Raw genomic sequence first — 1,153,433 nt, 5'->3', positions numbered from 1 at the left:
TGATTTCTCTACTCCCTGGGAGCCTGCTGTGGAAAAGCAGCTGCAGGAGAAAAGTGGCTCAGCAGAGGGCAAGCAGCAGAGACCTGCTGCTTATAGATCTCTTCACTCCATGTGTGTCTGCGGTGCAAGAGGTTTGTGTGCATGAGCAAGAGGAATCGGTGCCTGTGGAAGGAGCAAAATAAAAGTTTTAGCAGGAGGTGTGTGTGAGCATGTAAGAACAACCAGTGCCTAAGGAAATGGCGGTGTGTTCCTCAGTGGAGTAGAACGTGCAGGAAACGCTTGAGGCCTGTGTGTGTGCACCAGAGGAATGAGATAAAAAACCCCAGTGATTTTGCCCTTGGGTGCCCCAATATGGTCTTGCGGGGTGGGGACCAGTCCTTATACCGGGTGTCGCCCTTATGCAGGCCATGGCAGCTGGGGTCACCCAGGGTCACCCAGGGTCTGACTGCCATTATATAAAGAGGGGAGGGTGCCATCTTGTCCATGCCTATACTTGGACAAAGCCAACTGCATCCACACGCCCAAGTCAGCTTCTGGCAATGGAGCCCCTAAAACCTTAAATGCTTTTAACCTGATGCGCTCGGATTCCAAAGGGAGAGTATAAAATTTCAGAGGTTTTCTTAGGACTGGGGGGGGGGGAACCACCTCTCTCTTCGTTCTCTCTATTGTTCATTTGTTATCCGTGAACTCTAAAATTGGGACAGGCTTCCAACGTTGCCCTGCTGGAATGCTTTTCCTCCCCCTTGGTTGATTGTAAGTGGTGGAAGGAAAAAGAAAGACAGAAAAAGGGTTGCCTGGAGACCAGGGACCAGTCTAAAAGGACCTGAACATTCTACTCCTTTTACACATGATTTAAATAGCAACACCCACCATTTACTATAAATATTGCAGAGATGGGGGAAGGGTAGATGGGCATTTCCATACTTCTCTGTGCCATTAAGAATACCAAGGGAGAGAGGTTCAGAATCTGCAAGGGGTTCCTTAAAAGTGGTGAGGAGTAGGCTGCTGCTGCTGCTGCTGCTGCTGCTGCTGTTAATGGTTTTGTAGCCTTTTAAAATGGCAATTATGGGGGGGGGGGGGCAAGGTATTGTCAGGAGCTCGGCCTACACTCGAGTAGGACCCTGGCAGAGACACATGCCTGACTGGCATGTTCTCTCCCTCCTGTTCGATCGTTCGGGAGCTTCAAAAGCTTTGTTCAGCCCAAACATCACAGCAACCGATGCCAACCGACACCGGCACACTTAGGGATCCGCAAAGTTTGTGCATCGTGTGTGACAGACCTCAGCAACTCAGCATTTTGGCTAATCTACTTTATTTACATATAAACACACACGGAGCACTGCAACATGGCTCCCTCTCTCTCTAGCATCAGACAGCAAAGAGAAAAAGACAAAGACAATAGTCCCACTCCACGGAACACAGTAACACAAACATCCTGTCTTCGTCACTTCCCACTCTGTGGAGTCAAAACATATACCGTCCTGTGATAGACAAAAATCCCATGACTGCAATCATGGAGCAGGAATTCTAACAGGTATTGGTGAGGTCCCCTCCCAAGCTCACATTTCTATACAGCTTAGTGTTAACTTCTTTGGCAGTAAGATGAAGGCAAACATGGGATGCATCTGACACCTAGGAGCCGGAGCACTTGTGACCATCTGTTCCCCATTCAAACTCCTTTATAGGAAAATAAGAAGAGCCCCTTTTGGATCAGATTAGTATCCTCTGCGACATTTGAATTGCTCTGAGCATCAGTCAGTCCAGGGATACAACAGCTCAGGGGTGGGGAATTTCAAGTCAGGGATCAACTACGCCTGTCCAGGTCTCCCTATGTAGCCCTCTAGACTCTCAGCCAGCACAGTTTTCCACCCTTATTGGGTATTTTTGCCTGACCAGAATATTTCCTTGAACTCTTCAAGTTACAAGTTACAAGAAAAGAGATTCCAACTAAACATCAGGAAACGCTTTGACAGTAAGAGCTGCAATATTGTCCCTCGGGAGGTTTGGACACTCTCCATCATTGGAGGTTTTTAAGCAGAGATTGGATGGCCATCTGTCATGGATGCTTTAGTTGCATTGCAGTGGGTTGGACTAGATGGCCCTTGGGTCCCTTCCAACTCTACAATTCTATGATTCTTCCTTGCCTAGGTGGAGAATAGGGAGGGTTGTGTGAATGTGTGTCGAAACTAGCCTACTGCATGTAGGTACAATTTGCATTTGTGGCTCCGACCTTTGCCTCTGGCCTCACCCGCCATCAGCATGCAGCTCCTGGAAGGCTGCTCAGAAGGGAATGCCACTCTCCTGTAACCCTTAGACAGTGGCCTTGTTGCAATTCTGAGTCTAGCATGGTCCCTTGAAATGGAGTGCTCATTTCTGGGCGATCTGGGTTCAAGCATTTGCCACTGGATGACCTTGAGCAAGCCATTGTCTTCACGCCTCCATTTCCCAGCTGTAAAGTAAGAATATTAACAGCCTGTGAGGTTGAGTGATATAAGGATTATAAAGCACTTTGCAAATCGGAAAGCGCTCAGGAAATGATAAATAATTATAAATGTTAGTTGACCTCCAGAGAGGAGGAAAATGGATACTGCCAAGGAAAATACTAGACGCCGTTTGAGGAAATATAGGTGTACATAGTCCATGATAGATCACTACCTTTTATGAAATACCAATGCATTGTAATATATAAATGAAAAACAATTTCAAGATCAGTTCATATATCAGAGCCCACATTTCCTTGATAGAGGCTATTAACAGTTTTCAGTTCCTTTTTCCTTTTCCTCCTTGGGGTAATTTGCATGAATAACCATTGCATAAGTTGCCCTTCAACACCTGTGTATTTCAAGTCCAGGTTAAATTATAAAAGAGATTGTAACACCTCCTTTGTCCATCAACCTTTAATAAATCAACTGATTAATTTTCTGTGGATTTGATGTAATGGCGTTTATGAGCACTGGCAAAGTCTTGTCCACTTAACTGATGCAATTAAAGCAGTGGCTTGCTCTTATTATTATAATAATGGATTGAATGATGAGTAATTTATTTCTTTTCAGTGCAACTGACAAAAATAGATTATATTCATAGACGGTACGATGTATTTAGATCATGAAACTGCTGCTTTCTCATTTCCACCATTAGTTTAGATTTATCCTTTCCAGGGGAGTGGAATATATTTTCTGCAGAATATCAGCCATGATATCATCATGAAAGATAATGAAAAACTGTGTACTAGAAGGTAGCTGCTGATGTGCTGTATTCCACACGTGAGCCAAATGAAAAGCATGTCACTATATCTTTAAAAAAATAAAATAATTAAAACCCCATATATACTGAAACTGGAACTATAATAGCATTGTGGCTAAAAGCACCACCACAAGAAACACATTTCAGCAATGCGTATTCCAGGAGTTGCTGGACTACAACTCCCATAATCCCTGGCAATTAACAGCACTGAAAAGGTTCAGAAAAGGCCCAAGATAATTATCGTATGAGGAAAAGTTACAACATTTGAAGCTTTTTAGATTAGAGAAAAGGTGAATCAGAAGAGACTTCTTTTTTTTTTTGCTTTGAAAAGTGGGGTGTAAATACCACTGTCCCCCCCCCATAGTTTCCAAAGCTATAGCTCTATGTTTCTTCAGGTCCACAGACTTTGCAAGAAGCAAGGCTGTCCAAAGTGTTGCCTGCAGAATACAGAAGAAATGTGGGTTTGTTTGTTTTTTGAGCTCTTCATAATTCAACCAGAAGTGTTCTAGGCAGACTCTTGTTGTAGGTCTATCAGAGGACACAACCAAACACCAGAAAGGAAAGACCAATATGAAGCTGCAACGTTTCACAAAATGTACATGCAAGAATACACACACTTCTGTCACCTCTTATTTTAAAGTCAGAAAGAACAAGTGACAGCTCATCATAAGGGATTATGGAGGAAAATGAATCCCTTTTCCTCCCTGACAGCCTATAAATTTTATCTACTTTGGCCAAAAAGGTGATTTTTTTTTTTTTTTAGCCATTTTAGATTCCCTATTATAGTAAATGGGGAAAGCAGATATTTGTTTTAAACAGAGGGACTTGGAAATGAAATTATAGATTGGAGTGGAGAGAACACAGAGCAACTCAGAAACAGATAATTATTTTTTTAATGCACAGATTCAAGGTGAATATTTGAATCTGTGCATATCCTAGTGAATACAGTTCTATTCCCGTCTGATTTTTCAGCCTAAAGGAACAAGCTGGTCTCCTTTGGGAGGAAAGGAAGTGATCAAGAGACACTTAAATCCTATAGTGAAATCTCAAGTACCTCAACTACTTAGCTGCTATAACTGTATTTTGACAACACATTTTTTAAAATAGTTAATCTGGATTTTTTTCCTGCCTCGCCAACTGCATCCTATGCTATTACGTTTGCCAAAACTTGTAAAAAAGCAATTAGAAAATTGCAAAAAAGTATTACCAGAATAAGTGGTGGTCAGAGCTTTTGCCACCCACCACCCTGCCACATGCCCGCACACACACACCGCCCAGAATAATGCTACATTAGGGGTTCCCATACTGTGGTCCATGGCCCACCAGTGGTCTGCAAGCTTTACTCAGGTGGTCTACGATGTGTTTGTGAAGGACAGTGGAATCAGTAGCTGTGAACAGTGAATGCAGAGGCTGCCCTGGCGTTCTTAGAACCTAACAGTCTTGTGGGCTTCTCATTGGTTCATCTGGTTGGCCACTGTGAGAAAAGGATGCTAGACTAGAAGGGCTTTTGGTCTGATCCAACAGAGCTCCTCTTGTGTTCTTGAGGAGCTGGGAGCATGGGGGTCATCCTATTTTATTCTCACAATAACCCTGCAGGCTAGGCTAGGCTGATTGAGAGTGACAGGTCCATAGTCACAGTCACAGGCTGAATGAGAGTGACAGGTCCACAGTATGAGGTTTACACAGATGTGCTCTCCTGCATTTTCCATTCATTTCTATGGAGCCTGTACTGTCTGGTTTATCCTTCCACAAGAACATTTTGTTGAAAAATAACAAGAGCTTTCAGCACGATGAGTGTCAAGGTGGGCTAAACTACAGAGCCTAGGGCTTGCCATTCAGAAGGTCAGCGGTTCAAATCCCCGCGACCGGGTGAGCTCCCATTGCTCAGTCTCTGCTCCTGTCAACCTAGCAGTTTGAAAGCACAAAGTGCAAGTAGATAAATAGGTACCGCTCCAGCAGGAAGGTAAACGGCGTTTCCGTGCGCTGCTCTGGTTCGCCAGAAGCGGCTTAGTCATCCAGGCCACATGACCCGGAAGTTGTATGCCGGCTCCCTTGGCCAATAAAGCAAGATGAGCGCCGCAGCCCCAGAGTCAGCCACGACTGGACCTAATGGTCAGGGGTCCCTTTACCTTCACCTTCACAGAGAGCTTTAATCCTGACTGTGAGAATGAAGCTGAGTACAGCCCCCTCCCCACCACTCCCAGGAACCCAACTAGCAAGCAGATACCTTTTCCTGCCAAGATTTCCCCGTGTTTCCTTATCTAAGGAAACTTTTCTCACTTGTTTCACACTTATACCTGATGCACAGGCTTGTGAACACTGGGGTTTCCAAACGCTGAAAATATATTTAGAATATTTGCCCTCTTTCCTTCTTCTCGCTTGGCTTTGTCTCTTCTTCATAAGCTACTGACTTCTCAGCTACAGGCTATGACTTATCCCCTGACAGCGCTAGTCCCTGTGATAAATTGTTCAAAGTCAGACCTGGGGCTGTCTCAGTTGCTAGAATATCAGGGTTTTATATCTTTCGTAGACTCATTTGAATTTAAATAAGAAGGGGAGGGGGAGAAGAGGCCTGACCCCATATGGAATAGGGGAACTGGTAATAAGACTTTACACCTCTCTCTGTCTGCCTGTCTCTCATCACCTATTATATGGTGGTAATATAGCAAATATTTGCATCTATATGACTTTGTTATATTGTTCCCAGTACTCTGCTTTGAATGTAGACTTGATGTGGTTCAAGGGGGACATAAATAATAAAGCGGAGATGTATATCTGCCTGTTCATAAGAAGTGAAAACCAGCTTCCTCCAGGTGGGAAAATGAATGAGGATTCATAGAATTGTAGAGTTGGAAGGGACCCTGAGGGTCATCTAGTCCAACCCCCTGCAACATAGGAATCTCAACATGTGGTCCCCCATCCAATTTAAACCCATACTGGAACCTGCTTAGCTTTGCAAATGTGTTAGCCGTTTTATTGCTGCAGCACTACCTGCTCCTTCCACTGTCTCCCTGGACATCTGGTGTGCGGGAAAGAAAAGGAGGACAGCATCCCCAATAGCTTAGAACGTGGATTGATGTTGTTGTTGTTTAGTCGTTTAGTCGTGTCCGACTCTTCGTGACCCCATGGACCAGAGCATGCCACGCACTCCTGTCTTCCACTGCCTCCCGCAGTTTGGTCAAACTCATGCTGGTAGCTTCGAGAACACTGTCCAACCATCTCGTCCTCTGTCGTCCCCTTCTCCTTGTGCCCTCCATCTTTCCCAACATCAGGGTCTTTTCCAGGGAGTCTTCTCTTCTCATGAGGTGGCCAAAGTATTGGAGCCTCAGCTTCACGATCTGTCCTTCCAGTAAGCACTCAGGGCTGATTTCCTTAAGAATGGATAGGTTTGATCTTCTTGCAGTCCATGGGACTCTCAAGTGTCTCCTCCAGCACCATAATTCAAAAGCATCAATTCTTCGGCGATCAGCCTTCTTTATGGTCCAGCTCTCACATGGATTGATGGACCCCTTCAAATGTTGTTGAACTCCAACTCCCATCAGCCCCAGCCAGCATGGCCCATAGTTAGAGAAGATGGGAGTTGTAGTCCATCAACATCTGGAGGGCCATATGTTCCCTTGGAAGGTGAAAGCTGAGATGAGCCTCATACTGGTCACATCCTCACCACACGTTTAAAGCACTCTTATATTACTTTTAACAGTCATGACTTCCCTCAAAGAATCCTGGGAACCATACTTTGTTCAGAGTGCTGAGAGTTGAGAGACTCTTTGAGGGAATGTGCATATATCTGGAGAACTGTGCATTCCATAGGGAAAGAGTTTCACCAGTGGAGTGCCATCACAGACGAGGCCCTGTCCCCATTCCTGCATTACAAGTCACATGCATTTGCCAATCTGCATCATCCCAATGTGAGACTATGGTCCCTTTAGGAATGGCCACAGTCCTTCACAAGCCCAAAGGTAGTCTGGAAAACCCTAGTTCACAATCAGGGATGGCATAAATTAGCTTTCTGTTTTGTTCCTCAATTCAGGCAACCCAAGTTCAGAGTTGTGACTTGAAAGGTGAATGCAAAAGTTCCTCAAATAGTCTCGACAGTGACATGTCATTTTTGGAGGTGGCCCTATGACTGAGACCAGGGATGGGGGTGCAAACTGGCCGTTTGCTGCAAATCCTGGAGACGCATTCAACAGATACAGAGGGGTATGTAATGTTGTCTGTGCACAAAATTCATCTTAGGCTTGCGCTGATGTCATTCTGAAACTCAGCATCTGGCCTGTCGCACTGAGCCTGTTCCAAAATTCGTGCTCAGCAAATAAGGGAAACATTTTGTTCAGCCTTCCTGAATTTCCTAAGCCGCCGGGACATTTATTATGCTGAAACCTGCAAGCATCTTACAGCATCTGTTTGTTAATCATGAAATGCAACTAATATTGCCTAATGAGGGCAGAGCCTGCAAACATAGCTAAGCAGCTGGAAAACATCCCCTCCCCCGAAGAAATCACTAGCATAACTGGTTTTACATATTAATTCTCTGATGCTGATAAGGCTTTTTAAAAACTATTAAAGTCAGATAACCAGACTTTACACCTGATCTGATGATTTAGAGTGTATATATATATTATATGCTTCCAACAGGCTTCCAACCATCAAAGAGCCAACCTGATCACTGAGAGATGGGGTGGTTACTTTAATCAGCAGGAAGAAGCAACTCATGGGCATAGATCTATGGCAGAACATTTATCTGCCTTGCATGAGGATGGTCTGGGTTCAATCCCCAGTATGTCCAGGTAGGATTGGGAGAGAACCCTGCCTGAAATCCTGGAGGGCTGTTGCCAGTCCGTGGAGACAATACTGAGCTAGTTGGATCAATGAGCCTAACTCAATAGAAGCCAGGTTCCTATAAGAGCAACAGGCTTTTCTTCAGAACTTTGTGCCCACATGCATTTGAGGGCAATAGCCAGGTGAATAGTATGCTATGGTGAATAGTTTGCTAAAGGAAGGCCATCCCTACCATTAGGCAGAGTGAATTCACTGCCTCAGACAGCAGGTGCTGGGTCTTGGCAACATGAGTAGGGGCAGTCAGGCCCATTCACTGTCTGAGGCATAGCTGTCAACCTTGCCTTTTTTTTTTGCAAGAAATCCCCTTATTCCAGCGCCGTTTCCAGCTGCTATCCCGTAGACTGTCCCTGGGACAGGTGAGGCTGCTGCTCCCTTATTTTTGAGGCTGCTGATCCCTTATTTTCAAATCTGAAAGCTGACAGCCATGGTCTGAGGTGAAACAGGAAGGTGACCCGTTGGGTCCTGCTGCCCAAGGCAGCTGCCTCAGTCTGTCTCATGGGTGAGCCAGCTCTGTTCCTGAGCCCCCGGACATTTCCCTCTGCTGGAGAATAGAGCTGTCTGGCCAACACTGCTGGCCCTGCATCTCCTAGGGTAGCCAGCTACTTTCAGGTGCAGTGAAGGCTGTTTTCCCCACCATTAATGTTAAAGTGAGATCCAGCTGTCGGTCCAGCCACATGCTGGACATGCAACTGTGGGGGTTGGCAGGAGCAGAGGGCGCCATCTTGTCCTTTGTCTCAGGCAGCATAACTATCTTCGGCCTCAGTCCAGTATATCTGAAGGAGTGTCTCCACCCCCATTGTTCTACCCGGACACTGAGGTCCAGTGCTGAGGGCCTTCTGGTGGTTCCCTCACTGCAAGAAGCAAAATTACAAGGAACCAAGCAGAGGGCCTTCTCGGTAGTGGCACCCGCCATCTGGAACACCCTCCCACCAGATGTCAAAGAGAACAACAACTACCAGACTTTTAGAAGACATCTGAAGGCAGCCCTGTTTAGGGAAGCTTTTAATGTTTGATGCACAACTGTATTTTAATATTTTGTTGGAAGCCGCCCAGAGTGGCTGGGGAAGCCCAGCCAGATGGGAAGGGTATAAATAAATAAATAAATAAATAAATAAATAAATAAATAAATAATTTATTATTTATACCCCGTTCATATGGCTGGGTTTCCCCAGCCACTCTGGGCAGCTTCTAACAAAACACTAAAATACAATAATCTAGTAAACATTAAAAGCTTCCCTAGACAGGGCTGCCTTCAGATATCTTCTAAAAGTTTGGTAGTTATTTTTCTCTTTGACATCTGGTGGGAGGGCATTCCACAGGGTGGGTGCCACTACCGAGAAGGCCCTCTGCCTGGTTCCCTGTAACTTGGCTTCTTGCAGTGAGGGAACCACCAGAAGGCCCTCAGCACTGGACCTCAGTGTCCAGGCAGAAGAATTGCAAAAAAAATGCAAATCAATTTCCCTTAATATAATGTGTTTTTGTCTGTTATTTTCATGAATTCATGGATTTAGTGCACACTTTACCCCAGTATATGCAGTTTTGTATGCATTACTTGCCTGGAGAACTGCATTGTAAAATTTGGAGAAGAGTGAATTTTGAAGGATGGCTGTGTTTCAGTCTGTGTCTTGTTTCAGAAAGTGTGTATCAGAAAAGTCCACCTTCAAATTATTATTATCTTGGGTGACAGGATGAGTGGTGGGCTTGTTGTGATTAAGCATCATAGGGATCAAGGACAGAGGTCAAGACAAAAGAGCAGAAATCCCTGAGACATGGCAGAGGTGAGCATGCTTGAGGAATGGTAAGCTGTGGTATGTGACCCATCCATGGTCTGCCACCATTTGTGGGAAGGATCAACAGAAGGAATCTATGAGACAGACTGGGTAAAGCTTATATGACCCAGTAGGCCACAAACTTCCTGCTCTAAAACCCCTGGGACTGTGATGTGTTTTAAACTGTTTTTGATATTGATATAATCAGCGTAACTATTATTATTATTATTATTATTATTATTATTATTATTATTATCATAATCATCATCAATTTGATTTCTTCACCGTGTGTGTGTGTGTGTGTGCCTTCAGGATACGATACAATGAAACTGCCAAGCCCACTTCTATGGGGAAGGAATTTGACAGCTTTGATGTCTTGCTCAGATAAAGCCCCCTCCTGGGTTGCCACTCTCGAAATTTCCACGATATGGGATGCTCATGTGGGTATGTTTAACAAGACTGAAGAAAGATAAGAGAATTAAGAAATAGTCGTGAAAAATTGGAGTTGAATCAGTTGCTGTTTGTTTAAATTTGGATTTAAAACTTGCCTATATCCCAGTGTGACACTATCTCTTACATGATTTTAGCCACGAAATCGTGTTTTGCTAAACGTTGGAAAACATCAGCCACACCTTCTCTTACTGAAGGGGAAAATAAACTAAATAAATAGGTCAGAATATGTTGAAATTAAGAAATCTGATGAGACAGAGCAATTCTGCAGGGGAGGGGGAGAAATCTCCGAGGGAGCATCTACTATCTCCAATTACCTGCTGCCTCGCTATGGCCAGGATTGAAGCGGGTGGGGGGCACTTAATTCCCCCCCTTTAACCTTTCCTTCTTCTCATTGACTCCACTGGGAGGAAATGTACTACACAGTGGCGTAGCGTGGGGGGTACGGGGGGGGGGCTGGCCGCACCGGGCGCAACATCTGGGGGTTAGGGTTAGGGGGCGCAAATTACTTGCCTTGCCCCGGGTGCTGACAACCCACGCTACACCACTGGTACTACACCAGCGATCCAGGCCTGTTTCAGATTTATGTCAAGTGAATGTGGTAGCTTAGGATCATGTGAATCCCCAGCTTCTCTAACACATCTCCAACACATCCCCAACTCAGTGCCTTGTGGACACAACACTGGCAGAACAGCAGCAAAGCATTACACCAGGGGTTGTTAACCTGTGACTTTCCAGATCATGCTAGACTCAGCCAGCATGGCCCTATGGTCAGGAATTATGCGAGCTAAGTGGTCCAATAGTATCTGGAGGACTACAGGTTCCTTGCTCCTGCTTTACACCAGTCCACCAAAGAAACCAACCGCATACCTTTTTACTGACAGATCTTCCCCTCCACCAGTGTAGAGGGATAATCAGTGCAAGGTCTCAAGCTGATCTGCTGATGCAAACACAGGTTTTGCATCCCAGCAAGGCAGAGGAGGGAATGGTGAGCCCCAGAAAGTGAAGACCTCAGCAAGGATTTGCAATTGGCCTAGTCAACAGCCAGAACTCAACCAGATGAACTGCCTAGATAGGGGACCTGTGGCTTTCTAGATGGACTCCGTCAGCCCCTGCCAGCATGGCTCATTGGTCTGGGGTGACAAGAGTTGTAGTCCATCAACCTCCAGAGGCCACCTAGCCTAGGAAGACCTCAGCAATAGAAGTTGGAGATTGGTACCTGTAGATACTTGTGACAATGAGAGGGGATGCAAGCCAGGACTGGAGAAAAAGAGATAAAAGTGTATACAGAAAATGAATGCCTGCAATGGCATTGAATTGGCTTTCCTGTTGAGTGAAACCAGACTTCTTGAATCAGGGGTGGGACACCTGTGGACTTCCAGATGTTCTTGGACTCCATCAGTCCCAGTCTAGCAACATCTGGAGAGTCATAGGTTTCCTTCTTTACAGGTTTGACTTAGACCAGGGATGGGGAACATTTGGGCCTCCAGAATTACAACTCTCATCATCCCTGACCATTGGCCATGCTGACTGGGACTTATGGGAGTTGGAGTCCAGAACATCTGGAGAGACTAAGGTTCTCCACCGTTGACTTAGAATATTTAATAAGCTAAAGCAGACACAAGCAATTTGGATCAGATAAGAAAGGTTGCTGCTGATGTAACCCACCCATTGTTTGGCCAACGCAGTCATCCCTGAGAGCGAACACACCAAGCTGTTAGTAAGACACTGTTTGTCACTCTGAAAAATGGGAATTGCTATGTTGCTTACCCGAAAGAGGAGCTGTAGATCTCTTTGCGTAATAAAGGTCTGAAAAACATGATTATTAACAACATGGAAAATATTTAATGTCTTTGCCATATAAATAATGATGGTGTGACTGCTTTAATTCCCTTATTTTAGTAGAGCTAGGAACTCAGTGTGGAGGACCAGATCCAAGGACAACCAAGTTTAAGACTGTAGGATTCCACTTCCTTGAATATAAAACTCAAAGTAACAATAATGTTATGCGCAACTATAGGGTTTTTTACTTATTTAAAAAATGAGCCAATCCTGCCATATGTTTAGCTGTGAGATCATAATTGACTCTGCCGTCTTAGCCTTCTATGGATTTTGTAGCAGCTGTTGACAGGACTCGGTCATCGTGGACACCAGATAATTGGAGCTGCCCATCTGCTGTAGAGCCCACTGTGGCCAACTGTGTTAGTGACTTAATAAATAGAGGCCTGATCCTGCTTCCCTTGAAAAAAAACCAATGGGGTACATCCTTTTATTGGTATAAGCTGTGGCAATGATCAAGTCTAGGGTTTTCAGTGATGAAATTCTGCCTGCCTTAATGGCTACCTTGAAGACAGGGCTTGGGGAGGCTAATAATAATAATAATAATAATAATAATAATAATAATAATAATAATTTATTATTTATACCCTGTCCATCTGCCTGGGCTTCCCCAGCCACTCTGGGCGGCTTCCAAAAAAATATTAAAATACTGTAATACATCAAACATTAAAAGCTTCCCTAATCAGATCTAACATATTCACACTTTCTTAAACAATATGCAGACCAAAACACAGCCATTCTTAAAAATTATCACCTCTTCAAATTTTGCAGTCATAGAATCATAGAATTGTAGAGTTCAAAGGGACTCTGAGGATCCTCTAGTCCAACTCCCTGCAATGCAGGAATATGCAGCTGTCATGTACAGGGGTCGAAACTGCGACCCTGGCATTGTCAGCACCATGCTCGGTTGGAGGTATGCAGTTCCTCCAACCGAGTCATGCATACAAAACTGTATATACTAGGGTAAAGCGTGCATAAAATTGCATATATATGTGTGTGGGGGGGGGAAATATACCAAGAAATGCACTGAAATTGCATTGCAAAAATTGTGTGCATTAGGCAAAAGTGCATGTGAGGAAATTTTTGAACTTAAACACTGATGGATTTTTTTAAAGGGGCTTTTTTAAAAAAATGAAAACTGAGAGCCAGGTATGTTGATGGACCTCAGTAGGTTTATGTGGTAGTCGTGGTGGCAGCAGTGGGCAGCTAGACAGCACCAAATGAAGAAAGATGGGTACTAAAGGATGGATCCGTCTATTTCAATTTCTGCCCACTTCTCATTTTTCCAGTCTTTCCAGTTCACTTCCTTTTTGCATCAGGTTTGCAATTAAAAGGGAAAAAAGCCTTCATGAAATTTCATTGCCAGTGCACATTTCTCCTGATATACACACTTTTGTATACAACTTTGCCTAACACAGGCATTTTTGCATGCAATTTCCCCTAAAGTAATGCATTTGTGTGTGTGCTATTTTCACAAATATATTCCTTTCTGCATGCACTTTCCCATTACACATGCATTTTGGGGGTTGGAGAGAACAGCATTGCAAAATTCAGAGAAATGCAAATTTCAGGAAAATTAGGCTGAACCAAATTTCTGCCCAAGCCCTCTCCAGAAGGCACTATAAATAAAAATGGAGGTTTCTTGGGCTGATCAGAACACTAAATTTATTTTAAAAGTGGGGCAGTGGGGCAGGCCATAGACATGGGCCCTGCCAGGTTGCTGAGGGCTGTAGCTACCTGAGATTGCTGTGTGTTGATGCAGGTGCCAAGTGCCATTGACGTTGTGATCACGGAAACTGATGTCCCTCAGTCGTGCAGCACATCTGGAGGGCAGGCTTCATATCACAAGGCCCAGGCGGTATTTTGTTGTTGCTTTAAAACTCATAGCACCGTGAGAGGAGGCCTCATATGCCACGAATTCATAACATTTTTGGCGGGTGCGTGACATTTCAGAAACTGGCTGGCTTTATTTGTGTTGCAAGTGGGTGAGTTTTTGCTCACGCTCTCGCTATGTCTCTGTGAGAAATGCCAGCAGAACCAGCACGGGGGTGACAGACGGCATTTCTGCAGCAGACGTTGCAGTTTAGAAATGGCAGCTCCGAGAACCCAAAATAACAAAAACAGGGCATGTTAAGGTGGGGAATTGAGCTACCCTTAAAGGCATTTCCAGACCTCACCAACCACCCCCAAGCAACACTATGAAGACCGTTGTAATTAAAAAATGAAGCTCAGGTGCTCAGGAGTGGGCTGTGTGACTCAGCACTCTGGGTGTTAATTTATTTTTCCAAAGGGTGGAAGTAAATATCTATTCAATGGCCAGGTCACAGCATTCTTGGGCTTATTTAGCCAATCGGTTTCATAATTAGTTTGCATTTTTTATGTTTTATTCTCTTGTATATATTTTACACTGCCTTGATGTTTTACATGGGTTGGTGGTATATAAATGCTTTTCTAAATGTAAATAATAAATCACTTTATTATCAAATTTAATTGGGTTGTATCTCCCTGGGCAAAATATATTTCCCTGGCACTGAAAGGATATCAAATTTCTCACCATTCCACTTACAGCAGCATTCCACATACAGGGGGACACCATGAAGAAGGCCTAATTTCAGAAGGAGTGAGACTCCAAGAAAGGACTTTGCAGATGATAGTAGCATTTAGGCAAGCTCCTTGAGGCACCTGTGTCTCAAGCCATTTAGCACTTCAAACTGCACTCGGATATGGACCAGTAGAGCTTGTGAAATACATTCCCTACCACTGGCTCTTGTCAGCTGCTGTATTTTGAACTAACTATTTAAACTTCCAAGAAGTTTCGAAAGGCAGCCCCACCCATGACTCATTGCAGTAGTCTTAGGGCAGCCATTAACTTTTCTTTAGCCCATATTTTTTTAGTAGTGACCAACACTGCTGCAGATTAGTTCACCATAGCCAGAAGCTGCCAGGCTTGCTTGCCCCACTACTTGGCAGCCATGTGGTACGTTCAAAGGACCAGACCACATGAAGAACCATTCTTAGCACTTGTTCTCCTCTTGAGCAGACCCACCATAAAAGCTGCCTTATACTGCTACATTTGGCCATCTAGCCCACTATTGTCTAGTACAGCTTTGCCCAACCTGGTGCCATTCAGATGTTTTGGACTACGGTCCCCATAATCACCAGCCACCATGACCAGTGGTAAAGCATGCTGTGAGTTGTAGTCCAGCCACATCTGGAAGGCCACTGATTCCCCATCCCTGGTCCAAATGCAATGCAGGAAATGTCCTCAATTTTGCCCAGCACTTACTGCTTGGGGATAAACAAGGCCTTGTTATTTTAGTCATATCGAATGTATATTATTATATATTTCAAACACATTGTTTTTCTCTGTAGTCATCTTGTTTTTCTAAGGTTGCGACCCACAAACTGCAAGCTTTCAAAGTCACAAAAGACCCATTTCTGCAAGAAACACGAACGGTCACCATCTAGCACAATTCACAATCGTCGTGCCATTTGCTGTTTTCTGCGCTCGCTTGTTCCAAGCATGTGAGTTTTCAATGGCTGGCTTGTTGCAAAGTTGTGTCACTATAACTCCTACAGGTTATGTGAATCGCAGATACAAAGGAAGGGTATTGAAGGACGCAGTGGCATTTTTATTGCTCTTCTTGGACATTGCCAAAGTGGCAGAAGGTTGCTGAGCAATGGGGTAAAAATGATGACACATTGGTGGTAATGTTTTTTTCCCCCATTTCTAATCTGGATTTTCTTTTCATCTTTCATTGTTTAGAGTGGAAGGTAGATATATTTGTGTATTATAAATAATTTTATTCTGCTTCTCCAGTAAAAATGCCCAAGGCAACCAACAGCTAAAAATAAGAACAACAATTTCTACAGTATGTACCTAAATCTATTTTAGACTATCTATTCCAGGATCACCATTAATGGGAGAAACTTTGTTCCCTTAGATCTGTGGTTCCCAACTTTTTTTTTTTTTTTTTTTTTTTTTGGCCATGCCTCACCTAAGCATTTCTAAAATCCCGATTGCTCCCCCCCCCATGACATATAATTCTTATTATTCAAAAAGTGAACTCCTGTTCACATGGAGGAAGCCTAAAAGACCATTAACTTGATACACATTAACCTGACCGTTGTGTACATTCTGATTTTAATTTTTTTAATGTGTATGCCACAATATATATTTATATACTGTATATGAGGCCCCTAGAAACATAAGAAATGCAAAAAATTCCCTGTTAATAATTCATTCTCGATTTACCCCCTTAAAAATGGAATTGCCCCCTTGTGGGGGGGCCTTAGACAGTGAGCCACATAAACTACAAAACCAAAGAACATGTGAGTAATTTTCAGGGCACTGGCCCTGGACTAAGGGTTGACTCCTCTCTGAACCCTATGGGTGACCTTGGAGGTCAGTCCTACCTCTCAAAATTGTTGTGATGGTTTTGGAATTTGGCTGGGGGAGACCTGAGCAATTCATATCCCTGATCAGCAATGTGGCATGGCCACAATCCAACGCATAGGTTCCATTCAACTGATTACTGTTCTGGCTGCATAGGTTCTGCTTATAAACTACATTGAGCATCAGCAAAAGCACTTCAGGTTCAGCTTTCAATTAGAACTGCAAACTAACTTGCAAGTACAGTGGTACCTCGGGTTAAGTACTTAATTCGTTCCGGAGGTCCGTACTTAACCTGAAACTGTTCTTAACCTGAAGCACCACTTTAGCTAATGGGGCCTCCTGCTGCTGCCGCGCCGACGGAGCACGAATTCTGTTCTCATCCTGAAGCAAAGTTCTTAACCTGAAGCACTATTTCTGGGTTAGCGGAGTCTGTAACCTGAAACGTATGTAACCTGAAGTGTATGTAACCCAAGGTACCACTGTAACTGTTACTATTTAAACTGCTAGCATGAAGTAGGGACTCCATCAAAGGAAGGAAGGAAGTACCCAGTCTCTGCTTGACTGTTTCCCTCATTCTCTGATCTCCTCTATGTCAGGAACCAATACTAAAAATTGAAAGCCTTCTTATCACCTCATTCATTTGCTGGAGCAAGGAAAGTTTCACCAGTTACCCCAGAGCTCTGGTGGATGACACCACCACTCCTCAGAAAACGTTCTGAAGTGGCATTTTCTCTCTTGCACCCTGGGTCCTGCCCCAGTATACCACAGGACGTTCAATAAACCAGGGTGAAAGATAAAAGACAAATGATAATCAACTAGTCAACATAGTGGAATGTCTGGACAGTTTTTAAAGATTGTCTGCTCTTTGCCTGGTGCTGAGAATACATCAAAATAGGGGCCAGGAGAGCTTCTCTGAATAGAGCGTTCTTCTGATGATGGTGAGGTTGGAGGAAGGCCTACAATGAAGACTATAAAGTGCAGGCTGGCTCATGTAAGGTTCTGTGTCCTACCAGATGTTGTTTGACTCCAGCTCCCATCATCCACGATCATTTTCATTGTTGTTGTTGATTATGATGATTAAAGTTGTATACCGCGCTTCATCTGAAGATCTCAAGGCAGTTCACAGCATAAAGCTCAACATCAAAAAAACGATGATCATGGCCACTGGGCCCATCACCTCCTGGCAAATAGAAGGGGAAGAAATGGAGGCAGTGAGAGATTTTACTTTCTTGGGCTCCATGATCACTGCAGATGGTGACAGCAGTCACAAAATTAAAAGACGCCTGCTTTTTGGGAGAAAAGCAATGACAAACCTGGACAGCATCTTAAAAAGCAGAGACATCGCCTTGCCAACAAAGGTCCGTATAGTTAAAGCTATGGTTTTCCCAGTAGTGATGTATGGAAGTGAGAGCTGGACCATAAAGAAGGCTGATCACCGAAGAATTGATGCTTTTGTATTATGGTGCTGGAGGAGACTCTTGAGAGTCCCATGGACTGCAAGAAGATCAAACCTCTCCATTCTGAAGGAAATCAGCCCTGAGTGCTCACTTGAAGGACAGATCCTGAAGCTGAGGCTCCAATACTTTGGCCACCTCATGAGAAGAGAAGACTCCCTGGAAAAGACCCTGATGTTGGGAAAGATGGAGGGCACAAGGAGAAGGGGACGAGGTGGTTGGATAGTGTTCTCGAAGCTACCAGCATGAGTTTGACCAAACTGTGGGAGGCAGTGGAAGACAGGAGTGCCTGGTGTGCTCTGGTCCATGGGGTCACGAAGAGTCGGACACGACTAAATGACTAAACAACAACAACAAAACTTAATAAAAACAACAACAAAACAAACTGATGGGAGTTGGACTCCAACAACATCTGGAGGGCTACAGGTTCCAGACCTTGGCTTTATAGGTGACAGCCAGCACTTCAAATTGCACCTGGACATGGACCAGCAGCCAGTCTTCCCTATATAGCTGGTGCCACTTAGAAACATAGCAGCTGTGTTTTCCACTAACTGAAGATAGAAGTTTAGCTAGGCCACCTCTGGAAGAATGGTGCTGAATTAAAGGTTGTGTTACCCATTTAAGAACAAATGCTTCAGTAGTCATTAGTATCATTTGTTCTTAAAAGAAGATTTGTTCTATTCACAAAGGATCCCCCCCTCCATCCCGCTCTGCACATGACTAAAGGGATATGTTCTCAAAGCTTCTTTTTCTAGAGTTATTAAATTGGAGCAATTGTTTGCCAATTAAATGCTCTACTTGGGATGTATTCTTGTCATCTTTGCTGATGCATCTGGACCACTGTTTTCCCCGAGTTTCTGATTTCAACAGCCTCCAACACTATGGCATCTTGGGACTGTTTCCCATGATGCAACTGTGTTGTGTTTCAAGGAGAAAGAGAGGCTCATGGGAGGCACTTGGAAAAGGGGAGGGGAGGACTTTTGCCCAGGAGAATGACATGTTTTCAGCATGGGTCAGTCTTGAGATCTTCCGATCGCTAGAGCTGAGTGAATAATCAGAGTTTTAAATGGAACAACAGAAACCTTATCAATGGCACATTTTAGACGAATGGAGAAAAATAAAACTAAGCAGAATTAGCAACTAGCTAAACAAGCGAGAATTAATTAGCCAAAATTTTAATTGAGTTACAAGATAGTCGGCCCCGAAGCAAACGCAAGCATCTGCTTGTGTGTGTAAGAGATTTAAGAGTTTCCACAATACTGAGAATGTGTCCATTCTGTATCTTGTCCCTGGGGTATTTTGAAAGTTCGCTGTAGAACATCCAGCCCAAACCTACTTAGATGAAGACCTTTGAGACACATGAAGCAAATGAAGACTCTGTTCTTGATAGGGTGGCCACTTAGGGATCACAAAAAAGGAGGCAAAAGAGAGCGCAGATTTGCATGAAATTTGCATGTGCTGATTCATATTTATGGCTGCACATTGAGAAAGAATTAAACAGAAACACAGTATAGTTCGCTAGAGAGTAAAAGGCTTTGACCTGTGTGCCTGCTGTGTCTGCTGTACAGCGTTGATGGGCATGTTCCAGACCCCTGCAGGTCTCCCTTTTTATGGTTATTCATATTTAAGCCAGGCAGCCTGTCAAACACAGGGATCCTTCAAACAGAGGACTGTCTTCTACAAAGCAGACTGCATGGCCACACTCACCTTCAAAGCTGTTTTGTGCTCTTAGCAGCCCATGATGGGTGCTGGCTTTAGGTCAAGTCAACAGCAGTAGCAGCGTCACTTTCCGTGGGATCTTCTCCAGGTTCTCCACACCATCACTTTATGTTTTCTTTAGATTTCACCACATGAGGACTTGTAACCGTAGCCAATAAAAATCCAAGTAGTTTATGAATGAACGAATAAATAAACAAATTCTTCATTCATTTCAAACATTATGAATCCATATTGTGACAGCGGTGGCAGCAGTGTTAAGCACCTGACCATGTCATGTTCTGAGCAGGTGCACTGAAGTAACTGGGTTAAGTTAGCATGCCTAACATAAGTCTACTGATCCCAGTGGATCTACTGTGAGCACGACTGAAAGTACAATTCTAACTGAACAGTGCTGCTTTAGGGGGATTAGGTCAGGTTCCCTCTGCCAGCTATAGACTCAGTGCTGGATTTACATATAAGCTAAACAAGCTATAGTTTAGGGTCCCACTCTCTTAAAAGGTAAAGGTAAAGGGACCCCTGACCATTAGGTCCAGTCGTGGCCGATTCTGGGGTTGCGGCGCTCATCTCGCTTTATTGGCCAAGGGAGCCGGCGTACAGCTTCTGGGTCATGTGGCCAGCATGACTAAGCCACTTCTGGCAAACCAGAGCAGCGCACGGAAATGCCATTTATTTTCCCGCTGGAGCGGTACCTATTTATCTACTTGCACTTTGACGTGCTTTCGAACTGCTAGGTTGGCAGGAGTGGGGACCAAGCAATGGAAGCTCACCCCGTCACGGGGATTCGAACTGCCAACCTTCTGATCAGCAAGCGCCACCCGTGTCTTAGGGCCCCCCAAAAAATATAAAGGAAAGAATATAAGATAAAAACAAATAAAATAAAACCTACATGCAGCCACAGTGTTTTGTTTTGTGTAGACTCCTATGATGTAAATAATGGGCCCCGCCTGCTAGCCTGCTCCCTAAAATATCACTGGTTTGCTCATTTCTATACATTTTGTTATGTGCAAATGGCTTTAGATACCTATTAGGTCCATAAATTACCATGTAGCATATATTCAACACAAAAAACAGCAACAATTTGTTGTTGACAAAGGACAGCTGGATATATAAAGGGCCCCATTACCTTCAGTAGCCTAGGGCCTCATCAAACCTAAATCCGGTCCTGTACAGATGATGGTGTTCCTGCTGGCAGTAGCCAGTGCACTGCTCCCAAACAATTGCATTATGAGGCAGGATAGAGGTGGAACTGGGCTGCCTATGTAACCACTGGATGGATGGTCCATTTGCCTCTGCTGTGAAAGCCTGGAGCTGGTGCAGCAAAAATGAAATGGCCAGCAGTGCTGTGGGTGCGGCAGAGGACCTGTTGCTCCACGCTGCTATTAATATTTTGTTATCGTTAACAAAAGATGCAAGATCAAAATATCTACGTAAAATAGTTCCGAAATGCTTAAGTGTTGTTCCTGTTAAAATAAATTCAAAACGCCTAACATGGTAGTCCAGTTTCCGACCGTGCTATTAGTAGCATATTGTTATGGAGACCAATAGCAGGGGAGGGTTTTACAAGGTAGGGTGGAAATAACCATTATCACCTGCTAATTGCTGTGCTGCTGCTGCTGCTGTTGTTATTAATGAATTAGTAACAATGGATGGCACATCTATTAAAAGCACAGCAGCAGGAGCTGGCTGAAAAGTTGGCAGCCGCTTGAGCACATTAGAATTCAAAAGAGAATTGGGAATGCCTTGAGAATTGTCCAGACTCTTTCTGTATTATTATTTTTTTAAAATAAACACTTCCCCCAACCAAGCAAACCAGGAAAGGCAGTATTATGTGGCTGTCCTCCCCTTTTGGCATGCACATAAATTGCAAAGGGAAGGTCTCTAGTCAGTTACTATGCAACATCCTATCAGCGAGATTTCTGAAATTTTTGCAGGGTGTGCTCTGTATATGGTAACTGTGGGCTGGTGTTTGCCTTGTCTTTGCTGGAAGAGGCCTCTGGTTTTGTCCTGAGGGTCTACGTAAGGTCAACTTCCCACCCTATCCCCTACCCTCCAACTTCCACTCCCAGCGATCTTACAGAAAGCCAAATGGAGAGTGGAGAAAAGGACTCCCTTTTGCCAAGCAAAGGCTGACTGATAAAAGCAAGGCTCTCTGTTAGAACAGCTTGAAGTGCAAATAGCTAGGAGGTTTATCCACTCAAACAAAGCGAAGAGCAATCAAATCCCCTTGAAGATGTACCTGTGCCCTCGAAAGAAACACAGATAAAGATGATGAAGATGTACTCTGGGAAAATTCCCTCTCTTCCTTAACAACATCTCCCATGTGTATAACGGCAGAGATTCTTTCTCCTTCCGCCACAAGCTGTTCTGTAAAATAAAAGTCTCTAGGATCTTTTCACTGTGTATTACCCGAAAAACAAAGACGACTTAAAAACTACACAGAATCAACAACACGAGGTCTTTCATCTTTCCTAGTAAAAGAGCACCTGGTACTTGGGTACAGGCAGTGACTAGTGGCATTTAATGGATATCTTATTTGCAAATTCCTATACAACATGACCTGATGTCAGATTAATGTGTACATTAATGGGTGTCCACAGGATTTTGCCCTTCTCTAAATGTTGCAGCTTAACATGTTTATTATAGCATCCACTTTTGGGATGCAGTTGACCCGAGTCCACAAAAGCTTCTCCCATAATAAATGTGCTAGTCTTTAAGATGCCCCAAGTATCTCGGTTGATTTTCCAATTATATATGTATTTGAATGTGTGCTTTGAGATAGGAGTTGTTGCCATTTAATATGGAAACAGAACACAGTAATGGGTCAAAAGATGCAAAAACAGACAGATTTGCCCATCCCTTTCCTGGCCTGGGTTGCACCCATGGTTCATGATCATTTGCATATGAAACTGATGCAGACAAGGGGCTCTTTAACCCCTTCCTTCCCGGCACAAAAAGTAGCCAAGAGAATACAGACTTGGCAAGAGTTTCTATACCCCTTGCCTGCTAACTTGCTTCAGTCGGGCCCAGTGGTGGAGGAAGCCGTTTGGGTGCCTGGAACGGCATGCCCATAGAGGCGGGGCGCACCGCGGGGCCTCCAGAGTCAGCCTGCCTCTTCCCACTCAGCCGCCCTACAGCTGGGGGGGAGGCAGCAGGAGGACTATTTAGGAGGCGCGGAGCCTGCGTGTGCCCAAGCCACGGTGTCACTCCCAGGAAAGTTGTGTGGCTCGGCTGCACTGCAGACCCCATGGTGAGTGCCGCCCGGCATTTTGTCACCCCCCTCAGTGGTGACACCTGGGGCAGCCCGCACCTACCTCACACACCTTCCTCTGCCCCTGGTCGTGCCAATCACATTAATTGGGTATTGTGGTATGTACTTCTGGTCTCTTTCTCTGTGTGTAATAGTGGATCAATATACTAATGCCTGCATTTTAATACTTTCCTTGGCAGTGAAGTTTTGGAATCAGTTTTGGAAGTTTTGGGAATCAGGGCATAGCTACGTGTTGTTTTCCTTCTAGTGAGCTCCTACATTTCAGAATTTACCATGACATCAAAGTGCATGATAGAGGGGGTTGCTTTGAGTAAAGAGCGATGTTGAAGGGGGCTGTTTCTGTGGCCTGGGCTCGGCTTCTAGAATGCCTCTACTTAACTAGTAACATTCCAGGAAAGTCCTTGTGTCCCACTGTGTCTGTATCTTGAAAATGGGACAGTCAACAGTAAAAATATCTCAAGTCTGTTCGCAGGGATTTCCATTCAGCAAATACCTCAGAAATTCTCACTTGTGATATCTTTATAGGTGTGATCCAAAATTGGTGATAATGTGCGGGAAGCTAGCTTTGCTATCTATATATATAAGCAAACTTTGGAGAAAGAAGTTAAAAATCTCCAAAATTGTAAAGCTAACACTCCCATAATTTCCCCATAATTCCCTATACATTCTTCTAAAAATACACACAAAAATTCAAACTGCTTTGGTATTGGTACTTGGGTCTGACAGCTTTGTTCTCTATTACGGGATATTATTCATGATGTGAGGGATTTTCTGCTTACAAGGAAACATCTGGAATAGCATCTTCACTCCTATGTTTTACAATTATCAGAAGCATCATCTTTTTTTAAAAAAAAAAATATGCACCACCAGGAGAAAAGTTGGAGGTCACCTATTCCTAGTTAAAAGGATCAGGAAGGAGGTGAGGTGAAAGACCTCTGTTGAGATTCTGAAGAGTTGCTGCCAGTCAAAGTAGGCAACACTGGGGTAGATGGACAAAAATATCTGACCCGGGTTAAGGCAACTTCCTGTGCAAACTTATACACACTGGTGTTCCATTGGAAACAACAGAGTTTAGGCATGCCTAAAAGTGGAAGATTTGAAATATGCCTGTCTGGCTACAATTAAACAGAATACAAATATTATTACAGTCTTTTACAACAAAGAACATAATGCATAGGAGGACTGTGAGAAGGAGAGATAGGAAAGGAGGAAAGCTTGCTCCTGACTTGACTGCTGTACAAATAATCTTGGCACACCTAGCAACTTTGCTGGTGCGTTTGTTTTAACTGTTTTTACATGTGGTGTTGAAATATACTCGGAGTTGAGAGTGGATCTCATGCTCTTTATTCAGCTCATAGTGGTGAGGAGGAATGGAAGTTCCCCCAGAATATCTGCTTTATATACATTATTTACACAATGGGCCCCACGTGATTGGCTAATTTTGGGATTCTCCTGTAGGCCAATCAGGTTGCAGATTCACTTCCACCTGGAGCTGGATTGGGTGGCTCCTGTGGACCAATCAGACTGCTGCATTCTGAATCCTATTCAACTCAGTACATAACAGGTGCCCTACCCCTCTTTTTGTTTTTTAATTGAGAGAGGGAAGATGTACCTAGGAAGAGAGGAGCTGGGGAGAACAAGGGGTGCCCCAAACACAGTGGATCAGGGTAGGGGGAGGTAAGGGAGGCAGTTAATGACTGCGCCAGCCCCTCCTATAAGCTGGGGAACTGTGGTTGTCCTATCAGCCAACCCTCTGGGCTGCAGCTTCTGCTGTTGAATGCCAGGTTGGCTCTGAATAAGATCTCCTTTTTCCATGATCTTTGTGGAAGAGGAGGCCCATCTGGTCTGCATCACTGAGACCTGGGTGGGTGAGCAGGAGTTGGTTTCACCCAGCTGTGCCCACCTTGGTGACGGTGCAGCATCGAGGCAGACTTGAGGAGCAGGACAGGGAGGTTGCTATGGCCTATAGAAATCCCACCCCCCACTTCTTACAGAAAGTGGGGAGTGGGGTAGGGAGTATAGCCACCCAGAAGCATCTTCCACAGCTTTGAGGTAACACAGAAATAAGGAGGCACAAAGTTCAGTTTATTTAATGGAGGCCCACACAGAGCCTGAGTAGTCCTGATCGTCAGCACAAGCTTGCCTAGGAAGGGGGTGTTTTTAAAGCTGTCACTGTGCATGAATACGCCACAGATTTGAGGCTCCTGGCAAACAGTATTTGTTTACTACTGTATAGACATAGCACTAGGATGCTGAAAAGCAGCCTCCTTCTGCTCAAGACTGCACTCACTTGCGTGACAGATTTGTTTGTCCTCCTACTCTAGATTTGTCATATGGCAATGCGCAGCAACACTGATGGTTCTTTAGGGTTTCTTCCCCCTCTTTCCACCTACTCTGATGCCACCAACTCTGCCCCTTCCACACTCAGCTGACCTTCTTCCTGCCACTTACTGTCAGCAAATCCACAAAGGTTGAAATATGTTTGGGTGCCAGTCCTGGAAGTGTTCAGATCCACAGTGCTTTTGACAGCCTTGGAAATGTGATCCCAGTTTGTTCACTGGGCTTATCTGGTGTATAGTGAAACGTGCATTGCCAAGTTTTGTCAGTTGTTGGTTTTTAAACTGGCACCTGCACATCAGTCTAATATTTTAGATACAGGATGATATTTCATCATGTCATAAATATACAGAACATTTCTGTCTCCCCTGTGTCATCCCTTGGTTATGAAATGGACAGCTGGACTTCTCACCAGCTTCCCCGAATCAAGAAAAGTCCAGAGCTCAGTTGCAGTAATTAAAAATTTGCTATGTTACAGTGGATGCCTGAAACTCAGTACCTGTTTAAGGACTCCTCCATACTGGTTTTGTTTGTTTGTTTGTTTGTGTGTGTTTTTTGCAGGTGTGATTGACACAGTAAAGGTAAAGGTAAAGGGACCCCTGACCATTAGGTCCAGTCGTGACCGACTCTGGGGTTGCAGTGCTCATCTCGCTTTATTGGCCGAGGGAGCCCGCGTACAGCTTCTGGGTCATGTGGCCAGCAGGACTAAGCCACTTCTGGAGAACCAGAGCAGTGCACGGAAACGCTGTTTACCTTCCCGCCGGAGTGGTACCTATTTATCTACTTGCACTTTGACGTGCTTTCGAACTGCTAGGTTGGCAGGAGCAGGGACTGAACAACGGGAGCTCACCCCGTCGCGGGGATTCGAACTGCCGACCTTCTGATCAGCAAGTCCTAGGCTCTGTGGTTTAACCCACAGTGCCACCCGTGTGATTGACACAGTAATAGTGCATTATACTGAACCATCCACACAGCATTCTGCTTTATTCTGTAATGCTTCCTCAATATTATTGCATTATTGCCATCTGGAGGGGTACTCTTGCACTCTGGTGCAACAAAAGCAGGATGCACAAACACAGAGAGAACACTTTTGGTATAAAAGGTCACAGGATTTCAGCAGCAGGTTACAGGACATACACCGACTGGGGTTGCAGCAGTGTGCCCACTGAGTTTTGAAAGTGAGATCACATATAACTGCCCCGATACCATCGTGAGCAAAAAGGATTGTGAATGAACATTACAAAGGCTGCCCGAAGGGGCCCTAAGTCTCAGATATAAAAACAACTTCCATTTTAAAGGAAACTAAGAGCCAGAATAAATACTGTCCTGGGCTGGTTTTGGAAAGAAGGAAGGAAGGAAGGAAGGAAGGAAGGAAGGAAGGAAGGGCGAATCTGGACTGGTACCATTGTCCAGGGGAAGGGGGATCTGTTGTTGTTGTTGTTGTTGTTCTTGTCCCCCCCCCCCACATGCTGTGGGCCAAGGGTTGCCAGAACCATTAGAGGACATCAATAGTTGCATACCCTCCAACACTTCTCTGATGAAAATAGGGACGTCCCATTCCATAATGATAAATTTACTATTTATACCTCACACATCTTATTGCGTTGCCCCAACACTCTTGGCAGCTTCTAACATATATAAAAACATAATAAAGCATTAAACATTTTTTCAAAAAACTTCCCTATACAGGGTTGCCTTCAGATGGCTCAGGGGTCGGATAACTCCATACCTTCCAACATTTCTCCAATGAAAATAGGGACATCCTAAGGAAAAGTGGGACATTCTGGGATCAGGTCAGAAACTGGGATGGCTTCTCTAAATCAGGGACATCCCTGAGAAATAGGGACACTTGGAGGGTCTGTTGTTGCATAGAAGAGGCAATTTCAGTAGTTGGGCAAGCCATGCCTGCTGAAATGGCAAGACCGCTCCTGCTGAAATTCTCTCTCCTACACAGCTCGGAAAGGTGCGCTGAACCATGTTTTGCTTTGCATCAGGCTACCCATGGTGGACCCGATTCAGATCTCTCTCTCTCTCTCTCTCTCTCTCTCTCTCTCTCTCTCTTACACACACACACACACACACACACACACACACACACAGACACCCCTTGCAGCTGATATTTCTTTTATGGAAACTAACAGCCATCAGCATAGAGAACCTTTATAGTTGCAAACCAGACCATTCTCTGCCTCCATCAGGCAGAGAAAGCATTGCAAATCTGCACACTCTCCATGCACTCAGCATCCTGCTAAATGAGGCCTGGTGTTTCAGCTGAAAGCGCTTCCGAATATAAGTAGACTGCTGAATCTCTTCGTAGCAATATGCCGTCCAAACCAGAGGAGGATTTACCAGCCTATCTAAATCTTTCTAAGAAAAGTGACAGCCCCCTCTCCTTCTGAAAGTGTTTTCAATTCTCCATTCTGCATGGCAATGACACAGAGGCACAAAGGGGTCTTGATGCCTTGGGATTGTTTAATCATTTCTTGAAAACAATGCAAATGGAAGTCAAAGTTATTTTGATCGCCGTCATCACAGACTGAAAAGGCCTTGGCTGAGTTCTTCTGCCAGACAATAGAAGAAAAGGCTGCAAAGAGATAACAAGGAAAAACATGATTAAATCACAGAAGTGACATAAAATCAATAGAGACAGCCAAGGATCAATAATTCTTTGCTCTGAGTAACAGTCGGCAGCGCTTGCACTCATTTTCAGATTTTTCCGACATTATTACCGACTTGATTTGCAGAAAAAGAGATGACTCTCTTTATTTTTAACAGCTCTTCTTATCTTCTGTGTATGTTTAATATTCATCACCTGCAATTAAAGGTAGTTTAACCCATTCAGGGCAGGCAGTGAGTTTATTCTAATTCCTCATTAAGGGCCAAACCCCCTTTTTTCAAATAGCAGCTTCAGCAGAGCAGGGGAGGGGAAGGAGGGTATTGATCCAGATCAGGACAGTGGCAGAGGGGAGGGGGTTATCCTTTTCCCCTACTCTATTTTTCTGATGAAAATTTCACCCCTATGCTACAAATTGCTCCAGTAGGAAGAGGTTAAGGATTCCTTCCCCTCTCACGTGTCATAGTTCTAATCCAAATTGGGAGGACCCCAAAGTTGCTATTTGAAAACAATTTAAAAAGTGAGACAGAGATACATTCGCTCACTCATCCTGCTAGTCTGGCCCTGAATGTATAAACACATCAGCAATGGAAAAATAAAAGATCTAGAGTGAATCTTTAGTGTGCAATGAAACACACACACATCACTTCAAGTGGGGTATCAGGAATCACCCTAATTTGAGACATGATGCTGTTGAGCCGCATGGAGATGTACCTAATTGAATTTCCCTTGGGGCATGAACGCAAGAACAGCCTTGCTGGATCAGGCCAAAGGCCCATTGAGTCCAGCATCCTGTTCTCACAGTGGCTAATCAGATGCCCATAGAAAGCCCACAAGGGGAAAGAGTGTAACAATTCCGCTCACCTTTTGCGGTGGGCAGCGTTGCGGCCGGACATCCAGAGCTGTTCCACCAGGCCTTTGGCCAAGGCAAGGCACAGTCTGACCCCCTCTCTCCTTTTGTAATCCTCATAGAACTCTAGCCCAATGGTTGCCGTTAATTTGACGCTGAACTGATTTTAGAATGAATTGATTTTAGAATGTATTTCAATTAATTGATTGCGATTTTATGTAAACTGTGTTATTTTTACTGTTGCTAGCCACTCTGAGCCCGACTTTGGCTGGGGAGGGCAGGATATAAATAAATTATTATTATTATTATTATTATTATTATTATTATTATTATCCACGCAGTGATCCTCGGGGTCAGGGAATTGACGCCTCCCTCACTCCAGCCCCAGCCATGTCATATCCTGCCTGTCTGCCCGGCCAATCAATGCTGGTGGGGACGTGGCCACGGGTGTTTTAAACCGCAGTGCAGTCGGGGGCTTACCTCTCGCCTCCTTGCTGGATCTGCTTCTTCAGCAATCACCACTTTGACGCCGGCTTCTGCTTGCTCTGCTCGCGATTTATCAACAAGCGTCTAGTTTTTGTTGGGGTTTTGCCTGATGACTAAAAGGAGTTGCTCTCCCCTGCAGTTCATGGCATGGTTAAGATACACTAGTGGTGGAGAAACACTTGTCTGTGGACTGGAACTGCCCTGTAAAGCCTTTTGAACCAGTCCAGTAGCCTCTTATTTTTTTAAGGAGCTATTTTTTTAAAAAGTCATTGCTTAGAAGTGCTCAGCGACAATCATTTGTCTTCCAGAGTGCTTGGCAATCTGCTTCGCTTGTGTGGCGTTGATACATTTTCCTGTTAATCATTTGTTAATTTCTCACTTTTCAATGCATTTCCCTGTCACTTTCCTAACCGCAAGAAGGCAGTTCTTTTTTAGAAGTAGATTTGTTGGGCTTGTGCAACAGAGCACTATAATCCAGGTCAGAGGTACTGGAAATATCAGTGGAGGGGTGCCAAATTGATTGATTGATTGATTAATTAATTAATTAATTACACAAACCTATATTTCCCAGCAGCCCTTGAGTCCCTCCTGCAAGATACTGACAGTCTAAATGTGGTCCTTAGTTTCTGTTTCATGATCTCTCCGTTTGTGAGACTGAGGAACGGCTAAGGGAGCTGGGCATGTTTAGCCTGGAGAAGAGGAGGTTAAGGGGTGATATGATAGCCATGTTCAAATATATAAAAGGATGTCACATAGAGGAGGGAGAAAGGTTGTTTTCTGCTGCTCCAGAGAAGTGGACACGGAGCAATGGTTCCAAACTACAAGAAAAAAGATTCCACCTAAACATTAGGAAGAACTTCCTGACAGTAAGAGCTGTTCGACAGTGGAATTTGCTGCCAAGGAGTGTGGTGGAGTCTCCTTCTTTGGAGGTCTTTAAGCAGAGGCTTGACAACCATATGTCAGGAGTGCTCTGATGGTGTTTCCTGCTTGGCAGGGGGTTGGACTCGATGGCCCTTGTGGTCTCTTCCAACTCTATGATTCTATGATTCTATGAAGGTGGACCAAATAGTTTGTTGCTGTAAGTGAAACAGTATGACCCCACAGCAAGCCTAGAGCTTCCTTGTAGCCGTCCATGTCCCTCTAAGCAAAAAAAATAAAGAGGAAAACCATTTTCTTTATTTAGAACATGCCAGTTTACTGTATTACCATTTATTATTTAGCGTTTAGGTGTCAGTGCCATTGCATTAAGTGAACAAATTGCAAAGGAGACTAACAAAGCAGCAATGAAGGCTGTCAGAAAATCAAATGGACCCATTGCATTTACTCCTGGGGTAGGGGAAAAAAATACCAGGCACCTGACAAATTTCATTTTGTACATTACAGCTCTGTTGAAATTAAATGCAAGCCAAGAATCCTATTTGCTGGTATGTCACCTGTAAAACAATTGGTGCCTGTCTGAGCAACACTTATCAGAAGCAGAAATTCAGAGATTTTGATGACAAGGAGAGGGGAACAACTGAAATGCATATAAAAAAATGAAGCCAAATATTCTTCATGTATTCAGTGCATTTAAAATATGTCATTTACTCAATCGGCAGGGGACTGGGGTCCCTTCAAACTCATAGGATTCCATGAAATTAATATTTTGTAAATCGCAAGACAGCAGACAAAGCAGTACAGGAAACACCACAAATGCAAAATATTTCCCACAGCTTGGTCCCCAAATCCTTTTTTTTTTTTTTTTAAATAAAAAAAATCTTCCTCATGAGCCGAACTGGAACAAACTCCACTATTAAGTTCTGCTGGTTTTTTCAGATGTGAGCACAGTGGAAAGCCATTTGTTACAAGTCTCACACCCCTGCTCCATCCAAGCAAACAAACGTCCTCTTAATATTGCATGAAATCAACTTATATAAAAGTTTTACAGCTCTGAGTGAAGGGAGATGAAAGAGACTTTCTCAGTTGTCAGAAGATGAAAGCTAGAGTTGGAGTGTCATGGGGACTTCCTGTCCAATTGCCTATCCTTCTGTTCTTCAGACATTACTAACTGGGCATCTCTTGGGGCACCTGCTGAGGGTGATGAGTCACAGAACAAGCCAAGAGCTGAAACAAGTAATAATCAGGAAATATAATCATTACACAAGCAAAGTTCCAGGTTGAAGAGGCGGCCTTTTTGCCCTTCTTGTTGAAATGGACCAATAACTAGCCTGGGTGAGCAGATGGACAGCCCAGTACCTGGAACCCATCCCCTGCTCTAGCCCTGCCTTTCACAACCTGTGGGTCCCCAGATGTTGTTGAACTACAACTCCCATCATCCCTGAGCTCTGGCCTTGCTAGCTAGGGGTGATGGGAGTTGTAGTTCAACAACATCTGGGGACCCACAGGTTGAGAAAGGCTGCTCTAACCCAACCTTCCTCCACCTGATGTCCTCTAGGTTTTATCAACCTCAGTTCCTATCAGTTCCAGCTGGTGTGGCCAATATTCTGGGATTGTGGGTGTTGCAATCCAACAACATGTGATTGCACTGGGCTTGGGAAGGTTGCTCTTATATGGTGGCTCACAATTTGGGGCAGCTGCACAAAGAGCTTGGGGTTCTTGGAAAGCTGGTGAGATGGGAGCCAGCTTTAAGGAAATGGTAAGTATACCTCACCAGTAACTGGGCCTCACTGTCCTGATTGATAGACTGTGTACCTAACACAGAACATCACAACTGCTTTTCTAAAGATAGGGCCAGCCCTAACATTAGGCAGAGTGAAGTGGCTGCCTCGAACGGCAGATGCTGGAGACAGTGGTGAGGTGATAGAGGGCAGGGCAGTGTGTGTCATTTGGCCTGTCCTAAGCTAGCCTGCTAGGGATACGGGTGGCGCTGTGATCTAAGCCACAGAGCCTAAGACTTGCGGATCAGAAGGTCGGCGGTTCGAATCCCTGCAACAGGGTGAGTTCCCATTGTTCGGTTCCAGCTCCTGCCCACCTAGCAGTTCAAAAGCATGTCAAAGTACAAGTAGATAAATAGGTACTGCTCCAGCAGGAAGGTAAATGGTGTTTTAGTGCGCTGCTCTGGTTCGCCAGAAGCGGCTTAGTCATGCTGGCCACATGACCCAGAAGCTGTCTGTGGACAAACGGTGGCTCCCTCAGCCAGTAATGTGAGATGAGCGCTGCAACCCCAGAGCCGTTCACAACTGGACTTAGCAGTCAGGGGTCCCAGCGTGGTGTAGTGATTAAGAATGGTAGACTCGTAATCTGGTGAACCAGGTTCACATCTCCACTCCTCCACATGCAGCTGCTGGGTGACCTTGGGCCAGTCACACTTCTCTGAAGTCTCTCAGCCCCACTCACCTCAGAGAGTGTTTGTTGTGGGGGAGGAAGGGAAAGGAGAATGTTAGCCGCTTTGAGACTCCTTAGGGTAGTGACAAAGCGGGATATCAAATCCAAGTCCAAAACTCTTACCTTTACCTTTAAGCTAGACTGTTATCCTTGGGTGCAATGGAGGAAGCTGTCTTGTCACTAATTTTGAAGACTCGGCGGTCAGTCTGGTCAGCTTCTGAATGTGGAACAGCTGGAAATCTTGTCCATCTCAAAGTTGGTGTTGATAAAAGGAAGGATCAGAAGCTCTTCCTAGAGTGAAATGTAAAGCGAGATGAAATTCACTATTGCTCAAGGACAGTAATAAAATGCAGCAGGAAGGAGGGTTTCAGAAATGCTCTCATGCTTAAATCTTCACAGGGAAAGTCCACCAGAGCTGAGTAACCAAATACAGGGAAGTTTTCCACTGCTGAAACCCACACAACACTGTCTGTCCTGGGAAATACAGCATTCCAGTCTTTTGTGCTTTAACCACAGTGAACAAACAGAGGCTCTGCTTTCAAGTTGAAGGCTTCTTTTTTAACTGTTTTTAATTGCAAAGAGAAGTTTATAGTCTGGTAATATATAGCCCCGTAAATCATCATTAAAATGCTTTGAGTCATGAAACAATAATAGGAACAAAAATCAATGTGTGTATATCAAAAGCAAGAGATTTATACATGACCTAGGATGATAGGACAAGAAAGCCAATGTTTACCATCTTTAAGAATAGCTGTGTCATTTGGAGGGGGTTGTTTGGGGAAAAAAGCATGACTAATAGAATCAATACAGACGATATTTAGAAATTCCTGGGTGGGATTTGTGTTCTTAGACTTCAGGTGAATTTGCAAGATAAGAATGAGACTTTCAGTAAATATAAATCCACTGCCCAGAATTCTAACTTTTTCAGCTGTTTTAAGAATACACAGTTATGTTGATGTTTCCATGGTTGGTGCCAGAGACCAGACACATCCAGCAGATTCTGCTTCAGCCTTGGTTTCTGCAGTGTTGGAGGGGGTCTTGTAGGCATCTTGTCCAATCCCTTGCTTGATGCAATGAATTCTGAGCCACAGCTGGCTCTGCCATGAACCAAAATGAGGCAACTGCTTCAGGCAGCTTTCAACTATTTTTTCAACAATTTCTGGTTGCCATGACACAAGCAATTTCCTGGGCTACTTTGCCCATAATGCCTTGCTTTGAAGGACACCTAGGCCTTCCTCAGAGCAAGACAGAGGGGAAAGGGTGTCAGCATGGCCAGTGTTGACACCACATTAGCAATTGACAAGTAAGTGGAGGGGGTAGCAAATAGGGCAGCTGAGCAGTGGGGGCTGCCTCAGGAGGTGCAATGTATTTGTTGTTGTTTAGTCGTTTAGTTGTGTCCAACTCTTCGTGACCCCATGGACCAGAGCACGCCAGGCACTCCTGTCTTCCACTGCCTCCCGCAGTTTGGTCAAACTCATGCTAGTAGCTTTGAGAACGCTGCTCAACCATCTCGTCCTCTGTCGTCCCCTTCTCCTTGTGCCCTCCATCTTTCCCAACATCAGGGTCTTTTCCAGGGTCTTCTCTTCTCATGAAGTGGCAAAAGTACTGGAGCCCCAGCTTCAGGATCTGTCCTTCCAGTGAGCACTCAGGGCTGATTTCCTTCAGAATGGATAGGTTTGATCTTCTTGCAGTCCATGGGACTCTCAAGAGTCTTTCACTGGCCTTATAGAGCATCACCTCTGTCTGAAGAGGAAGGGCTGTGTTGAGTATATGCAAGATGTATAAAGCTGCTCCATCAGGTTTTATGTATGCCCCATGCCCTTCGACTGAGGAAGACCACAGATCTCTCTGCCTCCTGAGGCACCCCAAAACCTTGGAGCTTCCTTTTAAAAATATCTAATTTTATGGGAATGGTCTTTGTCCAATGCAGACCCTCCAAGTGTCCCTATTTTCTAGGGACAGTCCCAGATTTACAGAAGCCATCCTGGTTTTTTATTTGATCCTGGAATGTCCTGTTTTTCCTTAGGACATCCCTATTTTCATTGAAGAAATGTATGGAGTTATGAGACCCCCAAGCCAGGGAGATAACTAAATTATAACCTTTAGAAGACATCTGAAGACAGCCCTGTAGAGGGAAGTTTTTTAACGTTACATATTTTATTCTGTGTTTATATATGTTGGAAGCCACTGGGAAACCCAGTCAAAGGGGTGGGGTATAAATATTAGTATTAGTATTACGGATTAGGACGTCCCTATTTTCACTGGAGAAATGTTGGAAGGGTATGTTTCTCCAATGTACAGAATTTTCACTTCTCTGTCTCATTAGGCCTTCAAATCTTTCCTTTTCTTTTGGCAATAAATAATATATAGGCCAGTATCTGATGAGATGGATGAAGCTGTCTGTTTTATATATATATATTTATATATTTTTCTTGCGTATGTGCCTAGCATCGCAATCATTCCTGTGTCTTGAGAGAGCTGAGTGACACTTTTTAGCAGCTCACTATTTATAGGGTTGTGGAAAGGATGTCTATTCCAGAGGCTTTTACCTTAACCTAAACCAGGAAGGCACTTATAAAACTGAATTGGCTGCTTAGAGAGCTCATATTCTATTGTAAATTACAATCTATAGTTCTGTCTACTGCCGGATCATCAGGAGATCACAAAACTGTGCTGATTCTTGTTTTTTGATTAAATTTAGGCTACTATCCTTCTGTGCCAGATTTCTTAAAAAAGAAAAGAAATAGGCAGAAGCAGAGAGGTAAATATATTATCAGGAAATATATTTTTATAGGAATAATATTTCAAAACAAATTCTATACATAACGCTAGAAACAGATATCAAATTCAGCCTGCTATAATTTGGGACTAAGTGTTATGGAGATAATGCAAATTTATTTTTGGTTTAAAGAGAAGGATATTTGGTCTGGCATCCTTCCTATGAAAGTTGATCGTGCTGCTCAAATGTCATTTGTCAGGAACCTGCGGTCACCTTGTTTGTCAATACTCTTGCAATGTTCCTGATCTTAAAGACATAAACTGTTCTATTGCTGGATTTGACTGCAGATACTTGCCTCCAGAGATCATTACAATGATTTCTAAACAAGCACTGAAATGCTAAGTACCTCAAATTACCCAACATTTCCTACAGAATGTGTGATTCTTAGGAAATACATCTTACTTGTATTGGAAGTACAAGAGCTGAGATCATTCAGTTAGTAACCTAAGAATTAATTCTGTTAACAGTCAACCAGCCAAGAGGGGTGGTGGGGGTGGATGTGCTGCCTAGCAACCGGTCAGAATGGCATGATCCTTGCTGAGGTAAACTGAGTTCTGATTGGCTAGTTAGTGTTGAGGGAGTTTTCATCTGAATGTTAGTTGTATGGACTGACATACATGTATCAACTAGGCCTGAATTACTAAGAAGGACAAACACTCCTCTGTTTATTTCTCCTCATATGATGTACCATACTTTTATTCTTCCATTTACCCAGTAAAGTATTATGCATTTCTCTTCTCTCTGTATTCCATCTGTGTTATTTAAGGGACTTTGCTAACAAGTGGGGTTTATGTCTCTCTCACTGTACTTCCCTCATTTCGTAACATCCTTCCCCTCCATTTAGGACAAACGCTTGAGATCTTTGTCCCATTTCTGTAAGTCACACATGCTATATACTGGCCTCAAAGCAATGGCTGTGAGGAAGAGAACTGAGATAATCACTGAACAATATTAGCTTTGAAGTACAGTATGGTGACGCGGGTGGCGCTGTGGTAAAAACCTCAGCGCCTAGGACTTGCCAATCGCATGGTCGGCGGTTCGAATCCCCGTGGCGGGGTGCGCTCCCGTCGTTCGGTCCCAGCGCCTGCCAACCTACCAGTTCGAAAGCACCCCTAAGTGCAAGTAGATAAATAGGGACCGCTTACCAGTGGGAAGGTAAACAGCGTTCCGTGTGCTGCGCTGGCTCGCCAGATGCAGCTTGTCATACTGGCCACGTGACCCGGAAGTGTCTGCGGACAGCGCTGGCTCCCGGCCTCTAGAGTGAGATGAGCGCACAACCCTAGAGTCTGGCAAGACTGGCCCGTACAGGCAGGGGTACCTTTACCTTTACCTTTTACAGTATGGTGAGGGGTCCTTTTGTGATACATCATATCTTCCTTTTCAAGTGACTCCCGCCCTCAATTTTGTCCCTGTGTTCCTTTTTTCCTTCCCAAAAGCAGAAGAAAAGAGGCATGCCCCAAGGCACTATAATGTTTTTGCACAATAACAGCTCGTTCACATTTGCTGAGCAGAATCCATATATCTCCCCTTAAGTTTGCACTCCCTTAATGGAGAATATTGCACTCCAAGCACTCTTTGGTATAAAAGGCAGTACTTCCTCCAGACAACACATACTTCGCCGATGAGATTGTTGGCTGGAATTGCTGTGCGAGAATCACAGGCATGTATTGGACGTTATCTGTGATGTCATGGTACAGATAATGAGCGGTGCAACTTCCTCCCTCAAACATGTTCAGTTTTGCGAAACCTAGCCAGCTATTGGCTATGTACACCCCTGCTGTTCCAACCCTTAACACTATAGTGATCAAAGCTGCTTTGAAGCAGAAAACAAAACCCAACGGGGCTTTGTGAGTGCAGTCCTATGCATGTTGATATGGGGGAGGGATAAGCCCTGTTGGACACAGTGCATCTTCCTCCTGAGAAAAAATGCATGGAATTCAGTTGCAAATGGATCTATTTGTCCATCCAGCCCGGTACTGTCTACTTTGACTGGCAGTGGCTCTCCAGAGATTCAGGAAGGACTGTGTCACTCACCTTACCTCTGTCTCCCTGAGTCTTTGCAGCATACCAGGCAGGAGAGAGCGAAGAGGAGGGTTACTGTGGTGGTGAGGCTGGTGCAGTGTGAATGCGTGGGCAGAGCCAATCAAGCACTCAGTCAAACAGAGCTCTAGTGTCATGCCATCCACTGCTGACAGGAACATAAGGAGAGCTGCTGGATCAGGTTAATGGCCTCTCTAGTGCCACATCCTGTTCTAACAGTGGCCAACCAGGTGCCTCTAGGAAATCTGCAAGCAGGATTCGAGCACAAATGCACTTTCCCTTCCTGTAGTTACCAGTAACTGTTATTCGGAGGCCTAAAGCTGCCTAAAGCTGTAGAGCTAGAAAAATGCAACCTGTGCGGCTGATAGAAGTAGTACGACTCATGCAACACGTCGGCGACTAATATAAACACAATAATTATACATTCTTTATCAATCTTCTGAGAAAAATACAAAACCTTATGCAAAGCCACAGAGACTTGCAAACTACCCAACCTAAGATGAACTTATATGAATGTCTTATTTCAATGGATTTTTCAAGTGCTTAACTCTGTCTTTTGTTTTCTTTATCTTTTTAGGTAAGTTCATGAAGACTACCAGGGCAAAACAGGTGCAAAACAGGTACAACTTCATTAACATCCATCTACAACTTCACTGGCATCTCACGGTATTGTGAACAACACCGAACTTACCTTTTGTCAGTATCTTCATGAACTCACCTAAAAAGCACTTGAAAAATCCATTGAAATCAGACATTATAAGTTCATCTTAGGTTGGGTAGTTCGCAAGTCTAATCATTTCGCAAGTGTAATCATTTTGGTAATTATTGTGTGTATATTAGTCGCCTACAGCTGTAGAGGCAGAGCCTAGCCATCATGGCTAGTAACCATCAATATCCCTCTCCATGAATTTGCCAAATCCCCTTTTTAAAAGTTGTTGGCCATCACTGGCTCCTATGAGAGTAAGATCCACAGCTGAACTATGCTCTGTGTGAAAAAGAGCTTTCTTTTATCTATCCCGACACTTCCAACATTCAGCTTCCTTGACTGTCCATGAGTTCTAGCGTCATGAGATCGGGGGAAAGATTATCTCTACCCACATCCTCCATGCCATGCATAATTCTATAAACTTCTTTCATGTCCCCTCTTGCTTGTCTTTTCTCCAAACTCCAAAGTCCCCTTTCTTCATAAGGGACTCACTCCATCCCCTTGATCATTTTGGTTGCCATCTGAACCTTTTCCAACTCTACCATATCCTTTTTAAGGTGAGGCAATAGGGTTGCTTATGCCTGAGTTTCCTGAGAGCCTCTGCCAGTCAGTGCTGGATACGAACAAATAGTCGGCTTCCTGTGACCTCTACACAGACTTGACCTCCCTTGAGAACCTAGACTTTGGTTTTTACTCATGCCTGAAAGAGAAAAGAACACAGTGCTGTGCCTTTAATCATGAACTTCCTGATCTTTCACCTGTTTGTATGGTGAGGTAACACTAGAATTCACTGGGTGTAACACTTGTTTTGCTTGAACTTATCTACAGTAAAGAGTCTGGCAATGATCTACTACTTGGAAGCCTGTTTATTGTTGGAGATTATCCAACACTTTATTTTCATATTTTATACTTTTTGAAGAGGAGGAGGAGGAAGCGGAAGAAGAAATCAACCACCTCATCTAGATGGGCTGCAAATGGAGCTGAAGATTCAATTCTACTTTTTGCCTTGAATTGCAATGGTTGCTTTCCCAGCAAAGACAGAGGCCAGCTTCAGATGCTGCACATAGTCACCATTTCATGCAAGCACTGAATTGCTTTGCCCTAGTAGGTTCGATGTGAACCACCAGAGCACTGATGTGCTCCGTTCTATCCTGTTGTTACAATGGATCTCTTGTCCCTCTCACAGCTTCTCCTACCCTGATTCTCCCTTTGGTCTATCTTCTGATGGAACAAGCAGGGCCCAACAGCAGCCAGCCCTACCATTAGGCAGAATGAGGCAACTGCCTCAGGCAGCATATACTTGGATGGGAGTAGCATTCCCCTAAACATAATGCAAAGATCAGGTGACTAGATTTACTGTCTAGGTGCTGTCAATGGGTATCTCCAGGTGCCCTCTGCTTTTCATCTTTAAGCCAGACTTGGATCAGACAACCCATGAAATAGACAATATCTTCAATCATAGAGGAATGTCCTCCAACAGTCCTTCAGATAGAGGGCTGGCCTCTGTAAAGTTGGACACAATGACACCCTAAATGGTAGAGGCTGCCCATATCATCTTACCTTTAAAATGTGTGTTTGGAACAAGTGCATTAAGATGATATCAGCTATCAGAAATCCAGGTATTTGTTTTGTGGTGTTCTGTTGGTTTTTTTCCTGGACAAATGATTTAGAAAAAGAAAATCAATGCAGTGCTTTTCAGCTTGCTGGAATCTTAGGGAAAGACGGTGCTCCTGTTTATACAATAAAAACCACTGTGAACCTTTTAGACCTCGACACGGCAATGAGCTGTTTAAAAATAAAGTGCTGTGGGGCTATCCATTCTGCAAGCAGACATGCCGTTTTCAAGAACCGGTTTCATCCTGATGAGATGGCATGAGGCTCTGCTCATGTTCAGCAAACCAGGAAGACAAGAGACTAGAAACATGAAAGACACACAGGAGTGGCCCACCAGATAGAACAGACGTACTATACCAGCTTCCCAGCAACTGGGTTGCTATTGTTTACTAGGAAGCAAGAGACAGGTGCTGCGGTGGGTAGGTCAGCATGGTACAAATGCACTGGTGGAGCCAATCTAGCCCTTCTGCTGGTGTGCTTACAGCATGCTGGTCTCCCCACCACCTCATGCCTCTCCTTCCCAGTAAGCAATTGGGCAGAAAATGGAATTCACCCAAGTAACCTCCAGGTTTTTCATTTTTACAGCTTACATATGTCATGGTCTGGCTGGATGCAGACCAGTGGTGTGGGGAACCAGCTTGGGAAGCCCCAAGGGAATCTGCAGGGGAAGAAGGCTCAGAGCCAGGGGATTGGTGGTGGGACACTGAGTAGTCAGAGGGAGAAGAGGAAGCAATCACTTAGGGAGGAGGAGGTGTCGGAAGCTGAAGAGGTAACTGGGTTTCGTGAGCAGGAAGAGGCTGTGGCAGAGGGCAGTCCAGAACCAGAGGCAACAGAGGAGGGGCGAAGGGAAAGAGATGAGGCAGGCTGCTGAAGAAGCCAGGGAATCTCCCCCTGCTGCTGTGACCAGCTCCCCTCCCCGCTGATCTCCCAGAACATGAGTAGGAATGAAGAAGGTGGAGCAAAGAGAGACAAGGTGAAGGAGCCTTAGGCTGCAGTGGAAGGAACCAGGGGAGGAGCCTTAGAGAGCAGTGGGAAGGCAGGAACCTTCAGTCCTTGCAATTGCCTCATTGGGGCAAAGGCCTCCTGGGAAGAGTTGCTAGGCCTGATCTGTTTTGGTTTCTTTGAAAAAAAAGTATTAACTTCACTGACACTGGGTGTTTTCTTGTTGACTTGCCCCTGACAAGTTACAAAGGTAACCCCATCACTGTGTAGTAAGAATCTCATACATACAATTCTCAAGGGAAAGTGGGATAAGTGAAATAGACTTTAATCCCTGCTTGTATAGTTGGCATTCATTTTTACTATAGTTTCATTATGTCTGCTGTCTTGTCTTTTTATTGCTATAATATTTTATGTATGTGTATATTCTTATTTCTTGAATTTATATACCACTCTTTCTCCCAAAGGAGCCTACCAATTATCATTTTTGATTAAGCATTATGTAGTTCTAAATAACATACATACATACATACATACATACATACATATATACATGCTGGCCTTGGGCCAGATAGCCATTCAAATAGAGGATATATTTGAAATAGGGTATTGTCTTCTAGAAACCCCAAAACATGGCCAGACTACTCCCTGGTCACCATCAGCCAAATCTCCAAAGGCAAGGGAGTCCAGTTATTGATGTATCTTAAATAGCAAGCAGCTTCGTGCAGGAGAAGGTGGGCCTTCAGGTACCTAGGTTCCCAGCCATACAGGATTTTAAAGGTTAGCACCAGCCCTGTGAATTGTGCTTAGAGTCATACTGGCAGCCAGAGCACCTGCCAAGGTTAAATGGGTTCCATGTACCTGTTGTGGCCAAGAACCTTACAGCACCAGTAATTTGGATCCACTGAAATATCTCGGAAGTCTTCAAAGGTAGCCCCAAACAGAATACATCGCAACAGTGTGACATGGAAGTTCCTAGAGAATGGCGAAGAATGGGCTGGACATCTGGTCTACTGGACTGAGTTGGACATTCAAAGCTAGGGCCCAACGTAAGAGCATTCACAAGTTGCAAACTTGAACTTTCTACCTTTAGGTACTGGTTCTAACACCACTTCTCCCTCCATCAAAACACCACCTACCAACAGTACTTCCATCATGTTGAGATGGCACTTCAGTTTGCACTCATTCAACCCATTACCGATTCCAGCACTGATTCCATACATGTTCCAGTCCATAGTTTCTCATCGCAGGCATTGCCTCAAACTTCCTTGTTATGACACTGAAACACAGACATGGGCCAAGCAAACCTCTCCATATAAGCAAAGCATAGGCAACAGGAGGTTCGTTTCAAACAGCAACATTATTTAGAGAGCTGTAGAGGGCAAATTCAGTCATATCCATTCATGCCACCAAGTTTCCCTTAGGGAAGATGCAAATCATTTATACCCACACAACCCAACCAAACAAAAGAGCAGAAATAGGAAAGCATCGCAATTTGTAGCTTTAAAAACCCCACATGATGAGGGCAAAAGATTCAGCACTGAGTTTCACAATAAGGACAGCAACCATTATTATGTCCCCATAATTAAATATGCATCTGAAGTCTTTTTAGCATAATCTAACGAAGAGTTTGCCCTCTAGCTCCCTCTGGTGAATTGCCACATGTTGTTGATTACAACCACAGGACAACCGAGAATAACTAACAACAAAAAATCTGAATCCACCTGGAATGGCCATGATGATGTCATAATTCACAAGAGCTGACTTTTGAGCAAATAAGTTAGTGAGGTGTTTTTGAACTTGGAGAATCTGGGAACTAATGGTTTACAAAAACCAAGTTTCTAGTTCTCATTGTAGTACAGAAAATCATGAAATACAAAAAGTAGACTTGGATAAAGGCTCCGAAAAAGTTCTTTTCATTCTTTCTCTACTATTATCCAAAATCTGGACAAAGGAAACCAATTAGGAGTTTTCTAGTAACAGAATTTTAACTCTGCATTCCACATGCTCTGGGAATAATAAAGATTTTACATGCATATTTAGATATCAAAGCAAATGTGTTCCTATCTTGCTGATGGACTCAACTTCAGAAGGGTTTAGAGGAGTTTAGCAAAGATGGTAAAGAATTTAGGCCCCAGTGTGGTGAAGTGAATCAAACTGGGATTCAAGTGTTGGAAGACCACTGTGTTACTTAGGGCAAGTAAGCATTGCTTGGCCTCACAAGGTTGTTGCATGGATAAAATGGAATAAGCAGCACCATGTCTGGGCAACTTAGAAGAAAATGGGGCGTGAATGTGATAAACTGCCAAGGCTGAAGCAACTGGGAAAAGTAAGAACTAGGGAGGTGGAAAGGAATTAGAGATCAGAGCTGTATGGTTATCAAGCCCAGGCAGACGTATGTAGACTTCTGAAGGCCTCATCTGCTCTGCTACAGAACGTTCACAAGAGAGCATATACTTGTATTGCTGTATATTTTGAATTGTTTTCTTAAAGAGGAAGTTTTCTTTTAAGAAAATTAAAAGGTCTTAAATTTTCAATCTCTTCCATTGGTAGAGAAGTTATTTGGAACATTAATCAGGAGGAGAGCAGGGAACACCTAGAAAGTTATTGTTTAACCCAAGATAGTTGTCAGGGTTTTAGGGAGAGAGGAGACAGAGAGCGAGGGCGAGGAGGAAGAGGACGACAACGAGCCGAGGTTGTCCCAAAGTCCGTCTAGCGAATCAGAGGATTCCCAGAAGGGAGCCCCCCTGGTCAGGCCAAGGGGCAATAGAGAGGGAATCAGTCAGAGAGAGGGGAACGAAGAGGGAATCCCCAGTGGGAGTGGCAAAGCGGGACCAGCTCCCCCGTCGGAACGGAGTAGAGGGGGGGGAGTTGCCAGTGTGTCAGAAAGAGCAGGACAGGAAGGAGGAAGGGGGAGGAGTTCGGAGCAAGACGTCCTGCCTGAAAGGGAGGAGTGTAGTACCGAGAGCAGCGTAACTGTAGAAAGGAAGGTCAGAGGCAACGTACGCGCGCCAAGTTCAAATATAGAGGCGCGCGGAAATGAGGAGAGCTCTGAGGAGGAGCCTGGTGCCAAAGCACGAAGGAGGGGGGAGCAGGCGGGAGAAGACTCAGCCTCTGGGGAGTCCCGGAAAGAGGGAAGACAGGGGGGCAGGAAGACCCTGCGGAAAAGGAAAGAGAGGAAAAGGTGGAGCAGTACAAGCCTCTTAAATTGGTGCAGGGGAGGGACGGACTCAGAGGGGACTTCTAACATCTAAGGGTAACAGATGCGGAGCCACGGAGTTTGGATGTAATGACGACAATGATCTTCAATAAAACCTTTTGTATATAGCTTGGACTGGACTTTGGTCTCTTGTGAGCTGGGACCCAGGGTGGCTCTGACAATAGTCAACAGCGCTTCAGAGCAATCATGCCTGGGCATAGCAGACTCCTTAACTTATAGCCTTACAATAGCTTGTTGGCAACAGACATTGTAAATGTGAAAGGTGAGCCAAGCTCTGGATATCATTATTATTATTATTATTATTATTATTATTATCATCATCATCATCATCATCATCATCATCATCCTGCCATAGGGTAATGGGCACAACAGCATTCTCCCATCCCACAGTTTTCAGCACCTGGCTTTCAGAGGCACGCCGCTCCCACAGTGAGCGTAGAACACAGCCATCAGATTTAGTACCTACTGATAACTTTATCCTCCAAGAATTTGTATAATCCTCTTTTAAAGCTGTTCCAAGATGGTGGCCACCATTGCCTCCCATGGAAACAAGTTCCATAGTTCAACCCAGCAGCTTTGTGATTGAGCAGTTTGGATGGGTGAAGCACCACTTTAGCTAATGGGGCCTCCTGCTGCTGCTGTGCCACCGGAGCACGATTTCTGTTCTCATCCTGAAGCAAAGTTCTTAACCTGAATCACTATTTCTGGGTTAGCGGAGTCTGTAACCTGAAGCGTATGTAACCCAAGATACCACTGTACGTGGGTGGCGCTGTGGGTTAAACCACAGAGCCTAGGACTTGCTGATCAGAAGGTCGGCAGTTTGAATCCCCACAATGGGTTGAGCTCCCGTTGCTCGGTCCCTGCTCCTGCCAACCTAGCAGTTCGAAAGCATGTCAAAGTACAAGTAGATAAATAGGTACCACTCTGGCGGGAAGGTAAACGGCGTTTCCGTGCGCTGCTCTGGTTCGCCAGAAGCGGCTTAGTCATGCTGGCCACATGACCCGGAAGCTGTACGCCGGCTCCCTCGGCCAGTAAAGCGAGATGAGCGCCGCAACCCCAGAGTCGGTCATGACTGGACCTAATGGTCAGGGGTCCCTTTACCCTTTACCTTTTACTAATACTACTAAAAGTGTTCGGTGCTATGTAAAGCACAATCATAAAAGTGTACAATAAAGTCATTGGTAGCCTTATCCTCCGAACAATGGCTAATGGTCAGGAATGATTCCAGCTGTAGTTGAGCAGGTTCTGGAGGGATTCGCCATCCTTGTGCTAGAAGATATTGCAGATTGGATGTCATCTGATTCCCAGATTTGAGTCACTGACACAACATAAGCCGAAATAAGTTGGTGACTAAGGCTGCAACCCAGTGTATGCTTACCTGGGAGGAATCCCATTTGAATGCTGTGGGACTTACTTCTGAGTACATATGCACAGGATCAGACTGGAAGAGTGTGCCATGAGACAAGGAGCTCACTTGGCAGCCTTAGAGTCTTGGCAAAACCTTGGCTTTTCATCTGCAGTATAAGGCTAATGACATGAGCTTATATTGCAGAGGTGTTGTGAGGGTCAGGGTGGCCAGCTGAAAAAGAGGGCACTTTTAACAGGTGTGTTGAAGAGGTTAGTTTGAAGAGGTTAGTTTCTCCTAGGGCCTAGGAGACCAAGGTTCAAATCCCCACTCGACCATGTAGCTCACTGGGAAATTCTGGGTCAGCCTAACTTATTTCACAGGGTTGTTGTGGGGCAAAATGAGGGGGGTAAGAACCAGGTACGTCACCTTGAGCTCCTTGGAGGAAAGATGAGCTATAAATGCAATAAATAAAATAAATAGATTCAACAGGTATCACTTCTCTTGCCTCTTGCCCTTTTTTTTGGTCCATTTGTTCGTTCTGTGTAAGGCAGCCCTCCAGGTGTCTTGGACTACAAATCCCATCAGTCCCAGGCAGCATGATGGGAGCTGTAGTCCAAAGCAACTGGAGGGCACCAGGTTGATGAAGGCTAATGTAACAGCTTCCTAAGGCTAGAGAACAAGAACCATTCCTCCATCCCCGCCACCCGTCCTCTGGAGGGTTAAAGGCATCTTGAGAAAGAAATAACTAACAACATAGTCTTCCCACTTTTGCTCCTGGACATGCAGGTTTGCCAGGTTTTTTTCATGGTCCCATAAACCTGCAAAACCTGTTTCACCAGAAGCAACAGTGCGCCAAAAGAAGTGTGTGTGTGTGTGTGTGTGTGTGTGTGTGTGTGTGTACACAATGAGAAGCAAAGCGTCTCTCAAAGCTCTTTCAACTCTCTTAAAAACCATTGTTTGCCTCCCACATCAGATAATGTGTGGGGAGCACTTTCAACTCGCAGCACACTCCATAAATGCAAAGTATTATTAAACTTCATTCCACCCTCCCCTCCCCTCCCCTCCAATTTCCCTTTCCAAAGCAGACCCCCGTCCTCCCCACCCCACCCCATGCAATTCAGAGCGCACCCTGGCTTATAAACTCAAGCAGCTTAAAGATTTTAAAAGCTGAATCTATCTCTGCAAACAGCTGTAAATGAACTTTATCAAAGCTCAGGCAGAGCTCAAGCCTTCAGGTAAACAGGAGCATTTGCCAAGTGGAAATCCCAGCCCTTTGTATATTTAGTAATGAGTGAAGATAAGATTTCATTTTTGACAGCGTGACGGATACAATCATAAAAGGAATCACACCGTTACAGCAGCCCATAGACATGAAGAATGAATTTGATGGTTACAGCTTTATACCTCGACGTGTCTTACCTTTCCTTTATTTAATGCACATGAAAGCCATTTTTTCCTGGTATGTGAGCTTTTCAAGGGGTGTGTGTATGTGTGTGTTGTTGTTGTTTAAGAATGCAAACAAGAGAGATCTGACATCAGGTGCAAAACTGCTGCCCTCTTCAATAGTCACTTAAAGGATATTCATTTCATATCTTTTACAGACACTAGGATACAGTAAACAATGGTTTGCTGGTTCTTGGAAGAACATTGGGATTTTGTTGTTCTTCTTGTTTAAAAAGAATGTGACCATTACTGCAGTTTAAAACAGACCAATGAGGTGCACTGTTGAGAACAACTCATAAACCAGGAGACCGAATTAGATGTGGGCTAAACTGACTTTATACAGCAGGAACTGGGAATATTAGGTCCAGGGGCCAAGTGCAGCTTCCCTTTCTGGCCCTTGGCACTCCCCCAGGCCACTCCCCTTACCAGCCCTGCTTCACCCCCTCCTGGAATGTATTTGTCTGGCTGGAATGTGTCCTCGAACTCTGATGGTGCCTCTTGCTTGCCTGAATAGAGGATCAAAAGCAATTTGTGAGTGTGGGTTGTTAAACTAGCCTCCTTGTACAAAGGTAAAATGAACAGCAGCTCAATTGCTCACTACCAACCAGGCATCGGGGATAAATTTATTTCAATTCACATTTGGAGGTGAATTTGTCTAATTAGTACTTTCTGAAACAATATGCAGGCTGAAACACAATTTTGCAACACAATTCTCTAGCCAAGTAGTATGTACAAAAATGCATATGATAGGGTAAAGTGCGAATATAAATTAGGGTTGCCATATTTCAAAAAGTGAAAATCCGGACACAAAAGTTGTTGAGATTTTTTGGCAAAGTTGGAAAAAAAAAGTATTTAAAAGCAATTTTTAAGGAAAATCGACAAAAACAACATGGGTTGCCATACATCCAAATTTTCCCAGACATTTTCGCGATTTCCACCTGGACACTGCTTCCAACTACAGTATTCCATATATGTCCAGGAGATTCTGGATGTATGGCAAACCTAAAAATGTACATATTATTGAAAATAACATAGAAAATGCTTGCAAAAGTGTATATATTTGTCAAACCTGCATTTCAAAAATTTGGTTTTTTGAGAAGGTCCACTGTCTCCTTATCTGTGCTGTGTATACTTTTGATATTTTCAGCTTTATGGCACTCTGCAGCACATTATGAAACCATTACTCCACTGAATGTTGTTGTTGTTGTTGTTGTTATCATCATCACCATCAGTCACCATAAGGTCCCAGGGTGTATTACAACAATGTACAAATGCAATAGTTAGTCAGGCTGATGGAAGTTGTCTTCTCAAACATCTGGAGTGCAACAGGTTGGTGAAGACTAGTGGAGGCAATATTTGGCTAGATGAACCAATGCGTACATTTGTGCAACTGTTGAATGGACAACGTAGTGGCTCTCCAAGGTTCCAAGTAGAGAGCTCTTTCCCAGTTGTTCTACCCTAAGATCCTTAAGTCAAGATCAATCCAGAGATGCCAGAGACTGAACCTGAGACCTTCTGCAGGCGAAGCAGATCATCTGCCACTGAGCTTTGAGTGGGAACTTGAACCTTGGAAGAAATCCAGGCCCTAGCTGATCCACAGCTGAAGTGGGAAAGTAGGGTTCATGACTTCAGCATGATTCACTACACTGAGGAGAACTACTGCCGCTGAAAGCCACTGCAGTGTATCATCAAGAGAAGCAGTATGAGGACCTTGTCAGGCAGCGATTTCGTCTCATTAGACCCTGTCAATGCCTTTTGTCAATATATGCCTGGGCAGAACTTTGTAGTGATAGATTATATGAATGTGCCAGGTTTGGAACATCGCTCTTAATAATTATTGGTATGAGACATTAAAGATGGCTTCTTTGAGATCATTAACCATGCAAGCTGTCAATCCACAAGGCTTTTTCAGGCACCTAAGCAAAGTTCCTCCAAAGGGACACTGCAAAAAGCATAGTAAAGGAAGAGAAGCCAAGTCAGTTTTCAGATTTTGCCCCAGCTATGTTCCAAAGGCACAGGCTGGGTTACAATGAGGATGTAAAGAGAGCTCTGCTGGATTAAACTGAAGTCCACTATCCCGATTTTTACAGTGGTCAGTCAGATGCCTCTGAGAATCTCATAAACAGGGCTTGAAGGAAATAGCCCTCACCCACTGTTGTTCTACAGCAGGCTTCCAGATGTTTTGAGACTACAATTCCCATCATCCCTGACCACTGGTCCTGCTAGCTAGGGATCATGGGAGTTGTAGGCCAAAAACACCTGGAGGGCCGAGGTTGAGGAAGCCTGCTCTATGCCAGTTGGCATTCTAGCAGCAAACAGCGGCTGAATACAGATGATATGACTAATAGCCACTGGTGGAGTTGTCTAAACTGTATTTATTTGTTCAAATCAGCATGAATCTTGGAAAGCTGGCATCAGCAAAAAGGATTCGTTGTTGAAGGCAACCTAATGAGCATCCTAAGAACATAGCAAACGACCTTATGCTGAGAGAGGCCATTGGTCAATCTAGCTCACTGTTGAGCCTCTTGGGCCTGCTGGTCAGAAGGTCAGCAGTTCAAATGACGGGGTGAGCTCCTGTTGCTCTCTTCCAGCTTCTGCCAACCTAGCAGTTTGAAAGCATGCCAGTGCAAGTAGATAAACAGGTACCACTGCGGCGTGAAGGTAAATGGCGTTTCCGTGTGCTCTGGTTTCCATCATGGTATTCCGTTGTGCCAGAAGCAGTTTAGTCATGCTGGCCACATGACTCAGAAGCAACCTTTATTCTGCTTCCTGCAGTGCAGGGGGTTGGATTTGATGACATTCTGGGTCCCTTTCACACTCTATAATTGTATGATGCTATGATGCTCTGAGCCCCTCCCATGCATTCTAGACTTGTAGCTCTTGATGAGAGCGGTGGACCTCTAGAGGTATGGCTTCAATAAACATCATCTATGCAAGTATTGTCCAGATTGCATTGCAGTGGTAGTATGGTATCATGTTGCCCAAAATACTTTTGGATAGTATAATAATAATAATAATAATAATAATAATAATAATAATAATAATACTTGGAGCAAAAAAAAGATGAGGGCATTTCTGAATTGCTGCCTAAATGCAACTACCGATTAAAATTGACTAAATCTTCCAAACAAATCTGAGCAATGCATTAGTTGTCACATTACCCTCGATTTGAGCCACACTGCTGTAATTACTCAAAAGGTATCACTGCCTCAAAAAGTTAATATAATTTGTGGCAATCCCTGCTTTTCACTTGCTGTGACTGGATGCTTTTGCTGAGGTTCTCAAACAGCTCTCTGCTTGCATTAAGGTATCACATTCTATTCCCTTAGAGTAAATATAAGAAAAAAGAGAAAATTTCAAGACCAAACCTGGGACATATCTCACACCCAGCTGCTTCTGAACAAAACAAAGGGAACCCTTCTGTGGGGAGTCTGAGGATAATCTCCTCTTAATATTAAGAGATTTTAATATTTTTAGGATGCCTGCAACAAGCATTAATCAATAGTCAAATCAATGAAATCACTTTAGTTGAATAATTGCAGAAAGGCCCATTTTCATTGATGGGCCTTGAGAGAGTTAAGGACACACTTGTTTAATGTTGATGTTATTATGAATCTTTTAGGCTGGTGAGGGGCAACCTGCAGCCCTCCACAAATTGCTAGATTACAGCTCCCATCATCCCTGACCATTGGCCATTCTGGCTGGGGCTGATGGGAGTTGGAGTGCAATTTTTGGAGGGCCATAGGTTCCCTGTCCCATTTTTTGTGCTATCGCACTAGGGAATGAAAAAGGAACATAACAGAGAGCCTCTCCCACTAACAGTGAACCGTAACTTTTTAAAAAGGGGAATTACCTCTTACTTTCTTCCTACTCTCAAATGCCCCCTCAAATTGGCAGGGGTGTTTCCTAGTGCTTTTTGCTATATTTATAGTACTGAAATGTTGTTTTTCACATGCTGCCATATTTGCTGTTGTGCTGTTGTTTTATTATGTTATTACGAAGTTGTTCTCGCAATGGCTGGTTTTCAGATGATACATGCTTGTTTTCTTTTCGCCAGTTTGAACGTTATTCTTTCTTATGGAAAAGCAGCGTACAAATACAGTGGACGCTCAGGTTGCAAACATGATCTGTTCGGGAGGCACGTTCGCAACCCACAGCGTCCGCAACCCAAAGTGCTGCATCTGCGCACGCACCGGTTGCGATTTGGCGCTTCTGCGGATGTGCAAAGTGCAATTTAGCGCTTCTTAGCATGCCTGAGTGCCGAAACCCAGAAGTAACCCATTCCAGTACTTCCGGGTTTCAGCGTGTCCGTATTCCGAAAACGCGCAACCTGAAGCATCTGTAACCCAAGGTAAAGGTAAAGGTAAAGGTAAAGGTAAAGGTAAAGGTAAAGGTAAAGGTAAAGGTAAAGGTAAAGGTAAAGGTAAAGGTATCCCTGCCCATACGGGCCAGTCTTGACAGACTCTAGGGTTGTGCGCTCATCTCACTCTATAGGCCGGGAGCCAGCGCTGTCCGCAGACACTTCCGGGTCACGTGGCCAGCGTGACAAAGCTGCATCTGGCGAGCCAGCACAGCACACGGAATGCCATTTACCTTCCCGCTGGTAAGCGGTCCCTATTTATCTACTTGCACCCAGAGGTGCTTTCGAACTGCTAGGCTGGCAGGCGCTGGGACCGAACAACTGGAGCGCACCCCGCCGCAGGGATTCGAACCGCCGACCATGTGATCGGCAAGTCCTAGGCGCTGAGGTTTTACCCACAGTGCCACCCGCGTCCCAAGGTATGACTGTATAATTATGAATGAGTGAGTGAGTGCAGGGGCATAGGAAGGGGGGGGGACAAAATCCCCCCCGGGTGTGATCGCCACCGCACCGGATTTCACCCCTCCAGGCGCGATCGCCCCACCCCCTGGGCAGATCACCCCGCCTCTGGGTTCCCTGCATGTGTGCCGCTCTGGGTGCCCGAGCAGCTAGTTCCACCGCTGAGTGAGTGAGTGAGTGAATACCTCTCTGAGTACCAACGGCTGGGAATCAGAAATGGGGAGTGTGGAGTTGCAGGCAGGATTTGCTTGTGGCCTTCCCACAAGCATCCAGTTGGCCACTGTGAGAACTGATGCTGGATAATGTGGCCCTTTGACCTGATCCAACCCAACACTTCTTATGTTCTTATTAGATGTAGGTTTATTAGATACACATCCAGATGAGTAGCATTCAAAGTGATCTACTATGCTACCATGGATGAACTGTGTTCTCATCAGTCTTGCAATGTAGATAAAATATTCCTTGCAGTCAGCTGTCTTGGGCCACTGATCATCACAACCCCTCACATGCTAATCCATTCATTGCCGCAGTTAATATATACCAACAAATTAGGATCAAGGCTGGCTCACACTGTGGCTAGTCAGAATTCATGTATTCATAGCAAAGCATCGGGATGAATACGTCTACCATCAAATATGTGAGACAGTGTCAAAATTTACAGCATACTATGGTATAAGAGACAATTATATGAAAATGTTATATAGATGGTACCTAACACCTGGTAGATTAGCAGAAATGTATAAATCAAGATCAGATAAGTATTGGAAATGTAGAGAGAAAGAAGGTACCTTTTCCCTTATTTACGTATGCAACTACAGCCACAAGAATGATATTTGCATAAAAATAGAAAGAAGTAGTCCCGGCGAGAGAAGAATGGCTGCAGAAATTAATAGAATATGCAGAAATGACGAAACTTATCGGAAGAATAAGAAATCAAGATAACAACCTTTTATTAAGAAATGGAAATGGTTTATTGAATACCTACAAGCAGATCAAGACATTAGCAGGACTATTGTAAAGACCTGCAGTTTTTTAAAAAGATATAATAACAGATTTATATTTATTTAAAAAAGAATAAGGTAAAGGTAAAGGTACCCGTGCCCATACGGGCCAGTCGTGTCTGACTCTAGGGTTGTGCGCCCATCTCACTTAAGAGGCCAGGGGCCAGTGCTGTCCAAAGACACTTCTGGGTCACGTGGCTAGCGTGACGAAGCTGCTCTGGCGACCCAGTGCAGCACACGGAAACACCGTTTACCTTCCCGCTAGAAAGTGGTCCCTATTTATCTACTTGCACTTAGGAGTGCTTTCAAACTGCTAGGTGGGCAGGCGCTGGGACCGAAGATGGGAGCTCACCCCGCCGCGGGGATTCGAACCGCCGACCATACGATCGGCAAGTCCTAGGCACTGAGGTTTTACCCACAGCGCCACCCGCGTCCCTCTTTTACTTGGTTAGATGCCACGAAGCAGGTGGCAATGCCTTAACCATATGCGTGTTGTACAGGTCACAAGGACCTCTTCCATCCTTATCAAGGGGAGTGCTAACCTTCTCTCCTTTCATACAACACACACAAAAAAGAATAGGTTGAGACAATTTGGGATATGCAGGGAAAGATGAAAACAAGTTTAAGGAACCCCAGAAAGTGGGGAGGAAAGTCGAGATTCAAAATGACTGAATTGCTGTTGATAGATGTGTGAAATGTTTTCTTTTTTGTTATAATTGAAAATTATAAATAAATATAAAAAAGACACCAAACTAAGTAGAATTATCACATTATTATTTTTTTAAAAGCGAGACAGTGTGGTAGCTGAGGCATGCATACATCTGCATCTGCCTGCCCCCCACAATAATTCCCTCTAAAAGCGGGGTGGATTAGGCATATGTGCATTCAACTGAGATTAAACTGTATCTTGCATACATGGAAGAGAGGTGTGTGGAAACATGCATTTGTCAAATGCTGCCAAGACTCCAGTTGGGGTTTCTTCTCCCACCCACCAACCCACCTGCAGTGATAAAGTAAACCAACACTTCCTGCAAAATGCAGAAACTGCTCCATTATCCAATTTCTTATTCCACAAACCCACTCAGTGTGTGGTTCTAGCAACTTCCAGCCCAGCTGTTGGGCTTTCAAAAGCACAGTCACATGGGAACACCCTCCATTAAAAAGCCATTCCCATTCCCATCGCCATATAGGAAAAGGCAACTTTCACACAAACAGGTTGCTAACCTCTCCGCTGAATCCGGCAAAGTATCTTGAAATGCAAGGGTGTAAATATGTCAAGAGGTGAAAGAAATCATGGAAGCCAGTTTCAGAAATGGTCTGCAAACATACGGGAAGAAGAAAACCCCAAGACAATCCTGCACATACCTCGCCTGCTACCATGGGCCAGTGAATACAGTGGTTACCATGGCTGGGTGATGGACTTCGGAGAGCAGGCTTTGTTCCTCCTCCTTACCCAAACAGTGAGTCTTGATCCAGTCTGCAGGTTTGTGTACTTTAGGCAAGCCAACTTTGCCCTGCTAGAGCTAAGAAGATTGTTTCAGGCTGAATGTAACTCATGCCTTCAGGCTTCTCATAGCATCTCCCTTTTGAGGGATTGTGTGCTGAAGACGTGGTAACATCTCATCATTCAGAAAATCCAAAATGTGACCCGGAAAACTTTTTTTTTTTTTTTTTGCCTAATCGAATGCAACTGGAAGCCATGACCTGCATGCTAAGCCCACCCTTGCTTCCCTCACCAAAGAAGACAAAGAAGTTAAAATGTAGATCCTAATAATAAACAAACCCTTCTACCATCTATGCTGGGAGGGCTTTTGCCGTTTAGCATGCAAAGGAAGCGGTGGTTTCCTTGAATGTGCATATTGTTACCAGCCAAGGTGCCAACGCCATGGAACCTCATGCTTGAGAACGTCTTGCAGATGGAGTTGTCAGGGGAAGCAGCGTCTATGGGTGGACTCAGATCATAAACCTTCCAGGATGTTAGCTGAGCCATTGTATCTCTTTGGGAAAGTATAATAGGCTTCTTGGGCCCAAGTAGTTTTCATGTCTCTGTGCTTTGTTCCATCCTTCCTCATTATGACTGGCCTCCTGTCCTTCTCCTAGCCCTCTATAACTCCCCAAACCTCTTAGCAGACTTTTTCTCTGAAACAAAGCACTCCACTTGTAGGGCTCACAGACTCCATTCCTCACTCTGGCCCTGGTCCTGCTTAGCTGTACTCTTAGAAGAGAAGAAGAAGAAGAGTTTGGATTTGATATCCCGCTTTGTCACTACCCTAAGGAGTCTCAAAGCGGCTAACATTCTCCTTTCCCTTCCTCCCCCACAACAAACACTCTCTGAGGTGAGTGGGGCTGAGAGATTTCAGAGAAGTGTGACTGGCCCAAGGTCACCCAGCAGCTGCATGTGGAGGAGCGGAGACGCGAACCCGGTTCACCAGATTACGAGTCTACCACTCCTAACCACCACACCACACTGACTCTTACCTGTGGAGGTGCTAAATGTTGGCCTCACACAGGGTATGGTTGAAAGACCAAAGTCTGCTCCTATCTTGGCTATATGCTCCAGTCTATCCTTTTGCTTCCCTTCTTGGTTAGACACCTGCAGATATCCATAACAACCTCCTCTTCTCTTAACAACCCCTGTTGATAAGGTGGAGCACAGGAAGTCAATCAAAACATCAAAATGTTCACAATTGTAAAACTTCTCTAATCATCCCTAGATCCTCTCAAATCTTGCCCGACTCACTTCCCCAAACCCAAACCACCAGAAAGGATCCCAAGCATGGACTTGCTTCTCTAAATCCTACACAGTTACATGCCATCTCCCCTCACATCCTACGTTTCCTCCACATCGACACACACCAATATCTTTCCCAGGGTCTGAACTCTACATAAGCCACTCATCCTCAAGCTTCCTTCAAGTGGCTATTTTTGTGTGATGAACTCAACATGAGTGTTGTCATGGGAGAGGGCATGTCTTGTGAACATATTAGGGTACTTTGTGACTTGCTGAGCATACATATTTCTTGGGGGGGGGGAGAGGTGAGTGAAGATATCGAGGAACAACAGCTAACTACTGTATCATGTGCTGTACAATGGTTGGCACCTTTCAGAGGTGCACCCAGCACAGCTAAAAGCTATAGCATTCATTTTTACTAGTCTTCTGCAAAAGTTATTACCTGACATTTTGTATTAGTCACTCTAATTAAAATCCTGAAATAATGTAATATTTTGAGTCAGGAATGTTAAAGAGCAAATGTTGTACAGTGGGTAGCATATTTGAATTGGACCAATGAGAAGGCGCGTGAAGATCACTGGGAAACCTTGGTCCAGTTACTTTCTCTTTTTCTAACTTCCCAGGGTTATTGTGAGGATAAAATGGGTTGTGTCTGTGGATGTCTCTTTTATCACTGTTATGAAAGAACCATTTGGCTACCGTCAGTAAGGATAGCACATGAATACTTACTATGACTCCGCTGAATAGTCTCCCTTTTCAGTTTTCAAAAACAGAAATTTCAGTTGAATTGAAATATATCCTGAAGAAGATTTCAATTATTTGAATCTCTCTCTCTCTCTCTCTCTCTCTCTCTCTCTCCTCTTGAACAGTGTTGTTGACTTTTCCTCTTGCTGTTGTATATTCCTCGTCCCTTGAGTCATCGTAGCCAAGCAAGGATCACATAGGCCAAAAAAGGAAGACACGTTTTGAAACTCTCAAAAAATATTGTGAAAAAATTGTGAATAGTGAGTATTAAAACTAATCTTTAAGAGACGCGGGTGGCACTGTGGGTTAAACCACAGAGCCTAGCACTTGCCGATCAGAAGGTCGGCGGTTCGAATCTCCGCGACAGGGTGAGCTCCTGTTGCTCGATCCCTGCTCCTGCCAACCTAGCAGTTCGAAAGGATGTCAAAGTGCAAGTAGATAAATCCGTACCGCTCCGGCGGGAAGGTAAACGGTGTTTCCATGCGCTGCTCTGGTTTGCCAGAAGTGGCTTAGTCATGCTGGCCACATAAAGCGAGATGAGCGCCGCAACCCCAGAGTCTTCCGTGACTGGACCTTAAAAGTAATCTTGTTGGTGAAGAAAATAATAATTTGGAGATTAAGCTTCTGGCATGGTTCTTTCATGCTAAATTTTACACAGCTGGGCACAACTCATTAAGAAATGATTGCACTCATGTCCCATTGAAATAAATAAGAGCTGCTCAAGGCCATTCATGTGCCCCTTTCACAAATCCCATTCACTTCAATGGAGCATGGACTGGAGACATTCCCAAAGGGTTGTGCCCAGTGTTAATACACTGCTTTCACTTCAAATGAGAGAAGAATCTGGCCCAAGCTCTTTTCATGATAAATATCACAGTTTTTTAAAGGTTCCAAAAATCCAGCTTTAACACTCACTTAAAGTGATAATTGTTATCTATAGGAGGTGAGTGCAGAAGGAGTGTTTGTTAGGAGAGCAATTAAACTTCAGTCTTAGATCTACACAAATATAGTGTCTGGGGTTGCCCCCCTCCCTCTGCAGAGAAACCATCTTCATCCACCGTGTTGCCACTGCATTCATAAAAGCAAATTACATCAAGGCATTGAACCTTAGAGAGTTTAAAAATAAGACTTTTGCAAACTCCACTACAAGGGAAGAGGCTCCAGCGCCTCTCCCTGCCCTTAAATAATGCAAAGTAATAGGCTACCAGTTCAGTTATTTTAAACTAAAACAGATAAAAATAGATGAGATCTCTCATCTTTTTTTATTACCGAATCATGATGTGGAATAATGAAGGCAAAGTATAGCTGCTGAGGTCTTTCACAGTTGGGCTTACCCAAGGGGCGGGGTGGAGAGACTCTTGCAATGATGCAGTCAGGCTAGCGGTGGAAATTCACTGGGAAAATGAGCAATGAGATTTGATGGGGCAACCTGTTGAGTCCCACCAAAGCCACCAGGTTCAGTTCAGATGAACCTTTCTATAAGGTCTTTCCACCTTATTCCACTATGTGCCGTGGGCTGAGGCTACAGAGAGGAAAGAGATGCCAGCTTTCCAGAAGTATTGCACAGCAGTAGCCCAGAAATGTGGATTGTTCCATAGTGTATGTGTTTCGTACCCATTTCTCTTTAATTTCAGAAAACTCATTTGACTGACTATAGGTAGGCTGCAAAGGGTGAAGAACTAAGTTGAGTTCTTCAACTTTAGAAGCAGGTGGTCCATAGGAAAGGTGGTCTTGTTTCCATTGTTCTCAATCACTCTAAAGCGCTCTGGAGGCATCATAGCCCAAGATGGTTGCCAATATGGTACCCTTCAGATGGTGCTTGACGACAATTCCCCTGAGCCCCAGCCAACACGAAGGACACCACATTGGCTAACCCTGTCCTAGCCAATCAAGAAAGCAGGATGATATTACATGGTTGTGTGATATCTGCTGTGGACCCCCAGAAACAAAAGAAGTCCAGGTTGCCAAATGCCTGAGCAGAGCTTCCTTCCAGAGTCCTAATGCTCAGAGAAGTTGATTTGGAGAACAGCAGAGATCACATGGACTTAAGAGTACCACAAGGTCATGTGACTCAAGTCTCTTCCTTATCACTGGTGGAGAATGGCTGCTGCTACCATTTCCGTGACCATCTTCACCCTCGTAAAAATCTTCATGACTTCATAGCATACAGACTGCTTCATCTGAGGTGGTGCCACCTCATGTTGCCTTGTGCTAATAGGAGAGTCTGTGTGATGTAGTGCTGGACTAAGAACTAAGGAGACCCAGCTTCACTTTCTACCTAGACATCCAGCTCACTGAATGATCTTAGGCCAGCCACTGTCTCTCAGCATAATCTCCTTCACAAGGTTGTTGGGTGAGGAAAGAACAAGGCAAATCCACCTGGTTAAACGTGATAAGGCCGCCTCCAGATAATGCTCAGCATTCTGAAGACCCAACAATTATCAGGTCTTGCAGAGCATCTTTCAAAGCACCCTCTTGCACAGTGCTTTGGAGGCACTACTGATCAGCTGATCTGCAGTATCTGCAAACCCTGCCCCCTGCTTTTGGCTCAAGCAGATTTTTTACCTGTAGGGCAGATGGGCTTGGCTTGGCCAAAATACCCCACCCCCAATGGGCCCTGATAAGCCCTGCAGGCTGGAGGTCTCCCACCACTGCTCTTGATAATACACAGAAAGATGAGCAGGGCAGAAAACACTGCACTGGAGAAAGAGACAATGGAGAACTTTTCAAATACCTGAAGGATTGTGATTTAGAAGACAGCAAAGCAAGTTTGGGAGGTGGGTTGTTATCCAAGACTATTCATTTTGTCCTGGGTACCTGGGAAGGTGATTCCAGGAAATGGTATTAAGGCACATGACTATGCTTTTTCCTTTTTCCCTTTTGGGGCTTTTTTAGGTTCCTGAAACTCAGTAGTTCTGGATCTAGTCAATGCCTGGACAAGAGAAACTCATAGTAGGTTGGTTAGCTATAATGTGGCCTCCAGCTGAGTATTCTCCGTTTAATTAAGCTCCATCCCTATGTACAGAAGGCAGGCACTACACCTGTACACATTCCAGTGCTTCTTGAAAACTCTGCGTTCTCTCGCTTCTGATCCTGCTGACCATGACTGCGATCCAGCGAAGCCCTTCCCGCCAGCCCTGCCAGAGAGGAGAAGGAAGCGCATCCTTCGCAAAGGAGGACGAGGCTGGCCCCGCGCTGTGCTCGCTGGAGAGGGAATCTCCTTGCGCACCAAGAGGAGGGAAAGGCGGGCCGGACCTCGCAGGGGAGGGTGGCCAGGGTGCCACCCTCCTCGCCCCGAGCCTAGAAAGGACCCGGCTGTGCGCAACGGAGAGGGAATCTTTTGCTTTCTGTTCCTATGGCCGTCCGGCCCAGGATGTCGTGCTGCCTGAGGAAATGCTACCCAGTCAAGGTGCAACCAAGAGCCATTTGATTACAGGTGGCTTGAGTGCAGCAAAGCAAATTGAACAAGGAAGGAAAGGCACTCTGCACATTCCCCAAAGCACGCACATCTGCTTGTCCATTGGGCCATCGATCGGGCTTGGGAATGTCTACACGGACTGGCGGCGGCTCTCCAGGGTTTCGGACAGGGATCATTTCCAAGCCGCCCTGGAGATATGTTTTTTATTACTGTTGTTGTTGTTGTTGTTGTTGTTGTTGTTCCCTTCTGCTCGCAAGGCAGGAGCTGTGCCACTGAGCTAAGGCCCTTCCCGGTGGATTTTCCCATAAATTGGAAAGGGTAGCCTGGCAGCGCCGCTGTGCGCCATAAGGGCGCTTAAGAGCGCACGCTTTTGGAAGCGGAACCTCTGGGAGGGCGCTGCTGTAAATTCCCCGGCCTGAATGCCAAGGAGAGACCCTGGCATGGGAGGGACGAGAGAGCTTCGCGGGACGAGTATGCTATGCCCAGGTCCCGGGAGAAACTTCGCAGGTCACCAGACAAGCCCCCGCGCCCCGCGCCATCCTGCTACGGCTTCTCCAAATAAAAGGCGCGCCGTGGCCAGGGAGCCTCCTACCGTTTCGGGAAGGAACTGGCAGGCAGGGACCTGGGAGAAAGCGAGGGGTCGGAGTGCTGGGAGTTGGGAGACCCCCCCCCCAACTTCCTCGACTTAATAGAGGAGAGAAGAACCCGAAGCGACTCCGAGCTTGGCCGTTTCCCCACCAAGGTGGATTCAGCAGTGGAAATGAAAGCGATGCTGGGGATAGTGGAAGGGATTCTGAGAGAGGAAGAAAGGTAGAGATGCGGAGTGCGTGGCTGGCTGGGAGAAACACTGAGGACCAGTAACTTTCTTTTTTAATGAGGGCACGCCCCTACCTGCGGACAAAGGGGAGGCCAGATAAACAGCCTTTGCACCAGAGAAGAGAGACGGGAAGACCCTTTCAAGCTCAAATGGTTAAAATGCTGCGTTCCCCACCACGACATTGGGATGTCTGTGCAACTTTAAATCAGTGCAACTCACTTCTGAGAGAACTCGTTTTTACTCAGCGCAAAAGTGCCTTGCAATAAAAGAGGAATAATAAAACAGAGGTCGGGGGAACATAAATGCAAATGTCTGGGCGGAGGGGTTTTCAGAAGCCTCCAGGATGCGGATACCGGGACAGAGAGGTTCCAAATTTGCTAGCTAGGATCTGCGCCGCTATTACGGGATGCTAGAAATTTCACAGGCAGGGAGACGTTCGGTGCTACTGCCATGGGGTGGGAGGAAGGTTGCGGTAGGTCTGTCGTGGTGTAATAGAGAAGAGCTATCGCCTGCCTGTGGAAAAGAGGAAGCAGCTGTATACTGACCATTTGTCCATTTAGCTCAGTACTGCCCACACGGACAGGCAGTGGCTCTCCAGGGTTTGAGGCAGCGGTCTCTCTCAGCCCTACCTCGAAGTGTCGGGCCTTGAATCTGGGGCCTTAGCAGGCAAGCCAGATGCCACGCGAGGAAAGGCATGAGAAGAGAGTGAGCCTGGTGGACTTTTATGAGTCTCTAAGGCAAATTCAGAGGGACAGGGTTATATGCATAGTGAAGAAGCACAGGAGTCCGCCTTATACGGGTGAGACCACCCACTCCTACGCCCACCCCGTTTCTTCATCTTGACTCTCCTAAATGGAATAACTATTTGTTGTTATTCACATTTTGGAAGTGCAAGTTAGCAACTGCTACTGAGCTGCAAGCAACCATTATTATTCCATAAAAAATCTGACTGGGTAGGGAATTTAATAAGGGTTCAAGTCCAGAACTATGTGTAGCCTGAACAGACAGGTGGGTAGGGAAAGGAAGGGAGGTCATATTCTTTGCTTGGTTAGGGGGAGAACTCAGGTATGGAGGACCCCATAAAGAGAGAGGGGCAGTCCTCCTTGTGAGGGACGGGGGATTTTCCTGCCTTCAAGACGCCGGGACCAAAGAAAGTAGTGTCAAAGCATCTATCTCTTTATCTGCCTCTCTATATACATAAATATCTATCTCGCTCTCTGTCTCGCTATATACATAAACATATATGAATATACATCAATGAAAGGTTAAGTGGTGACACGTGTCCCTCATCCTGGGTCTTATGAGTGGGGAGCCGTTCATCTGAACAACTGGGTCTCTATGGTATATTTTTCATCTCTTCATTCGACAGATAGGAGGGCAGCTTTCTTGGGCTCTTTCAGAAGACAGAGCCAACCATAGCGTGAGTTTCAGATCTCAAAGGCAACTGGTTTTCCATTGATTTTCTTCTTTTTTTTTAATTCAAGAGGCTAAGTGATTAATCCTCACACAGTTCATCTAGGCCCAGGATCTATTGGTTAGAGTTCCTTGGACACAGACAGGCACACACGTTGTGTGTATGGCTGTAGGTATTACATATGCACAGACGTTTTTCCCTACCCTATGGGAAACATCAGCAATTACCTGTTTCAGGTGTCCTTTTAAGCAAATCCCACCACCACCGCCAGGCCTTCCCTGATCATTCAGCTGCACTCTGTCATTTTTGTACATTACCATATTTTGCCTCCTTTTTACAGCTTTTCTGATTGTTTTGCTGCATATTGGTAATTTTCCAGGTTTTTTTAGTCGTTGTACACCTATCAGAGGATTTTCTTGTACCATAAAGCTGTACAGAAATGGTCTTGAACAAAGACATAAATCACGCTGAACGCGGCTCGAAACATTCAAAAACTCCAAATATCCCCCCCCCCACTTGAGATGTTTAGCCTTCAGAAGCCTGCAAGGAATATTGGAGTCATTGAAGCCAACAGCATTGCAGTGTAGGCCAGAACTCAGTATTCACGCTTCTGCTATGTCCCCTCTGAAAAAGGAAAAGCGTTTTTCACGCCACCGCTCCTAGGTAGGACAACATGAAGTAGGCACATGGGACGAAGTTTTATTCAAGTAGCACGCTGTCTATAAAGTTCCCGTATAGAAGCAGTTTTTAAAAGTGACATTTACGCACAATCGCTCCTTCGTTGGTTGGCTCTCAAGAATGACTGGGCACGCACCCCTCTTTGTGTGTGTACGGAATGTCCCCTTTCAGGAGAAAGTCCTGGAATAAAGGACACCTTGGGGCTCCGTCTGCGCTTCTCTCTTCCACCTTCCTTTGCATCATTTCTAAGAGATGGGGAGGGGGGGAGATAGAAGGAGGGTGGAACAGCTGCAGCCCCAGAGCTTAGGTGAAGCTGACTAGACCCAGCCCTAGCGAAGAGCAGCTCTGTTTTCTTTCATCTCCCTTTTGATAGCGGAGCTGATCTGAACTTCCTACCTCGTTACAACTTTTCTTCCTCCTTTCCTCCCCCCGGCCCCCCCGCCCCCACCCACTTTTTATTACTCGCGCGTAGTAATTAATTCCTCCTTGGCGCGTTTCCTCTCCTGCAGTGATCTTTGGGTCACTGGTTTGTACATATGGCGAGCTGATAATGAAAAGGAGGCGAGCGCGGGGTGGGGGGGGCGAGGCCGGGATGGGGCCCCCGCTTCCTTGTTCCTGCAGGAGACGCGCTTGGCTGGGCGCGCAACCTCCGCGCCTTCCCGCGCCCCCAGACCTATGGCTCGAGCCCCGTTGTACGTTGAAGAGGAGGGCGGGGGGGGGCGATCCAAGTTTTGCAATAGCCCTGATCCTCCTCGCCAGTCAGGAGTAGCTGCTCCTTCTGACTCCTGGCCCCGTTTCATCGACGAGCTCCAAGAAAAGCCACATCAAAAGGCCATACCCGTCTTTCTTGTCTAATAAGGTTCTGTAGACAGAGATGCTTCGGATCTGTTTTCACACACAGGGAGCATATATAAGACGTGTGATTATTATTATTTTTTTAAAAAAAAAAATGTCAAGCCAGTTTCCAGCCCTCCTGTTTCTCTTTGAAAAGTTAGACGGGACGTCACAAACTTTTAAAGGTTGTCAATTCTAGCTAGGAACCACAACAAGATGTCGAGAGTTGGGGTTGGGTGGTTGTTGACAGAAAATCAATGATGACGCATTAAAATATATTAATGTAAAGGCGGGGGGGGGTTGTGTCTGACTTCTATTTTTGAATTTTCGGGTGAGCGTGATGCATCTGGTTGCAACAGGTTCGATTGGCAACCCAGCGTTCGCCCTGGAAAGCGCCGGTCCCCAAACTGGTTAAGATGATGCAGTAAAATGATAAAGGAGAGTCATTACACTCTGGGGCTCCGGACTCCAGTAAATACGTTTGGTTTACTTAGGAGTAAGTCCCTTGATTCCCGCCGAGTTTACTTTCTAAGGAAGTACGGGAAGGATCGGGGCTTCGCCCTAGAGCAACTTTACTTGCAAGTAAAAGTCGACATGACGTTTCTCACGGGTAAACATCTGGAAAGAAACGAAGTTCAAAACCAACCTGGGACTTGGGGTTCAACGTGGCATTTCCTGTAGGGATCTGTGCTTTAAAATCTTGTTACACCAATGGGACTACTCCAGAGTAGGTAGGGAAAACCTATGCTTGTTGCAGATTGTTATAATTTTGCAGAATGACCCACTTCTTTCGAAACTTGGGGTCTGTTTGAGATTTTATGATAATTCACTTTTTCCCAAGCAAGGCTTGCAAGTAAGGAGAGTCTTGTGAAAAGTCTGGAGACATTCTGTAGATCGTAGTGGGTAGCTTGATAAATAGGTGGTAACTTTTTTTATACCCCCCTCCTCAAGAAAAAAAAATGTCCTTATTTATTTCAGTGAGTTGACGTTGCTGAATTCCTGTGAGATGCTTTCTGTGGAAACCTCAAAAGCGAACAACAGGCACGACCAACCTGTTTGCTCATGGTTGGGACTCGGCAAAGGCCGCTGAAGCTGCTCTTATCTCCAGGCCCATCTCTCCACGATTTTGCTCGTCTCTCAACACCTTTGTCCGACCAGGAGCTTTCTGCAGCCCGGGATAAAGGCGACCGTTGCCAGCCAGCGGGAGACAACCATTAATTTCACATTAAACTTAGCCTCATCCGCGCCGTTCACTTGATGACGCGTGAGGAGTCCCACGGCAACTGGAGGAAGAAATAAACTTGGATAAAGCAAAAACTTATTTTCAAAACTTTCGGATTCCGCCCCCCCCCCATCCGTATTTTATATTACTTGCATATATCATAACCTCATCCGCAAAGTTATTTCAACAGAAGCAGCTTTGGTCAACCTTATTATGTAAAAATATATCCTTTAAAAAATACACCCCCCCTTCCTTGTCTTCGAGGCCAGGGTGCCGGTGATGCTAAGTCTAACTTTCTTGGGAAGTTGCCCCCCTTAAGTTCTCTTCCCCCCCGCCGCCCCCCCCAGCGATTTCAAAAGGTCCTTTCCATTGTGTTTCTAGCTAGATGGGCAGATATCAAGGTGTCTCGCTTCCACTCCGCTCCATATATTCCACAACAGCATCTGTTACTCTTCCTAACAAAATTTACCACTCTGCCAAAAAAAAAAAAAAAAAGTTTAAGAGGAGTGGAAGAAGAAAAAAGAAAGAAAAGAAAAGAAAACATGTAATTGATGTTATCCCAAGAAAGCTCAGTCTCCACCCCCTTTCATTTCCAAGCCCTTCAGGTACAAGAAGAGCGAGAGAACGAGAGATGTTCCAAGATATTTTTTTGTTGTTGATGATTTTTTTTTTTTTTTGCCTTCTTCAGGGTTAATACATCAGAAGGCGAGCTTCTCCCGCCTCGGCCAATCAGAACTCAGCCCTGGCAGCTATAATATAGAACTAAAGGCAGGCTCCACTCACAAGCGTTTGTAGCTGAGCTCCCATTAGAATCCAGACCTTTTTTTCCCCTCCCCCTTCCTTCCGCCTTCATTCTTGCTTTCCCGAACGTTTTTTGGGGGGGTCTCTGCCTCCCGGTGCCACGATCCAAACTCCGATGAGTTCCGTTATCACAAGCGACCTCCTCGAAGCTGCCATTCCAGCACCTGTCTGGCTAGGGATCGGGGGAGAGTATCCGAAGGAGCAGGCAGCGAAAAGGCGATAGGAGGCTCTGAAAGAACCGCAGATCTCCAGAGACAGAGAGAGAGGGAGAGGGAGACAGATAGACAGACCGAAAGAGGCAGAGAGGAGACACACACACACACACACACACACACACCCAGCAGCCAGGCAGGGAGCCGTGTGCGCGCGTGTGTGTGTGTGCGTGCGTGCGCGCGCGTGGAAAGTGGCCGTTTCCTCCACGGACGGAATGCTGCTCTTGCGGAGAATTGGTCTCCTGCTGGTCTTCGTGGGCGCTCTGCTGCTCTCCTGCGGGCTGGCTTGTGGACCGGGCAGGGGCTTCGGCAAGAGGCGGCACCCGAAGAAGCTGACCCCTTTAGCCTACAAGCAGTTCATTCCCAACGTGGCAGAGAAGACGCTGGGCGCCAGTGGAAGGTACGAAGGCAAGATCAGCCGCAACTCGGAGCGCTTTAAAGAGCTCACCCCCAATTACAACCCTGACATTATTTTTAAGGATGAAGAGAACACGGGAGCCGACAGGCTGATGACACAGGTCAGGAAAATAATAATACACCCTTCCGCTTCTTCTCGTTCAGACGTTCGCGCTTTGTGTGTGCGTGTATGCGGGGCGGGGTGGGGAGAGGTGGGGAGGGGGGACCCCCTGAGTTTAAGCGGCAGTCGCGGTGGGAGCGTCCTCTCCTTCAAGGCATCCCGGCATCTTCCTCCCATCCTCCCCTTTCCTCGTCCTTAGCTCTGTTTTCTCAATGGGTCTCCATAAGTTTGCAAGAGATAGGTGGGCGCGTGGGCGCCTCTACCTGTCCGCCTATCTGTGTGCATTTATTCCTTCTCCTGGGCTGTGACCAGGGAGGCTGGAGAGAGGGGGAGCGCGCGCGTGTGAATGGTGTGATAGTTGCAGGGAGAACCACGCTATGCGCTTCCCTGGGAGTTGGTTGGTTAGCTGGTTCTGAGTGCATCCTGCCCGCTCCCCACCCCCCAAGGGACCTACTTGGATCTAACTAATAGGGTGGCGCTAATGGGGCCCTTAAGTGCATATCGACTGTGCCAAACCCCTTCTTTCCCTTGGGCATATATTTTATTTTTATTTTTTAAATTTGGAGACATACAGTTTAAATTAACCACCTTTCCCTAATTGCACCTTGCAAGCTTCTGCTAGTAAGGTTGGGATCTTGCACTTCGGAAAGGCTAGCTTGAAGTTCAGTGGCAATCATAAGAATAATTAATAATAATGATGATAATAATAATAACAGCGTGATCATCGTTATTATGCGCGTTCGACTTATCGCCGTGCTGCAAAACCATCTTTTGCAACTGTGCCAAACAGAGCGTTAATCTATCGATTTTCCTTTAAGGATGCTCACCACCAGAGCTATATTCCTTCCCCGTCCCCGCCCCCACCGCAAGAGGGGGAGGGACAAGTAACTTAACCAGCATTGCATCACTTGTTTGAGAGAAAGGGAGAATATCCGATGTATGGCTGGCGCATCTATCTATATAGCTACATGCATATATAGATTTATGTACATATTCAGAAGGCACCCGATTCCATAAATATTGGATATGGGCTAAAAATTGGATCCTGGATCTATTATCCATTAACCATCAACCTTTTACTAGGTGAAGAATTCTTCTGATCATCCTGAATCATAGCTAATGATTGCTCTTTGCTCAGGGGTGGTGGTGCTATTTGCCATAAACTCCAACCCCCCCGCGCACCAGCCTGCTAGTTTCGGAGTTCTTCCAACTACCTGCAATGTCATCCAGTCCCTAGAAATGGGTTTCCTTCCAAATATAGGTCAACAGTCGTTGCCCCCCCTCCTCCCCGCACCTCAGTCGCTATTAATATATTTAAGCCCCACCTTCGTTTCTATAATAAGAGCTCAGCTGGAGTCTCCACGAGGAGGTGGGGGGGATTTCCTAAACTCTGCCCTCTCCGCTCCTCTTCCCCACCTCCTCTTCCTCCTCCCCATTCTTCTCCCGCGGCCTGATTTTCCGCACGTTTAGGAGATTTATCCGGGCCAAACGGAAGAGCGGCGGCGGCCGCCGCGATCTCCAGCCGACCACCTTAAATCTAACTGCACCTTAGGAGGGTGCTGACGCGCGCGCCGCGCCGAGGCGCGCGAGCCTCCCTTAACCAGGGACAGGCCAGCGCGCGGGGCTTGGGGAGAGTTCAGCGCCCGATCCCGCCTCCTCCTGCAAGGCGAGAGAGAACGAAGGCGAAGCGCAAATGGAGAGGGCAAGGCCAGCAGCGAGGAAGAGGGGTGCCATTGTGGGCGACCTCCTCCTCTGCTCCAGTTCCCAGTCTCCTTCCATCATCTCCCCCGCCTCCACCTCCCCATACGCGCACACTTTCCTCATCTGCCAAGACGCAAGAACTGGGGGGTAGCTGTGCGGCGGCCAGTCCAGCCCATCTCGCATTTTCAGCTCCACTTACTCCTCTTGTATCGATCGCAACGGCTAGAATTTCAGTTTGTATCCTTTTGAAAGGCGGCCGAGGCGGCTGCTGCTGCTGCTGCTGCTGCCGTCTTCTGGTGCTGCTGACTTGCTGTGTGGCGCGGAAGCTCCAGGAACAGACGCCCCCCCCCCTCTCCCTCTCTCCCTCTGTGCGCGCATCCCCACAGCACGAGCCTAACATGTTATGTCTAGATCTTCTTAGGCGAAGTCAATCAGAAAAGCAATCGCAAGCGAGTAAGTTCCTTCCTCCTCAAGAGAGCATGGAACGAGCTTGGGAACTGGGCATAGATGCATATGAGCAATTGGGGGGGGGGGGCGCAGCAAGGAGGAGATGCCGGCCTCTGCTGCTCGGCTCTAGGTTGCTTCTCTACACACGCCGCCCCCCCCCCCGCTCCAGCCCCGCAGCCTTCTTCCCAAGCGCCTTGGGGTCTCTCTCTGAGCGCAGAGCGCAGAGCAAAGCTTCCCTTCCTTCTACTCGGCTGGCCTCCTTTGCTGCATTAGCTAGCAGCGTTTGAACTTCTGACCTTCTGTCAACTTCCCTCAGACGAAGGAAACAGAAAAACAACATCACACACACACACACACACGCTTCGCAGTGCCTCTGATTCCCTTGTATACAAAGGGGGCACCTGGGAATGCGAGGTGCGGAGTGTGTGCGCAATGGGAGGAAGGGCAAGGTGAGGAGAGCTGCGCCCGCCAGGCGCCTCAGCGATGCCACTCGTCCAATGGACTTGGAAGGACGCTGGGTGGGGATTTCGAGGGTGCGGGTGAGACTTTTGGGGGGTGGGCGGGTTAAAAAGAGAGCAAGAACCAAGCAGGAGAGTGGGATCCCCTTTTGGGTGGGCCGGATAAGCAGACCTTGGTGCCCAAGTCCGTCGAGGCGGAGCGCAAAGGCCGCCTCGAGGGCATCCGCGAATCTGCTGCGACCCCAAGTGTGGATGCGGCGCTGCAGGTTGTGGGGAGGGGGGGGTAGAAAGCGTGGGGCGGTATGTGCCTTTGAGATGCAGAATGTCAGTATGAATGGATCCCAGTCTGGTGGGTCACCTCGTCAGATCTGTTCCCCCACGCCTTGCCTCCTGGTTCGTCCCGGCGCAGCCGAGATTCAGCCGAGCGTTTGCCTTCTCCTTTCAACCTTGGGGGAAAGGAAAGGGGGGAAGGCGCGGGGCGGGGAGGAGAGAGAGAGAGAGAGAGATCTGACGCCCTGGACGGAATTGTTAAACTTTCAGAGCAGTTGCTTGAATGCATTAGCCGCTGGTTAATATTAACTCCGGGAGTGGGGAGGGGGAGAAGAGCGCAAATAGAGAGAGCTCGGAGCTGGCGGGTGATTCCTAAGTTTACAGGTGACAGAAGCTCTTGGTCGAAGGGTTCTCCCCACCCCGCCTCCCACACCCAGCCCTACACACACACACGCGGCCAGCCATTGGCTGGATCTGCAGGCAAGATAAGGGTGCCAGCTCTTTTATGATAAAGTTGGAATTCGTCTGAAATAATAATAATAAACCCCAGGGGAGCCGTTAAGGAACCGCCGCCCCCTTCATAGCTCCCGGGAACTCTGAGCTCCCGGGAGTCAAAGAGAGGCACGCAGACCTAGTCTGGAAGGTCGTTCTCGCAGCCCGATCCTATGAATATTTACTTGGAAGTCAGTGCCACCGAGTTCAAGGGGACGGGGACTGCTGTTTACCGGGAGTAAATCCCACTGAGCTCAGTGGGGTTTACTTCTGAGCAGCGATATATAGGATTGCAGCTTTACTCCTAAGGCACGCGGGCATAGGGTTGCAGATTTTCGCAGCCCGGGACTTCGTCTGTTTACTCGAGAGTAAATCTCACACAGGGTGGGGCGGGGACGGTTCCCCGCAGCCTCGCTATGAAGGTATTGACTGGTGCATAGGAGCGCGATCCTATGCCTGCCTGCCTACTCAGATGCCACCGCCAGCGGGGCTTACTCCTGGGTAAAACGATCGCTGCCTGGCTTGGGGATAGGCAGGCACAGGATCGCGCTGTGGCGCGGGCCCGACAGGTGCCTGTTCGAGGTGTGGGTCGGCTGGCTGGGGGGAAAGAGGGAGGCGGCGGGCGGCTTGTTGAGCCCCCTCGGCCAGGCCCCTTTGGCGTGCGCGCGCAGACGCACACAGTGCCCACCGACGCGGTCCTGCTGCGCTTCACGGTGGCTGAGCAGAGCGGGGCTTGATCGGCGGCACACGACCCGATGAATTAATAAATAGCTGAGGCTTCACGGCTTTTGACTCTGACAATCCCGGCTCAGCCGGTCTTTCCCTCCCCCTCCTCTCTGCGCTTGGCAAAGAGGCTGCTCGGAGCTGCCAGAGAATCCCCGAGGCTGCCCTTTCCTCCCTGCCGGCCACCGTGCGCCCCGTCCCTCCAAGGCCTCCCGTGGAGAATGGAATCTGCCCTGGAAGTTCAGGTGTCTGAGCTCGGAGGGTGTAAGATTTTCCTTACGCCCCCCCCCCCGCCTAGCCTGCGATGGTCAAAGTTTCAGGTCCTCCTCTTTCTGTCTGTCTTTCTTTCTTCCGCGGTGCAAAGGGAAAGGGAATAGGCCGGCCAGCGGGGCGGAATGCGCCACCACCCGGGCCACGCTGCGCAAGGAGTTTGCGCCAAGTCTGGGCACTTTCTAGTCATTGCGTGATCAGCTTCTCGCCTCTCCTTCCACAATTATGATAACGGCGGTGATGATGTCACTGTTAATATAAAGCCCTTCCCGGCAATGCTAAGCGGTGGCGTTTTGCTCGTAGGAAGCGAAAACCTAGGCCTCGGCTGGGTGCTCTCTCTCTCTTGGAAAGGCTGGAACAGACGCGGGAGAAGCTCCTTCTGAGCTGCAGAAAGCCCCCCTCCAAAAAAACAAACAAACAACAGCAACACCCCACCTTCCTCCTTTCTGAAGGACCTGAAAAGGGCACTCGTGTCTTTTGCTACTTATTCCAAACTTTGCTACTTAGTGGAAGCTGTCTCCAATGTAGAGGGAGGTGCTTTTCCTCGAAGAAAGGCAACGTCTTTTTAAAATTCGGAATGCAAAATGCATAGAAAAGCGGGTTGCCCGGATTGTTGCTATTTAATTGGGGGCAGATTATACATTTTCCATGTCTGGGGGGAAAGAAGGAAAAATATAATCGAAAGAATGATCTGTGTTTTGGTATGTGTCTTTGGACTTTTCTCTGTTCTTCAAGCAAACTCTCCTCCCCTGGTTAATCCAGGCCTGTGGCAAAGCTTTTTGGGACTTGGATAGCTATAGTGAGGTCGGGGAAAGCGAGCGCCCGGAGGTTCCCCGGTTGCCGATTGCAGAGAGACAACGGGGGGGGGGGTTGTAGGGCTGTAGATGACGCAGAAAGACCTCGGCCAAGAGTCTGGGGACAGATGCTGGGGACAGTCAGAACATGGGAGCCTCTGCATTCAAAGCAGGTGCTCTTCTGACGACCTACGGCACTCTCTCTCTCTCTCCATCCCTAAAAGCAGCCGAAGAACACCCACAGGCATCAGCACCCAAATGGGCCCCACATTCAGCAGGAATTGCTGAGCAAGATGCAGGAAGAAAACGGCCGTCTTGGCACTTGCCAGTTGTATTAGGTTAGGAGGCCAGTTTAGACACTGAGCAGAACCAAGTGGCGCAGTGGCTCTTGGATTTTATAATCTCAGGCTACAGGTGGGGGTTTGCAAGTTTGAATTTCCTCCACACAAAAGGGAAATAATCTTCATGCAGAAAAGAAACAGCATTTCAGGAAGAAGATGGGTTTGGCCTGGTCTTATTTTTTTTTGAGTGCACAGAGAGGTTTTGGTTTGTTTGGAGAAAGAAGCCGTCAGACCTGCACAGAACTTCAGCTTGAAGTGGCACAGTCTAGCAAAGGCTTCGCGGTTTACAACTTTATTCTGAATAAGGTGGTAGGCAGAGTAGATCCAAGAGCAGAAAATGTGGGCCTGAGTCCTCAATGCTGCGTAGCAAGGGATAAGTCCCATTGGCCATTTCTGCGCTTCTGACTGAACCTTGAAATCAATGCTTTTGATATACAGTATTGGAAGGCTTAACTTTATAGAAAGTTAGCCTTCCGTCAGTTTGCTTCAAAAGCCAACCCCACTGAAATAAACGGGACTTTCCCCACTTAGCACCCTGATCTTAACCTCAGTTCTGCTTGGGAGTAAAAATATTAGGATATGGGATGGCCAGTCCCATGGACACCTGGAAGGATTCCAACAGCTGCTGTTTTAAGCGTACAAAGGGCAGGACCCTAGTAGGCATGTCTACTCAGAAGTATGTCCTATTGTGTCCAGCAAGGCTTACTCCCATGTTCGGATCACAACTTTCAAATAGGTTCCAAGAAGGCGAAGCGAACTGGTTTCGGAGTAAACGCATTTAGAGGTGTCCTCCTGGGTTATCAGATAACCGGGACTGTTGGTAAGGCTGGCCTTGTGGGTGCGTTTTCCAGTGGGGCATAGCTTAAGCCAGCCTCTGCGCCCACCTCTTTTTCCCTGGGGTGCACCTGCTTGTTTTCTGGGAACCGTGTCCAATGTTTCAGTCCTGGGACTCCTATCTAAAAGGCACATTTTTAAATTTGCGGGTCCGCGAGTGAGTTTCTTGACCCTACAGCAGCTGGATCCCGTTGGATCGAACACACGAGATCATGACATGCGGGGAGGTATAGAAGGCAATTGTGCCCCCCCCCTAAACTTTGCTCGGCTGCCAGTGTGGAGAAAGGGGTTTTGCCCTCCCGCGACACACTAAAAGCATAAGGAACGAACACCCGTGGCGCTTGGAAGGGCCGGGGACGCGAGTGGGAAGCGTTGCCGGGGCTTCCATACTCAATTCCGCGCATCTCCAGGGTGGGCTGGGAGAGACTCCTGCTGAAATTCTGGGAGAGCCCCTGCCAGTCAGTGTAGACAATATGGAGCTACAAGGACCCTCAGTGTCAGCTGCTTCCTATATCCCCACGCTCCAATTATGGGATCCAAAACGATTCTTCTCGGGAGATTCCAGCGTAGGGTGGCGCAGAAGCGTATCTTTTTGTGCCTGCGAGCGATCCTCGGGGCAGAGATTAGAGCCTATGCGTACGTTCTCCGTGATGGGTTAAGGGTTAAGTCCGCAACACACACACACACACACACACACACACACACACATGTTTCGTGCAACTCGATCCTATCCATGTTTATACAGGAGCAAGTACTTCTGAAGGACTTATTCCCAAGGAAGTTTCCACGTGATCCACAGCCACCTTTTCATGCTGTTGGTCTCTGCCCGGTAGTTCCAGCTCCCGTCTTTTCTACCCACCTGCTTCTTTGCCAGCCCCAACTGGAGCCTTGGCTCGCAAAACCGACTTGCGATGTATCCTAAACAGGCAGAAACGTTCAGGATGAAATCATGGGTGCGCACGGGTTTTCCTCCGTAGTGAGTGGGCAGAGGAGATAGCTTAAAAAGTAAATAAGCCTTGTTGGTTCTCGGAGAGATGATGGGAAGCTTTAAGGCCGCGATCCTAAGCAGATCCCCGCTTCCCGGTTTCGAAATCAACGCGGTTCTTTCTTACCTCCGAAAGAGCTTTTCTAAAAAAATGTTTGCGACGGAATGCTTCGGTCACTGGAGGATACCACCCACAAAACATCTGTGGATCGCACCTTTCTCCCCGCCCCGCCTTCTAAGATGTTCTCATATTCTATTCGCTCTGCTCTCAAACGGTCCCTAGAAATAAGCAACGTGGGTATGGGTCTAGTAAAGGTGTGTGTATGTGCGTGCGTGAGTCAGTATCCTTGGGGTGGGAGCGGGGTGGGCTTAGCCAGTTGGGCAACAGGCTGGGAGACACGGGTAGCCGCTGGGATGGTTGTCATGTATGCCTTCGCAGTCTGAGTCTTCCCCTTGGCTCTGCGTGGAAAGCCGGAGTCCACGCAGAGTGGGAGAGCGCACCAGCGCCCAACAGCAGCGAGACTGCTGTGGGGTGGGGAGGGATTGGAGCCCATTTAGGGGTGCAGGAGGAAGAGGAGCGATCCTAGCTGACATCCCTTCCGGATCCTGGCCTTGACAGAAGCGCACCAGATCCATATCAATGAAAGCACCGATCTGTTTTAGGGTGGAAGGGTAGAGAACCTCCATCATGTCGCTGCTGGGATCCAGCTCCCATCACCCCCAGCCAGAATGGCCAGTGGCGGGGAATAGGGGGCCCAGCAGCTTCTGGGGAGCCCACAGGTTCCCCATTCCTGATCTATCGCCTTGAGATGCGAGGAGTAGGGAAGCGATACGATTCGGGTACCGGAGTGCTGTTTAACCCTTTGCGGGTCTCCAGAAAGATGCGCGCGGAAGGGAGGTGTGGATGGGTCGCTGCTGCTGCTATTACTACCCTGGGATGGCGGGAGTGGGGAAGCAGGGAGCGGCTGGCCTTCCTTTCCTCCCCTCGCGATGCTCCTGTGCTCTGCTTGACCCCCCCCCCTGCACCCCACCCCCCCTGCAGCGCTGCAAGGATAAGCTGAACGCCTTGGCGATCTCGGTGATGAACCAGTGGCCTGGCGTGAAGCTGCGCGTGACCGAGGGCTGGGACGAGGACGGCCACCACTCGGAGGAGTCACTGCACTACGAGGGCCGCGCCGTGGACATCACCACCTCGGATCGGGACCGCAGCAAGTATGGCATGCTGGCGCGCCTGGCCGTCGAGGCCGGCTTCGACTGGGTGTACTACGAGTCCAAGGCGCACATCCACTGCTCGGTCAAGGCCGGTAAGAAGGGGCTGGGGGGCGGCTCATTCGACTCGGGAACCGACCCTTAACACCCCCTCCCAATAAATATAGATGTTAAACTCTTAGCAGCATTTCACAATAATCATAGCTTGGTCCCCAAGACGTTTGGATGGCGCCTTGTGCGCTTCCTTCCGGTAACTCCTGCAGCCAAGCTGGTGCCAAAAATCTTGCTCTGCTTTCCTTTGGACGCATCAGCGAGGTCCAAGGCTTGGTCGCCTGGGCAGCCCAGGACCTCCAGACACACTGCCCAGGCTTGCGCCCCACTTCAGTGCTGCTAAGGCAGTGGTTCGACTTAAATCCCCTCCACAAACGCACTCCATTGTCTCTCTATAGACAGAGGGATGCCAAACACACGCATAGCTTGGCCTGTATAGAAAGAGAAGGGGCAGTGCTAAGATCCGACTCCTAGTAGTAAGCAGGTAGTAAGTACAGTAGTAGTTCACATCTGCTTCTTTATTCCAAACAACATAGCAGGCACTGTATAGATCACGCAGAAGGGATTGGTCTTCGATCCTAACAGCTTGTTGTAACTGTTGCTACTAGTAGTAAGCAAATCCTAGTATTAGTAGTACAGTACTTGAAATTCACTTTGCGCCAGGGACATGCTAGTTGAAATATTGAAAAGGACTGGTCACTGGATCTCACAGCCAACAATTAGTCCTGCTATATGACAGTTGCGACAACTACAGTTATTTAGGATTAGTATTCCCAATGCTGCCTACTCTGTACTAGGGGGAGAAGCAAGGAATGGAGAGGTGGAACAATCCCATGGCAATTGGCCAGATAATTTAAGAAGCACCAGTGGAGCTATAGCACCTTAAAAGACAAAGAGCTTTGTTGTGGTGTTTGATTTCATGGGCCATGCAACAGGCGTATCTTAACCCAGCATACTGTTGCTAATAGTGGCAAGGCAAATGTCTCTGAGAAACTCACAAAGCGGGTGTGAAGGTGAGCTAGCCCAGAGTCAGCAATCCACAGATAGGCTGCCTTTATGTGTAGAGGTTTCTGCTTAGCTATCATGGCCGGTCTGCCAAGCCACTGGCAGGCCCATTCTCCACAAATCTGCCAAATCCTTGGTTGCTGGTGTCCATCAACTTGACTTCATTGTGCCTTGTGTAGAGAATGAATGGAATGGTGCTTAGGGCAGGACTAGGGAATCTGTGGCTCTCCAAACCTCACTGGACCCCATTTCCCTCCAGGCCTAGCCAGCATAGCCAATGGTTAGAGATGTTGTAGTCCAGCAACAGCTGGAGGTCCACAGGTTCCCCAACCAGGCTTATGGAGAAGTGGTGGCGGCTGTTGTCCTGTGGAAATGGTAGGGCAGAAGGCAGGGAGCCCAACCGTAGCTGGGAGCCAGAGCCAATGAAAGGAGAGCTGGCTAGTTTTGGTCTCCACTGTCCTCCCTGCTGAATTGTACAAGCCCAACGCTGAGGCTGAGGTCCAGGCAGTGTCACCTGCTGGGCTGGGTGTAAGAAGGCAAGCAGATGGGCTGGGAGGAATCAACACTGAGCTTGGTGGGACAGGGCTCCAATTGCCCTAATGAACAAAACTCCAATGTGAAGTCTGCATTGAATGTCCATTGAACCCATAATGTAAGGGAGAATCCACCTCTCATGGACGGATCTGTCCTTCATTGCCATGGGGAGACCTTGACCACTGAGATGTGGCTCCCACCCTCCTCTGGAAACTACCTGAGAAAAGGCTATCCCAGACTTGCCTGCCAGATCTAAAGGCTGCAGTCTTGCTGCCCACTTGAAGGCAGCTCCATTTAAGTCAGTGAGACTTACTTCCAAGGAAAACTGTCTAGGAATCTGAATACAGAGAGCTTGTTGAAAACCTCTCTCCCCAAGCCAGTTAAGCCCTTTGTTTTTCTACTTCCAACTCCCGAGTACAAAATCTGCGCAGCCTTATTTTGACTTGTTTGCAAGCAACAGCATTTTACTTTCCAGGACTGTGTTTAGACAGGGAGATGCTGGGTTCTCACTAGAAGGAAGGAGATTAGATCCCACGCACCCTACCCTATCCCGAGGAAGAGTCAAAGCGCACTGGTCATAGGCCAGGCTTGCCCCTAGCAGTCAGGATTCCTTCTCTGCTGAATCACTGGCAAATGCACTTGAGGCTGCAAGTCAAAGCTGCAAGATGGATTTAGGTGCAGCGAGTGAGAGAGGCTGGTTTCGAAGGGCGCAGGCTTCCAACTCAGCGTGGCTACAACATGGGTCGCCATTGATGCGGTTTAACTTGCTCCTCAGCACACTTTTAACTCCCTGGGACGCGGGTGGCACTGTGGGTTAAACCACAGAGCCTAGGACTTGCCAATCAGAAGGTCGGTGGTTCGAATCCCCGCAACAGGGTGAGCTCCCGTTGCTCAGTCCCTGCTCCTGCCAACCTAGCAGTTCGAAAGCACGTCAAAGTGCAAGTAGATAAATAGGTACCGCTCTGGTGGGAAGGTAAACGCATTTCTGTGTGCTGCTCTGGTTTGCCAGATGCAGCTCAGTCATGCTGGCCACATGTCCCAGAAGCTGTAAGCCGGCTCCCTCAGCCAATAAAGTGAGATGAGCGCCACAACCCCAGAGTCGGCCACGACTGGACCTAATGGTCAGGAGTCCCTTTACCTTTACTTTACAGCACACTTTTAACACCCTGGTGAGCATCAGCGAGTTGAGCTGGCCTAGTGCTCAATTTATCCAGAGTAAATGAAACTGGAGTAGTAGGGCATTGCTGCACCTGTAGTAAGATTAGAGGCTTGACAATCCAATTCCAGCTCCTTCAGACTGTCTTAGAACTGACTCAGCCCTTTCAGGCCTGACCTAGATAGTTCCTTGGGATCGTAAGCAGCTGGCACCCCCAATTCAAGCCCATCCGTCACTTCAAATGCAAACAGCTCTCAGGCAGGGACAGCTCAGTCGTTTGCTGCTCATCTTTCAGTCTTGTAGGCAAGCCAGGTTTTCCAACGACTCGGGAGCAAATGCAACTTTGGCACTGGGATTTGGGGATGGGGGGGCGGGGCGCGTCCCCTTTGTGGCTCTTCTGGGAAGAAGAAAAAGATTCTAGTAGAGAATTCTCACGTGTTTGACTCTCCAACAGGCAGTGCGACCCACAAACTAATTTACCCGGCACAATTGCTCTTACACATGGCCAGGGCTGTTTTCTGATAGACAGGGTGTGCCCAAGACCCCGTTTTCTTTCGCAAGGAGCTGGAAGAGGCCAAGTCCTGTGTCGACTGGATTTCAAATGCTTTCCCACCACGCCTCGCCCTATATTCATCCTAAAATAGGTTAATTAGTAAACTCCTTCCTCGTTATTCTTCTTGTTCCTGCTTCTCTGTCATCTGCAATAAAACCACCCTAGTTCCGATGGGGAAAAAAAGTTGTTTTCTCAAATCCGGATTGTAAATCGGCACATTGGCATGAGGCAATTGCTTTTAATCTGGATCACAAATGGCCACCGTTTAGATGAGCCCAAACCTACAGGGTGTAGGGGCCAAACACACAAACACACACACACACACCCCCCTCCACATACACACCTTCAGCTTCCTTCTTACAATCCACCTGGCGGTACTGGGAATCCCCCGTGCTTGCAGCGCCACCTGCCGGTCCGACGGAGAAATGCACACATGTGGCCGGCCCCCTCCCCCTCAAGCTATCTGCATAAATTGTCGCTTTTTAGCAAAACAGTTAACGGTGAATTATTTCGGAGGAGTCAGGCCGCTTGTTTTGCCACCTCCTCTCGTTTGTTTGTTGCCTGGAGTTTAAACAGTAGTTCAATGGCAGCTTTCAGCTGGGGCAAAAAACAAAAAAACAAAAACAAAAAAACCCCACCACCACTTTAAACGTGCCAAGAAACATGCATTCGCGAAAGAAAAATAATGAACTTGCTCTAAATATATCGATTGACATAAGCAACAAGAGCTAACGGCGCGCCCGTGTTTGGGAGGAGGGCGGGGAGAAGCCACCCATTTAAGTCAATGGAGGTGATTTCATTGAGAAGAGGATGCTTGAAGCAGCTGGGGTTTCTTCTAACTAGCTTCTAATGCAGGCATCCCCAAACTCGTCCCTCCAGCTGTTTTGGGACTACAAATCCCATCATCCCTGACCACTGGTCCTCTTAGCTATGGATGATGGGCGTTGTAGTCCCAAAACAGCTGGAGGGACGAGCTTGGGGATGCTTGCTCTAATGTCTAATGAAAAGAGTTCCTATCCCTAAATATATGCCCTCCCACTTCTCCCCTTCCACACCCTCACACATAGAGCTCCATCTCTGCCCCCCACCCTACCATGAAATGAGTAGGAAATTCACTGCCCCTGTTTAAATAACAATTAGCAGAGGGCCCCTGCTCATGTGCAAACAGCATACCTCACATTTCTTTGGCTTCAGGCTATGAGAGGTAACATTTAAAAAGCCTTGAACAGCATCAACTTGTTTAATTAAGCAGCGAAAACAAAGCACCTGAGCCTTACGAGGCTAGTTTATGGGAAGAAGATGAAAAGGTGTGCGTATTTTCATGTATGCGTAAGAATATGTGCATAAGACAGGGATGAGGAAACTGCAGCCTTCTAGACGCTGTTCAGCTCTGTCTGCTTCAGCCAGCCAGGCCAATGGTCAAGGGCGATGGGCATTGTAGTCCAATGACATTTTGAGAGTCACTGGTTGCCCTCCCTGGGCAGAGGACGCACCTAAATATTCCTTGTTTTTCTGCCATGCCAAAAAAATAAAAAAAATAAAAAGCTTAAACAAAGAGGAAGGGGCAGGAGGGAGGGTTAAGTTTCCTACACAGGGAATGCTGAGGGGTACTCATCCATAACTTTCAGAATCCAGCTGGATTTAAGAATATAAGAAGAGCCTGCTGGATCAGGCCATGGTCCCATCCAGTCCAGCATCCTATTCTCACAGTGCCCAACCAGATGCCAGTAAGAAACCTGCAAGCAGTTTCTGAGCACAGTAGCCACTCTTCTCTCCTGTGGTTTCCAGTAACTGTTATTTGGAAGTATTTATGCTTCCATCTATGGTGGCAGAGTGTAGCTTCTGAGGCTAGTAGCCACTGATAGCCTTCTCCCAGTTAATAATTATTACTATAATTAACAACTGACCCAAATTATTCATTTCCCTTCAAAAAGGCACTGGATTTCCACCCTGTAGCTCTTGCAAATTATCTTTCTTTACACATTTGTATTGTGGATACGATAGTATAGACTTTCCCATCCCCCAAAACCTGGCTTCCAAAACAGGAACTTTCTCTCTCTCACACATACACTCATACAGGATAGTTTGATCATTATTGTGGTGCATGTTGGGTGCTGTAGGAGCACTGGAAATCCCCAAAGGACTTGGTGGTTTATGTTGGACAATGTCAAGTTTATATATAGGTACCATTTACATCTAAAGGTGCTTGAGATTTAGGCTGCTGCCTGGCCCTACTTTACCTGCAAGTCAACCCAATTAGATTTGACAGGATAAACCTCTGGGAAGGCATGGTTAGGACTGCAGCCTTACTCAGTCACTGAAGAGGGCATGGAAATGGTTAAAATCTGGACCCAGAGTTAATAACAACTAGATTGGTCCATAACAGCACCCAGAAGTCTAGGACATTGCAGATAGGAAGAATAATGGGCTGTGGCAATTTCTGTTTCACATATTTTTCATGATCCTCCTAGTGAGCGTGGAACATCTTGTGGTGGCAGCCTAGAACCATCTATGTTTGCCCTTATAAGATATGTGTACAAAAATAGTACAGGAGATGATAGATAGATAGATAGATAGATAGATAGATAGATGATAGATAGATAGATAGATAGATAGATAGATAGATAGATAGATGATAGACAGACTTGTACTGTAGTTTGTAGATTATGCAATGACGTCCAGATGTTGCTGGACTACAACTCCCATCAGCTCCAGCCAGTGTTCTGACTAGGGCTGATAGGAGTTGTAGTCCAACATCATTTGGAGGACACCAGGTGGGCAAAGGCTGAATTAATGAACAAAATGGACTACTGAGTTGATTCCAACTAAGTTCTACTTAGAGTAGACCCACTGAAGTGCAGGGACTTGTCTAACTTAGGTTTATCCATTAGAATCCACTCTGAGTAGAACCTAGTCTGGTTACAAACCATGAATTTTAGTTGGTCTACTTTGAGCGGAGTGTAGCTGGAGGCAAGCCATAGAATCTAGATGGTGTGAGGGTTAAAAGGGCCTTCCCCCAAGACTCTTTTGGAAGTGAAGGACAATTGCAGTGCAATAATGTGGAATGGTATAATAGTGTTATTCTTATGATGTAATAATGCTTGCCAGTTCCCTTTATCTCACTTGTGCACATTCACTAGCTCCAATGGAACAGGGAAAACTCAGCACATATAGCTGTGCTTGTTGCTACAGCTCTGTGTTGAGAAAATTAGCACCTTTTGAAAAATTGTCCTGTCCTTCAGTTACTAGAAGCACAGGACCTCTGATAGGGAACTGGCAGGTTTTCATAGTATTTGATCTCCCCTGTAGTCTAGAACACCATGGGCACAAAATAAGTATTGAAGAAGTTGTTCGTTTCTAAGTAAAGGAACCCAAATAGTTTTAGTTTATAAATATTTATTTGTAGTCTGCTTATATACAAATGTACGGTAAATACAGCATTTCCACCCTATAATTGTTCAAAGATGGATCACAAGATAATGATAATATTAAAATTAGACAACTGGGGGAACTGCAACAAAATCTTGTCCAAGTTTGGAACAAAAAAATTCCCGTTGATCTCAGAATTTCTATGGATCTCTCGAACATTTTCAGGTTCTCACTGAAATTTGTCTTTCAGAATTACTTTTTAAATGAAACTTAGATTTGAAGTCCTGCTCATTTAATCTTAAGGCACTACCATTTAATATCAAGGTCCCAAAGTTACTACTTTTACTCTCACCCCCCCAAAAAAAACCCTTACTTCTATAATTTCATGTTGTTGCTGTTTTAAATGGAATTAGGAAACCATGGTTTTGATGCCCAAATTGTTACATGGTGAGACCTGAAATAGGAAAGGGGATGAGGGGAAGATGGGATATGGAGAACTTATTAGGTCTGAGCAACAGAGCTTGCTGCAGCTTGCTCCCAGTGTGGGCATAGCCAGGATTTATGGGGGGGGGGGGGAGAACCTCAGTCAGTTAAGTATTTTTATTGATTTACTTGATTTAGGGGGGCAGCTGCCCCCACCCCCCTTTTGGCTACGCCCATGTCTCCTAGGTCCAGTTCTAAACCCCTACTTAAGCAAGATTTCTTTTTTAAAGTTTGGTTTCTGCCGGAGGAGTCAAATCAGCTCTAATCCAAGTTTTCAATCTCACCTGCCTTCTGGAGTGAATTATCTGTTAGCCGAGCTACCACCCACAAGGTCAACACAAAAGGAACAATACTACAATAATAAATGGTTTTATAGGGCCTTCACATCAGGGAAGAATTCGCCCTTTATAGATCTTTCAACAACCATTTCAAGTGCTGTACTCAAAAGCAGCCTTTGCCAACTGGGTGCCCTCCGAAGATTGTTGGACTACAACTCCCATCAGCCCTGGTTTGTAGCATGGAGGATGCCATGTTAATAATAATAATAATAATAATAATAATAATAATAATAATAATAATAAATTATTTATACCCCTCCCATCTGGCTGGGTTTCCCCAGCCACTCTGGGCAGCTTCCAACAAAACACTAAAATACAATAACCTAGTAAACATTAAAAGCTTCCCTAGACAGGGCTGCCTTTAGATGTCTTCTAAAAGTCTCGTAGTTATTTTTCTCTTTGGCATCTTGTGGGAGGGTGTTCCACAGGGCGGGTACCACCACCGAGAAGGCCCTCTGCCTGGTTCCCTGTAACTTGGCTTCTCGCAGCGAGGGAACCGCCAGAAGGTAAAGGCTGCTCCCGGCCAGCCTAAGCTGGGTGCCCATACTCATCTTCAGCACCATCCAATTCCATCAGAAGCAAATGGCCCCACCAGGCTCAATCTGGGCATTGAAATTCAGGGCACGCTCAGGATTTGGGAAGGGAGGGGGGTAACCTGGAGGGCATGTCACACGAGGTCGTGTGACTGTACAACGTGGATTTCCCCAGCCCTGGCTTGAATCCCATCTGCTCCAGCTGGTTTCCAATGGCCAGGCTCTGGTTTCATGACTGGGAATGCAATGAGGAGATTAAAAAACCAAAGTGGTCCAGGCAGGGGAGGTTTTCTGAGCCGCCATCTCTGTTTGCAAAAAGTATGATCCCGGAGATTGGAATGCAAAAGAGGCGAGCTGCCCCCCCCCCCAAGGCCTGAATGACTGTCAAGAGGGGAAAGGCACCGTATAAGAGACAAGACGGATCATGGGGGCTGGTGCGGGCGAGGGGGGCGGGCGGGAGGAGAGGGAGACTGAGAGCAAGCTCCTCCATTTCAATTTCAAATACACATCTTGAGTGTTTTGGAAAAGTGTCTTGGTCTGTGCAAATAGCTCTTGGAAGGCCTTTGGTGGGGAGGGGGCAGCAGGGTTGTATAGGGTCTTCTTTTTGCAAAAGTATGCGTGTGTGAATTGGCATAGAGGGCTCCCCCCACACCTGAACAAATAGGGGGCCCGAGGGGGCGGCAGGGTGGAGTGTTGGAAGTGTCCTCTCTTCTGAGAGTGCCTCTCTTTTATTGCACAGATCAGAATGACAATGCTGGCCTTTTATTGGATTTTAATTAGAGATCCCAAATAAGGGCCTGCTCAAAGAAGCAGATTTTCACACCTCCGCCAGCTTGCTGGCATGTTTACTGAGTTGCTACACAACTGGACCTATTCATCTGGCCCCTCCGAGTGTGCAAATAAAGCCTAGGCTGAAGAAGCCGGGACTTTGGGGGGAACGGGTGGCTGGAGAGGGGAGGAAGGTTGTCTGAAGGTGTCAGGAACTTTTCTTTTTGCTTCCTCGCAAAGGGCGTCCTTGCCTCCTTTCCGAAGATTTCTGTTCTGTTCCTTCCCCATCCTCCACTCCCAAGCCGGGGAGATAAAACTGTTAGCCGATCAATACCAATCTGTTTTGTTTTGTTTTTCCTATTTTACCCCTTCCTGAGAAAAGGCATTAGGAAAGGTTCCAAGGGTTGATTTCGAAATGTAATTGCTCAGCCGTCTAGCCACAGAGGGAGCTGAGCCACTGGCTGCCCCGACCCAGCCTGCTTTTAGGAGGAAATTTGCTCTGGAAATAGCCCACTCAGGAAGGAAGAGGGAACTTGAAAGACAGAGAGGGAAGATGGGTTTCAACATCCTGGCTCCGTTGAAACCCAGCGTGGCACTTGACTTCAGCCAGCTCATGCAGCTTATTCTGCAAAATCTCTTGATGCTGGAGGGTGGACTGTGAGGTAATTTTAGATACTGGACCGAATGGTCATATGGGGAACCCTTGGCAAGATGTATCTGGGAATCTTTCCCTAGTGCACCTGAGCGCCTTCCTTCTTACTCAGAATGAGGCCCTGAACATCCTCCCCAGACACTACACCTGATGTTGAGGTGGGGCATGATGTTGTTGGAGTCCAGCTCCCATTACCCCTGACCATGGACCATGCTGGCTGGTGCTGATGGGAGTTGGGGTCCAACATTAGAGGGTGCCATCTTAGCTACCCCTGGGGTAGCACTACCATGATATCTCATGTCTGGAAAGTATGGCAGAAGCACTCAGTTCTACTTTTTCCTTTGAGAGAAAGCTGTGCGGGCAACTTATGCCCACATCCTGCCTTCTGGTGCTGTTTTCTGAGAGTCTGGGGTGTCCAGCAATCTTCAGATGGGTCTTCTTGGCCCACCCTTTGAAACTCATTGTTGAATTCCAAATGTATACCAGTTTAACTGCAACAGCTTTCCCAGAGGATGGTGAGAAGTGTAGTTTTGTGGAAGTACTTGATAGTTCTCTAACTGATACCCTTAGTCATTCCTCTTCCTCTTCCTGACTCACCAAGATTTCTGGGGAGATGGAGTAGTCAGTCTAAGACTGCAACACTACGCACACTTACATGGAAACAAAGCCACAATCTTTTGTTTCAAGTCCCAAATCTGCCTGCTTCCCTCCCCTTTAATATTTTTCTGCAGTCTGGATGCACTTGCAAAGTGCAATTCTGGTAAGATCCAAACTACCTGCAACCACGTGCAATTTTTGTATAGATTTGTGACAATGTCACAGATGTGACATGTATCTCAAGTCCTTCAGATACCTACTGAGAGCAGTGCCCCTTCCCTGGAAATAAGCCCCACTGAATACCGTTTTTATTTATTGGTTTATTAAATTTGTGACTCACTTCCCACAACAAAAAGTCCTGAAGCAATTTACAACACTGTGCAACATACTTGTGAGTAAACACCTACAGGATTGCACTGTTTGTCTTTGGTGTAGAAAGGTTGCTGCTTCTATGACATTCAAGGATGATGGTACAGTTCTTGGGGTGTTAAGCAACCTTTGAGTCTTTCATTCCAGTTGACTGAGAAAAGATCTGGCAGCTGCTAACTGTTCATGAGGCTCCCCTCTGGTGCCTGGCTACCACCATTCTTCACCTGTCCAAGCAAATTACCCCACAGCCAAGAGCAGCTTTAAACATAGCAGTGAAGCTGGAACCCAGATCTCCTTGGATGGAATGTTCTGACTTGTGATATGACTCCATTTAGATTGCCAGCAAATGGGCTGATCCAGGTGGTTCTGAAACTGTGGTCCATGGACCACCAGTGGTCTGTGAGCTTCATTCAAGTGGTGTGTTTCAACAAGTGGCTACTTGGTTGTGCCAAAGGTTACGCAGAAAATGTGGGTTTGGAGTTGGGTTTTTTGAAGTAGGAGAGAGAGGCACAGTTCCAGGAATAGGAAGTGTTTATGGCACCAGATGCTTTAAAATTATCATCCTGTGGTGGCCTTTCAAAGAACTACATCCTGGTGCATGTTATTTCTGAAAGTCCCAGTGCGTTAGTACTCAATAGTGGCACCATGGAAATGGTATCTCTATGTCATGGGGAAAACACTTGTTTCCAAACAAGTGTGTTTGGGATCATGGTGTGCTTTTTATGTTCTCTCTTGTCCAACTCTTGCAACAAACTGAGTGTTGACTTTGAAGTAGGGAGGCTTGCTGAGTTCAAATCCTTTTTCATCCATGAACTCTCTGTGTAACCTTGAGGAAGTTCCTCATTCATAAAACTGTAGTATCTGTCACCTTCCTTGGAGATCTGCTTTGACCATGAATAATTACTAAGGAGAACTTGTGATGGACTATTATTACTATTATTATTATTATTCCTGGTCCTATGGATACTAAGGATTTTTTTTTTTTTATGTTGTCAAATTGGCCCATGTGAACTATGCTGATCCAAAGCAATGCTATACTGAGGGCACAAGGTTAAGTATCTCCTCCAAGTTTTCTAAGGAACTGGGATTTCATCTCACAATCCCTGGGGGTGGCTGCTGTGTCCTCCGTGAGAGAGTAGCTTGACCCTGGGTGAATTTGGGGTGTCTGTAAGCAAGAGAAAGTCCTCAAAGGTTTTTGAGCTGAATACAAGTATTCAGCAAGAAACAAAAACCCACATTTGAATCTGAATTTGAAAACTGCTCCTTGTTTGAGCTTGAAAAGCATTTGTTTGAGCTCTGATGTTTAACTTCCTGGGTTGAGCCAGAGACCCACCCAATATGTTTGGTTTCTTTGGAGAAAGGTGTTAAATTGTTTCAGGCAATAAATATGTCCAAGGAAGTTGGTATATTACAGTAGACATGGTATTGGCTGACGTTTATGAGAAGGAATTGAGGCTTCAGGTTCTGGGAGAGACAGAAGACTCTTTATTTTCTTTGTTCTCCTGCCCTTCAGTATTGAAAGAGAATCAGCTCAACACAAACGTAGTCAGTCAGCTCAAGACGAACACAGTCAGCTTAGCTTGGGCCTGGCCTTATGTTACAAGAAAGTGAAAAGGCTCATGTCCAGGCAAAATGCAAGAACGTTCAGTCAAAAATCCCTGCTCCAAAGATCTTACAGTCTTGATTTGGTGATGCAGGGGACAAGGCAGGCTTGGGGTTGGGGGAAGGACAGGACACAAAATGACAGACCAGGATAAATAGGGTTTTTATTTCAGAGATGGGTAGGAAGAAATCTTGGCGTGCACACCTTTTAGTGCCTGCATTCATCTTCTCTGAGCCGAGATATGCCTGTTCAAACTGGGCCAGTAATGAGCCAAATTAAAAGTGTGCTGACATGGGACCTGTGAAGCCATTAGGAGGACCACAGATTTTGTCTGCTGTTTGAAGCAAATCCGAGGGCACAAGGTCCCTCTTCTCCCTGGCAACTGCGTTTCCATAGTAACAGAGTTTCAGTGGCTACTGCAGAGTACAGCTCCCTAGTTTTATACTGCCCCTACATTATTCCAGCAACAGTTGCACAGGTTTTATGTACATATATATGCTTATAAAATTTATCGCTCTTACACACACACACACACACACAATGTAAGGGTTGTAGTCAGCTAAGTCCTACTCACTGTAGAACCATTGGCATGACTTAGGATGTCTATTGACTTCAGTGGGTCCTTAAGTGTAGGTGGTGCTCATGGATTTGCTTGCTTTGGCTGAAACAGAAATAGGAGCCCCTACAGTCAATGCTTTTACTGCAGCTACCACACAGCTGCACTCAATGCCTGGTGCAATGATGATGATAATAATGTATATCTGGCAGATAAATCTGATAGAGATGGCAAAATGACCCTAGGGTGAGAGTTGCCTTGCTGAGGTCATTTGGCCAGCCACACCTTTTTGCTCTTTGAAGACATTGCAGAGTGTTTAGACTATATTTTTGCAAGGTGTGTGTGTGCATTGTATAGATACAGATATATAGGATGTGATTTTTACATGTAGACTTCATATATTAGTGGGAGACGCTGTCTTTTCTCCCAAGTAAGTTCTAATTTTACACAAGAACAGGAGCATTGCTTGGTACTTAACTTTTAGCAGGACTGGAGCCCTAATCTGCAAAGGTCAATCCTCTATCTTGAAGAGCGATCAGAAGATGGTCAATTTGAAGGTCTGTCTGCTGCATAGATAGAGGTCCATCAGAAGGGAGACTTGCAAAGGGCTTTAAATTGTCCCATCAACAGTTTCAGCACCTGGACGGCAGACTAATCAGGGATGGAGGTCACCTGTCCATGTGCAAATTTTACACTCATTGGTGTCTTCATTTTTTGTGCTGGCGCATCTCCTCTTCTTTGGTAATGTGTAACTGGCCACCCTAGCAAATTTATATGCATAAAGATTGGATCTGGAATTAAATACAGTGGTACCTCGGGTTACAGACGCTTCAGGTTACAGACTCCGCTAACCCAGAAATAGTACCTCGGGTTAAGAACTTTGCTTCAGGATGGAAACAGAAATTGTGCGGCGGCGGCGGGAGGCCCCATTAGCTAAAGTGGTACCTCAGGTTAAGAGGTTAAGAACAGTTTCAGGTTAAGAACGGACCTCCAGAACGAATTAAGTTCTTAACCAGAGGTACCACTGTATACAGATAATAAAAAATTATTACCAAAACCAAAGCAAAACAAATCACAGAGACAGACACAGAACCACAAATGTATAAATTATATTTTCACAGTACAGATTTAGCTGATGGAGTGGAGTAGGAGGCACCTATTTAAAGTATGAGTTGTTCTGAAGAATAAACAGCAAATTTATTTGTTTTTTATCCTCCTGCCTCATCAATCCTCCCTCCCAAACTTCCTTGATTCCAACAGTCACCCATGTATATTATCTGCCACAGGAAGTATGGCAGCAGTATAGTTTTATTTGTTGGGCAATGGAAAGGCAAACATGAGTCTTGTGCAAAACCGTGTGTGTGTGTGTGTGTGTGTGTGTGTGTGTGTGTGTGTGTGTGTAAGTATTGGACAGCAAGCAGTTGAATAGTCTTCTATTGGAGTCGACAGAATGGGTTTCTTTAAAGCCCAATTGCAAGTAGGCCGCAGCTAGCGGGGAAGTGCTTGAAAAGAGTGTTCTGTTAGCTACAAAAGAAGTCTTCTTTTGAGCATAAATTTCAGTGGGGAAAGTAGTGGGGTTGTGGGTCCTGTGGGCACCAGTTGAGGTCTATATAGGCACAGGCGCATCTGCAAGTGCAGCACTGGTGACCCCCGGTTTATAGGATGGATTTTTGCATGTGCAAAGAACTGTTTGTTTGACAGAAGGGGTGGGCGGGCAGGGCATATGTGCTCAGCCTGTTTAGGAAGATAAATCTCCTGCATGAACATATTATGGCCTCAGACCCCAGTGGCATTCGGGAAACCTGGCCCAAAGCGTTTGTTCTTGGCCATGGGCCATTCAAGCAGGGCAATAGCTGAGGTGAGGCCAGCAGATGGATGTTCCGGCTAAGGAGTGTTCAGAAACAAGCATGAAACCCAAATATGGTGTGGTGGTTAAAGTGTTGGACTAGGACCTGGGAGACCAGGGTTCAAATCCTCAGTCCTGAAGCTCACTGGGTGATCTTGGGCCAGTCACTTTCTCTTAGGCCCCCCTACCTCACAGGGTTGTTGTGAGGGAAAAATGGGGAGCGGGAAAACCATGTGTGCCACCTTTGAAGAAAGGCGGGATAGAATTCTAATGACGTTTTTAAATTTGTGACATAACAGTTTTTGTTTAAAGATTAGGGCTTCATTTTAGAATTGGAACATTTCTGGTTTAAAAAACAACAATAATAATCAGCAGCAACTGGTGCCCTTGATATTGTTCCAAACATTACCCACTTGGTAGACCAAAGCACCCACACAAATGTTTCCTTGGCTCAGGGTGGATTTTTCAAGATCACTATCTACACGCTTGAAGTGTTCATGGAAATTTTTAAAAAATCCCCTTTTGATTTTTGTGAGTGGCATTCAGCTCTGTTTTGCTCAGAGTAGACCTGATGAAATTCATAGACCTAACTTAGTCATGTCCATTCATTTCAGTGGGTTTAGTTCAGGCATAGGCAAACTCGGCCCTCCAGATGTTTTGGGACTACAATTCCCATCACCCCTGACCACTAGGTCCTGTTAGCTAGGGATCATGGGAGTTGTAGTCCCAAAACATCTGGAGGGCCGAGTTTGCCTGTGCCTGGTTTAGCTGAAAAGCTCCCTATGATTGTGAGCATGGCAGGGTGCTTATAGGGGTGGGGGGATAGTGTGGAAGGCTAACTAAGGGGGGCACTTTTCCATTAGCAAAAGATGGAATGCATGGCTCAGAAAAAGGATAGATTTGCCCATTCATATGTATAGATGCACATTTAGAAAGCATTGCTAAAGCTGAAATATAGCTACAACACATGACACCACCACAATCAGATACCCTGTGTGTCTGATAACAATTACTGAGCATTTTCCATCTTCTCTCCCTTTTTACATTTCTTGGTGGACTTGAAACTGAGAACTCTAAAAAAGAGTTGTAGGGCGCATGTTCACCTGGTGTTTCCTTTTGACTTGATTGCAGTTAAATCAGCTTGGGATCCAGGGCTAATTCAGTCCCTCCTCCTCTCAAAATGACCCGTGGTGTTTTTTTAGGTGGGGAGGTTCTTCCAGTGCCCCTCCTGCTTTCCAGCCCACCATAAGGGAGTCTGGATTGCTCTGACCCGCCTGAGTTGAGATGTATAGGGTTTCACTGTGAGGGAATATGTTCATTATATAACTAGGTTAAACCTTATGAGCATAAAAACTGGCCTATTCAATGTACATGTTTCTGATTATAATCTTTAAAAATGCACAGAGCAAGACAGACAGTGTTAAGCATTGAATTTTTGTTGTTGCTGTTAAGACATTTTAAAATATAAGTTCAGTCAACAAATTCCGGCCACCGGGGGCCTGTTTTTGATATGATTCATCATATCCATTCACATGCAACTCTTAATTCAATGATAATAAAATATTAAACTGAGGGAGGGGGAAAATAAATGGATCCCTGGACTTGAAACCCTGTCTATAAACTCTAGCTTAAGTGAGCTGATTTTAGACTCTGGACTTAATGCTCCTGTACAGACCCCAACCCCACCCTTTTGATGTGTTTTCCTTCACTTACTGAACTCGAGAATGTGGTGAGTCCTGCTCTCCTACTGAGTAGGGCTCAGGACTTCGGCTTCACGATTGTTCCTTGACAGCACCATTGCGTAGAAATGTGGCAACCCAACCTTAGAAGCAGGGCTGGATTTAGGTTTGATGAGGCCCTAGGCTACTGAAGGTAATGGGGCCCTTTATATGTCCAGCTGTCCTTTGTCAACAACAAATTGTCGCTGTTTTTTGTGTTGAATATATGCTATATGGTAATTTATGGACCTAATAGGTATCTAAAGCCATTTGCACATAACAAAATATGTATTTTATCAACGTACTTGTTGAAAAGTCCACGCAGAATGCAAAGTCCATGCAGAATGTAAAAAGGTAAAGGTAAAGGGACCCCTGACCATTAGGTCCAGTCGTGACCGACTCTGGGGTTGCGCGCTCATCTCGCTCTATAGGCCGAGGGAGCCGGCATTTGTCCGCAGACAGCTTCTGGGTCATGTGGCCAGCATGACTAAGCAGCTTCTGGTGAAACCAGAGCACCACACGGAAACGCCGTTTACCTTCCCGCCGGATTGGTCCCTTTTTATCTACTTGCACATGACGTGCTTTCGAACTGCTAGGTTGGCAGGAGCAGGGACCGAGCAACGGGAGCTCACCCCATCGCATTGATTTGAACCGCTGACCTTCTGATCGGCAAGTCCTAGGCTCTGTGGTTTAACCCATAGCGCCACCCGTGTAGGCACCCTATATATAGAAATGAGCAAACCAGTGATATTTTAGGGAGCAGGCGAGCAGGCGGGGCCCATTACTTACATCACGGGAGCCTACATAACACAAAACACTGTTGTTGTATGTAGGCTTTATTTTATTTGTTTTTTATCTTATATTTTGGAAATGTACATCCAGGTTGTTTTGCCTTTAATTTTTTTGGGGCCCCCAAGAGAGTGGGGCCTTAAGTATAGCTTATTTAGCTTATGCATAAATCCGGCATTGCTTAGAAGGACATCCTTGAGTTCAAGACTGGGATAGGAGAGACATTCAGTTCCCTTTACATTTTAAGTTGCCCACAGCACCAAAATGCAGCCATCCTTAGAAACGTTTACTTCCCTGAATTTTGCAATGCAGTTCTTCAACCCAAAAATGCGTGTATGACGGGGCGAAGGGCATATATGAAAGAGTTGCTAAAATAGGGAAAATATAAACATTTTCAAAATGGGGTGGGTAAATGTTATTAATGGGGACACCTGCATCCAAAGATACGAACACTAAAATGCTGGCTAATTTTCACGAGTTGCGAACTGCTGCAGAAATGAGCTGAGCTTAAGAGTGGGAAAACAAGAGACATCAATGAAGCCAAACTGACAGGTCCTCCCATTCCAAGTGAAAGCCAATCTGTGTCCCCATCGCACACCTTACACCGGCAACCCCGGGGCAGGTGTCTCCAATGTGCGAACTTTAAAGACAAAAGGAAAAGGGGCAAAACGCTGCCTTGGGTGGGGTTTCCCGTCCCCCGCTGCTTTTCATTGTAATCACTTTGTGTGAGTAGCATCTGGGCAGCTGAGAAAGGGAGAAGAAGGGAGAGCCCCTGAAGACTTTCTCTGCTCCTTCTTTCATTCCACTGTGATGCGTGCTAACTTCATAGGTAAGGGAGCAGGTGTATAAACATGCACGGGTGGGAAAGGAACAAGGCGGGAGGGAGATTAGATTTCAAAGCTTCCTAGCCTGTCCTGGGAAGGAGGCAGGCATGTTTTGCTAGAAACTCCTCGTCTGGCATTATAATGCACCTCCACTCAGCCCGGCATTGTTGCCAACGGTAGGGATTTTCCCAGCATTTAATCTTAAAAAAAAGGGGGGGGGAAAGAGGCGTAGTTGCAAGGCTCAGAGCTACACTCTTGAATCTGAAAGCTGGTCTCCTCACCCCAGATATGCAGAGGGAGACCATGGGCTATTCTGACCCATTTTAATTTAGCTGGTGATTTAGCATTTAGCCCAGGCATCCTCATATTCAGCCCTCCAGCTGTTTTGGGACTACAACTCCCACCATCCCTAGCTAACAGGGCCAGTGGTCAGGGATGATGGGAACTGTAGTCCCAAAACATCTGGAGGGCCGAATTTGGGGATGCCTGATTTAGCCTGTTCCAACGTACCAGTGAGGATAAAAGCAGGAAGGGCTGCGGTTGTGGCAGTAAGAGGTTTGTGGGAAATGACGGCAGCAAGCTCTGAGAATCAGTAATGTGGCTGCTGCTGGGATTTTCCCAGTCTCACCTAGGCACCGAGCGTTTAAATACAAAAAGGACAGGCAGGAAATAATCAGCCCGAGATATTTAATGCCTATGTCCAGTGGTGAAGAGACGAGGCTTTCCTTACGCACGTTCCAAGCACTCCCTTCTTAATTATTCCTCTGGCATTCAAGGCAAGTTCCTGGGCTGATCCCTACTCAAATTAAACCCTGGATTTTCCCTTGCACTTAGGAATGTATTAGAATCATAATTACAAGTAGTGATCTAGGAGCAGACGTGGACCCGAGCCAGGAGGAGAGGGAGCTTTGCAGAAGCAGCTCCACTTTGGTGCAAGATTAGCAGCAAGGTGAATAAGCAGCAGGCCAAAGTGAAGGCATCTGCTTGCAGGGCCACCTGAAGGCCCACTGGCCCGTATATACGATAGACGATATCTTTATTGTCATTGTCCCATGCAGAACAATGAAACTGAAAAACTACACAAAACATTCAAAACCCCCCTAAAAACTCTGAAGCCCCATTTTAAAATACACTATACTATAGAGACCTCTTATGCTGCGTTTAGAACCAGAATTGCATTAGCGTAGAAACTGTTTCTCAGGCAACTAGTCCTAGTCTTTATAACCCTAGACCTTCTTCCAGAAGGCAGAAGCTGAAAGAGATCATTTCCGGGGTGCGTACTATCCTGCGCTATCTCTGCCGCTTTCTTTTCTTTTCTTTTTTTCTCTAGCACTTGAAGTGGTTTTATTTAATTCCAGGAAAGGTTACTTGACAGTTTAAAAAATATTAAATACTTTTTTTTCCCTTTTTGCTTTTTGAAATGAACCTTTTAGGCTTCCCATTTTGCCCCATCCCCAAATTGCCCACCTTGATTCCAGCTTTGCAGGCCAGTTTTTGGGTCCCCAAAACCTTTGGAAATATGGTTGTGGTTTTAATTCTCCATCTCCCCCCTCCCCTCCCCCCTCCCCTGGTCTTGGCATTAAGCATAACCCTTTAGGGACATTGCATTATTAAAAACGTTAACAATATTTATTAAAATACAAAAATACACTTGTCTCAGAGTTACAGTCAGATAATTCTGGCTTTTGGGTTGTTGTTGCCCTCTCTGCTGCCCCCCCAACACCCCCCCCCAATAGGTTGCAACCTCTTTGATCAAATCTCTCTCTGCCGCTTTCTTATGGCACCTGGCAGCATAGATTTGATCTAAGCTGGGAAGAATGCACCCAGTTATTCTCTCTGCAGTCTTTACAACCCTGGAAAGCATTGTTTTTTCCCTGGCCGTGCAGCTCCCAAACCACACACACAGACCATAAGTTAATACACTCTCCACAGTGCAATGGTAAAATGCCATCAACAGGTCCCAGCACAGTGCGTTTGTCGGAGTCGCACAGAGCCTCTGCCTCAGCCACAAAAGGATGACCGTGCTCTGCTGGGGGGGACTGAATGGCAATACTCTTAGTCAGGGACCATTTTCAGGAAAGAGTAGTGAAGGAGGAGTCAGCCCAATTCTCATAGTGAGCTGCCAGAAAGCCCTTTTCGTCCCAAACGTCAGTCCTTCCCAGGGCCAGCTCCAGGTTTGACGGGAGCCCTGAGCAAAACGACAACAGTGGGGCCTCCTGCTGGGTCAGTGTGTCGTGGTGCGCTCTGGTTGTGGTGGCAGCTGCTTTGGGCAATGCTGGGCTGGATCTAGAAGACGTCCAGAAAGTGTTTCAGGAAAATGTGTTGTAAACCTCAAAGTGGGATATATTATGTTGGCCAAAGACAGAACCCCACAGCGCCATCTGGTGTCACGGTGTTATAACGCATATAAAATGCTTTTTCTTTACTAATGTAGCTGAGTCCCTGGATGGCTGTATCTAACCACCCTTTGGACTTCCCCCAGCGGTTTAGTCTAGAGCACAGTTGGGGCACCTTTCCCACCAAGTGGTGTGTGTTACCGGAGGCAAAAGTGAGCTGAGCAGCCAATGTATCTCTTTCCAGTGAACCGTAGGCTGGTTTCTACACAAACACTCTCTCACACACACACCCGTCTCTTTCCTCCATCCTCAGCACCAGGAAGCACTACTGAGTTCAAGGACACATTCCAGGCAACCACAAACACTCAAGGAGGGTGGGAGGCAGGGCTGACTAGAGGGAGAAAGTGTGGCTTGACCTCAGGATCCTCCGGCCATTAGTCAGCATTCTGTGGCCCTCATTTTTCAAAATATCTATTTTATTGATTTATCAGAAAGATAGAATTGTTGTGGGGAGGTTTTAGACTCCCCCACTTTTTAGGGTTCCTTCCCTACAGAATTTATGTACTTCTGCAAATATTGGGTACCCCTGCTGATATTGCACACTTGTGTGTGGAAAGTTCCATTTTTTATTTGTAAGAATTGGCTCTCATAGCCTGAGCATCAGAAACTCTTTTTTCTGGCTTTGAGGGACAGAAAAGCTTGCAGCCAGGCTATCTTGTAGGAAATATCTTCAGCTGTGCTTTGTCGCCATCTTGTTGAGTAATATATTTTTGTTTTAATGCTGTTGTTGTGATTTATTGGAATATTTGTACCCTGTCTTGGGAAACTTTGCGTTGAAAGGCAGTTTAACAACAGCAGCAGCAGCAGCAGGAACAACAACAACATTGCTACTATTATTCTCATCACCATCTTACTATTAGAGAAGCCACAGTAGAATTAGTTCCGATGCTTCCAATGTTTATTTTAAATTGAGCCAAATTTGAGAGGAAACTATTGACTTTGGTGCACGCTATATCAGAACAATTGGCTAGAGAGTTACAAAAGCCTGTGTCTCTCAGGCCCCTCTTCCTTGTAAATTCAACTGCGTTGCACCATGTGATGTCATAGAAATTGTGCGAAAGGAGGAGCTAGAGAGATACAGGGTGGCGGCACTTTAGTATCCCTGATAACTCCAAATTCCACTTGTGTTGTTGCTAGGAATTGCTTGTTGTTGTCAGGCTTCCGGGAACCAGCTTCCTTCCCCGTGGCACTCAGAATGGTGGTGCTCCCAATTAAGGATTCCACCCACTTCTGTCCCTATAAATCTACGTCACTCCTACATCCTGTAATCTGAGCTTGTACCCTCTGTGCTTTCTGTTCTGCCACTTTCTGAGCTCTCCGTGACTTTGGAGAAGGGGTGGGTGAGAGCTGCCCAGAGACTGTGAATCTGTTAACCCTCTCTCCCCCAGTATTTCGTCTCCTAGCTGTTCCCCATCCAGTATTTCCCAGCTTCTGCCTTCTGAACTATGTCCCTCTGCAAACCACTGTTCCAAATCTATACTGTCCTCCTGCTCCTGGTAAGATTCAGGATCTGGATTTTGATAGGTCCCTGACAATTGTCCTGATTCATTCTGTTTCTCGTTGGTGCCCTTGCTCTCTTCTAACACTCCTTCCCTTCTTCCACCTCCAGAGAACTCAGTGGCGGCCAAATCGGGTGGTTGCTTCCCTGGATCGGCTTGGGTGAACCTGGAGCAAGGAGGCACCAAGCTGGTGAAGGACCTCCACCCTGGAGACCGGGTCCTGGCGGCCGACGTGCAAGGGCAGCTGCTCTACAGCGAGTTCCTCGCCTTCCTGGACCAGGAGGAGCCTCCCGTTCGCAAGCTTTTCTACGTGATCGAGACCCGACGGCCCCGGGCGCGCCTCTTGCTCACAGCAGCTCACTTGCTTTTTGTGGCCCCGCCGCAGAACCACTCCAAGCCCCAGCCTGTCTTCGCCAGCCGTGTTCAGCCAGGGCAACGCGTCTACGTGCTGGGCAAAGGGAGCCAGACACTGTTGCAGGCCGAGGTGCGCAGCGTGTCCCTGCAGGAAGAGGCCTTGGGTGCCTACGCCCCGCTCACTGCTCAGGGCACTATCCTCATCAACCAGGTGCTGGCGTCATGCTATGCGGTCATTGAGGAGCATAGCTGGGCCCACTGGGCGTTTGCCCCTTTCCGAGTCACTCACGCTCTCCTGGCGATGCTGTACCCCAGCGGCCTCTCCTCCCTGGTCCTTTTCCCAGCCGCTGCCCTGGACGACGCCCCAGCAGGAGTCCATTGGTATTCCCGCCTCCTCTACCACATTGGCCGCTGGGTATTGGATTCTGAGATGATACACCCACTGGGCATGGCCAGCTGAGGGGGACGGCTCTCCACACCCCACCTTGACCTGTCATAAGAACAGAGAATCACCTTAAGTAAACTTCTTGGTGTTGTGAGCCACTTCGAGCATGGTTTACCATGGGAAAATGGCCTGCAAGTGAACAATGACGATGATGAAAATAGTACAAAGGGCGGGGAGGGGAGAAAACTAAGATGAAGAAGGAAAGAAAGAGAATGAAAGACTTTAAAACAATAATAATAATAGTAGGACAGTCCAAAGTAGACTTTAAGGAGCAGGAAGAGCCCAGGAATATCCCCCCCCCCCCAGTTTAGTTGAGAAATATATATATTTTTTATTTGATTTCTATTTTGTTGTCTGTTTGATTGTTTCGTTGTCCTCATCTCCTGGATATTTATTTGTTTGGTATTTTGAAATAGATGTTTTAAAGGATATGAACCCGACCTTCAAGAGCCTTAAATAGTTTCTTTGATAATTTATTATCATGTGAACTGTACACTCAACGGGGAGAAGAAAATTATTTTGCAAGGCCAAGCAAAAGTGCACAGAGTTCTATTTTTCTATGTGTGACACACGTCCAGGCTTTCCAAAAGTAAAACTTCTGTCCCTCCCATCTGTACGTTGCTTTGCTCTTCTACAACAGCGAGTCCTGGAACAAACGAAAGACATACTACTCCATAGACAGGGCGGGAGGGGGTCCGTAAATTATATTTTTATACACAGAATTGTAAATTCAATTTTTTTTAAAGAGAGAGAGAGATCAATACTTAACAGTCACATTTCATTTTTTTTGGAAATAGTGTAAAATATAAGAATATATTATTTTAATTTAAATAGTATCAAATGTAATGTCAGCTTCTGTATTGTTTCTAATTGTCTTTGGAAATATTTTGCTTTGTATAAAATATAACAGCCACCCCTTTTCAACCACACTCTTGGAACGCAAGACTGTTACACACACCTTAATTCATTTGCAAAACTGGGGAGGTGGGGGAGAAACTCTCTTATTTTTACCTTCAAAATCAAGAAGAAGAAATTTATGAGAAAATATTTTTTAAAAAGCGCACATGTTGGCTATTATGTGGCAATGGAGAATAGTTTGTACAGAGGAGGGGGGGGGAAGGATGTTTTGCATTAATAAACTGATAAATAACCGCTGTCAATTTACTAAAATGTATTTTTGAATATTTTGTAATAGTTTTAATAGTTTTATAGAAATAAAATGTGCCATGCACAGTCTGGTTAGTATATAATAACAAAGGATTCCTGGTGCATCACATTGTTTTTTTCTTTTTAAACTGTTGTTGAGGGAGGAAAATGTGAATATTTGACATCACCATTCCAAGGGCTGCTGTATGGCCAAAGCTCTCTTGTTATTACTTAGTCACCTTCTCAAATAACGTAGACACCTTTGAACACTCCCGTGGCCATTTTCAGAGCTGTGCTAAAATCTCTGATCTTTAGGTAACTGAGGATGGATGAATCACTCAATTTCAGTTTCTCTAAATTTCTGCAGCCATCTGCATTTTTTTTAAAAAAATAATAATTAAAAAGTCCTCATGAAGATTCATCAGTATTTTAGCACACATTTATTCCAATGTACACATTTTTATATGTGATTTTGACTAATACACACATTTCTGCAAGCCATTTCCTCTAGCACAATGCTCTTTTTCTATATTATGCTCACTAATGTATTCCTTTGCGCACACACTTTTTATCCAGATATACACATTTTTGCACACATTGATTGGCTGGAGAACTGATTGGGAGATGTGTGAATTTCAAATAATTGTGTTTTGGTTACTATCAAGATGCAGATATTGCCCTAGACTAGGGGTCTTCCATATTCTGCTGGACTCCAACTTCCATCATCCTTGGTCATTGGCTATGTTGGCTGGGGCTGATGGAAGTTGGAATCCAACAGCAACATCTGTAATAATAATAATAATAATAATAATAATAATAATAATAATAATTATTTATTTATACCCCATCCATCTGGCTGGGTTTCCCCAGCCACTCTGGGCGGCTTCCAACAAAATATTAAAATACAGTAGGCCATCAAACATTAAAAGCTTCCCTAAACAGGGCTGCCTTCAGATGGCCAATGATTCCCCTAAGGTCCCTAAATCTTATGGGGACCAAGAAGGAATTTGTCATGTGGTTTGGCAGAAGCCACGTGCTTAATGTACTGTGCTATTTGAACCCGAGTTCATGCTATGAAGGAGGGTTTTTGGATTATCCTCAGTTCACACTGAAGAGGACCTTTGGACCTCAGTTCAATAACAGGCCATAGCAAGACTCATATCTCTCCTTTCCTCTCTGACTAAGACTGTGTGTGCTATTACACACATGGCTTTTGAGTCTGCCAGTAATTTCAGGGTTGTAAACCCACCTTCAAGTGGGGAACTGAGAACTCTCTCCCAACTAAGTGATGGCCTTTAGGCCTGTTAAAATCATTCTCCCTTCACCTGGTGATGTGTCAATATCATCAAGGTTGTAAAGTCTTTGTTGATGGAATGTTAATACATCTGAGGTTATAAACTTAGTTTAGATTATGTACATTTTGGGGTGTGCGCTCTCTCTCTCTCTCTGTAAGTGATTGATAATTCCCTCCCTAATGTCTTTGCAAATAGGCACCTTAGAGGTTTCTCGTTATCAGCTATACTGGTATAATCTTCCTGAATCCACTTTGAAGCATTAAGCGATTTCAAGAAGCACCATATTGACCATAATAGATTGACTTGCAGACCATACCATGGACAAGCAAGAGACATAAATTTAACTTTGAAGATCACATTTCCTCCTGGGCTAGAGACAACCACTATTTAGAGCAGGAATGGGGAACATCTGACCCTCTAGATGTTGCTCCCACTAGCTTCAGCCAGCATGGCCAATGGTCGGGGATGATGGAGTTGGAGTCCAGCCACATCTGGAGAGCTGTAGTTTCTCCAACCTTGATTTAGAAGCCGTGTATATACTTTCCACTAATGGAAGTCATCTATACTCCTGCATAATCTACTGTATGTGTAAGTAGGTCATTGATCCTTTGTGATCTTCATTCTTCATTTCATATATGGTTTGCATCCCACCTGAAATATACTCGGAGTCGAGTGTGAATTTCATGCTCTTTATTCAGCTCATAGTAGCAATGAATGAAACTTTCCCCAAAATGTCTAGCTATATATACATTATTTACACAGTGGGCCCCGTGTGATTGGCTAATTCCGGGCTGCTCCTGCAGGCCAATCAGGTGGCTGATTCACTTCATCCAGGAGTCTGATTGGCTGCTCCGGCAGGCCAATCAGGTCGCTGATTCACTGCCACCTGGAGCTGGATTGGGTGGCTCCTGTGGACCAATCAGACTGCTGCATTCTGGATCCTATTGTTCTAGGATTCTGCTCTCTACATAACACCACCCGTCTTCCAAGACATTTCAAGGGTGCTCAAACCATGGCTACAAATCCTGGAATCCATGAGTGAGAAGGGGAGAAAAATCTGCATGAGTACTCATGCATTTATGCACCAGAACTACTCCAAACTGCAAAGCACAGGCATAGATAGATGCAGGAGCACTAAATGTGCACTTTGCACACTACAAGATGTGCAAACAAAACACCCCCAATATCTAGCACCCATCGTAGCAAAGTGACATTTGTGGAATTCTTTCCAGATATCTTCACAACAACTCTAGGATGTCAGTTAGTAATTACAAGCAGTGAGTAGAGGTTTGGACTAATTTAAGCGCTCATGCCAGCACACACAGGGCTTATCCCATTGTTATCCTCCCAGTAACCTTGTGGGGCAGGCAGGGCCAAAAAGAAGCAAGACGTCAGAGGTCACAGTGTGTTGGGAATTTAAACCAGGCCCCCTTGGTTTTAGGCCACCATTTTAACCACAGCACTGCACTGGCACTCAGACAAAGTGTACGGAAAGAGTACACCAAGAATAGGCTCCCAAAACAACTAGGCTACAAAAACATCTGTCCTTCCGCTACCTCCACCTGCCGAGCCGCTTTTACAAGATTGCCTGTAAATGTGCATGGAAAGCTTCCCCCTTTTATCAGATAACAATACTCACAATCTATAAAGCATGTTAATGGTCAAATCTTAATCTGAGTCCCTCTTCTGCGTAACTGCCCAGTAAGCAAGTGACGCTCGCTAGTGGCAGTAGTGGTGTGTGTTGGGGGGGGTGTAACTGTACGAGGAGACATGGTTTGCCTAAGTCTTAAGACACTCTAGTGAAGGAGTGGGGGATCTTTTGAAGCACAAAGGCCAACTTCTCTTCTGGGCAACTTTCCAGGTGTTAAAGGTAAAGGGTAAAGAGACCCCTGACCATTAGGTCCAGTCGTGGCCGACTCTGGGGTTGCAGCACTCATCTCACTTTATTGGCCGAGGGAGCTGGTGTACAGCTTCCGGGTCATGTGGCCAGCATGGCGAACCAGAGCAGCGCACGGAAACGCCGTTTACCTTCCCACTGGAGTGGTACCTATTTATCTACTTGCACGTTGATGTGCTTTCGAACTGCTAGGTTGGCAGGAGCAGGGACCGAGCAACGGGAGCTCACTCCATCACTGGGATTCGAACCGCTGACCTTCTGATCGGCAAGTCCTAGGCTCTGTGGTTTAACCCACAGCACCACCCGCGTGTTGGAGTGGGCCAAGTGCAAAAGTGGGCAGAACAATAAATGTACATCTTACCTTTGAACAGTGCACCCTCCTCTCTTAACAGGAGTGAATCATAGAATTGTAGAGCTGGAAAGGACCACAAGGGTCATCTAGTTCAACGCCTTGCAATACAGGGATCTTTCCCCCAATGTGGGGCTCGGACCCACAGCCCTGAGATCGAGAGTCTCATGCTCTACCAACTGAGCTATCTTGAGGTTAGCTACACACACTCCTCTGTGACTACAATCTGGGCATGCCTAAGTATTATTAGAGTTCAATGGGACATTCCAGCCCGGCAAAAGACAGTTATAATAGCCTAGCAAGAGCCTGCTGGAACAAGTCAATGGCCCATCTGGTCCAGCATCCTGTTCACACTGTGGCCAGCCAGATTCCTGTGGGAAACCCACAAACATGACCCAAACGCGAGAGCACTCTGTGGCTTCCAGCAACTGGTCTTCAGAAGCTTTACTGCCTCTAGCTGTGGAGGCAAAGCATAGCCATCATGCCTTTGTAGCCATTGATAGCTCCCTCCTCTGTGATCTTGTCCAACCCTCTTTGAAAGCCATCTAGCTTGGTGGCCGGGACACGGGTGGCGCTGTGGGTTAAACCACAGAGCCTAGGAGCCTAGGCGGTTCAAATCCCCGTGACGGGGTGAGCTCCCGTTGCTCGGTCCCTGCTCCTGCCAAGCTAGCAGTTCGAAAGCACATCAAAGTGCAAGTAGATAAATAGGTACCGCTCTGGCGGGAAGGTAAACGGCATTTCCGTGCGCTGCTCTGGTTCGGCAGAAGCGGCTTAGTCATGCTTGCCACATGACCCGGAAGCTGTACGCCAGCTCCCTCGGCCAATAAAGTGAGATGAGCGCCACAACCCCAGAGTCGGCCACGACTGGACCTAATGGTCAGGGGTCCTTTTACCTTTAGCTTGGTGGCCATCACTGTCTCCTGTGAGAGAGTGTTCCATAGATTAACTATGCGTTGCGTGAAGAAGTAGGTTCTTGTGCCTGTCTCTCATCATTCAATATTCAGCTTCATTCGCTAGCCACGATTGGTGGCGTTACTGAGAGGGAGAATTCCTTTTCTCTATCCCCTTTCTCCATGCCACGCATAATTTTTATAAACTTCTATCATGTCACTCAAGGAAGGTGCAAAGCAGAGCCCATGAGGGGGTGGCATGAGGAGAGGCCAGAGGCCAGAGAGCCACAGACAGTTATACCGCATGTTACATTTGCTTCATGTTACGTTCTTTCAGGTTACGTCCCGCGGCGACCCGGAAGTACCGGAAAGGGTTACTTCCGGGTTTTGCCACTCGCGCATGCGCAGAAGTGCTAAATCGCGCTTCGCACATGCGCTGAATCACACCGTGCACCTGCGCAGATACGGCACTCCAGGTTGCGCTCTTTTCATGTTGCGAACAGGCCTCCGGAATGGATCCCGTTCGCAACCAGAGGTACCACTTTAGACTGGGGCGAGGGGTGTTCAGACCTTGGGCTCAATTTTTCCACCTCTGCCCTAGTGAGTTGACTATAGAGGGAAGATTTAAACCAGTCCAGTCTCTTAGCTGAAGGCACCAGCTCTCAGTCACAAAACTCAAATGAACACCAGTATGTTCAACTACTGCTTGTAATTAGGGTGAACGTGAAAAGTTTGAAAGCTATCCTCTTCACCCAGTTGTGTTGGAATAATCCAAAGACGTTGCATTCTTAAGCACGACATGTTGTTTGGGTGGCCCGAGCGAGGCCTCCCTCTTCCAATTCTCTTTGAGACCTTTTAGGAGCAAAGGCTCAAAGCGTCCATTTATGGCTCAGGTGACGTGTACAGATGATATGAAGTAGCCTGGAAGTGCAAAGGGCCTCGTGATCTTGCTTGAAATATGCAAGGAATGTGAGGTGTGTCTGCAGGGACTTTCTCCCCACACCCAGATTAAACCTTGGGTGGACTGCATGGCATCTACACGCGAAATACTCCTTCGTCAACACAGGGGGAACCAATTTGTCAACACGCATTGGCAACAGCAGGAGGCAAGTGTGTTAGTCCTGTAGTCTATTCCTCCACACTGAGGGGCAATGATGGAGGAAAGTGTAGGCTCACTTTACCTTGACAGAGCATCTTTGTGTGCAGATGACATCATGGGGGGGGGGGGGAGGTGGATGACTGATGGCTAAGGATGGATGAATCTGTCCATTTCAGTTTCTTGGTTTTTCAATATTAAATCCAAGTTCCCACATTTCTGCATTACTTCTTCAAGAATCCAACAGTGTTTTTTTTTAATTTTTGATAAATAATTTTTATTAGCGAACCCATCAGTATTTTTAATGCGCAGTTTTCTCTGTCAGGATGCCTTTTGTATGTTATTGTCACTAATTCCACCTTGTGACTGGGAGCACAGGTGTGGACACCGTGACTTCACCCACAGTAGGCTTGCCTGATGATGATGATGATGATGATGATGATGATGATGATTTATACTCCACCCATCTGGCTTGGTTTCCCCAGGCACTCTGGGTGGCTTCCAACAGAATATTATTAATAATAATAATAAAGCGATAAAACATCAAACATTAAAAACTTCCCTAAACAGGGCTGCCTTCAGATGTCTTCTAAAAGTCAAATAATTGTTTATTTCCTTGACATCTGACGGGAGGGCATTCCACATATGATAGGGTTTTTTAAAAATTGTGCATCACCCATCATATTTTTGGAAAGGCATTTGATAAAGCGCAAGGAGGTGAAGGTACACCGCAACATTTTGTTGCAAAGAATAAAAAATGATGAGAAGTGGAGTCAGAATGGGGTTACTGAGAAACAAATTGGCACACTTGAGAAAAATCTGAAATTTGCAGAACTACATTAACAACAACAACAAAAACCCACAACACTAAGGAGGCTCCTGCCTCCTCTTTCTCACACAAGCAGCCCAGGGAAGCATCAGCTAGCTCAGTAGGCACGGAATATTGAGAGTCATTTGGGGGCCGAGGAGGAAATCTGGCTGTGGGGGAGTATGAATGGAGTGGAGTCTGATGGGCTGGCTAGGATGCTGAATGGGAGCAGTGCCTGGGAAAACTCTATTGCTCTGTCCCACTTGCTTGATTTAGTATTTCAAATTTACATGCCAGTGTGTGTGCCTCGACAGAAAGGCAGCACATGAATACACGGAACAAAGGAATATTAGGAGGCGAAGGTACACCGCAACATTTTGTTGCAAAGAATAAAAAATGCTGCAATAATTTGTGGAGAGGAGAGCGGCAGCAGCTGAATCAAATGATCAGAGAAATAATCTGAAGCAATTCACAAGTGCAGGTCCTGGGTGCAGGCAATGTTCCTAAGTTCAGTCAGTGCCCCCTCCATGTATATTATTGACTATACATTCAGCAGCAGAAACCTATAATGTAAAGGAGCTCTTAGATCTTAATAAAGTGTGTATCTTTCTTAAAATTGCATTTGTATTCCCCCGCCCACTTCCTTACGAAGGGCTAAGGAAGGTATTTGTGAGGTTTCCCTACTTTATTTCCTGTTTTTAAGATACGCTCCAACATCATTGGCTGTCTGGAACAGGGGATACATTGGATTCTCTTCTCTGCATTTGATTCCACACTTCCAAAACCAATGCTGAGACCTCGACAACAACCATCCCTCAAAACATGCACTTCTCTGAATTTTGCCAGGCCAAGTAATGTGTACAAACATGCACATACTTGGTTCACGAATGCACAGCAATGAAATGAGTGAAAATAATGCATTATATCTGGGGAAATGATTTTGCAAAAATGGGCATACTTGGCAATTATACGCACAAATGTATCTGCTAAGAGAAATTCACACTAAAACACTAATGTATTTTCTTGAGTGTGTGGAAATATGGATAATGCACATTTAAGACTCGAAAAATGGGAAATTGAAATGATCAGATATCACATTTACTAAAACAAAACAAAATTCATTATTAAACACAGCAAACTAGTGAGGGAGCGTTCAGGTTTCAACTTTTCAGCAGGATGGATAGAGAGAAGGACCTCTGTTGATGCTGCAGCCACAAAGTGCATGTTTTATGAAAACTCACTTTGGGAGTCCATTTTTTAAGTGGAGTAGATGTGCCCTCTAGTGGCAGATTGATGTCTCTACAGGAATGTCACTGAACAGCACAATTCATCCATGCAGCATTAGTGAAAGCAGCTATTTAAAAAGTCAGCCCTGATGGGACCTCCGTTAGAGCTATAGTAACTGCTTGTACTGATTTTAAATGCAAGAGGAGAGCATACCTGCATATCACAGGCTTGTATTTGAGGAACGGGAATGTGTCTTGTGTGGGGACAGTCCTTCTTCTTCTTCTTCAGCGATCACTCGTAGCTGAGTAAGATTGTCTTCCATAAACATGGTTTTAACAGTTACAGATAGGTAGCCGTGTTGGTCTGCCATAGTCAAAACAAAATAAAAAAATAAAAAAATTCCTTCCAGTAGCACCTTAAAGACCAACTAAGTTAGTTCTTGGTATGAGCTTTCGTGTGCATGCACACTTCTTCAGATACACTGAAACAGAAGTCACCAGACCCTTCTATATAGTGAGAAGGTGGGGAGGGGTATTACTCAGAAGGGTGGTGGGAATGGGTGATTGGCAGATAGCTGTGATGAGCCTGTTGACAACTCTTAACGACTGCAATAGGTCTTGCAGGAAAAAGCAAGGGGTGAGAAGGTGAAAAATGGCTTTGTCATGTATAATGAGATAAGAATCCAATGTCTTATCTTATCAACAGGCTCATCACAGCTATCTGCCAATCACCCAATCCCACCACCCTTCTGAGTAATACCCCTCCCCACCTTCTCACTATATAGAAGGGTCTGGTGACTTCTGTTTCAGTGTATCTGAAGAAGTGTGCATGCACACGAAAGCTCATACCAAGAACTAACTTAGTTGGTCTTTAAGGTGCTACTGGAAGGAATTTTTTTATTTTTTTATTTTGTTATGGTTTTAACAATGAGTCTGTAAGTGACTGTGGAGGCCAATTCTGGACCCACACGTCCTTTCACAGTGGGGACATTGGTTTCCGGGCGGGAGTTGATCATGGTGTGGATTTGCCAAGTGTGCCTTCCTCTTAGCACGTTTCTCCCTTGCGTCCTGAGTTTGAGGGTCTTGACACCTTTGGTAAAGGCTGTTCTCCAACTGGTGCAGTTGCAGGCCAGTGTTTCCCAGTTGTCGGTGTTTACACTACATTTTTAAATACTTTTTCATATGTCCTGGCAATAGCTGACAGATAATAGTTTGTGTTAGAGAGGACAGAGGCACCGTTTCCCACAATGATGTCCTGTTTCTTGCTGTCTTCTCTGATCAAGGATAGTTTGTGTGGGGTTTCGAAACACTTCCAAACCTGGCAAAATCTGAACACAGAGCAGTGACAGTATGCAGACAAATCCAAAGCAAAACCACCTCTGCCATTTCTCTGAAACCACCTTCCCCCAACCTGTGACCTTATAAATGTTGTTGGATTTAAACTCTCATGTGCCTTATCAGTGAAATCACCCAACAGGTTCCAAAATGGCAGCCAAAATAGGTTCCAACAATGGTCAGTGGGGGGCTGGAAGACTTGTGTCTTCGTTCCTGTCAGAAGATCCTGAAGCCAAGAGGCTGTCGGCATCCAGGGCTCGAAAGGCCAGCTGGCTAGCCCCCGGCTGGATCGTCTCCTTCTCAACCGTGCCGCTGCGAAGATCCATCGACCTCTGGCTCCGACATAAATCAGTGACTCAGGCCTCCCAGACTTGAACACACTATATGCAGCAATGTGAACTACACAATAGAAGAGGCTGAGGCTTGTGGATACATACTAAGAACTACAGATTTATTAATCATAAATCAAGACAAAGAAACATGTCGTCTCTCCTTGCCGTCTTCTTGGAGAGAGAGTCAAAACAAAAGCAATACAGCGGAAGTTCCGCTTACGCCAGCAAACTGTGCTGGAATATAAACACACATGTGACACGCAACAATCCCATGTCTGCAACAAAAGGTGGAATGGAATCTTCCAACAGAGGCCTCACAAACCATACTGGGTTTCATTTGCACGATAGGGATTGGCACTGGGAGTTGGACTCTCTAAGCCAAGTTTCCTCAAACTCAGATGTTTCTGGGATACAACTCCCATGATCCCTAGCTAACAGGGCCAGTGGTCAGGGATGATGGGAATTGTAGTCTCAAAACATCTGGAGGGCCAAGTCTGAGGAAGCCTGCTCTAAGCCATGGGTGGGGAACCTGTGGCCCCTCCAAGTGTTGTTGGAGTCCATTGGTTGGTTGTGTGTGTTAGAATTCCTGCTCTGTGATTGCAGTCATGGGATTGTTGTCTTTCACATGATGGTGTATGTTTTGACTCCACAGAGTGGGAAGTGACGAGACAGGATGTTTGTGTTACTGTGTTCCGTGAAGTGGGACTATTGTCCTTTGTCCTTTGTTCTCTTTGCTGTCCGATGCTAGAGAGAGAGGGAGCCATGTTGCAGTGCTCCGTGTGTTTATATGTAAATAAAATAGATTAGCCAAAATGCTGAGTTGCTGAGGTCTGTCACACAAACTGCGCAGACTCTGCAGATCCCTAAGTGTGGCAGTGTCTGTTGACATTGGTTGCTGTGATGTTTGGGCTGAAGAAAGCTTTTGAAGCTCCCGAATGATTGACCAGGAGGGAGAGAACATGTCAGTCGGGCATGTGTCTCTGCCAGGATCCTACTCGAGTGTAGGACAAGCTCCTAACAGTGGGGGGGGGGGTCCAACAATTTGGGGAGAACCACAGATCTCCCAGTTCTGTAAAGTTTAGATCAGTCAGAGTACCCCTTGCACAGTGTGCTTTTACATGAGTAGAATGTGTCCATTTATTTAAAATGCGTCTGGGTTATTTGTGGGGCCTGCCTGGTGTTTTTACATGAGTCCGTGGGCCAGATTGAGAAGGCAATTGGGCTGGATCCGGCTCCCAGGCCTTCGTTTGCCTATCCATGCCCTAATGCATCAATGACATGTTGCAGAATACACCTATACAACAAAACAAAGCAGAACCCAAGTCTGGAAGGGCGCTGGCAAGCTGCCATGGCGTGGTTGCTTGCAAATGTCACCTCCCCTTTGTCTGTCCTTTGCATGTGTCCCTTGAACCCCTTTACTGCAGCTGGGGCAAAGGGGGGCCTTTTGCTGATTAAAGCCATGGCTGCTCGAGAGCATGAAATATTTCCTGCTGCAAATTATGCAAATCCACCCTCCCTGAGATAAAAAAAAAACCCATCTAAGAGATCTCACCCCATTTCTAATCAGGAAGAAGGGGTGGATTTTGGCATCATTCCAGGCACCAACTGGAGAATCAGGGGAGGGCTGCGGGGGGAATGTTTAACTAATTGGATATCCCAGGAAGGGTGGAAAGACCAATGACTTGGCTTAGCAGCATGACACCCATCTCCTAATGTGCCAGGGAGCTCATAGGTGCCAGTTTAACTCATAGGGGAGAAGCTAGCATAATGTAGACACCCAAAACCCCTCTTGGCCTGAGTGTCCTCTCCAGGCCTCCATCCCTTTCTGAAGCCCTTTCATCAGTTGCATTCAGCACGAGAGCCCATTTTGCCCTTAAAAAAATAATAATAATTTTTTTTCAAGAGGAGGTAATTATTTCTCGACAATTAGGTCCAATCAGTTCACCTTAAGCAGCTGGCAAGTATATAATCATTCAGCCTCATTTGCAACCATAACGGCCTTTTAGCTGCTGTAATTTTCAGGTGCTTGTGACCACTTTAGTCACAAACTCGAAATAAAAATCGTAGAAACGCAGGCGAAAGTGGGGAGGAGAGGCCGGGGCCCCATGTGTGCAGGGTTGGGGGGTGGGGGAAATGAGAGGGAGGGAGGGAGCCAGCAGCAGAAAAATGATGGACACTCTAAAAACGGATCTTAAATGAAAACGAGGGTCCCCGACCACCCACTGACCCAAACAGAGTGATTGAGGGTTTGGCTGATGAGACAAGATGCAGCCACAGCCCCTCTCCCAGAGAGGAACTGATTTCTTGTCCGAGATGTCGTTGATTAAATGGGACACATGGGCAAGGCCCAGGAGAAGGGGGGGGGGGGTGCAAACAGGAAAGAGAAAGGAAATAATATTTCACAGTTTACTAGGTGTCTGTTTCTCTAACATAAAAGGTGGCTACTTTAGGAAAGGGCTTATGAAGGACTGTGAGAACAATTAAGGAGACCTATAGCTACAAAGAACTGGCTGGAGTGTGGGTTTTCTCTCACTAACACAGAAAAGTTGGCCCTGTGTCCAGCTCCGAGGGCCTTCTGGCGGTTCCCTCGCTGCGAGAAGTAAGGTTACAGGGAACCAGGCAGAGGGTCTTCTCGACAGTGGCACCTGCCCTGCCCTGTGGAACACCCTCCCAGCAGATGTCAAGGCAATAAACAACTACAGTCATACCTCGGGTTGAAGTAGCTTCAGGTTAAGCAGACGCGCAGACAGAGGTTGCGTTCGCTTCAGGATGCGAATGGAGCTCTGGAACGGATCCCGTTCACATCCAGAGGTACCACTGTATTTTACTTTTAAAAGACAACTGAAGGCGGCCCTGTTTATGGAAGTTTTTAATGTCTGATGCTGTATTGTTTTTAATATTTGGTGGAAGCCACCCAGAGTTATTATTAATAGTAATAATAATTAATAAGAAGAAGAAGAAGAAGAAGAAATGTAGCGGCAGGAGAAACGTGAGTACTCCATCCCTAGCAAAACTACCCATCATTTGCTGTGTGTAGGTAGGGATACTTATCATGGGATAAGCACTGCACTCACCTGTGGGGTTCTCGGGGGTGATCCAACATCAGGGGCGGACGGCACTTAGCTTCCTCTGAAGGTCATCCGCACAATGGAGAAACAAGTCTGTTTCTAACTGCATAGCACTGGTTCTGCTTTCTGCATAGGTACAACATGGCCTCTCTTGGGCTCACAGTAGATTCAGGCCTAGCCACTGTCTTGTTGGGTACCAACTCACACCTGTAGTTTGTTCAGGGTGCTGAGAGTTGCCAGATCCCCACTCCCTTCACTGATGCACGGTTCCCAGAGCAGTATAACGGTTTCCAGAGCTCTGCAGCTTTGTGAGGGGAATGAGGATCAACTCCACAGGTCTCAGCACCCTTAAACTACAACTCACAAGGTTCTTTGGGGGAAGCCATGCCTAGTGAAAGTGGTATCGTAGTGCTTTAAATGCCTGGTGGGGATGTGGTCGTGGTAAACGTGGAGAGAGAAGTATCTTACTTTGGCTCATCAATTAGCTAGTGGGGGGAAATGAACAATTTAAGGTGTTCACGTCACCATCATCATCACCATTAAATTCATATCCTCACAAAGGAGCCCAGGGTAGCAAACCCAAAGGGGATGAAACAAACAAAGGCATCTCAAAAACAATTGCAGTAAAAAAGCAGACTGGGAGAGGTATCTACTTCAAATATGGCTCACACATATTGTAGGAGTGAGTTGCTTTGAAGTGTGTGAGCCAGCCACAAGCGAAAAGGTTTAGGGACCTGTGAAATCTTGCAAACTTTCTTCTTACAATGGCCAAGTTCTGCTGCCACCTAGTGGAGACACACTGGTAAAACAACCAAGAATATTGCCAAACCAATTGCAGGGGTGGGCAAAAGGTAGATAGGGGGGCTGCGGGGGGCTGCAGCAGATCTGCAGGAGTTTCTGACTCCCAGTTGTCTAACGATATCTACCACTGAAAGCCGCCATATCCTAAATTAAGCTTCGGAAACAAGGAACGCTGGGGGGCGGGATCAGGAGTGGAGCATATGCTCAGAGGCACCCTGTCCTTAATTCTTAGTATGATGCCCTCTCTTCAAAGCCACTTGTGATAGGGAAGAAGTAGGCGGACTTGCAACAGGGAGTAGGCGGGGTCAGTTAAAGGGATGTTTATTGGAGGCAACCAGGGAACAAAAAATATATTCACTTGGTGGCAGAGGTGAAGCTAAAATGATGGAGGGGTTGATTTGGCTGGATGTCCATCTTGCCGCATTTCTCTCTCACAACAGCAAAGTCATATTCATCTCATTTAGTCAAGGGTTTTCCTACCTCACAGGGTTATTGTAGGGACATGTCAGTATAGGATCTATGGCAAGCAGAGCCAGTGGCGTAGCATGGGGGGTGCAGGGGGGGCCGGGCGCAACATCTGGGGGGCGCGCTCGCCGCCTCCGGAGTCGCCGAAGAGCCTCGGGCGCAGGCTGTAGCAGCAGAGCCCCATGTCTCGCGGAACCGACGAACTGTGCGCGCGTCCGGGCTGAAGGCGTCCGGCAGGCAGCGGCTCTCAGTGCTCGCCGCGGTCCCCGCACGTCAGGGCCACGGAGGGCGCGCCAGGCAGCCCCTCCTCACAGCCCCGCCGCCGCCACTGCTGCTGCAGCTGCTGGGCCATGTTGCATTTTCCTCGCCTCTCTGCCCTCCTCCTCCAGGCAAGCGGCGTCGTTTGGGCGCCAGCGCCAGCGGCAACTCGCCTCAGATCACCTGACACGGACCCGCCGCCGCCACCGCCGTGGCTACCTTACCATAAATACCCCAGCCCAGGCAGCAGCAAGAAGAAGCTGGCAGCGGCAGCAGGTTAGGGGTTAGGGGCGCAAATTACTTGCCTTGCCCCGGGTTAGGGGGCGCAAATTACTTGCCTTGCCCCGGGTGCTGACAACCCACGCTACGCCGCTGAGCAGAGCTTCTGAAATACAGTGGTACCTCAGGTTACAGATGCTTCAGGTTACAGACCCCACTAACCCAGAAATAGTACCTCGGGTTAAGAACTTTGCTTCAGGTTGAGAACAGAAATCGCGCGGTGGTGGCGCGGCAGCAGCAGCGGGAGGCCCCATTAGCTAAAGTGGTATCTCAGGTTAAGAACATTTTCAGGTTAAGAACAGACCTCCAGAACAAATTAAGTTCTTAACCCGAGGTACTACTGTACTGTGAAAAACTGCATTCATGTTAGAAAACAAGTTTTACTGCGTGTCAAATAAACCACAGTGCACAAAAACAAGGTACAATGAAAGGACTTTTATTTGCACATTTCAATTACATTTGGATGTGTTTTAACTGCAGGACAGCTGAAATCTGGAATCCAATCTTTTCTCTCTCTTTTTACACTGACCATTTCTGCATTTTTACATTCATATCACATTTACAACCTCCAGAGAAATCTTCCAAGGCAAGAAGGAATTTTGAAGCAAAAATGCACACAAGATTACATGTAACAAAATGAGCTGCAAAATAACTTGGGTTGTTGATTCTGTAGAGAACATGAGGAGGCGAGAAGCAGACCCCACACCACCCCTTGAAGTCACTATCATGTCAGAGCTGTCTCTTGCATTTATCCTAATAAACACAGTCCATATCAGAAAAATACAAGTCTGAACGGCATTGCTTCTTGTGCTCAAGCTGTATACAGTATTTCACGAAGTTACAGGATAGGATCACACCACAGCAATCGTAATAAATGGCTCAAAAGGTTAACACTATTGCTACGTGAGAAAGGTTATAGAGCTACTCCTACCACTGAATTCAGAGAGAATTAGGAGAGCCTGCAAAAAGGAAGAAGGGGAGGAAAAGGTTAATAACACTTCGTTCTCCCAGGCCTGCCAATGGTACTACTCTCCTGTATGAGTAAGGAATGCATATAAGTGGAATGGTTAAATGATATATCCCCCCCCCCATTTTCTGCAACGCACATTGTTCCTAAAAAGAAGCAAACCTGTAAAGAAAAAGATTAGTTGCACCTTGGAAGCAGCTAAAGCACCTGCAAACATTAAAATGATATTTTAATATCGGTAGTGGCGCCCGCCTTGTGGAACGCCCTCCCATCAGATGTCAAGGAAATAAACAACTATTTGAATTTTAGAAGACATCTGAAGGCAGCCCTGTTTAGGGAAGTTTTTAATGTTTGATGTTTGATGTGTTTTTAATATTCTATTGGGAGCCGCCCAAAGGGGAAACCCAGCCAAATGGGTGGGGTATAAAAATATTATTATTATTATTATTATTATTACTACTACTACTACTACTACTACTACTACTAATATTCAAAGGATGTGGAAACACCTCTGTTCCATCTCAAATATTGATACCAAGTGCCTTGTTAGTGAAATGGCCAAATGGATTCCAAAATAGTGGCTCAGCAATGGCTGGAGGAGCTTTAGAGTCTTGCTCTTGGGGTTCCTGAAGCCAAGTGAACTCTTGGGGTTCAAGGAGGTTCCCTTCCATGACAGGGGAAGGTCCAGAGATTGGGATCCTCCAGAGTGGAGAACCTGTGGGCCCTGCAGATGTTGCTGCACTACAGCTCCCATCAACCCTGACCAGTGTCCATGTTTGCTGGGACTGATGGGAGCTGGAGTCCAAGAACTGAGGCCAACGGTTCCCCAGCGGTGCCCTAAGCGGAGAGCAAACACCGCTGGCACTTCTCCCAATTTGGTGAAAGACTCAGGGGTGGAGTTCTATTTGTTCCGCATGTTGCAAGCTGGGTGTGGCATGCTTCCCCTGTTTTCCTTGCAAGGCAATGGGCAAGGCTACCATGTTGCCTTAGCCATTGCATTTGCTTCCATGCCAGATCCTCCCAGGCCTCACAGTGAAGGAGTCGGAAGCAGCAATACCATTTGGGAGAGGAGAGCAACTAACAGGCACCACAAGACTTCAGCATGAGGCGTAGGAGATCCTTTGTCTTGAGTTGAAGGATCTGGCCATACGATGGTCATAGCAACTGGCAGGGGTCTTTGTGTGTGTCAGCAGAGGTACACTGACACCTTCCCGAATCACTCCGCACCCTGCTCTCTCACAGGTGTTCCAAGAACTTAAATAGGTTTCTTAGATCTGCAATGGTCCAGGAGGAGGAAAACTAATGTGTTCAACTTATTGGGTTGTACGGGTCTCCTAAATAGGAAGAAGAGCCGTGGAATTAGATGACAGCAAAGAGGGATGCAGTTCTCTTCTTAAATAGCTATATGGGAACGTAGTAAATCTGTGTTGGACAGTGGAAAGTCATGGCCCAAAAGGATGATACCCCCCTTTTTTATTTTTCTGTAGTTTAACATATTTTTATTAAAGATTTATTGGTTTACAGAGGTATGTGCAATGTCTCTTTTTTCAAGTTACATTTTCTACAGATCAGTTTCATTTGAGATGACACCCCCTTATGAGGTTTAGCAAACTGGGTGGCCTTGGGCACATGTCTAATATTTCCAAACGTTATATTTAAGGTGCTACAAGCCTCTTTGTTATTTTCTAGAGCAGATTAACACTACTACCTCTGTGGAAATAGCCTCACAAAGGCCGCTTTATCGGTTGGGGTATTATTATTGAGGGTCAATGAGTTAAGAACTATAAAGCATTTTGTGAATTGGAATTGAAAAGTGTTACAGTATAAGAAGTAAACCCAGGCATGGACCAAAATCTAAACTATTATAGTGTTTTTTTAAAAAAAGCTTAGACAGCATAAGATGCATTAGCCCAAAGGTTTGCTGTGAATGAAAAGTGTTTAATGCATCAGTTGTATCTGTAAAAAGAAATATATTTATTTCCAGGTCAAAGCTTGGGGGGCAGGCAGGAATCAACTCCCCAGTGTCCTATACCTGTAAAGAAAGTAATCCGGTTATTGAAAATAAAAGTTGTATTTAATTGTAGTTACGCAGAAATCAGAGAAAGAAAAAATGCTACACCAGAGTTAAGATGCACAAATAATCAGATAAATCTAATACAATTTTAGAGTTAACAGATAAATATGATACAGTTTGAGAGTTAACAGTGATCCTCACCGAATGAACAGATAACATTCCTACTTTAACTCATTTAAAAAAAAAATACCCTACTAGATGCTCCATTTAATTGGGTTTTATGGATTTAGCTTCCCAGTTTGTCAGCATGTGCTAATAACCTCTAACAATGACCTTCTGAAAAATCAGCAAGTGTTCACAGGTTGCTTTCTTTTTATCGGATCTACATCCAACCCAATGAGGAATAGAGGCAATTCATTATTATTGTTATTTCTTTAGAAAGTTGACCTTCTACACAAAACTTTCATGTAATGTGAAAAGTGACACTTCTCCCAAAGGTGAGCATGGAATAAACCCGCTGAATATCCCCCACCCCAAGAGAAATTCTCCCCAGACAGAAGTATAAATACCAGAAGCTGGTATACATGAGATTCAGTGTGAATCAGTGGTATGTAAATAAGCCCTCCAGGCTTATATAGGTAGCTAAACGAGCTTGTTTTTTTAAAAAAAGATTAAATAGGTTATCAAAAAAAACCTTACGTAAAATCCTTAGGATTTAATACTACTGCAATAATCCTCTTATAGTTATTGGGATTATAAATTCATTCTGATATATAAAGAGCGATGCTAACGCAACATTCCACAGGTAAGCCCTCAACAAGTCAGGAGTCTAGAGGTACCCTATGGCTTAAAACCTAATTGTAACCCTTGGTTGTCTCTTAAGGAAATCTTCATTTTGTCCAAAATTGCTGCTGCAAAATAAAGCTAAGAAGACAGTAAGACAGGTTATATAAGCAAGTGATCAAAGAAAGACACAAGAAAGGGTTGTCCATCAGTGAGGTATGAGAGGCCAGTAACTTAAAGGCTTTGCGTAAGCGCTCGTGTAATGGAAGGCCAATGGAACAGCGCAATACGGGCGTCTCCCCACTTATGCACGTCGGACTCATGCGCGACTGGGTATATGCACAACACTGGGAAATAATAAACTAAACTGATTAAAACTGAAAAAGGCACAAAAGTGGCCCCAAAAGATTGGGAAAACTGCAAAAATGGCACACAAAGAGTGGAGAAAACAGCTAGCTATTCCAGGAGCCTTTACACTGATCTTTGAGGCCTATGGGAAGTTGGAATTTGAGAAAGGAGGGAGCGAACTGTGGTAGAGTTTGACGGATCTTTGGCAGAGTTTTCACTATGTGATGCTGGTTTTCTAAAGGGTTTTTTCCCCAACGGTTTCCAGAGGTTCAGAGGATGTTTACAGGCTTCATAGGTGATGTCCCCCCCACCCACAACCATATACACAATTTCACATATACACGCAGGACCCGGGGACGTAACCCCTGCATTAAGTGGGGAGACGCCTGTATAACATCCATGGGATTATGAGCCTATCCAGGAAAGACAAGGGTTAAGGAAGCACATCTCATTCCCTTTCCACATGCTAGCGAAAAGATTCTTGGGCAAGTTACAAGGTTCTCCAGATGAAGAATATAATGGCGGAATTTGGAAAGGAAGCGTAGCAAAAAATAATTAAGCTAAAATATTTAGTACTGAGCTAGTATCTAAAGTGTACCCCATGGATCTAAGTCAATCTGACGGCCATCTGATGCCAGCTAAAAATGTCAGGCTATATCTTTGGGAAACTGGCTGTCAAGGCTGAGATAAGATAAGTTGCAGATAAAATGTGGTGAAACTAGAAAGAGCAAGTTTTCAGTATCAATTCTTACCAGGAAAAGTATCACCACAAGGTGACATTAACTCTTCATTTCTTTAGCATTGGCCACTTTGGGTACAAGTTCCCATGGTAATGACACATGGTACCATGAAGATCAGCTTCAAACAATGATTTCCTGATTTCCCCATGTGGGGCTCATGATAGGAACAAACAACCAATAAAAAATGAAGGGGAAATGTCATCTCATGCCAATATTTCTCCATATAGATGATCATATAGACTCACCCTAATTCTATTCATTAGTGATTGAGACTTGCCATATATTTTGCGGTATTATACCACCAACAGGCAAGGACTGGGACCCTGGGGCCTGCCAGATGTTGTGTGACTCCAACTCCCATTGGCCTCAGCCAGCATGGCTAATGGTGAGGGATGATGGGAGTTGTAGTCCAGCAACTAACGGAGAAACAAAGATTCCTCATCCCTGACCAAGGGAATGGAAGTCAGAGGTCAGTTATTCCTCCTCCTCCTTTTTGGTCCGTGGGACATTAGAACTATTCAAAAAATCTATTGTGACGTGGGTTGTAGATTGCAGCAACATGTATTTTATATATTGTTCCCTAGCTAATTAAACTTTATGTTTAGCCTCTATAGTTCAAGGTCCGAGCATTGGGGGGGGAGGGGAGGACCGCTATTTATAAACTCACTTAAGTTGAGTATCTCTCCTTTATGCTCAACATTATAACAAAAACTCTTTTGATAATTTGAAGGAGTGTTAAAACACAATACGGATACAGGGAGGATAGGTGCAAATTCCTATGACTCGTCTGCATCATGAGAATGAAGTAAACTACCTCCATTTCACAGTCTTGATAGAAACACTATTATCCAGCAGGTAAATATATTTCATAAATTAAGGTTACCAAACCTAAAATGCTCCCTTGCCCAAATTAAAAACACACAAACCCCTGTAAAAACGACAGATACTGTATTTCCCATTTAGCTTATTTACCGTATTGTTCATTGCTATAAAACCATAATTTCTATTCCAGTATCACATGTAAGCTGGCTGCACCTTTTTGTTAGCAAGGACATGAACTGAGGTATACTAGGAAATGTTGCAAATTTAAGTGAAAAGAAAAAAAATGGGGGGGGGGGGAATATTCCACTGATAGTATTCACTGGCTAAATATCCATTCCAGGTTTCTGAAAGTTTATGGACAAATAATACACAGGTCAGGATATATGTATTGACTTACTAGCATCTTTATAAAAAAAAAAGTTGAAGAGTTACACCAAAAAAAGAACATTTATGGAACTTCTTCCGCTCAACTTCGATAAGACAACAACACCCCCTTCCCCACCAAATAAGCTTTGATGTGGCTGAATTTGCAAGTGCAGGAAGAGCTTCATTTACATTTTGTTTAAAAGTCCCTTATTTACATAATACATTAAATGCAATTCTTGCATTTCACATCTTATTTCAAATGCATGATACAGAAAGAACAAGATAATGGTTGCAACAGATCTTCTACAAAAATTAAACTGGGGAAACATTGTACAAAGGACAGGGCCTCCTCCTCTTAGCTGTGATTTTGCTTTTGTGGACAGCACGTCAAAAAATGGAAAAGGAAAGGGAAAAAAGAAATAAAAGCCACACTGTGATCCTGCCAACATATCCGGTTCCAAGTGAGCATTAATCAATCAAGATATATTACTACACTCAACCCAGAGGCTGGGTGCCTGCCACCCAGATCACAGGTTTTGCGCTGATAGGGGAAAGAATTGTACGCTTCTCCCTCTTTCTATAACCAAACAGGAATGTTCCTGTGTTGAAATGCTGTGTGTGTGCACGCACATGCACACTGCATAGACTATAGCCTGTAACAGATGAGGTCAGACAAACGTGTCTACACTTTACTCAGACAAAAGCACAAACCGCATTAAATGCCATACCACAGCCTATGGACAGAGAGGTTTGAAACCTGTAAACAGTTGAACAACAAAACCTCACCATTTCCTTAAGCACAAGTCCCGTTGACACCAGCAGATCTGAACTGTAAGCTTAGGCACCATGAAATCCGCACATTTACAAAGCCAAACCAACGAAGTCTTGCTCACTACGGAGCTCAGCTCATTAAAATTGCCCACATCCCAGGCAGTTCAACCACCACCTTGACCAATCTGGGTTTTATTTGTTTTCTGCCAAGTCTATTATTTGTTACTGAGAAGCTGTAGCTACACAGTGGGATGAAGATCCAAGCTTTGTGAATAATTTTTATATCGTCCCTAAAAGGCAGGCTTAGCATCTGCACAAGGACCAGGGCTGACTTGGGAGGTAAGTACAGTCCGTTCAGTTCTGAACAATGCTCGATGCCTGTAAACCTTTGAAGCACTCTTGAGCAGAGGGAAACTAAGCCAGCCATCATGAACTAAGACTAAGAAGCAAAAATGAAAGGCCTAAGACAGCAAAGGAAAACAAAACTCACCCCCACAGCATGGCTCTGTGGAGCACTTCAGAAGGAGCAGCAGGGTGCTTACTAGCTAGTCATTAAAAACACAATTAAAATGATGAAACTTTTACTACTACAGCACCCTAATAAAGCTACTCCTGCAATATTTCCAGAAGGGAAAGAAAGCAAATTTGCCATTAAACGACATGACAATATTTATAGCTTAACGGCTTCATCTTAATTCAGAATTCAGTTTTTAAAATCCTACCTGTATATAGAGTTTGGTTTTTTAAAAAACAAACCAGTTCATAATTTCACATAAAATGCAAGCCTTAAATAGTATTTTTAAATGGCAATTCTTTCTCCTGCTCTAACATTTTTATTCTAGCCAACACGCACGCACACATACACATACACACACACACACAAAATGCTTGTAGTTGCTTTCTAATTACAGATTATTATCTGTAATTCTGCCATTCTGGCAGTTGCCTAATATATTAGCACTGAAAAATATTTCTAGAGGAAGCTCTCTCTCTCTCCCCAAAAGACATTGGGGTACAAAGGAGCTTTTGGTAACAAAAAGATCCCTTCCTTTGGAAGAAACAAGCAGGAGACAATGAAAAAAGCTTTACTTCTTACATAAAACACAGTTTCCTTGAAGTCTGCAGATAATTTTTAGACCATCCTGGCATCCCATGGAATAAAAAGTCTTTTTAAGTTCAACTTGTTCAATTCAACAGCCTCTGCCATTATGCAGTCTTTGCTGAAAATTATTATACCAAGAAAATCTCAAGGAAAGATTCTAATCAAAATAATGGCACCATTCATAACAACCTGCCAGGAATGAATCTTGTTTCGTTGAATACTACTACTAGTGTTATATTGAATGTAAACATGTACAGGTTCCCACCCCCACCCTGACATCCTGCAATCGCCTTTGAAGGCAATCTAAGATATATAATAAAAGAATGCTAATAGTCCTGCCTTTCAGATACTCTGGGAAGGAGAGACTTGTTAAGCCAGGAGAATAAAAGGGGAAGGTTATTCCTACAAGGTGATGTTGGAAAGGGGAAAAGGTTGAGAGCATGCACAGTACTCCATATTGTTGGCTTCACCTCACTGGGATTAAGAGCTTTCAAGAATGAACTCTTGGAAAAATACCAACAAATTACACAGCCCATGTTTTATTCTATCTACTTAGCTAAAAAAAATATCCACCATCTCATTCCAACACCCCACATGGAAGATAAGAGCAACCATTATCAAATATTCTTTGCTATGAAAAAGCATAAAAAAATTCAAAGTTAGTGTTCTTTCAATCTGAGTCACTGTGATCATATAGTACATTTCTCAAAAAAACACCTGTGTACGCACATCTGTGCACAAGGACACGAGACCTATAGCTCCATGTGTCAACACGGTAAAAGAAAGCCAATACAAAACTCTCCGTTTCTGGATCCTTGTTAACTCTTGCTTCCACGGCAACAAAGCTGCTGCTGTCCGTAGTGTCACAGAGTAGTCTGAAGTTTCAGCGGGGCACTGCAAAGCTGGCATTGGAGATCGCGAGGAGATTCTGTCTTGCGACTTCCTTCAAAGGAAGCTACATGTAGAAGAACAGACCAGTTGCGTTCAGCAGGTCACTCCACTATCAGTGCCACGTTGATGTGGGACAAATCTATCATATGCCTAAGAAGAAGGTCAACAGACAGTGGTCAAGGAACACCTTTTCTACAAGAGCACAATAGCTTATACCATTAAGTGAAACTAAGGAACCTTACTTTCTGCACATTTCTATCACAAATCCAAGACGTGTTTCAGACATCACCATGTCAGTCTAATAATCCATGGTTTACTGAATGACATGCAAGCCAGGTCCTCCCTCCTTGCCCCCCCCCCATTTAGGCACCTGACTTCAGGGCTTGTTAATCAAGTTTCCTGTGACATCCAAACAGGGAAACTGTGGTTTAAGTGCTGCTTGCACTATAGGTTTCCAGGCCAGACATCGTGGGAAACTGGTTTAGCTGTGTGCAAGGCCCACAAAGAGGAGAAGAAACAGGAGATTAAATATTTGTTTATGATCATAAATGTAACATTAGAGCAGCCCTACTGAATCAGACTAAAGGCCTACCTAATTCAGTATCCCGCATCTCACAACAGCCTATTGGAAGTTCCCAATGGCTTAAGTGAAATAATTCTCATCTCTTTAAGAAGACAAAAGGCTCTTGTATAGTGGTTTGAGTAGGATATTTTAGATATAGCAAAATTAGAATTAATATATACCTGTGAAACTTCTGTTGAAATTTCAACGCATCAGAGGGCTCTTTAAATTTTGCTATGGCCTTCCGCTGTTGAGGAAGCATCTGTAAACTCTATGGAAGACAAGAAGAAAACCACTTTATTTTGCTTGCCTTTTAAAAGAACATCAGAGCTTTGAGTTATTTCCCTTCTCTACAAGGTGGAATCAGGCTGCTGCAGAGAATCAGAACATCATGGCTGGAATCTCACCACTTGCTGGTTGATTGAGAAATCCCATCCCTTATTACTCTGGCCTGCCCCTGGCAGTCCTAACATGCAGTAAAAATAGGCAATTGATTGAGGCCTTTGGCAGGAATGATCATATAAAGCAGGGGTAGATATGTCAAAGGCACTGGTAGTCTCTAAAAATCTGATGCTGGAACTGAAGACCAGAGTCCCAACAAAAGCATGTTTACACATACCCAGGTTTCTTGCACATACACACTCAACAGCTTCTCATGCTAAGTTTAAAGGGTGTTCTTGAAGTTGTGCTGAATTTTGGTGACCTGTTGTGTTGCACGGGGTATTTGCAAAGAGGCAACTTTGGAAGCCTTTAGATGCAGGTCTAAGGAATTGTACATTTTATGAGCTTTGCCCAGACTTGGATTCTAATCATTTGAAATACTTATGTAGTCTCTCTATAAAACCACCCTCAATCAAGCTTCTGGGATGGGGAGGGGACAGCTGTTTCAGAGAGAATCAGGGTAGATTCACACTATCCCACCCCCAACTTGCAGAGGCTGTTTAAATATATTATATAAAAAACAGTAAAATTAATGAATATAAAACAAACAAGGCCCTAGGGTATCATTTTATCTGCACTTGTTCTTGAAATGAATAAACATACAGTTCTCCCCAAAGATGGACAGTTGGTGGCTTCCTTCAATGTACCTGAACTCAGTGTGTTTATTTAGGTGTTATGAGAATAGCCCTGATTCTGTGTTACCAAATCAAAAAGTGGCTGGAAATTTTTGTGGTGGAACAGATAATCCAAGTGCATTCCAATCTGTTAATGACTGTATTTAGAGTAGGCTGGATCTAAATACTAACCCCTCTTCTTTACAATAGAGTAAACAGGCTTAAGAAACCTCACATTTCCCCAGACTGGAGAAACACAGATACACCACAGTGTAGGTTCAATTTTGGTAGAACCCCTACACCAGAGCTTTCCAAATTGTGTGTCGCAGAAACACTCCCCGTGCTCCTTCTGGGGCTGGTTTAACCTCTGGTTTGCTAGTAAAACTGAATTACCATGTGGCGAAATGATGCTGGTCTAAAAATGTGTTACCAACATGAAAAGTTTGGAAAGCTCTGCCCTATACTACTGAATAATTAGCTGTATAATTAATCCTCCACCACTCAAACCATTCTAGACACCAGTTCTCCATCTATCTTTCTTTTTTTTATAATAATTTTTATTAATTTTCCAATTTTAAAACAAAACAACAACAACATAGATACATCAACAGAAACAAACAAACACACAAAATATCATTTCTTAACCTCATTTTCATAACCCTCCTTTCTCGGACTTCCCCATACCTCACCCTTTTTGCATCCTTGTTTTACATTTTTTCAACAACCCTTTTTGCCAATTAAATTAAAACTTATTATCTTTCTCAATTTCACCTTAGATCATCAAACAGTTTCAGCTGCAATTCTGCATCTTCCTTCCCCTTGACATTTTAGCACTCCTCAATTTTATAACAGTCCTTAAGATATACTTTAAACTTCTTCCAGTCTTCCTCCACCGTCTCCTTCTCTTGGTCACGGATTCTGCCAGTCATTTCTGCCAGTCCCATAAAATCAATCACTTTCGTCTGCCATTCTTCCAGTGTGGGTAGTTCTTGTGTCTTCCAATACTTTGCTAGAAGAATCCTTGCTGCTGTAGTGGCGTACATAAAAAAAGTCTTGTCCTTCCTTGACACCAATTGACCGACCATGCCAGTTCTCCATCTTTCTGTGGAATACTTGAAAGACAGCTACTGCAGAATTCTGCTAGTTCTGAAATCTGAGCTATCCATCTTGTAAGAATAGTCCTGTTTTCAGAAAGCTACTTACAGGTTCTCCTGATTATTACTATGCAGTGGCACCTCGTGTTACAGATGGGATCCGTTCTGGAGGCCCATCCGTAATGTGAAAAGCCCGCAACTCGCAGTGCGATTTGGCGCTTTTACGCATGTGGCGAAACCCAGAAGTAACCCATTCCGGTACTTCCGGGTTGCCACGGGATGATAACACACAACCTGAAGCAGATGCGACATGAGGTATGACTGTATTGTAAGTAGCAGACACAATATTGCTTGCATTAGCAGCAAGTCCTATGTCTTTGGAGGATGCATAATGCTACTGTTTCACCTCTTCCTTTGCTAATTTCAAGTTCTCAGAGGATACTGACAACCCATCAAAGTCAGGTAACCGTTTCTTTACTATGGACATAAAACAGAGAATGTACACCCAGGCTTTAATACACAATGGCCAATGGCTGGATTACAAATAAAAAAAGGCAGAAATCTTTAACACCCATCTTGAATACCAGTCTGGAAAGCAACTATTTATTAACAGGACTACTAGCCATCAGTTGATTACAAGTTTATTACAAGAAGCAAACTATAACTCATAAAGTAACAGCAAAAAACTTAGATAAATATTTGCATTTAAAAATAACTACCCAATTTTTTTTAAAAAAATTCAAGGCTTGCAGAACTTGAAAATATTCTGTACAGAAACACATTTGTTCCTTCAAATGGTGTGATTAATCACTGAGCATAATTTCTCTTTGCTACTCAGAAATAATGAGGAATACTGGGCTAACAAAATTCCATTTTTAATTAACTTTCTTTGAAGTGGGCTTACACCCATCAAAATTAAGTAAGCAATTATTTGTTAGGCCCCAAGCCTAGTTGCAAACGTTCTACTCATACATGTAAAGGTAGATTTACTTTATGAAATAGCACACTGCAACTTGGTGTTTGAATGATCAGATGGCCACTTGAATATTTGAAAACCACCACCACATTTCTAATATAATGCGAAATAATCTTGCATGTCCATTTATTGCTAAATGATGATAGACAAACAGGGATGAAAATAATGGGTTTAGACATTCTAGTATTCAAACAACAATTCAGGAAAACAGTGCCGCATACAACCAGTTACACATATTAAGTGAAATAAAAACAATTGAATTTGCTTGCATTCTTTTGCACAGTGTCAAGAAAACTAGCTGAAGGCAATTGTTTTGGTAATGTGTGGATTCTGCACTGCTATCTTTAAACAAGTTCTGGACAATGACTGTGTTCAGGTGTAACAATAAACCATAATATAACATGACATGCATTAACTGCTTCCCTTACCCCTCTTTCATTTGCAACTAAACAAGGTTTGTGCTTGTTTCGTAAAACCATGGTTAAACAAACCACAGTTCTGTTCTGAACATAACAATAAACTGCAGGTACTGGAAAATGGAAGGCAATGCTTCCAAATCTCCTCACAGCCGCCTTGCAGAAGAAGGGATGGCATGAGAACCGTTCATGTGGCAACAAACCATAGTTTAGTGTTATGTCAAAACACAACCATTCTCTCTAAATATGCATTTCTGCTGAGTTCAGAGAGCAAGTGACAGGGTTATGGAGTGAAAAGAAACCAGTCAATTAGTTGTTCATTTTGCAACACCATTATCTGAAATGTCTGCTCCCAATGGGCAAAATTCCTACAAGATGAACCGATGTTCCAGAAGGTGAATGACATGTAAAGATATTTCAGTTCACACTGCAATTATATCAACTTCTAAAGCTCCTCCCAAGTGGTTCTAACAGCTCTTCCTGATGCTGGCTATGGAGTGCTTGTTTTAACTCTTAACACGATACAGAAATGTTTATTTTCCCCAGTGCATGTAAATTGGTCCTGAGAGACAAGGTGGTTTTTTGCTTTTTACATAACCAACACTCATTTCTACCTGAACACTTCTGGAATGAATACAAGTTTCTTTATGAACCCATCCATAAACAAATGATCACACATTTTCATGGGAATCAAAAACATGGAAATCACTATCAAGAATGAGTGTGTGAAAAGAACATGTAATCTGTGACCTAAATACATATAATAAGAAAAATTTAAAAATTAAACACAAATACCAGCAGTATCCATTGGTCTTCATAGAAAAAAGAAAAATGCCTTTCATCTTATTAGGATTTTTTTAAAGCTCTTAAGTAATAAATTTAACAAAGGCCAACTTTATATCTGAATAAGTCTTCTGAAGCTTGCCATGAAACCTCACAGGAAGTTTAATGAACACAAAAAACCCCGAAAACCTACTTTAAAAAAAAAACTCTTAGACATACACTTTAGCTTAGCAACTCTGGTAGAGGGGTTCTCTTAACATCCTTATAAAATGTATTGATGGTCCTTGTGTTCTTTTATGTAACAAAAAATAGTCTGCAGCTTGAACACTGCAACAAAACTTATTCTTATTTAAATGAACACCTCCCAATCATGGCACTTTTATAGCAAACACTGTTTAATCTTAAATTTTTACAACAGGAACCCGAATAAACAAAGTTGGGGCGTTCGGCATCATGACTTAAGCTGGGCAGGAAATCTCAGCAATAACTTGTGGAAAACAGATCGTGGGGGGCAAAAGATGTTTCCTCAAGTCTGCACTCTTTCATCCCCCTACCCTTTTTTTTCCAGGTATGTGCCTCATTTTTAACAGCAAGAACACTATTCAGTCTGCTAGGTCATTTCCCCACTGCCAACATATAACTAGGTGAATGAAATTCTTTGTAAAGTCAATGTTCGCCACTGTACACTGAGTTAAAGAACATGCTTACAAAAACAGAAGCCATTTGCATTTAGTCAAAGTATCTAGGTTGGGATTTTGTCTCCCACAGAACAGTCACTTATGGTGGAGAATTCCTTCTTCTCCCTGGAGGGAATGGCATGCTTAAAGGTCCACATAAGTCAACAGGAGGGACAAGTAACCATAGGAGGTCATTTCCCCGTCAGCGACATGCAGCAATTCCTCCTGTGTCAACTGGCGCTCTCCCCTCTCCTGAAACTTCTTCGGCCCTGCTGCTAATAACTGATTCTCACAACCAAGTTAGGTGTCTCTCTCTCAACTACCGCAGGACATCCTCCTAGTGCTTTAGCCTCCAGCCTCCTGTGACAGCCAATTGAGGGAGAAAAGAAGAAGCTGTATTTAGCTGTTGCACCATTTTTCAAGTCAACATTCTATATAAAACTCTCTGTGCAGACAGAGCTGGTGATATGGATTAAACCAGGGGTGAAGAACCTCTGATTGGGGCAGGCCAAATGCGGTGGTCAAACCTATCTGGCCACTGGGGCTCTCCTCCAATGCACTGCATTAATTCATAGTCAACCCAGGGCCACTTTGCGCAAAACCGCTTTGCACAAAACCACCCCAAAATCAGAGAGCCAAGCTGAGCGTACAGTGGCACATACTTCCATGTTTTCAGTGCCTGGGATCTCAGGAGAGGGAAAGATAAGTCCTAGCCATGGAGCTGCTGGAGGGCATGGGGAGCCAAGTATGTAAGGTGGCCATCCCACTCAACTCTGGATCTGTTTTGTTCAACGATGGCATCCAAACACTTTAAGGGGAGCTGCCAGTAAATTTTCACTTTGGGCTCCCTGCCTGTTCCAACTCATGATCCTTGCACCATACTGCCCATTGTGTTAATTATTTGGTGTTTTTAATTAGCTTTGCCAATTTTCTCAATGACATTAGCTAACAAGACTTAGAAAGGTTTCCAAGTCACAGGCTGAAGTGTTTAGTGCTAAGCACTTCTGATAGGAAATATATTATTCTTTCAGATATTTTTTTTAAAGCTCATTCATTGTTAAGTGAACATTTGATTCCTTGCACAGATTCTCTCTCATTTACCTCTTGCTGCCTGAAGGAACATTTTCTTTCCTAAAGGACTGTGTTCTCTTTATCGTTTTGAGCTTTGTTTTAAACAGTACAACTTGCACAAGCAATGTTTATTTTCTTTATTTTAACTCAAGTCTCCTTATGATTTAAAGGAAGAGTATACCATATCAATTTCTTTTTAACAATCATTTATTACTTTCTTTTCCAGGAGACTCTGCTGTGAGTTCCTGTGGTCATAAGCCTGACAAATTCAAACAGGAAATTTATTGATGTTTTGAGTAAAATGCTTCGTTTTGCATGATGAAGAAATTAAGATAAAGTTCTTATACTAAGTAACTTGATCCAACTATTAGCTAATAACTTACTGGACCAGCGTCTGCTTTGGGGCTTCCAAATACAGGTGCTAGGAAAACACATAAAATGGAGTTAAGTCTGCATAGCTTGGTTACATTATTATAGACTGCTCAAATTCCACTTGTGGAATACTGTAATAGAAGCATCATTTTAACCTTCAAGCACTAACCAAAATAGTTGTTCTTCTAACATTCCATAGAATACAGAGATGTATTTTGCATATATAGCACTGTGTTTCCAAATGACTCCACAAGAGTCACTGGAGCAGGTTTCAACTACCCATGAATTGCACACTTCCCTTCAAAGTGTTCTCTCCTAAAGTTTCTTTTCAGCTTTAAGTATCTGTGTACATCTTTTAAGCAGAAACCTCCATCTATAAAGCCAGTTTCAACCATTCATTCACACAATAGCAAGGCCAACAAACTTTGGCTTTTAGCTGCTTGGGGTCATCGTGGGCATGGAGCTGGTCAGCCCTATTCTGTTGGCAACCGTCTGCCTCAGGAGACTTTAGGCATAAAGTCAAATAGCTGGAGAGTTACGGTGCCTGCTGTGGCTGTAGAGACCAATAACAGGAGATACATGTTTTATTGCAGGTGGCACAAATGAAGGCGTCTGGTTTTGCTGGTACGGGTGCAGTGTGGAGTTTCACTGGTCAGCCTTAAGACCAATGGTATTCACCTCTTTGCTCTCCCTGTTTGTTGAATTTGCAACCTTTTCATGGAAAGCATCTGTTCTGCCACTGAGCTATAACCCCTCCTGATACAGGATTGCCTGACCCTGACTGAGAAGGATCCTGCAACGGGCCTGTGCACAGACCCAGAAATTTCTGCATTGTAAAGTCTTCCCTCCTCAGGTCCACAGAATAATGAAGAATATCCTACTGTGGTGTGACAGAATGGAAGGGCAGAGCAATGCAGATATGAGCTGGCTTGAGTCTCAAAGCAGGCAACACCCATGGTTTCTATGGTTTCCCCTGCACCAGCCACACTGGAAGGAGGTTGGTTGTTGGCAGCATGTCTAGTGGGGGGGCTGCACTCCAGCAACTATACTAGGCATCCAGAAAAGGCTGGAGTGGATATATGGGGAAAGAGATGTCCCCTGTTAAGCCAAGGAAATTGGTGGCCACATTCTCTCCTCTGCCTGTTAGTCCTGCCCACCTCTGCTGTTGCTTTCCACCTTGGTAGATCTACCATTCTTCCAAAGCCCCACTCTGTCCTTTTTTAAAAAAATAACTATTTATTAATTAAATTTTAAAAAACCACAACAATATAAAACAGTATAAAACAAAACAAATCAAATCAATCATAGCAATTCAGGTTACAAATCTTAACTCGATTGACTTCCCTCCACTCCTCCTCTTGGTTCCATTGTATTAGCTTATCCATGCACGTTCCTAGAGCCTTATATTCTTAATAATCCAATCTTAAAACCTTAAAAGCCCCACTCTGTCCTGGTCTTCTGTTGAAGGCCAAGAACAAGCGATCGCTCCCCCCCCCCCAGCTTCCGTCCAAGAATACAAAACAAAAGTTCCACACACCAAATTACCCCCAGTCATTCTTTCTATCATATTCAGGAGCTGATTTCAAAGAAGGGCAGAGGGAGAGTTCTTGTAAGGACTGGAATGGACGTCTGTGGAAGGTTGGATTTTGCTTACTGTGTCAGGAGTGTGTGCAGGAGCCAGGCCCTGTGACCAGTAGGAGTCTGCAGGACTGGGGCCTTCCTAAGTTTGTTCTGAAGAGGCAAGGCGTGGCCGCACAGGTGAGGCCGATTGGTAACTCACAGCACCTAGTGGCAAAAGCCAGGAAGGGATCTAAGGTCAGCATTTCCCTTTTGCTCTTTGCCTCAGCAACACGTTTCCTGCCTTGTTGCGTTTGGCTCCTTGCTTCTTGATCCTTGGACCCTTGGCTTCGTGACTCCTTGCTTCCTGACCCTCGGACCCTTAGCTTCTTGACTCCTGGCTCTCTGACCCTCAAACTCTTGGCTTCCTGACTCCTGGCTTCTGGACTCTCCTTCCTGCTCCCACCCCACCATCTTGTCCTCAGCCGGGACTTCTACCGCCTGTGAACCAGACCGTGGCATGCTGGTCTTTTGTTCAGGTACTGAATATTCCTGCTGGATTGAGCACAAACCTTGTGTAGGAGTGGGGCAAAAATAGAGTCCACCAACACATGGGAATTGTGTTTTTATCTTGTATTTTTATACCGTGAACCACCCAGAGATCTGCAGATGAAGGGTGGTATACAAATTTATTTAATTAACTAACAAACAAACAATGCTGGGGGGGGGGGGGAGATGAGGCAATCTGTGTTTTAAGTTGGTTCCAGGCAACCTGCAAGGGAGCTAGGAACAGTTTTTCCTTTTCTAAAAAGTAAAGTGTCAAGAGTCAGGTTTGTAGGGATGCCAGGCCACTTGTTGTGTAGCCCCTTTTTCACTTGGCTAGGAGGTGTTGGGCTACACTCTGCGTGTAGTCAGAAGCACTTTTTGTATATTCCAGTTGGACAGGACCAGCTGGGTTATTTGTGGATTGCACTCTCAACTGCAACCAGTTTACTCCTAGCTCAATGCATTCTGGAAACCAAAGGATAAAATGCAGGAGATGACAAGGCACTCAGCATCGCCAGAATTCACCACCCCAAACTTCTGGCCCATCTTAATTCCTGCAATAGACTAATTTATCTGAAGCATTTTTACTAAGCACTTGCACCAAGAAAAGGCTTTCAGGGCGGATATGATACTCCCCACCGTCGAGTTTAGAATCTATAAGCCACTACACAAAAGGGAAAAGGATTTGGAGGGAGTAGGGTAAAAGAAAAGTTAAGTACTAGTTTTTAGTTACAAAGTTCTTTAACAACCAACTGGAATGGGAATACAGGGGTACCTCGGGTTACATATGCTTCAGGTTACAGACTCTGCTAACCCAGAAATACTACCTTGGGTTAAGAACTTTGCTTCAGAATGAGAACAAAAATCATGCTCCAGCGGCGCGGTGGTGCTTCAGGTGGTGCTTCAGGTTAAAGTGGTGCTTCAGGTTAAGAACAGATTCAGGTTAAGAACAGACCTCCAGAATGAATTAAGTACTTAACCCGAGGTACCACTGCAGTTAGGAACAGAGGTTGAGAGACTAGCATAAAGCCGATGTGGAAAGCAGCTATAAAAACATGGCAACACCAACTCAGGATGAAAATCTGTCTCTTTGGCAAAACAGGAAAGGCAGAAACACAGAAGAATTTTGTGCGTGTGTGTGTAAGTAAAACTTACAAAGGGACTCTTTGCTGTTGCACAGAATACAAAGAAATGCAGACGTCTCCAAAGTAAGGTTGTTTATCACAGTTCATATGCAATCTTATTCTCGTGCCAACCTAAAGTTCCCTACAACATGTCATGATGCATCAATTTTGATTCAAACCCATTGTTAATTTACAAGCTGCTCGCTTTAAAACAAACAATCCTTACATTACCCTAAGTGAGCACTAGGTTGTGCCATCACTCTAAGAATGTCAAGTGGGACACATTGAAAAAGGCACAGTCACTTTTTCTCCCCTTCCTCAAGGAGTCACCTTTAATTACATTCTTAAAGGACACCTGTCATGTCAAAAACATCTTTCTCTTTAAACACACTTCAACACAAAGTTTGCAAAAATAACTAAGCCACTTACAAAGAATCAATGATGAATGCATCAATCTATGATGGTGTCGTGTATTCTCTGCTCTAGCATGTCATATTAAGCAATATATTATTATTATTTTAGGGAGTGAAAAGGTGGAATATTTAACATGAAACAAAGCTAGTTTTATAACTGTATTGGGGGGGAGGAGAGAGAGAGATACTGTTTCCAAAGAATGGAGAAGTGGTTTTCACAAGCATGACACTGTGATGATAACCTGATAATATTCCCTGGCGGTGCTGCTGCAAAGAGCTATCAGCCTTAAATTCCAGAGATTGATTTGAACATATAAATGGCCAACAGGTAACTAACATTTCAGAGCAGAGGACCCTTCCCCAACCTGGTCACTCCCAGGTATTTGGGCTCCAATTCCCATTAGACTCAGCTGATGCTAGTTGGGCTGATGGGAGGGAGTTTCAGTTCAAAAGGCTTGAAAGTATCCAGTTGGGGAAGGCTGGGGTGGAGTCAGCACAACACTGCAGCAACAGGCTGCTATGCCAGTACTCATCTTTCGGATTAAGGTGGAGAGGCTCAAGAAATCTTTAAATGGATGGTCCATGAGAACCTACCAATTCACACTAGTAGAAGGGGAACAATCATATTACCTCAAGATTATAAGGAGTTTAGTACACAGCAGAGGATTCTGAGTAGTAGCAGCAGATTATTTCCCTAGGGCAAAACCATGTGATTTGAAAAAAATCTATCCAGACACTTTGCATTATAAACTGCACTGCACTGATAGAGTGTTAAACGAGCAGACACTATGAACTGGCGAACTCATTCATTGGTGTGGGGAACATGTGGCCCCATAGGTGTTGCTGGACTATAACTTCCATCATTACTGACCGCTGGGGTTTGGGAAATCCATCCGGAAGACAAAATGTATATCGAGGAGTTAGTGATTCTAAGATGGTTACCCTTCCTGCCTCTGTTCCTTCCCCCTCCTTTGCAGCTGTTAAGTTTTTGAAGGTGTGAGAACCTTCTCTGATGTCCTAATAAGTTGGGAGGTGGTGAAGCCCCCGACACAGCTGCCTTAATCAGTCTGGGAGGAAATTGTTATTGGAAAGTGAGGCATGGTTTGGGCAGTTTTTTGGGGGAAGTTCATGCCGCAGGGCCGTGCAAACTGAGGCTACCTGGGGGAGTCACTTCGCCACTTTTTGAGGACTTCCAAGTGGCAGATAGAAGTGGATGCCTGGTATGTATATATTGCTTGCTGTTTAGGAATGAAATCATCTTCTCACCCGCTTGTGTTTTGCATTGCTTCTGAATCTCTTCTAAAACAACCACCTTGCATTTGGCAAGACAGCTGGTCATGTTTGCTGTGCCTGATGGGAGAGGAGTCCAAACAATACCTGGAGGGCCAGAGGTTCCCCATTCTGGTTTTTTGCCCGTACTTTCCTCCATCACAATGCAAACTTGATATTTTGCCTTAAGTCGACTCTCCTAAATACACTTACCTGGGAATAGTCCCATTTAATTCACTGAAAAATGTTTCCGAGTAGACATGCAGTGGATCACACTGTAAATTGTGCAATGTTGTGCAAAAGGCCATAGCAAAGCTTACCACAAAAAGAAATAGCTGTATGGATTGATCATGTTCCCAATGGGTTTCAAAAATATTTTTTAAAGGGGAAGCTGTTTGTTTTTTGAAATGCATTGTTGGAATCTGTAACTGTGCTGGTGTACAAATTATTTTATTATCCTTCCACCAACAGCCTTTGAGGTTTGGGATAATTTTTCATGTGGCAGCAAAGGAACCTCTATAGGATTGAGGCAGAAGGTACAAACCATGGCAACTATTGAGGGTGTGAATCAGCCCTATGTACTTCCAGGGGTGCGTACAAGGTGAATAAAGATTATTTGGGTGATGCTTTCACAATCCTGAGGCAGAATGCCATTAACAAGGTATCAGGAGTGGGTGATCACAACTGCAAATTGAAGCATTTTCCATTGCAACAAAATGTGAAGTGCAATGCCTCAGAATTACAGAGCTGGTCCTTTCTATACAACTATCTTCTGTAAGGAACACTCCTAATCTCCTGGTATCAACCAAGGCCATTACCTGGGTTTGGCGATTGAGGAAGATGAAGAAAATTTCTCACCACCCCTCCTGATTTTGGGAGTGGGGGTGGGAGAAAAAGAAGGGGGGAAAAGGCTGTGCTGCTTTTCTTCCCTCCCAAAAAATCTGATGATGTATTGCAACAAAGCAATTCCTTCTTAATTCCCTCAATTCCTTGGACGGCCAAGTGGGTAGCTAGCTAGCACATCTTTCTCAGTCCACAGACAAGGAAGGGGAGAATAAGAAGTTGCTGCTCTCTTACACTATACCATAAGGTTGGAAAAACCCTCCTCCTCTATGAAACAACCTGAACATACACCCCGCCCCCCAAATACTGGTCAAATGCTCTGCTCCCAATTCCACTTGCAATTGTGGAAGGCACAACCAAATTCTTCATTCCCCAATCTGACTTTGGGAAGAATTCCTTTCCAGGGAGACAATATGACTACCAGCAAGATGCAGAGTGGGAATAAAATGGAGGGGGAGGAGGGACATTTTCTTCAGTAAAGGGAATTCTGACTTCAGTAAAGGGAATTCTGAAAGCAGGACCCAGCCTTGTGCTCTTCTTTCCTGCTCCCCTCATGGCACGTAGGTGAACATCTGATCTTAAAGATCCCTTGCAGGATCATCTTCAGCCATGCCTGATGAAAATACTTTCTTTAGCAATTTCACTGTCCGTGCTTAAGAGGATATGCAGCAAATCAAACAACAGGACTTGCCTGGTTTCGGTGTCTACTTCGAGTGGTGGGGATGTGGTAAAACCAAGTACCACTTATGATCTAGCCACATGTGGGTGTGAGGGAAGAAGTCATATCCAAAAAGTTTCTCAATCTTGCTCATGATAAAATACTGGAGTTAGTAAAACAGCAGAGCCCACCATCAGCCAAAAGATGTGTCTGAACACCCTATTTTCCCTCTTAAAAGACTATTTGCTCTGTACTTTTTGAGGACACAGCATTTTCCTGCGAGTACGCTGAACCCTTAGCAAGAGCAGCTCTGGAACAACCATGAAAGGCATTTGTGTGACACTGCATTGAGATGAACGACACTCTGTGCTTGCTGCATCATAGTTGAAATCATTCTTTTATCTAGAAGCCTTTTCCTTTCAGACACACTGGGTGTGGGGGTGGGGAGGGGAGAGGCATCTTTAAATATATGTAATTAACTGCTAAAAACCTCCTCCTCGTCCTCCCATCAAAGACATTGAGCTTTGTAAGATGAAAGATTTCTGGCACAAGTAACACAAGCCCAGGGTGATTTACCTGAATAGGTCCTACCGACATCAGCAGGTTTTTCAGTTGGACATCCGTGGTTGATGAAGAAAGCCCTTCAACTGACACAATGCAGGGCTGTGGTTTGCACTCTACCACTCGCAGATTCTGTTTATTTGGCATCAAGCGTCCTCGGCCCATCTGGCCCGCAATGCCTCTGCCTCTCCCGTGCGTAATGACCTGCCAAGAACAAAAGTAAGCTGCATTTTTTTATTTACTTGCTTTCGCCTAACTGAATCTGACAGGTAACGCGCAAGTTAGTAATTCACTTAGAAGGAGATGATGAAAGCGGAGACCGATTAAAAGGTGTCATGTTGCTGTTGGCAAATTTTACACACACAAGCTTGTTCATTGGACTGACAGCCAAACGGTTCAGACTCCCTGCGTGCTATAAATGTGCAAATATGGAGACATGTCAATGTAACAAGGATTTCCTCTCTGGGGGGAAGCAACAGCACCAGAAAGGTTATGCCACTGTTTCCCTTAAGAGCTTTCATAACTGCCCAACCGTCCTGGAAACTGGGGTTTGCCGTAGGAGTTTTCATTCGCCTCCCTGGCCTTCTGATTTCCAGGGGTGTCATCAGCTCTCCAAATTCAGAGCTTGAAAAGCTTAGCTAGTCTGCAAGACAAGTCCAATGCTAAGAGGGCAACACCCTGATGCACAAAATGGCAACGAAGTTCTATAGGTTTGCATAGCAGAGGAACTGAGCTCTCTATTAACATGATGGATGTTCATTGTGGCGAAGATCATGTTAAGTTCTCCTTAGACACACCAGGCAGATTAAGACAGTTTCAGGTGATAAAAGTCTACTTTAACACTAAAATGACAATACAAAAAGTTGCAAATACTTGACACGCCAACTCTCTCTTCACTCCTTCTCTAGCAGCTGGCATGTTTTAACTGGTTCAGCATCTGAATAACCGTGGGAATTCATTCCTGGCTATTCTTTCAAACCAATTGCAAAGGTGATTTTAATACAAATTGTGAACCCATACCTTCTTTGTCTGATGTATCCCCGGGATGTTTTTCAGCCCCTGGGGAAGTGAGTGGATCTGTGCCAGGTGGTGCTGATGTGGTTGCTGTATTGTTCCTTTTGTCAACGTGACCTTCCGCACAGGCTGATGTCTTTGGTCCAGGGGCTGCTGTAGCCGGTGATGTGGCAGGTCGGAGTGAGAAAAGCCAACGTTCTCACCACCCTGTGGGAAAACAACACCACACCGGTTCAGGATCCACAAAATGCAGCACACATTTTCTGCAAAGCTATTACAGCGCTGAGTGTGATTAATCTCCACAGGTACCATATTCTGCTAAAAACAGAAACTGGCTTGAAATTTTGGGTTATGCCGAGTGGAAATAGAATGATGAAATGGGGAGTTGGTAAAAAGCCACCACCGTGCCCCCCCACCCCCCGACATGATGACAGGTTACTAGCTACAATGGAGAGAGTCTATGCAAATGTTCTTCTACATGTATAAATGAATCAAAGCCTAATATATGAGAACATCTAAGCCAGGGATGTCCAACAGGTCGATCACGATCTACTGGTAGATCCCCGGGAGGTTTTGGTAGATTGTGGTTGATCACTGGTTCCCTTTCCTCAGTTAAAAATATAATTGTGCCCCACCCCCTCGCCCCGCCCTCCATTGTTGCCTGATCTCCAGAATGGAAGACGGAGCTTTTGCATTGAGGCTGATTGTTTCCTTAGTGATTATTTGGTGAGCGACTTTCCCCCTTTTCCCCTAAAAATAGCTCAGCAACTTTGACCTGAACACCCCCCCCCAAAAGGGTAGATCACTGCCAGTTTTTTATTCTGTGAGTAGATCGCAGTCTCTTAGGAGTTGGCCGTCCCTGATCTAAGCTGTGACTTGCATGGTAAAACTGAATCACATCCACATGCCAGATTAGTTTGATGACAGTGGGGGCTGCCTACTGCATGCTCCTTGGGCTATATTCCTCTATCTAGGCTTATAGTTAGTTGCTTTCTCTGGGTAACACTCACCAATTTTAGGTTCCCAAATGCAGAAAGGGACATTTAAAATTTAAAAGGTAGTTATGATTAAGCAGTGTTTCCCAACCTTGGGCCTCCAGATGTTTTTGGCCTACAACTCCCATCATCCCTAGCTAGCAAGACCAGTGGTCAGGGATGATGGGAATTGTAGTTCAAAAACAGCTGGAGGCCCAAGGTTGGGAAACACTGGATTAAAGGTACAATGTTGAGAAAAGAAATCATGTTGGCATGTATTTATGGTTCACATAATTCACTTGAGAAATTTAGTAAAAATTTTGCTGCTCCGTTAGGTGAATTCTGTAAAGGAGAAATTATCATTTCATTATCTTATCATATCATATCATATCATATCATATCATATCATATCATATTATTTTTATAATGAAATGTTTTTAGAATGTTGGATTATTTTGATTGTTGTTAGCCGCCCTGAGCCCAGCTTCGGCTGGGGAGGGCAGGATATAAATAAAAATTATTATTATTATTATTATTATTATTATTATTATTATTATTATAGCAGAAAATTATATTTACCAAAAAATATCAAATGAGTATTAGAAAAAAAACCTAGAAGCCCCATTTACAATACCAGAAGGCTGAAAATTAATTAATTAAAAATGGCAAATTTCCTCGCCCAGATGGTTTATCTGCTGAGTATTATAATGCCACCATTCTGATATATATAAATATTGATCAGACTGGGGTTTTTTGAGAAACAATAAATTATCTACCATCATACAAAGGTCAATCAGTATGAGAGAGCTCAAGATAAGAACCTAAAGTCTATATTCTTATTTCTAAGTGCCAAAAGGGGATTTGATAGACTAGAGTGGTGATATCTGTTAAGAGGGTTTGAATTGTTTTAATCTGGGTAGAAATTTCAGATCCTGATTCAATTTCTATATCAAAAACTGACAGCACAAGGACAGCTTATCTCTTGGGTCAATTTTTATTGTCAACAGCAGGAATGGGGGACATTTTTTTGCTCCACAGGCCAGATCCTTATCAGAACTAGACTTGCAAACCAAATCTGCATTGTTATAGGATGGTGTTGGTTATGCTATGTATTTTATATTACAAAATGTAAATTTCTTTGTGTTATATATTTATAAGTTAAGATAAATATATGTAATAATAAAAGTTCCACCCCCACCAAAAAGAAAAAAAAATGCTTTAAAAAAGAAAGAAAGCAATTTAAGATTAAGTGGGCTGTAGTGTTTTTCATATAAGGAAAGGCTAAAAGCTTTTGCAACTTTTTAGTTTACAAAAGGTGAGACACGATCGTAGCTTATAAAGCTGCAAATTATGGAGAAAATTATGGCTAGAGAATTCCACTCCGTTCAAAACAGAAGAATTCAGATGTCCAATAAAACCGACTGGCTGTTGATTCAGGTCCGGCAAAATAAAGTCAAACAATACCTAACAGAATTCACTCCTATAGGATTAGTGATAACCGCTAGCTTTGCTGGCTTTAAAAGGAGTTTAGGCAAGTTTAAGGGAAATCAATGACTACTAGCCAGGTTCAGGGGCATATTGAGCACCAAATATTGCAGGACACACAGCTTGGGGGGGGGGTTGTGCTCTGCTTTTGAGACGTCCGGGGGCATCTGAATTGCCACTGGTGGAAGCAGGATGTTGGACTATCCAAACATCTATTATTTTCTTATCATGGTGTGTGCAAATCATTTTTGCCATGGCACTAGATGCTTCACAGAAATCCATCTGTCATCAAGTCCAAGCTAGGTGAATTCACCAAAAGAACTACTTGAGAAGGGTGTCATTCTGTTGCATGTAGATTAAAATATCATTCCAAATTTTGGGAATCAATTAAAACCAGAGTTGTCCTAGAGGGGATGCAAACCTTTCTAATGATGATTGTGATGATGATTTATTGAGTTTATATACCGCCCTATACCTGGAGATCTCAGGGCAGTTCTAAGAGTTATGTTTATGCACATTTAACTCTGCCAAGTAGACTTGAAACTTCTACTTAGCCTTTCACTTACTTGAGCCTTTACTAGTATATTAACAAGTTTTGTGTAGCCTCTGGCAACGGCAGTGCCAAGGCTGCATTTGCACAGAACCAGATAGTTCCCATCCTCAACAATTATCTGCCCACAGAGCAAGCCTTAGAACTGAGCCAATAACCAAGTAATACATTAGCACTATTTTGGTAGATTTGCTGAAAGCCAACTTTCATTTTGAATCAAGACCAGTATTTTCAGATGACCTTTAATATATTCTTATTCTTCATATGCAAAGTGATAAACGAAGAACAGGATTAGGTGTGAGACAATACAGTTAAAAGGTCAAGCACTCTAGTCACAGTCAATTCTTAAACTGTTGATCCGCAAAATACCAGATCCTACAGATTTAAAAAGCAAACAAAGAGAAGTCAAGAAATATGCTTTCATTCCATTATTATATAAAACAGTATTGTATCACAAGTAATTTGTGACAAAAACAAAAAAAAACCACGATCCTTGCCAATTTTCAGTGATGGGTATAAGACATTCCTAAACTAAAGGTATTATACACTGACATATAGCTTAATATTGCACTTATGTGGTACAGTGGTACCTTGGTTTACAACCATAATCCGTTTCGGAGGTCTGTTTGTAAACCAAAACAGGTTGTAACCCAAGGCCCACTTTTGGGGCCTCCCCAAAAATTTGTTTGTAAAAAAAAAAGGGTTGTAATCCAAAAAAAAGGTTGCAAACCGGGACAAGCACTTCTGGGTTTGACGTGTTTGTAATCCAAAATGTATGCAAACCAAGACATATGCAAACCAAGGTACCACTGTATTAACTTTCTATTGTCATTTGCAACTTGGAAGCTACCTTGAAAGTCCAGCTGGATTGTACAAGAAAGAACATAAAAGAATGAGGTCCAACCCTCTCTAGATCAATGGTTTATTTGCAGAAATCTAAACTAATTACCTCCAGAAACTTAAGAGACCACACATTATTGTAAAGAACATGCATTCTTTAATAAATAAGACCTTTGAAGGAGTGCCAGAATTTTGTATGCTGTGCACTCTATCACGGATACCCTGACAGTTTCACAATGAAGATGAAGTTTGTTTGCCACCAATATTAGCCAGACAAATTTATTTATAACAAATGCTTCGAGGATGTCCTGATAAAAAACTGCCCCATTGATACTGTCAGAGCTTCTTGCAATTTGACAGATCAAATCTTATTTTAATTCTTAAAACCCCGCGAATGAGCGATATCACCAGCAAGCATTCTGTAGTGAGCAAATTGATTAATCCCCTTCTATAGAAATCTCAACTCTTGATTACACCTATCAGGCGTTAAGCAGCATTATTCCAGAGTGACAACACTTGACAAATTCCCCAACCATCTCTCTCAGCCTTTGTGGCCCTTCTAGCTTGTATTAACCCTGATGAAAAATTAATTTTCCTTATCTTTGACTAAAACCCAAAATCCAAATCCGCCAAACTGGCAACTCTTTCTGTAAAGGTATTATGAAAACCTGCAAAAGATTAATTGCATGTCTTCAGGTGACATTAAATTAATTTCTATACTCATGACAGACATTTGATACTCCGTACTGAGAGGACAGATAACATTGTAAGGATACACAGAAGGACAGTAGTGGAGTGTCCCAGGGCAGCCTCTTATGAATTCTCCTTTCGATAAGGCCATACTTCACTGTCATTGGCACTGTTACCGATCTTACAGCCCATAGACCTCACTGCACAGGTTTCTATTAACGACGACAATGCTGTGTTTATCCATGTAATCTTTTCTAAAGCTAATTCAAAAATCACCCAACAGTGAGGGGATGTGTTTGCCGGATAAAGCATTTAAAGGAAATAAACTTGGGTCGATTTGTGAAGTGTCACATTGTAGGGACACAGGCAGCAAAAAACTGCTCTGCAGACGTATTTTGTGAAGATGAGCGGACAGGAAACCTTGCACCCCAGGACCCTCAAATGTCCGCGTTGAGAGAAAATGTCCTTTTTCAACAAGAGCCTGTTTATAAACATTTAAAAACGTCCATTTTTCAGCCTTTGTGCTCTATCTCTCTCTTACCGAGGGGTAAAATACTCTAAAATCAACTTGTTGAGCGAGTTCATTAGCAACTATATTTACCAATTGGCAGCTCTATAATGGCAACACTGGCATGAGATGGGGCAGTATGCTCAAGTGGACTTGCCTTTAGACATTCAGTTAAATGGGGTACGGAAGATGGAATTAAAAACCGAATGGAAGTTCTGGGTAGACGTGAAGTTGTACGTCCGCCCTCAATAACTTTGCATGTAGCACTGAATCTTGGTCTCCTGTTTGACTGCTTAATTTGCAAAAGGAACTACAGTGGACGCTCGGGTTGCGATCTGTGCGGGAGGCACGTTCGCAACCCGCAGTGCCGCATCTGCACACGTGCTGGTTGCGATTCAGTGCTTCTGCACATGCGCAAAGCATGATTTAGCACTTCTGTGCATGTGCTAGTACCTAAACCTGGAAGTAACCCGTTCCGGTACTTCCAGGTTTGGCGCGGTGCGCAACCCGAAAACGCACGACCTGAAGTGTCTGTAATCTGAGGTATGACTGTAATCATACAGTGAATCAAACTGTGTCCAATTGTGTCCTTCCACTAACAGGAAGTGCTTTTGTCCAGTGAAGGTTTCCATCAGAAGAACAGAGAGGTAAACCATTTCCTTTGATTCCCCCCCTCCCATGCCACTGTCCATGCTGTTTCAAAGCTCTTGCATTCCCCACAAAAGCCTCTGGATTAGATTTTTTTGGTGGGGGGCATCAGCAAGTATAATCTTCCTTCCCATTCTGTTGACAGAAGCCTCCACTGTACCATTGTCTCTTCAATCAGCGGAGGGACACCACCGCAAAGAACTCTAAAAATTAGAAACGGACAACACATACTTATTTCTACTGCCAGGGCCAGGGGAGGAATTGCAATCTTTATGTAAACCACTTTGACGGGGGGCGGGGAGGTTGCAATCAGCATATGAATTTTATAAAATAATTAATAAACCAAGTTTATATGGGGACATGGTCATGATATCCAATTCCTAAGAGGTCTAAATGTAGGAAACAGGAGCTGTGGCTCCATTCCAGCTTTATCTTCTGCCTGCAGCTCTCTGTGTCTCTCTCCTTTCTCCTGCAGCTTCTTCTTCTGTCTGCTTGCCTATGTTGCTTCCCTGTTTTGGAGCCATCTCCTCTGCTGCAACCATCGCTGGGAAAGGCCACCACCACCAGAGCCAAGCACATATGACTGAACTCACACATGTAAAATGCATGTGTGCTGTGGTCGTACTGTATACATATGGTGGGTAACAACATTCCATTATTTGAATTATATTGACTTTCTGGTTTATTTCTCATGGCAATGCCCCTAGAACACCTATGGGGAATGCGCTAGCAAGACTCATGTATTCCATACATTACCTGGGCTCACATACACGCACAATTCTTATTTTCTACAGGATGGCAGAAGCAGGAGAAGATAGAAGCAGGAAAAGATAGAGTGAGTTCTTTTTCTTTTCTATTTTCTGGTAATGTTCACAATAGCATTCAATTTAAGCATACTACTGGAAATTAATGTTTTGTTGTTGATGTGCTGTGAGCAACACCATGCACACAAAGCCCAGTACTGCTCAGGGCACTTACATGAATGCACAAAGGTGCTATACAGACTGTTCTACACGTTACTGGTATTTCCAGCACAATCATCCATATTTTTCCTTTCTGAAGAGAATTCATGTTATTTGAAAAACATGCCCTTCAGAGGTTACAGATATACACTGATGAGCTGTGAAAACCACAAAGATGGTCCTTGCTACAATATGTTATCTTGCCTCAGGAGGACTTTAAATGTTTAGCAACACAAAACACAGTACAGTGGACGCTTGGGTTGTGAACGTAATCCGTGCGGGAGGCACGTTCACAACCTGCAGCATCACATCTGCACGAGCGGGCTGCGATTCAACGCTTCTGTGCATGTGCAAAGTGAGATTTAGTGCTTCTGCATATGTGCAACTGCCAAAACCCAGAAGTAACCCGTTCTGGTACTTCTGGGTTTCAGCGCATCCGTAACCCCCAAAAACCACAACCTGAAGCGTCTGTAACCCAAGGTATTACTGTAATTTATAAAATGCAAACATGCATGTGTTAGTGACAAGTGAAATGTAAAGTTAAAATTGACCAAATTCATTAGTTTCTATCTAGCAACATAATGGGCAGAATAATGATGACCCAAACCCCTGCAATAGCTTGATCGCACAAAAAATGGGTGATAAGGTTTGCCTCATATTTTGCTTGCAATATCTGTCATGCACCCCAAAGAATCTGCATATAAAGGAATGGGGAGAGCTAATGAAGTGATGATTTCTTAATACATAACTGAGTATCTTATTTTTATAACTGAAACAATTAACTCATAATTCGATGAACACTGAGAACTATCACTGAGAAATATTCAAAACAAAACAAATTCCTTCCAGTAGCACCTTAAAGACCAACTAAGTCAGTTCTTGGTATGAGCTTTCGTGTGCATGCACACTTCTTCAGATACACTGAAACAGAAGTTTCCAGACCCTTCTATATAGTGAGAAGGTGGGGAGGGGTATTACTCAGAAGGGTGGTGGGAATGGGTGATTGGCAGATAGCTGTAATGAGCCTGTTGACGACTCTTAACGACTGCAGAGTCGTCAACAGGCTCATCACAGCTATCTGCCAATCACCCATTCCCACCACCCTTCTGAGTAATACCCCTCCCCACCTTCTCACTATATAGAAGGGTCTGGTGACTTCTGTTTCAGTGTATCTGAAGAAGTGTGCATGCACACGAAAGCTCATACCAAGAACTGACTTAGTTGGTCTTTAAGGTGCTACTGGAAGGAATTTGTTTTGTTTTGACTATGGCAGACCAACACGGCTACCTATCTGTAACTGAGAAATATTCATACCTTCAGAGTCTCAACAACAGTTTACATTTGCCTTGGGAACGGATTATGTATGGTTGTATGGTAAAAAATAATAAAACTCCAACTGGAACGGTGGTGGGGGGGGGGGATACACACACTACTAACTTCTGTAAGGGCAAAATGAAATAGCTAAGCGCCTGTAGTTCAGAAGTTATGATGACAGACACTTCCTCTTTACTAAAAAAGTTAGCAAATTATACTATGCAGGAAGCAAAAAAAAGTACAATTCTAGAATCTGTTTCTAACCAACTTTGCTGAGATGTAAATATTTAGCAAAGGCTAGGAAGTCAGCAGTTATATTTGAACACATAATTTAAAGCCGAGGATGGGTACGGGGTTGGTTTCCTCCCCCAAAAACATGACAAATCAGTTGTGACTTAAATGCTTGGCATGCAATCACAAATGCATTTCTAAAAAGGATAGCCAGCCTTTCCCATCCCTGCTCTGCCATCTTTCCCAACCTCTTCTGGTATCCTCTGTGATAGAACGGTTTCTTGTATCTTCATACCAGGCAAGTCTCCTAAGTATTCTGAGGTGTTTTCCAGCTGGGACCAGGATAGACTCTGCTTCCCTTTCCTGTGATGATGAAACAGCTGCTATGCCTTGGAGTTGCATAAAATTTCTAGGCAGGAGATCTCCTCATCTGGCTACTGAGGTAACTACTCATAGCAAGAAAGACAATTGGGCAGAGACCCTACTCCCTACTGTAGGTTATGCAGCAGGATGGTTAATCCAGCCCAGACAAAAGATGCCAGTACAGTGGTACCTCAGGTTAAGTACTTAACTCATTCTGGAGGTCTGTTCTTAACCTGAAACTATTCTTAACCTGAAGCACCACTTTAGCTAATGGGGCTTCCTGCTGCCGCTGCGCCGCCAGAGCACGATTTCTTTTCTCATCCTGAAGCAAAGTTCTTAACCCAAAGTACTATTTCTGGGTTAGCAGAGTCTGTAACCTGAAGCGTATGTAACCCGAGGTACCACTGTATTACCCTTTTCAATGGCCTATCCTAATAATGGGCCACTGTACTTTAAAGAAGCCACCTCTCTACTTGTTTCAAGTGTAGCATTACTACAGTGGTACCTAGGTTTGCATACATCTTGGTTTGCATACATTTTGCATTACAAACACATCAAACCCAGAGGTGTGCAACCTTTTTTTGGATTACGGGATTTGGGGGGGGGGGGCATTGGCGAAAGCGCGCCTTGGGTTACAACTTGTTTTGGTTTACAAAATGACCTCCGGAAAATATTATGGTTGTAAACCAAGGTACCACTGTACTGTCTCTGAGACGTTGGTCCATTTTATGGAACAAAATTAGTTCTCCTTGCAATTGCTATTGATTGATCTATACAGTAGTACTTACCAGTGTGCCATAACGCTTTACAGACTGCAAAAGGCCAGTTCCCTGCCCTGAGGAGCATACCTTTTAAAATTTGACTCAGGAAACAGAGTGGGGGCGGGGAGGGGAGGAAGGGTAATTAGGGAAGCAATGAACACTTTTAGCTACAGGCGGAGTTACAGCAAGGCATGGGAATCAAGGGGCTGTGCCAAATGATTCACAGGGCAGGAGGATTTTGAAGAGGGGTTTGGGGGCAGGAAACTGCAGGTGTTCTGGAAGGTAATACCAAGCATGCAGGGCAGCAAGGGACAAAAGGAAAGTCTTTTGAGGGAACAGACCTTTGGATGGCACAGCTGGAGGACCAAAGTTCTGGCAGGAATGCATGCATGGAGAAGTATGAGTGGGCAGGACCATGGAAGCCCTCTGAAGTAAACAGCACGGGGCTTGGGTAGGATTGTGCTATCTATACTTACAGTAGTAGGAGCTGAAGCTCTTAAGTAGCACAGTTTCAATTAATGGAAGCAAGGTAGGTCCTGAGTACAATTGCAAAATACAGAGTCTGAATGAAATCACAGCTAAGCTGTAGTCCTGCCCTCACTAACAGAAATGTGAGTTGTCTCCAATATTGTTGTGGATTTCCATATAGTAGAACCGATGTTATGATCTATGAGATCACAATAAAAGGGCTATAAAAGTACACATTATTTAAACATTTTTATTGCATGAGATGAGCAATACAGATGCAAAAAACCAAAAGTATACAATAATTAAACTTTTTTTGAACATTTCTCATTTTTAGAGAGCAATGCTTGCTTCCCAACTGAAGCAAAATTTTCTCTCCCTCCCCGCCATTCCCCCACCTCTTCCACTCTTTTCACTCCTGATATAAATGCTAATCAATAGCTTGTGTAGAGTGGAATGAACAGTTGTACTGCTTCAGCCTTTGGAGACACTATGACTACCAACAGTTGCAACAATTACATAAAACAAAGCAGAGTTTCCATATATGAAAGACCCACTAGTGCAGTTCTCCACAGAGATTAAGGTGTGTTTCTTGGTCCAGTATAAGATTCAGCATTTTCAGACGACAGAGGACTAGACATATCACTCTGAGCAAGGGAGGTCAGTCTTTGGCTAAGGAGAAATCACCCAACAACAACATAAGATGGTTGAACAGCAGTTAATGTTAAGCATTCTGTAATTCCACAGTAGTCAATGGGTATCATCCAACATGTACACATGAAATTCCATCACCAAAAAGGAATATAGGGACAATAACCACAAACCTGCTTCATAAGACCGTCATCACTACTCCGCCATACTAGTTTATACTGTCACAATTAGTACAATAACCTCAAATCTTAGTGCTTGCTATTCTACAGGCTAATGGATTTATTTATAGTGAAGGAAATACTAGAAGAACCGCCCATAAGTCAGCCATCACTAGCCCACGATGCATTTATATTTGATCTCAGGAACAAATACTAGTGTTAACATTTAATATATTTTTATGTTTCTATGTGTTACAATTGTACTGGGGAGATCAATGTAAAATATGCCCTTCAAACCCCTTAACTGCCATCACGTCTAGGCAACTGTGATGATAGAAGCTTCCTCTTCCATACATGATCCTTTAAGTTTAAGAAGCAGAGGAAGAAATAATAATTAATAGCGTCAGTCCACCTAATTCAAGGAATGGGCAAGGAACTTCATAATGGCTAGAGTAATTCCCTGGGATCAGCTCTCACCCCCAAACGTCAAAGCTTCTGCCAGTTAGTGTCTTTCTCTCTAGCAGTGACCTATTTCTACAAGATCCCCCATTTGCCCATGTGGGGTTCAATTCTGTAGCACAAGCTAGTCACAAGTGCTTCCTTTTGCATGTGTTGTGCTTTAGTATCGCTGAAAAAAAACGTTAAGCGGGCACTAGATTTACTATTTTCATGATTTATGAGGATGCATTTATGGGGATTCAGGGACGAAGCCAGACAGAGAACAAAGGTCATCTGCATGTACAAAAGGGATTTCAGTGAAAAGGTGATCAAAGAGTGTGATGTAGAGGTTGGAGTGTTGGACTAGGACCAGAGACATGCATGTTCAAATCCCTACTAAGTCATGAAACTCACCTAAGGCCAGTCACTTTCTCTCTCCCCAGGGATGCTGCAAGGATAAAATTGGGGACTGCGGGAAAAAGAAAGACCAGGCACCCAGAGTCCCTTGGAAGAAAGGTATAATAAAAATTGCTAATATATAATTGTGTTGTGCTGTCACTTGTGTGCAAATCGTGTGAACCCCTTTCCTGTCAAGTGCTGCTCCAAAGGAAGATGCCAGTAGTACACATTACAACTACTCTAAGTTTAAAGGAAAGGCCAGTATGGCTGAAAGGGAAAAATAGACTATTTTAGGCTGAAAGGGAAAAATAGTCAGAATAACAGCACAATGAAAGCAGAAGGAAGGGGGCAAGCGGATACTGAGCCTAAGGGTGTTTAGTCAAAGAGGGTCTGGAAAGTAGGGGGCTGAGAGACAGAGGCAAAGGTTTGACAAGACTAGGCTCCGTTAAATACTATTCATTTGAGCCCCATTGCATTTAACTACTTTCATGGGTTTCAGTGGGACTTGGGCCCAATCCAGAAAGACAGTAGAATGAGATGGGAAAAGTGTCTGACAAGAATTCAGACTGCAGGTGGGGGATATCTATTGCTGAATGTTCCCTCCTATTGAAACCCATATAAATATAAATAATATATAAATGCACATCAGGGAGAAAGTTTCTAGCACAGCCCACATGTTAGTTTTTTACTTGCATAGTGATTTATGTATGGATGCATTCATGTCTGGGTGCATTGTCTATTTCACCTATTTTAATACCCACCTAAACATTCAGCTCAAAAATCATTTAGTACAATGGTGGGGGGGGGAGAGAATCCAACAGCACAACCCAGCTCTGAAAAAATATCCACTGCAGACCAGGTACAGAATGTAATTAAAGCTATGATGCAGACAAAGTACTGGTAACTCCCGAGTGATGAGGCTGGGCATTTACCCTAGCCCTGAATACTTTGCACCCAAGAAGTTCAGAGGTCATGAGAGAATTCCTGGGTTGCATACTCTACAACTGCTAGATTAAAGGGGGGGGTCCCTACTGAGAAGACCTTACCAAAGAGGCCCCAAAATAATACAGCTAGCACTGAAGACCAAAAACAGTCCTTAGCAGACAATGCAACAAGCTTGAAAAGGAAGCAGAAAAGCAGCGAGTCATAGCAGCCATTCAGCCAAATAGTAGCCCAATTCTGAATGGCCATTATCTAAAATCTTCCTCCTTGGCCAAGACTTCCTGCTAAAAACCTGTTGCCAGCCCAAAAGGCAAATGACATGATATGAACACTCCTCTGAAGAATGAGTCACAGCAACTGAAGAACATAGTTTCTTATTTATCACATCAACAAGTAGTAGTATGAATGCAAATTTAACACCACAATTTCTAAAATTCTCTTAAATTTATGGTTACTTTGGAAACTTCAATGTAAGCCAGAAAAAGAGGATGAGACACACAAAGATATTTCTGAGAAAGCTTTTACTACAATATTGATATATGCACCCAAGAAGTAGAGGTAAAGCAGAAGCATTGTTCTGAGCAAACAACAGTGAGTTAGGAGGTTGACTTCCTAGCGTAAACTTAACTCAGTGTTATCCCACCATATTCTTAGCAAGTGTTGGCAAACCTAGTGTGTCAAAAGTCAATCTGAAAGTGCCCATGTTGTGTCACTGATGTCACAATGTATTTAAAAAAATTCCACTGTGAATGACAGCACGAGTTTGCTAAGATTAATTATGCTTTTAAATTTATTTGTGCTATGCTAAGTCAATATATTATGTATGTTTTATGTATACTGACAGCTATGTCCAACCCTATAAAAAAAAACCTACTCAAGGTGGTTTACAACAATTTAGAATTCTTATTATTTTATATGGTAGCTTATATGAGTATTCATTACCTAGACAAAACAAAGTAGTTCGTTAATGATCATACAAGTTTCCATCAAGTTTGTATAAATCTGAAAATGCACAGAACCAACAATTCTGAGGGAGAGAACATGATGTTGTCTGAAACAACCTATCCAGAAGTAAGGTTTACTGATTTCAGTGGAGCTCACTCCACAGCAAATCTGCAGAACTGGAGCAGATGTGCCCAGTGTCTTGGTGGTGGGGTAGAAGAATCTTTTTTCCTTGCCACACCAACGCCCTCCAGAGACAAAGGTGCTGGCACCCCAAGGATCTGCAGGTCTCCATCAACATCTCTCCATCTGATGTCCACAAGGACAGAGAATAGAGAAGAGGGGAGCAAAATGGCAGGCACCAGTTTAGGGGGGAGGGGGGGCTCTCTCTTCTAAAATGGCACCTAATTAATCAGGGGTACTTTTTTAATGGTCTGGAAAGTTAATAGATGAACCTATTTGATCAAACACTGCAGCCCTCTTTTTTAAAAAAACTTCTAATACACAGTGTAAAAATGTAAATGTAAGTATATATTTTGTGCTCAACTTCCATGGTACAGTCTTCTTTGGGCCAAAAATGCAGTAAGGAAAGAGGTTCTCCCTTTCAATATTTCTGTTTGAAATGTTCAAAGCATCCTGCAGATCAATGACTAAGTGATCAGGATTCCTGCCATGTGTGCTATTTGCATAATAGTTCTTTTCTCAAGGCAGAAAACTGACTTTTGACTTGCAGGGAACAAGTATCCCTAACCACAGCATAAAGGCAGCTTGAAATAAGAAAATTCCTACATAGAGAATATGGTTACAGAGAACAGCAAGCACAGGTGGGATTATGTACACTTGTGTTTTGCCTCATTCTCATTTGCTACAACAGGGGTAGGGAACTGGAATTACGTAGCAGGCCAGATCCTTATCTCCCCTACCCTGCACAGGCCAAATTTGACAGGTGAGTGGGAACACCACCTATTAATCACCTAATGTCACAATGGTGGAGTGCTTTGTACCACTGATCAGCTGATCATTGGCAATTCAGAGTGCTGAGCAGGACTCTTTGCAAGCCCATTCAAGGATTGGCTAGCTAGTTGCCCAGTGGGAACTCAGTAGTGCAGCCAACCCCAGCTGGCTTGCTCTAACTGCCAATCAGTAGCATCTTCACCCGTCCTTCACCTGATATCACATATGATGTCAAGTGTGCGACTGGGGCAAGTGGTTTGGAGAAAACAGCCTTATGGGCCAAACTGGGATCTGTTCCCAGCTTAATTAAACCCATAACTCGGGGATCCCCACTCCTGTGCTACATAATAGGAAGCTTTGGTGAGCTGAATGGTCATTTCCCATGAATATCTGTGCACCCCAACTGTCCCACCTGACAGTTTATATGTTGCATGCCAATCTACCACCTTATACATAGGTTTTCTGATATAAATGATATGCTTCATGCACAAATGTGAGAAGGGTAGTGCTTTCATAATACACTTCTAAAGGAGAAGATAGCTGAAGAATTATGACTTTTCTTCAAACTTCTGAAAACAATGGATTAAAGATCACAATGTCCAGCAAATGCTGCAGTTGGCTTTGCAATAACATGCAATGGCACAGCGGTGCTTAAAGCACCAACATCAATATTCTTGTCAATGAGTCTGAACAAAAGCGAAAATGGAAACGCATCTTCAACAGGCTGGTAGTTCTCAACACTTTCAGAAAGAGCTGCAATACCAGAAGATCAATATACTGTTCAGCCAGAACATGATATAGCTGACCTAGATGAGTTCAGATTTTGATGGAACACTTACATTCAAAACCTTGACCCAAAGGAAGAATACATAGATGCCTCAAAGGAGAATTACCAAAACATGCTCTAGGCAGGACTCAGAACTAGACATTCAGCAGGATTTGGGATGTCTACCTTACAGAGGGCTCTGACAGACTTAATCTTTGTGTAAGCTTAGACTAGCAAAATTGTCCAGACTGTCTCCCTTGCTGCCAATAACTCCCCTTTTCTCTGTGCAGCATGTGGAACAAAGTAACATGGTTGTAACTTTCTGACAAACTATTGAAAATTTAATCAAGCATCTTGATCTGAGTTTTCATGCTTAGTAGCAATTTTCTGTACAAAGGAATGTGGCTATACACCTGCCTGCACTGGAAAATTGGCTCACCCCTATTTAGAAGTTTAGAGGAAGATACACCAAGTCCCTTAGGAACAGGAATATGTCTGTGTATTGCAAAAAGAGGAAATATATCACCCAAATATCTGTGTAGCTAGATACCTAGCCTGATAATTTAGTCCTGGCAATATCCTACACTCACCTGCTTTTTACTCACAAGAGTAGCTAGTGGAGAATAAGCAAAGCACTCCATTCTTCCTTTCCCAGCCTCTCTTGTGACTAAAAAACAGACTAGCAAAACACTGTACTAACTAGAAATGAGCACTCTCTTCCCACTCCATCAACTCACTTGTTTCTATGCTGAGTGCTCCGTGAAGTCATGGGAAATGGTCAGATCACTCTGCCCCTTTTCCAATAGTCTATGGTGTTTCTGTGCTAATTATGCAGGAAGCAAAGTCCGTCCTGCATGTCAAGGCTCCACCATCAACCTGCTGTGTCTCTGTGCTGGACAACTAAGTGCTGATACTCCTTTCTGTGGATCCAACAGGTTGTCAGCAGAGGTATCAATCATTCTAGATCTACCCCCAGCTTCCCGTGTGCCCATGCAAGAAATGTAGGAGTTTGGCCTGCTGAGTAACTAAGCACAGCCGTTGGAAACCTCCAGCTCATGAGCCTAATTAGGCCCACCTCTGAATTTGGCTCAGAAAGCCATTTTGGGCAAACCATGCCCACCTGGGCTTTCCCAATCTCTTATTTCTGATCTTAGTGTTAGTCTCACAGTATTTAAGATGAGAGATAAGTGTGGCACTGTGGTACTTAACATTAAGATTGAAGATAAGCATCTGCTTCTAACTTTTACCCCCAAAGGACATGCAGAGGCCTATCTCCAATCTTAGAACTGTGGGACAGCGCTAAGATAAGAGATGTGTCTGTGCTGATCCACTGGCATTACAGTTGCCGTCCTATGAGGTTGGGTGATTGGTAAGTTGGTGGCCCTGACCACCCTTCAAAACTGCCTGCAGGTGGTAGGCTTTGCCATCGCTGGTCTACCATAAAAACCCAGAAGGCAGAGAGAAGGAGCACTCTACTCTGCCACCAGCTCTCTCAGTTGCAATGATGGATGCATAAGAGGGAGCTTCACTTCCTGTGCACCCAGTACAGAAACCCAGCAGGCTGCTGGAGAAGGAATGAAGCACTCCATGCCTCTGTCAGCAGCCTGCTTGCTTTCTCTGTCAAGTGGGGAACAGAGGGCTTCCTACCCTACAACCCTATAATGGGTTGTCAGCAGAAGGGCCAAACCCTGGGTTGTTACCCACGCTGGAAGGAGAGAAGGTGAATAACCCCCTGCTGTCCAGCAAATAAATGCAGGTGGTTGCTAAAGGAGGGGCTGAACACTCCGTTTCCTTTCTGCAACCTCATGCACCTATGTCAAATTTCTAGTTGCCTATGGCAACCAGGCAAGTGGTTGAAAAAAGATTGCATATATCTGCTACACTGAATAACTGCAACAATTCGTTGTGGAGACTTCTTGCACTGGTATATATGATTTCAACAATCCTTTAGTTTTTACCAGTTGGAATTAAGATTGCCTAGCTATTACTAAAGAATATAAGCCTGTCAAAATCTTGTAAACGAAAGAGATTCCTCAAAGGATGACTATAATCTGAGCTGGAAGAGATTCCCATCTGATACTTTAAGACAGGATACATTGGCCTCAATCCAAAGCGGCTCTATGCACGTGAAGGCTAGGACCATGCACACTCAGCCGGAGCTCTCTCTTTGAAGTTCTTGCCACAGCATCTCACACTGCCAAGGAGGCATGCCAATCTGCAATTTAAAAAGCAACTTGCCTCTTTAGCAGTGGGAGATGTTGCGGCAAAACTTTTTGAAGAAAGCACTGCTTTCAGGCAGATGCCTCTCCTGTGCACAAAGCTTCTTTGTATTTCAACCTCCATACATAAACCGTCCCTCAAATGCCTGTCCAGCCTTTACAGGACAATCTCCAAGGAAATTCTACAGCCTCTCTGGGCTTCTTACTCCCCTGCTGAACTGATCTTACAACTAAGCTGTAAGGAACATCTTAAAAGAACTTCTCTGCACTCTGAACTATTTCAGTCTGAATCCTAACAATTTAACCATAGTGGTTAAAATGGGTGGGAAAATAGAGCTAATTATTTTTCTGGGAGAAAAACACCACCACTGCATGAAACAAACTAAAATAATTTCAGCTCACTCCTTAAGTTATTTCCAATGCTGTCCAACTCCACGAAACTGGATGAACCTTTACTAAAGGCTCAGCACTAAATAATGCCTCAAATATATCCCAAAGAATATTTCTGCAATAGGAGCAGATAACTTGTTTTGGCCAGTAGGCTGTTTGGCATATCTTGCCTGCAAGTGGATGAGAAGTCATGTTTGCTATGAAAAGGACTGAACTACAGAGTCTCATTTTTTCTGTTCAGCCTGTGATACACACATAAACTAAAGACATCCTTAGCTCAGTTCTACTTAGTCTTTATCAAGTACTTTCTGCCCACTTCTCTCGAGTCCCATTTATATGCACCCTGTGGTGAGGTTGTTTGCTGATGCACAAAACAGGGCAGTACAACCTACATGGGGAGGGTGGAGAACTCCAAACTGAAAGCTTTCCTGGCTACTATCCTGTGTATTGCAATACCAACAAAGTCTGAGTCAGGGCAGAAGCCTGAATGTAATTTTATTGTGAACTAGTTCTCTGCCACTTGAAAAACAATGCACATAAACTTTGCTATTCTTGTCATCAGGAGACAGGGAGGGAGGGTGAGCGGAGAGAATATGGTTAAACATACACATAACTTCCCTTCAACTTAAATCCATTTCCTCATTTCTCACATTTCAAAATCCCTCAACAAAGTTTCTTATTTTCTTTCTAGAAGAGATATATACAGCTCTTACGCTTTATTCCTGAAAAATGCCGCATAAACCGCAGTTTATAACTCACTATTTCCTGGCCTAAAGGGGGACTTTACATATTTGCTACTTTCCCAAATGGAAATTATTCCTCAATTTATTGTCACTTTTCCTAAGGTCTGGGATCCTGTAATCAGGTAGTGACCTAAGCACAACTAAGTAGAGAACAACAGCCCATACACAGGCTTCTATCAAAGGAAGGAAGATCTTCTGGCCATAACCACAAATTGTTAGTGTACAGTTCCTCATCCACTGCCCTTTTTTGGCTGTAGTTAGTTACCAAATGTTTTTGATTTGGATCAAAATCAAATGAGAACATTCTATTAAGTCACCAGCATGTGGTCTGCCTCCTTTATGCTACATGTGTTTCCCTGATCACTTGATCCATTTGGCGATCAGTTCAGCAAGACCATTCAAAATTACAATATGGGGAAACGTACATGTATGATATTGGGGGAAATGATTTAAAATAGCTATACACAGCTGTGACAGTTCAATATTAACAGGAAGATTTGAAATGTGGGTTGTCGTCCCCCCCAAGCCTGTGCTCATCCATCTCCATTTTCTTTGGGCCTTTGCAAATAACAACACCAACAGGACAGACAGGGACCACAAAAAACACAAGAAAACAAAAGACAGACAAGCCTGGTAACTTACCCCTCCTGACAATTTAATCACCCTGACTTTGGTGCCGACATGGGGCCCATCTCCACTACCACTGTTTGCCCGCTGCATGACAGTTCTTTTCACCCCAGGCTTCAGTTCCTGAGGCTGGCCTTGTACTGATGCCACACGAGCAATCTGGGATGGGTTCAAGTGGGCTGCAGGAGGCTTTGTTTGCAACCCTTTGTATGGCAGCTGGAGCTCGTTTTCGGGCACTGTCCTAGTCTGTCTTAGCTGCTTCACTGTTTTTATTTGCTGTCCTTGAAATTGTGCATTATCTCCAGCCTGCGGAATATTTGGGGGCTTAGGCTGAAAAGCAGGGGGGGTTGGAGCTACTGGGTCTTGCTTTTTCACCATCAGCCTGCATTTCACATTTTGGCGAGGCTGTGCACCAGGAAGGGGAAGCAATGGGTTTCCATTGGTGGGCAACTGTGAAGTTTCTTCCTCCTGTTGTTGGGTTGAAGACTGCTGCTGCTGTGCGAGCCTTTCAAGCAACTCTCTTTTTCTAGCTCCAGCCTGAAGTTGCCGCCTGAGCTCCTTTTGTTTCAAGATCTCTTCTCTTAGGCGCTTCTGTTCTTCTATCTTTAAACGGTAAAGTCTGGTTTCTTCATCTTCATCAGGAAACTACAGAACATCAAAGGAAACAAGTTATAGGGATTGTAACTCCTATCCAGCTTTGTCAAATTTGGTTTTGCTTTTAAAAAAGAGAGTGCATTGATGGCATCCATTCCCAGGAGCATCTTAAATCAACTGAAATATGGTGCTAATGCTTTTAAATGACATAGCTACCAATGCAAGTTTATTACTAGGCAACCAATGAAGAGTCAAAAAATACATGACTCTAGTTTGGCATTTACTTAATGAAAAAAAATCAGAATGCTGAAACTGAAGCCTTCTAAATCGGAACTCATTTAGAAGTTGCTGAAACCAATTAAACTATTAATATAATTCAAGATCTCAAAATATTGTTTCAAATGGAAGCTGTAACAATGCAGAGGCAGCCCACTGTCACATGGGTTTTATCTTGCTCTTTTCTGACAAACTAACAAAAGGTAGGGTGGTAAATGACCTGAAAGGCCCTGATTAGAACTATTGATTTTTCTTACAGAATTTTCAGCCTGATCTGAAACTCATTTGTCACACAATAATTGGTTATAATGAACAGCACAAGTCAATCTCTCTGACCTTGAACTCATGCACTCTCTTCAGAATTAAAATGTTGCCAAATGCAGTGTTGGAATATTAATGGTATATCAGGAATGCCTTTAATATTCCAGCCTTAAGCTTTTCTGAAAGTATTATAACCTTTGTGCATCAAATAACCTTTCCAAGGGGCCTAAAATTCTGGCAGAAAACACATTCTTACAGGAAGCTACAGGGAAATCAAGAACATCAAAAGAAAAGCTGCTTCCAAGTGTTGCTCCTGAGTTTGCAAGTTTCAACAGGACAAACGTTAAAGGATAATATAATAGGCTAAGAACTGTTCCTTATTAAACACTACAATAGTTTAACCCCCTAAAGCACCAACCGGATATGCTTTATTTAGTATACATCTTGAAGAAACCTCATTCGGCACACAGCAGCTTAGATCACCAGCACTTGGAAGCAGTGAAAAAGTGGAAGATCCTGCACCATGGAATCAATGTAACATTGCTTGAACTAGTTTCACTCACATATTGCTTTCACAAAGATTCTCTTATGCAATGTTCATGTTTAATTGGCAGGTAAGATGTTTAAAAAGTCATCAGCTGAAAGTGTATGCAGGAGAAACTGGAACCTATCAGTTACAATTGCATACTATTTTGAATTTGCTAGGCTCATCTTAATATCTGAGTTCCCCTAACAATGTGAGTAAATAGGTCCCCATTCCCATTTACCATATTTCTAACTCAGATTAAGATGCTACATGACTCCATGGCAGAGTTGGCATTGAACCCAAGGGTACCACATCTAACTCTCTGCCCACGGGACCACACTGACTTTGACCATCTGAAACAAAAAACTGAGAACACTGAAAATAGCCATCCCTCCAAAATGCAATTAGCAAGCTTTCCATCTCGCAGGGTAAAGTACTTTAGTCTAAGTTTTACAGGCCAATTCAACCTAAAGTGATCTATTTCACTGAGTACAGTTACTCTATATTCTGTAACAACTGATCAGAAAAAACATCAGCATTCAGTAGTTAGCATTTACAGTGACAAACCATTGATATTCATCATTTGAGCCTATCTGTAAGGGATAATAACAGGAATTAGCAGCTATATAGTTCTTTAAAATATTCAAAGCATTGTCTCAGTAATTTTTACAACAATCCCGCAAGGTAGGCTCAGTATTATGCCTATACTACAGGAGAGTGACCGAGGAGAAGACACTGTGTCTCATTTAAAGCCATAAAAATTCAGTTTGCGCATTATGCTAAGTCAAACCACGGCTTAGCATGAACAGTTGAATGTGCAGGCTCTCAGAGATTGTGGTCACTCTGGTCCTCTTACTGTTACTGCATTGAGCTCAGCATGTCTAATGAACCCAGGTTCATGGTTTAGCTCTCTCCACACAGACTATGAATTGTAACCAAGATTTGTCCTGTGGGTAACAGCCAGTGCTTGGTTTGGGACAGCTAAACCATGAGCCTAGGTTCATATAACCTGCTAAGCCAAAGCATGACTTAGTCTGGTCCAGCACAGCAGAACCAGCAGATGAGCAAAGCAGTCACAATCTCCTCTCAAGGAGCCTGCACAATTGCTCTGTGCTAAGCTATGGTTTGGCTTAGAGTCACATGCAACTGAGTTTCTAGCAAGTTCATCGTGGATTCCACCTAGGGACTTTTAATAGTACTTTCACAGTAACTTGGTTCTCCAAAATCACTCAATGGTATTCAAGAGATATAGGCAATTCTTGTTTCCACAAAAACAGAATTTCATTATTTAATATTATCACTGCATCTTGCCAACGGACACGATAACATCAGGGAAGGTTGACCCATGACCTGCGGACAACATCGGGTGGCTGAGGGGAAGAGCTTCCCATATACCCCATTCCGAATGGACTTCTCTTTTAGGCTCCATCTTCTCATTCCAGTAAAGTGCACACTTGACTCTCAGGACTGGTGACAGTGAGCTCCAATTCCTGATCACGGCTTACAATAAGAAACTTTTACTGTAACAGATGTAAGTGTAAGTAACAGGTGTGCCTTATGTTTTTCAGCAGATGAGGGAATCACCAACATATAAGTTGGATTGTGTGCGCTGGTAAAGGTGTTTCTTCTGTCTCTCCAGTTTACTCATCTGTGCCTGCCTGGAAACTAGGATAGATGCAGAAAACTATGTAACACAGACAGAGGAGAGGCCTTACCTCTGGCTCAGATTTGATCTCCACTTTAGGTTGTGCCACTGGAATAACTGCTCTAGGCTTTGTCTCAGTTCTTCCCTGTTGGTTCTTCACACTAGCAACAGGTCTTGCAGTAGGCATGGTACTGGTAATGGGTTTTACTTGAGCAGCAGGTGCTGAGCTTCTTCGGTTGTTAGCAGCCTCAATTGTATGCAAAGGTGCTATCGGCAATTCCCGCAAGTTACTGTTCCTTTGAGCAGGTGACTGGAGTTGCTGATTTGGACGCTTCACCATGTTTTGTGTTGGTGTGTTCTGAAAAAAAACAACAACATTAAAACCCCCCTGATAGCATTGAGTTTTTAAGCATGCAGATTTTGCTGTAGCTTAACTGATAACATATGGAGATTCTGAATCACCTTTCTTTGTGCAGTCATTTCTATAGCAAATGCAGGTCTATAGTCCCCTTTGCCATGCTAATGGTACTAACAGCCTTAGATAAGCTTTGAGGAATGGAATCTTCCAAAGGAAGAGCAGACGAAGCAACAGAACTAACAGCTAGTCAGGTGTCCAGTGAAATTATCTTTTCCCCCAGCACAGAATTTTCTGTGGCAGAGAAGGTATCAACCCTGCAGAGGGCCTCAAGAAACACAGGTGAACACAAACAGAAGGACAAAGCAGTGCTAAGCAGTTTGAAAATTCTTTAGCACAGCAAAGGAAAAAGTCAACCATGGATTGACAAAACTGCAGGATTTGTGACTAGAAGTGAACAAATGTGGCCAACTTCACCTCCAGACACAGCCTTCCTTAAATAATGTTTCTATGCGCGCGCACACACACACACACACGCACACACACACAGCCAGTCCTACACATCCTTGCCTTCTTTTCTTTCAAAACCTTGCAGGCAAACTACATGGCAAAGCCTCTTCTGAACTGTCATCACTTCTTTGCTGCACTCTCTACTGCCAGTTAACCTGCTCAACATCATCACTGCAGTTGGGAAGCCAATCCTTGTCCCTTTCCTTTCTCACTTTGCCCCCATGTGTCTTAACTTCATTGAAGCATTGGCAGTAGGGCTATTTCTGCTTTCTAGCTATCACTGCTAGCACTAAAGAAGTATCACTTAGTAACACAGGTAGGGCTGCAATGAATCATTTGCGTGCTCACTACTGGAATGCTCAAATTGTGCTCCCTTGGAAGGGGAGAAAGAAAGAACCCTTAACATGGCATTGAGAAAGCTGCCCATGGAAATCTCTTTTCCTCTGTGCTGCTTTGCACAACCCAATAGTAGTAAGATTACTCGGCCTCTCAAGCTCAAGATAACAATCTCAAGACACTGTCCAAATAATAGTGTTCTTTTTTTGATCGTAATACTAAGCAAGGGGTGGGGTGGGGTTAATGGGTTGTTGTTTTTATTTTGATTAAATATTTTGTGGTTTTATATTCTGATTTTGTTCTGAGACCTCCGGATATAGGGCGGTATATAAACTGAATAATAATAATATTGCCAAGGCAGCCGAATTTAGCACGGAAGGAGCGTCATAGAGGCTGTGCAAGAGATAAGCAACAACACTAATAGTGTCACACCATACAACAGGGGTATCTAATCCACAGACCTGCAAGTGGCTCTTCAAGAGGTTTGCATTTGCCCTCAAAACACACACACACTCCCCAAGCCTCCTCATTTTTTAAGAAAACTACTAGGGTTTTTGTTATTTTTTATTTCAGGCAACAACTGGGGTTTGCATTCCAGGTTATCACACACATCAGTGGAATGCACATAAGCCCGCCCCGCCCCACGCCCTTCTGGGTCCGAAAACAGCCCGCACATGCAGTCAGTCATGTGTTCTTTGAACATGCACAAAATGGGAGTTTTCTGTACTGTATTTAAATGTCACTTACATGCCTGGCCTTTACCAGACCTTGTCGCTGCTGACACTGCATCCGATTGCTGCTTGACTGCTGCTGCTGTGCCTGCATGTGAGGTCTAAACTGGGATGGGGCAACAGAAATCAGAGGCTGGGGGGGCACTGCAAGGAGATGGTGCTGCTGCTGGTGTGGCTGGTGCTGCTGGTGTGGTTGATGCTGCTGCTGCTGCTGCTGGTGGTGCTGCTGGGCTGTTTGTGGATGCTGCTGGTGTGACTGCGGATGCTGCTGATGCGGCTGTTGATGCGGCTGTGGGTGGTGCTGTTGCGGCGGCTGTGGATGCTGCTGATGCTGTGGCTGCAAAGGAGGGTGCAAGGGACCCTGCACGTTTTAAAGGAAAGCACACATGAGCTGCAAACTCAAAAAAGGCCTGCTCCTAAACATTCAAGCTGTAAGTAGCTAATAGGATTTAACCAGCACTTTGTGTATCACAATTACTATAACCATCAAAGAAAATTAATAAGCACACCACCACCCAATTCGAGTCTAAAGTTAAGTTAGGCTAAATTAAAGTGCTGTACTGCACATAAGCATTATGTTTCAGCTGTTCCTTTGTAAAAATAATAATAATGAAGAAGTCTAACTGGAGTCTGAACATTTCCTACAATTACTAAAGCACAATAGTTAAACTTTAATGTAAGCTTAATTTGTGAAAGGAATGCATGACACCAGCCATTGTGTATTTATTAGTATCCTCAAATGAAAAACAATAGTACCAGCAGAGGGTGCTCTAACCTTTATGGTGAGCTAATATGGCTGTTTTCTAGATGCATGCTTAAATCTATTCACTGTACAGGAACTTGTTTTTAAACAATAGATTATTTTCATATTTCTTCTGGAATAAATCAATTTAGGAAACCATAGAATATTGAACAAAATGTTGCATTACAAACTTTTCTAATCTCATTAGCTGTGAACAGCCTTGCAAAAATCAAAGCAGTTTAATATCTTCACTTTGAAGCACTATGCCAATACAAAGTTGCCACTAAACCTTGTAATTCAATTAGCACTGGGCACAGGGGGATAAATATGTTTTCATGCTTGGCACAGCAATAAAAAGGCACATTTAAATTTCATCTATATTTTGTACCATCAATTCAAACATTAAACATTCAACTCTGTGCAAAGGAGAACTTCTCAAAGATTTCCACACTTCCCTGCATATAAGCAACAAACAGTTTGAGGCTCTTAAGGAATAGCTAAGATGAAAAAAGTAAGCACCTGCACAAACTCACTCTATTCTTAGGCCCACAGCTAAAAAGATCAAGAGAGAGGAGGGGGTCAACTAAATGTGTTTGTTACATGCTTTAAAAGTCTCTAAAAGAGGGCAAAAGGATACTGGGGGGAAACTGGACATTAATTTCCAAGCACTCATCAATACAGTTACCATACTTTTTGCAGCAATTAGGGGATGGCAGGTCTAGGTTCTGCCCTGCTGATCAAAGTGGCGTGAAAAGGGTGCTAGAGTAACAACTTTTGGGCAGCTTTGGAGGCATTGCACTTTTGGGAACTTAGGTTGAAGCTGTCACAATATGTCTAAATGCAGATTCCTAGGAACTCTTGCTTTCGTTTCATACCTGCATGTTGGGCTGTGTGAGAGTTGTCAAAAACGGCTGGCCTGGCACCTGCATGAACGACTGCCTGGGAGGGAGGAAAGGTCGTGCATTTGCTGCTCCAGGCTGGTTGAAGTGAAGGACTCCCACGGGGCCCTGCGGCTGAATGTTTGGCCTCACCATCCTCTCTCTGGGGAACATGTGCTGCTGCCCCTGCTGGTTAAAACCTGGTCCAGGCTGACTGAAAGGGTGCGGGTTTTGGTTGGGAATGGGGTGGGCGCTGTTGAGGAGTGGGGGCGGTAGAGGAGGAGGAGGGCTCCGCTGCTCAAACAAGTGGTGGCTGGGAAATCTTGGCTCTGTCAGAAACAAAACGCAGTCATAAAACCAATCTATCCATGGAGCAAACTGAACAGCCTTCCTAGTCCTCACACCCCTGCTTCAGATAACGCTCACATAGGAAGCTGCAATATTAGTTTAAACCAGTGTTCCCCAACCTAGCGCCCTCCAGATGTTTTACAGTACAACTCCTATCAGCCCCAGCCAGCACAGCATACAGCAGAATGGCAGGAACTTGAACCTATGGAAAACATATGGAAGGCACCCGGGTTGGGGAAAGCCAAGTTAGATTATTGGGTCCATCTAACCCAATATTGTCTGTACGGACTGGCAATGGCTTCTCAGGATTACATGAAGAGGTTCCTTTAGCATTATCTGCTCCTTTTTGTTGGATCTGTGCCACCTTCTGCATTCAAAGCATGTGATTTGCCACTAAACGAAGATCCTTTCCTCACAAAACATTCTAGACTGCACAGATGTTACAAAAGGGGCTTGGAGAGATACATACTTTTGCTTCTTTTATCACTCTCTAAGAGCCTTAGATATCTGGAGTAGATACCTGGGTTAGAGAGGACCACTAAGTCCCTGTAGTTCAAAACCCTTCTCCAAAACAGGAGGAACGCTCTCACCCCAATCAACCCACAGAATCCAGGTAAGTCCTGCAAGCAGAGCTATTCATGTCTTCATGGAAAATCAATAGGGGAAAGATGGTTTTGGTTGGAAATCCTGTTGTTTTACTGAAAGCAGCCACCAGCAACAACTAACACAATTAAGGGTTGTACAATGAGTTACAATGGAAGAGAAATCCAAGTTGCGCCTGTGAAAGTTTTCATTACTTTTTCAGTTGACATCTTAGAAGTTTTCTTCTTACATATATGTTACAATAATGTATAAGCCAGTAAACATGACTATGTTAAAAATTTACAGGAGAGAATCGGGTAAGTAATATTGTGGTACCTAATTGCTAAATCCCTAGCTCCAGATATAGGAGGATTTGCCAGCTTCAACAATGGCCTAGAAGTGACAGATGGGAAAGTGACTGCGTATAAGTGTGACAATGGGAAATAATTAAATAATTCAATTCAAATCCAGAAATGGCAGGAGGAACCTGGCGATTCCTCATGGTTTCCGAGGACACTCTTTCTGGAGCTGGAAGAGGGCATTAGTGAAGGCAGAGGATGCCCCAAAGAGATTGGATAAGCAGCGGGAATTTATTTATGCTGCTCAGCCTCCCCGCCTAACAGCTGATGTGGGGGGGGGGGCAGCGCAGCAGTAACAGCCGCTTTCCTGTGTGTCTTCCAGCCTCCTGCCAGCGCCAGAGCTTCAATTCTAGTTGTGGATATTTTTGGAATACAGTATTTTCTATATGGATCGAAGAGAGCAGCAGAGAGGGTGTTTAAAGGGTGCTTAGAGGGTGCTCCCCACTTTATCCAATTTCACTTTTACACACAGGGGCCCAGGACATGACCCCCATGTAAGTGGGGGGATGCCTGTAGTTAAGACAACAAGCTGCCACTTCTGATGCTAGACAGGACACTACCTCCCATGAAGAAAGGCTCTCTATCTTGTGGAGGCGGTGGTGGCAGAGGCGGTGGTGGTCCTCTCCATTGATCCTGGAGGGAGAGTCTTGGGGCTTGATTGAAGTTGGTAGGAACAGGTCCAGGGGGATTCTGCTGAAAGTCTGGAGGACCCTGAATAATACAAGGGGACACACGGAACACAAATGGAGGTTAAAATAATCCTGAAGCATTTCTTCTATGGCTCATTTATTAGATTAATTTTATTCTTTTATCATCCTTCCGCTCAACAGGGAGCCCAAAGCAATGTACAACATCTCTACAATTGAGTAAGTACAAAATATTACATGAAATCCTATGAAAACTTCTTACATAGCCTAACTATTGAGAATATTTATTTTATAGGAAAAGATTAAAATACCTTTCTGTAATCTGTATAAATTGGCAACCCTACTGAGTCATATCTTTCACTGTGGCAGTGAACATGGAACCTAAGCACAATATCTTTACAATGAATTCAAAATGTTTTAATAATCACAGCAGCACCACAGGAATGCCATCTCTTTTCAAGCTTAGTGAAATCCATGCAATTATTGACCTTCTATCCCATTAATCCAAAAGTCTGAATGTCTACTTTAGAAAATGCTCCTGACATTTATCTCTTTAAACCATGCTATTCTTTGCTATCTATTTAGTACAACCTAAGCAACCAAAATGAAGCTACTTTAATTTTCTGGATGTCATAAATTGATTCTCCCCCCCCCCATTTCTGAAGTAAAGAAATCATATTTCCAGAATAACAGGGAATCAACATTTCACAAAGCACATAACCCTAAATACTTAAGCATCTGAAGCATTCGTTACAGACAGGATACAGAAAAATTAACATAGATTTGCCACCCTTGGTTTCAAATAAATGCTTCAGACAGATATTCAGCTATTTCACAATCAGCAAAGGAAGGAGCCATTTAAAATTTAAGCTCAGTAATTGATTTTCCCCCTTTTGATTCTATGAACGAACATGCCATATCATCTACTAAAAAGACAAGGACCATTTATGACACAAACACCCATTAACTAAATTAGTGGGAAGTACGGTAATATTATGTTGTCACATCTCTTCTTACAGCACATCAAACAGTCAAGAGTATTCTCAACTCAGCAGTGTTTTCAGGTAAGCATCTAAAAATCTGTATTACCCACAATCAGTATGTTTCCTTACTATTACCGTACAGGCTTAAAAACAACAATGAAGATTCCTGGACAAATTTAAGGGCTGCAAGGAATAAAGTACAATTAAATCCCACTTCAACACACACAAAGTTAGTGGGGGAAATTGTTCTGCATATGAGTAAGAACTGGACTATTAGAATTATAGTGCTTAATTTGTGTGCCAGCTTTTACTCTGGTTCTGCTACATTTCAAAGAGCCACGTTCTAAACTGGATGCTGCTCCAGCACACAGGATGGTGACAGCTCCCATTACAGAGCTCGAAGGCGGTGGCATCCCCTGCTCTGAAATCTACACTTCTGTTCCCGTGCTTAGCTGCCCTTTATAAATGTATGCATACAATTGTCCATAAATTAGTCCTGTTAGCCAACTTCAATTTTTCATTTTATGGTTGGGGGGGGGCTACATTTTTAGTCAACTAAACACAAACTTGAGTTACAGAAAAACAGGCTTCTACACACATACACAGGTCTCTCATGCGCTAATCATTTATTTACTTGCACCATTAAATCTTCTACTATCTCTTTCTGAAAACCTGAAGCACAGTATACACCACTAGGAACTCTGCAGCAGACATTAGCTACAGATGTGTTGCATTAATAGGGGGAAAATACAAGTACAGTACAATTCTGTGGACTGTGAAACATTTAAGTGGCCTTGGGTCCATGGATATACCATGCACAATTCTACAGTCACAGTTAAGGACACCGACAAATATAATATCAAAATAGCCTACTTCTTTCAGAATCTGAACCAAGGTTCTTTGATAGATATTTAACTGCTAACGTTTTACACTCCTGTTAAATTTAGAAGTCAGAATGCTATTTTTTGTGCTCAGCAACATATGTACCACAAAGAAAACAAGCATACGGGAAACATAATAAATTCTGATATGCACAGTAGTTTCTCCTTTCCGTGCCCTCACATAGGCAGTTTCAAAGAGCCACAAGATGCTAAAAGTAACATTCATTTGTAAGCGGATAAAATTGATCTTGATTTTTTACATGGCCTAAATCGTAACACTGCAAGAATGTGCTTCGGGATAATGCATTTTGGGCATTTGCTGCCGTTTGTTTGTCTCTTTGTTTTTTTCCAAACCCACCAAGTAAACTGAAGAGGGTCGTGGCTTTGCAGAATACATATAGTTGTGATCTTAACCAGGGAGAGAGCCAGATACTCCCCAAACTTCTGCTACCCCACCCCACTCCCATCAAAAGCACAGTCCAGCTGCACAATCCCACAGGTCTGGCTTTCTGGACTAAGAGTTCAAAACATTACATTCAACAGTGTTTGCTACATGATATTCACTTAGAAAACTTTAGAGCTTGAAGGCTGCAAGCATCTTATGCTCATTTAAACAGTGGCTCATTTCAAAGCATCAGACATTTTATAGTAAAAGGATTTATAGATTTCCACACACTAGTATTTAAAAGGCCTCACTTTACTGCCTTGGGTTCCATAATGGAAAATAGCCAGGATATAAATGTAATGAAATAAATAAAAGCATAAAAAGGTAAAGGACCCTTGACAGTTAAGTCCAGTCGCGAATGACTCTGGGGTTGCGGCGCTCATCTCGCTTTACTGGCTGAGGGAGTCGACGTTTGTCCACAGACAGTTTTTCTGGGTCATGTGGCCAGCATGACTAAGCCGCTTCTGGTGAAACCAGAACAGCGCACAGAAACGCCGTTTACCTTCCTGCCGGAGCAGTACCTATTTATCTACTTGCATCTTGACATGCTTTCAATCTGCTAGCTTGGCAGGAGCTGGGACCGAACAATGGGAACTCACCCTGTCGCGGGGATTTGAACCTCTGACCTTCCGATTGGCAAGCTCTAGGCTTAGTGGTTTAGACCACAGCGCCACCCACGTCCCAAGTAAAAGCATATACAGTCTCAGTATCTGAAGAAGTGTGCATGCACACGAAAGCTCATACCTAGAACTAACTCAGTTGGTCTTTAAGGTGCTACTGGAAGGAATTTTTTTATTTTGTTTTGACCATGGCAGACCAACACGGCTACCTATCTGTAACTATACAGTCTCAGTCATCCTTAAACCGGCCCTGCAAAGTAGATTAGTTTGTCCCCATACTGTAAGTGGGTCGGCTACAACAAGATATGGTAGATTGCCTAAGGCTATGTAGTGAGTTTATGGCAGAGGGTCAGCCAGACAAATCAGACCTAGAGCTTAATCTCATAGCCACAAACTGTCTATACATAATAGCTTTCAAACCTTGAAGTTGTGAAATTAGGGCTGTCACCTTATTAGTTGATTGGTTGAGGCTTTTTAAATAGATTAAATCTGTTTATGAATGAATCAATAATTTATTGCGGACGGGAAGCACATATTTTAGTTGACACAGAGCAGGCATCATCCCAGAAGAGGCACAAAGAAGAAGTGTGGTTTTTGTATAAATGTGAATTCTTAATAATCCATGTGTATTGTCCAACTGATCAGGGACAACATTTCAGTCAATCAAAGAGTTTATTGTTGCTTAAGAACTGACTAGAATCTGAAGCCTTGCGTGACATTTAATAATGCCAGCCTTTGCCTATCACTAATTAGATGTTGCAAGTTATGGCTAACCAATGCCTATAAAAACGATTCATCAAGCATTGTTCAGCCATTCTTCTTTGCATATGTACTTCCATTATGCATCATATCACAGACTTAACCAGAATGTTATTGATTACTTTTGCAAAACCTCAGCACTAGGTAACTTCTGTCTACAGTTTGTTATAGAGATCTGAATGGCTCATTGAGCATGACTTCCACATACGCAGGCAATCCCACTTTCTGAAAGAACATGAGATAAGGTTACCCTAATCCTGTCAAAGAATTACACTATTTTGCTTTCCTTTTTATCCTCTCAAATATCCCCCCTAGTTAAGAAATTAACATTCTCTCTCATACAATTCTTACAGAAATTGTACTTTTACTTTTCGGCATCTCTTGTTAATTACATGATGTTATCTGTTATAATCTATTCATGAACCACAGATAACTTTGGCTACCAATAAAAGAGAAAACTTAGCATAAATTGCTTAGCACAAAGTTAATCTTATAAAGCAAGGCATAAAGAGGATCTAACAGCTATTATATGACTTATCAGCTTTCCTAAAAGGGTCACTCTATACTTTTTTTCAAAGAGACTAATTAAATACCTTAACAATGTCATTGAAACTTCACGAATCTTTCAATAAATTACACCCTGTCTCTACAACATGTTTTCATTTATTAATCTCACTTAACATGCAAAGAGGCTAGAAGAATGCCACTGACACCAAAGTAGGGATACTCTGTTAATTCTTATTAAAAATTGTATAAATGCAAAGAATCAGTGACTATAACCTATGACATGATTAAAACTATAGCTATCTGTCACAAAATGTTAATCCTCTTACTTTAGCATCCACTGGACTTTGGCTTTTCTTGGGTAAATGACCTTAGTTCAATTCAATCACCACAGGGTAAGATGCACGCAGAAACGTAACATGCAGATCCCTTCAATGCATGGCTCCACAGCCATCATGTTCTCAGCAAACCACCATGCCCAAATGCATGGTGGCTTTTGGCTTCATGATAAGCTCAATTTTTTTAATTTACTGAGTTCTGCACCAATTAGATGCATGCAAAAAGGAAGCAGGGTCCAGTCTCTGGTTCTTATACCCAAGGGTGACTTACTGTATGTGGAGAAAGAAGTATTTTAAAGTAGGTGAAATTCTAAATTGCTTTTTGGGATGACAAGCATTCCCATCTCTGGAGGGGAAATGACTAAAACCAATCACCTTCAGAGATGCCATCTGAAGATTTGGTGCATGGAGTCACTAATATTTAGATGAATTTGAGCTCTGTCTTTCCACACAAACTGAATCAGGGGAGGTTGTACAAGTGCTGGAATCTGGAGGCAGTGATGCGCTGGAGAAAGCCTAATAAACTGAGGCTGAATCCTAACAAGACTGTGGGTAAGATGGCTTTGGGGTCTTAGAATACCTGGGGCCCAGTATACCTGAAGGAGCGTCTCCACCCCCATCGTTCTGCCCGGATGCTGAGGTCCAGCGCCAAGGGCCTTCTGGCGGTTCCCTCATTGCGAGAAGCAAAGCTACAGGGAACCAGGCAGAGGGCCTTCTCGGTAGTGGCACCCGCCCTGTGGAACACCCTCCCATCAGATGTCAAAGCCATAAACAACTACCTGACATTCAGAAGACATCTTAAGGCAGCCCTGTTCAGGGAAGTTTTAATGTGTGAGATCTTAGTATATTTTTGGTCTCTGTGGAAGCCGCCCAGAGTGGCTGGGGAAACCATTTATTACCTGGAGCAGTAAAATGGGAACACATTACACTAATCCTGAGCGCACTGCAGTGTTGGTACTAATGCACAAAGCTTCATACCCTTCATGAGTATGGCCTGTGAGGGGAGAGACTCCATCAGGCAAGGCCTCCTTCCACCTGCCTTGCTCCACCCTCTAGTCTCTGCTTCTCAATTTGTATTATTTTATGTACTGTGGCTTGCCATTGTTTTATTGACTATAGTTTAGAAATTATTTATTGTAACTGTTGAGTGGATTTCTGTTTAACTTCTATATGTTATTATTATTTAATACTATTCTAATGTTTGTTGAATATTACTTTTTTGATGTAGGTTGCGAATTTTAAAGTTTTATTATCACATTTTTGTATTGTATTAGATTGTTATAAAATGTACATTTTTTGTTTCTTCAGCTTATAAACCGCCTTGAGCATTGTAAGATAGAAAGACGGTATACAAATTTTAAAAAAACAAAAAACTATATGGCCCAGGGGGAAACTACATGAAGCTAGGCCTCCCCCAATGGCTAGTTGTCCCCAATATTGTTTAACTTCTGTGAGAGATTAAGACCTGTTTTTGCAAGCCTTTGGAGTATAGTATGAGAGGCCCTACTGTATATTACTGTTATACGGTACTGTACATTGTATTTTATTGTAGAGTTGTGGTTTTAACCTGGAGGAGGTGAGTATAAGGAGGTTAAAAAACTGCAACTGGCTATAACTTTTAAAATTATTACAATGCAATAATAAATGAAGAATTAACACTTCAGCTATGTATTTTTAAGAAATGTTTCTGAAGTTGGGCACTTTTTTGTGTTGCGTTAAAGGAATACTGTTAGCCATTCTGGGCTCGTGTGATAGGAAGAAATAAAATATTAATGCCAGCACACATTTTTGCTGGAACTGTGCATCTGGGGAAATGGAAAGATTATATATTAGACCTCAACAGAATTTGAAACCAGGGGTTTTTTTGGATGGTGGAAAGGAACAAGAGAACAGAAAATATACTTCTATTCAGAATTCACCAAGCACAATGATGTGTCTCTTCTTTTGTTTCCAGCACTTCTTAGTCATAAGGTATACTACTTCCAAATATGGAGGCTCTCAGGGCAAATATCCACTAAAAGATATCCTACATAAATTTGTATTCTTTTTTAAAGGCATCTTATAGTAATAATAGTGGTAGGAGCAGTAGTAGTGGTGGTGGGAATGCTTCCTGTTTCACTGTACAAGAAATTTGTACATGAATCATTACCCTTAGTAGTTTAGGGTCCTGCACTGTTCCTGCTTAAATTCTATTTAAAACACACACACCAATCCACAAGCTAAACATGCCTGTTCCCAACATCCTATTCCATACTGAATTACATGTTTCCTCAGATCATTAGCAAACATTCCTGCATACTGAAAGCAAAGATCCACCCCACCCCCACAAAAAAATGCATGGTATATTACGGGATCTTGATCATCAGGGACCCCTAATATATTCCTGGGGAGGTTTATAATCCACCCCCAGCTCCTGACTATTTTAGACGCACTGTAGATTGAAGGGCAAAAGTGAGGTCACATTTATTTCAACACTTCTGTAGCATAGTGCTTTTGTGAATTCTGATGTTCTGGGATTTGTTTTTGTGTGTGTTTGTAACGGTTGCATCTGTCACGTGAAAGAGTGGACAACTGTTAATTCAGCTGCATTTTACCGTTTGTAAGATCAATAAAGGGAAAGGGTTGCTTCATTTTAGAAGTATTCTTTGCCGCTCTTGTTTAATAGCTGTTACCATCATATTTAGCTTCTGCTGCTCCTCCTGCAGATGGGAATTCACTGATATGATTAAATTTGATGGTATGATAATGTATGGTAATAGTGATTAATCAGAAGCCCACTAGCAAATGGAGGGTGTTTGTTATTATGTCACCTGCATTTTAAATTGCATTTTCCCTCTGCCAGCCTGACACTGTTTGACAGCGTATAGAGTGGCGGGGCGGGGGGGGGGGGGTTGGAAATCTTGCACTACATCTGCTTGCTACTACTTATAGATTTGATAAGAGAAAACACTCATCACTCTGTCACTATTGTAAGTGTTGCAATTATAGGGCTGCGCAGACGAGTTGTGAAAATGGCAAGTCCTCGTAAGGAAAGCTTGCCAGTAGATGCTGAGGAAGCTCAGTTGCACATCTGTAGGGGCTATAATAGGAGAGAAATGTAATTTGATTCAGCAGTCTCATTCAAACATGATTTGCATGAAATGCTGTATAAAGCTCTATCCAAGAAATGTCAATCATGACCACCTGATACCTTGTATCATGTTAAAAAGAAAACAAAATGCTTTCCAGACTATGTGGGATTCGCCACCGCTGCTGCACAGTAATAGAGTGAAAATTTCATTTACTGCTGCTCTTCTAACAGCACCGCCATAGCAAAAGCACAATCACTGCTGCAGCAGCACAGAAGGGGTGTTCCCCCCCCAGTGCCATTTGAGATCTAACATCTAAACAAATATTATTGCTACAATCGCGTAATCCGTAATCTCTCGAATGCTCAAAATAATGTCGGTCACAAGACACTCTTGAAAATGTACTTATTATAAAGGCCTATTCACAAATTATATTTCATCAGAACATCTGTATGTGTAAAACAGCATCCCCCAATCCTGTACTCTCCAGGTGTTTTGTACTACAACTCTCATCCACCCCAGTCAACACAGCTGCATACTGAGCCAAATACAGGCTTGGCTCTTGGCTTCCATAATGTGTGGGAAAGGTTCTTAGACAACTGAAAAAGCAAGCCCCTCAACTACTAGAATGAATGATTTATTAATTCTGTGGTCTTTCCCAAGAGGAATTTATCTTGATTAACCATTTCTAAAGGGGCTAGGTAGGAACATACTGCTAGTCTTTTTGAATAAGGTCAAGAACTTCTTGTTTTATTATACTAAAAAATTAAAGGTGACATAGAAGAAAAAAACCGTAATTTAAACAACTATGTAAGTATATGCTTATATGATGTAATGAAGAGACACGTATGTGGCACTGGGAATGCAAACGTGTAAAAAACAAAACAATATTGAAATATGAACAATTTATATGATTTCTTTGAGTTGCAGTAACTTGGGCTGTCTAAAATTTTCTAAATGCACTGAAAGCGGTTAGTGTCAGAACTGTGCTCATGGAGTTTGAAAAAAACTTCTACCAGTCTGAAGGCAAACACACTTCCAAGTGGCTGGTCACTATGACATGCTATCTGAAATTAACAGATCATTGTTATGGACCCAATTCAGGAGATCATCTAAGCTGCGGAAGAAATCCTCTAAGCTATGTCCTGAGGCTCCCTTTCTGTGGAATGAAGAAGAAAAGCTTCTACTCTCATTTTTGAAGAACTGCAATTCTGCATTATGTGTGAATTCAGGGAGCTGTTATTTATTCTAACGAAAGTCAGTCCACAAACCGGGTGGGACGGGACTACAATTTCATGAGAGAAACATGGAATCCTGACTTCCAAACTAGTAAGCTATTTGCTATTAGAATTCAATCCATAATTGACAGGCCACAGAAAGGCAGGACTTTTGTTCTACTTTTCTTCAGTTTAGGCTCAGTAATGATGCTGCTTTACTCCTCCCTCTCCCCTCAACTTCTGGCAGCAGTGCATGGCAGGAATAGCAAAATGGCAACCCACAGATCAAGGCTGGCCTCTCAAGCACCTTCCGGCCTCCAAAGGACCTACCAAATGTATTGAACGTGTGATTAAACAACACATTCTACTAGTTTCACAATGTCACCTGCAATCTGGAAAAACAAAAATCACCATACCACCAGCGTGACGTTTCAGGAGATCTTTCAGGAACTACATTTGTTCCGCAGCACTTGTTTCCTCTCAGTAACATCATATCAGCAAAGCTCATGTGCTCTGCATCTGAATACCCTACAAGGCAATGCCAACTAAATTATAGAACTGGATCGTCCATGGGTCACTGTTTGCACCTCTGAACAAAATACGAGCAGCAACTGAGAATATGGACTAGTAATCCTTGGTCCCCCACAATAATTTATTCTATAGGCATTGTGGAGTTCATCTAATAATGGCTACACATATATATTATATTCTTTTTTTTAAAAAAACTTTCAAGTTTTGTTGATGGCATCATCTACAACTTGGGTGTTTTTCAGAATGAAATGTGACTGATGTGTAACAGCCATCAAGTTCCTATTTCAAATGAGCAGTTGCTCATATGAAAACCTCGCCTTAATTTAGTAAAAAGTAAGGCTGTCTCATTCCTCATATGCATCCATTTTCTGTAAAATTAGATAAATGAAAATACTTAAACCACTGGATTCAAAGCATTTTTGGCATGTTGTAATACAGATTTATGCAGTAATTGCAATGACTATTAGTAATCCCTCACAGAAAAAACAGACACAGTAATTGATTATGTAAGGAAAACTAATCATCCTATTAAAAGACCATGGATGGTACAAATCCACTCTCACATTTTGAGGTGTACATTTTCTACTTGCAACTATTTTTTGTCTTAGAATCTACGGTCAAGCAGACAGGCTGTGCATATATTAACAATTATTTTATAGCTAGTTTTCCTAAAGCTTCTTTAAGTATTCAAAGGGAACTCAAAACACATGGTCCTTCCACAGTCTGGAAACAATACCTATCTGGGAATTTAAGAGCATGGCATCAACAACACACAACTGACACCCAGCAAGATCTCTCCCTACCATCATAAACAGGAAAGATTGTGTAAATGCAGTACAGGAGGCAGGAATGTACTGGGCAAGTCAATAAACTGACTTCCTGACATTATGTGAATGGCTAGTTCCATTAATTAGTAGCCAGTCAATTCAGGATGGAGTAGCAGTCCCCATGAAAGAAGAGGTGTGCAGTCTAGGGATACTCCAAGATACCAAGCCATCACTGGAGGTCCAAGTGGTCACAGTGGTGAGGAGTGCCTATGCCCAGCTTCAACTATTGCACTACCTTCAAACATTCTTGGATAAGGACAACCTTGATACTATAGCCCACATTATTCAGTAATCCAAACTGGTTGGATTATCAATGTGCTTTACATGGGGATATCCCTGAAGATGGCAAGGACTGGCAAGGTGGGATTATATGACATTGATCCTGAGGAGTAAGACTAATGTCAGAGAAGTAAATCAATCAAGGAGAAAGAGAAAGTGTATTTTAGAAGCCAAAAATAAGAAAGGGGGGTAGAATTAGCCAGTGTCAACTCAACATCTGCTATTAAATGCTTAAAATAAGTACAAAACTAGTACAGATCTTTATATTTTCCAAGCACAACACATTTTAAGTATGACCTTTTTATTAAATTAGCATTCCTCCTATTTATATTGAAAAGACTAATGAACAGGAAAGTCATTTTTTAAAAAAATCATTGCACTTTTATTTTAACACTCCCCATTTGAGAGAGTGGCTCGACAATTTTACAATTAAACAAAATTAATTCTGCTCTCAGAAATTCATTGATCTTAAGCTTCTAACAAACATTTTCTACTGCACAGATCACTGTCAATATTTACAAAACCTTAAAGTTATATTTCACTGGCACCGCTTTTATTTGCCATATTAATATTTCTTTGCAAATGTATGCTTATCCATATCAGAGAAGAAAAAACAGCTGCTACTCACAGGAAATCTCTGGGGTCCAACAGCAGGTCTTGGCTGGTTTGGGACTGGCAGCAAGGGCACTAAAAACAAGGAGCACACCTTTTAAATCAATTTGTTTTAGCCAAGACTCTAGGCCATTTTTATAAGCAGTCATATTCATAGGCAGCTGCTCCCCTGTTCTTCCAAATAGCTGCAGGCAGGAAAAATTTACTAAGAGCATTCAGCCAGGGCAACTGGGATTCAGCTAGCATAGGCAACACAAGAATTTTGTAGAATTAAACAATATATATGTGAATGAATGATCAATTATAAAGTTAACTTGTCATGTTGGTTCTGAAGTAGGTGTTACCCAACGACTGGAATCAAAAGACCACAAATAAAACAAACTGGTACCACTTCCAAGTATCAGGTACAGTCATACCTCTGGTTACGAACGTGATCCGTGCGGGAGGCACGTTTGCAACCCGCAGCGTTCGCAGCCTGAAGCACCGCGTCTGTACACGCGTGCTTCTGCGCATGATGTCATTTTGTACTTCTGCACATGCACGAGAAGTAACCTGTTCCGGTACTACTGGGTTGGGTGCGGTCTGCAACCTGAAAACGCGCAATCCGCAGCATTCATAACCCAAGGTATGACTGTACTGAAAGAATCTAGTTGATTTTGTAGTTCAAATACTGGAATGAATGGAAGGAGCGAAGCATGTTGACATTTTAAAGTCAGCATTCAATACACACACACTTGCTGGACTTGCCTGAATGAATAATGTTTTGATTTAATGTAAATGTTCTCTATATGCTGGCAGTAAACGCCAAGGCAGTACAGTTGTACCCTGGATCTTGAATGCCTTGGCTCCCAAACAAATCAGTTCCGAAATGATCAAAACCCGGAGTGTTCCAATTTTCGAATGTTCTTTTGGAAGTCGAACATCCGATGGGGCCTCTGATTGGCTGCAGGAGCTTCCTTCCTGCAGCCAATCAGAAGCCGCGCTTTGGTTTTGGAAGTCGATCGAACTTCAAGAACGGATTCCAATCAACTTTCAAGGTACGACTGTATATATATGTCTGAAGAGACACCTTTCCCCTACTTCAGCAATACCCCCAACCCTTTCATACAAGCACACCTCTGCATAAATGACGGCAGTAAAACAGCAGTACATGCAGAATAATCACAGAATTTTATTCTGTGAACCACCCTGAGACCCCCAGGTATAGGGCAGTATATAAATTATCATCATCATCACATGTGAATTGTACTTATAGAACTGGAGGGGGCTGTTCCAGGTCAAAATTATAGGCTGTTTATAGTGTTGCTTTCTGACAAAATCTCACCTTGTACAGGCGTTACAACAGTTCCTTTGAAGTGTGGGTTTATATGTATGTTTTTTGGCTGCTGAGATGTCACTGGAGGAGGATTCATCAGCATTCTTGGTGCTTCTAGCTGAGGTGGCATATGCATCCCTTGAGGTGGAGGTGGTGTATGAAGCTGAGGGGGAATGGGTAACAGCCCCTGCAACTGTTGCTGCTGCTGCTGCTGTTGTTGCTGCTGCTGCTGCTGGAAGAGATTCCTAATGGGCTGTTGATGACGAAATATCCTTTCTGAATGTGTCTAAAAAGAAAACACAGAAAATCACGTTTGCTCAAAATTGTAATCACCTTTAAAAAAAATTTAAATACAAGAGGCATCCCCTGAGACTACTGACTACACAAACTCCTGGAAGTTTGATATTCACAGGCTTATGAGCCATGATAGCTAAATGGAAACTCCATGTACACAGGAAGCCCAATGTGTGGGGAGCGAGAGGCAACAGCAGGAGACAAGCCATTGCCATCAAGTTCTACTTAGCAGCTTCTCAGAAAGTGGAGGCTTTCAGCAGCATGATTATAGTAGCTACCAGCCCCATTCCTTTACGTTCTCCCACCAGAATGTTCTCCCACTCAGAATGCTACTACTGCAAACATACCCAGCCTCGTATCTACTCTTGATATAAAAGCTACAGCAGCTTTCTGCACTACATGGGAGCCTCACTGGAAACTCAGCGAAGTTAAAAGCAGTTTCTGACATTGGTCCTTGGCTACTCCTAAAATAGCCCCCCCCCCCCCGCAAGAACTTGGGGCACAGGATCTCTCAGAAACCTCAGGATGGGGCAGTGGAGGAACCATGCTCATGTATATGCTCTGCCAACAGTGGCTTGAACTTGTGTAGGGGCAGCCACAAACGAAAGTGCTCGCATTCCCATCAATAAATGAACTATTGAATTCAACCTTGAGCAGCTTAATGCAGTCAGTGTTTTCAACAATTTTGCTTAAATAACTAAAATTCACCAACCCTGACCACCATAATCATTGTGTTTGGATACCGTAACAGATGTCTGGGTCGACAGCAACGCAGGCCTGTGATCCTTCATTCTTCCCCTTTCATTGTTGTCTCTTCTTTGTTCTCCCATCCCACGACACATTAAAGGCCCTCCTCTCCTTCCTCCTCCTCCTCCTCCTCCTCCTCCTCTTCTTGAGCCATAACGCCCCTGCTTCATTTGCCTTTCCCTCTCTTCAAATTCAAATAACGCTGCTTTGGCTTCTGCAGAAAGTTCTATCAGATGAAAGAAGGGGGGCGCTTTTAGATATTTACCAGGAGGATTAAAAGGACTAATGAAGTAATAAAAAATTTTCCCTGCAGCCACAACAAAATTGCACAGCCACCCATCACCCTGATTATAGGGCACAAACATTACCTTTACCAGATCTTTTTAATTTGCAAATAGAAATGCATCCTTGCATTTATCAAGAAAGAAATGTTTTATTCTTCCAAGAGTGGCTTACAGCTACTGAATTTCTTAAAGCAGATTTCCACCAACATCTCAAATCAGATTGCAACTAAATTTGTTTTTTTGAATATAAGCACTTGTATGTCAGTTTGTTGCTCTTTCAAGATCCATCTGTGAAACTATTTTTATTTTTCCTGTCTCTCACAATAACCTTAATGTGGCATACTATAGATAGCAGAGATTGTGCAGCTATTATTTGATCAGATTTCATTAAACATATCAATAACAGGTGTGCTTTAAGTAATATGGAAACAACAGATTTCAAGAACAGGTTGGAAAATGTCTATAAATAAAATGCATCAAGATGTATAGATGAAATGGATCTTAGAATTGATTCCACTGCAACTTCCTGGATCAACATCAGTAACCACCACCTCTATTTCTTTAGATTTAGATATCACTACAAGGTTTCCCTTCCAGTTGAAGCAAATATCAATAAATTCAATCAGAATTGGCTTAGCAGAAAGTCAAGCATTTGCTTTTCTTCATTTTCCCAGGCAAAAGGGTTGTGGGGTGACCAAATGCATACCTTTACGATGCAAATCTCTGCCAGCAGTTTTAAATAAAACACAAAATGTGTGTTACACACATAGCATAACCACAGTATGCTTCCATTTTAGTTCCCAGATGTTGAAAGCAGCCCTATACATGGTTGGCAGGACATCTCCAGCAGAAAGGAGCTCTACAACTGTGTAGAGAAACAATTTCTCTGGTTCCTTGGCAGAAGCTAGAAGAAAGGTCAAACATCTAATCCGCAACAGATGGTAGAGGACAAACCTGAGCCTCAAGCTGTGGACATGATTTGACAGAACAAACACAGCTCCCTTGCCTGCCTGCAATTTCTTATCACCTATGGCTGCCTAGCAAGTGTTTATATGGCCTGAAGGAAAGTGAGGCCACCGCCTTGCTGAAGGTCTGGGTCTGGCCAGTGTCTGATGGGGGAACTACACATAAAGCTTGATGGATTCCATCACAGACAAAAGGCAGGATATAAATGTAAGAAAATTAATTAAATGCAAGGCTTTGCTAGTGCTATTTGAGCAAGTTAAATGCCTTAGTTTTACCACCATGGAGGAAAATACTTTCCCCTTCATTCGAGGAAAAAATAATTCAACTTACTTCAAGCATGCCTTTTTCTATAATCACAATAAAGGTTCCATTACAGAGCAGACTGCAGTGGCACTCACGGCTTAATTTTTAATTTCATTTTGAATTTGTTACTTAAGGCAACAGATTCAGAAATATATTTGGGGCTGTTAAATAAAGCAAAGCCTGGGCAATACTAATGCTCAGTTTCTAAACTCTCACTGCTCATTCCAACACACACACACACACAAATGCTTAGAGGTTTTCTATTGAGTAAGCAGTATATTAATTTTGTTAAATGCATATAAATAAAAATGGAGTTTGGCTATGGAACTCACAACTCTGTACTTCTCATACCTGAAAGCTTTTCCCTTTCGTTTTCTGTAGGAGGAAGGGGGCTTGACACCACAATTAATTGCTTCGTGAAAGCTTGCTTTATGCAACCAAACTGAAGGAATCTGGTATTTACAACTGTGCTGTACAAGCACACTGACAACCTTGTTATGCAGTTCTATTACTTTTGTCTTTTGTATTTTACAGCCTTGACAAAGGAGCACAAAATGCTCGAAACGACACTCTCGACTCTGATCTGATCCTGTCCCACAAAATCAGAAAAGTAGGTTTTCCAATTTTAAGAGCAAGAAGGGTGCGCAGTTGAGTGCATAGCTCCTATGCACTTGCTACACAGCATACCTCCTCATCAAGCACTTCTCTCCCAATCAAGCTCACTTCCAACATCAGAGCACAGCTTAGAAAAGTGCCTGGGGAGACAGACTGCAGGGAGCCAGGCCACAAACAGAGACGGGGACGACACCCCCTGTAAACTAAAGCTGGAAATGTGTGTGACTGCAGTAGCTTCACAGCCCTCAGATCCATACAGCTGGATTTATGTCCTTCCCAATCCCAAGAAACGCAGGCATACTACAATACAGCCCTATTCATTTATTTCAAAATAGTATGTGGGGGTGTGGACAATAAGGATGCCCCAGCTGGTAGGGAAAAAACAGAAAACCTGCTCTGGTATGAGATCTTCATATCTCAGAAGGACTGCCCAGCTTCCCAGCTCCACCAAAATGATTCTGATTAGAGGTCTCACTCGGGAGGTTGTGGACTCTCCTTTTTTGGAGGTTTTTTTAACAGAGGTTGGATGGCCAGCTGAGATTCCTGCATTGCAGAGGGATGGACTAGATGATCCTCCTGGTTCCTCTATGATTCTATGAGGAATGTTCAGGAGCAGTCCACATGTGCTAACACATCTCTGCTAGGGCAAGGAAGCAATTGCTTCAGGGATGTAATGAAAGCCAGCTCCCCCCTGCTCCAAAAAAAGAACCAGCTGGGGAGGAGGGAGAAAATGGGCTCTTACTCCCCTCCACCCAAGAGTTTTTGTTTTGTTCTGTGTTTGTTTTTTTACACAAGATGGAGAGAGGGGAGAAATCATTTCCCCAAGAATCCTTTATCCTCTGCCTTCCACCCATAATTCCTTATTCCTATTGGTGCCATTCTCAACTGATAAATACAAGTTTGCCCATGGGTATTCATTCATTAGAAGCCTTTATACTCAGCTTCTCCTGCACTTGGGGTACCTCACACCTTTGAAAGCAGGTATCTATAAAACAGAGGAAACATCCATCAACAGCAGGCATGGGCAAACTCAGCCCTCCAGATGTTTTGGGACTACAACTCCCATCATCCCTAGCTAACAGGACCAGTGGTCAGGGATGATGGGAATTGTAGTCCCAAAACACCTGGAGGGCCGAGTTTGCCTATGCCTGATCAACAACGTATCAGACATCCCTGTCCCAAGGTTCTGCTCCATGCTTTACTTCCTGGTGGAAGATGAAGCATGAAGAAGAGTACCAGATGTAGATCTTAACTGGATTGGATCACATATGAGAAGTGGTATAAGACAAAGCTCTGTACCTAACATGAAAGAATACCCTCAAAAGGAATTGTTGAATTACTGGGGAATCTTACACCTTCACATGAGCAACGAGAAGGGATCCAGAGGACTTTATGTGATCCACTGCATGAGGACTTTTCAGCTGCCATTCCCACTTCAGAGGAGCCTGTTGGATCAAGCATCCTGTTCTCACAGTGACCAACCAGATGCCTGTGGGAAGCCTGAAAGCAGGACCTGAGTTCTCCCCACCTGTGATTTCCAGGAACCGGCATTCAGAGTCATGATGCCTCCAACACTGGAGGTGAAACACAGCCGTCATAGCTCATATTGTACACGAATTAGTCTAATCCTCTTTTAAAGGTATCCAAGTTGATGGCCACCACTACTTCTTGGGGGAGTGAATTCCAGAGCTGTGTACTGTATGAAGCACTTTCTTTTGTCTATCCTGAACCTTCCAATATATAGTTTCATTGGATGTCGACAAATTATAGCATTAAGACTTTATTAGAAATCTGAGGATCAGGGAACACGCCATAGCAGTGTTGCAAGTAGCTACTACTAGGAGGGGGCAGGATCAGTAACACCCCCCCATGCACTCTTTGGGCCATAGTTCCCAAAACACTATTTTATATGCAATACAATATGATCTACTCTCCTGAAAACTCTTTCAAGCCAAGAGATTTCCCTTTTCATTTGCAAAAGCAACACTTAGGAGATGCCTCTGCTCCATTCATGAGGGGAAATGTTTAACATATTTTTGCCAGCAGACACCCAATCTTAACTGTAGAATTCTTTCACATACACCTAATGCAGTGAATCAGCAATTATTTTTCTAGTGCCTCCAAATGTCAAGATTAATTTTGCTATCCTTGGTAATAAAATGGTTTGAAATGACATCTTTAATCAGCAAGTAAGAATGCTTCCCTCCAATAGAGACAAGCTGTCACGAAAGGTCACCAAAAAGTGACAGGATGGAAATTACGTTTGTAATTTCCACTGAAATATTAATTTCTCTTTTAAGTGTTTTTTCAACTTATGTCTAGATTTTAAAGTAAAGAAATGTAGCTATACAACCAAGTTTCATTTCTATACCCGTAATTCCTATTAAGAGCAATCAGTACTGAAAGGAAAGTAATATTTATTACGCCAGTTCTACTACATTTTTTAGTCCTATTAGGTTGATCCCTAATAGACATCAATTATTGTAGATCTTTTAACAGCTCCAGCTGACAATGACTTTTCAAAGAAAAACTTGGGTATAAGATACAAAATTAACTGAAAGACTTGTATAAAATACGTCATTTAGAACTCTTTGCAAACTGCTAATCAGTTTGTTTCATTTTTCATTCAACTTTTCATTTTTATTAGCTATAACATTTTTATGCTATAGTTTACTGGACCATGTGAATATACATCAATTAAATGACTATATATATTTCTATGTATACTAAATAATTCTTCTAAGCAGGCCCCACACAGGTAAGAAGCATTTACTAATCTCTCAACTACTTTTCAGATTAAAAGACAGAAAGTGAAAGGGCTTCTGCAATTGTGGATGTTTCTTGGCACAACTGATTTCTACTAGTAAATATCGCAAAAGCAACATGCCTCCAGCTGAATTCTGCCTAGATAACAGCGTGATAACACATACACACACATTTCTATTTCCACAATCAGAAAAATGATATTTTTGTCCACATTATCCACCTACCTGTTTCTGAGATTAACTAAAGGTGCTGGTTTTAGACAGACACCAAATAAATCAGACTTCTACTAGGAACAGGACCTTTTCAGCTGTGGTACAAACCTCAGGGAGGCCAACACGTTCAAACACTCAGGTTTCAGTCTATATTCTGGTTCTTTTAGTTCAACTCAAACTCTGCCTTTTGACGGGCTGTATGCTTTTTCATCTTTTATTATTGGGAGGAAGTGCTTATGTCATCTTGGGTTTCAGGATACAGAGGCAGGAAGAAGCTGAGTGTAGTCAGACATCCACTCTGGACTTTAAGACTAATTTCAAAAAGCTTAAGGAACTACTAGGTGAGATCCCATGGTCAGAAATACTCAAAGAGAAGGGAGTTCAATATGAATGGAAGTCTCTTAAAGGTAAAATATGGAAGGCACAAATGCAGACAACAATTCCAACAAGAAAGAAAAGTGGGAGGCATCTGAAGAAACAGCTGCACCCGGCATACCAGTAGTATATGTGAAAAGCATTTAAGGGTCTGAGTGGACCATAAACTTAAAATGAATCAACAGTGTGATGCAGCAGCAAAAAAAGCTAATACTATTCTAGGCTGCTTCAATAGAAATATAGTGTCAGTTCCACTCTATTCTCCCTTGGTCAGACCACATCTGAGGTACTGAGTCCATTTCTGGGTGCCACAATTTAAGAAAGATATTAAATCTGGGGTGTGTGCAGAGGAGGGCAACCAAGATGATCAATGGTTTGGAAACCAAGCCTGATGAGGAATGGTTGAGGAAATTGGGCATGTTTAGCCTGGGAAAGAGGAGAAATCAAATTTATCAAACTATTTGATAAATCAGGACCAGATAATCCCACATGGTTCATGACCTAGAAACCTGCAGTTATTCAGCCCAATGCAACACTGGTCTCTAAATCTGTATTGTAACACCTATGAACCTGAAATTTCAAGCCCTGGCTACCATATGTGCAATGATTCCTGCTTCACGTACCAAACTCCTCTAATTGAGACCTGGTGAGTTCACATTTCCTTTCCTCAAAAGCACACTACTTTATCCCACCTTAAATATTTTTATTTAAATGGGAGCAGAGTATTGGTTTTGGTTGTTATTATGGTATGTATTTTTGTGTTTTTATATTGTAAACCACCCTATGGTCTTTGGGTGAAAGACAGTATAAAAATAATAATAAATAAATAAATACTAAACATAGTAAGTAAAAATACAAAAATACAGGGGGCAGTACTAATGCATGCAACTGTTGACATGAATATGTGAACTATAGAGCTCCTTCCTGGAGGTGGCCATCTGCATGTCTCCCTCCAATCAATCACTGTTTAAATGCCTATGTTACTTTCGTAAGAGACCTGAGACAGTGATGCACCTTAAAAGGGTATATCTATTATTATGATTTATTAAATTTGTATACCGCCCTTCACCTGAAGATCACAGGGCAGTTCACAACACGAAAACATAAATACATAATCAAACAAAAACAAACCAATAACCCCCCTCCAACAAACACATTTAAAAGGCCATGGAACAGTTAATCAGCCAAAGGCCTGATCGCAAAGAAACATTTTTTTCCTGGCGCCTAAAAATATGTCATGATGGCGCCAGGTAAGCCTCCCCAGTGACAGCATTCCACAAATGGAAAGGAAAGGCCCGTGCTTGTGTTGCCAATCTCCAGACCTCTTGTAGAGGGGGCACACAAGGACAGCCTCAGATGATGATCACAGGGTCTGGGTTGGTTCATTTGGGGAGAAGCAGTCCTTGAGATATGCAACAGAAAGCACACTCCTGAGGTTGTCGCATCATGGGATAAACCAGCATGTTCTGTTCTCAAACTATACAAGGCCTTTGTATTGATTCTGAAGCTGAGAACATTTCAAAAGCAGACTTGTTTGCATGTACTTTTGCAAGATGGCACACTGAGACTGTAAATAATTCAGTAGCAATCCTGCCAGTTCCACCTCACTATGATGACAGCATAAATGTGAGAGTTCTTTCAGGAACCATCTTTAATCAGCCAAACCTTCTAGAAAAGTGTGTGTTGGTGGAAAGACCTGCTCCCATGCTGAGCAGACATTGCGTGTCACCCTAGAGATAACACGTTTGTTCCCAAATTGGGAAAGAGAGACACATCTAGACGTAACCAAAAGTATATTCTTTTACTTATGTAAAACTGACGTGAGACCCATCAGACAGATATTCACTGTTCCTGGACATTTAAAAAGTATTTTCCTTTTAACAACTTTGTTTCTTGGACACAGTAACAGTCTCAGTCACCATTAAGACAATCATCCAATCAATACCAAGAAATGAAGAGCATACAGTGGTGCCCCGCAAGATGAACGCCTCGCAAGACGGAAAACCCGCTAAACGAAAGGGTTTTCCGTTTTGGAGGCGCTTCGCAAAACCAATTTCCCTATGGGCTTGCTTCGCAAAACGAAAACGTCTTGCGAGTTCCTGCGGGTTTCCCCCTCTTTTTTCCCCCTTTTCCTAAGCCGCTAAGCCGCTTATCAGCTGTTCCGCTGATAAGCCGCTTAACAGCTGATCGCTAAAAGCCGCTAAACCGCTAATAGCGCTAATCTGCTAAGCTGTCAAGGGCTTGCTTCACAAGACGAAAAAACCGCTATACGAAGAGCCTAACGGAACGGATTAATTTCGTCTGGCGAGGCACCACTGTATTCCAAAAAGAATTACACTGCTTGCAGTATTGTTTCCTATTAGGAGTTTAACTTCTTATAATTTAGGCCTTCCTACCTTATGCCAATTGCAGCAACCAGATAAAAACAATTATCAACCTAATATAATATGGTAACACTTAATGTTAATAATAAGCATGACTGCCATGCAGACTTAAAATAGATTGTGTAAAAATGGCAGATAATGGGAGCCTTTGGTGCAAAGGGTCAGGGCATTTGGCTATTAATCAGAAGGTTGGTGGTTAAAGCCTACCCAGGAACTGCTATGGGCAGGATTTCTTCATTGCAGGGGGTGGTACTAGATAACGCTTGGGGTCTCTTCTAACCCTATGTTTCTTTGAACATATCACTTTTATAATATATGGTAACAGAAAGGCATTTGAAATTGGAAATATCAGTTATTTGCTCAAGAAGCATCTGGATTTTAAAAAATAGCTTCTGAATTAATACAGTATTTTCCAACCTTTATGAAATCACAACCTCCTCCTAAAAGTAAAGTAGTTTAAATTGGGGAGGGAATAGAGGAAATAAAAAGAAAGCTCCAGCTGCTCTGCTATCAAACTCTGGGGCAGAATTACATGGCCAATAAACAGAATAAATTCATCCTGAAAAATTAGTAATGGATTTACGATAGCTGACATGTGCTTTCACCTAATGTCCAAACTTGAATTTCAGAGTTACATACACAGAATTGAGCCTCGATGTGCAGCTATTGGCTACTGTTACATGAACAAGACTGCATGAACCTCACTTTTAAACTGACTATAGTTACCCATTGTGGCCTAACTTGGGGGGAACTGCAGTTCATTTAGCCATAAGTTTGGGCATAATAGGGAACCGTGACTACTCAAAAACTAGAAGCCTTATCTTCTGATATCCTTATGGCTCAAGGCTCATGCAGGCTCATTCATACAAGTCTAAATTGGCATTAGAATTAAACAGGCCCATTGTGCATTTTTTTAAAAGGCAACACAAAATTGAAATGGTAGGGGAAATATTTTTTGTTACCTGCCACTAAAACTCTATTAGAGACCAACTTACGAAACACTTTGGTTTGTGTTTCTCTTTGGTCACTTTAGAGTAATGCTTACAGATTCATACTAAACTGTACAAATAATGTGTTGGCACTTAAATTCTAGTGCCATGACCACTAACCAAAAATCTCACCCAAAGTTTCTGGAATGTTTCTTCGCTCTCTCGTTACATCCGAAAGTCTAATGATTGTTCCTTCTTTCCGTTCAGTTTTGAAACGTAATCGACCAGATTCTTCATCATCTTCCTCTTCTTCATCAGACTCTTCTTTAGTTTCTTCTTGAAGCTCTAGGTTTTCAATAACTGCCTATTAGCACAGGAGGATAAATGTAAATTATTGGTTGGGTAGATTTTCAATATGCTAGAGTGAAGTTACTTTACAGTGGCTATCTTTGCACAAAGCACTAAATCATGATTTAGTGTTAAGTGTTTGACATTAACCCGAGCAAAGTCTGAGGCTCACAAGCTTCCTTCTACCACATGTTCCAATTTCCCTTTCACATAAACTTTACTTGTTCTGTCATATGAGCCCACAGATTGCTGCTTAAAAACTCAACTCTAGTCAATTTTAAAGCAAACCAACTTATGAAGACAGTGTGTATAACTAACTAGTTTGCTTTAAGCTACCATCTCTGGTTCATACAACACATGCCAATATTTGCTTTTTCTGTTCCTGATCCTACTTCTTGATGTGCTGCAAGAAAGCTCAGTACCCTATAAACACCATGAACTGAATCCTAGCTGCCTCGTGTTTCTAAGCCCTTTGTGAACACCTACCACTATTATTTGATTAGAATATTTCTACACCAGAAAAAAACAAAAGGGGAAGATGTTTAGTATTAAGTGTAAGGGCTAGCACCCACAAATGAACAGCCACTTTCACACACTAATATAGTCTCATCAAGAAGCATGACAAAGGAGGAGGGGGAGCAAGGTGGCTGTGCTTACCACAAGGTACCTAAAGCCATCACTACAATGTAGCCACAAGGAAAGCAACTGTAGGTTATGAAAAATACAGCTTCATGTGTACAGTTAGGAAATTCAAGCCAATATCCAACGCCTTATTGGACAGTTTTTGCCACATGCTCAAAAACGATAAAGGAAAACTAGTATTACAGGCGAAAAAACTTTTAGATCTTGGGACTCGAAAATTCAGAAAGGATGGGGCTCTGGAGCTGTTTAGCCCACTGAAAGAAATGGAGGGAGGGATATAAATGCACTGTATACAAACTTGGGGTGGCTAACACAACAGAACAAGAAACATGAAGGAAGGGAGGAGGTGCTTATTACATACGCAGTACATTCATTCACCATATGGAGTTGAAATGAATCAAAAATGATAAAAAATAATGGCATATTCAAATGCTGTATTATTCTATTATTTGGACTCATCCAGATGCCTCAGCACTTTAAGTTCAGTCACTTTACTTTCTAAGCAGTTTTCAAGCCCTTGCAATTCTATTCTCTACCATTGTAACACAAGTAGAGCATGCTGCATTCTGTGATACAGGAAATGCTTTAAACACACTTAAGAAAATACAACTCACCATGGGCTTTAAATGCCAAGTGAGCCAGTGGGTTCTGAGGAAAACACTAACTTGGGTGATGAGCCTTTATTTAAGATCATGAAGAAAAAAGCTAACTGCCTGTCAAACCATCTAGCTAAAGCTCCAACTTCCTAGTTTAAAAGAAACTGAGAACTAGGATGAAGAACCTTAAATCCAAAAGGATAATATAATCCCCTGCCTCAAATACTGGCGGAGAAAGCTAAGAGTGGCAGCTAGTCTCTTGCAGAAGAGGGGGGGAAATAAAATGCGTCAAACAAAAATGAACTTATTGCTCAGGTAATAATTGGTCTTCTCATGGACGGCTGCCCTAAGTCACTCTGAATTTCTTGTCTCCATCTGCTGGCAAGATGTCTGTTCATCCAAAGTTCTTGAAGTGTCAAGTGTCAGAATTCTTGTGGCATATAGTATATGGCATTTTTATTAAAGGTTTGGCCTTGCTTAAGGCTTCATAACCCCTTGCCTCCATGGCCCCTCCAACTCTGAAGTGGATAAGATAGGTCAGGAAAAGAGAAGTTTCTAATGACAACTCTTTAGAAGACTGGCTAACTAAAATCTTGCTTTGTCAATATTTCAACTGAAATAGGAACCACCAGTTTAAATTTAAACCTCTTTACAAGCAGATGGCCAGTCATGTCTGTTCAATGCAGATAATTCCCTCCAATGTTTTGAGAGCCTGAAGAAAATTAAATTACCATTGTACATAAGTGGCTCTAGAGAGATGAGTCAGTTCCACCAAAAGAGGAAAAAGTAAACACAAATCAAGAGTTGTTATCACTATGTACAACTTATCAGTTGTGCAGCCCTACTTGTAATTAGGTTTATTTAACTACAAAGTGATGCCAAACAGGTTTATTTTTGGCCAAGAGCATACTAGTTCATGTTTCAAAGTCGCTTCAGGTGTTAGTAAGAGAATAATGAAGAGAAAAAGCATAAATTACTCAAATCTCCAGGTCTTGTCTACAGGGGAGAGGTGTATGTTTCATCCTTTCCCTCCTCTACCCTGGCCTACTGCCACAAACCCATACCACAGCTAACTGCCAACACTCCTAAAGATAATGTTAACGTACAAGCTAAGGAAACTCATATATGAGAAGAAAAAGTGGGGCTGGCCAGTGAGTGGTCACGTGCAGAACTACAAGTAGCTGTGAGATCTGCCAGAAGAGGAGAAACACGTAACAGTGGGAGTAGCGGATGAGGAGGAGCTGAGCATTCCAGGCGCCCTGTGTACATGTCCCGAGGCCCTCAATGATAATGGCAACTGCTGTCTGTAGCTTAGAAATGTTGGCCATCCTGACAAATAGAGCCGCTCATAGCTTAGACAAAAGAACATGTTTCAAAACGCAAGGCTAACAAAGAATCATTGAACAGCTTCTCCTCCTGCCAAGAACAGACACAAACCAGACAAAACCACTGACAATTCTCAAAATACTTTTCAATCCCTTGTGCTAAACAGTATTTTGCCTTTAGGATTTCACTTCTTCAAAAGTACCTCTTCCGACTCATTTGGAGGTGTCTGGGTGTCAGCAACCTCCTCCAATTCTTCTTCAGCTACATATTCTTGCTGTTCAATTGCTTGCTGCTCACTGTAGGACTGTATATAATCTTCATCCTGAAATAATTGCATGATGAAAATAATTGCATGATGAAAATGTTTTAATCTTAAAATGCTTCTGCTTGTGGGAGGAAGCTTTGGGAGGACACAAATTCCATCTGAAGCTGCCTGGGTCTCTTGGTCACAACTGACTGTTCTGTCAGAGCCAGTCTTAACTAAGAATTTAAAGCTGGTTACAAGGAAAACCAAATAATGTTAACCATGATTTTAATGTAACACTTAGATGTGATTAAGGCTGAATAAGGAAGGGAAGAGGGAATTTGAGCATGTTAGTTAAAGGGAAGGGTGAGGGAAGAGATTGGGAACCTTTATGTTTGGTAATGGCCCCTAGTAGCATGCTCTAAGTTCAATCCATGTCGTAGGTACTAACGTCTCTTGCACCAACAACTAGTTTAGGAGAGTATAAACTATGAGTGGGAAACCTATGACTCTCCAGATTGGACTACAAACTCCATCATCCCATTCTGGCTCGGCTGAAGGGCCACGGGTTCCACCAGCCCTGATTATTTCAACACAAAAGGATGGTTTCAACACAGTAAGTTAGGGTTACTATAACCACTGTAGCTATGAAACATTATGAACTAAATTAAGAGTAAATAGCACCAATTCCCTAAGATGTTTTTCTTTTCCAGTTTTAGAGAAGGCTCTACTCCATTCATAAGCAGTGCAGCACCACTATAATCCAATAGTTTTGCCAAGAAGTATACTTCTTTCCCTTTAATATCATAACATATGCCCACGGAGTAATTTCTAGTAACTCCCAACTAATAGATGCTTTACCACCTTGCACAACACTTTACTACATGCTTCACAAGAAATAAATGAAACAAATTTAAAACATCAATGAATCCGTTGCTTCTTTATAATTTATTTGTACACAATATTTTGGACAAACAGATAAGTTATATTATTTTTAACTCAAGTTGGGCAACCGCTTCAGCAACTTAAACTGAAACAATTATGCATATGACATTTGGTGAAGTAACCTCCAACCTCTTTATTCAGCTTTAGACAGTTCTCAGTTACAAAAAATAGAGGAGGGGTGGAAAGGAGCAAGCAGGACATCAATCACTTTGGAATATTAGCACCTTAAAGATGTCTTTAGCAGGTCAATAATCTTTTCACCTTCGAAGGACTTTATCAGATCGTGTCTAAAGCCCGGATAAAAGCTTTTGCATTAAGTACTTCTAACAATTGGCACTGTCTCCCCACCACACAAAGCTATTTTTTTCCTTAAGGATACAATCCTCAAGGTCATGATTCTCAACTGCCTTCCAGAATGACAAAGGAGCATTACCTACAGCCAAACAAGCTGTCAACACAAACTTTGTCACAGCCTAGATAAAGAAACTGGCAGACAGTGATAATAGGTCTAATTTTCCCCACATCCCTAGGGAGGTAAACAGATTTCAAATCAGTCTAAAAACCTAGGCATGTGGAGCAATGTTATCTCAGATAATACAATAGAAAGAAACTCACTGTAAAATCATCTAGAGGTTCATTGATTTCGAGATCTAGCACTCCATCATTATAAATCTCTTCTTCTCCCTGATCTTCCCCATATTCTATTTGGTCTTCTGTCAGCTCAGCCTCTTGGCCTTCATACTGCCCTTCTTCTGTGTATTCCCCTGAATACTCTTCAGGCACTTCTGATTTGTCATAGCCCAGTTCATCCTCCCCTTGTTCATACTCTGAATCTTGCTCAACAGACTGATCATTGGCATGCTCCGAGAGTTCAAAGGATGTAGCTACTTCAGATGTAGCATTAAGACTAACTGTGACACCTTGGGTGCTATGATAAGAGTCAAAAAAAAAAAAAAGGAAGATGAAAAATCAATATATTAACCACAGTATGACAGCAGGTTGTGTGCATGTGCATTCTGTACAGGATGCAGATAGATCATACAGTGTCTGCATTCAATAGCAAAGTGCATAGCTCACACATCGACTTGACTCTATGCCACGAACTCATAATATGCATACTTATACCACAGCTTATCATCAGCTGCAGGCTATTTGACCAGAGGGATCAAACCAACCAGATGGTCTAACAGGTTAGGCTGACAAGAAGTACAAGGTAGCCAAGCAAGCTGCAGTTCATGTTAATTCCCAGACTACCATACACTATCGCAACACTCACTACTCATCAGTCTGAGCTACATTAATGCTGCCAGACATCAATTTGGACTTTCATTCACTTTTATTTCTTACAATGAAATAATGCTTTTAAAGGGGTAGGGCTGTTTGAATAGACTTTGAATTGGAATCTGCATCGTCTGTAAAAGTTTTAAATGTGTCCTCAAAGTGTCTTTATATAGAATTTGAGGATTCAGAAGAAGTTAAACAACAAATTCTGCAATAAAAGCCAATGACTTAATTTAGCGAACTATAGGATCTCCCCCACCTTAAAATGCCCTTAATTGTCCAGAAGTAACAATCCTCTAGTTTCTGCCTATCTTTCAAAAAACTATGACACGTTAAAGACATAGAGATAAACAAATTAATGCAGAAGAGAGTATGTGACTGAATGTTGAAGTTGTGCACCAATGCAAATTATTAGGATTTCCATCCAATTAAAAGAAAACCTAGCTGACCAGTTAACTCTACAGATTAACTGTAATCCAGTCAAATTGTTAGGTTTGTGTATGAATAAAAACAAGCTTTCTTAGGCTACAATCATATAGTGTGTTAGCCAGACTCAGAAAAGACCCAATGAAATCAATGGACTTAAGTTCATTATTTTCAATGAGTCTACTCTGATTACTCAGACTTCACTGGATATCTCTCTAGGTGTTTAAAATTATGCATGCTACCACAGGTATCACCTAAGGAGAGGCCCTGCTAACTACACAAGGAAATATGGGGCTTGCCATCTAAGGTTTTCAGAAGTATTCACTGCTACAGAACATTGCAGTGATGTGGGATGGAATTTTTTTCCAGTGCTTTATTGTTTTACAGGGAAAAAATGTTTCATACATTCATTAGTAATGATGAATGGATGACAACTGCATATGTGGTATTAGATAAGCTTGGCATTTTCAACATTTTCAGCTTTGTTCACTAAACACAAGTAAAATAAACATGCTAACAGATCACCCTGGAATTCAGAAAAATTGTCAATGCAGATTGAAAAATTTCAAATGCAAATTACCCTGTTATTATAATTCATGTAAGAAAATACAAAATTTTCGGACAAATCCACACAACTACTTTTTAGCGGATAAAATGTTTTTATTTTTAAATATTTTTAGACAATTATATACTGCAGGCCTAAAATTTAACCAATTATTCAATTGGAATGTCTCGTTAAAAATAGCAGCTGTATTTTCTTCAACTTTTAAAACTTAGTCTCAAATGTGAATTTCTAGTCATACTCTTCCAACGTAAAAAGTAATTAATCTTCTCTTCCCAGTGTGAAACACATGTACACCCCTATTTCGGTAAGACTCATTCAAGGCACTGATCTAGAAACCCAATTACATTACTGGGGCAAAGTAGTAAGAGACAAACCTGAAATGCTGGTCCTCTTCGTTGTCACTCTGTAGAAGATCATCATTCAATTCTTCATCTGACATATCTGACTGCGTCTAAATTTTAAATTTAAAGAATTGCCCTTGAGATAACCCAATATGTAACATTTAAGAACACAGCAAAGAAGGCTGCTCTCTTAGCAGTGAACCTTTTACAAGGAATTATCAGTAAGCAGCATTCTTTCATAATTAACTCTGAACAGCCTATGAACCAATTGATTAGATATCTTCAATATTTTCAGACTCAGAGCCCACTTTTAACCCAAACATCCTTTACCATATATATGCATGGTGGTAGCGCTCCTGCTGAGACCCACCTTCAATCAGGCTGCTACCCACAAGTGGATTCCAACCCACCAGTTGAAGACCATTGGATTAGAAGAAAATAGTATAAAACTTTGTATTTAAATGGGCTGCATAAAAAACTGATGAAAATTTGTATTAAAAAAATCAACATTCACAAGCAATTTCAAAACTTACAGTAACAGCCTGACTTTGAAGAAGGAAAGCACATTTTCCAATATCAGGGCTAGACAATGTAATAAAAAAATCAGTGTGGTGCAGTGGCAAGAGTGTTTGATTTAAACCAGGGAATCCAAAGTTTAAACCTCAGCTTAGTCTCAATACAGTAAGCCGACAATTTACGTAGGGTTACGTTCCAGGGATTGGGCCTAAAACCAAAATTGTGCATAATCAAAACACATCAGGTGCAATGGTGGGTGGGATTGTCAGAGCAATTTTTCCTCTACGTCCACCCGATTCCACCCCTCTTTTCCATTATTATTATTTTTACCAAGCACATAAGGTAGATGCGCACAAGGTAGATGTGCATAAGTTGCAGGCTTACTGAACTCAAAAGGCATCTTTGGGCCAATCACTATCTCTAAGCTTTACAACAATTTGTTAAGGAAGGTTAGGACAGAAGGGAGAGACTTGTGTATGCCACCCTAAACTCCTTGGAGGAAGGCTGGTCTAAATAATAAAGTGGTTTGAAAGTAGTAGCCATGAGATCTTACAAGACTCCTCAGAATCAGAGCTTACATTTGAAGAATGCCTACTGCCTATGAAAAACATACCGGTGTCTGTTATAAATATAAATATGTATATAGTGGAATGGAAATGAACAAGAGGCCACACAAAGGGAAGATAAAAAGAATCTGTTTTTTGCACAATCACATATCAGGGTTTCTAACTTGATCTCTTGACCAATAGGAGTTTGTAGTACCAAAGCTTGTGGCAACACTGCTGGCTAGAAGGTTCAGTTGGCAAGACAAGAGACCAGAAACTGTGCCATGAAAACTAAACACCAAACAAAACTGGGGGAAAAGCCAACAATTACTGCTGAACTTACAGAAAAACTCCTCTCACAGCAGCATGCTACATGACAGAATATTTAAAAGATGTGACCTTGGGACAATAAAGTGGGTTTTATTGGGCAGGTGTGGCGGTGAAGCACTTAGCATTTAACAAACATATGTATATTCAGCTCTCTCTTACTCAACATCTAAAGGCTGCTATTCTAAAGGTTATTTTGTTATTTTATGTGCTTATTTATAAAATTTGTATACTGTATTTGTATACATTTGTATATATTTGTATTTATTTGTATACATTTGTATATATTCAAAGATCTCAGGGCAGTTCACAGCATATAAACACAAAATAAAACCATAAAATACATAAGAAAAACAAGAAAACACACACCTGCAACACACTTAAAAGGATATAGGATATAGGATATAAATCAGCCAAAGGCCTGGTTGAAAGGCTAACTGGGAAAGATCTAGAGACAGAAAGTGTGTGGAAATTGGAAGGAGTTCAGAGAACAGCAGCAAAATTGCTAAAGGTTGGATAAGCTGTTATGCTGCTCTGAACACCTTCCAATTTGTTAATTGTGTTGTCAACATTTGTTTCCATCCAACAGAAAGCAGGTCAAGTAACCAAAAAAGAGGCATATTAGTACAACTTGTTTTAAAGGACAACATATACAATTTTATATTAACCCCAAAAAGACAATTTTAAAAGCAGGCTAAAAAAATTATTTGAAAAAAGAAATAGCTTGATGCAACAGGGATGAAGTGAGACAACAGATCTACTACTGTTTGCTTTGTTTAAAAACGCTGCAAGGAAAATGATAGGGAAACCTCCACATGATAGGTTTAAGAAGCAGTATAAACAAACCGCATCACAAGTAACAAGAGGCTAGATCAGGCATAGGCAAACTTGGCCCTCCAGATGTTTTGGGACTACAACTCCCTTCATCCCTAGCTAACAGGACCAGTGGTCAGGGATGATGGAAATTGTAGTCCCAAAGCATCTGGAGGGCCGAGTTTGCCTATGCCTGGGCTAGATTGTACTAAACAATAGGTTAGACCAAACCCAAGTTAGCTGGACCCACTGAAGTCAATGATATTCAAGTCATGACTCAAAGTCAGTAAGAGAGTGGGTACTTGCCACAAGTGTTTATGCTTTGTGGCCCACAATTTTTGCTATTCTAGTAGCCAAACCACAATAACCCTTCCTTTGTTGACCTTGCACTGCAACTCTGTATGAGATCAAACACAATCCCCTACTCCACTCTAGGGTTTGGAGCTAGAAAGAGGTAACTTGCTGGTTTGTGTGCCTAGACAACTCCAAAGCTGGGAAGGTGGCTATAATGCATTACAGGCTAGGGTCCACTTGCCACAGCAACCACAGAACCTTGTTTATAATGGATATTCCCTCCTCATTTGATTTACTACATACACAGATCTTGTCTCAAAGAAAAGCATCCATGTTTAACATCAAACAGGACTAAACATCAAGTATAGCAATGCATACTTTGGAGAACACTAGTATTTTTCAGTGCAAAGAAAACACAAATTGCTGAATTCATGACTATGCGTAAAATAATATCAATATGCTCATTTTACTTTTGCCAGCCCACAGAAATGGGAAAACAGCTATTAAAAGGAGCCTAACAAGCTTTCCATCTCCAAACCTCTGGGAAATTTTCTCAGCCCTCCTCTGATTTCCATAATTTCACAAAGCGCTACTAACATTTTGGCATCCATCTGTCTCAGGAGACAATGGCAGGGGTAAAGACACACGCTTTATTGCAAGTGGGGCAGATGAAGGTGTTTTGCTGCTGCAGGTGCACTACAGAGTTTATTCTCTCTGTGCTCCTCCCAGCGGTCATTTCTCCTCTGGTCACTACTGTTGATACATGAACTGATTGTCTGTTTCCAGGCACTACTATAAGGGCCAGAAAAGCTGAATGCTGCAAATCTGATGGTTTTCAATCCTGTATTCAAGTATCTATTTTTTTGCACTTGCCTGGCAAGATCATTGATACTTGGTATACAAAGCTCCTGCTAAATATTGAGGTGAGAGTTTAAAAACAGCTATTTGTCATTATTAAACAAGAATATTGCATACTTCAAGTTTCCCTTCAATGCAACCGCTCTATATAACCAACCTTTGGCCTTATAACAGGTCCTTCTAGCAGTAGCTTCTGTGTACATTTATGTTCATAACTGCCCTCACACCACTTTGTGAAGCAAGCAGGAGAAACTGCCAATCATTCCATACATGAAAGAAATAGCACCGGCTGTGAAACCTGGCTTTGTTGAACTCTTTTCAGGCTGCCATATACAAGCACATGCTTGAAGATAAACACAATCAGGTTACTGTCAGAGCTGCTCCAATACGCTCTACAAAATCAGAAAACTGGCAGAACCAAAGAAGTTAATGTCTTTTTTACATATTTATGCATACAGCTTACTTATTTACCTTTTTGCCAGCCAGCAAATCTTCTCCTAGCAAGTCATCGTCTAATTCACTGGAAGAAAAAAACATTCACAGACTTACAATGAGCTTTTTGAAGCAAGGATTCTAAAAGCTATTGTAGTAATTCATACAATAGTCAAAGTTATAGAAATGAGGAAGCAATTTCAGGGTTGCCATATTTCAAAAACAGTTTTTTTTAGGAAACCACCAAAATAAAAACTCTGCTGTTATGGGAGCCTTTCGTCTGAATAGTGAGATAAAAATACTTTAAATAAACAAACAATTAAATTTATTATTATTTAGGTGACTTAAAGGCTAGAGACAAATAGTTATAGTGCTTCATGATGATTCTAAAAGAACTTATGGTTTCCATTTTACCACATTATTTAATATTGAATCCTCCAGATCATTTTTGCCCACTGTACTAACAGTACTGAAGAACAGCAAATTAAATAGAACAAATGCAAAACACATTTTGATGTATCTAATTTTAAAGAAAGATTAGCAGTCTCAAAACCATAGTTAGTGCTTGATTTAACTCCTTTCAAGAAAAGCTACTTACCACAGCGTAAACCTCTCATGGAAAGAGGCAGGGAACTTACTGAGGATAAGGAGTGTCACAAAGGAAGACTGCCAATCTTCATATAATGTAATTCCAACACATTATCAACATTGCTAGGGGTTCTTTTGGCTCAAGTTTGTGGTCACCAAGATATTATCACTCCTTCTTCCTGATAGCTCAGTCTGGTTTTGCCATATGTTGGAGCAACATTCAAGCCTGTCTTGTCTTAGTTATCTAGACTCTGTTTGGAGCTCTCCAGGGTGCTACTTGCTGTAACTGCTGTTTTAGGACTGCAACCTCTGCTTTCTTTGCCTGATCTTATTTGGTCATGCTCACTGGCATCCAACCTCAAGATTACTAAACCTTGCCCAACTGGAATCCAGTCTCTCCTTGACCTGGCTTTGTTGACTGGATCCTGAACTGGCACTAGCAGTGCATGACCTTGCAACCCTGAACTAGCACACACATCCACTCAGGCTAGAACCCTTACCACTGACAGAACACCAGTCTCCTAATGTTTTCTCCTGAAATTAAGCATGCATGGGGAGAAATGCTCATTGCTGTTCAGGAGGCCATTCATCAAAACCATCCTAAAGATACTGCATTAGAAAGAAAGTGAAAGTTCACCTATACAATTTCTGAAGAGAATACATATCTAAGAGAAATCAACTATTCGAGCTGAAAAAAGCAACAGTTTGAGTAACCTACAATTCCTATTCCTTCCTCTTATCAAAGATTACCAGCAACTTTCTTTCTCCACATCTCCTCTGTTCCCACCCCACAAAGAAGTGGAAGCATTTGCTCTGTTGAAAAGCATGTACTAACTGGGATGGGGACACCAATATCCTTTCCAAGTGGCAAGAAAGAATTCAGCTATGAAGTAGTAGTAACCAGATATAAAAGCAAACTGCCATTCTAGTGGTGTTCACAGTGCGAAACATTTGGAAGAAAAAAGGATTGTGCGGAAATATTACACCATGGGGGCCTGATCCTATGCTGTGCTGCAAAGAAATAATGCCCTGCTGCACTCATGTCCTGGCTGCTGACTAAAGCAGCAGGAATCACCATTGCTGGCACTCTGGAACTATCTCAAAGTAGTACAGAGTACCAAAAGAGTGTAGGGCACAACTATTATAGGCCACTTGAACCTAACTGTACACAATGATAGCATTTTCAGAGACTCTTCCCTAGCTACAGCCACCATCTGTAACCCTACACCTCTTCCTATACTATGAAGATCTGAAATAGTGCCAGAGTGGCAGTACTAGTTGCAGTTGCTGCTTTGGTGAACAGGGTCTTGTTTCTTAGCTGAATACTGGGGACAGGGCTCTCACTGCGACGGTACTCTGCTTGTGGAACATTCTTCCCTGGCAGATTTGCCTGGTACCGATCCTGGTGTCTTTTCAGCATCAGCAAAGACTTTTTTGTTTATTTTCCCACAAGTTTTATTTAACTCTTACTGCTTGTTTTAATGCTGCTGTTTAATGCTGTTACCTGTTTTTTAGTACTGTGTTTTACTGTTCTGTTTTTTATTTTAATTATACTTTGGTAAGTTTGTAAATGTTTATATTTAAGGGCACCACAAAAACGTTAACAAAAAATAAATATGTAACCTGTTTTGAGATCTACAGGAATGATAATGTGTTAGCCACTCAATACTGCTAGGAGCTGTTGCATTCAGTTTGCCTTAAGATCTAGGGGCACCAACAATGCAGTTCTCTACAACTTGCCTTGTATAAGATGCTGCTGTAAGCCAATGCAGCACAACCCTTTGCTTGCATCACAACAGAAGGTAGTCCTGGGTTTGAAGTCTCTAATATTTGCCACTAGCATTAATAGGAAAAATAGCAAAAGTCAATTTAGATATTTAAAAATGTTTAAGAGGATTTTTAGGAACCTGTTTGTATCCAAGATAAAACATGTTATGCTTTAAAGCAAAAAATATTTTTTCCCATGGAATTCTCTCTTCTTAACTAAACTACATTTAGTTATGAAGCCAACTGCAAGAGCAAGCCTTACCCTGCCAACATTTTATGCAATGTTCTTCATTATACTAGACTTGTTCATGTCTCCAGACTAAGCTCTTCACGACAGGTGTACATTATCCACAACTGAGCATATGACACAAACACAGCAGGCAGATAACTTCATTAGTGTATGAATTTGCACTTTAAAAAAGCAGGATACAAAATACAAACTCAAAATAAAATGGAATCCCATATAATGAAAAACATTTTTAAAAGGGCTTACCTGTCCCAGTCTTCATCTCCAGTTCTCCTCCTCCAAGATCTTTCTGCACCAGGCTTATCAAACTGATCAAAGTCATCATCTGCAAGCAGAAGACATTTAGTGATTTGCACAAGGATACAGAAAGAAAATCACAGATCATAAAACAGCAGTGCTGACATTTTCTCTCCTTAGAACTTGCCAATTGCTCTTACACTTGTTCTTCTATGAGAAGAACTGAAAAATATACTAGACTTATTAAACTGAAAGGAATCCTTCTAGTTTGCCAGTAGTACCATTAATCTTCTCAATTCCATTATGTTATTGATGCTGTTCACTGCCACTGCTTTCTGCTTTCTTTGATCTTTTGATTGCCTGTTATTATGTTGCTTTTATCAATTGGGACTTGGGTGCTCCACTGAGAATCATCTTAAATAGATGTAAGCTATTTTACGTTACAATGGTAAAAACCACAGCACCCTATGACAGCAAGTTCCGTAGGTTAACATGCACAATAGAAAACCAAATTAAGTTTGCCACTTATTAATAACAAGACTAAAGGGCATATTGTAAAGCAAGGGATCAGAATGACTATTTTCTGTGCTTGTCTGAAGTGGTACATGTCTCAGCTGATTTTTGCATTTAAGGTTTCTATTAAGCTGCCATGGACATTAATTTAACAGAAAAACCTGATATTTTTAAAACAGAGGTTTGACATTAAAACTCCACCAATTCCTAGTTTTCAGTAACTCCTTCCTGCTGTGAAAGACATTCCATGCATACGCAGGAAATTGACAGAAAGCCTATTCTTTTTTTCTGCAAAAAAGAATATGGATTTCAGAAAGCTTTCCTGCCCTGAAATGTTACCTCTGTACAAAAAGTCACGTGACATCCTCTTCAATATGCAAAAGCCATCATTACTACTCAGGTACTGACACTCAGGTACTGACACTGTGAGAGCCATTACTCCTGCTTGTGGCTGTTCCACTGAAAAAAACTTCTCAATAACCACACACCCTCTGAAAATTCAACTGGTACCAATGTCTAGTTTTAGACACCAGCTGAAAACCTGCCTCTTTCATCAGACTTATTAATGCAGAATGAAGCTGAGACTGCAAAAAAAAACCAACAACTATTAAATGTTCTGTAATATAGCTAATCTGAATGTCTGTCATTGCAGATGGTTTATTGTATTTATTGTTGTAACCCAACCCAGGGTCCTAGTATTAAGGCAAGGATCTAAGTTTATAAAACAAACAAATGTACCTTTTGACAAGCTAAATGTGCCTACTATAAGTATGGATCTTGTTATTACTCACAAATTCATTTGACATGACTCTTAGGAGAACAATTCCCCCATGTGTTTCAACATCTACATGAAACCGTTGGGAGAAGCCACATCAAGGTTAGGATTGATGAGTCATCAATATGAAGAGGACACTCAGCTATGACTCATTTTTCTGTCTGCTCATTTCAAGGAGGCTGTTGAACTCTGAACACCTGTCTGGAAACTCTACTGGGTTGGTCGGAGGTGAGCGAGCTTAAACTTAATCCAGGTAAAATGAAGGTGCTGTAGATGACTGTGAATGGATATTTCAAGTTGTTCAGGACTTTCTACTTCAGCAACAACCACTTGATTAGAGCTCAGAAGCAAACGGGTAACCAGTGCAGTTCTTTTAGGAGTGGCACAATATGCGCCTGGCCAGTTAGCACCCTGGATGCCACTTTCTGCAGAAGTGTCAACTAACAGTGTTCAAGGTCAGCCAAACACAGAGCACATTACAACAATCCAATACAGAGGTCTACAAAACCATGTACTACTGTTTCTAGGTATTCTCCATCAAGGATGAGGCATGGCTGACAAACCTAGATACTCTTCACTACCTAGGCTTCAAATGATCACACTGAATCTAACAGTATCCCCTCTCCCACTTTCAGGACAAGTGCAACCCAACCCAGAGCTGGCAGATCTTTCATTTTCTAAACCCAAGAACCAGGAACACACAACACCTCTATCTTGTCTGGATTCAATTTCAATGGGCTAGCACACATTCAGCCCAATGCCGTCTTCAGGCAACTGCTTCTCCTGATTCAGAGGCAAGAGACAGACAGGCAGAGCTGGGTGTCATCGACATACTAATGACACTTCATTCAAAATCTCCTGATGACAGCTTGCAACAGCTTCATTTAGATGTTGAACAGCATCAGAGACAAGACTAAACCTACAGGACACCGCAGGTCATATCTCATGGTGCTGAATGGTAGTTCCCCAATGCTACTTTCTGGAAATAACCTCTGGAACAGAACTATTGCAAAACAGTGCCTCTCAATCTCAATCCATGAAGCCCCACTAGAGTGATAGATACTATGATCAACGGTATCAAGAGTCACCAAACTGAAATATGTGTAAGACTGTATTCCCTGAATTCCTCTCTCAAACAAAAGTAATCAATTATTACAACCTCAGTAGCCTTAAACCAGATTAAGGTGGATCTAAATAATCCACTTCATTCAAGGCATGTTTGTAGTTGGGTCACTACCACTTTCTCAAGCACCTTGCCCCCTCCCCTTGCCAAAAGAGGATACTGGTGACCAGAAGATTTGTTAGGAACTTCAGTATCCAAGAAAGTCCTCATTGAGCACAGATGGCACTTCCCTCTCCCACAATGAGTATTTGCCACACACTGCATCCTCCAATTCAACCCCCCTGGACCCAGTCAGGTTTAATAAGCCATTGAGGCAAGAGTTGAAAAGACAAGTGGTAGGCCACCCTGCAAGTTTACATTCAGACTTTCTTATATCAGCTGAAGATCTCATTAATTTCAAGATTGAAAAAAGAAAAGAAAAAGAAAGGCTACCTGACAATTGTTCATATAACTGTGAAGAAAGCAGTCAAAGTAATACCCTCATCCAGAAATGAATCTAGGCCCCATTGTGCAAAAGGTGGCTTAGGTAACCAGTGTCTGCCAAGCAATTAGTTCTGTTAAGAGCAGTGGTTCTCAAAGGGTGTGGTGTGTCACACTGGTGTGACAGGAGATGATGGCAAGTGTGATGGGAAGATTCAAGGAAAATCAAAGGAACATTTAAACATTTCAGTGTAGTATATAATATCAAAGTATTTTTTTTATTTGCTGAGAATGGGGCATCTTTTCAAAATGAGAGCAAGAACACCAAGTGATACTGAGGACAATCCTGTGATCCAAAATCGCCAGCTGAACAAAGTTCTGAGAATAGTATTGGCTATTCTTCTATAGTTCTCCACAACATATTGTTATGAACAGAGATTTTCAGCTCTCATAAATGTGAAAGATCAGAAAAGAGAAAGGTTTATTTGTGTTGATGAGGAGATGAGAGTTTGCTTGTCTCAAATTAGACCTAACATAAATGAGATTACCTGGTTTATAATTACATTTTGGGAATGATTCATTTTCTTATGTAGCTGCATTGTTTCATACTTTCTGAGTGTCCCATGTTCATACTATAAAGTAGTTGTGTTCTATTTTATAAATCAAGCACTGCTAGGAGTTGCTTCTTTTTGTTATCAAATTTTTAAATGGTGCAGTGCAAGCAAATTTTTATTCTGAAAGTGTGGCCCAGAGGAAAAAAGGTTAAGAAACACTGGTTTAGAGAGTGAAAATTCTCTAGGCATGCTAACAATGAACAGTGGGGGTTGGAATATAAAACCATTTTCCAATCCAAGGAAGATTATGTAATGCAAGAATGTTAGAAGTTTCGCAGTAAATGTTTCAATTGTGTGCTTACTTGCTAAAGCTTAGTAAGTGTTAAGGTGGCATTCAGAACCATCAGTTAGAATTGCAGCATAGTTTTTGCGGAAATTAGTAATGTACATGATATATCTGACAGCAGAATTCAGGGAGTACTCTGACAAATCTTAAGTTTCCAGACAAAGTAATGATATTAAACTGCAATCACAATTCATAATTTAAATCCAAACAATATTTTGCAAAAATAATATTTGAGCTTCCAAATAAAATCTAATAGTGTAATATCAAGACACTCAATTGGAATTCAATATTTCCTCAGGTCAGTTTGGCACTATCTCTTCTCTTGGATACTACTTCAAGACCCTTTAACTGTCATTGCTGCAGTTGCTCTCAAGCAAGTTGAAAAAACTCTTGAGGGACTCTAGGATGGTTTCAGGTAAAGTAACTATACATTCTTATGATGGGAACAAAAAACAAAACCGATTAAAATGTTCAAAAAAAGTTTCTAACCTACAGATGGGTTACCCCAAACAAAATTAAATTCACCTAGCAAAGAAGAGGGAACATAGTACTAAAAGACTTTTTTTCTTACTGAACCATGCTACCACAGCAGTATTGAAAGAATCACTGATAGCACTAACATGACTGAGCCTCCTTCTAATTCCTGGATCCAGCACAAATTCAATTGCTGGAATAGCCAGGCCAGCTAAGGGAACAGTTCTGCAGTTGAGTGTTAGTTAGAAAGACAAAAGGCCAGATTGGAGAGTTGAGTGATGTGAGTTAGAAGCAATGCAGCAAGCTGAAGAAAGACTCAGAGATGTTTGATTTCTCTATGAATCGAAAGTTGTGGCTATGGGAGAAACAAGGCCCTCCACTGGCGACTCAGGTTGTATATATGTGTAAATAAACAATATATCCTAAAGACATCACAGTCTCTGCTGTTCCTCATTCAGAGGAAAACAAGCCCTGGGTAAGTGTCTGGAACCCCTCAAATCTCGCACCACACAGAATGGGGTGGAGTGCAACAATATGTAAAAAGGTGTTAGAGAAGCAACCCAATCAGAATAATATCAGATCATTTAATCCTTACTCCCCACTTGTTCAAATGCTCTGTTTCCAGAGTTGGTATTAAATCCAGTGCAGTCCACACTTGTGACATGAGACTCTCCCCTATTTCAAGGAAGTCTTACAAATCAGATTGGTCTCTCCTGCTTTCCTAGCTATAAAAGCACGCACATAATTCATCCCCAGACCCAATGTCTTTCAGCGCTGACTTCTGGTGGCCCACTCTTCATCTGAAGTGAGCAGTCTGTGGTTATTGGACTATAACTCCCATCAATCGCAGCTGGCTGCTGGCCACCCTGCCTGGGACTGATGGGAGCTGGGAGTTCAACGAACCTCTGACGGCTCACCTTCCTGATGGCAACTCCCCGGGCAGCTCCAGCATCAAGCATCCCTTTAATAAGAGCATCGTACCGCTTGTCACTCACCCCCCCCAAATATCTACTCCCCCGTCTGCCAGTACCCCAGAACCAACCCTGCGCGCCTCTGACCAATCTCTCTCTCCCTCTCGACGTAATCTGTAGATGAAGCAACCCCACCAGCACAGGGGGAACTCGCGGGGCCCTCCAGCTATTTCCTGTCAATGTATCAATAGATAGAGGATCATCCCACGACCGCCACGTTAGAACCGACGATCCGCTTTTGCTTCCTACAGGCCTTACTAAATAACACCCCCCGCGCGAAAAACATTGAGGGGGGCGGGGTTAAACCCTATGGAAAACAGTAGGACTTCCTTCCGAGCCAACGACGGGGCTGACAGGGACGCCTGTGCCGCCCGCCCCTCGAGATCAGAAGCCCCCTCCCCACTCGCACGCTCCCCCCAACCGCCTCCCCGCCCCGCAACTGGGCCCCGCCGTTTGTATCCCGAGCCGGCCGCGCCCCCTCGGCCTTCGCGGGCGGAGAATTCCCGCCCCCCCCCGTACCTGCTCCTCCGTCCCCTCCTCCTCCCAAGGCAGCTGCCATGGCGTCGGGCCCCTGCGAGGACCCCCGCGCCCCTCCTGCTTCTCTCGGCTGGGAGGGAGGGAGGTGGGTGGGTGGCTGAGCGCCCGCCGCCGAGGAGCTCGAAGCAAGCTAGCACAACATGGCGGCCGGCGGCTGAGGGAAAGACGACGGGAGCGGGGGGGGTGGCGGGGGGGAGCGAACGACGCCACTGACGCCGCGCTGCACTCTGGGATACTGGAGGACCAGCTCGCTCCGTGAGGCAGCGCGCCGCTCGTTGGTTAACCCGCCGCAAACAGGCCTGGAAAAAAACAACAGCCCACTTCTCGCGAGCCTGCGCAGTTTCGGAAGTAGGGCGGAAAAGGCCGCTGGTGGGCGTTGGGCAGTGACGCAAAGGGCTTGCGGTGCGTGCGCAAGGAAATGGCGATCCCGCCCCCGCTGGTTTCGCTGACAAAAAAAGCTGTACAGTAATACGCATGCGCGCAGAGGAAGGCTGGCGGTTTGAAATCTCGAGCAGCGGCGTGGCGCATGCGCAGAATTCATTAATTGAGTTGGCGCTGTAGGTGGGCTTTTTCCAGGGCAGCTGGGAAATAATCCGAATTAATCTTTCTTGCCGCTGCCGGGTTCCCTAGGGCCGAAACAAGGAATATATGCTTGGCATTTGAAACCCATCCTTCTTCCCATTCCGTCTTTCGCCCCAGCAGATCCGTGTCCTGATTCTATTAGTAACGGCGATGAGGATGAGGATCTCGCTGACACGCATAAACACCCCCCAAAGGGTGCTGGTCGTGGGAATGCGCTCGGCTGCGAGTTGACGCCCTCTGTCCCGCCGAAGTGAGCCCTCGGAGTCGCCTTCCCGCATCCCGCTCCACCTTACCCACTTTCGCCTCCCCTTCCTGTTTTGGAAGGGGGCTCTGGTTCGTTTCGGCGGAATTTAGGCTGCAAGCCTTTGACCCGCTGGCTGACCTCGGGGGAAAGTGGCCGCCGACTCGTTCTCCTTGGCAGGAACCCAAACCCCCGACGGCAGCGCCGGGGGGCTTGAATGCTGCCCTCCTTCGCCTGAACTCCTGAACCGGCCTCGCTCCGACTCCGCTCCGGGTCAGCCCAGCTGTGACTCGCGGGCCGTGGATCTCGGGGGCTCCCCAGCTCTGCTATCCTCCAGGACCCTTTTTTAAAAGCTGGGACTTGGTGTAGGCAGGCAGCTGCCGTTCTTCCCCTGGGGAAAAGGAGTCTCCGTCATCTTGCGATGTCCTACCTGTTTGTTTGTTCCTTTCCCGACTGCTTTTTAAATAAGTGTTCCAAGGAACGTGGACTCCTTCCTTCAACTCTGTTAATGACTCCTATCAAGACCTTTTTTATACAAGCAACTCAGTCTGTTACAACTCAGTGTGTAAAGTCAGTGGATAGAATAAACACCATTAGGTGTACCATGCTGGATTATTATTGGTGTTTAATGATTCTTGGTTTTGTATTTGTTTAAATACCAATTAAATTGGTAATAATTAATAATGAGATAAATAATATTATCCCAGAAAAGTGGTGATGATGATGAAGTCAAGGCTATCAATGGCTGCTAGCTAGGATGACTATGCTCTGTCCCCAAGGTCTGAATACAAGGTGCTGGAAACTGCAGGAGGGTCTGTGGGCTTCTGGTTGGCTGCTGTGAGAACACATAGGCCAGGCCTCATCCTGCTTTTCTTAGGTTAACCCCTGTTTTTAGTCATTGTGTGGAATGGCTGGCTAGAATGGAATGAAATTAAATTGACATGAACCGCATTGTTCATTGTTGTGTATTATTTCACAACTGTATATAGGGTTTTTAAAAATCAGGCACTGTTTATTACATTTGTATACCGCCCCTATACCCGCAGGCCTCAAAGCATTCTGGGAAATGATATATAATGGATTGGAAAGAATGTTTAAAATAACATTTGTGAAAAAAACAGAGGCTTTTTTGTTAGGCATTTTAGGTACAGAGATTCCGAAAGAGCAGAAAAGACTATTTATGTATGCGATGACAGGAGCAAGAATACTACTGGCCCAGAGATGGAAAGAAGACAAAGTTCCATCCAGAGAAGAATGGCCGATGAAGATGATGGACTGAGAGCTTTCCATCAGTCCTTCAATATCATCTACTGAACTGTTATGTAGATCTCTCCACTCATATCTGCTGAGCCCCTACCTAAAAATGGAATTCAGGCATGGAAATGTATTGTTCTGAAGCCCCTGCTAGCTTAAACCAGAGGTATAATACATGTGAAGTAACAGATGAAGTCACCTTATGTGGAGTCAGCAAGCAGACCACTGCTCCACCCAAGGCCCTACTACTTGAGATGCTTTTAACATTTATTATTTATCATTTATTTCTTGTGTTTATATCCCACCTCCAAGTTGGCATACATCAGTTAATCCCCACAACCACCCTGTGAGGTATGTGAGGCTGAGAGACAGTGACTGGCCCAAGGTCTTCTGGTGAGCTTTATGGCTGAACCTTGGTCTCCCAGGTCCTAGTCCGACACTCTTTGATGGTGGGGACTGAAACAGAGTTCTACTTGCAAGTGTGCTGAAGAAGCACCTAAGGGGACTTCCGAAACGTTCAACTTCCAAAGTGCGGCTTCTGATTGGCTGCAGGAATCAGAAGCTGCGGAAGCCCCGTCGGACGTTCAGCTTCCAAAAGAATGTTCAAAAACCGGAACACTCACTTCCGGTTTTCAATCGTTCAGAAGCCAGAATGTTTGACACCCAAGGCGTTTGGGAGCTGAGGTACAACTGTACAGTACTTTTTACATCCCACTACCTGTTTTAAAAGTGGTTTTAGGTGTAGCTTTGGAATCAGGAGTAGGCATTGTTGGTACCTTATGGGAGCCACTGCCAATCGCTGGTGGGGAAGCTTTTTCACCCCAAAGGCTGCACTCTCTTCTGGGCAACCTTCTGAGAGCCACAAGGCAGTGGTGGGTAGGGCCAGAGGCACAAGTGGATAGAACAATGGAAGGAGACGTTGCCTTTCTACAGTAGACTGACTTCTGCACACACATCCATCGGTGTCCTCCATCTAGGCAAGCAAAGGACATCTGAGTTCAAGGACACTTTTCAGCCAGAGAGAAACATTCAGGGTGCAAAGCAGGACCAGTGAGGGATGTGGTCTAGGAAGATGAGGGCCAGACAGACAGGCTAGGAGAGCTCCGATCAGACCTTGAGCCTGAGGTTCCCCACTGCCCTGGAGCCTCCTGGCCCTGTTGTTGTCACTGCCTGTACATCAACCCTCTCCATGTGTGCGAGTGAGACCAAGAGTGAGGAGAAGGAGCAGCCTCCTCCGTTTCTCTTGTGCTTTCTTCTTGAGTGGTTGTGTGGATTGGGTCCAGAGGGCAAATGAGGACAGAAGAAAGGACGTGGACCTGCTCAGGTCGTTGCCCCAAAGCCTGGAGTCAGCATTGTGACCTGTTCCTGGAAGTAGCTGCTGAGTATGAGAGCAGATATGAGAGAGACCTAGCCTCATTGGGCATGTGCTAAATTGAAGGCATAAGGTTCTCTGCTTATCTTGCCAAACCATCAGATTCATTTATCAGCCGCTCTCCACATTAAGCTTCACACCTTGTTTTTAATTAATTTGTTCCTTTCCACCAACAAGTGAGGTAACCCATCCCCTTACATCTCACGCTACAGTGCAAGAGAGCCCAATAGAGATGCCTCCTCCAATATAGACACAATTTTTTGAAGAGCTATCTTGAATAACCAATTATTGACTTCATTGTACATTGTACCAGGATTTAATTAAGCGATAAGGCCCATCATAGTAGGGTCCTTTATCTTCCCGATAAGGATTTGTCAGGCTTACCCCAGGAGGTCTTTATCTGAAAGATAAGGTGAAGGTACATAGGTGTCTCCTTGTTAGTTTAAATCCTTTAATTAAAAGGACCTTTTTGCAAAAGTTATAGGTTATTGTCTTTGCCTCTACTCCTGAGAAATGCAAAATAAGATGACACACTGAACTGGACAAACATTGTCGGTGAAAACTTCCAGAGGAGTTCTGTACAGCTCCCAGGCTTGGCCCAATAGGTTATATCAATTCCGTACCTAATTAATTAATTATCTAATGACCTAATTCTCAATCATTTTCAAGGACCAGTGTTCAAAAGCTCTCTTGCTCTTGCTCTCGCTCTGTATATATGTTTATCAACTTGATGGTTGGATAATGAAGATTGTGAAGAATGTTGGTGACCTTCATTGGTCAAAACTGGTGGAATCAAAAGCTGATTCAGCAAGTAAACCCCTAAAATGCATTGACTTCCCAGCAGTGCCCTATGTAGCAAGATCTTTTAAGTATCAAAGGTAGAATTCTACTGGTTTCAACAGAATGATTTACCAGTTCCTCCCAGTGTTGCATCAGGTAGAATATCTTTCATCCTCTGTGATGGAGTCCTCTAATGGAATGTACCAGAAAACTGGTGAATCCTATCCCTGACCTAAGACCAGATCCCCCACATAATTGCCACATAGGTTATCCCATATCCCACAGGGTTTTCGAATTTCAAAAGCTGTGGAAGTAAACAAGATGCCCACAATCCTACTAGTTGTACTCAAGTGAGTTAAGCCACATTCTGTATGAGAAATTAAACCCCCTCAAACCATCCAAGCAAACACACAAGGTAGCTTTTCCCCTGCACTGGGATAACTAGTTCCTTGAGATGTTGGATCTGGCCACAGAATAACACATGCCTTAGTTACATCCTAGTTGGACTACTGTAATGTGCTCTATGTGGGGCTGCCTTTGAAAAGTGTTCAGAGGCTTTGGCTAGACGGGCTGGTTACAGAGAGCATGATGCTCCCCTGGTTAAAACAACTTCACTGAAAAATAACAATTTCACTGGCTACCAGTCCATTTCCGGGCAACATTCCAAGTGCTGCTTATGCCCTATAAAGCTCTATATGGCTTGGGTCCAAGCTACCAGAAAGATAATATATTTATATACAAACCTGCTCAGTTGGCTGCTAAGATCCTCAGGTAAGTAAGCATCTCTTGGACCCATCAACATCAAAAGCATAGTTGGTGGTCACAAGAGATGGAGTTTTGTCTTCTTTTTAATGGGCCACAGGTTCTCCATCCCGGATGTAAAACCAAATGTAGTGTCATGGAGAGATCAGAAGTATAAACATACAATTATAGGCTTCACATTCAAATCCAAGCTCCACCTCTGCATTCATTTTCAAAATGGCTTTGCTAGTAATGATATGTAAGTTGCCAGATATATAGGCTGCTTGTGAAATGAATATTTTAAAACAGATTTGTAGCCTGTGATTTACATGCTCCTTTGAAGCTTTCACTGATAAGGAATGCAATCATCTGGCATCAGTTTATTGATTTAGAGAGACAAAAGAACAAAGAACAGAAAGAAGAATTTACCCTGATGAATCTGTATTTTTCAACCTCAAACAGGAAAACATATTGCAATTCCTGCTAGAATAGCTTTGAGACAGCAAACACATCCACTGTTATAATAGCACCATTTGATTGTTACCTGTGGGAGTAAACCCAAGCATTTATTTGTATCTGTTAAGTTAGAAAAGATGAATTCATTATGCTGTTAAGCTCATACAGAGCGTCAGATCCTTCTGTCTAGAAATAAGTTCAGTAAAATAATGAGGAAATAAAATTAGGAAAATTAGGTATTTCTGGAAGCCAAGCACAATCCATCAGGAAATTGTCTGGTGCAAGTTCTGATGAAATGAATGGAGGTTCACAACAGCAATACAATGATTCTGTCCTGTACCTATTCATAATTGTAATAGGGCTGTGCGCCTGAGTTGGCTGAATTCCAAACTCGTTTATGCTGATTCAACTGAAGTGATTCAGGATACAGAGCCAGGTTGGGTCAGCCCTGGATTAGCTTGGGTCAGGGTTGACCCAAAGTGGTGGATCAGGCCCCAGACTGGATTGGGAGCTGGGCTTAGGTAGGATAGCTTCCTGTACAAAACTTCCTGCATAAAACTCCCTTCCCTAAAATGGTCCATCATATACCAAAGGCATCTCTAGCAGGCAATCTTTATTTGAAATGCCCAAGCAAGAAGATAACCTGGTCCCCGTAAGTAGATTACTCTAAAAGTAGGAGACACGGGTGGCGCTGTGGTCTAAACCACTTGGGCTTGCTGATCGGAAGGTTGGCAGTTTGAATTCTTGCCGCGGTAGTAAACTCCCATTGCTCTGTCCCAGCTTCTGCCAACCTAGCAGTTCAAAACTACACTGGTGCAAGTAGATAAATAGGTACCACTATGGCGGGAAGGTAAACAATGTTTCCATGCGCTCTGGCTTCTGTCACAGTGTTCCGTTGTGCCAGAAGTGGTTTAGTCATGTTGGCCACATGACCCAGAAAGCTGTCTGCGGACAAACGCCAGCTCCCTCGGCCTGAAGCAAGATGAGGGCCGCAACCCCATAGTCGCCTTTGACTGGACTTAACCATCCAGGGGTCCTTTACCTATTGTCCTTTTTACTGCTAAAAGCGTTCTCACTTGGATTTTTTTCTCTGCCGTCAGAGGCAGCATTCCTCTGAATCCCAGTGGCTAGGAACTGCCTGTGGGCAAGAGGTAGGGTCGCCACATTTGGTCGAGCAAAATAAAGCACAGATCAGGGGTGGGGATTGGGGGCCCCACACTGTCTCATGACACCATGAGAAGATGGCGTCCTGGATTTTGGCTTCAAAGTGCTGGAGGATACGTCTGAGTAAACATATACATGATGGTACTGTAAAGGGAGACCATATACGTAAGTCCTAAACATGCTCTAAACATGGTGGGTGTTCTAAAACAGCTGTTTTGGCTGCCAGTTCATTTCCTGGCCCAATTCAAGGTGCTCACATCAAGGCTTAAGGTCCTCAATGACTTTGGCCCGAAATATCTCCTTTGCTACAACAAATCCACCTGGATGCTAAGATCAGCAGATGGGGACGTGCTAATATGCTTAGATTAAGAATGTAAATGCATCAAAACAATAAATTATCAATGACATATGTATGTCTTTAGAGAAAATAAAAACAATCAGAATGCAATGATAAGGGTAAAATTGATTCTAGAAAAGATGAGTAGCGGTGGAGGGAAGTTAAACAGGGTGGTGGGTTTATTTTATTTTGTTTTTGTTTTTTGTTTTTTTGTTTTGATATTGTATAATGATTTAATGTTTCTTTTATTTTCTGTTATGTATTATTTCTCTTTTTTTAATTAAATTGTATGATGGAAAATCTAAATAAAAATACAAAAAAAAAAAAATCAGCAGATGGGGGCTTCTTGGTGCTTCTACCTCTCCCAGAGTCTTGAGTTGGCAGCAGCCCAAGAGAGGGCATTCTTGGTGGCATTCCCTCCCCACAGAAGTGTGTCTGGCTTCTTCATTAGATGGCTGTTGGCAAATGCGGAAGATGCAACCTCTTCACTCTGGCCTTTGACACTTGAGATGCCATGCTCTTGCAATAAAAAACAGGATGTCCTCCCCTCCCCCCCAGGATACTTGCAGGATACGCTCAGTAGAAAGCCCTGTTGACTTCAGTAGTGCCTCCTCCCATGTGTGTTCTGCTGCCCAGACTTTCCTTCCCCCTGCAGTGCGTAGCTGGTCATTCTGGTTCTTCTCCACCAAAACCTTTCCTGCCATTGCAGAGCGAAATTTCTCACAGCCCTTGAGAACCAGGGAGAGGTCGACAAAACAGGAAGCCATGTAGAGAGATGCACAAGGAAGCCGGACAGAGAACAACAGCAACAAGGCTTGTTAAAAGACCATTGAGCAGCACACCCAATGCAATAATTGCCATCTCTCGCCTAACAGCACACAATAATGGCATAACACCAAATTTCAGACATCTGAGCCTCACCAAGGGAATTCCCTGCAACAGATGTTTACAGGTGGGTGTGGTTATAAACAACTGCAATCCAAGTCAGAGAGAATTCCCATGGCTACAAGGCACATGTGATTTGCACAGAAATGCTGTGCTCTCGAATGAATGGGCTCTTGGCCTGGGTCCTAAGACTGCAAGATATGGCCCGCTTCAGCTCCAGGTGTGTTTCTGTGGCAAAACAACTCCTGCTTCATTTGAAGCTGGCGATTTGGCGACCTTAAGTCACATCCTGGGCTACACCTCCTTCCCTTTCTGAACTGTTGTGCATTTCACCCACTCGATGTGACGTGGAGTCAGGCGATTTGACTAGGTGAGTTACAACAATAATCAAATTTATAAATTTGGCAGCTTCTACGGTATAGGAAGTACAGGATAGGAGTTGTTCTATTACCTTCTTGGTGGTCTTCCCTTACGCTTGGTGGAAAGTCCGGTTGTCTAAGATAGCAGAAGCAGTCATTTTCACAATGTGTCAGCAAGTATACTTACCCAACACAAAAATCACCTCTTAACCCCTCTTTTCACTTGATTTTGGTGAAAACAAAGTGTATTTAAGAGCTGGGTTTAGATAGAAAATGTGGCAGTTTGGATGATCTGGTAATCTGAACTCCAACTAGGTTCCCAAGCTCCCAAGTGAATTTGGTTAAACATATTTTAAAGCCATCAAAATTGGTGACCATAACTACATTCTGTGGAAACTAATTCCGTTGTTTTAACTATGGATTGTGTCAAGAAGTGCTTTCTTTCGACCATCCCAAATCTTCCAACACTCAACTTCATTTGATGTCCACAAGTTGTAAAATTATGGGAGGGGGAGAAAATATTATACATGTCTGCACAGACGTTAAGTCCCAGATACAAGAAAGCATTAATCCCAGATAAATGTGTACACGATTGTCATCTGGATCTAGCCCAATGTTATTCTAGAGTACTGAGTGAAATCACAACTTTCCTGATATATTCCTATGGAAGTTTCATAATGCCACTATATAATTCAATAGTACTCCTGTGTTTAGGAAACAGTGTAGTTATGGTGGCTTGTTTTATAAGCAATTCAGCAGAGATATAGAAGGAAGATATAGAATCATAGAATTGTAGAGTTGGAAGGGACACAGAGGATCATCTAGTCCAACCCACTGCAATGCAGGAATCTCAGTTAGATCATACATGACAGATGGCCATCCAACCTCTGCTTTGAAAGCCACCACCGTTGTTAAATCATGGAGGCCTGAAAATCAGTAGCCTAAAGCATACAGTGATGAGTTTCAGGGGTCAGTTTGGATGATACCCTGGGTTCCTTCCAAACCGGTGATTTTGTATCTGTGAACTTAGAATCTATAGCATGGGGCCTGCTTAATTGGTCAGGCCAGCTCCTTTGCCAATACAATTTCAGTAGGCACTCACTAAAGTACCCAACAACTGCATCTTAAAAGGAGTTGCTCTGTTGCCATAGAGACAAACAAGGGGGCTTTCCCCACCTCTCCTGACTGCATGCCACCTCATCCTAGAAGGGAGAACAATGGGCAGAGTGAGGGACTGTGGATGAGAGAATGTGTGAGAGAGTTGGGCTGATGCTAGAAGCTGGAAACAGAGGCATGTCTTGCTCTGAGCTAGAGCCAAAGCTTAGTTTAGGGCTTCCCCAGAAAACAGGGGTGCCAACGTGACTAAAATAGGGGGGGGCAGGTAAGCCCCACCCCACATAATCAATCACAAGGTGTGGAGCGCACACACCATTTGAATGGCAATGCCCATCAACTTTGGGGGGCCCTGGACCCCTCAAATATTTTATTGGGGGGACTGAAGAGACCTCGTCCGCTAGGAGTTGGCTCCTATGCCAGAAACCCATTGGGAAAGAAAGAGCTGTTGGGGAGTGAATGCTGTGAGCCCCTCCATCATACGCCTTCAGGTTGCATACATGAGTACAGTAATACCTCAGGTTACATACGCTTCAGGTTACATACGCTTCAGGTTACAGACTCCGCTAACCCAGAGATAGTACCTTGGGTTAAGAACTTTGCTTCAGGATGAGAACAGAAATCGTGCTCTGGCGGCGCGGTGGCAGCAGGAGGCCCCATTAGCTAAAGTGGTGCTTCAGGTTAAGAACAGTTTCAGGTTAAGAACGAACCTCCGAAATGAATTAAGTACTTAACCTGAGGTACCACTGTAAATAAAACCAAGTATCCGAAAGACAGCACAGTCTCCGCTTGACCTTCATTCCAAGGAAACCAAACCCTGGGCAAGAGCAGGCACCCTAGAGTCTCTCACTGCTCAGAGATCGGGGTAACACACAACTGTATTTTACAGCTGATAAGCAAGACCTTTTTTGCTTGCCACTTGCTGGAGTAGAAGTGTGTATATAGCAAACAACAACCTCACTCAACACACGCCGGACAGAAACTTCTTAGACCTGTGACTGAGGCAGCCTAAGAGTTGGTCAAGTATGTTGGGAGCTCCTGGATTTTGGGTCCCTGGATGCCATCCTTGATTCCTCTACAGAACTTTATTACCTGGCTGCTAGGTAGGGAAATGTGCATTCTAATGAGCCTCCCCACAACATGCTCCGGAAATCTTAAAACAGGGCCACGTGTCATGCAGGTGATTTCACTCACCATGGCAACTGGAATTCCATTCTCTCCCCTGTGCTACCTGCTTGGGGCAGGAAAACAGGAGCTTTTCATTGGCTACCTGGCACCTTGTTTTTCCCCACATGGTGCCCTGTGATTGGTTCACTCCTCTCCCTCTCCCCACCGCTTCACTTTATGATAACAGAAGTGCTGGAAGAGCAAAGAGGTGACAGCTGCATCAGTGACAGACCCAACTGCTTTACTGAGAAAGAGAAATGAGAAGATCGTTGTGCTGAAGAGGGAGGGGAAAAAATCTCTGGATGAACATCAGCTTCTTAAAAGTTACCCAGTCTGAAACTTACAGCCATACAAACTGCAGCTTGAGTTGAACAGAGGCTGAAATCTTGCAAAGTAGGTAAGCTTTTAAAATCCAGCTGATGACTCTGAATAACATTTTATGAATCAAACACAGGAGCTTTGGGCTTATCTTCAGAATGGTTTTGTTTCGTTTGAGATCATTGAAGTCCAGTTCAGTTTGGATTAGAAATATAGGGTAGAGACTTTTTACTCTAGGGTATTTTTGCATCTCTGTAGGTTTGTTAGCTTTTGGGCCCAGAACGAAGCCCTCCTTCTGTCCCCATCCTCACAATGTTTATTTAATTTTAAAATGATATTTCCTGCCAGCATGACTCCAAAGAGCCTTGAGGGAAGCTATATTCAGGTTCCTGAATTATGTTGTATTTGCTAAGGGACATAGCAACAGAAAACACTAATTTATTCTGCATCCTGCTACCAGGTACCATAGCTAATTTTAAAAAACAGCTCCTCTTCCTTTTCCCTCTCAAAAACAAGGTAAAGTTTTTAAAATGTCTGAAGCCCTAGGACTGTCCTGAGTTCTTTAAACAGAAAGAAATAACCACACATATATTTACAGAAGTACTAAGTGAAATCTAAGATCAAAAAATGATAGCACTTGATTTCATGGGGCAGGCTACATTAACTTCCCCCTCCCAATGTACCTTAGTTTTGCATTTCAATGGCAAGGCAACATTTGGATTTTTTATAAGAAAAAGTTAAACGGTGCTTCTGCAAAGCACATCTTAGAAGTTAAAATTGTGTATAAGTTAAGAAGTTCATCAGTCCCTGGACTGAAGTATGAAAAGCTAGGCAAAAAAAATCCCAGTTTCTCTTTTCTACTAACTATGTTCAGATAGGAACTTATATTTACCAGCCTTTGAAAAACCAAATCTAAATTTGCTGGGCTGCATGCACAATGTCAAGCATTTCCCACCTCTTTTTAAATGAGATTATGGATGGCTCCAGCACAAAGAAGCAGAATGCAGAGTGAAAAGTGGAGTGCTATGTGATCACAAAGTCTCTCTCCTTTCTCCAGTGGAGGCTGGTCCATTAGGGTGAATGGGACATGGCCCCACAACCTGTGCTCGCTTTGGCAGCACATATACTAAAACTGGACCCCACCAAATTCAGTTTGTGGGACGCGGGTGGCACTGTGGGTTAAACCACAGAGCCTAGGACTTGCTGATCAGAAGGTCAGTGGTTTGAATCCCCACGACGGGGTGAGCTCCCATTGCTTGGTCCCTGCTCCTGCCCACCTAGCTGTTCGAAAGCATGTCAAAGTGCAAGTAGATAAATAGGTACCGCTCCGGCGGAAAGGTAAACGGTGTTTCCGTGTGCTGCTCTGGTTCGCCAGAAGCGGCTTAGTCATGCTGGCCCCATGACCTGGAAGCTGTATGCCGGCTCCCTCAGCCAATAAAGCAAGATGAGCGCCGCAACCCCAGAGTCGGTCACAACTGGACCTAATGGTCAAGGGTCCCTTTACCTTTAACTTCAGTTTGTACTCACCTGCCTGCCTCCTTACTCACAAGGCACCCAAGGGGTGGTGAAGCCTATTACCTTCCTTGTCTTTAATCTTGATGTTGATCTTACAAAACTCAGCAGGGAAGGGGGTACAATGAGAATTAGTTGGCTCCCTCTGTCATTGGCTCTCGCTTCACCTCCTGTGTCTTCCTTCCCTTCCACCCTACCAGTCTCAATGGGTGCTCGTGGTTATCTGCCCAGGCAGTGTCAATAGATGGAAAGGATTTTTCTGGACCAAGTTTAATACCTGCTCTTTTCCCCCCTTGACAATATGGTCCATGCTGTTCACTATGAGGGCTCTAGTCATCTGTTAGATTATGCTGATGCAGTGTGGAAGTGTTGCATGTATACACACACATGCTACAGAGTGAGTGAAGAGGTCCCATAACACACCACACACTTTCAAGTTATGTCAAGCAGAAACTTTCAGTAAGTGGCTGTTGTTGTTCTTCATCCACTACACATGCAGTTCTATCGTGTTTTTGTCTGTGTGTTGACCAGGGAATGTATAAGTGCAATGAGAGATAGGTGGATGTGTTCAAGGAAGGGATGTGGCCCTGCAGATGTTGGGGTTGCCAGCAGAGCTAAAGGTCAGGGATGATGGAAGCTGAAGTCCAACAGCATCTGCAGGGCCACAGGTTCCAGTGGTTCATATCCAGCCAACACAAAAGACAAATCAGAACTCGAGAGAGAGAGGGAAACAGTGGAAATCTTTCAGAACTCAGTTGCCAAAGGCTGCCTATGGCAAAGAGAGACCTCTTCAGTTATTGGCCTGGTGGAAGAGTTGCCACTTTAAGTCTTTTAAAATGGTATTGCGTTATCACCCAGCTCCACTCATTCAGAGAAGGGAGGCAGCAGGACTCCTGATAAAGGCAGGTGAGCACCATCCAGGGAAGAAGGATTCTTCTCCAAGGGAAAAGGTGAACTGTGATGAACCACCTGGGACCCAGAAGGAGAGTGAAACTATATTCACTGCTCTGCAGGAAGAGGATGAGGCTTTTACAAAGGAGCAAGGCCACACAGAGAACCCACTGTTTCTGCTGGTGGCCGAGGTCTCTTCATATATAGAAAAGAACAAGGAGCTGTCCATTGAGGACTTTCAACCAAGGGTGCTGAAGCTAAGGCATGGCTTGGACTTGTTCCAAATGACTGGAAGAAAGATACTTTGGAGCTGCTATTCAGGACTACTAACTTAGAACTCCATACGAGAAAGGCTTTAGGACATGGTTATAAGGACAAGGAGAGTTGCTAAGAGTTAAGAGATTAAGCAGAATCAACAGGGTTGCACTCCCTCTGTCCCTCTCCCAAGAAAAGTAATCCATTGGGGCATCCAAGGCTGATTCCATCCCAAACCTGAACCAGCATCCAGTCTGGAATGGGTCCCAATAATCACTTTCCTCCAAGAGCACCTGCAACTGATGAAGCAGTAGTTATCATAAACCTCTGGGTGCAGGGTGAGTCCCCCCCCCCAATGACCATACTACTGACTCTGTAAAGTGACACTAGATTACTGACACTAGATTACAGGTGACACTAGATTACTGCTGACTAGTTTGGATGGGAATTGCTCCTTGTCTGCTGAGGAAGCAATCTGTTTGTTTGGAAACTTGGCTGAGACCAGCATGCTGGCAACCTGTCTCTCTCTCCCCCCCCCCCCGCCACATGGGTCCATGCCTCATTGGCTTTGCAGAGTTGTTATTCTTTGGTTTATACACACTAGAGAAACTGGTTCCACCCATGAAGTTTAGAAGGGGGAGGGGAGAACAGCTGCCAAGGTATCCTGGAGTTTGAATCTGACTCAGTTTGGAAAGCCCCCAAGAGCGGATGGGGCTTACTTGTATGTATGAGATTCAAACATGCAAATAGTTAAAAGGAACTAATTTTGATCATCTGGGGGATAGGGAACTTTTTCAGTACCAAAGTCTTGCAACGCAACAGTGCAGGATGGCTTTCTCTGCTCTCACCATAGATGGCAAAAGATACAGATCTGCCAACTCTCACACTTCAGGAAAGATTCCTCACTGAGCTCCTTTATCTCCTGTTTTCAGCTCTGATGCCTCCCACTTTGCCTTTGGTTTTGCCTTGTCTTTATTTTTTTATATATAGAAAGAACAATGTTAATCAAAGCAGTTCAAGAGCTGAGCTTGCAAAACAGTTTTCTACATAGTTCAGGTCCTTTGCAAATCCATTAGCCCCTTGCACTACAGCTCAGGTTCTTTGTATGGAGCTAAGCAGGAAAAACGTTGCTTTGCTGTGTGATGCAGCAAGCTCAGCTCTCGAAGCTTGAAAGATAGCTGAAATTTAAGTCCTTGTTGGTAGATGTTGTAAGGAACATCCAACTCAGAACTCCCAACATGTGAACATAAGAAGAGCCCTGCTGGATTGGATCAAAAGCCCAATATTTAATTTCTGGCACTGAGGCTCAAACAAGCTGTGGCAAGGCTGAAACGGTGTGCTTAGCTCTCTTCAGCAAAAGGAGAGTTCCAGGTGCAGTCCAGGGGGCATTTAAATATCAAATAAGGATGTCTTTGTTGCTGTAACAGAAGCGCGGCACTGATACAGAGAAATCTCTCAGACAGAGGGAAATGGATCATCACAACGTGACAGATCGATTATGTACAACACATCTTGTTACAGGTGCATCTTACAATATATTGCATAGTGATACGGAAAGATGGGCAGACTTTTTTGCACTGTGGTTAAAGCATGTGACAGAAGGATAATGTCCTGGAAATTCATCTAACACAAGAGTTTGAAAACCCATTTCAATGTTTGTGATAAGAACATGACACTATTAGAAGAGGCCAAACCAGAACCCTGAGTGGCCAGCAAGGTGCCTGTTGAAAGCCCATTAGCAGGGCCTGAGTGCAATTTATGATTCCTAGCAACTCATATCAAGAGGCGTTCTGCCTCTGACCATGGAGGCTGACCCTAGCTGTTATGGCTAGCAGCCATTGATATAGCCTTATCTTCCATGGATTTCTCCAATCCAAGTTGGCACCCATCACTACACCTTGTGGTAGTGAGTTCCAAAGTTTAACTGCATGCTTCATTGTCCTAAATCTCCTACCACTGAGCTTCATTGAATGGCCTGAAGTTCTAGGGTTATGAGGGAAAAAAGGAATACCCGTATTTTTTGCTCTATAAGACGCACCAGAGCACAAGACGCACCTAGTTTTTGGAAGAGGAAAACAAGAAAAAAAATATTCTGAGTCTCAGAAGCCAGAACAGCAAGAGGGATCGCTGCACAGAGAAAGCAGCAATCCCTCTTGCTGTTCTGGCTTCTGGGATAGCTGCACAGCCTGCATTCGCTCCATAAGATGCACACACATTTCCCCTTACTTTTTAGCAGGGAAAAAGTGAGTCTTATAGAGCAAAAAATATGGTAATTTAGGCACATTTGCCTTATACAGAGTCAGACTATTGGTCCATCCAGCTCAGTAATGACAACAGTTTGGCAGCGGCTTTCTAGGGTTTCAGACAGGCAGTTTTTCCCAGTCCTATCTGGAGATTTTGGGGGTTCGATTTGGGGCTTTCTGGGTGCAAGGCTGATGCTTCCCCACTGAGCTCTGGCCCTTCCCCCACACGGTGCAAAATTTTACACACCTCTAGGGTATAAAAAAGGAGAGTAGGCAAAGTCATGCACACAACACCAGTACTAACTTTTTAATTTGAAAAAAGGTGAGTTATAATGTTATAACCATAGGGGATCTGCTCCACCTCCTTGATCATTTTGTGTTTAAAAATGGTATGGAATTGCAACTTATTTATATAGGCTTCCACTAAATTAGCCTTCTCCTAATGCACACATTATTTGATTGGAGAACTGCTTCGCAAAATTCAGAAGGTTGCGGATTTTGAACTCTAGTCTGCATGTGGTTTTGCAAAGTGCAAATCAGATCGGCTGGCATTGAAATTTCTCCCCATCCCTAATACCCACGGTTGTTATTTAACCCTATCTGCGTGTGCCAGGTTTGGGGCTATAAATGGCCACCTATAAAAAGCACATTTGTGTTTTGCTGATGCCTTGTCTATCCCCTTAGATTGGGTGCCTGAGGAATGGCTGTGTCTCCAGTGACGCTGTTGCTCCTGCTACCGCCGCTGCTGCTTGTTCTGTTCAGCGACACCGCTAAAGGACAGCGAGACCCAGAGCTGTTCTGTGGAGGTTAGTAGCCCAGCTGGGTATTTCCTCATGTGCCTCATTGACTTAGCACATCGCAAGTGCCGTGGTTTCCTGGAATTAGGTCAGTTACTGCTAATCCCCCAAAACTCTCACCTTTGCGTATGGCCAGCTCTCAGCAATAGGACAGCTATTTATGTGTGGCTGCTTCCCATTTTACACCAGCAGCATAATGGGAGACTGTGGGCTGGATCCAACTTACCTGCAGCAGGCTCATTTAAATCAATGACTACGTATTGGATTTGAAATTGTTTTTATATATTTCATTGTTTTGACTGTTTTTATGCCTGCAATTGTTTTCTATTTGGTGTTATTGTATTGTGACAGTGCTCTGAGGTGCTTTATGGGAAGCGATCCATAAATCAAATAAGCAAAAATACAAATAATGCTTCTGTTGATTTTGAGTAGTCTACACTGAGTATGTCTTTGTTGATGGCTCTGCCTGTCAAAGGTGGCCATGCTTCTGAAAACCAGCTGCTAGAAACAGCTGGTAGAACCAGCTGCTAGAAACAGCACGAGAGCGCTCTTGTGCTCAAATCCTGCTTGCAGGAATCTGATTGGCCCCCCTGAGAAAAGGAGGCTGGACGAGATGGGCCACTGGCCCAATCCAGCAAGCTCTTCTTACATTCTCAGTTGGATGCAACCCCATGAGCAGTATTATTCAATTAAGTTTTACTCATATTAGACCCACTGAGATTAATGGACATAATGTTCATTCATTTCAATGAGTCTACGCTGAGTAAGGCTGAGCCTACACTGAGAAGGCTGATCGCCGAAGAATTGATGCTTTTGAATTATGGTGTTGGAGAAGTCTCTTGAGAGTCCCGTGGACTGCAAGAAGATCAAACCTATCCATTCTGAAGGAAATCAGCCCTGAGTGCTCACTGGAAGGACAGATCCTGAAGCTGAGGCTCCAATACTTTGGCCACCTCATGAGAAGAGAAGACTCCCTGGAGAAGACCCTGATGTTGGGAAAGATGGAGGGCACAAGGAGAAGGGGATGACAGAGGACGAGATGGTTGGACAGTGTTCTCGAAGCTACCAGCATGAGCTTGACCAAACTGCGGGAGGCAGTGGAAGACAGGAGTGCCTGGCGTGCTCTGGTCCATGGGGTCACGAAGAGTCAGACATGACTAAACGACTAAACAACAACACACTGAGTAAAACTTAGCTAAAGCTGAGTAAAATGCTGAACACCACTCCATGTTCAGGGTCCCACCCTTTGGTTTTCACGTGGCTGCTTCTCCCACTGCTCCAGCAACATAATGAGAAAGACCCCGTTTAGGGGCGCAGAATTTGGTTGCTTATTTTGCTGCCGTCTCACCTACTCTTCCCACGTAATCTCCTGTTGCGTGCATTTCCAGGGCAGTGGCGTGAGATGCACCGTTGAGAAGCACCACCAATGCCAATAATAGAATTTATATACCGCCCTATACCGGGAGGACTCAGGGAGGTTCACAAAATAAAATGAAAATATAAAACCACAAAATACATAATCAAAATAAAAACAACCCAATAAACCCCCACCCGAATTGAGGTATGATTGTAAATCCAAAGATATTTTTCAAAGGGCCAATCAAACACCGTCTTCTAGTCCAATATGCTGTAGGCAAGAGGTTGCATGCTTGAGAGCTCCCTCGTTTTAAAACCCCCACACATAGAAAACATGGCTAAGATGGACTCCCTTCCCTGGCCTGCTGATTTTCCATGGGCAGGGAGATTTTGATGCAGGGAAGCATTCAAGAATAAAGTCAGTCACCCACCTTCAAACTGCAATGTCTCCATTGCTGGGACACTGTACCATAGGAGTTCTCTGAATATGAAGATCTATTCCTAGGATTTATTTTCCATGACCAGCCTGGTTCTTAGTAGTTATAAGGAAAGCATTGCCGATGAATAAAGCATGCAAGTTTAATACTACTACCAAAAGTAAGTGATACGTTCATATTGACCCTTTTATTTGTGCAAATAAGGCTGCAATCCTATATTTATTTCTCTGGGAGCCAGGGCCGTTGAACACAGTTAACATTCCCCATGTTACTTTATTTGATACTTCAGTTATAAACAGCTCTTAATATCAAACCAGCTTGAAGATATTGAAATCCTTCTAGAACTTGTCCTTGCTGGCTGGCACAGCACATTCTGCATAACCTAATACAGTACCTCTATGCAGGGAGTCGGTCCATTCAGGAGCACCCATGTTGCCCTCTCGTCCTCCTCTGCAATTCCTCCTGGCTCCAAAACAACAAGGCTTTGTCATCTATTGACAGTTGCACGCAGGAGGGGAAAACTCTCCATCTGTGGTCGCCGAGCAGAGAGACAAGTGGCTGTGTCTTTTAACAGATGGCACAATGAGCTATAAGAAACGTGCATTCCCCCCTGAGACGGATAACCTGACACGAAGTAGTTTCAGCAACATATTGAAATAAACCCTCCCTTATGAGTGTCGGTGGCTGCAAAAGCCGCCGCTCGTCAGTCCCCGGATCCCTTGACAAAAGTCTGGTTTGGGTGATGCAAGCGCGGCAGTTTTGAGAGACAGACCACCTTGTGTTTCCTGAAAAGTAGCAGAAGGAAACAAGGTGGCAATTGATGTGGCTTACAGATGCGCATGGATTTAAAGGGACCAAGAGCTGTAGCAGCCATCATTCTCCCACCCAGAATGAGATCTACGCAAGAAACAGAGGTGTTTCCCTGCTGTGGTTGAAAGCAGGTTGCAGCAGTTCTCTTTTTCTCCAGTTAATTTCCGGACTCTACTCTGGAGTGCATTTCAGTGTACAGTGTTTCCTATGCCACCACCCCACGGAAATTTCACCATCTCCTTTTGACACACACTGGTCTGCTGCAGATGGAACTGGTGGGAAGGGAAATGCTGTAGAATTCCCAAGACAATGCTTTTGAAAAGATTTTTGTGTCCCCAGTGTGGTGTAGTGGTTAAGAGCGGTAGATTTGTAATCTGGTGAACCGGGTTCGCTTCCCCGCTCCTCCACATGCAGCTGCTGGGCTAGTCCTTGGGCTAGTCACACTTCTCTGAAGTCTCTCAGCCTCACTCACCTCACAGAGTGTTTGTTGTGAGGGAAGAAGGGAAAGGAGAAGGTTAGCCACTTTGAGACTCCTTCAGGTAGCAATAAAGCGGGATATCAAATCCAAACTTCTCCTCCTCCTCCTCTTCTTCTTCTTCTTCTTCTTCTTCTTCTTCTTCTTCTTCTTCTTCATTGCTATTTAATTCTCCCTTAGGATAGGGATGGAGAACCCCTTTTGGCCCAAGGGCCGTATTTAAACATGGCCAATCTTCTGAGGGCAGCATTCCAACGTTGGGTGTGGCCAAAGCAATCAATAACAATCCATTCAGTGAAATAACATAAAATAAAGAAAAAAACAGTGCCACCCAGAGAAACATCCATGAGCAAAGGCACTTCATGGATGGGGAAGGGAGGAAACAGGATCCCACTTCCTGGCTCCACCCTCAAGCCTATGTTTTCATCCTAAACTGCCAACAGAGTCTAGGCTCATAAGATCTCCTCCCATTTCTCTTTCCCCTCTGACAAATCCTGGCAGGATCCTGTGGTGCTGATCCAAGTGGGGCTCTGTGTTTGGGGCAGTCAGCTGAGAGGGATCCCTGCTTGTCAAGGAACCATCTTGTTTGTTTACCTGTCCACACCTGAAGTCATGTATGATGTCAGGGGCAAGTCAGGTGGACCTGGTTTGGGGGAAACAGGCATGTGGGCCAAATTAGGACCCCTTCTATGCCTAGTTAGGCCCCCATGGGACAGAGCGTCCTCACTGCTATTTTACCCCATAGCCACATCCCCTCATTGCAGGCTTGGATGCCTTCTCCATAGCATAATGGTTAATTTGCACGAGACCCAAGTTATTTTAACTCATCGGCCTTTCGGATGACTTGGGATTGGCTATGGTTGCTAAGACCTTTACAGAATCCAGACTAGGCAGATTTCTGCCTTGTGCTCAACAAGAGGGCTCTGGTTCTGTGTAATCTCATTGCTAACAGCCCTGCTTTGCATGTCAGATATCAGCCTGCAAGGCTGCCTAATGAAGCCGGGCATCCCACTGATTTATTGACAAATGCCACGGCATAGAATTGATCCAGCTTTTTCCTTAGACTAAAAATGTTCCACCAAAAGGAGCATTCAGTGCTGAGTATAAACAAAAGTGCTTAAGACCAGCCAAGGAGGTGGGCTCAAGATTTAGGTCATGATATACAATTTGAAGATTGGGAAAGGATGTGGAAGGCGAATTTAAAATTTACAGACTGTATTTTATTGAAAGAGAATTATATGAAAATGATGTCTAGATGGTACATTACACCAGGGAAAGTGGCTAAAATGTATAAGACGGGATCAAAAACTTGTTGGAGATGTAAAGAAAAAGATGGTACATTTTATCCTATGTGGTGGGAATGAAAAAAGGTCAGAAATTATTGGGAAATGATATATAATGAATGGGAAAAAATGTTTGAAAAGACTTACGTTAAGAAACCAGAAACATTCCTCCTAGGGATTTTAGATCAAAAAATAAGAAAAGACAACTGGAAATTATTTATGTATACAACAACAGCAGCAAGAATTCTACTAGCACAAGCTTGGAAGACAGAAGAAACCCTAACGAAAGAACAATAGCAAGAAAAATTCATGGAATATGCAGAATTAGCCAAATTAACAGATAAATTACATGAAAGGGACAACAAAGACTTTAAAAGAGAATGGGAACCATTTACAATATATATGAAGAGACAACATGAAGAGCTGGACTCATTGGGAGGGTTTGAGTAAACATTCACAAATGTAAATAATAATAATAATGATGATGATGATGATGATAATAATAATAATAGATGTAAATGTATTAGGAATTAATTGGGGAAATAATGCGCAGGATGAATAAATTGAAAGTAAAACAAAGTGGAACTATGAGGGAAGTCCAGGGGAGGGGGGCAGGAAAAAATGGAAATTTGTTAGAGAGATATTTCATAATGGATGTATATATTGAAAAACCAGTAAAAACTATTTTTTTTAAAAAAAAGACCAGCCAAGGAACACACAGGTTGGAGCAGTGTGCCGTGAAGCAGAGGAGCCAAAATTCCCCTCAAGGCACCCTCTCCAGCCGATTCCTTTGCCACGGCACCTGCGTTTATCTGGAGTGGAAGGTCTGCAGGTTGCAGCCAGTTTTGCGTATTCACTTTCAGTTCATGCAAGGGGACAGTAGCCAGTTGCAGAGTCTGAAAGGGCTCCCTAGAAGGTGCCCAACACTGTCTGCACACTGCAACATTGCAGGGAAATATCCGTAATGACAGTCAAGCTTCCCCTTGGGGATGCTGCGCATTGGAAGGCAGTTGTTAGGCTTTCCAGATAGGAGTGGCTGAATCCAGTCCAGGAAAGAACGAGAAAGGTAAAATTAATAGCCTCTCTCAAATATTAAGGTGGGCAACCAGCATCTGTGATAAAGGGATAGAATTTGGTTGCAGGTGATGAGAAACACTGCTTTGGGATGCAATCATACATCCACCAACTGAACTGTGTCTAGGATCGCATATAATCGGGTATAATCTATCTGTAAAATATGTTAGTTCAGGGCTGAGGATCTGCAATGTATGTGTGAACGTCTGTACTGTGTTGCCGCTGGTGCTGAGTTTTATATTTTGGACCGTCGGTTTGCCATTTTGGAATCACAGAGTTCTGCAGAGCCTGAAAAGTACTGAAGGAAATGACCTTCCTTTAAAAAAACAAACAAACCCACTGTTATGTACTGAAGTTCTCACCCTGGGCCAGCAGGGGGATACTGTAGATAGTTTTCACTCAGGTCCGCATATGCAAATAAGGAATTGAAAGTGACGTTCAGTGATTGGATAGTTACAGAAAGTTGTTACTGTTGCGTTGTAGTTGAGCTCTATATAAGCAGGCTGGTTGAACCCTTCAGCTCAGTTCTGTTCTGGCCTGTGAATAAACAAGAGCTGTCTGAAGAATTGCTGTGTTGTCTGATATGTTCACCCACAACTTAACAGTTGTGATTGCATCTTTCCAGTCTGGAGGGAAGAAAACACCGAATCCTGATTTAGCATTATGCCCGAAAAATGGGATTGTGGGGTTTTCACTGGCAACAAAACGCAATGTGCAGCTAAGGTTTGTTCTCAGCTTCCTGGTTGTGGGTTTCTGGAGCAAAAGTCTTGCTGTGCTCCCCCCCCCCCTCCGTGTCCCTCTGTGCTGTATCACCAGGTACCTCCAGAATTTGCATTTGCAATATGATGCCTTTGTGTGGATATTTGCTTTGGCAAATTCAAGGCAACTGCTTTATTTATCAAAGGAATTGCCGGCCAGTGAAGAAATGTGTGACAGCAGGTTACACGGCTGCATATTTGGTCCTGGGAGTGAGTCAGGCATCGAGGCAATTATCTTCCATTCAGGATGACAACTGAGAGACGTGCTCATTCTGTCTTGAGGAATAACCCTGTTATTTTAGTATTTATTTCCAGGCTTCTGAACCAGTGCTAACTTGTCAGGATGCAAAAGCCCCCTTTGCTTCTGCTTTGGTTTCCTATCTGGGCTGGATTATTCAATTACTGGCTGTTTGGCCTCCTCTCAACCTTTCTAAATCATTTCCAGCTCCCACACAAGGCCTTGGCAGGAGTTGAAAGATGGTTTCAACTGAAAATTTCACAGCTTCATCAGCCCTTCCCGGCCGCCTGATCTCCGGACTTAATTAATTTTAGAGGAGGACTGGAACAAGCGTTCAGACGGAATGGGCCTCATCTGTCTTCTGGGGGCACTGAGGCAGTGGGGCAAAAGAAACATGCAGAGCGCCCTCTGCTGTTGGTGCAAGGGAGTACCAGAAACATAGTCCCAGTTCTGCATCAAGCACCACCCATGGTTCCCAGTCTGTGCCAGGATCCTGCACATCTCAGACCCTGGGCAGTTTTCTTTGGAGGCAGTGATATGGGACCGCACAGAGACATTTGACACAACTGGAGGACCCAGAACAGCCGTCTCCAGCTTGGTACCCTCCAAGAACTACAGTTCCTATCCCGTGCTGGCTGGGGCTGATGGGAGCTATAGTCCAAAATATCCAGATGGCACCTGGTTGACTAGGAGTGCCAACTTGACTAAAATATTTGGGGGCCCAAGTAAGCCCCACCCTGAATAATTGATCATGATGTGGTGCTTGTACACCATTTGAATGGCAATGCACATCAACACTGGGGGGGGCTCCCATACCCCTCAAGTATTTTATTATGGGAGTGAAGACACCTTGGCCCCTTGGCGTTTGCTCCTATATGGTTGACAAAGGCTGATCTCCAAGAACCAACCATCTCAAGGTAGCCTGGAGTGCTTCTGTGCATGGATGGTATGTCTGAACACCGCAGTGACTCATCTGAGCACAGCCTTGATTCCCAACTCTTTCCCTTCACCACCCAGGCCTCAAATGCGACAGTGGCAGCAGGCCCAATGGGAAGCACAGAGTTCTGCAGGAGTGGCCTCCTGGCCCTTTTACCAGGGGTCTCCTTGGGTGCAAAGGTCCACTGTGGAGGAGGACTTGAAGTCACAGAATCACAGAATTGCAGAGTCAGAAGGGAGCACAAGGACCATCGAGTCTAAACTCAGTGCAATACAGATATCTTTTTGCCCAATGCAGGGCTTGAACCCCAAACCCTGAGATTAAGAGTCTTGACCCCATCTTCTTTCCTGCTGAGTTCCAGAAGGGCAACACCAAGAAATAAGACAGAGGATGCTGACAGCCAGGACCATCCTCTGGACCAGGTATCACTAGGAAGGCTGGATGTTGGCTGCCTGGGGATAGACTGATGTTGGCTGGGCACAGTCCCATTCACTCGATAACAGACCAGCCTCCACTGCTACTGAGCAACACAGTGTCCAGCTCTTTTATTCTGGTCACCCGCGGTCAGCTTGCCTTGCGTTCCTTCCAGCAGGAGAGGAAGGAGAAGCAATCTTTAAGGTGGTGTTTAGAGGGCCGCTGGAGCAACTGAACATCATCAAAGAAAGTAGCGCGTAGTTAAACTGTGGAACTCACTGCCACTGGAGGCACTGAGGGCTACCAACTTGGATGGCTTTAAAAGAGGACTGAACAAATCTATGGAGGATAAGGCTGTCAGTTGTCGCTGCCAATGATGGATCTGCTCTGCCTCAGCGGTCAGAGGAAGTAATGCCTCTGAATTGACCAGTGCTTGCAGGTTTCCCACAAGGATGTGGTTGGCCACTGTGGGAACAGGATGCTTGTTCAGGTGGCCCATTGGCCTGATCCAGCAAACTCTTTTTATGCTCTTCTTCATGTTGGTGCAAGGCTGTAATATCTGAACGAAGCCATCTCCTTCCCTGCAGACCCTCTTGGATATTAAGGTTGGCAGGAGACGATCTCTTGGTAGTTCCACCACCCGCAGCAGCAGTCCATATCCTAATTAACATCAAGTATAAGTAAATCCTGACTGAACAGAAACTTGATCTTAATTTGTCAGAAATGTTTTAGCCATATGGTTATCCTGCGGCTCCTAGCTGCAAGAATTTAAAGACAAAAATACACAGAGTTCCCCGAGTTGATTAGAACAGCTAATACATCTTGAAAGCATGAACCTAGCAAGCTGTTTCATCGCTGGAGAGCTGCAAAGGAGGAGGAGGAGGAGCCACTTTTCTTGGCAGCAGCTAAGAAGTTTTTAGTGAGATTTGTGTGGAGCTCTTGATGGACAGCTTTTATGACAGAGTTACCTTGTCTGGCAGCAGCTATGCATGTGAGGAGTTCACCCTTTTTAAAAGAAGATACAGAGCTTGTATCAAGGTGGAGAACTTGTGGCTGCCCAGATGTTGTTGGACTACAACTCCCATCATCCACCGTCCTTGAGTCTTGGCCATGCTGGCTGGGGCTGATGGGAGTTGGAGTCCAACAGCATCTGGAGGTCTGCAGGTTCCGTATCCTAGACTTCCATGCTTGTGGGATAGAACAGGTATAACTTCCAGGGTACATTTTTTTAAAAAAAAAATAGCCAGGCATTTGTAAACCACTTTTGTTTTTAACTCCTATAGCATTTCTGTATAAATGAGAGCCAGGCAGCCAATAGCAGCTCTGACTGGTAGCAAATTGTGAATAGCTGACTAAACAGGGGCCCCTCCTTGCAGGAACAGCCAATGCCTTATCAGCCAAGGGCTCCCCCAGGCACTAAACAGATGAGCTTAGTTGGAACAGACTTTGTTATCTTTTGACGCTTTATTGGGAAATCAGTTTCTTCTGTGAAGGGGGAAAAGGGTGTTTGTATTGGAACAGATGGTATTCCCTTTTGAAAGGTGCCAAATCTCTAACTAGACAGGAAACAAAATCCTCCTCTCCCCTCCAGGAAAGGACTGCCCCTCTCCCTATAGCACCTCTCCCTTCACCACAAGGTAGAACTGAAGTATTTCACTAGGCTTTTAGGACAACCTTCCCCAACCTGATGCCCACCAGATGTTTTAGACTGTAGTGTCCATCAGCCCCAACTAATGTAGTCAATGGTCAGAGACAATTGGAGCTGGTACCCGACAACATAGTGATGTATGGAAGTGAGAGCTGGACCATCAAGAAGGCTGATCGCCGAAGAATTGATGCTTTTGAATTCTGGTACTGGAGGAGACTCTTGAGAGTCCCATGGACTGCAAGAAGATCAAACCTCTCCATTCTGAAGGAAATCAGCCCTGAGTGCTCACTGGAAGGACAGATCCTGAAGCTGAGGCTCCAATACTTTGGCCATCTCATGAGAAGAGAAGACTCCCTGGAAAAGACCCTGATGTTGGGAAAGATGGAGGGCACAAGGAGAAGGGGATGACAGAGGACGAGATGGTTGCATAGTGTTCTCGAAGCTACCAGCATGAGTTTGACCAAACTGCAGGAGGCAGTGGAAGACAGGAGTGCCTGGTGTGCTCTGGTCCATGGGGTCCCGAAGAGTCGGACACGACTAAACAACAACACCCGACAACATTGGTCAAGGATCAGGTTAGGGAGAGCTGCTTGAGGAGAGCCTAGCTGGCTGCATCTTAAACCTGCACCCCAAGGGTCTTGGGTCCAGTTTTGCTGAGCAGCTCAACAGCAGAGCATCTGCTTTGCATGCAGAAGGTCCTGGGTTCAACCATGACATCTCCAGGTTAGGGCTAGGGATGTCTACCCACCTCCTTCTGGCAACTCCTGTGGCGAAGCTGGTGCCAAACATATTGCTCTGCTCTCCTTTGGACCACATCAGCAAGGCCGAGAGAGGGGTCTTGTCGTCTGGGCAGCCCAGGAGCTCCAGACACACAGCCCAGGCTTGTGCCCCAGGGAGGTCACCTCGGTGCTGCTAACACAGAAGTTTGACTTCACCCCCAGAGGCACTGTCTCTTGAGACAGATCGATACGCCAACAATCTGCAGCGATCAGCAGGTGAAGTATTCCATGCTGTGGAGATATAAGCATGGTCAGCCCATGTCTGCAGACCAAACAGCAGTCAAGGACCACAGAAGCAGTGTTGCTGGAAAGAGAAATGAAAAGGCTGGTGACAATCTAGTTTTTGTATGGCTCATGGAGTGTCATGTAGGAAGCTGTGTGATGTGTAACTTGTACTGTGTCAGACCATTGGTCCATCAAGGTCCTGTTGTCTATATCAGGGGGGACAGGGGGCCTGTGCCCTTTCATACTGCATCACAGTGTGGTACGCTGGTTTGACATCAACTGCTAGGAAGTGCCTACAGAGGGTGGTGAATATAGCACAAGATATTATGGGCTGTCCCATGAATCCGCTAGATGACATCGCGGAAGAACGTTGCCTCAGGAGAGTGAGGAAAATTCTCAGGGGTGATTCATACCCTGGCCAGCACTTTCTTGATCTCCTGCCCTTGGGCAGAAGATATAGAAGCCTGATTAGTCGCACCAACAGGGTAAAGAACAGCCTCTGTCCGTGGGCTGTTGGGCTGCTGAATGAAAAGATAACAACAGGGCAACTGACTTTTGGGTTTGGTGGGTGTGCGTCAGTAAATGAGGGGAATTAAAACTAAGAGAGCTGGGGGGGGGGTGCTTGTGTAATCTCACTGTATACAAGTTGTACAAGTGACAATAAAGTATTTCAATTCAATTTCAGTCTACAATTCCCATCCTCCCAGAGCATTGGCCCTGCTGCCCAGCAGTGATGGGACCTGGAGTCCAGCAGCATTTGAAGGGCCATAGGTACTCCATCCCTGGTCTACATTGACTGGCTGTGACTCTCCAGGATCTTTCCCAGCCTGGAGATGCCAGGGATTGAACCCGGAAACATTTGCATGCAAAGCAGATGCTCTACCACTAACCTGTTCCACTTGCGTCACTGGACTCACAACTACTGTTGTGGGGGGGAAAGGCTAATGTGTTGGTCCAGTTGGTCAGCATGTAGTTCCCTCCTCTGGCCAGAGGTGGGGGTGGTGTGCAGGCTGGCTTTCCCAAGGGTCAGGTCCCACTGCAAGCTTGATCTTTGACACACACCGGGGCTCCAAGTTTCAAGCCACCACTAGCACATCATGCAAGAGGCGACACCAAACCTTCCTCTGCAAAAGGCTAGTTTGCAACCTGCAGGAATTTCTTTTTCACTTGGGGAGCCAGTCAAAGACATGAAGCGGTACAGCCTGGTCTAAAGTGGTACAAGCTGGGATTTCGGCCATTCCATTCTACTGGAATGTGGTGGGGAGATCAGGTCTGAAAGTTCTGAGCTGAGGAGAACAAGGAGGAAGCAGCCAGGAGAAATTCACGCTTTTCCTAATCTTGCAATGCAGTTTCGCAACCAAGAAACTTGTACAAAAATGCGTACCCTTGGGTAGCGTCCACATATGAATTCATATATTACTGAAAATTGCGTACAGAAATGTGCTATGTTACGTGAAATTGCTTTGTGAAATGTTTATAGGAGGCACAGTTGCATTAAAAATGTGTATACTGGGAGAAATTTGCACAGAAATGCTGGTTTTCTTTCTTTCTTTTGCATATATGTAAGTTTTTATTACTTTTTCCAAACATTCTCACAATAACCTTCAAATCAAATACATTGTTTCATAAGTTGACTCCCACCCTCACCACCACAACATTTTTACTCAAACCTTTTCTAGCGCATAATATTACCTATTACCCAAAGTCTCTCTATTACAATTATTTTCGAAATGTTGATTTTCGTGAGGTGTTTTAAAAAATAAAATAAAAAAGTGATGTGATGTGATGTGGAAATGTGGAGAAAAAAACTTAAGGCTGGAAAAATGAGAAAAACCAGAAATCGATAGATCCAGTGTGGTGTAGTGGTTAAGAGCAGTGGACTCGTAATCTGGGGAACCGGGTTCGCGTCTCCGCTCCTCCACATGCAGCTGCTGAGTGACCTTGGGCTAGTCACACTTCTCTGAAGTCTCTCAGCCCCACTCACCTCACAGAGTGTTTGCTGTGGGGGAGGAAGGGAAAGGAGAATGTTAGCCGCTTTGAGACTCCTTAAAGGGAGTGAAAGGCGGGATATCAAATCCAAACTTTTCTTCTTCTTCAACCATCCCTGATTGACCATCACCTCCATGGGACAAACAGCACCTTTGGGTGCTAGTGGATTAAAAACCACTTCTGCTGTGCTACTTCCCTGAAGTTACTTGCTTCCCCCAACTGCTTTACCTTTAGAAAGAAACTTCACAAGCCATGGAAGACAGAATCCCAGCTGGCCCCTGTCCTGTCTTCTTTGGCCCTGAAACCAGAAGAAGCAGGTGGAGCAAATAAATTGTAAATAACATTTTTAAAAGCAAACAAACACGAATAAATTGTGAGTGGGACTTTTTATCTGCCTCTGCATTCGGCACACAAAGTCCCCAGGTGCTGCCATCACAGGCCCGAGCAGCGGTGAAAATGTTGGCTTCTCTCAATTTGCACCATCAAGCCCTTGAATGAAATGGCTGTCGTCATCTGTGCCGTAGACTTTTCAGATGCTGCGCATGAGACTATTCTCATGCTCATAGCTTCTTTCCAAGAATTATTCTCAGGAGAAGGTACGATGGAGACACCCAGGCCCAGCTATATATTAATATTTTATAATCTCAAAGTGTTATTCTCTCTGTGTGTGTCTGCATGTACGGTAGTTTAGAATGCACTTTTCATGTAAACAACTCTCTTAATATTTCCTCCCCCTCCTTCCTCCCCCCCCCCATGCATTCTACGGGCAATTTTTTTTATGATATGCAAATACATGATGGAATAGCCTGGGAAAAGATGCACCACCTCTGTACTGAGGCTTGGAGTGGGAGAGACCCCAATTTCGAAGGATTATTCGTTGCGGGGGAGGGGATGTTAAAGACCATGCATTTAAAGGAATTATTGAGTGCACCATTCCACAATGGAATTATCCACCCTTCCTCTGGGTGCAGCTGAATCTTTTCCAGCATAGCCCTGGGAGCTGTAAAAATAAATGCTTTGGCTGATCCAAACACTGGATTCGGTGCCTTGGTGTGCTATTTCATGGGCAGAATTGGCCATAAAGCCCGGTTTGCATGCCTGGCGGTGCTTCTTTAGCTTCTTAATTCTAACTTCTGCATTAGGCTTTTGTTTAAACGGGGATGACAAATGACGAAGAGAGTCCATAGTCCTTAACATCCTTAACACCTGTGAGTCCGCAGCTTGCTGGCAACCCCCACGATATTGTATTTCTCCTACAGCCACAGCTGGCAGAGGTATCTTGTTTTGTGAGAATTTCATTCCTCCTTTTTATGTCTTTAAACACACCCACCCACACACACATATATATAGAGAGGGATATATTTCTTACCCCCATAATTTTTTCAGAAAACTGGATATATGTTCTGTGTCTAAAAAGTGAATTTTTAATATTGCTGGCAAGTGGGAGAGAAAGATGGTCGTTCACTATTGTTTATCCCCAACACCTGGTCATTGCTGCGATGGCGCCTCTGACTGGGGAACTTTGAGGCAGATCATGTTAAGAGCTTCGCAGAGTAAAATAAAAGAAGCCTTCAATTGTGCCTGGAAACTACTTAGTAGCTAATTCAGCTCATTCAAAACTAGGGAGATATTCTAGGAACGTATCAAACATAAGGACATGGCATACCCTCCAACATTTCTCCGATGAAAAGAGGGATGTCGTATTCCATAAGAATTTTATTATTTATACCCCACCCATCCGACTGTGTTGCCCCAACCACTCTGGGCCGCTTTCAGCATATATAAAAACATGAAACATTCTTTTGAAAAACCTCCCTATACAGCATGGGTATGCAAACTAAGGCCCGGGGGCCAGATCCAGCCCAAGTGCCTTCTAAATCCGGCCCATGGATGGTCCGGGAATCAGCATGTTTTTACATGAGTAGAATGTGTCCTTTTATTTAAAATGCATCTCTGGGTTATTTGTGGGGCCTGCCTGGTGTTTCTACATGAGTAGAATATGTGCTTTGGACTTTGGACATGCCTGTAAATCTCTCCTTGAGAAGGCAAAGAAGTTCAATTCTAGTGGAGAGGTTTCTATTCCTAACATTTGAGCAATGCTGGCACAATGTGATAATTTTCAGATGGTCTGATTACAATAGTGGGTGCCTACATAGCTTGTGGTCTATCAAGGCAAATGCAGCCAATCACACTTGTATTATAGGGCTGTTTACTTGACAACCTCCCTCCTTTCATGGTGCCAGACATGCAACAAACCCCTAGTAGGTCGGACACAATTAGGTGGTCACTGTTAGAGCAGTCCAGGGTCAGGATTGTAAGCCACCATCCAGTTAGAAGGGCCAGAGGTGAGTACAGTGGTACCTCAGGTTGCATACGCTTCAGGTTACAGACTCCGCTAACCCAGAAATAGTGCTTCGGGTTAAGAACTTTGCTTCAGGATGAGAACAGAAATCATGCTCTGGCAGTCATGCTCCAGTGGCGCGGCAGCAGCAGGAGGCCCCATTAGCTAAAGTGGTGCTTCAGGTTAAGAACAGTTTCAGGTTAAGAACGGACCTCTGGAACGAATTAAGTACTTAACCCGAGGTACCACTGTACATAGTCCAGATACAGCTGGACTCAAGGTCCAGGGCAGTCCACAAACATCAGAGGGGAATGAGACAGGTACGCAGAAAAAGCTAGCTAGAAGGTCAGGTCCCAAAAGGAAGGGACTGCTTAAAGGATAAGGAGGAAAAGGAACTGTCCAGGATAGATGAGCAAGAACAGGAAGCTTCTGTCTGGATAGACCTTGTTCCTCTGCAAAAATGTGCATGCTGTCTTTTTACTACTGCGGTTTCCACAGTGGTAGTGATGTGTGTTTCTGTTTCCCACCCCAGCATGCAAGGCCCTTGCTGATGAGCTGGCCTACGACATCAAGAAAATAGGTCCAAAGAGGACTGTGAATTCGGGGACATTTCGGCTCAACCCTGATGGCACGAGAGGAAAGAAAAAGGTAAGAGGGAGAGACATGGAGGTACGTAATAATTGCCAGCATGTGCAATTACCAACCACTTATCCAAACAGCGGTTGGTCTCTTAATCTTCTAACCTTTTCCTTGGTAAGACCAGCAGCCAGTAAATTGCTTCTCTTTCCTCTGGGAGCCAAAGTAATCTATGAGCTTGAAATTGAGGTATTTTTTCCAGGACCTTTTATTTTTGGAGGTGGGCTTTTAAATGTTGAGAGGGTAGTATTGTTCCATTGCTAGACTGTTTCTTTTTTCTTTTTTAATATAGACAATCAGAACCATACAAGGCGCTGAGAGAGTGTGTGGAGGAGGGATGAGATGGAGTAGAAGTCTCTACTCAAAGTCAGCTCTCATGGGCAGTTTTCCCCAGTCATGAGAGTCTTAAGATCTTATCCCTGGGCAATTTGTTCAATTTATTCTGCTCACCATGAATGTCTTCTGTTCATGCACCTCTTGAAGAACGTTGGTTGAGAACTGGAAGCAAGGCCCTGAATTTGTCCCAGTGGGCAAGAGGGTTATGACCAGTTTATAAAATGAGTTGCAAATGGCTGGTTCATTTCAGTTTGTGAAAGATGTAAGAATAGCAACAATATCAAAGGAAATCAAAAGAAAATTATGCATGGCACATCATAACATTTTTGTTGAGACAAGCCTAACCAGACATGGAGACTGTTTACGTGTGTGTGTGTGTGTGTATTCTTTATTGAAAGATAAAAAGTAATGTGTATATAATTGTAAGTGCACAGGGTAAAATAAGACATGAAAAGGGGGGGCAGAGAAAAAGGAAAAGGGGGAAGAAATGACACCCTTATACAATACAAAAAAAACAGGACTTATAAATATTGCAAGATTGTTATTTAACCTATTACTGTACAGTGTTTATAGAAATGAATTCCAAATATCAGTTTTCGCTTATCACTGATTTTAATTATTATTCAAATGTTTAAAATAGTTATATTGTTTCATTCTTTTGGTAAACTGCTTGAGGTTTTGTTTTGCTTTTTTTTTTTTACAGTCAAGTGGTATATAAATTTTATGAAATAAATAAATACAGTGCCAGATCTACAAATTTTGCCTTAGGAGGCAAAGGCCTGCCTTGATGTCCCTCACTCTGCTGCTGAGAGCAGTTGCCAGAGGGACAGGAGATGAAGGCAATAAAGTCTTACTCCTCTTTGTGTCCCATCATGTCATGGACTGGTTGGACACAAAGGAATGGTGGGAGGAACCAGCTGGGGAACTATCAAGGGAAGAAGACTCAGAGGCAGGGGATTGGTGGTAGGACGACAGTGAGTGGTCAGAGAGAAAGGAGGGGAAAGACTGCAAAGAGGGGTTGTCAGAAGCTGAAGGCGTAACAGGGCTTAGTGAGCTGGGAGTGTCTGTGGCAGGCAGAAGGCAAGGATCATAGGCAGAAGTTGAAGCAGGGGAGTCCAAGAGGCAGAGATGGGTCAGGCTGGTGAAGAGTCATGGATGTCTCCCCCTGCTGATGTGACAAGCTCCCCTCCCCACTTGTCTCCCAGAACCAGAAGAGGCATAAAAAAAGGTGGAGGAGAGGTTGGCTTCAGTCTCCGATTGCTTGGGGAAAACCCTGGAGAGGAGGTGACTTAGACTGCTGTGGAGAGGTGGGGACATTCAGTCTTGGCAACTGATTCATGGGGCAAGACCTACCAAGCATGAGCTGCTGTGCTCATTAGGCCTGACACTCAGCCAAGTGTCATCGGAGCGTGACTCCTCCTTTATGTCCCTGCTGGTTCAATGGGAATACAAAGACGGCCTCGGCCCAGTATATCTGAAGGAGCGTCTCCACCCCCATTGTTCTACCCAGACACTGAGGTCCAGCGCCGAGGGTCTTCTGGCGGTTCCCTCACTGCGAGAAGCCAAGTTACAGGGAACCAGGCAGACGGCCTTTTCGGTAGTGGCACCCTCCCTGTGGAATGCCCTCCCACCAGATGTCAGAGAGAAGAACAACTACCAGACTTTTAGAAGACATCTGAAGGCAGCCCTGTTTAGAGAAGCTTTTAATGTTTGATGTATTACAGTATTTTAATATTTTTTTGAAAGCCGCCCAGATGGGCGGGGTATAAATATTATTATTATTATTATTATTATTATTATTATTATTATTAATTATTATTTGAACAGCCAGGCCCTTATAATGATGCAAGCACTCTGTAGGTCTATGGCACATGCTTGGTGACTCCTTGGTGACATTCCTGGCCTGGTTCTTTTTATCAGAAGAGGTGGGTGGGTTTCAGACAGGGAGTCTCTCCCAGCCCTACCTGGCTATGCTGAGGACTGAGTCTGGGATCTTCTGCTCTACCCCTGAGCTATGGTCCTTCCCCAATCACCAAAGGTTGTACCAGGGGGCAGAAGCTATTTAAGAAATTATCTTCTGAACTGGGGTGGCAGGGGATGGTTGACAAAAGCTAAGCATGTAGCAACTGACTCCGTGTCTGCATGGTTGGAGTTTGGTGTGTGTATGTATACAAGCTCACATGTGGCCATCATGGAGTCATGTTGGTTAACCAAAGAAAGGTCTGATACTAACTGGCTGGAGGAGGAGGGAGGAAGTAAAACCTGAGAAAAATAATCTACACGTAGAATAAATCAGTGGGGGAGGAATAAGTTGCCTTGCTGTCTTCCCCTCCTTTCCGCACTAGGTCAAGTAACTTATTGCAGGTCTTGTTGTTTTACTTCCAGTATGGGTATAAGTTTGTGTGACATGTCTAGCAGATTATGTGTCCCCCAAAAGAGATTGCAATCCAATATTAAGCATGCAAAAGAGCCACATGGAACTGTGTTTTTTCTCTTCTGCCCAGGACCCACTACCTACCTGTCAATCCACCGAGCCCTCTTTAAATAAATGTTTGTTTTGTTTTATTAGATTTTGTACCTGCCCATCACAGTGAGCTCCCAGGGTGTGCTATAAGAATAAAATATATACGGATAAAATAAAGGCCCAGTTTCAACATTGTATGGGGCAGACCTCCTGATAAGAGACCTACTCCTGTAGGGCACAGTGATTGATTGGGCATATATAGGGCAAAGTACTCTTTGGGATATCCTGCCCCCAAGCTGTATTGGGCTTTGCACATTAGGGCCAGCATCCAACCAAATTCTACTCAGAGCAGGCCTATTGAAATTAATGGACTTACGTTGGTCATCACCACTAATGTTGCTGGGTCTACCCTTTGTTGTCGTTTAGTCATTTAGTCGTGTCCTACTCTTCGTCACCCCATGGACCAGAGCACACCAGGCACTTCTGTCTTCCACTGCCTCCCACAGTTTGGTCAGACTCATGTTTGTAGCTTCGAGAGCACTGTCCAACCATCTCGTCCTCTGTCATCCCCTTCTCCTTGTGCCCTCCATCTTTCCCAACATCAGGGTCTTTTCCAGGGAGTCTTTTCTTCTCATGAGGTGACTATAGTATTGTAGGCTTAGCTTCAGGATCTGTCCTTCCAGTGAGCACTCAGGGCTGATTTCCTTCAGAATGGAGAGGTTTGATCTTCTTGCAGTCCATGGGACTCTCAAGAGTCTCCTCCAGCACCAGAATTCAAAAGCATCAATTATTCGGCAATCAGCCTTCTTTATGGTCCAGCTCTCACTTCCATACATCACTACTGGGAAAACCATAGCTTTAACTATACAGACCTTTGTTGGCAAGGTGATGTCTCTGCTTTTTAAGATGCTGTCTAGGTTTGTAATTGCTTTTCTCCTAAGAAGCAGGCGTCTTTTAATTTCGTGACTGCTGTCACCATCTGCAGTGATCATGAAGCCCAAGAAAGTGAAATCTCTCACTGCTTCCATGTCTTCCCCTTCTATTTGCCAGGAGGTGATGGGACCAGTGGCCATCATCTTCGTTCTTTTGATGTTGAGCTTCAGACCATATTTTGCGCTCTCCTCTTTCACCCTCATTAAAAGGTTCTTTAATTCCTCCTCACTTTCTGCCATCAAGGTTGTGAAACCTTTTCCTGGGCATAGTATTCTGTTTCTAGTGTTTGGGTGGGATTGCATCATGCAGGCAGGAAATGATGAAACTGAAAGCTGAGAATGAAGCTGCATCCGCAACAGGGCTAACAACATCTCTTTAAAACAGGAAGCGTCTCCCAGCAATACATTTCATGTTGCCCAATGCCTACGTCTGTGAGATATAAGGGAAAGACAGCAGTTTGACAAATCTAGTTTCTGCCCATCTAGTCACCTCGGCCAAAGTGACATTTATGATTGTCCCCTCCAGGTTCAGCATTCCTGATAGGGAGATATATCATACCATCTAACCTACAAATGTCTCCTCTGACTGATGGTGGCTCTTCGGCAGATCTCTCTTTTCCATCACCTGCTCTCTGAGTCAGGAACTGAACCTGGGACTTCCTGCATTCAGAGCATGCACCCTTTTGCTGATCTATCCTTGTCCCTCTCTTCCCTCAAGAGAGAATCAGGATGAGCCTGGGTATGGCAGGACAAAGGCCAGTCTTTGCAACCTATCACTCAAGTAGCATCTTTTAAAGCTATCTCATACTGTTTTGCCAATTAACTCTGCAGATTCTTTAAAGGATCTTCAGTAGTCAAGGGAAAAGATATTTTTATTTCAACAGAGTAGGACAACCTTCTTAAAGAGTAACAAAAACAAAACCCCTCAAACAGGGAACCTCCTTAAACCTTCTTACACGGTAATACAAAACCCTCTACCACCAAGAAATAACCCCAAAGGAACAATTTCAAAGGAAGAATTCCCCCCACCAGACCTTGACCCAAATACAACACCAGATCTAACCGTGGAAAGCCCCAGCCATCATCCTCTTCCTCCTGACCACATTGCCCTTCACTATCTGTTCCTGCCTCAACCAGGTGGGCCACCTGTGGCAATTGGGGCTTCTCATCAGGGCAAACAAGGCCCAGCAGGGCCACCCTCAAGGGCAGGAGTGCTCCTGCAAGGACTCACAGAAAGGGCTGGCTGTATAAGGCCAAACCTACACCACCTCAATTTTTCCTTGCGCATTTTCCACTACACATACCACTTTTAAGTGTCATGGCTTCCCCCAGAGAATCCCGGGAACCATACTTTGTTAAAGGCACTGGGAGTTGTAGGGTCTCCTAACATCTCTCTCTCGGTAACTTTTTCCCTTCGCAATGTAACTCTTTTGAGGTTCTTTAGAAATAATCGATGTTGATTATGGTTCTTTCTCCCTCTCTCCTCTTTTTTTTTTCTCTCTGTTTTTCCTTTTTCTTAAAAACTGTAAACTGCAGCAGAAAATAAAGTGAAGGCATTGCCGTCATGCAGCCCACCTGAGGTCAGGCCCCACCTGCTGAAGACCACTGAGCAAAACCCCTGCCTGTCAGCCTTCAGCATCTGGGCTCATTGCACTCCCGAGTCCTCAGTCTCCTAGCACAGGAGATGTAGCAAAGGCCATCGCTGCTTGACATTCAGGGTCAAGTCGCAAATGGGTTGGCCAGTGCTTCCCACTAGTGGTGAAAGTGATTCTTCACTTTGAAGTTCAGATAAAACCCACTTGCGATGCTTGAAGGTAGTTCAGTGGTACCAGTTTTTTAAATTATTCGGTGTGCTCCAAAATAGCCAGAAAGTGTTTTGTTTTTTAAAAAAATTGTGGTTGCAGACATATAGGGATCTAACTCTATTTTTAAAAATTGTTTTTACAAGATGCAAGATGAATATTTCTCACCCCGTCCTTCACCATAAAACCCCAAGGTGGATTATAACAATTAAATATACAATTATAAAAACAGATTAAATCATTCCGGTGATAAAATGAGTGGATAAGACATCTTTAGCTGCTGATTCATCACAACTAAAAGCACATTTAAAGCAAAAAAACCTCAAAAACCCAAGCAAACCCACATAACAGACACACATGACAGCATCCCACTGTAATGAGCTACCAAATAAAACCAGTGTAGATTAATTCAACTCAAATTTGAACAAACAGCATATTTTGTCTTCCTAGTAAGTTACTCAAAGTTGCTTAACTCTCCTAATTTATTAAACCCTTATCCCCACAGGAGGTATTCAAACAAAAACAACTGCAATTCAGACACATTTGAATCCAGGTATTTATTAAGAATAATGAACATTTGGATCTGCTGGGAAATATGAAATCCCCCTGTCACTTCAAATTCTACCACCCACGTTCTATTGCATGAGTTTCCCAAAGGGCTCGCTTCAAACTTCAGCATTTTGGGGAGTGATGAGGCAAACCAACATTTTATCTTGTAGCATAAATTACTAATGCCAATATCAATTCTTTGAGTAGTAGTCCTCAAGGAAGGAAGGAGGGAGGGAATGGAATATCCTGCAAGTGAGCTGAACAGGAGCACTCAATACTCTACATCAAAACCCCTAAGAGTGGGAAGAACCCAAAACAGCCGGGGGGGGGGGCTGAGCATGCTCAGTGGGCAAGGGGAATGCTCATTGACTGGTGGGTGGCGTGGAATTGAGTGGTTGGCGTGGCCCTTGTCATCCTCCGTCACCGCATGAGTACTTCCTACACCAACCTCTCCACCTCCATTTCCAGTTTTCCCTGGTGTGTCCCAGTCCCAGCCACACCCCTCGCCACGATCCTCTTTCTCCTCCCTGTTGTCCTTCCGGTTCATGACAATTGTCCATTGCACTTGCAGTCCATTGCAGTTCTCATCATGCAAACATCATGCGTCTGTGGTCAGTGTATTGTGTGAACAAGCCAGAGGTGGCCATATGCAAGAGACTCCAGAACATAAGCAGAAACTTCATGGTCTGAGGCTAGGATCTACCTTTGTGAGTTACCGTATACAGTAATACCTCATATTATGTTTGCTTCATGTTACATTTTATCAGGTTGCGTCCCACGGTGACCCGGAAGTACCAGAAAGGGTTACTTCCGGGTTTTGCCGCTCGCACATGCACAGACACGCAAAATCACGTCACACACATGTGCAGAAGCCTTCAATCACAACCTGCGCATGCGCAGACACATCGCTGTGGGGTACGTTCCTTTCATGTTGCAAACGGGCCTCCGGAACGGATCCCGCTCGCAGAACACAACTCGTTCCCATGGAAAATATGATGTGGGAGTTGTAATTTTGGACTATGACTAGGGATCCCTGGATTCAAGACCCCAACCCCAACCATGAATAGGGAACAGAAGTAATGCTGTTTGTGATGGTGGGTTCTGTACTTGGTCTTCATTGGGCTGTTTTGAGGGTTTTCTACCCTTAGGGCATTTCCCCTTAAATGTTGGGTGTTTTCATTAGCTTGTTTTTATAATTTTGCAATTCAACAAATGGTAGAATTCTCCCAAGTCTGCTAATAGGGCTTTTTTTTCCAGCCAGAGCTCACTGACGGTCAGCTCTGGCCCCTCTCAGGTGGGCGCCATTGCCATTCTAAGAGAACAAGGGAGAAGTTCATGGTGAGCTCCAGCACATCTTTGTCTAGAAAAGTAGCACTGTTCATAGTCCATTTCTCTTGTGCAAGCGCATCCATATTACCTGTAACAGTAATGTCTCACTCTGAATGTAACCGACCTGTGTGAAAGGACTCTACTATTTGAAAACAGAGACACCATGTGTACTTTTGTTACCTAAGGAATCCTTTAATTAAAGCATATTTTTAAAAAGAAATAAATAGAGAAAATGATTTGTTTGTCCATTTACCAGTGTTCTCTCCCTCTCATTGTCTCCTTCATGAAGTTGTTTTCAATGTTTAAATCAATCATTAGACTCTGTTTATTTCAGCAAAGGACTTAATTCTTCAGAGATATGTGCCTGGTCCCCAAAGGCTAGTATCCGAACATGACCTTTGGTACCTGTAAATGTTGTGCAAGAAAGCTGCGTTTCCTGACAGCTGTGGTGATAATCCCCTTTGTCTCTCTTAAGTGATAGCTGATAAGTCTGTGCAGAATTTGTTTGCTGTATTTCTTTCTCCACAAGGTTAAATTACTCCAATGTGGGGGGGGGGAATGTGGAAAAATACAAGATTTTCCCTCAAAAAAAGAACTTATTTTGGAAGGGAGTTGAGTCATTGTTTCAATCAGGTTTAGCTAAAAATGAAGGGGGGAGGAGAGGGAGAGAAAACAGAGGTTCACAGGCCTGCTTTGGAAAATAAAAGTCCTTTCAACAGAGAGGCTAGGAGCGAAATATACCACAGTAAGTGTTCAGAACGCAAAGTGACTTTTTTGCCATTTTCCCCTCACAGCAATGTGTTTACCTGAATAGTTGCTGCTAGAAGAAAACACATACATTTTTTAAAAAAATGGAAGGACTGTAGGAATCAAATGTCCTTGACACACATTATGTTTTAGGTGTGGTGGAAAATGCCTCTGCCATGCTCCTCACCGGGCAAAGGTGTGTGCAGAGAAGGGTCACTTTAACTGCCTGCCTGAAGCAGCTGAGAATTAGTTCCCAAGGACTATTGTTGGGATTTTTTTTAAAGACGCAGATTCGTTCTGTTTTCTCAAGTGTGATAGTTTCAGAGTCCACGTCTGAAGACTGTTCTATGTCATACTTATTCTTCTTGGCGTTTTTTGGCATTCACATTTGATGGTGAGACGTTCCAAATGAGAATATTGTAGCAATAAATGCGCATCTACTCTGTGTTTGGAATCTGAGGCTCTGGCGAAGAACGCAGGTTACAGATTAGTCTTAAAGTATGCACATTATCTGCCCTCTTCCAGTTAATGGTATACATTGCAAGGTCCCCTCCTGGCTTAGAATGTGGAAGAACCCCTTTGTTGCCGATTCGTATTTATGTATGTCTACGGATGGGATATGTATTCTCTTTTCCACCCTGTTCTGTTCTTCCACCTGAAGCCCTTTTCCATCCATCCAGAATAGCATTAAATGACAGAGTCCACTGCACTGCACTTTATTGTATCTCTCTCTCCCTCCACCCACCCCCGGCTAGTATAGAAGGACGGATGAATGGGGTCATGCGCCAAGTCCCCTGCAGTTAACCATTATTTTTGGTGAATAAAGGATGGTTAAGGTTGAGTGGAATGTCAGCAAACCTTTCATCCCTCTTCCTTTCAGCTGTCTGTGTTCATACCCACAAGCCATACAAAGTTTCCTGGCTTGGTTTTCACATACGTGGCCAGCTGGCTCCTTCTGCATAATGCCTGCGAGTTTTCTTGGCAGGGCCCGGCACGTTTTGGACTCCATAGCTGCAGAGATTTCTACTTTGGTGCAAGTCACTTTAGGTCTGGCCTCTCTCCCCTTGTGTTTTAGAAGGCAGTGCCTGTGACCACTCATACATCGTTACAGCGCAGACGTTTGATTACCAAAATAGTGTTCCTTTCAGGCTGAAGGTGGAATTGGATAGGGCAAGGCAAGGCTGAGCCTGTCAGAATTAGGCCAGTCAGGTCTGGGTGGAGTCTACATACATACATACATACATACATACATACATACGTGTGTGTGTGTGTGTGTGTGTGTGAGAGAGAGAGAGAGAGAGAGAGAGAGAGAGAGAGAGAGAGAGAGAGAAACGGATTCTGAAGAATGCTGGTTTTCCAGTACTAGTCAGCTGCTAGAATGGAGTTTTATTTATAAAATAATGGTTGAGCATTTTAGATAAATAACACATTTCAGCTGTCTGTTTCTATCAGTGCTGCCCCAACATGGCATAAGAAGAATAAAAGGGTAAAGGGGACCCCTGACCATTAGGTCCAGTCGTGGCTGACTCTGGGGTTGCAGCGCTCATCTCGCTTTATTGGCCGAGGGAGCTGGCGTACAGCTTCCGGGTCATGTGGCCAGCATGACTAAGCTGCTTCTGCCGAACCAGAACAGTGCACGGAAACGCCGTTTACCTTCCTGCCAGAGTGGTACCTATTTATCTACTTGCTCTTTGATGTGCTTTCGAACTGCTAGGTTGGCAGGAGCAGGGACCGAGCAATGGGAGCTCACCCCGTCACGGGGATTTGAACCTCCGACCTTCTGATCTGCAAGTCCTAGGCTCTGTGGTTTAACCCACAGCGCCACCCGCGTCCCTCATAAGAAGAATGCAATGTATCAAAGGACTGGTTGCAAAAGGGATGGCACATCCACACTGGGAGATACTGTGTTGCAATTGTTGGGTATCTCTTGTACCCTTGATGTGGTTTAGTCTGTGCACTCCTTGTTCACCACATATAGGTGCTGAATTAGAGAGCTTGGCCGATGTGCAACATTTGCGATGCAAAAAGCACCTGGGAATTACCACCAGAAATGGTGTTCATGTACTGGGGGAGCTGGGGGAGTCCTTAATTTGCACCACTTCCAGGATGAGTAAATATCCCAGCTAAAATTGGATGCGATACCAAAAAATATGAAAAGTGGGAGAAGGAACTGTGGTTCTAGGAATAGCTAGCACTTCCACCAGAACTCTGTGCTTACCTGTCTGTAGTCTGTCAAATCTTGGGAAAGCAAAAAGACTTTCCTGGTGTGACACAAATAGTATTCCTTCCTGAATACCAGCTCTTCTTCCTTTGAAGTCCCTCAAAAGTGATTCTTCCTGCAGTTTCACAAACATACAGCATTCATTTTTGCACAGTTGTATCTTTTCCTGTGAGAGTCAAACAAAATAATTTCATAAAGGACAGTCTCTGAGAATGACAGGCAAGCACTACCAAGCAAGGCCTGGGGGGAGCCTCTTTTGTGGGGGACGGGGATGGTGCAAACACTAGGTTTACGTTTGGCTTGGCGGCAGCTCAACCAACCAACAGGCACCACCAACCCTCTGAAGCAACACCATTGCTCTGTAGGCAAGACCTAAGGCTACCTCTTTTTGTGTTTGTGTTTCTGCTTTTGTTAAATAGGAGACATGGGTACAATGGATGTAGTATGGGAAAGCATGAGAGAGCCCCCCTGGACATAGTTTTCTTGTGGGAATATTCTACAAGTTGTCATTGATGGAAAAGTGCATTGATAGTGGATTTCTTCTACTAAGACTGTCCACACATTCCACTTTATTAGTTTTGTGATGGTTCCTCAGTGGTATTGCATTATTGCCACCTAGATAGGCAACCTTGCACTATAAAGGTAAAGGTAAAGGTACCCCCTGAACGTTAGGTCCAGTTGTGGACAACTCGCACTATAGGCCGAGGGAGCTGGCGTTTGTCCTCAGACAGTTTCTGGGTCATGTGGCCAGCATGACTAAGCCACTTCCGGCGAACCAGAGCAGCACACGGAAACGCCATTTACCTTCCCGCAGGAGCAGTACCTATTTATCTACTTGCACTTTGATGTACTTTCGAACTGCTAGGTTGGCAGGAGCAGGGACCGAGCAACGGGAGCTCACCCCGTTGCGGGATTCGAACTGCCGGCCTTCCGATCAGCAAGCCCTAGGCTCTGTGGTTTAGACCATAGCGCCACCCTATACAAGCACTATACTGCAACAAAAACAGGACTACCCCATGCCACCCACCAATACAAACCTGGAACATCCATGCTTTAAGACATTGCAGAATTTTAGCAGGAAATTAAGGTACACGCAGTGACTGGAAACACAGACCCTCCAAGTGTCCCTATTTTCCAGGGACGTTCCTGATTTAGAGAAGCCATCCTGGTTTTGGATTTGATCCCAGAATGTCCCACTTTACCTTAGGATGTCCCTATTTTCATTCGAGAAATGTTGGAGGGTATGGAGTTATCCAGCCCTGGAGCTATCTGAAGGCAATCCTGTATAGGGAAGTTTTTTTAATGTTTAGTGTTTTGTTATGTTTTTATATATGTTGGAAGCTGCTCAGAGTGGCTGGGGCAAGCCAGTAAGATGTGTGGGGTATAAATAGTAAATTCCGGAATGGGACATCCCTATTTTCATTGGAGAAGTGTCAGAGGGTATGGAAACGAAGCAGTGTGTCTGCCCCAAAACCTTTGCAGATGCAAACAGTGTTGAAAGCAGAACTGCGTATCACCTCCTTGATTCCATCACAAGTGCGTATCATTGTGAATGCACGATAAAAAAGACAGCTGGAGGGCCCTTTAAGTGTTCTACATCAAGTGGCATTTTCGTTTCCTGTTCTAGGAGAACCAAATGAATCCCTATAGAAACCGAGAGGATGCTCCAGAACCTCCTACTATAAAATGAAGAAATTGGGGGTAGAGCCATAGTGTCTGTGGGAACAGGCACAGCGACTTCCCTTTGAGCTGTCCTGTTCTGTCCCGCGGTCTGTCTGCACGGACAGCCTGCCCTGCCCACACGGGACCTTCTCATCTTCAGGGAATACAAATTCAGGGGCAACAGGTATTCCGCATAGCTTCCAAAGACCATGAAAAGGAAAACCTTTTTGGTTTCTTAAAAAAAACACCTGTGTGCCATTGTTTAAAACTAAAGCTACTTGAAACATAATGAGATGTGATGTGTGCGTGATTTTCCTTTTGCTGGTTTTACACATCACGTGCCGCCTCTCCCGAACTTCCTTGCTTGGGGGGGCAGGTTTGGTCTAGCAGCAGTTCTTTGTGGGGATGCAGGAGTGGCACAGCCACACCAGAGACTGTCAGTTTTAGGCACTCAGAAGAATCCTAGGGATTTGGCACATCTGCTGCTCCCCTGAAGTCTCTGCATGGAAGCACCCTGACGAGGATCTCAAGATGTCAAAAAGCACTTTTCTGCATCTGAAGGTTGCTCCAGGCCTCTCAGAGAAGTTCACCGTTATACTTCCGGGAGAGGAAAGTCAGAAGCGGGGTGGGTAGGGGGCAGGGAATAGTTTTGTATTTTGATTGCTATGCTTTTCCTTTGATTGTCTGCTTATTATTCACATGTTGGGCAATTTTAGAATGTCCATTAGAGAATGTAAGCAATATGTTAATCAGCCAGTGTACAACACACAGGAAAGGAGCCGCTAACTAAACTGATTTTTAGCTGAAGTAGACAGTGCTGCATATGATTTAATTGGGGGAGGTAGGAGGTTGTGTTGGACAATACTTTGGGGGGGGGGTTCAGTGACTGAATACATAAGATTAGCTACAAGTTAAGAAAATGTACTACAGTGGTACCTCGGGTTAAGAACTTAATTCATTCTGGAGGTCCATTCTTAACCAGAAACTGAAGCACCACTTTAGCTAATGGGGCTCCTGCTGCCGCCACACCACCGGAACACGATTTCTGTTCTCACCCTGAAGCAAAGTTCTTAACCCGAGGTAGTATTTCTGGGTTAGCGGAGTCTGTAACCTGAAGCGTCTGTAACCTGAGGTACCACTGTAAATGTATTAAGTAGTCAAAGGGAAGCACCTTTAAGTTTCAACGATTTCTGCAGGGGACGTAAAAATGACTTTCTTCAGTTGAGATCAAGAAGATTTGAGCAAACTTCACTTCTAGCTGCCTATCGCCACTTTCTGAAACTGGCATGGGCAGCCTGATCCTATCGGTCGCCACACTGGGACAATGACTCATAGAAACCAGGAGAGTCCTTGTGTTTCTGCTATGGCTGAATCCGAGTCCTGGCACAGCAGAAGGCACCATTATCATTGTGGTGACATTATCATTGTGGTGACATTGTGGTGACATTGCTGTTCCCCATTCCCCGTGTAGGCGACTAGCAAGACTTGACAAGAAGCTTTGACGGGACAGGGGACAAGAGAACAAACATCATTTCTGGAGCCATGTGTGATGTTCTGTGGACTTCCTTCGGTGAGCGCAGCTGTGCTAAAACAGTTGTGATGATAGCCACACAATTAGCAACTGCATTTCCCCCCAGCCGCAAAGTAAATAGCTGCAGGGTGGGAGCTGGTGTCCCAATCCATCAAGGAGTAAATCCCCTTCTCCTTTCCCTTGGGCCTGATCTGGATTGCCTCCATGACTGCTATTGACTCAAAACAACAATGTCAAGGAGGCAATCCTAACGCTAATCCTAGCTTCTGCCCCCCACACAGAGACACACAGACACACTACTGCCAGTAAAGGGTGTTCCAGAAGGGTGGTGCAGAAGGGAGCTGGCCATGCAGACTCTTGGAGATGAGCCCAGTTTGGGACCCTGTGCTATGATAGCTTGGCGCTGGCGGAGCAAGAAAATACTGAAAATCCACCTCCTGGCTTGTTTGACGTGGTAGTCTGTACCGCCTGGCATTAGCTCTCCAAGGTTTGGGCCACTGTTGTCCAACCCTAACTGAAGACACTGCAGAGTCAACCTGGAACATCCTGCCTGCAAAGTGTGCCCTTCACTACGGAGCTGCAGCCCTGCCAAGACGGCTTGCACTTCCAGAGGCACACCTTGAGTGGATTTTTAGTCACCTAGGGAGGCTTTTAAAAAAAAAGTTTACAGATGCATCCAGTGAGTTCCCTGTGAACAAATTCACACTGCCTAATAATAATAATAATAATAATAATAATAATAATAATAATAATTTATTATGTGTACCCCGCCCATCTGGCTGGGCTTCCCCAGCCACTCTGGGCGGCTTCCAACAAAGATTAAAAATACATTAAAATGTCACACATTAAAAACTTCCCTGAACAGGGCTGCCTTCAGATGTCTTCTAAATGTCAGGTAGTTGTTTATCTCTTTGACATCTGATGGGAGGGTGCTCCACAGGTTGGGCGCCACCACCGAGAAGGCTTGGTTCCCTGTAGCTTTGCTTCTCGCAGTGAGGGCCCTCGGCGCTGGACCTCAGTGTCCGGGCGGAACGATGGGGGTGGAGACGCTCCTTCAGATATACTGGGCCGAGAGAGTTTGATTCACTTCACCAAGCAAGCTGTTCAGCTCTCCTCCAGAAGATGAGAGGAAGTATCTTATACTGATTCAGACCACTCACAGTCCACTGTGCTTGTTGTGGTCTGCACAGACTGGAAGCAGCTTCCCAAGGTTTCAGCTGGGAGTTTTCCCCCCCAGCGTTGCCTTTTATTACCTTCATATCTCACCTTTCCACCAAAGGAGCTCACGTGCCATCCATGGTTCTTCCCTCCCCCTTTTTGTCCTCACAACAACCCTGTGAGGTAGGTTAGGCTGAGGGAGAATACTGGGCCCAAGGTTACCCAGTGAGCTTCATGGTTGAGTGGGGATCATAACCCAGGTCTCCCAAGTCCAGCACTCAAAACACTGTCTCACACTAGCTCTCCTTACAGAGTTTTCAGGATTGAATCCAGTACCTTTTGCATCAGCAGCATGCATTTTATTACTGAGCAACAGCCCTTGTGGTATTTATACTTTTTATATATATATAATATTTATTAAAGTTTCCAATTAATACAACAGAAATAAACATACACAAAAAAGAAATAATAAAAATACAAAAATACAAAAACAAAAAGAACAATTAAAACAAATATAATTTCCATTACTCATTTCCATTAACTTGTTTCCCAGACCTCCTCTCACCTCCCCCTTTTGTATTCCAATTCCAATTCTTAATTCAGCAAATCCTTATTATAACTTGTTGTAACTTATTATAACTTATTACTCAACCTCAACATTACAGCTGGTAACCACTTAATTTTTATCCAACATCACACTAATGTCCATTAACTTTATGATGCCTCTGCAGATAGTCTTTAAATTTCTTCCAGTCTTCCTCCACCGTCTCTTTTCCCTGGTCTCGGATTCTGCCGGTCATTTCTGCTAGTCTCATATAGTCTATTACCTTCATCTGCCATTCTTCCAGAGTGGGTAGATCTTGCGTCTTCCAGTACTTCGCAATGAGTATTCTTGCTGCTGTTGTTGCATACATTAAAAAAGTTCTGTCTTTCTTTGGCACCAATTGGCCGACCATGCCCAGAAGAAAGGCCTCTGGTTTCTTAAGGAAGGTATATTTAAATACCTTTTTCAGTTCATTATAGATCATTTCCCAGAAAGCCTTAATCTTTGGGCACGTCCACCAAAGGTGAAAGAATGTACCTTCAGTTTCTTTACATTTCCAACATTTATTATCGGGCAAATGATAATTTTTTGCAAGCTTCGGCAGCACATATACTGAAATTGGAACAATACAGAGAAGATTAGCATGGCCCCTTCGCAGTCCTTGTGGTATTTGCAAGACTGGAAATGATCCACAGAGACAGAAGGAACAAAACTCAGCAGTGTGCTCCTACAAAACTACAGTGGTACCTCAATTTACGAACTTAATCCGTTCTGGAAGTCCGTTCTTAAACCGAAACTGTTCTTAAACTGAGGCGCACTTTCCCTAATGAGGCCTCCTGCCGCCGGTGCCCTTCCACCGTTCAGATTCCGTTCGCAAACCGGACACTACTTCCGGTTTTGCGGAGTTCGTAAACTGAATCATTCGTAAACAGGACTGTTCTTAAACCGAGGTACCACTGTATATACAAAGCTGGCATCTAGGAGAATCACCACAGAATGGGAAGACGTGGCTACAGTATTGTGAAGGAAGGTATGCTGAGGATGGCTTTCCGTGGAGAAAAGTCGGAACAGCCAAGGAGAAGGAACCTGCAGGACCAAGGTATAAACAGCAGGCCGGAGGCGACTGGTGATGACCATTGAGGCTGGTGGCATAGAGAGGGCAGGACAGCAGATGTTTGGGGTAGCGATAGGTGGCTCTAAGGGGAGGCAGAGCATTGCATGGCTCCAGTCCTCTGCACATTCACATGAGACTAAGCCCCACAGAACACAGTGGCCAAGCAGGCTTGGGTGAGGCTCTATTATCAGTTGCCTATATCCTTTTCTTCAAAAAGTACACAAAAACCACACACAGCCATATTAACAAGTGTCATCCAAGCAATCAGTAAAAGAAAAAGAAAAAAAAATCCACTGAACATGGAGTTTTATTTTGAATAAAGACGCTTTGGGTTGGGCCTTAGGTTAACATTTTTCAGGCCACAGTTTTTAACCAAAAGACAACAAGCTATGCATCATCATACAAATACGATATATTTTGGAAAGTTGCTTGTCTGCTCACTATTCATTTGGACACCTCTTAAGAATTGTAACCAAATTTTGCACGATGTTTCCTGAGATCAAGGAGCAGGTTTTAATCTATGTTTGGACACCATTGGACACCATTTTGAATCAGCGTGATGTACTGATCCATTTCAGAACTTCCCTGAAGTTAACCACTAATTCAGTCCTTTCTATTTTCTATTTCTACTGGATAGCAATAAATCTATTTTATGCTGAGAATCATCAGCTCCTTGCTGATAATTAAATGATCCAGTTGTTGCATTCTAATTTCTGTGGCTTGTACTAACCAGTGTTACTCCCATTGAAATTAATGGACATGTCTAACGTAGCTTAATGAATTCTGTGGGTCTACTCTAAGTATAATGGAGTTGGACACAACCTTGTGTTTGTATCTCGCAGTTGATCAAGTAGGACACTAGATCATCAGTCAACTCTTCCCTCCATAGTCTGACTCTCATAGGTTCCCACCCATCCCCCGACTCCCAGATCAGCCATCTCACTATTGCAGTGGTTTAGTACAGGTAAAGAAGAAGAAGAAGAAGAAGAGTTTGGATTTGATATCCCGCCTTTCACTCCCTTTAAGGAGTCTCAAAGCGGCTAACATTCTCCTTTCCCTTCCTCCCCCACAACAAACACTCTGTGAGGTGAGTGGGGCTGAGAGACTTCACAGAAGTGTGACTGGCCCAAGGTCACCCAGCAGCTGCATGTGGAGGAGCGGAGACGCGAACCCGGTTCCCCAGATTAGGAGACTACCGCTCTTAACCACTACACCACACTGGCACAAAGGCTGATCGGTGCTCTGTTAACTTGATCATTTTTATCGTGAAAATCGTTTTACATGAAAATCGTTTTACATGAAAGCTGTTCGACAGTGGAATTTGCTGCCAAGGAGTGTGGTGGAGTCTCCTTCTTTGGAGGTCTTTAAGCAGAGCCTTGACAACCATATGTCAGGAGTGCTCTGATGGTGTTTCCTGCTTGGCAGGGGGTTGGACTCGATGGCCCTTGTGGTCTCTTCCAACTCTATGATTCTATTCTATGACAGAATACAATATTCAATATAACATAGCCTATGGTTGTTGTTGTTGCTGCTGCTGTGCTGTTTGAATGAGCCTAGAATTACACACTGGATATTCTGTCGCTGTTTCTTAGTGCAATGAGCGAGCATTCGGGAATGGACCACGGAAAAAATTGTTTTAGGGCTGGCGTTGGTGGTGGTCTCACATGAAGTGGAACGCAACTGTTGCTTATGCAGCCAGCTCTAGAGTAACAGAGCCTGCCTTTCTTCACCATCGAGGAAGGCTTTTAATTCCAGATGTTAGAATGTCAGTGTTTGTTACTGTAAATGAAGTTACGCTGATTAGTTACAGCACAAAAGCTAAAGCACCTTCCTCTGCTCGGATCACGACTCTTAATAACGATGATGGGGGAGGGGCTTTCTCCATGAATTTGCCTCTCTTATATACATCTCTACACAAGTGACCACAGTTTTCCATTGGGAAAACTCCTACTTTAAAAAAAAAAAAAAATATGGTAAATAAATCTGAGTGAACAATGTTCGCAGGCTAAAACAGAGGGCAGGATTTCTGCTTCCATGCGAATGAATGTTTCCTGCTCAACGTCACATTTTCGTAATAAGCTTGTGTTTTTTTACCACATAACTTTCTTTGAAATTTTCCTGTTGGTGAATAAAGTCTCTCTCTCTCTCTTTTTTAATTAAGCAAGCCCAGGTGGTAGATCCACACAGCAAACACATTTTTCCAACCTTTATTATGCCTCGTTAGAATTCTCTCCTTTAAAAGGATTTCTAATTATATTGTCTAATAAAACTAAACCTTGGAGATCATTTGCATATTATATGAAGAAATCTCATACAACAAACTCACAGTGGATTCAATTAACATAATAGCTAATTATATATCCCATCAGCCTTTTGAGTAGTTCGGCATTCATGTTTCTCCTCTTCTAGCCTAGAGCAAAGGGGAAGGGGGAACAGGGCTTTTGGAGTTCTCACTTTTAAATATTGACTCTTAATAAATATCGGAAATGATTGGAATACTTTTGTCAATTATAAAGCTTGTGATTAAATGACATGAAACACTTTTTTAAAACACTTGTTTCCAAATTCCTGGAATCCCACTCCTCCACACAGTTAAGTCACTAACTTCTGAACGCTTGTTAGAAGTGAACTTACTCATATACATGGGTGGTTGAACATACGTAAACATGCTTGCATAATTCATACATACTGCAACACTGACGGAGGAAGAGGAAGGCGGGAGGGAAAAAGAGAGAGAGAGAGAGGATGGCTTTCACATGGAAAATACTTGATTGGCACTCTGGATTTTGGAAGATGTCCATCTGCAGCCGTTACATTTTTATTTTTCTTATCCCATGCCCACAACCCAATTGCATTCTTGGCTGGTTATGGTCTCTATCAAGGCACAAATTTACAACGAGATTAGCAGAGACATAGTAATGAACTGGCTCATGAGCTTCCTTGTAATTGACTGTTATGAAGGTGTCATCTCTGCAGCCTGTAATGAATTCTCCATCGTGGGGCTTAAAATTGGCTAAAATATTCTGGAACTGATTTGCCTCTCTATGTGCACATGACCATGTGTGTTGTAGCAGATATTAACTTTCTCTCTCTCACACTCACTCGCTTTCAGCATTTTGAAATATTGGAAAGATCAGCTTACTCCCCCCCTCCCCATGTCAAGACATGCTTTGAATGATCAGCAGCACTGTGGGATTTTTAAAAAAAAAAATCTGGAAAAAGCTTAGAGAAGTCCATGCAGTGCTAAAATTTGCACAAACAACATAAACCAACGGGGGTTAGAGGGATTTTGGTGGGGGGATATACCATCTTGTTGTTTTGCAAAAAATAAATAAATGATAAGCTAAAAGTTTGATACAAAGTAAGATGCCTTTCTCTTGTTACAATGATGGCTGCCTTGTTATTCATATTTTAATGAGCTTACTATCTCTGCGACAGCTTTTTCGGGATGGAGTGAGGCCCACATCTCCGGTGTGACTACAATGGGAGTTGCTTTATTGACAAGTACCATTCAAAATCTTCAGAGTCTCCAAAGAAAGGCTTTCATTTTCTGCCACATGCCTAAATGCTTCCCCCCTTTTTATTATTGAGGCAATTTTAAAGCATCCTTAACTTTGGGGGGGGGGAGGATGTTGCACTGGTAGTGGTCGTGGCTGGGATATATTTGTAGAGAAAGTATATACCTCAGGGAAAGACATTTAGTTGAAATGCAAATTGCTGTTGCTTACTAATCAAACCTGGTTAGCTAAAGAACTGGCAAAAATTATACCTATTTCATTTGTGGGGTTTATGCTCTGTGTGTGTGTTTGTGTGTGTTGTATATTTCTATATAATAATAGCACCCACATCTGTATGGAAGGGTGATTCAATCTCCCAACAGTTCTGGGTGGGGGGGTAAGGAAACTAGTCTCACACTGAGTGAACTCTGTTCATTTCAGAAAGGGGTGGAGAGGGAAAAGTGGTTTGAGAAAAGGAAATGTTTGTAGTAACTGTGATCAGCCACTGTGCCAATCCTACTTGTTATCATTATTACTTTGCTAAATATAAAAAGAGGATATTGAAATGCAGAAGAAATCCATAAGAGTCCTTCATTGGTTTCGGTTTGAAATCTTACACAGCATCCGATAGGCTTGATCTGAGTCAAATTCTACATAAGTTGTGTGCTGCAAGTACAAGATAAATACTTGTGTCTCTGAGCCAGTCTCGCTGTGTATGGCAACATCTGCACACACAGGCAACGGGGGTAACCGGGCTGTTTGTTTCGTCTGTTATCATATTTGTTGTAAACTTGGTTTTAAAAATGTTATGTCATAGAAGTGCATTCCAATGTCATAGGGCACAGATCAGCAAATGGCTAAGCATACTTAACTGTCACTGGTGTCAATGGGACAGAAATATGCTTATGCTATCATTGAGTTATTGACTTTCATATTTTCTGAAGTTCTCATTTGTATATCTCCAGTCCGAATCCCCTCACAGTCCATTGTGGCATTTGCTGCTTATCTGAGGTATGTTTTTGGTACTTCATTGGGTTGGATTTAACCAACTGAGGAATAGAGGAATATCTTCTGAAATAACTTTTTCCCCCGCTCCAAGCTTCACAAAATACCCATCCTGCTGTTACGAAAATGCTACAGATCATTTTTCAGTCAGTCTGCTGAGATAGAACTTGTGCATAATTCTTCCTGTCGTATTTAATTGTCCTGCATTTTTGTTTAGACTTGAAAACTAACTATGCCCCATAGTTAGTTTCATATCCTACGTCCTATTTTGAATGATGCCCTTTGCTCATAATCCAACACAGAGTTAAACAAGCACTGAAACCAATGACCTGGAGCACTCTTAACCCTGTATGAGACTGTAGCCATGGCAGCTATATGATGGTATAGTTGCGTCAGAGATCATAAAAACTCCCTGAACTTTAACACTCTTTATTATCATTGCATCATGTGCTACTTTTGGTCAAATCCTTAGGCTCTGTAATAAGTTTTAGGCAGAGTTGTATCTTGGAAAATGAAGACATTGCAGATTTCCAAAAGATGTGAAAGTAGCAGAAGAAAAGAAAAGCAGACAAGCAACTCCTTGTTTTATTATATCCATCTTGATTCTAAACATAATAAAGGAAGCTCCATTGAAATAAATGGAAATTACTTCCAAATAATGTCAGCGCATTTGACTTTCTAACCCCCAAGCCATAAACGGGGGCAAGGGGGAGCAGTGATGCTGAATTGCATATTCCACTTAATCTTTTGGGAACCATGCTGCTTGGTCACTGTTTATGTGCAAATGTTTGTTTGTGTGTGAGAGAGGGAATAAGAGAGGAAGAGAGAGAGGAAATATAATTCCATGTGTGCGGAGAACCGCATTTGCTTTATTTACGAATTGGCCTTCAATATGGCGCTTGAAAATTTGCATCCAACATTTGCAGGGGGATAAAACCCACATCAGTTACCTTTTTTGTTGCTCCCAGTTTCCATTTTAAAAAGTTTAGATTCCAAATGCAAAACGAGGCTGAGGCTGAAGGAGAACGTCTCATAAAAGGGCCCAGTTTAAGAAGCACAAGAGGTGGGGAGCGGAGGGGGAAGGGGAGGAGGAACCCTAAGCTTTAATTTTAATTCTTCTGCCTTTATTTATCTGATTTGTAGCCAGATGGTGGTGAAGCAAGGAACTCCTTTGTGTAAACGGAGCACACATATGAAAGTGCTTCTGTAATGTAATCATTGAGACCGGAAGGCTTCATACCGCGCCTGAAAAGAGACAATGGAGACTGGATATATCAACATTGCAGAAATCGAGTTCATTTGTGATTCAGTCCCTTTGACTATGGTTGTCATGATAACTTCCTACTTTGATCAGCAGAGGGTGGACGGGGGGGAGAAAGATCTTCTAAAGGCCCAAGGATGCAGCCGTGTTGTTTACTGTGCACTTGGTTTCAATTCACGCCCCCTTCCGGAAGAAGCAACAGGGATAGGCGCATCTTGCACCTTGACCTGTCTAGACGGGAGAGAAGTTTTTTGTCCCGGTTTCCAGGGATGAGAGCTGCTCTTTGACCTCTGCAGCACTAGCTGTTGAGACCCTCGCTAAGTATGTAGGTAGCGTCTAAATGTTTTCCCCCTCCGAATTCTTGCTTAATTCTGAAGGAAGAGGCATGGGCAAAGACATGGGCCAGCTGCTGGAAAATAAAGCTCGTAACAGTAGAATCTGGGAGAAGCTAAATTTTGTAAGCGGTTATTTTCTTTCTGCAAACCCCTGGGAGGCATTAAACAGCTGCATCTGAGTTGACGAACAGCAAGTAAGACAGACCAACTGAAGGACTTGGGGGGGGGGAGGGAGAGAGACTTTTAAGAAACTGCTCCCGTTCAAGAAGCAAAGCTGATTCCAACAAGAAATCTTTCAAGGGTACGTCCAGAAAATGTGGGCCATGGAAAGATGATTTTTCTCTTTTGCTTTGCTGAGTCTTATACATCTCCTTTTAATAGCAAAATGTGCTTGCAAATCTAAAAGCTTATAATAGCACATTAGTCTATAAGGGATGCTTTATGAGAACTGTAGATGTTTAATTTTTTTTTTTTTTTTGCAAGTGTCATCGTAGATTCAGCTGACATTTTTAATTATGTGTGTAATATAATATGGGTCAACAATTATGCAGATATGGAGATCTGCTGACATTTCTCTGTTTCCTTGACCTGTGCAAGAGCCCTGGGCTTGTAGCCTTTTGCCTTTGTGATTTTTGGAAATTTCAGTGTATACAGATATATATATATATAGAGAGAGAGATGTAATTTTCTCCTTCCCTTTAGGTTGCTTTTACAAAGTCAGAGACCTTCTTAACGGACGTTTTGGAAAAGATATGTGATCGGATGAACGACTATCAACTTCAAGACGACCCAGTCACTAACAAAAAGATATTCAAGAGATATGCTCCTAGGAAAGATGAGCCAATCTACGCAGAATATAAAAAATACTTTTTTTATTCTGACGCTTATAAGCCCTTGAAATATGCGGTAAGACAACATAATAAACTGGTGACATTTCGGGCTGAATTGCTATTAGCATAATGTTTGATATTGTATATTAAATCACTTCACTCAACGTAAAGCCAGGGCTTTGATAATGCTACGCTGTTTCTGTAGGCTCTTTAGTACTTTGTAATTTATAACAACAAATGGTATGGCATGGTCTAGAGATGCAACACAGCACCTGTGTTGTATAGATAGATGCTGTTGACTCCATTTCTGTGTAATTGGTTGTTTAAACTAGAATATTTTTTTAAATAAAAAAAATCATCTGCTTTACTGGCAATTATTTTTCAGTGCTATAGATCAATACTATGTTGCAGCTCTGTTTTTTAAGAAATAGGCAACTATGATGGTAGGGTAACAATCCAAATTAATTATAATGTAATTTCAAATCTTTATTTGCTATTCAGAGTGGGAAAGGTCGCGTCTCTGCCTCTCTTTTCCTTGGGCCTTGTCGACAGGGTCCACATATATTCTGAGGGCCTAGAGTGCGTTGAAGCAAGAGGGAAGGTCCTAAGATGGCCTAGCGCCAAGTTGTTCACTTGTGAAAGAACACATAATTTTTTCCTGTACCAGGGATCATTGTACATTAGAGAATGCTCACTGTTCTCCTTTGTTTTTTAAATATTTAAAGCAAAGTGGTGGCGGCAGCGGGAAGCAGGAACCTCAATCCAAAACTTAGCATGTGGAAGTAAAACTCATTGTTGTCAAAGGAATTTGCTTATGAGTACCAATGTCTTTAGAGCTGGGGTGCATGTGCAGCTACACTAATGTGAATCCAGAAATATGATCTGTGGTCCAGTTTAATTGCTCTTGTTTCCTGTGACATGTTGAAGCAAATTATTGGATTTCAAAATCCTGTGTTTAAATTAATGTGCTAAAACTTTACCCCCCTATCCCCGTTATGGTGTATTCCGACTCTAACCTTTGGCGCTGGGTAAGAGTTGGCCATCCTCCACGGTGGATGTTTGGCCTCCTGATTAAAACCATTTGTTGTTGTTTTTAAAGTGCATATGATGGGGTTCTTTCCGCTTTTGCCACAACCCGTTTTGGAGTTTTGGGGAAAGAGGCATTTACACCTGTAGGTTTCAGACAAAATGGCCGAGGAGAGCTTTACTGCCTACCGCCCAAAGAGATTTTTCAAGCACAGCGCCCTTGTCACTTTTGTACCATTTTGCAAAACATTAGCATTCTGCGAAAATGGAAAACCGTGCGCGCAAATATATGTGTGTGCATGCGTGTGTGCATCTATACAAACACACACATGTACACACCCATGGCGAGAATGCGAATATCATCATTTTTAAATATATATATACTTAATTTAAACCAGTTGTATCGCCATTAAAGCAGCCTGCATTATGAGGGAACAATTAAAGTATAATCCTTAACAAAATATCATTATGCAAAGCATTATTTTCTTTCTTTCTTTTTTTAAACGAACCTAAATAAGCATATATTGAAATTCAATATAACTGTTAATTATATAGGGGGGGGGGATAGAACAATTGATCAGGGTGCTGCACAAGCAAACAATCCCAAACAGTCTTTGTCAGGCGGTTCTTCCTTTTCTGCTCTGTGTAAATGGTCTTGTTTAGGTCTTTGCTGGAGAGCTGCTCTTTTTCTCCCTTTCAGTGCGAAACTATCATAGAACAGTATGAAGATGAAATATACTCACTTATCGCCCAGGAGGCAGACTTTCTGGCTGACAAGCTGTGCATTGAAAAATCAGGTACTGTGTCTGATGTAACATGTGCTGCTCTCTCTCAACAGCAACTCCCCCCCCCCACCTCCCCTCCCCTCCACCCAGTTGTATTGCTCGGGTGCAGCAAAAGCACTTCGGGAGTGGGGAGAATGTTCTGTAGATGAAAGAGGCACTGACATTGCACTGCTGTGAACTGGGGGCAGAAAGTGGGATCCTCTAAATAGACTGAAAATCTGCTCATAAATTCTGTCATGCCACCCATTTTTAAAATGCCAAGCGCATGTGCTACGAATTTTCGTCAAGTATTACAAGTGCCAGGTTTTTTCCGTAGACATATATATGTGTATATGTGTGTGCATGCGTATGTAATAAATAGACAATCGGTGTGTGTGTGTGTGTGTGTGGATAAATAGAACCACATCTTGCATCACAACATATTCCTTACATACAACGCTTGAGGTTGCCATCGTGAGCCGGTTGAGGCCAATGGCACCAGATTTTAATGGTGCTGCGATGCACCCAGGTTGTATCTTTAGCAGTAGTTTCCTTTTGTGATATCCTGGGAGTGGGGGGCGGGCAGTGGAATAGGAGCGAGAACAAATAAACATTGCAACGCTTCCAAAAGTATTTTGGTAGGCCACGTGCCCTTAAGCAGTTTCAAGATTGATTCCTGCTCAAAGCACATTTTGTGGACTTCCTTACCCCCACCCCACCCCCCAAAAAAAGAATTGGTACTTTTGCTTCATCCTTTAAATAGCAAATGCATGGTTCTGTAGTGTGATCCAGAAGTTTCTAACTGAAATAATGCCCAGATAAATTATTCCCTGTTAGGAATATTCATTCATGTTTGTCATGCATCTACCTTGCTTTTAGTTTTACATATTAATATTTAAGACCAAGAAGGCCATTCTGCTTAATCCATTTCGGTCAAATTCTAAATAGATTTAGACCAGGCTTCACGAACCTGGTGCCCTCCAGGACTCAATGGGTGTTGTAGTCCAAAACATCTGGAGGGCAGCAGGTTGGGAAAGGTGACATAGACCATCGCCTTTGGATAAAAACATTTTAGGAATAAAGAGTGAGTGAAAGAGTATGAGTGAAAATGTACATCTAACAATCACTACTATAATATTTAATAGGCTTTTAAGGTTCAAAATAACTATTATTAATTTCCAAACTAAGGGATATTAAAAGTTAAACATTGGTGGAACTTAGGAAGTGTCCATAGAAGTTTATTTTCTGTTTTTAAGTATAATATGTAGGAGGACTGGAAAAGTGTAACTGTTAAAAAGCCTCCATTGCGACACCCACAGATAAATCATTTAAAAACAAAGTATTCCAAGAAGTTTCTTTTGATCAGGGCATCATCTATATTGCTTTTCTTAAAATATTAGAAAAGGCAAAGATTGAAGGTTGTTTTCAGAACTCTGCATGCACTTCCCATAGTCTGTTATTTCCCCAGCCCCAAACTATATGGAGGCGAAGAGAAAATGGCATTGAAGAGTAAGGAAAAACTGGGTGAACGATCTGAGCAGATTTTCTCCGACTCACTGATCTAACTCTCAAACTTGCCCGTAGTTTTAGGGTGAAGTAATGTGCCGTCACACTGAAGCCAAAAGCCTGTTGAAAGTTGTGTGTAATGAATTCTGTTTCCTGGGACAATGGGCAAAGTAAGCTTTTGCTTATGAAAACCCACGCCAAAGTAGGTTAGTAAACCTGCAGCCTGTGCACAATTACACAGGTGTCAGTCCTATTGAACATGGTAAGATTTACTTCCAAGAAAACGTGCACCAGGTTAGGCATCGGGTTAGTTAGTCTTTCGTCTTCTTTCTTGTCTCTCCTGGCTAATTTCATAAATCACAGCCTCCTTGGTCAGTTATCTGTATATACATATGTATATGTATACACACTTTTATTTCATTTTAATAAAAGTGTATAAAGTTACCCTCGGCATTCTGATTTCCTTAAAAGAACCCCCGGGAAACTGACTTGCCTCATGAGAACTTGGGTTTGCTATCATCACACTCAACGGGACTCATTTCCACATAATCCTGTTTAGAATTGTGGCTTTAGATTGCGATTCAAAGCAGGCTTACTTGGAAGCAATTTCTTCTGAAATCAATGGGTCTTCAAAGAAGGCACATTTGGGACTGTGACAAAATACAACCAATGCCAGAAGGGAAAGGGGCAGGCCTTCACATCGGCTGGAGGGATTCAAACATTTGGGTCTCGCAGAACCAAATAACTATCAGAGGTGTTTTCTTAAATAAATATATAAGAACAGCAGCAGTAGTTTTGCTGTTTTTGCCTGGACGTGGCTGGAGAGGAAACAGGAAAATACAGTGCAAGAATAGAGCAGTCCTTGTGCCTGACCTTGTAAAATCTCACAGGACTACAAACATGGCAGACATGCTAAAGAGAAACTCCACAAAATGCAAGGGAGAAAGGAAAGCAGCCAGCCACACTATCTGACTCCCGTTTCCATATGGGGAAGGAGAAAAAGAAGTTTGACATTAAAGAGAGCATCCAAACACATTTCTAGAGAAAAACGTTTAGTTTTAAAGAAAGAAAGAAAATAAGAGAAGCCATGGCATTCAGCTTTCAGATTAATTCAGATCTACAACACTATCAATGGAGGGAGATAAAACTGCTTAGCTTTAGGGAAGCCAGAAGCATCTCAACTTCGCTTCTGGTAGGGAGGGAATCTGATTTCAAATTGGCAGGAGAATCACATCTGGCAATCAGAGAAGTATAAAAGTAAAGTTCTCCAGGAATCCCTGCGCAGAGGCACCACATAGACCGGGCTAAATGGCAAAATATGGGGAAATCCTTGTTTATGCTTTCCCCCAGCTCTATTATCACATTACAACTTTATTATAAATTTGTTTTGATGTTGGCAGCCATTCCCATCTGCTTGCAGCTTGTGTAGGGGTATATACTCAAGAAACTGTTTTCAATGTGTGCGGAGCTTTGTGAAAGATGAGCGCTTTCAGTCAACCAAATGGCCCACAAAAAGAATTTGCCCATGGCAGTTCGTGGGGCTGTAAATTTCACTGGAAAATACAAAATACAGAAAGACAGTGCAGAAATATTTTGAAGTGTTGCACAAAGCAAAATTCAGAGAATATGATGTTATTTTGAGGGGCTCATAGGAACAATAGCTTGTGCTATTACTGTGTTATCTTTTACATTGTATGAATGGAAAATATTCAGGGTCCTCAGTCTTGTTGCAAGGGGTGAAGAGGGAAATTGCACAGACTCCCTAAGAATTTGTCCGGCTGATGCTACCAATATGTCAGATTCAAGAAACATTTGCTGTAAAGATATACTGGCATTTCTTTGCATGTTTACATGACATTTGTGTTCCTTGTTGACTAAAGAGCAAAAAAAACCACACACTTTTAATGATGTGTGTTAAAATGATGAAACTGTTTGATATAGACAACCGTGGATCAGTTATCTGTCAAAAGTTTTCTTTGATCTCACTCAAAATCTCTATACTACACTTTTCATAGACAGGGAATTAAAAAGAATGAAACACACAGTGTGTGTTCTTTTTCCTCTTTTGGTCTGCCTTTACTTTCTGCTTAAGCAACTGGGAGCTGTTTCTCAGATTAATACTTTTTTTCTCTTTTTTCGTAAGCTGGAACCTGAGATTTGCCCCAGGACCAATGATCTTATAGGACCTTAGGATCTTATCTTGCAATAAGTAGTTGTCTCTTTATGTATCACAGTCTAGAAGATTTTGGGAAGGTGGTGGATGGAAGGGCATGGATTTACGTAAACGACAACCTTTGTCATATCCTTGCTTTCCAGTTTACCCCTTTACAGGGAGCCAAGCTAATTACACTGTTTATTGCAATTCAAATTAGGAGATTGGCCAAGGATATTCTCTAGGTTAAGGTATGGACTTTCATCAGTAGATTTACCACGGCAATATAATACACTACTCTAGATTTCAATTGCCCCCCAAAGTTATCATTAAGGTAACATAGAGACTTCCGTTGTAATAATCGCCTTCACATGCTCATAGCTCTGCAAAATTATTCTCTTTGGCTGGAGTTTTCCATTCTCATCCCAAAGGTGAATATATTTATGTATGTAGAAAGCTGGAGCAGAAACCATTCATGCATTTTTGAATTGCACAAGGGTAGAAAAATACATCCATTCTGCTACGAAAGCTGGATGTTTCCACTCCCCCTCTCTCTACCTCATTCCAACATGTCTATTATTCCTCTAACAGCAGAGCTTTGAAAGTTGATGCTTTCCAGGTGACTAGTCCTCACTGAGAGTTGCTCTTCAGGATGATTTGCCAAGTCCAAAGCAGTACAACAGAGTTCTAAATAATACAGCTCTGTTTTTGTACCTGAATTATGTTAGCTTTTCCACTGCACTGTAATATTCTCTGGGACCGGAAAATAAAGAAGATGCAGTCACTTCATGGGTGTAATTTTTTAATGAAACTTTACAGAGTTTCATAATGATCTCCCCTCACCTTTCGGAAAACAGTTTGGAAATGGCCAGGAAATAAATACAGTGTTTAATTATAGTCCTGTTGTATGGTGGGGTTTTGCAAACTCAAGCTTTGCAGGAACAAACATTGCGGTGCTACTTGAAAGACCTTAGTAGAGCAACAAATCCATTGTAATTGGTTTCATTTCTTTTCTTTTGAACTGGTAACCATTCACTTATTGTGTGACACTGAAATTTCTATTTTGAGTTCTTACAGGGGAAATTTGCTTGCTTCAGTAAACCAAACTTACCCACTGTAGTTCACGGGAGGACCTGTTGCCAAGTAACCTAGGCCCAGTTTTCTTGTCAAATAATAGGGTTAGAACTCCATCTTAACTATATTTACTCAGAAGTAAAGGCCCAAATTACAATAGGAAATATTCCAAATAATTAGGTTCACAGTGCAACTCTATACATGCCTACTAAGAAGCAAGCCCCGTTGAGTTCAATGGGACCGATACCCAGAATCTCTCAATTCTGGTTTTGCTTTCCTTTTTCCAGTCTTACGTTCAGATCTTTATATTTCCATATCAGTTTGCAATTTTTAAAAAAGTTCTCATGAAAATTCATCAGTGAATTTCTCCTAATATGCACATTGTGCAAAGAACTTTACCCTAATATAATGCATGTTTATACATTATTTTCACTGTATATATTTTTATGCACACTTTGCCCTAGTATATGCATTTTTGTACACATGACTTAGCTGGACAGCTGCATCTCAAAATTCAGAGAAGTGCAAATTTCGAGGAATGGCTATGTTTCAATTATTGTATTATTGTTATTTTTTTGAAACTGAGATTTAGGCAGGTTCACCTTTAAATGTGAACCAAAAAGAATCTCTTTCCCTATCCCAGGTAAGTGTGTCTAGGATTGCAGTCATAATTTTTAGATAACTTTGATATGTCCACATCCAGAAAACTGTTCATTTTCTAAGCTTGGAGTATCTTCTTGATATGTATTTCAAGGCAATTATTTTCCTTGAAGAAGTTTGTGCAGTGGGAAAACACAAATGGGACAATGCTGTAGAGTTCATAACGGAGTGAGGGAACCCCACCTCAAATGAGGATTGCATCGTCAAATTAAAAGAGTTTTTTGATACATCCCTTCACCTGCAGTTTGCTCAAAGCTCAAAACTTCCAGAGAGCTACACACCTTTAGAAGTCGTTAATTTATTAATATACCCATAACAAAAGTAAAAAGGTTGTGAAGATTTGCCAACATGAATCAATCAATATACAAACCAGGTTGCTCTGTTTTGTGGAGCCAAGCCAAATCAGGCAAAAAGATCAGTCTGCTATCAAAGTAACATTGACAGATTTCTATGATACCTATAACCTGCCATTGTTCTTTGATCAAAATGTATGTCAAGATTTAGCATATTCTACATAGTTGTAACCCTGGCAAGCAATTTATTGCATAGTCGTGGCCAAGAGATTATGCAGCATGAAAAAAATGAGAAAGTTCTGTAATTGTAAGAGAATCGAATTGTTGAATACTTTAATGACATGGAACATTGTCCTTTCTCGTTCAGGTCTTTGTCCAAACCCCGAGATGCATGGTGAGCTCTAGAACAACTGGAGTCTGCTGCTATTACAGATGAAGAACGTCAAGTGAAATATCCCTACAATTTCTGCCTTCCATTAACCCTTATCTTTGTTTATGGTGGGTTGTTGTGGTTTTTTTTTTTTTTAAAAAAGACATCCAACTTGATACTGATAATTTAAAGTTGCCATCTGCACCAATTATTGAGGACACTGGACTGGGACTAGAATGGTCAGTGGTGAAAATTATTCCCAAGGCTGTTGTGTCAGTCATGCTCTTTTTCAAGAACCCCAATGCCTGGTAGTAAGAGAATTTGTTAGCTCACTGGTAGAATGGTAACTCTTGCTTAACAGAAGATGGCCACGTGGATTGAAGCAAAATTATGGTGTTGTGTATTGTTAATCTCTTGTTTTAGCTGGTGTGGTTTTACCAAGTCATTGTGAATATATGAACCAGTTCTGATGATGATGATTTTGATGATGATGATGATGATGATGATGATGTTCAGGGCTCACCTTAGACTGCTAATGACACTGGTGTTGTCACACTGAAGTCAACAGAACTGTGCCGGTTTAAGTAAATGTCAACTGGTTCCTGTTGCTATAAATCAACTCTTTGGCAGAAGCTTTCTCAACATACCATCCTTTAGAAGTGATCTGATTTAAAGAAACTTTCTTTGTTTAGTAGAAACCATTGACAGCATTTTGGGTGCTCTAGGTATTGGAAGAGATCACTGAGCAAAAAGTCTATCAAATAGCAGAATCTCTTGTTTAGGGGTAGAATCCAGCCAGCCCATAAGGCAGTTGCTTCTGTTCCTTGCACTCAAAACAAACGAAAAGGCAGAATTTAATGTGATCACCGTAAATTGCAATCAGATTGTAAAGAGGTTGCTTCAAAATGGGGAAATATCAGTGTGCCCCTGACGCTTCTTGCACCAGTAAACCGTGTCTAATAATTTTCTTTGATTGGATGGTATTTTATTACTAACTCGCACAATATGTTTGTTTATGATTTTCAACACTTTATAATGATAAAAGCCTCTCTCATTCAGTAATTGTTACTTATAGCTACTCTCAAACTTTTTTTCACTTTTTGGTAAATTCTTACTGAAGTTTGTTCTACTCATGGATCAAACCACATGCTGGCCTCCCTTAGTTTTAAGTAGAAGGGTTAGTGTGCAAAAATATTGTCTATATTTTGAAATATGAGGTTTTGAAGTATAAAGTTTCCCACATTGGAAAAATAACTTCCAAAAATATATATTGTGTACAGTTTTGTTTTGAGGCCACTGGAAAGTCAATCAAAATCCATTCCCTATAAACTTAGTAGACAGTTGATAAAGGGATTTAAAAGAAAATGGTCTTCCCTAAAACAGTGCGTACTTAAAAGGAAACAGCTCGGCATTTAAATTTTAGTAAGGGAGATGTATAAAATGTCACACTGTAGTAAGATGAAAAACCTATATATTCCCAGCTTAAACATGGTTTATTTCAAGCCATCAACTGTCCTCTCATACTATTACACATTTTCATTGTTTTCAAAATTAATGAGTTCTTTTGAAACCAACAGAACTTAACAACTTTTTTTGTTTAGGAGTGGAATGTACATGTTATATCTCAGCCAGGAGAAAACTCTTGATGCTTTTTGGTCATTGTGAATTTTTATTAATTTTGTTTGAGTGGAGTCAACAATTCCCTTTATATCTTTCCCTTTATATCTTGTTGTGTGGTTTACGTTCCTTTCCACAAGCCTTACATGTCACAGATGGTGGATTTACAATGACTGGCAACCTGACCCTGATATTACTTGGAAGTAAACACCATTGATATCAATGGATAGCCTTCTGAGTAATGTGCTTAGGCCCATGTGTTAGTCTCATGGCAGTGGATATGACCACACTGGCTTACATTCAGTTCTGACTATCTCAGCTTAACTGGATTGTGCAACATCAGAGCCACCAGCCCCAACCCAAAGTCCAATTACTTGGAATTATAATCCATTAAAATCATTGGAACTTACTTCCAAATAGATAAGTTTAGAATCGGGGAGATTGCCTGTAAACCTCCACCTACATCCACATAAACAGAAATCACTGGGTCCACAATGGGTACTTAAATATTATTTTTAGCAGCATGTTTTATCAACAAGATTTTCCTCAGTTTTATATTCATCCTTTGTCTGTGTTGAGTAGTAACAGTCTATTGTCTACCTCAGCAAATGACATTAAATTTCTTTCTTTCATTTAAATAATACATTTTATCTAATTAGTATGGTTTCTAGTCTGTTGAATAACAAAGGTGAATATACCAGTCAGTTTGAGGACTTTCATTTTGACATGAAACTATTATGCTTAGCAAACACCCCAAATATGAAGATGAAACAGAGAGGTTTCCAGTTGGCTTCATTTAGACAAATAGAGCTGGAAACTCCGTCCCTATTCATGGTGGGTGGAAAATTAAATGGAAAGGGTCAAATTGCTTCCTTCACACTTCATGGAATCCTATTGATTTTTAGGGCAAAGATAAGGAAAGAACTTACCCAAAATCTATACTTTATATATATTAAAAGGGGGCATAATCAACTTCAAATCTCATCAGTTTATTTTAATTAGTGAGAAGTGGTCTCAGTATCCCAATTAGTTTGGGGAATGGTGAAATCATATATATACCCTCTCAAAGAGAAGAAAAGAAAAATAGGTCCGGTGTTTGCATGCACTATTCAGATGCCAAGGGAAAGATTCAGGGTTGTATGCAAGGCTAGTCATATTCCATGTAGACCCATCATAATTAATTGACATTACTAACTTACACACATTCATTTCAGTGGGTATACTTTGAGTAAAATTTAGTTTAAAAAAACCCTCTATGGAAAAATCCAGTATATATGACTGCTCATCAAAAGTCCTTTCAGACTTTCTGGTACAAAGTTAACCAATTGACAGTGTAAGCACTTCAAAACATTACTTTTTCCTCCTATTTCCATCTGTTCTAGTAATCGTCAACATTTCAGTTACAGCTGTCAGTAAAACTGTATCTGACTGAAGTATTTTTGTTTGTGTTTTCTTGAACACCTACTTTTAGCACTTTGACACTGGGTTTATGCTTCGTTTATTGAGTAAATAATCTTTTATGCTATACTGGCACTCTCACCGGATATGGATGAAAATCTAACTGTGCCCGCTTTGCTTTTTGTTGTGTCTCCGGGACCCATATGTTTTCTTGAAGCCAGGCCTCCAGTGACAAGTTGATGCAGTTTTGATTGGGTTAGAAGGCAAGAACTTGTGGCCAGCTCTTTAGAACTGATGGTTGTGTCTTAAAGATAATTTTGTCATGTCCCCTTTTGAAACCTTACTAAATGACTTCAGTTTTATACGCTGAAGTGTATAAAAGGGCCTTATCACAAACCCATTGATTCAGTCGGCGTTACTCCAGCACAGATCTGAGCCAAATTGGTTTGCATAATTTGCAGAGCGATTCTATACAAGTCCACCAAGACCCTTTCAATGGGACTTACTCCGAGGTAAGTGGGTATGTGATGGGAGCCTTGGCATGAGTATGGGCCCACATGTGCCTTAAATAAGGTTGGGACTTTTAAACCAGGTAAATGATGGAGGGACAAAAGAGCACCCAAAAGCTTCCATTGCAACAGCGTGAATATGACACTTAAAAATATTGTTAGATAAATATAGAGTTAGAAAATGGCTCGGTGCTTAACGATAATCAGTGCCTTTTATTACACTATACAGCACATTATATTTCTACCAAACAACATACCATTAATGGGGGGGGGGGGGAGAGAGAGAGAGCTTGGAGGAGGAGTGATTGAAACGCTTGTGCTCTTTGCTTCTCCTCTTGTTGTCAAACATGTTTTCAAAACTGATGGCAGGGTTGACTGAAGCTTGTTTTGTTCGCATCATTTTGCCTTCATGAAGAATCTGGACAAACTGTGTCCCTAATAAGGCTTCTGCATAGAAGAGCTACCAGGTTTCTTTCTGACTAGGGAAGGACAAAAATAAAAGGTCAAAAATAAATAGTGTAACCAGTGCTTTTTGTGTGTGTGATGGTACTCGTGTGCTGGCACACAGGGCACTGTTATCAAGATATTAGTACCTTGATAACACACTTTTTACAAATAAAAGCACTGAGCTTCTGTTTCCATGCATCTTCAAACTTTGATTGGACGTGCCTAGAGCTTCTAAAAATAATATATATAACTCCATGGCAGAAGTACATCAGACAGCATTATTACTAGGAGTATCTCAAGAGAAGATTTTTTAAAAAATAAATAAATATGAATGTTTGTTCAGATAGCATTATAGAGAAGTAAAGTAAAATCTTGGAGCCATTTGTTTTAAAGCTGCATTAATCGGGGGGGGGGGGAGTTACACATCACCAACATAAAATGCTTGCTAAAGACGTATCAACATTACTTAGTGAATCTCAGTCATCATTGAATATTGCAGCCCTTTACACAATTCCTTGGAAGCAGACTTGCTTTCATGTCCATATATTTAGGATCAGGGTTATAAGTACACTTATTTGAAAGTAAGTTCCCTTTGTGACAGTTGCAGTTACTCACTTGCAAGTGAATGTTTTCAGGATTGGCTTGTGTAGCGTTCAGTTCCATAATATGCCATTGCTTTGCAAAAGATTTCTGCTTAATTAGTACTTAAGGGCAATCCACTATAATTGTTGCAGATGGGAAGGTGGTTTTGAACTCTGACAGTATTTATTTTACTAAGGCATACATATGTGTGTCCATTTAATTCACGAGAATTTAATATATATGTTAGAAAGATGATCTGAAAAAAATCAGCTAGTTGTACAAAATATACAAAATATGTGATGCACATATTTATAAATTAGAAGTAGTGGTGGCTACCACATTTGGCTTTAAAAGAGAATTAAATAAATTAATGGATGATAAGGCTATCAACTGTTACTAGCTCCACTGTTGGAGGCCATTTGCCTCTGAAGACAGTTACTGGAAATCACAAGTGGGTTAAGTACTCTTGTGCATAGGGCTTGCATGTAGACTTCCCATAGGCGTCTGGTTTGCCACTGTAAGAACAGATTGCTGGTCTAGATTGGTCTTTGGCCTGATCCACCAGGCCCTTGTTACCTTGTTGTTTTAACAGAACTGTTCAAGGCAAGAGAGGATGATGTAACAAGGGCGATCATTCTGCTAAACTCAAAGGAGCAGCATGCATTTGCAGCGGCCGCATCCCCAGTCTCCGTTTTCCTTCAAAACAAAGATGGCACCAGCGTTAGAATTATACACTTATTTTTTAATGGTTGATTTCATTTTCTGCATCAGGTCTATCAGGCATAGAGCTCAGGTTGCTGTGACTGATATTATATTTAATGTGGATTGATACTGTTTGCTAGGAATGAGTTGCCACCACTACATATCACTGAGGGACGGATAGTGGAATTGAACCAAGAGTCCCCAATGGAAAAGATCAATACTTTATTTACTAAGATAAGCCCTAAAAACAAGATTGTTCAATAACAAGTCTTTTTTTTTTTTACTCATATTTGTCTCCCGGTGAGCTCTCTCTCTCTCATGCACACACATACACACACACACACACACACATTCAGTGGACCAACATATGATAGGTAGAATATTAACTCATACAGGAGACATCCTGCACGCATTAAGTTCATTGCAAATTAGGGAAGCCGCATCGAAATGTAATGAAATACTATTAATCGCACTTCTTGTGAAATACTCTGTAATTATACTGAACACAACCATATACAGCATGTTTTGTTATGGTAGCTTAACTAGATAATTAGAGCTAAAGTTATTCAGTTGCTGGATATCAAATGTAGATCTCTAACACAACTCTGTCGGGGCTGATATGCTACTGCTGAAGGGTAAACCCAGGCCTGCGTGCGCTTAGGTGTTGAAAAAGAAAAGAAACCTATGTGACAAGGAAGACTGTATCCTGTGCAAAGAAAAACAGGATTCAACATGCACAGCTACCCGGGAGGAAACCCCGTGGGCCTTACTTCTGAGTAAACAGGTCTCCAGGGTTACAGAAATCATTCTGCTTCTGGTGATTTTAGATAGGAGAAGGGAGCTGTGTGTGGCACACTGAAGCGGTAGCCCTAAACCCCATTTCAGGCAGGGGGATTTGCTTCCAAGTAAACAGGCATAGGATTGCGCTGAGAAACTCCAGTCCTCACTTTGGAAATACCACAGCTGAGAGTCTCATGTTGCAGAATGTTGCAGGGTTTCTGTGTTAGCACAATGGTATCTATATATCTATTCAGGTGCATACAGTGTGTGTGTGTGTGTGTGTGTGTGTGTGTGTGTGTGTGTGTGTATGTGAGAGAGAGAGAGAGAGAGAGAGAGAGAGAGAGAGATATCAGTGCCCACAGCAGTGTTTTCTGTGGTGCTGCACAGAAAGTCACCCATTATGCACTCAACTCCTGATAGCAGGCTCCACAAACTGAGCAGCAGCTAATTTGGGAAGTACCAGGGTGAGATGCCCAGTGGATGGACATTCGACATCACAGATCACAAGCCTGGTGCACAAAGTACATTTCTTCAGCTCCTGGCTCTTGAGTGCCCAAGACTGTCCTGCAAGACAAGGAAAGTCAATCATTGGGGCCCAGAGCTGGGGTGGAGAGAAGGTCATTTGATTTACCATATTTTTTGCTCTATAGGACTCACTTTTTCCCTCCTAAAAAGTAAGGGGAAATGTGTGTGCGTCTTATGGAGCGAATGCAGGCTGCGCAGCTATCCCAGAAGCCAGAACAACAAGAGGGATTGCTGCTTTCACTGCGTGGCGATCCCTCTTGCTGTTCTGGCTTCTGAGATTCAGAATATTTTTTTCCTTGTTTTCCTCCTCCCAAAACTAGGTGCATCTTGTGGTCTTGTGGTCTGGTGGGTCTTATAGAGCGAAAAATACGGTACCTTTGATTTATCACACTGGAGTAGGAATGCTAAGCGTGGTTTAAGATTGCATTATTCTGCTAGGAAATAAAGTATAGCTTACAAATCCAGCCTAATCACTTAGGAGGGGAACAGAAAGGGGCCCCAAGCCCAGCTACTCATCTGCATTGCCCAAATATACATTCAAAACCAAACCCAGATACATCTTCAGCTGCCCTTTCCAGAGGTTGAGTTTTGTTTTTGTTTTGTTTTAAAGAGCAAGGTCAAATTACCTAAGGCAAGGAAGCACAGACCTAAGTATTGAGCTACCCTGCTTAAGAGGGATTCACCCCACACATTGCTGCAAGGATCCTGATTAATGGCAGAACCACCTTTTATGTATTTTTACAATAAAGGTAAGGGCGGCGCTTTTTGGAGGCATATTTTACCAAGGCTTTGCACCAAGGAAAATGCAGCAAAAGGAGAGTGAGAGAGAGCAATTCACAAAGCTCATTTAAATGAAATGGAAAAGCAGGGGTCTTCTTCCCTGTGCCTGCAAACATATTTGGAGGATAGGCCCATCTAATGGCATTCAACAATGAATCCTTTTGCCTTTAGGAACAATTGATAAAGAAGCTAGAAACTGCCTTCTCCACTCTACTGTAGGGAATGTTAATAAACTAGTACCCAAGGACTCTAAAGAGCGTGCAGTGAAATATTGGGAACTAAATGTCAGCTAATTAAGTCAGGCTGAGACCCTGAAAGATAGTGCGTGTTAAAAGTTAAATATTAATATTGGTTTCAAACTTTATGAGGAGCCAGCTTAGTGGGAGAGGAGCAAGAACGAGAATACATCCCATAGTCGGGTGACATTTGATATTGCTAGCCAACCACGTTGCCAGTATTCTGAACCTGCCGGAGATTTATTTATTTTAAGTACATACTGGAAGAACATCCAATAAAGAATTATAGCAAACCTGGAGGTGACACACAAATTAGTGAAGGAAGGAAAGGGAGAAAAAAATTCCAGGAAGGCAATATTTCTTAGATTTCTTACTATTTTTTACAGCTTCCTAATTTTATCAAGAAGATAAGTGAGGATATTAAGAACTTTGGGACACAATAAAGGATCAGTTGCCCATAATTTGGACTTCGTATCAGACTGACACATAGCTACTCTAAGGGGCAGTTGTTATTTTGGGGGGTTAATGGTGAACAGTGTTGTAAAACGTCTTCCATGGTTGGCAACATTTGACACCCCTTACAAAGGGTGACTCCTGGGTTTAAATTGAAATCACTTTATCCTCATTCTCGGTTGCTCTTTTTTGCCCTCAGGGACTCCATTATTATTATTATTATTATTATTATTATTATTATTATTATTATTATTTATTTGTACCCCGCCCATCTGGCTGGGTTTCCCCAGCCACTCTGGGCGGCTTCCAACAAAGATTAAAAATACATTAAAATGTCACACATTAAAAACTTCCCTAAACAGGGCTGCCTTCAGATGTCTTCTAAATGTCAGGTAGTTGTTTATTTCTTTGGGAGGGCGTTCCACAGGGCGGGCGCCACTATATAGCCGGGGGGGGGGCGGGTGTAGAAAAAGAGAGAGAGATTATTCCCTCCAACATTTCTCAGATGAAAATAAGTATGTCCTATATTATTATTATTATTATTATTATTATTATTATTATTATTAATTTTATTTATATCCAGCCCATCTGACTGTGTGGCTTCCAGCATATATAAAAACATAATAAAACAATATATGTTTTTTAAATTGCCCTGTACAGGATTGCCTTCAGACAGCTCAGGGGTCAGATAACTCCATACCCTCCAACAGGGCTGCCTTCAGATGTCTTCTAAAGGTTGTATAGTTACTTACCTCCTTGGCTTGGGGGTTCCATAACACCATACCCTGCAACATTTCTCTGATGAAATTACAGACGTCATAAGAAAAAGAGGGACATTCTGGGATCAGAAATCAGAAACTGGGACGGCTTCTGGGACTGTCACTGGAAAATAGGGACACTTGAAGGGTCTAAGAGACTACTGTTGATGCCATCTTATATATGGTGTTGTCATTTCACTCTGAGATTTCCTGACTAAGATTATACCCATGTAAGAAAATGGTGCCAAAGAAGCAACAGCTGGGGGAAACAATGGTGTTCCTGAGCAGGTTTTTGTTTTTTTTTAAAATGAATATTTCCATATAATACATTTTCAGGTGGATTTTCTGAAACTCACGAGTTTCGAGACCAAAAGTAAAACTTACTATTCAGTTCAGCATTGCATCTTCTTCATCTTCGAAAGTAAGCACACAACTAGCTCTTCTGGCTTGTTCCATCCAGGCCGAACCCTACCATTAGGTAGAATGAGGCAACTACTTCAGGCTGAAGATTCTGGGTAGAGATGACTGTCCTGCCAGAGCTATTTCCAGACCCTCCAAGTGTCCCTATTTTCCAGGGATATCCCTGACTTAGAGAAGCTGTCCCGGTTTCTGATTTGATCCCAGAATGCCCCACTTTTCCTTAGGGTGTCCCTGTTTTCATCAGAGAAATGTTGGACGGTATGGAGTTATCCGACCCCCGAGCCATCTGAGGCAATCCTGTATAGGGAAGCTTTTTTACTGTTTAATAATATTTTATTATGTTTTTATATGTGTTGGAAGCTGCCCTGAGTGGCTGGGGCAACCCAGTAAGTTGGGTGAGGTATAAAAAACAAAATTATCATTATGGCATGGGACATCCCTATTTTCATCGGAGAAATATTGGAGGGTATGTATTTCTAATTATTCTCTCTCTCACACACAATTGCTGCCCATTCCCCCTGAGCTCCCACACTTGCTGATCTGATGCCCCAATGGCAAAAGGCCAAGCTGTCTCAACTAATTGCCTTCTTCCAACACAGGAAGTGCCAATGGGAAAAGTCCCTGACTGAGTGCGAGCAGACAGAGAAGCCACCATACCAAGGCATGCTCTCCAGCAGACAATGTGCATGTGTTGTTGTCAGTGTAGAAGGAAGAGGGGCAAGAAATACATGGTCTTTTGCCTCAGGTCCCAAGTAGTCTTGGGCTGGCTGTCTTCTCTTACCCATTGACCAGCAGTGAGCTCGCACCAGTGTGCCCATCGCACAAGCTATAAAGCCACTATGAGGGGCTGCAGCTTAGGTCTGCAGCAAAGGCCAAATAAATCAGGTGAACCACAATACTGAGAACTCATGTGCTGTATTTAGACAGGTAATAATAGGCACTTTGTTCTCAGGATACTTTTTGGGCCTAGCTGAGAAAGAGAAGTGAAGCCAGGCAAAATAACCAAGGGTGATCGTGCACAATTTCTCCTCTGTGCCTTCAGCATAACAGTACAGTGGTACCTCGAGTTACATACGCTTCAGGTTACATACGCTTCAGGTTACAGACTCCGCTAACCCAGAAATATTACCTCGGGTTAAGAACTTTGCTTCAGGATGAGAACAGAAATTGTGTGGCGGCGGCGGAGCAGCAGCAGGAGGCCCCATTAGCTAAAGTGGTGCTTCAGGTTTAGAACAGTTTCAGGTTAAGAACGGACCTCCGGAACGAATTAAGTACATAACCAGAGGTACGTAATTCCTGGCTTCTGCTCAGATTATCATGGTTGTGACATTTATTGGTACTGGGAGCAAAGAGGGACTTGAGTTACCTTCCCTATGAATCCTTGCATATGTCCAAAATCTTCATGCATCTGATAAAGTGAGCTCCATCCTATGAACGGCTGGACCACAAAACTTACAGGATTCTTCATTGTGTTTACTCTGACCTTGGCCTCATATGGTGGCCTGTTGACATTCCCCATTCCACCCCAATATTACTACTATTACTGTTACTACAACTTGTTGTTGTTGTTGTTAATATAATAACTCCACCTGAGGCCTTGAGGAGTTTATCCCAGTCAGTTCAGACAGCAGGACATAGATGAACCAGTGGCATAACTCGGGATACAGCCACTTCTTACGTTCATAGGGGGAAAACTGATCAACCTGGTGTCTGGCTCCCAAGGTTTTACCAGGTATTTCCCACCTGGTTCCAAGCCTATCTTCGCAGTCTTTAGGGCAGTGATGGGGAACTTGTGGCTTTCCATATATTGTTGGACTACAGCTCCCATCAAAATGGATATTGAGCTTTACGGGTGTTACATCCAATACCAATATCCACTAAATCTACCAGTCAATGAAGATCTTCTGCAGAAGCCCTTCCAAGCTGCCCCTCTCTTCTGAAGTCCAATAGTGGGAACCGAGTGCTTTCTGTGCTGGCCCCCAAATGAGGAAACATCCCAGATATGTCTACCTGGAAGCATCTCTTCCAGGCACCAGGCAAGGTCTTTCCTCCCTTCCCAGGTTTTCACAGGTGCCTGAGATACTTTGGATGGTTGTTTTTTAACTTTTATCTGCTACTTCTGTTGTCTTTGTGGCTGTGTAAAATTCTCTCTCATTAGTTTTGTTGCTGAAAGCTGTTGCTGAGGCTGTTCATAGTGACAGGTCGGATATAAATTCAAGAAAAGAAAGAAAGAAAGAAAGAAAGAAAGAGAGAGAAAGAAAGAGCATAGATCTCAGTCTTGCACATCATCTCACCACTTAAGACTCTGGAGCAGTGGTTCCTAATTGGTGGTCCACAGACCCCGGGGAGTCTGTGTAACCCACCCAGGGGGTCCATGGCACCATTCACATAACAAAAACTACCATAGAGCTATCAAAAAATTCAAAAGTAGGGGGTCCATGGCTTGGCTTTTGAAATATAGGGGGTCCACAGTACTTAGCTAATTGGGAAACACTGCTCCAGAGCGTAAGAGAATAAGGCAGTCATACTAAGGGCATGTCCAAGGGGAGCTTAACCTAAAAGAAGCTGCTCCAACCCTTTGCTAGATGAACCACTATTTTTGCACTGTCCAGGATGTTTGACAAGCTGGCATTGTGACACGTGGTTGCTGTTACCATTTTCTTAGAAGACTGCAGTTGTGATCCTGCTTCCTCTAAGGCTTCTTAGATCCCATTTTACTTCTGTGGGATTCAAGCCGCCAAACTGTGCACGGGACTGCGACCTAGAAAGACGAAAAACACAGACAATGGCAAGACAAGGCTTGGTTGACATTTGGGGGAGGGTCTGGGGTGTGTGTGTGTGTGTGTGTGTGTGTGTGTGTGTGTGCAGATTTGTCCTTGGTATGTGGGATGTGGTTTCCAACCTGAATGTTGCAATGCCCTTGAGCGGTGCTGCCCTGCGTTTGGCTCCGTCAATAAGGATCCCTGAGGAACAACATCACAGTTATCCTGTTAGCCTCAGACAAAGCATCGCGTAACAAAAGGAACTGAGCTTGAGAGATTTTTTTTTCTTTTTACGTTTAAATTGATGCATGGAAGGGGACCAGCAGGAAGCCCTGTGTTAGCCCCCAAGTCCTATGTGCCTGAAGCTAGCTGTGTTTAATATTAAAGCTTAAATACGGTAAGCTACACATTTCACTACCTTACTGTCAAATTCATAGGTTATAAATGCGCCAGAAGAAAAGGCCTTGGAGCCTTGCATGGGCAAAAATCTGCCTTCTCTTATGCTCCTGGATTTAACCTGCCTCCACCAATCCCTCTGTCTCTCCACAGTGGTACAAATAGTGACTTCCCTGGAGAGAAATATGCAAATACTCTGGTGTGTGTGTGTTTTCATTTAATATTTCCTTCCTGTCCTATAGGTGGGTTGCTGTTTGCAATGCCAACAGATTTAAGCTCCCCACCCCCGTTGATTAACTGTCTCGTTTTTTTAACTGATTAACTGGTTAATTAATTCAGTTTGTTTACTGTCCAGTTATCAACTCGTGAATCAGTTCATTGATTGATTGAACAAAGAGATCCATCAGACCCCCTCCTTCCTAATGGCATTTCACTGCTTGCTGAATTTTTTTAAAAAAATACATTCTGGCAGGCCTTTTGTCTGGTCAGTAGATGACCTAGAGCATGTCCACATTGCTCCACATCTAGTGCATTCCCACTGGTAGTTTTCGCAGCCACATTCACACGACGTCTGATGCAAACCATAACAATCCTGTAGTTCCTTTACAACTTCTGGCGTTTGATGCAGTTTTTTCTCAAACCAGCTTCAGCCTGACTAGAAAACATAAGGCAAATTCACTTGGTACTTTAGAGTGGTGTGAACGTATGAGATAGCTCCTGTGCATGGCATGCACACTCTTAAGTACTCAGAAGTAGGCCCCACAAAATTCAATGGGGCATAGTGAGCTTAGGATTAATAATAATAATAATAATAATAATAATAATAATAATAATAATAAATTTTATTTATATCCCGCCCTCCCCAGCCGAAGCCAGATTCACTTCTAATGCCTCATGATAGTAATACCCAGGCTCAAAAAACTTCAAAAACAAATACAAGTACTCGGGTTAAGTACTTAATTCGTTCTGGAGGTCCGTACTTAACCTGAAACTGTTCTTTACCTGAAGCACCACTTTAGCCTCCTGCTGCTGCCACGCTGCCGGAGCACAATTTCTGTTCTCATCCTGAAGCAAAGTTCTTAACCTGAAGCAATATTTCTGGGTTAGCGGAGTCTGTAACCTGAAGCATATGTAACCCGAGGTACCACTGTATGCCCATCAGCCTCAGCAATTTACCAGTTAAAATTGTAGCCAATTAATCTAACAAATCTATGAAAGGCTTCAGCCCTCATATCTGTGTTCTCCCATAAAGCAGACATTCCTTGCTCCATAAACCATCAGTGGAGCTCTCTCCTACTCTAAGGATCGCCATCTAGCTCATCACAAAGTTTTGCTTTCTTTCATTGTTTGGAGAAACTTTGATGTCTCTCATTGTGTCCCTCATTTCATGGTGTTTTGTCTGTGATTGTCCGCCATTCAGAAGATTTGCCCTTCATTTTTAGAGTTCAGGGGTTGAGAGGTGCGATGCAGAGCAAACCTCATTCGGATGCTTTTCTACCAACATGATTTAAATGGGAGTTCTTTTGCTAGCACGTTTCCGAATAGAGCAGCCAGATCATGGCTACAGAGCAGCCTGTCGCTCTTGTGCCATTCATGGAAATAAATGAATGAACAGAGAAGCCCCTATTGTATACATATGATATCATTGGTATTTTGGTCCTGCAACTGATCCTACACATGAACCCTTGTAAATACATCTCACTGTGTTCAGTTGAGTTTACTCCCAAGTAAAGCTGTGCACGACTACAAAGAGGAATTCCAGCCATTCCTGTGGTACAATTTAGCATGCAAAGAGTGAGCATGGATGTCTTAATATGCCTTCAAATCACCTTGAAGCTGGTTGGCGGGGTTATGCACCAACATGTAGCATGTCTCAAATAACTACAGGACAGATGTAGATAGATGTAGCTCGTGGCTAATGTTTTGAATATGTTCTAGATGCAGAGTAAGGTCCCGCTTGTAATGTAATAATTCAAAGAAAACAAGCTATACAAAGCACCTTTACTGCAAGGAACCTGTTTCAGTTAAGGCTGGAGAAAGATCTAGAGACCTGGAGAATCAGCCACTGTGTGTTTCTTTATCCCAGTATCTCAAGGTATAACCTAATCTAGAGCTGGTCAATGGTGTAACCTCTGGATGTGGTCCTACTACAACTTGGACGTGGTTCTACTGCAACTCCCACCAGCCATAGCCAGCATGGCCAATGGTCAGGGATGATGGGATTTATAGTCCATCAACATCTGGAAGGCACCACCTTGACTACCGCTGGCATAATCTATTATGTCTGCTCAGTGGCGTAGCGTGGGTTGTCAGCACCCGGGGCAAGGCAAGTAATTTGCACCCCCTAACCCGTGGATTTGCGCCCCCTAACCCTAACCCCCAGATGTTGCGCCTGGTGCAGCTGGCCCCCCCCGCACCCCCCACGCTACGCCACTGTGTCTGCTGCCTTTTTACACACTCCATTTTACAACTGATAGGAATGCAGACCTCGTGGCAGACTTTATGTTTTGCCTCTCTCTTCTAACTCTCTATTTTGTTTGACACCCAGTCTGCTGGAGGGTTCTGAAGATGGTGGAAAGCTTGCTCATTATTTTGTGATATCTTGATTGGTCTAATAAGGATAATGCCATAGTATGGATTTTGGAATCATTCTAACAGTGATCTTTTATAGCTATTGTGAAATGGTTGTAATCTGGCAATCTGAATGTCTATAACATCCTGCCAAACACAATGAGGTTTGTTCATTTTTTTTTTTACCTTTCTCCTGCTTCCCTCGAGTGTTTATAAGGTGTGAATGTATGTGTATGTGTGTATGGGGGCAGGAAAATTCTGAGTTTTTGCAGAGAACTGTGCCAGAAGAGGTACATATCTGCTACAGGTCAGACTTGTCTTTCTTCCCATGTCCTTTTGACTGAAAAAAGCACAAATGCAAATAAACCTTAGCACTGAGCATGGCTAGGATCTCGACAGAGCCCAGTCTCTGGTAGCAGGATGGCTATGAATAGAACTAACAATATGTTTTTGAGTATCTTGGCTTGGCTGTCGAAGAAGATCGAAAAACTAAAGCTGGATCAAAACAAACAAACAAACAAACCCCTCACTCAAAACAAAATAAAAAAATTCCTTCCAGTAGCACCTTAAAGACCAACTGAGTTAGTTCTAGGTATGAGCTTTCGTGTGCATGCACACTTCTTCAGATACATGAGATAAACCCCTCACTGTAACAATAAAAAGCATCAAAACAAAACAAAAATCTTTGACGCCCATCTTGAAATGAGATGACCTGTTATATCAACATGTAACGACTAAGGAGTTGTAGAAAACTTTAAATTGCATGGCTCTGAAATGAAATGGCTAAGCAACAGCTTCACCAGATATTATAAATTGTGATTTAACCAGAAAGGTAGGTGAAACATCTATCTTCCTATATACATTAACATTGTATGTTATCATGTTGCAGTTCATATGGCTGCCAATAGGTGGCCACATCAACTCGAACATAAATATATAATCTAGGAAGGGGAAACCTGTCGCCAGAGGTGTAGCTAGGGGTTGGCAAAATCGACCTCCATTGGGGGAGGAGGCTTCCGGGCCCCCCCCCGCCCCCAAAAAATCACTTTTCAGACTATGGAATGTATATGTGTGTGGTGATGTGCTGTTGATGTTGTGGCAAGATCAAATGTGGGAGAAGCTTGCTGTCCTTCTCTCACTTTGGTAAAGTGATTTTTTCGGGACGGCACCAATACAGCTTCTTGCCAAGGGTGTAAGGGACTCTAGGTACGCGTCTGTCTGTAGCCCTTCAAATGTTGCTAAACTCTAACATCCCTAATCATTAGCCATGGTTGGAGGCCACTGGTGACAGTTGTAGTCCAACAACATCCAGAGGGCACCATATTGATGAGCCTTCTGCTCTAAACAGTAGCTCTGAGCAGCTACCCACAGAGGTGCGGTTTTCCAGTTCTGCCCCTAGCAGCTCCTCATACAAACTAAACCGCAAGATTCATTTGGGCTCGCAGCCTGGAGAAAGTCTTTTCCTATAATTGAATACTCTATAGATCCATGCTTGCCCTTCATGGAATGCCTTGAAGGTGCAGTGGCCCATATTGGATGTCAAGATATACACCTGTCCCTGCAGGACAGAGAGCATTTGAGCGCAGTGTTAATGCGATAGGCTGTTTAGACTTCTTGCAACATCTGTCAGTGAACTCTGAGACGGAGAATAAGCCACAAGAACTCTGCATTCAGTCTGACTTCAGCCTTCAGCTCTGTATTCACTGATATGTTCTGCCTTGGGGGAAAATGGACCTAAAGTCTGCTACAGCCAGAATTGCCTGGTGGTGCCATAACACTTGGATGAAAATTAAATAAGCAGCTTCCCAGGCCTTGTGCATTTCTCAGCTTCTAAGCTTCGATTTGCTTTTTGTCCTAAATGAAACTTTATTGCCATAATGACAAACAGGGTATTAATTTGAAGTGAGCAATATGCAACTTCAATGTCCCTTTCCCCATTTATTTGCAATAAATGGAGCTACATAGATATAGGCTATCTGGATCTCTAGACAAATTTTGTTGTAGACGATCATTGGCCCAGCCCTTCACTGAGGACGAAGAAGTCCACAGTCAGTGGAGTTTCATGGATAGTGTAGCTCCATAGACAGTGAAATTAGCACATCTCTCAGCTGCAGTGCTTCTGCAATGTCTAGAGCTGTGAAGATAGTAAGGTCTTGGCAGGCTGCACTTGTTGAAATGAACATTATTTGCATTTTGTCCTTCCTCTGGGGAGCTGAGGGTGCTTGATGACACCGAATTGTTCAGGGTGGTTAAAAACAAAAAGGAATGCTGAAGAATTCTAAAGGTATCTCTCAAAACTAAGTGAAGGGGCATTAAAACAGCAAATTTAAGTCAACATAAGCATTGGTGCAAAAATAAGAATTATTCGCTTCGCGTGGACTGACCAGGAAATAGATCTTGGGGTCTCAGTATATAGCTCAGTGAAAATGTTGACTCTGGGGCAGGAGTGCAGTTGTGGGGGGAGGAATACTGAACCCCATGTTGGGGATCACTGGGAAGGGGAATGAAAATAAAACTGCCAATATCATGTCATGACACAAATACTGTATATGGTGCAACTGCACTTGGAATATAGTGGGCCGTTCTGGGTGCCATACGTCAAAAAAGGATATTGTAGAGGTGGGGAAAGGGTTAGGACCCAGACTAGGTATGGATGGACCCATCAAAGTCCAGTCCATTCCAGATCCATGTGAACATGGGAATACAAATGTATTTTCCCATTTCTGGGTAGATTTTTTTAATGGAAAATCATTTAAAAACATAGAAACACACATTTCTTAAATCATAAAAAGGGTCCAAGGGTTTCATGCTCTTTTTTCTTTTTAAAAAAATCTTTAAAATTTCAAAAGATAGGGCGTCCAGCTGATGAATAGCATGATCCCCTGAGAGTGATGTGGTTTCATATTCCCTCAAGTAAAAAACCAATGTCTATTCCCATATAAGCAGTGGGGACTTACTCTTCAATAAGTCTGCAATATGACTGCAGCCTAAGAGATTTATTTGAAAATAGCTGGTGACATCTTTCTGCATGACTGCAAGGCTTGAAAGAAAACTGGTTCCAAATGCACCATTTTGCCACAAGGCACATACTCCACAGGCCATCAGAACTTGTAACAGTTCGAAAACCTGATCACCATGAGTCTGGTGTGTACAACATTTTAATTTCTGTTAAGTGTGATACTATGACCTGTGATCAAATACAAGAGGTGGTGTGTGTGATCTTCCATATGGTAGAAACAACTTGGGCATCTCTGTCTCTGTATAAGTAAGGACAAACACTCTGAAATTAATCCACCTCACATCCACATTGGCACTTCACAGCTCCCCTATGTTAGCAAAATGCCTTATCTGTTATGATAGCAGAGATGTAGAATAAGGGATTCTATTTATTATAAGAATGTGAGTTGACTTAGGTAGGCCATGAGATTTATAGAACATAGCTTTTCCAACAACAAATGTTGAGTTCAAAGTCAATAAAGTATGATAGATTATGATATAGATAGATAGATAGATAGATAGATAGATAGATAGATAGATAGATAGATGATAGATAGATAGGTGATAGATAGATCAACAGATAGGCATGCAGGCATAGTGGGGTTCATTTTTTATTTCATTACCAGGCCTCCATTTCTTGGTATGTGCTCTCAGAATTCTTGGGAAATGGATTTGTTTCTTGGGTTTCCATATTATGTGTCTGAGAAATAAAATGCAAGTGTGAATTTAGTCTCTCCATAGTTCTGGCTTGGCTCCTCTTACATAAGCTACAGCTACATTTTTTTCCAGGCCAGGGAGTGGAGCCCTTCAGCAATTCACACCAGAACCAGAAAGTGAATACAGTGATATATTCAGTTACCATAGCTGCCATATGGTGCCAATGCTGAGATGAAATAAAATAGAAGTCCAGGAGGACTGGAATAATGAGGTAACCCATAGTACGACACCAGCTCTCGACGGCAATGCTCCAAACACCACCAAGCAGAAAAACGACAAGGGGGGAAACACACACACACACCAAATGGCAAGAAAACTGCAGGAAATGCAGAGGATAGTCTCACCAAAGACTAAGTCAAAAGAGGGAGTTGGTGGGTGACTCAGCCAATGAGGAAGAGTTGAAGGGCTAAGAGGGGAAAGGAGGAATTATAGGCAGCACAGAGAGGAGAGGGAGAGTGAGAGAGAGATCATCAGAGCGTTAAGTGGCGAACAGTCTAAACAATTGTCCTGACAAGAAGGAAAGAATCTCAGCATTCCTTAATGTTTGGCTATTGAGTATGAACAAATGTTCCGGCAAACTGTAGTGGCATAAAAGCAGGCCAGTGACGGGGAGGTGGGGGGAGTGCAGGGCAAAGCTTTAAGATGAAAAGCTCCAGGAACACTAGGCTGGTGAGATGACAAAGCAGAACTATAGCGAGGACTCGAGTGGGCTTCCTTGGCCAGCTCTAGTGTAAAATAGCAGAACTCCATTCAGGTCGTTGGAGCCCAAGCGATCTCTGCCAGCAGCAGCTCTTCTTGGCCATCAGTTTCAAAGCACATCAAACAACTTGTGACATGGCTAAATGGGTCTAAAATGAGCATGAATAATATTAGCAAGATATGCAGGGAGTCCACAAAGAGTCAAATTTTCTAGAAGGACCAGAGTTAGTTCAGTGCAATGGCTACCTTTAGAAAACCATTGTGTCCAATCTAATTTTTGAGCCTGAGCAGCGGGAAGGAAGGTGCAACAGACGGTCACCGCAATAAGGAAGCAAAAGGCTGAGACTGGCACTTGAATGGCAGTCATTGGAGAGTGCCATTCACAGCTCCCTGACTGACTAATAACACAATTTCCAAAATCAGTAAATGCGTCAGTCGTGGTTTGTAAATGGAAATCTAAATATTAACTATTAAATTGGCTCCATAACAACCTGGCATTTCCTTTTCCTTTTCCTTTTTTTAAATACATTAAGAAATTATGGCTGGATAAGAGTAGCCAAAAGAGCAAAAGACATATATGGATATACAGAAGACTTATTCAGTGAAGAACTGCACCACAAAGTTGCTAAACTTTCTAGCAATTATACAGTTTATTTTCATGATAAGTTTTTCTTCTGATGAACTCAGAATTCAAAACATGTTGGGAAACATGAACTGGATAAATCTTGTCTACGGGCATTGAAGTCTTTAGCTATTTTGTACATTAGGGGATCTCCTCTTGTTGCTGGATCTGCAAGGAGGGCACTCCAGTCCTAAACAATTAAAGTAAGTCCCATTGACTGTGTTGCAAAGTTGTGATCCTAAACCCGAATCTATGGAGGCAAGTTCTATTAAAATCAGTGGAATCTACTGTATTTCATTGTGTTTTGCAGTGCCAGGCTGATGGTGGGGTTGGGGGGGGGGAGCAAAGACAGAAGTATATAAAATCTATAGGAATGAGATTTGCAACTCCAGGCCAAATTCTGTACTGATAAAAATCAGCATAGAGATTCTGTGGGTGAGAGAATGGTGTTGATCATGCTCATGGTGGAAGCATTTTCCATATTATCCATGGAACTGTAACAACCCATAAGAGTGTGTATAAAACCACCACAACCAACCACAAATGAACAACCACACCCTAGGCCAACCCCAACCTCTCTCACCACCAAACAGCAGAGAACCTGCATAAGCAACGCTGACACCAAACCCTACATATATTAAGTAAAATAGAAACATCGCCACCCGACCCCACCCCCACCCATCTTCCCCCCCTCCACCCCTTTCCCCCTTTTCTTCCTAATGTCTCAACAAATGAAAATGATTTGCAAAAATGTTACATGCAAAAAATACGAGAGAGAGACATTGCACATACTTTTGTAAATCAAGGAAATCTTTAATAAAAATACATTTTAAAAAGAGTGTCTATAAAAACAGTATAATGTTTTAAATCACAGTGATTTCTAAAAGTAAGGGATTAAACCATCAAAGTTGAGAATAACATTTAAAAAAAAATCCCTTTGGTGGATGCTGATGATAAAAGTCAGATGTAGTTCAACAAAAAAAGGGTAGAAGAAGCATATTTCAGTCAAATGAGAAATCTGTAGACAACAGTAATACTACTTGCCTTAATGTTCAAGTTTATTAAAAGTAAGTTATCAAAAGGCATTGTCCAAAGAACAAGACGTAATTCTAAATATGGATTCTTATATTTTGTGGATGTGTACCGTATTTCTAGATATCTAGATAGATAGATGAAATGAACTTATTGTATATGAGAATTGCTGTCTTTAATGTTTAGGTATAAAACAATCAAGTTTTGACAAGTATTGTCCAAAATACAAGATGTAGTTCTAAACATACATCCTTACCATGTATGTATGAGTACTTGCTGAAATTAAATGATTGAGTATGAGGGTTGCTGTCTAATATGTGAGTGGCAGAAAGGATTCTTTAAACAAATATAATTAAGCGGCAGTTCTTTTTAAAAATGGAGCTGGCCAGCCCAATTTCATAAGGGACTGTTTAAAGATCTGAGAATTTTGATTTTCTTTAATTAATCCTGAAAAGGCCGAACTAGGGAACTTTGGGCTTTAGCTGTAAAAATCAAGTATTGCAGTTGGAACTGGAAGAAATCAAGACAATTGATGATAATGATGATTTGTGTGTTTGGTTTAACAGGAATACTCATTTTGTGTATTCAGCCCATTTCACATTTTCAGATCATATGCGTGGCAATTGCAAGGGAAACTGTCTCTCATATATTCATTATTCAAAATTACTTTCCAGTTAATTCCTGTGAATAATAGTTAAACTATGTATCTGTTGTTGAGCAGAGTTTATTATTCAAAAAGCAGGCTGTGCTCAATGGTTGTCACTGAACAGCTAGGTCAAATTGCTGATTTTTTGTCACCTGCTTGGATGGATGTAAGAGTAAGAAACCAGCCGCCAAGGAAAATGCTTTGAATTTACTGAATGCAAAGCTTGCTTTGGGCGAGGACAGTCCAGTGAGCACCGCTTCTGTGCAAGCCCCAGTGATGTTGCTGCTGACTGGATAGAAGCAGGCCATGTTTGCAAAGTCCATATTCCTGTCAAATGTATGAATATCCCGGAAAAATATTACTACAGTATGTAATATCTATTGATAACAACATCCAGATGCATAGATAAATATAGATATATGGATTTCTACACAAAATTCCTTATTTTACAGTTGCTCATATTCTTGCCACTATATAACTGACTGTGGATTATTGTATTATGCAAGGCATTGCCATTATGGCCTGGAGAGCTGCAGAATGACGAAACTCTGTCAGCTCAAGGGAGCTTACAAGAAAGGAAATTCCGACTAAACATCAGGAAAAACTTTCTGACAGTGCAAGCTGTTTGAAAGTGAAATGGACTCCCTCAGGAAGTGGTGGACTCTCCTTCCTTGGAGGTTTTTAAGCAAAGGTTGGATGGCCATCTGTCATGTATGGTTTGGCTGAGATTCCTGCATTGCAGGAAGTTGGACTAGATGACTCTTGGGGTCCCTTCCAACTCAATGATTTGATGAACCCATTTCTCCCTGTGGCGTTCATACGGAGCCCCCGGTCGTCTCACGGACTATTGACCCGTCCACCACTAATCCGCTGCCACCAACCAGGTCCTCCCCGGTAAATCACTTCGTCTCAGTCAGGTTCTCAAGTTAACAAAGAAGAGTGTAGTTTATTACAGACACAAATAAACTTTAACTGCATTCAAAATGTTGTTACTCTTTACCTTCTTAGTCTTATTTTTATCCTGTCTCTAACTCTTCTACCTCCCCTCACACAAGAATCCACTGCCCTAACTGTCTCTCTATTTCCAACTGCCTGCCAACTGCTTTTCCAACTGCCTTTCCCAACCAACCAATCCACTAATACCAACCAACTACCCACACCCAAACCTCAGGCTAAGGCCTTTTATAAACAGGTAGGCTCCACCTCCAGCTTTCCTATTGGTCTACATTTTAACCCTTTCTCGCTCCCCTGTACAGACATTTTCAAACGAACGGGCAAACGCCACACCCCCTACTTCCAGAAAAAACTACTTTTGCAGCTGAGGGGCATTTTCTAGACATTGCTGCCTGAAAATAGCATCCCATGGATGAACAGGGGTCAGATTCTCCTAATATCAGTAAGGATGAAGTTGGGGAACGGGTACATTATCCACTTACAAGAAGGAGTGCAGCACTGTTAAAAGGACCCAAGGAGACAAGGAGAAGGGTGGAGGTGCCAACCCAGGTATTCTGGATAGGGACAGTAGCCAGGCAGAAGTGGGCAGGAGACACAGAGAAGGAATAGAGAGCTTGGTCGTTGTAGAGTGAAATCGCTCATCACTTTCATGGACTGGGGAAACACAAAGCCGCAAGGCTCTCTTCTGGAAGAAGGTTCTTCTGTGTGAGCCAAGGGGAACGAGGGAAAGACTTCCAGCCACAGAGGTGTATAGCAACAGCAAGTAAGGGTCCTGCAGTGTTTGGAAAGGGACGCAATATGTACCTCTCATTTCCACAGCCACTGTGAGCCATCTGAAGAGAGCACAGGCATTTAAAGTGCTGTTTGAAGGACTGCCTACATGCATAGGAGCCTGAGTTGGGTATTAAGGTCTGCCTCAAAAGCTCACGTGTATGCCCAGTGATTAGGTAAATACAGCTGGTGGGCCCAGGAGACAGGGCCTTTTATGTGGAAATCCCAGATTGTGGAACTCACTCCTCACAGAGGTGCCCTTCAGATGTTTTGGGCTACAACTACCAACAGCTCCTGCCCCCAGAGTTGAACAGGCCGGGATTGATGGAAATTGTAGTCCATAACATCCAAAGGGTTTTTTAATGGGCCTGAAAACCCACCTTTTTCAGACTCATTTTCTCCTAAACTGGGCCCTGGGCCATGGTTGCCCCACCCCTCCTAGATCAAGTAAATCAATAAAAATACTTAACTAACTGAGGTTCTGCCCCACGCCGCCCCCCCTAACTGAGCTATTCTGTTAGGAAGTTAGCTGTGCTGTGATTTATATTCGTGTCTGCTTTTTAAAAAATAAAAATAATTGTTTTAACTGACTTCTGTTTTAAATTATTGTGGATGCTGCTGCCATTTTTTTTCGTGTGTGTGTGTTATATACCTTCTTGGGTGGGCTAATGCAGCCTATATATGATATCAATAAATTGTTTTATAGTGATTGTAAGAGAGAATCACAGAATCATAATTTTGGAAAAGAGACCAATTCCATGCAGTTCAGTTTCCCTGTTCAAAGGGGGAACCTCTTCAAAAATGTGTAAACCATCTCTAAGCTAGCAGCAGATGTCTCTGCCCCATTTTCTTTGCCCAGGGTACCACACTGGGCAGTGTTGCACATGAGACCTGGACCTCTCTTCTTGCTTATTCCTGTTTATTCAGCCAAGGAGGAAGTAAATAATTACTGTTAATGAAACAAACAATACCAAATGGGAAAAAATTCCAGGCATCACTGATACTAGAGGGGTGAAATGTTAATATACTTCAAAGAGACTGAGAATATGAAGAGATGGGGGGAAATTAGATTCTGGTTAGGGGGAGTGGGGGGATAACATGAAAATAATAATCTAAAACCACATTTTCAATCTGTGATAATGCTAATAATAAACATGGAGATGCAGTACTGCTGGTAAAGATCTAAGGATGATAGTGAAGGCTACCTTAGACATGAGTTTGCCTTGAAATGTGAGCAGGGGAGGAAAAGAATTTAATTTGATTTTAGGCTACCAACATCACAGTGCAGAGCACGGAAATAGTACGTTCCGCTGTGTGTGGCTCTGATGAGACAGCAGCTACAGGACTGCATTTAATTATGGCTACTACTGTACCTTTATGAAATCGACAGATGAAATATTATTGCCAATAACTTTTTTTTTTATAAATGTAGAAACTGGTGCGAATGAATTATAGGCAGAGTTAGATCAAAGCCGTGGGTTGGGAAAGTGCCAGTGTAGACCCATAAATCCTGCATTATATTTACACACACTTCAACTGGGAGGGGTTTCAGATGATCCTCATCCGTGTCATCTGGCAGTAGCTTCCAAGTGAGAAAGCGTTTTTACTATGAATTATAACTGATCATTTGAAAAAGGCTGTAGCCTCGGGGAAGGAGGAGGGAATATTCCAGAATGTTCCATCTTCCATTAAACATAAAAAGTAAGTTTCTAACTCCACAAGTAAAAGGGATATAAGGGAAAGCTAAAAGAGCCAGTATGGTATATTGGTTAGAACGGAACTGCCAACTTGCATCCCTCTAGACTTGGCTGTTGGATTACAATCCCTAACCATTGGCCATGCTGGCTGGAGCTAATGGAACTCCCATAAAACCTGAAGGGCAATAATGCATGGGTTAAAACACTGGCCAAGTGTGACTTGGGTTCAATTTAATTCAGGGGTAGGCAACCTAAGGCCCGGGGGCTGGATGCGGCTCAATCGCCTTCTCAATCTGGCCTGCGGACAGCCCGGGAATCAGCATGTTTTTACATGAGTAGAATGTGTCCTTTTATTTAAAATGCATCTCTGGGTTATTTGTGAGGCATAGGAATTTGTTTTTGTTTGTTTGTTTTCAAAATTTAGTCTGGCCCACCACATGGTCTGAGGGACGGTGGACCGGCCCACGGCTTAAAAAGGTTGCTGACCCCTGATCTAATTCATCAACCAAGTTTACTGGACTGGGCTGAGCCACAGCTGTTAGAGGATAAAATGAGGGGTAAAGGAAGAACTATGTGTGTTGCCCTGAGCTCCTTGAAAGAAGGACATAATATAAATGGAATATGTGGAATTATGATGCATTTGGCCCTGTCTCTTTATAGCTTTAGTCAGCTAATTAAGATTACGGTAATCTTTTCCAGCAGGTGTAGGGGGAGAAGAGACCTTATTGCTGCCACCACTGCCATTAATAACTATGTTCAGTGATTTGTTTATGTGTTTTTAAGGATTGGGTTATTTTGTGAGGGGTTTTTTTTTTAAAAAAATGTGCCTGTTAGAAACTGTCCTGTGGCTTCTGCAAATTATCTAAATAGATAAATAAATAAATAAATAAATAAATAAATAAATAAATAAATAAATAAATAAATGCTTGGAATAATATTTGACACAATTGCTTGCTCCCTAGTCTGCTTGCTTCCTGCCTTCCAGAGTTCTGACAACATCTTGCAGAGCACTAGGATAACTGATAGGAACTAGGCTCTTATTTTTATATTTTATTTTAAAAATGTACAAAATGAAAGTTAATTTTTATTCTTAGTTAATACATCAAATGTGAACAAATGGATCTACCTGTATTCGGGTTCTTTTGGATGCTCTGCATTGATTTGCCCCGCACCACTTGTTGGTCTTCCGCACATTTCTGGCTATGGCCTGCACCTGACATGCTCCTGTAGCATGTATGATACAGTGCGATGCTCTCATCCTTTGGATAGGGTTGTCACCTTCAAACAGAGCACTTTTGCTGTCTGACCAGCAGCATATCAACAGCTAAAGGCACTTCTAAAGACTGGGAAAGGTTTTCCCAACCTTCAGTCTTTCAATCTATTGTATTTCTGCCTATTATGCATCTGATTACAGCTTAGGACCCCAGAATCCAGGGGGAAAAGACAGTGTCCCTGCATAATAAATGTGAAGTGATTGGAACTTTTTGAAGATTGATAATTTTTTATAGTAAAAAATGAAGAGTCATATATTGATAAAAGGTGCCAGCACAAAAAAGGTGATGGAGACTATCACAAAAGAGCTCTCTCTCTCTCTCTCTCTCTCTCTCTCTCTCTCTCTCTCTCTCTCTCTCTCGCATGCTGTGTGTGTGTGTGTGTGTGTGTGTGCTGTTCTGTGAATGGGAGTTTCCAGCCAATCACCTCCCTTCTTACCCCTCCCATCATACATAAAGGAGCACTGTGCACATCTGTAGGGAAGGCTCAAACCTAAAATATTACTATTACCTGAGAAGCAGACTTCCATGTGGGTCATGGGAAGTCAGCACCTACCAGAACTGATTAAAAAAACCACACACACACAGACTGGCCCCCTGTATGGATATGTATTTAAAGTCATCAGGGTGCAGTGCTGTCATCCTAAGTCTCACAGACTCAAATGAAGTTTATAAATAAATAATGGCTCAATATTTAAAACAAGAAATGTTGCATGCTTCTTGTTTTCCTTATTTCTGAAATTTTGGTGCACTTACATTACTGTATTATTCTTTGCTCTGTACCTAGCATATTTCACAGTGTGCAAAACACTTTGCTGTTCTTGTTTCTTATTCTCAAAGCAGTTCCGTGATGTGGTTAGTTTCATGGCCAAATGGGAACGGAAGCTGACTTTTCCACATCCAGATAGCTAGCTGCTAACTGTATACTGTGGTACCTCGGGTTAAGAACTTAATTCATTCTGGAGGTCCATTCTTAACCTGAAACTTGTTCTTAACCTGAGGTACCACTTTAGCTAAGGGGGCCTTCCGCTGCTGCCTCGCCACCAGAGCACGATATCTGTTCTCATCCTGAAGCAAAGTTCTTAACCCAAGGTACTATTTCTGGGTTAGCGGAGTCTGTAACCTGAAGCGTCTGTAACCCGAGGTACCACTGTACTCTCTTGCTAACCTCTCAACAGAAGCTGAAATTTCCAAACTTTGGTCAAAGTTCCTTTTGCCTTGCTTGTTTTTGAATGATATGATTTATAGTGATTCTATTGGTGCCGATATGATGCAACTACTGGTATAATCTCTGCCAACCAGCCTTGGCTCTGCCCTATCTAGCAATGTCATGGCTCTTAAGTGCATATGCAATTGTGCCCCACCCTCCACCACCAAGAGTATACTCATTATTTTAGTGAAGAGGCAAAGTTCATGCTTCCTCATTACAACTATACAGGCTACATCAGAATTTCAGACTGCCCGCCAGTAGACTCTATCCAGCCCATTCAGCTGAATTGAATCCTTTGAATACAGTGCTGCATAACACATTTTGTCTGACACTGAAAATTCATTCAGTCATTTTATTCATTCATACAGTTGTTGCTCATTTGTTAATACATGCAAATTTATGCCCATTTAAAATATCTAAATATCTAGTGTGGAGCTAATTAAACTTTAAAAACTTTGCAGGGTATGCAAAAGGTCAAGCCAGTTTGTTTGTTTGTTTACAAAGGAAAACAAGCCAGGAGGCTACCCTTGGCCAACAGGCACAAACTCTCCTAATTTACAGGGTTTTTACAATTGCTGGAGGCCAAGAAAGGAAATGCAGCAGGCTTTGAGATGCACAAGTCTGCTTTCTGAAGGTGGCTCTGTTCCCTCTTCAATTGGCTTGTTTCTGACAAGGGACCTTTGCTGTCAAGGCACTTACCAAAGACACAGAGGGAGCAGGAAAAGATGAAGATGGAGGAGAAGGCCTTTAACAGCTGAAAAGATGATGATGATATCCTTCTTTTCTGTCTTGCAAAGAACCCAGACATCAGTATCACAGTATAATAAATCAAAGTACAATTCAAAGATTGTCAACAACAAAATTAGAATAAAATCAAACAGGCTGAAGCACAATTTGTTATCCTAATAAGCTTCTGCCAAGTGCTTTATTTCCCCCTCTGGTGGTCCCTGAGCACTTCATTCAGAAATCTGAGGCTCCATTTCATATTTTCCCAAATTGAAGTCCAGTACGTATCTCTATGCAGTGGGGCCTTTTCAGTTCTGGCACCTAGCTACATCAAAGGTTTTTAGACAGCATTTAGAGCTGACTTTTTGAAATGTGTTATCATAAAGTGACATAAAAGGAGTGAGTCATGATAAAATAGGAAAACGGTCAAAGCAGAACAGGAGAAGCTGCCTCGGAGACACAATTTGTTAATTGATCACATGTCTATCTAAATAAAAACAATAGTTCCAATAGTTTTATTATTATTATGCTTTTCAGATGAATAATGTATCCCAAAATGACTTATATCATATGTTTGACAGAAGAGTTGTCGGGCAGGAGCTGCTCTGTTCTCCTGGCCTGGGTGTTGTTACCAGCTGTGTTCCTGCATCCCATCTGGAAGAAAGAGGAGGGACTGCAAGATAGCCAGAACCATCACTTACATTGGTTGTAACTTTAACTGTAACTTGAAGAACTTGTGCTTGAGCTTGCTTTTTCCTCCTCCCTCCCATTCCATTTTCCTTGTGTGTTGTGTGTGTTTTTGATTACAAGATGTGACTGTCCTAGAACTTATGTTTGTAAGCCGCTGTAAGAGCCTTTTGACTAAAGGGCAGGGTATTATTTTATTTTCGAAAAATGAACTCATATCTCCTTCTCTCAGACTGAGAAGAGAAAAGAATAACAGCAACAAGGAAAAGGAAATACAGAGAAAAGGTACAAGAAAGAAATCAGCTTGTCAACACCAGGAAAAAGTGGTGAGTTACTAGCAGGTAGAGCGACGTTATAAACCTCTTCTAAGACAGCGCTGGCCATCAAGAGATTTTTTTGTATTGATTTTTATTAATTTTATTTCTTTAAAAATTGCATATACCACCATTTGTGAAAAGGACACAGGGCAGCTTACAACATAGTAACATAATAAACAACACAATGCACATGAAGAACAACATCAGCAAGAAAAACAGTTGTGTGAATTCAATTCATAATAATAAGCAATAACATAATAGGCGTGTCCAGTCATTCACAATGTCATCCCAGCAATAAACTCTACAGCTCAACTCCTGCAAGTACCATATGCAAATGAAATAACATTATCTATTAATCACAGGTGCAACTATAAAAAGTATACCTAATGACTACAGCAGTATTTCCTTGTAAAAAAGCAGCAGCAGAAGCATACTTCAAGTGCAGAATTATTATTTTTCTACACTTAAAAAAAAAAAAGCTGGATCAAATGGGGTCGCCTTTTCATACATGGTTTTGCAATTATTTAATCTCACCAATCAAGTGTTGAAACCCTGCTACAAAGCCTTGTCCCATACAGAATTTGGAAGGCTACACTGGACAATGAGGAAAAAGAAAATATGTGGCAGGAATTCTCCTGTTTCCTGTTTGTTCAGGGAGATAGAGCAGGTGGGTGGGTGTGTGGGTGTGTGTGTGTGTGTGTGTGTGTGAGAGAGAGAGAGAGAGAGAGAGAGAGAGAGAGAGAGAGAGAGAGAGAGAGAATTGTCCATTTGACTTCCCTGGGCCTTAATGCTACCTAACTGCCAACCACCTGTGGCAGTTGGTTGCCATGGCAATTTCCCCAGGTTGCCTGGGCTGAACATTCTAGACTCCTACAGCTGCATAGAAAAAGCTGTGTATGTTCACATGAGAAGGGCCTTACATGGGTGTTACTGATAAATGTCCCCCTCAGGTATAGATATAGATATAGATATAGATATAGATATAGATATAGATATAGATATAGATATAGATATAGATATAGATATAGATATAGATATAGATATAGATATAGATATAGATATAGATATAGATATACCGGTAGATACAGATATTTTGTTCCTTCATTGGTTCATTTGTTAGCTGCCCTTCGCCCTAAGGTTCCAGGGCAAGGTTGCGGCATTAAAACACTGTATTAAAACCATATTTTAAACAGCCTACAATCGTAAGAAAAAGTGATTCCTAAAAACATACACACCTCAACTGTCAAAAGCCATCAGCTGTACTATTTATACACAACGCATGTATGGGGGGGAATGACAGTGAAGACCACTTTTCCGTTTGTTTCTCATTTTACCTCAGACTTCCTCTTCATCTATGAAGTAGCTGTTTGCATGAATGTAGGGAAAATGGAGGGAGCGTGAGGGAAGGGCAGGGAGAAATAGAGAAAGCATAAGAGAGAGTGGGAGAAGCCATACGTGTGAGGAGGACAACAATGCAGAGGAGAGATGGAAGAAGCGATTTGTGACAGGATTTTAGACAGAGGACTCTGAGGGCGCTGTGTTGTGAGGCAAGGAATGGACCCACGGCTGACCCTGGCACCAGAATGAGCAGATTCAGGAAGACGACAGCATGAAGGCAGAGTAAGTTTGAGTAATTATTGAATGGAAATTCAGTTGTTCTGCTTTCTGTGGTTCCCTTTTTTCCTATCTTTGTGGGAGAGAAAATGGGACTGGGGAAGAGAAAGTGGGCTAAGGAGGGTGGTCGCCTTTCTAGATTAAAAAGAAAAGCACCACTAACTAACGCCTGGACAAACTCAATATTTCATAGTTGAAATCATGGACACTCTTGTATACTAGAAATACCCCAGTTTTCATCCACTCTCTTGTTCTCTCTCTCACCACCACTGTTTCCTCTTTTAAAAAGTGTATGGATATTTAGGTGGCTATTTTTAAAAAGGCTTTCCCTGAGGTGCGGTATGGTCATTTTTGGGAATATTAACTGTATAGTTGCAAAAATGCTTTTATTGCTTTTGGTTTCCTTGGCCTGTAATATTTGGTATTTTATCTTCTTGTATGCTGCTCCTGGTAGCTTTTGTTTGTGAAGCTGTATATAAATCTGCAAATAAAAGTTGCTGTCGGCATCCATCTGTCTTGAGAGGCAATGGAGTGCGCTTCCGGGGGTTAAGTCATGCTGCTGCATTAGCAGCACCAAAGTGACTTCCCCAGGGAACAAGCCTGGGCAGTGTGTATGTAGGTGCTGCAATGCTCAGATGACAAGACCCCCTTCTTGGCCTTGCTGGTATGATCCAAAGGAAATCAGAGCAATACATTTGGCACCAACTTGGCTGCAGGAGTTCCTAGAATAAGACTTACATGGTGTCACCCAACTGTCTAAGGGACTCTACTCCAGATTTGTGTAGGGTTTACTTCTTAGTCTTCTCTTCTCCCGAATATATCCTGCAAAGCAGCGGAGGTTTAAGATTAGAACTTTCCTTTTTCAGATGAGCTACCTTCCCAGGTTGATGAGCCCCATCTGCCCCTCACTTCCCTCTACAACACATAAACCTCCTTCTTGACCATTGGACCATTGGTCTTGCCTGCTCAATCTGCTGGAGCCTGTCTTTGTATGCAGGGGAAGACCCTAACTCACTGGGAGTTTGAGACTCATCAGCTACCCTCACCTGGTAGCTGTTTCCCAGGGTTTGGCCACTGTCGTGTGCTGATAGCTTCTAGGAGCCGCAGGTGAGGACTGAGTGTAGGGTGGGGGAACCAAAGGTGGACAAACTAGCTTAGGAGGAGCATGGTATGTCCCCCACTAGAGATACTACTCCTCCCCTTACACCCTATAGACCCCAAATAAAAGTAAAATCAAACAAAATAATTGCACTGTAGAATGGTTAGTACAAACTTCAGTCTCACAGTGGAGAGACTGGTGTCAGTAGCCAATCAAAAATGTCCATTCAGTCTAACCTCAGTCCAACCCAATGCATTTCTGCTCAGTTATGTGTCCCAGTGTATTCAATGGGACTTTTATGCATGCATGCCTGGGAGTATCTGCAAGTGTACATAGGCTTGGGATGGAACTCAGGAAACTGCCTTATACCAAGTCACACCTTAGTCCATGGGTAGGCAAACTAAGGCCCAGGGGCCAGATCCAGCCCAATCGCCTTCTCAATCTGGTCAGTGGATGGTCCAGGAATCAGCATGAGTAGAATGTGTCCTTTTATTTAAAATGCATCTCTGGGTTATTTGTGGGGCATAGGAATTCATTCATTTTTTTTCCGTCAAAATATAGTCTGGCCCACCACAAGCTCTGAGGGACAGTGGACCGGCCCCCTGCTGAAAAAGTTTGCTGACCCCTTGAGCTTGTTTGGAGGTTCTAGCAGGGGAGCGCAGCTATCGTATACCCTTGACCGAAGAACGGTACACTCCTTCTATCTGGGATGGTCGTCCTCTTCCACCGAGCGTGCAGCTTCGGGAGGGACACATATGGAGCTGTGAGGGAGGAAGGGGACACCCGCGTAGCCAGCCAGATCAGCCGAATCAACCCTGGTGATGGGGTGACAGATGTCACAGCCAGATCGCCCTCACATCCTTTAGTGGTAGTATGGCTGTATTGGTTTTTGTAACATAAAACCATTCATTAACAATTATTCGAAAAGAAAAGAAAAGAAAAAGTTTGCTGACCCCTGCCTTAGTCCCTCTAGTTCAGTACTGTATACAGTGACCGGCACTGATTCTCCAGCGTTTCAGACCAGAATCTTTCCCAGTCCTACCTGGAGATTCCAAAAAAGTAAAAAGTATGGATACTGATTTACAAGGAACAAATACAGTGGTACCTTGTGTTACAAACACTTCGGGTTACAAACACTTCGGGTTACAAACTCCGCAAACCTGGAAGTAGTACCTCGGATCGAGAACTTTGGCCCAGGATGAGAATGGAAATCACATGCCAGCGGCATGGCAGCAGCAGGAGTCCCCATTAGTGAAAGCGCACCTCAGTTTTAGAACGGTGTCAGGTTAAGAATGGACCTCCGGAACGAATTAAGTTCGTAACCCGAGGTACCACTGTATCAGAAAATTGGATTTGTCTTTGGGAAACTGAAACAGTTGATCTAAGTCCAGAACCACAAGTAAGTAAATAACTGGCCTAATAAACTTAAGCCCAGTTGAAACAAAATGTTGAAAGGCAGTTCAGTTGCTCAGGTTACTGGGTTTCTAGTAGAAACTTTCTGCTTGTTAATGTGGGTGCATCCCTCCTAATGGAAGTCTGCAGCTTGGGGAATACATTGCAGACGGATGCCCAAGCTAAGTGGCATGATCTGGTAAAAAGTGCCTTCTACCAGCATGAACTGATGAGCCAGCTGCAGTCCCTTCTGGAAAAACATGATCATATCATAATTATCCATGTTTTGATAACATCAAGGTTAAAGTATTGCAATGCATTATATATCAGCTGCTGATGAAGATTGATCAGAAATTTCAAGTGCTGCCAAGTACAGCAGCTAGACTATTAACTGGGTGGATAGAACAATTTACTTCTCACAAGTGCTGCCAGTGTTTTTATGGATACAATTAAAATGGGATATCTTAAAGAGTACCTGCTTCAGTATGAACTTGCTCAATTGTTAAGGTCTTCATAGCATGCTCCACTCCAGGTGGCTCCACCTTCAGCAGTAAAATGGATTACTACTAGAGATAGACCTTTTCTGTGCTGGCACCCTGGTTGTGAAACTCCTACCTCAGATATGTTCATCAAGAAATGTTGTTTTAATCTTGTATGGATGGTGCTTAGGTCATGTGGTATGTAGGATCACATTGCTTGATTTTATACAGCTAATCAGATATATACTATTTCTATTGCTACTTGTGGCTATGCCAAGATCATTTTAGGCAATGCTATTGTAGTAAGAACTACAGATGTATATTCACTCCATCCAAGCAGGGTGGCCCACTACTTAAGTGTGCCAATGCCCTTAATCTTGGCTTCGGTTTTTGCAATTTCTTTGCTATCATGTTGTACCTTAAGGATAGCTTGTTGTTCCATTTGCTTAATTACTATCTCATCCTTTATTTCAACAACAATTATAAGTGAATTGTGAAGATCTTCTCCATATCCTTATGAAATAGGTTCTATTGTTTTATGCAGTATAGGATTAATTCTAATTTGTCTATCTGTGCATATGAGGACTTTAAGCGAAAAGTCAGATGGTAGTACCTTAGAAACATTGCAGAAAAATCTATTACTAAATATTACAATTAGTTTAATAACATACCTATTAACAATCATATAATCATAAAATGTTTCTATACATACACATCTTTGTCCTTGAACTTGATTAATTCCTTATAATATACATTTGACATTCTCAATGAAAAACAACTGATGTGACTCAAAATCTTCATCTTTACAAACAAATAATAAATTTATTTTGTACAATAATTAAAGCTCCAATAGAAGTGTGTAAAATATATGGTGATTAAAAAATTATAGTAACAAGCTCTGTAACATTTTTAATACATTGCATTATTATGAAAGATGACTTAAAAAAATGTGTCTAACTATCTAACATGGATTTTTCTGGTTTGTTTGCTCTATGAATATGTAATTGATTATGGACATTTGAATACTTTGATAGTTCCTAATTAAACTACAGATATAATCTTCCTCTCAGCTTTTTGATCTTGTATCTAGTTAGCATGGCTATTTGGAAGAGGGTTGATCTGTTTATCTATAGAGGACCCTCCCATGTAAAACAGGTAGGATAAGAGACACATTTCTACAGGTTTCTACATGAGTAGGGATATTTGGCTTGCATGAGAAGATTATTGTGGCTACAATATAACAGAAAAATTTCTGAAGTTATAAGCTAAGATATAAACAGTGAAGCAGTTTACATCATTACTGGGAAATGCAGCTGGGTTGCAGTTAATTACTAGTATGCAGCATGGTACACAAGTCTTTTCCAGAGTGGAGGAGTGACCATAGGCGCCGACTCCATGGGGCCTGAGGGGGCCCGAGCCCCCTCAAAAATTCGTTTGAGGGGGCTCTGCCCCCCAATAATTTAAGAAAATTATTAGTTATATTATGCTTTGTAAAATCACAAAATTATGTTGGTATTTTTTATTTTCCTTGTTTGACGATAGTTACCTTTTAAAATACATTCAGTAATGAGTTAAAACAAAGCCACTCCCGATCTAGAGAGGGGGTGGGGTTGCGGGCTCTCGACCCATCAACAATCTCGCGGGGCTGGCGTCAGCCCCGCGAGAAGCGGGGATTCCCCCTAGCTCATTAATATTCACCGCCCACGGCGGCAGCCAATCGGCTGCCGCAAAGGGCGGGCCCTCACAGGTTCACTTAAGGTCGGGGCAGCCCGGGGCTCGCCCCTTTCGTTCCCCCAGCAGCAGCGGTTTGGAGGTCTTGGGCCCCCCCAATATTTTTTATAAGTCGGTATGGGCCCCCGCCCCCCCAATATTTTTTATAAGTCGGCGCCCCTGGGAGTGACAGGTCTAGAGCATAGCTGTCAACTTTTCCCTTTTCTTGCGAGGAATCCTATTCGGAATAAGGGAATTTCCCTTTGAAAAAGGGAAACGTTGACAGCTATGGTCTAGAGATGCAGGTTTGATAATGCCCACAAAGTTGGGGTAGGCCTGGTCTTGCCTTATGTATGGCTGGTGGGCTTCTTCCTCCAGTTGCAGCCTCTCATAGTGGGTACTTAACAACAAGAGTGTTTATTTGGGTCCATGGAGTCCTCCAAGCAGAAGCAGGTTTCAGATGGTGCAACCAGTTCTACCACATTGAGTGCCATGCCTAGTGAGTGCTGCAGGTGGTCAGAACTATGGTGTAGTGAATTTATCAGAATGGAAGATGAGAGGCAGGAGGTGCCAAATTTTGGCTTCACACAGGGTACCACTGAAATTTGAAAGACCAAAGTCCAACCCTGGTCCAAGGGTGTTCACTGTGGTGACCACAGCTTGTCCAGCCTTTCAGTCAACTTAGTGGGGTAAGGTGTACAAAAAAGGTCCATACCACATTTCCCAAAGAGCAAGATTACACACAGTGAAACATTTTTAAAATGGCACACTGGATAACTGGGGGTGGAGATGCAGATCACTGCATTTGAAGGATCATGCATGTAAGCAAGGGTGCCAACTTGAATAAAATAGGGGGGGGCAGATAAGCTTGTGGATGGAAATATGGTAGGGCCTAGGCTCTTCCCATGAGCTGCCACAGTATGTCCTCTGGTGTGTCTGAGCTGCCTGACATCTCAGCTAGCTCAATGTCTCCAAGAGGGCTTGACTAACTGGGCTTATCTGTGAGAAACTAACTGGGTTTATCTGCAAGATGCTTCTGGTCTCTCTAGTGTCTGGGAGAAACTAATAGGCTTCTGAAGAAGCAGCATTTTGTAGTTCATGCCTTCTTGGCATAGTAGGGCAAACCTGTGGGTAGCTCTCCTCCTCTGAATTAGAAGGGTGAACTATTTTCTTGAGTTTTGTTACCTAATCCTAACATTTTTTATTTGGAAGTCCATGTTTTATGTTTTATCATCTAATTAGAAGTACTGCATTTTTATCCTACATGATTCAAGCATTTTTTAAAAGTGAAATAATTTAAATTTAAATGTCCATGTTTAACAACAACCCATCTATATTCAGAAGCTGTACATTGATAAGTTAATGGTAGTTTGGAGGGAGAGAGATATGAAAAAGAAAACTGAAGAAACAAAGCTGCAAAAATGAACCTTAAAATACGAAGCTAACATTTTTCATTTTTAAAGGAAAAAAGTTTACTTTGACAACATCATTAAGCTGTAAAACTGACTTCAGTTGATTATTCTAATTGCAAATTCAGATCTATATATCAAATTTAGTGTATAACATCATTTATAGTTTTCCTTAATAGGATTTACTAACATAGATTAGCTGTATCATTTATTTAACTTAATATGTAATAATATACGAGCATAAATCTTCTGAAGTGTAGCCCCAAAAAGAACTAGTATAAAATTATGGGTGTACAGTTTGACCAATTTGATTTGTAATGTTTTAAAAATTCAAACAAGTTAATATTGGATAAAAATAATATATCACTAAGAAGTAACTAAATGCCTTCTCACACTAATGTTGACTTCCTGTTCATTGTTGTCTTTTTTTCTAATATGGCTAGATAACATTAGCTCTAATTTGAATTAATGTACAGTTTCAGGTGGGAGATTCTCTTTTCCAGTTTTGTCACACAGTATGATACTGTACAAGTCGCTAAGCCAAGTTCTCACAACAGCAATAGAGTGATGAGCCAAATTCCTTTTTATACTCTAATGTACTCAGCTGTAAATTAGGATAATGTTAGCCTAATCCACAAGTCAGGTAAGCTGATATGCAAGGATTTAAACCAATTTATTCCACCATTGACTTCAATGGGACTAAAGATATTTAAACAAACTGGGCTGTGGAGAAGACTATGTTGGAGTGGCATGATATGAAGTTTGATTAATTCATATTTTTAAAGAGGAAATACAATTATCACAAAAAGGGTAGCATTATTTTGAAAGCTTTTGTTAATAATCAGCTGTTTCTTCATGACATCTAATTACTTAACAAAAGAGAATACATATAAAATTAAAACACCAGTCCAATTACCTTGCCATTGTTTTACAAGAGCCTATTAAATCATTTTGAATAATAAACTGAATTTCACAGATATGTAAAAACATTTAAATCATATTTTTGTGCAAAATACCAAATATGTAAATGGCCAGAAAGGACAAATACAAAAAGCGATCTATAATAAATGGACCTATTTTTCAGTATTTGCTTTGGGTGCAGATATGCATCCCATTCTCAGTGTGTTCCTGGTCCCAATATTATCCCTGAATGCAGAAGTGGACAGATCACCTTGCTAGCCTCAGCTGATTTGCTAACTGTGGCCTAACGTAGAAAAGAAGAATCTGGCCTCAGTTATTTATGCACTAATTGTATCCAGACTGGGCTATTGAAATGAACCTTTATAAGCAGGTCAGAAACTGCATGTGGTAAATAATACTGTCACCAGGATGATGGTAGGAGCATGTTGAACTTATAATATTTAATGATGAGGGGGTGGGGAATGGTTTAATTCACACTTCTGGAAACAGTAATCAAACTTAAACACAGCTATTCTTGAGAATTCACACATATCCAAATTCTCTGATTGAATTCCCAACCAACCAATGTGTACAATAAGGTGTATATTAGTGGAAAGTGTACATAAAAATGCATATATTAGTGAAAATCACATACAAATTGCATTATTTAGGGGGAAATGCTTTAAACATGAGAAGAAAAATATGTATAATGCACACTAATATGCTGATGAATTTCACAAAGTGATGCAGAAATATGGCAAATAGAACTTAAGACTGGGAAACTGAGAAACTGAGAGAAACTAAAATTGGCAGATTTGTACATCCCTAATCGCATTACAACTATCCTACAAAAACTCATTGGTTACAAATGCATTCCTGGTTCAATTTCAAGTGCTTGTGTTAACCTCTAAAGCCCTCAACAATCTAGTAACATGTTTTTCTCAAAGACTGCCTACATGAACCTATTCAAGCTTTGAGACCAATGCGGCTCAGCCATCAGGCATATACCTTTAGAAAATGTTTGATTGTGGGATTCCAAGGGCAGGACTTTCTTAGTGGTGGCACTGTTGTGGAATTCTCTCTGTAAAGAAGTCCACCAAATGCCTTGTCTTCCTGTGTGTTACTTTTTAGACATTTTTTATTATTATTATGCTGACTCCTTTGGTTTTAATGCTTCTGAATTTTGTATTTCTATTATGTAATATATTTTTAATTGATGTTTTATTTTTATTTATATGGGGGAGATGATAACACTTGAGAGATGGCTGAAAGCTACTGAAAACTAAATTTTAAAAACGAATTTAGCATCTTCCTAAATAGACCTATCTTACGTAATCCAAACTTATGTAGCATTTTAAAGAACAGCCAAGATTGCATTCTCTACAGAAACCTTATATAAGCTATATCATGCTAGTCACAAGGTTCAAAATATCTTCTTACTGAAGGAGTCACCATATGCCAAATATTAACCAATGGTATTAAAAGCCCTGGACATTAGCTTTAATGGACAACCTTATGAAACAAATCAATGCATTCACTGGACAATCACATACTGACAGTTTAATTGAGAACTGGTATCCATTCCCACCTTATGACAACCAGCACTCAGTCGCTCAACATAATGCTAAACCTCATGAGTAGCTCTGTTCAGATAATATAATTCCACAGCTGCTCCAGGAGAAACCATGTGCCCTCATTGTTGTCTTTATTATATTATTATTCCTCCTGTATGTTTACACGGTTTTATGTTTATTTTCCATCTTGGTACTGTTACTTTTATTAAAAACAATAAAAATAGAATTTTAAAAGAACAACAATAGCAGGGCCATTCAGAAATATGAAGAAGATATCAGTATACTTTGGGGAGCTCCAAATCTAAAAGAACCAAACTGGGGGTGTGGAGACAGCCCCAGTGAGGACATAGAATGCTCAGTAGTCGTGGAATGTAGAGTGTCAGTTGGAAAAGGTGGAATGGAAAGGACTGCTGGAGAACAGCAGGGTTGTCTAGCTAGAATCCTGAACAGGAGCCCTTCTGTTAGGAATGGGTACACTGAACATTTTGTTGCAGGGGTCCCTTGTTTTTTAATAACGATCTGTCTGTCTGTTTCTCTGTCTCTCTATCTGTATATATAAAATCATAATTGAAATAAAAAAATATCAGTATGTATGACTTTGTAATGATAATGTCATTACAAACCAATGGGATGTAGGTTACCATGTTACACACACTTAGTGAAGGATATATTTTCAAATGTCTAAAGATCCTAATACTGACAGTTGAATATGCCACATGGATGTAGGTGACTCAACATATATCTTAAACCTAAACAATTGTGGCCTAACACATCACATTTGGCAATGTTGAAATGACATGTTTTTAATTTATGAGATTTGGTTTTCTTTATGTATTTAAGACAGTGCTTTTTTCCTTTAAAAATGCTAAGGGGCACTCTTATTTTCCTGCTCATATTGAAATACTGCCCCTCAATGAGGCCAAACTTAGATTCACAAAATGTTTAGGGGTATGCGTACCCCCAGAAAAAAACACTATTTAGAACTTTCCCTATTGATAGGAAATTCAATAAATTAATTTTATGACTTTGAAATATTTTTTTCCTTAAACATTCTTGAATAAATGTTCTAGGCAATTTGTTTAAGGAAAAGAAAAGCATACTAGAACTGAATTGTTATCTTGATGCAGAATCTGACTGAATAGAAGTTGTACAGTACCTCAATCCTAAAAAGACTCTTGTAAATGTTAAATTTATTTAATTAAATGGCAATTACTTCCAATTCTTCTAGGGTACAGCCTAGGATAGATACATTCCTCATATACAGACCACAATAAAAACACAAAGGGCACAGTCCCCTGGGAAGTTCTTCTGTGCAAGCCCCATTCAATTGAAAGGGAGCTGCAAGAGTACAATGGGGCTTGTGCAGGAGAACTTCCCAGTGCATACTGAAGCTAAACATTCAAACACACTGGCTATTTTAACAACACTTTTAAAAATGAGTAAATGTAGAATTCAGTTGTATGGGATTTGTGGGGAAAGCTCCTCAAAATTCATCAAAATTATTTCTTGGGAATCAATATATTTCCATGCCAGTCTTTATTTTAACTGTGACTAGGAATGCTGATAGTCTTACAGTCCATATTTGGAAAAATTATGGCTGATTTTGGTGCCTCACTTTTAGCTGTCTCTTTGAAACACCTTAAGGCAGATTGATTTTTTTAGCCATTGGGGTACTGATCAGTTCCAAAATGTGGGCTCTTTTTGAGGCATCTCAGGTTAAGCATTCACAAAAGCTAGTCATTCAAAATTGTGGGCCTCATCTTTCATTAATGGAAACTCATAGTAATCAGTATAAGGGGGTTCATTTAGCAAACTTACTTTTTATGAAGTATGAATAAACCAGGAGGTCTACCTCATTCATAACTAAAGTAAAAGTGGATCTCTACACTCTGACAAAGTTCAGCCACTGAGCTGCAGCATTAACTTGTATTCTAACAAGATTAAAATATATTTGTCCTGGGGATTAGCATACTTAAGTCCCCTTTTGCCTTTTTAGCAGTGGCAGTGCACTTTGATCTGTGTTGCATGGCAAGAGCACGGCTTGGGCCCAGCCATCCGAGTGCCAAGTGTGAAATCGGCCTGATGTCATCCCCATTCTTCATCTTTTACATCTTTCACCAGTTTAATTATATTTCCGCCACAAAGCTCTGGAGCTTCATTGCATATTCAAGTTTGACTAGGAAGCATTTAAAAAAATGTACGGATGAACTAACTCTGTGGGGGAAGGGACAGGATGCTTAAACCTTTACTGAAAAGGGGCAGCAAGCTCCAAACCTTGACTTAGCAATAATAAATAAATAAATAAATAAATTCTTACCTGGTGTTTTTTTTAGTGCATGTAGTGCATTGTGTAAATTGATCTTTGTTAAATTATTGCCATTGTGGTACAAACTGTAGCATGGAACTACAGATTATTTACCTTGATGAACTTTGACATTTAAGTTTCGTACCTTACACTTTCTGCATTCTGAAACTGTGCTGCTGCCTCTCCACATGGTCCTTTCATATCACTTGGCTTCTTGTAAAGGCACCATTGCACTAGATGGAAGCAAGCTGATACTGTGCCCCGCTGGTAATACTATTGTGTTTCAGAGGCAAATGGGTTCTGGGCCAGGGGAGGGAGAATATTAAGAAAATGGAGGTCCTCTGTGCATATTGGCTATGTGATATTTACTGAAACACTTATTCCTCTTCACTCCCATTGCCTCCATTCTACGTCATTACAGAATTTTCTCAAGAGTTGGTCATTATTTTGATTCTGTTTCTTCTGCATTGTTCAGAGTAGATTGCATCTGTTATGTGAATCCCCTCAAACTTAAGTGGGGAAGTGGACACCTCTACCCTAAAGGTGTGAGATGACTTTGTGGAAGAGGAAGGGGACAAAGGGATAGGAAATGAGCCCACCTGCAGCTGTGACATAGGCTTTGACCTTCACCCCAGTCTTCTGGCCACAGACTCTATTCATAGTAAGTTAGAGTGTCTGTGAGACACAAGCACATTCTCTCTCTCTAGCTCATCAAGTCAGTGACCGTTGGGCGTTACTTCCACATACAAGCCAGGCAGAATAGAAATGCAGATCAGCTTCTTTAGCATTTGAGAGCAGGTCAATGCTGGGAAATGCTCTTCTCAGACAGCCTCTTTTGTCTGTGATTTTCCAGTGTTTTCCACTTTCTGGATATGAGCAGAGACAGGTAATGTGACAATGGATGAGATAAATGTATGTTCCCATTTGCTATTTAAGAGAGATGGGAGTTGGGAGAAAGAAAGCCTGATGTGAGTTTGAGATACTTCAAATTAATGAGTATTTTATTTGGAGTCATTACTCCCCATTTAGAATGTGACGTTACAATGCATTGCTTTTTAAATTGAATTGATATAATTATAAAATTATCTCCACATAATTAACTCAAGGATTACATTTGATTCTATTTAGCATGTAATCAAAGCCTATTATGTTTTAGCTATAGGAACACCAATTACATTTAAAAGGGTTACTTAGACCCAGCTCCATTGGGGGGTGGGAAGTAGAATAGCTTCTCTTGGTGTTATTACAGTTATATTCACAAGCAGATGAAAGATAGACAGAAATATTAAATGATATAGGCTCCTCTATATGCACACACACATGCATGCATGCATTCTCTTGCTTTCTTTTGTATTTATTTAGCTTCAGGATCGCTGGAGGGGAGAAAAATTAGGAAGTTTACTACTTTCTTCAAGTTTTGGGTTAAAACAGTGCATCAGATGAGTCCTGATACTGGCAGTTACGAATGAGAAAGCAGAGAAGGAGATTCACTCATTTCTGCACTGGAATTTAAAAGAAGTGGACTATGATCCACAAAAACTTATAATAAATTTGTAAAGTCTTTAGTAAATCTAGTATTTGGTCTTTAAAGATTCGTGGCTGCTTTACCTTTCCGGTGTACAAGAAACAGCAGCAGAGAACAGGTCAGAGCTGAAATTATGCATTTTATAATTTTGGCTTCTTGCTCTTGATAATCTCTTACAACGCTCAACATCCCAACTGCCCTCCCCCCCCTCCCCCAAAAAAACCCACTGTAACTATTTATAAAGGTATAATGAATTGGAGGCAGTTCCTTTTGACTGAAACACCTCTGTAGAAGATACCATATCGTGTAGATACATGAGACAAAAAGTAACTGGGCAGTCCTGAGGCTTTTAAAAAGAGACCACAACTGATGGACTTCGGCAAAACTTCAATTTTTTCCTTCTTAAGAAGGTCTGTTGGGAGATTCCGTGGAGGAAATGAACGGGTATCTTTCCCAGATTAAGGTATCCCAATTCTACGAAATCAAAGAGTTCGACAAAAGATTGGCATCTAGTTGGAAGAAGTGGAGAGGAAGAAAATAATCGGGATTCTTCAGGAGAAGTAAAGCAACATGAGACAGCAAGTAGATGCCGTCGTCGCTGGCGATGCTGCCGCTAAACCACGGTGTCGCTTGCCAGGGAAATCAAGACGCCGCCGAGAAAGCTCTCTGCAGCCTGGCAGTTGGATCTAGAGATTCAGAGGAGGAAAGATGTCCTGGGAAAGATGGTAGCATTTACATCGCAACCGCAGCGTCTCTCAAAACCTGAAGGAAGGGCCTAATGAAACAGCTTGTTTTCCACACAGAAGAAAATGCAGAAAGGTTTTTCTAAATAAAGTATTGTAGGCGGACCCGATGCTGTAGAAGGACTTGTGTTGGCGCTTGGAGCAATGACAGTTCTGCATCCGACCAGCTGGTCTGTTGCTGAGCCTCGCTTCTCTTCCTTTCCCTAAATATTTATTAACTGGACAAATGCATGGTGTATTTCCAATAGACTCAGTAGTGTCGTAGGCATAGGCAAATAATATCACGCGTGGTTCTAGGTACTCTTGTGTGTGCCTGGAAAGTCCGTGCTTTACAGAAGTTATAGCATTAAACTATATCAAAAATACAAAAGCTACAAATTCAACAGTGAGAAGGAAGGTGGGAGTGGAAGTCCATATTAGGAAGAAAGAGCATTATTTTTATGTTAGTCTTAAACTGTAATCATTCTGTCTTGGCTGAAATAAATCAATGAGCTGGTGTTGATTTTACTATTAAAAACACTAAAACGAGCCTAAACTGGCATATCAACGAAAAATGCATTACGATGCTTTAAACAGGAGCAGCAAATGGGGCCCACGCGATCTACCAGATTGTAAATCACAAGCCACTTACACTGGAGTAGCCCTTTTGGTTAAATGGGAAATTTTACGCAAATTGGTTGCATTCTTCCTCAGTTTGTTCCAAAGCAAGATGTATCTTTGTCTGCAACTCAAAAAAAGACCAAATGTGAAGAAGTGGGAGAGAAGAAACTGTGTCAACTCTAAGAGGCCGGGATCTTAGGGTCAACCAAGCTGGATCGTGCAAGTTTCTTCTTGCTCCCTCCAACTAGGTCACTCTGGCTCCCACATGGTTGTACAGAAACATAGCTGTACCGCCGCCCAAACACTTCCCCGTAGTTCGAAATTTACCCTAAACCTAAGGCAGGCTATTGCTTAGAAAATCACACCCAGAGTCTACACTAGTTAGCCCAGTGCTAGTGGGTGAGCCCTGGGGACTTCCCAGCACCTTCTCACACCACAAAAGAGCTCCTGGGATGTTCCAGGAGTCTGAAATCCTGGCCACAGTTGAGGTGTTTAAACCAGTAAGTCAAAGGGAATGCCCCGCTTGGAGCCAGGAACTGGGGCTTTCAGATCCTTTTCCAGCCTTCAAGAAACGACTTGGTCTTATCAATGCCTGGATTTTCCTAGGCTGTTATCCGTATGAAAGTGCTAGAGAAATCTTAGAAAACATGCATTACTTCTTATCCCAGATGTCATAAAATTATTTTGCTTGGTTATTTTGTTGAAATCAGTCTGAATGTTTACCAAATTAAGCTGTGCCATCTTTACATTATCTCCTTACTTAGCATTTCATAGTTAGAGATGCTGGTCTAGAAATCATGATATCCCAGGGGCACTTTGTATGGCTGCATGGGCGGGGATGGAATAGACAGGTCGGATATTAAATCAGCGGGATGCAGAATGACTTTTTGCCACAACCCCAAGCTTGCTAAAGAGTTTCGCCCTCTGAGGAGGCGACTCACTGACCACTTGCACAGAAGTAGTCTTATTACCCTTCATAGGACTGCGCTAGTGTAAATAAACAACGAATCCATCTCTTTTACCTTATACCTATGGCACAATAGGGCAAGCACATTTGCATATATAGTGCCTGGAATATTGCCTGTGTGGGGCATTATAGAATGCAGTATTACTATGGAGCGGTTCCTGGAGCAGATCGTAGTGTCGAAAAAGAAATTGCTTATAAAACAAGCTACCTGCCTGAAGTTAAGATCCACATTAAACTTAATTGCATATTATTATGCTTTTAATTTTCAAAAAACACTCTTGTCAAATGATACGTGATATCACTTTCTTATAGGGCTTGCTGTTTGATATGATTAATTTATTTCCATGAGAAATACCATTATTTGTGAGTGCTCTTTTAAAATCCTGGAATGATAAAAACTTTTTCTTAAGCAATTAAACGTTGCTAAGAAAGTAAATTCTGTTGTAATCAATGGAACTTACTACCAAGTAAATTGGTTTGAGAGTAGATTACAGGTGTAGATTGGTCGCATTCGTCTCAGAAACCTTCTAAGTTACGGAATTTAAGATCCGGATGGTTGTGTGCCTGCAGATACCTTTAAATGTATGCATGGCTTCACTTCTACATCCTGCACCCTCAAGTTAAACTGCAACCCAATTAAAACTAAGTAGTAGGATTTAAGATGATTTGGTCCCATTGATTTTAGTGGGACTAAAACTGGATTTAAATAGAAGCACTTTGGTTTAACTGGGTTGTAGGTGATCATATGTACAGTTAACTTTATGTATCTGCCCACGCATTAAAATCTATATGCATTCCTAAGATGTAGAAACACACCGTATTTTCAGAGTTAATGCAGTTTTACATGTGAGCAGCTACAACTGTTGTGTTATTTGGCTGACTTGAGTGTAGTAGTGATTTATGCAATGAACATATCTGTCGTTGTAGAGTCTTTATTTTTAGGGGGAAGCGAGTTAAATTAGAGGTTTTGTGGTTTGCCTTCGCTTTCATCCGGATCCAGTTTTACGAGGGCTGAAACTTTCAATATGCAGGACGTGGCCCTTTGGACAGAACAGCCCACACTTGGCCCTGTTCGCTTTTTCGCTTTCGCATTCCTGTTAAAGGCCTCTTTCTCCGCGCGGAATGGCAACGTAATTCTTGATGGCCTGTTGTAAGCTTGCAGTTCAAGCTGCCTCAAAACATATTCTCTTCCTCCTCTTAATACTGCTGATTTTTTCCGAAAGTCTTAAGTTCTTGCAGTTTCCCATTCCAACTGCAAACTTTGTGCGATTGTGGTAGTTTCTGCGGCTGCTCTCTAAGGCTTCAGTCCTATGGACATCTGCTTGGGCGTAAGTCCCATCGAACACAGTGGGACGTACTTCCGAATAAGCAAAAGCCCTTTGGATCGGGTTGCACAGACTCCCTGTCAACCAATGCGTTTGCATACTAAAGGCTGCCCTGTAAGGTATTTGTATCTCGATGGGTGTGCTGAAATAATTCCCCTTTTCGTGCAATACACTTGACTTGGTATACAGCTCATGGAACTTGAGTGGCTTCATGTTGGTATTTTCTGTCTGGATCTTGAGCAGACAGTATTTCCTGCAAGACTGTTATGTCCTCCAAAAAGGATACGACAGCCTGCTCAGTCTCTTTAAATATTAGTTTTACAAATATTCCTGCTTTTTTGGCATATTGTCTAAAGCCACTGCAATGAATTGATTGTACATATTAACGGTCTATACAGTATTTGCTTTGGGAAGTTGCAGCGAGGTTTAGAAGAATTCAGAATGCAAGGCAATCCTATATACTCAGAAGTAAGTCTCACTGAGTTCAATTGGGCTTACTCCCAAGAATATTGGACTTTATTTGTTTATTTATTGTATGGTAGGTAGAAATGCCAAATATGTTTTAAGAATGATGAAAAAGCAAGTTCAAAGATACCATTTGTGTTTAACATTTTGAAGCATTGACCTCTTATAGCAGAAACAAGGTCTAGTAATATAATTTTGTTCTATAGCCTCTTTTTCTTTTTAAAAGAATCCTCCTTAAGAAATATTGCCAAAATATTTGGGAATAACATCTCTTTTATTGCACTAAAGCAAATGAGAACCACATTTATTTCACTCTCCCCACCAGAATATTAAATTCAAATTGGATATTATTGTCATTGGATTCGTATTTATGAATTTATATAACTTAGGTTTTGCAAACATACTTTTCTAAATCACTTTCCCAGCTGTTCAGACATTGAAACGTATATATATTCACAAAAGAGGAAACTTGTTATATGTACAAAACATATTGTACATATATTACTGTCATGTTATATATTACTAGCCCTGAATGCTTCCAAGTTCTAATGTTTAAAAGTTTGCTTGCCCTTCTCATGTACAGATGTATTATCTAAAGTTTCTTAATTATTCAACAAATCGATTAGCCATCTGGTAGCAAAATTGTTCTTCTTCTAACTTGACATTCACAACTCTTTTACACCTATGTACAATTCCCTTAGGACTCAGGAATCAACTTTAAGGACTATATATTGCTCTGGTTCAAAGTTTTGATGCACGCATTCTAGATTTCATAATAAATGTGGGTTTTTTTATTTAATGCAGTCTTCAAAGATTTAAACACACAAAATGCAGTGAAATTGTCCACAATTTTGAGACCACAGTTGTAAATAGAAACATTCATATTTCATAAGTTTATAAATATTTGATACTGTGAATTGTAAATGCACATGTTTTATAAACTGAAAAACACCTTTGTTTTCTTGCTAAAAGGCAATGTCATTGATTTCTGTCTCCTAAGCAGCTGATGGTTATTCACAGAATTTTAAATTACAGCATTGGTTGTATACTTTCTTTTCAAAGTTGATACTACTATGTACAATATGTGTCTACTATAATTGTGAAATAAAGAGAGTTTTTAAGGCAAAGCGAGAAGTTTAACCTCAACAATCAAGACGACTATAGTCCTGAATAATTGTACAGCATCCTCCCATGCGAGACCTCTGGCCAATATTTTGGAGACTTTTCCTTTCCCCAAGAAAAGGAGAAGGGTTGAAGTGTGGGAGAAAATTCTGAATAAAATACAAATAATTAGCTTCACTGTATCTCACATTAGAATCAGAAAATTTTAAAATGTTGGGCAAGGAAAGGGGGGCGATAAGAAATACACAAAAATCATTATGACTTTTATGAATTCTTCACAATTCTTTGTAATGTATGTGCTCAATTAAAAATCTCTCCCATTTTGGGGAATGAAAGGCAACTTTTTTCCAACATGGGCTAGTGATTATTTCCCCTTAAAAGAAAAGGCCAGTTTCTAACCAAGAGACTTTAGAGACAACCCTAACCATCCTCCTTTTATATCCTCTTGCATAATAGAAGTCAGTTAAGCTGAAAAGGTGCCCTAACTCTCTCTCCACCCTCCCTCCTCTAGATTTGTTCTTTTCCTGAGCCAGGCTGGTTGCATGGAAAAGCCTTCTCTAGCCCAAAAGTTAGTGATGCAGACTCCTCACCCCAACTCTCTTATGTGCACAAACATACACACACACACTGGCTCCCCACCCCCACAAATGCCACAGGGGCCTGGTACATTTGTCCACAGCACTGCAAAGCCAAAGCGCAAGGCCATGCTGCTTTCTCAGCAGCACTTTAAAAAGAAGCAACGAGCAAGCGCCAAAGCAAAACAATGTAGGGAACTAGCCGATGGGAATGGGATGGGCTAATGGACACAACAGCAAGGCAAGCTCCGAAGCGTGTGGGGTTACCCTCCCTCTGGCTTCTCACACTGGGCAATGTCCATCCTAAAACTACAAAGAAAAGACCTTCTTCCCTTTTTACTTCCCAGGACACGGTCCCGGAAGTTACGAGGTTTTATTCTAAACTTTTCCCATCACGCTCCTTAGGCGGGAATAATTACCGAATTAACATGTCCTTGATTGAAGTCGGCCACTATTTGTTTACCAACTTTTTCTGAGTCTCTAAATACTACCTCCCCTCACTCACACACACATCCTTTACTCCAGTCTAATGGAGAAATGAGGATAAATTCAAGAAACGTTCCTAAGGCTTAACATCATGTTTCAGTACTTCTTTCCCCCGATTTCTGAATGTGTTACTTGCAAACGGGCAGCATGTTTACATAGTTAGCTTATAATTTATATTGTGATAATTAAAGTTCTTCTATACCCATCCCAAAGGCAAACACAAGAGGAAGAAAAGAAAAAAAGAAACGTTAAAACTCATAGAACAAATAGGAGAACTATTTATTCGGTTCACAGCCTCGTGAAATGCAGCAATAAAAATCTTTGGACTTCAGCAAAAGTTGTCTTTAATATTTTGAATTTCAAAAAACAGTGTCCAATGTCCATTTAAAACAGTGCTTAAGTCTATAAAAAGGTAACTTAAGCTTTTAAAAAAATTGATAAAGTTAGCATCTAAAATTTCCATAGAACAAAAAGAAAATCAAAAAATATTTTATAATCAGATATTTTGGATATTTTTTTTACAACACCTTACCTGTAAATTATATATATACACAGAATATTGCAGAATTATATCTAATACACAATATTTCCCCACTATTTATGCTGGTATAGTTTTTTATACACTGGCCCTTCTTTGTTTTTGTTTTTAATTAAATTATTGCATTGTATAAACTCTGACTCGCCCCTTCCCCCCCTCCCCTGGCTTACCCCCCCCCCATCTACTCGCTGTCTGACTTGCCGTCTTTCGAGGCCGTGGAGTGGTTGTACAGTCCTTGTGCCATGAGGTGAACCGCCAGGGAGTTCTTGTTGCCGGTGGCTTTCTTGATTTTGGCCCGCTTGTTCTGAAACCAGATCTTGATCTGAGACTCGTTGAGGCTGAGTTCTTGAGCCAGGCTTTGCCTCCTCTGCTCTGTCAAGTATCTGTTCGTCTGAAACTCCGCTTTGAGTCTTTGCAGCTGCTCCGCCGTGAACGCTGTCCGGGGACGTTTGTCCTCCTTGTTGGGGTTCTTCTTCTTTGGTTTGCGGGATCTGGGGCCTGCGGTCCGTGGCGAGAGAAGGAGACACAGAGAGCGAGAGAGGTTGAGTGGAGGGGCGCTTTGGAAGGGAGCCCAGAACGTGCCCTGGCTTGGAAGCTTAATTCAATTAGCAGCACCGGGCGAGGGAATTTGGGCGGGGAGGAGGGAGCGAGAGACGCAGAAAGAGAGTCTCAAATGTCCTTCGCTTTTCGAAGCTACGTGCCAGTTGGTTCCCTCTGCCCCTCAGGGACCAAGTTCAGCGCATGCCACCAATGCCCCTCTCGCTTTTTCTCCAAGCAGGGCCTTCCTTGTCAAATGGAAAGGGGCTGGATCGCCACCATCCCAAGGGGGTGTGCGAGGTGGGGTCCGAGAAGAGGGAGGGAGAGCCAAGGGGGAGAGGCGGACCCAGGCCAAGGACAAGGGGGCCTTGGCCTTACCCAGAGCAGTGCCCTCGCGCCACCCCCCAAGTTCACTGCGTGTTTTTCTCCGGGGATGAGGGCGTGGGGGGAGATGAGCAAGCGCCAAGATGGCCAGGGAATGAGCTCCATTTCTGCGGGAGGCCTGCAGGGGACCCTTCGGGGACCAGCTCCATGCAGCCTCTACCACCCTTTGTTACGGGTGGCTGTGCCCGCTCCCCCGGGGGCTTTGCGCACCCTCGCCTGACCTTCCTCGGGGCCCTTTTACCACGGCTGCTGCCCCCGGGGCTCCCGCGCGAAGCCGGTTTGGGCCGCACTGCTCCCCCGCCAACCGGGCTGCGGGGGGCGCGTCCGCCGGAGGGCAGAGCTCGCTCGCTCCCGCTTTCTCTCCCCAGCGACTAGGCCCGTCTCGGGCCGGGGCGACGCCGCAGCCTGGCCTAGGCCACAGCCTGGTTCTCGAGCTGGGTGCCAACCCACGATGGCGCTCTCCCTCCTCCGCTACTCACGTCCATGGAAGCCCCTCAACTCCCGGCTGTGGCAGGAGAAGCCGGCCTGTCCGAGAGGCGCTTCTGGGCAGCGCCTTTGCGGCCTTCCCCAAGAATTACGAGGCTGGCGGATTGGGGTGGGGGAGGGGAAATCGCCTGAGAAAATGACTTGGAGATCCCGGGGCGACGGGGGAGGGAGGGAGGGAGGGAGGGGGGAGAGGGAAGTTTTCTCTCACGTTTTCAAAAGGTGAACCAAGCGGAGCTTCAAAAAGGAAGGGTGAGAACAATCTTCACAACAGCCTCTTCAAGATTGCCCCGTTTTTTCCTCCCTTAACCCCGGAATGCACTAAATGTAAACAACACAAACACAAATCCGCCCTACTTTCCTTGCCTTTGGAAAGTCATCAGAAAAATATTCGGGATTAAATTCTCCCCTAGACAGGAGCTTGCACAACTCTCATCCTTCTTGCCAGCTCCATACGTAAAATGGTAAACAGGCGCCTTTGCGACACTGAATGCATTTTCCCCTTCCTTAAAAACAGAAATATAATGCATTCATACAAAACTACAAATTAGAACTCTTCTTTTCCTCTAACAACATTGACCCCAACATTTTAGAGATACTGTACCCTTTTTCTTCTACAGTGCAATGCATATTAAAATTTAAACGTTAGTTTTAAACTAGATCGCCTTGCAATTTTGTATTCTCCAAATGTTACACTTAAGAATGGTAATTATTCTGATGGGAAATATTCTCCGTCATATTATAAGCATTTTCGACAGGGTTTAACTTACTCGGTGGTTTGGGCCATGGTGAGAATCTATGATAATTAAATATTAACAAAGAAAGGGACTGGAGAACAATGGAGTAAATTTCGAATCAGACGGGAATATTATCCGGCAGCGAAGGAGGTTGCTGTCTCTCTAACTCATTTTTAACACCTATGAATTTATTCGACGATAAAATATATTGGAAGCAAGGTGGAAAGTCCTTTCGGAAAAATAAAACAAAAATCGAGATCCAATTGTTTTAAAACAAGAAAATTCTATTGAGCGAATTTGCAATTCTCGTTCAGGAAGACTAAAACACCCTCAAGTGTCCCTGACGATAAAGGGCATTCCAGGCACTCGGCGGCTCCGGCTCTCTCTTCCCGAGGCAGGGCTGGAGAGATCCCCACTTGGCTCCCACCCGTGCAAGCAAGGAAGTCTTCCTTTTCAGCGGCTCTGCAATAACTTCCAGGGCCTTTTCGAGCGCGGCTGCTCCGCACGAGAAGCCAGGAAAGGAAAGAAAAATACTTCCAAGGCCTGCTTATTTCTAGAGGCCGGAGAAGACAACTTCACAGGTCGGGCCTTGGCGACCAGCAGCTGAGCTAGCCAAAGAAGGGGGCAGAATAGGACGCCTCCAAGGATTGCTACTGACTTCTTTTCCATCTTATCTTCTTGGTAAACGGAGAGAAGGGGGAATGAAAACAAACCCCACCTTGCAAACAGCCTCCTGGGCTTCAGATCCCGGCTATTTCTCCCAGCTGCCAAGAAGGAAATCGCTTTGTGTGCGGCTCGAGCCTTCGGCTCTTTCTCCCCGCGCCCTCCTGGCGTTTCGTCCTCACTGTATCAAAATCCCTCCTACGCCTGTCGCTGCCTCCCCATGTTTGTTTCAAAGCAGATAACTTTGTAAAACTGTCTTATATTTTGCAAAGGGTGGTTGCAACCCGCCGCCCCCTTTCGCCGCGATCGCCTTGCAGCCAAGTCGCCAGCTCTTTCGCTCGCGGGCGGGAGGTGGGTGGAGGGTCCAGAGACCCTCTTCTCGAGAGGCCAGCGACCTGGTCCAGAGCTGTTTGCTTACCTGACGAAGGCCTGTCCGAATAGCGGGTGCAGTAGACCCAGGCTGGCCACAGCATGGGCTGCGCGCTGGGGAAGGAGCTGGCCTGGGAGCTGTCCGAGTCGGAGCTCAGCGACTGATCGCCGCCGCCGCCGCCGCCGCCGCTGCTGCCACTGCCGCGGGACTTCAAGGCTCCGTCGAGCGCGCCAGGATCGCCGCCTTTCTTAGCCGGGGCTAGAGCTTTGGAGCCGCCGCCGCCTCCTCCTCCTCCGTCGGTCGGGGAACCGGAGGCTGGCGCCGCCGAGGGGCTCCGGGCGGTGAGGAGCTGCTGCTGTTGCTGCTGCTGCAGCTGCTCCGGGTTAACGCTGCTGCCACCGCCGCAGGTACCGCCGTCTTTCCTCCGGCCGAACTCCGGCCGCAGGATGTTGTCGATGAAAAAGTTCGTGATTCGGTGCGGCGGGTGCTGGTGCGGATGGTTGCCGGGCTCCTGGAGCACCCGGGGCAGGAGCATCGCCCTCCGCCGGTTGGGCTCCCCGTCGCTGCCGCTGCTGGACTCCTCCGGCGGCGGCGGCAGCGGCGGCGGCGGCTGTTCGGCGCCTCCTTCGGCGCCCGGGCGCTGCTCGTTCTCCTCCATGCTGAACACGGAGTCCCCAAATGTTGTTGCCCTCCCGCTTTTGTCTGCGCGCGCTTCGGGGCTGCTCGGTTTGGGTTACCCCCCTCCACAACCCCTTCCGCCTGGGTCCGCGGAGCAATCCAAATCCAGACTTTGCAAAGCGAGCCAGATATAACTGAAAATATTTTATATATATATATATATATATATATATGTTGCCGCCGCTTGTCCTTCTCCCTTCGGCTGCTGTAGTTGGTTCCTCCTTCTGCCCCCTTCCAGCCTTTCAGTTCTGCAGCCCCCTCCTGCGTTCTTTGCCCCGCAATGTATTCATCATTAGGACTTTCATCCGCCACCCCCGCCCCCACTCTTGTCCGGCTTCCGAGGGTGGAGAAGAGACTGGCGGCAACCTGACAAAAAAATGGTGACGATCCTTCCACGGGGGGAAAAGTCAATGGAGCCCCCTCTGCTGAGCTGGAGAAAGTGCCTTCCTCCTCTCTACAGCGCACAAGGCAAGCGCAGGCTTGAGACACACAGAGGCATCTGGACAATCAAAGCCGATCTCTGGCTTCCTCCCTGCCTTTGAGCCAAATATTCCAAGTTGTACAGGAGGAGATAAGAGGGGAATCTCTCTCTCTTGCTCTTCCGGACTCGCTTTCCCTGACTACCTATAGTGGGGGTGTAAATTTAGAAGCCACTTAAACTGAACCTGAAATACTTTCACTCTGGATTTTTGTTCTTATTTTTAATAGAGCTCCTCAAGTGACGTTGCAAGGCCGGTATCCTAGACACGTGCCTTTGGCCAATGACAGAAGAGCCTTTTGCACACGTGATACAGTAGCACTCTAGTAAATGACAGGAACAGCCCCCTCCTCCCGTTTCCCAATGCCCCCACCTCCTGATTTTAAAGCTGCAGCGTCCTCTGCTTCTCAAGAGCCTTTTTAAATATATATAAAAAAGAAGGAATGCAGGAATACCTTCGTCTTCTAAACAAGGGATAGATTCATCACCCCTTGTCTTGCTAATCTGTTTCCTTTTATATCTTCGCCTGAAGAAGGGCTCCAGTGCACACTGGTGGGGGGGGGTTCCTATATTGTTTACAATTGGAGTTGGGAGGGGGAAGGAGAAGAAGACAGAATGAGAGGGGGCGAAATCCCACAATTCCTTGCAAAATGCATAAATAATATTAAATGAACCAGAGCGATACAAAGGGACTTTTTGTGTTACCGATTTATTTTTTTGGTGGGGGGGAGCGAGAAGAAGAATCAGAGGCAGTTAATTTTAAAGCAGACTCTCTCTTTCGCCGTCTTTTTGTCTTACTATTTCTCTGCGCGCGCGCGCACACACCAACCAGTCCCAGCCCCCTCTTTTGTAATCCCGGAGCCTCGCCTGCAGGAAAAGACGGGCAAATATCGGGGGTTCCTGTTGGGGGGGGGGGCTTTTTAAATGCCAGACTGCACTGGGGCTGCTATTATTGGTAACTGCGGTGCAATAAACATAAGACGGTATGATAATTGATTCATTCAGCTGAAAACTGGACAGGAGCCTTTGATCATTTATTCCAGCTTCAAAAACAATATTAAACAGAGAGGTTTCCCATTGACAGGCAGGAGGACGTGAGAGTCCCCCTTCTCCCAAGCAGCTCTAATCAAAATAATCAAGCGATAGGGGTATTCACACACGAACACACACACACACACACACGGAATAGATACAGCCCTCCCATTTTTAATCTTGTTAAAAAAAAATCTAAATAATAAGAACTCCAAATGTTGCATTAAGGTCTGTCTAGAGTCTGCAAGGAGTGCTCCTCACCGGAGTTGCAAAGAAGGCCCCCTCCACGGGGCCAGCCCTCTCCTTGAGCGTCTCCTCCTTCGGCCTGCGAAGGATTTTTTCCTCCCCAAACCTCCCGCTAAACACTCTGCCTGCAGACAGAACCAAAATAACCATCTCTTCCATGCCACCCGCGGGATCTTTGCTTGGCTGCTCTTGAATTTGTGAAAGTCACCCAAAGGTCACTGAAACGCTGGAGGGTGAGTGCAGCTTTAAACACACACCTTAAACCAGCCGAGGAGGAGAAAGCGATGGTGATGGTGATGATGGCGATGAGAACAACAACCTTAAGAAAGCAAAAGAAAAGCTTTTGTCAACAAACTCTGACGATGGGGGAGGGGCTGGAGAGTGACGGCACATGATCCAGTCAGCGCCAAAGACAAAAATGAAGCCAAAACATCCACGGCGGCGTCCAGGCAGCTGCTCCGGCCCCTTTTTAAGATTTCCAAGGCAGACGTTGCCCACCCTGAGGCGGGCCACTCAGCGCTTTTCGCCTTCTCTCCCGGAGGCCCGTTGCAAGTGCGGGGAACCCAAGAGGTTGGGTGGAAAGAAGGGAAAGCAGGGTTAGGCAAAGCCGGGACAGAAAACCCTGGAAGGGGTGGGAGAGAGCAAGACGCGGGGATCGGGAGGCCAGCGGCCCCGAGGGCAAGGAGCTGGCGGCGGCGGGGTAGGTGGGTGGAAGGCTGGGTCCCTAACTCTCCTCTCGCTGAGTCTCCACCGGTCTCGCCCGGGTGGTAGGCTTCGGACTTCTTTTTTCTTTGGGGGCGTCCTGTGGTGGTGATTAATCCTGGAATTGCTTTAGATTAAAAGGGAGCAAAAATTGGGGGTAGCAAGTCAAGCAGACCTTTCGGAAGTCTCAGCTGACGACAAGAAGATAAAAAGCCCCACAAACATATACTAACGTACTACATCGCTCTTATCGAGTATTTATCCGTGCTGTTTAGTGTTGTCTGCGGGTCTGTTTGCTTGCTTTTAAAAACAAAAAAAACAAAAAACATTTTAGCATTGGTAATGCTGGACTATTTTTAGCGTTCGACAGCTGGACTCAACTGGGGAATGCAAAATACTTTGGGGGGGGGTTAAGACACAAGTCATTTCAGCAAACTGCGTTGCTCAATGCAGTATTTGTGAATTTTAAAATAGAGAGGTTGCTTCAATTGGGCGAGCACATCAAGTCCCCACACGCTGGTAATTGGAAGTGAGCCCCGTTTAAATAAACAATACTAGCCTCCAAATTTTTGAACATTTTGGAGTTAGCGGAAAGTACTCTGGAAGATTTTATCTTTCTGTAACTCAGAGCCTCATTTCTACGACTTGGTTTAACTGTTGCTTTTGCGTAATCCAAAATGTGATACTGATTTCTGTTTGGATTTTTGCTCCCACCACAATTTTTAAAATCCTGTATAATTTACAGTATCTGGGCACACAAAGAGATCAAGTATCCCTGATCTAAAGGGTTTGTGCTCTAACAAGCACCTTGAGGTTAATTTCTTTAAGAGCCCCATGGAAAGCGATTAGGCTGTCTCCCAAGAAGTATTTTCTAATTACTGGGAAGACCTGGCTTTCCTCGTACCCCATAATTAAACGTGTCCAAGGTGTTGCACTTCAAATATTTCCCTTCAGGGCGGACCCCAAGTTATTGACTTGAGCTTAAAATATCTTGAAGTAAACATTAGCTGCCCAACGTATCAAGTAACACTTCTTGTCACTTAGCGCTGACCACAGTTTAACATTTCTATTTGCTAAAATTACCTCGAGGTACTAAATACTCGACTACAGGCGAAGAATTCCTTCGGTAAAGTCCAAGGCAGATGATTAACAAAGGCTGTACACAAAACAATTATTGCAATGGACTCTTCGTTTGGCTTAAATCCCAGTTTTATTCCCCTCCCCCGCAAAAAGACAGCAACGATAGGGAATTCTGGGAGAAAGAATGGGGTGGTAGTGGGGAGTCTTGGAAAAATTAGTCGAGCCTATTTTCCAAAATACCCAAACATTATATCTATTTTATTCTTAAAAGCTCTCTGCAACAAGTTTTGTTTCAAAATGAAGTAATTATAATAATATAATATAATATAATATAATATAATATAATATAATATAATATAATATAATATAATATAATATAATATAATATAATATAATATAATATAATATAATATAATATAATATAATATAATATAATATAATATAATATAATATAATATAATATAATATGTGTTGAAGATGTTTATAATTGTAAATTGTTGTCATAAGAAGAGACCAGGAAATTTGTTTTGAGAAGTTGGAGCTGTTCCAGTTTCTACTATCGAAAGAGAAGATAAGGTGATTGTGACGCAAATCTTCATGTGGAGATTTTTAATACGTGTATTTCCTGTCCAGTAAATACGTTGATGTCAATTTGTGTTGAGCACACCGTCACCTTTTTAGACAAATCCACAACCCACTTAAACCAGAATATCTGGCTTTAAAACCATTTACTCTTCTACCCTAACCGTATTTCTCGGAAATACACTTCAATGGAGTCAATGGGATTGAGGTTCTTCCGGTCAATATATTTCGAATTGGAGCCTAATCCAAATACAGGCATCAACTGGCGTCGAGGGCTGCAGCCTTTACCAACGCAGTTTCTTTTACTAGGGAACTTATATGAGCCACACCCAACATATCAATCAGGAACTAGTTGGGCCGGGACAGTTTGTTTTTACTTTCGCTAGCACACATTCCTTGCAGAGAAAGTCGTTCTTAGCTTGACTGTTGAGGCTTCACTGGCCCTGCAGTTGCCTTACAGTGGGCGTATCATTAGTGGCCTGCCAGGCGTCGCTTACCTGGCTTCCCAACTCTGCCTCAGGTCGCTGCCGGTCACCAAGAAAGAAAGGGGACCCCGCTGCCTTGCCCCTCCCCCTCTCGGTAACCGGCAGGGACCTGGGGAAGAGTTGAGAAGCCAGGTGAACAACACCTCCCTCCCTGCCAGGACTGCCCCACCGGTGGAAAAAGGAAGAGGAGACCCACGGGTATCGCAGACTGTCCTGCAGTTCTGTGGGAAACGCTGGACTGTCATCCTACAGGCGGGCTAAAGCGAGACGATTTGTATCGTGACTCCGCTAACCTTGTCTCTAACAGCTTGTATTGGCTGATGTGGTGAAAGTTACAAGTAATGAAAGCAATCAGACAGATCAGACTTTCTCTGGGCTCGTCTGTAGCAGCGTCAGAGGAGATGCCCTGATCCTTCTGAAAGCTAATTCATAAAAGGGTTTTTTGGGAGTGGGGTTGAGGAGAGAATAAAGGCAAGGCTTAGCAGAATCTGCAGAGATCTGCCTTGTAGCCTGGGACCTTTAGGGTCCAACATTCAGGAGGGGGAAACGAGAACCTGGTCAAAACAAGAATCAATCATATATTGTTTTAAATAAATAAAAAACACAAACACTCTTTTGCAACCCCATTTCTGTAACAAAACGCGAAAATATGGCTAATATTGTAGTTGGTGTATACAAAATTTCGCAGTGTTTTATCAGATTTCCATCTCACAAAATGCCTGGAATACCCCGAACACCTTCACAGAAAAACCCACATTTTAAGGTAGCTGGTGAAAGGTCAGATCGAGCGCTAAGTATGTTGGGTTTGGGAAACATCCACATCCAGTACACAGGCACATGCACCCCGCAAGCCATGGAGTTACCTTCAAAGTGAACAGCTCAATGGCGATTGCCATGAAACAGATCTACAAGACAAGAAGTTACTTTAAGCCGGTTTTGCAAACAGTTTGGAATCAACACTCCAAGCAGAATAGAGTGGAAGGTGGTGGTGGGGGATCGTATGTATTTTGTATGTTAGAAAAAAAGTAATATATATTGCTTTGGCTGTGGTATCGAAATCAACAATAAATCAACTCTGTACCTAAGACAAAGAGGGGAGAAATTCAGAGAGTGAATGTAGCGTCAAGAAGTCGAACAGCAAGACGGAAAACAGCAAAATCGTTTTCTTAAGGGTCATTGTTATTACCCTGTTGCAGAGTATTTCAGGGCTCTCTCTCTCTCTCTCTCTCTCTCACACACACACACACACACACACACACGAGAGAGAGAGAGAGAGAGAGAGAGGCTGCATTCCTATACTTACCTATGAGTAATGCTCATTGAATTCAGTAAGAGTTACTTCTGAGTAGGCATGTGTAGTCCAGCAGCCCGGTCCACAAATAAATTAGGCCCCTTTACTTGACAACTTCATCCTAAATAGTACCTTCGTCTGAAAACGTCATAAAAATACCAGTGGTCTTTATTTGTAAATCAGATGTTTAAGACCATCCATGCGTTCATTTTTCAGCTATGTAACTCACCTTTCTCTACGGTCATATACTCAAAGCGGCTTACAAGTATAGAACACAGCAATAACATTCGGAACTAGAATGCAATAAAACATTAAACAAAAACAAAAGAAGCAAATGCACCTTGATCTTAAACGCATTACCTGGGATTCATTTCCACTGGTTGGAAATATAAGACAGCACAACAAGTGCCATAGGATACAATATAATTTAGGGTAAAACAGCATTCTCATTCAGGTAAATCGGAACTGTCTTAGCAAGACAATGCAGCATTTCAAAAAGTGATCCACGTTAGGAGAAGTCTGACCAGGTGTTCCTTTCGCAAATAACTTTTAATTGAGAACTAATCCCCAGCTACTAGGGGGTAAGGATACTTCTCTACGTGTGCCAAACATGCATGATATTGCTTCTTCTCTCAGTCCATCCTTCCAAGTTTGATGATCCACATCCAGCCGGTTCTAGGTGTATAAGATTGAATTGGCCCGTAAAGGTACCCAGAGCTTATTTTTATATGTTATGTCCTTAGTCAGCTGCGCTCACTTTTACAGTATTTTAGGATTCTCTTCGGAATAGGAGAAGTGGCTCTTGGACTTTCGATGTGCGCGCTTGTGTGTGCGTGTGTATGTACAGTGTGTGAGTGTGTAGCGAAAGGCTATTAACAGCAAATTCCCTATTAACACAGATAATGTACAAAATGCGTTTTGGGGGGTGAGAAAGCATATTTACGATTTCCTGCTGACCCAAGGCATACAGGGGATATGAAGGACAGAGACTTCTAGGGACACTAGATTCTTCCTCTGCATGAGGAAGAGAAATGTGGTCATTCCAAACCGTGGCTGTGGGGAGAGAGAAATAGGAAATGGGGAACATATTTCAATACAGATAAAGTCTTGAATCAGCTTCAGGCTGCGGCATAAAACAAGGAAGAAAACTATATTTGCTCCAAAATACGTTATCCCTTGCTATTTCTATCAATAGCTTCTGATACGTTGTTCTATGTAACCTTGTCTCACACAAAATTAATCTCTCTCTCCGTCCATCAAATTTTCTATCTGGCTATCTAGCTCTCTAGCTGTCCAGCTAACTATCTAGCTATCTATCCTCTTCCTGAAGTTCTTATTAAGTTCTCAGACTTTCGGTCTATATGCATACATCTCTAGCAAAAAAAATCCTTATAAAATGAGAACTATCCGAGATTATTTGCTTATCTTAAAGTATATATTGTGTGACATAATTGTTCAAGGGTAACATATATAATTGCACATTCATCTTCAAAGGGCACATGCCTCTGTGGAACAAGGTAGCTATATTAGAAATAATTTCATAGTGATACTTCTTGTAAAGTGAGAGATAAACTTTGTGCACTGGATATAATCTGACTTTACATTAGCAGTCGATACAGAATTAAAATATGGGGCAACTCTGTCCCCCCGCCCCATACTATTAAGTTTCGTCTGAACATAAACACTGCTAGAACGGTCCCTGTTCAGTTAAACACTGTAACGCATTACCTTTAATACCAGAAAGAAGAACCATTGCTTTCGAGCGAAATATGAAAGAAAGAAACACTATTATGTTTCTTTTAACTTAACCAAATCATATTGTTCCAATCGTGATAATAATTTCGTCTGTCTTTTAAAGTATATTTACAGCAGAAGACTGGTTTAAGTCTTGGAAACTTGCATTTCTTTTTTCTTTTGTTACTTTTCTAGTCGAAGACCTAAAAGAGCGAGGGAAATCTTAAAATATGCGCAAAACTTGCTTCTTTCGCACAAGCTCTTTACTCTGTATCCTCCCAGCTCCCTGCTCGTCATTTTTAAGGGACTTGCATAAAGTTTCGTGTGTTTTTCCTAGGGTTTAGAAGAACTAATCCTTATAGACACAACAGTTTCTGTTGTGACGGTAGAGTCGAGCAATTCTATACCAGTTGGAGTATTAACAGAGTCTTGGAAAAAGAAAAGAAATCTCGTCCTGGACTTCCCACAAATGTAGCTAATTCCCTTAAACTCCTTTGGATTTACACCTCGGTAGTTACTGGGAGACAGAAGCAGTCCTTGCTCTCATTAACGGCCTGATTTCTGTTCCAACTGCCACACCAGATAATCAACTTTTATGGTTTTCCAAACATTACTTTCCAGCTGTTTAAGACCGTGGGGACGGGGGGGGGGGATTCTAGCCAGGGTTTGTGCACTTGCAACTCGATTTACAGTAGAAGTTTAACCCTGTCTACTCAGAAGTAAGCCCTAGTGACTTGAAGGGGGCTCACTCACTCCTAGGCTGCAAACCTCTTATGTGGGAATAAATCCAATTTAATTCAATTGGTGCGACTTCTCAGTAGACACACTGCACAGTAACACGACCTGTCCTTTCATTCGCAGATTTTTCTAGTTTCCATCTCATAAGATAGGCATAACATATAGAAAGAATATTTTGGGCATGTTTTGGAATGGAAAATTCGAATTCGCACCTCGGTTTCATTAGATCCGCCGCAATTCTAACAGCTCAGATGAGAACTAGATTCTGGCAGCTTTTTAGAGATGTCAATGCAGCCACAACTGGTATAATAATTCGAAGTGATTTTCCACACGTTAATTTTTTTTTTTTTTTAAGTAAAACCCAAATAGATTGTATTTGACGTACTACAGAGAACGCAGACTACGGTCCATTAGTGCCACGGAACCCGAGAGGCAGACCTCTCTCTGCCTCGCAAGGTGCTGGGTAGCACTCACCTCAGGGAATGGGTCTAATCTCTCTGTAGGGAAACATTGCCCCTTACTTCGCTTTACTGGGGTGGCGGCCCAACTGGTCTTGTTTCTGAAGAAGCTACTCGACCCTGCCAGGCTTCGATAAGAACCTGCCACTGAAGAACCCAGCTGGATTTCCAAATCCATCCAACCTGCGATCCTAAGGGCAGAAGCAAAGTCCCATGAAACGACTTTAGGATAGGGCGCTATTGCTTGCTACACGAACCCCACAATCCCTTTAACTCCCCCGACTTCGCTTGAAAAGCGCACATTTAGGGCAGACCGGGGTTCAGGAGGACCTGGGTTTAAGCCCTTAGAGCTCTATTGCAGTCAGGGATACTAACCCACCCCAATGCTAATTTCGGAAATTAACCCTATTCAACACAAGGGGGCTTGCTTCCAAAGAAACATGCTTAGGATTGGAGTGCTTGTGGTTAATATCCAAGCGCTTATACGTAGTTTCAAAGGATAGTGAATGGGGCTGCAAGCTTTCAAACAGATACAAACTTCCCCAAATATCTTTTTTGTGGGGGATATTTGACGGCGAGGGAAGATAGCAAAACTAACAACAACAAAAAACCCAATAGCGCTAAATCCTCACGCCTGGAAATGACAACATCCACCTTGCTTGGTGTTTCCATTTCTGCATCCTTTTCAGCACCAATGAACCGCGCAGCCGGATCCTGTGCAAGTCTGCAGCGATAAAATTAGCCCTGAGTTTGCTGCGACTAACTTCCAGGCAGGGTACATTAAAGGATTGCAGCCAACGGTAGTTTTACAAAGGGAACCATGGTTGCCTATCATTTAAACCTGCAATCCTAAACATATCCCCACAGGCCCACTGGTTGCCCTGAGGTTTGCTTCAGCTAAGTTTGTTGTCCATCAGTCTGTCGTAAAACATTTTCCTATACTCTGATGCCCGGGAGCATTTCTTTACTTCCATGGAATTTGTTTAGGATGGGAAAGTCTCAATTCGATCCTCAATAACCGGTCTTTCCCTGGGGTATTATTCTCCTCCCCATGCTTAGTCGTTAGACCCCCCACACCACCCAAAAATCTGGAATTCATATAGAATACTTTGGTACAGAAGGTGTGTTAAGAATTATCAGAGTGCTCCTCAAAAACTCACAATTGTATCTCTTATCCAATATGCCCCTCCCACACATTACAGACAATCATCTCAAATTTGGGCAGGTTTCGTTTCCATTTATTATCATATGACCTGAGCAGACGCTTGGAAAAAACTCAAGATGTTTCATTCAACACAAATGAATTTTTTGCTTCCCAGTCTTTGTATAGGATCGAGTTGTATAGGATCGCATGGAGTTTTGACCCTGCAATATTCTTGTTAATTTTTGCTGTCCATATGTAGAAAATGCAGCCCGTTAAAGTGAATGAATATCGTTCCAAAGCTTAAATAATTGTTAATATATTTAAATTAACAATATTCACATATATTATTTTTTTGCTTTGGCTACTGCGAGTGAATGAATTAAATATCTAAAGTAAGTATTCTCAGGACCTGAGTGTTAATCATGGGAAATACAAAACTATTTATTTTCCAAGCAAGAAAAAAGTCGGTAACTTAAAAACAAGGAAGCAAACAAAGACGGTCTAGAGCTGCGATCCACAATGTATTTAAGCCATAATCTTCCAGTTTAATCAAGGGGAGACTGATATAAATGAGATGCGGGTCGGGTTGATGGATTTTCCTCCAAAGAAAATAAGATACTTCATTGCTTTTTATATAATTGTCAACATAAGATCGATAAAAACACTATAAGTAGGTAAAGTTTGGGTACAGATAACCCCGCTTTTTTATAGCAGTATTTTAAGAGATTTTTTTTTTGAAGCGAACGGCTTTTCTAAGCCGATCCATAACTCGGCGAAATTACAACACCAGTATTGGAGTTATTTCACATCGTATTGATTTTGTCTTAATTGGGCTGCGGTTCGTGTTGTGTATTTTGAACTCGGTCTAAATGCAACACGTTTGCTTTCCTGCTTCTTATATCTTTTGGTTTTGTCGGTCCGCCTGACTCAACTTCAGCGGATCCGCTGCTTTGCGAGCTGGAAGCCGCAGTAGCTCGGCGCGGATGGGCGCGTTGAGCCAGTCCACGTGCAAACAGCTTTCATTGATAGAAGCAGCTCGCGGGAAGGCGAAGGGGAGGAGAGGCTCTTCGGGTGGCATAGCTATTTCTCTCCCGAAGAAGGACAGCCATTGGCGGGGGAAGTTTTGCAGAGGAGGGCTTGGCATTTGCCTATATGTAGAGGCATCTAATGCAATATTCATGGCGCAGCGTCACAGGCGATTCTGCCGGGTTCAGGGCTACCTTCGAGGCAGCCCCCCCCCTCCCACGCTATAGGAGGACTATCCTCTTCCTTCCAACACTTTTTTGTGAATGAACCACAGCACCCCCTCCTCCTTTTTTTGCCAGCTCACAGATCAGAGAAAGCAGTGAGATCACTGCCTGGATCTGGTCCGGTGCTTCGCCGCAATCTCTTCTCGCTTTCAAAGCAGGGTTCATTCAAGACCTGCCAGTTCCGCTCGCCTGGGATAGACGTGGGGAGGGGGCGACTTCAAAGCCAGGTTGCAATGAAAAGGTTGCACTCCCCCCTTCAGAGGGGGGCGCATCTTGGGTACGTTTTCACATTAATCGGGGGGGCGGGGGCGGACTGGCGACTTGGCATGAGCTGCTGGCTACTCCATAGCCAAAAGACATTGCTACAAGCCACCACTTTTTGCGCTGACATATGATAATCCTGCCCTTCCCCCTAATTCAGCTCTCCCCCCCCCCCCAGGCCATTCCTAGAGTGGGTGGAGCTCTCGGCTGCTGCGTAAAGGGCGCGCCTGCACTCTTAGACTCCTCCAAAGAAGTATAACACCCCTTTCCCTCCCAAATCTTGTTTTGTCCAGAGGAAAATCCGCAATATGGGGCGACTGCTGAAGTCAAGCAATTTTAATTTATTTATTTTTAATATACTTAGGCTGCAATCCTACACACATCACCAGGAAATAAGTCCCATTGAACCCATTGAGGATTATTTCTGAAAAGGCGATGATGGGAATTAAATTTCCCTGAAAGCAACGAGACTTCCTTCCTCATCCTCTATATCCGGCGATGCCATATTCGCCGCCCTGTCCACAAAATAAATCTTATGGCTGCTGTCTGTAACCCTATATTTGGGAATGATGTAGAGTAAGTAGCTTGCACCCGTAGCCTCTTCGCTGTGTGCACTTGCAGACCGCTAGCGGGCTTGCTTGCGACAATGACTTGGAGTTGGGTAGATCAGCATTAGCTCTTCCGCCTTGTACTTTTTTTTTTTAACAGTACAATCCTATTCATGCATCAACTCTTTTTAGAATTTCGGTTGTACAGTAGTAAGATCCTAAAACATGTTTTTCTCATAAGAAAGTCCTACACTGGGACTTCATCCTGAAGAATAGGATGATGCTTAGTTTCATTGGTTGTATGTGTTTTATGATTACCCTGCTTTGCTGTCCTTTTCAACTAATTTTTGTAATGCTACTTCAATTGTTGAATGGCAGCGTATAAATCTTTAAAATACCCACCACACACTTGCATATACATGCATATTATGTCCTGCGTACTGGTCTTAGCAGCAGATAACATTTCCTACAGAGGGTATAATGTTGGATGTATGCAGCAGCACAACAGGACGCCTTCATCTGCCCCAGCTGCAACAAAACATGTTTCTCCCTTTAACGGGCTCTACAACCACAGCAGGCTGTAACTCTCCAACGGTTTGACTTCACCACTGAAGGTGCACTCTTCCATTGTCTCCAGAGACAGACGATGCAAACAAGGTTGCCAACTCACAAAGTTGTTTGGGGATACTTCGCTTTTGTTTTCACACATGTGCAGCACAATACTATGCATCTCTATCCATTGGGTCCATTGAGACTTACTCCCAGTAAAGTGTGTATAGGATTTCAGCCTTAATCCTAATTCACCTTACTTTTCAAACTCATCAAATAATTGGCCTGATCAGATACCCTATGGGACTTAGTACTTAGGTTCGTCCCATGTAACGGATGTAGAAGAAAAGCTGAGAAGGAGAGTCTAAACTGACCAAAGGGGATAAACCACACGTTGATCGTGCAGGGATTTCAGCAAGCTGAGTAGCCAAATATCGACGCGGCCGGATGCCCAGGAAAGTTCTGAAGCCTCTCCGCAGCTCCTTATCTGCTAATGAGCCTGTGTAGGATAGCAGCCTGCAGGTATAGAAACACATTGTGTGCTACTTGGCTGGATTCCTTCTGGGCATCTTGCAAGAGTCTGATGTGATCTCTCACATTCATTATGGCATATTACCTTCTATTGCACGTTTCTCAGCAGATAGTTCTCTGCGGTTATTCGCTTTTATTTTCATTTTTTTTTAAAAAAAATAATCTTTGTCCTCGAGGTTCTTCAGGAAGTATTTATCTTGTCTGTCTGAGACGCAGCACTCCGTAGCTGTCAATGGAAAGCCTCAACCATCCGTGCCCCTCTCCCCGTTCTTCCCAGCCTAGCCCGGCCCACCTTTTTTTTAAAAAAAAAAAATTAAAGCTTTTCAAGTTCCCTTCTGTTAAGGAAAGTGTCTAAACAAACAAGCCTCCCTGAAACTAAACGCTAGAAGAAGAGAACCGCCGCGCACCCTCGATTGTTTTTAAAAAATAGCGAGGGGGGAGGCATTTCCCCATGTCGTGATTATAGTTCCAAAAGGAAATTGCTTTTATTTGTGAATGAGACTTTCAATAGGAAGGGACATGGAGGGGAAAAGCTCCTTAAGGGAAGGAGGTCACGGGGTTAGAGGGCGGATTAAAGGCCCCCACCTGTCTCGAAATCCCGGACAACCGTCCCAAAATCTGAAACAAGGAGGGATCAAAACCGTACTTTTGGGACGTAGGGTGAAAAGGGAGTCACGGGAGATTTTTGAGCCTAAAACAAAAACATGAAGTCTGGGGACAAGCGGCTGAGAAACCGGGACGTGTCATTCAGGTCCTGAACTCTTCCCAAGGAAATTCAGTGAGTGATCGATGTGTGTGTGTGTGTGTGTGTGTGTGTGTGTGTGTGTGTGGAAGAAAGAGGGTTTGGGGGTTCATTTAAAAAGCAGGAATTATATACACACTTACTTGGGAGTAAGTAAGCCTCACTGAAACCAGTGAGACTTCCTTCGGATGAAACATGGCTGGGCTCTGGCTGCAAGAGCTGGCTTTATTTTCTAACGCTTTACCTCGAGCCTGGGCTAAAAAGAGGGAGTGGGGAGTGCTTCCTCCTTTTAGGCCTGAAAACTATGAAAAAACGGAGAGCGTGCACAGACTCTGCCAAGCCGCTTAAAAACCTCCCTGCGGACTAGCTCCCATCGCTTCGTTTTCCCTCCGTCCTCTCCACGTCCGTGGCTGTTAAGCTACAGCACTTGGGTTGAATAGCCCGTCGCCACCCAAGTGCTAAAGAGAAATGGGGTGAAATGAACGCAATGCCACTTCCTTCACGAGAAAGGTGCTGGTGGCTGAAGTGCTTGTCCTGCTGATTTCTCCTTTCGGTTGATGTTAACTTTGTTTGCAATCGTGTATTCCAAAAGTGACCTGTCAAGGCGGCTTACAAATAATAGAAAGCGCAGAGAAAGCAACAACAGCAGCACACCACAATCACCTGCAACATCTGCATAGGCCGCAACACCGCCTAGTCGGTTGCTGTCTGGTAGAGATTCCAAATCCACAATCGCTTTGGGTATTCGAGCGTAGCTAGTTCCAGGCTGCCTCGCTACAGAAAGTGACTCTCGCCTTCACCTCAAGCTCCAACCTGGTCTTCCTCTGCACGTGAAGGACCAGGAGGTGATGGGGCTTGATTCTGCCAGGATCCCAAAGTCCTGAGGAAACTTTGGTGAGATCCTGAAGCGGAGATCTGTCAGTGCCTAAGAACTTCTTACCGCAAGGAGGCTGGAGAAAGAGCTTAACGGGATAGCCCCTTGCGCTGTTTTGTGGGACAGAACTTTTTCCCACAGCCCAGAACAACTTGACAGATGGCCTGTGGGGTAGCCTAGGCAAGGCAGGAAGGAAAACACAGACGAGGCTGAATTTCTTTGTTTCTGTCTCCGCCAGGAGCCTTCTCTTTCTTCGCTTGCTCAACAAATAAACGGTGAAGGGAAGCCCACTGCGTCTCCTTCCGGATAGCTTTTGTTTGTCTGGGCAAGGCAAGGCACCATTTCCAGCATCATCTTAGCAGCCGAATGGGTCGCTTTTTCTCCTCTTCACTGCAGATATAAATATGTGAAGCCCTTCAGGAGGAAGGAGCCATGAGTTAAAATTCTGGTTCCATCCAAGCCAATTACAAAACACCTATTGATTTTTTAGCCGAGCCAAAATTTCACCCATAATCCTCGCCCCTGGGACACAGATTCACGCGCCATTGGAGCTGGACAGTACCTCAAATGAGAGTCTGGCACAACTCAGGAGGAGGAAGTGAGGATAAAATGGTAGCCTCAGGGGCTGCAACTGATTTGCATAATCAATTTAATTTTTGCCATCTTAGAGGACTCCAACCACCAACCGCTTGAGCGGTCACACTCATCAGTCTACAATATCCTTGTTCTAAATGTGATAACCTCAGGTGTGGAAAAGGCCGCAGCCCTTTGACAGATCTTACAATATGGACATTACCACTTCAAGCAAAGACTTTGGGGGGGGCACATCTGTTTTGAGATGCAGGCAATATAAACTCCATGAAATTTACACCCTCTGTGCCAATATGTCATGAGCGTTATACCCACCTGTGTAAGCCAAAACCACAAAAACTTTAAAAATTCTCTAGGAGTGTTTTAATGGAGAGAAGGAAGAGAGAGCCCATGTTACAGTTTCAGGCAGTGGAGAAGTTTTTGACTTAACAATTTTTAAGACAAATTGAGAACAAGGCCTTAATAAGATCATCCACTGATGTGGGCTAGAGAGGCATCCTTTCCACCCATCCAGGGGTGGTCCTAGCTTGACAAACAAAGGAATTATCTATGGTGAATGCTTTTATTATTCTCTCAGACAACAGCGACAGGCCTACAAGGTCAGGAAGACTGGCTAGGAGAGCAGGTAGGTTGTCAGTTGTACATAAAATTAATAAAGGAGGTTTTAAAAACCAGTATAATATTTTATCACCAGAGCATACCACATAGTAGAAAGAATGTATACAAAGGCCAGTGGATGTTTCCCAGGATACATCTAACATAGTTAGCATTTTGGATGTGTTGCCTGCATAGCGTTCCAAGCAATGAATCCAGAGTTTAATTCAGTTTAGCATTTGCATCCATTGAGGTCCAAAGGGACCTAAAACAGACTGGAAGCTTGTTTTAAAATCCACTGACATTGGATGAGAATGAGGAGATTAGAGAGCAGCAGAAAGGGTTGTGTAGTCAGCAAATACAGGTGTTTAGCCTATTAAACCTGCAGAGTTCAGTTCTCACCCAAGCTGTTTCTCTTCTACAAAAATTTATTCCTACTGAAGAATCCACCATCAACTTGTGGGAGCCTCATATTCCCTGCTAATGCTGGAAGCTTCTTCATCTGTGATTTCCTATAAGATTTCTTTTGGTGCTAGAATGGATGAAATTCTTTCCCCTAGCCCAGATTTTGAGGCTTTACTTTTTTCTTCTCTCAGATAACAGAAACGAATTCTTGACTAGAAGATCAGTTGGAGACAGAGGTAGACAAATAGATACACCCACCCACCCACCCACCCACCCCCCTCTCAGAGAGACAGGGCTGGGATCTGTGAGGTGGCAACTCACTTGCATATTCTTTCAGCAGCCTTTGCTAAAGATCCTGGAAATCAGTCACTATAACTATATGGGGGCTTAGACTTCTTGCCGCTCTGTGCTCTTCCCACTAGTGGGTCAAAAGGATTCCAGGAAAGAGAGGGAGGCAGGCAAAGGCTACCTTGGAACTTTGCACCAGCTGGACTTTCTTGCCCTAAAATACTATGTACAGTTTAAAAGTTTCTTGTAAGCCACATTGGAAGAAGCTATATTCTGAAACTCAGGCTATAAATAACTGTACTAAATAAATAGTTGCATGCTGCAAATTATATACTAAGTAGCAGCACATCATGGGAACTCCGGCAAACTTCAAAGAATAAATGAAGGAAGAAGCAAAGACCACTTCAGCAGTAGTGGTAGAGGCTAAGATGTGGTGAAGAGCTAAGAAGACAGACAGTGAGGGTTCTTTGGTGGTGCCCTGAAATGTGTGTGCTATGCTTATTTTCTTGTCTGTCAGCATAGACTACACTTGCAGAAAATGTCAGTTGATTGTCCTGCTGGGCCAGTAAGTAAGAAGACAGCAGTGATGAGTTTCCATTCTTCATTTATGAAGACAATGACTTCTTGGGCAGGACACGGGGTACTACAGAAAGGACAAAAGCAGTCAAGAAAATGAGAACTGTAGGATTGGGAAAACTGCATTGAAGACCATGACTGTAAAGAACATGAGTATAAGGCGCCATTCTGAACCACTGGAACACAGTACAGTGGTACCTCATGTTACATACGCTTCAGGTTACATACACTTCAGGTTACAGACTCCGCTAACCCAGAAACAGTGCTTCAGGTTAAGAACTTTGCTTCAGGATGAGAACAGAAATCGTGCTCCGGCGGCGCAGCAGCAGCAGGAGGCCCCATTACCTAAAGTGGTGCTTCAGGTTAAGAACAGTTTCCGGTTAAGAACGGACCTCCAGAACGAATTAAGTACTTAACCCGAGGTACCACTGTATCTCTCTTTCCAGTGTCTCTGAGGAGCTGGTGGAAGACAGCAGCAGCAGGCTACACTAGCTAGGAAGGAAGACTCTTAACCCTTTAAGGACAGAGGTGACTCAATCTCCATATGCAGGAAGAGGAATAAAGTGGTGGTAATAATGGCTGGGAACTCCCTACTGAGAGATGAGTCTTCTGTGTCAAGTGAATTTGTTAACTTCTGAAGTATACTGTATCTCAAGTATTGGGACCCAGGTTGTGATTGATAACTTACCAAGTTTTATCAAGCCCACTCATCATTATATATTTTTGCTCATCTGCGCAGGAATGAATGACACCACCAGGGATTACTATGAAAACATACCGGACTACAAAGTTCTGATAAAGCATCTTGGGGCTCTGGTAAAGTTCTCATCAAGGTAGAGGACTACACAGAGAGATCACAGTTCAGGGGAACTATTCTCCTAAGTAGCAGCATGTTTCTTGGACTATTGTATAAGCTTCCTAAAGAAGGAAGGTAGGCTGCACCTTGGGGAATGTATCTGGCGGAAGAATGGCAAACCTGAGCAATCAAATACTGTGTAGGATGGCTCCAATAGCCGAAAGCTAAGTACAAAATGATTTACTAAATATATGGATGTGGCTGCTACAGGAGAAACTGGGAAAGTTGAGGAGATGCCCAGGAAAACCCTACACTAAAATAGCAGGAGAGATATCAGAGTGGAATATCCAAAGCTTTAAACTTCTATGCTAATGCATAGAGTATGGGAAATGAACAAAATGAACTTCAACTTCTTGAACGAGAAGGTAAATACAAATTGATCCACATAACTGAGACTTAGTGGGACATGATTAGAAAATAGCAATTGAAGGATGTAGCTTGTTCTAAAAAACACACCCTGATTTTCATATTCTGAAATAAATGCTAGGTAGAATTAAATGGCTATTTCTACCCATGAGAAAATAAATCCAAGACAGGTGACAGTTCCCAAATAACAAATTACTAAAGGCACAATCACCAATAATTCCAAGGAGAATGAAAAATGTAGGATTTTTTTAAAGTCTGTGTGGCTGCACAAAAAGCTGAAAATAAAAAGGACATGCATGAGAAGAGGAATGAAGGATAAGTTAACAAGGATGAATACAAGCAAGGCTTTTCTTTTTAGTTGGAAGTTGCTGGAACTCAGTTTTGGCACCTCTCAGGTGCCATAAAAAAAGAGTGGTGAGTTCTGGCACCTCTTTTTCTAGAAAAAAAAAGCATTGAGTACAAGTATCCTAGACTTGTTGGAGCAAAGCGAAAGCTCAGAAAGAATTGACGGTGGCAAGAAAAAGTGCCTTTTGGGGCATGTTCAGAATAAGAGAAGAGGTAGGAAATGGGGTATGTAGCTCAGTAGGAATTGTGAAATGTTAATGGGTGACAGCAAGAAGGTGGAATTGCTGAATTCCTATTTTTGCCTCTGTCTTTTCCCAAGGGGGAATTGTGTGCTAACCTGCATAATAGCATTACTGTTGAAGAGTCAGGATTGCGGTTCAAGTTTAATAAGGAGTTGTCAAAAAATATCTAGCTATTTTAAATGAGTTTAAGATTTCAAGGCCAGATGACTTGCATCTAGGGTACTAAAGAACTTGTTGATGTACTGTCAGAACCTCTGACTATCATCTGTAAGCAATCTTTAAGCAATCTAGAAAACCTTTAAGCAATCTAGAAAACAGGTAAAGTGCCACAGGACTGCAAACAAAAATGAGGGAAGGAGAATCTGGCAACTATGGGCAGCTCATTCTGACCAATTCCTGGGAAGATACTTGAACAGATTATAAAGAAGTCAGTTTGCAAGCACCTTGAGAACAATGAAGTGGTTAGTAGAAGTCAGCATGAATTTGTAAATAATAATGCCAAAGTAATTTAAACTTTGTTTTGATCAGTTTAGTAGATGGTGGGAATGCTGTAGATGTAAATTATCTTGATTTCAGCAAAATTCCCAGGGCTATTTTGGTTAGCATAAACATTTAACAGTTGTGTAGAAGAGAGGTTTTAGGCAGGTGCAGCTTGTCATGCAGGAATATATTGCACCAGTTAAAATCTGCATCCACAATACTACTCAATTTCCTAAAACGTTCTTAAAGCAGAAAATGTCATCCTTTCAATTCCAACAGCCAGCTTGGTGCAAGAGTTTAATGGAATAAGTACAATAATATGCTATCCCCCAGAATTATTAATGGCCCTGTTGGAATTTAGGCCTGATGTGATCTGAAGCAATAAATAGCAATACAATTGCACTGTAGTTTGTCATGTTGAAATGCTCCCATTGCTTGGGAAAGTGTCCTCATTTAATTAGTTGCTTTCAGAAGAATTCTTACCCCATTAAGATGTAATCTGATTTTAACAGTAGTTCTGAAATTGAGAATTCCCATGTTGCATATAAGGTTCATTTGTGCTTTTTGCTGCACAGGACCTAGGAACATACATTATGTTTTTAAATGTCTCTTTCATATCTCAGTTATATATAAATGACTTCCACCACTGCTGATGAATTGGTCGAACTTTCTGCTAGGAAAAAATATCTCAGCAAAAGTTACTTAAGCCAGCAATTTATGCCTTGGCATTATCTCTTGCTACTTTTTTTGAATCCCATGTTGTGAACTGCTGTTATGATCACTTTAATTACAATTACTTTTTTGTTGACCTGCTTTTCACCCTTTGTGAGAATCTGTAAGATATGGTTTCTACTGTTTATCATTTTTTTATATTATATCTTCCTTGCTAATTATTGTCTATGGCCTAAATAAAACTTAACCCAATACATATATTAAAGTAGGCATATGAATATCCACTCACCAGGTGACCAGTCAAGATAGTTCAGATTTATGAATTTTATCTATTTTCTTTTAGGTCACGACTACCAAATAAATGTGTTGGCTAGTAATTTCTGTGGATTTATTTGCATGACTATAAATATATAGAAGACTGCCATCCTTTTGCTCTGACCACTCTGCAAGTTTACTGCTGTTTTGAAAAATGTTTCTTTTTGTCAGTCTGGATCCAAATGGTTCTAAATACTCAGCTATTCTTCTCTGAGCTAATAATGTCCTGATTTCTCACATTTCTAGTCTTGGAATATGAAATCCTGCTGTGTCAAATGCAAGCCCTGAGAGAATAAGAGACTCCCCAGGTGCTGAATGACATTTACAGTGTGACGTATGCAGCTGGCATTCTGCAGCTTTTCCTTCTCACTTCTGTTACTCAAACTGCTCGTAATTCTTCTCTCTAAAGTGCAGCAATTTCATTGTCGGTGATCTTCAGGGTGTGTGAGAGAGAGAGAGTGGAAGAGCAGGAGACTGAGAGGGAATACACTCCATGGGGGAGGATATTACTTTCCTAAATATGTGCATTTAGATTGTCCAAGGGAATTACTGACATTAGATGTATGCACTGTTTGTTTCCAGACTTTGCCAGTGTCATTCTGTGCAAAGCAAGAGTCATGTACAAATGCCAGCCATACCTAATGGGCATGCCATTTCAGGCTTCTCCTGCCAAGACACCCACTGCTCCAATGATAGAAAATGATATTAGTGTACTTCCTTCATATTTACCAAGAAAATGGAGCTTATTTAGTGGGAGTCACTACACTCTCACTCACATAACACTAACAAACTACATTAGTGTTAGTGCTTCTAACTCAGGCTTCTAACTATGTAGCAGCAGCTTCATTATTTCTGTTAATATTTTTTTAGCTTGCACACTTCCATTTCCCCCCACTGTTCCATTCCCAATAAGTCAAACATTGAGACGGATGACAAACTATGCTTCCCATGTAAACTCAAAGTTTGTCTTCACCCATGTATGCAAAATCAACTCCCATTAGAAGCAGCTGGTGAACTGGGTGGCATCTTATTAACCAGCTGCTTGTGCAACTCCTCTTCCTCCATCAGCTCTGATGTTTTTATTTATCAAGTCAAGTTCATTAAATGCAACCTATTCCTTAATACAAGCACCCAAGATATAGGTCTGAGTCAAACACATCTGAAGCAAAGCAGGAAAGAGTGAACCAACAGCCTCTCACAGATGACTAAATGTATAATATATTTCATGCTCCAGGAAACCTTTTTACTTGCTGAATCCCCTTCACTGTCCAATGATGTCTCTACCTTTTTCATTAACATGATTGTTGCCAGGGTCTGCTGGCTATCATCTCAGCATATCTTCTTATACCCCTCTGACACACCCTTCACTCCATGTGACTTGAATTTATTAGCGCATCACCAATAGTGCTTTTGTGACAAAACCGTGGTGGACAGGATGCAGACCCTCAGCGCTTCTGTAGTATGGTGATGGATAACTCTCTGGCTTCCCTTTCCAGTGTATGTACCCCACTATGAAGACAGAGGCATAACAGGGAGTGATTTTATCCTGAGACCTGCTGGTATAGGGTGGTATACAGCGATGATGATGATGATGATGATGATGCTGTTCTATCACATTATTATTGTTATGTACTGAGTTGAATAGGATCCAAACTGCAGCAGTCTGATTGGTCCTAGAACAATAGGCTCCAAAAGGCAGCAGTCTGATTGGTCCTAGAACAATAGGATTCAGAATGCAGCAGTCTGATTGGTCCTAGAACAATGCAGCAGTATGATTGGTTAGCAGGAACCACCCAATCATGCTCCAGATAGAAGTGAATCCACAACCTGATTGGCCTACAGTAGAATCCTGGAATTAGCCAATCATGTGCAGCCCATCGTGTAAATAATGTATATAAAGCAGATACTTTGAGGGGACATTCATTCATTCCTCCTCACCACTATGAGCTGAATAAAGAGCATGAAATCACTTTGCGACTCTGAGTATATTTCACTGGCGACGAGGATGGGATCCCGCTGAGCTGACTGCCACACACAGCACCGCAGCACCGCCACCTGCCGCACCGCTGCCTCGCACCGTGTATCCAGGCTTCAGCTCCGGGACACAAGGAACTCAGAATGGCAACTGACAGCAGCTTCTCGCCATTCAACCCAGCATCTGGAGACTGGGAAGCGTACGCCTCCCGTTTCACCTTCCTCCTAGAAGCCAAAGGGGTCACCGATGAAGAAGACGCCAAGAAGAGGGCAATATTCTTCAGCGTCTGCGGAGAGGAGACATTTGAAATCGCCCGGGCTCTCCTTGCGCCTGAAGACGTCGCTACTGTTCCATACAAAACAATAATGGAACAGCTGAAGGGGCACTTTTCGCCACAGCCCTCAGTGGTGGCTCGTCGAAATGCCTTCTACGCAAAGCGGCAAGCCCCTGGGGAAACCATAACTGGGTTTGTGACCTCTCTCCGCCAAGCTGCCCGGTTCTGCAACTTCTCAGAGCTGGAGAACATGCTTCGTGACCGCCTCGTCGGTGGCCTGAAGGATGAGAAGCTGCAACGACGCCTCTACGCTAAGAAGAACCTAACGTTCCAGGTCGCTCTGGAGGAGGCCCTGGCAACGGAAGCTGCTGAGAGGTCGACGCAAGAGGCACGGCTGAGCCAGCCGTCCCAACCGAGGGTCCACCACGAAGACCTCACCAACGACTCGGGATCCGACAGGGAGGAGGTGCACCGAGTACAGCAGCGCACTCAAGCAGCCCACATACCACAGCTGCCTCGACGAGAAGGAGGGAACTGCGCAAGCTGTGGAGAAAGTCACGAGAGGAGGACCTGCCGTTTCCGCAACGCAGAGTGCAGGCAGTGCAGAAAATTGGGACACATCGCCCGGGTGTGTCGGGCTCGGCCCACCCGAAGCCAGGCATCAGATGACCAATCCAAGAGCCCCAGGTCCCGGGGCCCAACGCACCAAGGCAACTCGACGGAGCTCACAGACTTCCAGGTATACCAGTTGCCCCACCCCAACGTAGAGAAAATTTATGTAGAGGTACAGATAGAGGGGGCCCCATGCCGCATGGAGCTTGACACGGGTTCAACTCTATCCATAATCTCGGCAAGGACCTTAAGGAAACTGTGTCCTACTGGGGGTCCCAAACTCAGGCCGGCCCCATTCACCCTCCGGGACTTCCAGAAACGTAAGGTCCCCACAATGGGGGTGGGGACCTTCAGGGTGCAATACCGAGGGCGGACGCGGCAACTGGACTTGCTTGTGGTCAAGGGCCCCTACATTAGCTTACTGGGGTTGGCATGGTTTGGACCACTGGGACTAGCCATCACCGGGGTGAACCACATGAGCTTACAAGTGGACGTGGACGCCATATGCAAGGAGTTTCCGGGGGTTTTCGATGGGAAATTGGGACAGTATACGGGCCCCCCCATTGCTCTACAGCTTGACCCCGCAGTACGACCAGTCAGGCTCAAGGCCCGCCGGGTCCCATTCGCCCTGAAACCCCGTATAGACGAGGAATTGGACCGACTCGTGGAGCAAGGAGTGCTGGAGCCGGTGCCTAATGCCCCCTGGGAAACCCCAATCGTCACACCCGTCAAGCCTAATGGTTCGGTCCGCATCTGCGCAGACTACAAATGTACCATAAACAAGGCCCTCATGGCCCATGCATACCCAGTGCCAGTGGTCAGCCATGTCCTTGCCACCCTGGCTGGGTCGAAAATTTTTGGCAAGCTGGACTTGGCCCAAGCATATCAACAGCTGCCAGTAGATGAGGCCACAGCAGAGGCACAGACGATTGTGACGCACAGAGGAGCGTTCAGGGTAAAGCGGCTGCAATTCGGGGTCAGCGTGGCACCAGGCATATTCCAGAATCTAATGGACTCTCTCCTTAAAGGGATTCCTGGTGTCACCCCCTTCTTTGATGATGTGTTGATTGCCGGGCCCACACCAGAGGAGTTTGAGGACCGCCTCCGCACTGTTCTGCACCGTTTCCAGATGGCGGGTCTCAAGGTGAAGCGGGAAAAATGTCTACTAGGAGTGCCTCAAGTGGACTTTCTGGGATTTATGGTGGATGCAGAAGGGGTTCACCCGACTGGGGACAAGGTACGGGCCATTTGTGATGCCCCAGCGCCCAAGAACAAGACTGAACTTCAGGCCTTCTTGGGATTATTGAACTTTTACCATTCCTTCCTTCCCCACAAGGCGGCGGTAGCGGAGCCCCTACACAGACTCCTGGACAAGCGGGCCCCTTGGGTGTGGGGCCAGCGCCAGGAGGCCGCATTCCAGGCAGTCAAGGACTTGCTTGTCTCAAACTCGGTCTTGGCACACTTCGACGAGAGGCTGCCGGTGGTGCTAGCATGCGACGCCTCGCCCTATGGCATCGGCGCTGTCCTGGGACACCAACTCCCGGATGGAAGAGAGGTACCGGTAGCATACTTTTCCCAGACACTCAACGAAACCGAGCGGAACTACTCGCAAATCGACAAGGAGGGTCTGGCAATCGTGAAGGGAGTAAAAAAATTCCATGATTTCTTGTACGGGCGGCCCTTCACCGTGGTGACTGACCACAAGCCGTTGCTTGGCTTGTTTGCCCCCGAAAAGCAGACCCCCCAAGTGCTGTCTCCTCGCGTCCTCAGGTGGTCAATTTTCCTTGCCAGCTACCAGTATGCACTGATTCACCGCCCTGGAAAGGCGATGGGCCATGCAGACGCCCTCAGCAGGCTACCACTACCGGAAACAGGCCCCGACCCAGCACCTGCACAAGAGGTTATGAGCCTGGAGCTGCTTCCTGACCGCCCCATTCAGGCACAAGAAGTTGCACACCATTCCAAGAAAGATAGGGTCATCTCCCGGGTCCTGGACTGGGTGTGGAGGGGATGGCCCAGCCGCAGCCCCGGGCCAGAATTCGCCGGCTACACAACCCGCAAACATGAACTGTCAGCCCACAAGGGGTGCCTGTTATGGGGAAGCAGGGTCGTTGTTCCCCAGCCCCTCCGCAAAAGGGTCCTCACAGCCCTACACGAGACACACCCAGGGGTAGTAAGAATGAAGGCCCTTGCCAGGAGTTATGTGTGGTGGCCGGGGATCGACGGAGAGATAGAGGCCTGGGTCAAACACTGCCAGGCCTGCCAGGAATCCCGCCCAGATCCCCCAAGGGCCCCAGTCCAGTCCTGGGAGTCCGCCCGAGCACCATGGTCACGCCTGCATGTGGACTTCGCTGGCCCCTTTCAGGGGAAAACATTCTTCATAGTGGTGGACTCCTACACCAAATGGCTGGAAGTCGCACTGGTACCGTCCACTTCTACGTCCGCAGCCATCCGGGTACTACGCAGGCTGTTTGCAACCCACGGGCTCCCTGACACTCTCGTCTCAGACAACGGGACTGCATTTACATCAGGAGAATTTCAAACCTTCACAGTGCAGAACGCCATCCGCCACATCCGTTCGGCGCCATTCCACCCTGCCACCAATGGCCAAGCAGAACGCATGGTGCGGACCACCAAGGACACCCTTCGCCGCATGACGCAAGGGGATTGGGAGTACCGCCTTGCCACATTCCTTCTAGCACAGCACAGCACCCCCAGCTCAACGACTGGCCGGAGCCCCGCTGAACTACTAATGGGTCGGCGCCTTGCAATCAGATTGGACCGCCTTCACCCCGATAGAGCTCAGGATGAGGTAGTGGTGGGGGAAGGCAGGAACCCCCGGACCTTCGAGGCCCAGGACCCAGTGTACGCAAAGAATTTTGGGGCAGGCCCTGCATGGGTACCTGCCACAGTCACCAGGGTCACGGGCCCCGTGTCGTACGAGGTGCTAACAGATGGGGGGCAATGCTGGCGCCGCCACTGCGACCAGATACGGCGACGATTCCCGGGAGAAAACCAGGAGGAGGAGGACAGGTCAGAGGAGTCCCAAGGGAACAGTGGGGCAGTGAGGCCCATAGAGCAGCAGGGGCAAGCAGGAGAGGCAGAATCAGTAAATACAGAGAGGACCCGCGAGGCCGAAAGGACACCGGAACCAGAACCACGACTGAGCGAGCCGGTTGCGCCAGACCAAACAGCCCCATCCTTGGAACACGAGCCAGAACCTGAACCCCGGACCAGGGAACACCCCAGGCCGCAACGCACACGCAGGCCACCGGCGTACCTTGAGGACTATGAATGCGACCTTCCGGGCAGGACTGGAACTTAGAGGGGAGGGGTGTTATGTACTGAGTTGAATAGGATCCAAACTGCAGCAGTCTGATTGGTCCTAGAACAATAGGCTCCAAAAGGCAGCAGTCTGATTGGTCCTAGAACAATAGGATTCAGAATGCAGCAGTCTGATTGGTCCTAGAACAATGCAGCAGTATGATTGGTTAGCAGGAACCACCCAATCATGCTCCAGATAGAAGTGAATCCACAACCTGATTGGCCTACAGTAGAATCCTGGAATTAGCCAATCATGTGCAGCCCATCGTGTAAATAATGTATATAAAGCAGATACTTTGAGGGGACATTCATTCATTCCTCCTCACCACTATGAGCTGAATAAAGAGCATGAAATCACTTTGCGACTCTGAGTATATTTCAATTATTATTTTAGTTTGTAAACCACTTTGGGATTCATTTGAATAAAAAGCAGCATAGAAATATAATACAGCATCAAATAAAACCAAACCCTATTTTGTGGGTAGTCAGAGGACCAAATCCACATAGTGTCCTGGTACTAAGAAATCCTGTTGGAACTCTTGCCTGCATGGCATTGTGTTCCACCAGCTTTTGCTTAACATTAAAATTTTCATCAGGTTGGATGCACAAGGGGAAAAACATTATTTAACATCCATGTTGAGAAGAACTCTATGTAACTCAAAAGCCTTACATGCATAATTTTGAGCACTACTTTGAATTAATAAAATATACTGGGAGAAATGAAGGAAATGAGACACTGTAAACTTGAACTATGTTGAACTGAGAGAGGAATAAGGCTACACTAATTCTCAATCCCCTTTTCAATTTAAATTTATATCAGATAGATCAAGGGGAATTTAATAATCATGAATGAAATAAGCTCACACAACTTTGCACGTAATCTCAGTGGCAAAGCTGGTAAGAGATTCCAGCTCTCCTGGTAATATTCAGTACTGTGCCCTAGGCACTTGAGGCCACCCATATCCTTCTGCTAACTAATGTTTCTCATAGGACAGCAGTCTAGAAGATGAGGTAAACTATTACATTTAGAAAGCACAATCTATCAGTGTCTCCTTGCAAGACTTTTTGAAAGGAACAGGGTCATTTTCATTCATTTCCAATGGAACTTGCATGGGAAAACTTTGGGGTCTGGGTAAAAGATCCACTTGTTCTAAGATTCCTTGCTCCCTGTAATTTTCTGCTACAATCAATGGCAAATAGCGCTACTCAGTGCATTTCTACATTATAGTGGTTCTTGCTCACCCTCACCCTTGGGAACTCCAGAGTGTGATTGGCTTTTCAAGCAGCACCCACTTATTGATCTCTTGTCTTAAACAATTTCAACAGGTGTGTCTGCTCCTTGGCAAAACATTTCCGCAGATGAATGCCCCAAGCTGTTCAGGCAGATAGTTATTCTTTAATATTATAGACTTCCATAAAGCATGCTTGGTATAATAGCATTTGTGTTTGCAGAATGTTTGACATTGCATGCTCCACAAACACTGAAGGCCAATTAAGAAGTAACCCTTTCCAGTGTCTACCTTGTGGGGATTTTGGAAGGGTGCAGGATGGGCAGAGAATAATTTTGCTTCTTCCAATGTGCATGTATATCTTGAAATACTGCATGGGAGCACTTCATAAACTGTTTCCCTTACTTCCCAGTCTCCTGGAATTAACTCAACAGGTCTTGCATCCCTAAATATTAAATTTGCACTCTTAGTTGACTTGATGGCATCATTCTTGCATTAATCTGTGTAGCACATGTATGTTGTATAGATAAGTCCCAATTTAAATGAGGGTTTCACTGACTAATTAGCAGACAGAAAATCAGTCCATGTGCATTTGGGCATAACATTTATTTGATAATAAGGATAACAACATTTTTTTATATATATCAAAAAGGAAAATCCATGTTACTGCAGAATTGGGTGTAAGATATCTTTAACTATTGGTGCAAAGAAATAAATTAATATTCCTTTTTTGGAGACTGTATCTGTGACATGAAGATGCAGGTGCTCCCCCTGAAAGTCATTCAAAGAAATAGGGGTCAATAAATTATCCACTACAGTCTGCAAATGATATCATATCATTTCCTTGCAATTCAGGTGGAAGAAGTTATAGTTATGGCAGGAGAGCATACTTGCTGACCACTAATGGCCATTGCTGCAACTAGGTAATATTATACCCTGGATTTAACAGATTTCCCAGTCCCTTCTTTAGACTGCCTTGCATATTATGTCAATTGTGAATTAATTAATTAATTAATTAATTAATTAATAATTAATTAACTCTCCCAAAATCTCATGCTTTACAGCTGCTATTAGAGCAGGAAATAAATACAAAACATTTCCCTGATTAAAAAAAAAGATGAAGGCACAATCTGAGTACGTGCATTTTAAACTCACTTAAATCACAGTACCATCATGATTACAGAAATAAAATGGAATCTGTTTCTGCTGTCCTGATTCTAAGTATATTTATTTGGGAATGAGCACAGTTTTGTTGCAGAAAATTATAGTGTGTTTTTAAAGTAAAAATTATTCTGAAATGGATTGCAATTACCTGCACCAAGACCTGCCTCAGAGGCCAGGAAAACCGGGAATACTAAAAATAGCTTGCCACGAAGGCAATCATACTGAGTGAGCTGCCAAACTATTGCCACTTTCAGCAGCTTGACTATGATTTGTTTTTTAAACGATAGCATGCTGTAGCCATCAGCAGTGGTCCCTGTGCAAGGTAGGCCCATGCTGGCTCAGGTGCTGATGCTATCCTCTGCCACTTATTTGTGGTGGTCATTTGAGGCCCCCATGGGCTGAGAAGCCCTGGACTTTGACCTCGAGGTCCAGCCCTAGCTGCACCACTAATCATGGATCATGTTCTTCATCAAATTCATTCTAGCATGATTCATAGTATAGTTGTGCCAACCAGAAGGGCTTCTAGCACTTAAGGAGCAAGTACACCAACTGCTACCTTGGTTGTGTTGTGGGATATGGTTACATAATGTGTCTTCCTGCAGAAGTTACCAGTGAGATTACGGCAATGCAACATTTCTAATAAATTACTTCTCCAACAACCCCTCTCCCAATACCTTATTATATGCAAAAGTTCGGAATGTTCTTATGCATCATTTTTCAATCCCTACCTTCTTCCACTGTGTGGATGTGCAATTTCCTTTTATAAGTTGGTGAAAAACCTATGAAAGCTTTTACATTGTACTTTTTTAAACAATTGAACTGGTTTCAGCTGTCTCTGGTTTTATGCAATTTGATTGCTGTTGCAATCTCTTTTTTGTTGTTTTTGCTGTTTTAACACTAGCTGATAAGTGAGATTTTAAAATGTTAATTTATAGTTATACCTTGGTTGTTATTCACCTTGTAGTCTTTTGTTGAAAGATTGAATATAAATATTTAATAATGTTAATAATAACATTAAAAATAAATAAATAATGCAGACATGGGTAGGACTTATCTTAGTATTATCAATTCTGTTACAATTAAACTTTAGTATGCAAAATCCTTTCCAATTGTTCATTCTTCTCTAGTTTAATATTCCAGTTTAATGTTTCCATAGGAAGTCAAACCCTCCTCAGCAGAGCTGCTTTATTTTAAAATTCAGCATAAAATTTAGCACAAGCATCAACTTGTTTATGCAAGTGAATTGGGGAAGTTTTTACATAATGTAGGTCATGGATCTGGGCAAGTGGTAGAGTTCTTGCCACAGAGCTGCACTAACACAAGTTACTGTGACTACCACACTGGATTCAGATTACTGTATGAGGAATTTTATGTAACAGGGTTTGGAGTCTTTTGTTTTATTTCAAAATGTGTGTTGGACAGCAGTGATTGAACTCATAGGTCACAATATATTCCTCTCTATTACTACTGTACAGCTTCCTGTGTCGATTTTACAAGTTTAAGAATGACTTCTGAGTTAATATTTTGTGACATTTGCTTAAAATTTAATCTTTCAGCAAACATTCCTGCCAGGAAACTCATTTATCAGACAGTCTCTTGGGGAACATGCATTAAAAGGGCATGGATAGAGCTAACACAAATTCCAATTTCAAATCTGAGTGAATATTGAAATATTCACCTGGTTTCAAGCAGGGTTGGTCCAAGATAATTTTGCAACTCAAAACAGCTGCAGTGCACAATCTGAGCTCCATGATTTTAAAGAACTTCCATTCATTTCAACAAAGTGTGTGCAGGAGAACAGTCTGGTAAATTGTGTTCTGTATTTGTCAGTATTAGGATGGGGAGTCACTTGGATCTTCTGTCTGAGGCACCAAAATATATTGGCTGGCGTTTGCTACCTTACTCTTGAAACATTTCATAGCACCCCTTCATGTGACCCCCCTTTTTTCAAACTGCACGTTGTGTGACCACTATCTGACAACCCACAAAAGCTCCATTATTAAAGTGCACTGTCCCAATAACATCCATGTGAAATACAGATTATGCTGGGGACATCCATTGCTGTAAATAATGTACAAAATATGTGTGATAAGTCAGCTAATAAAACTTCCAAACACTTTTATTTATAGTGGATGGAAAAAAGCAGTAGATGCTATATATATAATGCTACCCAAAGTTCTCAGACATTATAAAAAGTAGACACAAACATATTTAATAAGAAAGAAAATAGGAAATCTTCATGAGGTGGAGTTGTGGAGAAGAGAAGAGGTGGTCGTTGTTATGTACTGGATATGTTCACCCACAACTTAACAGTCGTATTGTTGCTCTTTTTTTCTGCTTTACTTATGGAATTGACCCATAAGGAGTGTTGGGGGGGTGTCTTCTCTTCCTCTTCTTTTACTTTAAAAGCACATTCTGTGTTTTCTAAAGCCAAAATCCCTTCCTGAGGAGAAGATTGATTTAATTTGATCAGGGGTGAAAATGGGTGGGTGAAGCTGAGTAGATTTCTGTAGGCCACTATGAGTCCTGTGTTAAGCAAAAGAGGGGCGGCTCAGCAGGTCTCAGGCTGTTTGATCTGCCTTGATCCCCCTTCACAGGGGAAATGAAGCGGCAGTAACTTTGCTTCAGCACAGTGGATATTTTTAAAAAATGTTTTAGGAAGATAATTTATTGGGCTTAATTGCTCTTTAATCCTCCTCATTGGCCTGTCATAGAAAAATCTTTTCTGAATGGAGAAGCCAGCTTGAAAAGGCCCAGGCAGGCCATGAGGGGAAGGCAAGGGACAAGTGAGGCTTCTTCCTACCTCCATTGATGCAATCATTTATTGGCACAGGGCCTGACCAGTTCAATGAGGCTCCTTGCCCAGCAGAGTAATTGGATGCTATTGGTGCCCTTTGTCTTTTGAGACTCTACTGACAGATTTACAGAGTAATCCTACACATATTTATTCTGAAGCAGGTATGTGTTCCCTGGGCCTATGGGCCTGCTCCCAGCAAAGTTTACAGCTTTAGGCCAAAATCCTGAATGTAACCTATTGGAAAGTATGGTCTGTTGGAATCAATCAGATGCTACTTCTGTTACAAAAAATTCAAGGCGGATTCTTTTTTTCCTCTTTTAAAACTCTGTGTTTATTTCTCCAGAATTGAACAAAATAGGGGAATGCAACATGATTTAGGGGGAGAAGAAATCATTTGGGTCACAGCAGACCAAATTTCAATTTTTAACTGTGGTTATAATGTGGTCATTTGCTGGACAAAAGCTCCAACCTCAGCCCATAGAGGAATAGTAGCATCATACCTGGAATGATATAAGAGCTACCCAGACATCCAAATTATTTGGATGTATTCACAAAAATTATTTTCCCTAGGTAAATATTTACACATTCATATATAGTAGAACTCTTACCTTAGGCAAAAAGGTTCCACTCTGGCAAAAGCATTAGAGAAGGTTGATATTTTTCCATTAGAGTGAGATAATCTACTTGATGGCTCATATCTGAAAACATGAGCTGCAGAGCTTTCACAACGGGAAGCTGAAACTTGAGAAGCCTGTGTGTGCTTGTTGGAGATGGCTAGCAGCAGCAGCAACAACAAAAGTTGCAGGGAAGTTCTGCACTGATGAACAAGCTTAGGATCTCCCTCTAGGACCAGAGAGAGGAAGGTTTACTGAACTGCATATAAAGGACTGAACCTCATTGCTTGTTTATAAAGTGTTGCTTAGTTATTTTGTAATGTTTATTTTACTGTTTTGCGGCAAAGCTTTGAAACACATTCTTGTGGTGCAGAGAATTAATTTCTCCACAAGGTCCAGATCAGGAATTCTGCTGAATTCTAAGAAGTCCAGGGAGAGAAATCTGCTCCCCACACTGTGTAGGCCCTGTGCTTTGCACAAATGCTGCTTGGCATCTCATCAGTTGGGTGGTATCTCCTGCATTCAATGAGGTGTTACTGAGATCCTTCGAACCATCAGATTTTCTAAGTTTCAGGTGTTGTTAGATTGCAGCCCCCATCATTCCTCACTATTGACTGTGCTGGCTGAGACCAATGGTGGTTGGAGTCCAACAACTGTTGGAGGGCTATAGGTTTCCCATCCCTGTTTTAATTCCTCTTGGGCAGCAAAAAATTCGGGACCCTTGATGATATTATACTATGAACTAGCACCAATATGATATCTTCCAATTTTCACTCAGACCCTTTTAAAGTCAGAAGTGCTTTCAGTCTCATGTGAATAGCACAAGACCTAAAAGGCAGTTTGATGTGATCTGCACAGCTGTGAGGATACTTAAGGTCAAACCAATGGAAGCTTGTTTTAAAAAGAATCACTGTCATGGTGATATTGCCAAAAGCTGTGGTATAGGGACATGTAAATATGTAGTCTGTTTTCATGTTAAAATCTGTTGGTTTCAGTAAACATAATTCTGGGGCTATCATTTAAGTAATTTGTTCTGCATTCCAAAATTAGGTGTTTTTTCATATTTCACTGCAAGTCTCAATCTTATAGTTCCTGTAATCCTCTCTTATTTTGATTTTGCACCAAGGAAGCCATTTGGTAGGGAAATCATGCTTATTTTATCTTGCCTTAAACTACTGCTTTGAAAGTTCGTTTTCTGGAAGACTTGGCCTATGCACATGCCCATCTTCTACATGTGTTTGGGACTTAGGATTGCACTGTCTGGCCCTGCTCATGGCATCCCTGTTGTCCATGTACTGGACACCTGCACAAGGTCTTACACATTAAGGGACCACCCATGTATACGCACAAACTGCATATATAGGCACAAATTATTCACTATAGGAAAGGGGCCCAGTGATTTATGGGGTTTGGCACCATCTGCGAGGCAGGAGCCAAAGCAGGAGTTGGGGAGAGGAAGGGTCTAAACTAAGCAGTCAGAGATGGAGGTGGGTGCATATGACATGTCAGAGGAAGAGGAAATGGTGGTTCAGGCAGATGGGCCAGTCAGAACCTTGCCATCCCCTGCTCTGCTGTCTCCTAGAATCAGGAGGAACCTGAAGAGAGAAGAACGGCGACTTCTGTGTAGGAGAAGCCTCAGGTTGCATGTGCACATCCCATCAGATAAGGGTGCATAAGGTGGTGGTGAGGAGCTTGGTCCCACTGTTGCTGCAACTGCTCTGTGGGGCATGGACCTGGGGAAAGCTGCCTAGAAAGCTGTGTATCCATTGCACTTTAGGAGCTGCTGTAAGTGTGCTTGGATGTGTGCCTTCCTTGGCTGGGGTGCTGGGATATTAGGAAAACGAAATACTTCTGAACAGTTGTTTGGAAACCAATGTTTCTGAAGCACAAAACAGAATTCTCATCCACACTGGTTTCATATGCTCTGGTTTCAATTTCTTTTATGCATGCGTTACAAAATGTAAGCTAGCCAGTGAACAGTCTTATGGAAACAAGGCCTTTTATAGAGCCCTTCCCAGTGCTATTTTTCTTGAAAAAAAGGTGCAGGAACTCACTATGAACGCCTCCTATGTTCTCTTATAATGGCAATGGTGACCACCTGAAAGGTACCAGAACTGAGTTCCAGCAAGTTCTGGCTGGAAAAAAAGCCCTGGTGCTCCCATACTTCAATCCAATTATTTGTTATTTATTGATTACACACACACATGGCAGGCACCTCATTGTATTGTTTCCTGTGCCTCCTAAAACCTTTTTTGTTTAGGCTAGCCTAGTCAGATATGTAAAGCTGACATGTATTTTAATAGATAGTTTTCATTTTAAACTATTGATTTTCTTTATATCTGGAATCATTTTTAGGCCAACTTATATTCAACTTCTGACTTTTATAGATAAATTTAATACATATTTTATGTTTTTTTTTGTAAACAACTTAGAGGCTTTAACAATTAGCCATTATACAAGTATTATTAAATAGATCTTCTGTCCAAATGATTTCAGAACAAAAGAGTCATGCACATGCTCAAATCTTCAGTTAAAAACAATGGAGCCTAGCTTCACTTTGGTGGAATTATACCCATTGTGTATTTTTTGTTAGCTCCTGATGTTTTAATTTGTTTTTGTGTGTGTTTGCACTTACGCATGCACCAGTTCCACTAATTCTTTTTAGATTTACTTTCATAGCATTTTCTTTTTGTTATATACGACTGAATCTGTCACCTCATTTTATTTATCCTTGTGAACGGATGTATTTAACAAACGGCCCACAGGTTTTCATGTTACACCTCCTATGCTGTTGAATTCCTGTAGCACATCTGGTCAGTTCAGTGCTCCCATCAAAACAGCAGAGGGAGCACAATACATTTTCCAAAGGGTACTAAAAATAGAGAACCGTGAATATTTTATTTACAGCAGAGATCATTCACAAACAACCCTTAGGCTTGTTTCATAAATGAAAATAAGAATGACCTTCTTATGGCAGTAGCCATGTACGAAAAATACCAAGATAGTCAGAAAACTGGTACAGAAGCATGTACAGAGTGGATGTATAAATGGCATTAGCTGGAAGACCCAAACAGATTCTGGTAAAATGATCAGAGAACATTGTAGAAGCCAGTCTCCATCTGTCAAGTCAAAGGATTCTAATGGATCCAGAGCTCTGAAGGAGGAAGAGCAAAAAATGTTTACCCCCTCCCCTTTTTACTGGTTAGTGTAGGGGGAAAGAGACGTGTACACCCAGAGCCTCAGTGAAAGCTAGAAAGTGCATGCCTCTCATTATAGATATGTTAAAACTATTGAAACTCAACATAAGCCACACATTTCAAGGATAGGTGATGGAATGCAACTGTGCAGCTTTCTGGGAAAAGTCTCCATGAAGGACTACTAGAGTTCAGCATACTGAAATCATGTACCGAATTCATTCCGTTAATGAAGACTATTTCCCCCTCAAACCAGCCCCTAAATGACTGTTTCTGCAGTAAGAAATGACAGCTGTTGTGTGGAGGTAAAGGATCTGTGGAGATGCAATGGCCAGATATCTTCCTCTCATTTGGGTAGATTGTGTGACATAGGAGTTAGGATATTTGCTGTTCCTAAGAGGTTAAACCATTCTTGCCATCATGAGAGGCACATTCCCTGAGCTGACATGTTAGTCAAAGCAAGACAGTGAATCATTAAGTTACATTCCAAGTAAGAGACAGACAGAGGTGCCTCTGTGAGGTTTACAATGCCTCAGGTGAGATGTATAACAGAACCATATGCATTTGAGGGGAAGCAAAACTTCTCAGAGCTTGAAAATTAGCAACAGCATACAACATATATTAAAAGTTCATAAAATACAATTCTATAATGGCTAAATACTTCTGTAGGTTTTTATCACTCCAGTGTATCCCACGAAGTGGGATCTTAGTATCCCTGTTTGACAGTCCTTGAAGCAAAATTATAAAATATAAGAGTGAAGGTATGCGCCCTAAGGGCCATTTCACATGCTATGGGGTGGTGAAAAGGGGCAGAGAAGCAGAGAAACAAGAAGCATTAATGGCCACTTAGTATTTTCATATGTTTTTATTATAACACTCCAAAGAAAGGATCCTTGTATCTTGGTTATAGAAAAATCACTGAATGCTGAATAATCCCATAGGTTTTTTTTTAATTAGAGGAAGCTTCCATGTGTGATTTTTCTTATCTAAAAATAATAATAATGTCTGCCCAGCTGTATACTCATAGCTAAACATATTCAGTGACAGTTGTGAGTGATGATGCATACACTATTACCTAAAAAGAGACCATATTTGTTTAGGAAAATATATCACATCTGTGTGGTCCACCCCATAGGTAAAACACATGAGTATTTACAACTGATGATGAATCTATCATCTATTTTCCCTAAAAGAGGCAGGTCGGTAGGTAGATTTTCCTGCTCTGACATCTATTCCAGGCTGACTATTATGCCTGAACCTTGTTATTATGAGTTCAGAAGGAGAAACCCTTTGTTGCTTAGTTTTCATGCAATTTTATTGACCTATCTAGATGGAAATCGGATGTGGGTGGCGCTGTGGGTTAAACCACTGTGCCGCTTGGGCTTGCTGATCAAAAGGTTCGAATCTCCATGACGGAGTGAGCTCCCGTTGCTCAGTCCCTGCTCCTGCCAACCTAGCAGTTCGAAAGCACGCAGTGCAAGTAGATAAATAGGTACTGCTCCAGCAGGAAGGTAAACGGCGTTTCCGTGCGTTGCTCTGGTTCTCCAGAAGCAGCTTAGTCATGCTGGCCACATGACCCATGACCCGGAAGCTGTATGCCGGCTCCCTCGGCCAATAAAGCCAGATGAGCGCCGCAATGGAAAGAAGGTTCCCTCCATTGGCTCTGCTGAGAGATGTACCTTTGACTGGATTTCCTGCCATTGTGGGTGTTTATGAAGTAATGCAGGACTTTAAGATGTGGCATCACTACACCACACTCATGTCCACCCTCTCTTTGCCTGCTTTGCCAGCAGAGCATCCAGCTTTATCAGTGTAGGCAGAATGACATACCGCTTCATAATGCTGCTTAGCTGGTGTAAGTGTGACATAGTATTGTGTCCTAAGCAGTGGTTGTGCAGTAGTGGGGGCTCTGCTGGCAGAGTCTAGTGGAGGGACGCTTCCATTGTATCCAACCCCAACACAGTTCTCAGGGTTCAGGATAGCTCTGTAAGAGGGTAAATGGTTGGAGAAAGTACAATGGCAAATTTTCAAGACTCTAAGAGCTTTCCAAACTTTTCATGTTGGTGACACACTTTTGAGAGATGCATCATTTTGCGACACAGTAATCCAGTTTTACTAGCAAACCAGAAGTTAAACTAACCCCTTTCCAGCCCTGGGAGGAGCACGGGGAGCGTTTGTGCGACACACCTACACACTGCAGCCAACACACTAACTTGTCGCGACACACAGTTTGGAAAGCTCTGCTGTAAGGAAAGGGTTCTTTTAAAAGGAGTTCTTACATTTTAAGAGGTTGTATATTTTGTAAATGTCAAACGTAAGGCTTCTATGCCTTTAATGTCGATTTAGCATACAGATAGATATGCAGGTGAAACACTTATTGGCAGGAATATGAATGAATACATTCTATTTCAAACAATGTGTTTGTTTTTGTGAATGTAAGTTATTTTAAACTGTTTTTAATAGTGTGTTTTAATTGTTGTAACCCACTCTGGAACCTTAGAATGAAGGGTAATAAATTAAAACAACAACAACAACAACAACAACAACATGGAGTACTATTTTCCTGTTCCAAACATTCTTTTATAGTATATTTGCAGTTCACTTACAGTATATATGTCTACTTAAAAGTAAGCAAGCCTGACTAGGATCCATGGGGTTTAATGTTAGGTAAATTAATGTTGCCAATAATAAAATGTAGATTTTAGATAGCAGTCACCCAACATTCCTGGGCTCATATCCCTGGTACAAAACCTGCCTCCTGGCACCAAACGGTGAGTATCTTCCTATGAAAACTGGCATCATGTATGCATAACTTTTTCATTAAAAAGTAAGATTATTTTCTATAGGCTTTTTGTCTGTGATTAAAGGAAAGTGTGATAAAAACAGCTAATATTAGATTATTTTTTTATTAATAAAAGCTGTTTTCTTTCTGCTTTGCTTTTTTAAAAAACACACACAAACAAACCTCAAAATAAACAAACTAAATAGAATGCCATGATTAGTTTCTTTAAGAGAAAGCTGTCTTTTCATCCCTCTCTCTGCACTTCTGATGTGTTCAGTCCCCAATTTCCAAGGCTGGGAGTTGAGAGGTTGCACATAAAACCCTAGAGGTGAGGAGCTTTGATATAAGTATCAGCTCCAACAATTGGGATTTCTGCTACTTCTTTTTTTAAAAAAAGTGGCAAATCTGTCATAAAGTACTTACTGAAGATCCATGCTGAGCTCAAGGGTAAGCCCTGTGTGTTTATTAAACCTATGGCTTTTCAGGGGGGAAAGTGTTGGGCTGAATTGCAATAAAGAGCTGGTGAGAAATCCTCTGGCCGGGTTTACTGAATTATTGAATACAAGGATAAAGCGTTCATACTTGGCTTCTTGTGTTGTCTTGTGTCTAAGTACTCAGCACCATGCAGGGTATAATGGTTACTGTAGCAAACACTTAGGGCTTTGTTTGGGCTTATAAACAAAATCTGCATACTCGGTCTTCCCCCTCACCCCGAAGGTCTGCAAAGCAGCAAATATAGGAGATATATACATATATTGCACAAAGGCCACGTGCAGGAGTGTGTTTCTAAAAGTAAATTCCCATCACAAGATTCAAGGATTAGTTCATACAATTTGTTCATGCAACTTCCATTCGTGCTATTGGCAAGAAGCAGTGCATTTAGATAATAATAAATGCAAAATACATATGCTGAGTTAGCAGGTCTAACAAGTAAAATAAGAGAGCAATAAATCAAGTATATAAAAAGGAGTGGAAAAACTTTGTGGAGTATTTGGAGGAGTGGAAAAACTTTGTGGAGTATTTGGAAAATAACTGTAAACAAGTGAAAATGCTAGCAGCATTAATGTAAATTCCACAGTATAATATACATCATCATCAACATCAGCAGCAGCAGCAGCATTGAAGAATGAGGGGAGAAAGTGATCTAAATGGATATATAAGAATATGCAGGAATGGTAGGGAAATTAAAGGAACCAGGGAAGGGGAAGAAGGGAAGCCATTGAATGTTTTTATTAAAAGAAATATATCAATGGTGGAAATATATGCTTGAATTTGAGTGTGATTTTGGAAATGGTAATAATGAAAATTACAAATAAAATTTTAAAAAGAAAAGAATAAACGCAAAATACTACACTTTGGCCATACTGCTAGGATTGGCAACAATTCTGACCATAATTTTGAGGACACTCAATCAATTTATAGAATCATAGAATTTGAAGTGACTTCAGAGATCCAACCCCTGTCCAATGCAGGAAGCCCCACTATTACAGGATTCTTGTTGGGTGGCTGTATACCCTCTGCTTTAAAACCTGTGATAAAAGGGTACCCACCGCTGTTGAACAGCTTCTACTATCAGGAACTTCTTTCTAAGGTTTTGTCTAAATTCTTTTTGCTTGTATTTTGAACCCATGGGTTTGCCCTATCATCTGGAGTAACAGAAAATAAATTTGCTCTATCATCTGACAGCCCTTCAAATATTGAAGCCCTATCACACCATCTCTTAATAATCTCCAGGCTACACATATTCAACTCCTTCAACTATTCTTCACAGGAGTTGGTCTTTTGGCTCCTCACCATCTTTGTTGTCCTCCACTGAAAACTTTGCAGTTTTCTGATATCCTTAAACTATGATGCCAAGGACTGGACATAGTATTTCTGGTAAGGTCTGACCAAAGCAGAATAGAACAGTGGGTTGTAGTCAGTGCTAGTCCCACTCAGAATAAACCCACTGAAATTAATGATGTGCTTAACTTAGGTTCATTTATTTTAGTGGGTCTACTCTGAGTAGAACATACTTGGAGATAGCATGGACTGATCAAGAGCCTGGATGAGTGAGTGCAGTACAGTATTGTTGTTTAGAAACAGGTGCTACCCACAACAGAGGAGTGTGCATTTGCAATCCTGACATTCTTGTGAGTGAATCTGGCAACTGAGCACATCACACCTCATCTTTAAAAGTTTGGCAGGCAGGGCATAGGAGCTGTTAGGAGATCAGTTGTGCCAATCCAGTTCTGAACATGTCCAATTCCTGAACTCCTGAGTTGTGACTCCTGAACTGTATGTCCAATGCCAAGCCTCTACTGCTACTTGCTGGCCTAAATAAAAATCTCTTTCTTGCCTACATTTAAGACCCTTTGCTTGTGTTACATGAGAGGCAGGACAGCTGTAATGGAGACAAGCTCTTGCAACTTGGGTGGGTTTCCCATTTCCCCATAAGAACGTGCCTAAAAAGCTGCTGTTTTTCTGCTGATAAAATATGGAAGTTTTTGCTCAAATCTTGTGTTCCTCTTTCTACAGATGGGGGGACACCACTTTTTTACAATTGTGCAATATATCTGTATTGGAAAATAGATAGCTCTGCAAAAGAAACACAAGCATGAGGAAAGATTTGCAGACTGTATGCTACAAATAGGTGGCAGCTGTGCATCTAGTGCACTGACACCTGCCTGTTTGTATCTGAATAGGACTGATATGGGTCAACATTCTCTGATTATGTATTTTTTCTCTGCCTTCCTTCTATGTGCTTTTTTCCTAGGCGGGTTCACCCCAAGTTAACAGAATCTGGCTGTAGGGGTGGGGAGGACTTGGGGGGATGATCTAAGAGGGTTAGAGTGGCTAGTGGGGGGGGGGATTCCATGCCTACCCCATCCTACATTCTAACCTTGCTTTACATAGGATTGTGGCATGTCCACATTTGAAGGGATGGGTTTTTGCTGCCATTCTGTGTCAGTTGCATAGGCTTGGGATGCTCCTGGTTCCATCCATGGAGCACCTTGATTTTCAGTATGTAATTCTAGGCTTTGATGAGGAGCTCCTGGTACCTAGTGAGAAGGCTCCCACAATTTCCTTAAGATTTGGACTTAGTGTTTGTCTTTGTAAGGAAAGGCAGCTATAATTATGCTAGCAATGTACTCTCTGTTCCTCTTATCCCAGTGTCATGAGTCAGCCAAGAATACTGAATACTATTCTAAAAACACATTCCCCCCCCCTTATGAACATATATGTATTTTTTTGAAAATGCCTCTTCATTAAATGGCTTCACTCCTGTTACAGCAAACTCAGGTGGTGAGTGTCAACAGGCATATAGCTGAAATGCGGTCACATGTCTGAGGGAACTGCAAGGTTTGCAGGGATGTAAGAAAAGTTTCATAAAAAGCTAAACGTGGGGGGGGGGGGGGAAACCACCAAAATATGTGGAATATTTTGTGTCCAAAATAAAATCAGAGGAGAAATAGATTTGAGTATTGTGCTTGGGGGCATCATTTGAAAGACACTGAAGAAAGGTTCTTTTGTTGGAATGTGAGCATTCACTGCAACATTTCATGGTGGGTCCCACTTGTGTAGTAAATACTCAAGAGTCAAAATGAGTGGTCTGGGAAGTCCCCCCCCCCCCCAGTTTGGACATTTTTGTTTAGGTCTCACTGTTGTCTAGTGATTCCACATGTCTGTGGCTCAAGATATAGTTCAAACCTGAAGATGTTTTGTGTCAAATATACCTAAACCTGTGTCTTCCTAAGTGTTGATCTTTGGGTCAATACTATTCCAACAGGCCTCACAAGAAAATCCCCAGCAAAAGCAAACAGATGTGATAGGGATTCTGCAGAGAAATCAAGTTCATCTTTCTTCTAATCCTCCCTACTGGGGGAAATGTGAGAAATAATAACTGCAAAACCACACACAAAAGGAACTGTAACTTCAAAAGTCATTGTCACATGATGTCTTACCTAGAGGTTCTACAATAATGCCTTTGGAGGTGCATGGACTACTTCATCCAAATAATAACTGATCCTGTGGTATCACACAAACCTGGCCGATGTTGCAATATTTAAACCAAGCTTCCCTTCTGACTTCAAGCCTGATCCTGTATATATGTGGTTTACTGTCCCACAACATGAAATGACAGATGTGAATGCAGATCTGATGCTGGCAGATAGTGTACTTTCTTCCTCTCAACACTTAGGGCTGTCAACAATTATTATGACTGAAATGCACAGTCATATGGTGGGATTCCAGGGGGCACACCTAGAATCAGCACAAATGCATAAGGCACTTTTAGATCCAAGCCCTTTAACGAATGGCAGTGCAAATAAATGTGAGCTTTTGGAGCAAAAGGAGATTAGAATATAAGAACTGCAATTACAATAAAGCTATTATTTAATCTGAGCAGTGTGAAGGCAGTAAAGAGAAGTCTATGGAATTACTAGGCAATGAGGTTACAACTCTATAAAACTTCATGATGCCCATTTATCGGAAGGCAGTCTTCTGTTCATAGCAATACCTCCAGTAGTGGCAGATGTTCACTTCTTCAGGCCCACGCAGGAGCCCATACACATTTAGCCACACTAGCTGAGATGTTCTTCTAGCTTAGTGAGCATATATCTCAGGTACTAAAATTGCCGTTGGTGGAAACCAAAGGCTGGATATATTTCTTCACTGAAGTTATTAACAGAAGAAACTGGACCAGTAGTAATTAATTGTCAGCTACTACCACTACTTATATTGTTGCTAATAATGACTGGAGTGTGTTACAGTGTTTACCTTCTCAACATCAATTGCCGCCACTGTTATAACTCTTTGTCAAGTTTGTATTATAGGCCAGTGTCTGGAAGTGAAAAATGACTTAAGTGTGTTCTAGTGTCATAATGCAAATCAGAAACATGTTTATTTGTAAAGGCATATACAAACATAAACAGTAAATATTATTAGTACAAACTACATGTGCCAATAACATTTTTTAAATGTCCTCTTACCACTGTAAATGCAAAAGCAACATTTTCATTTGTGTCTAGAGAGAGAAAGGTGTATTAGTCTGTTGCAACAAAACCAACAGTCTTACTTCTGCATTCTAGAAATAACAAACAGGTCAGCCGCTACACAAAACAATACATGGACCAAACTTGACATCAGAAATGTCAATATCCAAAGACCAATGGGGGCACTTTTCAACCTCTTCAACCAACTGTATCTGGTAGCCATCCTTGAACAAATAACATCAAAGGGAAACTGCTAATTATAATTCATCAAGTGGTTCAATGTGAATTGAATTGGGGCACTTTTTATATTTTACTTTATTTTAAAAATCACACTACCAGTGATTTACCAATATCAGTATGTCTGTGTTATCAACAATGAATGGTTTTTGGCTTGTTTTGGTAGTTTCGTAATCTGGTGTGTAAGTAAGTAAGTAAGTAAGTAAGTAAGTAAATATCCTTTTTGCTGACTGAACTAATATTCCTTCCCAGAAAGAAGAGATTCAAAGTATCTAAATCTTATATCTTCACAAATGGTGCATACAAACAAATAATACAGTAAGTCCTCCTCTACTTCTCCACATAAACAATTTATCAGTTTAAGAGGAATTTCTTATAGTAGCCAGTAAAAAAGGTAAAGGGACCCCTGACCATTAGGTCCAGTTATGGCTGACTCTGAAGTTGCAGCGCTCATCTCACTTTATTGGCCGAGGGAGCCAGCGTACAGCTTCCAGGTCATGTGGCCAGCATGACAAAGCCGCTTCTGGTGAACCAGAGCAGCGCACGGAAACGCCGTTTACCTTCCCGCCAGAGCGGTACCTATTTATCTACTTGCACTTTGACAGGCTTTCGAACTGCTAGGTTGGCAGGAGCAGGGACCAAGCAACAGGAGCTCACCCCGTCACGGAGATTCGAACCGCCGACCTTCTGATCAACAAGTCCTAGGCTCCGTGGTTTAACCCACAGCGCCACCTGCGTCCCATAGTAGCTAGTAAAGATGGCTTAATACATTTTCTGGAAACAGAAAAGATGTAAAATAGTAATCATATGCTCCTAACAGCACATTCTAATTCTGGATTAATTGATCTGGAATGACTACCACCTTCAATTGTGCCATCACTATAGTAAAGCCACCACTTCACAAACAAATATTTATTCAAAAATTGGAAACAAAGCTGTGCTATTATTTCACTACTGTGCATGTACTAAGCAGTTGCTTGAAAACACGCATTAAATGGGCTATAGTGAATTTGGGGTATTCCTTCTCACTTTTTTGCCCTAGTATTAACTATACAAATTCCATTTACCCTGCTTGGACAGGGGGCGGAGCATGTAGTTCTTTTGTTTACAACAAAGTTTGCTGTCAGTATTTGGACTGTTCTACTGCAACATCCATCCTATAGGTTGCAGGAAAGTGTATGAAGTTATTTCCTTGAGAAAACTGACAGCAGCCTCTAGGCTAAACTTTTGATCCGCCAGTTTTCTGCCATTTTCAAAACAGCAAAGATTTGCAGTTCTATGTGCCCTCATTGCTTATGATGGCAGAACTGCAGGAGGGAAGGGCCTGAAACAAAACTGACAATGTGACAGACAAAATGGGCAAACAGAGCACAATTTTTGAACCTAATTGTCACTTATTTAAAGAACAGCAGTATCCACAAATATGAGTATTGAATTGTACTGAACTAAGTCTGTTCGGAGGCATAACTTAAGAAGGTATGTAATTTCATAGGCGAACAAAGGGATTAATTAATGTACAAAGAAGTCAAGATTTTTATCACCACTGTCACAATTCTATGCATTTCTACTCAGAAGCAAGTCCTACTGAGATGAATGGGACTTACTTCTAGATAAGTGGTCTAGGGTTCTAATCTTATGAATTGTCTTTCAGAAATATTCATGGGTAGAGGTTTGATATTTATTTATTCATCTATTTTACAACTTTATGAACAGCCCAAGACCAAAAACAGTATACAAGAAGACTGTTCACCCTGTGCACCTACTGTACATATGCTTCAGTTACTGCCACTATCTTATGAAAATGATTCAAAAACCATATCAAAAAATGTATGGAAGGGTTCTTACACTTAACATTTAAGGAGCATGCAGTATTAATATGTGTGGTGCTAGCCAGGATGGAATTTAGGGCAGGTGACCCAGGCATCCACCTGGAATACAGAGTTTGTAGGGGCTGTCATGGGCTATTATGCACTCAACAACTGAAACCCATAATACAAAAACTTTGTATGGCATGGATAAATACAGATTATAGCACCTAGCATCCAAACACCTGCCTTAAATGACTGGGATAAATCATGCATGCTAACTGTGACTCAAAGTTGTAAAATGGGCTACAAATGAAATAGAAAACAAGTTATTCAAAAGTTTAACAGATGGAGGTGCCAAAAACTGCTTCTTGCTTGCAGCGCCATTTCATCTAGAGCTGGGTCTGAGGTTAGCACTAAATTTAATAGTATCTGGTGTGTTTCTGAAACTCTTTGAATTGCAGTTCTCTATGCTTGCTTCCTTTTTAAAAAAATGATAACCCTTTTTCTACCATATGTGCTGAATATTAGTTGAGCTAAAAGGTAACTCATCTAGGGAGGAGAACTGTTTTAAGGGTTGGCATTGTTGAATGAGTGTTTTGCATTGTTGTAGTCATAAAAATGAAAAAGAAAAAGAAAATAGGGACGCAGGTGGTGCTGTGGGTAAAACCTCAGCGCCTAGGGCTTGCCAATCGCATGGTCGGCGGTTCGAATCCCCGCGGCGGGATGAGCTCCCGTCTTTCGGTCCCAGCTCCTGCCCACCTAGCAGTTCGAAAGCACCCCTAAGTGCAAGTAGATAAATAGGTACCACTTTATAGCGGGAAGGTAAATGGCGTTTCCGTGTGCTGCACTGGTGCCGGCTCGCCAGAGCAGCTCCGTCACGCTGGCCACATGACCCGGAAGTGTCTCCGAACAGCACTGGCCCCTGGCCTCTTAAGTGAGATGGGCGCACAACCCTAGAGTCGGACACGACTGGCCCGTACGGGCAGGGGTACCTTTACCTTTACCTTTAGTCATAAAAATATCACTTTAAAAGTACTTAAATAAAAATGATTTGAGAACAAGGAGAAGCAGTCCTGAAGGAGAGAGGCAAAGCCTTCACTCTTGTAACAGTGTAACACTCAGCACCCCAAGTACCCACTCAAGGCAATGGATGCAAAGCATGCTGATGAGCCACCACCATCACTATTATGTAAATATCTTTGTGCAATTTTTACTATTTCTGTGATGTTACCAGAGACATCAGGGGTAGAAGCCATAATTAGTCAAGCTCATTTTCCTTAAGTAAGTAATGTTGAATGTCAGCCACTGATTTTATTTCACTTGGTAAATAAGTTAAAATGTGTAGTTTATTGAGTAATAATAAAAAGTAAACCAAAGTTTAAGAGAAAGTTTATGAAATGACTGCTCAGCTTGTTTAAATCAGTATCTGGTTTCAATGGATCTGCTCAGGCTATTTTGACGCCATTCATTTAATCACATCCTTGCCCATGCGGAAAGACTGGCCCCCCCCCCCCACCTTCAGAGCAATGAAATTTGTATAAACAACTTCCCAGTCATGAGGGACAAGGGATTAAGAATTATGGCTAACACAACTTGATACCTCAATGGTTGCTTTTAAAGGGAATAGAGGAGACTTTTCCAGATTTTTTAAAAACAATATTGTACAGAATTACTAACCTTAATATAATAATAAATGATTTTATTGCCTATTGTATAAAAAAGACATTGTATAAATAAGGCAGTCTTCCAAGAATGGTTATGCATTTTGTGTCTCAGCTGACTGTAAGGCTGACTGCATCTGCATGCGTTTCACTGAAAAGAATTCAACAGAACTTTTATTAGATGAAAACAACTTGCATTTGTACATTTTTCTCCCAGCCCATCACAATGTGGCACTGGGATGGGTAACTCTAAGGCTGACACACGGAAATACCAGTGGCATGTAAACAGATGCCCAATGCTGCTCTGAGTGCCGTTGATTTAAACAAATTTCTAGATCCTATTTTGGAGGTCCAGTTGCTAGTGTCAGAATCATCAGGGGGCTCTTAACCAAACATTGACTGTAGATGTTGGTGTTACAGCTGGTTTTCCTCCTACCAATTCCTGAATATATTTGAAAAATAAGATGTAGCACCCACCCTCAGCCTTTTCTGTACCTTAAAAACTTGCATACATTATTTGAATAGTGACTATGCATCCACAAGACTTGTATAGGGAAAGGAAAAGAAGGCAAACCTATATAAGACCATGAAATCCAACACACATTGTTTAGAAGTCTAAATAACTATTGCCTTTAACTGCTTTTTAAGGATGCACAAAAAGGAGACTTCTTTAAGAATTAAAAGATTTGTGTGTGTGTTATATTTCCTAAAGTATCTTGTGTTGAAGACCCCACCCAAGTGCCATTAAATTAATAAAAAGCAGCTTTTAGAACAGGTATTGCCCCCACTGCAGAGCATCTACGGTAAGTATGCATCCAATGGTGCAGCTAAGAGCTGGGATTAACCAGGGTAGGAAATCAATGATATTGACAATAAAAACACATAGCTTCTCTGCTGAAACTCTGCTTGACAGTGTTGAGTCTAATTATATAATCAGACCAACAGGACATATTTTGCCTTTGGTTGTGCCTTAAAAACCCCATTAAAATCTATGATGGCACAGAAGCGCATTATGATGGTGAAGTCAGGAAGGTTTCAGCAGAGTCTGAACTGAGGAAACTCTACTGAAAGCTCCTGGGTGGTGAGCAGTGCTCCTCTTATTTGACTCAGTTGAACACCATTTATAGTTAGGATATAGTTTGGAACCAATTGTGCTTCATGGGGAGTGCAGATTATGGTATAATATCAGTATCAATGTTTTTAAAAGGAAGAGCAAAAACAAAGTAAAAGACACCACACATCCAAACCCCCAAGCTCAGTGTGCAAGACTCTGTTGCAAATTTTATAAGTGGTGTTGTTCATATTTATTTGTTGCGTTTTTACACTAAGGTGTCTCAAAACGACTTGCACATTGTTGGATGTTTCACATGCCCCATTAAAATCACACTGTCACCACCAACCAGCCTTTTAAAAGGCTTTTCTGGCATGATACCCCCACAAGCCCTGATCTGGTGCCAGTAGCACAATATCTCATTCCCATGTAATGGCTGAGGGTAGTCTTGCTGCAGGGGACAAACACAGTGTTCCCTGCAACTTGTAATAAACAGAATTACATATGTGCTGCTTTTTAAATTGTGGGAAGAACACAGCCTGCAAGGAATTGTTTAGATATTAAATACAAATAAAGGGTCTTGAAATAGTTGGACAGAGCAGTGGATAGCTTGGAGATTTTCTAAGCTATTGCTGGATGAGTTTAAGCTGAGATGTAGTGATTGGCCCAAGGCTATTCAGTAAGCTCTATGGTTGAGTGGAAATTTGAAGCCGAGTCTCCAAGGTCCTAGTTTGAAACTCTAACCACTACCCCACATTGGCTCATACACATGGGCAAAATGGAAACCAACGTTTTAGAGCTCATTATTTTACTGGATTGTGAGCACAAAAGGGAGATGATGATAAAATTAATTTGCTTAAGTGCTTGAGATACAGTGATCTAAAACCCTGATGACAAAAACTGATTGCAGAGTTTTATCTCCCACATATTGAAAAGTTACCGGTTCATTTTAAAAGATCATAAGATTAAACAAAAGAAAAGAGAAAGAAATCAGTTTGTTTGCCTTCAAATTAAGCTAGAGCCTTTGGCTACTCTGCCATCGCTCTTTATGACTTCTGCTACTCATCATTTTGGCCTGGTTAAAAACTTCCTTCAGATATACTATGGCAGGGCTGAGTCAACACATTTTGTTGCCAGAAATGGACAATGATGTCCTCTCTATTCTGTATACAAAGCGAACCAATTTGGCAAATTAATCTTACTTCAACCCTTAGGAATGGGACAGAATTTTCCACCACACCCAAGACTTAGTTCAGGAAGGCTCACACAACAGAATCTACTCTCCATCCCTCAGCATCTGCCATCTGAGGTGGCCACCTTATTTTAATGGTAGAGCCAGCCCTGTACTGTAGAGAGAACAAAGCTTAGAATGTCTACCTTCTCTTCTATACAGTTCTCAAGCATATTTCAAATACTTTATGAAAACATCCTAAAACTTTATAACTGCCAACTGGTTCTGAGAAGTTGCAGTCAAATATGTGTGTTTTTCAAAGATCAGTAGAAACTGGACTAAACTCTAGGGCAGGCTGGGTGCCTCTGTTCAAGCCAAGCAAGGGGAGGCAGCTTGAACTCTCTTGGTCTTGAAGGGACCAAGATTCTGCATGGGTCAGTAGGTGGCATGTGAGCCCCGAGGAAAGGCTGCTGCTCTCAAGAGCACCGCACAATCCTTCTCCGGCAGAGCTGAGCTGAATTCTTGAGAGTGCATTTAAAGATGATGTAACAGACACATATGAATTGCAAAATAGACCCTTGGGGGATTATAGACGCAAAATGTTACATGATAGTGTGTTTATGTATGAGTTTGACTATAGAAGCATAGCTAGCATTGCATATGTATAGATGTATACGCTATACCGGGCTCCTCCATTTATGCTTTTGCACAGGGAAAAGACCTGTCATCCGGAGGGGGAAGTAAATGAGAAGCATACAGCCAGGCAATGGAACCTCTACCTGCTATCACTCAGCAGCTCCCCTGAAACAGCATGGCTGCTGTTAGTATTTCATTCCTATCTGCCCGTAGACAGATAGGAATAAAAAGTGGGAATAAAAAGGGTGCAGTGTGGCAACAGAACACAAAATAGGAGTGTAATAGAACAAAAGGTGATGGGAACAATGGCCTAATAGGGTTGGGGATATACTATCCTAGAGCCATGCTAGGTGTCTGAGGGTGAAGATCTAGAAACAGCTCCAGTGTAAATGTATATGACTTACTTTTGAGGCAATCTACTTCAGGGATTCCTGTAGAGCAATGGTTCCCAATTAGTTAAGTACTGCAGACCCCCTGTTTTTCAAAAGCTAAGCCATGGACCCCATTTTTCAAAAAAATATATGATATCTCTATGATAGCTTTTGTTGTGAATGGTGCCTGGGACCACCAATTGGAAACCATTGCTGTAGAGCAAATAGCAGCTAGAAAGCAAATAAATTAAATAAATAGTCATGTACATGTGCACTGATAACCTCAAGGCTTGATTACAATAACATTCTTTATGTGGGGCTGCCCTTGTATCTGGTGAGGAAGCTGCAGTGCAGAATGCAGCAGCCAGACTGCTCATAGGAGGGAGAGAGAGAGAGAGAGAGAGAGAGAGAGAGCACTGCACTGATTGCCAATTTGCTACCAGGCCAGGTTCAAGGTATTTGGGATAATTCACAAAGCCCTAACCACTTGAGCCTAAAGTACCTTAAGGACCCTCTTGTTTCCTGTTGCCCCACCTCAAACACTGAGATCCGATGGGACACTTCTGGTGGTTCTCCACCCCGAGGTTCAGCTGGCCTTCACTAAAGCTGGCCTTTAGCGTGGCAGGCCCTGCCCTACCAGTAGAGGTGCAGCAGGCAGGATCAGTCTCCTCTTTCTGATGTCTTTGAACATCTGTTTAGGCAAGCCTTTGCAATATGAATTTTCTCTTTTTAACCAATCAGTATTTACTAATTTTTATGGATGCCTTTTGCCGATTTCACTATTCTGTTATATATATTATATGGGTATATTTTTATGAAAATGTGGATTATAAACAAGTAAATAAGTAATTTTTAAAAAGAAACAAACAGGAACTTGTGTGAAAATGGAAACATAACAAGCATGAGCATAAGCATTTGAGGCAATGTTTTAAGCTGGTTTATGAACATTTAAATAATAAATTGCAGCACACCTGAGTGCCACCACCATCAGGTGCAGAATATTGGAGGCAGAAAACCCCACAGGTGCCTCTTTCCCTTAAAGCTGCAGCCACAATTTGTTGCCCTTTCGTGACACCCGGCCCAGGCTGCCCGAGGAAGAGGCTCCCCAGCGGGCTTGCTTGGCGCTCAGGCCGCCGGCTGAGGCGGGAAGAAAGGGCTGCGTTGGCGCCCTTTTCCTCCCCCTTGGCTGGCCTTAATGAAGCCAATTATTACTTCAAGTGAGGGAGCTGTTGGGGGCAGGGAGACCTGGAACTAGCCCAGTTTCTAGCTGTGGGGCAGCCTTGGCTGGGCAAGGAGCAAGGAAGGAGCCAGGTAGCCTCTTCGTCCACACTCGCGCCCAGGGCGAGGAGGGGCCGCAGTTCCCACCACAAGTCGAAGCGAAGAGGAGGAGACGAAGGAGGAGACTAGGTCGCCCTTAAGGCAGTAAGGGAAGCCGGCCTGTCCCTGGTCGCTCGCCGTCGCCTCCTTCCCTCTTCCTGGCCCGCTCTTTTGACGTTTGCGGGCGGGGCGGGGCGTGGAAGTTGCCTTTTGTCTGGCCGGGGTCAGACGGAGCTGTTTTGTTCGATAAAGCTTTAACGCTTCGTGAACCCGCAGAAAAGGCCGAGCCCAGCTCCACTCTGGCCATCGCCATTGTTGGGCGGCTTTTAAAACAAGGCAACCCTCCCCACACAGCCCGCTCCCAAAGAAAAACCACCACCCAACCACCGGCTAGTTCCATCCCTGCGAAACCTCCAAGTTCATACCGCGCCCAGCTTCCTGTTAAGTTAACCAAGAAATGCCAGGCGAGAGCAAAAGCACACCATAGGAGCCAACTCCTAGGGGTCGAGATCCGTTCGCCCCCCCCCCGCGCCCCAATAAACGATTTGAGGGCTCCCCTCCAAAATTGATGGGCATTGCCATTCAAAGGGTGGGTGTGCACTGCGTCATGTGATCGATTATGCGGGACGAGGCTCACCTGCCCCCCCCCACCGCAATATTTTATTCAACTTGGCACCCCTGGACAGGTGGAAGTGGAGACGTGCGGGGGGGGGTGTTAGGGGTGTGTGGAGAGAGGAAAGCAGTGCCCTCTTCCTGGGGAAAAGACAGAAGGTGGCCCATTTCAGCAGCACTGTGGACTTCATTGTCTGCAAAAATGCGCCTGGCTCGTAATGCTCCAGTTGGCAAGGAAGCCGGGCGGGGGCGGCGTGAGGAGAGATGCATCTCCTGCAAAACGCTCTTCCGAATGGTTTATTTTAACAACCCAGAAGGAGAGGAGTACGGGTGGGAAAGCGGGGTTTCCTCCAGCCAGGCTCCTTATGAGCTGGTGTGAAGGATATTTCCCTGTTTGGCTTCTGCAACGGGCGACCGCCAAACCAAATAAGTCAAGGGGGGGAAGAGGAGGCAGGGAATTGAATGTGGTCTGCGTACGTGTGTGTTTTTGTCTGCAGCGAAGTTTCCCTTGAGTGGTTTCATTTGGATTCTGTCTAGCCTCGCAGGCTCCATAATTCTTAAGACCTCCAAGCCTGCACCACCACTGCCCCAAGGAAGAGACCCTTCCCCAGCTTTCTTGAGCTATGCCGACTGAAAAGGGAGAGAGGGAGAGAGAGGGAAGGAAGGAGAGAAAGCTTAAAGCAATATGTGTATCCTGTAAAACGTCCATTCAGAAGTATGTCATTAGAATGCACGGAGATCATAGGTTAAATATTTCGACAAGGTAAGTAGGATAAATGGCTAGGGATATGATCTGGTATATTTGAATATCATTCTTATTTAATGTGTTATATAGCTGCAGACAGGAAAGTGCCTAGCGTTGCTTCCGTCTGAACATGCTTGTGGGTGCCTAGGACAGCGTTTCTCTGTGCCCAAGGAAAATATTTTTATTTCGTTTTTATTTATTTTGGCGGGGGGGGGGGGATAGGGAGCGAGAGCGGAAAATCCTTTGCAAATAGAAAAGAAGACCTTTGCAACCAGAGCATGTTTTTAAAAACGCTGTCTGCAGAGAGAAGCCCAGGGGATTGGCTCGTTGGGCCTTTGTGGATGCCTCTTTGCCCCCTGGCGGCCGTTCGCTGTTAGGGCAAGAGGAGGCCTTCAGTTAAGAATTCCAGAAACCCTGCAAAGTGGGATCCGCACCGCACTTGTCGTCATTGTTTTGGTTGCTTGCAGTTTAACTCCCAGCTGGAAATTTAGAAGGCAGACCGATGAAATCTAATGGTCGCGGGCGGGCGAGATATCCTACCTCTCTCTCTCAGATGAAAAAGCGGATGCTTTCCTTCAGAACTTCGTGTCTTTAAACAATTTCCCCCCTGTAATAATAATCTTTGTTTCTGTTTGAATTTACGTAAATAAAACGGTATGTGGGACTAAATATTTCGAACGTTTCACGCCGCATAATTTTGGAAAAAGAAATAAATGTCCAACTTAAACTGCATCCAAATAAAGTGACGTTGGCTGTAGTCACCTGGAAGTAAGTACCACTGAATTCAATGGGGCTTACTTCTGAGTAGGCCTGTATAGGATAGCGCGGCGAAGCTGCAATTCTACTCACACTTCCTAGGAAGTAAGTCACGAAGAATTTAGTGAGACTTCCTTCTGAGTAGACATCCTTAGGGCAGCCCCACCTTTGCTTCCGACTAAGTTTATCTGTAAGAAATGGGACTTCCGATGACACTTGTGCATTTTGGGCCTCGACTGTAAGCGGGTTTGTTTGGAAGTTGTTTCTTCATTTTATGCAAGAAATTTCGATGCTGCCTGCCGACATAAACAACCCCAGGGCGGTTTACACATACCCGTTGCAACCACTGTGTCTTACTTCCAAGTAATGGTTTAGAATACGGCGAAAAAAATGGAAAATTTATGTTTGCAGGAGGGTAAATGTATCTGAAAGTACATAAGTGGCCCTGACAAAGACACGTTTGCTTGCTGTTTCAGAAAGGTTTTATACTGGTGTTTTTATTTTCTATAGCGAACATTGTGATGATATATGGGATAATAAATGTGCGAATCAAACCAAGTGGCCTTTAATATATTCCCGGTGTCATTCAACAGAGTCAATCCCAGAGAAGACCCATTGAAATCTATGTGTCAATTTAAATCAGTGGGTCTACTCTGAGAATGGGTTTGTCGGATACCACCCAGTGAGTTCAATTTTCAGCTGCGACCCCAATAATCCACATAGTCAACATTATTCCAGCCCAGTCCTATTAACACGCTTACTCGGAAGTAAGACGTGCTTAATTCCTCCTTGCCTTGAGGAAACGAGTAGGATCGGGATACAAACCAATTTACGTGGGGTGCAAACGGTACAGGCGGACCACGGGCCCAGCCCCACGGCCTGGGAATGATTTTCCCTAGCCAGCTCAGGGGAGGCCAACTCAGGTCAAAGTTATCATCCGCAAATGGAGAGTGGAGCGAGCTGATGCAAATTCGCATCCGGTTTAAAGAGCTTCAAGGAGTCCGGGGAAAGAAGAGAGATATATAGGTATCCCCTTGCCATCCTGAACCCACTTCCCCGCGGAACTTACAGCCAACTTGCTGCGGCGTCTCCGTCTCCCCTTTATTAACTCTTGCTGCCATGGGCTTGCGCCATTTCGGAGTGCCTCGGTTAGCACACCGACCGACCTGTGTACCTGCTCACGTACCTACCTTCTTGGGGCCTGTAGCAAAGGAGAGAGACGCAGTTCTCCTTCGTTGCGCCGGACAACACCCTCGAGCAACTCGGGCTAGGTGGCTCCCCCCTCCGGCTGCTTTCCTTGCTGGAGACGCTTGACTGCTGGGGGCAACATTTGGCAAAAGTCAGAGCTGCGCGCAAGCTCTCAGATAGCGCAAGCCAGCCGCCGCCCCATTCATCTTTCCCCACCGACCCCAATGGATGGCCCCCAGCCCCCTCCCCACCTGCCGCAGGTGCGCGCATCTCCCCCGTCCTCCCTGAGCAGCGCCGTCATCCTCGCCCGGCTTTCTGGCTCCAAGTTCAATACTATGGGTGACATTTTAATTTTCTCTCTCCTGCCAAGCCGGGGAGCTTTGCGCGTCGCGGGGACAAAGCTGGCCAGGGTCACGGCGCCGCGGCCTGCTCTGTCAGCCCGTCCCGAGGCCTCGGATTGACGGACGTCTTTATCTGACACCGCCGCCCCCCCCCCCCAGCAGCTCCAGCTCCTCTCCCCGACAGGCCCTACCTGAGGAGCCAGGCCGAGGATGACACGGGGGTCGATCGGACGAGCTCCGGATTTGGGGGCAGTTGGAGACAACGAGAGATGGATCAATTTTTCTCTATCTATGAACCCACCAGTCCACGTTCTCTCCTCTCCTGCAGACAGCTGGCTTCCTCATTTCCATCCCTCATTGGCCTTCACTGCCCTCCTGGGCCACAAATGTAGGCGCATTTCCTGACCACGTTGCCACTTGCACGCGCGGATCTGGTTAGGTGGAGAAGGCTTAAGTGTGGGCGAGGCCACTCCGGGCCACAGGTGATCCCAGTCCAGTATTTCAGAATGCCACGCCCCCCCCCTTCCAAGCATTTCCCCCTTCACTTCGAATTCCCCTCGCCAATACTTCCCAAGTTCTGTATAGTTCCAATAATTGATTTTTTATTCAAGACAGCCTGCAACTTTGTACCAACTTACCTGCGAGTAAGCAACTGAACTCCCATAGAATCCCATAGACTTGCTTCTGAGCGTACATATTTTGATTTATCCCTCTGCTTTATTATCAGTGCGGCAATGACACAGAGGCACCCTAGATAGGTTTACTCGGAAGTAACCACCGTGCTCAGCAGCAGCCTTGATTTTGGAGGAAGAGGAGGGACTATCAGCCAATCATGGGGAAGGAATATGGTACTACATGCTGGGGGGCATGGGCATAGTCAAGGGGGGCAGCTGCCCCAGTGTAAATCAATACAAAATAATTAACTGAGGTTCTGCCCCCCCAACATAAATCCTGGCTACGCTCATGTTGGGGAGGGTAGAGAAAATAATGCCCATTTCCTCCTATCGTTCCTGACCTAAGTAAACCTTTTTCTGCTCAGCTGAAAGAAGAATCTCTGGCGTTGTTTCAGACAAAAAATTAATCAGCTTTTATGCTTCCTTTTGCTGATTGGATTCACAAATACGAACGATGTACATGTTAATAAAGCAGGAAAGCTGAATAAAAATAACAATTGACCTGATAGCTAGGGTGTGTCTTAGGAAATTTGGATAGTTAGGAACTTTGGAGTCTCCTATGGACTCCTAGGGAACGCCTAACCTTCCCTTTAAAAACACTTAAAAGTGTTTGGCTTTCACTAGATTTGGTTCTTTATTTTGATTTTTTCTTCATTGTTTGTCTACAAAGGAGTGGAACTTGGCAAAATTATGATGCAAAGTATGCATCCGGACAGTTAATCGTCCCTTTAAACAGCTGGATTCAGCTTCAGTCGGTTCATTGGAAATAAATCGGTTTCTTTGGTCACATTTAACCGTGTTATGACACGAGACGACAAAAAGAGGCTGGAGATGTACAACGTAGTCATTTGTGAGAAGATAAAATCTAAGACCTTCGCTTTGAGAAGGCACCGAGTGCCATCCTCTTGAATCCATTATTTTGTGAAGATGGTGAACCGCTCTTTTGCTTTTTGAACAGCACTGGAGAGGGAGAGAAAGAGAGAGACGAGGATAACGACCCGATACTTTTACTGAGCAAAATAAAATCGATGCCGCTCCTTGGGAAAGGGCCGCCATAAAGTTGGGGAACGTCTAGAAGCGAATGGGGCTCACCCGGTCCGAGCAGAGGCGCTTGCCTTGAGCAGCAGGCGGGTTCTGTCGATACTACTGAACTGCGGCTGGGGTCGATACAGTAGGTTTGCCTTGGCAGGGCGAAGAACTTATCAATAGGGATTACGATCAAGTGTGTGGCGAAGTAATAAGGACGACTCTGTTGGAGCGCGGGCTATCAAACGGCAACCCTTACTCCAATTCCCCCCCCCCCACCCGCGATGGGGTGTGCACATCCAGAGACCTATGAATATTGGATGTCTGCTACATTCAGCCCCGCTGCTCTTACTTTCAGGACTCTTGTTGGGGCATCAACCTACTGATGACATTTCATTTCTTGTTGCCCCTTATGGGGAAGGGGGCGCGCGGAAACCCACACAATTCAGGGACCCAAGGGGCAAAGTTTGGATCCCTAAGTTTTTTTTTTAATTGCCCAATTTTATATTTATTTTTAAAAGAACTGGTTCCACCAAATACTCTGCTTTTTCCATCATTAAAGTGCCTGAACCTTTCACATTGCCACACCAGCTTGCCCTTGCGCGCGAGGGAGGGGGATTGAGCGCATCTAGGAGGAATCCCTTTTGAAACCGCATCCAAGCCACTTCCCCTGGGTACTCTAAAAGGGGCCGGGGAAGTCGCTCATTGAATATGCACTGTAAAAGTTTAACCGCGGTTGCAGCCGTGGGTTCAAAATTGCAAAGTTAAATATTTGTTTTTAATTTTCTGGCTCAGAAATTTTAACTACCAGTCAGGGTTCCTCCTGCGGCTGCTCTAATGGGCTTGCATAAATAGTTTTGTTATTACCACTTGTCTGCTAAAACAACATTGGCTTCGCATCCTGACACATCGTATTTAAAATCCTGGCAGCCGGGAGAAATCTCTCATCTCGGGTGTGCGTGTGTGTCGCGGGGTGGGGGGAAGAATGGAAATGAACTTGCTTCCGCATTGAGGGCGGAGGAGGGGAAGGAAGCTAGGTTGATAAATTTATATAGCCAGTCCGAAAAATTAACAAAACACACCGCTTCTATTAGTTTTTAATTAGGGTTTGTGATTTTCGACATGTTTAAAGGACAAGACTGTGTGCTTATGGAGAAATATTTCAGCAGGAAATTTATTTGATTAAATATATCTGCTGTGGGGTGAGATCCTGACCAATTGAAATGGAAATAGGCAGGGGCGACTTCCACTGCATCCAGTGGGGCTCAGATTACACCGAATAAAGGCAGTCTTTTAAAACATTTTAGAGCGGTTGTCGAATGCCTAAATTCACTATTAGAAATCGCCAAAAAGGCACTCTCATTCCACCGGCGTTTTAGGCTAACTCTTTTAACTGTACCTCCTGGGCAAATATGGGCTCCATCCTTAAGACATTACTTCAACGCTTTGTTTGAATTTCGGAACGAATCTGGTGTGCACAAGAGGCATGGGAAATGTAAGGGTTTTGGTTTGGTATTGTATTGCCATTAGAGATGCAAAAGCAACGCTTGTGGACAGGTTCTCAACTCAGGGGAGACTTCCTCCTCCAGGGCTTGGGCGCCCTTCGGACAAGAAGGGGAGCTGCTCACGAGTAATTCCGGTTGAATTGTGCCCCTGGCCAGTGGCAAAAATCTCCCTCTGATAAGAATGGGCCGCGGCTGCACACTTGATTTGCTTATTAAACTTAACTACAATATATATACATTTCAAAGCAACAAATTCGTTTACTGTGTACTCAAACAACCATTGTACAGTAGTAGAAGTTTCCACTGGGAAGCAACCAACTCCTTCCAAGGCTTGCGCTTCGTTGAACTAAAGTAATTTACAGTTGACTGGCCCTGCTTCGGATGGCGCTGTTGGCATTTTCCAGAGGCCCCGGGCTTTGGGGCGGAATCTGGCACGCACCAACTGTATGTCTGTATACCTCAAGCCCAGTTGAAAAGCTAAGAAAAGAGGGGTTCCCCTCTGCTGATAGTTGCGCAGCAGTTCTGAATCTCCGGGAGGAACCATGAGTTGCAACAGGGCTTCTAAGGAGGAAAAGTGGTGCCTTCATTTCGACTAGGATCTTGGGCACATGCGGGGAGCGAGAGTGGGGAGAACAGTTAAATGGTTAAAATGCCCTGCCCTGGTCAGTTCCGTTTGCACGCACGGGCTGGGGTGTCCAGTCTTCCCCTCCTTTTCCGCAGGGCAAGACGCTGCCATACTGACGATTCTTTTCGATGCCGGAAAACCATTTGCTTTAAGACTTGGTTAAGACTTGCTTAAGACTGTTGTCTTTCGGCTCCGCCCGGTTTGATCAGCCGATTCTACCGGCCTTTTCCAAAAGCTGGCGGCTGTCATCAAATGCTGGGGGGCCCTCACCCCGATCCCGGCAAGCAGAGCAAGGGACCCCCTTGCTTTGGCCAAGTATACTGGGCAAGCTTTCGGACTGCGCGTTCTTCTTCGCGCACAACCGTCATGGAGATGAGCACTTGTTTTAAGACGCGTTTAAAATACAGTCACAACCACTGGAGCCAGATGCCCAAGACATGCCAGGCAGCTGCGGTTCTTGCAGCTCTACGCGCCAACAGCGCCACTTCCCTCGCTAGCTATGGCGGCTTCTCGCAGAGGCCAAGATCCAGGACCCGGTTAAGCCCAAGTGTCTCGTTTCCAAGGCGCGTGTGACACACCAATGGCATTCCCGAAGGCAGTGAAGAAAGGAGCTAAAAAGCGATTGTTTGGGGGAGAAAGCCGGCTGCCCAAATCGGTACTGCGTCTGCTATTGGGTCCGGAGGAACACGTCGGACAACGGGAGAGTGGGGGGGGGGGGGACCTGCCTCGTGCTTAAAGGGTTCGCTTTCAGTTCAGCAACTTTCTAGTCCTCGACTTTCAACCTACGTTTACACCCATAAATCATGAGAGGGATTCTTTTCTTACCCTTCCGGGAGTAACAAATTAGACGGCCCTGACTCCCGCAATGCTTTAATCCGAGGCTTGTTTGCTACTCAGCCGTCAGTTCTGATCTTAGTAAAATCCCTGTTCTTATAATATACAAAAGGGGTAGTGAAAAGGGCCCTTTTGGGGATGGGGGGTATTATCCCAAGCAACCCAGTGACCTAAGCCTCTGCCTCCCTCCTCTTTCTGTGTATCTCCCCGCCCCAGCCCCCGCCCCCGCTCCCGCTCCGTATCCTTTCCTAGGTCAGTGTGCAAAACGAACTATTAGGGGAAGCTATTGATCGCCCATCGCGAGGGCTCCCCTTCCCTATTCAGCCGGCCCGGCGTAATGAATTCGTCCATTTGAAAACATTACAAGGAATATTGGAGATTGACTGGGAGAGGAAGTGACACTTGACCCCTTTCGGATCCAGCCGCACCCGGCAGCAGAGGAGAGGGGAAAGAGCGCTTTCAAAATACGAGTCTACCCTGCTGGGAGGCAGCAAGCGCGCCGCCGATCTCTCCCCTTCCCTCACTCCCTCGCCGCCGCCTTTCAGTCAGAGCTAGTGAGTCGGCAAAGCTCTGCAGTCCTGGGTCGGGAAAGGCTGCTGCAACAATGCGCGGCCCGACAACAGCCAAACCGCAGAGAGAGTGTGTGGTGGCGGCGGCTGGGTGGAAGCACTTCCCGCTCCCACTCCCCAGGATCGTGGCCAGTTCTGGATGGGGCGCCGCTCTTGGCGCAAGAAATGCACGGCCGGGCATTCAGAGAGCAAGAAACCCAGAAGCCTGCGGAGCAAGCGATGGCTTCCCTGAGTCACCCCAGGAAGCGGGTGCATCACTGCCCGCAGAAAGGAGGCGGCAACTTGGCTCCTGCCTCTTTGCTGCAGGGAAGAGCGGCTCCTCCACTGGGGTGCCTGCCTGCCTGGCTGGAGGCAGAAGCCCGTGCCCTGCCTTGCACGCGTGATGCCCTCACATCCTGCCAGTTCCTTGCTCAGACAAGAGGTGGTCTTGCTCTCCCTCCCGCCCATTACTCAGGTCGGAGTAGGGTTGCGCAGTTAAGCAGCAATCCTATACACCTAACCTGAGAATAAGCCCTATCGAACTCCATGGGGCCTGCAGAGGATTGCGATGTTGGTGGATTTAGTTTGCTTCGCTCGTGAAACCCTCTCCAAGCCTTGCCTTGTATTTATGTGTATTGAAAACATGTCCAATATATGGCGACGTGGGCTGGGCTTACTTTGTAAATACGGTAATTTGGAGTGGCGCTCACTGGATTGCTTTCTAAAAATAAGGAAACCGCACCCCAAAATACTCCAGGGAGCAAAGGACCCGGCCTGTGCTCCAGTCTGCGAGGCTTGCCAGGGTTCTGGCATCCCTTAACAGAGGAGATTTGTTGGGACCCAGTTTCACCCCAGATTTTGCGTCTTGGCCAGGCCTTGAGCTTGCAGCGGTTAACTACGGCAGGGAGGGAGGCGTGCAGCCACATTGCTCACACCCCAGCCTTCTGGGGCCTTTTAGCCGTTAGTGGACTACAACTCCCATCGGTCCCTGCTGGGCCTGGCTGTGGCTGGTGGGAGTTGCGCGCGTATGGACATCAACAGGCGTGGGAACTCTGTCTCCTCCTTCCAAGCAGATTTTGGTCCTCTGTATGCATCTAGCCGGGTTATCTGTGGCAGTACCCCTCTCCCTTTTGCCAGTCTAAAGGTCAAACTGTACGCTTAATTTTCTCGGCTGGATTTCAGATCCCTTTTTTCCCCGTCGCCCCATCTTGTCCCAGTCGCGTGGTGAACAGAGTTAAACCATTCGGAGAGGTGCACGCTCATTCCGTAGAGGGCTCGGATCCGGCGAGTTAAAGCGAGGTCCAGCCGTCCAATTTTGTACAGTCAGAAGGACGCAGGTTGAATTTGTTAAAAGAACACCCCCCCCAGGTGCTGGTTTTCTTTAAAAAGTAAACAAACACTCGTTTTGGCTAACATTGAATTATCCACTCAGTCTCCTACCCCCCAAAGTTATTCTGACTGAACTAATCGACATGACACCTCGTTTCGCAAAAATCCAATTAATTAGAAAGAAAAGCAGAACGTTCTTGCCTCTCTTAAGCACTTCCCCAACCTGCAGGAGTGGCGTCAAAAGGGTATTTTTTGCTGTTGGCTAGTAATTTCAGCCCCTCTTTATCCAGGAGACGACACCTATTCACTTCCAAGTCCAATTCAAGGTGCTCTGCCCTATCTTTAAATGCCAAAGAATATCATTCAGAGCCGCACAGTATCCTTTACAGGGGTGGAAAACCTGTGGTCCTACAGATGTTGCAGGAGTTCACAATTTCTGTGGCTGATGAGATTTGGGATCCAGCCATATCTGGAGGAGAACCATGGGCTCCCCACTCCTGTCAAAATCTCTGAGGCCCTTTTCCTTAATGGAGGCACTTTACACAGTAACAAAGGAAAGGGTCTTTTCTGTGGTGGCACCTTGACTTTGGAATGCCTTCCCAAGAGAGTTAACCAGTGGTGTTGCCGTAACAATATTTTCAGCTTTTCATTTGCCCAGGCAGTTAAAATGGCTAAATTAATTGTCATTGACGCCTCTCATGTTGCTAATGCATTGTGAACGTTGATGATGATGGTTTTGGATTTGTATATATGGCATGAGCAGGTTTATCCATGCCCCTTGTATACCGCCCTAGGGTCTGTTTAGATGAAGACTGGTCTAGAAATATTTTAAATAACAATAATAAAATAAGAAAGTTGTTTGGTTGCTCACCAGAACACCACACCCCTGCCCAGTTCAGCTAAATATTTCGCTATGTGAATCAGCCTGTTTCTGTGACCTGAGTTATCTGACCAGGTACCACTGGAACTTCTGAGTGCACAAGAGGAGTTAAGGTCATATTTTCTTTTTTAAAAATATATATTTTAATTAAATTTTACACAACACAGTTTAAACATATCAATCACCTTTACATTTAGGATTCTCAGAATCCCTTGACTTCCCCCTGCCCTTCTCTGGTTTCCAGTGTCCATCTCTTTTTATTCAACTTATTCTCCCCCCCCCCCACCCAAACTTATTGTATCTATTATTAACTTTTCCAGTATATTTTGTCTTTTACAAGTATTACTCTAATCCTGCCAAAGTTTTTAACTGTTTACAATGCTCTTTTAAATAGACTATAAATTTCCCCCCATTCTTTCCTAAACTTCTTCTCGTCCTAGTCTCTAATTCTCCCGGTCAATTTCGCCATTTCGGCATAGTCCATCATCTTCATCAGCCATTCTTCTCTGGCTGGAACTTTGTCTTCTTTCCATCTCTGGGCCAGTAGTATTCTTGCTCCTGTCATCACATACATAAATAGTCTTTTCTGCTCTTTCGGAATCCCTGCACCTATAATACCTAACAGAAAAGCCTCTGGTTTTTCCACAAATGTTATTTTAAACATTTTTTTCAACTCATTATATATCATTTCCCAGAATGCTTTTGCTACCTTGCATGTCCACCACATGTGGTAGAAAGTGCCTTCTTTTTCTTTACATTTCCAACATACGTTAGAAGCAGTTCTATATGTCTTTGCTAGTTTTACTGGTGTTACGTACCATCTATACATTATTTTCATATAATTTTATTTCAATGAGCAGAATGCCATCCAAATCTATTGTCATGACCTTCACGGTCTAAAATACCTGTGCTTCTCAAAGTTATCCATTCCTTTAGCCTTCAGAGACAGAACACCTCATAATACAATTTTAAATCTGGCAAAGCGAAGCCCCCCTCTTTCTTTATCATCTGTTAATAATTTATATTTAATCCTTGGTTTCTTCCCTCTGCCAGATAAATTTAGTTATCTTTTTGCTGTTGCTTGAAGTGTCCCTCCCCAATGGCCACAGGTATTGTCTGAAACAAAAACAACATTCTTGACAATACATTCATTTTTATAACAGAAGTTTTCCCCCAAAGTGATAAATTCATTCTATAATTTCTCCCCACCCCTTCTCGAATTCTTTTTTGGTATACACTTTGCTGAATAAAAAAAGCCTCTCATTACTGCTTTCCTTGTTTCCCATACAATATTTCGTTCTGTCCCTTTATGCAAATTCAATTCAGAATAGTCCTTCAGGATTTCCCCCACTTTTTGCATAGTTACTTGGTTGTCTAGAAGACTTTCATTTAGCCTCCACCTGAATGTGGAGTTTTCTTCTCCTTTTAACTCTGGTAACACTGGGTTGTGGTCTGATAAGGGCTTTGGTTGTATTTCGGTTCTTTTTCTCAATGGTAACTCATTTGATAGCCATATCAAGTCAATCTTCTGGCAGACTGATTTGGCTCTGATTAATGGGTATATGCTCTTTCAAATGGGTGTCTAAATCACCAAACATCAGTCAATTTTAAATTCTTCACCAAATTGAAAAGTCAGAGGTAGTCTTCCTTCTTTTGAATCCGTTTTTCTTATTCTCCTATCCATTTCTAATGAAACTACCCCGTTTAAGTCACCCATTAAAATTATTTTTTGATCCATGAAATCAAACAATTTTTCTTCCAATTCTTTATAAAATTCCAATATTTTATCATTTAGTGTGTAGATTCCAATTATCAATTTTCCACCACCTTGTAATGTTAACTCATTAGCAATCATTCTTTCATCCTCATCTTTAAATAGCTGTTTGGGGTTGTATTTGTCTTTTACATAAATTACCACACCTCGTTTTTAGAATATTAAACACCATTTCATATCAACAGTCAAATAATGCAAACTATCAACTGCCAGGTATCAGATAGTGAAATCAAACATCATGATACTGATAACCAATATTGTGAAAACATTCAAAGAACATTCAAGCACCTGGTGTTTTTTTTTGGTATTAACCTTTATAAAGGATAAAGCAGGGTATAAATTCATTTCAGCTCCATGAACCCCATTCAAAAGTCTATGAGAGATGCTCAAAGGCAATTGTAAGGGGCCTTCTGGGGAAATGATCACATTTAAATGAACTTCTCCCCTTTCACATTTAGCTGTTCCTTAAAGAAGAAAGGTGATCTGGAAAATCCCCATCATGGCCTTCTTAGGAAGGAACCCACCACTGACCACCTGGGTCATTACCTTAACTTGGGGGGAGAGAGTGATGTTTGGAAGCTGTAGGGAAGCAGCAGCAGCAGCACCCCCCTCCTCTTCCCAGAGCTGAAATGTTCATTTCCAGGTTGATTAATTAGAATGATGTTGTGCCCCACCCTCCCATCATTATTAGCTACACTGGCTTCTGATTAATTAGGCACCGGAATTTGGAGTCATATATTCGTTAGCAGATTGCCTGATTTTGTTTTTCTAAAAATATCCATAGGGGACCTTTTCCTGAGGAGCTTCATGGAAATTTTCTAACACACACCTCCTTCCTAGCTTGTTTTTCTTCCTCTTTTTGCAAACTGCTTCCCCCAGCCAGCAAGGAACCATCCTAATGATTGGAGAAAGGCAACCAGTGGCTTTTGTGCTCTTGAGGCACTCAAAGTCATTTTTGTCATGTGGTTGCGGAGAAAAGAGCCCAGCCATGCAGCAGGTATCATTATTCTTGGTAAGATCTTGACCTCCTTGCAGTCATGGAGGACTGCTCTCTTTAGGGCTATAGCCATGACCATTACCCAGAACCATCCAAATGCCACATACCAGGGGTGGAGAAACCTTTACAGATCAAGGGCCAGGTTCCTAACTCACAGGGAAGTCTACTTAAGGAGGGGATGCACAAATGCCTCCTTCAAGGGAGATTGTACTGCTCCCTTCTCAACTGAAGCATCCCCCTGGATCCATCTAGTCAACCCAAGTTTTATCCCCTTCTCTGGGAATGATGAGAGTTGGCATACAATAGCATAGCTTCCCTACCACTGGTCTACCCAGTGGTACAAAGTCAAGAAATAAAGTCAAAAAACAACAGCTGGAGAGTATCTGTTAACCATTTCCATGGTTCACTTCATCCCGTCTTAAGTAACAATGGGGGGCTGTATCATAATTCCTACTTCTGTTCTCTGAAGCCATTGACAAGAAGCTGATAGGCCTATAATTAAGTTTGGTTAGTAGCTCTGGGACACCCTTTGGATGTGTTTGGGAATGTTGTCTGAATTCCTATGTGAGCAGCTGTTTGCTTGGTGGCATTTATATTTCCATAATTTGCCAGTAAGCTGAAACCACCACAGGATAGCAGGAGGTGTTTGCCAGGTGCTAAAAGTGACACCAGAAACCAGGTTGATGCCCTTGGTGGCGCAGGCCCATTTCTCTCTAGGATGTTTGGAGTTCATGTGATGCCTTTGAAGAGGCAGCTCAGGAATACTGGAGCTTAAACATCTTCCTTCCCCACTCCAGGTGTTCAAGCTGCTTCTCCAACTGACCAGTACAATGAAGCAAGACATATTTCCTCTGGATGCAAGAAAGAATTTTGCAGATCAGAGAAGAATATGCAAACATTTACTTTTTTTCCAGAGCCCAAAGTGGAAGTAAGCTTAATTTTTCATTCAGTTACTGAAGCAATTAATTTTTTCTCCCCTGGTAGTGCCCACCCATTAGCAGTCTCAGTACAGAATAAATCTTTCCCTTTTGTAATCTTTCCCAGATGTTTGCTATTCACTTCTTTCTATTGAAGCTTCTGCTTCCAGAGGGCCTCCGTTAAAACGCATTTAGTCAGCAGGTACAACATCTGCCACATTCTTCTTCACCTGTGCCTCCAAGGTAAAGCCCCTTGCTTTCAGGCTTTGAAATAAGCAACTATTTTTCTCCATTATGGGCTAAAGTAATATATCTGTACACAATGACTTGCAATTAATTTCAAAACCAGACTTTTCAGACAGGCCAACAGATTGCTCAGTTAGGGCTGGGCTCGGTTCAGCTGCTGATATACAGCAAAGGTGAAGGGAGACTAATCCAATCCTCACAGTGACTTCTGCACCACCAGGCCAAAGGGCATTGGGGTCTTCAGCCAGGTACATCCCTTCAGCACAGCACAACTGGGCCTCCCTACATTATCCTCACAAGAAGTCTGTGAGGTAGGTTAGGCTTGGAGGCAGTGCCTGGCCCAGGGTCCCCCAGTGTATTTCATGGCAGAGCAGGGATTTGAACCCAGGTCCTAGTGCAACATTCTAAACATTATGCCACACTGGCTCTGTCACACCACAATACTCATTCTCTCATCTCTATAGCATGGAAGTATTAGGTCATATACAGCTAGGAATTTCCCCTCTTCGTTTCATGTTTTATTGTAAACATTGACATTCCAGTAGTTTGGTGGTCGAGAGAGAGAGAGAGAGAGAGAGAGAGAGAGAGAGAAGCTTTTCATACTTGAGGTTTTCATGATAGTATGTTTTTGTCTGAGCCATTTGGTTGAAAAATAAAGGGATTAGCATTGTGTGCTTTGCAGAAGACAGATTTTGTATGAGTTCTTTGGGCACCAGGTGACAGGAAGCCCTAGGATCCTAATGAACTGCCATTTCCCCTTCTTTACTGCACTTTCTCTGTTTCAAACAGCTATGTGGGAGGCAAGAATCCAACAGGTTAAACATTCTCTAGAATGGCAATTATGGAGAAAGCTTTACATTGATCAGGAAGCCTAGAAAGATTGAAACGGACTCTGCATGGTTAACCGTTAAAGAAAGCATTCCCTTTATATTTTGGGAATGAAGAACTTTTGCACGGATCAAACTCTCTGTAGATGTTTCAAGCTGACATGGACTCAATTAGTCACCAGAGGGAGCTCTTGTAAGCTGAAGAAACATTAGAATGATCATGACAAAAGGTTTCCCTTCATTTTTATCAAGTTAACCCTACAGGCAACTATAAGAAACTGCAGGGCATACCATTTCAGTTGCTCAGTCAGAAGGGGCAACCTGCTATTATGATATCCACAGGCTATTACAAAATTCTTCAGAATGTGAATGAGATAACAGCACTGAGGCCAGAATACATTTTGTTGGGTTGCCCTTTAAGAGGTGTTGTTCAAGGACAAAGCTCTGTATGTCAACTAAGGTTTTTAAGTTCATAAACACACCAGTTGTGAGCTTCATAAACAACAAATGCTTATCAGGGTGTAAAAAGTATTTGACAAAACCAAGACGGACAAGCTAGAAAGAATCAGATCCACACCTGCTTAAGGCTGGTTTTTTCTCAGGGACACAATCGTCTAGATATTGCTGGACTACATCTTCAAGCAGCCCCTGGCAGCAGAGCCAATGATCAGAAATGGTAACAGCAGTCCTACAACTGGAGGGCCCCTGGTTCCTCCCACTGGAGACTGGTATTGGTTAGGACATCTGGCCTTGGCCTACTGTTTCCTTAAAGCATTCAGTTAGGAAGGCTATAGCCTTTTCTATTTCTGGTCTACAGCATTTGTTGCCATAGCTAGTGTCCATATGTTCAAACTTAGTTACCTATGTTTGCTTCTTGTGTCCACTGGCCTCCATCAGCACTTGAATATAAAACTTCTTTCCAACAGCGGTGGAAAGTGAGTTTTCTTCCTAGCTGTTCAAGAAAGCCAATCCTCCTTAAGTAATGGCAGTATGGTGCTCCTAGCTGATGGGGTGAGAATAGCTATCTCAGAAAGATCCTATTTAGGCAGATACCTGGCAGCCAGCACCACTGGATTATTTAGCCTGGTGAGACATGCAGCTTGCTTCCATAAGGAAGATAGCCTCCATGGACTCTTCCTCGACACTACTTCCAGATTTGCGAAGTTCGTAAACCAAATTGTTTGTAAACAGGACTGTTCTTAAACCGAGGTACCACTGTACACAAGTTAGATACCAATATGAGATAGAAAGACCGTCATTGGGCATCTGAGTAAGAAATTTGTACATAACTAAACTGCCTCAATTTGGATAAAGATGTAGAGCATGCTATTAGATAGCTTGATAGAATGCTAATTGTGGAGCTACCTGCCTCTTCACAGCTGAAAAGGCAGTTAAAATGAAGTGTTTGAGACAAGTTATTTAAGGCTTTAGCATTTTCCCCAGTCAGATCATTCATTGCTGTCATTCAAAAGGATTATAATAACTAAGTAAACAAGGGACAGAAATGGTTGTTTGAAACCTTTAATTTCTTTTTTTTAAAAAAACCACCACTCACACACATTGTTGAAAAAAACTACCGAGTCTGAGAATCAAAGGATTCCAACCCAGAATAGTGCAATTCTCCCCCAACGCATATTTTTCCATATAACACAAATTCTGATCACTTTGGTTCAGATACTTACAAGTATTGGCAAGATTGAACTTTTAGTGTATATTTTGGCTGTCTTGTCAAAACACCACTTTACAAATAAAATACTTATTGATTTCATGATTACATATTTACAGTTACAATTGTCCTCTTTAGTTACATAGGGTACTAAGGTGTTGACATGGAAAAGTAGTTATTTGCCTCCTGTGCCACAGTATCTCAAACTAAACTATGAATATGGTGGCTTTTGTCTTTCAGATACATTTTCACGTGGGTATATTCACTTGAGAAACCGTATTGGACTATTTAGATTGGTAAAGAAAGGGGTTTTCCCAAACCTTTTAAAAACCAATAAAGGCTGCAATTTATTATTCAGTAATACCACAGACTGTAATAAAAGTCCTTCAGTGTAGTTTGTACCTTACTGCTTCAAGTCTTCCCTATCTCCCCTTTAAGAACAAAGATACCACTAACATTTTTTAGCATTTTCCAAAAATATTTCAGATAGAGTTGAATGAGCACTCCTTTGCTCACCTACAAGATGATCTGAAATGAACCCCCTTCTGCAACGAGATGGGAAAGTTGTTCCCTTACCTCTCTCCTTCTGTCATCTTGTATATCTGATTGCAGTGTGCAAGGGGACTATGAAAGGTGTAGCTCTCTGGAGGAATGCTGCACTGTAAGGGCTAGTGGAAATATAAAAACAATTCTCCTCTAGCTTGGATTTTAATCCCATCAGGAGAAGAATTTCAGAGCTTGAAAATCTTGCCTTTCCTTTGCAGTAGGCTTTTACAAACCCATAAGCCCCTGAAGTAAATTTCTAAGCATCCCTAGAGTTTTTGGACAATGATTCTCAAACTATGCTCCTGAGAAGGCACAACACACCACAGGTGGGAGGAATTCCAGAGTGGGAAAAATATCTTGCAGCAGATAGAACCACTTTCCTCCCAGCAACAGAGCCTAGTGTGGCAGTCACCTCAACTGCTATGGTAGCCATGGCCACTACCACATAGTGGGCAATATATGGGAGTTTTGGAACAGAGACAGCTCCTCACCAGATGCCTGGTTTTTGGAGGGAGTCCAATATGTTTAGTCATTTCAAAAGCCAGCATTACTACCCCAATGACAGAACCTTAGAACCACAGCAACAAGATGCATCTATATTGTTGTGTACAAGGATTCTGTGCACCCACATACCAAAGATCAAAGGGCTATTAGTAGGTTGGGGGACCTGGAAGGTGCAGACAATTAAGAAAGAGACCAGAGTTCAAACAGTTTGAGAAACACTGCTTTTGAGGAGGTTTCCTTGAACATAAACTGGAGGAGGGGTTTTTTTAGACTCAGTTTGGAACCTAAACAAATGAGAAGTCGCAAGAAGCTAAAACAGAAGAACGTCTAACTGCCTATTACAGAAAAATAGTCAGTAAGAGTTCCAGTTGTACACCATATCTACAAGACTGGAGTATTTCTTTTAAGACCAGGATTTAGTAGACGATACAAACTAGCATTACTAGATAAATTATTGCTGATTTTTGCCTCCATGCAGCATTGAAATGAGTTCAAAACTCTTCTTCAATATCACCAAGAAATACTAAAGAGGAGACAACAAGGCTCAGATTTCTCTCAACTGTACATTGCACTTTACATTAGGGTCAGCTGTTGTCTATATTATTTGAATGAATATTGTGCTCACCATGAAACTACTAAGAAACACCCAATGTGTATTGTAGTGACAAGCACTCTTCCTTACAAGGCAATCACAGATTGCAAGTTCTATAGGGTTGCGAAAAACAAACACTAAGCAGTGATCTGCTCCAAAACACACTGTAAAGCAAAAATCATTTAAGATAAGCCTTAAGTAACACTGTTGGCCTGCTCTGCACCTGTCATGGCATCTACTGCTTGGGCCCTGAAACTAGTCCAGTTGCTATATAGTTTAACAGGAATCACATAGGAATGCCCTCCTCTTAGGCTGGTGTAACACTCCAAGGACAGGCTTATCAGTAAAGTCACTTGAGGGCCTGCCCAACAGAGTTGCAGTGACATACATTACTGAGCAAAAATCAATTTTGGCTGTGTGTATCCAATAGCAGGGAAGTGGTAAGGGACCACACTATCAGTTTGATAAACAGCTGACAGACCTATTGCTTTTCTGTCTGCAAGATAGTTTGCTTCCCACTTCCAAGGAGAACAGGTTTTCAAAAACCACAAATCAAAGCACTTCGGATAAGTACTCCTGTGCAAAGCACACTGAAATAGGTAGAGTTCCTTACACCTCTCTCCTTTATTTCAGTGGAGAAAGCAAAGAATGTTTTCCAAGGGAACTGTGATTTGTGCCTATAGTTATTATTCCTTCGTACAACATCTGAAGGATTGTACCTTTTACTCTAATCGCCTTCATTTTAAGGCAACCCTATGTTAAAAGGACATTTTGATAAATACTATTCCTATTAAACCCATCCATGTACTCCACATTTCAGCACCAACCAACTTTCTTTGGGCACTTGTACAAAGCTTGTAATTATAAGTTTTGTTTCAAGGCTTTGAAATATGGCAGCTGGTTCAATGACTTCCAACAGGAACCTAGCACTTGGGAGAATAGCCACCAAGCATGGACTTGCTATGCATTATGTCTGTACTGACTTCTCCCACAGAACAGTCAAACCCAGAGGCTTCTAGGAAAAAACATCAAGGTAACCTCTTGGCCACTCTAAGGTGAATAAGCATCTTTTCACCAGCCATTTGCGCAGGAAGCTCACGCAGGTTATTCAAGAAGAAAAAAATTCTAGTTCAGATTCAAGAACTGATCTTCGCCTCCCTTCGGTGCAGATCCAAATATTTAGTCACTGTGAGGCTTCTCAGGAACACCCTGTGGTCAAAACCAAAAATGTTATTGCAGTTTAATGTTTAACACTATGCTGAAACTTAACTGCATTCTTGTAAACAAGCTAAACCTGCACCAGCAGTTGGTACTTCCAGGAGAATGGGGAAGAGACTTACCATCACTGCCCTCCCTGACATTTGCCTTTTGTTACTGTATGCCTCTGGAGTAAGGATATGGGAGCCAGATATGTGGGTACCTGTCACCACAACGTGGATGTGCGATGTCATACGCACACACCTGCATGTAGTGCATCATGTGATGTCGCGTGCACTATGTGCAGGTTTGTGTATGTGTGACATTGCACATCCACATTGTGGTGGGCGGCAGCTCCTCTTCCTTCTCCTCTGCAGCCAGCAAGGCACCCTTTTCTGCGCGGAGGGGCTTGGACTTGGGGGCAGAGAGACTCTGCCTTTGCTCCTGAGCTTCCCCCACTGGAAAAGGGTGCCTTGCTGGCTGGCTGCGGAGGGTGGAGCTGAACTGCTTCTCTCTTGGAGGCAGCACTGCTGCCACCTTTTCTCATTGACATTGTGGGTGCCAGGTCCCCACAATTATATTATTGTGGGTGCTCAAACACCCATAGTCCCCTGGAGTTGGTTCCCATGCACCCAAAAGACCAAGGCTAGGATGATGTACTTCAGGTCACGTAGGTCACACCCTTGTAAAGTACCAGTTACTCTTATTAGTCACCAAATAACATGTCCTGCATACAGGTTTAACACTCATCAACTTAATTTCCCTTTTAAAAATGGCTAAACACAGATTGTATGATAATTACCATAGCTAGCTGCCGTCCTATGTTTCCTACAGTCACACCTCCCGAGAAAAATATGCATGGTAACCAAGACCGGATGTAAAGGAAATCTGGGGATGTATACCTAAAGAAAGATATAAGAAAGTGAGACATGCCTGCAGTTTTAATATCTGTGCAACAAGGTTTGTCTTTTAATATGAACACTTAGCTATGCTGGAACAAGTGGTAGTTCTGTGAATTTCGATACTGCCATCTTACATTTTGTCAGCAGAATTAAATATCTGATTGTAGAAGATACAGTTCTATTTGTACAGTCACATCCTGTATTATTACCACAGGGGTGGTGAAAGGGATTAAACGTCTCATGCTGTGTAAATAGGGAAAGCTTACAGAATGCTTAGAGGGAAAGAAATTGAACAATTCATGTCTTCTCTGCACAAACGTTTCTTTCCTATTTTCTCAATGGAACACACCTAGAATCAAGCTTAAAGTGATCCAACCACTTAGCATAAGGACAGTGTGCTGCTGCCTTGTACAAGTTTACAATATCATTAAGACAGAGTGGCTTATAACTCTCATTTTTTAGCAGCAGAGTGGGCACACACCTTTGCTTAAGAATGCAAGTCAAATTTAACTAATTTTTACTTTAAAATAGACAATTTAAAGTCACAAGATGGGATACTTACTGATAAACTCCATTATAGACAAGGAACTGTGTAATCAGAGTAGCTACAAAAGCTATTGTAATTCCAAGACCAAGACCACTTCTTGAACGATCAAATGTCCACCAGAGACCCAGTGACAAAGCTGCCAGGGTCAAAGAGAGTTGGATATTGTTTGCAAAATCCAATTTCTAAGAAGAAAGTTAAGGAAAATTCTGCAGCTTTGAAGTCTGACAAGTTTCTTCTTGCTCATCATAACAATCTTCAGACATAGCCAGATTTAGTTTTCTGCTTCAGTGCTGTTAGATGGTGTCTACACCATCACCCCTTTCACATTTTATTTGTCTCTTGTGTTGCATACATTCCTCTTTTGTACATGTATACCTGTATATGCAGTATACAAATGCAAAAATCACTTCAAGCAACGGTCAAAAGTAGCAAATGGGTACCATTAGCCTGCAGGGGACAATTTTTCCCACAGCTTCTGTCAAGATATAACGAGGACCATTGCAAGTAAATTACTGCCTCTTCAAATAAGGTGCTAATTTTCTTGTAATGAAATTCAAAGTGAACTCTTGGGACATATCTGAAGGAGAAGCTAGTGCAAAAACACTAACAAGCTTTATTTGAGAAAAAGGCAAATGCTACATATTCATGCATGCGCCCTACTCGACTCTACTAACAAGTGAGGATTTGGGTGTGTGAAAAATTCAGACCACCGATTGAGTGGAGTCTGTGACATAATCTAATTCTATCCCAATAGCCCAGAGCTGCTATTCTGTTAAACAGGCTGGGCTGTAGCAAACTAAGTTTTACTCTGAGTAAACCCACTTGAAATTAATGGACACACTTAACATAGGGTCTCATCTGAGTAACTAATGGAAAGGATTACTCAATGGGTCTACTCTGAGTAAAATTTAGTTGGCTACCACCTTCTCTTTTATTTTAAATCTCCTTTTACTCACAGCACTACTAACTTTTTATGTGTCTTATAAACCACCCTAATCCTCAGGACCTTTTAGCTACCTTAGCAGAGAAATTTGTGTTAACAGCAGCTGCAGCCCTAAGAACATCAAGTGCAGCTGATACAATCAGCAATGTCCTACTTGCCACTATCAAGCCCTTGTCTCGCTATAGGCAGACAAGTGGTTTCTTTGTGCCAGTCCAAGAAGCCTTATCCCAGATCCTTCAAAGCATTTCCTAGTACAGGACGTTGCTGTGAGACACACAATCCATTTCAAGTGACTATTCTAGAGGCACAAGTCCAGAAATAAGGATTTCAAAACCCAGTCATTTCTCCACATTCATGCTGAATTTCTCCACATTTCGGTTGAAGTTGGTCAAGTATAGACTGACAAGAACTTTATAAATAAATTCCATTATAATTACACCAGATATGGACATTAATCACATCATTCTAAGGATACAGCACTTGCATGGTTAATGCCGACAAAGACTGCTATACACCGCATAACACTGGCCCATTCTCGCTTGAATTTGTGAGGCTCACCAAGATGACTGTCAATGCAGGGATACAGCAGGCCAATAACAGCTGTAAAAGAAAAAGGAGAAATTGTTCATACAATTTTAATATCCAAGCTGTTGTAAATATAAATCTATTCAGCACATGCCAAAGTCTTATGCAGACTAGAACCCATTTTCCCTACTGTTGTGTCTGCTAATGATATTTCACAAATTGTATAGTGTTTCACATATTCTTATGTTATGCTTCAAGATGCGGGACTATGGTGGAACATGTATGAATCTTACAAGTTATAAAAGGAACTAATTTATTTGTGTATATACTACACTGCTTATATTAAAAAGAAGTTTGTTTCTGTTCCTTGGTAGAAGATGTAAGCCTCAGGTAGAAGCAGAATCAATATTTTAACAGTAATAATTAGCTGCCTAGACCAAGAGCCCAAATTTCTTCTGACTTTTTATTAGAGATATTTCACACATTCACCCTTCCTCTGAAAAATATATCCACATGGAACACATTTAAGTACTACTGAATTTTTTTAAAATTCAAAGTTCAGGCATTTGACTTTCACAGCACTTTTGCTAGTTAACAGGTAAACTATTGGCTGTAGGCACCACTGAAGAATGTATTCTAGAGCAACCAGCCAGTTTTTATTAGCAGAAGTTGCTTCTAATCATTCCAGTCATTCAGATTGTTACAGGACAGTGTACACCAGGGGTGCCTAATGTGTGGCCCTCCAAATGTTGATCAACTCCACCTCCCAACATCCTTGATCACTGGCCATGCTGAGTAAAGCTGATGGAAGTTGGAGCCCAATACTACCTGGTAAGCTGCAAACACACACAGCAGCTGCTTAGCCTCATCAGGTGACTTGGTTCCCACTCACTGCCACACATAAAGCTATTTTCCCACAGTGTTTTTCCCCAGTATGAAGAGTTTCCTTATCAACATGGCCAACTGATGCTGGGCTGGAAACTCTTAATGCCAGACAGAACTATTGCTCTACATGTTTAGTTACAACAACAGGAGTACAGTGGTACCTCGGGTTAAGAACTTAATTCGTTCCGGAGGTCCGTTCTTAACCTGAAACTGTTCTTAACCTGAAGCACCACTTTAGCTAATGGGGCCTCCTGCTGCCGCTGCACCGCCGGAGCACAATTTCTGTTCTCATCCTCAAGCAAGGTCCTTAACCTGAGGTACTATTTCTGGGTTAGTGGAGTCTGTAACCTGAAGCGTCTGTAACCTGAAGTGTATGTAACTTGAGGTACCACTGTATATTAAAATGTTAAGTCCATTTCAACTGGCCTCTGAGTGACAGCAGTTAATATACAGGCTAGAACAGGGGTCGGCAAGGCTTACCGGGCATGGGCTGGATCACTCCCGCAGAGATCCTCCGTGGGCCGGATCGGTGCAGCGTGATGCCAGAAATCAATTCTGCGCATGCCCAGACGCCGAAAATAGAGCCTGCGCAGAAGTGATTTCTGGTGCCACGGAATACTCCCTGCGCTGCGCTACTTTAGCGCAGCGCACGGGGGCTCGCCGAGCGGGTGGCTCGGTTCGGGGGTGGATCGTAGGTCGGTTAAATGGCCTCCATGGGCCTTAGGTTGGCGACACCTGGGCTAGAACTTGGTTTTGTTTCATTTCAGAGGGCACACAATACTATGGGACAAACACTGGCTGTTTCTGTGTAGAATATCTGAAGTTCACTGCTTTACTCATGATGCAGAGAGGTGGCTAAAACTGAAGCCACCTGTTTTGAGAAACACATACGTATATATCCTGCTCTAGAGCAACACCTGCAGCCAAAGGGGCAGGTCCCACCCTGCACTGGCAAGAGCTGTTTTGTACTGCAGAAACCTATTAGAAAACTAAATTTTATGTTGCCAGAAAATAACATCTCAAATTCAGACAGTAATCAAAAGGAATGGCAGTAGCCAGTACGGTTCTGAGATTGGGTTAAACCTTCATTGGATTAAAAATCATAGAACTGTAGAGTTGGAAGGGACCCCGAGGGTCATCTAGTCCAACTGCAATGCAGGAATCTCAGCTAAAGCCTCCATGACATGATGAATTTTTGGGGTAGCTTGATAAATTTTGGCTTTTCTCCTTCATCTCTTTTCTGTGTTGCTCTCTTCAAAAGTTTTACCAACATAAAGATTTATGTTTACACTTCAAACATTTCTGCCAAGCATTGCAACATTCTACTTAATAGAATACAGCTGTGTTTTAATGCTCCCCTATAGTGCCATTTGAATCCACTGTGTAGTTAGCAACAGGAGTTGTTTAACATTCAGCTATTTGTTCTGCTTCTTTATATAACAAAATAGATTTCTATTTTAACTAAGCGTTTTGTCCTAGGTATGCTACAGCTTTTGCAAGGGGGCGGTGCAGGAGGAAATCCCCTTACATTTCTGCTGGCAAATGAAGCTGCTGCAGCTGCTCTCAGAACAGGCAGCTAGCCAAGCTTCACTTCCCATCCTCTGCTGCCGCAACATGTGACTTCCTTGTTTTTGATTCAAGTATGTGGCATGTTCAGGCAGGCAACCAATAGGAGTGAGAACACGCGACTCACCAGTTTCAAAAGGGAACCAATCATAAGGCAGAGAGTGGTGATGAGTCATGCAAGCGCCTGTGCTAAAACTTTGACAGACAATAGCTTGGAGGAAACTCTTCCCTAATTCCAGGGCTAACCACAGTACCAACTCTTAAAGCAGCATCAGCCCACGAAAGTAACCTGCTACACATCCCTGCTCTTTCCTAGACAACATGCTTCTGCTTAATCCGATTGTTCTCTCAATTTGCTCAGCAGCTAGACGGCATTAACAAAGCATGCAGACTCTTAAGTCATGGCCAATCCTGAAAAGAGTGCAGCAGACTGAAGAAGCAAACCCCAGCAAGTTGCGGGTCTCAAATACCACCCAGCGACAAAATACAATCCAACGTCGAGAACTGCCAATGCCTTCTTTCCACAACGATTCCCAAACAACCAAAGTTTAATCTGGTGACTTACCTGCTGCTGTCCCACAGCAAGGGGGCACCCACCAAGCAGAGGAGAAGATTGTAGAAATGACCTCCTCGGGGAAGAGTGTTACGTTCCTCTGGATCTGCAGCAAGTTCAGCACCAGGGCGAGGAAAGTGCCAACGACAAAGAGCACCAGGCTCCGTTGCACTACGTCCCTGCTCAAGTTCAAACTGCTGCTGGTGCCACTGCCAAGGTTTGAGCTGCTTGGGTTCCGCATGCTGTGACTCACTAGTTTTAGAGGAGAACTCGAGACAGACGAGCTCAACATTTCGCCCACTTTGGCTGCCAGCCCTGTGGCACTTCCACCTAAGGGGGTTCTCTGCCTTCTCCTGGCAGTACAGGAACAACTCCAGGTCTGATCTTCTGTTCTGGACACAGGCTTCTCCATGAGATTTCTGAAAGGGGCATCAAGAAGTTATTAGTGCCAACATTCGGCTGCAAAGCCAGCCATCAAGTATGCCATGTGCTTTATCTGTGTAACTACTAATGGTTTGTACTTGTCTACCATGAGATATAGGAATTTTCTTTACAAATGAGAAGTCAGTGTCAGAAAAACATATGAAGAAAACCCAACATTCCTATGGTCATCTTCAGTACTTTAGGAAGTAAGAATATTCTATAGCCTTGCTTTGGACACTAGAGAATAGTTAATGAGTTCACTTCCAGGTGAGGTGTGGAAGCCCAAGACAATTTTTGAATACAGGTAATACTCCACTGATGGATAGGATACACTGTAGTTAATATAGCATAGTAGTTAAGAGAATGAGTTGCAACCTAGGAGGTCGTTAATTTAAGTGATATCTCAGTCATGATTCACAAGGTGACCTTAAGGAAAGAACTCTCAGTGATGTTGGGATAATGCTTGTTTACCATGCAGGATTGTTGTAAGGATTGTTCTCATAATGTATGCAACTGTCATTCTGAACACTGAAAATGATATATTGCTTGGCATTACTATTACTATTGCAAAACATTCTAAGCAACAGTATATGTAATGGCTGGAGCGTTTGACCAGACTGAGGAAAAACAGGTTCAAATCCCCACTCAGCCATGAAGCTCAAGGTGTGACCTTAGGCCAGTCACCCTCTCACAGTCCAACCTATCACATAAGGCTGTTTCAATGATAAAATGAGAATGGGACAGGGGACCATGTGCACTACCTTCAGCTTCTTAAAAGGAAGGGTAGGAACATCTACCTAGAGCTTTAAACATGCCCCTACACCATGACAAAAATATAAACAAGCATATAATAGCATGTTTTCAGACATTTCACATGAAGTTGTCAATTGCCATACAAACAGTGATGCTTATATAGTGACAAAAATACTGGATCCTTTAGATTCTTATACATATTAAGAGAGTAACACCAAGCTGTCCCAGCATCAGTGACCTGGGACAGTTAATCAATACTTATAATACAGATTTTCAATGGCTTGGTCTAATAGCTAAAGAGTTCACAATTTGATTTCCCCCCTCCAGCAGATTACTAACATCTCCAGTGAGTTGGCCCTTCCAATTCAGAAGAGAGAAAACTTTGAAGTGCCTCAAAAGAGCATTTATTACATACATGATCCAGAATCCATTCTGATGTTGTAAAACTAGACATGCTAGATGATCAAAATAACACATTTTGCTTTATAAAAACCTACTGCTTGCATAGCAATTTATACAAAGCTACAAGCAGTCCTTGTTATTTGTATAGACACAATATGAAGACAATGCCCTGATCTGGGAAAACCTTTAACAGACTACCTATACTGCTGTTAAGATGTACACATGCCTATTGGAACTTGATAGGATCTTCCTTTTGGTGTTTGGGCAGCAGCTTCCAATACTGCCTTCTTTTAAAAGAAAGCAGTTTTGCTACACCTTAAAGACTAAAGTTTTATTATAAAATATGTTAGTCTTTAAGATGTCAAAAGACTGCTGTTGTTGCTGCAGCTGACTAACATGCCTGCCCCTGGAAATTATTTTAGTGAAAAGTTTTATCAACTGGATATTAATCTTTATCCACCTGAAGCTAAAGTTATTTCTGCTACAGTCCCCTGCCCTGGGAGGGATTACTTGAATTGTACTGCTCCCAGGGATCTCCTACTGCTGGAGGGCAACAGGTCCAATTTTTCTCTAGAATCAATAGCCTGACAATTCTCTTTCCCACATAGGAGAGCTGGGTGCAACCCAAACCAAAAGTGCAAGCATTCCTAGACTGCTTTCATTCCTGGGAAGATTTCACCAGAGAGAAACTAGCCTTTCAGTAAAGGGAAGTTTTCCTTCTGCACATATGTTTTCCCTAAAAGCTAGGAGTATTGAATGCCTATCAGGAGCAACTGATAGTTGCTCTATGCTCTATCCTCTACCCTTGTGTTAGGTTTTTCAAGTATCTATTTAGATCTTCCATCCCCATTTACTGAAAACACTTGGGGAGGACTTAAGTATCCGCTACCCATTCTTTTGGGAGAACTCTTAGATCTTCACCTGTAAAATAATGACAACAGGGTCAAAATTCCCAAGTGCTGGAGATTCACACATCCCTTCCATCTCTAAAAATTACAATCCTATGCATGCATACTTAGAAGAAAGACCCACTGAAGTCCGTGACAGCTGCTTCCAAGGAAACAGAGAAAGAACAGAATCATAGAATTGTAGAGCTGGAAGAGACCCTGAGGGAGGGTCATCTAATCCAATCTTCTGCAATGCAGGAATCTCAACTAAATCATACATGACACGTGGCCATCCCAGGCCTTTTGCCAAGTTTGCTGTCTATGTGATGATTTGTGTGTGCAAGTACTCCAAAACCCACCCTGCCTAGCCTTTCCCCGGCTTCTACAGATACATAACACCTTCGTAGGGTATGCCTGTTGCAACCAACCAAGGTGGGGAAGGTGCTGGCAAGCTTTTATTCCACACAGCTACGTCTGGGGCTCATTACTGCTTCGAGGATCCGCCTAGACGGAATCCAAACGAGGGGAGCATTTTCCACCTTCCTTCTCCTCCAGCAGCGGCCCCAGGCTAGAAGACCGCCGATTATTTTACTGCAAAAGGGCGCCTTTCTTTCTTTTTGTGCAAAGCATAGAGAACAAATACGGGAGGGGGCGAGAGACAGGGCTGCGTGCTCGCGTCTCCTACTTGTTGGGCATCCCTCCCCCTGCAGGGGCAGCGGCGAAAACGCAGCAAAGGGGCTGGAGGAGCAATGCAGCCCAGCTTTGATCCCCAACGCCGCCACCCGCGCTCCTCGGTGAGAAGACCACCAAGGAGGGACGAAGGCCGCAGCCATTGCTCTCCTTCCCCCATCCCCGCCATAACCTCCCCCCCATTGGTTGCCCGGCCCCGCCAGCACCTACTGCCCGGAGATAGACTCCCCCTGTATAGGGAGGCTCCGTGCCTGGGACTTACGGTCCTCAAGGCACCCGCAGCCGCCTCCATGAAGCGGGCAGGCGGGGGTGGCAGCCCCGCCCGCCGCCCCTTTCCCTCGCTCCTGCCCGCCTGCCTACCTGCTCAGCCAGGCTCCGTCTCCCTCAGCCGCACACAGCTCCCTCCCTTCTCCCCGCTCGCGCGCCACCAGCGCCTGGCTGAAAGGCTTATAAAGCGGCGAGCCCCGAAGTCACGTTACTCGCAGCCGACCTACCCGCAGCCGCAGGGCCGGCCGCGCCAGAGCCCTCCCTCGCCTCTCTCCGCGGGAGGGGGCGCCGCGGCGCTGACGACTGTATCGGCGGCGGCGGCCGAAGGGGCGGGGGGAAGCCGACAGGGAGCTTTCCTGGGTAGCCCCGAGAACAACATTTCAGTCTGGTGAGGCCGCTCCAGCCAATGGGAGGCAGGCGGCCCATATGACGTCGGGGACACACCACCCGCCCGCCCTCAACTGACAGCTCGCGCGCTGACAGGGCGGGAACAGGGGTTGGGTGAGGTGGCGCTTCCCGCGGGGAGGGGGAGGGACGGGGATGGGTGTCCGAAGGGCGCGCTCGCGACGTGCCGTGGCGCGAGGCGGGTTCGCTCCGCACGGAACGTTCCATCCCCAAGTGCCAGTTGGCGGGCCTTGCGCAGCGCCCCCTCCCGCCCACGCAGTTCTCTCGTGTTCATAACTAGGGGAGACTGCGGTTTCCATATCTATCTATCTATCTATCTATCTAAAACAAATTCCTTCCAGTAGCACCTTAAAGACCAACTAAGTCAGTTCTTGGTATGAGCTTTCGTGTGCATGCACACGATACCTGAAGAAGTGTCTGAAGAAGTGTGCATGCACACGAAAGCTCATACCAAGAACTGACTTAGTTGGTCTTTAAGGTGCTACTGGAAGGAATTTGTTTTGTTTTGACTATGGCAGACCAACACGGCTACCTATCTGTAACTCTATCTATCTATCTATCTATCTATCTATCTATCTATCTATCTATCTATCTATTACCTAGCCATTTTCTGCTTTCAGGGAGTAAATGGGTTGGCTCCTCTTCTTCCTCCCTCCTCCTCCTCCTCCTATTATTATTATTATTATTACCACAATAACCCTGTGAGGTAGAGAGAAAGTGGCTGGGCTCAAGGTCACCATGAGCTTCACAGCGTGAGTTGGGGTTTAGCACTAGGCAAGGGTCTCCCTTGAGGCTTATTAAAAATACTTAAGACTGCAGTCTGTGAGGCTTTTTTATTTTTAAACAAAACACCTTCACTTTCTTTCTGTTTGTACCCTAAAAATCGCCCTCCCCAAAATTGCCCTCCCACGCAGGATTAAGACCTTTAGAGGCCCTAAGCACTTAAAAGGTTTGGGTGCTCCCATATAGATCTAATTCAAAATATAAACAACAATAAACCGTAAAATAAAGTTCCATTTCTTTAAATGAAACCTACAGTAAGATGGAAAGTAATGTTTATTTTTGTATACTTCCACTTTGCTTATATTAGAAAAGTTTTTATCTTACTTTTTCTAATTGCAAAGTCTTTTATCAGATCCTCAAAACGAATCATACGTAACACATCTGATTCTATACTTTGTAGAGATAAAGCCTGTCTTGTTACATAGTTGCCTGATTGGGATTTTTAATATAGTTCATATGAGAAAATGAGGGCTCAGCTGAGCACTTTGAGACCATTAATGTTAAAAATCTGGCAATGGAAAATTTCTTTGGTATCCCCCTTCCCTTGATGCCCTAAACACGTTCTTGTTTTGTTTAACGGTTAATCCAGCCCCGCACCCTCTGCAGGCTGTGCTCCCCGTGGAGGAGATGAGCTCTGGATTAGATAGTTGTGTTGCTGGGGTATGTTGTTGTTGCTGCTGCTTTTAAACACATGGATTGGAAACTAAGCAATTGTATCTGATCCCCCCAAAACCAAACAGTGCCCTCAGGGTAGAAGACACTTTTGCAGCTCCTGGGTGACTTGAGACTTCTCAGATCATATGGGAGGCATTGATAATATGCTTCTTTCCTATACCAGCATTGGCCCAGGTTTCGGGAGAGGGCTATGTGGACATGGGATGGGCTCTTGAGGGCTTTGCTATCCAAGAGCCACCGGAAGACCCATGCCGCTGTGTTTAGCACACAACAGGAAAGTAATGACATGAGAATTTTACCACTCTGTTCCTCTACTTCCTCAGATTTCCTGAAGATTTCTGATCCAAATGCAGATGCATGGTTAACTTCTCGTTACTTAAGATGCAAAAGGTGGTCAGTTACCCATGTGGTTGTATGCCCATCATTTAACATGTGCTCATCTGCATCCACACAATTTTTAATTTTAACAACAGCCCTGAAATCTGTTTGCAGTGCCAATATAGGAGGCTTCTTCATGCACCTTTTCAGGCAACCTGTGTTTTTAGTCACAATACCCCAGGCTATACCAGAGCTTGGAAAATTCATTTTAAAAATAAACTAGTCCAAGTTCAACATGTTCACAAAGGAACTAATTCCCGTTCATGTTTGTCCCTTTACAAAAACAATTACTGTAGTTTGGTTCACATTCAGTTCAAGTTCATCCAAATGATCCTCGGCAGTTTTTCAGCATTCAGAATGTTACAAGCTGCTGTGCTGAAGTATAAAATATGCTTTGGAGGACTAAGAATACATCAACACACAGATATACTGTATACACACAAAATTGTTTATTTTTTCCATTTATTCTATTTAAGCTTAAAGGCCAAAGTATCTAAAAAGTGAAAAAAACACATGTAAGAGAACAAACTTGAAGATGAACTAGAAATTGTTCAAAGTTATTCCCTAAAACGAATGTAATTCTCTTTCAGTTCACCCAGCAATTATGGGAACTACTTCTAGGTGTAGTTCAGAGATCTTTGAACTTATCCAGTGAACTTTATTAAACTGAAATAGTTCATTTCTTGGATTTCTATGTTACTGTATATGCTGGTGTCACATACTGAAGTAGTTTGTCTAGAAGTGCAAACCTATTCTGTAACAGGCAACTCCCTGTTTGCATGGGATTTGCGTTCCGGGTTATAGTGCTTGTGTGAAATCGCATATAATTGGAACACCCATTAATAAAGCCTGCAGACACCCTGTTTGCCCCTGCCCTGCCCTGTTCTACCCCTTTTTGTGACATTTTCAGGTGACTTCTAGGTTCGGCATGATGTACATGTATGTGGTCATGCAAATATTGGACATGCCGAAAACGGTTGCTGCCTGTATGTTGGGAGTATGTCTGAGTTCAGTGAAACTTACTCCCAAGTAAATAAGTTTAGATAGCGCCTAGAAAAGCCTGAGTATTTCTTTAATAAATAAAAATTACCCAATGTTCTTTGTACTAGAACAGGGGTCAGCAGACTTTTTCAGCAGGGGGTCGGTTCACTGTCCTTCAGACCTTGTGGGGGGCCGGATTATATTTTGGAAAAAAATATATGAATGAATTCCTATGCCCCACAAATAACCCAGAGATGCATTTTAAATAAAAGGACACATTCTACTCATGTAAAAACACGCTGATTCCCAGACCATCCGTGGGCCAGATTTAGAAGGCAATTGGGCCAGATCCAGCACCTGGGCCTTAGTTTGCCTACCCATGTACCAGAACGTATGAGGCAGTGGTAAGGTGTAGGTGAAAGTTCTTCTGTACAGTAGAACTTTACTGATTTAGGTATTACTAAATACAAGGACTTGGGAGATTAGCAGCCTCATCTTGTATGTTTCTTCCCCTTGTCACACAGATGGATTGAATTGGGATCTGGAATTCTGAGGTTACAACACAAATAGTTCAACTAGTTTTCAGGACTCAGAAATTCTAAACAACTCTAGTTCAAGACTAGAGAGTTAAGGTTAACTTTCCCAATTTTTCCTTAAGGCCAGCTTTTCCATTACTTCATTAAATGTTTGTCTGACAGGAAATCGGCAGAACATAGTTCATCACTTAGAAAGCATTGGTATGCAAAGCTAAACGTGACTGTAAAGACATCAACTCTGGGCAAAGTTCATCAGAGTTCTTAACTTCAGTGAACCTTTGTTGCAATGAAGCAATAGGGAAAGCTTGCCAAAGAACACTAAAAGGGACAGACCATTTATCTGTTAAAATTAAGGCTCACCCAACCCAGGTCTCAGAAATGCTAGTAGCTTTATTGGGTAAAGGTGAATGTTATCCTGTGGTCATTGGTGACTCTTGTATATGGGTCATTGCAGTTCATTCTGGTCCTCCAGCAGGCTGCATGGTAATTACCGTAATTCCTTTCCCATGTCTCAGCTCAAATGCAGGTGACTTGCCTTTCTTTTTTCGTGAATACTTTGTTGTAATTTCTGATTCTCTAAAAATAAATTTGATAATTCTTCTTGTTTCCATTTCCATATTGATTATGTGTTGTATCCAACATTAGTAATAGTCAGAATTGTTGTTGTTGTTTAGTCGTTTGGTCATGTCCGACTCTTTGTGACCCCTTGGACCAGAGCACGCCAGGCACTCCTATCTTCCACTGCCTCCCGCAGCTTGGTCAAACTCATGCTGGTAGCTTCGAGAACACTATCCAATCATCTCATCCTCTGTCGTCCCCTTCTCCTTGTGCCCTCCATCTTTCCCAACATCAGGGTCTTTTCCAGGGAGTCTTCTCTTCTCATGAGGTGGCCAAAGTATTGGAGTCTCAGCTTCGCAATCTGTCCTTCCAGTGAGCACTCAGGGCTGATTTCCTTAAGAATGGATACGTTTGATCTTCATGCAGTCCATGGGACTCTCAAGAGTCTCCTTCAGCACCATAATTCAAAAGCATCAATTCTTCAGCTATCAGCCTTCTTTATGGTCCAGCTCTCACTTCCATAAATCACTACTGGGAAAACCATAGCTTTAACTATACGGACCTTCGCTGGCAAGGTGATGTCTCTGCTTTTTAAGATGCTGTCTAGGTTTGTCATTGCTTTTCTCCCAAGAAGCAGGCGTCTTTTAATTTCGTGACTGCTGTCACCATCTGCAGTGATCACGGAGCCCAAGAAAGTAGAACTACATAAATTAATACCTTAGGTTTATTACAGTGGTGCCTCGCAAGTCAAAAATAATTCGTTCCACGAGTCTCTTCGTCTAGCGGTTTTTTCGTCTTGCGAAGCACGGCCATTAGCGGCTTAGCGGCTATTAGTGGCTTAGCGGCTTAGAAAAAGAGAAAAAAAGGGGAAAAACTCGCAAGACGTTTTCGTCTTGCGAAGCAAGCCCATAGGGAAATTCGTCTTGCGAAGCACCTCGAAAAACGGAAAACCCTTTTGTCTAGCGAGTTTTTCGTCTTGCGAGGCATTCGTCTTGCGGGGCACCACTGTACTTTCAGTGGGTTTACTCTAAGTATAATTTATTTGGATACAACCCTATAATTTTATCACAAGTCTGTATCTGATATATGAGAAAATCCTCGCTATTTGAGAGAACCATAGTAGTGTTGGGATACTGCCAGGCAGACAAAGGCCATCACTGCCTCCACGTTGACTCCGGACGTCCATCGATCTCCCGTAGATACAGTATCAGCAATTAGTGACACGAGCTCCAGAAAATAGCTTGTGACATTCCAGAGCTGATGCATGTTCTATCGCAGAGTTCGTACAGTGAAAGATGCACTCAGAAGAGCATTATTTAGATGTTTATTCAGCGTTGGTCAGAACAAAGAAAAAACATGACTGCCTGCTTCGGTCTGCTCAGGCACAGAGAGAAACGAAAGCATAGACACAACAGAAACATCCTGTGAACAGGAAATACACAGCCTCTGTGACTCACAAAGCCTGCTCCCTTTTAAGGTGGAACGGAAATATCCTAACAAGTAGCTCCTCCCCACCCCTGCCACCGCCAAGTAGGAGAGTTTATATTGAGGTACTTATGGGCTTAGGATCTATTTCAGACAATGCAGGAAGTGCTGGAAATAAAGCTTTTGTCAGTTAATTAATAGGTGTATGGGACAACCAAAGGTGATAAAGAGCACTCCATGCCAGTGGGGTCAACTGAGTCTCTAATGACAGCAGTGGAGTGCTCACTGACTATGTGACTCCTCCAGTGGAGGAGTGCAACCTTATCCAGAACAGGCAAGCTCTTCAGTTTCCAGACCCGGGAGCCACCCACCCACAGGATCTTTCTCTTATCAGGATTCATTTTCAGTTCATTAGCTGCCATCTAAACCATTCCTGTTTCTCCACACTGGTTCATGGACATGCACACTCCTTCCTGACTCAGATGTTGCAGAAAAATAAAGCTGTCATCTACTTACTGGTGACACTTGCGTCCCAAATCATGACCATTCCCAATGGCTGCAAATAGATGCTCAGTAGCATTGGGGACAATATAGTACATTGCAGCATCCTGCTGTTCAGCTGCCAGGAGGCTGAGATGCATAGCTCATCCACACTCATGCTTGTTCTACATCTCCTTCCTCATGTCCTGTGATTTCTATGCATGGGTCAAAGAGGGTTTTTTGTTGTTGTTTTTTGCCCCACTGCTTTCCCCACAAAAACCTGCTGTTTCTCGTTGAATCAGAACAAACACAAATCCACAGAAAACCCAATTGGTACTTGTTACAATTCAGCCATAAACTTTCCAGATTTCCTCCTTGAATATTATTTGATACATATCCCGGTGGTTTAGATTTTCTTTTTCAAGGTGACATGCAAGTGGAAGCGTAAGAGGTCATTGACTAAACTAAGGTCAGCATCCTTCTGATACACTTGCATCAACATCTCAACGCTGTTGTGAATCTGTTCCTTGGTTGCTTGCAAAAAGGAAAAATTGCTAGCTACACTCCTATACAATGATGTTCTTCTGTCTAGTGTTTGGCCTCAAGTGCAACCATGACAGGGATAAATGAATTTGCCGTAAAGTTGTCTCTTGAAGAAAGTTTGTCTAAGGCTTGGGTGTTGTCACATCATAGGCCTTTTTTTTGGGTACTCTGCCTTATTTTGACAGTTTTGTACTCAACATCCAGTAGAGTAAATTTTGCTTGCTGTTCAGTTTCATCAAAATTAGCTGGAATGTTTGATATGAACTGCAATAGCTGCTGTAAATATTTGCACATATGCTGAAAGAAATTTGCAAACTTTGGTGTGCCTTGCTAACATCATGAAATTGCTGTAGCAAATGGGTCCATAAATCCAGCACTATCTCTGGCCGAGTATGGATTTGAAACAAACTATTTGGATTTGAATCCAGTGCTTTAGCAATCATGCCAAATGCCCTACACTGTGCTTCAGTGCACTACACAAATCAGGCTTGATGTATGAATTTTAAATTGTCTTTAGCAATACACACCCCAGTGTTGGGAAGCAATCATTTTTGTCCTCAATAACAGGTTGGTTTTAACAGTTAATTGTTATCCTTTGTTGTTGCCACTGCTGTTGTGTTGTTTTCAACATCTTTTACTTTATTTTTAAACCTGTATTTAGTTCCATTTGGTGGTTTCCCTGCCCCCCCAGAACAAAACAACAAAGGATAATTAAAAAGATGCTTCAGTCTCTGCATCTGTGCAAATTTCTATCATAACTCCCGTATCATTAACTCATCACCATCCCACACACAGCTGTGAACGAGAAAAGTTGCCTCTGCTGTATCCTCGAAGTTCAAATGTCATTAGCAATCAGCAAAGCTGCTCTTGCAAAATGTTGAAATGCTCTCTCCACATGATACTGGATCCTGGAGCTTTCCAGTCATTCTGAGTGGCTGTGTGGCTTCCTAAACTTTTTGCAAGAAGTAAGAAACTCACTGAAGGTTTTCTGTGCAATGGCAATGAGATAGTCCAAGAACCCATCAGCAACAGAAGATTGGCCCATTTATACATTTTAAGAGCCCTGTGACATTTCTAAAGGCTCCAGTCTTAGGAATGTTGCTGGCGTGTTTCAGGGATGGCAACTCTAACACATCAAGTTTAGGACACCATATTTATATCATAAGAAGCACTGATGAATCTGGTGCCAGCTTGTAGAGATTTTCTCCTCGTATCCTAAAATAGCAAATATGACTATGTTACAGGGGCCTGATGCCAAGTCAGACAACATAATGTGGTTGGTACCATTGCAGTTATCTATTATGGTTTATAATCAGGTTTGTTCGTTTGTTTACAGAAATATGAGGTGCACAGCTAGCATGTATATATTAGCAGGATCATTTTTGTTGTTGTTGGGCTGAGTGGTTTAAGAGGAAGTGCCCATGCTTCTGGAGCTAAGATAAAGGGGCAGGGGAATGCCTGCTGTTGCACTCTGGGAGAGCAGAGAATGCATAGCACCTTAAGGGAGGGGCAAAAGGAGGGGGAAGGTGTGTGGCAGACTAGCCCTGTTGCTAGTGTGGCAGACTAGCAACCAGTGAGGGTTGGTGAGACCAACAATCTGGAGAGAGAGAGAGAAGAATTTGTTAGATGTTGACAGTTTAAGGACTTTATGCCAGTGCAGCTTTCACAGAAGTACAGCATCTTGCTGATGAGAAATCATAAACATTGCCACATATAGCTAAGTCTAGATCTCTATTGTGTGAAAAGCTGGGAGAGTTGTATCAATTAATACACCCAACATATTGGTCATGTTTCCAAGTACCATCTTCAGTGAGGGTGTCTATCACAGAGGGAACTTGACATAGGTCTGCCACTTACAACTGTACACCCATGATAACACAGTGTCTGGTTCCACTGGCAGCCTCTCCACTGTTTTTTTTTTAATTCAACACCATAAATCCTACAGAAAGTTATCAGTGAAGAGCAGGTTCATAAGGCAGCCGGAACAAAGCACCTGCAGGGTAGCTCAGGTGGTAGAGCATGAGACTCTTAATTTCAGAGCTGTGGATTTGAGCCCCACATTGGGGAAAAGATTCCTGCATTGCAGGAGGTTGGACTAGATGATCCTCATGGTCCCTTCTGACTCTATTCTGTCTTTGTGTGTGGTGTGTGTGTGGCATTGATCCAAGTGAACAATTAACCATGTTCTGAACTCATTCCCATGTGTAACATACATGGGTGTTCAAAGTGCTCCTGTTCTTAGGTAACAGCACAGCACAGCAGGCCTGGCCAGTGGCCTGTAAAATGGAAAACAATATGCTCAGAAACAAACTCAGTACAATAGTGAGGGGGTTTCTCAGAAAACAAGCTGATGTGTAAAGTTTTCTGAAAACAAACAAAACGCGCCAGCATTGTATACTAAGATATCAGTGGACTCCCTCTTCCAGATTTCACTGGAATAATTTTAAGGGCATATTATGCGTATGACAGAATTGCCAGACTTTCCAGTCACAAATCCAGAACTGCAACTTCATTGCTGAAGCAGATCCTTCCTCTGCTGTACACACCCTGTGGGGAAAGCTTATCAGATATGCTGAACCAAAAGAAATGTGTGTCCTGGAAAGACAACAACTTTCTGCCCCAAGCACTGAGAAGCTGCTGTGTATTTTTAAACCCAATCCTGATGTTTCTTCACGAGAGTTTCTCTAGCCAGGAGCTGCTGATAACCATCTGTGCATTGGTGCCTATGAGGCACAATGAGCATCCTGTCTGAAGAAGAGACGCAGATAGGGTTGCCTATTTTCACTTTTCAAAAAGTGAAAATCTGGACACAAAAGTGTTGGGGGTTTTTGGCCAAAGTTGTTGAGCAAAAAGAATTTGCAAACCCCCCCCCCCACACTTCTGACATGGCAGCCCTACAGAAGATAAACTTGTAGCAAAAACTTTGCACAATTTAATCATTTTCAGTTTTATTTTGCAAACTGTTTAAAGACTTCTTTGGTAAGGCAGTATCGTAATTTATTAAATTAATTGCTTGTTTTTTTCTTTACCAAGGTAACTCAAAGTGACATACGTTGAAATTAGCAAAAGAAAAACAAGGGAAAATCTAAAAGACAATCCTATTTTTAAAAGGATTAAAACATCCTGCCCACTCGAGACCACAGGCAATTAAGAGCCCAATGCCTAGCAAAAAAAATAATGTTTTGCCTGGTGACAAAAGCTCTGCAGTGATGGCACCACGCAGGCCTCCCCAGGGAGAGCAATCCACATGCAAAAAGCCAGCACTGAAATGGCAAGGAGCCACCCATTTTTGTCTTGCTACCCTCTGGACCTCTCAGGAGGGGGCATGCAAAGCAAGACCTCAAATAATGGTCTTAAGGGCTGGGTTGGTTCATATGGGGTCCTAAGCCACATATGCCTTCATTGGTTATAACCAGCACTTTGTATTGGGCCTGGAAACAAATGGGTGACCAGTGCAATTGGGCCAGGATTGGTGTTACGTGCTTATACCGTCTTGCAACCTGGATGCTGAAAAGAGCACCAACTGCTGTTGCTGAATGGCCTTCAAAGGCAGCCCTACATATAACACATTGCAGGAATCTTATCTACGGTTTACCTGAGCATAGACAACAGTAGTTAGGCTGCCCCTGTCCAGATCAGGGCGTAGATGGGCCACCAGCCAAAGCTGATCAAAGGCACTCCATGCTACTGAGGCTACCTGAGCTTCGAGTAACAGCGATGGATCCAGGCGTAACCCCAAGCAACACATCTCCTGCTCCTTTAGAGGGTGTGTAACCCCATCAAGAGTACCCAACCAGTGTAGGGAACTACCCACAACAATAACTTCTTAAAACTATTGTTGAAAAGCCTAGAGAAATTATAATAATAATTAGGGTTGCCACATTTCAAAATTGAATATCTGGACAGAAAAGTTGTTGAGCTCTTTTGGCCAAAGTTGTTGAGCTTTTGCAAATATATTTTTTTTAGCTTTTCAGCTATTTTTAAGGGAAATCACCAAAAACATCACTGCCCTGTGCGCTGAGATCATGCACTGATGCTATTTTCTCAGTACCTTACCTAGTAGAAGTGAAGCAACTGGCAACTAGAGAGTGCCTTGTTTGTGGAATGTCTTCCCAAAGAAAACTCACTTGGCTCCTGTGTTGCTTTCTTTTAGACAAAATTGTACTCATGACAGCTATTTAAGTTTATTGCAGTGAGCTTTTACCTATGTCTTATTTTTCACTGTGGTTGTGTTTGGAATTTACATACCTGTGAACCGCCCTGGAATCAATTTGATGAAGTCAGAATATATATGTCTTTAATTAAATGACTGACAGTTTATATATGCATTTAATGAATATTCTTTGCAGAGGAGATCCAAGTTCTGCAGTGTAAACAAACAATACAATTCAATATGTGTGCCAATACTTTCTTCTGCACAAGGCTTTTGCATATTTAAATTCCAAATCTGACTTTCTAGTTATACTTGTTGCAGAGATGTGGACTGTTTGGGGCAGTTGGGCGGATGCTGTTGAAAGGCAGCTTTACGTGTTTGGCTGTAGGATGGTGAAATGAACATGGCCAGAAGCCATGAGGAAGAGTTGGAGGAGATGTGTAGGTTTAGGATCCCCATTCTCAGAAGACTGAAGACTTTGGGGATCTTTAGAAACATTTGTTTAAATGCTATTCATAACTAGAAAAGTAAGCTATAAACCTGGTGTGGGGAGCCTGAGGCTCAGGGGCCAAATGGAACCCTTCAAACCACTATACCAGCCCCCCCCCAAGAGGAAGAGATCCTCAGCCACACAACCTCTCCCTAGGCCAGTGGTGGCCAAACTTGGCCCTCCAGCCTATCACCTCTGGCCACTGGTCCTGTTAGCTAGGGATGATGGGAGTTGTAGTCCAAAAACAGCTGGAGGGCCAAGTTTGGCCATCACTGCCCTAGGCCATAGCCCTCACCAGCCCATTTTCATACATTAAAGTAAAGGTAAAGGTACCCCTGCCCGTACGGGCTAGTCTTGACAGACTCTGGGGTTGGTGCGCCCATCTCACTCAAGAGGCCGGGGGCCAGCGCTGTCCAGAGACACTTCCGGGTCACGTGGGCAGCGTGACAAAGCTGCATCTGGCAAGCCAGCGCAGCACACGGAAACGCCGTTTACCTTCCCGCTGGTAAGTGGTCTCTATTTATCTACTTGCACCCAGGGGTGCTTTTGAACTGCTAGGTTGGCAGGCGCTGGGACCGAGCAGCGGGAGCGCACCCCGCCGCGGGGATTCGAACCGCCGACCTTTCGATCGGCAAGCCCTAGGTGCTGAGGCTTTTACCCACAGCGCCACCCGCGTCCCTTTCATACATTACCTATGTGCTTTTGCCTGACTAGAATGGGTCCTTGAGCTCTGATAAAGCCTCTTGATTTCCTCGGCCGGGTATACCTGAAGGAGCATCTCCACCCACATCGTTCAGCCTGGACACTAAGGTCCAGCTCTGAGGGCCTTCTGGGAGTTCCCTCACTGCGAGAAGTGAGGTTACAGGGAACCAGGCAGAGGGCCTTCTTGGTAGTGGCGCCCGCCCTGTGGAACGCCCTCCCATCAGATGTCAAGGAAATAAACAACTACCTGACTTTTAGAAGACATCTGAAGGCAGCACTGTTTAGGGAAGTTTTTAATGTCTGATGTTTTATTGTATTTTTAATATTCTGTTGGGAGCCGCCCAGAGTGGCTGGGGAAACCCAGCTAGATGGGCAGCGTATAAATAATAAATTATTATTATTATATATTATTACTGGATGAAGGATATTTGCATTTTGTTGCTTTTCTCACTTTTGCTTCCAGTCTTGCCCACTGCTTGGATGTGCCCCCACAACCTGGAGGCTGCCCAAATATGAATGCAGGTCCTGGTCTGAAGAAGGTAGTCCTGGGGAGATAATGCATTTAAACCCCCACTGATTTGTGTTCAAATCCCCATCTCTTAGTCCAGCCTACCTCACAGGGTTGCTATGAGGAGTGTGGGAAGGGGAGGAGACCTATGGATGCTTCCCTGGTTACCTTGTAGGAAAGCACCCAGATACATCTATATTTTCTGCTGAATTAGGATTTGATTTTGATTATTTAATTTCTCTACCCCTTAATATATTAAAGATATATCTAAGCAGCATACAAAAAAGCAGCAACAACAGGCAGCTTGAATACACAGTTCCTGTGTTCCAAATCTGTTTATCATCCTGATTGCTCTCTTTCTGACATTTTTATTCTTCTGGAAAAGAGGTGACCAGAGCTACAGAGTACCTCAGCTGTGGCAGTGATCACTGGCAAACAGTTTCCCTTGTGAGACTTTCAACCACTTTTGTAAACAACCTGGGCGATTGCACTCTCCACTGAGTGGCGTGACAAATGCAAACGACTGCTTAGTCACTCCAGTGAAACAGCATGCCAGAAAAAAAGTGCAATATGCAGGAAGCATCCTACCTCTTATTAACAGTTTTACAAATATCCCAACTTGCTTCTGAAAAGCAGCCACTGATGTGAAATAAATGTTGGAAATGTAAAGAGACTGAAGGTACATTCTTTCACCTTTGGTGGACATGCCCAAGGATTAAGACTTTCTGGGAGATGATCTATAACGAAATGAAAAAGGTATTTAAATATACCTTTCTGAAGAAACCCTTTCTCCTGGGCGTGGTTGGCCAATTGGTGTCAAAGAAGGATAGAACTTTCTTTATGTATACCACAAGAGCAGCAAGAATACTTATTGCAAAGTATTGGAAGACGCAAGATTTACCCACCCGGGAAGAATGGCAGATGAAGGTGATGGACTACATGGAACTGGCGGAGATGACTGGCAGAATCCGAGACAAGGGAGAAGAGTCGGTGGAAGAAGATTGGAAAAAAGTTTATTTACAAAAACATTGTAAAATTAAGGAATGTTAGAAGGATGTTGGAATGAAGCTATGTGGTTTTAGCAAAAATGTTATAAAAAATTAAGTAAAAATGGATTGTTAATTAGCGAAAGAGGAGAATGTAAAATTATAGTATATCAAGATAATTTTTTAGGATAAAAACAAAGATGGAAAGGATGTGCTGAAATATCTAATTGAACTAGAATACAAAAAAGGGAGGTGTGAGGAGGTCAAGGAAATAAGCAAAGGAAAGAAAGTTATGTAAAGGTTGGATTTGTTTTTTAATTGTTTGTATTTTTTGTCATTTTTTTCTTGTTTTCTTTGTGTTTCGTTTTGTTTGTTTAACTTTTTCTATTTTTTTTCTTCTGTACCCTTTAAAACCTTAATAAAAATCTATTTTTTAAAAAAATGAAAAGCAGCTACTGATGTGAGTCAAACTGGATTGTGGCAGTTGTGGTAGTGAATGAGAATTATGCAACTATCATAAAGTAACTTGCCTGAGCCTGTGAACAAACAGTGGGGAATAGGGTGGCCCGGTTGTCTATTGTTGTCAACAAATCTTGAAACATCCATTTTGGCTTGTGGCAAACTGGACAGACTGCTAATATGATCCAAGGAAGCTGTTCTTAGGAAGAATTGCTTGTTTATCTCTCCCCACCCCCCATTTATAGTGTATTAAATTTCAAGTTTCACATAATATTTTTTTCATTTTGTTTTGTTGACTTCCCATCCTGTTTCCCATGCTGTTTTTTATCCCACCCCCCTTGCTGCACCCAATCTTCTCTCTCTTATATCATAACAACAATAGGAAGAATTGCTTGTTTATACCCAGCATAGCAGTTGATGCAGAGCGTATCTGTTAGTCAAATGAGAGGTTATCATGCTTAAAAGCATGCCACAGGCAACGTAGAGTTGTTATTCGTCCAGTGAGAAAATTAAGAGCTCTTTGTTTTTCAGAACCTGACAGTGCAGTTTTTATGTAAGCAAAAACCTACCTGAGCTCACTACGCACAGAAACATTAAGGGACGATTTGAACCTGAGCCCAAACTGGCTGCCAGTTCTTGAAATAATAATAAACAACCCCTGATACCTGAGCAAGCTTGGAGTGGAAGGGATGGAGGGCAAGTATAATGTAGCGGTGAGAGGGCTGGACTTGGAAGGCCTAGATCAGGGGTTGTCAACCTGGTCCCTACCACCCACTAGTGGGCGTTTCAGGACTCTAGGTGGGTGGTAGGGGTCCTATAACACAAGCTGAATCCTCCTTCCATTGAGCACTGGTGGGCGGTAAGGAAATTTTACCATCAAGAAAGATGCATTAGTGGGCGGTAGGTACCACAGAGCCTAGGGCTTGCCGATCAGAAGGTCAGCGGTTCGAATCCCCGTGACGGGGTAAGCTCCCGTTGCTTGGTCCCTGCTCCTGCCAACCTAGCAGTTTGAAAGCATGTCAAAGTGCAAGTAGATAAATAGGTACCGCTCTGGTGGGAACGTAAACTGCATTTCTGTGTGCTGCTCTGGTTCGCCAGAAGCGGCTTAGTCATGTTGGCCACATGACCTGGAAGCTATACGCCGGCTCCCTCGGCCAATAAACGAGATGAGCGCCGCAACCCCAGAATCGGCCACGACTGGACCTAATGGTCAGGGGTCCCTTTACCTTTACCTTTACCTTTACCCCTGCCCTAGATGAACATTCCTATTCAACTGCAAAATGTGCTTGCTAAGTGATGAGGCACAGTTGTTATCTCTCATCTTAGCCTACCTCACATGGTTGTTGTGAAGATAGCGTGGGCCATTGACATACAGTATTGCCAAAAAAAGAGGAAACACATCCTCACAAAAAAGGGCACATACATGAATAAGAATTGCACATGCTATTTAAAATGTATAGATGCTATAATTTAAATAATGCTTTGCATGTGGAAAATCCTAAGGTTCAGTCTCAGGCATCTCCAGACTGAGGAAGACCCCAACTTGCCTGAGAGCAGCTGCCAGTCAGAGGAGATAATGTGGAACAAGGTGGTCTGATTCAGTATGAGGCAGCTTCCTGTTTCATCGAGTGTTTTTTTCAGGGAATGGGAGAGAGAGGTCTTGGGGCAAAGATTAGCAATTTTTGCAAGGTCTGGGGACAGACTCTAGCAGTTTTGGTGGGTCTATGGACAGAGCTTGGCATAAAAAGGTGGTTATTCTTATAATGTCACACTTTAAAAAAACAAAAGTAAAAATTGGAGTGGCTGGTGGGGGTGGTGATTGTGATCCTTTCTGCCAACTTGCCTAACATCAATCTATCCATCCATCCATCCATCCAACAAACAAACAAACTACAAAATCTTAATTTCCTTACAAACAAAATTTTAATTTCTTAGACAATTCACTGTATAGTTTGTTAAGTTTGTAGAGGCTTTTTCATCATTATCTAGAATGATCACACACAGCCTCTTCTCAATAGCTCCTAAGCTCTTCAGTAAAAGAAAGGCAAGGACTGTGACTATGAAAATGGTACGTGGAATCAAAGAGGCCTCTCTATTCTGTCTACAACTAAGATGGAACAAGTAGCTGCATTTTCTCAGCAGAGTCCTTGAAGTATTCAGCTGGTGGGAAACCAGCCAGAATGAATGGGATGAAGCAGGTAGAACAGTCGGTGGCGGCGGATCATCGCCTAGCATCCTCATGGTGTGGGTGGGTGTTGCGCAACAGACAGTTTGGATCTGTGCTTTTACCCGCTAACAGCAGCAGCAGAAAGGCACCGAGGAAGAGGCTTCCCTCCCTCTCAATTTATCTAGACAAATTACAGGCTGCTTTCTTTTGGCACCACTGGTGGGAAAATGGAGTAGAAAGGGGTGTGGGTGTGTTTTGCAAGATGAGGAGCTACCTCTGTGTCCCTTTAAGCTAAGGGTATCAGGCACCAGAGGTGCCTGAAAGGGAAGTAGTTGCAGAATAGGCAGTGGTGTGCCTAACCTGCCTCACAGGGTTGTTGTGAGGATAAAATGCGGAGACAGAGAACCATGTATGCCACCTTGAGCAACTTGGAGGAAAGGCGGAATATAAATGTAATAAATGAATGGTTGAGATTCACCCCTGTCCCGCCATCCACCCATAGAAGAGTTCTAAGCAAAACCCAAGAATATGCTGCGGATGTGCATTTCAAATTGATGGTCTGGCAACACTGTTGTTAGATTTGCTCTATTTGCTCATTGTTAGATTTGCTCTATTTGCTCAACCCCCCAGAAACAACAGGGATTATAGCTTCTGTTTCTTGCCACACGCCTGCCACTTCTGCCTTGCTGCCACCCCCCTGCCCTGCTGAGGTAGGCGGCACAGTTCCCTCCAAAGTGTTCCAGGCACTGGGGTCATCATAAAAGCTGAACCCCGCATGGGAAGGCCAAAGAGTGGGGGAATACAACCCAGGGCTGCTGTCCAGTCTGAGGCTGCGTACACACCGTATCTTTAAAGCCTATTTGAAGCTCATTCTTTCCCTCAAAGGATTCTGAGCACTGTAGTTAGTTCAGGGTTGCTGGGAGTTGTAACTCTGTGAGAGGCAAACCACAGTGCCCAGAATTCTTTCAGAGAAAGAGTGTGTTTCAAGTGTGCTTTACAGGTATAGAAAGAGTGTACACAGCCTGGAAATAGAATGAATCACAAAATCTGCACACTGACGAATCACTGGATCACCCTACTCAGCATCCTGTTGCTTTTCCAGACAAAGAGGAAGTTCTTCACATGAGACCAGTCACCATTTCCTTCACTTCTTTCACTTCATTTAAAATAATACATTTTTTTATTACCCTATTCTTGGGGACAACAGATTGTACTCAGTAGAATATCAGATCTGGCTGGTTAGGCTTTCATTTTTTTATCTCATTTTGGGGCATGTATCTTGCTTCCTTGTGCATATTTTATGTTATGTACTAAGCTTGGATCCTAGAACAATAGGCAAGTAGGATCCTAGAATGTAAGAACTGATTGGCTTGCAGGAAAAGACCAGTCAGGCTCCAGGAGGAAGTTAATCAACCTATTAGGCTGGTAGGATTGTATATTTTATTTTCCAAAACCAGTCAGTCAAACAAACAAATGCCCTTGCCTAGCCCAAGTCTTTTGAGTCTCTGATACTCCTGTTTTGCTGACAGAACCCAAGAAAGAGGCATTTGATCAAACTCGGTCAGAGAGTTCATGGTCTCCCAGCTACAAGCCAAACACAACCCAACACTCTCTCCCCTCTGTTTATCTATCTTTAGCAAATGAGATTCCTGAGGTAAAGCTAGATGTTGCTTTTCTGCTTTGAAAGCATTTCCTGGGTTGTTGGAAACAAACGAACAAAAGTATCTCCCTTCCTGAGATTAGTATTCTGTGGCTGCTCCCTGCCTCTGACACGTTGTTCCTCCTGTTCCTCCTGTGTAAACACACCATAATTAGTAATAATCTAGCAGGCTGTCATTGACATCCTCTGTCAATCACCTATGGGACAAATTCCTCCCCCAGGCCTTAGCTCAGACTGCTCTTTCCATCACACTCTGGACTGACTGAGTTTCTCAGCTTATTATGGTGATTTTCTCCCTCAAATATTTGACTGGCCTCTATTTTGTTTTCCTCTGTCTATAGTGGGCAACTAATCCTCAAAGCATCATGCTGACACAAACCCCACTGGCATGGGAAGTGGTGTGCGTGTGTGAATTTGCTGGCATATTTTTGGACATTATATAATGTCCCTCATAAATTGGGTCTGCTGTGGGGTTGTTTTGTTGCGACTTAACCACCAGGGCACACCTGCACCAAGGGTTCTTCAAAATGTAGTGTTGCCTCATCATCTATCTGACCATCCAGACACAAGGAGACCAGAATATATGTCTGTGAGTATCTGAGGTGCATTAGGGGAATTGAACCCTTGACTGGCGGGATACCCGGGAGTTGGCAGTACTAGGGTCATTGCTGGTTGAGCCACTCGGACATCTGATGGTGGTGCTGTAGAAAATATATGTTCTCTCCTTGCAGGAGTAAAAATAAGTGAGGGGGAAGACTAGGTGAGAAAATGGCTCAAGGGGAAAGGGTTAAGTAGTCCCTCTCCTGCTTCCCAAAGCCATTCTTCCTTCAAACTGCAGCCACAGTGACTGCAGCTTACAACGAGCCAACAAATGATCTGCAAAATCTGCAGTTTACTTGATTTCCCTTTAGCTCTTATTAATATAGGTCAGATATAGGTTAATGTGATAAATCGAACCAGAATCCAATAAAATGTTCTGCTGTCATCCGAGAGCTTTTCAGATTCTCTGCACCTCTGGAGAACCATTTGTCAAAGTAATAGAGAGAGTGAGTGAGTGGAAGATAAATTGTTGGCTCTGCATTGTAAGTTTCACAAGATGATGAGAGGCTCCTTTCCCCTACTTGGCTAGCTCAGGAATACCAAAACATTTTTAAATCATCATCAGCTATAAACGTACCACATGAACTCCAGAAGGCTGGGACAAATCTGAAGATTCCTGTGCACCTCACCCTGTCCTGCCTCAAACAACCTCAAAGCAATATGTATGGGAATGCTCCACTTTTATCACCACAACACTCTTGTGAGGTAGAACAGGCGGAGAGATAGTGATCCACCCAAGAGGATCTACACAAGTGAAACTTCATGCTGACAGGAGATTTGACTCTGGTTTACCCATATGAAGGCACAAGTTGCCACTTTGACACTCATATTTTTATTACAACCCAGAGGTCTTTCTCCTTGCAGATAGAGTACTGTATAGTAATACCCAGCGGCGTTTTTGTGACATTGTTCCTCCCACCCGCACTGGTCTTTCCTCCCTAGATTTCAGTCTGCTGAATGGGGCAAGATGTCAGCAAGGTGAATTGGGAGGTAGCTGTACTGATCCCCAGCTTTTCCGCAGTGAAACTAGCAGCTTGATTGTCTGGGGATCTCAACATTTTCATGTCCGGTCAATCTGAGTCAGAATCTTATGGCATGTATGGAAGTGTTGCTGTTAAAGTTGGGCACCACACCCACTTTCTTCTGAGCAGTAGCAAGATGTTTAATGGCCAGGTCATTTTGCATAGACTAGCTGGAAGCAAAACATGTTGCCTAATAACCAATGATAGTCGTACAATCAGTCTAAATATATTCTATTATAATTCTTTGGGTGTGATGGGTGTGCCATTTCCGAAATGCCTGTGACCATTTAAAGTGATATCACAATGCTTTAAAAGTATAGTGTGAATGTGGCCTAGATGCTACTCAGTGTGTTGTTTTTGAACACAGTTTTGTCTGAGTCTTTGACTTTTCCAAACTCATTTCCCTTTCAAAGAGATGAATAATAAAACATCCTTATACTTTGCAGCAGGTATTTGGCTAGGCCTAAGAACAAGAATCCTGGCCAAAGTTATTGGATGTTTGAATTGGCAAGAGGCCATCATGACACACAAGCCAAAGTGTGTTGCTCTTTCCAAGCACGTGTGCATTTTCAGCCCACAAGAAGGACGGTCATTAACATTTTGTCAAAGGCTTTTTAATGCTCTTTGGCAAAACACTTTACGGCAGGATTGTTACAAAAGGAGGGAGATGTCCCGAAATGTTTCTTATTCCATCAGACAATCCATTAGGTTCAAAATACAAGGTGCCCCTGCTTCATGCTGTTTGGATTATATTAAAAATATGTGAATACAGATGACCATTCAGAACATTAGTACCCCCTTCCTCCCCCCAACTCTTCCTGCAGGAGCGTCTGAAGGACCACCTTGCCCTGAGGGGAATAGAGAATCATAGAATTGGAAGGGAACCTGAGGATCATCTAATCCACCCCCCCTGCAAGGCAGGACTATGCAACTATCCCTTCTGGGGATCGAACCTGCAATCTTGGCATTATCAGTACCATGCTCTAACCAACTGAGCTGTGTGGTAGATACCGTGTTTTTCTGAATAAACAAGTTGTCTTTTACATTCTATTTTAACTTTTTTTTTAAAAAATGATGCTTCTTGTAAACATAATCTTCTGTAAACCACCTGTAAAGTGGCATATAACTGCTGTAAATAAATAATGCTAGATAAACATGACAGGTACAATATTTTCTGAAAGGTCATCAGGGAAGGTAGGGGATGAAATTCCGTAGCTGAGGCAACCAGACCCCCTAAACCATGGGTAGGCAAATTAAGGCCTGGGGGCCGGATCCGGCCCAATCACCTTCTAAATCCGGCCTTTGGACGGTCCAGGAATCAGTGTATTTTTACATAAGTAGAATGTGTCCATTTATTTAAAACGCATCTCTGGGTTATTTGTGGGGCATAGGAATTCATTCATTCCCCCCCCCCCAAATATAGTCCAGCCCCACACAAGGTCTGAGGGACAGTGGACCAGCCCCCTGCTGAAAAAGTTTGCTGACCCCTGCCCTAAACAGTTTGAACCCTCACATATTCTTTTAAAAGCCCAAAGAAGATTTAAAATTAGCAAAATTCTTCACGAGGGTCTTCATTTCCTTAGGTGGTCACTAAATTCTGCCTAAGGTAAACTTGCAGGGGCCCCTCCAGACGCATGTTTTTAATTGCAGATTTGTGATGCTATCTGGGTACGTACATGTTGCTTCCAATTCTGCTTACTGCTTCCACCTGCAAGTGTTTAGCTGGTCCGACTGCTTTGTTTTCAGTCAGTGCATATCCATTGAAATCCTGTAACTTTATATACCACAAATGTTCTGGTGTAATTTTGCCCTGCTTTTCTTGTGCCATAGTCTCTCCAGACTGCAATAGAGTTGTAGCCCTGGGGAAGCATCTCAGAACACCAACATTTCTGCAGAATTTCAAACAAGTGAAATTTCTGAAGGATAGATTTTTCACACACCTGCGATGAACTGAATGTGCTTTAAATAATTATACACCACCAAACATGTTTCTAGGGTGGTTTATATAAAGATTAAACACCCCACCCCCACATAAACTATTTTGAACAAACCCAAACTACAGGAGAAAAATGATTTTCCATGCTATAACAGAATAGCAGCAATGAAAACACTTGAATTTTGAATCACCTGAGAGGGTAAGCATAATCATGCAAATGTCTTTGCCTGTCGCCAGAAAGATAATAATGCCCGTAAGCCTCCCACACATCACCTTTGAAAAGGCTCCCTCTCCAGTCACTACCTGTCTGACTTAAGAGGATGTCTGGAGGAGAGGATGTGTGCAAGTAGATTGGTGTGAGTGCAGTTGTTCCTCAAAACCACAGTGTCTCTCCCACTGTTTCCATCCCAGAGTCCAAGGCAGAAGAACAAGTTAGAGATGGATTTTCAAATGTGTCCTTCCCTCATGAAGCTTGCACAAGTTTAACTATTTTGACTCTGCCTTCAATTTCCTGGATCTCTTCTAAAGACTAAAGCTTATAGTGTTGTATTGGCTGTCTTCTAGTTCTCTGGTAAAGAGGCCAATCTTATGTTATACATATTTATTTTTCAATATTATCTGCGTATAATTTGGCCCCTGATGGAAGATTTGATGTTGAAATGCCTTTGGCCTTTGTACTGACTTTTAGAATGCATTTATATCCCTTTATGGGCTGTTCTTTGGCTTCAGGAGTGCAGTGTAACATTTCACAGTTGGAATGAAATCTTATTTCTGAGATATATATGCATGTGTGTATGCGTGTCTTTTACCTTAACTTTATGTTTTGGCAACTGAGCTCAACAAAACTGAAAAAAAGAGAAGTAAGAAACTATACCAGCAGATGTTGGACAATGGCCAAATGTTGCATATATATGAAATTCAGAAAGAAGAAAAGTTTGAAGAGGAAAAGCTGTTTTCCTTTTGACATTTGAGAAATGCAGATGTTGCAACAAGATCTCATTGCTTAATAATAGTTACATAAAAAATTCCTTTTTGTAGCACAAAGAGGAACTAAGAATTGCCATGTATTCATTTCAATGTTCTAGTATTATGAGAGTAGAAAAATATCTTCCTTTCCCCCACCTAATACATAATTTTATAAATTTCTATCCTATCCAGCCCACAGTCTTTTCTAATAACCCCAAATACTTTTTCCTTGGGATAGCCAACACACATTGCATGTTGGGTAATTTGATGGTGGGCAGGTCCTATTTCAAAGGAATACAGCCAAGTGAGTGAGTGGCCAGCACATTAAACAAAGGGGCTGCATTGCCCCATGGCTGTCATGCTACCTTTGAATCCCTAGACTTCCAGGGCCTGTCTGGATGGATGCTCCCATCCTGCCCAGTACAGTTGTGGTCCTGGAGGGAAGGGTGGGTCAGTGGGTCCTCGGCCAGCGCCCTGCCTCTCTTCTCTCTAGAGCTTATCCTGACTCCTGGAATGTGTTCATATGAAACCTATGCCTCCTAAGGAGGCTTGCTAGCACATTCCCTACCTTGCAGTGCTGTCATGAAAATAAAGGGGTGTGTTCACATGCTGGTTAAAAAAGCAACCCCCAGAACAAGGGAGTGCTCCATATCTAAAGCTCCAGGTCACTTCACACATTATCAGCAATGAAGCTTCTCTTGCCTATGGAGCTCTCTGTAGAGTTCTGCACGGGGGAGATGATCCTCAAGGATTCTGTGGCCCTAACTTACCACCACCCCACTGCCCACTGACTGTGTGCTGCACATGTGATTTGAAAATCTGGGGATCTGACTAGAGCTTGTTCTCACCGTGAATGCATTTTACCACTAAGTAGCAATGTGCTTGATGATAATGAGATTTTAATTGGAGGCGGGGTGGCATTGCCAAATGGATGAATGGCGAGAAGATGTCTCAGCATTTCACTCTGTAGGAGTGGAGCTAAGGCTAGCTTAATAGCTCCAGTGCTAACATAATTCTGGGTTATGTTTGATTAATGAAGAGCAAGGCAGGGGAGCCCAATGAGCTCTGGAATGCCGTTCAGAGAGTTACATCAAAACTGACAATTAATTACTCCATCTCTAGTGCCTCTCACATTAAGTACTGTTAGCCCAAGTCAATTTTTATTAGGTCTACTTGTATTATTTGCCAGTGGTTTGGGATCTTTCTTCATTGCCGCTCTGTGTGTGCGTGTTTTAAATCCTTTTCATTTTAAGAACCGGAGGAACAGCATCGTCTGTTCTGTTTAAAGCAGAGCTTAGTCATCATTAGCAGAGTTTCATACAAAATCTGTTGCACCTGATAAGCCTACAATGAACACAATTCTGCTACTGTTGATTAATGCAAATAATAAAATATCACTGTGTACTTTATTAATTTGCTGTATCCTTGTGGTGGGATCCAGTACAATGGTGCTTTCCCCAGTATTTTATTACCATAGAATGCTCAAATTACATGTGTTCTGAAAGACAAAGTTTTATAGTACAGTCAAACTTTGGCTCCCAAACACCTCCATTTTGGAACGTTTTGGCTCCTGAACACCGAAAACCCAGAAGTAAATGCTCTGGTTTTCTAATGTTTTTCAGAAGCCGAACGTCCAAGGCAGCTTCCGCTTGAGTGCAGGAAGCTCCTGCAACCAATTGGAAGCTGCGCCTCAGTTGTCGAGCATTTTGGAAGCCAAATGGGCTTCTGGAATGGATTACGTTAGACAACCGAGGTTTGACTGTATGTCATTCAATATACATTCCCCTCTCCTTTGAAGTTGTACAATAACACTAGGAGCCAGCCTTGATTATCAGAGCCCTCAACCCCACTTGTCAAAATGACAGTGCAACTTTTTAGATGAGCACTTCTTAAGGCAGTTAAAGTTCATTTCCAGAGCTCAAAATCACACACTAAGGAACTCTTTCTATAGCTTTCCCTAAATATGGGGGCCTGTTCTGAACTGCAGGCCCAAAGCAGGTCCCGTGGGAGTGGCTGGGTGCAGAGATACCAAAGAAAAATGCCTCAAACACCAGTGTGATCAATTCTAGTGCTTTATTAAAGAAAGATGTAGACTTACAGCAAATCAGCCTGCCAGGTCTCCCAGCCTTTTCAGACGAAGGACGGACACCACAGCAAGGAGAAGGCATGTCATAGAATCATAGAATCATAGAGTTGGAAGAGACCACAAGGGCCATCGAGTCCAACCCCCTGCCAAGCAGGAAACACCATCAGAGCATTCCTGACATATGGTTGTCAAGCCTCTGCTTAAAGACCTCCAAAGAAGGAGACTCCACCACACTCCTTGGCAGCAAATTCCACTGTCGAACAGCTCTTACTGTCAGGAAGTTCTTCCTAATGTTTAGGTGGAATCTTTTTTCTTGTAGTTTGGAAACATTGCTCCGTGTCCGCTTCTCTGGAGCAGCAGAAAACAACCTTTCTCCCTCCTCCATGTGGCATCCTTTTATATATTTGAACATGGCTATCATATCATCCATTAACCTCCTCTTCTCCAGGCTAAACATGCCCAGCTCCCTTAGCTGTTCCTCATAAGGCATCGTTTCCAGGCCTTTGACCATTTTGGTTGCCCTCCTCTGGACACGTTCCAGTTTGTCAGTGTCCTTCTTGAACTGTGGTGCCCAGAACTGGACACAGTACTCCAGGTGAGGTCTGACCAGAGCAGAATACAGTGGCACTATTACTTCCCTTGATCTAGATGCTATACTCCTATTGATGCAGCCCAGAATTGCATTGGCTTTTTTAGCTGCCGCGTCACACGGCTGCCCAAACAATCATTCATACATTTTTTTATATACAAAGCAGTATACATCATTTCACCTGACTAGATGAGGGCATAGGTGACAAATGCCCAGCCTTACAGAGCCCAGCACCCCAAACCCAGAAATATGGATAACATCAAAGCAAGTCAATTAATTTATATCAAAGCAAGTGAATATAAACATATATCAGCTCATTGCTACAGCAACTACCAATTAATTGTGAGGTTATCTTGACTACCAAGATGGCGTTAGCAGAGCTTCTGGAACAGTTCACCTTTGGTTCAACACAGGACCTCCAAGGCATTCGTGACATCTTGTTGGCATCTAAGGTAGGGCTGGGAGAGACTGAAACTAGTCAGTCACCATAGACTAGAGCTGGAGGGAGCCAATGGTCTGACTCAGTACACAGCAGTTTCCAGTGTTCCTATTTATAGTTATCTGATAGATGGATGGCTGACTTGAAATGGACATTGGTTCATTTAACCACTCGAGACTGGCAGAATTAAGTTCTAGAATATAGTGAATATTGAGGTCAAATTTCAACATGTCAGGGAACTGCCATCGGAGAGACAGGTGGTGGACAGGCTCCAGGAGAATAGGAGAGAATCTGCAGCAGAAGAGGGAACCAGCAGGGGGAGTGCAGGAGTCACAGCGGAGGGGAGGCTCTGGGATGCTTCCAGTGAGAGTAGTGGAGAGGTAACGGGACCCCCGTTGGGAACTCCCACCCTTCGCCGGAAACTGTCACGCAGAGAGTCACGAAGGCGCATGTCCGTCAAACAGCTTTTATGTTGGCGTAAATTCCGTAGACGCCCACTGTCAGATTCTACCAGCGACTGACGGAGTCATGCTTTGGGGGCTCCGTTAGTGCCTCGGTTTGGATGACCAGCCAAACCCCAGAGGGATCAAGCTTTTACGCACAAGCAGCTCATTATCCCATCACAGCAATCTGACAGTCTTTGAAAGCAGCTTGTGCAAGCAGAAGGCATCATGAGCGAACCAGCCGGAACCGGAGGAGCAGGAGCTGGAGCTGGAGCAGGTCCAAGCCTGGAAGAAAGGTACAGGGCGTTGGAGGTCCAGCTGGCGCTGCAAACGGCGAGGCTCGAGGAGAGGAGGGCTCAAGATGCAGATAAGGGGAAGACCACCCCACTTGCCAGACGGGTGCCTGGATTGGTGCAGAAATTTGGGGGGGATCCCCGGAACTATCAAGCCTTTAGGACAGAGATGCAATATGCTCTCAATCTACTGTTTGATGACTTCCCCGATGAGAACTCTAGAGTGGCGTACGTGATTGGCCATCTAGAGGGAGGGGCGAAGGACTGGGTTCGGCCCCTGATGGCAGCCAATAATGAAATCTTAAAGGACACAATGAAGTTTTTTCGCGCCATGGACTTGATGTTTTCCAGCGAGATCGAGCAGGGAGTGGTGCGCAGGCAGTTAATGGCGTGTAAACAGGGGAGCCGATCTGTACGTGAGTACTGGACTGAGTTCACCATGCTGATTCATAGACTTGGGTGGGACCTTGCTAGTGAACCTATTCAAATGCTGTTTGAAGAAGGTCTCTCTCCGGCAGTGAAAGATGAACTTTCCCGGGCGCCTAGGGCGGAGTCTATGGATCAGCTGACTAAATCAGCGCTGTCCATAGGAGCACGCCAGGAGGCTAGAGCTATGGAAAAGCGGGAAGGAAAGGGGGAACGTTGGAAGGACTTCCGCATTCCAGAGATTCTGGAGCAGCCTTTCCCGCCAGCAGAGCCGATGGAACTTGGAACAGCGCGCGCGCGCGCAGTTTCAAACACCAGTGAAGGGCGGAAGAAGGAGGGAAAGAGCGGCAAGAGATGCTATCTCTGCCAACAGCCAGGTCACTTTGCCAGAGTCTGTCCGCAAAGGAAGGAATGGCAAGGGATGGCGGGAACTGTTGGGGGGAAGGAGGAAGAAGAAATCACGGAGCAAGTAAAAGCCAACGCCTGGTTGCCAACATCAGGGCACAGCAGCCAGGCCAGGGAGTAATGAATGTGCCCACGCCGGAACCTCCAAGACCAGCGCTTGTGATAGAGGTGTTGCTGGAACTGGCAAACGGACACCCACTGAAGATAAAAGCGCTATTGGATTCAGGTAGCTCATGTAATTTCATGAGCAAGGAGTTTGCAGCTGAACACCAGATACAGACTATCCCATTGAGTAAGCCTTTGCAGGTTACCACGATTGATGGGAGGGAGCTGTTGGGAGGAGAAGTGAGCCAACAGACTGTACCAATGATAATGAGGGTGGCACGACACACAGAACTGATAGCGTTTAACGTAGCCACCTTGGGAGGAGCTCCTATTATCTTGGGTATGAGCTGGCTGGCGCTACACGATCCGCTAGTAGGCTGGCATCAGAGAGTGGTTTCCTTTGGATCAGCACATTGCCTAGAACACTGCAAGGAGGGAGAGGCTCAGGCAGGCGCCAGGGCCACTCTAGCAGGGATGGAAGTGATGGACAAGGGGAGGGTGCCACCACAATACGCCGACTTGATTGACGTATTCAGCGAAAAAGAAGCAGATAAACTGCCCCCGCACAGACCCTTTGATTGTCAAATTACCTTACTCCCAGGAGCACAATTGCCAGTGGGCAAGCTGTATGCAATGTCAGACAGTGAGATGCAGGAGTTAAGGGAGTTCATTGACAAGAATCTCAAGCGAGGTTTCATCAGAGAGTCACGAGCGGTGGGGGGCAGCCCAGTGTTCTTTGTGGACAAAAAAAACACGGGCAAGGCCAGGCTTGTATGTGATTTCAGGGCCCTAAATGCAGTGTCAGAACCAGTGACTTTCCCTATGCCTAGAATTGATGACATTCTAACACGGGTGAGAAAAGGGAAATTTTTTACCAAGCTGGACCTTAGGGGGGCATATAACTTGATACGTGTGAGAAAGGGGGATGAGTGGAAGACCACTATGTTCACCCCCTTGGGGGCCTTTGAGTACCTCGTTATGCCTTTCGGATTACAAGCGGGCTCCGCCTGCTTTCAATCATTCATGAATCACGTCCTGGGGCCACTGCTCTACAAGAACTGCGTAGCGTTCTTAGATGACGTCCTGGTGTACTCAGACAATGAGGAGCAGCATGTGCGAGATGTAAGAGAGGTACTGAGCAAGCTGCGAGAAAACCGGCTGTGGGTGAAACTGGAGAAGTGTCAGTTTCATACCAAGGAGGTGGAATTCCTGGGGTACCGGTTGTCTGACAAGGGATTGGCCATGGATCCCAGCAAGGTTCAAGCGGTACTGGAATGGAAAACACCAAAGACCAAGAAGGACGTGCAAAGGTTCCTGGGCTTCGGAAACTTCTATAGGAAGTTCATCAAAAACTTTGCCCATTTAACAGCGCCCATCACGGATTGTCTTAGTAGCAAAAAGAAATTTGTTTGGACGGAAGAAGCGCAGCGGGCGTTCGAACGCTTAAAGCAGGCGTTTGCGTCGGAAGAGCAACTTTTGCACGTGGATCTACAACAACCAATGAGAGTGGAGACTGACGCGTCAGACCGAGCGGTGGGGGCCGTTCTTCTCCAGCCGGGAAAAGATACGTCTGAATGGAGACCGTGTGCATTCTTCTCGCGGAAGTTGAACAAATCCGAGAGGAACTACACAGTGTACGACCGAGAACTGCTCGCCATTCATGAAGCATTCCGGAAATGGCGGCACTTGCTGATTGGGGCGCAGCACAAGGTTCAAGTCCGAACTGACCACAAAAATCTGGAATACTGGAGAACAGCCCGAGTGCTGAACCAGAGACAAGTGCGATGGGCCCAGGAGTTCTCCAAATTCCACTTTGAGATTCGTTACGTGCCCGGCTCCGAGAACGTGAGGGCGGACGCTCTTTCCAGGAAACCTGAGTACTTAGAGGGGGAGGGAGCGCCTGAGGCAAGGCATGTAATCCCTGAAGACCGCTGGGTGTGTGGGGCGGCATTGGTGGGGCAGAGGGAACTGATAGAGGGTACTGAGAACGATGAATACGCCCAAGAGAAACTCAGAGAGCTCCGGAGGACAGAGGAGAACACAGGGGGGTTTGAAGAAAAGAACGGGGCGTTGTATTACAAAGGGGCACTGTACATACCCGACGGGGAACTGAGGGGCAGAGTACTCAAGCAGTTGCATGACAGCCCCACAGCGGGACATTTTGGACAGCACAAAACCATGTGGTTGGTTACCAGGGAGTTTTGGTGGCCCAAGGTGAGGGAGGACGTACGGGAATATGTCAGGGGTTGCGACAGGTGCCAGCGAGCGAAAGGAGAGAGGGTGGCGCCAGCGGGGCTATTACAACACTTACCCACGCCCGAAAGGCCATGGGAGGCAGTATCCATAGATTTTATGACGGACCTGCCAAAATCCAAAGGCAAAACAGCTGTCATGGTGGTGGTAGATCTATTAACCAAGATGTGTCATTTTATAGCTTGTTCACATGCAGTCACAGCGGAGGAAACCGCCAAGTTGTTTGTAGAACATATTTTTAGGTTGCATGGCGCCCCCTTGAGGGTTTTGAGCGACAGAGGGAAACAATTTACTTCCAGGTTCTGGAGGAAACTTATGAGCTTACTGCACGTAGAACTCAATTTCTCAACTGACCGGCACCCAGAAACCAATGGGCAAGCGGAAAGGGCAAATGGGATTTTACAACAATACCTGAGGTGTTATGTAAAAGACAGAGAAAATGATTGGGTGGATAAGTTACCTCTAGCAGAATTTGCCTACAACGCGGAGAACGTGTCCACAGGGATGAGTCCCTTTCTGGCAAATTATGGGTGTCACCCCCGGGCAATCCCAGGAGAGGGAGGGGAGAGGTGGAGCGTGCCGGCGGCGGAATATTTTTTTGAAGAGATGGAGGCGATCCACCGTCAGCTTCAACTTAACTTAGAGAAAGCCAAGGAAGAATATAAGAAGCAAGCAGACAGAAATAGGAGGGAAGGTGAAACTATAAGGGTGGGGGACCGGGTGTGGTTGTCCACCCAAGGGCTACCGTTCAAGGGCGGGAGTAAGAAATTGAGGCCCAAAAGATTGGGACCCTTTGAGGTCATACAGCAGGTCAACCCAGTGGCATTCAAACTCAGGCTGCCCGTCACATGAAATTACACCCAGTATTTCACAGGTCATTACTGTCGCCGTACCGAGAGGGACGTGAGTGGGGGGAGCATGAGAGAGAGGCCACCCAAACGCCCGTGATAGAAGAGAGAGAGCGCGACATGAACGTGGCAGGAATCATTGATTCCAGGTGGAAGGGGAATCAGGTGGAACATCTGGTAGAATGGGAGGGGGAAGTAGAGTCGGAAAACACTTGGGTACCAGCAGAGGTAGTCAATGACGAGGTTTTAATAGAAACATTTCATCAGCGTTTCCCAAGAAAACCGCAACCCGTGGCACGATTTAGAAGGGAACACTTTGGGACCACCGATGAGGAAGGAGAGTTTGAAGGGTTCCCAGAGTCAGGGGTGGGTGAAGAAGCCGACTCCGACGAAGAAGAGGAAGACGGGGAGAGAGACGGTACGCCGTGGCTAGAAGTGTTAGAATCCTCGGACGACGAGGAGAGTTCCTTCAGGGGCTTTCCGCCCTCACCGCCAGTGGGAGAGGAGGCGGGAGGGGGTGAAGGGGGCCCTGGGGGGGAGGTGGATGTCAGGGAACTGCCATCGGAGAGACAGGTGGTGGACAGGCTCCAGGAGAATAGGAGAGAATCTGCAGCAGAAGAGGGAACCAGCAGGGGGAGTGCAGGAGTCACAGCGGAGGGGAGGCTCTGGGATGCTTCCAGTGAGAGTAGTGGAGAGGTAACGGGACCCCCGTTGGGAACTCCCACCCTTCGCCGGAAACTGTCACGCAGAGAGTCACGAAGGCGCATGTCCGTCAAACAGCTTTTATGTTGGCGTAAATTCCGTAGACGCCCACTGTCAGATTCTACCAGCGACTGATGGAGTCATGCTTTGGGGGCTCCGTTAGTGCCTCGGTTTGGATGACCAGCCAAACCCCAGAGGGATCAAGCTTTTACGCACAAGCAGCTCATTATCCCATCACACAACATCACATCAAAACCCAGATTTTGAAAGTTTGGTAGCATCTGAATGTTTCCAGAAATGTTTGCAACAGTTTACTTCCGCATGGAAGTAGGCATTTATTCATTAGTTCATTCTCATTTACAGCCTGTTCCATCTCATTATTAGCTTAGCCCTTTAAAGCCATTCAAAAGAAACTTAAATAGAAACAAGCAGAAGATCTGTGAAATTCTTGAGATACATTTATAGCAAAGGGGCTTCTCTGAGTCTTCTCTGGTGCATCATGGCCAAAAAATTCTCACATGACTGGCTTGGCAGAAAGCCCTGGTAAGGAAGTCCAGTTTGCAGAGCTTTGCGGCTGGGACCTGACCCTCCTTCTGGCCTCATCTTTTCGGCAGCCTCAGCACTAAATGAACAAACACTTGTCTTTTACTTCCTGTTTCTCAACATTTCTAGAATCTCTTTCCACCCTCAGGCTTTAAGAGCCTAGTTCTGCAAGCCAGAGTTAAGGCCGATACTGGAAATCAAAAGGGAGATGAAGTAATAGCACCAAGGATGTTCTGCAGCTACTAGATGTCACGTGTTCATTGAAGGTTTTGAGTAATTACAGTAATTTCAATGTCTGTCCAGTGACTGTAAAATAACAGAAACACCTGATCCAATTAAGACTGTGAATTATTCAATGATGACGCAATTATTTGGAAAGCGAGTAAAGCCATTCATGGGAAAGAGTGAGCACTGAGTGTTAAAGATCTCAAACTCTCTGGGCAAAATGTAGTAGGAATGCCTCTCCATCTATGCCCCCACCCTCCTGCTGGAGTACCTTATAGAATTACAGAATTAGATGAGGATCATCTAGTCCAGGCTTCCTCAACCTCGGCCCTCCAGATGTTTTTGGCCTACAACTCCCATGATCCCTAGCTAGCAGGACCAGTGGTCAGGGATGATGGGAATTGAAGTGTCAAAACATCTGGAGGGCCAAGGTTGAGGAAGCCTGATCTAGTCCACCCCCCTGCAATGCAGGAATATGCAGATGTCCCATATGGGGATCAAACCTGAAACCTACCAACACCACACTCTAACCAACTGAGCTATCAGCCACCTGAAGCACAGCAGCTGGTGACTCCATAATGGAGCCCTTCTTAAGGAAATCCCTTCCAAGGGAAACCAGCTTTTTGGGTCTCCTCTGGTCTTTAGGAGACATGTCAAGACGCCCATACTTTCCAGAAAGCCATTTGACGCAGCAAGTGTGATTGGCTGAAAGAAGGTGGTCCCTTAAGCATGGTCAGAAAAGAGGAAATGAATCACCCAAAACAGAGGACACAAGGGTGTGTAACATTTGCACATGCTCATTTAGCTGAAGATTTGGAAATAATTACTATAGTTTAATCTGAAATACATCTCACCATAGTGAAGAAGGCTGTGACCACGTGACATGTGCCTGCTCAGCCTGTTGCCCAGATGCTCACTGTTCCTGGACAGTTTCACAACCCTTGCTCTCCTTTCTTATAGATTGTAATCCTGAAATTGGATTTGGGTCAGATAGCCCTTCAAATGAGCCCTTCAAAAGAGAACATGGCAAAACAGAAGAGTGACCTTTGGCAGCCTTTCCGAGGAAAGAGTGTCATCTGCAAAACAGGACACTGTGGCCACCCTAGCTGGAAGCTGGTTCTAAAACAATTGGATAAATTGACTGGCTGGCTGCCAATCTGTTCTGAATGTGGCTTTTGTGCAATGCTAGCTCCGAATGGGAAATGCTCTGGTCCTGATCAGGGCTCCACAGTCAGCCTGGGACTCCAGCACTTGCACTATTTACAGCTCAGGGCTAACAGAGTGTGTGAGAGAGGGAAATATCAGGAAGGAGATTTTCATTCTCCTGAAAACTTCTCTTTATATAACATTATATAACATTATATAACATTCATTCTCCTGAAAACTTCTCTTTATATAACACTAAAGAACCCAGGTGTGGGGCTGGATGCTGTTTGTGTTCAGTTTACCCAGTAAAGTTTCTTTTCTCTCTGGAGTGCACCTGCATTACAGTATTCCTCTAAACTTTATTGTTGTTGTTGTTGTTGTTGTTGTTGTTGTTGTTGTTGTTGTTGTTGTTGTTATTATTATTATTATTATTATTATTATTATTATTATTATTATTATTTCAGTGCAGGAATCTGCTGCAGCACAGTCTACTCAGGGGTGTGCACCCACCCACACCCCAGACATTTTGGGCTCATCCATACTACTGTTTAATGTGGATTGTAGGCTTCCTGCAGGGATGCGGGTGGCACTGTGGGTTAAACCACAGGGCCTAGGACTTGCCGATCAGAAGGTCGGTGGTTTGAATCCCCGTGACGGGGTGAGCTCCCATTGCTCGGTCCCTGCTCGTCAAAATGCAAGTAGAGAAATAGGTACCGCTCCAGCGGGAAGGTAAATGGTGTTTCCGTGCGCTGCTGCTTGCCACATGACTTGGAAGCTGTACGCCTGTTCCCTTGGCCAATAAAGCGAGATGAGTGCCGCAACCCCAGAGTCGGTCATGACTGGACCTAATGGTCAGGGGTCCCTTTACCCTTTACCTTTAAGCTTCCTGCACCTCCATTAATTATCCATTGTCCATAAGATGTTCTCCTCCAAGGACCTGTCCATACCTCAGCTTCATGTGGATTCCTTTAAGTCCCCCTTGACCATGCAGCATTCTCCTCCAGCTACTGCTGTCCTGCACATTCTCCTCCCTAAATCCGGATGTCCCCTATGCAATCAATGTAGCTCTCCTCTTTGGATTTCAAAGCATAGGGAATATCTGGAAGGTAAAGTGTGAGACAGCAGTAGTTAGAGGAGGGCACAGTAAGGGCGAGGGGGACTTAAAGGAATCAGGAGGGCTTTACATTAAGCTGAGGTGTGGCTAGGCCCCAAATCCCACACTTTCCTCTCCTTCAATCTGGATTTTCTCATACCAGGAGGGGTTCTTCAAAAAGGAGAAGCTATGAGAACATCTGGAATGAGGGAGGGGAAAGTGTGGGAAGGCAGTGATATGGACAACTGAGAATTAGTGGAATTACAGAAAGTTTACCATCCACCCATGCTGGATTAAACCCTGTGGAGGCCCCTAGGCAGTTGAAATCTCAGGGCCCCCTTCGTGCTCGTGCTGTAGTGGGATAACATTGAACTAAGAAAGCTTGATTATAAATTTCTTTCTAGATCAAATCAATATTATTTTGATCCATTGTCTCGGGGGCCCTAAAAGGTGTAGGGCCCATAGGCCAGTCCCTACTCTGCCTATTTGGTAATCCAGCACTGCTATCCACACTAAACGAGACTATGGATGAGCTCTTACCCATCCAAAGAACCTCATCTTTTGAAAAGCTTGTCTAAAAGTTACAAGCTGAAGTGCTCAGCCTTGCACAATAGTTAATTTGGCCTGTTTTTATTCTACAAGCTTCCTGTCCTTTAGCGAAGAAAGAGGACAAAAGTGACAGAAATAAAAGACCACTGAAATCAAGGCTTACAACGGCAGCTCTCAGCGCAACCAGCTTCCTTCCTGGTCTCGCTGCAAAATGCCTTGATTGCCCTCTGTTGTATCCTTTTAATCCCTGCAAGCAGGGACGCTTCTGCAAAGAGCAGAAGGCGAGCCCTGATCCTTCCCAAGGCAGCTTGGCTGAGCTAGTGGGCAAATCGTAAATGGACTCAGAACCAGGTTGCTTCCTCTGTGTTCTTTCTATCGAGCCCTGTGAATTGTATCAGGAGATTAGAGTACAGTGGCACCTCGGGTTAAGAACTTAATTCCTTCTGGAGGTCCGTTCTTAACCTGAAACTGTTCTTAACCAGAGGTACGACTTTAGCTAATGGGGCCTCCCGTTGCCACTGCGCCGCCACCGCACGATTTCTGTTCTCATCCTGAAGCAAAGTTCTTAACCCAAGGTACTATTTCTGGGTTAGCGGAGTCTGTAACCTGAAGCATCTGTAACCCGAGGTACCACTGTATTTGAGCAGGGCATAATGTCGCATTGTAGAAACTCAAATTATGTACTCAAGAGTGAGTTATTCTCAAACTTGTGTCATTGTGTCAGACTAGATCTGATTTCAACCACGTTTTTAAATCCTCTGCTTGGGATACAGTACTCCTTTTTCGAAACAAAAAATTCCCTAATACTGTAGTCATTAAGAGCCAGCACAGAATAAGATGTTCTTTTTAAAACCTTTACCCATGTGAGATTTTCCTGGTAAAAATCCCTTCTATAGCAGTGAGGGTTTGGCCAGGGTCGGGTGGCGGTGGGAACTTTCAGCAGAAAAAGCCACCCCCCCCCAGGGTGCAGCCTCTCACCCTTTTTGGAACACCCTCCCTTCTGGAGTGTCCCCTCAGCCTCCTCACCTCTTTCCTTGGGAGTCCTCTGGGCAGCTGCAGCTCCCCCCCCACCGGTCTCTGAGCTGCCCCCCCACCCCAAAGAGAGGTTCCTCCTCACACTGCCCCACAGGGGCCTGAGAAGCACCCCCTAGCCAGCCCCAGAGGTACCATTCCCCTGGGAAACTTGCAGCCAGGGCTGCTGCAACTAACAGCTGTCCAAGCCTCTGGGAGGGAGAGACATGAGAGGGCATCAGAGGAAGGGAGGGAGGGAAGGAAAGAGGAACAGATGCCAGTGTTGCCCACGGCACTCCTGACCATCAATCAAGGCACCCTAGGGTACCATGGCACAGTGGTTGAAAACCACTGTCCTACACAGTTAAGGTAAAGGGACCCCCGACCATTAGGTCCAGTCGTGGCTGACTCTGGGGTTGCGGCACTCACCTTGCTTTATTGGCCGAGGGAGCCGGCATACAGCTTCCGGGTCATTTGGCCAGCATGACTAAGCCACTTCTGGCGAACCACAGCAGCGCACGGAAACACCGTTTACCTTCCCGTTGGAGTGGTACCTATTTATCTACTTGCTCTTTGATGTGCTTTCGAACTGCTAGGTTGGCAGGAGCAGGTTGACTGAGCAATGGGAGCTCACCCCGTTGTGGGGATTCAAACCGCCGACTTTCCGATTGGCAAGCCCTAGGCTCTGTGGTTTATGTGTCCCATGAATCATAGAATCATAGAATGGTAGTATTGGAAGGGACGCTAGGGGTGACCTGGTCCAACTCCTTGAAATGCAAAGTCCCCGGTTGCCAGGGATGTTTGGAACTTCACCTGGAACATCTGCCAAGGTGAAACAATGGGATGGCCCTTTTCCTTCCCGTCTTTCAACAGCACCTATGCTCTGTGCATCAATAGGGGCCTGTGTCTTAGATGTGCATGTCAAATACATGTTTAACATCAGGACTAGTTTAGGGAAGGACTGCAACTCAATGCTAGAGCAGCTGCATTGCATGCAGATGGCCCTGGGTTTAACCCCTGGCATCTCCAGGTAGGGCTGCGATAGAATCCTGCCTGAAGCCCTGGAGAGCCACTGCTGGTCAATTTAATATCTAGTATCTAACTGCTGCCTAAGGCCTATTAATTTGTTCTGTAATGGCTTGTTCCAAATTGGTTGGTGTTCTACATACTTACTTAATTTGTAAAATTACTTGCTATTCATGTTTAATCCCCAGGATTTATTTATTTTTTAAAAAGCAGGTCTTTTTTTTAGAGCAAGTCCTCTGATAACTACCTTACTTGTACCCCACATATTTGACCAGCTTTCATTGGGGTTTTTACATCAGGGTTGGCACTCACTGGGTGTTCACTTACTGATTTTTTAAAAAACCAAACCAGGTGAAACAAACAAACAAATTTATTTTTGAATAAGATTTGTTTGGCCAAGAATAGAATGTATAATCTTCAGCATTAATATTAAAGAAATTCCCTGCTCAATGATATATAAACCAAAGGATTGAAGCTACAAGAGAGGAGATTCCAACTAAACATCAGAAAAAAAATTCTGACGGTAAGAGCTGTTCAACGGCGGAACAGACTCCCTTGGAAGGTGGTGGACTCTCCTCTGCTGGAGGTATTAAAGCAGAAGTTGGGTGTCCATGTACTGTGGATGCTTTATTTGAGATTTCCAGATTGCTGTGAGTTGGACTAGATGACTCTCGAGGTCCCTTCCAACTCTACAACTCCATGGTTCTATGTCCTTTGAAAACAGTTTCCAGGAGTAAACCACTTGTATTTTGATGTTGTTGGTGTTCTATGCAAACTTTTATATTGGATTCCAGGAAAGTCTCCTCCTTTAAAATAGTACAGTGGTACCTTGGGTTACATATGCTTCAGGTTACATACGCTTCAGGTTACAGACTCTGCTAACCCAGAAATAGTGCTTCAGGTTAAGAACTTTGCTCCAGGATGAGAACAGAAATCATGCTCTGGTGGCACGGCAGCAGCAGGAGGCCCCATTAGCTAAAGTGGTGCTTCAGGTTAAGAACAGTTTCAGGTTAAGAACGGACCTCAGGAACGAATTAAGTACTTAACCCAAGGTACCACTGTATTACCTTCAGAATGCTCTTCAAGTTTGTCAAGAAAATTATGGTAAATGTTTGGATCAGAATTTGGGGCCTACCAATTAGCTAAAGTCTTATGGTGTCCTGTTGTTTTAACTAAAAGATAAACTTGTATATTTAATGGGTTTTTATTTTCAGAATGAAACCAGTTTATCAAGAAGCACTTTTCAGGATTTTTTTAAAAAATATGCAGAAAAACAAGGAAAAAAAGCATTTGGTTTCCATTGATTCTCGAACAAAATGTCCTGTGTACATATCCCTACCCTGGAAGTGAAACAGAATACGGTAAGTGCTCTCTGTTGCACTTCCCAGCATCTTTCAGTACCATCAACCATGGGATCCTTCTGGATCATTTGGCTCATATTGGGCTGGAGGACACCATACTTGGGTGGATCTCGTCCCACAAATAATGTGTTTCATGAGCTGTGAAATGTTGTTGCAGCTTTTTCATGCATAGTTCATATAATATCTAATGCTGGCTTACTGGGACAACCTTTGTGACAGACCCAGTGGTGCCAATTTCTTAGGGGATGAGGAACTTGTGGCCATTGGATAACCCCCTCCCATCCCAGCCAGCATGGCCAAAAGTCAAGGTTCAGTTATGAACTCCCTTTCACTAGATCAAGGATGTGGAACCTGTGGTGTGTCAGATATTGTTGGACTGTAACTCCAGGAATCTCAGCTAAAAGCATCCATGACAGATGGCCATCCAACCTCTGCTTAAAAGCCTTCAAGGGAGGAGAGTCCACCACCATTTGAGGGAGACCATTCTACTCTCAAGCAGCTCTTACTGTCAAAAAGTTCTTCTTGATATTTAGTCAGAATCTCCTTCCTTGTAACTTGAATCCACCGGTTTGGGTCTATTTTTGGTAGTGCTGATTCTAATTGTTTTACTGCTGTGGTTTTTAAACTGTATGTCAGGATTTGCATTTGCATTGTTTAGGTTTTGCATTCCTCCCAAACAGCCGGTTTTCCCGTGAGCTGAAATCAGCAGCAGGCGATGTAAAACTAAGGGGGATGTTTGCAAAACCTCAACTTTAAATTATAATACGAAAGGCTAATATTAAACACAGCTCCATACATGACACACTTTTTGTAGTGCAGTGCCACACTCAAGCCATGTTATCCTGACCATTAATATGAGGTTTTCATCCTGGCTGTACCAGAACCAACAAATTCCTGCCTTCGGAATATTTCTATGAAACACATAGAAATATTCTCTTCCTCTTCCTCACTTAGAACCCTTTAAGTCAGTGGGAAGGCTTCTTTCTGCTGGTCCCTCGGGGACCCCAAAGAGGTCTTGAACTCTATCTGTTTGTTCCATTTCTTCCCCACGTCAGATGGCAATTTTTCCCGTGATTTATTATAAGCCACATGCATTTATCCAGCATGACATTTTAATCATGCAAATAAGGATTTCGCTAATGAATCGAAAATTAATTTGGCGACTGCTGCTGTGTACACAGTGACAGTTTTGCTAATGTTATTACACTTGTAATATGGTCAGTGGCTTCTCTGTAATTGCTATAAAGTGTTGCATTTAACACTTAGAATAAAGGTTACATTTATTTTTATTTATTTTTTTAAAAACCCACATAGTTGGAATGATCCCTAATTTAGTTTTCTTGGGTCTTGTTTACATCTTACAATACCATCTTGTACCAAGTGGGAAGGAAAATGGACCAGATAATCCACTGCAGGAGCAGAAAACCTGTGCCTAGATGTTGCGGGACTCCAACTTCCACCATCCCTGACTATTGACCTTGATGCCTGGGGTTGGTGGGAGTCATAGCTGTCAACTTACAGATTTGAAAATAAGGGACCAGCAGCCTCAAAAATAAGGGATCAGCAGCCAAAATAAGGAATTTTCCGAGCGCAGATATGTTCAACTTCTGAGCCCCTCCAAGCCAACGGCAGAAAGCCTAGCCAGCAGCCAAATGAAGCCTCAAGCGGTGGTTCCCACAGCTCAGCAACCCGGCAAAGGGGATGCAGCAAGGAAAACCACCGTCACCTCTCCTCTGGGAAGCGCTGAGCAAAGGCGAGTCCCCAGGCAACGCGGCCGGGCACAAGGCATGCAAGCTCCACACCCCAGTTGTTCTTAGACTCCTTATTGGGTGAGCAACGCAGCCAAGCAACACAGTTGGAGCTTCCCTCCTCACTGGCCGGCAGGCAGGGAGGGAGGGGAGCTGCTTCCTTTGAAACCCGGGAAATTTAAGGGACATCATCAATAAGGGACAGCAGCGGGACATGGCGCTGCAATAACGGACTTTCCCGCCAAATAAGGGACGGTTGACAGCTATGGTGGGAGTCCAGCATCTTGTTCTCACAGCGGCTAACCAGATGCCTGTGGGAAGCTTGGAAGCAGCTCTCTGAGGATTCAGCCAGACATGTTTGCAGTCCTACTAGCTGGGATCTTTATAGGTAAAGATGTGTGGGTGTGTGAAATTGAACCCAAGGCTTCTTATTTGCCATTCAGATGAAATTAAAATCAAATCGGATTTTTGCAGTGTTCTGATTTCGCCCACTGGAGAGACCAAGTAGCTGAAACCTGTGCACCGAAGCCTTGAAAACTTGAAATGGAATCAATGCTAGTGGAATGATATTGACTTGTGCTGCCTTCTGACCATTTCCTCCCCCTAATCCTGCCAAAAAATAAATAGATATATATTAAAAACGATTTGTTGATGCTTGGAGTGCTGGGGGGGGGGGTGTTAGAATTGGCATTTTTGAGACCTGTCAAGCGGATGGAGCCGAGATATTTTGAGCCTGTCTTAAGCAGGGATGATGGCAATTTAAAAAAGATGTTTTCCCCTCCCCTGTGTAGTAGTGAGATGTCAATTGGTGGTTTCGATGGACAGGGACTGCTGCTGGAGAAATGGTATTGAGCAAGAATAAACTCTAATCCAGCATGTGTGAGTGTGGTATTTTTAAAAGACAGAATATAAAATTCAAACTGCCTTAAGAGTTTGAAGGAAATAGCACATGGGAGGAAATGTTTTTGCCCGTATCCTCAGAGCCTTCAGCCTAAAAATACATCTGTACTGGAAACAGAGCTGGTTGGCCAGATCCTTTATGTCTCTGCTGCTGGGCCAACTTTGACTGGTGGGCAACATTACCCTCCTCATGTCACCATTTATTTATTTATTTATTAAAATTGATTTTCCCACACTTCCTCCCAGGGGAATCCATAGAAGCAAACACTTCTGTGATTAAAAAAAACAACAATGAAAAATAACATTTAGACCTTTAAAGAATAATATTTTTTTTAAAAAAACCACACACATCTCAAACCAATTGAAGGACAGATGTCACCAAATAATGTGCCTGGATAGGCCCACCAAAACAGAAAAAGGCTTTTCAGGAGGTGTCTAAAAGAGCACAGTGATGGAGTCTGCCTAATGTCAATAGGCAGCGAATTCCAAAGTACAGATGGTGCCACACTAAAGGAACTCCATACAGAAATGATTCCATTTTCCATAGTTCAGTCAGTAGAGCATGAGATTCTTAATCTCAGGGCTGCGGGTTCGAGCCCCACAGTGGGCTAACAGATTCCCACATTGCAGAGGGTTGGACTAGATGACCCTTGTGGTCCCTTCCAACTATTCTATTCTATTCTATTCTATTCTATTCTATTCTATTCTATTCTATTCTATTCTATTCTATTCTATTCTATTCTGATTCATTTGCCCTCTTGCAAAGCCCTGCTGTCCCTTTGTGGTGCTTGCAGAGGCAGAGAGCTTTGCTGACCGGCAGTGCCTACAAACCTCCATTTGGCAAGGAGCCGCATCTTTACCCGCCCCACACCTGACATCATATATGACAACAGGTGTAGGACAGGTGGGTGTGACTTGGCTGAAGCAGCCTTGCAGGTAGAATGGGGGAGCCTGGTGGGCCTAATTCGGCCTCCAAGCAAGCGAGTTCCTCCACTGCTCTAGAGACACAAAATATAGGACATGCAGGGGGGCTGGGACAAGGTGGCTCGTGGGGCTGAGGCCCAAATCTTTCATGCCAGACCCACAATCCACTTTTCCTTCAATGGAAAGAAAAGTGGCAGAAAACTGCACTGGTAAGTGCAGACTAACAGTTACTGGTTGGCAACGTTGTATGGACCTCTGTGCAGATATATCGGGATCAATGTCAATCGACAGTCATCATATAACCTGTGCAAGTTCTGTGTGAACAGATCAGCATGAATGCTCAAATAAACATCTGATCTAGATGCTCCCAGAGGGCGGGGGAGAGAGAGATTATATACAAGATTTTGGATAAGGTTTGTTTTATTTTAATATGTACATACGTTCTTGCCAAAAGATTGGGGTGGGTGTGGGGAAATCTAGAAACCGTATACCCAAATACCCAGTTGCTCAGACTTACATTGTGACCGCAAGATCCATAAGTTGTTTTTCCCCTCTGAAATTTGGCCTAAATTTGCACCTAGATTTTACGCAAATATATGCTCTGGGTCTGTGCTCTGGGTCCTATAGCAACACCCCTGAATTCATTACACCAAAAGTTTCCCACCTAACTGGCACCTGCTTGCACTAGGGAGGTGACTGAAGCACAGTGATGACACCTATCACATGTGTCAATAGCAGTTACCTGGAAAATAGAAGCAGGTGGCTGTGGTCTCTAAACCACTGAGTCTCTTGGCTTGCCGATCAGAGGGTCAGTGGTTTGAATCTGTGCGATGGAGTGAGCTCCTGTTGCTCTGTCCCAGCTCCTGCCAACCTAGCAATTTGAAAGCATGCCAGTGCAAGTAGATAAATAGGTACCCCTGTGGAGGGAAGGTAAACAGCATTTCCATGCGCTCTAGTTTCTGTCATGGTGTCCTGTTGCACCAGAAGCCGTTTAGTCATGCTGGCCACATGACCCAGAAAGCTGTCTGTGGACAATTGCTAGCTCCCTCGGCCTGAAAGCAAGATGAGCGCCGCAACCCCATAGTCACCTTTTTTTACTTTACCAGGAAAGTGGGGGAGAATGAAGGGATGTTATATCTGTGGGCACTTCTGGAATACCTGTTTATTGATTTGTTTGCAGGGACAGCAGGTGGCGCTGGTTATCAGGTTCCTCTTCCTTGGCCTCAGTACTGCCCTTGTAGCAGGAGGATGGGGGACACAAGGAGAATTAGTGGACTCCAACTGTTGTTGGTCTGGCTCCACCTACTGTTGGCCTCCCTAATTTCTGCTCCACTAGTCCCTTGGGCACCAATCAGCACTGCCAGAATCTGCAAGGAAGGAATAAGAAAGAGAGGAACCCTGGGCTATGAATCTAACCCTGGGCTATGAAGTTCATCTACCACTTTTTATCCCCTGTATATCTTGCTGCCTCTCTATTTTGGTTCATGTACACTGCAGTAGCAAAGAACTGACACTAGATAGCACACTCTACTGGTCATGAGAAACCCACTCAGAAATTGCATTGCTGTTCTCTGCTAAAGAGAAAGGCTGGCAGTCTGGGGGTGGCTTTGACAGGCTTCAAAAATAAATAAATCTACATGTTATTTCTTGCAGCACAGGGAGAAACAGCTGCTGCTTTTGAGCGGAGGTGCTAAGTAAAAGACATTGTTAAAATGTGTGTCAGCACCAAAGAGCAGGTATATTTCAAATCCATATTCAGGCAATATCCTTCCTAGGCCAACCAAAATACCATAAACGCACTGCCCTAATATATCGTATTTTGGAATTGTTATCAGCTAACCCAGCCACCTCAGGCAAGAGTCCACCAGCATCCTACCCGTCCATCCTGAATGATAAAAAGGATGGATGCTGTCAGCCCGGACACTGAGGTCCAGCTCCGAGGGCCTTCTGGTGGTTCCCTCACTGTGAGAAGTGAGGTTACAGGTAACCAGGCAGAGGGCCTTCTTGGTAGTGGCACCCTCCCTGTGGAACGCCCTCCCATCAGATGTCAAGGGAAATAAACAACTATCTGACATCTGAAGGCAGCCCTGTTCAGGGAAGTTTTTAATGTTTTTAAGTTTTTGATGTTTTAATGTGTTTTTAATATTCTGTTGGGAGCCAGATGGGCAGGGTATAATTAATAAATTTATCATCATCATCATCCTCATCCTCATCCAATCCCCTTCCCCATATGCTTCTTCAACTGGATCATTCAGATCAGGTGCCCTAAGATGTTAGCTTCTGACTTTCTGGGGTGGTTAGTATGAAATAAAAAGGGGGGGGGGGACCCAGGGATTCTCCCACAACTCACCTTCTAGACTTCACAGGCTGCTTGAGGGAGGGAACTGGGCAGTGTTCCCCTCTCTCTAACGGAAGTGTGATATGCAGAAATAAGAATATATGAAGAATGCAGCTGGACCAGGCCAAAGGCCCATCTAGTCCAGCATCCTGTTTTCTCACAGTGGCCAACCAGATGCATTTCTAAACTATGTGGAATCAGTGGGTGAACAGTATCCACAAGGTTTCCCAAAGCTGGTTGACTCATACCCTGTTAACTTGAAGATGAATCTCTGTGCAGAGTTTAATGGAATGCCAAAAATGAAATTCAGTCACATTGAACGTCATCTTTCTTCTTCTTCTTTGGCGATCACTCATAGCCCAGTAAGATTGTCTCCCAAGAACACGGTTTTAACAGTGAGTCCGTAAGTGACTGTGGAGGGCATATGGAAAGCTCTTCAATTTGAGTAGGCTGAACGCAAAGAGTAAGGTTACTGTAACTTCTGTCATAGAGCTGCAGTATGCTGATGACAACGTAGTGTGCGCACACTCAGAGGATGACCTCCAAACCATCCTAAATATCTTAGAAATCTCACCCAACTCTTGCATTAAAATCACCCAGGAGGATAATTTTATCCTCCTTAGGCATCTCTGATAGGATGGTATCCAGTTGAGAGTAAAATTGTTCTTTAATGTCTTCATTGGCATCCAGTGTTTGTGCATAAGCACTTAGAATAGTAGCCTGTTGGTTTTTGGCACGTTTCATTCAAAGGGTTGAAAGTCACTCATTAACGCTGGTAGGGACTTCTGACAAGAGCGTCACAAGATTGTTTTTGATAGCAAAGCCTACTCCATGTATTCAACATTCTTGTTCAGGTAGGCCTTTCCAGAAGAAAGTGTAGCCTCCTTTTTCTTCCTTCACTTGTCCCTCACCTGCTCTTTGAGTTTCTTGACACGCTGCAATATTGATGTTAAAACATCACAACTCTCTTGCAGTGATATCAGTTCTGCGTTTGGGATGCTCATTATCTGTGTTATTCAACGAAATCCGTATATTCCATGTTCCAAAGTTCAATTGCCTTTTACGACCGCTGGGTGGTGACCCCACTGGGTGCGGTAATCCCGTCAGGGGAAAAGGGAGGCAGACTATGTTTATGGCACCTTTTCTAGCCCCTCCCCCTTTTCAGGCTGTGCAGAGTGGATCCTAAATAGAGCTGCTCAGTCATGGATACTGTCTCATTCCTTGAGTCAGAGCGATTGAATCTGTATCCACCGCCCAGGTGACAGTTCATGACATGGGGCTTCCAGATTTCACAGTCCTGTCCCCATTTACCATTTGCTGATCGCCATGGGACTTTTGGGGTTTGGGTTTGGGATGGGTTTTGGGAAGATGCCTGTGCATGAATTTGTTTTATGTGTGCAGATCAGTGCATGCTGACCAACGCACAGTCTTCGCGGTAAGGCTCTATTCCGATGGCATGAGTATCACAACGACTGATAGAATCTTATCTGCTGCAGCCTTCATCCGCCTTCACAGACATTTTAACATACCATTTGTTATCTTCCACCTGTTCTGCCATTGAGGTCTTCTTGGATCATTCTTGGTCTAGCTCCTTCCCTTTGACTTACCGCCTTGGGTGACCCTGCTGAGAGTACGAGATTCCCAATGGCTTCGCTCACAAGGGTCATAGGAACGTGCAAGCCCACTCATCACGACAAGGTGATGATCCAGCGACACAATAGTGAAAGGTGGAATTCACTGCTTTTCCAAATGTAGAGATCACACTGTGTATTTTTGTCACATTGTTGATGACTAACTTGCTCCACGGAACACTCGTTTTCTCAACTGGAAATAATAAGAAAAGCACAACCCAGAAAAACAACAACAATGTGTCGGGGCAGACTTGATTCACTTTCACTGCTGTGTATGGAGGTGGACATGTTTTGTCAAGTCAGTAAGGACATCTAGGAAGAAGCTGGTTTACTTTCAGCATACATGTACATTTTGTGTCATTTTGAAAAGGAAAACCTTATCTTATGCCTTTTTTATTTTTATTTTGAATTACATCGGGGGGGGGGCACCAAAAACTTTTCAGTGCTTCCAAAGGTCTTAATCAGGCTCTGTACAATTCTCTGCCCCCTTATCATACTCCCCTTACTTATCTTTTATCTGAACTAAAAACCCAAAATGCCTTAAGAGAAGCTTTATCTTTAGTTTGGGGTGAAATATTTTGACCTGCTAATGGCCACAGACCTTGTTAAACTACATCGAACTACATCCAAGCTAACAACAGCAACAATGATTTTATTTTTATTATTCCACACTAGATATAGCCTTATTTATAGCTCCTCTTCCTGAACATATCTTTTGATATAGCTTCAGACAATCCCATTTAAGGTTTAACATAAGGTTTACTTGTAGCAAAAGCTTAAATGAAAAGTGTGTGCTCCTTGCTGGACTCTAGGGGGTGATGTTGCTGCATAGCTGTGTGCCTGCAAATTGGCTTTATCAGGAGGCCACTTGGTTGCTTGACTGAATGTTTTATGGAAAGAGCAAACTCACAGCGTTGTTTCCTCGTTTCTTACCCTCCTCTAAGCCTGATCAATGGGATGACACTGAGGTTTTAGTCCCATGGTCCCTGGGTCAGATCTGTCTCTTGGCTTGACACCTTCCCTGCACTTATCAACTTGGCAGCAGCAGAGGATTGTAGAGGATTGGCAGCTCTGGCAATAGGACTACCCAACCTGGCCACTTTAGGTGGCCTATCTCTGCTAAAATGTGTTGCTGACCAAAACTGCAGTTTTTTGTTGCTCCAGCACCACTAAATGAGCAAAGGAATCCCTTTCCCCTGTGTTACAGAGGCCTGACTGACCTCAACTGGAAGTTGGCCATTTAGTATCACTGATTCCATGCTTTGGGACACTCTTTCAGCAGAGATTTGGCACGTGCATCTTTGCTTGTGACTTTCAGGAATCTTTTTATGTCAACAGGCCCACGCAGCTGTTTCAGTGATTATTTTGAACTCTTTTTATGTGGTTTTCTATTTTATTGTACAGTGGTACCTCGGGTTACAGATGCATCAGATTACAGATGCTTCAGGTTACAGACTCCGCTAACCTAGAAATATTACCTTATCTGTGGTGATGCACAGGTATGCCTTTATAAAGGCTAGATTCAATGTTTTCCCATCAAATGTGTTGGGTAACAGACTCTCCAACGGACAGATCTCACTCCTCTGTGACTGTAAAAGTGGATCTATAGAATCGTTATATCATATAATCTTCTGTTGTCCATTACATTCGGCTTCATGGTCCAAGTTTCTGGTCCCATATTTATCGAGAATTGCTGACAGACCTCAGGAAGCCCAAATAATATACTTATTAAACGACGAAGACACAAGTAGATCCCTTGCAGTCGCTAGATACCTGATTAATGTCTTATTTCAAAAGAGGAGAAATGGATCACTGTATGACTCTGACAGCTTAGCTAAACTTAAGAACCATCAATAAGTGCCAGAACTAAGACGCATATCCCCCAAAATCTGAGGGATTTGAATTGCGGTTTACATAGAGGGAGCTTATTGTGTATAGTGTTTACTTAATTGAAGTAAAATTGGTTTTATATGGGTGTTTTAACTTGGAACTGTTTAAATTGTATTGTTTATGGATAAATTTTGATGTATTGTTTTAGATATGGGCCAATGGCCGTAATAAATCAAACTAACTAACTAACTAACTGTTGTGTATTGAGTCAAAGGATTTTATATCTGTATTATTATTGTCTGTATTTGCATTAGGGTAAAGTAACTGCCTTTTGGTTCCAGAGGGTACAGCTACTATTGATTCATTTAAGCTGCTGTATTTGGATCCTCTGTCTTATTGGTTGCCTCCAAAAGGCAGGACTGTGATTGCCTGATATTGTTCCCTCCAAAATGTATCCTTTCTAGCTTGTTCCCTGTCCCTATAAATGTAGCTCTCCCCTCCTCAAGTTTCAGTCTTGTTGCGTTAATAAAGAAGTGTTACTAGAGAACTGTCTCCAGCATATTATGTCAAGAGAGCTGAAATCACAAACCCCACGTCACAACAACTGGCGACGAAGGTGGGATCCGGAATGCTGAGGAGCGGTTAAACGCAGCCCTGCCTCAGAGTCCGGATTGTAGCTAAGAACAAGACTCACTGGCCGGCTGAGAAGACGACCCTGCCCACAGGACAATGGAGAGTCCAAGGGTATTGGAGCCCTTCCAGCCATCAGAGCCCCACACATGGGAAGACTACGTCGAACGCTTCGAGTTCTTCGCAGTGGCTCAAGGGATCACCGATGCCAGCAAAAGAAGGGCCACATTCCTGAGCTACTGTGGGCCTGAGACCTTCAAGCTGGCCAAGGCATTGCTTGCCCCAGCGAAGCTAAGTGAGACATCTCTCAAAGATATTCTTGCCTGCCTAACAAGCCATTTAGCGCCTACTGAGACCAAGATGGCCCGGCGGATGGAGTTTCATAAGAGGCAGCAGCGTGCTGGGGAGTCTGTATCTGCATTTCTAGCTGAACTGCGGAAGCTCGCTCAGCACTGCGACTTCCAAGATCTGGAAGAGACTCTCCTGGATCGGTTTGTCGGTGGTCTGAGCAGCAAGAAAGCCAGAAGACGCATCGTGGCTAAAGAAGAGGTTACCCTTGCTTCAGCCTTGAAGGAGGCCACCGCCACGGAGAATTATGAAAGAGAGGAGCTTGATGCCAGTCGCAGGGCCCCTAAGCCACAGATAGAAGTTGCACATGCCATGGACGAGCTAGAGGCTACTTCGAGCCAGAGCCCAGTCCATGGGGTCGAGTCAGTGCGTCAGGCCTGCACAGTGCACAAAGATCACCGAGGCAGGTGCCCTGGTTGTGGTGGAAACCATGAGCGGAAGAGTTGTCGTTTCCGGGATGCTATGTGCCGGACGTGCGGAAAGACAGGTCACATCGCCAGGGTCTGTAGATCGGCGGCGTTGGGAGCGACAGGAGCACCTAGACTGGAGCATCGCAGATCAGCCACAGCAAACCATGTTCTAAAGGACTGCAACTACGTAACGGAGATCAACGGGAGGGTTGTGCAGTTTCCAGCGCAAGGCAAGGCACACGTCAAGGTGAAGATTGAGGGTCAGCTGTGCGACATGGAGGTGGACTCCGGATCTGGATTCACTATCGTGTCGGACCAGACCGCGAGGACATTCTTCCCCAGGGGTAAGGGGTCCTTTTACCTTTATATTTGTGGAAGCAGAAGTCTCTGCTTTAAAACCAAAACTTACTCTGGAGCCCTTCCCGGCAACTTTGCAGTCATACTCAGCGGGCCGCATCCATGTCATGGGAATGTGTGCCGTGAGAGTACAGTTCCGGGACAAACAGGCAGTACTCAAACTGGTGATTGCGAAGGGCAGTCGCCCCAGTCTCTTGGGCACTGACTGGTTCCCCGCCCTGGGACTGAGTATATCAGGGCTTAATTCAATCCAAACCTGCCCCGAGATGAGCGAGGCATTATACAAAGAATTTGCTGGTCTCTTTAATGGAAAACTGGGTTGTTATAAAGGGCCCCCAGTTGACTTCGAATTGGACCCTGGGGTGGCCCCAATCCGACTCAAACCAAGGCGAGTGCCATTTGCACTGCAACCCAAGATCGAAGCAGAGCTGGATAAATTGGTCAAGCAGGGAGTTCTCTCACCCGTGGACTCCGCTAAGTGGGAGACTCCAATCGTCACGCCCCTTAAAGCAAATGGGGAAGTTAGGATCTGTGCTGATTACAAATGTACTATCAATAAGGCACTCAGGGGAAATTCATACCCAATTCCAGTCGTATCACATCTGTTGGCTAAACTGGCTGGGGGCAAGGTGTTCGCCAAACTTGACCTGGCACAAGCTTACCAACAGCTGCCAGTAACCCCACAATCAGCGGAAGCACAGACTATTGTCACACATAAAGGGGCGTTCAGAGTTAACAGATTACAATTTGGAGTTTGTGTGGCCCCAGGGATTTTTCAAGGGCTCATGGAACGCCTGTTAAGAGGTCTGCCGGGGGTCTTGCCATTTTTTGATGACGTTTTGATTGCTGGAAAAGACCCACAGGAACTGGTTGCGCGTGTCCGTGCAGTGTTGCTCAAGTTCAAGGAGGTGGGGTTGCAACTAAAAAAGGAAAAATGCAGTTTTGGGGTGCCAACTGTGGAATTCTTGGGGTTTAAAATTGATGCATCAGGCATCCACCCCACAGATGCTAAGGTTAAGGCCATCATCGAGGCACCACGACCACAGAACAAGACGGAGTTGCAGTCATTCCTGGGACTTATTAACTTTTATCATTCGTTCTTACCCCAGAAAGCTTCGGTAACTGAACCATTACATAGACTGTTGCAGAAAAAGAATGTGTGGCGATGGGGGCAGGAGCAGCAGAAGGCTTTTGACTCCTTGCGAGGAATGCTGAGTAGCAAGAGCGTCCTTGCTCATTATGATGAATCGAAGCCGCTGGTCTTGGCATGTGATGCCTCTCAATACGGCCTGGGGGCGGTGCTGAGTCATAGGGAACCGGATGGGTCGGAAAAGCCCATCTCTTTCTATTCCCGTACGTTGTCGCCCACAGAGCGCAACTATGCTCAAATTGACAAAGAGGCGCTTGCAATTGTGGCAGGAATCAAAAAGTTCCATGATTATGTGTACGGTCGTCATTTCTCCATTGAAACAGACCACAAACCACTGTTGGGGTTGTTCAACCCGAACAAACAAACGCCACAAATTCTCTCCCCCAGAATGTTGCGTTGGTCTATATTCCTGAACGGGTTCCAGTACACCTTGACCCATGTGCCGGGGAAACGGTTGTGCCACGCTGATGCGCTGAGTCGATTGCCCCTTCCTGGCGGGAGCAATGAGGATCCTGCTCCAGCGGAGCACATAATGATGCTGGAAACACTTCCGGGGGCTCCTGTAACGGCTACTGATATTGCTGAGAAAACGAGGAAAGATGCTGTTCTCTCCCGTGTGCTCACTTGGGTGGGGAGGGGGTGGCCAGGTGGTCCGCATGAAGACAAATTCAGGCCTTATGCGACAAGGCAGCACGAGTTATCCATGCATAAGGGTTGTCTCCTGTGGGGAGATAGGATGATCATCCCAGCACCACTGAGAAACAGGGTTCTTGAGACGCTTCACATGGGACACCCGGGAATGGTCAGGATGAAGTCGCTAGCCCAATGTTATGTGTGGTGGCCTGGAATGGACCAGAACATAGAGCAATGGGTACGAACATGCAAGGCATGCCAAGAGGTGCGGCCAGAAGTGGCCAGAGCACCAGTTCACTGGTGGGAGCTGTCCAGATCTCCCTGGAGCCGGCTGCACTTAGATTTTGCTGGGCCATTCCAGGGGAAGGTCTTTTTGGTTATCGTCGATGCATATTCCAAATGGTTAGAAGTGGCGATGGTCCCTAGCATGGCATCAGCTGCCGTAATCAAGGTGTTGAGGCAGCTGTTTGCAACCCACGGGTTACCTGAGACCATTGTATCAGATAATGGGGCAGCTTTTGTATCCCAAGAATTCAAGGCATTCTTGGCTGATAACTTCATAAGAGGGGTCACATCCGCGCCCTTTCACCCATCCTCCAATGGGCAGGCGGAGCGCATGGTAAGAACAGCCAAAGAATCCATTGCGCGCTTAATGGAGGGTAACTGGTCAGCTCGCATCGCGCGAATGTTATTTTTGCAGCATGCGACGCCATGTACTGCGACGGGCAAGTCGCCAGCTGAGCTGCTCTTGGGTAGAAGATTGGTAACGGTGCTGGATTATGTCCACCCGGATAAAATGCCAAACCGTAATTCAAGAGCAAACCCCCAGGCTGAGACTGACACAACAAGGTATTTCGCCCCTGAAGATCTGGTCTGGGTGAGGAACTATTCACGAGGTTCGCGGTGGGTGGCTGGTGTGGTCACCCGGGCTAGTGGACCTGTGTCCTATTATGTGACCTTGGAAAATGGGCAAGTTTGGAAGAGACATATAGATCAGCTGAGGCGCCGGGCGCTCAGCAGGGAGGAGTCTGATAATTCATCCCTGGCTAACGACGCAGAGCTGCAAGACCAGAGTGAAAATGGCCCAGAGGTGCAATCACCAGGGGCTTCAGCAAATGAACCAGGGCCTGCTAGTCCTCAGGATGACGAGGTACAGGTAGGGGACCCTGAGATGTCTGGGACTCCATCTGTTCCTGACGAAACCCCTATAGCAGCCCCCCTACCACAGGTGACACCCAATCCAGAACCGGCAACACCTGTTGTCAGGAGATCAAGTAGAAGTTGTAGGACCCCACAGTACCTGAGAGATTACGTCTGCTGTGCTCACTAGGGGGGGAGGGGTGTTGTGTATTGAGTCAAAGGATTTTATATCTGTATTATTATTGTCTGTATTTGCATTAGGGTAAAGTAACTGCCTTTTGGTTCCAGAGGGTACAGCTACTATTGGTTCATTTAAGCTGCTGTATTTGGATCCTCTGTCTTATTGGTTGCCTCCAAAAGGCAGGACTGTGATTGCCTGATATTGTTCCCTCCAAAATGTATCCTTTCTAGCTTGTTCCCTGTCCCTATAAATGTAGCTCTCCCCTCCTCAAGTTTCAGTCTTGTTGCGTTAATAAAGAAGTGTTACTAGAGAACTGTCTCCAGCATATTATGTCAAGAGAGCTGAAATCACAAACCCCACGTCACAACACTAACTACCTCGGGTTAAGAACTTTGCTGCAGGATAAGAACAGAAATTACACTGTGGCGGCAGCGGGAGGCCCCATTAGCTAAAGTGTTACCTCAGGTTAAGAACAGACCTCTGGAATGAATTGTTATTAACCCGAGGCACCACTGTATATATACTATACTATCTTGCTAATTTGGGGTGTCTGGGGTGTTAGGGGAGGGGTAGTACCTCTGGTGAGGGACATGTCTTGCTCAGCGGCGGAACATATGCCCATGCTGCCCAAGGTGGCCGCTCTCCTGAGGGGGGGCGGGGCGCGGAGAGTGCCCTCTCATGCGCGGGATAGCCGCTCGGGTGCACGGAGCGGTGCTTGTGCCCTGCAGCCAGGGGCGGAGTGAGTGCCCATGGGGGCGGAGCGAGCCGCAGATGTCACCCTGCTCAGGGAAGACACCCGGGTCAGTCTGCCCCCACCGCACCCCCCTTCCTCCACCCCTGGTTTTGCTCCTTCTGGGGTAGTTTGTCTGCCTTTGAACCGCACTCTGCACTCAGCTCTCACCTGTGGCTCCTAGAAGCTGTCAGCATGTGACAACAGCCATAATAATGATAATATAACAATAATAATTTATTATTTATACCCCACCCATCTGGCTGTGCTTCCCCATCCACTCTGGGCAGCTTCCAACAAAATATTAAAATACAGTAATGCATCAAACATTAAAAGGTTCCCTAAACATGTCTTCTAAAAGTCTGGTAGTTGTTCTTCTCTTTGACATCTGGTGGGAGGGTGTTCCACAGGGTGGGTGCCACTACTGAGAAGGCCCTCTGCCTGGTTCCCTGTAACTTGGCTTCTTGCAGTGAGGGAACTGCCAGAAGGGCTGAACAATGGGGGTGGAGATGCTCCTTCAGGTATACTGAAACGAGGCCACACATCAGGAAAGGCTTGACTGGCTGGCTAAACCAGGTGAGGATAGCCAAAGGGTCTTGCATGAGAAGACCAGGCTCTGGCAGATTGAGCATACAAGACCAATAGAAGGTCTAACAGGCGGTTTCTGCACATGTTGTAGAGGGAAGTGAGGGGCAGATGGGGCTTGTCAACCTGGGAAGGTAGCCCCTCTAGGAGAAGGAAGACTCTGATCCTAAACCTCTGCTACCTTGTGGGGTATCTTTGGGAGAAGAAAAGGCTAAGGAGTAAACCCTACACAAATCTGGAGCGAAGTCCCTAAGATGGGTTCGATGGCGCCTTGTACACCTCCTTCTGGCAACTCCTGCAGCCAAGCTAGTGCCCAATGTCTTGCTCTGCTTTCCCACATCAGCAAGGCCAAAAGGGAAGGGTCGTATCATCTGGGCAGCCCAGGACCTCCAGACACACTGCCCAGGCTTGTGCCCCAGGGAGGTCACTTTACTGCTGCTAACGCAGCAGTTGGACTTCACCCCTTGAAGCGCACTCCATTGTCTTGAGACAGATAGATGCCAACAGCAACCTTGATATTTTACATGAGTTGGGAGCCTAAAAATACTTTAAAAATAAATAAATAAGGAAATGCTCACTAGCTATACACTTGCGTCAGTACAAATGAATGCCTTCATCTGCCCCAGCTGTAACAAATAAATATGTATAGCATTGGGCTGATTAACTGGATCCCATGTTGTAGACAAACCATGTTAGACCATTGGTCCAACTTGTGTAGCACTGACCGTTCTGACTGGCAGCAGCTCCCTGGGGTTCCAGGCAGGAGCAGTTCCAAGGGGGCAATTGAACTTGCCAGGTAATAAAAAGAACTTGGAAATTCCTGCTTCAGTGATCCCAGCGCCAGTGAAGTATATCACACAATCGCAACTTAAGGAAGGAAGTGCCTATGACTTGATTGAACTCAACAGGCATAAATCTCCAGCAAAACTGCCGCCTTCTGTTTCAAACCAGCTGCACAGAAGGAAAGTTTAGCTGTGGGCGGTGAGGGGGGGCGGGAAATGACACACACATTTGAGTTGCCTTAGGCCAGGGCATGACTCCTGCATTTATTTCCCTGTGGGCATCCCTGGAGATCTTGCACAAAGCAATGTGACAAGCAGCCCCAGTAATTGGAAAGGATTGTATTTTCCTGTCAAGGACAGCTAGCTTTGCAAACTTTGGTGGCGTTTCATGAGGATTTTTTTGATTGTTTTTTTTTTTTTTTAGGCAGTGGAAGCTGGAGTGCTCTTACTGACACTCCAACCCTCCATAACGGAGTTTCTGTTCAGTGCTAACCTGTTGGGCTTCCCGGGATCTGAGCTTGCTCATGAAAAAAACATGCCTGTACCATCACTTTCAAGGCAGACTCAGAGCCCACATCAGCATGAAGTATATCTCTCTGGCAACAGAAAAGAGGCATCAATTTCAGTATAAAAATGCATTGTGGGGTTTAAACTCTTTCGATGGGTGATTTCACAGATTACATTTTTGTATCTGTAGGCACCCTTGATGATATATGTGTGCTGCACACCTAAAATATTATGGGGTGAATGCAACCACTTTGTATGTAAATGCAAACAGGTGTGATACAGGTGCACTTGGCAACCAAGCCTGGCTGCAGCTCCCTAACAGATACGCACTTGGCAGCCAGCCCAGGTTTCTTAAAACTTAGCATTGCAGCAAATACTCTGCAGTAAACAAATGGATTTGCCTGTCTGCTGCCTTCTGTTCATCTTCAATTCCCGATAATTTCCTACAAATGTGATCACACAGTAGCAAATGTACCTAAATATGTCACAAACGGGATTACAGAATGGGTGGGGAGAATGTTAGCTTATTATATTTTGCTGTGCATGGACCAGAAAGGGAGATAAAGGTTTTTTTTAAAAAAAAGGATGATGATGATGATGATGATGATGATGATTTTCACATATATAACAAAACCAGAAGTGAAGCTAAATATAACAAGAGAAAAATCAACCTCCTCTTCCACCTGAACTAAAAGCCAGGTAAGTAATTATATTCATTCTCTTATATAATCACTGTTGTGTGTAATTTGCCTTCTGTGTTGCTTTTATAGAGACTTTATATAGAATGTCGTCAGAGCAATGTCATTGTCTTTATTGGCTAGAGGAAACCAAGATATTTGAAGGCAGCATTCACAGTGGAAGCCCAGCCATGACATCCAGATTTGTACTGATGCCAGTGATAAAGGTGTTTTGTAGTCCTGATCTATTGGCATACATAGGAAATAGCCGCCAAAGAGCACAAAATGTGTCTGGTTTCTTTTTCCCCTTTCATAAGCACTGCATCATGGGTCATTTTCTAAGCAGTCGCTGGTCTCCAGACATTCTTAAACCATAGGTCGAGCCCCCAAGTATGAGATATTGACGTGTAGCGAGGGGAGGGAAGTGGCAGAAGGTGATGATTTAGTGGTAAGGGGGGGGGGGTAATACTTCTGTACATGCTAGCTGGTTTTTTGTTTTAAAGGGACATGCTCTTTTGTTAGATCAGCCTTTGCCAACCTGGTGCTTTTCAGATGTTTTGGACTACAATTCCCAGCAGGCTGGGGCTGATGGGAATTGTAGTGCAAAACATCTGGAGAGCACTAAAGGTAAAGGGACCCCTGACTATTAGGTCCAGTCGTGACCGACTCTGGGGTTGCGGTGCTCATCTCGCTTTATTGGCCGAGGGAGCTGGTGTACAGCTTCCGGGTCATATGGCCAGCATGACTAAGCTGCTTCTGGCGAACCAGAGCAGTGCATGGAAACACTGTTTACCTTCCCGCTGGAGCAGTACCTATTTATCTACTTGCACTTTGATGTGCTTTTGAACTGCTAGGTTGGCAGGAGCAGGGACCAAGCAACAGGAGCTCACCCCGTTGTGGGGATTCGAACCACCGACCTTCTGATTGGCAAATCCTAGGCTCTGTGGTTTAACCCACATCGCCATGCTGCGCCAAATGTTCAGCAGAGGGTTCTGAAATGGAAGCCAAATGCTGTAGATTGTCAGGCTGACACATCTCAGGATTCTGACGAAGAGAATCACATGCCGAGGTGATGCTGAGACCGGTCCCCAGCAGGCTCACTGCGCTGACGCCATCAGTGTCCCACCTGCCAGGCCTCTTTTTGACCCGCGAAGCAGCATCATCTCTTGAAATGTTAGTGCCAGGTCTTTGTAAACCTGCTGCGGCTTGATGAGATTGTCTCCTGCCGGGGCGCTAATTTTCTATTCTCAGCTTCCTTGCGGGATGCAATTAAATGAGGAAAGTTTTTGAAAGTCACTTTTTGTTGCAGGCTCTGTAAGAGGGAAGGAGACTCCCCCAAGCAATGGATTCATTGTAAATAACAAATGCTCTCCAATTATCTAGAAATGGTGGCTTCAGTTTTTTATTTGAAAGTGAATGTCTCCCTCTCTCTGTGTGTGTGATATAAAGCTTTTGCTTACAAATGTTGGAAGGGGAAAAGCACACGGAATTATATTGGAATTATCACCAGTCCCCCCCCCCACCCCCAATCCCTGCCTTACCAAAACTTAATCAATTGCCTGTCAAGATTATCTGCACTTACATTGTATTCAGTTCTTTCCATTACCCAATATGTCATGTGCTGAGGGGCAGGTCTCTCTTTGTTGGAAGAAAGGATAATACCTTAGGACAGGGGTCTGCAACCTTTAAGACAAAAAGAGCCACTTGGACCCGTTTCCGAAGGAAAAAAAAACTGGGAGCTGCAAAACTCGTCATTATAAAAATAACTTTTTTGTCACTTTTTTATTATTTCTTTGTTTGACCCCTCAGAATTACTCCTCCTCATAGAAATAAACGTTAAATTAACAAGTTACCTTTTTGTGTGTGTGTTCTTCACTCCCCTTCAAAACAGTGACCAGCGTACATGCCCCCTTTCAATGCGGTGACCAGCATACATGCCCCTTACAATGTAGCGGGCAGGCGGGCGGGCGGGAAGGTGACATCGGGACAATGCGTGACTAACGCATGCACCGCCCCCATACGACGTCACAGCCAGTACAGCGCCCGCCACAGTGGGGAGTGTCGGGGCACACAATGCACCTCCTCCCCTCGCTAGTTTCCACCCCAGAGCCGCGGCAAAGGTGTAAAAGAGCCACATGTGGCTCCGGAGCCGCGGGTTGCAGACCCCTGCCTTAGGAGAATAGGAGAGCCAGTGTGGTGTAGTGGTTAAGAGCGGTAGTCATGTAATCTGGGGAGCCGGGTTCGCGTCTCCGCTCCTCCACCTGCAGCTGCTGGGTGACCTTGGGCTAGTCACACTTCTTTGAAGTCTCTCAGCCCCACTCACCTCACAGAGTGTTTGTTGTGGGGGAGGAAGGGAAAGGAGATTGTTAGCCGCTTTGAGACTCCTGAAGGGGAGTGAAAGGCGGGATATCAAATCCAAACTCTTCTTCTTCTTCTTTTGTGAAGTGCTCAAAGTACATCCCAGCCACACAATTCTCTCAGTATATTTTTAACAATTATGGTGCTGGAGGAGACTCTTGAGTGTCCCATGGACTGCAAGAAGATCAAACCTCTCCATTCTGAAGGAAATCAGCCCTGAGTGCTCACTGGAAGGACAGATCATGAAGATGAGGCTCTAATACTTTGGCCATCACATGAGAAAAGAAGACTCCCCGGAAAAGACGCTGATGTTGGGAAAGTTGGAGGGTACAAGGAGAAGGGGACGACAGAGGACGAGATGGTTGGACAGTGTTCTCGAAGCTACCAGCATGAGCTTGACCAAACTGCGGGAGGCAGTGGAAGACAGAAGTGCCTGGCGTGCTCTGGTCCATGGGGTCACGAAGAGTCGGACACGACTAAACGACTAAACAACGACAACAATATTTTTAACTATAACGGACTATTACCGAGATACTTCATTCAACTGGCATTCTGAGCATGCCCTGGAATTATGGGGTTCCTTTAGTTTCACTCTGCAGCAGCAGTGGGGAACTCTTCCAGCCATGGGCACAATTAGGTCAGCCAGGCCTCTGAATTTAACCTGCAACTTGGACAAGCCAGGCCTTCATCTCAGTCACCTGAAATCATATGGCATCAGGAAAGGAGAGATTTATTACCTTGGTTTAAACACCAGCTATAAGGGATCTCTGAACTCAGGGAACCAGGCAGAAGGCCTTCTTGGTAGTGGCCCCCACCCTGTGGAATGCCCTCCCATCAGATGTCAAGGAAATAAACAACTATCTGGCTTTTAGAAGACATCTGAATGCAACCTTGTTTAGGGAAGTTTTTAATGTTTGATGTTTTATCATGTTTTTAATATTCTTTTGGCAGCTGCCCAGAGTGGCTGGGGAAACCCAGCCAGATGGGTGGGGTATAAATAATAAATTATTATTATTATTTACTATCATCATCATCTCAGTGTTGTGGTGCTAGTGCTAAGATAGGAGACAAAGCTCTGGTTGCTCTTTGACAGGGTCAGTATAAGACGTAAGTGAAATGCCGCCTGATCGACATGCCCAAGGATTAAGGCTTTCTGGGAAATGATTTATAATGAGATGAAAAAGGTATTTAAATATACCTTCTTGAAAAAAACAGAGGCCTTTCTCCTAGGCATGGTTGGCCAATTGGTGTCAAAGAAGGACAGAACTTTCTTTATGTATGCGACAACTGCAGCAAGAATTCTCATCGCAAAATATTAGAAGACATAAGATTTACCCACTCTGGAAGAATGGCAGATGAAGATGATTGATTACATGGGATTGGCAGAAATGACCGGCAGAATCCAAGACCAGGGAAAAGAGTCGGCGGAAGAGGACTGGAGGAAATTTAAAGACTATTTACAGAAATATTGCAAAATTAATGAATGCTAGAATGATGTTGGACTGAAATTAAGTGGTTACCAGCTGTAATGCAAAGGCTGAGTAATAAGCTAAAATAATTCCATATTAAGTTACAATAAGAATTTGCTGAATTAAGATTTGATTTGGAATACAAAAGGGGGAGGTGAGAGGAGGTTCGAGACATAAGGTAATGGAAATAAGTGATTGGAATTATATTTGTTTTATTTTGTTTAAAATTGTGTGTTTTTGATGTTTTTGTATTTTATTTTTTGTGGTATTTATGTTTGTATTAAATTGGAAACCTTAATAAATATTTATTTTTTTAAAAAAGAAATGCCGCCTGATCTTTAAGAGCAAAAGGCATCATTTCACACTAACATTCACTCTGCTTTTTAAAGTAAAATGCTGTTTGTTTGTTTGCTTGCTTGCTTGCTTGCTTGTTTTCCTCTTGATGATCATAATCAGCACTGTTTCCATTCCACTGCGGTTCAGTTATTACAGCCACAACCCCACACTCTTAGGTTATGCGAAACTTACAAAACTCACTCCTTCTCTTGTCCTCTCCTTGGAGCAAATCACTGAAAGTACTTCATTCCTTCTGTTTTTATCGCCTATATATCAACAGTGAGATCCTCTGCGTCCATCTACTTGGCTCTTTGTCCAATCAGGGTGGCTTTGGTGTAGCCTGAAATATATTTGTACCAGCACTTAAAGCAGGCATAGGCAAACTCGGCCCTCCAGATGTTTTGGGACTACAACTCCCATCATCCCTGACCATTGGCCCTGTTAGCTAGGGATGGTGGGAGTTGTATGCCCAAAACATCTGGAGGGCCGAGTTTGCCTATGCCTGACTTAAAGTCTAAATAATTCTGCAAACACTGCACTTCACGCTGCAAGGCCCTTTTACTTGCTGATATCATTTCGATTCTGGAAAGAAATAAACATTTTTTCCTACATTTTTTAATTCTTGCTAATTCTCCTAAGTAATTATAGTGATTAATGGTGCAGCACATTATCCCCATCACATGCAATGAACTCTGGATAAAGGATCCTAAATATCCTGCTTCCATGAGTATACCCAGGTTAGTATTATCTTTATGCAGGGACACATGCAGGCTTGGCAACACGCCCCTGTAAGGTAGGGCAACGTGACTACCCACATATTACAGATGCTGGGCTAAAAAAGAGAGTGCCTTGCCTGTGAGGCCACCTTTAGAGTTCATAGGAGAGGCAAAAATTGACTTTCTGCTTACAGCTCCGTTCCATAGCCACCACACTGCCAACATGATTACAGGCACAGCTGTGCGTTTTCTGCATTAAAGGATCCAAATGGCAGACCAAGGAAATTGAAAATGAGTCTCTTTCTCTGCAATTTGCTCATTAAAATGTGTTGCCAAGATTCTAGTTTTCCGTATATTCTGATAGTGGTTGCTGCTGCAAGAACAGTGGGTAGGAGATGGGATAAAGAGGGTCTCTGAGTGGTGAGAGACTGCTGGGGATTCAGCACTTACTCAGAGCTCTGTTTCATTGGAATCAAGGTCACTGGAGGCTGATGTTCCCTGCAAGGGGATGGAGCCCAGAGGAGTTTGTTTTTGAATCAAGAGGCTTGAAAGGCCTCAGCCTGCTCCCAAAGTTCCCTGGAGCAAGCAGCTCACTTGGAGCTGTCCACGGGCTGCAACCTTTGCCTTGCCTCCTCCATGGGATCTAGTATTGAACCAAAACACAGCAGGGAGAAGCTTGCAACTGCTGGGCTTCTGGGAAAGGCCGGTGGTATACACAGGAGGTCAAAGGCATTCTGGATGTCTCCCTCCAGCATGACACAAGTTGGCAGGGGGAGCTGGAAACTCTTGCAAGAGCTCAGCCACACGTTTGGCATAACACATGGAGGAAGATAGGGTAAAGGGAAGAATTTAGCTGGGGCAGCCTGGAGAGTCACTACACCAGGAATTTTAAATATATAGCACAAGTCTGCAGAAAGAAGGCTCAGTTTGGTCCTGAATGGCCTGGCTAATGTTGCAGTATTCTGTTTCCACTTGCTGTTGCAGAGATGGATGGGCTGGTTGGGAGAGTTCCCCTCTCCTGCAGCTGTAGAATTACAGAATGGATCATTTGTTTAGAGTGACTCCTCTGCGGTCTTCTCATTTATTTATAAAAATGTTTATACACCACCAATTTGCAAAAACTGTACATGAAACCATACAGCAAAAACCATATTAAAAAGTTAAAATTAGAAATCATATGTGGGACGATGCATTCTTAATTGCCTGCATAAGCTTGATGGAATAGAGAAATATTCAGCAGGCATATAAAAGTTGGCAAAGACGGTGTCTGCTGAATCTCTGTTGGCAGAGTATTCCAGAGGACTGGGCCAGTGACACTAAAGGCTTGGTTTCCTGTTGCTGTCAAATGAGCCTCACCAACTTGGGGAAGGACCAGTGATTGAGCTGAGGCACAAGGGTTTAGGCAGTCCCTGAAGTATCCTGGCCCTAAGTTGATCAAGGCTTTCTAAAATAACACAAAGACCTGGATAGCTCAATTGGTTAGAGTGTGGTGCTGATAACACCGAGGTTTCAGGTTCAATCACTGTATGGGACAGCTGTATATTCCTGTATTGCAGGGGATTGGACTAGAACAGGCACCCCCAAACTCGGTTCTCCAGATGTTTTGGGACTACAACTCCCATCATCCCTAGCTAACAGGACCAGTGGTCAGGGATGATGGGAATTGTAGTCCCAAAACACTTGGAGGAGGGAGTTTGGAGATGCCTGGACTAGAAGATCCTTAGGGTCCTTTCCAACTCTTCAATTCTATGACCTTGAAAGAAACTCAGGAGTAGATGGGCAGGTGATTATAGCAATGGTGTCACATGTCAGCCAGATGTCCCCATCAATAATCTGGCTACTGGAGTTTTCCACCACATCCATAGATATCTGACGTCATAGGGATGGATGAAAGAAAACATTGTTTCCCATTCTGTCCTGTATTTGTCACTGCACCACTGTTTCCATTCCACTGCAATACATCTTCCACCAAAACCTGCATCATTTGTCTCATTGTCTGCCATGCTGAAATTGCATAATGTATGTAATTTACATAATTACGTGATTTATGTAACTTATGCTATCATTATGTTATTCCACTCATGCAAAGATGATACAATGCAAATGGGGGAAAGCCATAATCAATTATGTATCATTTATGGGCTGAAAGTAACAGCTATGGCCAGTGCCGATCATATTTGCTGGACCGAATTCCATTCCAGACCTGAGATGAATAAGCAAACATGGGCAAATTCTACTTCCACCTCCACTGGACTTTTCTGACAGCCCTAATCATAGGTAACATGGACTGCTAAGTGTGGTTTGGCTGAATCTAGAAAAGTACAATGGGTTCCCACCCCTCCCACCCCTCATATTAAAAAAGAACATTCTTATAAATGCAAAATGTAACCTTTGGCTTTTGTTTGCTGAATAGCATTTGATTCACGCCTTTGCCAGTACTGACAAGCTCTCGTATTTTTTCCATTTCAGTTCCTTTGGTGGAATTAGAGTACCAGTTCTTGTGACAATGGAAAGTGGGAACAAAAGCTCTAATGAGCCGTTTGAGAAACACATAATGCAAGGGGGTTCTGCAAAATGGTGAGATAATTAGAAAATGGAGCAGAGCTGGGGGGAGAGCGAGCCACATGCTTAACCCAGTGTTTAATCAAGGGTGGTGGTGTTCAGTCTTTCATGGAACTAAATATGAAAGCAAGGGAAATGGCAGATTGCAGGAAGGAGGACAGAGAGCCTGCCTTTGCGTCCAGTGCTAAAAATGCCCCTGTTATTGTAGCAAAGCATGAGATGTGCAGCCTGGAGATTGGATGTGTATTCTGCAGAAAATATTTATTGAGTGCACACACTGAAGAGCATAGAAATGTCAACAATGGCGCAAACCTGTTGGGCAAATTAAGTTCCATCAATCATTGTTTAGCACCAGACCAAAAATAGGTTAATGCAGTGGTTTTCAAGCAGTGTGCTGTGGCACCCTGGGGTGCCTTGAATGATGGTCAGGGGTGCCACGGGCAACACTGGCCTTTGTCCCTCCTTCCTTCCTTCCCTCCCTCCCTCCCTCCCTCCCTCCTCTGATGCCCTCTTGTGTCTCTGCCTCCCAAAGGCTTACACAACTGTTTACTGCAGCAGCCCTGGCTACAATCTCCACAGGTGAATGGTGCTTCTGGCATGAGGCACCTCTCTTTGGGGTTGGGGTGGGAGTAGCTCAGAGACCAGGGACAGCAGCAGCAGCTGCCTGTAGGACTCCCAAGGAGAGGGGAGAGGAGAGGAGGCTGAGGGCACACTCCACAAGGGAGGGTGTTCGAAAAAGGGTGAGAGGCTGCCAGCTCTGCAGGCAAGGGGTGACATAACTGGGTTCCTGAGCCCCACAGGGATGCTGCAGAAAGAATGTAGTTGGTTAAGGAAGCCATGGACTCAAAAAGGTTGAAAACATCTGGGTTAATGTCACACCACAGCGGCTTAAGTGCAAATTTGTTGCCTTCAGTTTACAGACTGAAAACAGTCTTGTCCATTGAATTTATGGGACTGGCAGAGATGACCGGCAGAATCCGTGACCAGAAGAGAGAGACAGTGGAAGAAGACTGGAAAAAATTCAAAATCTATCTTAAAAATTGTTGTAAAATTTCGGAATGTTAAAGATGTCAAGGGATTAGATATAAAGAATTACAGCTGTAAAAATTGAAATTTAGAAAAAAGCTCTAAAGAGAATTAAATATAAAAAGGGATGAAGGATTGCTAAAAAATTTTTAAAATAAGGATGCAGTGAAGGGGAGGTTTGGGGAAGTCGCGTTATGTTTGTTTGTTTTTTGTTTATGTTGTAAAATTAATAAAAATTATTTAAAAAATAATAATGAAAACAGTCTTGTCCAGAACTCCACTGGGGTAAAGAGCACCCTTCCTGGTCCATTTTGGGCCAGCAAAAATATACATATGGAGCTGCCTCCAAAGCCCTTTGCAGATGTTTCAGTAGTGGGACATGGAATTATCTACATGGGTTATATGATTAGTGTATGTTGAACATAGTGCCTAGTGAAATATACTCGGAGTTGAGTGTGAATTTCATGCTTTTTATTCAGCTCATAGTAGCAATGAATGAACCTTTCCCCAAAATGTCTAGCTGTATATACATTATTTACACAATGGGCCCCGAGTGATTGGCTAATTCCAGGCTGCTCCTGTATGCCAATCACGTTGCAGATTCACTTCCTCCTGAAGCCTGATTGGCTGCTCTGCAGGCCAATCAGGTTGCTGAGTCACTTCATCCAGGAGCCTGATTGGCTGCTCCTGCAGGTCGCTGATTCACTTCCACCTGGGACTGGATTGGGTGGCTCCTGCGGATCCTGCTGCATTCTGGATCCTATTGTTCTAGGATTCAGCTCAGTACATAACACCTAGGTTGCTCCCTTTTGGACCCAGAGTAAGCTGCAATAACACTCTCAGCATCTGTAGAGCATTGTTGTGAGCTCTAAGGTACAGTACTGTTATAGCCTTATCTTTATCCCCTCTGTTACTCCCCTTCTCCCTCATCTCCTACTTCCGCATGTGTGAAATGTGTTACATAAAAGGGGGGGGGGGAGCAATAAAGTATTAATTTGAAAAATAGCAATAACCTCACCAGCCAAGGAAATAATTACGCTTTACTAGTGACAATATCAGTGCATTATGCTAGGAGCATCTTCAACACAGAATGACTTCCCATTATGATACTGGGATCTTTTGCTTTAAATGTGTAAACAACTACATATTTGTTACTCAGCACCATCTGGATAGGCCCTAGGAATGAATGGCAAGCTTAACAGAAGTTAACCAAGTTGGTATTTGGTCAAAAACCAATATAAATTTGTTAGCATGGATATATCCAGAATGGTGAAACATTTGCCATGCTGGAATAAAATATGCAGGATCCTTTACCTTGATTGCTGAGTTTTGCCTCCCAGTAGGGGAAAGGCTGTAGCTCAGTGATGGTGCACCTACTTTGTGTGCAAAAGGCCCTGGGTTCAATCCCTGGCATCTCCAGGAAGGCCTGTGAATGTTCCCTGCCTGAAAACCTGGAGAGCCAATGCTGGTCAGTATAGACCTGATGGACCAATAGTCTGATCTGGTCCTAACCTGGGGAAAAAACAGCAAAGACCTGATGAAGAGAGCACAGCAGAGGTTATATTTTATGAGAATCCTCCAGAAAAATAATCTCTCAAAGGACCTGTTGATGGCATTTTACCATTGTACTGTTGAAAGTGTATTAACTTATGGTCTCTGTGTGTGGTTTGGGAGCTGCATGGTCAGGGAAAAAACAATGCTGTCCAAGGTTGTAAAGACTGCGGAGAGAATAATTGGGTGCACTCTTCCCACCTTGGATCAAATCTATGATTCCAGGTGCCATAAGATAGCTGCAGAGATAGTGCAGGATAGTACACACCCCAGAAATGATCTCTTTCAGCTTCTGCCTTCTGGAAGAAGGTACTGGGTTATAAAGACTAGGACTAGCCGCCTGAGAAACAGTTTCTATCCAAATGTGATTTCGGTTTTAAACGCAGTGTAAGGTAGTCTCTATGTGAGTATATGGTATTCAATTATGGGATATCAGAGTTTTTAGGGGCTAATCAGGCTGGGATAGTTGGGGTAGCAGGCTTGTTGGTTTTTGAATGTCTGATGTAGATTTTTCAATTTTGTTGTTCTGTATGGGACAATGGCAATAAAGATTATTGTATCGTAGAAAGCAGAGTCCTATGTTCCCAGTGATGTCTGGACATATGCAGAAGCAAACAGTCCCATGCAGACTCATCTCAGAAACCATGCAGAAAAACGTGCAGACCGAGATTTTGTGAGGTATCTGGAAGAAATCTGTGCTAATGGGCCCACGTTTAACCAGAATTTTTGAGAAACAGGAACTGCAACATGTGAACAGTCTGCTGTCTCAAGAGCACACACAAAAAAAGCCCTTCCGAAAGTGTGGTGTTTGAGGGTGGAGGATTAATGTTGATTTGAGCTTGCATTTTGACAGCTCACGGGTGCGCAGCGATATACAAAATGTACATCAAATGCACTCGATTGAACTAGCAGAAGCAAAACAAAATAAAAGGAGATCCTTGGGGAAATTAAGATGATCACAATACTCTGGAGAGGCAAATTAAATAACTGCAAGGCAATTGGGGAGGTAAGCGGCACCATTAAAAGGCATTTGCAAAGGAACTCTTGGGACTGTCAGTGCTCAGCAGGCATGGGGAAAGGCTGCAGCTCAGTGGAAGAGTGTCTGCTCTGCCTGGAAAAGGTCCTAGGTTCAATCGCTGATGGCATCTTCAGGTATGTCTGAAGCCCTGGAGATCTTACACTAGCTGTCTGTGTAGACCAGGGTTTCCCAAACTCAGGTCTCCAGCTGTTGTTGGACCACATCTCCCATCATCCTTAGCTAGCAGGACCAGTGGTCAGGGATGATGGGAACTGTAGTTTGGGAAACCTTGGTGTGACCAGTGCCAGTCTAGGTAGACCAATGGTCTGATTCAGCCTGAAGCATCTTGCTGTGTTCTGTGTCTCTTGCAATGGGACTGGATCCCAGAGGGTTCTAGTGTATTGTGGCAAAGCTGTATTTTGCGATGTTGTAGAAATGTGAAATTGCAAAAATGGGACACTGAAACTGGCAGATTCCCACCCAACAGCACCTGAACAGGCTGGGTCTTGGTACATACTTGTTTTTCTTCCTTCTGTACCACCACTCTCTTTAACAAGAATTCTGATAATTTCTTTCCTTTCCCTGACCAAATCATACATTACAGTAATTCAGCACCTCACAGGCTGAGAACCACCATAATCATAGTTACATATCTCACACGAATTTCCCACTGGCAGTGCATCAGATTAAGTGTTCATAGTAAGTAGGAACTGTGCATGACTATAGATTTAATATGCCACTGTGACATGCCTGGGTATACGGGTGTCAAGAAATAAATGAGGAGGATATTGTATCTGCTGCAGGGACTGGGTTAGAGTGATTTGATTCCCTGAAGGTACCTTTCCGAAACTGTGGCTTTAAAATCTCATACTGTGCCTGGAAATTAGGCCGCCACTTTTACTTGCAAAACAAGAATACCTGGGATATCCAGCACGTTTTACTGATCAAAAGAGGAGGTAGAAGGATTGCAATCATTCACACTGGGTGGAGGATCAAAATGTTGAATACTGCTCTATGACTGGGGGTGGGGGGGGAGGAACTTGGTTCTGTTTATATTTAAAGAGAAACCCATGTAATTCCTAATTTGCAGTTCCTGAAACAACAAGCAAACTGAAAAGCATCCTTCCTTCAAAATTCACACTTCTCTGAATTTTGCAATGAGGTTCTCTATCCAAAGTCCAATGCCTGAGCCCAACCAGTCATGCAGAGTCACGCAGAGTCCCTACTCATGAGGAAGTACATTGAGATTTCTTTACAAAAATGGCATTCTGTATGTTCTTGCCAAAGGTAGAAGATGCAATGCCAGGGCAAAAAGCATAGCCTCATTTCACACTGTAGACAGAATTATGCCCTACATGTAAGTAATGCAGGGATAGTATTAGGAGTCCTACAAGCAGATGCAATATGTTTTTGTGCACAGAGAACAGCTCCCACAGTGCTCTCCTGCCTAACTCCTGCCACAACCATCCATCATAATGATTGGGCATCCTGCTAGTAAATGAGATAATTGATAATCTGGCCACAATTTGACAGTACTCAGAATCCACCACAACAGTTTCCGTTTGCCAAGCAACAAGACAGGCCCTAGAGATATCAGAGAGAGAGGATGCTTCCTGTTGTTATTGTGCGTTGATTCATATTCTGATATTGAACAGAGCCTGGGTCTGTCTGTCTGTCTCTCTGCATCCTGTTAGGGTATTCTTTTCCACCTCGTTGTTGGAAGTAGAACAATCTGTTCTCAAAATACCCTGGCTAACAACTTCAATTTGGCAGCTTCAGGTCAAGTACTGGTGTTTGTCACCGGTATGTCCTGAGTGGGCATGATGTGATATCATTCCAGACCAAACAATTACATCCATAAAAACAAGAAGACTCCTATATTCTCATGGTATGTGAAAGCAATTTCCGCCCAAACTACAGTGGCTAGGAAGCGATGAAGGATTGCTGGAGCTGTTCAAAGACCTGCATTGACACACAATTGTCTAAAGACTACTTTTTGTAGCAAATGAACTTCAGCAGCATGGACTAAGCCACAGCTGTTAGCTCCAGAAACATTTTCGTCCACAGGGAAGGACTTGATTGCTCTCTTCTTCCAAGAGAACTTGGGAACAATGCATGCCCTTTTTCGATGCCTCTGGTGGACGATCAAATGATTTCTGGGAAAAATGTATGTTTTATTCTAGGATGTCAAAGGGCTGGAAATACCTTCCTTTCTTCAGTTCACAATGACTCTTCAAATCAAGTACAGTGGTACCTCGGGTTAAGTACTTAATTCGTTCCGGAGGTCCGTTCTTAACCTGAAACTGTTCTTAACCTGAAGCACCACTTTAGCTAATGGGGCCTCCTGCTGCCGCTGCAGCACAATTTCTGTTCTCACCCTGAAGCAAAGTTCTTAACCCGAGGTACTATTTCTGGATTAGCGGAGTCTGTAACCTGAAACGTATGTGTCAGAGCTGCCCCGAGGTCCCAGCTCACAGAGGACCAACGCCAGGTCGTCGTTATATACAAAAGTCTTTATTGAAGTTCAGTTTCCATTTCAAAGCCGTAGCGCGCAGCTCTACGTCTTAAACCCTAGACCGCCGAAGCTCCGTCTGAATCTCCTCCCCTTCCACACCAGTTTAAGACTCTAGCCTTGCTCCACCTCTTCCTTAGCTCCTTCCTCCTCTGGGCCCTCCTGCCCGCTGGGGTTTCACCCTTTCTGGACTCTTCTGACGCTGACTCCCCTGATTCTTGCCCCTCCCTCCGGCGGGCTTTAGGACCTGGTTCCCTATCCGGGCTACCTGCTGTGCCGCTCGCCTGTACATTTGAACTTGGCGTGCGCGCCCAGCCGGCAACCTTCCTCTTGACCGTTCCCTCGCTCTCCGATGGAGGCGTGGTCAACCCTAACTCATCTTTTCTCCCTCCTGGAGGAGACGCTGTCCCTGATACCTGGGATTCTTCCCCCCCACTGCGCTCTGGTGGGGAAGCTGGTCCTGATCTCCAGCCGCTGCTCTGGGAGTCCCCGCTGGCCCCTTGCTTCTGGCGCGTCCCCCCTGGGACCCCCCTTGCCCTGGCCATTGGCGCCTCCCTCTGGGAATCTTCTGATTCGCTGGAGAGGCTCATGGAATCTCTCGGGCCACTGTCATCTTCTCCCACGCTGCCCTCAGATTCTTCCCCTTCGCTCTCCATTCCCTCTCTTCCCTGTGCCTCTGCTCCTGAGCCCCTGACAGTATGTAACCTGAAGCGTATGTAACCCGAGGTACCACTGTAGTAGTAACTCTATTCCTGACAAAGGAAGAACCATCAACTACCACCAAATTTAATGCCCCCCCCATATGAAACCCTCATCAGGTCAATGCTGCAACTGCTTTGTGTTTGTAGCCCCACACAAGATCCCCAGTTGACAAATGAGCAGGGTTGCTTGGCACCTTTTTTAAAAACCAGATCTCCTTCTGTGACTTCAGCAGCAGCTGGATACCTGGTAATTTGGATGGGGAAGCTTACCCATCATTTTCTTATCTGTACCCCAGGGGAAGTTTTACATTGTCAGTGTTCAATGGGTCATGCATGGAATCAGGGTCTGTAACAAAAAACAGAAAAGTGCCTGGCAACACTCTAATCTGAATAGTACATTCTCTGGGTGGTGATGGTTACATTTGTTAATCAACTTATGCACAAACACAAAAGTCTCAAAGTGACTTAACAAAATAGAACGCAAACTGATAAAAACTACTAATCCAGAAAATGCACAATACCTAAAATGCTCATCCAATAACATAACAACACAGACAAGTCCATTAAGACCAGTATCGGAAACTTTATTGTCATTTTTGCTTTGCATTTATGTACTTATGCCTAAATTGTTTTTTTTTTTAAAAGAAAACTTTTTATTGGGTTTTGTAAACAAGTATCATAGGAATAACAAACAATACAAATAAATAGACCAAGTCTTTCCATATCATTTGTGTATCACAAAAATAGCACAATAAATTTGCAGTAATATTGACAACATATGGTTCGTTATTAGTGGTCAATGTACAAGTTATTGGTTCATGAATTGTTTTAAACAAAAAGAAAGGGGAAAGAGCACAGATAACATTCAACATTGCATAGCTTAAAGCCTAAGCAGGAGCCCTTGTGGTTGTGCATAGATTAAATATGAGTAATAGTCATTTTTTCTCTTATGTTACCAATGAAACAATATAAAGTGGTGGTACACTGATGAATGTGGTAGGGGTTTTAAAATGAGGGTAATAATCAATGTTTAAGTTTAAATTTAGATCAACCAGATTGAGCCAAATGCTTATGGGGGGCAGGATTGTTCATTTTCTGGAATACTGGCATACATTATGAAATTAACCCTTTGGGGTAAAGTCATCTTTCTTGATCTGTCCACATGTCAACCGCAGTTTATTTGTTGATCTCTCAAACAGGGCTGTTTCCCAGCCCTCCTTTTTAAAGGGGATTGTGGGGTTTTATTTACAGATGGATGTGCCCTTTACGCAGTGGGGGCTGGTACTCAATATGACTGGTAGGGCGGAGGGCAGGGAGTCTAACAGGAAGTGCAGCCTCAGTCAATGACCAGGAGAGCCATATCCTGATTGGTTGTCATTGAGGTCAGTGGGGGCCAGCTGAGGGCAGACTGAAGTTGGTGACACAGTGCTCCATTCATTCTAATGGACCAGCCTCCACTGCCTTTACAACTGATACACTGTGCATCAGTGTTCTCAGATATCTGCACCCACGTACAAAATGCAGGATGACAAAGGCCCCTCCTCAGATATTTTTGACAGGCAAAATGTTTGTCCCACCCGACATAAGCCATGAAGCACCTTTGCTAATTAATTCTGGCACATAACAGCCGGTGCTTGTGCCACTGGTCTTTGGGAAATCACAGTCCATTGGCAGCCTGGCACCCCAATGCAAAGAGACAGAAAACCAATTTCCTCCCCATCTTAATTTGACTGTTCTGATCTCTTACAGTAAACACTAAGCTGTTTCTCTAGGAATAAAAATGTCATTTTCATCCTGAAAGCCGGATGTCAATTTTAATTAAGCTGCTTATTTACAGATCTATATCGTGATTTGCGCCTCGCGGAGGAGCTCGGAGCAACGGGTGGTGTTTTTCTCTCCTGGTCTTTGCTTTCAGAGAAAAATAGCTGGTACAGTTTGTACAGCTACAAAGGCCCCTCTTTGTACCACATGTTTTCCGTCGCAAAAGGAAGCCTCTTTGAAAAGTGACAGACCTAGGAAGAAGGGGAAATGTAGACAGATTTCTTATGAGATGCTATTTACCCTCTAAAAAGTATAATGAATGCTGTCCTTCTTTAGAACTCATTCTCCTGGCTATCATAGAAACACTATCACATACAACCCATATATTTTAAAGCTCATTAAAATCACATTGCTTCCCCCAAAGAATCCTGGGAACTGTTGTTTACCCTTCACAGAGCTTAAATTTTCAGAGCACTTGGCAAACTCTAGTTCCCAAGATCCTGGGGCAGAGGGCGCTGCAGGGGGGTGGAGCCACTTCCTATCCCTGAAATCCACAGCTATGGAATTTTGGCAGTTGCTCAACAACTTTGGTCCGCCCCAAGCGCCGGTGGGTGTTGCTGTGCTGCTGATCCTTTGGGAGAAACCATGGCCTTAAAATGTGTGCTAAACATGTGTTGGATGTTAGAATTCCTGATCTATGATTGCAGTCATGGGATTTTTGTCTTTCACATGACGGTATATGTTTTAACTCCACAGAGTGGGAAGTGACGAAGACAGGATGTTTGTGTTACTGTGTTCCGTTAAGTGGGACGATTGTCCTTTGTTCTTTTTCTCTTTGCTGTCTGATGCTAGAGAGAGAGGGAGCCATGTTGCAGTGCTCCGTGTGTGTTTATATGTAAATAAAGTAGATTAGCCAAAGTGCTGAGTTGCTGAGGTCTGTCACACAAAATGCACAAACTCTGTGGATCCCTAAGTGTGCTGGTGTCTGTTGGCATCAGTCGCTGTGATGTTCGGGCAGAAGAAAGCTTATGAAGCTCCCGAACGATCGACCAGGATGGAGGGAACATGCCAGTCAGGCATGTGTCTCTGCCAGGGTCCTACTCGAGTGTAGGCCGAGCTCCTGACAACGCTGTGTGAATGTGAACTTTCTGTAGGTAAGAGCTGTTCAGTGTTGGAATGGTCTCCCCACTCAGTGGATTCATGTAGATGTTAAACAGAATGGGGATAAAATCAGACCTTGAGAAACCCCACAATGAAAGCTCCACTGGGCCAAAGCATCACCCTCTGGAAATGGCCATCCAAGTAAGACCAGATCTATCACAAAGCATTGCCTCTACCTCAGACAGCTACTCTAGAAGGATACCATGGTTAATCTTCTGGAGAGGTTTTTTGAACCTGATGGATCCATAATTCTAGGCCTAAGATTACTGATTCAGGGCACTGCTGTCTTTAACAAAAAACTGTTTTTGATTTTTGGTTTTACTGCTATGATACTATATGCTTGTAAGATGATAGTTATGCCCTTTAAAAAGAACTAAATGCAGTGAAGGGGGAAAAATTCTAGGCATGGAAATGGTAGTTGAAGTCAGCAGAACAGCTTCTGCTTCATCACTTCTATAAAAATCGGACATTAATCTCCTCTTTACCTGCCAAACGTAGTGTTTCTTTTCTCTGCTGAGTCAGCAGGACCTGGGCAGGGGCTGAATTACTTAAATGAGTGATGGGAGCAGCAAAGCTTTGCACTCCGTGCAGGTTGTTACTGCCCCTTGCAGAAAGAGAGCTATTTATTTGCAAGTGGCATAATCGCATAAGACAGTTAGGAGAACTACTCAAGAGAAGTGACAAGATTGGCTCTTGCTTTCCCATCTCCTGGTCTGTGGCGCCTGCCAAACTGCATCAAAGGTCCAAAACAATCAGGCAAGTTTCTTCTGCAGTGACTGCCTGCATCCTTTTTACACAAAAATTCTGATCCTATGCAGCAGTAGCTCTGCATAGGATTGAGCCTAACTCTGTATTGAATTATGCTGAGAAAGCATTGCAAAGCTCTGATCGGGTTACCTTTGCAATCCAGGCCAGGGAACTGCAATTTCCTAGCAACCTAGACTGAACTCTGTCACTGATTTCTCATCTAGCCTCAGGCAAATATTCCTGTAGACAGTAGGGGCCCAGTGAAGAGAATGGGTGCTACAGCTTCATTTCCTCCTGTTGCCTCTGAACATTTAATGGAACAAGCGGGATTTGGGGGCTGAAACCTGACAATACTAATCTAAATGAATGAAAACAATGTGGTAGCCAATGTGCTAGAGACTTCCAGAAAAGGTATAACCAGTGGGGGACCTTGGGGTCTCAAATTTCAGCAGTTCCTGCAACACCAATATTCAGCATCCCCGCCTCTTGCCCTCCATTCTACATCATAGCTGTGGCGCCACCAAGGCTCCATCCCCAGTGCAATGGAACTGGCCGCGCTCCCCTAAATTCGCCTCTAAATTCGACCTGAGTCCTCATGGAGCTTGCTGGCTCAGAACTTGAGGTTTTCACTGTACCTTTAAAACTATGGTTTAAATGGGAAGAACAGCAATTGTGGTTTTTGTCATGGGCTCCTTCCCAAGGACCAAGTGAGTGAGGGGCACCAGCAAAAGGATGAAGATGCCACAATAAATTAGTACCGTATTTTTCGCTCTATAAGACGCACCAGACTATAAGATGCACCTAGTTTTTGTAGGAGGAGAACAAGAAAAAAATAATTCTGAATACCAGAAGCCAGAACAGCAAGCGGGATCGCTGCGCAGCGAAAGGAGTGATCCCTCTTGCTGTTCTGGCTTCTGGGATAGCTGCACAGCTTGCATTCACTCCATAAGACGCACACACATTTCCCCTTACTTTTTAGGAGGGAAAAAGTGAGTCTTATAGAGCCAAAAATACGGTAGTTTTAAAACAGGGTGGCTTTTTTTTTAATAGACCGTGGGCCACATTTCATTCTGGGAAGCCTTCCAAGGGCCTTATGCCAGGTGTGGCCAGAGCCAGAGACATAAATAATTGGAGTAACAAATGCAAATTTCACCTTTGTACAGTAGGCTAGCTTCTACACTCACCTCTTTATCCTCCATTCATACACGCGAAAGGCATTATCAGAGTTCAAGGAAACATTCCAGCCAGGCACAACCACTCACGGTGGGCAGGGCTTGTGAGGGGCGTGGCCTGGAGAGAGTTCCAAGGGCCACAATAAGCCTGGAGGGCCACATTTGTCCCCTGGCATTGAGCTTCCCCACCCCTGGTTTAAAGAGATAAGGCAAATCTCCAGACTCAGAGACTCTGTTGCTACTGATGATCAGGGAATTCTAGCTTGTGAAAAAAGATGGGTGATTCTCTTTCAGTCTAGGAAGTGTTTACTATAAAGCCTGGATAGAGTGGGATGGAGTGCAGGAAAGATGACAGGCTCTACATTTTAAGGAGCGAAGGGATGCAGCCAGACCTGCTGCTATCTAGGCTGGCTGGCTGAGCATAAATATGAGCCTCACCCAGTGACACCTTATCAAAGAGAGCAATGCTCAGTGACTGCAGCTTAGTGTCTGAGGGGAGTTGGAAAAAACCGATTGCACATTTGCACACATTTGAGGGAGGTGAAATGAGGAAATAGCACTTCTTCCAAACAGTATTCAGCCTGATGGGGAAATCCACGCTGTTGCCTTGACAACATTTCACTCTTAACATTTTAAAAAGACCACTTTAGCAAGGGGTTATCTGTAGCTTATTATGAAGGGAAACTGCCAAGGGAATCTAAAGGTGTCAAGGAGACCAAATGCTGCTTGGCTTCTTGAACAACAATGAAATATTAAATGAAAATCCGGCAGATATTTATGCTGAGCTTCAGGACCAACACGTTACTTAGCATATTTTTTTACACACAACACATGCATTTTGTATTCTAAAATTGAATTGCATGAATAAAGCAAAAATACTCATTGATGTGTAGGTGGGTTCAGGCGTGACCCAAGACTGAGATTCAGCTCAAAAAGGACTTACATCAGGAACAAGAACAAGAATGACAAATGGGGCACTTGGCCCAGTATATAAGCCGGCCCAGGCAAAACACACACACCGCCTGTGATAGGTCACCCTAATGCTGCAATTAGCGAATCATAACACTAGTCCTATCTCAGCAGGGATTGGCTGCCTTCCAGCTCCTAACAATGTCATTGGAGGGTTTTAGAATCCTCTCTGTCTCTTGTTATGCAGAGCTCCTGAAGGCCTAGACTTGCATTACATGCATACAGCCTGGCTTTGGCCAAAATACCTGCATACGTAACACTCATCACCAGTAAATTTTCTGTAGCTTTAGTCTCCTTCAGACATGCTAAGGCCATGCTGGCTGGGGTTGATAGGAGTTGTGGTCCAAACCATCTGGAAAGGTTGTTAAGGAATGTGTGTGTAGGGTAGAGGGGGAGTTGGACTGCAAACCGTCTCCTTCCTGGTTACTTGAATCCACTGGTTCAGATCCTGACCTCCGAAGCGGCAGAAAACAAGCTTGTTCCATTTTCCATTTGACAACCCTTCCGATATTTGTTTTTGTTTTTTTAATTTATTAAGAATTTTTTTGTTACAATAGGACAACCCTTCCGATATTTGAAGATGGCTATTGCATAACTTCCTCGTCTTCTCTTCTCCAGCGTAAACATACCCAGCTCCCTCAACTATTCCTCATAAGGCTTGGTTTCCAGATACCTGATCAAATTGGTTGCCCTCCTCTGAACATATCCCAGAAGGCACCTCCGTGAGCAGGTGGAGATGAGTGGAGAAGCAGCTATGTGGAGTACCTGGCAGAGGGATCAGCCCACTGCTGCCCCAAGGTGCTCAGGTGAGGTTCCAACACCACATCTGAGCTGCCAGTCCCAGCACCTGCGGTGTCCTGTCTTTGCACCAGCATGTCTGGTTTGGCCTGTTCTCTTGCAGCTTTGCCTGTTGGTGGCTCACCTCATGTGCTCCCCCCCCCATTCCTTTTTATGGCATCTTCCAGAAAACCCAGCACAGCATAACATGGAAACTGGCACTTATATGCTTGTTTCACAGTACTTTACCTAAATTATAATGAATCGCTTAGCGGCAAAGCGCTGTGTGCATTAGAGCAGGGGGACCTCCCCCCCCCCCATTTTTCAGGTTCTCCAATTTTATATAAAAATGTCTTAGCAGCTGATTATATCTCGGCAACAAGTTGATAAGCACTACATTTTACAGGTACTTCACTCTCCTTCCTCTCTCGCTCCCTAATTCATATTCAGATCCTACCACTCTCAAGTGCTCTCTCTGCATGCCTTTCTTTTGGAAACATGGTTCTCAGTTTTGATTCACTGGTATTTTCTCCACATGACCTAGATAGTGAAATGTCTTACGAAAGCCAAGACATGATTAGCTACCTGCGTGCGTGCTTGCATATCCAGAATTTAAATGAATCACCCACAATCACTGCAGGGCACAGCATCGGCAAATGATTTTGAAATCGGTGAGCTTTCTGGAACAATTGCTGGGTCCTTGGCACTTGTGACATAAAGGTTCACTTTCCCCCTCCTGCACTGAAATCCCTGCAACAGGGTAGCATTTGGTCCCCAAACTCACCAGGAGCCCCTACCCATCTGTTACCCCAGGAATGGACAGTGGCGTAGCGTGGGGGGTGCAGGGGGGGCCGGCCGCACCAGGCGCAACATCTGGGGTTAGGGCAAATCCACGGGTTAGGGGGCGCAAATCCACGGGTTAGGGGGCGCAAATTATTTGCCTTGCCCCGGGTGCTGACAACCCACGCTACGCCACTGGGAATGGAGAACCTCTAGCCTGCAGGCGAAAATTGGCCCACTGGGGATTCAAATTTGGCATGTAATGCTGTTGGCCCTCCCTCTGACATAGTATGTGACATCAGGCAGAGATGTGGTGCCAGGGTATAATCACGAGTCCTAAAGTGCACTCCTGGTTGTGTCTGCTGAATCAACTGTGTGAACAAGTTTTCCCTGACAAACTTGTTTGTACAACCAATTATTATTATTATTATTATTATTATTATTATTATTATTATTATTATATTTCTATACCACCTTTCATTCAAGAATCACAGGGCAGTTTACCATATAAAAACAGAAAAATGCGTAACGTAGCGACAAACAAAAACAAGAACCCCCAGCACCACACATAGTTTAAAAGGCCATAGATTGTTTAATTAGCCAAAGAAAGGCCTGGGAGAAGAGGTATGTTTTTGTCTGGTACCTAAAGATTTGTAATGAAGGTACCAGGCAAGCTGCCCTTGGGAGAGCATTCCACAAACTGGGAGCCCCTGCAGAAAAGGCCTGTTCTCATGTCCCCATCCTCTGGACAGCTCATGGAGGAGGCACACAAAGAAGGGCCTCAGATGATGATCTCAGGGTCCAGAGGCAGTCCTTGAGGTATTGCGGCCATGGGCTTTATAGGTCTAAACCAGCACATTGAATTGGGCCCAGAAACTGATTGGCAGCCAGTGCAGTCAGGCCAGCATCAGTATAATGTGCTTAAACCATTTTGCCCTGGTGAGCAATCGGGCTGGCGAATTCTGCACCAGCTGAACTTTCCAAACCATCTTTCACCTGCTGAGCATCCCACTATCTGGGGAATTTTCTGGCTTATATGACTGGCGCTCCTGTCGAAGCCCTAGCCAACCTCTGGAACATCTGAATGGCTCAGGCTATTCACATGATTTGCTCTTGGATGGCCCACATAGAAGACTGTTTGCTTCTGAATGCAACTCTCTGGAAAGATCCACTTCCCGACCTGTCTCAAAGAGAGGAAATTAGAGAGGGAGTTTGGAGTGGCTCTTGCCTCATCCTCTGCCAGCTCTGGTCTTGTCTGCCATTGGCATGTGGCACCCGAACGTGTACCACCATGGGAATACAATCCTTGGTGGAATAATCCCCCCCCAACCTATGCATATCCCTGATGTTTGTGCAGGATCAGACGGGTGAAGGAGACATGCCTTATGTTATGCACAGTAACTCTGGTAACGAAGCCCTAAATGTCTGAGTCACAGCCGAGCTGCAATCTGATTTTGAGTTTCTTATCTATCTTTTGTTGGAATCCTGGCATTATTGGTTTTGATAAACACACTTTTATATCCTCTCAGTGTGAGCTGTTGTGACACCGGAATGATGCAATATCTCTCAGGTCAGACCTGAGACAATTTTTTCCTGATGAAACTGTCAAGCCTTGCCCTTTCAGATTTCTCGGAGGAGACAGCAGTCATCTCAGCAATTTCCACACTGCACTCTATCATCCTACTCTGAAATTCACCCCTTGATTTAACTATCTCACTATGCCTCCTGTTGGTCTGGGCAGAGAGGTAATTGACAACTCCCTTACTCTCTGCTTTTTTCTTTTTTCTTTTTGAAGTTTCCTTTCTGTTCCTGAGTATCATTGTCTTGCAAAGTTCTGTTGTTATTTATTTGCGGTCCTTGGGTGACACATCTTGAATTTTTGAGGTCATTGGGAAGCAATTATTGTTTTTCCTCTGTCACAAGAAGTACACACGTAGGCTATCTATCCTTGAGTAACATCCAGGCTGGAATATTGTAATTCATTGTACATGGAGATGCAATTTTGAAATGTTCAGAAACTTCAGCTGGGGCAAAACAATCACCTGATGCTGTTTTCAACAGATAAGTGAAATTACTTGAACAGACTTCTTGCCTTTGCAGTGTTTGGCAAATAAGTTAGCAAAAGTTACTGGTCCTCAAGCAATTTTACCAGCTCATGCATAGCCATTTAAGGTAACTCGGTCACCAAGAAAAGGAAAACTTCTTGCGGGTAGGAAAACGATGGAGAAATGTATTGAAAAGTGTATAAGGAACAAATTATTGACAGTCTGGATGCTGTCAATTGCTATTCTATCTATGAATGTGAACATAGGAAGGATTGGAGTTGGATGAAAACCCCAAGGGAATTGTGGTCTGTATTAAGTGAATGCATTGGAGGAGAGGTGGCTCAAATTTCACTTTAGCCACCAGTTTTTTGGTGGCTTTAGGCATGCAAATTTTCTAATTGAAAAGAATTTTTTGTCGTGTATGGAAAAGCATGCATGCATACAAGTTCTCACCTGCCGTTGTACAGCCTAGATACAGGTGCAGTACCTCAGTGAGAGGTAGAAATCAGCCCTGGCACCTCTGGCAACCTGGTATAAAATTAGAAAGCTTCACATTCCTCTCCTTTTGTTCCCACCTGTCTAAGGACTATGGAGGGAGAGAACTGTTTGTTCCAAATCACACACTTTGCTAGAACAATCAATCTGTCAAAAGTTGTCAGTCCTCTGCAATTAGTTCCAAAGCTGATTGACTTACATCTCCACCTTTGTGTTTACTTTTCATTCCAAAAATTAAATAGCAGAGGAAGGCTTCTGTCACCTACTTTAAGATGGCGTTTGTATGTTTGTTGTCCTTTGTTCAAACAGTGGTTGTGACACTCCTGTTACTCTGCATCCAGGAAAACTCCTGTTACTCTGCATCCAGTCCACTCCCACCACTGGTTTGGGAAGAGGTTGCGATGTTAGCTACAAGTCACATCTATCCTGTATCTATCCTATAATTTGTTATGAAACACTGTGTTTTGATGCAACTTTCCCCCCAAACCAATTCGATCTGAACTGAGAAAAAGAATGACCTAGCCACCTTTCAAGATGGCACTGTGTACACAGCCAGCAGCAAGGAGACATGCTATTCCAAGCTGCTGGATCTCTTAAGAAAGAGGGAAATGAAGCCTGCTTTTTCAGTATGTGACATGTGCTGCACAGCTGGTTCAAATGAGTTTAGGTAAAGATAAAGGGACCCCTGACCATTAGGTCCAGTTGTGACCGACTCTGGAGTTGTGGCGCTCATCTCGCTTTATTGGCCAAGGGAGCTGGTGTACAGCTTCTGGGTCATGTGGCCAGCATGACTAAGCCGCTTCTGGCGAACCAGAGCAGCGCACAGAAATGCCGTTTACCTTCCTGCCGGAGCAGTACCTATTTATGCTTTCGAACTGCTAGGTTGGCTGGAGCAGGGACCAAGCAATAGGAGCTCACCCCGTTATGGGGATTCGAACCACTGACTCTCTGATTGACAAGCCCTAGGCTCTGTGGTTTAACCCACAGTGCCACCCACGTCCCTTTTACCTGTTGCCAAATGCTGGACTGATGTTAGCAGATGCGAGGCTTTTGAATTGGCTTGTTTGCAACAATGGCACAGCAAAATGGCATTCTACCAGGCCAAATGTACCAGGATACTACCAGCAGCAGCACCAGTAGCAGCTATGGTGACATGATTCCAAAGAGGGCCGGACTCCTGTACTTTCAGTAGTTGTTAAAACCATTTGCTGCATGCCAAGCTACACCTGTTGAACACCCCTCTTCTATCTACACAGTTATTAAAGGTGCAGAAGCCCAGTCCCCTTACTGACAAGAAAAGCCAAGTTCAAACAAAACACACACGAGTTTGACGCACCAGGAATGAAAATTCTGGAGGAAGAGAATAACATTTTTCTTTGAGGTTCCAGCAAAGGGCTCAGCCTGAAGTGACCCAGCTATAAATGCTTCCAGCCCACGAGATCTGTCATGCACTTAAGTGTTCTGTAAAGGTGGCAATCTGCCTTATAACTTTGGTGGCTAGTAGCAACGTCCCATTAAAATGGAAGCCTCTTTATTAAAGCTGTCAACACACAACTGTTTATGTAACCCCAGTAATATTTGCAGGTGCAGTCAGGAAACACATTTTCATGAAGCTATGGTAGTGTAGCCACTCACACAATGGCGAGAAACTCATGACATGAAGTGACTGGCCAGTAATTATCGGGCGTCAAATAGATTCAGACCATCAACCGCTTAGAAACAATCCACTATCTCATAGAAAGCAAGAGAAGGTGTGCTAAGTTTCCTTTGTGCGGTTATACAAAAGGTACGCTCCGATAATCATTTACCAGAAGTGGGGCTAATAGTTCAAGCTTTTAACTTTTGTTCCGCATCACTGGAGTTCTTCCTCCACACATCACATGCTTCTTAAAAAATAAAATAAAAATATTTCCCCATGTTCCCCTTCTGTTATTTACTTTTTTAAAATTTCCCTCTCACTGCAGTTATTGTATTCCAGCAGTGGGCTCTGGTACCCAATGGGACTGTTAGATTGAGGCGGAGCCAATGACAGACAGACCCTGATTGGATGTAGGCAGGCAGATGGGGGAGGTGAGTAGGCTTCTGCCTCATTTGCCCTGGTGGACCAGGGCTCAGCGGCGTAGCGTGGGTTGTCAGCACCCGGGGCAAGGCAAGTAATTTGCGCCCCTAACCTGCCGGCGCTGCCAGCTTCTTCTTGCTGCTGCCTGGGCTGCTGCCATGGGGCTCTGCTACAGCCTGCGCCCGAGGCTCTTCAGCGACTCCGGAGGCGGCGAGCGCGCCCCCCCAGATGTTGCGCCCGGTGCGCCCGGCCCCCCCTGCACCCCCACGCTATGCCACTGCCAGGGCTGTAGTTGCTGTGGTGGCTCTGGGATGAGGGAAGGGCATTCTGCACACAGAGGAATAATCCTGTCACTCTAAGACAGGGTTCAGCAAACTTTTTCAGCAGGGGGCTGGTCCACTGTCCCTCAGACCTTGTGGGGGGCCGGACTATATTTTGAAGGGGGGGGGAACAAATTCCTATGCCCCACAAATAACACAGAGATGCATTTTAAATAAAAGGACACATTCTACTCATGTAAAAACACGTACTGAGAAGGCGACTGGGCCGGATCCGGCCCCTGGGCCTTAGTTTGCCTACCCATGCTCTAAGATGAAAGGGGTAATTAGCTCTCTAGCCACATGTTATGAGTGATTCATATGCCAGGGCACACCACTGCCCTCTGAAACCTGGTCTGACAGAGCAACAGAACTGAAATTCCATGCATGTTTGCAATTTGAACAAGTATACATTCAGATTCCTAAATAAAAGAGTAACTCACGCTGAGTAAATTCTGGGTGAATGCATAGTCATGGGAAAAAAGTTAGCTTTGACTCATCATTATGACATTATCAGCTTACGTCTTTCCAGAGATCCCTAGGCTATATTTTTCATGAACTTGTCACTTTTTTTTAGCCATAGATAGAATAGTTTCAGAATTATTTATATGTATATATACAGCTTAGAAAACTGCAGTAGAACAGGGGCTGGGAACCTTTTTCAGTCTGAGGGCCACACACTGGCGGAGGAAGAGGAATATGGGGGGCTTGGTGATCGGAAGGTCAGCGGTTCAAATCCCTGTAATGGAGTGAGTTCCTGTTGTTCGGTCCCAGCTCCTGCCAACCTAGCAGTTTGAAAGCACGTCAAAGTGCAAGTAGATAAATAGGTACTGCTCCAGTGGGAAGGTAAATGGCATTTCTGTGTGCTGCTCTGGTTTGCCAGAAGCGGCTTAGTGATGCTGGCCACATGACCCAGAAAAACTATCTGCGGACAAATGTCAGCTCCCATGGCCAGTAAAGTGAGATGAGCGCCGCAACCCCAGAGTCGTCCGCGACTGGACTTAAAGGTCAGGGGTCCCCTTTACAATACATGCCACCAGGTCAGATCTGGCAAAATGGGTGTCAGTCAACACCGTATGACTATGCTGAGTTGCCAGTCGATGCTCTTGCTGCTGCATTCTGCACTTAGCTGCAGTTTCTGGAGCATTTTCAAGGGCAGCCCAAGGTAGAGTGCATTACGGTAGTCTACATGGGAGGTAACTGGAGCACTCAGTAAGGCTGTCTTGGTAAGGCTGCCCTGATCCAGCAGGCCACTGCTGTTGATATACACATGCATCCATTTGCATTGTACAGATTATGCGCCATCTATTTGAGGACAAGTTCAATCTAATTCATATATGCTTCCATGATGTACCTTCTGCTGACTGTTTGTACAGTGCCCATATAAATAAAATATCTGAGTACCTGTAGTGCAAATGAGGGAGGTGATCAAAGCTGTTTCCCGTACCCCATTCATAAAAGGATATTGCCATGCACAAAAGTTTTGAATGTGCCTTTTAAACCTCAATTTATGCCCGATAATAAATGTTGGAATTGTAATGAGATTGAAGGTACATTCTTTCACCTTTGGTGGACATGCCCAAGCATTAAGACATTCTGGGAGATGATTTATAACAAAATGAAAAAGGTATTTAAATATACCTTCCTGAAGAAACCAGAGGCCTTTCTCCTGGGCATGGTCGGCCAATTAGTGTTCTCGAAGCTACAAACATGAGTCTGACCAAACTGCGGGAGGCAGTGGAAGACAGGAGTGCCTGGCGTGCTCTGGTCCATGGGGTCACGAAGAGTCGGACACGACTAAACGACTAAACAACAACATGCTTTGATTCATTTCAGCTTTCCACCTTGCTGTGCGAAATGAATATTTACAGTCATGGGAATGTGGAAAGGCAGATTTTATTTTTTAAGTAATTATAAAATATATAAATATGTTTTGTACCAAGTCAGACAGTGATATATGAACTGATGATGATACTGAACTAGGTTGACTAATGGTCTGATCCAGGAGGGCTGTTCTCATTCTCTTATTCCAATTCAGGTAGGAAGGAGCCAAATTGCATCTGGTCTGTCAGCCAAGCTGATTAAATGGACTTAGGTGATCCATCTCTCTGCTGCAGCCAGGTAGAATAGTAACAGATCGCCTATTACCTATCGTCTAACTCAAATAGTGACAGATCACCTATTACTGTACCTATTCTTTATCTCAAATGTCTGCAGCATTTCTTTGTTCTTTCGGTACATTTTCCCCATTTTAAGGACACAAAGCATTTCTTTGTTCTTTCGGTACATTTTCCCCATTTAAAGTTCCATTTTGTCGCATGTTAAATTTGCCTATCTGTTTATTTCCTGAGACATTTGCGCCCTCGTCACGTAGCATGAATATTTCTTTGCTAGAATGCACATGCTGATATTTGGCCTTTCAGCAGAATTAGAGCAAAACCTCTGAACCATCAGAAAAAAAGAAAGAAACCAGGACTTCTTCTTCTTCTTATTTTAAGCATTATTTTTGGCCACACAGCTTAAGGAAAACATCAAACTATTTTAATGACTCAGAGGATGCTAGACATCAAAGGCCCCAGGAAGCCAAGTGAGAAATAAAAGTTACCCTAAACCCCGCAGGACAACTGGCTTCTTCACCCTAGTAAAGATACTTGCAATTCTGCTTTCACAGACTTGATGGCCTTTCACTCCTGGTTGTTCAGTCTGCTGTGTCCTTGCAATGGGGGTGGTGGGAAATTCCAGTGAAATAAAGCTATCGGCTGAACTTGCTTTTCTGAGTTAAGTAAGGTAACTGTATTCTGAGCTATCATAATTTCTAGATACTGATCCAAGGACTAAAACTGTTTGGTCCTCTCTAATGGATGTAGAGTCGCCAGGTCAGGAGCATCCCAGACCAAACCTGAGATCTAGGGACCTTGATGTCATGGGGCAGTCCCTGGAAATGATGGTGAACTGGGAGATGGGAGAGGAGGGCAGATCCTTCAGAGTGTCTAGGCTATAATTTGTGGCCAGCTCCTGCTGGGTTGAAGTTTGTAAGTTGCATGCATTGTTGTTGTGGTGGTGGTGGTGGTTGGTGGCACTCTTGTCTACCTGAGTCTCCGCTTAGAGCCTCTGTATGAACAAATTCTGCTGAAAACAGGGAAGCTGAGTCACAATGGCTCCAGAGCAACTGGTTGCACTTAGCCGGGGGAAAGCTAAGTGTGCTTTCCATGAGGAAAATGCTGTGGCAAAGAGTTTAGCCATTTCTAAAGATAGTGGTAGAGTCAGCAATTGCATTCTAATTATGCCAAACTCTGCTTCCATCAACATCCTTTTGGGAATATGGGGCCCTGGGAGTAGAAAGTTTGCGACACCCTGCTCCCTGTTGGAAGGGCTGCCAGCGGCACAGATCCACCCCCTCAATTCCTCCAGCATGCTCGACTGCCACTGCTTCTACTCCTGCTCAGCAATAGCACTGCTTTCGGCTCAGTGCCATGCCAGTGAGTTCTTCTGAGGACACAAATTCCCAATCCAATTGCATTCTGTCCTTCCTCCTCCTCTCCCTTTCACTGTCTTTCTTTTTTGCTCCTTTAAATAAATAATAAAAAACTAACCTATTTCTTAGGGATGAATCTCCATTCGAAATGATCACAGAAGTAAGCAAACGACTGGGTGTCCTACCACCTCTCTGAAAGCTTACATCATCCCAGGCCGGTTGATGAGGGATAATACAAGAATTATTGTCGACATGCTAGAATTCTTGTCTGTCAGGATTGATAAACAAGTTATAATGATGTTTATTGATGCCGAAAAGGCGTTTGATAATGTGATTTGGAAGTTTATGTTAAAAAATCTAGAACATATGGATGTAGGCTACGACTTCTTTAATGGGGTAAGGGCAATATATACAGAACAGAGGGCCAAATTGATCGTGAATAATATGTTAACAGAAGAGATAAAGATACAGAAAGGAACGAGACAGGGATGTCCGCTCTCCCCGCTGTTATTTATAACAGTGTTAGAAGTTCTCCTTAATTCAATAAGGCAAAATGAGAATATAAAGGGAGTGATCTTAGGTCAGAATATTTATAAAACAAAAGCATTCGCAGATGATCTAGTAGTAATGACAGAAGACCCAGTAACTTCAATAGGAGAGATATTGAAAGAAATAGAATTATTTGGAGAGGTTGCGGGGTTTAAATTAAATAAAACAAAAACAAAGATGATAGGCAAAAATATAGATTCAAGAACAACAGAATTAATTCAACAGCAATCACAGATAGAGATGGCCAAAAAAGTTAAATACCTCGGTATCTGGCTAACACCTAAAAATATAGACTTATATAAAAATAATTACGAGCCGATATGGAGGGAAATAAAGAGAGATTTAGAAAAATGGGGACGGCTGAAACTGTCATTGTGGGGAAGAATTAATATAGTTAAGATGAATGTACTACCAAGACTAATGTTTTTATTTCAGACCATCCCTATAATAAAGGGTAATAAGATCTTTAAGGAATGGCAGAGGATAGTCTCGAGATATATATGGCAGGGCAAAAGACCCAGAATACAATTTAAACTATTGACAGATGTAAAGGAAAGGGGGGGCTTTGCCCTGCCAGATTTGAGACTATATTACGAGGCATCATGCTTAAGTTGGCTAAAAGACTGGGTTAAGTTGGAGAGTACGGAGCTACTCGATCTTGAGGGCTTCGATAACTTCTTTGGCTGGCACGCCTACTTATGGAAGGATAAGATGAAAGCACACAAGGGGTTTGGTAATCATATCTTCAGAGGGCCGCTAATTGAAGTGTGGGAAAGATATAAAAACGTGTTAGAGCCGAAAACACCACACTGGTTATCACCTCTTGAAATAACAAGCATAAAAACTACCAACATGAGGAAAAACTGGGCAACATACAATCAGCTAGTAACGAAGGTAGATGGGAAATGGAGAACTAAATCTTATGAACAAATAAAAGAACATGTTTATGACTGGCTTCACCATCAACAGGTGAATCAGATGTTCAACAAAGACATTAGAGAAAGAGGCTATGCGGATAAAGACTCTAATTTCCAGACGGAGATAATAAATAGCAAAACGAAAACTATATCAAAGATGTATAAGATGTTGTTAGATTGGAATTTAGGAGATGAGGAGGTCAAATCTGTGATGATCCGCTGGGCAAAGGACATAGGGCACAGTATACAATTTGAGGACTGGGAAAGATTTTGGAAGGACGGGTTGAATTTCACGGCGTGTATTGTAATAAGGGAGAATGTTATGAAGATGTTCTACAGATGGCACTTGACACCCATGAAACTTTCAAAAATGTATAAGGTAGACAACAAGTGCTGGAGGTGTAAAGATGCAGAGGGCTCCTTTTACCACATGTGGTGGGAGTGTGGAAGGGTTAAGCAGTTTTGGGAGAAAGTCTATACGGAATTAAAAAAGATACTAAAATACACGTTTTTAAAGAAACCCGAAATCTTTCTATTAGGAATATTACAACAAGAGATAAAGAAAGAGGATAGCAAATTGGTATACTATGCGGTAACGGCTGCAAGGGTGCTAATAGCCCAGAGGTGGAAACAGCAAGAAACTCCAACAGTGGAAGAGTGGAGATCCAAATTATCGGAATATGCAGAGCTTGATAAACTAACGGGGAAAATTAGATATAGGAAAGACCAAGTGTTCATCAAAGATTGGGGAAAGTATGTAGATTATCTGGAATGTATTAGTGAAGGTCAAATAACGCTAAAGGGTTTTAAAGATGCACTGTGAAAGATTATGGGTTATTGTTTAAAGTAAATAGAAAACAAAATTAGATACAATGACAATATAAACGACGGAACGTGTAACTTTTTTTATTGCTTCGAATGATTTGCGGCCAAGCTGAAGGAAGTCCTGAAAGAAATAGCTATGTTATAGAAGTATTGTAAGAACAGTGGTTTTGTGTACTTTTTTTATGTTGGCGTTTGGTGTAGGTTTTCTTTGTCTATGTCTTGCTTGTGTTTCTCACTCTTTTTGTGTGTCGATTAACGAATAAAAAATTAAAAAAAAAAGAAAGCTTACATCATCCCTGCCTGGTGAGGTCATATCCAGGATTTTCTTAGTGCTCCATTCTGGCCAAGCAAGTCAGAAAATGCCGCCTGCAAGATAAACAACTGAAGTAAGTACAGAACATTACATTACTAAATGGTAGTAAGCACGATGCCTTTTCCCCTATTCTTCTGGCAAGAGCTACAAATCACCAGTTTAATATATGACGAGAATACCCAAGGTAGATCCTGACTATGTGGGGACAATAAACTTTCCCGCTGATGCTGATAGGAGAGTCATTATGTACACAGCAGGAAGGCTTTGGAGAATTTTATGCTGACTGTTTTTACCATTAATTGCAATCTGCCAGCTTCATGTTGGGTGAGGTGGCTCGCCGGGACTCAGTCCTGAAATATGTCTTGAACTGTTGTCTAGAAGGATGTCAGGCCAGGGGTTTAGCCTGTGTCCTCCCAGCCAGCTCTGCCTCAAAGAGAGAAATCCAGGTAGACCAGCCCCTACCAGACCAACTAAGTGACATACTGTAAATCCTATGACATCCTACCGGATCACAATGAAGGCCTAGCCAGTCCAGCATTCAGTTATCACTGCAACCAATCAAATGCCCATGGGGAGCCCACAAACAGGGCATGAGCACCATATCCCCAGGAACTAGTGCTCAGACATGCAATAAAAGCTTCTGGGTCAGGACTTCTTGTTGGTCTGAGCACTGAAGATGTCAAATATTTTCTGTTCACTGCTGGAAATGGAACAATGGCCATGCTGCAGGAATGGGGTTGCCTGGTGTTATCATGCTCCCTGCCCCACAACACCACAATGTTAGGAAGCTTCTTTGCTAAAAAGAAGAAGAAGAAAAAAGCAAGCCAAGGTTTAGCCAATGGTTGCAGATCATGGCTAAGGAAGAGAGACCTTTACTAAGTTCCTGGGTTTGGACAGGCTAAACCAATCTTTGGCTTAGCTGTCCCACCAGACCTGAAAGAACTGGAGAGGAGCAATATAAGTGTGAGTTGTGTAAGTTTATTTATGGTGTCCTGGTAGACCATAGTTTGACATGTTAATAAGACTACTGAATGGCAGAGCCTTGGGTAATTCCGAAACAGCAGTAGCACTAAGTGCTCCTCTTACAAGAAAACTAACCATGTTCTCTATACTATCTGCATCCTTTAAAAATCTTTCAGCTCTCTTCCTCTCTGTTGTAGTCTCTGAGCTGTGAGACTGCCTTCTTTGAAATCAATGATTCTTTCCAGGGTTTGGATTAACTGGAGGGCAGTCCTACCCATTTTGTTTCTTTGGCATTTTAAAACCACTTGTTCGCCGTTCGTTTTTATCTCAGATTGTTCCGTACAGTACAGTCAAGGAAAGCATTAATAATTTTGCCTGCTAACAGCTAAAGAGGTAAGCGCCTAATGCAGCATAATGCAGAGGGCTCTGTTTGAATTTTAAGACACTTTTGAAAAGAAGCCATAACTTTTGATAGGGAGAAGTAAGTAGTACTTATATATCAACCTTTGCCAACCCAGTGCCTTTCTGCAGAGGCAAAACTAGGCTTTATTTCACCCAGGTCAAAGACCCCGTTTGGCACCCACCCCATCACACACACACACACACACACACACACACAGTCTAGGGGCCTCAATGGTGCTCTTCTGGAAGCTTCACCTGGGGCAGAAAACCTGGCTAGCACCCTCCCCCCCCCTCTCGGCTACAGCTCTGCTTTCTGATGCTTTGGACAACTCCTAGCAGTCCCAGCTAGCACAGCTAGCACATGGCTGGGATCAGGCAGGGCTGTGTGTACCCCACATCCTGCTCTGTGCCCACATATGGCCTCTCAAGGCTGGTGTTCGTTGTCTGTATCCTGTAACATGTCATTGACACAATAATCATGCATGAATGGTGGGTTTATTCCGGACCATCCACACATCATTCCCCTTTCTTTGTTGTTCTTTGTTGTTGTGATGCTTCTGCAATGTTGCCACATGATTGCCGTCTAAAGGGGCACATTTGTGTGGTGATGTCCTGTTGCAACAGGACAGGCACCAACTGGCAATGAAGCAGTATGGCTGCCCCCAAAGCTTTTGCAAGTGCAAACAGCATTGCAAGTGGGATCTTGCATAACCACCCCAATATCATCACGAGCACAAATCATATAGAATGCAGGAGAAAAATGATGCCCTCATGTGCTATGGAAGATGCTGCTACACCCCCCCCCCACTGTTGTTGTTGTTATAATTTATATACCACCTGTCATCTGAAGATCTCAGGGCAGTTCGCAAGATAAAAATACAGGATAGAAGCACAAAATAAATAGTCAAAACAAAACAATAATCCCAACTCCCACAAATACATTTTAAAGGCTGTAGAATATTAATCAGCCAAAGGCCTGGTTGAAGAGGAAGGTTTTTGCCTGGCCCCTAAAATGTATAGTGAAGTTAAGTCTCAACAGACAGGCTGTTCAACTTTTGTACCTGGAGCGAGGAGAGGCATCCTCTTCTCCTTCACCCTAGGCAGCAAAATATCTTGCGTCAGCCCTGCAATGAGGAGACCAACTCATTGGCATGCAGTCCTTGAGAGAGCTCTCTCCACTGACCTCTGGCTCTTGGCTGCTTGGAGAAGGGGAGCAAGGCTCACTCTGAGGTTGTACCTCTTGCCTACCAGGAAGAGCATTCTGACAAGGGGGAGACCATCTTGGTCCCATTGATCAGCCCATTGATCAAGCTCCAAGGCTTGATTTCTTCTTCCCTCCCCACTCCTTTTTCCATTTGTATTGCTTCTGTTAGATTGTGAGCCTGCAGGCAAGGAGGGCCTTATTTATTTTCTTCTCAATATTCATGCTTAGAAAATGTTGGGCACTTTGTAATAGGAAGAGGAGGAGAAGGAACAGCTGTTCCAAGTGGAATCAAACATTGTAAAGAGACACCAACTCCCCCATCCTTTCCATCACACACCTTTCAGAAGCTTGTGAGTGCCGTCTTAGCAAACAACTGTCATTCTGCTGTTGTAAGAAGAACTGTCATTCTATATTAAGTGAGTGTAGGCAGCTAATTAAACAACCTCACATTTCACGAAGGGCTTGTTTTGATAGAGAAAACGGGCTGCCAATGACGAGAGAGAAACTTATGAAGATCCTCAGTTCTCTGCCTCACAAGGCCATTTTCCGCATCCCAACAAAGTAAAGTCGCATATTTGCCACCATCTTCCATTATTCAGGATTCTGCAGCTGCCTGGCAAGCTACCTGTAAGATGCATGTGTTTGCACACTTAGCTGCTTTGACACCAGCAATGTGTGGAGGTTCTCCTTCAGAGCCGTGTGGCAGTGATGAAGTTAACAGGCCATTAACTCAGTGCTGAAGTTACAGACTTGGAGAATGCTTCTTGCAATCAAAGGTTGACCTTTGTGGTCTCTTGCACATCGTATATACTGATAGGGTACTCAATTCTCCAAGTGCCAGTCTTCGTGTAGACAAAACAACAACACCAGCACGCACAAAGAGGATATGAACAGGCTGGTAGGACCACAAAGTTTGAAGTATGAGAAATCTTTTTTTGTTGGGGGGGCGGGGAACGACACACCTAAGGGGAGGGCAAGTAAATGAGCCCCAATGCAGATGGAACGGGTTCAGTGGCTGGCTATAGAATCCTGGGAGACTGTTGGGGTTTTGTTTTGGGAAAGCTGGGGGGGGGGGTGGAATGGAATATCCTGAAAAAAGGGCATGGTTGGAGCTCGAACGTAAACAGGAGCACTCTACATGACAGTGTTGTGTTGTACAATGCATTTGTCTGACTCTAATGAGTTCACTTAAAAATCACCCCCTATCAAAAACAAATGACCTAGTAAATCCTAATAGAATTAAGTTCTCAGAAAGCCTAAGGTGATACCATGTTTTCTGCTTCTGTTAACTTCTTTGTTGCAAACATTAAGGCCAAACTCTGAATTTTAAGCAATAACCTTTTGATACAGTCCCACATTTTTGCTTGTATTCCCCTCCCCTCCCCACTTTGCCTTTCTCCAAGATGTAGCCCCTGAGAATTCTCAGTACTGCAGAAAAACATGAAAGCACGATGGTGGGAAAGCAATGAAATTATGTAAGCATATTGTTAAGCACTTTTCTGAATCAAGGCTGTGAGGGATAAATGGCAAATGGAATTCAATGCTTTGTTTATTTGGGAGCAAATTTCCTTTCAGTTTTCCAGCTTTACGAATAAAACTTTTTACAAATGAGCTATATTCAAATGAAGCAAGGTTACATTATTTTGGGTTTATGAAAGCATAGTTTGTGGCAGGGTCTGAGTCAATATTTCAGTTCTCTCTCCCCTGCCATATCAAATAGAGCTCAACTCAGGATCTTTAGTTTGGAAAATGCATGTGGCCTAATCTCCAAGTAGACCAGGTACTAAGGTTGCCAGAATTCCACACTCCCTTCTGTGCCTTTAGCAATGACTCGATTAGCAGCAATTAGCAGGTAAAAATGTTTTAGATCCATGCCTTGAAAAACTTCACTTAGTAATTCCTGCAGTAAATCAGGCTGTGGCTCAGGGCACAGGTGAAAGGGTTGATTAAAAAGTTGGCAACCCGTTCTGGCATGTGACATCCACACATGCACAGGCTTATCAGTTCTGAAGTCTCACACTTTACTGTCAACATCCAGGCACTATTTGTGAATGGTGATGCTTAATGTGTCTGTCTGGCAATCACTGCAGAAACAGTCATACCTCGGGTGTGTATATAACTTCGGGATAAGTATTTTTGGGTTGCGTGCTGTGGTGACCCAGATGTAATGGAGTGCATTACTTCTGGGTTTCGCTGCTTGTGCATGCGCAGACGGTCAAAATGACGTCACACACATGTGCAGAAGCGACGAATCGCGACCCGCGGACGCGGGTTGTTTTCACTTCTAGATGCGAACGGGGCTCCGGAATGGATCCCGTTCGCATCCAGAGGTACCACTGTACACTGGCAACCCACATGCATGGCCCTTTAAGGTTTTTAAAAGTGTGGAGCAAGAAGAATTTTTCAGTGCTCATGCTCAGTAGGGTTCTTTTTTGGGGGAGGGGGTGTTTTGTTTTGTTTTGTTTTGTTTTTGCTTTCTAGTTTCATTCTGGTACATCTTGCTGGAGGAGGTGTATATTACCCCCACCCCCACAAGATAACCCAGAGATAATATGGGATGTTCCCTGTAGAGAATTGTGCTGTGTTAGCTCCATAATGTGGCTATATGCACCCAGGTTTGGGGTATTTCTCCAGTATTGATGGATGGCAAATTCTGACCGGATGCAGTGCCCAGATTATACAGAGAAAAATAGGGGGGCCATAATGAAATCTACAGACCACCTTGACACCCACTCCAGTTTTATCTAAATTATTATGCATTCCATACATAGCCTTAGAAAAGCAATCAGGACGCGGGTGGCACTGTGGTTTAAACCTCAGCGCCTAGGACTTGCCGATCGCATGGTCGGCGGTTCGAATCCCCGCGGCAGGGTGCGCTCCCGCTGCTCGGTCCCAGCGCCTGCCAACCTAGCAGTTCGAAAGCACCCCCGGGGGCAAGTAGATAAATAGGGACCGCTTACTAGCGGGAAGGTAAACGGCATTCCGTGTGCTGCGCTGGCTCTCCAGAGCAGCTTCGTCACGCTGGCCACGTGACCCAGAAGTGTCTGCGGACACCACTGACCCCCGGCCTATAGAGTGAGATGAGCACACAACCCCAGAGTCTGTCAAGACTGGCCCGTACGGGCAGGGGTACCTTTACCTTTTTAAGGCATCTATCACAAAAAGGCAAGGAGACTGGTGCTACAATTTGATCAACGGTGTTCCGCCTTATGGGGGAAGTCAATTTGAGGGTCTGATATGTTCCATCTCTGTGACCCTGTGGCCATAGCAAAGTGGTAGGGCACACACTTTATATGCAAAAAGTCCTATGTTCAATACTTTCATCTCCAGGTTAAGGCTGGGGAAAAAACCTCCTAACAGCCTGGAGTTGTTGTCATCTGTTTGTCTCAAGAGACAATGGAGGAGTGTGCCTTTAAGGGTGAAGTCTGTTGGAAGGTTGCAGCACCTGCTGTGGCTGTAGAGACCAATATGGGAGAGACATGTTCTGTTGCAGCTGGGGAAGATGAAAGTGTCTGGTTCTGCTGCTGCAGATGCATGATGGGGTATCTTTCCTCTGCACTCTTCCCAGCAGTCATTCCTCCTTGTCTCCAGGCACTGCGGCCGCCTGCAAGGGATTCCCACATGGCAGGGGATGTTGCCAGCCTTCATGGGTCTGGTGCCAGAAGCCAGCTCCCCATAGAGCATGTTCTTGGGGATCCTGTCATATTCCATTCTGTGGACAGGACCAAGCCAGTATAGACGTCGCTGAGAAAGGAGTATAAACATAGTGGGAATGTGGGATTGGGAGAGCGCACCTTTGTTTGAGATTCTTGTCGCGAATTCCTCATGGCGCTTTTAGCAGAAACGCTCAGAGTCCCAGGTTTTTCCAGTGCACTCTTTTTAATGTGAGCTATATACAGGTATTTTCAAAAACAGTCCATACAGAGTACCTGCTCCTTAAGGCAAACGAATACTCTCCACCACAGCACCACCACACCACAGCACAACCCCCACAGCACAACCACTGTTGAACAGGCTTTCCTTTTAAAACAGGTGATAGCCAATCATATTCCTGCTGAGTCACTCTGACCCAGCACTTCACAGAGTATTGCATCAGCCTGTTGAAGCCTGCAAACTCACTCATCATCCTGCGAATCCCAACAATTCTGTCCTGCCATGCACTGCCAATCAGTATAGACCAGAAGTGGGGCATCTTGTGACTTTCCAGATGTTTCTGGACTGCAGCTCCCATCATCCTTTGCCATTGGCTATGCTACTTAGGGATGATGGGAGTTAGAGTCCAGCAGGTTCAGCAACCCTGGCAAAGATAGTAGCCCTAACTAGATAGACCAATGGACTGGCTTTGGAGAAGGCAACTTCCTCTCTTCAAATTGCTTTGTTTATTTTCCTGCAGCTCATCTCCAGAGGGGCACATAATAACAATCAAACAAATAGTGGGAGGCAAGCAGTCCTTCTCTGTCTCTTTAGATGACAAATTTGATTGCTGAAGTGTGACTCTTGCCTCAGCAGAGCCCCACTGAGAGACATTAAGCATCTCAGAAGCATTAGAAACATTTCTAAAAGGTCTTTTTATGTTTGCTGCAAGAGAGCTAGCTGGGGTGGTGGGGAGAGAAATCTGGCCTTGAAAAAGGAGATTCTTATTTCAATTCTTGCTATTTGGCCTTCTCAGCATAAAATAGAGTTTGATGCATTTGTTTTGTTCCTAGAAAGAAATGTATGAGCAGAAACTTCTGGCATGCAAACAGAGGGGAAATAGATGATCATTGAAAGTATGCCTTCCAGCACTTGGTGATTCAGGGCAAAATGCTCCCATTTGACTTCATAGAATCATAGAATGATAGAATCATAGAGTTGGAAGAGACCACAAGGGCCATCGAGTCCAACCCCCTGCCAAGCAGGAAACACCATCAGAGCACTCCTGACATATGGTTGTCAAGCCTCTGCTTAAAGACCTCCAAAGAAGGAGACTCCACCACACTCCTTGGCAGCAAATTCCACTGTCGAACAGCTCTTTCTGTCAGGAAGTTCTTCCTAATGTTTAGGTGGAATCTTTTTTCTTGTAGTTTGGAACCATTGCTCCGTGTCCGCTTCTCTGGAGCAGCAGAAAACAACCTTTCTCCCTCCTCTATGTGACATCCTTTTATATATTTGAACATGGCTATCATATCACCCCTTAACCTCCTCTTCTCCAGGCTAAACATGCCCAGCTCCCTTAGCTGGGAGTAGACTTGGTTGCTACTCCTTACTGTCAAGAGTAGACAGGACCAGTGATCCAATCCAGAGGATCCTTTCAGGCACCGTTGCTCCAGTGCACTCATGGAGCTCCCCTGCAAGCAAGAACTTCCCCATTCGGTACAATGGCAGGTTTGACTATATTACACACATTCCTCTCTCATGCATGAAAATGCCTAAATAATGAATTGAATGAAGAAAACTGCTCACTTGAAGCTCTATATATCCTTTGGAGCACCCATGGAACATGGGATTGCATAGCAAATATTTCAATATTTGCTTATATTTATAAAGCACGTGCTTTCCATTCAGTGTCACTAACAAAAAGTATTTCTGGTTGCTCATAAATATTCAATCACTAGCATGTTAAGATACCCAGAATTAAGGGCATGGTTTCAGCCAAAGCAGCATTCTAAGAACTGCTAATTAAATGCTTAGCTCTCCTATTGAAATCAATGGGCAAACTGTGCTTAAAGTTGGTCAATAATAATAATAATAATAAAAATAAAAAAAAATTATTTATATCCAGCCCTCCCCAGCCGAAGCCGGGCTCAGGGTGGCTAACAACAATAAAATAGTACAACATTCTAAAATCATTTCATTCTAAAATTAATTCAAATCAAATTGATGGCAACCATTGGGCTAGAGTCCTGTGAAGATTGCCAAAGGAGGGAGTCAGGCTGTGCTCTGACCAAAGGCCTGGTGGAACAGCTCTGTCTTGCAGGCCCTGCGGAAAGATGTCAAGTCCCGCAGGGCCCTAGTCTCTTGTGACAGAGCGTTCCACCAGATCGGAGCCACAGCCGAAAAAGCCCTGGCTCTAGTTGAGGCCAGCCTAACCTCTCTGTGGCCTGGGACCTTCAAGATGTTTTTGTTTGAAGACCGTAAGTTCCTCTGTGGGACATACCAGGAGAGGCGGTCCCGTAGGTACGAGGGTCCTAGGCCGTATAGGGCTTTAAAGGTCAGGTGATGGATCATGCCTTGGGTTTATGTGGTGGCTCCAGATTACAATCCTACATGGGTGTTAAAAAGAGGGCAAAGGCATTGCATTGCTATCCACTCTTACCTTGGAGTAGGCTTCACTAAACACAGTAGGACTTGCTTCTAAGCAAAGCTGTGGGCTACATGCATGCAAGCTGCACACTTCTAAATAAATACATATCACCACATTTTAAGATAAAACACTAAGACTACTGTAATTCCCATTCTATTTTTGTTTGATCAAACTTTAGTTCTTGAAAGGCTGTAGGAGCCTATGTTAGAAAGTCAAGATCCACATTATGCATTATGAACATTGCCATTGATGCCCTCTTAAACCTGCCATTTGGAGTACCCAATGCATATGCCCTGTTCCTTTTCCAAATTGTCATTGGGCTCTTCAAAGGGTGCACAGAGCGTTTTAACTAACTTCCTCTCATCGGTGCCAAGCAACGGCATAGTTTGAAGGGCAGCCGGCAAGTGTCTTCAGGCTGACAGCTGACACATTGATGCTACATGCCGGCAATTACAGGGCAGAAAAAGCGAGAGACTTGTGTCGTAGGTGGGGAAAGAAGAGCTGAAGTTCTCAAAAACAATGATCTGCAAGTGGAATAATAAGGAGCTGCAGGAAATGCCACTCTGCTGATTGGAAGACTAACCCAAAGGTATGTCTTGAGCTGGACTTGACTTGTGCTATGAACAATGTATAGCCAAGCAGCAGCAACTAGTTCAGATTTGTGAAAAGGATCTATGGGCGACGAAGCTACACAAGGATACATTTTAATGAGGCTGTATCTGCTTCTTCTTCTCTAGAGTACATCTATGCTGCTTATTGTGACCTCTCTACATTTTTAAAAAAGTGATGGGAGTAGTACGGCAAAAATGGCAATACTAGTTAGCATTTTTGCCATACCACAAAGAAAAGTTTCCAAATTTTCTTCTAAAACAGTATCTCAGGTTCTTGTTCAGTTGCTTTTGTGAGTTTTTAGCCCTGTCCAATTTTTTTAAAATGGAGCTTAAAACACAACACAGTTGAACATCCCCAGTCCCCCCAAAACCTGAATTTTGAGGTCTTCCTTTGAGTCCCTTCCGACTCTACAATTCTGTGAATCTGTTTAACAGCACTACATCATGCTGATGAAGTTGCACATTCATCTGGGAGCTGAGATCAGCACCTGCCAGCAATAGGGAAGCTCACATGACCTAATCTGAATAGCTTTATCAAGCCCAGCTATCCCCGGACTTTTGCCCTGGCTTCATCTTTTCTACCACTGCAGAAAGCAAAAGAGAACAGTGCAAGCCTCTATCTATCTTGTTAACTTCTTGAGTTTTTTTAACAGTAAGCAGAAATGGAAAGGCAAAGCTTGGTCTGCCCCTATGCATACCTTGGCCATTGCCTAGAATGAGACATAAGGCCCACCTTGTGTATCACATAGGTACGCCTTCTGCTTTTAAGTTCAGGAACAATGTCACAAATGCCACCTGGGTTCGGAGGATAAGGTTGCAGAGATTGGTGCAATGATACCAGTTTTCAAAATTTATTCAAATAATTCAAGAGCACTCAATCATACAAAGTGTTCACGCATGCCTGGAAGGGATAGGAACTTAAGGAAGCTGACTAATACTGAGTCTGTCTAGCTCTGTATTGTCCACACTGACCCCCAGGGTTCCAGACTGGGGTCCCTCCCAGACCTACCAGGAGATGTTAAAATGTAATAAGTAGAAGCCATCCATCTTTCTCAGAAGCCTTTTGTTATTTTCTTTCCTGCCCCATCTATTTGGACATCTGGATTGCAGAATATTCCCTGTTGCAGCAATGGACCAGAGGCACAATAGTTCCAAAAAATGAACAAAGCTGAATTCGATTAGCATTGTAGGAGACCAAGAACTGTTGCTGTTGATCTCAGCCAAACACTGTCAGCTTCAATTCCTTTGATTCTTATTGCTAGAAGCCCAAATCACCCCTTGCTGTGAATTATATCTCCTCGCTTTCAGTACTAGGTTGGTGGTAGGAAGCCTTGTTGTCTGCTTTTCATTGAGCTGAAAAGGAGAAGCTGGCATGCTCCTTCATGGCATCGTGTCCCTTGATCTCAGGCCCACGGGCTCATCAGGTAACTGTGTTGAATTCTAGTCTGCCATTAATTGTTGTAAATTAAGTGCCCTCTGCTCAGGGAAAGTGTATGTATTATACCAGGGGTCAGAAAACTTTTTCAGCAGGGGGCTGGTCCACTGTCCCTTAGACCTTGTGGAGGGCCAGACTATATTTTTTGGGGGGGGAGGGGAGAAAAAAAAAACGAATTCCTATGCCCCACAAATAACCCAGAGATGCATTTTAAATAAAAGCACACATTCTGCTCATGTGAAAACACCAGGCAGGCCCCATAAATAACCCAGAGATGCATTTTAAATAAAAGCACACATTCTACTCATGTAAAAACACACTGATTCCTGGACCGTCCGCGGGCCAGATTTAGAAGACGATTGTGCCGGATCCGGCCCCTGGGCCTTAGTTTGCCTACTCATGTACTATACTATTGGGAAGAGTGAGACAAGGTAAAAAGTACAGGTAAAGATAAAGGACCCCTGGACAGTTAAATCCAGTCAAAGGCGACTGTGGGTTGCAGCACTCATCTTGCCTTCAGGCCATGGGAGCTGGCATTTGTCCACAGACAGCTTTCCAGGTCATGTAGTCTGCATGACTTTATATATATATATATATATATATATATATATATATATATATACACACACACACACACACACACACACACACACACATTTTTATTAGTTTTTTTTAAACATATCATTTCCAACATTCATTTAACATTACTTCTTATCTTATACAATATTTTTGGACTTCCATCAACAACCTCTGAAGATTTTCCATTCTTTATTACTTATTCTGCATTTCTTAATTTCTCCATTACTTTTAATTATCTTTAACTAATAATTCACTTCATAGTCTTTCTTGCAATATTTCAAATAATCCTCCTTACAGAACTTCTTGCAGTTCTACTAATGTAATCTGTTTATTACAATTGCTTTTCAAATAGTTCAAATATTTACTACAGTCTTCTAAGAATCTCTGGTCCCACAGGTTTTGAATCCTTCCTGTTAATTTATCTAATTCTGTATAGTCTATTAATTTCATTTGCCATTCTACTTTCATCGGTAATTCTTCTTGCTTCCATTTTTGTGCCAGTAATATTCTTGCTGCCGTCATTGCATATAAAAAGAACTTACAATCCTGTCTATTAATATCCTCCCCTACAATGCCAAGTAAAAATGATTCTGGTTTTTTAGTAAATGTATATTTCAACACCTTTTTCATCTCATTATATATCATTTCCCATAAGTTTTTCACTTTTTTACATTCCCACCACATGTGATAAAAAGTTCCTTCCTTTTCTTTACATTTCCAACATTTATTACTTATTTTATACATTTTAGCTAGTTTCACAGGGGTAATATACTACCTATATATCATTTTCATCACATTTTCTTTCAAAGCATTGCATGCTGTAAATTTTAATCTTTCTTTCCATGTGGTCTGCATGACTAAACCTCTTCTGGTGCAACGGGACACTGTGACAGAAACCAGAGTGCACGGAAATACCGTTTACCTTCCCGCCACAGCGGTACCTATTTATCTACTTTCACTGGTGTGCTTTCGAACTGCTAGGTTGGCGGGAGCTGGGACAGGGTAACAGGAGCTCAGCCCCTTGCAGGGATTCAAACCACCAACCTTCTGATTGGCAAGCCCAAGGGACTCAGTGGTTTAGACCACAGCGCCACCTGCGTCCCTATGAAGGGTGAGACAACCACTTGGGTCTCATGAAATGGCAGTTAATTATTCAGTAGTGGCTTCTGCACTGGGGAAAATGGGGCTCTGTCCCATCAACCACAGTCTTCCCTCAGCTACACCTCACCTTCCTGCTTTCTTACTTATAAGCTGCCCATCAGCTTCCTCCTCTTCTGTCTCTGTTGCCCTTGTATGACTCTGCATAGAGGAAGATGGGGATAAAACTAGAATCAATTGGCTCTGCCTGCCATTGGCTCCAGCTTCACCTCCCATTGGTCTCTCTGCCGTTGGACTGATTGATTTGAGTTATTATATTTCTAAGCAACTTTTCGTTCCCATGAATAGAAAAGCGGTTTACAAACAATAAATAACAACAACATAATGGGACATCACAAACTCAGTGTAAATCATATGCAATAATTAACAGATCATCGGCAAAACAATTACAAAAAAAGCTAAACAGCACAATTACAACAATAGGATTTGCAAAGTACTGCAGCATTCACAATCTATAAAAAATTAACAAGATTAACAAAATAGGAGCCAAAAGATAAACTAAGCACTGTTTGGTTCATACAAACATTTTCCCCACCCCCATGACAACATACTCCTTCATTCTATTCAGTTCATTAAAATGCACATCCACATAATGCCCATGGCAGCAACTCCCTTCTGATTTTGATGCCCCAAATCTATATCTAATTAAAAATATAAACAATAATAAACTGTAAAATAACATTTTATTTTTTGAAATGAAACAAAATCTACAGTAAGGTAGAAAATTATGTTTATTTTTGTATACTTCCACTTTATTTATATTTTTTGGGGGGGGGGGACTACTTTCTCTGATTGCAAAGTCTTTGATCAGATTCTCCAAACTAATCTTACACAACTGGCTTCTATACTTAGTAGAGATAAGGCATCCAGCCTGCCTTGTTGCATAGTTGTTCTGTTGGGATTTTTAATATACGTCAACTGAGAAAATGAACGCTTAGCTGAGCAATTTGTGACCATTAATGCTAAAAATCCAACAGTGGAAAATTTCTGTAGTGCCCCCCTTCCCTTGATGCCCTTGGCAAGTGCTTATTTTCCTTAATGGTTAAACCAGCTTGCTGTTAGTAATAATATAAATAAATAATAATAGTAATAATATAAATAATATAATATAATTATTGTTATTACTACTGTTATGATTGGGATTGTATTTACACTCCCTGGGAGGGGTGCTTATGGAATTTTCTGTCTCAGGTCAACTTGGTCAACCTCGGGTACTATGCTCTTTTGGGGGGGGGGCTGTTTTAAGGGGGAGGTGGCATGTCCTGTTCTCCATGAAGCAAAATGTCTTGGCTGCTTGTACTGTTTCTTACCATTTGCTCATTGAGCCCTGCCTTTGCCAACCTTGTGCTCTCCAGGCATTTGGGACTATAACTTGCCAAGTGGGGCTGATGGGAGTTGTAGTCCAAGACATCTGGAGAGCATCAAGTTGGCAGAGGCTGATCTAGCCCATGAGTAGTGGCAGCTTTCCGAGTTCTTTGGCAGAGAAGCATAAAAACAACTAGTGGGAAGGCTTTCGTCTTAGGAAATCATACCAGAGTAGATGGTCTCAAACAGCCTTTCCCCTTCTCCCACAAGAATGCAGTAATTGTTTTCAAGAGGCAGCCAGCAATTTTGCAGCTAAGGCATTTCTGAAATAGATACTAGAGGATGCTCGACAAAATGAGCATCAAGGCCTTTTGGTGGGTTGTTAGCTAGTCATTAGCTACGAGACCTCTGCCAGCTTGAGTGGGGCTTGAAGATAAATGGTTTAAAGCTGGGTTTTGGAGTACAGCCAGTGCAGGAGACAGTTTTGAATGTTTGCCTGGCTGGGCAGAGACATGGGGGACTTCATAAGCTACATGTTGCTTTTGGGGAACTGACACCCAGTGCTGGATTTATACGTGACAGGTTAGGGCCACAGATGATTAGTGGCCTCTAAAATCAATCTTTTAAAAACTAATTTTCAGGTTTTATATAATCCGTAACAAAAAAGGAAAGAAGAAAAGCAGACTCTGTTAGACTCTAAAACACACACTATTGTTCTGGTGTGAAAAAAAGATATATACCTAATGGCCATACAGCTGTTTGTTGCAACTATTTTATAAATCTGTGCAGAACTAACTTATCAAAGTGTCCATAAACTGCCAAAGAGCTCTGGTGAAAGGTGGGGCTTGTCTCAGGCTACAAGGCCTCTTAAACATGGCATTTCTCAGGCTCCCAATATAGTACTTTCTTCACAAGGAAGCTTACCGTGTAAAAAAGTCTGCTACCACTCAAGGAAGATCTAATGAAAATGGATGGGCAGAGTATTCAGGGAATGCAAAATAAAGTAGATTTGAAGGTAAAAGGTAAAGGGACCCCTGACCATTAGGTCCAGTCGTGACCAACTCTGGGGTTGCAGCACTCATCTCGCTTTATTGGCCGAGGGAGCCAGCGTACAGCTTCCGGGTCATGTGGCCAGCATGACAAAGCTGCTTCTGGTGAATCAGAACAGCGCACGGAAATGCCATTTACCTTCCCGCTGGAGTGGTACCTATTGATCTACTTGCACTTTGACTTGCTTTCGAACTGCTAGGTTGGCAGGAGCAGGGACCGAGCAACGGGAGCTCACCCCGTCGCGGGGATTCGAACCGCCAAATTTCTGATCGGCAAGTCCTAGGTTCTGTGGCTTAACCCACAGCGCCACCCGTGTCCCTTCAGTCTACTCCCTTAGGTGGATTTAATTCGGTGGGGGGGGGATAGAGTTTCAGGCATGTTTCTCACCTAACCCTACCTGTAGATAACGAGAATTGAGCCCAGGACCTTCTGCAGGATGCTCTACCACAGATCAACAGCCCTTCCCTAGCAGTGAGCCCCATTGTACTTCTGAATAGACACATATGCATAGGATTGTGCTGTAAGTGAAACCTCTCTACCTGGAGCCAAATTGCTGCTGAATATGAGTGGCAGGGAGCAATATCAGGAGAGGGCTATTGCCCCCACAGTTCTGCCTGTTTTTTTTTGTTTTTTTTTTTAAATATTTTTATTGGATTTTCAAAAAATTTTTTTTAAACAAACACAGACATATATCATAAACACAAAACACAAAACAGAATATCTGTAGTTTCATACCCTTACAATCATTACCCTCTTTCCGTGACTTCCCCCCACCCCCCCCAACCACCTTCCCATTTCATTAAATATCTCAGCAAGTTATTTGTTCAAATCTCTTAAATATTATTCATATCTTTTCTTATAGTTTATCCTTTATCCATTTTTACTTTAAATCCATTATACACATTAAGTTGTTTCTCTAAGGTCGGCCTAATTTCTCTCCCATAAATTCCTTGCTCTTCATATTAAATCAAAAAAACAATAATATTTCTATTCTAAACCCCAGACTTTTACCACCCTACACTCCCCTCCCCCTCTGTCCCGGTTTTTGCCCCTTCCCGCATTAATGTCCAAAAGAAAAAAAAAAAAAACAGATTTAACCCGGATTTCTCACATCAGAGGCCCTTAGGCCCCAGTTAGTCACTCTCCAGCAGTTTTGTTTATAGTCCTTTTTATTGATCTTCTCTTCTCGAAGGAATTCTGTCACCAGTTCCTCATATTTTTCAAACAAAAACAGTCTTTGTCCAGGATCAACAAATCTCCCATGTTGCAGCTTAAAGAAGAAGTCTCCATCATACTTGTTCGTTCTTTCGTAGCTTAATGTTTCAGTTGTTCCAGGGACTTCCATCTTTCTCTCTCTTTGCAGATTTGTAATCCATTGGTTGTCTTTTTCACTTCTTTTCCTCCCAAAAGTTACAGATATTTGATTACTCTCTTCCTCCTGAACTCCTTCTTCTTTTTCTTCTTTTTCCCCCAGTTCTAAAGTTGTCTCTTTTTCTACAGCTGCAGATTCTTTTTCCATCCGGTTAGCTCCACCAACAGAGTTGTTTAGTTTAAGATTGAAGGTCATCAGTTGTTCTCTCATGGCTAAGCTCTGCTCTTGCAGAGCTCCCACCAGAGAAAACATTTTTTTTATCTCTGCCAGTAGTTTTCCTTCCGCAGCCATTGCAATGTCTTTAGTTCCCTCTAGGGGGATTTCCATCATAGTTCTTTTCCAACAGTTCGTTACTTTGTTATTCAAAATTAGTTTGTTTCCAGTCAATTTGATGTAACACTTTTAGTCCCAACAATATAGTTGTAACACAATTTTAACACAATTTCCAAGCTGACGTCCGTTTGACAGCTCTTTTGACAGCTGTCAAACGCCTTGTTTTTTTCTCTCGGGTTCCCAAGCAGGGCACTGCCCGGGTTCGGGGGGGGTCCGCCAAAAAGCAAAACCTCTGAGATTCCCCTCTCTTCACTCCAGCACAAATAACTTTTTCAACCAATTTATGAAAGTGTTCTTTTTCCTTTCAGCATCAGAGTCTTTCCGACTTAGTGCTCCTCTCCTTACTTTGAGTCTTTTGGTGGGGGGGGGAGTGTGGACTTCCTTTTTAACACATCCCCCGCTCGTACTCGAATTCAATAATAAAACTTTTAGTACCAAAATTTCCTTCTACTCACAAGTTGTTTTTTCAGTCCAAATTTCAGGAAGAAAGATAGCGCTCTCCGGTCATGGCTCGCAGCTTCGCTCCGCCAAGGCAGCGATCGACTCTCAGCTCCACGCCACTCTCCGGTCCCCTCCGTAGCCTTTAAAAAGGCTCTTCGCGGGTCGGGGAGGGCGCTTAAGGTGCCCACCGAGTCTCCATGTCCGCAGGCTTCAGCGCCTGCGGTTTCTGAGGGTCCCCGTGTCGCCGGCACGGCAAGACCCGTCCTTAACGGAGCCGATTCCCTCCAGAACTCGGAGGGAATCCGCCATTACCCGTTCGCGCTATCCCGGAAGTAGTTCTGCCTGTTTTTGGGGTTCACCAAGACTTAAGCCACTGTGGAAAATGGGATCCTGGAGTGCATAACCCTTTTGCTTTGATCCACTTGGATTCTTATGCCCTTACAGAAAGCCAGCCAAGAATTAGTTTGCAGCATTTGCCTCTAAGCACCGTTTTTTGTACTTTTTCTTCCACAAAGGAAGCCAGTGCAAGCTAGAAGCTGTGTCTTAAAGCTGCTGTTTCCCTGAGCCTTGATTATACGCATTCAGTTATGTTCAGTGGCTGTGGGGGTTTGTCCTAGGCAGCTTTCAAAACACACCCTCCAGGCTCTTGCTATTAACTTTCAGTCCGTAACATTCTGTACTTTTTACACTGAACCGTCTGAGCATGTGAAGAGAAATCTTAATCTCCCAGTTGGGTAAAGGTTAGCTAAGTTGTTCCTCGAGTTCTCTTGAGCTTTGAAGGAGCAATAATAATACCCTTTCAAGATATTAAGTTAAAGAAAAACACGACTGCCTCACAGTCTTAATCATTCTTTCTCTTCTTCAAAGTGCTATTGAATGGAACCTGTGGACTGACAACTTGAGTATTGCAATGCTATTCATTTACAGGAGAAGTTAGACGTGATTACCTAATAATTGTTGAATGGTCACTTTAAAATGTGAAGGTTCATTATTGCTTCACAAGTTGTTTATGTCTTTAAGGGCCAGAGCAGATAACGAGACCCAGTCTTACAGCTGTGAAACATAGCAGGTGCTGCTGAGTTGTGCTAATCAAGCTGTGTCAGCAATTGGGTATAGTATATAAGGAGCAGCACCTAGCTCTCCCATTACCCTGGGGGATGGGTTGGTGGTTGGGTCTGGTTTGTTGTTGATGTATTTAGTGTATAAGGAGTTTTTGTTTTTGTTATTAAAACCTTGTTTAAGTTATTTTTGAGTCCCTTTTTAATGCATGGTCTCCCCAGCAAGCTCTCTGCAGCGCTACTAAACTGCATATAGCCAACAATAATAAGGACAACAGCATATGGCAGCTAGATACAGTGGTGGAGCTGATGGGGTGGAAGGCAGGGAGAGCAGCAGTGAGTGGAATCAGAATCAATCACAGGCAGAGCTGCCTCCTGATTGGTTCAAAGCAAGAAGATAGGCAGGTGGGGGCTGGCTCAGGGCAGACCTAGGTGGGTGGGGCAGTGCTTGAGTCAGCCTCCACTAGCTGGAAATTAATCCTTAAGCCAGCCTCCCCCTCCTGGTGCCCTCCAGATGTGCTGACTGGGGCTGATGGGAGTTGTAGTCCAAAACAAGTGGGCACCAGGCTGGAGAAGAATGTGTTGCACCATTGCCACTGCAAGCCACAAAACAGACCTGTCCTCCTGGCCAACACAATGTTCATGGAAGAAGAAGAAGAAGAAGAAAGAAGAGTTTGGACTTGATACCCTGCCTCTCACTCCCCTTAAGGAGTCTCAAAGCGGCTAACATTCTCCTTTCCCTTCCTCCCCCACAACAAACACTCTGTGAGGTGAGTGGGGCTGAGCAAAGTGTGACTGGCCCAAGGTCACCGAGCAGCTGCATGTGGAGGAGCGGAGACGCGAACCCGGTTCACCAGATTACGAGTCCACTGCTCTTAACCACTACACCACACTGGATGGGGAACTTGGAGTCCTCTACCTGTTTATTGCACTCCAGCTCCCACCTATTGTTGATCTGCCTGGATCCACATACAATCAGTCAAGTTTTGCCTGAGCCTGCTCCTGTCCAGTCTCTGTTCCAGACTTGGCCCTGCCAGGAGGGACAATGTTTTTGTTTTTATATTTTTTAAAAAAGATTAACTCTTGCCAGTTCAAATCCAGACATCAGCATCAGTTTATATAGATGCACTAGCCTTAGCTCAGAAACTATCCTTTTCTCTTGAATGCAACACACTCTTTACTGTTCTGTCTACACATCTTGTTTCACATTGGAACAACTGAGTTGTGCTTCAGTCTGTGCATAGGCAGGATTTGCATGCCCATTATACCTTTAGGTAAAGGTAAAGGTAAAGGTACCCCTGCCCGTACGGGCCAGTCGTGTCCAACTCTAGGGTTGTGTGCCCATCTCACTTAAGAGGCTGGGGGCCAGCGCTGTCCGGAGACACTTCCAGGTCATGTGGCCAGTGTGACGAAGCTGCTCTGGCGAGCCAGCACCAGCGCAGCACATGGAAACGCCGTTTACCTTCCCGCTATAAAGCGGTACCTATTTATCTACTTGCACTTAAGAGTGCTTTCAAACTACTAGGTGGTCAGGAGCTGGGACCGAAAGACGGGAGCTCAGCCCGCTGTGGGATTCGAACCGCCAACCATGCGATCGGCAAGCCCTAGGCACTGAGGTTTTACCCACAGCTCCACCTGTGTCCCACCTTTAGGTAGTCCCCTCTTTTTTTCTTGTTTACTCCTCTATCAAAACTTGAACTGCTATAGAATGTACCCTTAGCACAGTTGTTTAGCAAGCTACAATCAGTTCCCACTCCCCAGCCCTTCATGCAAAAATCAGAGAGTCCTGGGGATAAAGGAGAAATTCTCCCTCATCACATGCTTAAGTTGAAGTGATATATTTTTATCCTTCGCTGGATTTAAAAGCCTGATATCTCAAAAAGTTGCAGCAATTGCCTGCTTTGCTTCAGCACAGACAAGATGCTTTCAAAATGTGCACCAGACTGCTAGTTCTTATTATCAATACGGCTACTTGGAAATATGAACCATTTGATTTCCCTGGACACTGGGTGTTTGCAGAGAGTGCTAGGTTTTGTGTGTCGGTGCTGGATTGCACAGCAGCTACAAGCTTCTGCAACAGACTTAGTCTGGTCATCTGCTTCTTCCAGTACACTGCTGGTGTTTCTGCTGCTGGCATATAAGAAAAACTTCAGCCAAAGGTAACTATTATTTGGTGTGCTGTTCATTTCAGGTGCTGGGAAACCATTGAATTACATAGAATGAAAAACATGCTTTTCCATATATTTTATTTTCCTCCAATACTTCTAAACTGCACTTTCATATAAAATGTCACAAGATGGTATACAGTTTAAAACATAAAATTACAATGAAAACATCAAACACATCAGTAAGAGCTGGTTGGCAGAAAATCTCAAGTTTGAAGGGCCTGCCAGAATAACACAGTTTTAATACTCTGTGGGAATAATACTCCATCAGAAGACCTCAGATACTTAAAATTGCATAGCTGCAGATTTTTGTCCAGAATTGTTTTATTAGTACGAGCCTGATTCAGTCATGATGTTCACTTTTCCTATGCATGGAGTGCATACTTAGCACATACTTTACATTGTGCAGATTCTTCATAAGTTGTGTGGCCCAGGATTCAGACCTGCTGGTATTTGTGGATGAGTCTGCTAACATGGATGTCAGAAATGACTGGCTGCAGGAAACATTCATGGAAAGAACTTCCAGTATCATTGCTTCACCAGAGGCTCCCTGGGAGGAAAGACCCATTAGCTAGAGCTGCAGAGCTATAGGAGTTAACTCTCCTCTTGACTCAGAGAACGCCTCCTCAGACATCTGTATAGTGTTTGAGGCAACCTCTGCACTAACCATCCAATTCCAGCTGGAACGACCTAGCTGCTCTGGAGAAAGAGAACGTGAGAAATAGAACAGGCCTCCTTTAAGTCCCCAGACTTTTTTTTCTTAGGGTGCCAAGCTTGATACACTAACCTGATTGCAGGCCTACAGTAAGCCTGCAACGTACACTCACTTTTCTTATGTGATCGCAACCTTACAAAGGCAATTGAAAAAATCAATAAATAAATCAGAAAAACACAGGGAGAATCAAAATATGTGGTAGGAAAAGAGTGGTAGGGAGAGTGGGAAACAGCAGTTAGCAATCCCAGCAGCCATTGCACTCACCCTGGGAGTGTTCAGGCGTTGTCAGAGAGTCAGAGAGATGGAGATTTGGAGAGAGAAATCGGGCCTAGCAAGAGCACAGAGAGCAAGTGGAGGTGGCCTGAGAACTAGGGGATCAGCTTGCAGGTTAAGGGGCCTTCCTGGGAACCAAACCCTTGCTAAAGTTGTGGACTTATTATACAGTACTTAAACCCACAGGCTGTTGCTGGAGCAACTTTCCATACTCACTGCTCTGGATTGCCTTGTATTCTGACCTGATTCTGTTAGATGAGCTCTGTAGTGAGCTGACCATGGTGCTGATCTTTAGCAAACTAATCTGCTCTCCTAGACGGCACCTCCTTGGGGAGTATGCCTGGGACAGTATTTGTATATACAGTGGTACCTCGGATTAAGAACTTAATTCGTTCTGGAGGTCTGTTCTTAACCTGAAACACCACTTTAGTTAATGGGGCCTCCTGCTGCCGCTGCGCCGCCGCTGCACAATTTCTGTTCTCATCCTGAAGCAAAGTTCTTAACCCGAGGTTCTATTTCTGGGTTAGCAGAGTCTGTAACCTGAAGCGTATGTAACCCGAGGTACCACTGTACTACTCAGCAGGGCTTGGCCATGGGATATATAATAATAATGTGCACAAAACAGAATTAATACGACATTCAACTGCACTTCAGTATGTATGAAATAATAAAGGGTGAAACGTGAGGGGAATTGTGGGGAACAACATAGCTGAAACCAGTTGACAGGTAGAATGGAATGTTGCCCAGTTGTAGCTAGAACAGCAGGAGGTTTGTCTAGATACCAACTTATTATTTGCCTTGCATTCTTTCTCATTTTAATCTGTGTGCGCATATCAATTTAAGGCCACTTCTAAGGCTTTTCCTTTTTGAGAGACAGTGCGGTGTAGTGATTAGAGTGTTGGACCATGCAAGATCCTGGTTCAAATCCCCACTCAGCCATGAAGTTCAGTGGGTGATCTTCTTGGGCCAGCCACTGCCTTTCAGCCTAGCCTGCCTCACAGGGCTGTTGTGGAGATTAACTGAGGAGGGGGAGAACCATGTATGCCACCTAGAGTTCCTTGGAGAAAAAGTGGGCTGTATATGCAATAAACGAATAAGGCAGTTGAGAAGGTTGTGGTGGAACAACTGCAAGCATTCCTGGATGAGACTGATTATCTGGATCCATTTCTGGTTTCAAGCCTGGGTTTGGGATCAAATCAGCTTTGGTTGCCCTGACAGATGTACTTTATAGAGAGGAGGACAGAAGAAGCACAATGCTGCTCCTTCTGCATGATCTCTGTGTCATTTCATACCATTGGCCATGGTATCCTTCTGGATGGTGTGGGGTGTATGGTGGCTCTGCTGCTTCTTTCAGGGCCATGAGCAAAGGGTATCACTGGGAGAGTTGCTCTTTGGCCTCTGGTGTTTATGCTAGTGAGTGCCACAAGGCACTATTCCACCCCCAGTGCTGTTTAGTATCCTTATGAAGCCATTGGGAATGTTCATTAGGAGTGTCAAAGTGAAGTGTTAACAATATGCTAATGATACCCAACTCTGTTTCTCCGTTACATCTGAGTCAGAATCCTGGACTGGTACATGAAGGCAGTGTGTTGGACTAGATGAAGATCCATAAACTGAGTTGGAAGCCTGGAAAGATGGAGGCCTCCTTGTTCAGGGTGATTCTCATGTCCAGGAGAAAGGTCAATGACCTGTTTGCGATGGGGTTGCTTTCCTTCAAAGGTCCACAGCTTGGGGCAAACTCCTTGATCCATCTTTGTCACCAGAGGCCCAGATATGCTCTGTGGCCAGTAGTGTCTTCTGATATACCAGCTGTGGCCATTCTTAGACTTCAATAGTTGGACCACAGTAGTCCATGTATTGTTAACCTCAAGACTTGGTTACTGTAACATGCTTCACGAGGGGCTCATCCAGAAGCTGCAGTGAGTGAAAATTGCAGTGAACAGACTGCTCACAGGCACAGATTACTGGCAACATGTTACTCCACTGCCAAAAGAGCTGCTCCAGTTCCCAACTTGCTATGAGGTTCAGGTTCAAGGTTCTTGTGTTAAGCAACCTGGGCCAAAAACACATTAAGGATTGTCTGAATCCTTAACCACTGAGATCCTCTGATAAAGCACTTCTGGTGCTTCTGAAATTTGGTCAGTCTTTGCTAAGAACAGAACCTTTTGTGTGGCAGGTCCTACTCAGTGGAACTCCCTGCCACTAGAGGTTCAACATGTTTTTATCTTTGTAAACTGCCTAGAAGCCTATCTTGGCATTAAGCAGTTCATGGATTCATAAATAATAATTCACACGGGGGGGGGGGGGGAGACAACCTGCCTCCCCCCTTCTGGGACCCCAAGCAGCTGTCCACCACCTCCAGTCCTGCAGTCTTGGGCTTCTTCTTGGATCCTCCATCCCCATCCCTCTAATACCATACCATATACTGCACAGCCCAAAAGCAGGGAAAGGGCTGGCCTGCAGGCAGGCTTCCCTGCGCATGCCTGACCAAGCCACAGAGTGCTGGCCCATCTCTTTATTTTTATTGCAGTTTATAGTAACTTAAATTGATGGTTGTCTTGTAGATTTTTTTATTAAATTTGTGCTTTTTAAAAAGTTGTATACCACTTAGAGATTTATATATTAAGCAGTATAGAAATTGTTGATGATGGCATCCATCTGTCTCAAGAAACCTGGTTTTCAGTTAATCATTAAGTTCAAGATTAAGATTGGGGTGGGAAACCTTGAGTTCACGAGCAAAATTAGGGCCACCAGGCCTCAAAATGTGACTTCAGGTGTGGGACAGATAGAATAATAGAGTTGGAGAGTTGGAAGGAACCACAGAGGTCATTTAGTCCAACCTCTAGAAATGCAGGAATCCTTTGCCCCATGTGGGGCTCGAACCCACAGCCCTGAGTTTAAATCTTGTGCTCTACCAACTGAGCCAACTCTTGAGATATTAAGTGAGGCTTGGCCAAAAAGGGCTTTGTAGGTTAATGTTTCCTCTCCAATAAAAGGGTGTGGGCATGGGAAGAAATTGGCATAGCTCATTACACATGGTGCCACACTTAAATTCCCAGGGGAGACCATTCCATGGTGCTCAGAAACGTTATCTTCCACACAACATTAGCAAGGGAAATCAGGTAATCCCAATAATAAAATGTTGCTTCTTTGTGCTGGGAAAACACAATCTCTTCACCAAGCAAGCAGTTCAAGAAAGAAGTCTGAATGCCCTGTGACAATTGAGCATTTATTGTGATATAAACTGATAATCTGGAAGGGCCTCACATGCCCCCCCCCCCACCAAATGTCTCTTTAAATAGTGTAGGGAAGGGGAAAGGCCTTCCTTCTTCCTTTGCCCTCCTCACTTACTGCTGCCTGGAGAAGAGGTTCCGGAAAGCGTTGTTGTAGTTCTTGTTGAAGGCCGTATAGATCAGAGGGTTGAAGAAAGAATTGGAATAGCCGAGCCAAAGGAAAATGCTTTTCCAGAGTGGGGGTATGTCACAGGAACAGAGGGGGTTGATGAGTTCTGTGATAAAAAAGGGGATCCAGCACAGCACAAACACCCCGATGAGGATGCCCACCATAAGGGCAGCTCTCTTCTCTTTCTGCTCCCTCCACGTGTCTCCGTCCGTCTGGAAGGTGACTGTGGCGTGCCGGGCAGTGAACACCATCTGCGGCTGCTGGGAGGCTTCCTTCACCTGCCAAAGACAAACATAATCTTCAGACGCATGTGTGTGTTTGTTTTGCTGGCCGGCCTGCCACCTGCCAGTTGCCAAACATGAAATCCTGTGTGCTGCATGCTAATTTGCAAGATGATGCCCAGCAGAGGTTTGCCTGGAGTTTTGCAGTGGGGTGAGAGTTCCAAGCAGGTGCGCGCACACAGCTGAACACCTCCTATGCATACCCTCAATTGGGGGGGGGGAATATATAGTGGTCACAGCCTCAATTTGGCTGAAACTCCTGGAACAGCCACCTTTCCACCCCCCTCTTACCTAAAAAGACACCACACCTTACCTTACAGAAGGTGGTGGAGGAGGTGGGGAGCCCCCCTACAGATACCCAGAGCACCATCTTTTACTGCTGGGGGGCCCCTTTTGCCTTGGGAGAAGAGGGAGAGCTGAACACTCAAAAGACCTCAAGTACTTTCATGGACTGCAAGAAGATCAAACCTCTCCATTCTAAAGGAAATCAGCCCTGAGTGCTCACTGGAAGGACAGATCCTGAAGCTGAGGCTCCAATACTTTGGCCACCTCATGAGAAGAGAAGACTCTCTGGAAAAGACCCTGATGTTGGGAAGGATGGAGGGCACAAGGAGAAGGGGACAACAGAGGATGAGATGGCTGGACAGTGTTCTTGAAGCTACCAGCATGAGTTTGACCAAACTGCAAGAGGCAGTGGAAGACAGGAGTGCCTGGCGTGCTCTGGTCCATGGGGTCACGGAGAGTCAGACACGACTAAACGACAACTATTTTCAGGGCAAAGGGTTGGAAGGCCACCGGCTATCCAGAGCAGTTGTCCACCTTTGACTACCTCTAGTTCATACCACAACACAAAAGCTAACCAGCAGAGAGTTATGCAACACCCCAGTGGAATGGGGCGACTCCCCCCCCCCATCAATCACTGTCACTGCCGGGAAAGACCCAGGGACTGCAGGCAGCCCAGCTACCCAAATGAGAATTCCACACTCCCTGTTGACAAGATCACCTGGTCCACAGGGAGATGTTTTCTACCAAGTCAGCTCATCTAACAGTATTGGTGACACTGACTGGCAGAAGCTATCTGAGGGTCAGATGGGGGTCTTAACCCTACCTGGAGATGCCAGAGACTAAACCTCATACCCTATGTATGCAAAAGATGGGCTCTACAACTAAGATACAGATTCCCTTCCCTGGATGACTAGTGCCCTGTGAAAACAAGTTTTTACCCTGCCCCTCTCATTTGATGGACTGTACATGGATCATGGATCACAGCCTGGTTGTGGCAAAGGGGCTTGAATAACACAGAGAAGCTGTGAGATATGCCGTGCAGGGCCACCCAAGACGGACAGGTCATAGCTGAGAGTTTAGACTAAATGTGATCCACCTGGAGAAGGAACCGGCAATCCACTCCAGTATCGCTGCCAAGAAAGCTCCATGGACAATAACAACAGGCATATAAAAGTCGAGTGCCTGGCGTGCTCTGGTCCATGGGGTCCTGAAGACTCGGACACAACTAATCAACTAAACAACAACACTAAAGTTACATCACTGGTAGATTGTATTTTCCCCCACCTATAAGATTTCCAACGTTTTATTTTTGCCCCCCAATGTATTTTTCGTATTGATGCATTATGTTGTGACTGCAGCAACCTCATGCTTTTCTATAACGCTATAAACCCCTGTGCATTAGATAAACAAGCAGCATCTATGGCTAGAGGCATGTACTTAGCAGATCCCTTATACTGAGAATATCTCTGGTGTGACTGCAGTCGGAATGCTGTGGCTCGTTCTGGTCGCCTCACCTCAAAAAGGATATGGCAGAGTTGGAAAAGGTTCAGAAAGGGGCAACTGAAATGATCAAAGGATGGAGCAGCTCCCCCTACAAAGAAAGGCTGCCACATTTGGGACTTTTCAGTTTAGAGAAAAGGCAAGAGTAGGAGGTGATGTGTTTATGGAAGTTTATAAAATCATGAATGGAATGAGAAAGTGGATAGGGAAAGTTTTTCTCCCTCCCTCATAACACTAGGACATCCAATTAAGCTGAATGTCAGAAGATTCGGGACAGATAAAAGGAAGTATACATTCATGCAACACATAATTAAAACTAGGGAACTTGCTCCCACAGGAAGCCGCAACGGCCATCAACTTGAATGGCTTTCAAAGGGAATTAGACACATTCATGGAGCGTAAAGCTATCCATAAGGGACGCGGGTGGTGCTGTGGGTTAAACCACAGAGCCTAGGACTTGCTGATCAGAAGGTCGGCGGTTCGAATCCCTGCGATGGGGTGAGCTCCCGTTGCTCGGTTCCTGCTCCTGCCAACCTAGCAGTTTGAAAGCACCAACTGCAAGTAGATAAATAGGTACCGCTCCAGCGGGAAAGTAAACGGCATTTCCATGCGCTGCTCTGGTTTGCCAGAAGTGGCTTAATTATGCTGGCCACATGACCCGGAAGCTGTACGCCAGCTCCCTCGGCCAATAAAGCGAGATGAGCGCCGCAACCCCAGAGTCCGTCACGACTGGACCTAATCGTCAGGGGTCCCTTTACCCTTTACCTTTAAAGCTATCTATGGCTACTAGCCATGCTGGCTAAGCTCTTGTGCTCAGGTCCTGATGAAGGTTTCCCATGGACATCTGGCCAGCCACTGGGAGAAGAGGATGCAGAGCTAGATGGGCCATTGCTAGATCCAGTAGATTCTTCTTATGTTCCTCAGCATCCACTGATTCCGCAAACCCTTCCCCGCACCCCAATTTGTAGCTTCACCTGTTCTGTGCTTTCCGTCTCCCCAGCCCCTCTGCTCCTCCAAGCCTGCCTGAGTTTTCATTTTGTTTTATCCTCTGGGCAGGGAGAATGTCAAGCTTTTGTGGTATACGATGCCTAGCACAATAAAGATGCTAATTAAATGTTAAATAGGAGCTGCAGTATAATGTGCTGCTGGCCAGCCGGGGCTGAAGTTGTGAGATTAAAAAGCAGGAGGTACCAGGTCCCAAAGGGTGGGTCACAGCTGCCTTGGTGTGGGTCACTCCCCAAGTGTCATGTATTGTCAAGCTGCCAAATGTAGCTGTTGGCTGCAAGATGGTACTCAGGCATGGAAGGCTAAGGGGCCAGGGCTGCGGAGGATCAACAAATGGATTCTTAATAAAGACAAGATTCAATTGGGATGTTCTGCAGATGAACCAATTGTTAACTGGTGACTTATGGAGTTTATGCAGAGACACTGAAAGGAACCCTACATAAATGGGCTGGGTTTAAAATTTTTGGCACTAAAATAAAAGTGTTAGCTTCTGTATAGCTCAGTTAACTGTCGAGGCTCATGGGAGTGAAATACAGCTATATTTACATACAATGTTTAGATATTGTCTTTCATTTTGGCCACATTCACACCATAGGTTTATAGCACTATGATGCCATTTTTAACAGTCATAGTCTCCCCCCCCCCAAAAAAAAATAATAATTCTGGGAACTGTAGTTTGTTAAGGGTGCTGAGAGTTGTTGGGATGCCCCTGTTCCCATCTCCGAGATACTGTTCTCTGAGTGGGTTAACAATCAATCCCTCTTCATAGGGAATTATAGCTCTAGGAGTGGAATAAATTCCTTGAGCTGAAGGAATTGGTGGCAAAAATTGCAAAGGGGAAGGCATGCAAAGTGAGATTTTGTGTGCCTGGAATTGAAACTTTAAAGAGATGTAAATTTTGACATCACAATTCACAAGATTATTCAAAATGATTTGGGTGCTGAAACATGTGTTGTTGTTGTTTTAAAAAGATTGCATTTGAGAAAGGTAACCAAAGATGGTTGTATTACTTATTCTTGCAATTTAAAATAGATGTGGCAGTTTCAAGTTTTGTGCTGTTCACTTTTTCTGCAAGACACCTGTTTTTGAAAATTGAAGTTAGCGATTGGCAGGCGGGTGAGCAAGCAGTTAGCCTTGCCAAGGGCTCAAAGTAGCCTGGCACCATGCAAAGGTCCCTGGTTCAGTTCCTCCCATCTCCAGGTAGCGCAGGTGCCAACTTGAATAAAATATTGTGGGGGCCCAGGTAAGCCCCACTCTGCATAACCGATCACATGACTCAGTGCACACACACCATTTGAATGGGAATGCCCATAACCTTTGTGGGGGCCCAGCCCCCTCAAATATTTTATTGTGGGGGCTGAAGCCCTCAAAGCACCTACGAGTTGGCTCTTGTGCCAGGTAGTGTTAAGAAAGACTCCAGACTGAAAACCTGGAGAGCTTCTGCCAGTCAGTGTAGGCAGCATAGAGCGAGACAGACCAGTGATCTGACTTAGAATCCATTTCATTTGTCTTTAAAATGTTCCTCCATTACCACATCTCTGTATCAATAAAAGCTTCTGTTGATACCTGCCTGCCTGTCTGACAACTGTTAAAGGCACACTATCCTGTCTGTAAAAAGGTAGCAGTTCTAGGATTAGTCTTTTTAGCAGCTGCTCCCTACCCTTGCTATTTTCTTTTTCTTTTCAAGGCTGCTTATGTTTCTAGTCCATATGACACCCTAAAACAAACAAACAAGATTTTCAGTGGATGCTGTGTCCTAAATAAATGGAACCAATGACTTCCGAGGATACGGACGCTTATTTTCTGCCTTACAATTTCAAATTATTTTGTATGGATAGTCTTATGGTCCCAGACCTGTGTAAAAAGAAAAGCCTTTTGTGAGCTCTCCCTTGAGTGCTTTTAGGTTATGCATCCACAAGCAAATACAAAGGGCTTGAATTGTGTAGGTTCCCCTATGTGTGAAATGTATCTCAGTTTTCATCCTGCTTGCTTAATTAAGGGATTAATATGATATACGCATAGCAAACTCATCCTTCATGCATGGAACCTTATGAAACCAAAACCGCACACCCACACACAAGAAGGGAGGTATAAACAGGCTTAAAGAAATGGCAATGTTTGCAGAACTACAAGAAAGGTACCATATTTTGCGTGGCTGGGGGAGAACTATGCAGGAGAGGGCAAAAAACAGCTCATTGAGAACTGGGCAAGATCAGTGGATAAGGAATGCTGAATGGATAGTAGGTAGCAGATTGGAGAATGGAATGGAATGGAATAACAGGGCACGGCTTGTTGGCTGGCTAGAATCCTGAACAAAGCAGCACTGGTCCAGCCCCAAAGAGAAAAAGAACGAAAGCCCCGACTGATGTCAAGAACACTGTTAAGATTAAACTTTAAATATCTTTAGTGGGAGATAGCCCACTAAAGCCAATATGAGTCTTTTAATACTTGACACTTTCAAGTGCTCCAAGTGCTTCATGGATATTATCTTTGCAACAACCCTGTAAAGAAAACCAGGATTAATGCCTTCTTATTTCAGATTGAGCGGGAGGGGGGAGGTGATGAGAAGTAAAGCAGAGGGAACAATGACTACCTAAGGATGGCTAGGGAGTTCCTGGCTGAGATGAAATATGAGCCAAGGGCTTGTGAGCTCACACACTCAGGCAGCAGACAGCAACAGCCATTGCATAAGATAAATAAATTCAGCAACTCGCTGTTAGCCACTGTGCTCAGGGCTCAAAGTGGTTGTTAGTCAAGGGCAGCCACAGACATTTGGGTGCCCAGCACAGAGCAGCAAACGGTGCCCCTCCCTGAGTCAAGGTGTACAGTACACAAGGCCACCAGAAAAGTCCACAAGTGCCTCTCCCCAGTACTAAAAACACAACAACAGTAATAAATTACTGACAGCCACTTCACCCTGCCTAACAGAAGGTCTGCTGTGTGAATGTGCTGTCCAATTCTAGAGCAGACAGCAGCACCTGATGAAAAACTAACCTCCAGGGCTTCAGGTGTGATAGGAGTGATGGAGTTGCTCTTCCGGGATCCAATGCGAAACTTGGCTGCCTTGTAGATTTTCCAGTAGACAAAGAGCACAACGCAGAGGGGCAGGTAAAAAGCCCCAAAGGTAGAGAAGATGGTGTAAGAAGGCTCCTGGCTGACTTGGCATTCCTCATTGCCTTCCGAATAAGTCTCCCCCCAGCCAAAGATCACCGGAGCCAGGGAGATGATAGCTGAGAGGATCCACGTCAGAGCAATCATAATGTTGGAGATGCGCCGGCGGGTCCTCAGGGTGTACTCTAGGTGGCGAGTGATGGACCAGTAGCGGTCCAGAGCAATGGCCGTGACGTTCCAGATGCTGGCCGTGCAGCACAGCACATCGCAGGAGATCCACACCTGGCACAGGATCCGCCCCAGCCTCCAGCGCCGCCCGGACAGTTCGTGGACTAGGCTGAGAGGCATCACCAAAGCGGCCACCATCACGTCCGAGATGGCCATGGATGCCACCAGGTTGTGAGGAACCCTGTGGAAAGTGCGGACACGCAATATGGTTGCCAGGACCAGCACGTTCCAGAGGAAAGTGGCAATCACCAACATGGCCAACAGAGTCAAGACGAGGACGCTAAAGATAGACAAGGGTCCACGGGCGCCAGGGTGGTCCAGGAGGGAGCTGGAGCCCGTCCGGTTGGATTCTGCTGAAGTAGTGACTGAAAAGCAGGTGAAGTTGGGGCACCAATCCATTGTGCAAGGATGAGCAGTAGAAAGTTTCAGAAGGCAAAGTGGAGTGAAATGCTTCTTCTGGTTGTAAAAGGTGGTCTCCTCGTTATCCCCCAGGTTATATAGTTAAGGAAAAACCATTGTTCATGGGGGGGGGGGGGTTGCCAGGTTTTTTATTCAATCCAGAGTTTATCAGTTAGGCTGTTGTGACTTATCCTGGCTTGTCACCTGAACTGGGATCTGTTTATGAAATCTTCATTGCCAGGAAAGGCAGGATTTCCATTTTGGCTGCTGTCTTGCATTCCTTATTGTCAATTTTGAAGTGGTATTTGTCATAGCTTTAATACTGCCTGGTTTGCAAACCTCCCAGAGAATATCGACTGGTGGGTGGTGATATGCTTTTAATAAGTAATGATAATAGCAATAATATTTCAGGCTCCAGAGCTCGGTCACACTCTTGGTTTGTGAAGCATCGATCCAGCAGGTGAAGGCCCGAGATACACACTAAGGAAATATTTGTGAGAGATTCCAAATTCTGTGTCGGAGTTTGCCGCATCTGTAAATTGAACAAAGAGAACCTGCATTAAGAATGATACACATTCCATTGGAGAATGCCATGTCTTCTGCATTTCTGAAGCATTTTTGCAACGTTAGAAAGTTAACACATTGGTTGCAGGAAGTTTAGGGCAAAAGAGAAAGCAAGAGATAATGCCATTGCAGCGGAGGAAGAAGAAGAAAAAACCCTTACAAATACTGTACCAACAGTTCTGACTTTGTAGCCTCCTCTCCCCTCTCCCTTCACGTCTGTCTCCTTCTTTGAGAAATCTTAGATTTATTGTCATCTATTCTTTGTCAGGTCCATGCTTTACAGAAACAGATGTATTATACAATATGGGGGGGGGGGAATCCTGATGTGCCTTTGCCACATTTGCCACGGAGAAATCAAAGCCTCCAAAAACAGAATTAAGGACTCAGTCTCCCCTCCGGGGTAGATGGCAGGGCTCTCTACACAAGCCTGAGCCCTATCAATTTTAATTCAGGTGCTAAACATAGACATCACCACCTTTGACATCTTTCTGAGAATGCAATAAAAAACCCCCAACTTGGAAACTTCTAAAGATCAGAGCCAATGATAGCTGCAGCCATCACAATTTAGACCAGGCTGACTATACTGTCTCTTTTTCCCGTGGGCATTTGTAATGCAATTGAGCATTCTGGCCAGTGCAAATGTTGCCTGTATATTGCATTACAAAGCAACCAAGACAAGCTCTGCTGGGTGTGAAAACGCACTCTTAGGGATCCCTTTTGCATCTTCCACAAAAGCAGCTGAAAGAGGATGTTGGCCACTGCTTTCGCCAAAGCACTCCACAGGGGAAGCTCAGCATTTGGAACATCTGCAACAAGAGATCACCTTGTCTGCCCTGGCTGGAGCTTGACAGGAGATGTCGTTTGAAACATCTGCAGGCACCAGGTTAGTGAAGACCAGGACTTTTTTTCCAGCTGGAACTCAAGTCTGACACCTCTCAGGTGGGCGCCATTGCCATTCTAAGAGAACAAGGGAGGCGTTCATGGTGAGTTCCAGCACCCCTTTTTCTCACACAAGGGTGATTGCACAAGCACCCACAGAGAACAGACCAAAAAGCAAATGGCAAGTACGGACCCTGCAAAGAACTCTGCAAACATGAACCCCAAGTGTGTCCCAGCCCCACCACCACCTGAGAGACTCACCCTGGATTGAGAGTCCCTCGCTTTCATCGAACTGGGTACCTTCCATCGGATGAAGGCATCTTGCCACTGCCACAATAAATCTGCTAAAGCTGAACGCTGTTGTGCGCCCTTGCTCTGCTCCTCCACGGGGCTGCAGCCTTGCCGTGCAAGTCCTAAGCACGCTTCCTCGGAAGGAAGCCCCCTCGAGGGTGTTTAGGATGCCGCCGTTCACTCAGCAAGCCCCGAGGAATTCGATGGCACTTGCTGCCAGACAACAGCCTCAAGTCGGAGAGGCGCAACGAGACTTTCTCTTTTTTTAAGGCAGCGTTTCCAGGAAGGACGACCCTGCTGGATTCAACGGGGCTCGCTTCCAGGGAGGAACACAGGATCGTGCGAGCCTGAAAGCCACGTTGAATTCGGTGGGACCTCCCTACCGTGTGTTTTTGTGTCCACACACAGGCTAGCGCTGCAACGCGGGTCTCTCTCTGCGCCCTTCCCCCCTCGCAACGCTTTATTTGGGAAACCGCGCCCGATCCACGCGATGGCAATACCTGCGGGGCGCCTGCTCTGCGGCTCCAGCGGCTGCGCTGCAGCAGCAAAGGGAAGCCGCCCTCCTCCTCCTCTTCCTCTGAGTCCGCTGTCTCGCTCCTAAGCCGAGGCGCGCCCATCAGCTGATGGCGCCCGCCCGCCTCCCCAAGGGCTCCGCGCGGTCAGGAGGGCGCCTGGTCCCCGGAGCGGCTTCCTTCATCCGCGCATCGCGCGCCTTCGCGCCTGCCTCCTCTCCGACCTTCCTGTTCCAGGCAGAGAGAAAAGTCTCCCCAGCCCCGCCGAAGCTCTGCGAGCGCCGTCCCTCTCCACTCCCACGGCGTTGGTTTTTCCGGGGCGGGGGAGCCTCGCAGGCGCTCGCCAGGATGCGCCGCAACACTTTGGCCCTGGGAGCCGCCGGCTTTGCGCCAAGGAATAGCAATCTTCAGGTATCCAAAGGGCTCTCATATAGAAGATAAGCAAGCTTGTCTTCTCCTCTTCCGGAGAAACAATGGCTTCAAGTTGCGGGAAAGAAGATTCCGACTAGACATACGGAAAAACTTTCTGACAGTAAGAACAGCCAGCGGTTCTCAACCTGTGGGTCCCCAGATGTTGTTGGACTACAACTCCCACCATCCCTGAGCTCTGGCCTGGCTAGCTAGGGGTGATGGGAGTTGTAGTTCAACAACATCTGGGGACCCACAGGTTGAGAAAGGCTGAACAGTGGAACGGACTCCCTCGGGAGGTGGTGGACTGGCTCTTGGAGGTTTCTTAGCAGAGGTTGGATGCTCATCAGTTGATATTCCCGCATTGCAGGGGTGGACTAGATGGCTGTTGAGTTCCTTTCAACTCTACCATTATATGATTCTCTCTCTTTTTTAAAAAAATATTGTTTATTAACCGACCAATCAAATCAAATCACATCACATAAATTCCAAATTACAAAGCTGAATTTTAAATTTTTGTTGAGGGGACCCATATTTCAAGTTCCGAAGGGGGATTCCGATCATCTTCTTGTTACTGCGTTAATATCCACAAATCAGTCCAAATAATGTTCATAATATGATTCTCAGTCAGACTGCTCAGTATTATCTGGCCAGACGCATCTCCAGTGTGGTGTAGTGGTTAAGAGCGGTAGTCTCGTAATCTGGGGAACCGGGTTCGCGTCTCCGCTCCTCCACATGCAGCTGCTGGGTGACCTTGGGCTAGTCACACTTATCTCTGAAGTCTCTCAGCCCCACTCACCTCACAGAGTGTTTGTTGTGGGGGAGGAAGGGAAAGGAGATTGTTAGCCGCTTTGAGACATCTTTGGGTAGTGATAAAGCGGGATATCAAATCCAAACTCTTCTTCTTCTTCTTCTTCCAAGGTTTCAGACGAGAGGCTTTCTAAGCCCTACCTGGAAATGTGCAGGGGTGGGGAATTTGAACCTGGGACCTTCTGCCTGCAAACCAGGTGCTCTGCCTCTCAGCTATAGCCCTTTCAGGCTTCTCCCCTCTTTTTGCGCACATTAAGACACATACTCGTTGCAATACAGCAAACAGTTCTGCAAACAGCATCACAAAAGCAAAGAGAAATTGATGGAATGATGAAACTCCACAGAGGGGAAAGGCCTGAGGAAAAATTAAGGGTGTTTGCCTGGTGCTGGAAAGAGAATGGTGTCTGGGGGAGATCTGCCACCTCCAAGAAGGGCTTCCACCAATGGGTTGCCATATCAGAAACTGCCCTCCCCCCAGTCATCATCAACTGGACTTCCACTGTTGATGGTGGGGCAGTCAGAGAAGACGCAGGAAGCTGCATTGTTATGAGGTTTTTTGGGGTTAGGCTGAAGGCCCAGTCTTGGAGAAGTCAGACTAGCTTCCTGGTGATGTGATAGCCTGGGTGATGGGCCATTAAGAGGAACAAGGGAAGGGGCTCTGTGAAAGACAACAAATGGGTGGGGCCCCCTCCTTCAGCTCCAAGGTCTTTGGAAGGACAAAGACAGAGATAAGAGCAGAGTGAGCTGAGTGATGTGAACTAGAAGCTAGAAGAGAAAAGGCTGCAGGCTGGGAAGTCAGAGAGTAGAGCCGTGCCTGAGTTCTGTTTAAATCCAAGGCTGCAGCTATTGGGGAAACAAAGCCCTCTTGGGGATATTATACACATCAGGTTGTATAAACATAAACCACATGTCCTAAAGACAACGTCATCTCTGCTGTCCCTCATTCCAAGGAAACACGAACCCCATCTATGTCAGTACTGTCAATGCCAACTGGTGATGGTTCCCCAGTTTCAGGGAGACATTCCCAGCTCTGCCTGGAGATGGCAGGGGGCAAACATGGGAGCTTCTGCATAAAAGGCGCTGAGCTACTCTCCTTCCCCAAGATGATTGACATGCCAGGGCCATGAAAGCAAAGGGTTCTCATAGGTACAAGAAAGCCAGGATTAGCTGTAAAGAAAAGCACCAGCACTTTGAACTGGGCTCACTGGCTGAACGGCTATGTAACTGCTCTGTGGTGTTTGCAGTGTGGGTTCAAAGGCAATAGTAAAAAGGTAAAGGACCCCAGACTCTGGGGTTGCAGCGCTCATCTTGCTTTACTGGCCGAGGGAGCCGGCGTTTGTCTGCAGACAGCTTCTGGGTCATGTGGCCAGCATGACTAAGCTGCTTCTGGCGAACCAGAGCTGCGCATGGAAACGCCATTTACCTTCCTGCCAAAGCGGTACCTATTTATCTCACCCCGTCGCAGGGATTCGAACTGCTGACCTTCTGATCCGCAAGCCCTAGGCTCAGTGGTTTAGACCACAGCGCCACCCGCATCCCTCAAAGGCAATAGTAGTAGGAGTAATATTAATAATATATAGGCTGCTTAACACCCAGATGGCTTCTAAGCAGTTTAGAAAACATAGAAACCAATTAACATGCACAACATGATCAACAACACTGGCCATCAGTTCCCCATCTGGCTTTCTGGGTCAAGGCTCAGAGCTGACTGTGGAAAATGGTGAGATGGTTGCACAAGAACTCCCAGAGGAACCTTCCAGACCACCAGAGCCTGGACTCTCACAGATCTGGAAGACCCAGATGCCTCCCACCACACATCATCAATCCAGGAATACACCAGGAGGCTATGGAATGAAGCTGGAGTGTTCATTTTTGGGCCAGAAGGTTGCCCTTTAAGGCTCTGTAGTTCTCTCAAGGTGATGGAGCTTGAAGAAGCTAGTCTGGAGACAGAGGCATAGAAGGCCTCAGTCTGCCCCCAACCTCTGTTGGAACAAATTGGTCACTTGGAGCTGCCAGAATATGACACCTGCAAGCCTGTCCTCCAGTTGCTGATGCTGGATCGCAGTGTCTGTATTGGCGAGCTCCTTGTTGTTCTCACACCACTCGCAGGAGCACAATGAATCAAGCAAGGTAAACCTGACAGATGCAGATTGTTTAATTTGCATAATTTATACAGGCTAGAAAAGTCCGCTCTGTAGTTTTGATTTTCTAGCACATACAGGACAATGATCTTACCTTTTGAGAAAATAAATGATATGCTGTTCAGAACCTAGCTATTTTCTAAAATGCTGACTATAAGGTTTTGAAGCACAGCAATTCATATCAGGCTATGTGATGCTGTAAATGTTTTGCCCTGTGCAAGATTAATATTTGGGTTTAGGGGAGGGAAATGACGATGACGATGATGATGATGGGGATTGTTTTTATCAGTGCTTTGTGATTTGTTGAGTTTAGATTGCTTCAAGGGTTCTGTAACATATTATAAACACATTTGATAAAACAAACAATCCTTGAATCAAGAAGGCTGAAAAATGCAGTGAGAAATTATTGTCTGCTAGGATTTGGTATCTAAAAAGTCATACACAATATTTTTTTTTTTTTTTTTTTTTGGTAAAGCAATGCTGTCAGAACCAACTATGGAATCTGCCAAGGAGACAGATGGCCTTAATGACAGAAAACTGATGGCACTCTAAAACTCAATTACCATTGATTTGGGGGAGCCTTTCTTCTTAATGCCAAGATGTGGGACTGATTTGTTTATTGCCAGGTTTTTGGCACCTTGGAGGACAACTGGCAACAGAGCCAGTAAACAATTGACATCATGGAAAATGATTAACTTGAGAAGATCAAAGGGAGAGGCAGCTATACAGGTGCTTTGATGGCCTCATTATCAGTCGTCCTTACAATGCTTTGAACTCAGCTTTTTCATGGGTCTAGTTTGACATCTATTTTATGCCATCAGAAGCTTTTCTTTTCCTCCACTTTTCTTCATAGTGAGAATTGTGTGCTTAGACTTTAGAAATAATTTTGTAGAACTATTTCTCCAGTTGCTTCAAGTGTATTATAATCATTACATTCCAATCCCATCCCATCCACCGCCATCCTTCCAGGAACTCACAAGGAATTTCATGGCAACCTTGTGCCATAGGTTAGGCTGAGAGAGTCCAGAGGAGAAATGACTGAAGAGCTTATTCAATACCATATGCATTGTGTATGTATCTTTTACATTGAAATGTGTATTTTTGTGTGCACAAAACATGCATGGCAACATCTAGAGAAGTACATGACTTGGAGTTGCATTCCAATCTGCAAGCAAGTCAGCAAGCATAGGATTGGGTGTGTTGGTCCACTGCAAAAAAACACACACACAAAAAACAAACAAACAAAAAAACACAGACCAGGGCTGGTCCATAGGGAATCTGAAGGTATATAAGGTAGCAGAATTGCTCTCCATCTTTGGGATGAATGTGATAACATAAAAGATGCTGGAAATATTACAGTCAAGTAATTTCATGTTTTCTTTGGAGGGTGGGGGTGGGAAAAGTTATCAAAATATGTTGTCAGGTTATGAAATGTCTTATTCAACTTGATCCTGTGTTCTTCTTACAGGAATTACTTTCACTGACTGGGAGGTAAACCCCATTTATTTCTGTAGTACTGATTTTGTTTCATATATTGTATTTTGTGATTTTTGTTTGTTTAACAAAGGGCTGAATCCAGACTAGCTTTGTCACACTTCAGTCCCATTGAGCCTGCAATCCTATACACAACGTCCCTATACACAAAGTCTCACTCCTTCTCTGCAGGCATGTGTAGGATTGCAGTGTGAAGCACGACTAACTTAGTCGGGATGCAACCCACAGAATAGAGCATGCCACAAAGAGCAAGTCAAACTTGCTCAGTGATTGACAGAGGTTTCCAGAGTGCAAACTGACATTATGCATACTGATAGCATTGAACATATGTATACACTCTGACGCTAAGAACATAATTGTGGCTATGGGAGATCTAGTGCTTATATAACAGCCTTGTGGCACCTTCAAGAAGAATAGATTCGTTGTACTGTAGAGCATTTTTTTAAATGGCTGTGGGGAAAATGGCATTGTCTTTGCAGAGGAAAAAAGCAGAACTATTAGCAGCTTAAAATGCGGGGATGTCGTTTTCCTCCTGCTGTGTTTCAAATGGCATTTGCACTTGCTGCACACACAGAGGGAATTGGTCTGTCTTCCCCCAATGTGCATTATCTGATTTATTTCCCCATGCTGGCAACCCTTCCATCTCCCACCCCAGGAAGCTGTGATCTGTTCATGCACTGTCGACTGTGCATTTGGACTCTCCGTCACTGGAGGTTCTTAAGCAGAGGTCGTGTGGTCATCTGCATGGATGCTTTAGTTGAGATTCCTGCATTACAGGGGTTTGAGCTAGATTCTCCGATTCTGTGTGCAAAGGCAGTTTGAGCTGCATGCACTTCAGGTTAACTGCAGCTTGTGTTTTCCAGTGGGATGGAAGTTGGTTCAAGGCAACAGACAGGAGTATTACTCCAGGATATATATGGATTAAATGTCCTGTGCACTTGGCTCCAGACACCAGCAGTGGGAGCCCATTGGGCTGGGGGCAACCATAATGTTTGTATACTCAGGTTTTCTACACACAGTTGGAAGCATAGCCAAAGAAAACGCTTCACCTGCCATCCTTCCTGAGCAGGTTAAATCAGTTCTGAAAAGATCCTGGAGGGAACTGTAATTACACCTGTGAGCAGCTAAGTGAGTTAGCCTAGCTTGGAAGTGAAGACGCAGGCAAGCGCCAGTGTGTCTAATAAAATGCAAATCTCATTTTCTGTTTGTTGCGTGCGCCGTGAGATAACTGCTTTTGAAGAGTATAAAAAAAATGTGATTTAATTCACGGGCATTTAAAATACAACAAGGCCAGCCAGGTCTTGCTACGCAGCAGCCTGGGGGCCAGAGAGGAGCAGCAACGTGTGTGTGCAGAGGGGCCAGAATGGAGGCAGGAAAGGAGAAGAAAAGGGCGCAGCAAGATGACAGGGAATTATAATGGAGCACAAGGCTGCATTAAAGCATTTCTTTTTCAGTCCTTCCATGCACCGGGAAGCAAACAGTGAGTGTTTGACACCCAGAGGGAAGATCATTACGGCAGCTGCATATTCAATCAAATGTCACACTCAAGGGTCTGGCTTCCTCTGCTTCCTGCTGCCACAGCAGTAGTAATTTATGCTGCACCTTAGCTTCTTCCAACCCTCTGGGCAGCATCATAACACGGAACAAAAGACAGCCATGGCTCACCACCTAGCATCCAAACCAAAGTGGACACATGGCTCTGATTCGTCCCATCCCCGCAGTGGCAAAATCTGATGTTTGTAGTGTTGGCCAGAGGCAGAATCTGTGTTTTCAAATTTCAGCGGTGCCCTGTGCAGTGCTAAAATGTGGTAAAGGTAAAGGTAAAGGGACCCCTGACCATTAGGTCCAGTCGTGGCTGACTCTGGGGTTGCAGCACTCATCTCGCTTTACTGGCTGAGGGAGCCGGCGTACAGCTTCCGGGTCATGTGGCCAGCATGACTAAGCCGCTTCTGGCGAATCAGAGCAGCGTCAGAAATGCCGTTTACCTTCCCGCCAGAGCGGTACCTATTTATCTACTTGCACTTTGACGTGCTTTCGAACTGCTAGGTTGGCAGGAGCTGGGACTGAGCAACGGGAACTCACCCCGTCACGGGGATTCGAACCTCCGACCTTCTGACAGGCAAGTCCTAGGCTCTGTGGTTTAACGCACAGCGCCACCTGGTCCCTCTAAAATGTGGTACCCACACTCCATTCTACAGTATTGTTGTGGCAGCCCCTGCAGCATGGCAGCCAGGATGGCTACACCAGTTGCACTACCCTAAAACCGCCTCTGGTGTTGGCCTGTATCATTACAGGCTGCATGTAGGTGCGCAAATGTTTGGATGGTGAAATGTTGTTAAGGTCTTGGAGAAGAGCAATGTAGGTTGCTAGGGAGGGGGTTGCAAGCCAGGACCTTCAAGGCAACTGTTTCTGAATGACTGGGTCTAGATGGCATCCTCACAATGATTCTTAATGAACCCAAATGTAAAACTGCTGATCTGAGTAGCTCAGTCAGTACAGGCTGAGTCTCTTGATCTTGGGGTTGTGGGTTCATGTTGCGCAAAAGATTCCTGCTTTGCAGGGGGTTGGACTAGATTTCCCTCATGGTCCCTTCCAGCTCTACAGTTCTATGGTTCTAATGAAGATATGTAGCTTTCTCCCAAAGTCTGCCTCCATACACTGGCTGCTTTCCTGACACGAATTTTTAAAAGGATATCTGGGATGACCCAGAAAATGGCCAGCTGGTTAGTTTAATATCTGCTCCAGAAAAATTGGAGGTAGGCATCATTGCCAAACATATAGAATAACAGGGCTGTGCACAGACTAACCTTTCTGTAGCAAAAAAAATGTGTTTTTTTCTTAGTATGCAGTGTGCAGTTGACATGCTATTTTCAATCTAGACTGATGCAATATCCTGCCATCCACCTGGGCAGGGGCGGCTACTTGATACATGTTTGAAAACCCTTCCCTTGGTTAGGTCACGTGTGTCTTTTCCTCCTTGCATAAGCCCAGGTGAATGAAGAAGGAAGAGGTGGTGACTGAGGTCTTGGTGTCTGCCTGCCCCCAGTGTCAATAGGTAGGATGGCCCACACCTGTTTTCAATTGACACACTTCAGAGCTGTTAAGGAAATTACCCCTTTGCCAAGTTCCTCCATTCCAACGCCATTTTGCCCTTGGAAAAAGGACTCTTTCCCCTGCCACCTCCCCAAGCTTGAAGACATGTATACACACCTCCTACCCCAGAAAATGCCCAGAGGTGACAATTGCTGGGCTCATTGTTCTCCAAGGGAAGCCAAATCTCATCACCAGACTTGCCTCAGGCTCCAGACATGCAAAGGAGGTTCTAATGTACTTTTGGGTGCGGCAGAATCCGTGACCAAGAGAAAGAGACGGTGGAGGAAGATTGGAAGAAATTTAAAGCTTATCTTAAGAACTGTTATAAAATTGATGAGTGCTAAAATGTCAAGGGAAAGGAAGATGCAGAATTACAGCTGAAACTGTTTGATGAATTAAGATGAAATTGAGAAAGAATAAGTTATAATTTAATTGGACTAAAGGGTTGCTGAAAAACCGTAAAACAAGGATGCAGTGAGGGTGAGGTATGGGGAAGTCTGAGGAAGAAGGTTTATGAAAATGAGGATATGAAATTATACTTGTTTGTATGTTTTTGTTTGTCGATGTTTGTATGTTATTTTGTTGTAAAATTGGAAAATTATTAAAAAATTATATATATATATAAAAATAATGTACTTTTGGGTGGTGGGTACTTAAGACATGTTTGCCTATGCTAATCTTATACTTGGGTGTTGCCCTGACATATCTGTCTATGTTAATCTTGTTGTAACCCTCCCCTTTTGTGACATGTTAGTAATGTAGCAATGATGTATTGATGAGGATCTAAGCATACTTTTTCAGCAGGGGGCCGGTCCACTGTCTCTCAGACCTTGGGGGGGCAGACTATATTTTTTGGGGGGGATGAACAAATTCCTATGCCCCACAAATAACCCAGAGATGCATTTGAAATAACAGCACACATTCTACTCGTGTAAAAACACACTGATTCCCGGACCATCTGCGGGCCGGATTTAGAAGGCGATTGGGCCAGACCCCCGGGCCTTAGTTTGCCTATCCATGATCTAAGTCAGGGGTAGGCAACCTAAGGCCCGGGGGCCGGATGCAGCCCAATCGCCTTCTCAATCCGGTCCACGGACGGTCCGGGAATCAGTGTGTTTTTACATGAGTAGAATGTGTCTTTTTATATAAAATGCACCTCTGGGTTATTTGTGGGGCATAGGAATTTGTTCATCCCCCCCCCCCAAAAAAATATAGTCTGGCCCCCTACAAGGTCTGAGGGATGGTGGACCAGCCGACGGCTGAAAAAGTTTGCTGACCCCTGATCTAAGTCCACTGACTGCTGTTTTGCTCCAAATTGCTTGGCTGGAATTTCCTTCTTTTACTGACCGCATGGACCTGTGGTGGGACTTGTACCCCAATGAGCTGGGCTGTTGAGTAGTCTCTCAACCCGGAATTTTCCCTAACAGAGCAATACAGAATTAATTTGCACTAAGCTTTTACTGTATTTTTGGAATGAAACTATTTTCTCAGGGAGTGCTCCCCCTACTGTTGGTCTCTCTGCCTTCTGCCCTAGCAGTTCCAATGTGCGCCAAAGGCCACGGTGCATTTCTATCACAATCCCATGTGCTTTTCTTTCTTTTAAACTAAAAACTCAGATATACTTTTACTGCTCTGAATGAGTCCAAAACACACACCACTGTTCATTTGCTAGTTCTTATAAAAGCAACTGAGGATCACATCCACTATTTCCACCCCAAAAATATATACTTGAAGTGCATCTAACCAGCAGAAATGCAAAATAAATGAAATCTTGCAAATGGCTGGAGCTTCCTTGCCTCTTCATTACTGCTAATGTGTGGAGATGATTAAAAGGGCTTATTCATGATGCCAAATCAATGCTTCTAATTTTTGTACCGAAAGCTAGCAGTTAATTAGGGACCGAAAGTGTTTGATATGCAAGTGAATAATGTTTTCTACCTACAAGATAATAAAAAAGGACTTGTTCTTAAATAGCCACCCTAATTAATGAAGCTAAAGCAAAAATTTGAAGAATCCAATTGTTGGCCTGTTAGGAACCAGCTGGGGTAGAGAAGACACATGCCCCTGTGGCAGCAGATTCAGAATATTTCTCTAAATGCTTATACTAACTCATAGTGGATTCTGACACTATTTGGTGGAGTGGGAGCCTTTGCCTGCCTGCTCTTTTCTGTTCTGCCTCTTCACACACTTCTGAGATAGCACCAGAGGCTCAGCATCACCCCATAAAAGCCCTCGTACCTACAGGACTGCCTCCCCAGGTATGCCCTACGGAGGACCTTACGGTCCGCAAATAATAACATTTTGGAAGTCCTGAGCCTCAAGGAGATTAGACTGGCCTCGGCAGGGCCAAGGCCTTTTCAGCTGTGGCCCCGGCCTGGTGGAACACTCTGTCACAAGAAACCAGGGCTCTGCGGGGTTTGACATCTTTCCTCAGCGCCTGCAAGACGGAGCTGTTCCGCAAGGCCTTTGGCCGGGGTTCAGTCTGACTCCCTCTCCCTTTTCATAAGAATTTGCATGAAAGTGGCCTCCCAGTTTTTCTCACAGGCCCATATAAGTTCAGCACAAACAGTTGGGCCTGGTGAGCATTTAAGGTCCCCAATCCTAATCTGCGGGTTGCCATCTAATTGGATTTTATTCTGATCCTGATCTGATTTTAGAATGTATTTTTAACTGACTGTCTGATTTTATGTTAATGTGTTATACATTTGATGTTAGCCGCTGCTCTGAGCCTGGTTTTGGCCAGGGAAGGCGGGGTATAAATAAATTATTATTATTATTATTATTATTATTATTATTATTATTATTATCAGGCTGATGACCCACCTAGTCCAGCATCCTGTTTTCATTGGCCAAACTGATGCCCACAAAGGACGTGAGAGTTAACAGTTCCCCACTTGCGATTCCCAGCAACTGGTATTCCATAGCTTCCAATTTTTCCCACTGCAAAACTGGTAACACGTCTTCAGGACGTGTTCCTGGGCAAGTAACATGACTCACGCTTCTCTCTCTTTCCCTGCCAGAGCCCCAAGAAAACCCCCTTCAGCCCTGCCCATTGTCTGCATGTGGTCCCTGACACAGTTTGCCTCTGAGAGAACAGAGAAAAGGTTGCCCATCTTTGTCCTATAAGAATCAAGTCTTAAGCAACAGTCCTAAGCGCACCAAGTTACTTTGGGAACCACACTGGTCGTTAAAAAAGAACACTGTTCCACTCAGTTTCTGCTTGAGGATTTCCCATTGGGGTTTTGGGTTGGTCACTGTGAAAACAGGATTCCAGACTAAATGGGTCTTTGGCCTGATCCAAAAGGGCTTTCTTGTGTCCTTAAGTGGTTATGACTGGGCTGGGGGGCTTATGAGACATTTTTTTTTAACCCTTACTACTTAGTTGTAATCAATTTCTCATGTTTCTAAGCTGCCCTTCCACCCAATAGCTGAGCGAGGCATTTTATGATCACAACACCCTTGTGAGGTAGGTAAGGAAGATAGCAATAATTCCTAGTAAGCTTTGTAGCTTGCCAGCAGCATGCCAATGCTAAGCAAGCTTAGATTTTGTGATGAATCAGTGCAATAAATAAATTGAATGAACAATATTTGGGTTGCAAATTCACAATATTCTTGATATTCAATGGTCACAGCTTTAACGAGCTTTCTAGTAGCAGATCTAGGAATCATGCATATTGTGTCCAGCAGGAGGCAGCCGTGCACACACATCTACCCTGGAGAAAGAAAAATCGAAAGTTTTAAACTGGAATATTTTGTCCAATTTTGGTTGCCACATTTCCAGAAAGACATTGACAAAATGGGACAGTGTTCAGAGCAGCAGGAAGATGAGGGGTGTGTAAACCAAGTCCTATAAGGAATGGTTGGAAGACCTGGCTTTACACAGTTTGAGGAAAAGGCACTGAAAGTTCCAAGCCGCTGGTCTATATACCCCTCCTTGTTAAATAAAATCAGGAAAATGAGTACAGCAAACTGTTGGAGGGAATGTGATCATTTTTGCTCTCCCCCCTTCCCCAATTTGTGGTGAGTCTGGCCCTTAGTTAGTCAATTTGCGGTAAATGTTTCTCAACAAGTGGAACAGATGACAAGCCAAAAGTTTCAGTTAAATCCCCCAATCACTGTTCTTTTGCTATTTGAATTTTGAGGCCCGGGACTTGATCCACAAGGAACTTATTGTTTAACTTTTGACAGCAGACTGACTTACAACTGCAAAGCATTGCAGAACTCTGAACGCTGAACTGCTGTGAGGCAGGCAGCAACAACTGTGAAATGTGGTTCCTGTGGTCAAATCAACTCACTGGTTGTGTGGTGGTGGCAGCAGCGGGGTATGTGTGTGTGTGTGTGTGTGTGTGTGTGTGTGTGTCAAAATGCAGACAACTTCTATGCCACTTGGCTTCCCTTTATTAATTCTGCAGCAAGGAATGAAGATGGGTTGCAATCTCCATGAACCTGTGGGCACCCACTGAAAGAGCATTTCGGTATAAAAGGTAGAAGCTGTGCCCACTCAAGCCAAACCAGTTGAGCATAGTCATAGAATCATAGAATCATAGAGTTGGAAGAGACCACAAGGGCCATCGAGTCCAACCCCCTGCCAAGCAGGAAACACCATCAGAGCACTCCTGACATATGGTTGTCAAGCAAGCCTCTGCTTAAAGACCTCCAAAGAAGGAGACTCCACCACACTCCTTGGCAGCAAATTCCACTGTCAAACAGCTCTTACTGTCAGGAAGTTCCTCCTAATGTTTAGGTGGAATCTTCTTTCTTGTAGTTTGGAACCATTGCTCCGTGTCCGCTTCTCTGGTGCAGCAGAAAACAACCTTTCTCCCTCCTCTATGTGACATCCATTTATATATTTGAACATGGCTATCATATCACCCCTTAACCTCCTCTTCTCCAGGCTAAACATGCCCAGCTCCCTTAGCCGTTCCTCATAAGGCATCGTTTCCAGGCCTTTGACCATGGGTCTCAAACCCTCGGTGAGTTAGGGGCTTCCCCTGCATGAGAAGACAGGCTCTGGCAGATGGAGTTGACGAGACCAATAGTGGATCCAGTGGTCAAGAAGGCGGTTTCTGCACATGCTGTCAAGGGAAGTGAGGGGCAGATGGGGCTTGTCAACCTGGGAAGGGAGCCCATCTAGGAGAAGGAAAACCCAGATCTGAAATCTTTGCTGCCTTGTGGGATATCTTTGGGAGAATAAAAGGCTAAGGAGTTAACCCTACACAAATCCAGAGTGGAGTCCCTAAGACTGTTTGGATGGCGTCTTCTATATCTCCTTCTGGCACCTTGTACGCCTCCTTTCAGCAACTCCTGCAGCCAAGCTGGTGCCAAATGTCTTGCTTTCCTTTCCTTTCCTTTGGACCATATCAGTGAGACCAAGAGGGGGGGTCTTGTCATCTGGGCAGCCCAGGACCTCCATAGACAATGCCCAGGCTTGAGTCCCGGGGAGATCACTTCAGTGCTGCTAACACAGCGGTTTGACTTCAGCCCCAAAGGCACACTCCATGGTCTCTTGAGACTGATGGATGCCAACAAGAACAAAAGACTATTTACAGACTCTTCAACAAGTACCAGGTACCCAGAATAATGTGCCGGGGAGGGGGTGCCCTGGCTCCCACAGCACCAGCAATACTGATCCATTCTTTATTAAAAGAGTACAGTGGTATCTCAGGTTAAGAACTTAATTCATTCTGGAGGTCCGTTCTTAACCTGAAACTGTTCTTAACCTGAGGTACCGCTTTAGCTAATGGGGCTTCCCGCTGCTGCTGCACCACCATCTTGCGATTTCTGTTCTCACCCTGAATCAAAGTTCTTAATCTGAGGTACTATTTCTGGGTTAGCAGAGTCTGTAACCTGAAGCGCCTGTAACCCGAGGTACCACCGTTATGGAATTCTCAGCTAAATCAGCCCTCAGTTCAAATCTATAGTGGAGGACTTCAAACTTCCCGGTGCCTCACTCCATGATACAGTGGTACCTTGGTTCTCAAACTTAATCCATTCCGGGAGTCTGTTTGACTCCCGAAACCGTTCGGAAACCAAGGCGCGGCTTCCGATTGGCTGCAGGAGCTTCCTGCACTCAAGGAAAAGCCGTGTTGGATGTTCGGCTTCCAAAAAACGTTTGCAAACTGGAGACACTTATTTCTGGGTTTGCGGTGTTTGGGAGCCGATTTGTTCGGCAACTAAGCCTTTTGGGAACCAAGGTTCCACTGTAGTGGGGAAACAAAAGCAAGTATAATAGGAATAAGAGTAGAAGACTGTGGAACAGCTTTCCTAGGAGGAATAAATATTTGGGAAGGAATGTTCATGCATTGTCTTAGGCTAAAGTTATTTATGAAAAATAATCTTAAAAGGCATTGGAAGAAATGGTTCCAAGGAATATCCTGAAGCCATCTTTTCAAATGTCACTCATTGGTTTTTCACAGACCCCCAAACCAACCTGAATTTTCTAAATTATATATCTTTTTTGCATGCTGTGTAAGTGAAGGCCATTGGTGAAATGATGTCTTAGAAAGCCTGCTCTTGCTATGATATTATGTATTATTAACACAGCTTGAGTAGAGGCTTATGTTCACTAGAGCAAAACAAACAATTTATGTCTGAAATTTAGTTAGAATAGCTTTGAGGGCAAACTACACAAACCAATATAGCTGAATGTGATATGATGTGGGTTTGCATCCCCCCCCCCCATTACTGTATACCTTTGTAAATTCAAGCAGCACACAGATCATTTTAGCATTGTGCAGTGGAGGGATGAGACTTATTGTAGTGACTCCCAAATGTCAGATAAACTTGCGTGGGTTCAAGTTCCCAAATGTACAGCAATGTAAGAGCGGATGAAATTGCTGGGTAATTCTCTCCTTGCTTTGTCTTTCTAGTTCTTTTAGCCTTTAAAAGGAGGCCCATTTCCAGTTAGGAAAATGCTGATAAGCTACATTTTACATGGGTCAAATAGGCCAGTCTCTGTGCAAAAGAATAAATGGACACAGATCTGAGATGAGAAATGATGGTGTCGAAAAGCCATTAAACTAAGGATATTCATGACTGACAGCACCATAGCTCAGTGGAAGATCATCCACTTTATATGCATAAGGTCCCATAGCTTCTCTCGGTAGGGCTGGGGATGTCCCCTGCCTAAAAGCCTGGAGAGTAGTTGGCAATCGGCATAGACAATACTGAGGTGGCTGGACCATCGGTTTGACACGGAATAAGGCATCTTCCTGAGTTTGATGAGTTCCATTGCGTGTTTAGCCACACTGGCAACAGCCATGCACATCAGGGAGATACCAGAAGTTTCAGTGGAACCCGAGTTTTGCAGAAGCATGGAAAATCTTTGTGAGAGGACCCCCAACACAGTGCAATGAGAACTGAGCCCGCTCAAAGGCCATAGCTAAAAATGGAAGCTGGAGTAGTGGTGGAACAGAAAGACTGGAATCCTGAGTAGAGAGCGCTTCTCACAGCAACATATATTATGACATTTGCTGTTACCATCTTAGAATTGGGAATGGCCCAGTACTCTTGAGTTGGCTTTCCACAGAATTCTCAGGTCAAACATTGAAATAAATGAGGTAGGGTGGAAAAAAAGACCACGCACTGTTTAAAATCTGCTCTTTAATCTGCCATGAGAGAGAACCCCACTGAGTCGTCCCCACCCCCGTACAATCAAGTGGTATACGAATTTTATGAAATAAAGTTATGAAGTAGGTTGGCTACATGAAACATTTATAAGCAATATTCCAAAAACTCAGGGATGAATCTCTGCCCGGGATACAAGCAACTCAAAATGTTCAATGACTTTAGAAGGAATTCCCTGGGGAAGGAGAGCTGTTTGAGCAATTAAAAATGACAGCAAAAGGGGAAAGGGGGGGGGGAGAATTGCAGATTTTGGCTTAAATGTGGTAAGTAATTTTCAAAGGAAATCGTTTTTTTAAAAAAGGAGGAGTGTGAATACAGGTAGGAACCAGGGCTAAATGCTGCAATTTGAAAAGGGCTGAAAGCCACGGCAAGCTTTGAGGGGATTGTTTCCTATATTTTTTAGTTTAACCCAAACTAAATCGGGGAACCTGTGGTCTTCCAGGTATTATTGAACTACATTTTCCACCATTGCTGAGCATCCACTATGTTGACTGGGGCTGATGGGAGTTGGAGTCCAGCAGCATCTGGGGGCCACAAGTCCTACCACGGCTGAAGTAAAGTCATGTAAATTCACTACCTGGGGGAAGTATCCTATCAGCTTACAAATTAATGCACTATCTCCAAGCTTTTCTTTGGCTTTTTCTTAAACTGCTAGGGGGAAATGCTGTACTGTAAATATTCTCTAAGCATACAGGTTAGGAGTTTAGATTATTTGGCACAGAAATTTGTTGTAACAACATTTAGCCTTAAAAGGGAAGGGTTCCACTCTAGGGAACTGTAAAAAAAAGGTATGTTGGAAATAACTTGATTTTCATGTCTCCTCTGTTTAAAATAAAATTGCCTTCTTGCTGTGAACATTATAAAGCTGATTTCTGTTTGTGGTTTTCTCTCTTCTTTGTCTCATCTCATTAAATATCCATGCTCCAGATGGAATTAAACTTCACCCTGAGATCTTTATCATAATTGGCCAAGAAGTGAAGTTTCAGTTATGATTGACACCTTATTAATAGGATTTTTCCTTGCTGCAAACTGACTTTAGAGATGGCTCTCGATGATTTATACATGTGCAGTGCCCTGACCTTGCATGGTTAACATCTGATATTTTAAAGAGGGCTGTCAAGTTGATGGGATTTTAAATATCAGTTGGATCTCTTATTCTCCTGATTTGTCCTGCTGAATAAATATTGGAAGACCAAAGGGGTTTGTTCTGGCACTGCCCATCATGCTAATCAGGAAGAAGCTCATGCAAAAATATTAGCAATGAGGTGGTGGTGGGGAAATAATATAACACACTTTTCTCAATAACATTGCGTAAGATCTGGTGCTTTAGAAATCAGATAAGTACTTTAGTCCTTTGCATCCTTACCTGACAGTGAATACCACTGAACTCAGACTTATTTAGGAGTAAATATTTGCAGGAGGTTTCCAGAGATTTGGACAGGGTGGTTCTATGGTTCTGTCACACACACTGATGGTCATTACAGCATGGGAACTGCTGGCAAAGCATGGCAGTGGGACTACTCACTCCCACCAACAAGCAAAACAATACCAGCAGGATTGAGTTTCAGTTTGTTGCATGCAGATGTTAAACAGCATTAGCTTAACTGTCATGTGGATCCTTAACTGACAACTGAGAGTTAGAATTCTCAGTGTGGAAAAGAAGGATGGGAGATATGCACATTTTGATTGGTGGTTTAAGGTTTAGAATCCTCAGCTAGACAGCGTGATTGGCTGGAGCTGGACTACAGGGGCCAGAAGAACAGTATATATGACCTAGTACTGGTCAGTAGGTGACAGTTAGTTGTTTGGAGTTGGTGCTTGGTGTTTGTGGAGTCCAGCAGAAGACAGCAGAAGAAGAGGATCAGAGGAGGAAAGGGAAGACCTGAGAGGCTGGTGGAGTGGCTTGGTGCCAAAGGCTTGCTGGGGAGAGCTGATTCATTTGGCTTAGGCTAGAGACAAGGGAAAATCTGGTTTGCAGCACTGAGCGGAGAAGTGAGAAGCAGCTGGGAACATTGGTCTCTGCAGGACATCACAGGAAAGCTCCCATGGCACTGAACAGTGGTCTCTAATAACTACTTTCAGGAAATGGCCCTGAAGGTAGAGTAGGACCATGTAAGTCTAGAGCCCACAAGCCCAACCCATCTCCTTGAGCTGCGCCAGAGCCACCAAAAGATCAAGAACAATCAGGGTCACACTCCCCCAATCTCTCTCCTGACAGGTTGACCATGATATTTTCAGTGCCATGACTAGGCCTGAAGTCTGACTGGAATGGACCCAAGTAATCCATTTCCTCCAAGCATGCTTAAAGCTGGATCGCCACCACCTTTGTGAGCACCTTGCCCCAAAAGGGGATATTTGCAGTAGTTGTTTAACTTTTATGTGTCTAGGGTGGTCTTCTCATTGAGGGAGCGCAGCATCTCCTCCTTTAAGGTGGATTGTTCCTCATTGTACAGCTATACTGAAGCTATTGGGGGAGGGGTCACAAAGAAAAGGGAGTAAAAAATGAGAAACAGAATCATACTGTACAAGTCAAACTTTTGCTTTAGAAAAACTTCCTACCCGTTTCCATGATTTGATTTAATCAAACCAGCTGTGGAAGTCACGAGCTTTCATTTTTTGAACTACTTCACACATTGGAACTGAAACTGCTTTTGCTCATTATTGCCCCTCCTTTCTGCTTTGTAGGGTCATCATCCTTAGTGGCCATTCTGTTATCCATTTACAAGCACTAAGCGCCTGCCCAGACATCTATAAAAGTAAGTAATAAACAGCCAGTTATACTCTGTCTAAAATGTACAGCTCTGACAGCTCGCACTTCCTAGCACTAATTAAAGCTCACCATCTAAATGTCTCTTGTAACATCTGTGTGTCTGGCTTCAATCTTTGAACTAGCCATAAACCTAACACCTAGCCCTGCACCCTTCCTTGGGGCTTTCGAAATCTGTTCTGAGGAGGACACCACCTTTCCCGAAAGAACAGCTGTGTGAACCCAGGAGGCTAGATAGCTTCTTCCCACATTGTTTGGAAAGTCTATTCAGCACATAATAAATGGGAAGCTACTCACTCACAGTGTTCATTCATTGCAAAAGCCTGTGTTGGTGTATTATGTACATATAAGTGGGTTGAGAGGGGGCAAAGGGATGGATGGAGCATTCCACTTTGTCCCCTTCCCTTTATAAACCATCTGTGGGCTAGTTCATAGGGTTGCCATCTTTTCAAAAAGTCACAATCTGGACAGTAAAGTTGTTGGGCTTTCCGTTTTTGGTAAAGTTGTTGTTGAGCCTCCCCCCCTTTTTTGGGGGGGGGGACAAAGCTGTTGAGCCTTTTTCAGTTTTGAAATTGGGCATTTACACCGTCAACATTGGTTGCCATATGTCCGGATTTCCCCAGACATTTAGCTGATTTCTGCCCAGACACTGCTTTCAGATACAGTATTCTGGTATCTTTTGCTCCCATATGTCTGTTATACAGTGGTACCTCGGGTTACATACGCTTCAGGTTACATACACTTCAGGTTACAGACTCCGCTAACCCAGAAATACTACCTCGGGTTAAGAACTTTGCTTCAGGTTAAGAACGGACCTCTGAAATGAATTAAGTACGTAACCCGAGGTACCACTGTCTCTGCAATTCGATAAAATATGGTTTAAAAATGATGCATCAACAATGTGTGTGTCTTTACCAGACAGTATGACATAGCCAACGTGGTGGCCTCTAGATGCTGTTGAACTCCAACTCTCGTCAAGTCACAGCCTGCACAACCAATGGTCAGGGATGATGGGAGTTGTCCAACAACATCAGGAGGCCATCACATTGGGTACCCCCTGGCATATATATATATATATATATATGCATGTTGACATGTACATGATGGTGGCACATATATATGAATGGGAGAACATAGGTGCACACAAATGCTTATTATGAACGTGTGTGTGTTGTTTATGGTTGGTTGGAAGAGCAAGATGCAGTTCCATCTTTTGGCGAATGATTGGGCACTTCCATCTAAAGATGAGTATCATAAAGCATTAAAGAACCATAAGAAGGGAGAGCAGCCTGGGCATTGCCTGTCAAGAGTTTCTGGACAGCAGGCTAAGGAGGCACACATGTGACCTGCCACAGTCTTTCTTAGTACAGTGAGATTTATCGTATTTCTATTTGAATTACAGCAATTATTTCTATATTTGCATCTAATGCATGTAAAGTTGCTCCTGCAATTTCCATACAAATCTGTATCTTCTTTCCCCCCTCTTTTTTTTGTAATGCATTTCTTTTCTTTCTTTTTCTAACAATGCATAAGTGGTCATCCTTTCCTTTGCTCAAGCATCAGAAGTTAGATCACAAGTATCGCTCCTCCCTTAACTCCTAGTGAAAAATCCAGGTCATGTATACCCTGCTAACTTGCATTAGTTTCATACAGTTTATTACAAATGGAACAGACACAGCAGCAATCTATTTTAAGGCCCAAGGAGGAAATATTTACACCAGCATCCACTCAAGAGTCTTCATCAGATATTGGTGTCCTTAAAAAAAAAAAAGCCCAAACCTTATGGTTATTATGTATTATTCATGTAATTTAAGTAGAATTTGCTTTCTTTCTTCTCTCCCCATTCCTTTTCATATTCTGTTTATTAGACTGTATGCCTGCAGGCAGAGACTATGATGCTTTTAATCTTGGTATGATGCTTATAGAACTTTAGATGTGTTAGGTGTGTTAGCAATAATTATCCTAATAGTTTATTAATCCTGTTAACGGCAATGTTTTGTGGTTTCTTCCCTCAAACAATCCTGGTAGTTGTAGTTTAGCAAGGATGCTGAAGCTTCTGTGTTAGGAAAGGGTGGCTCATACTGTGCACATCTGTAAATGTCTACTCAGAAGGTGGCCTGTTAGGTCCAATGGGGCTTACTCCCTGGCAAATGAGTGCAGGAGTGCAGCTTTCAAACACTTCCAGTCCTTCCTACGCCATCGCATTCTGGCCAAGCATCAGCCAGCAGGATTGCACTCTCTGCAATCAGCCCTTGGTGTTTACTGCCCCAATTAACAAGTGAAATATAAGCATTAGAATTTTTAACTTTATATTTGACTTTATTCAGTAATATTTTATTCTGAAACGTTCCATTTGATGTTTTAATGTAGGTTGTAAACTGCTTTGAGATTCCCCCGCTTTAAAATATGAAGCAGTATAGAAACAGAGTACTGACTAGCGACCTAGCTGTATTATTATTATTATTATTATTATTATTATTATTATTATTAAATTTTGCAACTGTACAACTGAGCGCTAGGGAGGTGGAACGGTGGGGAAACAGGATGTTTCTTATTATGCATGAACTGTTTTTCTAGCTTCGTAAGCTCATAAAATCAAATAAAAATAATTTTAAAAAGAAATGAAATTAGCCGGATCTAGCAGTACATCCTTATTTACCCACATCCCTGCTTTATGGCATAGAGACCCCGTTGCAGGGTCACTACAACAGAGCGGGTGAAATTAGCGTGGGTGTTTGTTTTTTAATAAGGACCAGGCAGGAAGAGCGAACTAGGCCGTCGCGAGCCACAAGGCAGCGGAAGCTCCTTTCGCGGCGCAAGAAAGCAAAAGGCGAGGGGGCGGAGCTAAGGGCGGAAAGAGGCGGGGACTGCAGCAGCCCGGGCTTGCTCCCTGACTGCCGGTTGCTTTGTTGGTGGGCGGAATCCAGAAGAGTCCATTATTCCCACTAGCGAGGGGGAGCACGGCTCTCCCTCAACCCCTCCCCCCTCAGGCTTCAAAGACGGTTCAGCCTTTCTGTACGCGGGGGCTCTCCGTTAAGCTGACGGCAGGCTGCGAGCGGCGAGGGCCGACGGAGCACCCCGCGCTCCCTCCCTCCGCCTTGCTGTTTTCCTCACCCGTCCCTCCCCGCCGCACGCACCCCCCCCCGCCCTGCCGGAGGGAGATGGTTCGTTCCTCAGCGCGCGCGCGCCCTTCTCCCGCGGTTCGGCGGCCGCGGCTCCCTGGGAGGGGGGAAGGGCGAGGGAGACCCGGGGCTTCGCGAGGAGGGGAGCCTCGGCCCAGGACCCGAGGCGGCCGCTCTCCCCGCCCTTTCTCCAAAGCCGCGCGGCCGGGAGGGACCCTCCATGGCGAAAGAAGCCGAAGAGCGGGAGCTGAAGGTTCCCGAGGGGATGTTCAAAGATGTCAAGTTCTTCGCCGTGGGAGACATAGGCGCCGAGGTGCGTGGCTGGGACGGGCTCCCCTCGCGCGCGCCCCCTCCGCCTGCGGGCGCCTCAAATGCCCCCTCCTCCCCCTCCCCGCAAGGCGACGCGGGCCACGCGCTGACAGCGGCTCGCGCCGGTTTTTTGAGCGCGCGGCCTCTCGGGAAGGGAGGGGGGATTTGGGGGGCGGGCGCGTTCGAACCCCCCCCCCCCGCGCGCCTTGGCGGCCGTTAACGGCTCCCAACGGCCGCCTCCTTCCCTCCCCCACCTTCTCCCAGTATTTCTGTTGCCGGTGTCTCGGCGTCCCGCGCGCCTTCTGGAGCCGGGCAGGCCCTACGGCGGCCTCTGTTGCCTGGCTGGCTGGCTGACTGGGGAGGCGACAGAGGAGGCTGCACTTCTCTTTTCCTCCCCTCGCGGCTTCCCCAGAGTGGGGGACGTGCCCCGCGTCGCCTTCCTCCCTCCGGGCGCAAACTCGCGCTCTCCTCTTTTTCGGCCTGAGTTGGGGAGGCGGCCAGGACTAGGCCCCGTCCTGGGTTTTCTCCGCCCGCTCTCCTCCTCCTCCTCTTCACCTGGCAGGCGTCCCCTCCTTTCCCCGAGGAGCTCTGTTTTATAAATCCGAGGGAAAGCGGCAGGAGGGCCAGGTCGAGTAAATGGCACCTAACCGTGAAGGGAAGCTTTTCCCGAGGGTAGTCCGGCTGCAGGGGAGAGAGGCGCGGGTTCCTGCGTGTAAACAAACTTACCCCTGAATTAAGAAAAAGGGTTCGCAGGGAGAGGGCTAGGCTGTATCCTTTCCCCTGAGGTGGTCGTTTTCTGCATCCAAGGCTGTGTGGGGGGAACATTAAATATCAGCCTGGAGTGGTACAGACAACAGGGAAGCTTTTCTTCTTAATTAGCTGGCCCTGACTGCATCAGAGTGTTCACAGCTGTCTTGAGGCAAGGCACAAGACCCCTTCACAATATCCTCCTGGTTATTGACATCTCTTGCCATTTTGTCCCTTGATCCTATCTCTCTCCAGCCTTGTAGGCAAAATAACTCATCTTTATCTTCACTCTCATTGTTTTGGTAGCTTTTCTTAAATTCATACACACCCATATCAGTTTCTGGATCCTGGACAAGGTTCTCATCCTTTATTTTCAATACCCTCTGTGTCTTGCTTCTTGTGTCTTGCTTTTAGTGTCTTGTTTCATTCTCTCCTGTGCTGACATCATTAGTGCTTGTGAGTTTTGTTCATCCAGCTCCATCCCAGCCATCCAGAAGTCCCTTGCACCTTCAAATAACTGCCCTTCTGACTGAAAATGTCTCTCAGAACACCTTGGTTACACTGCCTCTCTTCCTTCAAACCTATTCTTAAAACACATTTTCTGCAAAATCTTTAGCTCGGCTACCAAGCCTACATACCCTGTTCCAACTAATCTTAAGTACATGCAACTGAAATAAACATCCTTCCTCTGTGCACCCTCGCCTCCATTTCTGTCAACCTTTCTCTGGTGTAAACCTCTATATATGTATCATCCTATATGATAAAGATGTGAGCAAATGCATTATACTTAGATTTTCACACTGCTACTGGAAATCTTGCATACCCAATCCACAATCAGTGGTAAGCCTGTAACAACAGCATCAAAACAATGAAATGGAATAGCAAACAAAAGTGAATTTAGAATTCAGATTCCTTTCATGCAAGAATTCTGATTTGGAAAATGCAATGAAAAGAAACATTGGCATCACCTTGCATTTCACTTCCCACTGCAATAGCCTATAATGTGCCTATTTGTGCCTGCTTGTATTGCCACACTAAGAGCTGGACATGATAGGAGACCAGGGTGAGTAGCTCAGAGTCCCATGGTTGTGTGTTGCAGTTTAGCTGTGCACAAGGAGTGCTTATCTGGGGAAAGATCTGACTTTAATGTAAACAAGCCTCTAGGGAAAAACACTTGGCTTCAATAGTGTCTAACATCTGCATTTTCCTGAAAGTGAAAACCAAAAGCCCTCTTGTTTTGTAGGTTATTCAGCTTTTGAAAGATGGCAAGGCGAAGGAGGTTTCTTACAATGCTCTGGCATCACACATCATTTCAGAAGATGGAGACAATCCAGAAGTTGGTGAATCTCGTGAAGTCTTTGATCTTCCAGTAGTAAAAGTGAGTACCTACAACATTAGAATTGATAGTTTTAACTACAGTAAACCTAATTTTAGTGCAGGACCTTCAGGGTTATTCATATCTTAGAATCAGCACTTGAGTGCAAAAAAAGTGTACTATATGTGGGAAACCCTGTATTCAGAACCTGAAATGTGAATGTTGCGATCCATTTTACTGTAAGTGTGCTTATGATGAGAGTACTATATATTAATTCAGCACACTCCCTCTCACCCTCAAAATGGAATAATGCTAGCAAGATTGCTGTCAACAATTATCTGGCTGGCAAGGGAAAGATATTGCTTTATATATAAAAAAACATAAAAATATACATTACCATGAACTTGTACAAGTTTGCATGTTTCTTATGCAGTGCTTGGGAATGCTAATAACAAGGGAGTGGTCACAGCTCAGTGATAGATCACATAATTTGCATACAGAATGTTCCAGGTTCTGTTCCTCTCCAGTTAGGAATGGGGAAGCCTTCTCTCTGAAACACAGCCACTGCCATTGTAGTGTAATATAGACAATATAGAATAGAGTGAACCAATGTTGACTTAGTGACCTTGTTTCCACAACGTGATAAGCCAAACTATGTCTTACAGAGAGTGGCTCGCAGCTGCTGTGCTCCTCCCTGATATTTTTTTACTTCTGCACTGTGCTGTGTTAGGCCAAGGTTTGGTTTAGTAGTACATTGTCCAAACCTGGGCTTGTAATAAACCTGTCTCCTCAATAACCATAAGTCGGCTTTGAAGACATGCTAAACCATACCTTGACTTAGTTCAGCACACAAGTAAAAAGTACTGGGGAAGAGCAAAGTGACGGTGAGCACCTCTCCAGCCTGCACAGTCTCAGTAAGCTTAGTTTGGCTTCCTATGCTGTGTGAAACCAGGGCGCTATAAGGCAAGTTCCTGTGTTCCTGTCAATAGATGTTAAATAGCTGATTGGTTAATTTAAATTTGGTACATATTTGTTAAATAGACAGATATTTATGGGTTGTAATGTGCATTGTCTGTTGGCAACTCACTACATGCATTATTTTCACCTGTTTTTAGCCTTCTTGGGTGACTTTGTCGGTTCGATGTGGAGTTCTTCTGCCGTATCCTTTTTGGTTAAAATGTTAACATGTGTTATGCTTATTTAAAACTTAATACCAGCAGAATATTGGCTAACACAGCAGCTGTTCTAGAGGATTAATTCTTTCGTTATATGACTGAGGCAGTGTTAGTGGATGATTGCCTTGACTGGATGGATGGGAGGTTGCCTGCTCTTGATAGGGTTACACTCTCTCTCTGAAGAAGTGGGTACACAGTTTACAGGTACCATTGCTGTCACTTGAGGCTCAGGTGGCCTCAGTGGTGTGGAGTGCCTTCCATCAGCTCTCGCTGGTGGTCCAGCTATGCCTCTTTCTGGACAGCAATAGCTTAACCTCTGTTATCTATGCTCTGGTAACCTTTAGGTTAGATTACTGCAACACATAATACGTTGGGCTGCCTCTGAAGACGGTTTGGAAACTTCAACAGGTACAGAATTCTCCGGCCAAGTTGCTCACCAGCGCAAGATGGTTTGAGCATATCATACCGATCCTGGTCCAACTGCACTGACTGCCAGTTAGTTTCTGGGCCCAGTTAAAAGTCCTGGTTTTAACCTATTAAGCCTTGTGGCTTAGGACTGCAATACCTTAAGGACTGTCTCTCCCCATATGAACTGCCTCAGACACTGCAATCACCACCTGAGGCCCTTTTTCATGTGCGTCCTCTGTGAGAGGTCTGGAGCGCAACAACATGAGAACGGACTGTTAAAAGTATGTACCTGGACTCACATGTGCGCAGGCAGCACTTAGGTATGTTCGGTTACAGTGTAGTAGGTTAGAAAGTTAGAGGCAAAGGCTATAAACATGTACCAGGGAGTAAAGTATTAGGGAACTCAGGAGGACAAACCTCCAGATAAACATGCATAGGATTAAACTATTAAGTGATATGTTTGGACCACCCATTTAATTTTGTGGTTGATGTGTGACTCTAACCTGAATTGGTGAGACCCAAGTTGAAGATTAGGAAACAACCTATTATTATTACCTGTACAGTGGTGTCTCGCAAGACGAAATTAATTCGTTCCGCAAGTTTTTTCTTCTTGCGAGTTTTTCGTCTTGCGAAGCACGGTTTCCCATAGGAATTCATTGAAAATCAATTAATGCGTTCCTATGGAGACCGCTTGCCAGGCTGGCGGTGCGGAGAAGGGCTTTTCTCCCCACCGCAAGCCTTCAGGACAGGTACGGGAACAGAGGGGAAGGCGCGCAAGCTTCTCCTCTGTTCCCGGGGCTTGCGGTGGGAGGAGGGTTTTTCCTCCCCACGCCAACATTCAGAACAGCATTCTGAAAGTTGGCGGTGGGAAGGAAAACCCTCCTCCCACCGCAAGTCTTCAGGACAGCCATCCCAAGGCTGGCGGCGGGAGGAGGGCTCTCCACCCCACCGCCAGCCTTCGGAGCAGCCATCCCAAGGCTGGCGGCGGGAGGAGGGCTCTCCGCCCCACCGCCAGCCTTCGGAGCAGCCTTCCGAAGGCTGGCGGTGGGGCGGAGAGACCTCCTCCCGCCGCCAGCCTTCGGAGCAGCCTTCCGAAGGATGGCGGCGGGAGGAGGTCTCTCCGCCCCACCGCCAGCCTTCGGAGGAGGTCCGAGGACAGTGGGGAAGACGCGCTGCGCTTCCCCGCTGTTCCGGAGATTTCCCTATGGGCTTTCGTCTTGCGAAGGAAGCCCATAGGGAAATTCGTTTTGCGAAGCGCCTCCAAAACGGAAAACCCTTTCGTCTAGCGGGTTTTCCGTCTTGCGAGGCGTTCGTCTTGCGGGGCACCACTGTATTATTATTATTAGAATTTATATACCGCCCTATACCTGGAGGTCTCAGGGCAGTTCACAGAATAAAATACTTTTAGAAGTATTCATAAGATTTTTCTTAGCTATTTGAGAAGCTTTTGGTAAACCTGCACCAGTTATTCACTTTACATCTCATTTATATTATATCCTTGACTTAATTTTGTCAGAGTAAATGGTTTCTCCCCAGAATCCTGTCAGATCTTTTTTGGAGTTGCTGCTTGTCTGTCTCAGGTAAGATGTTTATCCAGATAGTTGTATGTTTATGCTGATAGCCAAATGATGTGTCAGAAAGTGCTTTCCCCTAAATATCTAGTGGTAATTTTTTTTTACCTTTTCTGATAGGTTTCCGCTGAAGACCGAAGTACACTGTGGGCTTTGATTACGTTTTATGGTGGAGATTGCCGGCTGAGCCTCAATAAAAAATGCACTCATTTGATTGTGCCTGAGCCAAAAGGGGTAAGAGTTTTATTATGTGGACATGTTTTCCCATTTTAATGTTACTTTGACTTTCTGAGATATAGAATCAGCATGATTTATACAAAAAAAGCTTCCCTTGTCAACCTTTTACATTTTTTTGGAGGGATCCATTCAGTATGTAGCTGGGAGTGATTTATAAGCTTTTCATTTCAGAAAGCTTTTGATGAAATCAAAGAAAATTGGCATTCATGTTCATGAAGTACTGGTTCATTTGTGTTTTGGTAAAAGATTAAAATATAGAATGGAGAGTAGCAGTAAATTGCTAATTAATTTTCACAGTGGAAGGAAGTTAGACTGGGATCGCCTATTTATTTTTTATTTTGTGAAAAATAACCCAGTATTTAATTTTATAAATGATCTGTGGTTACAGTGGGATAGCCAATTTGCACTAAATATTCAGAAAGGTAAAATGGTGAGCAAATTATAAAGATCTTGCATCAGGCAGCAAATTATTTTGAGTAGTACAGTTAATGGATGTAGAACCAAGACAGCTTTAGTTTTTTGCTTATATCACATGAACCTCAGTTTATTCCAGCCTTGTAAACCAGCCTGCAAAAGTTACTACCTTGTAATAGAAATTAGTAGCCATGTTTTTGCTGGGATCAGAAGTCGGTGTACCCCTTGCATAGCAGCCTGTTCTGCTGGGTACAGGGAAGGAACACTCACCAGTCCACTCACCTCTATGTGCTTATGTGCACGAAATTCCTTGCTGTGAATGGCTGAAGGCTAGTGCTTAAATAAAAGGTTGCTTTATTCCTGCTATTTAAGTCTCCAAGTTGCATTTATTTGGCTGGAAAGCCCTTCAGTGTTCTCAAGTACTGTATCAATACTTTTTTCAGCCTGTATTACACAAGAATTGCTGTGGTAGTTAAAACTTCCCCACATCAGGACTGCCTGGTCACTAAAGTACCTAAAAATAGGATGTTGGCACCATTATAACTTTTTTCGTATTTAGAAATTTAAAATTCTTATCTCTTTTTGCCAGTTTTTCTCTTTGCCTTTTTCTTTCTTTCTCTCCCTTGTTGCCCAGCAGGCTGCAAGAAAAGGAAGAGATCACTCTTGTCAGAGGTCAGATTGATAGGTTTCAGAGGGTTTTTGAAATTAGTTTGAGGGTTGCAGGTTGTCCACTCACATTTTAGAGGACCGAGTAACTAAGTTTTTAAGGAGTTTATAATCTTAGAAGGAGTTTATAATTTTATTTATTATTAGTAACCAGGAATGTAACTTATTGAGCTGATGTAAACCAATTTAATTAAAACGAGTGTTTACAAAACTAACACTATCTAAAAGCTAAATTGACTCATAATTGGAATGTTTTTGTTCTTCTCAGGAGAAATATGAATGCGCCTGTAAAAGAGAAAATATTAAAATTGTGACACCTGACTGGGTTTTGGATTCTGTATCTGATAAAACTAAAAAAGATGAGGCTTCCTATCATCCACGATTAATTATATATGAGGAAGAGGAAGAAGAGGAGGAAAATGAAGATCAGGATTCTCAAAATGAGGCCAGCACAGATGAAAAGTTGTCAAGTCCAGCATCTTCTCGAGAAGGCTCACCTTTGGGTGATCGAGCTTTTTCACCTAAATCTATTGATGCTGATAAAACGAAAGGAGAGCTGATGTTTGATGATTCATCAGATTCGTCTCCTGAAAAGCATGAAAGAAATTTGAACTGGACACCTGCTGAAGTTCCACAGACTACAGCAAAGCGCAGATTGCCTTCAGGCAAGGATTCTGGATTGATAAATTTGTGTGCCAATGTCCCACCTGTCCCAGGCAATATTTTGTCCTCTGAGATGAGAAGTAATATAATGGCTTCAGTACAAACTCCTCAAAGTTCTGGACGTCCCGAAATGATGGCTGCATGGAGTCCTGCAGTACGGACATTAAGAAATATTACCAATAATGCTGATATTCAGCAGGTTAATAGACCATCAAATGTTGCGCATGTAAGTATCTTAAAGTACAAGTTTAAAAAAATGTTTGGAAGTGAATAGCTTTTATGACTTTGATACTATAAAATACAAAGAGAATTGTTGTAAGGATTACAACTAGATAACGCATGTGAAGTGGTTTTAGTGCCAGAAAGCACTATACAAATGCTGTGTTGCACTCAAACAATTACAGAAGTTTTAGTACATTGATTACAGTGGTAACTTGGTTTACAAACTTAATCTGTTCTGGAAGTCCATTCTTAAACCAAAGCATTTTTAAATCAATGTGTGCTTTCCTATAGCAGCAGGGGGGTCAATTTACAAATGGAACACACTCAACAGGAAGCGGAACATGTTTTGCTTCCAAGGCAAAGTTCACAAACCAAAACACCTACTTACGGGTTTGCAGCGTTCTTAATCCAAGTTGTTCATAAACTCAGCTGTTCTTAAACCAAGGTACCACTGTATATGAGTTTAAATTTTCTTGCCGGTGATTTTTGAATCCTTTAGTGTAGTTGGGCATAGTCTTTTCATATTTTATCCTATGCTTGTACGTGTGCCGAGCCACTTGCCCTTTTACTTTACCAAGGCCTGCAACATGCAGAAGTCTTCTAAATTAAAAAGAAATAGATGATAGAAAATGTGAAAACATGTTCTTAATTGTGCAAGTGAGCAAATCAGACACAGTGCTGTGGAAATGAGGAGCAAATACGTAATTCATATGCAATTTGAAAGAATTCTTTAGATCAGTAAATATTTTCCCCATGGTAACTTATCATTCCATGATTACTATTTGAGGGGTTCCCTTCAGGGTTTTTTCCTATAAAAAAATTGTATTTCTTTACATTTTGTTGCCTGCCTTAGCCTTCTGATACATCTCTTAGGTGTGGATAGTATCATTTGGCTGCATAAGTACCAATGCTCATCTCAACTTCAGAAATAGAAGAAACTACTTGAAGAGAAAAATGAGCACAGAGAATTTTTACTGTATATTTCTTTTTAATTATGCTAGCCTTTCTCTTAATGTGCGAAGTGTAGAAGCATAATGCTGTGTTGCATGTTTTATATCACACTTCCTACAACATTTACCTCCCTCCGTGCGATCTGTATATTGGGACCTCTTGAAAATTCTCCCATTTGCCAATGAATATAAACTTTCTGTTAATTTGTATTCAAAATAACTGTTTTGTGGAATAACTAAATGCTTTCCTCTATTAATTAGACTTCTAATAAAGTACAGTTTTAGTTGAATGCTTCAGAAAGTTTTCAGATTTGATTTATGCTTTTCTGTTTTCAGTGAAATGTTTTGAAGGAAAGTTTACATGCATCCTTTTGTTTTCTAGATCTTGCAATCACTTTCTGCTCCTACAAAAACTTTGGAGCAGCAAGTAAACCATAGCCAGCAGGGACATTCAAATGCTGTGTTGCTTAGTCAAGTTAAATTGACTCCAGAGACACACTTACTACACCAGCAGCAGCATCCACCTCAGCAGTCACAGCAGCAGCAGCAACAGCAACAACAGCAGCAGCAGCAGCAACAACAACAACAACAGCAGCAGCACCTCCCTCTCTTGCATCTTCCATCCCAACAAATTGTGCAGTTGCAGCAACAGCAGCAGCCACAGCAGCCTCAGATTACTCAACAGTCTTTCTCTCAGCAGCCTCATCAGTTTGTGCAACAGCAAGTTCATCAACACCAATTCTCACAGCAGCAGTTACAGTTTTCTACACAACAGATACATTCTCAGCAGCAAGTACATCGTCCTCAACAACAGTTGCAATTTCAGCAGCAGCATGCCTTGCAACAGCAGTTGCATCAGCTACAGCAACAGCAGCTACAGCAACAGCAGCTGCAACTACAGCAGCAAAACCTTCAACAACAGTTACAGCAGCAGCAACTACAGCAGCAACAACTACAGCAGCAACATTTGCAACGAATGCAGCAGCAGCAGCAGCAACAACAACAAATGCAAAATCAAGCATCTCAACTCTTGACCCAGACTTCTCAGACATTACAGCATCAGGTTCCAGTTCAGCCATCACAGCATGCTCAGCAGCAACAGTTGCAGCAGCAGCAGCTCTTTGGGCATGATCCATCCATAGAAAGTTAGTAATTTTGTTCTCGTGTATGTTAGCTGAGGCTTTAATTACACTTATTTAAACAGTAGAACACTCCTCGCCCCCTTTCTGACCCAGTGGGTCTACAATGTGTCTTACAAATCTAATTAAAAGGTTCATGTTAAAACTGTAAGAGTGACGATATAAAACATCAGACAAGCAGTAAAAGAGCAGCTGAGATCAGAGCAAGCAATTCCCCAAACAAAATACCAATGGTGATCTGATTGCGAACCATCTTTGTTGACAGCTTGAAAACCAAGAGTAGAGTAAGGTAGAACAAACCACATCTGGAAGTGAGTTTCTCAGCACGGTGCCATGGCCAAAAAATAGTTTCCGCTACAAACTTTCACGTAGGAGATTCTTCTAGTTCAAACATTTTCCAAGACTTTTTTGTATTTGATAATTTACATGTGTTATGGGGCCATTGTCAGTCCTCCATTTCAGTGGACATGCTCAAGTTTAGAGCTTGTTGGAATGAACTCATGGCCTATTTTTATTAGACCCACCAGTGCTCTCATTGTTTACAGATTACTAAGCATTTTTCACAATGCATCCAAATACTAGTGAAGGGCAGTCTCTGCGCGGTGCTTCTTCACTTTTGTATGTACGGTAATGGGCAGAGGGAATAACCCATGCACAGTCCCTGAGGTGATGTGTGCACAATGCAACTCCAGTTCACAGAACTGTTTCTGCATCTGCAGAACACCCTTTAAATTCAGCCACTTGCTTTCCAACACCAATCTAAAGTTTGCTGGGAAGTGGAGGACCTTGCAGGTGTGCTTATGTTCTGTGAGCTACAGCAAGTTTCACTCTTTGAAGAGATGAGTATAGCAGTAAATGAAGACCTTTTTACTATTAATGGCAGCCCATTAAATAAGAGAAAATATGCTAGAGTATTTTGTATTAATTTATTTTTTATTACTCTTCTAGTTCCAGAAGACTATTTTCTGTTGGGTTGTGTCTTTGCAATTGCTGATTATCCTGAGCAGATGTCTGATAAACAATTACTGGCAACATGGAAAAGGGTAATTATTTGTTCTGTTTGTGAATATTTTTCAGTTTTGTGCATTAGTTTTTCAGTTTCTTAAACAAAAATAGGTATATTTAAAAACCAACAAATTGTTTTATTTTTGACTTACCAGATTATTATATATATTCCATGTCTATAATATGTATGTTACCAACAAAGCACACAAAACTTCATCTTCTTTGTTCTCCTTTTAACTGATTTTTTACTATTACTAGCTTCAAACATAATTTCTGCGTTTCTTTGTTATCTGTTTATCAGAGGTCCATCTGCCAAAATTTCCCATTACTCTCAAGTAACAAGCTTACCAGTTAGGTTTTGTGCAAAATACAGTGATAAGAGCCTGTATTACCTTCACAGGTTTTAAACTATGGCACATACGTAACATGGCAAAAAAATTCAATAAGTGTTGTTTGATTAACAAACCTTTTAAGTGTGTCTAGTTTTTATTTTTCTAGATAATCCAAGCAAATGGCGGTACAGTAGATCCCACATTCACAAACCGGTGTACACATCTTCTCTGTGAAAGTCAGCTTAGTAATATGTATGCTCAGGTAAGACCAAATGGCACAAATGTACTTACCTATGTTTGTAAGAGCTGTTTATTTCCTTACATTGAACGATATAATAGTTCAGGAACAATTTATTACAAAGGTGAAAGTATCTATAGATACATAATTTATGTTCTCCCAGTCTTTTGCTGCTAGTAACCTCAAGGCAACTTAAAACTGTAAAATACAATTTTAAGCATATAGTTTCAAACAGCAATAACATAAGATTCTCTGTGCAGTCATGGCCTGTAGCTAGGTCTTCTCCCTCCTCCTGAGTAGACCATTCCTCCTAGGTATTCCCCTGCTGTTATAGCTGTTTGGTTCAAATGATACTCATGCTATGACTTGGGGCTTCCCATCTGCTCTGTCACCACCTTTGTTCTGAGGCCCAGGAGGCAATTGTGAAGAATTGGGGATGGGGTTAGAGGGTGCTTTCTCTCTCTCTCTCTCTCTCTCTCTCTCTCTCTCTCTCTGTGTGTGTGTAGAGAGAGTGGGGGGGGGGGCTTGAATAGGAAAGAGACAGAATACAAGAAATAAATATATATTGTATCTTTTGGTTGTTGTTCTGTAGATTATGGTAGTTGTATGCTCCCTACAGTTGAGAGTGACTAACCCTAAGGATTGGTGGGCCTGTATCAGAGATGGCACTCACTGCAGTCTGAGGACTTTGGTTCATCTGTATCCCATACCAACCTCATTTTTGTTTGAAAGTGGGTGGCTAAAAGCTTTATAAACCTAAAGCAGCAACATATATATATTTAAAATATTTTCATACACACCTACTAAAATTTATATGTACAGTGACAATGTTTTGCATTTGTGTTGCAGGCTTTGAGAGAAAGGAAGAGATGTATCACAGCACATTGGTTGAACTCTGTGCTAAAAAAGAAGAAAATGGTACCACCTCACCGAGCTCTTCATTTTCCTGTAGCATTTCCACCAGGAGGGAAACCATGTTCACAGCATGTAAGAAATTAACTCTAGCATTTTGCTTGGAAGGTGCTGTTGCTATTATTTCTTTTACTTCAAGCAGCTTTTAATGTCGGAAGATATAAAAATGAGCAAATATGTAACGTCCTGTCTCTGAGAATATTTTACAACTCTAATTGGAATTAATAAAATTACATGATTGAATTCAGGATTTTTTTGTACTGCACCTAAATATCTTTATGTAAATGGGATATATTTCCTTGCTGTGCAATTTAAGTTATCTTTAAATCTCAGGTGTGGAACTGGTTTGTTTGTTTGTTTGTTTGTTACTCCTTTTTATGTGAGGATTACTGCATTATGAAGGGTTTTCTGTTCGATGGTAAATTTGGTTATCACATTGAGAGTTAGGCAAATGGTTCAGTTTATGAAAATGATATCATAAAGCAAGAATGGAGAACAGGGGCCCCTCTAACATTCCTGACCTTTGGCCATACTGACCATGACTGAGATTTGGAAGTCCAACAATATCTGGAGGGGTATAGATTATGAACCCCTGTCATAAAGTGACTGCCTGAAGATTTTACCACTTCCTATTTGAATGTTTGGTTTGGACCTTTTCTGTCAAGGGTTGCTTACACCTTGAATCTTCCTACATCAATTAATAATTCCACGAAATGAACCTTGGAATCTTTTGGGGCTAAAACGCAGTACGAAAAGATTTAGATAAATAGAAAAACGTCTGGCTGCAGTTATGTGTCCACATTTTGAGAATGAGAAGAGTTACTGTTTCATAGCATACTTCAAATTAACTGAAGACTTGGGAAGAAAAGGTTACCCATAATATGTACTTAAAGAATAGGACACTTTTGGTAGGCATTGAAAGATGGGGAAGGAGACACATACTACAAATGACCAAGAGAGATTTACAACTTTTTCTGATAGTATTTATTTGAAATTTCTGTTTACTCATATTTCTGATGGGTGAATCATCTTCTGTTCCAGATAATCTCAGTGACAGGTTTTGTTGATAGTGACAGAGATGATCTCAAGCTGATGGCCTACCTCTCAGGTGCAAAGTACACAGGCTATCTTTGTCGCAGCAACACAGTTCTCATCTGTAAAGAGTAAGTGGCTTATATTTATTTTGATTTTTTTATTAACCATGATATATCATCATCAACCTTTATTATGGTCCAGAGACCCAACAAATCGTTACAAAGCAATACCCAATTCATACAGCCTACCTCCAGGTTAAACAAGCATTTCGTTCAGAATATAGGGATCATTGGTTCTTGCAACCACCGACAAAAACTTGGCCACTGCTAGTGTTCTAGCGTTTGTCCGGTCTTCCAATAGGAACCTGGCATAGTGAGCCTCTGATTTTCCTGGGAAAAGTACCAGCAAGGGTAATATCAGTTCAGCCCTGACTTGCTCATATTTTGCACAGTGCAACAAAATATGTTTTATGGAATTGATATCTTGAGCACACGAGCAAAGTCTGTCCTGGTAGGGAACTCCTCTCAACCTGCCATCCAACACTGCAGAAGGAAAGACATTTAGTCTGGCTTTGGTGAAAAGCCTTCGATAATTTGGTACTGTCAGGTTTTTAATGTAAGATGTTAACTTAAAGACATGCCCATATTGTACTCCTACTGCCAGCGGACTACAGACTGCGTGTGATCGAGATTGCAAGTCACCATGATATATAAATAATATTGTTACAATTTGTGAAAATATTAGTGAGTATAAAATTATAAAATAAACAAGAGAAGTTATTACATTCTAAAAAAAATTATCCCAATTGGTATCTTTTGTTTTAAATATATATATATATATATATATATAGTTTCATAAATTGGTTTTATATGTGCAATTGTTTTAAATTTTTATTTATGCAATTGTTTTATACAAGTTTTTATTGTAAATGGCTTTGGGATGCCTCATGGGAAGCAATTCATAAATGAAAAAAAATAAGATGTTTAGTATCATTTGTGTCTCTTTTCCATCCATAACAAGGCCAACTGGTTTAAAGTATGAGAAAGCCAAAGAGTGGAGGATACCATGTGTGAATGCGCAATGGCTCTGTGATATATTACTTGGAAATTTTGAAGCACTGCGGCAAATACAGCACAATCGATACACAGTATTCAATCTTCAAGAACCACTTGCTCCTAATCAACATCTGGTTTTAAACCTTCTTGGTAAGAAGAGTTGCCAGACATACAGCATAGCAAATGTTAGTTTTCTGCAGTAAAGAAATATATGAATAAATATATATGTTGCTCAGACTTACGAACTTTGTATGGCTTGGGACATGTCAGTATGGCTGTTGCTTGGGTTTCTGATTTACTGTTCTAACTAAGAAAGGTTTACTCAGAAGGAAGCCCCATAGGAAATGACATTCATTCCCTTTAAAGACTTTTAGGATTGCACTGCTAGAATGTTTGTGCAAAACTGGAAGCAACACATGAAATAAAGGGTAGTACATATTTACTTTCCTAATGTGAACTGCGTCACTTTTGGGGTATGTTCCATGCATACTGTCAGACTATGTGTGTGTAATTAGCATGAAAAGACTGTATGCACTGAACTAGTGTGGTGGAGTGTGCAGAAAATATATGTCCTCATGTCAAAACTTGTTCTTTCCTGTTCACTATTCCCAGATGCTTGGAGAGTTCCACTAAAAGTATCGTCAGAACTTCTAATGGTATGTGGATTTGCTAATAATTTATTTACTTTAACTGCTATTTCAGTGGGGACATCATAAATCTGTTTGGACAAAGGAATGTAAATGCTTAAAAGATTCATTTGTTTAAGATACACTTATGCTGTCCTTTGTTTAAAATTGATTCCAGGGCAGCTTACATAATATAAGAATAAAGAATCCAATTTTCAAAATATGATTTGCTATTTAAATGATCTTTGAACGTGTTTGGATTTTTGCAGAGGCATATTAGCAATACAAGTTTGACAAGAGTGACAAGTGAAAATGGAAGTGAAAACTTCAGAAGTTCTTATGGCTGCATCAGGGTGGTGGGAGTACATACATTTGGGGCTGTGGCTTTTCTCATGCTAAACCAGGGGTCTGCAACCCGCGGCTCCAGAGCCGCATGTGGCTCTTTTACACCTTTGTCGCGGCTCCGGGGCAGAAACTAGCGAGGGGAGGAGGCGCATTGTGCGCCCCGACACTCCCCACTGTGGCGGGCGCTGTACTGGCTGTGACGTCGCATGGGGGTGGTGCGTGCGTTAGACACGCACTGTCCCAACGTCACTTTCCCGCCCGCCCGCCCGCTACATTGTAAGGGGCATGTACGCTGGTCACCGCATTGAAAGGGGGCATGTACGCTGGTCACTGTTTTGAAGGGGAGTGAAGAACACACACACACACAAAAGGTAACTTGTTAATTTAACGTTTATTTCTATGAGAAGGAGTAATTCTGAGGGGTCAAACAAAGAAATAATAAAAAAGTGACAAAAAAGTTATTTTTATAATGACGAGTTTTGCGGCTCCCAGTTTTTTTCCCTTCGGAAACGGGTCCAAGTGGCTCTTTTTGTCTTAAAGGTTGCAGACCCCTGTGCTAAACTATAGTTTAGCGTGGCACTGACACCAGGCCATGTCTTGAACAACCTTCAGTTTTGATACTGCTTTCTGTTGACAATTTCTAATATAAGTATTTGATGACTGATGAAGCATACTAGGTTGTGTAGTATGCACATACACAAACTACCGCATTTTTCGCTCTATAAGACGCACCAGACCATAAGACGCACCTAGTTTTTGGAGGAGGAAAACAGGAAAAAAAATATTCTGAATCTCGGAAGCCAAAACAGCAAGAGGGATCGCTACGCAGTGAAAGCAGCAATCCCTCTTGCTGTTCTGGCTTCTGGGATAGCTGCACAGCCTGCATTCGCTCCATAAGATGCACACACACTCCCCCTTACTTTTTAGGAGGGAAAAAGTGAGTCTTATAGAGCAAAAAATCCGGTAATTAACCTTTCTCCAAAAGGTTTTAAACTGCATCTAGGCTCCTATGCTGAGCGTTAAGTGTGCTAAATTTGTTTTTATTTTAGTTACTATGGCTAAAAGATTTTGCTGTGAAATAGTAAATAATTATTAGAGGGGAAGTGCGTGTGTGCGCGCGCTTATATATTTCTATATTATTTGTTGTAGGGTGTGAGACTACCACTAAAACCAAAGCAAAATGAATCAGTAATTCAACCGTCAAGCAAGCGGCCAAGGTAAGAGAGTGGCCATTCTCCAACGTGTCACATTCTTAGTCTATTAAATAAAGTTATCAAAACGACTGCTAAAACTTCTGGAAATCTCCCTGTCTGGAGTGGCAAACTGCAATCCTAGGGGACGACTGCAGCATTTTGGGCCCCTCTGTCTCAGGACTCTCTCAGCACTTCTCAAACTTGGGTTCCCAGCTGTTTTTGGATTACAACAGCTGAGGACCCAAATTTGAGAAATACTGACTAGTCTATAGGAGTGCCTGGCGTGCTCTGGTCCATGGGATCATGAAGAGTTGGACATGACTAAACGACTAAACAACAACAGGCTATATTGCCTTCCTAGTTCTCAACCTTGCTTTGCACCTTCGTTGTGTTCTTTTGCCTGGGTGGAATGCGCTCTTGAACTATGATGAGGTCTCTTGCTTGCATTGATGGAAGATTGAGAAATTTGTACTGTGTGTGTGTAGAAACCTTTGGGCTGGACCTTTGTGTGTACTTTGCAAAGGTAAGAGTTGCACCTGCTGCTCCACCCACTTTTGCCTCTGGCCCATTCAACACTAGCATGTTGATCTCTGAAGGTCCCCTATGAGGGCCCCTTCATGGCCTGAAAAATGTTCCCCAGCCCTGTTCTATATTATCATTCTGCTGATGATTATTTAGAGAGACACTTGTCCTTTGGAAAGTGAACAGTTTGGAGGGAGGAAGGAGGGTGCAAACTAAGTCAAAGTATGTAAGAAAACATTAACCTTGAAATAATGCCATACGTAGGCGCTTCAGAAATGAAATATTCTACAAAAGATGGCTGCACCAGCTAAATCCAAACAAAAGTTGCATACGGTGTGTTTCTACACACTTCATGGACCTTCTCTACATTTAGATATTAATCATGAAAACAGTATATCAAAATTGTGTTGAATTTTAAATCCAAAAATACCGTGTTTTGTATTAACAGTATTTTGTATTTGTAGAATTGAAGACTTGCCAACTCCTAATAAAAATGTGACATCAGAATTGACACCAGTAGTGCTCTTCACGGGATTTGAGCCTTCCCAGGTGCATCAGTACATCAAGGTGACTTTCCTCTGTCTTAACAGAACAAACACTTTTGTAACATTTTTCTCTACTGAAAGCCCTGCAAAATAATCTAAAAAGTTTGTCTTGTGATTCTATACTTCTGGTGGCCCATTCATGCAAGCAGGTTACCAGTTGCTGCAACAAAACATACATGTATGAAAGCTCTTTTAGATCTACTATATAGTCTTGTACAGAAACCTAAATCATCATAAGAGCCTGCGGGATCAGACCAAAGGCCTATCTCGGGGGTTGCTAATGAGGGGTACATGTGTCTGTAGAGACCTCTTCTGGCACCCACAGGGTTTCCTCCCCTCACCCCCTCATGCTGAAGTTAGGCTTGAAAGTAGTGTTCTGTTGTAACTCATAAAACAGGTTGCGGTGTGTGTTTAGTCTTGGTGTTTGTATGGTGCCCATGGCAATTTATTTACTTTGCAAATCTATCAAGAGGCCCCCAAAATTTGACAATTGTTTGGCCTATCTGGTTCAGTATTCTGTTCTTTGGTCTAATTTAACAGGACTCTTCTTTGACTTCTGGTTGCTAGACTATATGGTATATCTAGGGGTAAAGGTAAAGGGACCCCTGACCATTAGGTCCAGTCGTGGCCAACTCTGGGGTTGCAGCGCTCATCTCGCTTTATTGGCCAAGGGAGCCGGCGTACAGCTTCCGGGTCATGTGGCCAGCATGACTAAGCCGCTTCTGGTGAACCAGAGCAGCGCACGCAAACGCCGTTTACCTTCCCGCCAGAGCGGTACCTATTTATCTACTTGCACTTTGACGTGCTTTCAAACTGCTAGGTTGGCAGGAGCAGGGACCGAGCAACGCAAGCTCACTCCATCGCGGGGATTCAAACCGCCGACCTTCTGATTGGCAAGTCCTAGGCTCTGTGGTTTAACCCACAGCGCCTCCTGCGTCTCTGTTATCTAGGGGTAGTTTCACACAATTATGTTTGTTGCAGTGCCTGCTAATGTAAAAGCATAAAAGACATCAGAGGTGTGGCATCACAGACATAGGTTTTATCACCTTACAGCAGCTTTCTCAATCTTGGGTCCCCAGATGTTCCTGAACTATAGCTCCCACCATCCCTGACCAGTGCCCATGCTGGCTAGGTATGATGGGAGTTGTAGTCCGACAACACACAAGGTTGAGAAAGGCTGCCTTACATTGTTTTTTGGTGGAGCTGGTACATGTGCTTGGTTACTGGTTATCAAATGTACGGTAATTATGTGTATGCTTGTGTGAACTAGGCTTAGTTTATCTTGCTTTTAGTTTGATTGAACTCCAATTGCATGGAGCCTGGACAGCCCCGTGGTTTTCCACGGATCTGAGGGCAATGAAACAATCGTTGAGATGGCTAGAGCGCCGGTGGCGGATAACTCATTCCGAATCTGACCGGACACAGGTTAGAGCTCAACGTTGAGCCTACCAAGTGGCGATAGCGACGGCGAAGAAAAATTTCTTCACCGCCTCTATTGCATCTGCAGAAAACAGCAGCAGGAGACTTTTTCAGGTGGTTCACAATTTAGCGGAACCACCTGCAACATCGGGGCCCAGTACGGGCCACATGTTCTCCTGCAATGATTTTGCAAAGTTTTTTTGCAGATAAAATCGCTCAGATTCGGGAAGAAGTAGATTCCACCGTGGGAGCAGGGCCAGGGCGGGAGAGTGCTAGAGTTTTGTCTAGTCAAGTTGAGTGGGATCAATTCCAATCTGTTACCTCCGAGGATGTGGACAGGCTGCTTGGACGAGTGAAACTAACCACCTGTCTCCTGGATCCTTGCCCATCCTGGCTTATAAAAGCTAGCCGGGAAGGACTGGGCGATGGGCTTCGTGGGGTGGTGAATGCTTCCCTCCGTGAGGGAGCCTTCCCAGACCCGCTGAAAGAGGCGGTTATTAAACCGCTTCTTAAAAAACCATCTTTAGATGCGGCCACGATGGCCAACTATTGCCCAGTCTCAAATCTTCCATTCTTGGGCAAGGTGATAGAGCAAGCGGTTGCTGAACAACTCCAGGCACGCCTGGAAGAAGCGGACCATTTGGATCCCTTCCAGTCGGGATTCAGGCCTCATCATGGGACTGAAACTGCCTCGGTCGCACTGGTTGATGATCTCCGGCGGGCTAGGGACAAAGGTGAGAGCTGTTTCCTAGTTCTGCTGGATCTCTCAGCGGCGTTTGATACCATCGACCATAACATCCTTCTGGACCGTCTTGAGGGGCTGGGAGCTGGGGGCACTGTCATACAGTGGTTCCGCTCCTTCCTCCTGGGCCGTGTTCAGAAAGTGGTGGGGGGGATGAGTGTTCAGACCCCTGGGCACCTCAGGGTTCTGTCCTCTCCCCCATGCTTTTCAACATTTACATGCAGCCGCTGGGAGAGATCATCAGGAGGTTTGGGCTGGGTGTTCATCAGTATGCGGATGATACCCAGCTCTACCTCTCTTTTAAATCAGAACCAGTGAAGGCTGTGAAGGTCCTGTGTGAGTGTCTGGAGGCGGTTGGAGGATGGATGGCGGCTAACAGATTGAGGTTGAATCCTGACAAGACAGAAGTACTGTTTTTGGGGGACAGGAGGTGGGCAGGTGTGGAGGATTCCCTGGTCCTGAATGGGGTAACTGTGCCCCTGAAGGACCAGGTGCGCAGCCTGGGAGTCATTTTGGACTCACAGCTGTCCATGGAGGCACAGGTCAAATCTGTGTCCAGGGCAGTTGTTTAAAAGCTCCATCTGGTATGTAGGCTGAGACCCTATCTGCCTGCGGACTGTCTCGCCAGAGTGGTGCATGCTCTGGTTATCTCCCGCTTGGACTATTGCAATGCACTCTACGTGGGGCTACCTTTGAAGGTGACTCGGAAACTACAACTAATCCAGAATGTGGCAGCTAGACTGGTGACTGGGGCGGCCGCCGAGACCATATAACACCGGTCTTGAAAGACCTACATTGGCTCCCAGTACGTTTCTGAGCACAATTCAAAGTGTTGGTACTGACCTTTAAAGCCCTAAACGGCCTCGGTCCAGTATACCTGAAGGAGCATCTCCTCCCCCATCGTTCTGCCCGGATGCTGAGGTCCAGCGCCGAGGGCCTTCTGGCGGTTCCCTCATTGCGAGAGGCCAAGTTACAGGGAACCAGGCAGAGGGCCTTCTCGGTAGTGGCGCCCGCCCTGTGGAACGCCCTTCCAGCAGATGTCAAAGCAATAAACAACTACCTGACATTCAGAAGACATCTTAAGGCAGCCCTGTTTAGGAAAGTTTTTAACGTGTGATATTTTACTGTATTTTTGGTTTCTATGGAAGCCGCCCAGAGTGGCTGGGGAGGCCCAGCCAGATGGGCGGGGTATAAATAAATAATAATAAGTGTTGTTGTTGTTGTTGTCGTCGTCGTCGTCGTCATCATCATCATCATGTGGCTGGAAGCTATAACCTTTTATTTTTTAAAATACAATTTTCAGAAACTCTACATTCTTGGAGGTGAAGTAGCAGAATCTGCCCAGAAATGCACTCACTTAATAGCGAGTAAAGTGACACGTACTGTAAAATTCCTTACAGCTATTTCAGTTGTAAAGCATATAGTAACCCCAGAATGGTTGGAAGAGTGTTTCAAGGGCCAGAAGTTTATAGGTAAGTAATTCTTAAAGTTTGTCAGTATAAGTGATATAAAGAGTCTCTCCTTTAAAACAAAAAAACGAAGCATGCGCAAAATAGTGCACTTCTTGCTGTTAAGCAGGGGGACAATACTGAAACAATCAAACCAAAAAATGTTGAAATAGAAGTTTCCCCTGTGACCAGGGTAGTGAGTCAGGTAAGAGGGTTAATGCCCCCCAGCTCTGTGTACTGTATTTTACTTGTAGGTACAGTTTACAAAGCAGTGCTTAATATTTTACAAAATATTATTATTACTACTACTACTATTATTACTATTATTATTACAATTGTTAATTTATTATGCCACCCATCTGACTGGGTTGCCTCAGTCACTCTGGGGGGCTCCCAACATCCACCTTTATGGCTATGCATGTAGAACTTTAACATCTCTAGTGCCATTTTTAATGAGTGATTTCTTTTTCTAAATTTTCAGTGGTTTTAAAAGTAGTTCCTCTTCACTCAGCAATCTTCAATTAAAGCAAGTACTTAACTCCAGCTTCTTATATTGAGTTGTGCTGCTTAATTTAAGGGTCCCAAGCAATTCTTAAAATTAAGCTATGGATTTTTTAAAAGAAGACAATCGCTAGCTGCCTCATTGGCATCTTCCTTATTGATGGAACTTACAGTGGGGCAACTGAATCTAAATGCCCAAACTAAAGTAGTAGTATCTGATATGATAGTCTATAAATTCATAAATAATAATTATTATTTTTATAACAATTTATTTTCTCAGTAGTAGATGCTTGCATCTTTTTGTGTTATGAATAGTTACAGTTATATTTTTCCTCCATTTTAGAAGAGCAAAACTACATACTCAGGGATGCAGAAGCTGAAGTTCTTTTCTGTTTCAGCTTAGAAGAATCTCTAAAGAAAGCACAGGAGACACCGCTCTTCAAGGTACATCAGCTTTTAAAAAGCGCTAAATCCAGATGATTTGAACCAAGTGTTTAAACATGAGTGTTACCATCATGTATGCTAGCCTAGAAAAAAAGTATTTCCAACCACTTGTAGCTTTTATTTTGAAATATAAGTAGTTCAGTATAACTAAATGTTGTAGAGTGGATTCCACTGAGGCATCACACCAACAGCTTGGTTGTAGCTTCTAAACATAATAATAATTTAGAATCATGCATGTGCTTTCATTTCCCATCTGCTTTGTAAGTTTGCTTATAGCAGTGTCTGCAAACAGAATGATCACTGTTAACTGCCACCATGATATGCAAACCCAATTCAAATCATGACTTTGGAATATGGTTTGCTAGCCAATTACAAACTGGTTTATCAGTGCAAAAGTCAGCATAATTCTTCCTTCACCATAATTTGGCAGGTTTTCTGAATTGACTGATTCTCTTTGAGAAGTACTTGGCCTGTAAATGACTTGTTATATTACTATTTATTTAGAGCCTTGGTACCCCTCTGTTCAGCCAAAAAGTCTCCCAGAGTAGCTTACATACAATCAAATAAAATAAGTCAGTCCCTGCCTGCAGGCTTACAGTTTTAAAAATGATACTCAAGGGAAAAGGCACAGGGAGGGAAGAAGAAGAAAAGAATCAAACTCTGGCATCAGTTCTTAAACAGTTGTGGAGCTCGTTTTTGTATTTGTAGAAGAGTAAAACCTTATGTAGTTTATAAAACTCCCAGCACATCAGCGTCCTTTGTTATACTTGTCACTTCAGCTAGTTCCTCACTGTCCTGGAACTTAACATTTTTTATTTTTTATTGGCTTTGGTAGGGGAAGAAATGGGAGCTTATCCATGTCGCCTCCATCCCTTTCTGCAGTTCCCAAGACATTGTTCTCTCCTAATATCTATCTACCTTCTTTATGAGATTCTTTGCAATCTGGTTTTGACTCTGTGTCCTTTTGGATCTGTGTCCTTACTTAATCTTTGATACCGGCAACTATCCACTTCTCTTATCTTCTTTTAGTTTTCGCAAATCTCCAAAACCTTTGGTTTTATTCCTGCTTCTCAGTCCTTTGCAAGACCACTATTTCTTGATACTTAGTTGTTGGTTATTTTTCTCCTCTAGTTCAAAATCTTAACAGTTCTTTTACATTTTTCCTATGTACAAGTGATTATCAAGCCTCTTTTATTCAGCTCATAAATCCATAATTTTGTAATTATGGTCTAAAGCTCGGCTCTTTGTTACTCATTGAAACATCATTTTGAGAATGGCAACTAAGGTTTGACATTCATAATTTAAAAGTAATATTTCAAATTATGAAATTGCCAAAAGACATCCCTTCATGCATTAACTCTTTACAAATAATGAAGAGTATTTATGCCTGACCATTTTAATGCTTATATCTGTAATTTTAAAACATTCCATTTAATGAATGACTGTCCTTGTAGAACAGAAATAATCTGTCAGCCATGTCGTTTTATACTGCAGTTTGTGTAGGGAACCCAGAGACAGTCTGATTCTCTTCCTTTGTTAAAAATTTTAACTGCAAGATCCACTGAAACTTGGTTATTCTTCTGTTTATTGGTGCCTCTCTTTACGTTACTGATAAGATAGCTGAGTACTTTCTATTTTAAGCAAACATTAGGAAGCAGGTGGTAAAGTAAGAACTTGCTGTAGGTTCCTCTGTAAACATAGTTTTATTTTGCTTGTATCAAACTGCATTTATTTATTTCTTCGTAATTCAAACTTTTAATTATTGTAACATTCTTGTCTCCCCACCCACCCACTTCTACTTCGAAGTCTTCTTCTACTTGAGTACACTGTATAAAAAATATGGGGTGGGGCTGCCTTGAGATCTTGTAGAAATAGCAAGTCAGAACTTCTTCCTTCCTTGTAGAAGAAATTAGCAAGGTATCCATGGCGAACATCAGCTTAAGGGGGGGAAATGATAACATTAGAGAAGAGGCAGGACAGGGTGAGAAGTTAATATACCACAAAATGGAATCCTAATTAACAGGAAGTGGACAGACCACACTGGTACCTTGCTCTGTGACATGTGGTCAGTGTCATAAATGCAAACATACAAATGTGTTTTGTGTTTCATAAATGTTTTGATTTTAGGGAAAGTACTTCTATATTACACCTGGAATTTGCCCAAGCCTTTCCACTATGAAATCTATTGTGGAATGTGCAGGAGGAAAGGTATTGAACAAACAACCTTCTTTCCGTAAGCTCATGGAACACAAGCAAAACAAAGTGAGTGTGATCTTGATTGATTTTCTAACACCTTTCTGCTTAGAAAATGTGTCCATTTGAGCTGACTCAATTTCACTATTTTTAATACAGAGTTTATCAGAGATTATTCTGATTTCTTGCGAAAATGATCTTCACTTATGTCGAGAATATTTTGCCAGAGGCATAGGTATGTGTTCTTTATACTTATAACAATGTTTAACAATGCAACATGGTACCAGCACTTTAAGGAAAGAAATGTATCCTAGTCTAATAGTTTGGTTAAATAGTTGAAATATATATCAAATCCTGGATGTGTGGGCTTGTGGGAGATTTTATACATACAATGGGCTTTTGCATAGTATTAGAAGAAAACACCTTTTGCTAGGGGTGAGTATCAGGTTCAGATAAATCCCAATGCAAAATGTTGGAGGTGAAACAGGATCTGTCAAACAGGTGCAGCATGGATCAAAATGAAGACCTCTGAAAGTTTCATTCCATTGTGATTCATTATTTGAATCGGTTCTGTTAAATCAAGTGCTCTGTACAGTGGTACCTCGGGTTACATGTTTTCAGGTTGCAGACTGCGGGAAACCCGGAAGTACCGGAAAGGGTTACTTCCGGGTTTCGCCGCATGCACAGAAGACCAAATCGCACCACGCACGTGTGCAGATGCAGCGCTGCAGGTTACGAATGCTGAGGGTTGCGGACGTGCCTCCATCACAGATTATGTCCGCAACCCGAGGTTCCACTGTAATGGAGAATCTAAAAAGGGGGCTATATTCTCCCCCCCCCTTTCACTTGCTGGTGAAATTTGCAGGGAAAGGAAACCTACCAGAGTGTATTAAGACTGTGAACTTCAGGAAGATCCATTCAGGCTTCTTTGTGCACAGGACTCCTAAGTTTATTCTATTTTTTAGAAGCAGGCGTGCCAAGTGGTGGAGCCTGAGGGGGCCTCAGCCCCCCCCAAATTTTTCAAGGAGGGAGGGAGGGCTGGGCTCCTCCCTGCCGATGTTGTGCTGGGAAGGCTGAGAGCAGAGCCCAGCTCTGCATTCCCCATTCTCCACCCGGCACACAAGTGCCAGCATCGCCGGGACACCTGTGTGTCCCAACCCGGTGCATGAACACTTGTGCACTAGGTGGGGGTGGGATGCTTCACATGATGCGCCCCGCAATGTGGAGGGGGGGCAAGTCAGCGCTCATGGAAGCAGGCAACCCCAGTAGTCTAAACTGCTTATGCTTTGCCTTTATATGAAGAAAAGTTCTGCTTATTTATTTGAATGAGGTGTACTAGGAAATAATAAGGGATTGAAATCCAGACCTCTCTGTCAGAATAAAAGATACCCTTTCACCTGCAAGCTCCCCAGTGAGCTTTAGTTTCACTTCTGAGAAAATAAAAGCGGTGTCTGTGTGACATAACAGTTAACTTAATGGAATGACTAGGACCACAGTGCTACTTGGAAGGCTGGCAACTTGCTGATCCACCTCAGCATGCCTTGTTAACAACACAGTCCAACTCAATAATATGAAAGACAACCTTGAATCACCTCAAATCACATTGTTATTCAGGCTGCACACAGAGCCAATGTACACCCGTGGTGTATTTATAGCTTTACATTGAAGATGTCAAACTTGGCACTAGCCCAGCTTATGAGTGGCCGCTTCCATGACTTGTCCGGCTCACCAGTCGCAAATGTGCCACAGTCTGACACAGCTTGCACAGGTCTGTTCCTGGCACCTAACTGCCAAGTATCCCTTATGCACACTGCCTCTTAATCAAAATGTCAGTCTCCTCGAACATTAATGTTTTAAGGATACACACAGTGCTTCATAGTTACCTTGAATAAGTGCTGCCTCCGTCTTTCTTACTTTCAATTGGCAACTCCTCAATCCAAGTCCTTAAAAAGATCAGTAGTTGCAATTAATTTGCCATGGATGTCTTGATTAAGTTTTATGTCCCCCCCCCCCTGTATTTGCAGATGTTCACAATGCAGAGTTTGTTTTGACTGGCGTTCTTACTCAGACACTGGATTATGAATCATATCCTTCATATGCTATATAAAATATGATTGTGTTTTCTGTATTCTAGCCTCCCTTAAATTATGTGAACTTTGCTAGCTGTTCCCTTTATTAGCCATATATAGTGTTTCTAACTAATGAATGAATGTAGATAATTGGAATTCAGGTAAGCTGGTATCACCTTTTACCACGGCATGTTTTATTCCCTCTTTGCTCTCACAGGCTCATTGAAGTACAGGTTAATAGTTTTCACCTGTGTTTGCAAAAATACTTACTGGTTTTTACAGGAAGTTAGAATTGTTTGCTAGGATTCCCTGAAATTAAGGGCACATGCTTTAATCTTTTGTTGTGACTGTCTCTTTAATATGAATATGCTGTCTCTAAAAAAAAAGAGGAATTAACATTTGAATTAAGTGTTGAAACACATATATTCTAATCAAAGTATAGCCTGAAAAATACACATTACAGTGTTTTGTTGTTGAGTGCATATTTACCTTAGAAAGTTGTAAAACCATGTTGATGCATTAGTCTTGAGAAACAGATTCTCTCTCTCCTTATGTTATCCTTTTCTTGTACCCAAAAAACGATTATGGCAATCTGCACATTTCAGCATAGCTTTTTCCTTAACCCAAGTGTACATATAAATTCACTTGACTGGAAGTAAAAATGCCTTATTGCTGTAGACTTCTTGAATCCTTCCTTCCTTCCTTCCAGCTTTTTCAGCCTGTGGATCAGTTGGCACTTCTGGAGTTCTTGTCCCCTTCCTCCCTTGTTTTGCTGAAGGCCAATGAGCAGTTTGAGGCAGGAGAGCAAACGTTAATTGCATCTGTTTAAGATGTGCAGCATTTTATTATTAAAACATAATTAACTATGTTCTTTGTATTATACTAGAGAGAGGTTACTTTTTATATCACAAATTAGTTTTCCTAATTTTTTTTAGTTGTCACAACTGTTGGTACTTAACCACACAAAATTGGAATGTAAAGAGAAAGGGCTTGTGGTATGTAAATTATGGAAATAAAGTATTTTGTATTTTATTTTATTAAGCTCTGTTTCTTTTATATTACTAATATCCTGGTTTTTGTATATACATACTTTTAAATGATGTTTCTTTTTAAATGATGTTTCTTTAAGATTTCGTAGTGGCTCCTTTCCTCTTCTTTTAAATATTGTGCAATTATGGCACTATGGTAAGAGTAAATTACTCTAAATCATTCTTTCAAATGCTGTAAGATAATCTTCCCTTTATTTTACAAGGTATGTTTTAATATTAAAAACCAAGTATTTTAAGCAGAATTTATTGTTAATGTTTTGTGTATTTCTACTGAAGTTAGGTTGAACTCATTCATATCTGCTGTTATAATTTTTCTTGAAATAATTTTTAATGAAATAAATATGCAAAAAATGAATTCACAGAACTAAACTCACTCAAGGTGAATTACATTTGCAAAATTATATTGTACATAATGGAACTAATTATAAATTGAGTATATGTTATTTAAAAACTAGTATCAAACTACTGTTTCAGCAAGAACAATGTCTGGTAAGGTGCAGCCAGTTCCCAAAGATTCTTTTAAAAAGTACAATTCCTTCCATGGATTATCTATGGATCCAATAACAAATCTCCATTCAGTGATTTTGAGGATTTCAATAATTTGGGTTTGGCAGTTACTACAGAATTCTTTAATTTATATAGGTTGAAATAATTAGCATTTGTCTCACCTGACAGCATGCCATGTTTTGTGCATTTGTGTTTCTGAAAAGGAAGGGCCATATATGACAAAAAAAAGAACACATGATTCATATGGAGCAGCTGCAGGTATAAATTCTGATGGTTTAATGTTTAAACATGGCAGGTGGGACACTGAACACTACTGACAGACTTGCAATGCACTTTGAAGCCACTGCACTAAATGTTAGCGGAAGTTAGTTGATCTTTTCTCACACACTACATTTTTGCAAGGTATAGAAAGTACATACTTTAGCCAAGTAGGTTCGTAACTGCCTTTTAAAGAAACCTCTTCACTGCTGAAACTTGGCAACTAGATCAACGTACCTTTTTTAGACGTCATTGGCACCATAACTTTTGAAGGTGTTTGTACTTGTGTGCTCACACTGGAAAATAGCACAGCCAGAACAGAAAGTACAGCAGGTCCACCATCAAGGCATTGGAAATGATTTATAGGAAAAGCATATGGAAATACCTGCTGTCCTTAAAATGAACATGCTTTCCATGTGGCTTTCAGTGATGGTTGCCTCTTCTGCAGCATCTGTGTGTCGTATTTCTTGCCTGTAAAACATTTGCCACATTTATGTTCTGTATAATTGCTACACTGAATATTTTATGTATGTCTATTCTTATAAAAGAGTTTTGGAACACGGCATAAAACCATGTCATTTTTCAGATTCAAAAAGCATGTGAACCTGTTCAATGCTAAACATCTGGTAGGAACCCACCTTTCTCACTCAGTTTAAGAAATAGTAAAATGTTCACTGTAAAATGGTCATCAGGTAGGTGAAATGTATACAGAACTCAGGCCTTTAAATTTCAGGAATCAGGCTGGGGAAGCAGGTAGTCAAAACGTCCACCACTTGGAATTCCGAAACATGTTGCTGCAACCTCTGTTTCTAGCGGAGGCTCACCTGCCAATGCACTGGACTTACGGTACTTTGTCACACAATTCAGTAAGAGCCACTGAGAACCTAAGAGCCTTTATCTCTTCCCCAATTTTAATCTACTCCACATGGCCCTGTGCCACCTTGCTCATGCTACAATACGAGGAGATTTTTAAAGGTTGTAATGGGCAAAAAACCGAAAGCACCACAGCATTCATGGAGCTTCCAGTCTACACTTTCAACAACTCTTGTTCCGTTCTCAACGTTATCAGGGCAGCATTCCATGCTTGACGTAGCAGCTGTGCTGCAAAGGTAGCGCTTGATACAGACTGTTCTCAACAAATACGATTACTCCTTGTACTAGCACAGGGGCCAGCAAACTTTTTCAGCTGGGGGCCGGTCTACTGTCCCTCAGACCTTGTGGGGGGGCTGGACTATATTTTGAAGGGGAAAAAAGAACAAATTCCTATGCCCCACAAATAACCCAGAGATGCATTTTAAATAAAAGCACACATTCCACTCATGTAAAAACACACTGATTCCCAGACCATCTGTGGGCCAAATTGAGAAGGCTATTGGGCCAGATCCAGCACCCGGGCCTTAGTTTGCATATGCATGTACTAGCACCTTCAGCACCAACTCATCAACTTTCATTTGCCTTCGTCTTTTCTCTTCCTCTGAAAGCGGAAATAAGAAACCAGTCTTCATGATGCACTGCCCCTTTCAGCTAAAGCCCAGTGCCATAAGGAATCTAGGGAGGATCCCAGAGGGTCAGAGACTGTCCTCTCCCAGGACTTGTGATATATTACATCAAGCTGCCTTCGATCATATGAATCTTGAGGAAGCTATCTATCTTAACACATTGTACACCAGTAAACCAACATTCATCTCAGTTGCAGTATTGCTTTTATGGGTTGCTAATGAGAAAATGTGAAACACAGTTGAATGACCAAATTAACATAATTGAGAACTAATGTACTGCCAATTGCTTTGCTTGCACAAATAAAGGTTCCTTGTCAGAAGAGCCTGCTGGATCAGGCCAATAGCCCATCTAGTCCAGCATCCTGTTGTCACAGTGGCCAACCGGATGCCTGTAGGAAACCCACAAACACGGCCTGAGCTCAAGAACATTCTCACTTCCCTTGGCTTTCAGCAGTTGGTATTGGGAAGATTTACTGCCTCAAGCTGTTGGAGGTAGAGCAGAGTCATTGTGGCTAGTAACCACCAATAGCTATGAATTTGTCTAATCTTTTAAAGCTGTGAAGTCCTTAATTGCAGGGCTGTGGGTTCAAGCCCCATGTTGAGTGAAAGATTCCTGCATAGCAGAGGATTGCCACTAGATGATCCTCGTGGTGCCTTCCAATTTTATTTTTTTATTTATTAAGTTGGTGGCCATCACTCCTCCTGGGAGAGTTGAGTTCCATATTTTGACTATGTGCTCCATGAAGAAGTACTTCATAGAATCATAGAGTTGGAAGAGACCACAAGGGCCATCGAGTCCAACCCCCTGCCAAGCAGGAAACACCATCAGAGCACTCCTGACATATGGTTGTCAAGCCTCTGCTTAAAGACCTCCAAAGAAGGAGACTCCACCACACTCCTTGGCAGCAAATTCCACTGTCGAACAGCTCTTACTGTCAGGAAGTTCTTCCTAATGTTTAGGTGGAATCTTCTTTCTTGTAGTTTGGAACCATTGCTCCGTGTCTGCTTCTCTGGAGCAGCAGAAAACAACCTTTCTCCTTTTATCTATCCTTGGTTTTGCATCTAGTAGATCTTAGGCACAAAAGCAGCCTACCATGAGGAAACCCATGAAACATATTTTCCTTTTTAAAGAGCAGATTACATCTAAAATTACTTACCTGATACATGGCCACCATAATAATTTGCATGCTGTTTTGCCCAGAGCCTACTCACAAAATGCTTCAGGGAGGCTAACTTTGCCCTTGCAGCCAGGTTTTCCTATGAATATAGATTTAAAATGCACAATTAGTTGCTAATTAAATCCACTTAAATTAATTGATGTAGGTAGAAGTGTGATATTTAAGAAATTGCAAGTGGATTTAGGCTCTCTCGTTCAGTGGTAGAGCTCATCATTTGCATGCAGGTCTCGGCTTCAGTTCCCAACTTCTCCAGGTAGGGAAAGAGTGGCTGTAGTCTGAAACCCTTTAGTTTTGGAGCAATGGTCTTTCTGATACAACTGGACTTCTAATGCTCACCATTCCAGGCCAGTATGGCCAGTGGTCAGGTGCAAGGTGAGTTTTGGCCCAATATTTGAAGGGCCAAACGTTCCCAACCTCTGGCAAAGGCATTACAGAGCTAGATGTACGAATGGTCTGACTCAGTATACATAAAATCTTACACAGAAAACAGAAATATGAACAGTCTTTCAAGTTGTGGCTGTTAAGATGACTTCAGTTTAGAACAAAGTAGCCTAACAGAGTTGATGGGCGCATAATATCAGCACCAGCCTCCACTACCTGATGTAGCTTAACGGTGACATGCAAAACAGTTCACAAGGGACAAAAAAATACAGGAGACAGAGACTGCCCTTAATACTGCTCTGAAGGGATTTCAAGCACCACCACGCCAGGTATGCTGGTGCAACTATTTCCTTTCAGCAGGAGAGTAAGCAGTTCAAGGAAAAGCGGTAAATGCTCAGTCTTCCCCACTCAGAATGCCAGTTCTCCTCCATATTGTAATTCCAATTTCTCCAAGTGCCCTTCCTTATGCAGCTTAAGAAGAGCAACAGACACATGTAAGAGAGAGGTATCAGCAGACTTGAAGACACCAAGGTTTGCAGAAGGACAAAGTAGTCTTTAGAGGAGCGGGGACTCTAAGAGGGGCCCCAAAACAGCTCAATGAGAACTGAGCCTAGTTTGCATGCTGAGCAATGCTGCGGAGGGAAGGGGAGGGGGAGCAATGTGAGCTTTCTACAGAACCAGATGAAATGCAAGACCTGTGCAGGGGGATGGCGGGCTACTAAAATTTTAATCAGAACCAAATGGTATGGGTTGAGGCTCTATTTTCTGCAGGACCCAAGTAGTCTAGGAGGAGATGAATACCTGAATGACAGCTGCAAAGGCCAAATCTGAGGGGCAAAGTTGTCTTATTGGCAGTTGGAATTGACGAAAAGGTCTTCAAGCTATTGCAGAAACCACTGGGTAGTTCGGTTAAAGTATGGTGCTCTTAACGCCAGGTTCACAGGTTCATGTCTTATTCCTGCATTGCATGGGGTTAGACAGATGGTTCTCAGGGTCCCCTTCTAACTATGATTCCATGAAACTTGCCCATGATAGAGGAAAGTGTGAAACAGTCGGCAAAATGTGCATCCATCTCCACCTCTCTCTTGCCTCGGGATCACAGGAGCAGCCATCTATTTTGGTCCCAGGTGGGAATGAGCTGCCTGTTGTTGTTGTTGTTGTTGTTGTTGATGATGATGATGATGACATTATGCTCATCTGACTTGATTGCCCCAGCCACTTTGGGTGGCTCCCAACAAATTAAAATATAAAATCAAAATAAAATCTGCCTACTTGCAATGAGTGACAAAAACACACAAATTTGTCCTTTGCTGCCATCTTGTGTTGGGCTATTGAATAACTCCCAATTATTTGAAGTTTGATATACCCTATTCATCAACCTAGGTGGAATCTACAAACGTGTTTAAAACTTTCGCTTGTTGTGAAATTTTTTTTTTCAAATTGCTTTGAAAAATGCATTGAATTTGCTATAGCTCCAAGTCGCCATCAAGTACCACAATTGTATATTGCACTTTAAGACACGTTCAAAACGTTTTACAGTATTTGCAGCTGTATAGCCGAGTCTCTATAGGGACGCGGGTGGCGCTGTGGGTAAAACCTCAGTGCCTAGGACTTGCCGATCGTATGGTCGGCGGTTCGAATCCCTGCGGCAGGGTGAGCTCCCATCGTTCGGTCCCAGCTCCTGCCCACCTAGCAGTTCGAAAGCACTCTTAAGTGCAAGTAGATAAATAGGTACCGCTTTATAGCGGGAAGGTAAACGGCGTTTCCATGTGCTGCGCTGGTGCAGGCTCGCCAGAGCAGCTTCGTCACGCTGACGCGGAAGTGACCCGGAAGTGTCTTCGGACGGCGCCGGCTCACGGCCTCTAGAGCGAGATGAGCACGCAACCCTAGAGTCGGACACGACTGGCCCGTACGGGCAGGGGTACCTTTACCTTTACCTTTAGCCGAGTCTCTAGTTTGAATATTTCCTAACTTCCTAACTGACTGTTTTATATTAATATTTGATTTTGACATTAGAGATGGCAGTGTACAATAGCAAACAATGTACTTTTCGTTATAGAGAAATGGTGCATAATTTCATATACATTAAAGGGTAAATATTTTACACTTTTTAAATAACATTTAATGAACTCTGACTTTATTTGATATCTGATCTTCATTGGTATTTTGCTTTGGTTTTTGATAGTTTGCACAAGCAGGGTAAATATTATGGTGTCACCCATCACACAGTAATAAGTACTGGACATCATAGCATGCCAAGTATCAAAGATATGAAATAATATTCAGCATTTACTACAATTTGATCACTATTGCATCATAATACTTTCTGTATTGACAATATTTGAGAGACTGAACACAGTATTGTTCAGTAGCTGATGATACTGAAAGCTAGCATTCAATAGTGTCTAGCGACTTACCAACAACATGCAATGTCGTTTTTGAGGTAAAATATCATGTTCAAATTTCTACTGCAATACAATAACTATATATTAGTTGTGGCCATAAAACTTGAGAAAATAGACTTGCCATTTAAGATAAGAACAAAAATGATTAAAACATATTGAAACAGCACTTAAATTTGAAATTTGAGTAAGCAGAAATTAACAGTTTCCAACAGGTATCTGGTTGGCCACTGTGAAATTCAGAATTTCGCAAAATTAGAAATTTTGTCACATTTCAAAAGTTTGCAATTTATTTATTTATTTTTGGTTCCAGGTGTAGTTTGTTTATTCCCTGACACAAATATGAAATGTACCAAAAAAGAGGTACAATGATTATTAATATCACATCTCAAACACCTCCTTGTTTTAAGAATGGCAGATGCATCATTGTTTTTCAAAGAAATGTTCTTCATTGCTAGGGCTGTTTAAAAATATCAAAGTCCTTTTGTGTTATAATTGCTGTGCCAGACACAATCTTCCTGTGGTTTTACTATTTTCCTGTTTCTTCTGTGGTCCTGCATTAACATTGACAGTTTTGTCAGGCTCACACCAGTAAAACCACCACAACCTTAATGCCAGATTTCTTAGAGAGTCTTCATATTAAAATTCCTCTTGTCGTTCCATATTTTTGTCATTCCATCAACAGCTTTGTGCAGCGCTAGTGGCTTAAGCTGGCCACTTCCCAAGAGATCAAGACAGAGGACATTGGTAAAACAAACACACCCCCATGCCCTACTTCTTAAAACCATTCATATGACAGGGAGGGATTTGATTCCATTAATAATAATAAAAACTGGCCAAGTTTAACTTGTTTGCCAACTTAAAAGAGAGACCCCAAACTATATACACCTTTCTCTTCAGATATTTGCCATCCAAATATTTTGGGGGGTGGGAGTTTATATTGAAAGACAACTCAATATCTTAGAAATATAATTATTCCTAGGATATTTCCAAATTAAAGTCTGCGTGAAGCCAGGACGATCCTTTCACTGTTTTTCAAAGGCACCCTCCTCCCTGGATGAGGTCGCCTCCTGCAAATAGGGAAATATAAAGCACCATTCCATTTGCCAAAAGGTCATGTATCAGGGTATGCATAGCCACCTGTGGCGTTTGCCCGCTCGTTTAGAAAATGTCTGTACAGGGGGGAGAGAAAGGGTTAAAATGTAGACCAATAGGAAAGCCGGAGGCGGAGCCTACCTGTTTATAAAAGGGCTTAGCCCGAGGTTTGAGTTAGTTGTTGGTGGTTAGTTGGTTGGTTTTAGTGGGTTGGTTGGGAAAGGCAGTTGGAAATGCAGTTGGAATTAGAGAGACAGTTGGTGCAGTTGGTTCTTGTGTAAGGGGAGGTAGAAGAGTTAGAGACAGGATAAAAATAAGACTAAGAAGGTAAAGAGTAACAACGTTTTGAATGCAGTTAAAGTTTATTTGTGTCTGTAATAAACTACACTCTTCTTTGTCAACTTGAGAACCTGACTGAGACTAAGTGATTTAAGTCCATGAGACGACTGGGGGCTCTGTACAAACGCCACACCACCCTTTCTAAGCTAGTCACTGATGACCTCCCACCAAGGGGTGAAGGAGCTCTCCTTGCACTTTTGCATCTGATCTAGGATTTAGGGGTGTGTGATCAGGGTGCACGCACTGGGGCGCTGAGCCGAGAGGGCACCTCCTTAAAGCCCGGTAAGTGAGACACCAGGCTTGGGGGACGAAGCATGAGGGTCTGACAGGGTCCTAGAGTCCTCCCGCCTCCTTCCCAAAACCTAGGGAGGATCTACACTCACATTTTTTAACTCTAAAAAAGAGAGATCAGGAATGGTTCTGATAACCATATAGCCATGTGACGTTCATTTTTAATGTTGATAATGTGTTATTAAAATGTGGTGCCAGAGGGCGCTGCAGAGCAACACCCCCCCCTTCCAAAAACCAGGTAGACTTTGTGAAATGGGACTTTTTCTGTCTTGATGTTTTGGAATGGTATTTTTAATATCGTTCTGATAAAAGGTTGAGTGTAGATCCAGCCCTCGTTAGCACTTTTCCAGCTTTGGGAAGGAGGAAGGAGGGCTCTAGGACGCTGCCAGAGCCTCACACCTCCTTACCAAAGCTGGGTACCTCCTTATCCGCCCTTTTGAAGTGTGTTGGGGGAAGGGGGTTTATTCAGTTATTTTTGTTTTTATTTTTTATGTATTTTGTGTTATAATCACCTAAAGACTTGTGGGTATAGGGCAGTATACTAACTAGCCAGCTAACTAGTTAACTAATTTGGGAAAGCAGCATGAGGGCTGGGGAGGGCACCACATTTTGGCTTCACACAGGATGCCTCACACAGGATGCCATGGTATCCAAGTCTGCCACTGATTGTATGCTGACAAAATTTACCATTTTGTCCTCTTTCTCTTTGATTTTCTTTGCTACTTTGGGGAAACTTCAAACAGAGCTCGTTCCCCTTTGGTGTGGGGTGAGTTACAGCAAAAGTGTTTTTGGAACGAAATCTTAAATGTATTTAGGAAAGAGAATTTTTTTTTAAAAAAATGATGGCCCACATTTTCCGCTAGGGGGAGTGATGCCTGCATTCAGAGAGACACAACAAAACATGAAAACTGGGACTGCAGCAACACTCAGTGAATTGGTAGCATTACAAATTGCTCCTCGGTTTAAGAAGCTTCCAGTTAGCCTTTGCAGTTTTTTTTTTTTACAAGGCGCATCTTGCATCTAAAATGGAGCTGAAGAGAGACCCTGTGTGTACAAGACTGAAGGAATAAAGCTTTGTGATGGAACTGAAAGCCTCCTTATCTCAGCTGGAGTTGGCACTAGTCATTATATCCATAAAAATCACCCTTCAGCATCCGACGTCTTGATGAAGTGCTCTCTGCCCACCCTGCTGGAGCTGACACAGAGCTTGGAAACTGCAGGGTCACAGAGAGCAGAAGGAAAGGTGGCCATGTGCAAACAGTGGCACACATGCAGACAGAGCCCCAGTTGTTTCTTAATTAGGACTGTAGCGATGTCATCATTAGAAGCTAGACTGTCAGATGTTCAGAAGAAGCAACAATGCCTTTCTGTGTAGGCCAGGGAAAGGGGAGAGGAGGAATGAGCATCCTAGGTAGTATGGTGTAGTGGTTAAAGTGCAGGCCTTAGAGCAGGGTGATCTGGGTATAAATCCTTGATCAGCCACAATGCACTTTCTCTCAGTCTAACTCACTTTGAAAGGCTGCTTTGAGCTGCTTGGACAAAGGATGAGATAAAAACGCAAATAATAATTAAGTCTCTGACCTGGCATATTTTCCCTCTTCAGTATGCAACGGTTTTGCAAAAGTGGATCTTGATTAGTTGTACTAAACTAAGTGATACTTCATCCTTTCCTAGGAAGCTGCCTTGTTCCAGGTCAGACCATTTGTCCATCTGGCCCAGACCTGCTTACTCATGACTAAGCAGAGAGGCCTCACCCACCATCACCTGCTACCCGACCCATACAATTTTATTTCATAGTATTGTAGAGGGATCCCCAGGGTCATCTAGTCCAGCCCCCTGCAATTATCTTCCACTTCTCCTCCAAGGAACTCAGAGTGACATGCATGATTCTGCCCATCCCACTTATTTATTATTATTATTATTATTATTATTATTAATTATTGCTAATATTATTAATTGAATGTATATACCGGCCTATGGACGCAGGTGGCGCTGTGGGTTAAACCACAGAGCCTAGGACTTGCCAATCAGAAATTCGGCGGTTCGAATCCCCATGATGGGGTGAGCTCCTGTTGCTCGGTCCCTGCTCCTGCCCACCTAGCAGTTCGAAAGCACGTCAAAGTGCAAGTAGATAAATAGGTACTGCTCTGGCGGGAAGGTAAACGGCGTTTCCATGTGCTGCTCTGGTTCACCAGAAGCGGCTTAGTCATGCTGGCCACATGACCCGGAAGCTGTACGCCGGCTCCCTCGGCCAATAAAGCGAGATGAGCGCCCCAACCCCAGAGTCGTCCGTGACTGGACCTAACAGTCAGGGGTCCCTTTACCTTTACCTTATACCGCCCTGTACCTGCAGGTCTCAGGGTGGTCCACAGAGTAACAACCCTGTGAGGTAGGTTAGGCTGAATGACTGTGGCTTGCCCAAGGTCACCCACTGAGCAGCACGGCTGAGCAGGGATTTGAGCCCTAGTCTCAGGTCCTGGGGTCCTTCTGGCCTGGAAGGATCTCCTGCTCTGATCCAGCCGGGCTGGTTTTCTATAAAGCCGAATGTCCCTTTGCTTGCAGTACCTGGGAAGAGTCTCTTCCCTTTTCCACCTGCCTTGACTGTTGTGTTAACTGTCATGCTGTGTTAATGAGCTTGTTTGTTACATATTTTAATTATGGATGCTTTAATGTAGGCGTTCTCCTCTGTATTTTAATTAAAGGTCTATGAGAACCTCAGAAACAGAAAATGAAAGCCATACAGGTTTTTTTAAGTTTGGTAGAAAAGAGCCTGGACAACTGTTTGAGTGTTTGTGAGATTTCTGTCCATGCTGTCTTCTTTCCAAGAAGAGTGGCACAGATCCGGGACCGATTCTTGTATGTTGCCAGCCCAGACTCAGGTTGTGATGACTGCCTGCACAGTGGAGATCTCTCTGCTTCACAACCTGACCCCTTCCATCATACTCTTTTATGCCCAACTATAGGCAATGCTTATCAGTGGTGGTGGTGGGGTATATCATTAACTCATTGCTGTGGGTCTTCGCTTCAGACAGTTGCTTATGCAACTTCACCAGCTGGAGACACAGAGCTGTGGTTTCTGTGGTCAGTCCCTTAGGTGCAGACAATTTAGAGGCCACCTCAACCCCCTCCCCCGTGGTTAGAAACCTAACCACACCTCTAGCTTTGTGGTTTAGGGTCTTCTCTGGAGTAGGTCTAATATAATTCTGCCGTGTCTTTCTCTGCTCAAGTGCTGTGAAACGCGACTCTTGGTCTTTGATCACCGGTGCAACATCCATGTGTCAGAGATAATTCAACCAACTGTGGATTTGCATTGCTGCTTAGACAATATACTCAAGCAGGCAATTTCTTTAGCTAGCTGTGAGTGCACTGGATAATTTCATTAGCTTGATATGCGTGGTTACTTCTTCATTTCCTTCATGTGGTAATTGTTGCCTACTTTTCCTTGGATAGTTTCCTTCGCAGCGTTATCATTAACGTTGGTTCCAGTTATTCTGAAGGAACATTCCCCTCCTCCCGCAACTTATTATTATGTGATGCATTCCACTCCCTACTGTCTTCTGAGTAAAATTAGTGCCATTCAGCTGTTTAGTTATAAACACCATTCACATCCTGGTACAGGTAGTTTAGTTTTGCCGAATCAATTTTCTGGACCTGATAGAGTCACTGTGCAGACCACAAAGTGTCAAGTGACCACAACACTTTTGCTAGATATACAGACTGATTCACAGCCAAGATAATCAAAGTATTTGTAGACACGAGCAGATGCAACTGATTTTGGACTAGCCAACGGTTTATGTGTCTGGACTAATAGGCCAGCTCATGTTGGCATCTAGATTGATCCTTCTAACATTTTCTAAATATATATAAACTGCTACCAACATGAGTTTGACCAAACTGTGGGAGGCAGTGGAAGACAGGAGTGCCTGGCGTTTAGACTAAACGGCTAAACAACAATATAAACTGCAAATTCTTTCATTCTAAACTCTCACCTGTTACGTTTCCTGTAATTCCTCCTTCTCTAGGCACAATTTGCCCTGTGGTGTACCTCGACTCTTAGCTAAACACATATGCGTGTTAGCACAGGGGTATATGGATAAGGAAACAAATGGCAATCCTTGTCTCACTGGCCATTGCCAGCCACTTGAAAGTCCCACACTGCTCCCAGATGACTGCAAATCTGCAAGATGTTATTTTGTGGAGGCAGCTTCAAGAAACTTGTGCCTATTCTACCCAAACAGATTGCTACTGCATGCCTTTTGGGGAGCACTGATGAATTGGCCTTATGCACAATTGGCCTTTGCCCAGTTTAGCCGCCTAGAAATGAAATGGAACAAAGCAGTCCTTAAAAGAAAGTGCTTTGTTTGGCTTTACTGCAGGCATGGGCAAACTCAGCCCTCCAGCTGTTTCTCCCATCATCCCTAGCTAGCAGGACCAACTCCCATCATCCCTAGCTAGCAGGACCAGTGGTCAGGGATGATGGGAATTGTAGTCCCAAAACATCTGGAGCGCCAAGTTTGCCTGTGCCTGCTTTACTGCAATGTGACTAGTCTTTCTTACGGTGATTGAGTTCATCTCTAAGAAAAAGAGACAGCGGCAAATTATGGCACAAGAAGAAAAAGTGCTATGGGGAATGGAGGGTGGATTTTGAAGGCAAAAAGGACAGGGGCTCATCATTGTTATGTGTAGGAAATCCCCCTTTTTGGTCCCCAGGACCCTCAGGGTCCTAGGTTGACTCTTTGTGTCATAGACTATTGTAGGTAGTCTATGATTAGTGTATACCAAGGGGGCTTAGATTTTTGTCACAGGATTAGTTTTTTATATTCTACAATAATTGATAATTACAAAATTCTTTAGCATATTCTATATATTCTATATATTTAGAATTCCTTAGCATATTCCATAGTGTAGGGCTTACCTACCTAGCTACCCCCTATTTTCCTAGCGCCTAGTGGTCCCCCTAAGCATCCCACACTGGTCTCTTCCTGGATCCCTATAGGCTTAACAGCCAGAAATGCTCCCTTGCCTCAGATTCTACTTGCAGCCAATCCGGTTTCTTCCTGCCTTCACTGCCTTTTCTCCTATCTGCAAGGTTCTCTGAAACTGAAACACACAGATTTTGTTTGTCTGTGGCACAATGGCCCTTGCGAAACATGGGAAATGCCAAGGTTCTCTGTCTTTTCCCTTTGACTCCTTCCGCTTCTCTTCCCTTCCGCTCTTAGTTTTCTTGGTGACTTCCCCCTCATCGCTCCTGTGTCCTGCTTTTTATGGCCACTATCAGCATGTGAGCAATGCTCCTCAGCTGTGGCCACCTTGCCACCTCCTGTATTTTCCTTGGAGCAAGCTGGGAGATGAACTGCCTAGAAGGCTGTGAGAACAGCAGCTCCGGCCTCCTCCTTGCATCCAAGCTCCAGGAAAGAAAGCCCTTGATCCACCCAAAGCAAACTAAAGTTTTACTAGCACAGGAGATGGGAATAGTTGCTGGACCACTAAATAGCTGCAGGCTGTGTGTTTCTGGGGACACTGGGTCCTCCATTTCCTTGCTGCACAAAGTTTTAAAGGCGAATCAGAAATTGCCTTATATTTCAGGATTCCCTCACTTCCCACCCCCAATACTGAGGGTTTGTGGACAAACAGTTGATGCCCCATTCAGAAGTTGACAAACAACCTATGGCAGCGATTCTCAACCTGTGGTCCCCAGATGTTGTTGGACTACAACTCCCATCATCCCTAGCTAGCAAGGCCAGAGCTCAGGGATGATGGGAGTTGTAGTCTAACGACATCTGGGGACCCACAGGTTGACCTATGGACTAAATACAGCTAGTAAATGAAGCCATTGGAGAAAGAACTCAGCTCGCAAGAAAACCAAACCAGCTTGTCCTTATTGAATCTCTGCAATTGTGCATGAAAACCATGGACGTGCAAATTCAGACCCATAAAAGTGCTCCATTGTCATGTCTCCAAATCACCTAGCAGGATATTAAGAGGCTCAGTGATGTTAGGGTTGCCCTCAGCCACCCCTAGAAGCATCACTGGGTGAACAGGGGCTGGTTGCTCAGAAATATTCCCAGGCAAATCCCCTATGGCTGGCCTGAGCTATGTTGCATCATGAAGATAAGAATTAGCCAGAGGAGTCGATCATCTTGGCTAACCTGCTTGGGCATCTTGTGAAAGGGTAGTTAGGAATGCTTAGGAAGACTGAATAACTGGCTCAATTAGTTGTTATTCTAACCTGGTCTCCCCCTGACACATTCAGTTCTGCACAACTGAAAACAGCCTCCTAAATGTCACGAACAGACATTATACTGCCAAGGGGAGGGGATTCCTTTTTAAAATGATTATTCTTTCTTTCTCTCTTTGCAAGAAGGTGTCGCAGAGCTGCAGTTTAAATCCTGCCAGGTCCCAGGAGCTGGAACCGAAACCTTCCGGCAAGGTTGATTAAGTCCAGCAATAGACACCCGTCATCCCTGCAACGCAGTAGGGGTAAAATTAAATGAATGGTAGCTTGTCGTGGCCAGAACTCCAATATTAATAAGTGTCACGCTGAGCTCAATGCACCGGCCAATGCATAATTTATCTGGCTTCATAAATATCAAAACATGCCACAGCTGCTAGGACTTTCGGCGCAAACCCCACAAATATTGCTTTAATTATTCAGTGGCTCGGCTCGGCAGAAGCCAGTCAACCAACCACTTCAAAGGTAGAGTTTAATAAAGTATCATTTGCAAGAGACCATCCAGAATGGGATGACGGCACTACCCTTTATTAAGGGATGCAGTGCAATGGGCTAAAAACCTTATCAGAGGGCAGAAATCCCACAGAAAGAGGCTTAAGGAGACCCACTCAATGGGCTAAGTAAAACATCTGAACAGTGCCCTTGCTAGTGACTGAAACGTACCAAAAAATAACAACAAAAATCACAAATAGGTCTATTTTCTCAGAAGGAAAGTGACTAATGTTAAATAGATTTGTAGGAGACTGGTGGTATAGGAGGGAGGGAAGCCTTCATGATTTAAACATACGCAACACAGGTTAACTAAATACATGTATCAATCTAATATAGAACAAGTATTTACATACCCACCCAGCCAACTGAACAAAGCTTTTTACTTCTTAGACTGTAAACAATACTCTCATTTGGAACTATAAACAGCCACACTGTTTGGAATCAGCTAATTTTAGAATTCTACTGTTATTATTTATATCTCACCTTTTCTTCAAGGTGCTCAAGGTGGCATGCATGGTTCTTCACTTCCCATTATTCTCACCATCTTGCATCTACAAGCCTCCCAAACTGTCCTTCCCTTGCCCTGTTAAGGTCATATGCATTTAAAGTATACTTACATCACTTAAAAAGCTATGGTTTTCCCCAAAGAATCGTGGGACCCCGATTTCATTAAGGGTCTCCTAACAACTCTCAGCACCTGCAACAAACTACAGTCCCCAGAGGGTTGAGCCATGACTGTTAAAATGGCATAAGAGTACTTTAAATGTTTGGTGTGGAAGTCATAAAGCATTACAAATCATTTAACCTCACCCATTCTCCTGATCTGTCCTTCACCCGAGTCTGTTCCATGGCTATACCTAGCACAGAAGTAGGGAGTCTGCAGCCTTCCAGATAATCCTGACCATTGGCCATGCTGGCTGGGGCTGATGGGTTTTGTAGTCCAACAACACCTGGAAGACCATGGGGTAGCAGGGCAGCTCTGTCTTCTAAGGTCTTTCACCCTGAGCGGCAGCTGGAGGGAACTGACCAGAGCACTGGCCAAACTGTAAGCTCCTAGGTGAGCTTCCTTACAAGCTCATTCATCCTGAGCAAAGCCTCAGCGTGGTCTTCACTGAAAGGAGAGTGTCTGAATGAGACACAGGTGTGTTTGGAAACAGGTGTGCCCTATTGGTTCACTAATCAGAGAGCTCCCTGTAAGCTGGCCTCTCCAAGGGAAACCCAAGTTCACCAGCTTGTTTTCCTATGCTGAGCTTAGCTGAAAGGCAAGAGGATGTCCTTTTTGTTTCATAAATTCCATATATATTTGATATTCAGGTCTAGAAGGCTTTTAGTTCTTGTCTGTGGCATGAGAAAGGTCCCAGGTTTAATTCTCAGCATCTTCAAGGCAGGGATGAAATGGTTCCTGATCTAAAACCCTGGAGGGCCCCTGGCAGTCAGTGTATATAATATTGAGCTATGAGGACAAATGGCCAGCTATAATAATAATAATAATAATAATAATAATAATAATAATAATATCCCACCCATCTGACTGTGTTTCCCCAGTATAAGGCAGCTCCCTATAGTCCTACATTCCTTTTTGTAAAAAATTCAATTTTCCACTTTAACAATCCAATCAAACCACATTAAATATTCCAAATTATACATACACATATCAAATAATCCAAATATTCTGCCAAATTATAATTTTTTTAATAGGACTTCCCATGCTTCAAGTTCAGAGGGCTCTGATCATCTCATATCTCTACTGCTTTTCATAGTCATTTCCGATGGTTCCTCTAATTCTTTCTGTAGTTAACCTTCCTTCTTTCACAGCCTCTGAGTTGTTCTCACAAGTGAGTTGGAACAAGCAATGATATGTTTCTGTGTGGATTTTATGTCTATAGTCCTACATTCCTTTGCCCAACAACATTTGAAATCCTAGGGGAAAAATGTGCGGGTGTGTTCATGTCACACATGCTGCTGCCACGTCCCTGCTGCAGGAAGCCGGTAACGAGAATATTCAATGCTGCATGTTTCCTGTACAAACTGTGTGTCAGTTCAAATACCCAGAGCAGATTGCATTTCAATTGTGTGGATGACAGATGCTACAGTTGCAAAGAACAGGTTGGGCTGTTGATGAACGCGAGAGAGAGAGCAGGAATTGGAGCCCGAAGCAAATGAATGATGCTCCTTGCATCTAGACAGACAAGAGGCAGGAACAGCTTGCTGTATCTCACATGAGTGTTTCATTGGGGAAGTGAGGGCGGGTGGAAAAAAGCCAGGGCTGCATTTTGCGTTTAGTTGCTGTCTGCCCTTTCTGCAGCACACTGTCTTCTTTCAGTCACACTGCTCTTGAATGAACAAGAAACTTTGCTAACCCATTGAGGCCAACTGATCTTGACAGGGTGTTTAATGGCACACACACACACACATATATATCTCCTTTCCCAGTAGTGCCTTGATTGTACCAAACAGTGGTATCCAGTCACTGTATCTGACACACACTAACAGCTAGAGAAGTTATTAAATGATAATACAATGGGTACAATTAATAATGTATTACTAATTAGAACTATTATAGGCAATTATGACTATTTTTGCATGGCTCAGTCTAAAGGGAATAGCTAGTTATTCAACGGACTGGAAAATCACAAATTTACAGATCTCAAATGGCTCTCTGATATTGAATCAGACCTCAGATTCATTTAGCTTCAATGCTATTTGCTTTTCAAAACTCTTCATCACATATTTTTAGGTGTCAGGCAAAAATGTCTCTCTGTAACCAGGCCTTTGGCTGATTAAGCAACCTATGGCCTTTTAAAGGTGTTTGTGGGAAGAGGAGTTATTAGTTTGCTTTGGGGTTTTTGTTATGTATTTTGTGTTCCAATTTTGTATTTTTATATTGTAAAGCACCCTGTGATCTTCAAGTGAAGGGCAGTACACCAATTTAATAAATGATAGTAATAATAATATATGGTCCATGGGGTCACGAAGAGGCGGATACGACTAAATGACTAAACAACAACAATAATAATATAATGCACTTTTGTACTCTATTTTCACTAATCTATGCTTCTATATGTACCACAGTCCATGCATTTTTATATACTTTACTTGGCTTGGAGAACTGCGTTGCAGAATTGGGAGAAGTTTGAATTTCGCAGGGTAGCTGTGTTTCAGTTGGCCTATTGTTTCTGAGAATGCATTTGGCAAGTTCACTGTTAAATGCAAACTGAATCACATTTCTCTCCCATTCCCATAGGATGGGGTCCTGGGAGTTGTAGTCTAAAACAGCTGGAGGGCACCACGTTGACTATCCCTGGTGCAGAAGGTATGTGACAAAGTGAAAGCGGAAGATGGATCAAAGGACCTTGATGTCAATGGCACTCAGTGTGGGGAAAATGTGAGTGAGAGTTGGGGCCTGTAATGATGCCCCCATCACCATAAGAAGCAAAGGAGGAGCAGGGAAGCATGGTATAGTGGTTAAGAGCAGTGGACTCGTAATCTGGTGAACCGGGTTTGCGTCTCCACTTCTCCACATGCAGCTGCTGGGTGACCTTGGGCCAGTCACACTTCTCTGACGTCTCTCAGCCTCACTCACCTCACAGAGTGTTTGTTGTGGGAGAGAAAGGGAAAGGAGATTGTTAGCTGCTTTGAGCCTCCTTAAGGAGAGTGAAAGGCGGGCTATCAAGTCCAAACTCCTCCTCCTCCTCCATTTGGCTTGCAGGGAAAATATTGAGGCATATTGCACAATGCAGACGGTCAAGGATGGTTTCAGTGCCTTCTATGAACGGCCACATATTACGGAACAAAAAGTAAGCACAGCAACCTGGTGGTAAAATAATGCTTTATTTTATGGATGAACAAACACTACTATGGCGCACCTGGGCTTTCCCTCTACAAAAGGTTACGAACAGAGCAGTCAGTGAGCTCCTCTGCTCAAATTCAGTTCAGGCATACCAGCCACAAAAAGATTATTGAAACCTGGACATCTGTAGCATTCACATGGTCTATTTGGAATTTGGCCGGAGGAAGCAGCATTATTCTGCAATCCCTGTTCATGTGAATTCTGATGAACGATAAATTATGAGAGAGAGAGAGAGAGAGGGGGGAAGGAAGGAAGGAAGGGAAGAGAAGAGAAGAGAAATGTCCTCACTCCCCACTGGAATTATCTCCCATGGTGATCTAATTACCACCAACAGCCAACAGACTGAACCTAAAACGAAACAGAGGAAAACGAGGAATGCTGCGAAAGTGATCTGTGTCGCACTGCTGCCTGGGATGGGCAATTTACCAACAGCCACAATGTAAAAATGTAGAAATTGGCATTGACATTCAAGCTGTCCAAATAATAATAATAATAGTAATAATAATAAAGGATCGCACAATTGATATAGTTCGAATGAATACCTCTAAGGGGTCTTAATAAACAAACAAGTGTTATTGCATGCATGCTGAACACAAGACGTAATAATACTGGATTGCAGAAGGGACTCGGGGAGGGAGACTCGACAAATCAAAGACTTACATTCCTGTTATATACAACAAAATGAATTATACAGTATTCATACTAGCTGTACATTTGGTCAGAATAATTTACATTAGCCAAAACAGACAAAGGAAGAAAAGGTGTGAGGGGGTTCAAAATGGTTTGAAATATATTTGTCTCTCCCAGGACTCTAGTGAGGAGGGATTGGGGCGTGGGAATAGGAGGGAACTGTAGCGAGGAAGAGGGCTGCGTTTAGAAGCCAATGAGGAAAAAAGAAATGCAAACTTGCAATCCCAAAACCTAGCTTTCATCATCACAACAAGAGATAAGACCAAAAAAAAAGCACTTTTGTTAGCACTGATTAAAATGCATACGTTATTGTGATGGTAATATCTGCAGATTTGGGACGATTACAGTCAACACAGGTTGGAGCCATGGAAGAGTTGGGAGAGAAGAAATTGCAACTGAGTACGCAACCCATGCTTTGATCTAGCCAGGCAGCTGACATAGCAAGGTAGGAAATCTTAGCCTCTAAACACTGTCAAGATCTGACCCTTTAGGTCAGGGGTCGGCAACCTAAGGCCCATGGGCCACAAGCAGCCCACGCGGGTCGTTTAACCGCCCCCTGAGATGCCCCCGAACCAAGCCGCTCACTTGGTGAGACCCCGTACGCTGTACTAAACCAGCGTGGCGCGGGGACTCACTTTTGCAGTGCTGAAAAGTGCATCTGCGCAGGCACAGACGCCGGAAATCGCAGGCGCACACACAATCCGGCCCACAGAGGGATCTCCGCTGGAGTGAACCGACCCAGGCAAGGTAAACCTTGCCGGCCCCTGCTTTAGGTCCCAAAGAGATGCCCCACATTTGCTCCACCCATTCTCCACAACAATGAGGACCAGAAGATTGCTGTTTTGCTTGACAGCTGCAGTTCTTGACCTTGCATTGGTAGGCCTTTAAACTATGTGGTGTGACAACTGTCAGGCAGATTTTGTTGCCCCTCCCCTGCCCCATGACGACTTTGGGTTGTTGTTTTTAAAAGCATTGGACAGATTGCTTAAAAGCCTGTTTCATGTTAACAAGACCCAAAAAGCAAAAAGCTAAGTTGTAATCAGTGCATCAAAGAAATCTCCAGGAAGAGAGTTCCTGCATGTTTTAGGAAAAAAGGGGACCCTACACCATGTAGTCTACTGTTTTTAAGCAATTTCTCCCCTCTCCCCTTACCCAGAATACATTGCAGAGCTAAAGGATTAGTACAAGGCCGAAGGAAAAGGAAGTGGCAGATAAACACTATATACAGAAAGACCTATACAGTGCATGAACTTTAATTAAAAGTTAGTGTGACTACAGCAGGGCTTGCTACAAAGGAAACGTCTGCTTAGCGGAGCAGTTCTGTAGCAACGACCAATTCTCCAAAATGCAGAGGACAATGGGCAAACAACACATAAATTGGTACCTTGGAAAAATAATTGTGCTATAATCTTTATTCCATGGTTGGTAGTCTTATCTGAGACAATGAGGTGCTAACTAAGGGAACCCTAACACAGACGGATGGTGGGTTTTTCATTCCTACCGCTTGAATACTTTCAATGCAAAGGGGTTTGTTTAATAGTCATCTTGGGGGAATCTCCTTCTAAGTCCAGTTTCCTGATTTGAGCATCTTACTCCAGAAGTCACTTTGTGGCAAGAGAAGACAAGAAGATCCTTTCTTTTCTTTTTCTCATTTTGAACAGCAGTTTCTGCTGAGTTCCTCATGCTTAAATGTTCTCCCGTTCAGGAAAGAGTCATGATCTAGTACAAGCAGCAGGCGGACTGCTTCTCCTGTGCAGTTTTTGTTAAATACATGCTCATGTAATGCTTCTTTCTCCGGGGGGGAAACAGAGAGATTCAGTTGCATATTATTATTATTATTATTTATTATAAACTGCCTTGTGCTCATGAGCACAAGCCTGAAGGGTTATTCCTCATCGTCTTCCTCTTTCGTTGATACTACGGGGGGTTTGTCCTGGGGTTTGAAACACTCCGCGAAGAAATTGACCACAGACTTGTACAGGTGCTGCTCCAGGGCTGGGTTGTTGAAGTAATGACCTTCATCGGGGTATATCTGAAAAGAAAGGAAGGCCGCCATGAGCAGGTGGACAGGTAAAGATGTGCCACAGCTGGAGTTGAAATCCACCTTGAGAAACATCCAAGCTCATCCTCTCAAATCCAGAGCAGCCTTGCTATCCCCTGGGCTAAACGCAGAGGTGGTGAGGGCGTTTGACCCTTAAAAATATGAAGTAAGCGGCAATGATTCATTGGGCAAGAGATGTGGGACATAATATAGCGATGTCTTCGTGGAAGAAGTTGTGGAAGAGTAATCCAAGATTTAGGGACGCGGGTGGAGCTGTGAGTTAAATCACAGAGCCTAGGACTTGCCGATCAGAAGGTCGGCGGTTCGCCAGAAGTGGCTTAGTCATGCTGGCCACATGACCCAGAAGCTGTATGCCAGCTCCCTTGGCCAATAAAGTGAGATGAGCGCCGCAACCCCAGAGTCGGCTACGACTGGACCTAATGGTCAGGGGACCCTTTACCTTTACCTTTACCCCAAGATTTACTGCTTGTAACACTCGTAAGAAAAAACTATATGAAGATTATTTATAGACTGCATTTAACACCAAAAAAAGTTAGCCAAAATGTACAAAACAAAGTCAAGTATGTGTTAGAAGTGTAAAAGGACAGAAGGAACTTTTTTTTCTGTATGTGGTGGCCTTGTAAAAAAAGCCAAGGGCTATTGGGAAATGATATATAATGAGATTAAAAAGATGTTCTAGTTGAAGATTCCCAAGAAACCTGAAGATTTTCTTCTAGGAATTATAGATAATGATGTACCCAAAGAGTTGGTTAACATTTTTATGTATATAACAACAGCAGCACAAATACTGTATGACCAAAGATGGAAAGGAGGAGAGGTTACAACAAAGGAAGAATGGCTTTTGACAATGATGGAGTATGTGGAACTGGCAAGATGAACAGCAATGATTAGAGACCAAAATGATGAAAAATTCACTGAGGACTGGAAGCCTTTTATTATCTAAAGAACTACTATAGTGAGATGAAAATGCAAGCAATTAATGCAACAGCATTAATTATTAAGATAAATAGGTTAAAATTGATGTTTTGAATAGTATTATGTGAAATGTGCAACATTCAATGGTAAATAGGGAAACCATGGAAGAGGAAAACAAGAAGTCAATGGATAAAGTAATTTATGGCCTTATTTACAAAGAAAGAAAGAAAGAAAGAAAGAAAGAAAGAAAGAAAGAAAGAAAGAAAGAAAGTCGAAATAATTGGCAACTGGAGAGCCACCTCTTTGTCTCAGGCTTCCTTTGGCCTAACCGGGCAGCTGTAGCAGGAAGCCAAATGAAGTCTAGATGAGGACTTACCTTTGGATCTGGCTAAAGGGAAACTGCTGGTGGGAGGAGGTCTCCCAGTGGGAGAGTGTGTTTTCCCACCAGGCACAGAACTGGGGCTGGTTGGTTAATGACCCTGTTTATGACCATTCCCATGATGGGATGAAGGCCCTCTCCTGTGGGGCAAGCACTGTTGTCTTTCTTCCAAGGATTCTGGGACTGGAAAATACTCTGTGTTGGGGCTCAGGGGCTACCTGCTGACGCCACTGCTGCTTCCCACTTTTCTGGACCCAAAGATGGATTTTGGGTCTTTGGGGGCTGGGGAAGTGGGAAGCAGAGGGGGGCAATCAGTGAGAGGACCACAGAGGTCTTTTTTAATACATTGAATGTTCACAAAACCCCCGCCCTTTGGGGTCTTATTATAGGATACTTGTGCACCCCTAACAGCTATCTCCTGTGGCTTGCTACTTCATTGGTATAGTTGTGGAGTTTGCCGTTTTGAGGCTTTTAAAGCTGCATCCTTCAATAGGCAAACCACAGAACAGAACATGCCTATTGATCCTCCTCCTTATAGCAGCCAGTTTCCATGCCCCAACTTCTACTTTTCCATATTATTGCATGTTTGCAATGTGGGGTTATTAATCTCTGGCAGCCACTAAGAGCCATGATTGTCCATGTGGTCAAAAAGTACATCATTGCAATTTCGCTATAAAGCACCGCACTGACTGAATGCAAAATTGCCTATGCAGATAATGTGTATTAATGAAAAGAACATGAACACATAACAATACTTTACCTGCAAGCTGTAATTAGCCTTTGCCCTAATTAGGTGTGTGATGAGGTCAGCAGTGTGCTGGAAGTGGATTTTCTCTGTAAAATCAGATTAGGATCATTAAGTGCCAGAATAATGATAAAAACTGAATAATAATAATAATAATTTTAAACATGCAAAATGTGCTGCTAACAGATTGTGTTCGCAGAGGCCTTACCATCAGCAGTTGCATGAATGATCAAAAACTTCTGATCTTTCATGGACATCGCTTTATGTGCCAGTTTAGTAGTCTGAGATTAAAAGAGAGGTGAGTTTCAGCATTTTATGTCCTTGCACTAATAGTTCTTTGAGAACTTTACTGAGCATGAAAATGAACCAGTGGACTTAACAACAACAAGGCAGCACCTGCTGGGCTTTGGAACTGCCTTCCTATTGACATGCAACAGGCATCTTTGCTCAGCTGTTTTAGACGCCTGCTGAAAACTGTTACTGTTTCTGCAAGCCCACCCAGACCTAGAATTTGGACTCATAAAGGCCCTCAGGAGAGGCAGCGCCACTCTCCAATCAAATTAACCTGGCACTATTTTAGTTTAGGTTCAGGTACTGCTTGCATTTTAAGGAATGGCAATGCAGATGTTTTATACTGCCCTGGTACCCTTTTAATTGTTTCATGGCTTCACCGTTTTTGAGATCTTGTATTATCCAACACTTAAATTTTTGGAAGCCATCCAGCAATTTATTTATTTTGCTGCATTGGAAGGCAAGATTTAAACCCCCTAAACAGATGAGCACACCTATGATAATGCATGAAACACACACACACAGCCTCTGCCACCAGCGGATTCTCCTGCGATCCAAATTATGTGCCTGCAAGCAGCACCGAGAGGGCAGGGCTAAAAATCAAAGCTGTGTGTTGCATTTGGGCTAAATATAGAGGCTCCTTCTGCCAGCTCCGTTATCCAAGTCATTACCTCATATGCTTTATTGTCAATCCCTTGTAATCCCAAGTATCTTTCTGAAAAGGCCGAAGCTGAAACAAACAAAGGGAAATCAGTGAGGCATTACCAAGCTCAGACCAATATTTCAAACAGCAAAATAAATAAATAAAACCAACTGTGCTTTCTTTGGCCTGGTTTCTTCTATGAGGTGCTTGCAAGCTTTTTAATTTTGGAGGATTTTTTTCACTTTATTTATCAGGGGAAATAAAGATTTTAAAACAAAGATACCATTTTATCCTTTTGGGCATGTCGCTGGCCAAAGCTGAAAGGAATTATCTGTCCCAGACACCACTCAGGTGCTGAGATTATAACTGGAGTTTGTCCCCAAAGTGCCATCTGCAGTCAGGCATGGGGAGGCCACCACCTGGGGAGAAGATGGCCTTCTTAATTGTGGGCTCCTGATCAGGGACATCCCTGGCCAGGGAGGCTTGCCTGGACTTTTTCTGAGGCCTTCAACTTTATTGCTGCTAGTTTTATCTGCTGTCATAATCCTTACACTGTTTTGCTGATGTTTATTGCTTATGGATGCAAGCAACATTGAGAATATTTGTATGGAAGGGTGCCATCCAAACCCAATGCGGTGTGGCGGTTCAGGTGCCAGAATAGGACCTAGGAGACCCGGGTTCAAATGCCCCCACCCTCAGCCATGAAGCTCACTTAGATTCTCAAAGCCCATAGCACTTGCACAGTGTGATTGCTGAGCCAATGAACCCATGTCCCTGTGTCTGTCAGTATTTACCATATAATCTGAAGTCCGTCAGTGGGGAAAGAGCAGCGCCACAGGAGAAGACAGGGTCTTTATTCTCTTCTCCAGAAAGGAGGATGTAAGAGCTCAAGTAGCCTCCATAATCCTGAGAGGAAAGGGGAAGAAGCAACAAGATGAGGGCTGGAATGCAAAAACAATCCTTCTCAGATGGAGAGAACGCACCATATCACAATGCTACCCATATTTTAATACCTCAGGAAATGGAAATTCAACAGGGAAAACTTTCCAAATAAGCGGGAGATGCCCTAAATGGCCTCGGTCCAGTACCGTAAATTTCGCTCCATAACACGCAGATTTTTCCTCCTAGAAAGTAAGGGGAAATGTCTGTGCGTGTTATGGAGCGAATGCCTACAGATGGCGGGGGAATCTGCTGCAGTTGTGAGCAGTCCGTGGCTCGCTTTGAAACAGCAAAGCGGGTGTAAGCGGCTCCTGTCAGCGAGCCGAGCTGGGGAGGAGGGAGAGAAGCAGAGCGGGTTTGGCTGCTTTAAAACAACCCCTGCTCTCTGTGCCTGCCTGCAGTTTTTTGCTGTCCGATTTTGGATTAGCCACTGTAGGGGCTGTGTGTGTGTGTGCTTGAGCTATCGTTCTCCTCCTCCTGCTTCCCCTTCGCTCTCCCTGGCCCCTGCGCTCTCCCTCCGACTTTAGAATTGACACTCTGTGTGTCTGTGTGTGTGAGAGAGGGCTCCTTCTCCTCCTCCTGCTTCCCGTTCACTCTCCCTGCGCTCTCCCTCCGACTTTAGAATTGACACTCTGTGTGTCTGTGTGTGAGAGAGAGGGCTCCTTCTCCTCCTCCTGCTTCCCGTTCACTCTCCCTGCGCTCTCCCTCCGACTTTAGAATTGACACTCTGTGTGTCTGTGTGTGAGAGAGAGGGCTCCTTCTCCTTCTCTTGCTTCCCGTTCACTCCCCCAGTGCCCTGCAACTTCCAGCGCCCTGCGACTTTAGGGCCAGTTCTCTCTCTGCGTGTGTGTGTGTTTTGACCTCACTGCGCTTGTTGGGGGAGAGTGTTGGTTGCAATTTTTCTTGATTTGTCTCAGAGTGGTTACTATCATGGTTTCCTTGCCGGGGTGGAGGGAGAGACGCAGAGCCTGCTTGTTCTAAAGGAGCAAAGCCGGAGAGGAGCCTCTCCTGCATTATCAGCAGCATCCTTCTCCACACCCCCCACGCGTGCTCCTTGTCCCTTGAGTTCTTTTCCTTCCCTCCCCACTTAAAACGTGGTTACAAAGCACAGATCCACATGGATCCTCAGGATTTTTGCACTAGGTCACCCCAAATTCACCATCAGATCACATAGCATATCCATGGCTACAGCCTGCACCAAAACACACACGCACCCACTGTTTCATGGGGCTGCAATGGCGCAAAAACGTGGTTACAAAGCATGGATGCACAACTCACCGTCAGATCACATGTCTGTGGCCACAGCATGAACCACAAAAATCATACATCCACTGTTTCGTTTAGAATATTTTTTTCTTGTTTTCCTACTCTAAAAACTATGTGCGTGTTATGGTCAGGTGCGTGTTATAGAGCGAAAAATACGGTATATCTGAAGGAGCATCTCCACCCCCATCGTTCTGCCCGGACACTGAGGTCCAGTGCTGAGGGCCTTCTGAGAGTTCCCTCACTGCAAGAAGCCAAGTTATAGGGAACCAGGCAGAGGGCCTTCTCGGTAGTGGCACCCGCCCTGTGGAACGCCCTCCCACCAGATGTCAAAGAGAACAACAACTACCAAACTTTTAGAAGACATCTGAAGGCAGCCCTGTTTAGGGAAGCTTTTAATGTTTGGTGTATTACTGTATTTTAATATTTGGTTGGAAGCCGCCCAGAGTGGCTGGGAAAGCCCAGCCAGATGGGCGGGGTATAAATAATATATTATTATTATTATTATTATTATTATTATTATTATTATTATTAAACAAAAGGCTCTTCTGTGGTATGCTCTATGTATTAAAATATGCTGCTTATTCACAGGGTGGGGGGTTGCGTAACCCTGCAGGTGCCATTGGACCACAATGCCTATCATCCCTGACCATTGGCCGTGCTGGCTGGAGCAGATGAGAGTTGGGAGTCCAGCAGTCTCTGGAGGGCCACAGTCATTTTTGTTGGTCGGTTGCTTGAAATTACGCCTAGAGATTTAATGTTTTAGGGATTTATTATTATTATTATTATTATTATTATTATTATTATTATGCATTTTACTGAATATCAGTGTGGCATCCCCTTTGAAATGCACACCAGCAAACCTTATGTAGGTTTGAATCAATTCCACTTACAATTCAACAGGCCTCGAGAGAGAGAGGGAATGAATATTATCCAGGAATTAATGTGTAACAATCAAGGCGAGAGGGCAAGGGAAAGCAAAGCCTCACAGTATTTTCTCCCAAACACTTGGCATCTTCTTCTTCCAAGGCAGGATTTACAAGAAAACACAGATTGATGGCTTGATTAAAAACCCAAGGCTCTCTCTCCCTCAGAATCAACAAGCAACGTGCCGCTGTTAAAAAGACGACCATAATAAACCGCAGACACGCTCACTCAATCAAGATGCAGATCTAAACGCTTAAGCTGAAGGTGAAGGCTGAAAAGGCACTCACCTTTCCAAACACGCCGACTCTCGACTTATCAATATACGTGTTTTGCAGCATTGTGCTGAAAAAAAAGAAAGAAAGCAGGACAATTTGATTATCTTAAAGTAAGAGGGTGCCTTGAATATTGCAGCCAGGATGCATTAACAGCAGCACAGGCAGAATTCCAAGTTCATATGCAAAAGCATCAGCTGCCAAAAGGCAGAGGCGACGCTTGCTGTCCTGAGCAGACACCATGTTTTTTTGCAACGCCACCACATTTTAAAAAACGGAATAGTACAAATCATTGAAAAGCAACAGCAGCAATTTCCAGGATGCAGTTACAAACAAAACCAATCCCCCAAAGGATTCTTTCATTCACCAGACAGCCTCCGTCTGGTCCTTTTCCTCGAAAACACCCAACCGCCTCTTCACGTCGTGGAGCAGCTTGGTCCCTTGGAAACCACTTCCACGCCCATCAAACTTCATCACAATGGCGCCATGCGAGCTGACCATGACGCTCTCCCAGTTCACCTCAAACTTTTCCGTCACGCTCTGTGTGCCCGGAGTCCCGTCGCTATAAAACAAGAACAAAGCAAGTGGTATCTCGTTACGATGCACAGTGACAACGAATGGTTTAGGGAAGCAACAGGAAAGGAAGGAAATGCAGCTCAGGGTCGCATCACGCGCTGTAAAAGCAGAAGGCTCCAGCTGCAAACTCTGGGGTCTCCAGTTCAAAGAGTCAAGGCAGCAGGCGATGGGAGAGACATCTGCTCAGGAGCCACTGCCAGTCAGAACAGATCAGCCTTTCTCAACCTGGGTCTCCCAGATGTTAGACTACCATTCCCATCATCCATGAATGGCTAGGGCTGATGGGAGTGGTAGTCCAACAACATCTGGGAAACCAAGGCTGAGAAAGGCTGGAGCAGATCCACTTAGTGCCCTCCATCAGCCCAAGTCAGCGCGGCCAGTGGTCCAGGATTTTGGAAGCTGCAGCCCAAACATCTGGAGGGTAACAGGCTGAGGAAGGCTGGAGTAGACACTACTGAAGCAGATGGACAAATAGTCTGATATAGGGGTGGGTGAATCTGTCAATTTCAGGATCTCATTTTTCCAACCCTAAATTCATTTCTCCAAGTTTTTATATCAGCTTGCAATTATTCTCATTTTTTAAAAGTCCTCATGAAAATTGACCAGCATCTGACCAGGACTGACCAAGAGCATTTCCTCCTCCTAATATGCATGTCTATATGCAATTTTGTCAAATATGCACATTTTTGCAGCGCAACCTTCTCCCATATAGTGCATTTTCATATACTGCTTTCACTAATACTACATGCGCATTACCCCACAACATGCATTTTTTGTACACATTACTCAGCTGGAGGGACTGCATTTCAGAATCTGGAGAATTGCGAATTTTTGAAGGATGGTTGTGTTTCAGTTCTTGCTCTGTTTTGGAAAGTGCAAATTGGAAAATATTCACCTTTGAACAGAACTTCTCTTCCACTCCTGGTGGTCTGACCTGCTTCCATTCCTCCTTCCTAAGTGCAAGTGAATGCAAAATCCCAATTTCTCACATTTATGGCTAACAGCTGAAACAGCGGATTGCACATTCATAAAATGTGCATGCACTTCCTTTACCTGGATCTCATGAACCTCCTTGTAAAAGGCCAGCAGCACGTTTTTGTGGGCTAGCAGGCACACATACTGTGCGTCTTCATCCTGCCTCCCCCACTCCCAAATACAAGTCCTGTCCAGGTTTCATTCTTCTGGGAAATGTGGGAGATTGCCCCAGAGGCCCTGTAAATGACAGCTGCATCTTTTATGCATTTTATGCTGCTTTCAGACAGCCCTACTATAGGAAATTGGTAGGTGACATCAGCGTTGGCTGGATAGCTTGGTTGGTTAGCGCATGGTGCTGATGATGCCAAGGTTGCAGGTTCAATCCCTGCATCAGACAGCTGCATATTCCAGCATTGCAGGAGGTTGGATGAAATGATCCTCAGGGTCCCTTCTCCAGGCCAACTCTATGATCTTCCAAATCTATGATCTATGGGCCTCAATGGATACCCAAGCATGTTGCTGACTAGTCCTGGAACTACCATTCTGGCTGAGATGCAAAAGCTCCTCCTCCAGAGCTGACACACAAGCACAAGAAGTCAGACGCTTCCTGTTGCCCTACTTGTTTAATGGCTGAAAGTAACAGAGCTTATTTTTTGTTTCTTTTTCAGGGTCGCAGCCAAACAGATAAGTTAACAGCAACGTGAAGTGTGATATATCACAATGCGTTTCCTTGCCAAGCCAAGATGTCAGATTTTATTTTCTTCGGGCACATGCACATTTAACTTCTCGTGGTAGCAGCATATCTGCTTCAGACAGTGATGGGTCTTTAAAGGCAAAGCAGTGTGAACGCAGCAGCAATTTCATTTCATCTTAAAATAAATTATTTTCATATCACCTTTCACCCCGAGACGAAAAAGGTCCTCAGCTAAGTGTGCAACTGCCAGTTACAACAGCTCCTCAAGCAATTTCATCACAAATAATTTTTTTTAATTAAAAATCAAAAAATTAAAATTCTATCTACATTAGGCCAGCCCAGCATGTTCTTACAGTCCACTAACTGCAACTTCCTCACCCCCCAAAAAACCCTTGCAAAAAACAAAAAAAAAATAGGTCCCACTTCTGAAAATGCCCAGGTTGTTAGCTTGGGGGAAAGAATTTGATGCGACTGGTGCCACACTATAAGAGGAAGAACATCAGTCTAACCCCCCCAGGGGAGGAAGCACCCAGAACAGAATCTGAAAATGTATTAGGGTGCAGGAAGAGGCCCACTCTTGAAATTTCCTGGGCTCAGTCTAGCTAGGGCAGGAACAGCAAACCTGTTGTATTGTTGAATTACAACTCCCTTCACCATCCTTGACCACTCGCCATGATGGCTAGGACTGATGGGAGTTACTTAAGAGGGCTGCCTTTTCCCTGAGCCTAATTTAGGGCTTTGAAAGTTAAATTAGCACAATGAATTGAACTCAGAAGCTCAGTTGGTAGAACACGAGACTCCTAATCTCAGGGTCATGGTTTGAGCCCCACACTGGGCAAAAGATTCCTGCATTGCAGAGGGTTGGGCCCTTCCATCTCTATAATTCTATGGTGCTATGTACGTATCTCAAATGCATCTTCCACCAAGAAAATCTTGCAGGAAAGGATGGGGATGTTTGCTGGACTAGGCAGCACTTAGTGATACAGGAAAATTCTTTTCAGGTTGGTTGGATCCTGTGTGTGGGTCCCCCCCCCCAAATCTCCTGTGCGTACAGCTTTCCTGATTTGCATTTATTCAACACACAGCCCAGCAGTGCATCCTCATTCTGAGGCAGTCTAATCAAGTGTCGTTAGCTTGATGAGTACCAATCTTCCTCAAGCACTTGTATAATGAAGCACATTTCCCCAGAGATAATTTTTGACGTGGTACGGCAGGCTTCATGACAGAGCTTTTGTCCTCCCTTCAAGCCAGCTTCGGGGTGACATTTTGGAACACACGGGCAATGTCATGCCCTCTTTTCGCTTGCAAAGGAAAAATAATTGTTTGACTGTATTTATTTACTTTTCATCCTGCCAGCTCCACAATGGCTCAAGGTCACATCCTAGGAAGGATTATGTGAGACCAGCCAGGAAAGCGTTCAGACTCTGATCAGGTCCGTATATGCAGGAGAATTAGGCTGTCATAGAATGAAGTGTGCGACTCGTTTGCTGATGGCTAGACCACTTTTGAATGCTCCTTCACATTCGTAACAACACCTCCCTACAAATGGAAAGCAAGCACTGAAAAGGGAGAATATATTCTATCCCAGCTACCAGCTGCTCTGGTTTTCTATTTGTTTTTAACATTGGTGAGCATTTAATAATGTGACTCTTCACCCCAACTTTATATTCTGCATGTGGCTAAGTTCTGATGCATGGGAACATCGTGGTTTTGTGCCACTGCTGTTTTTAATTAGCAAATATTTCTCAAGACCCAGCCAGCATGAGCAGACTGTGCCCTGCCAATGAGGCAGTTGCTTCATGTGGTGAATTGATTTTTAAGGCTGGTAAGAGAGAGATACATCTTGTCTATCGTAAATGAATGGGAGTTGGATAAGAGCAATGGCGTTCGGTTGGAAAATTCCTACTGGATTGTGTTGTATATCTGCGGTGATGCTTTTTGGAGAATATATATTTTTGGCTTCATTTAACCATATGCAATGGATATCAATAGGACCTCTCTTTTTTAATTATGCACAAGAGGGCAATTGGCTCAGAAGATCCAGTAAACTTCTGCGTCTGCCACTGTCTGCCCTGACTCAGGTAGGGAGGGACCACAGTGCACTGGCAGGAAGGGGTGGAGGGGAAATTCTATCCAGTTTGCATTGATAGGCAAACTGTCCAAATCCTCGCTTCCGGAAAGAAGCGAACTGAAAAGCAGTCACCCTTCAAAACCCCAACTTTTCTGAATTTTGCAAATACAGTCTTCCAGCCAAGCAATGCACAGAAAAATGCACCCACTAGGCCAAAGCATGCAGATATAAATGTGTATTTTAGGGGAAACAACATTCCAAAATGTATTGTGTTGGCTGAAATTGCTTGCAAAAATGTGAACATTTCTCAAAACTGCATGAGTTTATTACAATAAATTTGTCCTAAAATGCTGAAGAAATTTCATGAGGATTTCTTTTTATCTTTATTTTAATTGCAGAAATGTGGAGGAGGGAATTGAGGACTGGAAAAACGAGAAACTGGGAGAACTGGAAATGGACACATTTGTCCACTCCTTATGGCAGAGCCCACACTTTTCATGCAGAAGGTCCCAGGTTCAGTGGCTGTCATCTCTAGCTTGAAGGATCAGACAGCAGGCAATGGGGGGGGGGGGAGAGTCCTCCTCTCTGCCTGGGAGCCTGGAGAGCTACTGCTGGTCAGAGTAGACAATACTGGGCCAGATGGGGAAACCGTCTGGAAGGCAGGAAGATGGAGTAGTTGCCCTATGCTGAGTCAGGCCATTGGTGCACCCAGTGTCTAGCTGGCAGGGCAGAGCAGAGAGATGCCCACGGGAGGCGGAACAAGAGCCAATGGCAGGCAGAGTCAACTAACTCTTCTTTTTTCTTGCTCCCTGCTGCATTCTATAAGGGCAACACTGAGATAAGGATAGGGAGCAAGCGGCCAGCAGTGCCACCCTGTGGACTGGCTGCAAGTAGGCAGATAGGAGCTCGTTGAAAACAGAGGTTGGTGGGCAGTGCTCCCTTCATGCTAATGGGGCAGACTCCAATCTAGCTCAGCATTGCCTACATTGCGACTGGAAGAGGCTCTCCAGGGATTCAGACAGATCTACCTGCAATTGAAGCTGGGACCTGTTCTGCGTGCAGAACAGATGCTCTGCCCCTGAGCTATGGCCCCGATCCAGTATGGCAGTTTCCTGTTTGCTGCAATGGCCCCTTGTTCCTCGCCTGCTCTATTCCGTCCTCAGCTAGTCAGCTTTTGCCTGGCTTTGCCAAGCACTGCTCCACTCCCTAACCTCGTATGTCCATGTTTCTCCTAGCAACAGGCAAAGCGCAGCCTGGCTTGGGTGCCTGGATGTCCCCTGAAAATGATACAATTCATAATGTTACTCACACAACAAGAAGCAAGGGGTAGTGCATGTTTTCGGTGAAGACGGCCGGCTTTGAAATCTGCATCGGCAATTCTAGATAAGAGACATAAGGAAGCTCTTAAGTTTGAGGTGGTTGTCATTATGCTGAATGATATTTTTCTTTTGCTGGTAACACGGCGGCGCTTCTCAGTGGGAACAAAATGGCATTCCATAGGCTAGCTTGGCAAATAACACCTTAACAGAATATCTACACCTTCAAAGAGGAAACCTGCCCAGCATTATCGAAGATGACAAGGAATCTGGCGCTAAGGCGTGTCGCGTCGCTTGGTCATGCACCAAACATGCAATTAGTGGCCACTGATATGTATTATTTCCCCCTGTAGGCAGGTGGACGAGCTGCAGAACCGCAAGGCAATATTTTGGAAGCACTAGGGGAGGGAAAGAGAGATACTACATGAAATGAAAATATCCCACAGCGAGGAGGAGAAGGCTGCTTTCCTCTTTTCCTGCTTTCAGGGTTTTGGAAGACAAAGGGTTCTTTTTGTGCATTTTAAACACCAGGGGTTTGATTGCAACTTGCCCTGGTAGAATAAAACGAAGCAGAAAAGACTTAATTGGATGAACTAAATTAAGAAGGAGCATTTGCAGGAACAGCGCACTGGTTGAAGGACTGTGTCTTAGAAGAACAAATAATGGTGCTTCACGTTTTTTACCCCCTTGGGTGCATACTGGTGCAGACATAAAGAGGCTGCTGCAGGAGATTCTTCCTGCCTTGGTTTATTTTCAAAATAAAGTACAGTGCACAAGGACAACATCTTGGCAATCAGTAGCCAGATTAGCCAATAGGTTTAAGCGGTTTGCTTTGCAATCTTCTCATGACACTCTTGCCTAATTAATTTATTCCATCAGACTTGCTAATAGATAGCTGATTTGTATCATTAGCCGCAGGACAGCCAACAACTCGTGGCTTTAAATATATTTAAACCAAGGCAGAGATAATTCAGCATGTAAGACTGGTTTTGAAAATACAGCTAGGTCCCGAGGAAACAGTTGTGCAATTACTGTCAGTATATATTTATGGCTCAGTCCATCAGCACATACCTATTCCAAGGCTCAAAGCAGATGATACATTTATATGTCCGATCACATTTAACGTGTCAAGTTTTTTTCTTTTAAATAAGGAGTTGGGGAACCCTTTGCATCCTACTGCAGTTCCTGCAAAAACCATCCTTCCTGAAGAAATTACTGTTGCTTCAGGCATAAAGCATTATTCCTGGGCCAAATAGAAGCTTCAGGGGAGCCACCTTTGTCAAGTCCATGCTGGGGGGCGGGTAAGGGTTAACCCCCTTCCTCCCCACAGAACTTGCTCTTAAATCTGATAGAGCCTCCATGGGTTTATTTTTAATTTGGGGGGGGGGGGATTTCAATTAAAGAGCAGAGACAAAAATACATAAGACATAAAGAAAAGAAAAACCTCACTGTAATCATGAATCTTGATTTCTGTGTATTCCACTTTGGGCATCTGTCTTTCTGCTACTGCCTTCTGTACCTTTTCATTTACCTCTAGGTCAAAGAGTTCTGGAAGAACAGGGAGAAAAAAATAATCCAAGATGTCATACATACAACGCATTTGTTAATTCTATACTGACAAAGAGCAGCCAATATATTTTTTTCCCATTATGCAAAACTGGAGGGCGGGAGAAGTGGAGAAACAGAAGCGCAGAATTTGCAAAATGGGCAATAACTAGTTGGAATATGATGGCCATTGGGAAGCTGACAGCGTAGGTGTGTGTTATGAGAGAAGTTCCTGTATAGCTCAGTTTGCAGAACATGAGACCCCTAATCTCAAGGTTGTAATTCTGAGCCCCACTCAATGATCCCTGCATTGGTCCCTTCCAACTCTAGTATTCTGTGATTTTGTAATCTCTGAACTTTTATTTTAGCACAAAGCAAAAGTCTGCTGAGTCTGCAGAAGACTGTCCTCTTCAAATAAGCCTTCTAAGAAGAGATTTAAAAAACAACAACATCCCAGTCGATACCTGTATTAGATTCGAAATAGTTTTTATACATGTAATCGTTTTAACTATTTTTACACACGTAATGGTTTTTATTGTTATTGTGCAATTGTTTTATATCTGCCTTTATGGCATTGTGGAATTCCTTCAAAGTGCTTCATAGGAAGTGATCTATAAATGAATGAATAACCACCATTCTGAAGCTTCAGCCCAACATTGCCCATTCAGAAAACCACCCAACTTATACTGATCTGCTGTTTGACGTTTATTATCATCTTAATTATGTTCAGGAGCATTTCTCCTGCTACCATTGATCAATACTGGCTGCCCCAGGTTTTAGCTGCCACTAACTGCAGGTTTTCATTGCGGCTTTACTGTGTGGTGCTGTTTCTTTTTCAAATCCTACAGTCGATCAATAGATAACTCAAGAGAGAGGGAGGCAGGGAGTCATTAAATCCAGCCCTTCTCACATTTTTCCTTAGCATCTGATCAGCACCACTGATGCCTCCTCCTCCTAATGCATGGCTTTACCTGGATTGGGGCATTGGAGCAGCTATACTTCTGACAGGGATTTGCACTCAGGAATCAACAAACACAGAATCCACGTGGTGCAAAGGAAAGGTCTACATTTGGTGTTTCTTCAGAAGAAACACCAGTGTTACCTATGCTCATAATAACCTCAAGCTAAACTCTACTTTGTTGGTAACTCTTTTTTTTAATCATGTGCATATTTGCAAGGTATTGATGATGCATTCTAGAGATTGATGCACGTATTTGACAGGGAAGCCAGTGAGCTAACAGGCTGGGAATTTGAGGAGGAGAGATTTTCATTTATGCATGAATTATGATAATCTGTGCTTGGACCACCCTAAAAATGGGGGCGGAGGGGGGGGGGACAAAGCTTCTTTCTCCCCTCCACCCAAGTGTATCGTTTCTGCAACTCATAATCATATTCTGGGCTCAAGTGTTTGTCTCCAATGAATTAAAAAGGAGAAGAAGTATCACAAAGCCTGCCAATTCCAATCAGTGTGCCCCCCCACTGCTATTTCAGCAGGTGGGTTTAATGGTTCAATGAGTATTCAGACTTGTTCCTGAAAAGCCTGCTCTCATCTTTATTGAAATCATAACCCCAGCGAAAGCTCCAAAGCAGCAGACTATTAAGTTTGGTTAAATGTTAGGATCCTCATTTAATTATGGCTCGCACAATTAGCTTTATCAGCAGAAAGAGGCTGGCCACGCCGGGACTCCAGAAAAGCCATTCTATTTGCTCACATAATTGCATCAAGAGGAAGGCGGGAGCTGAGTGGGAGAAACAAGAGGAGACTGACATATCTCCCAGAGAATTCTCAATTTATTTCCCTGCCTTGGGACCGCTGGGAACTCTTGTCTGCGCAGTACAAATAGCCGGCTCTTAATTAAATGTAAGCACACCATAATATTTGGTGGGATTTACAGTTATCTGATTGCTGCAGAATAGTCCCTTAATGTGGCCTCGTATTATGAAGTAAATAGAACTTTGCTAACACGAGGCCATCACAATGGCTTTCTTTATCCAATATGGCAAGAGAGCACCGTATAAGAACCAGGCATACGATAATCAAATGCAAAGCGAGGCAATTTGGTGAAGCTTTGTGCTTGCCTATATTTATTTATATCACACTTATCTGGGAGTAAGGCAGCATGCATTTAGAGCACATGACTTCCCCCAAAGAATTCTGGGAACTATAGCTTGTTAAGGGTATTGGGAACTGTAGCCAACTATGATTTCCATTTTGCTTTGGGGGAAGCCATGTAGTTTAAATGCATTGTGTTTATGCAGCCCAAGTCCCAATGAACTTCAGAACAGACACGGCTAGGCTTGCAATGGCTATATGGTTATTTTGCTTTTCCTGAGCCTTCTTCCTCTATCCCATCTCCAGCTTCACCTTCCTCACCTCTAGCCTTGCTTGAATGCATTTTCTCGAAGGTACCAGTAGTTCTGTGCTGAACTTTTGAAAGGTTTTGGTTTTGCTGTGAAAGTCAGCCATCTGTGGTGAGTGAAAAATCCTTACTTTCTGATCTTTCATACAATTGATTCTGCATCTGTTTGTAGACCTCATTCTCCTGATCTGGTGCTACTTGAGAGGACATTTGCTCCCAATGTAATCTCCTAAACTCAGCACTTCCCAAACTTGTTGGACCACTTGGAAATGAGGATCATTATTATTTAATGCATCTATAAACCACCTTTCTCCCAAGTTGGGATTCAAGGCAGCTTGCAACATGTAAAAACAACATAATAAAACATATTTAAAAACAACACAATGAAATAAAAAGTAAAAAACAAATTAGTAATTAAAATACACCAGAACACATTTAGAGACAGCAATTAAAACACAGTTTGTCCAGTAATCAGCACCATTGGCAACTAACTTTCTGAACAGGAAGGTCTTAGCCTCCTGGTGAACAAAGAGGGAGTCAATCTAACCTCCCTTGGGAAAGAATTCCAGAGTATGGGAGAAGCTGCAGAAAAGGCTCTGTTTGCTGGGGATGTCAGCTGATCACTTAATAACTCCCCCGACTTAGTGCCACTATCATCATCAACAAAACCAGCTCTGTATTATGAAAATCTTGGGCCCTTAGGTCAGGGTGTTGAGAAGTTCCAGGTGATGTCCTCTAGCCTTCCTTTCCCCTCTTCTGTCAACTGACATAATTGCTATCCAACACCCCAACTATTATTCCACACTTCTAAGCAACCTCTTCCCCCTCTTCTTCCAATCTAAACCCAAAACATGGTTCATTATATTGTCTTTCAGCAGGCCTTTGACCTCTGGTGGGAACCTTGCCTTTCTTTCCAATTTCCCCCCCTCTCCCCAATTACCGAAGTATGAAATGCCTTCTCCTACCATGTGATGACCACTTACTTTGTGCATCTGATGTGTTGTGGACTGTTACCAGTGGAACTCTTGGACCTTGTAAACAGAGAGAAAGAAATGCATCACATTAAAAAAAAACAAAACAAAACAAAAAACAAAAACAGAGAGAGAGAGAGAGAGAGATGCATCTAAAAATTATATTTAAGAGCCTGATTCCGAATCCCTTGGAGCCAGCCAAGGATTACATTTCATGGAAGGCTGATCCAAGCAGCAAATCACCCAGGGATAATTAGCAACCACCAAACAGAAAGACATGTAAGACAGACAGCCTTTCCCGATGGAGTGCTCAGTGTGTCTTCTCTAATTTGTCAATATTTTAATTAGCGCAAACACAATTAAAATCATTTGCTTTTTTTAGATGATTCCAACATCATGCAATTTATGCCGCACAAAGCATTTCTATCTTTATGCACCTGATGGATGGGGTTCAAGGGAAATGAAAGCTTTAAAGATGCAAAAATTTCTGGATAGTTTACTGCTAACAACAACAAGCTGTCATGGCCCCCTGGCTTCAGAAATCACCACAGGACAGGATACGGCAAGGTAGGTAGATAAATGCAATGTGCTGGAGGTGGAGAAGAGAAGGCAGTGATCACTGCTGTCAAAGAAAGCATGCAGACAGATCTAGACCATTAGATCAGTGGTATAAGTAACTTCATTGCATTTTGTTTAGGTATACAGTTTTCATTCCCAGCTTCAGCTCAAGGGAAACCAGAACACAGCTGTGCCCAGCACTGATTGGCTGGAAAAACCCAGTGATGTCACTAACACACACACACACACACACACACACATCTGAAGCTGTCTTTCAAGGTTGTAGAAATTGATTCTCAAAAAAGTTCAGAATGGAAAGAACTGCATGCTGCATTTTCAAATCACACGTGGGCCTTAAAAAATAAAGAAGCAGAGAGCTGCCTGGAACGGGGGAAGGGCAAGACAGACTACCAAACCAGCAGTCAATCTGCATGCCAGCATGTCAGTCAAATGTGTTGCAATGAGCCTGAACGGCAGGAGGAAGGAAGAAAGAAAAAAAACGCAGGCATCTGTGTTCGCATGTGCATGTGTATCTGTCCCCACTCAGAGTGTGACAAATACTCAAGTGTCCCTGCTTTTCGTCTGTGAAACACTGGCACATATGAATTTAATTATCCTGCTCACACATTCAAAATGCATGCAGGAAATGTAAATGATAAGCTCTTTGATGACTAAACATATTATGTGGAGTGTGAGATATTCTGTCAGAAATCAGCTTTCACAGTTTGCTCTCTTTCATTCTATTGAGAGGAGACAGGCCAGACAGAAAGTATGAGAATTTTGGAAGCACACAGTCAATTGCAGCTCCTACTTTGCTTGTGCAGCAGCCCAGCAGAAGTGACTCTTGTTCTAGATCGGTGTTTCCCAAACTTGGGTCTCCTGCTGTTTTTCAACTACAATCCCCACCATCTATGATCATGGGTCCTGCTAGCTAGGGATGATGGGAGTTGTAGTCCCAAAACAGCTGGAGGGCCGAGTTTGGCCATCACGGCCCTAGAGCATTCAGGAACATGCCGGATTCCATCAGTCTCCACTGGTGGGCCATCTGAATGGGGCCAACACCCTTACAAGGGGGAATTGCCATCATCAGTCCAACGTTAACCAGATAATGGTCTAACCATGGCAAGGAAGTGCATTGCACTCCCCCTCTCTTCAGTCCTCCCAGCACTTGGGGCAATGATCCCATTGAGAGTGTGCCCTGCCTGGTGTGCTGGACCGATGAGAGACCCATGGTTGTCATGGAGGCCATGAAGTTTTGAGTTGGGTCCAACAGCAGCCTCCACATGGATAATGAGGTACTCCAACAATACCCTACTTTATGCCACTGCACTGGGTGAAGTTTCTCTCTGGTGCTTGCACAAGCATTCCCAGGGCAACAGTTTCTCCTTTGCTCAGTTCCTCCCCAAGTCCAGGCTAGGTAATATACCTCTCTGTTAGGAATCCAGGAATACTACGTATGTTGCTTCTGGGTGGAGCTCATGGATAAAATGAAACCTGCAAACAATAGTAGATTTTTTTCTTCTTCGGTGGCTTGTGATATCATAAGCAACTCATTTCCTTCTCACCTCCCCAGTTTAGTGTGAGCATGAAACCCAGGATCCCGGATGTGTGATCAAAAGTGCCTGTTTGCCATGTCCAAGCACTGCAGTCACAGGAGGAGGAAGGCTTTGATTACCGTATTTTTCGCCCTATAGGGCGCACCGGCCCATAGGGTGCACCTAGTTTTGGAGGGGGGGAATAAAGAAAAAGAAATTTATTCCCCCCCCCGGGTTTCGGGATGCAGGCTGCGGGCTCCCAAGGCTTGCGGACATCTGCCCGAAGCCCGGGGTGCGCTGCGGAGCACACCCCGGGCTTCGAGCCAAAGATACTGATGAGGCTGGCCACATTGCCCGTCTCCAGATTGCCATCGTGGTGCCTTGGGTTCTGCGGCTACCGCTCCCTGCGCGGCTTCCTCAGCGGGGAGCTCCCCGATGGTGCACCCTCGCCTCGTTGCGCAGCGGCACCCTGTTTACTGGGGCAGTAAGGCGGAGAGGGAGCCTCGGCCGGCTGCTTGCCGGTATCCCCCGTTGAAGAAGAGCAGCCGCAGCCGCCGCAGCAGCGCCGCGCTAGCCGATTAGCTTCCCAATCTGGGGCGAGGTTCCGCGGCGATGGGGGAGGGGCGACGCTGCGAGCCGCTCGCTGCCCAAAGTGAATGCAAGCGGGAGCAAAACACACTGTCCGTGCAAAACACACTGCGTGTCTCCGCAGAGCAGCCCGGAGAACCTCAACATCTGCCGGGCTTTGGGCTGCAGGCTGCTGTCCGCAAGCCTTGGGAACTCCTGCCGGGCTCCCCAGGCTTGCGGATATCTGCCCAAAGCCCGGGGCGTGCTGCTCAGCGCGCCCCAGGCTTCGGGATGCAGGCTGCTATCCGCAAGCCTAGGGAGCCCGGCAGGAACTCCCGCCGGGCTCCCCAGGCTTGCGGATAAGTTCCTGAAGCCTGGAGAGTGAGAGGGGTCGACAAAAGCCTGCATTCGCCCCATAGGACACACACACATTTCCCCTTCATTTTTGGAGGGGAAAAAGTGCGCCCTATAGGGCGAAAAATACGGTAATTTAAATGCATCACATGGAAGGCTATGATGATCCTGCAAAACGAGCACAGTTTATTAGCTGTCAGCAACATTAATTATATCATTGGTGAGCAGGGGCGCCGACTTATAAAAAATATTGGGGGGGCGGGGGCCCATACCGACTTATAAAAAATATTGGTGGGGCCCAAGACCTCCAAACCGCTGCTGCTGGGGGAACGAAAGGGGCGAGCCCCGGGCTGCCCTGACCTTAAGTGAACCTGTGAGGGCCCGCCCTTTGCGGCAGCCGATTGGCTGCCGCCGTGGGCGGTGAATATTAATGAGCTAGGGGGAATCCCCGCTTCTCGCGGGGCTGACGCCAGCCCCGCGAGATTGTTGATGGGTCGAGAGCCCGCAACCCCACCCCCTCTCTAGATCGGGAGTGGCTTTGTTTTAACTCATCGTCAAACAAGGAAAATAAAAAATACCAACATAATTTTGTGATTTTACAAAGCATAATATAACTAATAATTTTCTTAAATTATTGGGGGGGCAGAGCCCCCCCAAACAAATTTTTGAGGAGGCTCGGGCCCCCTCAGGCCCCATGGAGTCGGCGCCTATGTTGGTGAGACAGAGCCATGCTAACATACAGCTAATGCCTAGACAATAAGCACAGTAGCTGGGACCCAAAGCTTTGCACACAAACACAGTAGATTTAATCTGACTTATTCACCAGCAGTATCATCCATCCTTGAAAATCCCCTTCCCCTCAGGGTGAGAGGACCTCAGAGCAACACACCATGCAATGAAAGGGCTGGCAGTTTAAAGAAAAAAATGTTATCTCCTTTTGCCTATGTGGAAGTGCTATGCGTGTATGTGTACAAGTCTCTTCGAGTCCCAGCCTAAGTCATGTAAAAGCAAACGAAAACAGTGCATCTGGGAGCACCAGGTCCATGCTCTATTTTTGTCACAAATATAAATGGGGAAACACTGTTTTAAAACTGTGGCACTCTCTAGATAGTTGCTTAATTAATAAACATTAATCAGCATGTCCAATACCGCTAGCCAATTTTTTAAAAAAGCAGTTAAAACATTGCCAAGCGCTTTTGGAGAAACCCGTGGTTTTGTTTCCAAAGAGCGTCCAATATTTTCCCCCTTTTAAAAATCTCGTGGAAATCATGTCAGCGAACTAATCTGTATTCAGTGACAGCTACCAAAGCACAGAAACTGTACATGGGAGATGAGTGGAACAAAACGAAACAAAACGCAACGTTAAAGGAAAACCTGCTCTCTTTGGCTCAGCCGCAGTTATGTGCAGCCCATAATTTCAAACCACAAGTGAAACTCCCACTATGTAAACAATGAAAATTGAAATTGTCTCTGCCAGGCTCCAGCAGAGTATCTTTTAAGCAGCAATGAATGATTTAAAAGGGCAGCTGCAAGCGGGAAGAACTCAAAGGGCCTGGGTGCTGCCGGAGTATGATAATTGGCAACGGCCATCGTGCCCCAGCGTACAGCTTCCAATATCTCTTTATTTGCTAAGCCATGCATTATGTATAGCTTAACGCACCCCAGTTCATACATGGATACCATATTATCATACTAATAAACAAAGGCGCCGGGAGCGTTGGGGAGCCACCGGCTGTAATTAAAAGATCTGTCCTGTCAGTGGCGTGTTCAGATTCAACACCAGAGACAGATGTTTGTGGCATGTGCTGGCAATCACCGATATCAAAAAAAGTATATTGAACTGCTTTCCGAAGCCTCCAAGGCATTTATGTCATTCCCCCCCCCCACCGCCATGTTTCACATGCATCCTTCTTGAAAAGGCTATCAGTCGCTACTAGACACAATGGCTACACTCTTGTTTCCATTATTGGGGGTATTCTGAATGCCAGATGCTGGGTATTACAAATGGGGAGAGTGCTGTTGTGCTTTTCGGACAGGTATCTGGTTTGCCAACTTGAGAACAGGATGCTGGGCTGGACGAGCTTTTCTTTGGCCTGATCCAGCCAGGCTCCCGTTCTAAGTATTAAGATCATGTTGTTCCACAGGTGTGCATACAGCAAAGCAAAACAATAACCACCTATGCTGCCCTATTTTCATGCAATTTAAGAAGATGGATTTGTTCTGGCAGTTCAGGGGCTAATTCAGAGATCCCATTTTACATTATGGATGACTGGAAGGAATTGCAAGTGTGCAACTCCCCATTCGTGGGGCAATCTGCTTACCTGAAGGAACAGTTCAGATCTTCTAGACAGAGACCTGCTCCAAGGACCCTCTTCATCAGAGGCATGCTGCTATGTTTCTACAAAAGAGAGGGGCCTTTTCTGTGGTGGCACCCCAACTGTGAAATGTCCTCTCTAAGGAGGCTCACATCATGCTGACATTAGAAACTTTCAGAGCCAGGTGAAGTCCTTCTTCATTGGCCCAGGCATTTTGGATGATAGTTGTTGTTGCTAGCATGTGTCTGGTTTTTGGAACAGTTTCTTTTCTGTTTTTCTTTATTTTTAGCTTTCGGAATGTTTGTTTCATCTTGTATTTTGTTATACTCCTTTATTGGTTTCAGATTTCATTTATATGTTGTGTGAATTGATTTTACACACACTTCTATACACTGATGTGGAATCTTTCAGTGAAGGGTAGCTAAGAAATATTTTAAGTAAATACCAAGCTCAAGATGCAAATCTCCTGCTCATTCTTATCTGGAGCCACTCTTTACAATCAGGAGGACTAGATGCTTACTTTTTAAACCATCGGAATGAAAAAGTAAGCTGAGATCTCAGTTTTCTTTTAACAGATGTGCATGTCACACAAACAATGTCGATAAAGTGGCATTTTATATTTTGGGGGAAGGAAAGAACTTGCTCCCCCAAAATACATTTTACATTTGGTGGCTTCTCCCTCTTTTAGCCCCCCCCCCGCAAGCAAGAGATTCTTGAGTGCCTGTCTTTAACATTCCTGCAGCGCTCACAAAAAGTTAAACAGGTCTCTTGAAATCAGAAAACAATAAACCTAATAAAGACTCCAGCTGGCACAGAGGGTGAAAGAAGCAGCTCTTCTCCAAGCTCTAAATCTTGAGGGATGGGAACATCTGCACTTAGACTCTCAAGAATAATGAGTTCAGGCAAGGTCATTCATCAAGCTGGAAATAAACACACACACCCCTCCTGTTCTCAGTACCGTGTGATGACACCTCCATTTCTTCAGCTTTGTTACTGAGGGCACTAGAGGGATTTAGCTGCTATCATCATTGATTGCTTGAAAGGGGAATTGGACCATTTAGGGCAAATCTGTGCTACTGAATTAAACTGGTTTCGCTGTCTATTTCCTCTGCCCAGAGAACCTGGGGACTATCTGGAAGGGAAAGGTACTAGGGATCTCTAACAGAGAATTATCAGCACCCTCTCCATCAACTATTCTTGCCAGGATTCTTTGGCAGAAGCCATATGATTAGAGCTCAGGATTTGACCCAGGAGAAAAAAAGAGACAGTCACGCAACCGGGAAATTACACAAAACAAATGAAATACTGTGAAAATCCCTGAAACGAGAAGTAATCGACTAGAAATATTATCTTATGGGGAAAAAATAAAATTGAACATAGAATTGAACAATTTTGATCATTTAAGGTTTATGATTTCTCTATTTCCTTCTGAGGAAACTGAATAGTTCAGTGAAACGAGGTTTGTAGCTGGCATCCCCTTAAGGCTTTGTTCAATTTTAGGTTTTTCTAATTCAAATTTTAAACTTTTTGATTTATATTATTTTGTTTCTTTCCATAAGATAATATTTCTAGTTGATTACTTCTCGTTCCAGGGATTTTAAGGGTATTTCAGGATTTGACCCAGGCTGAACCATCTTCAAATCTCCACTCAGCCACCAAGTTGACTTGGTAGCCCTAATCCAGTCACTATCTCTTACCCCAAGGGTAAGACGGTCACTATTTTGGGGTGAGATTTGGGCCACATTCACACCATACACTAAAAGCACTCTTATACCACTTGAGCAGTCATGGGGAATCCTGGGAACTGAAGTTTAAGGGTGCTGGGAATCATAGCTCTGGGTGAGTCAGCATCCTTAACAAGCTACAATTCCCAGGATACTTTGGAGGAAGTCCCAACTGTTAAAGTGGTATAAAAGTGCATTAAAAGTATGGTGTGGATGTGACCTCAATCATAAACCAGGAAATCCAGGCAGCACAACTAAAGTTGCTTTGCAGCTGTTGCACAACAAACATGCTTTCCCATAAAATTATATTATTATTTTTTTACAACACAGGCCTTGACTGTTTTTGGCTGGTCCAATATGTCCATCGCTGCAACCCGGAAGGTGGTGGAGCAGGGCCTAATGGGCTTATGTGCATTTTGCCAACACAATGAGGGGTCAGGAATGTAACCCCCATGCAAAACAGCCATTGCCTGTATAAGGAAAGTGATGTGGAAATGCATAGGAAAATGCGGGATAACGACTGATACGTCATCTAACCTCCCCACAAACAAATCAGAATTAATCTCAGTACATAGCCACCATCATCTAACCGCCTTATAAACCCTGTGCAAACAAAATAGGCCGAATGCTCAATAAACAAGCTGTCTGGAAGCAACCTAACTTGCCTCTCAGAGTAGTTATTACCATGTCTAGCTAGCTGGAGAACTCCGTGGTGAATTATTTGCCTCCAGATGAATTGCACAGCTCAGTACCTGTGTGCTCTGCCATACCCCTTTCCTAAATATTTGCAAGTACAGTAAGGAGGCAAAACTGCTGTGCTGCAGAACCATCTGTTCTGGTCAATTACACGGAGGCACAACAGCCAACCTTCACTCCGTGTAAAAGTCACCGTTAAACTAGAAGCCGCCAATCGCTTTTCTCCATTTCCTTTTATTTATTTGTCTTTCACGTCAGCAAACAATTAAGGGTAATTTATGTTAAATTAATGGTGCTTCACACCACAATGAAGTATTTTATAACATACAAACCATTGGTCTGCTCAGAGGAAGCAGAAACTTAATGCCGACATCCGCACAAGTGACAATTTGAATTAATCACAGCCTACTTTAATAACTATGTTGTTAAAGGGTGACAGAACAGATGTTCTCTTAAGAAAAAAAAATTAAGTGAGTTAATAGTATCCTACTTTTAATCTGGAGGAGCTGCGTTTGTGAAGCCTTGGGTTTGGGGGCAGAAGACCTCCAATCTTTTCCCTCTCAAAGAGTTAACGTGAGCCATGCACAGCGGAGGCTCATGACCTGACCATCACTCAGAATTAAGGGCACTAGTCCTCTGGAAAGAGGGACCAGCAAATAAATGCAAAAGATGGCCATGTGCAAAAGACTGATTTAGTCTGGCTGTGCTCTAAAACATCAGAAACTAATTTACGCTTCCCGAGCCACAGGAAAAGTGGCAAAAGGTCACAACTTGCCCCCCAGCACTAATTAAATTCCTGTGCTGGAGGGGTACACAGAGAAGGAGGTGGGAGGGGGGAAGAAGGACATCTTCATAATCAGCCTTCTGGAAGGGAATAATCTTGGCCAGAACAGTTAACACATTCAGTGACTTAATGTGTAAACAGCAAGCTACAATCCCTCCCAGGGAAGCATGTCAATGCACTGCTCAGTTCTCGACAGGATGGGCAGAGGGGGAATTCTGTCACACAGAGGTTTCTGAGTTGCCTGCTTATCGCTGCGTCAATGCACTGGCCTTCTGATACTTTATTTTATACTAGTACTTAGCTCTGGCTCATTTGCACTTTCCAAAGTGCGGCTGTAGGTACAGACATGAATGATATTTACCAGTAACAAGACCATTGGAGTATGGGACGTGGTGGCGCTGTGGTCTAAACCACTGAGCCTAGGGCTTGCCAATTAGAAGGTCGGTAGTTTGAATCCCCGCGACAGGGTGAGCTCCCGTTGCTCGGTTCCTGCTCCTGCCAACCTAGCAGTTCAAAAGCACGTCAAAGTGCAAGTAGATAAATAGGTACCACTCTGGCGGGAAGGTAAACGGCATTTTCGTGCGCTGCTCTGGTTCTCCAGAAGTAGCTTAGTCATGCTGGCCACATGACCTGGAAGCTGTACACCAGCTCCCTTGGCCAATAAAGCGAGATGAGTGCCGCAACCCCAGAGTCGTCTGCGACTGGACCTAATGGTCAGGGGTCCCTTTACCTTTAAGACCATTGGAAAATGTCAGAAACTTATGACATTCCTTAGGTAGGATATTCAAAAACATTTTTAAAAGGGGGAACATTAGGCATATCTGCTCAAAGGCAGGTGGTGTGAAGCTGTAACCCCCTGCAGCTAGATCCTGTATAATTTTTTATTCTAATGGACCGGCACAGCTATCCAGATTTGCTCTGCTTTGGAGAAAGCATGTAAATAACTGTGAATCAGCTCTTAATAACTGGCATGTCTCATGTTCCAGCTTTATTATTGAATATTATTCTTAAAGACACACGTACTATATCTATCAGGCATATCCAACAGGGTAAAAAGAAAATAAATGAACTCTGCAGGAAATACTTTAAAGAGCTTTAGATCTGTAGCTGCAGGGCAGAGCCTATAAATGCTAAGCTTGCGGCAAGGTTTAATTCTAACAAGTTCAACGGTGATATTTAATTCTAACAAGTTTGACGGTGACATGGGTGAGAAACAAGTAATCAAAACAACACAATCACATTGCCTTGAGCAAACATCCAAAAGCTTTCAGCTTCCCTCCTTTACATTGCTGCGCGTTACAGAGACCCTGCTGCAACCTGAACGTTTACAACCCTGCACCATGCATGTTTAATCAGAAATAAATCCCACTGAATTCAACAGGATATACTCTCAAGTAAAACTGTAACCTTTGCCTCCAAGCCCTACAGCATCCAGCAAAGTGTATCAATTCTGCTTGCTAAAATGATGAGAAAGCCGAAAGTCTGTCCAAGCCAGGTTGTCTTGAAAGTGGGCAAATGTTTATTGTGGCTTTCCTCATTTCTTATGGCAGCAAATTTGAGAAGCTGAGAGGTCCACAAACAGCTGTTCTACAATGGAAGGGTTGGCAGGGACCTTGTTTCCATCTGGCTTAATGCTTGGTGGAGTTGCAGGGTGGGGAGAGGAAGCAAAGGAACAATTGCTGCTTAGCCCAGATCTCATTACCAGTGTTTTACATCATATATCCTGGAAGCAGCTGGCTGCCTAGTCCAGCCTTCCTCAAGCAGGTACCCTTCAGATACCCAGACTTTGGCTCCCATCAGGCCCAGCCAGCAAGGTCATCCAGTGGCAGGGACTGGCTGGATGACGAGGAATGGTGGGAGGCACCAGCTGGGGAACCCCCAAGGGACACCCCAGAGGAGGAAGGCTCAGAGCCAAGGGACTGGTGGTGGGACACTGAGGAGATGTCAGAGGGAGAAGAGTGGGGGTGGTCGCTTTTGGATGCTGAAGAGGCAATGGGGTTTAGTGAGCAAGGCAAGCCTGTGACAGGGAGCAGCTCAGACTCAGAGGCTGAAGCAGAGAATACAGGGAGTCTGCCTCTCTTACTGTGACCAGCTTCCCTTCCCCCTTGTCTCCAAAGGCATGTGGAATGATGTGCAGAGCAGAACAGAGATTACAGGTACCCAGACACAGTTTGAGACTGCTTGGGAAACATCTGGCGGGAGGAGCCTTAGAGGGGGTTGAAGGTGGGGGCCATCAGTCCTGGCAACTGCTCTATAGGGGCAGGACCTGCCGGGAGTGTTGTGTACCGTTTTCTTGAATACAGAATTTACTGCACCGAAAGACTCTGCTTCTTGTGGGCTGACCTGCTTCTCGACACGCACCCAGGGATGGTGGGAGTTGTATTCCAGCCACACCTGGAGACCACCTGGTTGGGGGTATCTGGCCCAGTCAGCCACGCTTGGCTCCTTTTAAAGCCTTGTACAGCTGTAGAGTGATTCCTTATCGGCACTATTAATAAGGTGGCCTGCTTTGCCGCATGGTTATATGACAATACGAGAATCCTACCTTCGCAGGTCAGGATGAAATAGGCCATGTTGTGGCTGAAGGATGTACTGAAGTATGTGCAGTTGTTTATCAGGTCACAAGAGAGGCACTGCCTGTTGAAGGGCCCTTTAGTGCTGGCACTGAGAAAGAGGAGAAAACAACACGTCTGATTATTCAGCTGGCAGTGCTTGGAACAGGGATAGTGGATTTGGGATGGCAGGACCTTGGACAGAGTTGGGTGATTTCTCAACCATGTGTTTAGGGGTTGGAGCTGCTCCTGGGCATGGTGTGATGGTCTAGTCCACAGCAGCTTTGGTTTTTCGAACTGGGAAATGGCAGTGGCTCAGTTGTCAGGAGAATTCCCCTCCCATGCAGAAGGCCTTGCAGCTCCAGGTAGACATGGAAGAGACCCCTGCCTGAAACCCTGGAGAGCTTCTGCTGCCAGCCACTGCAGGCAACACTGAGAAAGATGGCATAAGGCAGATTCCTATGTTCCTAATCCAGCCCACCCCCCACATCCCCATCTGAAGAATCTGGCAGGCCCCCGTTTCCTCTGCTGGCGGGTGGCGCCTCCACATGTTGGGAAGCAGGAAATTGCCCCAAATCACACACCTGCAGAGGAGTGTTGGCAGCATCAAAAACCAAAGGAAGCAAAAGAAGATGCTTCTAAACAGTACTGGAAAATACCGTATTTTTTGCTCTATAAGACTCACTTTTTCCCTCCTAAAAAGTAAGGGGAAATGTGTGTGCGTCTTATGGAGCGAATGCAGGCTGTATAGTTATCCCAGAAGCCAGAACAGCAAGAGGGATTGCTGCTTTCACTGCGCAGAGATCCCTCTTGCTGTTCTGGCTTCTGAGATTCAGAATATTTTTTTTCTTGTTTTCCTCCTCCAAAAAGTATATAGAGCGAACAGTACGGTACCTTCCAAAAGCAATAGTTGCTGTGACAGCAGAGCCTTGGTCTTATGCCCCTAAGGAAGCTGGTCACCACCTGGGAATTTTATTGCTTTATTAGCACTATTATCATTTGAAAATGTTTTTCTTCCAGTACCATTTCAAGCCTTTATCTCCTCTTTGTTACTTTTCAACTGTGCAGCTCCGGCCCCTCTTTTGTTCTACTGGAGCAGACCAGAGTGAAGCCTGCTCCGACTCGGTCCGCTCCGGTTGCCCCTGCCTCCCTCAGGCTGCCGTGGATAGGCCAGAATTTGAATCTGGGTTTGGTGGTACCCAGCAGGCTCCATGACAGCCAGGGGAGCGGAGCAAAGGTCAGAAGGACGGTGTGGCTGCGGGAGGACGGGGAAGCCTCACCCACTGGGGTGAGCGGCCATTTCTCAAATTAGAAAACCACTTGTAAATCTTTTGGGAAACTGATTGTTCTTTCGGGAAACTGAGTCCTCCCCCACTTCTGTGACACAATGCCACGTATCTTTTTTTTTGCCTTACTTTGCACTGAATTTGCTCAGGTGTAAGAAGAACTGATAACAACCTCTTTCAAGGAAAAGTCTAGACATTGTTTCTTCCATGAAAATAAATCATACCTGTATAAATGTCGTGTCCTTGGTAACTCTTCTGTGCTGAGGAAATAGCTAGAATAAAATGCACATAGATTATAACCAGTTTTTTGAGAGCAGAATTTCATCTGGGTTATCTGCATAGGCACAAACTATTCAGAAGAAAGGTGGAAGAGAGATGCCCCCATGGACTCCTTGCACCCTAGAAACATTATTCTGATGCCTTTTAAGTTCTAATTTCAGTTTTTGTTTTGTTTAAAAGAAAGTCTCTATTCCTGTGGCTGTAAGTTTGGAATGGTAAAATGAACAGAAAAAAGAGGCAAAATTATAGGGGGGGGGGACTTTACCCCTAAAGCTCATGGTTTTCATGTCTACATGATTGGACCTGCCTGTCATGCAGGCAGTGGTGAAAACCTATGTGCAAATTTGTTTTGCTAAAAAATGTCATCCTGGCAGCAGTGCACCAATGGTCTCATGCAGATGTTACACATATGGAAAGAACTTTAAAAGAAAATGCAATATGGTCACCAAATGCAGCTGAACACACATTTGTCAAAATCGTTAAAGGTAAAGGTAAAGGTACCCCTGCCCGTACGGGCCAGTCTTGACAGACTCTGGGGTTGGTGCGCCCATCTCACTCAAGAGGCCGGGGGTCAGCGGTGTCCGGAGACACTTCCGGGTCACGTGGCCAGCGTGACAAAGCTGCATCTGGCGAGCCAGCGCAGCACACGGAAACGCCGTTTACCTTCCCGCCAGTAAGCGGTCCCTATTTATCTATTTGCACCCGGGGGTGCTTTCGAACTGCTAGGTTGGCAGGCGCTGGGACCGAGCAGCGGGAGCGCACCCCGCCACGGGGGATTCGAACCGCCGACCTTTCGATCGGCAAGCCCTAGGCGCTGAGGCTTTTACCCACAGCGCCACCCGCGTCCCCCTGTCAAAATCGTTAGCTACATGCAATTAAATACACAAAATTAGCCCAGCCTTCCAGCTGTCAGATGAAAATTTCTGAAGAAATTTTATTATTCAGCAGTTATACAAAGCAATAGAAAAAGAGCTGTCCATTGTACTGATTTTAAATGGATGTTCTATTTAAAAAAAGGCTGGATTAAAAGGCACCCAAATGCTTCAGAAATTCCATGTTTGCAATACGACAGTCCCCACCCCTGAGAAGCAGCGTTGAATGTCTTTGAATACTCTTTTTACATTGGAAAAATGTTTATGTGTGTAGCAGTAAGCCAAAGGCCAAGTAAGATATATCCAAAATGCTCCTTAAGCCACTGTCCTGAAGTTACTTATTCCACAGTAGTATGGATCATTTTAGTTGGTAAAACATTGGACAGGAGCATCCTCACAATAATACTCTGATTCTTATGCTTACACCCATTTCACAGAGGAGACTTTCCTACTTACCAGAGTAATGCGAGGGAAGCCTAGCTTCTGTATTTAAGCACATTAATATCACAGGTTTCAATCCAGAGCAATGCCCACTGTGTCACACATAAGCGCTCCACTAATCCAGTTACCCTTGCAGTGCTGTCAATTGAAACTTCTAAGACATGGAAGCTGACTTGACATGGTTTGGTGTTCCTTACATTTTATGGTGCCTTTCCTCATATCCCAAAATCCTGGTCACATCCCAGTCACCCGATGTGATTGACTCTAAATCGTTCCTGCTGCTGTTGGGCTGCCGAGAAAGGAGGAAGAGATGAATTTCAAAACATAGAGCAAGGTGTTCTAATGATGATCAAACATATATCGGCATTATTTTCTTCAGAGCAAGTTTTCCTGATGTCCCTTTTCCTGATGCATTTTTTAAAAAGACACTAATTTATTCTTCTTCTATCCTCCTAGAAGTGAAAATAATAAATTGAGCCAATTACAGATAGGTAGCCGTGTTGGTCTGCCATAGTCAAAACAAAATAAAAAAATTCCTTCCAGTAGCACCTTAAAGACCAACTAAGTTGTTCTAGGTATGAGCTTTTGTGTGCATGCACACTTCTTCAGATACACTGAAACAGAAGTCACCAGACCTTTCTATATAGTGAGAAGGTGGGGAGGGGTATTACTCAGAAGGGTGGTGGGAATGGGTGATTGGCAGATAGCTGTGATGAGCCTGTTGACGACTCTTAATGACTGCAATAGGTCTTACAGGAAAAAGCAAGGGGTGAGAAGGTGAAAAATGGCTTTGTCATGTATAATGAGATAAGAATCAAATGTCTCTGTTCAGACCAGGTCTCTCCATGGTTTTAAGTTTGGTGATAAGCTGCAATTCAGCAGCTTCTCTTTCCAGTCTATTTCTGAAATTCCTTTGTAATAGAACAGCTACTTTGAGATCTTGTATAGAATGTCCTGGGAGATTGAAGTGTTCTCCTACTGGTTTCTCTGTCTTGTGGTTCCTGATGTCGGATTTATGTCCGTTTATTCTTTGGCGCAAGGTTTGGCCTGTTTGTCCAATATAGAGAGCTGAACAACATCACACATACCATCTCGGGACTATTTAATTGCTCATCGTCTAACATTGTGTATGCCATCAAATGCCAACAGTGTCCTTCAGCTCTCTATATTGGACAAATTGTGCTATTGGGCTTCTGAAGCCTCTCCAAAAGTGGCGAAGCTGAAGCAGAGACAGATGAGCGGAGTCTGATTGGGAAAACTCTACTTATTGCACTTTTGTCTCACTCTTTCTCCAAAGAGCTCAAGGTGGCCACAACCCTGTGAGGCAGGCTCTATTGAAAGACAGGGACTGCCCTAAGGTCACCAGTGAGTTTCAGTGGGAATCTGAGCCCTCTCTCCCTAGCTTAAGTCCAGCGCTTTGGCTACAAATGGATGCTCGCTTTTCAGGGTCAAAGAAGTTGCATCTGAAAAACATACAGAAATGATTTCTTCTAAGGGAATCTAACCCACCCTGCACCCTAAGCCCTTAGTGCTCACACCCAAAGGAGCCTCTCTCCACTCTCTGTGCAACTTCCACTACCCACTAAAACCTGCTCACTCTGTGGGGCTGCAGCTGTTCCTCAGCCCAATTCTCCATCAAAGGAGACCAGTTCATTTTTCTTTGGTTGTTGCCCATCAATCCCTCTTTCTTTGGTCTGCAAATTATGTTTTTCATTTAAACCCCTTTTGCCAGCAGATTCCACTGATAGCAAGCCAGCCACAGGATTTCCTGCAAAACACTGTTTGTGTATCAGCCTACTACAGTACTCAAATGTCGTTGTCTTCAACAGATGCACATTTTCTTGGAAATGCTTTGCATGTGATATGTCTAGGTGTTGACTTGTTAGATCGTCAAAACTGCCAATGTAAGTGTGTTACAGGGGTGGGGATTCTGTGGTCTTCCAGATGTTGTTGGACTACAACGCCCATCATCCATGACCACCGGCTATGCTGCCAGAGGCTGATGAGAGCTGGAGTCCAACAACATCCAGAGAGCCAATATTCTTGGTATATTACTTTTCACCCACACCCAAAAAGGCGTTTAGCAGCAGCAGAGCTTTGTCTCACCTGTGATGAAGACATGGTAATGTGGTAAAACTCGCCTCTCCCTCCCTGAGGGATGGCTCGGACAAAGAAGAACCTCCTGCCATCTCTGGAGAAGACGGGCTCGTCGTTCTGCAAATACCAAGCAGTTGCAAATGAATGCACAGATAAATATTCATGAATCATGAAAGAAACCACTCAAGACAGCAACCGTGCCAGTCCCATCCTTCTGCCAGGCTCCTTCAGCCACATGTGGATTCAAACCATGTATCTTCTAGGATTGCGGCTGAAATCCAGCTCAGTGAAAATTAGGCTATCCTTGTGCAAAACACTGTGGGCACAAGTTGTAGCTTTACCAGCCTTTTGCCTTGGTCCACAATGCGTTCCTCCCTTGATTGGTTGCTCCCCTTTCCAGATGCAAAATAAACTGACCTGCTTCTGTTTATATGCTTGACTTGCCTGCCTGCTCTGTCCTTGGAAACTCAGGCCCCATCTGTACTATACAATTTAAAGCACTAAGCAGGCACAGCTTCCCACAAAGATCCCTGGGACCTGTAGTTTGCTAAAGGTGCTGAGAGTTTTTAGGAGACCCCTTCTTTCCCTCACAGAGTTGCAATTCCCAGCATGGTCTAACAACCCATCCCTATTCCCAGGGAACTCTGGAAACTGCAGCCCATGGGTAGGCAAACTAAGGCCCGGGGGCTGAATTTGGCCCAATCACCTTTGGCCCGCAGATGGTCAAGGAATCAGCGTGTTTTTACATGAGTAGAATGTGTGATTTTATTTTAAATGCATCTCTGCGTTATTTGTGGGGCATAGGAATTCATTCATTTCCCCCCAAAAATATAGTCTGGGCCCCCACAAGGTCTGAGGGACAGTGGACTGGCCCCCTGCTGAAAAAGGTTGCTGACCCCTACTGTAATCCCATGAGGGGAACAGGGGTTTCCGAATAACTCTCAGCATTCTTAACAAACTACAGCGTTTGTTACACCTGAGCACATTCAGTCCCTACGCCTTAGCATTCACAGGTCATACCCTGGAGCCCCTGACAAGAGTAGTAGTAAGGTAGCAGGGAGCTCCTTCCAGGTTCTAGGGCTATATCTTGTAAACAGCATACAGCTGAGCTGGCTGATCCTTAGAATCTTGAAGCCCTGCAATTCCAAAAGCTTCTGCTGTTGCTGTTCATTGAGAAGCAGCTCTGTGACTCTGATCAAGAGAAATAACCCTCAGGAGATTTTGGGCATCGCAGCACTTTGATGTTCAAATATATTATCCCTTTGCACAGTTAAAACAAAAAATCACAGGCACATACAATGGCCTACAGAGAAACAGCTAGAAGGCACCAATTGTATAGATTTCTGTTAAAAGAGTACACAGCTTAATACTTTGTTTCTGCCAAAGACTACCAACTAAGCTGGGACAGCTGATCCAGACTTTGCTATCTGTCTACATGCCTTCCCCTCGCAAAACACTGCCATTCTGATTGACTCAATGTCAACACCAATTATAATTACTCTGAACCATGGGCTTTTGCTAACCATGGTTCAGAACCAAGAGCTGTTTGACTGAGGAAACCTCTGCCCTGTTAGCCCTACCATTTTCAGGCAGGGCAGTCCATCATCCAGTTTGAACATCTCCCTACCCCACCCCAGTGCCCCTGATGACTTAGTGGTCTGGGGGGGGGGGGAAAGAACCCCTTTATTATGGCATAAGCTTCATGGAATAGAGTCTACTTTCTCCTGGGCCTGCAGTAGCCGACTCTCAAGAAGGCCTCTGCTGAAGGAGAAGAAGAAGAAGAAGAAGAAGAAGAAGAAGAAGAAGAAGAAGAAGAAGAAGAGGAGTAGTAGTAGTAGTAGTTTGGATTTGATATCCCGCCTTTCACTCCCCTTCAGGAGTCTCAAAGCGGCTAACAATCTCCTTTCCCTTCCTCCCCCACAACAAACACTCTGTGAGGCGAGTGGGGCTGAGAGACTTCAGAGATAAGTGTGACTAGCCCAAGGTCACCTAGCAGCTGCATGTGGAGGAGCGGGGAAGCGAACCTGGTTCCCCAGATTATGAGACTACCGCTCTTAACCACTACACCACACTGAAGCGTAAGCTGGCAGTCAACAGTTTTTCCGACCAACTCTTCCATCTCTTTTGCTGCATCTAACACAAGCGCACAGATTTAGCATCCCTAGACAAAGAGTAGCTTTATTATAGAAAGGTAGGTTCCTATGTCACTGTTGATCTGTATTGAAGTGTGTGTTTGCTTCTCTCAATTTGCCCCTTTGTGGTTCTGCTCTGTTGCTTTTGAGTGTGGAACCTTTTATTAAGGAGATGGAAAGACCACTATTACCTGTCTGTGCAGCCAGGCTACGCTCTCATCTTCATGTTTCTGAAACAAAGCAACATAATTAAAATATTATACTGTAGTTTGCATCTATTATACTTTGCTCATCAGGGCAGAAAGCTATTTGACTCAATTCCAACAATGGCTGAGCAAGCACAGAGGAGCCCATCTGAGCATGATTTATGAGCAGGCAACTTGAAAGGCCTTTGCTCTTGATTAAACAAGTGAATGTGTTTAAAGCATGGCAGTAATCTATGTGAATAACAGTAAGAGAATAATTATTCACATTGTTTGTAAGCAACCCAGGGTTTTGCTTGGTGGAGGAACACTGAAACGCCCCCCCCCCTTCTACCACACACCTGGGCCAAGCTATGCCCCAGGCCACATATGAACACCTGTTTGAGTGGGGATCCTGAGTGTCAAATTTCTCCCCATCCCAATTTTTGTGTGGGAGATGAATAATGATGAGTAACATGGCTTGCATCAGGTGGAGCTTTTGCATTGAGGTCTAAGTTGGCTCCTATATTACATCACTGAATGGGGGAGGGGATGGTCGTATGCCACACCTACACAACCACCCGAAAGACCTAAGTCTTCAACAGGTGGCTCTGGAGCTAATAGCAGGTTGCTGACTGATCTAAGCTAGGCTGAAACAGGAGCACTTCCACCATACAAATGCAGAGTGAAAAATGTAAGAAATGAGTTCTAAAATGCATGTTTGAATTAAAGCTGGACCCTGAGTCTCAAAAGACTGAAGAGTACTGGCCCAATTGGCACACTTTTAAAAAGGGATCCAGGGGGAATCCTGGAAATTACAAGCCAGTTAGCTTCACATCTGTCCCAGGGAAACTAGGGAGTTTCCTCTTTCAATTCCAGTTGCATGCATCTTTTGCTTTCAATGCACACAAAATGTACCCCGGGTCGCTCACCTTTTTCAGGCTTCAACAAATTGGTGCAGACTACAAATGCCAAACGAAAAGCTATGGGTGTTCAGCTGCCTGGAATCAAAACACTGATACTACTATTGAACATTCAACTTGTTTTACTTGTAAGGTGCCCTGAGAACTTGCACGTGGACGATACATGCTGCAGGTAAATAAAAATGAATACCTTTGTGCAGACTCCAGTTGTTGCATCACAGAGAGTCAGGATAGAAACATTCTGTGCCCTGTTCAGCCAGTTTACTGCAACTTTGGTACTGGTTGCCCACTTCACCATGGTTATATAGTACTCCCTAAAAACAAATGAAGGCATGTGAGTGCTACTCTTACATGTACTTAGAACACAATTTCCCTTCACTGCACAGACCCAAATATTTGTTTTTGGAATGTGGACTATTAATAAACTTGATGCAGAACGAGACTACAATATGTCGTGATTGTAACAAGTCCAGGATTCATTTTTGCGTTCCTCTCTTTGAACTTCATCTGAATTCCCATACTACCTACATCATAATCAGCCCCTTGCCTGCTTATTGCTTTTTTATGTTCTCGAGGCATGCAGCGTGCCACTTCTCCCCCTTGAGCTAAGAAAGGGGTAAATGACTTGATAATGAATGAGTGTCGCAGTTGTAAGACTGACAAATCATGCAACATTATCATATTCAAGTGGAATGCACAGGTCAAAGTCATCTTTAAATTATAAGACAATGACTTTTCACAGTGTGTACAGTCCATAAAATTTTTATGAGTTCATTTGTTTGCCATAAAATATGTATAAAGGAGTTGTTGCTCTCGTTGGGATTAATGTGCTGCGTCGCCGGAGAAATCGCTTGCATTCTGGAAAAGATTTGCTGTGCATACAGAGGAGGAAGGACTCAGAAGGATGAAGACGATCTGATTATCCAGCAAAATAAGAAGACAGAGCACAAGCATTCTGCTGCAGGGCAGAACAACTGAGTTGCCCATGCCTAGCATTTGAAGTTTGGGAAATATAATGGTGCACTAGAAATTCAGTATCATAAACATTTTTTCTCTCCCTCTCTTTCACATGACAGTTTGGCACCAGCATATTCTCTAGGGCAGTGGTTCACAGTTGGTACCATGGAGGTATCAATGTTTTCAATAGCTTGGCTTTTGAATTAGCAATACTAATTGAGCTAAGATGTATGGAAGTGAGAGCTGGACCATAAAAAAGGCTGATCACTGAAGAATTTATGCTTTTGGATTACGGTGCTAGAGGAGACTCTTGAGAGTCCCATGGACTGCAAGAAGATCAAACCTATCCATTCTGAAGGAAATCAGCCCTGAGTGCTCACTGGAAGGACAGATCCTGAAGCTGAGGCTCCAATACTTTGGCCACCTCATGAGAAGAGAAGACTCCCTGGAAAAAACCCGGATGTTGGGAAAGATTGAGGGTACAAGGAGAAGGGGATGACAGAGGACGAGATGGTTGGACAGTGTTCTCGAAGCTACCAACATGAGTCTGACCAAACTGCAGGAGGCAGTGGAAGACAGGAGTGCCTGGCATGCTCTGGTCCATGGGGTCACGAAGAGTCGGGCATGAGTGAACGACTAAACAACAACAAGCTAATTAAGAACCACTGCTCTAGGAAAACAGCTTGTTTTCCTTTTGTTAATAAAACTAAAATAAGCAGAGAATGAAAAACTCCTTCCGACAGTGTTAAGAACACAATATAAGAACATAAGGAGAACCTGCTGGTTCAGGCAAGTGGTCCATGTAGTTCAGTATCATGTTCTCACAGGGACCACCCAGACGTCTGTGGGAAACCTGTAAGGGGGGACCTGAGCACAACAGCACCCTCCTCTCTTGCAGTTCCACCAACTAAAAACATGCTGCTTCCAACTATGGAGGCACAGCCGTCACGGCGAGTGGTCACTGATAACAAGCTTGCACAATTTAAGAATCAATGTGAAAGTAGGACAAATTGTTGTCTCCTACACCTTCTAGAAACCCAAAGCAGCTGGAATCGGGAGGTTTTCCAACATGGTGTGATGGCTATATTTATGTCTTTTCTTGAACTTGGTGGTGAATTATTATTTTTTAAATCAAAATAGAGAGAGGCATTCAGACAATCCAAAACTGGGTCACAAAACTAAGGGTTTGATGACGACTGATGAGAACCAGGGATTCCAAATCTTGCACGAGGAATATGTTGGACCAGATCGTACGGTTTGTGTAATTATGATGGTGATGATATATTACTTTCTGGTTCAATATGATTTATTTTCAGTTGGATTAATAGTTACAGAGGAGTGGTTCAGAACATAAGAAGAGTCCTGCTTATCTAGTCTAGCATTCTGTTATCATAGTAGCTAAGCAGATGCCTACAGGAAGCCCATGAGCACAATTGTGTTTTCCAGTAATTGTTATTCAAAGGCTCATGCTCCCCAATAACTGGGTGCAAATGTCAGAGATTATAAACTCAGAATTAAACATTGTTCTTTGCTCAGTCTGAGATTAGAGCTCATTTCAGCATATATTCTGGACCATTCTGAGGACTATGTATTTTATAAATAGTTCTAAGTCATGTCTAAATAGTTAACCTTTGAATGCCTAGGTCATCTGAGCAGACTTTAAGGTGAGCTTTGAACGTGCTAAATTAAATCTGAGACCTATAATATACCCCACAGAGTACAGATAATTAACCTTAGCAATATACTGGACACACTAAACAGCACAAGCTCATTGATTCAACTACCCTGGAGGGTATCCAAAGCTTTTAGTTAATCAGGGGTTTCAAAGAAGATAAGCATCGTTTCCATAAGGTTACCCTGACATGAAATCCCACTGCTTTCAAAAGAATTCATTTTCAAACTAAAACTACGGTATTTAGAATCACAGCACAAAACATTTAATGGTAAATTTCACTGTTTTAACGTTTTTGCTGTTTGCTGCCCTAGGCTCCTTTGGAAGGGGTGGATACAAATTTAATAAATGATAACAGTAATAAAAAATAAAGGTCAGAAATGGAGGTCAGAATGGAGTAAACATTTGATGTAATGGCACAGGTGACATTAGGTATGGTAACCACCCTGGAAACGGCAATTAGACAGGCATATAATACATTTGGGGTAAGTAGGTGTGTAGAGCTATACTTGCTTAACTGTATTGTGGGTCAGTATGATCCAATTCATGTTCTACTCAGAAGAGTTCAGTAGGATTTATTTCCAAGCCAATCATTCCCAGGTTTCCAACCTTAGCATGGCATTATTGTGGCATAGCCTTTCCAGTTCTGGTGTAATGGGCAAAGTGATAGACTCAGCAAGGAGTTGCTGGTTCAAATCATTGCTGGGCCATGAAGCTTGCTAGCAGGCTGCAGCCTAGTCTACCTCAACAGGGTTGTTGTGAGGATCAAATGGGAAAGCCTATTATTTGCCGAAGAGCGGGATTCAAATTGAATATCAAATAATTTTTTTAACAGATGCCTTTAAATAGACTGAAGCTGTTTTGTCTTAAATTTACAGCCACAGTGCAATCCATAGGCATGGAGTGTTATCAGCTGGATTTTCATTTTAAAATAACCCTTCTGAGACCCCTGGACTGATCTGTGCCGACAAGCGGATGTTTTAATGGCCTCAGCAGGCTAGTAATTTCTTTTCAGTCTAGCAATTTTTGCAATGGTAGCTAGAGGGGCCATGGAAAATTTGCATAGCCCAAGCCTCTCTGTCATCAGAGCAGATAAGCGCTCAAGACAAGAAGAGAGGAGGGGAAAGACAGTGGAATTAGAAACAATAATAATAGACAAAGGAGGTTTAATAGAAGGAGTGGTAGGTAACAACTTCAGGTCTTTGCCACAAGTAGCGAGTACAGCACAAACCTCATTCTTGAATCATCAGGAGGAGTCATTTCCAGATCATGAGTAGGCCCATTCAAACCAATGACATGTAAGGAAATGCTTGGATTTTCTGTTCCAACCTAGAAGACAAAAGAAGACAGAATGATAAAAAAGTGTTTAATAAATGACTAATTCTGTTTATAAGTAAGAAGGTATAAATGAGGATTTTAGTGTTGGACTTGGCAAACTTCAGAACCTGACTAAGAATTAGAAAAACAGAGAGAATGCAGATGTAGCTCAGAAATGTCATGCTACCTATAGCTCTGAAATTGTTCCCCAGCGATTATTATATTTTTAAAATACAAAGCCATTATGGTTGCTTCAGAAGGGAAAAATCCCCATGCAAAGTAGCCATAGTGAAAAAAAACAGTTGACAAATAAAAGGTGAACCAGCCCTCTCACCACCCTAGCCCCTCTGCCCCTTCTGCTCAACTGGAAGCCACAGAATGGCTTTGCAGGGGAAACAATCTACAAACTATATATGGTCATGCAACTGGATCTCAAGTGATTAGAGCGGTGGTTAAAGATGCCTTATCACTAGACACGTGGTCATTGGTGAGCAGGAACGAGGGGCTGGTGAGGGCATGGAATCCCATGCAAGCAAGTGAGCAGGCATATAAAGAGGGGATGGAATGCATAGAAACAAAGGTCATATTTGCACCACACATTTAAAGCACATTAAATGCACATTTAAAACATATGAGTTCCCGCAAAAGAATCCTGGGAACTGTAGTTCTGGAGGCTACCGTAGCTGTAGCTCTGTAAGCTACAGTTCCCAGGCTTCTTTGAGGAGAGCCATGTGCCATAAATATGGGGTGTAGATATGAGCTCAACACAGAAATATAGTGCTTTAACTTTTCTCAGGCAGCCCTCAGCAGGCCAGTAATTTCTTTTCAGTCTAGTAATTTTTGAAGACTTGTTTACTAGGATGAATTAAAGTATTCTGTGTAAAGCTAATGGGTTTTTCTGGTTACATTGCTACATGTTCTTGTATTTTGACCAGGTGGAAGTGAAAAGATACAGGTGTTAAAGAGATCAAATCCATCCTACCTTGGGGTAATGATAAGTCTCCACTTTAGGGTAGAGGCTGCCTGTGAACATAGGTATTTCCATAGTGGGGACTCTGGAGTCATTGATAGTTGCATACGCTAATCTTGTGCCATCGGGGGACCACCAGTGTGCAATATGGGTCTTCAGGATCTCCTCTACGTAAATAAAAAAAAAAAGGAGGAAAGAAGACCATGAGATCCAAAAAATTTGTTAGCGTGGGATCTTCAGGGTGGAGAGTTCTATGTGCACCACATCATAGGGAGGAAAAATATTTTGGAAGAGGTTGTTTCTAAGGCTGCGATCCAATGATCACTTATATGAGAGTAAGCCCCATTGAACATAGTAAAAGTAAGTATTAGGGCTGTTCACTGGATCCAGATGAATCCTGACTCAGTTAGGCCTGGGATTTGGCCAAATTGGGTTGAGGTTGCCCCAGATCATTCTGGGAAGGTCATTCTTGGGTCCACCTGAAGGGAGGGGGAGCCTGGGAGTAAGAAGAAGGCACAGAAGGAGACTCGTAGGAAGTCTGCATGCATCTCCTTCTCCCCCCATTACAACTGCATGTTTAAACATTAATATTAGGGTTTAAAATCCCATGTGGTGGGTAGGGAGAAAAGGAGAGGCACATCTTCTCTGGGTTCCTAGATCAGATGGAGGGGGGGCTCATGCAAAACCCTACCAAATAAGCAAGCTTGATATAATCAGTCCTCCATCCTGGGATAATGCCTATGTAGTGTTAGCTTCTATTCTGCAAGAAAAACATTGGGCACGGAATATTTCATTGGCTCGTTTTCATTTCATTCTTTGAATTTCTCTTTTAATTCCTTTTTTTTTGAAGCTTTTTATAATCAGGCACGGCTCAGCAATTAAATGCCTGATAGGAATACAACGAGAGGGCTGGCAAGTCCTTGACACTTCAGCATTAATCAGGAATTACTTTATTCTGCAAACATCTTTCTCAGATCTCTCAAGCTTAATGAAGCACTTCAAGAGACGATCATGTGAGATCCCAATGCAGGCTTTCTGGAGGACATTTTCACATGAGAATTTTACTGCTTAGATTTTTGTGGACACTGAAGCATGGTGGATCTTTATGAAAAGGGGACCCCTCGCATGAGCAATTCCAGACGAGTCATGTCACCCTGCAAAAATTACAAACATAAAAAGGACCTGCCAAAATAGCAACATCGTGGAAGCATCTTTGTGACTGTACATATGTATGATCAGGACAGAACCAATATATTTCAGCACCTTAGGCAAACCACAAAATGGCAGCCGCCCCCTCCCCACCAGGGAAGAAAGGGTGAGTGAAGATCTACATAAGGAACAAGGAGGGGACTAAAGAGCTACATCAGGATCTGCTGCCGCTGTGGATCCCGCCGCCCAAGGCGACTGCCTCACCTTGCCTCATGGGTGTGCCGGCCCTGTGTATGATAACTTTGCAGGCAACAGCCTGCTTAATCAAATGCATGCTCAGAAAATTGTGAATGGGTATGTGTGTCTGCAGTACAGTGCAACATAAATCAAGTTAATAAGACCATGGGAACAGCCACTTGCCCATTTTGCAGTACTGTATTCAGAATGGCCATATAATTTTACAGCAGGGAAGGACTGTAGCTCAATGGTGGAGCATCTGCTTTGTGTGCAGAAGGCCTCAGGTACAATTCCCAGCAACTCCAGGTGCGTCAGAACATTGGTCCATCCACTCTAACATTTTACAGGTAGTGGGGTAGAGGACTAGACACGCGACCTTGTGAATTCAAAGCATCACCTGTGGACTGTGGACATGGTGCAGCACAGACCTAGATGCTATGCTGGTTTCAGTGGGAGACCTGTATGGAGAACTAGAATGTGACTTCTTTCTTTCTACTACATGGCAGACCCACATAGAGTGATTTGCACTGATCCAGTCTTGAAGTTACCAGAGCACGGTGTACAGTGGCTATGTCAGCTCTGTACTAAAGGAGCAGGAACAGGAGAAACAACTGGAACTGGATATAGGCATGTCTACTCACTACTGAACCTTTGTTAATAATGCTAGACCCAAGCTACAGGCCTGCTCTTACCAGGGGAGCACAACTTTGTCCAGAGCAAGTTGCCTGCCAGCCTCTTAAACCCAAGAGCTCAGAGCACACAACAGCTCTGTCTTGTTCAAGCTCATTTCTTTTTATTCTGTCACCGCCTGCCTTCAAAAGTCCTACCTGCTTTGATGACTTACCAGCCGAATGGCACATTCTGAGCTTCACTACCAATTTACAGACTGCCTAGCCCTTTTGTTAGTATTTTCCAGCTATTTGTCTCCCTCAAAACACAGTGCAAAAACTTTATGCAGAATGCCCTATAAAACAAACCTGCAGCACAAAGATAAACTCCAAGGCACTCACAACATTCAATGAAGCAAAGAAAAATGCATTTCAGCTAAGATAAAGGTTGTGGATGGATTCTATCATTCAACCTGTAGGCTTGCATTTATAAGGAGGACATACTTTTCCCGTAAAAAAAAAAAAGCAAGCAAGCAATTAGCTTTTGAAACATCAAGGACATGCCTCTGAAGAACAGGAGACATTGCAAAGTGACTGCAGAGAGTAAGAATAAGGAGACTGTTAAGTGCTCCACACCTTCAGGAAATGGGGAAAGTTCAGGCTCATCCCTATAGTGTTTCATTTCCACTGAATGAAAGAAAGAGTACTGCAGATGGATGGTGTTTTTGTAATATCTGCTCTACCTACGAACGTGTCAGCAGAGGGCAGTGCAAGAAATAAAAGGCAGGCAGGAAACCACAGGCCTGCACCAGACTACAAAACAGCAGGTTGGACTCCAGCAGGCAGGCATCTCTCAGGCTGCTTCCAGTCCAGCTAACTCCAGCTTACGCCCTCTCAGTACTCTCTGCCTCTGTTGGTGTCCAAATTAAAAACTGGAACAAGTACTAGCTGTCTATCACATTCACAAGGCTAAAGAGAAAGAGACCAGGAGACGAACGACAGCGTTGCACCCAAAATCATTTCGTTACAGGTCCATTTATATTGATGGAGAAAGCTGAACTCATAACATCGTACTTGAGTCCTGAAACACCTTTCCTGTTTGTGTCACTCTACTATAGGTCCTATACAAAAAACATAGCCCACAAGCAACATTGCAGTGTCTGGGTGTGTGAGGCTATTGGCATGTCACACTGGTCCACATTTATTTTGCATATGATTATTCATATGTTATATGTTTATATCAAACCGAATTTTAAAAACCCAAGCAAACAGAAATGTTTTACATATTTAAAAATGCATTTTGTCACAAATAGCATATTTAAAATATACATTTTAGCTTCATGCACACATTTATCCTAACAAAGAAATTTCGCAGTGCATTTTGGCACATCTTTGAGTCAAGTTCTGCATTGTAAAATCCGGAAGAAATCTGAAGGACGATTACATTCTAAGGAAGATATTATTCCAGGAAATGCGAATTCACTTAAAACTGGAGATAGAATGACATTCTTCTCCAACCCTAGTCTGCATCACTCTCTGTTCTGCCCTGTGTTTGTCTCATGCAGCGCTTTTTCCATTTGGCTGCAACTTGTCTACTGCCCCCAAACTACATTATTTGTCTCATTGTTTGCTGCGGCAAAATTACGTAACTTATGTTATTAATTACATAAATTACATTGCCATTACATTTCCCCTATTCACTTTAGTGCAAATGGAAGAAAACGTAATTAGTTATGTATCATTTGCAGACTGAAAGCAACAACAACAACAACAACAACAACAACAACAACAACAGAAAGAGCAAATACTGATTGCATTGACTTCCATTTTGGATAGAGGACAAATAAGCAAATGTCAGCAATTTCTGCTCCTGTTTTCATTGAAATCCTCCAACATCCCTAGCTGAAGAAGGTTTTGTTGTACTGCCACAGAACCAGGCAGGACTGCTTGAGAGGGACCAGTGACTCTAGTATCTGGTTGCTTGTATTTGGTTGCCTAGCACCAAAATGCCTTAAGGGGAGCTCAGAGCTTGACCATTTCATTAAATCACCAAGAATGCAAGGCAATAGAATCCATACAGGCAGATCCCAAGGGATTCCTGCAGTGAAACCACTTTGTGTTGAGTACAGGATGAAATTCCAATTTTTATTGACAAGTCCAGTTGATTTCAATTTGTTGCCGTTACAACAAAATTAGCTATCCTTCCACATCAACACTGCTATTGGAGGGCGTGAGCTTCTCTCATTACTATTGCTACTACATATCTTGTAAACAGCATACAGCTGAGCTGGCTGATCCTTAGAATCTTGAAGCCCTGCAATTCCAAAAGCTTCTGCTGTTGCTGTTCATTGAGAAGCAGCTCTGTGACTCTGATCAAGAGAAATAACCCTCAGGAGATTTTGGGCATCGCAGCACTTTGATGTTCAAATATATTATCCCTTTGCACAGTTAAAACAAAAAATCACAGGCACATACAATGGCCTACAGAGAAACAGCTAGAAGGCACCAATCGTATAGATTTCTGTTAAAAGAGTACACAGCTTAATACTTTGTTTCTGCCAAAGGCTACCAACTAAGCTGGGACAGCTGATCCAGACTTTGCTATCTGTCTACATGCCTTCCCCTCGCAAAACACTGCCATTCTGATTGACTCAATGTCAACACCAATTATAATTACTCTGAACCATGGGCTTTTGCTAACCATGGTTCAGAACCAAGAGCTGTTTGACTGAGGAAACCTCTGCCCTGTTAGCCCTACCATTTTCAGGCAGGGCAGTCCATCATCCAGTTTGAACATCTCCCTACCCCACCCCAGTACCCCTGATGACTTAGTGGTCTGGGGGGGGGGGGAAGAACCCCTTTATTATGGCATAAGCTTCATGGAATAGAGTCTACTTTCTCCTGGGCCTGCAGTAGCCGACTCTCAAGAAGGCCTCTGCTGAAGGAGAAGAAGAAGAAGAAGAAGAAGAAGAAGAAGAAGAAGAGGAGGAGGAGGAGTAGTAGTAGTAGTAGTAGTTTGGATTTGATATCCCGCCTTTCACTCCCCTTCAGGAGTCTCAAAGCGGCTAACAATCTCCTTTCCCTTCCTCCCCCACAACAAACACTCTGTGAGGCGAGTGGGGCTGAGAGACTTCAGAGATAAGTGTGACTAGCCCAAGGTCACCCAGCAGCTGCATGTGGAGGAGCGGGGAAGCGAACCTGGTTCCCCAGATTATGAGACTACCGCTCTTAACCACTACACCACACTGAAGCGTAAGCTGGCAGTCAACAGTTTTTGACTCATTACTATTGCTACTACATGCCAACTAATCGAACAAAGTGTTGTTGTTGTTGTTTGCCTGGCTCAGTTATGTTGTGAGAGGAGTGAAACAGGGAAGGATCATTCCTCACCACTCAAGACTAAAAGTCAGGACAAAAACTCTGCTGATTCTACTGAAAATATCCTTATATACAAATGCAACAACAAAATAAAAACAACTTCTGAAGAAAATGAGAACATGGAGGTGAATGCAACTTAGCTGCCAAAGAGCACTTTCAGTTGCCAGCTATTACAATAAGCCAGCTTCTAAACAACATAATAGCGTACAATATTCATTATAAGATGGAGAAAAAGGGCATAGCAGGCTACTGCAAATAAATACAGTAAACAGCCTGTTAGGAACAATACTCTCAGTTGCCAAACATGTAGTGGCACATCTTTAATGGCAAAGTATGGTAACTGCTTCAGAGTGGAGCCAGGGTTCCAGGACTGTTCATATAACAACAAAAACAATTTTATTATCTGTACCCTGCCCATCTGACTGGGCTGCCCCAATCACTTCTGATAGACATTGCTTCCAACAGAAAACATCAAACATTTAAAATTCCCCTACACAGGGCTGCCTTCAGATGTTTTCTAAAAGTTGTATACAGTGGTACCTTGGGTTACATATGCTTCAGGTTTCATACGCTTCAGGTTACAGACTCCGCTAACCCAGAAATAGTACCTCGGGTTAAGAACTTTGCTTCAGGATGAGAACAGAAATTGCATGGTGGCGGCGCGGCGGCAGCGGGAGGCCCCATTAGCTAAAGTGGTGCTTCAGGTTAAGAATAGTTTCAGGTTAAGAACGGACCTCTGGAACAAATTAAATACTTAACCCGAGGTACCACTGTAGTTGTTTTTCTGTTTGACATCTGCTGGGAGGGTGTTCCACAGGGCAGGTGCCACCACCGAAAAGGCCCTCTGCCTGGTCCCTGTGACCTCACTTCTCGCAATGAGAGAACTGTCAGGAGGCCTTGGAGCTGGACCTTCCTGTCCAGGCTGAATGATGGGGGTGGAGACGCTCCTTCAGGTATACAGGGCAGTTCAGGACATCTGTAACAGACTGTATATGGCAACTGAGAACACTATTTGCAATAGGCTATGCCATTTTTTACAGTGAAGGTTGCTCCATGTGTGGAAACGGGGCACTACCGCACCAATCTCAGTCCACCCTCTCCCAGCCGGAACCAGCCTGCCTTACAACCAGGACTTACAACGAGACCTAGAGGTAGCAATGCCTATCAGTTTCCATCTCACTGTTGCCCCTTGCTCAGCAGGGAGGAAGATGAGTTTGGGCACAAAACTAGAATTATTTGGCTGGCTGGCTGTCATTGCCTTTGGTGCTATTGTTGACCTCCCTGCCTTCCACCCTTCCACCCACCAGCCACTGCTGCTGTCTTACAATGTCTCTTGAAATGTTGTGATGTTTAGAAGCTAGTTCATCTTAGGAAATGTAAAGAAAATGAAGGAACATTATTTCACCTCTGGTGGACCTGCCCTAGGGTGAAGGCCTTCTGGGAAATGATATATAATGAGCTGAAAAAGGTATTTAAGTATACCTTCACCAAGAAACCAGAGGCCTTCCTTCTGGGCATTGTCGGCCAGAAGGTGTTAAAGAAGGACCGAACATTTTTCATGTATGCAACAACGGCAGCAAGGATACTCATCGCTAAGAATTGGAAAACTCAAGAACTACCCACACTGGAAGAGTGGCAGATGCAACTGATGGACTATATGGAACTAGCCGAGATGACTGGCAGAATCCGAGACCTGGGAGAGGAGAGGGTTGAAGAAGATTGGAAGAAATTCAAGATTTATTTAAAAAAACACTGTAATTTGGTTGAATGTTAAGAAAGGACGCCAGATCATAAATAATTGTGCACCACTAAATTAGAAGGAATTAAGATGATAAGTAAATTTGAGGAAAAATTATAAACCTATTGGAGAATTCATAGATTATATTTAAATGAATTTGACACAAGAGTGTAAACAAGATGATAAATTGCTGGCAAGAATTGACAATGATGTAAATGGGAGCGGGAGGCGGGAGGGAGTCCAAAGATGTTAAGAAAAGATGTTATGATATATGTTATACTGTTCTTTATTTTTGCATTTATGTTTAAAAACCCAAATAAAATATATATATATATATATATATATATATATATATATATATATATATATAAAATAGAAGCTAGTTCATCTTGACTTTTGGCAACTGAAAGCACTGCTTGAGCATCAAGCAATTAATTAATTAATTAATTATCTCATCAATTAATTGGTTAAAATGGGCTGGGCAATAGCTTTTCTATGCCTCTGATTCTGAGACAGGATAGGAGGAGCCAGGATTGCATGCTGCAGAGTAAGTAGCATACTCTAAACTGGAGCAGGAGAGAACCAGAAGACAGATGGAACAGAAAATGACTCTAAGGTCTGATAATGAAACAGCATGACTGTGAAGAGGTTAGCTTGACATTTGCAGCCCACTCTTTCCTTCTGCTCGAGTAAATAAAGAGTTGTGCTGTCTATGATGCTACGTTTGTCTTGTTTTCAATTCAGGGTGGGGGGAGGACATAATGGTGTCTGCAAAAGGAAATCCTGACCCACTGTCTTTCAAAACCATCAGCAAGGGTGTGGACAAAAACAATCTAATGGATATTATGCATGGACTTGCAAAGAATGTTTGACCATTAGTTCCTCTCTAATCTTAATAGTTGCAGCAGAATACACCCGCACTCCATGGAGATTAGCAATTGGTTAAACAACAGGGGAGAAGTAAACACGGTTCTCATAATGGAGGGAAGTAAGCAGTGAGGCCCCCCCCCAATGAATAATCTGGAAGTAATGCCTGCAAATGAGACCAAATTATTTAAAGATGGCAAAAACCCAGATGGACTGCAGCCTGCTTGGAGTTTATTTCCCCCAGCGTCCTTAGTAATGTAGCATCATCCACAAGCATGGACTCATCACTGCTGGAAAATTGTGGAAATGGGCAACGAAATGGCACCTGAGATTATTTTGGTCTGTCTGGCCACTGTTGTAGTCAGAAAAGCTGTTACTTGATGGATGCGTGGGCTGATATAGCTGGGCGCTTACCAAGCACTCCTATATTTTGCATGAAAAAGGACTTGGGTTCAGTCCCTGGTACCTCAAGTTAAAGGGTTATCTGGCAGCAGGCTAAGGAAAGACCTTGGAGAACCGTGGTTACGAAAGGGGATTAGAGCAATTTGTGGAGGATTATCAATGGCTGCTACTCATAGTAGCTACATATTACCAGCAGGATCACAGGCCTCTGGATACCACTTCCTGGAGAACAGCAGCAGGATAAGACTGCCGTGCTCATGTCCAGCTTGTGGGCTTTCCAAAGACATCAGGTTGGCTTAGAATGGCTGGACTAGATTGGCTTGATCCAGCAGGTCTCTTCTTATGTTCACAGCCAAACATCTGATTAAGCATAAGGCAACTTCATAAGTTTGTTGAACAGCTGCAGATATGCAATGCCATGATGTGTCACTCAAGACTTGCAGATAAATCTGCAACCAGTGCAAACGCTGGTAAGTATTTGCAAACTTTGCATTGTTGTTATTTTAAAACAATGCTTAATTTCCTCTGAGGGTACAAATATTTTTGTTGATGGCTTTTCTTTAACAGCCGACTTATCTCACCACCAAGCGGCAGCAATCAGAAAACTTGAAATGAGAGAGCTTAATTGGATGGTGAAGTAAATGCCAAATGAGTTTTAAGACTGCATGCTGGCAAAGGGGGGGGGGGAGCAAAAGAGCATTCAGGGTTTTACACATTTGGACTGATGTAAAGTTTTCCATTTCCCTGGTTGCTCCTTCAGAACTGCAGGATGGGACTGCTGTGTTTGGTGACATGGTTCAACAGAGAATAATGTAAGAAATACATGCTCTATATAGGAACCTAAAGAGCATGATAATATACTTACTTATACATAAAGACAGCCTGTTTAAGTACTCAGGTAAGCTTAGGTGTTAGCTACTGCAGCTGTATTAAAAATCATTTTGGTCTAATCATTTTGGTCTGTATTAAAAATCATTTGGTTCAGTTTTGTACATAGATATCAGTGCATGAAATATTTTTTTTTTTGGGGGGGGGGAAACTGGTGAAAGCTGTCAAGTGAAAAAAATATTAAAGTTTACATTCAATAAAAACCTGGAAGCAATTCTACTAGGGATTCTAACAAATAACATTCCAGATGAAAGAAGAAGATGATTTCTCTATGCAGCAACAACAGCTAGGGTGTTAGTGGCAAAGTATTGGAAGAGCGAGCATAGTTCATCAAGAGAGGAATGGCATAACCTCCAGATTATTCATTGGGCGGGAGGGGGGCTCACAAAATGACAGAATCAATAAGAAATAAGTCAGCAGATAATGTTAAAAAAGAGTGGGAGTGCTTCAGTAGTTACTTGATGAAACAAGGTTCCACCTCTAAGATTTGGTTCTGTTTGGAATAATTCCGTACGTAGAGACACATCGCTCTCTCATACCAAGATGAGGAGAAAATATTAAATACGGGGGGGGGGGGGAATTAAATCAAAATAAACTGTTATGAGATAGATGGCAGTCCACAACAATTAAAACATGCAAAGAGATTCAATCCATATGGAAAGGTATCATATATGAGAAATACTATTACAGGACTGAATCACATTGAATAGTATTGAATGGAAGAATCTTATATTGTTCTTGTCATTGTCTTTATTTTGTCCTTTTTCTGTTTGTTTCTTTTCTTCTTTTTTATATGTAGAGATGTGGTCTAAACCGCAGAGCCTAGGGCTTGCTGATCAGAAGGTTGGCGGTTCAAATCCCCGCGACGGGGTGAGCTCCCGTTGCTCGGTTTCAGCTCCTGCCAACCTAGCAGTTTGAAAGCACATCAAAGTGCAAGTAGATAAATAGGTACAGCTCCAGTGGGAAGGTAAATGGCGTTTCCGTGCGCTGCTCTGGTTCTCCAGAAGCGTCTTAGTCATGCTGGCCACATGACCCGGAAGCTGTCTGCAGACAAAATGCCAGCTCCCTCAGCCAGTAAAGCGAGATGAGCACAGCAACCCCAGAGTCGTCCGCGACTGGACTTAACGGTCAGGGGTCCCTTTACCTTTAAGGTTATTAAGTCTGATATTATTTGATTTATGTAGTGATTATTAATGCATGTGTCTGTTATCTATGTATTTATTTGTATATTTGAAATAAAAAATAATACAAAAAAAGCTGTCAAGTGCTTCAAAAATGTAAAAATGTGAGAGAATCTGTGTCAGTTCGTAATGTAAATCTGTACTGTAGGGATAAGTATACAGGGATGGTTGTAAGGTTTAGAGAAGGCAGTCATCTTCTGTTTAAACTTTTAAATACCTGCTGAAAACTTTTCTATTCTGCCAGGCCTGTTCCAGGAATTAAGATTTTAACTTTTTAAATTTTTTTAAATTTGGTTGAATGTTAAGAAGGATGCTAGATTATAAAAAACTGGTCACCACTAAACTAGATTTAAATTTGATGATAAGTGAGACTAAAGAAAATATAAAATTTTTTGGAAGAAGCGCTAGATTATATGTGTGAGTGGACATGAGATTGTAAACAAGTTGATAATTTGTTTGGAAAAATTTTTTTTAACGATGTAAATGGGAGCGGGAGACGTGAGGGAGCCCAAAGAAGTGATGAAATTGTGGTGAAAGAAGTAAGATTGTTTATTATGTGTGCATTTATATTTAAAAACCTTAATAAATATTTATTAAAAAAAAAAAATAACTTTTTAAATTTTTTAAAACTGATTTTAACTTTTTGATGCTTGATTTTAACTTTTTAATATGGCCTTTACTATTTGGTTTTATGTTCTTTTGTTGTAAACCACTTTGCTATTTTTTTAATGAAATAGCGGTATATGAATATTTTAAAATAATTTAATAAATGATATGTGTGAAGCAATTATAAAAGTGCAATATGAATGCTCATTATAATTATTGTTTTCGTTACTCATGGCAACAGATGTTATTCTTATCATCTCACTTTATAAAGCCATGCAGTGTTTGCAAGAAACCCAGGATCTGAACCCAGATCCAAGCCTAAGATTATAATCCAGGGCCACCCTAGCAATCACTGCTGGTTTGCAACAGCCAAGGATCTGTGAATTATTCTAGGGGATAATATATCTGGAATCTCAGCTTTGAATTGGTTATGCACCACTTGTCTTCAACTTTCATGTCTTTGCTTCTTAATATCATTTGATGCGAGGCTTTCATTAACCTTCTTGCAGCAAGATCATGCTATCAGACTCCCCACTCCTTGTCTGCCATTGAAAAGGATCAATAGTGTTCTCTTACAAAGAGAAGAAAAACAACCATGTTTCCCTTCAGCCTACACAGTTTCCAGTCTCACTGCAATTTTCTTCCAGCATGAACTGCCACTCAGATTTGATATAGTGCGTGATATATTTATTACAGATAATCTTTGGGTTCTGTAATGGCTAGGTCATGCATTTCAACAGTGCTGAATGGCAGCTCACATGGAGAGGCAATAGACATTTATTAACTCTACATTTCAATATATGAGTGAATTCAGACCAGTAGTTTTTCTGCAATCTAGTTCTGACACCTACAGGAGTACAGTTCAGGACATTCTTGTTTCTTTTCTGCATTGTTATTAATAATACTGAAACACCTGCATGTCATAAAAAGGTATAAGCTTTTTTATTTTATGTTTGCAAATATAACTTAAAAGGGGGGGAGTGGGGGGGGAGAGAAAATAATTGCCAGCTGATACTAACAATACAAATATTCCATCAATCCCAATGTAAAGGTATGGATAAATATATGCAGTCCCTATGTACAAACAGGTATCTAAGCAAGGTTGACAATGATAAGCCATGCAATCAAACATACCAAAAGGCAATAGGATCTTCAGGGTAGTGGATAGTGGGTATTTATTCTTTCAGCCTCACAGTGCAAGTCTCTCAACCACCATAAGGGCTCAAGGTACAAGCATTTCTGCAGTTTCTCTGCACCTAAGAGGGTATGTGGTCTCTCTTCTTGGCCATTGTTCTGAACTCCAACAACGAGAGCTTTTTCACTTTAAGAAATAGACTGGCTCAAAGGGTTGTTTTCATGGCCCAATTCCTTCCACCAGAAGGTAAAACCTGTTGGCATCCTTCGGGGGGTCGAGATGCCAGCTGGCCAGCCCCCAGCTGAATCATGCCCTTCCAGCCGTGATGAACTCCCGACCTCGGGGGCGATGTAAATCAGCGACTCAGACTTCAAAGCCTGAGCACACTATATCAGCAGAGCATACTGCGCAAACAGAACAGGCATGAGGCTTGTGGAAACATACCAACTAATACTAATTTATTAAGCATAAATCAGGACAAAAGAAACATGTCCCTCACTGCCATCTCTTCAGAGAAAGAGTCAAAAGTAAAAGCAATACACAACAGAAGTTCCCAGCATACTGTGCTGGAACGTAAACAGACATGTGACATGTAACAATCTCACACATCTGCAACTTAAGGTGGAATGGGATTTTCCAACAGAACCTGGCTACTTCAGGACCCCAGCCAGTGAAGCATATAGGGTTGGCTCGTGGGGCTGAAGGCAAGGAATTGGCTGCTTGGGCAGCCATCTGGAAGCACAAAAGAGGAGCCCAATGGGGTGGTTTCTTTTAGCCCAGATGACTTGCTCTGCCATGCCGTTTTCAACTCTCTTAAAAATTCTGCCTGACACCAGCCCATATCCCATAGCTTACTCCTAGCAAAGCGGGCAGTAGGTTAATTCCAGAAGGCACATAGCCCAGGAACAGAGTCTTTGTTTTGCCCAAGGTTCAATCCCTGGCATCTCCAGACAGACTGTACTGGGACTGTCGGACTGTCCTCTTGCTTGAATCTCTGAGCAGCTGCTGCCGGTCAGTGTAGGCAAGGCTGACCTGGATGGCCACAATGGTCTGACTCAGCATATGGCAGCTTCCTACCTTCCCACTGTGGAAATAACAAGAGGCTGGAATTCCAGCATGTGTTCAAGCTCACTGGTGCTCTGTTTATTTCACTGGGGCTTAAGCATATTTAGCAACTCACTGAATTGCCGCTGCAGCTGCTTACAAGCGACCTGTATCCCTTTCTACCCTAGGGGCAGGGTGTGTGCGCGCATATGTACAAACCATTCTCTGCTGGTTTGCTGCTATGTTCAAAAAGTACTGCAGCAAAGGAATCAACTTGCTAGTTTCATATGTTTTTTTGGTCCCTTTGCAATAATATCCAAATCTGTTTGTTGTTGCAAAAATCTCTTTTCAAAATTCCTCTCTTTGAAATGATTATGTGCAACGAAGCACATAAAACCTTGTTAAATCTTGTTAAACCGAGAAAGCAAAGTTGCCCGGCTCAGATGTAATGGAAACCTGCAGGGACTCACACAGGAGGTTAGTTTGCCGAAGCTACACCTGGGACCCTGATATTATTTGTTTGCATTAGCGGTACTTTTCCAAGGGAATCTGCTTCCAGAGTGGTCAATCCCTCTTCCCAGGGAACTCTGGGAATTGTAGCTCTGTGAGAGACGTAGGGGTCCCCCAACAACTCTCAGCACCCTTAACAAAGTATGTAGGGTTCCCAGGATTCTTGGGGGCAAACCAGGACAATTAAAGCTATTTAAGGTGTGGGCGTGACTATTGCAGCAGGACTAATAGTAGCCAAATCAAAGTATGCTGTAATAAAGTGAAATCACTAGATCGTGCACCTTTTGACTCCCCCCCTTAAATATCTTTCCCATCCTAATTAAAAAACAAAGCTCGTGTATAAAACAGAAATTGAAAAAAAGAGAGAATGGATAAACTCCTAACAGCTTCATTCCAACCCTCAAAAGAGTGCCAAAGTAAAAAGATCTAAGGCTGCTTCTGAAAGCTGCTTTAGTTTGGTATGTCCCCAAGGGAAGGAGTAATCTGTATGTTCATGGATGGAATAATCAACAGCATTTCTCCATCGATCTGAGATGTTGTGATTGAACAGAGGGGATGGCACTCAGGAAGAATGGAAAGCCCAGAGTTAGCATAGCACAGTGGGTAGGAAACAGAGCTACAATATGGTGTGGTGGTTAGAGTGTTGGACTAGGACGTGGGAGACCAGGGTTCAAATCCTTGCTCAACCATGATGCTTGCTGGGTGACCTTAGGCCAGCCACAGTTTTTCAGACTAACCTACTTCACAGGGTTGTTGTGAGGATAAAACGGAGAGGCAGAACCACATACGCCACCTTGACCTTGAACAAACCAGGGAGTCCCTGCTTTGCGTCTTGCCTCTGCCATGAGTGGACTAGTAGTACGACTCATGCAACACGTTGGTGACTAATATGCACACAATAATTACCAAAATAATTATACATTCTTTATCAATCTTCTGAGCGAAATACAAAACCTTGTGCGTGAAGCCCTTTGAACTTTTGAAAGCACAATGCAAATGCTAGGTATTATTATTAGATAAGATGGTCTGAAAGTGTTTCAGGCTCTTTATCCAAATTCTAGCATGTTGAACAGTCCCTGGGATAGCCAATTAGTGATGTGATAAGTGCTAGACTACCAGTATAACAGGCAGACGACAGGTCACAGGCGAGCTTTCCATCAGCTAAGTTGAGAAGATCAGAGGCAGTGAACTTACATCTCAGTTGTGCCACAGGTCTGGAGATAGAGACCTGTCACATGATGGAATGCTCTGATGCTACGTGCACTGAAAAGTTCCCTGTACAGGGAAAACTACCATGTCAGGAAGAAGGCCAGGAGAAGCAGGGAACCTTCTGCTCGACATCTTCTTTTCTATGTGTAGGATTTTATTTCATTTTATTTTTGAGAGAGGGGAGCAGACAATCAAAACAACCTGAAGTGATGTGGTCCAGACCGGGGGGGGGGGCAGTGAAAACGAGGGTGGGGCTCCTGCACTTTTAATAATTGTATAGAAGAGAGGGTTTCAGTGGGTGCCATGCTTTAAGACTGGGCCACAAATACATCATCAACAACAACCAAAACCATGCCATAACCACAATAAATTATTTTTCAAAACAGAGAAAATTAATCACAACAAAAATAGCAGGAGATAGAGCTTTTCATTCAAGAAAGAATATAAAATGCTTTGGGTGATTAGGAGAACTCTATGGTTGTTTTTTTTTCCTTATTCTGCTCGACTTTTGAATGAAATAAAACTGTTGATACTATTTTTAGCTGTGGCTGTTATTACACTTTTTGACGTGCCTTTTACACCATAATTTTAAGTATTCTTTTTTTTGTATCTCAGCATGTGGTGAGTTGCTTTGAAAGGAGTAATCCTAAAGAGGCATCCTATAAATAAAGACTTAAAAATAGGTTAAGGAAATAACCTCCCCCCATAAAAACAAAAATAAATGCATGTGTTTCTTGCTCACCTTGCTTCTCTCCAATGAATTGTTTAATTCAAGAGAAGAAATGGTTCAAAATTAAAATTAGATTTCCCTATCCCCCTGCCATCTCCTGCAAACAGGGCTGCCCCAAATACAGATCAGAAGCAAGCCCTGGAACTTGGCTTGCAGTAACAATCATTTTTAATTAGAGCCATGTTATTTGGATTTACACTGTTCTCACATAATTAGAGAATATTATTCTCAGCTGGAACCTTTTCAAAGAAAAGCACAGTGTGGGAATTATCTTACCACAAGATGGTGCTATGATTTTTAGAATGATCTGCATTAAAGAAGGAAATAAGAGTTGTATATATTGTAATTGATCATTTACTGACACGAATTGCTCAAATCACCAGCAGAATTGTGTGGGATCTCCACCTTCCTTAACAGTGGGAGAGGGCCACTGCATATCTGTTACAGACAATCAAATACAGTGGTACCTCAGGTTAAGTACTTAATTCGTTCCGGAGGTCTGTACTTAACCTGAAACTGTTCTTTACCTGAAGCACCACTTTAGCTAATGGGGCCTCCTGCTGCTGCCGTGCCGCCGGAGCACGATTTCTGTTCTCATCCTGTAGCAAAGTTCTTAACCTAAAGCACTATTTTGGGTTAGCGGAGTCTGTAACCTGAGGTACCACTGTACATGAGTGTTGAATGTATGGGTATGTTTAGACTCACATAATCTAAGCAGCGAACCCAATGCGGAAATAAATTCCCTGCACTAAGTTCAGGTGTTCCTTCTCTCCTGAATTGGTTTGCAGTAGAGCAAGGAGGCCACACAACTGTGTCCCACGTCTCTTTCACCTAAACAAATTTTAAGCCCCCAACTGAATAAACTACAAAAATAGTCATATAGATACAAAGCCAGCAGGAGTGTGGGGGCTTTCTAGTTTATGGAACTGTATGTCACACGCATGACTAAGATACGGTTTGGCTTAGTGTTACGTTTGTATTTGGCTTGCTGGAAAGAAATCGTGGGAGTGTCTTTGGTGCAATGAACTCTTAACTTCAGGAAACAGGTTTGTTCCTCTGAGGCCATGGTGGCTGACTAGAGAAGCTAAGAAGCAGAGAGATTAGTGGACAAGGACTTCAGCAATGTGCTGCTCCTAGGATGATAGCTCCTAGGAAGGCTTCACACTGAGGAAAAGGGAAACGATCCCTTAGAAAGGACCCATTCCTTGGTGGATGAGCAGTTATCCTCTCATGCTGATGATTCTTCAACACGGGGTTGAGGGATCCACGTAGTGGGTTATCCGATCATTAGGAACATAGAGAGCTGGGCTCCACTTGGATGCTGATGGATCCAGACTGTTAAAACTTTATAAATATATAAATAAATAAATTTAAATTGAATGTGGGGAAAAGCCAACAGGAGCTGAAGAGGCTTCCATTCAGAACAATCACCCAGGAGATGAAAAAAACTGGTGAAAAAATTAGCTGGGGGAGGCAGAGAATTAGGCAGTTTAAGTGTGGGAGCACACAATAGCAATTGAGAGAGGCCAAGGCACCATAAACTAAAATGTAAGTGCCACAGACACTTGGAGAGGGACTGATGTCACAGTGGCCAAGGAGATGTGTATGAGAAGCCTGCAAGCAGGACCTGAGTGCAACAGCACTCTCCCAACTTCTGGTTTCCAGCAACTGGTATACAGTGGCATATTGCCTGTGACAGTGGAGGATACATATCAGGCATAGGCAAACTCGGCCCTCCAGATGTTTTTTGGGACTACAACTCCCATCACCCCTGACCACTGGTCCTGTTAGCTAGGGGTGATGGGAGTTGTAGTCCCAAAACATCTGGAGGGCCGAGTTTGCCTATGCCTGATACAGATCATAACCATCATGGCTGGTACCCAATGATAGCCTTGATCCTTCACTAATTTCCCCAGTTCTCATTTAAGGCCATCCAAGTTGGCAATCCTCACTGTATCTTGCGGGAGTAATTTCCACTGTAATTATGCACTGGCTCAATTCACATACAGCACTTTGCCAAACCATTGCTTAGCATGAATGTGCAAACATGCAAGATTCTGGAGAAGAGGTCTTTTTACTAGTGTGCTGGATGATGGCAAAGGATGCTCTCATATATCTGTTCATTTTGATCATCCTATCAAATGGTAAAATGCCCACACTCTATTTTTTTCTTTTTATTAATTTCATTCAGCTGAACTCATGCAAAATTCTACAGTGATTTAGGGATAGAGGAAGGAAATCCGCCGACATATATCCATAGGGCTGCCATAGGTCTGGATTTCCCCAGACATTACTGGGATTTCAAAAGTGGAACTGCCATCTGGGCATGGGGGGGATTTCTGAAAGGCGGCACTTTGCATTGGATCTTAGGCAAGTCAATCAAAAATTTCCTTTTTGGGGGGTGTTTTTGTAAAAAGAAGCTCAACAACTTTGGAGTGTCCTGGTTTTTACTTCTTGAAATTTGGCAACCCTAATATACACCACTCATTGTGTCAACCCGTTACAGAACACAGAAAACCCAAGGGGGAGATTTGTCTCAAGGAGAAAGCAACCCCTAACTTTCTTTGCAAAGAAACAAACAAAAATATTTTGCTTTGAAACCTAAAGGCAGCCTGTGGAGCTTGTAAAATGAGTTAAGACTAGATCGCTGATTGGTTTTGCTCATTATATGCCCTCCTCCGCTTTCTTACAGGCTTCTAAATATGGTATCATTGAAGTTATTTTGATGGGGTGGGTGGAAAAAGCTCAAGTCTTACCACAAGGTGGCATGTAACATTCAGAAATCTGTGCTCAAGAATGATACAGCCTTCAGAATATAGCCCATGAAACCATGGTGATGGAGAGGGGAGCTCTGTCATTGCTACTCCAGAAGAAAATTCGCTCTGCAAAAAATAGGGTATGAGAATCCAGGGCATCTCCATTCATTTGCTGGAAGGCATATTGAACATTGGTTTCCAACCTGCATATACCATTTGTTCCAAAATAGCTAAACAGGGAATAAACAGTTACACGGTTGTATCTAATGGTGCATACTCAAAATCACTTAATGCAGATTAGTTACCCTTTAATGCTTTTCAATCACTCGGTCTTACTCTTAGCAAAGGCAGGAGAAGGGTGAATTTGCGTCCACTTTTTCAGTGCACGCTTATGGGCCGAGGAACCAGTTAATTGCATTAGTGATTGTGAATATTGAATCTGGATGTCGGTACCTGTTTCAGATTGATTAATGCAGAGCACACAGATTACGTCTTGTGCAAGTGAAGTCAAACTGCAATGACAGGAACATTATTATTATTAGTAGTAGTAGTCATAATAAAAAGAGTGCCTTTGAGTGCACAAAATGTTTTTGCTCTCATCACTGAACAGCACCTATTCAGATATAGGGAAGTCGGACAGACGGCACGATTTGCGCTCTGCACCTCTCATTTTGGTAATGTAGCAAGGCCACCTGCTTGCCTCAACTTATGCATGTAGACAAACTCATATGTTCTCAAATGCGCTCTTAAGCCTCTTGTTCTCATTATTGCTAATCACCACAGATTTGCCAGCATTTTCTAATGAGCAAAGCCCCCAATATTTCAAATGACAAGTGAAGGACTATTGAGCCTTTAAGAGGAGACTGTTCCGGCTTTCAGTAATATGAAACATCAGCTGCTATAAACTTAATGAAGTCTGTGTGTTCAATGACTACTGTTTTTCATGCAGTTGAATGGTGCTTAAAAACCCAGCAGGGACAGATTGTAGCTGCAATATTACTTAAAATTCTCCAAGCAAATGATGCGTGCTTACCACCATGGGGAATAATGGAAAAGCGTCTGTTTGTTCCTCCTGACCTGCCATCATGACTCTTACTCATGAAACGAATGAGCACTGAAGATGGTGGGCTGAACCTTTGCAAATGCGGACTGACAGGGATGACTTCTTCATTAGTGACACGGCCTGACTCTGCACCTGAGTCCCATTGATATCGATGGGACGTAAACGTCTAACATTTCTTGGATTATGCTAAGCAGGCGCTAGGCAGCAGAGTGATCTGTTTCTCTACTGGCATCTTGCTTTTAGTTCTATACTGAGATGCCAAGGGCAGCACTGGGAAATGCACTCAATGAGTCTGGTGGCCAAATTTGGCTTGTGGGACGTGACTGCAGTCCACAGTCCACAGTATATGCTGTATTGATTAGAGGTTTGGCCTGGGAATAGCTGAGTTTGAATCCCATTCGGGTCAGTTGCCATCTCTCACCTACATCTACCTAGAATCATAGGACTGGAGAGTTGGAAGAGACCCAACCCAACAATCTCCTCTTAAAGCCTCAATAGTAGGAATCACAGGGTTGTTATGAAGATGAAGGCAGAAGAAGGGCCATTTTAATTTACCGTATTGGCCTGAATATAAGCCTCATTTTCCCCCCAAATTCCGACCGTGAAAAGTTAAAGTGCGGCTTAAATTCGCGACCTTACAAAAATTGGCTTTTACAATATCGCTGCTGAAACAGACATACGGTAAAATGGAACAGGTGTGAGTGCCTGCAGAATTTTAATGGAGTGGCTTATATTCGGGTATTGTATCTCCCCCCCTTGAATTTCAAAGGTGTGGCTTATATTCGGATGCAGCTTATATTCAGGCCAATACGGTAGTTTGATTTGATTTTTGTCATATTCTTAGCTCCGTGGAAGGTCGTGATATAAAAATAAATAAATAAGTACAGATTACAGTCCGTTAGGTTTCACCAGATTTAAAAATGGTAGTGCTGGAGCTGGCTTAATCAAGAATTTAACCACTTCCTCTGGAGCATGTGGCACAGAAAGGAGTGGGGCCTGAACTGGGCATCTGAAGATGCGCTCAGCTTTTGGGGGCGACAAAATTCTTCTTGGATTAAACCACTTCAGACTGTCAATGGGCAATCATATCACAGAATTCCATATATAAACTCCCACCTGCACGCCAACATCCAAATGACAGGGAGAAGGGGTCAACCACAGCCTTCTCTATGTAAAGCTCAGTTCCTATGCATGCTGTAAGTGCTTCTCAGAGGTGCATTTGAACCCCACCTTAAAGGTCTGCAGCTGAAATGGTACCCACCAGAAAACAGTTTTGCCATCATATATGCTGTTTGTGTTGATCAAGTCTCAATCAGGTGTGGAGCTCTTTGATGTGTGTGTGTGTGTGTGTGTGTGTGTGCGCGCGCACCTACCTAGCATTTTAAAATTTACAATGGAAGCTGGCATTTGGAATGATTGAAATCAAAGGAAGCTTAGCTATTTACTTCAGTGGGATGTGCATTAATCCCCAAAGACACAGGAAGCGAGATCATCAAAAGTCTTGGCTGTCCCCAAATTTAAAATTGCACACTTAGATCTTTTTTCCCAGGCTGCTGTATGAATACTTCATATGACAGTACACTAAATATAGATAGTAAAAAAAAAAAGTGTCCCGTCTGTTTCCTTTATCAAAATACATAAAAGCTGCTGCTTGAAACTAAAGCTATTTGACTTGACAAACACAGCAAAGGATCAGGCAACTAACAGAGCAGTGGGAAATTCTAAATATTCACTTTAATATTTCACACTGAGCGGGCTTGATTATTAGCATGGAGACCACATGCAATGTGGGACAAGCCTCCCGAATCTTTAAGAACAGATGTGCAGAAAAGCAAACTTCAGAAGGTGCAAGCTTGTTTTGCAGAGGTGAGAAAACCATTAGGTGCTTGAATTCTGTGTGCTGACATTGCTGGACTACAACTCCCAGCATCCCTCACCATTGGCTGGCTGGAGCTGATGGGAGCTGGAATCAAAGGACATTTGGAGAGTCACATGTCCCCCAGCCATGCAAGGGTGGGTTAGGAACACCATTGCCCTTTGCATCTTGTCACCCCAATTACGAATTTCCTTACTGCATTATTTTCTAACAATTCAGGGACAGGGCTGGCTAATACTGCACAGTTCTGACACATTCAACAACCAGAACAGTGAGATTCTGGCCTCTTCCACCAGATGTCACTGCAAAGTTGCAATATCAAATAATGATAATGTGAGGCGCAGAAACAGATAAGGATTAAGAGGTTACGGAAAAGCCATTGCTTTGCTACGGTAATCTCTCTTTGTTCCTTCCCTCTAGTTCCATACCCGAAGAGCAAAAATGACACAGTAATGATGCTTGAGACACAACCTGGTGCTAAGGGTAGCAAAGGACAAAGAACTGATTGAACACTGTTGGTATAAATACCTGTTTTGCGTAAGATATTTAAATGATAGATACTCCGGTGCTTATGCAGTCTCAAGCAGTGGGGCATTCTGTCCTGCCTTTTTGCATAAACACCAGAGAAGGAGATGTCCACTGGGACCATTTCAGCATTTGAGCCTGTATTTTCATTCAGCCAAGCTATAACTGATGCTGCTACTGATTTTATGATATTTGCATTCCAGTGCCACATCCTACGTAAGTCACAAGGTCTCTTGAACTAGCTCTATTATTTTTAACCAAGCAACAGGTTACAAAGAGAATAAAGAAAATTCATCTCTTTGTGTTTTGGCTCTTTTGCAGGTTTCCACAGGCGAGTTCCTACCTCGATTTATCTGAGGGCTTGTTAGTTTTCTGAAGTAAAGAGTTTTCAGCTGTTGGAACCCTTATGTTAAAGACTTATAATATTAAACATTGTTTATAGAAGCACGCTAAAGGTGCGGGCCTCAACACTTGAAACATTTCAGTCATTCACATTCTTGTTCTTTTTAGGTCATCCAGTGAATGCAATTAATGGCTTTTTGGACATTTGTTTCCTTTGCATTGAAATGAAAGAAAGTTACATACATTACTTAAATAGTTACTTTAAACAGCAGACAGTTTGATGGATAATATAGCATTTGGTAGAAGCTGAACTGCAGCAGAATGGAAACAGCATGACTGTGATGAACACACGCTGGAACGGAAATTGCTGCTTTCTTACATCCCCACTCAAAGAATTGGCATCTCTACGAAAGGCACATCTTGCCAACAGCCAGGTACGAGTGGCTATTGGGAGATGGAAGGTTAGAGAAAAATTAGTACTGACAACAGGATTTTTAAGGCCAGGTACAAAATCTGTACCCACACTTAGGTTGTGGATATTTTGGGACTTGCTTTAATCTGAATCATGCTCATAAAGTTGCATTTTGCTTAATAAATGGGGTTGCAAGTAGTACAGATAATTGTATATTTCCTCAATTATTGCTCTGGGCAAAATTGCTTGTTTTGCAACTACAAACTAACGGTACCCAGAATTTTTTAAAAATAAGGATGCGCAAGGAACATTGCACAAAGACTGCCTGGGTGGTTGATCATTAGACACCAACCTCTGATCCCTTTGCATCTGAGTGGGCCTGGGTTGTACTGCCAAATTCAGTGCAGGGTGAGTTTTCTGTGCTTTTTATTCTTGAACAGAGTTTTTTTCTAAGGGAGGGTAACTTCCATATTGCAGCCATGATCTCCCCCACCTCTCACTATCCTGCAGTTGTACTTGGTATTGCCCCACACAGTGGCAAAAAAGGAGGGGAATGCAATCACCAAGAAAAGAAATAAAGCATGAAAGAGGATACAGATTTGCACAAAATTTATATGGATCTGGAACCCCTTGAATCTCACACTGCTCAGAGATTGGGGTGACGTGCAAAAATCTATAGCCACCCTGCAGTCTGCATTACTACCACAAAACCTCTCTTGAAGGTCAACAAACCTTTGTCTCTCTCCCTTGCACCAATACCAAGCTGGAGGCCTGAAGTATCTGCCAACCAGGCTGTGCTTCTAATTTAAATGATTTCTACAGTGCATTGCAAACAAACAAACATCTGGAGCTGACTCCGCAGGTGGTTATAGACCTTTGCTCTCCCCTCTTTGGAAGTTGCTTTGGTTTTTGTGCTAAAAACTCAAAGGATGCTGCTGCGAAAACAGAAGTTAGATCAGACTGTACAGATGCAATACTAATGTTTATTTTAGCTTCAAAAACCAGGCTTAATCTATCCTTTCATGTTATGTCTCAGCTTGCAAACCTTCCAGCTAAATTCACTAAGTAGATTATGCTACTACATCAGTGCTGATTGATTTGAATATATTTTTGTTCCACCATACCATCAGGAGTCAACAGTTCAGCATAATACCTTGAAGAAAGTTTACCCAATGGCGGATTTACAAAAGCAAAAAAAGATTAGTTTGAATACCAACGAACTCCTGCATTTTAAACAGAAAAACTCCTTAAATCCGCTTCCGGATTTACGAAAGAAATGGGAGGTGGGTGGGTGGGTGGAAGGGAGATAGTCTGATTAATACCAGAACGTGTTTTCTTTACTGTGACAAAAGCACTCGTGCTCCAAGAAAGATGAAAAACCAACTTCCGTCTATTTGGGGTTTGCCATCTGTCTCAGTGCCTTGCTGTGTCACCAAGGTGGTAATGCTGGGACCATAATCTGCAAATTCTAATATGCATATGCAAAGCAACCTTATCCAGAAAAGAAAGCTGCGATCTTGCAAGCATATATTTACCACCTGCCCCTGCAAAAAAAGGAGCTTGACTTTGCTTTTGAAGGTGGAAGCTTGAAAAATAATCTTTGCATCCTACGTGGGAGAAAAGCATAAAGCGGATCATGAACCAAGGCAATCAGCCAAGTTTGTTTGGTTGCAAGCCCTTGGTCTGCTAGCGTAAGGCGATGCAAACTGTCTCCAGGAACAACAAGAACACAAAGGGGATGGTGCTGTTGCTGCTGTCTACTTCATCTCAGGATAGTCATTGATGATATGGCACTGCAATGCTGGCACAGACGGGGAGAAGGTTGAACATATGTTCGCAACCCACCTCGCCACAGCCACTTGCTAAAGCGATAGCAGGGTAAAAGAGTGACAACACAAGAGTGCAAATTCACAGGGACTGCCAGATCAAGAGAGCAAAAGTAAGGAAGGCAATAAAAGGACTGCTAGCTTCAGGGGAGCTGCAGAATGGCAAATCACTGCAGGGTTTGTGGCACACGCTGAAATGCGCTGCCCACATTTAAAGAACTCTTAACCCACTTTAGCAGTTGTGGCTTCTGCCAAAAAATCCTGGGAACTGTAGTCAAGGGAGCTGAGAGTTGTTAGGGAAACCTTCACAGAGCTATTAATTCCCAACATACATGACAAACTACAGCTCCCAGGATTTTGGGCAGGGGGCAGGGGGAGGGAAAGCCATGACTGACATGAGAGTGCATTAAATGTAGGCTGTGGGTATGATCTTTGATGCCATATTTCCCCATCACGTGAATAAATATCTCCTTTCATGCATTATACACATCACAGGGTCCCCACATGCAACGTTCCAGCTTCCATTCTACGCATGAAGACATGCACCTCTTCAGTGGTGATGCTCATTTGCACTCACCCCATTTTAACCACAAATACAAACTTCCAAACTGGACCGAGTTAAGGAGCAACTGATTCCTCCTGTTTCCAGCTGCAGCTGGCTGCGTGGCATGCTGGTTGGGAGCTCTGAGTGACTACACCTGCCCACTTTGTTCCCCATCTTTGGTGCTTCCCTGCTGCTAAGTTCTCTGTTCTCACTTTGTGATCTCAGCCAATGGAGGTTGAGCATAACGATGTTGTGATGCTATTTAGCCAATCGGATTCGGTTACCTAGCTTCATCACTGAGGGCCCTGGAAGCAGATGCCCTCAAAGGGCGGGAACGTGTTCCTGCATTTCTAAAACGTTCTGCGGCTTTCCACAACGTGTTGTGAGGATCAATGAAACTACCCTTCCAGCACAGTGTGTGGAGACAAGGAAGGCATGGGGAGGCATGGCTGTGAGGCAGTTGCATTGGGTTACATCCAGTGCCAGCCCTACTTAGGGTAGACCCACTGAAATGAATGAACATGACTAGCTTAGTATCATTAATTTCATTGGGTGCCTCTCCATTATCAGTCTCTACAGCCACAGCAGGCACTGCAACCTTCCAACAATTTGACCTCACCCCCAAAGATGAACTCCTTCATTGTCTCCTAGGCAGATGGATGATAAAAACAACAACAGTGAGTAGGACTCCGCTAAATACAACCCATTATTCCTAAAAGCATAGTGCAACAGGACAAGAAACCTTTCCCCAAGGCAACCAGGTGATGAACTGTGACTTTTGGAGATGTGAGGAATGACTGAACGGTCCATGCAGAACAGCACTGGAAGGTAGGGATCATTTTCTAGTTGCCTCGGCAACACAGTTGTGTCTTCCTATCCTTTTGGCCCTATGTTTTCTCACCACTTTGTATGCTTTGAAAGACTGCTGAAAGGTGGCTTCTTATTGTATGGGTGTGGGGGGAAGGTTTTCTAAAAAGCCCCCTCGCCCTGTCGATTCAGCCCTAGGGCAAACCAGGGTGAAAAATCTTTATGACTGGATTCTCCTAGATATACAAAGCAGGCCTGAAGCTGGATGGATGGGGAGCAATATAGCTGGAAGGGTGAAATGACCTTGTGTTTGGGTGATTCAAGGAGATCTGAAAGCACTGTCTGCAGCGCTTGCTCTGCAATGGCCTTTTCCCAAACGCAAGACCTCTGCTGATGCTGCAGTCATCATTTAATGAAAGCATACGTCCACATTCACTCTAAATGTCACAGGTGTTCCAAAGGAAGAGAAGAGAGGTAAGCCTGAAGACTTGAGTGATGCCTTGCTTTAATTAAACATGGATCACATCTGAAAAGAAGAGGGACCTGTTTCTCCAACTTTCATTTAAGCAGCATTAAAAGTGGGATGGCGACCTTTTCCACAGCTAACTTTTAGTGACATCCCCGCTTCAGATCAGGATTTTCAAGCTGCATTTTAACCTTCCCCAACCCGGTGCTCTCCAAATATCATTGGCCCACAACTCTGTTAATCTGTGATCGCTGCCCATGGCTGATGGGAGTTGTAGTCCAATGACATCTGAAGGCAAGTGGGTTAGGGAAGGAGACTGCATTGGATCTCAGTGCCATTTTGCTATCTCAGCAGATGAATGTGGCTTCACTATGCCAATTCCTCATAAAGGACTGGCTTGAAAGTCAATGACAGTTAAAAGAACATTTTGAGCATTCCAGTAATGGAATAAAAATAGGTGTCAGCAACACTGTCCTCTTAGCCTCTGCCCTCTAAGCTTGCTATCACTATAATTTCTCTCAATCAGCAGTTTTCCAGGGGCAGGATACAGTCTCAGAGGACATTTAGTTATCCACCAAGTAAACTTTCTGATGCAAATAACTGTAGGGACAGGTTTGTAAAGCTAGCCTGCTGCAGTGGGCAGGAACATGGAGCAAGGAATCCTTGCTTATTTGCGAAGCTCACTGCAGGATGCTAGGCCAATGATCATATCTCAGGTTAACCTACCAAACAGTGATGCCATGAGGAGAAAGTGGAATAACTCTATGAGCACTTTAGAGTAAGGGTGGGATATAAATCGGATATAATATAATATTCGTATTTGCCATCTTTTTCTCCTTTCATCCACTTACTCTCAATTTTTTCAGGCTTTGAAGGGAATGATTGCATCATTCCAAATGAAGCACTGTGTTACTTCAAAGCCCATGAGAGAAAGAGTGGTGTCTGGGAGAGGCATGCATCTAAATAAAAAAGCAATTAGCTTTTAAATAGTGGCTGCCAAAACTGTATTCACAATTAACATCTTGCAGCACCTCATCAGTCACACTGGCCAACTGTAGTACCCAAAAGCTTACCAGGAAAAGGTCAGTTTATTATTAGATTCTTCACACATTTTTCAATATAAATGTCAAAATCTTTTTGATATCAAAGTAAGTGTCACTCAGCAGAACCCTTTGCCACTGGAGGTTTATGGACAAGATCCAAATACTCTAAGGAAGGACACCATGCGTACCCAGTGCTAATCAGACAGAAGGGGCACAGAATATTCAGAATTGTAATGAGGGACCAGAGTGGAATGATACTTCTAGATTGATGTGTCATGAAGCCCCTAAGTAGAATTCAAGGGTGTCCAGGAAACTCTGCCTTTCACAGAAAACTAAAGCTTTTGCTTGGGATCATTCATTAAATACCCCCCACTCTCTGTCAACAGACAGGTCCACTGCAAACACTCAAGGGCCGGCAGTGCTTTTAAAACTTCCCATCCTACCTTCATACAGCCAGTCGCTGAGTCCATTGAAAATAACCTTGTCTTTCCCAGTGGAGACCACGCGGATGGCCTGCTTCCCCACATGGGCACAGTAGTAGATGTTGTTCTCAAAGATAAATATCTGCACAAAACATAAGAGAGAACCAACAGGTTATTATGATCCAACAAATAAAACTCAATTGTGATCACGAGTACAGTACACTCATGGAAATAAGGGGAGCCACTTTTTGTGTTGCTATGAGGTCTCCCCCAGCCCTGTCTGAGTTCCACAGTAGAGGAAGTTCTGCCTTGCACCATCACGGACGCCCCACTGCGATGGAGAAGGCTGCCCCTAGGGAAATCTGCTCCCTGAGCAACTCTTTGAAGCAAAGTGTTATCCACATTATAACGCACCCTTTTATGAATCAAAGCTAGAGATGTGGTTTGAGGAAGGGGTTTTTGCTTAGTGGCAGAAAATGTACTTTGCATGCAGAAATTCGTGGTTCAGGTCTGGCACCTCTGATTTAGCAGAAATGATAATCATTTAGTAAGCAATGGGAAAGGCAACAGTTCGTATGTTTTTCATGCAGAAATTTCCAGGATAAGTCCGCAGCATCTTCAAGAGAAAGGATCTCAGGCTGCAAAAGAACTCCACTTCACAAGCAGTGCTGGATGTACGTATAAGTGGAATTTTTAACTTTGTTTTTACGTATTTCAAATCTTTGTGGAGTTTTTTTTTTAAAAAAAGGCATTAAAAAGAGCTGTGTCCAACTGATGCTTGATGGGAGAAAATAAGCCACGGCATACATTAAATAATTTCCACTTTCCTCTCTTTCAAACCCCATCTTCTTACCTAGATATTAAAAGTATGGTGAGGCACACAGAATAAAACCAGAGAAACGGGATAATGTAGTGTTTAGAGGGGCGGAATTGTAGCTCAGTAGTAGAGGACATCTTTTACCTGCAGAAGATGCCACAGTTAATCCCAACTACCTCCAATTAATAAGCTCAATTAGCACTTTCGGAGCCTGCTGGAGACATTCTTACTTAGACAAGTCTACCCAGATGTTTATAAAGTTTTAATTTGTTTTAGTCTATTATATAACGATTTTAACCTTACGTATGTTTTTAATTATGGTTGTAATTTTGTTTAGTAATAGATTTATCTTTTTTTGCAAACCATTTTGAGTTTTTTCTACAATCAAGTGGTATATAAATTTATTGGAATAAATAAATAAGTTTTGTTAAAAGCACTATCTAACCTAGCGCTAATACGCCCAGGAACCTCACCAAAATGCTGGAGAGGGTGCACCTCCACAGGCACATACCTCCACATGTGGTAGGAGTGCCCCAAAATCCAACTATTCTGGACAACAGCCATACGAGAAATATGTAAAATAACTAAGCAAGTATTAGACATCACCCCAGAACTGGCCCTACTAAACATCTTCCAAGACAACAATGCCCATTTACACCACAAAACACTCATAACCCACCTACTTTCAGCAGCCAGAAACACCATAACCAGACACTGGAGAGACCTGTCAGGAGTAAGCATGGACCAATGGTACCAAATAGTATGGGAAACAGCCTTACTAGAAACAATAACCAATAAACTGAAACTGACACGGGGACAAACAGAAGAAGATGGCTACCATTTATCACATACACAGCCCAATAAGACAATGACAAGAATCCACCAACAGCATACAAATCAATATGGCTAACCTGATCCAAAACACCCACCCATCCCACTCACACATGAAAACAAAGATCACCACAGCCAATCACAAACAAACAACCACACCCTAGGCCGATCCCAACCTCTCTCACCACCAAAGAAACACAAATGAACAGCAGAGAACCGGCACGAGCAACGCTGACACCAAACCCTACATACATTAAGAAAAATAGAAACATCGCCACCCGACCCCCCCATCTTCCCCCCCTCCACCCCCAATGTCTCAACAAATGAAACTGATTTGTAAAAATGTTACATGGAAAAAATACGATAGACATTACACATACTTCTGTAAAACAAGAAAATCTTTACTTAAAAAAAAAAAGCATCTCTGGGGGGGGGGGGGAAGCACTATCTAACCTTAAGACCTTGGAGAGCTGCTTCCCATCAGAGTGGACAATACGAGGCTGGGTGAACAAACAATCTATCCATATATAAGGGAGTTTCCTATATTCCTTCTCAGAGTGTAGGATTAGAGTGAAGGCTGGAGCTGGATTCAAAATCCTCCTAAGCCACGAAGCTCATTGGATGACCTTGGGTCCACCATATCTCAGCCTACCCCATTGCACGGGGTTGTTGTGAGGATAAAAGCAGAGTGGGAAGACCATGCATGCTACTCGGAATTTTGATCAAGGGTGAGATTAAAATAATTGTAATTATTACAATTGTTATGGCCCAGTCTACCTGAAGGAGCGTCTCCACCCCCATCGTTCTGCCCGGATGCTGAGGTCCAGCGCTGAGGGCCTTCTGGCAGTTCCCTCACTGTGAGAAGCAAAGCTACAGGGAACCAGGGAGAGGGTCTTCTCGGTAGTGGCGCCCGCCCTGTGGAACGCCCTCCCATCAGATGTCAAGGAGATCAACAACTATCTGATGTTTAGAAGACTTCTGAAGGCAGCCCTTTTTAGGGAAGTTTTAAATGACTGATGTTTTAATGTATTTTTAATCTTTTGTTGGAAGCTGCCCAGAGTGGCTGGGGAAACCGAGCCAGATGGGCAGGGTATAAACAATAAATAAATAAATAAATAAATAAATAAATAAATAAATAAATAAATAATTTTAAAATGGAAGCGATAATATGGCTTTGCATAACATCTGAACATGTCCAGCATCTTTTAGGCAACCCATAAGGAAAATAAAGCAGCAATTAAGATGCCATGGGAAGCTGTAGCTGGAACATGTTTAAAAGCATTTAAACTTTTGATGTCTATCAACATAAATGGGTTTATATTCTTCAGGGTACCCATGACAAATAGATTTTGAGATGTTTCATGAAATATGCTCCTAACATTTTAACTGCTTTGATCATTTTGACATCGAAAAGGGGACAGACGTATCCCAAAATAGCTTTAATTCTTGGAACTGGCCAATATATTATATGAATTACAGGCAATATAACTTTTAAGAGGCATTTGGTTCTCATTATGTTATGCATGCCGAATAATAGTCCATTACTTCCTCTATTCCCCTCTAAAGAAAGATATGTTTTATGTGAAAACCCATGTCATCACCCAATACAGATGAGTCATTCAGATGCAGGCCTTGGCTGAATGAGGTCTAATCACAGATAAGAGGATCTCGTATGGCTGGGATAAAGTTTAAAGGGTACCACTGCTCTCTCCATCAAATCCCTGGGAGTATGGAATATGGAGCAACCCCATGCAAGGAAAAACAGGACAGCTAATGAAAAACAGATGTGGTCCATGAAGCCAGTGGTTAACATTGTCAGGGCAACATCTTAAAACATGCGTTAGAGGAGGGATTGTCCAACCACCACCCGTGCCAACCAGCATGGCCAATGTTCAGGGTTGATGGGAGTTGTAGACCAGCTTGTTGCCAGCCCCCCCTGTGAGGGGAGGTAGAAAAACCCCCTCCGGGCTGCAGCAGAGTTTCAGCAGGAAGCAGACTGTTCAGATATGTAGCATTCCGAATTTATTTCTTTCTTTACGGTAAATTAAAACAACAAAGCATAGCTAGTGTGAGCCGAGTGCTTCACACACATGTCTCCTCTGCGTGAGAGCAGAAAGAACAAAGAGCGGAAGTTACAGAAGTTTACTTCCATTCTCGTACAGGAATGTAAACATGGATATCATGTTACATCAGCAATGGGGAATGAAATTACTGACACAGCATCACCTGGATGGACCAAGGTTAGCCATCCCCAACTATTGTGGTGGTCTCCAGTAGGTGCTAATAGACCAGGAAAATAGCAGGAGAAGAAAGGGTTACTGCCCCTTCCCCAGAGCTGTGATCCCAGTCACTTTATCAGCTCCCATCACCACTAGGGCTCCACTGAAATACAGTGGTACCTCAGGTTACAAACACTTTGGGTTACAGACTCCACTAATCCAGAAGTAGTACCTTGGGTTAAGATCTTTACCTCAGGATGAGAACAGAAATCGTGCGGTGGCAGCGGGAGGCCCCATTAGCTAAAGTGGTACCTCAGGTTCAGAATGGTTTCAGGTTAAGAACGGACCTCCAGAACGAATTAAGTTCATAACCAGAGGTACCACTGTAAAAGCAAGCTAAAGGAGAGACTGCAGAAGAGGTAGCTGGAACTTATTTGCAATTCCTGAATCTTCAAGACAGACACAAATAAAGCGATACCTTTATGACAGAAATTATAGTCCTTGCTGTGACAAACAGCTCCAGGGAGTTACCGGATCCCTGTTGCCATGTGAGGAATTCAGTGTTAAGTCCCATTGAAATTAATCGATGTGACTAGCTCATGGGTATTAATTTAAATGAGTCTACTCTGAGTAAAAATTAGTTGACCAGAACCCAAAGTGTTGGGAGTGTGTATCCATACACACATATCAGCAAAGAGATGTGTACCACTGTATCAAAAAAATTTAAATCTCATACAGCAACCTGATATAGCACAATATAATCGTTGGAAGATTTGGAGGGCTGATGGCATATTCACAGAGACACATTCAGTGACGATGCCAAAGAATGGGCATGTGCATAAGCTCTAAATGGGCTCATGCCATGAAAGGACAAAGCCTGGCAGAAGGATTTCCAGAAGGAAATCAGTTTTAATACACAGCAACAGAAAGGAGATTCACGTATGTGGGTATCTGCCCTAGATGAAAGGGAGTCATCAAAGTTTGCAGTTCTAATAACACTTACATAGGAGTAAAAGCTATTCAGTTCACTGGGACTAGCAAGAAAACATGCTGAGGACCGCAGTGCAAGATACTCTATATATGTACTACACACATATGCGAACATTTAAAATTAGATTATACATGGAAAAGTAAAACAGAAGTCCAATTTCCCTGTTATGGTGGCCATGTGCTATTCTTAAAAAAGAGATCTTCATGCCTGACTCTGCTTCTGGAAACTAGCAAATCAGGTTAGTGGAATTATTAGTTTCAAGTCTTTCAAAACAGGCTCTGCAAGGTCACCATAATTGTGAAATGCTCCATAATTTGTATCAGGCAAAGCTGGTGCAGCCTGTGTCTTGTTCTGCACAATGTTTAGACAATCTTCCTTTTCAGGGTTTCCCCTATAGATTTCACATATGAAAACCAACGGCATATTTGAAAGTACTAATGGCACAGTTGCAGGCTTCCCATCACCAGAAACTCTCAAAGCATATATGAGTGGCAAAGGAGGAAGAATACTAAATGAGAAACGTCCAGTTGCAGATGGTCACTCAGATATGCAGCCCCTTTCTCACATTCCTTAAGTGGTACAGTCCCATCAGAGCTACTCCACAGACCTTTCTGAAGGTGTAACTTACACAGAATCTTGCCACTGGAACCATCTAGGCCTGGGCTGGAATAAAGCAAGAAATATTTCCCAGCAACACAACCTGAGGCTGGAGACCCCCTTCACACTCCCCAAACTGAAGGCAAGCAGAAGGAGATGTTGTATATTCATCCCACTTTTGCATCTGGTAAACAGGTGCTGCTTTGTATATTATTTCAGATACCTGTTTGACTGGAAGCATCAGGGAGATATGTCCATGTCCATGCCATGGAAAAGGTAATCTTACTGAAACCACTTTGAATTATTAAAAGAATTGTTGTCTGTTCCCAACATCTTAACTGGAGATTGAAGGGTCTGAGACTGAAACCTTAATATCTGCAGAAGAAATGCTTTGGCCCAGTGGTTTTCAACCACTGTGTCGTGGCACCCTGGGGTGCCACGAGTGATGGTGGGCAACACTGGCCTCTGTCCCTCTTTCCTTCCCTCCCTCCTCTGATGCCCTCTTGTGTCTTAACCTCCCAAAGGCTTACATAGCTGTTTGTTGCAGCAGCCCCAGCTACAAGCTCTCCAGGTGAATGGTGCCTCTGGGGGTGGCCAGGGGGTGCTTCTCAAGCCCCTGTGGGGTAGTGCAAGGAGGTACCTCTCTTTGGGGCGGGGCGGGGGGCAGCTCAGAGGCCAGAGGCGGCAGTAGGGGCTGCCCAGAGAACTTCCAAGGAGAGGGGAGAGGAAGCTGAGGGAACACTCCACAAGGGAGGGTGTTCAAAAAAGGGTGAGAGGCTGCTAGCTCTGCAGAGAAGGGGTGACACAACGGGTTCTGAGCCTCACAGGGATGCTGCAGAAAGAATGCAGTTCGTCAAGGGAGCCGTGGACCCAAAAGGACTGAAAACCTCTGCTTTAGCCACTAAGCTATGGCTTCTTCCTATATGTATTAAGGCTGACATTACTTGCTGAGGATGTGTCTGCTACAGTATTCCAACCAGTTCTAACAGCTTGCCTTAATTGTGCTTACGCTGTAATGTTGGTGAGTTGTGGAAAAGGTGTTTGTTTGTGAGAGTAACTCATATCCTCTTTAAAACTAGAACGATCTCTTGTATATGATTTCAAGCTTATTCTGTGAAAATTGTAAGCCGCCAAACTCAATATATACGAAGGAGATGTGGCAGGAATAATTTTATGGTACTCTAATTCAAAAATTCCTCCTTTCGGAGCAGACACTGAAGAAAAGATATTTCATTCTTGTATTCTCCATCTACTTTTCAGATATCATTGTAACACTGATTGTGAGGCCTCCTTTGCACGGCTCAGTCATTCTAGCATTATAAATACATCCTAGAGCACATTTATATTTTGAAAGAGGCCCCCTGCTCCTCTCCCCAGCGAATGTACACACTCTCTCTCTTCAGAACTATAACTTGGGCTTTGCAACCAAGCAGCTGCAATAATTTAGACACTTTTAAAGAAATCTCTGCAGCTCATTTCAGCTGCCTTGCAGAACTAAAAAGAGCCTTTCAATGGGTCCAAATAGAATATTGGCTGGATACAATTTTGCATCCCAGGCTTCTAAAGTAGTCATTTTAAATGATAACTGCCTTGTTATATTACTTAAAGTATGTATCAGCAAATGTGTCCTTTATTATGAACCCTGAATTGTGCTTTTAAATTCTGCATGATGGATTATCTTGTATTCTGTAACCTAATATCACTGATGCTTATGTAGGGCACCACTGTAAATTAGATCTCTTCATGTGAAATGAAACATGCTGCTTCATTGATAATATTTTATTACATTAACGGGACATTAGAATAAGGAGAAAAGATGGCTTCGTGGTTAGCATAAATAATGAAGCCCTGGGAGTCCTGCTAGGCAACCTCTGGTGGGATGACAACAAGTTCAAGCCAAGGGAGAGATGGAGAACCCACAACAGAATTGCTATGAGGCCTGGGTTCAGATAATGGCTCGCTATCAAAGTCTCACCCTTTTGTTAAGCAAAACAGGATGGCCAGTTTTCTGTCCTTTTCTCACCAGGATGAGCAAGGTCAGAAATGGGCAGGAACTCTGAGGGAAAGACAGAAAATTGCTCATCTCAAATCCCCTCCTACTAAGGAGGCATTAGCCAAGAACATTATTAAAACTCCAGATTTTCCAGTAGTTGGCTACTTCTTCTAGTTCCAACAGGACAGCACTTATCCCTGAAGCTTCACTTTAAGGAGAGTTATACTTTCCTCTTCGCCCCTCTTTCCACTCGTAGTGTGGGTTTAGGGCAAAACTGCCACGCTCACATTTCTGTAGGCCTTTTAGAATAAGTTAGGGGATCTTTTACTCTTTAATCAAGGTGTGAATGCAGTGCAGGATTTGCTACCTGCTTAGATTGTAACGTTGCGGTCTGAAGCAGCATTTATATATCGTCAGTCTTATTTCATATAATAAACCAAGCTTTCTTTATTCCTTTGTGCGAGGACTTCTTGTGGGCATAAGGTTAACACACATCCATAACAAGCACACCTCATAATGCCAGCAAAATATCCTAAAACTCTCAGCAGCGTATATATGGACATACACAAGTGCTGGCGAGTCCAGGTACACACTTGCAATGCTTACTCGGTGATGCATTAGGGAGGGGAATATGAGGATCGACACCACAGTGTCTGGGTGAGAGGCTGACAAAAGCTTCGCTTGGGGGAGAATAGCATGGGCATTTTCATCAGACTATAGTATGGAGGAAGGAAGGTTTATGTGCCCTGATTTCCCCCTCCTCCTCCATCCCAATGCTGCTATTTAAAAGTGGGCAATTTAATTATATTCATAAAACTAACACTGTGTCTAGCTTGGCACTCAATCCATGCCGACTGACAGCCAAGTTTCCTTAGCCTTGCCTTAGGACTTGCATGAATTCAGAGTGCACCCTGGAGTGCAAACAACACTCCTGTGTAGCTGTACACTGTATGGGAAAGTTGGCGGTGATGGACGCACTACATTTGCAGCCGTGCTGAGCTTGGCTTCCTTCAGCTAGATTCAGAACTGGGTCAGCAATTATGAGCACCACCGGACAGTTCCAGGACTAAATTATGATTTATTTCTGAGAGTTCCAAACTGACCTGTAATGCTGCCTGCACCTTATTATACTGCCGGAGCCTCAATATCCCTGATTCCTGGAGGTTTAAAAACAATCCTTTTGGGCTCACTTGCTTTAAGCTCAGGGTAGTGAGGTGGCGTGGGGTGGGAGGAAAAAGAGACTTAAAACCACATCTGTTCTCCATTTGTAATTGCAGACAAACTTGTTGAGTAAATGATGTTATATTATTAACACATGCGAGGACCACTGCATAGTAAATTCATAATCTGAACCAAGAAATGAGAGCTTTGTAAGAACTCGGTTGTTTAGTGTGGCAGGGTGTAAACATTGGAACTCCCTGCCTGTTGAGCTCAACCAGGCGGCTTCACTTTACACTTTTGGGTGCCTGCTAAGAACATTCTTGTTTAGACAAGCCTACCTTAGGTGCTTAGAAAGCTGAGGCAATTTTATTCTTTTTTAGTATATTAACTTTTGTATCTTTTAAAGTAATGTTTTGTTTTTTCTTGATTTTACTGTCTTATCTTTTTGTAACCTGCTTTGAAGTGTTGTTGTTTTTTTACAATCAAGTGGTGCATAAATTTTATGAAACAAATAAATAAAAATAAATGAACTTTGGCAGTTAACAGTACAGTGGTACCTCAGGTTACATACGCTTCAGGTTACATATGCTTCAGGTTACACACTCCGCTAACCCAGAAATAGTGTTTCAGGTTAAGAACTTTGCTTCAGGATAAGAACAGAAATTGTGCTCCGGCGGCACAGCAGCAGCAGGAATCCCCATTAGCTAAAGTGGTGCTTCAGGTTAAGAACAGTTTCAGATTAAGTACAGACCTCCGGAATGAATTAAGTACTTAATCCGAGGGACCACTGTACAGCTGTCAGGAGCTTGTCTGCGATTTCTTATCTTTTCACCAAATACATGCTTCTGAGGAACCCCAGCATTCCTTAGAACAGGTTGGGGAGCCTGTGGCCTCCAGAAGACGCTAGACCTCAAGTTTCAGTCCCAGTCAGCATGGCTAATAATCAAGGATGATGGGAGTTGTAGTTCAGCATCTTCTGGACAGCCATAGGCTATAGTTACCAGATTTTTTTCAATGAATCCAGGGACACTTTTCAACTCCCTACTAAATAGATGGATTTTGTCAGGGGTCTGATTTGTAAATCAGTCCCCAGGAAATGGGGATGTCTGGTAACCTTATCATAGGCTGCCCGCCCTAGCACAGAGTCTGAAAACTACCATTTTAGGTGTTATACAAAATTCCAGGCTCCTCACATCTTCCTCAAGCTAAGAGTAGCCATAATGAGATTCCTCCTTTGCCCTGACAGACTCCCCTTTCCCAATTGCTTAATGGATTGTTTCTCTTGAGGCTATCCCTTTGACATCTCCTCCAAATGAACAGATAGGTATGGCTATTAAATATTATTATATTCTCCATTCCTGGCTTCCTGCTCGCCTCCTACAAGTCACCTAAACCAACCTAATGACACATGGCGGACTGCAGCTTAATTTTGACTCAGATGTCACCGCAAATGAAGAGATATGAGAGAATCGAATCGTGGAAAGTTAATGGTGCAGGCTCTGTGAAACCCGGCTCAAAAACAAACACACCTGTCAGATTTATGTTTGTGCACAAATCTGGCTGGCTGGATTGAAATTGGCTGGATTGAAATTGGCAACCAAAGAGACTTTCATGAGGCTCTTCCCCACTTTCAAAAACTGCCCTGTACAACTTCCTCAGACTCAATGAGACCCACAGGCCTGAGTTCAAGTCAGTGAAAAATATAATGAATGAGAAGTGTCAGAAGTGCCGCTGCCGCCTTGCGGTCCAGATGTAAGAGTCCGTGCCTCTAGCAATTCAGTGGCAGAGCACATGCTTTGTGTGTATATGGTGCCGTGAGCAATCCCATAAATTTGCACTTTAAAGGACAGCAGCATCATGGAAGAGATATCCGTCCCTGTCTTTGGAATGCTGATGCCCATAAAAATAGGCAGGGGTTAGATGCACCTGGGGCGAAGGCAGCTGTTGTGACTCGGTTGAGAACGCAGCTCTTTAGCCCTTAGCAGGTGTTCATTCAGCAACTATTAGGGATGACCAAATCTGTCACTGTTGGTAACTCTCAGTTTCTCATTCCTCTAATCTTAAGTTCAGTTGTCTGCATTTCCACAGAAGTTTTCAATTGGTTTTTTAAATAAAAGTCCTCATGAAAACGCACAAACATTTTTGCGCAGGGTTTCCCAAACTTAAGTCTCCAGCTGTTTTTTGGACTAAACTCCCTTCATCCCTAGCTAGCAGGATCAATGGTCAAGGATGATGGGAACTGTAGTTCCAAAACTGCTGGAGACCCAAGTTTGGGAAACCCTGTTTTAGAACCAATTTCTCCAATGTACACGTGTCTGTATGCAATTTTGCCCAATATACACAGTTTTTGCATAGCAGAATACCTCTTGATATAAAACATTTTTGTATATTGTTTGTTCTAACATACATTGTTATGCAAACTACACATTGCCTGGGTGGAGAAATATACCACAAATTCTTAGAAGTGTGAATGTCAATTGTTGTCACACTCTCCTTCCGCCTTCTCCACATTGCTTGACTTGAGAGCTGCACTGCAAAATACCGTATTTTTTGCTGTATAAGACTCACTTTTTCCCTCCTAAAAAGTAAGGGGAAATGTGTGTGTGTCTTATGGAGTGAATGCAGGCTGCGCAGCTATCCCAGAAGCCAGAACAGCAAGAGGGATTGCTGCTTTCACTGCGCAGAGATCCCTTTTGCTGTTCTGGCTTCTGAGATTCAGAATATTTTTTTCCCTTGTTTTCTTCCTCCAAAAACTAGGTGCGTCTTGTGGTCTGGTGCGTCTTATACAGCAAAAAATACGGTAAGTGCAAATTTCAAAGGATGACTGTGTTTCAATTTGTGTATTGTTTTGGAAAAAGATGAATTTGGTAGGTTCACCTTTATATGCAAACTTAATTGAATCCCTACCATGCCAAATTAGGGATTTATCTGTGAGAAGCTCAGTTACAGGGAATAAACTTTCCTCAAGTAGACTTGTTCACAATTACCAATGGTGCAATATGCGAGCAGGATCACAGAATCATAGAAGCATTGGAAGAGACCTTGAGAGTTATCTAGTCCAACCTCCAGGAATCTCAAAAGGTGGTACCCCATCCAATCTGAAACCATACCAGACCCTGCTTAGCTTTGCAAATATGCTAGCAGTTTTACTGCTGCACCACTAGGATGGTTTGCTTGTGTGCAATATGGAGCCACAAGTGAGCATTGGCTGTGTTACAGAGTACATTCTCAAAAGGCCTGGACAATGAGTACTATCTCAGAATCTTCTAGAACACCCATTGTTTCCAAAGCAGGCAAGGAAAGATTGAAAATTTTCACTGAACGCGAACTATTTGTATGTCAGCGCCTTAAGTAAACACTGGCAGCACCTGCTGCTTTCACAGCAGTCAGTAAGGACAGAAAGGGATACATGCAGGATTGGTCGATGAGAGCCAGTGTGGTGTAGTGGTTAAGAGCGGTGTAATTCTCGTAATCTGGGGAACCGGGTTCGTGTCTCCGCTCCTCCACATGCAGCTGCTGGGTGACCTTGGGCCAGTGACACTTCTCTCAGTTACAAGTCTCTCAGCCCCACTCACCTCACGGAGCGTTTGTTGTGGGGGAGGAAGGGGAAGGAGAATGTTAGCCGCTTTGAGACTCCTGAAGGGGAGTGAAAGGCAGGATATCAAATCCAAACTCTGAGCTGTCTACATCCATGGTGTATCATTCTATTGCCTGCCCTAAGCACCAAATTGGAAACTGAGGCTTATTCCTCCCCAAAGCAGGTACTGTGCAGAATAAAAGGAGAACACTCTCCCCACAGAGCTTATTGCAGCTTATAGTTTGTACAGTTGTTTCCATCTGAACTGCTGGTGAAGGAGGGACCCAGATAGGACTTCCTGCGTGCCCAACTAATGCACAAGACTGAAAACAGAAATGCACATAATTTAATCACCCAGTCTCAACTGCAGATGCACTCCATTCGTAGAAAGCAAAAACAAACAAGCCAATTAAAGAACTGAATAATAGTAGTAAATCATGTTCTCCCTCCTAACTCCTTCAAGAGCTCCCAAAGGCAGTCTCTGGTTATTGCAGGAGTGCTTTATTTTATGCACAGCTGCGTCATGTGACACGGTGTTAATCCAATGATCGCAAAGAGCAAAAGGAAACCGACAAGAGCTGTGGGGAAACAAGACTGGCAGAATGCACAAGACTGGCAGCATTGCGGAGCATCCTCAAAGGATCAGACTGAGCCATCAGCCTTTCCTTCTCTCTCTCTCTCTCTCTCTCTCTCTCTCCATCCCCGCCTCCTGTGCAAGACAGAGACTTCCCCACCCCACAGTTCTATCAGTGGTGAAACTGCTTGCTTAGTCTGCAGGAAGAGGGCCTGTTTTGAAATTATTCAAGGCACGTAAAAAGACGAGGAAGCCATGCTACTCCACAAGAAAGCCCCTGAAATTCGGAGTTGTGCAGTACCTACTTTGGGGAAGGGATGTAGCTCAGAGAGAGAGCATCTGCTTCACATCCAGAAGGACCCAAATTCAGTTCCCAGCATCTCCAGGTATGGCTGGGAGAGAAGCCAGCCTGAAACCCTGGCGCATGGGTAGGAAAACTTAGGCCCGGGGGCTGGATCCGGCCCAATCACCTTCTAAATCGAGCCTGCAGACGGTCTGGGAATCAGCATGTTTTTACATGAGTAGAATGTGTCCTTTAATTTAAAATGCATCTCTGGGTTATTTGTGGGGTATAGGAATTTGTTCATCCCCCCCAAAAAAATACAGACCAGCCCCCACAAGGTCTGAGGGACAGTAGACCAGCCCCCTGCTGAAAAAGTTTGCTGACCCCTGTGCCTGGAGAGCCACTGTCAGTCTGAGATAGGAGGAGGGATGGTCTGCCTCAGTCGGAAGCAGGTTCCTTTTATTAGAACCAACCACAAATGGCACAAAATAGTGAGCAACTATTGCTCACTTTTCTGACATTTTGGTTGCCCCTTATTAAGGTATTGTCCAGCTGTGGACTCTGGAATGCATAGAAATAGTATGTGCTTTAATCTGTTTACTGTAATCCTATTGCTATGTCATTTTCATTATCCCTGAACCTTCAGTTTCAGGGGCACTCTACCTCTGAATACTTGCCTTCATGGCCTTATTTGTTGGGCTTCCCAGAAGCATCTAGCTGGCTGCTGCTGGGACTAGGCAGACCTCTGATTTTATCTAGCAGAGCAATTTTTATACGCTTGCATTGTTTTTAATCACGTAAATGCTCCCGCAGCCCAAAAGGTATGTTTGCCACCCCGTTCTTGATAAACTTCACAAACAGCTCCATGACTTCCATTTTACAACTAGAGAAGCAGAGCCAGGTTTGGCCTAATCCACATCTCAGTGCTGCTTCTCATTTTACATGATGTACTGTGTGCAGATACCCGACTTCATGCTTGACAGCTGCAGTTCACATTGGTGCAAATGAATTTGTAACGAAACAGCCACTTGCCAAAGGCTTCCTTACCAGCTGTTGGCCTTTGGGTCCCCATCCTGCATATTGAAGCTTTGTGTTGCTAACTTCGGGAGGATACAAATTTTGAGGTTCCCTGTAGATAAAAAGAAAAGAAAAGGGAGAAGTAAGAATTTCAGCTGCATTAATACCTGGGATCAAATTTTACAAGAGCCAGTATCCAAAACATTACTTTACGGTTTATCTCCTAGAGGTTGTGTGTGTCCAAAGAGCCCTTTTGACCACCCCACTTTTAGCAGCGGACAACCCCTTCCCTGCATTTATTGCCACAAACTTGCAAACACTTTTCCTTCTGGCTTCCATGATGTTGATTACAATGCAGCAAGGTGTGTTGTGTTAGGAGTAGGGATGGGAGGGTGTGTCAGTTTTGGTTCTCTCGGTTTCACATTATTCCAGTCACAGATTCAGTTCTCCACATTTGTGCAGTAATTTGTGATATCCTCCCAAAAAAACCAATTCTCATGGAAAAAAATCCAGCGTTTTAGTGTGAATTTCTTGTCTAACCCCCTGCAATGCAGGCAGTGGCGTAGGGTGGGTTGTCAGCACCCGGGGCAAGGCAAGTAATTTGCGCCCCCCCTAACCCGTGGATTTTAGCACTCGAGTCTCTTCCACTAGATTAGTTAGTGCGAGCACGCCCCCCCCAGATGTTGCGCCCAGTGCGGCCGGACCCCCCTGCACCCCCCATGCTACGCCACTGAATGCAGGAATATGCAGCTATCCCATACGGGAATCAAACCTGCAACTTTGGCATTATCAACACCACGCTGTAACCAACTGAGCTATCCATGTGTCAGGCATAATGCTTTTGCACAGAAAGGGCAAACTATGCTGTTTCAAAGAGGCTTGCAGATGATACGGATGGGGCAGTGAAATTATATGCATGCCTATGAGAAGGGAGTCCCACTGCGTTCAATGAGGTTTAGCCCCAGGTACGTGGATACCAGTCTTAAGTCTGCCATGGTTTGTCTGTCGCATGCAGCAACAGCTTTGTGTTAGCGCAGTCACTTGGGTGGCAGGTTGGGCGAGACAGAGGTGAAACCATATGCCACTCTCTTCCTGTACATTTAGCCCATTTTCTCAGTATGTCAACTCGGTTGAAAGGGATAAAACAGAGGTAGTAAGTAATGCACTGTGACAGCCCACTCTGTAGCAACTGATGCTACCAATCTCAAGCCATGTGTTCACCCCCTAAACGGTGTTAATGTAGAACAAGCTGTGATTATAACTGTGCTTAGGAGAAGGGAAGGAACACACACACACACACACACACACACACCTCTCTATCCAAGGTTGCTAATTTTTATTGCTGCTGGCAACACACACAAATTCAGGCAAGCTTTTCCTACCAAGAAGGTGAAGCAATGGGGGGAATTTAAGGCACAAAAACAGGGACAGTAAAATTATACCCTGCTTCTACTTCATTGTCCCTTTTTAAGAGGCTGCTCTCATTTGAACCAGTCACTTCATCCACAGAAGGGGAATTAAGGCTTTATTCCTGAAAAAACTTCCAACGTGCATTAAAACTGCACTAGATGCTTATATTGCCAACTCTATTGCAGGCAAGTGGGAGGTTTCCCTGTAATCAGCAAAGGACTGCACACAACACCAGGTTATCAATTAAATTAAAAACTATTCTAACATATCTAAATGAAGATCGTGCTGTGCAGAGAGAATGAAATAGTTGTGTCGGAAAAAGTTGCCTTGTAGACATGAAAGAGAGTTAGATCCACTTCCCTTAGGCACCCACACAGACCACATGAATTCACAAATTCCGAGCACAGACTTCCTTCTACATTTCCATGCTTTAGTCAACATAAAGCTTGCAAATATGCAGCTCTCCATATATTTTCATTAAAATTGGCTATGAAATATCTACCTAGCATCTTGGGAGACACCCACATTTGTTCTGCTGCTGTTTAGAATCAGCTACCATAGAAGGAATTGTTCATCATTTCTAACACATTTGAGAAAATTATGTGTAGAAATACCACACATACGCTGCTGACTTTTGAAGCTGTGAACTTTTTATGGTTCCGTAAAATCAAAGCCAACTTGGACTGGACAGAGGACACCTTCAGACAGACGGCTGTCCTTTGACTGTTTTTCAAGAAAAGAGGACTGTAAAGTAGGACACATGGTAGTGACCCTAGTAGAGGGCAGAAAACAACAACAACCCACCCCAAAATCTTCAACAGCCTTTCTGAACATGTGACCTTCTCTTGCCTAATAAAAATATTTGGACAATCGTTTTCCCTCTTGCTCAGAAAATGTTACAAAATGTTATGTTACACCTCCTATCCCCCATTTGTTGCCATTTTCCAAATCAACAGATTGTACACTTTACTTAAGGCTTGTAACTAAAGCTTCAGGGAACGAATGTAGCATCAAGAAGCCATAGTCCCAATTATAAGCAATCATCCAGAGCACATAACAGACAGGCCCTGTCAGTTCCATTCACTGCATCATCTTTCAGGAGAGTGAGATTCTATTACTAGGAGAATCTGAAGCACAAACTTGCTTTGATAACGGATAAGGGGTAACATAACACAGATGAATGAAGGTTCCCCCTTTTGTAACTGCCATATACAAGTTCTGCTGCTTTTAAAAGCTTTGTTTCCCTCCCTCTTTCTCCCCCGTCACTCTCTGTTATCTATTTTTAAAGATGAGAAATAATTCTAGCTATTGATCTACCTTCTGGTTAATTTTCTGATGCCTCTGGATGAAGCAAGTCTGCAAAACATTTCTGGCTTGCTTCCAAAATCTACAGTGACTTTGCAAACAACAATAGATGAGGGAGAAATATAATATTGCAGCATTCAGGTGAATAATACATTGCCAAGCGATGCCTGGCTCAGCATCACTGCAGGTAACAATGGTTTATTGGTCTCATTTTTTTTTTAACTGGAGCGATTCCTTTTCAATTTATGATTAGACAAGCTGGAAAGGCTAGAGGCAGAAAAAAGTTTTCAACAGAGTTGAAAGTTCATAGGAGAAGAACTATTGTTACTCTTGATGTACACAGCAATTCATTGCGCCTCTGGTCAACCTCAGTAAGGGAATTTTATTTTTCAAGCATTAGAAAAACCTGCAGAAACAATGTGATCAGGCAGATGTTGGGGTAAGCCTGTAGAACAATGAACATTTTGCTCTATTGTACCAGTTTCAACACCTGGAAAATGACTATTCTTTCTTAATGCAAGGTTAGGGAACCTATGGCCATGCTGGCTGGGACTGATGGGAGTTGCGAAGTCCAACTGTACCTGCAAAACCATAGGTTCCTTGTCCCTGGGCTAATGAGATACCATCTACAATGCTTTCTAATTCTGCTTCTTCTTCTTTCATTGAGTAAGTAAGGCTTGAGTCTAAGCCTTTAGCCAGTGCAGCTTCCCCTTGTGCTGCTCTTTCAAAATACCCTGGAAGAATGGCAGATGCAATTGATAGACTATATGGAATTGGCAGAGATGACTGGCAGAATCCGAGACATGGGAGAAGAACAAACGGAAGATGAGTGGAAGAAATTTAAAGTTTATCTGCAAAAACATTGTAAATTATTTGAATGTTAAAGTGATGCAGCATACTGAGACAATGAGGCATTAGTGACAAAGTTGAGAGGAATGTGCAAATATGTTTTTATGTAACAAGTAAAGAAACAAAGTTAAATTAATCAAAGCGATGGGGGATTAGAAGATAAGTGGACAGCAGTGGGAGTGGTTAATTTAAAAGAAATTAAAAAATGTTAAAATTAGTTAAAATACAACAAGATTTTGCTGAAATTAAAATTGGAAATTTGAATACAGAAAAGGGAGATGTGAGGAAGTCAGGAAAGTAAGCTATATGAGAGTAAGAGTTGAACATATATAATTATTTTGTTTGGTTGTGTGTTTTATATTGTTTATTGTTTTTTGTTATGTTGTTTTGTTTTGTCTGTTACTATAAATCTGTTGAAATCTCAATAAAAATGTATTAAAAAACAAAAAACAAAATACCTATTCATCTGACTCAGAGGTTGAACTGAACTCAGAGTCAACAATCCTTGCCGAGATCAGGGCTTGCTCTAAGTCATGGAAGCCATGAAATGGATTGCCATGTATTGTGGAGAAGTCTCTCCAACCTTGCTCTGCCCTCCAGCCGTTGTTGGGGTCTACAATTCTCATCATCCCTGACCACTTGGCCATACTGGCTGGGGCTGGTGAGAGCTAGAGAACAGAATGTGGAGGCTACCACTTGCTGAACCTTCTGTCTATTCTCTTGGTTTTGACCTTATTATTAAGTACAGCATATTCTCTAAGAATTAAATTTAACTCAATAAACATTCTTCTATTGTTTCTCTGAGTCTTCCCTTGTGGTCTTATTTGTAGAACACAGGCACATCAACAAGCATTTGGAAGGTGGTCTTGAAATGCCCCTGTATCATGGAACGCAGATCCATGTTTCCAACAATCTCATTCATTTTTCTCTTGTGTTCCAGATCATTTATTATTTTCAGTATTTAACTACTCAGCCAGGGTTCAGTTAATTAATTTGCCTTCCATTCACTTCATTTCTGCCATGATATTTTGAGTATAATTACTCTTGTCACTGTGCAAAAGGTGTGAGCTTCATGTATAATCTTCATCTGGAAGATGTGCTGACTTCTCTATGAAAGTCAGCATGCACGAAGATCAGTCAAGGGTTTATTTACATTCTTTCTTAATTTTTGCAAGTGATATCAATTAACGGGGAAGGCCGAGAGTTAAGGTGTTCTTTTTGAGATAACAAGTTGTTCAAGTGGTTAAGTATATTGCTGTTTAATGGCTGATAAGAACTAATGGTTAGGAGGTAGTTGGAAACATCTTTGTGATTGAAATAGGGTGATCATTGCTTCCTTCTGCAAAACAAACAAAAAATAAAAATAAAACCAACCCTGCAGTGACTGGGAATCCCTCTATTCATTCTGCTGGACCTCTGCCTCAGAATCCTGCCCTGACAGCAATCCTTGCAATGGACTGTCCAGGAAGAGAGCACCCAACACTCTAATCTGCTGTTGCAGTCCTGAGGCACCATGAAGATGACCAAGGCTGCAGTCTTACGCTTATTTGTTTGAGAGTAAGTCTCACTGAATGCATATATGCCTTACTTCTGAGCAAATGCGCTTAGAATTGGGTTTCTTCAAGTCTACGCACTGATTTGATGAATGGTTTATCAGGGGCATGACGAGGACAGTGAAGTATATGGATGCATATGTAACATTTTGCAAAATTTAAATTTAAAGATTAACAAATATAGACTGAAATCCAAAATCCTATATATGAGTCAATCAGTTAATGAGATTCATTCAGTAGGGACTGGGTGTCCATCAAGTTGGCATGCTGAACTCTAGCAGGCTGGTGCTCAGTTTTCTGCTCATTGGGACAACTGCATGTGATATAATCACTGTTTGTAGTGCCTTAGCCAATATGGGTTGGTTCAGTTCCCCCACTGTCCTGCAAAGAATATGTCAAATATGCCAAACTGGCTCATTGCTGTTCTATTAATTCCTTGTGCATCCAACTGCCCTTCATCAGAAGTTGGAAGGTATGGAACATGGAGTCTCTTCCCTATGCACTTGGAGTTGTTTATTGCCTGGTTTAACTCACAGATGACTGCCTCTGCTTTGCAGTCTCTCAACTGCATTGGAACTGGGGCTGAAATGAAATGTCCCAATATAATGGCCAAAAAAGGAGGGCAGTATAGAAACAAATTAATGTTAGTGGCAGGCTGGTGAGTGTTGAGAAAAACATAAGCTTCCAGAAGGCACCAAGACACTTTGACAGAAAGAAAAGGCCTTGTTAAAAAAATAAAAAACCACATGATTTGTTTACTTCAACACTTGCAAATGAGGAAAGGAGAAAAATGACAGGATGAGAAGCACTTCCCAGCAGATACACAGAAGTACAAGGAGAAAGAAAAAGCACAGGAACTGTAGAGCTTACCTGAACAGATAATCAAAAACCATCACACTCTCTGAAACTGTGTCTCAGAGAATGAACAGCATTCTGAATTCTAACAGAGGGTTTTATAACTGGGAGAAAATCTCCCTGACAGGATGATATGCTCCCTGTATAACTTGAACTTTGATACAAAATGTGCAATTATTAGTATGTAAAAAAGGTAATATTCCCTATGTGTTTGTTTAGGCAAGACATGGGTTCCTAAGAATGTAAGGAGAGCGCTGCTGACTCAGCCCAAAGGCCCATGTAACCCAGAATCCTGTTCTCGCAATGTCCAACCAGATGCCTACAGGAAACCCACAAGCAACACCTGAGCACAGCAGTGCTCTTTCCTGGCTCTTTTTTGGACAGAGATGACTTGGCCACGGTTCTAAAGCAGCTGCACTGACTGCCCGTTTGTTTCCAGGTCCAATTCAAGGTGCGCATGTTAGTGTTTAAAGCCCTCGTTGACTTAGGTCCCAAATATCCCCAAAACGACTTAGGTCCCAAATATGTGAAAGATCTCCTCCTTTCCTACAGACCCTACCAGATGTTAAGATCAGCACTTGGTAGTTCTTCCAACCCCAGAAAGTTGGGGGGTGGGATAACAGGAATGGGCATTCCCTGTGGCAACCCTTAAGTTGTGGAATTCCCTCCCCACCGAGTTGTGTCTAGCTCAGGTTTTCTCAACCTCAGCCCTCCAGATGTTTTTGACCTACAACTCCCATGATCCCTGGCTAGCAGGACCAGTGGTCAGGGATGATGGGAATTGTAGTCTCAAAACATCTGGAGGGCTGAGGTTGAGGAAGCCTGGTTTAACTTCTTCATTATACTGCCATGAATGCTGAAGATGCACCTCTTAACAACAACAACAACAACTTGATGGAGATAATGAAATAAGCCAGTGTCAGTCACAGAGTAGCTGCAGTGGAAGAACAGTCTTCCAGAGGTAAAAGAGAATTTTAGACCACAGCAATGTTTTCATAATGCACGTTCACCCAGGATCATAGAGGGTGTTTGTGGCCATTTTTGCTTCTTTCATGATGGTATTGATGAATCGGTCAAGGTGTCCTCAAACAGTATGCTGCCTGGTGTCCTAAAGCATGTACAAGCTTGCTATGTAACTTGCAAGGCTCAGATCACAGCAGGAGCCAGTGTTTGTCCACTGGGGATACTATGCTGGCGGCCTTCTATTCCTTGAAAAATTCTGGAAGCAATTTAAAAATCTGGCAAGGGCTGGTGAACAATAGGGAGTTACAGTAATCCAGTCTGGATGACACAGAATCATTGATCAGGGCTGCAAGTTTTGCAGCATAGATAACTTTGGCATCCCAAAAATGTTCTGTAGACAGAGATAAGATTCCCTTTCCTATAAGAGATGGTTGCATCATATTCCTCATTTGGCTTCTCTAATTCAGCTTCTGACTCAGCTGCTATAAGCTATGCCTTATCCACCAAGGGGAAGGCAAGAAGCTGAAAGCAACCAAATGATAAAATGAACCACTTAGAAGGAAAGTGCTCTAAAAGGCATTAAATATTGTACAGATTTTGCAGGCCACTTGGTTTTCTGGGCTTCATAGCCACATGCCGAGAAGGATCACTGTTATCTCCAGCAGCATGTTCTAGCATTCAATTGCTGCAGGAATAACTGGCAATCCAGATGTTTAAACATGGGTGGGGTGGGGGTTGCCTATTGAGTTTGGATGGGTTTTGTCAACAATGCCTGATTTGTGAGATACAGATGAATTTTGGCGACTACTGGGAGGAAGTGAACTCTCTGACACTTTTGTGTTTTGTGGAACACAAAAGATACCCAGACCAAACTGGTATAAAAGGATTGTCTTGCAAAGAACTATTGGCAATCCATTTCCGCACAAACCTTAACTAGCATGGAGCTGGAGATTCCAAATCTAAGCTTTACTACTTTGAATTTAATCGTCCAGAAGCACAGCAGCAAATCAAACATTCAAAAGGCAGCAAATGCATTGCTGGGTAACTCCAATAGGGCACAGCCAGATGAACGTAAAAAGATGTGTTGTTTTTTGTGCAAGACTGAAGGTGGAAGTGGCTGCATCTGCACCATATTCCTTGATCTGGCACTGCTTGTGATCCAGTTTCTTTCTTTCTAGTACTGAAGATTGCGCCTCATTAAATAAATGATGGCTCTGCATAATTAGCCTGGAGTGCCTCTTCCTAATTATTCTTACCTTCCTTCTTCATTAACAGAGTAATTTAAAAAGGAAAGGAAAGATTGGGTTGGAACGGTGCATAGAAAGCTGCCTTCTACAGAGATGGTCCATCTAGTAACAGTGTCCTCCTACACTGGCCGGCAGCAGCTCTTCAGAGTTTCAGAAAAGGAGACTAGCCCAGATGTTCCTGGAGTTGAGTAAAGCCGGAAGCGTTTGTACGTGAAGAACGTAAGTGCATTATTTGTTTCTTACTTCATCTTCATATTATTATTCTGTCATCCAAATTTAGTTGTTGTTGCTGGCATCCATCTGTCTCGGGAGACAATGGAGGGATGTGCCTTCAGGGGTGAAGTCCAAGCACTGGAGAGTTCCAGTGCCTGCTGTGGCTGTACAGACAGATATGGGAGAGACATGTTTTGTTGCAGCTGGGGCACATTTAGCAATGCTCTGATAGAAATACATTGTCTGGAGGCCCTGTATAATCCTGTCCTTTCGGCTCTGTGGAAATATAATGGATTCAGCAATGAATGAAAGCAAAGAAGTCCGACAGACTTCATGTCTACTGTGGGCTTTCTATGCACCTCTAATTCACCACATTATATAGATCACTTGTTAAATATAAAACCACGGCAAAGGAAGCGAGAGTGCCTGACAACTTTCCTAAATCTTCCAGGCTCCATTTGCACTCTGGATACATCTGCAACCACCTCTCTGGTTTGCCTCGCCTGATTCTGTCATCCGGAGTTCTCTGCTTTGCATGCAATTCATTACATCATACTTACTGATTACTCTGGTGCTTTTATTCTGCATCGTGGAGTTGCGTTACTGTTGTTAAACTGGCTGTTTTGGCCCATTTATTATTGAATGCTGTTGCCTCCCCATAAGACTACTGAAGTTGAGGGGTATTCATCACAGAAACATTAGGAGCCAACTTTGGGGTCCCTTTGGCCCCTCAAATAAAATATTTGAGGGGTCTACCCCCCAAAGTTGATGGGCATTGCTATTCAAATAGTATGGGTGAGCCTCGGCATACAACTGATTATGTGGGGTGGGGCTTACCTGCCCCCTCAATATTTTATTTGGCATCCCTGACAAAAACGATGAATGCTGATTTGGTTGCAAAGATCCAAAGGGCTGTCACTGCAGAAGTTGGAGCAGGCTAGTTATCTGCTGCTCCAGAGAGCAAGACTAGAACCATTTGTAGGGAAGTACAAACTGAGCTGGACCATCAAGAAGGCTGATCGCCGAAGAATGGATGCCTTTGAATTATGGTGTTGGAGGAGACTCTTGAGAGTCCCGTGGACTGCAAGAAGATCAAACCTCTCCATTCTGAAGGAAATCAGCCCTGAGTGCTCACTGGAAGGACAGATCGTGAAGCTGAGGCTCCAATACTTTGGCCACCTCATGAGAAGAGAAGACTCCCTGGAAAAGACCCTGATGTTGGGAAAGATGGAGGGCACAAGGAGAAGGGGACGACAGAGGACGAGATGGTTGGATAGTGTTCTCGAAACTACCAGCATGAAGGAATTTTTGGAAGGAAGGAAGGAAGGAATTTTTTTATTGACTATGGCAGACCAACACGGCTACCTATCTGTAACTGGAACTACCAGCATGAGTTTGACCAAACTGCGGGAGGCAGTGGAAGACAGGAGTGCCTGGCGTGCTCTGGTCCATGGGGGTCACGAAGAGTCGGACACGACTAAACGACTAAACAACAACAACAACAAACTGCTGATTGCATGGGAATTGAGCTTTCTTTGGCAGGCACCATGGACATGGGTTTGATTGGAGGACCTCTAAGGTCCCTTTGAACTCTACGATTTTATGGTAACAATGATCATGCTTGTTGTTGTTGTTGTTGCTGCTGCTGCTGTACTCACGTGGCACAGAGTAACCACTCCACCAAAAAAAGAATGTACTGAAAGGGAGGCTGGTTTCCATCCGGTTATGTGCCAGAGTCTGTTAATTTGCACTGAGTCACTTGGCCTTCAAGATGCTTGCAAGAGGCTGGATGGGAAATGGGGGAGTGATCAGGGCTTTCTATCCTCCTCAGTACCATTTTATAATGCCAGCAGAAGAACACTATGATAACCTGCCATGCTAAAAGAAAATGAACCACAGGATTCTGCACAACACCATTATGATGGAGTAAAGCTGAATGTGTTTTGTAATGCTCTCAATGGAAAGACTGTTTGCATATGAAATAATACATATAAAAGAAGAAATAATAATAATAATAATAATAATAATAATAATAATAATAAAATGATGTGCAGTCTGTCGTGCAGTCAAACAGAGAGCTACACAAGGATTCTTGTCCTAAAGTTTAGATTCTCCATAACTCAGAAGCATAGCACAGGGCAGTACAACTGGAATCTGGCGTTAAGAAGAACACCACATTAACCATTTTGTGTGAATTGCTTTGTGGAGCAGCAAAACAGCAGCCCAAGCTACAGAAATAAGAGAACCCACTAGATGGCAGCCTAGTGCAACATGAACTTGATCCACAATATTATGGACTGAAGGGGGGGGGGAAGCAAATGAGAAGATGGACACGGGAGTCTGGAGGTTTTTTGCTGTGCTAATAAGCCCCTAATTTGAACACCTGCTGCTGAAAACAAGGGCATTAATGGACCATCCCTTTGCAAAATAAGAATAATAAAAGGTGTTCTTCTGGATAATGGTGGCTCGAACCTTAAGGTTCCACTCAAATGGCTGGAAAGCTCTCAGAGATAATATGAATGATAGGGTTTGCGGATAGAAGCACAGCCAGCAAAAAGGAATCAGGGCTCTATGACGTGTGATAGGGAAGACAGTGGATATTTGGTTCTCTAGCAGCATAAATAAACTGCATAATGGCTTAAATTCACAAACCTTAACCATTTATCAAAAATAATTTTAATAAAATGACACAAGCTAAACTGATGCCATCAATTTGATTTTAATTAACTTTATAATGGAATGTTTTTAGAATGTGGGATTATTTGATTGTTGTTAGCCACCCTGAGCCCAGCTTCGGCCTGGGGAGGGCAGGATATAAATAAAAATTATTATTATTATTATTATTATTATTATTATTATTATTATTATTATTGGAATGTGAAAGGCAGTTTGCAGCACACAGCATTTTCTTCAGATTTTATAAAATCCCTATACAGTGGTAGCTCGGGTTACATACGCTTCAGGTTACATACGCTTCAGGCTACAGGCTCCACTAACCCAGAAATAGTACCTCAGGTTAAGAACTTTGCTTCAGGATGAGAACAGAAATCGTGCTCCAGCGGCACGGCAGCAGCAGCAGGCCCCATTAACTAAAGTGGTGCTTCAGGTTAAGAACAGTTTCAGGTTACGAATGGACCTCCGGAACAAATTAAGTACTTAACCCGAGGTACCACTGTATCTTCAAGTGAGGGATTGTAGCTCAGTGGTGAAAGACATTATTTGAGTGCTGAAGCTTCTGGGCATCACCGATTTAAAAGACCAGTTAGGAAGTGATGGGAAAGACCTCTGCAAGAGGCTACAGAGCAGGGATAGCCAACACAGGGCCCTCCAGGTAGTGTTGGACCCCGTCTCCCATCAGCACCAACCAGTATGGTTAATGGCTGAACAATATAGGAGATGGAGTCCAAGAACGTCTGGACTTCAGACTGGGCGGCCCTTCCATAGAGACTCACTGCAACACTGAACTAGACAGACAAACAGTCTGACCTGGAATAAGGCAGTTTTCTATGGGCAATATTCAACATTAGTTACATGTAGAGTAGTTCCATTGGCTCCAATAGGTTTAAGCCATTTCGACCCATTGGTGTCAATAGGTCTACTGTGAGGATGACTTAGTAGGATGACAATCCTATGTTCCTAAGCACAAATTATAAACTAACAATGGTAGATGAGATGAACCAACTCAAGCAACACAACTGGGAACATCTAAATATGAAGAAAGTTAAGCTCTGGATCGGAATGGTTTTTTAAAACCAGCTTCTTTCAACCTTTTTCCTCCCTCATTCCCACCACCACAATTCAGGGAGGTTTCTCCCATGGAGGAAGGAAACCTGAAATATATAGTTCTTGCGGCCTGTGGCCTCAATGTACAAGGAACATATTTATTTATTATTATAACATAATGACAGTTGCTAACAACTCAAACAGAAGAATGGGTTTATCACATGATTTTGCTTATTGCGTGAATCGGCCCTTGAGATGGACAGCAGAGTGAGAAGGGAATGGAGAGGCTGTAATGGCAGGTGAGGTTGAGTCAGGGTTGAAACAAGTGTGGTGAGGGATATGGGGCCCAATGCCACAACCATATCAGCAAGTGGCAGCCATGAAGGCAATAATAATAATCTTATTATTTGTACCCCACCCACTCTGGGCAGGCTGAAAATCCAGATTATGCAGACTTCTAACCACATCAGCCTGCAGCAAAACTATTGTAAGCCTCCACCGGAATGTGAAGGATCAACTCATGGCTTGGCAAAACCTTCTGCATACCAGCAGATGCAAACAACACAACTAGACATAACGTCGCTTCCAAACACGAGTATTTCGTTTTGCTTTTTTGACTGATAGCCGTTGAAAGAGCTATCCTAACCTTGCAGAAGTGAGTATTTTTACCCTTCCCTATATTAAAAGGTCTCAGGGGCAGGTTACAATACCTGAAACAGCAACAACACTCCATTTTTTTAAATAAAATAAATAAGAGGAAAATGCAAATTTAATATGAAAGGTTAAAACCTACCAGTGGGTTAACTTTTCATAAATGTCTGGGCAGAAGGAGAAAGAGAACTTTTCATAAATGTCTGGGCAGAAGGAGAAAGAGAACTTTTCATAAATGTCTGGGCAGAAAGTCCTAGCATTGTGCAAGAATGTAAAAAAAGTTGGCACCTAGCGTATTTCCAGGGAAAGCATTCCATAATTTGGGTGCATTGCTTGAAGAACAGCCCCCACTTTCCTGATTGATCAACTTCACTGGGTCACCCCGAAAAGGGGGGGACGGGACTTGCTCCGTCTACAGACCAACCCATGCTTACAAAACGTCTTTTGATGAAGAATACAATAGAAATCCAGGAACACAGATCTGATCTAACAGCAGATCAGTGAGTTGCAGTGTGCAGTGAACTACGGCTCTGATCTAAAAGGCCCTCACAGCCGCTGTTTGAAATGTTGAATCTAATTTACTGTATGTCAGTCACAAAGAATTAGATTTCTCCTTTTTTTTAAAAAAAACCCCTACTGAAATCTCTCTCTCTCTCTCTCTTGGGACAAGATTACTATTTGCTGAACTTTGCAATCAGTAACCAACAAGTAATCATTGTGCCACCATATAACAGGGAAACCAACAAGTAAGTCTTAACTGCACTGGTTATTTGCTTGTGGATCCAATTCAAGGTGCTGACTTCTGTTAGTGCTGACCTTTAAAGCCCTAAATGGCCTCGGTCCAGTATACCTGAAGGAGCATCTAAAAGCCCATCATTCAACCCAGCGCCAAGGGCCTTCTGGCAGTTCCCTCACTGTGAGAAGCAAAGTTACAGGGAACCAGGCAGAGGGCCTTCTTGGTAGTGGCACCCCCCCCCCCCCCGTGGAACGCCCTCCCATCAGATGTCAAATAAAGAAACAACTATCTGACGTTTAGAAGACATCTGAAGGTTCAGGGAAGTTTTTAATGACTGATGTTTTAATGTATTTTTAAACTTTTGTTGGAAGCCGCCTAGAGTGGCTGGGGAAACCCAGCCAGATGGGCGGGGTATTAATAAATACATACCGTAAATAAATAGCTTTGAAGAAACAGCTTGGAACCATATAGTTGGTAGAACAGCAGGCTGCCAATGTGCTAAAAATCTGCTGTGGAGGTTTTTCTACAAGTCAATGAGAGATAGAGTGCCTTCTCTGATATAGCATCAAAACTGTGGACCACCTTGCCCTTTGTTCTCATTGGCTATTTTAGTTGTTTAGCCATTCCTGTTGTGATTTACTGCTTTTTAAAGATGCTCTGACTATATTTCATGGCGATATGACTTTTTTTGATCTTATTTTGTAAACCACCCTGATGTTTTAAATATTTATTTATGTGCATTTATAGCTCATCCTTTGCTATGCTGTCTCAGGGCTGGTTACGTACGGCTAAAACAACAAGTAAGCCAAGTAGTGCACAAGAACACTAATCCATCAATTAGGTTGTATCAACCACACAGCAAGTAAGACCACGAGCAACAATACAGAGGGAGTGAAGCTCTCAACTCACCCTTCAACCAAAAGCCCAATACAAAAAGGTGCATCTTGGCCCACCAACAAAATGTATGCAATGGTGGGGCCAACACAGAAAAGGTCCTTCCATGCCGCATTGCATGGTACTTTTAAGGTCTACCTCTGCCTCCTTGCATATCGTAACACCCTAGAAGGTCTATCATGGGAAGAGATGTACCTTTAGGTGTTTTGGGGCCAAAGCCAATGAAAGGTGGTTTAAAAATATTTTAATAAAGTAGATAATAAGTAAAACTAAAACTATATTTTCAAGGTTGATGCTCACACAAATGGAAGGATTGAATCAGATGTGCAAATGATTCAGTGTGTGTCCACACTGCAAGCTAATTGTTCTAAATTAATACTATTCTGAAGGGCTTTTTTGGGATGTGATAAGCCTCTGGACATCTGTTTTCAGAAAGAAATCTCTTTCCACTAGCTGCACCAGCCCCAAATCATATTACTATGTGACCCTGTTGTTACAGCCCCTGTGCAAATAAAAAACAGGTCAGTAACCAATGCACGAGGTGGCGTTTCACCTAAGATGTTATTCTGTGGCAACACGTCAGCTAGCGGAATTGTGTAACTGCATCGTGAGACACACTCTTGGCAAAGCAGGCATGTGCAGAGAGGAAGTGCAGAAGATCAGGTCCAACAAACGACTAGACGTTAAGTTCAAAAGGATGTGGGACCTGACATCTTTCCGCAGGGCCTGCGAGACAGAGTTGTTCCACCAGGCCTTTGGTCAGGGCGCAGCCTGACTCCCTCCTCTGGCAACCTGCACAGAATTTTGCTTAATCGGTTGCCATTAATTTGATTTTAATTAATTTTTATAATGAAATATTTTTAGAATGTTTGATTATTTGATTATTGTTAGCCGCCCTGAGCCCGGCTTTGGCTGGGGAGGGCGGGATATAAATAAAAATTTATTATTATTATTATTATTATTATTATTATTATTATTATTATTATTCTTTTATGCCAGTTGAATGCTGCAAAATGAGGATGACTCAGAAGATGTTTGTTACAAAACTTGAGAACAGCCAAAAGGAAGCGTTTCTTCACAAAGCACATAATGAATTTGTGGAACTTGCTTCCAAAATATGTGATCACGGCCTTTAGCTTGGATAGCTTTGAAAGAGTAATAGACAAATTCATGGAGGATAAGGCTATAGTCATGATGGCTATGTGCAACTGCTGGAATTGGAGGCACTGAATACAGTTGCTCGGGAATAACAGCAGAAGAGAGTTATTGTGCTTGGGTCCTGAATGTGGGCTTCCAACAGGAGGCAGGATGTTGGAGTAGATGGACCTTTGGTCTGATTCAGCAGGTTTCTCTCACTACAGTGGTACCTCAGGTTAAGTATTTAATTCGTTCCAGAGGTCCGTTCTTAACCTGAAATTGTTCTTAACCTGAAGCACCACTTTAGCTAATGGGGCCTCCTGCTGCTGCTGTGCCACCAGAGCCCAATTTCTGTTCTTATCCTGAAGCAAAGTTCTTAACCTGAAGCACTATTTCTGGGTTAGCAGAGTGTGTAACCTGAAGCGTATGTAACCCGAGGCACCACTGTATTCTAAAATGAAGGATGAAGGAAGGGACGTGGGTGGAGCTGGAATCAGTGCAACACTTTGCTGCTCACTACTGGATCATGCTGTTCAACGTTGAGATTCATTGTGTTCCCTTTTCAAGGAAAGGCCCTTATTCCATTATAGGCTCTGCCAGTGTTGAATGGTTAAAGCACACAATGGACACAAGCCCACATTGCTTAGGACGGTTCGCTTCCCAGCAGCTCTCCTAATCTGCAGAAACCCCAGGTACCACATCATATCACTTACCCATCAGGCAGTTTTCGGAGGACATAAAAAGCTGTATACGAATGCTGATACGTCTGCAGAATGAAATTAAAGTGAGAGAAAAAAAGGGGATTAGTAATGTAAAGTGTCAAGATTCTGTTATCGCTACAGCTCTAGGATGAGGAAATACCTGGGATTTGTTTTGTGCTTAATTGCATTTGCAAAGCGGGGGGGGGGGGGAGATACAAAAACCAATTTCGTTCTGTCATAGAGAGGGAGAGAGAATTAATTCACCTAGCGTGGCTGTGTATTCTTTCCACCTCACACCTTATTAGAACGTTTGGCGAGTCCTATGACTCCAGATGCTCTCTGTCATCGCTGTGGATACAGGGCCTTTGATTATGCTAGGGGCACATGCTCCCAGCAATAGCTAAATTTGGAACAAGCTTTAATGAGGACACCTTGGTCCGGCAGAGGCAGGGTGCACAGCTATGACAGGCAAACAGTCCGTCACTCTGTTCTATCCCACTGTAAATATGCCCAGGCATTACATCTGCTAGCACAGGAGAGAAAGTCATGGTGCCCTTTTCCAGCTGGGATGTGAGAGTTTATTGGCTTAAGCCTTGCTTCTGAACTGGAGGCTTGATCTCACTGTTTATTATCAGGGCTACCAACTTACAGCAAGTCAAAAAAGCAAAAACTCTTGACCCCAGGAGCTGAATTCTGGGAGTCCTGCAAAGATGAAATAAAAATTAAAGGAAGCTGGGGGTGGGGAGAGAAGTGTAAACCAGCAATGACAACCAGGTTGCTCACTCCTACTGAGTTATTCAGGTGAAAGATAGGTCCTTCTAAGAAGCTTATTACTTTAAAAGAACCCCTCGCTCTGTTGTTGCTGCTACTGCTGCTTTTGTTTTTTAAGTATCTCTCTCACCCTTCCTCCCAAGGGAGCCCAGGCAGCCAAGAACAACAGAGTAAAAGCAATACAATTAAAAACTGAACAAAACATAACCTAAACCATTTAAAAACAATTAAGAACATCTACAAACATTAAAAACATCTACAAACATTTTTAGATTACCAACAACCAAATCTATTGTGGGTTTGATATTAGAGCATGTGTTACATTTTCAATATTGCTGTTCACTTAAAGATCAAAAGGTTATAATAGTCATGGTCATTTCCTCTCCTGGGGTATCTTAAGAACTGTAGTTTTGTGTAGAGGAGAATTCTCACCATCTTCCTTGATGGAAGCCATGGCAGTTAAAGGAGAGTCACATAGATGTCTACTTCTTCCCCAGGCTCACCTGAAGATGTTGGGGATTGAACTTTTTGCATGCAAAGCGAATGCATTCATTGCTAAATGTCCTCTAATAGACATTGTTGCTCCAAGCAGACTTCCCACCAGGCTTCACTTCCTGGCTTGTAACTCTAGGCCATGCAGAATCAGTTGCATATATCATGGATTACCAACATGGTGTCTTCTAGACCTCAGAATCATAGAATTGTAGAGTTGGAAGGGACTGTGAGGGTCATCAGCTATCTCTGGCACATGATTGTAGCTGATAGAATTCTATATGTGACGCATTGGGAACAAGAAAAATAGCAATGGTTTGAACCGGAATGTCTAAAATTAAATTTGTAAGATGGAAGGCAGAATTCAAAAATGTTTGATTTGTATGGTTTCCTTCTCTACTTATTGATTTTATCACTTAAAGTTGAATATTTGTAGTGTTAGAAGACCTGTATCTCAATATGCTGTGCTTAAACAGTTTGTAGTGAAAGTAATAGTGTTGCTTCTGCAAGGTTTATAACAATTTAAAACCTAAGAGGGCAAAGCACAAAGATGCTTGGGGAACAATTTTTAATAGACTTTGCCTGCCTTTGACTCAGGGCTGACAGATAAAGGTTGCTTCCCCTCAAATGGCCCAGTAAAATAATTTTGGCCAAGGGTACTCTCTGTTTGCTAGTCCCAGAGGGCAGTCCTTATATTAACAAATACAGACCTAAGTGGCTGTGGTCTCCCTCCCAATCCCTGAGCCAGGATGAAAAGCTAGTTTCATTTCACCTTCCTTCTCCTCCTCATTCCCCAGCCTGTCCTGAGAATGCACATTCAATTGGATTTGGAACAACAGGGAGCTAATTGCTTCCCTGTAAACAACTTCTCTGCAGAACATGCTAAAACGTACTTGCGGTGTGCACTAGTGTCAGAGCTTTTGGTAATGAAATACTCCTGCTTCTAATTGCCATGATGAGTTTTCAATAGTCATTAGCAACATTACTGAGCCATCTAAATTGCGGTGCTCAAAATGAGCCAGTTATAAGTAGGCCTAACTGGGCAATCCAAACCAAATCTGTCCACATCTCCTCTTTCAAAGCCATCATTTAGAGAAGAACAAACCCTTCTGATGTATAAACAAAATTGTGATGTACAGATATAATATTTCTCTTCGCATTTGTACCTGTCCTTGCCTAAGGACCTCAGGCAAACTAATTTTATCCTCACAAAAACCTCTATGAAAAAGGTTTGGGTGATTGCAACCTGTCAAAAGAATGGCTGAAGGATTTAAACCAGGGATGGGGAATCTGAGGTCTACGAGATGCTGTTGGATTTCAGCTCCCATCATGGGAGCCAGCAGGGTCAGTGGTCAGCGACGAGGAGAGCTAGAGTCCAAAAACATCTAGGGGGAGGTCACAAATCCCCCATCCCTAATTTACAGCCAAACCTCTTCAACTGAAGAGAAGACCCAAAATTCAATTCAACCTGTTCCACTTTCACCAGGTGTGGCTAACTTGTGGGCCTCCATACAATGAGCCCATGAAGGCAACATTTTAGTGCACATCAGCAGCTGATGCATGGCAGAATTCCCCTTACCACTTGGAAGGATCATAAAGGCACTCAATATATGGTATACCTGTGGGTATAGGGTGGGATAAAAATTTAATAAATAATGATGATGATGAGCATCAGGCGCCTGAAAATTATACTTGGAATGGCCTGGGAGCAACCTCAGAGGCAGTGGCAAGTTGTTGTTGTTGTTGTTGTTGTTGTACCCTGCCCATCTGCAGCCTAGGCCTTAAATCTCTTTAAAACTGAATGATATTGGTAATGCACTCCTATACACATTTTTTCAGAACAGCTTATTGCTAGGTAAGTGTGCATACTATTGGAACCTTAACTGTCCTTGGCCCAGGTTGCTCACACTTAACTGGATATTAGATTGTTTCTCTTTCGTTGCTTCAGCACATCGCGGGGCACCACCTCTAAAATGACGCCCCCACAGAGCAACTCAGTCCTTGTCCCTCTTGTCCTGCATCATCCATCAGTCACTCAGCCAGCCTGTCACTGGAGGAGTTCATTTTCATTGCAGAATAACAGATGTTATTTTTCCCCCCTCTGGTTTTAAATCTTTTCGAGGCTGAAAGGGCTAATTGTCAAATGAAAAACTCTCAGCGCTGCCTGGTCATGACATTCTGTAATGAATCGGAACCAATCTATGTCTAAATAGGCTTCATTACCTTTCTGGAATCAGTGCAAAAGCAGGCCATGAACATATACAGGCTCACAATGTGGAGATACAGTTTTCTTCCATTTGTAAAAGCCTTTACATCATTATTGACTACTACTGATACTACTACAACTTATCGCCACCAATACTCTGCTCTTCCTCTTGAAGGTTCTCTAAGCAACTTGGGGACATGCTATCAGAAGGCTCTTTCTCTCCTATACGTAGCTACCTGGACCGCAATATTTTCTTGGGGTGCCCTTCTCCAAGTTCCCCCAATTAATTGTGGCAGATGGTTGCCAGGAAGGGTGGTGGTGCCTGATCCATGCAATCCCAGGGAGGACTATCTGGTTTCCACACTATGGTCTTTAAGGCTCCAGGTGAAGACCTCCTTGTCACTACAACCCATCAGGTGCCTCAGTTTTTGCACCAAGCACTCCCTTGCTGGTTTAAACTGTTTTACCAGCTGTGCATTTTATGCTGATTTTATGTCTTGCCAGGCACACATGCATGCATGCACACTCTCTCACACACCCCACGACGTAGAATCAGCATAAAACACATGTGTATATACAGCTAGATAGAAAGATTTGTTTTATTCTGGTTTGAGCATTTTGTTGTGGCTTGTATCTTTTATGTCTCTGCCAACCACATGCCGAACTTGCTTGCAGGGGTGGTATGCAAAGAAAACAAACAAACAAATGGATAAATTTGATGAGACCAGGGAGGATGGAAGTCAAGATCAGGAATAAAGAACTTCAGAACTCTGTATTGAGCCACCTCCTCCTGGAATTCTATCACACGTCTGACCATTATGCCTCACTTCTTCCACTGCATTGGAGGGGGTCCAACTCTGTGTCTCATTCACCTGAAAACTAAAGATCAGCTGAAGCAACTGTAAGAGCATGGCAGTCTATGTACATATCATTATGGAATGCCCTCCTGATGACTTCCACTTGGCACCATCTCTCTGGAGATTAAAAAGTGACTCTCCTGTGTTTTTAAGTTTTTGAGTACCCTGGATGGGTGCATATGAAACGGCTGCTTTTCTGAAGGCAACTGACTCCCTCCTAAGTTGTTATTTAGGGTGGGCACCTAATTCATCACCAAAAAAGAGGAAATTTCCTAACATTTGCTAATTTATGTGTAATATATATATATATATATATATATATATATATATATACACACACACACACACACACACACACACACACACACACACGTATGATAGAGAGAAGTATACACAAATTTGGATATAACTACTACAATACAAATAGAAACACATCTTGTCATACTGACCATAGGCTGCTACAGTCCCTCCCCCCAATTGCTGAGCTATTTTTGTGGCACAAAACAGCACAAACGACCTTCAAGTAAGCCATTTTGGCAGTTTATACAGTCTTAGCGTCTCCTCTTGATGATGATAGACTGTGTGGAGATCCCTTGCCACCTGTCATCATTAATAGGTTTTTCTATAGCGTTGGTGGCAGATATTTCACACGACTCTATTTCTGCCCCTAAAACTGTGGAAATGCATGTATTTCTAGCAATATCTGAGAAGTATTTTCTGCACAACTACATTGCAGAGGGTTTCTTTTTAAAAAAAATATCTGCTTGTGTATTTAGACTGCCATACATACACACCATTACTAAGGGATAAAATGGTTGGCGGTCTCAAAAGCCACCAAGAGGTCCAGGAGAATCGGTAGGACTACAGTCCTCTGTCTTTCTTCTGACACAGGCCAGCCATCAGGGATGTGCAATCTTTTCTGTCTAATTCCTAATTGCTTTGTTACCCCAGATTCTGGGTAAACTAAGGAGCTGGGCTGAACCGGGCTCCATGCAGTGGAAAAGAGTAGATGGGAGCTGTTGTGTCAATGCCTACAATAATCTGAGTATCCCACAGAGAAACAAGGGCTTTATCAGGAATACGTCTACTGCAAACTCCTAGACAACTCTGAGAATCAATCTTTCCAGATAGGTCCACTACTCCTTTGGAAGGAAGTGGCCACTGTGAGTTTTAAATCTCACCAGGGAATGTTCTGACCACAAAAAATGAATCAAGAAAAAATCCCCCATTCTCAAATCACCATCTTCCTGCTCAGACCCAAAGTGTGGACAAGTCTATGGCTGCCATTAAAGCTATGAAGTCTTGAGACACCTGTGGCAAGGCAGTCCTAGAATGAATGTTGAGGTTCTCCAGAACCATAAACCTAGATGTCTTTGGTAACATATCCAAGACTATCTCTGTCAGCTGAGGTTGGGGAACTTATTGGAAATTGGGGTGGTCAAGATGCCAGTGTCTGGGCCATGCATCTAACACCACGTATACTCACAGATAACCAGATCTTATCTTGACAGAGGCACTGGAAATGGAGACAGACCACTGCTAACCCCTCACCCTAGGCCCTCAATTTTGTTTTGTGCTACATCAAGAAACAGGGGCAAATTTGGGAAAGCTCAGCTCCTCCAGATCATCTAACTCAGCTAACAGTGATATAAGTCAGTCATTCAATGTGGGATCAAGTCCTGTATAAGATTTGTTTTTATTTAATCTGGACTGATCCGGCATGTAACAGCAGTAACACCAGGACTGAGGGCAAATTGGCAGAGCAACTTTGGTCTCATGTACTGGGACAAGGACTGGGAAATAACAGGACACTTTGAGATATACACCTGCCCCCCACCCCATTTCCTTCAGCTAGCTTATTGTACCTCCACTGCCACTTCTTCCCAAAACTACTTGAATCTGAACAAAACCCCTTCCCCCTTACCCATATATTATCACAGTTGACCACCAACGTGCCAAATGTCCAGTCAGGTTGAAAAGGGGAAAGTGTGTGTGTGGGGGGGCAGTAAATACTGTAGATTCAACTAGGTAAAGCTAACAGATTGATCACAGTAGCAGCAGAATTGCAAAGTTGCAGCGGATGGTAAAATGCAATATATGGAATAGGAAAATAAATCAGTGCAGCAATAAGAGTGGAAGGCAAAGAGAATCCAAGAGCTTCTTAAATATAATAATCTTCAGAGCATCTCCTCCCCCCTCCCCAAATAAATAAATCAAGGTATAAAGTGCTCAATACCAAAAGTAGACAGGGTACAAGCGCTGAACCTGAGCGGACAAACATTTGGCAGGGGGCAGGAAAAAATGACCACCAGGACTCACAAGAGGACTGCTGCTTGTTGGTTAATGGGATGATTTTTTTGCAATAAATAAAAATACACGCTGGTTGCATAATACTGTGTCTTAAGTATTATGTAATGGTTCCTGATTTGTAGCAGTATCAATATTGCTTTCAGATATATTCATATTTGCGTCTCTCTCTCTCTGATGCATAGCTACTCAGTATGGCTCAACCTCAAGGTATTTACCTACAGGCCTAGTAGGGTCTGGCACTATTTATTATAAACATTTATATAACACGTTTCATTTATAGGAAAATACACCACTGGTTTCCAACATATTAAAATAATACAAAAGTAATTAAAATCAATGAATATAGTAGAACAGCAGCAAAAGCAATTCCAATGGGCACTGGCACAATACAGCTCGCTAAGGGAAGTGTATTGTACGGTAATTATTAATGCAAATATACCAGCACATTATTTTTTGCTAACAGTAATATTAATTCCAATTCAATCAAAAGATTAAACATTTGACCATTTTAACAGCTCAGTTTCTGCAGGTAACTTTATTTAGCATTTCACTCCATCACCCTGCCTCTTTCCCTTGGAAATCCATGTTGTGGATGGCCAGCTTCTGAGTCACACTGATATAGTTTTCTCAGGGAGCCTGTTTCCTGCTACTATAGTCATAAGAATCCTACTTGGTTCCTCATTTGTATGAACTTGATTGTTTAGTGTCTACTTTGGAACTCTCTGCCTCAAGCCATGGCCCCTTTGCTGTGCTCTTTTCGGTGCCTGCTAAAAACATTCTTTTTTAAACAAGTCTACCCAGTTGGGGTAACTTTAATCTGTTCTATTATTTTATCCTTTGCATGTTTTAACGTATGGTTGTGAATTTTTCTCGATTTTATTGTTTAATTTTTATGAACTGCTTTGAGGCTCCCCCCCCCTTTTTACAATCAATTGGGGGATACATTTTATGGAATAAATAATAAATAAATAATAAATAATAATAAATAATAAATAAGGTTTACTAGACAGCTGGTAGGGGCAGATGGCTGGCAGCATGCAGACATCTCTGCTGAAACATCTGCACTTTCTACCCATATACTGCTGGGCAAGGTTCAAAACCCTGAGCAGCTTGAGCCCAGGAAACACCTGAGCTTTTATAGCTCAGCTTCATGACTGACATCGCTTGCAAGAGTGCGGTTAATTATCCCCTGGGTTTCAGAAGCCTGACCAGCTTCAACTAGAAGTCTGTTATCTAGTGTCTCTGGTAAAAAATGTAGTATAAACACTTGACAACTGGGAAACACTGGCCTGTGAGTGCTCCAGTTGGAGAACAGCCTTTACCAAAGGTGTCAGGGGCTTTGAAGACACTCAAACTCAGGATGCATGGGAGAAACGTGCTAAGAGGAAGGCACGCTTGGCAAATCCACACCGTGATCAACTCCCACCCAGAAACCAATGTCCCCACTGTGGAAGGACGTGTGGATCCAGAATTGGCCTCCACAGTCACTTAGGGACTCACTGTTAAAACCGTGTTTATGGAAGACAATCTTTTGTTTCAACAGCTTAAATCTTCTTAAGATTGCCAGTCATTTTAATATACATTTTTGGTATTTTTTTAAATGTTATATTATGTTCTGTTGTATTTCTTTATCTAGTCTTGCTCACTGCCTTGATATTTTTATCATGAGATGGTGTATAGAATTTTTTTAAAATTATGAATAAATACATGGGGGGGGGCAAATTGGAGTTTGGCAGGGAAAAGTTTTGCCTCCACTTATTAGGCTACAAAAAGCATTTGTGACAGCCACCCAAGTATTGAAAGGGAATAGTCTTCCTTCCATTATATCCGGTCGTTCTGGCGCCAGACAGAACTGACTTTAAATGTAAGACATTATCTTAAACGACTTTCTTCACCTCACTTCTTTCCACCTGTCGCCTCAGAGATATTTCACAGCTTATGTTTTTATGGGACACATAGTTAAAATGTTTTAAATGTACACCTAAAACCATACCACAGGCACCAGGAAAAAGAATAGCTCAGTTGTTTAGAGCGTGATGCTGACAACGCCAAGGTTGCAGGTTTGATCAGATGGCTCCAGGAAGCCCAGAAACACTCTAAATCTTGTGACCCCCCTGTGATTTGTATTCAGAAGTGTGTTGCCTCTGAACCTAGCAGTAGCATATTGCCATTATTTTATTTTATTTTAACTTTTTTAATTCAAAATTAAAACAAAACATATTATCCAGAAACATATCATCCTTATTTCCCCATTTTTCCTCCCTTCCCCCACTCTCCCCCACAAAACCCACCCACCCCCACCCTCCAGCTTCCCTCAGTTCCAGTCTCTGATTTCTCTAAGAATGCTGTTTTCTGCATGTTGCACAGTTGTATAGATCCTCAAACTTTTTAGCTGATTATCATCAATAGAAAAGTTTGTGAATATTTATTCAAAGCCAGCCAAGGAGTCCAGTTCGCTTTGTTGCGTCTTCAAATACTTTGTAAAGGGTTCCCGTTCATCTTTAAAGTCACAGTTATCCTTGTCCCGTAGCTTGTATGTCAGCATATTGCCATTATGACATGACTGCCTTCATGGCAGGCAAGCAGGCGGAACATATGCATTATAGGTTGTAGCCCTCAATAGCCTTACCCTCCATGAATTTGTCTAATCCTCTTTTAAAGAGGATCCCACTGTTGACCATCACCACACTTTGTGCTAGCAAACTCAAAGTTAACTACCGTATTTTTCGCTCTATATGACGCACCAGACCACAAGACTGTCGCGAATTCCTTGCGGCGCTTTTTAGCGAAACGCTCAGAGTCCCAGGTTTCTTTTCAGTGCAGTCTTTTTAATGTGAGCTATATACAAGTATTTACAAAAACAGTCCATACAGAGTACCTGCTCCTTAAGGCAAACGAATACTCTCCACCACAGCACCACCACACCACAGCACAATTACACCAACCAGAATTACTGTTGAACAGGCCTTCCTTTTAAAACAGGTGATAGCCAATCACATTAATCACACTCCTGCTGAGTCACTCTGACCCAGCACTTTACAGAGTATTGCATCAGCCTGTTGAAGCCTGCAGACTTACTCAGTATCCTGCGAATCCCAACAAAGGCGCACCTAGTTTTTGGAGGAGGAAAACAAGAAAAAAAAAATCTGAATCTCAGAAGCCAGTACAGCAAGAGGGATCGCTGCGCAGTGAAAGCAGCAATCCCTCTTGCTGTTCTGGCTTCTGCGATAGCTGCGCAGCCTGCATTCGCTCCATAAGACGCACAGACATTTCCCCTTACTTTTTAGCAGGGAAAAAGTGAGTCTTATAGAGCAAAAAATACGGTATGTACGTGCTGTGTGAAGAAGTCCTTTTGCCTGTCCCAAATCTTCCAACATTCAGTTTCCTTGGATGGCCTAATAATAATAATAATAATAATAATAATAATAATAATTTATACCCCGCCCATCTGGCTGGGTTTCCCCAGCCACTCTGGGTTCTAGTATTTTGAGAAAGGGAGAAAAGCTTCTTGCTTCCTTCATTTCATGTACAATTTTATACACATCTATCATGTCCACACTTACACACCAATTCCCACCCCCCACTAAAAAGCCCTAGGCATTCTAACCTGTTCCCATCGGGTAGTTCCTTCAGTTCTGAGATCATTTTGCTTGCCCTTTTCTGCCTCTTTTCCCATTCTGTAATATCCTTTTTGAGATACAGCAGCCAGAACTGCTCACTGTATAACAAGTGTGCCCTAAGCTGGACCTACTCTAAGAAATATGTGCTTTGGAATCAGTTTAAAAAAAAGAAAAAAAAAAGGAGTTACCTATCTTTAAAATTTTGCCTCTTTTCATACTTCACGGGGTCAGGTCGCAGATGCATGCTCATCACCCAGAAATCAACTGAAGATTAATCAACACAGACAAAACTTTCCCATCACCCAGGGTTCAGACTAATGAAACACCTTTCAACAAAGATGGGTCACATATTCTGCTTGGGTCAAACTTGCTGTGCTCTCGCCTACAGATGTGGAAGGAAGGAAGCAGTGGGATATTGGCAAGCACAAACAGAGCTCTGCAGTCATCTAACAGCATGTGGATGTGCTCCCCGTATGCACAGTTGGGGGACCTTAATGGTCCAGAGATCCCTTTCACATCAAAGAGCCTATGTGCATACAGTTCTAGACATGTAGAGCTTTGCTCACATCTAACATTGGCCAAGCACAAGTGAAGCCAGCAGGTGAGATCCCCCTTCACTTTCGGAGAAAATGTTTTGGAGTGAACAGAGTGAAGCATTGGCTAATCAAGTGATGAAGGGAGCTGCATGCTACCCACACGAGTTCATCAAGAAGATTGTCCTCTGTTGGACTGTGTCCTCTATCTGGAGGGCTGAGTCTGGTTTAAAGATGAATAAGCCATCAGAAGGGAGCTTTCAGGGGCCTTGAAGTTGTCTGACCAGATCATTGTGTGACCAGTTGTCTGCCACACAGTGATAGCTCATCTGGTTAGAGCATGGTGTTGATTACAGTGGTACCTCGGGTTAAGTACTTAATTCGTTCCGGAGGTCCGTTCTTAACCTGAAACTGTTCTTAACCTGAAGCACCACTTTAGCTAATGGGGCCTCCTGCTGCCGCTGCGCCACTGCTGCACAATTTCTGTTCTCATCCTGAAGCAAAGTTCTTAACCTGAGCTACTATTTCTGGGTTAGCGAAGTCTGTAACCAGAAGCGTATGTAACCTGAAGCGTATGTAACCCGAGGTACCACTGTAATGCCAAGGTTGCAGGTTCGATCCCCGTAAGGAACAACTGCATATCCCTGCATTGCAGAGGATTGGACCAGGTGAGCCTCAGGATCCCTTCCAACACTATAGTTCTGTGATTCATAGTCAGCACCTGGACAGCAAATTGAGGAGCAGAAATCTCACCTGACCTCAGCCTTCTCCACCATTGTCAGATGAATTGTATTTCTATTTAAAGTGATTATTTATAAACATGTGTCTATACATATAAAGCCCTAGATGGATTAAACCCCAAATATCCAAGAGACTGCCTTCTTCCCTACAGAACCTTTTGGCTATTATTGGGGGGACGGGCTGGTAGTTCTGCTGCCCTAAGAGGTTCAGTAGTGGTGGCGGCCTGGCAGAGGGCCTTCTTAATGGCAGCCCCTAAGCCACGAAACTCCTTCCCCCACAGAGATGTGTCTGGCACCATCACTGCACAGCTTCCAACTGATGCTGAAGACACACCTCTTTGTCCTGGCTTTTGATACCGGAGCTTTGCATTTTTAGGACTCATCTGATTACTGGGACTGTTATGTGTTTCAATTTCTTTTAATACTGAGTTTTAAATGGTTGTAACTTGCCCTAGTCCCTGCCGGTGAAGGGTGCAGTAATAAGTATCACCACCATCACTTTTCAAATGCGAATGTGCATAATCTTTTGTCTCCTTTTGTGGTGAAGTCTTTGCTTTTTTGCTTTTTTCTGGCAATGCATAAGTGGCCACTCCAACAGCATCCCTTGTAACTGGGTGTAGTTTGCACTTTTTAATATTTGTAGAGGCAATCTGGAGTGCAGGTATTAAGCATACCGAAGCCAACCCGCAGGAGGACTTTAATCCAATCTGCCAACTGGTGCCTATGTTCCTGAGCACAGAACTGACATGCCAAGCAATTACAAAAGCTTTCTTTTTTTGCTGCTCGGCCACCTGTCCCTCACAGCACCACGTTAGCTCCACTGGAGTCAAACTATTGGCAGTGACAGAGTGACTAAAAGGTGAAGCGCTTTCTTTCTTTTTTATTACTCCGTTTCTTTTCTTTTTCTTCGAATAAATTAGGGCAGTGCAAAGAAAGCAACAACACCTTAAGGGTCCTTAACAGAGTTTGCTGTGCCTGCTTGCTTCACAGCAGGTTAATTACGAAGGCTGCTTCGCTTCATGTACTGCACATTGGCCGAATGCTCTGGCCCACTTCAGACAACTGACGGCATCCACTTGGGTCATGGGTGAGGGTGTGGAGGGGCCACACTGTGCTTGCAAGTATGGGTGATCTATATCAGGGGTGCCCAAACGTTTTTCAAAGAGGGCCAGATTTGATGAAGTGAATATGCGTGAGGGCCGCCCGAAGTTGTTGATTTTTATTTTTTTGTAGGATTTTACTCCAAAGTTGTCGAGCTTTTTTTTTTTACAATTTTACCCCAAAATGTGCAAATCACACTGGTCCACATGCCTAGGAGGCATTGTCTGATAAAACAAATAGGTTATGTATAATGAAATGAAGAAAATGTTTAAATGGGCTATTCCTAAAAGAGAGCCAGTGTGGTGTAGTGGTTAAGAGCAGTGGACTCGTAATCTGGGGAACCGGGTTCGCGTCTCCGCTCCTCCACATGCAGCTGCTGGGTGACCTTGGGCCAGTCACACTTCTTTGAAGTCTCTCAGCCCCACTCACCTCACAGAGTGTTTGTTGTGGGGGAGGAAGGGAAAGGAGAATGTTAGCCGCTTTGAGACTCCTGAAGGGGAGTGAAAGGCGGGATATCAAATCCAAACTCTTCTTCTCTTCTTCTTCTTCTTATAGGAATACAGTGGTACCTCGGGTTACAAACACTTTGGGTTACAAACTCTGCTAACCTGGAAGTAGCACCTCGGGTTGAGAACTTTGCCCCAGGATGAGAATGGAAATTGCGCACTGGCGGCACAGGGGCAGGCCCCATGAGCGAAAGCACACCTCAGGTTAAGAACCGTTTTGGGTTAAGAATGGACCTCCAGAATGAATTAAGTTCATAACCCGAGGTACCACTATATGTATGAGCTGCATCCAGAGCTGGTAGATTTTCATATTGTTAATTTACTTACTTCATATATTTATATATTGCTTAATACTCAAGTCAGTCTCTGTGTGGTTTGCAAAATAACAAATACAATATGTATATATAGCAAACAATGAAACAGAGAAACCACAATGCCGTAGCAATGCAATGTTAAGCAAAACGACAATAAAACAATAAGACACCCTGCCCCCCAATAAAGCAGCACGTTTTGAATATTTAGGGTCAGCTGTTGCTAAGCAAACAAAGCAAAGTATGGGGGCAATGCATGTTTGCCTTTGAGGAAGGCAGAAAAGAGAAATTGTTTTACTTCAAGATGGGCAAAGAATGTCTAGACATAAGTCAAGCAAAATAGCTAATGCAAAGATGTGGCCTGCTTTTGAAGGCTGAGCTCTCTCACAACAGATCTAAACAAGCAGTTATTTGTTAGCCTAATATCATCGTAAAGCAGTGTTTTTCAACCTTTTTTGGGCAAAGGCACACTTGTATCATGAAAAAAATCACGAGGCACACCACCATTAGAAAATGTTAAAAAATTTAACTCTGTGCCTATATTGACTATATATAAAATAATTCTCTTGAACAGGAATCAAATAAACACAAAGAAAGTATTTTATAATTACTTTATTATGAAATAGTAAGTAAATAGAAATATGAAAAATTATAAAAGACTTTATTTTTAAATCTTTCAAATTTTTCAATTTTTCCCACAGCACACCAGGCAACATCTCACGGCACACTAGTGTGCCGCGGAACAGTGGTTGAAAAACACTGTCGTAAAGGACAAGCACTCAGTGTTTAACGGTGGTAAAAGCAAGCTGGATATAATAATAATAATAATAATAATAATAATAATAATAATAATAATAATAATAATTTATATCCCGCCCTCCCCAACCGAAGCCAGGCTCAGGGCGACTAACAACAATAAGAGATGAATAATTAGAGATGAATATATACATTTCCCATTGGCTATAGATTGCAGCTTTTGATCACACACATTATCCAATCTAAACAGAAAAATTCACCCATGGATTTTGAGGAATGGCCAGAAGGTAGATAAGGAACTTCTGCTAGATCTCTAAGTGACTTGCAGTAGAAAGGGTTTCCCCCATTCCCTGACTGTGCCAATATACTGAGAACTGAACAGAATATTGCTCCAAAACTACCTGTTTTAAAACATAGAACAATAAATAAGGTGATGTTGATGTATCGTTCCTCACCTTTCAAAGTCAAGCAGCACCTTCTACACAGTGATTAAAGGGATAGATGCTTTACATCTGGTCACTTGAGCAAGGAACTGTAATTTAATCACAGGGTGTGGCATAGCTTAGCCATAGTTCCTAAATCAATCCTTCCCCAGCCAATAATTGGCCTGGTTCTAATTACAGCAACGATTAATTTCCTCCATGTTTTTCAGCAATACGCAGTCACATCGCATTAACCAGAAAACAGATAACTTCTATTGTAGCAGCCCTAAAAGTCTCAGTGCATTATGTATGTTCCCGCAGAAATCTTTAATTTCTTAAGTTATTCAATTTTACTTTAGCTAGCTAACACCACCATAATGGACTGCTAAATTAGAAACAAAGAACAAATAGCTTTATGGAAGATCTGGGCAATTCTTTATCTCTGTCACACCATTACAGCTTTAGCCATTCATAATAAAAGCAATTAAGTATTCTCTGTTTAATATCTCACTGTTGTCACTCAGCAAAGCCACTTTCCCCTTCATTTAGTTTCTGGTGTTCCTTTTATTACCAATTACACAAACTGCAGTGGTTAATTTAGATTACCATAAGGCCTTGCACAGCACTATACAGTGCTTACAAGTTATTAAGATCTATCCACTCAACAAGCCCGTGGATCTTTGTACACAGCGTTAGAAGGTCTCTGTTTGCCCAGACAGATTAAAATTCAATCTGCAATCTATAAATTATCCAGTTAGAAGTCTAGGCACAAAACCTGGCTCAAAACAAAACAAACCCTTCTTACTGTACACAAACTTTGAAGAGTCCTTTGGCAAGAGGTGCTGCAGTCATGCAACTTATCACAATTAGGTGGGTTGAGCGTGACCACCAAGACACAGAAGTCTTAGTTCAGGAAACACTGTAACACTGTCTCTGGAGAATCCATCTTTGTAATAGAGAGTGCCAAAAATCCGGGAATGGCTTTGAATAGTGCAGGAATTGACTGCGCTCTTACTCTAAAACGAGCTGCCAAGTCTCCACAAAAGACAATGCTGTTGGATTAAATTCTAAACACTTCACATTCACATTACCTACTTATCTGAATCGACAGCCAAAACAGGAGACGGGTAGAACATTACTTCTTTCAAACTTTCTTCTAGTGCACAATGATGGGTGCATGTGTCATCCTCATTACTGACTTTCAAGAGGAATTTAGAAACATTCCTTTTTGCCCAGACATTTGCTGGCTGAAATGCAGTGTTCCTGGAAACCTTAAAATCCTTGCCTGAGAGAATGCAATTGTTTTAAGCAGTTTTTGGAATGCTTTTAATGATATTGTTATTGAAGTGGTTTGCTGCTTGGGGCTCCTTTGGGAGGGAGGGAGGAATATAAATGGAAATGACAACGGCAACAATGGAGCCAAGTTAGAGCAATATTTATTATTCCAAAAACCGACACCTGAAGGATAGGAATCTTCACCTTTCCTTCTTCAAAATATTCATTTCTTTAAGAAATAGGATTCCATTCAGATAGAAGGGAACTACGAGCATTAAATATGAATGCAAATGTGGGAGAAATGCAATGAAAGAGTCCTAAGGCACCAAATAGTAATTGTTTTATTGAAGCATCAGCTTCGGGGGCATCAAGTGGCCTTACCAAGCGGGAAGACAATGAAAGTGATATGGAATAACGTGCTGGAGAGAAACAGGGAAGACATTATGGGAGAGAATCAAGGGAGAAAATCCACTCCACCCACAAGTCAGTTCCCCAAATAAAATAATCAGAGCCCTTGCTTCTTAGTGCTTGGTTTTGTTTATTTATTATGGTCCAGTCGTTCCATCGACCAATTAAATTAGGAAATGAACAAATCAGTAGCTGTGTGCATGTGTGTTACAGGAGGTTTTATCTCAGAAAGGGAATTCCTTTTTTTTAAAAAAATGGGGCTTGCCATCTGCCATGCTCATAAACACCTCCATTAAAAAAAAATTTTTTTTAACCCTCTTGCAAAATTAAACAAAGCCTCTTTTAGTCAACCCAAATTTTAACTGATTCATCTATTAAATCACCTACAAAAATGACCACTAACACGTAAAGAATATTTAAAAGATTTTTTTTTTAAAAAAAACAACTGCAAAAATTAAGATGAGCAGGTAGAACTTAAATCATTTTCAGGAACTGACAGGTGTAAAATCTCTAAGCATGAAAAGGATGCCCTTTAAACAAAACAAAACAAAACAAAACAAAACAAAACAAAACAAAACAAAACAAAACAAAACAAAACAAAACAAAACAAAACAAAAAACCTGTGAGTGGGCAACCATTTGAGATAAGGGGAAAAGCTTTCACATCAAAGCAGGTGATTCCAGGTAGATTTGCACCACCTCATCACTTTAGTTACCAATTAATTCCTGGCTGGTTCCTGCATGTCCTAAAGATTGGGGCACTTTAAATGAAAGATAGTGAATGGATTTTATATATATATAAATCCATGCCTGTCTGTCAAAGCAGCCAAAGAGAGACTGACTTGAAGAATTATACTTGGGCTTCTATATCCCACTGAGATGATGAGGTGGCCCTCAATCAAGACCCTCATACCGGCAGTTTCATCTTTATAAACCCAGCATTTGTCTGTCTCTCACAAAAATATGGGAAAGAATGGCACTGCTTGATGCCAACCTACTTGAGAAGTTCTCCCTCAGGTTTGACTGAAAAAAAAAAAAGTGTGTCGATCACCCTCTTTAGCTATTCTAAAAGCAGACAACTTTTATATGCCTGTTGTCTTTGTCCATGGAGTTTTCTTGGCAGGGATACTGGAGTGGCTTGCTGGTTCCTGCTCCAGGTTCAAAATTGGGAAAGGAGTACAACAAGGCTGTATATTGTCTCCCTGCTTATTTAACTTATATGCAGAATTCATCATGCGAAAGGCTGGGCTGGATGAATCCCAAGCCGGAATTAAGATTGCCGGAAGAAATATCAACAACCTCAGATATGCAGATGACACAACCTTGATGGCAGAAAGTGAGGAGGAATTAAAGAACCTTTTAATGAGGGTGAAAGAGGAGAGTGCAAAATATGGTCTGAAGCTCAACATCAAAAAAACGAAGATCATGGCCACTGGTCCCATCACCTCCTGGCAAATAGAAGGGGAAGAAATGGAGGTAGTGAGAGATTTTACTTTTTGGGGGCTCCATGATCACTGCAGATGGTGACAGCAGTCACAAAATTAAAAGATGCCTGCTTTCTTGAGAGAAAAGCAATGACAAACCTAGACAGTATCCTAAAAAGCAGAGACATCACCTTGCCAACAAAGGTCCGTATAGTTAAAGCTATGGTTTTCCCAGCAGTGATGTATGGAAGTGAGAGCTGGACCATAAAGAAGGCTGATCGCCGAAGAATTGATGCTTTTGAATTATGGTGCTGGAGGAGACTCTTGAGAGTCCCATGGACTGCAAGAAGATCAAACCTCTCCATTCTGAAGGAAATCAGCCCTGAGTGTTCACTAGAAGGACAGATCGTGAAGTTGAGGCTCCAATACTTTGGCCACCTCATGAGAAAAGACCCTGATGTTGGGAAAGATGGAGAAGGGGACGACAGAGGACGAGATGGTTGGACAGTGTTCTTGAAGCTACCATCATGAGTTTGAGCAAACTGCGGGAGCAGTGGAAGACAGGAATGCCTGGCGTGCTCTGGTACATGGGGTCACGAAGAGTCGGACACGACTAAACGACTAAACAACAACAACAAAAGCAGACAACAAGCATGCATTATGAACTCATTAGAATAAACACACAGGCACTCCCTACGCACATTTTAATAGAATAAGATCAATGTGTATATACAGGCCTCCCCACACTTGTGTGTGATCGACTCTGCATTTGTGGCTGATACCCAATGGGGCTGGAATGACAGAAGGCAAGGAGCTCAACAGTGGATGGACCTGGTACCAATAATAACCAGGCACAAGTACTGTATTTTTCGCTCCATAAGACACACTTTTTTCTTCCTAAAAAGTACGGGGAAATGTCTGTGTTTCTTATGGAGGAAATGTGTGGTCCCTGGAGCCAAATTGCCCAGGGGCGAAAAGCAGATCATGCTTTTTTTTTTTTGAAAGAGGGAAGTGGGTGTTGAAACAAAGTCGCTGATCAGCAAGCGATCGGAGGGAGATAAGGGACGCTAGAGATAAAGGAGGCTGCCTGGGAGTGGGGAGGTAAAAGCCCATGGATCCTCAGGATTTTTGCATTGGGTCACCCCAAATTCACCATCAGATCACATAGCACCAAATTCACCATCAGATCACATAGCTACAGCCTGCACCAAAGAAATCACGCACCCACTGTTTTGTGGGGCCACAATGGCGCAAAACCATGGTAACAAAGCACGGATCCACACGGATCCTCAGGATTTTTGCATTGGGTCACCCCAAATTCACCATCAGATCACATAGCATTCTAATTTTCTCCCCATCTGCCTCCTGCTGTGGAGTTCTACAAGGAAAACACTGAGACTAATGACGGAGAAGCTGACAGGCAAGACCATCAGTCCCTTAGACTAGTTGTAAGTAAGGCAGGAAGATATATGGGGGGGGGGGGCTGACTCAGAGGAGAGCAACATTGTTTGTTTATTACTTATTAAACTTACTGGCCGCTTGCCACCCAAAAGGTCTCCAAGCGACTTCCATTGAAAAAATATGCCCCAATACACTAAGAACATAAAAGGAGCCTGGTGGATCAGGCTGATGGCCCTTAAAGTCCAGCATCCTGTTCTCACAGAGGCCAACCAGATGCCTATGGGAAAGCCACAAGCAGGAGGAGCCACTCTCCCCTCCTGTGGCTTCCAGCAACTGGTATTCGGAAGCTGTTAATGTTCCAAGGGTTTCTCGAGAGCAAGCAGGCAAATGCCTCCCTGCTCGGCTGTGAAGCCTTGCTTGTGATGCCAAAATAAACTTTATCTGTCCAGAGCGCCACTCTCCCATGGCTGGCTCATTCACTGGCAGAATCTGTGAGTGGGCGGTCCTTAAACCTTTCCCAGCAAAGTGGTTTTTTGGCGCCCAGTCTGCGCCTCCCCTCTCGGTGCGGAAGCTTACTGCGCAAGGAGGGCGTGGGTAACGGAGGACCTCTCTCCTCCCCGCTTTGCCCAGGCAAGGTGTCCTGGCACCCTCTCGCCTCCTCCGAGCCCTGAAGCTCCTCTCCGCTGGAAGCGTAGTTACTCTCCTCCGCTGAGGAGGAGCTGCTTCCCACGATCTTTGGGGGCTCTCTGTAATCCATCCGGCTTTTCCCCTCTCCCCCCGTGAGCCAATGGCAGTTCCCTGACAGAAGTACTTACTGCCTCCAACTGTGGAGGCAGAGCCTAGGTATCTTGGCTAGTAGCCACTGGTAGCCCTCTCCTCCATGAATTTTCCTCCTCCTCTGCATACCATAAAAGGGGTGTGTGTGTGTGTGTGTGTGTGTGTGTGTGTGTGTGTGTGTACTTATATAACACACTGATATTCCATACGGCACATTGGGAAAACAAAACCAAAACAACAGAGACAGAAAACATTAGCGGCATGCAAGCAACACACAAAACAACAGTCCCACCTACAAACTAGCAGATAAAACTATAAAGCTCAACACAGACCACCCCCTCCCTAGCCCTAAAATACGTAATTCGCAAGGGATTGGTGAAACTGCACCCTGTTTGCCTAACAGGAACGCCTCTGCTGCTGTATCTGATGCATAGAGGATGATGGCGCTGGTATAAGACACTTTGGGAAGGTTTTGCCCTGAAAGGTGGAATATACATTTTTGAAATAAATATAAATAAATGAAAAGATGCCACCTCTGCTTTTCTTTTTCTTCTTCCTGGTCTCTGTGACTCAGAAGGCAACAACTGTCTACACAAAGGCAGCCTATTCTAAGCTGCTCTCACCTAGTTTCTATTCCTTTCCTCTTACATGAATCTTTTAATATTATCAGAGACATTTTTGAAAAATGAGATCTGAGGGAGAGGTTTCACTTGCATAAGCTAGCAGAAAACTTGGCTTATTAAAACTACTGGGGGCGGGGGGAGAAATGGAAAAACCAACAGCTCCAAAACATTCATTTCAAAGGCGCTGCCTACTTTCACTCAGAGGTGGGATAATCTTTTTGGCTAATGCACACTGTTAAGTAAGATTGCAAAGGCACTCATCGTGGACCATGCACAGAAGGCTCTGTCACAGCAGGAGCCCTCCAGCATTAAACGACATCATATTAGAAGTCTCCACTGCAACATCATCCGACTAATGGGCAGATTAAGGCCTCCGGTACCCTTAGCAATGCACAAGGGCACTGTGCACAAAACAGCTCCTATGAATGGATTTTTAGGACTTAAGAAGTTGTAAAATGGGAGGCATGGGGTGGATAACCCAGGCTCTGCACCAAAAATTTAAAAAGGAATTGTAGCAGTAGAAGGGGTGGGAAGATTTCTGTTTTAAATGAAAAAAGTGACAGGAAGAAGAAGGGTTCTTAACTCTTCACTTCACACTCCTTCACTAAATTCCCTTTCTCAGCTGCTTTTGTCCAGCTGGTATGTACATCTATCTATCTATCTATCTATCTATCTATCTATCTATCTATCTATCTATCTATCATCTATCTATCTATCTATCTATCTATCTATCTATCTATCTATCTATCATCTATCTATCTATCTATCATCTATCTATCATCTATCTAAATTCCCAGAGGGATTTAACAATCAATCCTTCTTCCTTGGGAACTCAGGGAATTGTATCTCTCTGAGGGGAATAGGGTATCTCCGTACAACTCTCCGTATCCTTAACAAACTATAGCTCTCTGGATTCTTTGTGACTGCTTAAAGTAGTATGGTAAAGGTAAAGAGACCCCTGACCATTATTGGCTGAGGGAGCCAGCGTACAGCTTCTGGGTCATGTGGCCGGCATGACTAAGCCACTTCTGGCAAACCAGAGCAGCGCACGGAAACGCCGTTTACCTTCCCGCCGGAGTGGTGCCTATTGATCTACTTGCACTTTGACGTGCTTTTGAACTGCTAGGTTGGCAGGAGCAGGGACCGAGCAATGGGAGCTCACCCCGTTGCAGGGATTTGAACCGCCGACCTTCTGATTGGCAAGTCCTAGGCTCTGTGGTTTAACCCACAGCGCCACCCGCATCCTTAATGTAGTATGATACTGTTCCAAATGTATAGTGCCAATGGGACCACAATCTTAGTGACTAAATGGGTCTGTAGGGAGGAGAAGGCAATTTCTTAGGCATTCTGAGCTCAAGATGTTCAAGACTTCGTACAATAGTAACAAAACCTTAACCTTGGTATGGTAACCAGTGCAATGTAGTGGTTAGTATGGACTAAGGCTTGGGAAACCAAGGTTTGGGAAACAAGTGGAGATTTGATTTCCACTCAGCCATGAAGCTCTCTCTGGGTGCCTTTGAGACAATCACAGTCTCTTAGCCTAACCTACCTTAGAGGGTTGTTGTAGGGATATAAATAAATGGAAATGGTGGCAGCTTGTATCCCTTGGAGGAAAGCTGGGATATAAATGTAGTAACAAATAAATTAAATTAAAGAATATTGGCAGCCAGTGCAGTTCTTTTACATGCTGTTGGAATGATGCTCTGCTTAGTTCTCTTGTTGCTAAATTCTGAATCATCACACAATCCTGAAAATTTAGAATTCCAGCTGGATAAAAAGAAAATGCATGTTTAACTTTGCTTTGCCACGTTTTAGATATTCTGTAGAGCTGCCTCTTTCTAGACCTGCAACTCCACTTAAGTCTCTTTTGCTCTGCAGGTAAGAGAAAACATTGTGCCTAATGCACCTGTGATAAGGTGAGGGAATATACTGGCCTTTTAGGTTATTCTACAGATCGATTCTATGCACGTTTGCTTAGAAGCAGACCACTCTGACTTCAAAGGGACTTATGCATGAGTAAGAATGCACGGCATTGCAGCTATATTCTGTAGTCTGGCTTTTCAATAAAATGTGCCAAAAAAGAAAAGAATTTGTAAGGATTTATTTGTCCAGAAGTTTACTCTGCTGATTGCTTGCTATTTGGGTGTTAATGTTAAAACTCCTCAAAAGAAGGATAGCCATATTCCAGCTGCAAAACATGGGACAGGGTGGGGATAACAAGCTTGCACCAAGCAACTTCAAACCTAAATAAATGATGCAACCCATATCAATTATACAAGCTGGGCACAATTTCTCACAATTAATTTTGCTTTGGCTGTTCTTAGGGATGGATAAAGGACTAAAGTCCTATCCTCAGCCCTCAGAATTTCACTTAGCCCTACTGCCAAATATTTTATCAGGCACTTTCAAGCATCTCTATGCCCAGGTGTATTTGTTTAATTAAAAAAAAAAAAAACCATCTTGAATCTAAGTCGCTTAGGTTGTTGGGGGAGGCAATGGGCAGAAGAATATTGCTATCTGGACCCAATTTGTATGTCCGAAATCTTTGGACATCTGAGGAACCAAATCCAGTAGTAATAAACGTTAATAGTTCATCCTTAACTCTAGCACTGGGAGCAGAAGGATTAGAATTAATGTGTTATTTCAGCTGTGAGAGACATTGACATTTACCTTCTGTTTAAATTTATAGAGTGATTTAGGAAGGAGGTTTAGAAGGCAAATTACAGTGGTACCTCGGGTTACAGATGCTTCAGGTTACGTGTTTTTTGGTTGCGCACAGCGCCGAACCTGGAAGTACCAGAACAGGTTACTTCCGGGTTTCGGCACTCGCACTAAATCTGCTACATGTAGTGTACTCAACCAGATGTCCAGGTCCTGATGCACTTGGCTGGACTTCTAGCTTTCTTGGCTTGTTATGGGATTTCTTCTAGCTTTCTTGGCTTGTTATGGGATTTCTTGGCATTGATGGCCTATAATGAGTTTAAAGAGTCAGACTCTATAGCAGCTGGGAGCTTACTGGAATCATGTGAACTGTCCAGATAGCAGGTGTCCTTGTTTCACAGAGCTTTGCCCCTGGACACTTTCCACCCCCTAGGAGCAGGGAGGACTGGAGGCAAAAATGGGAGGTGGAAGGCTGTGCTGCTCTGCCATAGCTGCTGCCTCCTCTGACCTGGGTTGCTTCTCTGGAGATGGTGGGGCAGCTTCCTCTTGCATTTACACTGCCTGAGGCGGCTGCTTCATGCTACCAAATGGGTGGGCCGGCTCTCATAAAGAAGTATTTCATCTTGTCTGTCCAAAACCTTCCAACACTCAGCTTCCCTGAATGATCCCAGGCTCCAGTATTTTGCAGCAAAAATGTCTCTCTTCACATCCTGTATAATTTCATGAGCAATTTTATTTCAAGTCCCTCATTGCACAGCTTATTCCTAGCTCCAAACGGTAACTTTTCTTCATGGGGGTGTGTGGATTCCTCCTCCCTTTTCAGTTGCCCCTTTCCATAGCTTTTCCAGAACTGCCACAACCTTTTCGTGATGAAGCTTTTCTATAGTGAACACCTTCTCTCAGAATTTTTCATTTACAATTGGGAGTACACTATAATCTTCCATTTCTGTATCTACATTCCAGTGATGCGAAGAGGAGAAAAGGTCCCTGGGGTAACAGTGTAATTATTAAAAGGTATTGCTTCCCCTTTTCTAAGCCCATTGACTACGAGCCAGGATTTCATTGCATTTAAAAACACTTCTATTCATGCTGTGTTATACTGTGGCTGGTGACTCAGGTCTCCCTCTCATATTGGCATATGCAAATTTTTATCTCAAAAAATAAAATAAAAAAATCCTTCAAGTATTTAAAAAGAAGAGGAAATATCCGACCTTTTTGTGTGTGGTGTTGGAAGTTGTACAGAAACAAAAGTGGAAGAATCCCAGGTCTATAAAGAGATCCAGCATCTGGGACCTCAAGGCCCCTTCTCATGCGCCCAACTAATTCCACAGCAGATATAAAGATAATTGTGGCCTTTGCAGCACTGGCTGTTATGCTCATTCATGCAGATAAAATCAGCAGCACTACACTGGTCAAATGGAGGAACCATCAATTAACATTCATAACGTGTGCTAGTAAGTAATGACCATTTCCCTGTCTTTACTCTAAACGGTGACCGCTTGCTGGGATATGTGCCAAATCCCATCAATGGCAACCAGCATGTCCAATGTCTGACAACATCTGAAGGGTCAAAGGTTGCCTCTCCCTGCATTGAGCATATACCACTTTGAAAGAAGAATGCAATGTCATTTTAGCTAATACTCCATCCCTCCTTTTTTAATAGCTTTTGCCAGCTATTCCCTCTTGCTCTCCATTTTGCAGTATTCGATTTTTAAGATATAACTGAGCTGATATTTTTATTGTCTAAAATTATGTTTGAACAAGCCCAAACTTCTTTAGCAACCAAACTGTACCATTTCTGTAGGAATATCTGGGTAAAATGTAGACTGGAGCTACGGCCATCATGTCAAATAGGAAAATGCGGTTAATTATTTGTCTGTAACACAGTCTGTCTACTTACCGGCGCAATTTCATAGGCAAAAAGTCCGTATTTTTTGTCTGGTGAAACTTCATATCGAATAGCTTTCATGGACACCTAAAGAGAGAGAAAAAAATCACAAATAAATTCATTTGAGTGCATGTGCATAGATTTGAAATCCAAGAACATGACCATGATACATTTGCTTGCTTCTTTTAAGAAGAATGTAATGGTTCTAGGGGTTGCTCGTGCGTAAGTTGTCGCCACACCTGGCTGAGTTACCTGGGTGAACCCTATTCTGTCTGGACAGCCACTCACCCGTGGCTGTCTCAGTCGCTGGCAGAATCCGTCAGTGGGCGTTTCTTGAACTTCTTCCAGCAAAGAAGCTCTTTGACACCTTGTCTCCGCCTACTCTCCCTGCGCGGAAGCCTTCTGCACAGGGAGGGTGTGGGCAGCGGAGGACCCGTGCTCTCCCCGCTGGTCTCTGGCGAGGAGTCATGGAGCCACCTCGCTGATTCCCCCTTCTCCACTGGTGCTACGCTTATTTCCCTCCCCAAAAGATGGGCTGCTTCTCTCCCTCCTGGGACGCTCTCCGTAATCCCTCTGGAGCCCTCCCTCTCCCTCTGGCTCCGATGGCAGTTCTCTGACAAAGAAGATAAGATAAAATTGCCTGTGTGTTTCATAATGGAACTTGGCATTATTACTGAGCTAGGCTTGGCTCACGTGTCTCATATGGCACACAGACCATTAAACAGTTAGAAACGGAAAGATCAAAATGCTGCAGCAAGTATGGAATCTGAGCTCTAGGTATGTTAAAAGATCTGTGTTTTGCATTTTCTGCTGCTGCCAAGGCCAAGATATTTAATAAGTGTACTACTTATTCAAGGTGGTACAAGAAGTAAACTAAAGCCATTTTATTGGTCTGAAAACCGGACAACTGTGAAATAAACCTGCCCATTAAATGTGGTACTTACAATTATTTTGTTGTCTATTAACACCGTTGAGTTGTTTGTTTCAACATTGTGCAGTATCACAGAGCCGTTCCGGTTTCTATAAATGAATTCTGTATCTAAAGACGAGAAGAGAGAACAGAACAACAGTGTGAAGGATTAGGTAGAAGGTGATCCTGGAAGAAAGACCCTGTAGAGCAGGAATGGGCAAATCTGTATGGCTCTTTACATTTATATATCTATTATTATTAGTAGTAGTATTAGTATTATTATTATGCTGCTCCTCTTCCTCCTCCTGTACATTCATCGGTGTTTTCTCCTAGTACACATTTTTGCATGCAATTTCCCCTAATATAATGTGGGTTTTATGTTATTTTCATGAATATATGCATTCATATGAACACTTTATTCTATTATATGCATTTTTATAGATTCAACTTGGCTGGAGAACTGCATTGCAAAATTCAGAGAAGTGCAAAATTTGAAGGAGGGCTGTGTTACAGTTTGCCTATTGCTTTGGAAAGTGCAAACCAGGCAAGTCCACCTTTAAATTTGAACTGAATCCAATTTCTCATGACTTCCCTGCTGGAGAACCTCTGTCAATAAGAACTAGCACATTGTGCTTGATGTGCAAATAGTCTGACCTGATATAGGCAGACTTCCTGGGTTCCTGGGTTCCTAATAGGCCCAGCCAGCGTTTGTCATGAATGTGAACAAACTCAGAACCTCTAGGTTACACCTAGAATTTCATGCAGCATTTGGGGTTAGGCAGATGCACAGAGGTCAGTGTTGAAAGAGTTCCATGAAAACGGCATGTATGAACTTCTATTGCCTTGAAATGCACAACAATACTGTTTCCAGGCAATTTAACTCAAAGCAACTGGTACAGACTGAAAAGACAGCACTGCAGCAAATGTGATAAATAACTGTCCACTTAAAAAAGAAAGTAAGTTTGCAAACTACTGCTGTATATACTAGCAATAGCTGAATTCCTATGATCAAAACCAGAGATTTTAAACATATCTCTTTCCACTTCCACCCTGCCTGGATTTTAGTTGACCATCCTTTTGTTGGCAGTTAAAGTGCAGTAGGATTTGTTTTCATTATCTCTAATGTAGATTCAGATTCCCACAGGAAGCCTTGAAATGTTCTCTGAATTTGTCCCTCTTCAGCCAGCCCTGCTTGCGTAATAAAATGGCTTTGTGTGTTAAGAGGTAACTAAATCCATGTTACTGCAGATGTGTAACAAATCCCTAAGGGCCACAAATCTAGGTATAGTTAAAATATTTTTTGAATGTCAAGTGATTCTTTTGTGAATGCATGTAACACTATCCATCTGAAATGCAGCCTCCAATAGAAGAAAAACAAGCATGCTAGAGCAGGGATGGGCACCATCTGTGACCCTCCGGATTGTTGGTGAAAATTCCTGGATACCAAGATCCAAGTTTAGGGGAAGAACACTTTGGTGACAGAATCCCAGCAGAGATTTAAAGTCACAGAATATGCAGCAAAGTAAAGTGTAGACATATAGGCTGTTAGACTTTTAAAATACACCCTTTAAAGTGACTTCCAAAATCCCCTCTTAAAAATTCTCCAGAGGTCAGATTCACGTGCTTCAGAAAAGGTTGCACAGATAGTAAAATTTAGCTTTCACAAACTGGTGAAAAATTACTAAAATATTGCTTTAGGTCCTCAAGAGCGGCTGGTGAGAGCCATGTGGTCTGAGCTGTAGCAACCAGCTCAAACCTCTTCACATGTTGAGCTTCTCGGGAGGACAGGGGGAGAACAAAGACTTGATTACAACAACAACAACAACAACAACAACAACAACAACAACAACAACAACAATTTATTTATGCCCAACAACAACAACAATTTATTTATGCCCAGCCCATCTGGCTGGGTTTCCCCAGCCACTCTGGGCGGCTTCCAACAAAGATTAAAAATACATTAAAACATCAGTCATTAGAACTTCCCTAAACAGGGAAGTTCCTAGTTTTTCCCAAAGTGAAGGGAAATAGACATTGCTAAGCCTGGCAGGACAGCTTACTCTATGGCATTAACCCCTTCCTGCATTAATTGGATTTAGGCATGTTGATCCTATGAGACTAGTTATCCCATCACCTTGAGACAGCATAGCCAACGATCAAGGATGATGGGCATTGCGGTCCAACAGCCCCTGGAGGTCCGCATGTTTCCCCTCTCTGTTCTAGAGCTACATGAGAAATCAAGCCACATGGTTATTCCCATGGCAATTGAGACAATGTGTTTATGCATGTTATACTCTGAATGATTAAACCATCTTTGAAGGATTTCACTTCTTTTTGGAAATTCGGACCCTACTGAAAAGAAGAGAAGAAAAGAAAAAAAGTGAACCATCATTGATCTGCTGGCGCTGTAGATCTTGCTGCTACAGTCAATACGCGTCATCAGCAAAGGGTCGAAATTTAATGAAGAGCAAATTGGCTTGCTTTAAAGAAGCAGAAATTGATCGGCTTTGTGACCCAAAGCAAAACACAATAAGGCTTCAGTAGTCTCCAAGTCCTGTAATCATCGTTGTCCTAAGAATCAATGAGTAATAGGCCTCCTTTTGTGTTTTGAAATGTGTGATTCATATTATTGAAGCTGAATTCATTTTAATAGGGCGTCCCTCAATCAAAGACAGAAAATAACACAGCAATCTTGGTCTGTAATGAATTCTGTCCAGCAAGTTGATGAGAATTTCAGCCTGATTTATAGCTGTCATCAGAGCTGATAAAGGTCACCACTGAATCTCATTTTTTTAAAAAAAAATGTTCCCAGTTTTATAGGGGGCTATTTTCAGCCAAAACGATGCTGAAAATACCCAATTCTCTAAGCAAAGAGTTGTTTGTTCAAATACATATAAAGAATTATCCTGGAATCCCTTGACTCAACTATCTCCCTCGCTTACGATTTCTAGGAATCTGCCTGATAAAGCTCTTCCATGCATGCACGTCAGGAAAGAGTGACAATTCCAATTGCAGATCTTTGATTACGGGGGCTTGAAGGGGGCATTTTGGACGGCAGATCGTGGGTGAGAAGCCCTTATATGCAGGCAGAACTCTACCTGCAGCACTTCAGATCTTGCCCACTGATAGTTTGTGGTTTTCCTAAGAACATACAAGCCTGCTGGATCAGGCCAATGGCTCATCTAGTCCGCCATCCCATTCTCACAGGCTCCTGCAGAAAACCTGCAAGCAGGATTTGAGCACAAGAGCACTCTCCCCTCCTGTGGCTTCCAGCAACTGGTATTCAGACGCACTGATGCCTCCAACTGTGGTGGCAGAACATCGCCAATGTGACTAGCAGCCACCAACAGCCCTCTCCTCCATGAATTTGTCTTAATCCTCTTTTAAAGCCATCCAAGTTGGTGGCCATCACTGCCTCTGGTGGCATTGAGCTCCACAGCTTAACTATGTGTTGCATAATGCGCTCAGTGAATGCTGACAGTCTCAAATGAATATAAATATCAAACAACGTATATTCTATACCTTATATCACATTTTCCGGAAATTGCAAAAATTTATATATTGACAGTTGCCAGATTTTGTGTGTGTATATATTATTATTATTATTATTACTTATTAAATTTGTATGCTGCCCTTCATCTGTAGATCTCAGGGTGGTTCGCAACATAGAAATACAGTGGTGCCTCGCCAGACGAAATTAATCCGTTCCGTGAGTCTCTTCGTCTAGCGGTTTTTTCGTCTTGCGAAGCAAGCCCATTGACAGCTTAGCGGATTAGCGCTATTAGCGGTTTAGCGGCTTTTAGCGATCAGCTGTTAAGCGGCTTATCAGCGGATCAGCTGATAAGCCGCTTAGCGGCTTAGGAAAAGGGGGGGAAAGGGGGAAAACCCCGCAGGAACTCGCAATACATTTTCGTCTTGCGAAGCAAGCCCATAGGGAAATTGGTTTTGCGAAGCGCCTCCAAAACGGAAAACCCTTTCGTCTAGCGGGTTTTCCATCTTGTGAGGCATTCGTCTTGCGGGGCACCACTGTACAAGATAAAAACATGAAATTATTATTATTATTATTAATAATAATAATAATAATAATAATAATACCCACAAACTGATAAATCCCTTCCCCCACCCTAGTCCTGTATACTAATAGTAAAAGTGTACATAAGAAATGTAGATCAATAAATATGCCAGCAGCTTGGGCCCCTCTTTAGGGATGTTGCTATGGGGGCTGTCATGCTGAGCTCCTGCACTTCTAAAACTTGCATTACGCAGCATTTGAATTACATTTCCCAACTGTCTGGAAAGGCTCGTTCCCTGGCCACAGAGAGGCAATCTGCTGACACATATCCCAAGGAAGTGTGGTCAACACATTGCCACAAGTCTGCTCCGCTCCAGCATACAGCTCATGTGCTGCTCTATGGATCTGGATGATGGAAGTATCCCATGGCTGTTACACAAGAGCTCAGTTCTAGGAGACTGGGCTCAAAAATGAATTAACTACTGACCCCACAGCACTAAAACATGGTCAGGACCATAGAAAACCTGCAAGTGTTACTTATGATAAAGTACAATGGTACATTGGGGCCAGTAGCATCTAAAATTAGGCTAGGGGCTGCATGTGACCCACGGGCCACCAATTGCCTGTCAGTGAGCTAAAACATGGGTGAGCTGCACAATACCCCATTGGCTAAACAATGCATGTATTTGGCCCATGCACAAATTGAATGGTGACACAAGGAAGGGGCAAGGCTCAATGGTAGAGCAATTCTGTTGCCTGCAGAAAGTCCCAGGTTCACTCCCTAGTGTTCGCCATTAGGGCTGGGAAATATCCCTTGTCTGAAACCTTGGAAAGTCAACAACACTGAGTCAGAGATGCCAAGGGTGTGATTTAGTATACGGGAGCTTCCTGTGTTTGATTAAACCAGCATTTTATGGCCTCGCTCTTCAACATCTCCCATCTCCTCCTATGAAATGAGAAATGGAAGCTAACATTCAGGTGGCAAAAGGGACCCAAGGAAGAAAGATGCCAGATTGTCAGCAGCACATCCAAATCGTCGCCCCATCACAGCCGTATGTTCCGTGTGGCTCTTGCCTAGCAATTTGTATTCACAACATACCATTTTTTCCTCATAAAAGGCATTTGGCCGAGGTGTTGCAGCAGGCTGCAACGGCTGAATGTGTAGCAGGTTTACAGATTAAGAACAAATAAGCCATTTGCCTGCAAGTTCTTGAAGTCCCATATGTAATATGAACGGTGAAGGAAATGGAGGCAATTCTAGTTAAGAGAGGCCGTTGTTGAGTGATAGAAGAGAAGCCCACGACAGGTGGACGAGAACAATCTGGTTTTATTTCCAAATTGCACCAGCAATTAATGCCAGGCAAAAGCCCTAAACTGAGCTAGCACAACTCCCAAAGACAGACGCTGATGGAATGGCTTAGCAAGAGCAAGTGCTGGTGGAGACCCAAGAAAATGAGAGCCAAAAGCATCACAGTGGACAGAGAAAGACCAAACACGTGTTGGTGCCCAAGGCAGAAAATGCAACTGATACCCCCATGGTGGTGGGAAAATATAATAAGGAACTAAAGAATGACAATGACGATGGTGGTTTACAGAACACTATTGGTGTTCATGGCACATTGAAGAGAAGTATGGTATAAGAGTTCAAGCCTCTGCCCTGAAGAGCTTACAATCTAAAATTCTTCACAGGGGAAGCAATAGAGCAGGAAGGTAAAGAAATGGGAGGCAGGGGTAAACGAGGATGCAGTGTGCAGTTGTTTTGGTTGCACATGCTTGGGCTTAGTTGCAGACTGAACTACAGTAGGATATGCAGACTATGGAGTTATGCCAAGGCCTTCATGATTAAGGTGGGTTTTGAGGAGGGATTTGAAGGAAGTAAGAGAGGTAGCAGCAGGGAATGAGTGCCAAGAATATGGGGGTAGCAAGGAAGGGAAGGTGGAGTGCTTTGAGAGAGCAGACTAATGGTAGGACAAGGTCTGGTAGCAAAAGGACAAAACTAAAGCAGATGAGGGAAATCCGAGACAGATGTACACAGAAAAGAATAGATGAATCAAAGGTGAGTACACTTCAGTGTAGGAAGGTGGGGTAGGAATTGCTGGGAGTAAGTAAGTAAGGACAAAGCAATACAGTCAAGTTTAGATAATCATGCTAGGTTCAGTTTGCATGCAAAGCTTTCCACCTCCTTATTTACAAAACTGGAGATTTGATTCTGCCTTAGGCCATGTCTATACCAATGCTTTCTCCAGACAAACCTTCCCTGTGGCAAGGTAGCACACAGGGCAAAGGGCTCCCAGAACTGCCAAGGGAAAGCTGCACACAATAAATAATTCCTCTCCTTTGTGGTTTCCATTCTCTTCCAGTGTCCAAGCATACTTTGGCTTCCCTGCATCAAAAGAAGGATGGCAGCTTTCCGCAAAGGGATGGCACTTCTGTCCATTCAAGAGCTTTGAACACAGCAACAACCATAGTTCCACAGGTGTAAGCTTCTCCCATTAAATGCCGTCTGCTACAGAACTCCCAAATAACCTCTCCTGCTCAGAAGAGGGTCACTATTCAGAGTCTTACTTCTCAATGCCAGTGCTGCAGAGGAATTAGCTGCAAAGAAAGACAGGAATGGATCCTGTAGCTTTAACAGTAAGCCACGATTCTAGTAAGGTAAAGGTAAACAGGGACGCGGGTGATGATGTGGTTTAAAAAACTAAGCCTCCTGGGCTTGCAGATCAGAAGGTCGGCCGTTTGAATCCCCACAATGGGGTGAGCGCCCGTTGCATCTGTCTCAGCTTCTGCCAACCTAGCAGTTCAAAAGCATGCCAGTGCAAGTAGATAAATAGGTACAACTGCAGCGGGAAGGCAAACGGCGTTTCCGTGAGCTCCAGCACTCGTCACGGTCCTCCATGCATCAGTAGCAGTTTAATCATGCTGGCCACATGACAAAAAAAGCTGTCTGTGGACAAGCACTAGCTCCCTCGGGCTGAAAAGCGAGATGAGTGCCACACCCCATAGCTGCCTTTGCCTTACCTTTACCTATTCTAGTAGAGGGATTTTCAACAGGGTCCACTTGCTAAGTCATAATGCAGCAAAGGTAGAAAACAGCACATTTTGCAGAAAGAGGAGTCTCATGCATAATAGCAATCTAGCTAGGAAGGGAGCAGATTGCAATGTATGTCTGGTGTGTGGCAATTTTACGGAGTTTCCTTTCTGGCCTCAGTGGGGTGTTGCTTGCATATAAAAAGCCCCTGGTCTTGCGCGCTGTGCCTGTACCTGGGGCTGGTGGGGGGGGGGGAGGCTTGTGCAGCCCAGACTACTGCAATGCAGAAATAAACTCCAGTTTCTTACAGTTCCATTTTATTAGTATGAGGAAGCAGATTGTAAGAGGGAACAGCTTGCTTGTAACATTAGGAACAGAGCCCTTAATTCCTGGAGACACGTGAAATCTTTTTTTATCTCACTGACATTATGGGTCATTATCTTTTAGTGTTTCTCCTTTTCCCTTTGGTAGAGCTTCTTCTCCTTCCTGTTTAATATGAATGGGGGCTGGGACACCCCTCTAAGCAGTTGATTTGCTGTAATTTACCTAAACAATGAACATCTCATCACATTGGTACATTAAGCCAGCATAACATGGCTTAGTGTGCTTTATTATGCAAGAAGTAGCTTTAATCACTCTTCACTTTAATGCAGCATGGACCCTTGCATTTAGTCTGTTTTGTGCCAGGAACATTCAAGAGAAACACACATTTACTCCAAACAGGCCTTTCCACAACCAAGCTCTTTCTCCCACCATGAAGAAATACAGGATGCAAATTCACCAGGACGGCAAGAAGACTGGGTGCGCTTCAGAAACAACAACAATCTAGGATATAATTTGACAGTGGTTACAATATGCTAGGTCTGAGTGCAATAGCGTCTTTAGAACTAATTTTGTGAATAGATAGGGAGATTACAAAGGCTATGGCCTCTTGAAATGTTACCAAAAAGCAGCTGGAGGCAGTGCACAAACCCTTGACAATATATATTGCTCTGCCTTAGTTTTAAATGGACACTTCTTTAGTGTGGCGAGTTATGTATTACCAAAAAGGAGAATTTGTATCACCAAAGAAGAAGCCAGGGGAGGGCACGTGGTAATGTCATAAGTTTAGTAAAGGTGTGTTTGTTCCCTTTCCACAGGGTTTGCCTGGTGGGTACCTATCCCTGGCTCATCAATGGATTTTTTTGGGTTGGGAGGTTTCTTTGTAGTTCACACACTACTCTGGTTTGCTGCTGAGATTATTGCCCAGAAACCTGCCTTGCAAGCACCTCCCCCCCCATTTTTCTCTGTCCTTTCACCCTTCTCCCTTTCTCCAGTAAGAAGCTTCTAGTTCAATTTTCCCGGTCCCTCATGCACCTGTGCGTCTCGCCTATTGATTGATTGATTAAATGTTGCAATCCTAAAATCAACCCCTCTTATGATTCTGTATCTTGTTCCTTGTGTTCTTCAGAGCCAGCCAAAGAAGGATTAAGAAGCTGTTAAGAGGAAGGTCGATTGACTAATATCAAAGCTCTCAGGGAGCAAAGACAACAGCATCCTAGCCTAACATTTCTACCATCATCTTGCTCCTCTCTATGTCACCTCCATTATGCATTTGCCAGTTATTGACATCTCTCCTGTTACCTCTTCTTCATCTATTGTAGAATGTAAGCTGCCTGTGGAAGGACCATGTCGCCTCTTTTCTGTACAGCACACTCTTGGAAGTTGGAGCTATAGAAAATGTTAAATGGCACTCTTGGCATGTCAATGCCATGCAGCTCATGACCCGGAATTTGTGCACTTCTGACTTCTCTTCCACTCCCTACAAGGCTAAAGTAATAAAACGAAACAAATTGTAAAGGGTGGAATTCAATGTTGTGCTGTGATTAACATTCTTTCTGCACATTCCAGCTTCCCTCTCTTCACCCTGAGTGCTGTTCTGGGGGTTCGCTTGACCCCTCCTTGGAGCTATTTTTTGGGGGCACAAAGAAGGAAGATGGAAGGGAGAAGCCTCATTGTGCAAGCAGGAGTCCTTGTTAGGTGAACTGTCTGTTTAAAATCTTCTTCCTCTTTGGCGATCACTCGTAGCCAAGTAAGATTGTCTTGCATAAACACGGTTTTAACCATGAGTCCGTAAGTGACTGTGGAGGCCAATTCACAGTGGGGACATTGGTTCCCGGGCGGGAGTTGATCACAGTGTGGATTTGCCAGGCGTGCCTTCCTCTTAGCATGTTTCTCCCTTGTGTCCTGAGTTCGAGTGTCTTCAAAGCCCATGACATCTTTGGTAAAGGCTGTTCTCCAACTGGAGCGCTCGCAGGCCAGTGTTTCCCAGTTGTCAGTGTTTATACTACATTTTTTTTAGATTTGCCTTGAGACAGTCTTTAAACCTCTTTTGTTGACAAACAGCATTACGCTTTCCATTTTTAAGTTCGGAGTAGAGTAGTTGCTTTGGAAGACGATCATCAGGCTCCACACAACATGACCAGTCCAATGAAGTTGATGTTGAAGAATCATTGCTTCAACACTGGTGATATTTGCTTCTTTCAGTACACTGATAGTTCACCTGTCTTCCCAAGTGATGTGTAAAATTTTGCTGAGACACCGTTGATGGAATCTTTCAAGGAGTTGGAGATGGTGTTTATAAGTGGTCCATGTTTCACAAGCATACAGTAAGGTTGGTAGTACAATAGCTGTGTAAACAAGCATTTTGGTTTCCCTGCAAATGTTCCGGTCCTCAAACACTCTGCACTTCAATCGGGAGAAAGCTGCACTCGCAGAGCTCAGGCGATGCTGGATTTTGGCATCAATGTTGGCCCTTTTGGAAAGACAACTGTCTACGTAGGAGAAGTGATTGACCTTTTCCAATGTTACACCACTGAGTTGGATTTGTGGGGCTGCAGAGGAATGCTATCTGTTTTCAAGTGTAATAATAGTTGATTTACAAGGTGTGTGATTGTGGTTGCTGCTTTTTTAAAATAATAATATAAAAATTACACTTTCCACAGTTTCTTAAGAGCATGCACATATTGCTTATTACTTAAAGATAAATGTAAAGGTAAAGTAAAGGTAAAGGTACCCCTGCCCGTACGGGCCAGTCTTGACAGACTCTGGGGTTGTGCGCCCATCTCACTCTAGAGGCCAGGGGCCAGCGCTGTCCAGAGACACTTCCGGGTCACGTGGCCAGCGTGACAAAGCTGCATCTGGCGAGCCAGAGCCGCACACGGAAACGCCGTTTACCTTCCCGCTGGTAAGCGGTCCCTATTTATCTACTTGCACCCGGAGGTGCTTTCGAACTGCTAGGTTGGCAGGCGCTGGGACCGAGCAGCGGGAGCGCACCCCGCCGCAGGGATTCGAACCGCCGACCTTTCGATCGGCAAGTCCTAGGCGCTGAGGCTTTAACCCACAGCGCCACCTGCGTCCCAAAGATAAATGTAGACAACTGCAATAACCAAAGCATGAGCTATAGTTTTAGCTGTTGGGAAAGGCTTTTTTTTTTTTTTTGCAGTGGTGTACAGGAAGAAGCAACATGATTTGACAACTGATTGAATGTGAGAAACAAGGAAGGAAGATGAGCTAAAATAATCCCCAAAGACAAGGCTATCTGTCCAGTCAACAGAAGTCTGAAACCTTTTGCTATTGGGAAATTTGTTGCTGAAAATTTTGTTTAAAAATGAAGCATGGCAAAGAGTATTTGGAATAAATGAGAAGAGTGCATGACTTGCTGAGCCCCACGAATCCCCTCATGTCAGCTAAGCTTCTGATTTTAGAATGCTGTGTTACTTTTATTGTTGTTAGTTGCTCTGAGCCTGGCTGCGGCTGGGGAGGGCGGGATATAAATAAAATTTTATTATTATTATTAGGCAATGGAGGGTCTCCGGAATTTGAAAGATGTGAAAGATGAAAAGCACCCCCACACCCCCAGCCTGCATTACAAACCAAATATTGCAGTTAGTTCTGAGAGTGGCAAATCACCAGTACCGTATTTTTCGTCCTATAGGGCGCACCGGCCCATAGGACGCACCTAGTTTTTTTTGGGGGGGGGGGGATTAAAAAAAAATATTTCCCCACCACCAGCCGTGGGGCTGGGGCGGGGGAAGTCCGAGCTTCCCCCGACCCCAGCCCCCAGAACAGTCTGCCGTCCGCAAGCCGGTGGGACCTCCCGCCCAGCGCGCAAGGCTTGCGGACATCTGCCCGAAGCAGGGGGCATGCTCTGGAGCGCGCCCCGTGCTTCGGGCTGCAGGCTGCTGCCCGCAAGCCTTGGGAGCCCGGCGGGCACTCCCGCGGGCTCCCAAGGCTTGCGGACAGCTTCCTGAAGCCTGGAGAGCGAGAGGGGTCGGTGCGCACCGACGCCTCTCGCTCTCCAGGCTTCAGCGAAAGCCTGCATTCACCCCATAGGACGCACACACATTTCCCCTTCATTTTTGGAGGGGAAAAAGTGCATCCTATAGGGCAAAAAATACGGCATTTCCCTCTTGCCATCACCCCAGATTACCTCCAAGGTCTACCTGATGCAGAGTGGCTGCTCTAGAGTAGCAGCACAGCAGATGGATGAAAACACAACTAGCATAACATCTGGGCAGTCAGCTGCAGCAGCACTGCAATTGAATACCTGAATTTCATGCTGGAGCTGTTCTTTATCCAGCTGCAGCACTGACTTGTTTACATGTCCAGTCAGTCATATGCTTTGGTCACCTGCTTCTTAAGCAGTTGTTTGCGGCCACATTTTATTGTTTAAACGCTGATACTTTCTTCGGCAGCTCTTGGAAGAAGCTGTAAGAGCTTCCCTCCATGCTCATTTCCACCACAAAACTGATGGGAGATCAGTTTTATTCATTGACTCCAGCTTGGTTGTCTCAATTCCGCCCTCCCTTTCTTAATGACATTTACGTTCTTTGCTCAAGGAAACCCGGATGCAGTCCAAGCTCTGCAAGACATTACAGTAAAACGAGCCCTTTCAAATTAATTTGAATGCAATTATTGCAGGTGCTTAAAATGCACAGACCTATCATAAAGTAGGAGTAATGGTATCATTAATAATGTTTATTCCTTATTGAGCGCCTAAACATTACTAGGTGGTTAAAAATAATAATCCCTGCCTTATCTGCAGGTTTACAATCTGAAAAAGAAGCACAGAAGGGGAGGGAGAGAGGAAAGGGAAACAGCAGTAATAGGAGAGGAAAGGTCAAGTAGAACCAATCAAGGTTTCCTGCAGGGGAACAAAAGGTCAACAGAGACCACAGCTTTGAGGGGATGGATTCTGAGGGTTTTTCAGAGAATGAACTTCTTCCAGTGGAGTCAAAGCATCTTGAGAAAGATGAGGGAGATAAGGAATGTTTGATGTTAGGGGGAAGAAAGGCATCAGAAGAGTATAGGAAATCAGATGACGAATATCTGCAAAAAAAGAGTTTTCCAGATCAGGCTAATGGCCACCTAGTCCAGCATTCTGGTGACTAGGTTTTGCATACAATAACATTTCAGGGCAAATCCTGAGACTCCTGCTTGGGCAAGACATCCAAATAATTTCAAGGTAAGCAAGCCTTTTGATAAGACTCGCAAAATCTGCCAGGAAGCTTCCCTATCCATCTTTAAAATTCACAGCAGGAAAATGGAAGCAATTAGGTGCAGGTGAGGCTTACATGGTATATACATACTATAGATCGCTGTTCTGTATAGTGTACTTTTGCTGGAGCTGACAGACGTTATAGTTTATTTTAGATGTGTGCACACACACACAAAGCAAGCTAGGAAAAAAAGTGAGGCTTAAGAAGAAATAAAAACTTGATTCCCTTTGTTGAACTCCAAGGCTCAGTTTGTGTTTCTATAGCAGATAGAAGATGTGTGTGAGGTACATCTTTCAAGTGTCTACATCAAACACTATTTCCACTCCTACTGTCATCCTTTATAAAAAGAAGCTCCCTTTGAAAGCACAGAGCAATGGCAACGATTCCATCTTGTCTGACACAAAGAAATGATCGTATCACTATAATCAAATGCGATGCTGTGTCACCAAGGCTCCTACCCCATAATGGTATTGCTGGGGACTCTTCAGCAGGGTTGAAGAAGACCACACAAAGGTGAGGGACAGAGTTTGAAAAACATGGCTTCATGGCAAAGGGTTGAAAGATAAGCAAAACTTGTGCAACCCTGCAACACCAGCAAGGTCAAGTGTACAAACCAAATCGGACTCTGCAGTCATCCTCTGAGGCCCTTCTTTGTGTGCCTCCTCCACATGAAGTCCAGAAAGTGGCAACATGAGAACAGGTCTTTTCGGCAGCTGTTCCCTGTTTGCGGAATGCTCTCCCAAGGGAGGTTTGCCTGGCTACTTTATTATATGCACCAGGAGAAAACTTTCCCCTTCAACCAGGCCTTTGGCTGATTAATATTCTATGGCCTTTTAAATATACTTGTGGGATAGCGGGTTATGTCTTGGTTTTGTTTTAAGAAGATGATTTTGGATTTGAGATCCCTCTTTATCACTACCCTAAGGCTAACATTCTCCTTTCCCTTCCTCCCCCACAACAAACATTCTGTGAGGTGAGTGGGGCTGGGAGACTTCAGAGAAGTGTGACTAACCCAAGGTCACCCAGCAGCTGCAGGTGGAGGAGCGGGGAAGCGAACCCAGTTCACCAGATTACGAGTCCACTGCTCTTAATCACTACACCACACTGGCTATTTACCGTATTTTTCGCCCTATAGGACGCACATTTTCCCCTCCAAAAATGAAGGGGAAATGTGTGTGCGTCCTATGGGGCGAATGCAGGCTTTCGCTGAAGCCTGGAGAGCGAGAGGGGTCGGTGTGCACCGAGCCCTCTCGATGTCCAGGCTTCAGGAAGCTCTGCGCAACCCTCGGGAGACCGGCTTCGAGGGCTGCGCAGAGCTGCCTGCAGTCCCGGGCTCAGCGCAGCTCTGCGCGGCCATCGGGAGCGGGGCGCGAAGTCCTGCCCGGCTCCCGATGGCTGCGCAGAGCTGCCTCCAGTCCTGGGCTCAGTGCACTTCTCCCCATTGCCAGCCCCACAAGCTCGGGGGACAGCGGGGAGGTGGAGCGCGCCTTCCCGCTGTTCCCCGACCTGGTTCTTCCAGCCCCGCACCTCGGGGGGGGAATTTTTTTTTTTCTTTATTCCCCCCCCCAAAAAAACTAGGTGCATCCTATGGGCCGGTGCGTCCTACGGGGCGCAAAATACGGTACTTTGTGCTTTTATCCTGTATTTTTATCTTTTGAACTGCCCTGAGATCTTCAGATGAAGGATGGTATATAAATTTAATAAAGAATAATAATGTGACTTGCTGAGCGATTCACCCTCCCATTGGTTCAGGAATGCAGAGACAGATATAACATGTCTAGGACATTGCTTTTATTATGTATTGTCCTGTCCTGTCCTGGTTGTTTTCAGGGTCTGACTCTGAAAGTAGCTGTGGGTTTTACACATGCTAGCGTCGGCTAGCATGGTGACAGTGTTAGCGGATCTCTCTGTACATATGTATATTTACTTCTAAGACCAGAAGAACTGTAGATAGTAGTGTTTCGCTTTGTCTTGTGTCTAGAGGCAATAAACACTTTGTTACTTGTGGGAGGGGAGTTTTCCCCTTAACTTCAATAAGACGTTGTTCTGCTGCGAGCAGGAAATCTCTGAAGACTCTGCTGGGGCTCCAAATACTCTACTGATACATCACACTGGTTGAAGTGTGGTGAGGTGCCATCTGATTTCCAAACATCATTCACTCTAATGCAGGCTTCCTCAACCTTGGGCCTCCAGATGTTTTTGGCCTACAACTCCCATGATCCCTAGCTAGCAGGACCAGTGGCCAGGAATGATAGGAACTGTAGTCTCAAAACATCTGGAGGCCCAAGGTTGAGGAAGCCTGCTCTAATGGACCAGTCTCTACTAATTCATTTCTTTCTTTCTTTTTTACTTGATGGTGCTATCACAGCTTAGGTGCCACTACAGGGGAAAGAAACAAGGACTCTTAACTTCTTGGTATCAAAAGATGAAAGGGAAAGCAAGTCCTTTGTATGAAGCTGATTGCTATAAAGCTTAGAGCTGCTCTGTTTAATCTCAGGAGGAACATGGCACGGAAAAGAATCAATCTAAGGTTGTGTTCCATCACGCTGTGAAGAAACACATGTAGCATCCTGCAAGAGGACCTGCTGTTGCTGAAATAAACAAGGCTTCTAATGGACAGTGTATCTGTCATACAATTTTTAATGGAGGGACCATTTCAATCAGGATGCTATTTGGATAATGAGGAATAAATTGCATAAAGAGACTTGCGGGGATGAGGTGAGGAGTGGGGAGTTAGTCTGGAGCTTCATTACTGTCTTATGTGACATGCAGGCACAGATTATTTATTTGTTTAATTTGTGAGTCACTTCCCACAAGGCATCTTAAAGCTATTTACAATGTGACATGTAAAACAGTTGCGTATATAAAAACCGATGAAGATCACATGTAAAAGGGATTAGAAACAACCACAACTATAGATATATAAATGGTTTAAAACAGGCATAGGCAACCTCAGCCCTCCAGATGTTTTGAGACTGCAATTCCCATCATCCCTGACCACTGGTCCTGTTAGCTAGGGATGATGGGAGTTGTAGTCCCAAAACATCTGGAGGACCTAGTTTGCCTATGCCTGGTTTAAAACAACAACATCATGTACATAAAATCAGCTCAGATTTAGGACAGATACCAACTGGAAATAAATAATTTAGAAGACTTGTTGAAAGAGGAACATATTTCGCAGGTGACAAAATGACATTTTGAAATGCAACAGGAGGGAGTTCAAAAGGGCAGGTCCCACCGAACTAAAGGCCTGATTCCAACATTGTGCAGAATGATTTTGCTGCTGGGTGCCTTCTCCTGCAGAATGCAGTAACTGGTTAGGTATGTAGCAGGTGAGGCAATCTTTTAGTTGCAAGCTGCATAGGGGTTTGTACACCAACACCAGTACCTTGAAGCTAGCCCGGTAGGTTCAAGTACAACCCAAAGAACTTTCATATCATCCAACCTTAAGCCAAAACACAATGAATCTCCATGGTCTTAACTTGGCAAACCTCAGGCATGAACTGTTGTCAAACTCAACAGGCACTAAACAAAGAAGCCAGCCAAGGAGTTCTGTCCTATCAAATTTGGAACCTCATGACCCAGCTCACCAACTTCTGTGCATCCACCTGCTTTCCTCTTTGTCAGGTCACATCTTTTTCTGCTAATGACTTTGCTACCAGTTAATGTCCCTCTGCTATAAAACCTCCCTTGTCAGTGACCACATGCACCTGGCCTTTCAAAACTGACCTTCACTTCACCACCCTTGCCACCCTTGCTGCACTCTGCTCACTCAAAAGTGATCTATGCTGCGGCTATTTTTAAGCATTAAACGTTTTCAACTAAAGTGTTTTGGAACACACAAGGAACATATGGCCCAATTCATAACTCACTGAGACTGTGAGATAGTTTCTGAAAAGTGTGTGCACGTTGTCTCAATTAATGTATGGAAGCTACGATCCTATTGGGAATAATGCGATCTCCCTCATCTCTTCTCTCTGTCCAGCTGCTGACACTGGTCTGAGTATGGACAACATAATTAGTATGTTTCTGTCAGGGAACTGCCATCAGGGCCGGAGGGAGAGAGCAGGCTCCGGAAGGGTTCCAGAGAGCGTCCCGGGATGGGGAGAGGCAGCCCATCTTCTGGGGAAGAGAATCAGCGTAGCACCAGTGGAGAAGGGGGGCAGATGGGGGAAGCGGCGAGGCGGTCCCATGACTCCTTGCCAGGGACCAGCGGGGAGAGTAAGGGACCTTCGCTGCGTACACCCTCCTTGCGCAGAAGGCTTCTGTGCAGGGAGAGTAGGAGGAGACTAGGCGTCAAAGAGCTTCTTTGCTGGAAGAAGTTCAAGAAACGCCCACTGACGGATTCTGCCAGTGATTGAGACAGCCACGGCTGAGTGGCTGTCCGGACAGAAAAGGTTCACTCAGGCAACCAAGCCAGGCGTTGCACCGGTTTACGCACGAGCAACCCCTAGAACCATTACAGTTTCCATACTGAGGCAACATGGGAACTGGCCATTGGAAAGCCATAGTGGCAACGCATGACAATCGGCTAAATCTCAGACCCAATGCAAAGGTTGGATTAATGATGATACACAGCATCACCATTAACAATTGGCACAATGTTTAGCAGGACTCTCAAAACAGGCCTGGTACAGAAATTCTGGATTATGAGACTAACTTTATAAAAGCTGCACAAACTTGGCCAGGGTACCCGTGAATTGCTGCAGTGATCTCCTTGTACCGGGGAGATTTGTAAATAGGTCCCCAGGATGACAGCAACGAGTGTTAAGTCTATAATAAAGACAAAATCCCCAGGAAGGACCCTCTTAAAGCATTTTTACATTGAGGATTTTTAGGAGTGCTTATTCCACTCATCCAGCACCCATAAGCCCCACCAGGTTGCACTGATCTCTGCCAGTCCACACTGGAAAAAAGGGCTAATAGTAAAGGTATAGCTAGGTTGAATTCCTGAGTTGCTTTCCCTGCTGCGGGCGAAAACAACTACTAAAAGCATGGGCTTGTTAGAAACGGGAGATTTTTGACCCACAAAGGATGTTATGTAAAGACAAGGCAAGTTCAAGTAACACAGCACACTTCTGGGTTCTAAATGTAGGGCACCAATTCATTTTTCAGCTTTGCATCCTTTGGTGGGGTTCAACTGAGTTAGTTAGGATCAGGAAGAAATTTTATTTGGGTCAACTTATCACTGAGTTCCCCTGCCCCAAAAACAAATTGCTAGATAGTTCAGACAGGTTCCCCCTTCCCCCTGTGGAAGTCTTTATTTTCTCAAATCACCTGGAATTAATTGTGTGTAGCAGGTGCCTTGGTACATTTCACACTGTTGTTCACACACTGCTTATGACACAGTATGTAAAATGCATAATTTAGGTTAAAAAAAAAAAAGGTAAAGGACCCCTGACAGTTAAGTCCAGTTGTGGACAACTCTGGGGTTGTGGCGCTCATCTCGCTTTACACGCCGAGGAAGCAGGCGTTTGTCCGCAGACAGTTTTTCCGGGTCATGTGGCCACCATGACTAAGCCGCTTCTGGCAAAACCAGAGCAGCGCATGGAAATGCCGTTTACCTTCCCGCCAGAGCAGTACCTATTTATCTACTTGCACTTTGATGTGCTTTCAAACTGCTAGGTTGGCAGGAGCTGGGACAGAGCAATGGGCGCTCACCCTGTCGTGGGGATTTGAACCACTGACCTTCTGATCGGCAAGCCCAAGAGGCTCAGTGGTTTAGACCACAGCGCCACCCGCGTCCTCATAATTTAGGTTAGGGGTTCCCAACTAGCTAAGTACTAGTTTTGCAAAAGCCAAGCCATGCACCCCTTACTTTTGAAAATGTTGACTATGGTAGTTTTTGTTATGTGAATGGTGCCACAGATCTCCTGGGTGGGGGAACGACAGATCTAAGTCAGTCTGTGGGAAAGTAATGTATGGATGGCTCTGCCATGCTTGATAGGGTAGAGAAAAAGAAGGGAAAAGTTGAACTTGACAATCCTTTTGGTACCCTCTGGATTTACAATTCTGTGAACCTGTCAACTGAGAGTGAGTCCAATGTCTTCTGCATCAGTCCCATGGGGGGGGGGAGAAAAATATGCTGCTTGTTGATAAAGATATCACAGGCTGTATCCAAGAACTGCCCGAAACAGCAGTACATTGGTCTGCTGCGCTGTTGGGAGCTTTGCCCAGGTACAGCTTGAAGTGTTGCAAACACCAGCTTAACCAGAAACTACCTCCAAATCTCCGAATCCCTCCCACCCAACACAAAGGCTAATGCAGTTCTGTCTCAACTTCTGTTAAAGGATGAATGGCACAACCAACTTGCTAAAGCTAAACTGGCCTGGGCCTGGTCAGTTCCCGCTTGGGAAACTGTACGGGAGTCCCACAAGCAATGCATTGAGTCCCATGACAGAAGGAAGATCTACATTTGCTAAATAAATAAAACATGTCAACAAGTATTCTTTGCTAACTAGAAGACACAGAGAACTGAATTCCAGCCTAAATATAAAGTCTGTATTTCATCATGGAGTGACATCCCCAATGAAAAACAAGCTGTCTATGTGCCACTTTAATTTGGGCTCCCCCCCTTTTTTTTGAAATCCTCAAAGTATTTGTGCATTTTATAAAAGCTCTTAAGTATTATGCAGAGTAAGCCATAAATAATTCATGGCCTGCCCACGCCTCTGAGCATCATTTGAGAAGCCTCCGTGGCTTTATCAGTTGAGTGCAATAAATTCACAATGCATGCTGTCAGTCTGAGGGCACTTACATGAAGAAATGGAAAATAAATAACCTCATTTATTGTGGAATAACTGATGGACTCCCTCACCCACCCACCACACCCACCGGTGAGCACACACTCCATATTTGTCAAATAAACCTGTCCCTGACCCCAGCGACCCACTAATTAAGAATCAAACCTGCTTTTAATTGTATAGCCTCACAGTGACATCATATGAAGAAAGAAGTTGCCTTATACTAGGTCAGACTAGGATAAAGTCTAGGCTAAAGTTGTCTACCATGACCTTCATTCAGTGTTCTATGTCAGATAGTTCTTGTACTAGTGAATGGGTGAGTTATAATGTTGCACAACAGAGGAATCCAATGCAACAATCCGTTGCACAACAGAGCTACCAGAAACCCACTAATGCATTCTCTTGAGCATGACTGTTCTGCCGGTGCAAAATTTTTCGCCAGTGGAACGAGTATACTGCTAAGTAACTTCAACTTAGCGCTGCACTGGATACAATCCCATTTGACTGGCTTGTCACTCTAAGAACCCAGGCAAAGGTTCTATCCTAACAAGTGCTATTAGATACACTTCAAACTAGAGATGACAGGAATTGAACCTGGGCCTTTGTGCATGCAAAGATGTGCTCTAGTACTGAGCTATAGCACCTCCCATCCTGAGTTCAGGTTCTTGGTCACACAATATAATGTGTAATATCATGTTGGGAACTGATTAACAGCAAGAGAAGAAGAGGCTTCTGGTCCATTAAGCTCTGCATTAATCTGCAAAAGAGCCCCCAGGGTCTTCTTCATAATTTCATTAGTAAGCAATGCACTAAAAAGACAGAGAGAGCTTGTTTACTGCCTGGGATGTTATCTTTGGACATAGACGCCCCAGATTAAAATTATTGCTCATCCTCATCAAACCACCATCTCACAGCTTAGCCTATGTCACAACAGCTCTTGTGAATGGACTATCCCAAAGGCTCTTGGGATCGGGCAGAAAAGCAATCTGCATAAATAAAAGAAGCAATTACTTGCAGCTCATTACTGAACTGCTGTAGTCAGTTTGTTTGTTTGTTACTGTAAGTCTTCTAGGGGTTGATCATGTGGAAGAGAGTAAGGTACATCCTTAAAGCCTAGTGATGTGACTAGACATAGAATAATCTTGCCAGGGGGTGGCTGGGTGGGGAGCGCAGAGAACACTAAAACTGTAATAGTTTGCTTTCCCTTTTCATTTCTGGGGGCGCTGGAGGGGAGGGAGGGCAAATGAAACATCTGTATAAATCATTTTCTTTGTTGCATTTTATCCCAGTCTTCCTCCAAGGCTGGATCTAGACGTGTCAAAGAAGCGATTCAGTTAAACGCGTTGTAAACACATTCAGGGAAATCCGGTAGGGAAATCCAGGCCTCCACAGTGCCATCTGGTGTCACAGTGTTATATCACATACACAATGCATATAAAACACTTTTTCTTTACCAATCTAGCTGAGCTCCAAGTCACTCATCTTTTGCCATTTGTACCTTGCCTGTGCATTGAGATAATAACCACCAGAAGCCCCAGCACTTCTTGGTCTTCTGACGCTAGGTGGATGGTGACCCATGAAGGGGTCTTTGCAAGCTTTAACGTTCTGGTTTTGTAAAGTTTCAAACATCTTCTCAGGGAATTTTTTGTATAACCTCTGCCAAGGACCATTTCAAATCCTTTGAAACGATGCCATTTCAAATTGTTTCCTTGCATTTGCAAATAAAATGGTTTTAATTCATGCACAAATGCACATATTTTTTTTCTGCACAGTCTCCAACATTGTTTTCTGCTACGTTAGGCTACCACATAACTGTTTCTCTGGAGAGCCTGCAAGATGAATCCAAGAGAATGGAAAACACTGTTAGCAAGGAGCTGAAGCCTGCTGGAGACAGAGCAGTGTACCAGCTTATGTCTGGTGCACCATATTGTATTCCCACCTCATCTGCTGTCTTGCTGATGACCTTAAAGATTCATCACTCTGTTTTTGTTGTTTACCCAGCTGTAAAATGAGTGCAATAATAAAACTTGCCAGTCCCACAGGAGTGATGCAATAACTAATTAAGGCTGCAAAATTGTTCTGGTGACCTCTGATGAAAAGGATGGCATTTTAATATTTTTCTGCAAGACTCCCATCCCTGTAATACAGCCCTCATAAATTGGAAAGAATGCTGTGCTATGCCACAGAGACCCTCTGAGCTTTTGTGCCAAAAGTAACTGAAGTCAGAATTTGACACGTCATAATATAAAGCAGCAACAGTGAAAGGCCAAGCCATTCAGTTCAAAAACCTGCTTGACATTTATATAATGGCTTTCCCAGTGACAGTTCGCTATAGATCTTTTTCAGTGCTTGACCAACCTTTGGTCTTTTCAACCTGAACGAAAACTCAGTCAATGAATCCCATTCTGCTAAACCCGCCATACACGACTCCATTCTCTTCAGCCAGACACAAGAGCCATAGCTATGTGTAACTTTCCCCACCATTTCTTAATAAAAGGAACCCACATTAGGATGCAGTGAAATGCAGAAAAAGGACAGGTAGGATTTGAGGACCTATTCCTGTAGGCTGTATTGCTTTCTCTTTAAATTGTCTTCCCTCACCCCAGCGGCTTTTCTCTTTGCAGAGAGAGAGAGAGAAAAGGTTCAGGTGCCTGTCTCATTTCCATCACCACTGCTTTGTGGCTCAGATTTCCCCACTGAAAGACCAACTGAGTGGTTTATAGCTGCTCTTCCTGGAGTGCCAACAAAGCACATGTGGACAGAGCTTCTGCCTCACAAGTAGGACTCGGGAATGGGAGGCCTGATGATGCCAATCTGGGTAACTGCCAGGAGGCACAACTGCCCCTGTTCACAGGGGTGATGGGAGGGTCTGGAATTGTGGGTGGGGGGTCAGCCATGTTACGTCAGGTCCCCTGAATCTGCAGCCTCCCAAGCAAAGTGTCTTCCCAATCTAACAGTCTCAGGTTGGTTCTCCATGTCTGCTAATTCCCCTCAAACCGTAGATTCCACTGAAACTTTAGAAAAGCAAGAAGAGCTCTCTCTGAGCGTTAACTAGCTGTTAATTAACTATTGTTGTTTCCTGCTAAGAAGTCACAGAAATGGAGGCTTTGCTGAGTGATATCAACTCAGACTCCAAGTGCCTGTTTGAATATACAGAAATGCATGAGTACGAGAGAATCACTCCAGACCAGTGCGTGAAAACGGGAGTCTTTTTTCAACTTATGGAAGAAATCCATTAAAATAAAAATAGAAAAAACAAAAACAAACTATTGTCGTTTCCTGCTAGCTAACATGTGAGTGAGGTGACAAAGGTTGCAAATCTCCATTTTGAAAGGAGAAGCTTTTATGTCTTTTGTCTCAAGACTGCCTGGAGTGAAGATGTAAATGAAGCTCCCAAGGAAAACAGCTCCAGGTGAAATAGATGCCGTGTGTGTGTGTGTGTGTGTGTGTGTGTGTGAGAGAGAGAGAGAGAGAGAGAGAGAGAGAGAGAGAGAGAGACCTTTGCTTATAGGTCTATTTGGATTATTTCACATTTTGCAAGATGCTGAGCCTGTGCTAGACAGCACAAGACATTATATGGATATTTTCGATGTAAAGTTGATCTTGTGTAGAAAGTTGTGCAAGTAAAACTTTGAATAATATTTTTATGGGTTTGGTAAATTTCTTCTAAAAGGAGTCCGTTTTTATTCTTCAAAAACTGTGCAATATTAATATCTGCAATAATAAATAGTGAGAGGGGGCATAGCTCAGTGACAGACCATGTGCATTGCATGCAGAAGGTCCCAGGTCCTGTTCCTGCCATCTCCGGTTGAAAAGTCCTAGGAACGGCGTCTTCTTCAGATCTTGGAGAGCAGTTGCCAGTTCCTAGAGGAACTAAATCCGCAACTCAGCTCAAAGCAGCCTCATATGTTCAGTATTAAAATATTATCTGCCTGTGCAGTCAGGTTCTATCTACCTGTCTAGGGCACAGTGTGGGTGGCACTGTGGTCTAAACCACTGAGCCTCTTGGGCTTGCCGATCGGAAGGTCGGCAGTTTGAATCTGATCAACAGTGGTGAGCCAACGTTACTCTGTCTCAGCTTCTGCCAACCTAGCAGTTCGAAAGCACACCAATGCAAGTAGATAAATAGGTACCACTGCAGCGGAAAGGTAAATGGTGTTTCTGTGCACTCTGGCTTCTGTCATGGTCCTCCATGGACCAGTAGCGGTTTAGTCATGCTGGCCACATGACCCAGAAAGCTGTCTGTGAACAAACGCTGGGTCCCTTGGCCTGAAGCGAGATAAGCGCCACAACCCCACAGGCACTTTTGACTGGACTTAACCCATCCAGGGTCCTTTACCTGCTCCGGCCAGATTCTGAAGTGCCTCTGCCTCAGGGCAAAGGATCAGGAGGGAGCGGGTCTCCCCCCCCCCCAAACCAGGAAGAAGAGCAAATGTTGCAACATTGCACACATCACAATATCAGTGACTGCCTCCTTCCCCTGCGTCTCAAGGTCCCTTACCTTTTTTAAAAAAAACCTTCTTTCATTTTGCTATCATCTTCCCACGTGTTTCCGGTAAGTTTTCTTTCTTTTTTTAAAATTAAAATCCTGCGAGAATTACAAATAGCTCCCGTTTCCTATGGCATGACAATAATATATCCCCCCACTCCCTGCTCTGATCTGCTAGCTATTCAGATGAGTCACTTTGTGAAACTTTGCTCAGATAGCAGGGAAGTGAAACAAAAGGGGCGGTGGGAAAGGTATTTGAAACAGAAATGGTGCAAGAGGTAACAGAAGTTATTTTCATATATGGTTATAACACTCACCACTTATCCATTTAGCCTCTGGGTCATGAATTTTGAAATCTTCGCTGAACAGATCTTCCACTGTAATCTTCTTCTTTTGAGACTGGCTATTATCTTCGACTGTAAAACATCCAGAAGGGGGAGAAGAAGAAAAATGCCCATCCATTACTGCTAATTTGCAATTTTATCTGCACATTCAGCAAATGAGACCAGTTATCTCTTTTCATTTTGAACTGACCGATATTTGGGAATATGTGCATGAGAAGCGTGGTAGACTTCTATGCCAGAGTAAAAGTTGGTCCTGTGGAATGTGGTCCAGTTCAAGTTGGAAACGGCCTCAGTGTGCATGGAAGCGAAAGCTCCTCTTGCACTGATCCAGCACAGTAGACTGCATGTGAAGCAATAGTGGAAACAGTGCGAGTATCCTGCCCCATGTCTCTCCTGTCCCCAGATGCAGCTGCCCACATATTTAATATGGGGTGGAAAAAGAATTTATAAAGTAGAATCATGGCGTTGGAAAAGACCCTGAGGAACATCTCATCCACCTTCCTACAATGCAGGGATATGCAGCTGTCCCTTACAGGGTTCTAACCTGCAACCTTGGTGTTATCAGCATCACGCTCCAACCAACTGGGCTAGCCATAAACCATAAATCATAGTAGCAATAATTCATTCTTGGAAACCATCTTGCAAAGTTATCCTGAACTATCCTTCTTCAGCTTGGTGTCTTCCTTTTTTTAAAAAAATAATAATATGTTTATTAGATTTTTATAAAAGAAAAAAAACCCACACACATAAGAACCCAAAAGGTGAAAAACAAAAACAAAAAACAAAAACATAATCAAAAATCCACATAAAACAGATCAGAAAAACAAAATACACATAAAACAGATCGGGAGATCAAGATACATAAAATATAAAATTCCAACAATAGAAAAGAGAAGAAAAAAGAAATAAAAACTCCAGCTTTTAAGTTCATATTTGATTAACTTTCTTTCTTGACTTCCTCACACCTCCCTTTTTTGTGTTCCTCTTTCCCCAATCAGATAGAGCAAATCCTTACCCTCTTTCAGAACTCATTTCTAATTATTAAAATCACTCTATTATGTCTCCAATCTTTCCTCCTTATCCTTAACATATTATTTACTTTTGACATAACAAAACTTTTGTCTTTCACCCTCTTTCTATTACCCTTTTGCATATTTTTTCACATTGTGACACTAATGCCATATTATTTTCATATCCAACATCCTTATTAACATTCATAAACTTTGCAGTGCTTCTGCAAATAGTCTTTAAACTTCTTCCAGTCCTCTTCCACCGATTCTTCTCCCAGGTCTCGGATTCTGCCAGTCATTTCTGCCAATTCCATGTAGTCTATTACTTGCGTCTGCCATTCTTCCAAGGTGGGCAAATCTTGTGTCTTTTATGCAACCAGTATCATCTGGCCCAGCCAGAGAGGCTGGTGGGAGTTGTGATCCAAAACATCAGGAAGGCACCAGGTTGGGGAAGGATATCCTACACCAAATAGATTTTAGACAAGTGAACACCAGGGGAGCTTCTGGTATGGGATACTCCATCTTAGGAGAGTGGGTTGCATTAAACTGTGGCTCAGGGGCTTTTAAGTAGCTCAAGAAGCCACACTGAACAAATGAAGTGTTGAAGAGCCAGAGGTTTCTTTGAGGTTGTTGCCATATGGTGAAGAGGCCCCCATTCATTTCAAACATCAGCCGTGCAGCTGATTGTACTTATGAACAGGGATGCAATGAGTTATAAATATTAATAATCAGTTATATTTTGGGCAAATGCTTCAAGGGATAGTTCAGGTTTTATCTCATAATGTGATGGCATTACAATTTTCCTCCCCCAGATGCATGTTTTCTGATTAAATATACATTAGCTACAGCCATGGCAATTATCCTTTTTTATGTTAACACCATGCAACTATATATTTTGAATTCCTGCATTTTTATTGCACAGGGACTCATTTTTGAAAGCAAAAAATGGCACCACGCATGATTTCTACCAAATGATTTCCAATGAATGTTCACATTCATTAAGGACAGGTCAACAGAAGAGAGAGAGAGAAAAATCAATTAACACTTTTGACTGTCAAACCACAAATTACGTGCCCAGAATTCTGAAGTGTACAGATGCTGTCACAGCAAAATGGTAGCGAGGATGACCTCAGCACCGTTTACACTCCCTGATTAATCCCTGAAGCTTCTAGTTTTTTTGCCACTACTTAATAATTCGTCCAGCATAAACTCTGATGATTTCCCTCTTGTGGTTGCATAGCATATTTACGCAATAGGCCACTGATGTCACTGTAGATTTCTAATGAACAACAACAAAAAGCATCACTCCCCATCCCAAGTCCATTTCCTGGGCTGCAGTTGAAAGCAGTGTCCAGGTGGAAATTGGCTAAATGTCTGGGAAAATCTGGATGTATGGCAACTGATGTCGGTAGTGTCGTTTTTGCCAATGTTCCTCAAAAATACCTCAAAAATGTCGAATTTCTTTGCTTAACAACTTTCGGCAAAACTAAAAAAACCACCAACAACAACTCAACAACTTTTCTGTCTAGATTTTCACTTTTTGAAATATGGCAACTCTAGGATAATACTTCAGTGGCCTAATAACATGGACTCAGCATCCCTTCCTGGCTGAGTGCCAATTCTGATGACTGGCCTTCATGGGGATTCTGTGAAATAATACACAGATAGCCTACATAAGACTACAACTGACATAATTCCTGAGCACTGGCCCTGCTCATTTGTGGCTGGGGCTGACCCCTGGGCAGCCACAGGTTCCCTGCACCAATTTAAATGTTTTCTCCAGCTGCACAGGACCCTCTAGCAGATAACCAGTTCCTGCACAGGACCCCTGGCTCCTGTATCATTTCCACATCAGAGAGATCTACGTTTGGCCCATATATGCTAAGCGAGACCCATTTCTAATTTTGTAATTGCATATACTGGTTCTCTCTCCTGCTGCTCACATCCTTTCAATTTTTCCTCTTTTTAAAAATAGAAAAGTGCTAATTGCACCACCTCTGCTACCCAACTTAAACTGGGCATTAGCCAAGCTGTGGGTTTCAGTGCACTATCTACGCACGAGGGATGGATTTAGGGCTGTGTAAGCAGTGTGCATGCGCAGGAGGCTGAGCTGAGGAGGGCACCTTCTCAAAGCGTGGTAAGCAAGAAGCGAGGCATCCTAGAGTTCTCTTGCCTCTTTCCCAAGCCTAGTTAGTTCTTTGGGAAGGAGTTGGGAGGGCTCTAGGACCCTGGCAGAGCCTTGCATCTCTTCCCTGGCTTTGGCAGCATGAGGCATCAGATTTTGGCCTCCCAGAGGGCGTCTATTATTATTTATTATTATTTATTATTATTTATTATTATTATTTATTATTATTATTATTATTATTATTATTATTATTAGAATTAGAATTTATATACTGCCCTATACCCAGGAGTCTGAGGGAGGTTCACAGAATAAAAGCCAAGAAAACCCAAGAAAAAAACCACAAAATATTACCCAAATCTGCCACTGTACAGACCCTAATACTGACATTTTCTTGTCCAGGAGCTTCATTAAAATTAAAACTAAGCTGAAATTTCTCCAAAGACATTTTTTTCTAAGAAAATTTATGAGAATTGTTTTCCTCCCTCAACAAATAAGACTGCAACTTTACAGAATTTTCTCCAGATATTTACCACATTTTTAAAAAAGCAGGGACCATTTTCACCCCACAATGTTCTAGGACAATGCTATGTCTAGAGCACTGCCAAAGTGGAAAATGGTGATCATGGTGCCAACAGTTTTTTAATGTATCTTTTCGATATATTTTAATGTTTTTATATTACGTTATCTTTTGCAAACTGTATTTAATGAATGGGGGGCAGGGAGAGGCCTAAGTTGGGGTAGAGCAGCTATGCTCTTTCCATTGCAAATCACGCGAGCACAACATTAAGAAAAACGTTGGAAAATTACTCAAACCCTATTTAGCAAAATGGTTCCCCCATCCATGAGTTCTCTGTACTAAAACAGAGTGTAAAATTTCGAGAGGACATTTGCACACAGCTCTAAATTGGAACCAATGGGACAGATTCCAAGCCAATGCATTTAGAATCAGGGTGTTTATATCTAAGCACATCAGAGAAGCCTTGAAGCACTAAACATCTTTCCCATTGTTTAGTGCTAACTTGTTATGCAGGCTAAACACATCCCTGTTTAGAGATGCCATAAACAGACTCCATTGAGCCAATTAATGGAGGAGAAAATGGCTTTTTACTTCACTGGTCCCAAGGTACTTCAGCCACTTAAGATCTAGTAGTGAAGCATGCATTATTTCGGTAACAGGCACACAAACCACCACTTGCAATATGATAATGGTTTAGTCCTAAGACTTAGTGTGCCAGTGCAGAAATGCTTGGGAGAGTGGGATAGAATCACAGAATTGCAGAGTTGGAAGGGACCCCAGTGAACAGCGTGAAGCCATAACTTCATGAGATTGAAATAAAAGAGCAGCATATCTAAGATTGTGCCTGTGAGGCAAGGAGACCTCAGTTCAAATCTCTCAGCTCATTTGCTACAGTTGACAGTGCCAGAGAACAATGTTGAGGGTTACAACCCAACTTCAGGAAAGTGGAACCTGTAGCCCTGCAGGTGTTAATGGGCCACAGTTCTCATGTCTGGGGCTAACATCTGAAGAGCCACAGGTTCTCTGCCTGGAATGTTTTTCTAGTTAGGGCAGACATTACTTTTGCATGGGACAATTCTGAAGACATTTCATCAGATTAGATAGTTCTTCATTCTGTTTCCCCTTCCTTTCCCCCCACGCCTTGATTGTTAGAACAAGGAATATTCTCTTACCCCTCTCCCATGAAATCTCTGTGTTATTTTTCTGCCTTGTTCTGCTTTTGATCTTAGGTTTAAAATGGCGTTTTTCTAGCATTAAAGAAAATTATTTGTTGGCAAATGGTTATCTCCACAGCCTTTCTCTTACGTACAGCAGAAAACTGTGGTCTTATGGGAACACCCAGCCTAACCTTTTTGCCTTTTTCACTTAACTTTCCAGGGAAGAACATCTTTCCTAAGGAATTACTTGAGCTGAACGAGTTAATTTATCAATGTAGCTGAAGTCTTTTCCTGACAAGGCACCTATGCCTCCAACCTAGGGGTGAGGGACAACTGTCAACTTGAGGGCCACATTCTATTCTTGGCAACCTTATGCCAGTGGTTGGCAGGGTCAACATCAAAAGTTGGCAGAGAATGAATGTGCATTTTACCTTCGTACAGTATGCTTGTTTGTACACACCCACCCCCACCCACCCCTCTTCAGCATCCATTCAGGCAAGAAAGAGGCATTATCAGAGTTGAAGGACACATTCCAACCAGGCAAAAATACTGAAGGAGGGCTCATGAGAGATGTGGTCTTGGGAAAGGGTAAGGGTGTGCGTAATGCCCCAACAAGCAGACAGAGAGGTGCAGAAGGTGGCATTTGATCCCTGGGTTTCAGGTTCCTCAACTAACATCTGCTTGAGAGACAGCAACTCAAAGAGAAAACTCTGCCATGTAGCTGTTGGGTAGCTGCCTTTCTTCTGGGCAGTGCATAATACGTTGTCTTAGAGAAATAATTGAGCAAGAAAGCCCCTAAACACAGCAGCTCTTTCTTACCATCTAGAGGGCCCTCCTGCCCCAGTAAGGCCATTAAATCCTAGTCTAAAATTACCTAACTGCATCACTGTTCCATGTTCGGTATCATTAAAAAACACAGCGAAGCACACCCCTGCTTTCAAGATTAAAAGAGCGGGGGAGAGATTTTCTCCATCTGATTGATCTATCCGTCAAGTTCAGTTTAATCAGGCCCATGCCTTTTTAAAATGCATTTCCAAAGACACTGAAATTACAACAACAGCAACAACTAAAACTAAAGGTTATATAAATACCTGGTGTCAGCAAGATAACTGAAGTGACAATCAAGGAGCAGATAACCAGAATAACAAGTAACGCAATTGCAATTCCTTTCCAGTTCCTTTGTGGAGGGTTGCTCCCCACCAGCTCCTGCAAGAAAAAAGAAAAAAGAAAAAAGGAACGGCTAAGCAGAGGCCATGAGCAACAAACGCATCCAAACACGATGTAAGGTGAATCTAGTCAATTAGCAATTAGGTTCAGTAGCCATAGGGGCAGCTGTAAGTAACTATTTGCGTAAGTAACTAGGAGAGCAAGGCAGCATGGGACAAACCGAATTGCAATAATAAGAGATTTGGTGATTTTAACCATTGGTGGTTCAAATCTGCTGTACAAGGACCAGCAAGCAGGGGCTTTGGACCACCTGTCTGCCATTGACTGAGCTGCTCTGATGTCACAATGAGACTTTAGTTTCATGGATAATAGTTTAGATCCACTTACATAGTACCTTATCCCTCCACCTTGGAGAACCCTTTATTGCAGGGGTGAGGATCCTGTGGCCCTCCAGAGGTTGTTGAACTACAGTTCCCATCAACCCCAGTCAGTGTGGCAAGTGGTCAGTGATAGGAGATGAAGTTCAACAACACTGAAAGCAGCCTTCCTCAACCTCGGCCCTCCAGATGTTTTGAGACTACAATTCCCATCATCCCTGACCACTGGTCCTGCTAGCTAGAGATCATGGGAGTTGTAGGCCAAAAACATCTGGAGGGCTGAGGCTGAGGAAGCCTGATTTAGAGGACCAAAAGCACCACATCCTTCTTGCTTAGCTCCATTCCAGCATGTTGGATAGCCAGCATAATAGAGGCCCCCATCACTTATACTATCTCCTACTCTGTTGCTTTGGTTTGGGTGGCAGGCAGCAGAGGAAGATTTTGAAAAAAGCAAGTAATTTTCTGAAAAAGGAAAATAAGAGGAAGAATGAGTTGGGAAATTTCATACTCTTTTTTTTTTTTTTAAAAAGAAACCCTCAAAGCAACAAAATTAAATTAAATTAAAAATTAAATGATCAGCAACATGCATTTATATATGCAAATTCTATGCACTGTGGTAAAGGCATTTTGAAAATTGTACTAGATTCACCCTTCCCCTACCCTTGAGAGGCAAAGAACAACCACTATCTTAATCTCGCAGCAAAGGGCATGGAGATTTAGTGATTTCCCTAATGTGTGCCAATATTAGCCAAAGAGTCAGGAAAACAATGTGGGTTTTGTTATCTCTGTTCACAGCCAACCCTTCCTTTCACATTAAAAAACAACAACCCAATAGAGGTCAAAAAGGAGAGGCAGCTGGTGCCAATGTGAGTAGGCTGCCAAAGCCTAAATCAACTTCTCAAATAATCAAAAAACCCTTTAGACCCAAATGCATGCATGCTGTTGTTTTTGGTTCTTTAAAACTAGCAGAAAATCTATTTTTTTTTTTTTAAGTTGCTGAGGGCTGATTTCTTTTTTTTTAATATATATATTTATTAAGGATTTTTTGCTTAAGATGCACAAAGAAAAACATATAAAAATATTACATATCATAACATATTTTCTTATCTTCTTTGGACTTCCTCACATCTCCCGCTCCTGTGTTCCAAGTTTATAGAGATTTAACCAGCAATTTATCCCCTTATCCCCACCTTAAAATCTAATTTTCCAATATTATGTCCTAAATTTTAGATAGATTTAATTCACTCTTTAAAACATTAAACTTAGCCTAATAATTATCTAAAAATTTGTTTTTTTCATAAATTTAACTTATCTTCATACTTCGCTTCGTCTGATTCAATGGTGCCAAATTGGTTATGATCAAACATCCTGCTTAACATTCGTACAATTTACAATATTTTTGCAAATAAATCTTGAATTTTTTCCAATCTTCTTCTACCGTCTCCTCTCCCAGATCTCGGATTCTGCCAGTCATCTCGGCCAGTTCCATATAGTCTATCAGTTGCATCTGCCATTCTTCCAGAGTGGGTAGATCTTGAGTTTTCCAATGCTTAGCGACGAGTATCCTTGCTGCTGTTGTTGCATACATAAAGAATGTTCGATCCTTCTTTGACACCCCTTGGCCGACAATGCCCAAAAGGAAAGCCTCTGGTTTCTTAAGAAAGGTATACTTAAATACCTTTTTCAACTCATTATATATCATTTCCCAGAAAGCCTTCACTTTAGGGCAAGTCCACCAAAGGTGAAAGAACGTTCCTTCATTTTCCTTACATTTCCAACATTTATTATCAGACAAGTGGTATATTGTTGCAAGTTTGACTGGGGTCATGTACCATCTATATATCATTTTCATTACATTTTCTTTCAAAGCATTACATGCAGTAAAATTCAGTCCAGTAGTCCACAACCTTTCCCAGTCCTCAAACATAATATTATACCCAATATCCTGTGCCCACTTTATCATAGCCGATTTAACCGTCTCATCTTGTGTGTTCCATTTTAACAGCAAGTTATACATTCTTGAAAGTATCTTAGTCTTAGGCTCTAACAGTTCCGTTTCTAACTTCGATTTTTCCACCTGGAATCCTAACTTTTTATCAAGTTTAAAAACTTCTTTAATCTGAGCATAATGTAACCAGTCTCGGACTTTTAAAACTAGCAGAAAATCTAAAAGAGAAGGGCAGAAACTATTAGATGCAGCGACTCCTCCCAGCCAGGGACAAAGGCAATGTCGCAGCCCGTGATCAAGAGAGGGCAATGCTTAATCAGCTGTGAGTTGGCTCACCTGCATTGATGGTTGCCTATTACTAAGACATCAAAGAGGGTGGTTAGGGTGACTTTCAGGATAAACTGAAGAAAAATAGGCAATCCAAGTGAGATCTGAACAACCCTTTTGACTGCTACTGCTACACAATGAGACAGCAACACCAGATCTAACACAGCTTCATTAATGTGTGACCCTGAAATTCTGGATCCCCTCCAAACAGATGCCAAAGTTTCGTGCCATTTTGTGCCATGAACCCCGTGTTTTGTGCTGCCCCCCAAGTTATTGATGCAGCAAACCGGGGTCACAAGTTAATGCCCCAAAGTCCAATCTTGTTTGATAAGACTCCAGACTGTTGCCAAAGTTTTGTGCCACAAACCTCACGTTTTGTGTCACCCTGCAAACTGAGTAGTTGACAAACAGGGAGCCATAGGTGTAGCCCCAAACCCAACATTGCTCAGTTGACTCCAAATTGGTGCCAGGGTTTTGTGCTAGTTTTATCCCTATTTGGTTTTTATTGAATCAAAGTCGATCCAACACATTTTAGTGCCATAATAATAATAATAATAATAATATCCAGAGAGCAATGACACTGTCTCCCCAGTGGTAATAAAAATACAACAATCAACTAAATAATTGCAATTTTCTACATTTAGGGGGAAAACTTTCAACATGTGGAATGGTAGGCCTCATTTTATGTGAGGTAATTGGCAAAGATAAACATAAGGCCATGAAATAAATACAAAAAAGTTGTGGACTCAGGAGCGCTTCATTTTATGTACTCTGAGGAACAAGGAACAAGAAACACACCTGGGCCCAAGTAGGTAACCAGGATTTGCGAACCTGACTTTGGGAGCTAGAGGACTAATAGTCTCCATTTTACACAGCCACATTCCTTATAAGGAGAGAACTGTGCACGGTGCATCATTTGTAGTCATGTGCAAGGTTTCCAAAATGAACAGTGGTGAGTGGGGCCCCATTGGGACTGACATGGCAGAAGGCAAGGAGCCCAACAGCAGGGGGCACTAGAGGCAAGTTCTTATAGTTTTGTCCCCCTCCTCCTCCACTCTGCTGAGCTCTACAAGGACAACACTGAGACCGATGAGGTGGAAGCTGTCAGGCAGGGCCATCACCCCCTTGGCCTGGTTCTAAGTACTGTATGGAAGAAGGCAGTTGTGGGCTGGCTGAAGGCAAACTCAGCTTGGTGGGCCAGTGCCCTATTCACCCCTAATGAACCACCCTCCACTGAAATTGAAAGGGGGAAGAAGTGGGCAGATCAGGACCATCAAATGAAGGCAGTGGAGTCCAACCCTTTTCTACCCACTGGAAGGAAGAAGGAAGCTCCAGTTAGCACTAATGGGAGTTTGCCTGCCCTGGGCTATGAGTATCTGAAGGATATTTATATATATATAGAAAATCTAAATGTCATTTGTGTAGGAAAGGGTTAAAACCCACCACCCGTAACATGATGTGGACCTTATCCCACCCTTACATGATATTTATCATTTTCAAAACAGGCACTCAACTACAGGTGATAGCATTTAGCTTCACAGGTAGTTTCTTCCTGATATTCCACTTGAGTTAGGAAATTTATCTGGATATTTCAGAGTAGCCTAGATCATTACAATAGCAGCAGTAGAAACAGAAATAGCGATACTATACTAAGCACCTAATGCTATAATTCAGTGCTTAAAAACAACCAGCCTTGATAGATGCTCAGACATCATTACTATAATTATTTTAAAGGGGGCGGGACCTCACAGGGTGAATGAAGTAATATTAAATGTACATCTAGTTTACATATAAATCTAGAAATCCATGCTGTTATTCTTAAATAAGTCTTGCAGAAGCCAGATCGATGCTCAGTAATATATTTGTTGGGGGGGGGGAAGTCTTGGGAAAAAATTATAATAAAGCTCTACTAAGAAATATTTGGCTGAGCTGCTTTAAACTGCACAGCTCAGATTATTTTTCCATCTGCCCTATGTGAATGCTGAAAAGATACACCATAAATCCCCCTTTTATATTCTATGGGCCATTTGCCATGGTTGGAGATGGTAACAGCACATTATAAAACCAACAGTGCATATATTTGGAGCTGGAGCCTAATCATTTCAGCTTCCTGTAGGAACATCCTAGAAGGTAGGGAAGAATGCTTAAAATAATTTCCATGACTCAATAATTCTTTCAAAGATTTATGGCTTCCATCTCAATTTCATGATTACCAATGGTTAATTCATTATATCATGCCCTCATCCACTCTCCAACTTCTTGAGAACTGATGTGCCCCTCCCTCATTAGGGATTCTTTGATCTAGGTTAAATAAGTCAAGCAATAATTCAATTCTGGCCTCCTTTTAAACATCTAGGGAGCATTGATGATTCATTGATATACATTGATGGTTCCATCATGAAGTACATAGGAGGGAACTGTTTCTTTGGAAAGCCTGACCACCTCGGTTTACATAGAATCACAGAATTGTAAAAAGTTCCCATCATAAACATCTCTAAGAATTTCTAGCATTGCCTACTTCCCAATCTGTAAAATGTCCATGTTTGTGGAAATCCATGGTTACTCATCGTGATGGCTACATTGCCTCCAGGCTCAGTTGCAGGGAATCATGAACAGGGGACAGGCACTGCAATGTGTCTCTGAATACCAATCACTGAGGAACATGAATAGCAAGAGAGCCGTTGTACCCATGTGCTGCTTGCAAGCTTCACAGAGGCATCTGGCTGGGCACTGTGAGAACAGAATACTGGATCTGATAGCCCTTTGTTCTGACCCAGCAGGGCTCTTAATGTAAGGTTACCAGATTTTTTTTCAAAGAATCCGGGGACACTTTTTTAAAAAAAGAGAGAGAAAAAAGTTATTTAAAAAGTTGTTTTTTAAAAAAATAATAAAAAAGAAGTAATATCTTCTCTTCAGTGGTCTCCTCTGTCACACGGCCTTCCTCTGGGCCCCGGCCTGCTCTCTTGGAGTGCTAGTCGGCGTGGAGTAGGCTCAGGTCGGACCTGGGCTCAGCCATGTGTCCTTGCCGTCCTGGTGCTCTTCTACCTCTCCTCCTCAGCGGTGCGGCAAGGTCGGGGCTCCCCTCTTTTTTCTCCTTCCTCTTTCTCTCTCTTCCTTCTCCTTCTCCTCTCCTCCTTCTCCCTATGTCGGCTCTGGGGTTTTCCTGGCCCCGGAGCGCTGCTCCTGACTCGATTTGGGTCGCAGGGGGAGGGTGTCGGTGGTTCCCCCAGTTGACGTGCCAGGCGTCTCCGGTTCCCCCTTGGCAGTGGCGGTGGCGGCGGCGGCGGCAGCAGTCTCACCAGCCTGGTAGCGCAGTTGGCTATGGCTGGTTTCAGGAGCTGCTCGCTGCTGTGGCACCCACCATTTTGCTTCGCCTGAAGTCCCCATATGATGTGTCGTGTGCCGTTGAACTAGTGACGCAGCATTCATTCCCTACTAATAAATCTACAATACTTACAATATAAATCCAGGGACATTAAATGAAATCCGGGGACATTCCAGGGATGGATTTTGTCTGGGGACAGATTTGTAAATCCGGGGACTGTCCCAGAGAAGCAGGGACATCTGGTAACCATATCTTAATGGCTCTTTACACTCATGCAGCATTTGGATCTCACAGCTGGGGCTGCTTAGGTCAGACTTGAAGGAGCTTAGCATGCTCTCCATGCACCTCAGGACTGCAACGCAAGCCACGAACTGCATACACAGTGAGCGCAAGGTTGGTATGGTATGGTGGAGATTATTTATAGACTGCTTTTTAGCCCAAAGTGACAAATGACACTGCTCCCCTTGTAAATCTCTCCTTGACAGATGCATAGTACTGCTGCTTTGAATATCGCCTCAGGTCCACACACCCATTTTCAAGGCCTGCTGCCTCAAGAGCATCTTCCAAGTGGGCGTCACCCGAAAAGAAATAATCAGAAGTCTGGTCCATCTCCCCCAGGTTCCTCCCACTCCGCTAACCCAGAAATAGTGCCTCAGGTTAAGAACTTTGCTTCAGGATGAGAACAGAAATTGCGCGGCGGCAGCGGGAGGCCCCATTAGCTAAAGTGGTACCTCAGGTTAAGAACAGTTTCAGGTTAAGAACGGACCTCCAGAACGAATTAAGTTCTTAACCTGAGGTACCACTGTACTTGGTTTCCCAGTGCTGGAGTCACTGCTGGTTACTGAGAGGGAGAGTTGTAGGGAAGGAGAGAGGCAGAGTGTGGGGCAGTTTAAGTACAGTGGTGCAGCCACGCCAACGTTCCCGGTGTTGCCCCCACACCCCACCGACCTCCCCTCCACCTCCACCCTCTTCCTCTTGGTAACCAGCAGATATTCTGGTATTGGGAAGACACATCAGCCCAACCCAACCTCACTGCTGACTACTACTGTTCCTATGTAATATTTAGAGCACACAATATTCCCCTTACATGCATTTCCGGAGGCACAATCAGAAGTACTACCTCCCTGCCTGAACAAGAATTTTTATCAGAATGGAAAAATGAAGTACTTAGTTAGACACTTGTCAGGGTTTTAGGGAGAGAGGAGACAGAGAGCGAGGGCGAGGAGGAAGAGGACGACAACGAGCCGAGGTTGTCCCAAAGTCCGTCTAGCGAATCAGAGGATTCCCAGAAGGGAGCCCCCCAGGTCAGGCCAAGGGGCAATAGAGAGGGAAGCAGTCAGAAAGAGGGGAACGAAGAGGGAATCCCCAGTGGGAGTGGCAAAGCGGGACCAGCTCCCCCGTCGGAAAGGAGTGGAGGGGGGGGGAGTTGCCAGTGTGTCAGAAAGAGCAGGACAGGAAGGAGGAAGGGGGAGGAGTTCGGAGCAAGACGTCCTGCCTGAAAGGGAGGAGTGTAGTACCGAGAGCAGCGTAACTGTAGAAAGGAAGGTCAGAGGCAACGTACGCGCGCCAAGTTCAAATATAGAGGCGCGCGGAAATGAGGAGAGCTCTGAGGAGGAGCCTGGTGCCAAAGCACGAAGGAGGGGGGAGCAGGCGGGAGAAGACTCAGCCTCTGGGGAGTCCCGGAAAGAGGGAAGACAGGGGGGCAGGAAGACCCTGCGGAAAAGGAAAGAGAGGAAAAGGTGGAGCAGTACAAGCCTCTTAAATTGGTGCAGGGGAGGGACGGACTCAGAGGGGACTTCTAACATCTAAGGGTAACAGATGCGGAGCCACGGAGTTTGGATGTAATGACGACAATGATCTTCAATAAAACCTTTTGTATATAGCTTGGACTGGACTTTGGTCTCTTGTGAGCTGGGACCCAGGGTGGCTCTGACAACACTCTTTGGGGAAAGGAAGTGAAAGAATCAAACATCAGCATTCAGATAGATTTTTGCTAGGAATTTCTACAGTACATCTCAGTGCATTAAAGGACTTGTTAATACTTCTTTATTGCAGTTTATTTTTTGGTAAGGAAAGTGAGTTGCTGGTACTCCTATCTTGCTGGTAGTGCCGGGAGTGCCAGCACAAAATGGCTGCCATCGGCAGCAAACCAAGAAGAGGGGCCAGCTTTTTTCATTTTCTCCTGACCTCAGGCCCATGGGGTAGCTTTGTTTTGCTTGATTTCCGAGGCCACACCATGTACATTTTGGATGACAGGAGTATGAATCTGGGTTTCTCGCGTCCAAGCTGAACGCTACAACACCCCCTACAACGTGCGACCCTTAAAATAAAAGTTACAAGTTAATAAATTTCTGTGCCACAGCTGCACTAAGGGGAACGGAAAACCTGAGGGTAATTGGGTTCATGGCCGCGAATAAAGTATTTATAGGTGGCCTGATTTAAAGGCATTCAAAGTCAGTGGAAGTTTCCTGGGCACTGTGACTGTGAGATTTTATAAAATATATTAAAACGGACGATTCCAAGGCCCGATATTCTTACAAATCTGTTGTGCCTAGGGCACTTTTAATGTATTTGTTTGAGAGCTGATCTGGATCTCAGGCTTCATTTGTAAAGAAGTATCTAGTCCTCACGTATATGGGGGGCAATTATGGAGAATAGTGGTAGCAAGCAGGGAAATGCAAATGTTTAGGCCCAGGAACGAGAAAGACAAAAAAGGGACTCCATTGTTATTTTTCTTTACAATGTACTTCATGGCTCATCAATGCAGCACCTATAGGTGCACATGCAGTCAACAGATACATTCCCTGACACCCATCTTAAACCCCACTTGCACTGCCCCCTCCATGCTGAAGTGGGGTTTAAACGAAGCCTTCTCTTGGAGGGTTTGTGTCTGTCATTTGCAGAAGTGCCCAGGACCCCAATAGCTTGGCAACCCTTAATGTGGGCAGTTACACTCTGCTCCTGGTTGATCTAACTCTGACTGACCTGGTCCAGCCTTCTGCAGGGTCTCACCTGGCAAGACCAGAGCAGTGTGTTATAATCTGGAACAGAATTTAAGAAAGGGTCTTTCCAGCCCAAGTCCCCGCATAGAAAATCTGTTTGTGAGACCAAGCATGATATAATTTCCAACGTTGCTGTCATGTTCAGTTGTCACTTTGCTGTCACTTCTAACATCTCACCAGGAAGAAATTTGTCACACTTGTTAGTTATGCAGATTTAGGACCGCTTCGAAACAGCTGGCTAGCAAAAGTTTTGTAGCAGGCTAAATGCTTCAAGAACTTAGCCCTCCCCAACCTTGGGTGAAGGTCATTAAAAAAAACTGTGCCAAAGATCACTGGGTTCGTAGTGGATAGCTCAATGAAAACATCGACCCAGAATGCAGCAGCTGTGAAAAAGCTGGATTCCATGCTAGGGATCATTAGGAAAGGAATAAAAAATTAACAATATTTGCAATGCCTTTAGACAAATCTAAAATGTGACCACATTTGGATTACAGAGAATAATTCTAGTTGCAGAAAAGGGTCATCATAACTCTTAAGAGGCTAGAAAAGCACCCCTAAGAGGAAAGGTTGCTAATTCTGGGACTTTTAGGGTGGGTGGGTGGAAATACGTAAGTGGGGTGGACATCAAAGAAATGCAAAACAAAAAACAAACACCCACCCATGTGTGGAGAAAATGGAAAGGGAAAAGCTTTGGAATAACCAGCCTTATATTAGCAACATGCTTAAGTCTAATTAATGCATGAAGGAGTTAATATCATAAAATAAGCTGTCCTGCCAGACTTAGCTATGCCCACTTCCCTTACCTTGGGGGTAAATGGGTAAACAAACTTATTGTTTCCCCAGTCAACATGAGAAGCTCGATATGTGAAGAGGTTTGAGCTGGTTGCTCCAGCTCAGACTGCATGGCTCTCACAAGCCACACTTGAGTTCCTATTCCAATAATTTAGGAACTTTCAGCAATGTAACTAAGCCAAGCATTACTGCCTGTGTAACTTTTTCTGAATGCCGTATAGAAAAGCACGTGAACCTGGCCTTTTGAGAGTTTGCAAGTAAACCATTTTTAACATACCAAACGTGTGGTCTTTTTATATGCTGGGGAGGAGGAAAAACTTTGGAACTCACTTTCAAGAGCCAGTGTGGTGTAGTGGTTAAGAGCAGTAATCACGTAATCTGGGGAACCGGTTTGTGTCTCCGCTCCTCCACATGCAGCTGCTGGGTGACCTTGGGCCAGTCACACTTCTCTGAAGTCTCTCAGCCCCACTCACTTCACAGAGTGTTTGTTGTGGGGGAGGAAGGGAAAGGAGAATGTTAGCCGCTTTGAGACTCCTTAAAGGGAGTGAAAGGTGGGATATCAAATCCAAACTCCTCCTCCTCCCCTTCTTCTTCTTCTTCTTCTTCTTCTTCTTCTTCTTCTTCTTCTTCTTCTATTTTGAAGGTCTATCAGCCTATCTTTCCAAGCTTCACTTGTGCTGCATATTATTGACTTTAAATCTTTGCTCGGGTTCTCTCTTGGCATCCAGGAATTCTCCTTTATGTACCTATATTTTTCCTTGAACCAACAGAAGTTCCCCCCTGCACGCTGCATAGTTAAACTGGAATCTGTTGTCGCAAGACATGGCGATGGCCACTAGTTTAAGGGATTAGACAACTTCATGGAGACTAAGGATAATAAAGGCTACTAGCCATGATGACTATATTTGTACAGAACCCTAGAATTGCAGAATTGGAAGGGACCACAAGAACCATCTAGTCTAACCCCCTGCAATGCAGGAATCTTTTGCCCAACATGGGGCTCAAACCCCTCACCCTGAGTCTCATGCTCTAGCAACTGAGCTAGACTAGTTTCTACAAAATATATTCAGCGCGCCCCTGAATGCTAGTTGCTGGGGAGTTAAGAGAGTGCTTTGGTCCTCATGTCCTGCTCGTGAGCTTCCCAGAGGTATCTGTCTGGTCACTGCAAAAAAGAAAGTTGTGGAACTGGGCAGAACTTGGGTCTGATTCAGCCAGACTCTTGATAGACAGGCTTTCTGGGGAGTGGGGCTCAAAGAGTGAGACTTAACCACGAGGAAGAGCTGTCATCCTTTATTGACTGCATCTAATTCTACAAAACCTAAAGAAAGAAGGGCTAATTCCCCACCTTCTAATTTCAAGGAACCCACTTTGCTTTTATTATCAACGACACTGGAGTCCACACTGTTACTAATCCGAGGAAAAAAGCCCCCACACAAATTGGGTGTGCAAAGTTTCAGCTCTTAACAAAGCATCAACAACACATATATAATGAGCAGGTGATCCTCTTAGACACTTGCTTTGTACTTTGTGTAATGCTGAATAATTAAAGCGAGGCCTAAATGGCCTTTGCGTATTAATCGAAACTGCGTTAAATCTTGCTACACAGCTTCTCCGCTTTCTTTGTTGCTTGACTCATTTTCTCCTGCTTACATAATAGCTTCAAATTGGCCCAGAATTTGATGTGTAAAACAACCAGTTTCAAAGCTTGAGCACAGCTCTGTTACATCCATATGTAGCACTTTTTGAAAAAGAAGAAGAGAAAGTCAGATTTGTACCTATTAGTGTCTGCTTGCAAAACACCACATTACCCAACCTGCTCAGGTGTTAACTTCCTTCTGTCTGCATCACTTTCTAATACAGAGCCAGAAGCCTGTATTTTAATGTGATAGTGCCTGTTATCTGGATCCAAGATGGCACAGTTTCTGAATGTGAAAAGGATGATCGGATGGATGGAGTCTGGAACCCTTCCAGTGCAGGAGGCTGTCAGTGAAATCATTACTGGCATGTTTATCTCCAACCAGCCAAAAATCTGTCACCTAGATGACCATAGGATACATCTCCAGCCAACTTCAGACAAATGCTCTCCAATCACTGCTTCAATTTGCCCTTTAAATCATCTTGAAAATAAACAAAACATGCAGCTAAAACACACCTATTACCTATGACTAACCTTTCTCATTGCTTTTTAAACTTTTCCCCCCAAAGAATCATATTTATATGCATATTAGTATCTCATCTCTGTTTAATATGGAATGTGGTTGCTGCTCTGCGAAGCATAAGGTTGGGCCACAAATCAGTGATTCTCAAAGTCTTTGAGGGGCTTATGGGTGATTTGTGTGTTGCTCATTGAAAGCAAGCGTTGGGGGCAAAACCTCTGAAACAACAGCTAGATAAGTTTAACTCCTGTTCCTGCAAATTTATTTATTTGTTAAATTTCAACATACACACCTATTTTCAACTACTGAGTTCTCAAAACAGTTTGCAACATATAATGATGATGATGATAATGTAGTTTTGTATGCAGTTTGGTATTTAAAAAACAACCCAAAAAACAACAACTGAGCACCACAACGGAAAATTTGGAGAAACACTAAATCCAACCCACATGATATTTTAGTTGGACATTAGATTTTTTACTGATTTTTTAAATCTTTTCTGTATTTTATTTATTGTACACTGCTTAGAGACGCTTGTAGCTAAACAGTATATAAACTGTTTAAAGAAATAAGTGGGTCAGGTCAATTTTTATCAGAATTTGCAAAAAACAAAGCCCTCAAGCTTCTTGCTAAGAAGTCAACTTAGTACAGAGTATTAACAAACCTCTGATGTATTCAAAGGATTTATGTAGGGGAAATATTTAATGAACGTCATTTGCATATCAAAACCAATTAAAAAACTAGCAATCCACTAGCAATCCCGTGGAAAGAAAAATGATTTAAAAACAGAGGGTCTACCTTTAGCACATCCGAGTGCTACTTCTGCTGCAGGTAAACTTGGCTGCACTGTTGTATCACTTGGTTGTCATATAAACATATACCGTATTTTTCCATCTATAAGATGCCCCCATGTATAAGACACCCCCTATTTTGGGGGACTCCAATTTAAGAAAATGGGGGAGATGCCCCACATGTACAAGACGCCCCCAAATTTTGGACACTATTTTTTAAGGAAAAAAACCTAGTCTTATAGATGGAAAAATACAGTAAGCATCCGTAATATTCCTTACATTTGTCCCAGTGAGGAGCAGCTACAGGTCATGCTGCAAATGGTAAGAAAAGATCTAAAATGGAGGGTTTTCAAACACTATCACAGCAAAACCCTTAATTCAAAAAAAAGTAGCTGGACTTCTGCAACAATAACTAACAACCTGGCCCTTATCTGGCACCACTTGCAGGACATATAGATCAGAGCTTTAGATTCCATACATGCACACAAACACCCCACCAGGCATCTTAGCGTAGCTGTGATGCACATAAACCTCCCCCCCAAGCACTGGTGCACATATGCGCTGGCAAGTTCTTCTCCCCCGAATCAGACACTATTTTTTGCACGTTCCTTCACTGCAAGCAGCTCAACAGCAGGCATAGGACAGAGGGCTGTAAATGACTGACTGGTAAATGGCCGCCTCTTGGTTTTCTGACCTAGATTTAGGCACATTGAAGCAAGTGAGGAACATTAGTGCTCCCTGGAGCCACAGGTGGCCTGAAAAATAATAAACAATCAAACAGGACCTGCAACAGAATGTTGCAGTGCAAAGTGTTCCTGCTCACTGTCAGCCACACCCTTTTTCAGGATACATTACTCAGAAGTAGCCTGTGCATGAAGTGAGGAGAAGCCATTTGCCTCAGGCAGCGGATCCAGCCCTCTACCAACCTCACTGCTGCTTGTGCCACGCCCTTGCTGCCGCCGCTGTATTATGAGGGTAAAAAAAGGTAAAGAGGCAAAGGACCCCTGGACGGTTAAGTCCAGTAAAAGGCAGCTATGGGGTTGCGGCACTCATCTTGCTTTCAGGCCGAGGGAGCCGGTGTTTGTCCTCAGACAGCTTTCTGGGTCATGTGGCCAGCATGACTAAACCGCTTCTGGCACAACGGGACACAGTGATGGAAACCAGAGCGCATGAAAACGCCGTTTACCTTCCCGCCGCAGTGGGACCTATTTATCTACTTGCACTAGTGTGCTTTCGAACTGCTACGTTGGCAGGAGCTGGGACAGAGCAACGGGAGCTCACCCCATCATGGGGATTCAAACCGCCGACCTTCTGATCGGCAAGCCCAAGAGGCTCAGTGGTTTAGACCACAGTGCCACCCGCATCCTGCTGTTGTGAGGGTACAGTTGCTGTGATGGAGCTGGTGGCAGCACGGGCACGATGGCGGGGACAGGGTGGGGACCCATATCTGTGGAGTGTGTGTGTCTGGGTGTCAAAATGCCCTGACACCTTTCACTTTGTCCTATCACCCAATTTCCCATTCCCCCTCTTGCCACCTTCAACTATCTGTCAGCATTCTGTAGCCACTGAGTCCTTATTGGTCTGCTTTTGGAGTTCTTTTCTTAACATTTCTTTTAGGGGTTTCTCCGAACCTGCTGATGCCTCCATCTGGTGAGTGGCTGGTGCTGTTATGACTGTAAAAGCGGCAGCACTCCTGCCTGAAGTCCAGAAATAGAGGGGACGACAAGATTCTCCCCAACCTCTCAGTGAATCAGTGCAGTAAATGGATGACACCATGACTTACGCTCATGACTGAATACTGGAAGGGGATTGGTTGGCACATGCAGCCCAATCAGGATTCACAGACACAAGGCTGAGACTCCCTTAGAAAGGTCTGTACCCAAGAGATCAAAATGATGAACTTTTTATACAGGAACGGAGGCCTTTTGTGGACTATTAATAAAAAATACTCTAGTCAAATGAAATCGCAGGCAGGAGTCAAGATAAAAGCAGTGGAAGAAAAATGATAAAATAACAGTAATAGAGAAACTTTTTGCAATAGGTAAAGATATAATGCGGTAGAAAAGGTTTCAGTCAAAACACTGTGGAGCTGGGAGTGGATAGTCAACTTGTGAAACAACGTAATTATTTGATATGAAGATTATTGTGAAAATGTTTGAAAATCACACACACACACACACACACACATACAGCAAAGAAAAAAAAAGGAAAATAGAGTCTATACCTTCCTGTTCACTTGCTGCAAATTCTAAGGGAGATTATCTGCATTTTAGAAACTATGTATATTAATAGCCCATTTCCCCCTCTCAAATCTAAAGCTTCCTCTTCATTTTATCTCCAAATAAATTGTTTTCACAGCTACCTTTCAGACAGAAATCTGCAGAGCCAGAAGCAACAGTGTGCTGATGCTAGGGAAGAGCTTATTGCGATGCACAGTGGAGATGGGATGCATAATGGGCCTCCGTTTTATTTCTGCAGGTTCGAAAAGTGCCTGTCAGAATCAAGGCAGGAATATTAAGAAGAGAGTCTGTGTTATTTTTTGCTATTTGCTTGCGAGAATCATTACGCTGGTAGGCAGGTGGATAATGAATGCTGAAGAGGCCTGCCAGTGTCTGTGTACCTTTGCCCCAATCTGGCAAGGAAATGTCAAAAGTGCGAAGCTGTGTTCTGCACATGCAATTGCTTAGAGATGTATACCTGCAGCTGATGACAAATGAGCATTTGTTCAGAGGTGACACTGGTTTGAGAGGAGCCTCTGTGACCCACGGCCAACTCATCTTGCTCTCCTGGAAGGCAGGTGTGGTGGCTAGAGTGTTGGACTAAGACCTGGAAGACCAGGGTTCCAATAAAACTAACTGGTGCTCCAGATATATATTGTGTTTGTGGGTACAATCTTGAGACACACCCAAAAACTTGCCATGTGTAAACTATGCCTGCATATGTAGTGGTTAGGGTGTTGGACTAAGTTTACCAGATGTCCCCGTTTCCCAGGGACAGTCCCCGGATTAACAAATCAGTCCCCACACAAAATCTACTGAAGTTGAAAAGTGTCCCTGGATTCATTGAAAAAAATCTGGTAACCTTATGTTGGACTAGGACTCAGGGTAAAAGGTAAAGGTAAAGGGACCCCTGACCATTAGGTCCTGTCGTGACCGACTCTGGGGTTGCGGCGCTCATCTCGCTTTATTGGCCGAGGGAGCCGGCGTACAGCTTCTGGGTCATGTGGCCAGCATGACTAAGCCGCTTCTGGAGAACCGGTGCAACACACGGAAACACAGTTTGCCTTCCCGCCGGAGCGATACCTATTTATCTACTTGCACTTTGACATGCTTTTGAACTGCTGGGTTGGCAGGAGCAGGGACCGAGCAACAGGAGCTCACCCCATCGCGGGGATTCGAACTGCCGACCTTCTGATTGGCAAGCCCAAGAGGCTCAGTGGTTTAGACCACAGCGCCACCCACATCCTAGGGTACCAGAGTTCAAATCCAAATTCAGTCATGAAGCTTGCTTGGTGCCATTGACCCAGTCACTGTTTTTCAGGCTAACCTACCCACAGGATTTTTGTGAGGACAAAATGGAAAAAGAGAGAAAGAGAAAGAGAAAGAGAAAGGGAGAACCATGAATACTACTTTGAGTTCCTTTGAGGAAAAGTGGAATAGAAATGTAATGTAATGTAATGTAATATGTAATGTAATATAATAAAACATTTGTTCATAGTTTCTGTAGGTCCATCTAGTGCTCCAAAATCAATTTGATCCAAGAAGACAGTGAGGCAAAATATTAGAGCATGTGCAGTGACACATTTTCCACCCTAAGAAACAAACCCTCCTCGAGTTAATCTTTATCTATCTCCAGTCGCCATGCAGATCTGCAACAGGATGCCCACCCAGTTCTCATTAAATGAGCTGGAAATGTTTTTGATATGGATAGAGAAGCTCTTCCTTATCCAAAGTATTAGCTGCTTTGCTACACTAGAGCTAGATTGAAGCTCTCATGCCTTCTTCTGTGTCATGGACTGGCTTGGATGCAGATGGGAGGGGGGCACCAGCTAGGGAATCCCCAAGAGATGAAGGCTCAGAGCCAGGGGACTGGTGGTGGGAGGAGAGAGGGAGAAGAGGGAGGAGGCGGGGAGCTGGGGCTGATGGTAGTTATGAATGCTCAGTTACTGGACAGCCACTGGTTTCTCATCCCTAAACTGAACTACAGTAAGTGCCTGACCAGGGATAGAAAAATCTGTCAATAATGGTTTCCCTCCATTTTTTGCACTTGTGAGCTTGCCTCGTTTCAAACTCTGTGTTTGTGTGTGTGTGTGTGTGTGTGTGTGTGTGTGTGTGTGTGTGTGAAATCTTCATGAAAATTCACCAGCATGTTTCTGTGCAATTTAGCCTAATACATACATTTTTGAAAGCAATTTTCTTTAAAGACAATGCATTTTGTATGTTATATTTTGTCGCCCCTTTGAGCAATTTTATGCACATTTTGCCCCATAATATGCATTTCTGTATACTGTAGAATTATTTTTCTTGTCAGCCTTCATCCAGAAATCCTGCAAGGAGGTACCTGCAAACTAAACTTATCAAAACGGAAGTCACTTGATTGTCACCGAGGGTCAGGGCACAAGCATTTGCTGAATCAGAAAATGAATCATACTGTTTAAGAAAGGACTCATAAAGAGCAAGGGAGTTTTAGTTTAGAAAATGATGGCTTGATGAACGATCTTTCAAAATGTAAACACTCAGAGACTTCCAGTGACAAGTTTGACAGGTTTAAGCTAAAAGAAAGTCGCTAATTTATTGCTGCAGGATGTTGTGACAGCACAAGTAGCTTTAGAAAAGGACAGAGATATCCATGGATGAGTAAGATCTGTCTACTGCTACTAGATAATTGTATGGGGCAACTGCATATCCCTACATTGCAGGGGTTTGGACTAGATGACCCCCAGCGCCCCTTCCAACTCCACAATTCTATGATTCTATGTAGAAGAAGGATTTCGGCACAAAAATGCGAGGTGTTCCCTAGAAAATCCTTGACAAATTTTCTATAATGTTACACTTTGGACAGCGAAACCTACTACAGATCCTAATGGGGAATTTAAAGCCTTCCAGCTTGAGTGCAACTGTTTGCAGAAAGTGCTTAAACAGCCATGAAAGATGGTAACTGAGCCACAGAAAAGATGCCTCAACTGCACACTGACCTATATTCTGCGGCTTTATGGCACAGTCCTCTGCTCCCCCCCCCCCATTACATCACAAGCAATACACGACTCACAGTTATTTGGGAAGACTGCGTTGAGTCATGGAATATTATTATTCTGAAATGACAAAAGACACTGCCAAAGAGAGAGAGATGCTCCACTCCCCATTTTGCCAGGCAACCTCACCTCATATTAAGCTGAGAAGGAATGGCTTTCTCAGAACCACCTAGTGAGCTCAAGGTGTGAAATCAGACTTGTTGCGTCATGCTGGAGCAAGGACCAGGACCCAGCAACCCCACTGCCATTTCTGTGCCACTGTTGAGCACTACACAACATATTGTTGCAACAATAACAGCAAAAAGCCAAAATACATTGCAAGACTCCATGGATTTCTCAAAGGTGAGAAAGGTGAGAAAGGTCAAGGAAAGCAGCACAAGCCTTTACCCTTTTACGGCATTTGGTTTTTCACCCTTGGGGCCAGTAGACTTTTCAAGGCCAGAACACCACCTTAATTTTCTGCCCCTCTCTTGCTGCACCCAGTCTGCACCAGAGAACAAAACTCGGCTATTACTTCCAATCTCTGTAGCAGCCCAATTAAGTGGAAGTATTAGGCTGGATTGACTTAATCCCAGCAATTTCTAATGGATTAAACAATCTTAAATCTAAGGACTTCAGTTGAAGTATTTTGTGGACTGGAGATTTAGGTTTGGGAGATCACACAAGAACAGAAGCAAACAACACATTTCAGATTCAGATCAAGCCAGAAGCAATATCCTAGGGCTGTGATTTATTTATTTAATTTAATGAATTCCACACATCTCCTCTGAAGCCAGATTATATCTTAGCTACACAGAGATAATCTGCCAAATGTTATTCATGCCTTCATCGTAGTCAGACTAGATTACTGCAATATATGAGACCACCTTCAGTAGTACAAGTAGCCTGGACACAACATGGATAGTGGCATAAAATTGGGAACGCCAATGGCTGTCTCATTTCAAAATGCCAGAATGTCAGCCATTAGCTTAGCCTGAGCAAACACAGGCAGTAATTTCACATATTACATGAGGGTTCAGTTGCAAGACTTATGTGCGTACATAAAAATCACTTATAGTCAGACGCTTGGAGCTGCCCCATGGCTAGTGGGTGAGGGCAGGGAGAGAGACTCCCTAGCACGCCCAGAACCTTAGCACCAAGCGGGCGTCATTCAGAGTTTATTATTATTATCCATTAAACTTATATCCCACCTTTGCTTCCCAAAGTGCCCAGATTGGCAAAAAGATACAGTGGTAGCTCGAGTTACATATGCTTCAGGTTACATACTTTCAGGTTACAGACTCCGCTAACCCAGATATAGTACCTCGGGTTAAGAACTTTGCTTCAGGATAAGAAGAGAAATTGTGCTCCGGTGGCACGGCAGCAGCAGGAGGCCCCATTAGCTAAAGTGGTGCTTCTGGTTAAGAACAGTTTCAGGTTAAGAACGGACCTCCACAACGAACTAAGTACTTAACCCGAGGTACAACTGTACACAATTTGAAAACAAAAACCAAGCAAAACTGTTCCAAAACAGTTAAAACATTAAAAAAAATGCAATTAAAACCATCTAAAAGCAGTTACAGTTGAAAACATTCTTCCATCCAATGATCTGGGAGCTGCCAGGAACAGATAACAAATGCCTGGCTATAATAGAATCGTGAAATATAAATCTACTAAAAATAAACACAATAATGGACACCTGTCCAAAGCTTTCGCCTCTTTCCTTCCCTGGTCCAATCACAGTGAAGGCAGATGGGTAACATTTTAGGACAGCCTGACTCTTGAATCACATCCTGTTGGTATCACCCTATCTGCTGGACCACCGTCTTCCTTTTCCCAGGGCAGAATAATTAGATGCAATGTGCATGAGTCAGATGGTGAAGAAAGGCTACTGATCAAAATCTTTCACTTGGAACTGCTATCGGCTTACCTGATCCAAGGGTAGCAAAATCAGCACCATTTTTTCCTGATAGACCAGCTGTCTGACATTGCTATCTTTGAGAATTTCCTAGTTCTCCCCACCCCCTGGAGTAGATAAGGTAAATGCAGTGTGTTGACTTGCCAAGAATGCAATTCTTGACTTGTCAAGGATGGTTGCTTCTCTAGTCCAACACTCTAGCTCAGGCCTGGCTAACTCCCCACACACATTTCAAGGGCTATGTGGCCCTGTTACAACCTCCCTGAGGACTACATGCTGGCAGTGGGTGGGCCCCAAAAGTGGGACCAGCCACCCCACATTCTCACATATACATGCACAACAACACATATACACACCAGAGCACACACTCACACACAGCACAGTAGGGTTGCCAGGTTAGGAGCATCCCAGAATTTCCCAGGGGCAGTACCTGGGGATGCCACAGGGGTGGATCTTGGAGATGGAGGTTAATTGGGAGAAGGGAATGGAGAAGATCTGACCCACCCTCTCCCAGAGAGCCTATGCTATAATTTGCACTGCCTGGATGAAGCTTGCAAGCAGCAGCAGCAGCAGCAGCAGCAACAGCGAAGAAGAAGAAGAAGAAGAAGAAGAAGAAGAAGAAGAAGAAGAAGACGACTCTTGTCCACCTGGAGATTCAAGCCCTCCACCTGGAAGTCTTGCAACCCTACATCACACCCACAGACAGGCACAGATTTTTCAGCTTGCTGGCTGATCCATACAGCTCAGCAGAGGAAGAGGGTGAATATTTTTTCTCCCTGTTATGGCACTGGCCTGGACAGAGATGTTTAAAGTTCTCCACCCAGCCCAGCATTGCATCATTGAGAAAGGCTAAGGGAAGTCTCTCATCTCCTTTACCAAGCACTCTGATCACTGCCAGCACTTGGGAAACTCTGGAGCACACTGAAAAACTCAATAAACAGAAAGAAGTGCTCCACTCTGCTAAGATGTTTCTCAAGCACAGGTAATGCCTTAGCACTTCTTCCTATTTCTGGAACTCTTGAAGAAGAGGAGAGGCGTTTCACTGTAGTCTTTCTGTACCACCACCAATGAAGCCCCTTCAAGCAGAGGCTGCACAAAATCTGTTGAAGATGCTCTAGTAGTTTAGCTTTTGACTATCTGCACTGAGGAGGAGGTTGGATTAGGTGGCCCTCCTCCACCCTCCAACTATACAGAATGAAATCTGGGCAGAACTGAGGCAAATTGTAAGAGAAAGCAGACCATAAAATAAACCAGAAGCTGTTTCATTTTGCAGTGCGATGAAGAAATAGTTGGTGCTCATATTCTGGGCACCAACACCTCTCTAGAAATACTGAAGGGGCATTATTTCCCCTTTTCTCTAAAATAAAAGTAAAATGCTAGTGGAAGATGGTTAGAGAAGGCAATCGCTGGATACTCTTCTGTAGTAACCCCAAAGCACTCTCTAGTTGATTCAGCATCTGGAAGCTGATCGGGATGCCCATGTTTTAATGCACCAGCAGACAGGTTTCTTCTCATGTTGCAATTTTGACTGCAGAAGAGACTTGATGTGTGATTTTACTGTATTTTTGGTTTCTGTGGAAGCCGCCCAGAGTGGCTGGGGAAACCCAGCCAGATGGGCGGGGTACAAAATAATAATAATAATAATAATAATAATAATAATAATAATAATAATAATTGTTATAATAATAATTGTTATAATAATAATTGTTGTTATTATTATTATTATTATTATTATGAGGGGGCATTCATCAGTAGAGACCTGACCATCTGAAACGATGGCCTACCGTTCACAGACTTGAACCCTTTCCTCCAAGCTGCCATTAAGACATAAGGGTGGTCCCAAGTTACCATCCAAAAATCACAAGAGAAAATGAATGAATACGAACACACACACACACACACACACACACACACAGAGAGAGAGAGAGAGAGAGAGAGAGAGAGAGAGAGAGAGAGAGAGATTATTTCTTTAATTTCAGCTGATCCAAGGCATTTTGGGATAAGAAATAAAAACATCTAAAAATGCAAATGGCCCTTCTCCTAGTGGTAACCTCTCCTACCCCACCCAAAAACAAAAGCAAAAAAACCCCAAGCATCTGGTCAGTGTGTTCGGGGCCGAGTCAGTGTGGCCATCCATCAGTAGATAGAGCTGAGTGTCATCAGCATATTGGTGACAGCCCAGCCCAAAGCTCCGGATAATCTGGGCAAGGGGGTGCATAAAGATGTTAAAAAGCATCAGGGAGAGAACTGCGCCCTGCGGCACTCCACACACCAAGGAGTGGCGCGACGACATCCCTCCCTAGTGCCACCCTCTGTCCCTGACCAGAGATAAAAGAGCACAACCAGTTACGGGCTATGCCCTGTATCCCCACGTCTGCGAGGCGGTGGTCCAGAAGATCATGATCGACCATGTCAAAGGCTGCCGACAAATCTAAAAGGATCAGCAGTCCTGACCCGCCTCGATCCAGTTGTCTACGGAGATCATCTGTTAGGGCAACCAGAGCCGTCTCCGTCCCAAAACCAGGATGGAAACCGGACGGAAATGGATCCACACACCAAGGAGTGGCGCGACGACATCCCTCCCTAGTGCCACCCTCTGTCCCTGACCAGAGATAAAAGAGCACAACCAGTTACGGGCTATGCCCTGTATCCCCACGTCTGCGAGGCGGTGGTCCAGAAGATCATGATCAACCATGTCAAAGGCTGCTGACAAATCTAAAAGGATCAGCAGTCCTGACCCGCCTCAATCCAGTTGTCTACGGAGATCATCTGTTAGGGCAACCAGAGCCGTCTCCGTCCCAAAACCAGGATGGAAACCGGACGGAAATGGATCTAATGCCGATGTTTCCTCCCAAGGTGTTCAGCAACCGCTCTCTCAATTACCTTACCCAGGTATGGAAGATTTGAAACTGGGTGATAATTGGATAGGTCTAAGGGATCTAATGAAGTTTTCTTTAAGAGTGGACACACCACTGCTTCCTTCAGTTCCCCTGGGAATGTCCCCGTGTCAAGGGACAAATTGATAATTTTAACCAGGGGGGGTCCCCGCAACATCTGGACACTCCCTAATCAGCCAAGACGGGCACGGATCAAGGAGGCAGGTGGTGGGCCTACCAACTTGGAGGAATCTATCCACATCAGTAGGGAGTATCCGATCGAAATGGTCCAACACTGGACCTGAAGTCAGTCGAGGGGCCTCCAGTTCAGTCACTGTATCTAAATTGGCAGGGAGGTCATGGCGGAGCAACAGGACTTTCTGCGCAAAAAAACTCGCGAATGCCTCACAGCTGTGGGTCGAATTTGTGCTTAAATTTGGTTGTCCTCCTAAGGACGTTATTGACCTAGTTATTCTAAAAAGTTGTGCCGGGCGAGAGCTAGCGGATGCAATGGAAGCTGCAAAGTAAGATTTCTTAGCAGCTTTCATAGCCATCTCATAGGCTTTCATAAGTGTCCTATAAGATGTTCTTGAGGCTCCGTCACGAGTCCGTCGCCATACTCGCTCTAGCCGTCTGAGATCCCGCTTCATTTTCCGGAGCTCCTCAGTAAACCAAGGTGCCCGGTTTCGACGGGGTCGCAGAGGGCGCTTAGGCGCGATCTCATCAATGGTTGCCAAGAGCTGGTTATTCCAGTCCTCAACAAGGTCATCTAATGAGTCGCCAGGAGGAGCAGGGTTCCGCAAGGCTTGTCGGAATCTATCAGGATCCATCAGTTTTCGCGGACAAGCCCAAATAGGTTCGCCACCCGAGCCGGGGAGGAGCGGGAAGTCAATCTTGGCTTTCAGAGCGCATTTAAATGGAATTGTTTTTCTATACAATTTGTGAGCAAAGAAATTTGGTAGAACTGTTTCTCTGAATTCCTCCAGGTACAGGAGAAATTCACCAACACTTGCTCAGGAATGGTGCTCATTGTGAGCAGGGGCAGTAGCACAGCTTCTTCCCTTTTCTGTGTTCACATATATATATTCATTGCTGCAGCTGCTTTAAAAAATGGCAGTGACAGCAGTTAAATGGGCAGCCTGACACACAATTTATATCCTCCCAAATCCTCTGGACCTAACAAAATTCCAGAGCAGCATGTATGCTTATGGGGTGGTTGTGTGTCTGTGTGAGGATTATGGCAAAGAATAGCAGAGAATGTCCTTTGGGGGAGGGCATGAAGAAAAAAAGACTCTCAGAAATTTACTCGGGAAAAATGTTTTTAAAGAATTCACCGCTCAGGTCAAGTTCAGACACCCTTTTAAAAGCACACCTATAAAAAATGTTTTGTTTTTGTTTTGAACGAGGTCTGTGAGTTTTCTATTACTTTCTCTAGGAAGGATGTGGAGGGAAAAGCTGATAGGAATTGAGACTGACCACATCCCCATTTCCAATCTCCTTTCCCATCAGTTTTCAAACAACAGTGGCGGCGGCAATGTTCTCTTGTGGGAAATAAACACCGTTCGGCATTTCTCATAGCATAATCCCTCTGATGCTGTGGGTCCAGATGCAAGTTTCATGAGCTGAACACATTCAGTCAGTTGCAAGGCAAAGACCATTTCAGAACTGAAGATACAAAGTGGGAAATAATCAACATTCTAAGGTCTTAGAAAGATTCCACATTATTGACTGCACTGCATGGGCGAATGACAGCAGAAAGATGCACCAAATGCTGTGCTCAAATACAAAGGCTCAAACCCAAGTCCTCCTCTGCCTTTGTTGAAGAAAACATAACCTGTGCCTAATCATGATTTCTTTTACCAGGCGAGAATCATGCATTATATCAGGCATCCTCAACCTTCGCCCCTCCAGATGTTTTGGACTACAATTCCCATCATCCCTGACCACTGGTCCTGTTAGCTAGGGATGATGGGAGCTGTAGACCCACAACATCTGGAGGGCCAAGTTTGGGGATGCCTGTGTTATATCAAGGGATTTTGTGGGGCGGGGTGAGGAACCAGCTGTTACCTATGGAAGTAAAGCTTTCTTTCTCACCAGAGACCTGTTCTTAAAACCTCCAGGAGCCACTGATATAAATGGCTGTGTTGTAAATGTAAGACCTTAAAAGGATCCAAACATTAAAAGGGGGATACTTGTTTTAAGCATGCTGCTGTCATATAAGGTTGTCATTCAGACATTAGCAACAGTGACAGCATTCTCATATCAACTGCATTGTTCCTGCTCTTTTTGAAGGCTGGCCTTTCCAGACTCCTCACATCCTCTCCTCTGTTTTCCTTTCATTTCCCCCTTCTCTACTGTTTATTTATGGTTACTGATATTCTGGATTATAATATTAATCATTTCAAGTTTATTCATAATTTGATGCTTAGCTATCAACCTGTATGAACCTGGGAGTGCATATTAAATAAAGGTAAAGGTACCCCTGCCCGTATGGGCCAGTCGTGACCAACTCTGGGGTTGCGTGCTCATCTCGCTTAAGAGGCCGGGAGCCAGCACTGTCCGAAGACACTTCTGGGTCACGTGGCCAGCGTGGCGAAGCTGCTCTGGCGAGCCAGCACCAGTGCAGCGCACGGAAACGCCGTTTATTAAATATTAAATAGCAGATTTCAGACTTGATGGGTCTGGTTTTATTCCCTTTTTTATTTTTTCCTAGTATTGCACGTTCCACTAACCAGAGACGGTTGCAAAAGACATAAAGTTAAAATTAAAGAACAGGGTTTCTCTCAGCACATTCTGAGCCTAGGAAATTGCTTTCAGTTCCAGAACTGAAGTGAACTGAACTCGCTGTCCTTTCACACAAAACTCAGCATCCTTAGCAGACTAATTTAATTCTCATTTTGTTATTGCCTGTTCCAACACAAGATCACTTATCCTACTTTAAAAGATATATTGCAAGGGGAAGAGCTACACTGGGGCCATCCTCAAGCTGCTGAAGAAACTCCAATTTGCTGCCCTTGCCCTATAAAATAACTGATACGACATGGGATATTTTTGTTATTAAAATGTTTGTGTGGAATATCCTTGATGGAAAATCACCCAGTTACAGCTCTCAAGCAGTGTCCTTCAGGTTAGCACTCTTAGAAGCCTGCACAATAAGCATTCAGAAATCCCACTCCTTTTATTTTATCTCAGGTGGTACATTACATGCTGTATGGGCTAAATGCTAGGCATACAATCACATGCTTAAAGGAAAAGGAAAGGAAAATTCATATTCTGCACTGAACTCAAGGAACTCAAGAGTCTTTCTTTCTGGTAACCTCAAGAAGCAAGGAGGATAACATGCCAATGTGCAAAAATAGTATTTCAAAATATAAATGAATTTCCAAATGGTTTCCCATCATAAAAACATTTGTGAGATATATATATATATATATATATATATATATATATATATATATATATATGGCCTTGTCTTTATCTGTTGCCCAGATCCATACAGTGATGGGACCTGACACACTTACAGACAAGGTGGTTTTGTACAGTGCTTGGGAGGCAGGGAGTTATAGCACTTCTTTCAAGCTAGAGATTCCAGGGCAATTTCATCTTCCTTCCTTCCATTATTAAGCTCCTCCAGAGGAAAGATCAATTCACACATCACCACCAGCAGCAGACTTCAGAGTACCAGCACTAGGGCCGTGTGGGCTGCATTGGACTCACCAAGCTGGCATCATCCATAATGAGTTTTAGGTGCTAATTTAAGACTTGATTATTTTAGCGAGCTTTCTTATGCAAATGATTCGGTGTTCTTATAACCTTCTTGTCAGGTGGCCCATTTTGCACACCTGTTTCTTTTGATGCATTTTGCTTTGATTTGGTTTTAATCGAATTTTTGTCCACTGCATGGATATAGTTTTATATGAGCTGGTGGTATAGAAATGAATAAAATAATAACCAGGACTCACTCCTGAATAAGTTGGTCCCTATTTTTGCTTTTGGGGTTGTTGTCATTCTTCAGGGTTCAGTCTTTTCCCAGGGGAAGCGAGAGGGTGGATGCATTTTTTCTCTATTGTACACATGTGTTAATGCAAACAAATAGCAAGGGTGATTTCTAGCTGACTTATACACAGAGCAGACTGTCATCAATTGACTTCAGTTACTAAACTCAACTAGTTTCAGTGGGTCTACTCTGGGTAGGACAAACTCTGGATACCGAAGCCACAGTACAGTGCACAGCCAGTCATTCTACTCAGGTATGCAACTGTAGTACAATTAATCTACTTTCCCCAGCATATCTTTAACTAAAACAATCACTACCACCCCTTGGCTTACAAGACAGGCTATTGCACCACAAATGGTTACAATATACAGGAGACAGGAATGAGAATCGAATGAGCATGCCAGAGTCAATACATTAGAGAGAGGCTTGCGGAGCGATCCTTAGTATGAGACCAGAAGTGACAGCAAGCACATCCCATTTATGAATTACTAGAGGCAATGATAGGCTTAGGATCATGCTACAAGCTATCCAAAGAACAAAAGCAAATAATAATTCTCTGATCTCGATTATTAATGAGTAAAGAACCAATCTCCTTCTTTCTGTACCAACATATGAATTTCTGCAACAAGCACAAACATTAAAAATTGCTTGATTCTGAGGCGTCAGAAACTCTATTGTATTTTGTTGGAATTTGCATGTGTGTGTGTTTCATAAATGTGTGATACCCATTACTTTATAGCTAGTATCTAAATTCTGGCAGGCTTCTCACTTCACTTAGCTTGGTTATATTTCCCAGGTAATTCTTGGTGGTGGTGATCAGAAGCGCTGCTTTGTAAAGGGCCATGCTGAGTAATTGCCTGCAGCAGTTTTACATGTTCAGCTTATCAAGTAACAAATACAATTATCTCATGGATAATAAAAAGTGCTGCAACATGCTCTCTCTTTTTTTAGGCAGTAGCCTACTTAATGAGATACTTAAGGTGGACACAGTGTCATCGGTATATCCTGAAATCAGGTAGCATGGATAAGGAACCTTTAAGTTTAAAAGGTAAAAGCAAAAATAAACAAATCCCCTTTCAAACCATCAGGTACATACTGTAATGCGAAGGGCATAAGCTTTCAAGAGACCAACTTTTCCAGGAATGTTGGGAAATTATTGCATCAAGAAGAGGGGTTTTATTCTAGCTGAGCCTCCCTGACATGCTAATTTTCTATGTGCATGGATTTCTTTTGTAGAAATGACATGCAATCCTATGAACTCTGGCATTCTGACTGAGAGGTACAGCTCTCTCAGCTTTTCCATCTCAGTAGAAACTAGGCTTTCATCACCAAATACCATATTTTTCACTCTGTAAGACACACCAGACTACAAGACGCACCTAGTTTTTGGAGGAGGAAAACAAGAAAAAAAAAATTCTGAATCTCAGAAGCCAGAACAGCAAGCGGGATCACTACGCAGTGAAAGCAGCAATCCCTCTTGCTGTTCTGGCTTCTGGGATAGCTGCGCAGCCTGCATTCGCTCCATAAGATGCACACACATTTCCCCTTACTTTTTAGGAGGGAAAAAGTGAGTCTTATAGAGCAAAAAATACGGTACTTAGAGGCTTCCTCCTTTCAGTTTGGATGAAGAGCTTGCATATGTCCAAAGATCAGGCTGGTGCTAGACAGATGACTATATTCTCTTGCTCAGGGCCCAGATATTTTCCTTGTCATCTGATGGGAGGGGGTTCCACAGGGTGGGCACAATTGCTGAGAAGGCCCTCTGCCTGGCTCCCTATAACCCCACTTCTCGCCAGAAGGCCCTTGGAGCCGGACCTCAGTGTCCGGGCTGAATGATGGGGGTGGAGACACTCCTTCAAGGATACAGGGCCAAAGCCGTTAGGGCTTTAAAGGTCAGATGTAACCCTGAGAGTGTGGCTGTTGTAGGCTGGGGCTAGCAGCCTGTACAACAACAGGGGCAAGGCCAGCCTGTGTAGCCCCTCTCCTCCATGGAGGTGACTATGCGTGAGAACAGAGTGCCTGATGTTGTATGCCTACTCCGTGCAAAGCAATCAAGGGATATCAAAAGCAGAGAAACGCTTGGATGCAATTCATCTTTGTTGTCACCAACTGTTAAAGAGTACAAGAAGTCAAGCTGATATCAAATTAAATGCAAAGGGTGCCCTTGCAATAAACAAGAACAACTGTGTAATATTCGGTTACATGCTCCAAAGCTATTTGACCCCAGAGGCACCCTTTGGAATACAAAGGAAAGATAGAAAGCAGTCCTTAACATGTCTGGTTTCTGCATCCATACTCAGTTACAGTTCATCTAAAGTGATGGCTGGATGAGGAAACTAAAGGCATAGTTTTGAATAATGTGAGGTGGCAGTTCCTCTTAATCATCTGTCACTACTGCAGATGATCAGTGCTTTTTCACTAGCTTTGCCAAGAGGGGATGGAAGATCCGAACTCCACTTGAAGAATACTACCAGGCATTACTGTTTCTTCTTTATTGTCTTACAGAGGTAGATCCAACCCTTTTATATTTTATTATCTCCTTTTGTGCTGCATGAATGAATATCATGCTTGCTTTCAGCTTAATACCTTTGCTATCAGTTATGAAAAACATTTGTTGCAGGGAGAAGCTGGCTTCAGGGCACTGATGATGCAGGGATCCGGCCCGTGGAATGAAAAATCAAATGGTTTCCGTAGGGAGTTCTGACTCACAGATGTTCCAGCGCTTACTCTAGCTTTGTCCAGGTTCTGGTGTTTAGTTCCAGAAAGGCCCTTTAGTTATGGGGAGGTGAGATGTTGGAAATGAGATTAAAGCAAATGCATGATTCATATATATATAGAGAGAGTTGCAGTTAGCAGGCCTCCCCAGTCTTTGCCAATTACCACAAAGTGTTTTGGGAAGTGGCAGTGCCTCTTCCCTGCATTTTGACTGATGCAACATTCATTTCCCAGCCTGGAAGCAGCCCCTCCCCTTACAGACCTTTAAATATATGTGAGGAAGCCACAATTGATCTGTGGTACAGTTCTTGACCTGGGCTCCAACCCTCCTCTGTGGTTATGCCACCATGTCCAGGTAAGCAAGAGAAAAGGCCATCAGAGTAAATTCAGATTAGCCATGGGAGCAGGGGCTCAATCGGAACCAGAGACTATGTTCCCACATCCAGAGGACATTAAATGATATAGCTATAAGGCTGCATTCAACAAAGTTCTACTCAGAGTATACCCACTACAATTAATAGGTCTGAGTTAGTTATGTCTTTGAATTTCTGGTCCTACTCTGAGTAGGACCAGCACTGGATACAAGCCATAATCAGGATCCTGTGTACTGTTTCCTGTGTGGACTTGGAAGAAGAGTGCAAACGAATGAGATTTTAATATATTTGCTTGCTTTGCGTCTCCTTGGCTCTAATGAGGAGCTATAAATAGTTAAACGTCTACATCAAATCATTCATCTTATTACAAGGGGGAGGAGGAATTAAACTTTGGTATTGCAGCCCATGCTGTAATGTCTTATCAATCAGCAGATAATCAACCTTGATATTAACTGCATACCCTTGTGGTATATGATTGATTATATGAGCCACCATACTAATTTGTTCTAAAGAAATTACACCATCAAGAATGTACAACATAACAATGCTTTAAAGCACCCCCCCAAAAAAAAACCCCACACAGGTGCAACACTTCATAAAAGACATTATCATTCCTGGGGAAAAAATAATATTCTTTTTATATCAATTGATGAAACTCCATTTCCTCGTTCTTAATGGGTTTTGCTGGTGCTTAAAAATTATTACTTCCACCCTTTTCAAGGCTAGTCTGAGAATCATGTAACAGCAGCTCAGTAGTTCATTTTATACATAGGAAACAGATCTTCCATTGCAGTCTATGTGTCTTTAGAACTATAGCACCATAGCCAATATATCTACCAGCCACCCCATTTCTCCAAGAAAACCAGCACACAAAATTCCTGGCATTTTCACATATACCGTCAGAAAGCTTCTATCACATTCCAAGGCAGTCCAATCTCCTTTCCAATTATTGCTGGCTGACCCCATCTCCTACTTTAAATGGGTGCTAAGAGTGCCTCCCTCCCTCCATGAAATCCATCTAATTCAGAGTTTCCCGGTGTCAGTTGACCCTGACCCTGCTGGGATTGATGGAACTGTGAAGTGGGTGAATAAAGACCTATGAGTCAAAAGAGGAGTCAAAAGGCGTCTAGGGGTGGTAAAGAAGTTTACAAGGTATAGTGTGAAAAAATTAATTATTTAGGCACTATGAGCATAGGCATATATAGAGTGCACTTCCCTTGCCAATGAGGAGTGTCTGCAAGCTGAAGATGTACCACTTTATCCTAGGATTTGACACATGAGATACATATCCAAGTTGCGAATGTAATGTGTTTATAACAGTTTCTAATGCTGTGTTTTATACTACTGTAATTTGCCTTGGGAACTTCTGTTGAGGGGTGGCTAATACAATATAAGAAATAATGATAATTTCTACATTTTATGATTCCAAGTAATGGGGATTACTAAATGTTGATTCAATATTGACATTTCTTGACTTTGTTTCATGTGCATCCCTAATGTTTTGGGTTGGGGAGGAATGACAGTTCTGTATGCTCCTCAAGGGGTCAATGAACTCACAAGGTCTGGGAAACTTTGACCTAATTGAGTGCTTGTCACTCATAGCCACCAGGACTAAACCTATTCCGCTGTCACCCTCCTCAACCATCCAAAGATGTCTTACTCAGAGGTGGTGCTGTGTTGGCAACAAAAGGATTCACCAAGAGAATGAGTTTGCTATTAGTATTGCTATAGATGTGGGGTAACAGAGTTTGGAGGTGCAAGGGCACCCGTAACTGCTAGAGTTAGTGAATGTTAGAAATTAATGAATGATAGAATTTAGATAGTATTTGGATTATTGAACAGAAGATACAAAGCCAGTGAGAAATACAGGCTAAGCTTCTTTTCCAGGCCAGGACCTCACTGGGGATAGAAGTTGTTCGGAATGAGAAAAGGTGCTGAAAGCAAGTTATTAACCCATCAATGGAAACCATCAACCAGGCAAGAGGCTCTGCCTATGAGCGGAGGAGGTTGCCAAGGTGATGGGAGAAGTGTGATGTCACACAGGAAAAATGTGTCCTTTTGAAATTTAGAGAAGGGGGATAACTTGATGAGCTTAGCAGGGTGGCTGAAGGCAGGCTGGGAGAGAGGCAGGGAGGTGTCTAGGAATCTAATGCTTGGCTGCTGTGAAGGACTGGTTCCTCCTGAGGTGCGAATGCCGTGAACTCTATCTCTCCATTGAAAGCTTCTGGTGTAAATATGAGTGAATAAATCCTGTTTCAGAGACACTGAAGACTCCACTTGTGCCCCAAAGGAACACGGATCTTAGCTGAAAGTCGAGACCTCTTGGAATCTTATGCCTTGGCATCTCGCATTGGGGTGGCTAATAAATGTATACAGTATACTATAATGTGCTCCTACAACAGCAGGTCAGTCAATCAATCACACACATTTGAGCTTATGCCTTAGTCCCCTTAACTGCAGCCTGAAGTTCCAAAAAATGCTACTTATGAGACATTCCATGCTTGAGCAGTGCCCATTAGGAGGCAGAGCTGGCAAGGCGAATTCACAGGGGGGTATGCAGCTATTCACTTGAAGCTTTCGCATTTTCACCCATGTACAGCAGTTCAGCAGAGAAGCAAAGGAAATGAGACCTGGAGAGTATATTTATCATTTTATCTGCCAGCCTGAGGGTACGTTCACATTACCACTTACTACACACCCAGGGTGTTACCACTGTTCATTTTTGAAGCCATATTGACATGACATTAGCCACAATCCACTTCGATCCTGCAGTTTGTATGTTTGTTTCTTTGTTTTTACAAAACCTGCTGCTGTTCGATGCACACACACGGCCCGCAAAAAACACCAGCTTCAATCTGATAATACTACTGGGTGCAGAGTAATGTGAACTTACCCTAACAGCCATCATGTATGCACAGATTGTTATGTACTGAAGTTCTCACCCTGGGCCAGCAGGAGGATACTGTAGATAGTTCAGGTCCACATATGCAAATAAGGGATCAAAAGTGATGTTCAGTGATTGGATAGTTACAGAAAGTTGTTACAATTACGTTGTTCTGGAGCTCTATATAAGCAGGCTGGCTGAACCCTTCAGTTCAGTTCTGTTCTGGCATGTGAATAAACAAAAGCTGTTTGCAGAATCGCTGTGTCGTCTGATATGTTCACCCACAACTTAACACAGATTGTGTAAGCACAAGTGACAGTTTAATGAACAGTAGTTTGGGAGTGTGCATGTGTTGCGGGGAAAACTCAAAAGACCATGAGCGTTGGGTGAAGACATCTCTATCTCCTCTATGAGAAACAAGTCTGCTAATACTGTGTATTAGCGCATATCCTCCAACATTTCTCCAATGAAAATAGGGACATCACAACAACAACAACAACAACAACAACAACAACAACAACAACAACAACAACAACCTACCCATCTGACGGGGCGGTGGCTTGCAACATAAATAAAAACATTTTAAAAAATTAAACTTAAAAAAGACTTCCGTATACAGGGCTGCTTTCATATGTCTTCTAAAGGTTTTTAGTTATATCCTTGGCTCAGGGGTCACATAATTCCATCCCTCCAACACTTCTCAGATGAAAATAGGGATGTCCTAAGGAAAAGCAGGACATTCCAGGATCAAATCAGAAACCAGGATGGCTTTTGTAAATCCGGGACTGGCCCTGGAAAATAGGGACACTCGGAAGGTCTATTAGGGAGGCATGTGTGTTTGTCACATTTCAAGCCACTAATGTGAGCATACCTAAATCTCTGGTGCTATGTAGACAAGCAGGTAGGAATTACAGAAGGTTTCTCCAGAGTCATTTGGAGCCTTAAAAGCCAGAGGGGCTGACAAAAAGTGCTGCTATTGAGGTAAGACTTTGGAGTAGAGGCACAGACTGCCTCAAAACACACAGCTGAATATGAAGGAGCAAGTTCCCCAAACAAAGAAGGGGCTGGCTTAACATATTTTGAAACAGGTGCAATCATACAGATTTCCATTGGGAAAAGGATGGATAATTAATCTGAGTGTTTAGAATTACCTAAAGGTAAAGGTAAAGGTACCCCTGCCCGTACGGGCCAGTCGTGTCCGACTCTAGGGTTGTGCGCTCATCTCACTTAAGAGACCGGGGGCCAGTGCTGTCCGCAGACACTTCCGGGTCATGTGGCCAGCGTGACGAAGCTGCTCTGGCGAGCCGGCACCAGCGCAGCGCACGGAAACGCTGTTACCTTCCCGCTATAAAGCGGTACCTATTTATCTACTTGCACTTTGACGTGCTTTCGAACTGCTAGGTGGGCAGGAGCTGGGACCGAAAGATGGGAGCTCACCCCGCTGCGGGGATTCGAACCGCTGACCATACAATCAGCAAGTCCTAGGCACTGAGGTTTTACCCACAGCGCCACCCACGTCCCTTTTAAAATTACCTAACAACACCCAAATACTTGGGACTGGTAAGAGACCTGCTCATACTGGTTTTCTTGATAGGTTTCTTTCAAAGAGCTTCTGGGTTAAGCAAGGGCACAGAGAAGCCTTTACAAGCCATGTGCCTTCCATTCATCTGCTACTGCCACAGCAGGGGTGGGGAAAATAACTAAGTAAGAAAGAAGACAGATGCATGCAAAATGATGCCATTAGAGAATGCTTTGCACTGCCATTTAGTCAAGAATTAGGGCAAATTACGTTAATCTAGCCTGTCTTAATCATTACCATGTTACACTTCAGAGCTTAAAAGATTTAATCCCTTTTTATGAAATTCAATTAGGCTTTACGAAAATTAATCATAAATGTTTTATATAAATGGATCGTGGGTAAAAATAAACTTACATAACCATTTCAGCAGATTTTCTGTCTGCAAAGTGGCAATTTTTTAAAAAATCAATGTCTCATGCCATATTCCTTTGCAGTATTATTTACCACACAAATTGCTTTATCATTTGAATGAGGATATGCCACTGAAGACCAATTTAAAAACCTGAGGTGACACAGCAAGTTAAGGAAGAACAGCACTATTCCTTTTATATTTTCTTAAAGGGCAGTGCTTTTTGAACCCCATTTGGCGGGAGGGACTTGACACTTTTGCCAGTTGCAAAGTTGGCCCCTATACTTGCACGCTCACAACTCCTCATCCGCCACCCAGGTAAGCAAAATACATTGATAACAGTCCAAGGACATATATCAGCCAGGCAAAAGCACTTGAGGAGCGTATGGAGCAGGCTGCTGAAGGCTGTGCCCTAGGGACTCAGCGCCAAGTGCTGGACGAAGAAGCCCAGGGGGCCACACCCCTCAGCTAAATAAACTCCTCTTAAACACAAGGCAAGCAAGATTTTGACACTGTGGGGAAAACACAGTGGCATGTATGACCCTTGTGGTCTCTTCCAATTCTACAATCCTATGTACTTAAAGTCTCAGTTCAGTTGAGGATGAAAAATTACCTGGTTAACCCAAAGACTTGATTGGAAGGTTCGGTTTAAGGAGCTATTTGAAGGAAGATGCAGCAACTCATAACTGAGCTGGAAGCAAATTCCAGGAAACAGCAAGAGAGGATGGGTGAAATTATTTTACTGAGCAGGAGACTTAAAAAGATTACATTAGAATTTGTTTTCCATGCATTTTTGGAGGAGAAGTCACTAGCAGTGTGGGATCTGTTCTGCAAATATGACATCCTTATGTAACTACAGGTGTGTTCTTGGTTTGTGGATCCCATGTGATAGCCAGACCGCACAGCAGAATAATAATAATAGTAGTAGTAATAATAATAATAATAATAATAATAATAATAATAATATTTATGCCCCACCCATCTGCCTGGGCGGCTTCCAACAAAAGATTAAAATACAATTGTCTGTTAAACATTAAATTACTGCATTACTGTTTCATGGGATTTTAAAGCAAAACAAAACCCCAGGCCTCAAACAATTCTTTTTGCACATTATCTTCATGTGCAGATATTACCTTGCAGAGGTGCCAGTACAATGCCAGGAAAAAGCAATACTGGGATATCTCCTTTCACTCTTGCACTTTTAACAGTAAGTGTCTCTTAAGAAGTGCTGAATATCAGCCAAGATTTCCAATGATTCTCAAAGTCGCTCCAGAACTGCTGACACCAGCAGGAATAGTGTTCTAAATAATTTATTGACATTTCTACATAAATTAGATACTTGGGGTGAAGATGCCATGAACCTTATGAAAGGCTGAGTGCTTGCTACACAGTCTACAATCTGTCAGCACAATAGACAAGATTCCAGAGAGGCTTCACCACCAGCTGAGAGACAGTTCAAAGCGCTCTGGAGACTGCTTTATGTTGGCCACAAGGTCAGCCATAGGAAAACAGGAAGGGAAAATGACAGGCAATGTTAAATGTAAGTTAAAGTGATGCACATGGAGGCGAGCAATGATAACTGTATACGCCGATGGGGTTTGAGTTGGTGACCGCTAACTGGGACAGAGATCTGGGGTCATGGTGGGAAACTCAGCATGTATACTCAGTGTGTAGCAGCAGTGAAAAAGGCAAGCTCCTTATTGATAAAAGAACAGAACATAAAACCGCCTGCACCATGCCTTTATATAGCAGAGCCTTGGGTCCCCAGATACTGTTGGGACTGCAACTCCCATCAACCTCAGACAGGGCAGCCAATCGCCAGGGATGATGGGAGTTGTAGTCCAGCAACATCTGTGGACCCATGGTTGAAGAACACTGCTGTATTGACATCTATGGAACAGCTGTATTTGGAATAATGGTCTGGATAGCCTCTATATTTTTGCATGGGAAAAGGGCATCTGAAATGATCAAGGGACTGGGAAGTCTTCCATATGGGGGTGGGGACTAAGGCATTTGGGCCTTTTTAGTTTAAGGGAGGAGTGGTGAGAAAACTGAGAGGGAGATGTTAAGAGAAGATTTCAAGACAGTGAACAGTATGAACACAGTGGATAAAAACAGATTTTCATAATACTAGAAATTGGGGTCACCCAAGGAAATTGTGGGACAGTGGGTTCAGAACTGTGAAAAGGAAGTGGATAATTCACCTATGGAATTAACTGCCAAGCATATATATTAGATCAGTGGTCCGGGGAAGTGCAAGTAATTAACTGAAAAAACCACGGCCATCAACACCGCAAGTCCTGCCTTCCAAGCTCCATTTTGTATCTCCTTATCTTGTTCATTTGCTGTTTAATGCGGCTTTCATTACTGCTGCTTGTTCCTATAAAAGTACAAATAAATAAGCACCCTTGTGTGCTCCAGCTGAGCATCTTCATAAAACAAAAAGTACAGTTTCCTACTTTCTTTCTTTTTTAATAAAAAAATGGTTTTAAAATATTGATGCAATTAAAATTAATGTATTGCAACCGTGGCGATTTGCTTGCAATATTTCCTACAGTACTTAATCGGTTATTCTACGCTCGCTCGCTCTTTTTCATTTTACAAATAGCCATGTGAAACAATCCATCCCAGGACTTCCTTTACCCCTGGAGCCATCTGCTCACAGTCCGTCTTCACTACAAAGCTTCACGTGTCTAGCTAATTACCAGTTACCAGTTGATTCTCAGAAGTGCCACAAGAACAATATGAACACCTCGCATATTTACTACAGATAAATGCTAATGCCTCCACAAATGCCAGTCCATTTGACTAAATAGCCGGCTTATCTCCACTACAGCACTAGTTCCAATCGAGACACATCACAATTCCTCACTATTAGCAGCCAAAATGGGGGGAGGGAATGGCAAGAAAAATTGGTGTGCTCCTGTAAATGTGTTCAGATGTTTAAACAAATGTTCAGCAGAAGAATTGCTAAATTATTCATACTTAGATGCTCTGATTGTACAGTCATCTGCCTACTTACCTTGCACAGTGGTGAATTGCTTTTGCGCAAGCAACATTTTCGAAGCCATCTCAAAAATTGCTCATTTCTCAGTCATTGGCCTCAGAAAAAAACAGCAGCTAAGTAAACTGTGTTTAGCTCTAAACAACCAAATCCTATCAAGGAAAGTACCTGCAAAGCCTGGCTTGAAAGCTGCATGAGGCAACTGGGGCAGAACTGCATGTTGAATTGCTCTGATGTTGACTCTGTGCTTACAAATGCATTGCACATCTCCAGTCTGTAATCCATTGCACATGCACCCACCCACCCTGCCATGCTAATTTTTGTAGCAAGCCCTTTTGTGAACTGCTTGGCATATTGGTATTTAGGACACACTGCACCAAGGGTGACTACTGTCAGGATAGTAGAACTGACCCACACTGTATTTCCCATGTCAGTTCATTGTTTTGATGTAGCAAGTCCCACATAGACCTGCATATCAACTAAGACCTTCTCCAAGAGCAGTTTCTTTCTGAAATTGGACAGGTGGTTAGAAACTTTTTTACTGGTGGCGCCCAAATTGTGGAAATCTATTCCTAGGCATGTTCAGCTGCTGCCTTCATTGCTATCTTTTAGGTGGCAGGACAAGGTGTAATGACCCCAAGTCAAGCAGTGACCACAACACTGAATATGAGACTACCATGTCCATGGCTAGGTTCTTGGCTCTGACCCTGATACTGGTGAACATCGATCCTGAGGCTAGAAGGCAAGATCTTACACTATCAGTGCCTGTACAACCAGAGTCAGGACCCTCCCAGGTGTTTTCCCTTGGAGCCAAGGAACTGAATGCTTCCCACAGAATCATAGAGTAGAAAGTAACCCCAAGGGTCAACGAAAGCATCCATGACAGATGACCATCCTACCTTTGCTAAAAACAATAACAACAAAGAAGGACAGTCCGCCACTTTCTGAGGGAGTCCATTCCACTGCTGAACAGCTTCTACTGTCAAAAATTTCTTCCTAATACAGTGGTACCTCGGTTTTCAAACGTCTCCATTGATGAACATTTTGGTTTTCGAATGCCGTAAACCCGGAAGTAAATGCTTCAGTTTTCGAACACGCCTCGGGAGTCAAACATGCCACACGGCTTCCTCTGAGTGCAAGCTCCTGAGGCCTAGCTGTAAGCTATTGAATTTTCAGTTTTTGGTCTTCTGGAATGGATTACGTTTGAAAACCGAGGTACCACTGTATTTAGCTGAAATCTCCTTTCTTGTAACTTGCAGCCCTATATATATTTGAACAGCTCTTACTGTCAGAAAGTTCTTCCTAATGTTCAGCTGAAACCTCTTTTTCTGTAATTTGAATCCATTGGTTTTGGTCCTACCCTCTGGAGCAGCAGAAAACGAATTTGCTCCATCTTCCACATGACAGCCCTTGAGATATTTGAAGATGGCTATCATATCTCTTCTCAGTCTCCTCTATTCCAGGCTAAACATACCCAACTCCCTCAACGGTTCCCCATAAGGCTTGGCTTCCAGACCCTTGATTATCTTGGTTGGCCTTCTCTGCCCCCATTCCATATTATCAATGTCCTTCTTAAATTGTAGTGCCCAGAACTGAGACAGTACTCCAGGTGTAGTCTGACCAAGGCAGAATAGAGTGGTACTATTACTTCCTTTGATCTGGACACTATATTTCTGTTGTTGCAGCCAACCAATACACAGGGACAGCAGCATGAAATGCTAAATAACTATCCACCATCGGGCCACAGCATTGACCCAGTAAGAGACTCTAGTTCTCCAATAGGCTTGAAGCCTAAGAGAGGTGGAGGCAGAAGCGCAAGACTTCAATTCACTACAAGGCCTTACAAGGACCTCTTCATGGTGCTGACACAAAGAACCTGCCTTTCTCAATGGACTCCTCTGTGAAAACAGAACTGATGGTATTCATGGTATCTGATTTCTTTTTATCATATCTGGTTCCCATTTTTTACATATTTTTGTTTTAAATACAATTGTCTCACTAGCTTGAAAATATTATTGTTATCTGTTTCTAATCTTCTGCCTTTGTTTCCCATTTGTATTTTGTCTGAGGTTTTTTTAAAAAAACAACAACAACCCAGTTGACTTCTTATGCAGGAAATACATCTCTAAATGAATAAAGAAATCAAGTCCTGGCATTTCATCTAACACATTATTTGTCAAGGACATATATGTAAAAACTAAAAGTTTTCAACATAAAAAAAAATTATCTTGAGCAAATATATGTGGATTAGGAGAAAATCCAAAGTGTTTCTGTATTTTATTGTACTGTACTTTTGTTCACGTCTCAGATTAGCAGTTGGGAAAATGTTGAGGGAGTTTTCTGAAAGCATTCAGAGCTAATCGAAGACATTTTGCTGCCTGATGCAGAACAGCAAATTGAGTTCCCCGCCCTGGTCTAAGTCAAGATGCAGAGTGCCCAAGACCTGCCATGGTACTTTGGCACCTGAGGCAGAAAAATCCACAAGTAATCTTTCCACCACCTCCCATGAAGTAAAAATACAATGCATTAGGAAAAAATAAAGAATTAGCAGACAGCTGCCCTTTCATGACACTCAAAACCAGATGCCCGAGGTGGAGACTTCAATCTGTCTAATCATTTTTTAAAAACAGCAAAAACAAAACAGGAACCAAGTGCAACACAGAACAACTGCTAAACTATATAAAAACAATCTGGCCCCGAAGGCAGAAAACTATTCTCAACCAGTGTGACTTATGATTCAGTTAGATAAATATAGACTCTGGATTTAATGGTCTTAAAGGTGACCAATATTTAGATTGTGATGTGTGTAATTACTTTGAAATGTGGCAAAGCAGCCCAGCAGTGTTTTGTGGCCCTTCTGTTCCTTCTTTTGAGTGGGACCCGGCGCCTCTGGCCCAAAGCCCTGCCCTCTGGCTTGGTGTGACCAGAAATCAAACAGCAGGGTTTACCTGAGAGTAAGTTCTACTGAGCACAGTGGGGTATACTTCCACGTAAACATGCATAAAATTGCAAGGCATATGAAACACTCATTCTTTTGTTTGCCGCCCCACCCATTATCCTACATACAAGTGCTACTATTCACCTCTTTACTGTGACCTTTGAAAACCAAAGAATTTATTTTGGTTTCTTCCCTGTAATGCGTTGCACAGATGACTGATGGGGGGGGGGATTTTGTTGGTTTGGATCTTTTTGAAAAAGCATTTTATTTGTTTTTATATGTTGTAACCCACCCTATAGGGACACAGGTGGCACTGTGGTCTAAACCACAGAGCCTAGGGCTTGCTGATCAGAAGGTTGGTGGTTTGAATCCCCACAATGGGGTGAGTTCCCGTTGCTCAGTCCCTGCTCCTGCCAACCTAGCAGTTCGAAAGCACGTCAAAGTGCAAGTAGATAAATAGGTACCACTCTGGCGGGAAGGTAAACGGCGTTTCCGTGCGCTGCTCTGGTTTGCCAGAAGCGGCTTAGTCATGCTGGCCAAATGACCCGGAAGCTGTATGCCAGCTCCCTCGTCCAATAAAGTGAGATGAGCGCCGCAACCCCAGAGTCGTCCGTGACTGAACCTAACGGTCAGGGGTCCCTTTACCCTTAACCCACCCTAGGACCTCCTGGTGAAGGGCAAGTAAGACATACAATGATTAATATACAAATAATGATATTGGCAATTGTAAAATGTAGAAAGCCTGACATCTTCCACAGTTCCCTACCACTAAGGCAGGCAAAAGTTGCACCAAACTGGATTTCTCCAGCATGGATCCTTTGAGATGGAGGTGGTGGCAGGCAGGAATTGGTGGAGCTTATGCTTTCCCCTCTTTCCTCTATATAACATCAATTTCTTTAAATGACTTCTAGAATTTGACAAGGTAGGCACAAAATTCAGGGCAATGTCTGAGGTGCTTCAGTCCTATAGTTTTGATTTGTGGCTTGTAATTTCAGCAGCCTCCCTAGTCCTTCAAAGTACTGTGTCTACTTTGTGAAGCTTGGCAGTGAGCAGATGGGCCTGCTAACACTCATTTTATTTAAAAGTTTAAAAGGAGACGGCGGCTTTAGTCTCTCCTACACATTTTTACAGTGCCCTCAGATGCTCTGCTGAGCTCAGCAATGCAGGAAATGGAATTTAAACATGAGTACAGAAAACTTCTTATTAATGCTTCAGTTTATTGCACTGCTATGTAAATATTGGCATTGTTTTACACCTCAGTCGGTTGCTAATTAACAACTATACTTACCTCTTGTATACAGTGATAAAGGCTCCAAAGTGCTGAACAAGCATCTATTCCAGGAATGGTGAACCTGTGGCCCTCCAGATAATGTTGGACTACAACTCCCATTATTCCTGATCATTGGCCATGGTGGCTGGGGGCTGATGGGAACTGGAGTACAACATCTGGAGACCCACAGGTTCTTCACCCTGGCCTACTCAGAAATGAGAAGAAGGGGCTTCCTTTACACTGTTATGCTCTTCATATTCAACAGTATTGCACAATGCCCATTTTGCAGAACGACCCAGTCTAAGAGATCTACTATCCAGTGAATAATGAAAGGACTGTCATAAGACCCAGGCAGAAAAGGGCTGATGTACCTTACCTAATCATGAGCCAAAAATACACCATCAAGGGTTCCGATATTTGCTGCTTTTGAAGGACTGCAAAAGGCAGAAGGTGTGGGGGGTTGTCAAGCACTAGGAAGGCCACAATGGAATGCTGGTGTGCTGCCCTTGATATCTGGCTGGCACAAAGTATGAAGACCTGATCTAACTGTTCAGTGGAGATAATTGCTATTCTAAAGTCTTTCCACTATGAAACGCACACACAAACCCCAACACCACACATTTATGTGACACCAATTAAGAATATCCATGAAGGATAGCTGGGCGTCAATTGCAGTTTCCAAATGTTTGGCAGATTTCTAATTGCCACATCAATGGAAATGACACCCTCTCTTTTGAATTCATTTTTCCTAATGAGATTGGGGGCGGGGGTTGAATTATATTATTGCTACTGCTCTTATCAGGAGAAATGAAAGGCTATTTCAGTTTAATTACACACTGCAGTTGCAGAGTGTCTGATTATTGTTATTACCATTATTAAATTGCCTGTGGGGAGAGCTGGGTGGCAATATGCTGCTAATATTGACAGTCTGTGGTATTTCACCTATCAGTCGTCCAGCTCCATAGACCCAGCCAAGCAAGCTGTCAGAAGGAGGGCAAGAGTTGCGCTTTTACAAGCCCCCTAACTTTTAAGTGGTCTACACCCACATTCCATTTATCTCTAAAAGAGGATCCAGAAATTTGTTGGCTACAAATAATCCAAAGTCAACATAGTGACTACATATATACATGCATAAAATGTGTAGGTACAATGAAATGATGGTGCCCCACCTCAAAACAGATAGGCCATAGAATCAGCATGAAAATAAGTGATTGATTGATTGATTGATTGATTAAAGCATTTTTATCCCCACTGTTCAGTCAAAAGAGGCTTCCGGAGCGATTTATAAATGCCACTGATAAGACAGTCCTATCCTCAGGATTCTTGATCCACTGTGCAGCCATAAAAGCATGGAGGTAACAGAAGGCCCTGCAGTCGTGGTGTACAATAATGTGACAGTAGTACAACTGCACACCCACCCACAGGATGTTCCACCTGAGCTTCAGCAAAATCCACTTTGAAGATCACTGATCATCCAGCTTGCATCAGCAACGTGTGTGATGTGCCAAACTCCATTCATGACTTTGTTGCAACATGGAAGAATTTCAGAAGTTTCAAGATTATTTTACCCTTCCTGTTCTTGGGAAAGTGTTTCTGGATTTTGTGGGTTTGGGGGTTAAAAAATGAAAGCAAGACAAAGGGTTTTTCTGATCTCAGCATCTAAACACTCAGTTGTCCCCAGAAAGAATTTTGCCCTGGGAGAACAAACTTGCTGTCATTACTGCTCAGCATGTAGAACCCTAGAGATACAGAAGCAGCATGAGCCAAATACTAGTTTACAGGCTAGCAAAGCCATTGTTATTGTACCTGACTGCTGTGCTAAACACCGTGACAGAAATGCTATGAAATCTTTTCTTCCCCCTGATGTGGAAATATGTACCTCTTCTCCTAGTTCTCTCCAGGAGAAATCTCTCTTGCAGGATTTGCAATTCACACTGGGCTGGGCGCAATGCTAATTCGTAGTGTTACAAGCCATCCCTATTTCCACAACAGTGAGAGATTTCAAGGGTTCCAGGCATTTATCCAGGGTCTGTGTTTCCATTGGAAATGAGGCACAGCAAGAGACCATGGTGTCTTTATGATATACGGTATTATGTAAACAAATATACAGTACAACCTTAGTCTAGATGGAGGGAGTGCAGAACATTCACGTCCCAAGAGGGTCCTATTCCTGCCATTGCGGCAGCCTCAGATTCCAGGAAACCCAAACATCATGCCTGACTCTCTCTACAGCATAAAACAGATGACCCACATGGAGCTCTGCACTCTCTCCAGCTTGCAAAAGGAACACTTTTTCCTGTTCGTTACACTGCAGTTCTGGAAACTTCCCCCTCCCAACTTTGGGATTGTTTTTTGCTAATTGTCCAGAGCTCAGGACAGGGTCTTCCCCCTCTGTGTCTGGAAGAGTCTTTTGCCTCATTGATGGCTTTCACTGATGGGTTAATAACTGGCCATCATCTTTTTTCCTCCTAAGAAGCCACACCCAGTGAGAAACAGCTGATTTTGAAAATATAATAACATTCTTGCACCACATGTGAAAAAACAAAGGTTTGTTTCAGCACTGGGGAAGCTGAGGCTGGGGTGGGCAGTGGGCAAATGGGATTCCTCCAGGCCTCTCTATCTGGTCCTCAGAACAGTCCCCAGGCTACACTGGCCCTGGTTGCGTGGAACTCTGGAAATAATTTTGCTTGTCTGGGTGGAGGATAGAAAGTGAAACTACTGACATGTACAAAGGTAAAAATTATATTTGTTGCTCCACCCACTTTGGGTTCTGGCCCCACCCACTATTGGCATGTGGTCCTTGAGAAGCTGACCAGAATGGAATGTGGCACTTGGGCTGAAAAAGGTTTCTTCTCATCCAGGATTTGCATATACCTTTCCTTCTGCCAGGTAAGCCAGGTTATCTTGGAGAGACAATATTCTACTCTCCTTCTGAGAAAAGGATGCAGTGGCTTCGAAATTGTGCAAGCTTATTTGGGCAGCATAGGGCTTATTTTATTTCATTTTAATGTACCAAAATTTGGCTTTTGGGGAAGGGTTGCTTGCTTTCCAGGGCCTTGTAGATGTGGAGTATTTTTCTGAAAGCCATGGCCCATCAGGAGGGCAACCCGAGGCATAAGGACAAATTACGCCTCACTCCCCCCCAGTCAATATGCATAATGTTGAAAGTTATTTTTGCAGGTCACACAAAAAAAAAATCCCACAAGCACCTCTCTCCTTCCACGGCAGTAAAAACACAACTACAAATTAAATTACTAACAATGTGCTGCCTTTTTTTTTTATCTTTCCAAAATCAGATGCCTGAGGCTACTACCTCTCTGCCTAATGATAGGACCAGCCCATTAACCCTTAACAAGTACAGTGGTACCTCGGGTTACATACGCTTCAGGATACATACGCTTCAGGTTACAGACTCTGCTAACCCAGAAATAGTGCTTCAGGTTAAGAACTTTGCTTCAGGATAAAAACAGAAATCTTGCTCCCATTAGCTAAAGTGGTGCTTCAGGTTAAGAACAGTTTCAGGTTAAGAACGGACCTCCGGAACGAATTAAGTACTTAACCCGAGGTACCACTGTACTATAGAGAAAATAAAATGGGGACTCATATGCTCCGTTTTCATTGAGAGGGATTGTTGTATGAGGCCAAGGAGATAGCAACTGCTAAAATAGTGCCTGGTGGCCGGGGGGGGGGGGGAATCCTACCAGAAAAACAAATACTGAGGTGTGTAACCTGCTTCCTGCAAACAGCCCTCCTACACAGCAATGCTCTTACACTTTGTGCATTTCATTCCACACAGAACATGGCCATTTGGGCTCCTTTCTCCCTTTAAAAATCCTTGGTCTGTTGAAATATGTGTGCTCACAAGATTTCATTATGTGCATATTTCAAGACCTATTTGTCAGACCTTTCCATAGGGGTCAATTCACTGTGAAGGCTTGTTGCCTTCCTTCTGACAGCTGAACGACATAGAAGGAGCAAGGAAAACTATTGCCAGTAATAGGAAAACAAAGCTATTTCTATGCTAATATGCTGGGAAATATTATGTTTGTCTGACAGTATCATACTGTTGGAGTCTACAAAATGCCTGTACACTATTTGTTTCCTTGCTGTAATAAACAAACAAACATTCATTATTCTAATTTTGTCCTTCAGCCTCAGTAACCTTTGAATAAGGGAAATGAAACTTTCACAAAACAGCACCAGCAACAAATTAGCAAGCCGGGGCTACAGAGATTTGTGTACCAGCAGTGCCCAAGAACAAAAATCATCAGTAATTACTGTGGTTAAATTTAGTTTTCTCACTAATCAGATATTACAGGTAATTAGCAGCCATCCAAGATTAATTATGGCTCATTGCATGCTCATATTGTGGCTTCTCAGAGAAGGTTTAACAGTGTGAATTCTTCTGTTGCTCCTTACACCCAGTGCTGGCCGTGTTATAATATTGGATACTTTTTTAAAAAAAAGTTATTGTTCTTAACTACACAAGGAAAGTAAGTTTTTCCCCATTGGCAAGAAAAATCCAGTTCAGATTCAGTCATGAAAGCTAGTATAGAGGGCCCCTGAACAGCATTGACCTTGGACATGCAATACTGACACTTGAGTAACAATAGCCATGGCCTCAGGTTGGCCTTGGCTAATTATCAGCTCCAGGTCACCTGTGGAAACAGGGATGAGAGCAACAAGGCTTCTTTAAGGAAGATGTCTGTGAAACACAGCACAGCAGTATAAATAATGCTAACACAGAGAACAGGCTGAAGGCACAAGCTGGTGCTCTGTTGCTTAAAATGACAGTTCCCATCAGCTGCATGGCCAATGGCTAGGGGTGATGGAGACTGTAGTTCAGGAACTTCTGGAGGGCCAAAAATGTTCCCCACACCTCGTTTAAATCAAGCAGGTAAAGCCATGTAAGTTTCTTGGATGGGAGACTACCTGGGAACTATACGCAATCTGTTCAAAGGCAGGGGTCATTCAGGGAAGATTGGGAGTAGGACTCCCACAACTGAGTGATGCTAAATTAATAAATATAAGAAGTAGACTGAACAAGATCCAATGTTCTACCAGTGAAGGTGGCAAGATTCCCTTTCCTTCTCCCTGCACCCCAACTTGCTCCCAGTGTCCCTGCACCCCAACTTGCTCCCAGAGAACCAGCGTGGTATAGTGGTTAAGAGCGGTGGACTCGTAATCTGGTGAACCGGGTTCAATTCCCCGCTCCTCCACATGCAGCTGCTGGGTGACCTTGGGCTAGTCACACTTCTCTGAAGTCTCTCAGCCCCACTCACCTCACAGTGTTTGTTGTGGGGAGGAAGGGAAAGGAGATTGTTAGCCGCTTTGAGATTCCTCAGGGTAGTAATAAAGCGGGATATCAAATCCAAACCCTTCTTCTTCTTCTTCTTCCCCCAATGTTCTGAGGCAGACCAGGGGTTGTGGTGGAAGTGTAAGTCTCATTTGTGTGAACAGAGACACCGCAACTAGATATCACCCTCCAAATGCTGGTATGATTAATCATTTAGCTTGGAAATGTGTCAGAAATTTCTACTAACTTTTACACTTATGGCAATTTGGCCCAATGGTTCACAAACTTCCCACTGACCCTTGTGCACCTTAATAGCACTTAATAAAGTGGGCTTAGTTACGAAACTGAAAGCTTGTCGCACAGTAAGTTTAGACTCCTGATAGTTCTCAAAATAAAAGTAAGTCACACGCTAGCTGCACTTACTCATGACTTACTCAAACATGTGTGGTAGCTATAATTGGCTATAATGGACATTGCCTCATGGGAAATTACCCAGCAATGCAATCCAAGCAAAGAGGTAATAAGCCTTTAACATGTTCCCTAAATGTGGAGACTCACAGCACTCTCAAAATAATTACAGCTGGTGTTTCAAAAAAGAGAAGAGAAATAATCCATTTCCCAATTTCCTGCTTCCAACACAAACTTTCTCAGTCACATTCTTCCATACATACTAATACTGATGTTAGCAATTTAATCAACTCGCACAAAGATAAATTGGAAAAAAGCTGTATCCTTGAGTAGCACATTTTTCACAGTAAGTCAAATCCTAAAACAGAAGCCCAGGGATTTCCAAGGCTTGAGTGAGTTTCCACATGCACCTATGCAGGGCCGTCTTAACCCAGGGGTGCAGGGGGTGCGGGGCACCCGGGCGCCGAATTCTGGGGGGCGCCGGGCGCCTGCCGCTGAAGCCACCTAAGCTCTTAACTATCTTCCTGTTATGAAATAATAATTTTGATCAAGCTAGAAAAACAAAATACATATATACCTAGGTATTACCGAAATGTATGCCTACTTTTTCACTAAAAGACTTTCGACTTTGTGCACTCATTTACCAAACATGCGCTGCCCCAGTGGCGGCGCTTGTCATTCACATCGGCAGCGCTTGTCAGACTTGGGGGCGCTGGGTAGATCTTTGCACCCCGGCAGCGCATACGCTCCCCTGTACCTACTGTATGTTTCCAAAAAGCTGGTGTAGCAGTGGCTAGAATGCCATGTTTAGATGTGGAATGGTACATTCAAATCTCTGTTCAGCTATGCTGTTCAGCTATGATGCTCACTGGGTGCTCCTGGGTAAACTACTGTCTTAGCCTAACTAGCCTCATAGGAGCCTTGTTCACGTGGAATGGGATGTACAGAGAAAATGCATAAAGGGAGCAGAAATTTTGCCTGCTAGACCTGTTTCCGTTCTCCACAAACTTCGCAGATGTTCTGAATGGAGTCTATGTAAGTGCAGTTGTATTTCTGCAATAAACAGGACTGTCAGAAAGTTCTTCCTAATGTTCAGCTGAAATCACCTTTTCTGTAATTTGAATCCACTGGTTTAGGTCCTACCCTCTGGAGCAGCAAAAAATGAATTTGCTCCATCTTCCACATGACAGCCCTTGAGATATTTGAAGATGGCTATCATATCTCCTCTCAGTCTCCTCTTTTCCAGGCTAAACATAACCAACTCCCTCAATGGTTCCCCATAAGGCCCTTGATTATTTTGGTTGAACTCCTCTGCCCATATCCCAGCTTGTCAACATCCTTAAACTGTGGTCTCCAGAATTAGACACAGGACTCTATGTGGGGTCTGACCAAGGCAGAGCAGAGTAGTGCTATTACTTATGTCCGTTGGCTGATGCATGGAGGGACAGGGAAGCCTTGCCTCCAGACTGCAGTATATTGAAGTGTAAGGGGTGCCATAGACCCTTGGCTGTGTACATTCTACCTTTCATCCTATTATATATACCAGGGTTCTTTACACAAAACTTGATTATATCTTCTATGATTTCCAGAGTAATAATGTATTTTCTTTTAAGAAGGGACAGCTAACCTACCGCTGCTACTGCATCAAACGATTTAATTTTTTTAAAAATTAGGTACCCTATAATAAAATGTTTTTTAAAAAAATAAAATAAAAAAATCTTCATTTTTGCCTAATAAGACCTTCTAAGGCAGCATTCTCCACATGTTGATTATGCATTGTGCCTAAAAGCCTAGTTCTGCAGTAGTCCTAATTTTTTAAAATTATAATTGCTCTGCTGGATAAATGCTTCCGAATGCTCCTAATTTCTGATGAAAAGTGCTCCGTTTGTGTCAGCTCAGTGGGGTGGTTCTGCAGTGCCAGAAATGCCCATTATGTGCAGGTGCTCACGCCACGCTCATTGCTGCAAGCACCACACACCTTCTCCAGTTATTCATCAGCAGGGAGACCAAGGGCTTTTGAGTGACATTTCTGCTTCTCTCAACCTTCAAAAAGAGGGGCGGGGCCAGCAACTCTTCTCCCCTCCCCCGCATCCCCCACCAAGGTCATTCCACATCCATTTTCTTTAATTTCATCAGGACCTCTTTTGTTTCCAGCAAATGGATGACATGGAGGACATCACACCTTTGTCACAGATCTCGTAACTGATCATCCAGGAGACTATTTCAACTGATGTTGGAGGAAAAGAGCCTGATTAACAGGAACCCTGCAGGGATAAGGTTGGTGGGAGGCTGCATTTGAGGCAGCAGCTAGGGCAGAGAACACCCCTGCAGAGAAAAGAAGGAAACTTTCCAGCCTGAAATGCATGGGGGAGGGAAAGGGGGAGTTCTTCAAACAAATCCTTAATACAAGAAGATGCAAACCAGGACTCAGTCTTGTCACCTAACCACATCCAATTCTCCCCTGCCAGTTTAGCTCAGTGTGTACCCCGAGGCCAACAGCTGCTGCCTCTTTCAGCAGATCCATCTCTCCCACATCGAAAACCCGGCACCCTGGAATCAAAACACACAGTGTGTGATTTAAAGATCCTTCAGCAGCCTCCAGGAATAAATGGCATACATGGTAAATAACCTGCAAAGGATATTGCGGAACTACTGACCAAGGAGAAAGAACAAACAACTGGGGGGGGGGGATGCAGCCATCAAAGTTTTAAGAAGCAGAAAGAAGAATCCTATGCAGACAACAGCCGGAGATATCATGTGCAATAATCCCATGCAGACAAAAGCAAAGGGGAAGAAACAACAACCCCGTAATACATATGCAATTGCAGATTTGTTTAAACAAATATCCTCCTTCATAGAATCATAACATGAAACAAGGAGTAGTAGCATGAAGAACAACCTTGCAATCATTTAAAATATTCTAAGATGACAGGGTCTAAACAATAGCAATATCGAACGACACATCATATGAAACTCTTAAGTAACACTGCGTAGGAGCCTGCAATAGCCCCCTGGGAGAAATTTCAGCAAGTGCTTGACAGCCCTCCTAAAACCAAGGGGTCCTTTGCAACTCAACTAACCACTTATTAACATAGCAACAATCCCAATCCAAGCAAGGAGACCCATGCCTCATGTATTACTTGCTGCAGGGGTTAGCAACCTTTTTCAGCCCTCAGACCATGTGGTGGGGGGAAATGAACGAATTCCTATGCCCCACAAATAACCCAGAGATGCATTTTAAATAAAAAGACAAATTCTACTCATGTAAAAACACGCTGATTCCCGGACCGCCCGTGGGCCGGATTGAGAAGGCAATTGGGCCGCATCCAGCCCCCGGGCCTTAGGTTGGTGACCCCTGACTTGCTGGATCAGAAACAGCAGGCAAAATGCAGAGGGGCATCATATTTACATCTGAATGTGGATGTTGTCCATCCATAATACTCATGACTTTCCAATGCACATTTTGAATATACACCCCTGGCCACATTCTGACACAAGTAGGCCTGTATTTGGGTTGCCATACATCCGGAATTTCCCAGACATGGCCGCTATTCGGTCGTTGACAACATCATCTGGGCAGAAATTGCAGAAATGTCCAGAAAAATCCAGACATATGGCAGCCCATGCTGGAATCATACAGTACGTCAACCCTAGCCTGTATAAATATCATTTTTACTTACAATTATAGTTATACTGGGGTGCAAACTCATGTGTTCAGGTTGCGTATATTCATTAATTGATAAATGTATTCAGATCCAATGGGAAATTTAACATTTTACAATACAGGTGAGGGACTTGCAACAAATTTTTGCTGCACATCCACGGTTACCACCTACGCCTTCCTTGGGGATTCTCAATTCCACTACACTTCCCCGTTTTCTGTTTCTCCCACTCCTAAAACATTTAGCATTCTGCAGCTACAAAGCATGTTCAGTGAGCTCTTTTTGGCTCTCACTCTTTAGTGGGGTGTGTGTGTGTGTGTGTGTGTGTGTGTGTGTGTGTGATGTTTCGTTCTGCAAACCTGCAGTTTCCCTAAAGCCTGCTGGTATCTCCCCCTTGTTCATGGGCAGTACAGGTTGTAAGCAGCAACATTCACAGCCTGGACATGAGATAAAGAGGGAATGAGTGGGGCTTGTAATGAAATGCTGAAGTGTTGAGTGTTCTTGTTTAGTGCAGCCAGGCCCAATTCCAGAACACTCCATTCCATTGCCCTCCCACTACTGATTTTCCACACAACTGCCACCACCGCCAGCAGTTAGTTATGTGCTGTTTCTGCTACATAAGAACTGGGGCTAACCTTCAAACATAAGAAATAGAAAGATTATGGCTTAGTTTCAGAAAGCAGGCCAGGCCAGGGTATCACAGAATAAATGAAATATGATATGCAGCAAGTGTAAAAGTGTCTTCTGGAATAGGTAAAGGCAGAATGGCCCATGGAGTGAGGACGAATCACTCTCTAGTGATCTGTGAAATACTGGGGGGGGGGTGCTGGATTTTTGCCCCATCAGAGTGAGGGTACTTCCAGATGGGAGCTCAATCATATATCACAATGGCTCAGTAACTACAGGTTTGTTGTTGTCTTTAATAATACGTATTGGAAGGGTCCCAGCTCCTCAGTTTTCTGGTTTTCTGATTCTCTGCCACAGGTGGGCAAAGCTGAAGCTGGATACAACACAAAAAGAGGACGACTGATTATAGGAAGAATGAATGGGAAAATATGGCGTTTCAGGAGTCTCTCCTCAAGTAAAATCCGAGGCAAAAATCACAAATGGGATCACCCAGCCATGAACCAAACTGAAAACTGGGCAATGACGTACAGACTTAAGGGAAAGTGTGGCTGGACCCTAAGGTAGACTGGCAACTGAAACACACAGATTAAAAACATGATGAGGGGAAATTACCCAACATCTGACACAAGCCTGGAAGGGAAGAATATCCCAGGTCTATCTGCATTACTCCATGGAAGAAGAAAGCAGCCCTTGGTAAATAATGGAAGTAAGTCAGGACTGAAACCAAGACGAGTAAAGAAATCAATGCCACTAAAAGTAGAGTATTCTAACTAATAGCTAGGCTAAGTGTCTTCTGCTGTATCCAGTTCTCTGGTAGATGCTTTTTAAATAATCCGGTCATTGGATGAGACTTGACATGTAATTACTGGTTAAATGGCATTATCTTTCTCGCTGAATGCCAAGCAGTCCTAGTTCCTAGGATTAAAAATTGTCTTTTATAATGATCTAGCCTTGAGTTTGCTGTTTGGAGAGGACTTTGGCTAAAAGCAAGGCTTATACTGAAGCCTGCTGTCAAATGACTCTTATTGTGCGTAACAGGGGTGCAAGAACAGCCCACGTAGCAGGGAGCAGACAATGGTGAATGGTGTATCCAGCCCAATTCTTCCCCTTTTGAGGGACTCAGGTCATGAGCTGTTATAAAGCACAAGCCCATCTGCAAATTTCACTCGGAGAATGGGATGCATTGATGCATGCCTGCTGATAAATGCTGATAAAGAAAGGTGGGCTAGGCTTCCTTTGTCTCCGTTAACGTTTGACTTCTTTGGATATCCTTCCTTTATTCAGCCACACATCAGAAACAGATTCTACAAGAAGCATGACTTCTAATGCTCAAATACACTGCAGATTAATTGGCTGAATTTTGTGCTCTCGGGTCTATCTTTGGCTCTTGTGAAAGTCGACCCATGTGCACCTCTGAAGAAATGTGTCTGCAACAGCCAACATCCCAGTTCCAAGGGATGAATTCAGCAGCAGCAGGGAAGTATAGGAAGCTAAAACAACATTCTAAGGACTACATGTAGGGTTGAAACTATTTCCTGTAACACCTCACCAGGCCCTGCACACACAGACGCCAGAAGTCCCTTAAGTCAGTGTTTCCCAACCTTGTGCCTCCAGCTGTTTTTGGACTACAATTCCCATCATCCCTTGCCATTGGTCTTGCTAGTCAGGGATGATGGGAGTTGTAGTTCAAAAACAGCTGGAGGCACAAGGTTGGGAAACACTGCCTTAAGTCCCTTGATGAAGTGAAATTGTATACTTTTGATTGGGAAAGTGGCCAGGGACATCTGGCGGCAGCCCTGTTTAGGGAAGTTTTTAATATTTGATGTTTTATTCTATTTTTAATCTGTTGGGAGCTGCCCAGAGTGGCTAGGAAAACCCAGCTGGATGGGTGGGGTATAATTAATTAATTAATTAATAATGGTCTTCACCAGGAATCTGCCATGGGCTGAAGGGCAGGTGAGCTGATTAATTTACTTACTGTCTTCAGGAGAATGGTAAATAAAAAGAAGTTTAACATGGTATGTACAATGTATTTACAGTGTGAACTGTAAAAGTCATACCTCAATACCATAAAAATATTGTCAGTGGGTTGAAGTGATTATACTAACTCCTGGGCAGCCAGTTTTATCACCTGATGTATCACTGGTGCTTATGGACCCATATGCAGCTGGTACAGAAAGCCTACCTTGGGGACAGAGCAATAAGGTGCAGGATTAGACTGTGGGAACATCTGGCCTGGAACTTCTCCCACTTGTGGTTCATGCCCAAAGAGTAGTTCAAAAATGAAGGCACAACATTTTCTGGGCCATTCAAATGCAGGCATTCTATCTCAGGGTTTACAGACAGGTCTTGTGATCACTCCAATATGCCTTGCAGAAGGGCAAGAGACTAGATTGTATCCTTATCCCTATATATTATCATTAAATTTATTTCCTGCCCTTTCCTCCCAAAGGAACCCAGAGTGGCAGACGCACAAGGGATAAAACAATTAGAACATCTAAAAACAATTCCAATACAGATGTGGACCGGGAAAGACCTCTGCTTCCTAAAGGCCTGCTGGAAGAGGCGGAATTTAAGTATGTGCCAAAAATACAACTGATACAGTGCTTGTCTAATGTTTGATGGGTAATTGCAAATGGTATGTGTCTCAACACTGAAAGCCCGATTCCGTTTTTGTGTGGACCACCGGATAAGATGTATTTGCAGGAGGCCCTCTCCTGCAGAACACAGTGTATGGAAGAGGTGAGACAATATTTCAGTTATCCCATTCCCAAGCTGTATAGGTTGTTATACATCAGAACCAGAACATTGAACGTAGCCCAGTACCTAATTGGCAGCGAGTTCAATTCTTTTAGCAGTGGCGTAACATGGCCATGGTATCGTGCCCCGTGAGCATTTTGCACTAGTTGCAGTTTCTGGACCAACTTCAAAGGCAGCTCCACACAGAGCGCACTGCAGTAATCCAGCCCATGGAAGACAGTGGATGTGCTCTTACGATGCTCCAGATATACTGGAATAAAAGACCTATTATAATTCCCAGTTAGAAATCAAGAGAAGTGAAGAACATCAAGCTGTTCTTCTGGATGGTATTTCAAGTTTCTTACTGTTCAACCTTTTCCCCTATTACATTTTCAAAAAAATTCCCATGAATCCGCAAAGCGTTATAAACTTATGTCATTTCCCTCGAGTAAGGGACCCATCTGCTTTCCTTATTCTCCTCCACCCCCCACTGTAAAGCAACATGAGTTTTATTGGCACAATATAAATACTAACAAGAGTGCTTTCAAACATGAACCTTACACTGGTTTGTGCTTAAATCAATCTATAATGTGAATGTTAACCTTGCAATGGGCTAAAACGTACCTGCGCTGCCACTTCCACATTCTATCCTGCGTGGCACAAAAACTGCAACAGAGGCTCAAACGTTCTGTTTAGAGGCGTATGCGAAAATGTTCAAAGCAATCTCTCCCCAAGGTCCCTAAACCTAAGGGACAGAAGTAATATCTTCTGTCTAGTTAATGGACAACCTTCTTCATATTAAATGTATTCTATGCAAATCAACATTGAGCATTGGGATTCAAATTTCAGACCAATAAGTTTATAGTAAAGGTTAAGGAAAGGAATGATTAATTAGTGTGGGGGTTTTTCCCCCCTTTTGGATTTTTTCTTCCCTGTCAATAAGAAATAGTATGTGAGCTGCCCAGACAACCCGCCCCCGATGCCTGCACACCATATTCCTAGCTCCCTATCACTGAAGTTGAGGTGCAAGTTGATGTTGGCTGCTTTAATTTATTGTTTTAAAATCAAGATTCTGCAGCCAATCTTCTCTTGCCTGTTACCATCTACATTTCCCACAGCTATTTGTGTCTCCCCCGCTTGCCCAGCTTTTGAAACTAATTGGGCCAAACTCCAGATATCTACATATGCGTCTGTGAGTTTTCTTCTTTTGAATTATAATGGGAACTTCAGCATTCCATATTCTGCAAATCACGACAGAAGAAAGGTCGCTGGCTTTTGGGAAAGTTGCACGTTTGTACTAGAGGTTAACCTATGTTGTATTGCTGTGCTCTCGCTCTCGCTCTTTTTTAAACACAAAAGGGTTACATTATGTTATAGTGGGAAACTGAACCCAGATCTTTAGCATCACAAAGCCTGGACCCTGGAGGCAGGCTTTAGTTGTGCAGACAGCTAAAAGTGGTGTGAGGTGGACATCATTACCCATGCTGAACACACTTGATTCTTTTGTTCCACTGTTTTCTCTGTTCAAAAAGATTTTGTATGTTTTTGAAGCACTGCAAAATATTGTTTAGCTGAGAGGATCAAGGAGGGAATATATAGCAACACCAATGGCAACAATGCCTGTTTCATACCACTGTCAACTCTCTGGAGGGCGGCAAAAAGACTCAACGCTGAAATGCTCAGCTTGCTTCCTTCGGTCAGATATTTTCATTCCTTGAACTGGAATTTGTTGGTCTAGAGGTGCATCTGCATAAAGCCTTTCTCATGACTAGATGCCCTGATCTTTGCAAGCCACACATAATCTGAACTGAGCCCACATATGCCCAGCAGACAGTGACAAAAATATGCACATATTGTCATGTTCAGGTGATATTCTCTGAAGCCACTTTATATATATATTTAAAATAATAATAAATTGACAGCATCTCCCACAATTCCTGCTTGGTGCTAGAGAACCAAAAGATGATGCCTAAAACCTAATTCTTATGTGCCATCATGTCTGAAGACCTGTTCTATGCAGCACAGAACAACAATTGGCCTGTCTACATATCAGTCCATATTCTCCTATACTGTATGTTTTATAAGGATGTAAGACCCCAATTTACAGCCCCAGTACTTTCTCTACACTTGGTGAACTTGGATGAATTCCTTGTTTCAGTTTTAATGGAAAACTGCAACTCTGAGATTTCAAGAAAATATAGCCAAATTCCTCACTTGTAGCCATCAAAACTAGGCCACAGTTATTAAAGTGACAATGAGTTATCAGAGTCAATATTGTGTGTATTTTTAAAAACTGTTTCTGATTGTTCTTGTGTTCTGTTGCATTCTTATTTTAAAAGGCACAATATCTGTGCATGGATATTATTCTGCTGTGCTTTGGTTTTTGATAACCCAATACTGTATTTATTGTCTGTAGACCGCATAAACTCAAATTGACTGATGGCTGATTGATAATGTAGGGTGGCACGTTGATTCAATCACTTTGCAGCTGACCTCTGGATCTGCAGTAGTACAGGAACTGCATTAGGGCCAAGATATTTCTTTCTCCCTCCCTACTCTCTTCTTCAACTTCTAATACAAATAACCTGTTTTGGGCTAGCTGGTGGAAGAAGGGTCAGGGAGATGCCCAGCACAATGATGTTATATCTCATATCACTCAGGTGTTGTTAGATGTCACAAGGATGAATAGATAATAACAACAAGAGACTGGTAGTAGCACTGTCTCTCTGCTAATACCTACTCGGTCCTTTGCAGCAGCAAAGTAACCTATACCTTGAATGGATATGCCACTTAAATTTGGGTATCTCCATGGATACCAAATCTCCATGGGTTACAAATATACTGTATACTGGAAGATTATAACAGATTGCTGAAAGGACTTTGCAAAGTCACATCCTTTTTCTGTTCCTACATTCATCTTTGGCTCTTCAGACATGTAAAACAGAATGTGAACATTTCTTAAATCAATTGCAATGGTCAAGTTAGGATTATTATTAATCCTGAAAATTAATTGAAGCCATATTTAATCCTATTTTTGGCAGGGGTATTAAAATGTAAAGATATTGACTAGAAACTCTCAAAGTAATCAAAAATAATGAAATATAGGTTTAGTTTATTGTTAATTTAGCAGTCAGGCATTGGAATAAAATGATATACTATGGGCAAAATGTTGAGCAGCAATATAAGCATAACAAGGTCACTCACATGTATTCTATCAAGTAGCTTTGGTAGGAAACAAATAACAGAAAAGTTGTTGGAAGTCACCAGGGAAGGGAAGGGATAAAACTACCCACAGATTTGCTAGCACACTTGGAACAAATTTATTCCTTTCCTCCACTAAAACCCCTATAAGCAAACATATTTTTTTTTAAAAAAATCAATATGAGAAAATGCCACAAATATGAGCTGAAAGAAACAAGCATGTTCTCTTGCAGCAAAAGCCAAAATGTTCAGGATTCAGCATGGCAGGCATGTCACCCCACAGTTAATAAACTGGAACATTCTGCCCTTGTCCCACATTGCATGAAATATTTACAATTCCAGTTTGTCTGAGCTGGTAAAGCAGAAGGGCAACCTCACTCTCTGGTGTGTAACCTATCCAGGGGCCACTTCCATCCGATAGCAGCTTGTGCTGCACATTGCCCTATGCACATACATTGCTTTCCCCTGCATTATTAAACATCAAAATCCTTCCACACCATCTGATACATTACAGCCACACATGAAGAGCATCTGCAGTGGGACACAAACAATGGCCCATCCAGACTGACAGCTTCTTAACATTGGCCAGGACTGGGTGTGACATTTAAGGTGCACCCTGTAAGGGCGCTAAGGGATGACTCCAATATTTGCAAAACAACTGCCATTTTTTTTCCAATAGTCTAGCATTTAGGGATATTTAGGGCAAAATGTTGAGGAAAGCAGCACCAGCCTCTATGTGTGTATGAGGCATGCACACTGAAACATTCCGCCAAATATTTGGATATTATTTTAGTAGGTCCCTAGTGGTTTCCCTGCTTTACGAATCTTCAAGAGGCAGCAGGATAACCAGCCCATTCCACACCTCTGAGTTATTCAGGTCAGAGATAGTAATTCATATTGCACTAGATTCTTAGTAGAAGAAGCCTGTTCACAGAAGGTGTTTTAACACACGCACACACCCTTCCACCTTGTGTCTTGAAAGTTCTAACAGAAAATATAGTATTCTGGAACTTACCATTGTTAGTTTTCTGCCACCAAGTATAAGGGTATTTCTGCTCTTAAGCAGAACTTTTACAGAAATATTTCTAAATATACCCTGGGTGCAGGTCTACCCCTACCTTTGCAATGTCTGTGGTGTGTTTCTATCCTCATCTGGTATCATTTCTAGATGGGTGATGTTACTTGGTGTTATTACTGATCTTGCAGAACTACACCAGTTTCTTTTTTAAAAAATAATTTTTATTAACTGGCCAATCACATCAAATTAAATCACATCATATAAATTCCAAATTACAACGCCAAATTTTTAAATTTTGTTGGGGGAACCCATACTTCAAGATCCAAAGGGGGATTCAAATCATCTTCTTATTACTGCGTTAATGTCCAAATCAGTCCCAATCAGTCCAAACAAAGTTCATAATTCTATCCAGTCTTATCTTGGTGTTGCCACATCATATCTTGTTCGTATAATTTCTCTTTTCCCTTTACGATCTCTTCTGTTAGTCTCCTTAAGCCGATAGCAAGTGTTATATTCCTGTGTGGATTTCCCGTTCCTCCACTAAGTCCAGATGGTTTCCATATATCTCCTTCGTAGATAACGTCACTCTTTCCATCGTAAATTTTGGCATTTGTCGCTCTTAAGTCCCACCGAGAAGTTGATTCACGATATGTAAACAACTCTATTTCTCTCTTACTCCTCCCAGACCCAAGAGCTTCCACAATGCCTCACAAAATGGCGGCGACATTTTTTCCTGATTGCGTCATTCCAAAACTCTTAGCTTTCCAGAGAACTACACCAGTTTCAAGCATTTGGACAGAGAAGGTTTTGTGGGGGGGGGGGTTCCCCCCTTTTTTGTAAATTTGATAAAGTAAACAAAGGCATGTTGGAAAAGAAACCAAGCAATCAACCAACAGGATTCTGACTCTTATACTCCATAGTGATAGGAATTTGCTGAACTGGAATTTAAGAACCGTGACACACAGTTTCTTGCTCCTGTCTGTTTAGCAGATAAGAACATAAGAAGGGCCTGCTGGATCAGGCCAATGGCCTATCTAGTCAAGCATTCTGTTCTCATGGTGGCCAAGCAGATGTCTGTGGGAAACCTGCAAGCAGGATTTGAGCACAAAAGCACTCTCTCCTCCTGTGGTTTCCAGAAACTAATATTCAGAAGAATTACAAATGTGGAGGCAGAACACAGCTATTATGGCTACCAGCCACTGATGAAGAAGAGTTTGGATTTGATATCCCACTTTCTCACTACCCGAAGGAGTCTCAAAGCGGCTAACATTCTCCTTTCCCTTCCTCCCCCACAACAAACACTCTGTGAGGTGAGTGGGGCTGAGAGACTTCAGAGAAGTGTGACTGGCCCAAGGTCACCCAGCAGCTGCAGGTGGAGGAGTGGAGACGTGAACCCGGTTCACCAGATTACGAGTCCACCGCTCTTAACCACTACACCACACTGGTTCTCCTGATAGCCCTCTCCTCCATGAATTTGTCTAATCCTTTTAAAGCCATCCAGGTTGGTGGTCATCACTGTCTCATATGGAAGCAAGTTCCATAGTTCAACTGTGCACTGCATGAAGAAGTGTCTTTTCCTGTCCTAAATCTTCCAACATTCAACTTCATTGGATGTCCATGAGTTCTACAGAGTTATGAGAGAGGGAGAGGATAACAGTTCTGTCCTGAAACATTTCATAAAGCCCTGCGGCTTTATGAATAAAGACAATGAGTGTGCAACTGCCAGTGATAAAAAGAAAGTGTTTGCAGTTCACATCTATAGATCCCTCCACCAATGAAGTTGTAAAACCAGAGTTTGGATCTTGTTCTCACATTAAATTGTGTCTTATTTGTTTTCACTTCTATGACTACTTAAAAGCACAGAGACAGCATGCACTTACCCCAAATCCATCTTTGGATTTCTCAAAGTACTAAATCATATTCACCATTAGAATAAAAACTGAGTTTGCTTTGGTATTTGAAGCTGTAGAATGGATTTCCCCAACCTGGTGTCTTCCAGATATTTTAGGCAGCTCTCCTAAGTCCCAGTTAACATGGTTGTACTGACTACTAGGGCTGCTGAGAGTTTTAACCCAAAATATCTGGACGTCAGCAGGTTGGGGAAAGCTTTGTTTCTAGCTGGCCCAAGGATATATGACTTAGTTCAGAGATATGCAAGGTCTCATCTACTTCAGTTGTTCACAATCCTTATCTTCAAGAAGCGCTCTCCGGCTGATGATTGGAAATGGTGGGCAAATTGTCTCTGAGGGTGCCTTGCCTGCTATTGTTGATTTTCTGATTCCTCAATCAATTCAAACCCAAGATTGCAGTCTGTATTCAAACATATTTGGAAGTAATCACCACAGTGGGACTTATGAGTGAACATGCACAGAATTGTTCTGCAGAATTCTAAGAACACAAAACCTTTAACATGGATCTCCTTTAACATGGTTGTCTGATCATAGATAGCGGATAGATAGATATTTTGAGCAGCAACTACCTTTGAAAGACTTTTTCCTCTTACGTGGAAACATCTATGATCAGAACTAACGAATGCATCAGTCTTTATTCTAGATATTTACTTCCTGCAAACGCTTTTATCCAGTATTTGATTCATGGGCTCATAAAACAAGCACCACTAAGCATGCTGATTATGTACTTATTTACTGCCTTTAAATGACACTGAAGTTAATATACATATTTGCCAGTATAAGATGGTTAAATAAATACTGTACTTTTTAATGACAACCAGTGTTTCTGAGAGGCTGCTGAGTGTTCAAACAATAATGGTGAGCTGAGAAATGCTCGACCTTTCCTACAGTGAAAGTCAGGAAAGGTCCATTAATCAATAAACATTTTACTAATGGACAAGCCTTATGTGCTAAATACTTTCAGAGGATATTTCAGTCAATTTCTCCTTGGATTTTATTCCTTGCAAATTCATGACTTGTTTTCCTTCCACCTCCCATCTTGCTGCCACAGTGCAAATGGCACAATAAAACTCGCCACTGTAAAGAAATGCAACCCGAAAGGCTGACTGTGTAAAACCTTGCATTACACCTTAAGAGGAAAAGACCACAGGAAAGAAACAGACGTAATTCTCCTGAATCTTGTACTGATTAAGCTTTGTCAAGATTAATCTCTAAGCCTTTACTTTCAGAAGATCATCATTCTAAGAAATGACAGCATGTTGAACTTTTTCATTAACCGCACTAGAGTGAAAAAGAAGACCTGATTTTCTAATAGCGTAATAGTTTTTTCTGAAGGAGACTGCAATGTGAATTCCAGTAATACAGGCAGGTCCAGCCCTACTGTTAGGCAAAATGAGGTGACTGCCTCAGGCAGTAGATGGGGGGAGGCACACGGTGGTGGTGGATGTGTGGGAGGACAGAGCTATGGGTGTGCCATGTGACCTGCCCTTTAGCCCCGCCCCTGCCCTCAGATGTGGTGAGCAATGCTGCCCCATCACAAATGTTGAAGTAGGATTCAACTGCTACTCCAGTTGGCTTCTACAGTGGTACCTCGGGTTACATACACTTCAGGTTACATACGCTTCAGGTTACAGACTCCACTAACCCAGAAATAGTACCTCAGGTTAAGAACTTTGCTTCAGGATGAGAACAGAAATTGCTGTATGTTGCCTGCTATTGAGGTAGCTAGCTAATATATAAGTATATTTAATTTTAATTGATAATTATAAACAAACCTTGGCTTTTTATCTTACTAATAAATCACCATCTGATATTCTGAAAAAGTACTCCTATCTACTATTAGCAGTTTTCTTTATCCAATAAATGTTTTGTTAATGCATTTGTATCAATTAAATACATAGTTTGCATATTAATAAACAGTGATTCTGAAGCAAAATATTATTGGAAGAGATGAGAGATAGTTACAAGTCAGGGATTATGCAAAATTAAAGCTATGCTATGGGCTGTGTGTAATAAGCACAGCATGCATTCACACTCAACTCTACATTCATTACGGTATCTCTGCAGAACTATATCAACCATAAATCATCTGGTAAACTGCATATTCCCTTTTGTCATGGAATGCAATGGAATAACTCTAAGCATGTGGTGAGGAAGCTCAGTCGAGTCCTATTTTGGTGAGTTCACATGGTGAAAGAGAACAAAGGAAGAAATTTAACTTCATTCCTTCCAGGAGGTGAGGGGCTGTGACTTGTAGCTGAGTCTGGAAGTACAGATCTATGATCTTAACCCCTTAATGGATTAACTAGCTGTAAGATTGCTAGTCGTGTTTGACTAGAATTTCCCACAAAGTCAAGGGATGAATGTGAATAAGTGCAGTTGCTGTGTCCTTAGATTTCGTTTAGGAGGAGGACTAAGGGTGCAAGCACACATAACAAAGGAAACACATTGGTTAATTTCACTTGGTCTGCTCTAGAGTTGGGATACGATGTATTGCTCCCAGCCCTGTGTTTGCCTTATGATGCTCATGTTAGCATAGGAAGCCGCTTGCAGTGAGAATCACAGGGGAGATGAGATGATTATCCCTTTGTCTTCCCACCTGTTCTCCACTACAGCCTCTTCCCATCAAGACTAAAGGTTTCACAGAAGAAGTGGGCTTACTTCTGAGCTGAGGAAGAGAGATGTTGTGGGAGAAAGTGTGAGGCACAAAGAGCAGCAGTTGAAAAAGAGTGGAGTTATACGAAAGGAGAAGGTCAAAGTGAGAGATGATTGAAGGTGGTGGGCAGTGATATGTCGGGCCACGAGAGCAGAAAGATAGGATGTTTTCAAAGGTGCAGCATCACTATTTATGGCCTTGCACTGGCCTATCCTTAACTTCACACAGCCCTGTGCAGGAATAGGAAAAATAGAATGAGTGTCTTATCCTTGTCAGTTCTCACCGAGCTACATAAACTTGAGTAGTCAACAGTAGTTTAATTATTTAGGTACAAAAATATTTCTATAATGCTGTATCATTAAAATATATCACAGCGGTTTACAACAATACGAAAACATAAAACCATACAGCAAAACCATAAAAAGTTAAAAGCAAGTTAAAACCAAAGGAATTAAAAACAAGCACCAGTAGGCCATTTGTGGATGATGCACTCTTAATTGCCTGCAGAGGCCTGGCAGAAAAGTTTCCAGCAAGCATTTAAATGTTGGCACTGAAGGTGCCTGCTGGAACTCTAATGGCAGGATGTTCCACAGGACTGGCCCGTGACTCTAAAGGCTTGGTTGTCAAAGGAGCTCTATCAATTCAGGGAATGGCGAGAAATGTTTCTTGACCAAGTGGCAAAGTCAAGAGAGCACCAAAAACTAAGGAATATGCAACCTTCCCGCCACTAAAAATCACATTTAGACTCTGCTTTCCACAACACTGATTTTTTTCTAATTTTTTGTACATATTATGGGCAGTTTGCAATGTTGCCTTTTTCTCCCCCTCTTCCCTTCTGAATGTCAACATCTCCAGAAGGACATTCACCTCTCTGTTTCATAACTACATTAAAACAGAGCCAAAAGTGGGATGTGGGTTTGGCAAAGAAACTTGGTACTCATAAGACTCACCTCTGGGAGAGGACAGCCTCAGATTCAAGGCAATATTCAATAGGAGCCCTGAGATCGTAAGCTGTCAGGAGTAGAGACACTGACTTAGCAATCCTTCTGGGCCACCTACCTCACCTGACTCTAAACCAGCTTTTCCTTGGTCTCTCAGTGATTCAGCAAAAATGATGCTAAATTCCTTGGTATACCACTTGAAACTGTAGGTGAGGGGAGTCACAATTTTCGCTGCCTCCTTCCATAAAACTCTGGTCATGTACAAAAAAAGCATGCACTGTGATACAGGGACTTATTTTGTGTGTGTGGCCATCCCAAAATGCAACCCATTTCATTGGATGCATTATTGTACTGAAAGGACTGTCACATGCTTTTGCTAGATGCATAGCCTCTGCAGTTTTTCAGGGAACAAATGAATAAGTTGGTTATTGTAACCCACTGCGATGCATGCTCTGAGTTCCTCTGGCTTTTCTAGGGCTGCCATACATCTGGAATTTCCCGGACATAGCCAGGATCATAAAAAATGGTGTCAGATTTGTCAAAAATCGGATAAAATGTCTAAGGAAACTCGGGCATATGGCAATCCATATCAGAAGTGTTGATTGGTTTTGGCAATTTTCCTTTAAAAATAGCTTTAAAACATTTCTCTTGTATGGGATTTTTCAGAAAAAGCTCAACAACTTTGCCAGAAAAAAAGCTCAATAACTTTTGTGTCGGTGTCCAGATTTTCACGTTTGGATATATGGCAACCCTACTTTCGGCACGCAGCCTTGCCACTTCATGTGGCTTTATTCTGTTACCACAAAGACAAGAAATGTTCTTTGTTAAGAAGGATAGTAATTTAAATCTCACTTTTTCTACCATACTGGGGAAGAGGGAGAGATATGTAGCTGTCTTCCATTCCTCTGTTTGTTTAACCTGAACTCTAATATGGGCAATTAGAAGGTAGGAACGAAAACCAACAAGCACCAATTTCGCATAGCCTTCTACTTAAGACTTTTATACAGTTCAGTTAGCCTTGCTGGAAAAAGGGGACATGCGTATATTGCTGCTTTAGAACCAGGCCCATCTGGCAGAAGTAACCCAAGCAATTGCTTGGGACGGCAATATGTTTAAAGGTGCCAACAAAGCACAAAGCGACCAAAAAGTTGTGATTCAGAGTTTATCTGTGGAACTGCAAATATATTTAACAAGCCGTACAGCTGCTCACGGTAGCAAAATGACTTTGGCTGCCGCCTGCTTAGAGCATATGGGATGAAGCGACCAGTTTTTTTTAATTTATTCTACATAAACAGTGCTAATCTTTGCAGTACACTGCTTTTTGTTTTCTTTTTTTAAAAAAAGAAGGGTACTACTAGCTGAACTCCTAAGGGTATATACAAAGTTAACAGCTGCCTCCCTGCTTGCTCAAATGCAAGGATGCTCTCAAACTGTTGAAGAAAAATAGTAAATATGCCCCAGTAAGCATAATCTGTGACAGTGCAAGGGATTAAAATAAAGTGATCACCCAATACTTATTGCAAGCTACACAGTTTACAGAAAGGGCATACAGTGGCTTCACCTTCCTGAAATCCACAAGACATGGTGCATCCTAGCTACTTTCAACTGCAGTTTGGTTTGACCAGCAGGAGACACTCCCCAAATCCATTCCACAATTTAACTTCTTGGTAGGTTCACTGTATTCCGGCAGCAGGATTCTCTCCCTTCACAGTCATTCAACTAAAAAGCCCCATAGAGGCCTAGACACAACCCTAGGCCAGAACTTTCCCGACCCTCCAAGTGTCCCTATTTTCCAGGGACATCCCTGATTTAGAGAGGCCACCCCGGTTTCTGATTTCATCCCGGAATGCCCCACTTTTCCTTAGGATGCCCCTATTTTCATTGGTGAAATGTTGGAGGGTATGGAGTTATCCAACCCCTTAGCCGCCTGAAGGCAATCCTGTAAAGGTAAGGCTGTTTTTGTTTAACATTTAATGTTTTATTATCTCTATATATGTTGGAAGCTGTCCAGAGTGGCTGGAGCAATCCAGTAAGATGTGTGAGGTATAAATAGTAAAATTATCATTTTGGAATGGGACATCCCTATTTTAATCAGAGAAATGTTGCAGGGCATACCTTCAGTGAGAAGGACTCATTATGATTGTGTAGATTTCAGGGATGTGTTGCATGTCCCCCATTTCCACAATTGTCAGAGGGACTTGCAATGTATTTTGGCTTCCTTTGGTCTAGTGAACACTGGAGACCTAAGGCATTTTTGTAACATTTGCAAATGTTTAAGCAGAGCATAAGGGAAGACACACATCCGACACTCCTACCAGGCAGCCGATGTATTACTTTATATCAGGTATCCCAGAGAGAACCCCTGCACCCAAAGATGTGTCCTGATTACTCATAGCTCTCTATCTCTCTGTGCTTGCTTCTTCCAAATTGCTCTTCCTTCTGCACACCCTGATAGAAATCTCCTTGTATCAAGACTCTCCTAATTAGTTTCCATCAGCTAATTATTCTGGGCAATTAGCAACCAATGTTCCTAACAAAGGCATGATCAGTATGTAGTCTTTACAGGTGTCACTAAGGTTTGCAGAAACTGAAAATTCAACACAATAAATGAAAATACATGTCACTATGGTTTGCAGAAATTATGTCACCAAGGCTTCCTTCCTTCCTTCCTTTTTTTTTTTTTTTTTTTTTTTTAGTCAGGGCCTGTGGATTTAGGGTGGCCACAATTCTGCTTTACAGTCCTCTATTTGAAGGGCTGTCTGGGCCAACTTAGATTTAGGGATAAAGAACTGTAAGGGAGAGCTACAAGTTCCTTGAAGTTGCCCATCAACAGTCACCCGGAGTAAGCGGGCACACATATCACCTGGTGACAGTATTTTCCATTTTGGTAAGGTGTACAGCAATTGTGTCTAAATTTGCATCTATATGTATAAATCAAAATATGCAAATGTTATGCAAATTTGTGACCTCTTTTGGTTTCTGCTTTTCAGAATGTGGGTTTTTTAACTCACTGGCCTAGTTTGCACATAATACTAAACTATAGTTAGTCACTGTCATTGACAGAGTGTGTGGCAGAGGCAGGAGATCAGGGAGCTGACCCAGGAGAGGGGACCAGAGATTAAGGGGTGTCATGACACCCACAAAGCAAGAGCCAGGGAAGGAGGCAGAGTCAGGGCAGACCAAGGCAGAGGAAGGGGTGCAGGATGTGGGGGAGGAAGAAGGGATGGGTCAGGTTGGGGATGGGTCAGTAGATTCCGAAACTTCCAACACCCGACTGTCTCCTAGAACCAGGAGGGGCTTGAAAATGGAAGAGCAGCAATGACTTCCGTGCAGGAGAAGTCAGAGGGGGGGTACATAAGCCAGAGGAGGGGAGCCCCCTCCATTGCTGCAACTGCTCCATAGGGCTCAGACCTGTGGACCAATGCCTAGAGGCTAGAAGTGCATGTATCCAGAGCATTGTGGAAGCTGCTGTAAGTGTTTCTCTTGCCAACAAAGAGTTAACTAGATGGGTGCCTTCCTTATCTTGGACATGCTATGACAGTCATGCGCATGAGACTTCTGCACTCCCCCCCCCACGCTTCTCCAGCACAGTCATTTTGCTTTTGCTTTCACCTTCAGTTAACCATGGTTACACATTATGTCAGCCTTTGCTTTCACCTTCAGCTAACCATGGTTACACATTATGTCTTAACCAAGTTGACATTCACCACCGGCCAACCTGTGGAGTCCAGGGAACATACATTGACAACTGAAATACATTTTCTTTTATGGACAGCAGGTCTGCGTAGTTCATGTGTTGTGCAAAAGATAAATTCTATGGGTTACTGAAAAATGGAGTGGAAAATGCCATCCCTTCCAAAGTCCTGAGTCCAGAGGAAGGAAACTCTGCTTTCAGTGTATTCCTCATATTTTTCCTGCAATGCAATCTGCTTTGCATGCAGCATGATGAGACATTCACCTCTAAATTCCGAGGCCTCTTACACTTGTGTAAGCCCTACTGATTTCACTTGGGTGACTGTCGTATAGAGAGGGCTTTGCGTGACCAAACAATGGGGTTGCGGGCCTCTTAATGTTCTGCCCAAGTTAAGAACAAGAAAACTGCAGATCAGCAATGGTTTAAACTATCAGGCATGTTTAATTAAACTAGTGGTCTGAGTCATCTGGAGCTGAAGCTCCAGATCTTTACATTTCAATGCATAACCTCATGTTTAACTACTAAGACAGATCAAGGGTTTTTATGCAAAAGCATTTGGAGAATTAAGAAGGACAATATAATCACACCACCCCCTTGGCGCTACTTACCAGCCATTTTTAGTTTCCTTTTTGTATTGCAGAAAACCCAATTATACTTTAGCTAACTGTAATGCCTTAGTCCAAAAGTAATGCCATGATGGGGAATGCAAAAAGGGAAATGCTCACAATGTCTTATATGGCAGTAACAGGGGCTTCTAAAGTAGGCATAATCTTCAGCACAGTTACAGAAGTACTTCCATTGCATGACAGGCAATTTCTTCTCAATTAATTTCTATGTAAGGGGAGAGTGCCATTACTTTAATACTAGACCTACCCCCCCCCCCAATCACATATGCACACACAAGCACAAATCCACATGAAAACATTGAACTGTAGACCACCACAAATGACTTCTAAAGTATAATGCCATTCAAAATATTTTTTTTTTTAATCTTTGCTTTTTTTCATGAAGGGGGAATATGCCAAAAAGAAGATGTGAATACTGGGAAATGAGGCTCTCAACTCTTACCAAGGGCTAATGCTTAGTTTATTTGTATGTTTGTTTGACATAATTATGTGACAGTAACATCATAGCTGAGAGAGTATAACTATCAGTACTTTTACTTGGAACATTACAGTACAATTTCTCAGTTGCTCAGCAAACAGTTTTCATTTAAGAATTTCAACAACATCTCTCTTTTGCATCCATTCCCATCCATGTTTACTTGGAAGTAAATCTCAATGATTTCAATAGGACTTCCAAGTAAAGCAGCAGCAGCAGCAACAACAGCAGCAGCAGCAGCAACAATTTAATTGTTTATACCCCACCCATCTGGCTGGGTTTCCCCAGCTACTTTGGACGGCTTCCAGCAAAATATAAAAAATAATAATAAAATGTGAGACATTAAAATAATACACAGGGTTGCAGTCTGAGTCTGGGAATGAGTCGTGGCAGATCCGCCCTTACAGAAATATAGTTTTTGGTCTGTTAAGAAATATAGAGAGACCAGCTTCCTTTATATAAGAACAGCAACTTACATAAAGGAGCGGGGGTTGGCTGCCTATTTCTTAAACCAGAACTCTCACAAGAAGGCCTACACACCATTTCACTGCCATGGAAACAGGATGAGCGATCTCAAGGATTGGACCAACTCCTGCTTCCTGTTAGCATATGGAAGCTTTGCACAGACACAGAATTCTTCAGCGTGTATAACAGAAATGAGGCTAAATCTAAAGTGAAGGGCACACAGGCAAAGTCCATGAATGATGCAAATGTTATTTCATTTGAGTCACTTTAGGTGGCAGCTTATTCACAAAGCTTTTAGCAGTAGGAGAGAGGGCCCATTAAGCAGCAGGAGGTTAAAGAAATGTTGCAAAACAAAAACAAAACAAAACCTCACAGTCCAAGGCCTTTTTTCTGTTGTTGACAAAAATAATAATCTTAATTTCAAGATTTTCAGCATGCTTGATCTAACAGCAAGCCTGATGTACAAAGAAACAATATTTTAAAAGAGAGCAAAAAAGTCAATGAAAGTTTTTTTGTTTGTTTAAATGAAAGGTGGAATTTCAGAGAAACAAAAGTGCGACAGGGATGGTGGAGGAGGATTGCTTCCCACTAAAGCAGAAAAGCTGATAAAGCTTTTTGCTTCAATAAAATGTCACCCTGAAAAGTCAGGTCCTTGTGTGCTATTTCTGATTGCACTGCACCTAATGAGGATCCAACCATCTGCTTTTCCAGCCTACCTTCAAATACAGACATATACATTTGAGGGACAGAGAGAGAGAGAGAGAGAGAGAGAGAAGAAAAGAAAAGATTGCAACTCTCAGCATATCACCGGAAGAAAACTATGTTAAGAATTAATTTGTGTCTGGGGAGATCTATTTTAATTGGTCCCCTGTGCTATCCTAGTCAATGACTAAAGCAGCATTGTAATCTCAGTGACAAAGTGCTGGTTCAGACGTAACCCTAAACTATGTTTTAACATTACAAGAGTGAGCTGCAGTGAGCCTGGGGCTCATGTGCCCCCCCGACACCTCCTGCAGTGCAGCCTCAAGGAAGAGTTTGTAAACTTAGACTCCCATTTTAAATTAACTGCAATTTGTGAACCCAGACAAAGTGTGGCTTAATCTCAATGCTGATTAATTGAAGCAAGCCAGCTTCAAGCCACAGTTTCTGAAGCTGGCTTATTTCAACAAACCGTAGTTAAAGATAACCACAGTTCAGACTTTGGATGACAGGTCAAACTGTGGTTAACCTAAAATGGAAATGGACGCTTCTGATCCCTTTGCAGCTACACAGGAGAGGGTAGGGGGAGCATGCAAAATCTTGGGAGGGTGGACTAGGCTCATGGAAGTCCAAGAACGTCTGGAAGGCTGCAGGTTCCACCATCTTGGTGCTAAACCATGGTTTATGCCTTACATCTGAACACGGTCAGTGAAAATGTAAGAATGTGAAACCTGGAACAGATGGGTTAATCCTTCAGTTTCCAGTGGAGACTGTGCTACATGTGAACACAGTGAGGGATGGCAGGGCTTATTGGGGGAGGAGAGGAAACTCTACTCTGTTCTGCTTCTGTACAGAAGCCCCCTCTGAAATGTTTGCAACATTCAGCTGCATCTCAGGTGTCTTTTCCTATATGTCAGCTATCCTTATCCTTGTCTATTACTCAGGACCAATGAAGTGGCTGTTGCTTTACCAGCAGTGAAAGTTGTTTCAATTGAGTCAAGAAGTCAAGCTGAGAAATACTCATTTTATGAACTGGACCAGAAAAAACAATCATCCATCTGCTGGTACAAGTATATGGAGGCGATTCTTAGGTCTGACGACTTCTTCTTCTTCTTCTTCTTCTTCTTCTTCTTCTTCTTCTTCAACTGGCCTTTCTCCTGTGCATTTAACAACGGCCCAGGCGCACACAAATTAAACAGCTGGCATGAAGCTAAATAGCAAAGGGAGGGAAGGAGAAGCTTCACCTGCTAAATTCCAGTGTGTCAGGGTTGCTGTATCTCTATACATGAGAAGCCAGGGAGTGGGGATGTGGCAGCCCTGCTAAGTATATGAAGACAAATATAGAATGAGGTAGGTGTTCAGGATGGCTTAAATAGTCTGTGATTTCCCATTAAGAAAAGCTTAATTAAATTTGGACCATGATTGAAACAGGGTATCTCTATAGTTGCTCACACTTCATTCTTGAACAGAAACAACAATGCTAGGTGGTGGTTTTACAGGTACAAGGAATACATGGAAAATCTGCTTTCGTTAGTCCAGGCACAACTTGGGGAAAGGAGAAATAAAGTAGTTAGGATGTCTACCCTTGTTAGCAAGCTGCAGATGCAGAACTGGGTTGATTCTAACAGGAAGAGACCTTCTCGCCACCCTTTGTCCCGCCTGGCAGTGCACAGTCAAACACAAAATACCCAGTAAGGTCCTGCACAAAATGCTCCTGCTCTACACATAACATGGGGCTAGAGACATCATATTAATACACACACACACACACACACACACATGTATTTATAGAGAATAGGCACATAACAGAATAAGTAGAAAACAGCACTGGCTTGATGACTTGTATAGAAACACTAGTCACCCTCTACCATAAATGAAAAGCTAGCAAGCAAGCAAACAAACCAAGAGGCATACAAATCTCTACGCTGCTCAAAAGAAAGTCAACAGCATTACCTGTTCTTGTTGCTGGACTGATTTCCCTGAAGCACTTTGCTCCTTAGCTGTTGTCATGTTCACCTACTTGTGCCCACTGCAGTGGCAAACAGGATTTCACAGGTCTGTGTGTATGTGGTTGCTTGAGTGTGCGTGCATGAGAAAGAGAGAAAGAGAATGTGTGTGCGTGTGTGCGTTCAACTGTGCAAGTGTTTCGAGTCACAAAAGCTAAAGGAATACAGATGAGTAACTAGCCCATCACTTAATCACCAGCTGAGAGAGCGGCTCTCTTCTCCTTCCCAATTAAAAATTTAATACCGCCAAAATATATACCACCCTTAATCTCTACCCCCTTCTCTCTTCCTCTGTTCTTTCTGCCTCTAAAATTTAAATGAGGAGAGCGAAAGAGGAGAAAGGAGGATGCTGAGAAGGCTTCTTCAATTAGCAACAGCCTCCGCAATCGTCACAGAAACAATAACTGCTTGGCAACCAGGAACTGGCAGCTCGGAGCTAGAAGACCGCGATGTGGTACTCCCCCCCCCCCCAGCCAGTTGAGGACTGGTGCTGCGCATGCTCACGGTTAGCATTGTAGCAGAAATGTGCAGGGGATAGCTCCAGCAGCCAATTTAAACTCCCGGCATTTGCAATAAGGAATCAATAGGGACAAATGCTGAGCAGGCACCTCAGATGAGCTGCCCCATTATTACGCTCACTGACTCTCAAGCCTGATCACACAGAACAAGCAGCTGTGCTGTGGCTCCTTTTAAAGAAGCCACATGGAGTATTCCCCATGGAGTGATCTGTTTGTGCGCACCCAGCTGTTTTCACCTTGCCACTAGTCAGAGCACATGTTACAGTTCCCCACAGGGGTCACTCACACAGTAGCAATGCCAATGTCAATGACTTCCTTGTGGTAAGCGTTACATGCGTTGTGGACCACTGGGTGCACTACTGTACCATGCACAGCACAGGATGATTAATCAGAAAAGCAACAAGGGGGGGGGGACCCTATCTAACTTCTTAAAGATTTTTTTTGTAAAAATAGCAACAGAACAAGTTCTCCCTTTCAAAACAGTCATGTACATAAAGTTAAGCCAATTTACTTTGGATTAATAAAAACAGAACTGCTATGTACTATTTTGTATTCATGGCAATTAGTAGAGAGAAGAATCTCCATGAAACCAATAAGCATGCATTGGAAGTGCCCAAATAATATCCACACTTCTATTTCATTGCTATTCCAAAAAAGGGGAGATGGGTAAAGGAAGTCTCCCAGAACTTAATTAAAGCCAAGGTCCAGGACCAGAATCAATGACAAATGACAAGAGGGGGGAAAGTTACACATCTTCTTTCCTCTCACTTATCTTCTGGTTCTCAAACACTTTAATTTTATTAAACACATAATGTAAAGAACCACACAACTGAGTGTCATATGCAGCTTGAACTGAATACAGTAGCTATAATTATTAGGTCTGGCAAATTCCACCCTGTCCTCCTTAGCTAGAACTGTAAATTTGCTAGCGAGGGCCAAATACAAATGTTTTTTTTTGGGGGGGTGGGTGGAAGACCTTTTTTTCTTCTTCTTTTTTTTAGAGTGGCTCATGATTATTGTGCACTTGCAATTCATTTCCAGGAAAGATGCACATTCTTGCAACACCACTTTGGAATTATAGTGCAAGGAAAAGGAACACTGCACCCTGTCTAAGGTAACCTTCTGACACTCCCTTTTCTGCCATGTACAACATGGTAGCTTCCGGGGGCAGAGCATCAGCAGTGGTGTCCCCCATCAGATAAGTGATGTTAGCTGACTGGAAGGAGACACCAGCAATTTCTGCAGATTTTTTTCCAGGTAAAAGGCAGTGTGAGTTACAGTGTGAGGGGTGGAAGTGGAGACTGAATTGTGAAGACTATGCTATGGTTGTTGGACTGGCGTGGTGGTTGAGTGCACAAAAGAAACTGGACAGCATCACAGGATTGACACAAACCACTGTTTTGTAGTCAGTCAGTACCTGCATCTCTAACTGTCATGACCCTGGCCTCAAGCTCAGAGTTGTTGCAAGAGGTACTGGCCTCTGGGGCTTCTGTACCACCAGCTGGAGAATTGAAACTGAGCTCAATATGGATGGTTTAAAGCCAGGGGGATGGATGGCTTAAAGCTCCAGCCAGCATGAAGGAAAACTCCTTCCAGCTATAAGAAAAACTCCTAAACCTCCACTGCCTTCTGAGATATACTCAGGAGAAGAAAAGTCAAAGAAGCAAACCCTACACAAACCAGGAGTAGAGTCCCTAAGACGGTTGGGTGGCACCTTGTACACCTCCTTCCAGCATCTCCCATAGCCAAGCTAGTGCCAGACATATTGGTCTGCTTTCCTTTGGACCATATCAGTGAGGCTGAGAGGGGGATCTTGTCATCTGGGCAGCTCAAGACCTCCATACTTGTGGCCCACAGAGGTCACTTTAGTGCTGCTAACTCAGTGGTTTGACGTTGTCCCTGGAGGCACACTCCATTCTCTCTCAAGACAGATGGATGCCAACAATGATACTTTTCTGCACCCATTGCCTATGCTTGCTTGTTCTTATTTTTGAGTATGCATCAAACTCTAGTCTGTGAAGCCTATAAGCCAACAGGTAATGTCCTTCTCACCTCTAAGCCTACTGGACGTCCATGCACTGGGTGCAATGCTTCAACAAAGTTGTCATGAGCACTTTGTGCTGGTTACTCTGTTCAGTGCCACGTCGGCTTAAATAAAGTACATACCGGCCTTCCTTTACTCCAGAATCTCACTTTTGTGTAGATGCAAATAAATTCTAGAAAGTGGACATGGGCTCTAGGTTTAGGAGATCCTTTGCCATCAGCTTCTCCTCACTAACAGTGCCTGCTTGCTTGCCCGGAAGGAAGCTGGCAAGTGAGTAGGCAGCAGTTATTTCTGCTTCTTCTGCTATTGAGCTTTCCAGAAACCAAGGAAAAGGAAGGGTGGGCAGGGGGAGTGAGCAAGTGGCAATGGATCTATAGGGTACTCTTGGCAGTGAACTGTCTGCAAAGGTGTGGGTTTCAGTAGGTTGTCCAGTTATGCCAACTCCTGGCACTAGCGCCATAGCTACGCATTTCTTTGAAGTATTAATCAACGCTGTTAGTCTTGCATTCAAAATTATATTGGGGGCGGGGAGAGGGGATATTTACATGATATCAACTAAATCTCATTCTAATAAGAATAAATCCCAAACAGCTTGGTTCTTAACCCACTCTGGGATGCCTTCTGGGCAATGAAGAGTGGGCTATACATATTTTAAATAAATAACCCAAACACAATTCCAGAAATGGCAATGTGGTTGAGGCCTATATATATTTAGGGATTAATACACGCACTCATTGTATTCATCAGAGAGACATGTGACAGACCTGCCACCATTAACATTTGACTAATACAGCCCTTAGCTTATACATGTGTGTGCATGTGTGTTATTATATTTAGAGGGTTCCACATAGTCAACTCCCAATAACACTGAGTGGTAAATAAGGAATTTTAGAAGATAAGCTCCAATATTAGGAACACATTAAGCAGACACAATGTGCAACAAGTGTGTGTGTGTGGGGGGGTGAGCACTGCACTCACTAAATAGGTGCGATTCCAGAGGAATGGAATGCCTATATTTCAAAGCAGATGGTAGTCTAACATCATGACATCCTACCCACTATGAAGTGACAGCTTTAGCCACCTCATGGTGTGACCCGCACAGTGAGATCTGAATGGAGGGTTGGAGTGGTAACAGGTAGAAAGGTGTTTGCATAGCTTAGCCTGTATTTAATATCACTAGGAGGGTGAAGCTTAAACAGAAAAGCAGTACTGCTTTATACAGTAGGAACATGGGAAGCTGCCTTATACCAAAAGCCAGATTGCTCCAGTATTGTTGACAAGCAGTGACTCTCCAGGGTTTCAGGCAGGTAACTCTCTTAGCCCTACCTAGAGATGCCAGAGGTGGAACCAAGGACATTCTGCATACAAAGCAGTACTGCTTTGTGTAGTCCCAAAATTTGAATTCTGAGCATTTCATATTTTTTTTAAAAAAGTACAGTGGTACCTCAGGTTAAGTACTTAATTTGTTCTGGAGGTACGTACTTAACCTGAAACTGTTCTTAACCTGAAGCACCACTTTAGCTAATGGGGCCTCCCGCTGCCGCTGCGCCACCGGAGCACGATTTCTGTTCTCATCCTGAAGCAAAGTTCTTAACCTGAAGCACTATTTCTGGGTTAGCGGAGTCTGTAACCTGAAGCGTATGTAACCTGAAGCGTATGTAACCCGAGGTTCCACTGTATGACCAATTTGATTATTTTGAAGGCAAGGTACTATGTGGCTATTAAAACACACGTTTGAAATTCCCAAATGCAGAGCAAAGCATTTGATCCTGTTCATTTACCTTACTGCCATTCACCAATCTAGAAATCTCTGCTAGTTCTAGAAAGCGTTACTTCTGCGCAAGAAAGTGGATTATCCTGGCTGTTCCATGTACCACATACCACAATTGGAAATGTCAGTATAGAGGCCAGGAACCACTTTGGGGGGGCTAGCTGCTTTCATGGACCTATTTGTAAAGCCGAACGAAGCCATAGAAAACTTTTGAAACAAAAGGCCGTTCCTTAACTGGCACTGTGATTTGGGACTTGGAGCCCCATGAAGTGCTTTATACTGTAACAGTGAGGCTCCTATTGTAAGTTAGGTCTTACAGTTACCGCTATTCAGTGTGCAAAATGATTTCTGCGTCATGGTGGAGGTAGGAGAGAGGCAAACAATTCCATGATTGTTTTCCCGTATATTCTTTCAGCTTTCCATTTGTTCCACAGCAACATTTTCATTTAGCTCCTTCTCTGAAGAAAACAATAATAAGGGGGAGAAATCGTTCTGCTTTTGAGAACATACAATGCTAAGCCCTGCACTTTTCTAAGACTGGAATGGCATTATTGCAGTACTTCTCAAAGGCTCATGAATAAACTGAGAATACATGGGATAAGAGGACAGATACTCTCATAGTTCAGCAAACTGTTAAAGAGCAGGAAGCATAAATAAACGAACACGTCTCACAATGGATAGACATAAGAAATAGGTTCTATATATCAGAGCTGCACCTTTTTAACTTATTCATAAATGAACTGGAGTTAAGGGTGAGCAACAAGCAGTCAGGTTTGCTGATGACACTTCAGTAAAAACAAAAAAGAGCCATCAGGATATGTCTCCAAAGTAAATAGGCGTTGAAATACCAAATGGGATTCAATGGGATTCAAATGGAGAGTGAAGCACATGAACAAGACATAAATCAATCATAAATCCACATATACAATGATTGGAGCTGAAGTGGAAAGAGATATTGGGATCACGGTGGATAGCTCAATGAAAATGTTGACCATGTTTCATGGTGCATAAAAGGGGTGAATAAGAGGGGACATAACAGAAGTGTATAAAATTATTCATGCTGTGGCTAGAGAAGGTTTTCCCCCTCTCTCATAGTACTAGAACATTCAGCCATCTAATAAAGCTGAATTTTGGAAGACTCAGTACAGACAGTAGGAAGTACTTCTTGACATAGCACATAAACTATGGAAGTCATTACTACAAGATGTGGTGATGACCAGCAACTGGTGGGTTATTGATTGATTGATTAGTTAATTTCTGTACTGCTTAATATATTAAAAATATCTCTAAAGGGTGTACAAAAAAACTTAAGTGGTGTACAGACAACTTTACAAAATATTACAAAATACACACATATAAAAGTGCTGCATTAATACAAAGTTACACACACATATCAGTTTATTTTCCTTTGACACACCCTCCCTCTCAGTCTCCGGGTTTTCATTCCGGGTCTAAACAAACTCTCAGCTCATCCACAAAAGTCTCACAACGAGAAGAGGTCCTAGAAGCAGTAGACATCACCTTAGCCTCTCTCTCGAGATCTGTCTTTTACGGGCGAGCCCGGGGTAGATTGTACTTCCCCAGGCTGCCCACAGCTATGTCCCATTCAGCTGCACCCTCCACACTCAGTTCCAGGTACAGCACATTTGAGTTTCCCAGGGGGTCCAAAGGATGGGAAGAGGGGCCCCCTCCACTCACAGCTATTTCTTCACCTCTCCTCCTCCTGATGATTTACTGCTCCATGGCAAGGTTTGCTTTTTAGATAAATTCATATGACTACTAGTTATGATAGGCATGAAGCGCCTCCAGTATTGAAGGCACTATATCTCTGAATACCAGCGGCTGGGAGGGGGCTATTGCACTCATGCCCTGCTTGCAGGCTTTCCCTAGAGGCATCTGACTGGCCACAGTGAAAACAGGATAATGGACTAGAGGGGCCTTTGGCCTGATCCAGCAGATCTCCCGTATTCTGAAGACTTGGGTGCTCCACCCACTCCTAAGCTTACGTCTTGGGGAGGCCTGTTAGAATTCCTGATCCATGATTGCAGTCATGGGATTTTTGTCTTTCACATGACGTTATATGTTTTGATTCCACAGAGTGGGAAGTGATGGAGACAGTATGTTTGTGTTACTGTGTTCCGTGAAGTAGGACTATTGTCCTTTGTCCTTTTTCTCTTTGCTGTCTGATACTAGAGAGAGAGGGAGCCACGTTGCAGTGCTCTGTGTGTGTTTATATGTAAATAAAGTAGATTAGCCAAAATGCTGAGTTACCGAGGTCTGTCATGCAAGGTGCGCAAACTCTGTGGATCCCTAAGTGTACCGGTGTCGGTTGGCATCAGTTGCTGTGATGTTCGAGCTAAAGAAAGCTTATGAAGCTCCTGAACAATTGACCAGGAGGGAGAGAACACGCCAGTCAGGCATGTGTCTCTGCCAGGGTCCTACTCGAGTGTAGGCTGAACTCCTGACAGGGCCCATTCATCACTTCCATAGGTGAGCAGGTTGAAATCCTTGCATGTGGTTCAGTGCATGCAGCTTTGTTTACAGATCTGTGGACTGGGTCACGAATCCAACAATGGAATTAGAAAAATGGCATAACAGGACATGGCATAACAGGCCAACTAAAACAACACACAGGAATGTATCATTGTATAAAGGAACCCTCTTGAAAATCAGATTGGGATGACAGGACAAGTGTCACTATCGCAAGTACAGTGTGAATCAATGAGAATCTGCTGCTAGGGGACAGTCATTCGTTTGTCTTTGGTTGCTGAGAGGAGGGAGCCTTCATCCATTTGATTCGAGATCCTATCTTTCTTTGAATGTTTGTATCCTCCCTGCCAAATAACCCCATGTATTACTCATCCCCAATGGTGACCCACTGCACCGTTTGAGAAATAATACCTTACAGATAAAAAAATATTACAGTAATAACATGTGGAAGCAACAGAAAGCCTGGAATACTTTGTGTTAAGCTTAGTGCACACACATCTTCACGCCTGAGAAAGGCAGCAAGTATTTATAGCTATTACCTAGCTGCTACCTCCCACTCAGCTTGCCAGCCTATAAATCTTACTCATGCTGGTGGAGCAGACATCTAATAAACATTTATCCAGACTCACAAAGTCATACCCATCCTTTAACATGTGTGGCTATTTTTAAGGGCTTTTGTTTCCATTAAGTAAGTATATTGTGCTCTAAAGGAAGAGAAATGCAGCACGATTTAATGAAGTGTGTTAATGAGGTTTATCTTGCATTAGCCTTGCCCCTTCATACGCATTCATTATTCTGCCTGGTTCTGCTTCTGAAATACCTTGATTCAGTATAATAGGGCAGGGGAAGGAATCAAGCCCTCTCTGGTTCAGAGATTAAATCTGATAACACCTTTGTTTACTTCTTACATTCCTGACTCCTTGCCTTCTTCAGTGCTCTTCACTCCAGTACACAGAACTGTATTTACACCCCTGTTTCTTTAAGCCTTTCAATATCCACTGCTTTTGCAAAGCGTTTCCCACACCATGATTAATTCACTCATCCCAGTGCTCTCTGCTACAGCTCCTCTACCTGTTTCTCCCTCATCCTTTATCTCTCTTAGTCCTCTCCATTTCTTCCCCTCTGTGACCACATTTGCAACTCCAGTGGGCAGGGACCATATGCAAATTGGAGTGTTCTGCAAAGCACCTTGGCAAGAAGTTAGCACTAAATAAATGATGTGTTAATACATGTTCTCATTAATATTCCATTAAGTTCATTACAGCACATATAAATGTTCACGCAAAATTTGACCTCGGGGATTTTGATTAGCTGGACCACTAGCACAGCCAAGATCAACTGAGTCACAACAATTCCACTTCCTTCAGGAAGAAGCCTCTGCAAATGCATAATGTAGAAGACAGGTAGCCATTTATTTCTCACATTTTTTTTTCTCCCAGAAGCCCCCCAGCTTTACGACCCACCTGATGCATGCATCCCTCTGGTGTCTAGGGCTTACTGGAACCTTCGCTTGGGAAAGAGGAAGGTTAACAGAACATACCATATGAAATCTCCACACATCCAAACATATTTATTTAGAATTTGTGTCTTAAACACAATCCTTTTCAGCACTTCAGTGTAAAATGCACAGATGCCCCCATACAGAACTACCATATGCACTTGGCATGCACTATTTCCGATGCTGGTAGCTTAGACCAAGCTGGCAGCTTCCTCTCGGCTTCCTGTGTCTGTTCCAGCTGGTATGACCTTGACAGCTGTAACACAACAGGAGTCTAGTTGTGGCTTGCATATTTATGCTAGGGAGACTTCTGAGGCATCTTACAAATTCACTGGCAGCCATACAAACTGCAGGGGGGAGAATTCAAAGGGTAATTGTCATATAATGCCTTTATTATGACCAAAAGGTAGTGATGCTTCAGGAATATGATTTCTGTGAATTCTTGTGCAAGCTGACCTGTATTTCACCTCCTGGATCAAATTGTGAGAGCCAGGATGTTGTTATGACCTTATTCTGAAAACTTCTCCAAATTTTCAATGCGGTTTTTGGTTCCTGAACCATATCAAAATGCATTTATTTGGGATGGAATTTTAAGAAATGCGTATTTTGAGAGAAATTTATATTTTGTTATAGAAAAAGTTCAAAAATATACAATTGTAAGTTTTCATCTGATTTTCTTTTTAAAAAACCCAATCCTACATATTAATATTTAAATGGAGTGTAATGAATTAACACGTAGAAAAACTGCACAGACTGGAAATGGATGGATCCATGCATTCCTGATGAGCCACCTTTCCAATTCCCCACCTGTCTTTTCCAGGACACATGTTGCGTTTAAAAAATGGTGAGGGAATATTATATTTCTGGCCATGACAAAGCTCTGCAGCCTGCAGCTTATAACAAGGTGGAGAACAGGAGGCATAACATAGACTTTGTTAGGTGAGAACCTGCTACCTGCAAAGCCAATTCTGGATTGTACCAAAGGCTCTTGGGATAAAGACAGAATGGCAGTAAGATGAAAGCCAGCACTGAGTATTAGCAGGCTCTAATAAAGGTGTTATACTGATTACTGAACTGTGCACTGGAGTTAGAATGTTTCCACTCTACCAGAGAACATGAATGACAGATGTTTTTCATGGATGGCTCCATCGTAGCATTTTTGGCATTTGGGGGAAGAGAAAAACTGGCATGGAAAAACATTCTGGGGCCTTTGGAGAATTGGTGAGGAGCACTCTTTCTCTCAGTTTTTGCCCTTCCTGACACTCAAATGAAGGGATGTACAAGTCCCCTCCCCACTTTAGGGGCACAAAAATGCCTCCTTACCTTTGCAACCCATTAACGGGTGTGGAGGCACCTACTGACCAGTGGTACAGTCAAACCTCGGCTCCTGAACGCCTCTGTTTTGGAACATTTCAGCTCCCAATTGCCAAAAACCTGGAAGTACATGCTCCGGTTTTCTAACGTTTTTCAGAAGCAGAACTGTCTGATGCAGCTTCCGCTTCAGTGCAGGAAGCTCCTGCAACCAATTGGAAGCCACACCTTCATTGTCAAACATTTCGGAAGCTGAATGGGCTTCCGAAACAAATTACGTTCAACGACCAAGGTTTGATTGTATTCCTTAGTGCTTTTGGCACTAGGTACGAAGATCATGGCCACTGATCCCATACCTCCTGGCAAATAGAAGGGGAAGAAATGGAGGCAGTGAGAGATTTTGGGCTCCATGATCACTGCAGATGGCGACAACAGCCACAAAATTAAAAGACGCCTGCTTCATGGGAGAAAAGCAATGACAAGCATCTTAAAAAGCAGAGACATCACCTTGCCAACAAAGGTTCGTATAGTTCAAGCTATGGTTTTCCCAGTAGTGATGTATGGAAGTGAAAGCTGGACCATAAAGAAGGCTGATCGCCGAAGAATTGATGCTTTTGAATTATGGTGGTGGAGGAGACTCTTGAGAGTCCCATGTGGTGGACTTGTGAAAAAATCGAGAACTTCTGGGAGCTCATTTATAATGAACTAAAAAAAAAAGTTTAAATATACTTTTGTTAAAAAACCTGAAAATTTTTTTCTGGGAATGATTGGTAATGAAATTAAGAAAGAGGAGCAGACCTTATTCCAGTACGCAACAACAGCTGCTAGAATTTTAATCGCCCAAAATTGGAAATCAACCAATATCCCAACAGTAAGAGATTGGCAAAGTAAATTATTTGAATATTCAGAATTGGCAAAAGAAACAAAGTTTATTAAAGAATGGAATAAATTCATAACCTATATTGCAGTAGATTTAAAAAATCCAAAGATCACAGTAGGCTTAATATAACCCTTCAACATACAAAAGTTTTAAAGAAAAACTGCGGGGAAAAATGTATTACATAACTCAAAACTGAGGTGGAGGGAAGTCAATAACTTACATGTTTGTCTTTTTTTCTTTCTTTCTTATAATTAAGTTATGTTGTTCTTATTATTGTTTTTTTTCCGTGAAGAATTTATTTTCTGTACATATGTGTGTATGAAAATTAATAAAGAGAAAAAAAAAAGTTAAAAAAAGAGAGTCCCATGAACTGCAAGAAGATCAAACCTCTCTATTCTGAAGGAAATGAGCCCTGAGTGCTCACTGGAAGGACAGATCCTGAAGCTGAGGCTCCAATACTTTGGCCACCTCATGAGAAGAGAAGACTCCCTGGAAAAGATGGGAAAGTTGGGAAAGATGGAGGGCACAAGGAGAAGGGGACGAGATGGTTGGATAGTGTTCTCGAAGCTACCAACATGAGTTTGACTAAACTGCGGGAGGCAGTGGAAGACAGGAGTGCCTGGTGTGCTCTGGTCCATGGGGTCACGAAGAGTCGGACATGACTAACCGACTAAACAACAACCACTAGCTGAGCAAAGGAACCAAACTAAAACATCATAGTGACACCTAGTGGTAAAGTACAAGCATTGTAAGAACTATTTCAATATTTAAAGGGCCAGTGAAAGTGACCTACTTAAGAGCGTGGATTCAAACTTCTAACCTATTTATAATGATGAGGTTCTATTTTTTGCATGGATTCTTGCAGTGCACATACACACCACATCTTATCGAGAAAGCTTCATCTTCACTTTCAGAGCAACTCAGAGGTAGCCCTACTATATGTAGTGAGTGTTACTCCCTAGCTGGTGCATTTATGATTGTAGTCTCAAATGCCTGGAGACCATGAACAAAGAGACACTTTGCCCCCCCCCTTTTAAGGGAAGGCTATTTTTACCCCAGTCAAACCATATTAGGGGGGGAAATCCCACAAGGGATTATGTCAAATTCTATTCTAGGGACATGGTTCAAAAACATTGTTGAGCGAATAAATGCTCAAGAAAGAACTAAATAAAACATTTTACAGTTCAGCAAGAAGTTCAGCAAGAGTGGGAGCCAAGACCTCCACAAATGCCTTCCCATGAGCCCGAGGAACCAAATGTCTTGCATAGTACCTCACTAGTGGTGCTGTATATCACATTGCACAACTGGCACGACTTGTGCAACTGGCATGCTTGTGCAACAGGAATTTCCCCCTTTCCTGCTCCCATACAAATTTAGGAGGTGCATAGGGGGAGAGTTGGGGAGAGAACCATGATGTGCTCTGAAATGTACGTGTGTGTGTAAATTTGTGGCAGACTGATGGATACATGGTCCTAACAGCAATGTTTAACTGAGAAGGCGGGGAGGAGACTTTGATAAAGTTTAGCTGACTCCAAGCCTCTGATTCTATAATGAAAATACCATGATGAAAATGTTAGAGCACATAATTGAAACCCATATCTATTTTGGGCAGTGAAAAGGCTGAGATAAAAATATTTACAGCATCGTTTACTAAGAACAAAAACTTTGGTTTCACACTTATCTGGGCATTTCAGTCCGATTTCATTGCAGACATCCATTAGAGTTATTAGTTGTGAAATATAAACTCATCTGTGCTCAATCTGATATTCTTTTGATGTGATGTCTTATCTCATTCAATATGTTCTAGGAAGAGTAATCCAGCTGCTAGTTATTAATTCCCATTCTAAACAAGCCTCGGCTTTAGCATACCGTACATGGAAATTAAAACTTTTGCCTCCCTTAAGAAATTCAGTATCTTAAATCTGAGTTTATTGCATTTATTGAACCATTTTGTGCTCTTGCCAGTTAAGAATCACCGATGACAGCATTCTTGGAATAAATGTAAAAATAAAATAATAAAAAGACCCTATACAACAGAGTTTGAATTAGCATGGGACTATTGTCAACATAATTATTCTTCTAGTGCACTATGTACAATAATCATCATGTTGTAGACCTTGGGAGTTTGTATTATAACCTAAATATAATTCTTTAATTTCATTCTAACTGGGGGTGGGGTGGGGGGGCTGTCCTCCCCTTCCCCACTTTTCTCTGCCTACCCTACAACCTGTAAATTGTGTCTCAAATTTGATGGTTGTGGGGAGTGACGTTATCCAATCTACTTCCCTGCCAATAAAGGATCATGCTTCTTATTAACCTCTAGCTCAACACAGCCAGAATATATGGCATGGGAAGCTAGATCTTAACAAGAGAAATTACATATAGTGCATATGCGATTGCATAAACAAGATCAGCTATTGCAAGGCACTTTACAATGCAGGGGGCGGAAATGGTAAGTGCTGCAGCAATGATTTTCTTTTCTTCCCTTGATTGATATTTTCTGCTACGGATCAGGTGCTTGGCAATTGTGCCAGATGTTTGTATTGGCCTTAGAGTTCCTACTGCAGTGGAATCCCTGATGTCAATGTGGAATTTACTAATCTAAGCCTCAAGGTTTAGGATATAATCCCTTCTCCTCCCCCTCCTGTTAAAGTTGTTCTTCTAAGAAAGCCACAATTAGCAAAGAAGAAGAAGAAGAAGAAGAAGAAGAAGAAGAAGAAGAAGAAGAAGAAGAAGAAGAAGAAGAAGAAGCAGCAGCAGCAGCAGCAGCAGCAGCAGCCCACTTTCTGCACTGAGTTACTCTGTGCATTTTGGGGCTACGGTAATGTAACTGAATGTCACAGAGTTGATGAATACGACACAAAAGGTTTCGGAATGTCAACCAGCAGAAGGAGAAAGGGTGGGTACAGCAGGAGGGACCCACAGTGAGAGTTTTATAATGGTATTACCCAGCTGTTGTGATATTTTGAAAGTAGGCAAGTTTAAATGCCAGCTTCTCCTTTTATAGTTTTCAGCAGCTCCTAACTGCTAACTGTTTCTCTTCTTGTAACTGGCTCTGGTCAGCAACTTTTCAAAGGCAGCCCCACATAGAGCATGTTACAGTAATCCAAGGGGGATGCAACTCAGCATGGCCAGATCAGACACCTCCAGGAACTGGGCACATTGAAATCGAGCATGCCAGGGATTAGAATAGGCTAGAACTCACCTCTTCAGACTAGCTTTGTGAAGACAGGGGTGTTTTGACATGGGGAAAGATTAAAACACGTGACATGCACACCCTACGCATACACATCTCTGAGTGCTGTACCACATGACCCTCCTAAAAGTCCAGAGAAACTTTTAATCAAAGAATCGTAGAACTGTAAAGTTGGAAGGAACCATGTGGTTTGCCTGGTCCGACCTCCTGCAACACAGGATTCTTTTGCCCGGTGTGAGGCTCAAACCCACAACCCTCAGATTAAGAGCCTACATGCTGTACCCACTGAGCTACCCTTCGCTAGAAGCTGGGCAGGAAACTGCAAGTGTAGCTTTGTGTTATGTGCAACTCTGCTTCACAACCGGAATAGCACACAAATATTTCATGTGGGATATTTCTGTCCACTTTTCAGTTTCAAAGGTACAAGGGAGAAAGCACTTTGAGTCATAGCACCTCCAGGTAGAAGGGAAGAAACAGCATGAAATGCAATTAAATGTAGTTTAAAAGAATTAAGCACATTTTCCCGCGGTTCACAGAAGACACCTGGCCAAAACAACAATGTTAAGCTTCCCCCCTCCCAATAAGCAATTGTTTTCCTTTTTACAACTTAAAGGTGCCTTTTCATTTCCTGTCTTTAAAAAATACAGCTTTAAAAGGTTCAGGTAAATGCAGCAGCTTTATGGATGTGGCAACGAAGCTACCTGCACCATGTTGATGCCAGTGCAAAGGCATCTGACATAAATGAAAAATTATACATAGCCATTAGAGCGTAAGTGGGGCTGCTGTCAGTCAGTGCAACTAATGCAGTACTGCCCTGAACCAGATGCAACAATAGTCTGACTTGGTATAAGGCAACTTTCTATGTTCCTACACCTCTCACAGTGAGAGGTTGGAAACATTAGGTCCCTAGGTGTGCATGAAAATGAATGCATGTACATCAACACTAAGAAATGACACAGTGAACAGACTGACATTTCACACATTACAGCTGCTGAATTAAATATTATGATAATATATTGTAGGACAATTACTGATGATAGCTGTGGGAGCTCTAAGCATATGAAGATGAGGTTGGTTGGAGCTCCTACAGCATTGCCATGCCCTCCACCCTCTGTCGCTCCCTGTGTTTCTCAGTTTACTTTTCTGTCAGTGTTTTGCAGAGAGTCCACACAGAAGCCATCACACGGCAAGCTTTCCAGTGGCAACTGCATAGTAAGCAGCAGTTTGAATCCACCCGTAGTATTTTGAGTGATTCAGAGTATTCCCATCATTAATGACTTTATAAACTTTGATCATGGATGTGTTCACTGCTGCCCTCATTAACAAAACAAAAACGAACAATTCATTAAGCCTTGTTTCAGTAAGGATGGAAGGTTAAGGCTGGGAGGCACAGATTGCCACACTTTAGCCAGGACCAGATTAGGGCTAGTGGGGACTGCTTTTTATTTCACACAGAAGACTATATTCTGGAAATCATTACCAGAAATCTTTCCTTTGCATTTCAAGCACGCATTCAACCTTAATTCCAAAGCCTGCTGCAGAATCTTATCAGCTCTTGTACCTTCAAGCAACTTCTGACAGCTCTAAAGGAATCAGCTTGAAACAGAGCAGAAGAGGTGGAAGATCTGCAGCAAAATGCTAAATGACACAGATTGTGGGGCATGGAGCAGCTTCTAGCCAGCTCAGCTGTGAGCCTCTGTTGGCAGCACTCACTTCCTCCACATCACCTGACATAGAACCTGAAAGTGGCCAGCGTCACACCAAACTGAAGCTGCACTAAAACTCAAAGCACGTAGGTTTGCCTGTAGTTAGCAAATAAAAATCTAAAAGAAACTGTCAACACCATAGATAGGCTAGGATTGACCAGTGGAACAGATTAGCTAGGGACTGCTTTAAGGCAGTTTGGATCAAGGTAAACATTGTCTTCAATAAAAGCATCCCTAAAAACTAGTTTATTTTGATCACAGCAACATTCATTGCTTTGTGCTCAACTTATTAGCAACTTATAGTCATTGTTTATTTGGTTAGAATCATAGAATCATAGAGTTGGAAGAGACCACAAGGGCCATCGAGTCCAACCCCCTGCCAAGCAGGAAACACCATCAGAGCACTCCTGACATATGGTTAATATTCCACATGCTGTTTTACTAGTGTTGTATCAAGCGTCAAAATGCCACCTGTTCATTCATATTACTCATGACTGAATATGGACACTCATTTTTTAAAAAACTTAAAATTATGCACCAGATTCAAATTTTGCACTACAATGTACGGAACTCTAGCATAATGTATAAGTTAAACCCAGCCCCCTGATGATCACTGAAAAATATCCTGTTGAGTCCCTTCCTTCTGAGACCTCAATGGACAATGATTGCACGCGCACTTTGAAACCTATCTCCACAATGTTCTTTGATAGTGTACAATGCATATACAACCAGCACTGCCCGCTTAAGGCCTATGAACTTGTGTATGTTTAAATGGCTGCTGGGATTTTCAGGGTGTTCCATTCTCACATCCTGTACCAACTCTCTGCATTGGTGCAATACGATTTTGGAATTGGCCCTGTATAAGGTGAGAGAGGGTGTCTCTAAGAATTGAGCAGCAGGTGTTCTGGTTACTGCACCCACAGCAACAGGCATCTTTTAAATTTCTCATTATGTATAACATACCAAATTAGATCTCTTGTCATTTTACTGGTAACTATTCATAAGAGATCTTGACATCCCATCCTGAGAGCCATAGTTTCTAACTACTGTTTTATGATGCCAATAATGCAGAGGAGAGGTGTGTGGGGAAACCAGCACAATGCATGTCATACACAGTGATGGAGTGCCTTGTCATTTTTCAAGATGCTCTTCACCACAGTTAGCTTCCTGACCTGACAAGATGGATTCTTTTATGCGGATAATTTCAATGAGGTTACCCTACCTCATCACTTTTCATATTTCTCATGCCACTAATTTCAGTGGCAAATTGATTCAGTGCAAGTTACAGTAAATGAAAGGTCTGGAACAAGGAGCCTGTTATCAGCTCTTGTCCACATGTAGCCTTCAGCATTTCCCAGCCATTCCTGACCTACACAGCACTCCTCTGCAAAGCTTAGCCTTCACTTCAAAGGGAAATGCTTGTAGTCCTCATGAACTGGAAGAAGGAATCTGAAGGCAATGGAAGGATAAGCAGAACCATCACAGGGATTGCTGTGTGAAATAGTTACGGTAAATGTATATATACACATTCACTATGGGTACCCTAAGTGTCACAGAGAGCCATAATCACCATGCTCTCTCTTGGATGTGTCAACTCTCCTGCAGAGTGCTTGGTTTGTTCCATTTTTTTAAACAGTTCAGTATTTTTAAAGCATAGGTTCTTTTTTGACAGCCCAACCAAAGAAAAAACACATTAAATGTTGTTGTTGCCTGCAAAAATAAAAAGGCCATGTGTCATGAAATAACCTCCCGTCACCAGAGGACATCACAAGGACAATATTCCAGTTGTACTTCAGAGAAGGAGATTTACTGCTTAGATGTCCTGAATTGCAGGTTTCATATAAAAAACAGAAGCCAAGGGTGTGTGTGGATATATGGGGCAGGGTAATCAAACCCCTTCACACACTATACTGTGGGTGGTGGTGGATTAGCCAGAGAAGACTCTCAGCTCAGCTCCTCTGGCTTAGCTGGGCTCTGCTGGCCACTGAATGTGTGGGCAGCACATCCACTGGCAGCTATCTCTGCCAGCAGAGGTCAGCGGAAAGCATTGAAACAGAATATTCGAAGGGTGGGGGGAGGCAAGGCTGAGCCAACCCAGGATAGGCTGGATCCTGAGCCAGTCTCATAGATGTTGATGCATTGGGCTTGAGTCAAGGCCTATCATCCTTCTTATATGGCCACCATGAGTAGCAAAGCTCCAGATATGCTGGTCACCTTGTCTCGCCACCATGCCTCACAAGCAAGGGGGAGGGAGTTAGGATGGCACTACAAGAGTGTTTTATCTTCACTTATGTGAGGCTTTTATGAGGTAGCATCAACACATAACATATTTGGGCTGCTCCTGTGAGGGTCCACTGCAAATGCCTGCTGAACTATTTCAAGCCTACTGCTCATCCTGACCTTCAAAGTTCAGCAGTGTCCAGGACACCAAGTCAGTTTGTTCAGGAACTGAGACACATCCATGGCTCTGAACTGACTGCTGGTGAACTCAAGACTGGCTGGCAAAAGCCTACTGAACAACAGCAGGCACACTGAACCACAGCTAGAACTTTTTCAGGCATCTTTCCCCACACTCAAGAAACTGAGTGTCTTCTACACCTCCCCAGTTCAGCAATGTAGGGGGCAAACCAGGTGGATGGCCATGGAGTGCAGGAGATTCGCTCATCTTTAGGCCAAAGAGCTGGCCTCTAATGATCCAGCAAAGGAGGCAGAACATAACAAATGTGTATTGGTTCACATTCACCTTCATCACAGTGAGCTGCTCATTAGGAGCTGTCCTTGGTGCTGTGACAGCCAACCTTGTTTGCCTTGCCCCACGCTCCTCTTCCTCAGCACCAGAACAGAATATAGCATTAGCTGTAACATTAGCTGCTAGCAAGGGGCAAATTGGAGCCCCAGGACACATCCAGAACATGCACCAAATCTATTGTGGCCACTATAGCCCCATCAAGACCAACTCCTCTTCCCAATTACAGATAGGTAGCCGTGTTGGTCTGCCATAGTCAAAACAAAATTAAAAAATTCCTTCCAGTAGCACCTTAAAGACCAAGTTGGTCTTTAAGGTGCTACTGGAAGGAATTTTTTTATTTTGTTTTTCCTCTTCCCAAGAACATCCAGCTAACCCTGCAACATAATTTCTGGCTTGTCTAGATTCAACCTTGGCTCCTTGTCCTTCATTCACTTAAGCACTGTTTCCAAGCATTGCTTCAGAAATGTAAGCACTGTTTTCCCAATAATGGAAGATGGAGCAGACTGGGTGTCGTCAACCCAGTGGTTTCACTTAGTGGCTTTGTGGATATGTTGGGAGCACTGGTCAACATTCAAGCATGTCCACATCTGGCCAATGCTACTTCAAGAAGCACATATGCATGGTACTTTTAAAAAGAGGATAGAGAGAAGACCCATTGGAGCATACAAACAAGGAGTGATGGTGACTGGGGCCAAGAAGTGAGAAATGGAACGAAAGCATGATAAAGCAGGAAACACTGTGAAGTTGGGTGAGTCTCCAGCAAAGCTAAGCACACCTACTGTGAATCAGGAATCCATTAAAATAGAACGGGGTAAACCTCTATTATCTTAATAATCATTATCATCAGATGAACTTGGCATGAATCATGACCAATTATTTCTGAACTGTTGCCTACAGTTGATCAGCCAGGCATTCAATGACTAGAATTTACTGTATCTTGTATCTTAAGTAACTATTGAGACTACATTTATCCTATTTCTTCCCCAGCCAGTTTCCCTCCCAATGCTCCTGAGCAACCTTGTACTTGGAGAGTGATTAGAAAATTCTGCCAGTGGATTTCAGTTTCACTTGCTGCTTTCCAACCATCACTTCTTGAGATGTAATTCATCTGGACCTGTTGCCTTGTCAACTTCGAACAGTTCTAATTGCTTGACTATCTGCTGCGGCATAATCAGCAAACCTTTTTCACATTCTCCATTGCCCAGAGGAAAATGTATTCTGGGCTGGCAGATGTGACCTTCAGTTTTTCTGCAAATGCTGAAGGGGAGGCATTCACCAGATCTTTCAGCTGCCCTGGCCCCTTTGCCCTCCTGGCTGATGGGCTGCCAGTGGGTCTCTGGAATGTTTCCTGACAAGAGTTTTTTCCGAGCAGTAGGCATGGTGAATCAGCATGCCTGACACTTGCAAATCACATTGGGAACTGCACCAATTGCTGTTAACCCAAAGCAGGATTAGCATGGATGACAGAGTAAAGAAAAAAAAAATGACTTTAAGCTATCACTCTAGTTGATATCTCTTTCTCAGTGTGCCTTTCCTCCTACTTGTGCTTTAGTACTGCCATCACTAAATCAGCCACAGGGAAGCTGCATTCTACACACAGCCTTAGGCAACTCATCCCACTACTGTTATCAAAGTTAGTTCCCCCCCCCCTTAATTAGGAGCCAAAATGTTATAAATATCCTCCCCAGTGTGTATGGATATGCTTGTATTTGAGATGTTCCATTGTAGATTTTTCTACACATATTGATACTGGTCAGTTGCATATAATTGATGCAAATTGTTCTGAGCAGTTTATTAATTTCCTAAGAATGCACACACAGTTGTTAATGAGGTATAGGCACAGATGAGCGTTCTAGTTATGGTAGCAGTGGATGGTTTTCCATTCACCCAGTGCATGGACCACGGGCTCTTTGTAGATGCTGAAAGGAAGGAGGGAGGGAGAGACCTCCAGATGCAGGGAAGTTTTTATATTATTATTGAGTCCAACGTATGTCAAACTGAATTCACCTTCAGGGGGAACCACTTTCTGTCCTTTCTCTCCAAACTCCGTTGCAAATTGTTTGGGGTGCTCCTCCTTTCATTCCTCATCTTTAAACGCTGACACAACACTGAGATAGAATAGCTCTCATTTCAATGATGAAGAAGCCCACACAGGAACTTCAGGTGTTCGAATGATATAGTGTACACGCTTCTCATGAGACTCGCCATACTTACAGGTGTGGACCATGGGTGGAGAAACTCTGGACCATGGCCCAATTTTGACCCACCAGACCTCTCCCATTTGAATCCCTGAGTCTATTTTATCTAAACCATACCCACCTGACATCATACCCTCCTGACATCATATGTGATATGCGGTGTGGCACAGTTACTGACGTGGCTACAGAGGAACATCGGGAGCTTAAAGTGAGCTCCTAATTGTTCCTTTTCTGGAACAACACAATCTTCCAAGCCCACTCACCAGCTGATGGGCGAGGGAGCTCTCCTTGCTCCAGTGGCAACAAGTAGTTTGCATTGAAACCATGGCTAAAATGAACACAGACCCTACCAGAAGCATGCAGCTAATTATGTTTGGTCATTATTTTGCAATCAGTTCTTGCACACATATACATAGGCAAGCTATTATCCACATATGAAGGCAATATCAGCAACCACATCTGAAAAGTATGGCTTCTGTTTTACCTGATACAGGGGTCAGTTCCCCATTCTTCTTCCATGCTGTAATACAGTCTATGCTTGATAGAAATTAAGTGTTCTTTATACACCCATCTGTATGTCAGAATATGTGGTTTTGAAAGCTGCTTGCTCCCCCATTGTCTATGATCATTTCTAATTACACAGAATTGCCCAAGTTAAGTCACGTATTTTATTGTGGCCTCTTTAACTGTACTAGATCTATTATTGCACAAAAGATCTCCATCCTCAGATCATATTGATTCATTTCATGCCATTCTCTGATGCTCTCGGATTACTACTGCTCATATTATTGCAGCATCCCTCATGCGGTAGCTGCTATGCTACTTTTAAAAAGATTATCCATATCCTCGGAGCTTATTTAATGGGCAAAAAATGGCAAAAACATGCCTCTCTGCGATAAGAATATCCCCAGAGAAAGGATTATTCCTAAGCACAGGACACTTGGATTTCTCATGTTCTTTCACTGATGAAATAATCTAAGCATCAAACAGAAGTGCATGCGATGAAGATCCTACAACAGTTTTAAATGAAAATCAGCCTGCATGGACTGCACTTTTGAGAGAAGCACCAGCAAAGGGAATGGGTGCTTAGTCCTTGCCTCATAGGCCATTTCCCCACACAAGTCACCTCTCGCTAACTTTTTATCTCCGCAAATTCCAGATGCATATTCACAATAGCAAACAAACACCTGGAGCACCATAGGGACGGGAGGACAGTTTAGGGGGTGATTTTGATCTGAAAACAACCAATCTGGGAAAGTATCAAGCACCTCTACTTTCTACCACTCCTCTGCTCAATTTTCCTTTAAAAGGGAAAAAAACACACCCCTAGGGCTTCATTACATATAGTTGCACATATAGTTTGGCTTGTTTCTTAATGGAGAGCTAATGCAGTGTATTGGCTAGAGAGCTTGGTTTAGATGTCAGAAACCCAGATCAATCTCATGCTCAGTTAGGAAATTTTCGGGGTAGGCATGGGACAATTGGTACCTTAGTAGCTTTGGGGGGGGGGTCAACTCTCCTTGAAAGAAGGGGAAATAACATAAAAATCCATACCTCAGATTTAAAAAAAAAAAAGTGTTAGAAGGAAAAGCAGATGGGGATAGAAAAGCAATGGTGGTTGAAAAAAGGATTCCTGTTTTGACAGGACTCTTAAGGGCAAACTACACACGACTGGGAAAGATGTACTGCAAAGCCCCCAATGCTTTCTTCTAAAAAAGAAAATTGGTTCCGACTGGAAATTCATAGAATTATAGAATTGGGAGGGACCCCAAGGATCATCTAGTGATCGTCCAATCCCCTGCAATGCAGTTGTCCCACATGGGGAATGAACCTGCAGCCTTGGCGTTATCACCACCATGCTCTAACCAACTGAGCTGGGAGTTGTGTTCCATAAAGAGAGTAATTTAGAACACAGAAGTTGAGTGGGTGGTAAGAATAATGATGCAACTGCCTTCTTGTCCTCCTGAGCCCTGGTCCATCTTGGCTGGCGAAAGCCAGCTGGGAGGAGTTGATGGGATGGGCCCACGGTGTGGTGGATGGTCTTTATGTAATGGAGTGGTGCCTGCTGCCTTTAAACCATCGCCTAAAGAAACCCACCTTGTATCCTATGATTTGTTTTTTAAAAAGGATGCCACCTGGACGCAAATACCCCATTTTGGGGTAAGGTGGTTGAGAGGGTGGTGGCCAAGCAGTTGCAGGAATTTCTGGAGGTTACAAATTACTTGAACCCATCTCAGTCTAGGTTCAGGTGCAGATCTGGAATTCAATCAGTCTCAGTCACCTTGATGGATAGATAACCTGTATCAAAGGTAAAGGTAAAGGTAAAGGGACCCTGACGATTAGGTCCAGTCATGGCCGACTCTGGGGTTGCGGTGCTCATCTCGCTTTACTGGCCGAGGGAGCCGGCATACAGCTTCTGGGTCATGTGGCCAGCATGACTAAGCCACTTCTGGTGAACCAGAGCAGCGCACGGAAATGCCGTTTACCTTCCTGCCGGAGTGGTACCTATTTATCTACTTGCACTTTGACGTGCTTTCGAACTGCTGGGTTGGCAGGAGCAGGGACCGAGCAACAGGAGCTCACCCTGTCGCGGGGATTCGAACCACCAACCTTGTGATCGGCAAGTCCTAGGCTCTGTGGTTTAACCCACAGTGCTCTGCTTCTGCTTCTCTTTGTGGCTTTTGATACCATAGATAACAGCATGATATTCTCCTGGACCAGCTCTGTTTTTCAGTGGTTCTTCTTATAGAGGGTTGCACTCCATCTGAAGGAACAGGTTTAAGTGTTTGGGGGTGTTCCTGGATTTGTCTTTCTCAGTGGAAGCTCAGACGGCCTCAGCGACTAGGAATGGCTTTTACCAGCTATGGCTGGCACATCAACCATGCCCATTTGGGGGCAGGGATAGGCTCAACCCCATAAACCTTGCCTTCTGTGGCTGCAGTGTGGCTGGCCCCTACAGCCTATAAAAAGCTGCCTTCTCCCAAGTCAGACCACTGGTCCATTTAGTTCAATACTGTCTACACTGACTGGCAGCAGCTCTCCAGCATTTCAGGCAGGAATCTCTCCCAGTCCTACCTTGGGATGCTTCTGTATGCAAAGCAGATTATCCACCACTGAGCTGTGGCTGTCACTGTTGGATTTTGCTCCAGGCATTCTGGACACCAGAGTCAAGATTAAAGAAAACCTTAGGTGTTCTATTGTCTGCTGAACTTTGCCTAGATAATTCAGGATCCAGAGACGTTTACTGAGAGGGGTTTTACAGCTCCCTGGCAGAGCATGGTTTCTCCTAGGCCAAGGGGATAGGGGGAGGCTGGAGAATCTGGAGGATGAGTTCTGCTTAAGGAACAAGTACAGTTTACTGGGCCAGAACAGAACAAGAGGGGTACTGGGCTCATAACCTGTAAGAATCTCTCCTGTTTTCGGTCAGTTGCAAATGCACAATCACCACCACCAACACACCCATGATCCAGTATCTATCACAAAGGAGTTTGATGGACAGTTTTTGCTTTAAAATATATGAATAGCTGATCCAGGTTTCACTGTAGAGCCAGAAAAGGAAAAGAGAGCTGACAGTGGTATATCTGAACGATCGTTATAAATGATTTAAAATCTATCCCATTCTGTTAGCAACCAAATACAGTAATTGGAAATCCATTTATTTGACTTCGCGCTTCCACCAATGCTGCATTATGACAGTGAAAAATATCTTCAGTGGGAGAAGAATAAAAAATAAAAAAGTCCAAAGGCAAGCAAGCCAGTGCTGTTGTGTTCACGGTGCCTGCTACTTTCTTGTGAAATCAATTTTCAAAGCCCATCAGGGATGAGGAATGGAATCATAAAGGATTATTTTTATCGCCATCATTGGCTGTTTTGTATAAATGCCTTTTCAAGAAAGATGTTTTATGACAACAACTGGAAACTATTAAAGTATAATACTTACAAGCTACAATACCTTCAATTTGCGAACAAAATGGAACAGCTGAAGACTAATATACTTTGGGGAGGTTTTTTCCTTTTTTGAAAAAAATCCAACAGTCATTCCATTCTAATTTGTAAAACTCAAAACTTTCTCTTGATTTATTCAACCAAAAAGGGGGGGGGAATTAAAGTGCAATAAAAAAGAAAGAGCGAAAACCATGATTTATCACAGCAGGGGAAAAAATAAATGGGGAAATATTGACAGAACACTTAATTAGCTCAATTAACTCCCCCCCCCAAAAAAAACACACACCCTACTTCAGTCCTCAATAGCACAACAGATACAACAATGTGGTTTTTCCACTTTTTTTTTTTTTAAGTCAAGGGTATCTCTTGACAGATCGGAATTTAAAACCAGGCTGAGCTATATCTTTGTTAAGCATGATTCAGCTTTAATAGCTAACATTTAAATAGCACCCTCTTTATTTATCCAAAGATAAAATTTGAATTTCATCAAGGACAGGAGTATTATTTCACTGATTTATCCAGATTTGTGTGCAAGCAATTTCTCTGGTGTTTAGTGGATTATATAGTAATGCATCTTCCAAGCTAGTCACTGCATCAGAAGTGAGGAATATAGAAACAATATTCTGCACTATAGATGACATCCAATGCTAGCCCTACTCAGAGCAAACACATTGAAACTAATGAAGCAAGGTTATCATCTTCATTAATGCGAATGGGTCTACTCTGAATTAGGACCAACATTAGATGCAACCTTATCTGTTTCGATGCACCATTCTATCTATCTATCCACCCACCCTCCCATTTGTCTAGTTTAAGAATGCATACCCTGCCTTATCTTGTAAAGCAGCTCATGATGGTTAAAAACATATCCTTAAATGCATAGCATCCACTGGAACAAGATGCAAAACCCACAAAAACACACTCACAAAAACCACAAGGCAGCCATCAAAGACAAATCCAGAACACTAACAGGATCAATATTATCCACAGCAGCCAGACCAAACAGAAAATCAAACCAAAATGCATGAACAAAAATTCAATCCACCCCAAAGGCTATTTTGCAGAAACAAGGATTAAGCCTAGTGTTGGTGTCTGGGCCTAGCAGGCTTCTTTGGAAAAAGCAGTCCGGGGAAGTCAGCACCACTATCAAAAAGGCCCTGCTTCTGGTAGTCACGCAGCAACGCTTCCTCAATAAAGACCTGGTCATATCAACAAACAGCGAACCTTCTTCTTACTGACAATAATGAACATATTTGTTGAATGCTCTAGCTGCTGCATTATGGCAATGAAAGCACACTGACACAAATGTAAATTGTATAAGGCATTTGTTTAGTTTATGGCTTTACTTTTCTGCTGATAGTTTTTTTGTGTGGCAGCTATCGCATGCTGACAGTTTCTAGGAGCCGCAGGTAAGAGCTGAGTTCAGGGTGGGGACCAAAGGTGGACAAACTACCCCAGAAGGAGCACAATGTGTCCCTCACCAGAATTACTACCCCTCACCTACCCAATTAACTTCCCCAACACATTCTAAAAGGGCACTGAATGTCATCGTGGCACCACATAGTTTTCAAATGTAACACCCCAAAAGTACACACAGTGGCCCCAAATTGAATGAAAGGGCTCCACACTTGCTAAAGGTGTTTGTTCCCTGCTTAGCCATGGGGTCAACAGGACTTTCTTCTCTGCAAAACTGAGCAAATAGGATGACTCCCAATAGATCATGATACAAATATTTGTATGTAACTATTATACTTATTTTTCTAAATGCAACTGCTGGGGATCCCAAATGACAGCAGTGGGGTGTTGGTTTCTGGAGTTCTGGCACCATATATAAAACAAAAGGACATGAACACTCATGATATTCTTGTGAGAAGCTGATAAATGGTGGGCTGCATGAGATTACTGTTGGGTGGATTTATAGCTGACTGAACCCAAAGAGTGCTCACTAATGGTTCCTCACCACCCTGGAAAAGGTGACATGTGGGGTGCCTGTGGGTTCTGTCCCGGATCCATTGTTGTTCAATATCTCATCCAATCTGACACCAAACTGGTAGGGGTAGCCAATGACACAGAAGACAGAAATGGAATTCAATTTGACATAAACAGATTGGAGAACTGGGGCAAAACTGACAAAACTAATTTCAATAGGGGGAAATGCAAAGTTCTGTGCTTAGGCAGGAATAACCAGTTGCACAAATATAAGATGGGGGACACCTGGCTTTCCAGCAGTACATGTGAAAAGGATATAGGGGTCATAGTAGACCACAAGCTTACATGAGTCAAGAGTGAGATAATGCAGCCAAAAAAGTGAATGCTACTCTAGGCTTCATCAGCAGAAGTCTAGTGTCCTGATCAAGGGAAGTGACAGTTCTGCTCTACTCTGCCTTGGTCAGACCACATCTGGAATACTGTGTCCAGTTCTGGGCACCACAAATTAAGAAGGATATTGACAAACTGGAACGTGTGCAGAGGAGGGCAACCAAGATGATCAAGGGTCTTGAAACCAAGCCCTATGAGTAACAGTTGAAGGAGCTGGGTAAGTTTAGCCTGGTAAAGAGGAGACTGAGATAAAACCTAATAGCCATCTTCAAATATTTAAAGGGATGTCACATGGAAGATGCAACAAGCTTTTTACCCTCCTGCTCTGGAGAGGAGGACTCGAACCAAGGGATTCAAGTTACAAGAAAGGAGATTCTAACTAAACAGGAAGAACTTTCTGAAAGTAAGAGTTATTTGACAGCGGAATGGACTCCCTTGGAAGGTGGTAAACTCTCCTTCCTTGGAGGTTCTTAAACAGAGGGTGGATGGCTGCCTGTCACGTATGCTTCAGTTGAGATTCCAGCATTGCAGGGGGTTGGACTAGATGACCCTCATTGTCCCTTCCAACTCTACAATTCTATGATTCTACAATTCCAACACAGCAATGAAAAATGTTAGTTATAATCCTAAATATCATACCATTCCCCTAAGTGGCAAGATCAATATTGCACTTTGTCATGTGCTCCAGTGACAGATGGTGTTATTAAAAAAAATTCAAGCAACATACATTTTACGCAAGGTGGTGGTGGGGAATCAAATTTGCATCTGAGCTCCTGTGGGAGAAAAGCAGTGGAGGGAAATGAAGTTAACACAGCAACGAGCTTGGCTATCATCTCTCTCTTTTGGAAGACGCGAATGTTGCCTATTACTTGCAACAGTTTCAAGATTGTTATAAATTAAAGGGGTTTATTTATATCGTCTTCTCAGCTGTCTCTTCCATTACAGCATTTTCCTACAAATTTGCCTGCTACTTCTCCTTCATATAGAATTTTGAAGGCTGTTCAGGCTAGTTTAGCTGTTTCTTTAAGTATCTGGTGAGCAGCTAGTACTGCCAGTTGATCTATTTTTGAACAATGTGCATTCAAGAATGTTTTGGGGGTTTTTTCTTGGAACTGAAATTGACTAGATTAGCAGCTGCACGCAGCCTGGTTTAATCAATTTCACTTCTATGGAACAATAGTGAAATGGCTGCAGAAAGTGAAGAATGGAGCAAGCAGATCATTTCCATCCGACTGCATTTCCTCCCTTCTTTCTGTTATGTTTCCACTGTTATCAGTGTCTACTCATGTACAATCAGGTCTAATGCCACCATAGCTAATATTATACAGAAATGTGCATAGCAAAGAATACCCGTTTGTGGCAGATTAGCTGAGTTGATGGGTCACATATGGGGTACTTTATGTGACTTCTGATGTCAGTTTCCAGGTACCAGCTTTTTAGAATTAAGGCATCACAGAGCTTTTAAGGGTTCATCCACACTTCTGCTTGTCCCGTGCCTAGAAAGCACAGGTCCAAGTGGTTTTCTACTTGCCCTGCTCCTTTCGAAAGGAAAACCCACTCTTTAGCTCTAAATTGGAGCAAGCGTCAATCTGGAGAAAACCCAAATTGCCGTTTGCTCTGAATGTGCGCTAAAGAGCGGTTTTCCCCAAGGGAAAGCAGCGGGACAAGAGGAAGTGTGGCTAAACCCTAAGTCAAGATGCTCCAACAAGAGATTGATTTGCCAATTTTTTGTCCTTTGATGATGGTTTAAATCTTTGCAGTTCTCCATGCATGTATTAATTGCATTGTCTCTAAAGAAGCACAGATATGATAAGGGCAGAGATAGACAGCAGCATTAGCTTTACAAGGCACCGGGGGAATCTTTCAGAGACGAACCTATAAAAGATAGAACAATCTCTCCTTAAAGCAATCGAGAGGCAGGCTCTTGGCAATGAAAATTAGTTACATACTTTAGACCTCATTTTTAATGTGACAGTTAAAGGAAAGCAGCAGATGTTTTAGGAAAATCAGGGTTAACTGTCCCCTTTATGCTGGAAACTGCATGCATTTAAAAGAATTAGATAGAAGTTGATGCATATAACTGCTGTCTGAAGGGCTGCTGCAAGTCAGATTAGACAATACCAGACTAATGGACCGGGCTTAAGGCACATCCATTGTTCCTACAGGTCCATGCTGACAGTTCAGGCTGGTACATCTCTTCTACTGGCCAGGGCTGCCATACCATGCTAGATTTTCACAGAGAGATTACTGGCTGACAGGCATACCTAGGTGTACAGTTAAGTAAACACGGTTTGGCCAGCCTATTAATAGCTGTCATTTATCCCAGATTGCCATGGACCAAGGATTGTTTGATTTCAGTGTTCAGTTTCTTAGAATTTTGTAACAGTGTCCTAAATTATCTTAAGTGCAGGTCCTGGCGAAGAGCTATGGTAAAGGTAAAGGTACCCCGACTGTTAGGTCCAGTCACGGACGACTCTGGGATTGCAGCACTCATCTTGATTTACTGGCCGAGGGAGCTGGCGTTTGTCTGCAGACAGCTTTCCGGGTCATGTGGCTGGCATGACTAAGCCGCTTCTGGCGAACCAGAGCAGCGCACAGAAACACTGTTTACTGTTCCCTCTGGAGCGGTACCTATTTATCTACTTGCACTTTGATGTGCTTTCGAACTGCTAGGTGGGCAGGAGCTGGGACCGAGCAACGGGAGCTCACCCCGTCGCAGGGATTCAAACCGCCGACCTTCTGATCGGCAAGCCCTAGGCTCTGTGGTTTAGACCACAGCGCCACCCGCGTCCCATGGCCAAGAGCTGGTCCTGTTCATTAAGCCTCGTCTCAATAGAGAAGAAAATTGCAACCCTCCCATTGCTCATTCACTCTACATGTTTTATTGATTTCATTACACACACACACCCTCACACACCCCACACCCCTCTTCTGCATCCCCACCAGCCATGAAAGATTCTAAACTTTAAAAGTAAAAGAATCATAGAATCATAGAATCATAGAATCATAGAGTTGGAAGAGACCACAAGGGCCATCGAGTCCAACCCCCTGCCAAGCAGGAAACACCATCAGAGCACTCCTGACATATGGTTGTCAAGCCTCTGCTTAAAGACCTCCAAAGAAGGAGACTCCACCACACTCCTTGGCAGCAAATTCCACTGTCGAACAGCTCTCACTGTCAGGAAGTTCCTCCTAATGTTTAGGTGGAATCTTTTTTCTTGTAGTTTGGAACCATTGTTCCGTGTCCGCTTCTCTGGAGCAGCAGAAAACAACCTTTCTCCCTCCTCTATGTGACATCCTTTTATATATTTGAACATGGCTATCATATCACCCCTTAACCTCCTCTTCTCCAGGCTAAACATGCCCAGCTCCCTTAGCCGTTCCTCATAAGGCATCGTTTCCAGGCCTTTGACCATTTTGGTTGCCCTCCTCTGGACACGTTCCAGTTTGTCAGTGTCCTTCTGGAACTGTGGTGCCCAGAACTGGACACAGTACTCCAGGTGAGGTCTGACCAGAGCAGAATACAGTGGCACTATTACTTCCCTTGATCTAGATGCTATACTCCTATTGATGCAGCCCAGAATTGCATTGGCTTTTTTAGCTGCCGCGTCACACTGTTGGCTCATGTCAAGTTTGTGGTCAACCAAGACTCCTAGATCCTTTTCACATGTACTGCTCTCAAGCCAGGTGTCACCCATCTTGTATTTGTGCCTCTCATTTTTTCCCCCCAAGTGCAATACTTTACATTTCCCCCTATTAAAATTCATCTTGTTTGTTTTGGCCCAGTTCTCTAATCTGTCAAGGTCGTTTTGAAGTGTGATCCTGCCCTCTGGGGTGTTAGCCACCCCTCCCAGTTTGGTGTCATCTGCAAATTTGATCAGGATGCCCTTGAGTCCATCATCCAAGTCGTTGATAAAGATGTTGAATAAGACCGGGCCCAAGACAGAACCCTGTGGCACCCCACTAGTCACTCAAGACTCTCCTTGTGTTTTTGCACAACCCTTCCATTCATCCCGATTCACAAAGCAATAGGATGCTGTTCTAAGTACCTGCCTTCCTGTCATTTCCCCCCAAGTCTGAGTACTGATTAGTTGCCGCTGTGTGTGTCTCCTTGCCTGACATCTCAGTTCCAACATCTGCATTACAAATTCCTGCTAACTTTGGCCTTTGCCTTTTTTCATCCTCTCTCAATTTCTCAGCACCTGTTCCTTGACATTCTCTATCTCTCTGTAACACAGATCCTACCCTGGTTCCTTCTGTCCCTGCTGCCTTTACACTTTTCTAAGTGAAATGATTGTATCCTACTGGCTCTTCCGAGCAAAGTAATTGGCAATTACTTATTTTTGGACATATGCGGGAAATCTAGTAAAATATGATTCAAATTCAGTTACCAGCAGTGACAAACCCCTCCTGCAGGTTGAACGGGGCTCATCTTGGATTACAATAACCCTAGCTCATTCTGTTGCAATGAATTGTTAAAAATATTCAGTATGTTGCTCCTTATCACTTCTTTCCATATTCTACAAAGTGTGCAGATTTTTGCTGCTTTCTCGCCTTCTTTTTTAAAAAGTTGGTTTTGCTACCCTTCTACTTCATTTGTTTGGGTTTTTTAAAGTATACTTTCCCCACTTAAAGTCAGCCTGGAAAATAGCAAATGACCTTTCTCTGATATTGATCGGTATGAATAATACCAAATGAAACTTTGCCTTAAAGACACAACAATAGAATATTCAAGGGGAGGTTAGATGCTTAAGGTTGGGGCTGGGAAACCTCAGGCCCTCCAGATATTGTTTGACTCTAACTCCCATCCGCCCCAACCAGCATGACCAATGGTCAGAGGTGATGCAAACCCAACATCTGGAGGACCAGATCACCCTCCCTGTCCTTTAAGGAAGAGCCACCTTAAATTCTGTGCGTGTGATTAGTAGTGACAGAACACGACTCTTAGTATCAAGTCCATTGCATAGAGACTATGAGATTTTCATTCCTATCCTGCCTATGATTTCAGCAAATGAATTATTTCAATGCTGTGACATAAGACTGCTTCTGGCTGTCGCCAGGCAGACACGTCAATCCAGTTCTTTCCTAATGGAGAGCATTGTTATGCTCAGGTCCTGCTTGCAGGCTTCACGTAGGCCATGTGAGAACAGGAAGCTAGACTAGATGGGCCTTTGGCCTGAACCAGCAAGGCTTTTCTTGTTTGCATGGCTAATGGAACTGGAGGCATGCTCTGGGGTCTATAGATGAGAGACAGACAACATCTTTTCTGAGAGTTGGAAATGGTTTGAGAGAGGCATCCCTTTTTATCTCATTGTCATCTCTGATCAAAAGGGCTTTGCAAGCTTTTGAAAAACAGAAATCTGTTTTGATTTCGCTTTTTTGTATATGTCTATTATATTTAAAAAGAAACATATTTATTAAGGATGAAAGTGGGATGATCCCTTTTCCATTAACACTTTCCACTCTCTGAAAAAGTTGTCTCTGCCCTAAGTTGTTCTGATGAGCAGTTTGGTTGAAAGGTGGGTTCTAAAAGTAATATTGATAGGTTCTTAAAAGGTAAAGGTAAAGGGACCCCTGACCATTAGTTCCAGTTGTGACCGACTCTGGGGTTGCGGCGTTCATCTCGCTTTATTGGCCAAGGGAGCCGGCATACAGCTTCCGGGTCATATGGCCAGCATGACTAAGCCACTTCTGGCGAACCAGAGCAGTGCACAGAAACGCTGTTTACCTTCCTGCCAGAGCAGTACCTATTTATCTACTTGCACTTTGACGTGCTTTCGAACTGCTAGGTTGGCAGGAGCAGGGACCGAGCAACGGGAGCTCACCCCGTCGTGGGGATTTGAACCGCTGACCTTCTGACCAGCAAGTCCTAGGCTCTGTGGCTTACCCCACAGCGCCACCCATGTCCCTTATTGATAGGTTCTTACACACGTTATTTGTTTCAACCCAACTGACTTCTAAAAAGAGATGTGCTTATCAGTCATCACACCCTCTTTTTCAGAGGTCCTTTAACCTTAAGCCTTGTGTTAAGTCCTGCTAAGGTTATTATGTGGTACAAACCCATGGGATGGTCTTCAGCAACCTGGTGCCCTCCAGTTGTTTTGCACTACAACTCCCAGCCACATAGCCACACTGACTGAGGTTGATGGGAGCTTTAGTCCAAACCATGTGAAATCTCAATCACCAGGTTGATGAAACCTGGCACAGTATTTTGCCATAGTTCCGATCTTCCTGCTACATACAACTAAACCAAAGTCTTCATAACTGAAGTAACAGCACAATCTGTTTGCTCCAGTCTCCATTTCCTTCATTTGCTCTGTTGTTTCTCCTGTGCTGAATTTTAGGTGGTAAACTAGCAGCAGGGACTTGCACTCTGCAAAACACTAAACATGTGATGATACAATCAATCAAAGTAATGGACAGTGCCTAACATGTGGCTGGAAAATATCCTCTCTGGCCACTTCCATATTTTTGAGAACCCCGGCAAGGATATCATGGAGTGGTTAACTGAAAAGCAATAAACTTTCAGTCATTGCTAGGGAATAGCAACACAGCAGCAGCAGCAGCTGCATATCAAGTTTATTCTGGTGGTGCACTGCTTATGCGGAGCCACTGGAGAAGAGTGTGCTGTCATTCATCTTCAGTACAAGAACCCTCTGATTGATGGTACTCTGAAAGGTTGCCTGACCTCTCTATAGTCAACTTTATCCATAGCTGTAAACCAAATATTTAGTTAACCCTATACACCCCCCCAAATGAGCAGGCAAGTAAAAGTCATTCACATGGACCAATGGTCTTATCTGCTATAACATATTCTTATGTTTCCATAGACGTGCTTCAGACCACTACCATACCTGCTTACTTCAGACTCTACCATTCCTCTGCTGGGAAAGCTAAGTCAGTAAAGCACAAGACTCTTAATCTCAGGGTCATGAGTTCGAGCCCAACTTTGGAGAAATCCTGCATTGGAGGGGGTTGGAAGAGAAGACCCTCATGTTGTTGTTGTTTAGTCATTTAGTTGTGTACAACTCTTCATGGCCCCATGGACCAGAGCACGCCAGGCACTCCTCCCGCAGTTTGGTCAAACTCATGCTGGTAGTTTCAAGAACACTGTCCAACCATCTCAGCCTCTGTCGTCCCCTTCTCTTTGTGCCCTCTATCTTTCCCAACATCAGGGTCTTTTCCAGGGAGTCTTTTCTTCTCATGAGGTGGCCAAAGTATTGGAGCCTCAGCTTCATGATCTATCCTTCCAGTGAGCACCCAGGGCTGATTTCCTTAAGAATGGATAGCATTGATCTTCTTGCAGTCCATGGGACTCTCAAGAGTCTCCTCCAGCACCATAATTCAAAAGCATCAATTCTTTGGCGATCAGCCTTCTTTATGGTCCAGCTTTCACTTCCATAGATCACTACTGGGAAAACCACAGATTTTACTATAAGGACTTTTGTTGGCAAAGACCCTCATAGTCCCTTCCAACTCTACAATTATAAGATTCTATGGAATCCACTAGAAGAGAATCATCTTTTATCTTTCTGCCTCCCTGCATGTGACCACATGGGGATACAAACACAGAGAGGTAGCACAGGATGAGGCCAGAGGCTGCAGAAGAAGGACTCAGCTATTCAAATTACAAGATGCAGAAAGAAGGGACCATAGGATGCAACAATGATTTAATGCCAATCTGACGTCTGGCATTTATTGAACTTTCAGTTCTTCCTCTGGGGAAACTGTCAAACAATTGAACTGATATGAAAACATCATTCTGTTCAAATTATTTGCTGTTCTAAAAAAAAAAGCTGCTCTCTCCAAGTCTGAATGAGGAACGCACAACATGTAAGATGATAACATTTTATTAAGCAAACTGGCTTCGATCTAAACAAGAGCTGGTGGAAGGAGAAAATGTATCAGTGGTTTTTCAATGAACACCTGCACACACTAGTGACTAGTGGAAAGAGAAGCACCGCATGTGGTCACAGACTGTTCATATCCTGGATGGAAGGTATTACCTAATAGTGAGTCACATTAAAAAATGAGTTACATCACAATATCTTCTGATGGAAAGTGGATCTCATGGGACCACAGGAACCAATGGTCTGACTCCTATAGGAAGCTGCCTTATAGGAGTCAGACCATTGGTTCATCCAGCTCAGTACTGTCTGTGCTGACTGGCAGCAGTTGGCCAAGATTTCAGGCAGGGTTCTCTCCTAGGCCTACCTGGAGATGGCAAAGATGAACCTGAGACCTTCTGCATGCAATGCAGATATTCTGCCACTGAGCTATGGTCTTTCCTTTGAACTCAGGACTCACTCACACTATAGTTTGCCCTACATTCTCTAGTCATGGGTTCTACTGCTTTTCTCAGGAAAACTCGCTGTTTACTGCTTAATCAGAACAAACTCAAATCCACATAAAACCCGATTGATGTTTGTTCCAATTCAGCACTAAAGAGCAGGTTTCCCTTGGGGAAGCATTGGGACAAAAACAAAAACCCAATTGGACCCATGACTAGAAATCATAGGACAAATGAAAGCACAGATGGGCCATTAGTTCTCAAAATAAGATATATCATAGGATTTTACTCTGTGACTAATAAGCCTTTTTTAAAAAAAGAAGTACAGTGGTACCTCTGGTTACGTACTTAATTCGTTCCGGAGGTCCGTTCTTAACCTGAAACTGTTCTTAACCTGAAGCACCACTTTAGCTAATGGGGCCTCCCACTGCCGCCATGCCACTGGAGCACGATTTCTGTTCTCATCCTAAAGCAAAGTTCTTAACCTGAGGTACTATTTCTGGGTTAGCGGAGTCTGTAACCTGAAGCGTATGTAACCTGAAGCATATGTAACCCGAGGTACCACTGTAATGCATTTTGTCAGCTGCAGCAAGTACGATGTTGTGGCTGGAATACTGAGCTAAGGCTGGGGAAATGTGGGTTCGAATCCCCAATCGGCCATAATGGTTGTTGTATGACCTGGGACCAGATGGTATATTTTAGCCTAATCTACATCACAAGTTTGTTGCTGTGAAGATTAACTTGGGGCAGGTTAATTGCGTATGAAACCTTGAGTTCCTTGGAGGGGTGGGGTGGGATATGCATGCATGCAATGAATGAACATATTAAAAACCATATATATAAATTCCATAAATGCAAGCTACCATTGCTGGAGGAAATGCTGGTGCTACAGGAAATGCAACAAGGATTGCAGTCTCACATGCGCACCAAACAGTGTATTTGCTATAGAAATCCTTGGTGCTTCTTGCAATTTAACATGTAGCACTGCCCTATGATTTGCCTTGCTCAGGAAACTCATATTATCCAGCCCCACCTAAGACTGAGACAACACAGTTAATTTATAAATGTCTGTACATCACTCAATGTCTCATTACCCAATGACTTGCAACTGAATGCATTAATTCAATTCTTTTACTGAAAACTGTTGTGTTAGAGAGGACACAAGGGTGATATAGCAACAGGTTTGCTTGCATTTTTCCTGGCAAGGTTCAGGGGCCATTAATAGCTTCACGATGGGCAGAAATTCAAAACGTGAATCAGTGCATGTCCACCATGGGAAAATTAAGCTACTGGAAACCTGCTGCAGCTATTAAGAAGAGAGACAGCTTCCTGGAGCAAGCAGGGGGATGGTAACCAATATGGTCACTTGTATTATGGGGTGCCACAGGGGACGGTTCTGTTCCCGATGCTATATAACATTTATCTGTTCAAGGTTATGGTGCTAATATATAGCTCAGGACCAGATTAATTCAGAGACGACCTAATTCCTTATGTACCCAATAGGTCACTGCATTCTCCAGTATTTTCTCCAGTATTGAAAGTCTGCTCCACAGTGATTCAGAAGAGGGGTTTCACTGAGGATGCCCCTGTTCTGTGGAACAGCACTCCTGTTGAGATCTGACAACATGTCCTCCAACACAAGGACATCCTATTCAATCACCATCATCACCATCATCATCATCATCATACCCCACCCATCTGACTAGTTGCCCCAGCTGCTTTGGGAGGCTTCCAGCGCATATATATATATATATATATATGCTTTCGTAGATTTTCACGGGTACAGGAATGCAGGTTTTGGTGTCCTCGGGTGTCTTCCCGTGTAAAAGTTGGGGTGTCTAGGCGACGTTTCGACGAGGTCTCACTCGTCATCTTCAGGCTGGTGCTTTCGGCTTCTTGTTACTGGAACAGAGCAGGATCTCAGTGTTTGAGTTCCTATAAATACTGTAGAGGGGGTGTGGTGTATAGCCTCCAATGTTCTGGGCAGAGAGGAAGTTCCCAGGCTAGTGTGCCTTTTCTTCTTTTGTTCCTTAATTACTTGAGAGATATCTTGAGTGATTTCTTGAGTGATATCCTGAGTACCACTTAGGTGGGTCATTAGGTGTGGATTAGTTGTTAAAGTCTTTGTGTCTTGACCTCTTGAACTTTGTGAAGAGTTTTCCTGAGAAGATGGCTGTACTGTACTTAGTTGTGCTCTGGCTTGGCTTCGTGTATAGGGGCGAGCTGTGGTTTTGTGGCTTGTGTCAGCCAGATCTGTGTAGGGATGCTGCACCCCCCTGCAATCCCTACACAGATCTGGCTGACACAAGCCACAAAACCACAGCTCGCCCCTATACACGAAGCCAAGCCAGAGCACAACTAAGTACAGTACAGCCATCTTCTCAGGAAAACTCTTCACAAAGTTCAAGAGGTCAAGACACAAAGACTTTAACAACTAATCCACACCTAATGACCCACCTAAGTGGTACTCAGGATATCACTCAAGAAATCACTCAAGATATCTCTCAAGTAATTAAGGAACAAAAGAAGAAAAGGCACACTAGCCTGGGAACTTCCTCTCTGCCCAGAACATTGGAGGCTATACACCACACCCCCTCTACAGTATTTATAGGAACTCAAACACTGAGATCCTGCTCTGTTCCAGTAACAAGAAGCCGAAAGCACCAGCCTGAAGATGACGAGTGAGACCTCGTCGAAACGTCGCCTAGACACCCCAACTTTTACACGGGAAGACACCCGAGGACACCAAAACCTGCATATATATATATATATATATATATATGAACATTTAAAAAAGTTCCCTATACAGAGCTGCCTTCAGATGACTTCCAAAGGTGTATAGTTACTTATCTCCTTGACTTGGGGGTTGCATAACTCCATACCCTCTAACATTTCTCCAATGAAAACAGGGATGTCCTAAGGAGAAGTGGGGTATTCTGGGATCAAATCAGAAACCGGGATGGCTTCTGTAAATCCAGGATTGTCCCTGGAAAACAAGGACTCTTGGAGGGTGTGCGACAAGCACCTACTATCTCTACTTTCTGAAGACATATTCATTTCGACAACAGAAAAGGTATGCCAACCTCAGTTTTAAAAAGAAATACTCTGAGCATGTGCAGTGTTGTTAAATTCAGATTATAGCACCACTACTACAGAAATAAGGTAAAAAAGCAAGGTAAAGGGCCCTTGGACTGTTAAGTCCAGTCAAAGGCAACTATGGGGTTGTGGCACTCATCTCGCTTCAGACTGAGGGACCCAAGACATTTGCTTCAGGAAGATCCAGCGTTGTCACACCCAGATAAATTGCACCAACCTTGGCAGGCATGAGCTGAGCTGATGGATTTTTATTTTTTTTACAGTGTGAAGCTATGTGTGGATTTGTAAATAGGAATGTAGAATGATGAATAATATCCTCCTTAATGCAGAACTTCAAAATGTATAATTTAGCATTTATATTACTGCTGGCACCACCTATATATATATATATGCTTTAGTGCACAAAGCAGTCCATCAAGTACATTAGCAAACAAAATCTATATGGAGAACTCCTGGAAAATCAGAAAGCAACTTATGAATAATTCAGGATTCCGTGCATTAAGAATTGTCTCGCTAAAAAGGCATAAAGTGCACTTAACTTGTCCTGCAGAAGAAGAAAAAACCCTGACAAATTACCAGAATAATTGTATACAATATCAACATATTATTTCAGTTACTCTGAAGGATAAAAGTTGCTTTCCCTGGATAACTCTGAAGGCAATTTGCAAGCTTGCTCAATTTCCGCTGACAGTAATTTGTGTACAGCTGGTTTGAATTGGATCGGTGTCAGGAGTGGTGGGAGAGAGTCTGCAGCAGAATGGAGTCTGGTAGCACACGGTGCTCAAAGTTGGAATCAAGGCAGAAGATGGTAGTCTGCTTACTTCTGACCCGTCTCTTGGACTTCATCCCCTTCCTGCCAACCCTGCAGAAATGAAAGCAGGCTGTGCAAGAGCTAATCTGTGTGTCAATTGAAATTAATTGCCTAAACAACTGTAGGCATTCACATTCAGATATGACTGGCTATTCTTGGCAGACCTATCAAACACCGTGCCATTCAATAAGTACAGGACACAGTTCACGAAGCACTTGTTTTCTGGACTCTGTACCATTGCCAAAAAACTATCATTCTCCAAACAAGAAGTTACCAGCTCAAGCAAGAAACAGCAAATTATCAGAATGGACACCAGAGTCCTTTTGTTTTACTAGTGTAATAGATCTTTTTTTTTTTTTTTTTCATTCCAGAACATTATGGATCCATAACACGTTCTACAAAGAGGCTCAATATTGTGGACAGACCACAGGAGTAGGGGAGCAATGTATTTCTGCATGCTGCTCTGCACAATCTAAGTTGGTGATCCTGTTAGTGGTGGAATGCAGGATGGCACATTATCACAAGCATTCACTTTTTCCATTGGAGCAGAATTTATCTGCCAAATGTATCTGTATGGGAGAAAATAAAAGGGTCTCTTTGGAATGTTCAAGGCACAACTAAATCTTCCCAGTGTCGTGGTTGAAGGGTAGATTTGGCCCCTTCAGCTGTGTTCTAGATGACATTGCTCCATAGAACTGAATGGGAATCCACTTTTGTTAGGGGTAGGTCACTCATGGCTGACACATATAGCTCACATCTGATTGGTATTCCAGAGAACTGCACTGGGCATTCTTTCAGGGACTCAGTCAGATAGACTGATAAAGAAAAAGCGATTTTTATGCATTGCATGTGTGATATAACATTGTGCCACCAGATGGCAAAGTGGAGTCCTGTTTTTCTCTACCTGTTTTCCCTGTTTAAATTTACAATGCTTAAAACTGAAACGTTTATTTGATGTGTCTAGATCCAGCCCAGGACTTAGTCAGCAAGGGCACTAATTAAGTGGTAGGCTGGGGTTGCATCCAAAAATCACCATTCAGAATTCTACATAAGCATATATTGAACAAAATGGAAAACCCACAGCTGACGTTTTTGCTTATTTCCCTAAAATGTTTTGGGTCATCAATGAAGGTGAGGTTTGGTAACTATGAACTTCATATTCAGGATATGCTCATTATTCTCAGACACGTTCTTCCCTCAAAGCGGGAGCTGGCTAATTATTGCAAAAATAAAATCTTGGATCAATTAAACGATACCAGACTGCTTTCAATCAAATGCCAAGCAGAGCACTTGACAGAATAACGGGGAATGGCTGGATCTACCACAGAAATTAATTGGAAGAATGCTTAATTGTCATCACATCTTGCTCCAAATAAAGAAACATTATGCTGAATTTGGTGACACCAGATCCCAGAAGGTCATAAATGTAAAAGGCCAACTGGTACACTCCTCTACTCTCCAAAAAAACCCACTGGGCTAAAAAATTACTCAAATCATATAACATAGTGAAGCTTCCTGTGTCAATCTCTATGTTTTTAAAAGAAATCATTGTATCATAAAACAAATACAAGAGACATAGAGAAAACCTCAAATGCATCCCATTTGTTAACATGGGATACAAATACATAAAACAAGCTACAATCATTATTCAACATACTTTTCAACACAAATATTTCCAAATCCTATCTATCCATCCACCCAATGATCCCACTTACATGATTTTGAACCCCTAAAAAAATCAGCCATCTTCAAGATCTCATACTATCAAGTGAATGGCTTCGAAGGCTTTTTATGTTATACAACTTGACGGCAATTGGTATGACCTTTGCCTCGGAATCACTTTCTCTCTCTTGAACTGCTTAATTTTAATCTTACACGGCAGATTTAAAAAATACCGTATGTGAACTAAATTTGTCCAATATGTCCCCATAGACTTAAAAGAGAGGGAAACATCTGATTAAATACCGTATTTTTCGCCCTATAGGGCGCACCAGCCCATAGGGCACACCTAGTTTTTTTGGGGGGGGGAATGAAGGGGAAAAAATTATTTTCCCCCCAGCCCCCAGAACAGGCTGCTATCTGCAAGCCTTGGGAGCCCCACGGGAAGTTCCCACCGGGCTCCCCAGGCTTGCGGATATCTGCCCGAAGTCCGGGGCGCGCTGCTTCGGAATGCAGGCTGCTATCCGCAAGCCTAGGGAGCATAGCTGTCAAGTGTCCCTTATTTGAAGGGACAGTCCCTTATTCCAGCGCCATGTCCCACTGCTGTCCCTTACTGATGGATGTCCCTTAAATGTCCCTTAAATGATGTCCCTTAAATTTCAAAGGAAGCAGCTCCTCTCCCTCCCTCCCTCCCTGCCGGCCAGGGAGGAGGGAGGCTCCAACGGTGTTGCTTGGCTGCGTTGCTCACCCAATAAGAAGTCTAAGAACGACTGGGGGGTGGAGCTTACATGCCTTGTGCTGATCAAATCGGCTGGGTTCCCTGGGGACTCGCCTTTGCCCAGCGCTTCCCAGTGGAGAGGTGACGGTGGTTTTCCTTGAGGCCTCGTTTGGCTGCTGGCTGGGCTTTCTGCCTTTGGCTCAGAGGGGCTCAGAAGTTGAACATACCTGTGCTGAGTGCTTGGATCGGAATTGGATGGATACGTCATTGAAGGCCCACTCACCCTTGCCGGTGAAAAAGTCTGTCTGGAGCAGGGGCACATGGTGGGGGGAAAGGAAAGGAGATCTCGTGGGAGGGGGGAGGCTGTGTGTGTGTGGCTAGTTAATGCAAGCTGAGGGGTTTTTTGAATGCTGGACGCCATTTTGTTGCACGTGCTGCTGCAAACTTTGCAGTGCAAAGCCAGGCCGGGGAGCCATCTTAGGTTGAGGCTGCATAGGCCTTGTGGTGCATGTGATTCAGATTCTATTCAGTTGAACCTCTGGTTACAAAGCTAGTTGGACAGTGTTCTTGAAGCTACCAGGATGAGTTTGACCAGACTGCAGGAGGACAGGAAGACTGGAGTGGCTGGAACAGGTGAGGCTGCAGGTCCCTTCTTTTGGCTGCTGGTCCCTTATTTTCAGATCTGTAAGTTATGCTAGGGAGCCCGGCGGGTACTTCCGCTGGGCTTCCAAGGCTTGTGGAGAGCTGCCCGAAGCCTGGAGAGTTTGGGTTTCTCCCAGCACCCAGTCCTGCCTATTGACCCTGTGGAATGCCCTCCCATCAGATGTCAAAAAGATAAACAACCACACAACTTTCCAAAGGCATCTGAAGTAGGGTTGCCATATTTCAAAAATTAAAAACCAGGACACCCTGAAGGTTGTTGAGCTTTTGGAAGATCCCCAATACTGTTGAGCGATTTTTCAATTGACTTGCCGTGACCTTTCCCCCAGACATCAATTCCTCTGGGAATCAGGGTGTGTGCAGGAGCGGAGGAAGGGGGGTGCAGTGGATGCGGACTCCCCTAGGTGTCACCACTGAGGCGGGTGAAAAAATGTCGGGTGGCACTCACCACGGGGCCTGCAGCGTGCCTGAGCCACGCATCTCTCCTGGGAGAGACGCAGTGGCTTGGGCGCAGGCTCCGTGCTGCATAAATGGTCCACCCACTGCCTCTCCCCCAACTGTAGGGCAGCTGAGTGGGAGGAGGCAGGCAGACTCTGGAGGCCCTGTGGTATGCCCCGCCCCTATGGACTGCTCGCCCCCCCCCATCCCTGGGCACGCCTCCCCAGGCACCAGAGCAGCTTCCTCTAGCCCAGAGTGCAACCCAGTCAATAGGTGGGTATATATAATACAGAAGAAGAAGAAGAAGAAGAAGAAGAAGAAGAAGAAGAAGAAGAAGCCGCCAAGTAAAAAATTAGCAGTAGGCATAAATTGAAATGTACGGTAATCCATTTTCAAGCAAATTCCCTTCCTTAAACTGAACCCAGGTCAACAAGTGAACAAGATGGGTTACAATACTTTTTCCTTATAAACAGCGGAGAGCGAAGCGTCAAGGCTGTTACCCCAAAGCAATCTCTAAACCAGTGGTGTAGTGGTAAGCTCTTAGTAACGGAATAGTAAACTGGACACATTCTCTGATTCACCGTCAGAGCCATCCAAATCCTATTTGTATTGAGATTGTGTGAATGTGTGTGTGGAGGAGCTTCTTCCCCTTCCACTATACCACGGCTCTCAATTCCGATTTCTGTGCATGCAAGAATTCCTAATTAAATAAGATAAACCAGTGTTCCGTAATTCACGTTACTCAACCTGTTTTGTTTATGAAGTTTGGCTTGGAAGCGAATAGCCTTTTTGATAAGGAAACCATGTGCATGTGTTTTAATGAAAAAGAGCAGCTGTTGATGCTACAGAATGATTTTATACATATGCTGTCTAATTTCATAACCCTTCTCTTTTTAATTAAAAGGTTTCTTCTCACAAAACCTTCCCGTTGAAGAGATGTATCAATTCAAATCAGGCACTGGCAGATAACACCGAGCAAAAACACCATGAATCTTTAATGATTAAATATGTCCACCAGGCTGTTGCCTTTCATTAAAAGAAGGGGGGGGGGGAGCACACAAGAAAGAACCCAGCTATCTACTAGGTCATTGCAAAAACAATCAATGTCCAGGTTTTCCACTGCAGACGCCTCAGCAACACTGATGCTTCTGTTGAATGTCAGAAAGCTTTCATCCTACCTGCCCTTTAAATCATGGTTTACTGATCGTTGCCAGCATCTTTCCATCATATCCGTCAGAAAGGCGAGCTGCGCACAGGCCAGCGTACCCATGTAATAATTCTCCTTTTGCACGATGGAATTGTGACTCATGTTCCAAAACAGGTACCTTGGCCAACAACCTTTTGTGAGAGTACGTCAGAATCTTATCCCCCCTAATCCTTCAGGGAAGAGGACACTGCCGGCCTGTTCAGTTTTTAATTATGTAGCTTGTTTATTCAGTTGTCCCAGCCTTGTGCTTCATGGAGGCCGGCTGGTGTTTGCATTTTGTAGTGCTTTGAAGTGTTGCATGTAAACTGCCTCAGTGAATAATACACAATTTAACAAATGCCTCCAGGTGCAGCATGCTCCTTGACAACCCTTACACAGGGGCCATGCTAATCTCCTCTGACCCATTCCAATTTTTGGTTCTGGTGTATAAAATTTAATTTGGCTGTTTTTTTATCTGCTTAGTTGTGTTTGTATGTTTGTACTTTGTACACAAATTGCAACAGCCGGCAGCTTATCTAGCTAGCTCAGTGAGAAGAAGCATTGTATTCTGTAACAGAATATTCTGTCTATTAAGACTTCTTCCTTCCTTCCTTCCTTCCTTCCTTCCTTCCTTCCTTCCTTCCTTCCTTCCTCTCTCTCTCTCTCTCTCTCTCTCTCTCTCTCTCTCTCCCCCAGACTTCTTCCATGCTTCTGTCTCTTACCATTTATCTTCTTGCTATTCACATTCTCTCTGCCAGGAAAGCTCTTTCTAGTACAGAGCCCCATTGGGACCCTCTTCTCTGGCATATATCCATAACCCACCTACAGCAAACAGTACTCTGAGCACTTCCATTATCTGAACAGGTATTTGGCTTGTTCTCTACTTAGCCTTTAAACAGAGCTTTAATGACTGAAAATAAATAGTTCCAATTTGACACAGGGTCTGTGACTGAAAACCTAGCAAAGGGCCATCATATTTTTCTCTCTCTCAACCTCCCCCTTCCATTCCAGATTAGCACTGACACCCAGTGTTCTGTTTTGGGGGGACAGGAGGCAGGCAAGTGTGGAGGACTCCCTGAATGGGGTAACTGTGCCCCTGAAGGACCAGGTGCGCAGCCTGGGAGTCATTTTGGACTCACAGCTGTCCATGGAGGTGCAGGTCAATTCTGTGTCCAGGGCAGCTGTTTACCAGCTCCATCTGGTCCACAGGCTAGACCCTACCTGCTCGCAGACTGTCTCGCCAGAGTGGAGCATGCTCTAGTTATCTCTCGCTTGGACTACTGCAATGTGCTCTACATGGGGCTACCTTTGAAGATGACCTGGAAACTACAACTAATCCAGAATGCAGCAGCTAGACTGGTGACTGGGAGCGGCCGCCGAGACTACATAACACCGGTCTTGAAAGACCTACATTGGCTCCCAGTACGTTTCCGAGCACAATTCAAAGTCTTGGTGCTGACCTTTAAAGCCCTAAACGGCCTTGGTCCAGTATACCTGAAGAAGCATCTCCACCTCCATCATTCAGCCCAGACACTGAGATCCAGCGCCAAGGGCCTTCTGGCAGTTCCCTCACTCCGAGAAGCCAAGTTACAGGGAACCAGGCAGAGGGCCTTCTCAGTAGTGGCACCCGCCCTGTGGAACGCCCTCCCGCCAGATGTCAAAGAGAAGAACAACTACCAGACTTTTAGAAGACATCTGAAGGCAGCCCTGTTTAGGGAAGCTTCCAATGTTTAATAGACTATTGTATTTTAATATTCTATTGGAAGCCGTGCAGAGTGGCTGGGGAAACCCAGCCAGATGGGCGGGGTATGCATAATAAATAAATAAATTATTATTATTATTATTATTATTATGGCATGGAAGTCCCTGGGGATATTGAGGACACAGACAGGTTGGTAAGATTCTGCACAAGGGTAAAAGCAACAACACTCTCTTCCTGAATCCAAGAAGCCCCACATGATTGTGAATAAACATAAATGTTGTGCTGGTCCATTAAAATCGGCAGACAGCACAACTCCAAAAGCTCCTTTGCCTGGATGGCCTGGGAAAACAGAGACGCGGCAATGGGAGTGGGGGTGGCTTAGTGGTACAGCATCTTCTTTGCATGCAAAAGTTCCCATGCTCAATCCCCAGGAACTCCTGTCTGAAATCGTGGGACTACATAGAACCACAGTCTTACTTGGTATAAGGCGGTTCCTTTTGTGTTCATGTTTGTCATCAATCAGATCTAAACTTAAAAGCTGAGCATAACCTACTAGAATTCACAACTTGTTCTTAAAACAGAACTGGGGTATACCTTCCTGCAATCATTTGTTTGCTTCTCCTGCTAAGGGAATAAGATGTCCACCACACAGCTTATCAAACTGCAGTTTTCTTATGGACTGGCTCTATAAATTGATGTAACAATCAACCAGGTGACAGGACAGTGCACAAGAACTGCTGGAACCACACCATGGTACAATATGCAGTTGTTGCACAAGTGTCATAACTTTTGAACTAAAACAACATTTTGAATGTTTTAAACAAACTTATTATGGACTATTTTCCACTCCCCAGATTTGATTTTTTTAAAGCTTTACTGAAAGATTTGACAACAGGCATTTTATTTCCTTTGTATTTTGATGGGCCATTTTCACTTTTATCTGACCATCACAAACTGTAATTAGATCAGGTTTTCTTGTACAGATTCAGAGAGTCTGAGGGGTGGAAGGTTGGCAGTTATTAAGGTTGTTCAAACATGTACACGAAAATGACTCCTGATTTATGGAAGCCTGATTCTGATTATCGGATTCTGAAGCAACTACTAACCACTAACTGTAATTTATATGCCACTGAAGATGACCACAAAGTTGAAGCATATTTGAAATTGCTATTCACCATGTACATTGGTGATTATAGTTATTACTCACTGTCTTGCAATAAGAATATTATACTGCAAGGAGAGCTCAGAAATTGTATTTTGAAGTCTCATTTTATAATTACAGATTTTATGTCTAAATGGTAGTAAACTATCACTGTTACATTGTAATATTGTGTTGTTCTTGACTTTTACGTAGTTTTAGCAAAAATTCTTTTTAGTCTTGGCTTAACCTCAAGAGCAAGAAATCAAGGGAGAGAGAGAAATTTCATGTAAGAATTAAGTTTGCCCCTGCAGTAACTCGTGTATCAAACTCCCTTAAACACTGTTTCAAACAAAATGCATGCATTACTTTCATTAAACAATATACAAAGCAAAGAACTTATGCAACTTATCAAAGAAGTAACGGTGTCTATGGAACTATTCTCTTCTGTGTTGGCAGTCTGAGCTTGGGGTGTATCTTACTCCCCATTTTGTAGCTACCGATGAGCACGAGGACAGTTTTTCCTTGGCTCTCCAGAACTATCCTTCCCTTTACCACCAAGGAAGGTGGTTCTTTGTCAATTCTGCTGAATAATTTAGGACACAAATGGGACTTTCTGGCCTGTGGATCATGACAACATCAGGTGACCGACAGATGGACAACCCCACGCACCTATCAAGGATGGCCCACAGAGGGGAAAACCAGTTCTTGATCTGAACCTTAGGCTGAAAAAGGTTCAGGAGAAGGCGAGCTTGCAATATAACAAGATCTGAATTGAACGTTACCCACCCTCAAGAAGAAACGGCCTACAGAACCATGAACAAGCAGGGAATTATGCACAAACCTCCACGATACTAATGCTTATCCTTTTCTACACTTCGAACATCCACAGTGGAGTTCACACTTCAAAGACTTCCTCTTACTATTTAAGTTTCTACTTCAAAGGGCTCCGCACTCTTCAGGGAGGTTTTTGTAGCCCACAGAGAGTTCATGTCTCTTGAGACTGTTCTTCCTCCAGAGTTCATGCAACTAGAGCATGACTGCCCCTTTAACACACTTGCACTATCCTAAACTACCTTGTTTCAGAGTAAACAGGTCCTTTCTCCATGGAAACAACTTGGATTGTTTGCTTAAAATATCTCTCTCCTTCAAAATAAGCTTATCCATATTAGTAGTTTACTGTGCCCACATCTCATGTTGAAGTAGCCCACAAGCACCATCTGACTTGCTCTGAAAATCAGGACAAACCAGACATGGCAAACTGGCTACATATATCTTCTCCACTTGTTTCCACTGTTCATTTACAGAGCACAGTGAAGGTGCAGAGTCTTTACGTGAAAATAGCAAGCAGAGGAGGAAATAAACCCCCCACCCACCCCTCTCACATTGGAGTGATTATGGGGGCAGCTCAGGGGGGATCTGATAGAGAACAATTGGGAATACCCCAAGGAACCTGGTTATGACTAATTTTCCAAAGACTCAAGCATTTAAGGACAACAAACAATGCATTACGCCAGAGATGTCTTGCATCCACTTCTTCCTATAAGCTCTGCATCAGCATCCCTTGAAGGATACCGGACAGATTGGGTCACACCCACAACATACATTTAGGGGCACATGGCTTGCCCCAAAGAATCCCGGGTACCTTAGTTTCTTAAGGGAACTGGGAACTGTAGCTCTGTGAAGCTCCCCGAATTCTTGGGGGGGGGAGCAATGTGCATTAAATGTATGTTGGCTTAAGAACAGTCCTGTTTGTGAACGATTTGGTTTACGAACTACGCAAAACTAGAAATAGTGTCCCGGTTTGCGAACTTTACCTTGGTCTAAGAACAGAATCCAAACAGTGGAAGGGCACCGGCAGCAAGAGGCCTCATTAGGGGAAGTGCACCTCGGTTTAAGAACGGTTTCGGTTTAAGAATGGACTTCCTGAACAGATTAAGTTCGTAAACCGAGATACCACTGTACAGCAGTCCAGAATATGGACAAGAATTTTACTGTTTCCTCCGACCAGAAAAAGAACAGCACCAGGAAACTCCACCCTGATACAACTAAGTCTTCTGCCACCTAGTGACTAAACAATATAATGAGGCCATCCTGAAGTAAGACCCATCCGCACATTACCCTGGGATGGTTATCTCATTAAAAACCTGGGGAGGGGGATGCCTATCATTCTCAGGAGTCAGGGGGTAATAGAATAGGTAAAGCAGAAAGGAGCAGTTTCAATTAAAGAAAAGACACAATGCCATGTATCCAGTCTCTCTGTGTTTCACAGATTGGGAAAGAAGTACTACAAGTGGCCATGCGAACCTGGTTTGCTGTGTATATGCTAATAACAGTGTTCACAACAGTGGACAGTGGGGCATGTCTTATGCCAAAGAGGCATAGTGAATCAGATGGATGAGCCGGCTGTGTATATCTACGTTTAAAATCAAATTATGGATTTATGCTAGTGTAGACATTTTGCCCAAAACTGCCAAACGATTGTGGGATTCCTCACCCACATACCCCACCCTTGCTACAGAATCACCAGGCAGATTTCTAAAGCTCCTTACAACATGCCGAAGATCCCCATTATATAAGATATATTGTGAAGTGTACAGTAACAAGCAAAGACAACTCAAATTCAAACAAAACCTCATATATGTTTATTAGGGACAAGCTGCCAGTGAAATAAAACTTGAAGCCATAAAGAATTCATGAGTAACCACAAGCTGGACTGCAAAAGAAACAGCTGAAAGCCTTTGAAACAAACCTCAATCACTTCAAAAAATATTATTTAAGATGTTGTAAAATAAATAAATATTATTATACTGAATAATGCATAACATTAGCCTCAGGTTTTTGATGCAACATGTGACAGTGGATGAAATGACAGGAAAACGACTGATTGGGACAGCAAGGTGCCTATCATTCTCAGGGAATAATAGAATAGATTGGGGGGGTGTCAATGAATCAATGCAATGCGGTATGAGGAGTCTAGTAGTCCCAAGCCAACAAGCAAACTATCACCTTTTCCGAAGTACAAAGAGGCTGTATATACACCATATATTTAATGCACACTTAAAGCACACTACTTCGCCCACAGAATCCTGGGAACTATAGTTTTCAAAGAGTGCAGGGAACTGTAGTTCTGTGTGGGTAAACGATGATTCCCAGGATTCTTGGGGGAGGGAAAGTCGTGTGCTTTAAATGTATGGTATGTACACAGCCGTGGTCTCACCAACCCAGCCAATTTTAATGTGTCTGTGCCAGTCAAGCACAGACGATAATTTTTAACATCAAAGGGAGGGCACAAGCAAGAGAAACTGACATTCCCCTCTGCTTCACCAGCTCATGGCCCATCGTATCAGGCACCTTCCCTCAAGCTTGGCTCATTTCTAGTTTTGGAACCAGGCAAAGACAGGGATGACGGTACAGAGGAATCTGGACCATGGATAAGGAAGGGGAGCATTTTCCATCCCATACCAGAATGTGCCTTTTCATGTTAAACTCAGACCAGAGGTGCTTTTGCACAGGAACAGGGCAGGCACGGCAACAACAAATACAAATGTCACCTTCCCACTTTGGCCCCAAGTATATCAAGCTGGGAGAGTGAAGTTGCAGGTGGCGAGAAGCCCAGGGAACAAAGGAGGAGTGCAGGCAGTGGTTGCATCTCAAAAGGTTGCCATTCCTGTGGTTCTTGGATGCAGCAGCATGCAAGTGGTCTGGATGAGCCAGGAAAAGTAATGGGAAGCAAGAGCAGAAGGCAACACGTTGCAGACAGAAGTAGCAGAAATAGAGCCTAGAAATGAAAATGGGTTAACTAATAGTTTTGCACATTAATAAGTGCCTTGGAAGAAAATATGCTGCTTGTCCTTAAAAAAACAACAACAACCCCATAAGCCCCTATTGATAATAAAGGAACTGAAGGTCTATTTCTGGTGCCCAGATTTGGCTGCTGAGAATCTAGGATGGTATTTTTCCTCCTGCATATACCTCTTCGACCAGAGAGGGAGACAACCATTCAAAGCAGCAGCTTCCCTCCCTTAGCTAAGTCCAAGTAGGCATGAAGCAGAGGCTGAACGGCTATATGTTTAACAGAAGGACACGGAGGCAACAGTTTCCCCCTCTTTGTCCCCAGCACCTGGTAATCAGAAACTTACTAACTATGAGTTTAACAGGTTCAAATGATGTCATATAAAGTGGACGCTCAGGTTGTGAACGTGATCCGTGTGGGAGGCACGTTCTCAACCCGCAGCATTCGCGACTCACAGCGCCACATTTGCGCATGCGTGGGTTGCGATTCAGTGCTTCTGCGCGTGTGCAAAGCGCGATTTAGCGCTTCTGCGCATGCGCGACTGCCAAAACCCGGAAGTATCCCGTTCCGGTACTTCCAGGTTTGGCGGGTCCGTAACCTGAAAAAACGCAACCTGAAGTGTCTGTAGCCCGAGGTTTGACTGTAATGCATTTTGCTAATCATTTAGAAAGCAAGTTTCAGTATGTTTGCTGTGGGCCGTTGGGTAAGAGAAATCAGTGGGCCTTGAAGAAAGAGCACCAGTACACACTTCTCTCTCTCGAGAGCCAGTGTGGTGTAGTGGCTAAGAGCGGTAGACTCGTAATCTGGGGAACCGGGTTCGAGTCTCTGCTCCTCCACATGCAGTTGCTGGGTGACCTTGGGCCAGTCACACTTCTTTGAAGTCTCTCAGCCCCACTCACCTCACAGAGTGTTTGTTGTGGGGGAGGAAGGGAAAGGAGATTGTTAGCCGCTTTGAGACTCCTGAAGGGGAGTGAAAGGCGGGATATCAAATCCAAACTCTTCTTCTTCTTCTTCTTCTCTCCAAGGAACATCTAGTCTGCCATCCTGATCTTGCAGGTCTTGTACTCACACAGTTTGCCTTTGCTACTGATAGTCACATTGTAGAGGCAAGAAGGAGGTAATGGCTGCCCTGGGCAACCCCTTTCCTTCCACATCGCTCCTTCATCCTCTACTCAGCAAACACATGGAATCTGTATATTTTTTTAAGGTTGATCTCCCAATTCTGAGCTAGCTTGCAACTAGACGGCAACTATCCGAGCCAGAAAGAGGGTAGAGTTGCACATTTTAATATTATAATTCACACCCCACTGGAAAAAAATGAATATATGGCACCCATGCTCAAATGCGCATTTCAATGAAACTTCTCAGGGTGTATCTGTTTTACACCTATGGCCTCTGATTGGAGCAGATGATGCATTTACATATCTGCTTAGTTAGATCAAGGAAGGTATCTGAGAAGGACTGGAGGCCGAAGTGGCAACCCCAAAATCTGAATGCACTTTACAAGGCTGCCACTTGCTCTAATTCCTGGCTACTGATGGACAGTGGACCTCATTAGGTAGTTCCACTTATTTGTCGTAACATCAGAACATACCCCACCTATAAGGTGCAGAATCAAGTTCAAGTAGTCTGAACACTGATAACATCTGCAGAGAACAAAACAGCAGCTTTTTTGGAGGGATATAGCAAAGAGATTGTTTGGATTTTAAGGACAGAATTCTTATGCTGGGATTAACACTGTCTGCCTGTGTCATTGAAGACAGGAGTGCCTGGCGTGCTCTGGTCCATGGGGTCACGAAGAGTCGGACACGACTAAACGACTAAACAACAACAAGCCTGTGTCATTATGTCTGCAACCCCATATTAGCCGCACAGCATGTACATTTGCAAATCAGCAGATATCACCAAAGGGACCATAAATCTTCAATGCTTTCTTTTCCAAAGGAAATTTACTTTAAGAGCTGCCCTGGACTAACAATTGAACAGGGAAGATAACATGAAACAATAGATTAGTTTTGGCTTACTTGCTCTAAGCTACCTTGAGCGTCTTATTACGGTAAATCAGTTTTAAAATAACCGAATTTGAAAACACTTTACTTGGAAAAGGTCTGTGCCTTGCAGTTATAATTCCCAAGCAAGTTAAGTCTCAGAGTTTAAGTGGTTGAAGAAGCTGCATGGTACAGACATTGAAGCTTCTACAGCAGATTATGCCCAATTGCTCCTCTACTACATACCAGGGTGGTGACAATATATTTTATTCTAACACCAGCTCTTAAAATCATTTTCGGTTCAACTTTTTTCCCTTTAAGGGAGAAAAAGTGAAATACGTATCACCAAACTTTCCCCCATCTTTCAGAAGTTAACCTATTTAACTTAAGCATGGCATGTAACAAGGGCAATGAACAGAATATAACCTCTTTAGAAAATCATGCAGGAAAAAGCATGAAATACAGCACTCTCAACTATTCAGCATTTGCTTTTTACAAAGGAAATTTTTGCATTCAGTGCTGAAAAGGCAAAGTATTCAACTGCAGAACACCTTAAGAAAGCTAGACAGAAAAAAATTTTTTTTACTCTGTTCAAGAAAACCTGAGAACCTAATTGCTCCCTTAACCTATTTAAGAGAGATTCTTTGGCAAGCAGTAATTATCTTTTGTCACTTGATATGATATAGCATCTACTTATGGGAAATGGATATGTCTTAATTTCTGTGTAAACTACATTTTGTTTTACACATTATTAAAACAATGTTTGAAGAAGCCATAACAGACTTCTTTTTACAACAACAACAACAACAACAACAACAACAACAACAACAACAACAAACAAATCAAAGCCAAACAATCTTTCTAATTCGTACAACAAAATGGGAACACTTGCTTTCATATTTTTAAACTGCAGTTAGCTATGAAGTCAAATAAAACAGCTGCATTCATGCCACTGATGACACCTCAGAATACTCACCCTCATTTTTCCAGGAATGCAAGGCTATAATAGGAGCACATTCCACTTTCCAGTACCACACCTTGCCAAATAATGTCAACGTATAACATTAAGCCATCTTGGAGCCCTGCTACATAAAAACTGGATCCCATGCATGCAACAACACACATTCTACATTGTCACACTGCAAATTTAAATGTCAGGCTGAACAATGCATGGTGAGGTGGAGGGGTGGGGTCTGAAAAGTTATCAGCTGAATTCCACTCTATTTAAGCTAATATATATATATATATATATATATATATATATATATATATATCCTTCATATTTCAAACAACTGCATCTGGTCCAACCCATTAGAGTCCTTTAAGTTGCTTCTCTCGTGCTGTGAGTCATCTTCATTTAAGCTAGAAGTTTGGAGTAGATAGCTCTTTGGGAACCAATTGCTCGTTGGTGTTGGAACATATACAGCGATGGCTTTGCTCCAGTATTTTGGCGATAATTTCTAACGATACTGCATGGAGTATCAGCTTTAAAACTTCCCAGTTCCGGGTTGAGAAAGGAAGAGAAAGAAATCACCATAAAGGGACAGAGACCCAGCCATTTCACTTGTTGCTTGCATCATATAAAAGGTTCTTCTGTCACAAAAATGGCCAGTATGCTTCATTCATTGTAGTCTAGTGGTGGTTTTCATGCAAAAGGTTCTTGTTCATTCTCTGGCACCTACCAAGCAGGGTTGTGAGGACTCCAGAACCTTTGAGATCCACTCCTAGTCATGGTTGACAGTGCGGACCCAGATGGACCCGTAATTTGACTCAGTATGATAAAGCTTTATCGGTTCCAATGCGGAAGCCATAAAAAAAGAGCTGCTAGGATTAAAATGCTCATCATATTAAGTCTAATAAACTTCTGAATGCAGTGAAGAAGAATATAAGCCTACCTAGGGAAAGAGTGTCTTCCTAGGTCACTTGATACTTCAAGAGTAACTACCTTTCAACAATACTCCAGACCTTCAGAGTTTTCCTTCCATTAGTTATATTTCAGCCCACGAGATAAGAAGAGAAATGCAACTACACATAAGGTTTATCTTTTTTTAGCAGCCTTTCCCTTAATAATTAAATATACAGCATCTGGCAAGGAGAATGAGATTGCCTGTAAGATTTTTAGTTGACTGTTGCTTTTTTAAAAAAATAAAAATAAATACAAATCATTTTGTAGTCGATTTTTTTAAAAAAGCACACACAAAATTGTACAAGAACACACTGAATAATGTGCTTCTCTTTCAAACTCTACAAAGGATTCTCTGTGGTAGATAAGAATATGGACACATATAACACCTAAAGCACTAAACACTGGGTTGTTGTTGTTTTTTGTCATTTTTGCAGATTAAAAAAAAAAGAATCTAGTTTGCAAAGATGTAGGCATCTGTATAAAATAACAGGAAACCCATGTAAGTTGGTTTTTGATAACAACCCCCCATACACACACCAAGAAAAAACCCCTTGATTGTAATTTATTACCTATTTCATTACAACTATTTTGGTAAAAGAAAAACGTTATAATTTAACTCACCCTCCAAATTTGTTTAATTCTGCTAGCTCTGGACAATTTTGCTCTGTTCATCCCAAATGTCTTCAGTTCCGATATATATCCTATACAGGTGGAAGTTTGTTCTACAGTCAAGACTGTTTGGAAAATAAGCACGGCAGTAGAGTGATAGGTATATTCTTAAAAATAAAAGGCATACCCTTAGCTTTTACTGCTCCTTCCAATAGCCATGCAGTTCACAGCTCAGCATAAAATAGCCAATAACTGAACTTGGCATTAAGGGGAGGGGGAACGAAAGTCCTCCACGGAGAGCATGGGACAGCAGGCTTCATCCGACCAGCACTAGGATTGGGTTAGAAGGAAGATAAAGTTGTCCCTGTGCCAGACATCCAACCTTAAGAAGAACTGAAATGGCATGAACTGAAATGATGTAGCTTTCAGACACTGTCAGGCTGAGCTCTTACTTAGGGGCTGTTTTAATCCTGCTCTCTTTTTTTGCTTTTTTAAAAAAATGCAAATCTGCTTCAAGTCATACGGAAATGAAGAGAAGTTATTACAGAAACACTGGAAATAATCTGCAATGAAATAAAGTGATGATAAGGATATATTCCTCATGCGGTAGCTTCTAGGGTTTTACATGTTGCTAATGTTCCTTGCCCTAATTTCAGCAAATGGCAAATGAAGGGATTAAGAGCATTATAAATTGATTTTTTAAAACAGCAGCAGCAACAACAACAACATAGCTATTTCTATTTCACCAGCCATTTCCTGCATAGGAATTTAAACTGCCTGACCATCCACTTTAGCCAGAAAAGGGTGACCCTGCAACAGTGCTGCATCAGATTGGGAGGGGCTGCGTGTGATCTGCCCTGGTTCAGGAAGGCTTGACAAATGCTGGATTGTGACAAGGAGGGCAGCACAGATCAGCGTAGAACGGAGCTGTTCCTTCTTTCTTCCAGTTCCTCGAAACCAACTGGAACCACTTTAGAGCGTCTGTTTTATGAATGCATGCCTCTCCCCACAGTAAGTGTTCCTACCCTCCATCTGCTTACCCTGAGCTAAAGGCCTGCTTACTTTCACCCTGAACACCTGCACCAGCATTACTGGAAAAACAGAGTTGGTGCGCAAGCCCATCAGTTCTGCAACCACTGTGGAGACTGGAATCCACCCACTATATTACATAACAGGGGCTGCTGGCCTTGCTCACCAACCCCATCTACCCCCACCCCCCCTTGCCCACCCTCTCCCCTTATACCTCAACCTAAGCCCCTCCCCCCACAGCTCCTTCAATGGTATACTTGACACCCCTACTCTGATGTCAATTCCCAAAATTCCCCCCCTCCCAATAGATGGTCATGCAAACTGCAGCATGACAACTTTCTTCTTACTGTATGGAAATATACTCAGCTATATGTCACACCATCATAAACAATTGGACTTGGTTTTGTTCACATGTGAGAACTGGGACAGTAACACCAATTAGGATGATTGTGTGCACATTTATTGCCTACACCTATTTGGGGTGTTTTAAGGGAACAGTAAGGTTAAACCACAGAGTCTAGGACTTGCCGATCAGAAGGTCAGCGGTTCGAATCCCTGCAATGGGGTGAGCTCCCGTTGTTCAGTCCCAGCTCCTGCCCACCTAGCAGTTTGAAAGCACGTCAAAATGCAAGTAGATAAATAAGTACCGCTCCGGTGGGAAGGTAAACAGCGTTTCTGTGCGCTGCTCTGGTTCGCCAGAAGCGGCTTAGTCATGCTGGCCACATGACCCAGAAGCTGGCTCCCTCGGCCAGTAAAGCGAGATGAGCACCACAACCCCAGAGTCGTCCCTTTACCTTTACCTTAATACCAGGAACAGCTTCAATTGGCAGGCTAAACTAGGTGAGGGTAGCCAATGGGTTACAAACCCTTGGTGAGTTAGGGACTTCCCCTGCATGTGAAGACAGGCGCTAGGAGGTGCAGCGGTCAAGAAGGCAATTTCTGTATGTGCTGTAGAGGGAAGGGAGGGGCTTGTCAACCTGAGAAGCTAACCTATCTATAAGAAAGAAAACCTCCACTGTCTTGCAGGATATCTTTAAGAGGAGAAAAGGTTACACAAACGCGGAGTGAAGTCCCTAAGACGGTTTGATGATGCCTTGTACGCCTGCAGCCAAGCTGGTGCCAAAGATATTGCTCTGCTTTCCTTTGGACCACAGCAGCAAGACTGGGAGGGGGGTCTTGTTATCTGGGCACCCCAGGATCTCCATACACACTGTCCAGGCTTGTACCCTGGAGAGGTCACTTTGGGGCTACTAACACAGTGGTTTGACTCCCCCCCCCCCCGGCACATTCCATTGTTTCTAGAGGAATGCCAAGAAACGTGGGCACAGAAATGCCATGTGAAAGCCTTGTGGAAGAGGGTTCTGATGGAGGCTATCTATGAGATTAGTTGGAAACATTTACAAACGTTTTACATTCCTAGCTGTACAGAGTCCAGCTCAAACAATTAAAAATGAAACCAAGAAATGACAAAAATATAAAGACTATGAGTAAAATAGTCTCTGTGTGCAATGTTGATGGAACTAAAAATTGATAGTTTAATATTTTACAGCAGAAGGCAAAGTGTTTAGGCAACCAGTGAGGTCATAAGCCAAAGGTTTTCCTAAAAGGGAATTACTTGCTAGTATAGAAAGCTAGTGTCAGGGAGTCAGATAACCACACCCAAAGCAAAGGTGCGACCAAAGAGAAGGCTCAAGATCTCACTGCCTTTACCCATACATGCAGAAATGAGACAGCCACCAGCAATGATGATTTAAGAATTATGGAGTAACCAGTGTGGTCTAGTGGTTTATGTATTTGCTTCATCTTGGGAGACCAGGGTTCAAAACCCTACTCATCTATGAAGCTCACTGGGTGAACTTGGAGCAGTCTACAGTCTCTCAGCCTAACCCTACCTCACAGGGATGTTATGAGGATAAAATGGAAAGGCAGAGTGCCATTTTCAACTCCTTGGGACAGAAATGTAATATAAATACTTACATATGTAAAAATCACTGGGAGATGCAGGCGACATGCTCCTAACTCTCCCCACTGCTCACTCAGAAAAGGCAAGTGGAAAAACAAAACTTCATGCAATTACAAGATCAAAATGTGACCAGAAGAGCCGGATTGCTTTTATAAAGTTACTTATTTATTGATAAGTTTCTCTCTGTGTTATGCCTGATGATTACAGAAGTTTTTCATTAACTCTAGTTATAATAGGAGCCAGGTTTAATATAGCTGGATCCCCACCCACCCACCTCAGGCAGAGCAAAAGTATTACATTTCATTAAATGCCTTGTCTCACATTAATAATGAGTTTCCAAACATTTCTCATTGCTTGTTCAAGATGGGGTCCAAATTTAAATTGTCACTGAAGCCAGAAATGTCATTCCATTGCATCTCATTAAAAAAATATTGGGGGCGGGGAAATGGGGGAAATGATGTATTTCATATCCTTTTGATACCGGGGAATGACCGCTCCCCACTTAAAACGGGGGGCGCCTTTTGCGTGGACGCGTGCAGCCCTGGATCTGGAGTGGCCCCATCAGCATAGGCTTTGCCTTCCCTCAGTGGGATACCTGGAGGTCCCTGCCTACCCCAGTGAGTTGTCCAATCCCACCTGGGGGAAGCGTTGCCAGGGAAACCAGGCCAGATAAGGGGAGGGATTACCTGCCCACACAATAGAGGGTGGATCTTAATTGGTAATCCTCACTTGGCTCCAGAGCTTCTCCCACCCTACCCACCCTCAGTTAATGTCTTCTTTTGCAGGTTAACTTTTCTTCATAGGTTTTGCAGGTTAACCTGTCTCCACAGGTATGCGGGTGCTGCTACGAGAAGGTCGCTGTTAAAGGGCCGGAAAGGAATTTCCCTGCATTGGCAGGTTTCGCCTTTCCCGTAGCAAAACGTCACAACTTTGGCGGTATCAGGCCTTGGGCGGAATCCTTTAGTCCATCTTCCTCTTTGCGGCGGCGATACCAGGGTTCCCCGTTAAAGGGGTTTTTGAAGGGAGGCTTTGGCCGTACGCCGAAAGGTCGTCATTGCTCTCCCCTGCGGCGGCGTAACGGGGGCGGCTATCTCTGCTTGAACATATGTTCTCCAGAGCCGGCCCATCCCCCCCCCCACACTGGATAACCCTGATGCTCCCTAGGTCCCTGGCTGGGGACTAGGGAGGGAGAACGCCCAATGCCTGAGCCAAGGTCTACCCACATTTGAAATTTAATAAAGTTGTGGCCAATTTAATCCCATAGCACGTTGTCTAGAGTCGTTATTCCACATGACGGGGGGGACCACTCGGGATCTGGGGACTCCGCCTGTCCACGCAAACCAAAATACAATAGTGGATGAAGCTGCAGGTTAGTTATGCTTAAGCCTGTGACAGTCACGCCTAAGTTATAGTTCTAGTAGACAGAGTGATGATGAAACCCACATGATTCTTAACTACAATGCAATATAAGCATTTTTAACATTTTCAGACTTCTGTTGTGAAACAACCAAATAATTTAAGACAGTCTGCAGTTACCCTAAGTACAGGCAGCATGCAGGTACAGTTTGAACATCCATTAGGACTTCCTGTAGAAAGGAAGTCCTAATGGATGTTGCTGACACCTAAAGTAAATAACAAAAGTTTACTGGATCCTCAGGAACGAAATCAACCTGGCTCTACATAAAAGCGTTGCAAAGGGGTAACAGGTATTTTTTGTTTGTTTGTTTTGCTCTGCCTCACACTCGACACACGCAGCCTGACACTCTTACATATACGAAAGAGATCTTAATCCAGGCAAGTAACCGTAGTGGCTTGGCAGCGGACAGAGAGTTTGGAGAGCCATGGTCTAGGAGTTCAGGCATCATGCAAGACATTCAAAACTGGATGGAAGCAATGAAGGTCTCCCAATCTTGCCTTGCCTTGCCTTGCCTGCCAAGCTTTTAAAGATGAGGCATGACATGCTCACTCATTCGCTTTGCGAAAATGTAAGGATTGCAAGTGCCCACTCCCATCTGCCTAGGTGGCACTGCATTACCCTGCACTCTGATTCCTCAGGAATTACGAGTAGGGTAACCACAGTGATGTGAGGTGAGAATATTCTCTGGAGAATATTCTTGAGAATGAGAATATTCTCTGCTAGAAAATTCTCCGGAGAATATTCCCCACAAACTGTAAATTCTAATGTAAGAACCAGTTTTACAACCCACATTTAAAAAAAAATCTAGTAAATAATAAGTCAAGCTGTGATATTGCCAGTGTAAGTAATGAATAATGATTTTTTTTTTAATCCAGTTACATTACTGGGCATTGTGTCATTCACCATTGGCAGTTCTGAAATGTGAGCTACAGAAAACATTTTTTTTTTCTAGTTTTAAAATTGCTATTCATTTAATTTGATGAACATTTGAATTTGTATGTATTTCAACTATATGTAATAGCCTTTTTCTATTTTGGTGTGACCTTATTCTTAGTAATTCTGTACTCTTGGCCATACAGTGTGATTTTTTTTTTAACAGAAAGTAGCTTTAAGGCTTTATACACTTAAAGTACCTAGGCCTATACAATTATGTGTAACAGCATGTGCGGTGGCCTTGATTTAAACAGTTGGCGTTTCTATATTTTTATTCAGTGCCAGTAACTGTTTTTTGCAGTGCCATTCAGTGGTGCAAGGTGCCGTTTACCAGAGATTGCTATAGTGAAATATATTATCGTATAATGATAATATATTTAATGGCTTCTTTTTTATATGTATACATAGAGTTTTGTCTATCAAACTGTGTTTTAGTCACCAAAACAGTTATTAAGTGTTAGAGCTATTAGAAGCACAAGATAGCCTATTACTGAATTTACTTGTATCAAACCTTAACATGCCAATTGTATTTTTTGACTTGTCCTATAACATGAACATGTTCTAATGGAAGAATAAAATAATGATTTAACTACTGAGTTTCCTTATACCAAACCTTAACATGACAATTACTGGTGCCATCACCTTATTACATCATTTTCAATGCATTAAAATGAATATTCTCCTATTTTAAATTAAAATTCTGTAATATTCTCATCAATTGAGAATATTCTTGAGAATATTCTCCAAAAGATTATTCTCCAGAATTTAACATCACTAGGTAATCATACTTAACTGTCGTGAGTCCCACAGCTCTGTCGGGATCAGACTAAGGTTGGCAGATCCCAATACAGGAGGAAAAAGAGACAGAGGACATGGGCTGATTGGCAAGAACCTGAGTGGGGGCAGACGGCTCTACCCTGTGTGCTTTGGATTCTGGATTTAGCTGCTTCAGAAGGGGGAGCAGGGATGCTGGCTCCTCCCCTGACTTCCTGTCTGGGAAGAGAGTCTCACTGGAGGTTGGGGGAGGCTGTGGGCAGCTGAGGGGGTTGGCAACTCAGGAAGAGGTGGCATTTTATCAGTAGCCTTAACTGGAGGGTACAATATTGTTGTCTGGAACCAGCACACCATACTTTAAAAGAACATTTAAACCACACATACACCCTGAAAACTGTAGTTTGTTAAGAGTTCTGGTAACTGTAGTTATGTGAGGGGAAACCAGAGTTCCCAGGACTCTTGGGAGTACAGTGGTACCTCGGGTTAAGTACTTAATTCGTTCCAGAGGTCCGTTCTTAACCTGAAACTGTTCTTAACCTGATGCACCACTTTAGCTAATGGGGCCTCCCGCTGCCGCCGCGCCGCTGGAGCACGATTTCTGTTCTCATCCTGAAGCAAAGTTCTTAACCCGAGGTACTATTTCTGGGTTAGTGGAGTCCGTAACCTGAAGTGTATGTAACCCGAGGTACCACTGTATTTGCATGGTGTGTATGCAACCTAGGTCATTTAGAACAATCTCTGTCATTAAGCTGGCAAGTACAGAGAAAGGGAAATTTAATACAAATCTCTCACTTTCCCATGACCCTTTTTTACTAATTTAATTTGACTATTAGTGGAAACAATAAGGCAGGAATGTGCAGCTAGAATGATAATCTAGTCTGTTTTATCATTTCAATGAAGCACAGATTACAATGCTCTGCAAGCTTCCACATCATGAGATATTACATTCTGATCTTCAACATTTCCAACAAACGTTAGCTCAATTTTACTTTGAAGAAGAGTTTGGATTTGATATCCTGCTTTATCACTACCCTAAGGAGTCTCAAAGCAGCTAACAATCTCCTTTCCCTTCCTCCCCCACAACAAAAACTCTGTGAGGTGAGTGGGGCTGAGAGACTTCAGAGAAGTGTGACTAGCCCAAGGTCACCCAGCAGCTGCATGTGGAGGAGCGGGGAATTGAACCCGGTTCACCAGATTATGAGTCCACTACTCTGAACCACTACACCACACTGGCTCTCACACTTTGCTTATGTTCCCCACCCAACTCCACCAGGCACCTCTTGTTTCAATACTTCCGACTGCCAAAAAGGATCAAATATTTTATTTGGCTGCTCTCTCCTACACTGCACCTTCTTGGCAGAGTTTTCTGTATGGTGTGTTGTTTTAATAACTTAACCTACTGATCAGAGTCAAGTAGAATGTTTCTTATCTGATGTCCTTCAGTTTCCTACCTGTCTATTGCACTTTGCAGGCATAGCTTGTTATGAATGTTAATAGGCTTCAAGCTGAGGCATTATTATTATTTCAGAGTTGTTTGAGCTTTGATCAAGTTTAAGAATCCTAGGAGTAAATTAGCCTCCCACTACAGGCAAGCAAAATGTATTAAATACCTATCAACACGAGAGCATGGAATGAGCAAGTGGGGCTAATTATTTCTCCAGGAAAACAACTCAGTGCTTCAGTTAGAAGTGTATTTTTTTATTTTAAAAAAAGGTTGTATGTAGAATACTAAGTGCTTTCCCATTCTTACATTGTGTATCCTTAGGGCCCATTCAAATATTACATTCCCACACAAAGACTGGCACAGCATGTGTCCACACGAGGATCCTGTGCTTGCGGGCTTTAATGTTTGCAAGTGACTTACCATACAGAAAAACTGTGATTACATACATGTTGCAGTCCTATATGCACTTACTTGGGAGAAAACCCCACTGAACTCAATGGTACTTACTTCTGAGTTAGCCTGTACAGGATCTCTAAACCACAGATGGAGAGTGTGGGATGTTGTTGAACTCCCAACTCCTAGCAGCCCCAGCCTGCATGGGCAATGGTCAGGAATAACAGGAGTTATGATGCAGTCACACCCCCACACTCGTGCTTTAAACCAGGAGCTGTCCTGTTTTGGCCAGGCTGAATATCCACTACACAAGGTATAGGGAACATGTGGGTGGGAATTGTAGTGCAACTTATGCAGCGCCACTGGTTCCCCAATCCCTATTTTATCCCAACTGGCTTCAGGACCTTGAAGAACGCCCAGGAACATCAGGAGTTGTTCTCACCAACCCAGCTGAATCTTTGTCTCTGAACAGAGCCTGATGCCTGTCAAGAGTCATTGAATCATAGAATGATAGTGTTGGAAGAGACCCTGAGCATCATTGAGCCCAACCCCCTGCGATGAAGGAATCTTAACTAAATTATACATGGCAGATGGTCACCCAATCACTGCTTAAAAATCCCCAATGAAGGAGAAGCAACCACCTTCCAATAAAGTCTGTTCCACCGTCGAACAGCTCTTCACAGAACCATGAAATTGTAGAGTTGGAAGGGACCCTGAGGGTCATATAGTTCAACTGTCCTACTGTTAGAAAGTTCTTCCTGATGTTTAGTCGGAATCTCCTTTCTTGTAACGTGAATCCATTGGTTCAGGTCCTAGCCTCCGGAGCAGGAGAAAACAAGCTTGCTCTCTGAGTGAAGTCGTAGAGATCAGACTTTTTCTGAGCAATGAAGCATTGTTTGATAACTTATTGCCTTTTCAAAAGGAAATATCTAGGGCAGCAAGCAGTCTTGAATGACTGTTGGTCTGATTCAGACTACAGACCCAAAAGGTCAGAGCTGCCAGTCCCTGGTAATTTATCCTTCTGGTATATTCAGTCATGGCTTAAGGTAATCATCAAAGCAATCTAGAGGGCCAGGTAACAACAATGCAAGGAATGTGCATGTGGAGACTTTCCATATGATTGATGGTATCAACCTGGTGAGTCATTTGCAAATGTTACAGCCCACTGTGAAGCACTGCAAAGATGAAGCAGTTTTCAACAGACACCCACATGGTTGTCAAACTATTTGTATCAGCCCTCAGCACAGCTATATAGAGATGGCATTTCTAATTTTTATTTGATATCTAAGGAACAAACGAGGAGAACAAAATCAAGCAATAGCTGCACAAGGAGCCCAGAAGGCAAGTCAGAAGTTTTTTTGAAAAAAAATACAATCCTTTCAAGAAGGATTTCAATAAAAGTGTGTTTATGAATGACAGTCAGCTTTCCAAATGAACTGTCTTTGGACCCCATCAAACAATCATGGAAGGAATGTTGTCCTGAAAGATGGGAAAGTCATGCTTATATATGTTAATATGATACTGAGGGCTACTTCCTTAAGTCAAGACAGTACAGGGCACTTTGGACCACCTGATCTTCTTAACCATAGTTTGCTTGCTTGCTTGTTTGTTTTAAAGCAGTTGAATTTCAATATCAATTCCATTTTGATTCCACCATGAACTAGAGGTTCCATGGGTTCACTTTCTCATAGCCTGGCTAGAATGCACTATTTATCTATGCTTCTTTATTTTACCCGGGCCTTCAAGGGTGGCTTACGAAACACTATCAAACAAATTAAAAACCTACACAAATATACTACACACACACACACACACACATGCATATGTGCAGCAGAATGCCCTTGGCTCAATCCCTGGCATTTCTAGGTAGGGCTGAAAGAGATCCCTGTCTGAGCTAGATAAACCCATGTCAGCATAAGGCAGCTTCTTGCATGCCTATCAAATCCAGTAGACATATATTTACTGGTCTTTGACATTGACAGATTTACAAGCCTTACAAACTATTGCTACTTTGACATTTGGGGGCAGTTCAAACCATCGTTTAGCATTTCTGTGCCTAAGCCACTGTGAGCCACAGGCTTGCTTGTTCCTCTTGCATGCAACAGAGGAGAACAGGAGCATCTGTTTTCCATTTAAAATGCTGACCTTCAGACTTGGGGAGCTCTGATAATTTTAAACTCCAGCTATGACAATGCCAGGATCATAAACCCATGGATTTGATTTTGGCTTGTTTGAACTAACAAATGCTTAAACCAACCAGAGTTACTCCAGCTCAGATGCAACTGCAAACTCTAGTTAATTTTAAAAGCAAAAGAGTACACACACACACACACATACACACACACACACAAAGACAGCCCTGATATTTACTATGTCTTGTGCATGCAATAGTTATGTTTTGGTATTCTTTCTGAGCCAGTCCTATGTGTGTATTGGCCAGCATCTTGATTTGGTTTTAAAACAAGCTGCTTAGGCCTTGTTTTCATATTATATTTCTGCAGGGTCTGAGGTATGGTGGGAAGCAACAGCACTGAGGTATATATATATAGGTTTTATTCTCAAGATGCCCTGGACACAAATAGATGCTTAATGTCTTTTCTACAAGGTCAGCTGCTATGTGGGGTAATTCCACCCCCTATACCTGAAAATGTTTTCCCCCTGGTACTTATCTGTCACAATTACGTCAACTGGGTATAGAATCAATGCTAATGGCTCAATAAAATACAGATAAATCTGTACAAGGAGGTAATTTACTGTCCTGCTTTAGCTTAAAAAATAGTTGACAAAGTGAGGAAGGCATATAGAAGCTAATAACATTATGAACAATGTGGAGAAATCGAGAATTTCCTTTCTTTCACGAAGTATTTTGAGTTTCGGGCCACTCAGTGCAAATTGGCAAGGAGAAGCACTTCTTCCTTCACACAATGCAGAATTCAATTATGGAACCCATTTGTAATGACCACATGATGGTTTTTAATAATATTGAATGACAGCTAAATTGTCGTGGGTTGTGCAGGAGGTGCACTTAGTGTAACTGTATCCTAAGACCACAACCTGTTCAGCACAATAGTTCCACTTGTGGAAAACAGTGGGTTTAAATAATTTGTGAATATTTCAGTCATGCTGCAAAATAACATCAGTTTATTCTGTGATAAGTTTTGAAAGTAAAGGAGCCCACTTTGACAACCCCCACAGATATGCCCCTAAGGAGAACCCACAGTCTCACCTCCAAGGAAAATCACAAAATCCAGCAAGCTGTTAGTCAGTTGTATCAGTGTTTCCCAAACTTGGGTCTCCAGCTGTTTTTCGACTACAATTCCCACCATCCCAAGCTAGCAAGAACAGTGGTCAGGGATGATGGGAATTGTATTACAAAAGCAGCTGGAGACCCAAGTTTGGGTTTTACAGTCATAAAGTGTTACAATTTAAACTGCTAGCATTAAATAGGAACCACGTCAAAAAAGAAGGGAAGACGTAGCCAGCCTCTGCTTGAGTATTTCATTCATTCTCTGATTTCTTCTGTGTGAATCTGCCACAAACAATAATAAAACTTGAAAGCCTTCCTAAAACTTCATTCACTTGTCAGCTATCTTGGGGCTCCTGCAGATAATGCCATCATTCCTGCTCTGGAGGGGGCGGGTTAATCCCAGAGTTTCACCCCACTGAATGCCTCCTTCACTATGCTACTGATATCATGACAACTGCAGGTTTATTAAATTGGTGGATAAGGGATTGGTTAAGTAACAATATAGTTTCTTCATTCCTCACAAACAGATGGCACCTGCTAGAAACTGAATTATCAGTCAAAATATTCAATTCTGCCTCTTTTTGTGTCAATTGAGATAACATTCTGAGACAAATGCAGGCTGCAAAGTCAAAGCTGCACCTTAAAATTTTTTTGTAAGGAATGTTTTCTTTCTCCTTATGCAAGGAGTTTTTTAAATTAATCAATTGGATGATTACAAGTCTGTACTCAAAAATAGAATGAGTGGATTATATTGTATGCAGTAAAAACAACAACTCTACAGCTAGCGTAGGCTGCAGAAGGAAGCAGACTCAGCAATACTGTACAGGAATAAGGAGTTTGCTTCATGGGTTGTCAGTTGGGTCTGACAACTCACCCAGAGGCTGGTTGCACAGAAAATGGAAATATCCAACATTGCTTGACAATGCAGTGCTGTAATACCACGGCCTGTAAGAGAACAGGCTGATTTGAAGCAGATATTCCACTGCAGCTGATAATAGGCTCCCGCTCAGGAAAGATACGAGGTTGTGCACTGGCAATGCCTATGTTTCCTGACAATCAGCAACATGTTAAAAAATGCAAAAGCTGAAAGAAGCTCTGCATCTGACACACGCAGAACCCCGGTCGAGTGAGTATAAAACACACCAGCCAAATAATCCCTGAAAACAGCAGAGGGAGAAGGTAGGCAGGTGTTTTTCTCTCTGCAAAGGGGAGATTAATGAGCTGCAGCTTTGTAACCTTTGCAGAACACTGTTGCATAATATTATTACAGAGAACTAGGCAAGACACTGCCTGACCTTCCTTCCCTGTCCCAGATACAGGATGCGTGTGGTGTTTCACACCTCTTGATCTCACATGTCAGATGGTCCAGTGTTGCACTAAGCAGGAGCTGATCAAAGGGCAGTCGCATATGGTCCTGTATCCTAACTACAACCCATTCTATTGGCTGGCTGCACTGTCCCAGGCAGGCTCATAGAATTAGCCATCTATTGTGTCACCCACTGAAAATTTGGTGGTCTACAGAGCTCTCCATTCTCCCATCGTGTCAATGTGCATGGTAGTGTCACCAGGTTCCAGCTTAATCAATGGAAGCCTCTCCCCTAGTTTCAATGCCCCTGAAAATCCAAAGGCAACTCCGACATGTACTGAAGTTATTAGTTCTCCCCACCCCCATTGCTGATTAAGAACTATTTATGAAGTGCTGAAACCATTATGAGATGTCAAAAGCACAATACCAGTAAGACAGGGGTTTAAAGGCAAACAGCAATTCTAAAGCATAATATTTATGTTGTGTATATATTTAAAGCGTTCATACCACAGCCTTTCAGCATGTCTGCTCCCATGGCAGCTAACAGCAGAAAGTAAAAAATAAATTGAAATGGGACATCAAAACAATGAATAAAAGTATATAAAAACAGCAGATGCAGTAAAAATGTTTTCAGGGTCTCTCGTTATGTAGGCTCCAACCCATTTCTAAATTTGGTTGCTTGCAAATGTAGTTTTAGTGCTTCAAAGGTGAGCACCAGCCAGGGCCAGATTTAGGTTTGATGAGGCCCTAAGCTACTGAAGATAATGGGGTCCTTTATATGTCCAGCTGTCCTTTGTCAACAACAAATTGTCACTATTTTTTTTGTGTGTGTGTTGAACGTATGCTATATGGTAATTTATGGACCTAATAGGTATCTAAAGCCATTCGCACGTAACAAAATATGTATTTTATCAAAGTAATTATTGAACTTATCTTATATTTTGGAAATGTACATCCAGGTTGGTTTTTTCCTTTAAATTTTTGTGGGGCCCCCAACAGAGTGGGGCCCTAAGCTATAGTTTGTTTAGTTTATATGTAAATCCAGCACTGGCAACAGCACCTGAACTGTGCTCAAAATGGCCCTGCAGCCCATTGTAGTCATTTCAAAATGTACAATACATCTTTTCTTGTGACAGTTCCAGTAGCCTAGCTGATGTATTTTGGACTAGCTGAAGTTTCCAAGTACTTCTTGCATTCCACAGCCTGGGCCCTAGGTGCTTCAGGCCATGTTGTGATCTTCACAACATGGATGGGAACTTTCTCAGGTGAAACCCCCAAATGTCTAGATGTGGACCTATGCAGCAGTGTCTAGAACTTTTGTCTTCAGCCTGGAAGATGAATGGCATGTGAATGGAGCCTACATTACGAGAGACCCTGAAAAGATTTTTCCCTGACTTCCCACTTCCAATAAACCATGCTCTCTTCTTCTCTGGATTCTATGCTAACTTTCCAGACATCAAGGGGGAATACAAATATTCCACATTAGTCTGAAGTGGATTATAAGGACACCATCCATCCCTACAAGAGACTGCCAAGTCATGAGAATTAATCAACTCAACAAAGTGAACCACTTCCATTAGTCTTGCACAGCCTCCCACATTATCTGAAACCATAAATTCAAAATATACATTTCCCAGAATGTATCACTTGATATTTGGATGTCACAAACGTGCATGTTTGACTGAGGCAGCACATCTTACTTTCTACAAATTAAAACACTATAGGACTTCACAATTAAATACATACCAGCAATAAGTACCTAACATTACTTTGGGGTGGGGGGTTATTGCTTTGTTTGTCACTGTGTTATATATTTGTGTGTTTTTATACTGTAACCTTACCTGGGATTTTTGGATGAAGGGCAGTATCAAAATTTAATTTAAAAAATAAATAAAAAATAAACATCACAATAGAATCATGCTGACTCCAAATTAGGTTCTGTCGAGTTCAGTTGGGCTTACGCCAGGGGTGGGTCAGCAGCCTTTTTCAGCCATGGGCCGGTCCACCATCTCTCAGGCCATGTGGTGGGCTGGACTATATTTTGCAGAAAAAAATGAACAAATTCCTATGCCCCACAAATAACCCAGACATGTATTTTTAATAAAATCACACATTCTACTCATGTAAAAACACCAAGGCAGGCCCCACAAATAACCCAGAGATGCATTTTAAATAAAAGGACACATTCTACTCATGTAAAAACACGCTGATTCCCTGACCATCTGTGGGCCGGATTGAGAAGTCGGGCCTTATGTTGCCTACCCCTGGCTTATGCCCAGGTGAGTAAGTTTCAGATTGCAGTCCAACAGAACAGTCCAAACGTCTCATCCGATGTAGAGGAGGGGTTTTTTTTTTATGAGGCCAAGGTGTCCCAGTGTCTTGCTGTGTCTGGTTCTACCAGTGGTGGCGGGGCTTCACACTTGTGAAGCTCCCTGACCAAACTGTGGATGGATGGAAGTAACCCCAGTTGTATTCCTCATGGCAGTAACAAGTATGTACCCCAAATATGGGATATTTGGGGATGAGAAGAGTGCAGAGCTACAATGCCCAAGGTTCCACTGAATCTTGAGCAGGTGAAGCTATAGGCAAATGTGCCTTTCTGTGGCATCAGCCTGGAGCTTGATTTTTTTCATGTCCCCAGCCTCCTTCTGCCTTGAGAAGCAGGACTTCAGATTGCTCCGCCTGTCAGTCAAAATAGTGCCCTCTCTGGAAAAGGAGAAGGAAGAGAAAGAAATCTGAAACACACCAGCAACCTATATACTTAATAGGAGTGTAAGTAGGTAGTTAGTTAGTTAGAAGGCAGTTCATTTTTCCGTGACTGTGTTTAATAAACCCAATCATGATTACACAGCTCAGATTAGAGAATGCATAAAGTATCATTTTAGACAAATCTTGGGCAGGCAGGCAGGCAGACTACAACAACATGTATTATGCAAAAGCCTACATAGCTTTAGCATTTTTTGACAAATCCTGTGCAGAGTGTAATCCGGAATTTACTAAATTCTATGTGATTCTCAGAAAAAGTACTTCGACAGTCTGATTCAAAGCTTTTCTTTCCTATCTCGGGTGGATTTTATAAGTAAGGCTCTGGTAACATGTGGAGGGCACTTAGAAGTGCCTAGCAGAAATCACTTGTGCGTCACAACACTCCTTTTAAAATACACTCTTTTCCTTCTCTGAGGTGAACCAAAAATACTTAGAAAAAGTGTTGGGTGGGGGGTAGAAATTAAAATGCATTTGCCAATTATTGCTTTTAATGATGCATGTTACTTTTCCCCTGAAATCGTGTAAACTGCACTGAGCACTAGTGTAAACACTGCAGAACAAACCGAACGAAAAAATTCCATCTGTTTATCAATAAAATTCTGCTATGATGGCATCAATAAATGAATGGAGCCAAGAGCATCTATGGCATTCATGAAAAGCTTTGCAGACACTATTATGGGCTGAATGAGAAAATATTTTAAAAGCTTAATCCATGTCCCTCTTGAGAATCCACGTTCCCATTGAGAGGTCAGTTTCTGGTTTTACTCCCAGATACACGTTCTGGTCATAGCCTAAAGCAGCCTTCACAGATCTGATGCCCTCCAGATGTTCTGCGCTATAACTCCCAAAAACCCCAGCAAGCACACTTATGGGCTACAGATCAGCATACAGACACACACTCCTTCCTGAAGGATCAGGCTGCTGCTGGAATAATACATACCCCCATAACATCTCAGCTGCAAAGCTTGAAGACTACAGTATTTGGAAATTGTAGCTGAGACATCATTAGCTGTATTGATTTTGGCCAGTACAAGTAATATGCTCTATTTTGACTACTAAAGACTTAACTGGCTTGCATTCTGCATATGTTTAGGAGCAGTTTCTCCTGTATGGGCCTTCACCCCTGCCTCCAGGACTTGCAAAGCTTGGGTGGCCAGCCTTGGAAACTTCTAGATTATAATATTAAGACAAAGAAAATGAAGTGTTTCTTCACACAACACTTAATTAACTTACATAATTAATTGCCACTGAATGTTACGATGGTTCCTAGCATTAATGGCTTCCTGCTGCGGCACTATCCACACATAACTGGGAGTAATGCATTTATTTATTCAGTGAAATACATGGGATTTGATTCTATGTAAACATGCATACAATCACACTATTAGAAAAGGATTAGACAAATACACATGAATGGGTCTTACTGGTGGCTATTCTGTTCAGTCTTCCCCTGCTGCCTTGCAGGATATATTTGGGAGAAGAAAAGGTTAAGGAGTAAACCCTACACAAATCCGAAGTGGAGTCCCTAAAGTGGACTTTATGGGACTGGCAGAGATGACCGGCAGAATCCGCGACCAGGGGAAAGAGACAGTGGAAGAGGACTGGAAGAAATTCAAAATATATCTTAAAAATTGTTGTAAAATTGAGGAATGTTAAGATGTCAAGGGGTAAGAAGTAGAGAATTACAGCTGTAACTAATAAGCTTATGGAAACGTAATGAAAGGGAACTAATAGACAAACTGACTAAAGGGTTGCTAAAGAATTTCAAAATAAGGATGCAGCGAAAGGGAGGTATGGGGAAGTCGGAGGAAAGAAGGTGTATGAAAATAAGAGTATGAAATTATACATGTTTAAATGTTTTGTATGTTTTTGTCTTGTGTTTTGTTTGTTTTTATTATGTGTTTGAAAAATGAATAAAAATTATTTTAAAAAAAACAAAAACGAAGTGGAGTCCCTAAAGTGGTTGGGTGGCGCCTTGGACACCTCTTTTCAACAACTCCCGCAGCCCAGCTGGTGCCAAAGGTATTGCTCTGCTTTCTTTTGGACCACATCAGCAAGGCCAAGATGGGGGTTGTCATATGGGCAGCCCAGGACACAGAAAGGGTGGGAGCTTTGCCATTGTTACGCTGGTCCCAAAATCCTTTTGCCAAGCAGGCAGGCAAGTGGTAGCAACAACGGCAGAAAATTAAGCTGCTGGACCACAAGAGACCCTCTCAGAAAATCAGCCCAGAGACACAAAGGCCAGTCTTTGTGAGAAATCATTCAGAAAGCCCAGCAGTGCCCCATCCACAAGTCAAATTGCAAAAGCAAGGGAGATGGCGAGAGAACTGGACATCTTCATATTTGTTCTCCCCACCACAGGGCTGTCTTTTCTAGCCTCTCCCTTTCTTACTGGTAAAAGCAACACAATGCTAAGGAAGCTCCACTAGAGAGGCAGGAAACAGTACCAGCTGTGCTACTGAATATTTTTTAAAGCATCTCTAGGGCCACTTCTCCAGTGTGGCTCTCTGCTGCCCACCATCCAAGCCCAAGGCCCTGTAGGAAGCTGCTTTTTACTGAGTCTCACTATTGGCCCATCTTGCTCAATACTGCCTGCCCTACTCTAACTGGCAGTGGCTCTGTGGGGTTTCAGATGGGGTCCTCTCTCAGCCCTACACGTATATTCTGGGTCTGAACCTGGGACATTTTGTATGCAAAGCAGATGATCTAACACTGAGTCATGGCTCTTCCTCTGTAGATGCCCTGCGCCTAAATGGTATTAGGTTTGTGCCCAGTTTTGGTTTGAGATTACTGTTGTTGTATTGGGAAATGATTGGGGGACATACTTCCTTGTTGATGCTGATAAATCTCTTGATTACATTTGATCTGAATGTGGAACTTGTGCACTTTTTTCTTTTTGCAGGGGTGTGTGTGGGTTGCCTGGGACTGCCTTTGCTCCTACCTGTCAGGTAAGATTCCTAGTAGTACAGGAAGCACCTGAAGACATTAAGGGAGTCCCATTTCCTAGTCTGGCTATGATGCCTGGATTCAGCCACTCTGACATCTGCATTCCACTTCCTTTTCCCAAGCTTCCATGTCTACTACTAATAAATTCTCATTGTGAATACAGTTAATTGCCTGTTAAATTTTTATTTTTCCTTCTGGGAATAATTGGGACTGTGCATTTTCAAAATTAATTAGATTGCAAGCTCACTTCTAAACACCTTGGTGCTACAGCATTCAGTGACAAAATACTTAGAATGGAGACGCGTCAAAATGCCTCGTAAAAATGAATGAAGTGAAACTTAATGGGGAATATTGGTTAGCTTTACTGGTGCCTCTAGTATTTTTAAACAATGTTCTCAAGCAACTCCCAAAAGTACATAGTGAGAAAACGTTGTTCTTTAAGGGGAATCAAGCATGGGTTAGTTAAAGTCAAGCTTGAATGTGAAGTCCCTATCAGCTAATTCCTAACAATCACAATGGCTTGGCATAGCCTGTGAAGTTGGGCTTGTTACATACCTGACTCAAGTGTCACATTGAACTAATGAGTTAAGCAATGAGCTTGTTAATAGCTTTCAGTCACTGAAAATAGCTTTTGCACATTGCAGCTATTGGTGTTCAGTGAATATAATAGCTTTAGCCATTTAAAAAGGGCACTTTACTTAAATTACTGCATTATATGGTGTAGAAAAAGACTGTTTACATTATCTAATGCCTTCACACAAAAGGTCAGAGAATCTTTCCTAACTAAAATATAAGGGAGGAAAACACTTAGATACCATCTGCCTTTTCCAAGACTCCCTTTTTAATGAACGAAAGCTTCAGTTAGAATGTGAGGAGTAGAACAACTGGACCAGCCCTACCATTAGCTGAAGTGACCACCTTGTCTCAGGTAGGAAATTGGGAGGTACAGCAGATCAGCACCCCCAGCCCAGCTAATGCTGTCTCTTGCCACTCACTGCTGATGTTTTGCTCATTCACTTGCATGTTACTGCCAGCTGCCTCCAGACAAACATACACGTGTGTATATACTTGGTCCATGGTGGAGTGGGAGTCACTGATTGCCTAGGAATCCACAAGCACCCAAACTGATTTGCCACTCCAGCAAAGTGGCTAGCTGCACTCCTTCAGGGTTCTCAGCATCACAAAGGCCTCACTCTGAGGAAAGACCATTGCAGCTGCCACAGGGTTTAAAACCCTGAAGCATGGCTCCCAGCCAGTGTTGATAACACTGAGCTAAATGAACCAATGATCTGACTCAGGCAGCTTCCTATGGTGCCCTTTCACCCAAAAAGTGAATTGGCAAGACTAGGGATATCACAGAAGGAGCTTCTATGTCTACCCTCGGGCACCATACAATGATCCACTGCCCTTTAATTAAACTGAGTTCAGGACATATCACTTTGTTTTCACTTGAGTCAGCATGGTGGTGTTGTTGTTTTTTAAAAAAGTGTCTCAAGAAAATACAGGAGGATCATGCTGTCATTGTCATACCCTTGAGCTTCCTGTATTACTAAAAACCATGGTATAAAAACAACAACATCATAGCTTTCATCACATGCTGAAGTGTTAGAGTGAGAAAGAACTATTCGTTTCTAGAAACTGTGAGAAGATTCTTGAAGATTCTTGAAGCATCGAGGGGCAAGATTGTTTAGTCTACAGCAGCTACGAGTAGCTGAGGAGCACTTATCTAAGGGAATGCGCGATTCCTTCAGGGGATTCCTGTGTACAGGCAGCATGTGGGACTGAACTTTGCCTGACTATCTGTGTGGTTTTAAAGTTGTAACAATATTGTTAATACCTTTCAAGTAAGCAATGCTGGATTGAGCTTGATTGATTTCATGAGTGTTTTATTGCCATTGGCCCTGCGCAACTTGATCCTTTCAACGCTTAAGCTGTGCGACCGTCACTCTGCTATGCAAAGGAACTAGCATACATGCAAGGAAGTGTTCTGGACCACCCTCAAGATGTACCACTGGAGATCATAAAATCTTCTTCATGCACTGTGTTACCCTGGACTTTGACACTTGAGGTGTGTATTTGGAGGGTCCAACCTGTTGTTCTGGTTGCAAATTGTGTAAGCAGATTCTCGTCTTGTATTGTTATATTGTTGTAACCCATCACGGAACCTTGTGGTGAACAGTAGGTAAAAAAATCCAGCAAGTTGCTGAATTTTGCTATGTTTTGTCATAACAAGAATAAATCTATTCAAACTTTTCAAATGTATGGAACATGAATAGAAAAAAAATGTATCATGTGAAAGCACTTCTTCACAGCAATAAAGAATTACCTGGGGTTGACAAATGTTTTTCTGCCCTATCAACTGGAAATAGAGTGGGCAATGGAAAACATTGCATTTCATTTTTAGCTTCAAAGACACATTTATTTCCTTTTCCTTTTATTTCTTTGATCGAAGTAATTTTCATGGGCAGCCTTTCGACTCAAGAAACTGAAAGGAATGGTAACATAATGGAACAGTCATAGCTGATCAAAACATGTCAGCATTTATAAAAAGTGCATATATCTTATTATTATTTATTATTTATTAAATTTATATACTGCCCTACATCTGCATACCTCAGGGCAGTTCACAACATAAAATTACAGTATAATAAAACACAAAATACATAATAAAAATAAGAACAAAAACCCCCTCCCACAACACATTTAAAAGGGGCCTTATCTTGATACTATATAGATTAGGATTAAGCCAAAGCTACTTGCTGTATTTGTGGCTTATGAATGTTGAAAATATTCTGTTGTTTCAGAGATTTGCAACTCATAAGCCACATTTGTCCACAACTCCATCAACCATCAAATTCCTGGCTTATCCTGGATTCATTTTCATTTTACCTCTGTTCCCCTCCCCCAGGGCTTTCAAAGAACATCCACCCTGTCTTCTGCTGCCTGTAACTTTGGTATTTTCTGCATAGCATGCTATTTGCATACTTTGTACTGCTCCTTTGAGGCATTACATATATCAGATAGCGAATTCAACAAAGGGTGCACACTGTGGAAGCAGTTTAAAAAGAGTGCCACCCTAAAAGCTTTCTGTGACATTCAGTAAAGACCCACCACCTGGTTTTCCACTGCTTCTAATTTTGATATTTTCTTTCCAAATTTGCGAACATTGCAGAATTTCCCCTCAGGGCACTAGTCCTGCCAAATTTCAAGATTGGACAAAACCAATGTGCAACAAAACATTTGTTTTGCAGATTAAAAAAATAATAATTCTGTTACTACTGTACATTAAAACAAGCATAAAATGAATGCATAGTGGAAGGGAGAGGACACTTGCATTTTTACATGAATGCACACAGCAGTCTAGAAGAAAACTAGTTTGGTCCACTCTTACATTTTGTGGACATTCTGAGAAGGATGGTTCAATTCTGTGTGTGGCTTTCCTTTGCCACACCCTCTCTACATCCACTTTTCTGCCACAGACTCACACTGTACATACAGAATCTCATTCAGAGTCAAAGGATCTGGGTTATTAGGTGTTAGGATGTTAGAATCATTGGCCATGCCTCTTGGGCCTCAGTGTTTATCTGGCATTCATGAGCTAAGACTTAGAAAACATCCAATACTTTCCTGTGTGTGACTGCATATTTCAGAGGAAGTTGATATTTGTGGGCTAGCTACCTTCTGCAGAAGCTTTCCTGGAATTACAGACCTTCTCACTGAATAATCCCAATAAACTTCCAGAATACCCCCAACAAGATTTGAAAACCACCATGTGCATGACTAAATGTTACCTGGTATGTATCCCCATAGTATACCTTGTGCTTGTGGCTTATCAAAGAGGAATTTATTCTGTACAAGGTCACTCCAGAGAAGTCCAGGGGGGAAATGGTCTTTTGCTTTCTCCTAACAATTTTACAGTTAGAAAATATTACACATCCCACTAGCTTGTTAATAAAAAAACCATTATTTCCTTTCAGTTTAATTAAATGTCTGTCTAGCTCCTGCAATAGTTCCTACTAAGGGAATACACTTACCAGCAGCATGTACAACTAGGGGGCTGTATCTCATAAAGAGTTATGTTTGATCCTTGTGGTCCCCTCTCAAAGATGTTAAATATTGGGAAAGCAGAGACATCCTTTTCCTCCTTTAGACACAAAGGCAGCTCAAAAAAGAGAATGTAAATCATATGGGAATCACCAGTTCTGAAAGGAAACTCATTAAATAATACAAGACCTTTTATATAACCAATGCAAACATTACCATTCTCCATTGTTTCGTTATTATATCCAGGACTGGAAAAACTGCCTGACTAGTTCAGCAATGGAATCTTCTATTAGATTTTTAACCCTTGCTGGATCTAGGATGCCAGGTTTTAGAAAGGACTCAGGCATCATGCAGACTTCTGCCCACCCCACATGCTCACAACATTATATACCTGCCTAATGAGGATAACAGGACACAGGTGGCACTGTGGGTTAAACCACAGAGCCTAGGACTTGCCGATCAGAAGGTTGGCGGTTCGAATCCCCGCAACGGGGTGAGCTCCCGTTGCTCAGTCCCAGCTCCTGTCAACCTAGCAGTTTCGAAAGCACGTCAAAGTGCAAGTAGATAAATAGGTACCACTCTGGCGGGAAGGTAAATGGCATTTCCGTGTGCTGCTCTGGTTCACCAGAAGTGGCTTAGTCATGCTGGCCCCATGACCTGGAAGCTGTACGCCGGCTCCATTGGCCAATAAAGTGAGATGAGCGCCACAACCCCAGAGTCGGCCACGACTGGACCTAATGGTCAGGGGTCCTTTTACCTTTACCTAATGAGAATAACATCCCACACGTCTGACAAAGTTCGCTCTTGTCCATGAAATTCTGGGGGGAAATACACTAGCAATATATTTGACATCATTTATGCAAACTCTTTACCATTTAGGAGCAGAGATGTCTGTGATCACAGAGAGTATTCAATATATCTATGCCATGATTCTAAAATGCAATTAAACTTTTCATGCACCCATCTGCACATTTGCCAAGCCTTTTCTAAGCTAGACCACAGTGAGCCAAAGCCACAAAGAAGCATTAAAGGAGCTACCTTTAAGGAGCACATTTGAATACCATTTTTATATCAGTGATACGACTGATGATGTACTTACATCTAAATGTCAAATATAATAGCATTTAGTGGAGATATAAAACAGAAAGGGGCAACTAAGTCGTTAAAAGCAGGTATTGAAGCTACCACAGCCACACTAAAAAACGTATATACCAGCAACAAACCCCTCAAACTCAACACTGTATTTTTTCCCGTTTGCCAAGAGACTTATCTTTTTTTCCTCACACTGTTAATTTAGACTGCTTGCTGCAGAGATGGAAGCTGATTGCACTTTGTGATATTGTTGTGCCTGTTGTGCTTTATGACTTGCTAAGAGCACCTGCAGAATAGCGCAGTAATGGGGAGCTGGGAACACACAACCACCCTGAAGAAAAGACGCTTCTTCGCCATGGTTGGAATGGCTATAAGAACAGGAGTTCGAGATGTAATTCTGCACTGAATTGGCAGAGAAACATTTCCACCATGAAGGAGACAGTGCAGATTCAGAAGGTGCCTTGTTGTCTTAATACACCACAGCCTACCATAAGGCCTGCTGGCAAGGATGGAAGTGGGGAACCTTTTTCAGCCGGAGGGCCAGATGCTCTTGTAGGCAAGCTTCTGAGGGCCACATGCCGGGGGGGGGCGGGACCAAAGGCAAAAGTGGGCAGAGCAAAGAATATAAATTTTACCTTTGTACAGTAGCACACACACAACTGCATCACTCCTTTGGAAAGAAGAGCAGCATATAAATACGAAGGATGATGATGATCCTCCATCCAGGCAAGCAAGAGACATTATTGCAGTTCAAAGATGCATTTCAACAAGGTGGAAACACTCAAGGATAGTGCAAGTTTGGGTGAGGGGTGTGGTCTGGCTAGACTCTCAAGGCACAAATGGGGAAGTTTAAGAGGGAGACATTTGGGCCTAGGTTCCCCTATCCTTGGGATAAAAGATGGGAAACTTATACCTAGCAAACTTAGGGCTAGTTAATGCACGAAGGACATTAGATCTGTATTCCTAGAATCAGATAGGTCATGCCCCTCCACTTCCTGGAAGGAAGGAATTTAAGTTTCCTTCTTTATTCATTCTCTTTCACCACGTGAACTCACCAAGATAGGACGCACATGGGCTTGCTCACTACAAGCTCAGACCATATGCTTAAAGCTATTTCACCAATATTTGTATCCCAGTATTTCTGTCCATGTTTCTTTGCTGCTGCATGGATAAATGCATGAACTTGACCTTTGGAATTTTGGAAGTAAAGCATTTTAAAACTTACTAAGGTGTGTAGTTAGTTCAATTCTAAGAGGAATAGAAATGGAGGAGTGCTTTAAGTGGCTAGAACGGAATCTTTAAAAGGTCTATTATTCCCACGATACACAGTGCTGCATGATTCTGTGTTTTTAAGCTCTGCTATGGGCTTTCTCTTGCTGGAGAGTGGGTTTAGCCCCGTGCTTTGGATGCAAGGATCCAGCCAAGTCTTTTATTGATTACCCTACACGGGGGGGAGGGGTGTATTTATATTTTCCCCACAGCACGCACTCATCTCCCAGGTGTCGCAGAGTATTCATCTGCCATGCACACATTGCAAATTTATGTATGCCATAAGCTAATAAGTGCAGAGGGCATTGAGAACAAATGTTTCAGTGTTTTTGTACCAAGTGAAATACTATTCAAGAACATTTTCAATGCACTGTGTTTATGTGTAAGCACTTACACCAGGCATAGAGCCTAAGGGAGTCTTAGGAAAGGGGATAGGACAGAATAGCCACAGCTGCTTCAAGCCAAAGGCAGAGGAGCAAAACAGAGGGCTGGGGTGGAAGAGAGGAAGATATTATTATTTAATCCATGTAATTATTTGATGTAGCACCAACATAATAGACTTTAAGGAGAATTATTAAAGGCAATTCAGCCTAGTGGAGTTCAGTTCCCATGTAATGCTCCATTTCCCCCGAGGTTCCAATTCAATTGTGTTATTCATAACTCAAGAGCCTGAGACTCAGTAAGAATCTCTCAGGGGATTTCAGGCTATTTGATTGTTTTAATGGAAGAAAGCTATATGACACCTCTCTCACATTTTGGCTCTTTGTAAGAGCTGCGCTACTTCACTACAATTCCAGTTTCACACTTGGCAAGTCGGTTTTCTTATTTTTATATTCAGTGGATAGCTCTTGCAGAACCCTGGCCTGGATTCTCCCCTACACAGCAGAGAAAGGTGAAATGTCACGGAATAGCATGATTGAAGTTCCCTGTATAAATTAAACCAGGATGTTCTTGCCAGAACTGCTAGCACTTGTAATTCTGAGAAGGTGCCACAGAAGACAGGCTTAAGCACATAAAAGGATCTATGCCCCAAATAACTTGCAAACTAATGCTTGTCACTGGGGAAAAGAATGCACAGGGAAGGGAGTCAGTGGCAAAAGGCAAGTGAATAAGGGGCGAGTGGAAGAAAATATAGTTACGCATGCTTTGAGATTTCATTGATGTTGGGACAATAAAATATTTAAGAAGCTGGACTCACTCCACCGTCACTTTAGTAATATGATATAATACTTATATGCCTGTGGTCATTCTTGTAACCAAAGCTTATGTTTTCTACTTACTTTAGCAGCTCTCAATGAAAGAGCTAAGGGGTTGGCTCCAGCCCAGAAACAGTCAGATGCAACAAGGTGTTGAGCATCAGTGGCTGTAGACAAAATATGGTGGCGAACGTCACCCCCCCCCCCAAGTGCAGTGGGAAAGTACAGCCCCACCCACCTCTCACAGTACAGATGAGAGCTGCCTTTGATGTCTTGAATACACATGCAAACATGGTGTTCCTGAGCCTGCAAAGAATATTGCTGTGCAGATGCTCTCAGTGTGTACATCTATCCCAAGGGTAGGTAAACTATGGCCCGGGGGCCAGATCCAGCCTTCTAAATCCGGTCCGCGGATGGTCCGGGAATCAGCTTGTTTTTACATGAGTAAAATCATCTCTGGGTTATTTGTGGGGCATAGGAATTTGTTCTTTTTTCCCCAAAATATATTCCGGCCCCCCATAAGGTCTGAGGGATAGGGACTGGCCCCCTGCTGAAAAAAATTGCTGACCCCTGATCTATCCCCTTGCTAGACTGAGATGATTAACCTGCATTTCAGTTAGAAGTACAACTGGTACGGCCTTTAAAAATTGCACTCCTTGCCATGTCCTTGCTAGATGCAGCTTTTAAAACTCAGTCTGAACTGAAGATGAGAAAATGCTGAAAGCAACAATCTGCCATACATTTTTATATGTTCCCTATCTTTTATAAATCTGCTATTGCTTCATTAAAACATGGTCTAAAATCATCTCATCACTTAAATATGCAGACAGGTTTCTGTATTTCACTCTTAGCCTTTCCATGTTGGATCTTGTACCAAATCTCCCTCCCTCCCTCTCTTTCCCTCATGTAAAAGCATTTTATACTTCAGATGACGTGGGGTTAGGATTGCAGCCTACCTTATTTAGTCCTATGCTTGTTGCAGATTTAATAGTTTTAGAGTATAACAGGAGGTATAAGGCTTGTGAAAATCTATTGTGTGTATGTCTCCTTCCATGTTGGTTTTTTTATTTGATTAGGTTGCTGTATCTTCACAATCTCAGAGCAGCGTAGGAAAAAATTCTTACCCTACAATCTCTATTAAGGGGGGGGGGGACTCGAGTAATGATTTCTTGCATAGACCTAGGAGCAAAAATTATGGATTACATTTCCCACCAGAACTGTTATCTGGAAGCCTAATGGAATTCTTCCTTATGTGCATTTATTAAATTCTGATAGTCTAACACTAGTTTGGCAGTCAGGATATACAAAACAAGCTTAAAATCACACCCTCCGCTAAGCTTGTATTAAGTCAAGAACCTTCTGTATCAAATTAAAAGAAAAGCCATGAATACCGAATTCACTGCCACCTACTTAGGCAACAGATTCACCATCACCTAACTTAGCCAACAGAAAAACAGATTATGTAGCAATTTTGAAGGCAAAGGTCTAATTTTCACATTCTTCATTGTGCACATATAAGTGTAGAATTGGAAGGGACCCTGAGGATCATCTGGTTCAGTGCAGGAATATACAGCTGGGGATCAAACCTGCAACTTTGGTGTTATAATCACTATGCTCTAACCAGCTGACACCTTCCAACCATACTTTGATTTACTTAATCCATGATAAACACCTTTATAACATGATAAACACCTATTTCTTAATATGTGTGTCAGTGTATCTCAACACCCCAGTTCTGAACAATGCATTAATTGCTGCTTGGTTATAACTGATGTGTAGAATTGTCGTGTTGTGTTGTGTTGTGTTTACAGTTCTGGTCCTGGCCAGAGCCATGGAGTGAACAGACAGAAGAGGCAGAGCTGGAAGGAAAGCAGAAAATATTTTATTTCCCCACCCATTTTTAGTGCATGAAGTAGCACTTAAGTGTGATCCCTCAAAACAAGAATTACACTTGATTAGAATATCCTATAATTCCTTGCCATTAAAGCGGTTTTCCAAAGTCACCCACATGTTACCCAAATCAGTCAAGTGGGTCAAGTAATTATTTTTGATAGATGAGTAAATCGTCACAAGATAACCCCCAACACACACCACAGCTTCATTCAAAACCGAGAGATTAGGCTCTCGCGACTAATTTCCATGGCACAATGACAGAGCTGAATTAAATCTTTAAAAAAGGAATGGAGCTTTATTGGTCTTCAAATCTGTGCACAGAATATGTCATGAGATGTTAAGACCTGTCACTGTTCCTTTAAAAGGGAGTCTTGCATGATCAGAAAATGGACAGCTGAAGATTACATGAGATAACTAAAAAGGTTTCCATACAGCTTGGATTGGCTTACGGTACTTCAGTGCGGGGGACAGGAATAAAATTATTCTTGATCTGCCTTTAATCTAAAGAAGCACTGGTGGAAGGAGAAAATGTATCAGTGGTTTTTCAATGAGCTCCTGCACATACTAGTAGAAGGAGAAGCACCAGAAGAAGAAGAAGAAGAAGAAGAAGAAGAGTAGTTTGGATTTGATATCCCGTCTTTCACTCCCCTTCAGGAGTCTCAAAGCGGCTAACATTCTCCTTTCCCTTCCTCCCCTACAACAAACACTCTGTGAGGTGAGTGGGGCTGAGAGACTTCAAAGAAGTGTGACTGGCCCAAGGTCACCCAGCAGCTGCATGTGGAGGAGCGGAGACACAAACCCGGTTCCCCAGATTACGAGTCTACCACTCTTAACTACTACACCACTACACCACATGTGGTCATAGAGACTGTTCATATCCTGGATGGAAGGTGTTACCTAATAGTGAGTCACATAAAAAATGAGTTACATCACAATATCTTCTGATGGAAAGTGGATCTCATGGGACCATAGGAACCAATGGTCTGACTCCTGTAGGAAGCTGCCTGATACTGAGTCAGACCATTGGACCATCTGGCTCAGTATTGTATACACCGATGGGCAGTGACTGTGCAGGGTTTCAGGATGAGGTCTCTCCCAGTATGCAAATGTCAGGAGTCCAGGTTCCCAGCTTGATAACACAGTAAGCATAGCTAATTAAAAAGGAGGATTTATTGCAAAAATAAACAGATAGCTCCGGAGGGCTCTGACAAGCCTCCGGCCCCCATTACTCACGATGACCCTTCTGAAGTCTCCTTCTTATGACGACAGAAGATATTGCACTTACGAACCTGCTGTCTCTTGTTTTGCTTCCTGTCTAACAGCCCTTCCCTGAGCCGACTCTGAGGAGGTATTGGATCAGCTCCCCCTCCTCCCTTTCCGCTCTCCACTGGGTTCATTCTCTTATCAGCCGGCATTCCTGAGGGTGGGGGAGTTAGCTCTCTCTGCTGTTCATCCTGTATGGAAGTTAACCCTCTCTGTTCCTGGCTGCTCCCTTCAGTTGTCTGCAAACCTTCACTGAGAGCTGGCTCATTCCTGACAGCAAAGCAGATTGCCAAGCCACCAAGGTATGTTCTTTCCCCATAAAAATCATATTCAGCAAAAAATCTTAAAATATTCAACATGAACTTGCTAAACTTCAGAACTGAGACTTTCCTGTTGTCCAGCAAGCAGTTTTATGATGTACATTTATTTCTTGCCCCATTTTCTGTGGATTTTGTTACATACACTGCTTAAAAATGTGAATAATTGTTGCATAATAAGTGCATGAAATAATAAACAAAACAGTATAAGCAGGCCAGACTTGGCACTGAAATATAGCCATTGTTGGTGCCAGCTGGGCTTTCTATATCCAGGGTGCCCCAATAGAAAAGGCTCTTTATCATACACACACACACACACACACACACACACACACACACACACACAGCACCCAGAGGCATGACGTGGAAGGCATTTCACCCCCGCTTCCTAAAACAACACATAGGAAGCTGCCTTTATGTTGTGTCAGGCCATTGGTCCATCTAGCTCAGTACTGTCCATTCTGACTGGAAGCAGCTCTTCAGGGTTTCAGGCAATGAGTCTTTCCCATCCCTACCTGCAGATGCTGGGGATTGAACCTGTGACCTTCTGCATGCAAAGCAGATGTCCTGCCACTAAGCTATGGCTGCTCCCCAGTTGAGTCCTGAGGTTACCATTGCACGAGTCACTGTGGACGTTCAGTTGCCGCGGTTCCATGTTCAAAATGTTATGCATTGCTTTTTAGTGCACTTCTTAATGGACTGTAGTAATTCTACACCTCATCCACTGGAGATGAAAAACAACTGCAAATGATCTTATTCAAACCTTTCCTTTTAGCTAACGCAGAGAGGATCCCTTGCAGCATGCATCTGTGCAGAAACTTTCAGGCTTCCTCTAACAGCAATAAACCTTTGTTTTGAAAGGAAGCAATGAGATTGCATACTTTTTACTAATGAGAAGAATGTACAAGCAAATATATCATCCTGTATAGAATACAGGAACATATTGAATATTTATGAAGGCCGCCCCTTCCCAATATCCTTAGTGAGTATAATCATTTTAAAATCAGACTTCACTTATTAATCACTGGAGCACATCCGACCCAAGTTACTGATGCAGGGACTGGCTTATGGGCAGTGTACCAGACTTTGACAAAGCGCTAAAGAAAGAGATCATTAGTCTCCCAGAGCTATAAATCTAGGATGTCCAATTTTCAAACCACTGACAAGCTATCTCCATAAAAATGACTAAATTTCTCACACGGCAAATCCTCCAAAGGTTCAGGACTGGGGGGAAATACGGCAAGATTCATAACGGATCCCTGCTTTTTCAAATACCAGTTTGCGTTGGGATTTACTGTGAAATCTTAAGCAAAATTGTTATCCTGGACTAAAATGATTGTTTCATTCTAAACTGGACTGCAGGTTTATGAAGTGAGCAACCAAAATGCGTTTCTCTCTTTTGGAGAGCAGAATTCTTGGAAGATGGTTATTTCAGTTTTCTTACCTGGCTGATCCATGTTTCTAAGGATGCTGCTAATGACCTGAAATGCCAACCCACCTTGTGCCCGTAGTGGCCAGAAGCCATGTTCCTACTCTTGGTTCCCAAATGCAAAAGCAGTGAACAGAAGACTGGTGAGTCAAATTTCAACAAGATTAATTTCCAATATGTTCTACAAGGGGCTGGGAGGAACATGAAGAAACTTGGTGTGTGGCATGTATGGATGAATGAAATGGATGGTTGCAGGAACTGTTTTTTTTTTTTATTTCTTAGGGTTTTTTGTGGGGGTGTTTTCTGCCCTGCCTATTTCCCACCCACCCACTACTGGAATATAGACCAAGGAAGGTTGGCCCTAAAACTGAAGGCAGCTCCCCAATGCTGCCTCATTTAATCCCTCGCCCCAAAGGCTGTTTCTATTTAATAAAGTTGGGAGATCAAGTTACAAATATCCTCTATGACTTGCCATTTATTTATTTTTTATTTATGAACAGTATTTACAGGCAGCCTGTCAGGGAACTGCCATCAGTGCCGGAGGGAGAGAGCAAAAGCCAGAGGGATTCCAGAGAGCGTCCAGGGATCGGGAGAGGCAGCCCATCTTCTGGGGAAGAGAATCAGCGTAGCACCAGTGGAGAAGGGGGGCAGATGGGGGAAGCGGCGAGGCGGTCCCATGACTCCTTGCCTGGGACCAGCGGGGAGAGTAGGGGTCCTCCGTTGCCTACGCCCTCCTTGCGCAGAAGGCTTTCGCGCAGAGAGAGTAGGAGGAGACTAGGCGTCAAAGAGCTTCTTTGCTGGAAGAAGTTTAAGAAACGCCCACTGATGGATTCTGCCAGCGATTGAGTCAGCCACGGGTGAGTGGCTGTCCGGACAGAAAAGGTTCACTTTGGCAACCCAGCAAGGTGTTTGCACCCAGCCGGGGAGATAGACACCTGCTTACGCACGAGCAACCCCTAGAACCATTACACAGCCCAATGATCCAAGTTCTCTGGGTGCTTACAACAGCAACAAACTTAAATACAACAATAAACAATAGGAGGAATATAAAATGCAGTATAAAAACTCCAGCAGCAGATCGTGGAGTTGGAAGGGACCCTGAGGATCATCTAGTCCCACTCCCTACAGTGCAGGAATATGCAGCTGTCCTGTTTGGGGATCGAACCTGTGACCTTGACATTATCAGCACCACACTCTAACCAACTGAGCTATCCAGTGATAACAAAAACAACAGCCCCAAACTCTCGAACAAAAGCACCAATATTTTAAACTTTTTAAAAATGTTTTTTAATGTGTTGAAAGGAATGGGAAAATAATAATGTTCTCACCTGGTATCAAATGGCCATGGAAGAGCCACTACACCCTCTTCCTGGCAAATGGGTCACTGTTGGATACTGGGAGGAACATGGAAGAAGTGGCAGAGAGGTCTGCATGGTGCAAACTCACTGGCAGATTGTTCCAGATTGGCTCTGCCAGTATGTCTGCACTGCGCTGACCTCCCTTGCCATCTCTCCCTCCCACTAAGCAACAGTAATCCACCTGCTCCCAAGCTAGTGTGGCTGCTCTACCATACCCGGCGCGGCATTTCTACCAAGGGCTTTTAAAGCCAAGCTGCTAAGTAAGAAAGGGCATGGAAACCGACTGGAATCTTGGCCCCTATACTTAAGAAAGAAAGGGAGAGTTCCCAGGCTATATTTCAAGAGAAGAGCTATAAAATGTGCCCACGGATTTCCTTCCTACCTTCTCTATTTCTCAAGTAACCAGTTTATTGCACTTCTATATCAGCTTCTGACAGAGCAAAGGAGAGATAAGCAGTGCTATGGTTAATTCCTTCTTCAATGGCAGTCTGAGCCCTAACGTAAGAAGTGAGCAATTCTTCAAAGCGGCTATACTTCTGCAATTTCAAAACCCTATCTTCCTGATATACACCTCCATCAAAGTGAAGCCTTGTCCTGCTTAGCACCTACCATAAGCGCACACACGTGAACGCAGCTGAAAAATGAGCCAAGGAACATTTGATTGCCCTAGCGGTGAGAATTACAAGATTATCTAAATCACTTAAATAAATCTGCTTAAAGACATTTGCAGTTCATTACCAATCTGTGTGATCTGATGTTTTCCTCAAGAAGCAGAGCAAAGCAGCTCATCCTCCTTTCAGATACTCAGGGCCCTCCAAGGCAGCAAAAAAGCTATCAAGATTTGCCGTTTTGGGCAAGCAGTTGCACAAATTCCCCATTCATATACAACAGGGCTATTCTTTCTGCATGGAGAAATATTCCTGCTACTAGAGATGGAAAGAGGTGTTGCCTCTCCACTCTTTATTGCTTTACTGCTTTATTGGATAGCTCTGAAAGAGGATTAGACCAATTCATGGAGGATAAGGCTATCGTAGAATTGAAAGGGACCATGAGACTCATCCAGTCCAACTCCTTGCAATGCAGGAATCGTTTGCCCAACTTTGGGCTCGAACCCACGACCCTGAGATTAAGATCTCATGCTGACTAAGCTATCACAGACCTTAATAGCTACTATTTTATGGTAGCTATGCTCTGCCTCCATGGTCTGAGGCAGCAATGCTTCTGAATACCAGTTGCTGCTGGAAACCACAGGTAGGACAAGTGTTCTTGTGCTCAGGTCCTTCTTATGGGCTTCTCAAGGTAGCATCTGGCTGGCTGCTGTGGGAATAGGATGCTGGACTAGATGGACCACTGGCCTGATCCAGCAGGGCTATTCTTATGTTATTACAGTGTATATTCCATTTTCAACATAAAATAATGCACATATAATGAGGGAATGCACAGACATTAACTAAATGGCAAGAGGGGGGTTAAGGAAGAGACCGTTCCTGTTAAGGCAAAGCTGCAGGCAGGAATGCTTGAGGAAATTGAGCTTTGCGAATTCCAGTTTGAACTGACCTGATCTGCCCCTGCCAGACTAATGTGTGGATTGACTCCTAGTGATCTACCAGCTTTCCTACTTCCCAAATGTTCCAACACAGCATTTGGATCAGAAGTCTTTTTAAAGCACATGTTTAGAGAGAAAATACATTTAGAAATATGCATTTCAAGACAGAACACATTTGAAAATGTGTATTAAAAAACAACAACAACCCACAGAAATGGCATAGAATGGACTTATAAGTGAGTACGTGCCAAAGTGACACAGACCTGATATGCAGGATGCTATTTTTATACCCTCCAACATCCCTCAGATGAAAATAGGGATGTTTCTCACCCCCCACCCCCCTTCACTGATCCTCCTCAAACCCACCCACCCCCATTTTTGTCTCCCCTACCCCACAAAGCATTTGTGCCACCTCTACACCAATGGGACACAGCACACATAGCCTCCACTGTCCTGAGAAAACTCCTTAATCCTGAATTTATTTCATTTTATTCTTTGGTAGATTTACAAAAAGAAAAACACACACCAATAACTATATTTTAGAAACAGGCAAGATTGTATAAGGCTATATCAACCCCCACCCCTTTATATAAAAAAGCTACAGCCAAGAGCTGCAATGCAAGTATGGAAAATCTAGGGTTTATTTCTAATTCTCTAAGGCATTTCTAAAAGTTTCAGATTCACTTATACAAGCTAAACATTATTTCAGACACACCATCTGCATTGCTTTGTTTTCACTCTAGGCACATACATATCTGTTGCGGAATTCAGTAATGCGATTTCAGCCGTTCCCACTTTGATAGCATGAGTGGGCAGGAACCACCAAGGAAGGAGGGTGGATGACAATCTCTCTGTGCTAATGCTTTCAAGGGCTATTCAAGCATCAACAAAGCCCTGTATACATTACCAGTACAGTAGAACAGAATCCCTAATGTGTTTATAAAAAAATACATCCATTATTTAAATTGAAGGCTATGCATTATTAATATTGCTCCCATTACTTTCCAAACACAACTCCTTGGAAATATCAATACTCTTTTTAAGCATCTTGTCAAAGCCCATTGTTGCAAGCTTTCCCTAGTATTGCATGGCCTAAACTCATAGGCAGGAGTGGGCAAAATAGTTCAGTGCAAAATTCTGAGTAGCTCTGAGAGTAAGGAAAGGTAAGGATTCTCTCTGTTCTAAGTGTATTGTTACCTTCCATTGATGTATTATGCTTGCACTCAATCTTTTGCATTGCATGGAATGTAGTGAGGGTCACTGAACAATGGAAGCATGAGAAAAAGTAGCTAACTCAAACATTGGACATCAAGAAGGCTCTCCAATTTATATTGAGATATGTTTCTCATTCACTGAGGTCCACTACACCCTTGTACCACCCACTACACACATATTCTAATTTCTCTGTTTGCAATTCAATGAATACTTGACTGAACGTCTCCCTCATCCCTACCTTCTAAAATCTTCTTGCTCTTCTGTGACTGTTGGTCTCTATGTGGCAACAATTTTGTTTTACCCTATGCACATAGCATACTAACACACTGTACTTATTCACAGAGACCTACGCCAGTTGAGCCTACTGCTTCATCAGCTGCTCAACACTGGAACAAAATCGGAGTTCAGTGCAAGAGGGATGTTGACAAACTGGAAAGCTAAAATGATGGTTTACTTACTTATATTTATTTTATAGGCCTATGTGTCATTATGAAAAAAAACAAGAGAGTGGTTTACAAAATGAAACTAATGCATTAAAGTAACACTAAAACATAATATGAAGAATTCAGTAATGCAGGTACCTAAGGACCAGTGCCTGGAAAAGGTCATGTGAACAGGAAGGCGACTTGCTCATGCAAAAACCTGCACCCTCGGCATCTGTCATATATATAAGGGGAGACATGTGGTGGCAACTGCAGAGAAGGCGCTTCGAGTCACCAAATGTGACGACTCTTTAGCAGTCCAGTGTCTTATAAGTCAACAACAAAATATTTAACTCAGCTTCGTAAAGAGTACATAGTTCCCTCTGCACTGGTGCAATATGTGCATGATAGTGTGTTTCGGTATGCATCCTAAACACTGCATTTTGCACTAGATACAGATTCCAAACTGACCCTAAGGAAAGCCCCACACAGAGTGGATTGCAAAATCCAGTATAAACTTTAGGTATGAAAAACTACTGTCTCCAAGCTGGTGAAAGGCACTTCAAGTCTCTGAGGACACATGAGCCTTCCATCAGAAATATGTATTGTGGAACACCCCAAAGGTTTTGAACATGCTCCTTCAAGAGAAGTCCAAGACCCTCCAGAAGAGGGAAACTACCAAGATAAAGGGCCTAAGGTGGCAAAAAAGGCAACATTTTATGAATTATAAAAGAAGGATGCTGTGGATGAAAGAAACCCCCTCCCCCCGAATGCACAGAGCAGCATGCTATATTGTAAATGACCAAACAGAAATGTTTCCTAGCTATTCTTACCTTGGCCTACTTGCTTTAGGTTCCTCAGCTGTGCTAAAGACCCAGGATGTGCTACCTACCTGATAAGTAACAGGAGCTATCCCTTCAACAAAGAACTCCATAGCCAAAGGGACTGGGGAGACCAGAAAAGCTGGCGGAACTCTGCTGCAGCAATTGCAGTGGCAGAACAGCCAGCATCTTCAAACTAACAGGACATACGTAGAAATTATGTAATATTTATTTAAATTAATTAATTACATGAGAAGCAAAAACATCCCAAAACAAGCCATAAATTTTCTGCTTGGGGTTTTTGTGTGTGTTTTTTTAATGCTCATTACCCTCCAACTCTGTGAAGGGTTTCAAAGGTTTCTTCGCTCAAAGACTCTTCCCGCTCCCTGGGCAACAACGGCAGCAACAACTTTGAAGAAAGAAAAACAACTTCTCTCTGGTATCAGGATTTGTAGACACAAGATTCAGGATGCACCAAAAGCAGCAGAAAGAAGCGGAAATCATATTGAGACTAAGAGGAGCACTGAGGAAGTCACTTTATAATGTCTGACCTTGGAATGTCCAAAGCAGCTCAAGAGGGAAGAAAATGCAAAGCCCTCTCTCAAAGGTAGAACTTAATCCATGTCACAAACAGAAAGGGGTGGACCCTCCCAGCTCTCACCTGGGAGCTTCCCTTTCTTTTCCCAGGCTTCCACCCTGGGAGATCAGGGTCCTTCACCAACAGCCCATCCCGCCATGTTCAGTTCCTACAGATACTGCATGCATCCTGGAAGATGTGGCCATGACTAATACCCACATCTCTGAAACATTAAGGCATGCGTAGATAGTGACAAGCATTTCCAGGATAACAAAGTTCTCCTCAGGCATGAGCCTCCTTGTCTTAGATAACCCTTTGAAAGCACAATCCTGCCACTGAGAATGCAGAAGTATAGCAAACAAGTTTGCGTTCTACACTGACATGACAATCACCTTCCACCAGCAGAATTCTGCCTCATCATCTAAACTTCGCAGAAATGGCCTACAGTTATTTTAGCCCATGTGGGCAGTGTTCCATTCATGGGTTTCATTATTCTTCAGAAGACTGTTTAAAGGAAGGCTCATTTCAATATGTGGACAAAAATACGCAGAGAAAAATACAGAGAGCAAAACCAACCCCTGTATATTGGACTAAGGCTTTCAACACTGTAAATCGTAATGCCCTGTGGACTGTCCTTCTGAAAAGTGGCTGCCCAGATAAATTTGCAAACATCATTCAGCTCCTCCATGATAATATGACAGCAACAATGGCTCTCAAAGTGAACCATTCACAGTGGGATCAGGTGTTAAACAGGGTTGTGTTATTGCCCCAACTCTATTCATTGTTTCCTTGCCATGATCCTACACTTTGTCAAAGGGAAACTCACCACCGGAGTAGAAATCATATACTGAACAGATGGAAAGCTCTTCAGGCTGAGCAGGCTGAAAGCAAAGAGAAAGGTTACCGTAACTTCCATCATAGAGCTTCAGTATGCTGATGACAACGTAGCGTGCACATGCTCAGAGGATGACCTCCAAACCATCCTAAATATCTTTGCAGAAGCTTACTAAAAGCTTGGCCTATCACTCAACATCCAAAAAACCAAAGTGCTGCACCAACACGTACAAAATAACCACTCTATGCTTGTGAAACATGGACCACTTATAAAAGCCATCTCTAACCATCAATGGTGTCTCCAAAAAAATTTACACATCACTTGGGAAGAAGCAAAGATCACCAGTGTTGAAGCAATGATTCTTCAACATCAACTTCATTGGACTGGTCATGTTGTGCGAATGCCTGAATTTAAAAATGGAAAGCGTAATGCTGGTGGTCAACAAAAGATGTTAAAGACTGTCTCAAGGCAAATCTAAAAAAATTAAGTATAAACACTGATAACTGGGAAACACTAGCCTGTGAGCGCTTCAGTTGGAGAATAGCCTTTACCAAAGGTGTCATGGGCTTTGAAGACACTCGAACTCAGGACACAAGGGAGAAACGTGCTAAGAGGAAGCCCGCTTGGCAAATGTCCCCACTGTGGAAGGACGTGTGGATCCAGAACTGGCCTCCACAGTCACTTACGGACTCATTGTTAAAACCGTGTTTATGGAAGACAAACTTACTTGGCTACAAGTGATCGCCAAAGAGGAGGAGGAGGAGGAGGAGGAGGAGGAGGAGGAGGAGGAGGAGGAGAAGAAGAAGAAGAAGAAGAAGAAGAAGAAGAAGAAGAAGATTTCAATATATCCAATTAAGTAACCCTTGTCTTCTTCTATGAAAGGCTTCAGGTATTTTGGGGACAGGGAAGCAGGTGGTGGTAAAAGTATCTTGGTGTTTGAAAAAATATTACAGGGAATGAGTAGCTGAACAATATGAGCCATGTGAAGACTTGTGGAAAGAGAGAAACTAATGCAAGTTCCTTTTTGTCCTGGTGTGAAATTATTTACTGGAATATATGTATAGTAATAATAATAATAATAATAATAATAATAATAGAATTTCACAATTCACATGGCTAGGGTGCAATTGTCGGGTAGAAAATATTACCACTCACAAATAAATAGATACATTTTCTATTATCCAGAGGGGTTATTTGTAATGACCTTAATAATCTCTTATTATTATTATACTGTATGTAGCATGCACCAAATTGCCCCGAGGGAAATAGCATGTTACTTTATTTGTTAACCTCAGGAGTTGTCATTTTCTGCAAAAACCTGGGGCGACAGAAAAACACATTCCCACTAATAATTAGCATTTGGCATTAAGCGACGTTTCTCAAGTAGGCTGGCATGGCCTTAAATAGCACATTGAGAAGTATTGGACAATTTTAATAAGAGGCTAGAGCACGGCTTGGCCTCACCTATTAATTTTGCTTTTGTGAGTTTTAAAGTCAGGTCCTCATGGGTGCTTTTTTTGTTGTTTTAAATATTTAATAGCTCTTGCGATTGATGACATGATTTGCAGATAGAATAGAAAGGATGTTGGGAAGTTTCTTGGTTTAAGAAGCAGTTATAGAGGAAAACTCTGGCTTGGCAAGTTGCCATTGCTCAGTTTTGAAAATGAGAGCTGCTGGGATTTAAGTCTGCATTTTTTTGTGTTCTTTTTTTAACACATTAGCATCCCACAATTCCTGCAAGCAGCTCAGTATGCTGTACAGAGAATTTTCTTCATTTTACCTCTCTAAAAAAAAAACTTCAAAAAAACTGTGTGTGACCAGAAAAAGGGTTAGCTGGTAAGATTCACTGCTTAACAAGATTTAAACCCAGGACTCTCATTGTATGTCCACCATCATTCTATCTATAGCACCATATTAGCCGACTAATGTTTGGGTTGCAAGAAAGCTCTCCACCCAGGAATCCTTTTCAGCCATCACAGATTTGCAAGGAGATAGATGTAGTCAAGCTCTCCATGATCCATTTCAGTCCTCACATATTTACAGGAAGTTAGCTGGCAATAGCCTGTGAGAATTATATCAATTCTTGTACATCATTCAATCCTTGAAAATGTCAGATGATTATACTCATGAAACTGTTCCAGGGGCATGTGCACACAGAAACATTTCAATAATCTATTTGCAAGTGCCAACTGATAAGTGTGAGAACTGGCCTTCAAGGGCCAGAGATGTGGAACTGCAGAGAGTGATTCAGCACAGAACATAGCACGTCCATTCAGTCAGCCTCATCTGCTCTGAGCTCCCAGGAAAAAGGCTTAGGTGAGATTTACTTTTCTAGTACAGTGGCAGCTCGGGTTAAGAACTTAATTCGTTCTGGAGGTCTGTTCTTAACCTGAAACTGTTCTTAACCTGAAGCACCACTGCTGAAGCACCACAATGGGGCCTCCTGCTGCTGCTGCGCCGCCACCGCACAATTTCTGTTCTCATCCTGAAGCAAAGTTCTTAACCCAGGGTAATATTTCTGGGTTAGTGGAGTCTGTAACCTGAAGCATATGTAACTTGAAGCATATGTAACCTGAAGCGTATGTAACCCAAGGTACCACTGTAATTATATTTTCTTCCTTTATTCCCCCCCCCCTCTCCATAGCCCATTCAGTGTCATTAAGATTCAACTGAGAACATTTTCTCCCCTGAATAAAATATACCTACTACCATGGTCTGGACCAAAATATCTCTAACAGCGAAGCTAGAAAATTGCAAGCTATCTGCTCTTTGCTCTCTCTCTCTCTCTCTTGTGCGTGCGCATGCACATGACATGTCACTCTGGGCACAGGTCAGACTCTTGATATAAACTCAGTTCCAGTAGCAGCTGGTGTTGTTGGGCAGAGCCATGGAGCTGCCATCTCAACCTGGCATTGCTGCAGCTTACTCTGATAGGGATGGGGCAAGGTTGGGGCAGTGTGGATCTACCACAAGGACTAATCTGGCAGCTGCTGGTGCATACATGCGCCCTAGCCTCATTACACTCCAGTCCCATCCAGGTAAACTGCAGTGACTCTGGTGTCTGGAAGGCAGCTACATGGCTCTGTGCCACCACACCAGACATTCCTCAGGGAATGAGGGAGGCTGTGCCTTTTAAATCTCAGTATTGAATGATCAGTATTATATATATTACATGCTTTGTGTGCAGAAGATCTCTTGTTCAGTTTCCAGCTGAAAGGACCCCAGATTGGGAAAGATCCTTGCCTGAGATGTGGGAGAGCCAAGGATAATAGAATTAGGCGAGGGACCTATAGTCAGTCTTCACTTGAAGAAAACAATGAATTTCAGTACACAACTCAACAAATGTAAGTTTAACTTTGAAAATCTCCAACCAATATAAGCAGGCATTAATAACACCTATCTATATCCATATTCATAGTTATACCTACACAGTGTTTGATATAATAATAGGCAGCATACAGATGTTTGCCAACACCTCAGGAGTGATGTGACGTTCTGCTTATATTTGGAGCTGAGCTCAAAGAATTGAGTAAAGCAGCAACAATGACTGGCTGAATTGGGTCTGCTTTGGTTCAGTGTACAAACCATTATTAAAAAAACGAGTCGTTATCTTTCTTTGCCATTTTGCTGTACAGTCTTAGAGCTCCCCGTTGTCCCCTTTCAAAAGAAAATTATTGTTTATGCCAACAAGCATAATTTAGTTTTGATTTTTTTTCCTTGCTGAATGGTTTGGGGGCGAGTAGGCTATCCTGTGGAAGAAAAAAATATATCTAAATAAGAAGTTGAAGTGTGATACCTTCTTTGATACGATTCTCTCTTTATGTGTGTGCAGTATACGAGCACCCTATGAGAGGGAGGTTGCCATGGCAATTACTCATTATTTTCCCATACTAAGCTAGATACTTTTTACCAAAAAAAAAATAATAAGAGAAAATCAGCCAATGTACCTTTTTAGTCCCTAGAGATACCTAATTTATATTGTACACAGAGCTTTACTTTTTGACACTTCTCTAAATATTTAGCAGACTGCTGAATACCATAATCCCAATGACTCTTAACAAAATGGCCAATGTACTTCTTGAAAGCAGTTCCCAGCACACGGTTTGAGTCAAATATACTGGCTACTAAGGCACATCTCTCATTCCCTTCTATTAGAAAGGCTTTATTGCCGTGATGCCTCAGGCAAATCTAAAATGGAATGCGGGGTGGGGAAAACATCTAAAATATTTTGATTAAGGCAGATGCAAAGAATCTCAGGTAGCTCAGAAATGGAGGTCATTTGCAACTGTAATATGTATATGAAAAACCGAGCATTTCCCTGCCACTGTTCATCATCGCTATCTATATACTAATAAATACTGATCTGAGTCATCCTGTACATGTGCTTATGTACGAGATACCTACCCATCACACCCACACACATACTGCAGGTCAGGGGTTGGGCAGAATCTGAGTAAGTAGCTTAGAACCCGAGTGAGTAGCTTAGAACCCGAGTGAGTAGCTTAGAACCCGAGTGAGTAGCATAGAACCCCTGCATAATTCAGTTATACCCTTATTGCAGGTTGAAAGGCTGTGCTGAGAAAGAATGCAGCTTACAGCAGCCTTCAATGTAATCCACAGTTCAATTTCAGGCTGTAGGTGTTTATTTAAAAAAAAAAAATCACCTTAAGACAGACACTAAATAATAATAATAATAATAATAATAATAATAATAATAATAATAATATGCTGCCTATCTGACTGGGTTGCCACAGCCACGCTGGGCAGCTCCCAACAGGGACTCCTGTCTTTGATGTTAATATTTATTTTTCAGCCCCCTCTGTCACATTCTCAAGTAACACACGCACACACCAGCTCCATGAAAAACTTAACATGCTCGGTTCCAACAGAATGAGGACTGAAAGTTGAAGGAGGAATAGAAATCTGGTAGGAGGGGAATTGGAATGGAGTATCCTGCACAGGAGAAAGCCGCACTCCAAAATTTGCTGCAGTTCCCCACCACTCTGTCCTCCATCTCCCCCAACTCCCCCTGCTTCATATCCATATTTCTCTTTTTAGCAAAACAAGTGTTCTCAGGGTCATGCCAAGCCAATCTGCTGCTAGAGACCTTAGCAGGAGCCCCTGCTACCACCCTCCCTTAGCGCTGCCAGCAGTCTGTCCTTAGGACTTGCCGGTACCACAGATAAGCACCCTCAGGTCCTGGGAGACTTTACTGAGCCTGTAGCAATGTCTCATGATCCAGTGAAGGAGGCCTACACAAGACCTCTCTCCATGTGGCAGGTGGCTGCAACCTGGCCTGGCACTCTAGCCGCCAGCTGGCCTAGCCAGATACTGGCAGCTATGGATTGCCTGGCCAGACAGCAGCTACTGCTTTGCTTTGCATTTGAAGTGTGGTGGCTCTTACACCAATCGTAAGAGGAAGTGACCCACCCACAGGAAGAAGCTGTGTGGTGGGGTATCTAGCCATCGAGCTACTGGTTGAGCAGCAGTGCTCAGGCCAGTGGAGATGCATTCCAGTGGTGAAACAGGGGTTCAACTGTTGCTGCAGCAGGTGGTATATGCTTGTTCCATTGCCTCTCCCAATCCACTGTCTGAGGCAAGTGGCTCGGCACAGCTCATGATAGGGCCGGCCCCAAGTGCACTCAAAGCCACTTCTGGAGACTAATGGGTGCAGGGATGAAAAGCATTAAGAGGAGATGATGCAGAAGACCTGGAAGCAGGAGGTATATGGAAAGGCCTGGGTGCTTCTGTGCTTGTTTAGTAGGCTCACACAGAATTCCTAAGAACTCTGAATCCCACTCTTGCAGCCTTTAAGCTCTGCTATATTCTGCTATATAAGGGATGTAGGTGGCGCTGTGGTCTAATCCACAGAGCCTAGGGCTTGCCGATCAGAAGGTCGGCAGTTCAAATCCCTGCAACAGGATGAGCTCCCGTTGCTCGGTCCCTGTTCCTGCCAACCTAGCAGTTCGAAAGCACATCAAAGTGCAAGTAGATAAATAGGTACCACTCCGGCATTTCCGTGCACTGCTCTGGTCCGCCAGAAGTGGCTTAGTCATGCTGGCCACATGACCTGGAAGCTATCTGCGGACAAACACCGGCCCCCTCAACCAGTAAAGCAAGATGAGCGCCTCAACCCCAGAGTCGTCCGTGACTGGACTTAATGGTCAGAGGTCCCTTTACCTTTTAAGATATACGATATCTTTATTGTCATTGTCCCATACAGAACAATGAAATTGAAGATCTACATAAAACATTCAAAAACCCTTCTGTTTATTTTATTACTGGCTCCTTTGCATATGATTTTATCTGATGATTTTTATTACATTATGTATTCTCCATTGCTAAACTTTTTTCTTTCCCTCAGCTCCTGCACCCCACCATCCAGAATTGTCATTTTAGTGTTTAAAATCTTTTGTTATACAATGGTACCTTGAGTTACAAACGCCTCAGGTTACAAACACTTCAGGTTACAAACTCCGCTAACCTGGAAGAGTTACCTCGAGTTGAGAACTTTGCCCCAGGATGAGAACGAAAACCGTGTGCCGGCGGTGCAGCGGCCGCAAGAGGCCCCATTAGCAAAAGCATGCCTCTAGTTTCAGGTTAAGAACGGACCTCCGGAATGAATTCAGTTCGTAACTAGAGGTACCCCTGTAAATCTCTAGAGCCTTGGCCGAACTCTTATTTTCTTGATCACAATCCTTTTACAGTTAAACAGGCTTTAAATTGTTCCCCTTCCATATATTTGGTGTGTGACAATGAAACTGCCACTCTAGTTTGCATTCCATAGTTTTAGCCTAACAGAGAAAAACAAATCAAAAAGTAAACCGCTTGTGAGGCCACAGACTAAAGATCAGGGGGGCAGAGGGAGTGAACAGTGAGCAGGGAAAGGAACAGCAACAGGGCTGGGGGGGGATCTCTGGTGGTCAGCCGTGGGTCCCCCTTGGCATAGGGGCCTCAGCAGTGATTCTAGCCCTGATAGCTAGTGTTTTTGGAGGAGGAAGGGCAAACCACGTGTCTCATATAGCATATTTTCATACACCTTTTACTGTCTTCTAAATGAGCACATAAAAACAAGGATGGCTCCCTCTGGCTTTGACCAAGTGTCTTCCTCAGCTTCTTCCCAGTACCATTTCATTATTGATGGATATGTAATACGAACCACTTTCTTAAAAGAGCAAGCCAAACAGAAACATAGAGCACAATCCGGACAAGTTAGGCACTTGCAAGACCTACTGATTTCAATCTGAGAGTTAAAATCATTTCAGCTTAACTGTGTGCTTAACTTTGGCTGTACTCTGCTCATAAAGCCAGCTGCGTTAACTTTCTAATCACGCATCGTTTATCTGTTTTAGGCACCCCGCCCACCACAAATAAATGTAATCGTTCCACTAAAGGCAATGGCAATAATTTAATACGTTTATGTTAGTGGCACTTCTAAGTGAGGACAGAGACTGTTTGCAAATGCAATGCAATGCTGACAATTATACATGCATTAGGCACATATAGAGTTACATTTGAACAGAATGTCGACAGTAACTATTAAGTGGTTGTCTCGCCGTACCTTGTCCAGCCCTGAGTCTTCTAGAGCAGCCTTCAATGATGTGGTGCCCTCCAGATGTTTTGAACTACAACTCCCACCATCCTCAAGCAGCAGACGGGAGTTGTGGTTTAAAAAACATCTGGAGAGCACAAATTAGTTCTAGGGCACAAGCTCTCTCTTCTACATTTTGGACAGGTTCAAGTTCCCCTACAGTGTGAGGGTCAATCACTGGCACCTCCAATTAAAAGAACACTGGGAAATGTGGGAATTAAACTCTAGTTCCCATTTAGCAGAGTTTTGTGTAGTCAGCACAAAGGGTCGTTTGACCCTTTAATTAGTTCTCTCTTTCCCTCCTATAAAAATTGTGCTAGACACTCTCTTTTAGAGTATAAGTATCCACTAACTTTTACTTACTATACTTGCGCTTGCAGATTAAATATACAATGCAGGTAGGTAATACCTCAGTTGCTAAAACTTCTTGCATAGATTTGTATCTAAGACTAACAAACCTTTACAGACCGGCTGATACTCTGACTCTGAGGCAGACAGCAGCACAACAGACTGCATACCTGCTACTCTAACTGTTAAGACTGTTCTACTAACTGTCATAACTGTACCAACTGCCATAACTGCCAGTTTACATATGTGCATTTTGAATGCTAACATCCCAGAGGAAAGACCATTGCCTTCAGGTCTTTTGGTTGCTGCTCTAAGCCACTGGAAAAAAATCAGCACATAGCAGGGGCAGGGATTGGTCTGACTGTCTATGCAACCCTTTACTTAATTAATTAGGTAAAGGGACCCCTGACCATTAGGTCCAGTCGTGACCGACTCTGGGGTTGCGACACTCATCTCGCTTTATTGGCCAAGGGAGCCGGCATACAGCTTCCAGGTCATGGGGCCAGCATGACTAAGCCGCTTCTGGCGAACCAGAGCAGCACACGGAAACACCGTTTACCTTCCTGCCAGAGCGGTATCTATTTATCTACTTGCACTTTGATGTGTTTTCAAACTGATAGGTTGGCAGGAGCAGGGACCAAGCGAAGGGGGCTCACCCCGCCGCGGGATTCGAACCGCCGACCTTCTGATTGGCAAGCCCTAGGCTCTGTGGTTTAACCCACAGTGCTACCCGCGTCCCTAATTAATTACATATAGCTAATATTTCTATTAGAGCGGCCTTGGGAATCCATGGCCCTCCAGATGTTGTTGGACTCCAACTCTCATTAGCCACAACTGGCATGGGAAATGGCCTGGGATGATAGGAGCTGTAGTCCAGCAAAATCCCCACCCCTGCATTGGAGGATTATGTTGGGAGTCCTCATGTGTATATAACCTGCAGCCAACGCACATCCCTCCTACTGCTTTCATGGTAATATATTGCTAATTCAGCATGCAATGAATTACAGATGAGGAATATATTTCACCTAAAATGCAGGAAATGACATGGCATGATGATGGTGATGGAGGAGGAAGGGGACGATTTGCTTATTGCCCATAGCAATTCCTTCTTCACACGCTGCTATTTTCTAAGACTTTATTCCTCACTCCATTACTGATTTCTGCACAGCAGACCCTGCCCTCTGCTGGCTAAATAAAATCAAAGCTGCATCTGTTTCAGTTCTGTGGTTTTGGACCCTATATTTGCATTTAGATTGCAATGAAAACACTGGCACTATTTAGAATGCTTTTGTGGGAAATTCGTATGGTACACTCCGCGGGGCCTTAATCAGGCATAATAAATAAGATCGTGCTTTTTTCAATCAATTTTTCAGTTTCATTATGCGGTACAAAAGTGATGAATATGGCACTGAGATGTTCATATGCAAATTGTGCATTTCATATTCATACATCTTATCCTAGCCCCTCCAAAAAGAGAGATCCCTGTGCCCTTGATTTGCTCAAAAAGTATGGATAAACACGAAATGCTTTTAAAAACTTTGCTGAAGTAGGGAAAAAAATAGTTCAATGGAAACAAAACAAGAGCAAAAGAAGCTTAGTACTTCCAACTTTCTAAGGACCCACTTAAAAATACAATTGTATTTATTTATTAAGAATGAAACTGCTTTTGGATAGAACTATATCCAAAACAGATTACAAAAAAAATAGACTTCTGTTTATAATGTTTACGTGCTCAAAAGGTTGTCCTTGTTGGGGAATGAGGGACTGTGGAAATGATTTAAAATAATATTTGATATTAATATGGATTTATTATAGAGCTTCAGCTATTAGGCTGAACTGTTTATTCCATGTCTCTGATTTCATAGAAAACCTCTTAATCAAATGTGAAGTACCTATAATGTAAAAGTATCCTTGAGGACTACTGACTTGGGGAGGAAAGGAAAAATCTGTGTGCACATTATTGTATCTGAGGAAATGAGGTGAATGTTATAGGAAACTGAGAGAACGGGCAGTCTATAATGCATTGTCATGTTTTTTTCAATGGGCACAGCCCCATTATTACTCAAATGCATCCACACAGGACACCTCAACAGCACATTTTACTTGCAGCACGATCACAAGTATATTTATTATGATGCAAACCCATTTAGTTCAGTAGGGCAAAGGGTTGTATCCAATGCTGCGCTATGTGGATGTTCCATCAGCACAATGATTTCTGCTGGTCCAATAGAATGTTCTCCCCCTCTTGCCCTGCCACATGTCCCCTAGATGTGTTCTAGGGGTTCCCCCAACTCTCTGGAGCAAACTTGGGCAGGGTGCAAGGAACACACAGGGGGAGGAGGTGGGGGAACAGTCCCATTGCACATGGAAATCCTTGCCCTGACAGTATGAGTTACAGTGGTACCTCGGGTTACAGATGCTTGACTCCGCTAACCCAGAAATAGTACCTTGGGTTAAGAACTTTGCTTCAGGATGAGAACAGAAATCGCGTGGCGGCGGTATAGCGGCTGCCGGAGGCCTCATTAGCTAACAGTTTCAGGTTAAGAACGGACCTGCAGAATGAATTAAGTTCTTAACCTGAGGTAAAGGTAAAGGGACCCCTGACCCCTGGTCCAGTCATGACCGACTCTGGGGTTGCGGCACTCATCTCGCTTTATTGGCTGAGGGAGCCGGCGTACAGCTTCCAGGTCATGTGGCCAGCATGACTAAGCCGCTTCTGGCAAACCAGAGCAGCGCACGGAAATGCCGTTTACCTTCCAGCCGGAGCGGTAACTATTTATCTACTTGTACTTTGACGTGCTTTTGAACTGCTAGGTTGGCAGGAGCAGGGACCAAGCAATGGGAGCTCACCCCGTTGCGGGGATTCGAACCACCAACCTTCTGATCAGCAAGTCCTAGGCTCTGTGGTTTAACCCACAGTGCCACCAGAGGAACCACTGTACTAAACAGTAAGCATGTGTAGTGTTTTAAGGGTATATCCAGACAGCAGTTTCCTTCAGTCTAATTGCAATGCTTGGGTACTAACCAAAGGAGTGGGAAGCCAGTACTTATGAAGTGCAAGTAGCTCTGGGGAAGCATTATCATAGAGTTCTGCCAACCATGCTGGATGTAGGAATGGGTGGAATTGCTCAGCTCTGCTATTTGAAGTTCAGAATGACTACCTAATCATGAACCCTGACCCTGGAGTCTCACAGGCATGGAGGAACACTCAGGTGAGGTTTGTTTATTTGCTACATTTATACCCCACCCTTCCTCCCAAAGGAGTCCAGGGCAATAAATACTTCTGTGTTACAAAATACAATTAAAAATGAAAGCAAAACATATTTGAAACATTTTTAATTCCATCAAAAGCATCTAAATAGAATAGAACACTAAAACTAAAACAAATTTAAGAACAAACATAACCAAATCACATGTCTGGATGAGCCTGACAAAAGAGAAAAGTTTTCAGCAGTTGTCTAAAAGAGTAGAGTGGTGGTGCCGGACTTATGTCATAAAGCACTGGGTTTGGGTGCGTTATGGAAATGCTTCTGCCTGCACCCGAAAATATGGTTCTAACCTGGATTCTGGTGGGAATGGTACTTCGCACATCCTTAACCAGTTGTGGTGCTGGGCTTGTTATGGAAGGCTATGGAAGACACACTAATCCAAAAAGAAGGCAAGAATATTAACATCTCTCTCAAATAAGAATGGAACAGTAACAGAAAAGTCCTGGCTTCACACGCAAGTAAATCCAGTGCCACCCATATAATGTCATTATCCACATAGGGTTTGATCATAAATGTCTGCATTTTGAGCAAACAAACTGATCCTAATTGGATTTTTATTCTCAACACCAATAATAGGTGCCCTTGGACTTCATAGATTTCAGCAATGGCAATGTACGAACTAATAAGAAGGGAAAGGTCAACAGTTCACTTCCATTCCCAGTCGCACACAAGGCATTTCGGAGCACCTGAGACAACAAAAGAACCTGCAGCTGAGGTCCTAATATTCACAGCTCACACTATGCATTGTATCCCTCACTTGCACGAGTGCAGGAAGGTACGAGTATCACCCAATGTAATGTTTGAACCACTTTTGCTGCTACTGCAGCTTTGCATTGCAGACAGGAATGGTAAAGCCAGGCTCTTTTGGGTTTTGTGATTATATGCCTGTTTAAAAGCAAGGGTAAAAGAAGATCAAAATGTGATGAGTTTGGAAACTGGTGGGTGGGTTGGCAGAAGATGTGGGATATTATGACTGGGGAAACATTTTAAAAGCAAAGAAGTGTTAAGAATCAAAGGAAGCAAGGAAGAACAGCATCAGAGACAAATGCACAAATTGTCCTTGGTAAACATGCAAGGAACAGGAGCACAATTAGCATTGTGTAATCATTATTGGCAATCTAATTTGGACCATTTCAGGGAGAAAGGATGGAAATGATAGAAACAGATGCACAACTTTATGCATGTGCTGTTTTTAAGTTTATTATAGCTGCAGGCAGAACCAGCTGCAAGTTGTGCAGTATTAGGCACAAGTTAGCCTTTGGCACGCATCTCTTCCCATGCACTTCAAGCACTTATTTTTATGGAAGGCCTACTAAGTTCAAGAAAGCTAACTCTCTAGTAAATGCATGGAGGAAAGCAGCCTTAAGCGCACATTCGGACATCAGCTTTTCAGAGAGTCTTGATTTATGCCGGGGTATTAACTGAAAATATGGGAAGCCAACGAAGTGGGCACTTATACACCGAATCATATAATTATACCACTGGAAAGTACATTTGTAGAAGCCTCCCACTGTTCCATTACTGTTACGCCAAACATACTCAAAGATCAGTGCCATGACCTAGGGACCTTGCAGTGCACAGTAGAGGACTCTGGTGAGGGTGAGGTTCAAGCTATTTCCACAGATGAAGAGCCAATAGTACCTTAATGAAGGGCCTCCTGACCAGAGGACACAGCCCTGCTACCATCCTCTGACTGAGAGGATTAATCTCTTGCAGTATCTCCCAGCTCCCAAGCAGCACAGAAACTAAAGACTGAAGAATAAAGTGAGGGCCCATTAGCCATGCACCTAGCTTCTCCAGGGTTGCAGAGCCCACCACACTCCAGGCCTGCTCAGCCTACATCAGGGCTTCAATTGGATTCAGCTCTCTGCAGAGATAGCATCTGTGGCTAGCTCACTTAGCAGAATGCTTCAACCTGCAGAATCCCTTTAGAGCTGTCCATGGTCCTGTTGTTGTATGTTCTTGGCTTTGCTTTGACTTGAAGCCCATCACTAATCTAGATGATGGCTTGGCTTCTGGCAGAAAGGCAGCAGTTTAGCTGTGTGTCCACCTTCAAGCCATCGTTTCATTTAACTGTGGTTTAAGGTGATGTGCCACTGTATTTATTTAAAAGAAAGCTGAATGAGCCATGAAATGGGAATCCCTTCATTCAGAAGTGTGTGTGTGTGTGTGTGTGTGTGTGTGTGCAACTCACACCTGTCCATTCAGCTAGCACGATTTTTGCTAGCATCCCATTTAGCGTGGCCTTCAGCACAAACCCATTTGCAAGTTCTGGAAGTTCTTGATGACATGTGCCCATGAAGCACTCCAGAAATATGGCCAGATGAAAAGCTGGGTAACTTCCAGACTCTGGAGAAATGAAAATGAATTATGACACAGTCAGAACTGGCAGAGCTTCTGGCATCTCCACCTGCTCCAGTTTCCAGCAGCCAATCAAGGCATCATGGCTTGTGCACAATGAACCAGGTGTGGCTCTCTCTGCACTTTGTTTCCACAATGACAATGCAAGAACTCATGTGCCAAAACATTACAGGCCAATTAACCCTCCCCCCAAAAAACATTTGCAGAGGAAGCTTGTAATTAGCAGCCCAAACAAGATGTGAGAGTAGGGGGGGAGAAGTTGTTCACACATTGCTAGTGTCTTTTCTATGTGTGCCTCTCATGAAGATGTGATTCTTTTGGTACAAGGAGTAGGGTATGAGAGTAATGTTGCTGCAGCCCATCAGCATTTACAAATTATTCTCTTCCAAATCTCTACGATTCTTCAGTGCCTGGCAAAGCTTTGAGTCTGTTTCTCCCGGTTTCCAAACAATTCCCGTCTTTATCTGAGTGCTCCTGTTTCCCCAAGTACATAAATTGTCACCAAGCAGATACTAGAACAGAGCATTTCCCAGCAGTCATCATAAAGAGCAACTATCAAAATAAGTACTTTGCCAAGATGGCTCTCTCTGTCAGTTTAAGGGACACTTTGCTGATGTACACACTGAAGGTGGGCAATTTATTACTGACTATTGGGTAAAATGTTCTTACACTATCCAGGAGGGAGCTTCTTGTTCTGACCAGATCCAACAGAGCTTATGTTACACTTCTAAAGGATGAATTTGCTCATTTCCCATATTCCCAAGCAGCTGCATTGCAAATTAGTCATTTGGCACATCTGGCATGCTTTCATCCTACTCTCCCACCTCTCTGCAAAGCCTTCCTGCTATATTGAACTAAACACCATCTTGGCTGTGATTCCTGGAAGACCTGCTCCCTGCCTTGCAGGCCTTTTCCCACCTGTCCTGGGAGGACATGGCTGACTCCAGCTCCAAAAGCTAAGACTGCTGAAAAGGCCAGAGACCATCTTGGCTTGGTGCAGACCCAGGCCATTGAGCCTGAGCTTCAGCAGCCACCGCCTGCCATGAATCACAGTTCCTATCAGGGAAATAGGCATGATATAAATAAAAGTGATGGTGATAATGTTGAACATCCTGAATCCATTCTTAGGCCTGGTTCATCACAAAAGCATGTCACTCAGACACTTAGCACATCATGACTTGTGGCTGAATGGCACATTGCAACTAAAATAACAGTGACTGGGTCGCATGGAAGTCTGTCTGTAATATATTTTTCACACATGCAACCCACATATTGACTCCACAAATCAACGAGTATTGAACATGCATGTGTGCACTGACGCATGCATACAAGGTGATACCTTTATTTGCATGTTTTAAAAGCATGGGATGGGTATGGAAACCTTTGACTTCTGCTTGGTTGGAATGCATTCTGCTTTATAAAATTAAGAGTCTTGTTCATTGCTCAATCCACTTTTACCTCTAAGCCCTGCACACTGCTGGCATGTGGATCTCAGAAGATTGTCTATGAGGGAATGTAGTCCTCAGACTAAATAAGTTCCTCCATTTTTTTTAAAAAAAAATGGTGTGTTCTGCATCAGCTTAAAGCATCAGGTGCTGCCTGCAGGCTGACATTTCAATTGCAAGCTCATTATTAGAAATAGGGTACACTCAATGCAGGGAAATGTATTTTGGGTCTCTGCATTTGCATTCTGATGCCGCAGGACACAATTCTGGACAGGAGTACAGAAGCGCAACTTTAAAACAAAAACTTAACAAGAGTGCCCAGCACTGAGTCACCTAAGCCCAGCTATAATTAACAGAGGGCTGGATCGTCAGAGAGCTCTAGAAGCAGATAGAATAATAAAGGATAACACATAACTGAAAGCAAGAGAAGGATCTCTAGATTAAAGCGAACATCCCACAGACATATACAGTACACTCAGTTCTCTTAACACACTGGAGGGATAAATGAAGGGAATGTCCAGAGATCAAAATTCTGCTCATACAGAACTATGGAAAGACAAGGCATGGAAAACATGCAAAACATCTTTGTGGTCAAGATTTCTTTCACCATACTGAAGAACATGCCTGACAAGAGCAGCATTTGTCCCAGAGGAAAAGACCACACAGAGAAATTTCTGAGAAATACTGTCAACCTGCTGGTAAATCTGACAAAGCATGATTAATAGTCTAGACTCTAGAGCCTACAGCATGGTGATTACGGGGAAAAACATGGCTACAGAGACAAAAATGTCCAAGAAAACAACACTCGCTGTGATTTGAACCAAAATCTTGCTGTGTTTTCACTTCACCTTACCAAAAAAACAACAACCACCCTTCATTTGTTTCTTCAATTACATCTGGAAATTCCTTGAGACTTTAGGACTGCTTGAAGAGGCAACAGTTGCAGAAATGTCTACTTTCCAGTAGTTTAGCATGAAATCTCAGAATGTCTGGATTTTGTTTGCCAGAAAGTCAAGCTTGTATGTTGTTTTTAACCTAAGTATCCACATTTACATGTGTGTTATTTTTACCTTTATAACAAAATCATTTTAGTCATTTCTCAGGCAACAACTGAAATGGCCCTGATGATCACAAACTAAATAAATTTGAAAGGGGGAGTGGAAGTGCAGCAGAGGCTGTTTAAATTCGTGGCTCTGGATTCAGGTATGTAAATTGACCATAAATCCACTGACAGAAGGCTTAGAATTCTCCCTGCACCACACAAATGTTACTTTCAAACTTTGGATTTTGATAACCATCACCTTCCCTTACAAACCCTTAGCAATCTCTAATTCAACCCATGGCTATATAACCTCATAATATTACAGAAAGCCTGGTGAATGAGATTTCCCCCACCCCCTCCTTCAGAATACTCTCTGATAATATACACTTGGAGTGTTTTTAATCAATCCCTTTATGAAGTTACAGAAATTGTCTCCTATTGAACTCCAGCAGAGCAAAGAGAAATTTTACGGTTTGCCAGTAGGCAGATCAAATGAAAGAAATGCAAAATAACGACTTTCAAATTAAATTAGGGCTTTCTCAGGTTGGAAAGGCACACTGTGCTTTTTAACAAGAGAAGAATCCTTTGGGGAATATTGAGAGCAAACTCCAGATGCACAATGCAGCACTATCTAATTTACAATAAATCACAGGATAAGGAGCTGGCAGTGAAGTCCCTCTTACAGCTCTGGGCCTTCTTGAATATTGTATTCCTCCTAAAAGTTCAGATCATCAAGTAAACGGGGGGTTCTTGTAACATGGATTAATGCAACAGGAGCACACAGTTGTCGTCGTCCTCCCTTCAATGGATATATATTAGGTATAAAAGTTAGGGTATATCCAGGTAGCAGGGGATAAGAAAGAGAAGACTCAGTAGGATCTAAATTCCATCCACTCTTGCAGTTTCACCTTAAACCAGTTTTACCAAGATAGTAAAGTATTTTAATGGCACAGAGAGAGCATCCTTGTCTTTTCTTGTTTTAGTGTTAACAGCTGTGGTGACAAACAATTTGCTTATTGTCTTCAACCAGAACAAACAAACCTGGCAATGCAACTTCTTGAAATGCAACTTAGATGGGCATTGTCTGGAACATAGTAGGGAGACCCCTTCCCACCCACCTGCACCTTCTATGGGTCTAGACTCTAAAACTCCACCCCATTGCTGTTATTTAGATAACAAAAGCCTGGACATTGGTCGAGTTGTCTAGTTTGCCATTAATTGTATGGTAATTGCAAGCACGCACCATTTTGTGCACAGTGAAAATCGCTGATAATTTCAAATTCATGTCCTTTCCATATACTGGGGTTTGTTTGGTTTTGGCACATTTCCACTGTTTTGGAAAGGTCCATAAGCATACAAAGTTGAGAAGTGAAGAAGCAGAACTTGTTTGCAGTGATTTTCCTGGGAACCAGAGAGCTACCAGATGACCCAAGATGAGCAATGACAATAAGGTGACACCACAACTCCAAATTTATCATTTATAACTTGAAGAAAGGACATGTATGCTGCCAGAGATATCTTCTTAATCTTTTGCAATTTCATTCCTCCTCGACTTTCTCTAACCCTATAAATATCCGACTTGTAGCCCAGGCAACCCTCCATCCATCAAGTGCCTGAAAAGTACAGCCTGCATGTTCCCCCAAGACTAACCTTGTCACTTCATCACATTAGCTCTTGTTTCCATCTCTGACAATCTCTGGCCCTGTGCTGAAGAGCCAGAAAGCCACTTGCTTTTGTAACAGAACACTTTTACAAGGGGGTGGGGTTAGGGGAAAAGCAGCAGCATGCATGTCCTCGCTATCTGCTATATTATCCTTATCTAATTGCATGCACTTTGGCTCTATCTGACATTTTCCAAACAGCAGATGCTTATTAGCTCTTGTTAGATAAAAGAACGCTTGTATTTAGAGTGATTATCAGTTCCCAGACCTGACTTGCTGTAACAGATGGAGAAACCTTTCGCCCACCTAGTGTGGAAGGCAAAAAAACTAGCTGGTTTTTGTTGCATTCCTAACAATGAAGTAAGTTTTATTGAATTCAGTGAAGCTTACTCCCAGGAAAGTCAGGTTAGGGTTGCAGGGCTGTATTAATACTGAAGCTTATTTCATCTAGGGAAGGGGCGCGTCATCTGGGATCCTGTTATCAACACAGCTTCAGTATTAACAAATTATTCCTAGAGTGGTTTCAACAATTAATCTCTCTCCCCAGGGGACTCTGGGAAATGTGAGGGGGATAAGGGTTTTCTGACGACTCTCAGCACCCTTAACAAACTACAGTTCCCAGGATTCTTTGGAGGGGAGCCATGACTATTAAAATGACATAATAGTTCTTTAAATGTATGGGATGGGTGTGGGCTTGGAATTAAAAAAATTAAAGATCAGGAATATGTTATTTTCCACACAAAAATCCACTCCTAGGATTGTATCCAATGCAAATTCTACTCGGAGTACACCCATTTAAACTAACAGACAGGACTAACTCAATTCCATTCATTTCGATGGGTCTACTCTTCAGCTATGCTTGGTTACCCCACCCCCCACCACTTTCCTTCACTTTAGCACTATAGTTTTGCAGGAGTAATAGCGTTGTTGCCATTGTTAGACAAGTGAGAAGCTCCTGGCCATCTATGCGCAGAGATCAACCAGTTGATCCTAATGTAGCTTCTGAGCACCCCTGAACTACATAGCATGCAAGGAAGGGAAGAGAAAGACTAGCATCATCTGCAATACTTATAAACTTATATACTTATAAACAATATACGGTGGTTATCTCAGATTAAGGATTGGGGAAAGCTTCTTAACCCGTATTAAAAAGAAGTTACATCAGAGGTACATCAGTTCTGAAGGTTAAGAGAAGTGCTATTTCTCTCCAGTGTGCATTGCCTTTTAATATGTAATTTTATTTCATAATGTGTGTTATAACTGATTTTATTTCTATTATGATTTTTTTTAGGTCAGCTTGTTTCTAACATCTGATCTTATCAGTATTTCTAATGTATATTTTATGTAGAGGTTACAATGACTGTGCAGTATAAAAATCCTGTTATATAACAAACAAACAAAATCTCTATAATCTTAACTCTGTAACTAGTTTTCTATCACTCTCGTTTTTCTGGGCACTGAAGAATAATGCTGTGTTGCATTTCACTACTAGTGACAGTCAGTAGCTTAGATGGCTTTTTAAATAGGGATTAGACAAATTCACTTCAAATAGGTCTGTCAATAGCTATTAGCCATGAAGACTAAATGGAATCTCCATGCATGGAAGAAGACGGGAACAGAATGTGGGGCTTCTTAGACTAAATGGACCTTGGCCTCATTCCCAAAGGCAAGTCTTAATTAATTTGGCCTAACGGACCCACCTAAGGCACGGTTTGACTCAGCAAGTCATCCAAACCTAGGCTCATGGTTTAGCTCTCCCAGACAAACCATGAGCTTTAAACCATAGGATAAACCTTTGTTACATCTCATGGTATGTCTGGTGAGAGCTAAAACAGGAGCCTAGCTTTAGATAACATGCTAAAACAAAACCAATAGAGGAGCAAAGCAGCTGCAATCTTCTCTCTGGGAGCCTGTATGTTTGCTTGTTCATGTTAAGCCATGGTTTGGCATAGTGTGACATGCAAACCAGGCTGTTGTTTTTCTAAATTATTAATAAATATCAATAAATCAAATCTACTCTGCATCCATACAAATGCTGATGCCATACAAATGCCAGCATGGGTTTCTTAAAAATAAGTCCTGCCAGACCAATCTGATTTCTTTTTTTTGATGGAATTACCAACTTGGTGGATCAGGGAAATGCTGTGGACATAATGTATCTTGATTTCAGTAAGGCTTTTGACAAAGTCCCCCATGATATTCTCATGAGGAAGCTAGTAAAATGTGGGTTGAACAAGGTAAGTATTAGGTGGATTTGTAGCCGGTCGACTGACCGAACCCAAAGAGTACTCATTAATGGTTCCTCGTCATCCTGGGGGAAAGTGACAAGCAGGGTGCCGTAGGATTCTGTCCTGGGCCTGTTATTATTCAGTGTCTTTATAAACGACTTGGATGAAGGTATCAAGGGGATACTCATCAAATTTGCAGATGATACCAAACTGGGAGGAGTAGCTAATGCTGCAAAAGACAGAATCAGAATTCTAAATGACCTTAACAGATTGGAGAACTGGGCGCAAGCTAACAAAATGAATTTCAGTAAGGACAAATGTAAGGTTCTGCACTTAGGCAGGAAGAACCAGATGCACAAATATAGGATGGAGGACACCTGGCTTACAAGCAGTACATGTGAAAAGGATCTAGGGGTCTTGGTGGACCACAAGCTACAGTCTGGTACAGCAACACACAAAAAAGCTAATTCTATTTTAGGCTGCATCAACAGAAGTATAGTGCCCCAATCAAGGAATGTAATAGCCCCACTCTAGTCTGCCTTGGTCAGACCACACCTGGAATACTGTGTCTGGCCACCACAATTTAAGAAGGATGTTGACAAGCTGGAACATGTGCAGGAAGGCAACCCAGATGATCAAGGGTCTGGAAATTAAGCCTTATGAGGAGCACTTGAAGAAGCTGGGTATGTTTAAGCTGGAAAAAAAGGAGACTGAGAGGAGATATGATAGCCATCTTCAGATATGTTAAGGGCTGTCACATGGAGGAGGGAGCATGCTTGTTTTCTCCTGACCTGGAGGGTAGGACTCAAACTAATGGCTTCAAGTTCAAGAAAGGGGACACTGACTAAACATTTGGAAAAACTTTCTGATGGTAAGACCTGTTGAGCCAGGGGACAGACTCCCAATAGGTGGTGGACTCTCCTCCCTTGGAGGTTTTTAAGCAGAGGTTGGGTGGCCATCTGTCATGAATGCTTTAGCTGAGATTCCTACATGGAGGGGTTGGGATGGATGACCCTTGAGGTCCCTTCCGACTCTAAGATTCTACGATTCTATGGATCTCTGTGGAGACAGAAGCATCTCATGGCACTGCTTCAAATTCAGAAGATTTTTCTCCTTAATACTAACACAGTTGCTGAGCCATCTAGTAAATATTCAAATAAAGAGGTTATGATGCCATTTGCAAGGATGCTACATCAGTGCTACAGAGAGATGTGCCAATGCAAATGTTTCATATCCTTTATGTGTATTTTTTTATTCTTGATTGTTTACTGAAAATATAGATGCTTACTGCAGCAGACTGCTAGCCTGAGGGAAGTATTTTCTTATTGTCCTTCATAAAACCTGCATCTTCCTTGCAATTTCCCCAACAATCACTCTCAGAACCTTGAATGCCAGGTTGCTAACACTTTCACTTTGTCCATAATCATTCCTTCAATCTGCTGAAAAATGAATTTTGAAGAACATTCCAATTTGCTTCTGCCTGGGGGTGACCATATTTCCTTCCTATGTTCTTCTGCCAGTACAAGGTAAAGTCTGCATATTATATTTTATTTAACTTGGGGACCCATTGCTAGGATGTGCTGTGCAACCACTGCATAGACAAGTTAGCTTCTCACAGGGTGAGGTGTGTGTATGCATGCTTAAAATAAGAGTTGCAAAAAAAAAAAAACCACAACCATTTTTAGAGATTGCAAATAATAATCAAAGACCTAATTACTATTACTGTACAAAGATTTGCATGAACAGGTGTGCTATTTTTAAGCCAACAAAGAAACATGACCATGAAATTGATTTTGAGTGGCGGAATGACTTGACTTCATCCAATGTTGACTACAGTTTGCTTGCTGATCTCTACTGCTCTGCCACTGAGTTTTACCACTACAGGGAGGAATGTCTGGTGAGACAGATTATTGGTGAAGTCAGTAACATTACTCCTAGAAGGCTAGTTAACCTGAGCACCATATATGGGCTAATCAGGCAGAAGAGGGCAGATTCCAGGGTCAAAATAAAGCTGGAGGAGGCAAGGTGAGGATGATTTTAAGCTGAAACAGAGGGCAGTGAAGGAAGTTAAATGAAGATCGGATAACAACACAGTTGGAAAGTAAAGTGCAGGCTATATTTTTTTGCACAGAAAGAGGCTGCATGAAGGAAAAGGAAGCTATTCAGAGGGCCTTGGAAGCAGAAGTGATACCAGTGACTTCAATCTTATACACCTTTACTTGAAAGCTTAAGTACATTAAGCACAATGGGACTTCCACAATGCCAGGCATAATTCGGTTATGCTATTAAACCAGTTATCCTAGCTTTCAGACCACTATAGTAAGTGTTGATCAGGGTCTTGCTTCAAAACGCTTTAAAAAAAAAATAAATAGTTCAGAAAATGAATGACCTACTTAGGTTGCTCAAATGTCCAGGCCAAAACTTTAAAAAAAAAAAAAAATCATGCCTGGGGTTAGGGAGTAGCAAAGTTGCCTACCAGGGCATATGCCCCACTAGAGAACCCACTAATGGCCTCTAAATCACCATCATATATAACTTACATTTTCTTGCCACTGTAGTGGAGCTGAATGGAAGAGGAGAGGAATTGGCCACTGCCTGAGCGCTACACAGGCTCAGACCCATGCAGTTCTAGAACTGGCTTGCTTCCTCTCCTGGCTGGTTGTTGGGTCAGGGCTTTTTCACTCTGCAGGGTCTTTGGTTCTCCACACGGCCACCTGACTCTCTGCTGACACTGGGAGGGGAGGTGGCTATGTGCGAGAGGATCTGCTGGGCACTGCAGTCTCTTGTATGGAACCCGATAAAACCCAGCACTGTAGAACAATGCTTAACTCCAAAGCAGCGAGCAGTATTTTTTCTCTTGGCATCATAATTGTTTCACATTACACATTTTTAGGACCTACACAGTCTACACAACTTTGACTTTAAAGTCTGCTTTAAAACACCCCCAATCAACAGCCTGAGCTATTGGCAGCTATTTCTTTGATTCATAACCTGCCCATCTCTTTAAGCCTCAAAGCAAGAAACTGCTTTTATAAGCGAGTGTAAAATATCCACAGTTAAAGGGACAACTTGTGCATGACGCGAGGTGAAGCCATTTGGCTCAGGTGGCAGATCTAAACCCTTCCCTTGCCATTGCGCCACTGCCAGCCCTGCTGGGGCTAAACACACCTTTGACACAGAGCTGTTGCCCTCACTGCTACTGGATCTGTGGGTGGTGGCGGTGGCATGGAGGACATTTTGGCTACTGTGGCAAAAGGTCCCGGGATGGCCCTGCTAAACGAGGAACAAATATATGGAAATGCAGCCCAAGCGGAAGTGTTCTGCCAATCGGTTATAATCAGCGCTTAGCAAAAGTGGCCCCACTTTCCTTAGTGAAATTTAATCTCCATTACAATTAGGAACCTAGGAAGGTATCTTGTACCAATGAAGACCGCTGGCCCATCTGGCTCAGGATTGCTGACAGTGACTATCTGTGGTTTCCCAGCAGAGGCAGTTTTAGGATAGCATGACTGGTTTGGCTGCACTGGGTGCCGTTCTGCAGTGGGAGCCACAACAATGCTGTAGAACGGAGCAAGGGGGGGGCTGAATTTTAGCGCTACACAGGATGCCACTGGAATTTGAGAGCCCAAAGTCCACCGCTGTCCCCAGGGGTTTCAGCAGAGCTCCCTAGACACAACAGTGATTGAACCTGGAATCTTCTACATGCAGGGCATGTGCTCTGCCACCGAGCTATGACCTTTCCCACATCAGTAGTTTTCATCAACTGGTAGCCAGTGGCATCTTGGAATGGGACCTCATTCCATGTGCTGTATTCTCACTAGCCATTTGGGGCCAGATGGCTTCGTGTTATCATACACTGTTATGCAATACTGAATTAACTCCAAGCTCATTAGCACTTGGCATTAGAAGGAGCAGAAGTGCTATTAGAGTGGCTACTTAGTTTCACATTATTATAGCTTTTGATAGCTATTGCCAACTATGTATGCAAAGGTAAGGGCCAAACTGGACAGGACGTTACCATACATTAAATGTAACTAGCGTCAGATTCACAGGTGTGGTGCAATATAAGGAGCATCTGCTGGGGAAGTTTATAATTCCTGTTCAGCCAGCAAGCCTAGCAGGGATGTAAACATTTCCACTCCTGCTACAGTCCCATGGGAAATCCCATTTGCTTTGAGAGGAGGAGGAGGAGGAGGTTAAATTTCCACTCCATACTGGCCATGATCCCAATATTTATAAATACATACATGCAGCTGATGGTATTAGCATTTTTAGAAGAAAAAACCTATATGTTCAATGCAAAGATACACATAATATCCCATCCAACTGGCCCTAAAAGAGTGCAGAATGAAGGCCAATCTTATCCAGGTCATCATCAGCTTCTTATCTTCTGTGGCCCTATGCCAATCAGCAGTCCCCCAGTTTTAGAAGAGGCCACAAAAATACTGTATTTTTGGACCATATTTTCCTCAGGGAAAATCCCCACTGCAGTAAAAGAGCAGATTATACCAAATGATGAATAAGAGAAGGCTGAAGTATTTGGCTAACTTTATAGACCTGATCTCTGACATTCAATCCCCTTTAACAGAAATAACTTATCATTGTGAATTTAATTTTAAAGAATTACTGTGATTATCGCTTTTATTCTCAATGTTTTATGAAATTAATCAATATTTTGCATTAGAGAGAAGTGCTGAATTTCTCCTGCACTTGATTAATGCATTATTATCATCCCAGTAATTAAAAGTAACAGGGTTATACACAATCAGCATGTACATCTTACTCAGCACCTTTGGCAGTTGCCTGCAGAAATTAAGCTCATTAATCACCCTGACCACAAAGAAAAGTAAGCTGGGGAAAGCAACAGAAAAAAGCTCTGTTTCATGGGGGGGGGGGGAATGTTCAAAGCCAATATCGAGAAAACCATTAGACTATATTCCAATATGGAAAACAATCTCAAAAGGAAAAAGTATGAGTGTGCTGCCAAAATTATAAATTAATGTTCTCCTGTTACACTGTTCTGCAGTTACTTCACATTTCTTCACCAGATACTCTATCATATCCATATCAATTAATCTGGGCAGCCAGGTCTGCAACTAAGGGAGAATGTTTTGCACATACAGTATGTGTATTTGCAGTCTCCCAAGTTTTGAAGTGAACGTGTTGTGCCATACAAAGCTTCATACTGCTTACCATTTATATAACTTTTTAGAATTTTAGAATCACAGGCATTACCTCAATAAAAAAAAAAAAATCCTTCCAATAGCACCTTAGAGACCAACTAAGTTTGTTATTAGTATCCTTACAACAATTTTGTCAAATAGACTAGCATTATTCTCTCAGGTGGGGGGGGGGGAGAGAGAAGGAGATAAGACCATAGCTGAGATAATGATGGCTTTGCCTAATGGCTGCCTAGTGAGCCTGGGTTTCGCATATCACAAAGGTGCACCTTTCTTTTTTCTTTCTCTCATGCCGGCGGCTATCACCTTTGCAGGCCATACTTCAGACTCCAGTCTCTCACAAAGTAAGAACTGCTTGAGCCTTTACATCAATTACCTCTCCAAGACTGTGAAATGAACGCCTGTGATGCTGCATTATTTTCTCTTATCAATTTTCCGTGGGGGAGAAAGAAGAGTGCAAAACAAATCTCTAACATCTGGCCTTTGTTGTGGTCAGACAGCTGGTTTATTTTTCAGTCCGGGTGCTGCTTCATTTCCCCCCCTCTTTTTTGCCCACCACTGAATCTGTTTTAGCTACTATTATAAGCTTCCTTGCAAAGCTAGCAATTTTTTTAAAAAATAATAATTCTTACAAGCCACTGTGGTGCAGACTATGAATGAGCAGGGGTGGGTAGATGAGTTCAAGTCTCCAATCAGCTATGAAGCTCGCCTTCAGCCAGTCACTCCCTCTCAACCTAACCTACTTCACAGATTAGTTATGAGGATAAAAATTGGGGAGTGGGAGTAACATAACAAGGTGGCTGTGAAGATAAAGGAGGATAGTCATGTACAACTCATTGGAGTGCAAAGAAGAAGAAGAAGAAGAGGAGGAGGAGGAGGAGGAGGAGGAGGAGGAGGAGGAGTTTGGATTTGATATCGCGCTTTATCACTACCCTAAGTAGTCTCAAAGCGGCTAACAACCTCCTTTCCCTTCCTCTCCCACAACAAACACTCTGTGAGGCTGAGAGACTTCAAAGAAGTGTGACTAGCCCAAGGTCACCCAGCTGCATGTGGAGGAGCGGGGAATCAAACCCGGTTCACCAGATTACGATCCACCACTCTTAACCACTACACCACAGAAGGAAAGAGAGCACAAATAAAAAACAGAATAAAATAAAATAACTGGGAACGTCCTAGCTCACACTCACAGCTATTATGCCAACTTGCTCTCCAGGTGCGCCATGTGAGAAAGGCTAGATAGCAGGGCACAAATGCTGAACAAGACAATGTGTTGTAGTGGTTAGAGGGCTAGACTGGGATCTGGTGGACCAGGTTTCAAATCCCTCCTCAGCCATGAAACTCATTGGGTGGCCTTGAGCCAGTCACCGCCTCTCAGCCTAACCGACCTCACAGGGATTAAATAAGAAGTGGGGCAATCATGTATGTCACCTTGAGATCACTGGAGAAAAAGGTGGGATATAAATGAAATAAATAAATGGGTTCCCATGTCTCTCTCTCACTGTTCGGGGTACTTTTTATGCCAACATATAATGAAATTACAATAAAAAGAATAATGTGTAGCTGCTACAAGGAGGAGATGCTGCATGCTGGATGGGGATGTCCCCAGGGCATGAGCCAGTGGTTCACATACCTCTGGTGTAACAAAACAAAGAAGGGACCATGCTCTAGGCCAGGCATGGCCAAACGTGGCCCTCCAGCTGTTTTGGGACTACAACTCCCATCATCCCTAGCTAACAGGACCAGTGGTCAGGGAGGATGGGAACTGTAGTCCCAAAACAGCTGGAGGGCTGAGTTTGGTCATGCCTGCTCTAGGCATCCTAACCCAATACTTATTGCAGATGTGTTTCATTTTTAAATGTCTTAATCATTGGGGGGGGGTGCTCTTTTTTAAAAACTCAATGAATTGAACAAATACTGAGCTAGTGAACAGGGCATTTTGTGGAACAATGTACTCTTAAGGTGTTCCCTTTTATGAAGTAGAACCTGTATATTCAAAGTTAAATATCAGTCTCAATATATTTTAATTGGGCTGAACCTGTGTGACAAATGCTCAACCACTTTTATGGGAATGCTCTCATTAAAAACAACAGCTCCCTTACCCAATTTTAGCCTTTAATATGAAATTTATATTAGAAGTCTAATCCTTCTAGAAAGGGGTTCATAATGCAATCACCAACAGAGCAGCCAGTTATCAAGCATCATTGCATACAATATTAGCAGGATTTAGCAGGATTTTCAGCAGCCAGGATTTCCAGCTACTGTGCAAAGCAGATTCTCTAAAAACCTACCAAAATCACAGATCTCTGCACATCATTTAGCTGCTTTTATTGTTGCACCTTTCCTTCCCTCTTAATGTTAAAATTGACACTAATTTACATTAAATCTACGTTTTAAAGTCCTTGCTAGCATCACTATTCTGAGCACTGCTTTTGCAAGGAAGAACTGTGATTTCTGTTCTTTGCCATTTTTTACCAGTTGCCAAGGTCAGAAATCCTGCCTTGGCTCATAAGCTGAACACTCTTCACTAGCTGACAGCAAGCCACTGAAGGCCAATAAAGCCGCCAGTTCCCTTTAAATGACCCAATGCAAGGTATGCCAGCAAGCAAGATCTCCCAGTGGTAGAGCTGGAAAGGTTTCAGTACCTGAGACAGCTCCCCAAGAGAAGCACTTTTCAGAATGATTGGAGACAGGAAGAAAAACACAGGATTTCCACATTGCTGTCACTTAAACAGCTCTTTAAAAAATAAAATGACTTCATCCTAACCCTGCCAGATTAATATATGTTGTAACTCTAAATAGCTCCCACTTTATCTAAACTTCTTATAAGCTTATATGTTGGAGTGTTCTATTTTCAAAAGCCTGGCTCTACACTTTCTATACCCCTCTACCCACAATTTGAATGTTAATGCAACATATTCTGAAGACATGTAGGTCTGCTTTTGTCTCCCAGATCCTAGAATTTGTTAACTTTGGGGAAGAGCTGAAACAGCAACTAGGGTAAAACCAGACACCAGCAGCTAACCGTCTAGTATACAGTTGTTATATCTGTGACTATAGGAGTAAAGGAGGGTGCATATTCTCATTAATAAATAAGAATAAGAATAAGAATAAGAATAAGAATAAGAATAAGAATAAGAATAAGAATAATAAAATTTTATTCATCCCCAGCCAGGGCCAGACTCAGGGCGGCTAACACCAAATATAAATTACAATAAAATGTAATAGAAAAAACAACAACGACAACAAACAGTTAATGAAAATACGGCTTAAAATACAGCTTAAAATTAATTCCCACCATGTTGTTTTTAAGCCTTCAGGGAAATTGTGTTTCATGCTCTGATTCCTTTTCTTTCTACAGTTCAGTAGACTATTAGGAAATGGAAGGAATGGACCAGGTGAGAGGTGTGTGTGTGCCTGCTCAACAGGTCTTACTCACTAGTAAATGTGTTCAAAATCTCAGCCTTAATGAAGCAACTTGGGAGGATAAGTAGTGTCAACAAAAATGTCATGCACACGATAAATCGACTATTTGTGCTACAGTTTTTGATTATCAGAGACAGCTCCAGACATCTGTCATATTCAGAACTGGGGCTGGGGTGGAAAAAACATAAGCTTCAAGCAAAGTATTACAGAGAGAGAGAGAAACAGGGAGAAACAGTCAGTGGAGGGATATACAGTACCTTTCCTTTCTTTCCTTTTAAAAAAGTCATTTCTTTGCTTTATCATGCCGCCATCTAGTGGTTAAAGCCTGAGATAGGATGGACAGCCGTCAGACAAACACAAAAACATTTTCATCGTTTTGTTTCAAAAGGATAACCCCTGGGATTCCGAGTTAATTAAATTTAGATCTTTCTTTACCCTCCACTAAATATTACAGTGATACTAAATAGGATTTAGCTTTAGGATCCTTTTTTTAAGGTAGTGGAAGTTAACTCCCCTTTTACATCTACTGGTTCTTAGGAAACAGACCCTCCTCCTCTGTGGACTCTTTCCATGAATTTTGTGCTTATCTCCTTGCTGGGAGGAGGGGAAAAGAGAAGCCCATCCCTCGCGCTACCTCCCACAAAACACGTTCTCGATCAGGAAATAAACAGGCACAAAAGAAAATCCTACGACTTTCCTTGGCAATCTCTCTCTCCACGGGGATCTTAAGTGAGTGAAGCCGAAAGGAATTGTTTTTCTCCTGCCCCCACCAAGTTCCAGGCAATCACCAGTTTGTGATAATTACTAGTGACTTCTATAATTAAAGGCTGAGCACAGCTGCAGCTCTAATGGAAACTTCAGATGAAACAATGCTGAGAAATACGTATTCTTCGCGGATGGAGCGAAACAACCTCAGACGCGAAGAGCCATTATGGTGCGCCGCCGCCCACCCCCGAAAAAAACTTTTAAGTTACACATTTATTTAACATGCACAAAGACACACACACTACCACGGAGCTGCATCTGAATAGGAAACCTAATAATAAGGGCATCACTACAGGCTAACGGTGGCGATGGTACACAACCTGTCTAATTCTCTTCTTCCAAATCAATCCAAGAGGATTTTAACTCCCCCCCCCATTCGCGCCATCATCAACCCCAAGCAGTCAAGCAAGTACCCTGGATGAGTCACTCGTTACTAAGGCAATATGCAAATACAAACTCTTTGAAATCTCTGCTCCCATCAGCAGGAAAGAGGTGATGGTGGGGCGGGGGGTGGGGAGAGAGAGAGGAAGAGGAAGGGAAACGTGTTTGCTCCAATTTACACTTCAGCACCTCCTTGGAGCTTATTATAGCCTTCCAGTTCCCTGCTTTGTTTCTTGGCAGTTTTAAAGCAGCAAAAGGCGGAGGAAGAGAAGCTGGAGGCTTCGACAAGGGGCGGGAAAAAGTTATCACCGGAAGAACTGAAGAATTTCCTAACAACCTACAAGGGCAGTTTGGTAGGAAACAGCCCGAGCCGTCTGCATTTTGACTCTGTGCTGCTGCTGAGTTCAGTGGGACTGCCTCCCACTGGCCAATTCAGATCAATGGGGGGATGTGTCTCCACCATATCTTCACTCTCGAAAGGGAGAGCGGAATTCCCTTTCTGAGGTGCACAACGTAATTAAAACCCACAGGGTTTCTTATTTTTTTAGACAAAAGAAGCGGAAGAGTGGTGGCTGGCAGCAGAAAGTAGGTTCAGAAGACAGGGAAAGATCTCTCTCTCTCTCTCTCTCTCTCTCACACACACACACACACACACACGTGTCCATCGAGGCAACTAAGGACTCCCCTCCTAAAGACCCACGAGCTCACGCGCTACTTGTGGCAGGTGCTGGAACGCGCCCCCCGCGCACGGCCACTCGGGCAGCCCCAGAGGCTGCGCGCACATCACCTCCGTGGCTAGAATCCCATATGGAGGGGATGAGCCAAAACAAAACACCCGGGTGGGGGGGGGGAGCAGGCATCACAACGCGACCCAGACAAAAGGAAAATAGGACACCATTCCAAAAAAGGAAAAGGATGGGGAGCAGCAGCAGCAACCCCGAACCCTCATCCACCGAGCGTCACCCAACCCAGGTAGGCAGGGGCTGGCTTACATCTTCTTCCTCGCAGTCACTCCTCCTCGCTTGGTATTGGAAGCGGGGTCGGGGGTTGTCTTGTTGCAATGGACGCGACGCTTTTCCTTCTCCGCTGGCTGCGTTGGCAGCGGCGGCCGCCGCCGCGGAACTGTCCTCTTCGGCGCATTGGGGACCCAGCAGGTGACTCGCCTCGGGAGTCACCGGGAAAGATCTGGAGGTGTTGATCTTCCCGCCGAATCTCTGGTACAAGGAAGCCATTCAGTCAATCCAGGACGGAGAGGGGGAGGTTTTCTCTCTATCCCTCTCTTGAATTAATTACTATTATTACTATCCATGCATATAAGGAGAGGCTGTTTGTAATCGGCAGATTTGGAGCCTGCGCCGCCTCGCTCTCTTTTCCCCTAGCCTCGGATCGCCTTCTACCACGTCGAGTCAAGCCCTCCTCAATAACAGATCAGTGGAGCTGGCGAAGCGCGCGCTCCCTCCCTCGCGCTCCCTCTTCCTTCAACAGCATTAGGAGAAAACCCAGGCGGGGTGGGTGGGGGGTGAGAGAAGAGTTGATGGAATAACCCAAAACACACATATACACACGCCGGGGAGCCCCCGCTTGAGGAACGCTGTACAATCCGGAAGAGATCCTGCTTTCACACCCCTTCCTCTAAAAGGGAGAGAGAGAGAGAAGGAAAAAAAGATGTCCCCAGATGGCGGAGCGGAGCGGAGCGGAATTAGCGGTAGATGGGGGTGTGGAGGGAAAGGGGGCTTGGCTGGCTCGCCCGGAGGCGACGGAGCAGCCGCCTGCGAGGTCTCATGCCGGCCGCGTCCGAGAGGCGAAAGTGGCGGCGGGTGGGGAGGGGTGGCGAGGGTGTTGTGCGCGCGATCAGGGGCCGGGCGGGGGGCGATGGAAACACCAGGAGGGGAGAGACCTCCTTGCGAGCACGCTGCTCGCCCTGGAAAAGGAAGAGGAATCCGAGGCGCGCACCAAGGAGATTGCTGCTTTCTCTGTAAGGCTTTCCCGGGGAGCGGGGCTCGAGTCTCCTTCCCCTTGGAGAACTTGAAAAGGGAACCAGAAGCAAGGGGGTCAGGTGGGGAGTCGCTGGCCAAGCAGGGCTTGCAGGGGGTGGGTCGGGGGGCTTAAAAGGCAACACAGAGGAGGGGAGGCAGAGCCACAACCCAACGCCCGCAGCTTCGTTTCGGTGTCTAATGCCTGTCTTTTGATCTCTGGCAAGAGGGAATTAACCGGGTCCCTTCCCTCCAAGACGCGGAACCGGTCCTTGGGGCATCAGGGATTTTCCAGAGCGGCTTTCCTCCTCATCCTCTCTTGTCCCCCCAATTTTCCTCTCTTCTCTCTCCCCCCCCCCGCTTCCTCCTCCCCACAACTCGCTTGTTTAATCAACCAAAGTGTCTCGTAATATTTCGCTCTTAATTCATTTTGCTGCATTAAAACGTGCTTCAGCGCCCCTCTGTGGAAACACAAGCAAACTGTTTCTCCAGGAGTAATCCTCTGGAATAAACAAAATGCGAGACGGAGGAACCTCCAGCCCAGAGCCCGCCGCTGGGGATACTGGGACCCGCGAGGGTGCTGGCAGCAGCGGCGGGTAAAACAGATTAAGAGGCTCAGCCCTCTTTTCCTGCGCGGCTGCAGTTTAGCCGCTGAGGAGAGAGACTCTGGCTTTGGGCAGCAGCAAGCAGGGCACCCAGTACTTAACGGATGGTCTCTCGGGGCTAATGAAGCCGGGGACGCGCAGGGCACTGGGGGCGCGACTGGTCCTGCGATGGGCAGCTAACGAGGTTACTTGGAGAGAAAAAGGGCGCCCACTCCCAGGCCTTCCCCCGGTCTGGCTGCTGGGTTTCCATAGCAACAGATGCTTATGATCTTTATTTTATTGTTTTAAGAGTCAGGAGTCACGGAGAGAAGGAAAACAGCCCGAGATATCAGTTACACACACAAGCTTCGACCTTCATTCTGCTTGGCGCCTCCTGCATACGTTGTTGTTTGTAAGGAATTGAAAATTAAGTTCGCAAGTTGGCCCCTTGGATGCGAACGTCTTTCCTGTTTACAGAATGCGCAAGTGTGTGATTCTCTCTCATGCTCTCTCTCACACAGAGAGACACTAGAAAATTATCGTAATAAAATCTGACCGATAGAATAAAAAATGATCTCCCCCCCCCCACTTGAACTTTGTCTTCCTTTTCAAATAAAAAGAACGCCCAGCTCTATGGTTCTATGGTTCTGTGATATCAGTTGTTGTAAGCCTCTTACATTTTATTTGCTCGTCACTGCAAAATTCCTTCCTCAAAACAAGCTGCTTAATGACGGAGCGTTTTCCCTCTTTGCACCCCAACGACCCCCCCTCCCCGCAAACTGCTGGTTTTGCTGCACCCTTCAAAGCTGGTGATGGAAGCCATAACATTTAGATGAAAACGGAGTATCAACCCCTCAGGAGGGGCCCCTGCAGTCCTGCTTTCTGAAGTTGAAAGAAAGGAACGATCATTTTGATCTTCAGAGCTCAGGTCTTGACATTTAATTAAAAGAAAGCTAGAAAGTCAACTTGTGACTCTCCGAAGTATTAAGTCAGGCATCCCATCACAAGGTGCACAGACTGTCACCTAAACATAAACCACTGCAAGTTTCCACAGTCCACTGGCCCATGAGATTGATTCGTGGCTGTGCCTTGAACAGACTACACACTGGTGAGGAATTCTTGTCATACCCTTCATTTAATAATAATAAAAAGCATTTTGGCTGAAGAGGGCCAGTGAATAAAATATTGTTGCGTTTTTGTGTAGAAGCACAGGGCTCACACCTCGCTCTAACCCTGAACTTTCTTTAAAAAGGCACTAGATCCCAGAAAAACAATTTTCCAACTATAAATGAAGAGACAATACTGCAGCAGCAATGGGAAAGCACTGTTCATGGGGTCACCTATGAATGCAAGTCAGCCCTACACTAAAAAAAACTCTTGACTTAAAGGCCATATTAAGTCAATAATCTGAGAATTAAAGCTTGCAGCTCTCCTTATTTTACCTGCAACTCTAATTAGCCTCTACATGTGCCTTTGAACGCAACAATCTTTTTAGTAAAACAAACGAAGTGGAAGGCAGAGCCATGGCTACAACTGCAGTCTTCCTTATTTTCTCCTGCACCTAAATCCAAGAGGTTCTTTCTTATTCTACAGTTCTATGCCTCATTCCACACTCTGCTGAAAATGCAAGGCTCATCTGGAGCTGGAAGCCTCTTAATCATTTAATTAGAGAAGGGGACCTGCCATGGTAATTCAGACCAATGGCCCATCTACCTCAGATTTCCTTTCCCAGACAGTGCCAAGGACTGAATTGTTTGATGCAGCCAGAGGCAATTATAGAATTATAACCCTTGGCTGTCACTCATTTTCTGCTTCCAAGAGTCAGAGGTGGAAGGCAATGTCTTAAAGGGGGCAGATTTTCAGAGCTAAAATCTCACGCTTAACGGTGGAGCCTTTCATTTCCCAAGTAACTCGGGTGCTGCTGTGCACACACAGTTCTAGCCAGCTAGATCTACTCCCAACTGAATGACAAATGGGAACTTTTGCAAGCAACTCCACCACCCCACCCCTTGCAAAAAACCCAACAATATTTCTCTAGTTGAACAAGATTACAGGAGGGAAGTCCATCGACTCTCCCTAGTGCATAGCATTGCTTATTTTCTGAGGTCATCTGTCACTACTTGATGTGCAGGTACAGTGGTACCTCAGGTTAAGTACTTAATTCGTTCCGGAGGTCTGTACTTAACCTGAAACTGTTCTTAACCTGAAGCACCACTTTAGCTAATGGGGCCTCCTGCTGCTGCCGTGCCACCGGAGCACGATTTCTGTTCTCATCCTGAAGCAAAGTGCTTAACCTGAAGCACTATTTCTGGGTTAGCAGAGTCTGTAACCTGAAGCGTATGTAACCTGAAGTGTATGTAACCTGAAGCGTATGTAACCCGAGGTACCACTGTATCTCCCTGCACAGTAACAGATGCCTCTGGTTGTGCATAGTATGGTCTGAGTTGCATAGGATAACTTATGGCAGCATGTTGTAGTGGTCAGAGTATCAGACTAGCACTTGGGAAACCAGGGTTCAGATCCCCACTCAGCCATGAGCCTCACTGGATGTCCTGGGGTCAGTTGCTGCCTCTCAGCCTAAGCTACATCACGCGGTAGTTGCGGACATTAAATGAGGAAGGGGAGAACTCACCTCGAGCTCCTTGGCAAAAAGCTGGGAATAAAAAGTCAAATAAATAAAGGGATATGGATGGTCCTGGCTCTGTGGGTTGAAAAAGGACTTGAAATGACCTTTGGCACCTTCTATGCCATAACTTGCTATTTTCACCCAAAAGGGACAGTGCCAATCATACTTCCCTGAGAGAGACATTTCAAAGTCATGGTGGCATCAGAGCAAAGGCCATTTCCTTTATATAAACACAGCAAACTTCCTCTAGGAAATAACATGCAAAGAAAGGTGTCAGCCAATAAGCTTAAGGCAGGGCAAGGTGGACTCATTTGAGAAGATGTGCTGCTTCACTGCCCTTATTGCCACATGGTAGGTGCAATGATGCTCTCTAATCAGTGCTCAGTTGGCCTTGGACCAAGATTCACAACACCAGTGCTCTAGCCATCCTATCTATTTCATTGCCCATAGCTCTCTAGAATAGAAGTGGAGAGTGCACGCAGGTCAAGAGCAATCGTGTCACCAACCCTCCACATTAGCCATTCCATAACAAGATGAGATCCTTCACAGAATCATCTGCTTTGTCCCCACAGCACTCAGGAATCCCCCAGGATCCACAAATCTCCAGCGGTGGACCATCTTAATCAGTTCCTCACCCTCGCAGAGGGTACAAATGCTGTAAGTCCAAACTCCACAAGGATCTTCTTTTTTTTTTTTTTAAATAATTTTTATTAATTTTACAACATAAACAAAAAACAGACAAATATAACACGACTTCCCCAAACCTCCCCTTCACTGCATCCTTATTTTAAAATTTTTTAGCAATCCTTCATCCCTTTTTATATTTAATTCTCTTTAAAGCTTTTTTTAAATTTCATTTTTTACAGCTGTAATTCTTTATATCCAATCCCTTGACATCTTAACATTCCGAAATTTTACAACAATTTTTAAGATAGATTTTGAATTTTTTTCCAGTCTTCTTCCACTGTCTCTCTCCTCTGGTCACGGATTCTGCCGGTCATCTCTGCCAGTCCCATAAATTCAGTCACCTTGGTCTGCCATTCTTCCAGAGTAGGTACTTCTTTAGTCTTCCAATACTTCGCCAAAAGAATTCTTGCTGCTGTTGTTGCGTACATAAAGAATGTTCTATCTTTCTTTGGAACCATTTGGCCTACCATGCCCAAGAGAAAAGCCTCTGGTTTCTTTATAAATGTCCACTTAAGGATTTTCTTAATTTCATTATAGATCATTTCCCAGTAGGCCTTAATCTTCGGGCAGGTCCACCAAAGATGATAAAAAGTTCCTTCGCATTCATTACACTTCCAGCAATTGTTATTGGGCAGATGATATATCTTTGCAAGCTTGACTGGGGTCATGTACCACCTATAGATCATTTTCATTATATTCTCTTTCAAGGCACTACATGCCGTAAATTTAATACCTGTGGTCCATAAGTGCTCCCAGTCAGCAAACATAATATCATGACCAACATCTTGTGCCCACTTAATCATAGCTGATTTAACCGTTTCATCCTGTGTGTTCCATTTTAGCAGCAAATTATACATTCTAGACAAATTCTTAGTATTGGGTTCTAGCAATTCTGTTTCTAACTTTGACCTCTCCTTCTGGAATCCTAGTTTCCTGTCCTGCTTAAAGGTTTCATTAATCTGGTAATAATGTAACCAGTCTCGGACTTTAGGTTTCAATTTCTCTCCACAAGGATCTTCTTATGAAGTTCTTTATTTTAAGCACAATAAAGTCTGGATCAGAATTAATAACATTTGGGGATTTTCAGTTGCATAAAAGCAAACATTCTGGTATATGTACTAGTTTCTTCCATTTGTTTCCTGCAGGGCTGGGCCAAGATATTTTGGTCTGTGACATGCAAAATCTACATTTTAGAAAGGTCATAGTTAATGCAGGGGACCATCCAAAAGATGATTTTCATCCAAGATCCTGATTGTGGTCAGAAAGAATTGCACACGAGCTGCTTCTCCTTCTCCCAACTTCTCCTTGCATTTTACCCCATAAATGTCTGTCTCTCACTCTGTCATCCCCAATGGTCCCCCAATCCATCATCTACTTAGCGGTCCCTCCTTCTTTGGATTCCTTCTGTAAAAGTAATTTACAGTGCAATTCTATGCATGTTTATTCTGAAATGAGTTCCAATATGCTCAAAACAGGCTTACACACTAACACAATGGTAAAGGTAAATGTAAAGGTATAGGGACCCCTGACCATTAAGGCCAGTCATGGCTGTCTCTGGGGTTGCAGCGCTCATCTCGCTTTATTGGCCGAGGGAGCCGGGTAATGTGGCCAGCATGACTAAGCCGCTCTGGCGAACCAGAGAAGCGCACAGAAACACCGTTTACCTTCCCACCGGAGCACTTTGATGTGCTTTCGAACTACTAGGTTGGCAGGAGCAGGGACCGAGCAACGGGAGCTCACCCCGTCGTGGGGATTTGAACCGCCGACCTTCTGATCAGCAAGTCCTGGGCTCTGTGAATTAACCCACAGCGCCACCCGCGTCCCCTAAATAATGCAATGGTAATTTGCACCAATTTCTCCCATTGCACTTTATTTAAATTGTTCTTTTCTTATTTCCCATTCCTTATTAGAGACTAACAAGTGTGTTTATGATTTCAGCCTTAAACCTGGGCTGCCATCTAACTGACATGGGAGCAGGGCTGTAGCGAAGTGGGCCACCACCAGGGGCACAGGTGAGGGGGGGGCACAAAATCAACTATAAATATTTATAGCTTGAAGGAGAGGTGGAAAGAAGAGCTAATTTGTCCGTGGCTAGGGAGCACAAACTGGATGATTCTGCATGGGAACAGGGAAATGATACATCCCAACCCTACAGACTGACTACAAAATTAAATGCAAACTCACCCCTCACTTTTTGAACAAAGCTTGCCAAAAATAACAGATAGGAAAATAAAACCCACCAGAATTCCCTCTCCAATTTCCATGATTATTTTACACAGTGACTAACTACAAGCATAGAAAACAGAATAGAAAGCTTTGTGTGTTCTCTTTCTGGGCAATTTATGCCCCTATCTAATTCTGAACTTGGCAATGAGGTGTTGCCTTGTTTATTGCATAAAAATTAATATCAGAGGGAACAGATTGAATTCATCTAGCTAAGCAGCTGGATGGATCCAAATGTGCTTCCTGTTTTCATCGTTCTGACTTAGTAAAGAGATTTTTCCCCCCTCTTGTATTTTTGCAGGGGAAACACATGTACTAAATTCACAATCTAATAAAACTAATATGCCTCAGTATTGATGGCATAACTCTATCATGCACAAAATTGGGGCAACAAGAATATACTCCCAAATGGCCCGCAAGCTGCTCCAAATTGCCCCTTTAAATACTAGCAAGCCTTTCTAGCCATCAGGAAAACTATTTAAAAGCCTTCACCTTTCATCCATTAGCCTTTCATCCATTAGCCCATTTGTCAATACGACTAGTCCTGCTGAGCATGGTGCCATTGGTGCAGTAGAGTCAAAACCATTTGACTAAGGGTGTGGAGGCTGTCAGTTACTTTTCAGAATTGTATGTGAAACAAACCATGCTGTTGGGCAAAAAAACACACTAATGGAAGGCCCAATGTCCTAAGGTAACCAAGAGTAAGTCATTTCCCACCCACTCAGCCCTGCTATGTGGAAATGGAATATGGCAGAATCAAGAGTATAGATCACAGGATAACTGGTAGGGAAGATGGATCACTCACTCCAATCAGTTGCCCAAAGGCTGCATTTCTTTTCTTTGTCTCTGCCTCTTTCTCTCCTGGCACCTATCATTCCTGCTTTTGAAGGGTTCACTACTGATGTGTGCTTTCCCCCCCTATATAGGAACATCTTTAAAACTTCAGTTAGCATAGACTACCAACACCTGCAAATCCCAGCAAGCTAGGATAAGAGAATACTGCAGAAGTTCCTTGTTAGGATGCCTCAGACTTTGACTAGGGACTTTAAGATCTGAAGCTGGAACCTAGCCTTCTAAGCTACCCTAATGCATACCCTCTGGGTCTACAGTCTTCAGCACAGCAGGGCATTGGGTGCTGTGTTTGGCAGGCAGCATGGTACTTCTAGAGTGGAAAGGTTTAGCTCATAAGACCCTGATAATCTGTTTCCAACGCATCCACAAAGAAAAAACTTCTGCCATCTTCACACACTAACTGCTGACTGTGAGACCTTGTTAGAAAACGTGTACTCTGCATTCACTTCCAGATACCCCCAGCATGTGGCTGATATGATTCAGCTCAATACAGATTGGATGCATGGAATAGCCGAAGGATGGTCTTCAACCTACTGTTGTGGAAATCTAACCACAATACAACTTTTGTTTCACGTCTGAGGCTCCTCTTTATTCCAAGTAGAGTTGTACCTTGGATCTCGAACGCCTTGGCTCCTGAACAAATCGGCTCCTGAACAAATGAAACCCAGAAGTGAGTGTTCTGGTTTTTGAACGATTTTTGGAAGCCAAATGTCTGACAGGGCTTTTGCAGCTTCCGATTGGTTGCAGGAGCTTCCTGAAGTCAATCAGAAGCCATGCTTTGGTTTTCAAACGTTTTGGAAGTCGAACAGACTTCCAGAACGGATTCTGTTCGACTTCAAAGGTACAACTGTACCTGGGAGAGGCCTCAAACATATGAGAGTCCTCTGAACACATTACAAAGTGCATAATATTTATATAGCAATTGTCAGACAAAGCTCAGAGACTAACTTCCTTGAACGTATTGGAATACTACAGAAAAGTTCAAAGCAATATTGGAACACGTTGCTGAAATAGTTGTTTACCCTTTAGATTCAGCTTGTGTAGCAGTTATCTTGCTTTTCTGGCCATCTGAGATTACACATGTTAGAACATTTTTGCACAAATTTGTTCTTTGTGGCCAAAGCAGTACATGAATCATCAAATGTCACCCTTGCCCTTATCCCATGTCACCTTCACTTTTATTGTTGCTCACAGCAAAGTTCATTATCCTTAATCCTGTAGCCAAACTTCATTGATTGATCTAACACTGCAAAACCCTCAATGTCTTAAAAAAAAAAAAATGTACAGTAGCTTTCCCCAACCTGATGCCCTCAAGGTATTGTTGAACTACAACTCTAAACATCACTGACCATACAGCTGGTGGAAGCTGTAATCCAAAACATCTGGAGGGCACCAGGTTGGGAAGGGATGTTATATGCCTTAGACACTGCCTCCCCACTTATGTTCTGAAAACAATGTCTCAAAACTGCCAAGAACACTTCCTTAATTATTCTTTCTATATGTTAAATCCATACAGTGCAGACAGGAATTCTTAATAAGTGCCCAGAGAAGTCTGAGTTTGAGCGTTTTCTGGAAGTGATCTAAGGACCATTTCAATGCAGTGGTATATCCAGAACCATGGATTTGCACTGTAATTTAAACTGGACTCTCAACTTCTGAGAAGAAGTTTCTTTTCTTTTCTTTTCTTTTCTTTTTTTAGAGACAGAGAGAACTTGAGCCATCTAATGAGAGAATATCAAAATACCTGAAAATGTCAGGTAATGTGGATAAAAAGCTCTTCCTAAACTTTGAATTTATAATTCTGGTGGCTATGCAAAGATATACTTGCTGTCATAGCAGTGATTTACAAAAAGAAGTGTCTTCAGCTGAGGATGTCAGGACCAAATGTCCATACTTTGGCATTCTGGGAGGGTGGCAGAAAAGCTAGCCCTTCATAGTAGCAAACATCAGTTGGCCCTCACAACACAGCTTGTTAAGCATCAGTACTACTACAGCGAAGAGAAACCAGGGAGGGAGAAGTAACCAAAGCCTACACAAACATATTCTCCATCACACTGCTTTCATTCATAAAATGATTTAACCCTCCCAGCACATTGTATCTACCCTGTTGTTCACATAATTGGAGTGATAAATGGGGAAATGAGCCTCATTTTACTTTTGCAAGATGTTTATGGTTATAGACCAGCAGAGTGATTCTACTCTGGGTGTTGGGCAAAAAAGTAGATAGTGATGTTTATTATACATTGATTAATTGATAGTAAAAGAATATGTCCTTCAGAATGTAGTCTAGAATTTATGTGTCACTGACTACAAATTTTCTGTCCTTGAAGGCACAGCAGAAAACATTAGGTGGATCATGGCAGGTATGGAGGGAACGGAAGTATTTCATACACACATATTTGCTGTTTATGAAGTAGAACATGAGGTCTTTTTAAGAAAACCAGAATTACAGTTTTGCATAAGTAAAGGGAGTAAACCATTTAAGGCTTCCGTCTTTCTATCATTTGCTTTGGGTAACCTTGAAGTCTGTTACCTAAACAACTTCTGAATTCTTTTCTTTTGAACTCACCACGGCATCACAACATGGTGCAGCACTGCTGAAGTTTGATGGAACAGCTAACTGAAAAGAACAAAAATTGCAGATCTGTTTCACTAAAGGCACAGTTACAGCTCTGTGCTATTCTCCCCTCTTGCCTTGTCCCACTTAAAACTCATCCACAAGGGAACCTAAATTCCACAGCAAGAAACAGCTGAATTCTGCAACACACAAATTATGCAAATTAACCAAGTCTGCTTACTCTATTCTGTTTTTGCTAGTTATCCAGAGGGTGAAGATATTCAGGGCACCCCACCCATCAGGCCAATATAAAGTCTAATCCAGTCACCTGTTTGGGTTTCTGAGATCCTGCCCATACACAGGCAAACCTATCTTCAGACTCATTAGGGTCAGATAACTTGCTTTTTAAAAAAGAAGAAACACCTTTCTAGCTTGACTTCTCATAGGGACAGGTACTGTAGGCAGTATCACATTTCATCCTTGCACAGAAGTGGTGGGATGCATAGTCTCCTGCATTGCACCTGCAGTGAAATCCTATGCATAATTATTCAAGGAGTCCCAGGTTCATTCACCAGCATCTCCAGGTAGGGATGTCTGTAATGCTGAAGAGCTGTTGCCAGTCATCATAGACAGTGCACAGCTAGATGGACCAACGGACCAACTCACAGCTGTCCATGGAGGCGCAGGTCAATTCTGTGTCCAGGGCAGCTGTTTATCAGCTCCATCTGGTACGCAGGCTGAGACCTTACCTGCCCACGGACTGTCTCGCCAGAGTGGTGCATGCTCTAGTTATCTCTTGCTTGGACTACTGCAATGCACTCTACATGGGGCTACCTTTGAAGGTGACCTGGAAACTACAACTAATCCAGAATGCGGCAGCTAGACTGGTGACTGGGAGCAGCCACCAAAACCACATAACACCAGTCCTGAAAGACCTATACATATTGGCTCCCAGTACGTTTCCGAGCACAATTCAAAGTGTTGGTGCTGACCTTTAAAGCCCTTAACGGCCTCGGCCCAGTATACCTGAAGGAGCGTCTCCACCCCCATCGTTCTGCCCAGACACTGAGGTCCAGGGCCGAGGGCCTTCTGGTGGTTCCCTCGCTGCGAGAAGCCAAGTTATAGGGAACCAGGCAGAGGACCTTCTTGGTAGTGGCACCCACCCTATGGAACGCCCTCCCACCAGATGTCAAAGAGAAGAACAACTACCAGACTTTTAGAAGACATCTGAAGGCAGCCATGTTTAGGGAAGCTTTTAATGTTTGACAGACCATTGTATTTTGATATTTTGTTGGAAGTCGCCCAGAGTGGCTGGGGAAACCCAGCCAGATAGGCAGGGTATAAATAATAAATTTATTATTATTATTAGTGTGTTGAGGATTTCAGCCTTAGGTCTACAACCCCACAAGCCAGTGTTTCCCAATCTTGGGCCTCCAGCTGTTTTGGAACTACAATTCCCATCATCCCTGACCACTGTTTTTGCTAGCTAGGGATGATGGGAGTTGTAGTCCAAAAACAGCTGGAGGCCCAAGGTTGGGAAACACTGCCATAAGCAACAATTTCTAATTACAGGCTTCACATGAAAAATGCCCCAGGCTCCACAACAGCTACTTTCATGGGAGGCTGTCTTAACACACTGTTGGTTCATCTTTGGTGGTTTTGCCAGCTTTGCCTGCTCTCCAAAGCAGCTCTCCAAAGTCTCAGGCAGAAATATCTCCCATCACCTGCTACTTGAGATCCTTTTAATTAGAAATTCTAGGGGACTGAAGTGGGTGTAAAGCTAAATTCTTGCATGTAAAGCATCTGTTTTACCACTGAGCTTTGGTCCCTCTCTTTCAAACAAACCTTAAAAAAAGAAGAACACAAGTATTTAAGGTCAGTATGGATAAATTTTAAAAAATCTTATATTCACCCCTCTAAAACGTCCTACTGAAAACTGTACATACAGATTAGCATCGCCACTGGAGGGTGCTCCTGTAGTTCCTAAATTTGAACACAAAGATTATCTTTTCTACGCTTCTTTCCATGCAGAATTGCACTGCAGTAGTTAATTCAGCCAATTTATGCCCCTAACATTTAGAATGAAAAATGCTCTCAGCAAACAAACGTTCTGAGCAAGGCAGGTTCAGGTAAGAAGAATTTAAATCAGGAGGCATTTCTTGCTGGCTGAGCTGTCCATGTGTTGTAGTTTTGAGTAAGAGGGGAATTTTCAGGATTCTCCCAAAAACGGAGGACCATTGTCGCAAGATCTGCAGTAGCTGATCACAAATTCAAACTCAGGCTGCATGCAAGCATTTCCTCTGAATCCCACAAAACAAAATGTTTGCTATTACAGCCTTTTTTTGCTGGCAGCAATTCTGTGGCAATGGGACATCTGAATAGTGTCTGCCAGAAGCAGGAAAAACCCACAGCAAGAGTCCTTATGGATAGGCATAAATAAATGGCACAAAATATGAAGTACAAGCACACAAGGCAACAGTTTTGCAGAAGCTATGGTGACAGGGCAAGTGCACACTGCTTATATTGTCTCAGTTATCTTCCAAACTGCTTAGTGCATCTATCTTTGCACAGAAACAGGGAAGATGTACAAACTACACCAAGGAGGAGGAGAAAACACCCAAAGCAACTCCCAGAATCCATGGCTATTGGCCATGCTTTCTAAAGGGAATTGTAGTTCAGCAACACCTGGAGGGATGCGGGTGGCGCTGTGGGTTAAACCACAGAGCCTAGGACTTGCCGATCAGAAGGTCGGCGGTTCAAATCCCCGCAAGGGGTGAGCTCCCATTGCTCAGTCCCTGCTCCTGCCAACCTAGCAGTTCGAAAGCACGTCAAAGTGCAAGTAGATAAATAGGTACTGCTCTGACAGGAAGGTAAACGGCGTTTCCGTGCGCCAGAAGCGGCTTAGTCATGCTGGCCACATGACCCAGAAGCTGTACGCCGGCTCCCTTGGCCAATAAACGAGATGAGCACCGCAACCCCAGAGTCAGCCACGACGACTGGACCTAATGGTCAGGGGTCCCTTTACCTTTAACACCTGGAGGACCAAAGGTTCCCCAACCCTGATGGATTGATGATCTTATTAAAACATATTACAGGATAAGTTCCAGAGATGACTTTGAATGTGCTAGGAGATTCTTAAGAGGATTTGCTTTAAAGGGGAAATTGGAGTTTGTTCATCCAAGACCAATGGTGCACCTAGACTATATCTAAGCAAGTTCTGAATCTGGTTCTTCAGGGTTCTGGGGGTAGTTGCCTTTCTGAGGATTGTGACAGAATTTATTGGAAGCATTCAATTTTTACTAAAGCACAATAATTTTCATTTTATCTATGCAAACATGCCCACCTTGAATCTATATTCTAATTCTGATTCAGTTATTTGAGAACTGTGCCTTATGTAGTCAAAAACACAACAGTCAAAGACAAGAAAGAGGTATTAGGAAATCCAGGAGAATGCCCTTCTTTTCTAGAAGTGCAAAAATTTATATGAAGCAAACCCTAAGCCCTGCCCAACCCGCAAAGAACCAGACAAGCAAGGACTAAGCATTTTCAGTGACCACAATGCTGGCTATGGAGAGGGGGAAACTGTAACCCAGATGGAAGGGGCTCGGTTAAAAGAGGATGGAAAAGCGAGAATGGAGGAAGAGACACATAGATTTAAAAGCACAGAGAGAACCATCTTGGTGTCTAACAGGTCATTTCCTGTTCCACACTGCAAAGCTATTTCCAGAGGGACGGCAGTAACCACTGCCTATAGAGATCAATGAAGAAATCTAAGAAATTAACGTAGCTGGGGTTGGGCACCAGCATGTTTATATTCCCCCCTGCCTCCCCACAAAACGCAATAAGATTTCAATAAGGACCAATCGTGCCTAGACTGAACAAGGAATGCTGTTACAGAGTAGACTGGAAAACTGGGGTGGAGAAGGGAACAAAATGCATAAGCGCCCCACGCAGAAACATTCTGTTGCAGGACCCTACCTGTAAATTTGAAATCAATTTTACATGTGCTCAGTATGAAAACTCCAAAGAGAGAGTAGGGCAGCATGTGCATGAGAAATAGAACACGGAAAGATTCTTCTATCCATCTTTCCAAAACGTGAAACTAAAATTCTCCCTGTGTCAAGTTCTATGTCCCAGTAGGAGCCCTGAACCCATTTTGCAAGTCCCATATGGGGGACGGGAGATAAAAACCCCCCTCTTACACAACATGCCTGAATATAAAGCAGTATAGCAATAGCACAAGTTAGCTGAGTGTCTCACTCCCCTATAATGTGCAAAGCAAGGACTCAGTGGTCATGCTCAAAGGTGAGAACCACGCTTCATTGCTTTGCTCACCACAGCAGATACGTCATGCCTCATATTTTGGCTTCTTCAAATTCATGAAGCTTAGGACTTGTTTGAAAGAGGATGGAATTCAGGAAAGAAGAAGGGCAGGAGGTAAGTGAGCAGCTCCAACGTCAACCTTCTCACTTGAGTTATTCCCGTTGCTAAGCCACTAGCCCTCTCTGCCTTTCTTGCTTTCAAAAGAACATTCAATGTTCTCTCAGTGCGAACACTCTGCAAGCATCAGGGAAACAGATCTATCTCCATACTCAGAATGCAAAGCAAGACAACACCAGGGCACACCAGGGCACAGGACTGGGCCAATTAGTAATCTGCATTTCCTGAAGCACAATAAAGTATAATAAACCATCTAACACTGCACTCTCAAGAAATACAGAATGTTAAAGAGGACAAGATGGGAAAACAAGAGGAGACTGCCTGCAGCAGTGGCAGGTAACGTGACTGAAAGGTGAAGGTAAGGGTTTAAAATAACACAGTTTTCTCAGTGTTCTTCCGCCTTTACTTCATTGTCCTCAGCTAGGTGTTTTGCATCTGTCTTTAATCATTTGCACACTGCTGTTGTTATGATTATGCGTCCTACTTCTCTCCTAGAAAAACAAATGGATGGGAAGAGAGACTAGAAAAATTACCTCAGAAATGCACTACCTATTTCAATGAATCAAGATTTAACACAATACATCCAGATAAAACTTTAAGAATCACACAGGTGACACAATTAACAAACGATCCCAAGCAATGTCGTAAACAGAACTGATTACATAAAAGGTCATTATAATAAAACATGATGCATCCTCCGCTATTAAGGCAACTCACACAGCTGATTAATTTGCTTTGGCTATTTATCCTTGTAATTATAGTTATGTTTTATTGCATCTCACATAGGAAAGACAATAGGTTTAACAAAAAACAAAAAACAACACAGTAGCTTTTATTAACTGTTTTATTGCCACTCAAACTACTCTCCTCCGTTGTCGTTTATTAATGTCTTTTGATGACTCTTACTTAGTGCATCCCATGTCCATTTTATCTGCGTGCTGGTTTATCTTATTTTCTTATTGGTTTACTCCTTTTGTAAATGACTTCAAAAGATTTTATTAAAAGGCAGTCTATAAATATTTTAAAGACACAGGAGTGTACATGAAAATGGGGGGGGGGAGAACTCTGGTTCAAAATGTGAAGGGTTATTTTCAAAAACTCTTCACTATTCATGCCATCTCATGGCCAGAAACATATAGTTTAATTTGCAAAAGGTACTATAAAAATAAATGGACACTCACACAAGGATGATCAGTTAAGTAGTCGAAGGCATTAGTGATAGGCATTTTTAGCATTTGTTAGCTCTTAAAGTTTCAGTGCTCCTACCTTTTAAAAAGCAAATGGCATCATTATTCTGGTCTCCTAATGTGACCAAGATCAATCTAATGTCAGCACATTAAATAGCTTGCCCACTGACGATGCATTTGTGCTGAAATAATAATAATAATAATAATAAATTTTATTTATATCCCGCCCTCCCCAGCCGAAGCCGGGCTCAGGGCGGCTAACAACAATCAACAATCAAACCATCAGATATTCACACATTCTAAAAATATTACATTATAAAAATCAATTAAAATCAAATTAATGGCAACTAATTAAGCAAGATTCTAAGCAGGTTGCCAGAGGAGGGAGTCAGGCTGCGCCCTGACCAAAGGCCTGGTGGAACAACTCTGTCTTGCAGGCCCTGCGGAAGGATGTCAGGTCCCGCAGGGCCCTAGTCTCTTGTGACAGAGCGTTCCACCAGATTGGAGCCGCAGCCGAGAAGGCCCTGGCTCTAGTTGAGGCCAGCCTAACCTCTCTGAGGCCTGGGACCTTGAGGATGTTATTATTTGCAGACCGTAGGTTTCTCTGTGGGGCATACCAGGAGAGGCGGTCCCGTAGGTACGAGGGTCCTAGGCCGTATAGGGCTTTAAAGGTTAAAACCAGCACCTTAAACCTGATCCTGTACTCCACCGGGAGCCAGTGCAGCTGGTATAGTACCGGTTGAATGTGATCTCGCAGCGAAGACCCCATAAGGAGTCTCGCCGCGGCATTCTGCACCCGCTGGAGTTTCTGGGTCAGTCTTAAGGGCAGCCCCACGTAGAGCGAGTTACAATAATCCAGTCTGGAGGTGACCGTCGCATGGATCACAGTGGCTAGGTCAGGGCGAGAGAGATAAGGGGCCAACTGCTTAGCTTGGCGGAGATGAAAAAATGCCGCCTTTGTTATAGCTGTAATCTGCGCCTCCATAGAGAGGGAGGTATCGAAGATTACACCCAAACTCTTAACGGACGGTGCTGGCACTAATTGCACCCCCGCAAGAGATGGGAGTTGCCCCCTCAATCCCATATCATCCCGCCCCAGCCAGAGGACCTCTGTCTTCGAAGGATTTAACTTCAACCGGCTCCCACGTAACCATCCAGCCACAGCTTCCAGGCATCTCGCCAGTGTATCGGGGGCCGAGTCAGGATGGCCATCCATCAACAGATAGAGTTGGGTGTCATCGGCATACTGATGGCAACCCAGCCCAAAACTCCGGACAAGCTGGGCGAGGGGGCGCATAAAGATGTTAAAAAGCATCGGGGAGAGAATCGCACCCTGAGGCACTCCACACACCAAGGAGTGGCGCGATGACAGTTCCCCCCCGAGCGCCACCCTCTGTCCCCGACCAGAGAGAAACGAGCGCAGCCATTGAAGGACTGTGCCCTGGATTCCCACGTCGGCAAGGCGGTGGTCCAGGAGTTCGTGATCGACCATGTCGAAGGCTGCTGACAGATCTAGAAGAATCAGCAGCCCCGACCCGCCTCGATCCAGCTGCCTACGGAGATCATCTGTTAGGGCGACCAGAGCCGTCTCGGTCCCATGACCAGCACGGAAGCCGGACTGGAATGGATCCAGAGCAGATGTTTCATCCAGAAACCTACCAAGCTGTTCAGCAACCGCTCTCTCAATCACCTTACCCAGGAATGGAAGATTCGAGACCGGGCGGTAATTGGATAGATCTAAGGGATCTAATGATGTTTTCTTTAAGAGCGGACGCACCACTGCCTCCTTCAGTTCCCCTGGGAATATCCCGGTGCCAAGGGACAAATTGATGATATCCCCCAGGGGGGCCCGCACCTCGTCTGGACACGCTCTAATCAGCCATGACGGGCACGGGTCAAGAGGACAGGTGGTGGGCTTTCCAGCTTGGAGGAGTCTGTCCACATCGGCTGGAGATATCCGGTCAAAATGGTCCAATACTGGACCCGAGGACAGTCGAGGGGCCTCCAGTTCCTTTATTGTATCCAAATTGGCAGGGAGGTCATGGCGGAGCAACAGGACCTTCTCCGCAAAAAAGCTCGCAAATGCCTCACAGCTGTGTGTCAGATTGTTATTTAAATTTGGCTGTCCATCAAGGGACGTTAAAGACCGAATTATACTAAATAATTGCGCCGGGCGAGAGCTAGCGGATGCAATGGAGGCCGAGAAGTAAGACTTCTTAGCGGCCTTCACAGCCATCTCATAGGTTTTCATAAAAACCCTATAAGATGTTCTTGAGGCTCCGTCACGGGCACCCCGCCATACTCGCTCTAGCCGTCTGAGGTCCCGCTTCATTTTCCGAAGCTCCTCGGTAAACCAGGGAGCCCGGTTTCTGCGGGGTCGCAGAGGGCGCTTAGGTGCGATCTCATCGATGGCTGCCAGGAGCTGGGTATTCCAGCCCTCAACAAGCTCAGTCAATGAGTCGCCAGGGAGAGCAAGGTCCCGCAAGGCTTGACGGAATCTATCAGGGTCCATCAGCCTCTGCGGGCGAGCCCAAATCGGCTCGCCACCTAAGCAGGGTGGGGGTGGAAAGTCAATCCTGGCTTTCAGAGCGTAGTGATCAGACCATGGCACCTTCATCGAAGGAGACATGATCACATCTATACCGGCACCAAAGATCAAATCCAGCGTGTGGCCTGCTTGATGTGTGGGGCCCGAAACAAACTGGGAGAGCCCTAGTGTCGCCATGGAAGACACCAGGTCCAGAGCCTGTGAGGAGGGAGCGGCATCAGCATGGAAGTTGAAGTCTCCCAATACCAATAGGTTAGGGAACTCCAAGGCCCAGCCGGCCACCGCCTCCAGCAGGCCTGACAGGGTGGCTGCTGGTGCGCTAGGTGGCCGGTACACCAGCCAGACAGCCAAGCTCTCCTCGGAGCCCCACACTAGGCCAACACATTCAATGCCGGGGATCGATGGCGATGGTAGAGCCCTGAAAGAACAATCTTCCCGGATTAATAATGCCACCCCTCCCCCCCGGCCCACAGTCCGTGACTGGTGGAGGACAGAGAAACCCGGGGGCAAGTATTCTTGCCTTCTTTATGGTGACTGACATTTAAGGATTTGATCACTTCTTTTGATCTTAATTGTTGTCTGGAGAAACGAAATGCATATTCACACTACAGATTTCATACCAGTCACTCTAAGCAGATAACTCTTTGAACTGTGCATCTGCAAGGAAAGCTAGTTCCCCAGCAGAGAATTCTCAGCACCCTCACCAAATTATAATTCCTGAAATTCTCTGTGGGGATCAATGCCAGGACACTTAAAGAGGAATAAAACTAGTACAAATTTGTTGTGTGGATATATTTCTGTAGCTCACTGAAGGCTACATCAACTAGCTTGCAGCTTCCTATGGAACCCCCTATGCATGCAGTAGCCACCAGAGCAGGGTTTTACTCTACATGACTACGATGAGTATTTATTTATTTAGTGTGTGTATTTATTTTATCTGCCAAGATCACACAATGAGTTTAATGGCTAAGTAGGAATTTGAATCTATGGAGCTACATTACTAGCTGCCCTTGACTGCACGCTTATTGTTAGTTGCCAAGCTATTTTAGAAATCATAATGCAGAAGGCCAAATTAGTTGATAAATTCACTGCACATTTTCAGCACAATGCACGGCATAACTTCTACTCAAGGCACCGTGAATTTGAAAGAACGGAGAGCACCAAATCTCGCTTAAGACAACCAATGTGGTTAGCTAACACATCTATAAACATGAATCTGAAGTGTTGTATTGCTCTTTGCTCTTCTCATTTGTAGAAAAGAGGCCTCCTCTATTCCTGGAGTATGAAGTCATAAGGCTATGAAAGCATAAAACGTATTTATTCTTCTATTCTTCTAATGCCAGGATGAGGAACTTGTGACCCTCTAGATGTTGCTGGAGTCCAACTCCCATCATTCCCAATGGCCATGGGGGCTGGGGCTGATGGGAATTGAAGTCAAAAAATGTCTGGCAGTCCACAGGTTCCCCATCCCCGTTATGTTTTGTTACCCCTTCCCTCTATTGGCTGCAAAGGTTGTCCAAGGGTTCCAGTATCACACCTCATGGTGAGCTCTTCATCATGAAATGTACAATTCTGTGATGATGCCAGCAGTTTGTCAGGTTACACATTCCTTAACTTAAAACATGGTAAGTTTCAGTTATTCCTAAAATATTTTAGTGAGTCGTGCACTCTAAATCTTTCCCCATTTTACAGATTAGTGAACTGAAGCAAAGTGAAGTAAGAGCACCCGATGACTCCAGAGGAGAGTTGGCATTTGAACCCAAACTAAAATGTGTTTATTTGATGGTGGAAGCTGGTACTTGAAACTGGATTGAAAACAGGGACATTTCTCAAGCAGTACCACTCAGTGGGTGGGGAGGAAAAAAAATTACATGAGCTAATCTTAGAAAGGAAATAATGTTTTCCCTTTTTATTACTTATCAGCATTTTCATTGCTTTCAGGCTCTAATTTATAAGACATTTATAATTCATAAACATGATAGGCTGCCCTTTGCTAATCGCCTAACTTCCCCATCCATAATTAATGCTCAGATATGAAGTTTAATTATATTTTTAACAACTCATTTAAAGGAAAAGAAGCATGATCAACAACAACAACAAAATCCAGACCTCCCACATGGGCCCAAAGTATTAAATCCCCAATGGTGGGAATAATAACACTGTAGTCATAGTTTATCTTTAAAACTTTGGTATTAAACTATTTTTCATCCAATGTCTCAGTGTACTACACAGAACCATTTATCTAGCAAGGCAAAAATGAAGCAAAAGAGGAACCAAGGGAAACAACAACTCTCATGCCACCATGATGGTCAAAAATCCAAGAGGACATTGATAAAAATACCATCTTAATGTCAAGTTAGGTCATGCAGAGAATGGATGAGTGGCTGAAGTGGAAAAGGAAGTTAGGGGTGGCAGTGTCTAACTGTTCTTCCTTTGTTCCTTCCTGGCTGTGCCATGTAGTTAGCCCTGTTCAACTGACTCCCCTTTGCATGCAGCTAGGCCCAAGGTCTAAACTAGACCATGGGGGTCACCAATCCTTTCAGGACAATGGGCACATCTAAACTGTTAAGCAAGTTGCCTGTGCTCCACCTCCCCTCTATTCATTTCTCTTTCTCCTCCCACAGATGAGACCTACCACCCAAGGGACAGAAAAGGTGAATATAGCAACTTTGCTTTTCCAAGGAATCAGGGTAAAAGGTGGGTCCACAGAATTTAGCTGAGCATTGAAAAGCACATCAAGGCGAGAGAGGAAGTGGGAAAGAGCAGCACTCTTCCAGTTTCCTCCTTCAGCTCTAATGCACTCTTCAAGAGAGAGAAAAGCAACCCCGCCCAACTTCATTACCAAAGGGGCAGTGGGGGTGCTCAGGCTTTGTGGGTGCTGGTGGAAGACTTAATGGGTGCCACCCCTAGATTAGATTCTAATCACAAACCCAGTGAATGGGGTGTATCCACTGCAGGGAACAAGGAAGTGACGAAGCTGACCTGCAGCACATTTATAAAAACAACAACAATGGCTCCAACAGCCATCTGTTGCAGCTTCCACAGCTGGGCAACTATGGAATTTCCTCGCCCTTAATTCACAAGCCCTACATTTTAGCATCTTCCACAGCCATTTTAATTTTATTTCGATTTCAGGTTTGATTTCAGGTCAGCAAGACTGACTTTCTAGGATGTGCCTTTTTTACTTTAGCTAATTATAATTAGACCTTGAGATATATCCATGTATTTTTGCACATGCTATCACCTGCACAAAGGAAAGCCTCAGCTTGCCCAAAAGAACACGGGGGATTTGCTGAGAACATTTTTTATGCTACTACAGTTAAATATCTGAGCAAAACTAAAGCAAGGACAAAAGTGTGCTGTGTGCTGTCCAGGGTCCTGAAGAGAAATGGTAAATGCTTAATCTGTCATATAATTGCTCCGAGCGAAGACATATCAGTTTGCAGAACTGAGAGGGTGATTTTCTGAAATCCACTGATTTCAATAGGTCTGCACTGGGCATGACTAACAGTGGGTATCACTCACCTTAGAGCATGTGCGGGTGGGACGAATCAAGTAAGCGATTCAGAACAAAGTCTACTTTAAGGTGTTAAATTTGCTGAATGTGCAATCTTGAACTAGAGCCATGTGATCTAAGAAACTATAGATTCTTTAGTCTTTTAACAGCAAGATAAAAGGGAAAGTGTTTCACCATACTTACAATGCTGGAACTCTGCGCCTTTTATCTTTCTGCTAAAAGACGAAGGAATTATGGTCACATGACATTTCATCCTAGAATCAATAGAAAGTGAGTACAGTACTTGTCTTTTCTACATAGTCCACACACAATCTAGGTCTACTGTTGCATATTATTTTGCCCCTGAAAAGAGCTTATTGAGAAACTGGTTTCATTCCAAAAATAAACATTAATTGCAGATTGATTCTGCATAACTCTGCAGTGTGTCCATTTGAAAACAGATGTAGGTGGTTCTGGCGGTAGGTGTGGGTGTTTGTGTATACACACCTGCCCAGTGACTTTCTATATATGTGTGTATACCAATATCACAATCACCACTTGTTTCTTCATTCACCTGGAGCATGTGCAGGGAGGAAAAGGTGTGGATAACCTAATCAAGGAGAGAGTTTTCAAGTAACTGCACCCACTCTTGCACGTGGTAGGAGCTAGAACATAAATGATTCTGGATTGCAGAAAAACTAAGTTTTTATGCTACAGACAGGTTAGTATGTATACAGCCAATGTTAGGGAGAAAGAGTTAGCTTCCCAAGGTTTTTTTCTTTTTTAAAAATGTGACCATCAGGAACACTGGGTTTAATAGAGCTCCATATTTTGTTGGCCACAGATGGGTTTATGAGAAAAGAACTGCAATAAGCAGAGATGGTTTAATTTCTTTGCAGACTGTGGCTAGATCAATATCAAATATTGCCCACAGAGGTTTTGAGGAATAGCACAGTAAGTCTTCTGTATGCCAACCTCTTTGGTAATCTATAGTAAAACTTTCAGCCTGAAGTTGTAAAAATCCCCAACATTTTAGTAAAAAATTGTTTTAGTGTATGTCTCCATTGACTTAAGAGTATTGTATGAATGGTCAATATTTAATCACAGGACCCATGCGAGAGAAGGGGAAGGTCGTCTCTGTAGCCCCCCTTTGGGGGTGATGGAATTCTGCTTTCCAAATTAATTGACCCCTCTTATGCACACTTAGCTGCTGCCTATTTTTATTAAAACAAGTTAGATTTGAGCCATTTCAACCAGATAGAAAAACACTCTGTCTTCTGATGGAATGGTGTCAAGTCTCCACTGAGAAGCAATTCCCCTACCACAACATTTGAGCTAAATTCCTCAAACCATCCATGTATCTGAATGGCTTAATTCTTAACACTGAAAAGCAGTCCATGCTTGTGTTAGAGAGACATGACCTGAGCAATGGTGGTTTCAGTGAATAGGGGGCTTCTTCAGAAACAGGTGGGACTAAGGATGTGCAGTTTCAGCTCCTGTCTGTGGTTGGCAGTTCAAGGCTATAGATTGCCCAGGCCTTATACAAACACCATGGAACTGGTCTTCTGCCCTTCTGCCTGATCAACACAACAGAATCTTCTGCCTACTGTAGTTTGGACTGCTGCTCAGGAGCAGCCAGTTTGGTGCTCTCCAATTCTTGTGGGATTATGACTCCAACCACCCTTGACCACTGACCATGTTGGTCAGGGATGATGGGAATTGGCTATCCTTGCTCTAGGTCAAGCCTTGAGCAACAGGCACAATGAATCCTGAATTTCCAGGTCTGGTTTGAATATGCAATACAGCTCACAGAGATTAGAAGGCAAGAAAAAGGCACTGCTTCTGGAATCTGCTGCCCAAGGAGGCTGCTTCCTCAACTCCTGGCAAGGACAACCATGTTCAAAAGCAAGAGCGCACAGGAGACTTTGTACCTATCTAGCTGGAAGCACAGTACAATCTCCTCACCCCTCATATTTATAAGTTGCAGACACATTTAATGTTCCCTAATAAATACTGAAAAACCAATGTGAAATATTCCCTTTAAGCAGTTGTGACATGCACCTCAAATCCAAATGGAGACTGAAGCACAGGAGTAGTGATCCACTCCATTTTTAGTCGGGCGTGCCATTTAAATTCTATTTTGTGTGCATAGGCAAAACAAACCACTTTGGAAACCAAACTCATCATTTCATTTTCTGGCTCTCTTTTCACAGAGATGCAGTTTCCTTACAGCCTAAATTCATATTCTCACCATGAATTTCTTCCTGCAGCACTGTATTTGATGGTCTTGAGTTCACCTTGATTTTGTCTACAGATAATAGCATTATAGAAGGTGCAGCAGGCGGGAGTTGTGTTTTCTCTTCCCCACTTCCAGTTTGCCTGGAGCTTGAGAAATATTTATAAAATACCTTTCCATGGAAAGCTTAGACATACTTTTTTTTTATCACTGTCACACACTATCTGCTGTGTATTAACAAGATGGTTTTGGAATGACACAATCTAGGTTGTCTATTTAGAAAATACAACCGACGCAGCTGCATTCTATGAAGTGTGAAGCATTCTTAGCTCCTACTGACATACGTGGTCAATTTGGGCATTTAAAGATAATGTACAACCACGTCTCTTAAAATGGTGGCCTTCCTTTGGGAAGGGGGGGGCAGAATAAAATCATGTTTTCAATTAGATACTCTGGGCCATCTCTGCTGCCATTTCACCCTGATTTGCCCTGGATGTAATCTGAGAGAGAAAAGTGGGGCCCAGTGCTCTTGATGCATCGGTGGATGAACTAGTTCTCCTAGTACATCCAAGTATTAGAAAAGTCCTGTGAAGGTGGAATTAAAGGGATGTTTCTATCCTCCACTGGTGTTAGTAATTTCTTTGAATCTAGTGCACAGGCAGAACTGTTAATGCACAACACATACTGTCATGACATCTTGGTTGGGTTCTTGCAGGGGCAAGGAACTTTTGGACCCCCAACTATCATTGGACTACAACTCCCATCATCCCCAGTCATTGGCTATGCTGGCTGAGAGTCCATTTGAAAAGCCGCAGTCTCCTCATCCCTGGTTTACTGTAATGTGCTCTACAAGGGCCATCTTGGGAAAACATTCCAAAACTTCAGCTGACCCATAATGCTGAAGCCAGTTTGTTGGCTTTTTTCTCTCTTCTTCTTAAGAGCATATTATTCTTCTGTTGCAAAATAATATTATTCTTCTGTTGCAAAAAGTTTCAGATTAGTTTCCAAGCATGCTTCCATGTGCTGCTTGTGACACTGAAAGCCCATTGAAAGCTTGGGCACAATTTCATGCAAACTGAAAGGAACATGTGGAAAATTGAGAGAATGAGCAAGATAATTCCTCAACCCATACTCTAGTTTCTCTACAAACCCTCTCCTTAGAACAGCTGAAATGGCTATATCCTGACTTGTGAGGTGCAATCTCACAGCGACTGTTAAGTGTGGGTGGTGGAGGAAGAACTCTTCTTCTCACTATTGGGGGTGCTTCCGTCATTGACCACATAAGGGGTAGGCAGACTCTGCTACATTCTCACCAACCATGGTGGCCTGGAAGGGAGACAGGCAAAGAATGAATAAAAGCCGTCCACCTTGGCCCATTGTATTGAAGTTGGCATGTGTGCAGTTCAGTAAGGCTCACACAGGAGAAGCTGAAAAATACTCTCTCTCCACCCAATAGATTTCAAGACCCCAGCTCTTTCCATTGACCATGGCTTTACCACTTTCTAGGGCAGCCTCTTCTAGTCAGGAGATGCCACTTACAGATGTAATGGAGGCTAATGGCCACAGCTGTCACCTGGGCGTATCAAATTCAGTGACCTGCCCTTGAAGATCTTTATATAAGCTCCTATTAAATCAGATCCTGGATCTATTTATTTTCTTTGTTCTTTTGCATATTTTCGATGCACATTGTTTATTAGCATAAATACAGAATTATATTAAGCTTAAGTGCAATCTATTCGTATTATGCAAACAGGATGCCAATTTTGCCATTTGACATACTGACAATCAATCTGCTGATGCCCTCTAGGTTTCAAGCATTAAGTGTTGATAAAGAGCTTTTTAAAGGCCTTTGATGAGAGCAGCACACTCTGGCAATTGATGCTTTTCCTGACACCATTTCCAAAGACAGATCAACTGCAGCACAACTCTGTGGACACAGACGGAGCAGCTTGAAAAACTACTCTTGCAGCATTTACTTAAGTGCAGGTAAATCAAGTACAATTCAGCACACTTTTCAATAAAGCAGGCCTTTGTTTTGTATTAAATCAGTTTTTTTAAAAAAAAAGTTTGTACAGTCACAACATGATCACACTGGAGGGGGGGAGCTATTGTTATGATAGTGCCCATAAGCATACAAAGAGAATCCATGATACAATTTCAGTCCTCAACACTAGGGATTGGGTGGGGTTGAAGTGATGTGTGCATTTATTCTAGATGTGTTATATGGCAGCATGTTACTAACCAGCAGATAGAGTCACTTGTGAGTATATACTGGGAAAAGCACCAATTAAACACACCCAAAACCCTGCAAAAATGAATAAAAACGAACACCCAAGTCTGCTCCTATCAATGAATGTATCAAGTTCATTTTTGTGATTTATTAAAAGGTTCTCCCCCCCCAAAAAAAAATCCTCTCTTGATAAATTAATTATGGAACTACACTGTCAGAAGAGTATGGGAGAAAATGTGGGAGAAAAAACTGCATTAATTATGCACCAGAAAGTTGCACAGCTTCTCCCTAAAAAAAATACAGTGGTACCTTGGGTTAAGTACTTAATTCGTTCCGGAGGTCTGTTCTTAACCTGAAACTGTTCTTAACCTGAAGCACCACTTTACCTAATGGGGCCTCCTGCTGCTGCCACGCCGCCAGAGCCCAATTTCTGTTCTTATCCTGAAGCAAAGTTCTTAACCTGAAGCACTATTTCTGGGTTAGTGGAGTGTGTAACCTGAAGCGTATGTAACCTGAAGCATATGTAACCTGAGGTACCACTGTAAATAAAAAATATATTGATATTTCAATATACCCTAAAGGTCAAGTGCAGGTTGGAAGAGCTTAAAAACTGATGCACACTTTTGAAACAGCTTTCAGAACTTGGGAGCACTGACCACTTTGCGATTGTTGATGTAACAGGTAAATGCGGTTAGCCACTGGGGTGAAGGAGACTCGTGTTCCAGAAAGGAAGAAACGTGAAATCTTGTAACTCTCTTCCAATTGCTTAAACTTGGTTAAGTGGGCATGACAGCTGCATCTGTTCCTGAACTGGAATAAGCTGACCACAGCAGTCCAGATACTGGTAATTACAAAATTGAATTACTGCCGGGCACGCTATGTGGACCTCCCTGTGCGGTTGGTGTGGAAGGTTCAGCTGGTGCAGAATGCTATGGCATGACAGCAGACAGGCATGAGATCTTAGCAGCTTGTTTGTATTTGTTTGACTCGCACCCTACACCTTCCACCAAAGTTGTCCAGGGGAGAGTATTATACCCTCTGCACTAGCTGCCGATTTCTTACTGAGCCACATTCAAGGTTTTACCATCCTTCTTGAAAGAAATGTCTTGTTGCATAGGTGCCTACTTGACTGCTTTGATCTGCAAAACCTGAACTTCTGCAAGTGCCAGATAATGTTTTTTTAGGAGTCAATATTTCAGTGCGGCAGCACCTATACTATAGAACTCCCTGGCAATTAACATTAGGAAAATGCCCTCATTTATACTGTTTTAGATGCTTGCGGAAACTTTTCTTTTTAGTTCAGCAAGCCTACCCACAGCCATAATTTAGTAAAGTATACTTGTTCTTACTATTTTCTGATTCAACCCCCCCCCCCGTGTATTATTGATAATTTTTAAAGCTTTATATACACTGATTATATATGTTTTAAAAAAATTAATTAAGCAGCATCAGTAACACTTTCCAGTGAGATAACCAATTTTGTGGCACCAAAATCCACCAAGGTGTTTGAGGACCCTTAAAGTCTAACAAATGTTAGAGCCAGAGAAAAATCTATGTAATATAATTACAGTGTTCGTTCCAAAAAAACCACTGGTGATAGTAACACGAACCACCTGGCATTGGTGAACTTTATCTTATAATTCAGCAGTTTCATGCTAAAGTCTCCCTCTGAAGGTCTTCTGTTCAAGAATGATCACTTCAACATCAGTAACAGTGTCCTATGTGCTTGAAATATTCTCCCACTCTTTCTGAACCTGTGGTAAACTTATTATTACTGCTTATTTCCAAAATATGCTTTTATGCCTGGATGTGAGGGCGATCTGGCTGCGACATCTGTCATCCCATTGATCGCCAGGGTTGATTCGTCTGATCTGGCTGGCTTTTATGCCTGATGTAAATCGCTACATTGTGAGTCTCTGTCTGGCAGTATTTGGAAGGTAGGACTTTCATCTAACAAATATTAGGGAACACTTAGCTTGAATAGAAAGGTGACTAACAGATTCACAATGCAGTCCTAAGCGTAAGTCCCATTCAGTTCAATGGGATTTATTCCCCAAACCACACCCTTATGCTTAGATCCACAATCCCACTAAGTAAATAGAAGATTCTTCCACTCATATGTGACAGGTGTACATGTCTTATTTTCCCCTACCTGCAGTCCTGTGCTGGCAGTTCCCTCAACTCTTATTTGGAGACAAACAGAGAAGGAAGTCTGCAAACCCCCAGCTTATGTCTGACTCCCCATTTGCACAGCAGGATATTTGGAGCCAAGCCTCAGTTTTTTACTCTATATATTATGTGTGCTTTTTAAGGCAATTTGTTCTGTTTTCCAACTGATAACAGACATTAAAGGCCTGAATCCAGGAAACTGACACATATGCAGCTGGTTTGGGTAATGTGTGCAGGAAAAAAATGCTTCGGAAACAGTAAGCACAGTTATGGTTGCTCTTCTTATTTTGAAGCCTGGCATGCTTGCTTGTGGGTGAGTGATATAGTGGGGAGTGTGCTGTCTCCCCAAACTGGACCCCTCCCATCTCCATCTCCAAAGAAAGCTTCCATTTATAAATTTCTGGAATTACCCTTTTCTCGTGCAGCCCCTCATCTCCCAATCTATTTAACAGCTTCTTCCCCCACACATTTTTTTTTCTCCAGATGGCAGGCATTAAATATTTCCTAACCGAGCAAGGGAGAGGAGGGAGTGATGGAGAAAGAAATTGGAACCAATTCCATGCTACTCATTAGTGCCTTGGATGCTGGATGCATGAGATATGCCCTGTGGTTCCTCATTTCCTTCCTAGCAATCTGAACTAGCATGAAAATCAGGCTGGAAAAGGACCAAAAAGAATGGGCTGCAGAATAATTCTGCTTCCATATATATGTGCTTCAGACCTAACTGAACTCATTAAACTTGATGCTTATATAACTGTGTGAAGGGCTGAAACCTAAGCTTCAATAAAATTCAAAATTCCCAGACTGGCTTTATATCAAAGGTCCATCCAGCCAGAATTCTGTCTCTAATAAGTGTCCAGTCAGATACCACAGAGAAAACTCACAAGCAGTTTGGGAAGGAACATTATTGTTTGCAGTGATTTCACAATAATTAAGAGTTAAACTTCTGCTAAATATGGATCCATAACTAAGATGGTCAATGACTACTGCATATACACTTGTTCTCCTTCCACCATCCCACCCATTGAGCCTAATCTTCTTTTGTCAATTATGCTAACCACCACTGCAAGCCTCCTGTGGATATAAAAATATAAGTATTTGATAGAAGATGCATGTTTAAGGAGTTGAATGCAGATATCTGATGTGAACTCTTGGGGAAAGAGCTGCTCTGTCCAAGTGAAGACTTTCAAGTTCCTTTTAAGAGGAATATCTTCATATCTCTCACACTCCCTCCCCCCCAAAACCTCATTATTATTGGGAGAGGAAGTGTGTGTTTCTATATATATATATATATATATATATATATATATATATATATCCATCTTCCATGGACGGCCCTCTAGATCAGGCTTCCTCAAACTCGGCCCTCCAGATGTTTTGAGACTACAATTCCCATCATCCCTGACCACTAGTCCTGTTAGCTAGGGATGATGGGAGTTGTAGGCCAAAAACATCTGGAGGGCTGAATTTGAGGAAGCCTGCTCTAGGTGTTATTGGGCTCCAACACCCATCAGCATCAGCAAGCACATCTCACAGCCAGGGACTATTGAGTTCAACATCACCTGAAAGACCAGGGGTTCCCCACCCCTGGTCTATTTCCATAGGACTTTTCCTAATATCATCTGTGTGGTTGTGTGCATCTCCTCCCACAAGCTTGTGCAATGTTTGCATACCCAGCCACCAGTCATGAAAAGTTCAGCATTTATTGCATATTATCTCTAGCTAAAAAGAGGAGCTGTGAAATGGAAGCATTTTTAGCAGGGAAATGTGAATCGCTCCACTGAGAAATCAGACAAGCTACGCCCACTCTGGGTGGACAGCAAACCCTAAAAGGCCCATTTCAGCTCTACAGAGAAGGAAGGGCAATTTTAAAGCATCTTGTCAACTTCATCACTATAAGGAAAGATCATAGGCAGGCTGTGACCAGAAGAATGAATATTAAAAGCTGGGGACCACTTGCAGGGAGTAGTTTTATAAAGCATTAATGTTGTCTGTCTACAGCCACCCATCTTCCCTTACCCAATATATCCAATGGTGTCCCACTCCATGAAGCCGAGATCATGCAAGACAATCAATACAAACTGCTTTTTAACTCCAGTATTTCCTACACTAGGTAACTTTGGGAGGTTGCAGAATACAATTAGGGTTTCCCCCAGCTTTCTGACCATCTCAGGCATCCAACTCCAACCAGCTGTCCAACCCCCAATCACCAGATGACAGGCTCTCTTTCTCATGCTGACAGATGGCAGAGCTTCCTTACCTTGTTTGTTAGAGGAATTATGAGCACCAAAAACCTCATTCCCCAAGGTGTTGCTATACATGCTCAGAGGTACTGCTAACTGCAGGACCCATTTGAGGGTTTTCTTAAAAAAAAAAAAAAAAATCTTTTATTTTATGTGTTTTATTATTCAGTCAAAATTACTCTGCCTTTTAATCTTTAGTGAGTGTGAATGCAAGGCATTTAATACTAGACTATCTTAGTGTGACAAATACATTGGAAACCACATATGGCAACGTGACAAGGCTGGGAACTCTTGGGAAACACATTTTTCAAATTACATCGGGTATAACTAAACAGAACATTAAAGCCACACAGACATTGGCTACACTTTCGCTACTTATCTCTCCTAGTGACAACTTGGTAAACAGAGACTTTGATTTTAAACATTTCTAGCTGCCACCAAGAGGGAAATTGCGAAATTTTGGAAGGATGCCAAAGGGCTGACAATTTGGGAACGGCCTGAAAGAATATGGCACATAGCTTAGGCAGAAAAGCTTGCATACATACAACAACAAGAAAAGTCTGAGGAAGTAAGATTTATTCATATCAATGTGGTTTATAGCTACTCACTATACAGTGGTACTTCAGGTTACAAACACCTTGGGTTAGAGTGGGGTAGCATGTGGCATTCTGAATGCCAGACTGATATTTTTAAAATGCATTCTTCCTCTGCCTACCCAGCCCCCAAATATTTATAAATCACAGGAGTTTCAGGTAGCCACTGTCATCATTGAAAATGGTCCTAGTGACCAATGCCATGTAGGACCGAAGGCACTGAGCAGCCTTCCATATTTTGGGCAAATCCTGCTTGTTATTTTATCTTTTTCTGCCTGTTTTACTCAGAGGCAAAACAAAAGCTGGTTGCCTTGCAGAGAAGAGAACTTCTCCTTCCCATGATCACCCTTGTACCTCCTTAATTCTGATATTTTGACTGATTTTTATCCTTACTATGCAGAGTTGCACAGTTACACTAGGTTAAAGATGACCACAATTTAGCGGTATATGAATTGTTGAGATTAAATAACTGTACGTATGTACATATGAACCTATCATGAAGATGCTTAATCAGACAATGGAACAATCCCTATTCTGGCAAATCACACATGTGTCCTATCAATGCATGAGCAGCACTGTCTAATCCCACCCGCTGGCATCACACATTCTTGATTAGCTCAACCCCCTGCCATCTGCATGCATGCCACAGACATCTGCAGGAAGGGAATCACACCTGTATTCCTGTAGGTGTTTATGTTGTACAGGTAATTCTCAACTTACACACATCCCAGGGATAGCGCACATGCTCGAAACACACTCTCTTCATGTGCCTTCAAATGTTCTTCCATGGGTAGTGCAGCTGCCCCCCGGATGCTTGCACCCTTTTATTTTTTGGCCAGACACCTAAAGTTGAATTCAAGCAAGTTAAAAATGGCTAAATTGCAAGTTGACTGTATATGTGGCCGCTGGGGCAGAGGCAGTCAGTGCAGTTTGGCCTGCCCAAGGCTACAGGCAGGCTGCCACATTAGTGGGCCGGGAAGGATGAAGAAACCAGGAAAGGAGTTGTTTAACCAATTTGTGCTAGGGTGTTTTATTTTGGGGTGGGGGTGGGGTTAGTCTAATTTGTAGCACAATTCAGCAACAACTAGCAGCACTTAAAACCATTGAAATTAAATATCATTTATGATACTGTAGCATATATACAAACTTTAATTTGCACATTTCCTTTATAAATGTAGTGTGTGCATGGCTACAAAAAAGCAGGCTCTTAATAATTAAACATTTCTATGTTATTTTTCTTATATTGCCTTAACAGCCTCTTTTTCATAACCTATCACTGAATTACAAAAAATTAAATATTCAAAACTGAGATACGAGAACGTGAGGTCAACAAAGAGGTCTTCTACAATGTCTAATAATGATTGGTGTGTTCATGTAATCATTCTTAATATCCCTTAGGTTCCTTTGTTTTGCATGATCAAATATTCATTTGAAAAGATAAGCACTCAAAAAACAACAAATGCAGACTCTTTGTGGGCATCATAATGGGCTTTCTAAATGCCAAAGAACTACTATATATTTTTATGCATTAGGAATGTTTGTTTTGTATAATTAAACGTTTTATTTTTAAAAAGCTAAGAAACAGAAATAAAAAATATGATATTTAGTAGGGCTAAAAGCCCCCTTTCCATAAATAAAACATGACTGCATATTTATGCGTCCTTTTAAATTTTTTTCCATAACAGTTAATGACAACCATTGTACAAAGTTTGGTACATCGGTGCTTGATTACAAGAAATATACTTTCTTAAAACATTAAAAAATAATAATTGTCCTCCCTCCAGACCAATTAACAATTACAGTGGTACCTTGGTTCTCGAACTTAATATTGTTCCGGGAGTCCATTCGACTCCCAAAACCATTAGAAAACCAAGGCGTGGCTTCCTATTGTCTGCAGGAGCTTCCTGCAGTCAAGCAGAAGCTGTGTTGGATGTTCAGCATCCGAAAAACATTTGCAAACCGGAACACTTAGTTCGGCAACTAAGCTGTTCGAGAACCAAGGTATGACTGTACTGGTGTCATAAGGCTCATTAATTAGAGACTGATGAAATACTGGAACGCTTGTTCAGAAAAATTATAATATAATCATGAAATGCTATTAAGCAACTATATTTTCCTGACCTGTTCCTGGAACAGAAGCAACTTTTATGCAGAAGGTAGTAGGGCAATCTGGATTATACCACACCACTCCATTATTAGCAGCACAGACCATACGGTTATGGTACATTTCCCCCACACCAAAAGAATTCTGAGAACTATAGCTTCTTAAGGGTGCTGAGAACTGCAGCTCTGTGAGCAATAAACTACAGCTCCCAGATTCTTGAAAGAGATGTGTTTTTAAAGTCCTTTGCATGGTGCATATGCAGTCTCAGTGTGTTGGATGACTCGATTTAAAGTGCTTTAAAATCCTTAACTCAGAGATAGGGAGTTCTCTGACTTCCAACAAGCCATGATGTCATTTTTCCTTTGCAGAGCAATGTGAGTTCTAGCCATGCTGCAAAGAAAGATCCAAGCCAATCCAAGCCAGACTTGAAGTCACTGCCAAATAAATGATCACCACTATCTTCAAACAGTGCATATGACAGGAACTGGCTACACAACTGAGTCCCCTTAACAACTTTGGCCCAGTATGAAAATCTCTTCCTTCCCTATATACATACACAGACATAAAGATCCTTTTCACAAACCCAGCTCTATATGCTTCTGCTAAGTGAAGTGAAATGGGTAGTTACAAGGGAGAGGGCCTTCTCAGTGGTGTCACCCCAGCTACAGAATCATCTCTCTGGAAAGGCTCTTCTGGGTACCTTCTCTATGGTCATATCAGCACCAGGTGATGACCTTCCCGTTCACCAAGGCCTTTCAAAAGCCTTTAGAACATATTTCAAGGCTGAGTTTATTTCAAGGTTGAGTTTTCCTTCATTTTAGATCATGAGTTTTATCACTGTTTTTAATTTTCTGGTTCTAGATAGAAAAAGTTTTAGACTGCATTCTATTTTATTACTGTTGTCAGGGGTTCAAGAGCAGAGACACAGGGGAGAGAGGAAACGGAGAGCGAAGGGGAAGAATCTGAGGGCAGCTTAGGGGAGTATGACAGTGGCCCGAGAGATTCCATGAGCTTCTCCAGCGATTCAGAAGATTCCCAGAGGGGGGCGCCGATGGCCAGGGCAAGGGGGGTCCCAGGGGGGACACACCAGAAGCAAGGGGCTAGCGGGGACTCCCAAAGCAGCAGCGGGAGATCAGGACCAGTTCCCCCACCAGAGCGGAGTGGGGGGGAAGAGTCCCATGAATCAGGGCCAGCGTCTCCTCCAGTAGGGAGAGAAGATGAGTCAGGGCTGGCCATGCATCCATCAGAGAGTGAGGGAACGGAGGGGAAGTCAGGTCCAGGTACCCCCCCCCCCCGAGGGGGGAAGAAGTGACAGGAGCAGTGAAACGGTCAGAAGGAAGGTTGCCGGCTGGGCGCGCGCGCCAAGTTCAAATGTACAGGCGCGCGGGACAGCCGAAAACCCGGATTGGGAACCAGGTCCTAAAGCCCGCCGGAGGCAGGGGGAAGACTCAGGGGACTCAGCGTCAGAAGAGTCTAGAAAGGGCAAGACCCCAGCGGACAGGAGGACCCAGAGGAGGAAAGAGCAAAGGAAGAGGTGGAGCAAGGCTAGAGTCTTAAACTGGTGTCTGGGGGGAGGAGATTCAGACGGAGCTTCAGCGGTCTAGAGTTGAGACGTAGAGCTGCGCGCCGCAGCTTTGAAATTGAAACTGAACTTCAATAAAGACTTTTGTATATAACAAGAACTGGCATTGGTCCTTTGTGAGCTGGGACCTTGGGCAGCTCTGACAACTGTATTTTAATTTTTTTTGTTCTGTACGCCTCCCAGAGAACATATGTTAATGGACAGCCATAGAATTATGGTAAATAAAATATTAAAGAAATAGATGCCATGACTGGGGACATGTGTTCAAACCTTTTTTGCAGGCTTGGTTGGACCAGGAAGCATGGATTTTTTATTATTACTGAATGAAGAAGTCACTTCCATCTTATCAGTCTGAGGTGCACAATCACTGGTATTCACTGAAGGTTCCATTTCCTCATTTGGTAAATTGGGGCAGCCATAATGGAGGTCTGTTGCCAAAGAAGGCAGGCTGATAACTTTCTAGCAGCAAGCTTAGTTCCTTTTGCCTTCCTCCAGCTGTCTGTCATATTGCTCCATCACTAATCTTTGATGGCCTATAAGAGGAGTGCATAACCCCCAAGCAACACCTGCCAACAGTCAAGATTTCATCCAGTCCTCTGGGTCCCAACAGCTGCTCAGCAGAGACTAAAGGTTTTGATGTTGTGCAAAAAGTGTAATTGCAGCTCCCTTCTCTGCAAAAACTTTAAGCAGAGGGGGGAAATGCTTCAATAGGCTTGTGTTTCTTGCAGGAAGTAGTCTACACAGCTTGTAATTGTATGCATGCAATTTTTAGAATACAATTGCATTCTGACGTTTGAGGATTTCCATAGCTGCAAGGATAAGACTTGCAGTTCTGCTGCGCATTGACCTTATTCATGTTCTTTAGCTGGGATTACTGAGACTTCCCCACTTTTTACTCAGTAAGGACAGATAAAGATGTTGGAGCATATATATGTGTGCCTTTTTTTAAAAGTCTATGAAGGGAATGGGAGGTAAAACTCAAGTGGGGTTACTAAGAATTAAATATATGCCTCTCTTTCTATGGTAAATAGCTTTGTGCATGTGTGTATGAGTGTGTGTGACTGTGTGTGTGTGGATCTGAACACACCCACTACTGGAATGTGGCCCTCAACAGCTTTCCGCTGGAGTAATGTGGCCCTTCACTCCAAAAAGGTTTATCACCCTTGGCTTATAGCATTTGCATTGTCACAACCAGGTTTACCTCCTCTCCATCTCCACAGCAACGATTATTCACTTGGTCTGTGCTTTGTATCCATGATCAGCTATGCATCCTCAAAATAATTTTGCAATGCACCCTGATCATTTGTGATTTTAAAAATGGTGGAAGCGAGACCTAGCGGCTGGCACAAAAGACCTGGGACTCACTCCCTGCCCCCCCCAAAAAAAAACAACCACCCACAATATTTCTGCACTCCAGACTGGGCAGACATGCATTGCTGAGGAATTGGCAACTACTACAGGCTTGGGGGGAATTTCTAGGGTGGATGCAGTATTCATATCGTTGATGAAACAGCAGCTGACTAACTTTCAGAAGAAACCACATACATACACAATTTCCTTGGAGGTCTGTGCCATGGTAGAGAAAGTTATGCATTGATGAGAATTGCGAGTGTGCAATACACACACACATTATATGTTTCCAGCCCTTGATCTTTCTAAGCCATAAAAAAGAGATATGTAAGCAATATTCCACCTACGCTCATCAAGAAGGAAACCTCATGCCTTCAAGTGCTCCAGCCAATAGTTGCAAAAGAAATGAATGACTGCAGCTTTTTAATTCTTAGCATTTTATATTTATTGCATGGTATTGTGTTGCTGGTAGTAATATCACATGGATTTTCATGATGGTTCTGTGCTTAGCCTGCATGCTTTCAAAATGGATAGCAAGAATCCTTGAGGAATGAGTAGATAAGCAAGATTTCACACACACAATGTTTTCATATAATTTTTGACTGAATAAGTGCTATATTCACTGTTTGCGCTCCTCCAATACACAGAGATCTCTCTGCCTCATTATGCACAGCACTGCAGAAACAAGGAGGGGAACCCATGTACTTCAAGCACCTCAATCAAAAGCCTTAATATAGTTCGGAAACACTGACTTCTGTGATTTCATTCCAATTTCCACTGCACAAACGCCACATTAAGAATTCCACAGGAAACCGGGTGTAGGGAGGACTGGGAAGGAAAGCAAAGTGCCTCATTTTAGAACACCTTTATGCAGAAACAGAATTTCAACAGGAAAGCAGAGAACAGGCTTGGATTTTCATTGGATTAGCCCACCACCATGGCACTCTCTTTCTAACCAATCTAGACCCTACTTTAATGTGCACATAGGTGCATGCACACATGTGTGAGAGAATAGCTACCTTTCATTTCAGCGTTCAGCTAGAGAAATATGCTGCATAATAATCCAGAGGTAGTGTAATGTGGTGGCAAACAAGGTGAGCCATGCATCAAAAAGTCTCTGGGTAAGAGATTCCCTGTGCTAAGGGCTTTGTAAACCAGGCATAGGCAAACTCAGCCCTCCAGATGTTTTGAGACTACAGTTCCCATCAACCCTGACCACTGGTCCTGTTAGCTAGGGATAATGGGAGTTGTAGTCCCAAAACATCTGGAGGGCTGAGTTCGCCTATGCCTGTCATAAACCAGTATCACTAAGATTGTGAATATGGAGAAAACAAGTGTCCCATGCAGAGGGGGTGGAATTAAGGATCACTGAGATAAACATCTGTGAAACATTTGTATATGTAAAACACACAGCATATGAATGCTGAAGTATTATTATAATCATTCACTTATCAATCAATCAATCAGTCATTTTATTTGTATGCCCCCTTTCCAAAGCTAAATCATATTCAAGGTACCTGACAATTTATTAAAAAATTACATACCATAATTACAAACATAGCAAAAGTGGAAATAAACAATAAACATCAAAAAGTACAAAACCAAACTGAACACTTTCCACATAAATCATAAGAATACCAAAAGAAGATTAATAATAATAATAATAATAATAATAATAATAATAATAATAATAATAGCAAGACCACTCCACAAAACAAGACCCCCTAAACATCATCCCAGTTCAAGCCCAGCACCCTCAGCTTTTTGTAGTTGGAGTCAGTCAAGGCCCCACCCTCCCAGGTCAGGTGGGGAAAGGCCTGCCAGGCAGGCAGCAGGTCTTCCAGAACTCACAGCCAAGATGGTCTCTGGACTCTTCGGCAGCCTCAGCTTTTGCAGCTGGAGTCAGGGCCTAGTCTTAGGCTCAGTCAAGGGGAAATTTGAATATGAATTTGAAACCAGTTGTGACATTCAGTTAATGAGCATAATCTGTGTCCCTTCTAGACAAAAAGTATGGTTTTGGATGTAAAACAGGATAATTCAAGACTGTGCAGCCACAATTTTAATAGGAGCTGTACATCATTTGTCAAGCTGTACCTCATTTGCAAGTACTGAAACTTTTTGCCTCAGAAAACACAATTTCATGTTTTCTACAGAAGTATCCCACAGAAATGATTCACAATTGCTTTCCATTTTTATTGCTTATTAATTGTACTGTCCCAATTTTATATTCTTCCTCCTCCTCCAGTCAGTTACAAAGGTACAGCCAATGAGAGAGACCCTGTAATGGCAGCCAAATTAGTTTCCACTGCACTTCATAGGTGGACAGAGCCAAGTTGAAAAGTGATTCTAACTATGCCCACAATATAAAACTTCATACAATGTAGCCAGAAGCAACACAAGCTGTTTGATCCTTGCTTTGTGGGGAGAAGGACAAAAATGCAAGCCACATTCATCTCTCCCAGTTTCATGCTTTGGGGGGAAATGTTGTTGAGCTAGTAAAAAGGCATGAAGAAACACTTGGGAACATACTCTGTATGCTTTAAGGAACAAAACTGGTGGGGAGGGGGCTGGCTAAGCCTTGTTCTCAAAAGTGTTGCTGAAATGTGTACACCATCCTCCCCGATCAACAAGAACACTGGTCTTAAAAAGAGCACAATAGCAGTGAAACAACAAAATATCCAAAAGCAATCACACACTCTCAGAGCTAATAATTTCTGTTCCAGGGACAGAAACTTTCAGCCATCAGATGCCTGGGTAAACAGGGAGTGCATAAAAAAACTGGGGACCCACTACTGAAAAGACCCTGTCACCAACCAGGTAGCAGCAATTGTCCCCGCCCCCTCTTTTGCTTATGCTAGAAGATATTCAATGTCAACCCAATATATTTAGCTGCCTGAAGCATTAGTTAGATAGTGCTAACTCTGCCTTAGGAAGAGCCGAAATGAACCTCCTTCCCTGCTGCAAATATGAATACTAGTCTTGCTGCATCATCCAGAAGCCAATTCTTACCTTCATGTATTGTTCCCTTCATGGTGCCAGAGAGAGCAGGATGTTGCATAGCATGGGCAGCCCTGAAATATTATTGCTACATAAACCACAGCTTCCCCCACCAGCCTGACACAGATGGCATTATAGTACACATGTGTAGGACAAGGGTGCAATACAACAAATCTAAACACACACATCTGGAAGCTGCACTAAAAGAACTTATAGCTCATGCGTGGCATGAAACAGGGTTCAGTCCTTGGAATTTCCTTGAATAATAGGCCAAGAAAGACCTATTTGACAGTTGTCAATCAGAACAAGCTATGGCTTCCGGTCCCACCTGCCTTAATGGAGGCAGCTCCCACAACAGCGGGGGATCATTGGCAAATGAAAAAGAAGAATAGCAGAGGGTAAATCATCCTTGCAAATTTCCCCCAGGGATGGGGAATAGGCTTCACTCTCAGTCCGTCTCTGTACCTGGCTGTCACTCTGGCATGGAAAGGGAGGCACCGAGTGCAAAAGCACTTCGCCTAGCGAAAACCGTCCTACGCCGCCATTAAGAAGCAGGGACTCTCTTTTTAATTGGATATTTAATTGGCTTTGAAATACTGGCATGTGATGGGAAAGGGTTGCAACAACATACTGCCAAATATGCCAGCTACATGAATCAAAGGTTTGAAGTGAGATAAGATTTTATTTGGTGTGAGAGTCGGTTGGGGAGAGGGAAGCCTGTGGTTTGTTTATTCTAAGCTCCTTTTATATATTTATGATTCGGCAACCCTCTCCAGAATATAAGATAAAAAGATATTTACAGGTGAAGAAGGGACATTGAGTAGTATAACTATTAGCAAGCAAAAATGGAAACTGTGTGTGATCTGAAATGAAGAAAGGAGGGGGAGGGGAAGCTCAAGTACAACTGTGTTGGAAAGAGAGAGTAATTCCCCTCACCTCTGTTTAAAAACAACAGACAAGGAAAAAGAGACTGAGATTTGTGTGTGCTACTGACAGAATGTAATCTAAGATAAAGTTTAATTGGGCCATACATCTCATGCTGGAAGGGAAAGAATTTGGGGGCTGTGATAAGAATGCTGCAGAGATTCTGGGAGTTGGAAGGGAGTATCAAATCTTTTGAAAACTGCCCACCTTTTCCTAGGCTGAGGGGGAAATGGCAACGATCTGCAGCATGTTTTACTAGTGAGAAAGAATGGTTTCTAGCGGACTGTTGCCTGTTCCAATACATCGAAGTAAGGGATGGAGAGATAGGACCTCTGAGAAACTTTGAGATTCAAATCTGCCCCAAGCCACGATGTGAGAAAACAACAGCTGGGAAGTGAAATAATTTGGGTATTATTGGGGGTATATTGGTAAACTAATAAAAAAAATCAGAACAAGGTATACACAGCTGAAAGGACTAGCATGGCTCTGTATAAGACAGCTTCATATGTTATTCTTCAAGTTCAGAGATGTGTGCCTTGGAATATTAGCTGCTGAACAGCAAACAATGGAGGGGGCTGTGTTCTTGATCCACCTATTGACATCCTAAAAGTACTGGGAGAGTCACCATTTACAATGGGATACTGGACAAAATTGACACTTTGACCAAGGAGAACTGTTCTTACGTTCCTGAGGAGCTAGCCTTTTTGAGCCTCTATCCCTGACTTAACAGGTTTGTAGACTTGTCTTCTTCAAACAGATGGGAAGACTTCAAAGAAAGCTAGCAAAGTAAGTTCATTTTTCTGAAAGACTTTCTCTACTTGCTGCAGTCGGTTACACAAATTGTCTCCCTAAATCAATATTGACGTATTTTTCTCCCTCCATCTAGCATGGAGCTATTTTTTATCTAATGGTGCAGTCTGCTGTTCGGAGAGGTTTTTTCTCTGCTGCAATTTTTTACATGGAACTGGAATTCTCTTTTCCCCCATGCGGTTCAGGTGCTCTGAAGCATATTTTATGTAGTGACTAAATGTACAGTACTCCAGTCAGATATCCATATCAAATGCTCATATCGGTCTTCAAATCTATTTCCAGGACTATATATATTCCATGATCATACCACAAGAACCTAACAATCTCATTCTCAGCCTTTAAAAGTTTCTAGTCCTTAAGACTATAAGGAAAGATTTCAAAGTGTGTGGTCAAATGTCTGGTGAAGTCTCAGAAGCTGATGGGTTTACTGAAACATTAGACAAGCACTCTGTTTGCATCCAGAAGTTAGTAACCTGAAGGCAGTACTCCAGAAGCCCTACCACTCCAGCAAACTTACAAACTGGTCGTAGACAAGGTGCTATCTCTCTCAGACAAATCTGAAGTCTCTCACCCCTTCCCGGCAACCCACAATAATGGAATCAGTGCTTACAGGACTGGTGCAAGACTTACTGAGAAAGTATGCAAATTGCTTTGAACAATTTAAGGCACTACACACATGTCATGCATTATTATTTTGTGGCTTGACTTTCTAATAGTTAGAACCTGCTTCACAGTTCCACATAACATGGAACATAAAGGGGATATAATCAACAAGGCGGAAAACCTTCCTCCTACCCTCAGTATGAATGACCAGAGTTATCTAGTGCAGTAATTTGCCTCCAGTTGACTGTGTTCCTGTATGCACTCAATTTAGTTCCTCCCACAGAATGGATAGCTCCCATTGATTTATTTGACAGAAATGAAATATGCAGTCTGTCATCATGAATCTGTCCATCAAGTGAGAACACCATCAGATGCTCTTCTCTGTGTCCTCACCTTTAGATACACCTTTAGAGGGTGGTAATTACAAAAGTGGGACGCGGGTGGCGCTGTGGTCTAAACCACAGAGCCTAGGGCTTGCCGATCAAAAGGTTGGCAGTTCAAATCCCCGTGATGGGGTGAGCTCCTGTTGCTCGGTCCCTGCTCCTGCCAACCTAGCAGTTCAAAAGCACGCCAAAAAGTGCAAGTAGATTAATAGGTACCGCTCCGGCGGGAAGGTAAACGGCGTTTCCATGCGCTGCTCTGGTGTCGTCAGAAGCGGCTTAGTCATGCTGGCCACATGACCCAGAAAAACTGTCTGCAGAGGGGACAAACGCCGGTTCCCTTGGCCTGTAAAGCGAGATGAGCGTCGCAACCCCAGAGTTGTTTGCGACTGGACTTAACTGTCAGGGGTCCCTTTACCCTTTACCTAATTACAGAAAGTAGTGCCTTTTTTGTTTTGGCACCTAAGCTGTGTCTCTTCAGCCTATCCACCTGGTAGGCAAAAGTCCATCCAGTTCTCTCATGCTGTAAATGGTACTCATTATCATGTGTGTTTGGTTTTTAAGCTGCACCTTTTCTCTCTGCTCCTATTCTGTTTTTACTGATGTTTAATGTTGAAACGTTATGTTAATGTTTTGTATGACTCCCTGTTTGGAAACCATCCTAGCTCTGAAAGGATGGGAATAAATCCAATCTATAAATCAATACAAAGCCCCCTTTGCTAATATTCATGAATAGTTGTGGTTTAAGGTGCAAAAGTGTAGCTCACATCATTTGGTAGCAAACAAAATACATACCTTCATTAAAAACAAAGTCAGTGTTGTTTATAAAGCTTTGCTTTCCTGGGCTGAATGCTAAAACATGCCTCATCAATTTTTAAACTTTCCACTTGCAGATACATTCTGTCATAAGGTAACCTTTTTAACAAGCAAGTTGTAATATGCATTCCAAAACTACAATCATGTGAGGAGTGAACCATGTGCCCACAGGAAATAGCTTTGAATCAGCTCTGTGTACAAGGGAGAAATTAACTTGGAAAATGCTCTGCGCCCCCCCCCCCCGCCATGCTACTTTTGCCTCTGACAAACCTACCTGCTAGCTTTCACTTGGGAAGTACAGTGGTTAAAAATGCAGTGGTAACTCGGGTTACATACGCTTCAGGTTACAGACACTTCAGGTTACAGACTCCGCTAATCCAGAAATAGTACCTCGGGTTAAGAACTTTGCTTCAGGATGAGAACAGAAATCGTGCGGCAGCAGAGGGAGGCCCCATTAGCTAAAGTGGTGCTTCAGGTTAAGAACGGACCTCCAGAACGAATTAAGTTCTTAACCCGAGGTACCACTGTATTTTTAAATCGAATGGTTTGGTTTGGTTTGGTTTGGTTTGGTTTGGTTTGGTTTGGTTTGGTTTGGTTTGGTTTGCAATTAGACCTGCAGGTGACAAATGCAACTTCTGGAAGTAAGGAACTTTCAGATCTATACCAGGTAGCAGGAGAGTGATCTGGGAAAGAAATCCCTGCTCTCCCCTTTCAATAGAAAAAATATTTTATTAGCTGCAAGAGTAATAAAGCAAACCTGCTGATAGCAGGGGATATTACTAGAGTAAAGAGAGACAATAACTACGTTTTAGGCTGCACTGCAGCGACACAAATACACTGGCAATGATTTTTGTCAAATCATCTATCTGCCTACCTCAGTGTAATTTCAAATTATTGGCTGTGAACTACTTTGCCAAGGGAAGCTTTTTTTTAAAAAAAAAAAATGCCCCTGGGGGTTCATCTCACAGAAACAGCAGGTAAGGAAAGGATTAATATATCCCTGCAGCAAATGCGGCTCTGGAGAGTTCCTTTGTACTAGCCTCCAGCTTAGCCTGCTGCAAAGAGAGATGGGAATTGTGTGTCCAAATGTAAAGGGGAAGCACAAGGGAGGGTGCATGGAGGGGGTGACCTTTCAGTTTAAAGGCAAAGGCTGTGCTCCCCTAGCCTGATCCAAAGGAGCAATCAATATTAATTAAGTGGTGATGCAGTCAATAAAGGTGCTGGGCTTTAGGTTTAGGGGAGTGGTGTTTGGTAAAGTGATTTAGGACTTGGCCAAAGGACTACTCACCACAGTGCCGCCTTCTGATGGATTGGCCAGTCCTTGGGTGCTGATTTCCTGCTATGTGACCCTGGGCCCTCCTGTCCTGAGTGCGCCTCACATCTTTTCCCAGCAGCCTCCAGACTGGAGGCTAGGGCTGGCGCCTCAAACAAATAGGTTTGGGTTGATGATTTATCAGGTGAGAAAGGAAGACTGTAATTGACTTCAGAAACCAGGAGCTAAATTGCTGGCGGAGCTGTTAGAGAAGACAGCAGAGGTTTCAAAGAAAAGCTATATATGCCTCTCTGCCTTACGTATGTTGCATGAGAAGAGAGAGCCCCAAATCGACAATGTGTGCGCTTGCATACATGTGCATGCTCCTGTATCACAAAGGATGAGAAGCCCCCTCTCTGTGGTTTTGTTTCCAGGGTGTGTGCATGTTTAAAAGGAATGATTTCCCCACCCGCCAAAGCAGCAGCAGCAGCAGCCTTGCGGAAGTACAGAGCAAAATTGCTGATCCAGAGCTTTACAACAAAAAGAAGGCTGTTGCTGTTGTTAGTTTAAATGAATTGAGTAATTCATCTCTCCCTGCTCTCCCCACCTCCCCTCTCCAGTTGCTCAGCACACCTCTATACATCATGCACTAAATTTCAGCTGACTCCTCGTTTTAAAGCCTTGGGAGGAGAGAGAAAAAGAGAATGGGGAAGGAAAGAAAAGGGGGAGGGGGGAAATGAATTTCCATAGTAATTTGTAGCTGAGCTGAAACAGAACTGCAGCCTAGAAATTAATTTATTCCTTCATTCCATGATGTTCTTGCGAGCTCCTCGCTCCTACTCTGTCCTCCACCTTATTAGCATGCACTTAAACACAAATTGAATTTTGAATAATTCCTGTGTCTCTAGCAAAGTTCCTTTCCCCTGGCTTTTCTCTCTCACGCCCACCACACCCACTCCCCCCTCCGCCACCCATCCCAAACTGCTGCTGTATTTCCCTGTGAAACACTACAGACATCAGCAAATGCGAAAATGCAAAGGCAAAGGCAAAAAACCCCACAAGTTTAACGAAAAAAGAGAAAAGTTTTAACTCTGTGTAACGTGCACTCGGTTACTACTACTCTATGCAGACCAAAGGAAACACCCATGCATTCAGTATATGCATTCTTAAGACTGCAGAGAACACAGAATTTATTTTGCAACATTTATTTATTTGTTTCAACAGGGACATTTCTGGATGTAGTGCCTTGGAAACATGCAAACCAATGGAAGAACAGTTACCTACCAGTTTACTGATGGCAGAGGCTGCTGAAGAAAAGGTGGTGCTGGTAGTAGTGGTCACTTTTTGGTGCGCTGATATCATCATTGACATGGTGGCAAAAATGACAAGAGATCCCCTTTTACTCTTAAATCAGATCAAAGCCATGCTCTGCCTTTCCACCACACAAAAAGCTTCTGGATCCTCTCTTGCACTCAGCATGCCTTCTCCTTTCCATTAGGAAATCATGCCCAAATAATCCAACATCTTTCTCATATTTGGTTTTGCTCCTCTTCCTCCAGGGCTTTGTAACACCAAGATAAAGTAACCTCTCTCCCACTCCTTCCCAATAGCAAGTCCACAGGAAATTTTTGTGAATGGTTTGCACAAAGATGAAATCAAGCCACTTACAGGCACAACTGCTCGCTTCACCCCAACTTAGCTCTGCAAATTCTCTCTGTGATATCTAGCTAGCTAGCTATTTTACAACCCACCCACCGTCTCTCCCCCTTCTCTCTTTTCTCCTCTTCCCCAAGCCCACCGGCTCCAAGTGCGGCTTATAGTCTTTGGTTGTGATAAACCCCCAACAATATTTATGCTGTTGCCTTAGCCTGTCGTAAATTATTTCAGCTCCCAGGAAGAGATAGCCCCTCTGGCTCTGCTGGGTATGCCATTTTATTTATGTTGCACTTACATACCTGAATACTGAACTCTGTATTTAAATAAGACAACAAATCAATGCTACAAGGAAGGAGAAAGGGGGAGGGAGGGAGACTAGCAAGTCACTAGGTCTTTCCTTTTCAAAGTGCTGAACTAACAAATAGATTTAAATAAACTGTTGAGCAGGTAAGAAAATATCACTGTTGCAATATAGGGGTGTGCCTCTTATATATCAGAAGGAGTGGGCAGGATACTCACCATTAACATTTCAGTTAAGTCTCTGCTATGGGTAGTGCATTATCAATGGGGGATAACCAAATAGGATATTGCTATAGTCAGTATCTCCTGCCAACCTAGCAGTTCGAAAGCACGCCAAAGTGCAAGTAGATAAACAGGTACCGCTCTGGTGGGAAGGTAAACGCCATTTCCGTGCGCTGCTCTGGTTTGCCAGAAGCAGGTTAGTCATGGTGGCCACATGATCCGGAAGCTGTACGCCAGCTCCCTCAGCCAATAAAGCAAGATGAGCGCCGCAACCCCAGAGTCATCCGTGACTGGACCTAATGGTCAGGGGTCCCTTTACCTTTACAGTCAGTATATCTTTTTGAGCTTGAGCTTCTCAGAAAGGTTGGAGGGTTACCAGTTGGTTCCATATTATGATGGGTTTGAAGATGTACTCGGGTGGCAATTTAGACCAACTTCCTAACCGCCTCCAAATGCACTCAAGACACCTCTGGAAGCAGCTTCATGCAAGAACATTTCCAGAAAGGTAGTTGTGCTTGCAGGTTTTGCTGCAACAGACTAAATGCCTCGTGGGACCATGCAGACTAGCAAATTTATTATGGCATAAAGTTTTCATGAAACAGAGTCCACGTCTCCAGATGTATGATGCACTATCCTACGCTGGCAAGCAGATATATATTTTACTCTACATTGCAGAGTCCACAGCTATGTGCACACACACCTGTCAACTTGAGAAATGCTCCATGTATCCAATGAAGTGGGCTTTGTCCCATGAAAGCTTGTGCCACAACAGTTTGCTAGTCCTTATGAAGTACCACAAAAGTGACTGCTGTTTTCATAGGAAGGTTTCCTACACAGGTTACCACACTTTTGTAGCATGCAATGCAGACACTTGTCTGTTCTCAGTTGTGTACAGGCAGCAGGAAGCCACAACTGGCAATGAATTCCCATCAAGTTTACCATGCAGCCCAAATGTTTTGCTATGCATGTTTCCTACATAATATGTGTTCTTTAAATGGTAAGAATGCAAGAAGAGCCTGCTGGCCCACCTAAGCCAGGATCCTGCTCTCATGGTGGTTATCCTGTGGGAAACTCTAAAGTAGAGCTCAGGCACAAGAGCATTCTCCACTCCTGTGGTTTTCAGCAGCCAATAATAGCAATGTATACAGGAAAATAGTCCTGTAGGAAGCAGCTCTCAGAGGTGGGCTTATTTCTAGTTTTGCTCTTTCTTACTTTTAATTCTTTAATTCTTGAAAACCACACATTGTCACTGGTAAATGAAGGGGAGCTATGAGCTTGCTGGATGTTCGGAGGTGGGCAGAAGGTGGAGCTTAATTATTCCTTAATAGCTGTACTTTGTCTCATTTGCAAAATAAAATCTTAACAAAATATTACTGTTTATTGTTTTCAGCTGAAATGAGTGGATACCACAGTGTTTTCCTTTGATCTCAATAAATGTCACAGCAATTCTTTCTGTAGTGAGTTGTGGTGCTGTAATAAAGGGTGGGGTGAAAGCCCTACTCTAGAAACATTTTGTAAAATACTACAAGGACCAAGGTAAATTCCTCTTGATTTATCTATTTCAGTAACAGAACAGGTGTGAATGCAAATTAAAGAGCTGTCATATAGTTCAATACTGCCCTCTTGCTTGCATGATACCAGGCTATCATGGCTAGAGCGAACTCGCACTGCACAATGCATTACTTGGGTCATACAGAAAACATGTGTAGCACACTAAAATCAGAAAGGAATTACTTTCACTTGTTTTCCAGAACAATAGGGGCACTAGGATCAGGATTTGTTCTTATTGGTCTCTATCTTTCAATAGGAAGAATCGGGTCTGGATGCAAATTAAGGAATTTGTCAGATAGCTAGGAATAGATCAGGGAGGGGCCATAGCTCAGGGAGGAGAGACTGTTCTCTGAAATCCTGATAACCTGCTTCTGGTCAGTGTAAGCAATACGGAATTAGATGGAACAATTGTCTGACTCAGTATAAGGCAGCTTCCTGTGTTCCTAAAAGGTTTTCAACCCCAGGGATTCAAAGCCCTGCCTCAAAAGGCATGGCTCAGTCAGCCTGACCACAATAATATATTTTGTTGTAAGCTGGCATCTGTCTCAGAAGACAGTGGAGGAGTGTGCCTTTGGGAGTCAAGTCAAACCATTGGAGAGTTACAGCGCCTGTTATGGCTTTAGAGACAGATACGGGAGAGACATGTTTTGTTGCAGCTGGGAGAGATGAAGGCGTCTGGTTCTGCTGATGCAGGTGCACCATGCCATTTCTTCTCTCTGCGCTCCTCCTCTGGCCACTGCTGTGGATCCACGACCTGACTGTCTATCTCTAGGCACTGTGCTCGTCTGCAAGGGATTTTCACACAGCGGGATTGATGCTGCCAGGCTTCTCATTTGCAAACATCTTTGTAACACAGAGTTGGTCTGCCAACAGACCTGGGGATCCTGCCATCTTCCATTCTGCGGCCATGATCAAGCCAGCATAGACGTCACCGAGAGAGGAGTGTGAACATGCTGGGAATGTAAGCTTGGGAGAGCTTGTTTGAGACTCTGTTCCACCATGTGGTGTCCGAAATCTTCCACTCCCAAAATTTGCAACGGCTACTTTCAAAACACAATGCCAATTGTTACTTTTCTGAAGAGTATGTGCTTCCTCTTATATATAGCTTTAAAAAAATTTCACAAGGATTATAAAATTTATGCCACTGTATGTGGTTGACAGAAATACAGGCTCATGGTATAGCACAAAGGGACATGGTGCTGCAAGCTTGCTGAAGCTAACCTGGTCTAGGTCTGGTCAGTAACTGTATGTGAGACCACCTGGGAAACTGATATACAGCTCCGTGAGTTCCATCATAGAATAAAAGCAATATATAAATGCGATAAAATAAATCATATTCCTTAATATGAAACAAAACTGAACTTCAAGAGCAACATTTGCAGAAGGCACAATCTATCAAAGTAATCTCATGTGTAACATTTGAATGAAACATTGCAAAACATAAAACCACAACCCTTTCACAAAATACTTTCCTCCTCCAAACAACCAACCAACACATTCCAGATGAGGCACAAATGCAGCATGGGGGGAAAAATATCTCCGACAGAATAAAACTCATCATCAGTTTTATGAGCTATTCCACCCAAAGAGAAATATATTTATTTTCATACCCAGTTATCCTATGCTTTTTATGCATATAAGCTGCCCATTAAACGAAGCCGTATTGAATGGGAAAAGGATAATCATAATTATAATACAAACTTGATTTTTCCAGTTTTGTATTACTTATTTGGCATGCTGAATTGCTATGGTATTTGACTGCCTTATATTTCAAATGGCTCTGCTCACTTAGTCTCACACAGGACAGGGCCCTCGCACGGTTCATTCATCAGAACAAATTGACACATTAGCAGCTTGGTGCATAACAAATTGACTGGCCATTTCCAATTATCTCTACCCTCACAGTTGTGCTATTCTGAAGAAGGAAAGCATGCCCATTATGAACATATGAAGCTGCCTTAGACTAAGTTCCTTGATGCATCTAGCCCAGTGCTGTCAATTACAGGTGTGGGAAACCTGTGGCCACCCAGATGTTCTCCAATTCCAGTTCCCATCAGCTGCAGCTAGCATAGCCAAAGATAAAGTACGATGGGAGTTGGAATCAAGCAAGATATGGAGGGCCACAGTTTCCCCACCCCTAGTCTACAGTGACTAGCAGCTGCTCGCCAAGATCACAATCAAATGTCTTTCCTACCACCCGCAACTTGATCCTTGCATCTGAAGGTACCTGGTTTTGAACCCAGAAACTTCTGCATACAAAGGGTTTTACCCCTGAGGTTCCTCTCCAAACTACTCTGGTAGGTCAGTATCTTTAGAATGCATAATAGCCCCATTGTGTCTAGATAGCCACTTTCAGGTAATATTGTTGTTGTTGTTGTTTAGTCATGTCCGACTTTGTGACCCCATGGACCAGAGCACGCCAAGCACTCCTGTCTTCCACTGCCTCCTGCAGTTTGGTCAAACTCATGTTGGTAGCTTCGAGAACACTGTCCAGCCATTTCGTCCTCTGTCGTCCCCTTCTCCTTGTGCCCTCAATCTTTCCCAGCATCAGGGTTTTTTCCAGGGAGTCTTCTCTTCTCATGAGGTGGCCAAAGTATTGGAGCCTCAGCTTCACGATCTGTCCTTCCAGTGAGCACTCAGGGCTGATTTCCTTCAGAATGGATAGGTTTGATCTTCTTGCAGTCCATGAGTCTCCTCCAGCACATCTGGTTTAAAAGGAAATACACTAGCTTCCATAGTTTTAGACTGCACAACCGTTGTTCACATGGACTGTAAAAACTGTTGTCATGTTCTTGCTTACTTGGTTTTGTCAATTGTGGGAGGTCTGTAGCTCAGTGATTTGCATGCAAGAGATCCTTGGTTCAGTTCATTGTCCTTCCAGGTGGAGCTGTGGGAAAGCTTCTCCTTCATTTGGTCCTTCCTGAAACCCTGCAGAGCCACTGCCAGTCAGTGTTGACAATACTGAACTAGATGGACCACAGGCCAGACTTGAAGCTGAACTGAAGTTTTCTTATTACCTGGATTTTCTTGAGTTCTGTTCTCTGTTCTGATGGTTGTTTTGATTATTTTGCTGTTTTAATATTGGTCTAAAGGATTGGAACCATTCTACTGCTTCACTCAGTGAATGGTGGTTCAGACTAAGATTAAATAAATAAGACCAAGCATTTTTCTGGCTTACTTGGTTTGTGAATCACATTTGTAGACATCAACATTTTTTTTCCCTTTTAAAATAAAAAATTAAAGGTTCCTAAATAAACTTGGTGCTTCAGCCACCTCTAGATCCAAAAGGATTCCTACCTGTGGCGATGTCTGCAGGGTGCTCTTGTCAATCACTGCCAAAGTAATCTTTAATATCTTGATCTTGCAGCCTTGTCTTCCTAAGAGACTTTCTCTAAAGTGCAGAAGTAATCGCCGTCAGAGCTGCCATTCGAACTGTTATCAATCCCTTGGCTTTTCTATTGGACTACTGCTAAGCCTTCCAGCATCTCTTTAAAAATGCAAGGCGCAGAGTGGGGTAGCATGTGGCATTCCGAATGCCAGACTGATATTTTTAAAATGCATTCTCCCTCTGCCCGCCCAGCCCCCAAATATGTATAAATAGCAGGAGTTTCAGGTAGCCACTGTCATCATTAAAAATGGTCCTAGTGACCAATGTCATGTAGGACGAAAGGAACTGAGCAGCCTTCCATATTTTGGGCAAATCCTGCTTGTTATTTTATCTTCTTCTGCCTGTTTTACTCAGAGGCAAAATAAAATCTGGTGGTCTTGCAGAGAAGAGAGCTTCTCCTTCCCATGAACACCCTTGTACCTCCTTAATTCTGATATTTTGACTGATTTTTATCCTTACTATGCAGAGTTGCACAGTTACACTAGGTTAAAGATGACCACAATTTAGTGGTATATGAATTGTCGAGATTAAATAACTGTAATTCAAATAGAACAGAATACATTGTGCCATAGTGTGGAAGACTGTGATCTGCTGACCTTTGTGTCTGCTGTCTGAGATGCTAAATGTTAACTGGCCAATTTCAAGGCTCTCTCCCCTTGTGCTTCTTTTTCTTTAAAGTGGACTTATGCAATATTAAAGAGAAAGGATGCCCTCTGACAGAGAGACAACTCCTCTGTAAAGTCGGATGCACGGCTACCTTACAGAGATCTGGCTTTGGGGACAAGAAGGCAGGCGGCGACAGGCGAGTGACCTGCCCACCTCAGGAAAAGGCCATGTGTTGGAAAGCAACTGTGACTCAAAGTAGCTTAGTTCCACTCTAAGATTTAGCAGTAAAATACTTCATTCCTACACTCAAACTGAAAATGGCTTTTTAAATACTGGTAAGTTTGCAGACAGATACAATAAGCTTCATGGCAACTAACAGTACTTGGGAGTTGAGTGATCAGATGCATTTGGCTTAGCCTCTCTGGGAGATGCTTAGCAGCAACTGCAATTTTTCAGTTTAGATTTTTCCTCTTTTAGCTGCCTTTTCCACGTCTCCTTTCACCTCTTGGATGCTCAGGAGTAAGCAATGAACTAGATGACTCCTGCTTTAATTGATACTGCTACGTAAATTCCCATCTGCTTTGTCCACAGGCTGAGAAGAAAAAAGCAGCAACAACCTTTCAATTGAGTAAGGGACTGCACGGCAGCCTTTTGAAAAAAGGAGATGCCACCTAATTGTTTCTGCCCAAGGGAACAGAACTAGTTACACCTTTCTCCTGAACAGTTTGAGCTGTCTCCTTCAATCAACCCAGGAGAACTAGCAATAAGCTACTGTTAGATCTTCCGAGAGCAATTTGAAGCAGCAGATCAGCATCCAGAAATGTACAAAACCTTTAAGCAGTAGTGCATTCAGTAGAGGATACAGCCGTAAAGTGTCCGTGTGAGAACAGCCCCCACAAAAGAAGTGGGGATAAAACCTAACTACAAAATCCCATCCTCTGTACTAAAAAAGCTTGCCCCTAATTCCCGGCATATGGGAGATTACTTCAGTCCTGATTTGTTCACAAGTAAGTACCTCTCCACTTGCTGAAATTAATGTAGTCTCCTTATTATCATAATCATTTCACAGGTCCAGAGCCTGCATTTTGATATTGTACATTTGCAAAGAAGTGCCAAAGTTAAGCCTTGATGAAACTAAAAAAAAAAAAAAAACCACAAAACAACAGAGCTGACTACTGGTAATGACCTTGAGTGACTCAGTTTTTGAGTTTGAAAGGTGGGGGATAAAAAAAATACTTCAGAGATATAACTCAGAATAGGTTTATAGGACATTGTTTCCAATGAATTTCCCCACTCCAGATAATTCACAAAATTTATTCATGAACTTGAAATGGTAGGGATGCAGTGTGGCACTGGGGATGGCAGGTACTAATAAGTAAGTGGACCCCTCACATTGCTGGCTGCGGTGTTCTGATTAGTTTTTGTGCTGAACCTTGCCTGAGTCATTGGATGACAGAGGTCAGACTTCAGCACCTGCGCCACCTTCTGTGGTTAGATTTATACATGTTATGTTACCAAGAAAGCAGCCCCCTCATATACCGTTTAGAGAGGCCATATGTCTTATTTTACAAATGGCACTCCTATATTCCAAGTCTAGTTTAAAGAACCATAATGAGGGTGCTCAGGGGGCCTTGAAATTGACCATTAACCAGACAGCAGGTTAATGAAACATACAAACCACCTGATCACAGTTCGGTCACATCCATCTCCCACTTCAGTGAAATGTGTTTCTACTTGACTGTAGCAACTATTTCTAAATTTGCACAAACGCATATAAACTATAGCGTATTCAAACATTAAGAAAATCCATGTCCTCTTTTTGCTAACACATTCTCTTTTTGGAGACACATGTGTAAGTAGCCAGCCTATCTAAAAGGTAAAGGGACCCCTGACAATTAAGTCCAGTCGCGAACGACTCTGGGGTTGAGGCGCTCATCTCGCTTTACAGGCCGAGGGAGCTGTCAGCTTTTCCAGGTCATGTGGCCAGCATGACTAAGCTGCTTCTGGTGAAACCAGAGCAGTGCATGGAAATTCCATTTACCTTCCCGCCGGAGTGGTACCTATTTATCTACTTGCACTGTATGCTTTCGAACTGCTAGGTTGGCAGGAGCAGGACCGAGCAACGGGAGCTCACCCCGTCGCGGGGATTCGAACCGCCAACCTTTCGATCAGCAAGCCCAAGCAGCACAGTGGTTTATCCCACAGTGCCACCCGTGTCTCATAACTACAGTGGAGTTATTGCGAAACACATGTGAATTCCATGCTGGCTTTGTTACAGTGAATAGAGAGGGAGGCGATGAGACAAATATATATAATTTAGCCACTGTTGGCATTACCAGGTGGCCATGAACATGAGCATGAAGAGAAGGACTGGAGGACATCATCTGTGAGGAAGTGGAACGGAAAATTACTAAAGGGTAGATATAGCTTAAGATCTATATATAACTGTGGCAACAGGACATGAGGCCGAATTTTTGTCAACCTGTTGATTAGGATACTATTATTGCAGGATAGCACAGGGAGTAGCTTGACTCTGCTGGTTTTGCTGAAAATAGCATGAAAGAACAGCTGGCAGAAGGGGGACTTCTAAGAGAGAACTATCTAAGGCAATTAGCCTCAGTTTTATTGATTGAAGACAAAGTGACAATGTTTTAAAAAATAATTCGGGGGGGAGGGGTGGATTCAAGGATGCTCTGCCTGTCCCATCAGTGAAGCCTCACTTTGGACTTACTGGGAGAGGTCTAGATCTTGTTTCCACCTGAGAACGAGAGACACGGGTCATCCTCTTTTGTTACAGCTGTCCAGAAGATGCAATGAATCATTGCTGTTTGGGAGTTATCAGCTATGGTGGTTGAATTCTTATGGGCAAATTCACAGCAGTGTAGGATGCCTAAGTTCCTTCTTTGAAACATCATCCCATTACATTTAGGATGGGCGATGTCTCTATCTCTTGGGTGCCTCCATTGGACTTCAATTTATTTTTATATGTGTGTTTATTGTTGATGTATTTTTGGGGTTGGTCGCTTTAGGGTGCTTCATGGGAAGCAGTAAATAACTAATAGCCTTTATTGCGCTTGTAGTTCTACAACGGGGAACAAAACTAGTTGTGTGTTTTCCTTTCTGTGGTCTGGTTTTGTTTCCCAGCCTGTTTAACCCTTACACTGCCCTGTGTCAGTGTTTACAGTGCTGAAATGAATGTGTGAGCTAGAAAAATGGTCAGGGAGTCTTTAATCAATAGTGAGAACCAGGGGAGCCTTAATACATTACATCATGGTGTAACATAGAACTTGGTGAAAAGTCCTTATTTCAGAATGCTGCCTAGGCATAGAACACTATGAAACAGACGCCAGTTCTTTCCAGCCTCATCAGCTGGAAGTTTCCTGTGGCCGCCCTAAATATTCAACACCTTCCAAAATGGCACGGGTGAATAAGCTGGGTGTGGGTTTATTATTCGAACAAAATTGGAAGGAAACAAAACACTCTGGAGGATGAAAATGCATGATGAGAACTACCCACGAAAGAAGAGTGGCAAATAAAATTAATGGACTATGCAGAATTAGATAAGATGACAGAAAGGATCCGAAACCTGCAGGACCAGAGATTCTTAGAGGACTGGAGTAAATATTTGAACTATCTGAAAAGCAATTGTAATAAAGAGATTACGCTAGTAGGACTGCAAGAAGTTTTGTAAGGAGGACTGTGCGAAATAGTGCAATGAAGACTATGAAGAGAGTTGGACGATTAAAAGTAATAGAGAAATTAAGAAATGTAGACAAAGTGATAAAGATTGAAAAAACTTCAGATGTGGCTGATGGAAGTCCAAAACATTGTATAAGATAAGAATATATATATATATATAGATATATATATATATATATATATATATATATGCATGATGGGTTTGACAAATTAGAGCACTCAGTTGGAAGGAACAATGTCAAATTTGTATGTGACCTAACTGAAATATGGCAAGAAAAGCTGAAATGTTTGAATACATAGAGTGTGGGGAAATCTGACAAGACATCCGACATTTCTACTAATGTAGAGTCAGCAATGCAATCCTGTTAGAAAAAGGAAATTCTATTTTTAGTTGTACGTATTAAGAATAAACTGAATGCAATGGCTGAGAAATAATGGCATCAGTGTTCTCAGCATATGCTGCATGTCAACTAGAAACTATTTGGTCACAGATGGAAGTCGATTGACATTTGTTGTTGTTTTTGTCAATGGCTGCCATTCAAAAGCCCTGCTTAGCAGCAAAAAATGCCTGCATCATGCAACTCATTTGACATGGGTGTACGATCTGTACACCTGTTAGCACTGTTTATAGCCAGCAGGGACAGGTGACACGTAAATGCCACATGCATTTATATGTGCCAGGATGGAAGAATATATGTTGAACTTATTATTGCACAGGTGGTATTAAGCTCCAATTTTCTCATATGAAGTAAGTGCAAGGACAGCCAACCAAACATGTAACTTTCTGCTCTAAATATTTATTATTTCAGAAAAGAAAGTCAACAATGCTTGGATCACCACTGCCTCTTATTAAAACTAAAATAGAAATAGAAACAGAAACACCTACTGTTTGTGGTCCCCGCTTCCCTCCACAGGAATGTTTGCCTGTATTAATGCGCACAGGCTTGATTTTTAAAAGGCTGTATTTATTTATAACTGGTGTATATATACTGTACACCACATTTTAGGGCACAATTAACAAAAGCAGTTTTGTAAAATATAATAAACTAACCATCCAATTAAAATCACACTGCACCCCCTTAAAACTGAACAACAGCAGTTAAAACATTGGCTGCACTTAATAAAAGCAGCAGAAATTAATAAAAACAACCTGTTTTTTTACAAAAGAGTTTTACAGTACTTAAAAAAGAATAATCCTAAATCTTTCTAGGGGAGAGAGCTCCATAAGTGTGGGACCTCTGCCGAAAAAGTTGTGTAATAAATTAGTTTTCACATGAATAACACATAACCACCCAAATTTGTATTGAATTAAGCAAGCCTATGTGAAGCTCATGTAGGCTCAGGGCAGTATGACTCTCCTTATAAGAACATCCTCATTTACCTGAGTGCGTGCACATTTTATTATGTAAATATTTTCACTTTCCCCAGGACGTATGGATAAGTGGAGTTGGACTGCAACAGCTTAGAAAACCTTTGGCCCTCCAGGTATTGCTGGACTACATATCCCACAATGCCTGCTTATGGCTCATAGTGGCAGGGGATAACCGAAGTTCTGCAAACATGTTAAGCCAAACCTTAGCAGCAACACAGTTATGATGACATAGCATGGTAGATAGGTACCACACAAGAGGAAAAGAAGCAACTGCAATATATTCAACATACATTACTTCTGCGAGAGTGGCTTTGTATTTTGATTTTACACAGGTGGTGAGTGTACCTTTACCGCTCATTGCACATAGCTGCTTATACCGGGGAAGTTTTGATAGGGAAAACAGGATGTTTAGTGGATTTCCTTTTAATAAGATTAAATTATATGATGCATGTAGGAGAGATTAACGTGCTTAGCCTTTAAAACACAAATCACACTCCCCGAAAAGTCTTAAGAGTTTTGAATTAGAAGGATTTGCCAAGCTGAAGTGAGCTTGTGCATCTGCAGCCTCTTGTTGATTGTGTCATTTAATTAGCCCACTCTGGGTCCTGATTGTGTGTGGAAGGGAGGGGAAAATGTATTTTGCTAATTCACTAGCTGTTTTGTGAGGTTTGTCTACCTCTCTCTCTCTCTCTCTCTCTCTCTCTCTCTCTCTCTCTTTCCAGAACATGACTGACAGCCTGTTTACAACACATCCCTGATGTCATTCTCCTGATGCTACACCAGTAACAGGATAAACCTCCTTCAGTGGAATCTTTTTTTCCAAGTGCAAAAATTAGAGTGTTAAAGAAGAATTGAAAAACAAGGTTTCTCCATCTGTGAAATCAATATGCCCAGTTTTGTTGGTGTGTAGCTGCCTCTTTGCTTTCTTCTGCTCAACACAGAGATTCTTAGATCAATAGCTTCCCTACCTTCTACTAAAGACATTAACGTGTGTTATATATATAAAATTTTACATCACATACACACATACTCATAAAACTAAACATAAAAATAATAATGCACAATCAAAGAAATACAAATAAAACATAGTAGCATACGGAAATTTACACAGATCAAATGGTCAACAATATATGTATACTGTATCATATTTCAATTCTTCTTTTCTTCCAGTTGACTTCCTTCATCTTCAACACAGTTCTCTTTTCATTTTTGGTAAACTGTCGCCTTCTTAATTCATTATTACCCCATTTTCTTTCTGTTTTTAACTTTTATACCATAATTTATTTTGCAGGAGTTAATCAAACTAGTCCAAGTATTAATTAGAGGGCACTGCTTTTTAAGGCATTCTCTATATTTTCCTCATTCTTTTTGAAAATTTTGCTTGGGCTGACCCCTAATGCCTTCTGTCAATCTAGCCAATTCAATACAGTCAAATAGTTTTATCTTGTTACTCTTTTTTTGTTGGTATTGTTTCTTTTTCCCAAATTTTGGCAATTAGTGTTCTCGCAGCCCCTGTAGCATAAAGGAATATTTTCTTATTAACTCTGGCTATATCTGTATCTAATATCCCCAAGAAAAAGCTTTTTTTTTTTCTTTTTCTTTTTGTTTTCTTGCAAATACATACAAATCAAATCTTACAAACTTGAAAAAGAAAAAAGAAATTAAGAAAGATTACAAAAAAGAAAAAAGAAAAGAAGAAAGAAAAACAGAAACATAAATATCATACACTGATACAGTTAAATCTTAATAAAGAAAAAAGAAAATCTTAAATAAAATGACATTAAGTCATTCATTATTAAACTAATACTTTACAGATCAAACACATATGTTTTAAACAATTACCTCTTCTGTGTCATCCATTTTCTTAATAAACTGACATTTCTTAAATATTTCATTTTTTCCCCTTGTTTTTTGTTCGTTCGTTCTTTGGGCTTCTGTCAATCTCACAACAGTTCATTATTCCTAATTGAAACTAACTTCTCTGTATTTCAGTGTTTTCTTAATAATGTTTTGTTTAAACATTTTCTTTAGCTCTTCATACACCATATCCCAGAAGCCTTTAATTTTATCACCTGTCCACCACATATATATGAGTGTCTCCTCTACTTGACTACACCTCCAACACAGATCTGATTTTTTTTATACATTTTACATATTTTGATTGGTGTTAAATACCATCTGTAAAACATCTTTATTAGATTTTCCTTTGTCACTTCACAAGTCGTAAATTTCCAACTTTCCATCCATAATTTTTCCCACGATGAAAATTCAATAGTTTTACCTATGTCCATAGTCCATTTAATCATTACCTCTTTTACTTGTTCATCCTTAACCTCCCATTACAGTAATGTTCCAACATAACACGTGTGTTTTTTGCCTGTGCATCAAATTTAAACTGTCCTTTCCTCCCCTCCCCAGAATTTTTGCATTTGCTCTGTGAATGACTCAAGAATGGTCCAAAACCCATGGCAAGTTCTCCAGCTATATAGCATGCTATGTGGGAACCACAAGGAGGCAGCTCTGAGTTCCTATTGGAAGAATTATTGGGTGCTAGAAATGCAAGGATGTCAGAAGCTGTCCATTGTACAGTAGAGCACATCAATTTACACATGCATTGAGAACAAGAAGCGAGGCTGTCCTCTGAGTGCACCTGCGTTGTGAGGCAGGATGGTTTGTACCCGGATAAAGGGCCTTTTCAATTATGACTCATCTGTGAAATTCTCTCTGCAGAGAAGATTACTTGGCGCCTACATTGCTGCCTTGTTGGTGCCAAGCAATACATTTTTATTCTCTGAGGCTTATTGAGTTTTAATTGTTCTAATCTGCTGTCCTAATTGCAGGTTTTTATCATTTCTTTTATGATCGATCTGTGGCACCAAGCTGATTTTGATTTGATTTTGTCTTGTTTACTGTTTGGGGAACCATTCCACTGGAGAGCTGCATATAGATATATAAAATAATTGTTTATTGTAAGCCACCCAGAGAACCTTGTGTTATGGAGTGGCACGCAAGTGTTATTAATAACCAACCAAATAAATACTTCACTGCTGCCACATGCAATGGAACATTTCAGGCAACAAAACTGGTAAAGTAACATTTCCGGGGGAGTCGGGGGGGAGAGATACTAAAAACTGGAATTGACATAGACATTTCCAGTTATATAATTTTTCAGCAGCAAACATCTATCTGAGAATGTCATTTCAACCATTGACACTTGCAGAGACCTCTAGGGGCATCATTTAACAACAGTTAACCAAGACCCAGCCATGACACAGTGTCATGATTTTTCTCCCCTTGCCTATCTGTACATTTTATTTTCAGTAGGATTTTATTTCATTATTTTTTTTTTTTTTTAAAAAAAGGTTTATTTTGTGTCTTGGGAAATCAGCCTTCACGGACATTTATCACTGGAAATAAAATCCTTGTAAGCCAACCTCCATCCACGTATCTACAGCAATCAGATAGACTGGCCTGCCTGGCTCTGTGTTCCACTCTTTCCATTTGGCTTTGTTCAGCAAACCATACTAAGATTTTATGCAAGAGTCAATATTTAGAGATTATCACCAGCTTTGTAGCTCAAAAGGGATTTTTCAAAGGAAGATGTGGGAGCTAGCTTCCCCATTCCCTGGGCTGCCTTATAAGTCAATGGGAGTTAGCTTTTAATGCCTCCCCACCGTCACCAAAAATAAAATCAGCCAGGTTTTAATTTTGCTTTCGTCACTGGGTGATTTTCAATACTCAGGCACACAGAGACTTTCCAAGTTTGCTACGTTCAACACAGAGTCACACTCCCAGTCACAACTCCTAAAAGGAACCTGTCTGCAAATGCAGGTTTGTTGCTTTCATAATTTACACTTGCCTCTAGGCATATACCATTAAAAATGTGTTAAGAGTAAAGGTAAAGGGACCCCTGACCATTAGTCGTGACCGACTCTGGGGTTGTGGCGCTCATCTCGCTTTATTAGCCAAGGGAGCCGGCATACAGCTTCCAGCTCATGTGAGCAGCATGACTAAGCCGCTTCTGGCGAACCAGAGCACGGAAACGCCGTTTACCTTCCCACTGGAGCAGTACCTATTTATCTACTTGCACTTTGACGTGCTTTCGAACTGCTAGGTTGACAGGAGCAGGGACCGAGCAACAGGAGCTCACCCTGTTGAGGGGATTCAAACCGCCGACCTTCTGATCGGCAAGTCCTAGGCTCTGTGGTTTAACCCACAGCGCCACCCACGTCCCGTGTTAAGAGTAGGGGTGGGCAAATCAGTTGATCTTGGGTTCTCATTTTTCCAATCTTAAGTTCAGTTTTCCGTATATCCACATCAGTTTGCAATGGTCCTCCTTAGCTATTCCAAACATCTCTGTCCAAGACTTTTTCCACCGTGAGCCGATGCTAAGAGAAAAGCTGTGGCTGGACCAGAGCCACGAACGCTCATGATTCTACCATCACCTGTGCAGGTGTGCCCTCCCCTGTCTTACTATCTACCAGAGTTATAAAACCCACATTATGTGTGGGCAGGCAGACGTGTCTTGGGGATGCAATCCCTTCCTGACTCAACCAGACCCTCTGCCGTTCTGTCGCTCAGTACTTAGCAGAATCCCTCAGATCAGGAAGACACCGTGAAAAGCCATTTCTATTTTAATTCTGAACACAGGCACACAATCACAGTGTGCCAAAAGGAAGAGACCACAGCTGGTACGGAAATTAAATTTACTTGCATGCTTCCAATAATGTATTAGACACAGTGCAAATGATAGAGGGATAACAATAAAGAAAACACATTGGAAATTTAGGCCTAGCAGGGGACTTAAGAAGTTTAGGGCATTCTATTGAATAAATTTTGTGACTCTTCCTAAAAAAACACACCCCAAAATACATTTATTTCTGCTCTTTGTGTAAGCATATGGAAAATAATGATAAACCGGTTCTCTAATGGTCACATTTTATGTCCTCGTTTTAAAAATGGGAACAAACTGTTAAGAAAGGAACTCTAACCCCAATGGTTAGATTTTTTTATTTTTTCTCTTCGCAGTTGCACCTTTTCAAATACCAAGACATTTTCAGACGTTTCACTTTTAAAGATAATTCTAAAACTTTGTTTGTTTATTTACATGTGTATTTTATGCTGCCTGCCATAAAATCCCAATATGGTATACAGCAGGGGTAGGCAACCTAAGGCCCGTGGGCCGGTTGCGGCCCAATCGCCTTCTAAATCCGGCCCACGGATGGTCCGGGAATCAGTGTGCTTTTACATGAGTAGAATGTGTGCTTTTATTTAAAATGCATCTCTGGGTTATTTGTGGGGCCTGCCTGGTGTTTTTACATGAGTAGAATGTGTTCTTTTATTTAAAATGCATCTCTGGGTTATTTGTGGGGCCTGCCTGGTGTTTTTACTTGAGTAGAATGTGTGCTTTTATTTAAAATGCATCTCTGGGTTATTTGTGAGGCATAGGAATTCGTTCAGTTTTCCCCAAAAAATATAGCCCGGCCCACTACAGTGGTGCCCCGCAAGACGAATGCCTCGCAAGACCGAAAACTCGCTAGACGAAAGAGTTTTCTGTTTTGGAGGTGCTTCGCAAAACGAATTTCCTATGGGCTTGCTTCACAAGACGAAAATGTCTTGCGAGTTCCTGCGGTTTTTTTCCCCTTCCCCCCCCCTTTTTCTAAGCCGCTAAGCCGCTTATCCGCTAAGCCGATAAGCCGCTAAAAGCCGCTAAAAGCTGCTAAACCGCTAATAGCGCTAATCCGCTAAGCCGTCAATGGGCTTGCTTCGCAAGACGAAAAAACTGCTAGACGAAAAGACTCGCGGAATGGATTCTTTTCGTCTTGCGAGGCACCACTCATGGTCTGAGGGATGGTGGACTGGCCCACAGCTAAAAAAGTTGCTGACCCCTGGTATACAGCAATAGCATTCAAAACCCAACAATAAACTCCACACACAGAACCAGCAGTGGATAGCAAGGTGGGGTTCTGCCAGTCACCTGATCTTTGTCCAGATGAGCCACTGAAGAAAACCTGGATGGAGAAGGGTGCAGCAGCAGTGAGGTTGGCACAGAAAGGTCAAGTAAGGGGCACAGCCCCACCACACCAGCCACTGAAGTACCAAACAGCAAAATGTCCCACCTGACAAAAAAAATAAACCAAATGGTACTAAAAGCCAGAGGAGGTCTGGGGCAAAGGATCTGTTTGCAGGAGTTGCCTAAACCAACAGTTCCTGCTGCAACTAAAAAGGGAGATGATTTCATAGGGAGGAAGCCACTGAAGAAAAAAAAACTCTTCTCCATGTCTCCACAAAATAGACTTCAGCAGGCTGTGCCACACCTGGACAGCCCTCATTAGCTGATATCAGTGGCTCGGCAGCTCAGTATGGGGGAAGATGCTCCCTCAGGTAGCTGGGTCCCATGTTGTTTAGGACTTTATAAGTCAATAGAAGAACCTTAAATATGGCCTGGTAGCATAATGGCAGCCAGTGAAGTTCTTTCATGAATGGCATTATATGGGGGCATGTGAGGATGCTCTGGTCAGCATCTGCAATAACTGCAGCTCCTGGAAGCTGCTACTGCATGTACACAATGGAGGGCTCTCTCCCCCCCCCCCCAATGAGGAACTCTGGAACAGGAGGATCCATCACAGGGAGAGAGGGATTTCTCCATGCACAGCTGCATGAGTGAAGACTTTCCAAATATATTCTAAATGAATGTATATAAGCTGGGAGTTTATATACTGTCACTGTAATACCACATTCTCCCATATGCAAACACTGTGCACGCAAATGAAGTCTGTATCTTATTTGTGGGATTCATGTCACCTTCCAGGTCAAAGCTCTCAAGAAGTAGTTTATAAAAACTGGCTAAAACAGGGGTTGAAAAACAACAACAACAATCCAATTTGAAACTAAAAACAGCAAGCTAAAAATGTGTCAATGAATACCTCAATAAGGCAGAAGAGGTTTTAAGGTCCATTTAAAAATTGATATAAATGGGGTCATGTGGGTCTACCTCTTCCATAATAGAGTTCCAAAAGATGAGGGGGCTAACACTGAAAAAGTCCTGCCTCTAGTGTTCTATATTTGTCTGACAGTGGGACAGCATGCAGTCTCTAAAGCATGCAACCCAAGAAGATGAGGTTAATATCCTGGTTCAGTCATGTACTCACTAAATAGCCTTAAGCAAGTCACTGTTGCTCCACTGCTCTGCTAGTAAAACATGGATAAGACAGACCTATTGCACAATTGTAAGAATTACTGAGATAATATACATGAAGTGATTGAAACACACTCCTACGTCATTACTCAAACTGCCTATACAAAAATCTAACCATGGGTAACAGATGTATCATTAGCACAATATGAAAACATGTAAAAAGCATTGCTGTGTGCTAATAATTAAAAATGAGGGAGAAAGCAATGTATACAAGCACAAGACACTCAATTTGAAATGAAGACTTTGAACAACCCGATTATTACAGGTTTCCAGTTACCCTGTGGTCATTTACTGCTTTATAGGAAAAAAGATACACACAATCTGCTTTTCCAGCATGTGTTCTATCTTGCAATATAGGTGGTTATAAACAAACACTACAATAATAAAACCAACTTAAAAATTAAAAAGCCAATAACTAACTACAAAATGAACCACCTTGTTGTGAAAATTGCTCTAGGGAGAAATCTCAAAAGCCCAATGAAATAAGGAAGGTTTCACAGCCCTTTTATGATGAAAATGGAGAACATTTCCAGAGGCACATAATTCCACATTTGGTGTGTTCATCCATATACAGTACTGAAGAATGCTTACACCAGACCCCCTCCTCCTACCAAATATAAATGTCATTTTAATACCCCTGTTTGTCACCATACTTCATATGTCTAATAACAATTAATGAGACTTGCAAAACAGCAATTCCTGAGTGTTGGCTAAGTCAATGTTCAGTCTGAAAATCAATCTTTAGACCGGCCGGGGTGGACAGACTTCAGGCTTGTGAGATCTACTTTGCTCTTTTCCTAGACCCCCACAGTCCACAAACCAGAGTCAAGCACTCGCAGTCCTCAACCAGACTCACACAGTCATAATTAGAGAACTGTGTGTTTTTCAGCACATCTTGAGCCTAGACATTTGTTTTCAGTACCAGAAATGAAATGGAGTTAAAGTCAGTCAGTGTCTGTCTGTCTGTCTGTCTGTCTGTCTCTCTCTCTCTCTCTGTGGTTAGCTTTCTTCATTTCAACAGCCCAAATTTTGCAGATAAATAGGAATTTTGTTGCTGCTATGGTTTGAAGTCAGAAATGCTTGTCCATCTGTGGCAATTCACCCAGTCTACCTTCTGCACACACTTGTTCTAGTTCCTAAAGAGAGGATGCTGAAGTACCCAGGACACACCCTTGTTCCCAGTGATTCCTGACCCCAATTTACACAGCCCTATTCTGCCATCATGTGGCAAATCACCTAGAGGTCACATTCAGGAAGAAAAGCTTCACTAGGCTGGTTAGTATGAACAGTGACCTTTTATACAGTCTGAAAGCTCTATAAACAGCAGAGATCAGCATCATGATACACTGAAGAGGTTTATTCCGTCCATTTCCTAATGTTGCATAATGTTAGATATTGGTTATTATAGGAGCTAGAAAATGAGACAAGGATAATATATGCCAATTTCTGTGCTCCTACGATAACTGCAAATCAAATCAGCAATATCCCAACCACAGTGAGATAACTGACTCAGCTTTTTCTCCTCTTCTCCCCATAAATTTCCTCCAACTTTAATAGCCAGCCTGAAACGCAAATATGCTTTATGTATTTTCTACTGAATATTGGGTCTTTGTGGAAGAAAATAATTGAGATACTAAAAATCTACAAACCAATTGTTTAGACTTTGCTCTTCAGGGTATCTCCATAAAAATGTTTGTAAAACCAATTGAAATGCATTGCTCGGAGCTATAATAAATGTTCAGGAACAGCATATTAGAAAGTTCCAATTTATATGGGAGAAAAATACGGCTGTGAAGTATTTATGCATGCAGGATACAATATTAAACTGTGGAGCGAAGCTGCTTGCACTTATAGCCACTGAGAGCCTCAGTTACAAATGACAGGATAATTATTTTAAACAGCACTCCACAAGAATACAGTAACAAAAAGGGTAAAGTAATTCATGTTTTGAGGTAAGTGCTAAGCAATGCACCTGTACATCAAATGAAATGCTGTACAATTTCAGAGTTACAAATACTTTGGGGATGAAGAGCCATTGGCGGGAGACAGTCAGTATATTTGCACCTCTCTCTCCTGAGTAACTTCAGATTCCTCAGAAGTGATCTGCCACATTATTGAGAAGCCAAACTCTTTCCCCAGGTATCTGATGTTCTTGTCTGTACCTGTTATGAATTCCAGTCACCAGTAGTCCATCCTCTATAAAGTGTGTTGACAATTTCTATCAGGAAATTAACCCCAAACCCAGACAAACAAACAAACAAAAATTCAGAGAGGGTTTTTTCCCCTCCCCAAGCAATTCAGCTGTAAAGTGGAATTTAAAATCTCTCAGCTGCCTTAAATCCAAACTAAACCCTTAACACCTACAAAAACCCAACAACCAATTATCTGAATCAGAACCTTGGAGTTTCAATCAGCAGAACCGAAAGCACCGAAAAGTCCCAACCAGCATGTGAGGATGATTACAAAGATCTACTCAATTTCTCCAAAGATTCTGGCATTCCTCTAGGGTTATATTTCCAGAGTGTCTACAGGAAATCAGGGTGTGTGTGTAAAATTTCAGAGCAAAGCAATTATTATTTTCTATTCAAGATATTTTCTATTCAAGATTTGCTGTCTTACATTTTACTTTATGGTTCAGACCTTGGGAAGGCAACAACAACAAAAAAAGTCTCTCTCTTTCTTGGGCTCTCAACTATTTATACATCAAAAGAATGAACACAACATATTTTAAAGGTTTACCATCAACATTCCAAAATTCTACTTTCTTGCTGTATGGAAACTGGAGCAGAACCAAAGAACTATGAAATAATGGATCAGAACTAAAGGAATCTACTCATCCCTGGGTTGATGTACTTCTCTGCCGCATGTATTCCATGCTTGTGGAAAGAGAAAGGCTGTATGTATGAATGTAGCAAACATATATTTGACATCTATGCAATGGCCTCACATTTCTAGCTTTGCCTTGAGGCTGGATAGCTCAGTCAGGAGAGCATGAGACTCTTAATCCCAGGGTCGTGGGTACAAGCCCCACAGTGGGTGAAAGATTCCTGCATTGCAGGGGGTTGGACTAGATGACCCTTGTGGCCCCTTCCAACTATACAATTTTATGATTCTATGATATGCTGAGTGTTTGATGAAAAGGACTCGCCGTCAATCAAGTTGGCTACATGGTGTAAACTAAGGGTTTTATCTCCTTTACCTCCTATAGAAAAGAAGTTATTTTTTAAGGAATTAAGAGATTGCATTAATAGTGTATCATTATTGCATTATTAACATATGTATCTTGTGGGCCTTGTATTTTGTAACTCCTCTTCTGCTGGCTTTACAGAAAACTACTATTATCCATGATAATCCAAGGCATTAAATGGAGGAAAACCTACAACCTTCATTGATGGTTTCCAATGTGACTTGTATATACAAGTTGCTATGGTGTTTTGTTTTGTTTTGTTTTGTTTTGTTTTGTTTTGTTTTGTTTTGTTTTGTTTTGTTTTGTTTTGTTTTGTAACATGCTTCTAGCCTTCCTTCAGTTCATTCATGCCCCAAGCATCAGCTGGAAATGAAAACATAGCTCATACTTACTTTCTCCCTTCTTTAGCATCTGTTGGAAGTGAACTAGCTAAAACGTATCTTTGTTACTACAATAACAGTTTGAATTCAAGGTCAGGAAATCAATTCCTTGCATGTGGAAGTTGTAAATACTGAAATGATAATTCAAAACACCTTCTTTTTGGGTGGAGGGCACCAGTTTGGGGGAAGGCTGCCCTACATGACAGAATGACTCTCCCCACCCGCAAAAACTACCAAGGTATCTGAATGAGATGTTTGATGTGACAAAGTGTCATGATTTCCCCTAGGGTGGCAAGAGGACACTTTTGAATCATTACTTCCATGGAAAATCATCACTGCTGGTTGCAGTGAAATACGTTAATAGCCTTTTTTTTTTTTTTTTTGCTTCCTGGGGATAATAGCACTATTAATGCATGTCAGCCCCCCAGCCTCCTCCATGATGAAGGCTTCCTTTATTGATAGCCATTTGTATGTAAGCATTTTTTTTAATAATAAAAAACACTACTGGAAAGGCTGCCTATTGCATGCTAGCAGCAGATTAAAAATGGCCTTAATGAATAAGTAATAAACAACTTTAATTAAAAAAAATGGGGGGTCACTTCAAAATCCTCCCACAGCCTGCGATAAAGCAGTGATCAGTAAGTAATCTGCTTTCTGCAATAGCAGCTCTAATACACTAAGGACTCAGTTCAGCAGAAATACTGTATCATCTCTACTCTGATGTATAATTTCAAGAGTGGGGGTGGAACTGAGATATTGTATTAGTGAGAAAGAGGTCTCATGATCCCTTTTCTTTAAATTACATGTCCTGAACCTACCTGGATGGTTGGGGGGGGGGGTGATATAGACCAGCAAACTATAGTCCTAATTCTAGAAAGTGTCTTAAACCAATAATTCTACTTACAGGTAGGTAGCCTGCCGTGTTGGTCTGCTGTAGTCAAAACAAAATAAAAAATTTCCTTCCAGTAGCAGCTTAGAGACCAACTAAGTTTGTCATTAGTATGAGCTTTCGTGTGCATGCACACTTCTTCAGATACACATTTAAACCAATAATTTTCACTGAATTTCATGGCTTATGCAATTTTCAAAAACCTGTGAACTTTTAATGTTAAGGAACTACAACTCCCATCATCCTTGGCAACTGGGTATGCTAGCTAGACTGAGCTGAAGTGCTATAGTTTCCCTGGCTCTGGCTGAAGGTAAGTTAAGGCCTCTGGTCTAAACAGTCCATGCAGCATTCCATTTCTTTATTCCTCTCTTGGACAGTGACATTGCAGAAGGGTTGCTCACCGAGTTCCAAGGGGGTGGCAGTTGCGGCCTGGCCCAGCTTTTCTGCTTGGGGCATGGAGGAAACCATTTCCCCTGCAGTTGGCCATTGGAATCGCCTTGGCCAGCCACAGGGGCTTGCATTTAAACTGGCCAATTAAGTAGTCCTGGCAAGAGCGGTGGACCAGAGTGTAGAAGTCTTCACTTGGCCCCACCCTCCTGCCCACCCTATAATCCGTTCTCTTTGTTCTGTGGCTCTTAGACTCTGATGTGGTTCAAAATGTTCACAGTATTTGAGGCCGGGAAAGAATTTGCCTCCAAACAAATTGGACCCGTTTTGAGGGTTTTGCCTTCCTCATAACAATCATCACAACCTTCAATGGATAAGGCATTGTGTGGAATCCTTAGTCTAGTTTCGGGCGTGGTGGGTGACTTGGTGCATCACTCCAACCCCATGCAGGCACAATATCACAGTAAAGGGGACTGGGTGGAAGTTCTGTCCTGAAGTCAAGTGGAGCGCAGATGAGCCACAGAACTTCCAATAGTAGCCTGGAGGGGTCCAGCTCAGTTGACCTGCATCTTGAGATGGTCCTTAACCCAACCACAACCCTGATAAAAATTCCTGCTTTTCGGACAAGGGCCAATTCAGGATATACATCCAATGCCTGAGACAAAGCCTACCTCCATCTCTTATCAATAAAGTTGTGGCCAATTTTTAATCCCATAAAGTTTCTGTTTCAATCTGTTTTCCTATCAGTACACTAATCTTCTGTCCGGGGGCGGGGGTGCACTCTGTGCCTGGGTTCTCAATGAGATTTGGTACTTACATGTAGGACACAGTTCTATGCTTCAAGTCTGAATACCACACACATTTTTAAAGTGGGGGGGGGGGTTCAGCACACAATTTAATACATGTGCTTGGAACACTGATGGGATGAAAATTTCTGATGCACATTCAAGGGACCACTTTAAGCACAAAGCCCAGATTGATATTCCCTGCCACACACACACACACACACACACACACACACACCAGTTTTCAAAGAGGGGAGTTGTAAAACACATTATGATATATTATGTTGAGTTATGTTTTTATTGTGACATTTTCCTATTGGATCAGATTATTAGCTGTATTATCTTTGCTGTTTAATTTGTTGCTTCTTCAGGTTGTAAACTGCCTTGTGTATAGTAATATAGAAAGGTTTGAAAGTGAAATGAAATATCTGAGGTGGCTGGCTGACCAATTATTTATTTTGTATATACTTTGGGCAGTGACCAGGGCGCTTTTACAGAGTAAGTTTAGAACAAAGCAGAACTCTGCCCTTATATTTTTTTTATCTGAATGTTGACAGCAGAGAGGGATAAGGGAACAAATAAATGAAACTGCCAGGGGATGAATATACACACATACTGACTTTCTTCTGTCATGGAACTCAAGGCTGCATAAGTAGGTCTTCTAGGAAGTATTCCATCTGGGTAATAGTAGTAGTAGTAATAATAATAATAATAATAGTCTGGGTTGCCAGACATGGCTCTTCAGCACTGAAGAGTTGGTGCAGTCCTCTGGAAAGGGAGCAAAACTATTTTTCTCTTTTGGTGAACCCGGTATACATAGACAGACAATCTCAAAAGGACTATTGTGGTTTGTTGCTTTGCTTCATCCCATTGTGGTCCACGACCTCCATTCAGCTGGTCAGTGGAAAAGCTGTTGAGCAATCAATAGTTATTGTACTTTGCCCCACACTTGATTTCCTCCCTCCCCTCTTGACAGCAGATATTGAGGCCATACTGGCCAGGACCTGAATAGCCAAGCAAGTTAACAAGGCTCTGGTGGCAGTAGTTTTGACAATCATGCTGGCATGGAAAGGAAAACATGTTATGAAAGTGTGAGTTATGTGCTTCACTCTGTAGAACAAAAAAAAAGTTTATTGAGGAGCCCGTCAAGACATCCACCAATTTCTAGGTGGCCTGCAGTGATGGGAAATTTGAGAAGTGCTGCAATACAGCATCTACTACACCACATTGTCCCTTAGTTTGTTGATGTTTGCATTCTTTATTTGTTGACAAATGTAAACTAATGCTCAGTAGAATGTGTTTAAGCAGGCCAATGTGTTTAATTTAAATTTGAAGCCAAATGCATTCTCAAAACCAGAAAAGGTCACAGTTTTCCAAAGTGTGGAGTGGTCTTTCCTACAGAGTTATATGAAGGCTGTGTTGACTGTCCTGTTTCCTAGATTGGTCAGCAAATTCCTGTTGTTTAATAAAACTTTCGCCCTGCATAACCTGCAACTGTTTTTGTTGTACTTCCATATACTGTCCCACCACAATCACAGTCTCATAGCTAAAATGGGATAATTAAAAGGAACGGGAATTTGAGAAGAGTAATCATTTGCATTTATACAGCATCTTTCATAAAAAAAAAATAAATCCATGTACCAATTCATTAAATTTCTCACACAACAAATGGATAAACTAAGAACATTTTAAAAAGTTAATTCCCATAATGGGAATTTTTGGTAGTTTTTATATTATATGTATGTGGTTGACGTGGTTCATCTCAAAAACAAAGAGAAGCTGGATGCTTACCAGCTGCCTAGCACACTGAAGCTCCCTGATTCAGTTTGATTGGCTTGCTTAGGGTGGTGCTTCAGGGAGACAGCAGCAGGTGACCACACAAACTCATGGGGAAATCTGATGCGTGGCAAATAAAAATCTGGGTAGGGAACAGTGCCCATGAACATAGTGCTCCTCCAGGCTTCCTTTTGCAACATGCTTTCCAGGTCCAAGCAGTTTCTTCTTTGTCCCACTGCTTCCCCCAGGAAAACCCACTGTTTACCACTGAACTGGAACAAATGGTACAGTGGTACCTCAGGTTACAGACGCTTCAGGTTACATACGCTTCAGGTTACAGGCTCCGCTAACCCAGAAATAGTACCTCGGGTTAAGAACTTTGCTTCAGGATGAGAACAGAAATCGCGCAGCGGCAGCGCTGCAGGCCCCATTAGCTAAAGTGGTACCTCAGGTTAAGAACAATTTCAGGTTAAGAATGGACCTCCAGAACGAATTAAGTTCTTAACCCGAGGTACCCCAGCTGCTGTTTGTTTCAATTCAGTGGTATAACCAGTGGGTTTTCTTGGGGAAAGTGACAGGATGAAAAATGCCCACACAGACAGACGTGGAAAGTGCAGGCCTTTGCCTGGAAAGTGTGGCGCAAAAGAAAGTCTGGGTGAGCCCTTAATCTGCATTGCTTCTAAAACCATACATGTAATAGTACTGTACTCCATATTAATGGGATAAAGCCCATGCTCTGCAATGCAGCAAGTTCTCCAAACAGCAGCAAAATTTGTTCAGAAAAAGCTAAGATAGGAACCATTGCAAATGCCAAATCTGCCCAGGACAAAATACAAATTACAAGTCAATACAGAGCATGCGCTGAAACATTTGTGTTCCCAGATAGTTAATGATTTTAGCCCTTGGGTCTAATGCAAGCAGACGCTTCCCTGCATAGGTCAAGGTTCAGAAAACCTATTAAATCAATAGCAAAACTCTTACGAGAGAAGGCTAAAGCAACTTCCACTGCAGGCTCTAGCAAAACTTTTCCAACTACACATTCAGCTGCTTGAACAGATCAGCCCAATGTTGTTTACACAGAGACCATCAAATGGGTTTGAAATCAGACTGAACATCCTTTGCACAAATATTTGCTTGACAAGTGCCTTGTTTATTTCAAGCAAATTCCAACTCAGTTTTCTGCCCTTGCCTGATAAGATTTTCCTGCTGAGATGCTCTGCCTCTGTCTTCAATATCAGCATTCAGTACAAATACATTTAACACACCATGTAGTTATTAATCCAAAGCATCATTAACCTGTACAGTATCAACCTATAGTTTGAACTAATCTTGATCAACTATTCAAAGTTAACCTAATGGGTAGGGGAATTGGCTATTCAATCACTTCACCTTTACCATTGCCAGCTAACCTCGCTCTAACCTAGTAGTCTTCAAACTTTTCAGGCCTAAGACCCACCTTCAGCCAAAGCAACCATTTGGTGGCCTGGTTCTTAATTTTTCAAAACCATTTTATTTATTTTTAGAACATTTATTTGCTGCCCAGTCAACAAAGTCTGGTTCACACAGAGTTAAAGACAACACACAATCAAAACTCGTTCAACGAATTAATTCAATTTAATGATGAAAAACCAGCATAAGAAGCAAAACAGCATTTAAAATCCAGCAGAAATAATCTGTTGCAAGACCATATAGCATAGCTTTAAAAGGCCTGGGAACCCCAGGCTGTTATGACCCACCTTAGGCTGGGTTGCAGTGCAATAGGTGCCAGCCCATCAGTTGGACAATGCTTTAACCAAGAGATGTACCCTCTAGATGTTGTTGGACTAGAACTCCCATCATCCCTGAGCATGTACTATACTGGCTGAGGATGATGGAAGCTGTAGTCCAACAGAATCTGAAGACCCAGGGATTCCCACCCCTGCTCTAACTACCCCCTTAATCCTCGCAGATCTTCCACTTCCGACTCATTCAGCCTCTTTGCCCAGTATCTTTTGCAGACTGTAAATTCCCTAGGCAGGATCTGTGTTGCTTCTTGTACTCCCCTCAGTGCCTGCTGGCACTGAATGCCTGTTAAATAACTGTAGTAGTCAGTTTGTGAATTAAGACAATTTTCTACAAGCCAATTCACACACGCGTTTCTGTGCATTACTGGATGCACAAAACGCCTCCATTTCATAGTATTGTGTCAGAGGCCAAAGGTGCATTGGAGACATTCCGTCTGCAGAAGCTGTTTTATACAGACAATTTCATGTCTCAGTCAATCAAAAGGAAAACTGATTTGAAATAAACACATAGGAATTCCAGGCAGAATTTCACGACTGGACACAATAGTGGAGAAGGAGAATAGTCTTGATGAAGGTTGTCAATGAAAGCACTACCACAAAAAATTTCAATAAGAAAGAAAAATGGGAGGAGTTTTTAAGAAATCTCAATGTGGCTGCACAAAAAGCTTTGTTATGAGCTGTTTGGGTTGGGGTTTTTTTTTAAAGACATGTACAACAAATGTAAGGAAGGGACAGGCAGCCAATGACAAATACAGACAAAGAGCCTTGGCTTGTAGGGACAAGGTCAGGAGAAATAAAGCTCAAGATGCCAAAGGATACCAAGAATGACAATAAGGGATTTTCCAGGTGTGCTGAAAGCAGGAGGAAGACTAAGGATAATGGTAGACCTGCTGCTCAGTAAGGATGGTGAAATGTTAATGGAACTGCTCAACTCCTGCTTTGCTTCCTCTTCTCCCAAAGAAGGAAACTTCAACCTCTCATAAGCAGCATGGCTGCCAAGAGGTCAGGACTGCAGTTAAAAAGTTGGTCAGGAAATGCCTAGCTGAGTGAGCTCAGGGCCAGACGAACTGCACCTTAGGGATACGAAGGAACACTGTCTACCTGTACAAATCCTGGAAAATGGAATAGACGCCGAAGAACTAGAGACATATCCTGCTCACCACTCCCCACCCCCGCCCCCGAGACCGAGGCAAGGAGTAAACTACAGCAGGTTACATAAGATTAATGTGTATAATAATCAGTTATCAAGATAATTAGTACAAACCACTGTGGATTTTCAAGAATAACTACTGCCAGATTGATCTCCTCGCTCAGTTTAGTGGACTGTGGGAATGCTATGGACATAGTTTAAGCTTGCTTTCAGCAAAGCATTTGGCAAAATCCCCCACAATATTTTGGTTAGCAAACTGGTTAAATGCAAGGTAGATGATGGCAGTGCCAGCTGGGTTCGCAGGTGGCTGGAAAATAGTACTCAGCATCTTCCATTAATCAAACTGGACAGAGGTTTTGAGTAGGGTTCACAATCATTTTTATCAATGACTCATGGTGTGGAGGGAATCCTTATTAAATCTGCAGATGACACAAATTGGGAGGGATAGCCAACACCTTGGAAGACTGGAAGAAAATCCAAATAACCTTGACAGAACAGAAAACAGGGATGAAACTAACAGAGTTACATTCAGCAGACACAGTTACAAAATTCTGCATTTATTGTTATGAAACTTGTTAATCATTTGTTATGCAAAGGTCTCCAAACATGTTACAATACATTTTAAAAAACGTAAAACACAAATACATTTTACTGTTAACAGAATCCATACATTTAGGCAAAGTATGCACAGCTACACACTGAGGATACCAGGCTGGGCAGTGGTATATATGAAAAGGATCTCAGGGCTGTGGTCTAACACATGTTAAACATGAGTCTTAAGACCCTTCCATACTTCACTTTGTCTCATGATTTCTAGGCCCAGGTCTGAGAGGTTTTAATTCTGTCCTGCAGTTTCCCCAGGTAAACCCCACTGTTTCGTACTGAATCGGAACAAAATGTCAATGGACTTTTCTGTGGATTGACTTCCAGTCCAATTCTGCAGTAAACAGTGGATTTTCCTCCAGAAAGCAGCAAGTCAAAACTAAAACCTTTCAGACCCATAACTAGGAATTGTGGGACAAATGGCAGTGCAGGTGAGCCCCCAGTTGTGATGTGGCCTAGAAGAAAAGCGACAAGCTGGAGAGCTAGTCAGAACAGTGTTTGAGGGCAGTGTTTGGTTTTTTGTTTGAATCCAAAGGCTGTCGCTATAGAAAGAAGCAAGACCCTTTTGGAATGTTGATGCTCTGAACCCTTCCATCGCAGGTTCAGGTTGTGTATGTGTGTAAATAAACCATAGATCGCAAAGGCACCACAGTCTCCTCTGTGCCTCATTTACAAAAGGAATCATGGACCCTGGGTAAATGCCTGGAATCTTGCACCGTTTGGGGAATGGGGTGGAGTGCAAAAACCAAGCCAAAATATGCAACATCCTCCCAAATTTAGTGTGCGATGTTCGCGATTCACTCTGGTTGTTGACACCATTAACACCATTCTCTTTTCATACAAATGCTTACAGTATTTAAAACGAATAACCCAAGAACTGTTTTTAGGGTCCTCTTCTGATTCAGGTTCAACAGAGGGTTCTAAACAATAGTTCAGCTTTGGGGGCGGAGAAAATTAAAGCTTTGGGTTTTGGTTCAGGTTTCGGTTCCTATTTAAATAGGAATTGATGAATGTCCAGAGCATCATTTATATAAATCTCCCCCTGCTTCATGTCACCAGCATGAATCACTTTTGCTTCCAGATAAGTGTCTTACAATGTCCACTGAAACTAATTTGATATACTTCACACCATCTCTGCTTCCCGCCTACAAGGACATGCTGGCTCAGACTAATTACTCTCCCTGAAAAGTGTTTAACCAGGCTGTCTCATTAATATTAGTACAGTCTCCTTAACATTAGTACTATTAAATTCTTTTTTAAAAGAGAGAGAGAGAAAGGCCACAGTGTATTAGAACTATGGTGAATAAGATCCCTGCAAAGTGGGGCTTACAGACAAAAAATGAAGCAAGATATTAAAGTTTAGTGAAAATCATGATAACGGTGGGGGAAGGTAAACAAGTAATAGCAGAGGGAAGTTGCATTTATCCAAGGCAGATGGGGCAAAAACCAACGCTTTGAAGAGGATAAATGCAAACTTAAACAATCCATCAGAATATTTAACACCACAAATTTAGCAGTGGATGCTATTTAGAAAGCTCTAAATACAGAAGCGCAAATTAGCATTAGACTATTGTGTCTATAGTGCATTTTCTTCTTAAGTTACAGTTTCAGCTAACTAGAAATTCATGCAGTCTGATCCTATGAGCGACTGCCCAGCAATGCTCTCACAGTTAAGGCGCGAGATGGCCTGAACTCTTCTGAGGATGCAGAGGCTGCCATCAGTGATTCCCTCCTGTAATACAGCAACTGGGTTGTACAAGGACAACTACGTAGCACCAGCAAGGGTTAGTCAGTCCACAATCCACCTCTACATAGTTCCATCCTTATTTAAGACATCATGATATATCAATATATTGCAATGTTTAGTGGGTGTTACGTTGCAATGCTGAAAACCAGATATCGCCCAGCCTTAGTACATGCACATGGCTGAAAGAAGAAACAAGGGCTCGTCCACGCTTTCATTTGTCATGTGATCTCTTGTGCTTGTCATGTGATTTCCTGCCACAGGCCCAATAGGTGTTTTTGTTTTGTTTTGTTTTGTTTTGTTTTGTTTTGTTTTGTTGTTTTTGTCCTTCTACTTTCCCAAGGAAAACCCACTGTTTACTGCTGAATTGGAATGAACATCAATCTACCAAAAAAAGCCCCAATCAATGTTTGTTCCAATACAGCAGTAAAAAGGTAAAGGTACCCCTGCCCGTACGGGCCAGTCTTGACAGACTCTAGGGTTGTGCGCTCATCTCACTCTAGAGGCTGGGAGCCAGCGCTGTCCGCAGACACTTCCGGGTCATGTGGCCAGCGTGACAAGCTGCATCTGGCGAGCCAGCGCAGCACACAGAACGCCATTTACCTTCCCGCTAGTAACCGTTGCTTATTCCTGGGGAAAGTGGGACTACAGAAGAAAATCATGGGACAAATAGCAGTGCGGATGGCATATCCTGGCCACTTGGAAGGGACTCTTACTAAAATGTGGGTAGCTATTTATAGTCTTGCACTGAATTTTTTCCCCTAGTATATTTTGCAAACTTTCCAAGATCTAGTCTTTGGTGTTTTTATTTTATTTACTTTTTTCCGAATTGTGAATAATTATTTTTGCCAAACTTCCTGCAAAATGTTATTTTAACAGCATGAGTATATACAGTTCATTAAAAGAAACAGTTCTTCCATCCAAATACTTATTCTACCTACCAAATCCTCACAAAAATAATTTCCAGCCCCCAGAGCATATTATAAGAAGGCATTAGCAAAAGCATTTTTCACGCTCTCGTAATTAGGTTTTCATTGCTGGAGGAGGAGGAGGGGAAAGCTAACCAAACCCACCCACGGGATGTTGTGGTTGTTTTATCTCTTATGGGAAGCCTGGTCAATAAATATGTAGTAAAGAAATAATGACGAAGTGCCATTTCAAAAAAATTCCCCTTCCATTTTCATGTGGGCATCAACCCTTCACCCAATTTCACCCAGATTTGAAGGGTGTTCCACATATTGTTCTTAGGTGCACACCAAATATGAAATCTTAAGGAATGACCACTGCGAGGAGCACAGAAAGGAGAAACTCCTTGGTGCATCTGCAGCAGCACAACCAGACGCCTTCATTTGCCCCAACTGCAACAACAACAACAACAAAATGTCTCTCCCATATCAGTCTCTACAGCCACAGCAGGTGCTGCAACCAACCAACAGTTTGACTTCACCCCCAAAAGTCACACTCCTATATTGTCTTCTGAAACAGATGGATGCCAATACTCCAAAAATATAAATCATTAATACAGAAAACAGGCATTGTGAGAGGGGCAATAGCCAAGCATACTCTATAGCGAAACTGGGTTTGTTGATGTGTTATTTGTAAACAACCCAAGGGGTATGTTCTGCATAATCGGGGGACTACATACAGGTGGTGGGCAGGGCTAAAGGCAAAAATGGATGTGTCTCTTACCTTTGCACAGTTATTTCTACACACACACACACACACACACACACACCCCTCCACATCCAAGTAAGCAAGAGGAATTATCTATCAATCAATCATTTTATTTGTATGCCACCTTTCCAAAGTTAAAACCATGCTCGAGGCGGCTTACAACATATAAAAAATTACATCATTACAAACATAACAAATGTAAACAACAACACTCAAGTAGGGTTCAGAGCAAGACCAGTGTGGGAAGGAGAGTTTGGCTTAAGGACCATTCCATTGGTTGGATAAAGATCCCTGGATGGCCACATTCAGTCCCTAAGCCTTAGGTTCCTCACCACAGTGCAATGCGACTGCCCTTCGTTTTCCACACTGATGCATTACCCAACTGAATATTGGAATCATGTCAAGGGGGTGGGGGGGTGTCCTCATTTCCACAGCCTGTGCAAACATATGTACAACTCAAAATGGCACAAATACCACAGTGGACAGGCCTCTTGTGCAGTTTTCGGATGTTATCGCCCACGTGTTCTTTTGCATAGCTGAAACAATTAGTGTAATTGCAAGGAACTGTTCTCATAAGAGCTATTTGGGTGGAAAGAAAGTGGCCAATATGCTAAGCTCAAACCTACCTAATGTAACTCCATGGAACAGCCAAGCACGATGCAGAGTGCAAAAGGACCAAAGGGGAAGCAATAAGAGATGTTACAAAAAGCAAGTGTACAACTAGCAAATGTACAACCAGCAGAGTCACAGTGTACAAGTATTTCCAAGAAGTCTTAACTAGTGAGATATGTTGGGGGGGGGTGTCATATGAGAAATGCACCTCTCAGTCATCAAATAATCTCTAAAATATTTTGCAATGATTGTATTCAGTTTATATCCAACATATGATGATTGTATCTAATGTTTTCTAAGAAATTTAAGTGTAAGGTGTAAGAAATGCATACTGTCATGTCTGACTCAGTGCTATTTTTCTAGAAAAAGAGGTGCCGGAACTCACCACAAACACCTCTCTTGTTCTCTTATAATGGCAATGGCATCCACAATGAGAGGTGCTGGAACTGAGATCCTGTAAGTTCCGGTTGAAACAAAGCCCTGGCTTACTATATGACTTGTCTTAATTCTGGAATTTGTGGAGTCCTATTAAAGGTAACAGGGCACAGCTAATCGATTTTTTGGTGTTCTGTTGTAAGATTTCATGTGATTAGGAAATAGAATGGGATGGGGTAATGTTTCTTCATGCACAATGAAAGAAAAACCAACCCCATATTTTCCCCGCTATTCAATCATCATTAGCCATTAAAGCCACAAGATAATGAATTCAAACATTTTATACAATCTTTGGAGAATAATGGAACTTAAAAAAAATAGGCCATTATAAAGATTATTTATATGTTCTCACAGGTCATAAACACAGAATCAACTACATTATTCAGTGTGTAATCTAGATGGAATCTGAGCCCGGTATCAACAATACAATCAAGACCTGAAGCAATCATTATGTAGTCACATAGCCTTTGCCATTAATCCCCGAGTCGCCTACAAAAAATGTTGCCTGTACCCAGAGGGCAACTCTGGTGCTGTTTTCTTGATACTGGAATCAAAACAGACAAACAACAATACATACATACATACATACATACAAAGACTTGCAAGGAAAAGAATGGAAATAATGACTTAACAAAATTCAGGATTTGGCAAAAAAATAACATCTTATCTGAGAATGAGAATTATAAGTGAATATGTAAATCAGTTCTGGGTATCCTGGTTGCCCTTTATACAATAATGTTAAGAAAACAATTACCTCCCACAAAAGAAAATTCAAGTAGGTTTTGAATTCAAGTAGATTGGAACCTAGTGGAAATTAGCATGGGGCTGTTAATCCAAGATAACCAATTATACAGCTAGAATTCCTAAGCTACCATCACTAAGATATGGCTTGAGTTGATCAGTTTGCATTACTTTTATCATAATGCAATGTTTATTTAAGTGCTGGCATCCTAGGCATCATATAAAAAATAAAATGATAGGACCTCGTGAAAAGGACTTAATATTTACATTAGATTTACATTATTACGGCATTAGATAAGGCATTAGACGACGGCATTAGATAAGGCAAGGTAGTAAGGAGGGGGAAAGGCTCCCAAATTAAGCTAAAAGAAGACTAATGACCCATCATATTCATGCACAGCTCCCTTAAATTCTACAGGATTTCTGCCCATTTAATATTTATTTAGCAACCGCAATAGGAGATGCAACCATAAGTTGGACAGAAGCCCTAGAAAATGAGAACTCACAAGAACTAGAATGCTGTCCCTATTTGCCCTTTACAGTTAACCAAAATAGTAAGATTCGGGAACCAAAGAACCAGTACAGTTTCGTGTGTTACCAGAAGTAGGAGTGATGGAAGAGCTACACCAAATTTTTTACTTGAAAGCACTGGGAATGAATGCACTCTCTGTAGTAACTGCCATTCTACCAGGTCACAGTTTGGAGAGATGCCTTTAACTGAAAGAGAGACAAGCCATTAGGCTAAATTCTGTTTCACTTCAGTAAAAGTATTCCCTCTTTGTGTGCCAAATTCATAACTCATTACAAGTAGATACAACTCACCAAGTGAGTAAAGCAAATATTGAATGAAATGGGTTTAATCCTGATGGAAGCAATTATTATACCCTACAACCCAACAGCTTTCCTGAATTAAATTTACCCACAGTCAAATTAAAGGAAGATGATCACATTGACAAAAAAAGAGTATCTAAAATGCAAAAGCTGAACAGGGAGCATTTAAGTTATACCAAAAGGACCGTCTGAAGTGGAGGAACAACGGCAACAGTTTTAAATGTTTGAAAAAAATATGAAAATGAAGTAAGTGAGCAATTGTTCACGAGTTCTCCCAAGATTAGTAGTTATATGTTACAGCGATATTCAGCAAGAAATCAACTCAGGGAAGTTAGGAAACTGAACATTAAATCTCAGGGAAATCACCCTTACCTTAGGCAAGAGGTAGGCACAAGATGTTCTGCAGATGTTGCTGCACTACGGCTCTAAGTAACCATCTTGGGCCATGCTGACTGGGGAGGATGACAGCTGAAGCCCAGCAACATCTGGTGGGCATCATGTTGGGTACCTCTGGCAGTAGTGAAGCTTCAATGGAGACGACGGCATGGAAAACACCCCAGCCCAAAACTATAAGCCAGGGGTGGGGAGCCTCTGGCCCACCATATGTTGCTTGATTACAACTCCCATCATCCCTCACCATTCACAATGCTGCCTGGGGCTGATGGGAGTTGGACCCCAACGACATCAGGAGGGACATAGGTTCTGTGCCCCATTATATACAGGCGGGAAACCAAAATCCTCACACCCCGATAATTTCCCACAACATCAAGGATCCAAGTACAAGCTCCTCTTGTTCTTGATCACTCTGATTTAAACAAAGAAAAAGTCAGTAATACTCTATGTAAATGTATTCAGTGGCCATCTATTATTATTATTATTTTTACAAGTATTTGCTTCCTCATTGCTAACAATTCCATGGATTGAACTATGAGCATAACTATAGAGATAGGGAAGGAACCACCCCCTATTCTAGGAACTGAGGTTAGATGAACGTAAGTACACAAGAGGAGCTGGCTGGATCAGACCAATGGCCCATCTAGTCCAGCATCCTGTTCTCGCAACAGCCACCCAGACGCCTGTAGGCAACACATAAGGAGGCGCCAGTGCACAAGAGCACTCTCTACCCCTACCCCTACCCCTACCCCTACCCCTACCCCTACCCCTATGGTGTTCAGCAACTAGTATTCAGAAGCCTCTGAATATGGGGAAAGAGCATAGACATTGTGGCTAGTGGCAGCTTTATATCTGCCTCCCTGCATTTCTCAAAATCCACAGTTGCCAGACCCACTAAGAGTAAAAAATGAAAACCGGCAAAAGTATTGTTAGCCCAGAAATGGAAGCAAGAAGAAATTCTGATGAAAGAAGAATGGCAGATGAAAATAATGGGACTATGCAGAATTGGACAAAATGACAGGAAGGATTCGAAACCTGCGGGAACGGAGATTTACAGAAGACTGGAAGAAGTATACGAACTATTTGAAGAGCAATTGTAATCATCAAATTACGCTAGTAGGATTACAAGAAGTTTTGTAGGGAGAAATATATGAAGTGCTACAAAATAGATAAAGAATAGAGATATTGGTTATGAGTTTTAAATGTAACAGGGAAAATAAGAAATGTATACTAAGAGATTAGATTGGAAAATTTTTAGACTGGACTGATGGAAGTCAAAATATTGAATAAGATGGAAAAAACATGTTTAACTACTGTTGAAATGGTATGTTAAAAAAAAACTAATAGACTTCCGGAGGCGGCGCGAAGGGCAATGGCTGCCCTTTCCTAACGGGAAGGGAAGCTCCGCTCGAGAAAGGGTCGTCCGCTACGGCGCAGCGGAGACCCGAAACGGAAACCCGCAGGCAGCAGAAGCCTGCGGTCCCGGGACCCGGCGGGCGCCAGCAGCGGCCACCGAAACGTTGAAGGAACCCCGTAAGGGGCTCCGGATCGCGGAGGAGGCTGCGGCGCTGTGGGTCGTTCCGCAATCGGCGGAGTGAAGCCGCGTAGCTGTTGCCAGTGAGCGCTGACCTTTCTTCCTGAAATTTATGCTCTGAAAACAACAACTCGTGAGTAAACAACTGACTGTATGCAATTTGGGACTTTAAAATATTAAATTTGGCTGAAAGAGGAGTGACGAAAAACAGGAAGTCCGTCTTCCGCTCCCATTGAACTTGAACGCAAAGAGCTGGAGGAGTGGAGGCAAAGAGAGATCTTTTAAACTATTTGATCTGAGCACCCATTGAACTTTATTCTAAGTGGAACAATAATTTTATGTGTTGGACTTTTATATTTTAATTACACGGGGATATCTTTCTCCCTTTGGAGCTACATTCTAACTAAAAACCCCAGGCGCTGGAGCTGCCTGAGAAACTGAGCTGTCAGCTTGCAGTTTGCAGTTTGGATACTTTGAATTTGAACTTTGAAACAATCTGAGAGAATTTGAACTTGCTACTTTAAGGCATTTGGATTACCAGCTTGCACCATCAGAAACACTGTTGCTGTACTAAACCCCAACTCTGCTGAAAAATCTCTTTATTGAAGGTTCTTGGACTTAGAAATCTGTCTTTATTTTAACTGAAATTGATTTCTTTCCTGAAATATTTTAAACTCCCCCTAGAGGATTTGGGACCTATAACAGTGACTTTTATTTTACTTTCCCTTTCCCGGCCCTCTGCTGACTGTTACCATCTGGGCCGTGGCTTTCTCATGGGAACAACTCAGCTTGACCTTGACTTTTAGATAACTTTGGAATGAGTGGTACAAGAAGGAGAGGAAGAACTAAACAAACAACTTTGACAACTTTAACCGCAGCCTCACAGGCACGTAGATCATCTGTGCCTACTTTGCCTTCTGAGGTGGAAGCTGTCTCTCTGCCTGTTTCTCTGCCTCGGGCAGGGGAGGGAGAAACTGAGGAATTACAACTGGAAGATATGGCCTCAGGGGCAAGCACTGCTATTTTAGAGAAAATTTTTGAAAAATTGGAATCTTTGGACAAGAAAGTAGAATCTTTGGACAAGAAAGCCGATGAGCAAACATATAAAATTGAGCAGAACACAGAATGTTTAAATAAATTATCTGGACAAGTTGCACAGAATACTCAAGCAATCGCAGAATTGAAGGAGGCTGCAGGGGAAAATCGGAAATTGGCTGAAGATACCAGCCAAAAACTTGAAAATTTAGAACAAGAGGTAAGACCACTCTGCAAACAAGTAGGTGAACATCAGACCTATTTGTCCATGCTTGAACTGCGGAACAGGGAGAGCAATTTAAGGATAAGAGCAATACCAGAAGTGGAAGAAGGCAACCTAGCTGAGTTTTTGACTAAAGAATTTTCCAAATTTTGGAGTTTAGAGGAAAAGGATTTTAAAATTGTTTCGGCTTTTAGGCTCGGAAGACTTCTAAAGAAAGAGAAGCCCAGAGACTGTTTGATAATACTGAGGTCAAAGGAGGAAAGGGATAAGATTTTGGGCCTACACTACGGAAAGTCACTGGACATTTTGGACAAAAGAATTGAGATCTACAAGGATATTCCTAAACAACTGCTAGATCTTAGATCTAACTATTTGGAGTTGACAAGACTACTAAGGAAGAATTCAATCATCTTTAGGTGGGAATTTCCTCAAGGACTATCTTTTACTTTTAGAGGGAAGAAGATCAAAATCAGAACATCGGAAGATAGAGATAAATTTCTGAACGTATACGGAGAGGACCTTCACAAAGGAATTGACCAACTTCCAGGGCCTGAAACACCAGAGGTACCTGCACCCTTGGACCCTGAAGATCCTCTGAATAAGATACCACCCCTTGAAAAATAACCAGATTTATTCAGGATGTCTCTGCAACTTTTGAGCTGGAACATTAATGGCTGCAACATCCCGGAAAAAAGGAGGAAAATTTTTCATATATTAAAAAAAGAACAATTGGATATTATCTGCTTACAAGAAACACATGTGACTAGGCTCCATAGAAAGGTGTTAATAAACAAAAGACTTGGTCAAGAATTCATATCTTCGGACAGAGTAAAGAAGCGAGGAGTGGTGATATATGCAAAAGAGAGCCTGTCACCTAAATTCTTATTCAAAGACGAACATGGAAGAATATTAGGAATTGAGATACAATATCAAGGAGAAAAGATTTTGATATTAGGAATTTATGCACCAAATGACGGGAAATCGGAATTTTACAAGAAGTTGCATGAGATTATGCTGGACTATCTGGACTACAACAACATCATTATGATGGGAGATATGAATGGGGTCGTATCGACAAACATGTTGCTATCAAAGGGTTAAAAGGTAGCAGAAACGCTCTAATCACTGAGCAGCTGGAGGTCATTAGGCTTCCAGGAACATGAGTTTGTATAAATAGTCAGTCTCTCATGTGTTTGTTCCCTTTTTCCCCTTCTCCCCTTTTGGGCGTGTTTGCTGATATGTGTGGTTCGTCGCCGGGGTTTTTTTGTTTTTGTAAATAAACCTTATCTTTGAGTTCCAAACCGCTTGCTCCAAGACTCCTCTTTGAAAAGATACTGCCTCTCCTGCCCTTCTAAACTGCTGCGCGAAATGCTCTGCTGTAGTGGGACTTGTGACGATGGAAGCGCACTGGGCATTTACATTAAACTAATTAAAGTTTAATGGGACAGGTTATGGGTGTTTGTACGTCAAGAAGGAGCTAAGGAGTGCAGTTCAGAGTGATTTATGCAAGGACTGGAGCGAAGTCAGAAGCGGTTGCTGACAACGAAAGCCTTCAAAGCAGCTTGAGTCCTGCAACGTGCCTAGAAAAGTTTTAAACAGGCACTGAGCAGTTTGTACTCGCTGGAAGACGTCTTATTCCTCAAGGAGCCACCTCAGCAGCTGGGAGACGGTCTACAGGTGTGTGAGTATCGTTCCTAAGCCCCAGGGAGGATGGCAGAGTCCCAGGAAAGTTTTTCTGTCCCGTTTACGCGACTCAATGGGAAAAATTGGCAAGATTGGAAGGCTAGAGTAAGGGTTTGGTTGCAAGCAAAAGAGTTGTGGAGTTGCACTGAAGCACCGCCTTTACAGGCAGCTGCAGACGCGTCTGCAGAAGACAAAGCAGCAGCAGCAGCTTCACAGAAACGCGACAGGAAAGCCCAAGGTCTACTAGTTTTGGCAGTGGGACCAGAGCAAATGCCTTATGTTTCTGAGTTAAAGAACACGCATGAGGTCTGGACGGTTCTGCAGCGGTTAAATTCCAGAAACACTGCAGGGGCCAAGATCCATGCTACAAGATGTTTGTTTGATTTACATCTCCAACCGGGAGCGTGTGTGAAAGAACATATTGCCAAAATGGTGTCTGCCTTTAATCAACTAAGACAGCTGGGCATTCCTTTCTCTATGGAGCAGCAGTCATACATATTGTTGTCTTCTCTTGATAAAAGCTATGAGACTCTAGCTCTAACTTTGGAAGCTATGCCTTCAACTGAATTAACCCTTGAATACATTTCATCTCGGCTTGCAGATGAACAGGATAAAAGGCAAAGAGAAAGGGGTTTGTCTTCAAAGGGGAGTTATGCTGTGCCTAAGAGTGTTGATGCTGAGTTTGAGCACACAGTAAATGCTTTTGCAGCTAGACACTGTTTTCGCTGTGGTTCCCCTTCCCATCTAATCAGGAATTGCACACGTGAACCTGGTCAAGACAGCACCAAGGCCGTTACCCCTAGTTACCAGACAAGGAGTTCCAGGGGACGTCGAAGAAGAGGAGGAGGTCGTGGCTACTCCCACAGCACACAGCACATGGCTTCAGCAATGGCGTTGATGCAAGGGCGTGGCCAAGGCAGCAATCTACGCTGGTTGATCGACAGTGGTGCATCTCACCACCTGGTGGCGCCATCTAGTGTCCGTTTGCAGAATTGCAGACATTTGCAAACCCCTAAAGTTGTGACAATGGCAGATTCAACTAAACGTTCCTTAGAGACCGTAGGCACAGTGTTCTTGAATTGTTTGCAAACAGAAATCGATGCCTACGTGCTAAAGGGATTGAAGGGGTGTATTTTGTCTGTGTCAGAACTTGATAGAGTTGGGTTTAAAACTGTGTTTGAAAATGGGGTTTGCACTATTTCAAAGAATAACGTATCTCTTTTGCAGGTGGAATGCAGAAATGGGTTATATTATTTTGAGACAAGTCCAGATGAAGTTGAACAGGTTCATGCTGGTTGTGTGAACTTGCCTACCCATAATTCTTGTGTTCATTTATGGCACCGCCGTCTGGGACATATTAATTTTCAGTATGTTAAAAGGCAACCTGAATTATCAGAAGGGTGCAAAATGAACAAATGTGCTAAGTATTTGGATTGTACTGCATGCAAAAGGGCGAAGGTTCATAGATGCAGCTATCCCAGTTCAGATAGGAAATCTGACAAAGTATTCCAACTTGTGCATATGGACCTATGTGGCCCAATGCCTGTTGCTAGCATGGGAGGTTCGAGGTATGCACTGTGTCTCTCGGATGACAAAACAAAAGTCACATGGTTTTTTCCTCTCAAAACCAAAGCAGATACTGCAGAAACAGTTAAAAATTGGGTTCATGCAGTAGAACTTGAATTCGGTACTAAAGTACTTGCTTTTCAGACAGACAGAGGGTCAGAATTTACCGGGTCTGTGTTGCAGAATTTCTTTAAGAAAAAGGGAATTAAGCATCGTCTGTCTACACCTTATTCCCCCCAAGAAGGAGGCGTGGCCGAACGTAAAAACAGGGTTCTGCAAGAGTTGGCAAACTCTATGTTGTTTGATGCTAAACTCCCTCAAAGTTACTGGGCGGAAGCCTGGCAGGCAGCTACTCATATTCTGAACCGAGTATATAATTCTGTAATTGGCACTACCCCTTATTTTGCTTTATATGGGAAGAAGCCCAAAATTAATTACTTTCGGGTGTTTGGATGTCCAGCCTATGTACTTATCCCAAAAGCGTTAAGGAAAAAGGGAGGTCCAAGGGCTAGGAAACTCATCTTTTGTGGGTACGAACCACACGCCAAATCTTGGAGATTCGTGAACCCAAATGGGGATACTACAAGAGTGGTCCTCAGTAGGAGCGCTGAATTTTGTGAGCAATCCGGATGGACTCACTTACATGCTAACCCTGACATTTTGAGAGATGATTTAGGCATTTATGCTGAGAATGAAAGTCCAGAGAGTAGTGAGCCAGAAGGGGATGGTGCACATGGTTCAGATGCAGATTCTGACCAGGCACAAGGTTCTTCTCCTAAGGTAGAAAAGCCAAAATCTAGGAGTGTTCCAACATCGCCACCCAGTAGGCCTAGCAGACAGCAAAAGCGAAGCAGGTCACCTGCAACACCAAGCCCAAGGGAGGTATCTAAATGGAGGTCTTTATCCCTAGGGGCGCATCCAGATATAAAGTCTGAGACAGATTCTGACAGCCAACGGTCAGAGGGGGCACAAGAGGAGCAATTGCGCAGGTCAAACCGTGCCACAAAGGGCAAGCCGCCAGAGCGGTTTAAGGTGACAAGTGTATACGTAAATATGGCACAGTGTGAGCCAGATAGCTATATGGAAGTACACCAGCTTCCAAGCTCAGAAGCCGCAAAGTGGCAGGAAGCAATGGAAAAAGAGATGGCTTCAATGAAGTCTCTCGGTGTGTTTACAAGTACAGAGCTTCCAAAAGGGCAACAAGCTGTAGGTTGTCGATGGGTATATCGTTTAAAGCCCACAACTACTGAAGAGTTGCAGTATAAAGCCCGACTAGTTGCAAAAGGGTTTTCGCAGCGCAAAGGTGTTCACTATTCTCAAATCTATGCCCCTACTTCAAGATCGGAGTCACTAAGAATGCTTTTAGCCTCTTCAGCTAAGAAGGGAAATAAGCTGTTTCATTTTGATGTCAATGTGGCTTATTTAAATGCAGACTTACAGGAGGAAGTCTATATGACACCACCACCGGGTTTTGAAGGAGACAAGCCAAACCAGGTCTGGCGCCTACACAAATCCATTTATGGGTTGAAACAGTCCGCCCGTAATTGGAATTCCTGCTTAAATGATGCTCTAGAGAGCATGGGGTTCAGAAAGAGCGCAGCAGATGCGTGTCTTTATCTAAAAGGCTCGGGATGTGAACAAGAAGCAGTCTTGATATTTGTTGACGATTTATTATACAGTGGAAAGGATGATAAACTTGCACAACAATTTGCCACAAAGCTTGGAGAAAGGTTTCAGATAAAATCACTAGGCAATGTATCTGTTTATCTAGGAGTTAAAATTCAGCAAGATGAAAATGGGAACTATTGGCTCAGCCAAGAAGCTAAGATCCAGCAGTTGCTGGAAAGGTTTAAAATGGACAACTGTGCTGGTGTTAAAACCCCAATGGAGTTAAGTTACATAAAGGATGCTCAAGCCGAGCAACAGGCAGAGTTCTCTAATCCCGGGGTTTACCAGTCAGCGATAGGCAGTCTACTCCACATTGCACAGTGGACTCGGCCCGATATAACATATGCTGTCAACATGCTGTGTAGACCAGCTGAAAAACCATCAATGCATGCTTGGCAAGGAGTAAAAAGAGTTTTAAGGTATCTCCAAACTACCAAAAGGTTTCGCTTAAAACTATCAGCAGAGGGCAGCAAACAACTTGAATGTTGGGCCGACGCTGGACCAGATAGAAAATCAGTGTCAGGAATGGCGATAAAATTTGGAAATGCACTAATTGGTTGGAGATCAAGAAAGCAGTCACTTATAGCTTTAAGTTCAACTGAATCTGAGTTCAATGCATTATCAGATGTATGTAGAGAACTAGAATTTTATAAGCAACTGGTACAAGAATTGTTTGGAGAATGTTCCCTACCTATCAGAGTGTGGGAAGACAATCAACCTTGTATTAAACTAGCTAAATCAGGTCAATTCAAGGCACACACAAAACACTTGGATATCCGTTATCAAAATGTATGCCAAAGTGTAAAACAAGGTTTAATTGAACTAAAGTATTGTCCAAGCCAAGAAAATCTCGCAGACGGTTTTACGAAAGCTTTGAGTCCGCAATCTCATAAATGTTTCTGTTCAGGTTTAGATTTGAATTAAGGTTGGTACAGCTCAGTGTTACGAGCGAGAGGGGGTGTTGCTATCAAAGGGTTAAAAGGTAGCAGAAACGCTCTAATCACTGAGCAGCTGGAGGTCATTAGGCTTCCAGGAACATGAGTTTGTATAAATAGTCAGTCTCTCATGTGTTTGTTCCCTTTTTCCCCTTCTCCCCTTTTGGGCGTGTTTGCTGATATGTGTGGTTCGTCGCCGGGGTTTTTTTGTTTTTGTAAATAAACCTTATCTTTGAGTTCCAAACCGCTTGCTCCAAGACTCCTCTTTGAAAAGATACTGCCTCTCCTGCCCTTCTAAACTGCTGCGCGAAATGCTCTGCTGTAGTGGGACTTGTGACGATGGAAGCGCACTGGGCATTTACATTAAACTAATTAAAGTTTAATGGGACAGATAAGTCACAAAATCAAAATGTTACAAAAGACGGCAGACTGCCAAAGACCTTTTTTGAAATGGCTGACAATATGGACTGGATTGACATTTGGAGAACTAAGAACCCCCTGGGAAGAGAGGGAACATTCTTCTCTGAAGCCCAACTGACTTGGACAAGAATCGACCAAATATGGATATCTAGAGGTCTGGCACCCAAGGTCAGAAAAGTGGAAATCTGCCCAAAGACCTGCTCCGACCATAATGCGCTGAAGATGGATATGACATTTTTGCCAACCGGCTCCTTTAGATGGAAGATGAATGATAGCTTGTTTAGAGATCAGGAGATTGTCAAGAAGGCCCAAAAAACTCTAAAGGATTATTTTGAAATAAATATGAACACTACGGTGGAAAAAAGAACTATCTGGGACGCAAGCAAAGCTGTGATGAGGGGGTTCTTGATACAACAGAACACTGTAAAGAAAAGAACACAAAATGAAAGGAAGGATAAGATTTTGCAGAAAATCAAAGAATTGGAGAAGAAATTAAGATCAAATCCGAAGTCACAGCCGATTCTGAGAGAAATTAAACTGTATCAAGCTCAATATTCCAAATTGATAAACCAAGAAATAGAATGGAAGATTAAATTAATGAAACAAAAAACTTTTGAATCGGCAAACAAATGTGGGAAACTGCTAGCCTGGCAGTTGAAGAAGAGACAGAAACTAAATACAGTTACAAACCTAGAAATTGAAGGAAGAAATATCCAGAACCCCATGGAAATTAGAAAGTGCTTCCAGAGATACTTTAAAAAATTATACACTCAAGGGCCGCAAGATGAGGTTGAGATTAAACAATTTTTGGAAAGAAATGGACTAACAAAGTTGTCACAAAAAAACAGATTAATCCTGAACAACAAAATAACACAGCAAGAGATTGAACAAGCTATCCAGAACATGCAATTGGGCAAATCTCCAGGGCCAGACGGTCTGACCTCCAAGTATTATAAGACATTAAAAGACTATCTGATCCAACCATTGATGGAGGTCTGTAATGAAATTATGGAAGGGAAGAAGGCGCCGGAATCGTGGAAGGAAGCTTTTATCACATTGATACCAAAATCTGAAGCTGAAAAGACACAACTTAAAAACTATTGTCCCATCTCCCTTCTGAATGTGGATTACAAAATATTTGCAGACATTTTGGCAAGTAGATTTAAAAGAGTTCTTAATGAAGTAATTCATAAAGACCAGGCAGGCTTTCTCCCAGGCAGACATATGTTTGCAAATACTAGGAACATTATTGACGTTTTGGAACTTTTGCAAACAGATATAAATACAAAAGCAGTGTTAATTTTTATAGACGCGGAGAAGGCCTTTGACAATATTTCTTGGAAATTTATGAAGGGAAATTTGAATGAAATGGGAGTGGGACGGGGGTTTGAGAATGGGATTGACGCAATATATTCAGAACAAAAGGCTAAACTAATAGTTAACAATGTGGTTACAGAAGAGTTCAAAATTGAAAAAGGAACACGACAAGGCTGCCCGATTTCCCCTTTGTTATTTATTTCGGTTCTGGAGGTGCTCTTGAACTTGATCAGAGGGGACCGGTTGGTGGAAGGGATTCAGGTCGGAGCGAAACAATACAAATTGAAAGCTTTTGCAGATGACCTAGTTTTGACTCTGCAGGAGCCAGAATCTAGTACGAAAAGAGTATTACAACTGATACAGGATTTTGGTCGGGTGGCAGGATTTAAATTAAATAAACAGAAAACTAAAGTGTTGGGAAAAAATTTGACAGATATAGAGTCGGAAAGGTTTCAGAGAGAAACAGAACTAACTATGGTTAAAAAAGTAAAATACCTAGGGGTAAACATAACAGCAAAAAACCTGAGTCTATTTAAGGATAATTATGAAAAATGTTGGTCTGAAATTAAGAGAGACTTGGATAGTTGGACAAAATTGAAGCTTTCTTTGTTAGGCCGAATTGCTGCTATCAAGATGAATGTATTGCCAAAAATGTTGTTTTTGTTTCAAACATTACAGATCGTGGACAAAACGGAGTGCTTCCGGAAGTGGCAGAAAGATATATCCAGATTTGTCTGGCAGGGCAAAAAGCCCAGAATTAAGTTTAAGATATTAACAGATGCGAAAGAAAGAGGGGGCTTTGCCCTGCCAGACTTAAAGTTGTACTATGAAGCCGCAGCTTTTTGCTGGCTAAAAGACTGGCTACTTCTCGAAGACACTGACGTGTTGGACTTGGAAGGTTTTAACAATGCTTTTGGTTGGCATGCATACCTATGGTATGACAAAGTTAAGATCAATAAGGCCTTTAAGAACCATATTGTCAGGAAAGCAGTGTTTAATGTCTGGACAAAATACAAAGACTTACTGGAAAATAAAACTCCAAGGTGGCTCTCACCTCTGGAGGCTAAGGCCCTAAAAAGACCCAATATGGAGGCTAAATGGCCAAAATATTGGGAAATATTAGAAAAAGATGGAGACAATTGGAAATTGCAGAGTTTAGAGAAAATGAAGGATAAGGTGCGAGACTGGTTACATTATGCTCAGATTAAAGAAGTTTTTAAAAATGATAAAAAGTTAGGGTTCCAGGTGGAGAAATCGAAGTTAGAAACTGAATTGTTAGAACCAAAGACTAAGGTATTATCTAGAATGTATAACTTGCTGTTAAAATGGAATACACAAGACGAAATGGTTAAATCGGTTATGATAAAATGGGCACAGGACATTGGGCATAACATTATGTTTGAGGACTGGAAAAGGTTGTGGACCACGGGGCTGAACTTCACCGCATGTAATGCTCTGAAGGAAAATGTAATGAAAATGATATATAGATGGTACATGACCCCAGTTAAACTTGCCAAAATATACCATTCGTCTGATAATAAATGTTGGAAATGTAAAGAAAACGAAGGAACATTCTTTCACCTCTGGTGGACATGCCCTAAGGTGAAGGTCTTCTGGGAAATGATATATAATGAGCTAAAAAAGGTATTTAAGTATACCTTCACTAAGAAACCAGAGGCCTTCCTTCTGGGTATTGTCGGCCAGAAGGTGTTAAAGAAGGACCGAACATTCTTTATGTATGCAACAACGGCAGCAAGGATACTCATCGCAAAAAACTGGAAAACTCAAGATCTACCCACACTGGAAGAGTGGCAGATGCAACTGATGGACTATATGCAACTGGCCGAGATGACAGGCAGAATCCGTAACCTGGGAGAAGAGAAGATGGAGGAAGACTGGGAGAAATTCAAGAAGTATCTACAAAAACATTGTAATTTGGTTGAATGCTAAGAAGGATGCTAGATTATAAAAAACTGGCCACCACTAAATTAGATTTGAAATTTGATGATAAGTGAGACTAAAGAAAATATAAAATTTTTTGGAAGAAGTGCTAGATTATATTTGAATGAGTGGATATGAGATTGTAAACAAGTTGATAATTTGTTTGGAAAAAACTTTTAACGATGTAAATGGGAGCGGGAGACGTGAGGAAGTCCAAAGAAGTGATGAAATTATGTCTGTGATAGAAGTAAGACTGTTTATTATTTGTGCATTTATATTTAAAAACTTTAATAAATATTTATAAAAAAATAAAATAAAAAAAACTAATAAAAAATTGTATTAAAAAGAGTAAAAATGAAACCAGTGACAGTGGCCACTGTTGCCTAGCACAACCGATTATAGGAAACACATATGCTTACTCGAGAGCAATCAAACACTTCTTAAATTTCACTACTCAAATCACTTCGGCATGTCTGGGATCTCTTGCTGTAGGGTGGAGTGAAGCTTCTGCATTTTTCTTTCTTTTAGGGCGAATTTTTTATGCACATAATTCTCCCACCCAACAGTTTGGCTACGTACTCAAAACACATTTGCGTGTCATTGCACACATCAGGACTGTTGGATGTATGTCCTTCATGGGAGGTTTTTAAAACAGAAGTTGAATGGCCCTCTGGTCAGTGATTCTTTAGCTGTGATTCCTGCATTGAAGGGGGTTGGCCCTTGGGGTCCCTTCCAACCATACCATTCTATGGTTTTACTATTTCCAAGTTGCCCATCTGTCTGTCTACACCAGTGGGCGGTGAATGGGCACAGACTTCATACATATGGTTACATTTTCAAATTGAATAGAAAGTGTTTTGGCAGAAGGGGGAACATATCAAAACACAGTATTTCTCAAGGAACTGCAGGATATGTGTGGATTGTGTACACGGTATCACAAACCAGCCGTGGGAGTGAACTGAATGCAGAATAAACAGGAGTGTGTACACAGCCTTAGTCCCAAGTAGCACCAATGGCAGTTCGATCCTATAAACACACACAGAGAGAAGTAAGAGTCCATGTCCACTCAGGAGTAAGCTAGATTGAGTTCAATTAGACTTAGTCCCAGGCATGTGGTGTATCAGGTTGCAACCAGAGCTATGCAACAGAATAGTCTCTACCACAACACAGCAATTATGGAGCTATTTATGTTCTCCATTTGAAGCATATGCAAATTTATTTTAAAAAATAAGTGATTATATGGAAGCAAACCTATGCCACTTACCAAAGCATTCAACTGAAATAATGAACTGACATACTCAGAGTGCCTGGGAGCTTTGCCTCCTTCATGATATTCCCTCTGCTAGTTTGATGAATGAGGAATGCAATAGAGTAAAAATAGAAGCTTTTCCAGGCTGCACAATATGTGTGTGAGGGGGGAGGGGGAACCAAAAATAAATGCAACTTTTATCTGTGTGTCACAAGATCTAGTTTTTACAAAAGCTGGTTTAATTAAAAAACTTAAGACATCAAAAAGGTGTAGGGGCACTGAAATATAGTTACAGGGTTTTCATAACAAGACAACAGGCTGCGTTACAGAGTTTTCACAGGCTGTCTTTCACACATGAATGAAATAGTTCAATTTAACAAGAACCTTTCAATGAGAGAAAGAGATCAATAAATACTCAGCAAGTTGTTAGGAAACTTACAATCAAATTGCTCATAGGAATACCGCCCGAAAGCTGTTTGATTACTTTCCACAATCAAGCAGGTAGCAGTGTGTTTATGAACAAAAGACGGACACACACTTTAGAATTTGGAGAGACCCCATCCCCACCCCTGAGAAAAGCAGTTCATCACCTGCCACCAAACATTGCACAGAGTAACTGGAGCATTGCTGATAGATCAAATCTCTGCTGTAATTTTGCCTATCAACTTTTTTCAAGATAAATGTACTATGACATATGTCTATAAGAAAAATCCTGGAAGGGCACAATGGTTAGTGAGTGTGTTGTTGTTGTTGTTGTTGTTGTTTTACAAAAGGAAGAAGAAAGTTTTGTTAAGTGGGCAACAGGAATGAGTAAAGTTCAGAATGGAGTAGAACGGAAACACAATGGCCCAGGGCATGTGTTGGATACCTTTGGCCTACAGACCAAATTTGATGTCTCTCCCCAGGACTCACCTCTGGCCAGGTCTCCTTACTGGCTCTGTCTCACCCTCCTCAAGTGCCTTTCCCTAACTGGAACGTGGCCTTGAACATCCGCTGCTTCCCTGGATGCGGAAATTTCTTGTGCGTGCTTGGGGGGGGGGGGACATAGAAGTGTATAGCTTTGCCATGGCTGAAATGTAGGCTACTGTACAAAGTAAGAGACACATCTATTGCTCTACCCACTTTGGGGTCTAGTGCCACTGGCATGTGTCCCCTTGAAGGTTGCCCAGCATTCAATGTGGCCCTTAGGCTGGAAAGAAAGGCTCTCTCCTCCTAGTCTAGCCATTTTGGAAATGTCAACATTAACAAAGAATAGATTCCATGGCAAAATGCCCTTTCAAAATTAAACCAGCAGCACAGTACCTTGAAAACATCATTGAGCAGAGCTATTATGTCTTATGTTTTCCAACTGTCCATTAGTAGTGCTCAAATGCATTAGGACAGATGACACGTGTTGCTACAAACCAGATTACAGGTTGCAGTGGCCAAACACCAACTCCCCTTACAACCAATACAATACTTACTAACGAAGACAAAGCGTAACAGACAAATCAGGGGTAATATTTAAAGCTAAGTGTCAGTACTCCAGACCTGTGACTCAACAATTTTGGCTGAACAGATCTCCACTAAAGTCGAGACATCTGCACGCACTCAGAACAGCCCCACAAGACTTCAGAACAGACAACTGTGGAATTAATGGAGTCTGTGGATCGCAGCCAGTTTTAGCACTGATTTCAATGAAAGAAATTGATCTGGTAGTGCTTACCTCTTGCTCTACAGCTATGTTCCTAGTTCATTCACTATGTGACCTAGAATTAAGTGTGTTGATCTGTTCCACTCTAGCACCTAGCAGAACTTATGGCAACTAACAGGGAAAGAGAAAACCTCTGCCAGAAATAATACAGATCAGTTTCTTCAGCAGGAGCAGGGAAACCTATTCCTTCCCTTTAAAGAGTTCATTAAAACATAATGAGCAATAGGTTTCTCTTTATTAATACTGCAACATTGTACATGCAAATCAGGCAAAGGCTGCAGCATAATCAGCTGGAAAGCATGTCAAGCAGGCTAGCTGTTCTTTTAGTCACAGCCAAGTCAAAAGAAGCTATAGTGACCTTTAGAGAGGGAAAGGGTAGGTGGGAGAAATCCTAAGCAGAAGAACCTCTGTTTCAAGAATTTTGCGAAGGACTGACAATAGAGATGGCAACAGTCATGTTTAATGCAATGTTCCATTTTGAAAACTGATTCCATAACTTCCTGTTCAGTCCCCTTCGTTGGATTCACAGGTCACATAGTACTGCACCTTCCTGTTGAAAGAAAGGGGGGGTAGGCAGCGAGCACGATTGTGCTAGAAAGAGCATTTCCTTTCAACAACAAAAAGAAGAGGATCGTGAGTCACCAACAGGGGCTTCGGTGAAAGGACGCAAAGTACTTGAATTGCTGTATTTAAGTACCTCAGAAGAGACAGAGGCCGACCTCCAAGCACGCACGCACACCTTTCACTTAAGCACTAGCCATTTCCTAAGTAATGAGCGTGCAAGATAGTTTACCGAAAAAAGCAGCTACTAACAGGTAATTTTTAAGTGTTTATATAAAAAGCATCATTAATTTTTTATTAAGTTAAAAGAAGAAACATATCACCTATGAAGACATCACGTGCCACCAAACAAGCCAGACAGCCACAAGGGCACACACTCTCACAAAAATCCCATCAGCATACCCACAGCCAGTACAGCCCATGAAGCACACCCCCCCCCCGCAACGAACCACTAAACAAACCAAACCCTCCCTCGATCGAAGGAGGGCAAAACAAACGCGTTTCCATCAGCGCCAAGATGGCATCCGGCGCTTCCCCAGGAGAACTCAGCAAATTTTATTGCTAAAAAAAAGTACCCGACCAAGAATAAATAGATGGGAGGGAGGGGGATTGGGAAGGAAGGAAGGAAGGAAGGGAGAATTGTCGCTTAAAATAAAGGCAGAAAACGGGAGGTGGGAGGAAGACCCCCCCACACACACACACACACTCCGGTGCTCAAGTTGTCAAAGTTGTCAACGAGGCGCTGCTGCTGATCTTGGTTTCAATTCCCCCAAAATTCAACACCTCCAGACATCTTGTAATCCCCGGGGAAGAGTTCGGCGCTGCCACCTGAGACCAGGCACTGAACCCTTCGCTTTGTACCTTCCGCCAAGTCCGAGTGAGAGAGAGAGAGAGAGAGGGTGGGGGGAAAAAACAGGAACAGCCAGAGCGCTTATCAAACTGGAAACAATGGACTGGGAGGAGGAGTAAGCAGGTGGGGGCGAGGAAGAAGCAAGATCTTTCAAATCCTGAGGTTCAAGTTTAACCTCCGTGCACTCTGCTTCTCCCATATTCCCCGTTACGATAGCTAGATAGAATATTTATATATTCCATCAATCTCGATATAAATATATAGAGAGAATGGGTTTCCAAGCCCACAATAGAAGCATCTACACAGACAAAGATCATCGCCATCCGGTTTGGGGGGGGAATCCACCTTAGGCAGACCCATCTAGTATTTAAGGAGGTGGGCTCCAAATGCAAAAGGCGTGGGGGAGATCCTGTGGACTGCCCAGATCACGCTTCCCCTAAGAAGAAGCACTGCATATATACATATAGTATCAAACAAACGCCGAGAAAAGACGCCCCGGAGTTACTGAGGCGCAGGCGGCGGCGGGAGTCGTCGTCACTTACCATCATGTTGCCTTGCATTTTAGCGGTTTTAATCATTGCTTTCTCCTTCATTTTGCCTTTGGCTGGGGAGACGGTGCTGATGGAAAGCGCGTGCCTGCCAGTCTCCTTACAAATACAGGCTTACTACTTAATAATCCATCGGCTTGGTCACTTTAGTCAGGAAGCTCGGCTTTTTACACTTGCGAGGAGATGTTTATTCGTGGGGAGGGGGGAAGGAAACGGGAGCGGGGAGGAGGGAAAAGAGTTCTGATTTCCAACCCCTTCCCCCCCCCTCATTTAAGCTCAACGCCCTTTTTTTAAAAAAAAAAAAACATTCACATGGGATTTTTTTTTTTGTGGGGTTGTAGTGGTACCCGCCGTCCTCATCATTCTTCCGCTCTCCCCATTCCCCTTGCAACAAAGACTCCAGAAATATTTAAGGGGAAGAAAAAGAGGAAGATGCCCAGCTTTGAATCACGTCCTGCGAGAACTCTGAGTAAACATTGGCGGGGGGGGGGAGAGAAGGAGAGAGAGGAAGCTCGTTCCCTATCGCACACTCGCCGCCACATCACAAACACACACCGCTGTCGCGAGGAAGGAAAGCGTCGCTGTCGTGATAATATGGTGAGGCTTGCCTCGGTGCACGTGCTAAACGCTTTCTTCTCTTTCTCTCTCACAGACCACAGACATCGGCAGAAAGAAAAGAGAGCCGCTGCTTTTTATTTATTTTTTAATCAAGGTTAAGCAGATTTTCGGATGGAAAGAATAAAAAGGGTGATGTATGTATGGGTTGACTCTTCTCCAAACGCATTTCTATTTATGCATTTGCACCCTGAGGAGTGTCATGCCAGGGAAGAAGATACAAACCCCCTTTTTTCTGCACATGAAGCTGACACTAGGACACTAGGTGCAGGAGCGCCCCCCTCCATCGCGGTTTTCCTCCTCTGTCTTCCCTGGCCGCCCTGATCAGCCTGGGAGCGAACAGCCAGGAGCAAGCGGGGCCACGTCTGCTGCAAGCGAGGAGAGAGGGAAGGACTGGTATCAATAACGTTGTTGTTGCAGGTTACTATGGGACACCCGCTACGTTTCCATGGTTGCACTCGTTTGGGTCTGCATCTGAATCAGCTGCTGCTGTCCCCACCGCCCGGGAGGGAAAGAGGCGTGGCACTTTCCCCGCAGCACCCTTCCCGAGGTGCCCGTGCGCCCCCAGCCCTCCCTACAAACTCCCCGGGTAAGATGCTGTTCCAGTTCCTCCTGAGCCACATCTTTGCTACGCTGCCTCTCCGCCCCCCTTTGCTCTCCCGCAGCATCCCTGTCTGATTCCTTCCTTCATTCTAACAAGAATTAGTTCGGATCCCTTTGGAGCTGCTTGCCACGCCCACTTCCAGGATCCCTCTTTGTTGTTGCATTTCCGGGACACACACCTACACACACACACACACACACGGTGCTCACCGGCCTTTCCCAGCTGCTCCGGAGACACACCCTAAACCCTGTCTCTAGACCCACTTCACCTTTGCGCGCGCGCGCGCGCGCGCACACACACAAACACACACACAAGCTGCTGCTACAGCATGCACTGTTCAGTCTTCCCTCCCCATCTTCCCAGGATGCCCTGCTGCTTCTGTAATCCCTTCCATTCATCAATCACCACCATGGTCTTGCGGTCGCTCTTTGAGTTCTTCCACTCCTCCCCCCCCCCCGCCGCCCCCAGCTAGGAAGTCATCGATAGAGCTGGAAAGCGCGGTATCGCTTTGCTCCTGCCCTTATTCCTCCCCTGTCCACACTCTCTGAGCGTCCAGCCATTCAAAAGCGCGCTCTGTTCTCCTTAAAAACAAAGCGGGGTTCATTTGATAGTCTAGTCACGCCAATAGCTAGAAAATGCTGCGAGGAGAAGACGTTTCGACTGCAGTTTTCTTTTCCCCTTCAGGCGCCGCCAGCAAATGGGAGGACACGCGACTTACAGCTCCCCTGTTGCAGCGCGCACGCACACAATTCACTTACCCTTGAAAGAGCATTTGGGTCCTTTAGCTGTTTGGCATGTAACTGAGCCAAGAAGGTAGGAAAACAAGTGACTGATTTGCAAGAGATAATTGCGGGACCACACTTAGCCTCGCAGAGGAGGGCTTTAGTTTTATTTATTTTTAAAACTATATTCTATGCTAGAAGCTTAGGGGAGAAAGGTTGACCGAGAGTGTAAAATCATACACTTGGGAAGGTTTATTGTATTAACATTTTTTCACAAAAAAGCTTGCAAACTTGTCACCTAAATCAGAGATGAGAAACCCCTAGACTAGTCCTCAGCTGGACTCAAGTCCAGTCAAAACATGACTCCTATTCCCATCAGCCACAGCCAGCACAGCTAATGGTCATGCATGATGGGAGTTTTTATCAACAAGAGCTGAAGGGCCACAGGTCCCCTGGCCTAAAGCTAAGTTTTCAGTCAACCTTCCAGATGGAAAAAAAAACCACCTGATCATCTTTAACAGTAAAACCACTTCCCAACCATCACAAAATCTTGAGCAGCTGCAATCAAGTGGTCCTACTGAAATCAGAAAATTGGGGGGGGGGGTTGAATCAACAGAGTAACCAAAGTGCATTTTTGACCCAAATCTGTGTGCATAAAACCACAGCAAATGGTCTGCCCTTCTGATGTGATAAGACATATGAACTTATCACTTAGAAGATGAATGTTCTCTCTTTTCCACTTCCTTATTAGAGGTAGCAATGTCACATGAGAGTTCATGACAACGATATACATTGGCTTAAGAGCCTTGTAGACCAACTCCCTCCAAGAAGAGCCAAACTCAGATAAACTTTGTTGAAACCAATCAACATGAAACTACAGTACAGTAATTTTGATTCACGGTCTTCTTTTGAAAGTGGAAGCGAGTTTTTCTTCTTCTCTCACAATTCCCCAGTGGAGTCATCCAATGAAGTTTTTGGCGGACCATTCAGGACAGACAAAAAGAAGCACTTCTTCACACGGCACGTGGTTAAATTGTGGAATTCAGTACCAAAATATGTGGTGTGGCCACTAGAGCTGGGAGGTATCTGGTTTTCAACATCACAGTATATCACCAGCTAAATATCACAACATCTCGATATATCACAATATATATCTGCAGTGGCAGAGGATCTTGCTGGGCCTCCCCACAGCAGCAGAGGGTCCTGCCACACCTCATTAATAAATAATAATAATAATTTTATTATTTATAACCTGCCCATCTGGCTGGGTTTCCCCAGCCACTCTGGTGATAGAGGGTGCACCAAACTTACCCACAGCAGCAGAGGGCTTTGACAAGGTGAAAGGCCTTAAAATGCAAGGGAAGTAGTAGTTTTAATAAAAAAAATTAAATAAACTTCCATATATTATATCTAATATATTTTCAACTAATTTATGAGTAGTTTAAGTGATTTACAAGTCAAGTTGCATCTTCTTCCCAACTCAGAGCTCTAAGTGGAATCTATACATGCATAAGCCCCACTGAGTTCAACTAAACTTACTTCTACTTTCCTGAGTGCCCACTGGAAGGACAGATCGTGAAGCTGAGGCTCCAATACTTTGGCCACCTCATGAGAAGAGAAGACTCCCTGGAAAAGACCCTGATGTTGGGAAAGATGGAGGGCACAAGGAGAAGGGGACGGCAGAAGACGAGATGGTTGGACAGTGTTCTTGAAGCTACCAGCATGAGTTTGACCAAACTGCAGGAGGCAGTGGAAGACAGGAGTGCCTGGCGTGCTCTGGTCAATGGGGTCACGAAGAGACGGACAAGACTAAACGACTAAACAACAACAACTTTCCTGGGAGTAAGCCTCATTGAATTCAATAGGGCTTGCGTGTGAGTAGACACACATTTCCTTGCACTGCTTACCGAAAAACACCCTCACCACCATTCTCACATAGTACCTAACCTCCCATTTCAGCATAAGGCAGGCAGATAAATCATCTCCCCTCCATCCCCTCCCCAGAAGGGCTCCCCCAGAAGTCCCCATACCACCAGTCTCTCCCTTTTTATCAAAGGGAGGGAGTGCAAGCAAGCAAACAGATAGTCTCCTTTAATTTTTTTTTTAAAAAATCCTTCCTTTTTAATATGAGGTCCAGCACAGAGGGCCTTCTGGCGGTTCCCTCACTGCAAGAAGCCAAGTTACAGGGAACCAGGCAGAGGGCCTTCTCGGTAGTGGCACCCACCCTGTGGACATCCCACCGGATGTCAAAGAGAACAACAACTACCAGACTTTTAGAAGACATCTGAAGGCAGCCCTGTTTAGGGAAGCTTTTATTGTTTGATGCATTACTGTATTTTAATATTTTGTTGGAAGCCACCCAGAGTGGCTGCGGAAGCCCAGCCTAATGGGCAGGGTAGAAATTATTATTATTATTATTATTATTATTATTATTATTATTATTATTATTTATGGAACCAACATAAACACCACATTGCCTCTTTGTCTATCCTCCTGGAATGTTAGCAGGCTCTGCATAATTAGCTGAGCTCTTAAGTGAAAAGATACTGGTGAAGCCAAAAGAGTTTGCTGGTTTATGTGAGGACTTACTGTCATTTTTCATGGGTTAGGAGGGAGAAAGGAGAGAGCAAACAATGCTAGAGACACCCCCTGGGAAGCTGTTAAGTCTCCACCTTTTGTTCACAGGTATATTGCCTTGTTGAAACACTTATCACAATGTTCAGTACTGGTACTGTGCAATTTATTGCACAGCCCTAGCCTGGCCACCAACTTGGACTTGGGGATTAGGCAAAATCATGGAGAATATAGCTATGATGGATATGTTCTACCTCTAATACCAGTAGCTGGGAGTAAGAGACCTGTAAGTCACTGTGAGCCCCTTGACTGAAAGGTGGGGGAAAATATAATGAAACAGCCAACAGTGGGCGCACAAGAGCAAACACAGCTACATACCATATAGTGAATGCGCCAACGTAAATACCACTGTAAGAAAGGTAGTCTCCTAGTAACCTCAAGCACATAAAACATTTTAGCAAATTTGTATTCTTTTGCTCCCTGCATGCTTTTGCATACCACATGCCGTAGGTCTTCTACCTCTTCTCCCTACCCCACCCCCACCCTGGTTTATTTCTAATGGAGTCATTGGTTGTCTCTTATTTCACTTAATTTAATGTGGTTTTGGCACTGCAGTAGCAATTGCTATGATTAAAAAGAATTTTGTTCTAATCTCCAGGCTGCTGGCAAGTACTTGCTATCACTTTTAACCCCATCTATCAATCTATCTATCTAGATGTTTGTAATTGTGGACTTCCGGGTTGACGCGATCGGTCTAATGGCGGATTCCCTCCGAGCTCCGGAGGGAATCGGCTCCGCTGAAGACGGGTCTTGCTGCGCCGGCGACGCGGGGACCCTTAGAAACCACAGGTGCTGATACCTGTGGACTTGGTGACTCAGTGGGCACCTTAAGCGCCCTCCTCGACAATCGAAGAGCCTTTTTAAAGGCTGCGGAGAGGGTACGAGGAATGGCGTGGTGCTGGGAGTAGACCTCTACTTCAGTGGAGTGAAGCCGCAAGCCATTACCGGAGAGCGTCAACTTTCTTCCCGACATTTGGACTGGAAATAAATACCCCGTGAGTAGAAGGAAATTTGGACTTTAAAAGAAATTTATACCTTTAATTTGGAACGAACGGGGGGATGTGCTAAAGGGAAGTCCGCACCCCCCTACATACAGACAATTTAAAGCAAGGAGCGAAAACCTAAGATCGGAATAAAAAATTTCGTGTCTTTTGGGACTGATAAGAGATTCCATTAATTTGTGAGAACAAGCTTTTATTTATTTTTAAGTTGCGCTGGAGGGAAGAGGTGAATTTTGAAAACTTTTGTGTACCCCCCCCCCCCCAGGACCCGGGAGCGTCCTGCATCAACCTAGCGTGAAAGAACAGGAGTTTGACAGCTGTTAATTGAGCTGTCAAACGGCTGGATCAAGATAAGAACTGCATTACTTTATATCTCTCTGATTTAAAGGTGTTACATTTAACTAGAAGTGGTTGGAAACAAAGTAAATAACAAGGTATAAGACTGTTGGCAAAGAACTCTAACAATGGCAATCCCCCTAGGGGGAACCAGTGACACTACAATGGCTGCAGAAGGAAAATTACTAGCACAAATAGAAAGAGCCTTTTTTCTCGTGGGAACTTTACAAGAGCAAGCTATGGCTATGGACAAACAACTCACGACCTTGATCGCTAAAACAAGCAACCTTGCTGATGGAACTAAGGATCTGACTCTGAAAGATTCTGCAGCTGAAACAGAAAAGATATCTTTGGAGCTGGTGGAAAAGGAGGCTGGAGGGGAAAAAGTACAGATAAAAAATTTCGAACAGGACCTTTTGCAGTCAGGGAACAGAGAAGTTTTTTGGATTACAAACCATGAGAAGAGAAAAGCAAAGGAGGAAGCCATTGGACACTATGGAACATGGGAAGTTAAAAGAGTAAAGAAACATAACTGGGACTTCCTCCTCTTTTCTGGCTTGGATGACTTTGAAATTCGGGGACCCCTGGCAGAACCCTGGCAGCAAGCTTTTCCAATTAGGTTCGATTCGAGAAAAGATGAAGTGACTGTGACAGACATCCCTCGAGATCTGAAGACCAACAAAAAAGACTACCAACAGAACAGACAGAGAGAGACTGAAAGAGACTTAAAGGCCTCTGATGTGAGGAATCCGGGCTAGGAGTCTCATGGGAGGACAGTTATTTGGGAAGGGACAGATACCTGGGCAGGGAGGAAGGGGGAAAAACAGAATTCAAAAATTTTATGATTTTGGGGTTTTATAATTTTGATTTATATTTCAATATAAAAAAGGGAAATTTATGGTATAAGAATCTTGATCGATCTTAGATAAAGGATCTAATGTATATAAGTGAATGGGACAATAAATTGGGCCTAACAGAAAGAATTAAGTCTAAACATAATAAGAATAGGGTTAAGGAGAGAAACAAGAACTTGCTGAATTAAATATGGAAATTGGGATGTATGGGGGGGTGGGGGGAAGTCAGGGAAAGAGGGTTATGAAAGTAAGGATATGAAAATATTCATGTGTTGTTGTTTTTTTTGTTTTTTTTGTATGTGTTGTTATAAAATGTGAAAATCCAATAAAAAATTTTTTTAAAAAATAGATGTTTGTAATTGTGTTTAAGATTCTCTTTTCCGTTTGGGCCAAAGCATTCTCTCTCTACAAATGTCTCTTCCGCTTCTCACAACTGGATACTCTACCCTTTGCATTCCACAGCACAATGTCTGGCATTTGCAACTAAAGCCTGAGATAATTTTTAGGCATCAATAACTTGTCATCACAATTTTTATTTTCCTTTTTTATTTTCTTACAATAACACAGCAAGGTTTAACTAGTCCAGAATTATCCCTACATTACATTTGCGGGGGGTGGGGGGAAGAGAGGAAGAGAAAGTCTAAAGCTCAAGTAACAGTCAGACCATTTGTATATCTATCCTTCTACATTGAATCAAGAACTTCATAGATCATACCCTTAAGCAGGGATAGGGGAGAGACCCATGACTTGAGAGGAAGACAAAGCAAAGACCCTATGTACAAGATACACATAAAGCAGTTATTATACCACTTTCAGCAATTATAGCTTCCCCCCACCAAAGAATCCTGGGAGGTATAGGTTGTTAAGGGTGCCAAGAGTTGTTAGAAGACCCCGTTGCCCTCACAGAGCTACAATTCTCAGTAACAATCCATTCATCTTGCCAGGGGAATCTGGGAATTGTAGCCATCTTGGGGTGGAATAGGGCTTTCCTAACAACTCTATAGTTCCTGGGATTTTGGAGTATGCCATGACTGTTTAAAGTAGTATTTAATTGGCATCCATCTGTCTCGGGTGACAATGCAAAGTGCACCTCTCTCTGAGGGTGAAGTCAAACCACTGAAGAGTTACAGTTTTGTTGCAGCTGGGGCATTAAAGTGGTATAATACTGTTTTAAATGCATAGTGCAGATGAGGCTTAAGGCAGGAAAATAAGTTTAGAACTTTGTACTACAAATCCCCACCCATGATTTCAACAGATGGTGTAGCATACCCACTAAAATACCATATATGTGACACATTTTGAGTTTTAGGAATGTGTAAAATTTCACTGATTGGCCTCCCTCCACTTCCTGCCCATCCAGACAAGCCTATGGACAAAAAAATTGACATGCTCAGATTCTGTTCATGGTGCATTCCAGATGTTGTCCAACTGCCCTTGGGCATGCAAGCTGGGACTGGTGGAAAGCAGAGCCTAACAACTTCTGGAGGCTAGCATGTTTGGAGGATGGGGTTATTGGCCATCATCCTGTTCCCCCCCCCCCCCACACACACCTGTGTATTCTTAACAGAATAGGGCCGTTTGGGGTATTAAATCAATCATGTCACTTTTCAAGACATCAGTTGTCTTCCACCAGCAACTGATGTCTTGAAAAGTGACATGATTGATTTAATACCCCAAACAGCCCTATTCTGCTTTGTCACTTTCCCCAATCCATTATTTCATTTGTCCTTAAGAAAAGAAAAGGGGAAAAAAACTTGGAGCATACCAGAAATGAGTCAACACCTCACCATCAATGACAGCTTAAGAGCCAAAATATTCAAACTCACTGCCCAATTCTTGCAAGAACTGCATCAGCAATCAACTTTTATTGGCCTCTGAGCCTTCCAGAAGGCTACTTAGTGAATTCAAGCAAGGGGTAGACAAATGAGAAATGGCCACAATATTAACTTTTAAGTGTACAGCAAACAATGTGTAATACACTCAAAAGGAGAAAAGCCTTTATTTATTACCTTTTTCTCTAATATTTCCTCCCCAAAGTCCATAGTAGCATACATGGTCTCTTTCCTCTTCCTTTTATCCTTGCAAACCACCCTTTGAGGTAGGTTAGGCTTTGGAACTGCAGTACATCTTGTGGCCAGGCAGGGATTTGAAGCCAGCCCTCTCTGGACTAAAGACCAGGGAAGGCCACTGTTTCACACTGTGGGTGTCAGATATACCGCTATACAAAATTTAACTTAACTTGAAGGAATGCCTTTCCCTGAATGTTGCTCCTCATGCTTCCTTTGTCCTACTTCAGATGGTCCTCCCTTCCAAGAGTCCATGGTCCGCTCAGTGGCTACACTCTCCCCATGGCTTTACCAAGTTAGAGAAATTCAAGACTTCTAGAAAACTGACAAAATCCTCTTCATCCAGGCAAGTACTGATATTTTACAGCAGCCCTCCCCAACCTGACATCTTCCAGAAACCGTGGTACCTTGGTTTAAGAACAGCTTAGTTTATGAACAACTTGGATTAAGTATGCTGCAAACCCGGAAGTAGGTGTTTTGGATTGTGAACTTTGCCTTGGAAGCAGCACATGTTTCGCTTCCTGTGAATTGAGTCCCCCGCTGCTATGGGAAAGCACGCCTTGGTTTAAGAACGCTTTGGTTTAAAAACGGACTTCCAGAACAGATTAAGTTTGTAAACCAAGGTACCACTGTATTTTGGAGCATGACTCCCATAAGTCCCAGCCAGAGTGGCAGACTGTCAAGGATGCTGGGAATTGTATTCCAAAACATCTGGAGAGTACCAGGTTGAGAAAAGCATGAGTAACAAATTTTCAGTTCATTTTATGATAGCATCTTAGATATTGGTTTTAATTAATTGTGAGCCACAAGAATTTAATTGTGAACACTGCAGAGATTGGATAGTGAGATAAATCTTCAAGAAATAAAAATAATGAAAGGAAAAGGGATCAGATTTGCTGGCAATAGTGATCTGTCCTGCAGTTATGTCCTGAATACAATTCTAAATAGATGCTACAGCTTCAGATCGTTTATTTAAAGCTGGATTGAATAGCAACGATGATTATAGGTACTAGCTGAATACACAATTGAGTGCTATTTCCTTTAATATGGATTCTATTGGGGGGAAAGTAAACATCTCCCATGCTCTTTTCCAAGGTGAGGTATACCCAATTCTTAATCATCAAGAGCCTGCAATGTGGATAAAATAGCAATGAATTGCCTGCCGATGCACAGAAATAATGATAGCAATTCTGGAAGTCCATTATGCTGTTCTAAGATCCTAGACATCAGACAACACTCCTGAGGGTTATAATTGTCTGGCTGAGCTAACATGCACAGCGGAGGCTGGAGGGATGCACAGGAGAATGGCCTCATCCTATAGAAATTCCAGGTATAAAGAGCCTACAAATGTGTGAGAGCATTCAACTGTTAGGAGCTTTTAGCAGCAAATAATGCATAGTTGTGTTTTTATACTCTGTTGGAAGTCGCCTAGAGTGGTTGGGGCAACCCAGTTAGATGGATGGGATATAAATAATGAATTATTATTATTATCATCATCATCATGATGATGCAAATCCATGAATGCTTAGGGCATTGTCCCTGTCGTAATAATTTGTAGAATATGCACCAGTTTAAAGGGCGTTTCTCCAAAGCGATTCTTTGAAAAGCCAGATATACCCTCCTGCTTCTCTCGCAAGCAAGAAGCAATCCATTTAACTGTGTGAAAGAGCTTATTTGAAACAGTATGTTTGCAGGGGTTCAAAATTAGCAGGGCGCCAGGCACATTTTGCGCCTAAAGAATCTCCATTTGAGAGCACCTCAAAAAGTCAAGGATTACTGCAATGCATGTGTTTTGAAGCCTCAAAGCATATGTTAAAGATAGACATTATGTTAAGGAGATTAACAATAAAGAATAGAGTGTTTTGAAAACTGAAGTGTGGTACCAATATTTTTATTGCAAACACCAAATTAAGCAGGTAGGTAGATGTGTTGGTCTGACGCAGTCAAAATATATAAAAAAATTGTCCAGTAGCACCTTAGATACCAACTACGTTTTGTACTTGGTTAAGGTTTTGTGTGCATGCACCCCCAAATGGCAACTAGACAATCTGTTTTGGCGCCCAGAACCCAGGTGCCATTTGGCTACTAGCTTTTCTATCCCAGTTTCTAACACTGTTTGGAAACGATCTATATGCAGTTCATACAACAACGGAAAGGTCCCCTCTTCTTCAGCTCAGGAGGAGGAAGATCTCGGTCGCAAACCATACAACCGAAAATCTCAACTTGGTCACAACTGCCGAGTCACAAAAAGCAACCTGACAACTGGTTAATTTTGAACAGTGATGGCAAGGCTTTTATGGAATGCAGGCCTCTGATTGGAAATGTTTAGCCACCCTTGTGCTAGACCAGGCACAAGCAAACTCAGCCCTCCAGATGTTTTGGGACTACAACTCCCATCATCCTTGACCACCGGGTCCTTTTACCTAGGGATGATGGGAGTTGTAGTCCCAAAACATCTGGAGGGCCGAGTTTGCCTATGCCTGTGCTAGACAAAGAGGGAAAGGCTTTGCCCGAGGATTAAGGCTTTCTGGGAAATGATATATAATGAACTGAAAAAAGTATTTAAATACACTTTTCTAAAGAAACCAGAGGCCTTTCTTCTGGGTATGGTTGGCCAATTGGTGTCAAAGAAGGATAGAACTTTTTTTATGTATGCTACAGCAGCAGCAAGAATATTCATCGCAAAACACTGGAAGACACAAGATCTACCCACCCTGGAAGAATGGCAGATACAAGTAATAGACTATATGGAACTGGCAGAAATGACCGGCAGAATCCGAGATCAAGGAGAAGAGTTGGTGGAAGAAGATTGGAAGAAGTTTAAAGTTTATCTACAAAATCATTGTAAAATCTACGAGTGCTAAGGGCAGTGTAAATGAAATGATGGGGTTCTAGTGATTAAGATAAGAGTATAAAGGGAAAGATAAAGGATGAAAACGAATATGAATGAGCTTGCTGAAAAAACTTTTAAAGTGGAATACAAGAAGGGAAGGCGGGAGGAAGTAAGGAAAATAAGGTTTTGAAGACTATTGAAATGAACCAGAGTTTTCTTCTTAATTTTTTTATTACTATGTTGAATCCTTTTTATGTTTTCTTCTTTTTATGATTCTTGATGTTGTTTGTATTTCTGATGTCTGTTGTTTGTTGTTTCGGAGGTTTTTTTACCTTTTGTAAAACTTAATAAATATCATTTTAAAAAAAAAACAAAGAGGGAAAGGCTAGCCTGTGTAACAATTTCTGCGTAGCAACTCCAGCCCACTGCTTGTTGTGTTCACTCAATGCCATGATTTCAGAGCATATCACTGCTAACCTATTGTGGCTGTTTCCTATGGCTCTACCCTCAAACTACTATTTAAAGAACAACAACTGTTTCATCTTCCTACCCTAAGAGATTGATGCTTTAGCAAACAAAGAAGTAAGGGTGCTTTAGTACTCCAGATATGCTGGTTGACTGTGCCCTTCAAAGTATCCTAAAGACATTATTTACTATTAGCACAAATTGATATCTCATCAAGGGATGCTCATTAACATCAGCAGCACATCATTAAAAAATCATTTCAGGAGAAGCTGGTGAATGCAGCACACTTTGCTCTCGGACAGCTCCATCTGAAGTCTGCAGAATTCAGTACAGTTTTTGTTTTGCTGTACTGTAGATATTATGCAGTATATCTGCAGATGATTTCAATGCCTGCCAATTCCCATCCATTCACAGCCAAACTCTGGTCCAGAAGGAACAGTTTCCGCCTATGTTTAGAACATTTTTCTGTCAAATTGCAGGGGATTTGTTTAAGTTTCCATTAAAACATCACGACTTCCCTGTCACATTTTGCTGGTTAAAAATATTTAATGCTTCGTTCAAGACAGCTCCCTTGCCAAAAAAGGCCACAAAACAATTGCATAAGAATAAACCTAATGTAGGATGCAACATCTGCCTTTACCTTAATGGTGAGTTTTTTCCTTCCACATCTTTCCTGCCTCTTTTGGTTTTGCAGACACCCAACTGTATAAATTGCCCATTACAACTATTCCTGTAACCATACTTGGAGAGCAGGTAGGATTTTGCTAAACAGAACTCATAGGGTATCAAGACTAATTCATATCAGGTGGTAAGTCACTGAAGGCCATGGGACCAGGGAAATTAAACAATTTTCTTGATTAAAACCCTATCTAAAAGCTACTATTTGCTCAGAGCAAACCATTACAAGTGCCATGGAGTTATCTGTCTGTTTTGTCCCATAAGATAAGTAGCAATTTCCATGCCCCCCCCCCAGACTCCCAGCCCCATGACACCAATACAAAAACTGTACCCCCATTTACATTTGTTATTAGAAAAAATATTGAGATCTTCCAACTTCACATCTAGTTTGGCCTTCAGGCTAGAGCATTGCTGCCCAAATAGACAGATACAACATTTGTGACTGATCTCATACTGGAGCCTTTTTTAAATTTAAATGATAGATGTTTGTATCTTCCAGGAAGTAATTCAAATGCTATGGTGAATGTATGTGCATACAGGCTGATCCCTGTACTCAAAGGCAACACAAGGTATATGGATCACAACCAACCATACTGGAGGATCAGAGCAATAGGTTTCCTGGAACTTCATCCCACTGGGATTGCAAGAGGAAGGATGCAGGCCAGAACAGGTGCAGCAGTGTACAACACACAGTGGGGTTGCACCACTTACCTGGCTGCCTACCATGAAAGGGAGGGGATGGAAACAGCAATGCTGGTGTGATGTAAATGTGCTGGCAGGAGCACTGTACTGGCTCCACTTGTGTGTCTGCACTGCTTTGTTTTCTCCATCATTGTATACAACAGGCAACTCAGCCAGAGGGAGACCAGGTAAGTGCCACAGTCTCACCGTGCCATCCACAACTGAGCAGGAGAAATGACCAGTGCTGGAGAAGAGGCTGAAACTGTGCAGGCTCACATATACACACAGCACAGTGTTAATGCGGCAGAGGTATGATTACGGCAGGGGCTGGGGAACCTGTTGCCATCTAGCTATTTTCAGACTCCAACTCACATCAGCCCCAGACAGCATAGCTAATGGTCAAGGATGTTGGGTACTGGAGTCCAATGACAGCCACAGGTCCCTTGACCCCACATTAGAGGGTCCGCTTCTGTGGGCATGGATTTCCCTGTATTAAAATGTAGTAAGTGTCTTATTTCAAAGAACATGCTTTAACAATGTTTAAAGATGGGTGGCAATGACATCATGCAAATATGGGGAAATGGAACAGATACAAAAAACCAACCCTTAGAATAAGAAATTAGGAGGAGTTACAAAGACAGAAGAGCTAGTTTCATTCCAAGTTTATGAATCACAAATTTACATTTATGCTTCCAGGATAAATCTGTTTCTAAAGCAAAAGCCCTATACATTTGCAGAACATGTACATTATTCACACATGTGGGATTATTTGGTTACATTTTAAAATATATTTGAAAACAATGTGCAATTAAAAAAAAAGCAAATGACTGCACCAGTTGGCTGTTGCTTTTCTATAGCGAGAAACTGCAAACTGCGCAGTGTGACTTAGCTCCACCTGATCAGGGGGTGGAGGGAATAGTCTAAACTAGCACTAGTGTATAATCTACTAGTTCTCATGCTGCATTCTAAAGAATTTTGGTTTTCCCTTGGAAGCCTGTCTGGAGCTTCTCCATGAGAGCATTAATAGTGGCAGATAACATCCACGTTAAATTGCTCTCTACTATTATCCAATAAGGGACGCAGGTTGCGCTGTGGGTTAAACCACTGTGCCGCTTGGGCTTGCCGATCGAAAGGTCGGCAGTTCAAATCCCCACAACAGGGTGAGCTCCTGCCAACCTAGCAGTTTGAAAGCACATTATTGTGCAAGTAGATAAATAGGTACCGCTCCGGCGGGAAGGTAAACGGCGTTTCCATGCGCTGCTCTGGTTTCGCCAGAAGCGGCTTAGTCATGCTGGCCACATGACCCAGAAAAACTGTCTGCAGAAACGGACAAATGCCGGCTCCCTCAGCCTGTAAAGCGAGATGAGTGCTGCAACCCCAAAGTCGTTCACGGCTGGCCTTAATTGTCAGGGGTCGCTTTACCTTTATCTTTATTATCCAATAGTAATTCACTGGAAATGCTCAGGCAAGGTCAAATACTCTCTCGAAAAGCCTTTCACAATCTTTGGTTCCTGGATCTTGTGGGACTACATCTCCCATCATCAGTGGCCATTGGGCACATGGGCTGGGGAGATGATGATGAGGGTCCAACGTCTGGAAGGTCACAGGCTCCACTCCTGGTCTTACTATTTGTGTCCCTAGATTGTGATTCACTCTTTTCAGAACAAATGCTCAGTCCATTGCATTTTCCAGCTGGCAACTTTTTTGTGTGTGAATTTGTGTGGAATGAAAAAAATTAGATATGAAGGAAGACTATGACCATAGGAGGAGACATTTATTCCCTCCTGTGCATTTCCTGTGTACTCATTTCATGGCTACCCTAATGCAATAAGGGATATGAATGTATTTTTCCTACATTTGATAGGAAGCATGACTAAAATAAAATTAGGCACTGCTTTCTAAACAATGTGCGTAATTCAGGGGATAATAACGGCTCTCAAGACAAAAACTAGGCAGGCATGGGGAAGTGGTTTTGTACTTCAATTGCCCCTCTGTAATGCGAGGACAGAATGCATGCATGGTGTCCATGCTTTACAAATTTGCTGCAGACCAAGGTTCTAGGAACAGAATTACTGACTGATATTTGCCCAAGCACCTTCACTGAAAAAAGGGGTTCCAGTGCACAATTCATTGACCAAGTATAACTATCCTTCAACTGCACAGCTGTCATTCTACATCCAACAGCAAACTGCCATTTTTACTAAAAGTACTAAAAGTTTTAAGACAAGCAACCCCACAATTTATGCAGGGGTTGCATTCCGCGCCATCACATGTGATGGCGGAGCATGCAGTGTTCACAATGCGCCCGGCACATTTTGCTACTAGTGCAAGTCCAATTGCAACTATGTGGAGATTTCTTGGAACCAGGCTGGCAACCACAGTTGTAAAACCTCTGTCTTAGTCCATCGTTAATACCATTTCCATTTCCACCCTGTGTGTTTCTCCTTCTTGCACTGGGACAAGTGATTTGTTGTAAGAGCAAGGCTACAGTCAAGCAATGTAGTTGAGATCAGAGAATTGTAGAATTGGAGCATTGGCAGTGATCCCAAAGGTCATTTAGTCCAATCCCCTGGTGAATAGACATTATGCTGTGGTTAATGCAACCTACCTAGATTCAAGGTGCTATTTGGCACCTAGGTTATATACCCAAGTTTCTAACACTGGGAACACACATAAGCCTGTTACACTGCCACTTCTGGGTCACTGTGATGTGCCCAGGCATACATCAGTTGGACACATGTAAATCAGTCATTGCCTGTAATTCATTACTTTAGTGTTTTAATGAATGTTGGAATTGTTAAACCTTGGGAGATGTGATTCGATTTATTTTTATACAATGTAAACTGCAATCTCTATCTCTCTCTCTCTCTCTCTCTCTCTCTCTCTCTCACACACACACACACACACACACACAATGGTGCCATTTCGATTATTAAAAGTAGGAAGAAGTTGTATGTGTCTAGTGAACAAGTTTAGTTTGTCTTATTGTCTTTGCATATGCCGAGTAGCAGGTTTAGCTAAAAACTGGTGCAATACAAGCTATCTTTCAGTTGATACCAGGGCCCTTGATATGGTAAAAAGACTGTTCCCTTTAAATATCTATTTATTTGCATTTCTGGTTCACCTCCTGCACCTCAAAGTTATTTTAACAATAAAAAATGCCAACAGTAAAAGCAGTCGGAACAATTTTATATGTAAAATTTTATATGTAAATAGAATTTCAAATCAAGTAGAGACATACAACATTAATAAAATTAAGTCATGTGCCATATTACATTTTTATAAGCAACCAAAATCTAAGAAATACTTATGTTATCCTCCTCTAAGCAAGTATATTGATACTAAGTTTTGTTGGTGGTTTTAGTTTATTTTCAAAATGGTCATTATGCCAGGATATTAACGTGGCAAACCAGCAGAGGGCAAACTCAGTCTGCATATTCTCTCTCTGTGTGTTCACCCTGGAAGTCAGAACAAGCAACTGTTTTGCATATTTATCTTTTATCCAATAGCCAATACAGACACCTGGCAAATATACTGCATCTTATCTTACAGCAAAATGTATCAGCATTAATCACCAACTGTCAGGAAACCCAGTTAAAATTTATTACAACCTACAAATCTGAAGGGTGAAGATGGCAAGGAAACTCAATGCAAAGTAATTTTGTCTCATTAAGAACAATATGTTTTATTTCACCATGGTCTTTATGCTGCTATATTAGATTTGAATTATCTAAATACACGTGAATATAAATACAATGAAAACATATAATATTGCTTATTTTATCATCTATTATGTTTTATAATTTAAGGTATCAGCTTATATAATTGACAATGTCATCTTAGGAACACAGAATCAGACCATTAGTCCATCTAACTCAGGCATCCCCGACCTGTGGCCCTCCAGATGTTTTGCCCTACAACTCCCATAATTCCTAGCTAACAGTACCAGTGGTCAGGGATGATGGGAATGTAGTCCAAAACCTCTGGAGGGCCGAAGGTTGGGGATGCCAACTGTCCACTCTGACTGGAAGCAGCTGTCTAGGGTTTTAGGCAGGACCCAGCCCATAGTTTCAGCATTCCTAGTCCTGCCTGGAGATACTGGGGATTGGACCTGGGACATTCTGGATGCAAAGCACATGTTCCACCTCTGAGCTACTACCTTCCACATTTCGCTTAGCCCACCTGTTAGATCTCAAAGCAGCAAACTGTATCCTGAATAATGATACTTTTAAAAAACTAAAGGATTTCACAGGTAACCTCCAAGTGGTCCACTGATAGTGAGATGGAGTTACAAGGTATGGCATCTTTCCTTACAAATATGGGCAGCTCTCAGCTGCTGGGTTTCCGTCTAGCAGCTCACAAAGCTGTCACTTCCATCCTTCATTTAAGGCAGCGGTATGGTCTTCATCAACCTCTCAAATCACCGACCGCCCCCTCTTGAAGGCATTGCGCTGTCTGTTCAAATTTCTTATCTGATCCATCATTTCCTGAGTGACAACACTTAACGCAGCAAGCATTCTGTCATCTCCAACAAACTAATCAGAAGTGTTTCACATTAATCTCTAAATATGTATTGCATTAAAAAAAAATGTTGACACGGCTGAGACAAAGATTATAGAAGGAAAATTCCATTTCCTCTCTTCCCATCAGTGCTTCCTGTGCAGTGAGAAAAATTGTGCCGAAAGTCCAAAATCTATTACTACTTAACTGTACTACTGAATGGATTTGGAGCAATTTGTGGAAGATTAAGAGTTGAGTTGATTTAATATTATTTCATCCTGCTTTTCCAACAAGAAATGCTGAGCTCAAAGCAGCTCACGATAATCACAACAGCATTTAAAGAAACAAAACCACTGCAATCGCTATAATATCAAACACAACAACATATAAAGCAAACGACAGCGAATTCAACAAAACAATTAATGCAATTCAATAAAATCACCCATGAGCCTTCCTCAGATCAGGAAGTGCTGGTAGCCAGGAGTAAATGTTTCCTGAAAAGGAATGCACATGGAACCAAGCTCAACCACCTGAGAATGAGGCACAAAAATGGAATACCTTTTCAAAGAAAACTTTTAAGAAACTGGGAAGACAGATTTTCCCACAGCACTACTTACAGCCCTGAGAACTGGGTCCCAATTAGGTTTTGTATCCCCTGAACCTGATTAGAGACGTGCCCAAGATTATTTTAAACTCAAGAATTTGAACATATCAGTAAGTTGACTGACCTAGAAAAAAAAGTGAAGTTCTGAGATCTGAGAATTAAAGGCTTTTTGTCCTCCTCCTTAAAAAGCTTTTTGTTCTCTAGGAAGCTTCAGTTATTTTATATGCCATCAGTTTCTTTCATGTATTTGACCTTGCTTAGAGCAAATGAAAGTTATCCCTTGAAATGTTTCAAGTCTCGAGTGAACTTTTCTTTTAGGCTAGTTACTTCTACCCTGCCTTCACTTATTCTCCCTTCAAAACACTTCTTTTAAAAGGGGGAGGGGTCCTCTCGAGTCCTCTCTTTTCAAATTTCAGCTACATCCAGGAGTGACACATATGTTGCTACCTTATCCGCTCAGAGACACACACTTAAGTATTTCGAGGATGCAAGGGGTTGGACTAGATGACCCTCAGAGGCCCCTTCCAATTCTGCCATTCAATGATTTTATTTGTATGCTGCTTATCCACAAAAAGTATCACGCTGAAAGCAACTTACAACAAAGAAAACAGGAATTCGTTTCAAAATCAAACAATGCAAGAACTGTTTCATAATAATAATAATAATAATAACACCACCACAATAGCAGTGCATTTGCATCAGAGATCAAACTCCGCATCCAGCTTCCCTAGCAAAACCTTGAGTGCACCACGACAAGTGTGTCTCTATTCCACACCCCAAGCCAATGGCTAAAATACATCTTAGCTTTTACAGCAAATTGTAATTGCAAATGCACAAAAGTAATCCTGAAAGATGCCACCACCAACATATGGGGAAATATAACCAAAGGCTTTGCTGGTAACTGTTCCCCCCTTCCCATAACTGAAAGCTTGCATGCTCTGCGTTCAAGAAAACACCATCTGAAAGTATGCATCCATCCTTTCTCCACATGCTAATGGAGATTATATCGTTTGATTGCTAGAATGAATACACACACACACACACAGACACACACACACACACACACACACACACAGACACACACACACACACACACACACACACACACACACAGGTATCATACACCAATCATCAGTTACCTGCTGATCAGTTACCTGCTGCAGAAAACACACTAGAATAAGCCCTTTTGTATGTTTGCTAGCATGAATGCTCCTTGGGGTGAGATCTCCCAACCAGGTGAAGTTGTAGTTATCAAGTATTAAGCTTATCACATCCCAGCATTCCTCTCAGTGATAACTACTGCATTCATGAGATAAGAAACCTCCTCTAACTATGGTGGCTATATTGAAGTAGCTATTGCTTGTATCCAAGGTATCAAGTTATAATGACAACCCTAATGTGAGAAGCATCTCTCTCTCTCTCTCTCTCTCTCTCTCTCTCTCTCACACACACACACACACACACACACACACACAAAGATTGCCAGATATCGGGATTTAACCACAGTGCTTTGAATATGGCAATGAGAAGCCTCTGATCTGGTTCTACGTTTTAATAGCTTTCTAACACCTTGGGCTTTACCAGCTGCTGCAAGACAAAAATAAAACCTGTTTTAAGTAGCTGCAGTTGCAGCAGTGCCTTAAACATGGAAATTACTAAGCATGTCATGTCATTATCCATAACACTCCTCTAGGTTCTGGTGAGATCCATCAGCATATAACACCTACACTCAGAGAGCTGCACTGGCTGCCAATTTGCTACCTGGCCAAGTTGAAGGTGTTCAGCTTGGGTTCAGTTCGCTAGTGAGAGCCCCTTGCCCCATACGCCCACTCAACTGCTTCGTTCTGCACTTGTAAGAAATCAATCTTTCAGTTTGGCAACACACTTTGGAACTCCTTGCTTATTAGCACCCGACAGATGCCTTCCCTGTACTCTTTTTGGCGCCTGTAGAAAACATTTTTGTTTAAGCCAAGCCTATACGGACAGGTAGAACACTGACAGGTGTTTAAATCTAGTTTTTAGCTTTGATGATTTTAATTGTTCCCCCCCCCCCAATGTTTCAAATAGTTGTTGTAATGGGGTTTGGGGGTTTCTTTTACTGATATTTTAATTGTTCTATCCTTTTGTACACCACTTTACAATCAAGTGGTGTCAGATGGCAATGGTGGTTGCTCGTGAGTAACCAGGCAGGACTCAGACCTGTCTTTTGCAGGTTTTATTTTGGTGCAAACTATTTACAGTGCAGAGCCACAAGTTCATGTCTGCCTCAATCGCTAGCAGAATCCGGTAGTAGTTGTTTCCTGGACCTCCCCCAACATAAAAGTCTCTTACTCCCAGCCTTTTCCTTCCCCTTTGTGCTTTAGACCTCTGCGCAGGGTGGGCAACGGAAGGGGTGTGCTTCCCTCCTGGCCGGCTTGGCCAGGAGCGGTGCTGAGGCTCACTGCAGCATCCTCAGGTCCTTTTACCTCTTCCCAACTGGAGGTGGGGCTTTCCTCATCACCGGAAGAAGAACTGCTTCGCAAGATTTTCAGAGGCTCCCTGTAACATGACTGTCCCTCTGTTTCCCGCCCCTGATCCGATGGCAAGTGGAATATAAGTTTTGTGAAATGGACAAAAATTCATTAGCACCTAGACTTGTTGACCTACACTGATGGATGCCCATACCCACCCACCAACCACATTCCAAGATCTGCAGCTTGAGTTGGGAGAAAATGAAGCCAGGGCATGCATATAGTCAGCTTTCTAGTATTTACACCAGACATGATAAAACCAGAGGCTTCCCCATCCTCTCTGCCAGTTGCAAGCGCCAGAGTTTTCTTGTTGTCATTCTCATTCTCATTTTCTTTTTTCTTTGCAATTGAAAGAGAGAGAAAAAAAACAAGCAGGAATTATAATTAAGATAATGATCATTTGTGAAAATAATATTTGTACCCCGCCCATCTGACTGGGTTGCCCCAGCCACACTGTGGGCAGCTTACAAGAAGACATAAAAGCACAGTGAGACATGAGACATTAAAAACTTCCCTATACGGTACAGGGATTCAAAAACAAAAACAAAGAACTACTGCTAACTGAGCAGTGGCAATAAAAAATATTCCCTCAATCCTGTTTCAAACATATGAATTAATATAGGCAGGTTGAAGAGGTGTCTAAATGAAACTGTTGTGCATTCAAACTCAAAAAGGGCACTGTGAACCTGAAACCATTGGATGGTAAATGGTGGGTGTTCATCCTCCCAGCTTTGCGGTATAAGTCAGTTGCTGGTAAGCCACCATAAGGGCTCACAAAATCCACTTTTGCTGTCTCCACACCACAACAATATAATTTGAGAGTGCTTAAGCATGCACAAATATCAAGGATTTCTCCAAGTCAAAGCTGAAACGAGCAATCCTTTCCAACCAAAAAAGGATAATCTCAGAGGACACGCCATAGCCATGCCTCAAATAAGTGTTTTCAGCATTCCACACCAACATCTATCCAATTTAACCAGCGTTGGACAGTGCTGTTTCCTTCTGTGCCTCTGAGGGTTTGAGTGTGCAAACAATCCCCGTAAGCTCACTAGGTTAAGTTCCAGACCCAGGACCCAAGGCTCTCAAGGCAAGATGCCCAGGACAATTTCTGATGGCGCGCACACACACACAGCACCCCAGACACTGCAGTGCAGCTGTATTAGAACCAAGCACAAACAAAACAAATTGACAAGCGACAAATAAATTGTATGAACGAATGAATTGATGTGACAGTGTAGCGATGTAAGACCCAAACTTAAGTCAAGTGAAGCTTTGCAAACTCTTCTTCAGGCAAGATGTTAAAGGGATAGAAATGGTGCTGGGAGAGAAAGAGAGAAAATGATATTCCTGGTACAGCGATGAGCCCTACCTACAGTAGCCTAAGCAGGAGGTCACTACAGCATGTGTAACAAGTTCTCAATTTGCTGGGGAACATGCACAGTATAGCAAGGTTCACTATGGCCAGAATCGTGTAACACCAGTTCTGAAGAATTTATACTGGCTGCCTACATACATCTAAGGGAAATTTAACGTGATAGTATTCACCAGGCATCCCCAAACCTGACCCTCCAGCTGTATTGGGACTACAGTTCCCATCATCCCTGACCACTGGTCCTGCTAGCTAGGTATGATGGGAGTTGTAGTCCCAAAACATCTGGAGGCCCGAGTTTGGGGATGCCTGGTATTGACTAATAAAGGCCTACACAACTTAATATATACCTAAACACCTGATGGAGAAACTTTCCCTTTACCAGCCTGCCTATGCATTAAGATGTGCAGAGGAAGCCCCGTCATTATGCAAGAAATGGTATTTTCTTAGTTATCTATTTTGTTCCCAGAAGTGTAAAGCCCACTCTGCATTTTAAATACTGGTGGTTTGCATTATGGTGCTTTTCCTGCTCTTCTGTTTAGTGTAATTGGTATGGGGTTTTATTGATAATGTCCTAACTGGATTGTTTGTTTATATTATACACACACACACAGCCAGATGTCAGCTGATTAAGGTACAGTATATATTAAATAAATGCAATGCAGAGAACTGTGATGCAAAATATTAAGTCAAGGACCAACACGCCCTCACTCCTAGCAAGGTGTATGACAAAGTGCTTTTGACACTGAGTAAGAGTTTAAAAAGCACTTTGTGTTATGGCAGCTTTTCAATGGATCAGTGAAATGGCTCTGCTAAGCTAATGTGAGCCCATGCATAAGCCAAGGCAATGCTTTGGATTCTAGCCCATAATTACTATTTATAAGAAATCTGATATTAAAGAAAAACACATGGTGTGTATTTTATGGGCCATAAATGTGTGTGAGACAAACGTTTTATAAATAGGAAGTCAAACAAAAAAAAATTCAATTAGAGAGTTTCTGCCACCTCCAGATGGCTCTGTCACCATAAGAGCTGTTTGATTTCAGAACAGAGCACTGTGCTAGATAAATATAGGATGAAAACGTAATAAATGAAAGTCTCAACTGCAGAGACAAACACAGAAGATAAGTGTACTTCACATTGGTTTACATTAAAGAGTGAAATGTACAATTAATTTCTTAAAAGGGTTTGCAACAGAAGAGAAGCTTTTATTTAGAACAGAATGGAGGAAGTTTGTTAGAGGGAGAATTTAGCAGGAGAATTTTGGTTGTTTTCATGTTGCATTTGTCTTACTGCAACTAAACATAAACACATCTAACTGAAACAACCATATATTGTCTCTCTTCTTTTGTGCCACGCCCTATCTTTCCCTTTCTCTTTTTTTTTTAAAAAAATAGTATTTATTACTTTTAAAACTTGCAAAAAGGAAAGAAAAGAGACAAAAAGAAAAAAACAACAAAAAAGGAAAAAACAATACAATACAATATATAAACAATACAAAACACAACATTAACCTAAATAAAACAAAACAAAAACAATTTAAAAACATACATTGTGCCATTTCAGTAGTCTATGCATAGACTGCAATTGCATGACTGTAAAGGATTTTCTCCATTTGACATTCATGGTGCTGGTTACATAGCGAGAACAAGGAGTCTGAATGTAGTTTGGCATACCAAGAGACACATTTGAGCACACAGGCAGCAGTGTGATTGGCACAAAACTCATGCTTTAAAATGTAATATTACATGTTGTGAAATGCTATCTCAAAGTCTAATGAGCTTAGAATGCCTGAAAGGAGGCCATACGTGTCAGCAACTTGTAGTATTTCCTGTAATGGCTTCAGCTACAAAAATAAGTAATATCTTCTCATGTTTAAGAATGGTGACCCACAACATTTTTTAAAATTAGAGTTTATTACTAATTTATATGAGTTTACGGTAACGAATATTGGGGCCAGTATATTGAAAATTTTCAGAGGCTTTTGAAATCTTTGACCCTCCTTCATTTGGGATACGTTCAGAAAAACCACTTGGGTAAAACTTTTTAAAGAAAGGCTATATTCTTAAGTAAAATTAGAAAGCTTTTGAAGTTGTTTGTGGCAGCCACCATAACCCTAACCAAGATCACAAGTTGAGATACAGTAAGAGTCCTTGTGAGGACATGTGAGAGGGTGATGGGAGGAGCACATTTCATGGCATCATTAACTATGATTCCTGAAACCTCGAACAGTCACCCCAACAGGGTCAAGTGGGCAAGCTGAGTGGGAATAATATTCCATATCCATGTCCCAGATTATCTGAAATTTTGATTGGCTATTTATGGCACAGTGCCTTAAGAAGAATATCAAATCCCAAGAATTTAAGTCAGGAGAGGCTCAAAGGACATACAGTGGTACCTTGAGTTAAGTACTTAATTTGTTCCAGAGGTTCATTCTTAACCTGAAACTGTTCTTAACCTGAAGCACCACTTTAGCTAATGGGGCCTCCTGCTGCTGCCGCGCTGCCACTGCACGATTTCTGTTCTCATCCTAAAGCAAAGTTCTTAACTCGAGGTACTCGAGGTTAGCGGCGTCTGTAACCTGAAGCGTATGTAACATAAAGCGTATGTAACCCGAGGTACCACTGTATATGGATCTTGCCCTAATTTCATGTGCATGGGAAACTTGGGGGGGAGAGGGAGGGGAGGGGGAGGGGGAGGGGGAGGGGGAGGGGGAGGGGGAGGGAGAGAGAGGGAGAGAGAGGGGGAGAGAGAGAGAGAGAGAGAGACTAGAAGAGAAGTGAGTAGCAAAGAAGGAAAATGAGTTGGGTCAGAGAGAAATAAGGAGTGATTCAACCATTTTTGCTCCAGCCACAAGCACCACCAGCATGCAGCCCCCCAGCTCAATATCCGCAAGAGAACAGGAAGGGGGGGGGTTCCCTATCCTCAGTTTGAGGACACATGTCAGAAGTTTCACATTTCTGTTTACACCAGTCTATTTTAGGCTGCATATTACAGATTTGTGATCAAGCTGATTCAAGATACATATTCATACTCTGACAAGTTCATTGCCATGCCTTGAAAAGAAGAATGACAACTAATTTGTAGGGAGGAGTGGTGGGAGATTTGGGGGGGGGGCTGCTGTCAGATATTTTCTTGTAATTAAGAGTCAGAAATTGCCAAGGTCTCTTTTGCTACAACAGGAGCACATCATAAATGTATTGAACATAAGTCCTAGAGCCAACTGGCTGATCAGTGTGATAAAGGCATCCGTGGAGAGTTTCAATAGCCCCCAAATAAATTAATGCAAGAGAGAGAGGGAGAAGGAGCCGAATAAAATATTCTCTCGGAATCACAGAATGAAGCTTTAGATTCAGATCACACTGTGCATTAACACACGCTTTGTGAGGACCATTTTCATTTGAGTTAGAGAAAGGTCGTTACACGCTTACCTCTTAACGGCCTTGGATCAGGAGCCAACTTAAAGGGATTGGAGGTTCAGACTCTCCACAGTTTAGCCTGCAAGACAGGCTAAAGCCACACTCATTGCCCCACAACTGACATCAGGTGTGGGGCAGATAGAGACGTGCAGTCAGGAGCCTTCAAGCGTGTTCCTGGTTGCTCGTTGGCAAGGGGGCTTAAGTGTCACAGCCCTACATGGCGAGAGCAAGCCTTGTGGGAATGGCTGTGCTACTGAGCTCCCCATGGACAATAAGCAGTAACTTCAAGCCCCACATGGCCGGGTTTGAATTTTCATTTGCAGGGCCAACTGTTTTCATAGTGACAGCAAGTGATTGACATGGGCATGGGCTCTGCCTGCCAGGGCATGGGGGAACCCCGGATCTGCCCTCACCCCCTGCAACTCTCCCTTGCTTTCCAGGCAGCCTTCTCACATGCCACAGGAGTGCTCCTGCTTGAGCGTTTCCCACAGGTGTCTGGTTGGCCACTGTGAGAACAGGATGCTGGACTAGATGGGTTATGGACCTGATCCAACAGGCTCTTCTTATATTCTCATATTATGTTCTCAAGTTGGCTACTATCTCATCCATTGTCTACATCACACCACCCATCTCACATCATTCTCTCTTGAGTAACTACATTTTTTTAAATTTCAAACATTTTGCTCGTGTCTCAATAGCATAAGCAAATAAAAGGAAATATTTATCCATGTTGTTTATTAACACCATAATATTTTGCAGATTTAGAAGTGTTCTATATTGTGAATTGTGTCTGTTGTTCTAATGATAGTCATCATTTATGCATTTCTGATTGTGGGGAAGTAGGGCAGAAAATGGATCTACACACACCTTGGATGACTGCAAAACACTCTTCATGCAGCTGTTCCTGAGAAACACTAGAAAATACAGCTGATGCAAATAAAGAGTTGTGGTCAGAAAAAATTGTGGTGTCTTATTTTCTGAGCATTATCACCTGCCTTGTTTAAATTGCACTGGCTTCCAGTTCATTTCTAGGTCCTGTTCAAAGTGTTGGTTATTATCAACAAAGCTGTAAGTAGACTGTAAGTAGACCCATATGTTTTAAAGACTGTCTCTTCCCCCACGAGCCTTGCCTATCAGTTTGCAGACAACTTTGGAAGCCCTGCTGCACATTCAAATTCCTACACTGCCAAGAGGGGTGCAAATTGGAGAAGGATTTTTTGGTGGCAGCACTCCATTTACAAAATTCCTTCCCAAGACAAGTGAGACTAGCCCTTTTAGTGTTATATTTTAGGACCTGACTTTTTATCATATTAAGTAGCAAGTCCACACCTGAGTCCATTCCTTTTTTTCTAGTTTATTGATTAAAGGTTGTTATTTTCTTTTGTCTTTTGAACCCATCTCTAACCTGTACAATGGAAAACTATCTGTCAATGGAAAACTTCTCAACCACAGAGCTCCATCTTCAGTTTCCATTTGGTAACACACTGAATTATTAAATCTAGATAATTTATTGAACAAAGTCACCACATTATTTCTGTCACACTGAAGAGCTACATTGATGGAAGAAAAAAAATTCATTCATTGCTTTAAGGATGCACAGTTCCCTGAAGGCATGTTAAAAACCAATACAACATCCCCTCTGGGTTCTGAAATATGAATTTTGATTTCAAAGCTTGCTCAAAGTTATTTGGGCAGGAGAGGAAGGCACACATAGGCAAGTATTTCCCTAATGGCTCTGTATTCAAGGCAGCTCCTCTGAATTCCCTTGTTACTGCTGGTAAAAAGGGGGAAATAATAATATTTCAAGCATAAAATATCCACCAGAATTACAGTAATTCTAGGACTACTATATGAAAGTATTGGACAAGGATAAGCATGAGTGGCTATGGTCAAGACTTTGATATTATCAACTATGGTAAATCAAATCTAACTTTCTATTAATTTATGAGACTCCAGATTTTTTGAAGAAGCCCAATTGTTAGGACCTTAAGAACAGCCCTGCAGGATCAGGCCAAAAGTTCATCTAGTCCAGCCAACTGGACTCACAGTGGCCATCCAGATGCCAATGAGAAGCCCACAAAAGCACAACAGCCCTCTCCCCACTTGTGACTTCCAGCCACTGGTATTCTGAGTGGGCTGAGTGGGCTAATGGATTTGTCTCCAGGACAATGTTTTCTTGTCTTAAGGAGAAGAGAGCACAAAGGGAATTCAGCTTGAGTAGAACCTAGTGTCAGGGACTGGCTAGGAGAAGAGGTGTGGTGGGAGGCACCTGCCGGGGAACCCCCAAAGGAAACTGCAGAGGACGAAGGCCAGGGGATTGGTGGTGGGAGAGGTCAGAGGGAGAAGACTGGGAAGAAGTGCCAGATGCTAAAGGGGCAGCAGGGTTTAGTGAGCAGGAAGAGCCTGTGACAGGGAGCAGTACAGACTTCAAGTCTGAAGCAGATGAGGGGGGGGGGTCAAGAGACTGCAGAAGAATCCAGGGAGTCTCCCTCTCCTGCACATGGGAGTGGGGCAGGGGCATGTCTTGCTTGGAGTTTGTATCAACAAGGAACAGTGTATGCCAGGCATAGGCAAACTCGGCCATCCAGCTGTTTTGAGACTACAACTCCCATCATCGCTAGCTAACAGGACCAGTGGTCAGGGATGATGGGAATTGTAGTCCCAAAACATCTGGAGGGCCAAGTTTGCCTATGCCTGGTGCATGCAGCACGCCAAACACCTCTGCTAAGTGCATTTCACAGTGCTTAGATTCCAGGTGCAGGCCTTGAGCAGGGTAGCTAACAGCAGCTGCCACAAGGTATAAAAAGCATGCACAACAACAGAGGTAGAATTTAAAGTAACAGACGCTGGACTAAGAAACTTTTGTGCGTACAAGAATCTGCTGATTGCCCCTCCCTACAGTAAAGCAGAACTGCAACAGTTGTTTCACTGCAGAGACTATTTATGGATTCCTGTCTTTTAGGAAACTGTGATCCTTATCTTAGTTTTTAATGAGGAAAAAAACTCATTGAGAAGGGGAACTGCAATGTAGTTTGTTTCCTTCAAGCAATGTGCTATTAAATGCATACATCGTAAGATACATTTTTAACATTCAAATGTCTAGGCTTCCTGCATTTACCATAGTCAGCCTGTTGGGGTTCATAGTCTAAAATGGCAATTTCTCTTGCTCACCATTGAATACATAACACTTTAAAAATGACTGAAAGGTAAATTGCAGAAGAAAGGGAAGCATAAATAGCAGTCGCAGAAAAAGAACCAATTACTAACCACCTATCACAGTTGTGATACCAGTTTCACAGCTGAAAACCAGCTGTGTCATCTGTTGAAATTACCAAATCAAACATTGCTTTGTTAAAAATATTATTATTATTTAGCAGGTCTGCAAATTCCAAGTCAGTACTTGAAACCCAGTATAGCATATTCAGTTTTTTTATAGCCCCACCCCATATCTCAGTTGCTATATATATATATCCAACACATGACATGGTAGAGCCTATTTTCCACAGCCTGCAAACTGAAGGACTGTCAGCAAAACTGTGTTGTGATGATCAACAGTGATCAAGGCTACCTTGTTGACAGAGCAAATAAATAGATGCATGGAAGTTATGGATCTGTTACAGGTAAAAACGGCAACACCTAAAATCCTTTCTTCCTCTTTCTTCAAAAGGTTAAATCACAACACTTGTTTGCCAATGCAGTATTTGATCAATAGCTGTGATCAGAAGTTTCAACATGTAAGATGAAATTAGTTAACACAGCAAGAAGTTGCACAAAGTGGGCTTTATGTGCGCTGCCAAATTGTGCCTCCAGACTGTCAGCATTTTGTGGGAGGGATTCAATTTGCAGAAAATAAAGTGCTCTATCACCTTACTGCAACAAATCCATATTTAAAAAAAGAAACAGACTTTTTGAGGTTAGGAAAGTGACAGGGAGATGCACTGAGCAATGTGGAATGCAGAAACAGTAAACCAAAAGACAAACACCTCACAAGCAAACCAGGATGAATTGCTCATTGTCATAAAATATTCCCATAAACAAATAAGAATGGAGTCTCATAACCACCACATCTGAAGGAGACCACACAATCACAGCCAAACAGGAATTAAATTGCCTTCCATATCTAAATATGGGACAGACTATTCACTGGTTCCAACTATTTTTTTGGATGGGTCCATGATTTCAGGATAAATTTATCCTGGAGAGATTGCTAGCCTGTGAATAGGGAGTGCCTTTTCTTAACAGACTGTACATAAGAAACTCTAGAATCTTTTTTTGGTCAAGTGGTTTAAAATCACTCCATAGATAAATAAACAAATAAATGAACAAACTTTCAGGAAGTTTCAAGTCTCAAACCTTCACCTTAATGTTATTTATGTATTCACTAGTAGGAATTTAGAAGATATTTTCAGGGGAGGAAAGGCAGGGTTTAAAATGAGAACCCAGGCGCATGGACTGTAAATAGTCAATGTAAACATTACAAGGCTGCAATCCTATGGCAACTTGGCCTTCCAGATACTGACTCCTAACTCCTGTTAGCTCCAGCAAGCATGGCCAATGTTAATGGATTATGGGAGTTGTAGTCCAGCAACATCTGGATGGTCAGAGGTTCCCCCAGCCCCTATGCAAAGCCTTCTCGGGCACTTTAAAAAAAAGTATTATATTGAGTGTTCTACAATCTAAATAGTGCATAAACAGTAATTAAAACAAAACAAATAGAGATCTCTTGCAATTTGTTCCATAAACTAATAGATATATAGGGAAAACAAAAATAATGAATGTGGAAAAAAAGGGGATCACATTATTTTATCAAACCTCTCCAGAAATCTGCATGTAAGGCTGGGTTGTTTCGGACCCACAGATGAGCAACAGATAAAATGTGAGAAATGGAAGCCATACATTTATAAATGCACCAGGTTTAGACCGACCCTTGACTTATCTGACATTATGGGTTAGTTTTTCCATTGAGGCTAATCTCCAACATCATCATACCAGTTACTTCAAGAAAATTCAATGGACGTTTTCCATCCTCTTACTAATGAAAAGAATACTGAGATTTTTATGGAGCGATTTGGGACCAGTGAAAAGGGAGAGTAAGGCTAATGAGAGAGTTCTGTGAACAGCCTTGTAATGTGAAGCCACAGGGCAGGCAACAAAGACTCTCCCCATTTCTGCAGGCTCCGCTGTGGGCCATGCTTGTGCAGATCAGCATATGACATTTCCCCATCCCACACGTAAGCAATTCCCAGCAATTCCTAATTCTACACCATTCAACGATTCCCGGAGTGGTTTAAAATTCAGCTCACACACCACAACAATACTGAGCAAACACTTATATAGAGTAAGCACACTGTCTACAAAATCACCGAGCAATAGGCTTTTATTGCCAGACATTTCTACATCAAGGAAAAGCACAGCAGTTGCAAATTTGTAGAAGGAAGGGAGGAGGGTGCACACATGGTAACAGCAACACCCTCTGGTCGAAGACAACACAGGGAAATCATCATTGATACCAAATTTTCTGCAGTATCAGCTATAATGTGCAAATTATTTAACCTGCAAATCACTCCCATGACAGAAATCATAACATGTTAAGGATGAAAACCAGTGTCCACTTGCAGGTTTGCTGTGCGAATGCTGAATATGAAGTTTAGCTCAGCACACCCAGCGGCAATATAAATCCTTCCCTTCTTATGCTCATCATAGGGGCAACAGAAGCACTCTTGCAAATTAAGGTAATGAGAACTTGACCTTCCCAAGATCTTACGTGGAAGGGTGGAAGATAGTTTCTGTTTACACTAATGCAACAGTAAGTCTAGTCCATTGATTCACATAAAATAATTTAGATTCTATAGACTCACTCTTAGGAAATAATAATGGAAGATACCAGTATGGTGTCAGCAAAATTAGCCAATATCGGAATACACCACTTGAAATCCTAAAGCAGGAATCAAGGCCCTGTGAAGCTCCAGGTGTTGCTGGTCTACAACTCCCATCATCTTTGTCTACTGGCCATGCTGGTGGGGCTAATGGGAGGAACTGGAAGTCTAACAACATATAGAGACACACAGGTTTTCTACAACTGACATAAGTCTATGGTTAGAAAACTGCCTGCAACGTGTAACAATTAAAGTAATATCCAATAAGCCATTAAAATATAATAGTACAAAATAAAATAAAATATCAGCAAATAATTAAACATAAATTCACCAATTACAATACTGTAAATAATTACTAAAGGTAAAGGGACCCCTGACCATTAGGTCCAGTCGTGGCCAACTCTGGGTTGCAGCGCTCATCTCGCTTTATTGGCCGAGGGAGCTGGTGTACAGCTTCTGGGTCATGTGGCCAGCATGACAAAGCCGCTTCTAGCAAACCAGAGCAGCACACAGAAACGCCGTTTACCTTCCCACCGGAATGGTACCTATTTATTTACTTGCACTTTGATGTGCTTTCGAACTGCTAGGTTGGCAGGAGCAGGGGCTGAGCAACGGGAGCTCACCCTGTCACAGGTATTTGAACCGCTGACCTTCTGATTGGCAAGTCCTAGGCTCTGTAGTTTAACCCACAGCACCACCCACATCCCTATAAATAATTACTAAGCTATAGTAAATAAAAATAACAGCATCACAATACATAAAATACCACAGTACATACAAAACCATGTAAAAGGATTAAATTGAGAAACAAAAGACACACAACTTATAAAATTATTTTTTTTAAAAAATCCCTGAGCTCCTCTTCTCTCTTCCCAGCCACTTTTGCTGTTCTTAAAAATCATGGTCTGGGAAAGGCTCCTGGGGCTGGAGCAAGGCAGGTGGAAAAAGCCATTGCCAGGTGGCCAGCACAAAGTCTCTCTCCCTTCATTTAGGGGAGGAACCCCTTGTAAAATATTGGCATGTGGGAACAGGCTTTTGCATGCTAAAGAAGCAGCATTCAAAAAGCACATGGGCGATATTAGAGTACTCTTGTTTCTTGGCATGATTTCCAAGGGTCTAAAGTTTAGAGAAGAGCGCTACTTGGTTTACAGCTACTGATATTGATTGTTCATGAGTTTGTCAGGCCATTTAAAAACTAGAAAAGCCAATCTCTATACTAAAAAAGCCAATCTCTATGCACAGGCAGAATCTTCTCTGGAGGGTCCCCCAACTCTCAAGAGGATTTTGAGAGTGAGAGGCTGCAGGGGATGGGGTGGGGGGTGGGAATCTCCATTCCACTAGAGTGGGGTGGCCAACTCTAAGGCCAACATCCAAAGGAAAAGCAGGACATTCTGGGACTAAATTAGAAAACGAGACGGCTTCTGTAAATCCAGGACTGTCCTTGGAAAAGAAGGAGACTTGGAAAGTCTGTACTTGTCAGTCCCCCACTTTCCAGTTTACATAAATATCGTAAGCAGGACATCTGGTTTCACTGAACCTTTTCACAGAGAATCATGTGTGCTCACCAGTATCTTGAACACTTAATAAAGTAAAAGAAACAGAGAAGGATAGTGCAAGAAGGTGTTCATGCCATTTGTCATGGCTTCAGAAACTAATTTGTGACACCTGGCCACAGCTTAGCAGCCTCACCAACATCAAGATCTGATTAATTACTTTTCTCCATGCCAAGTCCAAAGGATATTACATATTTAATTGCAACAGACATGCCAAGAAAAAAATTCAAGCCCACTGGGAGATTATAACAGAAACCAAAGTGCTACCATGAATCCCAGATAGCAAAGCCATATTAAGAAAAGTCAAAGGGCCAGTTTCTTAGAGGACTTAAACTAGGACTCAGGAGTTCATGTAGTTCAGGATTTTGTCATGTAAATCAATTTTGTGAGATGTCATGTTAGATACGGACTTCAAGTCCCTAATGTTGACTGCCTGGGGCACTGGCAAGCATGATAGCTGCTTCAGAACTGGAATCTCACACTTTCCCTTTCTAATACTCACCATACTGCTGAGCAGCCAACTTTTCGAGCTTAAGTACCATTCTGATGTAGCTCATTTATTCAGAGAGCCATTTCCCTTCCCTGGGGAAATGTTGTTGCAGGATGGACACAATCTCACCCTGTGCGCAGGGGTGTGGCTAGCCCCTGCATCATAGGGAGTCCTCTCCCTAGGCCAACCAATCCGGGCAGCCAGGGGGCGTGGCATGCAACATTTAAGCAGCCTGAGGGTGGGAATGCACCCCCTTTTTTCTGGTTCCCGCTAGTGCAGTTCACCATTAACAGAAAAGGTATACCCACTGAATGCAAGTGGTGTTGAAATTACTAAGCTCACAAACTGTGCTGTGTACCTGAAGTACCTGTACAGACGTCATTGTCTTCTAGGCAGAAATATATTATTGAGGCAGCTGGTGCCTTTGTCCTCCAACAACCAATACCCAAGTAAACTGAATGCTTCCTGCCAGAGGACCCTCACTGACCCACTTTGATTTGAAAGGGCATCTCAGTGTGTCCCATCATTCTACTTCCCCCCCCCCAACAAGGTGCTTTACAAAAAGAGTTTGCTTTGTCCTTGTCTCTCTCTGTGCATGGTTTCAGGAAGTTCTTGGAAGTTTCCTGTTCTTTTAATGTAGCTTTGAGAGATATTGGCTGCTTTGAAAGTTATTGTAATAGATCCACAGGGTGTAAATATTAAACCTAATCTGTTACTAAATCAACAGGTGTTTACACACAAAAACAAGCTATATGCACATGTCCCCATAATTATCTCAGTATGGCTACTTGTGGAAGAGGCTGATGCTGTGTTGAGAGACCCTAGGAGGTTGAAGGGACTCCCTGCTGCCACGTTAAAGAAAGAAAACACTAATGTACACTCTAACAGATTTATGTCCATATGGTACACAGATGACAGAAAGATCATCAGCATCAAAGACCCTTGGGGTCCCTTCCAACTATACAATTCTATGATTCTATGGTCATTGATATATATACATTGATGGTGCAATGTCACCTTGTATTGTCCTGGTTGCTCTGAAGAATATATGCAAGAGACAAGCACAAGTTCATTGTGAGTTACATGTGGATTTGCATTTATGTAAGCTGTGGGAGATGAGACAGACCTGTATCTGTCCATCGCCAATATGGAAGCAAAGACTTACAGGAGGTGAGGAGAGAGTCACCCCAAAGTTCTCTTATATTCCATTCATTATTATCTGGCCAGCACATTAATATCATATGCTTCTTCCTCTTAAAAGTTCCTTAGGACACCAATGTGGGGAAAAGCTATATATAGTGACTTTCCTGTAATTTCCCACCCACCAAAGCTTGTCAATGAGAAGTTACCTTATCTAAATCTTAGCTCTATATCAAGGTAGGGAAACACTGTATGTGGCCCTCCACATATTGTTGGACTCTCAATTGCCATCTGCCTCAGACAGCATAGCCAATAGTCAGGAGTGATGGGAATTGGAGTTCTGAAACAGCTGGAGAACCAGAGCTTCCTTGCCCCTGCAACGTGAACGCGCATTAGGGGTCACAAGTGCTTCTTGTCTTAGACATTAGGATTATGTATAGCACTGAAAGTCAGTCCTTAGCAAATGCAACACTGTACATACTCAGCATTAAATGCAGTTTTAATTTGGCTAGTGCCTCCAGCCAAAGCACAAATCAATGCTAATATTCAGGAAATGCTTTGATGAGCCAAGAATATATTTTTTCAAAATCCGTGTGCACACTATTGTGTGCCATATTAGTGATGCGCTTGTAAAACTATCAAGGCTTGAGTTGCCAAAGAGTGGATCACAACTTCAGGAGGATTTCTGATGGCGAAGGCTGCTCAACAATACCACTTTAGCAACAGAATTGACAGTGGGAGAAGAGGGCTGCTAGAGCACAGTAGGGGTAAAAGAAATGTAGCTGGCAATAAGCCAATACAGTACAGAATGATGTTTCCAAATATGTTTTTCATTGATGATTTTAATATTTCTAAACCACAATTATGTTTTGTTACAATCAAGTCGTATATAAATTTTGTTAAATAAACATCTGGAGGACAATCGTCTCCCCATTCCTGATTTGGTCCAAGCAAACTACTTTTTAATTAACACCATTCCAGGCTCATCCCTGGGTTCCAAAAAATGTTAAGGGTGATTTCCTGGCTACAAGCAAGTCAACCCACCAGTGGCACCTGGCAACCTGTCATTTCAAGTCCCTCTGGGCTCACACACCATAAATATGGAGTACTGTACCCCTATTCTTTGTCACACCTTTTGACCATCCAACAGCAAATCTACATTGAGTAACCCTACATGTGTGATTAGGACTCTCTTCGATGATCTTCTGTAGGATGGTTAGCTTCTTGATTGTTTTAGAACAGGAGTGAGGAGCTGATCTGGCCACTTTGGCAGGTGCTGCCTGTCGGACCCCTTGACATCACCCTTATGTTGGCTAAAGTGTTGTCCTTTGTAGACTAGCTCAAATTCAAACTATATGAAAAGGAAAAAATACTCCTCTACCTTGCAAGTCAAATTAGTCCTACAGGTGGCAAGCTCTCTACAGCCCCTTTAGAAAATAAAGTACTGTTCTATTATTATTATTTTAACCTATTAGATCCTATTCTTGGTTTTAAAAACCCTTCTAATTGTTCCTATTGGAAAGTATGAGAATAGCAAGCTTGTTATTACCTCAACCCAAATAAACATACAGCCCTTAATTCTGGCATCTTCCCTAGCCAAGGGCTGAAGGAAAAATGGAAGTAGTGCCAAAAACAAGTATAAAGTGTGTACAGCTGGCCTGCTCACTAGACTATTGGGACATGGAGATTAAAGCAGCCTCTGTCAACCACAGCAGTGCTTGAAGTAGCCTTAACCTAACCTTGTTGCTTCATACAATCCACAGTGACCCTTATTTGAGAAATGAGAGGTCTGATGTGATGCCCCAAAGTGTAGTTAAGACTGCAACAGTGTGTTCTGATTACAGTTTCAGCACCATGGACACCTCCATCACAAGGAGACCTGCAGACCCATTAAAGACTTTTAGGTTAGCGATATCCACTTATAAGCTAATAGTTGATTGACTTTTGATGTTCATGACCACCAAAACAATACAGGTGCCTTTCTGACATACTGAAATGCAAGTCTTAAGGGCTGCAGGCACCCAACCCCCTCGAAGAGAAAGCATGTGGCAGGAAGAGTGAAAGTCTTAATCCTAGACACAGTTGCATATGTGTAAATCCTCTAGAACTCATGGGAACTTGATTTCAAGTAAGCTTACATAAGAATGGACTATAACCAAGTATCTGTCCCATGTCTGGCTCTTTTCTCCACTCACCTTCTTTTAGATTAATGCACACATTATTAGTGGGGAAGCTTCTCTACCACAAATGCAATTGAATTTTCTCAAAAGCTATTTTGAGTTTTCTATTTATTGTTAGAAGGCATTCTTAAACTTATCTTTACTGATGTAAAGAAGGCATGTGCTCTTAATACCTGAAGCCCCATCAAGATTAATACCTAACTTTGAACTTTTAGTTGACTTATCCAAATTAAAACTTGGAACCCTAATTATAAGGCAGCAGAAATGGGTATATGAATCAGCTGCTGCTCTGGATTATACCAACTCAGGCTTTGCCCAGTCTTGCCATCTCTAACTGGAAGCAACTCACAGCAGAAGTCCTTCCCATCTTCTGCTACCTAACTACTTATCTAGGTAAAGGTAAAGGGACCCCTGACCATTAGGTCCAGTCGTGACCGACTCTGGGGTTACAGCGCTCATCTCACTTTATTGGCCAAGGGAGCCGGCGTACAGCTTCCGGGTCATGTGGCCAGCATGACTAAGCAGCTTCTGGCGAACCAGAGCAGCGCACGGAAATGCCGTTTAACTTCCCGCCGGAGCAGTACCTATTTATCTACTTGCACTTTGACGTGCTTTCGAACTGCTAGGTTGGCAGGAGCAGGGACCGAGCAATGGGAGCTCACCCTGTCGTGGGGATTTGAACCGCCGACCTTCTGATCAGCAAGTCCTAGGCTCTGTGGTTTAACCCACAGCACCACACGCGTCCCTCCGACTACTTATCTAGGAATGGCTTAAAATGCATCTTCCATTAACTGCAGGTCCTGACCAACTGCACCTGTATTCCAAGGGCCTGCCTTCAGAACTGCACCCTTGCCTGAGGAACCTCTTCAGTTTAGTTTGCTCTGTAAACTTTAACACACATTTTCTGAATCATGTTTGCACATGTCAGTCACCAGCTCCTTCCTATTTTAACAACAACAAAAATCCTCTGCTGTTGGCAAGGACAGAAATCAGATCAGATCAAGTATTCACTATTACTGAAGGAGACTCCATACACATTCTTCTAAAAGAGAACCAGTGTGAGCATTAAACTCACTTCCACTTCCTCGTGGGATTTTAATATCCCCCCTATCCTTCATACTAGGTCAGGGACACAGTTTATATGCCTCTTCTTTGATGCTGCAGTGTGAAAATATTTGAAGTCCATCTGTTTCACCATAAACAAGGCCAATTCTGTATTGTTTCTAGCAGTTGCTCTAAAGGACATGGCACACAATAAAGACAACTAAAGAATATGGTGGCACCTTAAAGTCAAACAAATTTATTATGGCATGGGCTTTCATGGACCAGAGTCCATTCATCTGATAAAGGGGCCCATGAAAGCTTATGCTTTAAAAAAAAGGCATTTAAGGTGTTATTTTTTTGCTGCAATAGACTTTAACACAGCTACCTTTCTGGAACAGGTACAATAAGTCTCTTTCCTGGAATCTCCCATCTGCTGCATATGGCCAGGAGCTCCTCTTCTCCTGAGCAGCGTATGCATAAGAATCTGGAAAATAGCTTTGCTGCATATTTAACCATTCTGCCTTCAGGTTTCAGTATTATCCAATAATGACAGTGCTTATGCTAAACACAGGACTTGTGTGCAGCTAATTACCAGCCGTGGCCAGGATCCAAGAAGCTACTTTAGGTTCACCCAAGAGCTTGTACTTGGCCTTGTGGGATTAAAAAAAAAAAAAAAACTTTTCTTCATTTGAACAGCAGGCTCTCTACCACTGTGATGTAATGCAAAATACTTTCTGAAATTCTACTCCATTTTTCTTTCTTTTTCTTAAAGTTTCCTACATAGCTTGGGAACTATTATTTAAAATAACACAAGTCCAAAAAATCTCCCGAGTACACAGAGTAGTTTGGCAGATCCTTAGATCTTGGCCTATTTATATGTGCGGCGTATTTTATAATCCTGTTAATATTCCTCCTTTTCACAACCAGCCCATGATGCAAGCCATTTATTATTCATGTTCTACAAGTGGGAAAGTTTGACTTAGAGGAACTGACTTGTCCAAAGCAGCCCCATTTCTTTATGGAGAAGTTTGCTGTGAATATGTGGCTTTAGCAGTCTTTTAAGTACTGGGTTAAACCACAAAGCCTAAGGCTTGCCGATCAGAAGGTCGGCGGTTCAAATCCCCATGACGGGCTGAGCTCCTGTTGCTCGGTCCCTGCTCCTGCCAACCTAGCAGTTCGAAAGCACGTCAAAGTGCAAGTAGATAAATAGGTACATGACTCGGAAGCTGTACACCGGCTCCCTTGGCCAATAAAGCGAGATGAGCGCCGCAACCCCAGAGTTGGCCACGACTGCAACTAATGGTCAGGGGTCCCTTTACCTTTACCTTTAAGTATAGGAAGGCATGAGTTTGGATGTCAGCTCATCCTTAATTACTGGGGCACATTTGGACAAATATTAATACCTTACTGTATTAGTCAACTGAACAAAATAAGCTGTCAGACCACAGGTTCATCCAGCCTACTCTGGCAGGTAGTAGTAATGCTATCTCCTGCGGTGTTTTGTGAAGAGTTAATTCAAAATAATACTAATCGGGTTTTTAAAATATGAGTTGGAAGCCACATTGGAATAGTATGGACAAAAGAGAGGGTCAAAATATTTAATACTCCTTGCCATACAAGGAAATGTTGCTGCCATCATCAATAAATCTATTAACCTTCTCCTTCTAATTCTCTCCACCACAGCAGCCAGCCATTGCCCCTTCTTTCATGTTTTAATCCCTTTATGTTCTTCTTTTGAATACTCAATTTATCGATGTCCATAGTTCAAATAAAAGAATATTGGTTTCCTAGTTACATGTTTAAAAAAATAACTGCCGAGTCTTCATCTTAGGATTTACTAAGTTTCTACAAGCTAAAGCTTTGAAGATTTTAATTAATTGCTACCCCATTCATTTAATAATCCCCACTTTTAAGATATCAAAGCAATCTTTTTCACCCACTTTTAAAATTCTGAAGCAAGCTCCACCACACACTGGGAATGATAATGCAATTATTCGTGACCAGTTGCTGGTTTTCTATCATGTCTTGGGTTCAGATTTCAAAGCCAGAATGAAAAGTTATGAAAAGTGTTAATGTCTCTAAAAGCTATAATTTAAAGGTGTTGCCGGCTATTGAGGTTTTTCTACAATCACTAAAGCTTAAGCACAAAGAACATGGCCCTTCATTACTCGGTCCTTCCATAAACTTGACGATTCCTACTTTTTTGGGGAAAGAGGGCAATTGTCCATGCTCATTAGCACACAAGATGTTACACTTACTACCATGAACTTTTACTGGAATTGAGCATGGTATCTCTGCTTTTTGCACCAGAATTACCTTTCCTAGCAAACTACCAATACAAATCACAATTCAGCCTTACCCCAAGGAAAACTTGTTGCCAGGGACTGGCAGGGCTCCAAAGAGTGTGAGGTGGAGGCAGGGGACCAGGAGAGTGATCCAGGAGATGGGGTCAGTGATATATGGAGACTGACACCACCTGCTAGACGAGAGCCAAGACAGAGGGGAGAGTCGGGGCAGTGAGCAATGGAGGTGCACCAGATGTGGCAGAAGAAGAAGAAGCTGTTCAGCCAACAGACAGGACAATAGACTCCCCACTTCCCCGCTATCTCCTAGAACCAGGAGGGGCTTAAAGCAGGAAGAGCAGCAGCAACTTCTGTATAGGAGAAGTCTAAGACTATAGGTATGTAACCCATCAGGAGTGGATACATAAGCCAACGGGGGGTGGGCAGGGTCTCCATGTTTCTGCCGCTGTGCTGCAGGGCCTCAATCTGTAGACCACTGCCTGGAGGATAGCAGCATGCATATCCAGAGCACTGTGGAAGCTGCTGTAAAAGTCATTTTCTTGTCAATAATGACCACTCCCCACATTAAATGGGGGGCGCCCTTTGCATGGTCGAGCACAGCCCCCTGGACCCTATGAGGCACCATTAGCACATGCTTAGCTTTGCCTCCCCCCAGGTGGGATACCTGGAGGTCTCCGCCTACCTCAGTCAGTTGCCCAATCCTGCCTGGGGAGGCGTTGCCAAGGTGATGAGCCAGGTGGGGGGAGGGACTACCTGCCCACACAATAGGGGGAGGACCTTACCTAGGAATTGTCAATTGGCTCCAGAGCCTGTCCACGCAAAGAATTAACTATCAGACATATGCTTTCCTTGGCTGGGGAGTGCCAAGGCACTTGTCTATATTGACTGATGGGCCAAAGTACTCCTGAATGTGTGCATTGACATGAGACACTGGCCACATCTGATGAGCCTCCCTATCAGCTTGTAAGTACCAAGAGTCACCTTAGAATGCAACTGACTTGGCCCTGCCAGGAAAGATTAGTAGCAATACATAAGCTGTCTTTCAGAGAGGGTATACGCTGTTACTGATCAACTGAGCTTATGCAAGGTAAGTTTCTGAGAAAATCCAGGCTTCCCTGGAACTATTTCACTACACAGAAAACACAACTATAGCAAGAAGATACTGAATGTAAGGAGGCCAATATCTATGTCCTCTGGTGTTGAAATTTATATAAGGAGATAAAATGAGGACTTCATAAATTCTACTTGATTCCAAGGCTGCAATGAAGCAGTAAATTCTGGTGCAAATGTAAGAAATAGCTTACTTCATATATTACCGCAAATGAATGCTGCGGCAATTCTATCAATTGCAACCTTTAAGGAACTCTCCTCACAGGCTTAAACTCAAAAATCTCATCTCATCTGTAAAAAAAAATGTACATAAGTGTCTGGGCAGGCTTATCAAGTGAGCACCTTTACCTTTGATGAGGAGACCCATGCAAAGGTAAACCTTCAGAAACAATCAAGTCACAGGGATGTCTCTGTCCAATGAAGGACCAGCCCTGTTTGCACATTAGTCTTCCAGTTACAGTTCCATGCATAGGTAGGCAAGCATGGATACCAAGAGGACTAGTCCACAAAACATTAGCCTTGCTTATTAGCTAGCCATTTATTTGCAGCTGCCAACCCTCTCCAATACAGATAGAGGGCTTGAAAGAAAGGCAGAGCCTTCTCTCATTTGCACTGTTGCATGCAGAACTTAACAATGGGAGAGACTCCTGCTGTTTCTTACCTTCAAAGCACAATGTAAATGAGACTTCATGGTGGGAACACGAATCCTACTTGTTGCCAGCCAGCAAGCAGATGTAAAGGTAGTATGTAAAGTTGGCATGTGTTTTAATCTATAATTGAAGCCTCCAATGTATATTTTTAAAGGTTGGTTTTATTCATTTGGGGAGGTTAAACTGTTTCTAATACTACTACTACTACTACTACTACAAATAATATTAATAAATTTTATTTATATCCGGCCCTCCCCAGCCAGAGCAGGGCTCAGGGCGGCTGACACCAATAAAATCACAGTAAAAACATAATAGGGGAGGGGGGGAAACCAATTTAAAATACAGGTTAAAATGCAATTTAAAATGCAGCCTCATTTTAAAAGTAGCTGATAGATCAAGACCATAAGGGAAGGGAAACATAAGGGTTGCTTTTCTAGTGTTGCTTTTTATCGACAATTTTAATTATTGGTTTTATTCTTGACAAACTACTTATAGGTTTTATTTACTATTAAGCAGAACATAATTTTGATTTTTTTAAAAATGTGTTTAGATTAGACTAGGATAGGTTCTGATTAAAATTATCTAGCTAGAAGCAAGGATAAATTATAAAGTTGCTTCCTTCTCTCCCACACAGATCTATTGTTGCTGGCACCCATATGTCTTAAGAGGCAATGGGCTGCACCTCCAGGGATGAAGTAAAACCACTGCATGAGCAGTGCCAAAGTGATCTCTCTGGGGTGCAAGCCTGGGCAATGTGTATGGAGGTTCTGGGCTGCCCAGATGACAAGACCCCCCTCTCGGCCTGGCTGATGTGGTCCAAAGGAAAGCAGAGAAATACGTTTGGCACCAGCTTGGCTGCAGGAGTTGCTCGAAGGAAGTACATAAAGGCACCATCCAACCATCTTAGGGAATCCACTCTGGATTTGTGTAGGGTTTACTTCTGAGACCCATTGACTGCCCTCACCTGGTTTAGCCAGCCAGCTGAAGCTGTTTCCCGTGGCTTGACTGCTATCACATGCTAACACCTTCTAGGAGCCACAGGTGAGAGCCGAGTGCAGGATGGGGACCAAAGGTGGGCAAACTACCTCAGAAGGAGCATGATGTGTTCCCCCACCAGAGTTACTACCCCCTCCCCAAACACCCAATAATGCTTAATATTAACACTGCTATTCCTCTTTTGCAACTCTACACACACTCAAGATTTTGTCCAGCACAAATGTAAGCAGTACAAGGGTATAACAACTGAATTCCATATAAAAGTTGAAAGACCCAGATTAGAATGTCTTAGCTTGGCTGGTTTTGATTCCAAGCTAGTTTATGCAGTGCTGTGCTCTTACAATGCAGAGCCACATTTCACAATTCAATCACGGGAGATTAGGGATCAGAATAAAGTCATATGGCAACCAAATTAACTGTTCTGCTAACGCTAACCCAGAGAAAAAGTAAGGCTTTTCTTAACTTTGCTGTCACACATCCTAGAGTACAGCAACATTGATATTCAGATAATGCACTGTTCATTTCTAAATTGCTGTTTTGAGGTCAAACATCAGTAGAGGGCAACTACATTATACCCTGTGTGTTTTTTAAAGTTTTATAATATGTGCTAGAGAAGCACTATTCAGTGACTCTGCCTGGTTTCTAAAGCACCAAATTTAACTTGATTTTGTAAATGGGAACATCCAATAAAATTTTACTATGTGTTTAGCTCTCATTAAAGATGAAAACCAGCAGTAAAGATCACTACCCAAAAATAAAAGTCAGAACACAACCAAAACTGTATTTGGACTTACGTCTTTTTATAGACCTCATCCTTATCTCCAATATCAAATAGATATGATCTGGATATGTACAATAAGGGGAACAGTCTGTTCACAGGCAAAATTACAGTTCACTGAACACTGTTTTTAAGTACTATTTGAATGACTGAAAACCAACATAATAGTGGCATTTGTGTGTTTGACAGCTAGCTTCCCTGGAACGAACAGGCACCAACTGAATTTATGGTTCACATAACAGACTGGAACCCAGCTGAAACCTCAAGGGCCACCTATTTCTGCTATCTGTTACTACAAAAAAACGTGAGAGTGGAGAGAAGAGCTGGCAATGGGAAAGATAGTTGGAGAGGCTGGCTGCAAGTTTTACCAAGCAGGCTGTGTTCAAGTCACACGGGAAACACAGGATGATATTGCTAGAAATCATTTCCCTTAAAACAATTTGAACTCCAGGTTCTGGCCCACATTCAACAAGTACCACATATTGTATAAATTACATCATTATGGGGATCATAATTTTCCTGCATATTTTCCTTCAGATATCCTTTTACTTAAAATACAGAACATGGACTATGGTACAGTGGTACCTCGGGTTAAGTACTTAATTCGTCTCTCCCATTGTTAAGTTCTGCATGCAACAGTGCAAATGAGAGAAGCCCTCTATCTGTATTGGAGAGGCTTGGCAGCTGAAAATACAGGGGTACCTCAGGTTAAGTACTTAATTCGTTCCGGAGGTCTGTACTTAACCTGAAACTGTTCTTAACCTGAAGCACCACTTTAGCTAATGGGGCCTCCTCCTGCTGCTGCTGCGCCGCCGGAGCACGATTTCTGTTCTCATCCTGAAGCAAAGTTCTTAACCCAAGGTAATATTTCTGGGTTAGCAGAGTCTGTAACCTGAGGTACCACTGTACTGAGTTTGTTTCCTTCTGTTGACTTCAATAGAACTGATGGCACTGCTAGTCAAGAGATGCCAGTAACAGCACAAGAAGGATGCTTCTATTAAGAAACTATGTAACCTTGCAAATAATTCCCAGAATCATGATCAGACCACTAACAGCTTAGGATACCTGAACATATTGATGACAGTCATCTTCAACACATCAACGGTTTGGGGAAAAACAGAATCACACCAACTACCTTCCAATATAACAAGTGTCTCAGCCTGGAAACAATTCAAACTCAATACAAATAACCAGATTACTAGCTATCTAGAATCCGGTTTGCAAGGAACACAGAAAGTTGTCTTATGCCAAGCCAGAACATTAGTCTATCTTGCTCAGCCTTGCTTATGCTGACCAGAAGCAGCTGTCCAGGTTTTCAGGCAAGAGTCATTCACAGCTCTAACTGGAAATTGTCTGGGATTGTAGATACGGCATTTTGTATGCAAAACTGTGTGAGCCCAACATAAACTTAAGATATAACATTACATTGACTGTATAGTTCTTCCAACCAATGCTGTAAGGCACAAGAGAATAAGGATAATCACTCCAAGAGTCAAAACAAAATAAAAAAAATTCCTTCCAGTAGCACCTTAAAGACCAACTAAGTTAGTTCTTGGTATGAGCTTTCGTGTGCATGCACACTTCTGAAGAAGTATCTGAAGAAGTGTGCATGCACACGAAAGCTCATACCAAGAACTAACTTAGTTGGTCTTTAAGGTGCTACTGGAAGGAATTTTTTATTTTGTTTTGACTATGGCAGACCAACACGGCTACCTATCTGTCACTCCAAGAGTGAGATTGCTAGGACAGAAGCAAATGCCATCCTATTACTGGGCAATCCTCTTCTCACTTCCCATCCTGTGCTGCAGTTTACAGTACTGTACAGTGCAGGAAGGGAGAACATAATCCCCTAGCTGCATAGGCAGTAGAGCAAAGCCATGAGCTTCCTTTCCCCAATGCTAGAAAAAGGAGCAAGCTTTGCTAAGGAAAGCAGTTATCAGGTTAATTCTATTGCGAGGAAAGAGCTGCCTTATTCCCAGTATGTACCTGGCTGAATGTGGTGACTTCCTTATTAGTGTTACTGAGCACAGTTAGCCATTTAACTTTGTGTATAAAAGGACCCAGATTTCAGCACATTGTAAGTTGTTGGAAATGGGCCACTGGTCATTATCAGGAAAAAGGGGGTTGTGGCAGAACTGTGGAGTTATCTGAACACTTTGAGAAGAGCTCATCTGAGAAGAAGACTTGGAGAGTTGCCAGACTTCAAGACTCTAAGTTGTTGCAGAACTCTGTGCAAATTGTCTTAGAACTCGCAAGTGAACACTGGAGTACAGAAACCCCTCTTGGACCAGAAGGAGAAAAGCCTTCTTATAACCTGTATATAGTGGTACCTTGGTACTCGAACGCCTTGGCTCCCAAACGAATTGGCTCCCAAACACCGCAAACCCGGAAGTAAGTGTTCCGGTCTGCAAACGTCTTTCGGAAGCCGAACATCCGACGCGGCTTCCGCTTGAGTGCAGGAAGTTTCTGCAGCCAATCGAAAGCCGCGCCTTGGATTTCAAACAGTCTCAGGAGTTGAATGGACTCCCAGAATGGATTAAGGTTGAGAACCAAGGTACCACTATATAGTGTGTAACTATGGAGTGTTTGTTTTATGTGTGCCAAGTAGAACAACTCTGCTTAAAACAAGTGTTTTGTGTTGGTGGGCTTAACAGCTTTAGTGAAGCTTCCATGGTGCATGTACAGAGAGCAAGATTTATGGGTTGAAGATAAACACACACCCTAACAACCTTCGCCCATTTTCAAGCAATCCCTCCAAGCAGCAACTCTCTTTAAAGATGATGGGCAAGTGAGGCTGAGAAATTAAATTTTTTTAAGGTTCAGTCTTATGTTGCTAAGGAGGGGGAGTCTGTATCAGGTGTCCATTAGAAAGAGGGCAACTTCGTACTGTATCAGAGTAGATTATGAGCCTTTTAGATTTACAAGGTACCCATATTTTTCGCTCTATAAGACGCAGCAGACCACAAGACGCACCTAGTTTTTGGAGGAGGAAAACAAGAAAAAAAATATTCTGAATCTCAGAAGCCAGAACAGCAAGAGGGATTGCTGCGCAGTGAAAGCAGCAATCCCTCTTGCTGTTCTGGCTTCTGGGATAGCTGTGCATCCTGCATTCGTTCCATAAGACGCACACACATTTCCCCTTACTTTTTAGGAGGGAAAAAGTGAGTCTTATAGAGCAAAAAATACGGTATGCTTTGATCACACAGGTGTTCACAGCTGTCAGATGCTAATACTTTCTTTTAAAAACTTTCCTTTTTAAAAAATAAAAAAGCAAACTGCCAAGTAACCAAGTTCAATCTAACTGAACTGCCAAGTTCAGTTTTTCCTTTTCAGGGGGTTGGGAAAAAGTACCCAGCACGCTCAGTTAGATTGTGGTTACCTGCCCCCAAGCAATTGGGTTAGAATGGGCTAGAATTTTAAAGAAAGAATCACGCACTGCTCTCCTACAAGGTAATGGGGAGGTCTGGCAGCAGAACAGAGAATTGCTGGAACGCAATCATAAAGTGTGAAATAAAATGAGCTTGCAAGAACCACTCACAAAAGTCATTAGTATTAGTCACAGTTGTCAGAAGGAGCGAAGGAAACTCTGTAGCAAGTCCGAGTGACAGGTCTGTTATTTCGCTCTCATGGTAGGGATTCCCTCCTTGCCAATTCAAAACATTTCACGTGAACTAGGATGGAACCAGACTGTTAGTGCTTTGAGAGAGAGAGAGAGAGAGAGAGAGAGAGAGAGAGATGGTAGAGAGAGATGGTAGAGAGAGAGAGATGGTAGAGCAGCTTTTAAACTAATCATTCTGAGAAAGTTGATAGGCACTGACGAGCATTTAGTTCTGGACAAAATCATCCCTAAAAGACAAGGATGGAAATATTTATGACTGTTAAAATAGGAGAGAGGTAGAAGTAGGCAATAAAAGTACAGTAGGATATGACAGTGATTCAAAAGAGGCAAAAGTGCATTATGGAAAGACACATGTGTCAGACACATTTGGAGAGAGATGCTGTGTATAGGTGCTCTTATGCAAATACTAGAAGCCTACAAACCAAGACGGGAAAGCTAGAGAGCACAGATATAGTTGCCATAATGGAAGCCTGGTAGAATGGAGGGGACCAATGAGACGCAGTTATCTCTGGAGGAAGGATAGGAAGGAGTGTACCGGGGGTGGTGTTACTTTATAAATAAATAAATAAATAAAGGGTGGTGATATTGTTTTTGTTTGTCCCTGCAGTATGTATTTTTATATTGTAAACTACCAGTGACAAATACCAATAATGTAATGCATCAAGCAACTCCTTAGAGTCCAATGAAGTAGAAATCCGAGAAAGGGCATTGTGGGTAGCAATATCAGACCCAAAAATAAGACATCGCCAGTGCTTTCAAATAAATTAAGGGATGCCTCAAATGAACATTCAGCCCTGGGTCTTTAAAAAGAAGGTTATAAGTCCAGCTCTTAAGAAAATGCCAAATCTGCCACTTGCTCTTCAAAGCTTGGAAAGCAGGACAGTGAGCTGGAGGTGGATTGAGAGATGGGCGTAGCATCTACCACACACCCTTCACAGTGCTGATCCAGACGCTTCTCACTCACAAATCCATTTCCCCATGGTTGCCTACAATATATCATCTCTGTGCCCCCCAAAACATTTTATTGTGCATTTTTTTCATTGTAATGCAGAAGAATTTCCCCGCTGGAAGATAACAGGTACAAGAAATAAATATAATTGCGCATTTCTTTGCTCTGCTGTGCTCCAGAAGAAGACATCCTGAATGCCTTACTGGGCCTGCAAGAGTATATTACCCTGGCAAGAGAGACCTATTGCTCCTTAAGATCTGTGTAAAAGTGGGAGGATGGTCCACTAGGGCAAGTTGGGCACCACTCCACCAAGTTCAGCCTGCCTTCAGTGAGCCCCCACCTGTCTACTGCCTCAGTCTAGGAAGCGGCACTGGCCATCAGCACCCTGCTCCATAGTCTTGGTGTTGCCCCTTGTAGAACAGCAGGGAGGGGAATAGAGACAAAACTAGAATTAGTTGGCTCCGTCTGTCATTTACTTTAGCCTCCACAGGTAATACATTACGGTTGTGCTTGCAGTCAATATAAAAAAGCATGGGTGATATACTGCAGTGCACACCAATAAATAAAGAGAAGTTATCATGACTGGATGCTGAGAACCACAAGCCTACTCAAGGAGACTCGCCCAGGCAATTCTTAAGGGTCCATTGCAGAGCTGGTACTTAGAGAGAGAGAGAGAGTTGCCTTCAGCTTTTCAAATAGGGGCTGCAGTGACACTGATATCCCAACAGCCCAGAGTGGCTGGGGAGGTCCAGCCAGATGGGCAGGGTATAAATAATAAAATTATAATTATCATAATCATCATCCCTTACCTTGGCACTTTTCTCATGGCATAGCCTTGCTGCTTTGCTGTGTTGTTGTTCTAGTATGTATGCTTTGATCCCAATTTTATTGTTATTCACGTCCAAGGGTTCTTATGATGGATCCATTTGGTTGGATGGGAATTTTAGTATGTTAATTGTTGAATTTATATCCTGAACTTCCTACTGAAGGTTTCCAGGATAGCAAACTCATCCACATTTTTTTTTCTTAAGGGGAAAAAACCATTCTAAGAATAGTTAATTAAAAATATTCTAAAAGCAGTTACAACTATAAACAATATTCTTTAGCCACCAATTGCCCGGGCAAACTAGAATGTTTTCAGATTCTTCCTGAGAGTTAATAAGGATAGAGATAGGGAATCAACACTTAAAAGCTTCTGTCATGGGGTCAATGCCAACTGGGAAGGCCCAATGGTGACACCACCATCAAGGCCTTACTTGCAAACCATAGAGTCCAAGATGTCTGATACTGGGGAAGACATTTGTAGGTATTTGAGTCCCAAGTCATTTAGGGCTTTATGTGCTAGTGCTAACACCGTGAATTGGGTTCACTGGCAGCCAGGGCAGTGCATTCAGGACCAGTGATGCATGATCCTCTCATGCTGCCTCCATTCACCAACCCAGGATCTGCATTCTGCACAAGCTACAGCCTCTGGACAGTCTTCAAGGGCAGAACTAGTCTAAGCTGGATATTAACACTTCTAGCCAAGAAGCTACTTGAGATTCCAATGATAGGTTGGAACAAATGGAGAATTGGGACAGTAGGTGTACAGATGTGCTCAATCCATTATGAAAGCAGTGTGGGCTGGTTGGAAAATAGCTGTTTTCTGTTCTGTGGTGCAGAACCACCCAACAATGATATCTATTCATTCTCTTACTCATTCTGGATCATCTCTTTTTGTTTTCAGTCCTTTGTTGCATGGTATTATTTCTGAACTTTGACAGGCTTCTTTGCAGCAAATTTAGTCATATAGAAAGCTTTTGTCTTTAATTAAATATCTTAAATTATGAAAGGGGGAGGAAGTAAACCACTTTTTCAATGGAAATTGTAACTAGCTAGGGCGTTTGTAGAAGCAGCTGTTGTAGGGATTTAATCGTTCACTTAACAAATTCAATTGGAATGCTGACATTTAAGCCATGACTACTATGACTCTTCTCAAACAATCTTTCATTGAACTTTAAGTTGCTACACTGCATAACAAATTGGGATGCTTCACTGTGTTCTGTTGTTATTATTATAAACAGACTCTTATTCATCCTAAGGTCCCAGACAGTGGTCATCCCCGCCCCAGCCATCTATGACATTAGAAACTGGCCCTGGGGACTTGTACAAACACAAAAAAAGTATGCGACATAGTGCTTAGCTGCTGCAGCTTCCCAGTGAATGGAAAGCAAGGTTTTGCCTATCTTATTTCTGCAAAAGAATTAAATCACACAGATGGGGGGGAATAAGGCAGGAGTGGGCTGGGAAAGGCAGAAAGCTAGCAACTCCACCTGTAGAGCACTGAAGCCTACTTCAGTAAGCCAACCCCAATTTTCACACAACATGAAATTTGATGCTGGTGGAAAACACACACAAAATAGCTTCATCTCTAACACCAGTTATATATTACATCATTGTTGTTTTATTCTGTTTGTAAACCACTTCGAGGGTTTTGTTTTGTTTTTTTTACAATCAAGCAGTGTATAAATTATATGAAATGAAATAAGTATGCATCTGTAATTCCTATTTTTGCCTTTTGAAGGAACTTGTCTTTATAAATTTCATAAACATACCAAACAGTACCATTTTATGAACCAAGCTATGCATAATATATTTAACGTTCTTAGTGTAGCAGAGTTAAGTTTAGGTTTGCTAAGTATTGCAAACCTAACTATTTTAATAGTTCTGGTTTTGTCTTGAAAAGAGGGAAGGGAGTTCATGAGTTTTACTCACATCAAGAGTTACTGATCAAATTATTATTTAAGTGTGTGTATTTGCATATTTAAACATACCATGACCATCAAAAAATATCCAAAGCCAAACTGTCAACTGCATGACAACTGCTTTCCTAGACTGCAAAACTCGGAATGCTCCCCTATGTACCAAAAAGTGCTTCTTCAAGAAAGTTACACGAGTTATTCCCAACATCTAGTTTCTATTTGTAGGAAGTTTAAAAATAAACAATGGGACCACACTTGAAGTAATAAATGTTACAGTGTCACTGTAACTAAATATTTTTATACAGAGCAATGAAGAAATACCAAAAGTGTGCATGTGTGCATGTGTTAGCCATGAGTATGACTTACTGAGCAGAACCTGCCTTTTTCTGGGATGGGTGGAAGTATCAGAATAGTGTTCTAGGCTCACAAAATGAGAGGCACATAATGCTTTCCCTCTGTTTCTCTCCTTTGACTATCAAAATTGTTCAAGAGTCGCAAGCTTTCAAGACTCATAAACCTCTCTTCAGGTGCTGAGATCTAACCCAAAGATGGTGAAATGTCTTACACATCCAACAACTGCCTGGTAGCTAGCCAGGAATATCAACAAAAAGGGGCATGTTGTGTTCCATTTGAAGAGGCATTGCCACCTTTCCAGCATTCCAAGGCAAATGTTGTGTACTAATGAAATTGCAGTTCGTTTTCCCAGATAGCGCAACAACTACACCGGTCTTGTGGCTTGCTAATGTGAATAGCATTCAGCTCCTATTTCTTATTTTGGATAAATATATCCATATTGTATGTATGACCTGTGATGGTGGCAGGTAATTTAACTGCAGCATTTCAGTCTCTCTTTAGCTTTCTTTTTATATACAGTTATTAAACGCTTTAGAATAGCCTTCCCCAACCTCGTGCATTCCAGAAGTTTTGGACTACAACTCCCATCAGCCCCAGCTGATGGCTGATGGGAGTTGTGGTCCAAAACCTCTGGCGGGCACCAGGCTGGGGAAGGCTGCTTTAGACGCCACAGGCCCGACCCTTGTAGTGAGGTTCTGCTTGTATTATCTTTGCATTTCTGTTTGCTTATTTTATATGACACTTTTCAAAGCAGACTTCTCTCAACATGCCTTACAGTTAGCATAACAATAACATTTAAAGCAAACATCCAAAATGCATTTAACTTTAGACCAGCAGCAAAGTCTGACTTTTAAAAGGTGACCACCAAGGCTACCTTGTTGGTGTTTTTTTGAAGGCTGTGTGCATTCTCTCAACAGCAGTGGGTTGCATGTGGATATTGGGGGGGGGGCACACAGGTGCAAAACTACTGGCTAGCACTATCATATTTGGCTGAGGACTAAATTATACACAGTGCTTAATACATACATAAAAACAGATGCCAGTATCACCTTCAGTTTGGAAGCACCTTCCCTAATCCCAGTTTATGGGAGCTCTCAGTTGCCTCAGTGACAAGGGAGATGTACACTTTCATATGTTCATCATTTATTCCAGGGTTAGGCCTTGGCTTTCAAAAATGGATAGCGGGGCACAAAAATAACATGACAATCCTAGCTGTGCCTACTCAGAAGTAAGTACTACAGAATTCAATAGGGCTTGTTCTTAGGTAAATGGGGTTAGGACTTCAGCCTAAGCGTTAACTGCAGTATGGCATGCCTTCAGGTAGGGAAATGTGGCTTTGGAATTCGAACTTTAACCCCACTTCTTGCTTGAGCAGGAAGTGCAACAATAACTTTTGAGTTAGACAGGAATAGCTTTGCTTACACTGCCTTGCAAGCCTGGAAGCATTAATGCCCCCAGCCCAAGATTTTAAAAGGTGTAAATTAATACAATACATTTCTTCCCTCCTTAACAGGGCTTAAGATTCCGCTGACCTCTGAGATTTACAGCAGAGTAAAAGTGCAGAGGATTACACTCCGAGGAGCAGAACTAACGGTGTGAATACGGATTCTGTCCAGTCATGGGACTTGGACGATGAGAAGGCTAGATGAAGCTTGACAACAATTCATTACATGATGTGGTATATGTGCACGAACGCAGAGAGCGCTCCATTGCAAACCAGGACGCTGAACTTTCAGAAGTTAACTAGGGAACCAGAAACGGGTGCTTGCAATCGTGCCGTGCAACAAAGCCCCGATTACAAGATGAAGCACACCTCTAATACGCTTGCACGTCTTAGACCGTCCTCTGTTCACACTCATGCAGAAAACCCCCAAGGGACGTTTTCTTTGAGCCTCCACTATTACATGTGTTCTCATGTAGGCGATGTATCGATTTCAAGGTTTCCCCTTGAATCGGCTGGTTTAGTAAATGATCGCAAACAGATTGGTGGAAGGCGAGCGTGCTCTGCACAAAGCGGGGGAGGGGGGGAGGGGTGTCCAGTCCTAAAAGGCAAGGAGCCCCACCCCTAGCGACCAAAACACCCCCAGAAGCTTCCGAAGTCGGGTCGCCCACTGATCTTGGGGTTGCCCGATCTGCTCTTCCAAACTCTCCACGAGGAATCGATTCGAAGACACACACCCCCCCCCGCCCCTGACACTGATGTTACACGCGCTACGGCTACAGGCGTGTCCCCCCCCCCGATCGCGCGCAGGCAGAGAACCCCGACCTGCGCGGTACCTGAACACATTCTGGCAAAGGCGAGCCCCAACTGCAGGCAAAACAGCAGGGCGGCGGCGTAGAAGCCCGGCGCCGTCCCGCAAAGAAGGTGGCAGCAGCCAAGAAGACCATTACGCGGCGGGCGCCGGCCCTCCTTCCTCTCTCCTCCCCCCCCCCCCGCGCCCGCCCGCTCGCTCGCTCGCTCGCTCGCCTGCCTTTGCACCACAACTTTCCCAAGGCAACGCTGCCCCTACCTTGGCTCCTTTGCCGCTGGGGCAGCGGACGCTGTTGGAGACTCCGGCCGTCTGGTTCATCTCGGCAAGTTCGCTGCGGGGGGCGGGGAGGGGGAAGGTGCGCGCGCTGCTCCAAAGTTTTCCCGGCGCGCTTTCTTTCTCCTCCTCGCGGGAGGGCGGCCAGATAAGAGCTGCTGGCCCCTCAGCCCTTCCTTCTCTCGCCGTCTAACGTGACCGCCCCGCGGAGGAATCTGCAGCCGCAACCGGCGCAGCCGCCGAGCTGCCTCCTCGAGCCCGAAGGGAGAGCCGCACGCTTTCAGCGGGAGGAGGAAACCCCGCCAATGGAAAACCCGGAGGCGCGCTCTCTGGCACGCGGGAGAGCGAGTCGCCCCTCAGAACTGCAGGGCAAGGGGGCTCTTTCGCCCAGCAAAAGGGCTTGCCTGCTCTTGGGGGTGGCGGGGAGATTAACCTCCACAGGGGCCAATGACAGAAGTTTTGGAGGGAAACGAGGGGGGCGAGACGAGCTGCTGCCTTCGTCTCCTCAGGAAGCCGAGCTGAGGCCCAGAAACGTGCGCCTCAGGGACGCTCTTCCAGAAAATGGGTCCATTTCCCACCCTCGGGGCAGCGCCATTTCCGCCTCCTCTTAAAAAAAAAATACGCCCCAGACAGGAGTCTTTAAGCTCTGAGGGTTAAACAAGTGTGCCCCCCGGCGGGCGGTTCTCTCAGCTTGGGGCGCTGCCTCTCCCTCGCTCGCTCGCTCGCTCTCTCCCTCCCTCCGCCGCTGCCTCTGAGGCGAGGCTGCTTCCTCGGGACTGTCAGGAGGAGGAGGAGGAGGCGGCGGCACGCGCGCGAGGCTCCCTCCTTGCCAGGCGGCGGCGCCTCTGCCGAAGGCGCGCGCGGGAGAGGGAGAGGGAGACGGGCTGAGGCGATATTAGTGGGAACATCAGCAGCTGCTACGGTACAGCCAGCCCTTTCCTATCTACTTTAATGCGTGCGTGCGTGTGCGCGCGCGCACTCTCCCTCGAACTCTCCCGCCCTTTTCTCTGTGGGTTTCCAGCCCTCCCCGCGGGAGGAATTCCTCAATGAGCGGCTCGCGCGCGACCGACCCAGCGCTGGCCAGAGTCAAGCGAGACGGGCGCCGAGGCGGGACGAGGAGCAGAGACAACCGAGTTCAGGAAGAAGTTTCCTCTGGCTACATTGGCCACCTGCCCTAAGAACTGGAACCCGCGCACGCACTCAGCCCTCCGATGCTGGCCCATGCAAATCTTATTTATTAATCTTTTCCAGCACACTTTCCAAAGACTTAGAGCGTGCTTTTCTTATGCAGGGTTGCATTAGAATAAATGCTGCTGGGCTCAATGGGATTTGGTATTCCCAGATACGTGTGCGCGTGGCAACAGGTTTTTGAAAACCTGCAAGCATGCGCAGAGCTGGATTTTGCGAAGAGCTCTAGCTAAGGGGTAGAGATTTTACTTTCTTGGGCTCCATGATCACTGCAGATGGTGACAGCAGTCACGAAATTAAAAGACGCCTGCTTTTTGGGAGAAAAGCAATGACAAACCTGGACAGCATCTTAAAAAGCAGAGACATCACCTTGCTAACAAAGGTCCGTATAGTTAAAGCCGTGGTTTTCCCAGTAGTGATGTATGGAAGTGAGAGCTGGACCATAAAGAAGGCTGATCGCCGAAGAATTGATGCTTTTGAATTCTGGTGCTGGAGGAGACTCTTGAGAGTCCCATGGACTGCAAGAAGATCAAACCTATCCATTCTGAAGGAAATCAGCCCTGAGTGCTCACTGGAAGGACAGATCCTGAAGCTGAGGCTCCAATACTTTGGCCACCTCATGAGAAGAGAAGACTCCCTGGAAAAGACCCTGATGTTGGGAAAGATGGAGGGCACAAGGAGAAGGGGACGACAGAGGACGAGATGGTTGGACAGTGTTGTCGAAGCTACCAGCATGAGTTTGACCAAACTGCGGGAGGCAGTGGAAGACAGGAGTGCCTGACGTGCTCTGGTCCATGGGGTCACGAAGAGTTGGACACAACTAAACGACTAAACAACAACAACAACAACAAAGGGGTAGAACACCTGCTTTGTATGCAGAAGGTCCTAGAGGTTTGATCCCTGGCATCTCCCCTACCTGAAACCCTGGAGAGTCACTCCCATTCCGTGAAGACAAGACTGAACTAGATGGACTCTGTAAAAGGAAGCTTTCTATGTATATTGTTCCAGAAGGTCCCTTTCATTTAAAAATGCAGGGGGGCAGGAATACCAATATGGCACCCAAACAGAGGGTCCTGTACTTTTAACAGCTGTGTGGCAGTTATCAAGACTGGCAGGTTCTCCACTCACTCAGTATTGCCCAGAGGCTCCTTTGCATCTCCTCAGTGACTTCCCATGTCCACACAGGTGCATCCTGCAAGGCCTGGTGATGGTACTGCAGGGTGATCAGTTGTGAAAGAGAGAGAAGGCTCCTGTCACAAGCATTATGCAGAATATGAGATGTAGGTGGGCACATCCTGTCACGAGCAAGAGTTTTCCCTCCTGGTGCCAGGTTTAGCAACGCTTCATAAAGTATGTCACATTCTTTTGCCTGCACCCTTATTTAGGAGTAATTCTGATTAATGGGGCAGTGGTGGGTCTTATTTCCAAGTATGTGTGCATAATATCGTATTGTTAAATACCCTTGTGACCCCTAATACACACACACACACACCAGGTCACACTGTGCCCCATTCCAGCCAGTGCCCACATTTCTACCTTGTCATGATTTTGTTAACTCAGTCTGCCCCCTGATGTATGTCATACTCTGTGGACGATTCTTGAGGAAAAGCTGTATCTTCTGTGCAACCACTGAAAGAACAGAAATCCTCTTTTCCCAGATGGTTGCCCTAATGGTAGCAGATTTTCTAAACCCTAGATGACAAACTACATCTGCTGAAATGCCCTGTTTAGCACACCTGCATGGGAATCCCATTCTCCTTTGGGTTCCCTCACCATGAGAGCATAGAACCCTTTCCAACTCCACCAACACCACAAAGCATTAAACCTTTTCCTTTTATTGAGAGTAAGCCAGGGGTTGTCAATCTTTCTGGGCCCATGGGCAAATCTGTGAGGCATAAAATCTGTTCTGTCACATACCCACCACAACCAAGCACATACCACAACCTATTCTACTCGCTGCAGTAGAATGCTTCTTTTAAGCATGATTTTTGCAAGGGGAAGGGAGAAGGCCTTTGTAGCAAATATATGCATCTATGGACACCAGGTTGGTAATGCCTGCTCTGAACTGCCCACAAAATGCTTTTTTTTCCAGATAAGAAGAATAGGTGTAAATTTGCAGAGTGGAGTTGAAAAGTTGAGTTGAAAAGAATACCTTCCAAAAGCCCATATTTGGCCTTGACTTCCCAAAACTAAAACATTCAAGTTGCCATTGTCCCCCAAAAAAGACAGATGCCAACTCAACTCATCAGTTGCCTGACTCAAAAGTCCCTTGATAGCTTGGGGCAGAAAGTGCTTTTACAGTTGTAATGTTCTCTCTAGACTGCACTAAGCACACTTACTAGTGAGTAAAATTGCATCCAGCTTGGTGAAATTTACTTCTAAATAGATAAGCTAATGTTCAACTTGAAATTATCTCTTTGTAAGGTAAAACCACTGGGTATGGCATGAAAGGCTGGAAATATTTAGCCATGCCTGGATAGCTCAGTTGGTTAGAGCATGGTGCTGGTAATGTCAAGGTTTCAGGTTTGATCCCCATATGGGACAGCTGCATATTACTGCATTGCAGCCGCTTGGACTAGATGATCCTCAGGGTCCCTTCCAACTCTACAGTTTCATGTTTCCATGCCTGCTATAACTTGTTAAAAGAAAACAGTTAAGTTTCACATGAAAGCATTGGTCAATTCACACAATTGGGGCTTAATTCTCCATCCAAACAGAATCTGCCCCACCTCATTTATTCACCATAGTTTGTGGGATGGGCCATCCTCTTTTTTGTGAACAGTCTATTACACACTTATATATATATTCAAATTACTATATCTTCACAACATCCACCACTTCATTTTCTCAAACATCTCTGGAGACAATAGTGATTATGAGAATATTCAACAGAGGAACATAAACAAGGGGGCTTTGTCAAAGCCTTCCATGACTGTCAATCTCTTCTGGGAAAGTATTATTAGTCTCAGTAATACCTGAGCAACTACACTTTGACCAATAAATCCAGTGGTGGGATACACAAACTGAAAGACTGTGCCATAAATTTGGCGGCTCCTCCCTTCTTTGTACACAGTGTTGTCGGATCTTAGTTATCTGCCATCAGCCAAGATTTAAAGTATGCTGCTCTGGACTCATAGTTTAGTGGTTTGGTATCCATACTTTACCGAGCAAGGTGGTTACGTGGCAGTAAATCAAGCCACAGGACTTTGTGAGCAGCACGTCTTAAAAAAAATATTATTTGGTTGAGGCTGTTGACCATGAAGAAGCAAATACAATATGCCTTCAAGGGCGGGCAGGATAGCCATTATGGCTGAGAAAATGAATTCGCGCTTAGCAGTCTGTGGCTTACTCTCAACTAAATGGGGTTTGCTTCTGAGTAGGTATTTATAGACTCAGGCTGTACATCAGTGGTAGGGAATCCCATGGCCTCCTGGTGTTGTTGGAAAGCAACACCCATCAAATCCAGCCAGAATGGCCAACAGCCAGGGATGTTTAGAGTTGTAGTCCAGTGTTTTCTGGACAACGAAAGGTCCCCCATGCCTGTTGTGCATGCTGGGTTAAGTCATAAGGCTACAACAATCACAATAGGAAATGAGAAGCTGAACAAGTCCCTGCCCTTGTTGCTTAGAATAGTAGCCTTAACTCTGCAATGTGATATGGGACAGTGAAAGGTAATGAACCTCAGCGGCCAAATGTGGTCCTCAGGACTGTGCTGAGGCAACATACCCCACTAGCTCTACCTTGGGCTTTTCTTTTGCTAGACAAGAATGTGTCTGTGAAGTGTGACAATGTCTCTTTCTTAAATGGATGGAGGGGCTTATGTCCAGAAACTTCTGGCTTTTCTGTGACTGGATAGCCTGTTGTACAAGTTAAGAGCTGTATCCATTGCTCTGCCTACTTTTCACGCTAGCTCTTCCCGTCACCAGCATGCAGCCTCTGGATGGTTGCCCACGAGAGAATGCAGACTCAAAAGGGTCCCCCACACCCCTTCCTGAAAGGAATAAACATTAATTGGCTGGTGTCGTACTTAAGGCTCAGGCATAATTAAATATATCCATGCCTTGAGAGTACATAACGGTTCTCCAATCCTCCCAAATAGTCATAATATTGATCACAACACAATATAAGCTAGAGACAGAAAATGCTTTTAAAAGAGCTGGAAATCGCACGAGAGGCATTTTTAACCTTGGTGCATGCCGAGCAACACAAACACTGGGTAAAAGAACCCTGTTGTGAGTTCCGGTCAGACAGGTGTTTTTGAAACACTTTGAAACCCTATTATCAAAACCTGTGTGATAGTAGAATGAGGGAATACACTACGAGTAGTGATGTTTTTATTGTGCCACCTCCAATACTCAGGGCGGGGTATGTGTCTCTCCCATATTTATCATGGGCACCTGCTTTTTAAAATCATCCATTTTCTTTATCTATAGTTAACAACTCCTATAAAAAAGGCAGGTGCAACCAGGGATCACCTTATCCTCATATCTGCAGGCTTCCTTGCTTACACAAGCACATCCTTTCACAGGTTTGTATTTGACTTTGGTCAAGGTTCTTTAGCTTTGACTTTGTATTTAGAAAACTAGGGAGCTTTGGAAACTGGAGAGTTGCCTTTTATTAGGAAAGCCAATGATGCTAGACTGCAGGGCATCATGACAATCAGACCACATGCTTGTGCACATGGCAGAAGTCTGCCCAGAGCGCTGTTTAGCTTAGGCACAGGCCCTTTCACACTTTTCGCCACAAAGTTCAAAAGCAAGTCTTGGGTCTCATGAGGCTTCAGGCTAGACAATGTCTCAAAGTCTTGCAGTGTAAGTCTCAATGCCACCTCTCCTCTCCTCACTGCCCCCTTTCTCCCCACAAGCTTAATTATGGCAGAAGCTAATTATTTTACAGGGAAAAACCCTGCTTTTAACAAGACATGGTGTGCATGGGGTTCAAACATACCACTGCCCAACAGGCAAACCCTGTGGGCAACAGCAGTGTTCCCTCATGGCTAATCCTACCATTCTGACATCAGTGGCTCCAGGAAGACAAATGCAGTTTAGCAATACCTTCAAATAGTAGTCCATGAGTAATGACTTTAATCCTATACACAATTTCCTGGGAACACACCTCACTCAACACACTGGGGTTTAATTCTGAATAATCATGTATAGCAGGCCTGTCCAACTAGTCAATCGCGGTCTCCTGGTCAATCACAGGATGCCACTGGTGATCTTCCTTGATCAACATAAAACAATAAAACAACTGAACAACTCTGGCCTCTTCCCCTAAAAAAAAGCAACAACTCTGGTCAGTCTCCTAATAAATAAATAAACAAACAAACAACTTTGGTCAATCCAATGGGTAGCTCACTGACAGTTTATTTATAGTGAGGGTAGATTGCAGTCTCTTGGAAGTTTGACACCCCTGATGTATAGGATTTCTATTTAAATATATATGCAGATTAAGGGTATAAAGCCAGAGCCACAAGCTACTATATAACTTTAGGAAGTTTCAGACATCTTCAGAGCAGTATGAGGAGGTTTTTGTTCAGCTCAGTCTTCCAAGCTTGTCCCTCTTCAACAAGGTTCAATATTTTCAGGGTAAGGAATCTAAGGAGGTGACGCAGATCCCAAAATGACTGAGCTTTCTCATGAGCCTTTTAGCTCAGTGGAAGAGCAACAACTTCACATGTAGAAAGAACTCCCTTCTATTATATATCATCCAGACACATTCTCTATTGCTTTCTGGGTGCCTGTGCTGAAAACATTTCTCTTTTAACAAGCCTTGTAAATGGCAATCTTTATTCCAGTTAGTTTCTGGATTGAATATGAATTGATTTTATGTCTGTGCTGTTGTTTTAGTGTGTGTGTGTGGTTTTTAAAAATGGTTTTATATATGCAATTGTTTTAACTGTAACTGTTTTGTATATTATATTGTGAAATGCTTTGACATGCCTCATGGGAAGCAATTCATAAATGGAATTATTATCATTATCATTACTATTGCTATTATTATTAGGAAGAAGAAGAAGCTGAAGTAGCAGCTGCATTTCCCAGCTTTTCTGGGTAGGGCTGAAAAAAACTCCTCTCTGAACACTTGGGAGAACTGCTGTCAATTATGGCAGACAATATTGATTTAGATGGGCAAATGGTCTTCCTTAGTTCCGATCACATAAATATCACTCACAGTTTGCTTGAAAAACTGGCTGTTGTTTGGATCAGCCCATGCAGGCAAAAGGAGAAGAAGTAGAATAATTTATCAATTATCACAGGCTGGCTGAACAGCAAAGTGCAAGAGAGCAGAGCAGAAAAGTGCTCTCTAGAATACCTTGTCTTGCAAACATCCTAAGGCATTATATTTTGTGAAAAGGGTTTTACATCGGCTCAGCTAAAAGCAATATTAAAGCAGAGGCAAGGAACATTTTACAAGAGCGAGTTCAAGGATCAGCTAGAATTATATATAACAGCCCCAAGAAAACTCAGAACTTATATAAAAGCAGAGCTGCCTGTTTCATGGGATCCTGGTGAGCTGCAATTATGGTATGAACACGCATGGACCTCATGTACACATGTCCAATGTGACTGGTGGGTATTTGGTGATTTTGCTATCATTTATGGTTTGGATTGATTGATTATGAGTGTTGCATTCTTAACGCATCTTTCTTTCGTTTGAATATATTGCTCACCACCTGGCCTGGGGGCCAAAGGAGGAACATATAAATAAATCATATCATAAAAGAGCACGTATTCCAAAACCTTGAAAGATTTCTGAAGAAAATGCCCATTTCTTTAAATATTTTAGAAAATAACATGTTAGCTGTTAGTATAGTTTCTAGCTCTTGAGTCATTTGAGTGTGGGTTTTTTGTGTGTGTTTTTAGTATAATTTTACAAGTGATGAGTCCTTAGCACTATATAATTTAAAAGGATGAAATAATAGCATAAATTATTACACAATCATAAAACTTTAAAGGAAAAGCAAATCTGTTCCATGGTTTGTGTTAGACTGGAAAAGTCATATTATTTATCATTTAGGTTTCAGTTTAGCTGGGTCACTTCCAGAACCTCATGGAACAAGATGGCTTCCAGAATCCTTAGGGAAATATAATGAGTGAACTTTCTGAGTGAACTTTCTCAATAGTCTATAGCTGTTGTGGTATTGTCAGGGACTAGACTTGACATCAGGTAGTATAATGATGATGATGATGATGATGATGATGATGATGATAAATTTATCATTTATACCCTGCCCATCTTGACTAGGTTTCCCCAGCCACTCTGGGCGGCTCCCAACAGACTATTAAAAGCACGATAAAAGATCAAACATTAAAAATTTCCCTAAACAGGGCTGCCTTCAGATGTATTCTAAATGTCAGATAGTTGTTTATTTCCTTGACATTGATGGGAGGGCGTTCCACAAGGAGGGTGCCACTACCAAGAAAGCCCTCTGCCTGGTTCCCTGTAACCTCACTTCTTGCAGTGAGGGAACCGCCAGAAGGTCCTCGGAGCAGGACCTCAGCATCCTGGCTGAACGATGGGGGTGGAGATGCTCCTTCAGGTATACTGGACCAAGGCCCTTTAGGGCTTTAAAGGTCAGCACCAATACTTTGAATTGTGTTCGAAAACATATTGTTCCTTGGTGGAACAATATAATGGCACCAAAGCTTCATCTCATGTTTTTACTTGAGTAGAATGTGTGATTTTATTTAAAATGCATCTCTGGGTTATTTGTGGGGCATAGGAATTCATTCTTTTTTCTTGTCAAAATATAGTCTGATCCCCCACAAGGTCTGAGGGACAGTAGACCGGCCACCTGCTGAAAAAGTTTGCTGACCCCTGGGTTTAAAATAATGCTAGCTTGCACCTCTGCTGCTGCTGGAACTGTCCCAGGTGCTGAACGGCCTCCTAAATGTAAGCTGCTGTCTTTCGTATATTTTTAAAGGGAAATATGATCCCTAATCAAGGGTTTAGAAACCGAGTGTGAAAACATGCCAGCAGCCCTCAATATCCCCTCCACAGCTTCACCTCTGACCTTTGCTGATTCTTTGGGAGGAGCAGGATGAAAATTAATTGCACTTTTAGCTAAACACATTGAGAACCCTGACTATGGGGACTGTGCTCATCTGAATACACAAATCATTCCCCCTCTGATTGAGAGTGAGGGGATTTAGCCAATGGGAACACTGGAAGCAAGGCTGGTGTGTGCTCCACATGTTCCCTCTACACCAGGTGTGGGGAGCCTTTGACCCTCCAGATGTTGTTAGCCTACAACTCCCATTTCCCCAGCAAGCACGGCCAGGGATGACAGGAGTTGTCATTTAGCAACATCTGGAGTGGCAAAGGTTCTCCACACCTGCTCTAAGCATTAATTATTCCTACTCACATTCTTTAAATGTCCAAATAACCTGTATGATACCTGGGGTGGCATTTACATCCCAAACCAAAACAGCTAGCTTGCCTGTTGAATATGAGTCACAGAGGACTTCAGCCATTTCCTGTTTTTATAACTTAGTTCCCATTTATATTGCCCATAGTTGGAAGGAATCCCAAGTACACAACATCAGGTGCTGCCTGAACCCATTGTCATCCTGCTTTCTGAAGACAAACAGGGAGAGAGAGTATATTTGGCTGATGGCCTCAAGTCTATGACTTCCAGCCATAGCCAAACAGTCTAAAATTTGTTGGTAATTGTCATACCAGGTAGCCCCACATCTAGTCCCACATCTCTTTGGGGGGGATACGTTCTTATTCTGTTGAAGATTAATGTGCCCCTGGACATGTTAAGTTCCTGTACAACTGGCCTAGTCTAATCCTGTTTTATTGTTGCTTCTGTGCTGCTTTGGGTGATTTTTTTAACAGCAGGCATGATCTATAAATCAAGAATTTCTGAGCAACTAGTAACTCAGGCTTGAGCTATGGCATAGTTGAGCTGGATCTGGGTTTTTTTATTCCTGAGGGCATAGTAACTTTGAGGGTATTGTAAAATTATGTTGTGTTTATATATCATGTATTATAGATATTGTATTGAATTATTATTATTTGAACTGGCTTCCATGAAATGTACCTATAAAGTATAGGCACCTATAAAGTCAGCCTACAAATATTTTATTTAAAAAAATACCTATGGAGAAGTTTTAGGTGTTGGCCTTGATATTTGTTCAGGATTTGTTCAGGAATGCCATCAGAACACATTTCATAGAATCATGTCCATAGTGTTAAGAAATTATGGTTAGTCCTGTTTAAGACCTACCTACCATAAAACTGCATTCTTGTTAGATGCTGTTCCAATATATTTGGTGAACTGTGACCAAATAATGATGGCATTTACTAAGAGTGGGCACAGGCCCCAATATTTTTCTTCTATCTGTGAGGTCCAGTTTGTTTCTGAATCACCCTCTGCTTTCTCTACCTCAGTCTGTATTCCCATTCACTATGGGAATGGGAATCTAAAAATGGGAATCTAAAAATGGTTATAACCCACCCACCCCCTGTTGCCCAAAGTGTATGAAATTTGCAGGCATGAGAGCTCATCTAGAATTTCAGACAAGTAGGTACAGGAGATTTTTCAGGAGATTCACTTTCCTCCATTATCCATCATTGTTTCATATCTTTGAGGAAGAGGGGGTTTATCCCTTTCTCTTTCTTACCTTAAAATAATTATTAAGTGGCCAAGTCATGTAAATTCTTGCTTGTGCATTAAAAAAACCTTTGCTGTTTCACACCAGCCTTTCCAGTACTAGGCCGTACAGGCTTCCAATACAGTTTACAATGTGAGACTGTCTAGAACATAGCTTTCCAAACTGTGTGTTACGACACAGTGTGTCGGCTGTGGTGTGTAGATGTATCGCACAAACGCTCCCTGCACTCCTTCCAGGGCAGGAAAGGGTTAGTTTAGCCTCCAGTTAGTTTAACCTCCAATAAAACCGAATTACTGTGTCTTGAAATGATGCATGACCAAAAAATGTGTCACCAACTTGAAAAGTTTGGTAAGGTCTGGTCTAGAATGTTTCCTACAGAGAGCTGGAAAACTCTAGGGATTGTATTATATTGAATTGAATTGAATTGAATTGAATTGTACAGGTGGTGACCATTTTAGGATCATCCAACTGATGCATGATGAATGAGACACAGGTCCTTTTGGAGTTGGAAGGGACCACGCAGGTCATCTAGTCCAACCCCGTGCAGTGCAGGAAATTTTCACTCAAGGTGGGGCTTGAACCCACAACCTAAGATTAAAAGTCTCATGAGCTATCCCAGCTGTTTTGCACTATAAGGTACAAAACATACAGGAAAAAACCCCACAGCAACAGAAAGACAAGGCTTTAGAGGAGTCCTGATCTGGCTGGTGGTGGAGTATTGACATTGCACAAGGTGGATAAGACCCCTGAATTATCCTGATTCACCTAATTATTTGGCCCCCATACAGAACTGATGCACACCCCTGTCATAGACATGGATATTCTCATTTGTCCCTCAATGGTTTTGAAACCCAGAAGATTCACTAAAGTCTGAGAATTTTCTGGAAGCTAAGAAAGGCCTTTTCCATCTATTGTTTACACAGAGAATTGAATGCATGCAAGATCATTTCGTTTTTGAATATTTGATGTCTAACCTTTTTAAAATGTAGTAATTCATCCTGAGCCCCAGTGATAGGGTGAGTAATAAATCTAAATACTATACACAGATAAATAAAGCACCAGAGTTCCAAAGCAATGCTCTTATAAAGAATTATTTAAAGCCTTTTGATGAAAACCTAGCTTTGATGTTTTGCATTACTGTTATTCAAAAATATGGAGCAGGTTTTGGATTCTTTTCTTTTTCATCATTATCCAAAATGTTATTCCCCCCCCCCCGCCCCTTCCCGTTAAGGGATGCATTTCTGCAAGGGCAATCTGTTGGGGGCTGCATGGCAGAGGTGGGTGTGCCCAGAGCCAAGAGTGAGTACTTACAGTGATTAGTAGGTCTCTGTTAGCTGAAGTGGTATATAGCCATCCAGGGCCAGCCCAAGGCATTTTGGCACCTGATGTGAACCACAAAATGGCACCCTCCATCCATGCCAGGTAAGAAGGGGTGAGTGAAGATCTACTGTGAAAAAACTATCACAAGGGGGGAATAAAGATCTACATTGGTATCTGCTGCCCCTGTGGATCCTGAACCTCCCCTTGCCTTGTGAGCCGGCCTTGTAGCCATCATGATGAGCAGCCACATCCTTTATAAATTTGTCTCATTCTCTTGCTTAAAGCCAGTTGGTGGCCAACACCACATCTTGTGGGAGAAACTTCCATAGTTTAAGCATGTGCCGTGTGAAGTACTAGTGCAAGAGCACAAGCTTTTGCACGTATAAAGTTGCTGGTTGGTACTTTCACTTAAAGGCTCCTATAGAGATGGCTATGGAAAACCCTCTGCCACATACATGACAAAAATTACTGGCAGTTAGAGACGACAGCACTGAACCACACAGACCAGTGATCTCAGGCGCCACCTGGAATTTATCTCAAGCAAGCCCCACTGAATTGCAATAATGTTATTGCTCAGCTTTGATTTACTTTAGTAGGGTTTGCACAAGAAACATTCCCAGCGGTTTGTACTAAATTTAGCTGATGTTCATAGTGTAATATATTTTGCTGATAAAATACCTTTCACTTTATAAACCCTTTCCTGGGGATTAATGCTCAGTCGCCTCAATCCCAAGGCTCACGCAAATTTACTGACATGTAATCATAAAAGATCTACCAACTAGCTTAACTAGCCTGTGGGACAAATTAGACCAACCCCGGCAACCAATAGTGACCATGTGACTGTTTTCTGATGACCAATGCTTTTCTTTTAAAGAAAACAAGGTTCTGGTACTCACCATAAATTTGTTACAGTAAGCGCCACGCTTTTAACATTGGGGGGGAGGTGCCAGTACTGTGAACCCTTGAGTACCCATAGAAAAAGCACTGCTGATGACCAAACTCTGTCCCCCACCTGATAGCACGCGCAGGGCACATAAGACCTCTCCAGGTTAGTCACAGCTGGCAAGGAACGATTGGAGGCACATAAAGGAACATTAGCGTTTCAGTCCAAAAGAATGCATAAATAGCCCTTTGAAAAAAGACTGAAGTCCTTTTGATCAGCTGTCAGACAGGGAGCAGGAGGATCTAGATGCAATCTCCTCTTCCTCTCAAACACCTGATCTCTAGTATGGTTCAACCTCCTTGAAAGGGCTCCATATGCACAGCTCCAGCTGCTATATCAGGCAGGATCCATTTGCATGGTATTTGTGTGCATGCAGGGCCCTCTGCTGAGTTTGGGGCACATGCACAGAAAACACATATATTGTTTCTAGCGGGATTGGGGTATTTATGAAGTGGGGTTCTCTGCTTCTGAGACTAGAAATCTTAATCTCTGATGGAAAGTAAAAAGCAGTTGGATCCTGTGTGTGTCATGAATATGATACAAGAAGATATGAAAAAGTCGGTCATAAAATTTGAGAGTCCTAATCCTGCCATCTGCTGGAGACTGTATTTTATCATTGCAGATGCTGTCTTTTTTTAAACAAAAAAAGCAAAAAACCGCAATTATATCATTTGTTGCCTGGACAGAAGATGAAAATGCAATGCAGCTGCTAGGGCATGTCGCTATAGAAAGATCAACTTGATCACAAATACAAGAGCATAAATAGCTGGGAAAGTGCCTTAGATCACCCCTACTGCTTACCTAACCACACCATGCCACACATATACACATCTTGTGGAATTACCTTTATTGTAAGCTGCTCCAGGAGCTTACAATAGAGTTGGGTGTGTCCAGAATGCCAAGGCAAGGTACATGTTAGCATCCTAGGCAATGAGGTATATGCAATGCATTTGTTAAGGTCAGGCTATTCTGTGCAGAATGTATTTTGTATATTTGCTTGCTTGCTTTTTTTTAAAAAAAACCACCTATCACCAAAATGCAACCTTGTGAAGAGAGGTGTTGGGCAGTATCCAGCTAACGTATGTATCCCATTAGCACAAGGATTTTCTTTGGGCAACAGGACTTTTCCCCTCTCCTACCCGCCCATGCCCTGCACTCTCCTCAACACTGTCCCAGGGGGCCTGGGGACCCCTAGAACAGATCTGCACTGTTGTACAAGTGGAAAACCTTGTGCCGACAAGACCATGACTTCATGCTGGTTTGGGTACAACCCATAGTCTCATGTAGCACAGACTGTCATATTGAGTTGTGGCAGTGGTGCACTGCGATTGAATGCTGACTATGTGGCAATGTGGGTAGGGCAGCTTTTTAAAGTCAGTGGAAGGGACTTCTTTTTGCATCAGGTTTCAAGCTACCATTGACAGGGGCATGGCCATGGAGGCCGTAAGATACAGTGCAACTGTCTTCTTCCTACATGCTGCCCACATCCCCATGACCACACCTGGTTTTAGCTGTTTTGCTAACATATCTTTGCCAGGAGGGATGGTCAGAGAAGCTTGGAGACCTTGAGGACCCTGTGGAGGGTTGCAGCAAGATGGGGGTAGCAGATTCTGAGCTCCAATACATGCTTTATCCTGGGCAGGTCCCAGCTGGTTAAAATATGGAGATCCATTCTCCAAAGTAGACTCAGGCTCTCGCCTCCCATCACCTCCCTTCCAGACATGCCTGACTCAGCATCTCTAGCCAAGGAAGCACACTTCTTCATCATTTAAACGCAGTGCAGCACTTTTGCATGCTCAGTCTTCACAGGACTGTTGAGGTGGGGGCTCCTATAGCTCTCCCCCCTAAATAGGTCTGTACTTCTGAAAATCTGAGGGCTCCCCCAAGTCTGATCCCTCCATCTGGTCAATGGGTGGCACCATTTTGGTTCCATAAGCAATTGCACTCACTCAGGATTGGATTCCCAATACAAATCTGTTGGGCTATAATTAATCCTCTTTTTTCATATACTGGGTAGGAGCAATAACCTTTGGCCTTTAAGATTCCCTTCTAGCTGTAATATCCTATATGCTACCACATAATGCATGCAATAATTGCAGAGAAATACATTGCCTTCCGTGTATCTTAAGTATTTTACTCTGCAGAGTGTGGTACAAATTGCATTGGGTTGTACATAATTTATCTCATAATTATCTTAAGAGATACTATTGACTTTTTTCTTCTGTAGTGCAGAAAGCAACAAGAAGTGTGGCTTACCACTGAGGCTTTTTAAAAGATGACAGAATACAAGATTTTGACATTAAGAATTGTAACTAACCCCAAAACCCAGTGCCTTTTTAAAAAAACTGCAAATCAATGCATTTCTCATTTCATTTTAGGTAGCCTCTGTAAACACAACAGAAAATCTGCTGTTCAACCTTAGCAGGGATGCTTTCAAAGTTCTTCACATCCAAATTTCTCCCTGGGTGTTGGATTCCTGAATGGTCTCATTTCTGAAATGGAAGAAAAATAATAATGATACACTAAGAATTGTTCTGGATTTTATCTCATTTGTTTAGAACATTGTGCATGTGGAATTTGCTCCAATTTCTGTAGGTATGCATTTGCAATTATCATTGCTAATATTCATAGCTATGCATACTCTGCAGGTATGCATGCAAATGTTTATCTACAAATTATTTAAGACCTATGGAGGTATTATTATGTGAATGAATTCTGTCATTGGCTTGGTTCTTTATCGTGCTTGTGTTTATTATATATGCATTATAACGCTTCACGATTCACTAAACCCATTTTGCAAAAGCTCACAAAGTTCAGAATTGCAGCAATTCAGAAACAACGTTTCTTGACTAATTCAAAGGCACCTGGAAGATGGAGCCTTTCTATGGACTGTGGGAGGGTTAAGGGTATTTTATAAAGGTGTTCAGCATTAAGTTGCAAAGAACTAGAAGAGAGAATGGAAGCTATTATAAGAAATGCAGACAGTGCCTCCCCTTCCTGGTGAGTTAAATGTAGTGATCATCTCTGAAAAGTCCATTATATTATCAGTGGAATTAATCAAGTGTCGCATTGTTACTTGCTATTTCGAAATGGAAAGAAGAGATGAATTTGCACTTTCTCTCTCATCTGTTCATCTATTCCTGTGTATTAAAGGAAAGAAACCCCTTGCAGATGCATTCTGTAGAAGATCAGGTTTGGTTCATCTGCATCCTTATCCATAACACTTGCTGATTTCAGAGTATCAGCTCCCTAAACAGCAGCTGCTTTACACAAAATTCAATCTTGATTTCTTCCCAGGCACCAGAGATCAATAAAGACTAATTTGCATTAAGATGTATAAAGCATTCAGGGGAACACATCCAAATGATGGTGTGGGAAAGGAGCAGATAGTATCTAATTCTAATTAATATTAAAAAGGAAATGGCCCCAGCTTCCAGCCTAAAATTTTTCATATAACATTTTCCATAGCTAAAATTGTCATTGGCAATTCGAGACAACAAAGAAAGCTGAGGTAGAGCTCCAGCAACAGACTAATTGCTTTATTCGGAAACATATTTTTCATAAGCTGCTTTAGATGATGCATGGAATGGGCATGAGTGTTCTCAATTAGCGCTCTGCACCGCGATGCCCACAATGAAGAGACGAGACAACAGTTGGGGATTTAAGCTGAGCAAGAAATTTGATTAGATACAAAACAAAGGATATGCAATAGGTAATGAGAACTAACTACTAACTCCCCCCTCTCCTGTGCAAGTTCCAATTAATCTGAAGCTTTGGACCACTTCCCTTTTAGCTCAAATTCTTCAGATATCCCCCCACCCCACCCCCAGCCCTTGACTGAGGGTTTTGAAATAGTTGCCTCCTTACTTAGAGTATGTTCACACTTACATTTAACGTGTTTCTAGTGTTGCATTTTAAAGCCATGTTCACACAGCGTTCTTAGTAATGTCTGCGCACATCCTGTTTCTCCCCCCCCCCCTTTTCAAACCAACTTTACAGCAATTGGAAACCACAAGCCCATGCAATTTAGGGTTGCCATGTGTCCTTTTTTTCCTCAACACGTTCTCTTTTTCATGGGTAGAGTCATCAGAGAGATCCATAGTTAAAAGTAGAAGTTGGCAAATGTGTCCTTTTTTTTGCTCTTCAAAATATGGCAACCCTACACCTTTAAGTATACCAGAAGGAATGTCTCCCCTGCCCCCGTTGTTCAACCCAGACATGGAGGTCCAGCGCAGAGGGCCTTCTGGTGGTTCCCTCACTGCGAGAAGTGAAATTACAAGGAACCAGGCAGAGGGCCTTCTTGGTAGTGGCGCCCACCCTGTGAAACACCCTCCCATCAGATGTCAAGGAAATAAACAACTATCTGACGTTTAGAAGACATCTGAAGGCAACCCTGTTTAGGAAAGTTTTTTATGACTGATGTTTTAATGAAGCGCCAGATTTATGTATAAGCTAAACAAGCTATAGCTTAGTGCCCCACTCTCTTGGGCCCCCCAAAAACAATTTAAAGGAAAAAAACCCTGGATGTACATTTCCAAAATATAAGATAAAAAAATAAAAATAAAACCTACATACAGTAACAGTGTTGTGTGTTGTGTAGGCTCCTATTTGTTATGTGCAAATGGCTTTAGATATCTATTAGGTCCATAAATTACCATATAGCATATATTCAACACACAAAACAGCGGCAATTTGTTGTTGCCAAAGGACAGCTGGACATATAAAGGGCCCCATTACCTTCAGTAGCTTGTGGCCTCATCAAACCTAAATCCGGCCCTGTTTTAATGTATTTTTAATCTTTTGTTGGAAGCTGCCCAGAGTGGCTGGGAAAACCCTGCCAAATAGGCAGGGTAAAAATAATAAATTATTATTATTATTATTATTATTATTATTATTATTATTATGCCTTGTGAGCCCCTTTACCAAAGCCACCTCTTCTGCTGTGGGGGATCCTACAGTGATGATGTCATTGTGGGAGTGAAAGGACCAAATTCAAAAAGCCTCTCCAGAGCACAGGCACAAGAAGGGCAGTCAGATTGCACATGCTCAGATATGTACCTGATGCCCACTAGTATTTCACTGCAATGTCATATCCAGGTAACCACTGTTACTGTTGAACGATTCACAGGTGAGTTCAATGGTACAAGCACACATCAGCTACGGATGAGTTAAAAACAGCACCACTCTGTTATCCTCAGATGAAAGGCAGTATAAATAAATAAAGAAATAAATGCCCCCTGCATTGGGGAACCTGTGGTGATTTGGGGGGAGGAGGAGGGAATATTTTTCAGCACAATGGGAAAATCAGACTTATTGCTTTCTAAGGTGAAAATGTGAACATTCCCTTGGAGGTGTATGGGCTAGCCTTCTCTGTCCCCCCCCCCTTCATTACCTACTTTGCCCAAGGCAAAATGTCAGCATTTTCCTCAAAATGTTGCATTAGGCATAATTAGATGATAGCTCTAAAGATTTTATTTTATTTTTAAAAAAAAAAACACCTAGCAGGGGACCCAACAAGTCATATGCTTTATATGCAATATGGAAACTGCATCTTTCCTTTTCTCTAACCCAGTGACAGAAGGGTGGAATCCTGAGTCTCACTGTGAAGGCAACATGTAGGAATGGAGGACCATCCTCTTCATTAATGGAAGATAATAGTTGCTAATCTTGAATGGCTACATGCAATATGAAACTAGGATACAATTCGCAGGGAGATAACAGTGGGGAAACTCCTAGAAAGACCTTTGGCCTCATCCAACAGAGTCCTTTCTGTGTTCTCATGTAATTTGCTGAAATGTTACATTTCTTAGCCAACAATCGTGGCCTTCACTCAGTGCAGACTATGGGATTTTCTCCATGGGATGTATCAATGGCCACTGACTTGGATCACTTTAAAAGGATGTTTGACAGGTTAATGGAGAATAAGGCTTTCAGTAGCTACTAGCCACGAGACCTGTGGTCTCCTTCTGAAGGCCAGTTTCCGGGTATAACAAACAGTGAGAATGCTGCTGTTCTCAGTTCCTTCTTGCAGGCTCCCAATGTGAGAACAGGTTAATGGACCAGGTAAGCATTTGGCCTGTTCCACCAGGACTCACCTTGTTTCTTAGTTTTGTCCTACATGGATCTTTGCCCTCTATCTCTGTATTTTGAAAAGTGACATCAGAATTCCAGCCTGTGTGGGGAGTGGAATGTAGTCACATACGGCTAATAAGGTGGTTCACTTATTTTATTTTATTTCATTATTTTTAAAAAGATTGATGACACTGTAATTGCAATTCTGTGTAAGAGTTCAATGCACTAAAAATTGTCACTGTAACCATTACAATTACAATAGTAGTTTTGAATTGTTTATGCCTCCAATTCCTGTAGTCCCACTGCTTAATTAATTAAATTTATTCCTACTCTGCCTATTCTTTTCTGCATGGAGTCCTTGAGGGGTTTAGACAAATTAATAACACTTTCCGTATTTATGAATATCATATTGCTGAACTTTCAAAAATCGTGCCTCTGTAATTCATTAGTCCTTCAGTGACTGGGCCCTATTCTGCAAAGGCTGAAACCTACAGTATCTTGATTTTAGGTGCTGTGTGATGTAGACAGCTGCCCTTTTGATTTGCAGATTCATTTGCAAATGCTTTGTAGAATAACTGGGGGCAAAAATACTTGACATCTATAAAATATGTTCAGAGCATTTACAGCACTTCACATAGGTCAGTCCCATTTATGTGGAGATGCCCTTGTGCCTGGTCTGGAAACTCCAGCTGGTGCAGGATTCAGTGGCTAGACCAGAGCTTTCCAAACTGTGTGTCGCAACACGTTAGTGTGTCGGCTGCAAACGCTCCCGGCGCTCCTCCTGCGGCTGAAAGGGGTAAGTTTAACCTCCAGTTTGCTAGCAAAACTGAATTGCTGTGTTGTGAAATGATACATGTCTAAAAAAGTGTGTTACTAACGTGAAAAGTTTGGAAAGCTCTGGGCTAGACTGCTGTCGGAAGCAAACAGCCGGCAGCATGGGACACCTCTGCTAAAACATCTGCATATGCTACTGGGCCAAGTTCAGTGTCTTTGTGTTGATATACAAAGCCTTGAACAACTTAGTCCTAGCATATCTTAAGGACCACCTGAACCCGTATAATCACTGAGATCATCCAGAGGGGTGCTGTCAGTTGTTCCCCACATTGCAGGGCCTCAGTTAGAAGTTGGGCATTTAGTGTCCCTGGTCCCTTCTGGTTAAGAGTGGTAGACTCGTAATCTGGTGAATCGGGTTTGCATCTCCTCTCTTCCACATGCAGCTGCTGGGTGACCTTGGGCCAGTCACACTTCTTTGAAGTCTCTCAGCTCCACTCACCTCACAGAGTGTTTGTTGTGGGGGAGGAAGGGAAATGGAGAATGTTAGCCGCTTTGAGACTCCTTTGGGTAGTGATAAAGAGGGATATCAAATCCAAAACTACTCTTCTTCTTCTCTTCTGTGGGACGCACTCTTCCAGCAGAGATTTGGCAGGCATCCTTGCTGTGGACTTTCAGGCATCTCTTAAATACCTTTTTACCCCAATAGGCATTTTTAGCTGTTAATTTTCAATTTGATTAGCCAGTCACCTTAAACATTTTATGTACAGTGGTACCTCGGGTTACAGATGCTTCAGGTTACAGACTCTGCTAACCCAGAAATAGTACCTCGCGTTAAGAACTTTACCTCAGGATGAGAACAGAAATCGCGTGGCGTTGGCAGCAGGAAGCCCCATTAGCTAGAGTGGTGTCTCAGGTTAAGAACAGTTTCAGGTTAAGAACGGACCTCCAGAACAAATTAAGTTCATAACCCAAGGTACCACTGTATTTTTATTTTATAATTTTTTATTTTATAATGTTTTTATTGTGTTCTGTTTTTAACACTATACACTGTCCTGATATTTTATGATATGGCAGCGTAGCAAAAAATAATGATGATGCAGATGCAAAGGGGTTTCAGACAGTATATAAATTGAAATAATAATAATAATACTTTGAGTTAGTCTTTGCCATTATGCTACTAAAACTAAACCTTGTTGTGTTTTAAGCTTTATAATGCTATATTAAAAATTCTATCTTAAATAGGCAAGAAGTTGTTAATTTTTAAAATGCTCCAGGGACTTAATAATACCCCTTTACAGCAGCCACATGCAGAGTTGGTCTTGCAAGACTATGTGAAGTTGCTAGTTAGTTGAAAGCTTGACTCTACGCATGTTTATTTGGAAGTAATAGCCGCAATATTCCTTGGTAGCAAAGCAACCAATCACCCAACTGATACTTAAAAATTAATACGTAATATGTGTATGGTTTCATTAGTGGCAATGGAAATTGTTGCCTGCTAAAATAGTTATCTGCCATATACCTGCCACAAGCAAATGATATTACCTGCTCTGCCAGTTCAGCAGTCAGATGTGGAAGTTATCCGGGGCAGGGGGGTTCGTGTCAGAGGGAGCAGCTCCCAGGATTCTTACAGATCCTGAAACCTTCTAGTGGGATAATTTCATAGATCTCCCACAGCCATGTCTTCTGCCTTGGTTGGCACAAACCAGCAGGGCTTGGGGTATGTCAGTAGATCTGCCTTCCCCCACCTCCCGTTGCCCCTCCTTGACCCCCTTGATGTTAGTAACGTTGAGCAAAATTGCACAGTCTCCTTGGGTAACAAAAAAGGAAAACAGACAGAATAAATCGAGCCGAATGGGACTGGAATGCCTTTAAGTGTTTTTTGGAATGCTAAGAAAACTGTAGGAAGTGGCAATCCATTCCCTTTATTATAATGTGAAATGTAGTCTTTAAATTAAAGAAATACAAAATATATGTTTGGAAGTCGCATTTGTAGTTGGCTTTACAAGCGTTCACAGATGGAATTAGAATTAAGTTGCTGATGTCCTTAGTATGATATGCAAACAACAGCATTTTACGTTTAGTGTATTATAGGTAAATATTAATGCTGTCTAAAAAGCATCTGCGTTTTTAATGGTACCATGTTTTAATATTTAAGAGAAGTCTTAACATTTTATGCCCTGGAAATTGTTCCTTACCTCAGATTTATATTTCTAATAAGTGCAAGTTTTCTAACACATAGTGGTAGGAATTAATGTGTTGTAGTTACGATTTACGTATAATTATGTGCAATAATCCTGATTAATTATGTATGATTATGTATAATAATTATGATTAAATCAACATTTTAGCAAACATAGCACATATGTGTAGGAAAAGGATGGAGGAAATTAATGTAATACTCTCCCAGAGGCGCTAGGGGTTTGTTTGTTTTTTACACAGAGGGAGCTTTTTATGTGAGGGAACATGAAAAACCTCACCACACACACACACACACAGCACCATAGGCCTCATCTGCACTATACCTTAAAAGCAGTATCATCCCAAAGAATTATGGGAACTTTCATTTGTCCAGAAAGATAATGGCTGTTAATCCTTGCCAGTCTACATCCAGCTGAGGTGTATCAACTCCTGACAACTTCAAACCTGAAAATATTCTACAGCCTTGTACATTTATGTAATTAATTTAAAGAGGCCAGGTTATTTCCCTAGAGATGGAGATGTTTGTGTGTGCATGGATGCATTAGTGTTATAGTTCACTGGCCACAGTGCCCAGAATCAAAAGGTTAATTATTACCAGTGCATGGTCCAAGATCTTCCTAAGGCCTACCCAGGCCTCCTTCAAGCCCTCCTGGAAAGAATAGGACATAATCCTTTCTGGAAAGGGACCCATAGTGAGAGGAACAGTAAGTGAAACCAGGACCATCAGGCTGTCTCACCTGCCATCAAGCCATGAGAGACTAAAAGATTTGCAAATTTGCACTCCCTAGATGGAGAAATCAGGGCTTCCTGGCCCTTCCTGTACAAACCCTCATGGCATATAAAGCGTCCCTATTTTCCAGGGATGTCCCTGATTTAGAGAAGCTGTCCCAGTTTCTGATTCAGTTCTGGAATGTCCCGCTTTTCCTTAGGATGTCCCTGTTTTCATTGGAGAAATGTTGGAGGGTATGTAGTTATCCGACCCCCAAGCCATTTGAAGGCAGTCCTGTACAGTGGTACCTCAGGTTACAGACGCTTCAGGTTACAGACACTTCAGGTTACAGACTCCACTAACCCAGAAATAGTACCTCGGGTTAAGAACTTTGCTTCAGGATGAGAACAGAAATTGTGCTCCGGTGGCACGGCGGCAGCAGGAGGCCCCATTAGCTAAAGTGGTGCTTCAGGTTAAGAACAGTTTCAGGTTAAGAACAGAACTCCAGAACGAATTAAGTTCTTAACCTGAGGTACCACTGTATAAGGAAGTTTTTTAAGTGTTTAATGTTTTATTATGTTTTTGTATATGTTGGAATTTGCCCAGAGTGGCTGGGGTAACATGGTAAGGTGTTGGGGGTAGAAATAGTAAAATTATCATTATGGAATGGGATGTCCCTATTTTCATCGTAGAAATGTTGGAGGGTATGATGAAGATCACCACCAATCAAGACCACACCCTACTTAAATTTCTCCAAAAGGGAAAGAGTAGAAACTTCTACTGAACACTGCTGCCTTGAGCTCATTGGTGGAAAGGCAAGATGAGAAATTCTCCTGCTGTGGAGGATACGAGATATCTAAACTCTTTCTTACCTTTCCCTAATCAGTCACAATGTATAATAATTGACTGAAGATCATCCTTGAGAGGCTCTCTTGTGTATCTACAGGGCCTTGATAAAGCCATAAGTATTCAAGAAGCAGCTACAGAGACAACAAACAACCAAGAGAGATTGGAGCAGGGAAACCGAGAGGAGATTAACCCCTTTTAAAATAAGGACCAGGGGAGAAACTGTTGGCATCCATCTGCATTAGCAGCACCTAAGTGACATTCCTGGGGCACAAGCTTGGGCAGGGTGCATGGAGGTCATGGGCTGTGATCCTCCAGCCATGAAAAGTCTGTCCCCAGTTCAGTAAGTGTCATTGAAAGCCTAGGCTGGTCTGCTGGGGATGCGAGTGCCCTCCCATGAAACAGGCCACCAGCACAAGCAAGTGGTGGATATACAGCAGCTGTGTCTGGAGAATTGCTCCCTTTTATTAACATACTCTTCATACTACAAAGAAAAAGCAGTGACAGGTTATATTCCACATTCTGGCAAAAGATGCTCCGTATGAATAGAAGCAGGAGGGAGGCCCTGTGCAAAAGATGTTTCTTCCCAGGTAATGACAAATAACTTATTTATCCTTGTATTGTGAAAGGGGAGGGAGGGAATTTTCTGACTGAGCAAGTCACAGCACTGTTTACCTTCTCTCCCTCCCTCTCTCTAGCACATCCACCCCCCTTATCTGCATAAAGAGAGAGAGAGAGGCTACAATTGCACTTTCAAACTTTTCAGAGAATGCAGATGCTGGTGGCAGGTGAAATCAAAAGCCAGAGAGCAAGAGAGGCAAGCAAAATGTTTTCACCCAAGTGATGCGCAGGTACCCACAAAGCAGCATTGCAATGCTGTTTGCATGAATGTGCAGGGGGGGTTAATTGATCGCATGCATGCGCGCGCGCACACACACACACCCACACACACACCCTGCTCCGAGAAACACACTTGACAATTTGTTTCTGATTACTGTTGATGCCTAATCACTTATTCACCTCCGCCATCAAAAGAAGACACAAGCAAAAAGAGCAGATATTTAAGCAGAAAAACGATAAGCCAGAGACAGCTTGTTGCATATTCATTCCTTTGAAATAAGCAGGACTTAAGAGAGCACATGTCTAGGAAGACGTTCAGTGGCCCAGTTTGCAATGATTCCTGCTGAATTTTGCCAGACCAACTAAACAAGTGTTTGGGTTACATTTGTTCTTAAATTTGATTTAGATTTTCTGCTGTGTTTTATTGTTTTAAAGATGTTTTAAACAGTTTTAGAAATGCTGTAATTGTTTTTACTGTATTTTAGTTTTAACTGTATTTTTTGAAAATTACCATTATGTCTGCTGTCCTGGAGACTTTTGTGAAGAGGGGTGGGCTACAAATTTAATGAAACAAATATAATAAAGTTCAGCAATGCTAGGGCCTGCTAACTAAGATCCAGAGCAAATTTGCCTCTCTTAATTTTTAAAAACATTTTTCTTGTTGCAGATGTGCATGGTCTGCCCTAAAGGTCCTTCACCACCCCATGTATTCCCCCAGATTTCTGCAAAGTCCACCTTAGGTAACTTATTCCACATTCCACTCTGTTGCTTATATGGGAGAGTCTGGTCCTCCCCTTTTCCACATCATCCTTTCTAGCATGCTTCTTCCATGGCTTGTGGGGAATTTATGGTGTATTTTTTTTCTTTTAGAAAGAGAGAGAAGCATCAGACGCTGAATGGAAGAAAGCTGGTCTAGGAAGTAAAAGAAAAGCAGGGTGATGCACAGGTCATGTTGCCAAAATAGATAGATAGCAGATGGAGGCAGATAATCTTGGATCTGATACAGAGCAAAAAAATTAAAATAAACCCAAACAAACATGCAGTGGAGCAGCTGAAGTGTCAATATATGCCATGGAACAGCATCCTGTTCCTGCCTCAAAAGAGAACAATTCTAGGGAAAGAATGTGGGGGGGGGGAATCATTAATGCTGGAGCCTTCCTGTATAGTCAAAGAGATAAGCAGAACTTCCTGAAAATTTCCATTAATTTTAGTGGAATGCCCCCAAACCTGCAAATCCTGGGGTATTTTTCCTTAAGCAGGTGCATTTAAATTTGCTTCCAATTTCCCCTTTAGGTGCTAACAGCATCTCTAGTTCCAGAAGGGTACGCCAGCTGTTCACACGATACGGATAATTTCTTCACCAGCAGCGGACTCTCAAATATAAACCCAGTGGTGGTATGAAGGAGGAGGGGGATGCTAAGAGCCTAGCCGTGACTATGGAAAGAACCTCCATGTTTTCAGTGGGTCCCAAATTGCGATATGTGAACAACTCCCCCTTCCCTGCTGAGATATTTTGCTAGCCTTACTTGGGAAAATTTAGATCAGTTTGCAGTTTTCTCTCTTTCAATTTAAGCTTTTGAGCCTCTTCACAGACTATTTAATGCCTGTTTCAGACTATTTATGTCCTCCCCTCCCACGGCATGCACAGTGCTCAGGGCAGCTTACAGCAATATTTTAGGGTGCAATATAAAATAATGAAAAATGTGGCATCTAATGCCCATCTTAAAAGGCAAAAATTGAAATTTATTTATATGTTTATAAAACTAGTTAGTTGCTTGTTACACAAATGACTTGCAGCATATTTCAAAAGAATAAGAATAAGTAAATATTAGATTATAACATGGACACTTTCACATAAACATATATGGAATTTAGAAAAATGCACAAAAGTCTCCCCTCCACTCCAACAAAAAGCAGAAGGAAGCTTTTGTAGAACACAGACAGCAAAACAACATTATCATAGTTTATCAAAAGTCCTGGAAAAGAGCTGTTGGTGGGGAAAGATCCTGACAAACACATAGTGCCATCCGACTGTCAATATTTTGCAGGAGGGATCCGAGCACACATAGAGTGTAATTATTTAACTGACACTGAAAGGGGGATAGCTATGTGTATTGCTGAAAGGTTTGACATTGGAAAATACCCTTGAAACTAAAGAAAAGCAAGAAGTGGTCTCTGAGTTCTTTAATGGGTTGATAACTAACTGTTGTTGTTCTCTGGTAGATAACATGTGAGTGTTTAACCTTAGATCAGAGAACAAGGGTATTTGGTTGCAAATCTCTAGTAGCCTTTAGTCTTTATTCTCAGCCTCTGTGAGAATAAGATGTGATAACTGAACTCACTCCAAGAGCATGCAACTTCAGGCAAAATGGAGGCTGTAAGGAGAGACACCTTTGTTTATAGGTCAATTTGGAATTTAATTTTATTTTTAAAATGCTGAGCCTTTGCTGGACAGCACAAGAAATTGTATGGAATTATTTGGATGCATCTTTGATGTTTGTGTTCTATTTTGAAGAAAGTTCTGCAAGTAAAGTTTTGAATAATATCTAATGGGTCTGGACAATGCTTCGGTCAAAAAGCGGTCAGTTTTTATGCATCCAGTTGCTTCAAGATGTGCAATATTAATATTTGCAATAGTGCACACCAGAGCTTTCAGTCTGTGCATTTGAAGTGGATTAAGGTGCTCTGTTGTCCTAGCACAACAAATCTACATTTTAAAAAGCTGGACTTTTTGCAGTTTGGAAAGTGATGGGGAAATGCATTGAAAAGTTATAGGGTGAGCAAATGACTAACAGGAAAATGTGTGAACACTCTCCACAGGCAAATCGGGATAAATGCAGCCTCATAGTCAAATAAACACCATGCAAACAAATCAGAATGAATGATCAAGAAGAAGAAAAGATCAGACATAATCTTACCTCTCCATAAGCTTTTGTAAGCAAATCAGAATGAATGCTTAATAGACAATCTGCAAGGGTCTATAGACAAACATAGACTGTGTACACACTGTACAGCACATTCAAAGCACATAACCATGCAAATAATCCTGGGAACTGTAGTTTAACTCCCACAGAGTACAATTACAAACTGCAGTTTCCAGGATAGGGGTGGTGGTTTGTGCTTTAAATATGCATTCAATGTATGATGTGTATGCAGCCACATATATAAACACAGTTGTTATGAAACTAGGATTGGCTGACTGTGGCGGACCCGGGTTTGCCCTGTGCAAAGTGTGAAATGGCCCTGTGAGAGTCAGATCAGAAAAGAGGGAGGGGGAGAAGCCCTTCTATTTCAATCACGGCAGTTTGCAGAAACATTGCAGGAAAAGTGAATTATTGCCACTGCTTTTCTCCTTCATTTGATTAAATATATTCCACAAGAGATGTAGGATTTGCTCTGCAAGTCCTCTGCCTCTGCGATCTCCCTACTTATCCAGAGCGTTGCGTCATATCAATGCAACTCAACCTTCCTGTTTAGGGATTAGAGTACATTAGGGACTCGGATGAGGCTGCTAAGACTATTTTCCCTTTGGACATCTCACGGATAGTCGGTAATGATTTTCACTCGTTTGGTTTAGAAGGGGATATGAAGCAGGGTCACCATCTAATCCTGCAAATCAGTGGATCCCATTTGTATGGGGATATATTGTAAATACAGCACATGTGGGCTATTATAATAACAAAGTAGTTCCTGGCATCTGCATCTGAAAAGAATAAAGCAGACGTGTGAGGAAAAGTAACTCTCAGGAGTGAAATAAATATCTATAGGAATTATCTCCAGGGGGGTTGCCCTGGTGCAGCAAATCTGGCAAGAGTCTTGTCACATCTTATGACTAACAAATATATCAAGGAGGGGGGAATCTTTCTCAGCTCAAGGGCCACATTCCAACATAGGCAAGCTTCCAGGGGCCACATACCTGTAGTTGGTATGGCTAGTGGCAAGAAGTGGCTGGAGCAGCAGGTGCTATTCTTCCCTTTGTACGTAAACTACATTCGACCCATGTTTAATCCAGAGGTTTCTGTACACACTTTTCTCCATCTGGCAAGTAGAAGAGGAGGAGTTTGGATTTGATATCCCGCTTTATCACTACCTGAAGGAGTCTCAAAGCAGCTAACATTCTCCTTTCCCTTCCTTCCCCCCAACAAATACTCTGTGAGGTGAGTGGGGCTGAGAGACTTCTGAGAAGTGTGACTGGCCCAAGGCCACCCAGCAACTGCATGTGGAGGAGCGGGGAAGCGAACCCAGTTCACCAGATTATGAGTCTACTGCTCTTAACCACTACACCACCTCAAGTAAGAGGCATGATCACATTTCAAAGACAAGCAGGTGGAGCCAGGCCCATGAGGGGTGTGGCCTGGCCTGGGGAGAGTCCCAAGGGGCAGGCAGAAAAGCCTGGACGGCAGCATTTGGCTTCAGAGCCTGATATTCCCCAGCCCTTTGAGCATGATTTGGTTTTGTGGGAAAGCAGCATGCAAATATTATGAAGAGATGAATGTGGCTTGAATTGGGATAAAGCACTGTGTGCCGGAGTGTCACTTGGCTGATGGTAAGACTTCCATCAGTGGAGTGGAGAGGGAAGCAGGTTTTCAGTGATTGCTCCCTGCTGGAGCCCCCTCTCCCCTAAAACTGCTCCAGAGGGATAACCATGCATCTATACTTCATGCATCTGATGAAATGGACTTTAGTCCATAAAAGCTTGGGCCATAATAAATGTGTTCTTGCTTCTGCTGCAACAGACATAACGCAGCTCCCTTTCTGGAAGGGGTGCAATAAGTCTTTTTCCTGAAATCTCTTGCCGCCCACACAGAGCCAGGGGCTCCTCTTTTCCAGAACATTACCTTCTGTTAGCGGTTACATGCTGTAAATTTGCCTGTGTTGTGTTTTTGTCTTTATATTTTGGTAATGATAAATAAAAAAGAAGGCTCTTGTTTATATCTGTTGAAATACATTCCTTAGTCACCTTGTGCAAGAGGCAGGGAAGGGGAGGAACTCCCAGGGCATTCAGAAATGCATTCTGTAGTCAACACAGGACATGTCAGGTGGAAGCTTACAGGTGAAACTGGCTCTGGGGACTTTCGTTCACCTGGTACAAAGAGGATTCCCAGCAAAGAGGTTGATCATGGATCATGGATCAAAGAGGTACCAACAATTTAGTCTGCATTTTATATAAGGGAAGGAATGGGGCACTCATTAATTTTTTTATGGTGGACAGGATCAGATGAATCGGGGCTGAGATGTCCACACTTGCTCAGCATAAATGAACAGCATTGGGACTGGCTTGAGCTAGAAGAGCTTGGGAAATCAGAAGTATAAGGGAAAAACAAAATCCAATAACAAATTATTATTAGAAGTGGGAGCCAATGGCAGCCTTGGAGATGATGAAGCAATAGATGATGCCTTTGCTTTTGGGAATGACCAAAGGCTCAGCTTCTGCTACTGGGCTTAAACGACTCAAGGATCATGTTTCCAGTGAGGATGCAGCAGTTGGATCCCAGCAACCAAGATCATTTTTCAGTACCTCTGGTACTTATGGCTATAAAAAGGGTCTTTTAGTTATGTGTTTTTCTGAAATGTCCACCATGTTCCAGTTCCTTTCCATGGGGGGGGGGCTACATTCCATTAGTCTTACCTACAGAATACTGAAATGGACAATACACATCTCAAGAAACAGCATTATCTGATAATGATGCAACAAACCCAGGCACGGGCCTGCATTAAACAGACATGTTCTTAGAAGACTGTTGTGCACACATACCTATGGGACAAGCTCTTAGGAGTTCACAAAAGCACATAGCAATTCAAAGCTATCAGGCTGTCCACTTCAGTACTGAGTGCTTGAATAGACCCTGTAGAAAGTCGAGGCTAATGCATAATTGAAACAGCGCAACGATGCTTTGATGCTCTAAATATGTCTAAATCTGCATTTTCACTAGCTACGGAAGGTCAAATTTTGGCAGAGCCAGTATTCATCATTAGCAGGAATTGTGGCTATTCTCTACTGTTTTTTGAACCTTCTGCACTGCTTCAATCACTTTGCCCTCACTTACACCTGCTTTCAATTGCCACCACTTTTTCTCAGTGACACGTTGAGTGGTGCAAGTGAACTCTCCATAGCATTGCAATTAATACCCCATTCACTATGTGAGTCCTGTTTGGGTGGGAACACTCATTTGAAAAAGTGCCAACAATGCAGCAGCCAGGAAAAGCAATTGTGCTCAAAGCAATTTACCTTTTGAAAGGTAAATATTTGTACAGAGTTGTCTTTGAGGAGGAGGGAATATTTGACCAGCTCAAATGGCTAATATCTGCTCTGAAGTGGAGTCTATTCACTACAGCTCAAATATTACATCCGAAAAAGCATAATCAGAATCTTCTGCAAATCACATGGAACATAAAGGTAAGGTGGCTCATTTTGTATTGCCTCCAAAAAATAATAAAGAAAGGATTATTACCACCAAAAGAAAAGCAGACAAAAGATGTCACCAATTTGCAAGAAATTTGCACATGGTACTTTAGTAATAACCCATGCTTTTGGGGCAAACTTAGAAATAACCAGGGCTTTTTGTCAGCTGGGAGTCACCAGCTGTTCTGGAACCTCTCAGTTGGGTGCCATTATAAGAGAACAAGGGAGGTGTTCATAGTGAGTTCCAGCATTCTCTTTCCTAGAAAAACAGCACTGGAAATAATAGCTGTCATCTCTCTCTCACTATACTGATGGCCAGTTGCCAGGCTCCTGCTCATGAGAGGAGAGCTTCAAACAGAGGGCTGTCCTCTGCAAAGTAGGACACATGGCCACCCTACTACTCAGAAGTAAATCCCATTTGTTCATCTAGGGGCATGCTACTCACTATGGATGTGAGAAGTCCTGGGTTCAATTTCCAGACAAACCCAGGCACTAGGGAAAAAGAAGGACCCCACCTTAGAGGAAACAGCCAACACTCAGTGGTAGAGCACATCCTTCGCCTGCAGAAATTTAAGCCCTGGCATCTCTAGTTAAAAGAGGCAGGGAACAGGTGCTGGGAAAGACTTTTGTCTAATGTAGCCTCTGGGTAGCTGCTGACCCAAGCCAAGATAGACAATACTGGGCAAAAGGACCAAGAGTCTGAGCTAGTATAAGGGATGCAAATGGGTCTGACTTTCCCATCAGTGTGTTTAGGATTGCAGCCTTAGGCTCTAATCCATGCTCAGCAATTAAACTTTGTGGGTGGCCTTGTGACTGTCGTTCCTGGTTAAATGCACCACACAGAGATTGTTATGGAGCTGCAGCAGAATTGCACTGTACCAGTGCAATAGAAATGAGGAATTGATTGTAACCCAGAGCACAGTTTGACTGCTTAAATCTCAGAGACTTTGCTGAGATTTAGGAAGCCTTAATGTAGGCAAGATTGCAGCCAGAAACGTTAACGTGAAAATATGCAAATCTCATTCACATCTTCAGCACTGCTTAGTTCTTTCAGAAAATCAGGTTAAGAGGCCTATTTTGTTGCATTGGGATAGAGTACTTTAAGTATAAGTATAAAGACGATTAAATTGGAGTGTGCGCGCACACACACACACATACACACACACACACACACACACACACAAAAACCATAGCTGTCAAGCGTCCCTTATTTGGCGGGACAGTCCCTTATCCCAGCGCCATGTCCCGCTGCTGTCCCTTATTGATGATGTCCCTTAAATAAGCTACTGAAGGTAATGGGGCCCTTTCTATGTCCAGCTGTCCTTTGTCAACAACAAATTGTTGCTGGGGTTGTTTTTTGTTGTTGTTGTATATATGCTATATGGTAATTTATGGACCTAATAGGTATCTAAAGCCATTTGCATGCAACAAAATATGTATTTTATCAAAGTAATTGTTGATCCCTTATTGTGGCTGCTGATCCCTTATTTTTGAGGCTGCTGGTCCCTTATTTTCAAATCTGTAAGTTGACAGCTATGACACACACAGGCAGACCTGCATGCCCCCATGATTGAGGGGGCTTGCGCCATGTGACTTGCTCACATCATGTGCACACGCCACAAGGCGCGCTTGCGTGTTGTGTGTACACTGTGGCTTGTGCAGCATGTGTGAGCGAAGTGAGCATGCTGGGTGGTGTGAACGCACAGCGTGTACATGTTGCTGTGGGGCCCCTCCTTGAAAATTTTGAGGGGGCCCAAGGCATCTCTAGGTAAGGCTGGGAAAGATCCCTGCCTGAAAGTTCCGAAGAGCCTCTGCCGGTCCGTGTAGACAATACTAAGGTAGATGGACCAGTCATCTGGCTCAGTATAAGGCAGCTTCCTAGGCTCCTAGGCTTTTTCATTCCAGGAATACTGTTTTTATCCATATGCAAATGGATGGGAACGGTGTGCTAGATTCACCAGCTAAAACTCACATGAATATTCAGTTAATCGAGTTGCAGCCCTATAAATTATGTAAATCAATATATGCATCCTTTACATACTGTCAGTTTACCTGCTTCCTTCTGTTTCAGACATAACGTCTGAGCTCTGGACCTATACAGTGGCACCTCGGGTTACATACGCTTCAGGTTACATATGCTTCAGGTTACAGACTCCGCTAACCCAGAAATAGTGCTTCAGGTTAAGAACTTTGCTTCAGGATGAGAACAGAAATCTTGCTCTGGCGGCGCGGCGGCAGCAGGAGGCCCCATTAGCTAAAGTGGTGCTTCAGGTTAAGAACAGTTTCAGGTTAAGAACGGACCTCCGGAACGAATTAAGTACTTAACCTGAGGTACCACTGTACTTTCTACCCCATCCTCCCCTTCTTTGCCAGCTTTGGCACTCCTGTCCTGGATTTTTAAAGCCATGTTTCCACCTTATACCTGAAATGGGGAGCTGTGGCTTAATGTCACTTTGCTAACCAAGATCTGAAACCACATTTGAACAGCAGTCTGGTTTAGAAAAGGCGGCGGGGGGGCGGGGGGGAGCAGCCTGGTATTACTAATTTACTTTCAGATTTTCTATAGGCATCTGGTTGGCCACTGTGAGAACAGGTCTAGAGGGGCCGTAGGACTGATCTAGTAGACTCTTATGCTTCCCTCTCTCTCTCTCTCTCTCTCTCTCTCTCTCTCTCTCTCTCTCTCTCCTTTCAGGATTTATATCCTGACCCTTCAGCCAAAAAGGCTTTCAATGAAGGCTCCAAAAATGGGTAGTAAGTACTTAAAATATTGAGACAAGAAAGCCTTGCTAATCTGCTCCAAATAACTCAGGAGATCAAGGTAGACATTTTCCCTCCTCTGGCAACCTGCTTAGAATCTTGCTTAATTAGTTGCCATTAATTTGATTTTAATTGATTTTTATAATGTAATATTTTTAGAATGTGTGAATATCTGATGGTTTGATTGTTGATTGTTGTTAGCCGCCCTGAGCCCGGCTTCGGCTGGGGAGGGCGGGATATAAATAAAATTTATTATTATTATTATTATTATTATTATTGCATTGGTATACCCAGGAACCAGTTTAATCCTATAAACGAATAACCTGCAATATTATGCAAGAACACTGCAAAAAAACAACCACCACAAAATAATTCAGTTTTTTTTTTAAAAAAATAACAGAAAATAGAATGCAGAGTAATTAGAGCAAAGAATAAACTGGGAGATAAAAAAGACTGAATGCTGTCAGAAGACTCAAATATAAGTCTTAGCAGTTAGGAATGGACAAATGTGCCAGTCGTGTTTGTTATGTACTGAAGTTCTCACCCTGGGCCAGCAGGGGGATACTGTAGATAGTTATGCAAATGAAGGATCGAAAGTGATGTTCAGTGATTGGATAGTTTGTATGCAAATGAAGGATCGAAAGTGACGTTCAGTGATTGGATAGTTTTAGAAAGTTGCTACAGTAACATTGTACTGGAGCTCTATATAAGCAGGCTGACTGAGCTCTTCAGTTCAGTTCTGTTCTGGCCTCTGAATAAACAAGAGCTGTTTGAAGAATCGCTGTGTCGTCTGATATGTTCACCCACAACTTAACAGTGTTTGTCTCAGTTTCTCATTTCTCCAGTCTTAATTCCATCGCCCACATTTCCTCACTAGTTTGTGATTTTGTTTTATTTTTTAAAAGTCCTCACAAATTTTCATCAGGATTTTAGTGGTCATATCTCCTAGCATAGAGATTTTTGCAAGCAATGTTGGGCTACGATACATCTAGGATCCTCCAGGCATATCCGGAATTTGTTTCTGGATTTTCACTTTTTGAAATATGGCAATCATACCCTAATGCAATGCTTTTTTCTGTGCCCTCCACTGCACAAATATAATCTTTTAAAATGCTCCCTTTCCCCTTATGTACATATTTGCACTCACATATTTTTTTGGCCAGAGAGCTGCATTGCAAAAGCCAAGAAAGTTCATGTTTCGAAGGATAGCTGTGTTTTTGGCCCATGCCTCATTTCAGGAAGTGAGGAGGTTCACAATAAAATTAAAACTAAACTGAATTTCTTCCCAATCCCCAAGTACAGCGCATGGAATTTTGGTTGCCATGTGCACATTAGCCCTGGCAAGGAGGACCTGAGATTTAGTACTTTTAATAGCATTTGTGTTACAGAACCATTTCCCCCCCCCCACATAAAGCAAGCAGGCCCAGCAGAAAACGCTACTTCCAGCGCACTGTGTGCTGAATTAACATTTACGCAAGATAATCAAGCCTTGCAACTTTCCTGCACAGGGGCCCGCAATAAAGGGATTTTACATTTATCATCCCAGTTAATTGTAATGAGCCTAAAACTAATGAGGCATACCTCTAAACTCCATTTAAGACAATAGCTAATTGCTTCATTTTAATAAGTGTTGACAGAAAAGAGGGCAGAACAATGACTGAACGCTCAATTACTACACAGGCCAGAAAATGAAGATACAGAATATTAGTGATGTATACACACAATCTGAAACGCAATTAGAACCCAGAAAGTAAGAATGGGGAATACTTTGGGAATGAGCCCGCAAATAGACTTGTCTGCTTTCTGAACATATCGCTGGGGTTGAGAGAAGGAGGCAGGTCCCTTAATGAGGGAGTGTGCAACAGGGGAAAGGGTTTTCGCTTAGCAACACAGTGCAAGCTCAGTTCCTGGCATCTTCAGTTAGAGATGTGAAAGACGCCTCTTTTAAACCCCAGAGAGCTACTACCAGTTCATGCAGACAGTACTGAGTTAGATGGATCAATGATCTGACTAGACATGGGGCAGTTTACTATGCTACTATGTCAAGCTCAAGGTGTTACAATCCGTATAAAGGTAAAGGGACCCCTGACCATTAGGTCCAGTTGTGACCGACTCTGAGGTTGCGGCGCTCATCTCGCTTTATTGGCCAAGGGAGCCCGCGTACAGCTTCCGGGTCATGTGGCCAACATGACTAAGCCGCTTCCGGTGAACAAGAGCAGCGCACGGAAACGCCGTTTACCTTCCCGCCGGAGCGGTACCTATTTATCTACTTGCACTTTGACGTGCTTTCGAACTGCTAGGTTGGCAGGAGCAGGGACCGAGCAACGGGAGCTCACCCCTTGCGGGGATTTGAACTGCCGACCTTCTGATCCACAAGTCCTAGGCTCTGTGGTTTAACCCACAGCGCCACCCACATCCCTTTACAATCAGTATATAAAGCCCTTAACAGCTTGGGACCAGATGACCTGCAAGATTGCCTTGCAGGTTGGCACGGTTGCAGGTGACACAGAACACTCGTTCTGGATTCATAAGAAACTGATCTTTTAGCGTGGCTGCACCAACTGGAACCCATTGCCTACTGACGTCAGGCAGGCTCCTTCACTGTACTCTTTTGCGGCCAGCTAAAAGCATTTTCCAAACACGCAGAATGTTGCTGTATGTTTTCATACATGCAACGTAGAATCATACAACTGTAGAATTGGAAGGGACTGTCAGTATTTTCATCCCTCCCATTGCAAGGTCACCAGATCATGTTTCTTTCACTTTCTGTCTGAGAGAAAGGTGGGAGCAGAAGCTAATCTTCCAGACTTCTGTCCCTAGTACTGTTTGGTTCTTCTTTGAGCTGTCTAGAGACAAGATGGCAGTATGACAGAGCTGTTTGTCTCATACATGTTTGTTATGTTCTTTTATGTGTTTAATTAGAAGAAATAAATTAGGTATGCAACAAAACCTCCACAGCTTTGTTGCCATTACTCTGCTGCATTTGAGGTGCTCACATGAGCAAATGTGAGTCCACTGCACCAGGACCTATTCCTCAGGAATGCTGTGTTGCTGTTCCTACGTTCCTGTGATCGGAAGGTCGGTGAAGGTGCTCCCGACACCCAACCCATGCAGGCGCTGACGACGTGGGCTGTACAAGGGCGTACAGAAAGGGACCACGGGGGTCATCTAATCCAATCCCCTGTAATGCAGGAATCTTCTGTCCAATGTGGGGCTTGAACCCATGACCCTGAGATAAAGAGTCTCATGCTCTGCTGGCTGAACTGCCCCAGTTTTTAGCTTATTTTTTATTTTAATTATTTTTTCTTGTTTTGAATAGTTTTTTAAAACCTTTTTTTTTTACTGGTAGTTTATTGAGGTATTCTTTTGTAAACTGCTTTGGGTGGGGTATAAACTTTTGTGAAATAAATAAACAAAAAGTGTTCTTAAAAGAGCAAAAAAAAATATCATGGCATGGAATGAGTGGTGTGGTTGCTGATTCTGATGCATCTCCATTTCATACGGCTCCTCTAATGTGAAGCCTGATTTATTCATGGGGTATGCTCCACTGCGACTCCCCCCCCCCCCATGCCTCTCCTAGGATACCTGGATGGCAGAGTGGCTCCTTTGCAATCCGAGAGATGTATGATCTGAGCCCAACTGTCAAGGGTGCTTCCCAGTCAAAGGAATGCGCACAGCAGATAGTTAAGTATTTACTGTCAAAAACAACACAGTCGCTTCTAGAGCTCTGGGCATCTACACGCATCAATCTGACAGCTAGGCAGCTGTTCCCAGGTCCACGCTCTATGGAGCAGTTGCAGCCGCAGGGGACCATTCCCACCCCCACCAGTTTACTCGATGGGCAGCTAGAGACTGCATTTGCATGGAAACTTCCTCTGCTCCTCCCTTTTCAGTTCCCTCCTAGATCTGGGATACAGTGATGCAGAAGGTGGGGGAAGCACCTTCACTTGCCCCACCTGCCTCTTCCTCCCCTTCTTCCAACCCACCCTGCACTCCACCCTCTAGCTCTGACCTTTCCCTGCCTCCAACTCTTGCTTCTTGGCTGGTACAGGCTCCTACAAACCACTACCCCCCTTTCTCTGAGTCCGACTCCAGCCCCCCCTTTCCCCATTACACATTCCTCAGCATCCTGCCAGCCCCTGACGTCAAAGGGGAAGGCCAATGGCGCCTCTCCCATGGGATTTCGCCCATTCTGAGGTGGGGTGGCACAATGGGGACAAGGCCAACCACTGGACTCTGTTAACAGAAGGCTTCGGGGCATCCTGGATAAAATAGTAAAACACAACCCCTATGCCCGCCTATTCACAGTTCCTGCCTCCTGTTTCTGGGGTCTCCACACTGCTGATCTGCCTTGTCCAGTGGTTTGTCAACCACTGGTGTGTGCTTTTCACAGTTGCATGACCGCCAGCTGTCCCCTGTTGGGAACCTCCAGTTGCACACTTCTCTCACACGCAACATGCAGAACTGATGTATCTTTATTTGCAGTGATTCCACCCTCTTCTTCTCCTGCAATGCAGGCTTCTCTTTGAAGTAGAGCTTACTGAATGGAATGCGTTTCCCCTGTCTGTTATTGAGCCTACAGGGACTGTTGGTTTTGAGGTGTTTCATCAATACTGATTGAGGAGAGAGCCCTTCAACTTTATTAACCATGCAGTCTTGGGGCAATTAGGATATAATAATTAAAAAAAACACTTACACACAACTCCCTTTCAATTGCCTTGTTCAACATTCGCAAGTGTTTCAGGTGCCTGCTTGTGCCAAACTGTGAACTACCGTATTTTTTGCTCTATAAGACTCACTTTTTCCCTCCTAAAAAGTAAGGGGAAATGTGTGTGCATCTTATGGAGCGAATGCAGGCTGCGCAGCTATCACAGGAACCAGAACAGCAAGAGGGATTGCTGCTTTCACTGCACAGCGATCCCTCTTGCTGTTCTGGCTTCTGAGATTCAGAATATTTTTTTTCTTGTTTTCCTCCTCCAAAAACTAGGTGCGTCTTGTGGTCTGGTGCATCTTATAGAGCGAAAAATACGGTATATTATTTCCAAGGTGTTGTAAAGCGAGAGTTTTTCTAGGTGACCTAGAACCAGGGCCTTTATACAGCAGTGCTGCTTATTATAATCTCCTTTGATTTAGTGCATATTAGGTGAGCTCAATGGTGTGCTTTCGTTAATAAAGCTTCAGAAACTCTCTTCAGCACTAGACAGGATTTGATTTCATTGCCTCCTCCCAATTCTCTTTTCTTGGCAATCAGCACCTGTGCATATTTGTTCTGTGATTCCTGTTTTCAATACTTCGTTCCAAGACCAATTGCCCGGTGTTTATGCATCCTTAATTATATTTGCCATATAAGATATGACTTTGGAGTCCCATTTTGAAGCTGATACTCATCTGCTGGGGCCTAGCGTAATTTACAAACCTGGAAAAACCTGGATTCCAGCATCATTGTACATGATGGTGGAACAAACAATGGCAACCAAGGTGTCCGTCCCGTGATGATTCCTTGTAAACATTTATCAGCCAGTCTTTTACAAGCAGGCACAGAAGGGATTTTCTGTTTCAAGCTCTAGCTAATTTTTTAAGATCTCTGCTAATGCGTTTCAGCTCCATGACTGTGTCTTCTTATTATTTTAATTAGCAACTGAAGAATTGTGTTGGGAGCTTAATGGATATCTGAGTACTTTGTAGTTTTCCATTTCATTACAGAAGCATTTGAAATTAGGGCTGGGTAGAATATTCTTCCCTTTTGAGTTGAAAATACACTGCTGAGGAGTTAAAATGTTCACCTAAAATTCCTTCCCTAATGGTGGTGAGATCCGCTTGTTTGTTTGTTTTTGCCTGTTTTCCACTATTTGTTTGTCCTCCTTATAGGGTTGCCATAGGTCCTCTTTTTCCAGGACACACCCTCTCCTCCATGGGTATGTAAAATGAGAGTTGTCATAGAGATCTATAGTTAAAAGTAGAATGTGTCCTCTTTTTTGCTCTTCAAAATATTGCAACCCCACCTCTAGTTATGTTGCTTTCCTGATGTTAATCCAGGCAATCAGTGAACACAGAGGAAGTGATGATATCACAGCACTGCATACCAGATTGTGCTGTGTAAAAACTTTACTGAGGAAAAACAAAGCTGACTGAGAGTGTGAGGGCAGTAGATACCACTCCCCCCAAAACAACAACAACAACAACACTGGGGTGCATTTTAATGCTACAGAAAACATTTATAAAAACCAGCCCATTTTGACTAGGCCTGAGGGTAGTGATGCCTAATCTTCTTACAAACCATACCTCCCACTTTGCAGAGGGAGAACTGGGTTTTGCAGATCCTAGTCAAAGTGGAGAGAACTACCCAGGGAAGCAAGGTTTTTAATGCTGTGAGCCTCTCCATCATAGGATCAGGTTGTGTATACAGTCGTACCTTGGAAGCCAAGCGGAATCCGTTCTGGATGTCAAACAGAACTTCCAAAACGTTCAGAAACCAAAGCATGGCTTCTGATTGGCTGCAGGAAGGTCCTGCAGCCAATCAGAAGCTGTGGAAGCCCCGCTGGACGTTCAGCTTCCAAAAATAGTTCGCAAACCAGAATAGTCACTTCCGGGTTTGCGGCATTTGGGAGCCAAAACATTCGAGAACTAAGCTGTTCAACTTCCAAGGTACGACTGTATATGTAAATAAACCACGTATCTTAAAGACACCACAGCCTCCATTGTGTCTCATGCTGAAGGAAACATGGTAAGCGCCTGGAACCCATGGAATCTCACAATGCTCAGAGATTGGGGTGGCATGCAACAATATAGAGAAATATAGAGATTGTCCAGACATTTGTGGTGTCCATTTAAAAAAAAAAAAGCATTAGTGTCCCCGTCCCCCCAAAATGTGTGGTCAAATGGCCAAACATTTCATTTCTGGAGATTAATGATCTTCTTATCTTCAGAGAGATCGTCCTTAATGATCCTATAATCTGCTTTAGGTTGCAGTCGTATGAAGGCTTACCAGGAAGTTAGCCCTAATGAACTCAGTAGGATTTACAGCTCATGGTAGTCCTCTCTGGGGTAGCCTCATGGTAGTCCTAGCAGCCCCCACCAGCATGGCCAATGGCCACAGATGGTGGTAGTGGGGGGTTCAACAACATCTGGAGGAAACCCTATTGGCTAGCCCTGATATATATACAACTTCACGGTTGGTGTCTCTGCAAGTGTGAGTTGTTTCCTTACTCCCCAGAACCTAGCTTGTGATGGATAAGAATATGAAAGTAACAGAAGAGAAGCGGATAAGATAGGGAGCGTAATTACAAGTGCTTGAGGTGGTAAGCTGTTTTCTGAAGCATTCAAGAGGTAAAATAGCAAATTCTAGAAAAAGCAAAATAAATTTGGAAGTTGTAAACCAGGCATCCCCAACCTGCAGCTCTCCAGATGTTTTGGCCTACAACTCCCATGATCCCTAGCTAACAGGACCAGTGGTCAGGGATGATGGGAATTGTAGTCCTAAACATCTGGAGGCCCAAAGGTTGGGGATACCTGTTGTAAACTATAAAGTGCCATGGAGTTTCTACCCTGAGTTTTGTAGCATTATTAGCCAGGATATACAACCAAGCTGGGCTAAAGTACTGAACCCAGCCTTTTCTAATTAACACACACACATACACGGAGTGGAGAATCAGTGATCTGTCATACTCAGTCCCCTTTCATTCTTGACTACTGAACATGCTGGCTGGAAGTTCAAAAACATCTGGAGAGTCCCTATCCTGGCCCTAAAGTAAAAGATTACACTTTTCTTTTTCTAGGTAGAAAACAATGAACCACTTCAGAGCTTAGCATCTCACAAATGAAAACACCCACAGGAGCCTTCCACATTTTTCCTTGCAAGCTTTGTTTATACAGATGAATCACACATAACATTTACGTTCAATAAACTATGCTGATTCTAACACCTCCATTTCTTCTCTATTTTGAAACACAGAAATCTGCGGTGGAGGATTGGATTAAAAAGGTGGGGGGAACGTAACTAAAAACAAAGCCGACTCTCTGGCATATGCTGTGATGATGCACAGAGAAGAATGTGATGATATTTTGAGAATAACATCGACAAGTGGAGTGGAGGTCTCTAGGTGTGACATGAAGAATTCATTATTGCTACCAGTGGGATAAAGGGTGATTGTGACTATTTGTATAGAAATGTTGCCATGTCCCCAGAGTTCCATTCTGCATCCAGTGCCACATTTTGTGATTTTACTGTGCTTGCACAGGATTGTGACAGTCAAGCACAACTTTCATTATAAATGTCTGGGTGAGCTCTGTGTCAAGAAGACCGGGAGCGCAGTTGCTGAAGAAAGGAATACAGTGAGAATATTAACTTCTGAGGGCTTCCAGGATTAACTCAGAATCCACCTTACCAGCAGAAATGGATTTTTTATAATCCAAACAAACAACAGCAACTGTCAAGTATATTTACTTAAGATGAAATAACCCAAGCTCATAAATAAATAGGTAATTCTACGGAGATAACCATAACCCTGTCATTGCAGAGAACCGCTTGTGAACTTTGCTTCAACTGTGGCATTAGACAAGATTCTCAGTAGGGTTAGCCACAACAACAAGGACATTTATTTTCATGCAAATAAGTCTATCTTTCACTAGAACAACCTACTCAGAACAGATGGAAGTAATTTTCTTCCCAAGGAAATATTTGAGGAGGCTTAGGGGACAAAGTATCAATTTGTTTATTTATTACCTCCCAAAGTCAAGACAGGCTGAACTGAAGGAACTGAAATGCATTGCCAGAAGCATTGGCCTGCCCTTGGTTTTTATAGGTTAGGAAAAACAACTTAGTGGCTAAGGGTGGGGACACCCACAAATGTTAAAATGCTTTTGCTGCCTTCCTCAGACGCATTGTGGTCAAGGCCCTGCATTACCACAATCACAAACAGAGATAGGGAACCTTTTCAGCTTGAGGGCCATATTCCTTCATGGCCATGATTCCAAGGGCCAGATGATGGTTGCAAAAATCAATCAGGGCAACATCAACACACACTCTGACACACACACACATCCATACATATGTACACATCACACACACTTACTTTCTACTATCAAATGCACCTGGGAATAATATATTCAAGTCTTTGTTATGTGTTTGCTATCTTAATGGCGGTATCAGTCTCACAGTTTCTTTCTGGCCTTCCAAGAACCCCTAGGGTTCATATAGACAAATGCCACTAATGTCCTCCCCACTGCTTCATTCAGCACGATTGTTTTACTTCCTTGGTAAGTCAGAGAAGTGAGAACTCTACCTGGTGCACAGTACACAGTACTAAGTTTCATCAATAGTCTACTCCTGGGAGAATCATTGATTGATGACATGTCTATTACCCACCCATGGTCATTGATTGTGACTAATTTTGAGAGAGTTTGCAGCAGGCTGGTGTAAAAAGAATCAGAGTTTCTGCATGGTGAGTGATGGCTTAGATTAATGGCTTGTCATGCAAAGCATCTTTCTCCCACGCCTTTAGCCAAATTTTAAGCAGCAATAAAACAATTGGCAGCATATCTGGAGTTCTTATGCAACTTTATCAATCAACACTAATGTAAAGGAAGCATAACACAAACTCTCAGTAGGCTGTCCATTATCCCGCTGCAAGGCTTCATCTAATACTACCAAACAATAGTCAGAATTTGGGAAAGGGGTGTGTTCATATTATTCAACTTTGGTAGGGATGTCAAACAGTGCAGGGATTTTGAAACATGGGGTTGGATCCAAGCTAAGCTAAGGTTTCACGGAAATAAATGGGGCAAGTTAGTCAAGACTAAATGAAGTCCCATTGATTTCAATGGAAGTTAACTTTGCTAAACTTAGTCTGAATTGCAGATTGCAAGAATAAATAAATAAATAAATATGTGAATTTTTTTCCACACTTGAGAGATCACTAGATGAGCAGCAACCAACAGATATAGAAATAATTGTTGAGAAGTAAGGTCAACATTGGCACCATCAAAAATGTATAAGATGCTTAGCATCAAAGGTCATCAGTTTGCCAATAATAATGTCAATCTCCGTTACAACCTGCTTCCAAGAACTTGCATACATAATTACACACCCATCACATCTGCTGATATGCTCCTTGTCCCTTACAATCCCATGAGCATAAAAACCAAAGTTTTATTTAATTCTGTTTCCTGGTGGATCTCTAGGGTAGGCTTTTAAGTATTGTTTTGTTTGTACTGTGTTATGTATTGGTTGGGGGGGGGGGTTAAATCATAAACCACACTGTGATCTTTGGGTGAAGGACAGTATAGAAACATAATAAATAAATAAAATAACTTATGTCCATTTATTTCAGTGAGTCTTTATCAAGCCTAATTGTATTCAAGATAAGCACAATGACAATTCAGAAGAGTAGTCACGTTAGGAGGAGTCAATTACCATAGAAAGACTAGGATGATTGTGCTGTCACCAGCTGCTTCAACTGAGAATGGTCAACATGCTTATCTGACTCCAGACTGTAGTCATGCTGTCCCTGCAAGTTGTTGTTCCTTTCATCCATAGTTTTATCCAGATCTATAGTGATACATCCACAGTAAGTTGAGAGATTGTTTCAAAGAGAAATAAATCTCACCCGCACTATAAGATCAGGAAATCTCAGTCCTGTAACAGAGATGGTTAAAGGCACTTTTGAGTGACACTGAGCTGTGCTTGAGAAATCCCAGCTAAGCCATTTGCATCCTTCCCTGTTTGCCTGGCTTCACTCCTAATGCTAATCCTTGGAAGGATTCAGAGACAGCCATGGGGAAATAGAGGATGAGCCCTTGTAGGCAAAGCTCGTTTAGATCCTAAAGACGAGCAACTCATATTGAATCTTACCTGCCTGGCTGACCCATTCATTTTGATGCCAGCTTTGCCTTTTGCCTTCTGCGTGCGCAGAAAGAGAAAGCGTCTTCAGCAAACAGGATTTACAAAGCGGGTCGTTTCCATAAAGACAAATACAGGAAGTGTAGAGCTACCCTCAAGACATTTTGCTGCCTGAAGTGGAGCAGCAAATGACCCTTCAGCCTGCCCACCCCACTCAAGGTAATAGTAGCTAAACTGGTCAAGTTATTTTTGCACCTGAGGCAGAAAGACTCTTCCCCTCCCTGGCAGGAAAAATAAATAAATAAAATAAAGTACTCTTTTGTGACAATGCTGGGTCTTTTGTGACACTGCTGGGTGAATCAGCAGCTCGTAACAGCTTCCTTCCTCTGTCCAACAGTAGGGCCGGCCCTCTAAGAATGACTAAGCCAGGCATAGGCAAACTTGGCCCTCCAGATGTTTTGAGGCTACAATTCCCATCATCCCTGACCTGTTAGCTAAGGATGATGGGAGTTGTAGTCCCAAAACATCTGGAGGACCGAGTTTGCCTATGCATGAACTAAGCTTTTGGGAACTGACTGCTTTTAATTAAAGGAGTGGGGTCATGCTGATTTTATTGTAATTATTTGTATGTTTTAAAGTAACATGTTATATATGTATTTAGTTTTAAGTAGATCAGTAGAATAATAATGACAATGACAATGATGGTGATAATAAGAATAGTAGTAGTAGTAGTAGTCTCAAGCCCTGAAAGCTTTGTATCTCCTGGGTGGATTTTATGTTCATCCTGCACTTTCCTGAATGATCAGCATCTGAGCACAATTCTCTATCATATGCTATGTGATCTGACAGCACATGAGTCTGTCACCTTGCTGACTGTGGTCAATGCCTAGATCGGAAACCACATCTCCCAAATTTGCTGAGCTCAAACTGCTCTTAAAGGCATGGAGAAAAGGTGGCAGCCTTAACCCTCTGCCTGTTGTTGCATACAAATCCACTGATCTTAAAACATTGTTTCTCCCTGTTCTTAAGGTTCTTTTAGCCTAAAAGGTAAAGGGACCCCTGACCGTTACGTCCAGTCGCGGACGACTCTGGGGTTGCGGTGCTCATCTCACTCTATAGGCCAAGGGAGCCGGCATACAGCTTCTGGGTCATGTGGCCAGCATGACTAAGCCGCTTCTGGCGATCCAGAGCAGCGCACGGAAATGCCGTTTCTTTTAGCCTAAATAGCCGAAATCAAGGAGGTCTCCTAGGAAGCAGCTGCAACTGGGGGCAGGTAATCAGGAGCCCTTAGAGGACTGGGTCATTCTGTACAGACCGTAACAGATGGGAAGGATGACATTCAGTTTTTCCCGGAGAGCTTGAGGAGGATTTATAGTATCAAAGCGCATAAACATTATTTCACTCAGCTCATGCTCTCCTGCACAGCTGGCTTTGCAGCAGTGCAATGACATTGGTGTGCTTTTCTTCTCTGGCTTCAGTTTGATTCATTGTTGCATTATTCTTGGATAGTCCATTAATCTGTGAGAAATAATCTTCAGAAACTGGTAGAGATTCAGAAACCCTGATTTAAATCTCTGTATGCATGTGCGATCACAGATAGTTAATAGGAGGGTTTTACATCTGACTCGGATGAATGCTGAGCTGAACTGGGAGTTTTGTCAGTGGCAAAGCAGGATGTCCCAACTGTGGAAGGACGTGTGGATCCAGAATTGGCCTCCACAGTCACCTACGGACTCATTGTTAAAAGCGTGTTTATGGAAGACACTCTTACTTGGCTACGAGTGATAGAAGAAGAAGAAGAAGAAGAAGAAGAAGAAGAAGAAGAAGAAGAAGAAGATTATTATTAATTATTATTATTATTATTATTATTTATACCCTGCCCATCTGGCTGGGTTTCCCCAGCCACTCTGGGCAGCTTCCAACAAAAACACTAAAATACAATAACCTATTAAACATTACAAGCGTCCCTTAACAGGGCTGCCTTCAGATGTCTTCTCAAAGTTTGGTAAGTTATTTTTCTCTTTGACATCTGGTGGGAGGGTGTTCCACAGGGCGGGCGCCACTACCAAGAAGGCCCTCTGCCTGGTTCCCTGTAACTTGGCTTCTCTCAGTGAGGGAACTGCCAGAAGGCCCTTGGCGCTGGACCTCAGTGTCTGGGCAGAACGAAGAAGAAGAAGAAGAAGAAGAAGAAGAAGAAGAAGAAGAAGAAGAAGAAGAAGAAGAAGAAGCAGCAGCAGCTATATGAGGTGGCAGAAGTTAAACTGGGGACCCCTAAACCATTTTGTAGTGCCTTGGGGTTCTAGATGCACCCATAAATCTGCAAAAGTATCTCCTGAAAGTAGAACTAAATTTCTCAGAACTTACACCAGAGCGGAGGGATGGGGGAGGAAGAACAAATACAGTACCAAGGTGGGGAGAGGGCAGGGGGAAAAACCTCTTGCAAATTCCTTTTGAGGCTCCCCCACCCTACCAAATCAACGTTAAAGATGCCTGGCACAAAAGTCCCTGGACCTATTTGTCTGCAATCTTTGCAGTTTTCTGACCATTTGCCCACAAAACACGAGCTTCCCTTCTCATCCATGCCAAAATTGCAATGACTGCCTTTGTGGAATTATCATTGCCACTATCCTGCTGGTTTTTTAAAGGATTCGTATGCTCAGAAGAGGTGACCGTTCCTGCAAATTTCATCCGATTCTGCCCCCAACCCAATCCTTCTAAAAAAATACCAGTGCAATGGTTCAATGTTCAGGTACTGTGCTTGCAAAATATCACTGCAATGGTGTTCCCTACCTGTGTTTACATGGCTCTTGTTTTGATTTAGGAGAGCAGAATAATTATATGCTGAAAATAACCAGTGACCTCCCAATTCTTTTTTATTCTTTCTTATTTTTTAGGGTGGGGGGAGCTATTACATCTGCCTTCATTCCCTACAGCAAAATCAGCCACATGTAAAACAGCAAGGCAAAGAGGAAAGGTAACCTCGAGGTACCAGAAGGTTTCTTACGATATGAAGACGCCGCTTACCTAGGGGCAAGGGTATATGAGTTGCTTCTGAGTGGGCAACATGCCAGGCTGGCATATGGTGATAGAAAAATGCAAGAGGCAATGTGTAAAGTGAAGGTGCCAAGGGCAAGAACATTTAAGCTGATTTATCTGCATGGAAGAAGCAGGGGTGTGCTTTGTGGTAGGAGACAGATTGTGCTTTGGGCTAGTTCATCATTATTTACTATCATTTTGTTACCCATTTACTTGGGCACAGAGAGCTGCAGAGTGGCCTTCCTAGGGTCCAGGCAGCCCAGGAACTCTTACCTTTGAAAAGAAAAATAAAATCTGATTGCTTAACATATATCTGCCCATCCTTTTGCCAAGGAGCTAGGATAACAGTTTTAGTCCCTCAAGAACCCTGTGAGGTAGGGTAGGATGAAAGACGATGCCTTGGCCAAGGCAATTCCATAGCTCCGCCGGGTTTTGAAGCTGGATTTCTCACATTCAGACCCAACACTCGCATGTTTGCATCACATGGCCTTTTCCACACATATGTTATGGCAAGATCAGGAATGACAGAGGAGCAACAGCCAGTACAGAAAATGCTGGTCTGCAGATGTTTTTGCTCAAATTCATGCAAGCTTAATCATCTAAAAATGAGAGCAGGTTGCCCTTCAAGTCTACCTCAATGGTGTCTGGTTGTTGTTTTGTCTGGTTGTTGTTTAGTCGTTTAGTCATGTCCGACTCTTTGTGACACCATGGCCCAGAGCACACCAGGCACTCCTGTCTTCCACTGCCTCCCGCAATTTGGTCAAACTCATGCTGGTAGCTTAGAGAACACTATCCAACCATCTCGTCCTCTGTCGTCCCCTTCTCCTTGTGCCCTCCATCTTTCCCAACATCAGGGTCTTTTCCAGGGAGTCTTCTCTTTTCATGAGGTGGCCAAAGTACTGGAGCCTCAGTTTCAGGATCTGTCCTTCCAGTGAGCACTCAGGGCTGATTTCCTTCAGAATGGATAGGTCGGATCTTCTTGCAGTCCATGGGACTCTCAAGAGTCTCCTCCAGCACCATAATTCAAAAGCATCAATTCTTCGGCGATCAGCCTTCTTTATGGTCCAGCTCTCACTTCTATACTTCCATATGGCATTGCCAAAAAAAAAAAAGTGTTTACATTACGAAAACATTAGGACAAAATGGGACACCAAGTTGCATAAAATTAGAATATATGACAATTTATACGTATAGATGCAAATGTAGAAATAAGGACTATAATTCAAGTAGAAATGAAAGAAATTCCACCACATTGGGGAAGGCATGAGCTATGTGCCTCTTCAGTCTGAGGATCTGGTGCTGTTAAATAATGGTTGAGGGATAGCTTCAAGGCTCCTTCTCTGCCTTCTTATGGTTCCTTACCTTTAATCTAGAATTGGACTGGATAGTTCTCCAACAGAGGACACCTTCAGAGAGAAGACTGTTCTCTAGGGTGACCGAAAAACACTCCAAAGGATGAATCCATCATCACTTTAAGCTATAATTGATCTTTGCAGCCTTGTAGTCTTTCAAATGGCCATTTGCAAAATAATCAAAACAGCTTTCCAACCAGTAAATTGTAAAAATATTTAATGAGCACCTTGATAAGAGGGAGGGAACTTTGGCTAATAAGTTTCAACCAGGGTTGTCATGGACACAAAAATTCATTATGGACCAATGAAATTACTCTTCAAATCCTGCCTACTTTACAACCCGTTGATAATATATTTCCCTGAAATTCAAGTACAGAAATAAAATTTGATTTACCGCTGCACTAAAAATATTGAAATTTTATACAAATCATTAACAGTATTTCACATTGGAGATTCATTGTATTAGAATGCTATAAAGGTGAGACTCACTGAGTAGCTATTCCTTTATGCAGAATACCAAGATGTAATTAAATTTGTATGTAAAGGGGACGTTTGTTAAAAGACCAGTTCTCTATGCTGTGCTGTACTTTGGAATTTGATTCAACTAGCAGTTGTTTTGTTTTTGTTTTTTGTCAATTTCATAATATTTTGTGCTCTGGAATTGCACACAGGAACTGAAGTTAATTCATGATGTTATAATTCTGAGATTTATGGTCATGATGGCTGTGAGAGCTGCACAAATTCTGTATTTCTGCAAGCGTTCTTTGCAAAAAGTCTGTAGCAAGGAAGAGAATGCATGTAGATATGGAGGGTCTATATATCTGTAATCTATCTATCATCTATCTATCTATCTATCTATCTAATCTATCTATATCTATCATCTATCACTAATCTGAGGAACATTTCATGATGATATATCTATTTGAGTAGTTACATTAACTCAACTCATCTCCACACAGTTTTTACAGAGAGAAATTCCTTCCTGATATAGTCGGTTAGGTGTGAACATGAAAGGAACATTTACAACTTTTGAAGTTGTGATAGCCACCTCATAGAAGATTCTGCACAACATGAAAACATGTATTTTCCTTCTCCTTCTCCTTCCAAGAAATTGTAAAGTGTTTACAATAGAGCAGGGGGAAGGTGCAGACTCTGCCCCCACCCAGAGCTAATCATGAGTAGCCCCAACTCTTACAGGTTTGCATTCATGAATCAGGAAACAACAGCGACACAGACAGAGGGACAGAGATTCTGAACTACCACCAAACCTGAAGCAAGGTCCACTAGAAAAGAATATTCACTTTTAAAAATGCCTTCCCAAATTTCCATTTTCAAATTTTAATGTAATATTTAACTTCGAAACCTAAGCAATTTAGACTGGCTGGCATCTCTTGATTGTTTTGATTTTGTTTTTTTTGTTTTTTTATAAATATTTATTAAGGTTTTTAAATATAAAACATAATAAACAATCTTACTTCTTTCACAACAATTTCATCACTTCTTTGGGCTCCCTCACGTCTCCCGATCCCATTTACATCGTTAAAAAAATTTTTCCAAACAAATTATCAACTTGTTTACAATCTCATGTCCACTCACACATATAATCTAGCGCCTCTTCCAAAAAGTTTTATATTTTCTTTAGTCTCACTTATCATCAAATTTAAATCTAGTTTAGTGGTGACCAGTTTTTTATAATCTAGCATCCTTCTTAACATTCAACCAAATTACAATGTTTTTGTAAATACATCTTGAATTTCTCCCAGTCTTCCTCCAACTTCTCTTCTCCCAGATCACGGATTCTGCCGGTCATCTCGGCCAGTTGCATATAGTCCATCAGCTGCATCTGCCACTCTTCCAGTGTGGGTAGATCTTGAGTTCTTGATTGTTTTGATTTTGGTGGGCAATATACAGATAATCTCAGCAACTGCTAGTTGACAAACCCTATATACCACTGCATGTCATCTTTCAGATCCTGTCAGGTAATGAATACTAATAAATTTACATGCCGACTGTCAATTGCTATTGAAAACTAAATACCATGCTAAGCCAGCTATTGAAAATAATCAGATACTGAATATTGATAGGCTTCATATTTCACAGAGCACTGATAAGTTCCAACAACAGCATTTAAGGGTTCAAGCTGCAATTTTAAAGACACTTACCTGCAAGTAAGTCCTATTAAACTGAATTGAGAAGATGTGTATAGAATTGCTTTCTGAATGAGACAGCACTGGAGATTTATGGTAATATTATAAATCTCTGTAATATTTGTTTTATTTGTAAATATTCAAGCAGAACCAAGTGGAAGCAGGCAGATGTGAAACTCTTATTTACAAATACTCAGCAAATAAACAGAGACCATGCAATTAATATTCAGTATTAAAAAACTTGCTGCTCATATATGCCTAAAGATTGGTGTGACTTTCTTGTGCTCAAAATAACCTTAAGACAAACTGTGACCGTTTGAAAATGAAAACTTTTAAAATTTAGACTGTTGCGAAACACCATTTTTTAAAAGCCAGTATTTTAAAGAAAAATGGCATCATCATCATCATCATCATATGAAAAACTATAGGGTCCCAGGTTGCTTGTCTCTGGCATTGGCTAATAGTGCTGCTTTTAAATTTCATTTTTCATTCATGGGAGCCAAGATACACAGTTCATTTTTCTTTTCTGCACTAGCAATAGTACAGTGACAAGATTAAATACTTCTCAAAATAAATTAATATGCTGTCTGCTTGTTGATCTATTGATTTTTAAGTAAGCCTGGCTGGCTCGGTAAGACTGATGTTTAAGTCAAAATTTTCAGAATTAGTGAAACATCACTCCATTTGGGTAGCAACAGATGCACTGATTAGACAAGAAGCTCTGTTCAATAACTGTCAGAACCATGTGCAACTGTAGTAATCTAGTTATAGACAGGAAAGTAATGGAGCTAAGGGATCGTACTGCTTGAGGTCAGAGAATTACATTGTTAATCCATTTAAGTCATAATTTCCAGAAGGCAGAATTAGCCTCAAATCCCCATCACTCAGCACAGATTCTAAAGTTTCTGAGTCCCGCTTATGACTAATCATCAGAAGTAAAGTCCATATAGTAAGGTAAAGGGACCCCTGACCATTAGGTCCAGTCGTGACCGACTCTGAGGTTGCGGCGCTCATCTCGCTTTATTGGCCGAGGGAGCCAGAGTATAGCTTCCAGGTCATGTGGCCAGCATGACTAAGCTGCTTCTGGCGAACCAGAGCAGCACACGGAAACACTGTTTACCTTCCTGACAGAGTGGTACCTATTTATCTACTTGCACTTTGACATGCTTTCAGACTGCTAGGCTGGCAGGAGCGGGGACCGAGCAACGGTAACTCACCCCTTCTGATCGGCAAGCCCTAAGCTCTGTGGTTTAACCCACAGCGCCACCCGCGTCCCCCCCAAAAGTCCATATAGCTTGGTATTATTTACACTGGTTAACAGCGGACCTCCAGGATCTCAGACAGAGTTCTCTCCCAGCCGTACCTGGAGATGCCAGGGATTGAACCTGCGATGTTCTGCTTGGAAGACAGATGCTCTAACCCTGATCCATGGCCCTTTCCTAATGATAAATGTGGGTGGAATAGTTCTGATATTCTGTAACATTGTTTTCTGTTATGTTATAACCACTACACTCACTGCTTAAGGGTTTGTGATGAATGTCCTTATCCAGTTGTGGTGAAGGTGGGAGTCCCAGTGCTACTGCAGAAGGTGGCAAAGCTGAAGTTTAGTGTCCAGATCAAGGGAAGCGATAGTCCCACTCTATTCTTCTTTGGTCAAACCACACCTGGAATACTGTGTCCAATTCTGGGCACCACAATTTAAGAAGGATGTTGACAAGCTGGCATGGGTGCAGAGGAGGGCAACCAAGATGATCAAGGGTCTGGAAACCAAGCCTTATGAGGAATGGTTGAAGGAGCTGTGTATGTTTAGCCTGGAAAAGAGGAGGCTGAGGGGAGATATGATAGCCATCTTCAAATATCTCAAGGGCTTTTAGATGGAGGAGGCAGCATGTTTGTTATCTCCTGCCCTGGAGGGTAGTCAAACCAATGGCTTCAAGTTACAAGAAAGGAGATTCTGACTAAACATATAGAAAAAACTTTCAGACAGTAAGAGCTGTTCAGCCACCTTGGGAGGTTGTGGACTTCATTGGAGGTTTCTATGTAGAGGTTGACTGTTATGTATGATCTAGCTGAGATTCCTGCATTGCAGGGGGTTGAACTCAATGACCCTTGGGTTCCCTTCAACTCTTCAGTTATATGATTTTGTGATGACCAATTCCACATAATATCACACTCTTTAAACTGGAACAAATTAGCATGAAAAGAAAAAAAAAACCTCATTTTTTACACCATTTATTCAGATTGGAGAATTTGAGGTGGTCCACCTGCAAGTCTAGGAGTGTATTAGCCAAGGTTAGCCTAAGATTTTTGCTGCCTGAGGCATAGGACATACTTTGAGCTTCCATCCAGGGACTGACCACACTGCTTAGTTTCAGAAACGCTGCCATATTCTTTGCACCTTCAGACCATGCCTCCGTGCCAATGAAGGCTGCTAAATAATGTTGCATTTTCTTGGTACTTCATCAAGGCGTTTGCCTTCTTCACAGCAAGGTGGAGTGTAGGGGAGTTAATTGCACTAAGAAAAATGGAGATTTGTGTTTGTACAATCTATCTAAGCGCCATCTCACCCTTGACATTGCAGACTAATAGGATTTCAATAGTATAATGGCGCCCAACCTCTTTTAAAAGATTGGATCTAAATTATGGGACAAAGGATTCAAGGACATCACTTTTGTCCGTGTGTGTATATGTAATGGAAGAAGCCTTTCAGGTACAGGACAATTGTTCTGTCTAGTTGCAGAGATTATCCCAAAACAATAGTTTAGGTTATCATAAAGAGAATTGTGCTGTGTGGCTTATTAAGGGTGAGTAATACAGAAAATGATTTTCTTTTTCAGCCAGTTGATGGAAAAACTTCGCACCAAGGTCAGATTCCTACACCATGTTTTCACATAACCTTGCACAGGAATATGTAAAGTATTCTGATGATTTTTTAATTAATCACCTTCTATACAATTGTTTCAGGCAAATGTACCATAAAAACTGCTAAACACAACCACACACAGCTGAATCATTAAAAACTAAACTTGCCCATGGCAAGGACCCATTTATCCCTCTGGGAAAGCCTGTTGGAAGAAAAATGTCTTCAGTTGTTTCCATAAGAAGAGCCTGCTGGATCAGGCCAGTAGCCCATCGAGGCCAGCATCCTTTTCTCGCAGTGGCCAACCAGATACCTGTAGGAAACCTACAAGCAGGACCTGAACATAAGCACACTTTCCCCTGCTGTGGCTTTCAGCAACTGATATTCAGAAGCATTGCTGCCTCCTGCTGTGCAAGCAGAGCATAGGCATCATGGCTAGTAGCCTTCGAGAGCCCTCTGTCCTCCATGAATTTGACTAATCCTAAAGCCATCCAAGTTGCTGGACAT

At 43.2% G+C, this 1,153,433-nt stretch overlaps 8 protein-coding genes and 11 long non-coding RNA genes across 41 annotated transcripts; 7 read left to right on the top strand and 12 right to left on the bottom strand.

Moving 5' to 3' along the window:
* Nucleotides 1-30,457: 30,457 nt before the first annotated feature.
* On the bottom strand, nucleotides 30,458-35,879 carry LOC309326079. The gene is made up of 3 exons (XR_014150114.1): nucleotides 35,770-35,879; nucleotides 32,712-32,879; nucleotides 30,458-31,367 (listed from the first exon to the last, which is right to left on the bottom strand). It is a non-coding gene; the product is annotated as an uncharacterized lncRNA (long non-coding RNA).
* Nucleotides 35,880-63,936: 28,057 nt separating this feature from the next.
* Nucleotides 63,937-68,541, bottom strand: LOC309326125. Its single transcript, XR_014150179.1, has 2 exons — nucleotides 67,786-68,541; nucleotides 63,937-64,416 (listed from the first exon to the last, which is right to left on the bottom strand). It is a non-coding gene; the product is annotated as an uncharacterized lncRNA (long non-coding RNA).
* Nucleotides 65,101-98,107, top strand: SHH (sonic hedgehog signaling molecule). The gene is made up of 3 exons (XM_081834473.1): nucleotides 65,101-65,886; nucleotides 74,243-74,504; nucleotides 96,159-98,107. Exons 1-3 carry the CDS (start codon nucleotides 65,584-65,586, stop codon nucleotides 96,860-96,862), a joined length of 1,269 nt encoding a protein of 422 aa, XP_081690599.1. The 5' UTR covers nucleotides 65,101-65,583; the 3' UTR covers nucleotides 96,863-98,107.
* Nucleotides 98,108-113,557: 15,450 nt separating this feature from the next.
* On the top strand, nucleotides 113,558-120,318 carry LOC309326084. The gene is made up of 2 exons (XR_014150123.1): nucleotides 113,558-114,254; nucleotides 114,332-120,318. It is a non-coding gene; the product is annotated as an uncharacterized lncRNA (long non-coding RNA).
* RBM33 (RNA binding motif protein 33) lies at nucleotides 118,153-205,346 on the bottom strand. Of its 3 annotated transcripts, none has more exons than XM_081834205.1 (19): nucleotides 204,985-205,263; nucleotides 199,299-199,377; nucleotides 196,490-196,538; nucleotides 192,699-192,775; nucleotides 190,668-190,980; nucleotides 189,066-189,185; nucleotides 186,144-186,315; nucleotides 177,114-177,343; nucleotides 176,086-176,362; nucleotides 174,778-174,836; nucleotides 163,611-163,761; nucleotides 161,759-162,090; nucleotides 160,158-160,502; nucleotides 158,280-158,567; nucleotides 154,923-155,552; nucleotides 135,894-136,094; nucleotides 134,889-135,077; nucleotides 121,641-121,729; nucleotides 118,153-121,046 (listed from the first exon to the last, which is right to left on the bottom strand). In XM_081834205.1, exons 1-19 carry the CDS (start codon nucleotides 205,022-205,024, stop codon nucleotides 120,998-121,000), a joined length of 3,690 nt encoding a protein of 1,229 aa, XP_081690331.1. In that variant the 5' UTR covers nucleotides 205,025-205,263; the 3' UTR covers nucleotides 118,153-120,997. The 3 variants fall into 3 exon arrangements, with proteins under 3 accessions (XP_081690331.1, XP_081690332.1, XP_081690333.1); XM_081834206.1 differs by lacking the exons at nucleotides 118,153-121,046; nucleotides 121,641-121,729 and adding exons at nucleotides 124,184-126,819; nucleotides 127,914-127,951 and having other exon boundaries at nucleotides 204,985-205,346; XM_081834207.1 differs by lacking the exons at nucleotides 118,153-121,046; nucleotides 121,641-121,729; nucleotides 134,889-135,077; nucleotides 135,894-136,094 and adding an exon at nucleotides 145,918-146,350 and having other exon boundaries at nucleotides 204,985-205,255.
* Nucleotides 205,347-215,675: 10,329 nt separating this feature from the next.
* Nucleotides 215,676-271,081, top strand: CNPY1 (canopy FGF signaling regulator 1). Of its 3 annotated transcripts, none has more exons than XM_081834581.1 (6): nucleotides 215,676-215,846; nucleotides 221,357-221,478; nucleotides 236,766-236,881; nucleotides 260,059-260,262; nucleotides 261,913-262,009; nucleotides 268,029-271,081. In XM_081834581.1, exons 2-6 carry the CDS (start codon nucleotides 221,373-221,375, stop codon nucleotides 268,064-268,066), a joined length of 561 nt encoding a protein of 186 aa, XP_081690707.1. In that variant the 5' UTR covers nucleotides 215,676-215,846; nucleotides 221,357-221,372; the 3' UTR covers nucleotides 268,067-271,081. The 3 variants fall into 3 exon arrangements, with proteins under 3 accessions (XP_081690707.1, XP_081690706.1, XP_081690708.1); XM_081834580.1 differs by having other exon boundaries at nucleotides 215,676-215,850; XM_081834582.1 differs by lacking the exons at nucleotides 215,676-215,846; nucleotides 221,357-221,478; nucleotides 236,766-236,881 and adding an exon at nucleotides 259,220-259,478.
* Nucleotides 271,082-271,753: 672 nt separating this feature from the next.
* On the bottom strand, nucleotides 271,754-298,186 carry LOC309326101. 5 transcript variants are annotated; one of them, XR_014150151.1, is made up of 6 exons: nucleotides 297,848-298,186; nucleotides 296,283-296,371; nucleotides 279,814-279,999; nucleotides 274,527-274,630; nucleotides 273,161-273,280; nucleotides 272,507-273,088 (listed from the first exon to the last, which is right to left on the bottom strand). It is a non-coding gene; the product is annotated as an uncharacterized lncRNA (long non-coding RNA). The 5 variants fall into 5 exon arrangements; XR_014150149.1 differs by lacking the exons at nucleotides 272,507-273,088; nucleotides 273,161-273,280 and adding an exon at nucleotides 271,754-272,034; XR_014150150.1 differs by having other exon boundaries at nucleotides 272,507-273,280.
* On the bottom strand, nucleotides 289,743-291,051 carry LOC309326104. The gene is made up of 2 exons (XR_014150156.1): nucleotides 290,681-291,051; nucleotides 289,743-290,600 (listed from the first exon to the last, which is right to left on the bottom strand). It is a non-coding gene; the product is annotated as an uncharacterized lncRNA (long non-coding RNA).
* A 27-nt stretch (nucleotides 298,187-298,213) lies between the features above and the next one.
* Nucleotides 298,214-390,385, top strand: LOC309326091. 2 transcript variants are annotated; one of them, XR_014150133.1, is made up of 3 exons: nucleotides 298,225-298,263; nucleotides 298,312-298,933; nucleotides 390,065-390,385. It is a non-coding gene; the product is annotated as an uncharacterized lncRNA (long non-coding RNA). The 2 variants fall into 2 exon arrangements; XR_014150132.1 differs by having other exon boundaries at nucleotides 298,214-298,933.
* EN2 (engrailed homeobox 2) lies at nucleotides 316,469-322,999 on the bottom strand. 3 transcript variants are annotated; one of them, XM_081834925.1, is made up of 3 exons: nucleotides 322,927-322,999; nucleotides 321,364-322,617; nucleotides 316,469-318,639 (listed from the first exon to the last, which is right to left on the bottom strand). In XM_081834925.1, the coding sequence occupies exons 2-3, from the start codon at nucleotides 321,971-321,973 to the stop codon at nucleotides 318,323-318,325; spliced, it is 927 nt and encodes a 308-aa protein (XP_081691051.1). In that variant the 5' UTR covers nucleotides 321,974-322,617; nucleotides 322,927-322,999; the 3' UTR covers nucleotides 316,469-318,322. The 3 variants fall into 3 exon arrangements, 2 of the variants coding, with proteins under 2 accessions (XP_081691051.1, XP_081691050.1); XM_081834924.1 differs by lacking the exon at nucleotides 322,927-322,999 and having other exon boundaries at nucleotides 321,364-322,671; XR_014150279.1 differs by lacking the exons at nucleotides 321,364-322,617; nucleotides 322,927-322,999 and adding an exon at nucleotides 319,542-319,689 and having other exon boundaries at nucleotides 318,538-318,639.
* A 582-nt stretch (nucleotides 390,386-390,967) lies between the features above and the next one.
* INSIG1 (insulin induced gene 1) lies at nucleotides 390,968-501,836 on the bottom strand. Of its 3 annotated transcripts, XM_081834536.1 has the most exons (7): nucleotides 501,833-501,836; nucleotides 403,404-403,438; nucleotides 399,901-400,307; nucleotides 396,835-396,959; nucleotides 395,432-395,598; nucleotides 394,770-394,869; nucleotides 390,968-393,979 (listed from the first exon to the last, which is right to left on the bottom strand). In XM_081834536.1, the coding sequence occupies exons 3-7, from the start codon at nucleotides 400,298-400,300 to the stop codon at nucleotides 393,950-393,952; spliced, it is 822 nt and encodes a 273-aa protein (XP_081690662.1). In that variant the 5' UTR covers nucleotides 400,301-400,307; nucleotides 403,404-403,438; nucleotides 501,833-501,836; the 3' UTR covers nucleotides 390,968-393,949. The 3 variants fall into 3 exon arrangements, with proteins under 3 accessions (XP_081690662.1, XP_081690660.1, XP_081690661.1); XM_081834534.1 differs by lacking the exons at nucleotides 403,404-403,438; nucleotides 501,833-501,836 and adding an exon at nucleotides 403,538-403,704; XM_081834535.1 differs by lacking the exon at nucleotides 501,833-501,836 and having other exon boundaries at nucleotides 403,404-403,544.
* Nucleotides 501,837-516,017: 14,181 nt separating this feature from the next.
* On the bottom strand, nucleotides 516,018-542,475 carry HTR5A (5-hydroxytryptamine receptor 5A). Of its 3 annotated transcripts, none has more exons than XM_081834525.1 (3): nucleotides 542,121-542,475; nucleotides 522,193-523,468; nucleotides 516,018-516,405 (listed from the first exon to the last, which is right to left on the bottom strand). In XM_081834525.1, the coding sequence occupies exons 2-3, from the start codon at nucleotides 522,934-522,936 to the stop codon at nucleotides 516,073-516,075; spliced, it is 1,077 nt and encodes a 358-aa protein (XP_081690651.1). In that variant the 5' UTR covers nucleotides 522,937-523,468; nucleotides 542,121-542,475; the 3' UTR covers nucleotides 516,018-516,072. The 3 variants fall into 3 exon arrangements, with proteins under 3 accessions (XP_081690651.1, XP_081690649.1, XP_081690650.1); XM_081834523.1 differs by lacking the exon at nucleotides 542,121-542,475 and adding an exon at nucleotides 524,641-525,474; XM_081834524.1 differs by lacking the exon at nucleotides 542,121-542,475 and adding an exon at nucleotides 525,171-525,474.
* A 4,295-nt stretch (nucleotides 542,476-546,770) lies between these two features.
* PAXIP1 (PAX interacting protein 1) lies at nucleotides 546,771-574,115 on the top strand. Its single transcript, XM_081834225.1, has 21 exons — nucleotides 546,771-546,956; nucleotides 548,943-549,077; nucleotides 550,130-550,173; nucleotides 552,114-552,177; nucleotides 552,289-552,402; nucleotides 553,754-554,374; nucleotides 555,703-556,465; nucleotides 557,408-557,502; nucleotides 557,963-558,058; nucleotides 558,884-559,021; nucleotides 559,988-560,109; nucleotides 561,002-561,186; nucleotides 561,649-561,692; nucleotides 563,157-563,224; nucleotides 564,187-564,289; nucleotides 567,732-567,900; nucleotides 568,721-568,821; nucleotides 570,949-571,083; nucleotides 571,174-571,249; nucleotides 573,039-573,103; nucleotides 573,721-574,115. The coding sequence occupies exons 1-21, from the start codon at nucleotides 546,864-546,866 to the stop codon at nucleotides 573,730-573,732; spliced, it is 3,243 nt and encodes a 1,080-aa protein (XP_081690351.1). The 5' UTR covers nucleotides 546,771-546,863; the 3' UTR covers nucleotides 573,733-574,115.
* On the bottom strand, nucleotides 559,291-573,714 carry LOC309326090. Of its 2 annotated transcripts, none has more exons than XR_014150130.1 (3): nucleotides 573,573-573,714; nucleotides 572,898-572,957; nucleotides 559,291-560,100 (listed from the first exon to the last, which is right to left on the bottom strand). It is a non-coding gene; the product is annotated as an uncharacterized lncRNA (long non-coding RNA). The 2 variants fall into 2 exon arrangements; XR_014150131.1 differs by lacking the exon at nucleotides 573,573-573,714 and adding an exon at nucleotides 573,354-573,438.
* Nucleotides 574,116-574,655: 540 nt separating the features above from the next.
* On the bottom strand, nucleotides 574,656-581,699 carry LOC309326075. The gene is made up of 3 exons (XR_014150101.1): nucleotides 581,594-581,699; nucleotides 577,554-577,653; nucleotides 574,656-575,368 (listed from the first exon to the last, which is right to left on the bottom strand). It is a non-coding gene; the product is annotated as an uncharacterized lncRNA (long non-coding RNA).
* Nucleotides 581,700-581,728: 29 nt separating this feature from the next.
* On the top strand, nucleotides 581,729-593,332 carry LOC309326140. The gene is made up of 3 exons (XR_014150196.1): nucleotides 581,729-581,779; nucleotides 592,051-592,119; nucleotides 592,516-593,332. It is a non-coding gene; the product is annotated as an uncharacterized lncRNA (long non-coding RNA).
* On the bottom strand, nucleotides 592,619-1,099,092 carry DPP6 (dipeptidyl peptidase like 6). Of its 7 annotated transcripts, none has more exons than XR_014150079.1 (27): nucleotides 1,099,006-1,099,092; nucleotides 750,612-750,726; nucleotides 744,685-744,783; nucleotides 720,590-720,684; nucleotides 719,658-719,732; nucleotides 694,577-694,629; nucleotides 678,358-678,439; nucleotides 664,289-664,409; nucleotides 636,516-636,670; nucleotides 635,448-635,545; nucleotides 631,778-631,901; nucleotides 630,674-630,712; nucleotides 628,360-628,467; nucleotides 626,451-626,542; nucleotides 624,886-624,933; nucleotides 623,369-623,487; nucleotides 612,303-612,350; nucleotides 608,864-608,962; nucleotides 607,408-607,477; nucleotides 602,150-602,344; nucleotides 601,798-601,852; nucleotides 599,176-599,287; nucleotides 598,410-598,468; nucleotides 597,656-597,728; nucleotides 597,463-597,536; nucleotides 594,214-595,378; nucleotides 592,619-593,741 (listed from the first exon to the last, which is right to left on the bottom strand). XR_014150079.1 is itself a non-coding variant. In XM_081834265.1 (26 exons), the coding sequence occupies exons 1-26, from the start codon at nucleotides 946,003-946,005 to the stop codon at nucleotides 595,232-595,234; spliced, it is 2,595 nt and encodes an 864-aa protein (XP_081690391.1). In that variant the 5' UTR covers nucleotides 946,006-946,255; the 3' UTR covers nucleotides 592,619-595,231. The 7 variants fall into 7 exon arrangements, 1 of the variants encoding a protein (XP_081690391.1); XR_014150080.1 differs by lacking the exon at nucleotides 1,099,006-1,099,092 and adding an exon at nucleotides 1,044,816-1,045,110; XR_014150081.1 differs by lacking the exon at nucleotides 1,099,006-1,099,092 and adding an exon at nucleotides 991,520-991,764.
* LOC309326127 lies at nucleotides 945,533-947,964 on the top strand. The gene is made up of 2 exons (XR_014150181.1): nucleotides 945,533-945,745; nucleotides 947,641-947,964. It is a non-coding gene; the product is annotated as an uncharacterized lncRNA (long non-coding RNA).
* A 15,364-nt stretch (nucleotides 1,099,093-1,114,456) lies between the features above and the next one.
* On the bottom strand, nucleotides 1,114,457-1,143,750 carry LOC309326115. The gene is made up of 3 exons (XR_014150168.1): nucleotides 1,143,544-1,143,750; nucleotides 1,127,451-1,127,572; nucleotides 1,114,457-1,114,586 (listed from the first exon to the last, which is right to left on the bottom strand). It is a non-coding gene; the product is annotated as an uncharacterized lncRNA (long non-coding RNA).
* Nucleotides 1,143,751-1,153,433: the final 9,683 nt, after the last annotated feature.

This window comes from Podarcis erhardii (genome assembly GCF_964252035.2).
Source record: "Podarcis erhardii genome assembly, chromosome: 12".
Taxonomy (NCBI): domain Eukaryota; kingdom Metazoa; phylum Chordata; class Lepidosauria; order Squamata; family Lacertidae; genus Podarcis; species Podarcis erhardii.
Note: the sequence above shows the minus strand (reverse complement) of the source record. Positions and strands in the feature narration are given on the sequence as shown.

What these genes read in the sequence shown, in the direction of transcription:
- PAXIP1 (XM_081834225.1), top strand. Translation starts at nt 546,864, where the DNA reads ATGGCGAAAGAAGCCGAAGAGCGGGAGCTGAAGGTTCCCGAGGGGATG. An exon ending in TTGATCTTCCAGTAGTAAAA is followed by an intron (nt 549,078 to 550,129) that starts GTGAGTACCTAC and finishes ACCTGTTTTTAG; the next exon opens with CCTTCTTGGGTGACTTTGTC. An exon ending in CGATGTGGAGTTCTTCTGCC is followed by an intron (nt 550,174 to 552,113) that starts GTATCCTTTTTG and finishes TAATTTTGTCAG; the next exon opens with AGTAAATGGTTTCTCCCCAG.
- RBM33 (XM_081834205.1), bottom strand. Translation starts at nt 205,024, where the DNA reads ATGGCAGCTGCCTTGGGAGGAGGAGGGGACGGAGGAGCAG. An exon ending in GGAGATGAAGACTGGGACAG is followed by an intron (nt 196,539 to 199,298) that starts GTAAGCCCTTTT and finishes TTTTTCTTCCAG; the next exon opens with TGAATTAGACGATGACTTGC. An exon ending in GGATACATCAGACAAAGAAG is followed by an intron (nt 135,078 to 135,893) that starts GTATGGGTTCAC and finishes TGTTCTTGGCAG; the next exon opens with GTCATTACGCACGGGAGAGG.
- CNPY1 (XM_081834581.1), top strand. Translation starts at nt 221,373, where the DNA reads ATGGCTGTGTCTCCAGTGACGCTGTTGCTCCTGCTACCGCCGCTGCTG. An exon ending in CCCAGAGCTGTTCTGTGGAG is followed by an intron (nt 221,479 to 236,765) that starts GTTAGTAGCCCA and finishes TTCCCACCCCAG; the next exon opens with CATGCAAGGCCCTTGCTGAT. An exon ending in ATAAGCCCTTGAAATATGCG is followed by an intron (nt 260,263 to 261,912) that starts GTAAGACAACAT and finishes TCTCCCTTTCAG; the next exon opens with TGCGAAACTATCATAGAACA.
- SHH (XM_081834473.1), top strand. Translation starts at nt 65,584, where the DNA reads ATGCTGCTCTTGCGGAGAATTGGTCTCCTGCTGGTCTTCGTGGGCGCT. An exon ending in CCGACAGGCTGATGACACAG is followed by an intron (nt 65,887 to 74,242) that starts GTCAGGAAAATA and finishes CCCCCCCTGCAG; the next exon opens with CGCTGCAAGGATAAGCTGAA. An exon ending in CCACTGCTCGGTCAAGGCCG is followed by an intron (nt 74,505 to 96,158) that starts GTAAGAAGGGGC and finishes TTCCACCTCCAG; the next exon opens with AGAACTCAGTGGCGGCCAAA.
- HTR5A (XM_081834525.1), bottom strand. Translation starts at nt 522,936, where the DNA reads ATGGATTGGTGCCCCAACTTCACCTGCTTTTCAGTCACTACTTCAGCA. An exon ending in TCACACCTGAAGCCCTGGAG is followed by an intron (nt 516,406 to 522,192) that starts GTTAGTTTTTCA and finishes TGTCTTTGGCAG; the next exon opens with GTGAAGGAAGCCTCCCAGCA.
- DPP6 (XM_081834265.1), bottom strand. Translation starts at nt 946,005, where the DNA reads ATGGCTTCCTTGTACCAGAGATTCGGCGGGAAGATCAACACCTCCAGA. An exon ending in CTCCGAAAACTGCCTGATGG is followed by an intron (nt 678,440 to 694,576) that starts GTAAGTGATATG and finishes TTTTATCTACAG; the next exon opens with GGAACCTCAAAATTTGTATC. An exon ending in CATTCATGCAACTGCTGATG is followed by an intron (nt 597,537 to 597,655) that starts GTAAGGCCTCTG and finishes CTGATTTTACAG; the next exon opens with AGAAAATCCACTTCCAGCAC.
- EN2 (XM_081834925.1), bottom strand. Translation starts at nt 321,973, where the DNA reads ATGGAGGAGAACGAGCAGCGCCCGGGCGCCGAAGGAGGCGCCGAACAG. An exon ending in TTCGGACAGGCCTTCGTCAG is followed by an intron (nt 318,640 to 321,363) that starts GTAAGCAAACAG and finishes CACGGACCGCAG; the next exon opens with GCCCCAGATCCCGCAAACCA.
- INSIG1 (XM_081834534.1), bottom strand. Translation starts at nt 403,689, where the DNA reads ATGTTGTTCTCGGGGCTACCCAGGAAAGCTCCCTGTCGGCTTCCCCCC. An exon ending in GCATTAACCATGCAAGTGCT is followed by an intron (nt 395,599 to 396,834) that starts GTATCCTTAGAA and finishes CTTTCTTCTTAG; the next exon opens with AAATTGGATTTTGCAAACAA. An exon ending in TAGGACGGCAGCTAGCTATG is followed by an intron (nt 393,980 to 394,769) that starts GTAATTATCATA and finishes TTTTGACCACAG; the next exon opens with GGTGTTCCTGAGAAGCCTCA.